At 47.7% G+C, this 1,003,237-nt stretch overlaps 306 protein-coding genes and 5 non-coding genes across 318 annotated transcripts; 158 read left to right on the top strand and 153 right to left on the bottom strand.

Annotated features, from left to right (window-relative positions):
- The first annotated feature begins 44,536 nt into the window (after positions 1 to 44,536).
- Positions 44,537 to 46,285, top strand: TrAFT101_001332 (uncharacterized protein). Its single transcript, XM_024907561.2, has 3 exons — positions 44,537 to 44,681; positions 44,750 to 45,269; positions 45,328 to 46,285. Exons 1-3 carry the CDS (start codon positions 44,655 to 44,657, stop codon positions 45,888 to 45,890), a joined length of 1,110 nt encoding a protein of 369 aa, XP_024765586.2. The 5' UTR covers positions 44,537 to 44,654; the 3' UTR covers positions 45,891 to 46,285.
- Positions 44,749 to 47,534, bottom strand: RRD1 (Serine/threonine-protein phosphatase 2A activator 1). Its single transcript, XM_024899225.2, has 2 exons — positions 46,917 to 47,534; positions 44,749 to 46,868 (listed from the first exon to the last, which is right to left on the bottom strand). The coding sequence occupies exons 1-2, from the start codon at positions 47,528 to 47,530 to the stop codon at positions 46,358 to 46,360; spliced, it is 1,125 nt and encodes a 374-aa protein (XP_024765585.2). The 5' UTR covers positions 47,531 to 47,534; the 3' UTR covers positions 44,749 to 46,357.
- A 424-nt stretch (positions 47,535 to 47,958) lies between these two features.
- Positions 47,959 to 51,902, top strand: TrAFT101_001330 (uncharacterized protein). Its single transcript, XM_024903384.2, has 3 exons — positions 47,959 to 48,423; positions 48,598 to 51,078; positions 51,126 to 51,902. Exons 1-3 carry the CDS (start codon positions 48,418 to 48,420, stop codon positions 51,330 to 51,332), a joined length of 2,694 nt encoding a protein of 897 aa, XP_024765584.2. The 5' UTR covers positions 47,959 to 48,417; the 3' UTR covers positions 51,333 to 51,902.
- NUO31 (NADH-ubiquinone oxidoreductase 30.4 kDa subunit, mitochondrial) lies at positions 51,797 to 53,022 on the bottom strand. The gene is made up of 2 exons (XM_024899279.2): positions 52,554 to 53,022; positions 51,797 to 52,502 (listed from the first exon to the last, which is right to left on the bottom strand). Exons 1-2 carry the CDS (start codon positions 52,915 to 52,917, stop codon positions 52,006 to 52,008), a joined length of 861 nt encoding a protein of 286 aa, XP_024765583.1. The 5' UTR covers positions 52,918 to 53,022; the 3' UTR covers positions 51,797 to 52,005.
- A 154-nt stretch (positions 53,023 to 53,176) lies between these two features.
- TrAFT101_001328 (uncharacterized protein) lies at positions 53,177 to 60,183 on the top strand. Its single transcript, XM_066126298.1, has 6 exons — positions 53,177 to 53,290; positions 53,367 to 53,433; positions 53,488 to 53,600; positions 53,665 to 55,061; positions 55,113 to 55,397; positions 56,349 to 60,183. The coding sequence occupies exons 1-6, from the start codon at positions 53,247 to 53,249 to the stop codon at positions 58,625 to 58,627; spliced, it is 4,185 nt and encodes a 1,394-aa protein (XP_065982399.1). The 5' UTR covers positions 53,177 to 53,246; the 3' UTR covers positions 58,628 to 60,183.
- TrAFT101_001327 (uncharacterized protein) lies at positions 58,643 to 63,215 on the bottom strand. The gene is made up of 4 exons (XM_024906017.2): positions 62,933 to 63,215; positions 60,855 to 62,872; positions 59,670 to 60,805; positions 58,643 to 59,621 (listed from the first exon to the last, which is right to left on the bottom strand). The coding sequence occupies exons 1-4, from the start codon at positions 63,048 to 63,050 to the stop codon at positions 58,706 to 58,708; spliced, it is 4,188 nt and encodes a 1,395-aa protein (XP_024765581.2). The 5' UTR covers positions 63,051 to 63,215; the 3' UTR covers positions 58,643 to 58,705.
- A 545-nt stretch (positions 63,216 to 63,760) lies between these two features.
- On the top strand, positions 63,761 to 65,538 carry NUO51 (NADH-ubiquinone oxidoreductase 51 kDa subunit, mitochondrial precursor). Its single transcript, XM_024899128.2, has 3 exons — positions 63,761 to 64,127; positions 64,190 to 65,177; positions 65,241 to 65,538. Exons 1-3 carry the CDS (start codon positions 63,825 to 63,827, stop codon positions 65,408 to 65,410), a joined length of 1,461 nt encoding a protein of 486 aa, XP_024765580.1. The 5' UTR covers positions 63,761 to 63,824; the 3' UTR covers positions 65,411 to 65,538.
- On the bottom strand, positions 65,514 to 67,528 carry TrAFT101_001325 (uncharacterized protein). The gene is made up of 5 exons (XM_024907560.2): positions 66,590 to 67,528; positions 66,470 to 66,539; positions 66,067 to 66,375; positions 65,844 to 65,960; positions 65,514 to 65,777 (listed from the first exon to the last, which is right to left on the bottom strand). Exons 1-5 carry the CDS (start codon positions 66,960 to 66,962, stop codon positions 65,597 to 65,599), a joined length of 1,050 nt encoding a protein of 349 aa, XP_024765579.1. The 5' UTR covers positions 66,963 to 67,528; the 3' UTR covers positions 65,514 to 65,596.
- Positions 67,529 to 68,023: 495 nt separating this feature from the next.
- TrAFT101_001324 (uncharacterized protein) lies at positions 68,024 to 76,723 on the top strand. Its single transcript, XM_024903383.2, has 4 exons — positions 68,024 to 68,486; positions 68,544 to 70,609; positions 70,667 to 75,922; positions 75,982 to 76,723. Exons 1-4 carry the CDS (start codon positions 68,348 to 68,350, stop codon positions 76,528 to 76,530), a joined length of 8,010 nt encoding a protein of 2,669 aa, XP_024765577.2. The 5' UTR covers positions 68,024 to 68,347; the 3' UTR covers positions 76,531 to 76,723.
- Positions 76,670 to 78,716, top strand: RPL19A (60S ribosomal protein L19A; the record flags this gene model as incomplete). The annotated part of the gene is made up of 4 exons (XM_066126297.1): positions 76,670 to 76,766; positions 76,935 to 77,145; positions 77,298 to 77,718; positions 77,796 to 78,716. 4 exons carry the CDS (start codon positions 76,670 to 76,672, stop codon positions 77,940 to 77,942), a joined length of 876 nt encoding a protein of 291 aa, XP_065982398.1. The 3' UTR covers positions 77,943 to 78,716.
- A 71-nt stretch (positions 78,717 to 78,787) lies between these two features.
- On the top strand, positions 78,788 to 81,351 carry CBS2 (Cytochrome B translational activator protein cbs2). Its single transcript, XM_024907558.2, has 5 exons — positions 78,788 to 79,472; positions 79,530 to 79,586; positions 79,647 to 79,740; positions 79,803 to 79,940; positions 80,002 to 81,351. Exons 1-5 carry the CDS (start codon positions 79,335 to 79,337, stop codon positions 81,147 to 81,149), a joined length of 1,575 nt encoding a protein of 524 aa, XP_024765576.1. The 5' UTR covers positions 78,788 to 79,334; the 3' UTR covers positions 81,150 to 81,351.
- TrAFT101_001321 (uncharacterized protein) lies at positions 81,185 to 84,419 on the bottom strand. The gene has a single exon (XM_024903382.2). It carries the CDS (start codon positions 83,958 to 83,960, stop codon positions 81,423 to 81,425), a length of 2,538 nt encoding a protein of 845 aa, XP_024765575.2. The 5' UTR covers positions 83,961 to 84,419; the 3' UTR covers positions 81,185 to 81,422.
- Positions 84,420 to 85,003: 584 nt separating this feature from the next.
- On the top strand, positions 85,004 to 90,267 carry TrAFT101_001320 (uncharacterized protein). The gene is made up of 7 exons (XM_024903380.2): positions 85,004 to 85,835; positions 85,902 to 86,616; positions 86,680 to 87,250; positions 87,311 to 87,408; positions 87,464 to 89,491; positions 89,557 to 89,632; positions 89,715 to 90,267. Exons 1-7 carry the CDS (start codon positions 85,088 to 85,090, stop codon positions 89,949 to 89,951), a joined length of 4,473 nt encoding a protein of 1,490 aa, XP_024765574.2. The 5' UTR covers positions 85,004 to 85,087; the 3' UTR covers positions 89,952 to 90,267.
- TrAFT101_001319 (uncharacterized protein) lies at positions 90,147 to 93,650 on the bottom strand. Its single transcript, XM_024907557.2, has one exon. The coding sequence runs from the start codon at positions 93,461 to 93,463 to the stop codon at positions 90,284 to 90,286; it is 3,180 nt and encodes a 1,059-aa protein (XP_024765573.2). The 5' UTR covers positions 93,464 to 93,650; the 3' UTR covers positions 90,147 to 90,283.
- A 1,692-nt stretch (positions 93,651 to 95,342) lies between these two features.
- Positions 95,343 to 96,638, top strand: TrAFT101_001318 (uncharacterized protein). Its single transcript, XM_066126296.1, has 2 exons — positions 95,343 to 95,712; positions 95,775 to 96,638. The coding sequence occupies exons 1-2, from the start codon at positions 95,389 to 95,391 to the stop codon at positions 96,153 to 96,155; spliced, it is 705 nt and encodes a 234-aa protein (XP_065982397.1). The 5' UTR covers positions 95,343 to 95,388; the 3' UTR covers positions 96,156 to 96,638.
- TrAFT101_001317 (mitochondrial 54S ribosomal protein uL22m) lies at positions 96,397 to 97,943 on the bottom strand. Its single transcript, XM_024903378.2, has 3 exons — positions 97,810 to 97,943; positions 96,893 to 97,720; positions 96,397 to 96,798 (listed from the first exon to the last, which is right to left on the bottom strand). The coding sequence occupies exons 1-3, from the start codon at positions 97,847 to 97,849 to the stop codon at positions 96,659 to 96,661; spliced, it is 1,008 nt and encodes a 335-aa protein (XP_024765571.1). The 5' UTR covers positions 97,850 to 97,943; the 3' UTR covers positions 96,397 to 96,658.
- TrAFT101_001316 (uncharacterized protein) lies at positions 97,537 to 98,794 on the top strand. The gene is made up of 4 exons (XM_024909452.2): positions 97,537 to 98,205; positions 98,303 to 98,345; positions 98,425 to 98,455; positions 98,520 to 98,794. Exons 1-4 carry the CDS (start codon positions 98,182 to 98,184, stop codon positions 98,611 to 98,613), a joined length of 192 nt encoding a protein of 63 aa, XP_024765570.1. The 5' UTR covers positions 97,537 to 98,181; the 3' UTR covers positions 98,614 to 98,794.
- Positions 98,795 to 98,811: 17 nt separating this feature from the next.
- Positions 98,812 to 101,309, bottom strand: TrAFT101_001315 (uncharacterized protein). The gene is made up of 2 exons (XM_024904779.2): positions 99,600 to 101,309; positions 98,812 to 99,429 (listed from the first exon to the last, which is right to left on the bottom strand). The coding sequence occupies exons 1-2, from the start codon at positions 99,824 to 99,826 to the stop codon at positions 99,270 to 99,272; spliced, it is 387 nt and encodes a 128-aa protein (XP_024765569.2). The 5' UTR covers positions 99,827 to 101,309; the 3' UTR covers positions 98,812 to 99,269.
- On the top strand, positions 99,780 to 101,101 carry TrAFT101_001314 (uncharacterized protein). The gene is made up of 2 exons (XM_066126295.1): positions 99,780 to 99,933; positions 100,322 to 101,101. The coding sequence occupies exons 1-2, from the start codon at positions 99,877 to 99,879 to the stop codon at positions 100,946 to 100,948; spliced, it is 684 nt and encodes a 227-aa protein (XP_065982396.1). The 5' UTR covers positions 99,780 to 99,876; the 3' UTR covers positions 100,949 to 101,101.
- Positions 101,309 to 103,515, bottom strand: TrAFT101_001313 (uncharacterized protein). The gene is made up of 3 exons (XM_024899132.2): positions 103,404 to 103,515; positions 102,485 to 103,353; positions 101,309 to 102,426 (listed from the first exon to the last, which is right to left on the bottom strand). The coding sequence occupies exons 2-3, from the start codon at positions 102,796 to 102,798 to the stop codon at positions 101,439 to 101,441; spliced, it is 1,302 nt and encodes a 433-aa protein (XP_024765567.2). The 5' UTR covers positions 102,799 to 103,353; positions 103,404 to 103,515; the 3' UTR covers positions 101,309 to 101,438.
- Positions 103,516 to 104,602: 1,087 nt separating this feature from the next.
- DHG2 (L-rhamnose-1-dehydrogenase) lies at positions 104,603 to 105,895 on the bottom strand. The gene has a single exon (XM_024907556.2). The coding sequence runs from the start codon at positions 105,613 to 105,615 to the stop codon at positions 104,797 to 104,799; it is 819 nt and encodes a 272-aa protein (XP_024765566.2). The 5' UTR covers positions 105,616 to 105,895; the 3' UTR covers positions 104,603 to 104,796.
- Positions 105,896 to 106,312: 417 nt separating this feature from the next.
- Positions 106,313 to 108,248, bottom strand: TrAFT101_001311 (uncharacterized protein). The gene is made up of 4 exons (XM_024903375.2): positions 108,089 to 108,248; positions 107,969 to 108,002; positions 107,717 to 107,865; positions 106,313 to 107,569 (listed from the first exon to the last, which is right to left on the bottom strand). The coding sequence occupies exons 1-4, from the start codon at positions 108,159 to 108,161 to the stop codon at positions 106,515 to 106,517; spliced, it is 1,311 nt and encodes a 436-aa protein (XP_024765565.2). The 5' UTR covers positions 108,162 to 108,248; the 3' UTR covers positions 106,313 to 106,514.
- A 624-nt stretch (positions 108,249 to 108,872) lies between these two features.
- Positions 108,873 to 112,027, top strand: TrAFT101_001310 (uncharacterized protein). The gene is made up of 3 exons (XM_024904777.2): positions 108,873 to 109,538; positions 109,604 to 109,628; positions 109,717 to 112,027. Exons 1-3 carry the CDS (start codon positions 109,372 to 109,374, stop codon positions 111,943 to 111,945), a joined length of 2,421 nt encoding a protein of 806 aa, XP_024765564.2. The 5' UTR covers positions 108,873 to 109,371; the 3' UTR covers positions 111,946 to 112,027.
- A 389-nt stretch (positions 112,028 to 112,416) lies between these two features.
- On the top strand, positions 112,417 to 114,687 carry TrAFT101_001309 (uncharacterized protein). Its single transcript, XM_024907555.2, has 2 exons — positions 112,417 to 112,632; positions 112,688 to 114,687. The coding sequence occupies exons 1-2, from the start codon at positions 112,500 to 112,502 to the stop codon at positions 114,487 to 114,489; spliced, it is 1,935 nt and encodes a 644-aa protein (XP_024765563.1). The 5' UTR covers positions 112,417 to 112,499; the 3' UTR covers positions 114,490 to 114,687.
- A 740-nt stretch (positions 114,688 to 115,427) lies between these two features.
- On the top strand, positions 115,428 to 117,888 carry TrAFT101_001308 (uncharacterized protein; the record flags this gene model as incomplete). The annotated part of the gene is made up of 4 exons (XM_066126294.1): positions 115,428 to 115,444; positions 116,155 to 116,939; positions 117,004 to 117,220; positions 117,861 to 117,888. The coding sequence occupies 4 exons, from the start codon at positions 115,428 to 115,430 to the stop codon at positions 117,886 to 117,888; spliced, it is 1,047 nt and encodes a 348-aa protein (XP_065982395.1).
- TrAFT101_001307 (uncharacterized protein) lies at positions 117,426 to 118,694 on the bottom strand. Its single transcript, XM_024899101.2, has 3 exons — positions 118,354 to 118,694; positions 118,114 to 118,241; positions 117,426 to 118,012 (listed from the first exon to the last, which is right to left on the bottom strand). The coding sequence occupies exons 1-3, from the start codon at positions 118,530 to 118,532 to the stop codon at positions 117,891 to 117,893; spliced, it is 429 nt and encodes a 142-aa protein (XP_024765561.1). The 5' UTR covers positions 118,533 to 118,694; the 3' UTR covers positions 117,426 to 117,890.
- TrAFT101_001306 (uncharacterized protein) lies at positions 118,595 to 120,003 on the top strand (the record flags this gene model as incomplete). The annotated part of the gene is made up of 4 exons (XM_024904776.2): positions 118,595 to 118,709; positions 119,399 to 119,408; positions 119,467 to 119,592; positions 119,661 to 120,003. 4 exons carry the CDS (start codon positions 118,595 to 118,597, stop codon positions 120,001 to 120,003), a joined length of 594 nt encoding a protein of 197 aa, XP_024765560.2.
- A 16-nt stretch (positions 120,004 to 120,019) lies between these two features.
- TrAFT101_001305 (uncharacterized protein) lies at positions 120,020 to 121,250 on the bottom strand. The gene is made up of 2 exons (XM_024901723.2): positions 120,807 to 121,250; positions 120,020 to 120,744 (listed from the first exon to the last, which is right to left on the bottom strand). The coding sequence occupies exons 1-2, from the start codon at positions 121,095 to 121,097 to the stop codon at positions 120,184 to 120,186; spliced, it is 852 nt and encodes a 283-aa protein (XP_024765559.1). The 5' UTR covers positions 121,098 to 121,250; the 3' UTR covers positions 120,020 to 120,183.
- A 160-nt stretch (positions 121,251 to 121,410) lies between these two features.
- TrAFT101_001304 (uncharacterized protein) lies at positions 121,411 to 123,087 on the top strand. The gene is made up of 3 exons (XM_024902314.2): positions 121,411 to 121,699; positions 121,765 to 122,041; positions 122,127 to 123,087. Exons 1-3 carry the CDS (start codon positions 121,519 to 121,521, stop codon positions 122,713 to 122,715), a joined length of 1,047 nt encoding a protein of 348 aa, XP_024765558.1. The 5' UTR covers positions 121,411 to 121,518; the 3' UTR covers positions 122,716 to 123,087.
- Positions 122,878 to 124,384, bottom strand: TMA22 (Translation machinery-associated protein 22). Its single transcript, XM_024904775.2, has 4 exons — positions 123,744 to 124,384; positions 123,633 to 123,652; positions 123,238 to 123,543; positions 122,878 to 123,173 (listed from the first exon to the last, which is right to left on the bottom strand). The coding sequence occupies exons 1-4, from the start codon at positions 123,808 to 123,810 to the stop codon at positions 122,991 to 122,993; spliced, it is 576 nt and encodes a 191-aa protein (XP_024765557.1). The 5' UTR covers positions 123,811 to 124,384; the 3' UTR covers positions 122,878 to 122,990.
- Positions 124,183 to 128,566, top strand: TrAFT101_001302 (uncharacterized protein). Its single transcript, XM_066126293.1, has one exon. It carries the CDS (start codon positions 125,226 to 125,228, stop codon positions 128,196 to 128,198), a length of 2,973 nt encoding a protein of 990 aa, XP_065982394.1. The 5' UTR covers positions 124,183 to 125,225; the 3' UTR covers positions 128,199 to 128,566.
- A 102-nt stretch (positions 128,567 to 128,668) lies between these two features.
- PHB2 (Prohibitin-2, subunit of the prohibitin complex (Phb1p-Phb2p)) lies at positions 128,669 to 130,223 on the top strand. Its single transcript, XM_024899201.2, has 3 exons — positions 128,669 to 129,126; positions 129,272 to 129,627; positions 129,695 to 130,223. The coding sequence occupies exons 1-3, from the start codon at positions 128,799 to 128,801 to the stop codon at positions 130,013 to 130,015; spliced, it is 1,005 nt and encodes a 334-aa protein (XP_024765556.2). The 5' UTR covers positions 128,669 to 128,798; the 3' UTR covers positions 130,016 to 130,223.
- A 196-nt stretch (positions 130,224 to 130,419) lies between these two features.
- Positions 130,420 to 131,316, top strand: NEDD8 (nedd8-conjugating enzyme UBE2F). The gene is made up of 4 exons (XM_024901722.2): positions 130,420 to 130,622; positions 130,701 to 130,755; positions 130,820 to 130,902; positions 131,009 to 131,316. The coding sequence occupies exons 1-4, from the start codon at positions 130,612 to 130,614 to the stop codon at positions 131,163 to 131,165; spliced, it is 306 nt and encodes a 101-aa protein (XP_024765555.2). The 5' UTR covers positions 130,420 to 130,611; the 3' UTR covers positions 131,166 to 131,316.
- Positions 131,317 to 131,498: 182 nt separating this feature from the next.
- On the bottom strand, positions 131,499 to 133,435 carry TrAFT101_001300 (uncharacterized protein). The gene has a single exon (XM_024907554.2). It carries the CDS (start codon positions 133,003 to 133,005, stop codon positions 131,833 to 131,835), a length of 1,173 nt encoding a protein of 390 aa, XP_024765554.1. The 5' UTR covers positions 133,006 to 133,435; the 3' UTR covers positions 131,499 to 131,832.
- A 306-nt stretch (positions 133,436 to 133,741) lies between these two features.
- Positions 133,742 to 135,476, top strand: TrAFT101_001299 (uncharacterized protein). Its single transcript, XM_024902313.2, has 3 exons — positions 133,742 to 134,506; positions 134,574 to 134,776; positions 134,848 to 135,476. The coding sequence occupies exons 1-3, from the start codon at positions 133,930 to 133,932 to the stop codon at positions 135,196 to 135,198; spliced, it is 1,131 nt and encodes a 376-aa protein (XP_024765553.1). The 5' UTR covers positions 133,742 to 133,929; the 3' UTR covers positions 135,199 to 135,476.
- Positions 135,477 to 136,284: 808 nt separating this feature from the next.
- Positions 136,285 to 139,566, top strand: TrAFT101_001298 (uncharacterized protein). Its single transcript, XM_024899217.2, has 8 exons — positions 136,285 to 136,525; positions 136,586 to 136,905; positions 136,986 to 137,429; positions 137,485 to 137,916; positions 137,975 to 137,998; positions 138,064 to 138,246; positions 138,299 to 138,511; positions 138,577 to 139,566. The coding sequence occupies exons 1-8, from the start codon at positions 136,392 to 136,394 to the stop codon at positions 138,855 to 138,857; spliced, it is 2,031 nt and encodes a 676-aa protein (XP_024765552.2). The 5' UTR covers positions 136,285 to 136,391; the 3' UTR covers positions 138,858 to 139,566.
- Positions 138,488 to 140,433, bottom strand: TrAFT101_001297 (uncharacterized protein). Its single transcript, XM_024904958.2, has one exon. The coding sequence runs from the start codon at positions 140,320 to 140,322 to the stop codon at positions 139,480 to 139,482; it is 843 nt and encodes a 280-aa protein (XP_024765551.1). The 5' UTR covers positions 140,323 to 140,433; the 3' UTR covers positions 138,488 to 139,479.
- Positions 140,434 to 141,097: 664 nt separating this feature from the next.
- TrAFT101_001296 (uncharacterized protein) lies at positions 141,098 to 142,689 on the top strand. The gene is made up of 4 exons (XM_024910506.2): positions 141,098 to 141,675; positions 141,739 to 141,824; positions 141,906 to 141,996; positions 142,114 to 142,689. The coding sequence occupies exons 1-4, from the start codon at positions 141,612 to 141,614 to the stop codon at positions 142,497 to 142,499; spliced, it is 627 nt and encodes a 208-aa protein (XP_024765550.1). The 5' UTR covers positions 141,098 to 141,611; the 3' UTR covers positions 142,500 to 142,689.
- On the bottom strand, positions 142,684 to 144,539 carry LEA1 (U2 snRNP complex subunit). The gene is made up of 5 exons (XM_024902312.2): positions 144,156 to 144,539; positions 143,921 to 143,961; positions 143,479 to 143,739; positions 143,230 to 143,364; positions 142,684 to 143,117 (listed from the first exon to the last, which is right to left on the bottom strand). Exons 1-5 carry the CDS (start codon positions 144,232 to 144,234, stop codon positions 142,899 to 142,901), a joined length of 735 nt encoding a protein of 244 aa, XP_024765549.1. The 5' UTR covers positions 144,235 to 144,539; the 3' UTR covers positions 142,684 to 142,898.
- Positions 144,540 to 145,065: 526 nt separating this feature from the next.
- TrAFT101_001294 (uncharacterized protein) lies at positions 145,066 to 150,312 on the bottom strand. The gene is made up of 2 exons (XM_024907553.2): positions 149,786 to 150,312; positions 145,066 to 149,687 (listed from the first exon to the last, which is right to left on the bottom strand). Exons 1-2 carry the CDS (start codon positions 149,997 to 149,999, stop codon positions 145,285 to 145,287), a joined length of 4,617 nt encoding a protein of 1,538 aa, XP_024765548.2. The 5' UTR covers positions 150,000 to 150,312; the 3' UTR covers positions 145,066 to 145,284.
- Positions 150,313 to 150,868: 556 nt separating this feature from the next.
- Positions 150,869 to 151,360, bottom strand: TrAFT101_001293 (uncharacterized protein; the record flags this gene model as incomplete). Its single annotated transcript, XM_024904773.2, has 1 exon — positions 150,869 to 151,360. One exon carries the CDS (start codon positions 151,358 to 151,360, stop codon positions 150,869 to 150,871), a length of 492 nt encoding a protein of 163 aa, XP_024765547.2.
- A 205-nt stretch (positions 151,361 to 151,565) lies between these two features.
- Positions 151,566 to 152,744, bottom strand: TrAFT101_001292 (uncharacterized protein; the record flags this gene model as incomplete). Its single annotated transcript, XM_024906011.1, has 1 exon — positions 151,566 to 152,744. The coding sequence occupies one exon, from the start codon at positions 152,742 to 152,744 to the stop codon at positions 151,566 to 151,568; it is 1,179 nt and encodes a 392-aa protein (XP_024765546.1).
- A 3,149-nt stretch (positions 152,745 to 155,893) lies between these two features.
- Positions 155,894 to 156,592, bottom strand: TrAFT101_001291 (uncharacterized protein; the record flags this gene model as incomplete). Its single annotated transcript, XM_066126292.1, has 2 exons — positions 155,894 to 156,050; positions 156,540 to 156,592. 2 exons carry the CDS (start codon positions 156,590 to 156,592, stop codon positions 155,894 to 155,896), a joined length of 210 nt encoding a protein of 69 aa, XP_065982393.1.
- Positions 156,593 to 164,163: 7,571 nt separating this feature from the next.
- TrAFT101_001290 (uncharacterized protein) lies at positions 164,164 to 169,423 on the bottom strand. Its single transcript, XM_066126291.1, has 7 exons — positions 169,135 to 169,423; positions 168,411 to 169,031; positions 167,918 to 167,948; positions 167,797 to 167,848; positions 167,003 to 167,718; positions 166,195 to 166,896; positions 164,164 to 166,060 (listed from the first exon to the last, which is right to left on the bottom strand). Exons 2-7 carry the CDS (start codon positions 168,732 to 168,734, stop codon positions 165,972 to 165,974), a joined length of 1,914 nt encoding a protein of 637 aa, XP_065982392.1. The 5' UTR covers positions 168,735 to 169,031; positions 169,135 to 169,423; the 3' UTR covers positions 164,164 to 165,971.
- Positions 169,424 to 169,840: 417 nt separating this feature from the next.
- TrAFT101_001289 (uncharacterized protein) lies at positions 169,841 to 171,549 on the top strand. Its single transcript, XM_066126290.1, has 2 exons — positions 169,841 to 170,005; positions 170,105 to 171,549. The coding sequence occupies exon 2, from the start codon at positions 170,142 to 170,144 to the stop codon at positions 171,015 to 171,017; it is 876 nt and encodes a 291-aa protein (XP_065982391.1). The 5' UTR covers positions 169,841 to 170,005; positions 170,105 to 170,141; the 3' UTR covers positions 171,018 to 171,549.
- Positions 171,550 to 173,142: 1,593 nt separating this feature from the next.
- TrAFT101_001288 (uncharacterized protein) lies at positions 173,143 to 175,695 on the top strand. The gene is made up of 4 exons (XM_024907551.2): positions 173,143 to 173,695; positions 173,917 to 174,002; positions 174,067 to 174,864; positions 174,961 to 175,695. Exons 1-4 carry the CDS (start codon positions 173,605 to 173,607, stop codon positions 175,444 to 175,446), a joined length of 1,461 nt encoding a protein of 486 aa, XP_024765538.1. The 5' UTR covers positions 173,143 to 173,604; the 3' UTR covers positions 175,447 to 175,695.
- A 34-nt stretch (positions 175,696 to 175,729) lies between these two features.
- On the bottom strand, positions 175,730 to 177,481 carry TrAFT101_001287 (uncharacterized protein). The gene has a single exon (XM_024907550.2). It carries the CDS (start codon positions 177,071 to 177,073, stop codon positions 175,754 to 175,756), a length of 1,320 nt encoding a protein of 439 aa, XP_024765537.2. The 5' UTR covers positions 177,074 to 177,481; the 3' UTR covers positions 175,730 to 175,753.
- A 1,065-nt stretch (positions 177,482 to 178,546) lies between these two features.
- On the top strand, positions 178,547 to 179,368 carry TrAFT101_001286 (uncharacterized protein; the record flags this gene model as incomplete). Its single annotated transcript, XM_024906009.2, has 1 exon — positions 178,547 to 179,368. The coding sequence occupies one exon, from the start codon at positions 178,547 to 178,549 to the stop codon at positions 179,366 to 179,368; it is 822 nt and encodes a 273-aa protein (XP_024765536.2).
- A 266-nt stretch (positions 179,369 to 179,634) lies between these two features.
- SPC24 (kinetochore-associated Ndc80 complex subunit spc24) lies at positions 179,635 to 180,775 on the bottom strand. The gene is made up of 2 exons (XM_024906008.2): positions 180,580 to 180,775; positions 179,635 to 180,508 (listed from the first exon to the last, which is right to left on the bottom strand). The coding sequence occupies exons 1-2, from the start codon at positions 180,604 to 180,606 to the stop codon at positions 179,936 to 179,938; spliced, it is 600 nt and encodes a 199-aa protein (XP_024765535.1). The 5' UTR covers positions 180,607 to 180,775; the 3' UTR covers positions 179,635 to 179,935.
- Positions 180,776 to 181,335: 560 nt separating this feature from the next.
- On the top strand, positions 181,336 to 182,116 carry FIS1 (mitochondrial membrane protein; the record flags this gene model as incomplete). The annotated part of the gene is made up of 4 exons (XM_024909451.1): positions 181,336 to 181,354; positions 181,505 to 181,523; positions 181,611 to 181,704; positions 181,787 to 182,116. The coding sequence occupies 4 exons, from the start codon at positions 181,336 to 181,338 to the stop codon at positions 182,114 to 182,116; spliced, it is 462 nt and encodes a 153-aa protein (XP_024765534.1).
- A 323-nt stretch (positions 182,117 to 182,439) lies between these two features.
- Positions 182,440 to 185,996, bottom strand: TrAFT101_001283 (uncharacterized protein). Its single transcript, XM_024906330.2, has 5 exons — positions 185,793 to 185,996; positions 185,486 to 185,551; positions 184,648 to 184,695; positions 183,971 to 184,581; positions 182,440 to 183,887 (listed from the first exon to the last, which is right to left on the bottom strand). The coding sequence occupies exons 2-5, from the start codon at positions 185,487 to 185,489 to the stop codon at positions 183,252 to 183,254; spliced, it is 1,299 nt and encodes a 432-aa protein (XP_024765533.2). The 5' UTR covers positions 185,490 to 185,551; positions 185,793 to 185,996; the 3' UTR covers positions 182,440 to 183,251.
- A 2,328-nt stretch (positions 185,997 to 188,324) lies between these two features.
- On the bottom strand, positions 188,325 to 188,504 carry TrAFT101_001282 (uncharacterized protein; the record flags this gene model as incomplete). The annotated part of the gene is made up of 1 exon (XM_066126289.1): positions 188,325 to 188,504. One exon carries the CDS (start codon positions 188,502 to 188,504, stop codon positions 188,325 to 188,327), a length of 180 nt encoding a protein of 59 aa, XP_065982390.1.
- Positions 188,505 to 188,774: 270 nt separating this feature from the next.
- Positions 188,775 to 190,172, bottom strand: TrAFT101_001281 (uncharacterized protein; the record flags this gene model as incomplete). Its single annotated transcript, XM_024903373.1, has 3 exons — positions 188,775 to 189,235; positions 189,300 to 189,876; positions 189,945 to 190,172. The coding sequence occupies 3 exons, from the start codon at positions 190,170 to 190,172 to the stop codon at positions 188,775 to 188,777; spliced, it is 1,266 nt and encodes a 421-aa protein (XP_024765532.1).
- Positions 190,173 to 190,678: 506 nt separating this feature from the next.
- TrAFT101_001280 (uncharacterized protein) lies at positions 190,679 to 192,742 on the top strand (the record flags this gene model as incomplete). Its single annotated transcript, XM_066126288.1, has 3 exons — positions 190,679 to 190,756; positions 190,810 to 191,418; positions 191,486 to 192,742. The coding sequence occupies 3 exons, from the start codon at positions 190,679 to 190,681 to the stop codon at positions 192,740 to 192,742; spliced, it is 1,944 nt and encodes a 647-aa protein (XP_065982389.1).
- A 379-nt stretch (positions 192,743 to 193,121) lies between these two features.
- TrAFT101_001279 (uncharacterized protein) lies at positions 193,122 to 196,794 on the top strand (the record flags this gene model as incomplete). The annotated part of the gene is made up of 3 exons (XM_024899234.2): positions 193,122 to 194,010; positions 194,137 to 195,092; positions 195,169 to 196,794. 3 exons carry the CDS (start codon positions 193,122 to 193,124, stop codon positions 196,792 to 196,794), a joined length of 3,471 nt encoding a protein of 1,156 aa, XP_024765530.2.
- Positions 196,795 to 197,623: 829 nt separating this feature from the next.
- On the bottom strand, positions 197,624 to 201,489 carry TrAFT101_001278 (uncharacterized protein). Its single transcript, XM_024906007.2, has 4 exons — positions 201,258 to 201,489; positions 199,044 to 201,131; positions 198,640 to 198,981; positions 197,624 to 198,568 (listed from the first exon to the last, which is right to left on the bottom strand). The coding sequence occupies exons 2-4, from the start codon at positions 199,999 to 200,001 to the stop codon at positions 197,952 to 197,954; spliced, it is 1,917 nt and encodes a 638-aa protein (XP_024765529.1). The 5' UTR covers positions 200,002 to 201,131; positions 201,258 to 201,489; the 3' UTR covers positions 197,624 to 197,951.
- A 1,517-nt stretch (positions 201,490 to 203,006) lies between these two features.
- TrAFT101_001277 (uncharacterized protein) lies at positions 203,007 to 204,554 on the bottom strand (the record flags this gene model as incomplete). The annotated part of the gene is made up of 1 exon (XM_024899093.1): positions 203,007 to 204,554. The coding sequence occupies one exon, from the start codon at positions 204,552 to 204,554 to the stop codon at positions 203,007 to 203,009; it is 1,548 nt and encodes a 515-aa protein (XP_024765528.1).
- Positions 204,555 to 205,250: 696 nt separating this feature from the next.
- LSM4 (RNA processing protein) lies at positions 205,251 to 205,863 on the top strand (the record flags this gene model as incomplete). Its single annotated transcript, XM_024909450.1, has 4 exons — positions 205,251 to 205,253; positions 205,335 to 205,475; positions 205,545 to 205,595; positions 205,666 to 205,863. 4 exons carry the CDS (start codon positions 205,251 to 205,253, stop codon positions 205,861 to 205,863), a joined length of 393 nt encoding a protein of 130 aa, XP_024765527.1.
- A 412-nt stretch (positions 205,864 to 206,275) lies between these two features.
- Positions 206,276 to 212,704, bottom strand: FAS2 (3-oxoacyl-[acyl-carrier-protein] synthase). Its single transcript, XM_024907549.2, has 3 exons — positions 211,757 to 212,704; positions 206,731 to 211,676; positions 206,276 to 206,653 (listed from the first exon to the last, which is right to left on the bottom strand). The coding sequence occupies exons 1-3, from the start codon at positions 212,283 to 212,285 to the stop codon at positions 206,543 to 206,545; spliced, it is 5,586 nt and encodes a 1,861-aa protein (XP_024765526.1). The 5' UTR covers positions 212,286 to 212,704; the 3' UTR covers positions 206,276 to 206,542.
- A 1,755-nt stretch (positions 212,705 to 214,459) lies between these two features.
- On the top strand, positions 214,460 to 221,671 carry TrAFT101_001274 (uncharacterized protein). Its single transcript, XM_024899227.2, has 3 exons — positions 214,460 to 214,950; positions 215,040 to 220,272; positions 220,334 to 221,671. The coding sequence occupies exons 2-3, from the start codon at positions 215,076 to 215,078 to the stop codon at positions 221,440 to 221,442; spliced, it is 6,306 nt and encodes a 2,101-aa protein (XP_024765524.1). The 5' UTR covers positions 214,460 to 214,950; positions 215,040 to 215,075; the 3' UTR covers positions 221,443 to 221,671.
- Positions 221,672 to 222,161: 490 nt separating this feature from the next.
- On the top strand, positions 222,162 to 224,212 carry TrAFT101_001273 (uncharacterized protein). The gene is made up of 2 exons (XM_066126287.1): positions 222,162 to 222,754; positions 222,846 to 224,212. The coding sequence occupies exons 1-2, from the start codon at positions 222,508 to 222,510 to the stop codon at positions 224,045 to 224,047; spliced, it is 1,449 nt and encodes a 482-aa protein (XP_065982388.1). The 5' UTR covers positions 222,162 to 222,507; the 3' UTR covers positions 224,048 to 224,212.
- TrAFT101_001272 (uncharacterized protein) lies at positions 224,201 to 227,085 on the bottom strand (the record flags this gene model as incomplete). Its single annotated transcript, XM_024898756.2, has 3 exons — positions 224,201 to 224,237; positions 224,636 to 225,654; positions 227,077 to 227,085. 3 exons carry the CDS (start codon positions 227,083 to 227,085, stop codon positions 224,201 to 224,203), a joined length of 1,065 nt encoding a protein of 354 aa, XP_024765521.2.
- Positions 227,086 to 227,161: 76 nt separating this feature from the next.
- On the bottom strand, positions 227,162 to 233,042 carry TrAFT101_001271 (uncharacterized protein). The gene is made up of 4 exons (XM_066126286.1): positions 230,397 to 233,042; positions 230,217 to 230,336; positions 227,817 to 230,146; positions 227,162 to 227,748 (listed from the first exon to the last, which is right to left on the bottom strand). The coding sequence occupies exons 1-4, from the start codon at positions 230,572 to 230,574 to the stop codon at positions 227,605 to 227,607; spliced, it is 2,772 nt and encodes a 923-aa protein (XP_065982387.1). The 5' UTR covers positions 230,575 to 233,042; the 3' UTR covers positions 227,162 to 227,604.
- TrAFT101_001270 (uncharacterized protein) lies at positions 232,281 to 232,960 on the top strand (the record flags this gene model as incomplete). Its single annotated transcript, XM_066126285.1, has 2 exons — positions 232,281 to 232,527; positions 232,821 to 232,960. The coding sequence occupies 2 exons, from the start codon at positions 232,281 to 232,283 to the stop codon at positions 232,958 to 232,960; spliced, it is 387 nt and encodes a 128-aa protein (XP_065982386.1).
- A 607-nt stretch (positions 233,043 to 233,649) lies between the features above and the next one.
- Positions 233,650 to 234,520, bottom strand: TrAFT101_001269 (uncharacterized protein; the record flags this gene model as incomplete). Its single annotated transcript, XM_024906005.2, has 2 exons — positions 233,650 to 234,242; positions 234,325 to 234,520. The coding sequence occupies 2 exons, from the start codon at positions 234,518 to 234,520 to the stop codon at positions 233,650 to 233,652; spliced, it is 789 nt and encodes a 262-aa protein (XP_024765518.2).
- A 5,861-nt stretch (positions 234,521 to 240,381) lies between these two features.
- Positions 240,382 to 243,830, bottom strand: NIT4 (Nitrogen assimilation transcription factor nit-4). Its single transcript, XM_024909448.2, has 2 exons — positions 241,585 to 243,830; positions 240,382 to 241,493 (listed from the first exon to the last, which is right to left on the bottom strand). The coding sequence occupies exons 1-2, from the start codon at positions 243,132 to 243,134 to the stop codon at positions 240,443 to 240,445; spliced, it is 2,601 nt and encodes an 866-aa protein (XP_024765516.1). The 5' UTR covers positions 243,135 to 243,830; the 3' UTR covers positions 240,382 to 240,442.
- Positions 243,831 to 245,543: 1,713 nt separating this feature from the next.
- TrAFT101_001267 (mitochondrial 37S ribosomal protein uS4m) lies at positions 245,544 to 247,602 on the bottom strand. The gene is made up of 3 exons (XM_024910900.2): positions 247,516 to 247,602; positions 246,868 to 247,398; positions 245,544 to 246,798 (listed from the first exon to the last, which is right to left on the bottom strand). Exons 1-3 carry the CDS (start codon positions 247,552 to 247,554, stop codon positions 245,779 to 245,781), a joined length of 1,590 nt encoding a protein of 529 aa, XP_024765514.1. The 5' UTR covers positions 247,555 to 247,602; the 3' UTR covers positions 245,544 to 245,778.
- Positions 247,603 to 247,804: 202 nt separating this feature from the next.
- Positions 247,805 to 251,096, top strand: TrAFT101_001266 (uncharacterized protein). Its single transcript, XM_024904955.2, has 2 exons — positions 247,805 to 250,417; positions 250,496 to 251,096. Exons 1-2 carry the CDS (start codon positions 247,893 to 247,895, stop codon positions 250,920 to 250,922), a joined length of 2,952 nt encoding a protein of 983 aa, XP_024765513.2. The 5' UTR covers positions 247,805 to 247,892; the 3' UTR covers positions 250,923 to 251,096.
- A 35-nt stretch (positions 251,097 to 251,131) lies between these two features.
- Positions 251,132 to 253,106, bottom strand: CYB2 (Cytochrome b2, mitochondrial precursor). The gene is made up of 5 exons (XM_024907548.2): positions 252,890 to 253,106; positions 252,796 to 252,829; positions 252,686 to 252,723; positions 252,327 to 252,602; positions 251,132 to 252,265 (listed from the first exon to the last, which is right to left on the bottom strand). Exons 1-5 carry the CDS (start codon positions 252,953 to 252,955, stop codon positions 251,195 to 251,197), a joined length of 1,485 nt encoding a protein of 494 aa, XP_024765512.1. The 5' UTR covers positions 252,956 to 253,106; the 3' UTR covers positions 251,132 to 251,194.
- A 1,235-nt stretch (positions 253,107 to 254,341) lies between these two features.
- Positions 254,342 to 257,609, bottom strand: BRO1 (bck1-like resistance to osmotic shock; the record flags this gene model as incomplete). The annotated part of the gene is made up of 4 exons (XM_024904766.2): positions 254,342 to 255,490; positions 255,564 to 256,715; positions 256,813 to 257,242; positions 257,332 to 257,609. The coding sequence occupies 4 exons, from the start codon at positions 257,607 to 257,609 to the stop codon at positions 254,342 to 254,344; spliced, it is 3,009 nt and encodes a 1,002-aa protein (XP_024765511.1).
- Positions 257,610 to 257,778: 169 nt separating this feature from the next.
- TrAFT101_001263 (uncharacterized protein) lies at positions 257,779 to 258,375 on the bottom strand (the record flags this gene model as incomplete). The annotated part of the gene is made up of 1 exon (XM_024906002.2): positions 257,779 to 258,375. The coding sequence occupies one exon, from the start codon at positions 258,373 to 258,375 to the stop codon at positions 257,779 to 257,781; it is 597 nt and encodes a 198-aa protein (XP_024765510.1).
- A 1,233-nt stretch (positions 258,376 to 259,608) lies between these two features.
- On the bottom strand, positions 259,609 to 263,091 carry TrAFT101_001262 (uncharacterized protein). Its single transcript, XM_024899173.2, has 2 exons — positions 260,022 to 263,091; positions 259,609 to 259,955 (listed from the first exon to the last, which is right to left on the bottom strand). Exons 1-2 carry the CDS (start codon positions 262,354 to 262,356, stop codon positions 259,741 to 259,743), a joined length of 2,550 nt encoding a protein of 849 aa, XP_024765509.1. The 5' UTR covers positions 262,357 to 263,091; the 3' UTR covers positions 259,609 to 259,740.
- A 773-nt stretch (positions 263,092 to 263,864) lies between these two features.
- TrAFT101_001261 (uncharacterized protein) lies at positions 263,865 to 265,280 on the top strand. The gene is made up of 4 exons (XM_024899091.2): positions 263,865 to 264,383; positions 264,447 to 264,505; positions 264,594 to 264,712; positions 264,801 to 265,280. Exons 1-4 carry the CDS (start codon positions 264,059 to 264,061, stop codon positions 265,093 to 265,095), a joined length of 798 nt encoding a protein of 265 aa, XP_024765508.2. The 5' UTR covers positions 263,865 to 264,058; the 3' UTR covers positions 265,096 to 265,280.
- A 2,190-nt stretch (positions 265,281 to 267,470) lies between these two features.
- TrAFT101_001260 (uncharacterized protein) lies at positions 267,471 to 268,613 on the bottom strand (the record flags this gene model as incomplete). Its single annotated transcript, XM_024909447.1, has 1 exon — positions 267,471 to 268,613. The coding sequence occupies one exon, from the start codon at positions 268,611 to 268,613 to the stop codon at positions 267,471 to 267,473; it is 1,143 nt and encodes a 380-aa protein (XP_024765507.1).
- A 2,147-nt stretch (positions 268,614 to 270,760) lies between these two features.
- On the top strand, positions 270,761 to 275,784 carry TrAFT101_001259 (uncharacterized protein). The gene has a single exon (XM_024899247.2). The coding sequence runs from the start codon at positions 272,455 to 272,457 to the stop codon at positions 275,170 to 275,172; it is 2,718 nt and encodes a 905-aa protein (XP_024765506.2). The 5' UTR covers positions 270,761 to 272,454; the 3' UTR covers positions 275,173 to 275,784.
- Positions 275,640 to 277,427, bottom strand: TrAFT101_001258 (uncharacterized protein). The gene is made up of 4 exons (XM_024903369.2): positions 277,190 to 277,427; positions 276,498 to 277,117; positions 276,107 to 276,410; positions 275,640 to 276,031 (listed from the first exon to the last, which is right to left on the bottom strand). Exons 1-4 carry the CDS (start codon positions 277,331 to 277,333, stop codon positions 275,846 to 275,848), a joined length of 1,254 nt encoding a protein of 417 aa, XP_024765505.2. The 5' UTR covers positions 277,334 to 277,427; the 3' UTR covers positions 275,640 to 275,845.
- A 443-nt stretch (positions 277,428 to 277,870) lies between these two features.
- Positions 277,871 to 281,167, bottom strand: TrAFT101_001256 (uncharacterized protein). The gene has a single exon (XM_024906000.2). It carries the CDS (start codon positions 280,810 to 280,812, stop codon positions 278,989 to 278,991), a length of 1,824 nt encoding a protein of 607 aa, XP_024765503.2. The 5' UTR covers positions 280,813 to 281,167; the 3' UTR covers positions 277,871 to 278,988.
- TrAFT101_001257 (uncharacterized protein) lies at positions 277,932 to 279,085 on the top strand. Its single transcript, XM_024907547.2, has one exon. It carries the CDS (start codon positions 278,091 to 278,093, stop codon positions 278,883 to 278,885), a length of 795 nt encoding a protein of 264 aa, XP_024765504.2. The 5' UTR covers positions 277,932 to 278,090; the 3' UTR covers positions 278,886 to 279,085.
- A 170-nt stretch (positions 281,168 to 281,337) lies between the features above and the next one.
- TrAFT101_001255 (uncharacterized protein) lies at positions 281,338 to 284,237 on the bottom strand. The gene has a single exon (XM_066126284.1). It carries the CDS (start codon positions 283,215 to 283,217, stop codon positions 281,706 to 281,708), a length of 1,512 nt encoding a protein of 503 aa, XP_065982385.1. The 5' UTR covers positions 283,218 to 284,237; the 3' UTR covers positions 281,338 to 281,705.
- A 1,121-nt stretch (positions 284,238 to 285,358) lies between these two features.
- Positions 285,359 to 289,076, bottom strand: TrAFT101_001254 (uncharacterized protein). Its single transcript, XM_024904953.2, has 4 exons — positions 288,863 to 289,076; positions 288,229 to 288,766; positions 285,808 to 288,097; positions 285,359 to 285,745 (listed from the first exon to the last, which is right to left on the bottom strand). The coding sequence occupies exons 1-4, from the start codon at positions 288,874 to 288,876 to the stop codon at positions 285,624 to 285,626; spliced, it is 2,964 nt and encodes a 987-aa protein (XP_024765501.1). The 5' UTR covers positions 288,877 to 289,076; the 3' UTR covers positions 285,359 to 285,623.
- A 482-nt stretch (positions 289,077 to 289,558) lies between these two features.
- Positions 289,559 to 291,080, top strand: TrAFT101_001253 (uncharacterized protein). The gene is made up of 3 exons (XM_024910899.2): positions 289,559 to 290,051; positions 290,137 to 290,629; positions 290,704 to 291,080. The coding sequence occupies exons 1-3, from the start codon at positions 289,910 to 289,912 to the stop codon at positions 290,936 to 290,938; spliced, it is 870 nt and encodes a 289-aa protein (XP_024765500.1). The 5' UTR covers positions 289,559 to 289,909; the 3' UTR covers positions 290,939 to 291,080.
- An 858-nt stretch (positions 291,081 to 291,938) lies between these two features.
- Positions 291,939 to 295,053, top strand: TrAFT101_001252 (uncharacterized protein). The gene has a single exon (XM_066126283.1). The coding sequence runs from the start codon at positions 292,534 to 292,536 to the stop codon at positions 294,535 to 294,537; it is 2,004 nt and encodes a 667-aa protein (XP_065982384.1). The 5' UTR covers positions 291,939 to 292,533; the 3' UTR covers positions 294,538 to 295,053.
- Positions 295,054 to 295,204: 151 nt separating this feature from the next.
- CPA1 (Multifunctional pyrimidine synthesis protein CAD) lies at positions 295,205 to 297,060 on the bottom strand. The gene is made up of 3 exons (XM_024904765.2): positions 296,977 to 297,060; positions 296,621 to 296,920; positions 295,205 to 296,539 (listed from the first exon to the last, which is right to left on the bottom strand). The coding sequence occupies exons 2-3, from the start codon at positions 296,807 to 296,809 to the stop codon at positions 295,358 to 295,360; spliced, it is 1,371 nt and encodes a 456-aa protein (XP_024765497.1). The 5' UTR covers positions 296,810 to 296,920; positions 296,977 to 297,060; the 3' UTR covers positions 295,205 to 295,357.
- A 1,131-nt stretch (positions 297,061 to 298,191) lies between these two features.
- TrAFT101_011993 (uncharacterized protein) lies at positions 298,192 to 299,257 on the bottom strand. Its single transcript, XM_024902309.2, has 3 exons — positions 299,159 to 299,257; positions 298,433 to 299,075; positions 298,192 to 298,346 (listed from the first exon to the last, which is right to left on the bottom strand). The coding sequence occupies exons 1-3, from the start codon at positions 299,207 to 299,209 to the stop codon at positions 298,264 to 298,266; spliced, it is 777 nt and encodes a 258-aa protein (XP_024765496.1). The 5' UTR covers positions 299,210 to 299,257; the 3' UTR covers positions 298,192 to 298,263.
- A 585-nt stretch (positions 299,258 to 299,842) lies between these two features.
- Positions 299,843 to 301,218, bottom strand: TrAFT101_001250 (uncharacterized protein; the record flags this gene model as incomplete). Its single annotated transcript, XM_024907546.2, has 3 exons — positions 299,843 to 300,148; positions 300,225 to 300,986; positions 301,171 to 301,218. The coding sequence occupies 3 exons, from the start codon at positions 301,216 to 301,218 to the stop codon at positions 299,843 to 299,845; spliced, it is 1,116 nt and encodes a 371-aa protein (XP_024765495.1).
- Positions 301,219 to 302,642: 1,424 nt separating this feature from the next.
- Positions 302,643 to 304,220, bottom strand: TrAFT101_001249 (uncharacterized protein; the record flags this gene model as incomplete). The annotated part of the gene is made up of 4 exons (XM_066126282.1): positions 302,643 to 302,984; positions 303,036 to 303,263; positions 303,322 to 303,622; positions 304,000 to 304,220. 4 exons carry the CDS (start codon positions 304,218 to 304,220, stop codon positions 302,643 to 302,645), a joined length of 1,092 nt encoding a protein of 363 aa, XP_065982383.1.
- A 2,998-nt stretch (positions 304,221 to 307,218) lies between these two features.
- Positions 307,219 to 310,935, bottom strand: ILV2_1 (Acetolactate synthase, mitochondrial). Its single transcript, XM_024899097.2, has 8 exons — positions 310,488 to 310,935; positions 310,192 to 310,293; positions 310,074 to 310,141; positions 309,887 to 309,997; positions 308,740 to 309,821; positions 308,618 to 308,684; positions 308,051 to 308,491; positions 307,219 to 307,984 (listed from the first exon to the last, which is right to left on the bottom strand). The coding sequence occupies exons 1-8, from the start codon at positions 310,631 to 310,633 to the stop codon at positions 307,923 to 307,925; spliced, it is 2,079 nt and encodes a 692-aa protein (XP_024765493.1). The 5' UTR covers positions 310,634 to 310,935; the 3' UTR covers positions 307,219 to 307,922.
- A 513-nt stretch (positions 310,936 to 311,448) lies between these two features.
- On the top strand, positions 311,449 to 314,037 carry TAH18 (NAPDH-dependent diflavin reductase). Its single transcript, XM_024910898.2, has 4 exons — positions 311,449 to 311,804; positions 311,881 to 312,056; positions 312,120 to 312,218; positions 312,287 to 314,037. The coding sequence occupies exons 1-4, from the start codon at positions 311,664 to 311,666 to the stop codon at positions 313,731 to 313,733; spliced, it is 1,863 nt and encodes a 620-aa protein (XP_024765492.1). The 5' UTR covers positions 311,449 to 311,663; the 3' UTR covers positions 313,734 to 314,037.
- Positions 314,038 to 314,348: 311 nt separating this feature from the next.
- TrAFT101_001246 (uncharacterized protein) lies at positions 314,349 to 318,568 on the bottom strand (the record flags this gene model as incomplete). Its single annotated transcript, XM_024903365.2, has 8 exons — positions 314,349 to 316,333; positions 316,386 to 316,984; positions 317,069 to 317,196; positions 317,572 to 317,658; positions 318,049 to 318,104; positions 318,191 to 318,220; positions 318,359 to 318,420; positions 318,519 to 318,568. 8 exons carry the CDS (start codon positions 318,566 to 318,568, stop codon positions 314,349 to 314,351), a joined length of 2,997 nt encoding a protein of 998 aa, XP_024765491.2.
- A 272-nt stretch (positions 318,569 to 318,840) lies between these two features.
- On the bottom strand, positions 318,841 to 319,191 carry TrAFT101_001245 (uncharacterized protein; the record flags this gene model as incomplete). Its single annotated transcript, XM_066126281.1, has 1 exon — positions 318,841 to 319,191. One exon carries the CDS (start codon positions 319,189 to 319,191, stop codon positions 318,841 to 318,843), a length of 351 nt encoding a protein of 116 aa, XP_065982382.1.
- A 1,012-nt stretch (positions 319,192 to 320,203) lies between these two features.
- TrAFT101_001244 (uncharacterized protein) lies at positions 320,204 to 324,194 on the top strand. The gene is made up of 2 exons (XM_024909446.2): positions 320,204 to 321,711; positions 321,772 to 324,194. Exons 1-2 carry the CDS (start codon positions 321,636 to 321,638, stop codon positions 323,814 to 323,816), a joined length of 2,121 nt encoding a protein of 706 aa, XP_024765487.1. The 5' UTR covers positions 320,204 to 321,635; the 3' UTR covers positions 323,817 to 324,194.
- Positions 324,195 to 324,211: 17 nt separating this feature from the next.
- Positions 324,212 to 328,074, bottom strand: TrAFT101_001243 (uncharacterized protein). Its single transcript, XM_024904951.2, has 2 exons — positions 327,515 to 328,074; positions 324,212 to 327,455 (listed from the first exon to the last, which is right to left on the bottom strand). The coding sequence occupies exons 1-2, from the start codon at positions 327,912 to 327,914 to the stop codon at positions 324,400 to 324,402; spliced, it is 3,456 nt and encodes a 1,151-aa protein (XP_024765486.2). The 5' UTR covers positions 327,915 to 328,074; the 3' UTR covers positions 324,212 to 324,399.
- Positions 328,075 to 330,686: 2,612 nt separating this feature from the next.
- On the top strand, positions 330,687 to 331,216 carry TrAFT101_001242 (uncharacterized protein; the record flags this gene model as incomplete). The annotated part of the gene is made up of 3 exons (XM_024905996.1): positions 330,687 to 330,799; positions 330,863 to 330,963; positions 331,035 to 331,216. The coding sequence occupies 3 exons, from the start codon at positions 330,687 to 330,689 to the stop codon at positions 331,214 to 331,216; spliced, it is 396 nt and encodes a 131-aa protein (XP_024765485.1).
- A 2,812-nt stretch (positions 331,217 to 334,028) lies between these two features.
- On the top strand, positions 334,029 to 334,349 carry TrAFT101_001241 (uncharacterized protein; the record flags this gene model as incomplete). Its single annotated transcript, XM_066126280.1, has 1 exon — positions 334,029 to 334,349. The coding sequence occupies one exon, from the start codon at positions 334,029 to 334,031 to the stop codon at positions 334,347 to 334,349; it is 321 nt and encodes a 106-aa protein (XP_065982381.1).
- A 1,244-nt stretch (positions 334,350 to 335,593) lies between these two features.
- On the top strand, positions 335,594 to 336,094 carry TrAFT101_001240 (uncharacterized protein; the record flags this gene model as incomplete). The annotated part of the gene is made up of 1 exon (XM_066126279.1): positions 335,594 to 336,094. One exon carries the CDS (start codon positions 335,594 to 335,596, stop codon positions 336,092 to 336,094), a length of 501 nt encoding a protein of 166 aa, XP_065982380.1.
- A 709-nt stretch (positions 336,095 to 336,803) lies between these two features.
- Positions 336,804 to 339,422, top strand: TrAFT101_001239 (uncharacterized protein). Its single transcript, XM_066126278.1, has 3 exons — positions 336,804 to 337,564; positions 337,739 to 338,326; positions 338,385 to 339,422. Exons 1-3 carry the CDS (start codon positions 337,356 to 337,358, stop codon positions 338,635 to 338,637), a joined length of 1,050 nt encoding a protein of 349 aa, XP_065982379.1. The 5' UTR covers positions 336,804 to 337,355; the 3' UTR covers positions 338,638 to 339,422.
- A 21-nt stretch (positions 339,423 to 339,443) lies between these two features.
- TrAFT101_001238 (uncharacterized protein) lies at positions 339,444 to 342,151 on the bottom strand. Its single transcript, XM_024904950.2, has 2 exons — positions 341,481 to 342,151; positions 339,444 to 341,409 (listed from the first exon to the last, which is right to left on the bottom strand). Exons 1-2 carry the CDS (start codon positions 341,737 to 341,739, stop codon positions 339,677 to 339,679), a joined length of 1,992 nt encoding a protein of 663 aa, XP_024765480.1. The 5' UTR covers positions 341,740 to 342,151; the 3' UTR covers positions 339,444 to 339,676.
- Positions 342,152 to 342,733: 582 nt separating this feature from the next.
- On the top strand, positions 342,734 to 344,012 carry TrAFT101_001237 (uncharacterized protein). Its single transcript, XM_024907545.2, has one exon. It carries the CDS (start codon positions 342,824 to 342,826, stop codon positions 343,829 to 343,831), a length of 1,008 nt encoding a protein of 335 aa, XP_024765479.1. The 5' UTR covers positions 342,734 to 342,823; the 3' UTR covers positions 343,832 to 344,012.
- A 249-nt stretch (positions 344,013 to 344,261) lies between these two features.
- On the top strand, positions 344,262 to 346,009 carry TrAFT101_001236 (uncharacterized protein). Its single transcript, XM_024909445.2, has 2 exons — positions 344,262 to 345,438; positions 345,502 to 346,009. The coding sequence occupies exons 1-2, from the start codon at positions 344,391 to 344,393 to the stop codon at positions 345,831 to 345,833; spliced, it is 1,380 nt and encodes a 459-aa protein (XP_024765478.1). The 5' UTR covers positions 344,262 to 344,390; the 3' UTR covers positions 345,834 to 346,009.
- On the bottom strand, positions 345,854 to 348,005 carry TrAFT101_001235 (uncharacterized protein). Its single transcript, XM_024909444.2, has 2 exons — positions 347,362 to 348,005; positions 345,854 to 347,298 (listed from the first exon to the last, which is right to left on the bottom strand). The coding sequence occupies exons 1-2, from the start codon at positions 347,790 to 347,792 to the stop codon at positions 346,074 to 346,076; spliced, it is 1,656 nt and encodes a 551-aa protein (XP_024765477.1). The 5' UTR covers positions 347,793 to 348,005; the 3' UTR covers positions 345,854 to 346,073.
- Positions 348,006 to 348,358: 353 nt separating this feature from the next.
- Positions 348,359 to 351,668, top strand: TrAFT101_001234 (uncharacterized protein). Its single transcript, XM_024909443.2, has 3 exons — positions 348,359 to 349,694; positions 349,760 to 350,301; positions 350,363 to 351,668. The coding sequence occupies exons 1-3, from the start codon at positions 349,357 to 349,359 to the stop codon at positions 351,190 to 351,192; spliced, it is 1,710 nt and encodes a 569-aa protein (XP_024765475.1). The 5' UTR covers positions 348,359 to 349,356; the 3' UTR covers positions 351,193 to 351,668.
- A 4,367-nt stretch (positions 351,669 to 356,035) lies between these two features.
- Positions 356,036 to 356,431, top strand: TrAFT101_001233 (uncharacterized protein; the record flags this gene model as incomplete). The annotated part of the gene is made up of 1 exon (XM_066126277.1): positions 356,036 to 356,431. One exon carries the CDS (start codon positions 356,036 to 356,038, stop codon positions 356,429 to 356,431), a length of 396 nt encoding a protein of 131 aa, XP_065982378.1.
- A 122-nt stretch (positions 356,432 to 356,553) lies between these two features.
- Positions 356,554 to 359,766, top strand: TrAFT101_001232 (uncharacterized protein; the record flags this gene model as incomplete). The annotated part of the gene is made up of 3 exons (XM_024909442.2): positions 356,554 to 357,757; positions 357,818 to 358,973; positions 359,028 to 359,766. 3 exons carry the CDS (start codon positions 356,554 to 356,556, stop codon positions 359,764 to 359,766), a joined length of 3,099 nt encoding a protein of 1,032 aa, XP_024765474.2.
- A 1,481-nt stretch (positions 359,767 to 361,247) lies between these two features.
- On the top strand, positions 361,248 to 362,886 carry TrAFT101_001231 (uncharacterized protein). The gene has a single exon (XM_024899174.2). It carries the CDS (start codon positions 361,713 to 361,715, stop codon positions 362,535 to 362,537), a length of 825 nt encoding a protein of 274 aa, XP_024765473.1. The 5' UTR covers positions 361,248 to 361,712; the 3' UTR covers positions 362,538 to 362,886.
- Positions 362,887 to 363,058: 172 nt separating this feature from the next.
- TrAFT101_001230 (uncharacterized protein) lies at positions 363,059 to 365,703 on the top strand. Of its 2 annotated transcripts, XM_024910897.2 has the most exons (3): positions 363,059 to 363,741; positions 363,827 to 364,174; positions 364,233 to 365,387. In XM_024910897.2, the coding sequence occupies exons 1-3, from the start codon at positions 363,330 to 363,332 to the stop codon at positions 365,219 to 365,221; spliced, it is 1,749 nt and encodes a 582-aa protein (XP_024765472.1). In that variant the 5' UTR covers positions 363,059 to 363,329; the 3' UTR covers positions 365,222 to 365,387. The 2 variants fall into 2 exon arrangements, with proteins under 2 accessions (XP_024765472.1, XP_065982377.1); XM_066126276.1 differs by having other exon boundaries at positions 363,059 to 364,174; positions 364,233 to 365,703.
- On the bottom strand, positions 365,461 to 366,438 carry TrAFT101_001229 (uncharacterized protein; the record flags this gene model as incomplete). The annotated part of the gene is made up of 1 exon (XM_066126275.1): positions 365,461 to 366,438. The coding sequence occupies one exon, from the start codon at positions 366,436 to 366,438 to the stop codon at positions 365,461 to 365,463; it is 978 nt and encodes a 325-aa protein (XP_065982376.1).
- Positions 366,439 to 366,576: 138 nt separating this feature from the next.
- Positions 366,577 to 366,948, bottom strand: TrAFT101_001228 (uncharacterized protein; the record flags this gene model as incomplete). The annotated part of the gene is made up of 1 exon (XM_024910505.2): positions 366,577 to 366,948. The coding sequence occupies one exon, from the start codon at positions 366,946 to 366,948 to the stop codon at positions 366,577 to 366,579; it is 372 nt and encodes a 123-aa protein (XP_024765471.2).
- Positions 366,949 to 367,297: 349 nt separating this feature from the next.
- TrAFT101_001227 lies at positions 367,298 to 367,407 on the top strand. Its single transcript has one exon. It is a non-coding gene; the product is annotated as a tRNA-Pro (tRNA).
- A 106-nt stretch (positions 367,408 to 367,513) lies between these two features.
- Positions 367,514 to 368,044, top strand: TrAFT101_001226 (uncharacterized protein; the record flags this gene model as incomplete). The annotated part of the gene is made up of 2 exons (XM_066126274.1): positions 367,514 to 367,595; positions 367,728 to 368,044. The coding sequence occupies 2 exons, from the start codon at positions 367,514 to 367,516 to the stop codon at positions 368,042 to 368,044; spliced, it is 399 nt and encodes a 132-aa protein (XP_065982375.1).
- On the top strand, positions 367,892 to 369,679 carry NCS1 (Neuronal calcium sensor 1). Its single transcript, XM_066126273.1, has 4 exons — positions 367,892 to 368,619; positions 368,904 to 368,989; positions 369,059 to 369,354; positions 369,424 to 369,679. Exons 1-4 carry the CDS (start codon positions 368,609 to 368,611, stop codon positions 369,601 to 369,603), a joined length of 573 nt encoding a protein of 190 aa, XP_065982374.1. The 5' UTR covers positions 367,892 to 368,608; the 3' UTR covers positions 369,604 to 369,679.
- A 673-nt stretch (positions 369,680 to 370,352) lies between these two features.
- On the top strand, positions 370,353 to 371,744 carry TrAFT101_001224 (uncharacterized protein). Its single transcript, XM_024899270.2, has 3 exons — positions 370,353 to 370,612; positions 370,711 to 370,872; positions 371,020 to 371,744. The coding sequence occupies exons 1-3, from the start codon at positions 370,546 to 370,548 to the stop codon at positions 371,703 to 371,705; spliced, it is 915 nt and encodes a 304-aa protein (XP_024765469.1). The 5' UTR covers positions 370,353 to 370,545; the 3' UTR covers positions 371,706 to 371,744.
- Positions 371,745 to 371,795: 51 nt separating this feature from the next.
- On the bottom strand, positions 371,796 to 374,920 carry TrAFT101_001223 (uncharacterized protein). The gene is made up of 4 exons (XM_024907544.2): positions 374,571 to 374,920; positions 374,473 to 374,504; positions 374,326 to 374,400; positions 371,796 to 374,256 (listed from the first exon to the last, which is right to left on the bottom strand). Exons 1-4 carry the CDS (start codon positions 374,668 to 374,670, stop codon positions 372,130 to 372,132), a joined length of 2,334 nt encoding a protein of 777 aa, XP_024765468.1. The 5' UTR covers positions 374,671 to 374,920; the 3' UTR covers positions 371,796 to 372,129.
- Positions 374,921 to 379,606: 4,686 nt separating this feature from the next.
- On the top strand, positions 379,607 to 381,292 carry TrAFT101_001222 (uncharacterized protein; the record flags this gene model as incomplete). Its single annotated transcript, XM_024902307.2, has 3 exons — positions 379,607 to 380,362; positions 380,451 to 380,853; positions 380,931 to 381,292. 3 exons carry the CDS (start codon positions 379,607 to 379,609, stop codon positions 381,290 to 381,292), a joined length of 1,521 nt encoding a protein of 506 aa, XP_024765467.2.
- Positions 381,293 to 381,653: 361 nt separating this feature from the next.
- Positions 381,654 to 383,240, bottom strand: TrAFT101_001221 (uncharacterized protein; the record flags this gene model as incomplete). Its single annotated transcript, XM_066126272.1, has 1 exon — positions 381,654 to 383,240. The coding sequence occupies one exon, from the start codon at positions 383,238 to 383,240 to the stop codon at positions 381,654 to 381,656; it is 1,587 nt and encodes a 528-aa protein (XP_065982373.1).
- Positions 383,241 to 383,300: 60 nt separating this feature from the next.
- TrAFT101_001220 (uncharacterized protein) lies at positions 383,301 to 384,644 on the bottom strand (the record flags this gene model as incomplete). Its single annotated transcript, XM_024910896.2, has 2 exons — positions 383,301 to 383,551; positions 383,633 to 384,644. The coding sequence occupies 2 exons, from the start codon at positions 384,642 to 384,644 to the stop codon at positions 383,301 to 383,303; spliced, it is 1,263 nt and encodes a 420-aa protein (XP_024765466.2).
- Positions 384,645 to 384,990: 346 nt separating this feature from the next.
- Positions 384,991 to 386,914, bottom strand: TrAFT101_001219 (uncharacterized protein). The gene is made up of 2 exons (XM_024907543.2): positions 386,534 to 386,914; positions 384,991 to 386,469 (listed from the first exon to the last, which is right to left on the bottom strand). The coding sequence occupies exons 1-2, from the start codon at positions 386,780 to 386,782 to the stop codon at positions 385,372 to 385,374; spliced, it is 1,347 nt and encodes a 448-aa protein (XP_024765465.1). The 5' UTR covers positions 386,783 to 386,914; the 3' UTR covers positions 384,991 to 385,371.
- Positions 386,915 to 387,428: 514 nt separating this feature from the next.
- Positions 387,429 to 388,312, top strand: VMA7 (H(+)-transporting V1 sector ATPase subunit F). The gene is made up of 4 exons (XM_024909441.2): positions 387,429 to 387,510; positions 387,594 to 387,629; positions 387,731 to 387,865; positions 387,933 to 388,312. The coding sequence occupies exons 1-4, from the start codon at positions 387,454 to 387,456 to the stop codon at positions 388,071 to 388,073; spliced, it is 369 nt and encodes a 122-aa protein (XP_024765464.1). The 5' UTR covers positions 387,429 to 387,453; the 3' UTR covers positions 388,074 to 388,312.
- On the bottom strand, positions 388,138 to 389,279 carry TrAFT101_001217 (uncharacterized protein). Its single transcript, XM_024904949.2, has 3 exons — positions 388,912 to 389,279; positions 388,637 to 388,853; positions 388,138 to 388,575 (listed from the first exon to the last, which is right to left on the bottom strand). The coding sequence occupies exons 1-3, from the start codon at positions 389,115 to 389,117 to the stop codon at positions 388,453 to 388,455; spliced, it is 546 nt and encodes a 181-aa protein (XP_024765463.1). The 5' UTR covers positions 389,118 to 389,279; the 3' UTR covers positions 388,138 to 388,452.
- A 2,995-nt stretch (positions 389,280 to 392,274) lies between these two features.
- Positions 392,275 to 393,099, top strand: TrAFT101_001216 (uncharacterized protein; the record flags this gene model as incomplete). The annotated part of the gene is made up of 1 exon (XM_024904749.2): positions 392,275 to 393,099. One exon carries the CDS (start codon positions 392,275 to 392,277, stop codon positions 393,097 to 393,099), a length of 825 nt encoding a protein of 274 aa, XP_024765462.1.
- A 915-nt stretch (positions 393,100 to 394,014) lies between these two features.
- TrAFT101_001215 (uncharacterized protein) lies at positions 394,015 to 397,074 on the top strand (the record flags this gene model as incomplete). The annotated part of the gene is made up of 1 exon (XM_066126271.1): positions 394,015 to 397,074. The coding sequence occupies one exon, from the start codon at positions 394,015 to 394,017 to the stop codon at positions 397,072 to 397,074; it is 3,060 nt and encodes a 1,019-aa protein (XP_065982372.1).
- Positions 397,075 to 398,042: 968 nt separating this feature from the next.
- On the bottom strand, positions 398,043 to 400,212 carry TrAFT101_001214 (uncharacterized protein). Its single transcript, XM_024905993.2, has 2 exons — positions 399,453 to 400,212; positions 398,043 to 399,377 (listed from the first exon to the last, which is right to left on the bottom strand). Exons 1-2 carry the CDS (start codon positions 399,891 to 399,893, stop codon positions 398,397 to 398,399), a joined length of 1,422 nt encoding a protein of 473 aa, XP_024765460.1. The 5' UTR covers positions 399,894 to 400,212; the 3' UTR covers positions 398,043 to 398,396.
- Positions 400,213 to 400,411: 199 nt separating this feature from the next.
- Positions 400,412 to 403,248, bottom strand: TrAFT101_001213 (uncharacterized protein). The gene has a single exon (XM_024907542.2). It carries the CDS (start codon positions 402,821 to 402,823, stop codon positions 400,838 to 400,840), a length of 1,986 nt encoding a protein of 661 aa, XP_024765459.1. The 5' UTR covers positions 402,824 to 403,248; the 3' UTR covers positions 400,412 to 400,837.
- Positions 403,249 to 404,120: 872 nt separating this feature from the next.
- TrAFT101_001212 (uncharacterized protein) lies at positions 404,121 to 408,623 on the top strand (the record flags this gene model as incomplete). The annotated part of the gene is made up of 5 exons (XM_024909440.2): positions 404,121 to 404,450; positions 404,516 to 405,357; positions 405,458 to 405,798; positions 405,902 to 408,107; positions 408,156 to 408,623. Exons 2-5 carry the CDS (start codon positions 405,250 to 405,252, stop codon positions 408,621 to 408,623), a joined length of 3,123 nt encoding a protein of 1,040 aa, XP_024765457.2. The 5' UTR covers positions 404,121 to 404,450; positions 404,516 to 405,249.
- A 1,295-nt stretch (positions 408,624 to 409,918) lies between these two features.
- Positions 409,919 to 410,368, top strand: TrAFT101_001211 (uncharacterized protein; the record flags this gene model as incomplete). Its single annotated transcript, XM_024899178.2, has 1 exon — positions 409,919 to 410,368. One exon carries the CDS (start codon positions 409,919 to 409,921, stop codon positions 410,366 to 410,368), a length of 450 nt encoding a protein of 149 aa, XP_024765456.2.
- A 2,093-nt stretch (positions 410,369 to 412,461) lies between these two features.
- Positions 412,462 to 414,591, top strand: TrAFT101_001210 (uncharacterized protein). Its single transcript, XM_066126270.1, has one exon. The coding sequence runs from the start codon at positions 412,689 to 412,691 to the stop codon at positions 413,826 to 413,828; it is 1,140 nt and encodes a 379-aa protein (XP_065982371.1). The 5' UTR covers positions 412,462 to 412,688; the 3' UTR covers positions 413,829 to 414,591.
- On the bottom strand, positions 414,237 to 417,203 carry IDH2 (NAD-dependent isocitrate dehydrogenase). The gene is made up of 5 exons (XM_066126269.1): positions 416,963 to 417,203; positions 416,843 to 416,902; positions 416,579 to 416,665; positions 416,363 to 416,485; positions 414,237 to 416,271 (listed from the first exon to the last, which is right to left on the bottom strand). Exons 1-5 carry the CDS (start codon positions 417,044 to 417,046, stop codon positions 415,480 to 415,482), a joined length of 1,146 nt encoding a protein of 381 aa, XP_065982370.1. The 5' UTR covers positions 417,047 to 417,203; the 3' UTR covers positions 414,237 to 415,479.
- Positions 417,204 to 417,720: 517 nt separating this feature from the next.
- Positions 417,721 to 421,317, top strand: TrAFT101_001208 (uncharacterized protein). Its single transcript, XM_024904948.2, has 3 exons — positions 417,721 to 418,244; positions 418,306 to 420,383; positions 420,461 to 421,317. Exons 1-3 carry the CDS (start codon positions 417,938 to 417,940, stop codon positions 421,169 to 421,171), a joined length of 3,096 nt encoding a protein of 1,031 aa, XP_024765453.2. The 5' UTR covers positions 417,721 to 417,937; the 3' UTR covers positions 421,172 to 421,317.
- TrAFT101_001207 (uncharacterized protein) lies at positions 421,277 to 424,528 on the bottom strand. The gene is made up of 3 exons (XM_024902306.2): positions 423,828 to 424,528; positions 422,236 to 423,756; positions 421,277 to 422,163 (listed from the first exon to the last, which is right to left on the bottom strand). Exons 1-3 carry the CDS (start codon positions 424,339 to 424,341, stop codon positions 422,054 to 422,056), a joined length of 2,145 nt encoding a protein of 714 aa, XP_024765452.1. The 5' UTR covers positions 424,342 to 424,528; the 3' UTR covers positions 421,277 to 422,053.
- A 1,908-nt stretch (positions 424,529 to 426,436) lies between these two features.
- On the top strand, positions 426,437 to 429,270 carry TrAFT101_001206 (uncharacterized protein). The gene is made up of 5 exons (XM_024901721.2): positions 426,437 to 426,604; positions 426,692 to 427,213; positions 427,281 to 427,760; positions 427,824 to 428,203; positions 428,268 to 429,270. Exons 1-5 carry the CDS (start codon positions 426,470 to 426,472, stop codon positions 429,163 to 429,165), a joined length of 2,415 nt encoding a protein of 804 aa, XP_024765450.2. The 5' UTR covers positions 426,437 to 426,469; the 3' UTR covers positions 429,166 to 429,270.
- Positions 429,231 to 431,617, bottom strand: TrAFT101_011992 (uncharacterized protein). The gene is made up of 3 exons (XM_024901720.2): positions 431,289 to 431,617; positions 430,062 to 431,232; positions 429,231 to 429,995 (listed from the first exon to the last, which is right to left on the bottom strand). The coding sequence occupies exons 1-3, from the start codon at positions 431,378 to 431,380 to the stop codon at positions 429,561 to 429,563; spliced, it is 1,698 nt and encodes a 565-aa protein (XP_024765449.1). The 5' UTR covers positions 431,381 to 431,617; the 3' UTR covers positions 429,231 to 429,560.
- Positions 431,618 to 431,907: 290 nt separating this feature from the next.
- Positions 431,908 to 441,910, top strand: TrAFT101_001205 (uncharacterized protein). Its single transcript, XM_024901719.2, has 2 exons — positions 431,908 to 432,131; positions 432,188 to 441,910. The coding sequence occupies exons 1-2, from the start codon at positions 432,067 to 432,069 to the stop codon at positions 441,726 to 441,728; spliced, it is 9,606 nt and encodes a 3,201-aa protein (XP_024765448.1). The 5' UTR covers positions 431,908 to 432,066; the 3' UTR covers positions 441,729 to 441,910.
- A 965-nt stretch (positions 441,911 to 442,875) lies between these two features.
- Positions 442,876 to 446,858, top strand: COT3 (Elongation factor 2). The gene is made up of 3 exons (XM_024909439.2): positions 442,876 to 443,493; positions 443,765 to 446,273; positions 446,333 to 446,858. Exons 1-3 carry the CDS (start codon positions 443,486 to 443,488, stop codon positions 446,348 to 446,350), a joined length of 2,535 nt encoding a protein of 844 aa, XP_024765446.2. The 5' UTR covers positions 442,876 to 443,485; the 3' UTR covers positions 446,351 to 446,858.
- A 282-nt stretch (positions 446,859 to 447,140) lies between these two features.
- On the top strand, positions 447,141 to 449,948 carry TrAFT101_001203 (uncharacterized protein). The gene is made up of 5 exons (XM_066126268.1): positions 447,141 to 447,413; positions 447,510 to 447,628; positions 447,727 to 448,302; positions 448,387 to 449,387; positions 449,474 to 449,948. Exons 1-5 carry the CDS (start codon positions 447,349 to 447,351, stop codon positions 449,807 to 449,809), a joined length of 2,097 nt encoding a protein of 698 aa, XP_065982369.1. The 5' UTR covers positions 447,141 to 447,348; the 3' UTR covers positions 449,810 to 449,948.
- A 111-nt stretch (positions 449,949 to 450,059) lies between these two features.
- TrAFT101_001202 (uncharacterized protein) lies at positions 450,060 to 453,276 on the bottom strand. The gene is made up of 3 exons (XM_024899186.2): positions 452,883 to 453,276; positions 451,019 to 452,828; positions 450,060 to 450,947 (listed from the first exon to the last, which is right to left on the bottom strand). The coding sequence occupies exons 2-3, from the start codon at positions 452,715 to 452,717 to the stop codon at positions 450,853 to 450,855; spliced, it is 1,794 nt and encodes a 597-aa protein (XP_024765444.1). The 5' UTR covers positions 452,718 to 452,828; positions 452,883 to 453,276; the 3' UTR covers positions 450,060 to 450,852.
- A 2,612-nt stretch (positions 453,277 to 455,888) lies between these two features.
- Positions 455,889 to 459,622, top strand: TrAFT101_001201 (uncharacterized protein). Its single transcript, XM_024903360.2, has 6 exons — positions 455,889 to 457,026; positions 457,084 to 457,327; positions 457,390 to 457,462; positions 457,535 to 457,843; positions 457,905 to 458,246; positions 458,312 to 459,622. The coding sequence occupies exons 1-6, from the start codon at positions 456,687 to 456,689 to the stop codon at positions 459,317 to 459,319; spliced, it is 2,316 nt and encodes a 771-aa protein (XP_024765443.1). The 5' UTR covers positions 455,889 to 456,686; the 3' UTR covers positions 459,320 to 459,622.
- Positions 459,623 to 459,941: 319 nt separating this feature from the next.
- On the bottom strand, positions 459,942 to 460,457 carry TrAFT101_001200 (uncharacterized protein; the record flags this gene model as incomplete). The annotated part of the gene is made up of 1 exon (XM_024907541.2): positions 459,942 to 460,457. The coding sequence occupies one exon, from the start codon at positions 460,455 to 460,457 to the stop codon at positions 459,942 to 459,944; it is 516 nt and encodes a 171-aa protein (XP_024765442.2).
- Positions 460,458 to 460,613: 156 nt separating this feature from the next.
- On the bottom strand, positions 460,614 to 465,470 carry TrAFT101_001199 (uncharacterized protein; the record flags this gene model as incomplete). Its single annotated transcript, XM_066126267.1, has 1 exon — positions 460,614 to 465,470. The coding sequence occupies one exon, from the start codon at positions 465,468 to 465,470 to the stop codon at positions 460,614 to 460,616; it is 4,857 nt and encodes a 1,618-aa protein (XP_065982368.1).
- A 965-nt stretch (positions 465,471 to 466,435) lies between these two features.
- TrAFT101_001198 (uncharacterized protein) lies at positions 466,436 to 467,653 on the top strand. Of its 2 annotated transcripts, XM_066126266.1 has the most exons (4): positions 466,436 to 466,578; positions 466,665 to 466,829; positions 466,885 to 466,981; positions 467,035 to 467,653. In XM_066126266.1, the coding sequence occupies exons 1-4, from the start codon at positions 466,537 to 466,539 to the stop codon at positions 467,439 to 467,441; spliced, it is 711 nt and encodes a 236-aa protein (XP_065982366.1). In that variant the 5' UTR covers positions 466,436 to 466,536; the 3' UTR covers positions 467,442 to 467,653. The 2 variants fall into 2 exon arrangements, with proteins under 2 accessions (XP_065982366.1, XP_065982367.1); XM_066126265.1 differs by lacking the exons at positions 466,436 to 466,578; positions 466,665 to 466,829 and having other exon boundaries at positions 466,923 to 467,653.
- Positions 467,654 to 467,812: 159 nt separating this feature from the next.
- Positions 467,813 to 468,735, bottom strand: TrAFT101_001197 (uncharacterized protein). Of its 2 annotated transcripts, XM_066126264.1 has the most exons (3): positions 468,595 to 468,735; positions 468,083 to 468,395; positions 467,813 to 468,022 (listed from the first exon to the last, which is right to left on the bottom strand). In XM_066126264.1, exon 2 carries the CDS (start codon positions 468,349 to 468,351, stop codon positions 468,091 to 468,093), a length of 261 nt encoding a protein of 86 aa, XP_065982365.1. In that variant the 5' UTR covers positions 468,352 to 468,395; positions 468,595 to 468,735; the 3' UTR covers positions 467,813 to 468,022; positions 468,083 to 468,090. The 2 variants fall into 2 exon arrangements, with proteins under 2 accessions (XP_065982365.1, XP_024765439.2); XM_024907540.2 differs by having other exon boundaries at positions 468,083 to 468,735.
- A 2,733-nt stretch (positions 468,736 to 471,468) lies between these two features.
- TrAFT101_001196 (uncharacterized protein) lies at positions 471,469 to 476,716 on the top strand. 2 transcript variants are annotated; one of them, XM_066126262.1, is made up of 5 exons: positions 471,469 to 471,720; positions 471,780 to 472,761; positions 472,810 to 473,501; positions 473,549 to 474,196; positions 474,252 to 476,716. In XM_066126262.1, the coding sequence occupies exons 1-5, from the start codon at positions 471,567 to 471,569 to the stop codon at positions 476,525 to 476,527; spliced, it is 4,752 nt and encodes a 1,583-aa protein (XP_065982363.1). In that variant the 5' UTR covers positions 471,469 to 471,566; the 3' UTR covers positions 476,528 to 476,716. The 2 variants fall into 2 exon arrangements, with proteins under 2 accessions (XP_065982363.1, XP_065982364.1); XM_066126263.1 differs by having other exon boundaries at positions 471,469 to 472,761.
- Positions 476,717 to 477,153: 437 nt separating this feature from the next.
- Positions 477,154 to 477,253, top strand: TrAFT101_001195. Its single transcript has one exon. It is a non-coding gene; the product is annotated as a tRNA-Ile (tRNA).
- Positions 477,254 to 477,469: 216 nt separating this feature from the next.
- On the bottom strand, positions 477,470 to 483,445 carry TrAFT101_001194 (uncharacterized protein). Its single transcript, XM_024901718.2, has 3 exons — positions 482,370 to 483,445; positions 477,867 to 482,228; positions 477,470 to 477,800 (listed from the first exon to the last, which is right to left on the bottom strand). Exons 1-3 carry the CDS (start codon positions 482,462 to 482,464, stop codon positions 477,695 to 477,697), a joined length of 4,563 nt encoding a protein of 1,520 aa, XP_024765436.2. The 5' UTR covers positions 482,465 to 483,445; the 3' UTR covers positions 477,470 to 477,694.
- Positions 483,446 to 484,372: 927 nt separating this feature from the next.
- Positions 484,373 to 484,444, top strand: TrAFT101_001193. Its single transcript has one exon. It is a non-coding gene; the product is annotated as a tRNA-Arg (tRNA).
- A 198-nt stretch (positions 484,445 to 484,642) lies between these two features.
- TrAFT101_001192 (uncharacterized protein) lies at positions 484,643 to 485,329 on the bottom strand (the record flags this gene model as incomplete). Its single annotated transcript, XM_024899135.2, has 2 exons — positions 484,643 to 484,934; positions 485,025 to 485,329. 2 exons carry the CDS (start codon positions 485,327 to 485,329, stop codon positions 484,643 to 484,645), a joined length of 597 nt encoding a protein of 198 aa, XP_024765435.2.
- A 421-nt stretch (positions 485,330 to 485,750) lies between these two features.
- On the bottom strand, positions 485,751 to 487,974 carry TrAFT101_001191 (uncharacterized protein). The gene is made up of 5 exons (XM_024905990.2): positions 487,827 to 487,974; positions 487,220 to 487,724; positions 486,920 to 487,136; positions 486,455 to 486,857; positions 485,751 to 486,372 (listed from the first exon to the last, which is right to left on the bottom strand). The coding sequence occupies exons 2-5, from the start codon at positions 487,236 to 487,238 to the stop codon at positions 486,139 to 486,141; spliced, it is 873 nt and encodes a 290-aa protein (XP_024765434.1). The 5' UTR covers positions 487,239 to 487,724; positions 487,827 to 487,974; the 3' UTR covers positions 485,751 to 486,138.
- Positions 487,975 to 488,621: 647 nt separating this feature from the next.
- DHC1 (Dynein heavy chain cytoplasmic) lies at positions 488,622 to 502,888 on the bottom strand. Its single transcript, XM_066126261.1, has 3 exons — positions 501,831 to 502,888; positions 489,431 to 501,738; positions 488,622 to 489,361 (listed from the first exon to the last, which is right to left on the bottom strand). The coding sequence occupies exons 1-3, from the start codon at positions 502,213 to 502,215 to the stop codon at positions 488,924 to 488,926; spliced, it is 13,131 nt and encodes a 4,376-aa protein (XP_065982362.1). The 5' UTR covers positions 502,216 to 502,888; the 3' UTR covers positions 488,622 to 488,923.
- Positions 502,889 to 503,418: 530 nt separating this feature from the next.
- TrAFT101_001189 (uncharacterized protein) lies at positions 503,419 to 505,014 on the top strand (the record flags this gene model as incomplete). The annotated part of the gene is made up of 2 exons (XM_066126260.1): positions 503,419 to 503,567; positions 504,987 to 505,014. The coding sequence occupies 2 exons, from the start codon at positions 503,419 to 503,421 to the stop codon at positions 505,012 to 505,014; spliced, it is 177 nt and encodes a 58-aa protein (XP_065982361.1).
- Positions 505,015 to 509,437: 4,423 nt separating this feature from the next.
- TrAFT101_001188 (uncharacterized protein) lies at positions 509,438 to 515,145 on the bottom strand. Its single transcript, XM_024899197.2, has 4 exons — positions 513,627 to 515,145; positions 511,578 to 513,448; positions 511,236 to 511,501; positions 509,438 to 511,146 (listed from the first exon to the last, which is right to left on the bottom strand). Exons 1-4 carry the CDS (start codon positions 513,806 to 513,808, stop codon positions 510,322 to 510,324), a joined length of 3,144 nt encoding a protein of 1,047 aa, XP_024765430.1. The 5' UTR covers positions 513,809 to 515,145; the 3' UTR covers positions 509,438 to 510,321.
- A 998-nt stretch (positions 515,146 to 516,143) lies between these two features.
- TrAFT101_001187 (uncharacterized protein) lies at positions 516,144 to 520,038 on the bottom strand. Its single transcript, XM_066126259.1, has 2 exons — positions 517,362 to 520,038; positions 516,144 to 517,254 (listed from the first exon to the last, which is right to left on the bottom strand). Exons 1-2 carry the CDS (start codon positions 519,085 to 519,087, stop codon positions 516,596 to 516,598), a joined length of 2,385 nt encoding a protein of 794 aa, XP_065982360.1. The 5' UTR covers positions 519,088 to 520,038; the 3' UTR covers positions 516,144 to 516,595.
- Positions 520,039 to 521,463: 1,425 nt separating this feature from the next.
- Positions 521,464 to 523,425, top strand: TrAFT101_001186 (uncharacterized protein). Its single transcript, XM_024907539.2, has one exon. The coding sequence runs from the start codon at positions 521,683 to 521,685 to the stop codon at positions 523,234 to 523,236; it is 1,554 nt and encodes a 517-aa protein (XP_024765428.1). The 5' UTR covers positions 521,464 to 521,682; the 3' UTR covers positions 523,237 to 523,425.
- A 492-nt stretch (positions 523,426 to 523,917) lies between these two features.
- Positions 523,918 to 525,742, bottom strand: TrAFT101_001185 (uncharacterized protein). The gene has a single exon (XM_066126258.1). It carries the CDS (start codon positions 525,630 to 525,632, stop codon positions 524,103 to 524,105), a length of 1,530 nt encoding a protein of 509 aa, XP_065982359.1. The 5' UTR covers positions 525,633 to 525,742; the 3' UTR covers positions 523,918 to 524,102.
- Positions 525,743 to 525,956: 214 nt separating this feature from the next.
- On the bottom strand, positions 525,957 to 528,662 carry MDV1 (Mitochondrial fission protein). The gene is made up of 4 exons (XM_024902304.2): positions 528,416 to 528,662; positions 527,689 to 528,289; positions 526,572 to 527,593; positions 525,957 to 526,492 (listed from the first exon to the last, which is right to left on the bottom strand). The coding sequence occupies exons 1-4, from the start codon at positions 528,479 to 528,481 to the stop codon at positions 526,205 to 526,207; spliced, it is 1,977 nt and encodes a 658-aa protein (XP_024765427.2). The 5' UTR covers positions 528,482 to 528,662; the 3' UTR covers positions 525,957 to 526,204.
- Positions 528,663 to 529,546: 884 nt separating this feature from the next.
- On the top strand, positions 529,547 to 530,820 carry TrAFT101_001183 (uncharacterized protein). Its single transcript, XM_024899153.2, has 3 exons — positions 529,547 to 529,825; positions 529,894 to 529,954; positions 530,034 to 530,820. The coding sequence occupies exons 1-3, from the start codon at positions 529,755 to 529,757 to the stop codon at positions 530,700 to 530,702; spliced, it is 801 nt and encodes a 266-aa protein (XP_024765426.1). The 5' UTR covers positions 529,547 to 529,754; the 3' UTR covers positions 530,703 to 530,820.
- BCP1 (Mss4p nuclear export) lies at positions 530,610 to 531,757 on the bottom strand. Its single transcript, XM_024904729.2, has 2 exons — positions 531,570 to 531,757; positions 530,610 to 531,510 (listed from the first exon to the last, which is right to left on the bottom strand). Exons 1-2 carry the CDS (start codon positions 531,660 to 531,662, stop codon positions 530,740 to 530,742), a joined length of 864 nt encoding a protein of 287 aa, XP_024765425.1. The 5' UTR covers positions 531,663 to 531,757; the 3' UTR covers positions 530,610 to 530,739.
- A 191-nt stretch (positions 531,758 to 531,948) lies between these two features.
- Positions 531,949 to 534,611, top strand: TrAFT101_001181 (uncharacterized protein). The gene is made up of 3 exons (XM_024899136.2): positions 531,949 to 532,587; positions 532,658 to 533,111; positions 533,179 to 534,611. Exons 1-3 carry the CDS (start codon positions 532,153 to 532,155, stop codon positions 534,039 to 534,041), a joined length of 1,752 nt encoding a protein of 583 aa, XP_024765424.1. The 5' UTR covers positions 531,949 to 532,152; the 3' UTR covers positions 534,042 to 534,611.
- TrAFT101_001180 (uncharacterized protein) lies at positions 534,002 to 535,929 on the bottom strand. Its single transcript, XM_024909438.2, has 2 exons — positions 535,494 to 535,929; positions 534,002 to 535,422 (listed from the first exon to the last, which is right to left on the bottom strand). Exons 1-2 carry the CDS (start codon positions 535,822 to 535,824, stop codon positions 534,449 to 534,451), a joined length of 1,305 nt encoding a protein of 434 aa, XP_024765423.1. The 5' UTR covers positions 535,825 to 535,929; the 3' UTR covers positions 534,002 to 534,448.
- Positions 535,930 to 536,378: 449 nt separating this feature from the next.
- TrAFT101_001179 (uncharacterized protein) lies at positions 536,379 to 538,284 on the bottom strand. The gene is made up of 4 exons (XM_024910895.2): positions 538,067 to 538,284; positions 537,885 to 538,008; positions 537,722 to 537,812; positions 536,379 to 537,652 (listed from the first exon to the last, which is right to left on the bottom strand). Exons 1-4 carry the CDS (start codon positions 538,081 to 538,083, stop codon positions 536,652 to 536,654), a joined length of 1,233 nt encoding a protein of 410 aa, XP_024765422.1. The 5' UTR covers positions 538,084 to 538,284; the 3' UTR covers positions 536,379 to 536,651.
- An 819-nt stretch (positions 538,285 to 539,103) lies between these two features.
- Positions 539,104 to 539,460, top strand: TrAFT101_001178 (uncharacterized protein; the record flags this gene model as incomplete). The annotated part of the gene is made up of 1 exon (XM_024910894.2): positions 539,104 to 539,460. One exon carries the CDS (start codon positions 539,104 to 539,106, stop codon positions 539,458 to 539,460), a length of 357 nt encoding a protein of 118 aa, XP_024765421.1.
- Positions 539,461 to 541,036: 1,576 nt separating this feature from the next.
- Positions 541,037 to 542,026, top strand: TrAFT101_001177 (uncharacterized protein; the record flags this gene model as incomplete). The annotated part of the gene is made up of 1 exon (XM_024907538.2): positions 541,037 to 542,026. The coding sequence occupies one exon, from the start codon at positions 541,037 to 541,039 to the stop codon at positions 541,793 to 541,795; it is 759 nt and encodes a 252-aa protein (XP_024765419.1). The 3' UTR covers positions 541,796 to 542,026.
- A 35-nt stretch (positions 542,027 to 542,061) lies between these two features.
- Positions 542,062 to 545,758, bottom strand: TrAFT101_001176 (uncharacterized protein). Its single transcript, XM_024910893.2, has 3 exons — positions 544,515 to 545,758; positions 543,375 to 544,447; positions 542,062 to 543,313 (listed from the first exon to the last, which is right to left on the bottom strand). Exons 1-3 carry the CDS (start codon positions 545,286 to 545,288, stop codon positions 542,566 to 542,568), a joined length of 2,595 nt encoding a protein of 864 aa, XP_024765418.1. The 5' UTR covers positions 545,289 to 545,758; the 3' UTR covers positions 542,062 to 542,565.
- Positions 545,759 to 551,638: 5,880 nt separating this feature from the next.
- Positions 551,639 to 552,865, top strand: TrAFT101_001175 (uncharacterized protein; the record flags this gene model as incomplete). Its single annotated transcript, XM_024899095.1, has 4 exons — positions 551,639 to 551,775; positions 551,882 to 552,072; positions 552,125 to 552,338; positions 552,415 to 552,865. The coding sequence occupies 4 exons, from the start codon at positions 551,639 to 551,641 to the stop codon at positions 552,863 to 552,865; spliced, it is 993 nt and encodes a 330-aa protein (XP_024765417.1).
- A 1,099-nt stretch (positions 552,866 to 553,964) lies between these two features.
- TrAFT101_001174 (uncharacterized protein) lies at positions 553,965 to 554,264 on the top strand (the record flags this gene model as incomplete). Its single annotated transcript, XM_066126257.1, has 1 exon — positions 553,965 to 554,264. One exon carries the CDS (start codon positions 553,965 to 553,967, stop codon positions 554,262 to 554,264), a length of 300 nt encoding a protein of 99 aa, XP_065982358.1.
- Positions 554,265 to 555,945: 1,681 nt separating this feature from the next.
- TrAFT101_001173 (uncharacterized protein) lies at positions 555,946 to 559,461 on the bottom strand. Its single transcript, XM_024902303.2, has 4 exons — positions 558,532 to 559,461; positions 558,380 to 558,419; positions 557,802 to 558,308; positions 555,946 to 557,690 (listed from the first exon to the last, which is right to left on the bottom strand). The coding sequence occupies exons 1-4, from the start codon at positions 559,011 to 559,013 to the stop codon at positions 556,284 to 556,286; spliced, it is 2,436 nt and encodes an 811-aa protein (XP_024765416.2). The 5' UTR covers positions 559,014 to 559,461; the 3' UTR covers positions 555,946 to 556,283.
- A 762-nt stretch (positions 559,462 to 560,223) lies between these two features.
- On the top strand, positions 560,224 to 562,838 carry TrAFT101_011991 (uncharacterized protein). The gene is made up of 4 exons (XM_024907537.2): positions 560,224 to 561,132; positions 561,239 to 561,337; positions 561,409 to 561,894; positions 561,981 to 562,838. Exons 1-4 carry the CDS (start codon positions 560,595 to 560,597, stop codon positions 562,622 to 562,624), a joined length of 1,767 nt encoding a protein of 588 aa, XP_024765415.2. The 5' UTR covers positions 560,224 to 560,594; the 3' UTR covers positions 562,625 to 562,838.
- Positions 562,839 to 563,221: 383 nt separating this feature from the next.
- Positions 563,222 to 563,623, top strand: TrAFT101_001172 (uncharacterized protein; the record flags this gene model as incomplete). Its single annotated transcript, XM_024903359.2, has 1 exon — positions 563,222 to 563,623. One exon carries the CDS (start codon positions 563,222 to 563,224, stop codon positions 563,621 to 563,623), a length of 402 nt encoding a protein of 133 aa, XP_024765414.2.
- A 2,392-nt stretch (positions 563,624 to 566,015) lies between these two features.
- Positions 566,016 to 567,399, top strand: TrAFT101_001171 (uncharacterized protein; the record flags this gene model as incomplete). Its single annotated transcript, XM_024903358.1, has 2 exons — positions 566,016 to 566,867; positions 566,920 to 567,399. The coding sequence occupies 2 exons, from the start codon at positions 566,016 to 566,018 to the stop codon at positions 567,397 to 567,399; spliced, it is 1,332 nt and encodes a 443-aa protein (XP_024765413.1).
- A 289-nt stretch (positions 567,400 to 567,688) lies between these two features.
- TrAFT101_001170 (uncharacterized protein) lies at positions 567,689 to 568,966 on the bottom strand. The gene is made up of 2 exons (XM_024898732.2): positions 568,460 to 568,966; positions 567,689 to 568,402 (listed from the first exon to the last, which is right to left on the bottom strand). The coding sequence occupies exons 1-2, from the start codon at positions 568,718 to 568,720 to the stop codon at positions 568,028 to 568,030; spliced, it is 636 nt and encodes a 211-aa protein (XP_024765412.2). The 5' UTR covers positions 568,721 to 568,966; the 3' UTR covers positions 567,689 to 568,027.
- Positions 568,967 to 574,341: 5,375 nt separating this feature from the next.
- Positions 574,342 to 575,214, top strand: TrAFT101_001169 (uncharacterized protein; the record flags this gene model as incomplete). Its single annotated transcript, XM_024905987.1, has 2 exons — positions 574,342 to 574,356; positions 574,465 to 575,214. 2 exons carry the CDS (start codon positions 574,342 to 574,344, stop codon positions 575,212 to 575,214), a joined length of 765 nt encoding a protein of 254 aa, XP_024765410.1.
- A 1,874-nt stretch (positions 575,215 to 577,088) lies between these two features.
- Positions 577,089 to 579,355, top strand: TrAFT101_001168 (uncharacterized protein). The gene is made up of 3 exons (XM_024899272.2): positions 577,089 to 577,551; positions 577,634 to 578,087; positions 578,176 to 579,355. Exons 1-3 carry the CDS (start codon positions 577,257 to 577,259, stop codon positions 579,038 to 579,040), a joined length of 1,614 nt encoding a protein of 537 aa, XP_024765409.2. The 5' UTR covers positions 577,089 to 577,256; the 3' UTR covers positions 579,041 to 579,355.
- A 2,044-nt stretch (positions 579,356 to 581,399) lies between these two features.
- TrAFT101_001167 (uncharacterized protein) lies at positions 581,400 to 581,639 on the bottom strand (the record flags this gene model as incomplete). The annotated part of the gene is made up of 1 exon (XM_066126256.1): positions 581,400 to 581,639. The coding sequence occupies one exon, from the start codon at positions 581,637 to 581,639 to the stop codon at positions 581,400 to 581,402; it is 240 nt and encodes a 79-aa protein (XP_065982357.1).
- A 572-nt stretch (positions 581,640 to 582,211) lies between these two features.
- Positions 582,212 to 585,860, top strand: TrAFT101_001166 (uncharacterized protein). Its single transcript, XM_024905986.2, has 3 exons — positions 582,212 to 583,016; positions 583,090 to 584,489; positions 584,570 to 585,860. Exons 1-3 carry the CDS (start codon positions 582,857 to 582,859, stop codon positions 585,083 to 585,085), a joined length of 2,076 nt encoding a protein of 691 aa, XP_024765408.2. The 5' UTR covers positions 582,212 to 582,856; the 3' UTR covers positions 585,086 to 585,860.
- A 912-nt stretch (positions 585,861 to 586,772) lies between these two features.
- TrAFT101_001165 (uncharacterized protein) lies at positions 586,773 to 587,519 on the top strand (the record flags this gene model as incomplete). The annotated part of the gene is made up of 2 exons (XM_024899180.2): positions 586,773 to 587,281; positions 587,360 to 587,519. The coding sequence occupies exons 1-2, from the start codon at positions 586,875 to 586,877 to the stop codon at positions 587,517 to 587,519; spliced, it is 567 nt and encodes a 188-aa protein (XP_024765407.2). The 5' UTR covers positions 586,773 to 586,874.
- Positions 587,520 to 587,816: 297 nt separating this feature from the next.
- On the bottom strand, positions 587,817 to 590,853 carry TrAFT101_001164 (uncharacterized protein). Its single transcript, XM_024901717.2, has 6 exons — positions 590,714 to 590,853; positions 589,633 to 590,418; positions 589,307 to 589,564; positions 589,066 to 589,243; positions 588,319 to 589,008; positions 587,817 to 588,230 (listed from the first exon to the last, which is right to left on the bottom strand). The coding sequence occupies exons 1-6, from the start codon at positions 590,726 to 590,728 to the stop codon at positions 588,040 to 588,042; spliced, it is 2,118 nt and encodes a 705-aa protein (XP_024765406.1). The 5' UTR covers positions 590,729 to 590,853; the 3' UTR covers positions 587,817 to 588,039.
- A 97-nt stretch (positions 590,854 to 590,950) lies between these two features.
- Positions 590,951 to 593,305, bottom strand: GPI8 (glycosylphosphatidylinositol anchor biosynthesis). Its single transcript, XM_024899084.2, has 3 exons — positions 593,158 to 593,305; positions 591,982 to 593,096; positions 590,951 to 591,922 (listed from the first exon to the last, which is right to left on the bottom strand). Exons 2-3 carry the CDS (start codon positions 592,512 to 592,514, stop codon positions 591,289 to 591,291), a joined length of 1,167 nt encoding a protein of 388 aa, XP_024765405.2. The 5' UTR covers positions 592,515 to 593,096; positions 593,158 to 593,305; the 3' UTR covers positions 590,951 to 591,288.
- Positions 593,306 to 594,120: 815 nt separating this feature from the next.
- TrAFT101_001162 (uncharacterized protein) lies at positions 594,121 to 594,456 on the top strand (the record flags this gene model as incomplete). The annotated part of the gene is made up of 1 exon (XM_066126255.1): positions 594,121 to 594,456. One exon carries the CDS (start codon positions 594,121 to 594,123, stop codon positions 594,454 to 594,456), a length of 336 nt encoding a protein of 111 aa, XP_065982356.1.
- A 185-nt stretch (positions 594,457 to 594,641) lies between these two features.
- TrAFT101_001161 (uncharacterized protein) lies at positions 594,642 to 596,709 on the top strand (the record flags this gene model as incomplete). Its single annotated transcript, XM_024899105.1, has 2 exons — positions 594,642 to 594,676; positions 594,750 to 596,709. 2 exons carry the CDS (start codon positions 594,642 to 594,644, stop codon positions 596,707 to 596,709), a joined length of 1,995 nt encoding a protein of 664 aa, XP_024765404.1.
- Positions 596,710 to 596,985: 276 nt separating this feature from the next.
- On the bottom strand, positions 596,986 to 598,991 carry TrAFT101_001160 (uncharacterized protein). The gene is made up of 2 exons (XM_024903356.2): positions 598,447 to 598,991; positions 596,986 to 598,248 (listed from the first exon to the last, which is right to left on the bottom strand). The coding sequence occupies exons 1-2, from the start codon at positions 598,796 to 598,798 to the stop codon at positions 597,572 to 597,574; spliced, it is 1,029 nt and encodes a 342-aa protein (XP_024765403.1). The 5' UTR covers positions 598,799 to 598,991; the 3' UTR covers positions 596,986 to 597,571.
- Positions 598,992 to 601,452: 2,461 nt separating this feature from the next.
- Positions 601,453 to 603,857, bottom strand: TrAFT101_001159 (uncharacterized protein). The gene is made up of 3 exons (XM_066126254.1): positions 603,583 to 603,857; positions 602,614 to 603,526; positions 601,453 to 602,545 (listed from the first exon to the last, which is right to left on the bottom strand). The coding sequence occupies exons 2-3, from the start codon at positions 603,112 to 603,114 to the stop codon at positions 601,562 to 601,564; spliced, it is 1,485 nt and encodes a 494-aa protein (XP_065982355.1). The 5' UTR covers positions 603,115 to 603,526; positions 603,583 to 603,857; the 3' UTR covers positions 601,453 to 601,561.
- A 323-nt stretch (positions 603,858 to 604,180) lies between these two features.
- TrAFT101_001158 (uncharacterized protein) lies at positions 604,181 to 606,760 on the bottom strand. The gene is made up of 3 exons (XM_024905983.2): positions 605,698 to 606,760; positions 605,413 to 605,631; positions 604,181 to 605,345 (listed from the first exon to the last, which is right to left on the bottom strand). The coding sequence occupies exons 1-3, from the start codon at positions 606,426 to 606,428 to the stop codon at positions 604,568 to 604,570; spliced, it is 1,728 nt and encodes a 575-aa protein (XP_024765401.2). The 5' UTR covers positions 606,429 to 606,760; the 3' UTR covers positions 604,181 to 604,567.
- A 1,144-nt stretch (positions 606,761 to 607,904) lies between these two features.
- On the top strand, positions 607,905 to 609,857 carry TrAFT101_001157 (uncharacterized protein). Its single transcript, XM_024903355.2, has 3 exons — positions 607,905 to 608,459; positions 608,520 to 608,713; positions 608,775 to 609,857. The coding sequence occupies exons 1-3, from the start codon at positions 608,195 to 608,197 to the stop codon at positions 609,738 to 609,740; spliced, it is 1,425 nt and encodes a 474-aa protein (XP_024765400.2). The 5' UTR covers positions 607,905 to 608,194; the 3' UTR covers positions 609,741 to 609,857.
- On the bottom strand, positions 609,801 to 610,834 carry TrAFT101_001156 (uncharacterized protein). The gene is made up of 2 exons (XM_024903354.2): positions 610,509 to 610,834; positions 609,801 to 610,408 (listed from the first exon to the last, which is right to left on the bottom strand). The coding sequence occupies exons 1-2, from the start codon at positions 610,672 to 610,674 to the stop codon at positions 610,044 to 610,046; spliced, it is 531 nt and encodes a 176-aa protein (XP_024765399.2). The 5' UTR covers positions 610,675 to 610,834; the 3' UTR covers positions 609,801 to 610,043.
- Positions 610,835 to 611,040: 206 nt separating this feature from the next.
- TrAFT101_001155 (uncharacterized protein) lies at positions 611,041 to 611,986 on the bottom strand (the record flags this gene model as incomplete). The annotated part of the gene is made up of 2 exons (XM_024899104.2): positions 611,041 to 611,566; positions 611,633 to 611,986. 2 exons carry the CDS (start codon positions 611,984 to 611,986, stop codon positions 611,207 to 611,209), a joined length of 714 nt encoding a protein of 237 aa, XP_024765398.1. The 3' UTR covers positions 611,041 to 611,206.
- Positions 611,987 to 612,206: 220 nt separating this feature from the next.
- DPH5 (diphthine synthase) lies at positions 612,207 to 613,255 on the top strand. Its single transcript, XM_024907535.2, has 3 exons — positions 612,207 to 612,373; positions 612,450 to 612,574; positions 612,634 to 613,255. Exons 1-3 carry the CDS (start codon positions 612,239 to 612,241, stop codon positions 613,232 to 613,234), a joined length of 861 nt encoding a protein of 286 aa, XP_024765397.1. The 5' UTR covers positions 612,207 to 612,238; the 3' UTR covers positions 613,235 to 613,255.
- Positions 613,256 to 613,280: 25 nt separating this feature from the next.
- Positions 613,281 to 614,127, bottom strand: BLI3 (BLI-3 blue-light-inducible Bli-3 protein). The gene is made up of 2 exons (XM_024899141.2): positions 613,836 to 614,127; positions 613,281 to 613,776 (listed from the first exon to the last, which is right to left on the bottom strand). The coding sequence occupies exons 1-2, from the start codon at positions 614,037 to 614,039 to the stop codon at positions 613,354 to 613,356; spliced, it is 627 nt and encodes a 208-aa protein (XP_024765396.1). The 5' UTR covers positions 614,040 to 614,127; the 3' UTR covers positions 613,281 to 613,353.
- A 935-nt stretch (positions 614,128 to 615,062) lies between these two features.
- On the top strand, positions 615,063 to 617,798 carry TrAFT101_001152 (uncharacterized protein). Its single transcript, XM_024903352.2, has 2 exons — positions 615,063 to 616,070; positions 616,130 to 617,798. The coding sequence occupies exons 1-2, from the start codon at positions 616,059 to 616,061 to the stop codon at positions 617,549 to 617,551; spliced, it is 1,434 nt and encodes a 477-aa protein (XP_024765395.2). The 5' UTR covers positions 615,063 to 616,058; the 3' UTR covers positions 617,552 to 617,798.
- A 531-nt stretch (positions 617,799 to 618,329) lies between these two features.
- Positions 618,330 to 621,731, top strand: TrAFT101_001151 (uncharacterized protein). The gene has a single exon (XM_066126253.1). The coding sequence runs from the start codon at positions 618,501 to 618,503 to the stop codon at positions 620,508 to 620,510; it is 2,010 nt and encodes a 669-aa protein (XP_065982354.1). The 5' UTR covers positions 618,330 to 618,500; the 3' UTR covers positions 620,511 to 621,731.
- FOX2 (bifunctional hydroxyacyl-CoA dehydrogenase/enoyl-CoA hydratase fox2) lies at positions 621,297 to 625,448 on the bottom strand. Its single transcript, XM_024904715.2, has 6 exons — positions 624,647 to 625,448; positions 624,122 to 624,548; positions 623,236 to 624,029; positions 622,757 to 623,167; positions 622,308 to 622,465; positions 621,297 to 622,142 (listed from the first exon to the last, which is right to left on the bottom strand). Exons 1-6 carry the CDS (start codon positions 624,803 to 624,805, stop codon positions 621,416 to 621,418), a joined length of 2,676 nt encoding a protein of 891 aa, XP_024765393.1. The 5' UTR covers positions 624,806 to 625,448; the 3' UTR covers positions 621,297 to 621,415.
- Positions 624,806 to 625,307, top strand: TrAFT101_011990 (uncharacterized protein). Its single transcript, XM_066129436.1, has one exon. The coding sequence runs from the start codon at positions 624,946 to 624,948 to the stop codon at positions 625,270 to 625,272; it is 327 nt and encodes a 108-aa protein (XP_065982353.1). The 5' UTR covers positions 624,806 to 624,945; the 3' UTR covers positions 625,273 to 625,307.
- Positions 625,449 to 625,848: 400 nt separating the features above from the next.
- TrAFT101_001149 (uncharacterized protein) lies at positions 625,849 to 627,620 on the top strand. Its single transcript, XM_024899109.2, has 2 exons — positions 625,849 to 626,221; positions 626,373 to 627,620. The coding sequence occupies exons 1-2, from the start codon at positions 625,915 to 625,917 to the stop codon at positions 626,969 to 626,971; spliced, it is 906 nt and encodes a 301-aa protein (XP_024765392.1). The 5' UTR covers positions 625,849 to 625,914; the 3' UTR covers positions 626,972 to 627,620.
- On the bottom strand, positions 626,306 to 629,473 carry TrAFT101_001148 (uncharacterized protein). Its single transcript, XM_024904716.2, has one exon. It carries the CDS (start codon positions 628,987 to 628,989, stop codon positions 627,433 to 627,435), a length of 1,557 nt encoding a protein of 518 aa, XP_024765391.2. The 5' UTR covers positions 628,990 to 629,473; the 3' UTR covers positions 626,306 to 627,432.
- A 517-nt stretch (positions 629,474 to 629,990) lies between these two features.
- On the top strand, positions 629,991 to 632,077 carry TrAFT101_001147 (uncharacterized protein). Its single transcript, XM_024904714.2, has 2 exons — positions 629,991 to 630,716; positions 630,794 to 632,077. Exons 1-2 carry the CDS (start codon positions 630,587 to 630,589, stop codon positions 631,768 to 631,770), a joined length of 1,107 nt encoding a protein of 368 aa, XP_024765390.2. The 5' UTR covers positions 629,991 to 630,586; the 3' UTR covers positions 631,771 to 632,077.
- A 627-nt stretch (positions 632,078 to 632,704) lies between these two features.
- On the top strand, positions 632,705 to 636,212 carry TrAFT101_001146 (uncharacterized protein). Its single transcript, XM_024902302.2, has 5 exons — positions 632,705 to 633,250; positions 633,313 to 633,399; positions 633,483 to 633,559; positions 633,633 to 635,518; positions 635,607 to 636,212. Exons 1-5 carry the CDS (start codon positions 633,195 to 633,197, stop codon positions 635,793 to 635,795), a joined length of 2,295 nt encoding a protein of 764 aa, XP_024765389.1. The 5' UTR covers positions 632,705 to 633,194; the 3' UTR covers positions 635,796 to 636,212.
- A 112-nt stretch (positions 636,213 to 636,324) lies between these two features.
- On the bottom strand, positions 636,325 to 640,039 carry TrAFT101_001145 (uncharacterized protein). The gene is made up of 4 exons (XM_024905980.2): positions 638,764 to 640,039; positions 638,269 to 638,695; positions 637,973 to 638,185; positions 636,325 to 637,908 (listed from the first exon to the last, which is right to left on the bottom strand). Exons 1-4 carry the CDS (start codon positions 639,012 to 639,014, stop codon positions 636,655 to 636,657), a joined length of 2,145 nt encoding a protein of 714 aa, XP_024765388.2. The 5' UTR covers positions 639,015 to 640,039; the 3' UTR covers positions 636,325 to 636,654.
- A 7,266-nt stretch (positions 640,040 to 647,305) lies between these two features.
- Positions 647,306 to 648,875, top strand: GNA3 (G protein alpha subunit; the record flags this gene model as incomplete). The annotated part of the gene is made up of 6 exons (XM_024899193.2): positions 647,306 to 647,537; positions 647,620 to 647,965; positions 648,055 to 648,183; positions 648,245 to 648,374; positions 648,468 to 648,706; positions 648,776 to 648,875. The coding sequence occupies 6 exons, from the start codon at positions 647,306 to 647,308 to the stop codon at positions 648,873 to 648,875; spliced, it is 1,176 nt and encodes a 391-aa protein (XP_024765387.2).
- A 2,398-nt stretch (positions 648,876 to 651,273) lies between these two features.
- GPH1 (Non-essential glycogen phosphorylase) lies at positions 651,274 to 654,940 on the top strand. Its single transcript, XM_024904704.2, has 7 exons — positions 651,274 to 651,629; positions 651,961 to 652,281; positions 652,362 to 652,627; positions 652,694 to 653,203; positions 653,272 to 654,188; positions 654,252 to 654,324; positions 654,386 to 654,940. Exons 1-7 carry the CDS (start codon positions 651,470 to 651,472, stop codon positions 654,791 to 654,793), a joined length of 2,655 nt encoding a protein of 884 aa, XP_024765385.2. The 5' UTR covers positions 651,274 to 651,469; the 3' UTR covers positions 654,794 to 654,940.
- A 1,104-nt stretch (positions 654,941 to 656,044) lies between these two features.
- On the top strand, positions 656,045 to 656,826 carry TrAFT101_001142 (uncharacterized protein; the record flags this gene model as incomplete). The annotated part of the gene is made up of 1 exon (XM_066126252.1): positions 656,045 to 656,826. The coding sequence occupies one exon, from the start codon at positions 656,045 to 656,047 to the stop codon at positions 656,372 to 656,374; it is 330 nt and encodes a 109-aa protein (XP_065982352.1). The 3' UTR covers positions 656,375 to 656,826.
- An 811-nt stretch (positions 656,827 to 657,637) lies between these two features.
- HOG1 (MAPK protein hog1) lies at positions 657,638 to 659,368 on the top strand (the record flags this gene model as incomplete). Its single annotated transcript, XM_024906327.2, has 9 exons — positions 657,638 to 657,693; positions 657,767 to 657,814; positions 657,913 to 658,042; positions 658,175 to 658,218; positions 658,288 to 658,387; positions 658,476 to 658,832; positions 658,891 to 658,969; positions 659,047 to 659,230; positions 659,293 to 659,368. The coding sequence occupies 9 exons, from the start codon at positions 657,638 to 657,640 to the stop codon at positions 659,366 to 659,368; spliced, it is 1,074 nt and encodes a 357-aa protein (XP_024765384.1).
- Positions 659,369 to 661,279: 1,911 nt separating this feature from the next.
- TrAFT101_001140 (uncharacterized protein) lies at positions 661,280 to 663,532 on the top strand. The gene is made up of 4 exons (XM_066126251.1): positions 661,280 to 661,838; positions 661,971 to 662,118; positions 662,194 to 662,360; positions 662,450 to 663,532. The coding sequence occupies exons 1-4, from the start codon at positions 661,769 to 661,771 to the stop codon at positions 663,391 to 663,393; spliced, it is 1,329 nt and encodes a 442-aa protein (XP_065982351.1). The 5' UTR covers positions 661,280 to 661,768; the 3' UTR covers positions 663,394 to 663,532.
- A 4,094-nt stretch (positions 663,533 to 667,626) lies between these two features.
- TrAFT101_001139 (uncharacterized protein) lies at positions 667,627 to 669,998 on the top strand. Its single transcript, XM_024899274.2, has 2 exons — positions 667,627 to 668,495; positions 668,678 to 669,998. Exons 1-2 carry the CDS (start codon positions 668,309 to 668,311, stop codon positions 669,364 to 669,366), a joined length of 876 nt encoding a protein of 291 aa, XP_024765382.1. The 5' UTR covers positions 667,627 to 668,308; the 3' UTR covers positions 669,367 to 669,998.
- A 64-nt stretch (positions 669,999 to 670,062) lies between these two features.
- Positions 670,063 to 671,710, bottom strand: TrAFT101_001138 (uncharacterized protein). The gene is made up of 2 exons (XM_024907533.2): positions 671,236 to 671,710; positions 670,063 to 671,010 (listed from the first exon to the last, which is right to left on the bottom strand). Exons 1-2 carry the CDS (start codon positions 671,354 to 671,356, stop codon positions 670,208 to 670,210), a joined length of 924 nt encoding a protein of 307 aa, XP_024765381.2. The 5' UTR covers positions 671,357 to 671,710; the 3' UTR covers positions 670,063 to 670,207.
- Positions 671,711 to 672,218: 508 nt separating this feature from the next.
- On the bottom strand, positions 672,219 to 679,776 carry TrAFT101_001137 (uncharacterized protein). Its single transcript, XM_024901716.2, has 3 exons — positions 678,841 to 679,776; positions 672,718 to 678,761; positions 672,219 to 672,657 (listed from the first exon to the last, which is right to left on the bottom strand). Exons 1-3 carry the CDS (start codon positions 679,421 to 679,423, stop codon positions 672,598 to 672,600), a joined length of 6,687 nt encoding a protein of 2,228 aa, XP_024765380.2. The 5' UTR covers positions 679,424 to 679,776; the 3' UTR covers positions 672,219 to 672,597.
- Positions 679,777 to 681,403: 1,627 nt separating this feature from the next.
- On the bottom strand, positions 681,404 to 684,515 carry TrAFT101_001136 (uncharacterized protein). Its single transcript, XM_024909437.2, has 4 exons — positions 684,221 to 684,515; positions 683,410 to 684,100; positions 682,480 to 683,320; positions 681,404 to 682,402 (listed from the first exon to the last, which is right to left on the bottom strand). The coding sequence occupies exons 2-4, from the start codon at positions 683,657 to 683,659 to the stop codon at positions 681,988 to 681,990; spliced, it is 1,506 nt and encodes a 501-aa protein (XP_024765379.2). The 5' UTR covers positions 683,660 to 684,100; positions 684,221 to 684,515; the 3' UTR covers positions 681,404 to 681,987.
- Positions 684,516 to 685,048: 533 nt separating this feature from the next.
- Positions 685,049 to 686,505, bottom strand: TrAFT101_001135 (uncharacterized protein). The gene is made up of 3 exons (XM_024901715.2): positions 686,379 to 686,505; positions 685,396 to 686,316; positions 685,049 to 685,312 (listed from the first exon to the last, which is right to left on the bottom strand). Exons 2-3 carry the CDS (start codon positions 686,310 to 686,312, stop codon positions 685,210 to 685,212), a joined length of 1,020 nt encoding a protein of 339 aa, XP_024765377.2. The 5' UTR covers positions 686,313 to 686,316; positions 686,379 to 686,505; the 3' UTR covers positions 685,049 to 685,209.
- A 645-nt stretch (positions 686,506 to 687,150) lies between these two features.
- On the bottom strand, positions 687,151 to 688,582 carry TrAFT101_001134 (uncharacterized protein). Its single transcript, XM_024901714.2, has 3 exons — positions 688,026 to 688,582; positions 687,887 to 687,959; positions 687,151 to 687,807 (listed from the first exon to the last, which is right to left on the bottom strand). Exons 1-3 carry the CDS (start codon positions 688,261 to 688,263, stop codon positions 687,288 to 687,290), a joined length of 831 nt encoding a protein of 276 aa, XP_024765376.2. The 5' UTR covers positions 688,264 to 688,582; the 3' UTR covers positions 687,151 to 687,287.
- Positions 688,583 to 689,254: 672 nt separating this feature from the next.
- TrAFT101_001133 (uncharacterized protein) lies at positions 689,255 to 689,753 on the bottom strand (the record flags this gene model as incomplete). The annotated part of the gene is made up of 2 exons (XM_024906326.2): positions 689,255 to 689,329; positions 689,424 to 689,753. The coding sequence occupies 2 exons, from the start codon at positions 689,751 to 689,753 to the stop codon at positions 689,255 to 689,257; spliced, it is 405 nt and encodes a 134-aa protein (XP_024765375.2).
- Positions 689,754 to 690,486: 733 nt separating this feature from the next.
- Positions 690,487 to 691,239, bottom strand: TrAFT101_001132 (uncharacterized protein; the record flags this gene model as incomplete). The annotated part of the gene is made up of 2 exons (XM_066126250.1): positions 690,487 to 690,626; positions 690,711 to 691,239. The coding sequence occupies 2 exons, from the start codon at positions 691,237 to 691,239 to the stop codon at positions 690,487 to 690,489; spliced, it is 669 nt and encodes a 222-aa protein (XP_065982350.1).
- A 1,339-nt stretch (positions 691,240 to 692,578) lies between these two features.
- On the top strand, positions 692,579 to 693,595 carry TrAFT101_001131 (uncharacterized protein; the record flags this gene model as incomplete). The annotated part of the gene is made up of 5 exons (XM_066126249.1): positions 692,579 to 692,614; positions 692,693 to 692,787; positions 692,849 to 693,103; positions 693,159 to 693,332; positions 693,394 to 693,595. 5 exons carry the CDS (start codon positions 692,579 to 692,581, stop codon positions 693,593 to 693,595), a joined length of 762 nt encoding a protein of 253 aa, XP_065982349.1.
- A 3,904-nt stretch (positions 693,596 to 697,499) lies between these two features.
- On the top strand, positions 697,500 to 698,619 carry TrAFT101_001130 (uncharacterized protein). Its single transcript, XM_024907532.2, has one exon. It carries the CDS (start codon positions 697,716 to 697,718, stop codon positions 698,421 to 698,423), a length of 708 nt encoding a protein of 235 aa, XP_024765373.2. The 5' UTR covers positions 697,500 to 697,715; the 3' UTR covers positions 698,424 to 698,619.
- A 363-nt stretch (positions 698,620 to 698,982) lies between these two features.
- TrAFT101_001129 (uncharacterized protein) lies at positions 698,983 to 700,140 on the bottom strand (the record flags this gene model as incomplete). Its single annotated transcript, XM_024899264.1, has 3 exons — positions 698,983 to 699,101; positions 699,200 to 699,520; positions 699,591 to 700,140. 3 exons carry the CDS (start codon positions 700,138 to 700,140, stop codon positions 698,983 to 698,985), a joined length of 990 nt encoding a protein of 329 aa, XP_024765372.1.
- A 1,126-nt stretch (positions 700,141 to 701,266) lies between these two features.
- TrAFT101_001128 (uncharacterized protein) lies at positions 701,267 to 702,383 on the top strand. Its single transcript, XM_024907531.2, has one exon. The coding sequence runs from the start codon at positions 701,325 to 701,327 to the stop codon at positions 702,132 to 702,134; it is 810 nt and encodes a 269-aa protein (XP_024765371.2). The 5' UTR covers positions 701,267 to 701,324; the 3' UTR covers positions 702,135 to 702,383.
- Positions 702,384 to 702,587: 204 nt separating this feature from the next.
- Positions 702,588 to 704,149, top strand: TrAFT101_001127 (uncharacterized protein). Its single transcript, XM_024904944.2, has 2 exons — positions 702,588 to 702,769; positions 702,848 to 704,149. The coding sequence occupies exons 1-2, from the start codon at positions 702,696 to 702,698 to the stop codon at positions 703,983 to 703,985; spliced, it is 1,212 nt and encodes a 403-aa protein (XP_024765370.2). The 5' UTR covers positions 702,588 to 702,695; the 3' UTR covers positions 703,986 to 704,149.
- A 39-nt stretch (positions 704,150 to 704,188) lies between these two features.
- On the bottom strand, positions 704,189 to 706,270 carry TrAFT101_001126 (uncharacterized protein). 2 transcript variants are annotated; one of them, XM_024899210.2, is made up of 2 exons: positions 705,757 to 706,270; positions 704,189 to 705,692 (listed from the first exon to the last, which is right to left on the bottom strand). In XM_024899210.2, exons 1-2 carry the CDS (start codon positions 705,839 to 705,841, stop codon positions 704,350 to 704,352), a joined length of 1,428 nt encoding a protein of 475 aa, XP_024765369.2. In that variant the 5' UTR covers positions 705,842 to 706,270; the 3' UTR covers positions 704,189 to 704,349. The 2 variants fall into 2 exon arrangements, with proteins under 2 accessions (XP_024765369.2, XP_065982348.1); XM_066126248.1 differs by having other exon boundaries at positions 704,189 to 705,779.
- Positions 706,271 to 707,080: 810 nt separating this feature from the next.
- On the bottom strand, positions 707,081 to 708,846 carry TrAFT101_001125 (uncharacterized protein). Its single transcript, XM_024907530.2, has 3 exons — positions 708,304 to 708,846; positions 708,050 to 708,192; positions 707,081 to 707,967 (listed from the first exon to the last, which is right to left on the bottom strand). The coding sequence occupies exons 1-3, from the start codon at positions 708,505 to 708,507 to the stop codon at positions 707,616 to 707,618; spliced, it is 699 nt and encodes a 232-aa protein (XP_024765366.2). The 5' UTR covers positions 708,508 to 708,846; the 3' UTR covers positions 707,081 to 707,615.
- A 2,271-nt stretch (positions 708,847 to 711,117) lies between these two features.
- On the top strand, positions 711,118 to 712,008 carry TrAFT101_001124 (uncharacterized protein; the record flags this gene model as incomplete). The annotated part of the gene is made up of 2 exons (XM_024909436.2): positions 711,118 to 711,389; positions 711,552 to 712,008. 2 exons carry the CDS (start codon positions 711,118 to 711,120, stop codon positions 712,006 to 712,008), a joined length of 729 nt encoding a protein of 242 aa, XP_024765365.2.
- A 249-nt stretch (positions 712,009 to 712,257) lies between these two features.
- On the bottom strand, positions 712,258 to 713,869 carry TrAFT101_001123 (uncharacterized protein). Its single transcript, XM_024899102.2, has 3 exons — positions 713,572 to 713,869; positions 713,081 to 713,435; positions 712,258 to 712,983 (listed from the first exon to the last, which is right to left on the bottom strand). The coding sequence occupies exons 1-3, from the start codon at positions 713,745 to 713,747 to the stop codon at positions 712,891 to 712,893; spliced, it is 624 nt and encodes a 207-aa protein (XP_024765364.1). The 5' UTR covers positions 713,748 to 713,869; the 3' UTR covers positions 712,258 to 712,890.
- A 423-nt stretch (positions 713,870 to 714,292) lies between these two features.
- On the bottom strand, positions 714,293 to 715,815 carry TrAFT101_001122 (uncharacterized protein). Its single transcript, XM_024907529.2, has 3 exons — positions 715,565 to 715,815; positions 715,174 to 715,489; positions 714,293 to 715,091 (listed from the first exon to the last, which is right to left on the bottom strand). Exons 1-3 carry the CDS (start codon positions 715,691 to 715,693, stop codon positions 714,592 to 714,594), a joined length of 945 nt encoding a protein of 314 aa, XP_024765363.1. The 5' UTR covers positions 715,694 to 715,815; the 3' UTR covers positions 714,293 to 714,591.
- Positions 715,816 to 717,463: 1,648 nt separating this feature from the next.
- TrAFT101_001121 (uncharacterized protein) lies at positions 717,464 to 718,761 on the top strand (the record flags this gene model as incomplete). Its single annotated transcript, XM_024909435.2, has 3 exons — positions 717,464 to 717,584; positions 717,646 to 717,708; positions 718,439 to 718,761. 3 exons carry the CDS (start codon positions 717,464 to 717,466, stop codon positions 718,759 to 718,761), a joined length of 507 nt encoding a protein of 168 aa, XP_024765362.2.
- A 624-nt stretch (positions 718,762 to 719,385) lies between these two features.
- On the top strand, positions 719,386 to 720,471 carry TrAFT101_001120 (uncharacterized protein; the record flags this gene model as incomplete). Its single annotated transcript, XM_024903347.1, has 2 exons — positions 719,386 to 719,581; positions 719,741 to 720,471. 2 exons carry the CDS (start codon positions 719,386 to 719,388, stop codon positions 720,469 to 720,471), a joined length of 927 nt encoding a protein of 308 aa, XP_024765361.1.
- A 413-nt stretch (positions 720,472 to 720,884) lies between these two features.
- Positions 720,885 to 727,442, bottom strand: TrAFT101_001119 (uncharacterized protein). The gene is made up of 3 exons (XM_024902300.2): positions 726,393 to 727,442; positions 723,402 to 726,333; positions 720,885 to 723,340 (listed from the first exon to the last, which is right to left on the bottom strand). Exons 1-3 carry the CDS (start codon positions 727,293 to 727,295, stop codon positions 721,230 to 721,232), a joined length of 5,946 nt encoding a protein of 1,981 aa, XP_024765360.1. The 5' UTR covers positions 727,296 to 727,442; the 3' UTR covers positions 720,885 to 721,229.
- A 501-nt stretch (positions 727,443 to 727,943) lies between these two features.
- Positions 727,944 to 728,939, top strand: YKT6 (palmitoyltransferase; the record flags this gene model as incomplete). The annotated part of the gene is made up of 5 exons (XM_024902299.2): positions 727,944 to 727,964; positions 728,066 to 728,148; positions 728,239 to 728,321; positions 728,423 to 728,788; positions 728,899 to 728,939. 5 exons carry the CDS (start codon positions 727,944 to 727,946, stop codon positions 728,937 to 728,939), a joined length of 594 nt encoding a protein of 197 aa, XP_024765359.1.
- Positions 728,940 to 729,175: 236 nt separating this feature from the next.
- TrAFT101_001117 (uncharacterized protein) lies at positions 729,176 to 732,563 on the bottom strand. The gene is made up of 2 exons (XM_024904697.2): positions 732,030 to 732,563; positions 729,176 to 731,926 (listed from the first exon to the last, which is right to left on the bottom strand). Exon 2 carries the CDS (start codon positions 731,780 to 731,782, stop codon positions 729,509 to 729,511), a length of 2,274 nt encoding a protein of 757 aa, XP_024765358.1. The 5' UTR covers positions 731,783 to 731,926; positions 732,030 to 732,563; the 3' UTR covers positions 729,176 to 729,508.
- TrAFT101_001116 (uncharacterized protein) lies at positions 731,836 to 733,491 on the bottom strand (the record flags this gene model as incomplete). Its single annotated transcript, XM_066126247.1, has 5 exons — positions 731,836 to 731,926; positions 732,030 to 732,050; positions 732,275 to 732,558; positions 733,090 to 733,427; positions 733,479 to 733,491. The coding sequence occupies 5 exons, from the start codon at positions 733,489 to 733,491 to the stop codon at positions 731,836 to 731,838; spliced, it is 747 nt and encodes a 248-aa protein (XP_065982347.1).
- A 2,658-nt stretch (positions 733,492 to 736,149) lies between these two features.
- Positions 736,150 to 736,892, top strand: TrAFT101_001115 (uncharacterized protein; the record flags this gene model as incomplete). Its single annotated transcript, XM_024907528.2, has 5 exons — positions 736,150 to 736,162; positions 736,283 to 736,298; positions 736,373 to 736,457; positions 736,543 to 736,686; positions 736,758 to 736,892. 5 exons carry the CDS (start codon positions 736,150 to 736,152, stop codon positions 736,890 to 736,892), a joined length of 393 nt encoding a protein of 130 aa, XP_024765357.1.
- A 612-nt stretch (positions 736,893 to 737,504) lies between these two features.
- On the bottom strand, positions 737,505 to 738,363 carry GOT1 (Golgi Transport; the record flags this gene model as incomplete). The annotated part of the gene is made up of 5 exons (XM_066126246.1): positions 738,177 to 738,363; positions 738,085 to 738,111; positions 737,965 to 738,013; positions 737,879 to 737,894; positions 737,505 to 737,801 (listed from the first exon to the last, which is right to left on the bottom strand). The coding sequence occupies exons 1-5, from the start codon at positions 738,202 to 738,204 to the stop codon at positions 737,505 to 737,507; spliced, it is 417 nt and encodes a 138-aa protein (XP_065982346.1). The 5' UTR covers positions 738,205 to 738,363.
- A 1,208-nt stretch (positions 738,364 to 739,571) lies between these two features.
- On the top strand, positions 739,572 to 740,119 carry TrAFT101_001113 (uncharacterized protein; the record flags this gene model as incomplete). Its single annotated transcript, XM_066126245.1, has 3 exons — positions 739,572 to 739,610; positions 739,661 to 739,670; positions 739,752 to 740,119. 3 exons carry the CDS (start codon positions 739,572 to 739,574, stop codon positions 740,117 to 740,119), a joined length of 417 nt encoding a protein of 138 aa, XP_065982345.1.
- Positions 740,120 to 740,597: 478 nt separating this feature from the next.
- On the top strand, positions 740,598 to 740,798 carry TrAFT101_001112 (uncharacterized protein; the record flags this gene model as incomplete). The annotated part of the gene is made up of 1 exon (XM_066126244.1): positions 740,598 to 740,798. The coding sequence occupies one exon, from the start codon at positions 740,598 to 740,600 to the stop codon at positions 740,796 to 740,798; it is 201 nt and encodes a 66-aa protein (XP_065982344.1).
- A 423-nt stretch (positions 740,799 to 741,221) lies between these two features.
- On the bottom strand, positions 741,222 to 741,842 carry TrAFT101_001111 (uncharacterized protein; the record flags this gene model as incomplete). Its single annotated transcript, XM_024899108.2, has 3 exons — positions 741,222 to 741,416; positions 741,494 to 741,556; positions 741,633 to 741,842. The coding sequence occupies 3 exons, from the start codon at positions 741,840 to 741,842 to the stop codon at positions 741,222 to 741,224; spliced, it is 468 nt and encodes a 155-aa protein (XP_024765354.2).
- A 511-nt stretch (positions 741,843 to 742,353) lies between these two features.
- TrAFT101_001110 (uncharacterized protein) lies at positions 742,354 to 744,630 on the top strand. Its single transcript, XM_066126243.1, has one exon. It carries the CDS (start codon positions 742,565 to 742,567, stop codon positions 743,927 to 743,929), a length of 1,365 nt encoding a protein of 454 aa, XP_065982343.1. The 5' UTR covers positions 742,354 to 742,564; the 3' UTR covers positions 743,930 to 744,630.
- A 2,434-nt stretch (positions 744,631 to 747,064) lies between these two features.
- TrAFT101_001109 (uncharacterized protein) lies at positions 747,065 to 749,938 on the top strand. The gene is made up of 3 exons (XM_066126242.1): positions 747,065 to 747,251; positions 747,915 to 748,339; positions 748,637 to 749,938. Exons 1-3 carry the CDS (start codon positions 747,188 to 747,190, stop codon positions 749,159 to 749,161), a joined length of 1,014 nt encoding a protein of 337 aa, XP_065982342.1. The 5' UTR covers positions 747,065 to 747,187; the 3' UTR covers positions 749,162 to 749,938.
- On the bottom strand, positions 749,898 to 752,764 carry TrAFT101_001108 (uncharacterized protein). The gene is made up of 4 exons (XM_024904695.2): positions 752,364 to 752,764; positions 751,982 to 752,302; positions 750,186 to 751,906; positions 749,898 to 750,115 (listed from the first exon to the last, which is right to left on the bottom strand). Exons 1-4 carry the CDS (start codon positions 752,539 to 752,541, stop codon positions 750,086 to 750,088), a joined length of 2,250 nt encoding a protein of 749 aa, XP_024765352.1. The 5' UTR covers positions 752,542 to 752,764; the 3' UTR covers positions 749,898 to 750,085.
- Positions 752,765 to 752,976: 212 nt separating this feature from the next.
- On the bottom strand, positions 752,977 to 753,585 carry DAD4 (DASH complex subunit dad4). The gene is made up of 5 exons (XM_024902298.2): positions 753,559 to 753,585; positions 753,436 to 753,492; positions 753,337 to 753,381; positions 753,204 to 753,288; positions 752,977 to 753,134 (listed from the first exon to the last, which is right to left on the bottom strand). The coding sequence occupies exons 1-5, from the start codon at positions 753,559 to 753,561 to the stop codon at positions 753,106 to 753,108; spliced, it is 219 nt and encodes a 72-aa protein (XP_024765351.1). The 5' UTR covers positions 753,562 to 753,585; the 3' UTR covers positions 752,977 to 753,105.
- Positions 753,586 to 753,684: 99 nt separating this feature from the next.
- TrAFT101_001106 (uncharacterized protein) lies at positions 753,685 to 754,858 on the top strand. Its single transcript, XM_024903344.2, has one exon. The coding sequence runs from the start codon at positions 753,846 to 753,848 to the stop codon at positions 754,434 to 754,436; it is 591 nt and encodes a 196-aa protein (XP_024765350.1). The 5' UTR covers positions 753,685 to 753,845; the 3' UTR covers positions 754,437 to 754,858.
- TrAFT101_011989 (uncharacterized protein) lies at positions 754,509 to 755,100 on the bottom strand. Its single transcript, XM_066129435.1, has one exon. The coding sequence runs from the start codon at positions 754,976 to 754,978 to the stop codon at positions 754,649 to 754,651; it is 330 nt and encodes a 109-aa protein (XP_065982341.1). The 5' UTR covers positions 754,979 to 755,100; the 3' UTR covers positions 754,509 to 754,648.
- Positions 755,101 to 755,143: 43 nt separating this feature from the next.
- TrAFT101_001105 (uncharacterized protein) lies at positions 755,144 to 756,893 on the bottom strand. The gene is made up of 3 exons (XM_024904940.2): positions 756,652 to 756,893; positions 756,475 to 756,580; positions 755,144 to 756,408 (listed from the first exon to the last, which is right to left on the bottom strand). Exons 1-3 carry the CDS (start codon positions 756,660 to 756,662, stop codon positions 755,611 to 755,613), a joined length of 915 nt encoding a protein of 304 aa, XP_024765349.1. The 5' UTR covers positions 756,663 to 756,893; the 3' UTR covers positions 755,144 to 755,610.
- Positions 756,894 to 757,686: 793 nt separating this feature from the next.
- On the top strand, positions 757,687 to 760,662 carry TrAFT101_001104 (uncharacterized protein). Its single transcript, XM_024905975.2, has 2 exons — positions 757,687 to 758,313; positions 758,465 to 760,662. Exons 1-2 carry the CDS (start codon positions 758,297 to 758,299, stop codon positions 760,452 to 760,454), a joined length of 2,007 nt encoding a protein of 668 aa, XP_024765348.1. The 5' UTR covers positions 757,687 to 758,296; the 3' UTR covers positions 760,455 to 760,662.
- Positions 760,663 to 761,023: 361 nt separating this feature from the next.
- TrAFT101_001103 (uncharacterized protein) lies at positions 761,024 to 763,043 on the top strand. Its single transcript, XM_024901712.2, has 7 exons — positions 761,024 to 762,273; positions 762,352 to 762,396; positions 762,453 to 762,497; positions 762,560 to 762,604; positions 762,666 to 762,710; positions 762,765 to 762,809; positions 762,863 to 763,043. The coding sequence occupies exons 1-7, from the start codon at positions 761,199 to 761,201 to the stop codon at positions 762,904 to 762,906; spliced, it is 1,344 nt and encodes a 447-aa protein (XP_024765347.1). The 5' UTR covers positions 761,024 to 761,198; the 3' UTR covers positions 762,907 to 763,043.
- Positions 763,044 to 763,241: 198 nt separating this feature from the next.
- On the bottom strand, positions 763,242 to 765,428 carry TrAFT101_001102 (uncharacterized protein). Its single transcript, XM_024904939.2, has 4 exons — positions 764,891 to 765,428; positions 764,537 to 764,775; positions 763,740 to 764,464; positions 763,242 to 763,673 (listed from the first exon to the last, which is right to left on the bottom strand). The coding sequence occupies exons 1-4, from the start codon at positions 765,025 to 765,027 to the stop codon at positions 763,530 to 763,532; spliced, it is 1,245 nt and encodes a 414-aa protein (XP_024765346.1). The 5' UTR covers positions 765,028 to 765,428; the 3' UTR covers positions 763,242 to 763,529.
- A 2,420-nt stretch (positions 765,429 to 767,848) lies between these two features.
- Positions 767,849 to 768,646, top strand: TrAFT101_001101 (uncharacterized protein; the record flags this gene model as incomplete). Its single annotated transcript, XM_024907527.2, has 3 exons — positions 767,849 to 768,130; positions 768,213 to 768,465; positions 768,525 to 768,646. The coding sequence occupies 3 exons, from the start codon at positions 767,849 to 767,851 to the stop codon at positions 768,644 to 768,646; spliced, it is 657 nt and encodes a 218-aa protein (XP_024765345.1).
- A 712-nt stretch (positions 768,647 to 769,358) lies between these two features.
- Positions 769,359 to 773,498, top strand: TrAFT101_001100 (uncharacterized protein). The gene is made up of 9 exons (XM_024903342.2): positions 769,359 to 769,773; positions 769,840 to 769,925; positions 769,982 to 770,074; positions 770,135 to 770,560; positions 770,631 to 771,199; positions 771,260 to 771,532; positions 771,603 to 771,707; positions 771,756 to 772,387; positions 772,463 to 773,498. Exons 1-9 carry the CDS (start codon positions 769,524 to 769,526, stop codon positions 772,687 to 772,689), a joined length of 2,661 nt encoding a protein of 886 aa, XP_024765344.1. The 5' UTR covers positions 769,359 to 769,523; the 3' UTR covers positions 772,690 to 773,498.
- A 442-nt stretch (positions 773,499 to 773,940) lies between these two features.
- Positions 773,941 to 774,249, top strand: TrAFT101_001099 (uncharacterized protein; the record flags this gene model as incomplete). Its single annotated transcript, XM_066126241.1, has 1 exon — positions 773,941 to 774,249. The coding sequence occupies one exon, from the start codon at positions 773,941 to 773,943 to the stop codon at positions 774,247 to 774,249; it is 309 nt and encodes a 102-aa protein (XP_065982340.1).
- Positions 774,250 to 774,287: 38 nt separating this feature from the next.
- On the top strand, positions 774,288 to 774,850 carry TrAFT101_001098 (uncharacterized protein; the record flags this gene model as incomplete). Its single annotated transcript, XM_024906325.2, has 2 exons — positions 774,288 to 774,359; positions 774,494 to 774,850. The coding sequence occupies 2 exons, from the start codon at positions 774,288 to 774,290 to the stop codon at positions 774,848 to 774,850; spliced, it is 429 nt and encodes a 142-aa protein (XP_024765343.2).
- Positions 774,851 to 775,187: 337 nt separating this feature from the next.
- Positions 775,188 to 780,561, bottom strand: TrAFT101_001097 (uncharacterized protein). The gene is made up of 3 exons (XM_024905974.2): positions 779,641 to 780,561; positions 777,678 to 779,570; positions 775,188 to 777,590 (listed from the first exon to the last, which is right to left on the bottom strand). Exons 1-3 carry the CDS (start codon positions 780,400 to 780,402, stop codon positions 775,506 to 775,508), a joined length of 4,740 nt encoding a protein of 1,579 aa, XP_024765342.2. The 5' UTR covers positions 780,403 to 780,561; the 3' UTR covers positions 775,188 to 775,505.
- A 693-nt stretch (positions 780,562 to 781,254) lies between these two features.
- TrAFT101_001096 (uncharacterized protein) lies at positions 781,255 to 783,064 on the top strand. The gene has a single exon (XM_024907526.2). It carries the CDS (start codon positions 781,452 to 781,454, stop codon positions 782,646 to 782,648), a length of 1,197 nt encoding a protein of 398 aa, XP_024765341.2. The 5' UTR covers positions 781,255 to 781,451; the 3' UTR covers positions 782,649 to 783,064.
- An 8,024-nt stretch (positions 783,065 to 791,088) lies between these two features.
- Positions 791,089 to 794,871, top strand: TrAFT101_001095 (uncharacterized protein; the record flags this gene model as incomplete). The annotated part of the gene is made up of 7 exons (XM_066126240.1): positions 791,089 to 792,559; positions 792,634 to 792,639; positions 792,700 to 793,208; positions 793,283 to 793,312; positions 793,367 to 793,599; positions 793,668 to 794,208; positions 794,287 to 794,871. 7 exons carry the CDS (start codon positions 791,089 to 791,091, stop codon positions 794,869 to 794,871), a joined length of 3,375 nt encoding a protein of 1,124 aa, XP_065982339.1.
- Positions 794,872 to 795,541: 670 nt separating this feature from the next.
- Positions 795,542 to 796,014, top strand: TrAFT101_001094 (uncharacterized protein; the record flags this gene model as incomplete). Its single annotated transcript, XM_066126239.1, has 2 exons — positions 795,542 to 795,588; positions 795,786 to 796,014. The coding sequence occupies 2 exons, from the start codon at positions 795,542 to 795,544 to the stop codon at positions 796,012 to 796,014; spliced, it is 276 nt and encodes a 91-aa protein (XP_065982338.1).
- Positions 796,015 to 796,830: 816 nt separating this feature from the next.
- Positions 796,831 to 798,341, top strand: TrAFT101_001093 (uncharacterized protein). The gene is made up of 2 exons (XM_024909434.2): positions 796,831 to 796,947; positions 797,035 to 798,341. The coding sequence occupies exons 1-2, from the start codon at positions 796,906 to 796,908 to the stop codon at positions 798,013 to 798,015; spliced, it is 1,023 nt and encodes a 340-aa protein (XP_024765339.1). The 5' UTR covers positions 796,831 to 796,905; the 3' UTR covers positions 798,016 to 798,341.
- A 157-nt stretch (positions 798,342 to 798,498) lies between these two features.
- PPH1 (Serine/threonine-protein phosphatase PP2A catalytic subunit) lies at positions 798,499 to 800,580 on the bottom strand. The gene is made up of 7 exons (XM_024907524.2): positions 800,185 to 800,580; positions 800,000 to 800,041; positions 799,814 to 799,919; positions 799,208 to 799,741; positions 798,969 to 799,041; positions 798,833 to 798,882; positions 798,499 to 798,772 (listed from the first exon to the last, which is right to left on the bottom strand). The coding sequence occupies exons 1-7, from the start codon at positions 800,338 to 800,340 to the stop codon at positions 798,750 to 798,752; spliced, it is 984 nt and encodes a 327-aa protein (XP_024765338.1). The 5' UTR covers positions 800,341 to 800,580; the 3' UTR covers positions 798,499 to 798,749.
- A 1,905-nt stretch (positions 800,581 to 802,485) lies between these two features.
- TrAFT101_001091 (uncharacterized protein) lies at positions 802,486 to 807,029 on the bottom strand. The gene is made up of 2 exons (XM_024903341.2): positions 805,182 to 807,029; positions 802,486 to 805,101 (listed from the first exon to the last, which is right to left on the bottom strand). The coding sequence occupies exons 1-2, from the start codon at positions 806,154 to 806,156 to the stop codon at positions 802,921 to 802,923; spliced, it is 3,156 nt and encodes a 1,051-aa protein (XP_024765337.1). The 5' UTR covers positions 806,157 to 807,029; the 3' UTR covers positions 802,486 to 802,920.
- Positions 807,030 to 811,378: 4,349 nt separating this feature from the next.
- PIM1 (ATP-dependent Lon protease pim1) lies at positions 811,379 to 814,817 on the bottom strand (the record flags this gene model as incomplete). Its single annotated transcript, XM_024909433.2, has 2 exons — positions 811,379 to 811,546; positions 811,638 to 814,817. The coding sequence occupies 2 exons, from the start codon at positions 814,815 to 814,817 to the stop codon at positions 811,379 to 811,381; spliced, it is 3,348 nt and encodes a 1,115-aa protein (XP_024765334.2).
- A 907-nt stretch (positions 814,818 to 815,724) lies between these two features.
- On the bottom strand, positions 815,725 to 819,851 carry TrAFT101_001089 (uncharacterized protein). Its single transcript, XM_024907523.2, has one exon. It carries the CDS (start codon positions 819,534 to 819,536, stop codon positions 816,060 to 816,062), a length of 3,477 nt encoding a protein of 1,158 aa, XP_024765333.2. The 5' UTR covers positions 819,537 to 819,851; the 3' UTR covers positions 815,725 to 816,059.
- An 811-nt stretch (positions 819,852 to 820,662) lies between these two features.
- TrAFT101_001088 (uncharacterized protein) lies at positions 820,663 to 821,121 on the bottom strand (the record flags this gene model as incomplete). The annotated part of the gene is made up of 1 exon (XM_024907522.2): positions 820,663 to 821,121. One exon carries the CDS (start codon positions 821,119 to 821,121, stop codon positions 820,663 to 820,665), a length of 459 nt encoding a protein of 152 aa, XP_024765332.1.
- A 3,255-nt stretch (positions 821,122 to 824,376) lies between these two features.
- Positions 824,377 to 824,450, top strand: TrAFT101_001087. Its single transcript has one exon. It is a non-coding gene; the product is annotated as a tRNA-Asn (tRNA).
- Positions 824,451 to 824,494: 44 nt separating this feature from the next.
- Positions 824,495 to 828,968, top strand: TrAFT101_001086 (uncharacterized protein). The gene is made up of 2 exons (XM_066126238.1): positions 824,495 to 825,710; positions 825,927 to 828,968. The coding sequence occupies exon 2, from the start codon at positions 825,933 to 825,935 to the stop codon at positions 828,612 to 828,614; it is 2,682 nt and encodes an 893-aa protein (XP_065982337.1). The 5' UTR covers positions 824,495 to 825,710; positions 825,927 to 825,932; the 3' UTR covers positions 828,615 to 828,968.
- Positions 828,969 to 829,157: 189 nt separating this feature from the next.
- TrAFT101_001085 (uncharacterized protein) lies at positions 829,158 to 830,429 on the bottom strand. The gene has a single exon (XM_024907520.2). It carries the CDS (start codon positions 830,249 to 830,251, stop codon positions 829,190 to 829,192), a length of 1,062 nt encoding a protein of 353 aa, XP_024765329.2. The 5' UTR covers positions 830,252 to 830,429; the 3' UTR covers positions 829,158 to 829,189.
- A 74-nt stretch (positions 830,430 to 830,503) lies between these two features.
- TOP2 (DNA topoisomerase 2) lies at positions 830,504 to 836,564 on the bottom strand. The gene is made up of 4 exons (XM_066126237.1): positions 836,183 to 836,564; positions 832,567 to 835,887; positions 832,255 to 832,509; positions 830,504 to 832,177 (listed from the first exon to the last, which is right to left on the bottom strand). Exons 1-4 carry the CDS (start codon positions 836,246 to 836,248, stop codon positions 830,789 to 830,791), a joined length of 5,031 nt encoding a protein of 1,676 aa, XP_065982336.1. The 5' UTR covers positions 836,249 to 836,564; the 3' UTR covers positions 830,504 to 830,788.
- Positions 836,565 to 840,743: 4,179 nt separating this feature from the next.
- On the top strand, positions 840,744 to 841,706 carry TrAFT101_001083 (uncharacterized protein; the record flags this gene model as incomplete). The annotated part of the gene is made up of 2 exons (XM_024909431.2): positions 840,744 to 840,825; positions 840,895 to 841,706. The coding sequence occupies 2 exons, from the start codon at positions 840,744 to 840,746 to the stop codon at positions 841,704 to 841,706; spliced, it is 894 nt and encodes a 297-aa protein (XP_024765327.2).
- Positions 841,707 to 842,292: 586 nt separating this feature from the next.
- On the bottom strand, positions 842,293 to 843,654 carry TrAFT101_001082 (uncharacterized protein; the record flags this gene model as incomplete). Its single annotated transcript, XM_024907519.2, has 1 exon — positions 842,293 to 843,654. The coding sequence occupies exon 1, from the start codon at positions 843,499 to 843,501 to the stop codon at positions 842,293 to 842,295; it is 1,209 nt and encodes a 402-aa protein (XP_024765326.2). The 5' UTR covers positions 843,502 to 843,654.
- Positions 843,655 to 844,051: 397 nt separating this feature from the next.
- Positions 844,052 to 846,524, bottom strand: TrAFT101_001081 (uncharacterized protein). The gene is made up of 3 exons (XM_024910892.2): positions 846,150 to 846,524; positions 845,722 to 846,087; positions 844,052 to 845,650 (listed from the first exon to the last, which is right to left on the bottom strand). The coding sequence occupies exons 1-3, from the start codon at positions 846,217 to 846,219 to the stop codon at positions 844,488 to 844,490; spliced, it is 1,599 nt and encodes a 532-aa protein (XP_024765325.2). The 5' UTR covers positions 846,220 to 846,524; the 3' UTR covers positions 844,052 to 844,487.
- Positions 846,525 to 849,669: 3,145 nt separating this feature from the next.
- Positions 849,670 to 850,820, bottom strand: TrAFT101_001080 (uncharacterized protein). Its single transcript, XM_024907518.2, has 3 exons — positions 850,700 to 850,820; positions 850,417 to 850,604; positions 849,670 to 850,308 (listed from the first exon to the last, which is right to left on the bottom strand). Exons 1-3 carry the CDS (start codon positions 850,734 to 850,736, stop codon positions 849,775 to 849,777), a joined length of 759 nt encoding a protein of 252 aa, XP_024765324.2. The 5' UTR covers positions 850,737 to 850,820; the 3' UTR covers positions 849,670 to 849,774.
- Positions 850,821 to 851,039: 219 nt separating this feature from the next.
- TrAFT101_001079 (uncharacterized protein) lies at positions 851,040 to 854,413 on the bottom strand. The gene is made up of 4 exons (XM_024899156.2): positions 853,099 to 854,413; positions 852,964 to 853,037; positions 851,523 to 852,895; positions 851,040 to 851,465 (listed from the first exon to the last, which is right to left on the bottom strand). Exons 1-4 carry the CDS (start codon positions 853,282 to 853,284, stop codon positions 851,350 to 851,352), a joined length of 1,749 nt encoding a protein of 582 aa, XP_024765323.1. The 5' UTR covers positions 853,285 to 854,413; the 3' UTR covers positions 851,040 to 851,349.
- A 714-nt stretch (positions 854,414 to 855,127) lies between these two features.
- Positions 855,128 to 859,710, top strand: CEF1 (Pre-mRNA-splicing factor cef1). The gene is made up of 4 exons (XM_024909430.2): positions 855,128 to 857,165; positions 857,223 to 858,440; positions 858,531 to 858,795; positions 858,873 to 859,710. Exons 1-2 carry the CDS (start codon positions 855,165 to 855,167, stop codon positions 857,553 to 857,555), a joined length of 2,334 nt encoding a protein of 777 aa, XP_024765320.1. The 5' UTR covers positions 855,128 to 855,164; the 3' UTR covers positions 857,556 to 858,440; positions 858,531 to 858,795; positions 858,873 to 859,710.
- Positions 857,652 to 860,013, bottom strand: TrAFT101_001077 (uncharacterized protein). The gene is made up of 5 exons (XM_024899230.2): positions 859,231 to 860,013; positions 858,864 to 859,146; positions 858,760 to 858,784; positions 858,500 to 858,686; positions 857,652 to 858,427 (listed from the first exon to the last, which is right to left on the bottom strand). Exons 1-5 carry the CDS (start codon positions 859,851 to 859,853, stop codon positions 857,785 to 857,787), a joined length of 1,761 nt encoding a protein of 586 aa, XP_024765319.2. The 5' UTR covers positions 859,854 to 860,013; the 3' UTR covers positions 857,652 to 857,784.
- Positions 860,014 to 861,011: 998 nt separating this feature from the next.
- TrAFT101_001076 (uncharacterized protein) lies at positions 861,012 to 863,235 on the bottom strand. Its single transcript, XM_066126236.1, has 3 exons — positions 862,818 to 863,235; positions 862,685 to 862,702; positions 861,012 to 862,601 (listed from the first exon to the last, which is right to left on the bottom strand). Exons 1-3 carry the CDS (start codon positions 863,003 to 863,005, stop codon positions 861,290 to 861,292), a joined length of 1,518 nt encoding a protein of 505 aa, XP_065982335.1. The 5' UTR covers positions 863,006 to 863,235; the 3' UTR covers positions 861,012 to 861,289.
- Positions 863,236 to 864,294: 1,059 nt separating this feature from the next.
- On the bottom strand, positions 864,295 to 866,927 carry TrAFT101_001073 (uncharacterized protein). The gene is made up of 2 exons (XM_024907517.2): positions 866,705 to 866,927; positions 864,295 to 866,557 (listed from the first exon to the last, which is right to left on the bottom strand). The coding sequence occupies exons 1-2, from the start codon at positions 866,772 to 866,774 to the stop codon at positions 865,617 to 865,619; spliced, it is 1,011 nt and encodes a 336-aa protein (XP_024765317.2). The 5' UTR covers positions 866,775 to 866,927; the 3' UTR covers positions 864,295 to 865,616.
- TrAFT101_001075 (uncharacterized protein) lies at positions 864,409 to 866,172 on the top strand. Its single transcript, XM_024903340.2, has 4 exons — positions 864,409 to 864,942; positions 865,004 to 865,083; positions 865,145 to 865,427; positions 865,502 to 866,172. Exons 1-4 carry the CDS (start codon positions 864,709 to 864,711, stop codon positions 865,646 to 865,648), a joined length of 744 nt encoding a protein of 247 aa, XP_024765318.1. The 5' UTR covers positions 864,409 to 864,708; the 3' UTR covers positions 865,649 to 866,172.
- Positions 866,928 to 867,770: 843 nt separating the features above from the next.
- On the bottom strand, positions 867,771 to 870,642 carry TrAFT101_001072 (uncharacterized protein). The gene is made up of 2 exons (XM_024907516.2): positions 869,546 to 870,642; positions 867,771 to 869,374 (listed from the first exon to the last, which is right to left on the bottom strand). The coding sequence occupies exons 1-2, from the start codon at positions 870,532 to 870,534 to the stop codon at positions 867,877 to 867,879; spliced, it is 2,487 nt and encodes an 828-aa protein (XP_024765316.2). The 5' UTR covers positions 870,535 to 870,642; the 3' UTR covers positions 867,771 to 867,876.
- A 195-nt stretch (positions 870,643 to 870,837) lies between these two features.
- On the top strand, positions 870,838 to 874,040 carry TrAFT101_001071 (uncharacterized protein). Its single transcript, XM_024907515.2, has 2 exons — positions 870,838 to 871,603; positions 871,662 to 874,040. The coding sequence occupies exons 1-2, from the start codon at positions 870,873 to 870,875 to the stop codon at positions 873,637 to 873,639; spliced, it is 2,709 nt and encodes a 902-aa protein (XP_024765315.2). The 5' UTR covers positions 870,838 to 870,872; the 3' UTR covers positions 873,640 to 874,040.
- Positions 874,041 to 875,877: 1,837 nt separating this feature from the next.
- On the top strand, positions 875,878 to 879,202 carry TrAFT101_001070 (uncharacterized protein). Its single transcript, XM_024903338.2, has 3 exons — positions 875,878 to 877,022; positions 877,083 to 877,166; positions 877,228 to 879,202. The coding sequence occupies exons 1-3, from the start codon at positions 876,796 to 876,798 to the stop codon at positions 878,675 to 878,677; spliced, it is 1,761 nt and encodes a 586-aa protein (XP_024765313.2). The 5' UTR covers positions 875,878 to 876,795; the 3' UTR covers positions 878,678 to 879,202.
- On the bottom strand, positions 879,100 to 880,048 carry TrAFT101_001069 (uncharacterized protein). Its single transcript, XM_024907514.2, has one exon. The coding sequence runs from the start codon at positions 880,015 to 880,017 to the stop codon at positions 879,325 to 879,327; it is 693 nt and encodes a 230-aa protein (XP_024765312.1). The 5' UTR covers positions 880,018 to 880,048; the 3' UTR covers positions 879,100 to 879,324.
- Positions 880,049 to 881,434: 1,386 nt separating this feature from the next.
- Positions 881,435 to 883,305, top strand: TrAFT101_001068 (uncharacterized protein). Its single transcript, XM_024910503.2, has 6 exons — positions 881,435 to 881,584; positions 881,645 to 881,893; positions 881,957 to 882,234; positions 882,302 to 882,420; positions 882,499 to 882,883; positions 882,955 to 883,305. The coding sequence occupies exons 1-6, from the start codon at positions 881,563 to 881,565 to the stop codon at positions 883,258 to 883,260; spliced, it is 1,359 nt and encodes a 452-aa protein (XP_024765311.2). The 5' UTR covers positions 881,435 to 881,562; the 3' UTR covers positions 883,261 to 883,305.
- Positions 883,306 to 884,023: 718 nt separating this feature from the next.
- On the top strand, positions 884,024 to 885,369 carry TrAFT101_001067 (uncharacterized protein). Its single transcript, XM_066126235.1, has one exon. It carries the CDS (start codon positions 884,180 to 884,182, stop codon positions 885,284 to 885,286), a length of 1,107 nt encoding a protein of 368 aa, XP_065982334.1. The 5' UTR covers positions 884,024 to 884,179; the 3' UTR covers positions 885,287 to 885,369.
- A 283-nt stretch (positions 885,370 to 885,652) lies between these two features.
- TrAFT101_001066 (uncharacterized protein) lies at positions 885,653 to 886,153 on the bottom strand (the record flags this gene model as incomplete). Its single annotated transcript, XM_024906324.2, has 1 exon — positions 885,653 to 886,153. The coding sequence occupies one exon, from the start codon at positions 886,151 to 886,153 to the stop codon at positions 885,653 to 885,655; it is 501 nt and encodes a 166-aa protein (XP_024765310.2).
- Positions 886,154 to 886,987: 834 nt separating this feature from the next.
- TrAFT101_001065 (uncharacterized protein) lies at positions 886,988 to 887,272 on the top strand (the record flags this gene model as incomplete). The annotated part of the gene is made up of 2 exons (XM_024899190.2): positions 886,988 to 886,994; positions 887,100 to 887,272. The coding sequence occupies 2 exons, from the start codon at positions 886,988 to 886,990 to the stop codon at positions 887,270 to 887,272; spliced, it is 180 nt and encodes a 59-aa protein (XP_024765309.2).
- Positions 887,273 to 888,991: 1,719 nt separating this feature from the next.
- Positions 888,992 to 889,960, bottom strand: TrAFT101_001064 (uncharacterized protein; the record flags this gene model as incomplete). Its single annotated transcript, XM_024906323.2, has 1 exon — positions 888,992 to 889,960. The coding sequence occupies one exon, from the start codon at positions 889,958 to 889,960 to the stop codon at positions 888,992 to 888,994; it is 969 nt and encodes a 322-aa protein (XP_024765307.2).
- A 913-nt stretch (positions 889,961 to 890,873) lies between these two features.
- TrAFT101_001063 (uncharacterized protein) lies at positions 890,874 to 893,512 on the top strand. Its single transcript, XM_024905970.2, has 2 exons — positions 890,874 to 891,056; positions 891,110 to 893,512. The coding sequence occupies exons 1-2, from the start codon at positions 891,014 to 891,016 to the stop codon at positions 893,404 to 893,406; spliced, it is 2,340 nt and encodes a 779-aa protein (XP_024765306.1). The 5' UTR covers positions 890,874 to 891,013; the 3' UTR covers positions 893,407 to 893,512.
- Positions 893,434 to 895,036, bottom strand: TrAFT101_001062 (uncharacterized protein). The gene is made up of 4 exons (XM_024899150.2): positions 894,713 to 895,036; positions 894,378 to 894,623; positions 894,181 to 894,281; positions 893,434 to 894,098 (listed from the first exon to the last, which is right to left on the bottom strand). Exons 1-4 carry the CDS (start codon positions 894,771 to 894,773, stop codon positions 893,982 to 893,984), a joined length of 525 nt encoding a protein of 174 aa, XP_024765305.1. The 5' UTR covers positions 894,774 to 895,036; the 3' UTR covers positions 893,434 to 893,981.
- Positions 895,037 to 895,159: 123 nt separating this feature from the next.
- EXO84 (exocyst complex component exo84) lies at positions 895,160 to 897,935 on the top strand. The gene is made up of 3 exons (XM_024902297.2): positions 895,160 to 895,582; positions 895,651 to 897,119; positions 897,185 to 897,935. Exons 1-3 carry the CDS (start codon positions 895,382 to 895,384, stop codon positions 897,546 to 897,548), a joined length of 2,034 nt encoding a protein of 677 aa, XP_024765304.2. The 5' UTR covers positions 895,160 to 895,381; the 3' UTR covers positions 897,549 to 897,935.
- A 112-nt stretch (positions 897,936 to 898,047) lies between these two features.
- TrAFT101_001061 (uncharacterized protein) lies at positions 898,048 to 898,743 on the bottom strand. Its single transcript, XM_024904676.2, has 2 exons — positions 898,631 to 898,743; positions 898,048 to 898,521 (listed from the first exon to the last, which is right to left on the bottom strand). The coding sequence occupies exon 2, from the start codon at positions 898,479 to 898,481 to the stop codon at positions 898,329 to 898,331; it is 153 nt and encodes a 50-aa protein (XP_024765303.1). The 5' UTR covers positions 898,482 to 898,521; positions 898,631 to 898,743; the 3' UTR covers positions 898,048 to 898,328.
- Positions 898,744 to 901,356: 2,613 nt separating this feature from the next.
- OLE1 (stearoyl-CoA 9-desaturase) lies at positions 901,357 to 903,999 on the top strand. The gene is made up of 2 exons (XM_024903337.2): positions 901,357 to 902,420; positions 902,488 to 903,999. The coding sequence occupies exons 1-2, from the start codon at positions 902,126 to 902,128 to the stop codon at positions 903,621 to 903,623; spliced, it is 1,431 nt and encodes a 476-aa protein (XP_024765302.1). The 5' UTR covers positions 901,357 to 902,125; the 3' UTR covers positions 903,624 to 903,999.
- Positions 904,000 to 904,081: 82 nt separating this feature from the next.
- On the bottom strand, positions 904,082 to 906,060 carry TrAFT101_001059 (uncharacterized protein). The gene is made up of 2 exons (XM_024899074.2): positions 905,666 to 906,060; positions 904,082 to 905,566 (listed from the first exon to the last, which is right to left on the bottom strand). Exons 1-2 carry the CDS (start codon positions 905,891 to 905,893, stop codon positions 904,439 to 904,441), a joined length of 1,356 nt encoding a protein of 451 aa, XP_024765301.1. The 5' UTR covers positions 905,894 to 906,060; the 3' UTR covers positions 904,082 to 904,438.
- Positions 906,061 to 906,305: 245 nt separating this feature from the next.
- On the top strand, positions 906,306 to 906,377 carry TrAFT101_001058. The gene has a single exon. It is a non-coding gene; the product is annotated as a tRNA-Gln (tRNA).
- Positions 906,378 to 906,386: 9 nt separating this feature from the next.
- On the bottom strand, positions 906,387 to 910,173 carry TrAFT101_001057 (uncharacterized protein). Its single transcript, XM_024904672.2, has 3 exons — positions 908,793 to 910,173; positions 908,685 to 908,687; positions 906,387 to 908,577 (listed from the first exon to the last, which is right to left on the bottom strand). Exons 1-3 carry the CDS (start codon positions 908,930 to 908,932, stop codon positions 907,026 to 907,028), a joined length of 1,695 nt encoding a protein of 564 aa, XP_024765300.1. The 5' UTR covers positions 908,933 to 910,173; the 3' UTR covers positions 906,387 to 907,025.
- Positions 910,174 to 912,693: 2,520 nt separating this feature from the next.
- TrAFT101_001056 (uncharacterized protein) lies at positions 912,694 to 914,714 on the top strand. The gene is made up of 2 exons (XM_024909429.2): positions 912,694 to 913,006; positions 913,075 to 914,714. Exons 1-2 carry the CDS (start codon positions 912,782 to 912,784, stop codon positions 913,768 to 913,770), a joined length of 921 nt encoding a protein of 306 aa, XP_024765299.2. The 5' UTR covers positions 912,694 to 912,781; the 3' UTR covers positions 913,771 to 914,714.
- A 1,281-nt stretch (positions 914,715 to 915,995) lies between these two features.
- Positions 915,996 to 917,006, top strand: TrAFT101_001055 (uncharacterized protein). Its single transcript, XM_024903336.2, has 2 exons — positions 915,996 to 916,428; positions 916,488 to 917,006. The coding sequence occupies exons 1-2, from the start codon at positions 916,283 to 916,285 to the stop codon at positions 916,573 to 916,575; spliced, it is 234 nt and encodes a 77-aa protein (XP_024765298.1). The 5' UTR covers positions 915,996 to 916,282; the 3' UTR covers positions 916,576 to 917,006.
- Positions 917,007 to 917,847: 841 nt separating this feature from the next.
- Positions 917,848 to 918,228, top strand: TrAFT101_001054 (uncharacterized protein; the record flags this gene model as incomplete). The annotated part of the gene is made up of 1 exon (XM_066126234.1): positions 917,848 to 918,228. One exon carries the CDS (start codon positions 917,848 to 917,850, stop codon positions 918,226 to 918,228), a length of 381 nt encoding a protein of 126 aa, XP_065982333.1.
- A 96-nt stretch (positions 918,229 to 918,324) lies between these two features.
- On the top strand, positions 918,325 to 919,467 carry TrAFT101_001053 (uncharacterized protein; the record flags this gene model as incomplete). The annotated part of the gene is made up of 1 exon (XM_024904671.2): positions 918,325 to 919,467. One exon carries the CDS (start codon positions 918,325 to 918,327, stop codon positions 919,465 to 919,467), a length of 1,143 nt encoding a protein of 380 aa, XP_024765296.1.
- Positions 919,468 to 919,783: 316 nt separating this feature from the next.
- Positions 919,784 to 920,983, bottom strand: TrAFT101_001052 (uncharacterized protein). The gene has a single exon (XM_024903335.2). It carries the CDS (start codon positions 920,689 to 920,691, stop codon positions 919,945 to 919,947), a length of 747 nt encoding a protein of 248 aa, XP_024765295.1. The 5' UTR covers positions 920,692 to 920,983; the 3' UTR covers positions 919,784 to 919,944.
- Positions 920,984 to 921,355: 372 nt separating this feature from the next.
- TrAFT101_001051 (uncharacterized protein) lies at positions 921,356 to 925,969 on the top strand. The gene is made up of 5 exons (XM_066126233.1): positions 921,356 to 921,706; positions 921,890 to 922,385; positions 922,445 to 922,563; positions 922,632 to 923,522; positions 923,580 to 925,969. The coding sequence occupies exons 2-5, from the start codon at positions 921,918 to 921,920 to the stop codon at positions 925,345 to 925,347; spliced, it is 3,246 nt and encodes a 1,081-aa protein (XP_065982332.1). The 5' UTR covers positions 921,356 to 921,706; positions 921,890 to 921,917; the 3' UTR covers positions 925,348 to 925,969.
- Positions 925,970 to 926,490: 521 nt separating this feature from the next.
- Positions 926,491 to 931,311, bottom strand: TrAFT101_001050 (uncharacterized protein). Its single transcript, XM_066126232.1, has 7 exons — positions 930,610 to 931,311; positions 930,508 to 930,538; positions 929,349 to 930,353; positions 929,154 to 929,297; positions 927,274 to 929,082; positions 927,080 to 927,213; positions 926,491 to 927,018 (listed from the first exon to the last, which is right to left on the bottom strand). The coding sequence occupies exons 1-7, from the start codon at positions 930,688 to 930,690 to the stop codon at positions 926,872 to 926,874; spliced, it is 3,351 nt and encodes a 1,116-aa protein (XP_065982331.1). The 5' UTR covers positions 930,691 to 931,311; the 3' UTR covers positions 926,491 to 926,871.
- Positions 930,889 to 931,332, top strand: TrAFT101_001049 (uncharacterized protein; the record flags this gene model as incomplete). Its single annotated transcript, XM_024904669.2, has 1 exon — positions 930,889 to 931,332. The coding sequence occupies one exon, from the start codon at positions 930,889 to 930,891 to the stop codon at positions 931,330 to 931,332; it is 444 nt and encodes a 147-aa protein (XP_024765291.2).
- A 3,374-nt stretch (positions 931,333 to 934,706) lies between these two features.
- Positions 934,707 to 936,029, bottom strand: TrAFT101_001048 (uncharacterized protein). The gene is made up of 3 exons (XM_024903333.2): positions 935,783 to 936,029; positions 935,506 to 935,722; positions 934,707 to 935,399 (listed from the first exon to the last, which is right to left on the bottom strand). Exons 2-3 carry the CDS (start codon positions 935,618 to 935,620, stop codon positions 934,861 to 934,863), a joined length of 654 nt encoding a protein of 217 aa, XP_024765290.1. The 5' UTR covers positions 935,621 to 935,722; positions 935,783 to 936,029; the 3' UTR covers positions 934,707 to 934,860.
- Positions 936,030 to 936,455: 426 nt separating this feature from the next.
- Positions 936,456 to 940,436, top strand: TrAFT101_001047 (uncharacterized protein). The gene is made up of 2 exons (XM_024899157.2): positions 936,456 to 937,041; positions 937,116 to 940,436. Exons 1-2 carry the CDS (start codon positions 936,775 to 936,777, stop codon positions 939,234 to 939,236), a joined length of 2,388 nt encoding a protein of 795 aa, XP_024765289.1. The 5' UTR covers positions 936,456 to 936,774; the 3' UTR covers positions 939,237 to 940,436.
- Positions 939,950 to 940,524, bottom strand: TrAFT101_001046 (uncharacterized protein; the record flags this gene model as incomplete). Its single annotated transcript, XM_066126231.1, has 2 exons — positions 939,950 to 940,219; positions 940,291 to 940,524. The coding sequence occupies 2 exons, from the start codon at positions 940,522 to 940,524 to the stop codon at positions 939,950 to 939,952; spliced, it is 504 nt and encodes a 167-aa protein (XP_065982330.1).
- A 458-nt stretch (positions 940,525 to 940,982) lies between these two features.
- Positions 940,983 to 942,215, bottom strand: TrAFT101_001045 (uncharacterized protein). The gene has a single exon (XM_024907511.2). It carries the CDS (start codon positions 942,162 to 942,164, stop codon positions 941,454 to 941,456), a length of 711 nt encoding a protein of 236 aa, XP_024765287.1. The 5' UTR covers positions 942,165 to 942,215; the 3' UTR covers positions 940,983 to 941,453.
- A 204-nt stretch (positions 942,216 to 942,419) lies between these two features.
- TrAFT101_001044 (uncharacterized protein) lies at positions 942,420 to 951,234 on the bottom strand. The gene is made up of 3 exons (XM_024899245.2): positions 950,850 to 951,234; positions 950,002 to 950,699; positions 942,420 to 949,927 (listed from the first exon to the last, which is right to left on the bottom strand). Exons 1-3 carry the CDS (start codon positions 950,851 to 950,853, stop codon positions 942,956 to 942,958), a joined length of 7,674 nt encoding a protein of 2,557 aa, XP_024765286.2. The 5' UTR covers positions 950,854 to 951,234; the 3' UTR covers positions 942,420 to 942,955.
- On the top strand, positions 950,885 to 951,426 carry TrAFT101_001043 (uncharacterized protein; the record flags this gene model as incomplete). The annotated part of the gene is made up of 2 exons (XM_066126230.1): positions 950,885 to 951,063; positions 951,113 to 951,426. The coding sequence occupies 2 exons, from the start codon at positions 950,885 to 950,887 to the stop codon at positions 951,222 to 951,224; spliced, it is 291 nt and encodes a 96-aa protein (XP_065982329.1). The 3' UTR covers positions 951,225 to 951,426.
- A 1,776-nt stretch (positions 951,427 to 953,202) lies between these two features.
- On the top strand, positions 953,203 to 956,633 carry TrAFT101_001042 (uncharacterized protein). Its single transcript, XM_024909428.2, has 3 exons — positions 953,203 to 955,707; positions 955,779 to 956,057; positions 956,146 to 956,633. The coding sequence occupies exons 1-3, from the start codon at positions 953,920 to 953,922 to the stop codon at positions 956,161 to 956,163; spliced, it is 2,085 nt and encodes a 694-aa protein (XP_024765285.1). The 5' UTR covers positions 953,203 to 953,919; the 3' UTR covers positions 956,164 to 956,633.
- A 1,329-nt stretch (positions 956,634 to 957,962) lies between these two features.
- Positions 957,963 to 962,251, top strand: TrAFT101_001041 (uncharacterized protein). 2 transcript variants are annotated; one of them, XM_024899206.2, is made up of 8 exons: positions 957,963 to 958,957; positions 959,579 to 959,651; positions 959,904 to 960,786; positions 960,850 to 960,940; positions 961,009 to 961,098; positions 961,155 to 961,246; positions 961,298 to 961,555; positions 961,603 to 962,251. In XM_024899206.2, exons 3-8 carry the CDS (start codon positions 959,912 to 959,914, stop codon positions 961,709 to 961,711), a joined length of 1,515 nt encoding a protein of 504 aa, XP_024765284.2. In that variant the 5' UTR covers positions 957,963 to 958,957; positions 959,579 to 959,651; positions 959,904 to 959,911; the 3' UTR covers positions 961,712 to 962,251. The 2 variants fall into 2 exon arrangements, with proteins under 2 accessions (XP_024765284.2, XP_065982328.1); XM_066126229.1 differs by having other exon boundaries at positions 961,298 to 962,251.
- Positions 962,086 to 963,821, bottom strand: TrAFT101_001040 (uncharacterized protein). Its single transcript, XM_024907510.2, has 2 exons — positions 963,613 to 963,821; positions 962,086 to 963,502 (listed from the first exon to the last, which is right to left on the bottom strand). The coding sequence occupies exons 1-2, from the start codon at positions 963,673 to 963,675 to the stop codon at positions 962,327 to 962,329; spliced, it is 1,239 nt and encodes a 412-aa protein (XP_024765282.1). The 5' UTR covers positions 963,676 to 963,821; the 3' UTR covers positions 962,086 to 962,326.
- A 204-nt stretch (positions 963,822 to 964,025) lies between these two features.
- RPN1 (proteasome regulatory particle base subunit) lies at positions 964,026 to 967,388 on the top strand. Its single transcript, XM_024903332.2, has 4 exons — positions 964,026 to 964,381; positions 964,458 to 964,531; positions 964,653 to 967,133; positions 967,206 to 967,388. Exons 1-4 carry the CDS (start codon positions 964,255 to 964,257, stop codon positions 967,230 to 967,232), a joined length of 2,709 nt encoding a protein of 902 aa, XP_024765281.1. The 5' UTR covers positions 964,026 to 964,254; the 3' UTR covers positions 967,233 to 967,388.
- Positions 967,389 to 967,498: 110 nt separating this feature from the next.
- Positions 967,499 to 971,284, bottom strand: TrAFT101_001038 (uncharacterized protein). Its single transcript, XM_024899243.2, has 2 exons — positions 968,723 to 971,284; positions 967,499 to 968,655 (listed from the first exon to the last, which is right to left on the bottom strand). Exons 1-2 carry the CDS (start codon positions 971,005 to 971,007, stop codon positions 967,752 to 967,754), a joined length of 3,189 nt encoding a protein of 1,062 aa, XP_024765280.2. The 5' UTR covers positions 971,008 to 971,284; the 3' UTR covers positions 967,499 to 967,751.
- Positions 971,285 to 972,155: 871 nt separating this feature from the next.
- Positions 972,156 to 973,169, top strand: TrAFT101_001037 (uncharacterized protein). The gene is made up of 2 exons (XM_024903330.2): positions 972,156 to 972,346; positions 972,437 to 973,169. The coding sequence occupies exons 1-2, from the start codon at positions 972,253 to 972,255 to the stop codon at positions 973,093 to 973,095; spliced, it is 753 nt and encodes a 250-aa protein (XP_024765279.2). The 5' UTR covers positions 972,156 to 972,252; the 3' UTR covers positions 973,096 to 973,169.
- TrAFT101_001036 (uncharacterized protein) lies at positions 973,027 to 978,708 on the bottom strand. Of its 2 annotated transcripts, XM_024907509.2 has the most exons (3): positions 977,711 to 978,708; positions 975,824 to 977,617; positions 973,027 to 975,762 (listed from the first exon to the last, which is right to left on the bottom strand). In XM_024907509.2, exons 1-3 carry the CDS (start codon positions 978,593 to 978,595, stop codon positions 973,177 to 973,179), a joined length of 5,265 nt encoding a protein of 1,754 aa, XP_024765278.2. In that variant the 5' UTR covers positions 978,596 to 978,708; the 3' UTR covers positions 973,027 to 973,176. The 2 variants fall into 2 exon arrangements, with proteins under 2 accessions (XP_024765278.2, XP_065982327.1); XM_066126228.1 differs by having other exon boundaries at positions 975,824 to 978,708.
- A 190-nt stretch (positions 978,709 to 978,898) lies between these two features.
- On the top strand, positions 978,899 to 979,901 carry TrAFT101_001035 (uncharacterized protein). The gene has a single exon (XM_024907508.2). It carries the CDS (start codon positions 978,921 to 978,923, stop codon positions 979,632 to 979,634), a length of 714 nt encoding a protein of 237 aa, XP_024765277.2. The 5' UTR covers positions 978,899 to 978,920; the 3' UTR covers positions 979,635 to 979,901.
- Positions 979,902 to 980,650: 749 nt separating this feature from the next.
- On the top strand, positions 980,651 to 985,060 carry TrAFT101_001034 (uncharacterized protein). The gene is made up of 6 exons (XM_066126227.1): positions 980,651 to 981,123; positions 981,203 to 981,292; positions 981,364 to 981,645; positions 981,755 to 981,845; positions 981,943 to 983,226; positions 983,309 to 985,060. The coding sequence occupies exons 1-6, from the start codon at positions 980,995 to 980,997 to the stop codon at positions 984,346 to 984,348; spliced, it is 2,916 nt and encodes a 971-aa protein (XP_065982326.1). The 5' UTR covers positions 980,651 to 980,994; the 3' UTR covers positions 984,349 to 985,060.
- Positions 985,061 to 986,716: 1,656 nt separating this feature from the next.
- Positions 986,717 to 988,717, top strand: TrAFT101_001033 (uncharacterized protein; the record flags this gene model as incomplete). The annotated part of the gene is made up of 1 exon (XM_024899192.2): positions 986,717 to 988,717. The coding sequence occupies one exon, from the start codon at positions 986,717 to 986,719 to the stop codon at positions 988,715 to 988,717; it is 2,001 nt and encodes a 666-aa protein (XP_024765275.2).
- Positions 988,718 to 989,242: 525 nt separating this feature from the next.
- TrAFT101_001032 (uncharacterized protein) lies at positions 989,243 to 990,222 on the top strand (the record flags this gene model as incomplete). The annotated part of the gene is made up of 4 exons (XM_066126226.1): positions 989,243 to 989,428; positions 989,518 to 989,583; positions 989,654 to 989,826; positions 989,901 to 990,222. The coding sequence occupies 4 exons, from the start codon at positions 989,243 to 989,245 to the stop codon at positions 990,220 to 990,222; spliced, it is 747 nt and encodes a 248-aa protein (XP_065982325.1).
- Positions 990,223 to 990,899: 677 nt separating this feature from the next.
- TrAFT101_001031 (uncharacterized protein) lies at positions 990,900 to 993,806 on the top strand (the record flags this gene model as incomplete). Its single annotated transcript, XM_024903329.2, has 1 exon — positions 990,900 to 993,806. The coding sequence occupies one exon, from the start codon at positions 990,900 to 990,902 to the stop codon at positions 993,804 to 993,806; it is 2,907 nt and encodes a 968-aa protein (XP_024765273.2).
- Positions 993,807 to 994,080: 274 nt separating this feature from the next.
- TrAFT101_001030 (uncharacterized protein) lies at positions 994,081 to 994,320 on the bottom strand (the record flags this gene model as incomplete). The annotated part of the gene is made up of 1 exon (XM_066126225.1): positions 994,081 to 994,320. The coding sequence occupies one exon, from the start codon at positions 994,318 to 994,320 to the stop codon at positions 994,081 to 994,083; it is 240 nt and encodes a 79-aa protein (XP_065982324.1).
- Positions 994,321 to 994,585: 265 nt separating this feature from the next.
- TrAFT101_001029 (uncharacterized protein) lies at positions 994,586 to 995,605 on the bottom strand (the record flags this gene model as incomplete). The annotated part of the gene is made up of 1 exon (XM_024906321.2): positions 994,586 to 995,605. The coding sequence occupies one exon, from the start codon at positions 995,603 to 995,605 to the stop codon at positions 994,586 to 994,588; it is 1,020 nt and encodes a 339-aa protein (XP_024765272.2).
- A 2,620-nt stretch (positions 995,606 to 998,225) lies between these two features.
- On the bottom strand, positions 998,226 to 999,237 carry TrAFT101_001028 (uncharacterized protein; the record flags this gene model as incomplete). Its single annotated transcript, XM_024909426.1, has 4 exons — positions 998,226 to 998,461; positions 998,540 to 998,815; positions 998,986 to 999,100; positions 999,220 to 999,237. The coding sequence occupies 4 exons, from the start codon at positions 999,235 to 999,237 to the stop codon at positions 998,226 to 998,228; spliced, it is 645 nt and encodes a 214-aa protein (XP_024765271.1).
- Positions 999,238 to 1,003,237: the final 4,000 nt, after the last annotated feature.

The following is a 1,003,237-nucleotide window of genomic DNA, read 5'->3' as shown; positions in this document are numbered from 1 at the left end:
ACTATAAAAATAATTATTTAATATTTTATTTTATAAATATAAAAAAAAAAGGTTAATAATAAAAAAATATATATTTTTTTAAATTTTATTAAAAATATAAAATATTAACTTTTAATATTTAAAAAGAGGGTAATTACTTTTTTAAATATATATTTTAAATTAAAAGTAACCCTGCTGCTAATAACTACTATTATATATAATATTAATATATAAACTAAAAACTAAAAGTTAAAAAAAAAGCACTACTAAAGATTAAGCTTTATATAATTTATAATTATTATATTGCTTTTAAAATAACTTATAGTTAATTTAAAGTAAACAAAGGTTATTAATAAAGTTCCTGGCTATTTTAAGCTATAATATTTACTATATAATAAATTTTAAGTATTGCTATTTAGGCAGTGTATTTTTATTATTTAGGCAGTATTCTAGCCTAACTAGGCCCTTTTTAATTAAGTTTAGCAAGGCCCAGGCTAGCCTATTAAAATATAATATAGTATACTAGAATATATAAAATTAATTATAAATAAATATTATAACTTTATATTATAATATTATAACTTTAAATTTTTATTAAAATTATAATAAAAGGTATATTAACCTTTAAAGACTTTTTTAATAGCTTTAATAATAATTTTATTTAATTATATAATATTAAAAATAGCCTTTAGCCTGCTAATAGTAAGTTTAACTTCTTTAATGCCTTTAAAAATAAAGTTTATAAAGAAAATATTATAAATAAAGCTATTTTAAGTATTAAAAATAAAGTTAAAAATAAAGTTAAAGCTGCTATAAGTTTTATAAAAACTTTAGCTTAAAAAATTCTTTTACTACTGCTAGTATAATAATATAATTTCTTTAATAAGCTCTTTAATTTACTATAATATTATTATTATAATAATAATATTATAATTATTAAAAAGTTATTTAATAATAAAATTAATATTAATAATATGCTTTTTTTAATTTATTATTTAATAATTTATAATTATAGTATTTTTTAAATATTTTAAAGCTTAAGTATTAAAAAAGCAGTAATAAATAAAGTTAATTATTTATTTAAAATTATAGTTTTTATTTTAAAAAAAGCTAATTAAAAGTAAATTTTTTATATTTTAAAAAACTATTATAATTATAAAACTTTTTTTAATTTATTAATATATAATATTTATTATTATTATATAAAAAAATAATAAAAATTAAAAAGTTATTATTAAAGTATAAGGCTTTTTTTATTTATAAAATAAAAAAAATTATAAAGTTATAAATTAAAAATATTTTTTATTTTTAATTTAAAAATATTTATAATAATTATTAAATAATTTAAAAAGTAAAGTTTAATAACTTTACTTTAATATAATAATAAATTAATTTTTTATAATAATATAATTTTTATTATTTTATTAACTATAATAAAAATTATAAAATTAAAGTAATTTTTTAAATTTATTTTTAATATAAAGTAATATAAAAGTATTTTTTAAAAGTTTTTAGCTTAAATAATATATATAAAATAAATAAATTTAAAATTTTTTTTTTTTAAATTATTAATATTATAAATTAAAACTTTATTATAAACTTTACTTTTAAATTAATTAAAATAAAATATTAAAAAAGCTATAATTAATTATATAATTATTTAAATAACTTTTAATAATAATTTTAAATTTTTTTACTTTTTATTATTATAATTAATAAAAAAAAAGTATTAAAAAATATATTAAAATATATATTTTTAAATATATAATAATAAATTTACTTTTATTATATTAATATAAATATTTATATTAAAATAACCTTATATTAAAAAAATAATAACTTTAATAAAGTATTTAATTTTAATATTAATAAATTTATTACTTTAAAGGCTATAAAAACTATTTTAAAGGCTACTGTAGATTTTAATAATAAAAAAAAAATTATAATATAAAATACTTTAAAAAGGCTTAAAATAAAATTATATATATTAAAAAAAAATAACTTTAAAGCAGCTTAAGTATAGCTTTTTTTTACTTATAGTAATTATTAAAAGGCTATTATTAATTATTTTATTAATAAATATTTTTTATTATTAATTAATTTTTATAATATTATATTAAATATTATTAAAATTTTAATTAAAAAATAAATAATTTTATAAAAATAATTTATAAAAATATTAAAATATATTTTTTAATTAATATAAATAATTTTTTTTACTTTTATAAAGCCTTTATATAAATAATTATAAAAAAAAATAAAATTATTTTTAAATAATTATAAAGCAAAAGATTAAGCTATAGTAATATTATATTAATTAAGTCTAGCTAAAATTACTTTTAATATAAATTAATTATATTATTATTAATTTTTTTATTTAATAATATTATTATATTAAAGCTATTATAAAAAAAACTAAATATTATTACTATATATAACTTTATATTACTTTATATAATAATATATATTATTTTATATTTATTATATTATTAAAAAAGTAATTTTAAAAAAAATATTATTAATAAAAAAAGTTATTTATTTATATTAATAATTAAATAAACTTTTAATATTTTTTTTTTTAATTTTTTATATAAAGTTTATTAATTTAATATTTTAAAACTTAAATAAATTATTATTTTAAATTTAAAACTTAAATATTATTAAAAATTTATAAAGCTAGCTAAAATTACTTTAAAATAATAAAGTTTTTATTAATTATAACTTATAGTTAATTATAATATTTTTTTTATTAACCTTTAGTTAATTAAGTAATTAAAAATTATCCTTAAGTATATAATATATTTAAATAGCAGTAAAGGTTAAAGCTATTAATTAAAAAGCCTTATAAATAAAGCTAAAGTAATTATAAATTATAAAAAATAATAAAAGCTAAAGAAATTAAAAAAAAAATAAAAAAGCTATAGCTATAGCCAGGCTTTAAATACTTAAGGCACTTAAGGTCTTATAGTTATAAAAAAAAGCAGTGTTATAAATACTACTGCAGAAGTTAAAGAAGTTATTTTAATAATATAAATAAAGCCCTAGAAAATATAATTATAATAGCTTTATTTTATATTTTTAATTATAATATTTAATAACTATTATTTAGCTTTTATATATAGTTTTAGCTGCTAAAACTTTATATTATAATTTAATATAAAAAAATAGGTTATATAAACCTAGGCCTAATTAGGCTTAGTAAAGTAAGTATACTGCCTGAATAATAAAAATATACTGCCTAAATAGTAATACTTTAAATTTTTATTTATTATCTTTATTTTTATTATTTTAGCTAAATCCTTTATTAATAATATTAAACTATAAATATTTTAAAAAGCTTAATATAATTTTTTTTAAAATAAATAATAATAATAAAAAAAATACAAGTACTATAAAATAATAATACCTAAAAGCTAATTAAGCCTAACCCTTAAATAAATATTTTATAAGGTAAATAAATATATAAATTAAAAAAAAAACTAAATAATTAAATTATTAAATATAAGGCTTATTAAGTTATATATAGCTTTAAGTAAATAAAAAAAATTAAGTATATAAAGATATTTATATTTATTATTAAACTTATAATATATAAAGCTTTATTTATAATAATAATAGCCTTAGACTTAAAAATAAAATAAATAAATATTAAAATAGCTTTTTTTTATAATAAAGTTAAAAAAGATATTTATATAAAATAATTAATAGATTTTAATAATAAAATTAAAAAAGTCTATAAGCTTATTAAAGTACTTTATAGTCTTAAGTAAGTATTATAAGTCTAGTATAAAATATTTATAGATTTCCTTATTATACTTAATTTTTATATTATAACTATAAATAATAGCTTATATATTAAAAATACTATTTTTATTATAATCTATATAAATAATTTACTTTTTATTAAAAAAAAAAAAAATAAAATTATTAAATTATAAAATTTATTATATAGTTAGTTTTTAATAATAAACTTAAGACTTTATTATTATTACTTAAGAATTAAAATCTATTAAAATAAATTAAGGTATATAATAATTCTTAATTAATAAAGCTATATTAAAAAAATCCTTTATTAATTTAATATAATAGACTATATACTTATATTTACTTTAATAATAAAAAAAAGAATATAAAAAACTAAAGGTAAGTATTTTTATTATTATAATAAAAAAAGAGTATTATTATTCAGGCAGTAGATTTTTACTATTCAGGCAGTATTCCTGCCTGATTAAGCTATTTTTAGCTAGGTTTAGCAAGGCCTAGGCCAGTCTATTAAAATATAATATAATATATTAAAATATATAAAATTAATTATAAATAAATATTATAATTCTATATTATAATATTATAACTTTAAATTTTTATTAAAATTATAATAAAATAAATATTTTTTTTAAAAACTTTTTTAATAGCTTTAATAATAATTTTATTTAATTATATAATATTAAAAATAGCCTTTAGCTTATTAATATTTTTAAAGATAAAGTTTATAAAAAAAATATTATAAATAAAGCTATTTTAAATATTAAAAATAAAATTAAAAATAAAATTAAAGCTGCTATAAGTTTTATAAAAGCCCTAGTTTAAAAAATCTTTTTACTGCTGCTAATATAATAATATAATTCTTTTAATAAGCTTTTTAATTTATTATAAAGCTATTATTATAATTATAATATTATAATTATTAAAAAGTTATTTAATAATAAAGTTAATATTAATAATATAATTATTTTAATTTTTTATTTAATATTATATAATTATAATATTTATTAAGTTTTTTAAAGTTTAAATATTAAAAAAATAATAATAAATAAAATTAATTATTTATTTAAAATTATAGCTTTTACTTTAAAAAAAACTAATTAAAAATATATTTTTTATATTTTAAAAAACTATTATAATTATAAAGTTTTTTTTAATTTATTAATATATAATATTTATTATTATTATATAAAAAAATAATAAAAAATTAAAATTATTATTAAAATATAAAGCCTTTTTTATATATAAAATAAAAAAAATTATAAAATTATAAATTAAAAATATTTTTTATTTTTAATTTAAAAATATTTATAATAATTATTAAATAATTTAAAAATTAAAGTTTAATAGCTTTATTTTAATATAGTAATAAATTAATTTTTTATAATAATATAACTTTTATTATTATATTAACTATAATAAAAATTATAAAATTAAAGTAGTTTTTTAAATTTATTTTTAATATAAAATAATATAAAAGTTTTTTTTAAAACTTTTTAGTTTAAATAATATATATAAAATAAATAAATTTAAAATATATTTTTTTTAAATTATTAATATTATAAATTAAAATTTTATTATAAACTTTATTTTTAAATTAATTAAAATAAAATATTAAAAAAGCTATAATTAATTATATAATTATTTAAATAATTTTTAATAATAATTTTAAATTTTTTTATTTTTTATTATTATAATTAATATAAAAAAAATATTAAAAAATATATTAAAATATATATTTTTAAATATATAATAATAAATTTACTTTTATTATATTAATATAAATATTTATATTAAAATAACTTTATATTAAAAAAATAATAACTTTAATAAAATATTTAACTTTAATATTAATAAATTTATTATTTTAAAAATTATAAAAATTACTTTAAAGGCTATTATAAATTTTAATAATAATAAAAAAAAATTATAGTAAAAAATATTTTAAAAAAGTTTAAAATAAAGTTATATATATTAAAAAAAAATAACTTTAAAATAACTTAAGTATAGCTTTTTTTTATTTATAGTAATTATTAAAAAATTATTAATAATTATTTTATTAATAAATATTTTTTTATTATTAATTAATTTTTATAATATTATATTAAATATTATTAAAATTTTAATTAAAAAATAAATAATTTTATAAAAATAATTTATAAAAATATTAAAATATATTTTTTAATTAATATAAGTAATTTCTTTTATTTTTATAAAGCCTTTATATAAATAATTATAAAAAAAAAATTAAAATTATTTTTAAATAATTATAAAATAAAAAATTAAATTATAGTAAAACTATATTAGCTAAATTTAATTAAAATTATTTTTAATATAAATTAATTATATTATTATTAATTTTTTTATTTAATAATATTATTATATTAATACTATTATAAAAAAAAAAATATTATTACTATATATAACTTTATATTACTTTATATAATAATATATAATACTTTATATTTATTATATTATTAAAAAAATAATTTTAAAAAAAATATTATTAATAAAAAAAATTATTTATTTATATTAATAATTAAATAAACTTTTAATATTTTTTTTTATAATTTTTTATATAAAGTTTATTAATTTAATATTTTAAAATTTAAATAAATTATTATTTTAAATTTAAAACTTAAATATTATTAAATATTTATAAAATTAATTATAATTATTTTAAAATAATAAAGTTTTTATTAATTATAATTTATAGTTAATTATAATATTTTTTTTATTAACTTTTAATTAATTAAATAATTAAAAATTATTTTTAAATATATAATATATTTAAATAATAATAAAGGTTAAAGTTATTAATTAAAAAGCTTTATAAATAAAGCTAAAGTAATTATAAATTATAAAAAGTAATAAAAGCTAAAGAAATTAAAAAAAAAAAAAATAAAAAAATTATAATTAAACTTTAAATACTTAAAGTATTTAAAGTATTTAATATTTTATAAATATAAAAAAAAAAATATTATAAATATTATTATAAAAGTTAAGAAAATTATTTTAATAATATAAATAAAACTTTAAAAAATATAATTATAATAACTTTATTTTATATTTTTAATTATAATATTTAATAATTATTATTTAATTTTTATATATAGTTTTAATTATTAAAATTTTATATTATAATTAAATATAAAAAAATAAATTATATAAACTTAAGCTTAATTAAGCTTAATAAAGTAAATATATTACTCAAATAATAAAAATTTATTACTTAAATAATAATATTTTAAAAAAAAATATTAATTAATAATTAAATTATTAATATATTTAATATTTAAAATAAAATAAAATTTAGCTTATATAATATTAATTATTAATTAATACTTTAATAATTTTAATAATATATATAAGTAAATTATAAAGTAAATTTTAAAATATTTATAAAAAATATAAAACCTATATTTAATATTTTAAAGTAATTTATAATTATTATATAACTATAGTAATTTTAATTAAGTTATTAATTTAAATATTTATAAATTAACTTTTAAATATATATTTAATATTAAAAATAATAAAATTAATTAATTATTAAAAAAGTAAACTATAGTAGCTTTATTAAATTATAAAGCTAAATATATAATTTAAATTAATATAATATAAAAAATAATTTAATTATAAAAGTTTTTTATAAAATTATATATTAATTTTTTTTAAAAAAAAATAATAAAATTATTTTTAAATATAATAATTATTTATTATAATAATTAAAAAATAATTATATTAATAAAAAATTTAATAAATTATAAAAAATTAAAATATATAAAAATTTAATATTATTTTATTTATAAAAAAATTAAAAATAAAAAAATTAAATTAAAATATATTTTTATAAATTAAATAATAAATAAATTAATTAAGTTATTTAAAAAAAATTATTTTTATAAATTTTAAAAAATTTTAAAATTAAAAAAGTAAATAAATATAAAAAATATTAAAAAAAAAGTTTAAAAATATTAAAATTAAATTATAAAATAATTTAAATTATTTTTAACTTTATTAATAATATTAAAATTAATAAAAGTTTATTATAGGCTTTATATAATTATTTTTAAAAAAATATAAAAATAATAAAAGTAGTTTTTTAAATTATTAAATAAAAGTATTAAAAATAAAAGTATTAATTTAAAAAATATTAATATTTAAATACTTAAAGGTTTATTTAATTATTAAATATAAATAAAAGGCTTATATTTTATTAATAATAATATAAAAATTATAGTTAATTAAATATATATTTTATTAATATTTAAATATTATTAATTTAAAATATAATAATAAAAAAAAATATTTTAATAAAAAATTATTTTATTATTAAATAAAAATTTATTTAATATTTTAATAAATAATAAATTAAAAAATAACTATATATTTACTATAATTATAATATATTTATAAATATTAATATAAAAAAAAAAAAAAAAAACTATATTAACTTTTTTATATTAAAAAATAAATTTTTAAATATAATAAAAAATAAATAAAGTAATAAATTAATCTTCTGCTGTTATAAATTAATAATTATATTATAAATATAATATATAGTATAGTTAATATTTTAAAATATAACTTTATTTTAAAAATACTTTAATTATATAAATATAAACTTAATATAAAATAAAAAATAAATTAAATTTATTAATATAATAATAAAAATACTTTAAATAAAATTAATATAAAAATATTAAAAAAAAAACTAAATTATTAAAAACTTAAGGTTTTTTTTAATTTTTTAAATATTTTTATTTAATATTATTAAAAAAAAAAAATTTATATATAAAAATATATTATTATTTTATATAAAAAATTAATAAAGCTTAATAAAAAATTATATAAATTAAAAATAAAAAAACTTATTTTTAAAAAATAATTAATATTAATTTTAAAATAATATTAAAAATATTAAAAACTTTTTAATAATTAATTAAAAAAAATTATTATTATATTTAAAATAAAACTATAAAATAATATTAAAAAAATTATTAAAGTTTTATAAAATATATAACTTAAGTAAAAGAAAATTAAAAATATTTAAAAAATAAATTAAAATATAATTATAAAAAAAATATATTTATATATTAAAATTATTAATTAAATACTTTATTATTTTTATTTTAAAAAAAAAATAATAAACTTTAATTAATTATTAATTATTATAAATTAAATTAAATTATTATTAAAAATAAAACTTTTTTATTATTAATTTTATAAATTAAAAATAAATTATATTAAAAAAAATAATTTATAACTTTTAATTTTATAAAAGTTTATAAGCTTATATAAATAAAAAAAAATAAAAAATATTTATTATAAAATATAAGTTATATAAATATATAATTATATTTTAAAAGTATATTAATATATTTACTTTTTTTTAAAAAAAAATAAATTATATATTAAAACTATATTTAAATAACTTTATAATAGTTTATATTAATAATATTTTTATTTTTTTAAAAACCTTTAAAAAATATAAAAAATATATTTATTTTATATTATAAAAATTTAAAAAAATAAAACTTTTTATTAATTTTAAAAAATATATTTTATATTTTTAATAAATAAAATTTTTTAAATATATTATTATTTTAAAAAAAAATTATATAAATTATAAAAAAGTTATAATAATTAAAAAATAATTAATATTTATAATATTTAAAAAAATATAAATATTTTTTAAATTTATTAATTATTATTAAAAATTTATTAAAAACTTTATATAAAAAGTTATTTTATTAATAAATATAATAAAAAAAAGTATTTTTTTTAAATAAAAAAAAATAATAAAAAGCTTTTAAAAAATTTAAAATAATAATAATATTAAAATTTATTTTTATTATATTTAATTTAAAAAAACTTATTATAATTAAAATTAATATATTAATATTTATAATAAAAAAATATTAAATTAATTAAAAGAAAATAATAAACTATAATTTATTATATGTTTTTTATATAAACTTTATAAATTAATAATATAATATATTATATATAATAAAAAAATATTAATTATTATTAAAATATTTAAAAAATAAAAATATTATTATTATAAAAATAAATATAAAATTATTATTTTTATAAATTATAAAAACTTTATTTACTTTATTACTATATAAAAACTATTAAATTAATAAATTAAATATTTTAAATTTTTTTATAATTTAATTTTAAATTTATTTATTATAAAAAATTAAAAAATAAATAAATTAATATATTAAATAAAAAAGTTAATTATAAATAAAAAATATTTAAATATATAATATAAATATTATATTTTAATAATAATAATAATATTAAATAAATATAAATTTATATAATATTTAAAGTTTTAAAAAATAACTTTATATTTAAAAAAATTAAAAAATTTATTAAAAATTAAAAAAAAATATTATTTAAAAAATATTATTATAAAATTAAAATATTTTAAATAATATAAAAAAATTTTAAATATTTAAAAAATTATAAAAAAAAATAATTAAATATATATATAAATATTTACTATATAAATATAAAAGTATAATAAAAATATATAATTAAATTTTAATATATTATAATATTAAAAAATTTAAAGAATATATAAAATATATTATATTATATTATAATATATATTAATAAATAAAAAATATAAAATATAAGCTTTATAAAAAATTATAATTATTATTTATTATAAAATAACTTTAAAAATTAATTATTTTTAATTATATTATTAATTTATTTTTATTAAAGAAATTATTTATAAATATATAATATAATAATATATTTATAATAATTTATTAATTTATAACATAAATTTATTTTTTATTATATAAAAAGTTATATTTATTAAAAATCTTTACTTATATTTATATAAAAATAATTATTATTAATTATAAATTACTTAAAGAAATTATTTTAAATTAAAAATAAATATTTATTTTTAAATTTTAATAAAAACTTATAGCTAAATTAAAAATAAACTATAAATTTAATATTATATATTATTTTTAAAAAAATAAATAAGTTAAATAAATAAATTAAATTATTAAAGTTTATTTATTTATAGGCTTATATAAATTTTATATAAAATAATTAAATTAAAAAATTATTAATAATTTAATTATATTATAATAATATATTATTAAAATTTATAAAAATAATATTTTTTTATATAAACTATAGATTTATATTTAAAGTATTTAAATTATTATAAAATAAATTTAATTTAAAAAAAATATAATTATAAATTAAATTAATAATTAATTTATATAAAAAAATATATATATAATTTAAATTTATTTATAAATATATAAAAAAATATATAAATAAAAATAAAATTATAAAATTAATTTTTTAAAAAAAAATATAATTTATTTATTATAATATTTATAAAGCTATAAATTATTAAATATTAAAATAAATAAATTAAGTAATAAATTTAATATTAAAAAAATAAAACTTTATAAAATTTTGAAATAAATTAAAAAAATTAATTATAAATTAATTTTATTAAATATAATAAAAATATAAAATTTAATTTTTTATATATTATAATTTAAAAAAATATAAATTAATAAAAAAACTAAAAAATTTATTTTAAGTAAAATTATTATAAAAATTTAAAAAAAAAAAATTTAAAATTAAAAATATTATTATTATATATTAAAACTTTAAAATTTAAAATATTAAATATTTTATTAAATAAAAAAAATATTTAAAATTTAAAAATTTATAAAAATTTATTAAATACTTTAGCTTTTAAAAGTTAATAAAAAAGTTTTTTTAAATTATAAAATTAAAAAACTTAAGTTAATAAACTTAAATTTAATATTTAAAAAAAAATTAATTAATATTATTAAAAACCTTTAATTATTAAAAATTATTTATTATTTTATTTTTTTTATTTAATTTTTATATTTTATAATATATTAATTTTTTATTATATTTTTTTATTTAACTTTTAATATAATAAATATAAAATAATTAATTTATAGCTTTAAATAGCTTTAATTATAATTTAAAAAGCTAAGCTTAAAAAAACTTTAAAGCTTTACCTGCTGTTTGTTTTTTAATTTTTAATTTTGTATATAAATTTAATACTTTTATTATTAAAAAAAAAAGTAAATAAAAAAAAAATTTATTTATAAAAAAATATAATTAATATATTATTATAAAAATAATTATATTTTATATATTTATATTAATAAAAAAAAATCTTTAATTATATAATAAAAAACCTTTTTTTAAAAATAATATATATATAATATATTTAAATTAAATTTATTAAATAAAATATATAATATAAAAATATTATATTTATAGATTTTATAAAAAATAAATTTAAATACTTTATTTATTATAATAATATTTTTAAAAAAGTAAATTTATAAAAACTATAAATATAAAAAAAATAATATATTTATAAATTATATATTATTATATATATAGCTTTAAAAATAAAATTAATAAAAAAAATATTATATTATAATTTAAAATTATAAAATATATACTTTAAATATATTATAAATTAATAAATTAATTAAAAAAAATTATTATTATAAAAGTAAATTATTATAAAAAATTATAATTAAAATTATAAACTTTATAAAATAATTTATTATATAAAACTATTTATTATATTTATTAAATATAATTTAAATAATTAATTATTAATATAATATTTATATAATAATTAAATTAAACTATTATTTAAAGTTATTAGCTATATAATTAAAAATATTTATAAAACTTTTTATATTTTTTTATTAATATAAATTTAATATTAAAGGTTTATTTTTTAAAAACTAGTTATTTTATATTAAATATAAAAATAAATATTTATTTTTAATTTAAAATACTTTTTTTAAATAATTTATAATTAATAATAATAATTTTTATATAAATATAAATAAAATTTTTTAATAAATATAATTTTTTATATAATAAAAAATAAATTTATTTTATAAATTAATAAATTATTATAAAAATATTATTATATTATATATTTATAAATAGTTTTTTTAATAAAAGTAAATTAATAATATATTTAAAAGTAATTAATTTTTAAAAATATTTTATAATAAATAATAATTATAGTTTTTTATAAAGCTTATAGTTTTTATTTTTTATTAAATATTTAAATTTTTTATATTATTTAAAATATTTTAAATTTATAATAATATTTTTTAAATATTATTTATTTTTAAAATTTTAAATATTATATAAATTTATATTTATTTAATATTATTATTATTATTAAATTAAAATATTTATATTATATATTTAAATATTTTTTATTTATAATTAATTTTTTTATTTAATATATTAATATATTTATATTTTAATTTTTTATAATAAATAAATTTAAAATTAAATTGTAAAAAAAATTTAAAATATTTAATTTATTAACTTAATAGTTTTTATATAATAATAAAATAAATAAAGTTTTTATAATTTATAAAAATAATAATTTTATATTTATTTTTATAATAATAATATTTTTATTTTTTAAATACTTTAATAATAATTAATATTTTTTTATTATATATAATATATTATATTATTAATTTATAAAGTTTATATAAAAAAATATAATAAATTATAATTTATTATTTTTTTTAATTAATTTAATATTTTTTTATTATAAATATTAATATATTAATTTTAATTATAATAGGTTTTTTTAAATTAAATATAATAAAAATAAATTTTAATAATATTATTATTTTAATTTTTTTAAAAGTTTTTAATTTTTTTTTATTTAAAATTTTTTTTTATTATATTTATTAATAAAATAGCTTTTTATATAAAGTTTTTAATAAATATTTAATAATAATTAATAAATTTAAAAAATATTTATATTTTTTTAAATATTATAAATATTAATTATTTTTTAATTATAATAATATTTTTAAAGTTTATATAAATTTTTTTTAAAATAATAATATATTTAAAAAATTTTATTTATTAAAAATAAAAAATATATTTTTTAAAATTAATAAAAAGTTTTACTTTTTTAAGTTTTTATAATATAAAATAAATATATTTTTTATATTTTTTAAAAGTATTTAAAAAAATAAAAATATTATTAATATAAATTATTATAAAATTATTTAAATATAGTTTTAATATATAATTTATATTTTTTTAAAAAAATATAAATATATTAATAAAGTTTTATAATATAATTATATATTTATATAATTTATATTTTATAATAAATATTATTTTTTATTTATTATTTTTTATTTATATAAATTTATAAATGTTTATAAAATTAAAAATTATAAAAAAAAAAATTTATATAATTTATTTTTAATTTATAAAATTAATAATAAAAAAGTTTTATTTTTAATAATAATTTAATTAAATTTATAATAGTTAATAATTAATTAAAATTTAATATTTTTTTTAAAATAAAAATATTAAAATATTTAATTAATAATTTAAATATATAAATATATTTTTTTATAATTATATTTTATTTTATTTTTTAAATATTTTTAATTTTTTTTTATTTAAGTTATATATTTTATAAAACTTTAATAGTTTTTTTTAATATTATTTTATAGTTTTATTTTAAATATAATAATAATTTTTTTTAATTAACTATTAAAAAGTTTTTAATATTTTTAATATTATTTTAAAATTAATATTAATTATTTTTTTAAAAATAAATTTTTTAATTTTTAATTTATATAATTTTTTATTAAATTTTATTAATTTTTAATATAAAATAATAATATATTTTTATATATAAATTTATTTTATTTTTTTATTTTTTAATAATATTAAAAAAAAATATTTAAATAACTAAAAAAAACCTTAAGCTTTTAATAATTTAGTTTTTTTTTTTAATATTTTTATAGTAATTTTATTTAAAAAAATTTTATTATTATATTAATAAATTTAATTTATTTTTTATTATATTAATAAATTTACTTTATTTTTTATTATATATTAAATTTATATTTATATAATTAAAGTATTTTTAAAATAAAATTATATTTTAAAATATTTATTATATTATATATTATATTTTTAATATAATTATTAATTTATAATAGCAAGGGATTAATTTATTATTTTATTTATTTTTTATTATATTTAAAATTTTAATTTTTAATATAAAAAAGTTAATATAGTTTTTTTTATATATTAATAACTATATATATATTATAGTTATAGTAAATATATAATTACTTTTTAATTTACTATTTATTAAAATATTAAATAAAATTTTATTTAATAATATTATTAAAATAATTCTTTTACTAAAGTACTTTCTTTATTAAAGTTTTTTTATTTAAATAAATAAAAATTGTTATTTAAATAAATATAGTTTATATATTATATTAAATAGTTTATATATTTAAAATTTCTAAAACTACTTTTAACTTTAAATATAAAAATAATTATAATAAAAATTTAAAATAAATATTTTAAAAATATTAATATTTTAATAATTATATAATTTTATATATATTATTTTAAACTATATTTTAAATAAATATTAAAGCTAGAAATTTAAAATAATTTTAATATAAGATTTTTTATTAAATATAAAATATAAAATAATATATTTAAGATTATTATATTATTTATATATATAAAATATTATATTTTTAATTTTATATTATAATTTTAATTAATTATTAAAAAATATTTATTTTAAACTTTAGGATTTTTATATTAAAAATATATAGTTAAAAAATTAAAAATAAATATTTTAAAAATATTTATAAATAAATTTAGTATTATTTTAATAAAATAAAATTTTTATATATTTTTTTTATTTTAATAGAAGTATTTTAGAGCTGTTGTAAATATTTATAAATTTTAAAGTTATTAAATATACAAGCTATATTTATTTAAATATACAAGCTATATTTATTTAAATATATAAGCTATATTTATTTAAATAAGAATTTTTATTTATTTAAATAAAAAAACTTTTTTATTATTATATTTTAAATTAATAATATTTAAATATTATAAATTTTTTAATTATTTTTTTATAAAAAATATTAATAGTTTTTTAAATAATATTAATTTTTTATTTTTTTTATTTATATATTATAAATATTTTATTTTCTTATAATTTTTAAACTTTTTTTATTAATAATTTAATTTTACTTTTTTTATTTTTTTTTATTTATATTAATTTTATAGTTTTTTAATTTATATATTTTATATATTTAATTAATATATTTAAAAAAACTTATTTTATTTAAATATTTAAAAAGTTTTAAAATAATTATTTTAAAAAATTAATACTATTAAATAGCTTTTTATATAAAATAATATAAATTATTATATAATTTTAATATTATATATTAAAAAATATATATTAAAAAAATATTTTTTTTTTAATTTTTTATTTAAAATATTTTATATATTTATAAATAATATAATTATATTTTTTAATTATTTTTTTATAATTAAAGTTTTTATTAAATATATAATTAATAATAATAGCTTTAATAATATATTAAATTTTTAAAGTTTACTTTTATAAATTACTTAAGTAAATATATAATATTATTAAAATATATTTTATATTTATATTTACTTTATTTATAATATTATATAATATTTTAGGTTTTTTTAAAATAATATTTATAATTATATTATTTATTATTTTTATTATTGTTTAAAATAATATTTTTAATTAAATTTATTAAATTTATAAAATTAATTTAAAAAATAAATTATTAATTAAAAACTTTATTATTAGCTTTTTTATTTAATATTTAAAATATATTTAAAAAATTAAATATAAATTTATAAAAGGTATAATTATTAATATTTTTAAAAAAGTTTAATTATTTTAATAAATAAATAATTTTATTATTTTTATTTATAATATATATTATTTTTAATTAAAAATTATAAATTATATTTTTTAAAAATTTATAATTTTTTATTATATAATTAAATATTTTATAATTATAATATTTAAAAAAACTTTTATATTATATTAAAGTTTATAAATTTAGCTATATTATTATTATTTTTAATAATTAATTTTTATTATTTTTTATTTTAATTTAATTATTTTTTATTAAAGCTTTAATTTTTTATATAAAAATTATAAAATAAATTATTAGCTTTAGTATATTTTTTTATATAAAAAATAAAATTATATTTAATTTAATTTTTATTATAAATTTTTTTTAATACTTTTTTTAAGTTTATTATAAAAGTATTTAATAAAAGTAAGCTATTTTTATTTAATTTTAAAAATTAAATTTTTAAATTTTATAATATAATTAAAATATTTCCTTTTTTAATAAATATTTATAAATTTATTTTTAGCTATTTAAATTTTTTTAATATTTTTAAATATTTTAATAAATTTTTTTTTAATTACTTAAAATTATTAAAAACTTTTTAAACTTAAGTTAATAAAAGTTTTTTTAAATTATTAAAGTAAATATTTTATATAAAATAAAATTATTTAAAAATAATTTTTTTAAAATAAAAAGCTATAAAAAAAGTTTTTTTATATTTTATATTAAAAATAATTTTAAAATTTTTAAAATAAAGCTTAAGTTAAATTTAAAAAAAATAAAGTTTATTAATTTTATTATTAAATATAAATAAAAATTATTATTTAATAAATAATTTTATATTTTTAAGTATTTTATTATTAAATTTATTTATAAAAATTTTATTTAATTTAAATATATTTTATATTATTTTAATAGCTTTAATATTATTTATATTTTTTTTAATTAAAAGTTTTTTTTATATTAATATTTTTATTATTTTAAATAAATAAAATTATTTTTTTAAAATAAATTAATTTTTAATATTAAAAATATTATTTTAAAATATAATAATTTAAATTATTTAAAAAATTTAAAGTATTTTTTTAAATACAATTTATTAATATATAATATTTTAATTTTATATTTAATATATAATAATTAGTTTTTAAAAAATATATTTTTAATATTAAATATATATTAATAAAAAAATTTAAAATATTTTATAAATAGTTTTAATTATATAGTTAATAATTTTAAATAAAAATTTAATTTAATTATTATATAAATATTATATTAATAATTAATTATTTAAACTATATTTAATAAATATAATATATAATTTTATATAATAAATTATTTTATAATTATTATTTATATAAGTTTTATTATATTTAATAAAAATAGTTTTTTAAAGTTATAGTTTTATTTTATAAATAAATATATACTTTATTAAAAATATATTTTTTTTAATTAAGTATTTTATTTATAGTTTATCTAAAAGTATATATTAAAAAAAACTTATATAGTTAGTTTATAATATTAGGCTTTTAATAAGTTAATTAATTAAATTATTAATTAAATAAAACTATAATAAAAGTTATAAAAGTATAGCTAGTTGATAAATAATTAAAATAAATTTATATTTATTAAACAAGTTTAAAAAAGTATATAAAATAATAATATAATATTAATTAATTTTTTAATTTAATTATAAATATATTAAATAAATAAAGTTTTTAAATTTAAAAAAAATATTAAAATTTTATTTATTTAAAAAATATAACTTAATATTTAATATTTAAAAAATTAATAAAAGTTTATTAAAAAAAATAATTTATAAATAAAAATAAACTAGTATTTTTAATTTATAAATTAAAGTAATAGTAAAAGTTTATTTAATTTATAAATTAAAAAAAATATAAAAAAGTATTTAATTAATAAATTTAAAAGTAAATAAAAGCTTAAGTATATTTTTAAAAATAATTATTAGCTTTTATAAAATTAATAAATAATTATTTTTAAAAAGCTTTAAAATATAAAAGTAATTATTAAAGCAGCTAGCTTTATTACTTAAGCTAAAAAATACTTATAAAAATAAATTATTTTTAATTAATAAAAAAATATAAAAAATTATATTTCCTTAAGGTTATATATTTATAATAAAAATAATATACTTTTTTATTAATTACTTTTTTTAAATATATATTTTAAATTTAAAGTTATTTTTTAAGTTTAAATTATAATTATATATAATATTAAAATATATATAAAAATTAATTATTAAAAAATAAATAATATAAAAAATTAAATATAATTTAATTTATAATTAAAATATTATTTTTAAAACTTTTAATAATTAATTTTAAATAACTATAATATTTTAATTTTATATTTAATATAAAGTAGCTAGTTTTTAAAAAATAAACCTTTAATATTAAGTTTATATTAATAAAAAAATATAAAAGATTTTATAAATAGTTTTAATTATATAACTAATAACTTTAAATAAAAGTTTAATTTAAGTATTATATAAATATTATATTAATAATTAATTATTTAAGCTATATTTAATAAATATAATAAATAATTTTATATAGTAAATTATTTTATAAAGCTTATAATTTTAATTATAATTTTTTTATAATAATTTACTTTTATAATAATAATTTATTTAAAGTAATTTACTTTTAAAGCTATATTTTTTTTTTACTTAGTTTATTAATTTATAGTATATTTAAAATATATATTTTATAATTTTAAATTATAATATAATACTTTTTTTTTATTAATTTTATTTTTAAAGCTATATATATAATAATATATAATTTATAAATATATTATTTTTTTTATATTTATAATTTTTATAAACTTACTTTTTTAAAAATATTATTATAATTAATAAAGTATTTAAATTAATTTTTTATAAAACTTTTAAATATAATATTTTTATATTATATATTTTATTTAATAAATTTAATTTAAATATATTATATATATATTATTTTTAAAAAATAGTTTTTTATTATATAATTAAAAAATTTTTTATTATTATAAATATATAAAATATAGTTATTTTTATAATAATATATTAATTATATTTTTTTATAAATAAATTTTTTTTTTATTATATAATAATTAACTTTTTTTTTAATAATAAAAGTATTAAATTAATATAAAAAATTAAAAGCTAAAAAAAAAGCAATAAATAAAGCCTTAAAGTTTTTTTAAACTTAATTTTTTAAATTATAGTTAAAGCTATTTTAAATTATAAATTAATTATTTTATATTTATTATATTAAAAATTAAATAAAAAAATATAATAAAAAGTTAATTTATTATAAAATATAAAAATTAAATAAAAAAAATAAAATACTAAATAATTTTTAATAATTAAAGGTTTTTAATAATATTAATTAGTTTTTTTTAAATATTAAACTTAAATTTATTAACTTAAGTTTTTTAATTTTATAATTTAAAAAAACTTTTTTATTAATTTTTAAAAGCTAAAATATTTAATAAATTTTTATAAATTTTAAATATTTTTTTTATTTAATAAAATATTTAATATTTTAGATTTTAAAGTTTTAATATATAATAATAATATTTTTAATTTTATATTTTTTTTTAAATTTTTTATAATAATTTTATTTAAAATAAACTTTTTAATTTTTTTATTAATTTATATTTTTTTAAATTATAATATATAAAAAATTAAATTTTATATTTTTATTATATTTTATAAAGCTAATTTATAATTAACTTTTTTAATTTATTTTAAAATTTTATAAAATTTTATTTTTTTAATATTAAATTTATTATTTAATTTATTTATTTTAATATTTAATAATTTATAGCTTTATAAATATTATAATAGATATATTATATTTTTTTTAAAAAAATTAATTTTATAATTTTATTTTTATTTATATATTTTTTTATATATTTATTAATAAATTTAAGTTATATATATATTTTTTTATATAAATTAATTATTAATTTAACTTATAATTATATTTTTTTTAAATTAAATTTATTTTATATTACTTTAAATATTTTTAATATAAATTTATAATTTATAAAAAAAAGTATTAGTTTTATAAATTTTAATAATATATTATTATAATATAATTAAGTTATTAATAATTATTTACTTTAATTATTTTATATAAAGTTAATATAAATTTATAAATAAGCTTTAATAATTTAATTTATATAATAATAAAATAAATAAAGTTTTTATAATTTATAAAAATAATAACTTTATTTTTACTTTTATAATAATAATATTTTTATTTTTTAAATATTTTAATAATAGCTAATATTTTTTTATTATATATAATATATTATATTATTAATTTATAAAGCTTATATAAAAAAAATATAATAAAATATAATTTATTATTTTTTTTAAGTTAGTTTAATACTTTTTTTATAATAAATATTAATATATTTATTTTAATTATAATAAGTTTTTTTAAATTAAATATAATAAAAATAAGTTTTAATATTATTATTATTTTGAATTTTTTAAAAGCTTTTTATTATTTTTTTTAATTTAAAAAAAATACTTTTTTTTATTATATTTATTAATAAAATAATTTTTTATATAAAGTCTTTAATAAATTTTTAATAATAGTTAATAAATTTAAAAAATATTTATATTTTTTTAAATATTATAAATATTAATTATTTTTTAATTATAATAACTTTTTTAAAGTTTATATAAATTTTTTTTAAAATAATAATATATTTAAAAAATTTTATTTTATATAATTTATTTTTAATTTATAAAATTAATAATAAAAAAGTTTTATTTTTAATAATAATTTAATTTAATTTATAACAGTTAATAATTAATTAAAGTTTATTATTGTTTTTAAAATAAAAATAAAAAAATATTTAATTAAAAATTTTAATATATAAATATATTTTTTTTATAATTATATTTTAATTTATTTTTTAAATATTTTTAATATTCTTTTACTTAAGTTATATATTTTATAAAACTTTAGTATTTTTTTTTTAATATTATTTTATAGTTTTATTTTAAATATAATAATAACTTTTTTTTTAATTAATTATTAAAAAGTTTTTAATATTTTTAATATTATTTTAAAATTAATATTAATTATTTTTTAAAAATAAATTTTTTTATTTTTAATTTATATAATTTTTTTTTAAATTTTATTAATTTTTAATATAAAATAATAATATATTTTTATATATAAATTTATTTTATTTTTATTTTTTTAATAATATTAAAAAAAAATATTTAAAAAGCTAAAAAAAACCTTAAGCTTTTAATAATTTAATTCCTTTTTTAATATTTTAATATTAATTTTATTTAAAGTATTTTTATTATTATATTAATAAATTTAATTTATTTTTTATTTTATATTAAGTTTATATTTATATAATTAAAGCATTTTTAAAATAAAATTATATTTTAAAATATTAACTATATTATATATTATATTTATAATATAATTATTAATTTATAGTAGTAAAAGATTAATTTATTACTTTATTTATTTTTTATTATATTTAAAAATTTATTTTTTAATATAAAAAAATTAATATAGTTTTTTTTTTTATATATTAATAACTGCAAGTATATTATAATTATAATAAATATATAATTACTTTTTAATTTATTATTTATTAAAATATTAAATAAATTTTTATTTAATAATATTATTAAAATAATTCTTTTATTAAAGTATTTTTTTTATTATTATATTTTAAATTAATAATATTTAAATATTATAAATTTTTTTATTACTTTTTTATAAAAAACTTTAATAATTTTTTAAATAATATTAATTTTTATTTTTTTATTTATATATTATAAATATTTTATTTTATTATAATTTTTAAATTTTTTTTATTAATAATTTAACTTTACTTTTTTAATTTTTTTTACTTATATTAATTTTATAATTTTTTTAATTTATATACTTTATAAAATTAATTAATATATTTAAAAAAGCTTATTTTATTTAAATATTTAAAAAGTTTTAAAATAATTATTTTAAAAAATTAATATTATTAAATAGCCTTTTATATAAAGTAATATATATTATTATAAAGTTTTAATATTATATATTAAAAAATATATATTAAAAAAATATTTTTTTTAGCTTTTTATTTAAAATATTTTATATATTTATAAATAATATAATTAATTTAATTAATTTAATAATATAGTAAATATATTAAATTAATATAATTATATTTTTTAATTATTTTTTTATAATTAAAGCCTTAAATAAATATTTAATTAATAATAATAGCTTTAATAATATATTAAATTTTTAAAGTTTACTTTTATAAATTATTTAAATAAATATATAATATTATTAAAAAGTATTTTATATTTATATTTACTTTATTTATAATATTATATTAAAATAAATTAAGTATTATAATTTTAAAAATAAAATTTTTATAATATTATATAATATTTTTAGTTTTTTTAAAATAATATTTATAATTATATTATTTATTATTTTTATTATTTTTTAAAATAATACTTTTAATTAAGTTAATTAAGTTTATAAAATTAATTTAAAAAATAAATTATTAATTAAAGATTTTATTATTAATTTTTTTATTTAATATTTTAAATATATTTAAAAATTTAAATAAAAATTTATATAAATTATAGTTATTATTATTTTTAAAAGATTTTAATTATTTTAATAAATAAATAATTTTATTATTTTTATTTATAATATATATTACTTTTAACTTAAAAATTATAAATTATTTTTTTTTTTAAAAATTTATAATTTTTAATTATATAATTTAGCTTTTTATAATTATAATATTTAATTTTTTTTTTTATATTATATTAAAGTTTATAAATTTAATTATATTATTATTATTTTTAATAATTAATTTTTATTATTTTTTACTTTAATTTAATTATTTTTTATTAAAGCTTTAGTTTTTTATATTAAATTTATAAAATAAATTATTAACTTTAATATATTTTTTTATAAAAAAAATAAAATTATATTTAATTTAATTTTTATTATAAACTTTTTTTTTAATACTTTTTTTAAATTTATTATAAAATTATTTAATAAAAGCAAGCTATTTTTATTTAACTTTAAAAACTAAATTTTTAAATTTTATAATATAATTAAAATATTTTTTTTTTAATAAATATTTATAAATTTATTTTTAATTATATAAATTTCTTTAATATTTTTAAATACTTTAATAAGTTTTTTTTTAAATTATTTAAAGTTATTAAAAACTTTTTAAATTTAAGTTAATAAAAGTTTTTTTAAATTATTAAAGTAAATATTTTATATTAAATAAAATTATTTAAAAGTAGTTTTTTTAAAATAAAAAGCTATAAAAAAAGTTTTTTTATATTTTATATTAAAAATAATTTTAAAATTATTAAAATAAGCCTTAAATTAAATTTAAAAAAAATAAAGTTTATTAATTTTATTATTAAATATAAATAAAAGTTATTATTTAATAAATACTTTTATATTTTTTTTAATAAACTTTTTATTATTAAGTTTATTTATAAAAATTTTATTTAATTTATATATATTTTTTATTAATTTAATAGCTTTATTATTATTTATATTTTTTTAATTAAAAGTTTTTTTTATAATAATATTTTTATTATTATTTTAAATAAAAAAAAAGTTTTTTTTAAAGTAAATTAGCTTTTAGTATTATTTTAAAATATAATAATTTAATTATTTAAAAAATTTAAAGTATTTTTTTAAATAAAAGTTATTAATATATAATATTTTAATTTTATATTTAATATAAAGTAATTAATTTTTAAAAAATAAACCTTTAATATTAAGTTTATATTAATAAAAAAATATAAAAAATTTTATAAATAATTTTAATTATATAGCTAATAACTTTAAATAAAAGTTTAATTTAATTATTATATAAATATTATATTAATAATTAATTATTTAAGCTATATTTAATAAATATAATAAATAGTTTTATATAGTAAGTTATTTTATAAAGCTTATAATTTTAATTATAAGTTTTTTATAATAGCTTACTTTTATAATAGCTTACTTTTATAATAGTAATTTATTTAAGATAGTTTATTTTTAAAGCTATAATTTTTTTTTAATTAGCCTATTAGTTTATAGTATATTTAAAATATATATTTTATAGTTTTAGGTTATAATAATAACTAAAGCTTTAAAATATAATTTTAAAATATTTTAAATTTAAATATTTATTTTATAATTAATATTTATTATTTAATATTTTTATTTTTATAGCTTTTTTAAAATATTAATTAAGAATATAAAATTATAAATATTTAAAAAAATTAAATATAGTTTTTTTTTAAAAATAAATAATATAAAAAAATAATAAAAAAAATATAAATATTATAAAAAAAATAATATTTAAAATTTAATTAAATTTAATTTAAAAATAAATATTTTTTAAAAAAAATAAATATATAAATTTAAAACAAAATTAAATAATTTAAAAGTTTAAATAAATTATAAAAATTAATTATATAAAAACTTTTATATTAATTATAAAATTAATAATATATAAATATTATTTATAATAATAATAATTTTAAATTTAAAAATAAAATAAATAAATATTAAAATAGCTTTTTTATATAATAAAATTAAAAAAGAATTTATATTAAATAATTAATAAAATTTAATTTTAATATTAAAAAACTTTATAAATTAAAAAAAGCTTTTTATATTTTTAAATAAATATTAAAATTTTAATATAAAATATTTATAAATTTTTTTAATTATATTAAAGTTTTATATAATATTTTTAAATAATAAACTTTATATAAAAAATAATATTTTTATTATAATTTATGTTAATAATTTATTATTTATTAATATAAATAAAATAAAATTATAAAATTAAAAAAATTATTATATTATTATTATTTAAAATTAAAATTTATTATAATAAATTAATATATATAATAATTTTTAATTAATAAAAATATATTTAAAAAATCTTTTATTAATTTAATATAATAAATTATATTTTTATATTAATTTTAATAATTAAAAAAATTATAAAAAATTAAAATAAATTTTTAAATTAATTTAATAAATAAATTTTTTTTAATAAATAATAAAATTATTAATATATTTAATATTTAAAATATATTTAAATTTAATTTATATTATATTAATTACTAATTAATATTTAAATAATTTAAATAATATATATAAATAAAATATAAAATAAATTATAAAATATATATAAAAAATAAAAAACTTATATTTAATATTTTAAAATAAATTATAATTATTTTATAAATATATTAATTTTTATTAAATTAATAATTTAAATATTTATAAAATATTTTTTAATTATATATTTAATATTAAAAATAAAAAAATTAATTAATTATTAAAAACATAAATAATAATTACTTTATTAAATTATAAAGTTAAATATATAATTTAAATAAATATTATAAAAAATAATTTAATTATAAAAGTTTTTTATAAAATTATAAATTAATTAATTTTATATATAAAAAATAAATTTAATAATAAAATAAAATTTATTGTATTTTTAATTTACTTATATATAAAAAACTAATTTAGTTTTTTAGTTTTAAAAAGGAAATTAAGTTTTAATATATAAAAAAAACTAAATTAAGTTTTTATATTAATAATAAAATTAATTTATTTTTGTTTTTAATAATTAAAAATAAAATTATTTATTAATAATAAAACTAAATATTAAAAACTATTAATTAATTTTATAACTTTAATTTATATAAAAAAATTTATTATAAATATATTAATTTAAAAAAACTTATTATATAATTTATTTTTTTTAATACAATACTTTTTTATTTTTTTATAATATTAAAATAAAAATATTATTATAATTATTAAATTTTTATTAAATATTATAATAAAAAGTTTATTTATTAAATTTTTTTAAATATATTATATTATATTTTTATTTTTTAAAACTTTTAATAAATTTTAAAAAAGTTTTAATTAATTAAATAAATTATATTTTTTTTATTTAAAACTTTAATATAATAAAAAACTTTAAGTAGTTTTTTATTAATAAAACTATTAAAGTTATAATTTAAATTATAAAGCTTTTAAATAATATTATTAAAAAAATATTTTTAATAAATATAATTTTTAAAATTATTTTATATTTTTAAAAATAAATTTATATTATATTTAAAATAATTAATAAAAAAGTATAATATTTTTATTATAAAAGTATAATTTTAAAAAAATATAACTTTTTTAATTTTTTTATTAATTAAAAAAAAATATTAACTTAAGTAAAATATTATTATTTATATTTAAAATATTATTATTTTATAGCCTATAGCTTTTTTAATTTATAAATTCAAATAATATATAAATATATTAAGCTTTTTTATTTATAAATTAAAAATATATTTTTATTTTTTAATTTATAAATTAAAATAACTTATAATTATTTTTTTTTATAATATTAATACTTATATTTAATTTATAATATTTATTTTTTAAAATATAAGCTTTAAAAAAGCTAAGTAATAATAAAACTTAAGTTTTAATAATTAATTATTAAAAAAAATAAAACTATAAAATTTATTTTTAAAATATTAATATTAATATTAATAATATTAAAAAATATTATAATAAATTATAAAGCTAAATTATTAAAATAAACTTTAAAAGCAGTTATATTAAAGCTATTAAATTATATTATTATAATTTTTTTTAAAAATAATTAATTGTAATTAATAATTTAACTTTAAGTATTAATTAATATTATAAATATAATAATTATAATATATTTAATAATTTTTTTATTATATATTTATAAAAATCTTTAATTTTATTATTTTTTATAGCTTTTAAAGTATTTATAAATTATTTTAAAAATTTTACTTTAATTATAATATATATTTTTATAATAGCTTTTTTTATAAATAATTATAAAAATAATAAATAAAAATACTTATACTAGACCTAAAATATAATATATTTACTTTTTTTTTTAAATTAAAATTATAGTTTTTTTTTTAATTAATTATTAATATAAATAAAAATTAAATTTAAAATAATTATAAATATTATATAAAAAATTATTAATAAAAGTTAAAAGTTAATTATAAACTTTATTTAATTATTTAAATATATATAAATATAATAAAAAAAATAAAATTAATTACTTTTAAACTTAAATATATATAATTTTCTTTTATTATATTTATTACTTTATTTATTATTTATATAATTACCTTAAGTATTATTAATATTAATAAATATTAATTTATTTTTTATTTAATAATTTATATTATTAAACTTTAAAATAATTTTAAATTTATTTATTTTTAATAATTAATATTTTTATAAAAATAAAATTTAAAATTATTTAATAAAATATATATTTTTATAAAAAATAATAAAAAAAAATAATTTTTAAAATATTATAAAAATTTAAACTATAATTAATATAATTATAAATATAATATAATTATATTTATATATTTTTTATATTACTGCTTTATTATATTTATATAAATAATTATTATATTAATTAATTATTAAATTAATATTTAAATATATAATATTTATATTATAAAAAAATAAAAATACTTTAATATTATATTTATATAAAAAAATATTTATAATATTTAAATATAAATTAATTATAAAAAGTTTAATAATTATATATTTATTATAATATTAATTAAGTTTTTTAATAAAATTTTTTTTTATATTTTATTAAATAAATTAATAATAAATTAAATTAATTATTTAATTTTATTAAAATATTTTTATATTATTTATATTTATAAAAATACTTTTTAAAAATTTTAAACTTTAATAATATTTATAATATAAATTATTTTAAACTTTTATTATTTTAAATTATTAAGTAAATTTATTTTAATTTAATATATAATATTATATAAAGTTTAATTAATAATAATAAAAATTTTATTTTAATTTTTTATTAAAAATATATATTAACTTTTTAAATTATACTTTATTAAAAAACTTAAAATTATTATTATTAATTTTAATAATATTATAAAAATTACTTTTAATAATTAATTTTTTAATATATAATAGTATTATATATAATATATTTTTTTTAAATATTATATTTAAATTTAAATAAAAATAAATAAAAATATAAAAAAATAATAATAATTTAAATAATAATAATAATAAAAGTATTTTTTTTATAATTATAAATAAAGTTTAATATTATAAATAAATAATTTATTAATATTTTAATTAATAAAATTTTTTTTTATATTTATTAAAAAAAAGTTTTATATAAAAATATATATTTTATATTAAAATAAAAAAAATTTATAAATATATATAAAAAAACCTTTATATAAAATTTAATAATTAATAAATAATTTTAAATTATTTATATAATATTTATTTATTAATTAAAGTTTAATAAATATATTATTTTATTTATTATTATTATAATTTTAATATTTATATAATTTTTAATATTAAAGTAAATAATAATAATATAAAAAACTATTTTTTAAATAATATCGTTTATTTTTATTAATTTATTAAAGTAATATAAAATATAATATATAATTAAAAATATAACTTTAAAAATATATATAAATAAAATTAAATTTTAATTAATTATAAATATATAAAGTTTATTAATAAATATTTTAATAAATTATTAATTATAATATTATTAAAAAAACTTAAATTTATTAATAAATAATATTATATAATATATAAATTTATATTTATAATAAATTATTTTTAATTTAATTAAGTAATTATAATAATAATTATATTATTTTTAAAGTATTACTATTTAAGTAATAGATTTTTACTATTTAAGTAGTATTTTTATTTAATTTAATTTAATATAGCCTAGGCTTATATAGCCTAGTTTTTTATATTAAATTATAATATTAAATTATAAAAGTTAAAATAATATATAATTAACTAAAAAATATAATTTAAAGTTATTATAACTTTAATTAATTAACTAATTATAATTAATTTAAATAACTTTTATTAATATAATAGCTTTAAATAATTTTATTAACTTTAATTAAGCTAGTTAATTATAATAAATATAAATATTTTTAATTAACTTAAGTAATTTTAATTAATATAAGTAACTTTAAATAATTTTATTAACTTTATTAATTTTAATTATATTAATTAACTATAATTAAATTAAATAATTTTAATTAAATAAAGTAATTTTAAATAATTTTATTAACTTTTATTAAATTAAATAACTTTTATTAAATTAAATAACTTTTATTAAATTAAATAATTTTTATTAAATTAAATAACTTTTATTAAATTAAATAACTTTTATTAAATTAAATAACTTTTATTAATTTAAGTAGTTTTAATTAATTTAAGCAGCTATAATTAAATTAAATAAAGTAATAGTATTTTTTTATAGTAAATTTTATATATTTTAATATATTATATTATTTTTTAATATACTAGCTTAAGTATTACTAAATTTAACTAAAATAAACTAAACTAGGTAAAAATATTACTTAAATAATAAAAATCTATTACTTAAATAATAATACTTTATTTTTATTAAATTTAAAAATTTTTATTATTATAAAATTTATAAAAAATTAATTTATATTAACTATTATAAAACTTAATATTTATAAATTTATATTATTAAATTTTTAATTTTAAAATTATTATTATATTATAAAAAAAGCTAAAAAATATTAAATAATTTATTTTAATATAATTAACTATTATAAGTAATAATTAAGCTTTTAACAAATTAATTAATTAAATTATTAATTATATAATTTTATAATAAAATTTATAAAAATATAATTAATTAATAAATAATTAAAATAAATTTATATTTATTAAAAATACTTAAAAAAATATATAAAATAATAATATAATATTAATTAACTTTTTAATTTAATTATAAATATATTAAATAAATAAAATTTTTAAATTTAAAAAAATAATAAAAGTTTATTTAAATATTTAAAAAATATATTTTAATATTTAAAAAATAAAAAATTAATAAAAATTTATTAAAAAAAAATAATTTATAAATAAAAATATATTAATATATTTAATTTATAAATTAAAGTAATAGCAAAAGTTTATTTAATTTATAAATTAAAACAAATATAAAAATATATTTAATTTATAAATTAAAAATAAATAAAAGTTTAAATATATTTTTAAAAATAATTATTAACTTTTATAAAATTAATAAATAATTATTTTTTAAAAAGTTTTAAAATATAAAAGTAATTATTAAAGCAGTTAGTTTTATTACTTAAGTTAAAAATTATTTATAAAAATATATTTTTTTAATTAATAAAAATATATATAAAGTTATACTTTTTTAAAATTATACTCTTATAGTAAAAGTATTATATTTTTTTATTAATTATTATAGTTAATATATAATAAATATTATATTTTTAATATTAAATTATTTTTAATATTTTTTAAAATATAATTTTTTTTAAATATATAATTTTTTTTATAATTATTAAAAAAAGTTTTTTTATTTAAACTATAAAGGATTTTTATTTAAACTATAAAGGATTTTTATTTAAATTATAGTAGCTTATATATTATATTAAATAGCTTATATACTATAATTTTCTAAAACTACTAAAGTTTTTATATAAATATATTATAGTTAAATAAACTATAAAAAAATCTTTAAAAATTATATATAAATAAAGCTTTTTTTAATTTATATAATTTTTTTTATATTTATTTTAATTAATTAATAAACTAGTAAATTTATAAAAACTTTAACTATAGATTTTAATAGCTATATATAAATTAAAATAAATATATTAAGACTTTTTATATAATTTATATAAATAAAAACCTTATATAAAAAATTTAATTTATAAAATTAAAAAGTTAATAAAAAAATTTTATTATAAAATTTAGTTTTTTAAACTTAAATATTATAGCTATTTTTAATTATATAAATATAAAAAAAATATATTATATAGTTTATTTAATAAAGAATATTATATTATTTTTTAAAATAATTTTTAAAATTTTTATTATTATTAAATTAATTTTTAAAATTAATTAATACTATAGAAAATTCTAATACACAAGCTACTATAGTTTAAATAAAAATCTTTTATAGTTTAAATAGTAAAACTTATTAAAAATAAAAGTATTAATTTAGCAAGTAGCTGTATTTAATAAAGCAAGGGTTAATCTAGCTACTAGATATAAGTAAAAGTAATATACTTTATTAATAATAGTATATAATATATAATTAATTAATATATATTTTATTAAATTATAAGCCTGGCTTTTATTAAATTATAAAATATTTTTATTATTAAATTAATTAATAATTAATTTTATTAATACTAATATATTTAATTATATTTAATTCTATTTAAATTAAAATATAGCTAAATAAAAAAATTATTATAAATTAATTAACTTAATTTATTTTAAATAATAATAGCTAAAATTACTGTTTTTAAATAATTTAATTATAAAGCTAGGCCTAGTATAATAAGCTTAAAAGAATTAAAAAAATAAAAATAAATTTAAAAATAATAAAAGCTTAAATATAAAATAATAAAAAACCCTAAAGGCTATAAATAAAATTTTTAAAAAAAACTAGCTATTAATAATTTTATTATTATTAAATAATTATTGAAAATAAAGGCACTAACCTAGAAAGTATTAGTACCTAGGTACTCAAGGGTCTAGCTTGCTACTAGGTATAAGTAAAAGGCTTATGCCCTGCTAGTAATAATATAAGAATTATAGTTAATTAAGTATATATTTTATTAAATTATAAGCCTGGCTTTAATTAAAATTACTAAATATTAATACTATTAAATTAATTAATAGCTAATTATATTAATTTTAGTATATTTAAATTAAAATATAATATATTTAATATATTAAATAAATATAAGTTAATTAACTTAAGAAAGTTTAATTATTATAAAATAAAATTAATATTATTAAATAACTTAATTATAAAACTAAAACCCTAGCTATTTTCTTAAAGAAATAAATAAATACTTAAGAAAAATTAAAAAAAAAATTTATTTAAAAATAATAAAAGTTTTAATATAAAATAATAATAAACTTTAGTATTTATAAATAAAGATTTTAAAAATAATAAAATAATAAATATTTTTTATTTTTAAGTAATATTAATATTTATAGCTATAAAATATAAATATTATTAAAATATTTTTAAAAACCTATTTATAATATATTATAATAAAAAAATAATATTAAAATAATATTATAATTTATAGTTAAAGTATAGTAAAATTAATTATATAATTTATTAATATTAATACTTTAAGTTTTTATTTACTTTTAAAGTTAAAAAAAAAATATTTAATTTAAAAATAATAAATAAAACTTATAATAAATTTTATTAATATATAAAAAAATAAACTAAAATAATATTAATAAAATATTAAAAAAAACTTATAAAAATATTTTATTAAATTTAAATTTATTTTTAAAAATTAATTTAAAGTTTTTTAAATTATTTTTTATAATTTTTAATATTTAAACTTTAAATAATTAAAATTTATATTTAAAAATTATTTTAATATATATTAATTTAAATTTTAAATTAAAATATAAATTAATAAATAATTTATTTATTTATTTATATTATTATTTTATTTTATTTATAATTAATATTATTTTAGGTTTTATTAAACTTTTTATAAACTATACTAGAATATATATATTTTAATAATTTAATAAAGCCTTAGAAGTTTATTTTTATTTATTAAATTATAATAATATTATAAAATATATTTTTAATTTAATTTAATTTAATTTAATTATTATTATTATTATTATTATTATTATTATTATTATTATTATTATTATTATTATTATTATTATTATTATTATTATTATTATTATTATTATTATTATTATTATTATTATTATTATTATTATTATTATTATTAATATATAATAATATATATAATATAATACTAGTAGGTATATAAAAGATAATATTAGCTTATTAAAAAGTTATTAAATATATTAAAATATAAAAACTTAACTAGCTAGGTTATTATTTAGTTTTTTATTAATAACTTTTTTATTTTTATTAAATTTTTAAGCCTAGAAAGACTTTTAGCTTTTTTTTCCTTAGGTTATAAAAATATTTAATAATTTTTTTAATAATTTAATTATTTAAAATATTATTTAATAAAGTATTATAAATACTTTAATAATTAAAATAAAATTTATTATATTTTTTAAAATAATTAAAAAAACTATAAATTTATAAAAGCTATTTAGTAAAATAAAGTTTAAACTAAAAGTTATTTAAAATATTAATTATAATAATTAATAAATTATATATTTTATATTTAATTAAAGTAAATATTTTAATATTTATATATATTATATTAATATATAAAATATATAGCTTTAATAAAAATATTAATAAAATATATATAAAAAAACCTAGTAATTAATATTTTATTTTTTAATATTAATTAATAAAAACTTTTTTAAGTTTACTTAAATTTTATATATTTATATATAAAATATTATTATATTTATTTTAATTTTAATTAAAAAAAGTTAATTATTTTTATTAATTAACTATAATAAATTATATACTAGATAGTTAATATAAAATAGATTTTTAAAAAATAAATCTAAAATAAATTCTTTAGGTTTATATTAGTAAATAAATTAAAAAACCTATAGGCAATAATATTATAATAAAAGTTATTAGTAAAAATTAAAAATATTTTTTAATTTATAAATATAAAACTATATTAATAATTAATTATTTAAGTTATTTAAAAAATATAAAAAGTAAATTTATATATTTAATTAATATTTTTAAATTATAATAAATTAATATTAATTTTTATTAATTTTAAATATATATTAAAATAAATTAAATATAATTTATATTAATTTATTATTAATTAATGTATTAGACTTAAGTTAATTTAGTAATATTTATTTAGTAGGCCTATAGTTATAACTATAAAAGTTAAATTATAATATAATATTTTTTTTTATTAGTTTTATTTTTAAAACTTAATTATTTAATATATAAATACTTATATTCTTTTTTAATAAATTATTTTTCTTTTTTATATTTTTTTTTTAATATTTATTATATTTTATTATATTTAAAAATCTAAAGTTTTTAATATTTAAAAATAAAAAAAAGTTAATAAAAATATAGTATTTATTATATTTATTTTTTTATTTTATTAAAATAAAGCTTTATTATTTATATAAAAAAAATATTTAATACTTTACTTTAGCAAGGGATTTAAATTATTATTTTAAATATATAAAAGATTATAGATTTTATTATAAGGCTTTTTTTATTATTTAATAATTATTATAAATTTTGTATTATTAAAATTAATTAAATAATAAAATTAAAGCTGCTAAAAAAAAGTAATATATTTAATAGCTAAAATTATTTATTTTTATAAGCAGTATAAAAATTAAAAAAAAAAGTAACTTAAGTTATTTTCTATAGTATTAATAATTTAAAAAAATTAAAGTATATTAAATATAAAAAAAAAAAGGCTGTAAAAACTATTTATTAGGCTTTTTTAATAATGCTTAATTCTACTAGTTTATTTTAGTTTATTAATATTATTAATTAATTTATATTTAGTTTAAATTTATTATTATTTTTATTTTTAAAAATTAATAATATTTTTATAAAATTACTTAAGTATTTCTTTTAAGTTTTTTTTTAAAAATTTATATATTTTTAAATAAATTATATTTTTTTTTATTTTATAAAATATTTTTATTTTTTTATTTTTTTATTTATTTATATATAAATTAGTTTTTTAATTTTATATTTTTTTTTTATTTTTAATAATAATTTTACTTATAATTAATTTATTTATTTTTTTATTTATTAATACTTTTTCTAGTAGTAAAATATAAAAAATAATTATTTTTAATTATATATTATTAAATAAGTTTAATTTATAGTTAATTTTTAAATTTTTTTTTAAAAATTTTAAATAATTTAAGTTTTTTAAAATTTAATTTATTACTTAATTAATTTATTTTAATATTTAATAACTTTTTATTATATAAATATTATAGTAAGTAAATTATATTTTTTTTTAAAAAGTTAGTTTTTTAATTTTTGTATAATTAACTTATTATTTTATATAATTTTAAATAAACTTAAGTTATTTTTTAAGTTTTTTTATAATTAAATTATATTTTTAGCTAAAATTTAAGTATTTTTTATATTTAAGCTATTATAAAGTAGTTTATAGGCTTCTAGTATAAATTTATAATTAATATAAAATAATATAACTTTTATAAATTTTAAAATAAAATTATTATATTAATTTTATACTATAAAGAGTTTTTTTATTTAATTATTTTATATAAAATTAATATAATACTATAAGTATACTTTAATAACTTAATTTATTTTTTTTTATTTAATTATTTATTTATAAATAGTATATAATATTTAGCTTATAGTAGGTTTTAAGCTTAATTATAAATTTTTATTAAAACTTAAATATAAAAGTATTTTTTTTATTTAATATAATTTCTATTAATAGTTTATATTTTATAAAAATATATTTTATATAAAAGTATATTAATTCTTTTATAAAATAAAATTTTTTTATATAATAAAAAGTAAGCTTATTTAAAAAACTTATTTATTATTATAAAAATATTATTATAAATTATATTAATAAATAGTTTTTTTAACTTTAATAAATTAATAATATAATTAAATATAATAATATATTAATTTTATTTAAAAATTAAAATAAATTATAATTTTTTATATAGCTAATATTATTTATTTTTTATTTTTTTATATATATTATATTTTTTAATAATTTTTTTAATTTTTTATTTAAGTTTTTTAAAATAGTAATAATATAATATATAATTATAAATAGTTTATATTTTTTAATATATTACTATAATTATACTATAATAAATATTTTAAATTACTTTTATTTATAATTTTTTTAATATTTAAATTTATTTACTTTATTTTAATAGTTTATTAATTATAATTATTTTTTTAAAAAATTATTTTAATTATTAATTTTTAATTTAATTTTTAATTTTATTAAAAATAATATTATATTTTTTTATAATAAATAAAGTATTAATTTTAATTTATTTATAATTTTTTTAATTATTTTTATATAAAATTTATACTTTAAATTTAAAAAAAATTTTAAAGTATTTTTTTTTTAATTTAAAGTATTAGCTTTTTTATTTTTTATTTTTTTATAATAAATAATTTTATAATTAAAATTTATTAAAAACTTAAAATAATAAATTTATTATATAAAAAGTTATTATATAATTATAAAATAAAATATATTTTAATAATTAATATAAACTTTAATTTTATATTTATTTTTTAAATAATAATATTATTATTTTTTAAATACTTTAATAATTATTAAAAAAAATTTATTATAAATAAAATATTTTAATTTTAAATTATATAGTTTTTTTAAAAAAAAAGCTATTAACTTAAGTTTTTTATTTTTATTTTATTATTTTAAAGTTTTTTTTAAAGTAAAATTAAAAATATTTATTTTAATTTTAATAAATTTATTTAAGTTATATATAGTAAATATTAATTTATTAATAATAATATTTTTAAGCTTTTAAAATATTAATTTTATTTTATTAATTTAAAATAGTTTTTTATTTTTTTATTTTTTTTTATTTTTTTTATTTTCCTTAAGTTAAATAATATTAATTAATAGTTTTATAATTTTATTATATTTTTAAATAAATTTTTAATAATAGTTAATAAGTTTTAAAAAATTTTATAATTTTTTATAAATTTTTAAAAGTTTTTAATTTTAAATAATAATAACTTTATTTAAATTTATTTAAACTTTTTTTAATATAATAATATATTTAAAAAATTTAATTTATTATATATAAAATTAATATTTATTTAAATTAATAAAAAGCTTAATATTTTATAATTTTTATAATATTTTATAAATATATTTTTTATATTTTTTTAATATTTTTAAAAAAATTAAAATATTATTAATATATATTATTATAAAGTTATTTAAATATTTTTTAAAAAGAAAATTAATTTTTTTTTAAAATAATATTAATATATTTATATATTTTTATAATATAATTAAATATTTAAATAATTTATATTTTATTTTAAAAATAATTATTTATTTATATTTTTTTTTTATTTTTATAAGTTTATAAGCTTTTATAAAATCTAAGGCTATAAATTAATTTATATTTTATAATTTTTTTTTAATTTTAATAATTAATAATAAAAATATTTTATTTTTAATAATTATTTTATTAAGCTATTAATACTTAATAATTAAATAAAGGTTTTTATTTTTTTTTAATATAAAAATAATAAAATACTTTATTAAAAAGTTTAATATTTTAATATATTTTTTATTTAATTATATTTATAGCTATTTTTTTAAATATTTTAAGTTTTATTTTATTAAAATTATAAATTTTATAAAGCTTTAATAAAGTTTTATTTTTAAAAATAATTTTATAATTTTATTTTAAATAAAGTAATAGTTTTTTTTTAAATATTTATTAATATAGTTTTTTATATTTTTAATATTATTATAATATTTTAACTAAAGGTTTATTTTTATTATTTTTAATTTATTTTTTTACTTTAGCTAATATTATATTAAATTTAGCTAGTTTAATATAATATTTAATAATAATTTTATTAATATATATTATTTTTACTTTTTATTATTAATTATTATATTATAATAATATTAATAATTTTTTAAAGTTAAATTTAACTTTTTTTTATATTTTTATTTTCTTAACTTTATTTTTTTTATTTTATTTATTTTTTTTTAATTATATAAAAGGTTTTAGTTATAGGTTTATAAATATATTTTTACTTTCTTTGCTTTTTTTCTAGCTTAATTATAACTTTAAAAAAATATTTTCTTTTTAAATTATTTTTTTATATTTTAATTAATTATAGGGTTATATTTTCTTAATTATAGGTATTTTAATAAAATATTATAGTTTTATATTTTTAATATATTAAATTTAATATTTTTAGTTTAATTAATAACTATTATAAAAAAATAATTAATTTTATAAATAATAGTTATTTTTATATTTATATTTATAATATTAAAAATAATTAATAGTATTTTTTTAATAATATATAATATTTTAAATTAGTTTATTAAGCTATTAATAATTAAATTATAATTTAAACTATTATTTATATAAATTTTAATTAATTATTAATTTAAATATTTATTAATTATTAATTTTTTTTTTAATATTTTAATTAAGTTAATAGTAATTATATTTAAAAGGCTTTTTTATTATATTTTAAGTTAATACTTTTTATATTATTAGTATTTAATTTAATTATTTTATTTTTTAATTAGGGTTTTATTTTTTTATTTTTTATTTAAGTAATTACTAAAGTTATAGCCTTTTTATAAAAATTTTTAAGTAATTTAATAAAATTAATATTTTTTTTTACTATATTTTTTATAATATAATATAATATAGTTTAAAAAGTATATTATTAAATATTTTTTTAATTTAACTTACTTTAGTTATTTATTATATTAATTTTTTAATTTATTAAAAATATATATTTAATAGTATATATTATTATATTTTTTTTAATAATACTTTTTATAGTTTTTATTAAAAGTATTAAAAATATTATAAATTAAAATATAGTTATAGATATTTTTTAGGTTTTATTTAATAGGTTTTATTTATTTTTATATTTACTTTAGGCTGATTTTTTAAAGTAAATGTTTTTTAAAATATTATTATTATTTTTTTATTTTTTATTTATTTATATTTTTAAAATATATATATAATTATATTTTTTAATTATTAATTTATAAATATTATATTTTTTATAATTATAATTAAATTTTTAAAAATAGTAAAAGTTATATTAATATATATAAAATAAAATTAATTTATTTAATTTTTATAGTTTTTTATAATAATACTCTATATTTTATAAATAATATTATAAATATTTATATATTTTTTTATTAAACTTTAAGTAAGCTTTATTATATTATAGTTCCTAGGAACTATATTAGTTATATTATTAAGGTTTATAGTTAAATAGTTTATAAATATAATTTATTTTTTTATATATAATAATATTTTCTTTTAAACTTAATAGCTTTAACAGTATTAAAGTTTATTTTACTTAATTAAGTTTTATTATTTTTTATAATATATTTATTTATTTTTTTTAATTAATTTATAAATAAAGTTTAATTATAGTACTATTTCTTTTAGCTTTTTATTTTTATTTTTTTTATTATTAATTATTAATTTTAATACTTTTTTAAATAAAGTTAATAAAATTAATTTTATATTAATTTATTTTATAAATTTTATTTTTAACTTTAGGTTTTAAATTATAATAATAAATTTTTTTTTTAAATTTTTAGTTTAATTTACTTTAATAAATAACTAAAAAAATATTAAAGTATATTAATAATATAGTTTTTTTTATTTAAAGTTTTTAAGTTTTTTTTTAGTTTTTAAGTTTTATTAATAATTTTAAAAAAAAATTTAATTTTTTTTTTAAAATTACTATAATTAATAAAAATAACTATAGTTTAAGTTTTTTATTTATTAAAAGTATTTTTATAATAATCTTTTAAAATTACTTTAATTTAATCTCTTGCTGCTTTATTTATTTAAGTTTTTATATATTAAATATATTTAAATAATTTAATAAATATAAAAAAGTTTAAAAAATAATATTTAAAATAAATTTAAAAGTTATTAAAGAATTTATATAGCTTAGCTAGGTTTTTATTAAATTTATTAAAGTAAAAAAGCTTAAGGATTTCTTTAGGTTATTTTTTAATTACTTTAATAGGTTATACTATAGGTATAACTATAGCAAATGCTATAGCTAGTAATACTGCTAGTAAGTTATAAAATATAATAAGCTATTATTATAAAATATTAATATTTTATATATTATTAATTTTTTATATTTTTAATTATTAAATTAATTATTTAAAAATAGTTAAATAATTTATAAAATTTTATAAATTTAATAAAAGTATTTAATATTATATTTACTTTTTTATATTAAATTAATTTATAAATTTAATAAAGTTTTAGAAGTTATTTATTTAAATATTGCCTATAGTTTTAATAATTATTTAAATAAAAGTTATTAATATATAATAAACTATATATTAAATAGTTAATATAAAATAAATTTTTAAAAAATATACCTAAAATAAATTCTTTAGGTTTATATTAGTAAATAAAATAAAAAACTTATAAATAATAATATTATAATAAAAATTATTAATAAAAATTAAAAATATTTTTTAATTTATAAATATAAAATTATATTAATAATTAATTATTTAAGTTATTTAAAAAAATATAAAAAGTAAATTTATATATTTAATTAATATTTTTAAATTATAATAAATTAATATTAAGTTTTATTAATTTTAAGTATATATTAAAATAAATTAAATATAATTTATATTAATTTATTATTAATTAATATACTAGGCTTAAGTTAACCTAGTAATACTTATCTAGTAGGCCTATAGTTATAACTATAAAAGTTAGGTTATAATATTAGCTTTAATTAAAGCTATAGTACTTGCTAATATTATTTTTAAAGCTATATATATATTAAAATAAATATATAATTATAGTAAATAAATACTATATATTTTTTATTATTAAAGTAAGCTAATATAAATATTTAAATAAAAAAATATATATAAAAATAATTATAAATAATATATTAATTATTAAATATTTAAATAAATATAATAAAGTTTAATAAAAATTTAAGTAAATAAAAAAATAAAATTATATAAAATAATAAATATATTTTTAAAAAATATATTAAATATATTAATAAAAATAACTTAAGGTTAATATATATTATAAAAATTTACTTTTATTAATAATAATAAAATATATATAATTAAAGTAAAAAAATTTATTTAAAGCTTAAAGTAATAATAATAAAATTAAAAGTAATAAAGCTAAAACTATAAAACTTAAAAAATTAAATATATTTATAAAAGCTTAGTTAATTTATATATTTTATTTAATATTTAATAATTTATTAAAAACTTAATTTAAAGCTATTATAAATATAATTTATATAAATAATAGTAGTAATATTAAAAAAAAAATTTTAAAAATAAAAAAACTAAAAAAAAATAAAAGCTATATTAAAAATAATAATAAAACTATATATATAAAAAAAAGCTAGCTTTAATAAAAAAAATTAAAAACTTAAGTTTAATATAATTAATATATTAAATAATAATAATAATAATAATATATTTTAAAAAAGCTTAAAAAGCTTAAATTAATATTATTTTAATATTTAAAAGCTTAAAAAAATATAAAATTATTTATATTTATAATTTAAATAATAAAGTATTTTTTTTAAAAAAGCTATTATAATAAAATTTATAAAAAATATATATATATATAATTATAAATACCTTGGTATTATTTATTTTTTTAAGTTTTTAAATTTTTTTATAAAATTTAAAAAAGTAAACTTTTATTATTATTAATAATTAAATTAATAATAAAAATATATTTTATTTTATAATTAATATTATAATAATTTATTATAATAATAAAATATTTTATTAAATATTTTAAAAAAGCTTTAAATATTATAATATTAAAAAATAAAACTATAATATTTAATAAAATATTTATAATAGCTTTATTAAATAAAAAGTATATTAAAATATAATATTTTTTTTAATTTATTATAATATAAGTTATAAAGCTATAAGATTTATTTAAACCTAGCTGTAAAACTTAATAAAATAATATTTTTATTTATTAGCTAAATATAATTATTTATATAAACTAATATAATATTTTTTTTATATTAATATAAAGCTTTTTATAACTTTTATTATATATTTTAATTAATTAATTTAAGTATTTTAATATAATTTATTTATATATATAAATAATATATTAAATATATTTATTTAAAATATAATAATAATAATTTTTTTAAATTTATTAAAAAAAGATTTAGTTATTAAAAATTATAAAAAATATATATATATATTTAAAAAAGTTTATATTTTAAAAAATATTAAAAATAATTTAATATTAAAAATATATTATTTATTATATATTAAATATAATATAAATTTATTTTTAAAAATATATAATAACTTTAAAAATTATATTTATTAAAAATATTTTTTAATAATATTATTTAAAAGCTTTATAATTTAAATTATAACTTTAATAATATTTTTAATAAAAAACTACCTAAGGCTTTTTATTATATTAAATAAAATTTTAAATAAAAGAAAATAATTTATTTAATTAATTAAAAGTTTTTTAAAATTTATTAAAAGTTTTAAAAAATAAAATTATAATATAATATATTTAAAATTTTTTAATAAATAATAAACTTTTTATTATAATATTTAATAAAAATTTAAAAATTACAATAATATTTTTATTTTAATATTATAAAAAAATAAAAAAAAATTTTATTAAAAAAATAAATTTTATAATAAAATTTTTTGAATTAATATATTTATTATAAATTCTTTTATATAAATTAATATAAAAGTATTTTTTAAAATAAAATTAAATAATTTATAAAATTTTTATAATTTTATAAAATATAAAATAATATTTTTATAATTATTTAAATAATATAAAAAAACTTTTTTAATATTTATAAAATTATTAAAAATCTATAAAAAATCTTTTATATTTAAATTAAATATATTAAAAAATATTAAAAAATATTAAAAAAATTATAAACTTTTTTTTAATTTAATATATAAATAAAAATATAATTTAAAAAAAAACTATTTTTTTAAATATTAAAATTTTAATATTTAATAAAAACTTTAAATTTAAACTTTATTATAAACTATTTAATTATTTTAAATAAATTTTTTAATTATTAATTTATTTTTTTTAAATAAAAAAAATATTTATTAATAAACTTAAATAAATTATTAGTTTATTATTATTAATAAAAATATTTTTAATAATATTAAAAAATTTAAAAAAAATTATATATAATATAAAATTATTTATATAAGTTAATATAAAATTAAATTTAAAATTATATATTTTAAAAATAAAAAAAATAAAATAAAAAAATAAATAAATTAATTTTTTTATTTTTAATTTTAAAAACTTAAATATTATATAAAATTAAATAAATATAAAAAAATATTTAAAAATATATAAAACTATTAAATAATAAAAAAAAACTTTATATTATTAAATAAACTTAAAAATAATAAAAATATATTTTTTTTAAAAAAAATAAAAAATTTTAAAAAATATATTTTAAGTTTTTAATATTATATTAATAAAATATTAATAGTTTTTTAATTTATATATAAATATTTTTAAATATTAATATTAAAATATTATTAATAATATTAAAACTTTAAAAATATATTATAAATATATAAAAACTTTATAAAATTTTTAAACTAATATTTTTTATAAATAATAATAATATTTTTAAAAAAAATTTATAATAAAATAAACTTTTACTTGTATTTTATTATATAATTAAAATAAAACCTTGTATTAATTATTTAACTAAAGGCTTTTGTTTTTATATTATTTTTTTTTATAAAAAAGCTTATTAAAAATTTTTTATAACTTAAAGCTATTATAATATTTTAAAATAAAAAAACTAAATAAATAATATAAATTCTATAACTACTATAATAATAATATAAAGCTTTATTTTATTATTATTATACTATTATATATACTTATACTTTTAATAAATAAATATATATTAAAATATAATATTAATATTAAATATATAGTAATAATATATAAAATATATTACTAGTAAGTATATAAAAGATAGTATTAGCCTATTAAAAAGTTATTAAATATAATAAAATATAAAAACCTAGTTAATTAGATAATTATTTAGTTTCCTATTAATAACTCTTTTATTTTTACTAAACTTTTAAGCCCGGAAGGACCTTCGGCCCTTCCTCCTTAGGTTAGTACCAGTTATACTATATTAAATATCTAGCAAGCCATCCCTACCCTTTACCAGCAATAGTACTATATTATAATGTGTGGCAGGTATTCGTTAGCTCTAGTAAGTAATTTATATTCTGTACATATCCTTTATTTCTCGTTCATTTACTATCGCTAATGATTTAATAGCCACTTTCCTTAATCCAGCAGATGTTAGAAGACGATGGCGTTCAGATTGAAGATGTAGCAATGAACGAGGGCAGCGAAGCCCACCATCAATCATATAACTTCGCTCCGGGAAGTAATGGCGTTGTGTGTAGAGCTGGCACTTCTAACAGCAGTGTCGAATTCAGAGATAAAGGGCACAATGGTTCTGACGATAAAAGCCCCAGAGGAGAGGCCTCCAGTCTCGGGAACCGTGAAGTTATCAAATACATTCTCCAGTCAATGAAGTGGGGAATTTTGCCTTCGTGGTCGAAGCAGAACGTCGCTCCCACCCGTGGAGTTATAAACTGCAGAGATGACTCTCTTAGGACCACGGGTGGTATGTGGCAATCAATCAAAGGCCGCAAACGATGCATTGTTGTCGCACAAGGATTCTTTGAATGGCTCAATGTGAGTGGTAAAGAAAAACGTCCATATTTTATAAAACGAAGGGATGGCCACCTGATGTGCTTTGCTGGGCTATGGGACTCCATTCAGCATCAAGGTATGAGATTGGACTTGCGATATAAATTACTAGCTCGCCATTGACATTGCTGTGGAAGACGCCGGGAATAGAAGTTATACTTATGCAATAGTCACGACCGACTCAAACCAACAGCTACGATTCTTGCATCATCGTATGCCGGTCATCTTTGATGCTGGCTCTAAGGAATTTCACCAATGGCTTTATCCATTACAGCAAAGATGGACCAACGACCTCCAGTCCTCACTAAAACCATTCCAAGGAGAGCTAGATATTTATCCGGTTAACAAAAAAGTTGGAAAAGTTGGCTGCAGCTCTCCATCCTTTATAATGCCGTTGTCTCACAATAGTGACAAGCATGCCATCTCTCACTTCTTTCCTCAAGCTTCCGAAAAACCAGCCGCAGAAAATTCAGAAACGCCGGGTGAGATAAGGAAACGCGAGAGTGACAATAATCAGCATCTTATTTTCCCCAGTAGCAAGCGAGATGTACCGGAAAGAGCGGACTCTCCAAGGAAACACAAGGCTGATAGTAGCTATAATCCTCCGCCGAAGAAAAGACGCGTCAAGCCAGCCCCCCAAGGCGTTCAAAGAATAACTGATTTTTTTGGTCAAATGCAGCACGAGAAACACAACAAATAGCAGTTGGTTTTCTAGTTTTTGCAAGCTGGCTATCTGGTGTTACTAATATATTTGGCCCTCACTGCTGCTTCCCCTAGTTCTAGCCGTTTTGCTACCCTTTCAGTTTCAACTGCTCTTTTATATCGGGGAGGAAGTAATTTTTGTGATACCTGAGGAGTTTTATTTGAGATATGGGCGCGGAGCCACAGCCCCCTGTAAACGTGTCGAATATACGGTCAAACATGGGCAGAAAGAACCTCATTGTTGTGTTATACACAGACGCCTTATTCATCCGTATCGATTTAGCCAAAGTTGGCTAGTTAGCATATAGTTACAGATGGAGTACATTCTTTGCCATCCCAGTTTGACCATTAGTTGTTTCATGATCTTGGACAATCATTCTTCGCAACAGGTGCAATTCTGCGGAGCGATATCTCTTGTATCTACCCTACCTCGTTCTCCATAACTTAGAACTGGTAGCCATGAGCTCAAGCCACGTAATTTTGCGATCTGGTAGCCTCTCTGTGCTGATTTGGATCTAGTGTCTGTCTATTCTCATCCCAGGAGAACAGCGTACCGAAAGGGAAATGCTGGATGACAGGAAATTTCGATAAGACCTCTGCGTTGAACATTTTGATCATGCCTTTATTAATTTTGCCCCATCCATCTTTTATGCCGGAAATGTCGAATAGCATTGGGCTATGCTCCCAAAATGGACCTTTTTTTACATCGTTGATAAATGCAACGGCTGCAAAGTACATGTTAACCTGTCTCATATCCTGGACAATGCTGGGGTTGGTGATATCGCTTGGTTTCGGTGCGCCTCTTACGGAGCCATCGAGGGGCATAGGATCATTTTCATTACTGATTGGGCGAGTAAGTTGTGCAGACCCAAAGATATACGGAATAAATGAATGGTCATCTAAGCCCCATACGCCATGTGAGCCTGCTGGCTCAAGAGTATATGTCGTAATGAGTTGTCTCACGATATCGAGATACCTGAAGAAGTGAGCTTATTGTCATTCTTTTCGTATGCTCCTTACTTACGGTTCAATAACCAGGAGCACAATTTCCCTTTCAATATGCCCGCCTTGTGTTCCATCCTTGAAATGCCCTAATTTCCATAGACACCCAAGAAAAGCAACGAAATTGAGCTCATGGCCTGTACCGTAGTCAAGGCGCTGCGGGCTGCCAAACGATCCGAGCAAATAGCTTGCTACCTCATCCTTGGCATGCCCGTTGCCTACCCGGAGAGTTTCCGCAAGTAACGCATCATCCAGCAAGTTATCCAGCTCGGCATTGAGGAGTCGAAACCATGTACGAAAGCTTACATTTCCAAACCTGTGGGATCCTGGATCTGGGGGCGCCTTGCCAATGAGAGTGCGGATGCATGATAGAAGCGTCTGTAATGACTGAATAGAACCCGTTGATGTTGCCTTCGATCCAAGAGGATATACTGAGAGAGAAGAACCAGCTAGCTGTCGCGGGCAAATGGCGTGGTTGAGTTGAAGGATGAAAAGGCCAATGTCTCGGTAAGCTTCGCTGGCGAGAAATCTATGGACATCCTCTGTTTGGTGTATACGCTTGATAGGTGCCTGAAAAACAGGTGGACAGGATGAGTCGATAATCTTAAGAGAGACCCTGTCTTGAATATAAGCCATTTTAAATACAGGTGTCTGTATTTAATAGTACTAGAAAGCTAGACAAGGTGTATTCAAAAGTCAACTAAGCTACTGCCAAATATTTAATATATAAATTCTAAATATTAAATTAGTTAATATATAAATTTTTTAAAGTTTATAAATAATAAATTAATTAATTATATATATATATTTTAAAAAAATATTTTTTTAATTATAAATAATTAAATATATATTTATATAATATATTTATTTTAAAGTATTATTAAAAATAATATAATATAAATATTAATTCAAGTATTTTATAATTTTAATATAAATATAAATTATTCTACTTATATATAGATGTACTAGCTATGTTATATATTTACTAGGTTGAAATCTGGTTTTAGGAATTACAATTATCATAGGTATAATACCTATTATATTCATGCTGGCAGCGCACGCCGGCTTTGCCTACCTTGTAGGTACTTAGGTAGCTATAGCGTATAGACTACCCAGGAGGTACCAGGGATGATATGCTGTCATGTGCTTCGCATTGACTGTCTATGTTTTATGTCCTAGCTGTCCCAAGAAGCGTTGTCTCAGGATATTCGCGCTCATGCCTAATGGTTAACGCCCTCTTTCATTGCCATCAAGCTATACCCGTCGCATTACCACCTTGGAAACCCTCTATTTACGGCGTCCCCATGTGGCGATAGACGTCGTGACGACAACCCGCTCAGGAGGTGTTTATTTGGCCCACCATCTGTTGCTGGATGGTCCCTCAACTTACCACTCACGCATCTCACTGAATGCTTAACACAAAAACAAGTAGTGAAGGGTTGCGTGTCTGAAGTTAGAGACCATAGTTAGTACCGGCCTTTGTCCGGGGCTCCCGCCTCTCTACGGCCTTCGCGCCTTTCTTGATGATGGTATGTTCTCTCCGGTGGAAGTGATTGCTCGGCGCCGTGAACGCTACCGAAGCGGAGTTCATATGTAGAATGGAACACGTCGGTATGCCATGGCCATGGCCAAATTAATCCAAGCATAATTAGAACAAGAACGATTTCGACTTTGCGAACGTCGCTAATGAAATCGGGGGATAGACATCATCTCGACTTCATGGCGAAATTGCCGGCACCCTTTCCACACGGCGTGGCCATTCTAGCCAACTCTCAATTTCAGACCCTAGCCACCATGTAACGGAGACGATCGGAAATTTATATGACGAAGATGACGACGTCGGTTCCGACACAAGTCGTCCGCTCAGCTTTATGGCTGATTTGGTGCACCAAGAACAAATAGCCCAGTCGCAACATCAACACAATGACAAACTGTTGCACCCAAATAAGTTAACGAATCTTTCTCTCCAGCCAATATCAGACCTGCAACCACAGTCAAAATCTTACAACGACAATGGAAACGCGAGATCTCCCCAGAAGAGCCCCGTTAGAGGGAAAAGTCAATGGAGCGACCAACAGGACCAAGATACAATGCCTCTAACGTCCCCTACCTTGTCACTCCGAGAATTTCCTCTGACTAATATAGATAACCCAAATGATATTGCTCAGGAGTTGAGTAATTTACAAGCACTGAGGCGTTTATCTATGGATGTGGGCAACGGTATTGATCCGGACATTCCTCCAATGTCTTTAGCAACCATGCCGGCTGCAGCACCACGGGGAGACGACGACGAGAACGACCCCTCAAGATTACTTTGGGTGCCGGCTAGAGTACATCCAGAGCTAGCGCCTACCGAGTTCAAGACGTTCTTGGCAAGTCGACTTCAATCAATACGAAGGAGATCGGGAGATTCCTTTCTTTCCGTCTCGGATGATATATATGGCGGTGGTTCGGATTCAATGGGCTCATCATCATTAAGAAGGAAGAAGTCAATGCTTTCACGCCAAATTGACAACCCGGAAGATCGAACCCTTGAGGGATTCACAGATGGCACGGAGAGGTCAGAGAAACATGATTTCAAGGATAATCAGCAAGATCGGGAACTGAGTCTAGACGAGCTAGTAAAAGACCCTTCAAAGGCAGTTCAAAGACTTGCTCAAGAATCCCATAGCTATTCAGGTAGCTTAGAAACTGGGATGGATGATATGCCTATCCTCCCTGTTGCACCCAGTAGCGGATTACGGAGATCAACTCGCACGACATATCGAAAAGGGGGCAGTTTACGATTTGGTGACAAGGGGTCATTTTCCAAGCGGATGGTACAACGTCAGCAGAGCGGCGAAATTTCAGAAGTTCCGGCTGCATCAGCTGAAGATATTCCTCGGGAGCATCCGTTAGTTAGAGTGCAGTCAGAGTCTTCGCATGAGAACTTCTCACGGCCTACTCGGCCAGATCGAAGACAGGATAGATTTTCGGAAGATCAGGGTGTGGTACCAGCAGATATCGACAATTCATCAGCATCTACACGCCAATCCCAGTTGTCCGCCCGAGGATCTTCAGCCCAGCCCAACTCATCTGCCAATGGAATTTCAGCTAGAGATAGACCAGGCGCCTCTCAAGATAACCGATATCCAGAAAAGTTCCCGCAACGATCTTCTTCCCAGTCTGTTGCAGTGACCTCAGAATCCGGGCTAGAATCTACCTCAGAGACCGTGGGAGAAAATTCACCAGGCAGTTCGGGTTACCACACTCCGCTCGGCAATACTGGATCCGTGGGCAATAACAATTCACCCAGTTCTGTGAAGTCTTCTATTCCTACTATAGTACAGACGAGCAGTACTGGTGCGAACTTGGTCCCGTCAAATGGCAACACTAGCCGTGCTGATACTTCAAATGTTACTCCCGCGCACGCAAAAGATGACAAAAAGTCGGATAAAAAGTCCAGAAAAGATAAAGACGAAGACTCTCATAATTCTACTAGATCTGGTGGCGCTTGGAAGTGGTTCAAGGGTGTAGCGGATGATAGGGACAAAAAGAAGGAGGAAAGCAGGAAATCCAGGCATAAATCCTTATCTGAAAAGGCGCAGGATAATGTGCGATTGGATGTGATTCAAACTTCACTTGAGAAGAACGCGACCAAGGGCCGTGAAAGCCTAGTTCTTGACCGAGAAAATATCGACAATAAAGTTTCAGACGAGAAAAGGAAAGAAAGCAATCGAAAGAGCGATTCAAAGAAGGAAAAAGACGGAAGCTTATTCTCATCCATTTTTGGCGGAGGCAAGAAGCGAGAAGAGAAGGAAAAGAACAAAAAGTACCAGCAATTGCTGCATGTCCCCGAGGACATAGTACCTTACAAGCCTTTGCAACCAGATGTTGACTACAACTGGAGTCGCTTCCCCCTTTTGGAGGAGCGCGCTATCTATCGAATGGCACACATCAAATTAGCTAACCCTCGCCGATCCCTCCACAGCCAGGTGTTGCTGAGTAACTTCATGTACAGTTATTTGGCAATTGTTCAAGCTATGCATCCCCAAATGAATGTCCCGATCTCACCTCAACAAAAGCGACTAGAAGAGGAGGCACGCCGTAAACGTGAGGAGCAAGAATACTTAGCTCAGCGTGACGCACAAGATGAGCAAAATGAGCACCAGAGTCTTGATCAATATAATTTTGATTATCATCGCGTAGGTCACCCCTTGGTCATAATGAAGAAGCATACTAAAATAGTCAGATGGCCGTACAATACGCAGATTCCAATTCCGACAGACCGGTGGAGTATGTGGATGATGCACAGATATATGAGGATGATCACACGAGTAACCACCATGAAAGTTACAGTGATGATGATGCAGGCGTTTACAGCCAAGAAGTGAAAGACTACTATCATAATCATAATGATGCATCCGATCGCCATAGCGGCCAAGATGGCATATGGTGATGCCTCGAGTAAGATTGGCTATGCGTTCAATCTCACGAAATATTATCTCTATATTAGCGCAACGAGCATGTTCAGTGGCTGGGATGGCGTGTAAACCTTATGTTTTCTTGATTTTTGGCGGAATTCTAGTATACAGTGGCGTTTTTGGAGCCTGATATGCGCCTGTTCTTCCTCTTTAGGGAGCTCATGGGAAGGGTACGTGAAGCTGAGATGCAATATCGTGGCCGTATTTGGTGGGTATAGATGTTATATGACCTAAAGTTGTTATTGTGTTATTATTAAATGCATTGGAGCTAATCTTCATATTCACTTGTGGGTATGACATCTTTGGATTGAGCGGCTAACAATTGTATAGCCTTATTACATCATCGAATGTTTACCTTACCTTTGTTGAAATCTCTATAGGTGGTTAGGTGTGGAAGGAGAATTACTTCATAACCTTATATCTCTTTTATGGGAGTATGGGGACAGATTTCCGAAGCATTTTGTCATCGCAGTAGCATTCTCAATAATCTGAGCAGCCTTAGAGTAGAATATTCTACACCGAATAAATTGAGACTTGAACAATCGTATAACAGGGGATCAGCTCAAAATTAACAATGAATAAGAAATTGTGTTTTTAACGTCTAATAATGATAGATTGCCTGCTTTAATTGCACTCAGGGCAAGGTATCTATTGCTTCTTCTCCTCTGGTTTGGGCACGGGCAGTTTGAAGGACTCAGGCTTGACGTCTTCGCCTTGGCCAACTTGTTCCCAAGCGCTGGATCCGCCTTCGAAATTTCGGAATGCCTGAGTAAGCTCCAGCGGTTCGGTGACAATTCGCTTCTTTTCCTCATCATAGCGAATTTCTGTGTAGCCCGTGAGTGGGAAGTCTTTCCGTAAAGGATGGCCTTCAAATCCATAGTCGGTCATTATGCGTCGCAGATCAGGATGGCCTGTAAAGAAGACGCCATATAGATCGTATACCTCACGCTCGTACCAATTGGCGCCTCCAAACAAGCTTGTAATGCTCGGCACAGGCGATGATTCGTCGGCGTAAGTTTTCACTCGGATGCGAGAATTATATCGAACGGAGAGCAAGTTGTAAATGACCTCGAAACGCTTGCTTCGCGTCGGGTAGTCGCATCCAGTGACGCTGCTAACCTGGGTGAATTCTGCAGCAGTATTGTCTGGACACAAGGTTAGGCTATGTCAATGTATGTAGGTAATGGCATACGAACACTTGAGGAAGGAAAACACGGGGATAACGCCAGCTGGAGAAATGTAGATGGTGAGCTCGTCCTTCCACACGGAAAACTGCTGGACATATTTTGGGAGACATCCCATTAACCAGGTGCCGTATCGATGGAGATTGTCTGCCTTGCTTTGATATTTGGCTGTTGGGTTGACAACTGGCGCCTTAAGAGTTCCAATTGGATCCCTGGGAGCTTTTCTCATATTGTGAGCCTCTTGTGGCATTGCGACCATTCGGAGAGAAGAGGTCGATAGTGCACGGGCGACTTGTCCAGCATGAGCTCGTGCCATGGCTTTTGTCGGCTCCAGAATTGATCCCGGAGCCGCTCTCCATGAAAGTTTGGTTGCCATAGTGAATCAATGACCTGATGAGCGTACTGGCCATGAGTCTTCTCACGAACTGGTGGAGGAAGTTAACAAGGCAATTAGCTCATGTCTCCGCGGATTCGGATTGAATCTCCGATGATTTGCCGCGAGTTTGCATGGCGGGGCGCGAAAGAAGAACTGAAGAATTGTAGGCACTAAGCATCACGTGAAATATGGACCCCTTTGAACTTGGCACCAAGCGGTTGGCCTGTCCCACACCATCTTCTGTACAAACATCCTCAGCTATCTTCCGTTTGGCAGCATAACCACTATTATTTTATTTTATTGGCTGAACGCCAACTCTCACTGCAAACATGGCACCCCAAGATTCTTTCATAGAAGAAGAAGAAGATGTCTGGTATGTTGGCTCTGGTGCTCCGCTTGATAAGAGCCTCGACTTTCCTCAGTTGGAGCCCTCTAACAAGTTGCCATAGTCCTCTTTGCATCGAAGAATTTGATTTGTCAGATCGAAACTTTCGACCTTGTCCATGTGGCTACCAGGTAATAATGCAATTCATCCAATGATCGTAAGAACTGTACTCATTTCGCGTATAGGTCTGCCAATTTTGTTTCAACAACATCAAGAATAATATGAATGGCCTATGTCCTGCGTGTCGACGACCTTACGATGAAAAAACTATACAGTGGAAAGTCGTGACGACGGAAGAGTACGCTGCACACCCATAATATTGTTTTCCCTTATCCACTATAGCTAATGCTAACGAAATGTAGAGTTGCCGAGTTCCGTGCCAATATACAAAAGAATCAAAGAAAGCGAGTTCAAGAGCAACGCCAAAAGGAGGCCCAAAAGCGCGAGGCCGAGAAGGAGAATCGCAAGAACCTTATTGGAGTACGTGTCGTGCAGAAGAATCTTGTTTATATTACAGGTCTAGCACCCACCGTTCGCGAAGATGAACTCCTTAAAACCCTCAGAAAGCCTGAATTTTTCGGTCAATACGGAGCTATTCAAAAGATCTCAATTAGTAATCGAAAGAGCTCAGATGGTCAACATCACTCGTTGGGCATCTATGTCACTTTTGAAAAGCCCGAAGAAGCAACTCGATGTATCCAAGCAGTCCATGGGTCACAAAATGGTGATAGGATATTGAAAGCCCAGTATGGAACGACGAAATACTGTTCAGCATGGCTCAAGAACGAAAAATGCAACAACCCAGGCTGTATGTTCCTACACGAGCAAGGAGATGAAGAGGATAGCTACACGCGCCAAGATTTGTCGTCCATGAATGGCATCCACACACAACGGCCGCTACCCAGCGGAAACAATGGCTCTTTCCGTACAACCCCTCGGCAACAGGTCTCGCAGCCAACCTTAACGCCCGTGTCACAATCCATGGCACGGTCTTCGAGCAAAGATGGCTCAGACTATGGACTGGATGGGTCTGCCTTGCCTTCGTCGGCCAACTGGGCGCGAAATCCACAACGGAGCCGGAGGGGCAGCCATGCAACCAGCGGCGCTCCATCCAGTCCTGCTGTTTCAGCCTCCTTGCCTACCACAACTGAGGCTGCCCAGGAAGTTGTGGAAGACACTGAAACCTCATCCCCTTCATCTCGGCCGCTGGAAGATGATAAAGCGTCCAACAAAGACCTTACTGAAGAACCACAGGAACAGCCACCAAAGAGCTCGCTGGCGACCATTCTGCGTGCGCTACAGAGTTGCACATTTTCAAGCTTTGTTACCCCACAGGCAAACGAACTAGAGCCTCCGTTGTTCGATATTCGAGGCGGCGAGAAGCGAAAAGCAATGCGTGAGGATGACGACGCCCGAATTAGCGGCGACCAGAAGAATGCTGCAGAGGGCCAAGGCCATTCGGAGAGCGAGGCAGAGACTGGTGGCAGCCTTGCTCTTGGTGGCGAACCAGAAGAGCGAGATATGGCTGGCGATGGGCAAGCGTTTGAGCACCGACACATCAACACATTCCCTCCAATTCAAAGAAGCAATGCCGATACTCTATTCGGCCCTGCTCTTAGTGGTTCGAATTTCAACCCAGGTGCAAACCAGATGGGGCGAGGGATCACCCCTCAGCAACTGATGTCACTTCGGCCCCAGTCAGGATTCGGCGAACAAGTTCCTTCCGGTCTGTCTGGTCAGACTACTTTCCAAAACCAAGGTCATAATCGTCAATCATCTCGATTTAGCTTTATGGCTGATAGCCCGCCAGCAGCAACCAATCTTAAATTCACCGCGAATCCAAGAGTAATGGGCCAGCAGTCATCAATGATACCTGCCTCGTTACAATCTTCGAACAACAGTCACTTTTTCGGGAGCTCTATGCCTGCCCCTCCACCTGGACTGAAATCCACTAATACACCACCGAATATTTTCGGCCAAGGATTTGGCGGTTCAGCATTCGGCACTGCGACGAAAGATTCGTCTGGCGATTTACTACAGAGTTTGATTGGTAGGAGCCGAGGCGGCGGTAACCAGCCTCATGATGGTGGAAAGCGTGAGTACATGATTTCTTCTTTTTCTAATCAGTATCCACCACCCTCAACCTCTACCCCTGCTCCTACTTCTGGCCTTTTGGCATCGCTCTACGGTAACCACCCCGGAGCATTCCAAGACTTTGGCTCGAAGCAGAAGAAGAAGGGGAAGAAGCATAGACATGCTAACACTTCCTCCTCTGGGGGGAGTGGTCTAGTGGATCTTGCGGACCCGAGTATACTGCAGGCGAGGATGCAGCACCAATCGCAAAGCAACACCGGAGTCAATCAAGGAGTTTTTAGCGGTCAGAGCCAAGGTGGGTATGTCCCGAATATGATGTATAACTCCAGTTATGCGCGGTGGTAGCATAACCAATGGCGTTACATGATATTTTGATTTTCACTGCACAATTTTATGCTGTACTAGGAGAGGCGTTCAAGAACACTTGCATTTGAAGCTGGAGATAATTTTTAAGGATTTGCACTGCATACATTGGTTCCAGCGGGTATAATTTACGATAACAGCTAGAGGAGCATGCGTCTCTCTGGTCAGGCGCATTTAAAGTTGGCGATGGTTAACTCCCGTTTTCATTCTCATTTTTTACTCTTCTATTTGATTTTTTTCGACGGGCCGAAACTTTTTTTTGTTCCTGTGGACTGGCGCAAGCTTGTCCAAGACAAACCATCATCGTCTTCCCACACAAATCCTCCATGTATGTTAACGAATTGCACGAGGTCAGCACCATCGGCGTCTCCCTTGGCCGCAATATAGCATCATACTGTCAAATTTTCAAACTTTATCTACCTTCCCCTCGTTATTCCCCGTGGAAGACGATGATGGAGGTCGTAGGATGACACTATTTTTGTCTTTGTATTATGAAGAGCCCCAATCCGTAGCCTGTTATCCCGCTCTCCCTCCACTACATTGTATTCAGACTTCGTTGTATTCCACATTGCTAATGTGTGTTCTTTAGACCATGAATTTCAATTATCAGACGAAGCAAAGCTGTCAGTAGACGCACTCGTCGCGGATGATTCATTACCGGCGGTAGCCAACGCTGAGCCCCGTCTTCACCAGACTTCCTATTCAAGTATATCCGATGTGCCTATCCCCAATAATATACAGATTCAGGGCCAGCCTCCGAGCTCGCAAGTGCCGTTGGCTACGTCTTACGTTCCATCTCTTGTTTCTGTTAATGATCCAGTTCTATCCAAGAAGACAGCTTTAAAATCGAATGTACTCAACCAAGGTATAGATCTCCGCACCAAAGCCAACGCCGCAAAAGATTCCCTTCCTGCTGCAATGCTGGGGTCTTGGCCTGCACTAACCAAAGGACCTATACTTGAAGATAAAGACTTCCCTGCTTTGGGTGCGCCAAAAGCAAACGAAGCTTTAGGTGCTAATGCTAGCTCAATTTCCACTAAAGCTGCCACGTTGAAGGCCATACCAGGAGCAAAGAAACACGATGAAAACTTTCCAGAGAGCCCGCAACAAAATCAGAGGGATGGTGTTAACACAGAAGAATTTCAACCTATGAAAGGCAGCCAGACCAAATTCTTAGCACAGACTACCCAGAGTTCTGGACTTACTTCTGTTCAACCAAGAGAAGAGGCCGAAAGGTCAGATGATTCAGCAGAAGTTTCCAGGTTTCCGCCTTTACCTACTCCCTCTGCAGCTGGTAGCGCCACGGTCACGGCATCGCGAGGCATGCCAAAAACGTTGAGAGTAGTTCCTTCATCAATAAAGACTGAAATTCGCTCGGCTTCACCGTCACCAGCGCCTATTCCTAGCGTGGTATCTGCGACGGGGAAGCCAGGAAACTCGCACCGACCTGGCACTCCAGCTAGCGAAATGATTAGTGACACCGCCTCTATCACTTCAGTTTCAGTTTCCATCTCCCGGGCTGGATCCCCTCCCCTTGGCAAAATTGGCACTGCTCCAGTACGAGGCACTACCAAAAGTCAACAGCGCAAGCAGCGCAAAGATGTGTTGAAGCAAGAAACAAAGATCTTGGCTGAAACCCCCAAGGCAGAAACGGCGGAACATGCCCCTGTGATTGGGAGGAAGAAAAAACAGAAGAAGGAAAAGCCTCCCAGAGAAACCAATGCTTCGTCTTCGGCAGCGACCCCTATCGAACCGCCCAGAGAGGAAATAATACCACAGTCTAAGGGCAATGGAAAGCAAATAACGGATGATAATCATCGGGGAGACACGAAAATGGAAGGCACGAGATATAGTCACGGTGGTGTTTCAAACAATGGGAGCTCGGAGAAAGAGGTACAAGAAACACCTACTGCGCTCCCGACATCATCAATTCCTGAGACATCTGAATCAGCCGATAAAGCTCTGGAAAGACCACAATCCAGCCCCGCATCTGTCTTTGCTGATATCAAAGAATCACTCTGGACTGCTGCCATAGATAAATTGCAACTATTGAAGCCTGTTTCTAGCAATTCGTCTAGGCCAGAAAACAATGCCTCAAATCCCTCAGGCAAGAAGGACGATTGTAAAGAGTGTTCCTGCAGATGCGGCGAGATGCAAGACGCTGATCTTGCTGCACTGCGTGCCGGGAGGCCAGTGCGGAAACAGTTTCATACAGACGGCAGCCGCATGCTGATCACTCCCCATGGAGACTGCATTCGTGGGCTAACTCCAGAAGAAGAGGATACCTTCCTAGCCCTCCAAACAGCCATTGCTGCAACGGCTGAGAATCCTGCAGCGTTTGTGGCACCAAGACACCAGCCGAGCAGCGGAGCATTTTCACTCATCAAGGGTCGAGCAGTCCCGAATGGACGGCCAAATATTTTCCCCTCTACTGTTCAGCCGCAATCGCAAGATCCTATTGGCAAGCTTCAGCGAGAGGATGCCCTGAGTTACATCAATCAGTATGTGCTGCCTAGACTAAGCCTCGGTGCTACTAGCATGGGATTTCCAAAAGGGGCTTCTTCGACTCGAGACTCGGCAAGCCTCAATTCTCTGGCACCGTATTTTTATGGCCCAGATGCTGCCGCCGGAGTAGGGATTTACAGCACACCGGAAAGTGCTCGGGCTATACAAGATTTTGCAGCACCAGGAATGTCTCTGGATGAAATCAGTAAAGGCGCTGCTGCAAGTTCAATTGGAAACATGCCACTAATGAGCGTTGAGGATGCGGAGGCAGCTTTGATAGCAGCAAAGAGAGAGACCGAGAAGCTTGAAAAGGGCCTGAATTTGGTTATAAAGCGAAACCGCAGGCTGCTACTTGGTGCTTGATGCCTAAACCAGCGGCTCTTATACATCTATATCAATGTAGCTAGGAAGGCGATATGCATAATTACGTAGTATATTTAATTACCGGAAGGCAGCCTTGACGTCGGCCCTTGGCCATTCGAAGATTACTTCGCCGCTATAGACATCGGTTATAATCCTACCTATCCTGTTTTCAACGCCAACATAGAATTCTTCGCATTCTTTCAAGACCCTGATAACCAGCCCCCGGCTGAGAGTTGGGTCGTCTGCATCGCCGAAATGTTTTTCTACACGTTTCCGTAGCGTTTCAATTCCCTTCCGCACCTCCTTTGAATCATAGGAGCCCAGAACCTTGTTAAACGCTGCCTTATTGTTTGAAGGTTGTCGAGCAATCGCCATCGCCGACTTGCCGGTCTGTAGCTGCGCTTCAATATTTTCAATTTGCTCCAAGAGTCTCCCCAGAGGCCGCCGCATTACTGTGTTCAGATATAGTGCCATGTGCTCATGATATTCCGTGTTTGCTTGCGTTTTCCAGCCCTCTAGGACATCCAGGCCGCGAGTGTCGGTCTCTTCGAGAAAGTGATTCATGTTTTCGATCAATAATATGTGGAAGTTTAGAGCTTCCTTATCCTCAGGATCAGCTGTTCCGCCTGCAATTCCGACTGCGGGATGCTCGCGTGCAATAACCATTAATGACTCGAACATTGTCTTCAAGATGCGATCATACTCCCGATCAATTGTCCGCCGTAATATTTGATTATGATCCACTCCAGCGATCATGTTCTCTACGGCGGTCATGAATGCGGGAAAGATCCGAATAAAAGAAATAACGCCCTTGCGCTTCTTGATTTTGACCTTTGTGTCCTCGATAGCGCGGATCTGTTCGTCAACAAACTTTTTGAATTGGCCCTCCAATGAGACATGTAACTTCTGGAGAAGGGCATTGAGGAAATCTTGATTAGATTGCCCCATTTCGGACAACTTTCTCTCGAGTGTAGCAAGAACCCCAACTCCTTGCCTGTATCCAGTTAGCCATGTACGATATGCAAGTGATACTCATACTTACAGCGGATCTTGAGCAATGGCCCACTCCATAAGCCTTCGCAACTCTGCCTCGAGAAACGCAAAAATGGTTTCCATGGATCGCGTAACGCGACGGGCAAGTTCTCGGTCGGGCTCCATGAGCCTGTGACGCCTTAAATCACCCCCGCGGCGATCCTGGGGAGGACATGCCGCGACTGCTTCAGGGAAATCTGTTTGCTCCAGCGTCGTCGCATGGAAGAAATCAACAATAAAATTTTGTTCCATCTCAACCAGAGGTAAAAGATCATCCAGAACGCCAGAGAAGATTTCATAAGGTAGGCTTCGAGTATCGGCGCCGTTCCTGTCAGCATGCACTTTGGTACTGCCACCATCCGCCAAAGGGGAGCGCAACGCTTTAGCCAATGTTTGGCTACGCTTAACTGTCAATTTTCGGGCTGCTGTAGCCACGCCTTCTTGTTGTTTCTCAACCTGGGACGAGAAGATAAGCTCTGCTTCTTCTCCCGTCAGTTTCCTTGCATTTTTTCGCCATAACGCAACGACGTGCTGGAATTCATGCTTATATAGGGGAGAGCTCTTGTCTTGGTAGATCTGCATAAGATGGCTCCAATTTTCTAGATCTGCATCTCTCGCGTAGAGCATCAAGGGGCTATACTTCCACAAAAGATCTCGTCCAACGCTATGATGCGCAGGATCAATCTTTTTAGATAGTGCACCGTCCAAAGCTCGCTTCGTTTCAACATAAGCTTCCCCAAATTGTATAGCCATGAAATCGAGTAGTCGTTTCATAAAATACCTGCTCTCATGCAAATACATTTCTCTCTTTTCTTGCACTATCCTCATCTCGCCGTAATTACTGTTTAGTCCCAAGGCGTTGTCTGCATCAAGGACAGTGTCCATAGCCTTCGCAGTGTCATCAACTCCAAGGGACGGATCGATTTTGGTCATAGCTCTAAAGAGCGTCACAAGCGAGAGCTCGACTTCTTCCAAGCCACGAGGACTGTCCAAGGGCGCTTGTTGGAGTGCCTGCAAATCATTGGAGGTAATAGCACATGTTTCTAAGAGAGATTCTAGCTCTTTCCTTAACAATTTTTGATTGGCCGTTTGTACTTGTAAGCCTTGGCCCTGGGCTTCGATATAGGCAATATCATCTGATAAGGTCTAGAAGGTATTAGCTATAGTTCAAGTACCTGGCAGCGATTGAACTTACCGATAGTTCCACTGAATATAGCGTGAGCAAGTTATCTAACTCTTCACATTCGCTCATAGCGAGGTCAATTCCTCGCTTAATAGTATTCACCCTCTCATCTTCTTCTCGAAAGCGTGCTAGCCATCCTCCTGCCTGAACTGTGTTTAATTCTCGCTCAAGGTCGTTGCTTATATCGTCCATGCTCAAAGAGTGCATTTGACTCCCGGGAACCCAGCCGAAGAAGTCTAACCATTTACCGAATTCCTCGCCCCGATCATCAAGTAGGTTCGGGTCAACACCCAACTTCTGGAAATACCTGGCATCTTGTCCGACAATTGTAGGGTGACGAGAGGCTTCTTTCGGAATAGTTGCGTCTTTCTCAACCTCATTGGCTTCCTTAGTTAGTTCTTGTGAACTTGCTTGGTTACCGGGCTCAACCGCCAATATCTTAACCTCTGGTATTGGCAAGTCCCCAGTGGGTGGCTTTGGAAGCTCAAGAGTCGGCAGATTTGCATCGCGAGATACGGGTCTAGGTGGCGCAGGGACGACACTGGTGATACCGTCAGGGCCTTCATTTGCCTTGGCTGCTATTTGTCGGAGACGTTCTCCGGCCCCTCCTGGTCGAGGACGAAAGGCATTTGCAGCAGATGCAGCTTTCCAGAAGGCACCGGCAACATCGCCTTTGGATTTTTTGGCTTTTATCATAGGACCTAAACCAGGTCGCGTTTCCTCTTCTGCAGCCTCTCCTACATTTTTTTTTGCTTTTATCATCGGACCTAAACCAGGCCGAGTTTCCTCTTCTGGTTCGATTACCGTTTTCTCAGGAGCTCCAGCATTGTTTGTGCTTGGTTGATCAGAGCCATTTGTGTCTACTAGTGAGGCAGCGGGTGAGCTCTTTATGTCGCTGTTAAAACCAACATTTCCTGGCTTTTGTTCCACATCGTCCGAAGCGTCTGTTTTGTGAGGCGGGCCTTCGTCATGAGCTCTACCAAAAGCCAACCCTGGCTGTAACACCGTTGGGACTGCTTGGGGGGGAACGCGATCGGAACTGCGAGGTGGAGGCACCACCGGCTCTCTTTTAGCTGCTGAGCTCATTAACGGAGCAGGAACCAAATCTTTATCTTGCGGCCTTGAAGGATCCATAGGAGGACGTCTTCTTTCAGGAGGTGGCTTGCTCTCCTGCGATGGGCGAGTTGCCGTAGACACAGAATCGTGAGTTGGCTCTGGAACACTTCGAAGTTCACCCAGCCCGCTAAGGCCGCTTGGCCCGGCCATGCCACTACGGGAGCGTGGAGGAAGGCTTGATACATCGTCGCTTTTGGTTGCAATGGAGTTGGAAATAGACTCTTGGCTTTTGTTGTTCTGGGCTGTCCAGCGGGGGACTGATCGCTCTCTAGATGCAGTAGAGTCGAAACTTCCAGTAGGAGACATGGTGTCATTCGGCGGAGGTCGGGAAAGAGGAGAAGGCCTAGGATGTCGAGGGACTTCTCCAGGGCCAGTTTTAGGTGCGTTTGAGGCTGCAGCGATGCTTTGCTGGCTGGCTGCTGAGTCAATCGTCTGTTGCCGGGGCGAGGCCCCCGTTGGTCGTTTGCCAGCCCCTAGAATTTGGTCCAATTCCTTCTGGTCAAATCCTGATAATTCGGGCAATCTGCCCCCTGTATATTTGCCATATATCTTAATCAGGCTTGCGATGAAGAATTTCTTCTCTTTTTCGGTTTGGGCTTGCCAGAAATAAGGCTTTCCTAGCGTGACGAGGAAGCCAGTTTCCCCAGCCCGATCCCGCAGACTTGGGGGGACCTTGGGTCCTGTGTAGGACTCTATGTGTGAGAGGTCGTCTAGATTCCATGTTTTGCCAATTGAGAAAGATCCACTGCTATTTTCTTTGGATTTGTGTACCCGAACCCGCCCAGACTTTCGTACCGCTACGACGATAACTCTAGGTTTCTCTGCATTATGGCCGCGAGCCTCAGGAGGAGGTGGCATCGACGAGTGTGAGGAGAATTCGGTAACGCGGATATGGGTGATATAAGTTTCTTGCACTACAGCTAAAGTCAGTAAAAATATGGTCTTTAAACAAATCCATGAAAATCAAGTCTTACGCAAGCCATCTGTATCCTTTTTGTTGAAGCAGCTCTCAATAATTCGGCGCTTTTCGTCCTCAAACCTTTCCGCCCTGTTGGCAGCTGCGCTGGAGCTGCTTACGTTCGTTTGATCCATGTTGACATCCAGAAAGACGATCGCTATTGAACCTCATATATTAGGTTAACAACACAAACAAAATGGCCTCCGCAAGCATTGTGTGCAAGCTATGACGCGTGCCAGATCGTGAGCAATGCTAGTACACCGAAGCTGCAATATCAATGTCACTCGTATTAGGGATGGATGAAAGGACCCCACAATTGGGTTAATTAAGGTACCTAGTACCCAGCTCAAGTGGTCAAGTACCTAAAACACTTACTACTTAGGTAGTACTCTGTAGTGCTGTATGTTCTACTAACCTAGGTAACAGTGCTAATAGTACTAATATCGTATATAAAATCATATACCCATAATTAATACTAACTTGGAAAAAGTAGTTGGTTTTTTTTTTTTTTTTTTTTTTTTTTTTTAAATATATATTATAGTATTTATATTAAAATTCTTTAATATATTAAATATAGTACCAGGATATATTAAATACAATATTTATATAATAATTTTAACATTATAAGTGTAATTTAAGCAGCTTAATATATTTATTTTATATACTATATGCATATATATATCTATTAATTATGAAATACTTGTTATGCTTTCAATATTTCAGCAACTAGTACTTTATATTTGACTAAGCTCTGTCCCTCTCTTAATCTCTCAACCAGGAACACTAAGCAGCAAGCTAGCCAATCAGGTAGCTCCATTATCAAATCCAATTCAAAGTCTTGCCACCAATCTTCTACCAGCTTTCACTCTGCCATCTTGCCCCCCCTGCCAACGCATCGCAACATCACCATGCTGTCTGCCAGAGCAACGTTTCAAAAGAGCAGGAGTCTCTCTCGAAACGCTACGAGAGGCTTAGCAACTGTTCAAGATGGCGGTCCCGCACGAACATATGGAGGACTGAGAGATCAGGACCGGATTTTCCAGAATCTTTACGGACGACTCCCTGTCAACCTCCAGAGCGCTAAGAAGATGGGCGATTGGCATAAGACTAAAGAAATCCTTCTGAAAGGCGACGAATGGATTATTAGCGAAATTAAGGCGTCTGGTTTACGTGGGCGAGGTGGTGCCGGTTTCCCCTCTGGTCTCAAGTGGGTATGTCACGACCTTCGACCTCCCTCCAATGCGACTTTGACGAGATTTTGACACCAAAACAGTCTTTCATGAACTTCAAAGGCTGGGAAAAGGATACGAAGCCGCGGTACCTTGTGGTCAATGCCGATGAAGGCGAACCTGGCACTTGCAAAGACAGGGAAATTATGAGAAAGGATCCTCATAAACTTGTTGAAGGCTGTCTTGTTGCCGGTCGAGCAATGAATGCTACCGCCGCCTATATTTATATCCGTGGCGAATTTTACCATGAAGCTGCCATTCTCCAGAATGCCATCAACGAGGCTTACGCCGATGGCTTGATTGGCAAAAACGCATGTGGTTCTGGTTATGATTTCGATGTCTATATCCACCGTGGAGCTGGCGCCTATGTCTGTGGAGAGGAAACGTCTTTGATTGAGTCTATAGAAGGCAAGCCTGGAAAGCCACGACTTAAGCCTCCTTTCCCTGCCGCCGTTGGAGTTTTCGGATGCCCCTCAACTGTTGCTAATGTGGAAACTGTTGCCGTTGCGCCGACTATCTGTCGCCGCGGAGGAAACTGGTTTGCTGGATTTGGCCGCGAGCGTAACCAAGGAACTAAGCTGTTCTGCATATCTGGCCACGTGAACAACCCTTGTACTGTTGAAGAAGAAATGTCAATCCCTCTTCGTGAGCTCATTGACAAACACTGCGGCGGAGTCCGCGGCGGCTGGGATAATTTGCTGGCTGTTATCCCTGGTGGTTCCTCTACCCCCATTCTGCCCAAGAACATTTGCGACGATCAATTGATGGACTTTGATGCATTGAAAGATAGCCAATCTGGCCTGGGCACGGCGGCAGTCATTGTCATGGATAAGAGCACCGACGTTGTACGCGCTATTAGCCGCTTGAGCCATTTCTACCGACATGAGAGCTGCGGCCAGTGTACACCATGCCGTGAAGGTAGCAAGTGGACAGAGCAGATAATGAGCAGGTTTGAGAAGGGCCAGGGACGAGAGAGAGAAATTGATATGCTTCAGGAGCTAACAAAACAAGTTGAGGGTCACACCATCTGTGGTAAGTGCTGCTCTGCTCTTTACTGTGACCTTTCATCCCTTCTAACATTTTTTTTTTCTTTAGCTCTCGGCGAGGCTTTTGCTTGGCCAATACAGGGTCTTATTCGCCATTTCAGACCTGAATTAGAAGCAAGGATGGAGAGTTATGCCAAGGCCAGCGGTGGACCAGCTTTGGCCGGTGGTTGGGAGCACAATTCAAGGGCTCAAGGAAGACTAGTTTCCCCGGGCCAGTAACGATGATAATTTGTATTTATAGATCATCTATTGGCATTCCATCGCTAACAGTTAGCCTGGGCGATATTGCACCATGTGTGATACGTGTCTTAATATGTAAAAGCTTTTTATTTCAAAGTTTGATACCATTTGATATTGCTTTCTATGGGAAACGATAAGATTGGACCCGAATCCTTTGAGGGAGGCTCATGTGACAGTGTAGCCGCCATCCACACGAATATCAGCACCTGTTACGTATTGGCTAGCATCAGAGAGCAGGAATGTCACAGGGCCCATTAGATCTTGGGGCTGGCCCATTTTGCCTTGTGGAATGAGCGACACCCATTTTTGCTTCAGCTCTGGATTCTCGTCCATAATTTTCTCGGTTCTAAGCACAAATATGAGTTAATGGACTAACCCTGCGGCGAGAAAAGACCCAGAAATGATCACTCACAATGCGGTTAGCATGTATCCTGGCGAGATACAGTTAACTCGAATGCCAGCATGGGCCCACTCAACGGCAAGCGACGCTGCCAGATGACGGACTCCAGCCTTTGAAGCATTATAAGGTCTGAGATATTTCATGCTCTTCGTTAGTCGACTGGAGTTTCTTGTGCGACACATTTTTGGGGCACTGGTGGGGTGAAGGAGTGCGAAAATATATCGACATCACTTACGCTTGAGGCTGGGGAACATTGACAATGGATCCTGACATGCTACCAATCATAACCATGCTACCAGGGCTCTTCCTCTCCATTAGGTGGCGAGCAACTGAGGTAGCAAACAAGTATGTGCCATCCACATTAACAGCCCAGAGTTTTCGAAGTCGATCAATTGGATAATTGACGGCCTCAAAGTTTTCAGTAAAGCCAGCCGAAGTGACCAAGTTGTCTATTTTGCCATGTTGCTGGATAATCTCAGCTATGCAGGCCTCGACAGAGTCGGGATCCGCTACGTCGGCGTAATGTGCCGTCACCTTGGGAATGCTAAAAAGGAGCAGCCAGACCAGACGTGTTAGATAGTTGGATACAGGTACTGTGCATCAAGAGGGGAGCAGTTTTTTCACCCAGAGCAACTAACCGTTCTGCATTGGGGTTTTCTTTGATAAACGCATCTACAAGCAGCTTTGTCTGCTTTTCAGCCTCCTCCTCTGCCGCCGTGTTAGATATCTCCAACGTAGGAAAGTGCTTGAAATCTCACTGTTCATGTCGACCAAGGCTAAATCAGAGCCAGAGTAGACCATTCCCTGGCCAATCACAAGCCCAAGACCTCTCGCTCCTCCAGTGACAACGCCGACGTTTCCATCAAGAGAGAAGCTAGCAAGCGTGGGCTTGACATACTGGCCGCCGGTGCCAATGACAGGTTTACTACTTGGGAGCTCGTGCTCGGCGGGGTATTCAATCTCAACGTCGCTATCTGTTCGAGAGTGGCTGCCGGGCTTGTCCTGTCGTGGTGGCACAGTATGAAGCTTTCTGGCTGCGACCAATGGAAGGCGATTGGCCGACGTGGGCATAAAGGTTCGGCGAGCTGCGAGCCGCAGCATGAACGCGGGAGCTCTCACCGTCGAAGCCATGTTTAATCTGCTTGAGCGGAGGTTGTGTACGGTCAGAGTCGACGTGGGAGAAAGGGACGATATATATATATATATATATATATGCCGACGGCATATATGGTGTCCCTGTGTATCTCCCGATGTCGCTCTTACGGCAATATCTATTGGGGTGGAGGCGACTAAGGATGCTCCATGGAAAAACCTGGATAGCCATGGCCGTCATACTGCTACAGAGGCTGGTGTGGATGCCAGCCGTTCGACATTGCCACTTATCTGCCATGTCGATCCGGCCGGCATATTATTCATGTTGCAGCTCATCATCTGTGGTGAAATCGAAAAAGACGCCAGGATTGAGCCCTATGCCGCCCACTTATGTAACAAGCAGTAGGTACTTGCTACTATTTCCAATTGCCGTTCCTCTTCTCGCCCGCTTTCCGATAGCCCTGCCCCCTTTATTTCACGATGCCGCCTTTGGCGGAGCTTGCCGCAGACATTTGATTCAACCACAAAGTTCTGGGTTTCCGCATTTCTAGTCTTGGGTGGATAGCAGGATTAGCGCGTGCGGGCACGCAAGTGACGGTGCATAGATTTGGGGGCGTTAGGCAGCAGGATAGGAAAGGTCATCTAAAGGTGAAAGCTGAACTCTATGCTAAGCTATGTGCTAGTAGGCACTGGTGCATGTCTCGTGACGATTCTGTAAAGGTCGGTTTGGGTCTCCAAGTATGTGTGCATACGGGCAGCAGAGTGGTACGCCGAACCGTCGAATAATGGCTTCTTGTTTTGTTTTCCCTTCATTCGCAATTTTTCTAGCCGGGCGCCGTATAAGTACGGCCGATATACAGGATATGTATCAGGTCATGTAACAGAATCAGTTACCATCCATGTTTTCTATAACCCCCACGCCGATTTCCTACATAGTAGCACAGAGCAAGACTTTCGAAAATTTGAGTGCTTGTTCCCTAACATTGAAGCTACCTCCTACCTAGGTACCTATGCAGCGGCATACGAAGTACCTAGTAGAATATTAATGAGGCATTAAACTACAATCCCAATGCAGTGTGTGTGCCTTATCCAAAGCCTTTTATATCTTGTTGAAGCTTTGTACATCTATTTTTTCCAATTCTATTTCCAAGTATACAGATAGGTGGGCTATAGTCATCATAGGATTATACTAAGGAGAGAGAAGCAGGCAGTACGAGCACCTTGGAGGCACTAGCTGGTACCTCGCTTTTCCCACCAAGGAGTAGCGCGGGGTGTCTTTGTGGCAGCTGCGGGGCTTGCTACTAGACCCTGCTAATGAAGTATTGCACAGAATTATCCTCCCGAGCTCTATCGCCAACGACTTATCGAAAATTCTAAGAGCCCCAATGATTGTCCGCCATCATTCGCCAGGGTTGTGAGTCGATATGTCTGAACATGCTTTCAGCAGCGACGCTGCCGAAGACTATACCGACTTGTCTCTATCTGCCCAAGCTCTAGCGTCGGCGTCCCCCGCTGTGCGCATCGCCGAGCTGCAGCATTTGGCTGAGGCAGTGGCCAAGAAATGTAATGTCCAAGTTGTGTCACTTTGATAGCATTTAAATGAACTGACCGTCCCAATAGCGTCTGACGACGAATTCGCTTCCAAAGCTCTGCAACTGGTCTTCAACACTCATCCATCCTACCAGGATCGTGAATCTAGATTGGCAGCCCAAAGATGTCTAGTATCAATCGTCACGAGAGATGATAGCTTCTCAACACTGGAACAATTGGCAAGATGTTTGAGACAGGAATCTTCGAAGCAAGGAATTGCTACGTCCAGCGCCTTTGTTTTGGCCGAGTGGTGCAGCATTCTTATGCAACATTTGTCTGAAGCTTCGTGGGAAAAAGCTGGCAACGAGATTTTGCTTTCATATGCAGACGTCCTGGAAAAGTGTGTAGGGCCATCTTCAAGGCCCACGCTGGCACATTCAGCCATTATAGTAACCCGAAGAGGATTTCGGAAACTTTTTAGTTCGCCAACTTTGGGACCCAAGAATTTGAATGATTCTGTGACGATTCTGACCTCCAAACGCAGCACACCAACTGCGAAATATTCCATTATTCTGGGGGTCATTGCCGGGGTTGCTGTTCGCCGACCTGCGCTACTACCTACTCTGCAGACTCTCAGGTCCATGTACTACGAATTTTACAATCGGGAGATCTTGGGCTCTCGTTCTACGATACCAAGACATGTTGCCGCAGGGCTCAGCGATTTTTTCTCCAGCTGCACGGTACTGGACGAATTCCAGAACAGTGTTATCCCGCCTTTGGAGAAGAGTTTACTTCGTACCCCTGAAGTAGCCCTGGACCGCGTTCTTCCCAGCCTAGTGAAGGCTCTGCCCGCCGAAATCGATCTCTCAAAAGTGTTGACCGGCAAACTTCTGAAGCTGCTGCTCTCGAACGTTAAATCGACTAATAGTTTGATCCGCGCCGGGGTTCTCGCCTCCTTCCAGGCTATCATTGCCAAATGCCACGACTCAGATGCCATCGACCAAACTATCGAAGAGATAGGAGGCCCCCTGAAGAGTGGTAAATTGGCATCCGCTGATCAACGCATTCTTCACGCAGAAATGCTAGAAGCAATTCCTCTGTCTTGCCCAAATGCCCAGAAGATGACCACTCTTTTGGCTGTTGTCGCTGGCAAGGAAGGAAACGAGGTAGCGTTGGCCGCCGAAACGTTGACACTCTGTCGAGCCGTCAATGTCCTGATTGATGGCAATAGCGAAATCTCGCAGCCCGTCCTAGGCGCATTGCTCAAAGGATTAGCGGATAAAAAAGCGGCAATTCGAAAAATTTGGCTTCTTCGTGTAGGATCTATCCTTCGTGCTATGGATGGCTCGGATCCAAATGCCACACTATTCACGTTCACAGAGGCAGTCATTCCAAAATTCATTGATAACTTTCATGAAGTTGTTGCCAATCCCACGTTGGCTGCCCAGAGCGGCACTATCGTTGGAGCCTATATCCTCACTGCTATATACCCCGTCATTCGACGATGGTCTTCCGATTCAAAAACTGCACAAGATCTGCTGAAATTGTCAACGACAAGCCATGCACTAGCGTCTATACAATCTTTCCTCTTGAACTCAAAGATTTATAACAAGATTGGCGGCGAAGAAGACTATCACTGGTTTCGCCTTGCGCTGGCTTCTGTTGCAACGGGATTGGATAGCAACACTCAGAGAGACATCGTTCTTGCGTGGGCAGAAGCCATGATATATATCGTTGCAGTCACTTCTGTGCCGTCGAATGTACGACAAGAAAGCGCCAGATCCCTTTCTAGCCTCTATGCTCAAAATCCCAGCATGATGGCAAATATTATCGCTGATGGCCTGTGGTCACTCTTGACTCATTCTATTAAAGCTGGGGATAAAGACTCCGCTGCGGAATCGCGAGATTTGGTTAGAGTTTTGAAGTCGATATGTATTAGCTCCAAGGAGTTGGAAACACTTGGAGGCAGCGTATCGCTAGAAAGATTGGAGCAGCAAGCTTGCTCTTTACTAATTCTATGCCGAACAGAGCTAATACCCCGAGCTAATTGGATAGACATGTGTCTTCGAATGGGCATCGACCCTGGAAATCTTGCCCAAAAATATGCGGATCCATTGCTTAAGGAGATAAGCGAACGCACTTCAGCGGACCAGAAGGTATTGTCCGCGCTCTATTTTCAAGGTATATATAGGCCGCTAATAGGAATCCCTCAGATTGAAATTATTCGAACTGCAGCTTATAATGCAGCCGCCGAATTGGCCTTTGTTGCCCCAGACACTATCATTCCCCGTCTAATAGATCTTATAACCCATGACTTAGATCCAGAGCCTGTGAAGGCCATTGGGCCTGTTGATGCCGCGATTTTTAGAACCCAAGAAGGGGTCTGCTTCGTGGATGTCCTCAGTAAAAAGGGCAAAGAAGACATTCCAAATAAGAACACTAAAGATTACGATATCATGAAATGGGAGAAGGAGCTGAGAGCCCAACTTGAGGAAAAGAAAGGCCCGCAACGGAAGCTGACCGCCGAGGAGACGTCTAAAGTAAATGCACAATTGAAGAAAGAGGCTCAAATACGAGCATCTGTTCAATCAATTGAAGCTAGACTCCTACGAGGCGTCGGTATTGTACACTCCCTTGCAGTTGGACCACCTACCGATGCGACACTCTGGCTTGGATCTGCTATCAAGTCACTTCTTGTAGTTATGGAAGCTGGTGCGAGCCTTATTATAGGCGATGCTGCCTCCAAGGTTTACATCGATTGCTCTGAAAAAGTGAGCTCTAGGCTTGGCCCAATTCGCCCTGCTATTGGAATCGCTACGCTTAGACTTCGAAATCTGTCGTTGCCAGCAATCTATGGAGACGAACCACTCGCCGATCTTGCAACAAGACTCTTGTATCGTCTTCGATTTGCTGGTGAGCAGCGACCTTTTGATGCGGTATCTTTAATATACATCTTTCCACTTCTCTTTTATGTTTTGCGAGAAGGGGGCGTTAGCGACGCTCTGGATGAGCGAGATACTCAAATCGTACTAGCTGTGGAGTTCATCTCCTTTCACAGCATTACCTTTGCTGATGAATCAATACCACGCGCAGAGCTTTTGGGCGTTCTCATTCATTCCATGAAAAGCCATGCTCAACACTACAAAATCATCAAGGATTGTTTTGCTGACGTCTGCCGATGCATTGCGCCAAATATCACTACCAATGAGATGTTGGTCCTTGCTCAGGGGGCGGTGATATCACAAGCTAGTGTCCGCACTGCTGTTTTGCAGTCAATCAGCGCGGACATTGATATGACTGAACTCGGTTACAATAATGAGATTTGGCTAGCGTGCCATGACGATATAGAAGAAAACCAAGAGCTTGGGAAGGAGATATGGGAAGAAAGCGGGTACCAGCTCAATGCCGAAGTCCCTAAGTTGATGGTTCCATTTTTAAGCAGCAAAGATGGACAACTCCGTCGGGCTGCGGCGCGCTCACTTGCGAAAGCGACGCAAATCTACAAAGAAACTCTAATGGCAGTCATTCCCGAATTAGAGTCCATCTATTTGGAAATGGCAAAGCCAAAAGTCCAGTTGCTTGATGAGTTTGGAATGCCAAAGAAGATGGATCTATCTGACCCGTGGGAAGCGAGACAAGGCATAGCCACTGGTTTTAGAGAACTTGCTAGTGTCCTGGATCCAACCCAAGCGGGACAGTTACTCGACTTTTTGATCCAGTCTGGGCCTCTGGCAGACAAGAACGCCTCAGTTCGAACTGAGACTCTTGATGCTGCGATAAGGATCATCGAATTCCAGGGAAATAGCATAATTGACGAGCTGATGAAGAAGTTCGAGGCGACCCTGGAACAGCCTGACAAAAATAGCGACGAAGTGGATCGCGTCAACGAGGCTGTTGTTATTATGTATGGCGCTTTGGCTCGCCATCTAGATGCAGGTGACAAGAAAATCCCTGTTGTGATTGAGCGTCTTTTGGTAACACTGAGCACCCCATCTGAGATGGTCCAATATGCTATTGCTGAATGCCTACCTCCGCTTATTAAAGCCTATCCATCAAAACTGCCGGACTATGTGCAGCAATTGATGAATGAACTTCTGAATTCTAAGAAATACGCCACCCAACGAGGGGCTGCTTACGGCCTAGCAGGCTTAATCCTTGGAAGTGGTATATCTACTATCAAGGAATTTCGAATCATGTCAGACCTTAGAGGTGCTCTGGAAAACAAGAAGGACTCACATCAGAGAGAGGCAGCTCTGCTGGCGTTTGAGCTGCTATCCAGTATACTTGGCCGTCTTTTCGAGCCTTATGTTATTCAAATTGTGCCTCTGCTCCTTAGTGGATTTGGAGACGCAAACGCAGATGTCAGAGATGCTTGCTTGGCAGCCGCAAAGGCTTGTTTTGGGAAACTAAGCTCATACGGCGTTAAAAAGATCATGCCGACTCTCCTAGAGGGACTTGACGATCAGCAGTGGCGTAGCAAACGAGGGGCCTGTGACCTTCTCGGTGCAATGGCATACCTTGATCCTAATCAGCTCGCTACCAGTTTACCTGATATCATCCCCCCTCTAACGAGCGTGCTCAATGATAGTCACAAGGAAGTTAGAGCCGCCGCTAACAGAAGTTTGAAGAGATTCGGTGATGTCATCAACAACCCTGAAGTAAAGAGCTTGGTTGATGTTATCCTAAAAGCTCTTAGCGATCCAACTAAATATACCGACGAAGCGTTGGAATCATTGATCAAGGTTCAGTTTGTGCACTACCTTGACGCGCCTTCTCTAGCTTTGATCACTCGTATCTTGCAACGTGGTCTAGGAGATCGCTCAAATACAAAGCGCAAGGCAGCACAAGTAATTGGAAGTTTGGCTCACTTAACGGAAAAGAAAGACATTGTTATGCACCTCCCAGTCCTTGTCTCCGGGCTTAAGATTGCCGCCGTTGATCCAGTACCGACGACCCGTGCGACGGCATCCAGAGCCCTGGGCTCTTTGGTTGAGAAGTTAGGAGAGGATACGCTGCCCAATCTCATTCCCGAGCTAATGCAAACTTTGAAATCGGACACCGGTGCTGGCGACCGTCTTGGATCTGCGCAGGCATTGAGTGAAGTCCTAGCTGGCTTGGGTACAAGCAGACTCGAAGAAACGCTGCCGACAATCCTCCAAAACGTGGAGTCTTCCAAACCTGCTGTCCGTGAAGGTTTCATGTCTCTCTTTATATTCCTCCCTGTTTGTTTTGGCAATAGCTTTTCTGCATATTTGGGCCGAATTGTTCCCCCAATCCTTGCTGGCCTGGCTGACGATGTGGAGTCTATTCGCGAAACAGCTCTTCGCGCTGGGCGGCTGCTTGTCAAAAATTTTGCAATTCGGGCTGTAGACCTCCTTTTACCGGAATTGGAGCGAGGATTGGCGGATGACAGTTATAGAATTCGTCTCAGCTCTGTTGAGCTTGTTGGCGATCTTCTCTTCAACCTTACGGGAGTGAAGGCTGGTGCAGAGCCAGGAGAGGAAGATGATGACAATGCCAAGGAGGCAAGTGCATCTTTGAAAGAAGTTCTCGGAGAAGAGAAACGGGACAAGATCTTGTCTACTCTCTACATCTGTCGATGCGACACGGCTGGGGCAGTTCGTTCTGCTGCTATTTCAGTTTGGAAAGCCCTTGTTCACAGCCCTAGAACACTCAAAGAATTGGTACCAACTCTAACAAGGCTATTGATCCAACGCCTTGGCAGCTCTAACATGGAACATAAAGTCATTGCCAGTAACGCGCTTGGAGAACTAATTCGAAAAGCAGGCGATGGTGTTCTTGCTAGTCTCTTGCCCACCTTGGAAACAGGACTGCAGACTTCTACAGACACCGATGCCAAACAGGGCATATGTCTTGCCCTTCGCGAGCTTATTTCGTCTGCATCACCAGAGTCTCTGGAAGACCACGAAAAGACGCTCATTTCTGTTGTCCGTACTGCTCTCATAGACTCGGATGCAGATGTTAGAGAGGCAGCCGCAGAGGCGTTTGACTCCCTTCAGCAAATTTTCGGCAAACGGGCAGTTGACCAGGTTCTTCCGTTCCTACTCAACCTCCTTCGATCTGAGAATGAAGCAGAAAATGCCTTGTCAGCACTTCTAACGCTTTTGACTGACTCCACTCGGTCGAATATCATTTTACCTAACCTCATACCGACTCTAACGACCCCACCAATTTCAGCATTTGATGCAAAGGCTTTGGCTTCTTTGTCTAAGGTTGCTGGCGCATCCATGAATCGCCGTCTACCTAACATTATCCAGTCGCTGATGGAGAATGAAATCAACTGTAGAGAAGACGGGTTGCGAGAGGAATTAGCAGCGTCATTCGACACGGTGATTCAGTCTATTGACGAATATGATGGCCTTAATACTGTCATGAATGTTCTTCTTGGCCTACTTAAGCATGAAGATCACCGACGGAGGGCTGCTACGGCTCAGCACATGGGAAATTTCTTCTCTGAGTCAAGCGTGGATTACTCTCGGTATAACCAGGACATTATTCGGTCGTTGCTGAATTCGTTTGATGACGGAGACCTGGACGTGGTCAAGACTGCTTGGAGTGCTCTCAGCGTGTTTACGAAGAAGCTCAAAAAGGAAGAAATGGAATCACTCGTTTTATCGACTCGACAGACGCTCCAGCGTACCGGAGTTGCAGGTGCTAACTTGCGAGGATTCGAACTTCCTAAGGGAATCAGTGCCGTTCTTCCAATCTTTCTTCAGGGTCTCATCAACGGCACTGTAGAGCAAAGAGTGCAAGCGGCTCTCGGTATTTCTGATATTGTTGACCGCACAAGCGAAGCATCGCTGAAACCATTTGTCACCCAAATCACAGGACCGCTGATCCGTGTGGTTTCTGAGCGTGCTACTGAAGTAAAATCGGCCATTTTACTCACGCTGAATGGCTTACTTGAGAAAATGCCAACAGCACTGAAGCCTTTCCTGCCTCAGCTTCAACGAACCTTTGCTAAGTCTTTAGCAGATACGTCTAGCGAAGTTTTGAGGACTAGAGCTGCAAAAGCCCTAGGAACTCTGATCAATTATACGCCCAGAATCGACCCTTTGATTACTGAGCTTGTGACGGGAGCAAAAACTACCGATCCGGGTGTCAGGACGGCAATGTTCAAAGCCTTGTATGAAGTGGTCAGCAGGGCTGGCGCAAACATGGGCGAAACCTCCAGATCAGCTGTACTGTCATTAATCGATGCGGATACTGATGAAAGAGATGAGGCCATGATAGTCACCAATGCAAAGCTTCTAGGCGCTTTGATTAAGAATGTATCTGAAGATGTCGCCATCAGCTTGCTCAGAAATAGGGTCATAACACCTCAGCTTACTAACTCCTCCGTCTTGGCTCTGAATTCAGTATTGGTTGAGTCGCCAGACATTTTATTGTCGAGCGGTTTAATTGATGAATTACCAGGGCTGCTCTGTGGTGGAATGGGTGATAAACGAGTAAGTCCATGCCTCAGAAACAGTTTTGCAGTTTTACTGAGCTAATAAATTTTACGCAGACTTATATCGCAGATAACTTCATCCTGGCAACTGGAAAATTTTTGCTTTCATCCCCTCCAAAATCATTTGATGACACCAAGCAGATATTCGATGCTTTGGCGCTCATCATCCAACCGGGCAATGCTACTGATTCACGGCGACTTGCTCTAGTGACCATTCGTACACTAAGCAGAAAGAATGCTGATTTAGTACGACCTCATGTGTCACTGTTGGCGCCGCCGATTTTCGCGAGTGTCAGGGACCCAGTAATACCTGTAAAGCTATCTGCTGAAGCAGCATTTGTTGAGTTGTTCAGTGTCGCAGACGAAGAGAGCCGAATATTTGATAAGTATTTGGGAGGGCCGGGTAATGATCTGCCTCCAAACACCAAGAGAAGCATGAGTGACTACTTCAAGCGAGTTGCCATGAGGCTAGGTGTCCAGGCTAGAGAGAGGAGAGAAGCTGAGGGAGGACAAGGGAGCTTGGGGCTGTCGAATGATGAGCTCGAGGATGAGCGAGAAATATGGAGCGTGGGAAAAGTTGATTTTGATGGAGAGGCAGCTGTATAAGCCAAACCACAGAAGGATAATTACTATAGCACGCCGCCAGCATTACGCTTTACACTGCAGCAGGCAAACACAATTTTATAAGATCATTTAGAAAACAAAACAGAAATACATCAAGTTTCATCTTGGCATTACTAGCAATATGCCTGACCGCTACCATGATATTGCGACGAAAATGCTAGATGAAGTCTTCCAGAACCAAATCAGACTTGCTTTTATGATTGCTATAGACTTGCGACGTTGGTGTATGAAAAAAAGAAGAAGAAAAAAAAAAAAAGAGTAGCATCATCAGTGGCCCCACCGATTTGGTTCGCTAGGTTCCCTCATTCCCTTGAATTTTGCGAAATGGAATACTGGCACTAGCAGCTCTGGCAGGCACCAAGCCAAAGGCTAAGCACGTGACCAAGACTATGCAATGCTAGACCATTACTCATTCCAGCCCTCGCTTAGCCACTCTCAAAGTGCTAAAATTTGGCCTAGTGCACGTGAACCCACAAACTTTGAGCAGAACTGCTACGAGCCTCTCCAGAAATTCTGGCCTCGTAAACCCTCCCCCAAAACTTCATCCAACCTCATCGCCATCGAGGGCCGGCCATCAACACCGAAGTTATTCAAGATGTGAGTTGCTATTATATTTATCCGACCTGGACAACACGCAAGCCTACGAATGAATGGATTGAGACGACGACCTCTCATTTGATTCGAATCTTTTCAATTAGCGATGGAGGGGACATTGTTGCTGACGAAAGTTTCTATTTCTCATGGCTTAGGGTCAACCTGCGAACTCAGAAGCGCCTTGCCGCGTCAGTCATTGGCTGCGGCAAGCGCAAGATTTGGCTTGATCCTAGCGAGCAGAGCGAGATCTCAAACGCCAACTCTCGCCAGACTATCCGAAAGCTCGTCGCCGATGGCCTCATTATCCGAAAGCCGGTGACCATGCACTCGCGATCCCGAGCTCGCGAGCTCAACCTCTCCCGAAGAGAAGGCCGACACCGTGGTTTCGGTAAGAGAAAGGGTACCGCCGACGCTCGTATGCCCACCCAGGTTCTCTGGATGCGCCGCCTTCGCGTCCTCCGCCGCCTTCTCGTCAAGTACCGTGCCAGCGGCAAGATCGACAAGCACCTCTACCACGAGCTCTACCACCTGAGCAAGGGTAACACATTCAAGCACAAGCGTGCTCTGGTGGAGCACGTATGTTTTACCTCTCCTTGTCCTACCTATACCTTATAAGGGGAAAATATATGTTCTAACGTCGCTTTTCAATTTAGATCCACCGTGCCAAGGCCGAGAAGCAGCGTGAGAAGGCGCTCAAGGATGAGATGGATGCTAAGCGTGCCAAGACCAAGGCCGCTCGTGAGCGCAAGTTGGAGAGAGTGGCGGCGAAGCGAAACGCCCTGCTGGCGGATGACGAGTAAAACCACTTTTGAAGGACATTCTCGGTCTGAGGGGCTGCATTTGGAGTCTACGGGTTGGGTTCTTTTTTCTATGCCCTTCTGGTTTCTACAGTCGTACCGATGGGTTTGTGGCATGTAGCATTGAAAAAAAAAATGAAATGGTAAATGCTGAGAACTTTATTCGATCTCTTGTTGAAGCATGACAAATTTTACGTCTATGATACCTTGGGGAAGATTTTAATGGCCTTGCGGTGATGGATGGATATGAAAATGACTGGGCATGTAGTGGTGTGAACTGTTTAAAGGGTAGGGTTCTTAAAAGACATTTATTTTTGCAGCCAAGCTGTGAGACGGGATCTATACTTGTTGAGAAACAGACGTGAAAACTTGAGGTGAAAACAACAAGGCCATGTACGCAAGGAGAGCGGGGGAGGTAGAAGGCAGGAAGAGCTTCGTGCAGAGGACAATGAGGCCAAGCCCGGGGGCACATCAACTATTGGTTGGATCAGGATCCTTCAAATTGCCCCTTTAAGGTGGTGAAGGGCGCCAGGGCATATCAGCATGCTCCCGCAAGAAGCGGAATTCCAATAAGCAAAACCAGGCAGTCTCGTCACGCCCAACTTTAGTTGATAATATAGAAAGAAGGGGAAAGGAAATCAGCGCAAGAGAGTCGACAGCATCGCGTATTAAACATCCGAATAGAGCCGGGGGCGGGGAGCTGTGGGGAAGCGGGAAAAGAATAAGCCGAAGAATCGAAAGTTGCGCCGTAATCGCTTCAACGGGAGGATCCTTCTCTGCTACTTTAGAATACTACCTGTCTTCTCTTGTCTTGATATTGGATAATACATAGAGGTCGATCGCGGGCATCTGCCGGGGAACCACAGCACTGTCCTATCTTGTGGAGGCATGGGTAGCTTGCAATGACTCAAAAGGCGCTAATTGAAGACATCGGAATCTTCAATCTTGAACGTACAAGTCTTAGCAGCTCCATGCTATGAATTACATTATGTAACGCATTTCGCCGACGCAGTGAAACTATTTGTAAAATGCGCGTCCTAGGCTAGTTGCTATTCCTCTCAGGACAGCTAGAGCGCGGCTGCGAAGCTTTGCGAAATTCGGTACCTGGAAGACATGTAACTGCACACTACTATCGGCGGCAAACTATACTGCCTTGGGTTGTATGCGGGGATGGCGAGACTTGCAGCCGGATAATCACGGTCAGGCCAGGCTACGGAGCGCCGCCTTTCAACCCACGCGATCGGGATTGCGAGCGGCAAGCATCGCCGGCACAATTTCTCGCCCGGCCATCCTGTCCTCTGTTGCCGCATCCTCGCACACTCATTCCTTACCCACCTCGCCCTTTAAATTTCCTGTTTGCGTCGCAATTGAAGTTGAGTTCAGCTTCCCGACGCCATGGCAGCTTATTTGCGAAGCAGGGCCATGCCTCTAGGCGGCTTGAAAAGGCTGGCAACAAGGCCGCCGTCTGTAACCACAGCATCTCTGATCACTCGACGAGCAAAAGCTTCACTGGCCCAAGATGGCCAGCAGCAGGTCGGTAAAATTCCAATTGGCCATGACAGGCATCGTGTACTGACTGGAACCTAACAGCTTCTTTCGGCGCACCTCGAGAAGGCCGACCCGGCTGTTTTTGATATCATTGAGCGAGTCCGTCTCAGAAGAATCAGCCCATCTAGCAAGTGTTGCGCATGCTGAGCCTTGGAGCAGGAAAAAAACCGACAGAAGCACTTCATCAACTTGATTCCATCAGAGAACTTCACCTCCCAGGCTGTACTGGATGCGCTGGGCAGTGTCATGCAAAGTACGTAAAGGCTGAAGTCGCCGAGTGGCTGCTCAGAGTAACTGACGGCTATTTCCTTACAGACAAGTACTCGGAGGGCTACCCTGGCGCCCGGTACTATGGCGGCAATGAGATTATCGACCAGTCCGAGAGGCTATGCCAGCAGCGAGCACTGGAAGCATTCAGCTTAGATCCCAAGTCTTGGGGAGTCAATGTACAGGGCAAGTCAAGCATTATTCAAAGCTTCCGTCTGACAATCGAACTAACAATTATTACTTCCAGCTCTTTCTGGTGCCCCGGCAAACCTCTATGTGTATTCGGCACTTATGGATACTCATGACCGACTGATGGGCCTTGACTTGCCTCATGGTGGCCATCTTTCCCATGGCTACCAGACGCCGACCAAGAAGATATCTGCAGTGTCGAAGTATTTCGAAACTTTGCCTTACCAACTGGATGAGCGTACTGGCTATATCGATTACGATAACCTTGAAAAGCTGGCCACCATCTACCGACCCAAGATCATCATTGCCGGAACCAGTGCTTACAGCCGCTTGATTGATTACCAGCGCATACGCGAAATTTGTGACAAGGTCAACGCTTATATGGTAGCAGATATGGCGCATATCTCTGGTCTTGTTGCCGCCAAGGTGCTGCCAGGTCCATTCCCCTTCGCTGATATTGTCACCACCACTAGCCACAAGAGTCTCCGTGGTCCCCGAGGAGCCTTAATCTTCTTCCGTAAAGGTGTTCGAAGGCAGAACCCGAAGACCAAGGAGGACGAAATGTACGACCTTGAAGGTCCTATCAACAACTCCGTTTTCCCTGGCCATCAAGGTGGTCCCCACAACCATACCATAACCGCTCTTGCTGTTGCGTTGAAGCAGACACAGACACCGGAATTCCATGCCTACCAGTCCCAAGTTCTAGCAAATGCAAAGGCCTTCGCTAAGCGTCTTGGAGAAGAGAAGGGAAAAGGTGGCCTAGGATATAACCTTGTCAGTGGCGGTACCGACAACCACCTCGTTCTCGTTGACCTGAAGCCCCATGGCATTGACGGTAGCAGAGTAGAGCGCGTTCTGGAACTGGTTGGCGTTGCCGCGAACAAGAATACCGTGCCAGGTGACCGATCAGCCTTAGTACCCGGCGGTCTTCGTATGGGGACACCCGCTATGACAACTCGTGGCTTCCGTGAGGACGATTTTGTCCGTGTGGCAGATGTTGTTGACCGAGCCGTCACTATAGCGACTCGCATCAACAAGACTGTCCGAGCGGCGGCTCAAGAGCGAGGCGAAAAGTCGCCTGGTAAGCTCAAGCTCTTTGTAGAGCATCTAGGTAATGGAGATAGGGATCCGGAGATTGTGCAACTGAGAAGCGAAGTCGCGGATTGGGTAGGCACATACCCTCTCCCTTGGGACGCGGCTCAGTAGATGAATCCCATATGGCAATGCCCTGTTCAAAGAGCTGCATCTTGGAATAGTTAAATTGAAGGTTTCTTCTACCACCATTGTAGACACCAACGCCGCGATTTTAGACGTTCGTCTACTGCTATTTATTTGCCAGTTTGTTCAATCAAGTAAAAGCACCTTTGTGAAGCTCCATATATGTACAATAAATAGACTACAAGGTAATCGGATGACAATATTTAAATTAGTGGAAAGTATAGAAGCATTCTCCCCTCTCTCGGTGGTAGGGTATCGAACTTAGCGATTCCCTACAGCTATAACAACATTCTCCAATTGTCGAACAGCCTCATAATACTTCCGCAACCCGTCTAGGCCTTTAAATGCGACTTCCGAGCCGCATTCTTCTACAATGGAGTACAATACTGGCCAGACAACAAAGTCAGGAAGGGTCAAGGCGTCTCCACATAGGAATGGAACACGCTCGGTTTTCAGCCCGTCGACAATATAGCTATCCCAAACAGCAAGCTCTTGCTTCAACGTCACAGGTGGTGCTCCGGCACGAGTACCTGTGCTTCCATCGCTTCTCAACTGCCGCCAGGTATTGAACAGATTCATCCCCTGTTGAAGCTGGCTAAATAGCCTGGCAAGGTCTGATGGATTCCGAGCGGTGGCTTCTGATCCAGTGACACGACCTGGGCCATAGCGCGAGTAAAGGTAAAGCATAATAGCCATGTCGCCATGAATTACGGATTTAGCAGCATCGTTATCGATGAATTTTATGGGGAGAGACCATAGCGCGGTCGGGTCGGTTGGGTTGTTCTCCTTATCGGATTCGGAGCCGGAAGCCATACTGCCCTTGGCAAACTTAATGCCATACTCGGCCAGCATAAGTGTGATGCGCATGTTCACTATTGGGTCCGCGGAGGCAAAAAACCTGGGGGAGTTGCTGATATGCAGCACGTCAAAACCACGGCCATAGTGGGCAGGCCAGTCAAACTCTGATGCATGATTCTCCGTGCCGAATGCCTGGATCATTTTAACAGCCTCAGGGCTCTGGCCGTTGCTTATGGGATGCGCGGTGTCGCGGGTCTTGCCTGTTGCCCCCTGACCCCAGATGATAGTCTCATCACGATCCAGAAATGTTCCAATGTGTCTGAATGTAAGCGATATACGGCGGCCTGAATAGGCCAGTTCCGCAGCTGACTTGTCGCGATCTGCGCGCTTGTCTCGTCGGATGGCGTGCAGCCATTTCATATTTGTCTGCAGGCCCATGCGACAGAGTGAGTTGTGAGGAAGCTTGGCACGCTGAATCTTTCGCTTCTCATCCCTTGCGGCTGCTGTCCCAGAAAGATCCTTCTCCAGCCTCTTAGTTCTTAGTATCATGGTTCTTTCCGCTCCAAGGCTGACGTTGGCGATATAAGACCCCTTGACAATGTCCAGCGTTTTGTCGCTATGCTCAGAAATATAGTCATTTCCGTCGCGGTAAAACTGAATGAGGACATGGTTTAGAGGATGGCCAAGATGCTTCTCTATTTCGGCTTTGATGGCTCGGACTGTTGGAGAAAAAGGCAACAGGGGTGGAGACTCATCGGCAGGGTGACGATACACTGGCATCGTGCCATCTTCGTCCACTTCGCCCTGGACAGCGACAAGTCGGGGAACCTCTCCGCCCTGGTGGGACATTCGCTGCCAAAGCACCTCTTTTTCAAGCTTATCAAAAGCTTCATCCGCTAAGGGCTTTGGCAGGGCATCACGTATGACGTCGGTATCACCTTCGCAGAGCTTGTACTGAGGTGACGAGTCACTTTCATTCTCGGAATCGGCAAGTGTGGGAACCGGCGCAACATGTCCCGCTGAGCCATCCTCAACCAAAGACTGATCTTTCTTATTCTCTTTTTCAACTTCGGTGCTAGCCTTTTCAGACTCTTGAGATTTGGCCTTGACTTCAGGGGCCTGGTTGGCCTTGTCTACAGCAGAGATAGGGCCAGCTGGGCTGGAATCTAATTTGAGGCCTGACAGGGACTGTACGATATCTTCATCGCCGCTAGCGACAGCCTTTGCCCGTGGAGCAGATGTTGTGTCTGGTGGTTCACTAGGAGTCTTAGTCCCTGATTTGCCTGGGACTAAGGTCTTAAGGACTTCTTGCGAGGATAAAATCTCACAGCCAGTTAGCTCAATGAGATTTTTTATCGCTGCAGCCTGTCTGGACTCATGGCGATACCCGCAGCAGTCTTCTATGACTGTAATGGCCATACCGTGGCCAGCAGCGTCCATGGCGGTAGCATAGACACCGATATTCGCGAGAGAGCCGCAGATGAAGACTTCAATAACCATTTTACCACGCAGAGCGCGAAGTAACTGTGTGCCATGAAACGCCGAGTAATAAGACTTGGTTAATTTGAGATCCTTGCTGTGAATGGCCTCCTCAACAGCCAATGGGACGTTGCTCCCTGGATCAGAAGCATTGGCATGTAAAGGCTCTTCGTGGCTTAGAAACGCTTCGGGGTCCAGAGATTCGTCGGAAGAAGCCTCAGTCACAATGGTCTTTCCTTTCTTTTGAGGAGATACAGCTTGCAAAACGGGTGCGCTCTCTGATAATACGATCTGATCGCCATCAATCGGACGAGCTTTGTCAAACCGAGACTGAATCCAGATGACATCTCCCACAGGGCGAAAGGCGGCCGCTATCTCAGTCGTACGTTTGACAAACCCTACGGGACGATTGACAGGCAGCCCGCCATCAGCATCACCGATGAATTCATTTTGAAAGTCAACCACAATGAGAGCTTTGCGTGTTGTGATCTGGGGTAGCGCGGCTTGGTCGAAGGCAAACATTTTATCCAGCTGATTGGCAAGTAATGAATTATAACATGTAAAGGTGCTGTAAATATCAAGGTGGAGAGAGATGGGCTCTTCCACTTGGCTCAGAAAGGCGTGATGTTCAGCTGAACGGCCAGTAGTCTATGTGAACGATAGTCTGAGCTCGTCTCAGCACCATTCATGGACGACAGCCAGCGAAGCACAGTTGAAGTTTGAGAGAGCAGGCTCACTCCACGGCCAAAGAAATTTCCAGAAGAAAGGAGACGTCAGGCCAGGCCTAGCAAACCAAAGAGGCGCAGGCGCAGGTATGTGTTAGCTACGCTAGTCTACACAATTTGGTGTAGTGCGCCATGCAGGCAGAACGCGCCCTAGGATGAATTATGACAGAGCTGAAGGGGCTTATGGAAGCGCGTCGACATGAAGACTTATAGTACGGCTTACGGGGGCTTGCTGCAGAGTTGGCTAGGCACAATACAAGGAGACGGCGCAGAACAGACTAGAGATGTCTCTAGAACTGATGCATGGCATTTGGTGGACTGAGTTGGACCTCGCTGTGTTCCGACTGCTGGCCGCTCAGCTGTCACATGCGTGCTTCATAGAACGCCAGGCCTAGCTAAAAATAGACAAATAGATTCTCAGGCATCTGCTTAGGCACGGTAATTGAAATAGACTTTTTGGGTGGTGGTAGCATTCGGCACCTATTACATAGTAGGTAGCTATGGCCTGTTACGGCTCCCTAGGCAGTACTTAGTAGATAGTTTGTGTCTCCTGTAGTACTTACGTGTGTGTTGCTATAAAGAAAAGATTCAACAATAAAAGGGTGAAAGACTGAGGCCCAAAAAAAAAAAAAAAAAAAAATGAAACTGATTGAAAAGAAAAACCAAGGATGACTTTGAATTGACTTTCCACTTTTCAAAATACCTAAATCTTTTATAACTACCTATGAGTTGGTGGTCATAATACCACTTCCGTATGGCGCATACGCTTAGGCGCAGAATGGTGCTTAGATAATGAAATTGATAGTGCTGATACCACCATGCAGCCCTCACTTGTCTGCCAATATCTTATCTCTACAATATTGAGCATTTATTGACTTCCCTTTCTTCCACATAAACCACAGACTCCTCTTTTCGCTCTATCTCATGGCCGGTGGTAACAAGAAAAAGAAGAAGACGGTAGCAAATCCGGCGCGAGGCTTTGCAACGACCTCTGTTGCGTCCAAACCTCGCTTGGAAGTAGTAGAACCTGTAGGATCACAGTCGTCTTCAGGCATCAATACTCCAAAGAATGCCCCTCCGGCCGCCTCAGAGGCTACCCCACAAGCATCGACGTCAGCCGAGCAGAGAAGCGAACGGGAGGCGCAAGCCAAGGAAGCTGTGCTAAGCCCCGAAGAATTCGAACGACAGCTTGAAGAATCCGAACTGCAACTATTTGTAGAAAAGTATTCTCAGAAAGTTAAGCGAGATGCGCAGCGCCAATGCTCACGGCTGGAGACCGATCGACGCCTTCTTCGGAGCCAGGCAGAGAACATAAATACACCAAAATGGCTACCCCGGGAGTTGATGGATCACGTTCTTGATCTTATCAAAGCTGAAAGTCGTTTTTATGCATCCAGCTTGTCATCTGAGAATGCTGGGCCTGGAAAGATGCCATCTGAAGAAGATCTGGTATCACGCATATGGACCCTGCGGCAAGCTCTTTCTGGGGCAGCATTTTCTGAGAGCATTGTTGAGAGCACCATACAGCACATTTTGGACATCGCGCCAAATATATCATCTGCCCCTCGGGATTATATATGGGGATTAGAAGAAGCCCTGGAATGGCTTGCTCGTGAAACGCCTCTCGAAGAGCTACCTGCGTATGGGAATAGGACCAAACCAGTTCTCAAAGGTTAGCTTCTCCATGGCCATTCAAACCGTTAATCACCGTTGTACCATTATCTAATGTTTTATTTAGACTCTGCGGACAGCACATCGGCAACTCCTTCTCGTACAGGCACTCCTAAATTAAATGCAGCTGAAGCTGGCCGGAATGAAAAAAGTAACCCATCGACTAATCGCCAGGGTAAACCCCGATCACCCCCGAAAACACCTATCGCAACATTTGATGGCGAAATTGAGCCTGAAGATTTGATACCGGAATATATCACCACGAAGAAAAAGTTGCTTGAGCTGAGTCGTATGGAAAAGAAAGGACCGCAGTCCAAACCCACCACGCAACAGGACAATGAGATGGATTCAACAGTGGCCTATTTGGAATCCAAAGTGAAGAAAATAGAATCTGATGTTCTTTTTGACAAATTTTTGGCAGAGCAGGAGTGGAAGAAGGAGAAGGTTGTCTTAGAAAAACAATTGGCTTTGGCCAAGAAGAACCCTGTTGTTGATTCAGACAGCCAACTTCAATCGGAAGATCCTGCATCTGAGGCCGCTGACGATGATGATATCGCTGCTATAGCTGAGAAGATGGCTAAAGATATCCTGGCTGAGAACGCTGAGGATGATGATATAGTAGGCTTGTTTGAGTCTCTTCCACAGAGCGAGGTAGACCCGACCACAGGGAAGCTTCAGACTGTGGTTAACTCTTCAGACGGCACCAAGCTTGTTATTCGAGAATTCTCTAAATGGACAAGCGTCAGTCCAAAACGAGTATTGGAAGAAGCCTGCCGTTCGAGGTATGTGTGACACGTGGCCCCTTGTTTCCAACTCTATAATACTACATTGTTAACAGCGATTAGGGATCCTTCTGTTACTATCAGATACACGGTTGTTTCCGAGGCTTCATTTGCCAACCGTCATTCCGTGGATATCTTGTGGTCAAAGACACAGGAACTTCCTCAAGTCATCGCAAGCTCAGATGTCGAAGCAGCGATTGATCCCACGCATTTTACATTTACTATGACTAATGTCGCCACACCAGATACGAAGCAATCAGAGGCTTATATCGCTACAGTGGCCCTGTTTCATATATTCAATGGTAATCCCAAAGATGAGAAGGTTAATCTCAAACTTCCACCTGTCTGGCGCGACTTCTGGTCTGAGATGGCCGAAGCCAAAAAATCCCATCTGGATGCGCAGGATCGACTGGTTGTGAAACAAATCAGAGCTCTTGTCCGCCAAAGACACGATCAAGAGCTTGAAGATGGCGTCGTTCTACAAGGAGCGTTTCGTGGTCGCAACAATGCCAAAACCTACTCAGATGGAACCGAATCAGGGCATGCTGAGCGGGCGAAGCACTTGGAAAGCGATGAAGGCTTGAAGAAAATGTGGGCTTTAAAGTCGAGTAGGAAGAAGTATGAGGCTATGTTGGTATGTTATTGATTCACGCTATTCCTATCGCGGTACCGCGGTGTATTAACAGTATTTCAGCAATCTCGAGTCCAGCTTCCAATGTGGAAATTCAAGGGCGAGGTTCTCAATGCTGTAGATAATAATCAGGTGATAATAATCTGCGGCGAGACTGGTTGGTAAGTTGAGTTGCCATACCCTTTGCTATATTGTCTATTGCTTACTGTCTTGCAGTGGTAAAAGCACCCAGGTCCCAGCTTTTTTGCTAGAGCATGAACTATCGCAGGGTAAACCGTGTAAGATTTATTGCACAGAGCCGCGTCGTATATCCGCCATATCTCTTGCCCGTCGAGTAAGCGAAGAGCTGGGGGATGAGAAGGGCGACTTGGGAACTTCTAGATCCCTTGTTGGCTATTCCATCCGCCTTGAATCCAACACATCCAAAGAAACACGACTTGTATATGCCACTACGGGAATTGTCATGAGAATGCTTGAAGGTTCCAATGACCTCCATGAAGTTACACATCTAGTACTTGATGAGGTACATGAACGTTCTATTGATAGCGACTTCCTTCTCATTGTTCTTAAACGCCTCCTCAAGCGCCGGAAAGATTTGAAGGTTATCTTGATGTCTGCGACTGTAGATGCTGAGCGATTTTCAGCGTATCTTGGCGGCGCGCCAGTTTTAAATGTTCCCGGAAGAACCTTCCCGGTGCAGGTCCGCTACCTAGAAGATGCTGTTGAACTTACTGGCTATGTTCCCAGCACTTCAGAATCTGATCGACTTGTTGATCTCGATGACGATGCTCCTGAGGCGACTGAAGTAGAGGGCTTAAAATCTGAGATAGCACAGAGCCTCACTGGCTACTCGAATAGAACCAAGGCTGTTCTTGCGCAAATGAATGAGTACCAGATCGATCTTGATCTCATTGTGGAACTCATCGCTCGAATTGCTACCGACGAATCACTGCAGGAGTATAGCAACGCAATCTTGGTCTTTTTACCTGGTATAGCAGATATTAGGTCGCTCAATGATATGCTACTGGGAGATCCTCGATTCGCGCAGACATGGCTTGTCTACCCTCTCCACTCCACGATTGCCATGGAGGACCAAGAAGCAGCTTTTCTTGTACCACCTCAAGGGATGCGGAAGATCGTGCTGGCGACGAATATCGCTGAAACTGGTATTACCATTCCGGATATTACTTGCGTTATCGATACAGGCAAACACCGTGAAATGCGCTTCGATGAGAAGAAGCAGCTTTCTAGGTTGATTGATACTTTCATATCAAGAGCAAATGCGAAGCAGCGTAGAGGACGAGCTGGCCGAGTACAAAATGGACTATGCTTCCACATGTTCACTCGGTACAGGCACGATACTCTTATGAGCGATCAACAAACTCCAGAGATGCTTCGACTTTCCTTACAAGATTTAGCCATACGAGTCAAGATATGCAAGCTAGGGAGCATCGAGGAGACGTTAGGCAACGCTTTAGATCCTCCCTCGGCAAAGAACATACGTCGGGCAATCGATGCGCTTGTTGATGTTCGTGCTTTGACAGGCGCTGAAGACCTAACACCACTCGGATATCAGCTCGCAAGATTACCTCTGGATGTTTTCTTGGGAAAACTCATCTTATTGGGCTCGATTTTCAAATGCCTGGATATGGCTATTACTGTCGCCGCGATTTTATCCTCTAAATCGCCGTTTTCTGCAACCTTCGGACAGCAGCAGCAGGCAAATAATGCCAGAGCCGCTTTCCGTCGCGCAGATTCAGATGTCCTCACAACCTATAACGCATATCTGGCGTGGAAAAGAGTATGCCAGTCAAGTGGAAATATAGGCAAAGAGTTCCAATTCTGCAGGAAGAATTATCTAAACCAGCAGACACTTTCGAATATAGAGGATCTAAAGGGCCAGCTTCTAACCTCTCTAGCTGACTCTGGCTTCTTGTCATTGACAGAGGAAGAGCGACGGGGCCTCTTGAAGCTACGATATTCTTCAGGCGGACGCGGTCGCCGTCAACAGCAATTCGTCGATGTACCCCAGAGAGTAAATCTCAACAGCGATAATGATCTGGTTTCAACTTCTGTTATAGCATGGAGCTTTTACCCTAAGCTTCTCGTGAGAGATGCTCCGGGCTCTAAAGGACTTCGTAACATAGGAAACAACCAGTCCATAAGTCTTCATCCAACTTCGGTCAACCGTGGACTTTTCGATGCAAGATGGCTATCCTACTACACCATAATGCAAACGAAATCGTGAGTCGCCGATCTATTTCAGGTTTCTATATTCGTGTTCAAGACATGGCTAATCAAGGGTATAGGGTTTATCGTGCACAGGAAACCAGCGCGACAGAGCCTTTCGCGATAGCACTACTGTGTGGTGACGTACGTTGCGATGTAAGTCAAATATATCCATTCCATCTGCAGATGCTTGCCTACATTACCAGGGTTGCTGATAATTTATCTCCTACAAACTCAGCTCTATTCCGGCGTTATAGTATTGGACGGAAACCGGAGTCGCTTTGCTATCCCTGACTGGAAGACGATGCTAGTCATCAAAGTGTTGCGTACGCGACTGCGCGAGTTGCTCAATAGAACTTTCAAGCAGCCAGGGAAACTGCTTACCGCACAGCAGGAAAAATGGTTCGATGTGTGGCAACGTTTGTTTTCCCAGGACTTCAACCAGGACAAGACTGTTGGCACTATGAGCCTATAATCTTTAGCCTGAGCTTTTTTTTTTTTTCCTCTTTTTTTTTTCTGGTCAGGCAATGGACCGGGCTTACAGCATTCAGACGCAAAATTAGAACCAGTGGAACATGCACTGGAGGTTATCAGGATAGGCATATCCATCTAGGCGAAACGGTTAAGTCAAGATTTACATCGAAGCAAGAACAAAAGTAGTGCCTGGTTTGGCATATAGTAGATATAATATTGGCATTCAAGTAGTAGTAGAATTACTATGACTTCTTCTAACGCATATACATGTAAATAATGTGTGCTGCGTCAGAGCCAAGCTAAGAATCAAGTCAGGGTATATATTACTATGACTTAGTTGTCGCCCCCCTTATTGTCCTTATTATCCTTAGTATCCTTCGCAGCCGAGCTCTTCAAAAACAGCTCTTTAAAGTCTGCATTACTCTTCGCTTCTGGTTTTGTATCTTCCGCCGTAGGTTTTACATTAGAAATTGGTAACATTCTCGGAGCAGGGAAGCCACCTCCACGCTTCGGACCTGGCCTCCCTAAAGCAGGTCGCCTAATCATTGACGACGGTATGAAGCTCTTCTCCGTGCTACCAGCTGGTTTGTCCTTTTTAGATGAAGTCTGGCTACGGGGAACAATACGATCTTGCACTCTCTCGGCCTTAGCATGGCGAAGATCATCAAGAGAGCCGACTCGTAACTTGCGGTCTTCAAACTCCATGTTGCTGAGCTGCAAGCTTGCCTTGCCCGCAGCGGAAGAGTCTGCAAATTCGATCTTTGCGCCGCCATTGCTAGGCTGGAGGACGAGCTTGACAATGGGTCCAAATGGCTCAACAAGTGCTCTCACTCGGGCGTCATTGACAGTGTCAGACAAACCCATAAGTGCAATAGTACGTGCAGCAATATCGGCAGCAGTAGTGGAGCCTCCCATTGTTGTGTCGCCCTCGGCATGGTCAGTCGCCTGAGAGGCTGGAGTTGCGCGGTCGTTTACTACGCTATGAGCCGTGGGCTTTACATTAGAAGGTTTTGAGATCTCAACTTGAAGGATTCGGTTGAAGAACTTGGCCTTGTTCAGCTCTGACGCGGCCTTGTTGGCTTCATCTTTTGTTTCGAAGTCGATGAATGCAAATCCACGACCCTTTCCGTTGATGTTTTGGGGAACGTTTATTCTTGCAATATTTCCGTATTTCGAAAAGACCTCGCGGATTTCCTCTTCTGTAGTTGAAGGGCTCAACCCTGAAACGTGAACTTCTCGGCCCTCGGCAACAGCACCCTCTCGGTTCTTCTTGCGGTTGGGATCTGAGTATTTAGCCAAGAGCTTGTACTTACCATTAAGTAGGGTGCCTTCTTTCGCCACGGCTCTGGCGGACGCATCGCTGTCACGGAAAGAGACGTAGCAGAACCGACGATGCGAGTTCACCTTTAAACTAGGCCACCGAATGCTTAAAATATCTCCACAGTCTTGAAATAGCTGGCGAATATATTTTTCATCGGCGGTAGGCGGGTAGTTGGCAACATATATAGTTAGGTCATGGCCAGATTGGACGGTAAGCTGAGATTGCCCGAAGAACTTTCCATGCCTAAGCAATGCGGATCGAGCCTCATCTGGCGCACTGAATTCAATCAATGCGGTTGAAGACTGACCATCCTTTTCTCGAACAAGCGCTGTGATATTGTTTATGTGGCCATACTCTTTGAAATATTGACGAAGTTTTGTCTGAGTGACCTCGGCGGGGAGATTTTTGACAATCACAGACGTATTTTCTCTGTCTCTCCGCAGGCCAGACTGGGCTTCGCGCAATTCGTGGTCGCCTTTTTGGCGCTTGTTGGTGCCAGCATCTTCCTGAGGCTCGGCAGCATCTTCTCGTTTCCTCTTCGTCTGGCTTGAGGAAGCCTCCTCTCCAATGGCTTCGTCATGGTCTACCGCTGTCTGTGCGCTATAATAGACAGCATAGGCAGCAGCTTTCTCTTCTTCTTCCAGCCTACGTCGCTTTGCAATACTGTTTTCGGCTTTTTGCACTATATCTGCCGCCCTGCGTACAGAATGTGATAATTCATAGTCGTTGCAATGCTGCATGTAGACCTCCAGCACTTTTTCCGGCCAGTCAATGGTCGGTCGGTCCACAGCGCGCTGAAGAACAGCGGTTGCAAGCACCGGTATTCGGAAATTACCACCTGCGGAAGAAGGCGTAGGACTGTTGGATGAGTTGGTAGAAGAAAAGATGAGCATCTCCCACATATAGTAGCGAAACCAGAAATCATGGCTATCGGCGTGGATTTGAGCCTTGGCCAGCTTATTCCACTGCAATCTTGCCTCATCTATTGCTTTTTTCTTCTCTGTCAAGTACTGGATATAGATGCGCTCAAGTCGAAATTTGGGATCGCCCTGAAAGTCTTTGCCGTAGAGTCTCTTGCCTACAATTTCAACATCCTCGAGAGCGGCACTCAGGCCTACATCAGCCACGTCGACAGCCTCGTCGGTAGCGCTTGCGTCCATGGCGGTACGCTTGAGGAAGCCGCACCAGGCTACATACATCTCGATCATACTCTCCATACCATGCTTGTATAGCTGATTTTCGCTCGTTGCGGCATGCTTGATTGACTCCACTTCAGAAAACTCTAATCTCGCCTCCTCTGCGCATAGTATTAACCTATTCCATAAGCGACCAGACCAGGGGCAATGCTGAACGGCTCGACGAAGGGCGTTGAGGAGAAATTCAGGGTCTTTGGCGTCGGCATATGAGGATGAGAGAAAAACGATGTGCTCGTGCCAAATCGATTCATCGGACGCGAATATTCCGGTCAAAGCTCTGGCATAGAGTCCACAGCAGAGGTTGAAATTGATATCGGTGCCATCTTGGCCGCCATCAACCTGTGATGTCTCCCACTCGAGATATTCAATCATGGTCTTCTTTTGGGCTTCCATGTCGTCGGCTCGTGACGCCTGCTGCAACTTGAGTTCGAAGGAATCTCGTTCGCCCATAAGCCGCTTTGCGTCTTGAGACAGCACCGTAATATCTTTCATCGATTCCTCCCATGCAGCTCGATTGTATTCCGATAAAAAGGTCGAGTACATTTGCGCCGTGTTGTCCCATGTGAGATGAGGCGTCATCAGTCGGTCACGGTACAGGTGCGTGATGCGCTTGACGCCCTCTGGTGTTTTTGTCTTTTCCAGCAGCTCCATTTCGAGAGATACCCAGCGGTCCCAGAGAAGATGGCTATCATTAATACGATATTTGATAGCCTCATAGCCCTGCTGCCACAAGCCAAGGGCAGATTCAAACGAGAAAAGCTCCCGGCCCATCATTTGCTCTTCCTCTGGCCATCCAGCGGCGTCAGACTGGCTATCCGCCCAAAGGGACCAGAAATAGTTGCAGTATGCAAGCCATATATTCAAGCTGCCAGGCTCCACGCCAACAGCACGTTTGAAGAATTCGACGACATTTACGCGTTTCTCGAGGTCGGAGGCGTTGCGGATGGTTTCGTCGAGATAGGCCAGCCAGCTGTCCTCGCCTACGGGATTAGCCATGATCGCCTTCTTCGTCTTTTCTAGTCAGGCATCACAGGCCTGCAGTGCACGCCAGGAGTTGCCGCAGAAATGTCAAGGCGATCCGGAAGCGATTCGGTTGCTGGACTGGGTGGGAAAAAGCTGGCTTGGGTGGTTGGCGGCAAGCTAATGTCGCTAGAAGAGCTGTGTAGATGGGATCTGCAAATGTAATTGCTGATGGTGCCGCTAGTGAGTTTGCCTTGGCACGGACATGGCTCCGGTGCCTGGGCGGTACTTGCGTTAGTGGGCAGGTCAGGTATTGGTTGCAGTGCGCATACTATGTGCAGTACAGCTGCCACTAATATTAGAGATGATGCGCTAGTTCAGGAGCAGCATCCTCTTCAACTGCAAGTGCCGATTCAAGTAGCGAGGCTCTCTCTAAGTCTGCGAGAGCTTCCCTTCCTTTACCTACCTAGAAGCCCAAACAACCTATCCTATGTACCTAGGTAGGTAGGTGCATACCTATAGGATATAGGCATACTACTCAGTAAAGTCGCTTACCTCGGACAGCGGCTACCTAGTACCGAGTACCAAGTATAGGTTAGTTACTAAATTGCTTCACAGGGTAGCCATTCCATCGTTGAATACGTAGGTAGGCTGGCAAGGCGTAAGCACGGAAGATTATTGCTGCTGCGAGTGCTCCGCACCTAGGTAGGTGGTAACACTAATAATAACTTAATGTTGATTGCTAAAATAATGCACCCGTGCTAGGCCGCGCATATTCGTTCGAGAAACTGACACGCGACCTGCCCGTCTGTGCCAGACCCCAAGCCATCGGTCGACGTTTCAGATCCCCCCTACTTTGCAGAATGAAGCAGGTACCCGGCCTGGCTAGGAGTCGGGCACCGCGGCCAGCAGCATAAACAGCTGTTTGCTGCGCGTTATTAGCGCTGGCCGGTGCTGCGGGTGGGACCCTGGACCAGGATTGCATCCCTATCATCATTACCTGTAATGATCTACGGAGCCTAGCACGGAGCGCCAAATCAACTCCAGGCTCGGGGAAGCCTTCGTCTTCCATCCTGTCTTTTTTTAGGACTGCCAGCCGACTCTTCATTCTTCTTTTCCTTGACAAAGGTCTCTGCCGACCTCCCACGCTCCCTACGACGTTATTGCGAATTGTCCTTCTTACGCTCTTTATTCTCTTGTTTCTGTCTTCTCCCTTGTCGAGCCCCTTCCATGGCCATTCCTTCCGCAGATCTTCGATATTCTCACTAGACCGTTTCTCCCTTAACTTGAGAGATTTGCATTCCACTCATTCAGCGTCTTTCATTTCCTCGTGTATATTGCGCATTTCGGTGCAAATCTGTTTTCGCTGCTGTTCGAACCGTGTGTGCTGGTAACTCTCGGTCGACGCCTTTTCAAATTTTCTGCTGCTTTATAGCACTCCCTCCCTAGCTCTGCGACGTTATATGAGCAAGAGAGAAAGAGAGAGAGCCGTCTGGCGACTTCGGCCTGTCTTTCTCTCCGATTAGTCCATTCTCGACGACTACTCTCAACTTCCATCTCATCCTTCTCCACTCTGACCGTGAGAGCGGCGACCAAAATCCACGTCTTCGAAATGCGATCCCTCTTTCCGGTGGTGCTCGGTGCACTTGGCCTGATCTTTGTCGATGGTGTTGTTGCCCAAGATACACCCGCTTGTGTGGTATGTCGATTCAGCACAATATCAAATCTCTCGCACTTTCTGAGTTAACTGTAATAGCCGGCTTGTGCGAATCAAGTGAGAAGTCAATTCACGCAATACTCCTGTACCAGTGCAGATGACGCCGCCTGTTTGTGCGCAAATGCCAACTTTGGATTTGGCGTGCGAGACTGCGGCCAGAACGGCTGTGGTGCTACCGATGTCCAAGTTCAAGCTTTCCTATCTGGGTCATTTTGTCAGGGTAAGGGCTGGAAACATATAGATAATGCATCTCGTATGGCGCGAGTCTGACAATGGCTTCCTACTCACTCGCAAAATAGGCCAACAACTAGCATTCTCAGCTACCGGCGCTCAAGCTCCTCCTACTTCAAGCGTACCAACAGGAAACCCAGCTGCCACAACACCAGCAGGTGCCACAACGCCAGTACCAACAGCTCCAGCCACCAGCGCCTCAATCCCCGAAACATCGATCCCCTCGACTTCACCGCAGGCCACAGGTCCACCAACGACAACACCGCCAGCCTCGACAGGAGCTCCAACCTCATCTCCGCCAACGTCAACTGCTCCACCCCCAACTACCACCGGCGTAGTACGTCTCTCCGTATCACGTGAAATCGATTTTGTGAGATTGCTGACTTGAGATAACTATAGAACTCGGGAACATTTCCGTTTTCCAACTCTACTTCGTCTGCTGTCCCATCCACCACCGTTCCTGCTACTTCTGCCACCTCTACTCCCACTTCTAGCGAGACGGCCGCGGCCGGTGCCGGTAGTGGCTCGGGACTATCTCAAGGTGCAGCCATTGGTATTGGAGTCGGAGTTGCGGGTGGCGTAGTTGCAATTGCCTTTGCTGCTGTTTTCTTGTTCCTCCGAAATCGCAATAGGCCTCACGCCTCTTTTGACATATCTCACCCCCCTTCCAATACGGGGTCTGGACAAGGCGCTTTCGAAAAGTACTCGAATGATATCGAAATGGTTTCCAACAGGTACGAAGATATGGTGCCTCGGCAGCAGCCAAGGGTTATGGTATAACTGTGTGTCATTGTCTGCTGCAGTCTTCAAAGCAGCTAGCTATCTGCACTCTGGTAGTCGGACTAGCTCATAATTGAAGACCAATTTTCGTCCACGTTCCATTTGTTTCAACTGCATGGGTTATGTCGCAGGCTATAATTGAAGACTTAATTAAGGCGGTTGTCGGAGACTAGGCGATTTCTCCAAGAGAAGGTATCTGTGTAATGTGTTATCCGACATCTATTACCCAAGAAGAAGCAGAAAAAAAAGGGAAAAAAAAAAAAAAAAAAAAAAAAAAATTAACCGATGGCGAGTAACGTCAAGCTAAAGCTGGGTTTATACATTCATAAAGTTAAGCGGTGCGGGAACCATAACTGATAAAACGTTCTATCCAGTCACCCGACTGTGTAATTTCTTTTCGTTGTACATATATTGATACAGATACATGCTCATCGTCATGCTGACTCTATTGCTGGGTGAATTTTAAACAGATTTGCTTCCGACTCCAACCAACTCAGGCGGCTCTACCATGAATAATATGGTCTCTGGCCGTGCACTTTGCGGTTCGGCAGATGAACCCAAGGGCCTTTTTGTGCCTCCTTGGCTTTCTGCTCTTCGTATTCTCTGATTCTGGTTTTTTCTTCCTTCAGGATGACTGTAAAGCCTACACGCGCGCATAGAGGTTAGCATGTTCAACAAGCCCGTTTCAAAAATTTGGTTGGATGGTAGTGGAACAGGAGAGACTGGGGATTTCTTACTGGTGCTTGGGTGTTGGATGATACCCATTCTCCCACGGCCTTTATAGTCCAGCTCCTTTCCACGCCAGGGGCCTCGCCCAACCCATGACTGTGCAACGTACAAACGGGTCGGGTCTACAATCTCTATCCACTTGCCATCCTTTGTTTGCACTTTTCGAGGCTTGTCCAAAAGGTCGCCGTTGACCTTGCCGAGACCCATACCACGCTGGACAACAGCCATGTCTCGAGCCTCCTCCAGGTGATATTTAACCTCGGCCGCAAACTTCTTTTTTGACCACTTCATTTGTTGAATGGCTTCGTCAACCGGCTTGCCGGCAATCTGTCGTGCCAACATGACCAGCTTCTTGACGCTTGTTGGCATAAACTCGCTCTTGTGAAGCAGCTCCCTCTCCGTCATCCGTATCCTCTCTTCCCTGGTCAGCTCTCCGTTTCGTCGAACCATTTGAATGACCTTTTTCCGCTGCCATCGAATGCGGCTCCGGGCATCTGGGTCGACCACCATCGCCAAACTCTCTTTCGTCCTCTCTTCCGATGCTGGGGCGGCAGGTGTTTCAGATGCCGGCTTTGAGGCTTCGATTTCGTCCTGGAAAATGTTGTCCTCCACTCCACCTCGCATGTTCCTCTGCAGGAATTGTTGTCGCTTTTTAGGATCGTCCAATTCAGAGGCTACCGGATCTTGACCTTTGTCTCCAGAGTCCTTGGCACCAGATTTACCCCAGCCCTTGAACATGTTGATCGACCATTTGTTGCGGCGTTGAACTACCACGCCAGTACTTCCCTGCGAAACATTTTTTCCCGGTGTCAGCAAGGAAGCTGAAAGAGATTGGCCTATGTCCAGTTTGCCATGTTAGCCAGCGTATTTTGATTGACAGGCGAGCGTTTCCTTTTTCCTTCTTTTTTTTCGGGCAATGTCTTACTTGGCAGGGCCAGCCGCCGAGTGGCTAGCCGTAGACTCATTGTTATGGCGATGCAGGAGCAGGCAGACAGAAGCTCAGCTTGCCAATCCAAAGCCCATTGAAGAGAATCTGCATCTAGCAGTTCTTTAATTCCTCCAAGACGTTAGCCACTAACTGCTAGCATCTAGCCTACGGGACTCTTTTTCCTGCGCCCGATGATCCGCCGAACGAGCGGCATTGTGCCATCACGTGATCCTTCTTAGCGGGATTAACATCAGACCATACCATCGCTTGATCCATACCAGATTCTACCTTTCTGCTATACTGAATCCACCAAATAGCCAAACAACGCATCTCGAGGCTCCGGAAAAGCTTGGAAAGCTCCAATTCAAAATGGCTATCGCTCCGATCACTGGCGTACGTCTATTCCCAGGTCAATGGCGCAAACGTCGCAGCGAAATTGCTGCCGGCGCTGCTGCAAAGTTGCTTTGGTTAGCTAACACACAGGATGCAGATACTGCGACGACAGCTCATCCTTGACCTCGGCATCGGTCTCGGTAAATAACACCCCTCGGATATCCGCAAAGCTGTAATGCAGCTAGGAGGAGTTGGAATTCTTTACTTACGGCTCATTAGGATCTGGATTTATCATGGGAAACTGGTTCTGGTACGATCTCGAATAGGAAGAATTTGTCAGAGTTGCAAGACGAAATGGTCTAACGATGGAATAGGTACGGCTTCCACATGCCCCGAACCAACGGCCGAGACGAGTACTATGCCAAGAAGGAGGCCAGCCGAGCCGCCGAGCGAGCCCAGGCGCAATAGAGAGATGCTCTATCTAGAGGGGTAGACGGAGAGGGATGCTACATAGACCACTGCTGGTCAATTAGAAGCTAAAACACGATTGTCAACAGTGTGTCCTTGGCTGTCACTACATGGCTGCCGAGTGTATATCATAGTGGGCAGCTGCAGCTAGGTGAATTTCTATTTAGACCAAGTCTCGGGGCGATCCGATTTCTCTTTTGCTCTGTGACATGACGTATTCATTGGGATGCTATACCTTTTTGTAGAAAAACTACCACATGCCCCCTCCCTTTTTTAATATTTGCAAAGTCCCATACACATGAAACCATATTCCTTTTACTCCTGAGATATCCAGACCACCTCTTCGTAGACGTCCCAACGTTCGCCGCCCCTGCGACGAAGAGGATGCAGATGTATTCTGCTGATCCCAGAGCCTTATAGCCAACCCTAACGACCATATCTTACAGTGTAGCTGCCATTTCAGTGATTCTCATCATTCGCTTGCTAAATCAAATGCTATCTTGCGTAACATTGAGGTGAGAGCTGGGGTGAAGCTCCTCAGCTGTATGCTCGCCCCTGCCCAGCGCCGCTCATACTGATAGCGTTGAGAGCTCTCCTACCGGAGGGATTGCAGCCCCGTTTGTCATTTGCAAATTGCAGCAAGAAAAGCTGCAGCATCACGGAGATGCCTCGTCTGGATCATGCCAGTTCGACGACCACTGATGCGGCTTTGGCGGCTCTCTAGGCTTGGTTCCTTGTAAGCTTCCATCTCCTTTGGCCCTCTCCTTTTCCCACGCCGTTGTCTCTACGGTGAAGATGCCTTTTTTATCTTTGCACCTGAGACAGCTGTTAGTCATTATAGAACTACATACGGATTTTTTCCAACGAATAAGAGTCTCAATAGTTCAATTGAAGCGTCATAAAAAACAGCAGCACAAAACAGTGGCGGGGTGATATTAGTGATTTATGGTGGGGGTAGCAAACTCGGGGATTTTTTTTTTAATTACCTGCGAAATAACCGGTCTACAGCATAGCATCGAACTGGACTGTCACGCGATAGCGGTCGCTCGACCTCGCACTTGTACTGCAGCATCTGGAAGAGCTCACAGGCCGATAAGTCAATCTTGCGAGACACGCTGCCCGCGCCCTCGACCTTTCGGCGCCGACCCGAAGCATCCTGCTGGATCCTCTCTGGCAGCTCCGAGGCGAGAAATGAGCGGCACGGCGGCGTCATCTGCAGCCACGCGTCTGCGATTTTCTTGATTGCTGGGAGGGGGGGCGGCGATGGAGTCTATGGGCGGACAGCTGTTGAAGGCCGTTGAGGAGGCTACTTTGGAGGAGGTGAGTTGCGGATTTGAGATTCGGAGCCCTTGCGCTGTAAGAAGTTGAGTTTATGTAAATGAAGAAATGCCGGGGCCGGGAGACCATGTTATGGAAGCTGCGCAAACACCACCAAGACAGTTGCTGAACGTCACCACATTTTTTTCGCAAATATGTCCTTTAAACGAGATGCTGAACTAAATGACGGCTGTTTTACATCATGAGAAAAAAGAAGTAAAAAAAAAATTAAAAGAAAAGCCGTCTCTATCCCGCATGCTTGCAGTAACGAGTCTTGAAGATGAAAACGCCAGGTCTCGGCTGGTTGGCAAATGTCCTTTCGGTTTCTCTCCGCAGATAGGATCAGAACTAAATCGCAATTCTGAAAACTAATACCGAGGCATGGTTCTAGATACTCGATAGTCTTCGCGCAGCTGTCCCTTCTCAAACAACACAGACAGGCACCAGACGCATCAAAACCACACACCTGGATGACCTCGACCAACTTACTGCTCGGCAGTTTCGAGCCACTCAGGCTCCCACAATATCCGTCTCCGGGCGAAGTCTTCCATTAGTGTACAAGATAATATCAACGCTCGTCTCGCCACCTCACTCCAAGGCGCTCTTTGTCCTTGACTTTGACGGCCGCTTTGATGCCACTCGCCTCACATGCACCAACGATGACCTGCAACACGTTTACGTTCAACAGCCGCCATGTGACGAAGGATCCAATACCAATGTCGAGCACATCAGATCCCTCATCGCAGATGCCGAGCGCTTCATGATCTACGAAGACGACTCGGCGGCGTCTCACGCGCGTGAGTGGTGGGGTACCGTTGTTCTGGGAGGGTTGGGAGCAGGTGATCTGGTCGCTGGGTGGAAAGGCTGGCTTCATGTTGAACGTGATAATGTCCCAGAGTATTCGCTGAGAGTGACCTTGGAAGAGGCTTTTGAGAGACGCTCTAATAGGCAAGAGGTGGTTGATGCCACCGGATGGGCTGCAGCGTCACAGTGGGGGAGATTTACTTTTGAGGAGTGATGCGATTCATCACACTATTCAATCAAGATTTGTGCATAGTAGTAGTGATCACGAAGGATTTCTCACAACTGTATTACTGAGCAAAAGGCATAATAGCAAGATGATATATATATATATATATATATATCAATATGAAAGACTATCTAGACCGTGTCTAATATCTTGTTTATGATAAAGTCTAAAATCATTCTGTAAAACGCCTGGGGTATATAAACGGGTTCCAGGTGTACCTGGCTATAAAGGAATGCGTAGCAAAAAGAAAAACAAGAAAGAGTAAAAAGGGAAAAGAAGGAGAAAAGAAGAAAGGGTGACCCAGCGGGTTTGCTAGACTTCGCTTTGAGAGCAATAGTGAAAGATAAGAAAGAAAAAAAAGAAGAAAAGCAGTCGTCTCAACCATTTCGCATCATCGAAATCAATTTAGTCAAGGTTTTTGTTCCAACTCCAAATACTCCATCCCATTATGCGTTTCGTATTTCAAGTCTGCCACAACTTATACAGTGATAAGCATGTCCTCGTTCACGACAGCCGCTTCAATATCAGCATATTCCTGTTGGCTGAGGACATTTTGCTTGAGCGATGCGGTGACTTTCTTACGCATCTCGCGCTGGAGGCCGTGATTTACAGCATCAAGCACGTTGGTCACCGTAGCGCGAGGCTTGTACGCCGGCTCTGTTCCCTCCTGGTATACACCTGTCTTCACCAGGATGCTGTACCAATCGTTTTCAGCAACTTCATTGATAGCATTGGTGCCACGGATGTCGCTTTCAGGTGTATCGCCAACGAAGTAAACCGTCTGTGGAGGACCAGAAATGCCATGCTCGGTGCTTCGCCACGTTTGCATCAATCGCTCAGCAAACTCAAAGGTAGAGACTTGAGGCTTGCCAAAGGCGTGTGTGTGTAGCTTGCCTTTGCCTCCTGTGAGGTCTTTGAACGTGATCTCGAACATGCGTCTGAGAGCACCCATGCCGAGACGGACGTGCTCGTGGGCAGCAGACCAAACAACATCGTTGTGGGAGAAGTAGAATGGAGGACCTTCGTCGAAGGTCTCGCTGCGAATTCCGAGCCGGCCGCCTTGAGACATGGCTACATCCAGCATGATCTGAATGTCGCCGGCCCAGTCCCGAGAATCAGCAAATACAAAGACGGCATCGATGACAACGTCATCAAAGTCTCGCTCACGGGAGTTTTTGAGCTCTTCAGGCGTCAGCTTTCGGAATGGTGTTGTGGCAGCATTGTGCTTAATGATATCTCCTGGAGTAACGACATCTTTGAAGCCGTATCCTTCGGCGACGAGACGGCATTTTTCGCCCTCGCCTCCAATGACGAGGACTGTCTTATACTTTTCGGCCATTTCCCTCATGGGAGTATGCCCGCAAATGAACTGTCCAGGCTTAATTTCACGCTGAAGCTGGCGTGATAGATCGTGGCAACGCTCTTCTTCAGTCTTGCCGCCGCCATTGGTAAGGAAAATGTGAGGTCTGCAGAAATCGAGTGTTAATGAGTTATAAAGTACTAAATTGCAATAGTTCAACTTACATTTTCATTCCATATTCGTTTTCTCCATCTAGAACCTTCATGGCCTCAATGGCTTCTGGGATGGGGTTGCCACCCCGGACGAGCACTCCATCGATATCAAATGCAAATACAAAAGAATCGGCAACGGCGCCGGAGTCATCGGGTGATATGGGAGTGGGGATGCTGGAGATGCTATCCCTGGAGCTGACTGATGATGCTAGCTCTGGAGAGCTAGGGAGGGATTCTGAATCTGCTACTCTGACATCGAGGTCCTTCTTAACCGTAGCAACGTGATTGTAGAATTCGGTCTGCTGCTCTTTACTCAGAGACGCCATGATGAAAGATGTATTGGTGATTAGGTATTTGTTCAGAAAATAAGAAGTCCTTCAAATGGGTTTTAAGAATTGCGTGCATTAATCGTCCAAAGAGGCTCGAGAGGGTAGTTTGAGTAGCTGATGGTCTTGTGGGCTTGATGATTCTACCGTCATGAACGGTGAGAGTATCCGGGGTCTTTATAGATCTCTCTTGTCTCCCTCTTCCACCTCATCTCATGCCGCCACCCCTCGGTGCCTCCAGCATTTCCACATAGACATCATCTACACGGCGGTTCCACTCGGAACCCGCCGTCGCACCTTCGAGTCATTTTCTCTCCAGGTTTTCTGCTTGCGTTTCGTCAAAAACAGTGGAAAGCTGCGATATGTCCCCAATTGTTTATCCACACCAGGTTCCACACGTTTGAAATTTGCGGGCTGCGATATCGAGAGGTGACGGCGCTGTGGAGATGGCTCGCGTAGCAACTACGTAGCCAGGTTTAAGAGGCTGACGAGGCTTGGAGGGAGCTAGCCCAGGAACAAAGAGCCTCAGGGCTGCGGTAACGAAATGGCGGGCGCCTTGACATGTGATTAGTGAGTACTTGGAAGCCTGACAAGATTCTGCGTACCTGGCCGGGGCGTACGTCATACTAGCTGCACCGTTACTCCTTTATCGCGGTACATAATTCTCGTCCTTCTCTTGTGCAACATTCAGGTTCTTTCTTATCTGCGCTACACGTGGAATCCATGGCCCTGTATGAGCCGCGGATCCTTGCCACTTACGTCGAAACCACCAAATGCGAACGGCGCCCTAAGTGGCAAACGCCATAAACATGGCACACAGATTTGCAATCGTGTTTCCATTAACTGGAAAGCGGGCGCCCCTCGCAGTCACTCATGTCATTCAGCGGCATTTTATGGGCGAATGATAACGAGGAGCTGATAAGGGGCAGCTTGGCTAATGGTGCTGAGGTGAGGTAAAACGGCGATCTCCTGTGAAGAGGCGCCGAGAACCCCTGGATTGTATGACTATGTGGTGGGAGGGGAAGGCGTTTTACTGGCCTGAAGGGAAGAAAAATTTTCACAGATGAAAAAAGAACAAAAGGGATAAGCAAAGTCGGTGTATGAGATTGAACAGATCACCTACATCGTAGATCTAAATGATATCTCGGAACTGGATGCTTGCTTACAGGGTAGGGAACAAACGGCGATGAGGTATACCCATATACGAGTCAGATAGGTATTCGATTACCTCACCTGAGCTGTGATAGTACATATGTTGTATCTGGGGAAAGCTCGAAAGCCCCATGGAGTCGCTGATAGGCGTACCTGTATTAAAAATTGACCGTCTCGAGACGGTAGAAAAAAAAGTATAGTACGTACTGGGCATTCTGATATACCTGGCACATGTAAAGTGAGCCTTGATATGGACGGCGGTTCCACCGTGACGTCAAGGCCGTTCCACCTTTCCGGAACGGAAGCCTGTGAGTGCTCAGCGCCGGGTCCGAAACGGGGCTGCGGATCTGGCCCGGCAATCGTCGGACAGGGGGGACCAATACGCAGCAAGAGTGATTGTGCGGCTGTAAGTGCCAAGGCAGTACAAAAGTGTCCAACCTAGTAGTTACCTACATATGTAAAGTGCTCAGTGAGTAGCGCTGCATAGGTAGGTATCTATGCGGTGACGATTCACCGTTTGTTGTCACCGTTCCGGGTTACTGCAGCAATTTCGCTGCGGGCTCAAAGCACCAAGCTCCATAATGACATAGCTGTGCCTGGTACTGCTTTTGTGAATTCCACGCCTTTCCTTGAACAAGACCTCGTTATTTGTTATGTATTATGTTTTAATTTCTTGATTTTAATTTTAATTTTTTTTGTAGACAGATGTCTTTATCATGTCTGTATAGTAAATGTAATGACACGCTCTCGAACAGCCCACGACGGTTAGGGATTGCCTGACAACATCTTCACAACCCTCAACCATTCCCAAATGCTCACAAAATGCACGTACATAACACCCTTGGCTTATTGTAGGTTGACAAATAGCCCACCATCCACCAGCAACTGTGCTCCCGTTACGTAGCCACTCAACTCCTCACAAGCCAAGAAGATAGCTGGACCCGCCATATCCGCCGGCTCGCCTGTTCGACCAAGAGGAATCCTACCCTCCATGTAGCTCCGCTTGGCGTCATCAGCTAGATCCTCCTCGTTCAGCTGCGTTCGAATCGTTCCAGGCAATAAGGCATTGCATCGGATACCGTACTTTCCTAGAGCCACCGCCGTGCTCTGCATCAGACTCGTCACGCCGGCCTTTGTTGGCGTGTAATGCGTCTGCAAGCCTCCGCCCACCAATGCTGAGATGGAGGACATGCCAATAATGCTGCCGCCCGATGGGCTTTGATTCAGTGCCATTTGCCGGGCTGCTGCTTGTGTAATGTAAAAGGCACCGTCAACATTTGTCCTGAATGTTGTTTCGAGAAGATCCGGTGATAACGTAAGGAAATCAGCAAAGGTGCAGACTCCGGCGTTGGAGACGCAGATGTCGAGACGGCGAGCCTCGCCAGAATGTTCAACAGCAGCAGCCACCAATTTGGCCGCAGTCTCAATTTCACGAACATCCCCTGCCTGATGAGCAAGACGACCGGCTTCAGGGTCCTGTGCTAGGATGGAACTGGCTTCGGCTATCAGTGAGTCTAGGTGCACCTGGTCTTTCTCTAGGCCGAGGTGATTGACGACAACATTGCACCCTTGGCGAAGATACCCGAGGCAGATAGCTCGCCCGATACCAGTGGTGCCGCCTGTTATAATGGCAGTCTTGCCCGCCAAAAGGCCCTTGAGCGGCATTGCGGCGATGACTGTATCGATTAGGGCTATGATATAGACGGATTACGAGGAACGGAATTTGACGTTGTTGTCCAAGCCCACCACTGGTCGCGTATATAAATTTATGTATAAACTTCCAAAAAAGTGGCGTTAGATTGTGCCGTATGGAAGAAGCCACAGGGTCCAGTAGGAGGCGTCGATTATCTCAAGGCACCTGGATTAACCAATGCGGGGCAGAGCGAGAGGAGTTCTGGTCCACGCGCGTGTAAAGCTCGTGCAACGTCTGCTTGATTTTTTTTTTTTTTTTTTTCCCTTGATGGCGAACCAGCTTTCTCGTTTATTGTGTCGCGATGCTATTTCGATGGCTCTATAAATGCGGCTACAAGCTCACAAAGTCCGTTTTCTGCGGTGGAAATCAATCCGAGCTCTCGGGAGCTTTTAGGGCGAGTGAACCCCTCTGCGGTGCGCCAACTAAGCTGCCACCGTTTTGCTTGGCCCACAATACGGTGGGCTGGAGACTATCGTGAGTTCTGGGTCTGTTGTAGCGGGTCGACACGCTCTGGGGGCTACCGTAAAATCGTTCACGATGCTTTTAGATCGAGGGGAGTGAGCGCAGAAAATCCAACCCTCAAATCGGTGGGTCACGATGTTCTCTTGAACTCATTCCCCAGAACTTCTCCAGGTTTTAGCACAACGCAATTTTATGGAGCATCTATGTCTTACTTGTGGATTGCGTATATATATCTAATATATGTGCTACAAGGTTCTTTCATTATCTTCGAATGGACTATCGTGATGATTACTACAATGGTTATGCTGCTCGTTGCTTTATAAGCTTGACTGAGTCCCCATAATATAGGATACTCATGTCGTAGCTGAAATCAGACTAACTTGATCAATTGTTCTCCCCTGACATCCATTCATGCTGTTGCTGCATGGTTGCCATTGCCATTGGCTAGTTTGTCCTTGTCCTCACCGTTTGTAGCCGCCAAGGTGGGCTGCTGCACAGGCGGAGGGCTAAGAAGATAATTTGAGGGAATCAGTTTAGAGCGTGCGGAAGGGTTGATTGTCAAACCAAACCCAGGCTTATCCAGATCGCTCGTCAGAAGATAGCCTTTAGTGGGAATGGGCTCATCTATGAATAGGTCACCAAAGACCGGTAGCACGCTCTTGCCATCAGGAGAGTTGGCGAGGTATTCTTGGAATGGAGTGTTTGGTTGCGAAATGACAAAGTGGTAGCTGTATGGGCCACTGGCATGCGGAACCACGGGAATATCGTATGCTGCAGCCATGGCTGAAACTCTCAGCAGCTCCGTCATGCCGCCCAGCCACATGACATCGGGTTGAATGATGTCAAGGTTGCGACCTTCTATGAGTTTGCGGAATCCGTAGCGAGAGTATTCGTGTTCACCCGTCGTGAATTTGACGGTCGGATGTGCGCGCTTGATTTGCTCAAAGCCATCAGTGTCATCGGGAGACAAACACTCTTCCCACCAGTTAATGTTGAATTCAGAACACGCCTTGACTAGCTCAATGGTGTATGACACGTTGAGGCTCATATAACAGTCAACCATGATGGGGAAATCTGGCCCAACCGACTCACGATGTTTGCGCAAAAACTCCACATTCTTACGCAGCCCCTCGTGGCCTTCCTCTGGACAAAAGGGGAGAGGTACTTTGGCACCCCAAAACCCCATATCTCTAGCCGCTGTTGGCTCAGGTCCTGTGCAGTAGAAATTGAGGCGTTCCTTGGTAGCTCCACCAATTAATCGATAGACAGGCTCGTTCCTGACCTTGCCTAACAGATCCCAGAGTGCAAGATCAATGACAGAAATAACAGCAATAGGGAGTCCCTTGCGGCCATAGAACATGGAAGCACGATACATTTGCTCAAAGAGCAGGTTCGTATTTCGTGGATCAGCCCCAACTAAGAATCGCTCAAAATGCTGGTGAACCAGCCAGCAAGCAGGAGGGCCTATGAAATGAGTTAGAGTCATGACAAAAAAAAAAAAAAAAAAAAAAAAAAAAGAGGAAAAGAGCAGAGCGGCTCTCATGATTTTGAGTTGTGGAAGGGTGGAAGGGCTTCATTAGAAGTCCAACTAGGATCTAGGATACAACTTACCGCCGAATCCAGTTGCAAAACCAACAGTTCCATCAGACGCTTCAATCTCGACCAAGAATGACCCGAGGACGTTGATGCCCCAGCTGGTTCGCGATTTGCGATACTGAGACCATTGTGAGCATGGCGTAGAAATGTCGCTATCGATCAGCCTGTCCAAGGGAGAAGAAAAAGTCAGTTATGACAATGTAAAAGCACAACCGTATACAGCAGCTTAGTTGCTAGGAGTATCTGTGCGAAGAGGCCATTACTCACCAGTGGCCGCCTTTGACGTTGTGGTAATCACCACCTATTTCGCATGGTCAGCACATGTCAGCCAGTTTTGATTAAACAGGCCATAATTGGACGGAACAATGAGCCTGCAACTACACATACCGGAACCAACGCCGCCAATGACGTAGGATCGAATGGCTTTGATCGTAGGAAACTGCCGCGCTGAATTATGCATGATAATTATTGGCTAAATGGACAGAATAGTTTGGAATAGCGGGAGAAGAAGAGAAGAGAACGATGGTAAATCGAATTTGTAGAAATCCATGCTTGGCGACTATTCGAGCCGCGGGTAACTGTGCACATTTCAACCGTGTGGGGTGCTGGTGGTGTTGTTGAGGGATCGGGTCCAAATGACCCGAAGGCCGCTTTGCTGAGCTGTGAACATTCAACTTTGGCGTAGGATCTGAATCAGGGTCTTGAGATAGGGTTAGTAGTGAGATTGGGGGTTTGGGTCATTGGCTAGGACTGTTTACTATCTGCAGGAATCAAAGCAGGAACAGAAATGTAACGCACCGTTCGCTGAATGCTGCTATAGGCGAAGAGTGTTCTATTGTTCGATCGTCCATCTATGCATCTATGCTGAGGCTGCTTTGTATCCATTAGTACATGTTTGGCAAAGCCCGGAATTTCGCATACCTTGGGTAATAGTTTGTCCAGAACTGCCAAGCCTCAAGAAAAGACGCTCCATTGGATTCCCATGTCAGCTAGCAGCAATTAGATGCATACTAGATCTAGGCTCTAGATAGTAGCTGCATATATTTGTTAGAGACGTAGGAACATAGGGACAGGCTTTGATCCACCAGCGTTCATCAACTACCTAATACCTGTAGGTGCCTACAGTAGCTGAACGGAGCTGCACTCCGACCTCGCCCAGGCACACTCCTCCCTCCTCTCTTTCCTCTCCTCTCTCCAGCTGCTCGTCTCCCATTCTCCTCACTTCTCCAGCGGCCCCAGCAGTTCGCCGGCTGCCGCTCCACAATGTGGATGTTGCTGGGCTATGCAGCCGCTGCAGTGGCCAGACAGGCCCGGCTCTCGTCAGCCCGGCGCCACCAATAAGCTCCCCCCAGCTCTGCCGCAGCGTGGCTGCTGCGTCCAAGGCAGGCCAACTCTCAGCTCCGCATCGTCGCTATCTTTCAGGTTATCATTGACCCGGACTGCCAACAACCTCCCGCTGGCCTTTATCCCGAGATAACACGTGCGCCAGCTCCTGACTCTCTCGCGCTCGCCGCTCACCGGTCGCCCGCCCACCGCAGCCCGTTTGCTTGTCGTCGCCCCGCTGGCTGTCGCGTCCAATCACTGGAGCTGCGTCGGAGCGTCAATCCACCGAGAAAGGCTTCGTTCGTTGTGCGAGGTGAAACGAGCTTGTGCTGCCAGGCTAAGGCGCCATGCGCAGCGGTAGCGAAGATAACAAACGACCATCGCCGCCGTCTTCTGCCTCTGTGCCTGATCGCCAAGCTGCTGAGCCCGATAGTGACGACCAGAGCATTGACAATGACCCTGATCCTGATCCAGCCGCGCAGACGGCCAAGCGCAAGAGGCCCATCTCTGTCTCGTACGTTGCAACAACCTAAGTCCCCATCCACCTATCCACCGCTTATACTAATGACTGCTGAGCAGATGCGAATTATGCAAGCAACGCAAGGTGATATTTTCTTCACATCTTGTCATTTTTGCGCTATTCTTTATTTTCGTAACTTCTAACATATTGCCTTTTCTTCTACTATTTTCAGGTGAAATGTGATCGTGGCCAACCGTCTTGTGGTTGGTGTAAGCGCCACGGACAAAAATGCGAATACAAGGAGCGAAAACCTCCCGGCCTGAGGGCAGGTTTTGGGAGGTTCCTCGAGAATCGGAGCCGAGAAATGGAGCTGAGGCTTGACAAGATGGAGGAGATACTGAGGAAGCACTCTGAACTGCTCCAGACTTCACCGCTGCCGTCTCTCCGCCTAGAGAACTCCGAGACTGGTGCGCAACTTGGGCGACAAAATCTCATGAGCGATCATGATACTCAGAGTGAGAATAGCCACACCTTAGGCTCATCGAAGCTGTATCAAGCTTCGCATATGAACAACAATCTGCTCTACAATCCTCAACCGAGCAATGGCCCTTCTGCGCCCACCTCTGCTGAGCAGGGCCCCAATGAATTTCATGGTCGAGCGCCTTCGGCCGGCGACATTTCAGCGCAGCCAAATATCGGCTTGCCGACAGTCACACCCACTTCAGGCGCTGCCCTCCCCTCGCCCGATGCCGATGACCTACCGCCGTACAATCTCGTATACAATCTCGTGGATTTGTACTTCAAGCACATTAATACTTGGTGTCCAATTCTACACCGAAGAACCACTCTAGATAGCTTATTTGGAATCTCCGATCTCCAAGAGTCAGACAGGGTTCTGCTTCATGCGATAGTCGCCACTACGATGCGATTTTCTAGCGATCCGAGGCTTACTGAAGAGCGGCGACAACATTACCACCGCATATCAAAACAGAAAGTCCTTCTCTACGGCATGGAAAACTCGTCCGTCAAGTCACTTCTAGCGTTGCTCATCTTGGCTCTTGATATATGTGGCAGTAGCAATGGTCCTCCCGGATGGAACATAATGGCTCTCATCACTAGGTCGGTAGTGCAGCTGGGATTGGCCGTCGAGACCAATTCCTTCAGCGTGGCTCCTCACTACTCGTCGATATACACTCTAAGAGCTATGATTCTCCCCGAGCCGAAAGATTTTATAGAAGAGGAGTCGCGCAGAAGGCTGTTTTGGATGATTTATCTACTCGATAGATATGCAACTATTGCCACGGCCTTTGAATTTGCATTAGCCGATACGGAGATTGACCGAATGCTCCCCTGCCGGGACGACTTATGGATGGAGAATCAAAAAGTGGAAACGCGGTGGTTCGTCCCGGGTGCTCAAAATTACGAAGAGACTCATCAACATCCGGTTGGAAGGCCTGAGAATCTGGGAGCTTTCGCATACTACATCGAGATCCTTGGAATCTTGTCAAAAATCCACAAGTTCCTAAAACAGCCGGTTGATATTGGCCGGCTCACCGACGTGGAAAAATGGCAGCTCCGTTACAAAGAGCTTGACAAGGAGCTGACGTCTTGGAATTTTGCCCTGCCTGGCGAGTTTGGAAATATGAATAAAGTTTTCCAGCCTGGTAGCAGAAATCTGAACTGCAACTGGGTTATGCTTCATGCAACATATCATACGGCGGTTATTCGATTGCATTCCTCAGCTGCCTACCCAACAACTCGGTCAGCTATTTTCACCCCGTCATTTAGTGCAGCGCAGAGATGTCACGGCGCTGTGGAGAATATATCTGCTTTAGGAGATTTTGTCGTCAACAATGGCTTCCTCCCTAAGCTGGGGCCGCCATTTGCCTTTACAATATGGGTTGCTGCGCGAGTGCTTTTGGTTCATGGCTCTACTGTTGAACATAAACTCTCGCCCCAAATTTCATTTTTTGTTGATATACTCCGCGAAATGGGGCGGTATTGGCCGGTAGCTGCTGGATACTCTAGGTTACTACAGCGAGTATTGGACGAGCATCGAGATAGTGAAAGACAAGGTGGCGGAGTCACACCGAGCTCAGTCAAAATTTTGGCCGACATGCGTAGGACAGCCTTTGACTTGGATTTTTTGATATCACGACAACCCCGGCATGGTGCACAGGGTCTCGGCCACTTGGGAAGCGCAACACCCTCAAAGACGCCGGCACCGAATGACTTAGAATATTTGGATGTCTTCAACTTCTTCAACGTCCCACGAATTCCATTTAGCGGGGATAACATGTCTGGTGCTGCCACTGAAGGCCTAATACCAAACCCTGATATGTCTACAGCAAATACAAACCTAGACCACCCGCAGTACCAGCCAAATGAGTTCAACATCACAAATTTTATGATTGACGCTAGTAGCGACTGGCTTTTCAAGACGGATGGATCGAATTTTTAGTGAATATTGACGAGATGTCAAATTAGATTTGTTCATGGAAACAAATGGATGGAGTTCCAAGATGATTCCTGATTTAGTATTTATTCTTGTAATTATTCTTGTCCCTTTTAGCACATTGGAACACGAGCTGAATTGATACCAAGAATCATTGGATTGAATCTGAGGTTTCTGTCATATGTTTGATTTCACGACATAATATTAATCGTATATATTTTGATGCCTTTCACACTGCTAAAGAATGCAGAATTTATTAATTGAGCCCTGTAACAATGTTAAAAGCGCCAGTGTAAAAGGCATCACGCTTGGAATAGGTACGCTACATTAGTACCTACTATGTACCTAGGTACATATGTACATCTGCATGATTACATAATACGTAGAGATAAGATAAGGTACAATTCCACTCCAATTAAGGTGTCACCGCCCGGCAATATTCTTAAAAAAAAAAAAAAAAGATCCTAGTGAGCGACGACAAAGTATCTAGCTAGATTTTGAGTCTGGCGATTAGTCGGTATCAATTTCTGCATATTCAAGCAGCAAATATTTCGATCAAAATGGCTACCAAGGCCCCCACGTTCGCAAATAAGAGGAAGGATGTTTCAGGCGGCAAAGAAAAATTCGACGGCAAGAGTAAGAAGCCTCGATTGGAGGATAAAGATAAATCGAATGGCAAGCCGTCTGGATCAGGTATGCTTTCTTTCGCCTCATGATGATGGACTGATTGATGCTTACTGAACAATAGAGCAAACCTCCCGCGAGTCTCATGCAAAGCAAAAACAACTTGCTCTAGAGCGAAAAGCTGCCAAACCCCTCGCTGATGAAGTTCAGCGTACCAAGAAGATCTGGGAACGACTGCGCCTGAAGTCCCATGTCCCAAAAGACGAGCGACAGAAGCTTGTGGCGGAATTATACGGCATCATCACAGGTCGCGTTCGAGACTTTGTCTTGAAGCATGACGCAGTTAGAGCAGTCCAAACTGCTATCAAATATTCCACCCCAGAGCAGCGGAAACAGATTGCTACAGAGCTCCAGGGCACCTATACGCAACTTGCTGAGGGACGCTATGCTAAATTCCTCATCGGAAAGCTTCTGGTCCACAACGACGATGAAATTCGCGACATAATTATCCCCAATTTCTACGGCAAGGTCCGAAAGCTCATCAACCACTCCGAAGCCTCGTGGATTTTGGATGATATCTACCGAACAGTCGCAACAAAGGAACAAAAGGCTCTCCTACTACGCGAATGGTACGGACCCGAGTTCACCATCAAGGAACTGACAAAAGACATCAAAGCGACCTCGGACCTGAAACAGATTCTTGAAGATGAGCCAACCAAACGAGGGCCAGTTATGAAGAGCCTGTTGGAGCTCATCAACACACTTATTCAGAAGGGAATGACCGGCTTCACTATGCTACACGATGCCATGCTGCAATATTTTACAAATACGCAGCCGGGAACTGAAGAGTTCAATGAGTTTATGGAGCTGGTGAAGGGCGATGAGACTAGCGATTTGCTCAAGAACCTTGCATTTACGCGCTCCGGTGCAAGGCTCGCCTCTCTTCTGTTGGCATATGGTACAGCCAAAGATCGCAAGACGCTGCTGAAAGCATACAAGGACACTATCCAGTTGATGTCTGGAGATCAATACGGCCACATTGTCATCCTCACAGCCTTCGACGTCATTGATGACACCAAGTTGACCTCGAAAACTATTTTCCCAGAGCTCTTGGGAGAGAAGGAGGAGGAGATGGCCCAGAATGTTGTAGCGGCTGCCAACAATGCTAATGCCAGGATTACCCTCCTCTACCTACTTGAAGGGTTCTCCAGGTCGCTGTTCCCGGCCAGCCACGCTTACGATCTGGAGGTATTGAAGGAGGTTCATGAGATCCGCAAGACTACAAGCAAGAAGGAAGATGAGAACAGACGCAAAGAGCTTGCAGCTCTGATATCGCCATCCTTGATAGACGCAATTGCGGCCTCACCTTCTGACCTCACAGCTTCCCCGTTTGGCAGCCAATTTGTTGCAGATGTCCTTCTTTCTGGAATCGGAGAGAAACAGAAAGCGCTCGAAGCGCTCGCTCAATCTGTCAGCGGTAGCCCAAAGCAAGAGCCGGCAGAAGATGAGATCGCTGCCCGACCACATATTGCCAACACGCCCTTTGGTGGACGAATGCTCAAGTCTCTTATTCAAGGTGGCCGATTCGACAAGGCTGCTGGCAAAGTGAAGCTGATTGAACCCCCGTTGGGCTTTTCCAACATCCTGTACCCTGTTATCAAGAACTCTATCATGGACTGGGCTACTGGACCGAGTTCATTTGTTGTGGTGGCATTGCTCGAGAGTGAAGAGTTTGCCGGTGCGGACGAGCTGAAGAAGACGCTGAAGAAGAACAAGAAGTTGTTACAAAAGGCGGCTGAAGAACCTACTGCGGAGCAAAAGGCTGCCAAAGAGGCTGCGGAAAGCAATGAGACTGCGAAGAAGGGTAAGAAGACGGAGGCTCCCGTGGGCAACAAGGGCAGCAAGCTGCTATTAGAGAAACTGTGAGATGAGAAAATGGACTAGTTGCATTGCTACATACACATGGCTATTGACCCTCATATCCTTGTCAGGATCCATGGATAATGCCATCTCTCTCGTCTTGGTTATTGGTTTATTTCTCCTCAATTGCAGCAGCCTAATTTAGTGTTTTTTTCCCACCCGAGTGTTTATAGTACTGCTGGATAGAAAAATTTTCGATTGTACAAATTTTCTCTTTTCAAAATGCTCTGCATCCCACATGAATACCTATGCCTCTCTTAAATTTATGAGGTTAAGTGACAGCTGATAGTAACAATTTGTCGCGGGATAGACAAATATAGCCAACAATAGGGAAGTACAAGGACCGGGAGAAGCGAATTCATAAAACTGGGCGTTGCACAGCAGTTATGGAGGGAATAGACAGTGGCATTTCGGTTGGCTGGCGTTCAGAAATCTGCGAGCAGCCGAGTTGTTTGGCCCCCAGTCGCCACGGCAGGTTTTAGGTAGGTGTGTCAAGGAGAAACTAACAAAATATCAGTGCCATAGGTATCTACTGCGACCTCCCACTGAAAGTTACACGAAGAAGGTCATGGAGGCTGATCAGTGAAGCAGAGGCCAGAGATGGGATCGCGAACTGGCCCGAGTTGACGCGGTATGCCCCAAGATGCATGCACTCGGCCAATTTTGGGCTGGGGGCAATGCCCATGATGCCAGGAATAGATGGATGGGCGGTGGCATTTCGGTGAGCGCGATAAGAGAAGGGTTGGACGATGCCCAATGTGTGCACATATAGAACTGATTTTCATTGAGGCGCATAGCAAAGATAGCAGTCGTTACTTGTCAGTGCGTCGTGGTACTACAGCGTAGGAACATCCTTCAAGAAACGAGGCGACTTGGTGAAGGCTTACCCCTGACATGGAGGCGCGCGAGGCCCCTGAATCAAGTCGACCTCGTAGCTTGCAAGCATGGACAACTCGGCGGAGTGATTTGGAGTTTCTAAAAGATGGGATCGATGACAGCGCCCCAGGAACTGCTCCAACGCGGCCAATCCTTGCTTAGGCTTGATTTGGTTTGCTCGGCGGGTGATTGTTGCACACTCAGGGCCAACACTTCTGGCTTTTAGGCTCTCGATCTCGTTTGGCATCAGTTTTTCTTCTTTCTCTTCTTCTTCTCCTCCTCTTCTTCTCTCTTCCTTTTCCCCGGCTTTTCTGACACTCATCCAGTGTCTACACCTGTTCGACCGTTTCAGAGACCCTGCTGGGCAGTGCGGATCTCACGCATCAATACCATGATAGTATTTGACGACTACACTGCATCTGAATTTGCCTAGCCTTGCATCACAGCATCACAAAGTCCTTTTATTCTCCCCCCTCCCTTTCCTTTCCAGGCTTGTCTTCCCACCCATCCCCTTCCTTTAAACAGCTTCTGCCCGCTGTGCCAAACACACAGCTTGGGGGCAGAAAGCCGACTCTAGCTTCAGACAAAAAGTTGGGGCTCTGAATGCGTATGAGAGAGTGCTGAAAGCCTCTGGACATCGGCAGCCCAACCTCTGCAGGCCGCCACCAGCTGGTGTGCAGACCAACTTGGCCTCTGCATCTGCCCTAACTATTACTCGTAAAAAGGGAGGAGGAAGAAGAAGAGTAAGAAGAGGCAAGATCGACGTTCTTCCTCCTGTAAAACATTTCCCAACAGCAGCTTCACCGCCGTGTTTCTGCTCACCATGTTCTCCAACCTATCGGCTGCTGATGAAGATGGCGCCTGTTCAAAGGACACAACGTTTTACTCCTGCGATGCCAATCATTTTAGGGGATGTTGCTCCGTGGACCCTTGTGACCTGAATTCCTGTCCCGACTCTTTTGGCTCCTTCAAAGATCCCAAAGATGGCGGCAAGGGCGACGGCGATTCAAAATCTGCCGTCTCCGTGCTTGATGAAGCCACACCAACACCAACACCGACGACTTCGTCACGGCCAGCGGCAACCTCCAAGGAATCTGCAGCCATGACAGACTCTGGCATCACTCACACGATCCCAAACAACTCAATCGTCACGATAACAAGACACACAACTATCATTACGGGTCGGCCATCAGTAACTACATCATCCAACATAGATCCCGTGTCAACAACCAGTGACACGCCAATAACAGAATCAGTACCCTCAACGTCCGAGGGAGCATCATTGCCTTCATCCACAGATGCCAGCAGCGCTGCAACGCCTTCCACGAGCTCAACGGCAAGCCCACTATCACCAGGGGCCATTGTTGGAATCGCCGTTGGCGCCGTTGCCCTCATTGCCATTATCGTGGTCATCGTGCTCACGCTGGTGCGCCGCAAGAAGCAACGCAGATCTGAAGCCGATTTTGACCTTCAAGATAACGGTCGGGACGATGTAGTCGAAGAAAAGCATTTCCCCCATCTTGTGTCAGCCCATACCACAGGCACCCAGGGGAGCAGCGATCCCTTTGCCCCCTTTGGAGGTGAGTTTCAACTCGCAGAGCTCAGAAGCATCATCCGACTTTCCCATTAACCAACGAGCTTTAGGTCGAGCAGATCAGCCTGAAGATCCATACCGTCCGGCTAGCGGTGCCTTTGAGATGGATGGAAGCAGCGCTGCCCCGGTAGAGTTGCCTGCCGTGAGCGTCTCAGGCCCAAGCACGAACACTCACAAACTATCTCGGCTGGAGGCCGTTCAGGAGATTAATACTACGGACCCTCGTGCTAATCTTACGTCTGTGCCGGGAGATGACGGTAAGCCGGCGTATGTCAATCATTGGGATCAGTATAAGAATCTAGGATAATACGTAGGGGAGGATCGGACAGGTATGGAATAGAAGATTGAGGAAACGGCATGACATCATATTGCTTTCTCGAGAAGACGTGGTGGACACTACACTCCATTGGATGTTGACTTCCTGCAGCTGTGCTTCATAATACCACGAGAGCAGGAACAGCACGGAAAGGGGGGGAACTATAAATGATTTTTTTAATGATATCCTTTTCATAATCAGCTCTGCATGATAGGAGGGTCGCGCATATAAATTGTCTAGTCGACACAATATAATCAAAGTCGTTCCCACAGATTATCAAGGGGTATTTGGTAGCTGCTCTACCGTATTTTATAAATGTCCGCGTGCAAACCAAATTTTATGACCTTTGCCCCATAGCGCCCAAGAAGCATTAAAGACTAAAACAAAAAAAAAAAAAAAAAAAGGCAGAATAAATGTTGTAAAAAAAAAAAAAAAAAAAAAAAAAAAAAAGAAACAAGTATGATGCAAACAGCTTGCAGCCCTGATTCCCCCCGAATCCATCCGTCTTTGCGTAGCCGAATATCAACAGTCTAGTATTCTCGATTCTCCATGGAGCAAATATATCAACACTCGTCGCAGCTAAATATCCAGAGAAGGAGACAGCGCAATGGCTCTTTAACCTCATCGGTTCTGGAGCTTCGAAATCTCATCAAGTAGGTCTTGCAGATCCTCATCCTTGATCTTATCCGCCAGAGATGGAATCAGAGTTTTTGCCTCGTCGGCGTTTTCACAGCAGAGCGATCCTAAGTCGGGGGAAAAAAAGAGAGAGAGAAAAAAATGTCAGCACTTCTGTTCCCCTTCTATGTTTTCTTCATGAACCGCGCGGGTATGGGGAGCGAGCTACCAAGTTGTGCGCGCTCAAACTTGGCCAGGTCCTTGTGTGCGCTGAGCAGACGCTCCACGGCCTCGACGTTCTCCTTCTGAGTGAATCGCGCAAAGTGATCCAAGTAGTTGAGAGTTTGATTCAGCATCCTACAGAGAAAGACGATCTTGCGGTTAGCCATCCGTCGTAGAGAGCGTCCCCTTTTCCGTTTGCCCCCCTCCTGCGTTTCAAGCCATATCCCAGGAAACATCGTTGACATACTCCGTCTCGTTGACATTCTTGCGATCGTTTCGGCGCTTCGCAACCAGCGCATTGAGGACAAGCGCGGCTTCTGAGAGCGTGAGGGTATCGACATGCTGGAATTCGCCCAGGTTCAGCGTCGCAGACGCCTCTTCGTTGCCTGGCGGAGGCGGCTTCGGGCGTGATGTGCGATGGGACATGGTGCTTGTGATACCGGCTGTGTTTTATCCGCTCCTTCCCTTCTCTCCGGATCTTTTACAAAATGAATGGAACGACAGGCGGCAGCAAGGGTCGCGGAAACGGCAACGCTGGCGTCCTGCTAATTCAAATGACTGAGCAATTGTTGGGGAGGACGGCGACGGCGAAGCTGAAAGTCAGTAAAATGCGGCTTGGGCCATAAAGTTCGACGGGAGACGCTCGCAAGGGCTCCCGCAAAGCGCCAAAGCGGCTTAGCGGCGCTGCCCCCAGGCGCGTTCTAGTGATGCCACAATAGGACTAGTGTGGCTGCTGCTTGTATCTCTCACTTCGTACTCCGTGCTATTTGCAGCCGCAGCCTGGCTCTATCATCGCCATGAAGGGGCCTTGTCAGATCATAAAGGGTCCAGCTGTTTGAGACTTTTATATCTGATTACATGTACGGCAGTGTATGAACTTACAGATTGCGCTACTTTTCTTCGGGATTCTACCAAGAGGGTTAAACAAACGTATCTTGAGAGACGAGTCGTTGGACATCGGCGTAAAAGCAGCGACGCTTAATTACGCTGGCCACTGCCTTTCCATCCCCCGTCGCATGAAGGTGGCTTCAAGATAGCATACACTCTGCGCATACCACAATATACAGAAGCGCCTCGTGAGAAGATATTAAGGAAATTATATTCAAATTCAAGGTATGCTTACACAGTCTGCTTGTCCGCGCAGATGCGATTATATTCCTGCATTTCCAGACCTGAGAGCCTTGAACTCATTCGTCATCTTAGATTCATGGTCTCACCTCGATGGACCGATGAGCCTGCAAGGGCCGCATAGAATACAATATTTTTGATTCGTCTCCATCTTCAAAACTTAGTATACGACATGTATGCACGCCTCTTGTGTTTCTATGGATCGAATCTGGCTAAATAAACTCAAACGCAGGACTGTCTTCTCTCTCGTAATTATCAACAAGGCCGGCGGTCTGATATATAACAAGACCTTCCACGAGGGCGGCCTTAACAAAATCAGCACCAATGACTATCTTGTATTAGCAGGCACTTTCCATGGGTGAGACTACCTCGTCCTTCTCCAACGTTTAGGGTTCGACTCACATGCTTAATTACTCCCGTCTCTAGAGTTCATGCCATTACTGCGCGCTTGAACCCCATCAAGCCAGTAGCACAGCCTCCTGCTCCTGGGTCAAATGAATTGCCGGGCCGTCCAGAGCCTTCGTCTGGATTGGAAGTCATGGAAACAGAAAACTTCCGTATGCAGTGCTTCAATACTTTAACGGGCACCAAATTCTTGCTCTTCACTGAAACTACACAAACCAACGTGGACGTCACAATCAAGAGGATATACGACTTGTACGCCGATTATGTCATGAAAAACCCCTTTTACTCTTTGGAAATGCCTATACGGTGCGACATTTTCGACCGAAAACTATTGTCATACATCAGAGAAATTAATAACCGATAAGAAGAAGAGCGGGGTCGCAGTCAATAGGTATAGATAGAATGAAAGGTATCGGGATCAAATTTAGATTCCATATTAAGCCCTCGAATGAATCGTGATTATCATATCTAGCGTTCTCCTCTAAGGCCCCATTGATTATTTAGTTATACACCGTCTATCATGGCACCGTAACTATAATGCGTATTAAGAAGTATCCATCGTATCGTCTTTGTCCTTGCTCGCGCCGCCGCCACTGCCGCTGCCACTGCCTTCGTTCTCTTCCTTGACACTCTCTAGAGATGCCTTCTTTGCTGCCTCCTCCTCTTCCTTTGCGAGCTTCTCTTGCCGGGCCTTCTCTTCTTCCATACTCATGCGTAGAGCAAGGGCCAGCTCAGGTTCTAACGCCGGGTCGAATCCAAACTCAAACTCGTCATTGCCACCCATACCGCCGGCGCCAGATCCAGCCCCTTCGCCAAGCATGATAGGTGTTGAGATAAGCTGGTCACTTAGCAGCTTACTGCTAGGTGGGATAACCACCAAGTGTGAGCCCTCGTTGCCCTTGACAGCATCGTTGAATGCCTGGAGTTTCTTTTGCGTGGCATCATCCTCTAGATCGCCAAACAGAACAAAGTCGACAGAGATATTGCCCTTCTTCATCTTCTTAGCTAGTTGTACAAGCTCCTTCTCCTGGTCTTCGACGGGTGAGCAAACAAATGCTATTATTCGTTGGCGCTGGGATCGGTTCTGTCGGTGCTTGAGGGCGAGCTATGGGTCCAATCAGCTTAACAGGCCATCAGGAGGCACGAACAAAAATAGGAATACCATACCGTTGCAATTTGGATGCCTGTCTTTAGGTGAGACGAGCCGCCAATCTTCTTCTTTGTCCTGTGCAGGCCCTCCAAGATCTTGCCCTGCTCTGTGGTAAGGGTGACAAGCACCTCTGGTCCTTTTCCACCCATGCTCATCAGGCCGACGGATGATTCCGGATTTCCCTGGGTGATGGTCTGGAACAGCACATTCACGGCGTCGACCTGTGCGTCGAATCGGGTTGGCTGGTAGTCTCCATTTCTGCTGCTCTCGCTGTTGTCCACAACCACCATAACAGCCTCGAGAACCATTGTAGCTGCTGATGCGGGCTCTGCGCCACTAGATCGTTTGTAGAGGGATGTTGAATATGATAGTATCAAGGCCTAGAGATTGCTGCTGCCGCTGGGGAGAAGGAGACTAAAATTGAAAGTTAAGTAAAGGTGGGAGTGGACTGTGCAGCTCAATTCGACAATTCGGCTTGTTGGAGCTTCCAGATGTCGTCACGCGTGTTCAGCCTGGGTGTTGAAATGGCTTACATAAGTCGCTGTTGCTGTTTCCCTCAAGTGGCCACAAAAAGTGGGGCCAACGGGTAGCTTTGTTTACCTTCATGTTGCGCTGTTGCGCACCAGTGATGCACGCATTCAGCTTCCTTCCATGCACGTTGCGATTTCTGCTCCCCTTCCTCCACCCAAGCACTGTCGAGAAGGCGCAAATCATTCATAATCACACATCATGGCTCCCACGCGCACAAAAAAGAAGGGCTCCACTGAGTCAAGCTCCTCGCAACAGAAAAGCGCGACATACAGCGGCTCTGGCAGTCCTTCAACACCACAGCGAAGTCCAATTCACAAGAAGAGGGCGGGAATCACCATGCAACAGAAACAAGCCTTGATCGAGAACCTGCGACTCGAAAGTACGCGGTTTCGTTGTCTCATAAATATATGGCGCGCTAACATTTCTCTCCTCTTTTCTTTTTAGTTACTGAGCGAGCCCGCAGGCTTCGCGCTCAATACCATCTCCAGGCGCAAGGCCTCAGATCACGAGTCGAAATACGCCTCAACCGAATTCCTACAGCACTCAGAAAGGCAACTATGGGCGAACTGCTCCTAAAATACGCAGAACAAGCACACCGAGCGCCTGCTCCTCGTCCGTTGCCGGTTCCTGTTAAGGATCTGCCGTTGCCACCAAGTCCTCAAAAGCCTACACACCAGACCACTCGCGCGCCACAGGTTGGACGCGCCCAGAAGCGGTTGAGGTGAATTGCGCCTAAATACGCTCTGTGCTTTTTTTCTACTTCTTTTCTTATTTCTTCATTCTCTATAAACTAACCGACCTACTAGCGATGAAATTACTAGGGATAAGGAGAATGAACTTCATGTTGGCGAGAATCCTAAGAAGAGAGCTCGCGGCGGCGATGCTGGAGTAGTTCGCCCAGCACAGGTCTTATCGCCTACCTCGTCCAACTCGCGGTTGGCGAACCGCAGCCGTGCAACTTCCCCTACCAAGTCATACCTGTATAAATCCAGCTCTCCTTTGAAAGGGGGTAGCGCAGCTCGACCTACAGCTGTAGCTGCTGGTGCGCGTGCTGGAGGTCTGAGAAAGGTCACTACAACATCAAACTCAAGCGCGAGCTCTGCTACTCCAACAGCGCGAACAAAGCGCACGGCTACAGCCGCCCCCAAAGGTCCTCCATCCAGGCCTGGGACACGAACGACGCGCAGAGCTAGTGACGTTGACGAATCGAGTGACGGAAGCGCGAATACCGTGCTCCGAAAGGCTGCAGGGATGGCAAATACCGCTGCCGCGCGGAAAGCCGCCCCTGGTAGCGCTAAAAAAGTTGTTTCGCGAGGAGCAGTGAAGTCAACGGCGAAAGCTGGATCCGCTGTATCAACTGCCGCCACTGGGAGGACATTAAGAAAGAGAGCTTGAGGGGGCATGCTCGGCTTCTGAGGAGTTTGTGCGTTCAAAGAATTGGAAGCTCATGTTTTGAGCTCATGTTTTGCAAGCAATAAATCGGCGATAGGGATCTGATGGGAATGGTTTGAGGCCGCAAATAGGCCATAGTGCTTCTTTTTTTTTTTGTTTTGTTTTACTGGCAACAGGCAATACTATGAGGAGTTTGGGCATGTAACAACACAATACATTGTTGGACTAAACCACTGGGGATTAGGCGTTTTGGATAGCTTCATTTCAGCGGGAATATATCATTTCTTCTTCTTGTCATCCACTAGCTCGATATTGTCTTCTGGTACATCCTTGTACTTTTCCAGAATGAACTCTTCTAGCTCGTCGCTGACGTCTCCCTGAACCACGATTTCTTCGCCGCCGCTGGGAAGCTTTGTAACGGAGGAACCTGTTGCGAACTTCTTTCCGAAATCCTTGGCAACCTTGAGAACGAAACATGGTCAGCACTCTTCACTTCATAGAGTAAGAATATCGTAGTAGGCATACCTTCTTCAAATCTAGACCAAAAGCTTCCAGACCAATAACGGCTGTGACAAACTTTTTCTTGTTTCTCTCGATTCGCTTGATGGTTACGACGCTCGAGGCCAGCTTATTAGCCTGCTTCTGCTCCGCAGCCTCGGCCTTGGCAGCCTTCTTCTGCGCATCCTTGGCAGCTCTCTTCTGCGCATCGATGGAGAGAGCAGCAGTGGCTGCTTCTAAAGCCTCAGGGGACCATATCCTCGCGTACATGTCCGGGTGGTGCTTCTCGAGCCATTCCTGGCATTTCTTCACGGTGCCGCCATACTCGCAGTACTACTTGGTTATAGTTGAGCCCTCAGGTCACATCGGATAACGAGACAATGTTCGAGATGGTGTTTTCTCTTGCTTTTTTTTTTCCATACCTCTGGCGGCAGAGTACACACTAAAAACCAAGCAAGAATTAGCAACTGCAGCTGGCCATTGCTTGAGAAAGCTAGAGCAAATTTTCACAGTCAAGGGGGGCTTTGCCGTACCTCCGCAGTAAATCACATTTCTGCTCTGCAGCTCCACGGGCGCCTCGGATTGTTCTGTGTCTGCCATGGTTGCTGGCAGAGGCTGAGCTGTTCAGGAGAGCAAGACGCGCGCTCTCTGTACTGATCTTTCACGTAAAGTCACAACCAAGACGCATGGCGGGGTAGATTCAGTGATACATGGCGGGGCTGCTCTTCCCACTGGCGACGTCAATTGCTCGAGGTACCCAAGTACCTCCCTCTGTTTTAGTGGAAGGCCATCGGAGCAGGATCCTCCTCCCAGCCGTGGCGGTGGCTCGACGCCTGAGGCAAGCATCAAGCTTGTAGCTGCGGGATGCCAGAGACAAGGCCATGCGTAGCCGCCATGCGTTTAAATGGAGGAATCGTGATCCCCTTTTTTTTCTCCTTTTCTCCTTCTCTTCACTATTTATCCGTTGAATGTCTTTATCTCGTTGCGCTGGCATTCTCTTCATTTCGTGATGCAATTTCTTGGTGCATATCCGTCAGCTGCAGCGCCAGTAGCGCTGGACGCATGACGGTGAGCACACTCTTAAGCCGGTGATATCGCAAAGAATCGCCAGCGAATCTCTCTTCACCTCAATAGTCACAACATTATTGCGAACCAGGTTGCCGAGCATCGACAGGCTATTGCAAGACCATCTCATTTATTGGACTTAGTGCCACCACGATGCTTCCCGGGTGCAGCTGCCCCTTAGTGATAGCAAGCATGTTAGCCGCCCAGCTCTGGCGGAGGCCGTCGCCATTGGCCGTGGCTCGAGCTCGACTCCCCACGTCGGTTGGAGTGTGTGTAGACGCCAGCCAGTCATCGCCGCGCCAAGGTGGTGGGCTAGGCGATGGCCTAAATATAGAAGCAAAACTCGACGGCTGATTGGAAGTTGCTTTTGCAGCGGCTTGACTACGATCTGAGTTCAGATGGACATCGTCTATTATACGTCTGCCCATATTGCGCCATGACGCGCTTCAAGCCGCCGATGATCAAGCATGCCAGGATCAGATGCGCCAGCGCGGCGATATTATCTGGCACCTAGAGCTGCCTTGTGTGCACCGCATTGCTCTATTCCCAAAATGCACCGCCTCGTCCGGGTGGGAGCTTGACGACTTATACGCGCCGAGCATCTGTAGCCGCCCATGCCCCCATCAGCATTTTCTTGCTCTCTAATAAGACCCAACCGTCCCTAACCAACAACATTCCGTCTCTTTTGCATATACTTCTCTCTTTTTGTTTTCTTCTTTGCGACCTCGCGCCTGTGTGCACTAATAGAGGCTTTGTTGACCAAAGCAGCCCATCGTTCGAGCTTTTCACATCGTCGCCGGCCGTCGAGCGTTTTGACCATTATTACTTTATTAATTATTTCACCCATTACGATAGTTTAATTGTTGTTTCTCTTTTCTTTTTTAGCCCGCTTTCTTCGGGTAATATTGTGGTCGCTATCTGGAATAGTGCCTGTAACCTATTTTTTCACAATGGCTGAGCCAACTCATTATATACCCAGCCACCAACAGCCCCAAGAGTCTTCGCTGGATCGAAGACCAAAGAGGTTTCTTAATCCTATAATTGAAGAGAAAACTGGAGATAGCTATGCCGAAAGCGGTGCTAAGGGAAAGCGAGCTGATACTTCGCACCTCAACATCACAGCATGGCTATCACCAATGAGCGACCACTTCCCTACTCCGAGGGGAGTGCACTATCTCGCTGCCCCGATCCTTCCATCGTCGCCGTCGTCGATGTCGGCCGATGAGAACTCGCCAACGTCCATCTCGAATTCAAACTCATGGAATCGAGCAAGCTCGATTACCGACAGCACCGAGTTCGACGAGCTATATGATCTCTATGGCGTATCAGACGATGAAGCGCAACAGGGGCTGCGTCGTTCGTCATCGGTACGAAGATCTCGAGCGACGTCTATGATGTTTGAACCCGTGATCCGACAGCCCACTCCTCTTGTCATCCCACCGACTAGGGATGAGAACGATGAGATCTGGTCTGCCGTTGATGAGCTCAAGAAAATCACGTCTCCGCTTCCGCTGACTCCATCTGCAAATCTCCCAATGTCGCCGGCACAGAAAGACTTTTTTGGCAAGCAGCAGGCTTTGGTAATTCCCACAATCTCTGCACCACCTTCTCTCGATGGAAGCTTGTCTTCAGAGCAACTCGCTACTATGAGTTCTCCTCCAACTCCTGTGATTGGCCACGATGAACCTACTTCGGAATCGACCTGGACCGGTGTACATTTACAGCCCGGAGCATTGGCAACTTTGCATGCTCTGTCTGGTGGTGATGAAGATAGCAATCTCGAAGAAGAGGATAATGAAGCTGCCCAGGCCGATCAGGTACAGCCTCCTCAGCTTCCAGAGATGCAGCAAAACTCCCTCCGGCTCGTTACCAATTTCCTGTCTCAAGCAGCATCGCGCGCAAACACCCGCTCGCCTAACCTTGCTCGGCAATCTCTTGCAGGACTTACTAGGCTCAGTATCCCGTCTCCAGGTGGTTTCTTTTCTGGCCTATCGCCTCGAAGTAGGAATACCTGGCATCCTAGAACCCTTTCGCCAATCGAGATAATCCCGACGACCACAACAGCGGAGCAGTTTTACCGCTGCCCTTGGAATGCCGCTAGCTCTCCTGTTCCTCCGGTACCTCAGCGAGACGAAGCAGAGGAATTCTATCGAAGCGTGAGCTTGACGTCGTCTGCACCGGTTGAGCATATTGTGGAAGTTCGAGCCGACCAGAGCATCGAGGATGATATGCCCACTGCTAGACCCATCATCCACATGCCAACAAATGATGAGCCCAGCGAAGCCATTAAATCCCCCTCTTCTCCTGATGTAGAAGCTATTCCAACTGAAATCGTCGAAGATTATGATCCTAGCTATGCTCGAAAACAACAGCTAGAGGCACTGTCAAACCTTGATCGTACCGAGCTGTGGCTCATGGCGCAGCGAGTATATCTCAAAGGTGTAGACACTGTCGAAGATAACGGCGCGTTGGAGACAATTGAAGAGGATTTGGACGAAGAGGACGAGGACATGACCAAGTTGGAAAACAAACCCGAATCTGAACCAGTGCCGAAGCCGGGCCAAAAGGACGCGGCGGCAAAGAAAGTAGTACGATTTTCTAATATCATTACGACCACGGTGATAGCGAAGAGCCTTCCGTCAAAGCTGCTTCGCCAGGAATCTGCGTACTATAGAGCGTTCCAAGACTACGTGGTCCGAACCCAGCTTAGCGATATTTTTGTTTTCCAACTCTCCCGCTTTGAAGCCCTTCAGGCACAGAGAGTGGCACTTCGCTCTGCTCACCACAGCCAACTGCTAGGAAAGTATCAGCTTAGCGTTCTCCCCCAGTCGGCGAAGAAGCGCCTGAGTGCAAACGTCGTGCGTGGCGATGACGTCCTGACTGATGATCCGGAAACACTACGAAAGGAGAAGGAGGCTGAAGCTATGAAGCAGATGGCCATGGCCACTTGGCATGTGGCAGCTATGAAATTCCTTAATGGTGGAAAACTCATTTCTGCCCCTGTCGCCAAGCGACTGGCCAGGCTCTCACGATTGGGATCGGGTAAAGATGGTGTTGGCCGTGATAGAGCTAGGATTTTGGACCTTGGCGGTCAATCTACTTGCGATTGGGCATGGCACTGTGCTCTCACCTACCCAAACGCAAAGATTTACACAGTGACTACCAAGGCAGTTCGTCAACTCTCCAACTCCAATATCCGAGGCCCACCAAACCATCGCCAAGTTGCCGTGGAGCGGCTCACAAAGCTTCCTTTTGCGGACAACCAGTTTGATCTCATCTCTGCTCGTGAGCTCCACGGCCTGCTCAAGTTTATTGGTGAAAACGGCGAGGATGAGTGGGAAAGCTGTCTTCAGGAATGCATGCGAGTTCTAAAACCTGGCGGCTACCTTGAATTTTCTCTTCTCGACTCTGATATCATGAACGCAGGCCCATTGGGCCTTGCTAAGAGTGTTGAATTTGGGTTCACCCTAAAGACCCTTGGCTACGACCCCAACCCAACAAAGCTGTGGTTAGGCCGACTTGCTCGTGCTGGTTTTCGCGATGCTCGCCGTGCCTGGCTCTGTCTTCCCGTCGGAGCTAAGCCAGTCGTCAAGCCTCCTACTCCTCCCAAAGACAACCTTCCAGGACCAGACGTCAAAGTCTGCCAAATGGACGCGATGGTTATGGGAAGCACAGATAATATTGCCAATGTTTGCGGCATTGCTGGTGGTTGGAGCTGGGAGAGGTGGCTTCTCCGATGCGAGATGGAGAAAGTCGCGGGCGAATTGAGACTTGTAGACACTGTCACCGCTAGCCCAGCCATCAAAGAGGCGAGCAAGTGTCTGGAAGGTTTCCATGCTGTGATAGAGGAGGGCCGTAACTGCAGAGCGGGCTTCCGGATGCTTAACGGGTATACCAGGAAGCCTCAGGTGACGACGGCGTGATGTCTACTGCGTTTGCGAAATTGAGCCAGGACGCTCGTTCTTCCCCTTTTGTTTTCTTTTCTTTTGTCAGGGTTTAGTTGAATATGTCTCATTATCATATACGGCTTTGAGAGAAAGTTTATCAGAATTTGACATTGGACTACTGGTAGTAGCCTTTCGTCCCTGGATGGACAATGTGCTCCCTGTGGGAGCAAAGGAGAGCAGGAAGGGAAGTGGAAGTGGGAAGGATAGGATTTTTGGACAACGTTTAGCTACATCATATACCCGCAAATTTGGAATACGAAAGGAAATGAATACCAAATAAAAGATATTATTTATACAAAAAGGCCTACTTAGAAAAATTGGGCTGTATAATCGAGGCACTGATTCTGGGAGTAATAAATACCTAGTAGGTACCTTGTAAGTTGTATCTACTATGTGGCTCAGGTCCTCGAAGATGCCTTAGGTAAGCTGCTGAGCCGACGCGGGGAAGAGCGGGCGCATTCCATTCGCCGAAAAATTAGAGCTTGTGCCGCCGAGCTAGTTCATGCAGACGACGGCAGGCACCGTTCGACTTAGTAAACCGCAAAACATCAGCACATCGACAGCTGGAGCTAGTTGATGCCTCGAGACACTGGGAGACATCGACATCCCAGACATCCAGACTCGAGCGCTAATCCCGGCACAGGAACGAGAGGCCAAATGTCGAACCCCAACAATTGGCAGGAGGAGGCGATGCGCCGTCTGCGCCAGATGCAGACGCGGGGCGGGTATCCCGGAGGACGAGGACCGCAGATGCCTAGAGGAGCGAATCCCGCCCTGTTTGGAGGAATCTTGCTGGCAGGCGGTGCTTGGCTGCTGTCGAACTCGCTGTTCAACGTGGATGGTGGACACCGAGCGATCAAATACCAGAGATTAACAGGCGTGAGCAAGGAGATCTACAGCGAAGGTACGAATGTGATGATGAGCTTTTTTTTCTCATTGGGCGGGAAGAAAAGAGGGGGATAAACGAGAATGCAGGGGCTATGACTTACAACTCTCTTGATTTTGCCACTGCTTGAGACAACCGAAGGCTGACGTGTGCGACTTTGCAGGAACACACATCAATATCCCATGGTTCGAGACGCCCATCATCTATGACGTACGAGCAAAGCCGCGGAATGTTGCCTCGTTGACAGGCACCAAAGACTTGCAGATGGTCAACATCACCTGCCGTGTTCTCTCAAGACCGAATGTCGAATCTCTGCCTCAGATCTACAGAACGCTCGGAACCGACTACGACGAGCGAGTGTTGCCCTCGATTGTGAACGAGGTGCTGAAGAGCGTGGTCGCCCAGTTTAATGCCAGTCAGCTCATCACGCAGCGAGAGATGGTTGCCAGACTGGTAAGGGAGAACTTGTCTCGCCGAGCTGCGCGATTCAATATTCTGCTTGATGATGTATCTTTGACGGTAAGCCTATCCGCTCTCTCATCCATGAAGTATCTAGCATATTCTAATATCTTTCTGCGCGCTATAGCATCTTGCATTTTCTCCAGAATTCACAGCCGCTGTTGAAGCCAAGCAGGTTGCGCAACAAGAGGCGCAGCGAGCAGCCTTCGTCGTCGACAAGGCCCGACAGGAGAAGCAAGCCATGGTAGTCAAGGCACAGGGTGAGGCCCGATCTGCTGAACTGATTGGCGACGCTATCAAGAAGAGCAAGGCCTATGTGGAATTAAAGAAGATTGAGAACGCTAGACTCATTGCCCAACAGTTGCAAGAATCTGGAGCGAAGAACAGGCTGCTTTTGGATGCTGAAGGTCTGGGCCTCAACGTCTTTGAGGATTCGGAGAAGAAATGAGACAACAGAAGAAACGAAGTTGTGGTGGATGAGGATGAAAAGATATAAATCTCCGCTGCATGCTTGACTGTACAAAATTGAGAAAAAATTGTATTACTATAATGAGAATCTTAACTGGGAGGTATACTAGACCGAAACGCTGGTCATTGCAATATGCACTTGCAAATCCTCTCCCAGACTACACAAAAGTGAATATGTAATCCCTCAAATGTAATTATTCCCAAGTATGAAAACATTTTTAAATCAGTAAATAGTCCAATCTGTAAGCAGGCAGCAACGCACCTATTCTTCGTTGACAGCGTCTGCTATTTATCGAAGGGAGCCCGCGAACTAACAGCTACCTAATAGCCGCGCCTTTCAGGTGGCGCAAGGCGCGCATCCGGCACCCCACCAGGCTCCAGCATCCCACTTCCAGCTTCCGTGCCGTCACTCTCAGCCTTGCTTCTTAAACTTGTCATCCTGTGCAAACAGTGGTCGGGACAGAGCTTTTTTTGTGCAAGCAAGTCCCCAACACGCCTGGACCTCCAACAATATCCGAGCCACAGGAAGGCCAGCCTTGATATTTAATCAGTGCTCTTCACGACACCACCGCCAATATGTTGATCAAGTGAGAGAGCTGCCTCATTCTTTGCTGGGTCTGTTCCTTGAATGTTTCATGGAGCTAACAGAAGTTGCAAAACGGCAGAGTGCGCACCTTGACCGGCAAGGAAATCGAGCTCGATATTGAGTCGGACTACAAGGTATACACTCTTTCTCCGACTAGACCTCCGATCGAAGACGGCAACTGAATACCTTTGTATGCAGGTCTCTCAGATCAAGGAGAAGGTGGAGGAGAAGGAAGGCATTCCGCCTGTGCAGCAGCGCCTCATCCACGGCGGCAAGCAAATGTACGATCACCATGCCGAATGACTTCCCTTCCCCCAAGGCCGGGAAAAGGCGGCAAAGTGAAGAGTGACACCATAGCTTACTAATGCGGGCTTTGCTTCTTGACAGGACCGATGACAAGACTGCGGCCGAATACAACCTTGTCGCTGGCGACACTCTGCATCTCGTCCTCGCCCTTAGGGGGGACGGCACTTTGAATAATGCTAAACGACGGAAGCGAAGCGATATGTCGACATGTCATAGGAAGCCGAGAGGATATTGGTAGATAGGGAAAGCAACAAGCAAGGGGAAGGAGCAGTATATTTGGGAGCAGATATACAGGGCCCTTTCTTCTGCCGATAACGTACGTACATTTGGTCATTTGATAGATTGAGCTATACAAAACATATGGGCTCTCGATGCCGAATATCTCCACACATGAGCATCCTTCGGGAGAACTTACCGACCTCTTTCGAGAAAGTTGATGCTGAACGAATAATTTCGTTCAAACGAACTAACAAGCAACTAACCAGCAAACAAGCACAGACTGTATGCATGGTGTGACAAGCAGCATACAAGTCAAACGTCAACAACAAGTCACTTATTAACGAATGAAAGGACAATCTCGTAAGTTTATTGAACCGTATTTGTCAAACCCGCTTGAAGCCATCTGCATTTGTGTCTACTAATATACAAGTAGCTGCATCATATCCACCAGCAGCTATCCATTTAGCATGTGACACAAAGAGAAACAGTATAGTAAAAAGAAAAATTCAATATTGCCTTGCCTGAATCTGGGCTTGAAGCTCGCCCTGCCAGCCTTGTACCGAAACTCCATTCCTTGTATAATCATTGTGGGTATTTATCACCCTTGGTATCAAGTGAGAGAAAATAGGCGGCGCCAAAAACAAAGAAGACAATGTTTGCTTAGCAGGTGTCCATCTCCCTGCACTTTAGGCCCTCCGCTTGGGTCGCATGAATATGTCCACAGCCTTCCGCTTGCGTGGCGGAGCTGAGACTGCCGGGGCTTGCTGCTGAGATTCGACAGCAGACAAAAGTTCATCGAGTGACTGGGGTGAACTTTTCTCATCCAGAGGCTCAGAGTTCCGCGTCTGGGGTAGGACGGGTTGAGAACGCTTCTGAGAGTTCTCTGCCTGCTTTGCCACTGGTGCCTTCTTGGTGACAACCGCAGCTGGAGGAACTGAAGGTTTGAACCCACCAAACTTTCGCTGGAGCGTGCTGATAGGTGCCTTTGTTGTAGTCTTTACAGCTGGCGTGGGCGCGGCATTGGCGGGCTGCTTGGATATGGCGGCTGCCCTTCGATCTAGGGCATTATCGTGGTCATCCTCATCACCGTCGTCATTCTCTTCAGAGTCAGAGAGGTAGGTAGCGCGTCGTTCAAATTCCTCCAGCGCAGCTTCCAAGGGTGAGATCTTTACGGGCTCCTTCGGGGCTGGTCGGAAAGCTGGTTGTGCGGCTCTCTTGCGATCATTCACCATGGCTTCCGGTGCTCTCGTGACGCCTTGGCCTCTATATGGCGCTCTGATGCTTCGAGAAAGGGAGCCGTGGATGTTGGCAATCTCCTTTACCTCACGGCGGACCTTTCGCATGACACTTGCCCCGTTGACTGTCTTGGTGCGGCTGCCACCACCAAAGGTCAAGGCGTTGGAAGAGCCTTCACGAGGACCGGTATATCGCCTGATTGCCATCTTTGCAGATCTGGGGAGTGCCTTGTTGCTGATGATCTTGCTCGTGTTCTTCTCCTTGTCTTGACGGAGGCCGGCCAGGGCAAATTTGAGCTTGTCCTCGCTCTCTTGAAGCGCTCTGTCGTGCTCAATCTTATACTTCTCCCAGATCTTGTACCATTTTTTCGGGTCTCTGGGTTGATACGCCTTGGATTTGGACTCCAGGGGAAAGTCGCGTTCAATGAACTTGAGCCATATCTCAGCTGTTTGGCCTTCAATGTGAGGCGAATTGAGTTCGATCTGTCGAAGCTGAGCGGGATTGTCGATCTTGATCAAGAGCTCACGGGCGACCTCGTAGCTGAGGAAGCCGATGTTGTCGATATCACGGATGTTCTTGATGCAAGCCATCATGGCGAGTTCCTTGAGTGATTTGAGAGACATGGTGACGGAGCTGGGGGGTCCGGGAGAGGACCGACAATATATAGAACTAAACAAAGGGGTGGCTTCTCCAGTGAAAGTGAGTTTGAATTGAACAAACTTTACTCAATTAATGTAAACAATAGGAACTTGAGTATATTGTTTATGAGTCAGTAATGGCTTGAGTTTGAGTGGTGAAAACTAGAAGTGAGCATAAACTGAGGCCGTCGATGACGATGATTCCCCATATGAGAAACGGCGCCAACGTGTGTCTTTTACGATCTGAAGCCTAATTTCCCGCTCCCCCCAAAGCCTAGAGAAGGTTCCCGTTCCAAGCCATATGGAGAATTTCGATGCTAAATAGGAACAAGTAAGGTAAAATTCGAACCACGGGCTCTCTTGGGGCTTGATGGTGATGGCGTATAAGTGCGAGGCAGCCGGCTTAAGTTTGTAGTTGCTACGGGTACGAGCCTTATCCAACGTCGAAAGGGTGAGCCAGCCTCGTGCACGGCCCCGTTCTGCTAAACTATGCTACTAGGCCTAGGACTAGAACAGAGCCCGCCATAAGATACTTGGTACAGTATGAAGTATGGCAAACGCACTCAAGGCTTTGGAACTTTGCTTCAGGACGGGCTACACAGTGCAGCGCTGCCTTTCAAGGCACTCCACAGCGACATTAGTGCAAAGAGCCCCTCAAGCAGCACTGACTTCATGCCCCGGAGTTGGTACCTCAGGTTAGTTCGCATGTAGGTACTCTCGTCACGTACCTATAGCTCCATCTGCAGTGACGCCTTGTGCCCTCTTTTGCAAACTTTCACATCATTACAACGGATTGCTAGATTGCCAGCAGCCCACCGTTCCGCCGCAGCCCTGATCCCCGATTTCACCCATCACTCCAATTGATTCAGCGCGAGACAGGATTTTGCCATTTAGAACAACCGAATCGAGATGGCGGACTCAGGGCTCGTCAAGTCGGAGTTCGTCAAGGACGAGCCGGCTGCCTCGCCAATGGCGCTTGACGAGGACGACCTCTTTGAAGATGCTGGCGATCTCGACTTCTATGACAAATCGGCTCCCGGAAATACGTTTGAGACGCTGTACCTTGCGCGCATCCCCAAGTACATGTGGGATGCGTGGATCAAGGTGACCGAGAAGCTGGGCGACGACGACGAGATCCAGATCGGCACGCTACGGACGTGGAACGAGCCTCAGATGGACACATTGGCAGATGGGACGCCTCGTGAGCTTACGAAGCTGCGCATGCTCCTCACGGCGAATACCCCGGAGCACCAGCTTCTCCCTCGAGAGTACGATCTGGAGATTCTCGACCAGGACGTGAACAATTCCTTCATCTTCAGCGAAGAGGATCTGCCGGGTTACAAGAACAAAACGCGCTCAGATGCGGCTAGCGCTGGAATACCACTCGCCCTGCTACGATCGAGAGGAAATGGCAATGGCGGTTCCGAGAGGCCAACCTATGATCGAAGGAGTCGGTACCAGCCGTATTACCGCAAAGCTATCCCGAGTATGTGGCCATGTTTTGAACACTAAGAAGAGTTTTTACCTTTCATAACGCTAATACAGTACTACAGAGAAAACCAAAATCTTTGGTAAAATCCGATACGATCTACGTGTTGAGCCACGAAACCTACGGGAAGAAGAGGAGCTCTTGGCGAAGCGCATCTTTGAAGCCGAGAATTCCAAAACGAAGCTTCAAATCATCAGCAGGAACAAAGCGTCTTCCATTATCAATCCTGGAGCTACGGGCTCCGTTAGCTGGGGAGGAAATTTCATCGTGCGTATACACCCGTCCACCACCTACCTATACGTCCGTCTTGGCACCGCTGCTAACTTTCTCCATCACAGAAAAATGCTGCCCCTACTGCTAAACCCAAGAAGGGCGAAATCCTCAAGGCTACTCGTATTCCAAAGAACCAGCTTCTCGATCTTATTTTCGATTGCTTCCGTCAATATCAGTACTGGTCGATGAAGGCCCTGCGGCAAAGAACTCAGCAGCCAGACTCTTATCTACGCCAGGTCTTGGAGGAAGTTGCAGTTCTCAACAAGAGCGGCCCATTTGCCAACCACTACTGCTTGAGTGAAGCTTACCGAGATAAGGGTGGCAATGATGCCAAAGAGGCTGCCGCGGAGGCGATGGATGATGATGGCGATGACGACGAGGGTGAAGAAATGGAAGATGTGCTGGTGATGCAGTGAGATTATGTCTCATTAAACGTCTTTTTTCACAGCTATGTCCGCTATGAATGGGCGGTACCACAGGGAGAGCTTTTTCTTTCTTCCATGTTCTTCCGTTATTTTTTTCATTTATCTCAAAGGACGGAATACCAGCCGTTTAAATATGAAAACAAGAGTCAATGGGTATCAACTGGCGTCGGGGCGTTGGGTTCATGCCGCTCAAGGCATTTAATACCCTTTTTATAATGGGAAATCCTAGCTAAGAGTATAGAGTATATCAATTGATTATACAATACTACATGTCTTTTTTTCTTGCCTTTGGAACTTACAGTAAGAACCTAATCTTTTATTCTGCCTCTCTAGTAATCATCATTACTAGGACTAAGATTAATAGTATTAAATGGCCCAATAACATGTAGCTACTGTCTCACTGGCCTCGGAAGTAGTGGGCTATTTTGCTAGCACGACTAGCGTCTTCTCGAGCTGACCCTACGTCATGACAAGATGAAGCAGATTGGTATTATCTATGACAGCTGTCAGCCGTTTAATCGCAGAATAACATCATGAAGAGATTTTTGTTCTTTTTCGAGTTGTATTTTGATGGCCTGATATAGGGACCCATAGGAAATTGCTAACTATGTCTATTCTTATCTCACTCGGCTTGTAAACTACTGGCTTTGTATGGAGTCTATACGTCACCATCTGTGAGCATCAGGCGCGACTGCCAGCAATGGCAATCTACCCACTTCAGCTCCTTCCCATTTATTTAGCTGCCGCCCGAAAACTGCCCTTCCGAGGTAGTCGCAAGCCATGGGTGCTGACCCCTCAGTACACATTCTCGGCGTACTCCATACATGGGAATATGGTGGCGATGTGTTAGCGTTGTCAACGATGATCTCATACAATTCATTAACAACTTCGGGGTTCATCTGACATTGATAGACGGGCCTCATCGTGTAGCTTTATAGTTCCTAGGTACATCAGTACCTGTATTCGAATAGCGTAGAAGGCAGGAAGCTCTGCTAGAGCACTTAGAGCGCTACTACTATAATAACATAAGGGGACCGCCGTTTCCGCACAAACATCCCTCTCACCCCAAGAGCTTCTCTCCATACGAATGGAGCTCTCATCAACATAGAACAGACTTGATACCAACCGTGACCTGGATAAATAATCTTCTGGCTCATACTAGATACTTCTCTCTGTCCTACACAATGGCAACGCACTCGGGGACCAACCGCCGTGCCCAGTCGGGGGGCTATCTTCCTATTGAAGACTATGGCATTGTAGGCAACATGCATACATGCGCCCTTGCTGGATTGGACGGAAGCATAGACTTTATGTGCTGGTGAGCTCTCCAATCACCTGTTGTCTGGCTGTACTTCACTTCGAATCTGACCTGGCGCAGGCCTGACTTTGACTCGCCGTCTGTCTTCTGCCGTCTCCTGGATAAGAACAAGGGGGGCTATTTCAGTATTTCTCCGCCTGATGAGTTCAGCTGCACGACCAAACAGCAATATCTCCCCTCTTCGTGCATTCTACAAACTAGGTACATTCACGAAGACGGTGTTGTCGACGTCGTGGACTTCTTTCCCCGGCCCAAGAGCGCCAAGGTAATGACCAAAGGTTACAAGCAAAACGCCTATCGCGAGGCCATCAATGTCCAAGAAGAGCTGAAGAAATGGGTTGTACGACGTGTAGAATGTATTCGTGGATCATTGCCTATAAGTACGTTAAGCTATCAAAATTTATGACGGAATTATACGTTTTGGAGAATTGGAATGGGACTGATAGAAGGACTATGGCAGACGTCGAAATCTTCCCTGCATTCGGCTATGGGCGAGACCCTCACCAGACAACACTTTTACGGGAGACTCATACACCGGAGCACCGAGAAAGCAAAATAGGAACCTTTCACAGCAAGGATGTTAAGCTTCAGCTGGACGTTGCCGTCGATAAGGAAGTTGGGCACAACTGCGGCGATATGACTTTTGAAAAAGTCAAAAAGGATGAGATGCTCGGCGAAGGCATAGTATCTCGCTTTACCTTGCGTGCCGGCCAATCGGTCTCATTTATCCTGAGAAATGACCTCCCCAATCACATCACGGAGGTCATTACAGATGCAGTCTTGGATAGTCAACAGCATGACACGCAGACATTTTGGTACAACTTTATCTCTCAATCCAAGTACAAGGGTCGATGGAGAGAGGTTGTATCGCGAAGTCTTATGATTTTGAAGCTGCTTACCTATGGTAATGCGCAACATATGAACCCTTAACTTTCAGAGCATGGATTAACAATCGATAGAACCGACTGGTGCCATTATCGCTGCCCCCACATTCTCCTTGCCTGAAGACGTGGGAGGCGTAAGAAATTGGGATTATCGTTATTCTTGGGTCCGAGACTCGAGCTTTACTATATACATCCTTCTCCGGCTTGGCTTCAAAGCTGAGGCAGATGCATATATGGACTTCATCATGGAGCGCTTCACATCAGATCGGGGACCTGATGGGGGGCTTCCCATCATGTTTACTATTCATGGGGGCACTGACATTCCTGAAATGACCCTAGATCATTTTGAAGGTTATCGAGGCAGTGCGCCTGTTCGCATCGGCAATGGCGCAGCTTTTCATCTTCAATTCGACGTGTACGGCGAATTAATGGACTCGATTTATCTGTACAACAAGTATGGAAAGCCAGTGTCCTGGGACATCTGGTGTGCCGTACGACGGATGTTAGGTTTGTATAACAATCAACAGCTCAGATAAGACATTATACTAATTCGTTCCAATGCTAGATTATGTCTTGACCATTATTGGTAGTAAGTAAACTCGCTATATTCTAATTTTCAAAACCAGAGAAAGTAGAGAAACTTACCAGATATAGAAACCGACATGTCTATTTGGGAAGTGCGCGGAAACAAGCAACGGTTTACCATTTCTCAAATCTTTCTCTGGGTAGCATTTGACCGCGGTCTCCGACTGGCAGAGAAAAGATGCCTCCCTTGTCCCAATAGAGCAAAATGGCTCGAGGCTCGCGATAGCCTTTACGAAGAAATTATGGAAAAAGGTTTGCATCCCTGTTAGTCTTTTATGGTCTCATACTCACCAAGGCATACCAGGTTACAACACGGAAATGAAGTCCTTCGTCCAAAGCTACGAGGCCAATACGGTCTTGGATTCATCTATTTTACTTGCTCCTCTGGTGTTTTTCATAGCTCCAAGTGATCCCCGCTTTGTAAACACAATCAACCGCATAATGCTGCCGCCAGAGGAAGGAGGATTGACGAGCACTGGGTTGGTATATCGCTACGACACTGATGAATCAGATGATGGTAGGCCATACTATGAATCTGAGAGAGTATATGACAAAGCTAGTTACTAACCCACCACTGCCTAGGCGTTGGAGGAAGAGATGGAGCCTTCTCAATCTGCACGTTTTGGCTCGTTGAGGCTATGACTCGTGCAAGCATTCATGAGCCCCATTATCTTCCCCGGGCTCTGAACCTTTTTCAGAATATGTTGCAGTTCTCGAACCACTTGTCCATGTTCTCCGAGGAGATTGCACGAAGTGGCGAGCAGCTAGGCAACACACCGCAGGCTTTTAGCCACCTGTCACTTATCAGCGCAGCCTTCAATCTCGATCGAGTTTTTGAAGGATGGCAAGACTCTCGCACCTGAATATCCTCTATGAATGGCGGCCAAGTATGTGTTTTATACTCTCTATCGTATCGTTCTTGGTAGGTTTTGTTGATGATTCTAGTGTTTGATGTGATGCATCTATAAGTTTGTATTTGCAGCTACGCTTTAGCAGTGATACTAGAATAAATAAATTAAAAAAAAAAAAAAGAGAAGAAAAAAAAAATGTCAGTAATTTTCTCTTTCCTATTACTATCACAAATTTCGCATCTCCATATATAAAGGTGTACCCAAGGCTCTTCTAGGATTGCAGGAAAGCACCGTCACGGTTGGAGGCACCGTCATGTTTAGCTATTCTATAGCACTTCTTAGCCCTATAATGTATCTGAGAGCCGCGTTTGTAGAGTCTCTTGTTGCATGCGTTGCAGCTGGCTCCGAGTGAATTTACGGTCGAGTATAACACGCGGCTAGGATTTCCGGGACATATTTCGAGTGTAACCTGTAGTGGGAAACCTTCATCTTGGTATAGCTGCTGGCACTTCACACACGGAGGGGTCGCCGACCCCAGGCCTTGCCTTGACATCCAGACAGCGTGAAAGTGTAGACATACATGATACTGTATCTTGTCGTATAAAGTCAGTGAGATTGAAGACCGATACTAAACTCATTGGCCCGTTGAGATGCGCTCCAGCGTTTGGTTTTGCAGAATTTCTCGAAAATCCCGTGCCCAAACGATGTTCCCATCCTGCGGACGGCTGTCGACGTGTGGGACGCGGACACCGACACGATCAAGCGTTTGCATGAGCGATGACTTGGCATCCGCGGATATGACGATGCCGTAGTGAGCCAGGAGGCACTCCATGTCTGTGGTTGAATCGCCAAAGTAGACGGTTGGACTGGACGAGTGCTCTGCCTCGGCGATGAGCTGGCTCAGAGAAGTGGCCTTGTCGCGGGCCGTAGTCAGCCTGACGCCGCGGTTGAATCCATCGGGGCCTTGGATTGTGCCGTCTGCGGCTATCTGGTTGGTGATGACGCGAACGTCAACCGGATGGAGCACGCCCTCGATAAAGGCCCTGGACCAGTTCACCGAGAGCACGCCGACGTGCCAGCCCCTTTGCCGCGCCAGCTCCACCACCTCGACGAAGCCCTCCCTGATGGCGACGGCGCCGCTGGAAACCTGGTCCCTGCCCATCTGGAACAGGTGCTGCGCGGTCAGGCCGGAGAAGAGGCCCGACTGGTCGACCCTGTCGAGCGACGCATTCTCGGTGTCCTTGAGGCTGGACAGGTAGACGAGCTCTTGCTGCGGCTGGAGGCGCTCGCTCTCGGGGGGCGTGTAGCTGCTGGCAAAGGATTTGTGGTCGTCGCCGTAGGCCTTGACGATGGCGTCCCAGGCGGGTTGGAGGTCTTGCTGGTTGGTGCTGCGCTTGAAGTCGATTGCGGCCTGGGCGAGTTGGAAGATTGTGTCTTTGATGGTGATGGTGCCGTCGAAGTCGAAGATGAGATTCATTTTTTTTTGTTCGTTGTAATTGTGTAAAGTACTTTGTGCTGTGCTTTTTTTCTTTTTTTTTTCTTTTTAAATATATATATATATATATATATATATATATATTGTAGGCTGATTTTAAAGTATGTCTTCAGAATATAGAAGTATTGTGTAGCATGAATGGGTTGTAAGAGGAGCAAGTGAGGTGGACTGATGGATATGTAAGTGCCTGTTACGCTATATTAGAGGGGTGCACAGCGTGTTGCTCCATTGAAGTCCTCCCTGTGGCGAAGCTGAGAGGCGCTATACAAGCATTTCATTACTAGTAGTGCCTACAATTATGTACTGTATTTTATTCGCCTTACACATACTATATAGCGGGTATTCAAATGGCATGCAATGTGTTACTCAATTGCTCAATGGATTATAGCTAGCTATCTGGCTAGATGTGTTTGTGTAATAATACATCATCGCTCAGAACAGATAGTGCATACATTTCCCATCACACCCTCGCCCATCAAGCTGTATTTGCCAGCATCGCCCGTATTATTAGAGCAACAGTAATACATAATAAGAGAAACCTTGAAAGTTTTTGAATTGGATTTTGCAAGTGTAGATTGTGAAAAGCAACTTTGTTATAAAAGCAGCAGATGAGATGGGTTGTTAGTGGCCCGACTCGCAGGCAGTGGCGGGCCTGAGCTTCCATCGGACTGGCCATTCCAAGACTTCAATCGTTGAAAGAGCGATTGCAGACAGAGCACGTGCCAAAAGATAGAAAGATAGAGAGAGAGAACGACATTGATCCATCAGCGTCACTTCATTCAACCATTCGCAAATTTTCTCATGCCACCTGCTCCATTGCCGGAAACACAAAGCAAACGCCCCTCCATAGCAGGTCCCGGCCTGCTGCTGCTGCTTTTACTAGATACTAGCAGCTTACTAACTCAAATATCCGCCCCTAGCCCTCAACCTCGACTTACTTCACGACCGCCGGCGTATAAGAAAACTTGGGGCTCCTACGCACAAACACACGCACACTCTCTCTCTCTCTCTCTCTGTCCACGTCCCATCTTCAACATTGACTTCAGCTCTGGAAATTCGAATCCATTCATCCTTCTGCCAAGATCTGAGTAAAGGGGCCTCGAGCTTTGATATCCTGCTTCTGCAGATTTTCTTCCGCTCAACCTCCCTTCCTCCACTCACTCTCATAAGCCAACAACCCGCGACAACACGCGTCAAACACCACGCTCATCAACCTTGGCCAGGAGCTTCTACTCTCCATCCCAATCTCTTCTCGGGCCTCATCTTCAACAATGCCTTACAACACCAACGCCATCCCTCCTCGAAAGGAGCCCACGGGGCAGACTCAATTGCCATGTAAGCTCAATGCTCTCTTAGCCTATTTCTTCTCATTTGGAAAAACTAACACGCCCTTGCCAGTATCAAGAGTCAAGAAGATCATCAGCCAAGACCCAGATGTCCAGATGTGCTCCAACAATGCCGCCTTTGTCATCACGTTAGCCGCTGTAGGTCGTCTCTTCCTCGAAACTCTTCCCAGTCTTCCCATATGCCTCGTCTCTCCAGCTAACACGGGCATTTTCACGCAGGAAATGTTCATCCAGCATCTCACTGAGGAGGCCCATGCTCAGGCAAAACTAGAACGCAAGCCCAGGCGCAACATTCAGTACAAGGACGTCGGTACGTTGACTCGACGGCTTATTCCAGTCGCCTCCTCTTCTCCCTTCTCTTTGCCTTTCTCTCTCCCACTAGAATAATGCCATAACCATGTTGGTATCTCTAACGCAAACTGACCAGCCAATGCCATCTCACGCCGAGACAACCTCGAATTCCTAGAGGACGTCGCCCCCAAAACCACCACCTTCAAAAAGGCAAAGGCCGCTGCCCAGGCCCAATCTCGCGGCGAGACAGTCGCTGATGCAGACTCAGCTGCTGTTCACCGCGCTACGGCAAATGGCAGTAAGAGCAAAGCCAACGGAGGCAAGGCCGCTGTCAACGGTCAGGGTAAAGCCGGCACCAACCCCTTCACACTGTCCCTTCGTGGCGAGGAAAGCGGCAAGAAAGAGAGCATCACAACGGCGACTGCTGCAGCGGCGTCAAATAATCCGAATGATCAGCTTGAGCTGGAGATGAGGCAGGCCACGCGCCCTCAGGATGATGCCGACGTGGACATGACGGGCTAGAAGCGAGTTGTCTTGTGTCACGAAGCTTTACCGCGTAAAAGGGTTGTCTCTTGGACTGCGATGCCGTCAACCCGTGGGAAGCGATGCCGGCTTAGGAGCATGTAAAATTAAGGGTTCATCATCATTGCTGTTGCATCTTCATTGTGGGTAGTTTTAGTTGGTCTTTGGAGTTTATATATTTAATGGCAAATGTTGTTTATTTTCTGTCAACACCGTGTACCAACCAATGCTGCTTTCTCAGCCTTCTTGTCTTGTCAAGAGAAGCCCTTATTTAAAAAGTATAAATGGAAAAATAGTAAGTAAAAAAATACCCTCAAAAAATAACACAACCATGGAGCCAAACATATCCTTGTGTCAAAATAAAACGTCATGGCCCAGATTACCTCATAGTAACTCCCGTCACTCCTCCATAGCATCGCCGTAAATACCAGATGGCAACCGTCCCTCGTTCAATTCCTTCTCCAGCGCGATAATCTCCTGCAGGCTCGTCGCCTTCTTGATCTTCTCTTGCAGCCTCTGCTTCTCTTCGTCCGTCAACTTTATCCGCGAGAGCTTCGACGGCGCGGCTGCTACGCCGTTGGATGTGACTTCGAATGTCTTTGACTTTTTGCCCATAATCTAACAAAGAGAAAAGGGGGAAAAAAAAATGTTGCATTAGAATTGATATCCAGCAGCATAAAACATGATATTTTATGAAGGAGGGGGAAGGGGGGGGGGGGCTATAGCGTACCGATGTTGCCAGAGCTGTAGGCTCCTCCGCTGTGCCGAATAGTTCTTGGCTCTTCTCTCGTTCCGACTGCTTCACCTTTTCGTAGTCTAGAAATCGAACGGACGGACATCTCCAGATAACCCAATAACGATAATGCTGCCCCCCTCAAAAGTCAATTTACCCATCCTACAACACAAGACAAAGGGAGAAAGCTAAGGAAAAGAAGGGAGGATAGAGAGAGAGAGAGAGAGAAAGAAAAAAAAAACGCACCTCCTTCTTCGTAACAGGGTTATCCGCCAACACCAGCTGCGTCAGCCGCGTAAACGTCCCCAGCGCATCCACGTCCGCCAGCTCCGTCAGGTTATTCGACGCCAGCACCAGGTTCCTCAGGTTCGGCACCGCGGCCGCCGCCGTGGGCTGGATGCTCGCGACGCGGTTGCGCGCCAGGAGCAGCGTCGTTATGCGCGGCGAGAGGGGGAAGTTGCCCAGCACTTGGATGTCGTTGTCGGTGAAGTCGATGGCATCGTGGGGCTATATGTAACAGGAGTTAGCCATCGCCTTCTTGCTTTTTTTTTTTTTGCCTTGGATCTTCGGGGGGCTTGTTCATTGAGAGCTCCGTAGCATAAGGGTAGGGTAGAAAGGGGAAAAAAAAAAAAAAAAAAAAAGGACAAAGTAGAAGCTTTGGGGGAGAGGGAGAGGGAAAGAAACTCACGCCCGCAACACCTAGGTTTTCAATCGCAGGAATTCGGTGTCCTATTCACGCCACGGCGCCAAGAAAAAGGCCTTTCAATGTATCAAACGATTCCTTTTTTTTTTATCACAATCAAAGAAGGTGAAAGAAGAAGGTTTAGAAGAAAATAAAGAGATGAAGAAGTGTGTAGTATCTGCTCCTTTCATTTCCTTTTTTTCCAAATACCCTCCTCCTCTCCTTCAGGTAGCAAACGCACCTCGGAGATCAAGCTCTCTTTCCTTTAGGGGATTCAGATAGGACAGCGAGTCCCTAATCAGTTCGGCCGTGAGCCGCATGATGTGGAAACCGGGGGTCGGTTACGGGTCGAGAAGGATAAAGAAAAAAAAAAAAAAAGACCCCTCGAGAGAGAGGCTTTGCGGGAAACGTAGAACCGCCCGATTTTGCGATTTTCTCGATTCGCGCTTCGAAGGGGGGGAGCAATTGCTCAGGTAATCGTCGTCGTTGGATTATCCAGCAATTCAAAGCGAATATTCTCGATATAGATATTGTCGTCGCGGGCTTCGAATAGGGAAAAGGGACTTGAAGTGTGGAAATAAGGAAAACAATCACACAGTAAGGCGGTGGTGTCGCATGCCGCACTCTAAAGCTACATGGGCAAGGCTGAAATGCTTAGACAAGGCGTCGGGAAATTTCAGTGACACCAAAAAAAAAACGCCACACTTTGCGCAGCGCCACCAATAGCTAGAGCCACACTTCAACTTCATGCCTCAACTACACCGAATACTGGTCGTCCAACTAACACATCGCAGATCTCCGTGTCTGACTACATCAAACTTGCTTCAATGCTCTCTTGTACGGATATATCTCCAGACTCATAACTTCACAGCCTAATAATACTGCATGCACAAAGTACTTCCTCTCTACGGAGGCGGTCTTTAACAATTACTACTCGATTCCGGAATAATGCTACTTTGAATGTTATCTAGTAGCACTTTCGTCATCTAAGAATAAAAAGTCTTCAACAGTTGACATAGAATCTTCCAGTACTGGGGCCTAGTACACCCTATCCCTTATGCACAGCAACTGCTTCATTTAAAATCGGAAACAAGCTAATACCATCTTAACTGTATGCTAATCAGAAGCAAGATACTGAATATCAAGTTCATCATGTTCAAATTTTTCATCATATTCATTCATCATTAGGCATTCAGCTACATTAAAAACCCACGGTAGCTAAATTTTGGTATTGGGCATATCCCTCTCGCTTCCAGCTGAGGAAACAGAAACCGGAATCCAAATAAAAATAACAATCAACTCAGAACCCCCCCTTCTTCTCTATTCTCGACAAGAAAAAAAGGCAAAAGAGCTCCAGAAATAATTCTATTCTATTGAAACACATAAACCACGCCGGACCGATCCACAGACACGCTCATCGAATACGGATACTCCAAAATCGCCACGTCCATAACCAGATCCAAATGCGACTTCAACAGCTGCTGCTGCTGCATCGAGATCACTGTCGATCTCGGCGCCTTCTGCCTGGCCGTTCCCGCATTGGGAGAAGACGCCACGTGCCTCGCAAACCGCTCCGTGTTTAGAGTCATCGACGTCGTCGGGTTCGTGCTCGTATACGTAGGTGGCTGTTCATCCGGCTGGAGGCCGCTGTAGATACAAGAGTTCTCGATCCGCGAAATGTCCCAGAATCGTAGCATCTTGTCTGACCCAGCCGTAAGCATGTATGCGTGCCGAACGTCGCGAGAGTCCTCCGACGTTCCCGTGCCTACAACCATCGCCCGTACTCCACGATCTCCGTTGCCCATGTCGCTAATCTCGAGGTTGGTCGCGAACCGACCAAGCATCCCTTCAGGCTTATCTTCATCGACTTCCCACGCGGTGTATCCCTTCTGGCTATCCTTATTATGGCCGGTTCGGTATATCTCTCTGCAAGTTGTCTTTTCCAAGTCCCATACCGTGACTTCTCCTTGCCCAGTTCCTCCAGCGACACAGATCCATTTACCTCTCCCCTTATTGGGGTGCACGCAGATCCGATAGATGGATCCCTTTCCGGGTACGCCCCAGCCTTTCAGCCTCATCTTGAACCGAAGATCCCAAAGATCGACAACACCATGTGAAGTCCCCACGCATAGCCAGTTTCTCTTCTTATCAATGCAGAAACATGTCGGCGTTCCATGATGAACGGGATTTTCCAATATGTAGAGCACTGTCATAGTGCGCAGGTCCATGGCGAGAATTCTCGACAGGTTTGTGGCAATAACGAGGATAGAACTCTGTTCTTGCTTGAAATGCTCGCACCACACTGCATATTCGCCTTCTGGTAGCTGATATTCCCGCAAGACCCGCAGCTTTGTATACCTAATTACACCACTAGTAGGAACCGTATCAACCTTGACTACGTGAACGCTGCCATCAGACGCACAGCTGACGAAGCAGTGCGAGTTCTCAACAAAGCAGAGAGCAAGAACGCGGGCTCCTTCAGCATGTCTGTAAGTTTGCCGCGATCGGTTCGTAATGTTGCGCTCAAGCCGCTGTGTATCCCATACCTTGACCGTCCCGTCATTGCCGCCTGTAATGAAGAAAATGTGATCCGGAGAAGGGATGACCCGATTAATGGGCCCGTGGTGTTCTGCAAACGTCGCCACGAGATGCCCATCCGGCTTCCAGGGAGGGTCTGCGCCAGGCACATTGACCGACCTGCTCTTATCTCCCGAGATAGGCTGGACCATGGGCCCAAACTCCAGCACGTCGCGAGGGAAGTTTTCGACATACATGTTGTCAAGCATGCGTCGAATATGAGGATCTGTCCCTTCATAGCTATGCCGCACGTGCCTCTGGCGAGCATTTCCTTCGGCTTCTGTGTTTGGCCCAGAAACAATTTGCATTGGCAATGCCTGGGCAAACGGTCCTTCTACCTCTCCAAAAGCATTGGCATCGCTGGTTCCAGTCTCCGGAATAGACTTATGGCCGTCTTTGCGATCCAAAAGACTAAGAGCACTTGATTGATGCCGGATGCCTCTGCGAGAAGAATAAGACGCATCTTTAACGGAAACAGAGTCGTCTCCAGGGCCCAGGGGAGATGTCATGGCCCTCCTAGAGTCCGTCGAACTGGCCCTGCCACTCCCAGTGGGAGATAATAACCTTCCTGTGCTCCTGGAAGGCAAAGGTCCGGTGCTGTGAACTCTTTTATGAGAATGAAGGGCGGTGCGCTTTTTCTTACCGAGGGTATCATCGATTGTCATAGAGGCATCTAATAACGCATCTGCAATCGTATACGGGCCTGTTACGGGAGGCGTAGGCTCCAAATCCGGTAAAACAGCAGTAGGGTCCTTCAGGGCCGTGTCGTCAAAGAACACCGTCTGTGGCGTCACACCCAGCTCCTTTAGCTGAACAAATCCTGTCGGCATATTCTCATCCTCTGTGGAAGAGACGACGAAGGCGTCGCGGGCCTTATTCTTGCTGAGTCGCCAGATATACTCGCCCAATGCCAGTAACTTTATCTCATCTTCGGGCTTTAGACCAAAATTCCTCAGCTTCTCAAGCCACTGTTCATCCTCGTCATTGCGGCTGATCTTACTCAGAGAAGAAGAGATCAGTTCCTTGGACGATCGAGCCGCCGAGGCCATCGGTACTTGGCTCGGTGACTGCCGCTTCCCCACAAGAGATTTCCAAAAGACTCCCTTGTCAGTTTTGGAAGCCCAAGTCAGCGCTTGGTCAAAAACCGCCCTAGGGAGGGGCTTCTTCAAAGAGTCGAGCAGGTTTAGCTCAGAAAAGTCTGAAAGAGAGTATATTTTGAGGTATGGCCTAACCAGTGGCAGTAATATGCACTGGATATCGGCTTTGGATAAGAACTTGGCAGCCATGGATAGGAATTCAGCTGCAGATTCTCTGATCCATGTGTTCGGGTGCATGGTAAGCCGTGCTACCAAATCAGCCAGCTCCCAGATCTTTGGTCTAGACAGCAGTCCCAGGCCTGCAATTTGAGCCAGCGAATGCAAAGCAGAACGCACCACATTCTCTTCTGAGTCTGCCAAAGTCTGGACCATGAGAGGCAGCATAAATTCTTCTAAGCTTGTGCTGCCTATGAAGGTTGCAATGCCCACGACTGTATCCAGGAAGGCGCTCTTCAACATCCAGTCTCCATCATTAAGATAGGTGATCAAGTGCGAAAGCAGAATATCATTTGAATTGTCCTGGAAATGCATGCAGAGATCTGGTACTGACGTCAAGAACGCTCGCCGAACATTGGCATCCGGATCCTCAACGAGCTGTTTTGCATGGCTCTCCAAGATTTCAGACAGCTGTCGGCTCGCGTTGTCGTACATACTTTCGAAATTCGCAGTGGCACCATTGGTCCCGGGTTCAACCTCTGGATCGGTAATTGGTATCGATCCATCAGTTTTAAGGCTAGATGCCATCTCCAGAAAACGCTGCGCAGTAGAGGCAAGACTGCCTATGCAGGACGCATACGTCAATCGCACCAAGGAATTAGGGGTCCACGATTTTGTCCCAAGGGCAATCTCCATCCTGGGCAAGACGTATTCCACCAAAACATGAGAGTTGATTGGTGTGGTCGTCCGTACCAGCTGCAACAGCTGAGTGACACTTCGTATGACTGTCACCAGCACCATATCCGTCTCTTCCTTACGCAGCAGCGTCATTAGATATGGTAGCACCCTGTCTAGCTTAGCCTCGTCGGTAAGTCTTTCAGCAAACGCTAATAGCAAATCGCAGGCCCTAATTCTAGATGCAGCCCGGGCCGTTGTCCTCATAGCGGAGGCAACCAGTGTTAAAAAAAGCAGCGTCCCATCGTCCTCTGGAGGTTCGAGATCCGCAGAAACGGAGTGCTCGTGAGTCGGGATACTCAGTCTGACTGGAAAATGGTCAAGCCCCAGCCTTGACTTGGGAATTATCGGCTCCGCAGTCTGCTTTTCGTTGTGGTATCCTAAAAAGTACGAAATTTTGTCAAAGTCGTTGAAAATCCTATCAATGCGGTTGTCCGACTCGCCCAGATTTCTCTGAGCTCCAGATATAGGGCTGTTCCCAGAAGAAGGATCCGTAATAAGCCCCATATATTGGTGTAAGAAGTTATAGAAATAGCTAGGAAAGATCTTATCTTTCCAAAAGTCAAGATACTGCTCCGCTGAATAACGCCTTTCCGGGTCAAGTTGAATCATATGAGCAATCATGTCACGCACATCTTTGTCCGATATGACGCTCAAATGAGTAATGACCGGGTCATACTCACCCCGACGATACTTGTACAGCTGTGCGAGACTGAATATTTCAGATTCAAGGAATAGCTGCGCAATGACACATCCCGCGCTGAAGATGTCCATGGCCCAAGTCATCTTGGGGTTCTGCGGCGGAGCTTCATTGGACGAATAAAACCGCTCGGGAGCAATATAACACGTCCGCCGCCCAGAGGAGTCGAAAAAGTAGGAAAAATCACCAGGGTTGTCGTCGGGGAGCATGATGGGCTTGTAGGCAGATGAGAAGTCCGTCAGATACAGCCAGTTCCAAGATGTGACCAGCACGTTCTGGGCCTTGATGTCGCCGTGATAGACATCCCGTGCATGGCAGTCCCGCAGTGCGCAGAGAAGCTGAAAGGCCAACCACTTCTTTTCGATGTCTTCCAGAAAAGGTCGTGTACTCATACGATCATAGAGAGAGTTGTACATGAACTGCCGCACCAGATATCCGTTCGTCTCGGTCTCGATGATGCGCTGGAAGCCCAAGGCATTGGGAACATCCGCCAACGCCTTTCGTTGCTCTAATCAGAGGTGCACATGGTCAGCATACATGTCTACCGTTTTCCCGCCACGCATGGTCCCCTCCCAAAGCGCATTACAGATGCAATAAAGCTCTCACCTATAATCTTCTTCTTGTATTTCTCCAGCTTCACTTCCGTATACGGCTTCACGAGGACCTTGACCAGCACAACGCCATGGTCATGCCTGCCCCGGATGCTCTTCATGAACCGGGCATTTCCAATGCTCTTCTCGTACTGGATGTCCTGAAGCTGAGCAATGTCTATGCCCGCCGAGCCGGCCGACGGCGTTGCGAGGGAGAAGCCCTGACCCATGGCGAATCGAGCAAATCGGGGCGTACAAATCTCGTCCTCCGGGTAGCTAGAGAGCGTTTGCGGGCTGAGATGCAAGACCAGACGAGACGAAACAGGACGACCGAGAGAGGGGGTGGGATGCGACGTCTTATCGTTCGGCCAGGGAGGAGGCAGCCGTCATCTTGGATAGACGGTAGAGCCAAGTCAACAGAGCAACGGTTTGACACGGAACGCAAGATATCGTTGTCGGGGTCGTGTAACGAAGAACGAGAGAGTTGGTAGCTGTGCTGAGAGTCGAAGTGCGGGAGGGACGTCACCTGCTAGGCCTAGCATGCGCCGCGTCTGGATCGGAGCTTGCCAGGTACCTACGCCGCCAATAGTGGGCTTGGCCGCATAAGCATTCGCTAGCAACCACTAAAATCAGCTGCCCACCAAGGCTAAAAGCAGCTCGGCTGCCTGCTAAGACACTCGACCTTCAGCCTTGCCCATACAAAGAATGTTGTGATGCAGGCCATCCTGCTACAGCCATAAGCCAGGAGTCTGAAAACGCAGAGAAACTACTATAGGTTAAAAAAAAAAAAAAAAAAAAGGTTGACTATTTTTTTTTTAATTTGTTGGTTTAATTCAATGCTTGTAAATCATTCTCTGGATTTATTTGCTGGGTTTGTTGAGAAACACATGAGTTTCGGCGAGCACCAGCCGAGCGGTTACAGATACGTAGTATTACCTTAGTACTTGCTACTCTAATATTGAACTTCACCGGAGATGGCCATGCCACGAGATGACAAGAAAAACAAGGGATAATGAGAAAGAAAAAAAGGATTTCTTTGGTTTCACAATTTTCCATTAAATATACTATGTATTTCGATTGACCACAATGGGAATTAATGTCATGTACCCAGAAAAAGAGCCCATATCGTATTTGTGTAAAGTTGGTAAAAGTATAATAAAGTAGTTATAGATGGTACCAAACGTTGACCATGCCCCGATATCCATATCCAGAGACTCATATACACGAGGAAAAAGAAAAAACTTAGGAAAGAAAGCCCATGTTGCTCTCTGCCTCTCTCTCTCTCTCTCTCTCTCTCTCTCTGCGTCGCCTTCCTCAGCCTCGAAAATATCGGCAAAGATGCAACTCCGTCAATAAGGAATCCCAGCATAATCTGGTCCAGATATTTTGCCCTAAAATGAAACCCAAGTGATATAGTGTGCAGAAAGAAAGATATAAAAAAGGGTGGGATATTCCAAATGAAAGTATGATGGACAAGTAAATGAAGAAAAAGAGTAAATGTAGTAAAGTAAAAAGTAGAGTAAACAAAAACGCCCCTTTTCGCGGCTAATGCGGTATTTCCTTTGTAAACTTTGGCTTCAATAGCCCCCATTTGTGCAAAATGCTAAGATGTATACCTCCCCACCCATTATTCCTGAACTCCTATGCATACCAGGATCGTTAAAAAACAAAAAAAGTTGGTTTTTCATTCCGTCATTGACAAGGAAATGTTTCAGCATTTCCTGATCCCCACGCCCGAGCCACGTCGGGTATGCAAAACAAACAAAAAATTAAGGCTTTCTGACTTTTTTTTTCTTTCAGTTTACTATGGCACGCATGCGCATCTGCCGTGTTGAGCGATACCGCATCTTAGCGAGCATGGCTTCCGTATCAAAGTCGCTCTGGCTGGCATTTGGGTCTGCCTCGATCCGGTCGACCATGTGCATCATAGGGGCCCTTGGTGCGGCAGGATCTGCCACTTCGAGCTTCTGCGAATGGGCTTCGCTGACTTCTTTGTGATGCGGTACCAATGTCCTGCTAACAGTAATGGACTTGATTGTACGGGGCTTAGACTCAGCGCTCTCCTTCATTAGATCTGGTTCTTCGCGCTCAATACGCTCCATTTCCTTCTTGGCCATCTCGAGCACCTCGCCGATACGTGTCTGGATCTTTTGAACTTCTTCGTTGCACTTGGCGTCTCTTAAAAACTGATGGGCACCGTGCTCACACGTGCTCTGCACAAACTCGAGGGCTTTGTCCAGCTCGTCATATACGTCCGGGGCCTGGTTTGGCAGACCCAGGTGGCCACTGCGCATGGCAGCAGGTCCATACCGCCGACTGCTGATGTATCGTAGTGATGGGAGCGCCTCCGCACCCCTGTCATCACCGCCAGTGTTCTCATCATCAGGAACTTCCATCTCGGCTAATTTCTTAATCTGCGCCACTTTGGCTGCCATCTTGGCCTTGCGCATCAGATTCCTACTTGACGATATAAATCGAACCAGGTCATCGAAGAAACCCTGAACGTAGCTGTCGTAGTAAACGATGATCATATTCCTAGTGCGATATGTCTGCCGAGGGCCGTCTGCTGAGGCAATAGACGCCGTTTTGCTCTTCTTAGGCAATCTAGCGCCGGGGATGGCATTGGTGTCTGTCGTAGACTTGGGGAATAGGGGGCGCTTCTCGGCAGCAGGGCTCGGCGGTGACGACCGACGTTCTCTGGGGCCGTGAAAGGGTGCTTTGACAATGTCGGGCTGTTGCTGGGTGGGAGCATCATCAGAAAAGAAGATGTGCATCGCGCCATCATCCTTGGGTTTGAGGGATTCCGTTGAGCCTTTATTCCTGAGTGACCTGGTCTCGGGCTCTTTGTGGTTGTTTGCCTCGGCCAAGGCGGCCAGCTCCAGCTGGCGCTTGTCGACCTGGCTACTCAGCTCATCGAGCTTCGTCTGCCAGTCGGGTATGTTGTTTATCAGGTTCTTTAGAGCGTCGATAGCCATATCGCGGAAGTTGTTTTCCCGCGACGAGACTCTTGACGGAGCAATTGTGGCGGTGTTAGGTGTCGTCACCTAACAATCGAATCAAAGATGTGTTTTTCGATAATTTCGTCGAGGTCGTATCAGTTGTCTCCTGAAGCGTCGTTGGACGCTGCCCTCGTGGACTGGAAGAAGGGACTCCAGACAAAGAGTGGAGAGAGAGTGCGAAGAGCGAGAGTAAAGAAAAAGGGTGGACAAAGAGGGTAGCTTTGGCCTTACGTTAGCTCGGTGGAGCTCGCCGTCGCAGCAGCCAGTCCGCCGATGAACCTTTTTTTTTTCTGTCCAGTAACCAGCTTTTGTTCTCGGTAAAGAGGCTTGGGGGAAAAAAACAGCGCGAGCCAGGCGTCCGATTTCCAACTAGCGTCGAGGGAAAGGACGGGGAAGAACGTTCGTTTGAGGCTGTGGAGAACTGAGGGCGAAGTAAGTGGCGTGGTGTATCTGCGCGAGTGAGGTATAGCGGTTCTGATCTCTTGTCTGTCGTCCGTATGTCAATATGGCGGTGCCAGCGATATGCTTTTGGTGGCTTGGAAGGTTTGCCGAGAGGGGAGATGCTAAACTGCGGTTGGGCGATGATTGAAGTTCGGTCGAACGACTAGCACTGAGGCGGCGACGGGAGATGTTCTTCTAATGGAGCTGCGGATTCAACGACAGGAAGAGAATCGGGAGAGTTCAAAAAGCGAGCACGCAAACAGAGAAGTAGGAGGACCGAGGCGCGCAGGAAGGGTGACCTGTAATATTAATAACGACCATCCGTCAATTGATGAGACGGGGACCCTGTAGAGAGGGAATAGAGCTGTACTGGATGCTACAGGCACCTACACCTCCCGCAGGAGCAAGGTTGTTGGCCTGAGGAGGGTGCTGCGCGGTTGGGCGGGCGTGGGCACAGTACTGGGGGGGCTCCACCTCGGAAGCAAGGACATGGGGTACATGTACGACCTCCACCTGGACGTCGCGCGCTGCCTGTATACCCTGTATGTACCTACCACAGGTACTGTGCCAGTATTCGCAGCACCAGGGGGGGCAGGTACGGGGTACTTGCAAAGCGAGGTACCAGGTCACTCGCAAGGCCCAGAAGGAGCGCAGGGCGGCTGGTTCCCACAGTATGGAGCACACAGTGCCTGCACCCTGAGTCGTCCCCCGTCGCTCACGAATTGCCGTAACGGTCACACGCTGAATCGGGGACAGCCCCCGTACTTTGAGGGACCGAGGTGAGCTGGAACACACTGTGGGCAGGACTGCATTTCACAGCAAGCTGCATACGAGCGCGCTTGTACGGAGTAAATCCTGCAGACGGGCTAAATACCTGCAGCGTGTACTCTGTACCTGCCGGGTGCGCAAATACGCGGGACGCGGTGCGAGCTGTCGCAGAGAATTGGGGATAATAGCAAGCATCTGCAGATTACACGTCCATACAAGATACAAGTGAACATGCCCATGCAGCGCTGGGGCCTTAACAGCACAAGCCGCATCTACCGCCGTTGGCCAATAGCGAACCTCGCAAACGCGCTGCCCAATTGGGCATTTCCACACGAATATCATACAGTACCGCAGTACTTCTGCCATCCCATCCCATGCCTTGCCATGCCTCGTCTGCTTTACAACACATGGCTCGGCTCTCGTCAAGCAAGGCTGCCTGCTTATTAGATAAGGTAGTACTGTATGCAGAGCTTCAGACCTGCACTCATAGTGCTCTTTGCAGCGCAATACAGGCAGTGCATACTTGACATTCGTACACACTTCGAGTTACAGCGAATCCCGCAGGATGCATCAGGCAGTAGATTCGAGCTGGTTTCTTATAGTAGGTATTACGTCTTTGTTGTATGTGCTTTTGTGTTGTTGGTTTGGCAGTCTTTTATGTACCTCGTGCTTCTCAGAGGTCGACTAAGAGGATGTGTGAGCGTCAAGGTCGTAGTTCTAAGTGGAGGGGAAATATAGGTAGCCCCTCTCGAATCCCCAGCCATTCCCGTTCCAAAACAGAGGTACATGTGTATTTATGAAAAAAAAAAAAATTATATAACGAAAAAAGAAAGGAAGAAAGAAAGAGCGGGAAAGAGCAGTGAAAAGGACATGGGATTAATGCTCCAGCACTGTACTGCATAACATGCATGGCTCTGCACGCTATCGCCGCCGCAACGCGGAGAGAAGAGAAGCAAGCCCAGGGCCGGCTCACCCTTGTTTCCATTCATTGCATTATATAATGTAGCTGGTAGAAGAGCAGAAGGCTACTAATACTGCTGGCAGGCACGATCATCTCAGTCCAAGTTGGACAAAAAGCAAAAAGTCCTACGGCAAAATGGATCTACACGCTTCTGCGCGCCGCGCCGAGTCGGCTTTTGCCACGCCGTTGGTTTCTTAGCATCAAAAATGGCAAATCTAGGCGGGGGGTTAAAATGAAATGCCGTTTGCTAGACCGATACCGTGTCAAAACGACAGACAAGCAAGAGGTTCCCCGCGTATGCAGTCGGTATTCTTGACACAGCCTGTAGAAAATAGGCTGAACTATGTATGTATGAGGCGAGGAGGCTGCAGGTAGGAATGCAAAGCTTGCTGTGCTCCGATCGAACCCATTCGCATTTGTGAATACGCACTCTCAGCAGCTCATTGCTCCATTATTCACGGTCCGGTCGTTCGCAGATGCGTATAGATACCGGAGCTAAAGCCATTAGGGCGAGCTAGGCGCGAGGCACGGCAAACTCAAGCTTTCGGCATCTTAGATCTTTGCGCAACGCGGCTTCGCGCCGTCACCTAGCACGTAGGCCTAGTACAGAGTAGCATCAAGACTATGCTGTGACGCCTGTCCCACTCGCAACGGCTGCTACCTGCTGTGACGTGAAATGTGGCTCGCCGAGCGGGCCTGTCCGCGCCATCCAGAAGCTCAAGTGGAAGCAAAATGCAGTGCCCAGCAGCGCAAGGAGTTATACTTGGTACAGGATTGTGTCATGGGAGCGGCCGACAGATTGCAGTCAGTGATGGGTTCATCCGTTCATCCTCCGGTTGGGCGCCAGGTTGAGCTCGCCGTCGCTACGGGCCTTGGCAGCATAGCTCCCTGCCAAAACGACCTAACAAGATTGATACCTTACCTACTGTACAAGTACTGTATGTATCCTATCGTCTCACGTCTCCTGGACCCATGATCCACAGAGCGGATCGCGCAAGCACCACACGTATGTACCTGTGCCTTTGCCACACCAGGAGATCTCAGCACAGGCGAGAAAAAATATGAAAGACGAGCAATAGCCGCGAACAAGGAGGTATCGCCTGTAAGCCCAGCTATCACCGTAAGCGAAGCTCCCGAACCGCTCTACCGCACGGCAGCGCCGCACGCGAGGCTGGGCATATTCATGCTGCCTTTCATTTTCTTTCTTTCTCTCTTTTTCTTCTTTCACAGCCGCCGTTTGGTAAGACAAGGCAACAAATAATAGGACTAGCTTTTTTTTTTTTTTTTTTTTTTTTTTCAATGAGTGAAATACCGACTTCAGGATCGGAATGGAACGAGTCCGTCCGATGCAACTGTTGGCTCGATCTCAACGGGTCTCGCAGTCCACTCTGCTGTTATTGAACCGAGAGCACCACGCCGAAGCTACCGCAGCCGCCATAGCGTCACACACAGCTCAGCGGCGATCCAATGTCTACCCCGGGTTTTCCTGGTATGCGCGTTTTCTGTGGCTATTTCAGTGGTATGTAGTGGTAGTATCCTCTTTTCATGCAAGATGCGTGCCGCCATCCTCCGTGCAAGCTTGTGCAGTATGCGCTTCGTACGCCAAAACAGCCTTTGGATCAAGCACTGGAAAAGTTGTCGTGGCATCATCCATCGCCTATCCCACTCGGCAGCCTGTGCCTATCCCGCTGGGATACAGTAGCAACCGCGCGGGACTCCGAGTCCCACTTACATTTGCACTTTGGGCACTGTGCAATTTGGCCCTTTTGCGCTAATACCTGCTGCGTACAGCAGGATGCCCGTTCTTGAGTGGGAATGACCTGTTGATCCTGCGGCAGCATGTTGTTTCTAATGCTAATAAAAAAAATCTTCAGAGTCAAATCATCTGGCTGCATTCTCAAAGTAACACAGCATCCCATTTCACGAGTGGTGAAAGTCTCGGCGATCCGGTCGCAACGTATCGACCAATCGCTGTCCCCAACTGATCGGCGACCACTCGCCGGCAGTGAGACCCTCCAACAGTCCCGCGGGATCCTGTCTGTCTTGCATCGTACTTTGTACATGTATCTTGTCTTTTGAATGTATAATGTCTTGAATCGATTTTCATCCAGCCAATCAGGGTTCGCATCTCCATGCATGGCCGTTGACATTCGCTATTTGCTAGCTCGCTGCAATACAAGTATGTAGGATCCTGCGGCTTGGTTTCGTCGTGATCCGATGGGCTAATTTGGTGGCCCTTTTTCTCCTTTTACATACCACTGGGTGATCCGTTTTAAGATCGGGGCTAATAAACTGGGGTGGAGGCTCTTAAGCTTCATCTCCATGATGAGAGCACTGTGGCGTCAATGCCATGCCGTGCCAGGCTCGCTAGACACACACACACACACACACACACACACACACACAAGCGAATCGCGCCAGATTAGATGCCTACATATGTAGCAGCCTTTTTGATTTCTCACTCCGTAGATTTTCTGGTGCTCACGCACATGGTAGTGCTGGCACATGCATGGAAGGCTTAGTACAGGGTGCAAGGACCAAACAGGTATTCGCCGGAATCCAGGTTGGTTCTTGAGATCGAGCTGTGATTCGCAGCGATATCCGGATGAAACCCTGCTGGACGTGGCATTCATGAAGCATCGGCCAAGCATCGGCGTAGCGACAGACATATGTACTGTAGTATATGCACGGTCATCAAGAGAAGGGGACCTTTTCAACCCTTTGTCCCGGGGAGTTAGCGGAGTTTGCTCAAACGCTGTGGTGAGTTCTCGGGATGTCACTCTGGTGCCGTGGGAAAATAAAATAGGCAAGTCCGCGGCATACAAGAAGGGCCAAACAGCACAACACCAAGAAGAGGCAAAAAAGACGCCCTCGGCGTCGTGATGGATAGCCAGTATGCAGGCTGCTGACGGGTTGACTGCTTTCTTTGTCGCTAGTCCGGGCGTGTTGCAGAGCCGAAGAGCCAGGAACAGGAACAACAGCATGCCACAGCGTGGGCAGCATACGACACTTTTGACCGATTCGAGCAAAATGGTGTGAGCTGCCTTTTGTTGAGTCAGTATCATGCCCTCACTCCCTCTGTCTTTCTCTCTCTCTCTCTCTCTCTCTCTCTCTCTTTCTCTCTCTCTCTTTCTCTCTCTCTCTCATATTCTCTCTCCATGCCCGTTGGTTCGAGACCCGCCCGGCAGCAGCACTCTAAGCAGTGCTGCATCCAACGACAGCGCAGAAAGACGGTCTGCGTCGATGCAGTTGGTGGATATGGAAATCATGCGCTGCATTCTTCGGGGCAATCATATCGGCCGCTGGGCCACCCTGCTGTCGCCAATCAGCTGAGCGCGGTGCAAATCGGCCGAGTCAGGCATGTCGTCGACGTCGTGCTGCATCGGCGACTCCAGCTGGCTGAGCGAGAGCAAAAGGGAAAACAAACCCCTGTCGCTGTCTCGGCCTCGTGAGTGCTCTGTCTTGTGTCAGCGGAACTTTACGTAATACAGGGTTATGCCAGACGGAAGGCGAAGCGAAGAGGTAGGTAGGTGCATGAACAATAAACTCCGTGTATGGGTATGCAGTACCTGTAGCCTGTTAGGTAGCTTCGTACCTACCGCCGCTTGCCTTGTCATTGCAGCATGGAGAACCGCAATTGTGGCATTCGTACGGAGTACACGGTACCCTATGACCCGTACATGGTACGTGCGCCCGTGCTAAACTTCTCCTAGCACCGCATCTAAAAGGGATCTGCAAGTTCGGGCGTAAAGTTGTACGTTTTCGACCGGAATCTCGTCCACCCACAGGCGAATAGAAAAATCTCCCATGGCTAAGTTTCGGGCCGCAGAGTAGCGCTCAGACGCCTGGCTAGGGGCACGGAAACTAGCTCGGTCAACGGAAAACACACAAGAGAGTCATAACATGATTACAGCACGAGTAGAACATGGAGTACGAATTAGCAAGTAGTGTACCATGTTGCAAAATACTACCGTTATGAGCCAGTCACAGATATACTACAACTACTGTAAGTAAGCATCTATGTGCGATATACCTACATGGGAAGTCTAAAAGGCAGTACCGTATAAAATATGCGTATACCTGCTTCTTCTATAGATGCTTGCGTATATGTGCAGAGTAGGACTAGCAGTTGCCTGCATGCCTGCAGTAGAACAAACCTTCCTATCCGCTATTCTGTCCTCCAAAACTTGCCATTCGTCGAAATAACAATAACCCAAGCTTTGCTGCGTAACCTCGACATCGAAAATGGAGACGAGATCTCAGTTGGCCTTTTCAAAACGGGTAAGTTACTGCGAGGGTGTGTGTAGTTGATGGCAGGGCTCGAGGAGGAAAAAAAAAAAGGCCAAGGATGGGAAGGGGGCTCTTGATTTGAGATGGCGTACTTTTTGCCTTGGAGATGGGCTTGGATAATGCCAACCCATACCTGCACACCCAATACTGTACCTGCCAATGCTACATCAATCCAACACCCATGCCTTGCCTTGTCGTGCCGTTTGTGTGCATTTTATTTCCGCTTCAGAGATGAAACGTGCGGGGTCCAATTCTAGAATCTTTGGCCAATTATGCATTAATATCGCGGGTTGCTGAAATTGAAATGACGTCCAAGATGGCGTTTGCTTTCTTGTGGGGGAGAGAGTGGCCTAACTGTACTCCGTAGGTAGCAGGGTAGATATCGTTATGGTACTAAAAGACTGGCCAAGGAGAGAACGAGGATGGCTTCAAGTGCCATTGCCAAGCGACTACGACGAATGGGGCCGATGGCCAATAGGAAAAGGGGGATCTTCTGCAAGGCCCGAGTTGATCAAAGCCTGCCGATGCCCCATATACGAACAACGGCGAGCCGAGAAGCATCTCCTTTTTTTTTTCCTTTTTTTTTTTGAGAGAGAGAGAGAAAGAGAGTTTCTGCTTCCCCATTCTTTATGATTTCTTCCTTTCGTCCACTGATGCAATAGCCGAAACGGCGATCGCATTGGATGATGGCATTCTGGACATGTTGTGGAAACAGACAAGGCTAAACGAAATGCCGAGGCGGCAGCATGTACAAACGACCCATCGAGTTCTCCATATGCCTTCATCCCACATACCCACCGATCTCTCTCCATCAGCATCAGCCACCGCGTTTGAGGCGAGTCTAATGCAGCAGGGCGACGGACGGGAGATGCTGCCGAGCCGGCCTCGCTCAACTCTCTGTCGCTAAACCACTGCTCACGCACCACTGTCATCTTTTTTTGGTGATATCAAATGCTATGCTATACTGCTTGCATCCTGTAATATCACCATGTAACATCGAAACGAGATTTTGGAGGGAGGGGGCCAAAACAGGCAGCTTACCTTTTTTTTTCTTTTTGTCCTTTTTTTTTTTCTTACAAGAAAAAGTTAAGTCTAGACAAGGCAGCTGTATTACTTGCCATCTAGAGAGCATGGCCCGGCATCGCACACTCTCTGTGCGCCCAACCACCAACTACACGTGGCCGTGATTACTTGCCAAGGGCGCAAACTCGGACTCGGCGACCCAGACGGTGCAACTCCCAGCCAACATCTTGTATACGCAGCAATGCACGCATGAAGTGTAATTCTTCTCTGCTCTTGTACCCATTTCTTTTTTTAACGCCGACTCTCAATCAGATCCGCACTCGCAATCGCCGGTGTCCCGCTGTCCCTAGTTGAAGGGGCCGCCTAGGAAGTACATGAAAAAAGAAAAAAGAAAAAAGAAAGAAAGAAAGAAAGAAAGTAACAAGAGAGAAAGAGGGCTAATTACTACTGTGCCATACAACGGAGGGTTGTGGGACTCTCAGCTGCATCTGAAGTTTAAAGGACAACAACAACAAAAATAAAAAAATAAAAAATAAAACACATGTAACTCCGTGCTGTTACTGCTACGTTGTTGGGCCACCCCCCGGTAGTTGTAATAATGGAAAATCAACCACAAGAAAAGAAATTGTAAACTACAAGACAGGGTGACATAGCGCCGGATATCGCTTCAAGGAAAATAAGAAGGAAATAAATAAAAAATAAAAAAAGGTCCCCCAGGCGACGATCACGCCTGTGAAATGAACATGGAGATGCCCTGCACTCTCCCAGCCCTGCCCTGCCCTGCCCTGCAAAGTAAAGCACATATCAAAGGCATAGTAGGGCGAGTGGCAGAAGAGAAGAGACAAGATCCCGGTGGATTGTCGTGCATGCAGCCCGGCACACGTCAAAAGTAGTAAGAGATACGCTCCCAGGGCTGTGCCGGGGAGGGGGAGAGAAGTTGAAGCTTCCATTTGTTTTGCCACCCTGTTCAGAGAAATCGAGTGCTACGTCGTACCGCGCCATGTATGTACAGTGAGCAAAAAGCTGCCAAGCGTAGGTGGGCAGCGCCGCGACGGCAGAAGGACAGATGCTTTGGGCGCCAAACACCTGAATGAAAACGAAATGCCACACCACACCTTTTGATCTTCTTCTGCCTCATGGGCCTTGTTTCGTCCTCTCTCGTCCCCTTTCAGGCGAACGAGCTGTGCCTGCCTGTGTAACATGTCATCTGCGTTGGACACACGCGCATGTGCTTTGCTGTGATGCGATGCGATGCGCCGCCAAGTTTCAGATCACACAGGCGAGCACACACACACACACATGCCGCGGCTATAAGGCGTTTAGCCATTCCTGCTTTCGATGCGATACGATGTGATTTGCTTTGCTTTGCTTTTCCTGCTCTGTATTCTTCCCTCGCCAAAGCCTGCGGCTACGGAGGATTTGATCACGGAGGTGGGCATCGCGGGCGATCATGGCGGATGCTAGTGCGGGTGGCTTGGTGGGCTAGGGGGTCTCGGGCGCCTTCAGAAACGAAGCCATTCCACTCTTATTGGAGCAGCGAGCACCACGATGCTTCTCAAAAATCTTCGTTCTTTGCTGCTACGCACAAAAACTAACAATTGCCCGTTGAACAGAAGTCAAGCACGGCACTAACAAAATGGCCCGTCCCATATTCTCCGACGCCATTTCCGCAACAAACTAAACTCTATTGCTGGCATCAACTGTGCTTTTTTCGCTTCCAATCACATCCGGCATCACCAACAAGGCAGCAATCAGTGATTCTTGCGCCTTACATGCATCCAGCGCACATGCCCCGGAACAGCGCATACCTGCGTGCGTTTGGGCTGGATTATGCCCTACACACCACCCCCATCGTCTCATCATCATCACCACCACCACCATCATCGTCATCATCATAAATCATCGCCATCAACCTCATTCTTGTATGGACGGGCACACAAAAAATCACATAAAAAAAAAAAGGAACATGACATGTCCACTGTTTCTTACGCAGGATTCCTGCCACGTGCCCAAGCACAAGATATTGTGCCCGAAACAGGCAACGATCCTTTGGAAAATCCGGCTACTTTGAAGGCAGGTATAGGTATATATACAAGTACTTGTATAAGGTACGACTCACCCACTGCATGCATGAATACAAGTAGGTACCTACTAAGTAGTACTCCTACTCCTACGCTAGAATGACTGCGGCTGAGTTCAAACATGAACATTTTGTCGTAGCAGCACTACTGCCTGGATAGGACTGTATACTATTGTAGAAGCATCAGCAGAAAAGAAAAAGGAAGCGGTGCGTACTGAGAAAGGGTTTGACTGCAACACGCTCTCTCTCTCTCTCTCTCTCTCTCTCTCCAAAGAGTCAAGGTACTACTACTGTATACCTATGGAGCAGGGTGGGTAGCAGCAATACCACCTTAGATTGATCGAGCCAGGATTCGTCCCGCAGGCCATTTCCGACGGCAGCGTCTGTTGGCGGCCTTTATTGCAACACGCCTTATATTAATTAGCTTGATTGGTACTGTAGGTACTGCTGCACAGTATTACGCCTTTGTACCTCGTACTCGCTACCTCTTCTTCCTCTGTGTGTTTTTCCTCTCCTTGGAGGCTTTTTTTCATCTTCTCCTTCTCACCATGCGAGGGTTTATTCTTCATGTCTTTTCTTTTCCTCTCCTGCTACTCACACACACGCACATCCCGCCACTGCCGTTTCCCCGTTCTAATCTCAGTACTGTAGCAGCGGATTGATTCCGCGTTTATGCATGCACACGCGGGAATGGGATCCCGAATGATTAATTTGTCGCTCCTTTATTGGATCTTCATGCGCCCACCTATCGGACTGCAGTAGCTTCTATGGCCACTCTCGTAACTACACTATTCAGAAGCTGCGCCAATGCAGCCTCTTCACGACTCGTGCGCGCATTCGCTTCTGCAAGTCAAGTAGTTGTAGTATATCTCACTTGTGTACATACTCTATGGCCAGGCAAGCCATTTTTTTTTCCCTCCGAATCTTATTACTATGTAGAACTTCTGGGCTGCGACCCACCAATTATAACGCAAGGTCCGAAAAAGGAAATATTCTAACACAGGTATAAATTACTTTTCTTCCACATTTGATCGGTAATACATTACACACCAACACTATCGCTCGCTACAGGCCGTGTTTCACTTCAGCCTCGTCCTTTTTATACGCCTTCGTCTTCTTCTCCTTTATTTGTATTGTGTTTCTTCTCTGCTGATGTTTTTGTTTTCGTAGCAAGTGTTGTCCGAAACGTTTGTCCTGCAGCAAGCGAAGCTACCAATATAGCTATCTCTCTACGGACTGAATACCTAGTATCTCCTCTTGGCTGACTCAAAGGTATTATTGCTATATATAGAGCCCAAATGTATAGGTATTTATATGATTATATTAATTTCCCAGCGTGGAAATCGCATCGCCTGACAAATTTCAATAAGCCCATATCCGCAACACTAATCTCTCTTATATCTGGTGATCGAATCTCGTCCATTCGATAGACGCAACATCGAAATGGCAAATAGTCTTGCCATCTCTGTCATCTTTGTATACTCCTGCATATCTATGTGCCTACGTAATACCTATATCAGACCATCACTGTGACAACACCTCTCGATGTCTGTAACGTGTACTTCACTTGATACTACTACTACGTATAACATCCAATGGAAATGATGCTCTGCGAATAATTACATCTGCAGGGCGCACCTATAATCTATCCATTCAGGCTGCTCGTAGTTCTATACACTCAGTGTACGACCAAACCCATGTAATTACATTCTCCACTCGCGCTTCTGTGATAGAAGCAAAAAGAGGCTCCTCACTTGACTTCCCGTCGATACTTCGCATCCATGTATGGAAACACCCTGTCCTCGCATTTTCCCCCTTTCAGTTCCCCCCCCCCCAGGGATGCTATTTCGGAACATTTGCCTGACGTCCTTTCGTCCAAAAGACAAGAATCGGAATCCCAAGTAGGTATCATACACCACCATCTGCCACGTTTTTTCTTTTCTTTTCACGGTGTCTCATTCCAGAACACACCACACCACATACATGCATCTAAAACTTGTAAGGCATGTATCACTCGGGCTCCTCCATCCCTGGACATGAATACATATGTACATGAGCCCTCCCTTGCTTCAGTAGCACTGTCTTGCGCGCATACCTCACACAACAGGTACGGGAGCACGAATACACCACACCGTTACATCACACTTGATCCAAAATCCACATCGCCGGCCTGCTATTCGTCCGCTCGTAAAGCTCGTGAATCATCCAGAGGCAACATCTAAAACAATACCAAAAAAGGAAAAAGGGACACAAAAAAGGTATCATCCAGTCGACTTCAACCAACAACCAGATATTTCATTTTGACGTCAAATTAAATTCGATTGGATTAAAACATCCCGAAAAAAAGCACTTCGTCAGTATCAAAGCGCCATTCTCTATAGAAACGTCATTCTTCCGCGGTCCTTTTTCTCCCTCCTCCTCCTCTCCTCGGGTAGCAGGGCATACGCATACTACCAAGACCTGCAATCCCCATAGGCTTGATGTACGAGGCATCTCATCTGCAAAGCAACGCAATGATTTCACTGCCCGCCTTTTGTCCACCTATCATCATCACATTCACATATGCTTGCTTATTTTCTCGTTGGACCAAATACTCCGTCCCCTCTTCTTTCTCGCACGCTCTCACACTCACGCGCATGCCCATGCATGTATCAGGCTTTAGACATAAGACCAGCAGCAGTAACAGTCATGATGCCCGTAATAAATTGCATCGCTGAAAATACCACCCAACAGCTGTAAAGTAAACACCGCAAAAGACCCGAGTAAAGGTATGTGTATCCCTGTCCAGCCCGCCAAGTCCTATATCGCAGATGAAGTACATAGTAGAAGGTACTTGCCTTCGTACCCGCCCACCACAGCCCCGTTAGGCAAAAACAAAAAGATACAAGTGGAAAGAGAAAAAGAAGAAAAAAAACCAGCTGTTCGATCTGATGTGGAGTCCTCCCGGATCCTAGCCCAGAGAGGCCTGGCGTAACAGGCCTGCCATGTGGTCTGGAGCCTTGCCCTGCCTAATAGTCGCCGACCTCAGATATGGCTGGAATGGGATGTTTGCCCGAGCTGGGAACTGCGGCACGGCTATCTTGCCCATGTACCTATACGCAGTGACTTCGGGCTGCGATCATGCGACCAGTACCCATCAGAAACCCCCTCTCCCTGTATCAGCGGGTATGCCGTAATACCAATCAATAAAGGATTGCGTCTCATCCAGTAGAGCACAATCCCTCCTTGGATGCTGACTCATTTGATGTTCCGGATCAATAACTATCCATTGCCGTCCGTACTGGGTAGACGCAAGATCCAAAAAGCGCCTCAAAACTCCGCTCCATAGCAGTTAATGTTCCACATGCGTTGGTAGTTGTAGCCCCCCCCCCCCCCCCCCCCAAAAAAAAAAAAAAAGAAAGAAAGAAAGCAAGAAAGAAAAAGGGCTAAAGCTCCTAAAACGAGCAGCGTGCTTACTGTTCCGTAACCAAAATAGCGTACCCGAAAAAAAATGCATCTTCTCCAACACCGTGCTCTGTAAGAAGGAGGTAAAAATAGCAAGGCAAAGAGAAGAGGAGAGAAGCAGAAAAGACAGGGGGGGCAAGGGACTTGAGAGACGTCTCAATAAAGTTTCCGTACTTAAAACTATGCTCCCAACGCATTAGCTCAGAAACTGGCTTAGCACTTGTACCCTAGTCCGGGCAACTTCGGAGTCCTCGGCCATCTGCTGCATGATCTGTATCATCCGAGCTATCAACGTCATATATAATTAGCATACTAGACATTACCAGTCAAAAAGCTTTGAAGTATTCGTAAACAATGGAAGAGGGGGGCCGTAGCGTTCTAAATTTGAGATGAGAAGAGAGATGGGGGTTGCCACTTACTGATGTCGGCCTTGGCTCGAACAAACAACGGATCTTTTGCCAGTAGTTCCTTACCCACAGTCTCTTTGGCCGCTTCTTTTAGGACGTTGCCAATGCACAGCGCCTCGAGAAAAGCTCTGTGATTAAAGACCCACCACACGCGAGCCTCGCTTTCAAGCAGGTTGAATAGCAAGAAAAAGGCTCCGATAGCATCGTGGGCGGCCTCCAGTGTGCCCCTTGCGTTGACAGGAACGTCTGGGCTTTCTGATGCGTGGACCAACATGAGATTGTGGAAATAGTTGCTTGTAAGAAAAAGTGTCTGTCGTACAACTCGTTTGTTCGTGCCGGCCAACGTCGTCAGGCTTTCCGCGTCCCACGAGCGGAATACGTCCGGGAAAGAGCGGTAAACAGCTCGGAAATCGGAAATTAGTTTCGACTTGTGCCGCGCCGTCGCGCAAATGGGCACATCGAGAGACCGAGGCGAGCATATGGTCTCCTGCACTAGGTTTGCCAGCGTCCAGGAGCCTCGGATGTAGGCATTGTCAGTTGGGTCACTGCTAGCTATAGACGATCCGTGATCAAGCAGATCATCCACTGACACATCGGTGTGTGTGGCAGACGGCGGTAGAGACAAGAGCACAGTGAGGAAGGTGTCCTGTAATAAGACTGCCTGCCAGACCTTGCGTCTTTGCTGTTTCTCAAACGGACTAGCATCCGGAGTAACTAAAGTATATGGCGAATTAGTTCCAATAAGACAATCAGAAGGCCGAATATAGAGAAGTAAGAGTAGGGTCAGAAAGTAATTTCAAGTAACAGAGATCAGACATACCTATATTGGGATCACGATGCAAGCCCATGGCATAAGCTTGCCGTATTAGTATCCCGGCAAATGCCCAACCGTCCGAAGCATGGTTGTCGTTGATTAGGAAATAAGTCATCAGCACCATGGCTTGGATTGATCGGATTGACGCTGTGCTCAGATATGAAAACATCCGAAGAGCTTGGTTGCTCGCGGACGCGTAAAATTCGGCCGTCTGTTTCCGCTCCTGTGGCGTCGTTGACGTGACAAACTGAGCGCCCAAAGCCAGCATGACGAATATCTGGGCAATAAAGGCAGCATCAACTTGATGCTTCTCCGGTATGGACATCTGCCAAAAATGCTCATAGTCGGCATAGAATGTCTGGCGATGAATCATGGGATACACCGGGTCAACACATTCAAAATATCGGCCAAGTAAGATGTCAGCCTGGAGCTTCTCCGGAAGCACGGATATTACTTCCGGAAGGCCACCTTCACATGTCCAGTAGTTTGCAAATGGATGTTCCGAACCTACTCCAAACACATTGCTAGCAGTGGCGATAGAGTACGGAACGTTTGAGAGTAGGCCAGTGGAGAGGGCTACAGCGCCCCTGGACGGAGTATCATCGCTGCTGTTGACAGTTCTGTCCGCGATATTGGGGACTGGGAGTTTTCCAGAAGATCCCGATTTCTTTTTGGGAGGCTTGGTCATGCGGAGTCCATTGGCAGCCGACCTTGATGTCTCCCTATCCAAAAATTCATGTTAGATGCTATATCTGGATAACTTGGGAGGGTAAGCGAGCGAGATGATAGTAGAAACTCACTCGAGTAAGTTGGCAACATGTGCATATCTACACTCAGTCTGTCGTTTGATGCCTACACGAGTTGAGGTCAGCAACCACCTAACTATAGTAGCAATGTATGAAGAGGCTAGACTTGACTTACATGCAAGACAATGGGGTCGACCTCTGTCGCACTACCGGAAATACGATGTTAGCATATCTCTGTGTAACACACCCAAGCATTATTCTCTCAGGTGATTCCAAGTCGGTTGGTATGAAACAAGTGTAGAAGGAGATGGGACAAGTGATACGCGTGGGAGTAGATAGAGAGATGGCGATGTGTAAAGTGGCGTATATCCAGTAGTTGTGAAATATTCCATGGATAGGGTGAAGTGAGATAGATCATGTCATGAAACAGACAGAGAATATACCTGCTCGCGATTCGCAACGCTCCAGGCACACAAACACGCAACAACCCAGATTCCAGAAGACGGGCCGGATAGCTGACGTGGGTGCAGTATAAAAGAAAACGAGGGAAGGAGGTGGATGAAAGTGAGAGGTAAATACTCCATACAGACAGTCTCAAGGGAAGTGAATGAAACTGATTGGCTGTCTGTCTCAAGGCCAGAGTCGCACAAGTTCGCTCACTCACTCACCTTGGTCTTCCGCTCGACGCACTCGTGGCACGACAGCGTGGGCTTGTTCCGCTTCTGCTTCTTCTTAGGCGGCCCACTCTCATGACTCTCGGGCATCGTCGCGTCGGCATCGTGGGACACAATCGCCCGGTAGTCGAGCCCACCCAGGGCTCCGGTGCCTCCACCACCGCTCCCGATGCCCGGCAGGTGATGACTATGACTCCCGGCCACGGAGGCCGGCGACGCGATGGAGGCGTTGGACACGGAGCTGGGGGTCAAGGCATGGCCGCGTCCCACGGCTATGGAACGGGCCTGTTGGCCTTGTTGGAAGAGCGCCAGATCCATCCAGGCTGCGCGCGCACACACACACTTTATGCCAACTAACGCCGAAGCGTAATCGTACGAGAGAACCGCTTCCCAAATAACTAGTTTCCCTCGGTCAACCAGGTCTTTGTCCCCTTTGGGGATGACGCCTGTGACAGACCCGCGGTGCTTTTCTTTTTTTTTTTTTTAAATATTTCTTTTTTTTCCCTTTTTTCTTTTCTTTTTTTCTCTTGAGCCTCGCCCTGTCTTGGTCCTGTTCCGCCCCCCCAACACTTCAAGCTGTTGAAGCCCCTGTGGGTTGTCTCTCTTTCTGCTGGTCTTTTGCTGTGTCAGCGGGTGTGTGTTTAGCTCTCGCTCGCGCCGGTTCCCCGGGAATAAGACATGGGAAAATCGGAGCTTTGTTTTGGGATGGATTTTCTACCTATGGTTGATCCTTCTTGGGTTGTCGGATTTGAGCGCTGGAAATAACACGCTTTTCGAAGGGGGGGTTTGCCGGATAGTCAAATAATAGCGGGAAAAGTGGGAGCGGCCGTTGGATTGGATGACGAGATGCAGAAAATGGGGGGAAATCCAGCTCTCAGCCGCAGGGCACTAGCTGATATTTCGTTAACCTGGAACTCTTGGAGAAAAGAAAGGCGACGCTGCTGGGGCACGGTCAGCTGAAGCCAAAGCTCGAGACTCGTTTCGCGGCAACAGTTAATCCGAGCACAAATGCAACCTTAAAGCTGATGTTGGCCTGTTGGGATTGAGAGGCGGTAATGGACTGAATCTATGGTCTTGACCTGGCGCATTCGGCTAAACTAATGCGCCGCATCTGTGGCTTTACTCCTCCGTAATTCGGCGGCTTTACCTGGTAACTTGGGTACTATCTGGCGTCTACTATACCTCCTAGCAGACTATAGTAGGTACTAGGTAGTTACATATACTGGCCGATTTATTGGTATTCCATCAACACCAATATCAGAGTCAATTGCAATCTACCACGGCCTCTCACCGTCACATTCTTTAACTACGCGGTGCCGAATAATTGATCGCTAAACGCGTATAAATTAGCCTCTATCCAGGGTAGGTAACTCTATTAGATTAACCAGTCAGGCTAGCTTCAACTGATTCCCGCAACGCGCGCAGAGCATGACGCCAGAATTGATCATCCCAGGATTAGCAGGCTAATGAATTAGAATCAGATGGATTCCCTGATTGGTAGAAGGAAATGGCCTGGGCGCATCACAATTCACATTTATCAAAGCCCGCGGGATTAGTTTGCAAGTCCCGTTGCTCTGTGCAGTACGACAGTAGGTAATACGCCGTACTCTAGTAATAGTGGGGCAAAGCAGAGCTCCTAAAATCGCCTCATCGCCTTATGATAGTGGTTCACTAATTCTCTCCTCCAGCTGCTCCCGCTCAAAGACAACCCCACGTGGTTTCTCCATGAGTTCGTCTACAACGCCTGCCAGACGCACAAGACAGCTTCTGAGCCATCTCGACCACCACACAATGGCCAACCGCGAGGCACCATGGCGCTCTACTTTCCTCTCGCACATCCAGCAGATGGACTCAGCCACTTTCACGCTCAGCACGCTCCATGCGCTGGGCGGTAATCATTTTGCGCCTAGGGCCAGGACCGTCATCTTTCGAGGCATGTGGGCTTCTCTGCCAGACAATCCTAGGAACCCGGCTCCGCGGAACCCGGCCGTCTACACCAGTGACCTGCCGGCCATTACAACAGACGTGCGCATGGAAAAGGTACCCGAGCTCATTTGCAGCAGACATGAGCCATCGGCACTATCAGAGCCACACTCTACCGCAGGAGGTCCCGTAGAAGCTGTCTTCTGGGCGAAAAGCTCTAGCACTCAGTGGCGGTTTCGAGGCCGGGCGTACGTTATTGGGCCGGACATTGATTCAGAAGCAGCCATGCCGATAAGGGCAGCCCTGCAGCCCTGGATGCGGGCTGTTGGTGGGGCAGACGAACAGAACGATGCGTGGAGCTGGAGCAGAGAACTTACCGCATGGTTTGGCAACCTGAGCCCCTTGATGAGAGGTTCGTTCCGAAACCCGCCACCGGGAACTCCTCTGACACAAGAACCTTGGTCGGGGTTGGAACCTTGGTCGGGGTTGGGGCTGGGACAGGAGGTGGAAGATGTCAACGATGCGCTGGCACGATTGTATTTTCGAGTGTTGGTCATTGTTCCAGAGACTATAGACCAAGTGGATCTGTCAGACCCCAAGAGAGCGAGGAGATGGAACCACAGAGCCGAGGTCTCAGACTCTGAAATCTCGTGGAAGACAACGGAGCTGTGGCCGTAGAGGTCCAATACCTGCAGCAAAAGGAGCATGCGCGCTAATTCACGAACCGACGTTCATATCTGTTGAAAAAATGGTCGCAAGATAGTCTACGTGCCGTGTGTCTGTACTTGATCTAGTTTAAAGGTAGATCAAAATGGACAACTGAAGCGTGATAAAATCAAAGCACTCTGCGGAGCATGGTGCGACGGATACACGGCTACTTGTACCCAAACCGGCGCAGTTGTCAGTTCCCTCAGTTACCAATAGACTATCCAGCCAGCAACAGTTTCTCCGGGACTAGAAGCAATATACCAAGCTGAGGCAGTGCGGGCCAGGAACGGAGTCTTCTGTAACCGCCGAGTTGTTTCCTCCTCACGAGCTAGCAATGCGACGTGACAGAAGAAGAATATGTCTCGATCCCGTCTTGTGCAGCTAGTTGGCTGTGGAGCCGCCGGAGAGATGACACCTCGTATAAGCTCCTGAGTAAGGATGCTGGGCGCCACGCCAGATCGGTCTTGGGAAGAAGCTTGTTTGTCGCCCGTGGCTTGGCATTCAGCTAGTAGCGGTGCGTCTAAGCTAGGCGATGCAGCTTGAGCCTGGCGGCGGCATCTTTGACGTCTTTTCAGCGCGGATCACGAAGGCGGCAAGGGGAGGCACAGCGAAAGGCAGCGGGACGAACGGTGCTAGCAGCCTATAGTGTTTGCTCGAACACGCATGTCCCAAAGCAGACCGCCATTGTATCGATCTGCTAGCCCTTTTTCTGTTCTTTTTTTTTTTCGTGCTTCCGTAGCACAAACACGTTTGCACTTGTAGCTCTGCCCTTGATGCAATCGTCGTGCGTTAGCTGCTGAATCGGGCTCGCCTATCACTGGCTGTTTTGCAGAGATTGATGTAAGGAGATCCCGCGCACAGACGCCCCTCTACGGCACGCCTTTTCCGTGGCGACCAACGGTTCTCTTGATCGCTACCCAAAGGAGAGACTGACAGAGAGAAAAAAGAGAGAGACGGTGGGTTTTGGTGTGACTCGGCTAACGGCTGGACGGCTCGTCGGTCGTCGGCGGAGATGGAGCTGGAACTTGTTTCGTTGAGGCGGCGCAGCAAGTGGGATGGCCTATTTGGCAATGCCCGAAGCACAGACAGAAACTTGAGGCCCGCGTTGTTTTTCTTCTTCTTCTTCTTTTCTTCTATTCCACCTTCTCTGAAACAAAGTGCAAGCATGTGCTGAGCAGTTCTGTGAAGGCCGGGTCAAACTCCGCAGACTGATTTCTCGTAGATGGAGCCATTGGCCTAAAAAAAGGGTGCGCAGCCAACTTCTTTAATAACGTCGCCCATTCATACGAGGTCAGGCTTTTCTAGAGCTGGCAAGGTCCTGCGATCGGCCCCTCTTATTTCCCGTCCTTCCTGTTGTTTCTCAAGTCCCCTCCTCTTTCTTGCGCAGATAGTCTAGTCCCGTTCGAAAGAGAGTCAGAGAGAAAGCATAGTGTGGCCGAGGGAGGCTCGGGTGGCCGAGTCGATGCCTGCAGAAGGGCGTCCCGGAGGTTGACCGAAAAGGGAGAGGGCATGAGCAATTGGCCGCTGGCATGATGAATGATACTTAGCCTGCTGCGGGCCTGTACTCCGTACACGATTCACATATAGGCGTAGGTGAGATGGGTGATGTTGCTATTGCTGCTAAAAGTAATCAAGTTGGTAGTGCTGCGGTGGCATCTGAGACCTGCTTCTCTTGGTGTTCGGCCGATTCCAGTAGCTCTCGGCCACAGCGGTGACTTGCATGGGAAGAAACAGAACGAGATTAGAGGAAACAGGCTTTCTTCGCATTGGACCGCAATTGTCCAGATTGGGCATTTGTTGTTGATGCTTTTGGCGCAGGTCGCGCGGAGATGTCGCATCGTGTCAAACGCCCGTCCAAATCCAAAATCAGAGTGCTGACAAGCACGGACAAGGGCCTGTGCCATATGTAGGTACCGCAGGCCCAGGCCCAGGCCCATCGCCAGGTGCTGTAACGCTGCAGCTCCAGCGCACGAGGTGGTGCTGCCAGCGCTGCCAACCGCCCTACAGGACCCCGTAATATCTGTCTCAAGCCGCCTGTAGCGTGCCCGTATTCCAGTCCCTTCGGCCGCTGCGCCTCCCCCCAAGTCCCGCGCGCTTTAGTAATGGCATGGACTGGTCAATCCCAAGGGAGGCTTTGATGCCAGCCAGAATGGAGCATCATCTGCTTTTTCCAGTAAGGCGCCGTATTTTCTCGTGTCTGTACAAGTATCATCCAATGCGGCCTCAGTAGGCGGAAATCCAGCCGGTTTGTTTCTCTCCCTCCTTCTCTCCCTTCTCACACTCCTCCATTCGCTCCCATCCCCAAAAAGGCTTTTGCTTTCGTACTCCGACGCGCGTCTCTCACGTCGTATCTGTTGTGTTAAGCATTATTGCGGAGCAGGATTCTAGGCTTCTTTATTAAGCTTATTCTGTTTGCAAACTTTTTCCCACTTATCTGTTCTTTTCTTTTTGTTTCTGGTTTTGTTCCGGGTCTTGGCTGTTGTTGCTGTTTTGGACTATACGGCGAGGAGTATACTATACGGCGGCGTCCGATAATCGTTGCCTGGAAACCCACACTATGCGTGGCCTCGGCAAGGCGGCGACGCTCATATTGGCGCCAACGGCGGTGTTGGCGAGGCCTTTACCGGTGGACCCGACATCATCAACAGGTGTGTATAAGCCATGATGAATTACGTCTTCGTGGAAGAAGAGAGGGGGGGAAAGAAAAAAAAGAGAGAGAGAGAGAGAGAGAGTTTGGAAAGAGGACGAAGCAAGACGCTTAGACGGGGTACCCTATCCGAAGCGGACGGAGGGACCATTGGGGCATCAAGCATCGACCAGCATTCATCGATACCTGTACTAATATTGCTTTTCTTATCCTCTTGAATAGGTGCTCCTACCAGCTCTGCCTTTTCCGTCGCTGTTGCTATTGATTCGAGCGGTTCCAAGAATGCCAAGACAACCGATCAGACACTGGTAAGGAAATAAAATCAAAGCTTTCCATGATCTGGTGCAACAGTAATGCTCACGATGGGAAAAGGTCTTTAATCTTGACATCCAAGAATCTTCAGAAGCTTGTAACGAAGCCAATGTAAGAATCGACGGATTCCTGCTGTCTCAAGATGACAACGGCACCGGCCAGGGGACATTTGCCTCGCTGGACGGCCACACCGTCACTGCGAGCTGGAACTTCACTTGCAAGGAGCACGTACGACGGGTGCCCTGGGATCAAGACTTGGCGTTGACAATCATGTCTTTGGACGGAGAGGCCGTTCCCGAGACGACCTTCTTCACCAGCTTTAGACAGCGAACACCTGTCAAAGTCTACGACATTGGAGGAGATTCCGTTGTGTACACCACCGATGGCCATGCGCCTACTCGAGTCGACCAAGAAAAGCTTCTGGAGAAGGTAAAGGAAATCACGGGCCTAACGGAAGTCGACGACGAGGTCAAGGCAGAAATCAAAGGCATCCTATCCATGGAGCAGCAGATCCACGAGCTCAGAGAACTCGTCGTAGTCAAGCAGCGAAAAGTATTGGACGGGCTTGGAATCAGCCCTTCAACACCGGCCTTCAACTTGCAGACCTTTTATCAAACAGCCAGGCTCGCCTCTTCTACTCTCCGGGGCACCATGGAGCACTGGGTGGACTCCGTGCTCGGATACTCGCCTGATAAAAACCATCCCCATCGTCACCACCGCCATCCCCACCGCTATCCCCAGCACCGAGAAGATGATCTCGTTGTGAGCATGCAAGTGGATGGTGAGGGAGGCCAGCACTTTTTCTATTACCGCGATCGTAACAACTCTACCCGACTAACACCAGCTCATTCCCGAAGAGTAAGTAGATCCCATTCCCCCTTCTCCCTCCCTCTTTCGTTTCACATGTAAGAGCATTTTGATTGGAATACTTGTTTCTAACCATTTTTCAAACAGCACGTCACCTACCTACCCCTATTCGCAATCATCTTCACCTTCCACCTGGGCCTTTTCTTTGTCCTCCGATCCATCCGCCAGCGAAGCCACACGCGCCGGGCGAGAAATCTCAGCAATCGCCAACACCGCCACGAAGCTCGAGCCCAACGCCGCTGCCAAAGGCAAGCCCGCCGAACCGGATTCAAGCAAAGCATCCATTATTTCCTTTGTTCTTTCCGAGATTTATTCCGCACCAAACACATCGAACTTAACGAAAAGACAAGCATGTTGATCAATTCAAGGGATGAGGAGGATACCTCTATGGAGGACGAGCTTGCGTCTTTCCAGGAGGCAGCTTCCGTTGTCAGTGACATGGTGGCTGCCGAAGAGAGAAGGACGGCAAGGAGGGACCAGTCACTACCGCCGAGGATCACTGAGGACGTGAGCCCTCCTGCTTATGACGAAGTGAGGGACATGTGTGATGAGAAGAGACCCGATGGGAATTGAGTAAACCGTCATGAAGATGAAAGAGACTATGGGTTATCAGGATTGGGAAGGAAATGAAGCCGAAAATGGCCATTAATACATAATAATAATTATAGCAAAAGAGGAAAAAAAAAACCATAAATTCATCAGGCCGTGGTGTCATATACAACTAACGGACAAAGAAACAGGCAAGCGTACCACCGACAAGATCACGTTCATAGAAATTTAGCATTTTTGTTTTTTTAATAAGGAATAGAAATTTTGAATGATAATTATTGGAATTTTTTTTAAATTTTTTTTTTTTCATTGTCGAATCTGCTACATCTAATTAACCATACACGAACTCTTGAAAATTCTTCCCTATAGTCCCAACCCCTTGCTCGAGATCCCACCCCTTAATCTCACACACCAGCCGATACATATCCTCCAGCACCGCCTCGGCCTCGTCACCCGCCATGTGCAAGTCACTCTCTACGAGGATCCTGTCGTCAGGCACGGCACGCACGACGCCCTCGAGTTTTGCCCTGCCACCGTCGGTGCCTAGATTGACGGCCGTGGAGAAGGATGCGAAGATTTTGGAGGGGACTGCGGGATGGAACCACTGTTTAAGGGTATCGGCACTGCCACTGTAGGAGTGGAGGCATATTCGCGGTGGGAAGGGTTTGCCGAGTGCCGGTTTCTTTTTCTTGCTCTTTGCAGCAGCTCCTGTCTCCAGTTCATTAGTTCCACCGCCGTCATCATCATCAGAGCTGCTGCTCTCTTCGGCCCCGGGGGCGATCCTTTTCTTCTCCCTTCGGGACAGGATCTTCCTCTCGTGGCCCTTCCAACAAGCCGCCATGGTGTCATACAACACGCCGTGGGCTTGCACCCCATGCACGCTGACTGCTCTCCCCGTCTCACCCGCGAGCCGCAGCTGCGCCTGCAAGACTGCCTGCTGGTGCTGCATCTGCACGCGGTACCGGCTGAGGAGGCGGCCCTCCCGCCCGCCGGGGGTGAGGCCCTCGTCACGGCAAGATGCGTCGTCGGGGAGCCATTGTTGGGGGAGACGGAAGCCCTTGTCGAGGCCGATTTCGCCAACTAGAGCGTGAGGGAAAGCAAGGAGGTATTCGCGAGTGGATGCGATGAATGACGATAGGGGGGTTGGAGGGGGAAGAGAAGAGAGGAAAGACGGCTCTTTGGGAGTAGGCGAGAGAACGACTTTGTAATGGGCAATCTTGGCATCTTCTGCAGCTGAAGTGTCTGAATTCTCGGGATTGGGAGCCTTGTATGTGGGATTGGAGGCGGTATCATCGTAGAGCTGGTATGAGAACCATGGATGCCAGCCAAAAGCCGGAACAACTTTGCATGCCTTTTTGCCAACTGGAGCAGCGGAAGCTGGGTCTACGCTCGCGCTGCCGCCTTGATAATTCAAAGGCGAGTCCGAATCGGAAATGCCATGCTCGGTTGCGACTTTGGCAATGAGATGCTGGTCCTGAGAGCGGGTGGCCATGATAGCGAGAACTCGGGCGTTGAGCGTGGCGAGAGAGGCAATCGAGGCCATGGTATCGGTGGGATGGCAGTGCGCGTCAAAGGCGCCGAGATGCCAGGGAAAGGGGTCTCGGTAGTGCGACCGGCCATCTTGGGCTTGGTCTTGGTGTTGTTGGCACATTGTGAACGAGGCTCTCTCTCTCTCTCTCTCTCTCTCTCTTCAATTTCAGGCACCCATGTTGATTGTTCTCTAGAAATTGAGTTTGCAATAGAGTGGATGCTCTGACAAGGCTGGTTTTTTGCGCCTCCTCTTTTTTTTTTTTTCTTAAGATGTCGGTTGTCCACGAGTCGGCGTCGTCCAAGTGAGACAGCAGAATGAGCTGAACTGCACGTTCGTGTATCAAACGGTGAACCATCCACCCTCTGTAGAGTCTAACAGTGCTATAGGCGAGAAACTCGGGTGGAGAAAGCGGGGAGGGCGAAACGGTCTCCCGGCGATCCACTCTGGACCGATCTCGAGCTGGACTCCATCGGATGCAGTATCGTTTTCTACATGGTATATAATAAGCTACGCGATGCTCTTCGGTGTTCGCCAGCAGATGCCGTCTGGGGAATTGACGTGTATTACTGATACGCTACGGAGTTACAGCAATTGCAGATGCCAAATCAGCATCCAATGACTCGGGGCCTGTCCCACGTCTCTGTCGCCGCGAAAGCTTCATACCCGCCCTGAGTGCCAAGCACTGACAAGCCACAAGCCACGCCGCGGCTGGCTGGCGCTTCCCCGCACCTTGTGAATCATCAATATGCCTAGATCAAGTGCAATGCAATGCAATGCACGAAGCCATCCATCCATCCGTCGCCTCTCTACACCCTCCATCTTGTGCCAGTAGCAGTCCTGATACATGCACAGTGCTGTATATCAACGTATCAACGCATCAACATATCACCTACCCCGGCTGCCCCCCATCCCAGCACAGCGGGGATCTGATCCGGCCAGCCGGCTGCTCTCAAACATGTGATATCAATTCGCAAACCCACTCAACCCATCGCTCTCCCTACAGCGTTGCTCTCTCTCGAAACAGGCTTCCAGCTTGGCAGTGGCAGCCATCCTTGGATTCTAGACGCACACACACACCTTGACGCCTCCCACGAACCGAATCCTCAGATCCAAAGCAAGCCACAAGTCTGCAAAACCGCATGCTAGGCTGCTAACCGAGCTTTCTTTTCGTCTCTTCGCCACCCCTCTTTTTTACCTTTTTCTCTTCTAGGTACCATCCTTACTTGGGGAGTTTCCCTTATCGCTTTTTTGCTGACATCTCTTTTTGACCCACTGCCTTTTTTATACTGCATGCCCTGCTCAGATTCGTCTCGGTTTCTTGGCTTTCCATCAATGCTCTTATCACATCTCCTTTTTTGCGCTTCGTCCGTAACATACATAAATCCAAACGGCTTGATTGGAATTTTCCTCTTTCCTTTTTTGGCCTCTTGATTTTATTTGCTGTCCATTTTTCAATACATGTCTTGGCCTGTCGCGTGCCCTGCTCTCTTTTTATAAGACATTTCGGCATTTCACCTCACCAACGACAATCAACATCAAAACTTGATAAAAAAAAAAAAAACATCCGACCACAACAACAATCTCCGCCATGTCATGACCCATCACCTTGCGCCCATCCAATTCAGAATTCGTATTCAATCTCTCTCTCAAATGGCGCTCCTCAATCCCCTCTACGCCTGCGTCGTGCCCTTCCTCCTCATCGCCACCATCCCTCTCGCCATCTTCGCCGGCATCACCACCACCTTCGCCTTCTCCATCCTCATCTTCCGCGTCTTTGTCGTCTACCTCGACATCGCCCTCTCCCTGGTGTCGCAGTCTCTCGCCCACCTCACCGAGAGCAGCGGCTTCATCACCAGCAACAGCAGCAAGAACCATGCCCGGCCCCCACGGGCCTCGTCGTCGTCGTCGTCCATCAACAGCCGCGCCAACAGCGTCAGCCCGTCAGCCTCGTCCACGCTCCTCAAGCGGCATCGCCGCCGCAGGCCCAGCACGTCCGTCTACTCGGCCGGCACCACCACGCCGGGCAGCGACATTGGCCTCGGCCTCATCCCCAGCGTTGGCGTCGAGAGAGACTTTGAGGGCGTTGGCGGGTGGCGCCTCGGCGATGACGATGACGACGACGCCGCCTGGACCACCATCAATTCTCGCTCCGAGCTGCACGACCGGTCGCACGACAGGAATCACCGGCGCACCTTGTCCGGCGGCCCGACCAGCACTTCGGCCGAGAGCGGCTTTCTCATGATGAAGGACCGCACTCGGAGCCCCGAGAAGATGCTCCTGACGACGCCATCTCCAAACAGCTCCAGGGTCCGAGCGCCGTCGGCAGCTCCGCGTCTTGGGTCGGGCGCGAACCAGAGCGATGGATATTTTTCTCTAATGACATACTCCAAAGCTGTTAAAAGGAATCTCGCTTAATGTTTCTGGTATTGTGTGAGAAAACAAGCGTTACGAGTAGTATCTTGATGATCACAATGAATATGGGAAGTCGAATGGCTTTGGGCCAAAAAGCTTACCAGACTGTGGGTGGCTTTCATGCCATTCCATCTTTTTTTTTTTATGCTTATCTCTGATGAAAACAATTTGGTTTGACAATGGTTTTGTACTCAAATCGAGTATCATGGCGCAACCGGCACGGATGGGGGGACTGAATTTGGCGTTTTTAAGCAAAAGGATCATGAGCCTGCAATTTGCAAATTTGTAAAATTATATTGACATTTTCTCTCCTTTCACCTCCTCTGCGACAGTACGCATAACCAAGATGGACATTAATATACTCCATTTTCTCATATATTCTCACCCTTTCTTCAAATTCTTCAGCAAGGTAATAGTTTCCAACATGTGCATTCAAACAGTCCTCAACGCCGCATGTCCAAATAGTCCAAAAAACAATTTCCAACTCCTCGTAGTGGTATCTTCCCAAATCAAAAACCAAAAGAAACAAGCAGCCAGCCAATCAAAACCCAATAGCTCATAATCCATCCATCAGATAGCCTGCCAAAAGTAATTCGCGTAAAAGTACCGCGAAAACTTCTTATCCATATTCACCACATGCACATCTCCCTTCCTATCATTCCTAATCACCGCCCGCGCCCACTCTCCATCCTTGTCGTCCCTCTCAATCTCGATCCCCAGGCTGCGATACACCTTCAGCCGCAGCAGCACCTCGTCATCCACGGGATCTCGTCTCCGGCTCTCCTCCGACCCCTCTACGCCCTGCAGCTCCAGCTCCTGCAGCCGCGCCGCCAGATCGGCAGCCTGCTGCGCCAGGCGCTCGGCCTCCATCTCGGCGTCGGAGGCGGCCTTGGCGACGCGGAACTTGTGCGTGTCGAGGCGCGAGATGGTCGAGGCGTGGTCCGCCGACGAGTGCGACGACAAGAGCTCGTCGTGCTGCGCGTTGATGGTGTTGAGCTGGCGGGCGAGCTTCTTGAGCGTCGAGTCGGAGTCGCGGACGTGCAGCTCGCGGGCCTGCTGCAGCGTCGAGAGCGACTCGGCGATTCGGCCGACGGCGAGCTTGTCGGGCTGGATGTTGAAGTTGTTGATGGTGTGGTGGATGAGCTGTGAGGCGCGGGTTAGCATTGAGCATTCTGCATCTTTTTTTTCTTGGTGCTTCATTGGGCAAAACACACGGTAGCTGGATCCTCGGCGAGAAGCATCGTGGCGGTTGTTTATCGCTTGGCTGCTGCGTGAAATATCTCCGAGAAGGCGTCTTCTTCTTCTTATTGTTCGTTGTTAAAGAGTAATGAACAGTTGTTAAACACAAAATGCAGGGCGTCCCCCCCCAAAAAAAATCGACAATGATGAAAAACGAAACATTTCTCCAGCTAAGAAACATGCACTCTCCATGTTACAGGCACATCCTTAGCCCGTTTCCCGGGACGACCATCTGCCCCGTTCAAACAAGCCACAGCTTCTTCACGTCATCTCCCCTCGGGCTCCGCCACACCGCATCTCCCCTCCAGCCACACACAGTCTTTAGCAGCCAAGCTTGGCTTCCCAGACAAAGGCCAAGCCTCATTGGCAAACTCACGAGACCAACAGGCCAAAAACCAAAGTCATACCTACGCCAACGACTACGCCATCAGCTCTTCTTCATTTCATCTACCGCCTTTCCTTCTTCTCCCTTGCATCCCAGTTTCTATAGCTTCTCCCCCTCCCCTCACCTGCTCCCGTCCAGCTCCTCGAACAATACTCGTTCAGTTCTTCCCACCTCTTTTCGATCGAACCTAAAAGCGACCTCGGCATCGTTCGCCACTTTGCGCCTCCCTTGCTGCTCTACTTTCTTTGTCTCTTCAGCTCCAAAGAAAAAAAAAAAAGGCGAGCTTTTCGTTTTGCGCCGCATCGTATAGTACAAAAGTCCCCTTCCCCAACGGGATCCTAGCAAAATGGTTACAGAACTCCCCTGTAAGACGGACCCTCCTTAGCCTTTTCCCTCGCCAGTCTACAAGCTCTCGGCGCAACGGTGGCTCTCTTGCGCCTCCATTTCACCAGCAACATTGCGACATACGCATCATCGAAGAACCATCTCAGCTAACTGGCCTTCCAACATGACAGACGCCCTCGATGCAGAGACGTTCGTACTCCCCATCTCTTATGAGCGCCGTACAAAGTACAAATCCATTGCATCATAATCTAACCGCCTTCTTCCAAATGTGTCCAGGCCTCTGAACCCTTCAGAACTCAGCGTCCTGCGCGCCCAGTTCGAAAAAGAGGGTGAAATGGTCGGCGTCCAAACCAAATTCAACTACGCCTGGGTTTGTCTCCCTTCCATAGCATAAAACTTTCCCCCCAAAAAAGCACGCGTCCGCTCTATTCTTACTCTTCTCTCTTATCAAGGGCCTCGTCAAGTCAAACAACCGCAACGACCAGCAGCTCGGCGTCCGTCTCCTCTCCGACATCTTCCGCGTCTCCCCCGAGCGCCGCCGCGAATGCCTCTACTACCTCGCCCTCGGCAACTACAAGCTCGGCAACTACGGCGAGGCGCGCCGCTACAACGACCTCCTCCTCGACAAGGAGCCCGCCAACCTCCAGGCCACCGACCTGCGCCAGCTCATCGACGACAAGGTCGCCAAGGAAGGCCTTCTAGGCGTCGCCATCATTAGCGGTATTGGCATCGCCGCCGGCGTCGTCGGTGCTTTCTTGCTGCGGAATGCGAAACGGAGGTGAAACATAAAGACTATCATATATTTTATACGCAATAATTAGGGACTAAAAGGATATAAACAGTTAAAAAAAATATATAAACGAAGCAAAAAAAAGAAAGAGATTCAAACAAGAATGCCGAGACGATTGTAAGCTAGCTAGCGGAATCACTTCAAACAAACAACCAGACGCTCTTCTTTCTCCTCTTACAACGCAGCCTTTAAATATTGGCCAGACACTTTTGACACAAAGATCAAGACTTTGTGTGGGCTGGGAACGTGTTACATCTTCACTCGCACGAGCTTACGGGCAGAAAGTTTCAGAAAAAAAAGAAAAATAGAGACAGTAAATCAAACTAGCTAGGAAATTACGACAAACAAGCCTAGACATACCGTCGTGTGTTGAGACGTCAATCACACGACTAAAATACAACAGTTGCTGATTTCAACCCTCCTCCAGCCGTCCATTTGCTCCAGCCAAATTCAAATCCGCAATCGCTGTTCCATCCAGACAGATAACAAAAGCCATCTGAAGGCATGCCGAGGGGAATAGACGGGAGACGCAGGGTATTTTCGGCGATATCTCTGCCTGACATAGATTTCAAGGAAAGCATAAAGTGACAATCGTGTAGGGAATGAATAATGAGTGACTTTCCGCACGGCGGCCCCAACCCTCCCACAACAACTGTACCAAAAGGCGGGAGGACATTAATTAGTTTGCCTGTGACTCTTCTCTAGGAGCACCGCCCTGCTTCGCCCTTTGGGACAATGGCCTGGTAGATAGCAAAGACGCCCCTCCCATAAAAGAACCCCGACTCCCTGTTTTGGATGCGACCACCATACCAAGTCAAGATTTGCAATGTTTTCATAGTCTGCACTTCTTCCCACCCTGCATGACCAGTTTTTCATAACAAAGGCTTTTTTCCTTGCCCACCCTCTGGAAGACAAACTTTTCTTGGCTGCGATTATATGAGTGAGTTTATGATTAAAATAAAGTGACGAGAAGGAGGCGACATAAAAAAAAAACAAAAGAATCGAAAAAATGAAAAAGGAAAGGCGTCGAGCAGATATTGTATGGACATCATGGATATTCTGATATTGATCATGCAGGAAAGCAAGTCGCAACTCGAGAGTGGTGAGCGGAGGCCATTGGGATTGGTTTATCGCAGAGAGAATCCCTTTCGCTTGCCCTCCTTCTCTATCGGTCGCCCGCTCTCGACGCGCTGCTTCTTGTCTTCGAGTTCTAGGCGCTGGCGGTCGAGCTGCTCCTTCATTTCTCGGTGGCGTGCGTAGAGCTCTTCTTCTGATTGCTTGAGCTTGCTCTCCTTCTCCGCCACCTTCTGCTGGAAGACCATCTTCATCTCGGCCTCCATCTTGGCGAGCTTCTGCTCGTGCAGGGCACGCTCCTCCTCCTGCTTGACAGCAGGGTTGACCTCCTTGAAGACACTAGGATCTTGGGAAACACCCATAGCGAGCAGTTTGTCGGTTCTGTAGTTCTCGTAGAGGGTGTTGTTGGTGTGCTCCTTGAGCTCCTCCATGTGTGTTCGGATAAGCATCTGTCGAAGCTTGACAAAGTCGCAGTGCTCCTCGTTGTCAACCTCGATGATACCCCATGGGTATTCACGACCACGGACCTTGCGGCCATCAGCAGTCTTGATCTCGTTCGTGGCGCCAACAACAGCGAAGGGGACCTTGGACATGATTTCGTTGTTCTCGGCAATGGTCTCTTCGTCGTCGAGCTCATATCGGGGGCCCTCGAAAATCTGGATACCGTGGTACTTGATATCGGCCAAGATCTAAAAGAGCGTAGAAAAAATTAGCCAAATCATCCATGCTAAAACACTACACATGAAAAGATGAGAAAAAGGGCTCAACTTACTCGTGCCTTGAAGCTAGCAATCTCCTCGTCCGTCAGGGTGTCGGACTTGGCGATGACAGGAATCAGGTTGACCTTGGTGTGAAGGCGTCGCATAACCTCGATATCCAATGGCTTCAGTGAGTGGCCAGTAGGCTGGATGAAGAAGACACAGGCGTGAATTCGGTTGTCAACAATGTTCATTCGGTTGACCTTGTTTTCAGCGTCCAGGTAGGCGTCAAAGCGCTGCTCAATGTTGTCGACAATAGGTCGCCAAGACTCATCGTTGTTAACGAAATCGCCAAAGCCGGGGGTGTCGACGACTGTTAGGCGCAGACGGACACCGGCCTCCTCAATATCGGCACTGATGGATTGGATGGTGACAGTCTTGGGAATGATGTCCAGGCTAGGCGCCTTGCGCTCCTTGGGAGGGTACAGAGAGGTGTTGAAAAGAGTGTTGACAAGAGTCGACTTGCCCAGGCCAGATTCACCAACAACCATCACATTGAAGTTGAAACCCTTTCGCACACTCTTACGGTGCCACTGGTTGGGGAGGTTGGCGAATCCAACATAGCCAGTCAGCTTTCGTCGAACAATGTTCTTGTTGTCAGCAGCGGCAGCGATCGCAGGGGAGACTGTTTGTGTTCAAGTTAGAAACAAAAAATATAGTGCAACTTGCCCACGGACGCAGGGAACCTTACCGGGAGGAGGCGAGGCCACGCCCTGTGGTGATTCGGCACCGTTGGAAGCTAAACAAATTAAAATGTTAGTCTTTGGTTTTGTGACCATCGTAAATAGCTATGCATGGCGAGGCAAGAGGCGAGAATATGTAGGCTTCTGACTGGACGACTCAGCTCCTCGGCACTCAACCGTAGCCGGCGGGCTCGTGTTCCCAGAACATGATCTCGTCGGTTGGCAAGAGCTCGGGTCGTAATCATCATATCCCATGGAAGATTGCAAGGGGGTTGAATATAGTTCTTCGAAAGACATTGGGTTCCATGGTCCAAGTCTGGGCGGCTCTTCAACTTCCAGCATACTGCGGTAGCGACGAATAGTTGCGGGAACAAACGCAGGCACCGGAAAGCTTGCTGTAGCAGCTTGTCCGTTCGACACGCTGCTGAGTCGCTTGCTTGACTGAGCCTGTGACGCAACCTGTTCCAGAGCAACCATTGCCGGCGACAGGGTGCTTTTGTCGAGCTGGAGGCTGCGGGCCCGCGATTTGACTTGGTGAACCAGGTCGAACGTCATGTTGAATTACAAAAAATCGGATACAAGGAACTTGTACTTGGAGGAACGGAAATGTTGCTTTGCCCAAAAAAGCGACCCAAGAAACAGTATATGGTGAGGAACGAGATGTGGCTACGGAAAGAAAAACGTGAAGAGTTGTTGTGTGTGGGAAAAGGAGGCGCCAATGCTTCGTGTTGCTCAAGACCGCTGCCGTGGTGAAGCGCCTCGTGGCACGTCCAGATCGCCTCTTGCCTGGCCGCCCTGTACGGGGCACGCAGAGCCATGCACAGCTCAAAGAAAGAGATATCTTACCCATATTGATGTATAAAGAGCGTCCGAAGAAAGGTTAAATAAAGAATGGTAAGAAGGCACGAGTGTCTGCGCGATTGGTTAGCTGTGAGGCCATCTCAGGGAGGCGGAGTGCCGCAGAACAGCCAGGAGCCACGTCGACAGCAGCTTCGCGGCTTCAAGCTACAGGAGGGGGGCAGCAGCTCGCGCGCGCGGGAAGCAGCCGACAAAGACGTCCTCGGCGTGGCTGTGGCTCTGGCGAAGACTGTGAAGCTGTGCTGCTGGCGCCGTGCACGGGAGTCGAGTGCAGACGAGCGGGCGAGGGACCTACCAAAGGAGAAAATGCGCTGAGACCCTAAGCAGATAACGACGCGTGTCAATGGGCTCGAAGAAATAGTTTGAAGAGGCAGAAACGACCGCGGTGAATTGAAAGAACAAATGTCAAGGCGCTCAACCGGCCAGAGGGGAAGTAGCAATGACGGGAGGAGTGAAGAAGTGAAGTGAAGTGCAACGAGGCCAAAGTTGAGGAGGAAGATAATTTCGGGGGTGATGACGGGGAGGAATTTGTGCAGTTCCTTGGCTGGGCAGCCTGTGCAGCAGTTGCGGCAGCGGCCCCCTGGGGAGAGCACATGTAGCGACTCCACTGGCCTCAGTTGCAGTGGTATCTGTACCCGCTGGCCGCTGCTGCTGCCACGGGGCCCGGGGTATGGGTACTCGTGCTACGGCTGCTGCTGTGCCTGCAATACACTGCTGCCGCTGCTAGCATACGAGCATCCAGCAGTTTTAGCAGCTGCTCGCTTCAATCAGGCGTGGTAAATATGGCAAAAGGGGGTGCATTAGCGGGCTAGGCCGCGATAGGCCTAGGCCTCCAGGGGACCGATGGCCTGGTGCGCAGGACAATTAGCAGAGTTCCAGGGCATGGCCTGCGGTAGGGCGCCGCTGATTGGCCGCAGCCACACAACCCGCTCTTCTGTGGCGCCTCGCGGATCGGGCTTGGCCTAAGGTACCTGTATGGAGCAGGACGCCGATGCTGTCTTAGAGCTGGCTGTACTAGTACTTTTTGCTCTGGACCCTGAGGATATAGAAACGCCATGCAGGTGGCTGAAGAACTCAAAAGAAATCTCAGCTGTTTGCCTGCCGTAGACTCGATCAGGCCAAAGGCGCGGCATTGACTAGATTGGCAAAATTATGGCTTCGTCTCGGAACGCGCGAGTCAAATCTCAGTGTCACCCGGCTGGTACGACGAGACATGGTTCGAGTACAGGTACCGGCCAGGTACGGCAATGCTAGCTCCAGTGCCTAATGTACTCCGTATATCACTTAATTTAAGGAGCTCCAGGTGCTTCTTCGTCCACCAGATTGCTCCGCACACGCGCTTCTCCTTTGCTCGTATTGCGGCTCCCGAGTATGACACCTGCTTATTGCCTGTGATGCCTACCTGCTATTTATAGGCTGGGACGCTCACTCTTCATTTGCCACGCCAGGCGTGCTGGCCGTCTGCGCTGCTAAGACGAGGTGTCAGTCATCAACGGAAGAAAGGCGACCGGATCGTGTTCCGAGGAACACACTCCCGGAAAACTTCTGTGGGCTGAGACAGTCTCCATGCCGCCAATGTCGAAGCGGTCAAGCAAAATTGCAGTTCTGCATATTCACTGGAACTGCTAGGATAATGTAGCGACTGCTGTGAAACAATGAGAACGGCTCACTGGCAAGGCTTCGCGAAACCTGCCAGGTAGTGGTGCTGCCCAGCACCCTTGCGCGTGCTAATATCCGAATAATTAATATCCAAGACAAGTATCCTACAGCATTGTACTTGCAAAATTGTAGGGTAATAGGACACGCCCATCAACTCTGGGGATGCTGCGCTGTATGAAGAGTAAACGCTGGCTTTGAAGCTTTGAATACCTACCTATCCTAATTGCGCGCTCTGATATGCAGTTTTTTCCCTTCTTTTTGGTGCGGCCTGCGAATACCAAGTGATGGAAGCTACCAAGATAATCTCGCAGCTCACATACATGCGTGCAGATTCAAGCAATATTGAGCTGGTGGCCTACAAAATGAGGCAATGGGCACATCGATCGACGTATTGGACGGTGTAAAGACATCGATATCTGCCTTCTCCTACACCAACATGTCCACACAAAGCAAAGAGAATACGGCCGCGCGCAGGATACCTGCAGAAACACAACATCCACACGATAATCGCCAGCCACTGATAGCTCAGCAGCCTTTGCCTCCCTCACATACATACTATGAAGGTACTTGTATGATCTACACAGGAAATAAAATTAGAGCCGTCTGGGAGCGCCCCACACGAACAAACAGTCCCATCCCCACATGGTGAAGAGAAAGTGGCTCTATCAGTAGTGCTATTTGCGGGTTAGGTGGGCGTCTTTCTCCCAAGAATCCCGTCTCTCTTCTCTTTTGCATCGTGCCATTTGCATGCCTATATATACAATAAAATACATTATTCTTCCTTTGCCAGGCTCTCTATCACTTATTACTTATTCTGCCTGCCACAATCCCGTGGTAGTGTCTTACCGGCTTATCAGACGGGTACAAGTAGGCAGGTGGTGTCACCGGGGCGTTTTCGCTGAGATATGCCCACACTCTGCCGCGACTGGCCAGTGAGCTGCAGTGAGCTGCAGTGGGCTGTATCGTATTCCAGCCTCCATCTGCGCCGAACGTCAGCGTCCCGTCGTTCTAAGCTGCGCCGCATCTGCTTACACAGATACTTACCCATTAAACTATACGCAATATGCTTCGACAGAAGCATGATTCTCTTCGTATAAATACGACTCGGCCAGATGAATGCATACCTATGGAGCTCCTCTGGTGGGGCATCACCAGCACTGGGCCAGGCTTAGATCAGGGTGCCCGCAATCAGTAGCCACACAGGTGTTGGAACTTGGGCTTGCAAGCCATGGAATTCGTCCACAAACTCGACGATAGCCGAGCTTGTCTGCATCTGAAAGAGCGTGAAGCCTTGTCCTTCCGCACGCCCCGTCCCGCGTTCTCCGAGCCATCTTCGCCGTGATGACATGGCGACGCCTCGATAAGATGGCTTTTATGGGTCTACTTCACGCGTATTTGTGCCAATTAAGTCTATCGAGTCTAAGCATATACCGAGTTTATACATACAACGCCTTTTTCTGCCACCCAGCCCCTACCTAGCTTCTGAAAAGATGTACAAGAAATGTACGAGATTGGCCATCATACCATAAGGAGCTGGACTGGTGATATATATTACAGATACTATTCTTCTCAGACCCCCACCAAGACTTATTTTCCTGTCGAGCTGCTACAAGTAAGCCTAGGCAGACGAAATCGCAGCTTGTTGGCTAGCAAAAAACTTTTTGGATTCTGCACATCTCTCGCTCTTGCATGCAGGGCATCGGAGGCCCATTTGCAGCGAGCAGGCCTCCCCGGAATCAAGGTGTGCCTTTGCGAGGTCGGCAAGCCCTTGAATAAACACTGGGCTGCCGTTCAAGCTCTCCACTCGCTTGACGGTATCAGTGTGGCCGCTCTCGCCAATGACTTCAATGTCAAGTTCATAGAGCGTTTCAATGTGATCAGAGGTGAATGCAATTGGAATGAGAAGCAGGTCTTTTTGGCCCTTCTCAATGTAGTTTTCCACAGTGTGAGACGTCTGGGGCCCCAGCCAAGGCTGCGGGCCGACCTGCGATTGCCAGCATAGTCTGTAAGGGTTAGAGAATTTCAGTCGCTCCATCACTGCTTGAACAGTGGCGGCAACTTCGCCGGGATATGGGTCACCTACTCGACCGGTCAGTTGGAGGAAAGGAAACAGGGAAAAGGGGGATATAAGAGAATGCCGCACCTCTGTTGACTACGGTCATAGGCAAGCTGTGCGCTGAAAAGAGGAGAATGGCCTTGCTCCTCCGCTCCTCAGGGTACTCAAGCAGCTTTGCTTCAATGTTTTGAGCGACCGCCTCCACAAGGCCAGGATGGGTAGGCCATCGGTCAATGACACTCCAGTTGATGGTACCATTGCCAGTTTCCGAAGCCGTCTTGCCTTCCAGTCTCTGGCGCCATTTCCACAGCTCGTTGAGACTACTACCGGTCGTGGAACAAGAGTATTGAGGGTATTGGGTGAATGCGACAGCTCTACCACCCTTTCCGTTTCCAAAGCCATCCGCCAACAGTTTGTTATACATCTCCTCGGTCAATGGGTCTGCGTAGCGGAAGGCGACATATGGCTTATGCGGCGCAGTCTCTGGGGAGATCTTGTCCAGGATTTTGCACATTTCTTCGTTTTGATACTCGGACCACTTTCGAATGGGAGAGCCGCCCCCGATAGCGTCATACTGCTTCACGATCTTTGGTGTCCTTCGCGCCGAGATCAGTGGCCCGATATATGACTGGAGTCTGCCCAATGGAATGAGGTCGCCATCGGCCTTTTCAACTCATGATTAGCACGACGTCACCGAAGAGGGCACCAAGTAAATGATCAAAAGATGCGTACAAAAAGTCTACTTAAAAAGCTTCCGACCTCGGGGAGCGTAGAAGGCCCACCCATGTTGAGAAAGACCATGGCCGTTGGTCCCTTGGAGCCCGTCGCATCTTGCGTCACAGGATGCGCTGGGGTAGCCAAATATCTGGCATGGTTCGATAGCTGTGACGAGACAAGACGAGACGGCGAGCCTCGGGACAGTCCCCGGGCGAGGTGTTTCGTGGAAATCCTTGATGCCATGGTGAGATTGTGGTTCTGGGATGGTTGACGAGGGAAAAATCCTCGACTGTGGAAGGAATTGAGCCCAATTGAATACCCGTGACAGCCAGGACCCAGGACACCGATGCGCCGAGATCACAGATGCAAGCTCCGAGAGTGGCAATCGAGCATCACTCTGACGCTCTGCTAGGGCGCTACTTGCGCCGCATGCAGATGATCTACTCGGGCTACGCTCGGGAACAGGTACTTTTCTAGCAAGTCCCACCCAAGCGCCGGCCAATTAGGCTGTGGGTATTTCGGATGATCCATCACGTGATCTCGCGGATCCAAGGGCCATTCTGCCGCGGCCTGTCGCGTTTGTCTAGGAGCTGTTGGTCGCGTAGGTGAATCCACATTTGAGACTGAGTCGAGTGGCTGCCTGGCTCTCGCTCGCTAAGTTGGGCCTCTGAGCGATGTAAAAAGGCACTTTGTGAATTTGGACAAGTGATCTGGAATCTTTCATTGTTCAATCACAACTACAATTCACAATGGCAGACAAACAAAGAGACTGGAGAAGGGAAGAGAACGATGAGGACGATGAAGGCGAGCAGGAGCTTGATGAATCTGTAAGTCGCATCTACCTGACTAGGAGCCCGTCTTACTGACATTGCCTGCCCAGAGCTTCAAGGCACAGAAAGATGCCGTATTGCTAGCCATTGAAGTCAGCCCATCAATGCTTGAGCCTCCTCCGGCTTCCAGCTCTAAGAAAGTTGATCGAGACAGCCCACTTCAAGCTGCCTTGAAATGTGCACATCATCTGATGGAACAGCGCATCATTTCCAATCCAAAGGACATGATGGGAATTCTTCTATTTGGAACGGAAAAGACCAAATTTCGAGATGACAAAGACGGCCGCGGCGGCCTTGGGTACCCGAATTGTTACCTCTTTACAGATCTTGATGTTCCTGCTGCCGATGATGTCAAGGCCCTGAGAGCGCTGGTAGAAGACGAAGAAGACGAAGAAGAAGTGCTGAAGCCAGCTACTGATGTGGTTTCAATGTCAAATGTGCTCTTTTGCGCCAATCAGATATTCACGACAAAGGCAGCCAACTTTGGTAGCCGGCGACTGTTCATCGTAACTGATAACGACGACCCTCACGCATCAGACAAGGCGGCGAGATCTGCTGCCGCCGTCCGAGCAAAAGATTTATACGATTTGGGTATTACCATTGATCTATTCCCAATTGCTAGAGGAGAGTCAAACTTTGACCTTGGCAAGTTTTATGACGTAAGTTTTTTTTTTTTTTTTTGTATCCTTTCCCACAATCTTAACACCAAGCTAACAAAATATCAAGGATATCGTTTATCGCGATGTAAATGCCGAAGCCAACGGGACCGAAGTTCGAACTTCCAAGTCTGGCGATGGATTGTCTCTCTTAAATTCCTTGATTTCTAATATCAACTCCAAGCAGTCGCCGAAGAGGGCGCTATTCCATATCCCCTTTGAGATTGCTCCTGGCCTGCGGATAACTGTCAAAGGATACAATGTTGTAAGTCGCCAGGTGCCGGCGAGAACGTGTTATATATGGCTCGACGGAGAAAAAGCCCAGATTGCAACAGGCGAGACAACACGGGTCGCAGAAGACAGTGCGCGAACCGTCGAGAAACAAGAGATTAAGAAAGCCTATAAATTTGGTGGCGAATATGTATACTTTACGCCCGAGGAACAAAAACAGATCAGAGATTATGGCCCCCCAGTCATTCGAATTATCGGATTCAAGAATCGCAACATGATTCCCGCCTGGGCAAGCGTTAAGAAATCCACCTTCATCTTCCCAAGTGAAGAAGACTATATCGGATCATCACGCGTATTTTCGGCCCTCTGGCAGAAGTTGCTGGACAGTGACAAGATAGGCATCGCCTGGTGCGTGCTGCGGTCAAACTCACAACCAGTACTTGCCGCCGTTATTCCATCGAGAGAACAATCTGACGAGGCCTCTGGCACTCCATATCTGTCAGCCGGACTTTGGATTTCTCCGCTCCCTGCTGCTGATGATTTACGAGACATTAGTGCTGAGCGGGGGCTTGACTGCTCTGAGGATCTAAAGACAAAAATGAGGGTAATTGTACAGCAGCTCAATCTTCCCAAGGGCGTGTATAACCCGCTGAAATACCCGAATCCAGCTTTACAGTGGCATTATAAAATTCTTCAGACGCTCGCTCTAGATGAAGAGGTGCCGGACAAGCCTGAAGACTTGACCGAGCCCAAAAACAAAGCCATAAACAAGCGTGCGGGTGGCTATTTGGAGGACTGGGCTGAGACACTCAAGGATGAAGCCGACAGAGCCGCAAGGTCCCGGTCATTGAAACGAGAAGTGGAAGATGACGAGATCTCAGAGCGCCCAGCAAAGCAGAGAAAGGCGGCTGCAGATCGGCCCAGCGGATCAACGTTTAGTATGGCGCAATTGAAAGCTGCGGTTGAGAGCGAAGGCCTATCAAAAATGACAGTGGCGCAACTAAAGGACGTCGCAGGTGCCAAGGGACTCAGCACGAGCGGTAGAAAGGCCGATCTTGTGGAGAGGATCGAGCAGTGGGTAGAGGAAAACAGCTAGTAAGTGGTGAGATGCCGCACGGCAGTGGTGTTAGTGCTTGTGCAGGGGCGTCAAGTGGATTTTACAGTAGGCACAATCATGAAATGTATTCATGGAATGCACAATGGCTAGCCACTTTTGATTATGGCAAGGGAAATGTTACATTGTCCATCACACATATCGCTTGGTTCATGCTTGATCCAGCTGGGTGAAGGAGCTGAAGGATTTTTGCTTCTGACGTGTGCCACGAGGGTGAATCTTGTACGGTATCGCATTTAAATTGAAAGATGCGCCCAGTTTGCGAAGGTGCAGACTGGCTCCTTTCCAAGACTGCATGCAATGTTTGCGGATAGTGCCAACACTAATGCTATATCAGCAGCTATTGCTACTGCCAATAGAAATGGATGATTTCTTCATGATGGACGAGGCTGCACTAAGCGCAGATACGCGGGCCGAGTCCGTGGGGCTGTACTTGACGCGTGCTGGCTTGCTCACACCCCCCGGGGGTTGGAACGCCGCTATCAGCGCCTCTTGCCTGCAACATTGCAGTTCGACATCACCATCACCGATTCCGCCATGGTTACAGGCGAATCCGCCGCCACTGCCTACGAAACACTGCCAGCCCAGTTCCGCGCAACAGCAGAAGGCGGACTCAGCCCGACGCCCTGATAATCTCAGCTGCTGCGCGCAATCGCCACTCCAGCCTTGGACCGAACAGTCAATGGCGGATTTTCTCGCCAGCTTCAATTTCCGAGAAGAGGAATCCGGGCTCGACGGCCGGCCCTGCACCGGTGTCGAAGAGCTGCAACTGCAGTTTCGCGATGTTTTCGACGGCAAAGTCACAGACACCCGAGCCGAACGGGTTGCGATCAGGCTGGACCTCGCAGCCTCGGCCGAGTTGACGCTTGGAGTGTCGGCGGGCGAGAACAATGTGCTGGAGGGCTTGAGCGCGCTGGACCCGTCGCTGGGAGGCGCTCTGTCGACGGGCATATCTACGGACACTGAGGAAGGCAGTGTCGCCCGCGTGGTGCTCGTGGACGATGCCGTGATGAACCAGTCGTCCGACGAACCAGTGCTGCAGACGTCCGTCGCAAATCACATTGCCGATGCAATTAGCCAGGTCGATGGAAGCGAGTGGACGTTGCGAGACTCGTCGCGAGGCGCAAACGGCTGGGTCTTTACCTTTATCTGCAAAGGTTCCATGCAGCACTGGCAGCGACAAAACAAGAGCCAGCTGAAGACTTTGGTTGCAGACTATTCACACAGGGAACTCGATCCCCTGCTAGGAAGTAAGCGCTGAGCCCACCACATGGCATCATATAGTGCTGGAGGGAATTTCACGCCTTTTTGCCGTTTTGCTATCTCAACTTGCTTTTGCGAATACGACGTGCCTCTGCTAACGCCGCAAAATTTAGGCCGACCTGCCTTTGACTGTCGAGGTTCCATTACAATTTCCTTTTCTCGAAAATCTAGAACTGTATCGATCGAATATGACCATACACCACTCCACCGGACAGTAGCGGAGCTTTCAACTTTATATAAACCTTTAATACCACGACACCCTCTTCCTACAGCAGAAAAGAAATCTAAAGCGCCCAGACAGCCAGGCGCCCAGAAGAAGAAACGAGCTGCCGACAAAGCAACCAATGGCGAGGGCAACAAGTCGAGAAAACGGAAGAGGAAAGGAGATGACGCGGTTGTTTCCGAGGAACAAGGCGTAACGGAGATTGATGCTTCTCTACCCACAGAGATTCAAACCTTCACCGGCCAGGTTGGAGGAGAAGAGGATAGCAGCTTGGCTGGCCAACAACAACAGCAGCAGCAGCAACAGCCGCCTCAGGCTGACCAGTCGGCTCAAATCTCCGCAGCAGGACAGGTTGTCATCAATGTGACGCCGGAAGAGGCAGAGAGGCGTCGAAATGTTGCCGTGGCTATGCTCCAACAGGCAGCCGTTGACCCAGAGTCGCTTTCCCCAGAGCAATTCAACATCTTCGCAAATCAATCTCCAGATTTGCAAAAGGAGTCACTCAACATGCTGGTTAGGTATGGTGCAGAGCGTCTCCGTATTGTGCACCCCGGCAGCAAGGAAGGCTCTGCCCAGCCACAATCTCCAGCCTCGTCATCTACGCCTGCGGTTCAGAGTAACGTGCAACAAGATCCATCTGGTCCAGTTACTACCAGTGGGCTGGTTTTGCACACAGCAACTTCCACAAATACGAAGAAGGGGCGAAAGAAAAATCAGACTGCGAGTACCGGCGATAATGGAGTGGCCGAAGAAGCAACGACTACTGGAGAGACGAAGAAAACGAGGCGTCGGGGGCCGGCCAAGTCAAGGAATTCCTGCGTTCCGTGTAAACAGCGTAAGGTTAAGGTGAGTTGATGAACCGTTGATCCAGCTGCCCACCGCTAGGTTCTCGTTTCTTGCTAACGACGGACTGTATCTATAGTGTCCAAAAGAAACACCAATATGTAATGAATGCCGTGAGGCGGGCCTGATATGCGAATTCCCGGCTCCTAAGCGAAGAAAACCAAGATCGAGTGCTCTGATCACTGCAGAAGATGAAGCAGAGCGAAATAAAGTAGACGAGCCACTCGGCGAAGTACAGGATGATGAGCCTCAGTTAGAAGACCACCAACAGCTAGATGATGATGATGATGATGCAGAGGGCTTTCCCGACATAGAAGATGAGCATGTGCACACTCAATTGCCTATTGAGGGTGTGTTACCAAACAATCTTAATGTTGCCGACTGGGAAGCCAACCACCATCCGGCAACTTATTTTCCGTCGACAACTATGGGGGCCTCCGAGACAGGCACTTCACAACCGTCACACACGGCAGGCGTGCCTATTTCTGATCTTGTCAATCTCATCATGCCTTCGGGGCGTCCGTATTATTCGAACATGCCAGCAACGGATATGCCAGAACAGACGTTGGCACGCCAAAGGAAAAGTCCAACCCAGTCATCGGCACAGCGTGGACCTGGCCGCAACATGACGGCGAGGCCAGCCCAAGACGAAGACCACCACAGCTCAGTGAACCCTACATCAGTTTCAGAATGGTCCGGCGACGACAGCCCGGTTACGCAGGCAGCAGCAGTTGTAGCAGCAGTGGTGACCTCTATGCAAGACCAGAACTCTCATGAGTCCGTCTATGGGCTGTCAGAATCATCTGGTAATAGGGGCAGTGCTTGGCGTTCCGCAAACGCCCAGCAGCCGTCTATGGGAGTGTCCCAGAAACAAGGCGTATCAGCAGCCGCACTACAGCGTTCAGGGGCCGCATCACCAATAAATGATGCTCCACGAACCAACTCGCTGAAGGGTAAGCAGCACTCGAAGCGAGGAGCTGTTCACAATTCACCTACCGCCGATCAACAACCCAACGCCCACGGGTCAGGACTACAGACACAGGTTGGTATTGCTGGCTCGTCGGCATATAACAGTTACGACCGTTATTCTAGCACCCGTGCAACAGAAACAGCCCCAACCGATAGAATTTCATACGAACCGTATTCGTATCAGAGAGACGCAGTGGGCACTGCTCCGTACTCGGGCTATGGCCACGGTCCACTTGCAACGACATCTGCCGCTTCTATGCCTTCGCAGCCAGCTAATACTGAAATACCGGCTGCAGATCGCCCAGGAGCACAAACATATGGCCCCTATACGAATTCTGCGCCACGAAATCCTTCGCATCATCACTCGGCATCGTATCTGGGCATAAGGGCAAATGCACAAGCTCAAGATTTTAACAGCAACCTAGACTCGTCACAAGATTCCCGGCAGGTCTTTCATATGCGCTCACAATCTGCGACATCGCGACTTGGCCAGAGTGGGATGAAGCAAGACCAAAATTATATGACATATCCGTCACATATTCAGCAACAGCAGCAAACGTCACACCAGCGTGCCCCCCAGCAGCACGAGCAGCACGCGCAACACGCACAACACGCGCAGCAATCGAATCAGCACCAGACATGGTACAACTTCAACAACCATCCGAGTACCTCTTATGCATCTGCCGCTGGAGGGCATGGATCAGGTTACAGCTGGAACCTACCAGGTGATTCGTAAATTGAGTAGCAATAGCTGCAGATTACTACGAAGAGGAAAAAAAAGTAAAAAGAAAAAAGAAAAGAAAAGAAAAGAAAAGAAATCCTTTTTATAAATAAGGATATTTCTTGATATCATGGGCCACACTTGCTCGGTAGAAATTATGAGCATGATGAAGGTGGTGAATAGAAAGAAGCAGGAGAGCATATGCGTAAATGGCATACATATCTCAAAGACTACGCGTCAATCTGGGCAGATACACATCACACGGCGCCAAAGTAGACGTTTTTCTTTTCAAGCTACACCTTTGCTTCAACGTCTTTATATAGCTCGGCGTATTCGGTATATGTGACCTTCTAATGAACAAGCGATGTCTGGGAGAGAGAAAACACTCGTCCAATTGCAAGCTTGCGCTTTGTTACGGATGACTTGATCTTTCTAGACTTTTTATACACATTTATTGACGGCCATTTTGGCTGATCAGCAAAGAAAGAATTGGAGCTGTCTTGTGTAGCGGACGGATGCATTTTAAGTGAACTCAATTATTTGAGAAAACAATATATACACACGCAATACGTGTACAATATGTTTTTGCTGAATTTTGGAACCTGTAGCCAATGTTATATATAATATTTCATTGGATTTATTCATGACGCCTTTACTAATGCAAATTGCTTGTAATGTCTAAACATGTCCAAATTATTTAGCTAGATCAACGCCCGTGGGCCATAGAAATCTAGATAAAACACATCTATTCAGCCAGATAAAAGAGAAGAACTTCCAACAAGTAGTTTTTAAGAGAGATGTGATTTCTATTATAATGCAACAGGGTATACTGTTTGCTTGCTCTCCCGTACCCCCCCCCCCCCTCCCCCAGGTCTAATTAATTGTACATTCCTTTCCCCCCAGAATATATATATATATGTAATTAACCCCTCTCTTTTGATCCGATGCTTGCAAGTCATTTCCATCCGACTCATAAAAAAAATGAAATGGGGAATCGTGCCGTTTCCCAATGCACTTTGGGTGCGCTACCAAACAAAGGAAATGTAACTCTGCATTAATTGAAATTAATCGTGTTGAAACTCGTGAATTCCTCTAGCCCCCCCTTGCTTTGTGTAAATTCTTGCTTTTTTTTTTTTTTTTGTATAGAATTTGTTCTCGATACTCGAGATTTTTTAATTCTTCTCTTCCTCAAGAGTAGTGCTCTCAGCTTTCGGCTCATCCGACTCAGCAAACTTGCTAAGCGTTCGGAGCTTGCCACCATAAAAGTACAACAGCCAAATACCAATGATGCCAATGACACTCAGACCTCCCAAGAGACTGGTGCCCTTAGCGACGCCAAGGTTGTGGAACAGCGGGTGCGCGAACAAGACACTACCGCAGGCAAGAGCACTGCGGAAGAAGTCGTTCGCGGCGAAGAGACTGGCGGCGTACCGCGGGTAACTAAGAGGCACGTAGATGAAGACGGCCTGCATGACGACGAAGACAGTGGCACCGTAGATGGTGATGCCGATGGTGGGCACGATCCAGTGGATGGAAGCGCGGGCGGTCCAGGCGAAGAGGAAGAGGCCAATGGTTGGGCCGACGGAGGCGGGCAGGGCGGGAATGAGACGCTCTTCCTGGACAGGCCAGCCGTACTTTTCGATACGAGGGTTCATCCAAAAGTAGAGGTAGGCGGAGTAGACCGCGATACCAATGATACAGGAAACGAGGATACAGAGGAAGACAAGGCCGACTTGGCCGAGGTTCATGCCGTAGAAGACGGGGTAGACGAGGGGGAAGACCTCGAAGACTATTTTGATGAGACTTAGTCATTCTGCGATTGTAAAAGACTGTGTTTGAGGAGAAGAAATTGTAACTTACATGAATAGTAGATGCCGTAAATGATGGCAGTGTAAACCTGGACGAACAAAACGGCAGGATCCTTCAGAGTAATCTCAAGAGGCTTGATCAAAGCGTCCCAGAAGATGTCTCGGTAACGGAGGTTGTGCTGGTCAATCTCGCTCTGGGACATGAAGCGCTTGTTGCCGGTGAGCTTGCGGAGACGGCGGGCGCGGCGGAGAAGGATGTTGGCACTGCTGGTTTCGGGGAGGAGCAGGAACATGGCAATGAAGACGGGAGCAGAGGCCCAGATGGAGATGAAGAGGGACCATCGCCAGCCTTTGACGGGGACGGCGAAACCGCTGAGAAGAGGGCCCAGGGCGGCTGAGATTGGAAAGTTAGCTACGTGAAATTGATTGTCAAATGGGGGGAATCAGTTGACTTACGTCCACAGTATGCGGCAGCGACCCAGGACATCATGGCAAAAGGCAAAGCCATCAGGCTGTACATGTCACCAAGAGAAGCACCTCCAGACGCCAAACACGGGGATCCAAAGAAGCCCTGCAGGAAACGCAGAACCATCAGGCCGGGGTAGTTGGGCGCAAAGGCTGTCGGGATCGAGATGATGACGAATAGGAACATGGTGGCAATGTACACGGGGTTTCGTCCGATCAAGGGGATCTCAGACAGGGGAGAAAAGATCAGCGGGCCAATGCCATAGCCCAGCACGTAGATGGACAGGCCGAGAGTGGCCTTGATCTCACTGACACCAAAGCGCTCAATGATGCCGCCTTCGGAGGTGGTGTAGATGGCTGAGGTTGTGTACACAACAAAAGTGTAGAGACAGATGATAACGTTGACGAGGAGACGCTTGTTTCTAGACCAGTTGTATGGGTTTTCAGGATCGTCTGTGTAGTACCAATCGACGAGGATCGCACCGTCCTTTGTTGTCTGAGGCACGATGGGCAGACTCTTGACCTTCTCTAGATCGTGCTCCACATCATCATCGTGTCTCTGGCGTGTCATGTCTCCCCATTCTGAGTGTTGAGCGTGCTCATGTGAAACTGACTGCTGCGATGAAGAGTGCCGTCTTCCTGACTCGGCACCCTGTTCCTCGTCCAGCTTCGGTGCCCGTGACGGTTGTGGGGATCGATCTCGGGCAGTGCTCCCGTTGGACCCATTGGATGGAGTCCGCAGGATGCCGCCCGTCTCTTTTTCTTCGGCGGCGGTAGAAGCATCTGATGTAGAAGTGTTTGCTGATGTGATGGGGACACCGTTCATCAGCTGAATCCAAGGCTCGGGTAATGTGAAGTCTTCCTTTTCTTCGGGGTATTGAAGGTAGCGGTTGCCAGTAACCCAGCGGATGACTTGCCCGATGGCGGCGTCACGGATGATGTCCGCCATGGTCTGTGGTGGCTTGAGTGTCTTGAGTGTCTTGGGTATGACTAGAGTCGAGAGGGCTTATATGTATCTCTTCGGTGCTAAATGTATAAGTCGACTTGGTGAAGTAATGTATTTCTTCAAGTTGTCGATATATCCCAAAGAAAAGACCCAACGGTGTTTAGGGCGTCTTGTTGCTGATTCTGATGTGGGTATATATGAGCCTTGCACTGAGAACTTTCACCTCCTGTGTAATATGAGGCAAGACAGTGAACAATGGGGTTATGATCGAATATCAACTTTATTACTCCGCGGAATGGAAAACAAAGTTTGTGATATAGTCGTATAATTTCCAGATCCTCGGGAGTAAAGGGCCACAAGGTTCAACTTATAGCCCCCCTCGCTGTCAACTCTTAACTCCATGCTCAGTATGTATCCCACCTCGGAGTCAAAGTAAAGGTGAACGGCTCCACTCTAGCTGTTGTTGATCGGTAATCCAATCAACCACACACCTTGGCGAACGCTACTGGCGAGATCTAGATGGATTCGTATAGCTTCCATCAAGTCACATCTGCTCCATCCTGCTCCGTCAGCCATAGAGCCCAGGTGAAAACGGGACCTTTTGCACTTTCCTATATGACATACATATCCGCTTTTTATTTTTAATCCTTATGTCCCACCCCTGTTTCCCTTGTTTTTTTTTGGGGGTGAAACCAGAATAAAAAAAGACACCCTGGTCTGGCATGTGGGAGTTACAAAGCAACTCATACTAGCATCGCTGAAGGCGAACTAGCGTCTCGGCCGGATTGATGGGGCCTATGTTGTTACAAACACACTCCCCTTCGCTGCTGTTGGAACGCGGATTTTAGCGATTAAGCTTAGTAAAAGCCGGTACTCATTCAGACTGCGGGTATCCATCGAGAGCTGAGGCTGCACCCAATGCGTGCAGAATTTGCTTAGGACACGGCTTGAGGGTGCACGGAGGCTAGTAGCAGCTACTAGGCTATGAATTATGTCCATGCGAGCCTTCGGACTTATTAGGTGCTGCTTCTAGCGTCAGAGGTGTTTGGGAAAAGGAAAATAAAATAATAAAAAAAAAAAAAAAAAAAATCCTAAGGAGCCCACAGAGATTGGTGATTGGCCGAGTGCAGAGACTAACAACTACCGGCTTCAGCTAAAGTGAAGATAGCAGAGTACTAGCACGTGAATAGGAATTTGATCCCTAGCAAAGAAGGAAGTTCCTTTTTTTTTTTTTTTTTTGATGAGCAAGAAGGGCTTACCAACCAAAGATCTTTTTTCCCCAGAGATATCAGCTAGTAGACCGTCTGCCGAAACATGAGGCGGGCTAAGTGATGTGCTGCCCGCATTATCCAGTTTAGCCTGCTCTTTAGTCTTTCGCAGACTGAGGAATCAACACTCTGTAGCTTTCTTCTGTTTAGCCTCTGATTACTCCTCGGCCATGCTAAAAAGGCTTGGCTCGAAGGATTCACTTAGCCTTACTGCTCCTCCAAGTGTGGCCCCGCAAGTGCCGTCAAAGATTTTTGGGAACCAGATTGTGCTGGGCACGACGAGATGCACGATGACGTGGTATGTGGTCTGGAACGGAGCACAGCTAGGGTTACGTCGAGATTAGGCCTGAGATTCGCGAGATTGATTGTTGCTTGTCTCACTTACAAATGGGCCTCCCGGCGGCGTTTGCTCCCTAATTCCAGGTCAGCAGAAATTCAGCTGTCTTATTTCCGTTCACAAGCGCCAGGCTTCGAAAACGGCTCTCCACAGCACCGTTGAAACTCTGTTGGTCGTATTGTCGTATTTCGCCGTCCAAGCTCAGGCTGTTAATTTGCCCGAATAGGAGTATGCTGGACGTGACGCAGGCGTCATGTCTTATCCAAGAAGCCTTCTTTTCTTCTTTTCCGCCGCTCTCCTCTCCTCGCAGGCTGCGCGTCGCCGAGGCGCGAGCAAACGCCGCGCGCAGCGAAAGTCAAATCCCCAGCATGTGGAATAAGAACATTAAAGCGTTTCTCTCCATCCTGCCGCGTGCAGCCAATGGCGGCTCGATCAGATCCAGCTAGCACGGTCAATCCCTTATTTCTGTCCAATCGGGATGGCTGCTGTCAAGCCCAGTCAGCAGCCACCGACTCATTAATAATTGCTCCCAGCCATTGCCCACAATTTGTCAACGCCACTGCCATATCTTTGCGCTTCAGTCCTGTTCGTGCGCAATCCTGTAGCTAGCTGGCGCAAGGAGTAGTAGCTAGCATGGAAGCAATTGATTATTATTCTCTAGACTCAAGGAAGCCAAGCCACGTTCTTGACGTTGCAGCGCTAGGTCATTCGTGACTCAACTCGGACTGACTATAGGCCGTCCTTTTGTCATCCGCTGCCTAGTGAGGTCGTCTTTCGCACTTCATGCATCGTAGCTTTGTTGAGTCTAATCCTGGGTCCTGGGTCCAGGGTACTGGTACCGCTTCCGCCCGATATACCTCCGTACCCGGCAAACAAACGTGCCAGCGGCTCTGGATTGGCGGGCTCGTTTCTTGTTACCCGACGTCCGGTCTATCAGCCTTCTCGGCGGGGCACAAGTACCCCAACGACGACGTCGCCTATTTGGAAGGCTGCGACTGTCGTAATTGCGCCGTGTGGATTTAGAGCTAGAGTATAGCTCAGGAGTGGTGCGAATATAAAGCTGCTTAGCCTAGTATGCCGTGAACTAGAGCACGTTTTTGACTCAGCGGGAGGCTTTCGGAGATGCTAGTGAGTTCCCGGCATATCTAGTCTCTCACTGCCGTAAATGTTTCTTATAAATGCTTCTCCTTTCTCCGGTCGGAATTATATGAGCTGTGCTTGCTAATGAATCCCCGTGAAAAATCAAAGACTCAAGTTATGTCGGTAAATTTTTGCTGTCACGTTATAAATGCCCGTAGGTGGTACTAGGGTTTGCCCGAGTTTTTCTGTTAATGTCATTAACTTGGGCCGTCTGTGTAGACCCCTATCTTCATCCAACTAATCTTTGATTATTAAAACCTATATCAGTTCAGGGCAGGGCGCTGCGGTTGTAGGCTTTTTGCCTTCCACTGTGAGGCTAGCTTCGAAATTCGCTTCTGTTGTAGAATCCTGCGCACCATCTTCCTCGTATCCTCTTCGCCTGAGCTAAGGAGTGAATCAACTACAGGCCAAATCCGACTGTCTTCTCTCGTAATTGCCTGCTCGACTAAGGCACTGATCCATCTAGAGGATCGGCTCTTTGTGATGCCGGCGGCCATGGCTTGTTTCGTAAACCGAAACGCTAGGTCCATCTCACCTGCTTCTGCACACTTCGTAATCAAGAGGTTGTATGTCGAAACGTTCCGAATTGGGTCTTGGTTTTCTGCAACGTGATCCTTGTACTCCTTTGTGAGGAGTTCAGCGGTGGCCTCCTCGGCGCTGTAGATGATGAGATCCTGTGCCATGGTTGCATTGAGCGATTCCGCGCCACAGAGCGTTGGCAGATCTCGGTATAAGGGTAAAGCTTTTTCGCTGCCGTGAATCTGCGCTATTGAATCAATCACAACAGCTACAATCGCTCTGTGAACTGGGCGAGCACGGGCTGCCTCTCGGACCACCTCCTCGGCTCCCTCCAAGAGCTCTGGACGGCTCATCAGCGTTTTGTAAATAGGTCTGGTATTGGCGCGTGATATTCGTATACCGCTATCTCTCATAATGCAGAGAGTTCGAATCGCCGCTGCGAGGTCTCCACTACCAATAAAAGCCTCCACGACGGCCTCGTAGTGGTGAGATTGAGCCCTTGTTCGCTGAGATATCAGATCCAGCGCCTCGGTCGCCAACTGCGCGTCTGCATTTCTAGCCGCAGTTCCCAGCACATTTTCTATAATGCCGTCTGAGGGTTGTACGAGGTGATTTTGCACCACCGAGAGCCAGCCAAACAACGTCCCCGCATGGTGATATGCCTGGCTGCACATGTCCAATGCGTAGTACGTCAAGGTGATGACCGTTGGATCAGTGCTGCCGCCAATGTTCTTGCGCCTATACAAAAGCTGCAACATTTCATCCAGAAATCTAAGCTTCCCAAACACTAGAATGAATATGTCGTAGACCCAGGGGTCGATTCTGGCCCCTTGCTCAATCAGCTCCGTTAACCTTGCATACGCCAGCTCGTATTGCTCATCTCTGAGCATTCCCACTATAACCGTCTGCTTCAATGGCGTATCAATTGTAAACCAGTACTCCTGCATGATATTTAAAATATCTTGGCGCAACATGTAATCCGGATGATTCATCAGCGCTCTCAGGGCGCTGTTGCATAATTCCGCCGTTGGCTTTATCCCCTGCTCAGCCATGTCGACAAGCAATCGGCGGACACCATCGACGGAGCCTCGTCGATGAGCCATGGCGTCCATTAGACACTCGTAAATAAAAGGCGTAATGGGTTGGTTCTCGACCTGTAAAAGATGCTGTACTAGCTGCACTATTCTTAGATGCTGGTCGATTTCTGGATCGTTGGCGGATGTCCGATCCCTTGTCTCTCGAAGGGAATTCAAGGCCGCAAAAATTTCTTCAACGGTGCTGGCTTTCAGCATCTCCTCTGATGGTGCTGTGGGGGCAAGAAGCCTTTCCTTCCAAGATCGCGGCTTAGGACGACCATCTTCTCCTGGTTGCACTTCGCCTGCCCGAGGACTTATCCGGGAAGAATCATGCCCTGTCGTTTGATCTGTCGACACAAAGCCAGCAGTTGTTTCATAAAATCTAATGTGAATTGGCCCCGATCTGGCGGCACATGGCTGCGACACTGCTGGTCGTGTGCGAGGCAAGCTCTGTCGAATGGCTGTGCGCAGGACCAACTGGTCGAAAGACGGACATAGACAGCGCCATAGCCCGTCACTAAGCAATTTGCGCTGCATATTTGACTCGCTTCTTATAATCCAGTCTTTAAAACCTCCCCTCTCCTGGCCGTCCCAGCAACGCTGTGTGAGGTCAATGTTGAGACATCAAAAGAGATATCGAAAGAGATATTTTGGCGCGGAAAGCTTTCCGGGTGTGCAAGTACCTAGTCGGCGTGGATAGCCTGCCGCAGTACTTTGCTAGCCGGGGTCATGCACATGGCGGGGTTTCTTCTAGCAGCTTTCTGACTACACCTCAACCTCCAATTCGCAACGCCAGCCAAAAAACCCAGGCCAAGCTGCTTTCCCCCTTCGTCGACGCGACTGCAACTCTTACAACCAAGAAAGCAATAAAAGTCCGTTCAGCTGCGCCTATTAGAGGCGCAATCCACCACCATGGTATGCTCTGTTTCCTCCCCTCAGGCCACTTCTCTTGCTGCGACCGGCCGAAACTGACCACCCTTGCGCGCGTCATGACAGCTTCCCCTCGGATTGCTCAATGCTGCTCAGGGCCACCCCATGCTGGTCGAGCTGAAGAATGGAGAGACCTTAAACGGACACTTGGTCATGTGCGATACATGGATGAACCTCACCCTCAAAGAAGTCGTGCAGACAAGCCCTGTACGCTCACAAACACCCTCCCCCGTCAAACGATGAAATGAGGCGCCTTCTCCTAACGAACAGTAACAGGAAGGGGATAAATTCATGCGCCTCCCAGAAGTCTACGTCAAGGGAAATAACGTACGCCGATAACCTCCAGTCTCACTTGCCTAAAAACACCAGCCAGCTTAACTAACGCCGTTTGCACCAGATTAAATACCTCCGTGTTCCCGACGAGATCATCGACCAAGTCACCGAGCAGCAAAAGAACCAGCAAGGCAGCGGCTTCCGTGGCGGTCGCGGCGGCCACCAGTCAAGAGGTGATCATGGTGGTCACGGTGGCCGCGGAGGCGGCGACCGAGGGCGAGGCCGTGGAGGCAGAGGTCGCGGAAGGGGACGTGGGCAGTAAGAAGGGGGTGTAGTGCGGCGATGATGAATGAACAAACGACCACGACGATATGCATAGAATATTGAAGAAGGAGGGGTTTCAAGGGAAGAGAAGGCTACAATCGTGACGATGGTACTATGAACGGATGTCACTTGGACAAGATAGGAGAGAATAAGGATGAGCTCTCTCCAACTAATGGGGTTGGTGGCGACTAGGACGAGGAGAGCTCCTCCCAAGACAAAGACACCTATCCTGTGCGGCTACCGTCCATCTACGAAATCATTCGATACCCACTGGAAGTTTTTGCTTTAGCTTTGGATATTAAAGCTTTGGTGGCAAGCTATCAACTTTGGAGGGAATTAGAGAGACTTGGCGTCATATACTTGCCTCTGGCATGATTAATCACAATATGCATTGGCATATACAGGATTAACGCGACATCAAAATCAATAAAAAAAAAGATAAAAATCTTGATTGGCCTTCTATTAGGGCCATCTAACTCAAACATCTTAATAAAAATCGTTCTTTAAAAGATCTAGTGAATTTGTCCTTCACGTCATATGTCATCAGTCCCATGATACACATTGAAATCCCAAGCCATTAAGCCCCCTGCTTTGCAACAACGCCATTCTCATTTTAAGCTGATTCATCGCCCATTCTAAACATGATACACAACCAAGCCATCCTCCATGGGTGCCCCTTAGAAGTGAGCAACTGCCACGGCAACAGCTTGCTTATCAGCATGAGAGATGGAGACGGAAACCTCCTTCACACCAGCCTGTTTAGCAGCAGCAGCCGCATCGCCATGAAGCTATTTCAAAATATGTTAGCAATCTGTCTCCATATGATGATTCCGCTTAATATATTTAATGGGTGATATCAACTTACAGTAACAGTAGGCGCGCCAGAATCATCCCTGAGGATCTCAATATCCTTCAGAGCAGCGCCGGCACCCTTGCTGGCGACGCCAAGAGACTTAAAAACTGCCTCCTTGGCGCTCCATCGGCCAGCGAATGAGCTCTGGGGGCTAGCAGAGCTCTTGCAGTAAGCAATCTCCTGGCTAGTAAAGTTACGCTCGATGAAAGTATCATTCTCAATGTTGATGGCAGAGATATCCTCGACATCTACACCCACATTGCTGTTCTTGCTTGTAACCTTGTGAGCGAGCGCCTCAATGACCTGCTGTGTCTCCTTGACAGTGACTGCAGGGACAACCTTTTCAGACGCCTTCATGAAATTTTCCGCATACTTGAGCTCCTTTGTCTTCTTGTCTTCGGTGACACGAGCATCAGGGTTCATCAGAACCTCGCTGAGCTGCTCATCAGTGTAAGGAGCGTGAGCCTTGGGGACGAACAGAGTGTTGCTAATCATGCCGTTGTGGAAGAAACGGTAAGCCTTCTTCTGTCGGGCCTCGACCTTGGCGCAGTACTCCTGGTAAGTCTTTTCGTCGAGAGTTGCAAACAGGTATCTGGGGTGGACACCGACTGCCTGGGCTCCCTTCTGTCCGAAACCGAACGAAGTGAGGGAGAAAGCCTTGACGCCATCAGTCTGAATGCTACGGCTAGGGTAAACAATCAGGTCGTAGTCTTCCATGATGGGGTCGATGTTGTCGGCATTTCTGTTACCAGGGACCAGACCAGTGTTCAGAATCTGTAGACCACCGTTCAACATCCAAGCACCGGCAGCACCCTTGGGGTGACCAGTAAGGAACTTCTGGAAGACACCCAGGACGGCGTTACCCTTGCTTCTGCCAAGGTGACGCAGCTGCTGGCAAACGGCAGAGGACTCGTTCTTGTCGTTGGCACCGGTAGATGTACCGTGGAAAGAGGCAACCTTTAGGTCGTCAATGGTAAGGCCCCATGTTGCAAGAGCACCACGGAGGGGAGCGATGGATGGATCGCTCTTCCAGAAGTTGTTGCCCATGCTTCGGAGGAGCTCCTTTTCTTGTCTCTCAGCCTCCCTCTGGATGTGTGCGACACGATCCTGGGCGTACTCCTTCTCGTCAAAGGCACCGCCCTGAGCCTTCATAGCATCGATTTCATCGTGCAAGAACTCCAGCTCAGACTCTTCCCACTGCTTAATCTGTTTCTTGCGGCGCTCAATCTGTCGGCGACGGTAGTTGATGTCAAGCAGTGGCGAGGGGAACTTGCCAGCGTGCTCACGCGCAGACGTAAGAACACCCTTGCCAGGAGCAGGGACGGAACGTCCGATCTTGTCAGAGGCAGTGGTGGTGTAAGCAAGGATACCGTGGATAGGGACTCCCATATCCAGAGCAAGCTTGGCTGTCATGATGACCTGGACACCACATCCCTGAGACTCCATGAAGCCGTTTCGGGTAGTAGTCGTAGGACGTGACATTTCACCGGGAGTACGGCCATGGGCAAACTCATCCAATGAGTTGCTGGTGGCCTTCATGTTGGCGAACTCGTAAGAGCCTTCCTCACCAAAGTCGTCGAGACCACCGACAAGACAGATGCGAGCCTTGCCTTCCAAAATGGTCTCCACACCAATGTCAACAGACTCAATAGCAGTGGCACAAGCACCAACAGGGGTCTTGATAGGTCCAGACGAAGAGAGCAGCAACATATTAACCCAAGCAGGCATAGTGTTGATGAAGGATTCCTGCAAGATATCGTTCTGAAGGGGCTTGTCGAGGAATCTGGCCTTGTGCATGCCACGCAGGGCTGAAGCACCACCCATACCAGAGCCAACAATGTTACCAACTTCAGAGACGTGGACATACTTGTAAAACTCGTAGGGGTCGGTAATACCAGAGGACAGGAGGGCCTCAGCAACCGACACGAGAAGGAACAGGGTGACAGGATCTACTTGACTGACAATATCGTCAGGGATACCATATCGCTTGGGGTCCCAGCCAGTTGGAATCTGGCCAGCGACGAGTCTGTCGAAGCGCAGAGCCTTGGGGATCCAGAGCGAGGCGCCCTTCTTCACTCGGACAGTGTACTCTCCAGACTCGGGGATCTCGAAAATCTCCACCTTATCACCATGTTCTCGTCGGAACTCTTCGGCAGTCTCCTTGGAAGCCTCGAATGGCTCAAGGTCCTCTTCAATGACAACCTCGTGAAGCAGCTGCTTCTTGTTGGGGTCGTATCCATCGAACAGCTCAGGCTCAATCAAACGAATACCGGCGTGTTCCAGAATGAACTTCTCGTACTTCTGCTTGACGTCCTTGTCATCAACAGGTTCGCCGGTCTTAGCATCAACCCAGCCAGCGTAAGGCTTGCCCTTGAGAGGACCATTGTGGTTCTTGATGAGACCCATGATCCAGGCCATTTCAATGCAGCCTTCGAGCGAGAATTCGCCATGGGCCTCCATCTCCCATCGAGTTCGAGAGTTACCCCAAGGGCCGACTTCCGCGAAACCAGTGACGACAACTACCTTCTCCAGGTCGACCATGCCCTTGAGCTGGTCGTTAAGAGGAGCGACCTCGGTCTTCCAGTCGGGCAGATGAGGGAAGTCAAACTTGATGTTGGCACGGGGCTCGATGGTCTTCTTCTTGTAAAGGACCTCGGAGTCGGCTCCGTTGACAATAGTGTTCTCGATAGCGCTCTCCTTAGAAACGATTCTGCGGATTTCACTAGTCTCCATAATATCCTTGCGAAGCTTGGTCATGGCCTCGTTCAGGTTGGGGATGAATTGCAAGCCACCGTTCAAGTCGGCAAAGACGGGCTCTGACTGGCAGAGGTCGACAATGGTAGCGGACATCAGACCCAAGAGGTTGAAAGCCATCTCTTGCTGAGAGAATGTTCGGACGCCAAAAGCCTCAACACCCTCGGCAACAATGTTGTTGCCAGACATGAGACCAGTACCGCGAGTCCATCCAATAACAGCACCGCAAATTGTGAGGTAGTGGCCCCAGTCCTCAGAGTGCCATCGGTTGAAGAGAGTCTCGAGAGCGAGCTTAGACTCGGAGTAGAGACCGTCGTTACCAAAGGTACCGTGGTTAGGAGACAGGGGAAGGACGACTTGAGCGGGACGAGTTTCGAAGCCTCGCTCAGCCTTTTGAGACTTGACGTAACCGAGCATGCGGATCAAGTTGGTCAGCATAATACGGTGGGCCAGCTCCGACTTGGAGTCGATGTTATCAATCTGTCGGCCATTCTCAGGAATGGCAGCGAAAGGAACAATGTAGTCGAGATCCCAGCCAAGACCCGCCTTAGTGTCGTAGATGTAGTCAACGAGGGCCTCGACGTCTTGCTTGCTTCCCTGGTTGAAGGGGACGACAACGATCTGAGATCCGCGAGAGCCAAAACGGGTGTACATGGCCTGGTAGTACTCAGTGACCTCTCGGGAGAATCGACTGGTAGTGACCACAACCTTGGCACCTCCACTGACGAGGCCCTGCAGAACCTCAGCACCAATGGATCCGGCACCAGCACCAGTCATCAAGACATACTTGTCCTGGAAAGTGACACCATCCTTGGCAGCCTGCTCAAGAGAGTTGAGGTAGACAGCAGTGAGCTTCTTGCTGTAGTCCCAGCCGTGCAGGGTCTTTCTCTTGAGATGAAGGAATGGGATGGTCTCAACCCTGCCCTTGTTCAGGCTGGTGCCCTTCAGGCCGGACTTTCGGCCCTTGCCGTTCTCCTTGGGAATGATCTGGCTCTCGTTCATGGCCAGAGAGCGCAAAACATCACCGTACAAGCTCTTGATTTCGAGCTGAGAAGTCTTGGACATCTTGTGCTGCTGCTTAATCAACTTGTAGATACGCTGCAGGTCGTTTTGCACCTTGGTGCGGTTGCCATACTCGGAAATCTTTCCACCCTCGGCCATCTGTTGGACGTAGTGCTCGAGTTTTCTGCAGCTGGCGCGAGGAACTTCCTCGTAGTTGAGGTTGCCACGCGCATCCACGGTGGTGCGAGGACCAGTGGGGACAGCAACGTCCTTATAGACAGGAGACAGCTCCAAAACTTCTTTGCAGTTCTCAATGAGCTGCTGGCCAAGTTCTTTGGCGAGCTGGTAGGTCTCACCGCGCTCAGTAGGGCAGTTATCGATGTGATACTGCATGAACTCGAGAAGCTTGGGGTTAGATTTGTTCATGATACGGATGCACTGGCTGACAATTTCACGGTCGACAGTCTTGAGTCTACCAAAAATAATGTCATAGTACATAGTGAGTGCATCTTGACGAGCCCAGTTCCAGGATGAGTCGTAAGATCTCGCCTTCAATGGGCTGAAGACGGGCTCAATACCAGAGGCATAGAAGTCGCCGTGCTCTGCGGTCCACAGGTCGAGCTGGGCCTGCAGGATCTTTTCTGATTTTTGAGACTCAATATGCGCCTTGTCGCCAGACCTGAGATCAATCTTGAGGTATCGGGCAAAGAGCTCCAGTTGTTGCTTGAACAGAGCTCGCTGGTCCTTGGTGAGGGCGTCAATGGCAGCGGGATCCATCATCATGCCTCCAGAGCCACCTTCGGAGCCACCAGAGGCAGCCGCAGACGTCAGGCTGATACCGGCGTTTGCGGCATACTTCTGGACAACCCCATCAAGGAATCCCTTGGCATCGCCTTCATTTCCTAGACGAGCAGCAGGCTCCATGGTCAAAGCCAGCAGCAGTGCTCCGTCTTGTCTACCAGAACCAAGGCCCCATCTTGTTTCCAGGTATTTTCTTGCTACTGTGATATTGAAGCCGCCAGGCATCTTCGAGGAGATCAATCTGGCGATGAGTGACTGTGTGTGCTTGCCCAGGTTGCCGTCGAAGGTGGCCTGCATGGAAGCGCTGAGCTCGTCGAGAGGCGTATCTTCAGGCTTCTCAGGCGTTGAGCCGAATTCCTTTCCAAGATCACCAAGAATCTCATTTTGAAGAGTAGATTTGCCTATACGTTGTTAGAATTGGTTACTGAGAAAGACTGCCATTGTGTTACAAAAATGGGGAGTAAAAGAGGGGTTGACTAACCTCCAACCAGATCCTTGATGGCCTTGCTCAACGGCACATCACTAAGAGACTTCTTGAGTTTTTGCGCAACGATGGTATGTACGATGTCGACAGCCTGCACTGGCTGATCAGGAACCTGAGCTGCAGGCCCTGAGGAGGGAGCCGGAGCAGCAGCAACCGGCGCAGCTGCAGCCGCGGGAGCGCCCGCAGCAGGCTGGCTGGGGGCATCTGATGAGCTGGCCGCAGCAGGCTCGGGCTCTTCTTCAACGGGGTCAACATCGTAGTAAATCTCCTTGGCATCCTTGTTGTAGCAGAGGATCTGTCGCTGAACAGACTTGGCCGCGTCGTACGCTTCGTATTTGGACGCCAATGTGCGCTTGGCCATCACTCCGAGGGTATCTGCGGGGCCGACTTCGACGATGCGCTCGGCCGTCTTCTCTGCCAGGAACACATCCTGAGTCTCAATCCACCTGACGGGAGAGGCGAACTGGTATGCTAGAAGCTCAACGAGGAGCGTGTGAGCGAGCTCTTGCTCAACTTCAGGACGCATGGTGGCGGTGGTGCGTCGTGAGGGCGTATTAATTAGAAGGAGGGAGGAGGTTTAGTCGGAGTCGAGAATCAGGCCGCAGGTAATGTGGATTGCGGTTCTCAAACGTCTTCCCGGGTGACGTTTATGATATTTTTTGTTGCTTGGGCTTGTCGACCAAGGCTTGGTGTTCTAAACCGACTCTCCGTACCTTGGAGGGGCAACAGGGAGGAGAGAAGGGCTTTGCAAAGAGCAAGGAGGATAGTGAGACGGGAAGAAAGCGGGATGGGTATGATTATGATTAGAAGCGGACTCAGAGACTTCCCCGCCGACTGAAGTGCGAGAAAAGCTGGATTTGACCAAGGGCAATGCGAAGCACAACCTATTCCAATTCCCCCTTCGATGGTTGGACGGATAGAAGGAAGCGAGCCTCGATTGTTGAATCCACGACCCACCGCCAGTGGACGACGAAGAAAAAAAGATTGGGGGGAAATACGGCTGCGGTACTTGGGTACAAGGCAGTTACATCGGGTCTCTCACGCCACGCGTTCGCTGCAGGTGGCTCTGGCGTCCTCTGGCTTCCTCAACCACATTGAAGCGCTAGGCCTTGTAGGGCTTAACCCGCTGGAGCCGGCTTTGGGTGCCGTGGCGCGGGTCCAGCATGAAGCCACTTCTACGGCGAGAGAAGAATATTTTTCAGCTAAGCCCTCCGCGGGGTTTTTTCGCGGTGGCGGGCGCATGGTGTATGTACTCTATCTGTATCTCATACATGCCAGTGAGCATGGAAGCGCTCAATTGTTGCGAGGCAAGCAATGGCGTGCAGCAATTATGTGAAATTGGAAGCAAGCTGGGGATGTTGAATTCCGGCCGCTGAGTCGGGTTTCAGGGTCCTGATAACAATTTTCCCTATCGATATGACCCGGCTGTCCCTTGAATGGCTTGGCTGCTAAGATAAGGCCCAAAAAAGTTTGTTGCACCCCGCCACTCGCAGTTGGTGGTGTTTGGATGGGAAGGGGGGCAATCCGCCGATGTACTGGTACCGCTACAAGGGAGGTACCCGGTAGGCTATAGTGAACACACCGGCAGCCTCCAGAGCAACCAGCGCCTATCGCTGGCCTGTCTTCGGCGCATCATGACAGACGTGGAATCTTTTACTCTACATGTCAAAATGTGTATCTTTGGTAAAGTTTAAGGGGCAGGGCTGACCAATTGAGTGTCGGCCTGTGCCTGGTTGCCTGTTTTAGACTCGCAAGGCGTCCCCAACTGGAGGGGCACCGCGAAGCATATCTCGTGGACTCGGGATGGTACTTACCAGCTTTCTGACCGTTGCATTTTGCGTTCTATGCTTGTTTCGTCTGCCATCCATGATATGACGATTGCTAATGGCCGCCTGCGGGCCGACGGACTCTATCCACCTCCGATAATTGCCTTGGGTAGGCGTTGCTGCCAATAATTCCATGAAAGCTCGTAGATACGTGTAAGACGCAGTATTTCCGAACGGAGACGGATGAAGGCTGGGATTACTAACGGAAGCTGTAAAATGTTGAAGCCCCAAAAGTGTGATGAAATGTCCCCGAGCTTAGAATACTTGGATCGATGCCGCGATAAATTGGTTTGTTTACTTGGTTTGTTTACTTTCCGTTTACTGATCTTTTTGGTTTACTGATCTCCCACCGGCCTTGGCTGTCGACAACGGCAGTTGAAGCCACCGTCATTGCCTGTATGGTAGGACTGGAGACTTGCATCGCAGGTCACTGCAGCCCGATATATCTTATTCTCGGTTGAAGCTGAATAGCCATGAATAGAAATTCCACCTCAGCTCCAGTGGTAAAAGCATCGCCTGGAATGGCGTCTAGCAACCGTGTCATTCAGTCTCTCCACTACGAAGATAGTTTATCATGTCGCTCGCATGTATTTCTCTCACTGTAGCCCGGGCTCTTACTCTCTTCTTCTTCTGCCTCCCGTTATTTGCGCGTCATCAGCCAGCCACTCATGCATGAAACAAGAGGTTGCGTTGCATCGAGATAGATCCTCTCTGCATGATAGCATGCTCAACGCTCCAGGCGCCGATATCCCTTCTAAAAATTGGGGTCGCTTGTACTGGTACATGTCGCTGCCCATGGTGGGGTCTAGTCCAGCTCTGGGGCAAGGGGAAATTCTGGACTTATCCCCAACAGAACTAAAAATTTTGGCGAGTGTGTTGCAAAAAGTAAAGCTCCCTCCATGAGATCGCAGTGTAGGGCCCGATGTACATGCGCTGTACATCGCTATCCTAGCTATGGCAGCCGATTGTGATTTTTCATTAGCGCCACCGCGACTTGGACGTTGAGCGGCATCTGGACCCTAAATCTCGGCTTCACCTCCCCCTCCCCTCGTCCGGCTCCCTCTTTTCCTCATAGTAGCCGCCCTGCTCTTCTTCTTTTCTTCTTCCTTGATCTTCATCCTGCTTTGTTGGTGTGATTGTGCCTTGCTGCTCTCACGTCTCCAAGCTTGCCCGCCCTGTTCTTTTTTGCCAACCATCTGTAAGACTTCGCTTCTTCAGGCATCCATTTTCTGCTTTCGTTTGGGCTGGGCTTTGCGCGCCTTTCAAGATAAAAAACGCTTCGAATTGGTCTCCAATTTCAGCAGAACAGACAAAGGCATAGGAGTGACATCCTGTCTTTGACTTAGTACTTCTTAATTGCATTAGGTATGCCGTTCACCGAACCCACCATAGAGGGGAAGCCGAGTGTGAGAAAAAAAGAAAAAAAGAATCCCACTGACCAAAGTACCCCGCAGACTCAATCTTCATTATACCCTCCTCACACCGCCATCATGTACGGTACTGCGACTGGCCCTCAAACGGGCATCTCTACCCCTCGATCTAGCGCTTCACTGCGACCTCTGACCCTGTCTCACGGCTCTCTCGAAACCTCCTTTCTCGTCCCGACCAACCTCCACTTCCACGCTTCTGAATTGAAAGATCGGTTTGTTGCCAACCTACCTCCAGCAACCGACGAGCTCGCTCAAGATGACGAGCCCTCATCCATACCCGAGCTGGTTGCCAGATATCTGGGCTTTATTGCCACCGACGTAGAAGAAGGAGAGGATGATTCGCAGGGTTCCTATGAGGAGGTCCTCAAGCTCATTCTTAACGAGTTCGAGCGGGCTTTCCTGCAAGGCAATGAGGTCCACGCCCTGGCAGCAACCTTGCCCGGAATCGAGTCGAAGAAACTCGAGGTGATTCGATGCTACTACAATGCTCGAGCCGTCTCAAACCGCACCATCAAGCCTCACGAGTCCGCTCTCCTGAGAGCTGCTGATGACAACTCAGCCAAGATTTACACCATCTTTGGCGGTCAGGGTAACATCGAGGAATACTTTGATGAGCTTCGCCAGATCTCCAAGACCTACTCAAGCTTTGTCGGAGAGCTCATTGCAAATGCTGCCGAGCTTCTGCAGACCCTCTCCAGCCACCCCAGCGCTGAGAAGATGTTCCCCAAGGGGCTGGACATCTTGTCGTGGCTTCACAGGCCAGAGGCCACTCCAGATGTCGACTATCTGATTACCGCACCCGTCAGTTTCCCTTTGATTGGACTGGTTCAGATGGCACACTATGAGGTTACTTGCAAGGTCTTGGGTATTCACCCTGGTCTGCTCAGAGAGCGAATCAGTGGAACCACTGGTCACTCCCAAGGTATTGTCATGGCAGCTGCCACTGCCGCGGCTGACTCTTGGGAGTCGTGGCGCGAAATCACCGGCTCTATCCTGACCGTCCTGTTCTGGATTGGTACGCGAAGCCAGCAGGCCTTCCCCACTACATCCATGACTCCGACCATGCTTCGAGAGTCTCAGGAGCACGGCGAAGGTCTTCCCACGCCAATGTTGAGCATCCGTGATCTGTCCCAGGAGGAAGTTCAGAAACACATTGACGTCACAAACCAATACCTCCCTCCTCACCGTCACATCGGCGTTTCTCTCATCAACAGCCCTCGCAACCTCGTTGTCACTGGTCCTCCCACCTCGCTGTACGGTTTGAACTCTCAGCTCCGCAAGGTGAAGGCTCCGACCGGTCTGGATCAGACCCGAGTCCCTCACACTGAGCGAAAGGTCCGATTTTCTAACAGATTCCTTCCCATTACTGCTCCTTTCCACAGCAAGTACCTGGAAGACGCCACAGTCCTCATTGATGAGGATCTCAAGGACATTAGCATTGACTCCAGTGCCCTGGGAATTCCAGTTTACGACACCAACACTGGCAAGGATCTTCGTGATGAAGCCAATGGCAACATCGTGCCGGCTTTGGTCCGACTCATCACCCGGGATCCTGTTAACTGGGAGAAGGCGACTGTCTTCCCCCAGGCTACCCACATTCTTGACTTTGGCCCAGGCGGTATTTCCGGCCTTGGAGCCCTGACGAGCCGAAACAAGGAGGGAACCGGTATCCGCGTCATTCTTGCTGGTGCCGTTGAGGGTACCATGGGCGAACTCGGATACAAGCCTGAGCTCTTTGATAGAGATGAGGAAAACGCCGTCAAGTTTGCCGTTGATTGGGTCAAGGAACATGGCCCGCGCTTGATCAAGACAGCGAGCGGCAGAAAGTATGTGGACACCAAGATGAGCCGTCTTCTTGGCTTGCCTCCGATCATGGTCGCTGGTATGACCCCTGCGACGGTCCCATGGGATTTTGTTGCGGCTACCATGAACGCTGGTTACCACATCGAGCTTGCTGGTGGTGGCTACTTCAATGCCAAGAACATGACTGCGGCACTCGAGAAGATCGAAAAGGCCATTCCTGCTGGCCGCGGTATCACTGTCAACCTCATCTACGTCAATCCTCGCGCCATGGGCTGGCAAATCCCCCTGCTTGGCCGACTCCGTGCTGATGGTGTGCCGATCGAAGGTTTGACCATTGGTGCTGGTGTGCCCTCGATTGAGGTCGCCCAAGAGTATATTGAGACTCTGGGATTGAAGCACATTGCCTTCAAGCCCGGCTCTGTTGAGGCCATTCAAGCAGTCATCAACATTGCCAAGGCCAACCCCACATTCCCTGTCATTCTGCAGTGGACTGGTGGCCGTGGTGGTGGTCACCACTCTTTCGAAGATTTCCACCAACCTGTTCTTCAGATGTACGGTCGCATCCGCAGACAGGAGAACATCATCCTGGTTGCAGGCAGTGGCTTCGGTGGTGCTGATGACACTTACCCATACATCACTGGTGACTGGGCTAAGAAGTACGGATACCCCCCCATGCCCTTTGACGGCTGCTTGTTTGGTAGCCGTATGATGGTCGCCAAGGAGGCCCACACCAGCAAAAACGCCAAGCAGGCCATTATCGACGCCCCTGGTCTGGATGATGGACAGTGGGAAATGACCTACAAGGGCCCTGCCGGTGGTGTCATCACTGTGCGCTCCGAAATGGGCGAGCCAATCCACAAGCTGGCTACTCGTGGTGTCAAATTCTGGGCTGAGATGGACCAGAAGATTTTCAACATCCCCAAGGAGAAGAGAGTTGCCGAGCTCAAGAAGAACCGAGACTACATCATCAAGAAGCTGAATGATGACTTCCAGAAGGTCTGGTTCGGTTGCAACAAGGATGGCAAGGCCGTAGACCTTGAGGACATGACCTACGCAGAGGTTGTCCGACGTCTGGTTGAACTGCTCTATGTGAAGCACCAGTCTCGATGGATCGACGCGTCCTTTGCTAGACTCACTGGTGATTTCATCCATCGAGTCGAGGAGCGATTCACCACCAAGGCTGGCCAGCCTTCTCTCCTCCAGAGCTATGCCGACCTCGACGAGCCTTTCAGCACTGTGGACCGAATCCTCGCCAGCTATCCCGAAGCTGAGCACCAGATCATCAACGCACAAGATGTTCAATACTTCTTGATCCTGTGCTTGCGCCCCGGCCAGAAGCCTGTCACTTTCATTCCTGCTCTTGACGAGAACTTTGAGTTCTACTTCAAGAAGGACTCTCTGTGGCAGTCGGAAGACCTTGACGCTGTCATTGGCCAAGATGTCGGCCGAACCTGTATTCTTCAGGGCCCTACCGCCGCCAAGTTCTCTACCGTTATTGATGAACCCATCCAGGACATTCTGGACAACATCCACAATGCTCACATTGCATCCTTGACCAAAGATCTCTACAACGACGATGAAGCTTCAATCCCCGGTACCGAATACTTCGGTGGTAAGCTTGTCGATGCAGAGATCCCTCTCGACGTCGAAGGCCTCACCGTCAGCTATGACACTCACAAGAACACTTACCGTCTCTCTTCATCTCCCGCCAGCGTCATGCCTTCTCTCGACTCCTGGCTGTCGCTGCTTGCGGGACCTAACCGCAACTGGAGACACGCTCTTCTCATGTCAGATGTGATTGTACAGGGCCAGAAGTTCCAGACAAACCCCATCCGCCGCATCTTTGCTCCTGTCCATGGTCTATACGTCGAGATCCAGTACCCTAACGACCCTTCCAAGACTACGATTGTCGTCAAGGAGCAGCCGAGACACAACCAGTATGTGGATGTGATTGAGGTCAAGCTGAATGGCGAGAAGGAGATCCTCGTCAACATGATTAAGGAAACAACTGCCCTGGGAACTCCAGTTGCCATGCCTTTGAAATTCCTCTACCGCCCCGATGCTGGATATGCTCCCATCCACGAAGTCATGGAGGGTCGCAATGACCGCATCAAGGAGTTTTACTGGAAGGCATGGTTCGGCGAGGATCCCTTGGACCTCGATGCCATGGTCACGAGCAAGTTCGACGGAGGTAGCACCACTATCACTGCTGAAGCCATCAACGACTTCGTCCATGCCGTCGGCAACACTGGCGAAGCTTTCGTTGACCGACCCGGCAAGATCATGTATGCGCCGATGGACTTTGCGATTGTGCTTGGATGGAAAGCCATCACCAAGCCCATCTTCCCTCGCACCATTGATGGTGACTTGCTGAAGCTGGTGCACCTTTCCAACGGCTTCCGCATGATTCCTGGCGCTGAGCCCCTCAAGAAGGGCGATGAGGTCTCGACCACGGCACAGATCAATGCCGTCATCAACCAGGACTCCGGCAAGATGGTTGAGGTTTGCGGTACTATTAGCCGAGATGGCAAGCCCGTGATGGAAGTTACCTCTCAATTCCTGTACCGCGGTACCTACACGGATTTCGAGAACACCTTCCAGCGCAAGGATGAGACACCAGTTCAGGTGCACCTGGCTACCACCAAGGACGTGGCTGTGCTGCGATCCAAGGAGTGGTTCACTCTCGACGAGATGCCTAACGAGATTGATCTGCTTGGCCAGACGCTGACATTCCGCCTGCAAAGCCTTGTGCGATTCAAGAACAACAGCGTCTTCAGCAGCGTAGAGACCCGTGGTCAGGTCCTGCTGGAACTGCCAACCAAGGAGGTCATCCAGGTCGCCAGTGTCGACTACGAGGCTGGCGAGTCACACGGTAACCCCGTCATTGACTACCTTGAGCGTAACGGCACCCCGCTAGACCAGCCGGTCAACTTTGAGAACGCTATCCCCCTGAGCGGCAGGACTCCTCTGCAGCTTCGAGCACCTGCTTCCAACGAGACCTATGCCCGCGTGTCTGGCGATTACAATCCTATCCACGTGTCACGCGTCTTCTCGGAGTATGCCAACCTTCCCGGCACCATCACTCACGGCATGTACAGCAGCGCTGCGGTCCGAAGCTTGATCGAGACATGGGCTGCTGAGAACAACATCGGCCGAGTCCGTAGCTTCCACGCTTCGCTGGTTGGCATGGTTCTTCCCAACGACTCCATCCAAGTCAAGCTGCAGCATGTGGGTATGGTGACTGGTCGCAAGATCATCAAGCTTGAGGCCAGCAATGCCGAGACGGAGGAGAAGGTTCTTCTGGGTGAGGCTGAAGTTGAGCAGCCTGTGACCGCCTACGTCTTTACTGGACAAGGTTCACAGGAGCAAGGCATGGGTATGGATCTCTATGGCAGCAGCCCTGTGGCCAAGGAGGTTTGGGACCGTGCTGACAAGTACCTGCTCGACAACTATGGTAAGTTTAGATGTAGAAATCTACTTGAGAAAGAACATGTTTGCTAATGGATTAATCACAGGCTTCTCTATCACCAACATTGTCAAGAACAACCCAAAGGAGCTCACTGTACACTTTGGTGGCCCCAGGGGTAAGGCCATCCGCCAAAACTACATGGCCATGACTTTCGAGACGGTGGCTGCCGATGGCACGGTCAAGTCGGAGAGAATCTTCAAGGACATTGACGAGAAGACGACTTCCTACACCTACAGATCACCCACTGGTCTGCTGTCAGCGACGCAATTTACTCAGCCCGCCTTGACCCTGATGGAAAAGGCCAGCTTCGAGGATATGAAGTCGAAGGGACTCGTCCCCCGAGACAGCACCTTTGCTGGTCACTCTCTGGGAGAATACTCTGCCCTGGCAGCCCTGGCAGAGGTCATGCCTATTGAGAGTCTGGTGTCTGTCGTCTTCTACCGTGGTCTGACGATGCAGGTAGCCGTCGAGCGTGACGCCAGCGGTCGATCCAACTACTCCATGTGCGCCGTTAACCCCAGCCGCATCTCAAAGACATTCAACGAAGAGGCCCTTCAGTTTGTCGTTGACAAGATTGCGGAAGAGACTGGCTGGCTGCTGGAGATTGTCAACTACAACATTGCCAACATGCAGTACGTCTGCGCTGGTGACTTGCGCGCTCTGGACACCCTCGGAGGAGTAACCAACTTCCTCAAGATGCAGAAGATTGACATTGAGGAGATGCGCAACAACATTGAGGAGGCCAAGGGCGCTCTGCAGAAGATTATCCGCGGATGCGCCGAGGCAACGCTCAAGAAGCCTCTGCCACTGGAGCTGGAGCGTGGCTTTGCCACTATCCCCCTCCGAGGCATTGATGTGCCCTTCCACTCCACCTTCTTGCGATCTGGTGTCAAGCCTTTCCGATCCTTCTTGCTCAAGAAGATCCACAAGACCACTATTGACCCGTCGAAGCTGGTGGGCAAGTACATCCCGAACGTGACTGCCAAGCCCTTTGCGCTCACCAAGGAGTACTTTGAGGATGTGTACAAGCTGACAAACTCTCCCAAGATTGGAGCCATCTTGGCCAACTGGGAGAAGTATGTTCAGGATGAGGAGACAACTAGCAGCGAGAGTGGTGCCAGCGCCGATCACGAGGGTGCTGGCCTGGCTGCGTAAAGGAGGAAATGAAGACGTAAACGGGTGTGACTGAATGAAGGTGATACACAAACATTTTGATAGGCGAGATGAGAGCCAATGAACGAGGCGCATTATGGGAACAATGTTAACTTGGTGGACGACACGGGACAGGATGAAGGCTAATAGAAGCCTGTGAACCATTTAATTGCTGATGAATTTATCATGAAAATAGATGTGTAATGCAATAATATCGATTTTATACAGCTTGCCTTTATGTGTAATCTCTGTAACCATTGTGATTATCTACGGGTGCAAATACTTGCAGGATTTTTGCTCCCCTTTAATGTCTGTGCCTTCTTCCCCCCCTCCCCCTTTTTTTCCATGTCTACTTCTTCGCATAAAATCGAATAGCAAGATGCTCAGTACCACGAAATGTATCGTTAGTTCTACCAATACCAGTATCGACAACTATGTATTAACTAACGGGCCGAAGACATGTACTCTGTGCTATGTATGAATGTGTGTATGTGTGTATCACAACTTACCGTAAAGCCCGCCGCCACGCGCTGACTAAAAGCCGCGAAACGAAAAAGCGGTGCAAACCGTTGCCTCATCGGTCAGCGGCGACCGCCGAGCTTAGCCGCTTTTTGACAACCCGTCCCTTGCATTACTTTGTTATCTGTTGCTGTTACCCCAAAGTCGGGAGCATGGGGGTTACCCAAGAAATACTGGGGCCTCGGGGCGGGCTTGTCAGCTCTATTTAATATTTAATGGCCCGGCAGGGAGCAGCTTCTCGCGAGAAACTTTGCTTGTTTTGCTGCTGGGTTTTGAGCGATTGATTGAAAAGCAACGGTGAGACTGGATTTCTTTGTTTACTTGAATAAATGTCAGTATTGTGCGCGTTTCAAGGCATGCGAGTCTGTTGCGTGGGGTTTTTGGGGCTTGCTGACGTTGTGGAATAGGTTGCTAATCTGATATATGCTATATATATATATATACCCATATATATACGAGCATATATCAAAAAAAGTGAAAAAGCAGAGAATCAGACGCTTGAAAAGGGGGAACAGGGCCGGATAGGGGCTGCCGCACCGGAAGAGCATCATGTCGCCGCAGAGAAAACTGCTGCTGCTGGGCACGTTTGTGCACTCCAAGACGCAGCAGCATCTCGAATTCCTGCACAATGCAGCAGTGGCGGTGGATGAGCAGGGCAAGATTGCCGCCATTGAACGGGACGTGGCAGAGGCGAGCGAGGCCCAGGCACGGCTTCTCACGCAACTTGGCTGGGACGAAGCAGAGGTGGATGTGACGGTGGCTGCCGAGGGGCAGTTTTTCTTTCCCGGCTTTGTGGGTGAGTCTAGTTTTATTTTCCAGCCGATGGCATTGAGATTGAGGTGGGAAAGCAAGGCATCCTTAGGACTAACTAACACAACATGCCACAGACACGCACATCCACGCGCCGCAGTATGCAAACGCAGGCATCTTTGGCAAATCAAGTCTCCTGGACTGGCTCGAGACGTACACGTTCCCCCTCGAGTCCAGCCTCGCGGACCTCTCAAAGGCCCGCCGCGTCTACACCAGATGCGTCCGCCGCACGCTCTCCCACGGCACCACCACGGCGACCTACTACGCCACCATTGACGTCGCGGCAACCAACCTCCTCGCCGACCTCTGCCTGTCCATGGGCCAGCGGGCGTTTGTGGGCAGGGCGTGCATGGACAACCCGGACGTGAACCCGGACTACTACCGGGACGCCTCTGCCGCCGAGACATTGAGGGCGACGCAGCAGACCATTGACCACATGCGCAGCATCGACCCGGGATTCGACATCGTCTCGCCCATCCTGACGCCCCGCTTCGCCCCTTCGTGTTCCCGCGAGGCCATGGCCGGACTGGCACAGCTTCATCGCGAGACAAACCTCCCCATCCAGACTCACATCTCAGAGAACCTCGGCGAAATCCAGCTCGTGAAGAGCATGTTCCCAGAGGCCGATTCATACGCAGGCGTCTACGACAAATACGGCCTTCTCACCCCAAAGACAGTCCTGGCACACGCGGTGCACATCTCCGAGGAAGAGGCGGAGCTCATCGCCCATAGGGGATCAAAAGTGTCCCACTGCCCATGCAGCAACACGTCCTTGACCAGCGGGCCGGCACGAGTGCGCTGGATGTGGGACAGGGGCATCGACGTCGGCTTGGGCACAGACATGAGCGGCGGGTACAGCCCTTCGATCCTAGATGCCGCGAGACAGGCCGCGCTGGTGAGCAGACATGTGGCCATGGGCATTCACGTCCCCGAAGGTGGCGGCGCTGCTGCCGTTGAGCAGGAGAAGGAAAGGGAGAGGGTCAAGCTGACGGTTGAAGAGGCGCTGTACCTGGCTACGCGGGGAGGAGCACGGTGTGTAGGGCTGGAAAACAAGATTGGGGGGTTCGAAGTAGGCATGGAATGGGACGCGCAGTTGGTATCTTTAAGTCAAGTGAGTGACGATGGCGGCATGGAAGAGCATGACCATGGCCATGGACTTGTGGATGTGTTTGGGTGGGAGAGCTGGGGGGATAGACTGGCCAAATGGCTGTACAACGGAGACGACCGAAACACGAAGAGGGTTTGGGTCAAGGGCAGGTTAGTCCATAAACGAAAGTGAGGAACCGGAGCGGGCCTGGAGATATAGAGTAGAACAACTGTCTACCACGATGGAAACGGTAATGACTAGGATGAGCAAAACGGATAGATATATAGAATGTAGAAGGGGGAGAGGCATTTCACTAGAAACAAAGCTATATTCCATTTCATAACACTATCTCTCTGAGCTGAGCTGAGTTGAGTTGAGTGAGCTGTGTCAAAGGTGAGAAACAAGAAAGAAAGAAAGAAAGAAAGAAAGAAAGGAAGAGTTACTATCAACTTGTCCAATGGTCAAAACACCTTGCCCCCTTTTCTCCCCAATACATGTTTTTTATGCTTGCTTATGAAAAAGAAGAAAATAAAAGAAAAGTCAGCCCACAGTATAGATCTTTTGCTCTCCTCTCTTTCGGAATCATGGAGCCAAACGTCTAGTAACGATCAAATCAACAAATTTTACCGTTTTCTCCTTAATAATCCCCCCAAAAAAAGAAAATAAAAAAAAAAAAAAAAAAAAGCCCGCCTCAAAACATATAAGTGTCGATGTCGATTCGATTTTTCAAACGCCTCCTTCCGGTATCTTCTCATTCCCCATAGAAATCCCCTTCTTCACTCCCTGTATTCATATTCGTCATTATCATCGTCTCTCGTCTTCTTCAACTCCTGCCGCTGAGAAGATTGCGGCGGCTGAGATTGAGATTCCTCATCATTCTTCACTTCAGCCCGCCTCTTGTTTCGATCGGCCCTCTTCTTCGCCTCCTCTCTCTTCTTCGCATCCGCAACCTCCACCTCGATGGTCTTGACCCGGCCATCAATCTCCTTGACGAGCCGTGTTTTTACTCCTGCCGGCACGTTGTTCCAGTCTACCGTGTTCCCGCCCAGCGCAAGCACCTTCATCCTAAACCAGGCACATTCGGCCGTCTTCTCATTGAGCAGTATCCGCGTGTTATTCAGCGCTTCGAGGCGTGCCTGGCGCGATTTCTTGGCTGCCTGGTTGTTCCGCTGGCGGTCGACCTTCTGATGCTCTGCCGCAATCTTGTTGTTGCGTGACTCGATTTCAAGACGCTCATGGTCGCTGATTCCTTCGGGGAACTTGAGAAAGTCCGGGATAAACGGTTTCGGAGGCAGATCCTTGACTTTAGACGGCGGCAAGACCGGCGGATTGCGCTCTTGGAAGTCTATTTCGTATCGTAGCCCGTCTTTGCGGCGGATGTGCTCGCCAGAGGCAAGGCCGTGAGGGAGTGTCAGCAACATCTCGTCAAGAGAGCAGCTTCCCATGCGGAGTGCCGGGCTGGATGTCCGAGATCGGCTTGGATGTGGTCGACCCAATCCCTGAGAATGCTGCGATACGGCCACCGGCTGCTGAGCAGGCATTTGCGGCAGATGGGGATATGGCATCTTGGGGGCAAACCCGGTTGATGTCGGCACAGATGGTCCTGCCTGAGAAAAGGGAGAAGGAGTCTCAACGTTAGCAGAAGTCAAATCGGCAGTGTTGGAGCCACCAGAAGCGGCCGTTCGACGTCGTTTAGCCTGCCCTTCTGCCGGCGAAGTAGGCAGACGCAGCGAGCGTTTACCAATCGACGACATCTGAAGCTTGTCCCCTCCCCTACTCTTCTGCAATGGAGGTGCGTGCTGAAGATTCAGAGCGAGACAAGAAGCAATTGAAAGGACTATCGAATAAAAAGAAGAGAAAGCGCGCGCCCGCAGACGTGTCTATTACGAGTCTCGTGGCAAAGAGCTCCTATAAAGAGGACGTCAAACGACAAGCACGTTAGCAAAGTCCATAAACGCCAAAGTCGAATAAACAAAATGAACGAATGATAAATAAAGGTTAAGTCACAAAAATGGTGTTGGAAGGGATGGGGGAAAGGAAAGGGAAAGGGGAGATTTAAGCTTGACAGTAAAGATTCTTGTCCAAATTGGCTCTTGTGTGTTCTTTGCTCTGCTTATGTTTTCTCTGCCTACCAAGGCGAAGAGGGAGAACAAATAGTACACCAAGAGGAGGGAAAAGAAGAAAGAAAAAAAAAAAGATCAGGCTTTGTTTGAATTCTGTAGGAAGAGAGGAGGATTATTGCGTTTCTGAATGTATACAAATGGCCTAAGCACAAAGTGCGCAAAAAAGTAAAGCAAATGACCAAGCATATAAAGGGGTCACAACGACACAAAGTGTGCCCCCATAATATAAAGTGCAGGCAAAAAAAAAAAAGAAGGATGAAGATTGCTCAAGCAGCACCAATATTTTTGCGTTTTCAGGAGGAAAGGAGAAAAGGGGGGGGGCGAGCAAGAGAGAAAGAGATGGCAAGCAACAAACCTCTTGTTCACTTTTTTTTTTGTTGGCTTCCGCTTCACGCTTCACTTTCTCTTCACATGTGTCCGATTTCCTTCTGGTGTAAGTCTCGGCTCTTTTACCTTTTCTCACTCCTTCCCGTATGAATTGTTGTTTAACAAAATGGAGTCGTCTATCGACACAAAAAATGTATTAAAAACCAGCAAACCGCAAACAAAACATGAAAATGAAAATGAAAATAAAAATAAAAAAAAAAAAATAAATAAATAAATAAAAAAAATCCCAACTCAGGGAAAAGGGAGGCCAATCTGGTAGTCTTCCAAAATTTGTGAATCAATGCAGCTTTTCTCTCTCTCTCCAGCGACTTCCACCAAAAAACCTTCTCTCACCCCCTTTTTTTTTCTCCCTCCCCTCAGCTCATAGATAGCCCGTCCTACCGAAATCACAGATGCTCTGCTCTCTTTTCCGTTTCCTACACGCCTTTTTCATTATTCTCCTTATTCGATAGAAGAGACAGCCAGCAGACATATTCTCTACTTCCTTTATGCTGTGAATCAACGCCCCTCTTCTTGACCGCCCCGTCCGCGTGGCGGCAAGCATTAAAAGATCGGATAGGTCATTGTATTTGACTACAAGAATCTAGGCCGTGTATGCTTGCGTAAGATGCTGCTCTCTATTGCTCAAACGAAGTGAGCAAACATGCAAGCAGAGATGGGATGAAGAGCAGGACGGTGAGCCACCGACAAACGGTGACCGCTGATTGCTACCATTGCCATTTTCCACCAGAGTCAACAAACTTTCTCTCACGCCTAGTACTATAGTCACTTCTTTTTAAAGTTGTGCTGCTCTTCGTTTGCCTAGATATACAACAATTTGCATTCGTATACTCAGATAAAATAGCTCAATGCTACAACGAAGAAACCTTTCAAATCCATTCCATTATACAAATCACGCGTCATCCTAGACAAATTGCCAGCCTTATACATAATCACAGGGATATCTTTTCCATCATAACCATAATGCCGCTCGTAAATCTTTCCAACCAAATCCGACGCCTTAGTTCACTTAGAATGTCCACCCTACCCATGCCGTGAAAATATCCAAGGAGTTCAAGCCTCGTCCAATACCATAGAAAACCAATAGACCTAAACAGGAAACTAAAATAGACTAGAAACGATCTCAGTCGTTGTTGTGATGCTGCAATATTGCAACGGGTGGCCATCTTTGGCCACCTCCCTCTTTCTTTTGCTTTGTTCCCCCTTTTCGGTACTCTCGGAATACGGTTTAGCCACCCCTTAAAGGGCCAGCCCAGTTCCATTACCTGTCCATCGGTATAACCCAAGGAGCTCGCGCCGTCGTTGCTGCTGCTCGGCTAGGTCTTCTGGTACTCGACCTCGAATCAGAGCAAGTGCGCTTCGCATAACTTTGCTAAAGTTTCGCTAATTCATCTGTTAGTCTTCGATTCACAGAAAAACCAAATGGATGTGTCAAAACGTTGTCAACTTACCTGATACTCCGTGCTGAGGGTTACAACACAAGCTTCGTGTGCTCGTACAATCGTCTCACATGCCTTGATGACGCTTGGAGAGGCTTCAGCCTGCAACTTGTCGGCGATCAAGAGGAGAAGGAATGATCCTTGCAATAGATAGACTCCATAGAAGAATGGCATAAATTCCAAGCCGGGGTCGAACTCGAGAATTTGGTTGATGGCTTCTGCCGCTGACACTGCGTGGCTTGTTGCTGTCACGAATCCTTCTGATGAAATCCATAGATCATCGTCATCAAGAAGGTTGATTGGGTCCCATTTATCCGCGAGGAGGATGTGCAGGACATGCATGACGTGGGTGCTGTAGGCCACCACGATGCTTGCCTGAATCTCGCTCTCCGTCATGCGGCTGGATGCATTTGTTCGCACCGAGAGCGGAGACTGCATGTCTGTTGCAGCCCCGCTGTCATGAATCTCGTGCTGCTCTTTATCCTTTGATGACATTGGCAGATGCTTACCCTCGAACCTCTTTAGACTTTCTTCGTACATGTCTAGGTGGCGAGAAATCTCAGCGACTTGCTCGTCCCAATCACGCGCAGAGCGAAACCCCACTCCAAAGCGTGGGTGGCTCTTGGCATGATGAACATCGACAATCTCGCCCAGGATCGTCATCAAGGACAAGAAGTAGCCATAGATGCTACGGCCACGGCACTCGTAGTGGGCTCCGCGAGCAGCACGAGGGCTATCGCCAAACTCGTCTGTCATAGAGCTATCAATGTTGCCGCCATCATGGCTTCGGAACTGACCCGCTTGCCACTTGATGTCGTCCATTGGGTGGAAGAGCTCGCTGCACTCGCTGTCAAGGAGAAACAGGGGGCGATTGTAGCAGAGCGCCAAGTGCCTGTCAACAATATAAACCAGCCACCACGCTCGTCGCCGCTCCTCACGCTCCTCTTCTGTGACGAAGCGAGTGTTATTTCTGTTCAAGTCGTGCTCATCCATATCCTCGTTGGTGGCTTCGCTGTCCTCTTGGCTAGCAGGTGGGTTGCCGACTGGCAGTTCACGACCAAGCTTAAGCTCTCTGGCAAGAGACCATGCTGCACCCCACCACCGGAGACTGGCTCCCTTGTACTCGCTGGCCGAAATAACTGTTGCGAGATGCACATAAGTGATGACATCGTCGAGGCTTCCAATGGCTCCAAAGGCGCCCGTTTCGCCGGCTAAAGAATCCAGGTTCATCGAACCCGGCATGGCAACACCAAGGCCACCTAGGGCTGCCGGGCCAACCACAGGGCTGGTCTTGGGAGACGGGCTGTTTGTGCCGGTGTGGATCAAAGGCTGGAGAAGTCCAACAGTCAGCTCCAGCAGTTTCTTGCAGACCTTGCTTCTCGCAGAGGGCAGGCTTGTCAAGAAAGACGCTTCGCTGGTCTGCGCTGCTACCCACAGCATGCTCGCAAGCAGCGCGGGTTGGCACCTCCTTGGGTTTGTAGGATGTAGGAAAGCGCGCTTTCGGAACACGAATCCCAGAACGTAGGGAGACATTGGGTGCATTTGCGCTGATGATGAAGAGGAGAAGTACATGTCAATCAAATCGCACGCCAATGAAAGAGGGAGGATATTCCCTAGGTGAGGTAGTAAAGGCTCAAGGACAGGGTATCGCAGATCACTTTGCTTGAACATAGGCTGCGAAAGCTGAAGCTGAAACTGGCCAGAAGGAGAAGCCAGAGAAACGCCCCATGAAGGCGAGCCCCCATTGGCAAGGGGATATTCAGAAATGTGGCCGGCGCCGAGACGGAAGTTTCCATCGCTGCTATAGGTTGCTGGACTCTGGGCTTGTGTAGCATAATTGATGCCAGAGTAGCCGGGCATGGTAGTCGGCGGAGCGCCATACGGTTGGGCGACCATTACATGGCCATTGATGCCAGGGCTATCATAGTTGGGGTGTACTTCGCCATACGCACCTAGCCCCATTGCTGATGGCGTTTCTAGTTGAGTCCTACCCAAGGCAGGGTCAACTCCAACGTGGCCGTGATGCTCTTCAAGGCCTTCCATTGCTCCCATTGCAGGGTGCTGCGACAGTCCGTTGTCGCTGAAGGAGCTGACAGAGCCTTCGATGTGGCCATGAGGCGGGTCGTGGGCAGCTTGTGGTAGTTCAGTGCTGCCACGCGAAGACTCACTCTGCTGACGGGACAGCTTGCGATGATGCTGCTCCTCTTGGTTATCCTGAGCCTGGCCGGGGTGCTGTGATCCTGACGCAGCCGCAGCCGCAGCCTGCTGAGCAGCAATGTCCTTGCGTGACGCCTTGCCTCGCTTCTTCCGCTCTCGGATATACTCGCAGCTAAGGCCAAATTCTGGCAGACGGTCAGCACGTATCTCCAAATAGAGAGGCCTTGCCTTGGGGTATGGAAGAGAAGCCCGTACCGATGCAGTGAGCACAGGGGTGCAAGCCGTCGCATTTGGTACGCAACTGGTTGCATTGATCACAAGCTCGACTGATTCTCCTTCTAATTGGACCCGCAGTCCCCGTCGAATTCTTTCTCCCTGCAACGAGTGAGCCCTGCCGTTGCTGCTTTGGCTGAGGGGGATTGGACCTCAGCATACGCGAATTTGAAAGCTCAGCATGTTGCGAGAGATGTTGGATAGGATAGGGGTGGCTGTTGTTAAACGTGTTTACGTTTATCGTATGGAGGTGAGCTTGAGACGCATGATAGTTTGCGTCAAAGGATGCCGAGGAGATGTCGGGATAGGCAGAATAACGACGGAGCGGATTCGACAACATGATGGCGTCTTCTTATTTGATGTGGTGAACGTAATTTAAGGCTTATCAAGCTATTGTTGGAGCGAGTCAGGGAGACGAAGCGCCCAGAAACAGGCAGCAAGCAGGAAGAGGGGGTTGGCCAAGTTGTACGCAGCAAGGCACCGTCAAAAGCAGGACCAAGATGTTTCTGAGATGATAGCTGCTTGGAACGTGAGCGGTGGTTGCTGTTGCAGCTTTATTCTTGAGAAAAGTACGCGTGGAAGGAGTTTGCAGCGGTCAAATAGAGCAGATGACTGCAAAGCAAGATTTGCACCAGGCTCTGCAAAAGGAGAGAGTTAGAATGAGGTGAATGCTGCTTCCTAGGTCGTCATCCTTCACAAGTGAGATATTCCGGCAGCAATCAGCCTCTTGACGAAACTATGACTCGCCAAAAGAAAAAGAAAGAAAAAAGGAGCAGCCAGCTCTCGCTTGGTGATTGTGAGGTATAAAGAGGGGAAGGGGGGGGAAGGCAGTAGGAAAAAATGCCTATCGTGAGCACATTCACAAGCTGCACGCCTGCCGCCTGGTAATGGCAAGAAAAATCACCACCAGCAATCACACAAACAAAAACGATGCAGCGTAAGAAGTGATAGTTGTGACAGAGACTGGGGGGGTGTTAGTTGAAAAATACGACAAGAGAGCTCCATCATCAAACTAATATATGGGGACACTTCTCAATTTTTAATGCTGCTCGCTCCATGCACCGGAGGGCCTCCATAAGACAAGCCTTGTGAGGGCCCCCGAGGAGACCTCGCCAGGGTGGGCAGGCATGGCAAGCCGTCGATGGTGTGGAGGCGGAGAGAGGGTGGCCAAGTGATGGTCAATGGATGGATGGAGAATGGGATGGCGATGGAGCAGCTTGTGGAGGTGGACTTGTAAGTGGAGACGCTGGGGTGCGTGATGCATTTCCAATTGGCGCGCGTCCTTAGGGCGATTTGCTATTGTATAGCTAAGGGAATTTCGGAGATACTAGTAGCATCATCACATTGCTGCCAGAAGGTGTTTCCGCCTCAGCAGTTCGAGCTCCTCTCCTCCATGGTTCCCGGACACGCCACATCAACGATCGAGTAGGGGGGGTTGAGGCAGCGGTGACAGCGGTGATAGCGGCGGCAGCAGCAGCAGCAGCAGAGAGCGTTATCACGACGAGGTGGCCGTTTTTGCAAAGACGCGGCTGTGGCGACAGCAGAACCGATTGGGGAGAGGGCGACAGGGAAAGGCCATGGAGCGGCAATCGATCCATGCAGAGAAAGCTACCAATCCACGTTTGTTTCGCAGCGCGACCAACATCGAGATGAAGAACGGAACATTTTGTCCCCAGTTTCTGCAGTCGGCGAATCGACACATACCGTTTCGTGGAGAGAGAGCCGCGTCCCTCCGTCGTATTTTCCGATGCTAATTCGTCGGGCAACTCGCAGGGTGCCTGTCAGAGTCCTCCCAGGTACATGCATTAGCTGGCTCTTCCACACGCCGCCACGCGTATCGACAACTTATTGCCGGTGGTAAGGGCCGGTTTCAGCAGCGAACGATTATGCGGGGTTGGCTAGTCGCCGGCCGTGTACAAGTTCGAGCGTCCGGCAGACCTTTGGCGGCATCCTGGCGGCCATTTACTGCTAGGCGGCCTGGACCTGACGCTGGTGCCAGACCAAGGCCAGCCTCTTTGTGGGCAGTGGCTGCTGCTCCAACCATCCATGAGCCGCGCCCTCGGACCTGAGCTCAGCAAGATGGGCAAGTCGGAGGCCTTTCCCAATGAGTCAAGCCACTCTAGACACTTCTGGAAATGGTGCAGGGGGGCCATGCGGCGAGTATGGGGTCAATCCAAGTGGCGCCACGGTTTGGGCTGCCCCAACCAGATGAACGAAGAACAGGGCGTGCCAGGAAATGACAATCGGACCAGGGGAGAAAGAGAGCGGGAGTCGGTGCTCGGAAATGGTCTCCGTTGGGCTAAGCGAGCAAAAAAAAAAAAAAATTCGGCATCCCCTCATCTGACTGCATGTCTGATCGCACTGCTGCAGTGTAGTGGCGATGCGCCAGAGGACTGGGGAGGCATCTACTGTATATAAAAGGAAAGCAGAGAGAGGGAGAGAGAGATGCGAGGGAGCTGGATTGGTAAAAGAGATGGAGAAAAAAAAACCAAATTGGCACATGCTTGGGCCAGTCAACAGGACGAATACGAGGTACGAAGCAAGCAAGTCGGCACGCAGGTCAGACTCAACCCTGAAGCCGTGCAGGCGCGTGCGATGCGCGGAGAAAGAGCAAGCATCTTGGAACAGGAACGCACACGGGAAGTGCCAGCGTGGTCGCACCTGCCGCTGTTCTCTGCTCTGCGGTTAGACCAGATGGCATATCTCACGGCAGACAGCTGCTCTAATTCGCCTTGCTAGCCCGTGATTGGGCTCGCTTTAGTGCCTGACCGCCGCCGCTTTGGACAGGAAAAATTCTTTTGGCTTGGCAAGTGAGGAAGCACCAAGGCATCGCGCTTTCATGTTTATTGCTGGCCCACTTGCCCTTCTGTGGCGCCTTTTGATTGTTGCTGTTGCTCGATGTACCGGAGTGTACCGGAGTGCGCCAACATAGCGTAACAACAGGATATACTACTACCTGTACTAGTAGGTAGCACTCGATTCAGCGTGTTTGCAGCCTGCTAGCTCCAGCTGCTAGAGCAATACATAGCTTGTGCGCCGATTCGGCACCGGCACCCAAGTCGCAATTTAACAAGCAGAAAAGCTGGGGATGCCAGAACGGATTATTTCTAGACTTCAAATCGCCGAAAGATGCCATCGCCACTACCGGCAAGTCACAAGATGGTGATGTAGTATACATGACGAATCGCAAATATACCTACATGCATGGACAAAACAAACCCCCCCCCCCCTTCTCCCTTCCCCTAACCCTCCGAGCCGCCCGCCAATCCCCACACTCTACCTCCTTTATAGTGCTTCGCATGCTACTCCAGGTATATTTTACTGCTCTGTGTTTCCCCGTCCGCCTTGGCCTAATGCTTGTATTCCCTGTATTAGTCCAGGCCTCATATAGTCCGTGTAACCATCTCAGCGGGGATTAATTAATACGGTTGTTGCTGTCGCCTCCGTCCTTGGGGTCGTAGTAGACAGAATCAGGACAAGTGCTTTTGGCACCGTCAGGTGCTGCTGCAATAAACTGACCGTCTTGCAGAGAACCCTTGACGTTGAAGTGATACCAGACTTGGTTGAGACTCTTGCCCTCGCAGCCCAGGGTCACATCGGCGCCGTGTTGTTGAGAGAGGGTGGACTGGATGTCGTCCAGTGAATAGGACTTGGAACCATCAGGAGTAATGCCGGCATCAGCAAGCCATTGGTAGGTCGGCAGCGTCTTAAACAGCGAAACCGTCCTGGAGAAGAAATCAACGGCTTCCTGGGTGGGGACATAATCTTCATAGCAGCTGGGATCCAGGGTAGTAATACAAGTGCCATGCTTGCCCCATTCGTGCTCCCAGAAAGATTCATCATTGCCTTTATAGTCTTTCCAGTAGGTCTGCATAAAGTCAAGAGTGCTACTGGCATTCATGGAAGTCAAAATATCGGTAATATTGGTGTATGCTCGACTATCATCGCATGTCTGAGGAAACGACCCATCACAGTTGTCTGGCCACAGTCCGTGGACGGTCCAAGAATCTAGAGGCATCGTTAAGTCATCATCCCCCATTTGGAAAGTCATAATGAGTCGCATCCTGCTAGGCTACAGGAATTCGCTTACCGGATGGGCCCGTTGGGGGATTGGTATCCCAGAATTGAGTCTGGAGCAGCTGACCAGATGGAATAAAGCAGCATGTATCTTCAACGGCGGTAGTGTTGTGGCAAGAGAGTGGAGAATCGCTAGGACACGTCTTGGAAGCTGCGGCGGCAACAGAGACGAATGCAGCCAAGGCAGAAACGGTGTTGTATGAGTACATCTTGAAGCGTGAGACTTGAGGAATAGCTGCAGTTTGCGCGGTGCTTGGTTCTCCCCTTGTTTCCCGATTGCTCTCTCCCTTTCCGTCTATTTAAAACCTCTTCTGTTTAATGAGCAGACTGTCCCAGACAAACAGTAATGATGGTCAGCCCTATATAGGTATTTAACTTCAAAAACTCAAAAGATCAACGGATAGATAACAAAAGCCCCTGGGCTATCTTTGGATGGCGCTTGTGACGAAAGTGGTAGGTGTATCGACTATTGGCTGAAGATCGGAATTTCTTCCGGGGCAGGTGCTGTTGATTCACATGATAAAGACTCCTGGGAAGTTGATGAAATGATTCACCTCAACTTGATGATGACGAATAACTGCCTTCTGTTGTTCCTATGCCTTCAGCCAAGATGACTTTGGCCGTGTTATGCTACGCACAGACTTTTTGGTGGACAAAGTTCCTTCACCTAGCGCCCGGAAGAAGCTCCCATTTCAGAAGGTTAAAGGGCGGCATCTAAGGAGATCTGCGGATCGACGGCGCTTTGGTCGACAAAGTGTCCCCAAGGTTTCGAGCAGATGTCAAAAGTCTTGCTGCTTTGCTGGTTCATTCGCTGGCTGCGACCGAGGCTTTTAGTGCATAGCGATAAGGGGGTTTCAGCTCTCTGACTGCTTTAAGCTCAACGCATTAGCATTGGTAGATGGTGAAATTGAGTATGTTTCACTGTGGGTATAATGAGCAGCGAGAGCTAAGGCTCCATATAGCCTGGACTCATGTGGGCAAGGCCTCTCGGAGTGAACCGCAGTGTGTGCGTTTGATGGACTGGAGATTTTTTGGGAGTCGAACCACCTTCACTTGCAACCCGGTAGCAATGACGTGATGTGAACTTGATCACTGATTGAGGTGTTTCTGAGCATTGGAATTAATGTGGCGATGAACCACACGCGAGCAAAGTGGTGATGCAAGCAGAGAGGAGACATTCTCCTCGTGCTCGATATAAGGCTGTAGATCTGCTAATGTGTGTGCGGGCAGGTGGCTGCCCAGTTGGGCGATTCCTGGGTAGATGGTTACGAGGCTCGGTGCTTGGAGTATCACAGTGTGGTCACGTGCACTGCAATGATATTTCGACAGACTTCAGTCCCTCAAGAACGAAAAGCATCTCTTGTTCACTTCGTACTGTATTGCGCCGGGTTGACACGCAGCAGTGCTGCACATTATGTAATCCAGATGCCTACCTATGTATGACGGAGTTCGAGAATCAAGGAAATGATTCCGTTTATAACGGACCCTCTCTTGTCGCTGCTCGCATCCAATTCACACCAAAAAAAAAAACCATATTAGCATCATCCACCCGCCCACTCACTAATAGATGGCTTTTTGCCACAAAGAGCTAGATCGAAACGGCATAATGACAAAAGGCACATGAAAGCGGCAGATGGGCTAAGCTCGAACCGGAGCTCGCAATAACTCCTACAAACACTCCACTCTCCAACTCCACGGCGGCTGTACACCACCATACCTCGGGATCTGGCTCAAGCATCCCACAGACATGGGCAGATGAGACACGGCAATACACCTGCATTGCAACTCCGGCGAGAAAAAGCTTGGGTGATGCTAGTAGACGGAGACTTGTACGCATGAAGTAGGTAGGCCTGAGTAGGTATTTGCGCTTGAACACGCGAACTCCCAAACGCAGTAGGAGGTGCAACATTCAAAAGCGCTAACCAGGCTATTCAACTAGTTTAGCATTGATGGCTTCAATCTCCTATGCCTAATAGTCCGATGAGGCATACCGATCACTCCGGCTTGAGAGAATTCGGAATTGGCTGCAGGACAAAGGCAAACACTTGGACACAGGCCTGGCACGATTGATATACTATATCTGCCCGGGTACGAAGTACCTTGTACCATCCGGCAGGTATAAAGAACTAAAGTTAAGGCGTTGACATTTACGTCTATCAATGATGATTATTCTAGACTATAAAGAAGCCTCTCGGCACCTCGTCGTACTAACATAAGCGCGATCAGGTTTCCCCCTTGAACCCGCGCGAATACCGGTCGATTACCGCTACCACATCAATGACAGGCACTACGCAAATGAGCACGGGGAGTTAAGATTGGCGGAGGGTGATGTCGACGCGGGCCCTATTGGTGGACCAAGCCCGATATGCGCATGCTAGTACGCTTACCGCCCTCGCTCCGAGCCGTACTCCATGTGTGATTACACTTAGACTTTGAGGCCGGGCTTCTTGTACATTGTACCGAAAGGCATGGCAATTCTTCTGCTTGGCACGAAATGGGCCGGCCATCGGCTGCACCTCCTCCTACAACAATAGCGCCGAAGCCCAAGTGCATAGAAAGGCAGCGGCCCTGGCAAGGGTCCTGTTTTCAAGCTCCAAGAGCGTCGCACCCTGCATGTGGCCCCAACGGTACTCGGGCCGAACCCCGGAGTTTTGCAGCCACTGACAGAGGCGCCAACGCTCACGAGAGGCGTCACTGCAACCCATAGACCAGCTATTGATCCGTTGCCTAATGAATTGAGCCTGGAGTCGAGCGGCTCCAATTGTGAACCTTGCTACAACGGCTGAGCACCCTATACTACTACATATTAGCATCCCATTACTTGCGCACAATGTAACGCTGCTCAGCAACCTTGTCAAGGGCAAGATCTGGGGGATTCCACCATCTGTCAAGCTGTCACTCCGGAGTATATCGCTTCTCCAGGTTTTCCCCCATTTCCCCATTTCCCCGTTTCCCCGCCAAATACTCAAAACCCGGTTCATGTCCTCCCAAGCCTCGTCGTTGCAGCTGAATGTGAGCGGGAGAACATCGTCCGATGTTGGAAAAGCTGATGACGCGTGAAATAAAAACGCCGATGTACGACTGTGACGACCACGATCTATCATGACAATTTGCCGTTCAGCCCATTGACAGGAGCCGCTTCTTGGTCTGCGACGCCACCGCGGGGGAAAAAGCTGGATCGACCGTCCGGGTTCCCCAAGACAGCTCGAGCGGGCATGGTCTGACTGTTGACATGGACATGAATTGCAACTCAAAGGAATGCCCGTTCGCTCGTAAGAGAGGAGATCGGTCGACGGCGGACCGATTCTTCAAGGTTGACGTGTTCTAGACTTGCTCGGCAATGGCAAAAGGTTAAATTCACAGGAATCAGAAAACTCCGGTTTACAAACGAGGGGGAAAGGCAACCCTCATTCTCCTCGACTTGAAAAATCAGGAGATGACATTATTAAACTTGTTTTCCGACATAGTACTCCGTAGAGCTTGTGCACCTTCTGCCAGAGACAAACCTCCAATTCCCTTCGGAGCTGAATCTACAGAGTACTTGGAACTTGGCTACGCAATATCGTGAGCAGGTCCATTGGTTCTTTCACCTCCTTCTCCGGCTGCTGGGCTGTTCAATTGGATATCGAGGGTACGTGTATGATGGTCTGTCTGTTCATCAAAAGGAAAAAGGGAAATCTCCTTCTCGCACTGCCCCCATCCCCTCGTCCGTCGCCGCCAATGCCGGTACTATCCGCATGACACAGGAAATCTTGCCACGAAATAGATGAAAGAATGCTGATCATGTACTCTCTCCAATAGTTTGTTCAACCTTTCCTGCCTGCCGTCCTGCCTCCAGCAAAGGGGTGGACGGCCCGCGTGGCGCGAACGCAGACGGACATCCTACAAGTTTTACACTAGCAATTGAGGGATTGACTTGAGGGATTGGCGAGAAAAAAGAGAGTGAGGCGATAGACCTGAATCTCAATCTCCCGTTCCCGTCTACCCAGTACTTTTCGCTTGTGCGTGCATGCTGGGGCAGGCAAAGGCAGGTCAAGTGCTCATGACTTGCGCTTCTGAGGGGCCGATGCCATTCATCGACAAGATGTCCTGCGGCCGACTGGGGCGCGTGGTGGTTCCCCTGTCTAGCGAGCAGCGTCTTATCGTTACCATATCCAGCAAGGGGGACCCATAATCTCACGCTGGCGAGTCTCATCAAAGACCAATGTCTGCTGCAGCTCAAGCGTGCGGTATACTATTTCACTCTTTAGCTCCAAGATTGCTTTCTGCTTCTTCTGGTGGACCCTCATCCCGCACTTCGGCTGCCCAGAATATGAGATGTCATGGGAGCATCCGTTTCTCCTTCTTACCTTCATCATCCGCACGGGACTTTGCTTGGCCCCAAGACTAGTGCCGCGCCCAGGGCCTCGAAGCTCCGCTTTCTCGCAAGGCATGGCAATACTAATACTAGCTCTGCCTATGCCTGGATCTTTTGCTTCGTTTGTTTCGAGGCCTCAGCGACCGCCCTTGTTGGAGTGTGTGATTCTCATTTCCTCTAATTTATATGATGGAAGACACGGCCGGCAGCTTTTAGTACTAGCCTGCCGCTTTTTTTTCCCTTGCTGTTGTTTATGTGGTACGTCACTCTCAGTCCTCTTCATTTTAACCCCTTTATCCCGGCACGTATCCCGCGTGTCTTTTTTTTTTTTTTGTTACCAAGGGCTTTCCCCAGCATCCTGATATTATTAGTGCCTCTCCTAATGCTCTGTCGCGATGACTTCTCCTACATGCTCTGTAGGAAACAAGGCTTCCTTCGGTTTGGGGGGGAATGATGACGATCTACCAGCCTGTTGCTCCCATGCCATGTACATACATACATACTTGTATCTACTGCACATGCGGTATGGAGCCCAGCCATTCTTTCTACCCTGCCTGTTCACGTGTGCAAGATGGCTTTCGGAATGGCCCGCTCTCGTCCAGTCTCCCCCAGCACCTCCTCCTTTCCACTAGCAGTACGACGGGGTGAAGCGCCGAAAAAAATCTACCCCAATCGACCCTCCCATCGGCGTCTAGATCGAAAAAAAATTAGAGCATAAAAGAGGGGATGGGGAGAGTAAGGCCGTCGACGGTGGGAGAAGATCCGGACACCCGTCGAGAAACACATGTCCTCATCCCTCTCTCTTTTCGCTTGGCGCCCTTTGGGAAGTCATAGGGCCTTGTGAAAACGAAGATGGGAAAAGAGGAGGGCGCCTAGTCCACAGAGGAAAAGGAGTGGGCACCCCAAGATCGATTTTCCTCTCTTCTTCCCTCTTTCTCTCGCGAGGTATGTATGACCCCTGTTTCTTCTGGGGACGTGTAATCGACGTGTAATCGACAGAAGGGGGAAGACAAATCGGGTCATCAAAGGTAAATCATCAGATTGCGTAGATAGCGTGTAGCCACTCCTCGTAGGAACCCCATATATCGGGCATTCGGTCTGCCATTCCATGCTAGTAGTATATCCGACTTTGACTGACGCTGGTCGCTACTTGCCAGGGACATAACGTGCTCAAGGGGACTGATTGTTACCAGCCCACTTCTGCAATAAACATCTCTGCGCCCCATTTTTAGAGACCGCATCAAATAACTATATGTACTCATGAACTACATTCCTAAAATAGTAGGAAGAAGAGGCAAACATACAGGAAAGGAGTGAGAGACTATTAAATTATAGTATTACTTTCTCAGCGGCTACACACATAAAACGTTACATACATAAGTTTGGCTCGCCAATGGTTGGCCGCTACAACAAAAACGAAAATAGGGTATCCTGTGACTTATGATGACGAGTAATAATTATTTTTTTTTTTTTTTTTAACATCGCTACCCTGTTCCTCGAAACAAATCGAAACAAATCGAAACAAGGCAAAAACCCTCCCTCATTCATGATAATATCCGATCCATGCCGTGCTGCCCATAAATCGTACACACATTTGACTCCTTACTTCCTTGCTTTTTCCTCACTCCTTCGCTCAAAGAGAGGAAAAAAAAATAAAAATAAAAAAAATAAAAGGCAATTAACATACAGATAGATATATATACGTAGCCATGGTTTTTTTCACAGGTAGAAAAAATAGCAAATGAACAAAAAAAAAAAAAAAGATATCCTCTCATTACTCCAGTCCCGGCGGCAGCCAGGTATTAATCGTCGTCAAAGACTCAGTAAGTGAATCAAAAGCGCTTAAATCGGGTGTGTCAACCGCAGCGCCATCTCCCTGACCGGTGCCAAACATAAACATGGCGTTCGTCGTTGGAGGCCCTCGGGACTGCCGCTGCCGCTGCTGCGGTCTAATGTTCCAGCTCCCAAAGCTTTGGTGCAGCCGTGCCGAATCGTTCAGTAGCCACTCGCGACTATCAATATTTAGGTTTTGGCTTGGGTTGTGGCTCATATTCGATGATAGGTGGCTCTGGGAGGTGGATGATAGGTCCGGGGACTGTGAGTTCATGGGCATATTTAGTTGTTGCGGCCATGAGCTTAATATGTCTTGGAAGTCTATTTGCGCAGGATCCATGGCCATGACTTGCTGGCCGGAGAGAGGGTTGCCATTAGTCATAGCTAGTGGTGAGTCCATCGACATGCGCTCCTCAATAGACGTCTGTAGTGCAGGTTGCGCCATAGGCTCTGAGTTTTGGTGCCTAACCTGTCCATACTCGATCCTGGCGGCAGCAGCTGTCCCTTCTTCAGAGGCACTTGGCGATGATATAGGTGCTACGTTGCTCGACCCAGGAGATGGAACTTCGGATGTGCTGTAATATTCAAATCGTTCATCCGTCCGTTTGAGGATCATCTCTGCGTCCTCTGGCAACTCGCACTTCCATTTCCTAGCCAGGACACTGAGAATGCTCAGCGTCCGCCTGGCACAGAGCCAGTCTTCCGCAATTTCTTCCAGGTGTCGAAGACCATGAGTGAGATCTCTCTTGGCAGTCTTTTCCGGGAGGTTGAGCAGGTGGATCGTACACGCGCTGTGAATCATGTAGACTGCAATATTGCAAATTTGTCGGAGATTCCATGATTTCTTGTATAATCTCATTAATTTGGAAATAGCACCCGCATTTGCAGTGCAGATCCGCCTTGGAGATATGTGGGATGGTAGAGGAGATGCAGATGGCGAATATTTCAGGAATGGCCTAAATAGATGGATATATTGGAGGTGGAAGAATGCGCTATTTAAAAAAAAGAGATAACAGTGTTAGTATATCTATGTTTTTTTTTTTTTTTCCCAGTATGGTGTTGGGATCAACATGGCACACTTACAGCATCAATATTACGTTTGGCAGCAAGCCTTCCTTTGGCTCGAATTCTTTGGGCAGATTCTTCCGCCATTCTTCGAGTCGCTGATGGAGCTCGCCAAGCTTCTTGAGTTCGAGAGACTTGCTGCTAGCCCTCTTGATATGGCTTGGATGGTAGAAGAAGACGAGTATGTCGTTGCTGATTTCACACAGCTTTGATAAATGGAGCGCGACGGCTCGCGTTCTGGATGGCTGAGCGAGAGATTCGTCGAATCCCTTGTCGGAGAATGGGGACCATAGAGCAGCGTCTTCGTCGGGGAAGACGTCGATTTTGGAAACAGTGAAGGAGTTTCTCGGGAGTTGCGGCAGGCGGCCCAGATAGTTGGACCAAGTTTTGTCGAACACGAAACAGCCCCAAAAGGTGATGCGCCGGGCGTCTATCTCCTCCTCCGTCATGTGCTCTCTATCCAAACCCTCCACCTCAAGGTTGAGACCAATGTCGAGAGCCATCCTAAAGCTCATGCCGCTATATACCCAGCCCTTTGCCTCTCTTGCGCATCCCGCCTCTCTCACGGACATGAGAGCCAGAGCTTGTACGGTCACGAGCCGGGGCTTCTCGTACTCGTCATTCTCAATGATTAGTCGCTTAGCCTCGGCGAAGAAATGGTCACCTTTTGTTCTGCTATCCCCGGGTATGCCAAAAGCGCCTGTGATATCGGTGAAGTGGCAGCCAAGGGCCAGCATTGCGTTGACTAGCAGCGAGGAACAATATGCCGTGACTGGCTGAAGCCCTGCTTTTCCTCTCATGAAATCGCGCCAAAAGAGCTTCCGCGAGAGCGTGGTGAAGTAGGGATAATGATAGCTGAAGTACATGTTCATAAGGTGCATGATGAGGCGTGGGTCGGTGGTGACGCGGGTCCAGGATGTGATGGGGTTCTCGTTGAATATGCCCGGATCTGAGGGCGAGTCGTATGTGAGGTCGTCGTGGTGAGGGTCGCCCAGATAGATGAGATGAGATGTGCCGCCAATGAAGCGCACTGAGCCATTTTCCAGGCGCAGCTCGCCCATTTTCTCTGCGAGTTCCCTTTCCCCTTGCACGGGCAAGAATGACATGGCGCCTTGGTCAGGCTGACCGTCGAACCCTTCTTCTTTGACTTCAGCACTCATCGCCAAGAGCTCCTGGGCCACGGTGTCGAGGTTGTCGCAGGTCCGGATCTTGTTCACAACTTCGGGCACCTCGTCGTCGCTGGCGTTCAAGATTGCCTCGACAATGATTTGCAGCGTCGAGTTCTGGGCCTTCATGCTGTCAATCTTTTCTCGATACACTCCCTTGCGGCGATGGTCGGAATTCGGGTTGTAGATGCACTCAGTGCCGTAGACGCTGGCACAGGCCGCACAGCTTGGCAGCGCGCCGTCGCACTTGGACTTGCGCCGGCGACAAGCAACGCAGGCCGTGCTGATGCATCTTCGCTTCTGGCTGGCCGAATCGGTGCCTCGACGGGCCTTTTTCTTTGGCTGGGACGCAGGCGTTGAGCGGGCTGAAGATGAGGCGACAGGCGGATCGCTCCCGTCCATGGTGGCCTGATGGATGCAGCAGATAGACGGGTAGATAGCTAGGTAGATAGATATAGACGGGTAGACAGATAGATAGATAGAGTGCTTAGAGCAGGAGAGCTGCAGCGCAGCGAGATACGGGGTGAGATGTGCGAATTATGCAGGACAGAATGGCCAAATCGAGCACTAGCATCTGATGTGTCGGCACGCGATGTCACATCGAGCTCTGAGGTCGGTTTGCAGGGTTACGGCAGGCCGTTTCGGAGGCGAGTTCCTGGACGGAGCTCTCTGCTGAAGGTATCGCGGCGCCTGACGTCTCAGCTCCTGGCAAGGGGACCAGCCAATGGCCTCTAGTGATTTGTCATTCTGCGCCCGGCAGGCTGTGATCGATGCTGGAGCAAGTCTGCTGAGCTCGGCGCACTCGGAGACCAGAGGTGGAAGAAAGCTGCAAGCAGCAAAATGCGAATGCGGGGATGGCTCCAGCCACCCGGCCAAGAGCCTGCAGTATACGGTATAAAGTCTGGCAACGGCGAGGCTGCCGAGCAGAGAATTGGCGTCGTCCTCGAGGACTAAAGGGGTCCAATGGCAAAAATCGCGCGGCCAGGCAAGGATCTCGGCATGTGCATGTAAAAATAACATAAAAGAAACAAAACGGCGGCGGCAGGCGAGAGGTGCGAAGTGAGGGAGGATAAATAAGAGTTGCAGGGATTGCCGCCTTAAAGCATGTAGGTACCGGCAACGAATCGAATCAAGCACGGCGGCCCCAGCCCAGAGGGGTCTTTGGTGGCCACATGCCCTGGAGAGCCCTACGCCTTGCGCTGTTTGAGCCTTCGCAGGGCAAATCCGACCGCTGCGATTGGGTGCTTGGCCGGGTCAATCACCCGTCTAGACTGCATGTTTTTTTCTCAGCCCCCGGACGACGGCGCACGAACGGCGAGTGCCGTTGGACCCGGAACTGCGGCCGCTGGGAGTTGCCGCAATGAGAAAAGAATCCCTGGCCTTGGGGTTTTCGTGCAACGGCGTCTGACCCAGAACGGCGGCGCCACTCATATGCGGCTGATCACCAACCAGACGGCGGCTGAATGCACGGCTCAAAGACCGAACCAGCGGCAGAGGCGACGACGGCCATTGAAGGGGCTGGAATTGCATGCACTGCGAGCATTTTGTCTGCCTACAACCTTTATTTCTGGTACGTACGAATTCAACTACTACTACTACTACTACTACTACTACTACTACTACTAGGTAGGAAGTAGCTACCATCTGTCTGTGTGTCTGTTGGTTGTGGGTTTGTCGTTGCTGCTGTAGCTATAGTACTTGCTTGTACGACGACGAGACAAAGTGGCTGCATGAGTAATATCGCTTGTTAGTGTCGACAATCCATCCATCTGTCCGTGTATTCTAGTCTGCACGTTGCCCCCGCCAAACAACAAAAATAGAACGCCGACACAAGACGCATCGAAAACACAAACAGGCCACGATCACGACCAAGCATCCCATCCTGCACGTTGCCTTCCCCCATATTTGCCGCGGAGAATTAACAGCCGTCGACCGCTCCAGGCTAAGGACGAGTAGCCGAAGCGAGCGACCCAGGCGAGCATGTCTGAGCGCCTGACTGCATTGAGCTCTGGTTTGGTGCCCTATTGGGATTAGCCAAGACGGCCTGATCTTTCGTCTCTCGCTCACAAAAGCACGGTTAAAGCTAGTCAATTGCTGGGTCGAGGTCGAGACGCCTTGCAACGCCAAGAGACCAGTGCATGTGATGAGCCATATTCTAGAAGACTACGTAACTAGGCTTGTGCATTCGCGAATTACAGCGGCCAAATGGATGAGGCGCCTTATGGATCCCATCAGCTGTCTATGCTAATCCTATACCTAGGCAGTACTTACAGGCTCTGAAAGACTATTGCTGCTCCATTCCACTAGATACTGCTAGTTCTACGCTGGAGGGCTTACTAACCAAAGACATTACAAATCCATCTCTCAAAGACCGAAACATGTTGGAGGAAAAAAACAAAGTTAGAGTAAAGTGAGTGTCTTGAATTTGTAAGGAAGCTTATTTCCACTACGTTGCCCAATTTGTTCATACACTCCGCATCATACGTGCCTCTAGATCGGATAGTAGGTAGCCCTATATATCCGGTATATCCAGTTCTGCGTTATCCGGTATATCCAGTTCTGCGTTATCCAGTACATCCAGCTCTGCGTGGAGGGTTATAACCAAGCCAAGAGTCTTTGCTTGGCAAGCTGTCTCCGCTGTTTGTCTAAACCGACATAGCCCATTAGTGCGCTGCCATTGGCAACTCTTCCAATCTGTTGAGAGCCATTTGGCAACTTGCGTGATGCTGCGGTAAAAGATGTCATCCTGTAGCCCTCTTTCCCCCCAAGAAATAGCACAACTACCAGAAATATCACAGTTATACTCTACATCGATTCAAGCATATAGTAGTTATTTTATATATACTATTACATACCGAGGCCTGGAGCAAGTTCCAGCCCCGGCTTCATCATCATACATAGCCTACATAGACTTTCTCCTTTTCTCTTGTTTTCTTCTAATTTTTTTTTGACGCCGTTTCCCTTTTCCTTCTTCGTAGAAGTTGTACATCATGATATATACACCAACCTCACCAGCTGCTTCTCTCTAAATGCTCCCCCCTCTGTCTTAGCCACGCTCAAGGTACCAGTTGTGAGTCAGTTGACTTGTCAAGTAGCTGAAAGGCGTTGGCACTTCAGCCATACCCTTTCGTGCAACTGGGTGTCGCAGGTAGACGGCAGCACAGATGTTGGGGTTGACTTCGAGGTATCGAGGGATGAAAGCAAACGCTGACATGAAAGGGCGGGGCCGCCATGGGGTAGCATAGGGCTTGGAATCATCAATGGGGTTTTCTTCATCGTATTGAAGCAGACGGGCCAGCTTCCTCATTTCCTCTCGAGATAGCTGAGCGTCGCCCATTATTCGCTTGGCCTTGGCCTTCTGCTCATCTGATAGGCCCTCCAGGCCCTTCTCAACCTGTCGTTCTCTGCTGAGCTCTGATTGCTCTTCGCCCTCTTTTGCGACGGCGTTGGCGCTCTCAGATCCAGCCTCGGCCTCGGCCTCGGGCTGTCCTTGGCTCTGATTCTCTTTCAGAGAGAGCTTCTCGAAGCTCTCGCGCATCAGCTCATGGCTCTTCATCTGCTGCTGCAGTTCCTCAATGAGCTCGGTAATATTGCCCTCGCTCTTCTCAGGCTGTGAGAGGAAGCGCTTGGCATCAGCTCGGAATAGGCGAAGCTGCTTCTTCTCCTTGGCAGTAAGGTCTTTGGGGTTATTTTTCAAGATCTTCTTGACATCCTTTAGCAGAAATTTCAATGCTCTGTTGTTCAGCTGCCATTGGGCTTCCGGAGTCAGCGATCCAACTTCTTCGCTCGCAGCGGCTTCGCCCTCAGCAGCTTCGCCCTCGGCGGCGGCAGCCTCAGATTCACCCTTCTCGCCTTCCGCCTCTCCTTCGGCGGCAGCAGTGGCGCCGCTTGTCTTCTTCACAGCGTTCTGGTATGCTTGCTCCGCCTTCTTTTGTCTAGCCTCGAGATTCTCGCGAAGACGCGAGTTTCCTTGCTGTGCTTTTTGAACGCCTGTTCCGTACATAACTTTCTCTGGATCTACTTGAAACAAGTCGCCGGGATTCAATTGGTAAGAAGGATGGACCATCTGCGGAATTGTTAGTAAGGCGTACACGCTGGTCAAGTATATAGGCTGTAAAATAAAGCTGGAACAAACCTTTTTCCCATTGACCGTCACGGCTCCGTGAATGACGAATTGGCGTGCCTGTCGGACACTGCTAGCGAACAGAGCTCGGAATACTGCGGTATCCAATCTCCTCTCCAAAGGCGCAAACGTCATCTGCATATAGGGAGTCATGTTGTTGAATTGATCCGACAAAAGCTTGTTCACATCTCCAAAGACGGCCCTCTTCCTTGAACGCTCTTGAGTGCTGAGCTTTGGGACTTTGGAAAAGGTTTCGGCCGAGACCGTGGTCGTAGTCAAACCGGAACCACGGCCGGCAGCCTGTTCAGAGCCATCGTGTGCTGCCAGATACTCCGGCGGCATGTCCACGGCAGAGAGAAGTCGGCGGGAGAAGAGCCGAACCCATTTCTTTTCGGGGATATGCTCTCCGTGATATGATCGAGTTTTCGCCTTCGCCGCCCATTTTTGCTGGAAGAAGGTGGGCGTGCCTTTGATTTGGGGTTCTCGTCCAGTCTGGCGATACAGGTTATACAAGTTATACTTGTTCCATGATTGTCGCAATTTCTATAGAGTTGCCAAAGATCAGTAACCAGGATCCCCGCCATCATGACCAGTGCAATTCTTGCGCCGCGGGTTGCTGCGGAAATGCCATCGCAAGTGCCAAAATAGGGTTGAACTTACAGGGCGACTTAAACTGTAGAAACGGTACGGCTTTCTCATCTTGGCGAGCCGACCGGCGACAATTGCAGCTTGACGAGATCACTGAGGGCCGTTGTTTAGAGCTCAATATGTGAGTGTCATTTTTTCTGGTGGTGCCATCCAGCCGACATTCTGCCGCGCGGTGTGGCGCTTCCCGACCGACTCACCGAGCGCCCACCGATAGTGGGGCCACTCAACGCGTCTCAGCCCACTTCCCTTATTGAGACGCGTCGTGAGTTTTCTGAGCTGGCCAAAGCCATCAGCCTTGAGCTCGGCCAGTGACATTTTTTATATTTGTCTCGTCTCTTTTTGTGTAAATCAAGTGCTGTTTGTGCCATCGGACACGCAGATCAACCAAAATGCTCTCTGCATCCTCCCCAATTACCTTTCCAAGCGACCCTCCTACTCCTCCACCTAAGCGCGCCAAACCCCATGATATTCAATATCCGACACAAAAGCCCCGAGTTGCTGGACCGTTTGTTGACTCTGATTCCGAATCAGATGTAGAAATTGCGCCTCGAGCTGGCTCAAGATCTCCTTCCAAGAGACGCAAAATTCAAGAACAACCCGACAATAGACCACAGAGTCCTATATTTACTGTTCGAGATACGAATCAAGATGCCAGTGACAGCATTTCCCGCGATGGAAACTCAGTGACCGACCGCCCGGTAGCTGAGTTAACACCAACAGACGATTCTCAAGCTACTCTACTACCAACGGCGCCCTTCTGGACCCAGTCAGATTCACTACTCACAACACCTATCTTTGGAGCCCGCTCAAAGACCACTTACAAGTTAAAGACGTGCGGGGGGCGCGAAATTACGATTAAACAGCGAAAAGAAGTGGCCGCGCAATCCTACGAGTCTATGGTAGCGGCCAGATCGAAGACCAAAGAAGGACGGGCGAAACGAGACTACTATGGCGTAGATATACACAACCTCATCAACGCTGCCACAAATGAAATGGCTGAGAGGCGGAACAACCCACCATCTCCAGATACCAACCAAGCTGTTCGACGTATGGAGGCTGCATCAATATCAGAAAGAAAGCCCAAGAAGACTATGCTATGGACTGAAAAATACCGAGCGAGAAACTTTATGGATCTGTGCGGAGACGATTCCACAAACAGACTTGTCTTGCGTTGGCTCAAGAAGTGGGATCCATTGGTCTTTCCAGGCGCGACCAAAGCGAAACCGAAAATTCAAAGACGCAATGGACCCAATTCGCAGCTAGAAGAAGAGAAACCTCATCGAAAGATTTTGATGTTGACAGGACCGCCTGGGTTGGGCAAAACGACGCTGGCCCACGTCTGCGCCAAGCAAGCGGGCTATGAGGTGATTGAGGTCAACGCCAGTGATGACCGTAGTCGTGATGTTGTGAAGAATCGAATCAGAACCAGTCTCGGGACGGAGAGCGTCAAAAACGTTGGCAACCAGAAATCTCTAAACGGACCGCAGAAGGTTGCCAAGCCTGCGTGTGTGGTGGTGGATGAGGTCGATGGTGTGGTGACAGGATCTGGAGCTTCAGGAGAAGGCGGCTTTATTAAGGCGCTGATTGACCTGGTGCTGATCGACCAAAAGAATGCTTCAGGAGTTTCAAAGTCTTACGAAGGCAAAAAGAAAAAAGGCGATGATTTCCGCCTAATGCGACCCTTGATTCTTATATGCAATGATGTATATCACCCCTCTCTGAGGCCGTTGAGACAGTCAAACCTAGCTGAGATTATCCACGTCGGCCGGCCGACACTGGACACGGTGGTGGGTCGTTTGAAGACGGTATTTGAGAAAGAAGGCATTCCCTGCGACAAAGACGCAGCTCGCAAGCTGTGTGAGACAGCATGGGGCATGGCTAACGGTATCGATGCTAAGCGAGGACAAGAAAGCACCGTGCAGGGTGATCTTCGAGGGATCATGGTTATTGGCGAATGGGTAGCTTCTCAGTTCAAGGTATCCAGTTCAAATGCCACCCAGCGCCTCACCAGAGAGTGGATCGAGCGAAATATCCTCCAAGAGCTCGCCAACGGTGCGGCTGGGGCTCGAGGCCTTGGACGAGGCAGTGTGAAAGACATCATCACTCGCCTTTTCCAGGAGGGAGGCGGGTTTCCCAAGCAGGCTCTCAACTTATCCAGATCCAAGACGGAGCACGAACAGCCAAAGACAGAACTTGGTTTTGGAGAGCACCAAAAGAAATACGCAATGGAGTGTCTCCGACAAATGATTGATGCCAGTGGCGAAATCAGCCATGTGGTGACAGAAGTATTCTCAGAGTATCCAAACCGCGAATTCAACGACGATTCCTATCTCACGAAACCCAACCAAGCGTACGACTGGCTGTACTTTCACGACGCCTGTCAGTCTAGGCTGTTCGCCAGCCAGGAGTGGGAGCTTTCTCCTTACTTGGCTCAACCCATCCTAGCTTGCCACCACTTATTTGCATCCCCCAAGAGGCATTACGCCAATAACATGGGGTCGGCCAACGGCCAACGATCCGGGGTTCTAGGAGAAGAAGAAGCTGGCCCTTCAATACCCTTCTCTGGTCCGCGCGCCGACTACCAGGCCTTTGAAGCCGAGAAGCAAACTCGTGCCCAGCTGCAGTCTCTTCAAAGCCAGCTCAGCCCAACCTTGATGCGTCTGTTCCGCAGCGCAGAGGACGTGGCTACGGAGTTCTTGCCTTACCTTGCCCGCATGCTGGCACCCGACGTGAAGCCTGTCGTCGTGGGCGGCAGCCAGGGCACCACGGCTAGTGTACGCAAGGAAAGCGAGCGAGCCATGGTGAAGCGCGCATCAGAGGTGCTCGCGGAAGTTGGCATTGCCCTGCAAAAGGGTAAGATTGAGGCTGATGCGGTATCTAACCGGGGGCCACAGTTTGTGTACCGTATGGACCCGTAAGTTGTCATTATTTTCCCTATATGAAAGTCACAGAAAACAGAAACGGCTAACTAAAACGATTCAACACCGTATAGTGATATCGATGCCCTCTCGACATTTGAAACAGCATCTCTTCTTACGTCGCAGCCCCCAACGCGCTTCGCTGTTCGCCAGGTCCTCGATCAAGAGCTCCATCGCACACTGGCCATCCGCGAGACAGTCGCTCGCCAGGCACGCTTCCGAGCCGGACGTGCCGTCGGCGAGAGTGACCAGCATCAGCCGCTTACTCAGCTGTCGCAGAGCCACAAGGACGACGACATGGCGGTTGTAGAAGACGGTTTGGTGGTGAAGAAGGACTTCTTCGGGCGCATCATTCAGGCGCAGCCGCTGGCGGAGGTGACGGGCAGTGCGAGAGAGAAGAAGGCAGCGACCCAAGAGAAGGTATGGGTGACGTTCCATGAAGGGTTGAATAATGCAGTGAGGAAACCGATGATGCTGCGGGAGTTTTTGAATGGGCTGTGAGTGAAGCTTTCCTGGGTGGAAAGGCGTATTTTAGGGGGCTCTGGGAGTGAGATGTGATGGGGAATGGATTTGTAGAAATACTGGATGTTTTAATAATGAAGCACACATGAAAAGCACCATTGTAGATATTTGGTGGAGTCAATGAAGTAAAAATTCACATTATGAAATACATACATACATACATGTATATACATACATACATATATATTGCTCATTATATATCATACATACATCTATCCATCCATCTCTCTTTCTTCTTACATTAACATTTATCATAGCTTCGCTTTAAGTCTCTGTGCCGGGACAATCAATGGATCATACGTCGTCAACGACAGCGAATCCACCGGCGTCGAATTCGAATGCACAAACAAACTCCGCGTATCCAGCAGCCCAGGGTGCAGATCCTCAATCTTCGCTGCGCCAATCAGCCGCATGTTCATCTCCATCTCGTCTTTGAGCAGCTGCATGACGCGCTCCACGCCCGCCTGGCCGTACGTGCTCATGGCGTAGAGGAACGGCCGGCCGATGCCCACGCCCTTTGCGCCGAGGCACAGCGCCTTCAGGATGTCCGTGCCGCGGCGCACGCCGCCGTCGACGAAGACGTCAATCTTCTTGTCCAGGCCATGCTGGCGCAGGACGGGCATCGTCTCGGCAAGGATCTCGATGCCGGAGCGCGCAAAGTCGAGCTGGCGGCCGCCGTGGTTGGACAGCACCACGCCCTGGACGCCGGCTTCGGCGGCGCGTAGGACGTCCTCTACGCGCTGTACGCCCTTGAGGATGATGGGCATCTTGGTGATGCTCTGGAACCAGGGGATGTCGGCCCAGCTGAGCGACGGGTCGATGAAAGTGGAAATGGCGCGGGCTGCTCCTTGGCTGGTGTCCGTCTTTTGGCCCTTTTGCACGTTGCTTCCGGTGTCGGTGAATTTTAAACGCATATCCTTCTCACGACGGCCGAGTTGCGGTGCGTCGACTGTGATGAAGAGGCCCTTGCAGCCGCGCCTCTCGGCCTCCTGGACGATCTTCTTGGTGATTGAGCGGTCCTTGTTGACGTACAGCTGCAGCCACTGAACCTGGTTGCCCTGCCTCGCATCAACCAGCTCATCGAAAGAACATGAAGCCAGTGTAGGGATCATTTGGACGACGTTGTGTTTGTGTGCTGCGCGGGTGAGAACAACTTCGCCTTCCGGATGGCCGAGCTTGCCGAGAGCAGTGGCGGTGATGTAGAAGGGGGCGTCGACTTTGGTGCCGAGCATGGTGGTGGAGAGGTCGATGGTTGAGACATCGACGAGGATTTGCGGACGGAACCAGATTCTATGGTAGGCACTATGGTTCTCACGCATGGTCTGATTAAGAGAAGAATCCGTCAGAGAAATATCCCACGTTAGGATTGTACAGCAAACTCACAATCTCATCGTCAGCCGCGCTGGAATAATATCCCCACGCAGCCTTCTTCATGGTTCTCCGCGCAATGGCCTCAAAGTCGTGTAAGTTGAAGCATTGTGCCAGTGACGGCATCTCCGCTATCCTCTGCTGCCGCTCAGCCTCTTCGGGATCCTCCTTCTTGACCTCCTGGGCAACGGTGGACATGTCCACGGGGCCGAGATGCTTGGACTTTTCGAGATACTTGTCCAGCGTGTCCCGAGGATGAATCGGGTCGAATTCTTCTGTAGCATCCTTGCCCTGGAGTTAGGGTGATTAACATGTTAGCAAGGTTATCTATTATTGAATGAGGCGAGATGGGATGAGAGGGGGCTCGCGCATACGGCATATTTGAGAATGATTTCTTCACCACCAGGGTGCTCTATTTCACCAAGTCACAATCAGCATTGTCCGTTGAATGGCTAAACCGCGCCTATTCCCATCACGATCATACCTGGCAAGAATTCCGTCACATCATATGCTTTGCCCTAGTGAGAGTCAGTCAGTCAAGCCCAGTTCAATGAGAAGAGATGACACGCGATGCTCACATGAATAATCACCCAGCATGACTTTTCGTCCGCGTGCTTTGCGACATCGCTGCCTGTGAGCACCATCTTCTCCCTTGTATCCGCTTTCCCAAGACTCTCCGTCTGACGAGTGTTGATGACGTTTCAATAGCCGGCGGTCTTATCGGCGGATGCCCAAGCAATAAGCACAGGCGGATGCGTCGATTGCAACAATTGCCAAGCTGCGCTATGTTTAACCAAAAAAAAAAAAAAAAAAAAAGGGTACCTGTCACAGAAAATGAATAATCTGCTGTCTGTATCAACGACCAAAGATGGGAGCGGAAGAAGAGAAGTCGTCGCGCGTCGCCTGTCGCTTGTCGTCACTGGACTATATACCGCCGTGCCTGCCAGTGCAAATCGGTCGCCATTACGCCGGATTTGGGGGCAACATCATTGGCCGTCGGCTAATATTTAACCCAGGCGGCTCGACTAGCGAATAGCGGCTTCTGTGCTGGAAAATCCACTGTTTCGTTCCCAGCAGGTACCGCCATATCCTGCTCTCGGTGTCCATCCACCCGACGGATATATACGAATCAATGCCCTGCCCGTAAGAATTTAAATACATGTAGATAATTCAAATATCCAGAGGCTCACCAGATTGGTATATCAGCATCTTTATCAAAGATCCAAAGCAGCAGCGCTACTCAAGGCCACCGTCCACCTAACTTGCCTTCTCCAAAAAACCCCCAAAAAGAAGGACTACGCCCCTGCCTCCAGGCGCCCCGATGATCGCTAAAATACGACTCAGCACCCTCTTCTAGCGGCCGAATTAGGGACCTCCAATTTCTCCATCTTGCCGGCCCGCCCAGAAGCCTCTGCGGGGTACGCACAAGACCCGAACTCGGGTGCTCCGCAGATTCCATGTTGTTGGTGCTATTCGGTGCTTTTTTACGATTCAAGCACGACGGCTGTGCTGTTTATTTCCCCTTTTGCTCGGCATATGGCGGCTAACCGTGTCTTAATTATTCAGCCCATGAAAAACATCATTCTGTATTGTACACCACTCATACCACCAGGAATCGATAGGTAACAGAGGCGATAGTAGAACACTTCGCCGCTCAGAACTTCTCGCAACATTCTCTACATTTGGAAAAGGAAAACACAAGTAAGGGGGAGAGAAATAGATATTGCTAACGCCTTCAATGTAAGCATTGTCTATCTCCATGTCCACCTCTTCTTGTCATGTCCCCACGATTCTCAGCTCATTTTCACGACCATTACCTGCAGCTTGACAGTTCCCTCTAGGAACTTTAAACTTCCATCCTGAATATTCTTGAAGCATATCAACTACATTATCACCTACACAGTCATTTCCTCTTCTCTGATTGTTCGAAACTGGTATTATTTTCACCCAACTGGCTGCTTTGTCTCCGTACCCTCTCATACTTGCCAACTTCTCCTGCCACTAATCACAGCAGCATCACAGTCGCCCTATTATTTCCATGCATTCAATCCAGCCCATGGATCATGTACCTGTTGCTGTTGAGCTGACCGGGGCTGTGCGCTCTGAGGATGTCCAGATACATGATCATAGTCTTGCTGTCCGAAGTGAATGGTTTGTTGAGGGCCCAATGGAGGTGGGCCTGGAGGTGGCGGTGGCGGAACAAAACCAGGAGGGACATATCCCACCTGGGGGAGCTGTTGCTGCTGTTGCGGTTGCGATTGCTGCTGTTGAGGCTGTGTAGGTAACGCGCCATACGTCCCATAGGTCTGGTGCTGTCCAAAGGATGTCTGTGTTGGGGGAGGTGATTGAGGGCCTCTCATGACATTCAAATTGAAAGATGTTTGGTTGGGAGGAGGTGAAGTCGGCCCAGGGTTTCTGCCGTATGTGCTTGGATTGTATACGGGCTGCGAAAACGTACTTTGAGGAGGAGGGGGGCTGGTGTAGCCCGGAAAGCTTTGCTGATTAGGTGGTGGAGATGTTGGTAGCTGGAACTGCCCCTGATAACTGTTGCTATTGCTTCGCTGGGCGTATTGAGTAGCCTGGCCTTGCTGCTGCATCAGGGGCGCAGGCGTTGGTCTTTGTGAAGGCGGCCTCGCTGGTACTGCCGGCACCGCCTGTGACGTCTGCGCAGGTTCAACTGACATACGCTCCATGAGTCCGCGTAGGCGCTCGCGTTCTAGCTCTGCTTGCTGACTTTTGCTGGATGATCGCTCCTGTTCGATTTGGTTGAGTAACTGTGCGCCCTCTGACCTCCTGTTGTTCACAAATGTATCCACATTCTTCTCAAGGCTTTCCACCGTCTGCCTCATCTCTGAGTACCAGTTTTTGGCGCTCTGCAAGCCCGCTTCCAGATCCAAGAACTCCTGATAGGCGCGCTTATATTTGCCAATGGCTGATAACCGTTGACGCTGGATAGACTCGTACTTGCTCTGTTCGGCTCGCACGCGCTTGTCTTGCAACAAAGTGTTAAAGGTAGCAGTGAGTTCCTTCATCAGGGCAGACTGTTTGTGATTTGCCTGTAGTAAGCGATTCTGGTGAGGCCGGAACTTTTCCAGTTCCTGCTGGAAAAGTTGCTGCTCATAGTTCGCTATTGTCTTTTTGTTAAGGATGAGGACTTGTGAGATGTCGTCGTTGTGGATCTAGTATTTCCTTTTGTTAGTGCGTTTCTTCATAGCTATACCATTCCCATAAAACTATAGATGAAGCTCTCACCTTGTCCTTCAAGTCCTTGAGAACTTGGTTCCTCTCTCTCTTAATCAAATTGAGCTTCTTAAGAATTTCCTCAACCCTTGCTATTTGCTCCACGACCGTCGGCCCAGTTTCATCAAAGTCCGCATCGAGTAGGTTTGGTTCGTTTCCAGATGGGCTGACAGCGTTGCTCCCTCTAGCCTTAGCTTGTGAGACCGCTTTGGAGAAGAGCTGGTCGACCTGCCCGTTGGCGACAGCGTTTCGCATCTCATCAAACCACGCTTCGTTCTGGCGCAGCTTCGTCGCCAGCTGGCCGTCACTCCTGCTAGCTTCCTCTAGAGCCTCTCGGTAGTTGCGAATATCGCCCCGTAGGGTCGTTGTAAGGCGAGCGCTAGGTTGTTGGCTCCACTCGTTCTCGTATTTGGATCGCATCTTTTCGCACACACTTTCCTCCATGTCCAGCTGTTTGGAGCTCTTATCCAAAGTAGACACAATGGATTCCTTCTCACTCCGCAGAAAGTCAAAGATGCTTACTGGATTCTCGTGATTGGCAACATCTTCACACCACTGCCGGAAGTCTTCGTCGGGGAGAATATCCTGATCAAACCCGCCCTTTAACACTTGCAATGCCCCAGGAAGTCGCAGATAATCCAAGCTCGCTGCCATTTCTCCGTTTGCAGTGTCTACCTTTTCCGTCTCGGCTCTCACTAGCTTAGCCTTCTCTTCGTCGTACAAGCTGGCAGACTCTGTAACTGCCATGGGCACAATCTTGGAGAACAGATCGGGTCCGGTGATGCGCTGGATATCCTGGCCGGCGTAGAGCTCGCTTACGGGGATGGGCTTTGCAGCTGGTAGCTTGGCGATCTGGGGTAGACTAGCTTCTGCGGGGATTGTCTGGTGGTAGATGTAGTCGTTGTCCTTGATGGCTTCTCGTAGTCGCTCCTGAACGGTGGAGCACTGTCGCTTCGTTAGTTCTTGGAGATGCGTGCTGCAGTCAGCGCCAAGATTGGCATTGGATGGCACGGTGCTGGGGAAATTTCTCGCTAATCTGTCGGCTTCCTTGGCAAGGTTGTCTGCGACCTGAAGTCGTGACAGCGCCACACCATGTTGTCCAGCCTCATCATCATTCATTGCCTGATAGTACTGGGCCATGGAGTTGAGGAGATTGGCTTTGATCTACATTGTTTTCAGTCTCACGTTAGCCCCATTGTGTATAGAAAATCAATGCTTTCGCATCATCCATAGCTAGACGAGCAAAAAGTTTCCGGCATACCTGAACCATTGTCAACCAGACTTTCTCAAATATGGCCTTTGTGACATTCTCCTGCACGCCCTCAATAGCCTGGCCATAGAGATACCCAGACTGGGATGCCAGCTTAGCCAGCAAGCCCGATTTCTTCTGGTCCTTGATCTGTTTCTCCAAGAAGATCTCCTGTGCCTGAGCAAGCATAATATGAATCAACGTTTTGACAGTCTCTCGGCTTAGGTCGAAAGAAGGGGCGTGCAGGAAATTCTCATTAATGTAGGTGAACATGCCGGCTGATGCTTGGAACGAGTGATAGGCTACTTTCAGCGCCGAATCGTCTTCTCGATTCTGTATGGCAGCGTGACCAGAAAGAACAGCCGAAATGTTGAAGATGACGGAGGCTTTTTCGAATGCGAGCGAGTACTGTGTTGTAGGCTTGTGGGTGAATGCATCGAACCTAGATTAAGAAGATTCATGTTAGCACGCATCTGCTCGGGCAGTTGGATATGGCAGGCCGCTTCAGGCTTTAAATATATATGCTCGTACCAGGTAAATGAAATCTTAATATGCTGCTCGTCCACCGGGAACCGCAGGTCTAGCAGTTCCAGCTGTCCATAGTAACGATAGAGCATATCCCTCCCAGTAGTACTCTCCTTTCCCGCGCCTCGCATATCCTGCCTCAGGCGGTTGAGCGTGACACACTCCTCGGCATATCGTTCGGGGTCATCGCCGTAAGTATCGCGAATGTAGGACTTTAACGGCGAAACCCAGTCAATTTCATTGGTTGCCTTGGGCGGCGCGGCTATCATGGGGGACTGCGTCATCTTGTGCGACTGGCGGTAGACTCAATGGGCCACGGGCTGAGACGTCCAGCAAGTCGCATGCGCGTCGGCCAGCGCGGAGGACAAGACGTCCAGCGGGGATACAGCAGCGCGGTGCGATGACAAGCTGCACGAGAGAAGTCGTTATGGTATGTCGGTAGACCGTTTGTTGCTAACGAGAGGAGGCGTGGCGGAGAGCAATGAAGCGGGCGGGATGCGAGCTATAAGCGGTTGTACGTCTCGTAAGCAAGATTCGGGCGATGGAGAGATTGTCGACAGCAACGGACGGGCTGCTCAGCTCGAAGGAAGACGACGAGGCGAGCTTGCGTAGGGGTCTTGCGTATGCTCGAGCTGTTTTGTGCGGAGGTAACGTAAGATAGCTAGCTTGCTTGGTGACACCGTTTCGTCTGCACAAGTATCTCGTCGCCGAGAGCCTAAGGTTATGGATTCTGAGGCGGGGTCCCTCAGCAATGCCGGACAAGGGACAGTCGAGGTTGATGCTGAAAGGATGAGCGGTAACAAAATGATGAAGAGACAGTCTGAAAGAAAGAAACTGCTGTCGTTTCCCGTCAGACAAAGCCGCGACGTAGGAAGCGCCAGGTAAGCTGGGCTGGTGGCTGGTGATTTGCCAATGATGTAGGCGGGCCTGCGGCAGAATCCAGACCCATAAAGGTATTAAGGTGGTGATGCCATCTCTCCAGAATAGCCGCTGATGGGGGGTTGGGCGACAAGTGCTGGCGGCAGCGGGGGTCCGGCGCCTGTTAGGCATGATGGCTGCTGTAATGTGCGCCACTGCCCACTCCAGGGGGGGCTAACAGTCGATAACGCCGCTGCAAAAAAGTGGTGGGCTGGTCTAGTTAGCGGGGACGTCAACTTGCAAGACCCCTGAACCGGCATGAATGAGAAACGACGAGACTGGATTTCTTGCATGATCCGTTGTTTGTTGGACGCATCACCGGGGCTGGCGTGTGCGTGAGTGCCGGACATGGGCACAGGCAGCAATGGGCTGAAACAAAGAAGCTTATATTAGAACAGACGTTTTACAGTACTGTTGAGTTTTACATATATATATGTAGATAACCTTGAGGCAAGAGTTTCTGCCTTTGCCGCGCGTTGCCGCCGATCTGTTTTGAGTGCTGAGCCTGTCGCGGTGCTTGGGCACCAATGAACACGAGCGAAAACGAAGCCGAGCCAGGGTCTGTAGAATAGAGTGAGTGACTCGGGAGATCAGAATGTTCAGCGGTGACTATTCAGTAGCAGCATGAAATAGTTTCGTTTAGCAGTCTTTCCTTTGTTCTTTCTGTACTCCTTTGTCTTAGGCGGTATCTAACAAGCGTTACACTTGTGTTTGGACCCGTTCACCAACCAACATCAGCGACATCTCAACCTCATACACTACGCTTCAACTCCACTCTTTCCCGGATCACGCCGTTTTCTTCTTCTTCCCTTTTTCCCTCGTTAGATAAAAATCAATAGTAGCAGCAGGAAAAGAGAAAAGGAGGGGCAAACCACCTACCTTTATGAGAACCACCCACTAGCAGCTCTTTTCAACACTCATCACAGGCTTTAACAATCTTCCACCTCCCAGGCTTATGCAAGTGATGTCCCCAAATGTGACCACTTCGCCGCTTCTATTGGCCACAAAAACCACCCAGCACGGCGCTTCCAGACCACCAGCGCAATCCGCTACTGTGCGTGCCGGGTTTTTACTTTTTTTCAACCTTGTGCCGCGCCTTTCCTAGTTGTTTAACACTATTGTAGATGAGAAGACTCGAGAGATAACTGTACCAAAGTCTAGTTCTGCTCGCTAAAGGAGTGGTTCACAATTAGCCATCCCTGTCACCCCTGGTAGCGGCGCGCTTGATGCGACCGAATATGCGACCTCGCTTCTGCAACGGAGTTTCTGATGGATGTACGAAATAGCAGGCATTAAGCGATGTTGTTGTAACTTGGAATAAGCCGCGTATATAAAGTATAGGCACGAGAGCTAGAGAAAGGATTCGTTGATAATCATTGCATGATAGACTCACTGATACTCATTGCAACATAGACTAAGTACTACCAATGTATCTTTGTTTTACTTTTCCCAACCCACAGCTGCGGCAAATCAGAGAAATCCACACAATCAGCCTCTTCAAGTATACACACTCTCCGTCCAAGCATTGACCTGAAGACCCCGCTCAGCCATCTCCGCATCCTTCAGAAAGTCCATCGGCATCCACACCAGGTGGCCCTTGATCTCTGCCAGTTTCTTCTTCGCCTCCTCAGGCGGCATGAACTGGTCGAAAATGTGGCCAGCTTTAACACCCATAGGCGGAAGGAAACGATTGTAATCATCAAAGGTTTTGACTATTTTTTTTGTATCAGCTTGTGAAACTGCACATGACCTCAATCTAATGTTTACGAAGCACTTACTGTTATTATCCGGATCGGCGTGAAATAGTTGGCGGAAGAGTTCGGTGTTTCGGTCTGCCCGACTTGTCCACATATCCCACAGTTCGTCACCCAGGGGATCTTCTACAAAATTCCAACTGTCGTCATCATCGTAAACGTTGTTCTTGGGCTCGACACTCGGTGGCATTGCATTGATATCGTTATTGGCATCAAATTCTTGCGGAGGGAGAAGACCGAGGTGCTCTCGCCAGAGCATCCGCCGCAAGGTCGCTGCGTGGTACCCTGCTTCAAACGGTCTTCCATTCATGGTGGTTCGAATGATATTTGTGTCTTCCATGACGATACTCAATTCACTGTCATGGTTTCCTTGCTGACTACGATCGTTCAGGTTGCTTGAGCCGCAAATCACTACTCGGTCGTCGGCAATGAGTATCTTGGCATGTACGTAGAGCTCCTCCTGAACCCAGTTCTTTATCTCAGATGATGGATCTGACTCAGGCCAAACCTCGTGTTCCAAGGGGGGTTGGCCAGCCATGGCATGATGCGCAACAGTAGTTGCGGTCTGGACTTGTTCCTTTGGCTTGGCTTTCTCAAATGTCTCCTTTGCTTGTAGGGCTTCATTATGAGCCTTTTCTTTCTCGTGCTCTTGGCCCATGTGGTTATCCCTTTCGTTTTCTATTGGATCCGTTGTCCCGTGAATTCCTTCACTCATAATGTCTTCGGCGAGGACGCGCTGGACCTGCTGGTATTTGATGCCCGTCTTCTCCTCCGCTTCAGCGATTGCAGGAGTCTTATTCAAGCGATCATACGATCTCAAGTTGAAGAAGAATATGTGCTTGGTGGGGTCCACTCCTTGGGCTTTGATTTGTTCAAAGATGGAGTGCTCCCCTCGACATATTGACTTGTACTGGTAATCCATGATGGCTCTTGTGCCAGACGCAGCATTATCACGAAGATCACCCGCAAATCCTGGGATGGCAGGGATGACGATGATGATTCTGAATTTTCGACCCTCCTTTCCGGCACGGACTACGGCATCAACAATGGCCCTTCCAATCGTGTTGTGGATTGGAGATTGGTGCTCGCCAGTAGCAGTAATGAAGAATTGGTTCTCAATGTAGACGTAGTGTTCCGCGGTAGCAATGATCTCTGAATATGCGTTTTGAATGGAATGATCCGTCAAAATTCCACTTGACCAATCGGCACTAGATCTCACTACCTGTGCATGGACAGTGCCCCGATTGAGCAGGTTCTTGGTGCTTACAGGGGTTAAAGGATGCTTGACGTAGTCTCCCATCGGATACTTTGGCCGCTGCACTCCAACCAAGTCTTCATCTTCGCCTTCACGGCCCTCGAGAACAATCCAGTCGAATCTCTCATCACGTTTATACTTGTCTCGTTTGACAAAGTTCCATCGTAGAACGAAATGCTCGGCTATGTCAAGGACGCAAGGGCCGATGACAGCCATGGAAACGTCGTGCCACGGCATGCGACCATAATCTGCCTTGCTGACCTCATTGTTCTGCCAGTCCTGTACCTTTTTGAAGTCCATGATTCGGTTGTTGTTAAAGTCCTGGCCTGGCCAAATCTCTGCAGTCACTTCATCTGGGTGAACATCTGAAAGTGGGTGAGTGCGAGTGTCCCACCGGCCAAAGCAGAGATCTAGACCGCCAATGAAAGCAATAGAATAGTCAATAACGACAAATTTCTCGTGGTGGGCCCAGTACATTGTCATGTCTGCCGCGTTTTCTAGAACATTGTGGTCCGGATGCCGCATGATTTTGATGTTGTTGTATCCTGGAGTGCCCTCCGGACAGAGAGCTTGCAGGGCATGCTTGGTGTGTTCCGAATTGCAAGTCAGAGCGGCTTCGACCTCCTTGTAAACGACGACGAAGATTTTGACCCCTTCTTCCGCTTTTCGCTTCAGAATCTGGTCTAGTCTGTACTCTTGTTTTTGGTGAGGTGGTCGTCTCATGAACAGCTCTGGCGAAAGCCACCAGTCTTCAATGTAGATGGACTCTTTGGCCTGCTCCAATGCAACGGATACGGCCCAGAAGTAGTCTCGTCCATCTATGTACCACTTGACAAGATTGCCATCCCTCTCGGGAAAATAGGAACGGAAGCGATGAGAGTCGCAGATTTGGGTTCTCTTTTCGTCGCAGCGGACCTCGTGCTCTTCATCGTGGCGATGATCTTTGTTGAACAGGTTTCCAAATTTACCAATCTGATGCTTCTTATGTGATACGGCGACCTTGACATCGTACAGCTTCGTATCATGGAGTTTGTCTTTTAAGTGGTCCACGAAGCCCTGTAAGCCGTGATGGCCTCCACTCTGCGCAGGCCCGGAGGCGGCCATTGTTATAACACTACTGATGGGATGAATCGAGTTCCGTCATGGGGCAGCGGATGGGAAGCTGCTATCGCGAGTCACACAAGTAGCTCGCGGAGAAGAGACTTGAGTTTGGGTATCTAAAACGTGGGAGAATTGACGAGAGCTGAGATAGAGGGGGACAGCAGACAGCACTAGAGCGCAGAGGAGGTGCCGGATAAAACAATCATATATGCGTTGCCAAGATCGATGCCAAGATCGAGGCTATCAGGGAAGCGGGGGCTCAAGCTCAGCAGACTTCACAGCATGAGACCATGACGAAGGATCGACCCGAAGAGAGCTAGCTAGCTGAACTGTCTGCCCATTGACCACGGGAGGGAGGCATTGTATGTAGGAGGCAGATGCTGGCGGCGCCACAGGGCTGACGCCGAATCGCAGCAGGGATTTGGGCTGGGGACGCGGATCCGCAGTCTTAATTGAGGTAAAACGGTGTTATGCAAAGCTAATCTGTCTAGCAGCGGCTCTGCCTTTGTCTCAGGCCAATTGATCCAGGTTTTCTTTTTTGTCTCGTGTCTTGGCGTGGCAGCGCATCGAGCTCTGCAGGTCTGGCTCGAAAGTGGAGGGGCAGCCTTGTTTGTTGGAGAGGGTGGGATGATGACGTCACTGCAATCAAGGGTCAGGGTGGTTTGGTTTGTTACCTAAAGAAAAGGGAGACATGGAGAGCAGCAATTTTCATAAGGGCGCAGTGACGTATGGTGTGCAGTACTTGTAGCATTATACGAGCATCAATTAGCGGAAAACATTCGATGCCTATTGCGTGCGGTACCTTGTGCTTGGTAACTGTACGGTAGAGCGCGTGCTTGTCTTGGCGCTAGTTGTTGCGGTTGGCGCCGCTCATCTCATCCGAAGAGATCTGAGCCTGAAGCTGGTACCTACCAAGGTATTGAGCAATTAGTATGTACTAGGTACCTACACGTGGTAGTATATAGCAATGATGAGCCGCCCAGTTGGGCAATGATGAGGCTGTCAATCAATCACCAATTCTAGTAGTACATATACATATATGTATTAAACGGTTGATGGTCAGGAGCTGAAAGCAGCAGTCCCTTGTCGGCGGCGGCAGAATTAGAAAAACGTCTTGGAATTGACACCTGACTGACAGAGCGCTTAAGGAATACTGCCGCGTAATGCTGAAGCTTGGTTATACGCTGCCCGACATTATGTAAGCGGGATGCACAGCGGGCTCTGCAGTGCGTTTTCCCAAGAGCTCAATTGCGATCTGTCAAAGTCTTGGCTGTAAAAAGCATGTCACGCTTCGCTGCACGGAGTAAATGCGGAGTAGTTGCATGCAGCTGAGTGGGTTTTATCCAGAAAATACGGATCGCGGCCACAGTCTCAACACGGATCCATCTCCAGCTGCACCTACTAGGTATTACCAGACAGTATAGGTCTTGGTCTGGGTACCTTAGTAGTACTTGTGTTGTGCTCTACAAGCATTATCCAAAATTCAACACAAACCTAGAGCATTGTTGCTGTTGTTCTCACTCTACGTATACATCAGACAAAACACCAAACAAATACGACACAGTGCTCGTATCATCCCTCCAGCCCCATTGAGGTCGCTGCAGATTCGTAACCCCCTCTCTGTTGACCCCTTTTCGTCGAAGCCTCCTAGCTGGCTCTCCAACAACCCCACCTGTGCCTCTCTGCCCCACCAGCTCCAGGCCAGATGTCGAGCATTCACCGCCGACCCAAAGACCTGATAGCGTGTTCATCTGCCTCTTTTTCTTCTTCTCCTTTCCAGCTCCCAATCCAATCCAATCCAATCCAATCCAATTCTCCATTTCTGTCTTTGTCTTCGTCTTCTTCTTCTACCTTTATACATATAACAGAAAATCTATCCAAAATGTCTGCCCCTGAAATCCCTGTCGGCGCCACCATTGTCCACACCTTCAAGCAGTCCTTTGTGGACGTGCCCATTGATGCCGAGAATGGCAATGCCATTGCTACCACCCAGTTCCTCGATGCTGCCGAGTCCCTGACCACCATGTTTGGTAAGCTACAGCCGTATGGATCAATGTCTTGAAGAGAGCGAGGTGTCTAATCAGGCTATGCAGACGTCCTGGGCTCTGTTGCCTTCTCTCCCGTCAAGTCTGATCTGTTGGGCAACATCAAGGTACGATAGCTTGTTGAAGCGTGCATCCTATCAATTAGACAGATCCTCCAAGACAACTAGTAGCTAACACATTCCGCCCCATGTATAGAAGCTCCGTGACCGCCAGGCCGCCGCCCCTGCCGAGTCTACCAACGTCCAAGACCTCTGCCGCAACGAGCTCAAGACCAAGAAGCACACTGCCACCGAGGGTCTTCTGTGGCTGGTCCGGTACGCATCACCAGGCCCTCTGCAGCCCAATTATACCCTAAAAGCATGAGAAAAACATTGTCACTAATCGTTGAACCTTTTAAAATAGTGGTCTCGAGTTTACCTGCCTCGCCCTCAGCGCCAACGTGGCCAAGGAATCCGAGGAGCTTGCTGACTCCTTCCGAAACGCATACGGCTCCACCCTGAAGCCTCACCACAGCTTCTTGATCAAGCCCATTTTCAGTGCTGCCATGGGCGCCTGCCCATACCGTAAAGATTTCTACTCCAAGCTCGGAGCCGACGAGGCTCAGGTCACCAGCGAGCTGAGGGTCTACCTGGCCGCTCTCGACAAGATTGTCGGCATCCTCAAGGGTTTCGTGGAGAGCAAGGAGGCCAAGTGGTAAATTGATTGATGGTTGGTTAAGTTATTAGCACGATCTAGTACATATTGGTAATTAACGAAGAAACGAAATAATCCTATCATCAGCTGGGTTAAAGATATTAGCGTCTTAGAGATGTATAAAATGCTATATATCCATTTTTTGATGATATAGTCGCTGGGAAGAGGGCAATCGCAGCTAATAAGCAAGTGAAAACATTTGAACTTCCAGTGGAATGTGCGTGCCTCCTATTATCCAAAATTTTAGTTCCTATATGACATATCTCATCCGCACTTTGATATTTTTTTGAAGCGTTTACTTTGCTCACCTAGTATCCAAAAGTGCCCAGTAGACAGCAGTTTACATAGAGTCGCTATTATGAATATATTATGCCATAGAGAGAGACAAAGGGTATGCACTCCACTCGCAAGCAAGAAGAGCTCACTATTTGGTCCGTTCTACCAGGAAGCAAAAAATTAAATTTCTATTTTTCCCCAATCTATAAAGATACTTTATGTACAGGTTTACGTTGAACACTAATAACTACTAAGGTATTGCAGCTCGAATGCATTGAATTACGCCGCCTCATAGGGCAATAAGTGTAACTCAGAATCGCCAACAATACAAGTATGCATTCAGTTATAGAAAATCTCAAAAATGAGCCGTAAAACCTCTCAATACCTGAAATTATTTTTTGTTACTCTTTGCAATCATTTCATATTCTTCGCGAGAACCACTATAATCGTGATAGAATTATCCTATGTACCTTTAGCTACTGGTATCAAAGCCTATTTCGTATGTGTTACCCTAGAGCATTGTATACATGTTACCTAGATCACTTGCCAGAGCACTTTAAAAGCACTGCAAGTTTCACATTAAACGAACAGGACTTGTATCATGACCGGTGAAGCAAATCTCCTCTTTGAAAGGATCAAGATGAGGTGGAGAGAACGCCTCAAAACCAGCCATAAGTTCCGGGGATCTAGGGTAGCAAATACCCGTCTCACGACACTGCGGCTCCTCGTTCTAACAACTCACCTTTTACCACAACAGGTCATCAACTCTCAAGCTCCCATTGTTCACATGGAAAAAGGAAAAAAAAAAAAAATAATCATATAAGCCAAAATTCCCTCGCGTGGCATCCAGGGGGTACAAGGCATAAAACGTCAAACTCTCGGATACCCCCCCTCCATCCTCCCGGCACTGATGAGCCCGTCACCTCGGCAGCTCAACCACGCCACGGATTCGGTCAGCACTCTAATTAACCCGCATTCTATAGCATCCTCATCATCTCAGCCTGGCCTGACTCTTATGCTAACAATCATTTAAGATCATTTAATTCGCCATTACAATTTATTTTTATCCTGATTCATTCGCACCGTCTCGTTTCATTTCCCCAGCAAGCCACCTCGTGGTCTCATCCACCCCCCCATGATTGCTCTCCCCCATGGCCTACCCGAACCTTCCGAACGGCATATCATCTTATCCACAGTATAGCTTAGTAGCCTTGTTTTCGACACACCCTGCTTTGACCCTGACAGAATCACAAGCAAACAAACGATTCATAAGTATCCGTTTGCCCATTTTTAGGCCCGGCACATGCTCTTATCGAGAGTTAATCTTGCCTTGTAAGGCTCCCCCGCGTGCTCGACTCGCATGAAATTCCCACTTTCCTTCCGGTTATCCGATTTCTACGAGCTGTCAAGTGTTAAAGGTTCAACATGAGATCGAAATGTAAGGTACTTTTGGCTGCATGTTGAAAACGCCACGACATGTGAACAAGTGCCATGAATGGTAGAACTTGCATGAATCCCCTTGCTAGAGGAGGGGTGTGATTGAAAAGAGAGGAGTCGATGATGGTGTGGTTTAATTTGGAACATGTAAGCCAGACATGGCTGACAATCCTTCAGAGCCCAACTTCTTGATTTCAAGTAAAGGCGGGAAGTTAGTTTAGCGCTACGGGAAGTAAAAGGTGCCAAGAGATAGTCTTGATATATATAACTGTTTCAACTGTAAATCTTCAATCGTGTGCTATCAAATCAAGTAAAAAGTCCAATTCATCTTTTCAGACAGGTCTTGTTTATGCCAGATAAACACCCGATTCGCCTATTCGCCGCTTCTATGCATGTTCCCTCCTCCAACGCCAGCAATAATCAATTCGCTAAGTAGTTTCATCGTCTGGCTGTAGTCATCTTTCCGTACACACTTGTCTGTCTGTCTGTCTGTCTTTGTCTACTCTTGTCTACTCAGTGCAACGCAGTTCTGAGGTATCATCGAGACGATGTCAAAAAGGAAAAGAACAAAGCAAAAAACAGAGGAGGAAAACAAAAAAAGGACAAGAGAAACGCTATGAGCCGCCAGTCAAGGAAGAAAAATAAATCTAGGAAAAAAAGGCATGGTCAAAACGGACCAGCTGATTTTGACCTTAGCAAAAAACTAGGCCGGGGTATCCGCAAACGCTTTGTCTTCATGGACCGCATCGACTCCCTGTCAGTGTCGTGCGCCTGACCAAGCCAGTTGGCTATGGCCTGAGTCGCCTCTGCATATTCGACCTCCACGCTCTCTTTTTGAATCATTGGCGGGGGGCAGTCCCATGCATGCTTCTCGCCGGCAACAATACGCAGAGTAACGGTCTTTTTCAGGCTCTGCAGTCTCTTTGCGAAGCGGGTACCCTCAGCGAGAAGCATGTCATACTCGCACAAGCAGAGATGGACGGGCGGTAGCTTTTTCATAATGTCATCCGTCATCAAGCCCGGGGAGAGCCGAAGATCTGCGCGTTCGTGGCGAGGGATTGGGGGATAGACGTAAGAGGCATCAATGAGATCTGTCAAACCCTTGGATAGGGTAAGGTCGGGACGAGTGCAACTCAGCCTCTTGTCTGCCCTGTTGATGGTCCAATCTAGGCCGGGATAGAAGAGCACGAGGCCAGTGATGCGAGGGACTGCAAAGGGCAGCGTGTAATTCCAGCGCGACGGGTCATTCATGATGAGCCAGCTTGAGAGGGCTGTGGTGGCACCTGCGGAAAAGCCAGAGAGGATCATGCGATTCGGGTCGATGCCAAACTGGGCAGCGCGCTTGGCTATCTGCAGGATGGCATCGACACAGTCCTCGATGGGGGTCGGGAACGGATAGTTGGGAGCCAGGCGATAGTTGACGGTGAAGACGACGGCATCCAGCGAGGTCATGACAGCGCATGCCCAGCGTGCATTATCGGTTCCCTGGCCGAGAATCCATCCTCCTCCATGCAGAGCGATGACAGCGGCTCGAGGTCCGATGGACAGACGAGGCGGCGTCCACACCTCGACCCTGATCTTCTTGGGACCCTTGCATTCGGCGAGCGTAGAATCAGCCCAAAACTCGGCGGACGGTGTAGGAGCCGCGGGCTCAGTGCGGTTGGCGATGCTGAAACCGAGGCTGGACGCATAGCGGATGGCCTGAGCACGCGCATTCAAGGTCCAGCGGGAACTGGCCTCCAAGGGGTTGACATAGTCGTCTGGCTCCGGCACTGTCGGTTTCCTGAGGTGATCCGGGACGACGTCCATGGGAACGGCGCGCTGTGGTCATCCGCCTCGAGTCTGTTGAGCGATGATTTGGTTCTGCTACAGTGCAGCCTGGCTTCTACGGAAAGGCAGGGCAAGCGGGGATTGGCTGCAGTCTGGCTCTGGGGGACGAAACAGCGGGGTGGACGGATGGAAGAGGGGCGTGGATGGTGGAAGAAGGAGAGGAAGAGGAGAAAAAAGTTTGATTGTATGAGGAGGCCAGGAGGGTGGGTGGCGCGAGGCACGGATAAGGTACGGCACAAATATGAGATGGTGGACGAAAAGAGGCAAGATACGAGACGATACCTGCGATGATGGCGTTGAGACGGCCGATAGTACTGTATTGTACCGTGTCGTGTGCCCTGCTGCTGGTGACGATCTACAGTCTGGATAACGTGACGATGCTCAGGGGGAGCTGTAGATGGACCTGAGGCCGCTTACGGAGTATCTTTTTTGCCCGACTCGTGTGGCTCCGGCCTAGGGCTTATTTAGCCATGGTGTTAGTTGCCAGCACGTTTTCTAGCGATCTATTTTACAAAAAGCTCGCTGATAGGACGTTGACAGTGGTTTACGTGTATCTCACACAAGATAAGCGCAACACTACGCTAAAGGGAGTGAACCTGGACAAAGAACAAATCATAGACGCAACCGAATAACTGGGGTAGCATAATGTCGTGGAGACGCAGCTGTAAGGACAAACGGGAGCGGGTTCGATACGGCGCTAGCTGGGCCCCAGCAACCAGCAGGCTGGATCGGCGCAAAGCTTCTTTTGAGAGAGACTATTTGCTGGGGCTAAGAGAATCGGGATGAGGGAATGGCTGGAGGGTTTTGCGTAGATCGTATCAAGGCACAGGAGGCACAGGATGAGCTACGCGGTGTCTGTTTGGAATTTTGAAGTTTGACGAATTTCTAGAAACCCACGCCGGGCAACCGTCGTCGATTCCTTTTGCCAAATGCAGCAGTGGTAGGGATTGCCTAAAGCAGCACCTTACTGGACTAATAATAAACCCAGTGCCACGGTGGTACTGCAGCGACAGAAGAGCCCACGCCGTTTCGATTTGCAGGGCCCTGGCCGCATGGAAAATCGTGGAACGCGAAATCAGAGCACAGACCTGGTATGACGTACTGCCGAGTTCAACGGCTATCTGGTGCTCCATACCTAGGCGGGGCCTGGCGATTCTTGTACATATCGAGAGTATCGCCCTGGTTCCTTTCCGAGGAGCTGATCGGACGATGCCGGGCCAGGCATCACTTGCTTGCCGCGCGCGGTTCCTGTTTTTTTATAACCGCTTTTTCTATTTCAATGCACATACTTTTTCCTGCTCCATCTTTATGGAGTGCCTAGGCATGGCGGCTCCAATTACCGAGCATGCTTGACTGGTCAAAGCTCAAGTTCACAAACGATTTCAGCTTCTGACGTCATTGCAAAACCTCGACTCTGCATACATACCTTACATGCTTGTATGACTGGTTACCTGCACAGCCAAAGGGAAACAAAAAGTACCACTGTGAGTATCATTGATTGGTAGGTACATCCCCGATAGCCGGTCTCGGCCTGCGCCAGAGCAAAAGTACACAGAAGCAGCGGCACTAGCGGCCCACGATGGGATAAAATATTGGATAAGCTTCAATAAAGGATCTAAGTAAAATATGCTGCTGCTTCACTCCAATAAGGCAGCGCGCGATATGCTGGCAGATGCTTTTGCCCTCCTCCACAGGCGCATTGGTTGGCTCGTAATTTAATGCCACAGTCTAGGTAGGTACTAACTTACAAGGTGCTGGGCGCATGCGCTTCATTGCTCTACTGCAAGTCTGCCCGGAGAAAAAAAAAGCAAATTGTTACTCTTAGTTGCTGGGTACTGCTAACAACATGGGCAACCAGATCCCTGCATTTGTCTTGTTGACGGTTTCAGAGAGCTTATGATTTGTTGCAGGGGGAGAGCTCCGTAAATGGCACAATTACATCATGGATATTCCCCCTAAGAAAGAATCACTTCATGCAGGGCTACACTTATAAATCGATTGTGTAGCCGCATATGCATATTATTCATCATTTGGAAGCGGGAAACGGGCCATACAAGCAACCCGCCGCTTAGGTAAAAGAGCACATAAGCATAGGTGGCTAGAGGGGAAAAAGAGAGGACGAAGGAAGAAAAAAAAAAAAAAAAAAAAAAAAAAAAAGGCGCTGGAAGCGGCTGTCCGAGTAACTGGGCGTCCAGACTGCACGCTAGCGCCAATCCGCCTGCCCGCTAATCATAAATCCGTGTATCTCGCGTGACACTAGACATGCAATGCCGGCGGAAGAAGCGCGGAGGCTAGAGGGAGAAGAGGAACTTCGGAGAAAGGAAGAGGCAGAAAGAGGGAAAACGCTGCATGTGCTTCGGGCTCAGTCAGCACGGCGCTTAGTGCAGGCCTTGCTTGCTAACGTCGGCTGAGATTTGATATCGACTCTCCCCACCACTTAACTAAACACTTACTAAACCTCTTGCAGGCGCCCCCTCGGCTGCGTTCGACCCAATGGCACGAGAAGAATCTTCGCACTGATTCCGTGCCGCACCCAAACGTGCTAGGCGGATAGGCTGTTCGGGCTCGGGCGGAGTCTAAAGTCGACGGCGGGTGGGGATCCTGCGCTGATGGCAGCCAGAACGATGGATGACAGTAAAGTGGCATTTTTGCACGGCAGCCGATGCCTGGCCAGGGGCCCACGAGCGTGCCGAGGAGAGGTCAGAGGACGAGCCCCTCCCGCTCGGTTCGGCCATCCGACGAGGAATTCGCGCCTGTTCTGGCTGAGTCTATGCTGGCAAAAGAACTGGCTTTGATATCGTCTCAATTCGGTCTCTTGCTGCTGATACACCCCCCCGTTCGGCTGCCCCCATCATCCTCGGCGGCATCCACCACAGCAACGGGTTTTTTTCGCCCATCCGCATGGGCTTGGTACCCGATTATTACGCCTACTTACCTCGTACCCAGTCAACCAGTGGTAAACTACGTAGGAGACTAAGCATTGGCTGTTGCTTAGGAACGCCCTGAGTGATATAAGACCAGAGCAAGCCTCGCCAAGAACTACTGTTGTGGCTTCTCTCTCTCTTCCTTTTCTCTCCATCATCCTGTCATTGACTCGCCGCCTGTGGCTCAAAGATTTGCTCATCAAAGAGGAAAGTTCCGAGCCTTGCTTTGCCACACCCTCCTCTCGATATACGTATAAAGCATCCATCTCCTACATACCCAGTCCCCCATCTTGCCAACTGCCAAAAATAGCCAACCCCCCTTCCGACGGGTTCAACCGCTAGCGAATAAATCCCATTTGAGAAACCGCAGTTTGCTCGCCAAGACAGTTGTGGTGATTCAGTTCCACGTCATTGACGCTGAAGCACAAGCAACAAGCACGCGGAGGCGAAAATACGACGCAAAAGCTGTCAGGGCAGAGGTTTCGATAACATCATCGTGCCTACCGGGGTGACACAGCGCAGGACCAATTACAGCGCCGCTGCAAGGCAGGGCTTCAGGCACTCTGCCACCAAAAAAGCGCCGGGCCAGTTCTTGACCCCGCCAACCACCCCCGCGAGCTCCGGCAGAGTGGGATAAACCCGTTGCCACACATCGCTCGCTCGTCTCACACTCTGGTTCATTGTGCGACTCTTATCGCTGTCGGCCAATCAGCCCGAAATTCCGCGGACATAACGCCAAGAGTACTTGTACCGCCGTGCCTGCGGTCTCTCTGAGCAGCTACCCAGTCTCTTGCTCTCTTGCCAATCCTCTGCTCAGATCCCTGCTCGAGGCAAGCCGGATTCGAGCCCCATTCCCATCTTCTCATATCGATATCGCGCATATCTATATCGTCACCATGCCGTCTACAGACAGCGGGAGAAACTCCCCCATCCTCTCGGCCTTTGGCCTCCCTCTTCGATCCAACAGCACGAGAAGCAGCAGGCGAGCCAGTCCTGACCGTTCCGTGCCTCGCGATCACCTTCCCAAGAACTACAACGCTGCCGGCACCAACAGCAACCGCAGCAGCTACCACCAGTACATGGTGAACGAGACTCCCACGCCTGCGACGCCCACGATGTCGGCGCTGTCCATTCCCACCTCGCCCACTTCCCCGGCAGTCCACAGCGAGGCCACCCGCAAGATTCTGGCGACGATGAACGAGGGCGGCGGCCGCAGGTCGGCGCCAAGCTCTCCGCGATCCAGCATGGACAACTCAACCACGTCCTTTGACAGCGTCCGCAGCAGCGGCTCTGACTGGCCAACGCACCCCTACGAACTCAACACCATTGCCGAGCTGGACACGCTGCCCATTGGCACCGAGGTCAACTTCCGTGGCCGCATCCATACCCAGCGTCAGCTCTCCAAGGCCCTCGACTTCCTTCTCCTGCGTGACCAGACCTTCTCCATCCAGGGCGTCCTTTCCAGAGAGAACATGGACATGGTCCAATGGGTACAGAAGCTGCCTGCTGAGTCTCTGCTTCAAATCAATGGCGTTCTCAAGGCGCCCCCGGAGCCTGTGCGATCTGCCACCGTGTCCCACGCCGAGGTTGACATCCACGGCCTGTGGCTCGTGAACCCGGCTCAGAATGCCCCGTTCAGTGTCTATAGACCCCCCGAGGCCTTGCGCAACCGCATGTCGTCGCGTATCCTTGATCTGCGGCACCCGGCCAACCAGGCTCTGTTCCGCATTCGATCTCAGGTCTCTCACCAATTCCGTGAAACCCTCGAGGGCTTTGGTTTTGTAGAGATCAACACTCCCAAGCTCCAGCCTGCTGCCACTGAAAGCGGTGCCTCCGTTTTCAAGGTCAACTACTTCGGCCGCAAGGCTTTCCTAGCCCAAAGCCCACAACTCGCCAAGCAAATGTCCGTCGCCGCCGACTTTGGTCGCGTCTACGAGATTGGTCCTGTCTTCCGTGCAGAGAACTCAAACACTCATCGCCATCTTACCGAGTACACCGGTTTGGATCTCGAGATGGCCATTGAGCATGATTACCATGAGGTCATCGAGGTGCTTGACTTGTTCCTCAAGAATGTCTTCAAGGCCGTCTACGCCATGCCCGAGGTTGAGATTCTCAAGCAACGATGGCCCAGCACTGAATTCAAGTATCTGGACGAGACACTCGTTCTCGATTTCAGAGATGGCCTTCAGATGCTGAGGGACGATGGTCGTGAAGCTCCCGAGGAAGACTTGTCCACTTCGGATGAGATTCGACTGGGTGAGCTTGTCAGGGAGAAGTATAACACTGATTATTACGTCCTCGACCGCTTCCCCACAAATGCCCGTCCGTTCTATACCCACAAGGACCCCGAGGACCCCAAATGGACCCGGTCTTTCGACATCTTCATCCGCGGCCAGGAGATTTGCTCCGGTGGCCAGCGTATCCACGATGCTGCCGAGCTGCGCGCCAATATGTCTGCTGCCGGCATTGCGGAAGACGGCATGGAAGAGTACCTGGCCGGTTTCGACCTTGGTGCGCCGCCCCATGCTGGAGCTGGTCTGGGTCTCGAGCGGATTGTGACCTGGATGCTCGAGCTCGGAGACGTCCGAAACGCCTCGCTCTTCTACCGTGACCCCAAGTCGCTCCCCGACCGCAAGCCCACTCTGCCCCATCCCGAGGCCGATACCACCAAGCAGTATGCCGCACTCCACACCCCTCCGGTCGAGAAGCTCATTGCCAACTACGGCGATGCCTCCAACACTTCTTGGCTCGACGACAGGTTCGAGATTTGGAGGCACAAGTCTGGTGCTGCCGTCGGATTTGTCAGACAAGACAAGTTTGCCATGGTCACTGGTGATCCTCTCTGCGATAAGTCGCAATACACGGATGTCATCATGTCATTTATCAAATACGTGCTGACGGAGCTCCACATGGTCCCTATGTGGATGCTTGTCTCGTACGATGTGCAGAGGATCCTGGCCCACGATTTGGGCTGGCGAACCCTCTCCTGCACGGAGGAGCAGCGTGTCGACACAGCCAGACACCAGAGCCCTGCTGGCGGACCCAAGGCCCGCAGAGTCGAGCGTGAAGGCGTCAAGATTCACGAAGTCAAGGCTGACGACGACTTCATCAGCCGCGTAAACCCGCAAATTGAGGCTTGGAAGGCCAACCGCAAGGGCAAGCAGGTTCATATGACGGAGGTGCGCCCCTGGGTCGACATGGAGCACCGCCGCTACTTTGCGGCCGAGAAGGAGGGCAAGGTCCACGCCATGGTGGTGTTGGCCAAGCTGGCTCCCCGACACGGCTGGCAGGTCAAGTGGGCGCTTGACTTCCCCGGCGCCCTCAACGGCGCTATTGAAATTCTAATTGAGCACGCTCTTTCGTGTGTCACCGGCCAGGTGACGTTTGGTGTCGGCGTGTCAGAGAAGCTGACGCCCGGCGAGCATCTCCACGGCATTCGGGCTAAGTTCCTTGCCACCACCTATCGTTCCATCGTCGAGAGCCTGGGTCTCCGACGGAAGGCGGGCTTCCGATCCAAGTTTGGCGCTTTGGGTGAAGAGGTCTACATTTGTTATCCTAAGCATGGCGTCGGCTTGAGAGACTTGCAGCAAATTATCAAGTTTTTCCAGGATTGAGAAATTTCTTCTAATAAAAAGTGTTATAAGGATTAAAGGGGGAAAAGTGACCACGTGATACCAAATGATACCACCAAAGAAAGAATAGAAAAAAAAAAAGCAGCTGGGTGCACTTTAAGATGTGGGGAAGTTTGATAGCATACACGACTCACGGGGTGGAAAAGGATTTGGGATGGATGTTTTCTTTTTTCTCTTTCAAGATACCGACTTTCTCTATTTCCTTTTCCTCTATTTCCTTTCCTCTTCTTCTCTTTCGATCATGGAAATATGCATCGTGAATCGACATTGTATAGACGGTGTGGTGGCGGAGTGACCCTTTTTTTGTTCTTGTCTTGGGATGGTATAACGAAATAGCGGATGGAAAGAAGGTCTAAACATTGATTATGAGTAGTTTTTTTATTTGTTATACATTTTTGATGAATGGATATGATGCACATTTTTTTTTTTTTTTTTGAGTTGATATTAACTGTGATTTCTGCTGCCCCCTAGATCAAATAGGTAGACAATGGAGTCTAAAATGGATATACTTTGATGCTCACGACGGTTTTTAATCCATCATATATGTAGATATTTAAATTTGCATGTGTAATCTCATCGAGGTCCCATATCCAGCTGCTATCTATATAAACCAATTCTCTAATAGATCTCGCCTCTTTTTCTTTTCTTATCCCATTTACTCATGCCATGAAATATACAACATGATGCCCGCGCCAGCTGCAACAGCCGCGAACTGCGTAAGCGTCTTTCGCAGCTCCTCGCCCTTGTTGGGACCAGTCTCCAGCAGCTCTGGGATGACGGCAACGGTGCCGACGTATAAAAATGTGCCCGCCGTGAATGGCAGCAACATATCACCCCACGTCTAGTACAAGCAAGCCTGCTGTTAGCCAAGAAAGAAAAAAAAAACACAAGGGAAAAGAGAGAAGTAGGACTTTACCAGGCTTGTTCCCCAGAGCCCTCCATTTCGCGGCATGGCCTCGCCGTCAGCACCTCCGGAGCCGAATTCCTGGACGGCAATACCGATGAGCGTGCCCATCAGGGCGCCGATGGCGGTGACGAACTGGGAGGCCATGGCGGCGCGCTTGGAGAAGCCGGACTGGATCAGCAGCGCAAAGTCGCCGACCTCGTGGGGGATCTCGTGGAAGAAGACGGCAACGGTGGTGGTGGCGCCGATGGTGGGAGAGGCGTAGAAGCTGGCGGACATGGCTAGGCCGTCGGTGATGTTGTGCGTGAAGTCAGCGCTGAAAGGGGGGGTGGTGTGTTTGTTAGTTGTCAGATAGGTATATACCTAGGTATTTGGAAGAATGGAGTGTGCAAGTGAGACTTACATCAAGTTAAGATAGCCGCCTAGTTTTACGCTGGGGTTGATCTCCTTTAGCTTTGACTGCTCGTCCACTTGAGTCTCCTTATTGCCGCTCTTCTTCCTCGACTTGGCCTCGCCCTCGACGGTGCTCGCGCCGGTAGAGAGGCCGACATCTGCGGTCCTGGCGCGTTTCTCGTCGCCATGCGAATGTCCGTGCGAGTGATCGTGGCCCTCGCCCCCCGTTGCAATTCGCAAGCCCTTATCCATGGCCACAAAGGTCATGAAGCCCACGAGGATGCCCAGGCCGAGGATCAAGTTGCGGTTCGGCTCGACAAGCACAAACTTGGCCCGGTCCGGCTCGTCTTCTCCAACAAAGATCTCGGGCAGCAGGTGGAAGAGCGTGTCGCCGAGCAGGCCTCCAACGGCAAAAGCCACCATGACGGATAGCGAGGAGGGATCGATGTTGGTCGGGACGAGGGCGAGCAGGAAGTTGGGCGGACCGGAGATGTAGAGCGTGGCCAGCAGCGCATTCACGGCGGGCGAGCCGGGGAACAGCACCGAGAAGAGCTTCGTGGTGAGGGACGAGGGCGCGGCCTCGAAGTGAGCCAGCTTGGCGGTGTTGAGCTCCTGGACAACGGGACATGTCTAATGCATTCGGATTTGCTGGTCAGTAAGACGTATACTGCTTTGAAAATAAGGATTGTCTCGCTGCGGTACCTGGAGTCGGCCATCCAGCTCCTCCAAGCTAAGACTCTCGACGGCAGCCGGGGCTCCCTTGATCTGCGACGCCGCCGCCGCACAGGCCGCCAGCACGAAGACGCATGACGCAATGGCGGTTCTAAAAGCGCCCCTGCGAGCCATTGTGCGAGAAACTCGAGGAAATATCGACAATCCTCGTTCAACCGAAATGAGACAGAAAGGCGGCCAGGGAGTGACAGAGCTGCGATGGCTGTCGTGTGATGGGATGGAAGAAAGACACGAGTGCGCCAATTGGAGTGGGAGCTAAGACTCGGAGGCCCTGGCGCTGCAGGAGCTTAAATCAGCGGGCTAGGCTGCATGGGGAAGTAGTGCGTGTGTATGCTAATTATAGCTTTATAGAGGCACTATGTAGACTACTATGTAGCAGCAGACGGCTATATTGACATATACCTACCTTATATAGGAAGAATTAATGAAGAAAGATTGCAAGTAGTGTTCGGTTAGGTCATTTTATAAGACGTGGAATTCTCTCAATCAGTACAAGCGAGAATGGCGCGAGGGCAGATGGCAGATGGTAGCTGGTAGAGGATGTGCAATATGAAAGCCAAGCACGCTGCAGCAGCTTATACGACTCAACCAAATCCAATCCTGGGCTACAAGAGCCAAACTCTCAGTAATAGGTACTAAGTATCATATTATCCCATTAGCTCATTAGCGCCATCACGGCACTGCTTGATTGGCCGCTCAAAGAGTGTCGCACAGAAACCTCACATCCAATGCCATGCAACCCAATGCACGCCTTATCTATAAGCGACGACTCTATCTCTAAGCGGCGTTCTCACAGTCCACATGCCTCTTATATTCGTTACTTATACAAGGTCACGTATTACAACAACCCCTCAAAGAGACTCTAAAATCAATGTCAACCATTCACTCGAGTATCCTCCTCCGCCTCTGCTCGTCAAAAAACAACACTCAACAGCAAATGGCCTCCAAAACATCCCTCACCAAAGAGCGCCCGCTCTACCCCGTTGGCGTCCCTTCCAAATTCTCCCCCGAAGGAGCTCTCCAGCGCTTCCCCGGCATCACCCTCATCTGCCATTTACCCATAGACTCTCCTCTCCAGCCCGGCCTCAACGCCGTCCACGCATCGCTAAGCGCCCACCCCGTCATCTCCAAGCTCATCCACCTCCTACCCAAAGACTCCTGGCACATGACCGTCCTGGACGGCATCCACGGCGACAAAGCCACCCCCGCAAAGAGACCTCCCGGATTCGAGAGGCAATCACTGGAAGAGGTTACCCAGGACTTCTCCCAGAAACTGAGGCTGCTGGGCCTGGGGCTGGAACAGGAGGGCCTAGCACCGCCGTATAAGATGAAGATTCGGGGGTTTCATCCAGGCGCAGTCGGCATCGGGCTGGAAGTTGAGGGGGCCACCGCAGACGAGGAAAAACGCATACGACTGCTGCGAGATAGACTTGCGGATGTTCTGGGGCTTAGGCGGCCGAACCATGACACGTACGGCCTCCACATCACCATGGCATATCTGATGAGATACATTGAGGGAAAGGACAGAGTAATGCTCAATGCATTGTTTGAGGAGCATCTACCAAAAGTGCAGCTGGAGTTTGAGCTCGGAGCAGTGGAATTCTGCACGTATGAAAACATGTACGCCTTTGCAAGACTGTTCTATCTCGGAGACAACAAGTCGTAACAGAGGCGTTGAGCTGCTGTAAAGTATACTCCCTTTATATAAAACAAGTATGTGTATGCTATAGCAACATGATGTACACTCACACCATGAGTGACGTGACTCTCTACAAAAAAGGAGGCGGCACCCCAAAATGCCACATGCAAAAGAACCTCGTCGTAACTCTTCTCTCTTTCCGTAGCTGCGCTTCCGACAGCTCCCTCGCAAATACCGCAAAGAAGTCGCTCCGACATATCGGGTTCCTGATGCTCTCTAGCCTTTCCACGGCCCATTGGCTCTCCTCCCGGTCCATACACTCGATGGCGTAGAGAAACAGCGGGCGAAGATAGCCCGTCTTTAGCCCAGATGTGCCTCTTCCTTGTTGATAAACATTCCAATCCCCATCGACAATCTCGCGCATTTGACGCATTGCCTGTCTTGACTCTGCGAATTCAGACACGGGGTCTCCCAGAACGCGACCAATCTCAATGAATTCAGCATGATATGCCGCGTGGCACATTCCAACCAGAGCGATGATGGGATCGGCGACCTTGCTCTCCAGATGGGCGCGCAGGTCCCCCGGTGTTTGGCGCTGGGCAGCAGAGCGAGTGTCCCAGAGACGATGCAGCCGCAAAGTGATGTGGGCAATCTGCTGCGTCACATCCTCTTGATCTGCTCCGGCGGTGCGCGAGCGATGATAGTGCGTCAGTTTCGCAATCTCGCCGGATATCATCTGGAGCCGAAAGTAAAAGTCAAATACAGAGCTGGCGATGGTCTCATATAGATGAGTGGACTTGTCTTCCGGGAGCTGGTCCGATGGCACAGCCAAGCTAGGTATTGCTGCATCACTGCAGCTGGAAAAGAGATTGTAGATGCGATCAGATATGAGGCCCATGCCTCCTCCTCGGATCGCTATTGTGTGAAGCAGTCTCAACCAAACAATGATTCGTATGGCGAGCGAAGAGCGTGGCAGCTGGCTCTGCGTCCAAGCCTCGAGTCTGTGAATGAACTTTTCGCCCGGCTCTCTGAGGAGAGCATCTGTTTCGTAGTATTGCATGCTTTCAAATAGACTCAAAAGAAACGTCGTCACCAAGACAATTTCAAAGTCTTCAACGCCCTCACCTAGCAGCTTTTCGTATGCCAATCTGGCAGATTTATAAAGACACATGGCCTTGGACAGCGGCAAACCGTACATCTGCCCCTTGTAAAGAGCAGAAAGAGCCACAATCGCTTCGGCCACCGCCTCATTACTCGTCCCAACCCCGACAACTTCAGCCTTCATTCGACGCCAGTTGACGCCATCAAAGGGCGTTACCGCAGGGCAATCCACCTGATCAACAAAGAATGCAAATGAGAGCGGCAGAGGTGCTTGGCGGGTAGCCAACACGTCGATTGTTGTTGTGAGTTCTATATCACGCGATATCAAGGTCGAGGGCGTGGCTGCCTCGAACTCGGCGTCGTCTATGGTGCGAGACGTACCATCTTGACGTCGCAGCGCCTTATGTAAGCGGACGATGATGTCCACGATGGAGCTATCTGGAGACTGAAATGGATTCTTCGCCGTGTCTCCAACAATGTTGGAATTGATACCGCCCTCAGCAGCGACCCCAGCCGCAAGGCTCTCATCTTGCTCTTCAGACGATGGACTGGGATACTGCTGAGAGGCTGATTCCACCTGTGTCAGTCTCCCCAATCCAGCAGCGCTTCCAGATCCATCCGATGTAGCCTGTCCCGTGTTTCGAGGTGGCGAGCGTTGGTACTGATACTGTCGACTTTTCCTCGGTTTATACACACAGCTTCGTTTCAGCCTTTTACAGTTCTGGCAGACAGGCCGCAGCTCATCGCATTTGACTTTTCTTGACCGGCAGGTCAGGCAGCCGCTCCTGACACGGCCCCGATAGCCCAACTGCGTTGCTCTCGAGCTGGGCATTTGAAGCACTAATTGCTGCATGGCATAGCTGCGGGGTTGAATCTGGCTCTTTGTGTCAAGTAACTCATCTCCACCGGAGAGATTCTCGTTGAGTTAGCTGGGGAAGAGAAGGGATAGAAAGATAGTCACGGGGTATTTTAAAGAAGAAATGGAACAAAATGTCGAGTCATATTTTCAACATCACTCTAAACGTGGCTTACAACCATCTAGAGACTCTAAATGGGTTCAAGGAGTGAGGCTGTGAGGGGCAAGAGCAGGGCTTTCTATGGAATGTGAGATGGAACGTGCCACACTCACACACTGCAGCTTGCCGGAGATGGGACGATTGCCTCATTGGGCAATTGGGGACGCTGTGTGGCTTATCTCTAACTGATGGCGGGCTTATCTATTGCCGACGCACCTTGATGGTCTCACTTCGAGCTGACTTGGACGCAGCGTCTCATGTCAAAACTGTAATTCATTCATTCAAAGGGGCAGCTTGTCTACAGAAATTAGAGTCTTCATAGCAGCAAGGCAGTTGCTCATATATCAAATATTCACGATGTAATCCGTATAAATGTAATATTCTTTATGTATATTTTATCATCTTGATAGTATATTCTAGAGCGAAATGAGCGTGTTCATTCATCAATGTAATCCATAATACCTGCCCCCCTTTAACCCAAAATGTGTGTGTCATTACCCTTCATTAACCGGTCTGCAGGAAATATTTCACAAACCGGACGTCAGGGAATAAGCGAACCAAACTACCAATTTTTACCTTTGGTACATCAGTTAGGTACGCATAGAAGCCATACAATTCGTTAAAATGCCATTCTCAACCACAATACATGTACCTCCTCCTATCCATTCTCAATGGTAGGCTTGCTCCCTGTTTCATTAAGAGAGCCTGTAGAGAGGCCATTGTTGGGATTTTACAGAGCAATAGCAGCCACAGCAACAGCGGCGGCGGCGGCCCCAAAAGAGCTCAGCTTGTTACCACTGCTTCCAGGAGCGGTAGTTGAGGCAGAAGGGCTGCTGCTGGATCCAGAGCCGGTAGGAGAGCCACCAGAGGAAGAAGTGCTGTTAGCCGTGGGGAAGGGCACAGAGGCAAAGGTGGAGGAGGCGGGAGCACCGCCGGCACCACCAGCGCCGCCAGTAGTCTGCGACTCAGAACCAGTAGTCTGAGAGCCTGAAGAACCGGTAGTTTGAGGCTCCGAGCCAGTAGTCTGAGAGCCCGAGGAACCAGTAGTCTGAGGCTCTGAGACGGTCGTCTGAGACTCTGAGCCAGTGGACTGAGGTTCTGAGGTACTAGTAGAGTCAGAGCCGGAGCCGGAGCTAGAGGCAGAGCTAGAACCTGAGCTGGAACCGGAGCCGGAGGAGGAGGAGGAGGAGGAGGAGGAGGAGGAACCCGCAGAAGAGGAGGCAGCAGCAGCAGAGGAACTAGCAGGCTTGCTGGGGGCAGAGGAAGAGGTCGGGTCCGAGGGGTTGGTGTCGACATTGGCGCAAGAGAGGTCGAACAGGGGCTTCTCGGTCAAGGAGCTGCCAATGAGACCAAAGCTGGGGTTGGGCGCGCTAGGCTCGGCATCCTGAAGAGTGTACCACCAGACATTGGTCTTGCCAAAGTTGGGGCAGCCAACCTCCTGCCAGTACTTCTGAGCGTTACTCACGGAAGCAACGGCGTCACCAGAGCTCTTGCCGTTGACGGGCCAGCCGGTCTCGGTGACCCAGACCTCCTTGCCGGGGCCGGCGTTCTGGATCTTCTGCAGAGCAGCTTCGTATAGAGCCTTGGCGTTGGCGATGCCGTTGGAGTTGGTGTTCTCGTAGTAGGGGTAGGTGTCCATGCCGAGCCAGTCGACGGCGTCAATCACAGGCTTGTTGGATCCCACAACCCAGGCGTTCCAGGTGTCAACGTGACCAATGGGGACCTTGGCCAAGCAAGTGCCCTTGATGGTATCACGGACCTGGTTGATGTAGTTGACCAGAGTTCCGGGCTGAGCTCCGGGGCCAGCATGGGAAGCAACACCAGTAGGAGTGATTCGGTACAGATCCTCGCTGCCAACTGAGATACCGGCAACCAGGCCGTCCATCTGACCGCAGTATTGGCTAATGGCGCTCTTCAGAGCAGCAATCTCGTTGGCAAAAGCAGCGTCACCAGCAGAAGCCCAGAGGCCAAACAGCAGGCTTGTCTTGGTGCTGATGGCAGCGGGAATGGCACTGATGGGTGCATTGGTGGTGCCGCCCTGGATCATGGTATAGAGACGGGCACTGGTGAAGGCGCCATTGGTGCCGTCGAGGCCAGCAGCCGTCTTGAACTCGGCCTCAAAGTCAGTCTGGGCCTTGGGCTGGCCGCTGGTAAAGGTCGAGCCGTAGTTGAAGCCCTGGTAGGCGGCATTGACCGCCGAAACGACCGTGGCCAGAGTGAGGAGAGAGGACGAAGAGGGCATTTTGCTTGTCTTTGGCCTTGCTCGTTGATATTATTTGTCTCTCTTTATATATATAACACGGGAGGTCCGGACGATATTAGGGTGTAAGTCCGGGGCTGCGGTGGCGATATCAGGATAGTGTCGTCGGTCCCAAAACAAGAAAAAGCGAACGAGGTCAAGCCGAGCAAAGAAACGAGTGTGTCCCTTGCCAAAGCACGACTTGGTGATAGGTAATACTATTGCTATCACAGGTCAAGCGAGAGGAAGAGGTCCGAATCCACAACGGGTCAGACCAAAAATAGAGATATAAGCGACTGATGGGGAGAATGTGTGGTTTAGAGGAGATGAAGAAGGAAGAAGAGACAAAGAGGAGAGACGAAGAAAAAGAAGCCGGAGACTGTGCTTGAAAAGGAAAGCCAGAGACACCAAAACGTCAGCAAAGCGTCGGGGCCGAGTGAATTGGGATACGAGGACGCAGCAGCAGGTCCCAAAAAAGCAAGGCACAACACACAAAATGTCCACGCAACCTGCGCAACCCACAATTCCACACCACTTTTCGTGTCTTTATTCGTTCTTTTTTCTCGCTCTCTACTCTCTAGCTTCTGCTTTGGGTCCTTTTTTTTTTTTTTTTTTTCCCTGGCGGCCAAGCCACAGGGGTTCCGGAGTGGGTGTGCATTTCGTCACAGGCACCAGATGGATGGCCGTGGAAAGCCCTTCTTCTGTCGCTTTCGCCCAGAGAGCTCGGGTTTGGAAGCCGGTGCCCCCCAAGAGCCCACAATGGATCGAGTGGCGCACGTTTTGTTTGTTCCAGCGGTGGGTCTGCCGTCCAGACCTGGCCCATGTCGTATCGCCGTCGTGTCATGCCATGCGCTGTGCAAGAGGGAAAATGCCTCTCGATTGGCGAGCCTTGCTGCTGCTGCTCGTGTCCAGGCGCTGTGAGCAGAGACGACGCAGATGGACACCCCTGCATGGAGCATGGATTATAGAGCATGGAGCATGAAGCGTGTGCGACGTCATGGCACCATCTCAGATCGTTCCATCAGATGCTACGACATGCTGCTATTCTTGTGCACACAGAGCGAAGATGGAGCAGCACATACATCATCATCATCATCATCGTCGTCGTCGTCGCCGTCGCTAACTCACTCTCGGCACCGCATGTGCTGCATGCAAACGCTGGCTAAAAAATCGCCGAATCTGAAAGGAGAGAGAAGCAGAGACGATGGAAAAAAGAAAACGCCACAAGCGGCTGGCCGGCATCCCCCCCGTTCAACTCGTGGGCGCTAAAGCCGCTGACAGGTTCCTCCATTGTGCTGTGCGGGATACTTTGCGCAAAGTACCTTTTCCCATTTGCTGCCACCTCTAGAGCCGAGATCCGACTCCAAGGTACATGACGGCATCGTACCTCTGCCAAGATATGCTGCCTTGTCATGCTGGAACCGCCTACAGGGAACGTACCAGTAGACATTAAACATGCTGTATAGCATAGATCCGATCAAATATCCAGCTATTCTCAACTGTCAAACAAGAGAGAGCAGCACAGGTACTAGTGAAAAATGCCACTTACACCCGTAAACGGCAGCCAGGGTGTCACACCGCACTCCACGAAGCGAGCTCGTGACCTCGTGTTCACCCAAAAGAAGGGCACCCGTCTATCCAGCTTCGTATTCCAATTAGCCGCGAGGAGGCAAGACTAAGAGAATCTATACTAGACTTTTCTCTCCTGCTTCTCTCCAAAAGAGCAGGCCAAATACATCCGAAGAGAAGACACACATACAGAAAATGCTTCTTTCAGCTGCCCTTTTTCTCATTCCCAAAAAAGGGCCTCTCGGCTCTTCGGAACATCCGCCTGTGGCTCCCACTAACGCAGCAGGAAAAGTTACTACTACTAGGTAGTTAAAAGAACCACAAGGGGCGCCACAGGCTTCGTAAGCTGGTACCTGCATGGAGATATCCAGTATTACACGTGATTGTTATCTTGCAGTAGAATGGATAGAATGGGTCTGATGCGTGACTGCTACACACCAGCACAGTGTTACTGCAAAACACAATCGAATGGAGCAAATGAAGACCTATCCCTTTATTGACCATCTTCTTTAAATGTCCGGTACTGCCATCCATTAGTTCGAAAGACAACTGCATATGCTTGAATCATGATCCAGAGGCCTTCCGCCATATTCAATTCATACGCTTCATATTATTTAATATACTACTTGTAGAGTCATGTGCTGATAATACTCGAGCATCCGCTGCTTTTCGTAGCCCGTCTTCTAGGCAATCATCCATAAAATCAAAACCCCATACTCCGTATCGCTTCTACCAAAAAGCTACTAATCTACCAATAATCATATACTTCCCCTCCATTCACCTCCCAAAATGGGGGAGGAGAAACCATACATGTCAGAACTCAGGACAGTCCTGGCCCGATTAGCTATTAACAAACCCCCGTATTCCTCTCAAGCCAATGGACTTCTTTTCCTTCTTAGGCTTGCCAGACTCATCCTTGGCCTTATCCTTACTATCCCTGCGGATCATGCCCTGGATTCCACCTGCATATGTGTGTTAGTGCTACTATCTCCTAGGGTATGACGCACACTTCTCGAGCACTTACTGCCAAAGTAACTTCTTTCTGGGCTCGCCGATAGATTGAGCGATGAGTCCTTGCCATCCGTCTCTCCTGTCCCCGCAGAGCTCGTGGGCTGCAGCGGCTGCAGCACAGAGGATGTTGGCGTCCCCGGGTGTGAGCCGAGCGACGACGCTGCTCCCTCAGCGTTCTCCGCCGTTGACAGAAGCCGGACTGGTCTTGATCGTATCGACATTGGACCCGTAGACGACATCATCCCATCATCTTCACCTTCTGCTATGCTCGACTTCTCCGTCGTAACCGATGCCTCCAACTGCATGTCCAGCAAGGACGACTGCAGTGCCGTGTATTTGCGCGACAGTAAGTTATATTGCTTCTGCATCTCAGCCTGTTTGGCACGGCTTGCTTCAAGTGTGGCCTCAATTGCAACATTCACCGCCGCAGCAGGCCGCTTGTTCCGATCCGCCAAAGCTGCCGAGAGCTGCGCCTGAAGCTCCGTCACCTGGCTTTGAAAGAGCCTCTTCATTCGCTCAAAGTCCACTTCTGAAGCGCTCAACTTCAGCTTCAATATTTCCATCTGATTTTGGGCCTCCTCGGCCGCGTTGATGGAGGCTTGTCGTTCAACCTCTTTTGCCTGATAGTCCCGTTCAGATAGTGAAAGTCGCTCAACTTCTGCCTTGAGTCTGTCAATCTCGGCGCCATGTATCTCAATCGACTGCATGTTTTGTCTCGCATTCAGCTCCTTCACCTCGGCGTCGCACACAAGCTTGCGCAGCTTTTCGCACTCTCGCCTTTTTTCTTCAAGCTCTTTTCGGATGTACTCAGACTCCGTCTGCATCTTCTTTGATTCTTCCCTAAGATTTTTCAGCTTGTTTGCGAGGTCTGCTTCCCACTTCTTTGCCATGGCACGGCGATTCTCTGATTCCCTGCGGACTTGCATCTCAGCCTGCTTAGCTTCTTCGTAGCTCCTTTTGAGATTCCGGTTCATCATGATCAAATTTTGCATCTCTGCCTCCGTAGCAGCTTCCGCCATCTGTCGTCGTCTGAGCTCGCCAATGTGAGCCATATGTTGCAGCTTGAGATATCTTTCGAAGCTAAGGTCATTTTGCAGCAAGAGAAGCTTTCCTTGGAGATGGGCAATTTGAGCGCTGCTCGCATCTCCTGCCGATACGGGGGTATGGGTCTGTGCAGGCAGCGTCATTGTCGTCAGCGGTCTGTCTGCCGCAGACTCTTGGTGACTCAAGGCGAGAGACGGCACGCTATCGTTTGCCAACGATTGGTGAAGACTACTTTTGATAACCTTATTTGATCTAATGAGGTCTTGAAGCTGGGTATGAGAAGCCGATTGGAGAAGCTGGGCTCCTGAAGGACCATCGATGCCAGCTAAATCTTTAAAACGCATGGCTTCGCCAGAGTCCCTCCCCGAGTGTTGGCTCGATTGGGATCCACGCCTCATCAACGTTGACGGCGCGCCATCACTTGTGGCAGACTCTGTGCTGGATATGTGGGAATTTCTCCATGAATTCACTTTGGTTACTGAACTGCTCAGCAATCCCGGATCCGACCTCTCTTGGCTCAGTTCGTCGTTGGGGACCTGAGCTGAGGACTCTGGGAGATGTAATGGCTCGTGGTCGGAAAATATCTGGCTTGTTGGTGTAACGCACAACGCCATGCATTCGGTCACGACCTCAGCAGCCTCACTCTTTATCCATCGCCCCAAATCCGTTTTTTCAGTTTCAATCGTGTAGGTGAAGAAATTTGGGTGAAGCAAGTGGCTTCTCCTGAACTGCTCCGACCGATGCCGAATCTCTGTAGGCTGTACTTCAATCTCGTCGGCATTAAGCAGGTTGGCGTGCCGTATATATCTCTGTGGTTTGCGAATATAATCCATAAAGTTTATAGGATACAGACCATATAATATCGTGTAATAGTTGGATAGATGTGATATTTGACCGTCTTCCGTCTCCGGATCGTGTGCAAACACTTCCCACCGATTTGTCTGTTCGGACTCATGTGAGGGGGACTCTGAAGCTTCCCAGAAGAGCATTCTGGTATAAATATTAAAAAGAGTAGGCAAATGCGGCACGAGCGAGCTAGGCATGTGTGGCAACAGCATGACAAGAGCGGTCAGCGCAGCCGAAAGGACCGCGGTCGAAGTGTCTTGCTGCAGACATGTCAAGAGATCCGTAAACAAGGGGGTATGGGCCACTTGATACAAGTGAGGTGGCTGTGACTGAAGAAAGTTGCAAAAGAAATTCAAGCTAATTTTTCTGTACTTCTTTTTGACAAAATAGCTATCCAAAGAGCAAAAGAATTCCTACATTCAAGTTAGCCAAGGTAAAATAATAAAAGGTAGAGGGAGAAAAGGGTTGTATCATTATCAAGCAATTTTTCAACAGGAAACAAAAAAAAAAAGAAAAGGAAGATGCTACAATAGAATATACGTGCCTTCGGTCGTTTCTTCCCAAACTGCCCTAGCGCATCGCATATCATCTTTTGGGTATGCTCCGCCGGCAGGAAGCCTTCAAAGTGCGCTGGCTGAAAGTCTTCCATCCACACCTCGAACAGTCTGTCGATCAGAGGATTTGACGCAAAATCGTTGCCGGCGCCATCGTGGTACTCGTCGGCAATGGCGACAATCTCGTTCAGAGTCTCCATAGCCTCAGTGACGATATTTCTATCAAAGTTTGTCTTGTCGAGCATTCCCTCGCAAGCTTCCAGCCACACAAGTATTCGCTCGGGAGTGTGCAGCATTCTCAGGAGCCGGCGCAAGATGCCCATCCAGGCACAGGATGCAGCAGGGTTTCCCCGAACATTCTTATCGAAGATGAGGAGCAACTCCTCTTGCAGGCGATCGGACGCAGCGTCGTCGTATTTCTCATGCCTCCGCAGGTAGGCAGCAATCGTCCCAACAATCTCATCGGGCAGAGGCGCGGTTGGCTCGACAATGAACTCCTTGATGGCTTTGGACAGCTCCTTAAGGGATCTGCCATGGGTGGGTCAGTCAATCAATCCGATGTGCAGTCACCCCGCGCGGAGTGCAGAGGAGAGGCTCCAGTGATGTGCGAGGCCGTCGACTCACAGTGTAGTAGCCATCGCGGCAGACTTTAGCAGGAGGCAGGAGGTGAGGCCGTCGTGGCCACCGCCGCCTCCACGTTCGCAGGTGGTATATCTCAGCCGCGGGCTCCTCTCACAGGAACTTGGAGGCGCGCGCACATATGCAGCCCTAAACGATATCACGGATCTCGGCTGTTGGGGTTTAAGGTGTTGCACGCGGTTTGCTGAGGTTTAGCCGGATGGAGAACAAGCTCTGGAAAAGATGGTTGAGCTTGATTTGCAAAGGCCAGGCAAGAAAAGGTCGCACTAGTGCCAGAAGGGGCTAGCGACAGCCTGTGCGGAAAATGTTCCAGGAACCTTCCGATGCACCCCGCGATTGGTGGCATCACAGGTTCTCGGTACTGCGCGAGGCGATGCTAAGGAAAGGGCCCGCCGACCTCCCTATGACCCTATTACCCCGCAACGAATCCCTCCCGCAGGACCCCACTGCTGCTACAGTCCCTGTTAGGCCCTACGACGGCCCCCTACGAAGGCCTGCCGGGGGTCTGCTGGAGCCCGCTGGAGCCCGCTGGAGCCTGCTAGCTCCTAGCGCTGCTAGCCCCGGGCACCCGAGCATCAGTGGCTCGATCGACTGCTGATTTGGCTCCGCAAAGGTGGTACGTAAATGGCCGGGAGCGTCGATGCGTGTCGAGCCACTCACGACCAGCCATAACGGTCTGTCAATGCCCTGATGATGCCCTGAGGCATGAGCCACCAGCTCCTCGACCAATTGAACCGTCATCGCGTGATCCCCTCTTTGTGCCCCTCCTTCGTTTCCCCTCCCTCTTATAGCTACTGGCTATTTCTTCTCGTCCTCGAGCTCTTCTCTTCTTCTTCTTCTCCTTCATCCTCATTATACCCCAAAGACAACATCTCAATTGACTGAACAAAGGACGCTCGTCTTTTGCTCTATATCTAATTCTCATCAAACACGCTTACACTGCACTCTGAAGCTATCAATTGCTTCTGATTGACTGACTCTCGTCTCTCTCTGCTCATTCCATTCAAACCACAACTCCCCCGCATCTTCAAGATGGCTGCGAATAAGACTTCAGCTATTGCTGACCAGGAACCTGTCGATGTCCTCTTTGCTTTGCAGCCTGGCTTCGACATGCTTGACTTTGCAGGCCCATTGTCTGCTTTCTACAAGGCGCAGCACGATCCCGCTGATTCCTGTATGTATTTTGCACCAAGCTTGGGCTGCCAGCCCCCATTGATGCCCGGCTCAATGCTAACCTGCTTCCCCGCAATCCCAAACAGCCACCAGAGCATTTGAGGTGACGCTTGCGGGCCTTGAGCCACAGGTCCTTTCCAAGCAGGGCACCATCGTCCAGTCCCAGATTACCTTTAGGGAAGCTCATGACCGCCTTGAGGAGTTTGATGTTCTCGTCGTTCTCGGCGGAAACGTCGATGAGGTCGTCAAGAAGGAAACTGAACCTCTTGGTCTCATCACTGCCTTTTCCGACCTTCAGAAGAAGGATCCGGCCAGAGAACGAACGGTCCTGTCCGTCTCCACCGGCTCACACCTGCTTGCCCGAGAGGGCATCCTCTGTGGCCTTTCCGCCACCACCCTCACCGACCACCTTACCACATTTGAGAACCTTTGCAGCGACGCTGCCACACGATACTTGACTGAGCGAACCGATGTCATCGAGGACGCCAGATACGTAGTCAACAACCTTCGCTTTGAGCTCACTGAAGATGAGAGCCCATACACACGCCGCGCGTCCGATGCTGGACGACCTCACGGCCGGTAAGCAAAGCCTATATAACGGAATAAACGTCATGTTTGAATGAATTCGTTGTACTAATTGAATCCTATCACAGAAAGGGAAGCATCTCCTTCAAGGAGTCCAACACACGTCGTGAGTCGATTGCCAGGCGTGCAGCGATGCGCCTCGGTGGCCTTCGAGTTATAACCGCTGGGGCTCATGGCGCTGGCGTGGATGCAGCTTTGTATCTCGTCAGCGCCTTGGTGGATGAGCAGTGCGCTGAAGAGGTGGCTCGGTCCATGCAGTGGACTTGGACCAAGGGTGTCGTCGTCGACGGCCTCGACGTCTAAATGGCACGGCATGTCATGTAATCGCCAGCGGAAGTTTGGCTGTGTAGTAAATCTTGCGGATCTTATGCGCATACGCATCCGCCATGTTCATCAAAGAACTAGCTGTAGTATTATGATATGAATGGAATGAAACTTAAGACTCTATTTTTTTTTTTAACTCTTATTCGTCTTTTCTTGTCCTACTCTAGAATCGCTGCCCAGGTGCTGACTGAACTGCTCTTTCACTAATAAGCTGTGAGCTGCCTGAAAGTTACCTGAAATGCCAGAACACGACCAACGTTGAAATAGCGGGGGCATGCCTTTGCTCGCATCTCCAGGTGTGTTGCTGTATAGCAGCCCCCACTCTCCTCACCGTGTGCCGGTCTCCATGAATAGCCAAGCGATGCAGCGATGAGTGATTGAGTTGAAGCGGGGAACCTTGCTAGTCCTGCATCTGGTGAGCCAGTCCTCTTCATCAGATCGGACCCTGGTGGATTCCCGTCCAGTTCTCTTTCATACGAGTCCTCTTACTTGAGTCTTGCTCTTACTCAACCTTCATTCTTGTGTACATAGAGGGACAGCTGCTTGCCTCACGTCACCGGTATCCACTGCGCCGAAGCTGGGCTTGCTTCAAAGCTTCACTTCACCGCGACTGGGCATGCTTGATATCTGACAACCATACATGCTAGATGAGATTTGGAAACAACAAGACCGAGTCTCCCAGAGTGTTGCTACCAATGAGCAGTCAATAACTGTTAGGTAACTGCAGCGACCTTAGTGGTAGGTGCCTTTTGTTGTGAACCCCAGCCAGCAGAGGTACTACCAAGGTAGCCTGCTCTGCAAAAGGCTAAATACCTTAGTAGGCAGTAGCGGAGATGAGACGACCAGTGCTGTAGCATTAGTACAACCACAAGCAACCGCTGGCAGGTGGTCACGAGGAGGGGCAACTCAAACCCCACCAAAGGCCTTAAAACGGCATCCATTCCATGAATGCTTCGATATCCTATGCCGCGCTCCGTAACGCAAGCCTTTAATATCGCCCATGCAGCACTGTAGAGAAGCACAGGGCAAAAAAGTACACAGTGACCGTGACGGCAAAAACACCTAATCCGAAACCGGAACCACGCGTCTTACATAATCCCAATCCAAAGCCTCTCATCCCACCATGGCCCAAACGGTGCAGCTGAACAAGCTAGAACTGGAGCCTCTGCAGGGGGAACTTTCCAGGTTCAGCCTCAGAGACATTTCGCCAGTCGTTAACGCTTCGCGACGCGCCAAAGCCGACGCTTTTTCTTTTTGGCTCCTCCAACGCAAAACAGCCGCCACCACGAAACGAGAAAAACGTCGCCTTTCCATCAGGCATTTTGCACCGGTAACTGCATAATTGCCGTCGCATAAGTCTGAAGTTTTCATTTATTTGATTTATTTTACTCTAGTTGGCGTCATCATTGCGGCTTTCCACATATAAAAAGCTGTGGCCGTCTTGTTTGCTGCCCCCCTTGTCGAACGGCCAACCGACCAGCACAAAACACAAAACTCAAAACAAGGCCAGACAGATTTCCCCTTTGTTTCGGCAACAGTAGTAGGTGCTGCAGCGCATCTACACGTATTTTACAATGACCGACTGGTCGAAGCTCAAAGTCGTCGACCTCAAAGCAGAGCTGAAGAGCCGTGGCCTGCCTTATGCAGGGCTAAAGGGGGAGCTGATCGCTCGATTGGTCGCTGCCGACGAGGAGGCAGCACAGCAAGGGGGAGAAAACCCGGAGCAAGAGGAGAAGCCACAAGAACCAGAGCCAGAGGTTCAAGCAGAGCCAGAAGTTCAGCCCGAGATTCAGCCAGAGGCGCACCCAGAAGCACCCGCAGAGCCGGCGACGGTCGATACACAGAATGTCAAAGCAACTTCAGAACCAGTCGCGGTGAGGCCTCCCTCGCCCGTGAAGGAGCGCGATCCGACGCCCGAGGAGAAGGCCGAAGTTGCCCAGCCTACGCAGCAACAGGAGGAGCACATTGAGCCTCCAGCAACAGCTGCGCCGGAGCCAGCTGCGCCAGTCGCTGAGATTCCTTCCGAAGCTACAAAGAGTGATGGCAGTGGTCAGGGCGGTGAGGCGGCAGCCAGCAGCCTCCCGCCAGTTGGCGAAACTCCAGCTTCCCTCGAACAAGTTACTTCTTCGGCTTCCCCCAAACCCGAAGAACAGTCAACTGCGCAGGCTTCCATCGAACCGACACCAGAAGCTCAGAAGCGCAAGCGACGCTCGCATAGCCCTCTGCCCACCGAAGAAGACATAGCTCGAAAGCGCGCGCGCTCTGAGAACACTGCAAACGGCGGCGAGATTCATGCCACGGCCGAAACGAACGAAGCCGATGTTGATATGACCGGTGCTGGCGCGCTTGATACCACGCCACCGACGGTCGACAAGGGCGAAACTGATACCAAGGTTATCGCAGATTCGCGTAAAGAGTCGCCCTCACCAGTCGCTGACGCTCCACCCACTGAGATGGATTTTGAAAGGGACGTGGAACCAGCGGTGCACACTCCCACTGTCGCCCTCTATATCAGCAATCTCATGCGCCCCCTGCGTGATGTCGATATTCTTGAACATCTTGGTAGCCTGGCATCTGCATCCAGCGCAGATTCAGGGCAAGACCGCATCGTCAAGTTTTACCTCAACTCAATCCGCACCCATGCATTCGCCGTCTTCGACACCGAGTCATCTGCTACTCGAGTTCGCGCCGCGTTACATAAATGCGTTTGGCCAAATGAAAGCAACCGCAAGGCACTATCAGTCGACTACATCCCTCCCGAAAAAGTGGATGAATGGATCGACATAGAAAAGGCTGGTGGCTCACGGTCTTCTTCCCGCTGGCAGGTGGTATACAGACCTGGACCAGATGGGTTTGAAGCTGTATTGGAATCGGGATCCGTATCGAAAGCGAGACCAACTGAGCCGCCACCACCATCCAATATTGGTGCCGACAGTACCAATGCCATCCCCATTGGCCCTCGAAGCCACCGTGAACGTGAACGTGAGCGAGAGCGGGATCGTGATCGTGATCGTGATCGTGATCGTGATCGTGATCGTGATCGTGGCATGATGCCTCCACCACCCACGGGGCCAAGAGGTGGACGGTCAGCAGCAGGGGCAGGGGGTCGACTCACTGCCAGTCCTTTGGATCATGTCGTAGAGAAAACCCACTCTCGGCCTCCCATCTCATACCAGATGGTCTCTGAGGATCTCGCCCGCAGCCGTTTGGACAATATGCGATCCCACTACACTCGCGACAGAAACCGCGACTTTGGCCGCGAAATCAACCGCTATTCTTTTGAAAATGGAGACGTTTTTGTAGACCGTGGCAAAGAGATTTTCGAGGGCATCCGACCTCCTCACCGCGAGGCTGATCGCCGCGGCGCAGGCGGCGGTGGACGAGGAGTTCGTTCGCAAGGGCGAAGAGGACCGCCGCCTTTCCGACAGAGGAGTGATAGATACCTTCCTGGGGCTGGTAGCGGCACAGGCTCTAGCTACCGCTCCGGAGGTGGACGACGCAGGGATAGCGATGATGACCGATTGCCGAGACGCGATGATTCTAGGGATAGGGAGCATAGAGATCGCCGCCACCGCTAAGGGACGCGGCGAAGTTACGAATGTTTAATGGATGCCATCTATCGATTTTTTTTTTTTTCGCCAACACTCTTCGACTCCCTTCGTTTTAGTAGGAGGGGCAACGTTGAAAATGACGAACGAATTTCTCATCTTCTTTCTCTTCTCTTTAAAAGATTTTACCTAATCTTTTTTTTTTTTTTTTCATGCCCTCTTATTTTATAGAGGGGCTATTTAATTTTCGTTTCTTCATCTACTTTTATTTTGTGTTTCGGAACTTTTGAGATGTGAGCGAGAGATATTTGAGGCTATATCGGAAATCATACTGGACTGCCAAACAGCTTTACTTATTCATAAGATGAGATAGGACAGGGATAGGACAGGGTTCAGGGATTGGCTGGGTGGGATTGGCACTGGAAGGGACATGAGATTTCTGAACTTGGGCTTTTGTGTTATCAGAAGGGGGAGAGAGAGGGGAGAGGGGAGGGGCATTATGACTACTGGACGGCATTTGTATCATTGTAGGATACTGTATTATTGTGTACTATGTATGACAAGATACCATTATCATATCAGTCTTGGCTTTTGTCTGTCTGTGAAAGCATGTCACTGGAGAGAGAGAGCTTCAGCTAGTGGGAATGATAGGCTGCGCAATGGAACATGTAGTTTGAAAATTATTCGTAATTTGTATTTGTTTTTTTCAAATTATACTAATGTTTATTGAAACCCATAAATAAGCCACAAAAATACGATCTGATTTCCCTGATACTGAAAAACGCCCAAAATCCCTAGCTCATTCATCTTTTTCTCCCAAGTCAGCCAATGCTTGTCATGCCAATTTTGTTTAAGCAAAGCCGACAAGAGGAGTAGGCTCAACACCAACACGCTCCTTGCTCAGAATGTCGAGAATGTACTGGCTGGGCCGGTTGTCCTTGAAGACCTGCTGAGCGCTCTTGGCAGCGCGGACGTTCTCAAGGTACTTCTCGAAGAGGTAAGAGCTGTCCATTGGGCCACCCTTGGCCTCGGGGTGGAACTGGGTAGAGAAGATGGGGCGGGTCCTGTGCATCATTCCCTCGTTGCTACCGTCGTTGAGGTTGACAAAGTACTCCTTGAAGTCGTTGGGCAGGGTGCTGGAGTCGACGGCGTATCCGTGGTTCTGGGAGGTGATGTGGCACTGGCCGGTGGTCAAGTCCAGAGCAGGGATGTTGTGGGCTCGGTTGCCGTACTTCATCTTGATGGTCTTGGCGCCAACGGCCATGGCCAGAAGCTGGTGGCCGAGACAGATTCCCATGATGGGGATGGGAGAGCTCTCCATCAGGCGGGCAAGGTTGTAGATGGTCTCTTGGCAGTGAATTGGGTCACCGGGGCCGTTGGAGATGAAGACACCGTCGAAGTGGTGGGCAACCTTGTGGATCGGGTAGTTGTAAGGGAAGACAGTGAGCGAAGCACCACGGCTGACCAAGCTACGGAGGATGTTCTCCTTGACACCGCAGTCGATCAGGGCAATGTGGAGATCAGCGTTGGGAGACTCAACCACGAAGGGAGCTTTGGTGCTGACACGCTTGACCAGGTTGATCTGGCCAGGGTCGACAAAGCCTTCATCCTCATCGGCATCGTACTCGTCACCAACGGAGATCCTAGCGAGGGAAGAACCCTGCTCTCGGAGGAAGGTGACAATGGCTCGAGTGTCGACACCGGAGATGGCGGGAACACCCTCGCGGGAACACCACTCACCCAGACTCTCGACGGCGGTCCAGTGGCTGTATTGAAGGGCGACATCGGAGACAACAACACCAGCGCACTGGATGTGAGGAGACTCAAAGTACTTGAGGAGGTTGTACTCGTCACGCTCACTGGAGGGAACGCCGTAGTTGCCAATCAGAGGCTGGGTGAAGACGAGAATCTGGCCACGGTAAGACGGGTCGGTCATAGACTCGGGATAGCCGACGAGAGAAGTGGTGAAGACAGCCTCGCCAGAGATGTTGGTGTTGGCACCAAAGGCCTTGCCTCGAAAGATGGGACCATCCTGTCCAATATTCATGTCAGCATACGTCTCTATGCTACACCACCATTATGTCTACATCGCAGTGTATATGGCGCAGCTTACTCGGATGGTAAAGGTAGCTGGCAGAGAAGCCCCGTTTTGAGCAGTCTGGAAAGGCACAGTCTTTCCCTTTGTGCTGCTGGCAAGAGTCTGACCAGACACAAATCGGGTCTGGAAAGCAACTCGGCGAGTGGAGCCCGCAGCAGCAGTGGCCGCTTTTTGGGCAAAATTGGCCGCCAGCTTGGAGAACATGGCAGCGGTTATTCGGAAATTGGCTTTGGTTTGTTTTGGTCACAGGTGGTAGTAGCAGTAATCGGTTGTTGGGGGAGCTGTTTTAAGCTGACAAGGCCCTCCACAGGTGGTCTATGTGAAGCTTGTTAGACGGCATCATGAGGGGGCTGAGTCACGGTGACACGAACCAGAGAGATAGTCCTGTAGAAGCAGCAAATGTTAGCATTCTTGCCAGAGACGAGTTGAAACGAAGGATTGTCCATTGAAGGAAATGAACGGCAGTAGATGCTACCCAACCCGAGATGGGAACATAGGCATTGAGTGCAGAGGGCACGTGGGGTAGTTGTATCAGCAGCAGCAACAGGAGTCTCATCACATACCTGAGAAGTGAATTCCGACGGGCGCCCGTTCATAAGGGCGGATTAAGAAACTGTAGGTCGAAGATGGAAGAACGAGGCGCAAGGCACTCTGGAGTAGATGAAGCTGGTTGAATTGAATGCGTGGTGCACAAGGTGCGATTGGACGGATGACTCTTCTGACTGATGGGGAGAGAAGAAAAGAAGAAAGGAAAAAGAGAGGAGGAAGGAAAAAGGGTGCACCGGAGGGGTCAGATTATAATAGTTTAGTGCCATCTTTTTTTTTTCTCGCTCTTTTTTTTTTCGCGCGCAGAGATAATGACCAACGCCGAATTCCCGGCAGTTGGTTGGCTGAAAACGAGATTTTTCGTCGCTAGCGCCTTTTTGACGTGCTGAAAGGAGGGGCAGCTTGTCCTGTTTGGGCGAGCTTTGGGGCGCCGATATCGTTGCGGCCCCTGTGCCCTATTCTATGACAGTGAATCATTACGGCGGAGTTTGTTCCAATGTATTATCGCTTGCTGGCTAGAGAGAGCGCACTGCTGTTTTCTATTGATAGGGCGTGGACTCCATGGCGAGTCAACAGAGTACGCTTGTCAATTGGCCGTATACATTGTGGTACGTACATTGTGCTGTGTACTACTAGTAGTTGTATGACGGAACTCAATCTGCTTGCAGAGGCAAGTGAGTGATTCATTGTCTGGTGGGGTCAACCGGAGCAACAAATTAACGCTCCAAGATCATCGCCCGATTAGGTTCAACGTTGGTGAAACGATTCATAGCATAGTGTACTGTAGACCACAACTTCCCTGATACGTGAGAAAACTACATTGCTACTAAGTAGTAATAATTTATGGCTCTCTTAGGACCCTTGGGACCTGGCTTGAAAGATGCGTCTAATTGGTCCGCCGTTTCCCTCTCTTATATCTCAACACAGACGCAGTTCTCCCCCCCCCCCTCGTACCTCGGTAATAAGAACGAGTATCAAGGAAACTGTAATTGCAATTCATAGAATCATGACAATTTCTAAGAGTTTCGAGATTGAAACAAGTCTAATTGATCCGCCCAATCCTTCTTTTGTATACTATAAATTTGGACAATTCAAGATCCCTATCCTCCCATTTACAAAGCACCAAGCTCCTTCAGCTTTCCAATCAAACCATCCACGTCCTCAACCTTGCCACCACCCTGTCTCACAGGAGGCTCTATAATTAAAAACACATAGTAGTTAGCCATCATAATCGCCTCCTGGTCAATAAAAGAAAATTCAATGGGACAATAATGAACTCACCAGTAACCTTCAACACCTTCAATCGCTTCTCATTAGTCAATCCAAAGTCCTCCAACGTCTTCTTATCCAGCTTCTTCTTCTTGGCCTTCATAATATTCGGCAGCGTCGCATACCGCGGCGTGTTCAATCGCAAATCCGTCGTGATAATCATCGGCAGCTTCGCCTTCACAGTCTCCACACCTCCATCAATCTCCTTGGTGACCGTCACAGCGTCGTCCGGCCCAAACTCAATCTTGCTCGCCTGCGTCGCCTGCGGCCAGTTCAACAATCCCGCCAACATCTGGCCCGTCTGCCCGGCGTCGTCGTCGATGCTCTGCTTGCCCAGAATCACCAGGTTGCTCTTCTGCTCCTCAACAGACTTCTTCAGCAGCTTGGCCACCGTTAGGGGCTCCAGCTCCTCGCCGTCCTTGATCTCGACGTGGACAGCACGGTCGGCGCCCATGGCCAGGGCCGTTCGGAGAATCTCCTGCGCCTTGGACGGGCCGGCTGAGAAGGCGCAGATGTCTTCGACACCGCCGGGCGCGCGCTTCTTCTCACGGATTCGGACGGACTCTTCGACGGAGAGGTCGTCAAAGGGGTTCATCGAGTGCTTGACACCGGCCGTCTCGACGCCCGTTTGGGCCTTGTTGACTCGCGGCTTGACCTATGTATGGCGGGCAAGGTAAGCATTGAACCAATTCAACTGCCCTCTACGGATATGCAAATGAGGGAAAACGCTCTACTTACAGCATAGTCAATCACTCGCTTCACAGGTACTAGAATCCGTAGGGCAGACATTGTAGCGGCTGGATGTTGGATGATGTGAATGCAGCCAGAGTGAGGGACGTTACCGATATTAACATGCTGCCACTACCCAAAAGTAGCCGGCCGACAAACGACCCGAGCCTCCATACCGGCTAGGGCCGGCTTCCGTAACTACCTCGGATACTCGCTCACGTGACACTTTATACCCGCGTTGATGCACATGTAGATAAGTTGTAATACATAGGTAGTAGAACAGGTCGTTTCATAGGTAAGTAGGTAGGTATGATAATCAAAGAATTAGAAATTGATATTTAGATGCATTCTGTATATACATGAATATTCATCCTCTAATATTATTGCCTCCCCAGCAATACTCTAACGTTGCAGTCTCAATAGTTGAATAAAGACCTTCCCAGCGGCGTGCTCCGTACATGCATAACTGCATACTTCATCCCAGCCCATTCGTTAGTCAATGCCGTAGATTTTCGCCCGCCAAGGGTCAAGTCATCAGAAGTGGTGGTATATGGGGCCATGTCGTGTCTCTGTTTAAAGGCTACCGTCTTGTCAATTTATTCCAAGCGCTCATCTTTCGTCAAGTGTATCTCTTCAGGCCATAAGTACTCCAACGCCAGCAAAGCAAACATTTGAACCTTCATTCCCAGTTGTTTACCAATCATCCCACTCATCGCCAGTCTTGGGCTTCGGGGCCGAGGCTCCAGGGCCCGACTTCTTCCCCATACCAATGGCACTTGTGCCGATAGCATTGTTCTGCCTGTTTTGGTCCGCTAGGCTGGAGAAGTCGTCCCAAAAGTCTTTGCGGCTGGCATCCAGAGGTGCGTTTCTTTTAGTAGAGTCGGGACCCTCGACAAATCTGTTGAAGCCATCTTGAGCGTTTTTACCCGCAAGCTGCGCCTGCTTGGCGAGCTGTGCAGCTGTTTGCTGGGCCTGCTTGGCAAATTCACCATCGGCGATCTAGAAGGAAACAGTATTAGTATCAAAATTGTATTGTCCAGCCTCAAGGTAGCAGAGGCAAGGGGAAAAGACATACGCTTTTCGCAGTGGGCTGAATGTATCCGTCATTCACCGTCTTTGCCGTCTTCGTCACAGTAGACGCAAACCAGCCGAATCCCTTGGTAATGGCACCCATGGGGTCCTTCTGCATATCATCAAAGATGGGCAGCACCCCTCCCTGGCTCGACTTGTCCGTGGTCGGCATGTTTCCAAAGCCAGCGTACTTTCCACCTTGGCTCGGCGGCAGGTCATCAGGCCGTGAGGCATTGTCGGCTCCCAGCTTGGCGAAGTATTTGTCGTCTACTTTGACCTTTCCTCCCTGCGAGGGGCTCTGGCTTCGGTTCGCGGTTCCGCCCAGGGGTGTGCTCGTGCGCGCACCCGACTTTGCAGCGGCCGGGGATGCCTGCGTGGCAGCGGGCTTCTTCTCTCCGGGGATGTATTCTCTCTCTTCCACCTTGCACGTTAATCTCTCCTTCCACTCTTCGCCAACCTCGCCGCTGTATCGCTCTGCAATCGTGGCGTCGTCCCAGGTGAGGCCCCTCATCTGCGTATCCTCGTGCTCCTCGAAGAACTTTCTCCACCCCTCGTTGCCACCTAGCCGCATGCGCTCAATCTCGTTGGCCTTGAAGGCGTCCATGGATATGCTTCGGACAAAGGAAATGTGGACGCCGAGCCCGCGGTGGACACCGGCGCAGCTAAGGCAGATGAAGATGCCGAATTTTGGCGATGCCCACTGTGGCGACGGGGCATTGCAGTCGCAGCAGACATTGTTCTTGGACTCCTTTTGCAGAGCAGCCAACTAATATGAAACGGTTAGTTGTTTGGCCCTAAATCGTTGCCAAATGCCAGGTGCTGGATGCTAGATGCTAGATGCTAGATGCCACCTGCCGGGACTTGGATATCATGCTATCGCCGTCCGCAGTAAAGGGGGGAGGAGAAGCAAGGCAAGATTTGGGGGAACACAGTGAAAGGCTGCGCCGTACCTTGGACCGAGTCTCGGGGTCAACCTCCCACATGGCCTTGGAAGCCATTGCGTCCCAATGAATCGGAATAAAACAGCGACTGTAGAATCTATGTCAAAAAGCGCTGGCGGTGCGTAAGGACTCGAGAAACGATGCGCTATGTTTCGACTGGCGCGTGATGTTTTGCGTGGCCAGCGCCGTTCCAACAGGGAGGTTGTCGCGGCAAAGGAGAGCGGGGCGCGGGTGCTCCAAACCTGAAACCCCATAATTTCAGCGTGCAGGTGCTTGGGGTTAGAATGTGCCCGCCTTTCTGCGCTGTCCTCTTCGGCGCGTTGGGGTGCTGCGAGATGCGCTATCAGGGCCAGCCAAGCGCTGTGTGTCCCCCCAGCCAGGCTCTGTTGCTCTCATCTCAGTGCAAGTAGGTACCCGCGTTGTTAGCATGCAACCACTAATAATCTCGAATAGCCAAGCAACCGAGATGCCCCATTCCGCTGTATGTAGCTAGTCCATCCACCGTCTCCATTCTCATCGAGCTGTGTTCCCAGGTCTGAGGGTTCCTTATCAAGACAATGTACAGCATGGATACGAGGTACCTCATCCTAGAACTGGAGGCCATTGGTACACGGCGCATGCCCAAACGCTCTGTACCCGTATCAGCTTTATCACAGAGACACGGAAGACACTATCTACCTTCATAACTGCAAACAAAGATGAAGAAATCCCACGTAACCAGATGTACCTGCCAGCAGCCGGGACCGTAACATGCACTATCCATGACGTCTCCTTGCTTACATGGGACGATCCAGCCAACCAGGGCATCCATCCAATGCCAGCATCAGTATCACTTTTTTCTCTAGCACGAAGTAGGTAGTGCTCTGTACCGTTACTTCGTATCTCGTACCACCCATTACAGCTCCCCTGTCACATGCATTCAAGGGCACCCGGCCCGGATCGTCTTTATATCCACGACACACAAGTAGGTACTATGAAATCAAGAGCACACAAAACATCGGCCACCATGTGGAAGAGAATCACTTGTAAGACGAAGATGCACGGTCAAAAATCACAGCCAAAATATACTCTTTTTCATTCTCGTGTTCGCTTTCCTTTTTTTTCTGCTTGCTGCCTTTGACCTGAGTTCCCGCATAGCTAGAAGAAAATGTAGTAACTAGGAAAGGCATTTATGAAAAATAAAACATTTGAAGAGGGCTTTTTTTTTGTTGTTGTTTTTGTTTCAAGTCCCATGCTCCAACGGAGAGGGATTATTAAGTTGTCAAGTAGTAACTGGCAGGTCCATACCATACCTGGGATATTAAAGAGTTTCAAGCGATATCTGCGTGTAGCTCCATTCCAGCCCCAAAGTAAGATATAAAGCCAGCCGTGGCGTCATAATTGAAATCGTCCAAAATCGCGTGCCATATCATAAAAGAGTACTCATCAAACGTAGGCGGCAATGTTCAGCCTGTGAAAAAAAAACTGCCGCAGCTCAAGATTTAAGCAGTGGCGGCAGGAGCCTCAGCAGCGGGCTCAGCAGCAGCCTCGGTAGCGCCCTCATCAGCGCCGTTGGCAGCCGGGGCGTTGGCCTCCTCGTCGGTCTTGTCGGGGCTATCGATGGCGACCTTGACAGCGATCTCACGTCCTTCAATCTCCTTTCCGTTCATCTCAGCGACGGCCTTCTGCTGGAGCTCCTCGGAAGCCAGGGTCACGAAACCGAAGCCACGTCCCTTGCGGGCTTCGCCACGAGCCTGGAGCTTCTTGATCATGAAACGGGGGATGGGTCGGAGAGCAATCTTGGCTGACGAAGGTTCGTAGGCCTTGAAGAGCTCAAGGAGCTTCTCATATCACTTAGTACGCAGCTTCATAATTGTGGGCTATAGACTACTCACCTTCTCCTCAGTTAGATCATATGGCAGGTTGGCCACCATGACCTTGGTCTTGGAAGGGATGCCATCAGCGGGTGGGCCACGCTCGCGGCGCTCACGCTGAGGGCGGTTCTGGTTCTTCTTCTTGTCGTCCTTGTTCTCCTCCGAGGCTGTGTTGGTGATGTCCTTCAGAGGCTCAGCCTGGGTAGCTTCACCTTCGGCGGCTTCATCTCCCTTCTTCTCATCATTCTCCTGTGATATAACGTCAGCATTGTGGCAAGACAACCGTTTAATGGGAGAGAAAACTCACGCCAGTGGCGCGACCGCCACGGCCACCACGGCCACCACGTCCGCGGCCACGTCCGCGACCACGACCAGAGGCTCGGCGACGAGAGCCCTCCGCGCCGGAGCCCTCTCCGTTAGCACCCTCAGTCTTCTCACCAGCAGGCTCGGGCTTGCGAGCCAGCTGAACGGAAACCTTTCGCTCGAGGATCTCCTTGCCGGAAAGCTCAGCAATGGCACGATCAGCCTCGTTGGGGGTAGAAAGGTCGACAAAAGCGTATCCGACAGGGCGGTCGGTACGAGGGTTCTTGGGGATCGAGACAGACTCGCTGCAATGGTTGGTCGTCAGCAGATGCTTTAGGCACAATGGACAGAACAGTGAGGGAACGATGGAGGGGTAGAGACTGGGCAGCAGGGATAACAGGGAAGCAATAAAGCTCTTGCTGCAGCTTTGTGGAGGGTAGCGGGGCAGATGAAGCTCATCGTGTGATGTAAAGCTAGGCAACACCGAGGCGGAGTGACATTCACCGCCAATCAGGACACCGTCGCAAAGTTAGGCTGCGAAAGCATTTACGGCGGGCCATGTTTGTCATCGGCCACGCAGCCTCGGTAGATACAGGGGAAGAGCGTCCAAAAAATGATTTCGAGTAGACGGCAAGCAAAAGCAAAGGTGCGCGGAAGCGTGTATAGACCATGGGCCACTTACACAAGATAGCTTTTGAAGAAGTCCTTCAACTGTCCCTCAGTTGTCGCATATGCCAGGTTGCCGATGTACAGGCGGCGACCCTCAGCAGCGCTGGCCGAGGCGGCCTCGTTGGCGGCGGCCTTGTCATCGGCAGGCTTGTTGATTGAGAGGTTGCCCAGAGCGTTTGCAGCGTCATTAACGGGGTTGGCGTCGGAGCCTTTCTCCACGTTGGTAGCAGACATGGTGACGAGTCGGTGGATGGAGAGGGGATGCTTGGTCGGCGTATGACGTGTGGTGGATGGAAAGAGTCGAACTTGAACTCTGGTGCAATGAGGGAGGAAGTTGGGTCAGGGTAGCTTGGTGCCCTAGAAACAAGTTGAGAGGAGACAGACGTCGGTGCGTTGCGCGGAAACACAGGTTGACTGAAGGTGTGTGATGGAGAGAAGAGAATGGAAAAGGGGAGACGGCGAGGCGATACGTAGAAATATTTTTTCGTAAGGCGGTGCTGGCAGAGGGCCGTGCAGGGGGGCAGGTACGAGCATCGCAGGTGCATCTGGGCTCCGGGCGCAGGTACCGCGCACTCGGGCAGGTACATGCAGCAGAGAGGGGAGGGGGCGAGATGCAGGCGACACGCGGCAACTTCGGACGGCGCAGGCGCGAGTGGCGGCATGTATCCCCCAGCTTTGGGGTACCCGGTTGCGCTATCAGCGAGTACCGGCGGTGCAAGTACCCCGCGGCCCCTGGAGCAGATGCGGTCAAGGTGTATTGCGTACAGACATGCGCCTTGGATATTCTGGAACACATCGAAGCTGTCTGCTGCGCGGAGGCAGCAAATGGCCGGCTGGATGCCCCCTATTCTGCGAGTAAGATTTGATGATTTTCTTTGTTGCCATGGCGCATGGAGCCCGTCGGTTGATCATCCGATACCGTGCCAAAAGCACCAATACCTACCCAGCGTTATGCCTCTTAGGTAGCTGCGCTGTAACACCTTCTGGATACCCAACGGCCTTGTACTCCGCCCGTACTGATACACGACATGCGAGCCCAAATCTGATGTAATGCGTCTACCCAGCATCGACTAAAGTTCGTGCCTGGCGACAGAAGCGCCGAGTCTCTCCGTGCCTGCCGCTCGTTACTGTGAGGGAACCTGCAGTTGAGGGGCCAGATAAAGCCGTTCCTGCTGCGTCCCTAAAATCGTGAGGGAGCTTGTTTCAAGGGCAGCCGCATTGCATCAGAAGCCCCCTATTTCCCACCTCCATCTGTTCATCCCTACTCATACATATGTACGACTTCAGGAGGCAGCCTTGTTGCAGCTAGTGCATAGGACTACCTAATAAATAATATTGCATGCTATGGAGAAGGGGATGAAGCCTGCTGCCCGTTCTGTCACGAACTTGCCGCCGCACGCCCAGCTCAGGAGTCCATATTACTAAGTTGCACCAAATTCTTACCGTATTTGTCTCATCTGCTCCGGCTAGGCCTCTCCGCACAGTACCTATTGCAAGCACGACATGCACCTCCAACAAGGTTCCATGGATGGACCGAATCTCGATCCAAAGCTGCTGTTGCTTTCTTGCGGCCCCTTTCACCTTTCGCCCTTCACCTTGCCCGCACCTGGATATACTTAGCACAGGTATCCATCCATCTTCCAAGGGTCGCAGCAATCCCAGCAACTCTTGTTGCGGCCCTGGTCGATGGCCGATCCACACCAAGCTAAGGTGGGAAACGTGGCTCGGGCCACAACCAAACATCGCAATCCCTGGACAGCATGAACGCCTTTGATTGTCTCGCTTAAATCCTTATTTTGCCGTTGGGTGTGATCCGGCGATTAATTAATTCTTTTCCCATCTTGCTCGCTATGACCTGTCGGCCGCTACTTGCGCACACCGTTGTATTTGTACGTAATTCTAGGTACCGCCTCATCAGCTCCTAGCCATTAGCAGTGCCCCGAGCTGTTTGCTAGCCCAGCCACAAGAACCGAGCATGTCTTCCCCGGATTCTATCGTGTGACTAGCTGAAGCACTTGTAAAAAGCGTTGCTGGTCACAAAGAGTCTCGTGAGACACGTACCTATATCGCAATCATGGAGTGTACGGCGGGCTTTTTGCTGCCTTGGTCGGGGCGTGGCACACAAAGGGCCAACAAAGAACAAAGGAAAAAGTTGCAGAGAAGGGGCTATATATTATTAAAGTTTACAGTGAATGCTAAGGTATAGAGTTACAGTATACATACCTAGTACTACCTAGGTACTACTACCTACGAGGCGGGGGGGCTTTTCTAGTAAGAGGTCCTGTGATAGTTATAGGCGGCTGTGAGAGTCAGATGGGGGTTAAAATAGTAATGCTATTATAAAATTATATTTATTTCTATTATATATGCAAAAGCTATTTTCTATAGAAAACTCTTATAAAATTAGCTTTCTTTTCTATCTGCCTAATAATTAAAGATTTACAATCACTATCACCTACTAAAATCAACTACTAACTTTATCAGCTACAGGGCACTAATTACAATTACAGGGCACTAATGACAACCACTGATTGTAATCGAGTAAGCGCTGCTTGCCCCTCCGGGTTTGGCGGTCCTCCCAATCGAGTAAGGCGCCCCGTCGTCCCAGACCCCTGCACTGCGCCTCCAGTACATAAATATTCCAACCTCCGCCGATGCCTTCGACATGCACTCTTGACTTCGACCTTCTCTCTCTTTCTTCTCCTCCTCCGCCTATCCCCCTACATTATCCGCTCATCATGTTGCAACCTGTCGCAAGCCGTGATTTCGTTCCATGCTCGTCATACACGCATGATGCGGCCGTTTGTTTCAACTCTCGATTAACCGTCGCCGTCTCCTTCGCCTCGTCTCTGCCACACCTCCGTTTATGGAGTTCATTTGACTCCTTCGACCACCGTTTTCTCTACGAAAACTAGAGCTACTACTCCGATACACACAACTCCGCCGGACCTATCACACCTCGAGCGATTCACGAATCTTCCAAGTTGTTCGTCTCCCATCCACGTCACGTCACAATAAACCAAGCGTTATTTTGGTCACCTTCGTTGACCGCGCAAAGCAGCGGCCGCAGTAACAAGCCTTCTGCCCCGACTGGTGCAGCTGCCGCCGCCCAGAATCTCAGGATCCGCTCAAACTGTCACAGAAAATGCCGCAGTCGGTTGATTGCGTCTGTGCTCGACGCGACGCTGATGCAGTTGAACCAACATGGCTCCATGAGGAGAGCCTAAACTACGGCGAGCCAAGCTGAACTGGATTATCTATCTCTTGTCATACGACCATCCGGATGAGGCGTAATTCGCATCAGCAAAAGTCCCTCCGAATCGACTGCTTTCCGCCGCTTGGGCGCGGTTGTGCTCTTCCTTATGCTGCCCGATCGTTGAGGGTCGCATGGATGCGAGGGAGGGACATCAATTCGGCCAACCCGAGCGCATATATTCGTCAACGCCGTACAGGGCCAGGCCTGCAGATGGGGGAGGCGAAACTGGGCGCAACGAGGCAGCATCTGTCTTGTTGGCCCGGTATGACCGTCAGGTGCCCACGATTGCCTGGCTTCTCCGCGACGCTCGCCCAATGTAAGGTCCGCAGCCGAATCAGGCTAATGCCACGACAGCGCCCGCCGAAACTTGTCTGCCGTTGCACCCAATCCGACCGTGCATTGACTGGTGACACTAAGTTTCTTTATATCGAGCCACTTTCACCACATTTAGTAAGATTATCACTAACATACACACCCAGATAGTTACCCTCAATAAGGGATAGTTAAATTAGCATTATCCACCATACTTTTAGTTATTTAGACCAGGTAAGAAGACGTATATAAGGTGGCGCAATGCACCTATCCATAGTTATAGAATCAATGCAATATCACGATACCTATGCGCCTTATAGACCTCTGACAATTTCACCTAACAGCTTTGCTTCCTCCAGAACTCCTGGCTAAGAACCGTGAAGACCGCCGGTTCGCTCGCGCATTAGCTGTCGCCGGGCTTTGTCCTTTTCTGCAATCAACCGCCGTTAGCAAATGGCCATATCATCGTGTTACAGTCCCAGGAACTATAGCTTACCTCTGTCATAAACCAAGAACTCGTGGAGGCCAGCACCTGCTGGTACCATAGGCAGGACAGGCACCTTCTTATCGGTAACAACCTCGAGAAGAGCTGGACCGTCTGTGTTGATGAGCCACTCGAGGCTAGCCCGAACGTCCTCTGGCTTGGAGACCTTCCTCGCCTGCACACCCATTGCGTCGGCTAACTTGATAAAGTCCGGATTCTTCTGGTGGGTGTGTGCATAGCGGTCCTCGTAGAACAGGTTCTGCCATTGGGTAACCATGCCTTGCTCCTCGTTATTCAGAATAATAACCTTAACGCCAATGTTAAATTGAGCAGCGGTGGAGAGCTCTGTTAGGGTCATGTTAAAGGACGCGTCGCCGTCAATGTCAATCACGAGGGCGTCTGGTCTCGCTACTGCAATTCCAATCGCACTTGGCAGCCCAAAGCCCATCGTGCCTGTATCCCAGAGTCAGAATTAGGGTCGTTACAAACTTCAACGACCAAGAAACATGACAAAATTTGGGTTTGGGGTTAGGAAAGGCCGGAGAGAAACGGCCAAGGTGCTGCAAAAATATCACGTACCTAGTCCACCGCTCGTGACAAACGATCGAGGCTCTCTCCACGTGTAGTGCTGTGCTACCCACATTTGCTACTTAAGGTCAGTTGGTGGTCGTAATAGTGCTGACTGCTCATGAGGAACTCACATGCTGGCCCACTCCAGTCGAGATGATTGTTTTCTTGTCAATTTTAGAGGTGAGATCGCTCAGCTCCTCAATTAGGGACTGGGGTTTAATGAGACCGTTGCCTCCAGGAGAGTCAGCGCGCTCATAGTTGGATAGAGGCCACTTGGCCTTCCATTCGGATATCTTGTTAAACCATTCGCTTCGTTGCTCCATGCTTGTAGGTGTGAGCATAGGCATAAGCATCTTGAGGTTAGTGGCAACATCGCCCTCAATAGCCTCAGTTGCTTGAACGACCTTGTTAATATTCTTAGGCAATATATCAAAATGAATAATGCCGCCCCGCTTCTCAGCTGCTGCAGCTTTAGCATTAGGAGCAAATTTTGAAGTATTCAGGACAACACGGTCATCAAAGCGAGCACCAAGAGCAATAATAAGGTCTGCCTCCTGCATAGACATATTGGCATATGCCATGCCATGCATACCCAACATGTGTAATGACTTCTCGTCACGCTCATCAAATGCACCAAGGCCCTGGAGAGTTGTTGTAACAGGAATAGAACACTTATCAGCTAGCTCGCGAAGAAGCTCAGTTCCACCCTCAGACTGGATAATGCCTTGGCCAGCGTAAATGATAGGCTGCTTAGCTACTTTAATAAGCTCAGCAGCACGATGAAGGGAGGCATTAAGCTGCTTCTCCATTAGTCGTTTGGCAGCCTGAGAAGCGATGCTTGGAAAAGAGGGTAGGCGAGTTTGTGTTGGTATAGCCTTTCGAAGAATCCCAGCTGTAATATCCTTAGGAAGGTCAATGAGAACAGGGCCAGGACGACCACTGGTAGCAATCTCGAAAGCCTCGTTAATTCGACGCGGGAGCTCAGCAATGCTTGTAACCATGCAATTCCACTTGCACGCACTCCTGCTAATGCCCACAGTATCGCACTCTTGAAACGCGTCAAGTCCGATCGCACTTGTTACGACCTGTCCAGTGAAGACCACTATGGGAGTGCCATCTGAGAGAGCATCTTGCATGGGTGTGATGACATTGGTCGCTCCCGGACCCGACGTAACGAGTACAACGCCAGGTTTTCCAGAGGCACGTGCGTACCCTATGATATATTAATATAAACCTTGTTCATTTAATATAAACCTTGTTCAACCAAGCAAGTCATACCTTGTGCCATGTGGCCGGCGCCTTGTTCGTGTCGAGGCAAGATGAAATCGAAGTGTTCCGAGTTGTAGATGGCGTCAAAGACAGGAAGAATGGCGCCTCCGGGGTAGCCGACTAGGACTAGTTAGCACATGCGTTCTCATTTGGCCCTGCCGGCGAAGACAAGTTCGGTTGGAGAAGGGAGACAAACAAATATGCTTCACACCGTGTCTGAGCATCATCTCATGAAAGATTTCGCCGCCGGTCTTTCCGATGAACCTGAAAGCACATGAGCAATGGCTCATCGTGGTTTGAGAGAGAATTCTTACGACTCATCCATCTCGGGTTTCGATGGGTTGACAAGAGGCTGAACATGTCGACGAGATTCGGGTTTCAAGTTGAAGGCGGGGCTGGGCACAGGGCGAGTCTGACTGTAAAGCAGGTCAGCAACATGATTGAGATGAGATCAACAATGAAACATCGATTGACTTGGTGGAGCGAGCGTTGGGGTACTCCTCGGCGTCTTTCGAGTCAGGAACACGGATAGTTGTTGGGTGGTGAAGCGTGACACCACGAACGAGGTTATGAGGGTGCAAAGAACCAAGAAAAGCAGCCAGAAACTTACGGCGCGGCAGAAGCGGTAGCAGTGACCTTTGTTCTTTGCGTCGCGGGCAGCTTTGACTGCGCAAGAGTGGCTGTGGGCGGCGTCGTCCAGGCCCTCGCCTGGCCAAGGGCGCGGGTAGCCTTTCTCGTAGGGCGATTTCGGATCATCGCGGAGGAGCAGATGGATTCGGAGGGAAGGAACGTCGGGGTGGGATGGGGAAGGAAAGATCCCAATTGCTTGAGTGAGCACAAGCGCTCAGTGAAGAGAAAGAGAATCCGAAGATGCCAGTCTTTGCTTCGGGATCGAGGATGATGAAAAAGAAAAGAAGTTGTTACGAGGAAGGGAGGCCCTGGCGCTGACGCTACTAGGTAGTGCAGCGCAGCGCAGTGCGAGGAGGCGAGGGAGGTAGCAGAGGCTAGCCAAGGAAGGTTTGGCTCTGGATCAGAGCGAAGCCGGACAAAAACCTGGGGCAAGACTCACTCAATTAAAAAAAAAAAAAAAAAAAAAAAAAAAAAAAAAAAAAAAAAGAATGGCACCACACAGTCACTGCAGAGTCAAGACATTCACAGCCACGCTCCGACGCCGTCCGGCAAAAAATGCGGGGGCTCTGCTCGTGCCAGGTAGCCAATCGCGCGTACGTTTCGACGCCATCAGAAGAGCGCATGCCGCTGTAGTTGTCCACAAGCTCAGCAGGGTTGGCGTGCGGGGCGACATCGGAGTAGACGATCCATGACGAGCTGCAGCCACCTCCAGCTCTTCTCCCTCACCCCATCCCGCCTCCGGTACACGGAGCTAGCCAAGTTCTGCGAATCTGTCTTGACCCGGCTGCTGCCCCACTTTTCCGTCTACGCGTGAATATTACTAGGTATTGGACGGCAGAGCTAGTCCGTAGTTTGGGCTAGTACACAATGGGCTAGCATGTCAGCATACTGTACTCCGTAGAAACTTACCTTACCCGGCGCTGCAAAAGCATTGACAAGCATTCATCCATGCAACTAAGCCCCAAGATATCCCCATGCAAGTTTAGAGCCGCGATACAAGAGACCCATCTTTGCGACTCTGCAAGACACAAGACGGAGCAAAAGCAAGAGCCCTTGAATATTATGCGAGCCTCAAGCCATACGCACCGATAGCGGGCAACGACGTCTGTGAAACTGTCTGGCGGTTTTGCCGCAGTTGACTCCAACCACCGTCACAATGACTGGCCACGAGAGAAGCGTCTTGGTCCTGTACGGATCCGAGACGGGCAATGCTCAAGACATAGCCGAAGAGCTTGGCCGGCTGTGTCAGCGGCTGCATTTCAAGAGCCATGTCGAGGAGCTCGATGCCGTGGAACTCGTACGCCATCTCTGCTCTCACCTCTCATATACCCTCCACCTGACTCATTGAAGACTAACAAAATCCCACATCACAGAGTGTCTTGCTGCAGCACCAGCTCGTGATATTTATCATCTCAACAACTGGCCAAGGCGACATGCCTCACAACTCACTTCTCTTCTGGAAGAAACTCTTGCGGAAGAAGTTGCCCCCAAATTGCTTGAGTCGGCTAAAGTATTCCTGTTTTGGTCTTGGCGACAGCACATATCTCAAGTATGAGAACTTTCCTCTTAAACTTAGTTAGCACGATGGATTGATTTCTGACCTTTCTCTCAGGTTCAATTGGGCCGCGAGAAAGCTTGTTCGCAGACTAGACCAGCTTGGTGCTACCACATTCGTCGATATATGTGAAGCAGACGAACAGTTTCCAGATGGGTAAGATTTATTTGTAACTTCCTATGTGATATACACACAGGCGCGAAACTAATACTCTACTTTCATAGCATTGATGGTAGTTTCGTAAGATGGGCCGACGACCTAAGAAAGCACCTCCTAGAGCATTATCCGCCACCCTCAGGCTTAGAGCCAATACCCGACGACACCATGCTCCCAGCTCGTTGGTCTTTAGGTCCAGCATTAGCAGACCTTTCAGAAAAAGTCCAAGTTGTCGATTTATCTCCTCTCAGATTAAGCGACACAAATGGCACGCTCACGGCGCCAAACTTGCCTCCCCCCGGGCTTCTACCCATCCCCGCCGGATGGACAGCGACACTGACCAAGAATGAGAGACTTACTCCAACGGAACACTGGCAGGATGTTCGCCTTGCATCATTTGACGTCCCCGCCCATCAATCAGGTGGGAAAATTCAATGTGTTCCCGGAGACTGCCTTACGCTGTACCCAAAGAACTTTCCCCACGACGTCCAGAAGCTGATTGACCTTATGGACTGGAACAACATCGCCGACCAACCACTTAATCTATCTGCTTGCGAGTCTCTCCCGCGTAACCTCTATGCCCCAGCATGCTGTACGCTCCGCGACCTGCTCCTCAACAATATCGACATCACTGCCATCCCACGTCGTTCTTTCTTAAAGAACATGTCCTACTTCTCTACCGACGAATATCATCGTGAGCGGCTACTCGAGTTCACCATGACAGAGTACATAGACGAGTACTTTGACTATGCCACACGATCCCGCCGTAGCATTATCGAAGTCCTCGATGAATTCACCTCTGTCAAGATCCCGGCCGAGCGACTCCTCGATGTCTTCCCCTTAATCCGCGGCCGTGACTTTAGCATCGCCAACGGAGGCATATCAGCAAACCACCCTTCAAACAACGACACAACCAACGTCGAGCTTCTGGTCGCCATGGTGAAATACCGTACCATCCTGCGCAAACCCCGAGAAGGCCTCTGCTCTCGCTACCTCGCCAGCCTCCTCCCCGGCTCAACCCTGCGCGTCTCCTACAAACCAGTCCTGTCACCCATCCATGGCACCGCAAATTCCCAGCGGCCGCTTATAGCCATGGCCACGGGCACCGGCGTCGCGCCCGTCCGATGTCTCATCCACGAACGCCTCACACATCCCAGCCCAGCACCCATGATTATCTTCTTCGGCAACCGTAACCGTGCGGCCGATTACTTTTTCGAAGACGAATGGCGCACGCTGTCAGAGGTGGCGGCAAAGAAGAACACCCAACTCTTGGTATTCACGGCGTTCTCGAGAGACCAGCGCGAGAAGATTTATGTGCAGGACTTGGTTCGCCGGGAAGCACCGCGGCTGGAGAAGCTGATTCCCAAAAGGGCTATTTTTGCCGTCTGTGGAGGCTCTTCCAAGATGGCCGATTCATGCAAGCGTGCGGTCTTTGATCCTTTTGTCGAAAGCGGAGATGAGGCGGCGAGGAAGGAGATGTTGGAAGCGATAACATGGTGGCAGGAAATTTGGTAGATAATTTGTGTGAGAATTGTCATAAATTAAAGGATAGACTTGTATATTTCGGCGTGTATTAAAAAAGAATATTGGCTATTCTTGCTTCACTCTCCAATAATTGGATACGCACTCTGCCTGGATATCATGATGTATAATGCGAAATCTTAAACAGAGTGGAAATACTCTTCTTGTTATAAGAGATATGCCTAGTATTAGCAAAAGCCATTATTCATGTATAATATATATCATTATCTTTATTCTTTTCTTTGGATCTTAATGTATATTATATAAGCACTCTATAGCACTGAATAGAAGGCAAAGAAAAATTGTAAATAGGAAAAAAAAAGGAGAGAAGTAGTATAAGTGGTCATATCAGATCCTCCTTTAAAGTTCCTATCGCAATAGTTTTTGTAAATACATCCAATGGTGTGAACCCATAGAAACACCATAACCCTAAAATACATTTGCCCACGCTACCGAAAACTCCAATCATGGCGATACAACACATAGGAAAATGGGGGGTGAGAAGTCTGAATAAAGAGTACCAAAAAGGAAAAGAGAGGAAAGTGAAGGTATATGAGCTTGTCGCTCATTTTGCCAAATCAGTGTAAAAGATTGGCCTAATATTAACTTTTAGTCTTCCCAGCTGTATCGTTTTTCTGCCATCTGGGGAACATGAACGATATCATTTCCATCTATACGTTCCTCTGCTGGCGAAAATTGAGGACTCGTTATTTCATGGCTCAAACATTGCTCTTCACTTCTCTCCAGAGTATGTTCGGTTGAGCAGGGGTCTCTCTGCGATCGGGCCATGGAGAAGGTGGCTTGACGTGTCATTTCCTGCATCATCCGATCTTCCTCCTCTGTATAGTTACTTCCCAGGCTATGATTAGAAAGGTGGCAGTCAGCGTTAAATCGAGGTGTAAAGTCGCTGTCACTGTCTCGATTTTCCTGGCTGACAATATGCGCCAACATGATACTGTGTCTAAGCGACTGGAGGTTTTCTGGAAGATTGCCTAGGCACATGATGTTTGTTGGGTCAATTGGAGTTTTCTGACAGGCCATAGATGATAAAGCGTCGTTAGAGTGCAATGCGACTAGATTATTTGAAAATCGCGTGTTTGGTTGACTGGTCTCTGATTGCATAATATCGTCGTTATATTTTTCTTCAGAAGATTGGCCTGCGGCAGATACGGTAGTTGGATAGGGTATGCTACCCATGTGGCTATTGTATCCTGATCCAGAGGAGATGGGCGAAGGGAGCGATCCTGGGAGCGATGCGGTCCCTATTCCCGATCTAATTGGAGAGACTGGGGTTATCTCTTTGCTCGAGGTTGTTTGAGTTGGACTAGCAATATATGAAAATGATTTCTCTTGAGGCAGTACGATTTTCAGCGATGGTGGGAAATATTCTGGGAGAGGTCCTTGAAGCTGTCTATCAAGCTTCCTCCGTGCTACTTCATATGCGCTGAGGCTCTGTGTAGTTTCGGCGCCTAGAGTCGTAATGCCGATTATTGAGATATCGTCGTCATCTCCATCGCTGGCATCGAGTTCCACGGGAGCCACTGGAGCAGGGAGTTCGTAAATTTCTGAATCTGGCGCCTCCATGAAGTTCGATGTGGCAACGGTAGGGCTTATGTCGGCCTTTTCACTTCTTGACCTTTTTCGTCTTGAAAACCTGCAAAATATGGCGGGTTTAGGTATCCTAGGTGTATCCGGAACCATAGTAGACGCGCTGTCTTTCGCTTCCTTGGTGCTTGTTTCGTCGCCTTTCGTCTCCGACTTCCTTCGGCGGCACATGTAGCACACGCTCACAAGACAGAGTAGGCACAGCAAGATGGCTCCAACAGCGATACCTACCAATTGCGCTGTGTTTAGCTTGGCACTGGTTTGAGTCGGTGGCCCTGGGTAAGGACTGTTATTTGGCTGCTTAATCGGTATCAAATTCGCATCTGTTACGGGCCGCTGAGGAAATTTGGCCTGGTATACTGAAAATACGGCCTCGTCGTATTTGGTGATCAGGTATGCCTCCTGCAGGAATGAGCGGCCAATGATGATTGAAGAATCATTTTGAGACCTCCGCAATGCAAAGTATGGGACAGCCGGGTCTCCATATTTGATAGCCCGGTGCTTAAATGGATATTGTAGTAAGCCAACGAACGCTTGCATTGGCACGGTGATATTGACCAATCCGGGCACATTCAACGGAGACCCAAAGTTATCATGGTTGTCAAAGCTCGAGAGGCTAAACGTAAATGTAAATGAGTCGGATGAGCCGTAGGCATTGTATTGCTCATTCGTCAGAGTATACAAATCAAAGGTGCTGTTGTAGGTCAAGTTGAAAGCATCTGCAAACTGATCACACACAGCATTCGGTAGCCACAGATACGGAGTAGTACTATCAATCAAGGCAGTGAAAGAATTGTCCCAGCCTGAGAGGCTGGAAGTTTGGGAATACCATTTTTTTGGTTTTTCGGTACCGCTATTCGTAGAGGCTTCTATACCTCGAACTAAGGCGCGAGGCATATTATCTTGCGGAGTTAATGTGAAGTCAATGTCGTGCGGGACGTATCTAGCTGTGTCAGAGCCACCCAAAGTAATGGAAACTGGAATATTTCCTGATTTCTAAAATTAGCACTATTCATTGAACACAATCAACTCCTCACTTACGATAAGAAGCACCGGCAGTATAGCCGTAGCTGTAGCTGGGGATCCATCCAAAGGTGCGGACGGCTTGCGTCAAAGGTGACTGAGCTATCTCATGGCCAAAGCTGCCCTGAGTAATTCCTAGCCCGAAAAGACCTATGTAATAGTCTGTTGTGTTGATGGCAGACATAAGGACATTGGACATTCCAAAACCGATATCGGTAATGGTGCTGTATGCGTTGACTGTGTCGAGCCCATATTGCCCGTTGCCACCGTATCCCAGATAATCCAATCCGAGTTGCCAAATTCCCATGTAGGACCAATGTTTAGATTCAAAGGGCGTATAAATGCCACCGCGAGAAGTAGCACAATGTGGTTCCTCTATGATATCCAATTCAGCTCCTTGGCTAGATGAAGGAGAGAGATGTTGGCGGTCGGGCCCCCCGAGACCTCTTGCAAGCGGCGGACCTCGATCATGCTGAGACGGCGATGTAGTTTTTAAACACCCTCCAGGTCCAATCGCCCAAAATTCGGAAAGCGATGTGCTCAAGAGAACATTGACAAGATCTGAATTTGACCCCAGCAAAACTTTGATAGTCGACCAGTTCCCGTCAATTCCAAGCCTACCAAGCCAAGGTCAGATACATGAACGCAACTCATTGCAATATCCATAAGCTACCAGAAAGAAATCGGGAGTGAAAGCATACCATTCTCCGGCATCGAATGACACCGGGGCCGGATCATTTGCATAGACAATACCAGCTGCTGCCGCAATTATCAGAGCACCAAGACGCATTTCGTCGACGCCAGTGCTGCAATACCGAAACTTCGCGCGCTAAGAGGAGGACTCCCAGATTGTGGTGCTGCTGGGGACCCAAGGCTTGGTATCATGAGAACCGCTCAGCTTCCGTTATATCACTACCGTATAACCGCATCCATGGGGTATAATCGCGTGGTGTTACGGAATTCGCAGCGTTCAAAGAGCGCTATAGCCCGTGATCCGGCAGGTTCACGCAGCGAGAACGCTTTGTTCTTAGTTACCATGAGATTCCCAAAGAGTACGGCCGCGCTGTATGTATGAAGAAGAACGACAGCAAGGGATAGAAATGCAAGGATTTGACCACCTTCTAGCGGGCCCTCGGATGGCTGGCCGGGGAGGGTGCTTTGTGCCAGGCACTGGACGCTGCTGCTAACGGCACCGAGCACGCACAGATGCCAGGTCGATCTCCCAGAAAATGGGGCCTGGAGGTTCCTTGTCGCCGCCGCCCTTGACAACTTTACCGAGAGGGATGAACGTCTACTCACCTGCACACTCGCCACAGATCCGACAAGAGGGGCCACTCCAAGCATTCCATATCACTTTGGGACAGACAGGGCTCCATCTCAGATGTCTAACAGTGAAGCCCGCTACGATCAGCCTAGCAACGCCAGTTTACGCCAGCCGTCAAGCCGCCGCTACTCACGGAAACGCTAATGTTAGTAGTACTGCTAATACCTGGGCGCCAGAATGGGACCAGATGGGGAATGGTTTCAGTTGCCAATGCCTTGCTGGGGTTACACTTGGAACGCTTCACGCGTTTGGAATACAGGGACGGCCATATGTTCCTCGGTCAAGTCGTCCCCAATTGTCTGGCTCTATGTATTGGCTAGCCGTACAAGGCGTAGCAATGGGATTTCTTCGACAAACCAGTAGTAGAAGATTTTGCGATAGCATCGGTCGAGACAGTCTATGCTTGACCGCTTCTATTTCGTCACTCATGGTTTTGGGTCAGCAAAGCTCACACCTCATGTCTGAGAGGCTAAAGCAGGGAGGAAACGGTCTAGCTCACCAAGGAGAGTACTACTACATGGCGTACGCCCTTTGACATGTACATACCGCAGTGAAGTCATTTCGGCCAATTCGATGATGATACCATAATACAATACACATTTCTGTCAGCGACAGGAAACGACAGTATGAAAGATATTTGGCGATATATCTGGTGACCAGAGCGTACTGGGTTTCCTCGGCCCAATTACCGTGTAAGTCAGACATTTCGGGCGAGGCAGGGGAAATAGTCTAATTGCCAAATTGTCAGTGTTTTTTCTGGCTACTTAATGTTTCGGACATTTACAAGACAGCATCAACGCTAAGCTTGATACGCATGGTCCACATACCTGACCTGATGGCGACCCTGGACTCGGTGTGGCGGCGCGGCGCGCACCATTTGTTGTTGTAGTACGACATACGGAGCACAGTTTATTGCCAGCCGCGTTATGTCGTCGGAATGTTGATGTTCCTCGCTGGCTACGACTCCCATACGTAAGGTAGCTGGCTGAGTATGGAGCTTTCGACTCTTCACAAAGGCTGTAAAACGGCGCCAATTATGGAGTACTCCGCATGTCTCTATGAAATAACGAGAGTTTGATCAGCATCATTTGTTACTCCATAGCAACATCTGGAGATGGAGGCCCACTGATCAGATGGCTGAAGCCGGGGTTAGCGACTGGGCGCCGTGAGCGGTTCCCACCATCCCACACTCTTCTCAAGGAGCATTTGTCTGTATGAGCTGCGTAACACACGGCGCATTGGCCTGGCCATTCGAACATGGACAGGAATACCGCCTAGATTCATGCCAGTATTCTGCATCTCGTAGGTAGCCAAGAATATCGGGGGCTGAAAATCTGGCACGCGCCAACACTTCGCCGCACACTCCGTAGAACTTCCCGGTTCGTCGAAGACCTTTGCGTTGCCCCAACAGCACAGAGTGTGCAAGTAAAGTGCTGACCAGGGATCGTCTGCCGGAGCTAAGCTCCCTGCCACACGCCATTGCCAGCCGGTGGGCTCCATATTGGATTCGCAACAGTGCTGGATACCACCACTAGTAGTAGTAGTACATACATAGTACAAAGTATATTAGCACGGCCACTTCCAAGTCTTTAGTAGCACTGCTGCTAATATGAAGTGACTCCATACCCCGGAACTTACCAGGGAGGATCTCGACGAGCTGAGATGGTCAATTGTCCAGACCTCTGCCACCACCGGTTTGGCCAGAGCGGTAGTGTGAGTAATGGTGAGATTGCCATGTTGGGGGCGGGACTGAGATAGTCAATCACGGAATTACTTTTTAGCATCCCGTTGTACAGCCAGCCAAAGTGATTGAAGTACAAATTACGTAGGAATTCTTCAAGTTTGCCGCCTCGGTTTGGCGAGAGCCGCTGTACCCGCTACAAACCAAGAGGGTTACCACGCAGGTTCCTTCCTCATTGCCTATAAACGAAGAGCTATGACGGGAGTGTCGCCAACCCAAAACACAAAAATTCCCATCCCTTCTAGAATCAACCACACAAACAAATCCTGCTTGGATATACAGTTTACACCATTATACGAATAAGCGCCCGAGACATCCAAGCCAAGCTGCCTCAAAAGCTACCCTGGACTGCTGCATAGAACTGGCGAGGGCCTTCGATGCCTGTATACTTCCAATGATAATTCGTATGTGCTCCGGAGGATATTCGTAGATCATGTCAGATCTTTTTACGATCACATCCAACTGCTCCTAGTGACGAGAAGACTCCAATTCACCGTAAAGCGATGAGAGACGTTGATTATTACTCATTTTCCGAGGACAAATAGTTGTCATTTTCGCCGCGCTGGCAGCTGGGAAATCGACCTACCCGCCTCAAAGGAATGATGAACTGCCAACAGCGGGAAAGGCACGATAGGCGGCCCATGATACAACCCTTGTAGCAACGCCAGGAACATAGCCTATCCATGGTATGCCTCTAGCTGCAAAGCTCTCCACAGTACTCCGCATAGTTGCTAGCGATAGTCGCTAGACATGCAAGGGAATATGCGGATTACAGGCCGTCTGATCATAATTCGGCATTACCGCTGCAAGCTGAGCCAAGGGAGTGAGTGGTGTCTCAGAATACGGACAAAAAGAAACGTCGGCTTTTCTCATCTAGTGAATAGCTCGCAATCATCTCTCTTACGCATCTGCTATTTGAACGGATCATCCACGCGATGCGTTATTGGACGCTAAGAGAGACTTCCAGCAAGGGAGAATAAGATCATTCGAATTTAGAGTTGGCGATACTTGCAGCTGAAATTAGGAAAGCCGCCAAGATCCGCACATTAATTTCGCCCAGAAAAAAAAACGATTTATGGTTTTTAGCTCCACTGGAGCTCAGCACATGTTGTACATGGGCTCTTCACGGAAAGCGAGCCGCAAAGCTTCAAATGAGAGGGCATTATTTGCCCCCCTACATCCGCCCTGCATCGGAGGCTAGCAATCTCTTGAAGCACCTGCAAAGTATACGCAGCCGTGACCTTGTCATGCGTCACACACAATCCTTCTTTGGCTTGGCCTAGCCATATGTATCGTGCGGGAAATTCTGATGATGGTACAGAGCACTGGGGTTTCAAATGAGACAATAAGACCTTGCTCTCCCTTTTAATTACCATTGGCCCCAAGCCCCCTATTCCAACACCCAAGACACACCACGGTCTGGTTGGCTGCATCGCTGTGTCTCCGTCAATGTCGGAAGGCTGAGTGTATAGTAGACCGTTGACTTGGTCTGATCTATTGGTGAAATTTGGCCTGCCTGGGTTTGACGGAACACCACGTCTCTGCATCTAGCCGCTCGTGCAGCTTATACTTGTCAAACCTACGGCACCTCATAACTCTCTATATACGAAGCATTACCAGAATGCACAGTCAAATTGCAATATCTGGAGGCCTGTGTAGCCACTCTAGAGTCAGGAATATTGGCCAGATATTCCATGTCTCACGACAACGGCCGGAGTTACTCGACGCTTCTTTGTCTCCCTTTTTCAAGCTCGAAATGGTGTGTTGGTCCAAGGTAGGCTAGCCATTGCTAGAGGATGCATGGAGTCCTGTTAGTGTGAGGACCAGCTGCTGTTCGTATTCATCTCCTACTTGTATTCGCCTGCAGTCGACTACGGCAGTGCCAGGTGCAATATTGGTGCACTTCGCATATATCCTGGACCGAGCTTTCTTCTAGCAAGCTGAGCCTATTCGCGAATATTCTGCTTCGCCACCGTAGTAGGCAGCCCAGTCCCGCAGCTGATTATTGTTTGCGCAGAGCATTTCAACTTGCTATTCGCTTTCGGTGAAATCTTCAAATCTAGCCACACACTATGATGCCCTTATAAATCTTTGTGTCACTATAGTTCGATGGCGTAGCCACTGACTTATCCTGTTCTGTATCCATAAGCTTTAGTTAAAGCATATATTGACCTGAACTATTCTCGCGATCTTCGGGAATACGATGAAAGCAATAAATGTTGCGCTGCTGTTTTATACAGCATTTGCCATAGAGGCTGCTACAGCGGCTACGAGACTAGGTGTGTGCAGCTTTTTGCTCTACTGACAAAAGGGATATTATTATTCACATATCGATACAGAACTTCCGCAGCATCGCCACCAGCGACGCCTGTTTCAGTCCAATAGTACCTTGGAAAATGTCCAAGGTAGCCTCTTGTCGACAGGTAATACCGCGGTCGAGGATACACTCTGGAAACCGACAGAATTTGCTACCAAATACAACAAACTTTCTATATCCAAGACAGATTCTGCACCAACGGCGGAATTCAATGCCACAGAAGGTTCATTTTTATATCAAGCGTCCCCATCAACATCCTCTTCACCATCTACCACGCCCGTACCAAGTGCTGAAGTCGATGATCTCAAGAGACCTACTTCACTATCAGCGACCGATAGCATACACGAGACGGGAGAACACAGTCAAATATCGACGCCAATTCCGAATTATATTATAGAGTCGTCTAGTAGTACTCTCTCCACCACATCTTGGAGAAATGTTGATGCTTCGGTATTTTCGTCCGTTGTTCCAACGACGGGCGGCAAATTTAATATTTTCCCCACCAATTCTTCTTTAATAAACACGACTTCAATAGTACCGTGTACTCCATTACCTGGTGATAGAGCTGTTACCGAATATTCCGTTGTCTATACTACAACCATCACCTTCTATGGGAATAGTACTGACTATACTCCTCCCTATTCGCCCATCACAACGCCAAATTACTGCTCTCCTACAGGCGAGGCTCTAATTACGTTTTACAGCACAACCCACATATCCAACTCGACTGCACCGGAGACGGCCGCAACTTTCTCTACGGCTTCTGCAACAATTGACTTCAGTATACCGGCCTTGGCTGCTCCTCTTCCAACCATTACGTTTTCATTTGACCTTCCGGAGATCATTACGCCGGCCCCTGATGCTACTGGGGGAAATGGAGGTGGAATAACTGTCACGATGAGACCGTTTCTATCGTTTACTCGGCGAATAATTACTTTCATCACAACCGACAAGAACCCCTCCGTAGTTTTTGCACCGGAACCAACTCCTGATTTCAGTCCAACGTGGATCACTGGTGATATTGGAGATGGTATTCATAGAACTAGGGATGTAATAGATAATCCGCCAACTGGTACGCCCATCTCCAATCTTCTGCAAAGCGTCAAGCAACCTCCAGCTCCTACTTTTCGAGTCACTGCCGGAGGAGACCAAGTTATCATCAACGGAAAGACAGTATCTGGCCTGAGACCGAGCCAGACTACTACAATCACAGTCGGAACTGATGTATTCACAATTTTTCCAACTGCAGTTGTTGGTTTGGGTTCAACAGTCACAAAACCTGCACCTCAAGAAGTATCCACACCTACCCCAGCAGTCACATCTGGAGTCTTGGGTGGAGTTCCAGTTATAATCTCAGGAACAAAGGCTGTTGTTGACGGCATTACGCTGAGCATCTCACCAGAAAAGGCAACGACAACTATCAGTGGCCAAAGGGTCGTTTTTGGGACGGGAATTATAGCTGTTGGTCATGAGACTCTCATCTTCCAGGACCTATCACCTCGACCAACTCATGACATTGTCACGGGAGGAGAGATGGTCACAGCTATAGGTAGTTCCATCGTTGTTCTACATTCTACAACTATCACCTATGGTGCCAACATCGCCCCAAAGCAAACAATTATTAACGGCGAAACCATCACAATCGGCCCAAGGGGTGTATCTCTTCACAGTACAATTCTAGGAGGGCCTTCAGCAAACTCTACCAACACCGAGTATGAGATTGTCGGAGGAATCACAGTAGGAAAGCTACTGCCATCCCTTGTTGTAGTCAACGGGGTAACCTACTCAATCAATATAGACGGTGATCTGAGTAACGTGGAAACGACAGTCATCGACAACCAAACTATCACCATAGGCCCCAATGGCTTGATTCTGTCATCTCAAACGTTGACTTACCCGGAGAGTTCCGTCACTGCCACTTTGTTGCCTTCCATGCCTAATTTCCCTGCCAAAACGGGGAATCAAGATGATCTTGGAGGGGACGACGAAAGCAGCGCGGTTTCAATACGCCTAGAGCTCAGTGCCTTGTTTATTTGCTTAGCAATAAGCGTTTGGGTAACTATCTGAAGCGCATAGAACATGTCATCAACACTAGGCGAATTGGGATTGCTGGGATATTACGAAAAGTTTTGGGTCAAAAGTTACTGGGTTATAGAAGGAATGGTTCTATGCTGCAGAAAGGGATAGCTTTGCTTAGTGAAAGAACACAAAATCTTGGCAAAGTTCAAGATCTATCTTCGCTCAGGGATAGTGCTAGCGGTCACTGATATCTCCCTCATAGTCACACCGGTTTAACGACTACGAAGGATGTATATTAAATTTACCTGTACAATAATTCAATAAAATGTCACTCTTTATGACTTGGCAATTGCCATAAAGCCGGATTGCCGAGAAAGACAATGACAGCTAATGAAGCAAAAGTATGAATTTGAAGTTTTCACATCTCACCAAAAACATCATCATTCTGGTAAACAAAACTGTATTTGTCGAAACTCGCGCGCAAGAAATAATGTAGAGTTTCAAATGTCTAACTTGAATATTGTTCAAAAGATGAAGCATGGCAGGCACATCCGCACTTGTCCATGTCCTAGAATGCAAAAAATGTCTTCAACCAATTTCCACCTCGAGACTGCTCTCTCCCCTCCTTTCATCACCACCTCTGGACAGTTTTGCCCTTCCCTTTCCCAAATCCATCGCCAGGCAAGGATGGGAACTCCTCATGCTGGGCACCGAGCCCCACGTCTGGATCTGACGATGGCGGCGGCGAGTAACCTCCTTGATCTTGCATGCTTAAACTTAAAGCTATAGCTAAATCTTCATCTTCAGATGTTGTTTGCCACAAAGGTCCGCCAACGGGCGTGTGGCTCGACGATGGCGAGCCAGATTCTGATTGCTTCCCCTTCTTACTGCTCTCAGGCTTGTATTTGACGTTGACGGGGAGATCGAAGTCGCCAGAGCTGTTCCCTCGCGACGTCTCTATAGGGGACTGTCCGCCTTCATTGCCGACGCTTTCCATGAGAGATAATCGGATGGCTTGCTGGATTTGCTGCTCATACTCGCTCTCAGCCACGCCGTTGGCTTCTGAAGCTGACGGCTCGACAATGCTGGGGTCTGGCGTTACAGTCTCTACGGTATTCTCGCTGAAGGAGGAAGCAGTGTCGAGACTGGCATCAGCTGCTGAATCACTGGCTCGCCGCTGCTCTTCAGCGTGATAAGCTTCTTCAGAAACCATTTGCGCATAAAGGATTGCTTCTTCTTCGGTCAAGTCGCCTAGGGCGCCAAATCTCTTGAGACGACGGCTATATTCGCGAGCCTGCTGCTCATCTTCTCGATGCATTTCAGCCTCCTCAGATGCGATATAGTCCGTCACCGCAGCACCTTGGCGGCGGCTAGCTAAACGATTATCCATATCAGCATGTCGAACGCGACGCTTGCGTCCTGCAGCGTGGCCTTGTGATCCATATGACCAATATCTCAAGAAAGCTCCAAAAGAGACCACACCCTGAAGAGTTGTAGGATCAGGATCGAGGAATATCGCTCCCACAGCAGAGTATGTATTCTCCCGCAGCGCTGGGTTCATGACTAGCATTTGGCGAGGAACTCGGCTATTTGACCTAGCGTTGATTGTTCTTATAGGTTCCACTATAGATGCTAAGGGATCCCAGGCTTGGACAAGGCCATCGCTGCCGCCATGGACCAAGTACAGTCCAGAAGCCGCAACGGCGGACACCTCTGGCGACTCGGTTTGGAGGATTCTTAGTGGCTGGATTCCGCGTGTCTTGTCATCATCTCGGGCATTCCAGACAAGAACAGCGCCGCTGTTGGTCCCAATAACGATGAAACGAGTTCTGCGTCCCGGAATCTCTCTTGAACCGTGATCAGCCCAAGGACTCGTCGTAGATGAAGCTTCATTTGCAGTATGCAAGGGATCTTCCCCGAGAGTGAAAAGCGATGGAAGAGAGTTGTCTAAAGCGACTGACGTTATAATATCGTGGCTGTAGCCCTTGAGTTCCAAAGCCTGCTCTGACCAGTCGTGGATAACAGTCGAGGGCACTGGCGGTGACTTTGGAGTTGGGGGCGGAGACAACGGTGTTTGAGACTCGGAAACTGGAGAGATCCGATGGTCAAACCCACCAATGCTACCGAAAAGCGACGTAGAAATTGGTGCCACAGGCGTCGTAGATTCGCTAGGAGGTTTTTGTGCGGGTATCAAGGACCGCGAATAGCGTTGGATACTAGCATGGCGGTTTTCAGCCGTACCACAGTCAATCACAAAGATATTCTCTCCGGCACCCTTGCCATCGTCGCTTGCAAAATCCACTTCAAGCTTTCGCTGCATGTCCCAGCCGTCACAAACTTTGCGGAAGTGGGAGGGCCTGTATCTCATGAATTTTTCGATTTCCCGGGCCTCTGCCACTAGCTGCTCTTTGCTGAGGTGCATACCATTTGAGGGTGACCGAGGCGAATATGCTCCACGGGTTGCATTCTTGTCCAACTCATCTTCCCGAGCAACTCTGCGGGTTGCATCCAGAAGGTGCCAGTATACTGTACGACCAGTATACCAGGCATTCCTCGTCATATCTTCTCCACTGGCACGAACGGGTTTTCCAACAGGGACATCGCAGAGATAATACACTTCACCCAGTGCATTCAGGGCTACCGCCCAGACTCTAGAAGTAGACTTGCGCTTTTGGTTGAAGCTGTCGTCAACCTTCAGGGAGATGATGGGAACCCCTGGACTAATGATCCACCGTGCTGTGACATCACCATTGGCATATCTTGGACCTGTAGTATCCCAGCCAAGCGAGTAAGCAGTGACCACGCCAAGCGCGGAGCCCGTGAGGATACCACACATTGACTGCGTTGTCGATGTCACAGCGGACGATTTGGCAATCCATACGCTACAGATTGCATCGGACATTTCGGGGATCTTGGGTATGTCCGGATGTGCGTCTACGGCACTAATCTCTGCACCAATGTAGCGCCCGCGCGGTACATTGATTCCTCGGAAGAACGGCCGGCCACCTGGGAATCCCTCTCCAGCTACCACGCCATAAGTATAGCTCACATCCATGGTGTTGGGGACACCTGCTGGTCCGTCTCCCAGACCATAAGGCAACAAATTTGGAGCGACTTCGTCCAACTGTGGCATCGAGAATAGATCTTCAAGGCCCCATTTTTCAATCTTGCCCGTCGTAGGGTCGCTAACAGACGCTGCGCCGAGATCCCCGGCTCCTTGAACGACACGCGGTGGCTTCTTCCCGTTTAAGAAGACGGCGTGGATGTTGGTCACTTGCCAAGGCAGCTTCGAATTGTATGTTAAAACCGCGCTGTTCTTTTTCCCAGCGCGACCAACTCGGCCAGACAAGGTCCCTCCTGCGGGAGTCCCTGGCTTTCCACGAGCCAAGCTTCTTAGATGACGAGTTCTCAAAAGATACTCGCTTCTCCAGGTAGCCAGCGATGTAAGCCGAGGGAAGTATCGGGTCTCGAAACGCAAAATATCAGAGGATGGTGCAGTTGCAGTCCCAGAATTTGTCGCATCGGCTTTGGCATGGTTGTCCAGGATGGTATGCCCTGGAAAGTAGCGCATAAACGCCATGCGCCAAGCATGATGTGTGGTAACCAGTGCCCAGAATCGTTTCGATACGAGCGCCACCGAGGAGTGACAATCGGGCGGCAAATGCGAAAATATGTGCGTTAGAATCTCTGTCCGTCCATATTAGTACAAAGCAGCATTACTATTTGATATGCGCTGCTCAACATACCGTTAGGGAAGTTGTCGAGGCGTATCCCATCAGAGCGGGGCTCTGAGCGCTTTACCACCTGGAATCCAACGTCTTGTTTCGCAGTCTGGGAGGCCAGAGCTTTCTCATATTCGGAGATTCGCTGTCCGGGTACAGAAGGGCGGTCATGTAGAGCCTCGTCAAGAGTCAATCGTTGCAGCTTCTTGTCCAGCTGGTCGGCATTCACGCCGGCGCCACTCTCGTCTGGGAGGGGTTGACGCTGGTCATCCGGGCCGAGGCGAGAGTGGCTGAGGCCGCCTGAGAGGTCTCGACGGAGGCCACTCGCATCGCGGGGAAGAGAGCCATGCTGGGAGAGGTGGAGAGAATCGAGATTGCTGTTGCTCAGGAGCTGCTTTGGAGTCTTGATAGGCTCTTGGGTCATATAGCTGAGAGAAGAGATGGAGAAGGTAGGAAGGTTGTGACCGTGCAGTGAATCTTTGCACAGTCTAGCGCTCGCCGGATTTGCTGCAGGCGGGAGTAGTCGTGGATGCGGCTGGTTGTTGCGAGAGTGTGGCGTGGTGACTCGGAAGACGATGCAGTTGGTGAGAGGTGATGAAACTGGAAGGAATATTTTCCGCAGCGCCGCCAGTGCTCGGTACTTGCACGCTTTCCCGGCGATAAGCCGAAGTGACGATACTGCTTCTACCGTGCATGTGCTGGACTTGGCGCGTCAGTGGCTTGTTTTTAGCTCATGCACATTCTATGGGTATGCTACAGCCTGGCAATAGCACCTAAAGCCCCCGTCTCTTCATCCTGCTTCTTCTAATCCAGCATTGAGCCTTGGTAAGATTGTCTATGCTGCCAAAAGGAAAGAAAAAACAGCCCAGATCAGGAGTCTTAATGCTACATACGTCTCAGCCAATTTCGTGGTCTAGATACCTGGACTACATGTACCTAGCAAACTCAGGTTGACGGCTGGCATCCACATGAAGCATACTTACCACCGCCACAACCTTGATAAGTCCCCATCCGGCTATCAAATATTGAGAGTAAAATAGATAGAATGCCGAGCAATGTAGCCGTTTTCTTTTTTTTATCGTGATTACGGGTTTGTTCAATTACTAAAGAAGAGCAATATTGACCATTGCCTTGACTGTTCTTCTCGGCTTCGACTGTTGTTGCCTTTCTCTCTCCAAAGTCATCGTTGTGATACATTTGGGATAGCTTCCTTCTTCTGATATGCCTTGGTAATGCCGAAGAGACTGTAGTTGACAACATCTGATCTATTTGCAGGTCATCGCATAAAAATAGAGTAAAAAACTTGCCAATAAAACGAAACGGCGAACATGCGAGTTTTGTAAGACAACGACGCACTACAGGGAACGATAGAGACTGAGGAGGAGAGATGACTAGAAACTCCTGATTATATGCATGCCAAGCAATAGTGTCCAAGGATCTGCATCACCTCGAATGCTCATCTGCTGGACGTCATTGTCAAGGGCACCAAGTGAACAACTTGTGCCGCTCTTGTCAAGTTCCTATCCCCGGGAAGATAGATAGCAACCATCACTTGACAGTATCTCCCAGAAATTTGAGGGGATGCTAATCATGTAGCACAAAACTGATGAAGCTAATAAATAGGCTCCTAAAGTACATCGTGCAGAACCTCTCTTCTAAACACCAAACAGATCCAGCGAGCCATGGCTTTAGGATTGATTCATTGCAACCCGATTTCTATGGCTCGTTGAAGCTAACGGAACCACCTTCGCAGGGAGCCCCGTTCTTCTCGGTAAGATTAATAACAAACTAAGTCGGGTCATCGCGTTCTTTGACGAGGATTAATAAACATAGCGATGCATCAACACTATGCTTACTTGGAATCCGCCATCATCACTACTTGCGCATCTCTATATGGTATACGGAGTATATTGCGCCTAATAGTTAGCGCTTGTTTATTTCCATGCAGTTTGACCATTGAACAATTATTGTTTTCAGCCCCTGCTTCAACCCGGTCATGAGGCTGGGTATTGGTCTATTATTTGTCCATTCGTCTGTTGGTGATTCTTTAATTTGTCCACCCCTTAGAGAAAAAAGCTCTGTAGTTTCTTTACCAGATTATCAGATAACTTGAAACTTGGCCATCACACCACCAAGCTATCATCGATTCGTAAACCGAATGTAGAAATTCCCATGTCCACTGAGCGGAAACGTCGCCATATACCGCAGTGAAGAGGGCTCGCATCTAGACCTTTTGGCAAAAGAGAAGAAGAAAGAGAGAAGAAAAGATTCAGCTCGTGCAGCTATTCAAACCTTAAGACTCTATTATAAGCTGTTACCATTACTAGTGGGGTCGGATCTTCTGGGTAACAGCCAAAGTGGGTATCTGCAGCTGGGACAACAAAAAAAAAAGAAAGAAAACAACCCAAGCTCACGCGGCATTCGGAGTACCAAAGTTGAGGCTTCGGCAATATGAGGACCAAGAGACCTGGCTAGAATCACCGTTCCGAAAATATATACGACTTAATTGTTCATATACAACACAATAAAACACATACAGACTAACTCTGTTTCCATGTAGAGTTTACAGCTGCCTCGGCTTTCTCGCATAGTATCGAAGATCTCCATAGCTGTCTTAGAGAAAACATAGGCCGAAACCGCTTCTAATTCTAGTTTAGTTTGATCATTTATAATATCTTCATCATCTGTGAAAAAATCTTTCTACCTTACGTGTTCATCTGCAAGTTTCCAGAAATAGAGATAGTTCCGCTGTCCACCGCATGAAATTATACCCATCGCCATTTTTATCGCTTCATTCCTCAGCGCAGTCTATTGACCACTATCTCCGAATCATGTTGACTTTTCACCAAAGTAGTAGGTATTCTGTAAGCTTACTCGGAATATCGGCACAATGTTGGATGGTTGTTGTCGTCCTCGACCGTGAATGCTGCACTAGTCATGAGATGCTAGCCCAAGGGCGTTACAAGCAAGGTCTAAGCGCTGGTGTTTCTAAACTACGATCAACTATAAGACTTATAAGCATATGGAGAAGTTTTTTTTAGCAACCTTACTCAGTTCTACCTAACAGGTTACCAAGCATAATAGCAAGGGCGGTGTGTTTCGTTATAAAAGGAGAGAGATCTGTCCCGAATATCACTCGAATAGGCACTTCTCTCAAGTATCTCTTCTAAAGTAGGCCAAGAACTTTTAGATCAAAATGAAGGCGTTTGTCATCACAATCATCGCGAGCTCTTTGCTAAGTCTAGGACTTGCCAACCCCGTCAACGTGACTGAGCGTGCATCTGGCGGTGTTTATGTCTGCCCCGGCCCGTAAGCTCTCTCTGACTCGGCATGGCTTCTTACAATGATCTAAATATTCTGGGGCAATTATAGCAACTGGTCACCAACAAACCTATGTCAGGACGTTCAGATGACTGATGGCGGTTGCTGGACAATTCCGTGGCAGACTCTGGGATCAATTGGTCCCGATCCTGGTGAGTATCCAAATTATCCTCTCAAATGTATATGCGTTGACTCCTGAATTCTAAACAACCGCAACTCATAGGCTGGGTTTGCTCCATGTTTGTTGAGCCTGGAAACTGCTTCGCCAGCTCTGGCAACCTCAACTCGGGCGGTATCTGGACCCCCGGCGTTGCCGACTTGACAACTTGGAACGACGGCGTCTCTGGGAAATGGAACGGATACTGGTTTACCCAGGCAAGGACCATTCAGTGCGTGTTGGGTTAGAGTGATGTATTGATGCAAGCTACAATTGCGAGTTACAGCCTGAATTATAAGCCATACATGCATCATAAAGATGCTCAGATCGTCATCAATAAATCAGCACATACATAAGATAAACAACATGAAGACTCCCTCCAAACCGACAAGTATTAGTATGTTAGCTTAACTTTGCCAAGCCATTCATGTCCCTCTTTTAACCCCCTAGCTCATTGGCCAGCCAGAGACAACTCACATCTCCTACTCTCATATTGCATCCATCTATCCTCTATTTCTTTCATGGCAAAGCCAATAGTCCGACAAGAATAGCAGGATACGAAGCTTATTTCTAGCCAAACCATAGCATCATATATATTTCGTTGATCATTTCACGAGGGATTGTGAAAGTCCATTTTTGCCAAGATTACAACACGAACTGATGTGCAAGAGCAGAACCAAGAGGCTACTTCATTTCATCATCGATTCATTCCTATTTCTTCTCATTCATTAGTTTCAACTTAGGGGGGTGCATTAGATGCTTTCTCTACTCTCGCCTCGTTTTCCATTCTACATTACTACCCTGTCTGAACCTTGGCTATATATAGGCAGTCAAGTGAAGATACAAATGTATTCTAGTAGTAGTGCTATTCTCAACCACTTCTAGATTAAGATCAAACATTCCTATAAGCATTTCTCCGCGACACGGCAATACATCTACTGATTCATTAAAGGCCGATTAAAAAGAGAGACCCGACATAAGCTCACCTTCAGTCTATGCAGGCTATATTGCTAGAATCAGGGCACCGAGTGCAGGGTAAGAAAAGCACAAGCGACAGGGAGGTCACCATCAGATCAATGAGCATACAGGCAAGCATTCACTCAAAATGCACAGAGATCCATAAAATAAAATGATGCTTCTTCCGTCTTGCCAACTTTGTCGCATCTCATTCACATTATCTAGAGGGCGGCTTGACTAACAGCGCCTCGAATAGGAACAGAACCTCCTACCGAGTGGCCCTATGCCAGGGAGGGGATACTGCGTTCCATCGTCGCTTCTGTTGTCAAGTCGTCTGTTCCAGATTCGGCGCAGTGTAAGCTGCCACAACTGCATGGGCCAGGTTGGCAGCTGAAGCTCATTAGCCCAAGCATGGCCTAGTGACGAAGACGTTTTCTTGCTGCGCGGAGCAAGGGAGAGACAGGTTTGAGTTAGCGCATTGAGCCATTTACGACTGGGCGGTGTTCCGAAGGGCCTGTCAACAAGGTGGCAGCAGAAAGAACATATCGTAGTGATGTGCGCGCCTGGAACGTCATTTCCTTTGCTAGCCCAAGCCCGTCCCAGCGCTGTGCATCATACGATCTTGTGCCCAAAAGCAGAACGGCTCGCATAGCATCTCGTCGCAACTTAGGCTAATATAGCTCTGTCCGGGAGTGGTGGCGATGGTGTGGTGCCATCATCACCAGCCGCCCAGTCCATTGGCCGCACCCACGCACTTGGAGCCAGGCCCAGGGTATGATGCAGGACGCGCTGCTGCCAACCCAAGTTGTTCAGTCCGGCGGCCCACAGCGAGCTGCGACGAAAAGTCGGGTTGATTGCCGGCCCAGTGCGAGAGCGATCGGATACTAGCAGTAGTCGCGGGTCTGGCTGGTGAGATTCCCATCTGCCATTGTATGGAGGCTTACAGCCGATCTGGCTGATGGCCTGCAGGTGAGATTTTGAACGCCTGGCGATTTTGCGGTGCTGGCGTTAATTCGGCCCAGCTATCCGGTGTTCAGTCGGGGAGCAAACATCAGCAGCCAGCGTCACACAAAGCTCGCCTGCGATGCCCATGTTATCACATGTAAATAGCCTTATCAAGTATTGATCTCTGCGTCATCGGGTCGCACGGCTTCATTCTCCGAGTTGTTACACCGAAGAATGGGCCACCATCCATCTAATAGTACAGTGCTTGTATCCCATCCCACAAGCTGTAAGGAATAGTAATCCGTAGCTGGAACCGAAACGGGGAGATGCCTGCATGTCGGATATGCATATTTATAGACTCACGAAGCCAGAGACTCTTCTAGAAGATGACGACAGTGATGTCCTTCTTTTCGTTCCAACACCAAGGACCGGGTGCATCCCGTCTGGCTGGGACACGAGGTCTGCGCGACGTTCGCCGTGGATGGAGTATGTGCTGTACAGTATAATATATAGTACTTGCTTTCCAGTCCAGTGGTGGAAGTCGCTTAGCTTAGCAGAAGAACGAGACACAATGCGCATGCAACGTCGTCTCGTTGGCACACCATTCTTCAGGACTGCAGGACGTTGCGTCACGTCCTGTTGAGTGTACTGTATGCCCGTTATGTTATTTGCGACCTGCAGAATCCACCCTAATCATGTACTGTACACCAGAAAAATCCCCTCGCCTGGCTAGAGTCGGAAATGCAAAGGGAGCCGTTCCGGATACCCTGCTGGCATATGGAGTTCCAGTTACGGAGTACATTTCGTGCTATTTCCGCAAAATACTCGACTGATATCGGCACTGCTACCCCAGGATGGAAAGCAAGTGTCCACAACAACAACTGGAAATTATATGGAGTACGGAGTACAGAGTACGAGACTCTCTGTTCAAGGTCTTGTTTTGTCGGTGAGCCAAGCGCAGGCCGACGGCTCACACTCACACCAGTGTCCATATTCAGTTTGGCAGCATGTCCTTGCTAGGCATTCTTGTTCTTCTTCCTCTTCTTCCCTACCATCGGCAAACAGAAGACCGCGGAAACGGAAATAGAGTTGTGACCGCCAGCGGATAAGTAAGCGATCGCACTGTGGATTCTGCTGCATATTGGCTCGTGGCAATGGATGCTTAGAGGGCATCAGGCCTTGTCCCCTTTGAGCGTGGAAGAGGTCTGGGGTGGGCCTGTTTCTTCTGCTCCTGCTTGCAAGTATTACAGGCATCTTCTTCTCTTCAGTCCATCCAGGAGAGTAGAGCTGGCCGGCATGCTCCTCCGGTTGATACTGCCCAAGTCGCAACTGGGTGCAGAGGCCACACCGCGGAAACGATGCCTGAGCCAGGGTGGTGTCTGTATGTACATGGTGCATGATGCTGCGTTCAAGCTGCCGGGGTCTCAAATTAGCGGGCAAGCCAAAGCTCGCCGTGCCCAGAGTTGTCACATCAGATAGCTCGCCGCCACAGTGCTAGAAACATTGAACTGTCGTGTCGTGCGGGGACTGGACGCCGTGCTGTCGGGCCAGCTTCCCGTTTCGATACTGGACGCTCTCTGCGATGTGCAGCAGCAGCAGCCGTAGTCTATTCGCCATTCTAGAAGCGTGCTGGGCTGAGAATTCCAAGACATGGTGCCGCAAATGGCGCTGGCACGTACGATGTATGAACCCTTGGTACTGCAGTCTCGCCTAATCCTTCGTGGCTGTCTAGTGACAGCGCGAAAGCCGAGCTGCTGCTACCTGGTAGTCGGGATGGAGCACTCGCAGCACCCAATTTGCCATCCATATTGTTGTTGCAGTCCACGCCGCCAGCACAGACCAGCGGCAGAAAATGGCCGCAGCAAGGGAAGGCAATTTCCCATTCCCGCAGCTCACATAGACGTGTCTGTAATAGACCCTTTTGGGGGTATGGCGATGAGCAACTGCGTACGCGCTGTGAAAGTCATTACGGACTTTTTACTTGCCAAGAACTTCATACAAAGTGCGAGTATGCATATATTGAACTAGCTTGCTCCTTGCATAATGCCGAATATTGGTTGAGTTGGCGAAATGCTTTGGCTTGTCAACTTGTGCCACCTTGCCTACCGCTCAATGCTGGCTTGGTGCATACAAGGTAGTGATAGTTTGCGCCATAGTGCATGTAATCTTGAACCTTCCGTCATCTTTGCAAAGTCGTGGGAAATTCGAGAACAAGCACCTATTCAATGAGAACAGCTATGCACAAGCGCAAATGCAGAAAGAGCATTTGCTGGGATAACCAAAGTAACCGACGCGCTGGGATGACTTCAAAAGCTTCCGAAGTCGTCAACGACAGGGCCCCTGGATCACCTCTGCCGAAGCTAGGGCCGGCAACAACGAAGAAGAGAATGGGCCTCTCGGTGAACTTACAGAGCCTTCCTGGAAAAAATACCAGTAGTGGTTACTGCTGATACCTGCTCCTAGCACTGCTGGTGCGGGCTGCTGTCGCCGCTTTGTGATAGGACGAGAATACGGTGCTAGCCCGCCAAGGATGAAGTCGGGGAGTTCCATCTCCACCGCCATGTGCTGAGCCTAAAAGGCTGCCTGGAAAGCCCAAACTCGTTTCACCTCTCGCGACTCCGTCCAGAGGTTCTGCGATGAATGCCTGTCTTCTGATGTAAATCCCCATATTAGGCCTCCTACTAGCAGCACGGCAGCACAGTCCCACGTGTATGAGAAGCCAGATGGGCCGGGATTCGTCGGGAGTGTCCCGCCACCTTCCCGTGACCTGGCCACGCCTACAGCACATGTATAGCCCATGTATCCAAGCTGGCTGGCGACGCTCACCCACGGCAAAAGATTCGCACGTCCTGGCGCTGCGCGGACGCAGGACAGCTGCAGCGCGCTACTGCATCCTGTACGCTCTGCGACGGCGTGCAATCAGTCGCGCCCCAAAGCCCGACCGGCCGCTGCTGGGACCCGACGGGCTGGGTGCGGATTGCGGGAGTCTATGGCTGGTGCTCCCGCTGGCAGCTCCCGTTGCACGCTTGCCGCACACCATCCTCCCAGAGAGCTGGGCCCGAAACGCTCGCCCGCCCAACCACAGACCACGGCCCCGTGGACCCTCGTGCATTGACGCCGCTGTGTCTCCCTGGCTGGCGGCAGCGACTGGAAGACCCCGCGCGAGCTCCGGTGCGTTGGACAGGCCCATCGAAGCCCCATCGTCGCCCGTTGCTAATTCCTAGGGGGTGGGGGGGAGGGCTTGGGAATAGGAGCTTCTCCCCATGAGTCGCGCGCTTGCGAGACGACATGAGCACAACGAGACCGCTGGACACGCCGATTCTGCTCGCCCGACAGATGCAGCACGGCATGGAGCACGAAGCGCAGCGCACTTGCTCGTTGTCCTCGTGCCAATTTGTGCGCTGCCAGAGAGGGAGAGAGAGAGGCGCAGGCAGTGGCGGTATTCTGCACTGACAGGCGGCGCGCACGCCTGCACCATGTGCATAGTACAGCATGAGCCGCCCTTGCTGGCCCAGGGATCCATGGGCTGGTAATTAGTCGTGATGATTTTTTTCCCAGCAAAGGATGACGATTCGGGCCCTCTGCCTTTTGCCCTTGCAGAAATACGGAGCAACGTTGTCTGACTAACCAGGAGCTGGCGGTGCCCTGTAGTGCCTTGTACAAGTACTGCTGCTAGGTAAGGTTAGTAGTGCCTCCGTACCTGCCTGCGCTCCTGGCTCAGGCAGGGAGCCTGTGAAGGAGAGAACGATCCCAGGTTGCTGGTGCCGGTCCGGTGCGGGTGCGCGTAGCCCAACACTGTGCACCTGCGCTGGCCAGGGCCTCTCTCGCTGGCGCACCACCCATCGCCGCCGGGCCCACACAGTAGCCACACTGGGCGAGCAGCTATTGCGCGCTAAGCATGCTGAAGCTGCAGGCTGGCTGGACCTGGCCTGACCTGGCATTAGTGCTAGCCATACCTGTAATAACTAACCACCCGCTCGGTCTCGCACGACGCTGTGCAACCTGTCGCTCTCCTCCGACTCTAATCTTCGCACACCACCGCTCCTCGCTGCGGCCTCATCGTGTCCGGCTTCACTTCAATCGCAGCAACTCGCCGGATGATGCGCTGTGACTGCTAGATCGTCGCTACATTCCTAGGCACGGGCCCTTTGCGACGCTTGCCGATTCCAATTCCACTGTCCAACACTCAGCCGCACCAACGCAAAACCCACGACCCTGAAGGATCGCCGTTAACCGTAGTAGCCGCTACTATTACCGGAACAAAAGCAAAGAGGAAAAAAAAAAAAAAAAAAAAAAAATTCAGAGCCTGCAAGAAAAAAGGAAAGAAATCTCCGGCAGCGATTCCGATTGTTTCGACAGGTCACATCGGATTACTTTTGCGATACACATTTGCAAGCCTGTCGGATTCCTTACCAAGCTTTTTTCCCAAGGTGTTCACCTACTGAGACAACCACTGCCGTCGCCGGTACTCCAACCAACAGCATCATGAGCTCCTCCGCCCAACCAGCGGGGCCATTGCCAAAGGCCGATAGAGAGAGGAAGGGAATTGTCAAAGTATTCGCCAAGGTCAAGGGCGTTTTGCGAAGAACTGGCACCGAGCGTCAAGCGTCTGCTGCCGCTGGAACGTCGGCAGGCGGTGTTGTCGCTACGACTACCACGACCCCAGGAGCTAAGACTGAGGATGCTCCCAAGCTGTATGTGTGGCGCTGAGTTGTTTATTGGGGGGCTTTTTTTTTCGGGCTGTCCTGTTCTGCTTATGTGTTGTGAGCGATGCTCATGGGCATCCTCCACGCTGGGCTTTACTGGGCTCGCCTGTGGCTGCTGTCCTGCCCTACTCAGAATATCGTGCTAACAAAACCTTGATATAGTATCAGCCATGTCGACGCCAAAGCTGCAGAAGCGAGAGCTCTTTACGAGGCCATGCCCGGTGTCAGCCGGCTCTCCAAGTTGGAGCTATTTGAAGAGCGGGCAAAGAAGCTGAATGAGCGATTTGGTCTGGAGATTCATCCTATGGAATGGCAGAGCGCTATCCCTAGCGATACTGTCCTTCGTATGGACAAGCCCATTCGAATGCGCATTCGACGGACCTGCCATCGCTGTAACGCTACCTTTGGCGCTACTAAAGAATGCCCCAACTGCAGCCATAGCCGCTGCACCAAATGCACGCGATATCCACCAAAGCGCTCCGAGGCTGAGATCATCGCTAGCCGTGAAAGGAGAGCTGCTAAGATCAAGGCCAACCGCGAGAATGCCCCGATACTGCCCGATTATGAACCAATAGAGAAGAACATTGTTCTGAAGCGCCCAAGCAAGACGGGAGGCCAGGATCTTATCCATAAGAAGCCTCGTCAACGTGTCCGACGAACTTGCCACGAATGCGATACCCTCTTCACAGCCGGAAATAAAACATGCGAAAAGTGCAAGCATGTTCGCTGCACGGACTGCCCCAGAGACCCGTAAGTTGACACTGCCCCTGAGTGGCGTTGCTTATATGCTAACAATAGTACGCGATAGGCCCAAGAAAGACAAGTATCCATTCGGCTATCCTGGCGATGAATTTGGACCAAAGAGTGTGCCTCACTATGAATGCTTGAATTGCAAAACTGTTTACCCTACCGGGGTCGAAGATGGGACGGAATGCAGGAAGTGCAAATTTCCCAAATCGCATGCCTCTCCCCGCGCTCGGCCTCGCAAGGTAGAACCAATACCCGATCCAGAAGTCATACGAAGACTGCAAGCCAAGCTGGACGACCTAAACCTCACATAGGGCTGTTCATCTTGGCTCTATCAACGCCGATAGGCCTATGCCTGCACCAATCTTTTAGCGAATTATTCTTCTTATTATGGTTTTGCATTCACCTTAACGTCTGCTCTGGTTTTTATAGAAACGGCTTGACGACGTCAATCGGCTTTATTGGAGCATCGATTCCGTGCTGAGGCATTTTCCACTCCGTCTTCACGCCCCCCCTTTTTTTTCCCCTTACAACCTCGTTTTACCTGGCGACGATTGTTTTTTTCCCCCCTGTCGCCCAACGTCGATCCAGCGAACATGCGAAAACAGCAACACTCTTTTTTCTTTGTCATCAATAAAATGAGAGAGCTGGAAACCGAAGAAAAAGTGAGCAGCGATCTGTCCATCATCGCTCTAACTACCTGACTAGAAGAGGCAACTGCGCGGTGGATATGACAGATAGACAAGGAGGGAAGTTGGCTTCAGTCGGGAACGACCATTGATGTAAACGAGTCGCTTTTGTATTTGTTCTTGCTCTCGACTCTTTTCATTATTTGTTTTTGATATACCTTGGTTTTTTCGTCTTGTTAAGCTTCAGCGTTACCAAAAAAAAAAAAGGCGAGAGAGCACGACTGGTTCCTTATTTTCTCCGTCTCTTTTCCTTTTCAACTTATTTATTATCGTTGACTTATTCCTATCAATCTTTCATTTTGTCATTCCAAGTTATCGTGTGTGGATTAAGTAATGATGCAAAAGCTCCAGTTTGAAACAGGATTTTACTTCTTTTTTTCCGATATGGTAGCTATAAGTATATATATGCATTTACTCATTTGCTTGAGCGCCAAGCCTGTGATGTCTAGAAGCGTGTATTATGTGACTTTGTTGCTGTTGTCTAGAGAAGTAATGTCATGTTGTGTGCATTATACCAATTATCACTACTGCTATTATATGAATCCTGCTATGTATTCCATCCAATACTGCTTCACATGATGTAATCCTTCTCGCCATCTTCCTTGTCGCCGCTTTCAAACCTCAACAATATACAAGGTTTACCAAACAAATAAATCAAGTGCACCTACTCCTCTATGATATGTGGCTCAAGCACCAACCTCGCTGTAGGCGGCACGCAAGGCCCCAGCGTGTCAAGCCGATTCGCCTTCCGTCCAATATGCCTTCCTCCAGCACCATCCATACGGTTGTTCAAGTATATATGCTGATCTCTCAACGGCTGCTGCCCCGCCACCAGGCCCCTAAACTCATTCAGGTTGTAAATGGGCATCAGCCGATGCGTCGGGTAAAAGCGACCTCTGATAGACTGTTCCTTAAAAACCACGTTATCCTTGACGAGAACCCAGCACCATTGCCGGCTGCGCGTGACCTGGGTCCGCCATCGAATCTCGTCTTGCATGGCGAGCGGGAGCTTATCCTTCTCATCGTCAATGACGGTGCCAGCGACGCCGGGCCCCTTGGCCAGCTGGTAGATTGGTCCGCGGAAGAAGATTGAGCCAGGATAGTCGGCGCTGGTGAAGATGTGCAGCAAACCCATCACAGTTGTCGGGCTGGAGTTGGCCTCTGCCCCTGCCATTTTCACCCGCACGGTGTCGCCGATTTCGAGGCGCTCGGCACCGAAGAAACATCCGAAATATGATACGGCCTTGCCGGTGGGATCGTCACCACGACGAGTCCAGAGGGAATGAGAGAAGTCGACTTTCGACGCGGCCATTTTGGAGGCATCTAGATTCAGAAGATCTCGACGGACAGAATTATTCCCGGCAGATTGAAACATGTTTTCCCAAGGCACCTCATCAAATATCTTGTCTTTGAGCTCTGCAATGTCAACAGAGGGGACGCTATAGCAGTAGAAGGGTCGCAAGTCGGCCTCAGCCTTTGAGACATTAGCTTGAGGCACCGTGGCGTGGCCTAAGGGAAGTAAATCGAATACCATCCCATTAGGGGTGACGTTAGGGGGGGTGGCAATAATCCCAAGGCGCCATGTATTGCCCGTCTGATACCATACCAGCTCTCCAGCTCGGAAAAGCAATGAGCCCTTTAATGACCATTGGATAGCCTGTGGTTTTGGTTGCAGAGCTGCCTGTTGCTGAATCGTCTGCTGCTGAACCATCTGCTGCTGGGCCGTCTGCTGGGCCGTCTGCTGCTGAAGCGGTGTGGGCGCTGCAGCTGCAGGAACAGGCACTGGAGTCGAAGGATTGGTGGCAGCTATGGGAGGTGGCTGGGATGGCGTCTGTTGTAAGATCTGGGGTGTTTGAGTGGGCTGGATCGGCTCGCGCGGCTGAATAGGCGTGGGTAGGGGTACGGGAGTCTGCTGGATGGGCTTTGGCTGTGCCGGCTGTAGAGGCTGCTGTGCTCCTTGTGGATGAGGCGTAATATTTGGCGGTCTGTAAGATGATTGACCAGGCATTGGGGGTAGCGGAACGGGTGTCACTTTGATCGGCCTCTCAGATTTCTCGGCCTTTGCTGAGGACTGTTCGGCTGGGGCTTGAATAGGAGGTGGAATCGGAGAATGAGCCGGGACGGGGATAGAGGCGTGAGTTAAACTTTGGCCGATAGCTTGGGCCACTGGTTCTTCGGGCGCATATGAAGCCTTCACAGGAGCAGGTACGTTACAATGAACACAGCAGCAATCGCCATAGTCCTTGGATGCCGAGAGCAGCCATATCAAGTGAACGCCGAATTCTTGTGGGCTTTTGAATAGCTTTGACTTGGTAGGGTATCCAGAAACCCAAAGATGCTTGGATTTCTCGTATAACCAGTACCCTCGTGGGAAATTCACATACCACGGGTTTCCCTCTGCACGAAATTTCATTAGGCTGTGTCCTTGTGGCATCATCATGCTCCCCTCGCTTGGGCAAATCACTCACCGTCTGGGTTGGGAGACAGCTCCTGTTTCAATAGAATACCCAGCTTTATCCGCCACTCTACAAATCTTGGGTCATCTTCGGCCAATCTCGTCATCTGTGGTTTTGTTCGTGGCGTCTTGTCTGCGACAGCTGCTTCCTTGCCCGACTTCTTCGCAGCGTTGGCGGCCGGCGCTGGTGTTGTCACCGGCCAATACCCTGGCCCGGTGTCTGCTCCATCGCTTCTCGCAATGCGAATCACATCAAAATCTTTGGTGTCCATGACTTCTAAATTGTGGTGCCGCTCGTCTTACTCGCCCCAGACGAGCGCGGACAATGTTCTGCCTCTCACGGCCACACAGAGCCTGAGCCGACACGTGGGTCACGAGACTCCTTGGTTTGAGGTGGATTTTAAAGAAGTGGTATATCTCATACAAGTAGCCGAAGGAAATAGATGTAGATGGTCGTGCAGGTATTGTCTGACAAGATGCTTGCTAATCCGAATAGCTCAAGGGGCGCGCTGTTGGGTCGGATTCTAGAGTGAAGAAGAATACTGGAAGATACTTAAAAGAGCCGCTCTGAGAGATTCATAGAGAGCAGCGTGCCTCAATGAAATAACCGAAGATGTTTAATTGTAAGGCATATTTTGTAACCCGATACCACGATGGAATTAGTAAATTGACTATTTGCTCTGTTTTGACGCAATGATGGATTGATTGCTTCAAACGACAAAACCGACGTGTAGCGGTTGGTCAGTGAGATCTGATGAGTCATCAATGCTGTGGCGCAGTCGTCAACGGGCAAACTACTAACCTATGTACATAGGTACTAAATTCTATACAAAGTATGAAGTACAAATCTCCTAATGAAATTCATGATTTAGGAATTTGAAGATGTTTGAAAAGTATTGAGAAGAAAAGTACTATAAAGTGATGAAGGGCGGTGGACTTGTGTCTATGTGGAACTACTGTATGCTAACTTGCAAAACTGAGGATATACGCTTCGTATTCTACGTAGGCGCTGATAGAGAGAGCGTCCTTCGTTTATCATTTTTCCATCTCAAAATATCACTGTCTGAAGCGTACATTTCATAATAACCAAAAATATGCATGTGAGAGATTAAAAAGTTGTATGTGACGTCTGGCATTAATGCACAATTTCGACAACTTCTGTCTTCTGCTGGGCAGATCAAGCCACGCACCGCCACAGGCAATCAATGAGGCACGCGTGATTCACGCGTTTTTGTGCCACTGCCCTAATGGCCGATAAGGAATTCGAAGCTCTCCCAACATCAGAAGCCCCTTCTGAAGCTGATTTGATGAGATAATTCCATCTCATAAATAATACGAGTCAGAGACCAAACATAGATGGAGCCTCCAACCAACTATGGCCATGGAAATAGGGCCTTTCTTCAGGCCCTTCTTGCCAGAGGGACGTTGACCTATCCGGAAGCACGGCCTATAATTGCAGCCATCATCAATGCCGATAATGCAAAGAATCCCGATAGCGAGGAATGCAGGCCTGATCAGGTGTCAGAACAGATCTTCATGAAATACATCGACAAAGCTTCTAGCGCCGTATCCTTGTTTGATTATGAGATCCGGAGCACACAGCATCAGGCGACCAAAGAGAGAATCTTCGCGCTCGTTAACACCGCCTCTGACCCCCAAACTCAGCTGGCCACAATTTACAGTCCAGAAGAGCTATCATTTATCAAAAGAGTCCTCGATGCCATGTTTGAGAAATTCAATCGGCCCCGCATGGAATCCCTTTGTATCACCGAAATGCAAGCCATCAAGCTGGCGAGACCACCACGCAGAGAAAGCCAAGGAGGAGATGAACCGCAATCACAAGCTCCAGTAGATAGAGGGCTAAAGCACAGCGAAGTGGAAAATGTCCTCGAAAGTCTGGTAGAAGGCGGTTGGTTTGAGATTAGTAGGGAAGGATTCTACTCGCTCTCACCTCGCGCACTGATGGAGCTTCGCCCGTGGCTGGTCGACATGTATAATGACGCAGACGCTGAGCCTAACGACTGGCAACGAATCAAATTTTGTGAAGCCTGCAAAGAGATCGTGACCTGGGGGCTCAGATGCTCAGACCCTGATTGCACGCTCCGACTGCACGACATCTGCCAACAAGCATTCTGGAGGTCACGACGAGGGACAACTTGCCCCAAATGCTCTCGGGAATGGACTGGGGATCACTATGTAGGAGAGAGAGCCATCACAATGACTGAGGCGTATCAAAGAGGCCGAAGACGAAGTGGTGGCCATAGAAACACGTTGGCAGATGATGTTATACGTGAGCAAGGGGCCGAGGAAGAGAGCGAAGGCGAAGAAGTGGGAGGGGGAGAGGAGGAAGAGGAAGAGGAATAGCTCTATGGCGGATCTAAATAGCATTGGTGACGAGATCTTTTGCGCTGCAACCTGGAATAGGTACTGGCATTTGGGCATATTAAGGATGGACGGGAATTATTAGCATGACTATTTACGAAGGATACCCCAGCATAATGCTGTTATTCAGCTAAGAAATATACATATATATATTAAGTTTGCAGTGCCACATCAGGACAAAATATTTGACTATCAAATGTCGCCTTTGGTGTGCTTATAAGATTTACACGGTACCCATTTTTGCCATGTGCTCCGCGTTATGGCACCCTTGAAGCTCGAGATGCATCGTGGCTTTGATTGGCTGAAGCTCCCAGGGCGGCATCCAATGACATCACTGTAACGATGGTCATTTGTCGCCATCATAGATGCATGCACGTGTCAGCTAATTAAGACATACTAGTATTATTGATTCCAGATTGACGAAGACTACCTAACATCTCATTCTTGCCTCAAACACCTACGGCGCAGTCATTCCCTCAACGATCACTGCCTAACCGCTGTTATTCAACTTACCTTTATTACGCGACCGAGGCAAACCAAGATGTTGGAATATTTTTCCTATAAAAAATTCAAAAAGTCCAAGGAAGAAAAGGATGCAAAGGAAGTCAAGAAGGACGACACAAAGACTGAAGCAGACGGAAATAAACCCGTCGCAGAGAAAGAGGATGGCAAGAAGGGCGAGAATTCCGGCTCATCTATCCCCGAGTCTCAAGCTCAGAAGGCCGTCCTGAAACCTGAAGACGAGCGATTCCTCGAAGAACTCCTCGCGCAGGATACCGATGGCCCTCCGCCACCGCTTCCCCCGCGCATCTACACGTACGACGTAGATTGGCATTCAAGCGACGAGGCATCCATCGCCGAATCAAAGAAAACCACTGATGATGAGAAAGAGGAGGCTGGGAAGACACCAGCTGCCGCAAAAAAGGAAGACGCTTCTGCAAAAGCCACCAACAAAGCAGACAAGGAAAAGGCAGAAAAGAAGCCCAACCGACTGTCGCTTCTATTCACACGGAGCAAGAAGCCAGCGGACCACCCCAAGTCCAGCGACTCACTCAAACCAGATGCCGAAGACGTCACGCCAAAGGAAGCCGAGCGCGAGAAGAAGGACCTCACCCGCGTTCTCGACCGGCTCAGTCTCTCCGCCAAGAACAACACAGTCGTCTCCGAGTCCAACGGCTCGTCTGACCTCCTCCAAAGATTCACACAAGTCTTCAAAGACCTCGTCAACGGCGTGCCCACCGCCTATGACGACCTCACCAAGTTGATTGAGGACCGCGACGGCTCCATCAATAAGCTTTTCGACAAGCTGCCAGATTCGCTGAAGAAGCTTGTCACGCAGCTCCCCGATAAGCTGACTACGACGCTGGCTCCGGAACTTCTAGCCGCTGCTGCGGAGAGCCAGGGCATCAAGGTGGTTGAAGGCGGCATGAAGGGGACGGCCAAGAGGATGCTGATGGGGCAAAACCTGGCCGACTTGGTGAAGAGGCCTGGAGCGATTGTCGGTATGCTGAAGGCGATTGTGGAGGTCTTGAAAACGAGGTGGCCGGCGTTCATTGGCATGAATGTCATTTGGAGCGTTGCTCTAAGCTGTGAGTAGTAGTACTTTCTTGTTCATCTCCAGATACAAAGGAATCTAACTAATAATGACGCAGTGCTCCTTGTTGTACTCTGGTACTGTTACAAACGCGGTCGCGAAGAACGAATTCTCCGTGAGGCTGAGGCCGAAGCCGGAGCCAGTGCTGAAGTTGGCGCCAGTAGCGAAGCCGATAGTCGACGGTTTGAGGAGCTCTCTGACGACTCTACCGGTGAAGAATCTGGACAGAAGAATGCAGACGCCGCGGAGGAGGCCGCAGAGGCCGCAGAAGCCATACCGGTGATCATAACGTCACCAGATGGGGAAGAACGAGCATCGCCTGCACCGAAAGGAGCTTCGACACCAGAGATGCCGCGGCTTGATGCTTCAGAAGAGCAGAACAACCCCTAAGGGACACAGCCTACTTTGTGGTTGATGAGATTGAACGATACCCCCTTTTAATGAGATGGATATGACGACATGAGATTTTGGTATTAGTATTAGTACTGAATTTTTTTTTTAATTTTAGTTTTTAGTTTTTAGTTTTTTTTCTTGCAATGTTACGTTACGCATGATATGCAAATGGGTATCTTATGTTATGATACATCTAAGTTATGTATCTGTTGTTGGTTGATGCAACCTCCGTCTAAATCAATCATCTTGCACCAATTCCTTGATCTCTTCCCTGCCAGGCGCCATGACTACATCCTTGCTCTTCTCGTCAACATCCGCCTGGTTGGTGGCACCGCCGCCGTCCTCCATCCAAAAGTCCACTTCGTCGATGATGTCGTAGACCACATCCTCTGCAATCTGCTCCTGGTAGCGCTCGAAGACGGCATGCAGGGAGTTTGTGTTGAGCCCATCAGGCTGGATCATGTCCACTTCGCCATTTGTAGAGTCATAATCCGCTGGCGGATACCAGAAGTCTGGTCCAAAGTTGACTTCCACAGCGCCACCCCTGAAAACGCTGACGGCGGGATAGTACCCTAGCATGCCGTCATCGAGGCCTTCTCGGGCGCCGACTTGGGGCATTGGTTTCGACGCTGGCGGGAGGAATCCCAAAAGATTCTCAAACGGTGTCCCCATTAGTACACCGTTTTTGTAGACTCTGATATAGGAGTCGGGAAGGGTGCGTAAGGCAGCCGATGGGTGTGTTGGGCTCGGAGCATCTGTGGAAGAGCTTGCCGATACCGCTGGTGAAGGATTCATAAGATCTTCTAGTTCCTTGGTGGTATGGTATTCGATCTTCTCAAAGTACGTATGCGCCTTGAATCGGATCGGCACTCGGTCTCGCACAATATTGGCGGCTTCTGCGGTTAGTGGCGGTGGTTCGTCGGTAGCATCTACAGCAGGGTTATAATGCCCAGCCATGATTTTCCTATGCAGATGCTCTGAGGGTAGCTGAATCTCGAGGCCAATGACATCGCCTTCCCTTATACCCTCGCCGGGAGGAAAGAATTCTTTCGGCCGGGACATGAAGACCTTCTCGCCAGCTACATCTCGGATACCATAGCTGTAAGCATCGAAACCGACGGGCGCATCGAGCGATGCCTCTCGTCTGGCCCATCCCATGCGTACGTGTCTGCCTCCCACTGGCTTCGCGTCACCGTCCCTTGGCTGTTGTATGCCCTGTGTAACTCTGCACTCCCAATACCACCTCCCTTCGCGTACCGCTACATTGGCCCTCGCCATTCGGAAACCTTTATTGGTAGTCACTTGTCGACCGGATTTGTCGAAAAAGACGTGCGTAGCGGCATCCTCGAAGCTCATCCTCGGCCCGAATGGTTCTGGCTCAGTCTGTCGATAGTATAGTGTGGAAGGAAATAGAGGGTCGGCAATACATGGGGTATAGCGAAAGTTTTTCTTGTTGAAGACACTTTTGTTTTGGAGTCGTTAGTAGATTGGAAGATATAGAAAGCTTTGAGTAGTGCCGCCTTACTGATCAGACGTTTCCATGAACTCAATTGCTTGTCCGTCGGGCCCATCAGCCCGATGATGCAGCGTCATCACAGGCCCGCGAGGGGGGTCAAAGTCCGATAGCTTTGGCGGTGCCAGCTTATACCGAAGAGGTCGGTTCTCGCTCGGCTCGGGCTCGTGTCTAGCCTTGGGATCTGGAGTGGCGGGGTTGCTATCGCCGCCTTTGGCCTCGCGTTTCTTGAGGGTGTCTTTCTTCGCCCTGACAGGCTTGGAGCGCCCCGACTGTGACGCATCGTCGGCATGCTGAGCTTCGGAGGAGGGTTTGACATCTGGATTCAGCGGTGAGGGCACGGCAGGGCTGTGGCCTTCGTCAAAGGCGCGCTTCTGAGGGATGGACGAGAGGGACGCGGTGGGGGTGAGCTCCCGCTTCGGGCTCCCGACGTCTGAAGCCATCCTAGACGATGGGCCGTGGCGGAATAGGGAAGAGGCCCAGGCCTTTAGAGGAGATGAGAGTGATGGCTGATTGAGCTGTGATGGCAATTGGCAGCTGTGCCACGAGATATCGGCAGCAATGGCGGGGGAATGTGTATCTGTTTGTCTGCTTGCTAGCGGAGCTGGGGACGCACGACGCCGCAAAATCGCAGCTCCCCAGGTTAGTAGACTAGCATCTCCGTATCGATTGCAGCAGGCATGCGTGCCGCGTTATCTTATCGGTCTGATCGCGTCAAGCCAGCTCATGACAAAAACGTTCTAGCCTTGCCGATGACCGACGAGTGTGGCTGCCCCTTGTTTGCACAGCCGCAGCCAATGGGAGGTCGACAATTGTAAGCAGAGGCATCCAGGCAACAGTATAGCGGCCGCGTCATTGGCCATCTGCTGGGACAGTGGGCTGGCGGCGGGCTCGCGGTGGGTTGCAGTGGATTTGGCCGCTGTTGGGGGACCCTTCGGGAGCTTTTTGCATGCTGAAGTGACGCTTCTAGGCCTTGATGCAGCGCGCCAGTCACGCCAGTGCAGCGGCTCTTCTTGGATGCCACCTACGACTTCTTGCGTGGTGTTCAGATGCTTTATTTCCGATCAAAAAGTCCGTCTGCGCGCCTGGCATTGCCGACATCTGGACGGCCTCACTGCTGCTCGCGGATCCATTGACCTCGCGGCATTAAGCCCCGAGACACGAGGCTTCAGCATCCTCCTCGTCGTTGCTCGGCCTGGCCAGGGTCCCACCAGCGTTGGGCTTTGGCTGATCTGGAGAGATTCAAACAGAGATCGGGGGCCACTTTACGGAGTACATGCAGCACAAACTAGCTCTCGGCATGCAGCTCGACTCTGGCCCTGAAAAGTCATCAAACAGAAAATAAGAGAGCAACGACCAGCCCGAGCCACTTCCCACCGTCTCGCATCGAATCGCGGCGCTTCGCATCGTCCTGCCTCATCTCGTCTCGCTTCCAGAAGCGCCCCGCCCCCCCAAAAACCATACAAACCCTGGACGCCTGCCTGGTTGTCTGATTTTCCAGACTTCTGGAGTCATTCTATTCCGTTGTATTACCATTGCCCAGCGTCTAAATCGCCGCTGCAGTCGCCTACACTGCCTCTCCCGAGCACTCGGCCGAGCCTGTGGTCTCTTGATTCCTCTTTCTGGCCCCCGTTGAGACCCTCCCTGATACTTGATTTCTTTCGCCTCTCGTCTCCTGACTGCTCGGATTCGGCACAACGTGGCGGCCGGCCCACCAGCAAGCATCAACACCATCAGCCCTCTTCGGCTGCCGAAACTATTCATCGGTTTTCGGTGTTTTGCACGGCTCTGCAGGCGCCTAAGCGCACCTCGTCGTGAGATATTCGCCACCTGGAAGCCGACCATCTCCCGCTGGCAAATGTCTTACTCGGCCGCCGGTTGACGAACCCGTGCTTGCGCCACTAGTATTTGTCAGCCCTCGTACCACGCCCGACATCTCTCTATTATTGAATATCATCTACTGAGACGGCTTCGATATCGCCTGGAACTTCTTTTGGCGTTGTGGAAATGAGTGAAGCATCACAGCCGGGGACGCCGCCTGTTGGCGTCCAACGGGAAGCAGGCTCCGCAAGAACAGCTTTACCTTCTCGGCCTATGTCGGTTAAAAATCGCGAGACTACACCGTCAGGGGCCGTCAGCTCAGCTCGATCTTCAGTTGAAAGCGATGGCTACGGATCCAAAAAGGTCGAGGAAAACGACGCTTCGAATTCAAAAGATAGCCCTGGCAAAGACGAAGAGGTTTCGTCGAATGGTGGGAGCCCAAGAAGCACGTCAAGCGTGCCTAAAAATAAAAAATTGCTATCTTCTGGGGTAAATGCCCAAGGACAAGGTGGACAAGTCTGCAGGTTGGTCTCGTTTGTTATATACGCCCTTGTGTCGTAAATCCTTGGCTTACACTTTTTTTTTATAGTAACTGCAACACCACTCGCACTCCCCTCTGGAGGAGATCACCGCAAGGAGCTACCATCTGTAACGCCTGTGGCTTATATCTAAAGGCTCGAAATGCTTCTAGACCAACAAGTCTGAAAAAGCCCCCGAATCTTGTATCTACTGGCGGTTCGGCTCAACCTCCTGCAAAGTCAAGCTCTTTTTCTCCACAAAAGTTGCTGCCAAATGTCGCTGGTGCCACCTATGTGGCCGCCGATGCAACTCAATCAGGCACCTGTCCAGGCGGTGGCCGCTGCAACGGCACTGGCGGCGCCGAGGGCTGTAACGGTTGTCCTGCATACAACAACCGCATGTCCAAGAGTGCTCAGCTCAACGTTGGGCAGCGGCAGGGCGGATGCCACGGCCGGGTTGAAACCAAGAATGAGCCTGTTCCAATTGACGTCAACGCCCTTCAAGCGCAAGATCGAGATACGACTGTAATTATCGCCTGTCAAAATTGCGGGACGACGATAACCCCCCTTTGGAGGAGAGATGAGAGTGGGCATACGATATGCAATGCTTGTGGTAAGTTTTTCTAATGATACTGATGGCTGCATATGTACAGTTTCTAAACGAACAAACCCAGGTCTATATTACAAGCTTCATGGTGTGCACAGACCAGTTACCATGAAAAAGGCTACTATCAAACGACGGAAGCGCGTGATACCTGCGGCTCATGATGAGGACATGGATGAAGGCATGGACGACATTGAAACTCCACTTCAGGAGCAAACTCCAGAGAGAGGAACTATGAACGAGGATGGATCTGTAAATCTAGGTCTTCGGCGCCGCCCCGGCCATCCCCTGACGATCGAACCGGAGCCGGCCATGCGATCGAGTCGAAATACTTCGCCATTACCGTCTGCATCTGCGTCTGATCTTGCAGTCTATCACCAGCATAGCACCGCTTCACGTGGTGTGCCGCCTTCTCTCAACGACGAGAATAAACTAGCACCGCTTGCCTCAATGAACTCGACTATAGCCGACGATAGGCAATCGTCCCTATCTCCCGCCTCATTTATTTCCTCCGCACGAAAACGATCCTTCTCCACGACGGAGGCAGACTCTGTAAACGGCACAGATAGTGGCCACGAAAGCTCCAAAAGAATCTCGTCTATTAAATCTATCCTTAATCCATCAACAACTGCCGAAGAGTCACCGATTGCCGGTCCCACAAGTGCGGATCGTGGAGAATACGCGCTACCGCCGCTGAGATCTCCTGCGGCAAGCATATCCCCGAGACTACCAGGCGCCGGCGGATTTACGCCACTTAATGCCATGTCTAGACCTCGAGATGCCGACGCGGAGAACGAACGAATAAAGGCAGAGCGCAGGGTATTACTAAGGCAAGAGGCTGAGAGAATGCGAGAAATGCTTGCAGCAAAAGAACGAGAGCTCATGGAATTAGGAGAGTGAAGATGAAGTTTACTGGATTTTTTTTCTTTGTCTGTTTAAGGGGGGCTGTTGGCGCCTTGCCGGTGCCAAATGAGTTTCTGCTACGACTCTGTTTACGACCCATTATTACGTGTCTATTTTTCAAAGACTCCCTGAGAGCTGTTTACCATGGCGTACCGGAAAGGATATTATTGTTACAGCGCCTGGGACAAATGGACGGCGTTATCGAACGAAAGATTTGAATAAGGCCTGCAAAGGGATTTTTCACTTCGTGTGAGGCATGGGCTGGTGGTGTTTATGGCATCATGATTGATCCTTGGGCCAGCTATGCTTGGCCTGCCAATGCTTGTGTATTGTGAGCTGCTGCTCCTACGTGTACCGCTCAATTTTTTAAGGAGCAGTTCGATAGTTAGTACAGCATTACTGGTGTCAAGTTAATCAAGACACACAGTGGATTAGTATTCATGGTTTCTTTGGTGTGAGCATCTGTAGTCAAGCCATGTCGTGTTACTAATAGTATCCCACTGCCGTAAACTAACAACGCCACACCTCGGCCAATCGTAGATAACCGATAAACCCCATTCAACCGTTTCCACGGCCATTTACTCCGTTGAAGATTTTAGTGCTCTGATCGGCAATTTCGCATTTAAATCTGATATAAAAAAAAGTACGCCGAGGGGGAATATGCCGTCCGCTAATATCCGCGCTAAGTCCAACGGCCAAAAAGCCGTGGCGTTTGCCGCAACGGGCTATTTTTGTGCTAGACGCCTCTCGTTCTTTGAGCCTCTTGCTTCTTGTAAGGTAGTACAGTATCACGAATAGAAATGACGAGTATTTTCTTTTTTTCCATGGGAAAACATTTTGTCTCAGTATGATCTGGTCTGCCTTGAAGCTCAACATCGAGCTTTAGTTTTAGTTCTTTTTGTGCTATAAACGACCCAAAAACGGTCGATGCACCGCCGTATCTCCAGATTGTAGCCCCACTATAGCGGTGTCGATTCTAAGCGCGAGCTCTAAGCGCCCAAAGGGAAAAAGCTGCCTGTTGAATTTGTCCACGATGCGCCCTTCTATACTCTGTCCAGTGGTGGGGGTTTTGAGTTTACCTTGGCTTTTCACAGCATGCAGTGCTGGCAGCTGATGGGAATTGCCACTTAAACGGACTGTGCAAGGTATATGGGCGATGAGCCCGGCTAAAGAGATGCGCACGCAGGAGGACCGCTGAATTCAACATGTTCGAGCAGCAGCAAAAGGAGCGCGTTTGTCAAGGCGAGGACGCTATAGCAAAGAGAATACAGGCGGCTCTCAAGACTATGTAGTAAGCTGAGAGTAGAGGAGACGCCTCACCTCCCTTCAGCTCCATTACTAATAAGGTGTTCAATCTGTATTGCGCTGACCAGTTGGAATGCCATTACAATTTGGCATATCGTAGGAAATATACCGTATTCAACTACGACGTACCTGACAAAGATGTCGGCTCTATACGCACGTAACTACCCTACAACAATACGAAGATCCATGGTATACTTTATTTGAGTTTCAACGGCAACACCAGCTTTGGGGAATTCTGCCCTCCTAAGGAGACTGGCCCCCAAGAAATACAGCATACATGATGATGAGGGGAAATTTAAGTTCGCCTTTCAGTTCATCAGCAACAACTACCCAATAGCAGCGCCCGGGTTCCTCGGGATACTAACTACCTAATGACCTGAATTTGGCTGCTTTGTGTGATGTCTACCCATAGAATTTGCAACACCTCTGAAAGGAATACAGCTCTCACAGAGGTTTGTGTTGCCACCTAATGAAACTGCGTAGATATAAGGAGAATTAGAAAGCTTCCATCTTTACAGGAGAGAGCGAGGCCAGATATAAACAGAATCGCCATCTGTTACTAACCAATAGCTAGGTGTATATAAAATTTTGTTCAAGGTGCCATCATATATCCATTATTCCTCGAGACCATACATCCTCTCCTAAATCTATTTGACGGGAGTATGGTCCTCTTTGAATAGTGAAAATAACCAAACTTGATTGATTACCATGCCTCTTTGTCTATTTCCGGGTTTTACTCTTGATTCAGCAGAAAGAGGCTTGCGCACTCTTCCACAGGCATATCGACAAATTGCCCATGCTCATAGGAACTCCAGGATGTATCTTTCTCGTATAATTCTTGCTGTCTAGGCTGCAGATTACCCGTAAATCCCTATTAAAGCAATGTTAAGACGGCGTTCTCAGATACCATGGTATTTCAACTTTGGCTGCTTCAAATTCAAATCAAAGTCTCGAAGGCTGTTTTCGTAGCATTGTCCATTGCAGCCTCCTCAAATATGGGCGTCATGAGTAAGGCGTCTTCAAAGGTATCATTTCGAATATCATTTTTAGGAAGTAAGCTGTTCAAGAGCCAAAATTTTCACTTTTTTGAAAAGCTTGCTCTTAGTTAGTCACCCCTTTGTTTGTTCTTATGAAAAAAAAAAAAAAAAAAAAAAATCACACATTACCATAGCTATCGCCTTTACCTCTGAATATCCTCTTCTGGCAATGACTTGATATCATATGGCCAAATGAGGATTTGAATTGCATCTTCCCCAAGGGTAGTCTCTTACAATCAAGCCACAGTTTGTATCGTTCGCTTTTGTCCCTTTTTCTTTAGCCAAGACATTGATAATTGTAAAGGCAAACCACGCTACCTCCAGCAGTTTTCGTCTAATGGTTCGGGCGTCTAGTTGATGTTCACTTGTCAAACACGATACTGCTTTCCCACGTGATTCTCAAAATGCGGTAACGAGCTGCCGTCGGTGCATTTGTCATAGGGGCATCTGAGCGTATCTGCCGCGTATGAGACGCAGCTGAGCGCCCAAACTAATTAATGAGGAGTTCAATCAGTTCCTGATTCGGAGCTGCCTGCGGTTGGACTCCGCGGGCTACCACACGAGTCCAAGGTAGACTTAGATCAGGATTGGCCCCACCATCCGCGGTTAATGCTACTCGATTCATTCGGTGTAAGTGATACGTTGATGATTAGTCCAGCAGTCTAGAAACCAGTTCACACCACCCTCAACTAGAGTGTGGCTTTCAAGCTTTCTGGGGAAGTTTCTAGAGCCTTCGCTGCTGCGTTCGTGCAATCAAACTTCAATATCGGACATTTGCCAATTGAATTCGGTGTCGGCGCGGGGCGGTGTGCTAAACTAGCTGTTCTTCGGCTCGGGCATACGAGTAACGTTATCGGGTTGCACTACTAGTGTAATTGTGGTAATCCATCGACGTGGTCATAGTTTCTTATCCATTCTGATCGGTCCAGCCTGGACGTTAGGCGAACTAGCAGGGTGTGCGTGAGATGCTACTAGTACCCGCCGCATACCACACCACATAGGAGCTAGTGTTTACTAGCCGCTATATACTGTACAGGATCTAGTCTCCAGAGACGCTGGTCATCGAAAGCAATGGAAACAGGAAAAGTGTGTGCTATCGAATATATTTCTTGAGCAAAGCCGGCTCAAGGACGATTGTTGTCGGAATACCACATGTAATAGTCGTGTGCTTTTTTCTTTCTTTTGGATCTGCAGTATTATTAGCGATAGTAGCATTAGCAGAAGAACAATGGCATGGTTCCCTCTGTAATCACTACAACACTCATTTTCGTCGTGCTTGTGAGGGATGCTTTGCTTTCGGTATCTCTTATATGATTTCGACATACGACACAATACCTTAACTGGAGGTGCCCGTCACAACCCACACCCGTCACAACTTTTATACCGTTTAAGAGTTGACGGAGTTAAGAAAATGGTACTCGGGAGTATAAGATTACCGTTTGCCGAGCTGATATAGATGTATGCCACAAGCAAGGACCAGTCCCGTTTCGCGGAGAAATCTCAAAGTCTCGATTATTCTGTTGTCGGAGATCAGTGATATCTGCGTAGTACTCCGCACTCGGCATAATTGCAGCAATATCGTATTTATTCACACCACATGCCCCAAAGAATTTAAGCATGGCACTTCTGCGGTAGGGATGAGTCCCAGTAAGGCCGCGATCGGGCTATATCATATGTATGGGCGTGGGGAAAGATTAGCGCCTCGACAGTCCGGGTACTGTGCACGAAGCGCAAAGAAAGAAAAGACGTCTTTCATTATGCTGATGCTCATTGAGCTGCAACAGCAACAGCAGATTACTGCTTGAGGATGGTCCCCACACAGTACCCCAGCACATGGCTGGATGGGGTTGCCTGTCTGTCAAGCGAAGGGCGCAAAATTGACAAGTTCATGTCGAGAGCCCGCTGGCGCTATGCCGCCAATCCTTGCCTCTGCTTGCCCCGGCTCCGGCTGAGGCTTGCTCCACTGGCTCAGACTCATGACTCTGTTCTCACTGGCTCCAGCGCCATGCTGCACCGCTTATGGGAGCCACAAAGCCCGTGGAGATGGGGCTCTTTCGTCTACTGTACGGAGGGCCCTTGCTGGGGGGGATCGCGTGGATAGGCAGAACCGCCTTAGGATGGGCTCGGTAGGCCACCGATGAACAAAACTGGCAACGGATCCGCCTTGTTTCGAGCCATACTTCTCTTATTATTGCAAACTCGAGAGCAGTTCTTTGAAAACGCCAACACCGAGAATTCAATTGAATCATTGTTTCCTCCCTCGCAAGACAAACTTGTCTTTGATCATTAGTGCTTGAACACAAATTTTTAGCTGAGAACTGGAGCAAAAGGTGGGACGGTCATCTGGGGCAACGTCTTGTCGCCGTCGACTCGTCTTGACCAAGACCCTGCCGCGCGCCCTTTGGAAGTCACCCGGTGGCCTCTGGTTGGATGCAAGTCGCGCGCCTTTCTTCTTGCTTGGAAGTAAGACGGCGCGCCCTTTCACATAAACTACCAACATGACCTCCATTGACGAGCTGGACGAGTATGTCAACTGGGACAACGCTGGGGCAGCTGCCTACCCCCCTGTGCCTAACATGTCGTCCACCGGAAACCCTGCCGACGATGACATCGGTCTCGTCCTTGAAAACGTCAATGAGGATGACTTCAGTTTCTGCGCTCTACAGCACTTTGAACACAACAATTTTTCACAGGTGCCAGGAGTTGCCGAGTCTGCCTCCTTAGACGCAACCGAAGCCTTGCTTTGGGAGACACCAGAGAACCCTTGTGCCCACTGTGTCTTGGGCGGATACGCGTGCAAAAAATTCGAGAAGGTATTCACAAGGGCTACTGCACCAGTTGCGTCGCTCTTGGACTCGAATGCAGCTTTGGGGGCGTCATCCCTGATAATCTAAACCCCGAGTCCACAAGGCTTTCCTGGTCTTCCGCTGAGATGTCTAACAACGCCATCACTCAGGAAGACCTGATCAACATCCAGCCAGTGAGACCACTTGGCACCCCCTCTTTCCTGGACTTGATGAATCTTCAGACAACAGGTCCAATTGAAGATGGCATTGCCAGTGCCAAGGCGGGAACGCCGCCTAAGATTGGAGCAAGATTCTCACGGGAGTCAGTCCGGATTCTCAAAAACTGGCTGTCAACCCATAACAGACATCCTTATCCCAGTGATGAGGAAAAAGAAATGCTTCAACGCCAAACCGGCCTCAACAAAACCCAGATCACCAATTGGTTAGCAAATGCACGGCGACGTGGTAAGGCTCAGCCCCCTCGGTCTACCTCGCCCCACGTTGGTAATCTGTCTGCGTCAATCGATATTCCGCGAAGACGAGGAACGCCAGCTCTCGAATCCATGAATCCCCTTCAACGTTGGGAGCACTCACCCCCTGAACATGAACCGGCTTCCGTGACAGCCATTGCTAGGGCTGTCACAGCGTCGTCGTCATCCGGAGTATCCTCTGGACTCAACAGCCCGTATAGTTTCAATTACACAGATGATGGCTCCAGCAGGTCGCTCTGTAATCAGTCCTCTGCCAGCAGTGTAGGAACATCTCACTCAAGCGGTGGTTCTCTTCATTCTGCGTTCTCTCATGGCTCGCGGAACTCGTGGGGCTCGTTCGGCTCTGCGCCTTTCGCTACCAAAGCAAGACGGCGAAGGAGGCGAAGGGCAGCGCCCGGTAACGAGGGAGGGTCAACCAGCCTTTCTATCCCTCTGAAAACTTTCCAGTGTACATTCTGTACGGAAACTTTTAGAACCAAGCATGACTGGCAGCGCCACGAGAAATCGCTTCACTTGTCACTGGAGAGATGGGTGTGCGCACCAGACGGTCCTCGAGCCGTCAATCCGGAAAACGGGCTACTATGCTGCGTGTTTTGTGGCGAAGTAAACCCAGACGATGCCCATGTAGAAACCCACAACCACTCGGCGTGTCAAGAGAGATCTTTGGAAGAGAGAACTTTTTATCGAAAGGATCACTTGAACCAGCATCTTCGATTGGTCCACAATGTCAAATTCATGGAATGGGCAATGAAGCCTTGGAGAGTGGCAACTCCCGAGATTCGGTCGAGGTGTGGTTTCTGCGGCATTGTGATGGATACTTGGACAATTCGAGTTGACCATCTTGCGGAGCATTTCAAGACTGGTTATTCCATGGCGGACTGGAAGGGTGACTGGGGTTTTGAAGTACCTGTGCTAGACATGGTCGAGAACTCGATTCCTCCTTGTATGAGACCATTACAGTATCCCATAGATCAGATCAAGGCGTCTAACTTTTGAAATATAGATTTGATTCATCATGAGCGAAAATCCCCTCTGCCGTATAATGCCAGCCAATCGCCACCAGAATCGCCTAGGAATGCCTACGAGTTGATTAAACTGGAACTGGCCTACTTTGGCAGCAACTTTTGGGATCTGCACGGCCGGGCACCGACCGAAGACGACTTGACGCTCGAAGGATGTCGTATCATTTTCGCTTCCGAGTTGCTGTCTTTACAAGGCATTGCGACACAAGCCTCGTGGCTTCGTGATATTATCATGAGCCAGGAAGCAATTGTTAAACAGGCTAGGTTTGGTCCCCTCCGTGGTGCAGCAGAAAACAGGCTTCAAACCCTTAAAATTAACGGCAAGGATAACTTGTTCGAGGAGTGCCCTATGGAAAGGCAGCTGCAAGAATATGTCAAGGCCAAACAACTACTGGGACTAACGGCCATGGATGATGAGCTTCAAGAAGAAGCACGTAAGATTGTGGGGAGAGTCGAAGAAGTGTGCACTCACCCTTCTGAAGCAGTGGCCAACTGGCTTTTGCGAATGATCACGGCATCGACAAAGTGGCTTGAGGGATTCCGTCGGCGCGCCCATCTGCCTCGAAGCGAAGACGTCCAACATAAATCTATACGGTCAACGGATCCGAACTCGATCGACTCCACAATTCACAACTATTCAAGAGTAGAATCAGAATTGGCTGCATTCCTAAGAGAGGAGCGCACTATGGGCAGAGAGCCCACAGACCATGAGTTGCAGCGACAGGCTCGTATCATCGTCTATGAATTCGATGACGGATGGAATCAGACTGTGGCGGATAACCACGAGTGGCTTGCAGCTTTTAAAGCACGGAACCACCCTAATAAGACCTCCACTTCAGATTCACCAAGTTCACCAAAGAACTTCAGAGTGAATACCAGCAAGCCAGCCGAAAAATCACAAATCTCTCTTTCTACTATTGCTCCAAACCCCTTTTCTGAATTCCAGGCTCGGCTTGACGAGAATGGCAATCATCTCAGATCATTCCAGTATTTCCTCAACGATGCCAACTGCTACCGAAGGCTAGAGAAGGAGCTCAGGAGGTGGGTCGTATCTACCATGTCGCCAAACAATCCGAACCGGCACGTGCCTACGGATGAAGAGTTGCAATACCAAGCTCGGTGGATCTTATATGATGAGTAAGTTGCCGTGCGTTTTCTTTTAGACGAGTTAATATTAACGAGTGTATGCAGTGATGATCCATGGAACTATACCGCAGCCGACAATGCTGAATGGCTTCATCGGTTCAAAAGAGACACTCGCATAATCAACGACTCCGGCCCCGGCCTGCCACCAGGCTACGCATGGGCGCTGGAGCAAGGCGGAACAGGCTTTGCACCCCCATATGCCTTTCTTGGGGATCACGATCCGGTTAATAACAACGTCGAGGTGGCGATGCGAACCGGAGCCAAAGCTATCACGGCGGGACACTCAGCCGTCAATAGCTACCTAGAAGAGTTGACGTCATCTCCGAGTCGTAAACCAGCTGTTATTTTCTGTTCTCGTGAACTGGAATGGGGTTTACAGCAATATTCCAAGGCTTACTTCATCGATACAGGCCTTTTGCCTTCGGATATGGCGCTAAAAGCTAAGGCGCGAGAGATCCTCAAGACTGAAACAACCGCCGCAGATGATCCTGTCCTTTTAGATAAATTCAAGACGTGGCTAATCACCAAGCTGCCACAATTGGCATCTGGAGAGCCCATCCAGCAAGAAGCCGATGCCATGGGCAGCTTCCCCTCTGCTGTGCCCACGAATATGGACATCAATATTTCTGATGCTGAGATTGGTGACATTCTCAAAGATATGGATTTCGACTTTGGATTGGGGACCATGGAAGGAATCGAGCATGACGGAGGTGTCAGTTTGAAGGCGACATTTCCAGGAGAGTCGGAGCCTTCAGTGCATGAGATTGTAAATGACGATGAATGATGATGGATGAAGAATGTCGCCCATATTTTTCTTTTCTTTTCTGTTCTCCTCTCTTTGATCTTTCTGTTTTGCCATATACCACCGTTGCATAAAATGTATAAACAAAAGATGAGCATTTATAGCCGCAGTATTGGATAACATACGAGGTGTTTGGATTTTTCTGGCGCACGAAGTTAAGTTTGATGAAAATGGCATGAGAAGCAAAAGGGGGTGCATATACGCAGTAGTAAATTGAAGCTTGAATGAAACTGAAGAGACTCGTCAAAGTGGTGGTGATGAAAAGTGAAGATGAACAACTTGAAATATTGAGAGAAAATGTTTTACATACGAGCTGTGAAGCGGTCTGGCATTAAGGCAGGTGCAATAGAACAGATGGGAAAGTTCGAGCAGGAAGGCTCATATGTGCACCTAGTAGTAGTTACATGACCAAGCTTGGTCGTAGGCCCAGGTTAAGGAAGACGACAAATATTAGCCGGACTGCTTGCTGGAAACATTTATATGTTACGTTTTACGCCTTACCCAGCTCTGTCAGCTGCAAGCATTCCAAAGGCCACTTGTTTCTCACCAAATCCATTATGAAAAATAGACTTATGAACCAAGCCTGTATGTTTAATTACAAGGTTCCCCCCAGAAAATTTCGTTTCTGCAACTGGTACGATGAGAGTTGCTATAGATGTCCAACGGCTAACTCTAGTTCCGCCATCAGCCGAAATAATATAGAGTAGAGTACCGATAACCCAAGGTGCATCACATCATCTCCCTGATCAGCCCACGCACGACTGAAAAATGACATTTATAAAACGCCAAGTCAGACCACCCAAGCTCCATCTGCGTAGTGGTACTCCGTCAAGTACTGTAGAATTAAGCTGGGTACTATATGTAGCTATCAGGTGAATAAGTGGGAACGCAAGCAAAGGCAATAAGCTGGGGCGTGGGACGGGGGCTATATTTGACAGCGGCATCCGTACCTTATTCTCGGCAACGTCTGATAGTCCATGTTTTCATCCGGCTGCCAAGAAACAGTTTAAAAAAATGAAAAATGAAAAATGAAAAATGAAAGGAAATGGAAAGGAAGAAGCACATTTCGACTACAAAGCATGGAGAAGACTGTGTAGAGCGTTTGATGAAGGACTATGAACATAACCCAAGCCCAAATTGGTACGTCAGTTTCTTAGGCGCCCGTAGCCGCTATGAGCTCAGTGCAAGGGCTCGCATTTCGGGCGCTAGCCCTGTGTCTAAGACACGAAATTGATCCATCAACTGGCAAATGTAGCGGATTGGTAGGGACACAATAACCGTTAGCACCGACAAATATAGCAGCTGGAGGCCGATCCAACTGATGCCGCGCGTTAGTGGCAGCGTGCACAGCTCTGCCAACAACATCTCAAGAACGGCTGTTTGGCTGGCTCAATCTCCCTTTGCCGTGTCTTTGACCGCAGAATCATTGGCTGAGCTGGTGAAACCCGCCTCGAATCGCCATATTTCTGCCTCGGCCTCCGTGCTAATAAGCCATGTTCCACCAACTCGCCTAGGAGGCCATTTGTATATGTAAACACGTGCCGCAAGCCCGAGTCCGAGCCGTGGGCGTGCCGCTCCTGTAGCTTTTGTAGCCTTGTTTCCTACTCCTGTCAGAACTGATTGCGAGGCCTCGCCCTCCTCGAATCCTAAGCCGGGCCCTTTGCTCATAAGAGGAGAGAGGGAATCGCCGCGAGTTGCCGGATATATATTTGGAGGGAAAAAATACAGGCAGCTCGAGAGGACAAAGAGCAACGTCCCGCCTTCGCGTTGCTCACTTCACTTGTCCCGGAGGCATGCATAGTCCTACATACCGTGTACTTCAACCAATGCGCGCGCTTCGGATGGTCAAGACTGTGATGAGCCTTAACATCTGACGACTCTTCCTCTCTCTTTCCACAGCACCAATAGAAGAGGCATCTTCCGCCATCATGCCAACCTACCTATGTCACGGGTTTCGGTGGACACGCAAGCTGATTCGCATCTTCGTTATCCTTGAAGATCTAGAGGACGCCGCGCCAGATTGGATAGTCGGTCGCGACAGCTCTGCAGTCATCCTTGAACGCATCAAAACCAAATTTGATTACCTGCCTCAACGTCTTCCCCACCAGCCAGCTGAAGAGCAGTCTGAAGCGCAATCCAAGCATCAACAGGAGCAGCCGCCGCCAGAGCAAACAGAGAAAAAGATCCTGCATCAGGACGATGACTTGACTGTACCACCATCTCGTGTCCCCGACTGCGAAGATAGTGTCTTGGTCAACCGGACATCTGCGGTGAAGCTGTTGGAGGAGTACGATCCTGAAGAAACAGCCATATCAGCGCGGCCATTTGCCTATGTCGCAGACCATGTTATCCGTATAGATTTGAGCGCCAACCTCTTAGAGGAAACGGCTAAGTATGACGCTCTAGTCAAGGAAAGGAATGAAGGCAATTGGTTCGAAAAGCTCCGCGACGAACTGCAAGCAGATGCCTCCATTGGATGGTACGTGGTTGTCAATGGAGATGAGGAGCGTGGCGTACCTGAATATGATGATGAAGACGATATTGAGAGCGATGTGACGGAGCAAGGAAAAGGAGCCGACGAAGGAGAAAGCGAACCACAACCTGAACAGCAAACAACTAGCTCTTCTCAGCAGCCAAACAAGGATCAATTACCAGTGCCCAGTAGAGTCACTAACCAGCCGCACTCTCTGCGGCATAAGATATCTCGTGCAGGCTTACGGCGTCTTTTTAGTAAAAAGGAGGCCTCTGGATGACGGATGCACTGTATCTTCCTGCACTTGCTGAATGGCTTGAGAAGGCGGCGATGGGAGGGATTTTCGGACCGTTTGGGAGAATGACCGTTTAAGCGTTTTTGATGGGCATTTCGGATAACATTTAACAATGGTTTTTTTGTAAAACATCACAATAATGAGTGCAGGGAGATTGATTTTAACACATCAAAGTCGCGACTAAGCCGCCAATTGGTTGTAAAAGCCGTGGAACGTAGGATGCATTTTAGTTAGTCGATGCTGCAAACTATCTTAACGTAGCCTAACCGGCACGTAAAACAAGCCAGTACAACATGTAAACGCATCATATGAATAAAGAAGCACTATAGCAGCGTATAAATGTGCAAAAAAAGCATCGCATCCTCTGGAATCGTGTAAGTGACTTGGCGGTTCAGTATAAGCAGATGACGTCGTCCCTACGCTGTCACGTGTAAAAGATAGGAGCTGGCAGCTACCTATCGCGAAATTATGGCAGGGGGGGCATTTTCATAGAGGAGCCGCTTCTTCTCCCTCAACCACATTCGGGATCGCCAATTCATTCCCGTATTGGGAGCGAATACGGAGTACTCAGAGGAGGGAACGGAAAAAGAAAAGGGAGAAGGGGGCAAAAAAAAAAAAAGAAAAGAAGGAAAGAAAAGAAGAGAAGCGTCATCTTATACAGTCTGTGCTCGCTAGATACTACCGGCATTAACTATCGCATGGCGACCGCCCTCGACAGCCAACGACGCCCTTGCGCATATCGTACAAGCCGCCTCCATTTATAACGACTTCGTTCCAATGGCCTACCACGTACACCGCGATGAATCCCCGTTCTTTGCCCAGACGGGGCAGGAGCTCAACCTCGACGATAGCGATCTCTACGAAGAAGAAGACGAAGAGGAGGATCTGCGATCCCAGGTTGGTGGCAGTTCGGAGACATTCGAGATGGTCAGCACTGCCAAAGGACGAGAGGACCAATATGCTATAGGAGGAGGTCACAGCAGCGAGCGCCTTGTGGAAGGAGATTATGTGGATGCCGGGCCGTCAACATCAGCGGCAGCTGGGGGAAGCAGTCGTCTCAGCGCCAGCTCCGTGGAGAGCTTCCAGCTATACACGCCAGACGAGGAATTGACCGTAAGGCGCAAGTTTGACCGCAAACTGGTGCTCTTTGTGGCGCTGCTGTACATGCTGAGCTTCCTCGATCGATCCAGTACGTCAAGCCACATCTCTACGGATTCACATCATACTATATCCCGCTATGTGTGCAGTTCAGTTGGAAGACTAACAAAGCTCAGACATTGGCAACGCGCGCATCGCCGGCATGGATGAAGACCTGCAGTCCGATCCTCCTCGCGACAACTGGTACCAGTGGGCTCTCACGTCCTTCTACATTGCGTATATCGCATTCGAGTGGATGTCCCTCTTGTGGAAACTTATCCCTGCGCACATCTACGTCTCTGTGCTGGTCATGACGTGGGGAATAACGGCTTCGCTACAAGCCGTTACTGTCTCGTATCCGATGCTCATCACATTGCGCGTTCTGCTGGGCATAGGTGAGGCTGGGTTTACGGGTGTTCCATTCTACTTGAGCTTCTTTTATAAGAGACAAGAGTTAGCTTTCCGCACGGCCATGTTCATATCCGGTATATATCTTCCCCTCTCTCCATCTATATAGGTATTGTTCTAACATGATGTCTTCAGCCGCACCCCTCGCGACAAGCTTTGCATCGACGCTGGCATGGGTTATTGTCAAGATCGGCCAGCTCAGCCCTATCGCTCCCTGGCGTCTCCTATTTCTCATCGAGGGCTTCCCTTCGGTGATTGTTTCAGTCATCGCCTGGGGCGTCATCCCAGACTCTCCCCAAACGGCCCACTACCTCACCCGGCGTGAGAAGAAGGTCGCCCGCCTTCGCCTCCGCCATGAGATCCCCTCAGCTTCTTCGTCAAAAGTAAACAAAAAACAGGCTGGTCTCAAGGCCCGAGAGATCCTATCCGTGCTCAGAGACCCCATCGCCTGGATCACGCCGGCCATGTTTTTCCTCACCAACATGGCCTACTCCTCCCTTCCCGTCTTTCTCCCCAAAATCCTCACCGAGATGGGCCACGATAATCTTACCGCCCAGGCCCTCAGTGCGCCTCCTTACCTCCTCGCCTTCATCATCGTCCTCTTTACGGCCCACATGTCCGATCGCCTCGCCACACGAACCACGCCCATTGTCTTCCACGCCCTCTCCTCATCTCTAGGCTATACCATCCTCGCCTTATCCAATACCCTCCACCTCCCCCCTTTCGTCCGCTACCTCGCAGTCTACCCCGCCGCCATCGGCTTCTTCAACGTCGTCACCCTCGTCATTGCCTGGAACATCAACAACCAGGCCAGCCAGAGCCGTCAGGGCGGCGGCTTCGCCCTCATGCAAGTCATCGGCCAGTGTGGGCCCCTCATCGGCACGCGTCTCTACCCCGACCGCGATGCGCCGTATTATACTAACGGTATGCGAACCTGCGCAGTAGCTATGCTTGGTGTGGCCGTGTTGGCCGTGTTGCTCCGCTTCTATCTGAAGCGTCAGAATCGCAAAATGGACGAAGCTGAAAAGGAGAGACAGGCAGACGGCTCTACCGTCGAGGAAGAGGGCTTGGTTGTGCCTGGGAAGAAGCGAAGATATGCAGACAAATTTCGATACATGCTATAAAGATAGCAGAGTAATTACTGGTTAGGTGGATAGCATATGATGTTGGTCATTAGAATTTGGAGTTGGTGGGATTTTGAATAATTTTTCTCTTGGATATTACAAGCGTTATGTAGACAGACAGCCTCTACACTCTTAGAATGAGTATAATACCTATTTTCCTCTATGCTATGAACAGCCTCTTCTTCTTTGATGTCTATGCTGTTTACATCCCCACCGCGCCTCTATGATCGTCAACTGCGTCATCCGTGAGAATGAGCACCGCCCCTAAAGTTCATCCATTTTGGCGCTTCATATCGGCTTACGCCATCCCTCCACCAATCCTCATTTGAACACACCTTGCGCTCCGCCGAACACGTTCCATCGTCCTTTTTCTGTTCCTCTTGACCAGGGAACATATTCTGAGCCACTCTACGGTAACGAGTTTTCCACCCTTCAAAGACTCCTCGGCCCTGTCGAGGCTGATATCTCCACTTCTGCCGGGCCATGTTAAGCCTCTGGCTTCCCTGTCGGTAAAAAGTGCTAGCCCATTTCCGTAAACCAAATCTCGGACGCTTAGAAAGGGAATTTGTCAAGCTGCGCAGAGAAAAGACGGATGCCTTGCGCTTGGACTGCCTGTGAGGATGCCCATGATTTGAAGGTGCGCCTGGCAATCTGAGGGCAAGATCGGGGCTCTCAAATCGACTACTGGTTTCGTGGGTGCCGTCAAGCTGGCCTTTGAAGTGTTCAACACTTCCCCAAGTCAGCCCTCCCTTGCTGGTTGCTGAAGCCGGAGTAGGAGGCAGGAAGTGCACTCCGGAAGGACTCTGCTGCTGCGAGGCAGAGTCACTGGGAAGGACCTCGCCGCTCTCTGACAGTTGGTACTTATTGTATGATGCTACCCTTGGCCGAACCTGGCTTTGCCACTGAGTAATTGCCGTGATTGCTTCTTCCGTAGCTTCAGGAGGAGCGGTGCTCATGGTCTTATCGTAACCTCCGTCTGACGACAGGGTAGAGCGAAGATTTGACAGTCGATCATTGGCCTTGCTGAAGCGAGACAAATCCGTAAGGCTCAACTTATTCGGACGGAACATTGATTCCGGAGACTGAACTCTAGTAGATACATGACCTTGGGAAGGATAAGAAGACGACGTTCTCCGAAGGTAACGGCTGATATTCTTGATATCATCCGTCATCGATGGAGAGGGATCCGAAGCATCAAGCCTGAGCTCATCAATCATCTTGAGAAAGCGGCCACTGCTTTGCGATATAACTCGAGGCGACAAAGTTTCAGGGCTGCTGAGCAGAGAAGAATCATGTATTTCACCGTTTCCATCTTCATTATTGAGAGGGGCCGGTAGCGACTTGATGTCTCTCCACTATCGAGCATAAAGTTCACCTTTACTCGAGCCCGCGAGCATGGCGGATGTATGCCAGTATGGAAGAGAGCTGACGGCCCAGGTGTCAGAATCTGCAGGATCAAATTCGATAGCGTCGTTTCCCTCTGTATCTACGGCCGTCGGCTTTGGCTTGGATCTCTTGCAAGACTCTGCATCATTGTCATCGTGGTCTAGCTCCGTTTCGGCCGGTTTAATTGCTTCAGGAGAGCATGACTGTGGCTGAGATGGGACTCCGGGAGAGTTGAAAACAAATTGGCTTGAATGTTGGTATCTGAAGCTCTGGCTGCCAGGAAAGGCTGCTCCAGGAGGAAGAGGATTGCGGCGTGAAGGAAGAGTTGAGTAATGAAGCATGGTGATGGTGTTGAGCCAAAGTGTAATGATAGTAGTGGTGAGCGAGAAATAAATGTGCTGCGAAGCGAGAGATCCTATGGGATCATAAATTTTATTAAGTATAGGGAAATTATCTAACGCTTGGGTTGTTTTGCGAAGGTACTAATGAATCTGAACTAGGCGGATGCATGTTAAATGCAAGGTAGGAGCTTCTTTCTCTGTTTGATAGATACAGGTTAGCAGCTCGTGAAGCGCTGAAGGAGCAACCTGAACAGCCAATCCAATGCTGCGGCTTTCATTGAGCTATGTCCTATATAAAGCGAATTAACGTCCCCGCTTTTCAACCAGTGATGGGTTCAAGTCTACAACTGGCTTCATGGTCTAGTGGTATGATTCCTGCTTCGGGAAATTAACCTGAAGTCCCCGATTCTTCAGAATCGCCTTTGCAGGAGGCCCCGGGTTCGAATCCCGGTGAAGCCCCATCTTTTTTATAGTTTTTTTTACTATGTTTCACATATAACGAGATATCACGCATAACATTCTTTTTTCCAATAACGATATTTCTGGGTGCTCTTTATTGACTGCAATGGTGCAAGCCACCGACCGCCGACTCTGTATTGATAACCATTGTTCGCCAGCCGCAGCTATTTTTGGCTCGCACTTCCTCGGTGCGTGCGACAAAACACGCCAAGCAGCGCCAGCGCCTCGGATGCGAGGGGTCGGTCCTCTGCTGGACCCCGCTGGAAAGGCCCGCTACAGACCGACGACGCAATGCGCTGACAAACGTTGAAACAATCAAGCGTACCTGTACCGGCGCTGCGTTATAGGCGCTGCAGGTTCCCTGGCGCTGGGCTGGTGCGGCTCAACCACAGGCGCTGCTCCTCGTCACAAGGCGCCTCCATCAAGGGCCCCTCCCTCGTCGGCCTTTTGGCTCGTCTTTTCCCCCAAACCATCCCATCGTCCGCCATCCATCCGATCCGCCTCGAGGCCCAGCCCAGCCCAGAAACCACCGACCGCAGGCCCTTTTTGCCTTATTGCTTGCCTCGCCGTCCGTCTCCGCCTGCGCGGCCGACCGACTCGCCTGGCCGATCCCTGCCGAAACGGACGCCGCTTCTAGAACTCGGTGCACTGTCCACTTCTTCGCTGCTTGTGTTGTGTGCGTGTGTGTTTCCTGATCTACCCACCACCTGAATTGCCCACCTGCTGTATACCGATCTGCCTGCCTGCCTGCGTATTGTGTGTGTTACCTTGTCTTTTTTGCTTGCGGTCCCGCCCCTCATTCCCCTTGTGACCCTGAACTGTCGGTATAGTCCGAGTCTACCCTGTTGCCTGGGGCACTTGTTTGTCCTCTTTGGTCCAGAGAACTTGCACTCATGCGTGGTTGCAGCACCAGGATCTTGATATCGCTACGACAACAGACGTTCCGAGACGAGGCACAACCGCCGACCCGACGAATACAAGCACGAGACCCGGGCGCAATCGCTCTAGACGCCGGATCTGCGAAGACACAAACGACTCATCGGCCGATTGCGCAATATTATACCCAGGCGTCTGGATCTGATATCCTCACCGCGGCGCCCCTCCTCCCACCTTCTGGCTCCGGAATTGCTTTCTTTCAGCGAGTTAGCGCCGTCTCCTTTTTCGATTCCTTCAGGACCTGTTCGTTTGCCTGAAGCGAATCATGGGTAAATCGTGAGTGACGCTGCGCAAACCCCTTCTTTACCGTCTTTCGTTCGCACACCACATGGGGAAATGCGACATGAGTGTTCAAAAAGAGAAAAAAAAAAAAAAAAAAAAAAAAAAAAGAAAAAGACAAAGAAAAGGAGAAGGGCGGGAAAGAAGAAAGGCTGGCTATATGAGTCTCTGCAATTACCGGTGCTGACCGGCGTATACACATCATCATCGTCGTCGTCGTCGTCATCATCGAGAACCATTTCGTGATTTAAGCTGACATGGGTACCCTTTTCTCTTCCTAGACAGTCAAAACTCTCGCAGGAGCAGCTCGCCGAGCTCCAAAAGTCAACTCACTTTGATAAGAAGGAGCTTCAGCAATGGTACAAGGGTGAGCGTCATTGGCATAGGGAGAGTTCGACGAGTATATGATTCTGACATTGTCATGTCTCAAATATAGGTTTCCTGAAGGACTGCCCGTCGGGCATGCTCTCCAAAGAGGAGTTTCAAAAGATCTACCGGCAGTTCTTCCCGTTCGGGGACCCGAGTTCGTTTGCAGATTACGTATTCAATGTATTCGATAGCGACAAGTCGGGTAGTATCGACTTTAAGGAATTCATCTGTGCCTTGAGTGTTACCAGCAGGGGTAAGATGGAGGACAAACTGGATTGGGCGTTCCAGCTGTACGACATTGACGGCGACGGCAAAATAAGTTATGACGAGATGCTTCAGATTGTAGAGGCAATTTACAAGATGGTAACGATTCCGGGCTTTCCTTTCATTCTTTGGGTCCTGTATCATTGTTAACACAAAGGTGAACTCTAGGTCGGCTCCATGGTCAAACTCCCCGAAGACGAAGATACGCCCGAGAAGCGAGTACGGAAAATCTTCCGCATGATGGACAAGGATGAGAACGGCAGTCTGGATATGGAAGAGTTCAAAGAGGGAAGCAAACGGGATGAGACGATTGTTTCGGCGTTGTCTTTATACGACGGGCTTGTGTAAATTGTTCAATGTTGCTCTATTTCTTTTTTTTCGATTGTTCTATTTTCTTATGCTGTTATTTTTTTTTTTTTTTTTTGGTATTCCGGGCGACTGGTATTCTACGAAGGAAGCTCTGCCGTTTGTATGTTTTGCCCAGCTTCTGATCTTTCCTCCCTTCTTACATAGTTTCCTCCTTTGTTTGCGTCCCTACGCTTGCCTGGAGTGGTGGACAGGATACGGTGTATTGGGCTCTGTTGTGAGCTAGAGAGGGAATATTAAGGCGAAAATATGGCTGCCGGGTGTGATTGTGATTCGGGTGTTTTTTTCTTCTTTTTTTTCTTTTTTGTTTATATCCGTACTTTTGTATGCCTTGTTTATTAGTCGGTTTTTGCTTGACTGGTTTACATAGCCTTGTGAAGTTGCATGTCCAAAACCAAGAGTAAATCCAGCTTTTCTGTTTGAGCGTCCTGATGCCACCATAGTGAGTTGATGTACGAACGTACATGTACATCCTGATGATACGAATAGATCTCAAATCACCCGACAGATCCGTCTTAGACAAGCTTTTAGTGCACATCAGGGATTGATAAAGATCTGACTTGCAGCGCAACTCTCGACTTACACTCTTTCTTACTCGGATTAGTGCCAGCAATGGCATTTGTGAGCAGATGTATCAAGTGGGGCACAGCACTATCCCGAATGACACTGGCAAGTGCTGGCGCTTCCCTTTTTTCTTCTTCTCCTTATGTGAGGTATATTAATCACGACGATGTGCTTCTTTTCTTCTTCTTCTTCTTCTTCTCTTCGGTAGCACTCGGCATGGCATATTTCTGAACTTCTAATACGGGCGTTGGCGATCTTTTGTTTTTGTTTTAGAGTCTGGAGTTTTTTCTTTCTTTCTTTTTTTTTTCTTCTCTCGATTGTTTTGTAATATAGCGAAAATCAGACAACAAAAGTCCAAAAATGGCTGATCCTCCTCTGCTGGGACTCATCTCCCGCCTTGAAGATGAAATCCAAGACCCTGATGAAGGTACGTTGTTCTTTTCCCCATCTTTCATATTACGAACACAAATAATAAATCTCTCCATTTTTATTTACCCCCCTTGCTAAGCATTCTCTATGATGTAGAGACATTTCTCCTCTACGCCAACGACATTCCGTCTCAAGGCCTAGGCTTCATCGACTCTCACGCCTCAGTCCTCGACCTCCAACTCAACGGCAGAGATATCACCATCCATCAGTCTCCCGGTGTTTTGGCATCGTCTCGTAAAGGAGGCACGACAGGATCAGGTCAGTTTCAGTTTCCAAGCCATTTGGCCCTGCGTAAATGTATTCTACCTACTCATATATATATACATACATACCTATACATACTCCATCATCCTATGTGTAACAACTCATTTCGTGACACTAACTAACTCACAAACAAACAAAAAGTCCTATGGAAAATCACTCCCGCCTTCGCAGAATGGCTCGCCTCCCCCACAAACATCCTCTTCAACACAATCCTCACGCCCTCATGCTCCGTCATTGAACTCGGCTGCGGAATCTCGCCTCTCAATGCCCTGAGCCTCTCCCAAAAAGTCTCGCGCTACATCCTCACCGACCAGCCTTACGTCCAGAAACTCGTCCTGCAGAATCTCACTGAGAACAAAGTCTCGTCTCCTGCGACAAAAGGCGGAAAGTCCAAGAAGGCGGGCAGCTCTCATAAGTCTCCCAGTCCGCCCTCTCATACAGCCGCGGATATTCATTTCCAAGTCCTCGACTGGGAGACCTCTCAAGTCTCGCCTTCACTCACCAACTCGCCCTCGGCATCCTCCTTCGACGCCCTCATTGCTTGCGACTGTGTCTTCAACTACGCCCTGATCCAGCCTTTCGTTCAGACCTGCGCTGATATCTGCAAACTACGCCAGTCGGACAATCTCCGAGAGGGTGATAAACTCCCGCCGTGTCTATGCATTGTGGCACAACAGCTACGAAACGACGATGTCTTCAACAGCTGGCTGGTTGCCTTCAAAGAGCATTTCCGGGTATGGCGGATACCTGGCGAAATGATGCCAGCAACGCTTCGTCCAGAGGCGGGATTTGTGGTTCACATTGGGATTTTCAAAGATTCGCTCTAAAATACTGGCTATACCTATTACTTCACTTCATCAAGAAGCATCATGATACATGATTCACAGCTAATATCGGAAAAAGCAAAATAGTACCTTTGAAAATCGAAATGGATCGTGTTTTCAAGCAACTAAGCAAAAACTAAGTAAAGTTCCCTGTCTCATGTATGTGCACACATAGCAAAACAACGCAATTCCTTTTTGATGCATGGCCCTCGGCCGACATGGCTCGCTAAATAGGAGCCCATATCCACTATCCCCTCCTTTTGTCATATCAACCCGCACTGGGCTTTTTAATGATAGACTCGACGTAATTATTCGTCTTTTTAGATATCATAAAACGAGAAAAAGAAGCCAAGAGAGAAATTAAAAGGAGATTTTAGCAAAGGGTAAACAAGAGGGAAAGAGGAAGAAACTAAAAGAGGCACCCAAATCACCACTCCAGCGGCTCCTTCTTCTCTTCTCCACGGTTTGTCTTTGGCACGGGCACCGCCTTGGCAGCCAGGCGACCATCCTTGCCTCTCTTCAGGTAGGCGGTGCCATCCAGCCAAGGGGTGTGAATTGTTCGTCTCTTCTCAAACTCGACAATCTTGTCATTGAGCTGCATTGTCAGACCAATGTCGTCAAAGCCATTAACCAGGCAGTATTTTCGGAACTCCTCAACGTCGAACGCGCAGATGGTTTCGCCGGCTGCGTTCTTGATGAGCTGGTTGGGCAGGTCAATTTCCACTTCCCTTCCGGCGCGACCCTCAGCGGCGATGGCGTCGATGTCGGCCTTGCTGGAGATTTGGATGGGCAGCATGCCGTTCTTGAACATGTTGTTGTTGAAGATGTCGGCAAATGACGGCGCAATGACGGCCTTGATGCCAAAGTCAAGCAGGGCCCAAGGGGCGTGCTCTCGAGATGATCCGCAGCCGAAGTTGGGGCCAGTGCAGACCAAAATCTTGGAGCCCCTGTATGGCTCCTGGTTCAGGACGAAGCTAGGGTTCTCAGCACCGTCAGGAAGGTAGCGCAGGTTGTGGAAGAGAGCTGAGCCCAGCCCGGTACGCTTAATCGTCTTCAGGAACTGCTTAGGAATGATGGCATCAGTGTCGACGTTGGCCAGATCCATAGGAGCTGTAATTCCCTTGAGAGTGAGGAATTTGGGCATGCCAGCAGAATCAGTCTTGGGCACCAGGGTGTTGGTGTGTGGCTGGAGATCCTGTGGCTGGTCTCCGATGACCTCTCGCTCATCAGAATCCTCGACACGCTCATCGATGTGAGGGGCCTCAACGGGGGTGGTGGAAGAAACACGAGCCTGAACGTGAGGGCTGGCAGTGTACTCGGTCAGCTTGCGAATATCAGTAAGCCTGCCCGTAATGGCAGCGGCAGCAGCCATGACAGGAGACATGAGGTGAGTCCGACCACCGGCTCCTTGACGGCCCTCGAAGTTTCGGTTAGAGGTACTGGCGCAGCGTTCTTTAGGCGACAGAATGTCAGGGTTCATGCCGAGACACATACTGCAGCCAGCCTCCCTCCACTCGAATCCGGCGTCAATGAAGACCTGGTCGATGCCCTCGGCCTCGGCCTGCGTCTTGACAAGACCAGAGCCGGGGACCACCATGGCTCGCTTGATGTTGGAGGCAATCTTCTTGCCCTTGACGACGTGGGCCGCAGCTCGCATATCTTCGATTCTCGAGTTGGTACAGGAACCGATAAAGACCTTGTCAACGGCAATCTCCTCCATGGGAGTTCCGGCTGTCAGTCCCATATACTCCAGCATCCTGCGACCAGCTGCCTTCTTGGTCTCGGTGGCGAAGGTCTCTGGGTCAGGGACCTTGCCGGTAATTGGGACAACATCCTCAGGGCTGGTACCCCAAGTGACGGTTGGGATGATGTCTTTGGCATCGATGAAAACGTCGATATCGTACTTGGCGTCCTCATCGGAAGCCAGAGACTTCCAGTAGGCAACAGCTCTGTCCCATTCGTCGGATCCATACTTGGGAGCCAAGGGACGGCCCTTGAGGTATTCAAAGGTGTGCTCGTCAGGGGCTACCATACCGGCACGGGCGCCACCCTCGATGGACATGTTGCAGATGGACATACGGGCCTCCATGCTGAGGGCTCGAATAACGGAGCCGCAGAACTCAATGACAGCGCCGGTACCTCCAGCAGTGCCAATCTTGCCAATGACGTGCAGCACGACGTCCTTGGAGCTGACACCAGGGGCGAGCTCTCCGTCAACCTGAACGCGCATGTTCTTGCTGCGCTTGGTGATTAAGCATTGGGTAGCCAGAACGTGCTCAACCTCACTGGTACCAATGCCAAAAGCGAGGGAGCCAAAGGCACCGTGTGTGGAGGTATGGCTGTCACCGCAGACGACGGTGGTGCCGGGGAGGGTGAAGCCCTGCTCAGGCCCAATGACATGGACAATTCCCTGGCGCTTGTCGCCCAGGCCGAAATATGTCAGACCGAACTCCTTGACGTTCTCTTCGAGGGTAACGCATTGTGTGCGGGAATCATCCTCCTTGATGAAGGTCGCGATGTCCTTGATGCCTTTTCGGGATGTGGTGGGGACATTCTACACGAGGCACTGGTTAGCAACTATGATCGCATCTCCACGATGGATGGCTTGGCAGTTGAGACGTACGTGATCGGTGGTGGCCAGGGTGCAGTCCGGTCTGCGGACTTGGCGGCCGGCAGATTTGAGACCCTCAAATGCTTGCTGTGAAAGACAAGATGTTAGCACGGCACATTGTCAATCGAATAGATTGATCGATGCAGGGCTTAAACATACCGGTGATGTCACTTCATGAACCAAGTGTCTGTCTAATAACCCCCACCATGGTTAGTTCGAAGCCTCACAAAACGCAGTGGCAGCACGGCGCAACGAACCGATGTAGAGGAGGATTGTGCCGTCGAGCTTCTCGTCGACAATGTGGCTCGAGAGCACCTTATCGTAAAGGGTCTGCGGCGTTCCTACTGATACGGGCATTGTGTCGTTGTGTAGAAGGAAGTGAAAAGAAGGGGAGGATCAAGGATGATGGAGAGAAAGAAGAGCGGCCGAAAGACGCTGCAAGTGACGTTTTTTGCTGCACCAAAAGGAGGGGCACGGAAGCTATGGAAGCTGAAGTTGTAAGCAGCGATGGAGCTTAAAGTTGAAGCTGGAATTTTGCAGGCCCTTGCTTCACTCTACCGGTGAATCAATCAACCACCACAGCTCAATTGTCTGCGTGTCTTTTTAATAAAAAGATGAAAAAGTCTGGAGAAATTAAGAAACGAGCGGGGTGCAGAACAGCTGCAAATCTCGTCGCTTTATCTCTATCCATGAGGCCTCGAGAACAGCTCCCAAGTCCGATGTTGACCGGTGGCACGACTCCGATGATCGGAGAGCGCGCCGCATCGCCCCAGCAAAAAGTGCCCTTCTGCCTGTGCAAGCCGAAAAAATACCCAGATGGAGCAGGCGATTGCTAAATGGCCGCTGCTGGTTGGCTGCCGCGAGGGTTGCATGGATTTTCTCCAGAGAGGGGCTGCCTCGATCAGCTGCTGATTGATGCAAGGGATGCCACGATTTTGGAGCAAAAGCCGATCGAAGCGAGCCGGGCGTGTAAGAATTGGTGCTTCATCATGGCGATTCGCAACATTCTGATACTAGCAGCAGCCCATGAGTAGCCCAAACAAGTTAGTGATTACTAGGAACTTATGACGGAGGGCAAGTAGATACGTGTTGGCTCGTGGACGGCCAAAATGTGACTATATTCACATCCTGATACGCAATTATAAGCAGCCCGAGTCAAGTGGGGGAGAAAAAAAAAATACGGACTTGAAAATGAAAATCGGCACATGAATAAGAGCAAGCATACTAGAACTGTGGAGGAAGCGTGTTACGTGATGACATTGGTAGGTATATATTAAAAGAAGTAGAAGCAATAGATGCAGTAGATGCAGTAGAAAACAAGAGAAATGGCATCTACCATGCGCAACTACTCGTGTCTATCGCGGGTATCAACGATATCGCCTCACTTGCCCAACTCCTCCAGCTGAGTCATCAAGATTGTCTGCACAAATCCAGCCGGCTGGCCGTCCTGCGCTTTTTGAACCATTCTCTGATAGTCTGAATGACTTTTCCTGTATTCAGGCACATCTTTATCCAGTTTGGCGAATGGTGCATAAACCCATTGCAAAAGGTTCAAGTCGCTCAATCTTCCATGAGCTAAAGCAAGGTCATGATTCACTGCTGTTTTACAATTTAGTAATTCCCCATCACTGATTCTTCTGCTATTTTTGCTATTGCTGCTACTTCTACTACTGCTGCTACTATCGCTAATTCTCCTACAAAAACATGAGTTCAATGCCCCGTTGTGGAATACGAGTCCCATGGGCGAGTAAGTTCTCTTTATGCATTATTCTATGACTCAAAGAAGAATTTCTGCCTGTAGTCCAATTTGTTAACGAGTATCTTAACCGCATATAAAAAAAATACGCAAAATAATAAGCATAGAGTCGTTTTATTAAAAGCCATGTGACTGTGATTTCTCAAAAGACATTCATTGTTGACCTGCCGATGGAAACAATCAGATGCCAAGTTCAAATATAATCAGAGAAAATAAGAAAAAGAGACATTAAAGTGTTCTCCAGAGAAGAAAAGAGGAGCTATATACTCGAAAGGGGGGGTTTGGTTGTGCTTCGCAAGGCCTCAACTTGCAGCCTCCTGGCCCTTCTAGCCGTGGGAAGTATTTCTGGCCTCAGACCTGTGGTCGGGTTTTTTATTCCAAGCCTCTATGAGGTGGAATATTTATTATTTCTGGGGAGAGAAAGCACATTAAGCCATTGCCGTTGGCTATAGGGGGAAAGAAAATGTAGTATAAAAGAAAAAAAAAAAAGAAAAAAAAAGAAAAAAAAAAGAAAAAAAAGAAGAAAAAAAAAAAAAGAAAAAAAAAACCTTCGGTCTCAGGCCTATTCAAGTACATCATTGGCAGCAGGATAATATAATCTCTGTAGTGATAATGGGCCCACGGGCGGTTACGGCTTTCCGAGCTTCGGTAATGAGGAGAAAGATTTTTATGTGAGGGGGGAATGGCCCATTATATACCGTACTGGCTCATGGTGGATATATCGTATTAAGCCTTTGTGGGATTTCCATGGGGCTCTTCTTTGTGCCAACTCTATTGCATAGAATTGGTGAGTGGATTTTCCAAAAATAGCTGGTCATTGGTACATTTAAGCTAAGTGCTTCTTTGTGGTATCATCTACTACTGGTACCCAGGCGGCTAGAACTCGGTACTATCATTTGAGTGTATAGATTCGGGGCTGTAAACGACTCAGAGCCTTAGATAGGTAGTAGGTAAGGCACTCAAGGAGTGGCACGGAAATTGTACCTTGGGCGTTATCGGGCCATAGCTCGCGGTCAGTATTTGCTCTTAGTGCTCCAGACACCATATCTGACTGTTATTGACTACAGACTTTTAAACAATTTTATGAAAGACTATGCGCTCTGGACTACTCATCTCGCTTGTTCTGGCGAGAGTCAAAGCAAGGAGCTTTGGAGGCGACTGAGCGAGTCTCGGGAAGCGTCACCAGGCCATCTTGATGATTTAAACGATGTGGAAAGAGTAATTGACTACGTATTCATCTGACATTGGAAGAATGCAAAACCTAGCGTCCCGAATATTATGTAGGGTATTCGTATGCTCGAAGAGCTTGCTGCCGGCACTTGCTGGCTGTGAGTTCAAACTGGAGGCTAGGGCACCTTAACCTTGATGATGGGAAATGGATATCGAGCGTTTCACCTAGATAGGCCATCGCACTTCATAAATGATTTTTTTATCAGCCAAGTAGCTCCGATGCTGCTATTCATTATTCATTTACATAAACTACTTGACCTGCGGCAACCAAAAGAATCTGAAATCCTTTTGTACCAAATACAGCAAATTAGGGTGTTTAGTTTCTATGCTGGGTAGAAGCTGTATGAATATGCGGTATAAGTAGGGACTTCTGCGAGACTAGCACCTTCGTATAGCCTTATATTCGTGTTGTTGCCAGATGTGATCTATCATGATCGTTTTAATACTCCCCAGTTCCTAACTCCATGATCTGTAACTTCTTCTCAATAAGTATGGTTATGCTTGCATCTTTTATCCGACAGACTGACAGAATATGCACTCCTCTTGCCGTCAGATGAATAATCGAAACTTTATCGCTTGTTGTAGTTTTCCGTGTTGACAAGTTCTTGTTATGATATTGTCAGGAACGTTACAGAGGAGCAAGCCGGTTCTACATATATCTTCTTTAGTCCCTCCTCTCTCTTCCATCATCATCACTCATCATGGATCTGGCCACGCCAGCCTCATACATCTTTTCTGCGTTGTGTCAGTACTGCCTCGTCCGTCCCAGAGTATTTGTCTTCCCACCCTCAATGTTCTTCCACCATCAGCCCCCCTCCACTGATGCTGATCCGTTGGGTTCCTTCTAGTCCTCGGAGATGTCCCCGGTCTCAGACCTGTTCAGGTGTTTTCATCATTGATGGGGACCATCCGATTCAAGATGAGGACCCCTGATGATGATTTGTGTGTGTATAATTCCGAGCTTCGGCAATGAGGACGTATCTTTGTTCTGAAGGGAGGTTTGAGCTCTGCTCTCTGGTGTTTTGGAATTGTGAGCTTTTTTTGGGGAGATGATGGGTATTTGGGCGCTTTTCTTAGGGAAGATGATGTAGAATAGATGAGGTAAACGGTATGAATGTAACACAATCTTGGAGTAATCTTGCCTTCCTGATCTCGGACGTCGGATGACTGGCCACAAACTCGCTGAGATGGACAACATGTGGGATGCTGCTAATCTCTTCGAAATGCTAGGTATCTTTCATAGTTTATGGGACAGCATCTTCCTCGCTTGAGCAAGATGCAACGGGGAATTAGGAAGTAGGAACAAAAGGATGAATGAGAAGATGTTTTGAGTGAAAGCGTAATACCTTGTACACTTTATGCGCAAGAGGCAGAAATCAAGTTCATAGTGGGGATGCCGTGTTAGGCTCCAAAGACTTGGATACAAGATTCTTCCTCGTGTAAACTCTATGGTGTAGAATTGGTGAGTGGGTTTTCCTAACGGCTGGTCGTGTGTCCAACCCCAACGCTGCTTCGTGAAAGCTAGTAGCCGAAACTTTGTATTAATAGCTGAAAATTCAATCAAGATCTGCCTCCAAGACATTCGGATAAATCTGTTCTCCACCTTCTACTGCGTCAAAGTATCGAGTGGCCAAGAGACTAGGACGCCTCTTCAACAATCTTGCGCGAGCAGTCGCTTTTCCTAGCCTCTCCTACTGGGAGAAGAATCTTGCATAAGAAATACGGGTAGATGTCGGAAATTGTGCATGGATTCTTAGGCATTCCAAAGAGACAGCCTCTCTAGTTAGTGATTAGCAACATGCGTAAAATGCGGATGAATGTATCGGCAAGGATGGTCGAGCTGATGCGAGATATTTCATCCAACCTGACCTGAGTTGGATGGATATCGCTATACAATTGCTCAACGCAGGTCTCGGAATTCTGCGCTCCACTTTGAACTACCGTTTTTGCCTTTTTGTATGGCGAGGGGATAGTTTTGGTGTTGTATGCAAGTCGCCATAAGGCTCTCTGCTTCGTATACACCGCGCCATCCATGGACCAGCCATTTTTAGAAAAAATTGTGTGTCAATTATTGGATATCGAGCAGCACCTTTTCCTACGCACAGCCTTGCCATTGTGTTTTACAGCAAGCTGACACAATCCTTCACCGTCAAGCGCGCCTGGGTCCTGCTGCATGGCCGAAAAAGCCTTTGTCACACAATCAGGCTGTAGACAATGGCTCGTCGGAATCTGCCTTGCTATCCGCACCAAAGCCAAGTTCTATCTCAGTGAAACCCCTTCTGAAACCTCTCTCCAGAAAACCTCATTATGCAACTGGGATGTTTTGGGCTCCGATTTCAACGGCCTTCCCAGGTTACTCCCGACTGTGATGTGATGAGCGTGATATACGACCGTGATCCCTGCGGACTGGAAGTACGACCACCTGAAGATGGGCTGGAGGTATGGGCACCAGACGTTGGAGGGCTGCAAGTCTCAACCAGAGTGCAGGTCGAACAGGCGTTGGAAGCATTTCGCGGCTGCGACGATCTGGAGGCCGTAAACCCCAGCTCAAGCGGCATTGCCAGGGTCAATACCGAGAGCTTCATCGAAGAAATTGAGCAAAAACAAAGCCCACCAAACAAGAAACCATGGCTCATCCTCGTCCTAGCGGGCGTTGCTCTACTCTTTGTAATCGTGGCCGCTGTCCTCGGCGTCGTTGTTGGATTGCGCCTCAACAACAACAACAGCAACAACAACAACAACAACAAAACGACTCCCGCAGAATCACCACAAGCCTCCTCCACCACCACGCCGCCAATTTCTCCTTCAAAACCGGCCAATGCCGTCCACGCAGGCTCAGGCATTGGCATCACCGGCTGGTGGACAGGCCCGTCAAGCTTCACCATCCGCCTCGTCTACCAGGGGCAAGACGGCTACCTGCGTCTGATGCGGTACCACTCCGGCGACGGCAAATGGTCCACGCTGGCCATCTTTTCAGACGCAAGAGCTAAGCTGGGCACCCCAATTGCAGCATCGTGCTACAACATTCCATACTATTGCTTCAGCCCGATAACGAGCAGTGATGTGAGCCCTTGTTTTTTATTCCCACAATTCTGCACAAAGCTGCCACTAACACGGGGGGGAGCGCCGCGCTTCAATCTCACGCTTTTAGAACTTCACACAGGTCGAAATCTTCTATCTCAACGACCAAAACATGATCCAGGAGTGGTACTTCCGCGAACAAGACTCAGCCTCGCCGTCAGCACAAACCTTTTCCGGCAGCGGACCCATGTCCCCCAATGGGTGGAAGGTAGCGGCGAACACGCGCATCGCGGCATACTGGCCCAGCGTGATATTCCAAGACGAACGCAACCAGATGCAGGAAGCGTACGACGCCAACCTGACCTGGGTGCAGAGCTCCGTGGGTCTCCAATGCCAAAACGGATCGTCCTTTGCAGAAGTGCCTTATTCGGTGAACGCGGGGAGGTTCGGAGGCGACAAGATTCTCTATCAGCGGGATGACCAGAAGCTCATTCTCCAGGAGAGAACTAACTTGACCAATAAGTTGAATGTTGGTGAGTCTTCTTAATTCTCAATTATAATCCCTAAATCCATGAGAGGCATTCATATTCATGGCCAAAAACATTGTTAGGCGCACCACCCATCATTCTTCCAGCCAACGGGGCCATGGGAGCGTTTACCATTCCCCGATACTCGAATTCAACCGACGGCGCCATGAACACCTACATCCTGTGGCAAGACAGCTCAGATGCCCTGCAAATGACCTGGGAGGATGACGACACTGGATGGCGAACCTCATCGACGCCTGCCTCGCTAGGCAAACCCGACAATGGCACGGGCATATCTTGCCTCACGGCGACGCTCTGGACCGTCGCCTCATTGCCGTCAGACTACAGTACGGCTCGCTGTTATTACTTGGTAAATGGGCAGATACGAGAAGTGCAGTATGATGGCTCAAATTGGCTGGTGATTGGAAATGTGCAGTTGGATTGAATCCTTTAGGGGGATTTTTTATATAGACGCATGGTAATTGGTAACTTGTAGTATTGATAGAGCTGGGGTCTAAAGAACGTTGAGTTAGTTAATAACTAAATAGATAATGAGAATGCGGCGTGAATAGTTTTGCATGAGTTGACCAGATGACCTAGGCAAAGAGAAAATAGAAGATTATCGGGCCATCAAGCCTAGTTTATGGAAATATCAATACTAGTACTACCTATAGCCTAAGACATAACACACAACGCTCGCGACTCCTGTTGATACTCTCCTAATAACTCAGCAACAATTTATCTAATCCAACCAGTTTATTCCACAACCCTCATACCTCCACGCATCAATCAACCCACAACCGTCTCTAGATCCAAATCGCCGCTCCATCATCTGCATAGTCCAAGAGCCAGGCTACCAACCTCACAATCCTCATACCCTGCACAATGGCCACAAATCCAACTGTCACTACCGGTGCTGCAAGCACAATCAACAGGCAGGCCTTCCAGAAGGGCATTGGTCCGTCATGCTCGACTTGCAATGTTCGAGGATCAAGCATGGGCCAGACGGTTGACCAGTAGAGCTTGGCTAGACCTTTTATGCAGTACAGAAAAAACTGCAGCCCAGTAGACTCCTTTTGATTTTGGCGCCGATACTCCTCCCATTCGGTAAATAACTTCCACTCGCCGCAGCCCTCTTCCGTCAGTAGCTTTACCTCGGGGCAGCTATCTTGGAAATGTTCCCACTCATCTAAAAGACTTGCGATGTCGTCGCTGCCTTCTTCCTCTGGGAAAGTCCAAGGATTCTCCTCCACCATCTGTGTTTGGCGCTCTGCCGGGCTCGGCGCTCTGTTCAGGTCTAATTGTTGCGTCATCTGCTTTGTATTCGATAGTTTCCATTGGTTCGTAGCTATTATTGTTTGGTCCTGTGTAAATGTTGACCTGGGCGACGAGCTGTCCTCCCGTGCTGGCATAAATGCTTCTGATATGAGGAAGCGTGTGCCTCGCAAGTGCGCCCTCTCCTCTTGCGCCATGTGAGCCTCCTGCTTCATAGATGTGGTGTCTGCTAGTAGTTCTACTAGCAGCTCGTCCCCTTCCACTGAACTTTGACTCTGCGCGGAACTCGTGGATATCTCTGTGTGGGACTTGTCCGAGTTGCTCCTCGATAAGCCTACGGTTGGCGAGCTGGAGCTGAATTCGCCCGGTCGGACTACCATATGTGAGAGAAGATGTTCCAACGGCTCTTTCTGGTTCCACTCCTTCTGGCGAGAGGCTGAGGGAGACGTTTGATGGTCGCAGCCAGTAGTGGTGGTGATGGGTATGTAAACAAGGTCCCTGATCTCGTCGATTTTGCCCGCGATTTCGCCCAACATGCGATTGACTGGCTTCTGTTCTGTCTTGGTTTGGTGCAGACGGTGAGAGAGCTCTTTCCGCTGTTGATTGTTTAAAATTGTTACTTGATCTCGTAATTTCTGCATGTCCTGTTTTACCTCCTCTGGGGCGAGTAGTGACTGAGGGCTGGGTGAACCCGCGGAATGTCTTGTGGTAACTGGTTTCGCCTGCAGCAAGCCGGTCGCTTCGTCTATGCTCTTTACTGCGTTGATTCCTATTGTCTGTACCTTGTTCAGGTTCGAGGGACCCTTTGGACGCCTTTTCTTGGCTCTTGTCGGACTGTCTCTATACCGTAGACGAGAGATGGCCCCCAACGGGCTTTCTTCGAACAGGCTCAAAGGGATTGGTTCTCGAAGAGGTGTCAGAGAAAGATCCAAATTGGATAATTTGATGCCTTTGATCCCTCTGAGGCCAATATTTCCCTCTATTTTCTGGTGGAAAGCTGGGATCGATTGGGTAAATTGGCATACCGAAAGAGTCATCATGCTCGCCCCCGCGCAAGGCTTGCCGATTTCCCTCTCGGCCACCATGTCTAAAAAAGGCGTCTTCATGGACTGACTCATAGCTTTGGAGCTGGTCTGGGAATTAGAATCGTCAAAGTTCACGCCACCCTTGTGCAGATCCTATGATGCGAGAGCCGGGTTTGCAATGCTTTGTCGACGAGGGGTTCGAATAACCGTAGAGTTGGACGAGGTACGAGTTAAAGGGTCTGGGTCTGCGTTTGAGGCTGTATCTGGCAAGGTAGCTTCAGTATGACTGATAGGCTCATTCACGAAAGTAAGAGTATCGTTTGGAAGGCTGAAATTAGGCTGCGTTTCTTCGAGGGAGAGATTTTGGACTGATTGTTGGAGGCCTTGGGCGTGTGAGGGTCTTCCTATCAACCAAGCAGTGTCAGAAACTTTTTTGGTGTAACAAGAGATGCAATAAACCAAACTATATAGTGAGAAGAGCTTACGAGAATTAGGAGATGCACTGATGGGGCTCAAATTTGGCTCCTGCAGCGATGACCACTCGCCCGCAAGTCTTTTCCATCTAACGGCTTTGCCCACGTCTCTCGCCCTCTTCCTCTCCTTCCGCAGCCCAGAAAGCTTGGAGTCGTTACCTTCGATATGCTTGCCTTTACTTGGGGAATCTCTCGTCATATGATACCTGCTGCTTTTCCACCTGTCTCGCAGTGTACTCATAACGCTGTGTACGGTCTCCTGGTGGCTTATCGTGCTTATAGGGCTGCTGTCGGTAGGGGACATAGCATCCAGCTCTCCAGTATGAGGGTTGACTCCTTGCACCCCTAAGAAGTCGCCGCTTTCCTTCAAGCTCTGACGCTGACGCCGCCGAGCCTTTCTTGCTCTGAGTGCGTCGCGTCTCTGGAGCTGTTTCTTGTGTTTCGCAGTCTCAGAATCCAAGCTTAAACTTCGAGTCTCGGTGGTTTTGATATCCCTTGTTAGCAGGTTACTGTTTCCATTCCAGCCATCGCTCGGCAACACACCCCCCAGTTTCGCCACAGAGATTTGATCCCCAGAGCCCCTTTGCGGACTCCAGCTCCAGCTTCGGTTCTTTTGTGTGGTAATTGGAGGCAAAGAAGATCCTGGTTTGGCTGGTACAGCACCCTGCCGCGGCGGCAATAAACGTGGCTGCTCTTTCGGGATATCCTTTGGCACATTCCAGCGAGCTATATGGCTCGAGTCTGCCGATACATCGCCCATGCTGTACTGGCTATCCGTCATGCGACGTCGTGGCCGGACTTTCCCCTCAACCTCCATCTGCTCCCAATAGCCTTGCTCCCTGCTCGTCCCGCCGCGTTCTGGGCGCCGGCTAGGAATCATCATTTTCTTCATCCATCCTCGAGAGGCGGATTGTGGGCTCTCGGTCTGCGTCCTTCTGATGGGCTGATTCTTCTTGGGCAGTGCTAGAGATGTTGTCTGCCGAGGGGCAACGTCTGAAACTTTGGGAGGCAGGAAATAAGACATTTCAACGAGATAGAAAGTGAGTGTTACAAGTACAGTTAAAGAAACGAAAGGAACCACCGGTCTCTGAATCCAATAGTTGAGGATCCGTGGGCGTGAGAATGTTGCGAGAGTCTCATCGTTCTTCGACGAGGGCCGAAGAAGGACAAGAGTGGTAAATATATAACGCGAGAGCGCCATAATGTTCGGTCCAAGCCTAAAAGTTTGGGGGGGATCAAAACATCTCTAAAGCAGCTCCTCGACGAATGGCGAGGGGCTGATGGCCAGCTGCCTGGGCAAGAAGCCGGCATAATGACATTAGCATTCGTGCTTGCATTCTGTACTGCATTCACACATCAAGGGGAAGTAGCGACAACTGATTAAAATCATGACCCGAACTCAATCTTTTGCGGTACTTTTGTCATTGATAAATCGTAATTGACGCTGAGTAATTTCCACTTTGGTTTCCAACCAAGAACATTCATATCACATAGAGGCTACTCACTCAGCCAACTTCCAAACCGTACTGTTCATATACACATATTTCCATTAGCCGCCACAGAAAAAGACATTGATAAAAAAAAAACATAATCCTAACGCCGACAATATGCTATGCTATACTGAATCCAAGCACAGAGGATATTACCACTTAGTTTCAAATAATACATTGTGCTGCATAAATATGACCATCCGTTGTGGCAATAGCGCCAGGGCTTTGATGGAGTTTTGGGAGAACGAAAGATAAAACAAATCACCATCTAATGGATCTGTCTTGCTGTGTTCTGCTTCTGGATGTTCCTGAATATGGGTTGGATGCGCTTTTGCTGGTAGTGCTCGCCGAACGGAGTGCATCGGCTTGTCTCTGCTGCTCCAGTGCTGCCATCTCGCGTGAGTTTCGAGGCGATGCTGGCTCGTTAAAGCTGCCAAGGTCCATAGTTTTCTTTAGAGGCGACTTGTTGTGGCTGTAGATTCCCATATTGCCTCCATAATTGGCAGTGTTTGCAGATGTAGCTGAGAGTGGCATAGGTGAGGGTGCTGTGCCAGTAGCCTGGTCAGCCGCCATAAATTGTTTAAACGTCGAGCGAGGTTGGTCCACGTTGGTAGGAGTGCCTTCTGGTTGCCTTGTAGCAATAGGATTGATCATCTGCGGCCTCATGAAATGGCTGTGACCAGAGGACAGGGTGTTATCATGCCCGGCCTGAGATGTGCCTCGTGTGACGTAAGACTTCCTGATGAGCGTTGTCGGTGTGCCGACCTGCACAAACCCACGGCCTTTGGGGGAGTGCTCTGCTGCGATCTGAGTTCCGACGTCTCTGACGACGGGATTTAGCCGAGGATGGACAAACTTGGTGTTGTACTCGTTCATAACCTCCTTCTGGATGAGGGCGTTATCCTTGGCTTGCTGTGCAAATCGCGACGAGAGGAACAGCATCTGACCGGAGAGAACCATTTGCATCACAATGGCATTGAATACAGTCACACTCGGCTGAGGATCCAGTGGCGCCAACGGAAGGGCGAGGAGATAGGCCAATACGTGTCCCGGGCTGAACAAACAAACTAGCCTTAGAGATATAGGCAAAGGATCCCAAACGGCGAGTTCCCACACATCTCGTTTCTTATCCGGATGTGATCGTGATTCAGCCGAGCCCGGTGCAATCTTGTCGGCGAGGTATCGAAGCGGTGAGGCGGACGTCACGGGGGAAGACTGAACCTGAACTCGCCGCGCGGAGGGCGTGGATAGAGGCTCTTCGATGTTGGCCTGGAACAGTCGGTATTTTCGCGTTCGCGTGTAGGTGTAAGCCGCGTTGATGCAAGAGAAGAGCGCGAGGCCCCAGACAATGAGATAGGCCTTGGTCGAAGCAGTTAGCTCAGAAAGCGCGACAAGTTGCGATGCCTTGAAGAGCAATACTCACCACATACGAAAACCATCCTATCTTGGTCTCGTCACCGAAGATGTCGTCGTCCGTCGAAGACGTCAACCCAACGTTTGCCCGCGCCAGCAAAAAAAGAATATTCATAGCCACGCCCAGCTGCGTGCCCACCAGCTTCGAGTCCCAATCTCTCGTCTCCAGCTCTTCCGACAGCCAGAGAAGGAAGTCCATGGGATTCAGATTCGACGTGATGCGCTCCCAGAGCGGTCTCCGCCGCACGAGTCTGGGCATCTTGAACAGCGAGGCAATTGTAAAAAGTCTCGCGCACTCGGTTAATAGGAGGCGACGAAGATTTTGCAATCTGCTCGTGCCGCAGGAAAAAGGGAAAAAGCCACTGATTGGTGGTTGAAGGCAAAAAGTAAGAAAAGAGAAGTGTCGGCCTGGCAGCGAATTGTTTACTTTGGAGGAGCTCCCGCTGCTGGCACATTTCCGGTCGCAGTCTAGCGCGCAAGTCCACAGCAAGGGGTGGCCCCAGTGACATCTGTAGAGGTACATGGCCATCAAGTCATTGATCTTACCAAAGGTGTCCTTCAATGAAGGCCGAGCGTCTGGGATGAAGGTCTCGTTTAAGTCATCTATACTGGATCGGGATTATAAAATTTGCTCAAGTACTATATTAACTTGAGTCTTTAAATGGGTTCTCGATTTTAATGCCATTTTTTTTAGACATTCAAGGGATCGGCTGCGGTTTATACGGTGCGTCCCAATATCGCAGCAGCGCATCCGTCGGCACTACTTGTACCTCCGGCGATACCTCCCGCAAAAGTACAGCCGTCTCCCTCAGCCGCCTTTGCGCGGGGCCACCCCAGTGATGGCCTGAAGGCAGCTAAACTGGAAGCTTCGCATAATCCACGACTCTCCGTCTGCATCAAACCCAGAACTGCCCATTGCCCGCCGTCACGATGACATCGCAGGCCGACTTCAAGGACCGGCAATTCCTTGCCGTAATCGGCGATGAGGCAAGTCGCTCTCTCGGGGCAAAACGCGCACCCAGTCTCCGAGATGGAAGATCGCATTGGTTCTAACAGATGTATACGCATAGGACTCTGTAACGGGCCTCTTGCTCGCAGGCATCGGAGTAAGTAGGAAGGAAAACCGCGCGTCCTTTGTTCCCTCGAAATCGTGATGAGAGTGTCGTCGCCGAAATAATCATTCAACCTATCTCACGCTTGTGTATAGCATATCACCACCGGCGCCGAAGCACAAAAGAACTTTCTCGTGGTCGACAGTAAGACAGAAACTGCGGCCATCGAAGCTGCATTTGAGAGCTTTACAGAGAGGAAAGACATTGGAATCGTCTTGATCAACCAGCATGTCAGTTTATCTTGGCATAGCCCTTTAGCCCTTCCTACGATGTACATGCTAACGACCAAATGTCCAGGTCGCCGACAGGATACGACACCGAGTCGACACCTACACCGCTGCCTTTCCTACGGTCCTCGAAATTCCGAGCAAAGATCATCCATACGACCCGGAGAAGGACAGTGTGTTGAGGCGAGTGCGCCGCCTATTTGGAGAGTAAATATTTCGGGGTACATGCAGAGTTATTCCATCTGAAAGGAGAAGAGAAATGTATGAAACGCTGAGGTCTTTTATGATCTTTGACACTACGAAGCGAGTACATAATAGCATAATTGTCAAAGAGTACAGGTGTATACTGGTTTATTAGAGATATTACGAATGCATTCTCTAGTAGCAGCAAAAGCGCTACAGCCATCACCGTGTGCCTATGAACCTGATCGAATATAATCCCGAGAGTACAGCAAAACTCGCCCAGAGCAGGGGAAAGACAACCTTAAACAATGCCATTAAAAATTCACACAACAATCAAACAAAGACCCGGATTATGCCCATGATCGCCAATTCTTCCGCAATTAAGCCTCTTAATAGCGAGCAAAAAATTACAATTCCTCAGCATCTTCGAACGAAGAGAGGCCTGGTCGGGGGAAGTTGACGGTAGCCTTGAGGCAGGTGATCGGCTCGTCATCATTAGAGTAGACATCAGCGAGGACGCTGTAGGTTCCCTGTTTACATCTGTAAGCATACATCCATCTGTTTTAACGTTAGATGGGCGTCATATCATACCGGAGGGATGGCAGAAGGCAGGTCGACGCTCTTGGTGATTGTCATGTTGCCAGGCTCGAGAGGGCAAGAAAGGTCGACATTGTCGAGCTGTTCACACAGGTCTGCAGTGGTGGAAAGCAGTTGAATAAGGCCGTACTTGACAACCAATTTGACGTAGGCGCCTGATTCGACAGTCTTCTTGACCTCGCCGCTGGCTGTGATGAGGAGGGGTTTGCCACTATCAAGAGCCATTAGCAAGCCAAGTTAGCCCGGATGATTGTTGGGGGGACTCTTACGCCTTGGGAGGATTGGGAGCCAGGTCGACTTTGTCGATGACGATGAGGTTGTCATCACGGTTGGCGTTGCAGAACTCGATGGGGTTTTCTCCAGGGACCTTGAGATTGCTGTCGAATGCGTAGGCGGAATCGCCCCAGATTGCGAGGGCCGTCGCCGGAGCGGCGAGGCAGGTAGACAAGCAGGCGACGGCAGTGGAGAAACGCATCGTTAACTATGGTCAATACAATACGGCTGGAGTAGGATGGAATAGAGGAGCGCGCAGGAAGAAGACAGAACAGAAGGGAGAGATGCGGCTGTTCTATGATGAAGAGACAGGCGACCGCAAACCACAGGCTGAGACAATATTAGTTAGATGGACAGTAATAAAGGGCAGAGGTGAGGCTTGCGCTGCTGCCGCCGGATGGAGCACCATGTACAGTGACGACTGCAACGGCGAATCACAAATGTCACGGGACGCCTTAGCCGTGCTACGCCTCTGCGGTGGTTGGTGCGTCATGAGACACATCTGGGGCTACCATTGGCCAGATTCAGAGCGAGTCTCCACTTGCCATGGCCAAGATAACGCTGGGGTAGCGCTGATTCTCCTTGCATGCGCTCTGCCCGGTACAGGTACAAGTACGAACAAGGTGAAAGACGGAGGAGTCCGTTGCTTGCACAAAGGGCGAGTAGTGTGGCGCCACTCTATCTAGAGTCGCTACTGCTCGTACTCGTACAAGCAAGGCGACACTAACACAATCGCAGCGTCTTTCCAGGCATTTGGCGTCTGTCTTCCCTTTTGTACAAATCTAAAGAGAATCAAACAATCATTTGGGGGTTTTTTTTTTCTTTTTTTTCTTGTATCTCTTTCCAAGTTGAAGAAGTGCAACTGCATTCCTTGTTTTATTCCTTTCACCGTTTCTTTACCGCTATTTTATTGCTTTTCCGCCCCCTTCGCTTCTTTGCATGAGGGCGTTCTGCAAGCGAGGGCGCGCGCCTGCACTGGCTTTGGCTCCAACAACTTTTTTTTAGGCGTGTGCTCCTCAGGCATCGACTTTCTAGGCAGCGAAGCTGGTGGGGCGGGTGGCGCACGGGCCAGATGCATTTCTATAAATGTAGCGCCAGCAGGCCGCGTTTTTAGATCTTTTTTTTCTCTTTTCTTTTCTTCATACTTACCTTGTTTCAGTACTCCGAGATCAAGAATTCGGAGTACTAGTGTAGGAGGCCTGCATTGCACATCGCGGAGTCATCCTGTGCTCAATTGTCCTTCGGGGCCATTGGAGGCGGAATTTTTGATCTATTTACCACGTGCTTTCATTGTGAGCGCAGGCTTGGACTGTGGCACGAAGAAGGCTTTAATGAGGGCGAGTAGGCCGGGAGTTAGGACCGGTAGCACTAAACAGGCTGGGCTGGGGCGAGTGGCACAGGCGTAATCGAGTAGAGCGCACTAAGTGTCATTTTGGTGCAAGAAGCAATGGAATTCTTGTCGTGGTAGTGTATATTGTACGACTCATTGGAAGATACACGCAAAAAATGGAAGGAGATTGATGGTACCGGTAGTCATTGATGAAATTCACGGCTGTAATGGTGCTCTGGGCGGCCATCGTAAGCCCCTGTGGCCTGGCGCGTCGTCAAAACATTGTTGAACTCGTAAGCCCAAATTAAGCAACAATAACAAATGATAAACAGCAAAAGTCGGTTTCTGGGACAAAAACACCCCGACGACGGCCATGCTAAGGTTTAGCTGGCAGCTAAGGTTTTAACCCACTTATCAAACGGCTCGCGCTGACAGCCTCATTGGCCACAGGCAGCTTCCAACCCCCCCAGTTCATAATGAAGCGACGCGATTCGCGCGCCGGTGCAGTGCACAGGTCCGCCGCTACGCTCGGCTTTGTGCGACTGGCCAATCAGGCGCCGGCGACAGGAGGGCTAAAAGTGCCTGGGACGATGTCGCGACGCAAGGCTTGACTGTGTCGAGAGACGAGAGCGCGCGGGTGGCATTTTGCAAAGGGGAATCCCTGCTGTGGCAGCTGCAGGTATGGCCCCCGCTTGGGTTGGGGAGAGCTTTGGATTGCGTCTTCTTCAATCGCCCTTTTGGGAACAACTTCTTACTCTACTGATGTTGGATGTTGTGATGAGAGACCCTAACATTGCTGCTACATGGCAGCGCCAGTACGAACACGAGTGCTTCAGAGGGTAGTACTAGCAGCCTGGCGCTACTTGTACATTTTGCTCCGTGAAGGAGGGAGACCGTCTCCTCGATCCGTCGTTCTAATCTCGAACGTGCTAGGGAGAGCTGCAGCGAATAGGGGCCCGCTGAAACATCGTCCAGGGCCTTGATGTTCGTACGGGATCCGGAGCAAGCAGCCCTACAAAACTCGAGGTTTATCCGTAGTCCATGCACCTGCTGTAGGAGCCGGAGCAGCTGCTCGTAACGGCCACTGTAGAAAATGCATCCAAATGGAGTAATATACATCGTCCTGAGCAGCGAATGCTGCTGGCGTGCCATTTTCACGCCACGCTCCTCGTTCCGCCCATGTTAAATTAATCAATTTGGGCCAAATTTGTCCCCGTCATAATGTGCCAACTACTAGGTTAGGTAGGTAATGTGTGTTGGCTAAATTCGCACCGCTCTGCTCCATGCCATCTGCTGTAACCACTCCATCCGCACCACTCAAATCTCGGCCCCCGCGTGCGAAGCGGCACGCCAAAAGTTTCAGGAAGTGAGGCGGGCAGCGCAGCGCAGGCCGTGGCTGGTTCAGCGCTCTAGCATCGTCTGTGACGCCAGCGGCCATCTTTTGTTGCCTGGGGATAGGGACTGGGCGCTAAACTCAGCAATAAGGCATCATCCTAAAAACAACTCTTGCTGGCAAGCTGGAGCTCACTTACGATTCAGTTCACACTGTCAAAGAAGATGCAAACCAGATGAACGACTTGCGGGTTATCAAGCGAAAATAGTCTTCTATCCTCCATGCCCTTTTCTCCTTCTCATTCTTTCTACGGTCCTGCTTTTACATCTTTTCCCCCCCAAACTGCGGCTGACCGCTGCATTGCCAGCCGCATAATGGCCTCTGCCAGCAGTATCAGCATCAGGCTGCCTCTGTCGTATGGCTGCGGCTGAATCCTGCTTCTGCGGCCGCCATTCGCATCTACAGTCCATCGAAAAGCGACCATCACCATCTCCATCCCGTGCAACGCTGCATGAGAGGCGGTCCATGGACCTCGCTCAAAATGCCCGCAACCAGCCAGCCGTGAGTTGCTCTTCTCTCACTTCTGGTGTTCGCGGGATCATTCACCCGCCCTGTCTCGCCCCTCGCCTCACTCAGCAGAGCATGGAGTGATGTGTGGTATTGGCCAAGGCCCCCAAACCCCCTTTGGGATCTCACATGCCGATTAACCCCATACAGCGCACGCATACGCAGATACATACACGCATCGTTGAGATTACACGTACTGCTGGTGCTGGTGCTGGTGCTGATGCCGCCGCCGCTCTATTTCCCTATGCATCGATGCCAATGCCGTACCCAGACCATCATGGCATTGCATCAGTTACCCACCAGGTTTACCCACACACAAACCGGCTGCATCTGCATGCGCATACAAACTACCCAACATGCCTGCACGCTCTTCTCTTTCTCTCGCATTCTCGTCCTCGCTCTCTTTGCATGTGCTGCCCCTTCCCCTCTCTCTCGCACCCGCCGTCAGCTGCCGTCCGTCGCCGTTCATCTGCCCCCCTCGGCCCTCTCCTGCTCGCCTGCATCGCATCCCTCCGCACATCAAGCTGGAGAGCCTCGCCCGCTGGACACCGAAGATGCGCGCACTGCAAGACGGCCGTCGCCTCGGGCAGCGACAGCGCTGCGAACGGCGCAGGTGCTGCTAGGTGCCCGATACATGTACCTTGCCTGCCACTCGCTGGTACTTGGGTACATGCCACCACTGCCTCCATCCGCACCCCCCCGTCTCGCTCTTATTGTTTTGCTTTTTCGCCCTTCCGGCGCCCACCAGAAAGCAGCCCATACGAGCAACCAGCACAGGTACCGGCTGGGTACTCGTACACCCACGGCCCCAGTGCATGGATGGGCCTGGGACGCACACTAAAGTCGCTATCCCACCGCCCATTCGCCGTTGGGCCTAGCGCCCCGGGCCCTCTGTCGCCTGCTGAGATGCGTGCCGCCCTCAGCAAAGTTGCAGCACAGCACGCACAGCACTAACGCCAGACACTAACAGCGTGCTCGACGGCTCTAGTGCCGGACTGGAACCCCCTCAGACGTCCAGAGCACTTGGCCGCTGGCCCCGGAATCTCGACGCCGGATTGGCCTGCGCCGCTGCGGCTGGGCTGGGCTTGGACGCTGGCGACGCTGCATGATTGGACACCCTGGCCGGTACGTACTGCGACCAAAGGGTGCCGCCGCACTCGTCGCTCGCGCTGCAAGCAAAGACACCCTCTCAGGTTCTGTCGCTCCTCCCCATCCTCCTCTCCTCCTCCATCCCCGTTGCCGGTGCCAGCTCTCGACGATTTGCCCTCGCCGTCCGATTAATCCTGAGGCCTGCTGAGATCCGCCGTCGCCGTCCTCTGCCGCCTCTGCTCTCCTTTTCTTTCCCACAGCCGCTTTTTTCCCCCGTTCATCCCACTCTTCGCTCGTCCGCCGGCTTGCTCACGACGCCTTCCGCCAGCAATCCAGTCGCCTCCCGTCCGCTCGTGTTCGAATTTTTTCACGGCCGAGACGAGAAACATTTCACGCCCTTCAGTCTCCGGCCATCACCCTCGACGCGTATGAAAAACGCCCACAGCCGTTCTCGTGATTCTCGCCTTGTCTTCAATCCCGTCCTCGCCTTTTTTCCCACTAACGCCTGAACGCCCAGCCCTCTGTCTCCTCGAGCCAATCTCCAAGCAACCAGCCTCGGATTGCACAGACATCGCCTGCCGCCTGTCTAGGTCTCGACTGCGATATCCCTTCCGCACCGGCGTATGACGCGGCCGGTCGCGATCTCCAGCCGCTCTACGCCCCAACCGTCCCATTTGGCGCGCGTCCTGACCGGCGCCGTCATGCTCCCAAGACCGCGACAATAATCAATCCACGCATTTCCTGCGACATCCGTTACCCTGCGTGGTCCTCCTTTGGACTATGACAGACAAGCCATCTCCGCTGTCGACGCAAGCCGCTGTCTCCAGTCAGGCCAACCACCTCGCGCCCGTGGGCCCAACCGCTCCCGATCATGTCGCTCACAAGATCGAGGCGCCAGAGGAAGAGCCGTACACCATAAAGTGTATATGCAACTTCTCCGACGACGACGGAAACACAATATACTGCGAGACGTGCGACACGTGGCAGCACATCGACTGCTTCTACCCCGAGAACAGGGAGGAGGCCATTCGGGAGGACTTTTCTCATTCCTGTGCCGACTGCCAGCCCCGACCGCTGAATCGCCAAAAGGCCATTGAACGCACCCTGCGGCTGAGGAGTTCAATCTTGGAGCCGGAGAGCATCGACAAAAAATCGAAGCGACCTCCTTCTAAGAGCCACAAGAAGAAGAAGCTCAGCGATGCTCATTTCAATGGAAATCACGGGCCTTTGGAAGGCGGCAAGCACGGCCACAATGCCGACCACCACCCTGCTCCCGCCAAAAAATCAAAAACCTCTCATCGACCCTCCTTGTCTGTGAGCTCCCAGCCTTCCAAGCGAAGCCCTTCTTACGGAAACAACCGGACGAACCCCACACATCCACCGAGCCCTGCCACCACTCCTCCCGACCTCCCTGACGATTTTCAAATTCACCACTACTCTGAGGGCTTCTGCTCTCTCTACAACGACGTACCCGACATACAAAACAATGGCTTTGCCAGTCTCGCCATTCCTACCGCCTTGATGCGATGGCTGGATTCGTCTTCTGCGCTGGAAAAGGAAGTTGGCCGAAGACGCTCCGAAATCTTCCAAGATGCGCTGCCTGCACTTGAGAGAAAACGTCCAAAGCTCGAAGTAAAGGATGCCACTCAGTCGCTTGACAACGGCACTATGCTCCGATGGCGCTCTCTCAAGTCTACATCCTCGATCGAAAAGGATGTGCCTCTCATCGAATTGAATGGTGAGATTGGCTTTCAAAAGGATTACTGCGCCGAAGGCGATAATCTATGGGCCGATCTCTCATCACCCCTCCCTTTTGTCTTCTTTCACCCCATTCTACCGCTTTACATTGACACGAGGAAAGAGGGCTCCATAGCCCGCTTTGCTCGACGGAGCTGCAAGCCAAACGCTCAACTAGACACTTTCCTCACCGATGGATCAGAGTACCATTTCTGGCTGGTCAGCGACCGGTACATACCCCCCAACGAGCAGATCACCCTGCCGTGGGACTTTCGTCTAGAGAAAAGCGTCTGCCAGCGCTGGCTACATCTGCTGGGCCTCAGCGATGATGATAGCGCGGTGCAGGACGAGTTTGAGCTAGACGAATCCGAGTACACGGCCATCTCTAACTGGATTGACCGGATACTGTCTGAATATGGAGGCTGTGCGTGCGATCAGGATAATAACTGTGCCTTCGCCCGATTCCATCGACACTATCTCTACGGCAAGAGCCAATCTCGCAATAAGAAAAGGTCGCGCAAAACAAAGGCTCATACCATCTCGCCCACCAGCACAGGCCATGCCACAAATAGCCGTGCCGCTAGTGAAGGTCACCTCGACGACCAGGCCGACCGCGAAGGCCGAGACGGATCGGTTGCAGCGCGGAGTAAGCCCTCCAGCAGGGATAGGACTCCGCTGCGTCAAGGCTCCTTTGATCAACTAGGAATATTGACGGAGCCTACAGATCGCGATAAGCGCAAGGTAGCGATGGTAGAAGACTCCTTCCGGCGTATGGAGCAGGAACAGCAGCAACCGCCAAGGAAGAAGAAGAGGCTATCAGACGGAACTACTGCGTCGACTTCTTCCAAAGCGAAATCAAGGACTGGCTCTACCCCCCATGTTGGAAGCTATGCCGACGCAAGCACTACTTCTAGGAGCAAGTCCGGCTCTCCCGCCAGCTCGAGGTCGCCCAATCTTGGGACTCAATCCAAGTCGACAGCCTCACGCCGGGAGTCCTCAGAAACAGCCCACAGGCAATCTTCGGTATCACCTCGACCCGTCTACTGCGATATTGGTATTCAGACCGACCCGGTAGAAGACGAATGGTTCAGCGAGCTACGAGATCTTCCATGCCGCAAGAAGAAGATCATTCCGCTTTCCAAACGACTTCTCAACAGTCGGTACAAAGCACGCACTGAAGAGGAACGCAAGCGGTCGATATCATCGCACCCTTCGAGCGTTGATGCAATGGACGTTGATCCCACCGAAGCTGAACAGAAGCCAAACATTTCAACTTCGGAGGGCGAAATGCAAACTGAAACACAACACGTTCCGCTTTCTCCTGCTCCTACTAAAGATATTGATACCGAACTGCCTGACGCGCCATCTCCTTCTTCGCCTCGTTCTCAAGAAGCGCCAGCCGTTGAACAAGAGCCTGCGAAAGAGTCTATAGAGGAGCCTATAAAGGAGCCTGCAAAGGAGCCTGCGAAGGAGCCTGGAAAGGAACCTGCAAAGGAAGCTACAGAGGAGCCTGTGAAAGAGTGCGAGCCAATAAAGGTACCTGTGGCGGAGTCAGAAAAGGAGCATATAAAAGAGGAGTCATCTACTAAGGAAGAACCACCTGCGAAGGAGCAGCCTGCTAAAGAGGAACCCGCCAAAGAGGAGCCTACCAAGGACCAGCCTACGAAAGAGCATGTCAAAGAGGCTCAGGCTACCCCTATGAAGACCAAGGCTCCGGAGTTAAGAGTCCAAATGCCTACCACTCCCGCACTGGATTCTTCAGCGACAGCTGTTCCAACGACCACTACACCTTTATCTGCAACCAGCTCTGCCGTCCAATCAGCAATTATCTCTAGCAGTCTGCCGAGTCCATTTGGCTCAGCCGTCAACGGAGCAGTCGCCACTCCGAGTCCAATCAAGAAAAAATTAAGCCTTAGTGATTACAAGAGCAGGATGAACAAGGCTGCTGCAAAGCCTTCGCTCAGTCTCATCTCTACCAAGTCCAGTCTTTCCGAGGCAGATGAGATCAAGTTGGAGAATCCTATTGAGCCAGCAACTATCGAGAAGATTGAGAGCGCAGTGGCCCCCTCCGCTCCGGCGGCAACCACTAACGGCCACTCATAAACGACGGAGGACAAAATATTATATGTTTTATTCCATGTTTCACACTGTCAGATTACGCGACTGAACGTATACTGCGTTCAAACGAGATGAAAAATACTACTGCGGCAAGTCTCAAAAGGGGCTGGAGTTTGTGCAATTTTTTATACAGGGCAAATGGGCTTCTCGGATGTTGCTCACTGCTACTTCTCTCTTGTTCTATTTTTCTTTTCTCGATTCTATTTATAGGCGTTCAGGGCAACAGGGAAGAATGGAATTGAGGTTTGGCGCCAAGGAAGATTCCAAGCCGCAAGGCCGACGCAAGGAGTTCACCCGTTATCTTGAACCCTTGATCCGGCCTGGCTTTGGAGGTTATACTGGTCAAGGGAGCGAGTCAAAGGCATCTTTCGCAATGCAACGCTCCGGATATATACAAAATGGAGTCTGCTGGACATTAGGGCCCGGGGAATATTTTCCTGCTTTCTTTTTTTCTTCTCTTCTTTTCTTTTTTTTTTTTTTCATTTTCCTTTTTCAAGAGGAGGGGCGTACTACTTCAGGACATAACTGATTTTCTCCCACCGCGTTTTTAAAAAACTAGGACTTATCTTGGGGTCCTGTGTACTTTTACTATTATTATGATTTTTAACTGGATGAGTGGATGGATGGATGGAAGGGAAAGGGTTTGAGGGTAGTACGGGAGCATCATTTTCTTGTTTTCCCTGCTCGGCCTGATAGGATTGACGGCCGAATGGCCCTTTGGGTTCTTGGGTGGTTCTGGGCTGAGACGACGACATGTGAAATAATTGATGCAGATGTTCGCTTTTTTTTTTCCACGTTTGGGTTTGTGAACAAGGCTTGTTCCTGTGGCAGAAGGTTACATTTTTTTTTTCTCTCTCTTTGAAACCGGGTTCAAAGTATGAGGTAGTCAGATAGAACTATTGAACAAAAAATTTACAAGGGTTCTTTTGGACGAGGTCCTTTTTTTTTTCTATGCACTCTCTAGTTATAGAATGGATGCGTTTGCACAAAGCTCTAGAAGTTGCGCTTTTCTCTCTTTATGAAGATTGATAACTCATAGACGTCTTTGCTTTCAGACGCTGGCAATACGGCCATGCCATTTATTTAATTTTTTTTTTTTTCTGGTTATAAATTCTATCTCTTAGCTTGTACGGAGTACCACGATTTTAAATCCCTACAGCCACTTCTTTAGTATCTAGTATCTGGTTTTTTATCCGCTGAGTAGGTATCTAATAGCACATTGTGGCCTAAAAAAAAAGCAGAAACCAACTATATATATAATATCACAAGGCTTCATCAATAAAATGAGTTTTGCTCCCCCCCCTTTCTTAATGCTGTCCTGTGCTGCCCCAGTTATCTTCCTTAAAGATTAATAGTGCAAGCTTGTGCCTGACAAACAGGCCAAACAGACCAACGCCGAGCTGCAGCATCGTCACCTCCAAGGCAAGACGGTTTTCCTTCAGGGGGCCCCGCCAGACGAGCCATAGGTTGAGGAGAGTCAGGTTGCTGGTTTCGACAAAGAGGCCCTTTTCATCTGTCGTAACCTTGACGAGGCGCACGCGATGGAGAAAGAGCAATGCCTGGGCAACAAGAGGATGGGGTTGTCGGTCAGGGCTCCAGGGCGTGATGGAGGGCTCCATAAGGCCGGTGCGGGCGTTGAATTTCGGGAGGCGGTGGCGCGGGCAGGGAATGAGGCCGAAGATCTGAGGGCAGGAGTAGAGGAAGTTGAAGAGCTGCGGGACGAGGAGCAGGCCGAGCGTCTTGGAGAAGTGGCCGAGGATGCCGACGACGGCGAAGACCATGCCGGAGAAGTAGCAGTAGGTGTCGCCGACGAAGACCTTTGCCGGGTACCAGTTGTGGTAGAGCAGCGCGCAGGAGACGCCGATCCAGGGGAGGAGGAAGTAAAGCGAGAAGAGATGGGAGTCGGTGGCCGGGTGGGGGTACGGCGTAAAGAGGTAGAGGCAATCGTTGAAGGCGATGAGGAGGGACACGACGATGCACTGGGAGACTTCGATGCCGTTGATGCCGGCGAACATGTTGATGCTCTGGGGGCAGAACATGGCGACGCAGGCCATGTAGACGTAGTAGAGGAAGCCGAGGTCGAAGAGCTCGCCGAGGTAGGGCTGGAGCTGGACGGGGATGACGATGGAGGTGACGTCGAAGTCGACAAAGTAGACGACGAGAAGAGGGATGGAGGCCAGGCCGGGAATCCACCATTTGTGTCGCCATCGAATGTCGAAGAGGTCGTCGCCGATGCCGAGCAATGCAATGGTCTGGAGCGAAATGATGGCGCCAAGGTAGGATGCGAGCTAGATTCGTGACAATTAGTATAATGAGCTGGAGGATGACTCTCTACTCTCTCTCTCTCCTTCTATCTCTCTCACCTTATTATGGGGGAAGCGATGCAGAAAGCGTCCTTCGTCGGCATACTGGATCTCAACCACAACGTCTCGGTTTCCGCCTCCGCTGGTCGCCGCAACTATATCTTTGTAAAAAGGGAACGGTATGAAGATGATGACGGTGATGAGATACACCGCGGCGCAAACCGCGCCCATGCACTCTGGAATCTCGACGCCGTTGACCTTGCTCAAGTCGCGGCCTCGAAAGCCAGCTTTGATAAACGTCGGGCCGAGCCACCGGATCATGGCGTAGCAGAGCGAAAAGGCAATGAGCGACAGCGCCAGCGACGCAATGAGGGGTTCGCCATCGCCGTGGAAGGTGTTTGCGAGGATGGCGAGCGAGGCGCCGGAGAGGGTGACGAGGCTGAGCGTTTCGGTGCGGGAGAGGTCCGTAGCGGAGGAGCTGGGCGAGCCGGCGACGGTCATGGTGGGAACGGGCTGGGAGGTTATATGGAGGCGGATTGGATCAATGGCATGGTTTTTTGGGCGGAGGTGGAAGTCGGCGCGACAAGGACTCGTTGCGTGCGTAGAGGTTCGGTATATGTATCCCTATTCAACCCAGCCGTCGCAAAGAATTTGGCGGAAGAGGAGGAGGAATCTAATCGTCAAGTTGTCGCATCGAGATGAATCTCTTTAGGTGAGATGTATGGGCCCGTGAGAAACAATGAGCGGATACAGAAAATAGGAAAAAAAAAAAGGAAAGGAGGAAGAGAAAACAAGCAAATACAAACTGCTGATGCTCTTGATTTTCTGGCTAAACAAACGAGTTGAAGCCAGCATGTCGCAAAGCCGAAAGTGGCGTTTCGTCATTGCCAGGGGAGGGGTGTGCACGTGCGTGGCCTGGCAATTGCTTGGGGGTGTGCAGAGTAAGAATGAACACACGGGCATGCAGGGGTATGGAAAGATGGGATGAAACATTGAGACTGCTACAATCAATAGAGTCAGCTGTTTGGAAGTATATTCGTATGCCAAAGGGAATGAGAAGTCTTCAATTTGGTCAATTCCTTGATCTTGAATTATAGTCGTAAAAATTCATAATATTAACCCTGGCAATGAGCGGCTCAAGCCTTCCCAGGTGCCATTCCCTTCTGTGTATATAATACCATTACCAAGACGTCGTTCGTCTTTGCCTAGATCAATTGCAAATTCAAAAAGACTCAAGCTCAAATAATAAGCTCAAATACCAGTGCTATATGTTACGGCGCAGTTCTTTGCGTGTTAAAAACCAGGGTATCAACGGCTGTCGCCGTGAGCATATATGTCCCTCATCTAAAGCATATCATGGCCAATTTTTTTAATAATTGTTTTGTTTGTTTGGCTGTTCAAACACTTTGCAACAGCAGTTTCGTAAAAAGAAAATCCCAACTCTTTTAAACCAATTCCCACTTGGCAACATAAGCCCAAGCCATTCCAACTTTGCCCTTCTTGGAGAGAAACTGTTGAGCGGTCACGCCCCGTGCGTCTTGGCCATCCATAGATGTCAGCTGCAGCACCATCACCGACTGGCCTGGAGCACCAAGGTCGCGAGCATTAACATCAGCCCAGTGCCAGAAGCCATCTGTCTCAATCGGGATGATGTCGTCTTTGCGGCCATCGACGCCGTGGAACTGTAGCAGGAACAAAGGAGGCTTTCCACGGCCATTCTTTTCTGATTTCCAGTGCTCGCATATTTTTGAGAACTGGAAGCGAACAATCTCGCCACTGTATACAGATATTTCCTTCGACGCAGGCTCGATTGAATCTTCGGCAATGCCCTCTTGGCCACAGTTGCCAAATACTTCCACTGGCGGACCCTGAGAACGGCCAATGATATATTCGTCCCAAGTGATAGTACGGCCATCCTCTCGGAATTGGTGCCTACCATCAGAAGGGAAATGAGTATTACCAAAGCGGTGACCGCTGTTTGTAAACTGAACTGGGCTGAATTCTTTCTTGAACAAGTTGTTATTTCCGCAGATGTGGCCAGCTCCCCAGCAGGCGTCGAGCAGCCGCCAAACACCGCCATCAACCCTGACGGCATTCCATGCGTGCCCGCTCGGGTCAGCAGGCGGCGGTCTTTCTCCCTTTTTCAGAGGAGTATATCCATAGCCTTTGCCATGACCGCCAACAACGATGCACTCCAGGCCGGCCTTGTTGGCGATCGCCTTGTACGTCTCCGCATATCCTTGACAAACGGCTGCGCCGTATAGTATGGTGTTTTCAGGCGTTTGCCCCCTGATATTGCCGCTGAAGAAGGCTTGGGTATCATACGCAATGTTGTGGTGGAACCATGTGAAGATGGCTCTTGCCTTGTCGTTATATGAGGGGAACGGATCACATAGTGCGCGGGCAAGATATCCAACGGGGTCATTCCGGGGCAGTCCCTCTCTGGGGTACTGGGCGGCGACAGCATCAGGTCCACTCCAATCTCTGCATACCCAGCAATCGTTGGCCACAGCGGGAGGGGCTGGTGACGCTCGAGATGAGATGGCTTGAATCTGGGCGACAGAGGGCCGAGAGGCCATTGGGATAGGAGGCGGAGCGTCATCGGCAGCGGCATCAATCTTGGGCCTCGGTGGCATTCGTGGGGCCTGCTCTGTTCGAGACCCAGTCCCAAAGCCACGGATTTGAACAGTCACAGGGGCAGGCTTCGGTGTCGGTCTCGGCACGGACTCAGTGCTTGCAGAAGCCTGGGGCCTGACTGGTCTCGATGGTTGTCTAGGGGGGAGACCGGGTCTGGCCTCTCTGGCCTCTCTGGCGGCGGCTTGCCTCGCTGCAGCCTCCTCCTTCGCCTTTGCTTCCAATTCTCGCCTCGTGGGTGGCAAAGGGGGCAGGTCAGCCATGTCCGTTACGGGTGGCAGCTTATGCACGACCGTGCCGTTGGATCCATTGCTCGTGGTAGAAGAAATCGTCTTAGTCAATGACAGAGATGACATGGTAGACTGCATCGATGCTTCAGATGACGCAGAGTTGCGTCGTCCTGAGGGCTTGGGGACCGTAATCGTCGACGTTCGCCGTGGCGGTAGTGCAGGCGACGCCTGGTAAGATCCAGTCCTCGCCGGCAAAGGTGGAGGGCCAGAAGCATCTGCAGCATTCTGGGTATTCCGACGAGGGAGGGGGGGCGGTGCATCGGCATTTGGCTTGGGTCTTGGGGGTGCGCGGGGTGCAGTCTCATGTGCCGAGCCGTTGATAGTCACGACGGGAGCAGTTTGGCTCCGGCCTTGGGCTTCAGCAGAAGGGCGTCCAGGAGGAGGAGGCGGCGGCGGTTTCTTGCGAGCAGCTTCAGGGGTGCCAACGCTGCTGAAGTTCTTCTGCTTGTTCAACGCAGCTATCCGCTCTGCCAGCGTGTTGAACTGGGGTTCTTCAGCGTCTGCCATGCTGTCGGTTGTTTCCCTTTAACACCAACAGATTTTTCTTTTATTTTCTCTCTCTCAATCTCCCTTCTTCTCTGATCCTATCTATTATCCCGATTGTTCAGACCGGCAACCGTTAGACAAGGTGGCGAATCGAGCTAAGGTCAAGCAACTGCGGTAGCTCAATGGCTTGGCAGGGCAAAACGAACGGCTGCGGTCTCGAGTTGCATGCAGAAATGAGCGAGAGAAATGGGATGCTCTGTTCCCCTTCAGCAGCTAATTCAATGAGCGACGAGAAAAAGACAGCAAGCAAGAAGAGGATGATCGCTAGAAGGATTGGAGCGGCAGCGTCAGTCGGGCCATGGATGGTTTTATACCAAGTGGTGGCCAAGGAAAAGTGCGTGCATTAGCTGGTTTGAAGTGCTGGACGGAACCAGGTGTTTGCTTGCTCTGCACAGCCCACTTGGTTGCTCCCGTGTAATCAGTACCAGCTGGGCAGTGGTATTTATAGCCACTGTGCGAAGTACTGGCTACAACGCCCGGCTTTTGGCTGCCGTGCCCGGAGCTGCGTCCAGTTCCAGCTGCTGCAGAGGCGCCGTTTTGGTTTTTAGGCAGATGCGGCTCCACAGCATGCAGAATGTGGTAAACATTGAGGGGAATTGGCAGAGAAAGGCCACTACGTAGACTAGGTATTAATGCGATACACTGCGAGTAGGCCATATAAAGAGAGGACACAGGCAAGGCTACGGCCAGGCCAGGCCTTATTCAACGCGTTGTTTTGGTTGGCAAGCAATGGGGGCGGCTAAAGCAGGAGATGTGGCGCGATTTTTGCCAGGCCCGCTCGGCAATTGCCTAACCTGGCCGTGAGGCTGCGGCATGTAATCGATACGGACGCTGGTGAAGGATTCTGGGGGTTGTCTTGAGCGGTACCTCAGGCTGGGTTTGTAAGTGGAAATGGCCAGTTAAGTGGTGGTGGTAGCACTGGATGGAGCTTGCAGCTGGAGCTGTCTGTTGTTGATTGGACCGACATTGTTTGTTGGACGTGCATTAGTTGATGATATACAGATTTTGGGAGGAGTAGTTGACGGGCCCCAGGCAGCCAAGCAGGTTCTGAATGACTCATTGGCTTTAATGCCCATGACAATTCACCACATGCGAAGCCAGCCAGGATAGTAATAGTTGTACCGTAGTAGATTAATAGCACTGGTTGTATGTATGTATTAAAACCGATTCGATGCGGATAGAGTGCTTAGCCTATAAAGATGGCGGGCTTCGGCCAATACTGGTTTGACTGATAAACACTTATCAATCCTTTTGCTTTCCAGCAGCATTGGTGCCCAGGCACGCAGGCAACAGACTGCCTGAGCATGCATCTCCTCTCGTTACTAATACCATCTGGCCTTCTCACTGGCTCTCATCATGTTGGAATATTTAGGGTTGTGCGAGCCTCTTGCGGTGGCAAATTGGAGACAAAAAACCCGCTCTGCTATCGCACAGTCTTTCCCCCCCCCAGCGGTCCGCAGCTCCCAACACGGCTCGGTATCATGCAAGAAAATAAACAGCACCTTTGTCTACGACCTCACAGCTGCACTTTGCATGTATATCTCAGTGCTGACAATGGGTGACGATCTTGGCATGGCAGTATCAACAAGTAAGTAGGCGCCACCATCATCCAATATCGACAACATAAGCTGATTCAAATGGTGCTGCTGCTAGTAGCATCGCGCCCATATTATTAGCTTTGGCCGGTGTAAGTGCTCGTGCCCGTGCGCGTTTCCCCTCAAGCAACGCCCAGGCTAGCGAACGGCCAAGCGGTCCCAGCACACCCACACCCCATAATTACAGGGCCTTTAGCGCCAACCAGCAGCCAACGTCGCCTAAATTGGCTCCTCCACCCCGCTGAGCCAGCCTCTCTACCCACGTGTGTGGCCCATCAAAGCCGCCATTCCCCATGTTTCCATACACCTGCCGCTCCTGGCTCAAGTTCAATCAGTCAAGCCCCAGAAGCAGAAGTTTCGGGGCCGGTGCGACGTAGGAAACACAGCAAGACCAGACCACAAGGCCGAAATTCGCTCAGGCCGCTGCTCGCAACGTGGCGCTGGCCTTAGTCTGGCTGAAGCTTGACTTTTACCTCCTACCACAACCTCTGCATCACATCATATCCAAACACCAGATTATCAGCTAGTATCGCCATCGGTATCATCATCAGCGTCCTGCCAATACCGGCGTCGGTCCTCTCGGCGAGTCTCGTTATACAACCTGCCTAGTCAGCAACTGAGCAAACGGCGTTGCCTGCTCTTCGCTGACTGATCCCATCGACCATCTGTCTACAACCGGCTTTCGTGGCCCCTCCTCCTCATCGTCGTCTGTGGCGCTGAGGAGTGCGCTTCGCTTCGTCTCGTCTTCGTCGCCTTCTCGGCCGCCTGCTACTGCTCTACCAACAATCCATCATGGCCACGAGCGCTGCCGGCGACGAGGTGGTGGCGGCCGAGTCCAAGGAGCAGCGACTCTCGTTTATCGATTTACCTGCGGAAGCCCAGCAAGAAATCATCTCACACGTATGGTCCCCCTTGTCAGATTTTCTTTCTATTTCCCTTCGACGAAAAAAAAAAACACCATCCATGTACCTCATACTTACTTGTTTGTCTTGCTATCTAGTGCTCACAAAGCGATCTGATATGCCTCGCTGTCGTCTCTCGTCACTTCCATGAACTCGCCTCGGCTCAGCTCTATAAAAACTTCCACATCATCTTTCCCGATGATGACGACCTCAGCTTCGACTCTTCTATCGACGGTCTTGCCAGCGGCCTTAATACGTTCACCACGAGCAATTATGACTACGCCAAACACCTAAGAGATTTCTCCATGGACACTCTTAGTGCTGGCCTCAAGGGAGAGGCCTCTTATCAGTCGTATTTGTATTCTGCTAGTTGTGGAAAATTTCTAAACACGCTTTTACATCTTACACTGAAACGGGCCAGGTCTCTTGAAGTTTTTCGGTGAGTATGCGTATCTCCGCCCTACATTTGGGTATCCCAGAATGTTTGTTCCAGTCTGGACGTGGGAGTGAGACATACTAAATCTTATGGGTTTTTCTTGCAGATGGAACATCCGTGTAGAATTAAGCAGGCCCGTTTACCGCGAGCTGCATCGAATAGCATCGCTCAAGAAGCTACATGTTCGGATGCAGGCAGGAGAATCTTACTACACGCGACCACCACCACTGCCAGTCTCTTCCGGCAACTACCCTCAGCCAAGTGCGGCAAATCCTTGGGGAAGCATTCCGCCACTTGCTCCCCTCTCTCTGCTGCCTCCACCGCCGCATCCGGGAGCTACCCTGCCTGTCGTTAGTGGACCCCCGCCTGCTCTGATGCCACCGTCATACAAATCAGCGCTTAAGAACAACGTCGGAAAGCATGCAGACGGTGCAAAAGAGCCCTCCACATTTTCAGGGTTCAAAAATCTCAGGAGACTAAGTGTCTTGGATATCGACACCCTCGATATAGTGAGCGAGCTCAATATTTGTATCAAGAATTCGAGCTGTACGCTCACTGAGCTTCAACTATCTTTATCCGATACTTTAGCGAACCAGGCACGTAAGCCTTCACCCGGTTCCGACGCAGACGATTCAGACATTGAGGGCGAATTTCAAGTTCATCCCACCACCCAGAACAACAATAATATGGATGATATCGACTATGACACTATTGGTCCCGTCAGAGCTTTTCGAGCCCAAGAAGAGCGAAAGCTTCAGGAGTCGATGCTTGGTAGAATACTCGAGCTGTACCCCCACTCAATTAACGCGCGGCCCAAAGCAGAGGATGATCAAGCCAGCCAGGATACCGACAAAAAGAATACGGAAACTCCAGCAATGGACCCTAGCGAGGCCTTCTTTACATCCATAAAGGAAGCTTATACTAAAATTACTGACGGGTCATCTCGATTCTCAGATCGGCAAGAGATACTTGACACTATGGCGAAAGCTGCAAGGAAATATGTATATTCTATCGACACTTCTGGACCGGCTACTGGACCGCCAAATGCCTCCAACGGAGAAGCCTCAACCAGCACGGCCCAGGCGGTTACTGAGGGCGAATCTCCAAGCACAGGCGATAAAGCAGATGCTGAGGCCCCCTCTGCCAAGGAAGCTGAAGAGAATACCACTTCCACAGCAGAGGCAAAGTCCGATGAAAGCTCATGTAGCAATGTATCCAAGAAGAAAAGCGGTGACGTTTCTCCAGAGGATATTGATATTGAGCACCTAGAGGTCATCGACGATGGATTTGAAGAAACAGAGGACTCGAGTCCTTCAAATAGCATCGAATATAAACCTGTGGACGGGTCCACTTCCGAAGCAGAGCCTCTGCAATTCGATTTTTCTGCTGATTCGGCAGCTCCTACCCCTGTGGTTGATGCAGTTGCAGTTGCAGTTGATACTGCTGGAACATCAAGCAAGGCGGCTGAGGCTGAGGTTGAGGCTGGGGCTGAGGCTGAAATGCCATCTAAAATGACGGAAAAGGCTAGAAAGCTTGCTGCGGCCAAGGCAGCAAAAATCAATCTCGAGAACCTAATGACCAAACTTGGTTCATTCCGAGACCGATCAAAAGCCATAGGAAAGCGAATTAATGATATGCGTGCCCAGGGTTCATCGATGGACCAGGTTCTTATCAAAGACGCCGACGCACAGTTCACAGGATTCAGCTCCATGGTTACTGACCTCCAGAATGAAATCCAGGTAGTTGAGGAGGAGATGGATGAGGTAGAGCGTCAAGTAGCAGCCATCAACCGCAACGGCATGAGAGATTATATCCGTCGAACAAGAGGGTTGACGCTTACGTCTCTGAGCATCCATCTCATCCCCGTCAAGGCATCTGTTTTATCACGGTCGATCAACATTTCCTGTCTCAAGCAGCTTACCCTTCTCAACGTTGGCAACCAAGTGCCTATCTGGAATCTTCTCGCCAAAGAGAACAGACAGCGGCCTCTTGGGCTGAGAAGCATCTTCACTGACAATGTGACTGACACGTTTCTCGGTTTTGCATCTGAGCTCGAAGAGATACACGAGCTCTTTCTACTGGAACGGGATGTTAAAAGTAAACCTGAAAGTTTTGCGCCGCGAGGCTCAACGGTAATAGACCAGATTCGCCGGCTTGTCCTCAAGAAACACATTCGCAAACTAAAGCGATTGATGATCAGGGATGAGTCTTCTGGACCTAATTGGGACTGTAATGAGAAAACGATGGTCCTTATATGCACTCAAGGGCGGAATCTTAAGGAGTTGGCGCTGAGCATGAATATCCACGCTCTGGTGAGTAGAGAAAGAAAAAAGACACAAAACAAAAGCTAATTTTAACAGCATGTTTTTATGCAACACGTTTCCGGGCTTGTCAATCTGTGTGCCATTAATATCGTACACTTTCGCAGCCATGATGCCTGCATGTCGGTTATGCGAGAAATCCTAAGGTTCATTGTTGACAATCTATCACACCACCCCGAGCTCAAGCTAGAATGGATCGCAATGGAAGGTGATCGTGTATACCAAGTTGTCAGGCCAAATCAGGGGATTGATGACACCTCAAATGAACAAAGCAATAACAAGCGAGCGAAGGGCAAGAGCAAGGACACGGCAGCCCCGGTCAGTACTGGTCTTCACAATCCTTTCCCAGCTCTTCCTATGGACAGTCTTGATTCAGAAAGCGATAGCGATGATGTAGATATTAACGTCGGAACCCATCTACGATTTAAGACAATTGGGCCTCTGCGGTTTTACGACGTCTGGGGAGTAAAAATATTCGAAAAAGAAATACAGAGCGGGAGATTGTAATATTTTTATTTTAAATTATATTTTATATTATAATATTAATAACTAGTATTAGTTAAATAAATAAGTTATTTTAAAATATTACAAAATAAAGTAGTTTTATTAATTATATAATAAAAGTTAAATATTTTTTAAAAAATATTTATAAATTTAATAAAAATTTAAATAAAAATTATATACAATATATTATATATTAAAGAATTAATATAAAGTAAAATTAATTAATTATAATAATAATATTTTTATTTTTATAATTTATTAATTAATAATAATTATAAATAATAATTATTAATCAAATTTTTTTAATTTATATTATTAAACAATGTACCGGGATTTCTGTTATAGTAGTTATATAAGTTGTTGTAAAGGGCAGTGCTAGCCTAAGCTGCTAGCATTGACGGATCTTTTTTTGGCTCGATTGGCTCGATTGGCACCCTTTCTAATCCTGTTACAAATAATTATAATTATTTTAACATATATGTATATTTAATGCAGACGGGTACTCTATTATAAAGACTCAAGCCGAAGCATTACAATGATATGTATTCTAGCATTCTACTGCCTCTACTACCTCTACTGCCTAAATCATTTCAAGGATTATATTCTTCTGAGATATATATAGTGTGGACTGACCTTTTTACCATGTCCCGGTTGGGGTTCTGGATAATAAAACTGGGCCGTTAAATGATATTTCAATAAATATTCCTACGAAATCAGTCACGGCCTGTGCCATTTACTACTTTAGGTATGTACTAAGGCTTACACCTGTAGGTATAAGTTGTCCTAAAGATCACCCTTTCATACGCCGGGGCCGGAATACGGTTTGCAGCGCTGGATACCTTCCGGTTAGTACTGCTTCTATATTTTGTTTGAGAGGATTGCAGGTTATGGCTGACTTCACCTAGTAGTATAGTACGGCCAACATTTGAACAAATAACAGACAAAAAGATATTATTAGAAAGAACAGTTTGCATTATCGTAGTATGTCAAGCCTCTTTGTGTGTATCAGTGTTCGTACACCATCCTTTGTTGCCAGCGAACAAAGTCGAATCAAAGAATAGCTTGTTCATTAAAAGATGAAAATGTCGCAGGACAAGTCAGACATCTCGGAAATAACGTCAAATACCGGATATATAAGCTACCGCAAGATCAGCACGATGCCTTCTTAGAGTCTGAATGTCAACGGCAGTGCTTAGTTTCCCATAGAAAACAGATCCTAAGAACGATTCAGCTATAGCAAGTCTCCATCTTCGCAAATCCACTACCCACAGCAAGAGATTATATCACAAATACAGAAAATGGAGACAGACCGTGGCGAGCAAAGACTAGACAGTATGAAAAATGTTCCTCTTCAGGCAGAAGCTCGCACAGAAGAGCGGGGCATCATACGCAAGGAATTTCGCGATCGATTCAACAGAGAGCTTGCAGAGCGGAAAACATGGGAAGAGATTTATCTCGGCCAGCTGGAAGAGCGGAAGACAGAGCTTAAGACCGCGGAAACGAAACCTCCTACTCCATCAGAAGGACAGAGTGTAGAGCAAGTGGATATAGGACAAGAGGTTCGGGAAGACGATCCTTCTGCTCAATTATATGGAGAGTTGATAGATCGGGAAATTAGGCAACATAAATTTCTTGCTGAAGTAGCAGAGATCAGAATTCGACAAGATAAACTTTTCGAACGCTTTGAAGAGCAGCGCAAAAAGGCCGAAGAAGAGGCTTTTTACAGATCCAGGGGGCGGACAGAATAGAAATCCAGCACCAGATAGCCCCTTCTATTTGTTTTCTTTTCCTGTTTCTTCCCCCCTTCGAGGTTTTTGTACTTCTCACTGTCGACATGGAGCTTGAAGGATGAATATTAGAGTTATCTAGTAATACAAAATAACTTTTTTGTCAACTTGAGGACCTGCTATATAATTACGCGATTGAATACATTTATAGGGTAGTTGAATTAAGGCTATCAAGCCATGCTGTATTTGGGGTCCAGCCTATCCAACCATAGATTAACGCCCCTCTAAATCACTTGGCATAAGCACTATAGATGCCATAATAAGAGACATGGCACAGTCTGCTGCGCATGTGTTATGCACATCCGTTTTATCGACTTTACCACTCTCTATGTCGTGGACCCGTTATACATCTATCAGAACGAGCAACAAGAGCGACAATTGTGTTGACTTATTTCTCTAACCAAAAGATAATCAGCAGTAGGCGCTTGGGTCAAGTTGCCGAGTCATGAGGTAATAGCCCAAGGATGGTACATTAGTTCTGTTTAATAGTGGCAGATAGGTATCTATTAATAAATCGAGGCTGAGTTGGTCGTCTCTCTGATCTTCATCCCTTGAGTCCCACATCTTTACCAGCCAACCAGCATACGTCCTATTTCACATGCCATGAAGGAAGCTGAGGGCCTGAATTACCCAAGAGCTGGAGGGTTGAAGAACTAGCCGCTGTGGCGTCGAGTATCAGAGTCGAGACCCCAACGTCGAGGCCCAGAGCCAAGATCAGGTTGGCCAGGCTGTGACGTATAATATTGGTCTCCGGGAAGAAGGGTGAGACACTGCGGCACGCGAGCCTATGTGATCAGAGACATGTTTTTTTTCTTGCCTGCGTGGCAACCCGCCCAGCTGGATGCGGAGGAAGAGTTGCAGGAGTCTTGGTGGCGCAGCTAGCCGAGATCCTTGTTTCATGGCTTTTCAACCATCTCGTAAAGATGAAAGTGCTAATTGGCCCGGTGAGCTTGTAGGTGAGGGAGATTTTTCTAACCACTAGAACATGCGTATGACTTGATGCTGGCAGTAGTTCGAACTAGCATATTATTTGTAGCTATAGTAGGTACCTAGTATTCAATAATATGTAAGTATAGTACTAGGTAGTTCTGGGCATGGGTTTACTCCGCACTTATATGACCCTGTCTTTGTAGCATACATTAGGCGCAAAATATAGGCGAAGGAAGCCCTCAGCTTTGATAACAGCTTGGCGATGGGTTTCTACTTTTTGAGCCCCGCATGGCGTTTTATTCCATTCGAATTGCTGAATACTCGCGGTAACAATAGGGAGCATAGGGCTCGATGTTTGGTAGGTGAGGCAGAACTTATATGTTTGTGTTTGTATGATGGGTACTTGGCACCGCCGAGACACCGCGCGGCTAAGTACATGTAACCGCCCTCTCTCAGACGATCTTCCGAGGGTGCTGCGTGTCTTGCGTGGCCGTGATCCCTTTGAAGCGCAGTGGAAGGGAAGACCCCAATGTGTATACGTCATGTGCCGTGAGCCGCACATTCGGAACATGATGCTGCGCCCAGCCGGGAACTCTGGCTGTGTGTTGGCGTACGGGTCAACAGAACATGTCGCTGATGTCGATGTGTATTCGCTGGGATGGTTTCGCTGCATGTACTCCGTACACAGTCCAGGAATGCATGTACATGTACATTCACACACATGTGCAGCGATTTAGATGAAAATGCAGGGCTTCCATGTGGCCTGAAATGCACCCGCAATGCCATCAGCGACACCCCGCCAGACTGTGCCAAGTCCGGTGCCACAGATACCGCCGCTACGGCACCCGCGCAATCGCTGGGCTGCGTCTACATTCAAGAGTACATTCACGTATACACGATGTTGCTGCCCAGCCAAATGCGCCAAACAAACAGCAGAGCCCCCCGTCGTGCAGGGGCTTCGGCAGCGTTAGCCCAGCTCAACGCACCCCCAATTAGGCAATACGCAACGCTCAGGCCGTCCACTGCGGAGGAGCCGTCCAAGGTTCTTGCCCGTTTGCCTTTTACTTCTTTTTTTAGGCTACGCAGATGCCCGCTCTGTTCATTACCTTAGTTTGCCCTTTCTCTCTCTTCTCTCTCTCTCTTCTTTCTCTCACTTCTTTCTCTCACAGGCCATCTCGATCCTTACCCTTTCTCCTTCAGTGTCCTTTGACCTTGAATCTCACCACCACACTCTCAGTACCTGCACTTACAAACGCAACTGACACGTCAAGCGTCACGGATCGACGAGCCCCACAGCCCTTCTCGTGGCCGTTGCCCGTTTCGACATCACTATTCTCGCCCAACCGTCAATATGGATCAGCTTCTCACCAATCTCTGGACAAGAGGTGGTTGGTTCCGTGCCTTTACACCACCTTCTTCCGCCGCCAACGATAATATTACCGCTGTCCAAGATGAGCTGTCCAAGGGAGCTCCCATCCTCAACGTCTCATCGGATATCCTGCTCCTAGTTGGAGACTACTTGGATGCTTCGGAACTCCTTTGCCTCAAGCTTGCTTGTCGAAGCACTTATGCACTCTTCTCGCAGAGCTACAAGACAATGCGCCCCAGCCAAAAGAAGCAGTTCCTCCCCCTCATCGAAAAGGATCCCCTGGGCAGAGGGACCTTCTACTGTGCCCCTTGCAACAAGCTACATCCTTTTCAGCAAACCACTGGACCTCATTCAAAATTAGAAGACGCTGGAGAGAAACGCAAGCACAACAAATGTTCAGGGCGAGATCGATTCTCTCCCCTCAACAATCCATTTGGCCTTAGCTACGCCCATGCTAGGCTGGCTGTGAATCGTCACTTATACGGCGCCGAACACGGCATCCCGCTAGCTAATTTGTGCATCGAGCACAGCGAACAGCGAGGCATGACCACCATCAAATGTTCAACTTCGGCCAAGATGATGGATGGCGAGCTGTTCCTGCAGCGCACTTACGCCTTCGCTGTGGCTGAGACCGATGTGGCCGATTTCCGCAAATGTACTGGCGCGCGCGACTTCAAGCTGTGCGAGCACACCTCGTTCTTTTCCGGCTCTTCGGCCTTTCGCCAATACATTCCAGAGCTGCAGAGGAAGCCACTTACTGGCGGCGATGACCTGGTCCCCTGCCGCGAGGCGACGGGATCCTGTGGCTTATGCCTGATGGACTATGACATCACAATCGAGCCTTGCATACTTGCAAACAGCGGCATCAAGTCGTGGAGAGTCGTCATCAGAGCTATTCACCAGCTCGGCGCTTGCCGCTCTCCTGAAGACTGGAAATGGGCACGGTTCACCGAAGCTTGCCGACAGCATCTCTTCTTCCCGAATCGACCTAATCGTCGCGGGTCAGCTTACAATCCTGGCATGGTCAAGAAGCGATGGGCTGACGATGAGATGGAGGCTTGCGCAGTGCTGGACGGACGAGAGTCCAATAGGGGCTTTTTTGGCTTGTCTTTTCTCAACTAGGCGGCCTTGTACGGCAACCATGGTTGGCTTCGCTTTGTCGGAATGCTGCACACGTTGCCAGGCATGAAACACACGCGGATGCAACTATTACACAAAAGACATCCGGTGCTACCGCAGCTCTGGCCTTAGCGAGCACATTTATGTACAAACTCCGAATCATGCGACCACGACACACGCAAGCCTCCAGCTGGATATGCTGATATTAGTCTTTTCTATTTCTTTTTATTTATTTGCATTTTTAAAAGGGAGTGCACGGAGCATTATGCAGCCTATCCCTTTGCGGCCAAAAAACGACATCCTCATCCGGACATGGGGATATCTTCCTCTATTTGTTTTGTTCTACTACAGCCTTAGCGCGTTGTTGATCCTTTTATTCGCTGGCACGACATGGAAATAGGCATCTATTAAACGGGATTTGAATTTGAGATATCATGATATACGACCTTGCTATCACTAGTATGTATCTGCTTTGACTTACAGGCGTGGCTCATCATCACTGCTTTGTGTGTATTCTTTTTTCTTCCCCCCCAAGGCTGGGTACGGGCGTTGTTTGTTTTTATCGCTGGATTGGGCCATTTGCTGTCTCATGTACTACTATTTGTATGAACAATCTTTCATCTCTTTTCCTTCGAACTTGAACTTGGCATTGAACAGCTAGCGATTGGCTATTGCAGGGAAAACAGAATCTCTTCTCATTTAGAATGAAGATTAATAATTCATCCCCCCCCCTTTCTCGTTATTTCAAATGTTCTAGTGCAGTCGTGGCCTGCTCATGTATGCAGTTATGCATGGATAACAAATAATTACTGCAGAGCAACCCGAAAACTACGTCATTTCCCGCGTTCGGATACGCGTAACGACACCAAAACCGATGAAATCATGGGATCTGTTGCTGCTGCAGTATATTTCTCCCTCGTGCTAGAATTACGACGTGGCACAAAAGTACGATATATCGAACTGTGCTCCGTATGGCCACTTCTTTTGTCCGTGTCACGGAAGCTATGCCGACGAAGGGATTTCCTTGCCGTTGCATGAAGATATACTCGTTGCCAGTACGGACACAGTAGATTGTGACGATGTTTGTTTTTTTGAACTTGTTTTTTTTTTGGATTATTTTGCTGCGCCGTGGCCGGATTTCTAGTAGTGAAACTGGAAAAACTGCACACCAACACACCGTCTAGTATTTTGTCCATGCATACATGTTCTAAACCGCTCGTTCCTTTTTTGTCCCCCCTTCTTTGCATTTCCTTCCCGCTCACTCCCTTTCTCCCACCTCTCTCTCTTTTTTTTGTGTTGGAAATCCGCAAATGTACTGATGCTTGCTGCTAATGTGTCAATACACCTTTGGAATAACCGCAATGAAAACAATGAAATTCTCCTTCTGGTGGTTTTTTTATTTAAGTATAAAAAGAAAAAAAAAGGTGATGTATGGCGCGAGCAAACTGAGGATGCTGAATTATTACATTCAGCAGGAAGTAGCTCGAGTTACATTGGTGGTATGAGTTTGCGGCAATGGCGGGTCGTTTGTGGTGATATGATTGATGCTTTCTTTAAATGGTTGATGTAAAGCCGCGGTAGAGAGATGCTGAGGTATCGAAATTGATGAAAAGAAAAAGAAAAAGACGCCTTCTTTTTTTTTATGTCATCAAATTTACAGCTTCTCAATGATGGCACCGGCGTACTCGTGGGTCTTGGCCTTGCCGCCGAGATCACCGGTCAGGGCCTTGCCCTCGGCCAGGGTGTCGAAGATGGCCTTCTCAATCTTGTTGGCGTGGTCGTTGAGACGCATGTGGCGCAGCATCATGATAGAGCTGAGCAGCAGGGCGGTGGGGTTGGCAAGGCCCTTGCCGGCGATATCCGGGGCGGAGCCGTGGACGGCCTCGAAGATGGAGCACTCGTCACCGATGTTGCCGGAGGGGGTCAGGCCGAGACCACCGATGAGGCCGGCGCACATGTCGGACAGAATGTCACCGTACAGGTTGGGCATGACCAGGACCTTGTCGTTGTAGGGGTTGGGGTCGGTGACCATCTTCAGGCAGGTGTTGTCGAGCAGCTCGGCGTCGAACTCGATGTTGGGGAAGTCCTTGGCAACCTGCTCGGCGGTCTTGAGGAAGAGACCGTCGGACATCTTCATGATGGTGGCCTTGTGGACGACGCGGACCTTCTTGCGGCCAATGGACTCGGCGTGCTGGAAGGCGAATCGCAGGACACGCTCGCTGGCCTCCTTGGTGATGAGCTTGATGCTCTGGACAACTCCGTCAACAACGACGTGCTCGATGCCAGAGTACTCGCCCTCGGTGTTCTCTCGGATCAGGACGGTGTCAACACCATCGTAGGGGGTCTTGAAACCGGCGACGGATCGGCAGGGTCGCAGGTTGGCGAACAGGTTGAAGGTTCGTCGCAGGGTCAGGTTGAGGGAGACGTGGCCCTTGCCAACGGGGGTCTGTAAAGCAAACGCATCAGCACAATCTGTTCTTTTCATATCCGTTCATTACGACCGCGGGTGATTTGGAAAGGAGCTCATATTTACGCACAGCCAGAGGACCCTTGAGGGCAATCTTGTTCTTGTTGATGTTCTCAATCGCAGCGTCGGGAATGGCGGTCCTGCCGTCCTTGATGATGGGGTTGACGTCGATGGGCTCCCAAGCAATTGGGGTCTAGTCTCCATTGTTAGCCATCATCCTCTTCTGCTTTTTCTCCTCCTTCTTCTTCTGCTTCTTCCCTCGAGGGACCAGAGAGGTAAGTCGTACCTTGGCGGCGGCGAAGATGTCCTTGACAGACTGAGCAATCTCGGGGCCGATACCGTCACCCTCGATCAAGCTGACGAGGTAGTTGCCCTATTCAAATTGTAAGTATTTTGTCTTGCTGGGTAAAGCTGTGCAAGCGCCAAGCTCTGCGACTTGAGTGAATTTTTTATGCCTCCTCTGTTCCGGTGACATAAAGCCAACAAGCAAGTCGCAGGAAGAGCCGCGGATAGCAAAAGGGCCTGCGCAAATTAGGCATCGACGACGTACATTGGCATCCTTGGTTCCCTCGTACTTGGCAACGCGCTCCTGGGAGTAGAATCGCTGGTTCTAAGCCGCGCATGTCAGACAATTATCCTTCCCCGTCAAGCCCATGTTTGTGCTTCGTACCGAAATCGACCAGGTGGCGGCAGCGCGGGGAGCTGCTCGCACGCAGTGCCTGGCAGGGCTGGAGAGAGAGCGGATGGCCAGCATGGTGAAGAGTGTGAAAGGATGTATAAAAGATCAAATATCGAAGGGAGGAGGGGAGAGGGAGGCTGGCTTGGATCTGCGGAATAATAAGAAGAGAGAGAAAAAGGAGAGTCGCTAATAAACAAAACCCATCTGGAAAGTTTTTTGGCCGAGACTGAGAGCCGGCGATATGCACGCTTCAGCCTTGGTTGCTGCGCTGCGAGTGGCTCAAACGCAAGCTGAGTGGGTAGAAACCAGCCACATGCGCTGTGGCTCGCCCGTGAAATTTCCCTCATTCGAACATTTTTTTCCTCTCTTCCGCTCTGCCGCGTCGGCCAGGCGCCTCGGATCCGTTCGGTTTGCGGCATGGACGCTCCGAGCTACGCCCAATCGAGGCGGGACCATTAATTACGTCGATGCTGCCAGCTATTTTTTTTTTTTTTTTTTTTCTGGGCTCGCTCTTGTAACCTCGGCGTGCTCCGTGGTTCAGATTAACGGACGCTAGACTGGGGCCAGCGCCACCAGGTGCGGCATGACTAAGGAACTGTGGCTGGGAGGGAGGTTCCGAGGCGTGGCTGGTGATGGCAGCACAGCTGGATGGGGCAGGCTGTAACGGAGCACGGAGGAGCAGCACGGGGTACCGTCGAAGGTACCTGATCGTGCATCAGCCAGCTCCAATACCGTAGACCGTAGTCTAGTACATGCATAGATCGCGGAGCTGGTTGCTGGTTGCTGGTTGCTGCGAATTGGCCTGGACAAAGCAATGGTCGCTGCACCGCTCTGCCAGATCCCCGAACACGAACCACGACACCGTCAGGCGCTGCTCTTGCGGCCTACATGAGCTTCCGCTGCCGGCCTCCGCACCGTCCTCGAGCTTCGTAGCTTAGCAGCTGTGGCTGCAACGATCCCGACATCATGTCCGACTACGAGCGAACAATCCTCGAGTTCTACCAGCTGCCCACCGCGTATCCGTCAGAATGGCCTGCGGAGAAGGACGATGATTCCTCCGGCGACGAGGGCGACCCAAAGAAGCACGGCCGCCAAAAGTCGCGATACCAGGCCCTCGAGTCCTCTGGCGATGGGAAAGGCGCTGCCGTCGGGAGGAAAGGAGGGGTCAACAACATGGTGTTGAAGGACGAGCCAGACCCCCTGGGCACCACAGACAGCGTTGTCCGCTCGCTGCGAGAGAACGGACTCCAGGTACAGGACGACGTGCGACTTCGTGAGTCTCCAATGACTAGAGTTGAACCCGACATGGCAATTTACTAATCGCATTTTGATAGGCAACCGATTCATGCTGTCCTCGACTACCTTTTCGCCCGCCTTGTTCCTGTCACAGATACACGCCAGAGCTGATACGCGCACGTTGCTCGAGGGCCTCGATATCCTCTCACAGTCGATTGATCAAAAGTCAGCGTCTCTAAAGGTCCTCGTTGAGAGCAACTTTGAACGATTCGTCAAGGCAAAAGCGACTATAGACAATGTGTACAGAGAAATGAAATATCGTGGAGCCGAATCAGGCCCAGGGGCCAGGGGGTCGGTTCATGGCCGCCACGCCAGCCGGACAAGTTTACGTGGTGGCAAGGGTGGCCTGAACAGCCCAATGGCCATGTCATCGGATTCTCGAAAGAAGAACGCTCTCATTAAAGAAAGCGAATATGGCGTTCTGGGAATCAAAGCCCCCCTACTGGACGTATCCGCCAAGGCAGAAGATGTTTGGGGCCCAGCTCTAGGAGGCCGAGAAAAGGAAGAACATCTGAAGGATTTCCAAAAATACGTAAACAAATTCAAGGATCCGCTGGAGCTGAGCACCATAATATCTGATTGCATCAAGAGGAAAGACTACGAGACTTTGGTGGAAGCATATAACCGCGCCAGGCAGTTTGCGGATGACGCGCGCGCATTATCAAACAGGCTGGGACGCCAGTCACCTGAAGACGATGAGCTCTACCAACTCATGGTGGCGGCCCGCGTTTGGTATGATGTTGATCGTCAAATCCAAGCCTTTAAACGCGAGGTATGGAAGAGGCTGGTTTCCTTGCACACCTTATCAAAATCTGAAAGTCACGGTGGCCGGGGCCTGGACCAGTATATGGATGTCATTACTCTGTTACTGGAGCTTGGCGTCGGAGATAACCCGATATGGGTTTGGCTCCTCAGTCGATATGATTTCCTTAAAAGCAAGATTCAGTCAACAGCAGATCACACCAAAGCAGAGATTGAGGTGCTTCGCCGAAGATTGGCGGCCAACGAGAAGCCTTCTAGTCGGGTTATAGCATCTCATCTTCGTACCTTGGGTCGGCAGAGCATGGACAGCAAGCCGACTTCGAGCGATTCTGCAGATGTCATCGAGCTGTGGGAGAAGATGCTTGCTTTCCTGACTAGCCTGATATCCCCCCAAGGGATTCTTGGAGACCTTCTCGAGTTTTGGCAGACCGCGCAGGGCTTCATAGAAGGCAGGATTCAAAAGACATTGCCTACGGGCTACAATGACGAGTCCCAAAAGCATCATCAGTTGACACAGAATAACATTACGGATCTCGAAAAGGGCATCGTGGAGCTAGTAGATCTGCTGCGAGGACACGTCTACGAGTTCTTTGCCGGCCTCCCCCCTGAAGATATTAGCATGGTCTTCTCGCCGCTCCCCCTCTCGCCCAACTCGCCGGCATCAGCCAACGGATTTGGCCATTCTCTCAGTCCAACTTCGCGGGATCCTCGATTCAACTTTGACCCGAATAACCCGCCGCCATCATCGCCAAAAAAGGGCGAACCCTGGGAAAAGCTTGCCTTTTGGCCACCTTGGTCGAATTCCATTAGCGGAGTATACTATCTCTGCAAGATGTTGGCGTTGGTTGGTTCGGGTGCCTCTGATCTTGCCACCATTGACCCCATCCGGTCAGGAAATGGCCAAGTTCTTGAACAGCTAAAGACTTTGATTGGTGTTTCTAGAGAGCGCTGCGTAACGGCTCTCTGTGCCGCCTGGAACAAAGACGCTGAGAACATGAAGTTCATTGAAGATTGGCAGCCATCCGCAGAGTCGGGCGACGTGACACGGATGCCTGCAAGCTTTGCGGTATTTGAGGGCGCCCTTCTGACTGGCATGCAGAAGATTCTCTACATATCCGAAGCCATGTCGAAGCCTAATGCGGGTGACATTGTCCTGCCGCCGCCGGCCAAGTTGCTCCAGATGGTTCGGAGCCAGTACGTAACCACTTTATACAAAGCTCTAAGCGGTATGGTGGAGAATGCAGAGCGATCTGTGAAGAAGGCCGAAGACGAATGGTCTATTGGCCAAGAAGGAGGTGTCTCTGCCGTAGCTGTATCCTCAGTAGGCAAGAGCACGCTCGACGCTGGAGATCGAGTAAGTCTTCGGCGTACCCCTGTTTTCCAAATCTTGCCTTTTCTCTGTCTCTCTTCAAAACTAACATTAATATTTAGAATGTCCGAATGCTTCTTACGCTGAGCAACCTACAAGCGCTGCGATCTCAAATCGTTCCCAACTTAAACTCGCAGTTTGAGAATGCCTTTTCGGTTAAGCTCACAGACGAGTCCAAGACCATTAAAGACGTGCTTGGTCAGATTGACGCTCGTCTCTTCCAGTCGTACACCAAGCAGGCTACCGAAAAGCTGCGCGAAATCATCCTCGCTGGCCTCGAGGATCCGGACTGGGCTCCCGCATCTGGCCAGCGACCTCAGACGGCAAAGCCATACGTATACGAAACCCTTTTGACTCTTGTGCTGGTCCACTCTCAGGTTTCTACCACGGCTGCTTCTCTGACGCCCCAGGTGCTTTCCTTCTTGCTGGAACAAACCTCTCTGCAGCTGTTGGATGCGTTCCGTAAACGCTCGCGCTACTCCCTCAGCGCACTTATCCAAGCCACACTTGATGTCGAGTTCATTGCGCAGACGCTCAGCCAGTACACGACAGACAAGGCCTCCGAGCTACAGGGCCAAATCTACCAGGAGCTGGATAGCCGCACCGACAATGACGCCCGCGCGAGACTACAGAACGAGCTGCCTGAGATGCGCAATGTGCTGAAGAAGCTCAGGGACGCGAGCAAGAATGAATTCGCCTGCTTCAAGAAGCCGAGACGGGCGGCGGGACAGGGATCCTCACGCGTAGATAGTGGAAGCATGTCGCCGACTTAGAGGGTTGGCAACCGGTACATTTAAAGGAAAAGAACACAGGGGGGGTGGTTTAATTAATTAATTAATTCACAAGAAGATAGAGAGAGCATAATAAATGAGAAGCATTGGAAATCTGGTGATAAAAAAATAAAAAGACTCTTTTGTGTGCGTGTGTGAATAATCATCTATATTATATCTCGTTCCGTATATGTGAATTCGCCATTTTTCTTAAATTTGGGCTAGCCATTGATCAACCCCGCGAACTAACTCCCGAGGGCCACGCAGCGCTGTGACGCCGAAAAGATTGCGCCATCGCTCTATGAATATAAAAATAAGGATAAAAGAGAAGAAGGAAAGATCGTGAAAGGAAAATTCCCCTCTGACTTGAGAAAAAAGAAAAGAAAAGAAAAGAAAAGAAAACCCCCCGATCAGAATCTGTCTATCACGCTTTTGTGCCTTGCTTTTTTGTGATTTGGTAAAAATAAGAGAGCCCAATAAACCATGCATAAGAACCAACGCCGGAGTTATGCGAAGATCAGTTTAGGAAGTAAACTGGGGAGAGGGGGCCAAGGAGTTTTTTTTTTGCCCTGAAATAGTTCCTCCTGAATATGTCAAATATGTTGTTTTGTGATCGTATATGTATGTACTTTTTCGTTTTGTACTTTTCCGCCGTCTAAAACCTGCATCGCCTCGCTTCATTTCAGTTGAAAATGGAAAAAAGAGAAGAAAAGAAAAAAGGAGAGCGTATCTCCACGCCAGTGAGGCAAAGTCGTCTTAATCATCTATATCGCAAAGCAAAACAACAGTGATAATAAGACTGATAGAGTATTAAGAGAGAGAGAAAGAGAGAGAGAGAGAGAGAAAATAATGCGTCAGGTCGTAGTCTCATATCTCGTGGGCGTTTTAGGCCGAGGGGTAAGGGAGGAGAAGGTGTGAGCAGAAGGCCAGTTCGAGAGAACGGGAGTCGGCAGGAGAGAATTGTGAGCCTTTCTGGCGGGTTTCAATATTATCGACTATGATCTAGTTAGAAAAAAAAAAAGAAGAAGAATAGATCAGAAAGTTGAATGATATAAGAAAAGACTTACAATCAAGATCAAGGTTCTTAAAGTACTCGGTGATGTCTGGGTCTCTATCCTGGACCGTCAACTTTCCTTCTTCGCTCCGCATGGTTTGTGGTAGTGCTTTGCGAATGGATAAGAGCATCTTCAGCAACCCGGCCAAGTTTCCGCCCTGCTGAGTGAAAACGCTTGGGTCGCGCTCAAGGGGCCAGCCTGGACGAAGATGGTCCTGCTCCCAAGCCTTGAAGGCCCAGGTTGACTTTTCTACACAGTTGAGGAAAATGATGGCGGTCAGGTAAATCTTGAAGCCGACTTTTGTTTTGCTATCCGTCAGAAGCCTATCCATATGATTCAGCAGGCTCTTGGAAGTGCTGTTAGCCTTTCGTTCAGCCGCGGCATTGAGTTGCATGCAAATCATGGTGTAAATATCGGCATCGTTCTCGTTTTGCGCTTCCTTGATCCACCTCGGTTCTTCCCCTTCAGCACTGGGCTTCTCCAGGATAGTCCATTGCCTTTCGCGATCAATACTCTCAACTAGACCCCAAAGCTCCAAAGCTTTCTTGAGAAGATCGTCTTCTCCCTTTGAGAGCTGGTGGTATGCGGCCTCGAGCGTCACTTTCATAAATTTTGACGGCTCGCGCTCAACAAAAGTAGACAACACATCGCGCATATAGGCCTCGGCTTTGGCTGGAATATCTTCTGAGTCCTGGTCAATCATAATGACCTGGTGAAATGGGTCCTTGTTTCCACGAGCCTCTGCCTGGGTTTCATTTGGTTCTAACGGATACACCAATGCTCCAAAAACAATCTTCTTGCCCGCTTCAGGAAAGTGTGATACTTCAATCACACTTCCATCATTGGTAAGCTTGAGCTGGTCCTTGATGAGGTTGATGCGATTTTGGGAGAGAACGACCTGGACACCAGCAGCATATAGGTCGAGCTGTTCGTGCAGTCGAGTGCGGACACAGCCAGTCCTCCAGACACGAGGTGCTAGTACTTTGCGGCAGGTATCGCAAGGAGTTCCCTTGCCGCAATTCTTTCTTAAAATCCGGCACCTAATACAAGCACCTATCTTGCGTACTTCTTGGACTTCTTTCCGCCTAGCAGGAGTAAATCTCGACCGTGCATGGCGGGCTCTGCCGTTGATCAACGCATCACTCGTATCCATTCGGACACCGCCACGACTCATAAGCGGTAGCGCTGGAGAATTTTCTGTGAGCAACGGGATGGGGGCAGTGGTAGTCAAGTATGTCATCTCCCCCCACGGCTGAGAAACACTCGTGTCGGGTAGAGAGACGGGTAAGGGGGCAGTTGGCATTGGATCGATGGTCGTTTGGGGCTCGGCGGTTGGAGGTGAAGAGGTCGACGGAATGTCAGTATGGACAAGCTGAGGGTCGAGAAATGACGGGTTCAAGCGAGCCGTGGCGGCAACGGCAACGGAGATGTTGGAGGCATCTGGCAACACATCGCCAGGGGGGAGGAGAGCCTGGAGACGTTCCTCCGGCGAGAGCTCAGAAGTCGGTGACGCCACTTGCACAGCAACGTTGCCTGCAGAACACACAGGTTAGCCAAGCTCCTGCAATGGAAAAGCAGCACGCTGGAAAGCAATTGATGCTTACCTTTCTCTTTCTTGATGCTGGTGCTTGTCTGAGGGCGGTTCTCATAAGCTGAGGGAGGGTTATCCAGCGTAAATTGCTCTTGCAGCTCCAGTCGATCGGTCACGTATCCGCCCCCATTGGCAGGATTGGCTGCGTCTGGTGCTTTCTGGCCTCGGCTATTTTCATTCAAATCGACCTGGCGCGATGCCTCGGCGAGCGTCTCGAGAGCACTCCATCCCTGCGGCAGCGCAAGCTGAGCGGTCGGCTGTCCATTGACCGGGGCCCCGCCGAGAGGCTGGCGCTCGACAGCTGCCCTGGCGGTGATGCCGTGGAGCTCGAGGCAGGCTCGCATGCGGTCGGAATCGGAGATGGCCGGACATTTCTTGGTGATGTGCGTCGTCAGGCTGTCGATGCGGCCCTTGGGGAAGTTCTCGCCGCACTGCTTGCAGGTGTGCGGATAGCGGTTGCTGTTGTCGTTGAGCTTTGGCCCGCGGACGAAGTACTCGAGGATGAGGGGGTTCGGCTTGCGACCCATTGCGCACTGCTGTCGATTGGAGACGCTCGGCTCAGCGCAGAAGGGCCTGGGCGTCTCGAGTTCGGCCTGTTGGCGGTCGGTGGTGATGCTCTTGCCTGCGGGTGGCAGAAAAGGCGGAACACAAGCAGTATTGCGGTTCTGACGTGGGCCCAATGGATTCTGCCCGCGTTATCGACAAAATATTTCTAGACCGCCTGTCGGTGGCAAAGCGGTATGCAGAAAAAAAAAGAGGGCCTCCAGGGGGAATATGCGCACACAGGCTGGCAATAGGAGCAGACAGCAGTCGCGGTCATTTGGTGCCGGAAGTGTGTGTATCTTTTCGCGCGGCTCCCAGTTTTTGTGCACCATGCTTAGGTAAGATTTCGGCGCCGTATTAATCCGGCCGAGATGGAATTGCCCGATTCGATCCAAGATTGTGTGTGACAGTGAGCAAGTTGCATCTGTCGATTACTCCATCACATAGATAAGCTTGGATGAATGAAAGTGTAGGTTCCTACTCTACCAAATAAGGAACGGTCTTCAAGTTGTTACAAATTTGCATTATTCAAGCATCGGAACTCGGAGAGCCTTTTGTCGGTACATGTACCGTGTAAGTGCAGCCACATGTAGCTCCAGTCACGCTGTGGAAGATAGGGCGAGACCGTGACTTTGCATGTAACATTAACACACCCTATATGTGCTCCTTTGTTCTCGCCTGCACGTGGCATGAAAAGACGGCACGGCAACATACAATGAAATAGACGTTGTTGGTGCCGCTAGTGGTGATGAGTTACTGTCCTCTCTGCCCCGCATTGTGATCTCGTTCATTCGATGTTGCTCGGAACTCGCCTAGTCTCATCTCATACGTCTCATATTAGCCTCGGAGATTCCTTTGCGTGGACATGCTCGGCTTGATACAATACCCCGTACCAAAAGTACTAGTATGTGTATATGTACATCTAAGGTAGGTACAATATGCAGACGATAAGTGTCCACCACGAACAATCCACTCGCGATAACTCGAGATGCTGCGTTCCTGGGTCTAACTTGTTTGGGTCTGCGCCACGAGATCCAAGTGCCTCGAGCCTAGAACGCCTCTCCCGGTTTGCGACCCCGCAAGGAAGACCATCTGCCTAAATAACCCTACAAGAAGAGTGAAAATTCATTGCGTGCTGGGTCTGGTTCATGTAAGCTAATTCGCCCATGACTCAAGCTCGCTACTGGGGTTTTGTGTTTTGCGTTAGCTTTCCGGTAGGCCTGTATGAAAAGAAGCTTAATGGAGAAGGCTCTCTTTATACTACTTATAGGCTAATACGGCATCTCCACAAGCGGTAGGTACTTGAGCACTATTCAGTAGAAAGTTGCTAGTGGAGGTTACATCTCTTCTGTCTAATACTATAATCAAACACCACTAGCATTGGGTGCCGTACGCCTCCAAGACGAGGTCTAGCCACGTTCGTGATACTGCCGATTATGGCTGCAAGTCATGCGACCTGTCTTCATTTATTCGTCTCTTTATCCAAAGCGTCGCGTGCCCTTTCTACAGTCGTCGTCGGCTTAACCGGCGCGGTAGACGGCCGAAGCGGGCATGTTTAATTGTGATTTTCATCGACTTCCAAGACATGTCATTGCGGAGAGACAGCGCCGGCCCAAGGCTCGGCACTTTTTGCTCCGGCTTGTCGCCGCCCTCGCGTCTGCAAAAAAGCGCCATTTGTGCCCGGCCGGACGATATCGCAAGGTCGCTTTGATATTGATACCACCACTACTACTGATAACGCTGATATTGTGCCACTTCGGCACTTGAACGGCCGTCCCTCGCAGATCTCGCAGGCCCTCCAGCCTGGCGTCTTGCCTATTCGGGCACAATGCAGGGCCTCTTGGCCACTCAGGTGGCATGCGCATCCCACGTTGTCTCTCAGGCGCCGCCCACTCATGATCAACCTCCAGGAACGTGATTATATGTGTATTGAGTGCTGGCTGCGACCGTGCATGGAACCGCTGCTATTTTTTTGTGCGGAGCATGCATAACGGCGTATGCTTTCCGCCTTGGCATTTTGAATAGCGAGAGGAGGGGGTGAGAGATCTTTGGCTCGAGAGTTGTATATAAGTCTGGTGTAAAGTACGGCGTCGACGGCTTTTCTCCTCCAGTATGCTCCTTGTATCTATTGGGCTGTGCATACTTATAATCATAATGTATTCTACATTAGTATTGTTACCGTTGATCGCGTTAGCCAACTCGGCCGCGCTTCCTCCGGTTGACCTAGCCAGCTATGTCTTGACCAGTGTAAGTGAACTGTCCAAGTCATGTGTAGCATCACTTTGCTCATACATGCTGCGCCTCGGAAGAATCAAGCTGACTTTATACCACTAGACGGGAGAAACAAATGGCGGAAACACTTTCCCCGGTGTTTCTCGACCACTGGGCATGGTCAAGCTTGGCCCTGATCTCTACTCTGGCACAGATGCTTACTCGGGGTATCTTGCAAAGGGTAACTTCACTGGCTTCACTATGCTTCATGAGAGCGGCACTGGAGGCGCTCCAAAATATGGCGTCGTTTCTCAGATGCCTGTTGTTGGGACGGTAAACAACCCCCTCAGTGACGCCATCAACGACACTCGCGCCGCGCCCGATTATACCGAGATTGGCTACTACAAAGCAAGTCTTGGCTCTGGAACTGTCTTAGAATTGGCCGCTACCAACAAAGCGGGCATGTTTCAGTACACGTTCCCTAGCGTCGACGAAGATCTCAATGTCCTTGTGGACGTATCCCACGTCTTGTCATCCTACCGCGGCCAAGGGCTAGAACAGCACTTCTTGGGAGGAAGTATTAACGTCGAAGAAGATACCGATGTCGGGTACTATTATTATACTGGATCGGGCACTTACAACAATGTGAGTCAAGATGCCGCCTTCTGCCCCTGTCTTTGAAATCTGGAATGTCTTGCTAAGATGAAATCAGGGATGGAACAGAGCTGATCCTTGGACAGTCTATTTCTGTGGATACTTTGACGCCCCGGCTTCGTTCAAAACATTCATTGGAACGAGCCTAAACACGTCAACTCTGGCTGAGTTTTCAAACGAGGAGACCAGCTATAGTTCCAAGACGGCGAGGCTGGGTGCGCTTTTCACGTTCCAGCAAACCTCAGTGACCTCTAGGGTTGGCGTTTCATTCATCTCAGAGTCTCAAGCATGTGCCAACGTCAACGCAGAGATTCCCAAGGACACCAGTTTTGCGACGGTGCGCCAGGGAACTCGAGATGCTTGGAACTCGCAGGTTTTGTCAAAAGTGACAACCACTGAAACTAATGTTACGAAACTGAACCAGCTCTATTCAGCACTTTATTTCATGCATTTGCTCCCCACAAATAAGACAGGAGAAAACCCTCTCTGGAGCTCTGGTGAGCCCTACTATGATGACATCTTCACTTTTTGGGACACAGTAAGCCTCCATGCCTCATCACCCCCCAATTGATTTGCGGTTACTAATGACTTATCTTAACAGCACCGCTGCACAACCTCTCTTCTTCATATCCTTCAACCAGTGTTTTATGAAGAGCTCCTGAGATCCATGATTGACATCTACCGCAATGAAGGTTATACCTCTGATGCGCGCTCCTCGTTTTGGAATGGTGCTGTCCAGGGAGGCTCAAACAGCGACAACGTCTTCGCTGATGCATATGTCAAGGGTGTGCGCGGCAAGGTTGACTGGGAAGGCGCCTATGCTTCCATGGTGAAGAATGCTGAAGTCGTGCCGGCCAACAACAATGATCCGCGCGATCCTACGGGCTCAACCAAGGAAGGACGAAGCGCACTTCCAGATTGGCTACAATACGGCTACATCACTCCTCGATTTGGAAGATCCGTAAGCAGAGCTGTTGAATAGTAAGCAAACCACTCTCGTACCCCCCCTGCAGTGTACATCTTCATTTGTCTAACATTGCTACAGCGCAGTCAATGATTTTTCGCTGGCAACAGTTGCCAACGGCCTTGGTCTTCAGAATGACTTCAAGAAGTATCTCAACAGATCACACAACTGGCGCAACCACTGGAACACCAACATGACTGCGCTTGGATTCTCTGGTTTCCTTGGACCAAGAAACACCAGCGGCTTCATCAGCCAAAATCCCATTTCTTGCGGCGGCTGCTACTGGGGAGACTTGTACTACCAAGCCCTCCCATGGGAGTATTCCTTCAACGCTCATCACGACCTGGAGACTCTCGTTGAGTACTGCGGCGGAGCTGACACATTCGTCAAGCGCCTTGAGATGACTTTCCAACCAGGCATTTACTCCGGCAACAGCGCCTTTGGCAGCACAATCTTCAACCCTGGAAATGAACCTAGTTTCGTGACTCCTTATCTGTACAACTATGTCAACAGACAAGATCTTTCCGTCTTGAGAAGCCGCTTCATCGCCAAATCATACTACAGCCCAACGCCAGGCGGCCTGCCCGGCAACAGTGACGCTGGTGCCATGGAGTCATGGCTCTTGTGGAGCATGATTGGTCTATTTCCCGTCACCGGCCAAACCACTTTCCTCATCGGATCTCCATGGTTCACAGACCTGACCATCTCCCTTGGTGGCGGCAAGAAGCTTAAGATCACCACCACTGGCGGCAGTGAAAACGTCTACTACGTCCAGTCACTCAAGGTCAACGGCCGCCCGTGGAACAAGAGCTGGGTGAGCTGGTATGACATTTTTGCTTACGGAGGAAGCCTCGACTTTGTACTTGGCAGCACACCAAGTAACTGGACAACTGGCCCAACGCCACCCAGTCCGGGAAGTGTAAGCGCTGTTAATGCTAAGCAGCTGTTGACTGATATGTCCAAGGGAGTCAGCTCTTGATCCGGAAATGTTAAATGAAATTTAAAAAAGAAGGAAAAAAGCAAAAACAAAGCAAGATGTAAATAGTAGTATATAGTATATTTGTGAAAAGTAATAGTTGTCTGCTTCAACAAGTGCATCTCCTGTCCACGTGCTCGAGTAGCAACACCACCATGTGAACATCTGACGAAAAAAAAAAAGTGCAAAACATGATTGCTAATTGAAACGAAAAAGCGGCCGCATATAAGTGGTATATATCCGTATACATCAACAAAAAAAAATCTGGTATTTTCCCTCGTCCTGATTTCCGATCACCCAAGAACGCCTCGCTATGCCTGTCTGGCCAGGTGGAGTAGGCATATAGATCTGAATTTCTTCTAACAGCTTTCCATAACAATGAAGTAAACAAACGTCGCTTATTTATTATCTGCGTCCCAAACGTTCCGGAACTCGTCAGAGTCTGATATTTGGTAGCTGGACACACTCTCTCGTGCGTCGTTACGTTCTGTAGAGGCCCACGGCCCATGCTCTTCGGGGGCAGGGCTGTGGCTGCCGTCGCAGCTCTGTGTAGCTCTAGTGCTGCCTTGATCTTCCCGGTCGGATATTACATCAGATGGTTTAGGGTCTGGGTGCTGTATAGCCTTCTTTGGCTTCTTCTTCTTCTTTATAACAACCACCGGCGGCTGTTGCTCTGACTCAGTTTGTTTGCCTTTTTGCTGTGATGATTCGGCTGTGTCGTTACTTGTCGGGATGCTGGTGTATGTATGAGAGTTGAGAATTCTCGTCTCTGAGCTGCTTGCCCAGGAAGCATAACGTTCCCTGAGCGGTTCGCTTGCAGTAATGACTGGGTACTATTTCCATAGAGTCAGCGGATATAGAACAGTTTGAAGAAAAAAAAAAAAAAGCCGCCAACTTACGTTCCAATCCCCGTATTCTAGTTGTCGGGCTTTATCATATAGACGATCCTCATCAGGATCAATTTCCGGCTCGTCAAATGTTCCATGGGTATTCTCGTTAAGTTGATCGGGGCGAGTGGAGCTGGATGATCCATTGCCATTACCCAACAATGGTGCCGTCGCATTCACCTCTCCCGGTTTTGGAATCCAATATTTCCCTTTACCTCCACGTTCATATCGCATGCCTTCCCTCAGTCTAGCATATCTTGAACTGGAATCCTCGTGCGCTATGACCTTGTCGCCAGAATCGAATGTCCGGTAGCCGTAATTGTCTCCTCTAAAAGTCTCCTTGGAATCTTCAATGAGATCTTTGATGCCAAATGCATCACGGAAAGCATAGTTGAGTGGCATGCGAGCCGACTGGATCCTATTATCGGCAAAATCGTGCCAAGAAAAGGCGTACCAGTGAGCTACTGCGAAAATTGGCATCTCCACGCAGATGAGAGCGTCTTGGATGGCCGCTGCTAGGTTGTCACGCGTGTAGCCCTGAACATCATCGGGGATAGCACCAAGCCACACAAGAATCGATAGGAAAAACCCCTGCCAATACGAAGCAAAGATGATGAGTTTGATGCACAAGAATTTGGGGACGGGCCGGAATGGCACCAGGTCTTTGTGCATGCAAACCCAAAACAGCCCAAGCGAGTACAGACTGACTGTGACACTAATGTTGTAGATTATGCCGCTCCAAAAATAGCCAGATTTAGCTCCGATATATCCTTCCTGGTAGGTACCTGTAGCCTTCATAATTATAGCCGCGAGAGCGAGGATGGGTTTGAGCCATGCATACTGGAGAATGCCCCGCTTGATGGCTAGGAACGTATACGGGTCTGAAATGTCGACTTTGGGTAGGACATGGTTCATAGGCCATAGATGGTGGACGGGAGCCCGACCGTGGGGCATAACGATGGCCGATCGCTCTCCGCCCAAGTAGTTGATCAGAAGTTGGAAAAAGGTATATATCGTAAATGCTTCATAGATGTCTCGAACAGGGTCTAAGAATGCAGCAGCTCGTAATGAAACCATGCTTGTCCATGATGAGATCGAGTATATCGGCACCATCAGCAGGATGCGGACGACGTAGCGCTGGAGCAGCGGCTTGCGATAGTTTTTTGCTTGCAGCCATATAGAGCTGCCAAGGCACTGGTTAGGACGCTTCGCAGCCGGCGGAGAGGAAATATAGCTTACATCACTGATACCACCGTTGCTGCCAGAGATGCGACGCCCGCGACCACTGTGGTGGCGGTGGTGAACTTCTGGCCGGTGCCCAGATCAGGCATGATGGCGACGACGCGACTCTCGGTGGGAGATTGGAGGAGAGTCTGGCGAGAGCAGAGAATGGTTCGTTTAGGTCATCGCTCCGCCCTGCATGCGGTGTTCTTCGAAGCAAGGAGACTTGCAGCTTAGTCAAAGCACTCGGGGCGACGAGGCTGGTCCCGTGGCTAAAACAACGACAGAAAAAAAAGAGGTTAAAGTATGACGAAGCTCACAAGATCAGGTCGATCTAAGAGTAGTAGGAGGTTGCTGCTCCTTGGCTCCCAAAGGCTTCGCGGCCGGAGCTTGGACCCCGGGGGAGGTACCCGCTGACCCGCGCTCGGCGCGGAAATACTTTCGATGATGTACAAAGCATGCCTTGCTGCTGCATAAAGCTCCACTGATGCTAGTGGATCGTGGCGAATGGAGGCTTCTGAAAATGGCAATTTAGCGGGTAGCTCTAGCGCTCGTAGGGGGTGGACGTCAATCCCCAAACCCCAGCCGCGGAATTGATTCTATTCGTCTCTTTCATTCAACATCGGCATCTGCTCGCACACCTAGACGCTGCAGCTTCAAAGACATAAGACATGCAGAGGAGGATCGACCGATCCCTTCCACAATAATCCCCGACAATCGGAGAGCCGCGGCTACGGACAATGATATTGGGTCTCTGGTGGGCGTGGGGAAGCTCGATCGCGAAGCTCTCGTCGACATGGATCGGCTCCTGAACGCAGATGGCGCAGATACACTCACTCAAGTGAAGCCGGGCTTCAACTAGTACGTGATGATGGGGTTTAAAGACAGCTGTGCAGCTACTAAAATCCTTTGTCTAGCGAATTTCTAATCTTTCTGATCGTTTCCGCAATCCTCGCCATATTCTTCTTGCTGTACTTTAACCGACTGTTCGGCTCTGTCGTGTCTTATGTGATTCGGACTTGGACATGGCATCGATACCACATATATCTCGACATAAAGGCGCTTCAAGTATCTCTTTTGGCTGGTCGAATATTCTTTATGGGTTTGCGATACCACGGCGCGAACGAAACGTTTTGTATTCAACATGGAGATATTACCTGGAGATATTGGCTGCGTCGTGTTAGAGAGGCTGACATTTTCGCGTCGGATGGAGAAGGGGAGATACGGGAATCAGAAAGACAGAAGAATGCAGCGTTGCCATGTCGGATAAACGTAAACCTTGTTGGTGTGGAGTGGTTTGTCTATAACCGCAGTCCAGCATATGATTCGGTCCTTGCCGGTATCATCGATCCAACTTCCTCTAGCTCAAGCTCGAGCGTTGGGGGGACGGATGAGAAAGGAGATACAGGATTACGACCGCGGAAGACGAATCAAGAAGGTTTATCCGAACGAGACCGAGATTATACACCCCCCGAAAAGAGCAATAGGGCATTGAATGGAAACGGGAACCCTGAAATAGGAAGTCGGCCCAGCACTGGATATAAAAGCAAGAGTAGCGATGAGGGCCCAGACCACGAAAGTTCAGAGCTACCTTTTATTCTCAAACTATTTCCCATCCAGATCGAATGCCAGAAAGCTGCGGCAGTGTTTGGAAATGAAAACACCAAAGCAGTCCTAATCGTGAAAGCCGACTCTCTTTTCGGAGATGTTGATGCTTTAGAGACAAAAACTGTGGATCAATACAGGCAGGTAATCAAGGTTGAACTGGAGCATCCCGTGGTGGAAATGCTGGATAACCCGGACTATAAAGAAGACCAGGCCGCACGAGCTAAACGGGAGCGAGAGAACGTTCCCCAAGAACCACAGCAAGTTCCAAGGAAGTCATATTTCCGCCAACATAGACGCAAAGCGCTGAGCTCCTTGCGAAACTTGGTGCCCTATTGGCGAAGATCTGTCGAGTCGTTTTCAAGTGACGCTCGGGCTGGAGGGGGTGCTGTGCCAGCCCAAGTTCCTGGGGCCGTCCAATGGCAAGGCTTGTCACGGTATCTCGATGATCAGGACATAGATGATAAAACTCGCTGGTCCTCTGTTGAGTATGCCGCAGTATCAACCGTCCTCGATAGCCCAGCCTGTCAACTGACTGTATACTGGGATGCTGTCAGCAAGGTAACCAATGATGCTCATCGCCAGAGACAAATGAACCCATCTTTAAATATCAATGGGGCAGAGCCACCGGCCTGGGGAGTACATTTATCGGTGAAAGGAGGGACCATGAACTACGGGCCATGGGCCGATCGGCAAAGGGCTGATTTGCAACGTGTTTTTGTGCCTTCGCTCTCCAAGGATGGCACCGCCACCGGACCGCTTCCAGCTGGAGCATGGAGAGTGGCTACACAGTTTGACTTGCTGGTAGAACTGGACGATACAGTTACGCTTCGCATTCCCATAAGGGAAGAGTCTAAAAACTGGCGTTGGCGTGGTAAAGAGCCGCCACTAGTCAAGCAAGAAACGACTCGCAACGCACGCAAGCATTGGAATAGGGGCAAGAAAAATTCAAAAAGCGAAGCGGTCCAGCTTCGCCCTTCCGGTTGGCTTGAATTCAAGCTTCCTCAAAACTCGACTATAAGATATTTCATGGACATGGTGGCCAGTTCATCTGGCTATAAAAACAAGCTAGCGGTTCACTTGCCCAGCACTGAGCTGCGGAGCAGCATCAATCATGATGTACTCTGGCGGTCTGGTCCCCAGCAGATTTCCTGCGATCTTTCAAACCCCCTCTCATGGAATACGCTGCGCAACTGGAATTTTAACATAGCATGTGATGGAATGGATATGTATCTCCTGAGGGATCATATCTTTTTGATCGTTGACTTGGTTGACGACTGGTCAGCAGGCCCCCCTGCCGAGTATCTTGTGTTCACGCCCTTTTTATACCATCTTCATCTCAGTTTGCGAAATGTGAAAATCTATCTCAACGTTAACGATGAGAACATTATCGATAAGCCAACTGACATGGACGAAAACACGTTTCTTATTCTCTCTAGTCCCGAATTGAAAGCCGAAACCTGTATACCTCTTGATAATTTCCGACCAAGCAGGAACAGTATTCCTTTCGACATACGGACTGAAACCCTTGACTTGGCACTGCACGCTTCTGAGTCAAATACGCAGGCGACGTTCCTGAAATCCAAAGAATTAGGACACATTGAAGGCCTAGCAGTCGTTGGAAGTTATCAGTATAATGCAACAACCTCCCCCGCTAATACAGATACTCTCGAGTTGAATATCCATGCTCAGTCACCCTCCGTTTACCTCTACGGCTTCGTGGTTCGATACTTTATGCTACTTAAAGACAACTATTTTGGCGAGTATGTACATTTCAGAACCCAGGAGGAATATCAGGAGCAATTACAAGCGAAGGCGCAAAATCCAGATGCTGAGCCGGCTATTCGCCCCCCAAACAAGAAATCCAATGATCTTGACGTGATATTGGCCATCAAATTGGACGACCCTCGCCTCTTGATTCCTACAAATATTTACTCCTCGAAGTGCTATATCCAGGGTGAATTGGCCTCTTTATCACTGGACTTGCGTTTTACAAATTACTATATGGATATGGAACTTGATTTAAGTCCATTATCACTGTCTTTGGGCAGCTCAGAGAGCAATTTGGATTCTCCCAGTGTGTCAACTGCTGATACTCAACTATTTGTCGATGGCGTCCGAGTATTTGGCCACCGCACATTTGGCTTACCTCCCTCAGAGCCAACATACCTTTGTAACTGGGATGTTTCAGTTGGTGCAGTCGCTGGAGAGTGCACAACTGATTTCGTAGCCGCTTTGACCAAAGCAGGACCGGCATTTGGGTTTACATTTGATGATGTGGAAAACGCCGTGGTGCCATATTCTTCGTTAATTTTTTACGACGTGACGTTCGTTCGGGTTGCTGTTCAGTCAGTTCGTCTTTGGATACATGTGGAAGAAAGCGTTTTCTGCTTTTCTACCGACGCCATCGACATCAACAGCAATGACTGGGCTCGCTCGCACTATTCAAAGCGAGCCAACATACTGATACCAAACCTCCAGCTATCATGCATAAATGCAGACTCAGCCGCGAGACACAAGTCACGCCCACAGCATCCGGTTGAAACTCAGGCATATCTAAAAACAGATATTCGACTTGCATCCATTGGAAGGAAATTTCATTTCTCCGAAGAACGCAAAATTCAGCAAGACCTAATCTATCGCGAGGATCAACGAACAGACAGGACGCCGTTCCTTCTCCTCCCTGGTACAGGCGGCGATTTAGTTCCCGAACAAGTTGACCCTCCCGCGCAGTGCATGCCCCCTCCTCCCCCTCCTCTTGCCGATATTGAGTACGATAAGGCCTCAGTGAGCACCCGCTCTCGGAGAGTGACCCGCCAAAGGTCGTTTCTTTCCTTCGTTAGCTCTTCGAGCGATAGCAGTATCGGTTTCCGTAACGGTCGCCGCGACATACAAAGGACATCACACTTTGGAGGCAGCTTGTCAATAAGGTCTGCTGCCATGATGGGCTCTCGCTCTGACATGGACAGGTTGGAGGCTGCTTCCCCTGGTAGACGGCCTTCTTTCTACAGCACTGTTGGCGACTTTTCAACAAAAGAGAACGCCGAACAATCTCAAATTGCCTTCTCGAGCCAATATTTCAACCCAAATTTTCCTTTGGAAGGAGTCAGGCCCGATACCAGAGATGCAACCTTTCCGCCTATCGACGAAGAAGATTTCGAGTTTTTTAACCGACTGAAGCTGGATTTGACCGATATCGACCCCATTGATCTCAGTCAAGACCACGCCCAGTCAAGTACGATTATTGAGTTCCCGTCTGGAATAAGCGCATTTGTCACTCCTGAAGCTATCCGCCATGTAACTATCTTAGTGGCGGCGTTACAACCGACTGAACCTGAAGATGTGCTAGACTCTCTCCAGTCTAGTACTATTACGGACATCTTCAAATCTCGAAAAGAAGCACGGATTGAAGGAGAAATGCTTGACTTTATGGTCAAATTACCTAGAATCAACCTCCGGTTTCTCAATTCGTCGACACTAGATTCGCCAGATCCATCTGAAGAAGAGCTGGATCAATATGACCTAACAATATCCAAGGTCTCCGTTGTGACGCGAACTACAAAAGAACAAGGCGTTACTAACTCTAGAACTTCTCTAGACTTACGTCTAGGCTCTATTGAGGTATCAGCCTCGGAGCGCCTTTCGTCTGTGCAGAAGCCACAAGCAGCTGTAGTAGTCCACATCGATGGGGTGAGGGTCTCCCTAGGAGCTAAAGAAATCACATACTTCGATGCCGACATTGGCTCAGTCGAGGGAAGAACTGCGTCAGGCAAGATCGAGTATTTGGCCTCTTTGATTCATCGTACAGGCAATGTTGCTACTGAGCTGGAGCGGCTCTTGACAGAGGTCAATCAGCGCCATTCTACGCGCGTTAGATACTTTGTACTACGCCTGTTGCAGCTAGGAGAGGCAACCAATGATCCTCCATTCCTTATACGACCTTCGGCTGTTCTTAGATCTGCAAATCAACATTTGAGAACAGTAGATTCTTGGAAAATGATCATACGACTTCGTCAAATCTGGGATACGAAAAATGAGTTAGAGAAATCTCGTTTAATCCAAGAATGTTGGGGTGAATCGCCCACTCTTCCACCTGATGCAGTTCAACGCGTGGTGAATTCCTTTGAGAAGTGGAGAAACTGGGATTTGGAAAACGTTTCACACGCTCTCCTCCTGAAGAAAATATTTGGTGATATAGGAGCTGATGACCAAGAGGACGAAGAAGTATACCCTCTCTTAGGTGCTTGTAAGCTTGGCAGCATTTGCCTCATACTCGATCCGGGCCCAAAGCAAAACAGAATTGGTCTTGTCGAACTCAGTGCAAGGGTCGAAAGAAAACTGGGGGATCCTACTACCGCTGTCTTGGGGACAATACCTGTGGTTGTTTTGAATATATGCTGTGGCGATGCTCTAATCAATTTGAACTGGGAACTTTGTGTTCTTGCCGATGATGTTTTGCGGTTATACAACAGAAGCCAGAGTCGGGCCCCCCCACCCTTTCAGAAACCAGTTCTGGAGGCCATGAGGCCGCAAAAGAAGCCATTAGCAGCTTATCATCTTGCTCTTGAGCTCATCAAGGGTTCTATTGAACTCGAAACGGTCAACTTAAGCGCGAAGACTCTGGGTGACGGGCTTAAAGCTTCCTTGCTCACTTTTAATACGAGTGATGGCGCAACCCTTACGAGCTTGATGATAAATGGTGAAGCTGTCACTTCCATGTTACATAGCCATTCACATCCCCTCGGCGTTTCCCAGTTTCGAAGACCAAGTTTATGCGTTTCTCATGAACTAAAGACAGTCGATGAGGTGCCGGCGCACAAAGTCAAAGCGACGGCCAGCAGCCAAGGCCTAACATTTACCGTGAAGCAAGACCCTATTGGTCTCATGGAAGTTCTTGATCTACTCTTTAGAGACGAGATTGCTCAGCTCTATCGTTTGAAAACACAGCTTCCTGATTTGTCAAAGGCTGAATCTCAGACTGAAACGGCTAATCGCCCGTCAAACTTCAGGATTAATATTGCCACTTTCATAGATGCTTACGAAATTAGGCTTCCCTTGATACCAGCTCTCACATATCAAATCTCTGGTGTTGTCGCGCGGGCGGCATGTGCGGCAGACTCTTCCAAAGAAATCATTTTTGACTTTGACATTAAAGAAAACTCCCATGAGATGCAAATAAACGTCAAAAATGAATCTCGTACCATCTCTCTTTTACAAATACCACCTACAAATGGACGCATCACAATGAGCCAAGGACAGAAGGCAGAGAGTATACTGAACGTGCTCTGCTCAGTTGAAGTCATGCGTTTGGATGCATCGGCTATATATAATCTCCTCACGGCACTCAATCGACCACAGATCTCTACTGCCATCGAAGAGATACAACTACAATCCAAAGCCATCCAAGAACATATTGAAGATATCTTTGGGACTAGCGAGACGAAAGAAAGTCAAAATCCCAGCTCGAATATGGTATACGCCGTTCATCTTACTTTGGAAGGACTACAAATTGCATCGAAGACGGCGTTGAAGTCCGAAGCTGGATCAATGGCGCACGTACTCTTTTTTATGGATAAAGCTTATTTGCGAGCGTCTAACCGCCATGAAATACACGGCCCTATTCTCAAATATCCTGAGATGCATTTGAATCTCAGACATGTTGGGTTTGATATCCAAAGAGGAACGGAAGATAATATGAGGTCATGTGGTAATTTCGGCGCAAGCTTTACAATATCTGCCAACTCAAGTCCTGGAGATGATGGAAAAGACGAGTGGTCATTCAACTTCAGGAGTGATGAGTTTGACGTAAATTTATCGCCAAGGTCGACATCCACAGCTGTTGATGTGCTGGGTTATCTAGGGACCAAGATAAAGGATTTGGACACATCGCGAGAATTAGAATACCTAAGAAGGCTCAGACAATCCAAGCCACGAATTTCTATCAACGATGACGAGGTCTTACCCGAGTATACGGACATTCTCGAATCTATTTTGGGATCAGTCGTGTATCGGTTCGAACTGCGAAGCATTCGTGCTTCCTGGAACGTTGCGGATGATAGTGGACATCAAGCGAGCGACGAGGAGGATCTAGTGCTATCTATCAGACTAATTGAGTTCGGCACGAGGACCAAGAGATCTGCACGATTGGCCATAGAAGACTTTCAACTTCAAACGGTGCCACCCGGTCATGACAGGAATTTGAGATCTGTACACTCGGCGCTTCTTCCTCAGGTCATTTTCAACATTGCCTACTTCTCTACGGTAGACGCTCGCCGGTTGGCATTCCAGGCTGCGGGTGAATCCTTGGATCTCAGATTGACATCAGCTTTCATTGTCCCCGCAGCCAACTTGGTGGAATCAATATCGTTGTCAGCAAAGAATGTGCAAAAGGCATCCGTACAATGGAATAACGAGGCAGCACAGAGCAATAAGAAGCTTGAAAGCGCATCCAAACCCAAGCCTTCACGAAGCGCCTTTGGTAACAAACGGCTTGAGAGCTTACTCATGGATGCCGATTTTGCAGGCGCGGTTGTTTACGTGTCAAGCGCGAAGTCTGCTCGTGACGCTGCACGGCTTTCACGAAACGGCCGCCGACCGTCCCTGGCAGGCAAATATGGCCAGTTCACAACAGATGACTCAGGAAGCGGCGCAGTTTTGCGAAGCCCTGGGCTTGCCTGGAAAGCTGAATACCGGGACAATGGCCGAGATGATCCTGCACTATCGGGTGAAGTCAAGATTGATGCTTCGAGCAATATTCTATACCCATCAGTCGTTCCGCTCATTATGGATATTGTGACTAGTGTGAAGGAGGTAGTGAGTGACGATACCGATAGTGAATCAGCCTCAAAGCCCGAACCGCCAAAGCTGAAACCAGAGAAGTCTGGAGATGAGGATAATATCCTTACTGCAGACCCCAGCGCGGTATTGGGTCGTGTCAAGTTAAACTTGGGCCTACGTATCTGCAGACAAGAATTCTCATTGAGTTGCCAGCCTATAGCCCGCGTTGCCGCTACGACGAGCTTCGAAAGTGTTTACTTTACGCTCAACACAGTCTCTTCACAAGAGTACGGAAACTTTTTTGCCATATCTGGCGTTCTTAACAAACCACAAGCTTCGGTACAGCATGTGTACTCAAGAGAGTCAACTGCAAGCTTCGAGGTTGAGACTGTAACACTTTCATTTATGAATAGCAAGCACGTCAGCGGCACAAGCGGCGTTTCCGCTATCCTAAGTGTAAGCCCCATGAAAATTTCTGTCAACGCCAAGCAGGTACAAGACTTTTTACTGTTCGAAGAAATCTGGTATCCTAAAGATTTGAGAAATGCAAGCACAACGCCAGTGCCAAAGCTAGCTACAGAAACATCACAAGGCCATTTGGTTCAAAGGTATCAGCAAGTGGCGGCCACAGCAGCTTTTCCGTGGACGGCGACGATATCCATCGCCGCCCTGGATGTCAGTGTTGATATGGGGCAAGCGATAGGCAAATCCGTCTTTCAGATTAGCAAATTTTGGGTATCGTCTAAGAAGACATCTGATTGGGAGCAGAATCTATGTCTCGGCTTTGATAAGATTGGCATCGACTGTACCGGCCGCTTGAGTGGATTCATTGCTCTACGGCATTTCAGATTACGGACCTCAATCCATTGGCCGAAGCGAGAAAAAGCACTGAATGAGACTCCTCTGATCCAAGCGTCTATTGCCTTTAACGAGCTACGTATCAAGGCGGCATTTGATTATCAAGCCTTCTTAATTGCAGACATCACCTCGTTGGAATTCTTGATGTACAATGTGAGAGAGGGTAAAGATAGCAGCGGAGACCGTCTTGTAGCAATATTCGATGGTGATGCCGTGCAAGTATTTGGCACTGCGACATCAGCCGCTCAGGCTGTCTCTCTTTACCAGGCTTTTACGAAGCTAATGCAAGAGAGGCGAGAGAATTTTGAGTCATCGCTCAAGGAGATTGAGAAGTTTATGAGGCGGAAGTCTTCAGCGGCGCGCCAATCGATTTCAGCCGCGACGAGAACTCCCAAGCTACCGACGGATGACACCATGTCCAAATCTCCAATTTCTCTGGACACAGATGTGGTTGTAACGCTACGTGCACTCAATCTCGGAGTGTTCCCAAACACATTTTCCGATCATCAGGTATTCAAGATGGAGGCCCTGAATGCATACGCGCGATTTGCCGCGAGCATCGAGCAACGACGAATCCATAGCATGCTGAGGATGACCCTGGGACAGCTTCGAATTGGATTGGCAGGTGTCAGGAACATTGAAGCGCCCAAGGCACTTGGTGAGATGTCAGTGGAAGATGTGGTCCAGCGGTCAACGGGGTCCCGAGGTGGTACAATTCTCAAAGTACCGAGGGTTGAAGCGGCAATGCAGACGTGGCAGACGCCAAATAGCAATCATATTGATTACCTGTTCAAGAGCGCCTTTGAAGGCAAGGTCGAGGTCGGATGGAACTATTCTCGCATCAGCTACATACGCGGCATGTGGGCGAAGCACAACAAGTCGCTAGAAGAGACATGGGGCCGACAGCTGCCCCTTACAGCAGTCAAGATTACCGGAGTACCGGAAGCTGAAGAAGAACAGCGAGAAGGTGGCGAGCAGCAGAAGATTACGGCCGAGGTCAATGTGCCACAGTCCAAGTATGAGTATCTCGCTCTGGAGCCTCCCATCATTGAGACGCCACAGCTGCGAGACATGGGCGAGGCCACGCCGCCGTTGGAATGGATTGGCCTGCACAGAGAAAGACTGCCGAACTTGACTCATCAGATTGTTATTGTGTCGCTATTAGAATTGGCAGGAGAGGTGGAAGATGCATATTCGCGGATTTTGGGATCGTCCTAGAGGCGCCGGCGTGAGTCACCCGAGGGCTGAGGAGCTTAATATAAGCAAAGGAGTATGGCGTAACAATCCTGTTTCTTTTCTTCTTTCCGTTCTTGTTTTTTCCGATTCAAAATTTGGCCGGCGAGTGACTAGTTGATATGATAGAATGAGGAGACTCTATATATAACAATACCGAACCATGATTGAAGTGAGTCAATGGCCAACATGTGGCCAACATGTGGCTGAGACAGTTGACCTATGAAGAAGCTCTAGAGAGCTCAAGCTACAGGGACTTGGCATTGCCCAAAATCGCCTGTGGTTAAAGTACTTGCGGTACGTACCGCGACATGGACTGCAAGGCAGTTTAGGCGGCGTGAGCAAGCGGCCAATCAGCGAGGCACGGCTGACAGCATGAGCGTGAAGATGCAGAAGCCCACTTTGCCCCTCCTTCAGAGCTCCATTTTTGCTGCGGATCAATCGCAGCAAGTTTTTCTTCTTCTGGCCGTATTGAGCAACTTGACGAAATATGCGATGACAAAGCTGAAGATTGCGGGTGGCGCTGGTTGCAAATGCTGCTGCTGGCGGTACGGTGAGGAGTTCAAGTTGTCTTGCGCTGTTCTGTCTGATGGCAGCGAGAAGCTTCAAAAGGTAGCTGCTACAAGCTGTGTTGAATACCATAGGTACTACAAGTACATCTCGAGCTGTGCTCGGCTCGGCTACGGATTTGGTGCTTCGTATGAGGCCAGCAATTGCCACAGTAACAGCATCAAATAAAGACCACAATGCATCTCCTCGTACAGCGTACATGTACTCGGACATGCATCCAGCCTCTTGATAAGCATTGGGCCCGTGCCGCCGCCCAGCTTCCACTTCCAGCCATGGCAAATCGAACGACGGGCTTTAGGTTGTATCGCCGTGAGGGCTTCTTGCCCTCCACTCTGAGTGGCAGCTCCAGAAAAAAAGAAAAAAAAGCCAGTCTCTGCCAGAAGAATTTTATTGCCCAGCAGCTACTAGCGGCCCCAGCTCGTCTCAGAAGCTGCTAGGCCTAGCCCTCTTCGAGCAGTTCTGGCCAGTCACAGCTGCTGAACAATGACGCCGGCGCCATCGTCTCGGCGTTAGCAGGGCTGGCTCCCAGTGAATGTGCCCACTAATACACTCCAATCGTTCCATCGCCTGGTGGTGCATGGCCCTCTCTGCAGACCGTCCCCCACTGCAATGGCACTGATGGCAGCGAAAAAACTCGGCATGCCATGCAATTTCTTGCGCGTGCCACCTGCATTGCGCACTGGATTCTGTATTTTTTGCATTTTCCGGGCCCTGTTTTCACTGCCCAGTGGATTCGCAGCTGTCCAGTCAAAGGGCCGCTAGAGCTGGCCCAACTCAAAGCTGCCCGTGCTAGTCATGGCTCAACCTAAACCTTGTGCGTCGCCCAAGCCTGCCTCTCCGCCCACCACCCGATTTTCGTGGGTTTTTTTCGTCCCCTCCGTGCCATAAAAATCGCCCAGCCCACCCTCTCTCCCTCTCTTTCCCCATCAAAAAATTCTGATAGAGCAGACAGTGAACCCGTATTCGCTGTTTTCTCTTCATAATTTTTTTTGTGTCCCTTGAGCACAGAGCCTTGTGCTTACGCAGCAGTTAGCAGCACTTTAGCCACCTGAGCATAAAGCGCGGGGTCAAATTCTTCAACCCCGCTTTGCTCTTTTTTCGTTTTTCTCTTCCTACACCAACAAAACCACACAGAAGTTTTCAGGCAGGCTCCGAGCCGCAATACCGTCAAGATGGTGAAGTAAGTTGTTTCCCGTGCTTCACACTATCGGCTCTGAGCTTCACCATCCTCGTCTTGTATCCCTTCTTGCTTTATTCTAGTATAGCTCCGGCGGGGGCTGTGATGCTTCTCTTGTTGCTTCGTCTTCAGGTGCTCGCCTCTATGCCGCTGCTGCCGAAAATTTTTCTTCATTTTTTTTTACCCTTCACCTGCTCTCTCTCATTGCCGTGTCTAGCTGGGATGGGAGCTTCTATTAGAGTGACGTTGCTAACCGACGCCTTCATCATGATAGCTTCACAGTTGACGAGATCCGGGCGTTGATGGACAAGCCCACCAATGTCCGAAACATGTCCGTCATTGCCCACGTCGATCACGGCAAGTCTACCCTGACCGACTCCCTGTTGGCCAAGGCTGGTATCATTTCCACTGCCAAGGCTGGTGACGCCCGAGCAACAGATACTCGTGCCGACGAGCAGGAGCGTGGTATTACCATCAAGTCCACTGCCATCTCTCTGTACGGTCAGCTCGAGGATGAGGAGGATATCAAGGACATTGTCGGCCAGAAGACCGACGGCCGTGATTTCTTGATCAACCTGATTGACTCCCCCGGTCACGTTGATTTCTCATCCGAAGTCACTGCTGCCCTCCGTGTCACTGACGGTGCCCTTGTCGTCGTCGACACCGTCGAGGGTGTCTGCGTCCAGACCGAGACTGTGCTGCGACAGGCCCTTGGTGAGCGCATCAAGCCCGTTGTCATCATCAACAAGGTCGACCGTGCTCTTCTCGAGCTTCAGGTCTCCAAGGAGGATCTGTACCAGTCCTTCTCTCGTACCATCGAGTCCGTCAACGTCATCATCTCCACCTACCTCGACAAGTCCCTCGGTGACCTCCAGGTCTACCCCGAGAAGGGTACCATTGCCTTCGGTTCCGGTCTGCACGGCTGGGCTTTCACAGTCCGCCAGTTCGCCATCCGATACGCCAAGAAGTTTGGTGTTGACAAGAACAAGATGATGGAGCGTCTCTGGGGTGACAACTACTTCAACCCCGCCACCAAGAAGTGGACCAAGAACGGTACCTATGAGGGCAAGCAGCTTGAGCGTGCTTTCAACCAGTTCATCCTGGACCCCATCTTCAAGATCTTCTCTGCCGTCATGAACTTCAAGAACGACGAGATCGCCACCCTGCTTGACAAGCTCCAGCTCAAGCTTACCCCTGAGGACCGCTCCAAGGAGGGCAAGCAGCTGCTCAAGGCCGTCATGCGCACTTTCCTGCCCGCTGCCGACTCCCTGCTGGAGATGATGATCCTCCACCTTCCTTCTCCCGTCACTGCCCAGCGCTACCGTGTTGAGACCCTGTACGAGGGTCCCATGGACGACGAGGCTGCCATTGGTATCCGTGACTGTGACCCCAAGGGTCCCCTCATGCTCTACGTCTCCAAGATGGTTCCCACCTCCGACAAGGGCCGATTCTACGCCTTCGGTCGTGTTTTCTCCGGTGTTGTCCGCTCCGGTCTCAAGGTCCGCATCCAGGGCCCCAACTACACCCCTGGCAAGAAGGATGATCTCTTCGTCAAGGCTATCCAGCGTACCGTCCTGATGATGGGTGGCAAGGTCGAGCCCATTGACGACATGCCTGCCGGTAACATTGTCGGTCTGGTCGGTATCGATCAGTTCTTGCTCAAGTCTGGTACCCTGACCACCAGCGAGACTGCCCACAACCTCAAGGTCATGAAGTTCTCCGTCTCCCCCGTCGTCCGACGTTCCGTCCAGGTCAAGAACGCCCAGGATCTCCCCAAGCTGGTTGAGGGTCTCAAGCGTCTGTCCAAGTCCGACCCTTGCGTTCTTACCTACACTTCCGAGACTGGTGAGCATGTCGTTGCCGGTGCCGGTGAGCTCCACCTCGAGATTTGCTTGAACGATCTCGAAAATGACCACGCTGGTGTTCCCCTCATCATCTCCGACCCCGTCGTCCAGTACCGTGAGACTGTCCAGGGCAAGTCTAGCATCACTGCTCTGTCCAAGTCCCCCAACAAGCACAACCGTCTGTACATGGTTGCTGAGCCCATCGACGAGGAGCTTTCCCTGGCCATTGAGGCCGGCAAGGTCAGCCCCCGTGACGATTTCAAGGCTCGTGCCCGTGTCCTGGCTGACGACTTCGGTTGGGATGTCACCGACGCTCGTAAGATCTGGACCTTCGGTCCCGATGGCAACGGTGCCAACTTGCTGGTTGACCAGACCAAGGCCGTCCAGTACCTCAACGAAATCAAGGACTCCGTCGTCTCTGGTTTCCAGTGGGCTTCCCGTGAGGGTCCCGTTGCTGAGGAGCCCATGCGTTCCATCCGCTTCAACATCCTTGATGTTACTCTGCACGCTGATGCTATCCACCGTGGTGGTGGCCAGATCATCCCCACTGCTCGTCGTGTCCTGTACGCCTCTGCTCTGCTGGCTGAGCCTGCTCTGCTTGAGCCCGTCTTCCTGGTCGAGATTCAGGTCCCTGAGCAGGCCATGGGTGGTGTCTACGGTGTCCTGACCCGCCGTCGTGGTCACGTCTTCAACGAGGAGCAGCGTCCTGGTACTCCTCTCTTCAACATCAAGGCCTACCTGCCCGTCCTTGAGTCCTTCGGCTTCAACGGTGACCTGCGTCAGGCCACCTCCGGCCAGGCCTTCCCCCAGTCTGTCTTCTCTCACTGGCAGGTCCTGCCCGGTGGCTCTCCTCTTGATGCCACCTCCAAGGTCGGTGCCATTGTCACCGAGATGCGTAAGCGCAAGGGTATCAAGGTCGAGGTTCCCGGTGTCGAGAACGTAAGTTGCAAATCACTCTATTCACCACTCTCAATGCATGATGCTAATGTTTCTTCTAGTACTATGACAAGCTGTAAACGGCTCCCTTATCTGCTGATAGAACTACCATTCGTGTCAAAATGGGCACAATGTGTCAACCGGCTTCTAGCGAAAGTTGAAGGCCACTACTTCTATACTAAGAGGCATGCCGCCTCACTGATTTAGGAAGTAGATGAGAAATTTACGGTTGAATGACAAAGAAAAAAAATACCATCCCGTTAAAGAAAAAAAGGGAATACGTGTGGATACTAGGTTGAGGCCATAATCAAGGGAAGCTTCACTAGGCAGCTTTTCATGCATGTAGTTGTGCGCCGGTGGAGTTGAATGAATGAAATTTATGAATGTTAAAAAAAAAAAAAAAAGAAGACTCGATGATTGAAGTGCGTGTTTGTGATATCTGTAACATTGTTTTTAGTCTTATATGGACTTCAGTATTTCTTACTCTTTGGGATATGAATCCTCTGGTTAAATAGGGTAGATCGAGGCTACTGTCGAGGGATGACTTTTCGACCAGAGAGCTTCTCAAGAAAGGTGTACAACAGTATTGCATACAATATTGATAATGATATTATTAATGATGATGATGATGGCGATGGTGGTAATGGTGATAACTGTAAATGCAACAAGCCTATGCATCAGTTACTTGCTCACTAAACAAAAGCTATAGATAGATCGATCTCTGCATCAAGATCATCAATCAATCTATCAAAAAGCTCCAGCGCTGCCGAGCCGACGAGTCCCCACTTAACAAGCCACTGAACGGGACCTTCCTTCCGCCATCGTCAGGCCCAGCCTTGCCTTGCAAGTCCCCCGTAGCTCCAGCCAACTCGAAAATCTGACATTCAACAACGTCCTTTTCCTTTCGCTCGGACCAACATAAAAAAAAAAAGAGGCCCTTTAGCTGCCTTTTCTTATCTTTTCTTTTTCTACTACTTATGACCGAGCTTATACGTTCCAATTACTCATCTACGATATCGTCCATGCAGCACTAATCACGACTTTTCTCCTCGTTCCTTTTTTCCCCAGATCCCGAGCCATGCTGTTCCCGGAGGAGGATGCGCCGCAGCTCAAGACATGGATTGTCAAGCGCATTGAGAACACGTTCGTCTACCCACAGACAGGAGCTCGCGCGCCGCTACTCCCGCAGTGTGTCGTTTTCTTCTGTCCCCCATTGCTGACCTCCTTTTCCTTGTGCAGATCAGATGCTGATTCCGACGTTCTCGCCGACTATGTCATTGCTCTGCTAAAACACGACGGCGACGCCGCATCGGTGCGGGCGCTTTGCGAAGCTGAGATTCCCGATTTTCTGACTGAAGGTCCGTTGGAGTTGCTATGAGAGACGCGCTGGAGCTATGCCAGGCGCAGGAAATAAAAGGAAATGGCGTGCTGACTGCTTGATTCTCGCGAGCTACAGATCCAAAGACTTTCCTGGATGATGTCTTCCAAGCGATTGCATACAAGTCATATCGACCAGGCGCTCCGTCGCCCCCAAAGCCTACCACCAGTGGTGCCATTGGCGTCGCAGCTCGACCTCTCCCAAGTGCACAGGGCGTCCAAAGCAGCGGGCCACACCATACCGGCTCAAGAAAACGAGGATTTCATGATGACGGCGAACACGATGGGCCAGCTTCGCATGGCAGGAGCCACAAGCAGCCTCGACGGGGCTCGAATCACGGAAGAATGGACGACTCGCTGATGGGTGGCCAGCAAGGGAGCTACGTTTCCGTAGACTCGATGCCAGGCATGTCACATTTCGATCCCAGGGGTGCTCTTGAAGCAATTATGCAGATGCAAGCTATGGGTATTCCTTACCCTGGCATGGCCGAGTTCATGGCTCAGATGCCTCATGGCGGTGGAAGGACCTCACAACGGCGGAGAGGGCGCTGTCGAGATTTTGATACCAAAGGATATTGTTCTCGTGGGAATCAGTGCATGTATGACCATGGGAACTCTTCCATCTATGTCCCCAATATGTTATCTCAAATCGAAGGTACTTATCCCGTTATCCCAAGATTTTCCGCCGGCAAGAATTCAAGGAGTATCCGGCTAACTCGCGCTCTTTCCAACTTTCTAGAGTATGATCCTAATAATGCTGTACTGAGCTTATCGGCACTCGCAGCAAATCCTTACCAGTTCCCTATGGAGACAAAGGGCCGTGGTCGAGGCCGTGGCGGACGTGGCGGCAAGAAAGGCGGCGCCAGAGCCTCCTTTTCAGCAGAGGGCCCAGTTCATGACCGTTCCAAGAGCACCATTGTTGTGGAAAATATCCCCGAGGAGAATTTTAATGAAGATGAGGTCCGCGCTTTCTTTTCGCAGTTTGGCGAGATTGTTGAAGTCTCCATGCAGCCATACAAGCACTTGGCAATTGTGAAATATGACAAGTGGGCGTCAGCAAACGCGGCGTATCGATCACCAAAAGTTATTTTTGACAACAGATTTGTTAAGGTATTCTGGTACAAAGATGATGACGCCAAGTCATCGTCAAAGCATGGCGATAGTGGGCCATCCAAAATCAACGGCGATGGACCATCTGCTCCAGCCGAAGCTGAGCCTGAAATTGATATGGAAGAGTTTCAACGGAGGCAGGAAGAGGCTCAAAAGCAGCATCAAGACAAGGAAACTAAGCGAACAGAGTTGGAACGGCAGCGTCAAGAGTTGGAGAAACAGCAGCAAGAGCTTCTGGCAAAACACAGAGAAGAGAGCGAGAGACTGAAGGCGAGATTAGGCGAGAAAAGCGGCGATGCTAAAGCTCCAGGGTCCTCATCATCAACCGATACTCTCCGTGCTCAATTAGCAGCATTAGAACAGGAAGCCAAGATTCTAGGTATCGACCCCAATATGGCTGATGATGGTGGAAGCAGCTACAGCTCAAGAGGCCGAGGATACATGGGACGTGGTGGACGCGGTAGTGACCGAGGTTTTGCGCCACGAGGCCGCGGCTCCTTCAGGGGCCAAGCCGGCAGACATGCTGCATATGCCCAGTACTCACTGGATAACCGGCCGCGAAAGTTGGCTGTCACTGGCGTAGACTTTACTCCTGCTGACAAGGATGAGTTGCTTCGACATTTCCTCTTGGTAAGTAAACATGAATGCTTTCTGAAAAGTACATGTCTGTTTTTAAAGGAGCTCATTTGTTAACCTCTATTCTTTTTGTTTTACAGAACTTGGGTGAATTTGAATCTGTAGAGACTACTCCCACAGTCACAAACGTATCTTTCCAAGATCGTAAAACGGCCGAAAAATTCTATTACAGCCTACACGGCAAAGAATTACCCGGAGTCGAAGGAACGCTCGATCTCTCCTGGGTAAATACACCTTTGCCACCTGTAGGAGCCTCTAAGAAGATTGAAGACGTTGGTGATGGCGATGCCATGGCTGGAATGAATGACGATGAGGAAGAAGGTGAGGTGGTTGAAGACTTGCCTGAGAAGCATATGCAGGGGCGACAAGTTGACATGGACTATGATGTTGGGGATGATGAGGGCTGGGCTGAATGAAGGTTGAAGAAGGAATGGAAGTAGATCTAGGGAAGAGGTGTATAGATACCTATGGATGCGAGAGAGACCTGGTACAGAATGTATACAATACATACAAATATATATACACGGATGTGTATATCCAACATCTTCATGAAGCCTTGTTTAAATATTCAGAAGTGAAACAGAATGAATACATTACGTGAATGGGCAACGAAGAAAAATCCAGCTAATTTTTTGAACTAAAGATTTACATCACGTTTATGGTGGTTAAAAGACGAGTCTTTTCACTTTTGGGGAATGCAAAGGGGAAAAATAATTTGCGGCTCTTAATATGCAATGCCGGCCGTAGTTTCTTCATTCATTGACACACTTCCAGCAACGGAAAGATACGGTATATAAACACACATATACATATATAGATGCGAAGTATGTATACACCACAATCTGCCTGTTCGCTCTGTGATGTCTTTTTTTCTCCATAGCGCTCCTGTAATGCTTCTCTCCTCCACGCTCTCCTCCTCTGAATATCTCTATCAATTTTCTTTTCTTTCTTTTTTTTTTTTTTTTCCTTTCTTTGACTCATAACAAAAACAAACGCAAAAGAAAAACAAAGACCAAAAAGAAAAAAAAAGAAAAAAACTTGTCCGCAGGCGGGGGTATCGTTGAGATATAATATATGCAATTCCAATGTTAGAACCGGGCTCTTCCATGCCTTTTTGTCTTTTTTGTTTTACCAATATAAATGTTTTTCGCGTTCCGTTCCCGTTGCGCCCACCGCCCCGGGAAATAATAAAAAGTTATCCCCATTCTCATAAAAGATTTGGCCTTCGGTGTATGCTTTTTGTTGAAAAAGACACCGACTCCGCCTTCTGTGCAAAGTAAACGCCGCTTTTCTTCGGTCATCTGCGCCGAGATATGAAGATAGAAAAAGAAAAGAAAGTAGTTGCAAAGGTAAAGGGGTAATTAAAGTCATAATGAAAATAATACCCAAATCTGCAAAATGGCCCAATTTGTCAGGGCCATTTTGTTTTCGCTTCCTGAGCGAAGTGTACGAAACGGAATTAGGCCGTGCCATTGACAGGGACGGCAGCGTCCTTGACTTGAAGGCCTTCAAGGAAACCAAAGATGGTGTTGTTTTCGCGGAAATCATTGTTAACTATACAGATCTTGGTTAGTCTATTGGAAATATAAAGAGGGGGAGAAAACCAGCTATGAATGGCAACTCACCAATGTTTACAAGATACCACTCGTTCATGATTCCCTCGATAAGCGCTCGGCTGGGGGTGTTGGCATCGAAGCAGTGAGCCCAGTCGACACCCAGTCGGAAAGCCTCATCTCTCCAGGCTAAGAAGCTGATCGATTCCACAATGGTAGGCTGCACAATCTCTTTGCCTGGGAAAACACCCCAGGTGACAGCGTTGGGACCGTCTGAGGGTGCATTGGACTTCAGTTCACCGTTTTTGGTCACGGCGTAGTAAGTCAAGTTGGGGAAGTCATCAAGACGGCTAATCATCTCATCCAGGAGATAGGGTGGAATAAGCAATTCCAGGTAGGCCTTTTGGTACACATAGCCGTTTGAAGGTCCCCAGCCGTGAACCGGGTGGTTGGACTTGGCACCGTCAACGGCGGGCTGTGAGTTGATGGTCAAAATGCCTCGCTTATTGAGGGCCACCAGGTCATCTTTGATGGGATCTGCTTCGGCAGCAAGGGCAGATTCACTCCATGGCAGGGTTTCAATCTTCTTCTCCAGATACTGGACAAAGGTGTCGGCTATGTCCTGGACACAAGTGGGCTCGCCCCATTTCTTACGGTTTGCCTCGTTTGTGCCGGTCAAACCAATACCATAGGCATCAAGCTCACCAAAAGCGGGAGAGCGGGAGTCACCCCATCGACCGTTGGGGAACTCGTCCCAGTCCTGGGTGCGAATGACATAGGACTTGTTGCGGTTACGCCAGAAAATGGGGCGCACATCCTCTTCGCGCCGGCCAAAGCCCTTGGACTGCTTCCAGGGGAGAGCTTGCTTCAGAGGACGCTCCGCTGAAGGGGTCCAGTCAAGCTCATCTAGAACCATACGGGTCGCTTGGGCAAGGTTCATGGTGTAGAAGTGGAGATGGTGAATTCCACCGGCAAGAAGCTTTCTGCACAAATCGGCAACCAGCGTCTTACCAATTTCACGCACGGCCACATCGTCATTCTTAACCGGCTCAAGCAAGGTCATCCACTCTGGAGGCACTCTGCATTGCATGTGTTTAGCACGACGAAGGAAGCTAGCATAGGTGGCAATGGGCATGATTCCAGGCAAGATGGGAACGGTGATGCCTCGCTCGCGGACTTTGCCGACCCATCGGAGGAAGTTGTCGGCGTCGTAGAACATCTGAGTAACGATGAAGCCAGCACCCATGTCCACTTTCTCCTTGAGATGATCTAGAAGCTGATCCTCATCTTTATTGTCATCACATCCCTCAGGATAACCGGCAACTCCGATATCGAAATGGTCGCCATATGTATCGCGGATATGCTTGACGAGATCGCGAGCATACCGAAAGTTTCCGTCGGCAGCAGTCCATGTGGTCTGATCACGGGGAGGGTCGCCACGGAGGGCGAGAATATTGGTACATCCGGCCTTGTACGCCTTTTGCAGGGCATCGTTAACCTTGTCAAGTCCCATGTCAGTACAGGTGAGGTGCATGCACGTCTCCAGGCCGTAGACAGCCTGGGCCTGAACAACCATCTCGCAGGTCAGCTCCGCAATACCACCGCCAGCGCCCCATGTGATGTCGATAAACTTGGGTCCAAAGTTGTTCATGCGGTCCATACGGTCATAGAGATTCTGGACACCCTGGGCGGTTTTGGGCGGGAAATACTCGAAGGAGAAGGACGGGGCCTTCGTCTTCTCCGTATCGGCGACCAAGCTTTTGATATGCATGTTGGGCGATGCAAACGTGAACAATAGGAGGGAAGAAGAGGGTATTAGAAAGTGTTAAAGATCGAATACAGGAGAATCAATGTATTTGCTCATGCATAAAAGTCTCTGCTGCTATCGAGAGTGAAGGGTGAGCGGGTGAGCGGCCAGACGAGTATGATGCATTACCAAGAAACCAGCATTACTCACCACAAAATGGAAGACGGCTGAAGGGCGACAAACAGAGGGACGGAGGGATTTGAAAAGCGCCCCAAGTAAAGATAGAACCAACAAACACTGCTGCCAGATGCAAATTCAAAGAGACAACTGGCCTTCGGCGTCGCAGCGGTTTTCGCAAGCCAGGCCAAAATCGACCAACGTCGCCGACAGCCCGCCGAGTGCGGATCGCAATTCTGTGGAGAAGCTCGAGCGACTCGGCCGCCGAGGATCTGTGGAGGCAGCAAATGGAAGAGGCCTGGGAGGTGGAAGGGAAGAAGAATAGCGAGCGCAATTGGGGTGTGCCGTATGGGAATCTGCGAATATCGCAGGGGAGAGCAAAGAGGGGGGAGTCACGATTAAAAGTAGAAAAGGCGTCCCAAACAATACATGACGGAAATTTGTCTGCGGGACACTTGAATGACAGATGCGTAGCGGTTCTCCGAATTATGGAGGGGTTGTGATTGGGCCAGTGGCGGTGGGGGTACCAGAGACAAGGCAGGTACCTGCTCCATACCGGGATTCCCGCCTTTTTTTGCAGTTGATTAGAAGGTACCTTGGGTTCTATGAGAGAAAAGCCACGCTGGGTTGTATCTGCATATCACCAGGTGAGGATTCATATGCTACCTAGTAGGTGCTCAGCTATTCTCGACTCAGGTAACCAACGGCAACAAGCAAGACACGGGCCGCAAAAGCGCAGAGCGAGACAGGGCGGTTGCGCATGAATGTAAGACGTGCTCATGCAAGAATACCTGCTTGCTGGGGATCCAGTCTCTACGCAGCCTTCACGTGTGAAATGGTGCATATACGGGGCCTGGAGTGGGTTACAATTGATTGTTTGGCACGGAAGGCCGCAGATGTTTGTAACCCGTAAGTATGCTGTAGCAATGAAACGAGACACAAGCAGGATGCGTGCATAAAAAGTAAGCATTGAATATATCCCTGCCGACAGCCTAACAATAGTCTGTTTTTTTGTATCTCTCTGTTTCTGAGAAGCTGTTCCAAGGAACTGATATTGCCAGTATTTATTACCAGATGCCATTACATACTTGCACTAGTACTACTATCTGACTATAACAAGATATACCTATGTCCAATGCGACAGGACATCATACAATCCACCGCGTCTCATGAGGAAATGGCATCTCAAGCTATCATATGCCCCGACCGGACAGTTAATCGTTACAGTATCAGATGCCACGATCAATGTGTTGTATGCATGTGCCACCTGTACCGTATATTCTTAGCCTGTGCTTCACCAATTACATGTGCCTGTGAGCCTTCATTGTGCTCCATTATACCCCTCCCCCACCGTCTTAAAAAGTCGCAACGCGCGGAGAGTACCGGGTACATTAGATGTACTCCGTCTGACCGCATCTATTTGACGCTATAGCGCCCCGGCGCCGTGTTGAAAGCACAAGCTCATGTACTCCATACTGTGCCTGGCAGTCTCCCGCCATGATACCTACTGTAGGTGAGATGCGCTCAACGTCAACCTACAGTGAGAGCCGGGATGATGTCAGTGCTCAACTTGTCAGATTTTAAGGTAAATTAAAAGCATAGCATCTTGGACGCTATTAAGCCTTCATATCCTACGAGGAAAATGAACAAAGATGATGCAGGTATTATCATACATGTAGACGGCGTGCAATAGGCATTTGATCTCTACATTTCACAAACAGTCAGCCATCTCCCTAGGCCCTCCATGCTGGTAGGTGTTAGAAGGGGCAGCTCCTCCTGTGTACCGCCAAATCAATCCTTTTGGCGGCGGCCCATGCACAACATCCAGCGGTGAGATAGTAATACGGAGTACAGGCACCAGGCACCAGGCAACACACGGCGCACCGAAATCCGCCGACCAAATTCACCGAATAGCCCTCTGCGCTAACTTCGGTGGCCATTCGGGACTCTATACGGGTAACATTGTCTATAGCACGGTAGGACGATGGAATCATGAATTTGATATAGCATGGTTCAATATGCAAGGTCGTGTCACATCAGTTGAGAGTTATGCCTATGTTATGGATGGAAGAAGGCACTACGGCATGCTGAGTGTGCAAGAGGTTCAAGCCAGTTGGGATACCCTCCTCAGTCTCAACTGCCATGCCCCAGAATAGACACATACATGTGTCATTATTTGGTGGAGAAGCTAGCTAGCAGAGAAAGGGCACAGTTAGTGTAGAGCAGTCTCTCAATCCAATGCTTTTTTTCAGTGCTAACGGTCTTGCCTTTCTCATTCGGTGCCATTAGTTGTTATTTTCTAGTAATATCCCGATCAAAGATGGGCTACCGCCGCTCATGCAGCACTTAAACCCCACCTCTCATCCATCAGGATCATACATATCGCCGCATAACATGAGATAGTCTGGAGATATGCGTAGTAAACTTCAAAATGTTGAGAAGAGCTTACCGTGGTGCTATTTTACGTATCGCTTCCAATAGCCTGTTGTTGATGGTGATTTGGGACACTATTTTGATTGATTTGCGCATTGTCCCAAATGTTAAAACGGCGATGATACTACTTACACCCCAGCCATCTGGAGTTCCCTGGCTCTACTGCTCACGAATCTGCAAACATGATATATTTATAGGTTTTCTTCTTCTTCTTCTTTTTTTTCATATCAATCTAGCGAACTATTTCTAAAAATACACAATCATTCTCATCCTGTAATGTGAAATTGTTGCATCTAGCTTCCAACTATAGGGTATCATCCAGTCATTTTGATGCCAAACAGCCGTCTGGAATATGAACTTTTGTCTTCCATCTTTCCGTATTCCTTTAGCCTCAGATAAGTTCAAGTGAATTAATGTAAAGGATAAATCCAATGAGACTAATTGAATAGGCTAGAACGACTAGAATGGTGGAAAGAGATTGATGCATGGTTGTAGGCTTGACGCCTTTACCCATCGGCTCTTTACATAAACGCGGCAAGTCCTCTTTTCTTACGTGCCGCCCTAAAGCCTTTTCAATCCTAGGATGTACATGGATGGTGAGGATTTAAACAACATCTTTTAAACCAAAGCGTACTTGCGCAGGCAAAGGTCAGATTGCCAGACAAATCCCGCTACGAAAAAGCTCCTTTTCGAACATAGCGCAGCAATATTCGAGGCTGCGAATAATGCGGGAAGCTATAACGAATTCATGAATATGATTCGCTGGTTTGCTCTTATCCCCAACGATAATCGGTATGAGTTGCAAGGTTCCGCCAGAATGCAGACCATATTTCTTCTAAGCGCGCGAATGAAGGACGGGCAACAACCTGAGAGAAGCCGGCAAAAGTCGAAGCTCGAGCCAGCACTAAACACCACATCTATCGCCAGCGATTTTAGTTAATTTTCTATGAACCTATACCGGCACTATTTTCCCACTTGTTAAGTCTTGTTAACATCTTATCGTTCAAAAGCACTTCATCACAGATATGGCGTCTTTCACAATGACATTGGAATAGCTTTGATCGAGGGTCCACGGCATCATCGACGACACAACAATAAATGATCTTTGGATGAAACCTGCACCTATCCCTGGAAGCCAAGCGTTTAAAGCATAAAAATAGCAGAGGGGCTCCATCACGGGAAATCTGACAATGGGTCAACCCCTCCGGATAAATGACAATGCGCATATGCTGGACTGCAAGGCGAGCGGTTTGATTGCAGCGATTGTTGTTAGGTCGCTATTAATTAACCGTGGAGAAACGATGATAAATAGCTGACAGCTCTGTAAATGGATGCTGGCTATACCTCTCGGTGATAGGCTTCTTTGGCCTCCTAATAGGACAAATGAAGCTCTCAGCATGTCTCTGTCCGGTGGTGCTGGCGGCGGCCAGCCAAGCCACCTCATCAAGCCAGCCGTTATACAAGAATCCTCACGCTTCTATCGATGATAGAGTGTCTGATCTGCTCAAGCGCATGTCCGTGCAGGAAAAGATGGCCCAGTTGATTCAAGGCGACATGTCCAACTATCTCGATCTCACTTATGGCACTTATAACAAATCGGGACTTGTGTGGAATATGGAGTACCGAGCCAACTCGGTCTGGACTGGCTACTATACCAACATGACGACGGTGAAGAAGGCTGCTCAATTGGCACAAGAATACCTGCTCAAGGAAACTAAACTGGGTCAGAATTCACAATGATGGCACTTGTTTGATCTACTCGCCAACTAATACCATCTAGGCATTCCGACGTTTGTTCAGAGCGAAGGCCTTCATGGGTTCTTGGGCCTGAATGCCACGATTTTCAACTCTCCCATTGGCATAGGATGCTCGTTCAATCCCAGCCTCGTAGAGACAATGGCCAACGCCATTGCGACGGAAAGTCTATCTCTCGGAGTCAACCAGCTGTTCGCACCGCTGGCTGACCTTGCTCGAGAGTTGAGATATGGCCGAGTAGAGGAATGTTTTAGCGAAGATTCCTACCTGTACGCTTTTAATTCTGATTCTTCATATTCCACGGTAGTCATACGCTGACGCTTCCCAAAAGGGCGGGAGAAATGGCATACAGTTATGCTAAGGGGCTCCAAGAAAAAGGTGTCTCAGCGACGGTTAAGCATTTTGTACGTCACCGTCTACTTCTGTTGGTCTGAAGCACATTCAGCTGACAAGTTTCCACGTTTTACTTTTAACAGGCTGCTTTTGCGTCACCCGAACAAGGCATCAATACTTCTCCAGTGCACGGAGGCGAACGCGAGCTACGATCCCTGTATCTTCCACCGTTCAAAAGAGCCATCATTGACAGCGGCGCTACTTCAATCATGTCCTCCTACAATTCTTACGACGGCGTCCCCATGGTTGCAAACTCAGCGGTGCTCACCGACATTCTTCGCGGCGAATGGGGCTATGAGTATTTCGTAACCTCCGATGCTGGTGGCACTGCTCGGCTTTCCAATGCGTTTTACGTCTGCGGAGCTAAGGACAACGATTGTATCACGCTTGAGGTACGCAACAGGGAATGATATATCTATAAAATCCATGAAGAAAAAGCTAATTCTTTTTTAGGCTCTGCCTGCCGGTAACGATGTTGAGATGGGCGGTGGATATTACAGCTACCAATCTATCCCTGCCCTGGTTGAATCTGGTAAACTGAGCGAAAGTGTCTTGGATACTGCCGTTTCTCGCGTACTTCGCGCAAAGTTTAAGCTGGGTCTTTTCGAGAAGCCTTATACTGGCGTTGCTGATGACGACATTTTCAAGTATATTAATACTCCGGCGCATAAGAAGATTGCCCGTCAACTTGATTCTGAGAGCATTGTGCTCCTTGAGAACCACAATAATGTTCTGCCTCTGAAGAAGAACGCCAATGTTGCCGTCATTGGCCCCATGGCTCACGGTTACGTCAATGTAAGCAATATGCATAATATTTATCCTTTTTGTCAGGGTATTGTTCTAATCTAATTGACGTGCAGTACGGAGATTATGTGATTCACACTGCCATGACCCGAGGCGTCACTCCCCTTGACGGCATCAGTTCTGTCAGCACTGGCAAGGTCACTTATGCTCAGGGCTGCGAGCGCTGGTCCAACGACGAGTCCGGTTTTGACGAAGCCATTGCCGCTGCCAAAGACTCGGATGTTGCTGTCGTCGTCGTCGGTACGTGGTCGCGAGATCAGAATGAGCTCTGGTCAGGCTATAACGCGACAACTGGCGAGCACATCGACATCAGCGACTTCCACCTCGTCGGTGCCATGCCTCGCTTGGTTAAGGCTATTATCGAGACCGGAAAACCCACCGTCGTTGTCTATAGTTCCGGAAAGCCCATCACCGAGCCGTGGATATCAGAGGAGGCGTCTGCTCTTGTGCAGCAGTTCTACCAGTCCGAGCAGGGCGGATATGCCCTCGCAGATGTCTTGTACGGCAACGTTAACCCTTCGGGGAAGCTCTCCGTGAGCTTTCCCTATGATGTTGGCACTCTACCCATCTACTACGACTACCAAAACTCCGCGAGAAGTAACCCCAACCCCGGCCATATATATGAAAACGGTACCCTTGTCTTCGGCAGCACCTACGTATTCGAGAATCCCACTGCACTCTACGAATTCGGATACGGCCTCTCGTACAGCCAGTTCGAGTTCTCTGACATCTCAGTCTCCAAGTCTCACGTTTCCGCTTCCGATACTGTGACTGTTTCTGTGACGGTAACAAATAAGTCACAACGTGACGGAGCAGAGGTGGTTCAGCTCTACGTCAAAGATATGATTGCGTCTGTAGACGTGCCACGATACCGGCTCAAGGGCTTCCAAAAGGTCACTGTGAAGGCCGGGAAGTCTACGACGGTTAAGATTGGCCTCCCGGTTGAGGATTGGGGCCTATGGAACCGCCAGATGAAATACGTTGTTGAGCCTGGAGATTTCACTGTGCTTGTAGGTAACTCTAGTGAAAATTTCTTTGGAAACGTCACCGTGACTGTTTCATAAGATAAAATACTCAAAATAAATACATAGGAGTCAAGATAGAATGATATGTTTTAGAGAAACTTACATTTCACTCACTTAGATGGGTTTTTGAACAATCATCATCGTCAGATGGTCTGGTTATGGACCGTGTATTCGATAGGTTTTGCTGCAGACTGGTCGCCCTATAAGCAGGGGTATTTCAGTCGACGACGGGCTCCACGCATGAACACGATCAACATGCCGAAATAGTATAGCAATAAATGCAAAATCACACATCCAGAACTTTTTCTTCTCAATCACTGCTATCTAGTCTAAGGCTCAGCAACCGCTTGCAAAGAAACTGTGAATAGTGTTGGAGGCGTCTCGACGTAAGGGGGGCAGCAAATATTTCGAAAATATTGAGAAAGTAAATCCTGATATATTCCTGCGTTTTTGATTATGCTCTAAACAAATTCTATGATCTATCAGATCAGATAAGAAGGCTTCCATATTATTTGACTGGGTGCATTATCTTTGAATGCATAAACCTTGACAATATGGGATAAGATTTTACAGCCCCCTATTCGGCGTTGTAACCTGTGAATGAAGAGTATCCCATGGTAAATTGCAAAGAAAGCAAGAAGACAAAGATTTTGACAATAGTTTAGGGGGCCCATCTCCAGTCTTTCATTTTCATCTTCTCTATGAGAAAAGTCCAAACATTCCTCACATTATTTTCGCCGCCCTCGACATCTGCGCCATGCTGGACATCCTCGCTATGGTGGACACCTTTATCATTTTGGTCGACATCGCCATGTTGTCCATATTGGTCAAGTTGTCCATCTTGGTCGTCTTTTCTAACTTGGTCATCCTCAGTGTCCCGGATGTCTTCGTCATTCTGGCCATTTCCTCCATTCTGGCCGGCCACGCCCTCCTGTTTGCTGGTCTTGGACACCTTTCGGAATTTTCGCTCAGAAGCCCTTCTTTCAACCCGCACTTGGTGGCCCTTTTTGCGCTTCTTGCCTGACTTCTTTTTGCTTTTGGATGATTCCGATGGGGCCACATTCAAAGTGAGTAGAGTAAACGGGACATGCGCAACTGCATCAAAGAAGCGGAACACTGCTTTGTTCGCGGCAGTCATAGTTTCAGGCTTCATTCGGCCATCGCGAACAGCAATCATCAGTAGAGCTCTAAGAGCGAAGTGGGCGTTGTTTCCCGTAAATACCTATTCTGAAAACTAGAATCTTTTTTACAGTTTCCCATTATTCTGATTTATCAAAGTATCTTGACTTACTAAACAAATAAGGCACAGGAGCAAACAAACGCGGACATCTATCTACCGATGCCCTCCGATCTCATTAATTGTAACCATACGGTTCTTTTGATCCAGAAGAAAATAAAGCCGATGTCCCTGTGATAGCCTGATCGTGTGTGTTGGCTTTGGGGTAATCGGCTCATAATCCGACCCGCCAAGGTGCTCAGCGGCGGTCTTTGGATGAAGCCTGTCCTCTGTAATCAATCTTCGGAAATTGTGATATTTGTTCCAGGCTGTGTTGTCGGTCCTAACTAAATGTATATTGCTTTTCTTAAGTCCTGAATCCACCCATTTCCATTCCGGTTGCTTTGCGAGGTCGTTCAGCCGTTTGTCGATGGCTTCTTTTCGAGCGTTTCGTATAGCCTTGCCTTTCTCACTTAAATTTTCTCCCCTTGTTTCAAATGACAGCCATTTCTGTTCACTTTTTAGCTGAGCCAAATTCATCTCGTCTACAGGAAGAGTCCTCGCTCCTCCGGCGTGTTGGATCTTGGCAGCGCCCTCTAGGAGCTGATCTATCGTCTCCCCAATTGACTTGAAGAGCTTCCCTGCCCCCTTGGTTACACCGAGCCCAACAATGTTGCTGATGGCGCTGGAGAGAGCATCGTCCCCTACGCTCCCCCAAGTCGGTGCAGTTCCCGAAGCGGCGTCGTATATGAGGCCGGTTGCCACGTCGGAGGCGATGCCGGTGCCCACGAGAACTCCAACCTCCACCGCCAAGGATGCACCCTCTGTGAAGATGGCTGCCAAGATACTAACAACTAGGCCGACAATCAACTGAGCTATACTTCTCTTCTTGGCATTTCCGGAAGAATCACTCGAGTGGCCAGTCGGGTCCACCCGGTTGATGGGATCGCAGAGGCAGTAGGCGTAGGGGTTAATCTCTCCGGAAGTAAAGGGGCTCCAGGTATCAGGAGCATGGAAACGCATCAACACCGGGTTATAAACGCGGTATCCGTTGCCAAGATGATACCAGCCTGTGACAGGATCTCTCCACTGGCCGTTCCAAGCGATGGCTGATCCGGCCGCGCTGAAGCCGTAAGGCGTATACCACTGAGTGTGAACCTGGTTGGACTGTTTGGTGTCGAGCCATGCGATGGTCGACTGATGTGCGTCGGAAGCCCACAATGAAGTTGCTGTTTGTCCATTCTCCTGGAGGATTTGACCCCAGTAAGAGACTCCATCAGATACATAGTTGAGCTGAGCATCACCGCTGGTAGCAGCAATGAGGCTACTATCTCGATAATAGAGATGGTAGTCCGGCTTGCCAGGCACCTCCTGGCAGACCAATCTGGCCCGGGCATCGTAGTGGTACCGACTGAGAACTGTGGATCCGTCCGAACTCTTGACTGCTGTGAGGCTACCTATAGAATTGTATTCTAGTATTCGGCCTTGCTCATCTCGAGTTAAGCAGCCATTCTCGTCGTACTCGAGAGTGATCTCTCTAGGCTCAGCGGCGTGGGTGTTGGTAATATGAACGAGTTGGTCAGGGTCTCTATCGCTGTATGTGTAGACAGCAATGTTTTGGCTACCATCTTGGTACTTCGTAGTAACCGTTGCTATACCGCCTGTGGCAGTAAAGGAGTAGGTCTGACCCTGCAGCTGACGCCCGCGCTCATCGACAGGAAGTTGACTGCCCTTGCACTGGTAATCGAATAGTCGACCCATGTTATCATAATCAAAGGTCTCTTGCCGTAACGAGCTGCCACCGCCGTCTTTCAGTTCACGGGTCTTCAGCTTGTCTAATACATCGTAATCCTGAACTAGCTTGTACAGGGTTTTTGAATCTTGAATCAGAGTGCGCTCGCGCTCGCGACTAAAGTCATCGAAAACAATTTCTGTTCCAAGAGTCGAGCCCTTTTGACTGTCATGAACGCTGCTTTTCCATAGGCGACTTGCGTTGTCGTAGTCGAGTGTAACTGTGACCGGACCTTGCAATAACTGTTTGAGTCGGCCATGCTCATCATATTTAAGTTCTTGCGTTTGACTATGCGCGTTGGAATAATTCTGAAGTCTACCGTTCATAGAATATGTATGTAGTGTTGACAGAACTTTCCCCTGGCCGAAACGAATGTCTTCAGACTTTAGCAGGCCTGATGGCAGATACTTCAGGCTCTCGGTGCAATATGAATTTTTGCTTTGTATCAATTCACCCGTTTTTTTGTTATAATCAAAGGTTTGCTGATCATCGGGCATGGTTCTGTCCTTGAGCGCGTAGCCTAAAGCATCATCGTAGGCCATGGTGGCCTCAGTTTTCTTCGGCATCGTCATGCTAAAAGGTTTCGGCGAGCTTCCTTTATACGAAAAACCGGTGATGCGTCCTCCAGAGTGTTTTGTCTTCACGCGACTGAGCCCGTCATAGGACTGCTTGGCCGTGATGGTATCTTGGACCTGGATCGACACAGGCAGAGGGTCTGTGCTATGATCCGCATATTGCGTCGTTGCGATACTTCCATCTGGCCAAATTGTTTTGCTTACGCGGTCAAACCAATCATACGAAAATTGTGTCACGTAGTCTTTGCCATTCTTCTCTTGGACTCTCCGACCCAGACCGTCGTTGGTGTAGTCGACGCTGGTATAGAGGGTATTGTCCTTCTTGAGTAATGACGCCTGGACTATAACATCCCCAGGCTCCGCGCGGGTTCTCTTCTTTCCCAGACCTTCAATACTCTCTGTTTGTGTCTGAGAGATGGGATCTGTGTTAGCCAAAGTGACAACACCGTCGCTCTCAGATATTTTGCATATTTGCCCCCAACCGTCATATTCATAACGATAAGTGGTTGACTGCTTCTTGGGACCATTTGGAGCTCTCATCCAGTCGATCTCTACCATCTGGCTACACTGGCCGAGCGCATCGTAACTCTTCTGTTGCAATGTGCGAAAAGTGCCTTTGTAGGCGCCACTTGTATCCCAGTCGCCGTCGTCATCCTGCCTCTCTATTCGGCAGAGCCTCTGTAAGCCGTCGAAGATGTATCGAGTCTTTACTTGCTTCACGTCCGCCACCGTTTTAATGTATCCGGCCGTCTCGGATGGTATAGTATATTCGACTGTCTGTGTCGCCTCGTGAGAGGTCTCTGGAGAGACGGTCGTACGTTTAATGCGGCCGAGTTCATCATATTTAAAGCTGGTTTGGGTCCCCGCCGAGTCAACCTGGGTAATCACCAACCCATGATCCAAAGAGTAGCTTCTTTCCTCTTCCATCTGGCAGCCGTCAAAGCCCTGTTCTTTCACGGTTATAGCCAGAGTCTTTTCGGCTGTGTATCGGTGGGTCCAGCTCTGCACCGTGGCCTGGTTTCCGGATACCATCATTGTCGTCATCTTCTGCTGGAGACGACCATGGTCCCTCTCTGCGGGTTTGGAAACATAATCCCGTTCGATGCTGCTGATGGCTTTGTTGTCTTGGAAAATGGTTGATTTTTTAATGACGACAAACGAGGCTGCCGGTGCCCCGGATGCAGTAGGCATCTCGTGATATGTGTGACGAGTGCTTCTCACTGGAGCCGGATCAGGCTTCTTAGCTGGCGTAACAGTCTGCTCTTTCAGATACCGCTGGAAGAGATGTGGATCGGCTGGGCAGCTACCAGGCTCGCCTTTGGGTGGGTAGTAGACACGATCCGTCCGGACGCCATTTGTCTGGATATCCATGGTCGGGTTTCCCCATTCGTCAAAGGCGTGTTGAGTCTGCTCATCTCGAGATAGCTTCTGGTCCGAGAGATTACGATAATTGGTCACAACAATCTTCGGTAGCTGGAACTGAGGGGGCTGGTGCTCAAAAGCCACATTCTCTTTTGCGTGGTAGGTAATAGATTGTGTGATTTGCTTATTGTCCTTTACTTGTTGTGACTTGACGAGTAGATGGAATTTATTGTAGGTATATGTGGTCTCTTTGCCGCCGTCGGCGGACACAGTGGCATTGTATGTATAATCGTCTCTTACACGGTATAAGTTGTCTTGGCCACTCTTCCAACTGTCTATGCCACCGTAACCTAGGAAGTTGGTGGTCGAGTAGCTGTAGAGTGTTCGGATCGCGGGTTGCTGGTTACCCGGCTCTGCTATGTGTTGGATGACGTACGGAACGGCCGCTGAGGGACCCCCCTTTGGCACTTTATGGCCATCCGACTTGTATCTAACCGTCTCAACGAGGCCAGTAGGGCTTGTGATGGTGGAGAGACAGGTGTTTTTGCCATAGGTCTCATAGTCAAACACCCACTTGGGCCTAGGCTTATCCTTCAACGGCAGCCAAAATTCCGCCAGCTTGCCGCCCTTTACCAAGGCTGTAAAAGTGGCAGGTTCGGCGGATGTCGGGGCACGCACTATTTCAACGTTTGGATCTTCGTAATTAATCACCAAAAGTTGTTCTGAGCCTTCCAATATCTTTCGCAGTCTCGGTTGCCCTTTAACGGCAGTCCAATCCAGCTCCAGCTGACGACCATTTGGGGCATATAGCCTGGTAGGTACGCTGAAATCCCAGGTGTTGTCATGATTAGACAGGATCTCTACCCGGCCGTCTTTGTGGGCGATTTGAAAGTCAGAGTCCTTCTTCTTGAAGGTGAACTTTTGAAGCTTCAGATCTACGACGCTGAGATCGCCACCATCCGCAACGACTTGGTAGTGCTCGCCTGTAGAGAGGACGAGATTGCGAGGACTGGAATGATGATATTGGGAAAGGTTGAGCGACCACCCCTTGCCGAAGCCAATATCCTCAGCGTTTGAAGGGCTGAACTTTAGAACCAGCTTAAACGAGGTGCAGTTACGGACCTCGGCCGGAGTCTCATACAACGTAATGGAGGATGTAAACTGTCCGGTACGAGGGTCAACACCATCTTGGACGAAGCTACCGAAATTGAAACCCTGAGAATACAGGGTGTCTTTACCCGCCATGGCTGAAGAGGCAAAGCAATAATAATAATACTATGTAGATTGCAACGAAAGATAGCAAGCAATTTTCAGGAGTGAGAATTCGACTTATACCGAGAGGGCCCTTGTGATAATCGCAATCACAATGCCGTGGTCCTCCTTGATATAGGCCTCTCAAACGAAACCTGTCCCTGTACATCACCAACGATGGCTTTCAAAGATCCTCGGACCAGTCCTACCACACCTCCCATCAGCGCCTTTAACGTTTGCCCATGCAGCTGCAGATGGACAGCAAGTTAATTGCAACCGTCTCACAATGCGGGATTATGAAACTGGATTTACGACACAATGATGTGATGCTACGGCCTCGCATCGCAAAAAAACTGGCAGAGAATAGGCGAAACCCGATGCCAACAGGGTTCCTATGTGATAGGCACTACTGTCTATGGCCTATCACCACCAAGCTTTGCCAGAGTGCCATCAATGCAGCAGGGTATCGTGCAGGCGCCACAACGGGATGAGCGAAATTCGTCTGGGCTGAACATATCAGACTGGCATATGACAGGCCTCATACTTCATCACATTCGGCCGGTGGCAAAGCATCTGTAAGTTTGGTCGGCTGTTACCGCTGCGCCGCTCTCATCGCCGAGGCATTGGGAGCCAGCGGTGAGGGGTCACCACGCTCGTATTCAGGCATGGCTTACCGAGGACTCAAGACTTACCATCAACCTGCAGCTTTTGTGGCTTTCAAGAGGCGGGCTGAGGGATGCGGAGTGTTTGTGTTGGGAAGCAGGATGCGGATGTAACAGAAGAGAGACAAACAATAGTATATGCAGACAGGGGTAAGCGCCCACCGTTGAGAGATGCATGTAAGTCAAAGAGAGAGAGAGGTAGCTAAGCAAACCATGTCATAAAATCATGGTATTTTTTTGTCCATCCCAGCTAATATTTATTGTTTTTATAATGCTGTTCTGCCATATTTAAATGCCAATTATACCTTGTTTCTTTTTAAATGTAGTTGCCACTTGCTTACATATTCTGACATAGTGGTTTAACGGTTGAAGTTGAAGTCCTACCGCTAGTGCCCACTATGCGTGATACTGCATATACTTATGCACTCATTATGCCAAAGGTAATAGCCAGTATCTCCGATGGATCTAGAAGATAGATGCAGTTAGCAACGCAATTTGCTAATGCATATAGCATCCCTGTATTCAGCTCACATGTAAACAGCCTAGATCAAACAAACTAAGTTATGATCTCCGTGAGTGTATCGGGAGCTCCCGTCCGAGCCCATTCCAGCTCAAGTGCCACCCGGCAGTCCTCTCGCTGCCTGAGTTTGCGTGGGTCACTGTGATCCATGGATTGATCTACCGCATACCGGTATGTATTAGCTCACGTAATAAAGCATCATATACCCCAACAGCATCTACTTTAGATTCCAAATATAAAAGTTACTACCACGCTCCTATGCCTTACACCATCGTCCAAAATCCGATTCAAACAGCAATCTCTTCGCACACTTGAGTCAATAGGTACTGATGCTACTATCTAGAGCCTCGTAGAGGCGTACTAATCTGTTCCATAGTTTTTCTTATACCAGCCATGCAGTTTCTTCTGAAAGTCTCTGTTGTCCTTGCGCTTGCTTCAAGCGCCATTGCCGGTCAGTGCTCCAACCACAATAAGGGAGCACACAAGTTGGATTGTGTCAGTAAGAGTGAGCTATCTCAGCATGGTAGTGACTATTGCGACACTCATTGGGACACAAAATCCGGCACCTGGTCGAATTTTGCCGACAGCAGCGGACACACCGCCAATATCGGAATGGTTGGATTGTTCTCCTCTAAGGCGGCTTGCAAGTCGGCCTTCGCGGAAATAGTTGATAGCTGCTACAATGGCTGGGATGGAGGTGCCTGGGTGGCGTATGGGACCTTACTGCACATCAATTTCTGCAAGTGGGGATCGGATGATAAAGCACCAAAGGAGGAATTGTAAGGATTGTATGCAAATGTCCATCTATCCCGCATTTGGTAGCTTCGAATGCATTTGCAGGTTAATTTATGCAAGTACCGCAGAAGGAGAGCTTAGACCACTCAATATTGCTTATGAAGTCATAATGATTGACGTTATTTGCTCCCACTTAGGATCCGTCACGTAGTTGCGAAATAGCTACAGTCATCGATGTTGAATAGCCCAAGAATACCAAAGTAATGGTGATATATACATAGTAGCTAAGAGAGCAAAGCTCTAGTGTGTGTGCATGTAAATGGTCTAAGGGTACAACTATTTCAGGCATAATAAACGAGAAGGCAGAATACTGAGCAGCATTGAACACAAATCATTCACATCTTAGTAGGGACAAATTTGCGCGAGAGATTAGCAGAACTGATTGTATACTGATTGGATCAAAGGACAGGAATCATCAATCTATATACGACTCTGCTAAGATGCCATTCATCCACCTATCCAAATAAGACCAAGAATGCATAGTAGCCCTGCAAAATGAAGTGTCGATGTGATGTGCTCATCTTTTGATCGCAGCGCTGCCAAACACATATGATTCCGTTCTTAAGGGTCTAAGAGATATGTTAACATTTAATATATGTTTCGTTCTCCAATGTTAGTATTGGCTGTACCTTTTGCTTTAACACTCCAGCCAGTACCAGTTCTCGCCCTCATTAGTGCATCTGCGCTTGAATTCGGCGATGTTATCACCCCAAGGATCACAATAGTATTCAGCCCAGTGGGAGCAATAGCAGTCATCTTCTTTCAATTCATCACAGATTCTGTGCGTCACTTGCCACATCTCATTGACTGTCTTGTCAGGGTTTTTGCATCTGTATGCGTTGCTTCCACAGCCATACGCAGCAGTCGCAGTGAGCAGGAGGGCAAACAAGAACTTCATGATGGCGTAAAGATGTAGAAAGTATATAATGTAGTGCGAGCAGACTTGCAAGGTGTTAGCTTGGAATGGAAATAAGTTGTCACAATAGCTAAAACGAGATACAGCATGTAGGGGTTTATATACTCCTCCACCGGTTTGACATGCCTGCTTGAACACATGCGGGAGAAGCAACATGGCTCTAAGACAAGGATGTGGCCGTAAAGACTTTGCCTACTCATGCAGCCGTTTTATGTGGTACCATACATTACGTCGCGGTTGCGCCGAAGCTTGTACGTCAAATATTCCTTGTGAAACCCTGACGGTTAACTGAACAAATTACATCAGAGACTTAGTATATGTCATTAAGAAGTTTAAATAGATCAAACATATGAACAAGAGTGTGAAATTTAAGATATTACGTATACATTATACTATTATATCAATTAATCGCATATATATCTCTACTTGAAGCCTTAATATAGAAATAATATTCATAAATTATGCGTATGCATAATTGCTAAATAGCATAATTTCAATTGTCCCGCATCGTACTCTATTTACCTGTCAGTTCTCACCTGAGTTCTTGCTCTTACACCTATAATCACACATTTTGGTACAAGTATTTGCTTAGTATACATGAACCTTCCCCGTGTCTCACATGCTGGAGAGCTGTCAAGATGTGACTAACAGGGATCGGGCTCTCGCTCGTGGCTAGCTAAGAGTCGTGGCTGGCTGAGAGCGGCACCAACGCCACTGACCAGCTTGCTTTTTGGTCAAGCTGCATCATTTAGTGGTAAATGCAGATCTCTCCTAGTAAGAAAGATGATGGTGGATGTCGGTCTGCAGGAGGTGAGATAGCGTATGTGACGGATCACTATTACTACATACTACGACGTGGTATTACTAGCGTGTATGTATGTAGGTATTACTATGTAGTAATAGTGCAGTAGCACCGTTGGGATTGATTCACATGTCCCAGCAATCTACTCCATATCCATGCCGTGTCTTGCCGACTGGTTGGTCAATACCCTCACTGGCATCTCAGCATTTGGCTGTTAAAAAGTGACGCTGCGGGGTGACGTTGCATCCGGGGGGAACGAGACAAAATCTAGACAATCGCCGTTAGTATGTCTCAAAGTATGAAGTCAGAAAAACAGCTAATAATACAATCATATATACATGAATGCATTCGCACTTGTAGTTGGATGTGACGCTAATATGGGATGCCGGGCGGCTATCCGGGTGGGGACGATCAGGGACGATCAGGAAGGAATAACGCGTGTGGAGACAATGATCCTTGCTATCGGGGAAAACAACGGCATAGCTGCTCGGATTACATCCGTGCTTTCAGCTTTCATTGAATACGAATTTCGGGATACTGCTGCGACTCAGGTAAGACACTGGGTGAGGCACTTAATGGTTATGTCCTAAGCTGCATTGAAGCAATGGTTTACATGGTATGAGGAGAACCTTGTGTGTAGCTACCATTGCGAGGCGCCGACTTGCAGAAACTGGGCAGAACTTGAGGATACATCTTGTATGAGACAGACTCCACCATCTGTGACGCTTTTTCTTGGATGTGACACCTGATACATTCATCATCGAAACTGGAAAGAAGTCGTCTGTTCTCATACTAAGGAGGCGAGTAATACGTATGTATGACTCTCAAAATACAGTCTTGAATGCTGGCTATGCGGGTTACCCCGCTTCCTAAGAGCTCAATGCCGCAGCATGCATGGTAATCGATGGGACAGACGGTATCTCCTCTTTTCTATGACGATATGAAACTGTAACAGCTGTGAAGTAGGAGAAGAAAAGGCATATTGAATCGATTAGGTGCTTGGAGGACGGCCCCAGTCCAAAGAGCTATCCGTTCCGTCCTCCATCTAGCATCCATTAAGGTCTTGTTGCTTTACGGCTATATTCATTATGGTGAGACTAGCTATAGGTTATGATTGCTGATGGCTACTCCAGTTCCAACACATACTCTAGGATAGACTAGCATAGACTTTGACCATTATGTGGCTGCGCCTCGCTTGTCTCTTTGAGAAACTCCTACGAAGACATGGGATGACCAACCTCATGTAATCCGTAATACAGTCGTATCAGGCATATGCTTAAAGCAATACAAAACGTTATTTCAACTATATACAAAGCGAATGAACTGCCAAATATTTTATATTTCATTCCGTAGCTTTATATGACTTGTACGAGGCAGCTAAGGCACATCTCTCTACCAGACAGCATCTTAATTTCAAGCATCCACTTACCTAGATAGACTGTCATAACAAAAAAACCAAACTTCTCTGGTTTCACGATCTATTGAAATCTTTTTTCTCGTCTCACAGAACGTAGGCACGTTAGGAATTTAGCATTATCGATCGGTGTTGTTTAATTGTAGTTCGTTCTTTTGAAACACCAATGGCTTGTCTCCAAGATCTCTCGGGTATCACGCCGAATGTCCATTAGATGTCCAAAGTGTAAATTATCAGATTTTGTAAGAGAAAATACTAACTAGTGAAAATAGCGTGCCAAGGATATTTCAATTTCCCAAAATTGACAGCTTTCTTTGCCTTTCTTTTCTTCTTCTGTTGATGGAAGTAGAAATATTGTATAATATTGCACACACACACTCTCTCTCTCTCTTTTTGTAAAAAAGCATCAGACATGATATACAGTGCTCTAATTATGAGATTCGCCAATGGCCTATTTTGAAAACTTCTCTAACCTAGAGGAACTAATATTAGGTCATGTTTCGCTCACCAATCGATATGGCCGGCGGCAAAGTGTGGACCACGGGACGGGCCGTTTAAAATAAGAGGGTGGAGCGTATCTAAACAGCAAGAGCATTCGCAGGCTTTCTCAACTCTTACTTTTCTATACAATTAGATGATAGAAAATTAACGAAGCGAATCGTTTTACTTAAAGTTACCTCTGCAGGCGCTGAGGTTTTCTTCTACCAGGCTTTAGACCCTAGCTTATGAATCATCACACAGCTCTGGTCAATCAATTTTCGCGTTGTATGTAGCTGCTGCTTATCTATACCGGGTAAATAAAAATCCGTAGCCATGACAGTAGCTGCCTACCTACTACGAAAGCAGTAACAATTCTAACAAGCACAGCTGTATATCATTTTATATGCCTCTTATCATAATCAATGGCCTTTTTGAAAGTATTGTTGAAATCAAAGTTCTAATTTCATTATCTTATACTATCAAAGATCCAGTGCCCTACAAATGGATTCATCTCGACATGAAGCGGAGAGGGGCCAGAGCACTAGTCCCGAGCCCATAACACCTAGTCTTTCTCAGAATATTCCTCGCCATTCCACGTCTTCTAACTCCCGGGGAAGATTGAGCCGCAGCCCTCCTTCGCCACCGCCACCTCGTTGTAAGATTTTAGAAATCTCGCTATACACACCTGTAGCTGATTGTTAGCACTGCCGACAGCGCCGATGAGGATACGCAGGCCACGCCAACACACTTCTGGAGAGAATATCAGCAGTGATATACTACGCCTGGCTCGGACCTCTACAACCTTGAATAGCAAGAACACTGTTGATTCCCAGGCACCCAATATGGATGAAGTGGCTTTCAAAGTCAACGGTGACCTTGGTACAATGACTGAAGATTGGTCCCTTGAAGAGCTGTATGACTCTCGGCGAATAGTTATATTTCGGAGGTTTCTATCCAGATCAGCTCTGGAAATCAAATTTGGTGCTGGTCCTCCGAACACGGGGCCATATGAAGATTTCTGTATCTCATGCATTAAAAGGGGAAATGCACCCAGCTATTATTTCACCCAATATGATATAATTCGCCTGGCTGAGTCGTTTCTGATGGGACCTTCGCTAGGCGGATTCAGCGCTGAGGCAAAGCGTCAGATACTCCGCATTTTGGACACTTTTGACCCTCTCATTGTCTCTAAGGTCAAGGCTGAGACCGAAGACCTTTTCAAGCTGATTATGGGCTTGTCTAATCCCCAATCAAGTAACTTCGAGGTAGAGATCGAGGTGCACCGTTGGGAAACCCTCCTGCCCGCGCTTGAAACGATTATGAGCAGATATAACTCTCTACTTAAGGCAAATGGTAAGAATAGACAACCGATAAATATTGGACATGTTTCGGGGGAATGGGCATGGGACTGGGGTTCCGCAAGACCTCACAAGTTACAGCTCCCAGCAATGACCACCTACAAACCAGAAGATTTTAACCTTCCCAAAATTAATCTTGACCAATATCAACTATGCATATCGGGACTAGCAGATTCATTTCTCGGCATTGTAAACGGCTTACATCCGGATGAAGATGCTCTCAAAAGAATCTTAGATATCTTTCCTAACTTACTCGAGGGTTTCGCACTCAGAATTGGCCATAAAGCGCCAAGCCTTATGCACAGCAATATTTTGAATTTTGTTTTCAACAATCGCCAGTAAGTTGTTGAAGACATAACGTGCATTGAAAAGTGTCTAATGATTAGTCAAATTTCTACATCTTTCAAAGTAAGATATTTTGAGCTTGGGAACTTTCAAGAGAAATTTGTTCCCAGATCCGATGATGTGTCAATTAATGATACTGTTGGAGCCTGGTTGGGTAATTTAGATCTCAGCCAAGCTCAATCAGAGGCAAATACGAGTAATTTATCGAAACACGGTCAGCAAAATAATAGCGATTCGGCAAACGCTAGTATAGGCTCAGCAAAACACGATTACAGCGCAACAAAGCCATCGAAGTCCCAAGAAGCCATAGATTCGTGGTTCGCCGCCTACCATGAGCTTATCCCCAAAACAGAGGGTTATAAGTGGCTTCTCAGTCGCCTAGAGAAAGAACTTCACATGGCTCCAGCGAAGCCGAGTTTTATGGATACAATTAAGAATTTAATTACACAGTCTCTACAGTCACTGCTCCAAATTGGCAATCACAGACTTACTACCACTTATGAGGCCATGTTCGAAGTTGACTGGGATATCATGGCGTTTCTAGTGCAACAACAGTATACTATCGAGCCAGAAGAACCAATAGAAAGAATAATTACAGTGACCGGATCCTACCAGGATTCGTACGTAACAACATGTGGCCAATACATTAATCAGACATGGCCATCGTCTGGAAATATCATGATGAAGCTGGTAAATGATATGATAAGCAGCAGGATTAAGTATAAATCCACGAGTAAGTCCATAAGTTAGATATTGATTTTAGATAATGATATTTTCTAGGCGATCCATCCACAGGAACAATACTTAATGCAAGAATTGATGGAGGGAAATTCATAGTTACAGCTCGCGGGCCTAAGACTTCTGTTGTTGAAGTTGGGGAACAACTTGCTTGGCTCGGCGCGGCGCTTCGCACACCTCCAAACGGTCAGGGTCTTGCTCACTGCAGCCCATCCATCAGCTGTCTTGGTGTTAGTGAGAAGCCGTCACTATCTCCTGTTTCCAGGAATTATATTGTCAAGTTCAAAATAATTTTTGTGGACGAGATCGAGCAAGATCCTAGCAGATTGAACGGCATGTGCTGGTACAACCTATTCAAAAGTCCAATGGTAGTTAAAGGATATCCAATTCCAGCAAGAGTTGAAGCAGGCACCGGGGCTGAGATGCCATTGAACATAATGGCGGGTCTAGCTCGAACTCAGCGAGTGGATTGCTTTAAAGGAATGACCTTTATCAAAAGCTTTTCTATTCTCTTAGTTCCAACAAAGAGAAGTGGAGACATGATATTTTGGCACTTGGTTTACAATAAAGATGGGCGCCGTATATCATATCTCGATAGCATCATAACCATCCTGGGATATGCCAAAAATCTCGACTTAGAACAATGTCGGCATGTCCTCGGTTGGTGCGAAGATGCCGACTTTTACGCTGGTATAGTTTTCTCTAAAACATCAAATGGGGTTTTGCTAATGCCAGCTCTCTGCAGGTTCAGCACAAGCAAACTATTTTATCCTCAATTCCGCGCTTCCTGCGCCCCATGAAGGCTGCAGTCTTGCCAGTACTTACGTATCTCCTGGGCGATGCATAGTTGGTGGTCCTGCATTCAGTCTTGGGGTTAAAGACACTCCTGCCCATGTGTCTCGTACCGGCTATATTCCGAGACTTCAATGGATTGCTACAAAATTTGTGCTGCTATGGGACGAGAGCGAGAAACGTGGTTGGCTTGTCAATGGAACAAGTGCCTTGCTGCATATAGTAAGAGCATCGTTGGCGTACAACAACACAGATAAGTTTAACTTTGCTTTCATCTTCAGGGAAAGTAGTTTTCAAGAATCGGCAACGCCATTCACGGCTGACTCGGCTATTGATATGCTCATTAACCCGAAAAACTTGGCGCTTAAACTGTACCGCGAGAAAGACGGTTATCTGTTGTTAGAGAGCAGAATTGAATCTGTTTATAATATTCTAGAGAAGCTCATCGATCATCAAGCAGATATTGCTGGCGAGCGTGGCGTTAATATGACTGATAAACCACGTCGATATCTTGAAGGTTGGGAATTCAACGACCTGGCAATGAGCCGCGATCCACTTTACCCACGAGTGGCTTCTCTAGAGGCACGCGGGAAGAGTTGGGTTGATTTCACCAGAGCTATACATGCCGTTACTCTGTTTGGGCGCGGATTTGGCGACATGATCAAATCACACGGTGTCAATATATGCGAATACTGGGCTGACATGCCAAAACAAAAATATTACGTCGCAGCTTGCCTTTCCGATTTGAGCCAACTGGTAAAAGATAATCACGTTCATACAGATAGTCAGGTAAGAGTTAGCCAGGATATTATATGGCACACGCCGACGAGTCTGTTTGGAACCTGTCGGTGCAAAGGAATACTTGGACAAGATCACAGCGACCCAGTACAATCCTTACTCCCGTCGGCTATGTCCAAGATTTTGCTCCCCAGGAAGCTTGCCGTTCCTACGAAAAGCCGTGGAGCCATCATATTTGGACACAATCCTAACTTTCCTTGGATTTATGAAGACAGTGGTCATCCGAATGAGGGGAAACTGCCGCCGCCTAACGTGTCTGATGTAGATTCTCTCAAAGACAGTGGCATCGAAGTTGATATGGACTCGCCAAAAACAGGAATTACTCAGCCAAGCGCCCAAATATTAATTGAATCTTCAGCCAATAGACAAGTTGAGGTGTCTTTGCCGGAGTCTGCCTCTTTACCGAGCAGCGACGCACACTCCCAGGAAGAATACACAGTTGGAATACTTTGCGCATTGCCCAAGGAGCTTTTGGCCGTGCGAGCCCTTTTCGATAAAAAACATGACAACCTTGAAAGTTTATTCGGAGATACCAACCACTACGCCTTGGGGCAGATGGGAAAACACATGATTGTTGCTTCTTGTCTCCCAGAATACGGAACAACCTCGGCAGCTGATTCTGCCTCAAACATGAGGAGAAGCTTCCCAAACATAAGATTCTGTTTAATGGTCGGCATAGGAGGCGGTGCACCCTCTCTCGAGAACGATATTCGGCTCGGAGATGTAGTTGTGAGCCTACCGACGGCTGGCTACCCGGGCGTAGTTCAATACGACCGCGGCAAAGAAAAAGATGACAACGTATTCGAGCTGACTGGATCCCTTCCACCGCCTCCTCGGTCCTTGATGACTGCTATAAGTTCTTTACGATCCGATCCGGATCTTCCCTCTTATCCTTTGCAACCATATCTCGATGAGATAACAAGCCGAGTCCCCGAATCCATAAGATCGAGATATCAGCACCCGGGGAAAGAACACGACCAGCTCTTCAAAGTCGCATGCTCAAAGTGCCAATTGCAACAAGAATGCGCCGACAGCGATAGCCACGTCACACAGAGAAGTTTGCGGCTGACAGATCACCCAGAAATCCACTACGGGCTCATCGCCTCTGGAAACCACGTAATTAAAAACTCCCAGACCCGTGATAAGTGGGCACAAGAACACGGCGTTTTGTGCTTCGAGATGGAAGCTGCAGGCATAATGAGCATATTCCCATCCCTTGTTATTCGGGGAATCTGTGACTATGCGGATGCATTCAAGAATAAATTGTGGCAAGAATATGCCGCGGCCACAGCGGCTGCGTATGCGAAGCTGCTCTTGAGCGTCGTCGCTGCTCCTGATCAAATCTATGATGCGCGAGGCTTGGCTCGAAGGAGAAACTCGGGACATGAGAGACCAGATGAGCTGCATAATAAGCGGCGGAGACTTGAGTGAGGTTTGGGGTGAGTTTGTACTGTCAATTGATGACGAAAGCTTTGATCTATGAAATGAGGATACGAACGACGTAGCTATATAAACCATTAATATAGCTTTTTGAACTTCTGCATAATCCAAGGTGCCACTATACAGTCCATTATCAAGACGATCTTTACCATCACTAAATCATAGTTAATCCAACGAAGAAACACTGCTACAAATTAGACAAGAAAAAAAAAAACACCAGGAACAGAAAAACTCACACGGTGGGCGTAGAATCAATGCCCTGGAAGAAGACTCACAGATAGCTGCCAATAGCTTCAAGACAGCAAGTATAGGGTAAAAGAAATAGAGAGGAAAAAAAAAAAAAAAACAGTCAGGAAGCATACCACAACAATACAGAGTATGCCACTTACTACCCCTGATAATATACGTAGTTTTGTGGATGTACGATAACTTCCAGATCAAATGATAATTTCGTCATGTCAGAGAAGAAATAAAGACAAAGACTTCATTACAACTACCCCAAACAATAAAAACAGTTCAACAATCTCCAAGAGAGTCACAAAACCGCATGTGTAGGGAGGAATCATTACAACAGACATCTATAAGCATATTAACATCTAGCTTTACCAATCAAACCGGCTCGCGTAGCTCAGTTGGTTAGAGCTTCGTACTAATACTTCAGCTTCAGTTGAAATCTTAGTGATGCGGAGGCCGCAGGTTCAAGCCCTGCCGTGAGCAGCTTTCAATGCTAGAACACCCAGTGATGGGTCGTTCCAAACTTTTTTTTTTCTTTTCTGCACTTTGTGGGCCAGTTCTATGTGAATAGTGGAGAGTGGCGTGCGTGTTCCTAGTGGGTTTGGTGGGGTCTCGGATTCCGACAGCGCGGTTATATAAACCGGGCCTCTTTTACGCCCCACAGAGCAAAAGCGAAGTTGTGAGATAATGAGAGTCGTGCTTAATGCGGTCGAGTATTATTAGTATTAGTATTTTTACTTTTTTGTATTGAGAAGAAGAAAAAAGTATGCAAAATGCTTCCATTCTCACGTCTCTCCTTTTAACCTTATAGAGTAAAACATCTCCATGCTCGCCACTATGCTGAGCAGTTTTCGTTTATCCAATGCCATCCGCATGAACCGCATGTTTAGAAAAAGCTTCTATATACACAAAAAAGTCATCATATTATTTATCCTCTAATATCTCTTGCAGCTCTGCCATCTCACCACTATGGTATATCATATCGTAAAATAAACCTTTAGAGTTGTATAACTCTCGAGGGGAGCCATATCTGTGACGACTCAGTCAGCAAACTATTAATAAAAGATTCTTAGCATTAAAAAATATGACAACTTACTCAACTACTTTTCCAGCACCCATAACGACAACACTGTCATAATCGATGATAGTCCGCAGGCGATGAGCAATCGTCACGAGTGTGCGATCTTTACCCGCAGATTCAAGTTCAGTTCGGAGTACTTGCTGGATACCCTTGTCCGTTTCGTAGTCCATGCTTGCCGTTGCCTCATCCAGCAGCATCAACTTGCTTTGACGAATAAGCGCGCGGCAGAGCGACAATACTTGGCGTTGGCCATGTGAAAAATTCTCTCCGCGTGAATCTACTTGTGTCGATAGAGAAATGCCCTGAGACTGTCTATGGACGGAGCGGTCATCAACACCATCGGCAACAGTCTCATCAGAAGAGTCGTCACTAGAAAAGGATGCGATGCCTCTGCAATTCTCTAATGCCTTCTCTAGAATTTCTTCTGGAACACGACCAGTAGGATCAAGGTTAGATTCCACAGTTCCATTGAACAATGTCGCCTCTTGGGGGATGATGGTAAGGCCTTCACGTAATTTTCGTCGAGGAACTTTGGTGATGTCGATTCCGTCGTAAAGAATTTGGCCAGAAACAATGTGTGTGAACCTCAAGAGAGATAAAACTAGAGTGCTCTTACCAGAGCCCGTTCGGCCTACAACCGCAACTCGCTCTCCAGCCTTGAACTTGAGATTGACGTCTGTAAGAATATTGGGGCCATCGGGATCATATCTAATCGTGACATTGCGGAACTCGATCTCGCCTGATCTTGGCCAGTTCTTGGGAATCACATGACTGTCGTCATCTGCATACTCTCCTTCTTCGGGATATGTTACGTCGTCTTTTCCTTCAGGCTCTAGCTTGACATACTCTTTGACGCGATGGAAACTCTGCATCTCTACCTCGAGATCATTCATAGCTCGCACCAGCATAAGAATAGTCTGGCTCAGACCATTGGCATTGTTCAGGGAGAAACCGACCAAACCGGCGCCGACGACTCCCACTTGTGTGAGAGCAATAATGCCAGCAAAGAGAGCCACCAAGGCAGTGACAAAATCCACTCGCATGGCTACCCAACGGTTGCAGTTATAGTTGGCCTCGGCCGCGGCTGACCAAACGCGCAGCTTAGCTGCTAAATCACGACCAAAAGTCTCGCTCATTCCTGCTCTAGCTCTGATAACGGGTAGTCCAGCCAGAGTGTCGGCAAATTGAGAAAAGACGGGAGACTGAGCGGATGAAGTAAGCCGTTTGATGATGACTGCCGTACGTGTGTACATCTCTCCAATCACGACGCCAAAAAAGCAAGTAACGAGGGCCGGCAACATGAAGATTGGCATAATTGAGCTGACAGCGGCGATGCGAGCAAACAACATCATGACTGAGTCGAAAGTCACTCGGAGCATTGAGCTAAGTCCAGAGTCGATGGAAGCCATATCGCCAGAGAACCGATTGGTAATGCGACCGATGGGTATCGTCTTGAACCATGATAGGGGGACACTCATGATTGCGCGAATGAAGTCATTATGAAGTTTGCGACCAGCACGCCATGCTCCCCATTCGAAAGCAACAATGACAAATCCGAAAGAGATGATTTCAGAAAAGGTAAAGAGAGCGTAAATACCCATGTAGTAAGCAATATCTACATGGGCATTGTTGTTGTATGCATCCACCCAGATACCCATCCAGTAGCTAGAGGCAAAGAAGAAGACATTGGAGCCGGCGAGACCAACCAAAATGGAGATGGCAAAGATTGGATGGCCAAAGTACTTCATATACTGCAAGGCCTCAAGCCGACCAATCCTGCCTGATGCCTTCATTTCTTGATTCACAATATCGTTTGCCGAGGTTTCGTTGGCAACCTTTGCAGGATCATTGAGGGCATCACCGTTGGATTGTAATTCTGGCTCAGAGGGGGTTTCTGTGCCGACCTGAGTTTCGTCTTCGGTATCGTCATCATCTCCTCCCAACACCTCGGCAATTGTAATTGGTTGGCGAACAACACCAATGTTTGGTTCTGCGCTCTTGATCTGGCCTCTGTCCAATAAGATAGAAAGATCTGCCTGGGACGAAATCCAAGGGACTTGGGTCACTAGAACAGTAGTTCTGCCTTTGAGTAAGTCGCTGCAGAAACAGTATTTCCAAACGCCAGCCGAAGTCTTCGCATCGAGGGCAGAAAAGATGTCGTCTAGGAGCAGGAGAGATGCTTTGGAATACAAAGCTCTTGCCAGCGCAACTCTAGCCTTTTGACCCCCAGACAGTGAAGTACCATTCTCACCCACGACAGTCAAATCGCCGTCAGATAGCTCCTTAAAGTCTACGTTGAGACAGCAAGCTTCAATTATTCTGTCGTACCGAGCACGGTCCATGGGGCTTTGGAAGAGGATATTGGCTTGGATAGTTTCGTTCTGAAGCCAAGCGGACTGTGAAGCGAATGCAATATCGCTAGGTGCTGTGACTTTTCCACCTTCTAGATGAGTCTCACCAAGGATGGCGAGCAAGAGTGTGCTCTTGCCACTCCCGCTCTGACCAGTGACGACGTTGAGACCACCTTCGACAAAATCCAGCGAGATATCTTCTAAACGGAAGGTTGCCTTCTTACTCCGGCGGAATGAAGCGCCTTCAATCCTCAATGGCCCTACCGGGTATCGAATGAGAGGGATAGTGTTCTCAAAATAGGTATCCAGACGGTTAAAGGCGACGCTCGCGGCGGCAAAGTTTCTTGAGAACGCGCTGGCCATCATGATGTTTCTACGGATATTCTTAACAAGGAAGGCAGCAGTAAATGCAGTGGAAGCATCGAGACGATGCTTTTCTACTCCAACGTGCAGACCAAGCATCACTAACAGCCCGATGTATGGGAAAACCTGCGTAACTTGGTTCACCAAGGTCTGCAAAACAGCCACGCGCCACAGCTCTTTTTGTTCCGCCGCCCTGGACGCAATAATTCGGTCCGTAGAGGGATCCTCCCAGGCAAAGTATTTGATGGCACGGATAGAAGCTAGATACTCAGCAACAAGAGAGATACGTGTATCCTGGGCTTTTCTCACTCGTCTTTGCGCGCCATACATCATCCTACCCATATACACGGACAGGGGGGTTGCGAGCAGCAGCACGGCCGTTCCAACCAGAGATACCCAACCCATCATTCTATAAAGACCAAAGAGAGAGATGATTGTTCCAGCCGGAACACCTGTAGAAACCAAAATTACATCTCGTGCTCGAAAGACAGCATCCACGTCGGCGGCCATCAAATTTGCCAGGCGACCAGAGGAAGTCGATTTTTGGGCGTTTTGGCCATCTTTTCCCTTGTTAGCACTCCCCCCTTTGAGATCAAACGGATCTTCCTCCAGCTCCATTGACCCTAGAGCCCTGTGGTATAATTCTTGGGTCATAGCAGATTTGACTCGGACAATCAGCCTAGTCGAGTTGAAGACGTACTGCTGGAACAAGACAGATCGTGACAAGGGGCCAGCAAATGTAAGGATAAGCCATACCCAGGGGTGGTAGCTTGCGTCGCCAGGGTTGGAGATATAATCCAAGAGCCGAAACATGCCGTAGGGAGAGACGTTCTCCATGGTAAAAGCAGCGCTTGCCCAGAAGGCCATCAGCAGTAACTCTTTGCGTTGAAATCGCAGTGCCGTCCACAAAGTCTTTCTGGAAATTGATCGGGCGTTCTGGATCTTTTGAAGTAAATACATGGGTTCGTCGTACCAAGCTAGCGTTGGGATACCAGACATGTCAAGTTTCTGCCTAGTGCCCTTCCACACGAGAGGTGTCAGCCATTCATAGGTGAAGTAATAATTGAGCCAGCTGCAGGTCTCCTCGGGTGCAGGCTCGTTATCTTCTGAGTAACCTGGAAAGTCATGCTTGATAACAGGCGGAACCCACTCTCTTGGAGTGGCTAAGGCAATAATCATTGCGGCACCAAGCGAGGATAGGGAACCAATAACGCTGATGGTTGTAATACACTGATCCGTATCAACTTGAATACAAGGAAGCAGCTGCGCGGCCACTAGGATGAAGAGCGTGGCGGTCAGGACGTAGTTGATTTGATGGAGAGCTACATGGCGCCAATTGAGGTCATTGATGGGACGTAACAAGCCAAGAACAAAGGCGTAGGCGACGACAACTACGTTAAGCAAATGCACATGCCCCTGGATGAAAGCCAAGGTCAAAAAGACTAGCGAGGCAATACGCGAGGCCTGCGACGCAATTTCGTAGGGCCATTTGATGGACGAAGCCTTGGCTCTATTGGCAGGTACGGTATTCTTGCGGTGCCGAATAAGACGAAATGTCAGCCAAACCGCTGATGTAGCGAGAAGCGCACCCTGAAGAATACCAGAACGAGCAAACTCGGAAACTCGAGCTATCCATTCATTCCCAGAGTCGTCAACGCGGAGACTAAAATGGGTAGATTCTAGTCAGCAAAAAAGAGACAATTTCCAATGCCGGCGTGGAGAAGAGGTATGCAATAAACAAGATACGAGCAGGACACGCCATTGTGTCATAGATAACAGAGCGCATGAGACGCAGGTAACGTACCTGCTGAGAAACGCTGGAGGCTGTCGAAAGAGCAGCTCATCTGTGCTCAGTGGCGAGAGCAATTGTGTGCTGAGGCGGGATAGAACGACATCCATGATGCCGTCATACGAAATCTGCCCTCGCTGGAGGGTTAGAAAGAGGAGGAATTAAATAAGGATTGAATGGGGAGAGGATGAAAAAAGATAGATTAACGACGAAGGTTTGGGTTTTTGAATCGCGATGTAGTAGGTAATACAAAGCGCGCGCGAGTGGGCCCCCAGAGAGAAGGCTGCCAACACCACTGCCAAACCCGCCGAGTCGCTGCCGAATCCCAGGCGTTGTACGTCCCGCTCGGCGTTGAAAGGGCGTTGAAATCCCTGGCGAACACACCGCGGCTGCAAAAATCCCTGCGCTAGACTCCCCACAAATGACTGATACGGGGATGTGTTGGTGTGCTAGTGGCGTATCTCACAGGGCAGGAAGTGCTGTCAAAGGGGCGGCCTATGAGAAGCCAGCCTTTTGCAACTCTCACCGATTCTTTGGGACAAAAGAGGCAAATGTCTGGTATTTCAGGAAGAAGGGAGCATTTGACGCATGCGTCCATGAGCGGTCAATGATTCTCACGAAGAGGCCGTACTTGAATATGCAGCAGCGAGTCGTTTTAAATACCTGTACGGCCATTGAAGCACGGGTGTTGACGGATCATATAAACGAAGAAGGATTCCAAGTTGGCGAATAAGTACGGAGTACGAAGCAGACATGCTCGCCTGCTCTACCCAACCTTATGGCGCTGAAATAATTGGGATGGCCGCGATAACGACAAGAAGCCGGAGCCGGTCGTCCTAGGCACGGCTCAGGCGGCACACCGGCAGAGCTGCAGCTACCGGAGCCTTGGACGGGCGGCGTTGAAAAAGGCGCGCTTGGTGTGGCCCAATTGCTTGTCTTATGGTCATGTCTTATGGTCATCCTCTTAGGCCGCAGCCTCAATGGAAATATGAATTGTGAACTCGCAGACAGAATTGAATAGACCAGAAAGCCAACACTCATAATTACCAGTAGCCTGCAGTCTGGCATCAAGCAGCATTCGGCTGCTATGTATTCCGCATTGGCAGCTTCAGCTGTTGGTTTGCTGCATTCTGGTCGACAAGATCCTGGCTCTGTTCCTGAATTGAGCGGTTAGCTTGCCCAGCACCAGCCATGTCGTCCTACTGGGTCCCTATCGCGTGCTCGGCAGCCAACGTACCGAAAAGTTGCTTCTGGATGGCCCTCCTATATAGAGGCCGAAACTCACAATCCAATGAACTAGCAGCTTAATCACCAGGTGAGTCATCAATCTGATCACGAGCGCGAGCCAGTTGCCCAACTAAGTAACTGATCTCGCAAACCACTGCGCGCAATATATGCTTTAATGCGTCGGGAATGACACCCGCTGATCAAGTAGCCTGTATGCTTTATTAGCCTAGCTGCTTCGTAGGAGAGACAGCGCTGCCATGCCAGGATCTAAGCCTCGTTCTGCTCCCCGCAGTGGATCAATGGGTATGGATTCCGGCTTGGCCATACTTGTATAAGCAGTGTGTTGGAAATTTGTATACTTTGAACCTGCTGAGCAAGCAGCAAGCCATTGAAAGATATGAAGGTATCAACGCAGGGCATGGCACACCCACATACACATATGGATTAACGCGAATAGAAGATTGACATGCCTAAATAATTTTGAGAGACAAAAGAAAACGGGTTGGTGTCTCACTGCCACTGCATCCTTGAGGCAGGAGCCAAGGATAAACTGCCACAGCATGCCGCCTTCCATTGGCCAACTATTCTTCAGCTTGTCTTTTTACAGGCACTAATTCATACAAGAAACATCACCTTAAGAGCTGTTCTCTATTATCATTTTCCTTCCAAAAGTAGAGCCCTTCTAAACAATGAGAAGTAATGACGATGACAGGTACAAAATATATAAGTCAATATAAATTCGCGCACTCCATTAGACGCGATTGGTCCAAGCAACCGACCGACAGCAAGCAGGCGTGCTGGCGCAATGGTAGCGCGCAGACCTCCTAAGTCTGAGGCTCAGGGTTCGAGTCCCTGGTACGTCGAGCGAATGAATTGCTCTAATTACTTTTTTTTTTTTTTTTACATCTTGAATTCAGAAAACATCGCTTAATCTTCATTTTTGCTTTGCGCAGTTTTCAAACATCATTATAAATGGAAAATGAGAGAACTCAAGATTTTTTCTTTTTTGCTTGCTTCTAGTGACGATACACCGTTTGGCTACAGCTAAACAAACCCTCACCTCAGCAAATCTCGCCCGTGTTCCACCGCCGCACTATATCGTCCTCATCACCCTCCTCCACCTTCACGCTCGGATCATACGCCATACAAACCGCCGTCGCATAATCCCCATCATGGCTAATCGATATCATGGCACTCACATCCGCGTCCGCCTCGCTCTCGCCCTTGATCCGCGCTACGGGCGGTCCACTCCCTAGACGCTCCTCCTTTCTGCCGCGGCGCTCAATCACAACGTCATGGAAAGTGAGCCGACGATGCGAATGGGCTTTGATGGCCGCTTCTTTAGCAGCAAATCTAATCCATGCGGCCCTCCGTGTTAGAAATTTCCTCTTTGGTGCGTTGTGTATGCTTGATTGTCCAATCACAAAGCTTTTGCTTGCTTACCTGCCTGCAACAAATGCAGCAGCTGTCCATACATCTGGATCCTGACGAGCCATCTCCTCGCTAATCGAGGCCCCGTCCTTGGTCTTTTCAAAAGGGTAAAGCTCATTGGTCTGAAAAGGCTTAACAATAAGACGGTCTTCAAGACATCGCAGCCTCGGGTCTTTCCTCTCCTGCTCCTCTGGCGATAGGATTCGGTTCACAAAGCGCGTGGCCCGAGGGCTCTTTAGGATGCCATAGATGCGAGATATCTGGCAGATATCCGTCCCAATGTTTAGCGGGAAAGGAAACGGCCGGAGAGGCTTCATCTGCTGCAACGCCGCATGGACAAGATGATACGAAAACGAAGTTGGAACCAGTGCTGCATTACGAGCAACGAGCGCAAAGCTATCAGATAATGCTGTGCATGCAATATTAACCAAGCATCCCGGCGTTCTATTACAACCACGCCGTGGGGTAGACCGATCTGGTTGCTTAGTCTTATCGATACGGGTGGCCAAAGCGGTGCACTGTTGACGTCACGTCATCGAGCCGTCAAGCCAAGCTCATGCTCATCCGCAGGGAGCTTTCCGAGCGGCGAATCACCTGTTTCACGGAAGAAATGGTCCTTGATGCGCGCAATCGGAGACTTGGAAATCTAGAAGCTCTGCATGCGTCGAAAACACGAGATTCGTACGAATTGTGCATGAAAGAAAAGAAAAGAAAAAAGAGAGAGAGAGAGAGAGAAAACCCAAGATTGTTGAATCTACTGTTATCGGGACCAAGATATGCTCAAGTGCCTGTATGCAAAACTTGAAAGCGAGCCAATGAATTACTACCAATCTCTCAATTCCAACATCAACATCCATATCAACTTGACCCAAAAAACTCCCATACAAAGAATTCGATACACAGAATCCGCAGTGTTACTCTCCCCTACGTCATACATTCATGATAAGCATCAGGGATGTTTTTACCAACCAACCCGCAAACAGGCTTTTCGGGTGATTGTCTGTTGTGAAATGTGAAACATGTGCGGCCTAGAGCCCGTTCTCCCCTCACCGCTTCGAACCAATGCCAACGCGCCACTGGCCGTGATGGTAGCGATAGAACCTTAACGGTTCCTTTTGTCTCTCCTTTAGGCGGCAGACTCGTTGAGGAGCGGTGCACGTTCCTGGTCTGCGGATGTGACACGCCTCCATCTGGCGTCTCTGCCTGCCGCGCGCGGGGCGGCAATGGCGATTGTCAGGACAAAGAGAACAGCCATGATGACAAAGGCGAAGATCCACTGGAATGCAATGACCTGCCGCTTGAACTGGGCGACGCCAATTGCCGCAGAGAGGACACTGAGAGCAAAGCCCATGGTGTAGTCCTTGATTGTGGAAAAAGACAATGATTAGTTGCCCGTTTAGGAAATCGACAGAATAAGAAGAAGAAAAGCACATTTGACTTACATTATAGGTGACAATGAAAAACAATCCATAGACCAAGATGGACCAGATGAAGATGTTGCCAAAGATTCTCGCCACCAGCGTGTGCGGGTGCGGCACCATGATGGCTCCATTCCAATAAATGGCCACAAAGGTCCATGCCAACGGGCCCGAAGCAACGGGCACATGGATGAAGCGCGGCGTGGTGTTGTGGCGGAAGTACAGCGAGCTGAGGTTGGCAAAGTTGAGAATGAGAATGACCTCGGCAACGGCAAAGTGCGAGTTGACAAACAGCAGCACGAAGATGACGTGCAGGATGTTGTTGAAGATGAAGTGGCTGCCGACGCTGGCTGCGGCGTGGACGACGTCGGCGCTGCTGGAGAAGAGCGAGGTGGCGTATCCGAACTGGAGAATGAAGAGCACAACCCTGTTTCTTTTGCGTCAGGGGTCTTTGTTATCTCATATTTATATTGAGGCGAGCACACTTACCAGTAGATCTCAGCCAGGACGTGGTTCATGGTAAAGGCAGTGCGGTGCAGGTCGTTCAGGTCCCAGATGACCCGGTGGAAGCCGACCTTGTTGTTATGCCATCCGCTGGAGTAGTATACGCTGACAATGACCGACGCCAACCAGGTCAGCAAGGCGAAGATTTTGTATGCGAGCACGGAGCCATGGCTGTGCGTCTCCCTCCTCGAGAAGGGGTTCCCTGACGACGAAGTAAAAAGGCAATGGTGAGCAATCTGTGTTAAGTTCAAGACGATGATGGGGGATGAATGGCAGCAATCTTACAAGCATCCCACCCAGACATGATGTTTGCTTCTTCTTATTTCTTCTCTTCTCCGTTTCCTATATCGAGAACACGATGACGCGGCGAGTGGGAAGGGCACTGTAGCCTCGATCACAATTACTGTCGACAACTGCTCTGGAATACAATCCACGCCGTGGGAGATGAATTCCTAAATCGTCCAGACGAAAGATATGTATAAGAAAGATAAAAGATAAAGATAAAAGCAAAAAGGGCCTAAATAAAAAAAAAAGAAAGTTCAGAAACAAGGGCAAATTCGCCAGCAAGCCAGTATATATAGCAAACCACCCGTATTCTCAGCGCTCACAACCAACCCGTTCTACTTCAATCACCAAGCCATCGTCTTCGTCACCACCCATTGCGGGGAAACAGGCAACCTACACCTCAGCAATCCTCCCAACCCGCCACCGCCCAGCCAAAAAAAAGCCCAGCAGCAGCAACAAACGTGCGATTCTGGTCCATGACGCGCAGCCCCCGTCACCGTTTCTGCTGCGTAGCCAAGGTTAGCCCGGTTGGACAAGGGGGATAGGAATGTCTTTGATTGGGTGGAGGGGCGTGTAAGCCATAGATTCATGAACTAAACTTGCGCACCCTCAGCACACAGCACAGCAAGCACTGTAGCACAAACACTGCCTTTACCCCCTTGCTTGTGTAGCAACTCTACTCTCTCTCTCTCTTAGTACGCGGGAACGATGCCCGTTGCAGAGCTGCATTGCGCGTCGGACCATGTTCCGCCAGAGCTGGCCTGACGCAGCTTTCGCCCAACAGGTGCAAGTTCCACCAGTTGGTGTGCAGCGCTTGTTTTCCAGGTGGGGGTGGGGAATGGGAGCAGCTGACCTCATCGAACCACGGGCGAGGTAAGCTGAAACAATTTGAAGAAAAAAAAGCCCATTATGAAGAGAAGCATCCATTCTTTTAGATTGGTGTAGCAGTATCAATTCTGGCCATGGCAACTGTGGCTGGTCTATATCCAATGTGTCGCGGTGGTGTGATGCTGAAAATCATTCAAGTATCATGACTCTCTAGATGATTTATACAACCAGCAGCAGCACCAGCACTCCTATTCCTTGCCCAGTAGATCAAAGTAAATCCCAGCAAATAATAATGCAAATCCAATAGCTTAGGTAGTTTAGCTACATCAATCGCCGACTTTCCCCGCATCAACACTCCCAAGCATCCAATAAAGGCATCACCGAATACGCGCCAATCTCATGCATGTCTCTCCTCGGCCTTTACTAAAGCAAAGACTTGCATCTATATACCTTCACCTGATCTCTCTCGCTTCGGCCGAGTAATCTTAGTCTTCTAATAACCACGTCCAAGCGTAAATCACTAATAAGCCAAGCGCCATTCGCGCTTGTGAAATGAATACGTAAAAGCAGAAAATGTAAATCAAGCCAACTTGAATTCAATCATCAAAAAACACATACATATGCATACCTCTAAAAATACCAAAGTTTCATCTCAGTTCAGGGTATCCGCATAATCAATCGCATCTAACTAAGCAATATATCCCTTTCTTTTTTCTTTTTGCAACAAAAACAATACCGCCGTCTAGCCATCCATCGACTAAAGCAAAAAACTATCAAGAAAGCTAGGAAACAAGGTGGTCATAACGTAAAAAAACAGTCATGGCCCGTAAAACCTTAAAAGCCCCCAAATTCATTCATCATCATCATCTATCCATTTCATGAATCCGTCACAAGTCTCTCATTCTCATCCAACAGCCCCGTCACCTTGCGCAGATTCTCAACCAAGCTTCTACCCAGTCCAACCAGGAGCAGCTTCTCTGCATTCGCCGGCAAGCCAAGGTAAGTAGGTGGTTCACGCTCGGGAAGTTTATGTATCCATGCATTAAAGTCTTGCAGACCAGTGCCAGACGGGACGAGGAGTTCATCAGGTCCCTCAACCAGTTTGTGGTCAGTATCGTAGGCAGCCGGTGTGAGGACCGACGTAACCAGTTGTCCGAGCAATTTGAAATCGCCCTCGTCATCAATCTTGCCACCATATGTCTCCGTCACTAGATAGCGTAGCATTTCCCATGGAATGTTCTGCGGCGCAATGTTGGTTCGATTGCCAGCAACGCTCTCAATCCAAACATCAACAATGAACGCACAGCATTCATACTATCATCACCAGTCAGCAAAAAACGATTAAAAAAGAGGGGAATAAAAAAAAGAAAGAGGAATGCTTACATCACTATCATTAAACTCCCAGAATCCCTTCCAACCAAGACTTGGTGCATATCGCAATCTCTCCTGCACAACTGCATGGAGGAAAGAAACCAACAAGTACAGCCTCGTCCTCTCCACGGGGCTCTTAACCGCGCGCGTCGACAGCGAGGACATCGAATCCTTCATATTCGCTCGTACACCCGCCGGCTGTTCATACATGAGCACGCGCGAGGCACGGAGCAAGTTGACAGGAATCTTGGGACTCGACTCCATCGAAAGGAATAGGCGGAAGTCGCTGTGCGGATTGAGTGACTCCATGCGCTTCTCGAGGCTCTGTAGCCAAGTTGGCGCCAGGTGCACGTTCTTGATGAGAACCCACGACCCCGTCTCTGCTGCGCTGCTGACGGCCTTGTCGGCGCTGGCCAGACCTTCATTGGAACCCATCGCAATGTTCGTGCAACGAACTCCTGATCTCTGCACAAGATTGTCTACCTTGTAACTGGCATCGAAACCAGGGCTGGATACCAGGGCAATAGGGAGGCTGGCAGAAACTTGACTGACAGTCTCCTTCAAATCTTCCACAATATCAAAGGTATCAGAGCCAAATACGAGCGTAGCGAAGCGCTCGGCTGCGGGAACAAAGCGATCCATACGGAAAAGCTTAACAAGCAAGAGAGAGTACAGAGCCCGGTCCATTCCCGTAGTACCTTCCTCCCAAACCATGGGCACCACACTCTCGGCCACCTCTTCAGTAAGGAACCCTTCCCAATCGCTGCTTGGGACAGCATCGAGCTTCTCCTTCAGCACGCTAAGCTTCCTGGCAGCCTGGAAAGCAACCTCCTTCTCCTCTGGGTGAGAAGAAAGATCAGTACCAGCGATTCGGTCATCGAGAATCACATCAATCATAGACTTGTCCATCTTGTAGGGTGATGCTTGCGCAAGAAGCATAGCCAGGGTGATGCGGTCCTTTTGAAGCAAGCCAAGTGCCGTTCTCTTGAATGTATTAACAAACAGATCCTTGACAATGATATCCCGGCGAACGTTGTGATTGGTCTCCTTGGCCAGATTCTTGTTCCCTCGCAGCACCGATTGGAAAATGTCCAAAAAGTACTGCAGTGAAAACTGGTAAAAGTGGTTGATGTAGTGCAACTGCTCCAAGACGGAAAACACAGCACTGCAAGACTTGGCAATGACGCTGTACTGCTGCGTAATCTCTTCCACTTCGGCCATGACTCCCTCCGTGTTGCGCATCTTGTCCGAGATTTCTGCCGCCTCCGTCTTCAGCGTCTCCAGAGTCTCAATTACCTTGTCGTCGTCTAGAATATTACCACGAGATTCATTGAGAGCCTGCAGCAGCTGCTTCTCCAGTTGTCGAAGATGGACCTTGAACTCGCCTTGTAGCTTAATGAGATTAGAACGCCGCTCGTCGACATCAGGACGCTCCGACTTGAGCACATCGTTAAGTGACTGAGTCTGGAGACTGCTCTGCGTAACAGTAAAGTTGACAAACGTAGTACGACTGCAAATATCTGGCGCGAAAGTAGCCGATGGATCTCTGGTAGAGAGATATAGCTTGAACGATGGCGAAAAGTCAATGTCTTGCTTGCCAAGCTGAATGAGAACACGGCCACCAGTTCGCTGGTATTCCTTGTTCAAGACGTGGTTGAGAATAGGATCCAGATGCTCAGCGTCCTGGATAAGAATCGGGTTACCGAATCGCAGCGAACTCTCAAGCTGTTTGGTAAAAGTATCGTCCAAAAAGCTAGTGACTGTCAAGCGACGGTCCTTGCACTCCTTCTGCAAGAACTCGGTGACTCTTCCAGACGGATCAATGATAAGTGGGTATCGGTTGAAGCGCTTAAGAATGATGGCATTCTCCGTGCACAAGTCATCAACTGGCAGCGTGTTCTCTTGCCATCCGAGTCGCTCATCAGCGCTAGACAGGTACTCTGTCACCGGATTGGGTGACTTGAACTGGATACCAGACAAGTCCAGTTGATGATACCAATCATCAATCATGTTCTTTCGGAACGTCTGATCATACAGACCGCTGTAAGCCAAGAATGCCGAAGCGACGAGAACATCTCCCACAAGCGTGCTGATCTGTGTCTCAAACGACTTGCTTCCTTCCTCCCAACGACCTCTCTCAGAAGACAAGCTGTCAAGAAGCCTGACACTTCGATCGACCTTGAACTGCACCTTTGACATCTCCGCCTTAATGGCCTGGGTTTCGCTGATGAGAGTAGCATACTCAGTCTTGTAAGTATTGATGCTAGCCTCAAGCTCCGCAATGTTCTTCTCCACGGCCATGGCGTTGGCCTTGGTCTCGAGTGCCTGCTCTTCCAACTGCGCAACTTCCTCTCTGAGCGGTCCAACGCGGTCCAAAATTTCCGAATAGCTGACCTGGGCAATAACCCACTGGACAAGGGGACCACAAGCTCTGGAAGCGTGGTTCACCTTTTCGAAAGTAAACTCCGGGTTCGACAGGAAATCGTTGCGCATCCTGTTTCTCAGTCCCTTGGTCATCATCTTTCCATTGTCAAACATGATGATGCTGGCAATAAAGTCTTCCTTTCGAACCACCGCTTGCACTGCCTTCCAGTCATTGATCTTGTGTCCAAGCAAGGCGCAAACAGCATCCAGTGCAAGCCTGACGCTCTGAGGAGGGTTGGACATGCCTCGCACTTCGACCAGATGCTGTCGCTTGATGCTGCTGACACTTGCCTTGGCTTCTTCAACTGCTGGTTCTGCCTTTGCCAAATCCTCCAACACAACCTTTTTCCGCATTGCCACCTCTGCCTCTTGTTTCTCCAATGCCGTCTGGATCTCCAAAGAAGTAGTCTTCCTCTGCTCTGCCTCTCGCTGGTCTGCAACCATTCGCTGCAGCTTCTCGTTTGCCTCGGCATCCTTCTGTTCAAGCTGCGCCTTCTTCTCTGCAAGACTGGTACGCAAATCGCGAACCTTGTCTACAGTATCTCTCAATTTCTCAAGACCGACATTCAAATGCCTCTGCTGCTCCTCTAGATCTTCTCGTTTTTCGTTATACAATTTGACGTACTGTGTAACGAAGTCCAAGTAGTGGCGCGGAGTCAAAAATGTGAGCTTGCCTTGCTGTTTCAGCAGCTTCTGGTTGTACCGGTGCAGAGAATGGTGGATATACACCATCGAGTTCACAACCGTCTCACGATGCGATGGCGGGAGCTGCAAGCCGCGGTAAGCCACCGGGATTGTATCAGGGGCGTTGAAATTGCTCTTATCCAGATCGATAGAGTGCGTGAGTTCATGGCCAACCTGGAACAACGCCTGGTCCGACCAATCTCCAAACCAGTTCAGCACACATCTGTTGAACAAGGCCGGACTGGTGGCGGCCTTTCCTCCAAGACCCCCTTCGGGCGGGTTCATGGTAAAGACGACGTGCAGGTTATTGACAATCTGCTGAGTAAACCACTTGTACAGCTCTTCTGGTGAGTCCAGGTGCAAGTTCTGTCGCTGAGCACCCTCCTTGCAAGCCGTCATCAGGGCAACATAGTCATCTCCCTCAAAGAGACCGGGCACCTCAGCGTTGGCAAGCAAGGTATTCATACGTTCCAAGAATCCAGAGTCCAGGACATTGGCCTCGTCCATGATGAAACAAATCTTCTCGCCCTTGCAGCCACATCGCCGTAGCACATCACGCAAGTCCTCGTCAAAGTCTTCTCCAGAGTATTTGCCGTGCACCTTGATTTGGAACACCTTGAGACCGTTCATCCAGGCCACAAATCGCGACAGTGTAGTCTTTCCAGAGCCGCTGACACCAATGAGAATCAAGTGACCCTGTGGCTGTCGGAAGACACGATCAATACGCAAAACATGCTCCAACACATCGTTGAAGAGAATAAGCGGAACATCAACTTCTTCTTCGCAGAAGGTCTTGAGTCGAGCAGACACAAAGTCTCTCAGCTGCTCTCGATCAACAGGAACATAGTTCTTGGACAGCCAGTTAGAGTACAGGATAGGGCCTCCAAGAGCCTTTTCTTCGTCCATAGTGGGGAAATATTCAAGAGCAATGCGACGAACAGCCTCCTCAGTCCAGTTGCGTTCCTCCTCATTGACAAGACGATCCTGGAAGAGTCGTAGAGCTTCGTGAGCCCAGATTCGAATGAGACCTTCCAGTGATAGCGCTTCGAGGGGTTTAATCGCCTCATACACACCGCGAACCCAACGAGTAAGTTCACGAGGACTATATACGTAATGAGGCTGAATCTTGGGCGTGAACCTCTGCTGAGATTCCAAGTAGAAGCGAACCATAGCATGAGTGACCGACTCGGCGTATCCACGCAATGAGGGAATAATCTTGAGCACAGCTGCATTGAAAGTGCCGTAAATCTGGTTAAGAGAGAGCTCGCCTGGGTAATCCACCATGACAAGGGGTGCATGGCGAAGGAATCTAGCACCCATGGGCGTACGTCCAGCATCGGTAGGCGGGTTACAAGCTCCAACGAACTGGATGCGGTCAAGAGTGACCCATGACTTGTCAGAAGTTCGCCAGAAGCCGTTGTGCTCAACAAGTTGACGCAAGAATGAGATGGCTCGTTGAGTTCCATACTTGTCGGGAGCTGGAAGGTTGATTTCATCGCAGAAGATTACCAACCAGCGACCAATCTGAGTAGGAGACAGCATAACACCGTTGAGTGTCTTCTTGTACTCGCAGTATTGTTCAAACGTCTTGATCAACAGATCGGGTGTCGTAGCACTGGAAAAGTTGAGACCAACAACCTCCATGTTTGGCAGCTTGCGAAGAGCACTGAAAAGCGTCATTGTTTTACCTGAACCGGGAGGACCGCAAAGCAGCAACGGCTTATGCTCAGCTAGCCAAGAGTAGAGAACGTCTTCATGACGCACGGTATCCAAAGTTGGGATGACCACATCGGTTTGAATGATGGAGTGTGTGTTGACCTCAATGGTAGGCACCTGGTTTTGCCATGGCGTCCACTCAGCCTGTGGCAATGTGACATCAAAGTCAATAAGCGAGCTGGTTCCGTCCAGAGGCGGCGAGCCAAAGTTGGCAAAGGCACAGATATCATCACCAAATAACTTTCGATCACCGAGCGGGCAGTCTCCCGTAAGCGCCCAAACCAGCGCAAGAAGCAGCTTCTTCGCCATGAAACCCTCGATTTGGTCATACTCGAGAGCAAAGTCGGCGTGCTGTCCGTTGTATTCGAGAATGTCTCGGCAAGCCTTGTTCAATAGCGAGAACAAAGTGTTGAGAACACGCGCGACTGTAAATTCCATGATGTGGTTGTATCGCTGAGCACGCTCAAGAGCCTGATTGACAAAGTCTTCTTCAGTCAGGTAGCCATTGAGCATGTCAGCAACTTGGGCTTGAACAGCCAGTGTCTTGGCCGGGCTTTGGCCTATGGCAACGCTGTCCTCGTCCAGGTCCTCAAAGGGAACGCTGCGGAGAGTTTCGATGTAGTTGGTAACCATCATATTCGGCGAAACGGTATCCTCGCTAAACCATACCATACCACATCGACTAACAGTGGCGAGAGTTGCATACTTCAACGTCTCGACTTCAAACATGATTCGGACATTGGGCGGCAGGTTGAGACGCTCTCCGTTGGGCAAGGTCAGCAGCTTGTTATCGTCAAGCACACTGTTCAAGTTTTCAACCCACTCAGGGTCAACATCACCGTCAAAGACAATCCAGTGCCTCTTGGAGTCTTCACCACGAAGATTGTCCACAATTTTACGGAGAATGCTAGTGAAGAGACCGTCCGTCCACTCTCGTGTAGTGGAATCCAAGTTACCATAAAGGGCCTCCTTGGACATGACCTTGGAGTCAATAACGTGTGAAACACCCTCGACATTCTCAACCTTCTGCAGAGCATCAAGCAGGAGTCTCCAGGCAGCAGACTTTCCGGTACCGGAATTACCAACCATCATCACACCATGGTGAATCTTTTGAATCTGGTACAGCTGAAGAACCTTGGTCATCCACAGATCGGTGACGACCAGATGGCGCTCAGCGGCAAGTGTACGAATAGCCTCTTCAAGAGCAACGAGGCTAGCAGGTACATATTGAACACCAGGGAAGCAATCTTCCTCAATGTTAATCATGATGTCAACATCTGACTTAATCAGCTTCGGCGCAATCGTCTCCCGAATACTCTGTACAAGGATTTCAGGCTCGACAATCTCTTCAACACCAAGATCGCCATTGCTCAAACGAGCACGCTTGAGACCACCAGAGCTAACCAAAACACTCTTCAACGCACGAAGACCGAAATCGTAGTGGGCTTGCTTCGACAGCTCTTTTGAACACTTATCGAAGAAAGGAACCGTTTGCTTCGACAGGCGCTTAGCCTGACCAAAACCTTGCGAGTACAGCATGACTTCAGCAATAAGCTCCTTGTCAGGCTTGGACATGGCAACACTTCGGAAAAGCTTCTTCAAATTGTCTGGCAGGTTGGAACGACCAGCATAGCCGGGGTTCATGGTAATGAAGATACCCGTGTTCTCGTTGACGCGAAGCTGTCGACCAACCAGCTCAATCTGCGACTTGTCGTTCTCAGCTCCTTGCTTCAGACCGAGCTGAATGTTCTGAATCTGCTGCGAAACAGCAGACAAGATCCTCTCTTCGAGACGGTTAAACTCGTCGAAACAGCCCCACGCGCCAACCTGGCAAATACCCAGGAAAATACGGCCCATGGCCTGGAAATCAAAAGTGTCGTCACAGCAGAAAACAAGCGTAAATCTTCCGAGCTGGACACCCAAGGCCTTGACAGACTCTGTCTTTCCTGTACCGGCAGGACCATATGGCGAACCTCCGAGACGCTGGCAGAGGGCTTGAGTGAGCGTAAGGAAACATCGGTCAGTAAGGGGAGTTCGAACGAGACGATCGGGAACACCGAGGTACTCGAAGCCGTAGTTGAGCTTCGCGTTGGCCATCTTAATGTATAAGCGGTTGAGGAAGGGCCCATCAGGGGTATAGACATAACGCATCTGAAGTTGCCAGAGGTAGTGGCTGGGCGAATCAGCCTTCGCATTGACCAGCTTCTCAATCACGTCTCGCTGGTGAACGCATTCTGTAATCAGTTGTTCGCACTTCTTGCGTTGGAGAATCTCGAGATCTCCCAAAACAGTCTCCGCGAGGACACGGAGAACCTGCACCTCCCGTTCGAAGAGGGTTCGCAGTGTTTGACCGCCAGCAGTAAGTGATGCATCAACTGCTGTCGTCCAAACAGCCTGGGTAGCGAGTACAACAATCTGACTGGGGAATGAATCCATAAAAGTAACAAGAGCCTCCCGATCAATGTTGTCAGATTCGAAAATGGGAGTATATTCCTCCACAGCCTTGGCCAGCAGCTCTGCAAGCGTCTGCTTCATTCCACTTTCCAACAAAGCAAGCCAATCGTTGATCCGGGGCGTCTTTTGCAAAGAAATTTCCTTGTTCAGCATAACAGTCTCGTCCTCCTTGGAGGTAAAACCAGAGATGACTCCTTCGTCGTCCATAATGAGGCCTGCCAGCCCAGCAAACATTTTCTTGAAGTGTTTGGCAATACGCAGCGTATCGTTGCTATTACCAATCATCTCCAACAAATCTTCGTCACCAACAAAGTAGAATCTAGGGAAAGAGACACGTTCCTTCTCCAGATATTCACCAAGGGCCTTTTGGATCTTGTTCAACATTTCCGCCAAGCGCTCCAGGGATTTTTGAGCATTGGGGATGTTTAGCACATCGAGGACGTAGGGCGTCTTGTTAGCCTTCTTCATGACGGCCAAAAATTCACTGTTGATGTTCTGGAAACGACCAGATTCGATAGGGAGGAGGTGCTTGATATCAGCATTTCCGGTGAAGACGCCCTCCAAGTAGACCCACTGGCGCTGCACATCAATCCAGACATCAAATAGCACATGAACACGGTTTAGCTTATCTTCCCAAGCCACCGCATCCTCTTCGAATTCCTTGTAGTAAGGTGAGTGCTTCATGGCCTGAAGAGAGTTCAAATTCTCGCTACACTTGGCGAACAGATCGTCCCAACCGCGGATAAGCCTACACTTATTCTGATAGTTGACCATCTCGAGAGCATAGTTTTGCCAAGTTTCACGAACTTGCTTGAGGAACTCTTCAAGAGCCATCTCACCTTGAGCCTGGGCAATGATGTCCTTGACGATGACTTCGGTGGCAGTGAGATTAAGGTCCCAAACATCACCAAGAGTCATGGAGCTGGGTGAGAAACGCTTCTGGGGTTTAATCTGCTTGTAAATCTTATGCCAGTGACGCTCGCGAATGGCATCAGACTTTAAATCAGACAAGATGTTGTTGACTTTGAGGAACCCACGCAAAACTCCCTGGACGTGTTCAAAGGCGGCATACTGCCTCATTCTACTCGGCATATCCTTGGTGCTCTTGATCAAATCGTCCACCTTTTGGCGAATCTTTCTTGGCTGAACAGCAGTCCACAGCATATCTCGAGTCTCGTTGAGACTAGTCCAAATGGTAGAAAGGTTGGACCAGACGGATCGGAAATCGCGAACTTCCTCCAAGGTGACCTCCAAAATGCTGTCATTGTTGCCGGGAATGTCGAGAGCCTCTCTTGCCTTCATGACCTGCTGGAACTCCTCTTGCAAAGCCGTAATGCGAGTTTCGAAAGTTGTCAAAGTTGCAGAGGCCACATCGGGCTGGATTGTTCCCGAAACAGGCTTCTCCTCATTCCACTGAGCCACAATCTCTCCAATGCGCTCGTTGATTAGCTTATCTTGAGCAATGATGTTTGCTCGCATGGCATCAGACTGCTCCTCCATAATCTTGGACTTCTTCTCCAAGATCTCCTTGAGGGCTTCCCATTGGCTCTCAATTTGCTCAATGTGAAGCCAGTCATTGGGGAACGGGTAGCGCTGTCTCACCAAAGTAGACTGTCCCTGGCGGAACATGTCAATCTCTGGCGCCCAGAGCTTGGCATTGCGTCGACAGCTTTGCACTGCGGTAATGAACTGGACGGCTGCCGCAGTAGATGAGGTGTCTGAGCTCTGGCCTTCGAGATTCTTTCGCGCCTTCTCAATATCGGCATTAATGTCACGCATTCGGTTGCCCAGTCGGTTGGCAAACTTCATAAGAATCTCTTGCTGCCACTGGTCGTACTTGGCATTGACCTTGGTCTGAACTTGATCGTAGTCGATAGTGATGTGGCCAAACGAGCGGCTAACTTCCTGCGTATCAAAAGTCGTTCGCACCTTTCGAATATCTTGGAGACACTCAAGCCACCTAGGAAGATGGTCACCAAGCATGTCGTAGACCTGGTCAGACTGAAGATCCCAGAGAGACTGGAACTGGAGCCACTTGTCCACATAGATGCTCACTTCTCTAAGCTTCTTCTCAACAGAGACATAAACGCTGTGAAGCATATCTGCGCAGTGAGAAGGCAGATCGGTAAAGCGGGCTTCTTCTTGGGTCTCAGTACTGAGACTCATCTGGTATCGCGTAGCCTTAATCTTGCGCAGGTTACAAACAATGCCCAGCCAGTCATGGAGGTGAAGGAACCAGCTTGCTCTGGCGTATTCCAACGGGGGATCAAGATAAATGACTTGGTTGCGCATGGTAATCTCCAGGATAAGTCGCTTCATGGTTGGTCCATCTTTTTCATCTTCCTTGGACAGTTTGCGTCTGTCATCTGCCGGGACATCTTCCTCAAAGGCAGCAATCCATGCTTGAACCGCCGTGGAGAGACGCTCAAGCAGGATAGTCTGAACCTTGTGATTTACGCCACGTACCCAAAAGTCAAGGTTAGCATATTGTTCCAAGTTAAGTTGGTCAACAGCAGCTTGGATGGTGTCGAGATGGGCTTGGAAAGCCGCAGCATCGTAAGGGCAAGTGCCGAGGTCTTTCAGGGCTTGCTCAATGGTGGCATATATGGAGCTAAGAGTAGCGGTCTTTGACTGAAGCACCGAAACGGCCGCCGCGAAGCCCCATATGAACATGCCATGCTTGCTCTCGGTGTTTTTGGCCGGGCCAAAGCCAGTACTTCCAGGAAGCAAGGGCCGTATCTGTCTCTGGTCGGCATAAAACAGCTCGTGTGAATTGACAAAGGACTCCCATCTTAGCGGGACACCGTCAGCAATAAGCTTGTAAACCTCGTTCTTGTATCCGTTGAGGAGAATGGCTTCTTCACCCATTTCAGAGACTTGCCGCAGCGTTTGAGATAGGGTTCGGACACCCTCCATCAAGCTAACAGCGTACGGATATACTCTCTTGGCGTCCTTGGATACTGTAGTAACCGCATGGGGAACAAGGTAAGATTGCCAGGTAAGGTTTCGGGTTTCCTTGAACAAAGTAATAATCTGAGGGTCGAAGTTGACGTTCAGTTCGAGAATGCCGCCCGCAGATCTCACTCGGTTGATGGTGAAAAGTTGTCCAGCAATGGAGATTTTACGTCGATTGGCATCAGCCAGCCATGCGTCATATATCCTTCCGGTGTCTAATTTGTTCTTGAACAGCTCGCTCTCTTCCCGAAGCTTGTGGCCTTCAGCATGCAGAGTCCAATCGGGTCCAAGCACAGCCTCAACCTTCTTCATATATCCGTCCAACTGAAGCTCAATCTGGCGAGCCCAGATAATGGCACCAGAGACGGGAGGAAGATCGCGAAGCTGCGCCATAGCATGAGCCTCGGAATGGCCATACTGTTGCTTGAATCTCTCGTGCAAGCCATTGATAGCCTGCTTCACATGGTCCATCAACTGGTTTTGATACTCCTGAATGGCACCACGGATCTTGGGGCGCACAAACAGGGCGTTGAACTTGGAGAAGACTCGGAACATTTCGTTAGCAGTCTTGGCCGTGGCTAGACGGTCTCGTAATCTGGCAATGATGGAGTTTTCAACTCGCGTCGTGCGTTCGTTGTACAGATTCTCGGCTTGAGCCCATCGCTCCTTTCCTTGGTCTGTCACATCCAGGAGATCGACATTCTGCAGAGCCTCCCAAGCTCGCTTGACTTCCTCTACAGCATCCACGTCGCCCATCTCCTCAATAACAGCGCCGGTAGTAGTAGGGGAGGAAGAGGAGACATCCGTAACAACACCTGGGATGATAGCCTTGGGTCCCAGAACATTGACAATGGTCCTCTGCAGCTGTTCGTGGTTGTCTCGGAATGCGCTGACATACTTGATTCGCGACTCAAGCTCGGAGTGGTTTTTTTCCACGTTGATGGGAATTCGCTTCTCGTTTCTGCGAATAATGAGCATACGGGCCAGATGCGTAAACTCCTTGATGTTGTCCTCCCAAGCGGCGAAAATGCTGTCGCACGTCCGCATGACATTCTGAAACTCTGGGTAGCCCAGGTTGACAAGCTCAACGCCGGGAAGCAGCCGAAGGAGCACGTCATTCAAATCCGCCGAAATAGCTTGAGCCAAGCTCAGAGCTCTTCTGATTGGATACGGGCACACTCTTAGCTTCTTCATCAGATGGGCAAAGATCTGAGTGATGGCCTCCTCAACCTTGAGCAGGGACGGGGCAGACAGCAGCTCGTCGAGCGGGAAGTCGCGCATCAGCTGATTGTATTTTTGCGCCTTTTCCTTTGCTTCTTTCAGACCCGTATCGGCTACGAAACTGACGGTGGCCTGGAAACGCTTCGCATGCTTCAAAACGTCGAGAGTCAAGAGGACGCCTTCGCTCCTAAGCTGGTCCTCGATGCCCTCCAACGCAGACTCCATGGACAGCCAAAAGTTGACCTCTTGGCTGGCCGTGCTGAACTCTTGGACGGCATTCGACGAGGTTTCCTTTGTCAGCTTGGTGATACCTTGTATAGACTTGATCCAGGTGTTGACGTTTGCCTGAAGCTTGTTGAGGAAGCTGCTGTCCTGGAGCAGGTTCTTCGGAATAGCCTCCATAGAAGGCTTCGTCTCCGTGACTTCGGCGTCATCGAGGACATTCTGGATAAGCGAGTGGAACGTCAAGGAAATTTCAGGAATGTCGACGTTCTGCTGCAGATGAAGCAGACTGAGCTCCAGGTCGTTCAATCGCTTCTTCGTAACGGGGATACCCGTCTTGGCATCTACATCTCGGCCCCTTGACCCGTTGGCCAGCTGCTGGCTCTTGCTGTTTGCATCGAAGTACGGCACCAAGGCGTGGTGCACTTGAGAATGGAGCACCTCCCACGGGGAGAGAGCAACGCCCTGCTCTCCCGAGGCGGCATTAAGGGAAGCAGGACCAGGTAAATTAGTAATGAATATCTGCGAAGTAAGAGGACGAGAAGAATCGATAGCTTGCGATGCCTTGAGCAAAATCAAAGTAGCGACGGTGGTGGGGGTAGAGGTGATTTCGGTCGAGAGGGTGTAGTCGTAGGTAGTGGGAGCTATCGTTGCCGGTCAGTTTGGCTCAAAACAAGGAGGAGGAGATAAGGAAAAGGGGAGGAGTGTAGGCATGCGGGGGGGAGAGAGAAAATACAGAAATCCTCACCAGCAGCATCAATGCTAGGATGCTCAATCGACTCTCCATTCTCATTGCCATTCTCTAGCGACCCTGACTGCACCACATCTTTCTGGATATACAAAACATTGAGGGTATCGTTGGCGAAGCGCGTGCACCGCGAAATGGTCTCGCCGTACGACGCCTTGTGCAGCAGGTTGCCGGGAAGCTCGAGATCTGCCCGCGATGCGCCGAGGGCAATCTCGCAGATGGCGGCAAGGTGGTCGACCACGCGTTCGGGCTCGATGGTCGGGAAGGGCGTCGGCGTCGGTGTGGGCGACGAGGGGGCCGGCATGGAGGCGCCGTTGCCGTTGGTGGCGCCGCCGAGGCTCGAGCTCGGGACGCTGGCCGAAGACACTTCCATGGCAGGAAACGTCTACGGAAGAGGAAGAAGAAGAAGGGGGGAAAAAAAAGAAGGGAACAAGCAAGCTTCTAGGTCGAGAAGCCGGTCATCTCCAGAGTCGTCAGGTTCGTGATAGGTTTCGAGGTATAGTGGGGCCTCGATTCGTCGGTGGCTAATGGATGTTCGCCAGGGGTCGGAGAGAGGGGCGAGGCACACAGGAAAAAAAAATGAGGGATGATGCTCGACAGTCAGGACAAGGTGAGAGTAGAAGATGCTGTTCTCGTTGTGGTCGGAGCTCTCGCAAAGGTCGTGCAAAACAGGGGATTTTGCAGGAGAGAGATGCACGTTAGTGAGTCCAGTAGCAGCGGTCTGCGGTATGTGTTTGGTGGTGACTTGGAGTTAGCAAGTAGTATAGTACCTAGATTAGGTACACACAAGTACTGTGCGCCACCAAAGACGAATTCTAGGGGCTGTTTCCAGGGTCCCTCGATCTATCTCGGGCAAGCAGGGTGGAAGTTTTGCGCTTTGCGGAGAAGAAGTGTATCAAACAGCCAAACTATTCAACGGAGACATGGCCCAGAAACGAAAATAGGAGGCACACCGCATCAGAGCAGACATCCAAAGTGCTACAGCAGACTATGCGGTACTACGATAATGGAGCATATCCACATGAGGTACATTCTCCCAGATAGCAGCGCGAGCCACGGCCCAAGTACAGAACCTGACAGGAACGAGCTAAAATGGCCCGGGCAGGTTAGTTACGCGACCCCAAGCGGACTGGACCCTGGTCGCGCTCCCAGCTTCTGGTTCAATTGTCATGTGTCCCATCCCAGCCAGCCAGCGCCGCACTCTTTTTCCTTCCCAGGTGGGGGTGGGTGCTGGAAAAGAGAAGGAAAAGACACCGAGCAGCTGGACGAGGAGGGGGAAGCGCCAGCGATCCGTGCCTGATTGGCCTAAAACGTGGCGTTGATGTTTGTTTTTTTGTTATTGTGCCCACTGCAAGGAGGGGAAGCACCATTGACTTTTTGATTTGGAGAGGCTGTGGCTAGAGAGGTACACGCAGCTTGCCATAGGCCCGTCGCTTGTACAGCAGCAGCTGTGTGCCCCGACCTAGTGCCTGTTTGAGCTGCAGCTGTTTCAGCAGAGGGCATCACTGATGCAGTATCATCCAATGTATGATGTATGGCAGCTACTAGTACTAGGTAGTAGTTGTAGTACATAGTAATGTCTCACCTCATTCATAATGCCGAATGGGAGGGGTTTGCCCGCAGCACCCATGACATCTCTCACACTTTTGCTACGCTACTCAAGTTCTTTACTTGCATCATCCTCATCGTCAACATTTCAATCCTTATCCTTCTGTATTCTATAGAGTTTGCAATTAATCATTTTCCAATTGACTTAATTCCAAGCTACGTATATAATCAAAGTTCCCTCCAGTGACCTATAGTATCCATCCAACCCACAACCACCGAGCTACCAACCACCATCAATCAAGGTAAAGTAAAATATCTACTACCTAATATATATACATATATCAACACACATAAAACAAAGAGCAAAACAAAACGTACACAGACAAACAAATCGAATAGTCTACTACCTACTACAAACACTCCTATCTTCACACAAACCCTTAATACCCTCGCACCCAATATCCATCCATCCCGCACACGCCTCTCCCGCCGCCGTGCCCCATCCCCCTCCCAAAAAATGGAGAACACAAAAAAAACCACAGATAGCAAGATAAAGAGAAAAAAAAGGTACAGGAACGAGGGGTGGCCATCCAATACCGGGTAAGGTAAAGTCGACACCACAACATACCCCTATGCAGAATTAGTCGTAGAGAGAAAATAAAAAATGCTACGGCCACGCCACGCCACCTTTCTCCTTCAAGAAAAAAAACCGACTTGCATCTACGTGTGTGTATCTGCCGATATTAACACTCCACCCCTTTTTTTTGTTGTTTCCATCCTTTTTGTCCATATCTTCGTTTATACACGCCTCTTGGACAGGTTTAATTCTCCGTATCACGTTTTCCAGGGTCCTACACCTTTTGGGTACTACCTCTCTAGTACCCGTTGCCGCATATCAGGGTGTACGTATATAAACAAAAGAGGCATTCAGCTTGACTTGTATTAATTGTTTTATTCACTCCGGAAAAGAAAAAACAACCACTCTTCTAAAAATCACTCAACTGGGCACAAAAAAAAAAAAAAAAAAAAAAAAAAAAAATAGCGAGTCAAACCAAAAAGAAAAGAACATGTAAAAGCGAAAGATTGCGTAAAAAAAACCTTCAAATTTTCGTCATTCAAGCATTGAGACCATTCCAAGAAGGAAAAAAAAAAAAAAAAAGAATAATTCTACCAGCATAAAACTACCAGCGTCCTACAAAACCCATGCTTTCAATCGCCCTTTCCTTCCTCTTCCAACAACCCTGAGAGACAAGTTTTACATAATTTGACGCCCTTTGTGAATCGACCTAACATAGTATAAAAGAAAAAAAAAATATGATGAAAAAAGAGAGAAAGTTCAAGTAGAAAAAAAAGGAGAAAAAAGAGAAAATGAAAAAAAAAAAAAAAAAAAAAAAAAAAGAGCGAGCTCATGGCTTAGAAAGCGTACAGGCCTATGCTTCAGTAGCTATTCAGACAGACTGGGGTTGGAAATAAATCACCCTCATCTTAAGCAAACGGGAAAAAAAAGAAAAGAAAAAGAAAAAGGAGAAATGAAGAAACGAGACCAAGAAAACACATACATCATATACTTGCATGATAACAATGTCATAACTAAAGGGAACGAACCGACATCACCGTTTCTTAAACGCCTCTCCGTATGTAGTAGTACTCCGTAGACCGGAACGACCGACCGACTGCTCTCCAGGTTCCCAATGTATATTTCAAAGACCGGTACGCCAGTTTTGGAAGGTTGGAAGGAGGGAGGTTGGGGATGGACAGACAGACGCAGCGAGAGATATAGAGGTAGAATGTAGAGATAAAGATGAGAAGATGAAGATGAATGTTGTGGATGCCGATGTGGATGCCGATGTAGATGTAGATCGAGTTAGGAAGCTCTCGCATCTGTCTTGTCTTGCCTTAGACAGTCGTATTGCCTCCGCCTGCCGCGCCGCCTTCATGACCAGCCAGCCTTTCCCTTTGAACCATGACCCTCTGGTTGCAAATGTCAATAAACATTTCAAACTTTTCAATAATCTTGTCCTTCTCCACCAGCTTGGCCTTGAGCTCTTCAATCTCCTTTTGCTTTTCCTCTTCCACCTTCTTGAGGTCCTCGCGCGCCTTAGCCAGCTCCCGTCGCAGGTCCGACCGGATTCGATCTTCGGGCGATGGCAGCGGCTTGGTGTATATGGCCGGCCTGTTCTCCGCCAGGCCCGTAGCCACCTTCTGCGGATTGCGGTTGATGGCCGCCCGAGCATTGTAAATGTCCCTCGGCAGCAAGTGACAGTCAGGGTTGTCCGTTTGGAGAATCTGGAGTGTTTCAGATACGCCTGCACCTATATATAGGATCGGTTAGCGAGAATTTCCATCCAACAAGATGCTTTCTCCCTCTCTCCATCTTCTCTCCATCTTCTCTTTCTTTCTTCTTCAAAACAAGCAAGGTGCAATGTAATACTAACCATTCTCCTTAAGCTGCTTCACGGCAGCAACCATCTTGCTGTCAAGCTTCCTAGCCGCCGGGTGATTTGACGGGCTCTCGCTCGGTCCATGGTTGTGTTGCAAATGCGAGGGGTCGGGTCGGTAACGGATGGTCCATTGGGTCCGCTGCTCAATGGCAAAGAAGCCAAAGGGACAATCGCATTTCCTGGAAGATGTCTTTCGTTTCCTGAATTCGGGGCTGACTCGGCTCGGCGGCTTGCCAGCTCGATCACAGACAAACAACACCTTCTTGAGACCAGGGACAGTTTTCTTGGATCGGCCAATGACAATAGCATAGCCCACCGAGGTGCAGTAACGCAAAACAGCTTTCTGTACAGCTTCTAGCGTTGGATAGCTGCCACCCTCGGGGGGTGGTGACATCATCTCTCCCATGGGGGCGATTGCCAATGAGTCGTTCATGAGTTTGGATGGAGCCAGTGTGCTGTCCCCCTCCTCACCCTCTTGCTGACCGTCCATATCTATATCATCTCCTGCATGACCATCCTGTTGCTGCTGGGGGATAGGCTCAGGTTGCTGGGCAGCAGCAGCTCGCATTTGTTGTTGCTGCTGCTGCTGCTGTTGATGTTGTTGTTGCTGCTGCTGCTGGTGATGCTGCTGCTGCTGTTGGTGTTGTGCCTGGGCCTGGGCCTGCGCTTGAGCTTGGGCTTGATGCTGCTGGTGTTGCACCTGGTGTTGCACCTGTTGCTGAACCGGCTGGGGTACCTGCTGCTGCACCGGCTGCTGAGTCTGAGCCTGAGGCAGTTGTAGCTGTTGCCGCGAAGGTTGCTGCTGTTGCTGCTGTTGTGCCGCCTGCTGTTGCTGTTGCTGCTGCTGCTGCTGCTGCTGCTGCTGTTGCGCCGCCTGCTGCTGGGAGCGAGAGTGTACATGATGCAGCTGTTCTTGTTGGTGCTGCTGAGCTTGATGTGCTTGCTGCTGAACTTGCTGAACCTGATGTGACTGATGTGCTTGATGTCCCGGGTGGGAGGGATGAGTCTGATGCGCCTGCTGGTGCTGGGCATAAGCAGGATGATGCGGCTGTTGTTGCTGAGGGTGATGTTGCTGAGCCGCCTGCTGGGCCTGTTGGTGCTGCTGCTGTACAGCCTGCTGCTGTTGTTGCTGTTGTTGCTGATGCTGCTGAACGGCCTGTTGGGCCTGCTGCTGCTGCTGCTGCTGGTGATGCTGTTGCTGCTGCGCGTGGCCCGGATGCCCGCCCAATGCCTGCTGCGACGGATGCTGCGGATGCTGTTGCGGATGATGCTGCGGATGATGTTGCTGATGAGAGAGGATGGAATCGTGGGTGACGGACTGGTTCATGGGGCCCGGGAAGAGCATCGGCGGCGGGTTCGACTGCGGCTGGATCTGCTGCCGCGGCGGAGCAGTCCGCTGGCGCGGCATGTTGATGGCGTTTGGCGCATGGACATTGGGCGCCCGCGACGAGGCGCTCGCGACGGTTGCGTTGACCGAGGCGGGCGTGTTGAAGAGGTGCTGGTGCTGGGCATACGCGCTCTGCGGCGGTTGCTGCGGATAGGCCTGCGACTGGTACGGCGAGGCGGCCTGGGGGGCCGGCGACTGCTTGTTCGGCTGGTTTGCGTGCGACGGGGGGAAGGCGCTGCGTCTGAAGCCGGCCTGCGGGAAACTCAGGCCATGCGCGTTGGACCCGGACGGGCCCAGGCCGGACATGATGGGCTGGCGATGGCGAGCAGCAGAGACGCGGCGAAGCTATGGCGAGGAGAGTCGCGAACACGCAATCGCACCAACCGGCGGCGGCAGGGCGTGAGTCGTCGTCAGCCGCCCGTCGCGGCTTTCGGATCGGTCGATCGCGACGGTCGGCGTCGAACGCTGGCTGCGAGCGCGGCCGATTCTGTCTATCGTCGACTCGTCTTGCTCTCCCGGCAAAATCCAGAAATCTGGTTCTTCGTCTTTTGCAGCGACGAGCAAACCCGGAATCCTGGTTCGGGGGTGTCGTTAATGGGGCTGGCAGAGGCGTGCAAAGCGTGGAGGTGCGCGCTGGGTAGGAGGTGTGGGCAGAATGACGAAGGAGAAAAAAAATAAAAAGGCAAACTGGTGTGCGTTGGGGAACCTTGGGGGGTTGAGAGAGGGGGTTTGATATGGAGAGGGAAGGGGGGGGGGGGGGGGGGGTCCTTTGACAAGCACAAGCAAGATCTAAGATGGAGGGGGGGCGAGGCTCTAGTTTTTCTTCTCGTTTCTTCGCCGTCCTCGCTGCGCAGGCAGTGTCAATCCCGGGCGGCGTCACAGTGGGCTCCACGGCTGGGACTTTCGGCCCCTTCTCTCTTTCCTTTGCGCCTGCTGGCGTCGTTGCTTTTTTTTTCTGCGCTCTGGCATGGATTTGCGATGGGATGGGATTTATTATGGGCTGGGCTCAGAATGGGGGCCGTGGCCGGCAATTTTTGATCAATTTTTTTCCTCACGCCCAATTCGCTGGAGACGGCAGGGGGTCGCTCCCTTTGCGCACTGTGCGCTGCGTCGGCACTGCCCCCCCAGCTCTGCTGCCTGCGTCTGCCGTACCGCCAGGTAGCGCGGTACTCTGGGGCACTAGCAGTGGTACATGGGCGCCGCAGCAGCTGTCTGTACAAGTACTAGCATCTGTCGACCCTGGGTTAGAGTCGGGCCCTGGGAGGCAAACGATCGTGACACATCGCGGCAGCACAAACAGAGTTTAACCGCCATCGACGATACCCTGTCGCTGCTCGAGGCCGCTGGGTCGCACGGGGGGTTGAGCCCAGAAGCAGCACAAATGCGCTCCTGTTCCTGTTCAGCCCTATCCGCCGCCGCATCGAAAAGGCCGCATCCCCCAGAATCCTTCAGCGGCGCGCATTCGGCGGCCGTGGACGTAGCACGAGCTGCTTCGCGCACGCCGTGCTCTGCTGCCGCCGCCTGGGAGCAGAGCTTCTGTAGCGGGTACCTTGGGCGCGAGGTACTGGCCGCCGTACTGCGGTACCTTGGTTGACCTCGAGCTTGCCTGGCGCCTGTCCCAGCGCTGCTCCGTCATCATACCGCGAGCGTGCCAAGTATAGTACATGCCAGACTTCTTGTGCTCCCTTGCTCCCTGCCTCTCCCATGGGCTCCGAAGCTCTGCATTTCAAATCGCCCAGCGCCGTCAAATCACCGCCTCAGAACGCTTGCCCCGGCGCCCCTAAAAAACCCGCTACGCCGGCCACTTTGCGCCTGCGCCATGTGATGTCAGCCCGCCGAGAAAAAACTTACGTGAGCGTCCGCCCAATCCCACGCCGCCATCCATGCATTGGCTGCTCCCAGCACGCGCCCACAGGTGCCGAGCGAGCCCGGGACAGTGCCAGAAGCCCGTCTCTCGCACGCGGTCTTGGCTTGAGGCGGGACGCGGGAAGCTGGTCACCTGCTAAGATGCAATTTGCACAGCAAAATGGGCATTCTGCAGCTTCGATTGACGATCCGAGGGAGCAACCCCGGCAGTAGCAGCATGCCACTGCAGTGGATCGCACAGCTGAGATGAGATGCCTGGCATGTTTCATCTCCCTCTGTACAGTACGAGCGCTCTGTGTTCGCTCTGTGCGAGCTGACAGGTTCGCTGCGACGCGCTACCCATAGGCTGGAGCCCCGTTTCTGCGTCTATAAAAAGGCTTGCTTTGTAAATTGTACTATTCGAGCGTGTTGCTTTGCGCCACTCTGCGCATGCTGTACAGTACAGCAAAAATTATAGTAGTGACAGCTCCATGCCGCCAAAACGCCAGTTCCTCCCTTGACGTGGGACTTTTCGGCTCGGCCACACGGCCCGTCAGCATCCAGACCCTGTATGGGCACAGCCTCTGCCGTCACTTTCTTTGCTTGCTTTATGCATTGTCTGCTGCAGCATCTCTCACCATGACAACGTTTCATCGGAAACGAATCCGCAGTAAAATGGTATACAAACAGATGGAAGGGGAATAAGAAGTTGAAGAAAGAAGAATAGAAAAGGGAAAGAAGAGAAAGAGAAAGAGAAAGAGAAAGAGAAAGAGAAAGAGAGAAGAGAAAGAAACACTGAAAGCCGGTGCATTGCACGTATCATGGAGGGAGGTATGAATGCATTTCTCGCCGTGGCAGCTCTCATACGTCACCTCTATCCCTTGCCGCTAGGTCATGCCCAATGTCAACCCAACGCTGTGCATATCATTTTCGCTATGTGAATGCAGCCCAAGGCCGCCCATAAATACTCGGTGTATATCAAATCATTATATCTCATCGTGGTCAAAATTTCCAAGTTGCGCCTCGCCTGTTTCTCGCTCGCTTATGGCATGTCTATACATTATCCAATGACCCATGACAAAAGAAAAGAAAAAAAAAAGAGGGAAAAAAAAAATTGTCCGCCGGCTAAGAGGGTATGAAAAAACATCTAGAGAGACCAATAAAAAAAAGGTAAAAGAAAAAAAAGAGAAGGATAGTAGAGTGAAGGCAACGACCTAGAGATCATACACATATACAACGTATACACAAGTATAGATCATCAATCGCCGCCGCCGCCACCCTCCGACGGACGTTTCCTCTTGCGCGGTCGCCGGCCCTGGTTCCCCTCGCCATCGACAAAATGTCCCTTCTCAATCTGGTGCTGTCGTAGGTTATCCGCGCGTTTACTGTATTGGCTTGTGCAGCCGGGATATGGACATCGGAATATCTGTGGGTTCTCGCTGTGTATCGTCTTCATGTGCTTGGCCATGCTGCCCACAAACCACCTAGGATCGCCCTTGGGCCGATAGCCGCATATCTCGCAGCAGCTGTCAGATTCGACCTTTGCTGTTGATGCTGTTGCTGGTGGTGGTGCTGTCGCTGTAGGCTCTGGTTTGCTGGGTGCTGAGGCATTCGGCGGCATCAGCGGATCCTCCTCCATCAGCTGCATAGTAGTGTCAGTACCCAGACCCAGAGGCGCTGCAGGTGTGGCTGCAAACGCTACTGACTCGACCGTTGTTGGCCCTGACGTCCACTCCGCTGCGCCCATGAGTGGGGCCCCGACAGCAGACGCCGACTCGGGCATATCACCATCGGCGTCTGGATTGAGGTTCACCATTGACTCAAAATCAAAGCCGTCAAAGTTAACTCCCATGATGGCATCGAGTGTTTCAGTGGAAAGGCCCGATGATTCTACCCCGGTCCTAACAGGCACGACCGCCGAGCTTCTACCAGGCTCACTAATTAGCGATTTCATGACTTGGACGCCGCATCGATGATATGTTGACCGGGAGTTGGAAAAAGGCCTTTGTGCGTATAGCTGATCTGTATTCTCTCGAACAACCGCGATAAACTCGTCGAAGAACACATCGGAGGGGAGATAAGTCTGCATGTTTGCAACTCTTGTTAGCCCATGCATACAAGTGCTTTTTTTTTTTTTTTGGAAATAAAAAAGTGGCTCTCTCTCTTTCTTACCTTCCCAGCTTGCATCAGCTCCAGCTCCAGCCGCCGCACGGTTCCCACTCCACCAGAGTTGACCTGGCCAATAAGTTGTTTCATGCCCAGCTCGGATCCTGGAAAGTGAGAGTACTGGTGAGAAAATATGTTTTCAATTATGAATCTAGTGGTAATGGCAAACGGCGAATTGGCACCCGCTGCAAGGCTGTCCTTGTAGTGTTGGTCGGCAAGTGCAGAGGGTTGTCCTCTATAGCTGTGTTCATGTAGCGTTTCGTACTCGAGTTCTACAGATTCAATGGTTAGCCTAGGCGAAAGGGAAAGGAATAGGAAAGAGAGTAAAAAAAGGACAAGTGAGCATACCATCCAAAAAGTATGCCGCAAGTAGTACTAGTGGATCAGATCTCAATCCATGTAGAGAACGTTCTGGCTGTTTGCCCTTTGAGTCTGAGATCGGTGGGCTTGATTGCAATAGTTGGATAATCTCGTCGTTGTCCACTTCACAGTGCTCCCAAAGGGTGATGACGACTTCAATGAACGATGTCCTGTCAGGTTCAGAGAACCAGCTGCTATACAATAGTGCCTGCTTGAAGAGAGTAGCAGCACGTTTCGAGGCATCGTGTTCATGGATCACCAGAGACAGAGAGAAGACGACGTGGATGAAGCATAAGAGGTCTAGAGGTGATGCATTTTGGCGGCCTTCTAAGATGTCCGCCATGGTTTCCAAACCAGCCACTGCGACAGAGGAGAGAGACATCTGGCACAGCCTCTTCATGAGAGCATTCTGGTTGATGGACTCGAGTTTGTTCCTAGAGTCGGCAATGTGCATCCGTAGTGCGTCTTGAACGGATCTGGCTAGAGACTGTGTAACAGTGTTGAGGCTAGAAGAGGCGACATCATGTAGTAGAGCTGGTTCCGAGGTCTGCCGCGGCGGTGGTGGTGGTAGTTGTGGTGTTAGGGCAAGGTTGATGTTGGTAGTTGAGGGTAACGGAGGGCCAATGGGCATTTGGAATGGTATATCGGCATTGAATGAAAAGGCAGACTGGTCCAGGCTCATGTGAGCTTGAGTCTTTTGAGGATCCATGGCGGTGGGAATGTCATCAAACATGGGGATGTCAGCAGGAAGCTCAGATGGACAAGAGTTGGCAACCATGTTTTCAAACTCTGAGTTGCTGAAAGGAATAGGTCTTGTCGAGATGGTATTAGTAGTTGCAAAAGGGCCCGAGGGCAGGAGGCTCTGAGGGCTAATGAGGTCGTCAGGTGACGTCAAGGTTGACTCGAGGCCTGACGTCTTTGTCCATCCACCGGACCAGCCCGACATGGGCGAGATATTATAGCTGGCGGTGCTATCAGTGCTATCGGTGCTGTCTGTGCTGGCGGTCGACCGGACAGAGGAGCTCGGCGCCAGCACCTTGCTTCGACGGCTTGCTTGGCCTCGAAACTGGTCTAGGTGCGTGTTGACCTGCAGTGTTGGACGATCAACCAACCTTCCGTGAATGGGCTTCATCAGGCTTTGTGGTGCCACAGTTGGGGGAGATGGTGGTGACGGCCTCCAATTTATGAAATCTGATTCCATAGTCGATGGCAGCGGTACGGCTACCGGGTGGGAGCCTGGTGGTGAGATGGGGAATGTGGATGGGGGGAGACAGGGGACCATCCCAGGGGCGGGTATAGCCTCTGTCTCGGTCTCACACTCCGGGATAGTGGGGAGCAGCACCTCGCTCGAACCGATCTCATGTATCTCGGTCGAGAACAGCTCGGCCTGCGGAGGGAGAGGCGTAGGCGCTGTGGGCGTGAAGACGGACTCGTAGCTCGGAGGCTCTTGCTCGTCCTCGCCCCCACTGCCGCCGCTGGCAACTGGGCCTATTCCCATGGAGGCGGCCAGAGCAAGGCCCTGAGACTTTGGTTTGTGGCCCAACGAACTGAAGAAGCTCTTTGCCATGGTCACGATCTTCCTCCTCTTGGACGGGTGCCCCAGACAGCGCCTGCACTTGACGTCGCTGAGCTGCTCGGGCTTTTCGCAGTCGTAGCACCAGTACTCCCCCCCGGCGAGGTGATCGCACAAATACAGGTGTTGGAGCATGAGCTCATGGTTGGGGAATCTCTTCCGGCAACGAAGCAACGGGCACTCCCGCCGCTCCTCTGGGGTCATCTTTTGACAGGCATTGCGCTTGACGGCCGCCCATACAATGAATCTGTGCAAGGCACACTCGTCGCTCGAAGTACTGCGTGAGCTTCAGGACGGCGAGAAACAAACCGACTGTCAGCATATCACACCGTAGTGAAGTAAAGGAGAGGGAGCAAATAGGGAGGCAGAGAAAAAGATTGAGAGATAGACAAGGGGTGGAAGACATCAACCGAGTGTATCGTCTCTTGCTTTCTCCCTACGAGTCGGGATGGCTTTTCACTTACACACACGAAGTCGGCATCTCGTCGTCGACAGACGAAGTCACTGAGGATGCCGAAGAGCTGCTGCTGGAAGCAATTGTCGACGTCCGCCGTGGACCCAAACGACCGGCGGTTGGGCTACGGACTAGAGGCCGTAGGGCTAAGGCGGCGGCGACACCAGGGTCGTCAAGCTTCTTGTTTTCCATGGCGGTCTGAACCTATCCTTGCCCAGGTTCTCGTCGTCAGGTACCGCAGTATAGTTTATGGGGCAAAAAAAGGTCACCAAACAAGGCCCCCTCGTGTGGAGATGATCTCTGGTAAGGGGAGCAGGTCAAGACAGGAAGAAGGAGGACCAAAACAGAATGTGGCAAAATGTAAGAAGGCAGAGTGAGGAACGGCCACTGCTCAGGCACCGTCCATGGTGTTTTTGTTTCTTTCTCTACTCGCATAGGCTGCGGCTGGAGCCTTGGAGGCAGCTTTGCCAGACGGGAGGTCCTACGCAGCGAATGAGACGAAGAGGTCTAGGACTTTGCCGGGGCGACTAAGTAGGACTCGGGGCAGGGGTATCCCGTTTGGGTGTGACCTGTTGGCATGGCCTGCCTGCGGCTGATTTTTCGTCGATTCCGCAGTGGCCCTTGGGCAAGGCGACAGAGGAGGAGGGGAGGGGGCACGAGGGATCCTCCCCAATGGGCCTATTCGCTGCGTCTGCCAGGCTGATCCCTGCGCCAGTGCGCCCCCAAATCGGCCGCCCCCCCAGACTGTGGCTTGAGCACGCCGAACAGCATGTCGTGGTTGGCATCGAGCGTGCAACGGGCACGCTGTAGTCAGCCGGCATCACGGGCGTCTGCTGGCCTCGGGGTTCTGCGATGCTGAGATGAGGGAGCCCAGCCCAAGCGCCAGCCCCGAGCCTGCTAGTGCCGGTCTATTGCGTAACGGCTCGTATGGGGGCAGCAGAGGCCGTCAGAGGCGCCGTGAGCTGCGCTGTGCTGTGCTGTGCTGTGCTCAATGCTAGCAGCGGTAGTGCCATCAGATCGCGACGCCAAAAGGAAAATCCCGTGAGCACCGTCCGGGCCTAGGCGAACCGAAGGGCCTCTGCGCCACATCCAGGCACAAAAGAGAGATAAAGCTGAGGCGCAGAGCGGCGCTAGTATCTGACCATGAATGAACCAAGCGGGCATCATCGCGTCTCTCTGCAGGGAAGCGGCAGCAGGAAATCGTCAATGATGACGTTTTGATTGGCCTTCTTTCTCTTCGCTTCTCTTCTTCCAGTGCCCGTTTTTGTGGTGCTTGTCTCAGATGCGATCACGATCACTCTGCCCTGCTTTTCCTCTTCTTTTTCCCTTTCCCCATGCCGCCGGGAGAGGCATTTTCCCCTCTTACACGAAGCAGCAAAGCAGCGACTCTCCATAGACCCATTTTAAGAGCCTCTTCCGGCTCCCCACTTCTCTCCTCCTTTGGCTTCTGGCTGCCACCGCCAAACTCGCTGAGCCGTGACCGCTCTTCGGCAGCTGATGATGACGCCCGGCGCCCCTTATTAGGTCTTGACCTGCCCAAGCCATGCATACAAATCATACATACATACATAATAACTGCATCGTGCTCCGTACTCATACATACATACTACATGCTTTGGCGTCGTTTTTGCTGGCATTCATGTGGTGAAGCCACGTCAACTCTCTCGAGTGGGGGAGCATTGGATGACTTTTACTTCATTTTTTGCTGGCATTGCTGCAGGGACTGCTGCTACCTAGTAGTAGTGTGTACTATTGCCTATTACAGACACCTCGGCAGTATAGTACCTAAGCAATATAGTAGGCTAGGTAAGGTACCTAAGGTACGTTAGCAGTATAATCCTAGAAACCCAAGGATGCCGAATTCTTGGACTTTTTTTTCTTTTTAACAAGATTTTACTGCCGTCCAACATGAAAGAGAAAATAAAATCCTCTTCAGCCACACACACACACACTTTGTCGCTCTTGTTCCTGGCCCCGGTACCACCGAGACACAAGAGAAATCCTTCTCGCGTCCCCTCGCACCACTCAAGGCGTCCTCAACCCCCCCCCAACTGATCCTAATCGTAGCAGTAGTACTACTCCGTAAGTGGCCAGCGTGATAACCTATATGCAAGTATGCCCACAGGCCAACAAGCCACATGCCGCGAACAAGCAAAAACCACCGTTGTGTGGCTGTTGGCGCCAGGGATAATCGTCTCCACGTCCTCAGCAGAGTGGCCGCTCAAGGCACTTACAAGGCCCTACAAGGCTGACTCGCGCTCCTAGTCTTAGCTCGGTTCCGTAAGACGCCGAGCCATGCTTGTCTCAGCTACATGCATACCATACAGAGCATTCCTTGACTTGTCTGGTTGAGCTATCCACTCGATTTTGGGCAAGTAAACCACCACCACTATCCCGGATTGGATGCCTCTTGCAGTGAGATGCTTCTGCAGGCGTCGATTTCGAGCATCCGGCTATTTTACTCGATTCATACCGCGTGTCAGCAGCAGTGGCGACATGTCACCTTGACAACGTTTCTTGTGGTAACATCGTTTTAGAAACTAGTAGTAGTTATCAATTCTTTTGGGAATTGTTGTTCAATAGTTGACAATTGGGAGCTTTTTTTAGGCATACAAGGAAGGCATGTGGTGAATTCAACAACTCGCTGCAACACAATGATGACAATGATAATAATAGAAGATACCCAAAACCCCTCATGGCAAACAAGTTGTGATATCCCAACACAGTGGGGAGTTTCTCTCTCACTCCCGCCATACTCCGTAATCTATATGTACATAAGGAAAAATACTTTGGCTAAAAAGAGGGCTTTAACATGTAATATGATGCCGTAATGCGGGTGGTGTGTAGTGGTGTGTAGTGGCGTGTAAGTGTATGTGTGACTTGACAAAGAAAAAGAAAAAGAAAAAAAAAATAGATAATGAGACTGATAAGTGCGTCCCTTTTTTACAAGGTGGGTTCGCTTGCTTGCTGTTGGTTGAGCTATAGCAACTTGCTTTTCGCCATAACTTCTCTCAATACTCTGAGCTTGTCTTCCGTAACTCGGATGGCCTCTTGGATTTCTCGCTCGTCCATCCTTTCTTCTCTCACCCTCTCCTCCAATGTTCTAGGATCTGCTTCTCGCTTGCGAGCGTTTGACCTTTCCACGGAAAGGCGCTCCAGGCTTACGCGCTCTTCTAGCCACCCCCAAAGTTCGCTGTCCTCTCTGCGCCACATCTCGTCGTAAGCCGCAAGACGATACGCGCTGTTCATGGAAGGATCTGGGCCCTGCGGTGCGGGGCTTCTGTTGTTCGGCGTGAGGCCAAATCCGAACCATGTCGCAACCAGCAAGCCCACCAAGAGCCCATAAACAATGTTTCCCGTGAGAATCGGCTTGAGAATATCGACAATGGGCTCCAGGATTCCTCGTGCCGGCTCGAACAAGCCCCAGTTTGCCTCTTCCTTCTTGGCACGCGCACCTGGGTTGATAGATTCCGTGGATGACTGAAGTGCCTTGCTCTTCTTGCCCTTCTTTTTCGACTTTGCAGCCCCGTTTCCATTAGTAGAAGCTCGCGATCGTGTAGAAACTGCTGCCTTCAAGGCAGCAAACAAGTCCTTGCAATACTGGGCCTGACCCTCGTTGACGTTCTTTTCAATGGTGCCTACAAAGTAGTATGTTAGTAGGCAGTAATTAATTATAGCCAACCGATTGAAGGCAGAAACAAGAATACGAGAGTTAAGTTGGGGTTTGAAAAAAAAAATTACGTACCTTTCAGCCAACTCTTGCCACTCCATTCTGTAGTGCAGTTGACTTGTACCCGAGTGGCGTTATTCTCACCCCAGGACAGACAGTACTTGGTCTTGACGCGGAAGATGTTGCCGTTGGGAACGTCCGGGTTTTGCGTCACTACACTCACATTGACTGCCTTTTCGTAGTCGATGTTGTCCACGGTTTCGGTGACAATGCATTTTGTTTGCTTCGGTCCAATCGGAGCATACAAAGGCTTAATGTAAGTGAACCCTCGAGTGCGGCTATCTGGGCTCATGCCCTTCTTATCCTCCATTTGTAGGTCGAAGCATTTTTGGTTCTCTGTAATCCACTTGCCCATCCACTCAGCAGAAGCCTCGCCGAAGAGCATAGAGAATACCTTGCCCAACGGAGCTGGGATAGTTTCATCGGCCAAAAACTTGTCGTAGTGTGTCTCGCCGTCACCGCAGTCAGTCGGAGCGTGGGCTGCCGGACCGGGGAACGATCCGGCGCCGGCTGCTGGAGATTGCCCATCGGCAGTCGCGTCAAGCACGGCGGCACTGGGAGCGGGAGCGCCAGATATCTTCCGATTTGCTTTGGCAGTGTCTCCGCCGGCGCCACCGGCGTCTGCGACCTGGATTTCGGGAGCATGGTCGCTCTCTTCTTCATCATAGAAGTCATCGTCATCGTCGCTGCCTTCTTCAGAATCAGATCCAGCTGGGGTCTCCGGCTCCACGTTTCCAGACTCGACGTCAAGTTTTTCGGTCTTGTCACCACCAGTGCCCTCAAGCCGAACTCCATTTAGCGTGCTAGTCAAGGTCGGATGGCCAAGCTTCCAGATGTTGACAATCAGATCGTAAGTGGCGTCTCTGCTAGTGAAACTGGCAAAGATGTGCTTTGCATGCAAAGTCGATATCATCAGTCCGTTTTTGAAGACCAAGGCTGTGCTTCTCTTCTCCACGGATACTATCTCGTCAAAGCTCATAACCAGAGTCGTTGTCCATCCGAGGATGTTACTGCTGAAGCAGAGGTGGCCCTCTGATACATATAATCGGCCGTGCGCGAGAATCTCTCTCTGTAGCGCACAGCTGTAGTCCTCAATAAGGTAATCGTCATCTGGCACGCTCTTGAATAGGCTGTGAAAGTCACGGTTCCTCTTTTTACTAGCAATGGCAAATCCCGTGAGCTTCGGAGCAGTGGCCCCAGGAGCTGCTGGTGCGACTGTGTTCGTAGTAGCCGTAGAACTTCCTCGTTTCCTCTGGGTGTCGCTTGTTATGCTACCGGCCCGCTGTACTCCATCCCCTTGGCTAGATTGCGAAACTCCTTGCTCTCCCTCCGCTGCTTCGTACAGCGACCTGGGCCTGCTCAGCGTTCCGTCGAGTGCATCATCCCCCGGCCTGGTTTGACTGTCAGCTGGTGCCGATTCTGATCGCGTGCGTGTATCGTTGAGGTCTGGAAATCGAGATGTTTCGGTGGCCGCCATGGCTGCTGGTGGCTCTACAATGCCAAGTTGACTCAAACTAAGTTCGCCGGTTCCAATTGTCTTGATGGCCGACTCCTTTTTATCCATTACGTCGCTCGACTGAGGCTCAGATGGTGGGGGTTCGACTCGGTCGGTTTCTGGGACAGGGGATGATTGTGGCTTAGACGCCAGATTCGTCCGACTCTTGTTTCCTCCAATTCCAATGGCGCCGCCCTGAATATTGCTACTAATACTACTTGCAGCGTTTTGGGCAACCGAGAACATGGAAGAGAAGAATCCTGCTGAGCTCGGGGTCTGGACTTCGTTGCCTTCAGGGGTCGGTGAAAGTGGTGCAAGGGTGATGTTGGACAGTTTGCTGGGCCCTATACTCGCAGATCCCGATTTCGTTCTTCGATGCGCGCTTATGGCGTGGGAAGAAGACGTGCTATCCCCATTCGAGGCGGGCTCTGAAATGACAGGCGGCAGCTGCCTCTCTTGGTGCAAGACGAACGGACTTGTTCGCTCGACCGGCGTCGGTGGGGTGTTTACAATGACGGGGCCAAACTGATCGTCGCTTGTCGAAGGCCGAGCAGGCGATGTCGAGATCCTCGCCGGCGGGACGATTGAATGCTTTTCAGGGGATGAAGTCGTCTTGGCCGCGGCAGGCGGTTCGGGGAGTTGGGCTATCTCGCTTAGGCGCTCCTTGGACGCATTGGGAGACGAGCTCCTGGAAGATCCACGGCGGAGGCGCCTAGACAAGAGAGACGGCCGTCGTTCGCTCGTCGGAGGGTCGAAGTCGGTCACTTGTACGACGGGAGACGACGCTGCCAGGTGTCCGGCATGCGACGTGAGGGATGTCGTGGCCGAGCGAGATAGTGGGGGGCGAGAGCTGCTTCTGATTCGGTGTCAGAGCTCGATGCGACGCCTTGAAATGAAGACAAGTGCATGCAGAGAGGGGGCTGAATCGCATACGTGGGCTGAGGCTAAGAAGTGCAGCAAATGCGAATACGAGCCAAACAAGAAGGGGAAAAAAAAAATAGAAAAAAATGCGGTGCGTGCGAGAAGAGAGAGAAAAATGGCAAATGGATCAATGGAGCGAAAGACAACGGCGAAAGACAAAGACCCAAAACTGCGCTGTGTGGCACGTTGAAGGAGCGTGCGCTTGGGCGGTGACGCTCTGGAGGGAAAGACGCAAGGAGGGAGTCCGTATTAAGTGCAGATTGGCAGCATGCAAGGCTACCTTGCGCTGCCGCTGCCTGTCATTCCGCCACTGGCGAGACGACGAGACAGACGTAAAACCGGCATTTTCAATAGCAGGCAATGCAAGAAAGTGCAGACAGACCAAGAGCAAAGCTGGTTACGCAGAATGAATGTCGACTTACCGGTCAGACTCTCCATCGGCGTCGGCACCTCCCGACTCGTAGGACCCAAAGCTGCGATCGTCCACATCGTCGTCGTCGGCGGCGTTGATGGATGCCGCATCGTCAACATCTTCGCGGCCTGATGCGTCCGATTCCAGGCCACCAGTCTTTACTCTTCGCCTGCGCTTGGCCAGAAGCTTGCCCAGTCCTCCGCCACCACCGCCGCCGTTGCTGCTGCTCTCCATTCTCTCTGCAGGCCGCTAATGCTAGCCGAGTGAAACAGTGACACGCGCGGATCGATCAATCAGAGGCCGTGGATCGAAAGGGAAGGGAAAAGAGGATCGCTTTCCTAGAAAGGACGAGGAAAAAGAAAAGAAAAGGTGAGCGGTTCGTTACCAAAGATGAAAGATGAAAGATGAAAGATGAAAGATGAAAAGATGAAAAGATGAAAAGATGAAAAGATGAAAAGATGAAAATGTAAAATGATGAAAGTCTGGAAAGCTATGAGCTGAAGTCCCCGCTTCGCCGTCGACGCTCTTCTCTCTTAACGAGCGTTGTCAATAAGTAGATATCACCGGAAAACTAGGAGAGATGGTTTTTGATTTGCTGGACGTTCGTCGTTGGTTGCGCGACCGCTTCTAGCATGATATTCTTATATAAATAGCATCACCCGCCTCCCGACTCCTGAAATCAACTCCGTGCTGTGCACTAACAGCCCCGTTTGATTCGGCCAAGCGAGGCTGCGCAATTAGCAAGGGCTGTTTGATCGGGGCCGATGGCACGGAGCTCCTCCAGAGATGCGAGAAATGGCCCCTGGCGAAACAGACAAGGGAAGCTTTGTCGAGATTGTGTGACGAGGCACCCCCGGAGGAGGAGAATTGAAGGTGGGGGGGCTCTTTTTTAGTGCGCGGACAGAAGCCAGTTCGTTGACGATGGCGGCTGTGAGTGACGACGATGCGGGAGATGGAATAGGCCGACGCCCCGTATTGAATGCGAGCTGCCGGTGCGTGCTGTGCTTGGGGTAATGATGCTTGGATGTCTACTTCACATGCGTTGTACATGCTGTGTATGTATGTAGATGTCCGCGCAAACTGTTGCAAACAGTTGTAAAGCTGTTTCAATATTCAGCAGAGCTTAAATACCACTGCTACAGTAGCCGATGCAACTCCAGAAGCTCAACCCAGACACTTGCGCCGCTTTGTCCCAAGCGCCAAACCTAGCCAAGCCGCGCAGTACATCCCAAATACCCCCTTCCACCGCCCAATCCCTGCCGCAGCCTGCGGTTCATCCAATGTCCATCGCGTCCGCATGCCGTCATGGAGCGGGACGCTAAAAAGTGCCCGCACAGATTATACACACTTATGCGCACACTTGCGCAACTCATCTCCATCCTCCAAAGACGGCCAAAACTGGCAGTTTCCTACATCGCCAAGCCGACATACTGCACGGCCGCCCTCACTTCTCCCGCAGGGGAGAGAACAGATTTTTGTCAGTATACTCAAACGCGATATTTGCAACCATGGAATCTTCGCCGCTCACAAAGGCGCACGACCACGCGCGTGCCGCCGCTGTCGCTACTCGCCAATCCTCGTCGTCTGATACCACCGTGGCCATCAGCGAGCACACCCTGGCCGCAGGCGAGTTTGCCAATGCCGCAAAGTCGACGTCCAGCGTCGAGGCGCTCAGGACTTTGAAGCTGCTCGAGGAGCATCACCGGAAGCTGGCCGAGATCCTCAAGCTGCCGCCGGAGCAGGTGCCGCACGCCAGAGATGGGGAGCTTTCGGAGAAGGCACAGTCCGAGAAGGACGATGGCGATGCCCTCGGCGTGGACGCTGCGCGAGACTCTCCCCAGGCCGCGGTCGCCAAGGCTGCTCAGCCGCCCGGCCTGGCCCAGCGCCGCTACATGGGCCGAGAAATGTCGTCGTCCATCGCCAGCAACCTCGCTTCCGCCAGAGGCATCCGCTCCAAGGACCGCACCCAGCCGCTCAGCCCCAGCGTGTCCAACGACCAGGCACCTGGTAACGTCGACCCCCAAGCGAAACGCGATGCTTCCAAGGCCAAGATGCAGAACATCATGGACCGCCAGACCGGCCGACCTACTTGGGTTCCGCCTGTAACCACCACGCCCAGGCAGCAAGACGGCGTTGCGGCCAAGGGCAGCGCGTCTCCCAAGGTCGAGCCAAGCTCTCCCGCCAGGGACGACGGTGGCTACACCCGCTTCTACAATACTTTTGGAAGTCTGATCAACAAAATCTCTGCCCCGCTTGCTTTCGCCGGTCTGCCACTCATCCAAGAGGAGCCTGCCACTCCCACTGAATCTGCTGTGCCTCCCCCTACCGTCAACCTGTCCCCTACCAAGCAATCCCGTGCTCGTGCCTCTCCGTCTACCAGTGTCGAACCGGATCTTTCCAAGATTTACTCCAAGGCTACCATGCGAGCTCTCGTTCGAGATGGTCACACTGCTGCTGATTCGTTCTACGTTGTTCCCTCTACCGGTCATACCATGTCTTATGCCAATATTCTGAGCTACGCTGAAAAAGAAAAGCGCCGATTAGAAGCCTCGACCCATGGCGATCTCTTGCCTCACGATGATGATGACGATGACTTTGTGGATGCCCGTGAAGCCCCTGGTTCTATAAATCCAAGACGACGTATTGCCCGTAGCCACTCAGAAAAGGAACTGTACAACACCATTGAGGAACTCAGTCTGGAAAACAAATCGCTAAAGGACATGCTTGACAAACTCTCGAAACGCCTCCACACTTTTGAAGCCAGCGCCCAGAGCTCCGCTCTTGCTCTTGCTGAAAGTTATCGAATTATGCCTGCTGGGTCGCAGCATTCCGCTGGGAGAGTAAATGACGATGAGTTGATACGGAAGAATCACGAACTGGAGGAAGAGATTTCGGCGATGACAAAGCACATGGAACGCCTCGAGAAGGACAACCGCAAGATGCAAAAGACGCTTGAAAAGTACCGTGAGAAGTGGGAGACGTTGAAGGCTGGTGCCAAGGCACGGCGGGGAGCACAAGTGTCGGCTGAAAGTGTGGAAGATGCTCGCTCGTCTCAAGGGTGAAACTGCCCTCTGCTTGTTGATGGTGTATCCCGCCTCTTATTCTTTTTTTTTTTTATTTCTCGCCGTTTGATCGTGCTAGCACTTACGTTGCACCTTTGCGCGTCATCTTATCTATCTGTGCCTCATAGGTAGGGCAAAGCGTATTGCCAGCGTAGTTTTGCTTTCAAATATACGATGTTGTCTCCCCCCTTACATACTCTTGACATAATGGTGAAGGTATGAATAAAGAAGTGATTGACAGTCGTCATCACCTGCTCGGCACGAAGTGTCCGTAAACGCGACTGAGTAAACTCCAAAATGGCATACGAGAATATATGACTTGCTCTAATACAGCATAACTAAAACAAGGCTCTTACATAACCCCACAACAGACAGCTCAGCTCTTCTACGGCCATTTCGATGCGATCGTATCGACGTTCAACGTAAAACACTACAATAAGTAAAGAAATCACGAATGTTCATGTAGTGCAGAACTTTTTGAAAAAGTAGCTTCTATACCATGCCCAATGTGCAGGGCTTGGTTGATCCTGTAGTCTCCAGCTACCTTCGGCTACTTCTGCTACCCACTATCTACCTATAGTACTTATTGTATGTCGAGTACCAATCTCCCTATTAAAGATGCATAGACTCGGATTAGATACTTGTATAAGAAACCTCCTTTATACTTTTAGTGTTATCATTCCCGAGTATCTACTAGTTGTGTATGCATTTATTCAACTTTACTGCCCCCCTTGGCTGGTTCGAATCTGTATCGAATTTTAAACGAGAGATCTACAATCTTTCATTCGTCATCATATACATAAATAGCACCTCGCTTATCTAGATTCAACAAAAATACACTCCACGATCTCGTCAAAGGCTAAACTCTAATTCCACCAAAAACTCACACTGAAGCTGATGCTCAAACTGCGCACGTAATGCCACCACCCGATGGGAATCAGCAACGTGTCCCCCGGCTGCAATATATACTCCCAATAGGGCACATCCGCCAGCTCTTTTCTCGTTCTCTCCCAGTCTTCTCCATCATCATCATTAACGTCAACTTCATCCCACCCTTCCAAGACGCCAACATCTAGCTCACTCGTGTTGCTCATATCAACACCAAGCTCCAACCCCCTAGGCCGCAACCGCTCCGTCTCCTCAGGCGAATACAGCCTCACATATTTTGTGCCTACAACCTGACAGAGCAAATTATGATACCCATCGGTGTGAAGCGGAGTTATGGTCTTGGCAGGACCAAACCACGCATTCAGCTGGGGAACGTCCACGACCGCCTGGTTTTTCGACGATGTCGTAGGATGCGGCGGGACGTCCGCCCAGCAAAAGTCCGGCACCCGAATGTCGTTTCGGAGAGTGGGGATTTGACTGAAGAGCGTGTGCTGGGCGAGGTATCCTACCGTTTGTGGTCTCCGTTTGTCATCGCTTTGGGGTGGTTGAGCTATGTCTTCTTCACCAACATGTGGTAGGATGCTAGGGTCAATATATCTCGTCAGAAAGTCTTTAAAATGTATGAGTTCCTGTCTCCATCCTTCGTCGACATAACTTCGTCCTATCTCAACAGGGACAAGCCTCCTTCCACCGAATGTCTTGGATAGGAGATAGTCGGGGCTGTTCCACGGGGCATCCGAAAAGGCAGGCCAATCCTTTGTCAAGTCTGTGAAAACAATGGGCAGAGGTCTTCCTTGGCTCTCCTCGTTCATGTATTTTTCGAATCTCTCCAACGACCAATTCTCATACCGCGGGCAGGTTTTATCTGCTGAGAGATTGGGGCGGCCAAATGGCTCGCAATCAGAAAACGTTTTCTCTCTTTTAATGCGCTTACGAGGTCTTTGCTCGTCGGTAATTGCTGTCTTCACTTCCTCCCAAAAACGACTGAGCAGGTCCAACGTCCCCTCAATCCACTGTTTACCGAGAAATTTGCCTGCGCCGCCGGCTACGATGAGAGCTCTGTCCAAATCTTCGACCACGCGATCCATGACACGCTCGTCGAACGAGCCACCTCGAGCAGCCCGCAAAATAGCATAATACGACATGAGAATCAACGTGTCTGTGTAAATCCACCTCCAGTACTGAGGCAGCAGATCGAACCGATACGCATAAAATGTGGACATCGAAACCGAAGCAAGGTCGTCCAACCTCGTCTGCAGCAAGTCCTCATCCACTCCAGCATCAATCTCTTGTTCCAGGGCCTCGTGGAGCTTGGTGAGACCACGTGCTTGGCGCTGTAGCAATTGCTTCATCGCATGTCCTTTTAAATCTGCGCTATCTGAGAGTGAAGATTCCTGGTCTGCATCGCTGTGGGGTTTTCCTGGGTTGAGGGACGTATGCTGAGATGTAGCGATGGTATTTGCAGCATCGCGATATCGTGACAAAACTTGATCGCGCAGCGAAGACATGTTGGAGGAGGGCAATTCGTCTGCTAAATGTATGTTCTCATAGATAAAGGGAAAAATAAAGAGATTGCCGTTTCAAACAAGTAATTGGATGCATTCGCAGGCCGTACTGGTAACCTCAGCAAGAGGTGTAAAGGTGTAAGTGGGGAGAAGTGTAAGAAAGCTCTGGTGCCAAATCTGTAAGCCATCTTGCTGTCTACCCGGAGCAAGCATCGGCCATCTCAACATTGCCATAAATCCCCGCCGATTGATTTATTTGGTCTCTGGAGAAAACCGTAAGAATAGGATTTTTTTTAATCTTTTTTTTTTTTTTTTTTTTTTTTTTTAGCTATTTTCAACAAAATTTCCTTGGTCTAATACCGCTGGGTCTCTCTGCTTGTGCATTCGCTCATTCACTCTCTATCACCAAGTAATTAAACGACGAGTAATTAGACACATCAGAAAGATGTATATATTTTCCACGCACAAGAACCCCACAACCCATTCCCATCATTTCGTAAACGTACAAGAAATCGAACACTCTCTTCTTTCGTTACATTCGCTTGAGCTGCGCCGACTTTAAAATAAACGCAATTCTAACAAGTCCAGACACCCACAATGCCGTTTCGTCTACCCTCTACCAGGTAGCCATCCTTCACACGAACACGTTCGACGATGGCGGCATTCTTGGAGGCAGCCTTGACGCCCTCGGAGGCGGCGACGCCCGCTCCGCAGTCCCATTGTCGACCCTCAACCTTATCGTACACCTTGACCACGTCTTCGGTGGCTGCACTCACAATCCGTCGGGCATCAAACATCATACTGGTAACGGGGTTGTCATAGGCGTAAGCGTCGTAGATGGATCCAGTTCGGAGATCCCATATCTGAAAAGCGGTTTGTTAGTTGGTGCTGTCTACAAACTCCAAAGCAATGATATCTGAGGAGAGGAAAGAATAAACTTACTCTGATACTGCGGTCCAAACTGCCGGTAACCAAGTGAACGTCGTCAAACTGCAGGCAAGTCACAGCGCCGGTGTGGCCGACCAAGCTGCGATGAACCTGGCCACTTCGGAGATCCCACAAGCGGACCATGCCATCTGCAGTACCGCAAGCCAGTGCGGACTCAAACACCTGCAGGGCACCGACAAAATCGGCAGAGGTTCCCTGAGCACGACCTGTCGGCCTCCAGGTGCTATCGCTAGTGGTCGCAATGGCCGATGCCTGGGCAGCCGCCCACATGACGTCGAGCGTCTGCACGCAACGGCCCTTTTCCAAGTCCCAGTGTCGGATCGTCTTGTCCGCTGAGCCAGAGACTAGGACATCTCCCCTGAAGTGGAGCGCGGTGATTTCGTCAACGTGAGATGATAGCGTGTAGAGAGCGCAGTCATCCATGCTTCCCTCCGGCGGTTCGATAGGCTGAGCATCGGGGTGTTCAAAGGCAATAGCATCTTCGTCGTCATCACCAACCTCCTTACCGCCCTGAGGGTTGTAGTGTGTTTTGCTAAGATCCCATAATCTGATAGTAGCGTCCATAGAGCCGGTAGCCAGAATGTTATCCTCGACCTGCAGGGCTCGCACGGAGGCCGTGTGGCCTTCCAGGTAGCCCATGCATCGTCCGGCATTCAGATCCCAGACTCTAACGGTGTCATCCAGTGCAGCAGTAACCAAAGTTCCAAAGGGGGCATCAAAGTCCATGGCAGTAATCGTATCGCGATGCGCCCGGATTTCACGGATGCTAGATCCTGGCGCAAAGTGCTCGTGAAGAATTGGCATGGATTTCCGGCGATGAACCTTTTTCGATTTCCGCGGCTTGCCATCGGGTCCGGGCAGCTTCTCATAGACAGATTTGGACATGAATTCAGGGTCGTGGTCGTCGGCGTCGCCCACAAGATCTCGCTCGTCCTTTGTGGCAGTATTCCGGGCAATCTCTTCGGCCTCATCGACAATGGCTTGGACTTCGTCTATCTTTGTTTCAAGATCCATGACTATATCAAGGTAACCCAAAAATGGAAAGTAATTAGAGGCGCACATTTATCATTGAGAGACAGAATACGTCTATCGCATGGGTTCAGAGACCTACCATCGTGTTCAAGGGAGGCCTCGTCCTGCTCGAAGCCCGCCAGTCTCTCCAAGACAATCCTACGCATGCCATAGAGATTGGCAATCTTGTTGTCTATCTCGCGGATCTCACAGCTAACCATGCTCTTGCGCACCCCCAACAGCTCCAGCTCATGCACCATGGTGGTCTTCTCCTTCTTCAACTGGGACAGCTTCGCCGGCGTGGCGGGAGTATTCTCTCCCTCCTCCAGCAGTTTCCTGCCCCTCGATGGGCGCCGACGGTGCTTCTTCCCGTCATCCGTCAATTCTGGGAAGCTAGCCTGAAAGCCTTGGAAGAGCGAGTAAGCGTTTTGGTGCTCGGGGATGTTGGAGAGCAGCTCGTCGGGGAGATGTGTTAGGGCGCGGTGCTGGATCTCTGCGGTCGACAGCTTGGACCGCACAATCTCGGTAGGGCTCGACCGGGCCATGGAGAAGACGCCGCGCTGCACGCTTGGGCGCTTCATCTGCTTGTGAACTTCGGCCATGGCGGCGCGATAATGGGCTCCCGAAGCCTCGGCGGCCGGCCCCATCAATTGGCTCGCCGTGACAGTAACCTTGCGACTGAATGCCTCAAGCCCTCGAGTCTGCAGTGGGAGGGAAGAATCTTGTTAGCTCAATGCGCCCAATGGACAATTGCAAGCGACAGCTCAATGGCCGCGGGATTGCGGCTCAGTAGAAATTTTTCTCTTCTCTCTCCGCTGGCGACATACCGAGATGATGGACTGCTCGTCATCGGGGCCATCGTCGAAGGCGTAATGGCTCTCCGAGTCGGCCATTACTCAACGGCTCGGCCGACGCTGGACGAGGCTCAGGGTGAGGCGCGAGGTTGAAGTGAGTCTTCCGTCAGGTGTCGCTCAAGGAGAGAAAGAATCACGATTGTGCATCGCAAAAAATGGACATGGCCTTGCGGGTGTGAAATTTGGGACTGGGTACGGCAAATGGATGACGCGCGAAGAAAATGCAGGATAGCCCGGGCCCCGGCTATTACAAGTATGTACCTGCTGCCTTGCCGCATAAATACAGGCGGTGCTAGCCGCTCTCTACGGTGCTCCAGCGGTCTTTGGTCCAATGCCAGCAGGTTCAATGTTTCGTACCGCCATCCATGCACCCCTCTAGCTCTGCCCAGCTTCCCGCTGCCCTTGTTCCTTTAGCATCCATTACTTGCATTATCTCTACTTGTTTCGTTGGCAGTAGTACATATATGAACCTGATCTCGAGGTACAGTTACGCTACAAGCCAGCTGCATCACTACTTGTCTTGACTACCCAAGCTTGCCAAGGTAGGCACTGGGTAGCACAGCGCGCGCATGATACTTGGTAGAATTGCAGGCCGTTGGCGGTGTTTCGGCATTGTCTCTGCTAGTGCGCTGCTGCATTTCTCGCTCGCCTGTGCGGTTCGTTGGACGCCCCACTGGGGGCTTTTCCGGGGGCGCAAGGGCTCGACGGCGGTTGATACAGGACCCTGGCAAGGCCTAACAAACCCGATCTCCAGGGGACCCTAGGCCTAGATGCCCCAGCAGACAAGCAGAATTGATCGCATGTTATGTACACTTTAGCGATGTGATGCCGGCTAATATCTGCCAATAACACGCCGTGCCTCGTCAAACAACGTTTGAAAATGCGATGGCCTTCGTCTTACACATTCGCAGAAGCAAGTCATCTTGCAATTTCCACCTGCGCTGTCACAGCTTAGGCGGCTCAAACTTAATTTAGTACTTGTTACGGCTGCTGCTGCTGCTATGTACTACCGCCGCTACTAAATCACAAGCTGCTGCTGAAGATGGAGGGGCTCTTGGCTTTGAGCTCTGGGAGTCCCGTCAGACGCCGGTCTCGGGAGCGGCTTGACCTCAGTCTCAGCGTCCCCCACTACAGTCATATTGCAGATCCGACGCTGCGCTGCACGTCAGCTTACCACTGGATCCTTTACGAATGCCTGTATAAGGAGTATTTAAGCCTTCATTGAGCCTTTGGCTGCGCTCAATTCAACGAGATCAATCTTGTCGCCTTCTTTATTTCCTAGAATACCTCTCTCCAAGCCCTGCCGCCAAAGATGGATTCTGCCGTGGACATGGCTGACAGCTCGCGGGCGCTGGATCTTTCGCGCATCCGCTTCCAGCTCATGTCAGTATTTCTGCTGGCTGTTGCGAGCTCTCCCCTGACCGTCTTTTCATCTCTGACACGTTGAATAGCCGTCTCGAAGACACAATCACTTTCCATCTCATCGAAAGAGTCCAGTTTCCTCTAAATAAGGTGATACGCGGAAGCCAACCTTGGGCAAACAGACTTGCACTATAAGAAGCATGCGCATTGCTAACCAAGCTCTCTCTAGACCATCTACACACCAGGAGCCCTGCCCATCCCCGATAGCAGTCTGAGCTTCTTTGACTATTACTTCTCGCAGCAAGAGAAGCTTCAGTCTCTGATCCGCCGTTTTGAATCTCCCGACGAATATGCCTTCTTCCCAGAGGCAATCCAGAAGCCTCTGTTAAAGCCTCTCAACTACCCCAAGATCTTACATAAGAACGACGTTTGCGTCAACGACAAGATCAAGAAGTTCTACATTGAAAAGTTTTTGCCCGTCGTGTGCCCCAACTTTGGCCGCGAGGATCGAGGAGAGTCACAGGAAAACTACGGCTCGACATCGACTTGCGACATTGCTTGTCTGCAGGCACTATCTCGGAGAATCCACTTTGGCAAATTTGTCGCCGAGTCTAAATTCCAGTCGGATCCTGAGCTCTACACGCAGCTAATCAAAGCTGAGGATCGAGAGGCCATTGGCGAGTCCATTACAAACAGAGCCGTCGAGCAGCAGGTTCTCGATCGCTTGCGCCTCAAGGCGGAGACGTACGGCAAAGACCCGTCAACGCTGGGAGGCATAGAGCAGCCTGTCAAGATCAATGTGGATGCGGTAGTGTCCATGTACAAGGACTTTGTCATTCCATTGACCAAGGAGGTGGAAGTTGAGTACTTAATGCAGAGGCTTCTACCAGAAGAGTAGATAGAAGCAAATCATTATTATTCTGGTTGTTGTTGTTTTACTGCGGCGCAGCTATATAGTCACTAACGGCCTTGACGGCCTCCTTGAATTTACCCGCCTCAATGAGGATCATGTGCCCAAATGTCTTGATACCCAGCTCTTGAAACGCTCGCTTGCTATCTGCCACCGCGTCGTCTTCTTTTGTATATCGGAAACTGCCGTGCGCTACTGCGTATTTCTGTAGAATCTCATCTTCGGGATGGAAGTGGTAGGTTGAAGCCTCCTCCTTGGCCTTTTTGCGCTTTCGGTCTTCCACATCAAGGGTTGATTCAACCTCCTGATACGTCCTGGAGAATACCAGGTAGTAAGAGAAGTCGTACGGCTCCTTATCTTCCAATGCGTCTTCCACCTCTTCAACCAGCATCGTGTACAGTGGAGGCGCAATTTCGGACGGCATGTTGATGAGTCGTTCTGAGAAGACGAGACCAACGGGCTTTTGTGCGTTGATGAGCTCTGCGACGGCAGATATTGATGGGTTGGTCTGTGCCTTTTCCGCGAGATACTTGAGAATATCCTTCATGGGCTCCTTGTTGCGATGCTCATATGTGTTGAGGACCGTCAGCATGGCGTAGGCATCGTTGGCCTTGCCGTCGACCTTGACTGTTGAACCGATCGTCGGTTGTGATAGGATAAGGTCTGAAAGCGCAGACATGTTGAAGAGGTTGGCATCGACATCGAAAAGCTGCCGAAGAAGCGACTTTGTGCCATGGAAATCTATCTCGGGATCGAAATTGAACCACTCAAAATCAACATTGACCATGTCAAAGTCCTAACGAGCGTCAGTGATGCTACTGTAGAGCTGAAGCTTGCTCTCATCTCATCTCTCACCTCGTCATCGCTGCTGTCCTCATCCATGCGATCAGCGCCACCCTCCGCTGGGGGCACGTCCTTGGCCTCTTCTCTTGATCGCTTTTTGCCCATTGTGAATTTCCTTTTTGTTTTGCGACTACAAATTGGTATGCGCTCCGCAGTGACGATGCAATCTTTTTGGCTCGACGCAAAGCGCAGTGGATTAGAGCTGCGATAACCAATTTTTTGCTTCCAAAGAACCCCGCGCTATGCCGCATGTAGCCATGATAAGAGCTCTCGTGCGTCTAATTAGACGCGATAAGCTGCGCTTAGTTGGCCAATGATGGCCCACTCCCCAGACTCACCTTTCGTGCCCACTTTCGGTGTCGTCGCCAGCCTGCCCAGTTACGTAGCCGAACCGAATCAGCTGCCTTGGAGACGCAATCAGCTTTGCGCGTCCATCTTCAGCGGTCTTGCAACCGGGCTTTACGGCATGAGCGACGCCCAATCGTGAGAGAATCGCCTATATCTAATACCCACCCCTCCAAGTCTCGCCGTTCTCCGCCGATATCTACTCCAATACCACCTCTATCCAGAGTGTGCCCGCTAGGAACGCCTCATCATGGACTATAGCGCCTCTATACACGAGACCGAAGACCCGGCAGCTTCTCCATGGGGCAATACGCCAGGCTCTTCTCCTCAGCATGACCGCACGACCTTTGGAAGCATCACGGGAGATGCCCCTGTGCCCGCATTCCCGTACGCCCCGCAATCGTCCAACGGCTTGGGCCATGGTGGAGAGGACTCTTTCCCAGTGTCTGGTGTAGCCACGCCTGCACCAGGAGAGCAAGACGAGGCGACATTGGCTGCGCACCCGGGGTCTGGAGAGATTCCTCAGTCTACTGGTTTTGAAGGACCCCTCCAGCCAGCTGCTGCGACAGATGCCCAGCCGGAAGAGCCTCGAAAGCCCCCGCAGCCCCAATTCCGACTGCAGGCGAAGATCACAGGATTGGAGCGAACAGGAAAGAAGGATCCCATTCTGCGATTCGACGTACATGTAAGTTGTCCTTGCTCTCCACTGCACTGGTAGAACATCTATGAGAATCTAACCGGCCTGCTTCTTCCAGACAAACTTGCCCCGATTCCGCACCACCCAATACCGAGATGTCCGACGATTGCATTCCGAATTTGTCAAGCTTGGCGAGCACCTAATATCTGCCAATCCCGAGGCTTTTGTGCCCGCGGTTCCTCCTCCCATCACATCAGCCGGCGCTGGCACAGAGGAGGATGAATCCCGAGTCAAGGCTCTGATGCAAAGATGGTTCAACTACGTGTGCGGGAACGAGGTATTAATGAGGGACGACGAGATGGTGCTTTTCGTTGAAAGCGATTTCGGCTACAGCCCGTTGGTGAAGAGAAAGCAGCCCGCAACTGGCGTTCGCAGGAAAATCCTCAAGCAGTTTGCCCCACCTCCCGATGATACCCCTGAGCTCGCAGAGGCTCGTCCAGTCGTTAAACTGTTCTATCTCGGTACGATGGATGCAGGCCACAAGGTCGACAAGCTTGTCAAGGCTAGAAGAGGTAAAGAATCATGATGCCCGCCAAGCAATTAGCCCTCCTCGTCTTACTAACGGTACATGACTTACAGGTCTTGGCCTTGCCGAGTCTGACTATGGTGTGAAGCTCGGCGCCATGCACGTCCAGGAACCGCACCCAGGTCTGGCAAACGCCTACAAGAAGCTTGGCAGAGTGATTCAGACTGTCGGCGACTATCACGCCGCTCAAGCCACAGCCGAGGCAGCTACTATTGGAGACCCATTCCAATATCATTCTCAGGATGCCTTCATCGTCAAGGAGACTCTCACGAACCGACAGATCCTCATCCGTGAATTCTTGCAAGCCCAGGAAGTCACACGAAGCAAGCTAAACGCCGCCGATCGTCTCAAAGCCAGCTCCAGCGTCAGACGCGAAAAGGTCGACGAGGCAATCGCAGCCCTCGACGAGGCCCGAACAAACGAAACCCATCTCTTCAACAAGACAAGCCGAGTCACCCAGACCCTCGTCCAGGAGCGCCGCAGATGGTTCGACAGGACGGCTAGCGATCTGCGCATGGAAATCCGGGAACTCGTCCTCCGAGAGATCGAAGCCGAGCGTCGTACCCTGGCCCTCCTCGAGAGCGTCCGAGCAGACGTCCGGTCGATCGACTCCTCCGGCGGCCTCAGCCGTCTGGGCCGTGAATCCCACCCCACCACGCGACGAACCAGCCTCGCTGCCAGCCAGGGTCCTAAGGGCGATGCTTGGAGCGGCGTTCCTCGTCGATCCGACGCCACCAGCCGCACCACTTCGGGTGTCGGCAAGGTGGCCGAGGAGGCTGAAGGAGAAGACAGCCAGGAGTCTGGATCAGGCAAGCTTGGTCCCGGTCTCGGCAATTTGGTTGGTTTGGAAGAGGATGACGAGGACCGAATTGACGCGCGGAATGCGGCGAGCCGGCTGGCAACGAGCACTTTTTAAGGAGTGGGAGATGAGAGGGATAATTACGATGGATGATTGCGCTTTTCTAAACTCTACTTGCTATTTGGTGCCAAAAGTGCGGCCGCTGTCTTTAAAAATACTATTTTTTTTTTTTTCCCCCTTTCAGATGAGCACATTTTTATATCAATTTATTGAAGGGCCAAAGTCAACGAATAAGATGGAATATGGACATAGAAATGATTACCCATATGTGTGATTTTTTGCAGGATGTTTGTACCTATAGTACCGATTGTCCAGCACCTAACGCCAATCCTCATCATATCATTATCTATCAATCGTTCCCTTGTGTTGGAACAAAAAACGCCTCGTAGTGATGCCTTTAAAACAGAATAAGGAAAAATAAAAACAATGAAAGTTATACGGCGCCATGGGGGGTATCTCCATCATCAAACGAGCAGATCGCCTGTGCCTGGAACGTTAAATGGGGTCGTAGAGGGATAGTCTGTTGCCCCGCGCCTACCCGCCGCATTCTTGCCTGCCTCGATAGCATGGAATTTCTTGCCAACGTCTCGTGCTTGGTTAACACCCTGCATGATGGAATTTAGTAGACCGACAAGGTGGACATTGTTTGTCTCGCTCTGAACTTCCTTTTCGAAAGCTTCCTTGTCTGATGGGATGACGAGATCGAGCCTACTAATGAGAGCTTGAATTTGCCGGAGGACGTTTAACGATGGAGTAGTATTGGCAGAGTCCGTATCCATGCTCTCTTCTTGGGAAACTCCGCTGGTGAAGGAAGGTGGCAGACGCTCCAGATACGTAGTGATGAGCCGAATTCTAGAGTGAAGCATCTTGATGGCGTTTGCCTTGGCCGTCAACGAGGCAAGCATCTCATCCTCCTCTCGCGTGAGAACTGCTGCGTCATCCAGAAGCTCGTCTTTCTTATCGTCAACCTCGCTCTCTACCAACCTTCGCTTTCCCTTGCCGTTTGATTCTATCGAGCGAGCAGGTCGTTCGTCCTTGGCAGTTGGTGCAGGGGCACTAACAGCGGCATTTGCGCCTCCACTGGCAACATAGTTCATGCTAATCATCTCTGTCTCATCGGTCTCGACGGAATATGGCACCTCTCGGAACTTCAGCTTGAGCATAGAATCTCCGTCCTCCATTTTTTTGTCCTCTCCATCGTTCTCAGCCTTGGTATCGTCGACTTCGTAGTTGCTCTCGTAGATCGTCAGCGGCAGTTTACCGCCGACTGAATGCTCCATAACCTCTTGGGGATGGAAGCCCAGCAAAATGGCAGATTCGTTCCAGCCCTCAAGGATCTGGCTATGGATGGGCAAGATGGTGGATGAGGGACCTGAGGGCGGCAGCAATGTGTACCAGCCGACAAAGTCTAGCTTTCTATCTTTATGGACAAGGCACACTGGAAGCAAATGCAGTGGTTAGCAAGGCATTGAGAAAATCTGAAGTTGTAGCTTGTTGGAGTCGACGTACTCTGCTCTAATCTTGAACTGAATCGTACAGGATCAATCAAGTAGCCTCCCGCCATCAGCGGTGCTTCCACGATGTGGCATTCAAAAGCGTGTTCGATGGTAATTTCTCGGCCATTTTGCTGGCCTAGTAGAGCTCCGATAATGGGGCCCTTTTGCTCTCGAAGGGTGTGTCGTGTGATGTAGTCGGAAATTGTGAGAAGCACTAGCGGATGCAATACGGCCTGGAGCTGCGAGCTCTTCTGCGTAGACAGCAGCGAGCCTTCACTAGACCGCAGAGGGTTCTTGAGCGACGTCAGAGGGCTCGCAGGGTTCTCAGTGCCGGAAGTATCCATGATGGCGAAGAGAAGCTGCCAGTAGCAGGTACCGCTATAGATTCGTCTTCGTGGGGTAGTCCTACAGATGAAGAGTGCTGTATGGGAGACGACGAAACAGCGTGTGGAGCTGGAGCTGGTTTAAGTTGGAGGTTGAATGAACGACTTGCCCCGCGTGCCGTGGGGTTGATGTTGCGGCAAATGCGCTGACTAAGCCCGCATACGTAGTGCGCATTGGGACCTACCCTCGACTCTGTTGTCTATCCTATCAGTTTAAGCCACAGACTAAAGATGGATGCTTTTAGGCATGTATTTGTTTAAGAAGAGGAAAATAAGCGAATGATTTCTTTTCATACAACGTATTAATAGCATTGGTTTACTTGTTGTTTTGTATTTTATTAAAATCTTTGTCAAAGGAAGTTGCTTTGTATCAAGTTCCTTCGCGGTCATCGTGATAACGCTTCAATCTTTCGTTATACGACTTCCATTTCACAATAACTCTCCTCTCACCAATTACACGGCAGGAGACATTCACATAAGACATTTGACTTCTTCAAGTGGTATAATTCTTCTTCGTCAAATGAAGCAGACATCTTTGAAAGTGAGGCAAAAAAAGCGGTATCATCTTTGTGATGTCTAGTACTATATAAATTCGTGAAAACCTCCTGTACGCCATAGCAATATTCGTAACCCGAGTACATGTATATTCGCCCTCCAGAAAAAAAAAATCATACCGTCTGCTGCATTTGGATAGGGCTGATTACCAAATATACAAGAATGGTATCTTAACCAAGGGGCGCAAAGAAGCATCCTCTAGATGGTTGGTAGAAACAAACAATAGATCTCTCTCACAAGAAATAATCCGCGACTGGCTTCTTGGCAGGCATCCCCCTGGAATCTTGGGGCGCAGCTTGGAACACCCGATATCGTCGAGCTGGGCCATTCTTAGGGCCACCCCTCGATTCAATAACGGCGCCAGAGCTGCGGCCAACATCTCCGTTTGTCCTCTGGAAAATGCCGGTGCCTGACTCATCTTCTGTAAGCTCCAGCACAGCTGCAACATTGCCGCATCGGTAGCAGTAGTTTGGAGCTGACCAGACGGTGACGATAGAGGCATCGAACATCTCCTTGAATCCCTCCATGACCAGCTGGTGCGCGCGAGCAATGAGACTCAGATCGTTTCGATGGTTGAAAACCTTGACAATATCGGCTCCGAATAGAAATCCAGCACCTCGGGGCGAGAGGCCCCAACCGTCGATTTCGTCTGGGTCGGACCATAAAAGGTCACACATTGCGCCTTCGTGGGGGACTTCTTGCTTCCGGTCAATAAGTCGTATTTTATCTACCGTATCGACCAACGGGCTCAATCCACCATGCACACAGAGAATGGCTCCTGTAGGATTGCCCACGCTGCCACTGCTGGATCCTGACGCTCCCGAACCAGGTGGACCAGTCTTGTCCGCTGTGCTTTTATTGGGAGCCTCGAGCTTCTCTTGAGAGGCCGATTGGTTGGCGCGCTGGCGAGGGAAGCGACTGATTATAGAGCCAGCTTGGTCGCACACTTCAATTTCGGTATCGTCGTCATCCGGCATACCAGGTGAGAGAGTGCTCGACGCACCCAGAACTATGGCACCAAGGGCGAGATAATCAAACACGTCGCAACAGTAACGCCATACATTTGCACTACCGTATTTGCGAAGGCATTCGTCGTAAAAGCCGTACACTGTCGTTATTTGGCGAGATTCGTGATTGCCGCGGATCAGTGTCATGCGGTCTGGGTATCGGACTTTGAGACAAAGCAAAAGAAGGAATGATTCGAGAGAGTAGAAGCCACGGTCGACAAAGTCACCTAACGGATATAACAAGTGTCAATTATTATGACAAGCGTTCAGCAAGGGATGAATGGAGGTGTTTATACCCATGAATAGATAATTCGTGTCGGGGACATCGCCGCCGACGCGGAACAGCTCCATTAGGTCATGAAACTGGCCGTGAATATCGCCACATATCTAAGCATTGCAGACAAGCTTTGGTTATCGTCCATCCTTGTTATATCGAAAGGTGTCGATGGAGAGGCTTACTGTTACCGGCGCCGTCACGGTGACGACGTTGCCCTCCTCGATAAGAAGCTCTCTGGCGCGGTGGCAGAGCTCCCGCACTTGGTCTTCCGGAATGGGGCGGCATGAGCGCAGTTGCGCGATCGCTCTACACACGGTCTTAGCGGACAAACAGCACTCCAAGGCAGGGTTGATACGAGACTGACTTGTCGAGATCGCTCATGATGGGAGCGGTAGAGAGTGAAAGACGGAGGGTCGACAGAGGTCGCACGAGAGGTGCGCCGGTCGGGCTGATGCGATAATAGAATCGGATAGAAAGACGGCTATAACATATCTCGAGGGTAAACCGCTGGAAACCAAGCAGTAGCCAATGCCGCTTGATATTGGAAATGTCAGAGTCGCGTGGGCAGATAAGAGAGGTTGAAGTTTAAAAATGGATCAGCGCTATCGCGTTCTGCGCCTCGGGATTAAAGTGGCATGCCCGCCCGCTATTACGCTAATACTGCGGAACTGCGCACGGCCACCCACCCACCTCGGTGAACGTCGCCGTCAAAGCACATATTCTTGGAAAATTAGCCACCGAGGTGTTCTACTTGCAAAATATATCAATAAAGATATTGATACGTCGTATCAATTTAAAATGAGCACCTATGTTGTTGCTAGAGAGTAATGCAGAAGGTTTATACAAGGGAGAAGCAAAAGTATACATTCATGCTTCCTTTTACTCTTATTTAAGCTATGCTTCCAAGCAGTTGATGGATTTATGCTTGTACCCAGTAATTTGGTAGGCAGGGTTACAGCTCCCAGCGGGCAATTTAGCGCTTCAGCACTTTACTAGAGCAGCCTGCAGGCGACCTCCCGAGTGCTTGGAACGCCCAGCAGGAATTACGTTGTGCCGTCCCCGAATGCGGCAACCTTCTAGCTACAAGCTAGCGCCCCAGCCAATCAGCGAGCTTGTTATCGAATCATCGGGAAATCGGTTCTGCACCACCGGGCGTCTTTTTTCTGCCCGCTCGAATTCCAGCAGCTATGGGTCCTGGGCTCCTCTGCTCCTAAGAAGACGCTCATCGCCAACCTCCAATTGGGCGTGAATCGTGGCCAGAAGGAACATGCCACGACCCCCTTGTGAGCCCCCAATGGCTGGCTGTCGCTGGCATCGAAGCAGCTCGACTAACACGTCAAAATTTGCAGCTCCAAACACCACAGTCACTCAATCCCGCTAACTCCCGGGGATTGCCCAGTCATGACACCACATCTTCACCCCAGGTCTCGCATGACCTCGTCCCTCTTCGCTACGACGCTTATTGCCAGCTTCTTCGTTGTTGCACTGCCGCATGTTCTGCCATGCCCGGTGCCGCGGACCAAGTACGCCGATGGGGAGATTATCGTCGATGAGAACGGCAGACGGAAGAGATGGAGGAGCAGGGACGCTATCGTTGCCAAGGACGGACTTGTGCAATTCAACCAGACGACGGACGACGACCTTGACCATGCGGAGGAGCGAGCAAAGAGAGAGTGCCCCGTGCCAAAGCCCGGAGGCATGCTGGGAGAATGGCTTGGATTCCACGCCAGCAATGACAAGGCGAGGGCAAGCAGATGACGATTGATACCACCAAAAAAAAAAAAAAAAAAAAAAAAAAAAAGAATAATAAAAGGAAACAAACAGACAAACAAACCCAAAATCCCAAACTTCAGCGCGAGACCGTTTTGTGAATGGATAATGGATGCAAAGATCGGCAAATGTGTCTAATTCGCCAAGACTGACTCAACAAGGTCGCCCTCAGCCAGAGATGGCAGGCCAAGAGATGTGGTGTTTGTTTCATGCGTGACTTGAACGCAACTGTGATATACAACTAAACAGAGACATGCGATCCATCGACTTTTGCGTTTTAGAAATTGACCTTGTTACTATGTATAGCTCACAGGCTCACATAGGTTCCGTCCTCCGGGCGCATCCGCAAACAACCGAAACCCCCAAGAGGTAGTGATCACGCCAGAATCGGAGTCATCACATTAATATTGTTTGAGATAACTCTAACTAATCCTTAAAACCTTACCAATAAGTCTGTAAGTTAGGCGGGTGCGTCGTTTATGTTTCTGCATGGGTTTCTAAACTAGGTGCGAGAAACGCTCCGAGAAACTCCTAAACGGGCGACGCACTGGCGCGACTCCAACCGAGCGGTTCCTTGGCAGCAGCTGCACAGCCATCACAGCAATCACCTCCCTTACCGCCATCTAGACCTTGGGCCTTTGTGCGGCTTTGTTTGTTGCCGGGCGATCTGGTGTCTGAGAGTGGCCGGGGCTTGAAACCTGCCCCGCGGCCGTCTCAAACGTGGGAGACGGCAGAAGCGTTGATGGCTTGTTGCCCCATGCAGCGACACTTGCCGCATTTGGCAGCCTTCCTAGCAAAGCCCCTAGCCGTTTCTGCGACGCCTCAACTTCACCACCGCTCAGTCTTCCCAACCCGTACTATGCCCAATCCTGCGATGGCTCAGTTTGAGCTTTGCTGGCTTATACCGAGAGGGCATTGGATTTCGTGTCGCATCAGTTGCACTCGTCTTCTTAATCGCCTTTGTTAGGAGACGGTCCGTGTTTCGCATTGATTCCTCCAGACTTTCCGATTCACGAGGCTTGGCGTACTGCATCCAGCCCAGGAGTCTCTCTCCAGTCCTCTTTGGGGCATCATGGAGTATGCCATGACAGTACGGTGATCAGCCGAGATCAGAGGCGGCATTAGAGCCAGGAACCGCCCCACGGACCAGGGGTTCCATCCCCCAGGATGTAGCTTCTGGATATCACCACATCCGGTCTCAGGGAGGGCGCGCAAGCGATGGTATCTTCCTGCCTAGTTGCCAGGCTTCGGATGAAGTCGAGGCAGAACGAAGCTTGTCCAAAGCTTGGCCACGGAATCATCCGAGGTATCCTCTTCCACCTCGTGGGAAGAGGAGTATATTATGCCTCTCTGCCGCCTCTCTCAATTCTCGTTTCTTCTCCTTTTTTCCTCAGGGTCGCTGCGCTTCACTCATTAACATTCAATTCTTTTCTTTTTCCTCAACAAGAGCTGTGCTCTGTTGCTTCGATTCATTGAAACCTCTGCTTGATTAACCATTCCTTAACTTTCTTATCTACTTCTTCGCTTTTCTTCTTCTTCTTTCACTTATACACAGTCATTCAAAATGAAGCCTTCTTCAGTCCTTCTTCTCACTGCCGCTGGCCTGGCAACAGCTCTTCCGGCTCAGCCTGTCGTTGCTCGTTCGGAGATCCAGGCTGCTCCCGCTGCTCGATCTTTCCTTGAGCGCGCCGTTGATGTCATCTTCGCAAGAGACTTGGTTGCCCTGAATGCCAACACTGCATCTCCACCTGCTGATGATGCCGCTGCTGACAAGAAGAAGGGGGCGGCTGCTACTACTGCCGCTGCCGCTGCTACCACGAGTGCTGCCGCTGCCGCTCCTCCTGCTGCTACCACCGCTGCTGCGGCTGCTCCTCCTCCTCCTGCTGCTACCGATGCTGCTGCCGCTCCTCCTCCTCCTGCTGCTACCGATGCTGCTGCCGCTCCTCCTCCCCCTCCTGCTGGTAACGGCACTGCCTCAGCAGGTAACGATGGCAAGGGCAAAGGCAAGGACAAAGGCAAGGACAAGGGCAAGGGCAAGGACAAGGGCAAGGGCAAGGACAAGGGCGGCAACAACAATAACAACAACAACAAGAACGGCCTTGGTGATGCCATCAGCGGCGCTCTCTCCCAGCTCGGCTTGGATGGCGTCCTGAACGTTGGCTCGATCAACAAGCTCAATGGCGGTCAACAAATCCAGCTGCTCTCTCAAATCGTCGCCCTCCAGACACTGGCTGATTTGCAAATGGTCACCTCCAAGCAAGTCATCGTGGCGCTGAACCAGGGCTTCAAGAGCAACGGCCTCAACATTGTCATCAACGGGTAAACAAGAATGAAAGAGAATATATATATATGTGTGTTGGAGTGAAGGAAAAACGAAACGAAACGAATTGGGATATGAATAAGGGCGTTGAGATGGTTGATCTGGCGCTCCTCATATAAACGCGGAGGGAGTATGTAGATCGTGATAAATACCTCGGGAAAAAAAATCGAAAGAATTGCCTAATCAACAAGTGTCTTATACAATGTGAATGTACATGACTTTCTCTCTGTCTCGGTGATTGCTTAAAGGCAAAGCCTTATTTGTATATGAAAGATCTGGCTTAAAAGCACAAACAATCCATTCTAGAACACACAATCTTCGAAGTTGAGGTATGAACCAACAAAAGAAAAGGATCAGGGCCAACAAATGAATTAATACAAGGAGATAAATCAATATATGCAAATCACAGGGGCAAGGTCATTCGTGTCAAAAGAAGAAATGTCTTCAATCTCCATATTTCTCACTCCGACAGCCGCCATTTCATAAACTCCCACTATGCCATCCCAGCCAGCCATTCATCCATTCAAGCTCATGTCCGTTCAATATCCTTTCCCGCTCTCCGATAACACCAAAAGGGAAAGAGAAAAAAAAAATGCAATAAAATATAGTAAGATAAAGAAATTTTCACAGTATAAACAAAATTCACCTACATGTTCCTCCCTCCTGGCTAATTTTCGGCTGTTTGATCAGGTAGAGAGGAGGGAAAAAGGACCATAGTCGTTATTCATGTCGTGTTTTATAGACCGGACCGGTGGTAATTGAAACTCCCAAAATCAACCCACTACAGCCTTCATACTCAGACTCTCAAGAAAGCCCCCCAAGTCTTCCTTCTTGACTTCCACAACAGAGTGCTCAAAGCTGTCGATTCGCACACGCGCACTCGTCTCAGAGACGACCTCCTGGAAAGCGTTTCCAAACTTGTTCAGGCCGTAGCCCCGGTCATTCTCCGCATCCTCATCATCCGAGTCGTCTTCCGATTCCGAGGATTCTGACCCCTCGGACTCCGTCTCCAGCTCGTCGTCATCGTCACCGTTATCATCGTTGCCCTGATCGGCAGCCCTTCGGGCCGCGCGCTTTTCTTCTTTGATCTTTTCTTTCGCTTTTCGTGCCTCCTCTTTCTTTTTTGCCTTGGCGTCCTTGTTTGCCTGCCTCTCCTGCTTGGTTGCTCTATTCATAAACACGGTATCCGGACCACCACCGCCGCCTGTGCCAACGACAATGTAGACACCTCGCTTCTCGTTTAAGCTTGCCACCACCAAGGGTGTTCCACGACCTCCGTGAGATAGTTTTCCTTGTGATTCTTTTTCTTGTTCGGCCAACGCCTCTCCAATCCAGAGGGCGAGTTTTGTCAACGCCGCTGGGTGGGTAAAGAGAGCCACGTCCGGGCCATCCTTGACAACGCACATACGGAACGCCCGAAGATGCTTGATTTGCTTCTTGTTGATTAGAGATGTTCCTGTTCGGTAGATTGCACGGTGTAGGAATTGTGCGGTTGGTAATCCAGCTTTCAGCGCGTCAATACTACAAAATTTGTCAGTAAATATGTCTCCCCTTTCCACATTCGTTCATGAATTCAGCTCACTCTTCCAACGCGTCATAAGCTTCCCAGAAGCGGCTAATCCATTCCTCGCCCTGGGCAGCTAGTTCTGACTCGTCCTCCATCTCCCGAGTTACCTGGCTTGGCCCTGGATTTGTCGCTTCTAGAGCCTGGACATGTTTGCCTACTTCCAATAGCGCACCAATCACGACACCAACGTCCTGGGCACTGAGAGTTGCACGCCAGCCCCAACTTCGGACAAAACCCCACCCATCCTTGGCTCCCGCTCGATCTTTGCCGTCAGTGTCGACAGAAGGAACCATCTCGTCGAGGTTGTAAAGGGATCCGTATTTTAAAAGCTTCGCTCTGAGCTCGCGCTTCAGCACCATGTCCATGTGCGTGTAACTCTGCTTGCATTGCGCCAGGCTGACTCCCATTTTGGCGAGAAGCTTGTGGAGTCGTTTGATACCCGATTCGCTCCAAGTTTTCAGCCTAGAGAATAGATATGGCGAGTGTAGCATGCTATCGTAGAGGCTCCAATGTCGAATTAGGAGAAACTTTGGCTCGGGCGAGAGACGAATCCCCGTATCTTCAGGATTTCTCGCCGTAGTCGGTATAATGCCGTTGTTTTCAGGGACAACTTTCCCGTTTGCTACTTCTGGTGGGTTCAATCTCCTGACTTCATCTCGCAAGAGTTGCCGTAGACGAGCACCTCGGACACCAAACCACCCTGATGGCTTCCCAGAACCTCCAGACCGGATAGGTGCAGCAACGCCTGCTGACGACCTTCCATACAACTCCATAGATGTAACGCCCACTATTGCCAACCAAAGGAGGTCATTGTCATCGCGACCTAATTCGGAGGCTAAAGAGTACATCATCGATGAGATGGGCTCGGCAAAAGACGAACCCATCTTGTAGTATTGGTGTAGAACGGTCTCATTTTCACGTCGCATTCGTAGAAGGCGTTTTCTCAGTGTTCGAGCGGAAGCGGCCGGCAATGGCTGGGCACCTGACGGAGGTTCGATGGGATCGCTTGACAGTATGGAACCAGGATTTCGGATGGATAGCAAGCCCCTTGGCTCCGGTCGGGTAGGAGAACCGACTATCGAACTCGACTATGTGTATGTCTGGTTAGAAATGCGTCATGACGGATCAGCAGCGGCGCTTTGATGTTATACGTACGGAATTGCTTCTTCGCCGCTGGCGAGGCCGCGAATCCTCGTCGTCGCTGGAGTCATCTTCATTTAGGCTCTTCCTCTTTTGCCCCGTTTGAGCAGACTCGTGGCCAGAATCACCGTCATCCTCCTCATCGTCATCCTCGCTGGAGTTATCGTCGTCATCGTTGTCCTGTCCCTCAATGTCTGGCATATCTAGGAGCGCAAGATATGCATCGCGTTCCGTCATGAGGTCGCCTTCGATGTCGCCATCATCAAACACCACGATTCCGCCCCGGCCCGAGTTGTATGCCCGATCGATCGCTCCTCCTGAGACTCCAATTGGACTCCTCGACTTGTATGAGCTTGATACTTGGTTGACAGGCTCGAGTGGGAAGCCGCCAAAAACGTTGGCCAGATTCCAAGGTCGATGAGCATCGAGAACCCAGACCTCGACGCCGCTGTAGGGAGATTCTTCGCCTTCAGGTTCCAGGCCTAGCAGCGGTCCAAGGTCAACCATGCCTCCAACGCCCAAGCAAACGACAACCCCCCCACTACCACCTTGTGACTCCATCATCGGGACAACAAGTTCCCTGCCAGCCTTTTCCAGGTCATTGTATCCCGCGACAGGCTGGATCTTGTGTGGAATATAGTCATGTTTGAGAAGACGGGTGAGTATTCGGCATGCGCAAAGAGCGTCCGGCTCAAGGGCGACGAGAATCAATACTGGTGGAGAGAGAGGATGGCGAGTGTTTTGCAGATGCGAGTAGAGCTTCGATATCAGGGAGCGCGGGAGATACATGGCTTGGACAGGCGAATCTGTATTTCTGTATCAAAAACCAATGGAAGCTCCAATCCGTCAAAGATGATGGACCAGAGGCTGGGAAAACAAATCCTGGTTTTCTTTGTTTGTTGAATAGGAGACAATTGCCCTGTTAACGCGACCAGATCCTGGCCTGGCCGTGACAGAAAAGGGAACTGGCGTCAGACACGGGCCGTCAAAGCGTATGCATAGCACATGTAATCTGGGAGGGCTGATTCAAGTGGAGCGTCCGTAAAAGTAGAAACGAAGAATGAAGGAAGGTTCTAAAAAAGTAGATGCAGCATATCAATGCGAAAATACACACACAAAAAAAAGGGAATATAAAGAAACAAAGGACTAAAAGCAGATAAAATGCTGAAGCTGATGCTAATGCCGTGCTGCTGTAAGGCTAAGGCGACACACTCTATTTTTTTTTCCCTTCTTTTGTTTGCTTGCAGGATCTTGAAGCCCACGATGGCATGTTTTTGCGCTAGAAAACGCGTTTGGCCATTAAAGAAGCGCCGCTGAATGACGCGCACCGCGACGAGCTTTAGCGGGAAGGATCAATGGAGGGGTCCTCGAAGAAAGTGGGGCACGAATGCGGAACGGCGCCGCGAAACTGACAAAAGAAAATCCGATCCATAAAAGAAGTTTGTGGCGATGGTGGAGGTTCTGAACTGGCCGCGAATAGAAAGTATGTAATATGTTGTGCATATAGACCCTCTCCGACTTTCCGTATCCACGTTGATACAGCTACCTTTTTTTTTTTTTTTTTTTTTTTTTTTTGGCTCTATCCATTTTTTTGGTCACTGATTCCAGGCCTATTAAGAGGGGAAAAGAAAAAATCCGCTGCCATTTCTCATTACTAAACCCCCCTGTTACAACTGCTGATGTGACGCATAAAAAAGCGCTCTCCGATCTGCACAAGAAAAAAAAAAAAAGAAAAACTTGACATTAATTAGCAGCTGCGAAGCAATGCAAATTGCCAAGAAAAGAAAAAAAGGTAATAAATAATATATACGTTGCCCGCCTCGGGCCCGGCCAAAAAGGGACGGCCATATCCGTCCCGTAGCTCGTTAAATTTCAAACGCCTTTTTGCCCAGAATCTCACCTCACGACGTAAATCATATCATCCCCTTCTCATCTCCTCCAAGACTGGGTACCGACAGATGCAAGCAATATTCCTGGTAATTGGGAAGCAATAGTAGATGTATCTCGGCCCGCTCGGCTGTCAAATAGATTAATACAGTCAGCATAACATAGTCAACAGTCTAATGATGGGTTCATCTATTGGTCCGTGATATGGCACATGTTGAAAGGGGAAAAATATACGACAACCCAGGCTGCAACTAAGGCCATTTTACCCACACCCTCTTCGGCGGGCTTGACTGCGTCGCACAAGTGGATACGAGAGTATTCGGCGGGTAATCCGAATGCAAGGTGGTAGTACTGGTAGCATGAAAGAATACATGTAGACAGTACATACTGGAGGCAGGAAGCTTGATTTAAGATTACAGCAAAACAAGAGTCCAAAGATGGAGAACAGGGCTAGCTCCTTTATGACTACCTACTACGGGAAGATGGAGAAGGGAGATATTTCGCAGGCACCTCGGAGTAGTCAGAGGCAGCACTGGTGTCTCGTAGTCAGACACCGAACAAGCTCATAGGACCACGTTGATTTGTTATCACGACTCGTGACCATCTCTCGGTGGAATTCATATATCATCCGGCTTCTCGAGAGAGGGGGAGGCGAGGGCCGGCCTCCTCTTCATCTAGACGGTTCTGCCTTGTACCATATCCTCTGAAGAGAGCATCTGCTAGTAGCACTATATTGCGGCCCTCGGCCTCTCAGTATCTTTTGTCATACACAACAATGATTTGCGGAGTACGGCTACAATACTAGTCGGAAATGTTAGTCCGCTAAAACAAGCGGCTGAACTAATTACTATAAAGATAATAGACAATACAAACCTCTACCAGCCGTGTGGTAACCAGCAGCACCAGAGACCCCCGCCCTTTTTTCAGGAAGGGTGTGGATGGCTCCATTCAATGGTGCGATGTTGGTGTTGATGTTCGTATGCACCTCATGCACGCCTATCCGTTTGGGACTTCTGTGCGAAAGACGGCAAAGAACGTCTGCAGCATAGCGTGGGCCGGACAGGTTGCTGACACCGAGGACAGGCAGCCGGGTCCACGAGTGGTTGATTTCTACATGTGAAAGGCAACTCCTGTCCGCTACTGCATGTAGGAGCGCAAATTAGGACGACGAAAGAGGCGTCCGGCGCCAGCCACGCTGCACATCTGCCGGGATAGACTGGTCCGGCTGGCTGGCTGATCCTGTTTTGCTCAATGGCTCAATGCCTACATAGCTAGTGGTACACACGTATGTAGCAGGTTGGTTTCTACCCCGCCGCCAGCTTCGAGGTGTTGGGACTGGGATTGGGCCGGCTGCCGGCTGTAGCAGATCGGCCTGAGATGGAAGCAGAAGGGTGGAGCCCGCGAGCTGCTCTTGTTAGCCGCTTGCTGGAGGGGTTTGGCAGCGCCAAGTACAGGTACGAATGCGCCGCCGCACTGGTCCTCTCCTTACAGCGACATGTGTGCTCTCCACCGACGCCCGGTGTGCGGCTTCTAGAGCGCTGTTGCGGGCCCGCAGCACTCCCTTGCCCGCTGTCCCGCCTGCCTGGTCGCCTGCCACAGCGCCGGTACCAGTACGCCGTGCCTGCTGCAGTCGCATCGGGATGCCCTGTAGAGGTACACCCGACATTGCCCAAGGCTCGCGTAGCTTTGCGGAACTGCCGAGTGCATCCAGGATGCCTCGCTTGGGCGATGGATGTTGGCTCGCCTTTGTCTCTTTTTCCCATCCGACCCCTCGCGCACTCGCAGATGAGATGAGATGAGATGACACAAGACGAAAACATCGTTTTTTCTCCGAGCCGAGAAACCCCGCAAGGCTCTACCGGCAGGCCGGTACGCGTTGGCTTCTGTGCCCTTCAGCTGGGTCGCATCGCCCAGAGCATCCTTCGCTGAAACAGACCGTGCATTTTGCTGCAGCCGCATTCCTGGCGTAATCTGCGGGCATGAATTGCGCCGCAAATCGAGGAGTGTCCAGTTCCGGCATCTACTTGTACAATCGTGTCTGGGTGTCCAGAGTGGCGCCGCCACGTCCTTCCACTGCTCACCGCCCTTATTTCCCAGTTTCGCGCCGCCTCGACGCTCTCTGTGCGGCCGAGAAAGGGAACTGGTCGGAACATGCCAGGGCCTTGCGTAGCGCCTAGACGCCTGCTCGTGTCAAGCAGTGGACTGCTGCCACGCTGGTTTCCCGCCCCGGGGCCCTTTCTCCCACTCCCGAGACCGCAGGAGTGCCAGAGGATGACACACCGCACCAGACTGTCGGGTCCGGCTGTTGATTTTTTTTTTTTTTCTTATTTTTCTTTTTCAGAGAGGGGAGGAGGGGTGCGCACAGTTAAGCCAAGCGGCGTTGGGCCTGCGCTGCTGTTAATCTCTAAATGGAAGACAACCTCGCCGGCCCATGCAAGACAGCATAGTAGGTATTATCTGCACCGGAGCAGTTTTTCGCGAAATTGGGCTCTTTGCTTGTGGCCCTGGTGGCTGCACGGAAGTGAAGGTCCAAGTACTTGTAGGCATCGCACCGCCGCTAAGGCGTAGACCTGCTCAACAGGCCCCAGGGGAGCGTGACGATGGCTTTGGCTTGGCGACAAACTAGACGGCGCTACATGGTGTTGGCTTTGGCGCGCTCTCTCGCGGTTGTTCGTCGCCCGCGCCCTGCCTTTTCGGAATTGTATAATATCCGACGTGTATGTCTTGTTGTAGTAGTGGAATCTCTGGGCGCATGCGCACTAGGTTGGAAAAGCCATGCTCCATTCAAGCACTTGTGCGAGCATCATACCAAACAGCCACCAACTAATGCACTGTATTGGCGGACCTGAGACGTCGTTGAACGACCCACGCTGAGCTGCTAGGCGGAACGGTCCACTGCCTTAGCTGTGCGATGAGCTGTTGCGTCGCGCATGATGGAGTGCACACCATGGCACCGTTAGTGGCCCTGTAGCTGCTCTCTTGCACCTTGTCAACGCTCATCATGATGCCAACTGGCCGGTACAGCGTCGTTGCCTTTGGTATGTGGCGTTTGGTGTTTTGACGCATCCTTCATATGCCAGGCCCTTTCAGAAGAACAAGCCAACGTCGCAAAGGAGCTCGGTTAGGTGAATAGCAGCCACTCGCATCATTTACACCGCCGTAGCAGCCACGGCCCACGCAAAGGCGGTCGGCCGCTATGCCCTCCAACTTAGCTACAAGGCATGACCCAGCAAGTACCTACATCACAGCAGTACCACCAGGCCGGGGCTATACCACACCTCCAAAGGTGAGCCATAGTACACCAATACCCTTGGGATATTGGGCTAGAGCGCTCCTGCGCGGTCTAAATCAGGTGTTAGTTCTTGCCCTGACTGGTCTTGCCTGCCTGGGGTTCTATCAATCGAGACACGGCAAGAGCTCATCAGGAGACACTGGTTGGATGAGGTGCCGGTATTGGGGCTCGAGCGGCAGCGTACCTAGGCGTTAGAGTACCTCAAAGGTACAGCGCTGGCATATGCCTTCTCGGCGCACCGCATCGGGGAGTTTTTCGTTGGCCGTGAAACGACACAAGTCCACATCAGGTCCCGTCTGGACTTGACCACCCAATATACTACCTGGTAGTTTGGTCGGGCCAGGATGCCCGCCCCTCTTGCGGCGGCCATTCCCAGTACCTACCGGGTACAAGATGCCTTCATTACGTCTTCCAAAGTCTTCCAAAGTCATTTCCATGAATCGACTGGCAACTGGAACTCATCGCGCTGCCAATTAACTCCGTCGTTGCATACCACAGCCGCACAGCGATTGCCGGTTCTGGCATCTGTTCCTCCTTTGGCGGCTTGCTTTAGCCACGGATGCGCCACTAAGCTTGCACCTCCACGGACTGGATCAAACATGCGCTCCATGCCTGCTAGCAGCTATGCTCGGAACCCTGCGAGAGAGGCCCTCGACTCGCTGCTAGAGCCCTCGCCTTTTCCTCTTCGTCTCTGGCTGGCCTTTTTTTTTTTTTTTTTTGTGCTCGCTCTGATTCCAGCTGCGCTCCCTCGCTTTCCCCATCCGCCAATTTGGGCTTTGGTCTCAAGTCCCGACATTACGGCGGCCCAGGAATACGGAACCTGCTAAGGAAAAACCAGCCACTGCTCTCCACCCCGCTATCAAGTCCCGGATCTCTGGCTACAGACGGCCAACGCACATATCAAAGCCGAAGCCTATTTGGCCCTGGAGCCACGCCCTCTTTTTCTCTTTTGGCGTGCGCCTCTGCTCCACGCCCCCAGGAGGGTCCTCTGTGCGCACATGCCTCAAGGTAGCAGTACCTACAGATTGCAGCAGGGGACCGTGCCTCTGCATGTACAGCTAAAACTGAGCAGACTCCCACCGACCAGCTCTCCAGAGCTCCATCTCCCGACTCAAACCTCCAGACTCTGCTCAATTGCCGCATCTCCTTTTCCCCGTCAGTCGTCCAGCACGTCTTCTGCTCGACTCCGGATCCCTGCCGCGGGCCCGGCCCTTGACTCCCAGTTCTGGACCTTGTCTGACGCCGCACCGCACCGCCTATAAGAGCTGTCAGGGCAGTGCTTATGTGCTTGTCTGACCCTCCATCCCAAGCCGCTGGGAGAGCGACCCAACACGCACAGAGACTCTGGATTGCCACGAGCGCCTCGCATTGGCCAGCAGAAAGCCCTTGCCTCGCCGGGTCCCATCCTAGAGTGCCCACCGACCCGACCGGTGACGCTGGATCCAGCCTACTGGGCCTCTAGGACATTGCGTTTGGTGTGTTTCCGTCTGTCAGTGTGTGTATAGTGCGCGTCTTGCTCTGGTTTCTGCGTCCTTCTCCGTCCGTGTCAAATTCCTGGTTCTGGTTCGCGGTCTGGTCTCCGGGGGCGTGGCTCGTTTGCTTTCTCATGGTCCCGTAGCCCATTTGATCCAGGCACCCTTTCAGCCCTCTTCTCTCTCTTCAGGCTGGGCCACTTCTGCAAATCATTCTTGGGGCTTTCCACTTCTCTCTCAAAATAGACCGACCTTGGCTCCCTAAAACAGAGGCGCTCTACCCATTTCTCCCTCTCACTCTTCCCCAATAGCACCTTCTTCGGTCTTCTGCTTGACGGGGCCGTCTGCATCTGCGCAAAATTTCAACTAGCTTTGGACCACCGCCTTCGCAACTCACACGCTTCTCTGAAATTATATCTCTGCTTTCTAGCCTCACTCCTCTCTACCTTTTGCTCCAAAGAGACCTTTATTATATACACTAGGCGATCATGAGTAACCAGGGGTCGGGTGGCGATCACTACGGCTCGAGCGAGGACTCGACGTCAGACTATGCCGAAAGCATTGACTTTTCTGAATTCACATCTATCGACACCGCTCAGATGGTTCACAGATATAGAAATGGGAGGTATGTCGAGCATGGGCTCCTGGTCCACTGCCGCCAACTGTGGATGACAAATGAAGAATGAAAGAAAAGAGCTGAGTCAAGTTGATCAAAGCTAACCAGTAGCTAGACGGTATCAGGGATGGTTTGAGGGACGATATGGGCTACCAAACGACGACACAGAACAGGCCCGTGAGCACCTCAAGCACAGGCTCTACTCGGATTATCTCCTCGGCGGCGAATACTTTATTTCACCCATCGGCAGCAACCCCCAGAAGATTGTCGATTTAGGCACCGGCGCTGGATTCTGGCCTGTTGACGGTTCGTGAAGAACTATTTGAATGTCACAGTCATCAGCTAACATTATTCCAAGTGGCCGAGAAATACCCCAGTGCTCGTGTCATTGGGAGCGACATTTCCGCTATTCAACCTCCTTGGTCTCCGCCAAATGTTGAGTTTCGGGTAGAGGACCTCGACGACGAAAACCATCCCTGGACGAGGATTTACGCCGGTGCCGACCTCATCCATACTAGATCAGTCATACAAACAGTTCGCAACCCCGAACTATTTCTCCAAAGAGCTCTAGAGTAAGATAATGATAACATGCCTACCTTTACCTCACTGTGCGAGCGAGCAAGAGAGTATTCTGACTAAGCGCTATAGGAACTTGAAACCGGGCGGGTGGCTTGAGTGCCACGATCTGTTTATACCCCTGACTTACGAAGACGGCACTGTGGCAACAGATCACCCTGTTCAGCGCCTGTATGATCTCGTAAACGACGGGCCGTTTGCAAGACGATATGGCTGGCAACTTTATCTTCCCCCTAGATTACCACAACTGCTCCGGGATATGGGCTTCATCAACATTCAAGAACAGCATACCCCGATTCCCCTTGGCAGATGGTCGCGGCGCTCAAGAGACAGGGAAATGGGCATGTTCAACCAGGATAACCTCATCGACTGGACCGCGGCCTTGCTCATCAGGCACGAGGACCTGGGAATTTCAGAAGAAGAAGCACGACAGCTGTGTCAAGAGACTCTTATGGCCATGGATAACACCAAAATCCATGCTCTCCTCGACTGGGGGATTGTCTGGGCGCAGAAGCCTCTATGATCGCATTGACACTTGTATAGATGTGATGCGAACTGGAGTTGATTGTCATTTTACGTATGGTGACAGAACAAAAGAAACAAGAGAAAGAAAGAAAGAACTAGAAGGATGGCTTTGATGAGAGACAACGTGCCTTGTGGTATAAAACATTCGAATACCTTTCTCCACCATCCGCCTCATGATATAACGGCTTCTTCTTGGAAAGAACCCTTTGAAGATTCACTACGCTATATGACGACGCCACCCACTTCTGGGTTTTCTTCTCTTACTCTTTCTCTATCTCTCTCTTTTTGGGACATTGGTGTTGGCATTTTGTGTTAAACCAACGCGCCTTGTCTAGGAGTTGAATGCTGGAAAACTATAGGACAGCAGAAGATGGTGTGAAAGGGACCACAGCTCTTGGAAATGCTCCTTTATCCTTGCTCGTTCGCTGCACATTATCTCTCCTTTCCTTTGGGCAACATAATCTCTCGCTTCTCCTCTGCTACTATTACGTACCATTTCATCTGCCGCGTACAACGCAGCCAGGAAAATATTCACATCATGGAAACGGAAAAAACAAAACAAAAATAAATCAAAAACATACTGGGGGTTAACGGGAGGAACCACGGCGCTGGCTCGGTACTTGGAAAGCGGACAAAGGTCGGCAAGGCTTGCATCATCATCCTGTTTTGGCAATTTCCTTGCGTAGTATCTAAAGAAGGGCAGATATCCACTTTTTCTTTTTCTTTTTCTTTTACTTTTTTTTTTTGCATGAAGCGCCTTTTTTTCCCATCTTCTTTCATATCTGGATCTTGAACAACGAAAACGGGCATTTGTTGGAGGTTAATGGGTCGGGTTCTTTCTCTATCTCTTTTTTTTTTTCCCCTCTGATTTATTAGCACAAGGAAACATGTCATGGTCTCCGAGTGCGGGTTTATGGGCGGATTTGCTTGGGATCAGGTTATATGAAGAGAGGTGGGATGGTTGGGTTGAGATGTGGCTGCTTGGGAACGAATCGTTATTGCTTCCCAAGCTTGGGCCGCCACAGAGGCAGATTCCGATAGCCGTTGGTTGCCAGGAAGAGAGCGGGTGACCAGGAATGTCGACAGTTACGGTGTAGATGCAGCCAAATGGCTCGTCACGACAGAGTGATCTGGCGGACAAGCCAACCCTGGCTTCGACACCCCGGTCTGGCGACTTGTCCTATCCTGTCTCTTTTATCCACTTTTCATACTCTGTTCTGAACACCGCTGCCTTTGATCCGCTTCTTTTTGCAGCAACGAGGCGGCGGTCTTGTCTAATGACAATGTCATCAACTTGCGTTTGTAAGCCTCCCATCCCCACGCAGCCGAACCTCGTGATTCTTTCTCTGTTTTCTTTACTTGCGCTTCTCTGTCATATGCACGCGGATCGGATATAGCGCACGTCCCTTGCTCCATCTGCACTTTTGGACATTCATTATGCATTAGCCGCCCATCAAAGGGGCGCCTCCAGATCAAGGTCAGGCGAGGATCTCGTATGCCCACCACACGATTCGGTACTGCATGTACACATGAGATGGCCGTGGCTAATAGGAAGGTGGCGGCGATGACATGACCCGATCGGTTCTGCGGCGGCGATGCGGTACCAGCACCCTTGTCAAATGTATTGTACAGTATTTTGTTGCTTTTGTTCTTGTCCTGTATTACTACTAAGAGTAACGCTTCGTACTACTAGTATTAGCATTCACTCTACGGCAACTAATTTTTGTACTCTCTTCTTCTCTCCTTCATCTCTACCTTGTCTATATGCTCCTACTACTTGACAAGGAGTTTTGGGGTGTGTTGAATTTGAGTCTTTTGAGTGAGTGACGTGACAGCAGGTATGTGTGACATATGCGGAGTGAAGCTGATATCACTCTGATATTTTACCTGGCAAGGTGTGGTTAAAAACATCACATATACATGCTACATAACCTGTAGATCCTCACTTATTCATCTGCTGGTCTAAAAAGGGCAAAAAGTTGCAATCGGCCAAAATCACCGCATACTGAGCTTAACGTAGGGCTATAAAAGCTTTGCTTCTAGTGTATCTTTATGCCTATGCCGATAACTCTCGGTGTTTTCCGCAAGGAGGCAAAGAGCGTTGCAATGGGATAAATGCCTACCCACCTAGGTCGATTACCATAACCGTATAGGTAGCCCCCGCCCTTTACAAAGCAGAACCAACAGCATGTTTCTTTTCTCCCTCTAACCAACGGTTATTCAAGTAAGTGTATAAAATGATAATCTACTACTACCACTACGAGTCCTTAGCTCTTACATTCCCTGCATCTCTCCCTTTTTTATTTAATTTTTTTTTCTTGGTGCGGTTATCGCGACGGGCATACCGCGCAACCCGGACCCAACCCTTTCCCGCGCCCACCAACCCCTTGTTTTTTTTTTTTTTTTTTTTCTATCCGTACTACGGATGAGTTCCTATTTGTTTGGGCATTGTTTAGAGGGAACGTGCGTTGGAATACGTGAGAACTAGGGAGATTTTAGCGCGTGGAAGACCATTACGTAGCGGGTATCACGGAGGAGTCAAAGGGATGAGTGCCAAGGTGTATTATAAATGACTGGAGTAGATTATAAATGATGGGCAGAAGAGCTGTATTTGAAATTTGGTTATTTATTTATTTATTAAAGTTAAAATGAAGGGGTAAGAAAGAATAAAAAAGATGAATGCAATAAAGCGTTTCTTTTGGTAAATGTATGTAAATGTATAGTCCTCTTGTGTAAAACATTGGAGAATGATTCTTTTTTAACCCCGTCGCGGAGTTACGTGAACAAAAAAAAAGAAAAAAAAAAAAAAATAGCGGAGTTGCCCAAAACTGACTGAAAAGAAACCAACCTGATCTGGTAGAGTAAGTGGTAGGTAATAGGTAAGGTAGTGCTCAGACACCGGAGCCTTGTAAGGGTATTCCTAGTAGCAGTGCTAACTCTAGTAGCACGGAGCAGGTATTATCAATTACGCAAAGATCAGTCCATGCTACCCTGGGTACCCAGCATGAGCAGTGATGATGACCTCGGTTGGTATCGGGGAGATCGGCGCTGAGTGTCTATCAACCGAGAAGAGAGGGTGTGTAAATGAGTGGTATATAGTTTCTACTCTACTTGTGCTAGTCTGGTACATGGTAATGTTATGTACAGAGTAGACTCTTACTATCTAGGGTCATAACGTAGCCCTTGCTGAGTGACGATGTCCTCCGTGTCTCTTCCTTGCCTGTTTGTATTCGCTTACCGTTAATCCAAAAAAACAAGAAAAAAAAAAATCCTTCCAACACTTTGTATATATATGTGCGCAAAACACAAATGAGGTGGGTATATCTTTCAGTCTCTTCCCTGCTTGCCTCCATCTCTTCTCCCAAATAACACTGATCCGTCGAAGCCATCGTTTGCGCGCGCTGCTCTCTTATCATCTAGTTCCCAAACATGTTCCCCGACGGTCCTCCGGGGCCGCCGTATCCCCCCATGTGCGGAGGCGGTCCGCCACCGCTACTGTTGCGCAAGCCCTCCATACCATTGCCGAAACCAGCGTGGTAGGGGGTGCTAAATCCTTGAAACGTATCAGCATCCTGATAGCCCGACATGAGAAATGACCAATCCATGTCGTCTTCCCCAGACGCTGAGCTGGAGGGCGCCATGGCTGGATGGGCGCCACCAAACCCGGCAGTCTGGTCTACCGGTGGAGTCATCATGGCAGCGTTGTCTGGCGAGTTTGACGACACCTCGCGAGTACGCGGCCGAGGAAAGGTCACCACCGGGGCTTGCTGTTCACCGGGGTCTGGGCGGTTCTCCAAGCGTGCTTTTCGTCGAGTCTCGACACGCTCCTGAAGCTTGGATATGAAGTGTGGCATGGGAATTTCTTTTCCTGCCGCTCGCTGGGCCTCGCAATGCGCTGTCCAGGCTTTGACAAAATGACCACTAAAAGCTGTGTGCATGGGGCTGTGGAGGTTGCTTAGAAGGCCTCTGAGCTCGTAATTCAGCTCAATGGCCGCCCATGCCCTCTCCACCAACGGCCCCGAACTGCGTTTGCGGAGCTCCTGGACCAGGAACATGTATGCCGGGAAGGGAAAGTAATGCATCGCGTACCACCTGTACGGCTGAAGGCTCGGAGAAGACTGGACAACATTATCGTATTCTAGCATCTCAATTGCTCCCAAGATGAGTGCGTCACGCTCCATTTCCTTCAACGGCATCGATTCATTATTGAGGTTGCGAACCAAGAAATTGATGATTCGCATCTTGCAGAGCGCCGCTCGTGTCATGGTCAGAGTAAAGAAATGGAGAGGGATCTTGGGGTCGCAGTGAACCAGGTACGTGCCCTCGATATGAGCACAGAACCCCTCGAGAGTGTATGCGGGAGTATCTTGGCCAGCAAGACGAATCATGACAGGGCTTGGCTTCGCGGGCTGGGAAGAGTCGGCCTTCTTTTCGGGGTACATCTTAAAGCTGTCTCGGTTACTGTTACTTGCGACGGCCATGGAGAGCTCAACGCGCGTCAGAGCAAAAAGCATCTCTGTAGGTCCCGTGTGTGGTGTTGGAGGCTCTTTGCCATCAACATGCAGATCAGAATCATTGACGTTTAAAGGTTTCTTGCAGTCGCAGCCGCTAGTGAGCGCAGTCACCGTCGAACCCGTCATCTCCCCCACACGCCGATCGTAAGAGACAAGCGTCCACCATAAGCGCCGCCTCTGCTCAATTTCAAAGGGGGATAGGCCGTAGCCGTCGGGGTCTCGGTGAAGACCCATCCGCTGGGCGAGGCGAACGGCAATGCCCATCATACAGAATACCTGCCTCGGGTCTATATACCACCGAACAGCCATCTTGATCGCGCATTAGCGAAGAACATACAGGATTGGAAGACAAAACAGTGAAAAAAAAAAAAAAAAAAAAAAAAAAAAAAGAGAGAGAGAGAATAGGAATGAAAATCTTACTAGATATAAAAGATATGCCTGCAGAGTCAAGGGGTCGGGCATGCGCATAAAACCGGCATTGACCAGAGCCTGCTGTAGTGCTGGAAAAAACCTGGCCAACAGCTCTTGCTTCGTCTCACCAAAGGTTCTCTGGACTTCGGCATCCTCGAGAGAGTTGATGCAAATTACGTAGATGGCAAACATGAGGGCCTCGAGATTCTTTGGGGCCTCGTGAAGCCGGGACGTTGCCTCAATGATCTTGCTCTGAATGCTAGGCACATGGGTCATTTTTAATAGCGGATTGATGTTGTCAATGTAGATTTGCCAAAGCTGCAGTATGTGGATGGAGGGAGGGTGGAGGTGGGTGACGGGGGCTGTGGAACCTCCAATGATGAATGGGAAGCCGTCCTGGTTGGCAAACATCTTGTCAAAGGCAGCGTGGATGAAGGACTGGTTGGTGACATAGTTGGGAGAATATTCCTCGTCGTCTTCGGACGAGTCTTTTAGCATCTGCTCACTCGCTCTAAACTACATGTTTCATCCGCAGTCAGCATCTTGGTCGAGGTTAGAGTAGAGAGGACGTATGAGTGAGTTCTTACCTCTTTGTGGAGCGAAAACCATGCTCCAGGCTGGCGAAATCTGTCGCAGTACGTAGCTTGAGTTAGCATCTCTACTTGGCTATAGTCTTGTCTCACAGTTTCATAAAGATAAAATTCCTTCCAATAGCAACGCGTGAGCGATGGGAACTTACGAGCCTGCACCGGTCGAATTGGGAGCATTGCCAGATGCTTCGGCAGAAGTCTTTAGACTCTCAAAGTCGTTCTCCAGCTCGTCCACGTCGTCGCCGGCATTGCCATCAGCCCTGTAGTCAGGGTCGATGGCATCGAACTTGACGCCATTCTGTGCCAAGAGGGCCTCGTACTTGCGCAGCCGCTCAAGCAGGTCCTTCTCCTGCAGCCGCTTCTTGCGGCGCCGGGGCGGCTGGGGAGGCACCACGCGACACTCTGCGCCGGCCTTGACGCAGTTGGAGCAGGGCTTGTTCTTGTCGCAACGCACCTTGCGCTGCTGGCAGAGCACGCAGCTGGTGCCCCTGGTGAGCTTCACGGCCGAAGGGTCAAATGCCTGCGGCGGCTGCTGAGGCCGGCTTGCTGAGGCGGCGGCGTTCGGGCGCGGCTGCGGTGGCGGCGGGGCCGAGCCGGGGCCTGCGAAGCTGGCAGACGCTTCGCCAGACATTGTGCACAATATGCCAGCGAGGCTCCGTCTTTTCACTGCCTGTGTTGGGAGCAGCGCTCACCGGATCATGCGAGGGCGAGTGCCGGCGTCTGCGACGTTGGCAGAGACTGATTGGCGGAGGCTGACGGCGCTGGGCCAAAACCCTGCACGCGGCTGGCCAGAGTCTCTCCTCAGGCGACGCACACCGGCTCTCAGCGCATCGGCCCGGGGGCTGCAGATGGCTGTAGGGCTGAGTCTCGGTTGCGAGCGACGACTCTCGGACCCGGGTCCAGGCTCTTTTTGTCCTTGGCTGCGAGGCGGTTTGGTTTGCAGTCTGTGGGAGATTTGCATTGGCGACGGAGGAGAAAGCGGGGGGCGCTGTTGGAATTCTCAGGTGCCGTTCTGGCAGCGCCGGGCCAATCACGGAGGGGGGGCTGGATTAGTTCAGCAGGGGATTCATGCCAGAGCGGCAGCGCATGTCATTCCCTGGTAAATGGGACGCTGGATCGGTAGCATCTGGATGCCGCGTTTGCTCTTTTATTAACAGCGGCTACACGGCCAGTACTTGGATGACTCATCCGGCACATGTACGTTTGCAGCAGTCCACGTATTGCTCGACCAACACGGAGTCCATTAACAGCAAACACTCGGGTACATGGCGCCAATGCAGGCTCCCGAGACATGATTAACACATAGAGGTATGCTCTCATCTGAATACCAGTGAAGTGGAATGATCTTGTCACTTGATTATACCATTCCTTCTCAAGGCTACACGCATTCATATGACGTTGACGCCGGGGGTTGAAACGAAACGAAATTCACGACTAATACCCAGAACTCTACCTGTTCGTAAAAAGATGGCATATTAACCATCGTCTACCTAACTCTTTCTCATGGCACGTCGTAAGCTTAACACGTAAACTAATAAAAAGACAATACTCCGTACTAGGGTAGCTTTAAGCATGATCCTTTCAATTTTCAAACCAAAGCCCAATACCCACACTTGACTCATCGTCAACTTACATGCCCTACGCAACAGCCCCTGTTTCCACATCTTCTCTGTGGCTGCCTAGCATTGTGTAATGAATGAACAGTGCTCTGCATCAGGAGGACAAACAGCAAACACCGAAACCAGTGCCACGCCAGACAATCAAGCCAGACAATAGGAGCTCGGGCATCGCCTCGGGACCGAGACCAGAGGCGCCACAGCCCAACGGGTACTAGCGCTGCTGCATGTCCGAGATCTCTCTCGGCCGGTTGGGCTACGGAGCTCGTCTGGCTTGTAAGTCATGGCCGGCCACCTAGTTACGGTACCGAAACACGATGGCAGAATCAGAAGCTTTCGTTCTTGTCCGTCATATTTACCAAATTCTAGAAACATGACCGGAATGGGACGCCATGGCGCCGGGCCGCGTACCCAGCAGCCGTTGACAATTTAAACCCCCTTTCTCTTGCTCATAAACGTCTTCTTCTAAGTCTGCCTTCTGGAATTGTTGGCCGTCAAACCGAGACAATCGTCGAATATTCAAAAACAAACAAACAGTCGTCTGCTCAAATCTCAACTGTTGTGAAGCATTCGATACAAGGCCAAACCTCTTCACAATGCCTTTCTTCGATGAGAAGGCTGCGTCACCAGAGGCAACATCTCCTATCGATCACCCTGGATTTTCCACATCTTCATCCGAGAATTTCAAGAACTTCGACGCCCATGTCGACGAGAAATCCGAACCAGCGCATGAACCAGCCTCCGCAGCTTCACAGCCAGCAAACGAGGATGGCGCCGAGATAGCGGCAGCACCTCAGGGCCCAGCCCCCGACAGCCCAGAAGCAAACTACAACCCGAAATCTCTAAAGTTCTGGCTCATCTTGCTATCTGCTTTTGTGTCCATGTTCCTCGTCGCCTTGGATCGGACCATCATCTCCACCGCAATTCCCACAATCACCGATGACTTCAAGAGCTTGGGCGACATTGGATGGTATGGATCGGCCTATATGCTTTCTACAGCTGCCTTTCAGCTGGTCTGGGGACGTATTTACCGCTTCTACGATTTACGATATACCTTTTTATCCTGCATCATCATCTTTGAGGTAGGTTCTGCGGTATGTGGCGCCGCGCCAAGTTCACCCGTCTTCATTATTGGTAAGTGCGCACACTCATTTTCCAGGTGTTGCTCCATGTGGAGTTACATAAAGGCAAAAACCACAGTAAAACAATGACATGATAAATATCTAACATCGTATGATAGGTCGAGCAATCGCAGGTGTAGGTTCTGCGGGAATCACCACAGGATCGATGCTGGTTACAATTCCACTGATCCCCCTGGCAAAGCGTCCTATGTTTCAAGGTATGATCCCAAGCCTCTCTAAGCACTTCTTCGCCCTCGGAACAAAATCTCTAATTTCTGCCAACCTGTAGCCATGTTCGGTCTGGTATTTGGCATTGCCAGTGTTTCTGGTCCCCTCATAGGCGGAGCTCTCACCGAACGCGCAACATGGCGATGGTGCTTCTACCTGAACCTCCCCGTCGGAGCCGTCGCCTTCGTTTTCATGTTCCTCTTCTTGAGAATGCCCAAGAAGCCTCAGCCGCCTGCTTCTGTCAGCGAACAGATTCTCCGTCTTGACCCCTTTGGCACATTCTTCTTCATACCTTCAATCGTGTCTCTCCTGCTTGCGCTGCAGTGGGGAGGATCGACATATTCATGGAATAGCTGGCGTATCATTCTCCTCTTCATCATGTTTGGGCTGTGTGCCATAGCGTTTGCTGCAGTTCAAATTTTGATGCCCAAGACGGCGTCGCTGCCTCCAAAGGTTATTACGCAGAGGACCATGCTCTCCGGGACGTTCTTTATGATATTCACTGCTGGTGCGATGATGCTTTGTGTTTACTACATACCGCTATGGTGTAAGTTGATTCACTTCATTCAATTTTTTTCTTCTTTTGTCTTCTTCTCCTTCCTTTCAAGATTTGATACTAAACAATTTTTTCAGTTCAAACCACGCATGGCATTAATCCGGTCAAGTCGGGTATATACACTCTTCCGCTTGTTCTCAGTCTTGTGGTGGCATCCATCGTTTCAGGCTTCGTCACCCAAAAGTCCGGATACTATTCCCCATCCCTGATCATTGGCCCATGCATCATGGCCGTCGGCGAAGGCCTCTTATCCACATTCACACCAGATACCCCATCTTCTCACTGGATCGGCTATCAATTCCTCACTGGATTTGGCCTAGGATTTGGCTTCCAGACCATCAATCTGGCTATCCAAACAGTACTGCCCAAGGAGGAGATTCCGACAGGCGTTGCAATCATCTTCTTTGCGCAGCAGCTTGGAGGTGCCATCTTCGTTTCTGTTGGCCAGACAATCCTCAGCACCTTGCTCGTCTCTCACCTCTCGGACATCCCAGGCCTAGACCCCATGATGATTGTGAAGACCGGCGCAACCGAGCTCGCAAGAGTTGTCCCTTCGGAATTTCTGTCAGCTGTAATTAATGCGTACAATTATGCCTGCACGAGAATCTTCCTTGCTGCAGTAGCACTGACTTGCGCTTCGCTGCTCTGCGCGCTTGGTGTTGAGTTTAGAAGTATCAAGAAACCCAAGAATCAGAATCAGAATCAGGAGACAAAGGCATAATCAATAAAAGGCGTTTGTAGTCAATTAAAGAATAGGTTCAATTCAAGGCGCGTTCGGGGGCACAAAAACAAAAGTTGAATTAATTGCTAGATTTGAACTAGCTAATGTATAATTTAGATGCTTTCACTCTCTGCTCTACATAGTTATCGTTCTCTTTTCCTAGATATTCATCCAATGTTCTCTTAAATAATGTCTGTACCATCTCATAACACGCTCTCACTTGAATGATAATCTGTTTGAATGCTTTCAACTGTAGGAGTCTTGTTTATTTGTTTCATTTTTGTCTTTTTTTTTTGTTTCACTTGTTGAAAATATACCAAGCCCTGAACATGCATTATCGCCATTCACTTGTGTCGTGTTCCGTCCCTTCAATGCGTCTTTCTACACCCTCTTTGAACTCGATTCTATTCAGTTATTCTCGAAAAAAAAAAAAAGATCAACTCAAGACGAATATTTAACGGCCTCAGTACCCTATACCATGGAGTCTAATATCATCATCACCACTTCAAACAACATTCCACCAAGACCCATCCACCAAGACTCATCCATCCAATTCTTCTCGTCTTCCTCTTCTTCTTCAAATTCTAACACCTTACCATGTGTTTCGTCGACCGAATCACGTACTCATGCACACACATCGAGAATGTGTATACCGACGAGTGCGAGGCCCCAGGAAAGAGATGCCCAAAGCATATTACTCCTCGCACATCCGACTCTGTATGTCCAAACTGTCTAGAAAAAACCGCGCCAGTAGAGCGCCAAACCGCAATTGTCGACTTCTACGACAACTTGAAGGGATATTTGAGACACAGCTTCGAACTAACTAATACATTTGATCACGATATCTTGGCACCACAGGTCCAGCGAATTATCGAGATCATCGAGGAACAGAAGTCCAATGCTTTAGTCGAGCTAGAGCTGAAGATTGCGATCGAAGTCGCGAAGAAGAAGTCAGATGGAGAAGAATTTGCTGAGGGTTCTGGAGGTGGATGGATCTAGGTAACGTTTGATTTGTCGTTCGCATTTTCGTCTTTATTCGTCGTCCGCATTCGTTGTCATTATCTATCCTCTACATTTGTCATCTTCATCTATTGCCTACATTTGTCGTCTACATATATTGGTTGCATTTATCGTTTTTATTCACCATCTACATTTGTCATCTTCATTATTGTCTACATTTATTGGTTGCGTTGCATCAATAGGAGTTTTGTTTCATCTCATTTGTCTTTGTGATACGATTATAACATTCATCAGTATGACAATGTGCTAGTCCGTATTAGCCATGTAGCCACGTTGACTAAAATATCAGTTACGTTTACAGCCTCCTAAACAACGCGTTCCGAGCTAGGATACAAATGCCATAAAGCTCCTAAACGGCCTTTTCTTCCTCTCTCAGATGAGCAAATAAATCGCACCATTTTACAGAGAATTCCAATTTACCCTTCCATCACTGTACTGTGCTAATTGATTCGCAAGGTAGTAACCCGGCCTAATACGGCGCGCTTCACATCGTCCGTCATCGCTATATAGACCTATCAAAAATTGGCCAAGCACTATTTCTCAAGCAAACACAAACGAATAGAAAGAATGCGCTATAGGGTATTTCGAAGCTTCAGCCACAGCATTTTCGCAAGAGAAGCAGAAAAAAAATCTAAGCGCCGTATCTTTTAATGTCTCGTGTCTGTAAGCTTTGCGATTACTGGTGTAAGATTACGAGTGGCTTACTATCGCAGATGATGTGAGAGTGAGACGAGATTACCTTTTCCAGCTCTCAGGTGGGGTGTAAATCTAGCCATTCGGCAGATAGCCGAATTAAATGCAAAATTTAAGTGAGCTGTTCACCTAGCAGTGGCGTAGTTAAGGCGTCGTTTGACAGTCCATTTTCATAACCACAAGAGTTCCAGAGGTCATCGCCAAGATCTCACGACAGTTATGAATTTTCAATTTCCGGGCCTAAATTCCTTGGCTTCGCTACAGCGTCTTGCTCGAGTATGAGGTGGCAATTCCCTCTTTCAGCGCCGCAGGATGTAGCGAAAGGTAGCAGAGACTTGCAAGCAACGGCAGACACTAAACATAGAGCAATAAAAAATCCCGGAAATAACTAACAAAACAGAAAAGTTGCATCATAGGAAAATCAAATAGTTGTTAGCTTCTTGCTATTGATTCTTTCGATGAACACTCAATTGGGGGCTGGATTGACCTGTCATTCGGTCCTACTATTGCACCGAGTCTATTACGCGGGTATATCTTGTCAACCATGATGAGGCAATTTTATTTTCTGTTTTGCTGCCATCAAATCAACTTCTCATCCTTCCGTATATAATAGCCTGGGTTTGGTAGTTTCTAGTTGGAACATAACCAACAAGTCCGCCTCATGAGCAAACGGGGAGGGAACTACACTCGCCAGTGCTCGATGCTTTTGATTTTCATCTGAGCCATTTAATGTCTGATGAGTTATGTTGTCATCTGGAACATAAAAAGGCCAGTACAATGCTATCATACCTACGAGTCGAATGTCCCGTCATCATATCAAACAGGGCCGTCACGTACAAACATCATAAGAGCCGTTGATCAGTCCAGTACAGCCTGTTGCATGTCTCCGGATTGGAACATCTTTCTGAATTTGGAAGCCTTCCCGCTATTAATCAATAAGACTTCCAGACTTAGCTCGCTATATAAGATACTCGGTGCCGTAGCTGTGCAGAATCGCTCAAAATCGTTGCCCAAATTCCAAAGCTGTTTCAAGAGTAGCAGGGTTGTATGGTCACATATTGCCTATGCTCACTCATTGACTCGACACAGATTCTGAGAGATAATGGCCAGTGTCTGGCCACCAGTCGTTTGAAAGCAAAACGTCCCTATTCCAGATGGATAAATAAAATCAACCGCAGGAAAAGTATTGGATTAGGTAACGAGCTGTATGTACACTGAAAGATGCTCTATCTATGGTTTATTTGATATAGTATGTGTATACTGTTTTTCAAAACGATAGACCGCAACCTCTCTCGGAATAGAAAATTGCGACATTATAGCAGCCCTCTATCTACGAAGAAAGGGGTTGAAATAACTTCAAACGAGATTACTCGTCGTAGATTTCTTGTTAAAGTTAATTATGGCTCAAAAGAATAGCTAGTTGCTAAGTGCAGTTGCCTGCCAGGTGATGGCGATGGGTGGCACTCCAGGCCGTTTGCTCTGACGTGACGGCCAACTGGCATATATGTTCAACTTATTCCGATCTTTTGGACGAGAAAAAACTTTCTTTCTTATTACCCTTATTTTCCTTCTTTTTATTTTATCAACAATAAAACCTCCCCAAGGAAGAAAAGGTCATCTACACATCGCAACTCTGAACTCCCTTGACCAACATACCAAGAAAACGAAGCCATTCAACATGGATGCAACATCCAACTCAAAACCCAGCACCAACATTTCCAGTCAGCCTTTGAAACGAGTTGCACCTCGAGAAGATCTGAATATTCCTTGGTACCTGCTAGTTGCGCGTGGCGAGCTTGCGTACAGTAACGAAACCCAAGCATGCTGGAGAGACTCGACGGAGGACGAACAACGTGTTCGCTGCGAGAATATCATGAGGATAGCTTTCTACATCGTCGGCGTGGACCCAGATGATTATTCCATCTGCCTTGAAGCCTGTGTAGAGAAGGCCATGAGTACCAAGCTTCTGTCTACTACTGCATGGACCAGCTGGAGTGGACACAAAAGCCTCAAAGCCAAAATGAAGCTTGTCCAGCAATATACTGACTCCACGAAACAGGTCCACTGCCCTCCAGCACCAATAATAATGGCAGCGGTGGCACTGAAGCTAATCCGAAAAGTTGAGGGCACTGGGACAGATGAGTCAACCATCTTGATTGAACAATACAAAACTTTCGGCATGGCACCAACTGCAATTCACAACTACGCGGGCAACGAAGAACGTCTTATTCGTATCATGTACAAACTCGTTCGACCGACGACTGAGCAAGATGAGCCTATCACTGAGTCTCTGCGTGAAGTGAGTCTCGATGTGGACTCCTTTCGGTCTAGCAGACACTTTGAGCCTGGTAGGCGAAGCAATGCAGCGCATCGTTCTTCATCCGGCAAACCAGACGATACTACCGCAGATAACAAGATCGAAGAGAGGGAAACGCTCGCGGTGGAGGTCACATGCGAGTTGACCAGAGGCCAGGCAGAAGACGAGCTTAGAGACATACTCGACCTCTTCAAAAGCAAGCAAGACACCTCCGTGACGGAAGAGATGGGCAGACGCATCACACTGGCTCACATGAAGGTGCTAGCTCCAGTCAATAAGCTATCCGTCTTCAAATGGGCAAAAGCAACCAAAGACGATCGAATCCTCGGCCTATTTGGAGTGTCGCTGGATACTGGACAAATACACCTGGACAGAGGTAGTCGAGAGGCCCATGTCAACAACGTGGTCCAATCACCCAGCATTTGCCATTTGGAACGAGACAAAAGAGCTCGTCAGCAAGAAAGACAACCCCAAGCGCATACAAAAGAGACTCGATATGCTGCGTGAGATCCTCGTGCGCGAAGCCTTTGAGAAGCAAGACAGCAAGCCGCTGCCAGATACCCGGACGCAGAACCAAACTGCAGAGCTGCGCGACGAGATTACGGCCATCAAGCAAAACCTGGAGAGCGTTCAACGACACACCGACAGCCTCAAGAGGCAGAATGACGAGGTCATTCAGCTGTTGAAGGATGAAAAGAGGCGCAAGTCGGTGTGCGTTTTTCAAGATCAACTGGACGACATTTGATGATTTGATGCAATACACACGGCGATTTCACCTTTTTCTTTCTATGTAATTTTACTTGCTTTTGTTTTTTTGGCGGGGAGAATGAGCCGTTGTGCGACGCACTTGGTATCGCGCAGCCGCATAATGGGTGTTACTTCACAGCTTTCAAGCTGATAATGTCTAGTTGTTTTTGGTCTAATTCATAATGGCAATTAAATATGCTTTTTTGTCTGGTTCTTTAGGGATATGCGCTATTTTTATCTTTGTGATACATACTACAAAGATTCATGTAATCAATTATATGCAAGGGCTTCCATCTAAATATAGGTCTACTTGCAACAACGTTATGAGTAGCTTTGCACGGTGATGTCCAGCACGCGAAATGTAGCCATCTCGGCATGATATATTCCATATTACAAATTATTTCAAGTCCTTATTTATACCAGCGATAAAAAGTAATCAAGTCCGTCATCCTCATGTCCTCGTGTCTTCAAAAACAGTATCCACTACTATTGCCGACAATGTCCAGCCGTAAGCACTACGTTTCTAAGACAGTCTAATTAATGTTCTATGATAGGGGTATCTTTTGCAATGATCTGGTGGGCTTCCTAGACAACTCCAAGCCCCAGGTAGCCAGAAAGCTGCAGCCTCAAATGGCCATGAGCATAGCGAGTGCCAGTGCTCCGATTGACACAGACAACGAGACGCTGCCGTTATCTTTGCCATCTTTGTCTGAAGAGCCGCCGCTGCTGCCGCCTTTGCCACCACTGCTGCTGCCGCCTTTTCCATCATCGCCACTGGTAGAGTTGGATGAGTCATCGTTGTCGACAATCTCACCACCAAAGCTCGTCCTGCCGGGGGAGACGCTCCTTGCCAAAGCAGCGGCTCGCTTCTTGTAGTCTGCAAGTGTCTGGTTCTTGCTGGGGTTGATGATTCCAACCATTCCGCCCGAGCACTCATTGCCCTGTGAGGAGTAGAAGGGAATCGGGTCGGTTCCGTTTACCGTAACGCGGAAGATTTTGTCCTAATATCAAGTTAGTATACAGGTAGGCTGAAAGCAAAGGGCCAAGACTCCACATACTGCTTCGCCGTCGGTGGTGTTGAAGGAGAATCCTGAGAAGAACCCGGTGCCCAGTTGCATGGGAGTGCAAGGGAAGGCGTAGAGACCCGAAACCACACTGTGATTTTTCGGCTCGAAATGGAATTCAAGAATATCGCCATGGGATGCCGTAATGTTCGATGGTTCGAAAGTGTTCGACGAAGTAGCCGTGATCTTGATTGTCTCTGCGCTGGCTAGGCATGCCAGAGCGGCAGCCGACAAAAGACTCTTCACAGAAGGCATTGTATGGATACTAATATAATCGATTGCAATTGATGGGAGAAAATTCGGAATATATTCAATCGCGGAAAGAAGGAAGACAAAAAGAACAAAAAAAAAAAACAAAGAATGCCGAATAAGTAGCAAATGCAGTGCCGCTGGCTGACTTCACAAAGGGGGACAAAAATTTAGTTGATGGGTCAGAGCTGGGATAGGGCTAGTATTTAAATACGAGCTGAAAATCACGAAGGATTCTCGTATTGCTACTTGTTTTTTTTTTTTTTTCCGGGTATGTACGCGGTACAGAGGGTCTCATGGTGCAGATCCAAGAAGCTGCCCAAGCAACCGCGTGAAAGCAGCTAGCAAGCGAATAAGCAAACGACAACAGCTCAAATCAGTCTGCGCCACGATGGAAAAGCCCCAGTGCATCCATGCATAATGCGGTCATGCATAATGCCGCCATACTGGGAATAGGCCTGGCTACATCCTGTTTTAGAACAGTTGGCCAGGGGGCTCACCGAAAAATATGCCGGTCATTCAAGGCTACTCTGTATAAGTATAGTGGCATGAGGTGATGATTAGTTAAAATCGTTCCAATGATGCGTGTCGCTTCTGATGATACTTTGTCCACCAGCGCTTAGATCATAGGCCTGTATGCATCGCCTAATGAGAAAAAAAAAAAACAACCAAAACAAGGAGCTCGGACATCCTGGCGCGTCTGCTGGCTTCATGTACAAAGTATAAAGCACCTGAGCTGTGTCTGGGCGCTCTGCAAGGGGGTTCATCTCACCGTATCCAGACACGGCGTAGAGTAATGGCACCTTGGCACTTTGCTTGGCACTTTAACCTGTTTCTCGTCTTCAGCAGAGCCAGCACAAAAACGTGAGCCGCAGCATAGCGCTGGTGAGTAGTTCGTCTGCTGCTGACAGAATGGGCCTTGTGATCAAGCAATATGTTGCCAAATATAGCAATTTTCTGTGTAAGTCGCTGCACTGATCTAAAGGATCAGATACTAGACTAGTACATAGTAGCTGGCCGCTAGGGCCGCTTCGATCGCTGATGTGGCTGTGCGACTCCTTACCTTCACTCAATCCTTACCTTCACTCAATGCTTACCTTAGCACGCTTGGGCCGATTTTGGGCATTGAGAGAACATATTCGCCGCTCTGCTTGGCCACATCATAATCGTACGATGGGCTGTTCGATGGCTGGCCTAAGAGAAAGGGAAAGGGGGGGAAGGGAAAAGGAATAATGGTCTAGACAAGATCTTTATAGACTCCGGCGATGTTGAGGCGGCAGCCTTTGATAGCCCTACCAGGTAGTACACGGGGAAATAAAAAAGTCTGGCCGCGTATCGGCCGCCATTATGCGGTACCTAGTAGCGGACAGCCGAGTATTCGGGTCCGCTTCGCCTTGCCACCGGCACCGGCGCTCGCCGGCAGGCTCTTGGTCGCCGAACTGGTCGCATCCAGATATTGTCCTGGCTTGAGCGATGCAGGTCTCCCGTGGTAGCACTCGGTAGCGTGTGGTTTGGAGCATCGGTAGATGCATCGTGCGCAAGTGCGGCAAAAGCCCTCTCCTGTCATTCGATCTGGAGCCCGTTAGTGTGGCTCACATAGGGCCATTCACGTGGATAGCGAGCTCAAGTTGGAAAAGATGCCCTTTTAAGCTTCCGGATCCAGATCGGCTGCCGCCTAGAGTCGATTTGCCTCTCTGGGCCCTCCAGATCACATATATTTTTTTTTGGCTTTGCGATTTCTTCAGCTCATACGTAATCAGCCTTTTCAGCCGCTAAACAAGAGGCGAATGGTGTCGCTTTGATTTCCGTTTTGGGCCAATTGCTCACTCCCAGCCCAGTTTGCGGCTCGCATACTCGTACTGTTTTCTGTATTGGCTGTCAGCCATTTCGCAGCTCAAGCTTGAGGCAGCAAACCACACAAAGCGTACTTGGTAAAAGCAGCGAAGAAGAAGAAAAGGAACTCTATTCCGGCAGGGTTGGAGAGTGCACGTAGTGAGGCGGAGGCTTAGACAACTATAAGATTGATGGGTGTGCAAACAGAATATTTTGTTCTCGGTAGCTAGCTTGAGCGAACAGCAGTAATTGTCGTAGTTTCACAACCGGCAGTCTTCCGAGCAAAGAGCCAAAGCCAGCCGGGCTGAAAATTAGAGCTGGCCTGTGCGGCATCCCCAGAAAGGCACTTGTACAGTCGCCAGTTGCAATGTCGTATGTTGGATGTTACGGCCGTGCAGTATGACGCTCCTCTGGGACCCATAGATAGGTACCGTGGCTCGCCAAAGAAATTGCGCCGCGCAAGGCTCACCAGACAACATCTGCATCATCAATTGAGAGGGAGGAGCAAAATCCGCTGCCGCGTTTCACGACGATACCCTTGTGAAGCTAGCGTGCAGGTCAAGAGGCGCTCGGAACCACACCCATGGCTGCAATGTGATGGGAGATTGAGCCCAAGGTTGGGTCAGCGTTCCATCGTGGGGAGACGGCCGGGGTGAGCCGAGATGGAGAGTCAATTTACTTGGCACTTGTGAGTATATTATCTCGGCCTGAGAGGGCAAAACAAAAGAAATGAAGGGACAAGAGGGGAGAGGGGAAGTGGGAGAGGAGCTGAGATGAGCTGAGATGAGCAAACAGTAAACGCAGAATGGGTGAGGTTGAGGGAGAAGCAGAGAGGAAGACGAGCAAGCAAAAAAAAAAAAAAAAAACCCTTTTCCCCCATCTGCCTTTCTCCCACGAGAGTCGTAGCGGTTGGTTGCTGTGATGAGCGACAGCCGGAGGAATGTGAGATGCAGGGCGGAAAACAGTTTCAACTAACTGGGCCAACACACACTTTTCTCAGCACAATCTTGCGCTATCACCGATGTAAACCGGAGGGTGGTGAAAGGGCTGAAAGGCGCATCCCGTATCGACTATCGCAAGCCTCGTGACCCGGCCTGGGCTGCTTGCAACGAGTTCCAGGCACGTCGAGGCGCTTGGGCAGCGGTTGTGGGAGACGGGGAAGGTTCAATAGGTGAAAACCTAGTCCGTCGGGAGAGATACACGGCCGGCGGTAGGCGTGCAGGTACCGGGTACACAGACCATGGAGCAGTCCGTGCTTGCTTCGACTGAGGCAACGTGGAGTTGAGGGGCCTCCAGGCAGAGCTAACCGCGCCTTATCCCCACCGGCGCTGCGACGCTGGGAGCTGCGGACAGTGGCAGCGGATTGGCAGATTGGGTACTAGACGGCAGGCGGTACAGTACCGGGTACCTGCCAACACGCTCTGGGCTGGGTCTCGTTGCGCTGCAGCATCGAGCCTGCCCTACCTGCGTGTGTTTTAATATTCGCAGCCGGGGGGTGCTCCTCCCTCGGAAACAGGCAAATCTAACTACTGATGAGTGGCGCTCTTTGGCTGCCCCTCTAATCTGCGAGGTTTCTCGCTGCTCTCTTTTCTCTCATACAACAAACGCCAGTTCATTTTACTATACCCTGGACCATGCCGCCAAAACCACATGGCAAAACCGCCAAAATGACCGGGGGGGCAAAGTGAATTTTGAGAATCTGCACTGTCTGTCGGAACGCGCCCCGGCTTGCGCGTGGACGTGATAGGTGCAAGGCCAGGTGCGGGTGCAGGGCACGGATGCTGATACAGCGCAAACTTCTCGTTGTCGGACCGTGGGACTTGCAAATCGAACATGCTGCGCAAGCCTCGGAGGGCTCCGTGGAGGTGGCTCAGACGTGCATGCAAGCGCGCGGGCACCAGCGAACGACAAAAGCCAAAATCCTCCCTCTGACGGCGCGGCCTCTTCCTCACGAAAGAGAGAAAAAAGATGGCGTCGCTAGGGCTAAGCAGCCTCTTGCCCCGCCATAACGGCGCTGGCGCACCACTTGTCAGTCCCAGCGTCCCGGTAGTGTGGCTCCAGCGGAAAAAGCAAGGGATTTTGTCTCATGATCGACCTTCGCTGCGCTGCGGCGCACGCTCCGTCATGCTGTCACACTCGAGCAAAGCGTCCAAGATGTCCGCGTATGTACGGAGCTGGCGCTGCCTGTCCTGTACTGTGCGCGTTAGAGGCGGCCCTGTCAATCTGTCCGAACGAACCGCAGGAAGAGCTTCCGTCCGCCCCCCAGCGCGCGCGTTCTTCTCCGCAGAGCAAGTGCACTCGTGGATGCTGATATTACGCCGTATTTCGCAAGCCCACGCACGCCCATTGCGAGCAGGGGATGCTGGTAATGGCCATAGCAGCTTTGCCGGGCACATGGGACTTGGCAGGAATGCCAATCTACTTTAGAGCTTCTTACTGGCGGCTTTGCACGCACACACATGCGCATGTATAAAGACGCATTTTCACATATTAAATCCCGGGCCTTAGAGACCCGCCCAAAGCGCCCACTATCGGGCACTGGGCTCGACGAGCCCCGGGTGATGTGCAAGCGCCCAGGCGACGTTTTCTCTCTCTTTTCTGGTGCTCGTTTCTTCTTGTGCCTGTAGCCCTATCGTGGCTGAATACTAACCTCCTTGTGCCATCCACGCGTGGCACCAAAGGCGTGGCTGCATAACACTTCATCGAGCTGGCGGCGATATAACTACTCGCCGAGGTGGCTTGCACGTCCCAAGGCTTGGGCGGCATCGTTGACCCGTGAGTGGCGCATCTCGCCCCAGCTCCCAAACCCATCCATGGATAACGAATAAACGTGGGCGGGCTAACTTAGTACGAAATCTTTGTGGAGGCTGGACCTCTTTGCTTGCTTGCTATCTGGGGCCGTCTGGCGCCCACACATGCTGCTCTCTTCCTTAGCCTTAGCGCGCTTCCCTTGGTGTCCAACATGGCATCCATACGTTATTAGACCTAAGCCTAGGGTAGGGAACAGAGAGCAGTTCTTGTATTGCAGACTTGCCAAGTACATCTACCGATCTCCCGCCTAATATAAGCTGCCTGGGTCCCTAAATTACTTTCTCATCCCTATATTGAGCCAGGGACTCTCTTGTGCGTGTGCGCTTGGGTCATGTCGTGTTTCCTTCTCTCATCCCCGCTTATTGCTGGATAGCTCTTCCTTTCACCTTCAAAAGAGGACTAGGAGAGAGGCACAGAGAGAGTTAGTGAGAGAGAGAAAAAAAAGAGAGAGAAAAGCGAATGCCCTCTACTCGCCTTTCTTCCCCGGCCGCCAACTCTTCTCAGCTCCCGCGCGTCGTTGGAGGGATACGAATATCCTCGACTCATTTCCTCTAGACGACTTAGAAGAAGGGAACCCGTTTCTTGCGTCTCTTTCTTTTGTCGCCGTCTAGGGCCGCGACTCTCTAGTGGATCTTGCTGACCTCTTCTTAATACCTTTTCTCTTATCACCTTTTGCTCCTCTTTTTGGCCCGTCCTCTATTAACATTGTATAATACGCAAAACCCCCCATACGGTCATGACGGTTGTGGCTGCTTTTGGTATATGGAAATCACCGTCTTGCTTGGCGAGACAGCTTCTTCAGACCATCCAACATCTATTCCTTTGCTATATGCCACTGAAAAAAAAGCCCGCTGTCAGCACTGCATATCACTTGCGCCAACTGCCGCGCTCCTTCTCCCCTTGCGCCCTGCACCTTCAACAACTTTCTTCCGGAGTCGAGCGATAGGTCGCTATCTATGCGGCCAAATCACATCGGGCCCTAAATGTCAACTCCTGCAGTAAGTGGTTCAGCCCGTGTATCATCTTGACCCCCTCCCCCTCCCCCAGTCAACATGAGTTAGAAAACAGTGACCGACTTACGCCTTCTCCTCTTTCTTCTCCGGCAGCAAAAAGCCAACCTCGCTCGCATCCGAGACAACCAGAGAAGGTCTCGTGCTCGGAGGAGGGAGTACATCGCCGAACTTGAGCAACGACTTAGAAACTTTGAGCTTGAAGGGGTTTCTGCGAGTTCCGAGGTCCAACTTGCAGCCAGGCGTGTGGCCGAAGAGAATAGACAGCTCCGAGAGCTTCTTCACAAGCACGGCTTCCAAGACGAATACATCGCTCAGTTTCTTTTACAGCAGAGTGGATCGACAGACCCCAGCTCAGGACACCGGTTCAGCGCCGGTGATCATGTTCAGGCGCTTCAGCAGGTCATTAGTCCTCGAAGGCCCGTATCGTTGGACTCTGGAGTTCCCTTTCCACTACCTAGCCAGGTAACCAGAGAAATGCCAACGGCGAGTCTATCGACGGCCAGCGCAGCGCCCTGGGATCCTCAGCAGGTAGCAATGTCGTCGTTTGGACATCCCCAGGTAGTGCCGCCTGCACCGCATCCTTACGCCTCGCCAGCATTTACAGAAGGGCCAGCGACCTCTCTGAGGCAGCCTTCCTTCCAGCCTCTAAATCCTTCAAGCTCGCTGCTTGACGACGTCTCTCAGCACGGCGGAACGACTCCAGCAGGCGGGGAAAATACCGCAGCAATGAGCTACCTTTCCATAAATCCGTATCATAATCCTACAGGCCGCGACTTTCCTCCTCAGCCTCCTCAGCCTCCTCAGCCTCCGCAGCCTCCTCCTCCGGGACCCGGCTATTATTAACGTGGTAAATCAAAATATGAGCTACGCACGAACGATCCAACAATGATTTGACGGTCAAGTTTACGAGACGATTCAATAGTTCTCCGACGATCGCAGAGAACTTTGCATATTCGACCGGCGGAGAGATTTCTATTGGAATGGATACTCACACGAGACACCCTGTAAAGAGGCTGCGCCGTTTGCCGGATGTGTCGGGCGTGCACCTCACGACTCCCCGGTCACGATACGCGCCATACCTCGTAATCGCAGGAGACAATCCCAGGCCAACGACCAACAACCTAGAATTTTAAGCAACTAATGCGAGATACATAATCTCCACGACTAGTGAAGCAACATTACAGTGTCGATGATTTAGCATCAGCAGCACATATAACTGCTTACGAGGCGAAAAACTACAATCTCTAAATCAAAATCTCAACGCAGAACGACGACCGATTCGTGGATCCCAGCAAAATGCTGCACGCCCTGTACGATCTTCTCTGGCATCAAGGCTTATAGATAAATACTTGGCTCACGATACCACAGCCGGCTTGATAATTCAATGGAACCATCTCGTTTTTGGTACTTTGTCCCCATTATTTTTCTTTTTCTTTTTTTCCCGGGCATTCTTAGGGCGAAAGTCGGATCGTAATGTTCAGTCGGGAGCAAAGTCGTATTATTATTATTTTTTTCTTGCATCGGTAGCGGCTGAACAGAGCGGATGATGGATGGAGAGAGAGATACTTGTTTGAAATTTTACTCGTTAATATTGTAGGCTAGACGGATAAGTTCTGTATCTGCGCGATGTGTATCTCCGGATAGGACACGAGAGTTGATATACCCAGGGCGACTGAGTTGGTATGAGAGAAGATAGATGGAATTTGCTCCATTATATTGAGCTTGGGTGCCCGACCGACTATTCACAAAACCACGAGTTGTAGAATAGTCTCTTTGCTTGATTCTCCAACAAAGAACCATCACCCATTTGCCCATGTTGGCGGCTTGTCCTCGTCGCGTTCGGCTGCTGTTTGGCAGCTTAGCGTGCCCGTATTGATGACAATGGAAAGAAATAGATTGGCTGACTAAAAGGGTTAATGAAAGATTAGTAACTTTGATGATTACATGGTGGAGAAGATGGGAAAGGAGCTATCTTGACTTGGGTAGGTAAGAGTATGATGACATAGACCCTGTTGGCTGGTGTTTCTGCTCTATTTAGAGTTTACATGAAGTAGCGTGTACTCCATACCATTGGACGATGTACGCTGGGGAAGACGGGGGCCAGAAGCAATGTTCCCCTAGTTTGGCTTATTGCGATGGTGGTGGTGACAATTTGCAGTAGTTCGCGTCGCGTACTTGAACTTGCAATCATTACCTGTTTGTTTCGGAAGAGAAACAAACATGTCAAATACAGTTTCTTAGACGAGGCTTGGGTTTTACCAAGTTCCTGAGCATCCTTGAATAGCCCATCGCGTTGAAAGCTCTAGGGTACCTATTGCTGTCGAATTGTATCCCACTTACACAAGCATGCATGCCCTGCAATGGTTCCACCGCCCTGACACTAGGCCGTGGCACGCGAGAAAAATAAAATGGAACAAAATTAATATAAAAACCTATTTTCAACTCAAAAGAGGGGCGCAAGCTTAAAGTCGAACTTAACAAGAGCACTTCGTTTTCTTAGCAGTAATATCAATGCAAAGCGATCCCTTTCTCAAGATGCTTCAAGTACAACAGCAACGTCACAGCGCACCGGAGCCAGCGCCTAAACTGCGGCTAATTACCCAATCCGTCTGTTGTCGAAAGTCAGCCCATTATAACCTGCCGGCCGCTCTCCGAAGCTGCTCGGTAGTTCGGAATTGACCCGCTTGGCCGTCATGCGCCGTCTGAGCCGCACCGCCACTAAAACTTACTACATCATCAACATTCTTTGGACCCTGAGCTTATATTTTAATATTAGTCTCGAAGCGCCGACGGCCCTTTTTCTCTCACTCTCCTCCCCTTCCTCTTTCCAAGCATCAGCCTGTGATAATACAAACGCTGACGAGCAGCGCCGCGAATCTAATACCATGCGAGGCGGCGCCATGACCAGCAGGCCGTTGAGCCGATTAAGATCCTCGGCTTCTTGTGCCAGGAGTCGGCAATTTTCCAGGTCGTTTTGGGTGCAGTCGGCTCAACGGGTGATCGTGCGAGCAGCATGGAATGGCGGATTGAGAACGAACCAGACGGTATATCGACCGTTCCCATCGGCGGCGAGGGCTCTGGCGACCGTTTCGGACCGTCCGATAGGCGGCTTGGGTCCGTTGGAGGAATATGACAGACGGGTGGATGCTGGCATTTTGCGGAACGACGAGCATCAAAGAGGTGAGTGGGCTTGCCTGAGCGATTCTATGATCGCGAAGACAATATCCGGTGACTGCAGTTGAACTGACTGACGTATGTATAGGCATCATCGAGAGCTTGCAGCATCTTCACAATGAGCTCCGCAACTATCACGCACCGCCCGTCGTCCACCCGAGCCTTGATCTCCTCAAGCCGGCGAAGAAGTCTGTCTTCTCATCACTCTTTGGTAACGGAGGCGCCGCAAAGGCTACGATAAAAGACATCCCGGAGAATCTACCCCGAGGGCTGTACCTGTTTGGCGACGTGGGCAGCGGCAAGACAATGCTCATGGACCTATTCTACGACACTCTGCCCCCCTCGGTGAAGACTAAGACGAGGATACACTTTCACAACTTCATGCAGGATGTTCACAAACGGCTACACAAATTAAAGATACAGCATGGCAGCGATGTTGATGCTGTGCCGTTTGTCGCGGCGGATATTGCAGAGCAGGGCAATGTGCTTTGTTTTGACGAGTTCCAATGTACCGACGTGGCGGACGCTATGATTCTACGGAGGTAAGTCTTTCTTTTCTGAGTAAAATACCATTTACCTTCCGCCACAGTCGCATAGAGTTGTAGCATAAAAGGCTAACTGAGTAATAAGGCTGCTAGAATGTCTCATGTCTCACGGCGTGGTCCTGGTAACGACATCGAACCGTCACCCAGACGACTTATACAAAAACGGAATCCAGCGAGAGTCATTTATCCCAGCAATCAAGCTGCTCAAGAACCGTCTACATGTCATCAACCTCGACTCACCAACAGACTATCGCAAGATCCCTCGACCGCCGTCGGGTGTCTATCACACCGCGCTAGATCAGCACGCCGAGTCTCACGCCGAGAAATGGTTCCGCTTCCTGGGCGACTCGGAGAACTTTGCGCCGCGATCCGAGACACAGAAAGTCTGGGGACGAGAAATCTTTGTCCCGCGCGTCAGCGGGCGGTGCGCGTGGTTCACATTCGACGAGCTCATCAAGAAGCCCAAGTCGGCGGCCGACTACCTCGAGCTGGTGCGCAAGTACGACGCCTTCATCGTGACGGAAGTGCCTGGCATGACGATTCGCGAACGAGATCTCGCCCGCCGCTTCATTACCTTTATTGATGCCGTCTACGAGGGCAACGCCAAGCTCGTCCTTACGACAGAGAAGCCGCTTGGCGAACTGTTTGTCTCGCGCGACGAGGTTGCCGAGACGCTGCTCCAGGCAAACCCGTCCCACGCGGCACCCACTAAGGACACCACGCAGAGCGTGATGGAGAATCTAGGGGAGAGCGTCGAGAAGCTCAAGAATTCCAATCTCTTTGCCGGCGAGGAAGAGGCTTTTGCGTTTGCCAGAGCGCTGAGTCGGCTGAGTCACATGGAGAGCAAGGAGTGGGTCGAGAAAGGCCTTGGGCTGGAGAACAAGGGCGGTAAGGAAGATAAAGATAGCTGGACGAAGACGAGAAGTCGACAGATGGAGGACTCGATGTGAATTTTTTTTAAGGGAGCCAGGAAGAGGGGGGAACAAAAAAAAGAGAGATGGTTTACGGATATGAGAGATGGTACTTGTATTATTTGGTTCGCTCACTGCTGCTCTGTTTTTCCAATACCCAGAGCGTTTTCTTTTTGTCTAGATGTCGTTTTTTTTTTTTTGACTAGATGCAAGGGATGGGAGGACATGACTGTCCAGGGGCGCGTTTGTTCTTATACATGTATGTACATTATACGCGCCGAGATATCTATAGATAGAGTAGAAAGAGAGAGAGAGAGAAAGGGATATGAGAATTTATGACGATTTACAGCCTGCCTATATCATAATTACTGTGATGATGATGATGGATTTAGCCGTCTGCGAGTATAGTAATGAAGCCCCTTTTTAGGCTTTATCTTCCAGGAGAAAGAAAAAAAAAGTTTCTTTTTTCGGTAAATCTTAGAAAACAAAAAAAAAAAAAAATACTATTCCGCTTGGAAGCAATAGTTTGCGGTGCTCCTTTCTGTTGAGCTAACTGAGCCCGGGGATAAATAGTCTGCGGTTGGGTTATATGGCAGGCTCTTCCCCCCTTTATCAAGGCTTTTTTTGACGGCTTCACACCATCTTTTCTCTCTGTGGCGATATTACTGGGCTTTACTAGAATGGATCATTATTACCTTACGTGGATGTACTGCCCGTGAGCGAGAGAAGGCCGCCACACCATGACTGAGTAGCGAATAGAGGTCCTATTACAAGTACTCTTGAGCAAAGGTACAGGTGGTCGTGGGTAGAGAAGCAACTGCTTCCCCTTGCTCTGAGACACAGCTAAGAATCACACAAATTTCCCTTTTCCTATGGGAGGCCGTTGGATCCTTAATTGGAGGGAGGGAGGGAGTCTGGTGCGAGTCGTCAAACGAGAGCAGTCCTGGAGGCATTCACAGCTGATCGGAACCCTGCTAGCATCCTGCAGTCGCACAGACAAGCCGGCGCGAGCTTTTCGGGCCCATGCTCTCCGCGATTTAAGCACGGTCAAGACTTGTAAGCAAGCTTCTTTGGGATTGCACGGTCCATCTCTGCTCGTCCGATCTGGCCCCGCTGGACGAGAGGCCGCAGAAACAAAACCCTTGAGAAACGAGATTGGTGGGAGGGCCGACGGACACTGCACGCCTGTAGATGCTATGCTACAGTATGCAGAATTGGTGAATACCCCGGCGGGCCTTTTCTTTCTTTATCGGCAGTAGCACTGCTTGTAGATTTCTAGCCGCTGCAGTGCAGAGAGGAAATGCCCACTTCGGGAATCGCGTGGAGTTCAGCCCAAACGTTCTATGAGCTTCTCTTCTCGTCGCGGAGATTTCCTCTTTTTGAAATGGCGGCCCGGAAGGAGCCTTTTTTAAAAATACTATTTTAATTTTTAAAAATTGGCCCTCATTGCTACTCTGCGAGCTCGCCGGGATTGGCAGGGCCCTGTACAATGACGCTGAGAAAAGGTGAAAATATCACCAGTTTGCATTGCCAAGACCCAAGGGGGCTGTTTCATGACCCCTGGCTAGTCGACGGACTGCTGTGGGTAGCGTGTCTACTTTGTATATACGAAGCGGTTATGGTACATAACGATTGAAGCTACCGACGCGAAGACGAGACTACTATTGGCGGGCGTTTTTGGCGCAAATGAGGTCCCTGTAGGGATAAGTTGGAAATAAAACAAAATGGTTTTAAGAGGTCTCGGGGAGCTGAGCTGCACGCATGTTTGGGGGCCGTATTTCATTTGTCTTGAGGGAGATGCCGGATAAACGCGACGACGGGGATTTCCAAAATTCGTATAGGCGTGGCATCATCGGGTTAGTGCTTGTGCTCGTGCGTGCGGCTAATGTGTGTGGCACGTAACCTCAGAGTCACTAGCTGTCAGGCGGATCCGAGGAGGAGGTGAGAGGAGAGGAGCTCTGTGATACCGCGCGACACGAATATAGAGGGACGTTCGCGCCTCAAAGGATATCGATGTGCCCATTGTTCGGCGCTGAGTGTACCGCAGCCCAGCCAGCTGGTATACGCCATTGGTCGTATGCACATAGTTAAAATCATAAGCGCTGACGACGCTGTCGATGCCACGATGCTGATCCGATGGTTCCGTCGAGGATGAGGGCGGGATATTGGAAGGGGAAATTAGCCAGGGACGAAAGGGCCATCGTATCGATAGTAGCAGCTAGCAGCAGCGCAGTAACACGATTTTTGGATGCTAGCGCGCCTTGTCCTAAAAAAAAAAAAGAGAGAGCCGCCTTACCCTTAACAGCAATGGCCTGCTAGCTTGCTGCTGTTGTTTTGATTTCCCTCGCAGTGGCAGCCAGACCAGGCCAAGCCAGACAAGGATCCAAAGGTGACGAAGCTAAAAAAGAGCTCGCAGCAGCGCCTCGCACGGGCCAATGACCGCATCCTCTTTGGGCGTCGCTGGAGACGGTTCCTGGATTAGCGCCTCCCTCCCGCGAGGCCCAGCAGCCAATGGCAGCGCCCGTGTCCCTGGCGCCGTGGCCGCTGGAGCCCCTCTTCCTGGCTGCGGATCCTTGGAGCTGCTGTTCTGCGCTGGAGACTGGTGGCTTGTTTGGTCGACCGCGGCGCTGATCCTCATATTGCGTGCAGCACTTTTGGGTGCGACTTGGTGCTGTCTCGTCGCTGGAGGGAGGGGATTGGACTGGACAGGCGCCAATTGCGCGCTGCTTGGGGCCATTGGTGCCCAGCCAGTGGTAGCTGTAGCTCTAGCAGCCAGTAGCGGTCCTGGCTAGCAGTAGGGCTGGGCGTGGCGATGCACCGGCCGTTGGGAATAGCATCTTCGTCACGCTGCTAACGTGCACCGAACAGGTGTTCGACTCAACCTGCTAGGCACTCACTGTACATGGACTGCATGTAGCTGATGACGGGCACTCCACCGCCTAATGTTGCTGTGCCTCAAGCTAGCACCGGTGGCTGCAGCTCGCTCTGCTGCGCAGCCAGAGCGCGAGCTGTTGGGCGCTTGGCCAGGCAAGACAGACTCAGAGCCCATCCCTGTCTCGCAGCGAGTGCCAGGCTCCTGCAGGTACCGCTAGCTCGCAGCCCCAGCTCCTCACCTCATCCGCCAGGCACCTGGACTAGGGCCGCGTTCCCCGGTATCCTCTCTCGCTCGCTTCTTTTCGCCTCTTCCCTCCTCTCTTCCTCACCACCGCCGTCCATCGTGCGCTGCCTCACTGAAAAACGACAACATCGTCGCCTGCCAGAGCGATCGTTGGAGTCGGGACATCTGCGCCAGGCCAACCGCTGCGCTTCGGTCCGTCCATTCATTCATTCGTTGATTTGCTCACTCATTTTGCGCACTCCTTCATTCTTTTGAAAAAAGAGTCACCGCCGACACCCGACCATCGCTTCTGATATTGCGCGCATTCTTCGAGTGCCTTATTCGCTCCCTCACGTGTTTTTTACGCACTTTGCTATTTGCATCACCATTTATCTGGAACATTTTAAAGTGCCACGGCCTGGTATTTCTCGAATCTAGCTGCGCCGTCTTCTTTTTTGTGTCCCAGCACCAAGAAAAGAAAGAAGTTTGAGACATTTGACGCTCCCCGCCGTCAACGGAAACGCTCCTAGACTCAATAGTCATCTCATTCTTTCTCCCTCCATTACTACAATCTTCATTCCAGCCGGAGACTTCCCCAGCCTCTTTGACTGTGGAACTCAACTGCCAATATATTCCGAGGCCCAAGCGACGCATCGCAGCTTTCGTTGCTCTGTAACGTCAAGTTTTTTTTTTCGTTTCTCTCACCTCGATACTTTGGAATCCACTTCGGCTGTGTGTCACTTCACACTTTCGACAAGATGCCCATCTCACATCGGCACCTCCACCGCCACCATCGTCGAGATATTCTCGACGACATTGACGACATTGTCCATGGAAAGAACCCCTTTGACGATGGTGACGATGGTGATAATGACAGTAAGGGAAATGGAGGTAGCGACAAGAGCTCAGATAGCAAAGGTATTTGCTGCATCGGCCTGGATGGCAAAAGGGTCGTCTATAGCTATAGGTCCACATACTAACTCTCTTCTAGATCAAGCCACTGTAGTTCAAGTTGTCTACAAGACCATGTCAGCAACCTTTTCCGGCCCCATTGGCGGCTATGTGACTGTGCATCAAGGCCAAAGCCCTCCGACAGTGGCTCCCAAGCCCTCCCCGAAGCCTGATGCGCAATCCAAGGAATCACCAAAGGAGACGCCAACACCAGCAAAGGAGACGCCAAAGGAGACGCCAAAGAACACTCCCAGTCAGCAGGAACAGACACCCCACGCACAAAAGACAAGCTCCGCTGAGCCGACTGCCATTCGCCCTCCTCAGCAAACACAATCCGAGTCCGAAACAGCCCTTGCCAAGGCTACGGGAACACCATCACCAACGCAGTTGGCCCTTGACGGTAACCGAGCTCACTCGGGCGCTGCCACCCCCACCATTGATGCGGCATCAACATCTTCGACCCCCAGCAGTGTCAGTGCGGCCAGCTCTGGCACGAGTGCTGGAGCCAAGGCTGGAATTGCCATAGGAGTGCTCGGTGGCGTGTTCGTCATAGGACTGCTCGTCTTCTTCCTCGTCAGCCGCCGCAGAAAGCAAGCTCAGGCCGAGCAGCTTATGGATGACAACGAAAAGGTTCAACCAGCACCTCCACCACCGGTCCAGCCGCGGGCTATTACCCCAGTCATTGCAGTGTCGCCACCAGTGTCACCACCAATGTCTCCAGCCATGTCCCCGGAACCCATTGACGACATGCCTGTCCGAACAAACCCGAATGCGCCACGCATTAGCCTCAGGCCCGTGACCCAATTCCTGCCCAACTGGAATCTCGAGAAGCAAGCTGCGGCGGCTGCTGCTGCTGGCGGTGTTGTTGGTGTCGCCGTTACTGGCGATGGCTCAGACCGTCCCAACACCAGCCAGAGTGATCACCCTGCTAACCCATTCGGTCAACAAGCCGAGCGTGTTCCCTCCCCTATTCACGAAGATGCAACCGTTTTCACCCCTTATACGCCATCTGAGATGTCTGTGAGCGACAGTGCGTCAATCTCTGAGATTCCGCATGCTGAAGAGGCTGTTGCTGCCACTGCCGTTGCTGCTTCTGCCGTTGCTGCCGGTGCGGCTGGTGCTGTTGCCGGAGCCGCAACGCTGGCTCGCAAGCAATCGATGCGAAACCGCAACCCTAACAATGTTGATCTAACTGTCAATACGCTTGCCACTGTCCCTCCAAGCCCTGCCGTCACCGACTTTAGCGTGTCGTCACCCGCTGCTGGTTCTGTGCCTACGCCTCAGCCATCTCAGAGCGCTGCTGCTATCGCTGCTGCAGGCGGCCCTGCCAACTCTACCGTTCACCGGGTGCAGCTTGACTTCAAGCCTACACTCGATGATGAGCTGGAACTGAAAGCTGGTGATTTAATACGACTTCTTCACGAGTATGACGACGGATGGGTGAGTACTTGAATCCTAATGATAACCAAAATTTCAACATAGTTTACTGGTGACATCTGCTAACCGTATGGAAACAATAGGCGCTTGTCATCCGCATGGATAGATCTCAACAAGGTGTTGTTCCTCGCACATGCTTGTCTACGCGAGCAGTTAAGCCTCGACCTCCCCAGGGACCCTCTCCCGGCAACCCAGCTGGCCCTCCAAGGGGTGTCAACTCTCCTACCGGCCAGCGACCAATGACTCCTCAAAGCCAGCGCCCCATGACACCGCAAGGCAAGTTCCCTCCTAACGGTGCTCCGAGAATGGGACCTGGCCCTGGATCTCGTCCTGCCTCACCCGCCGGTTCAATGATGAACCGCAATGGCGCAGGTCGACCTCAGTCCCCAATGGGTCGTCCAATGAGCCCCGGACCCAAGTACCAGGGACCTCCCACCAGCCGACCTCAAAGCCCCAGTGTGATGAGCCAACAACAAAACAGCCCTACTGGGTCTAGCCCATTGAACCCAAATTCAAACCCAACATCGCCAACGGGCCCACCGGCGGGACCAGCAGCTAGTCCCATCGAGAGGAAACCGGTTCCCGGCCAGGCCTACTAATGTAGCTCCTGATGCTGAGTCGCGATTCCTTTTTCGATTAAGCATACTGGCCTTGTGCGCGCAAAAAAAAAAAAAACTAAGCCACATCTGGGTACTAGAAAGGGGACTGGGCGTTTTTGAGAGGTATCCATGAACAAGATAAGGCTCTTTGGCGTAAGCCCGAGACCGTATCTGACAATTGAGGATGTGAGCCATTGATTTACCATTGATTCACTCCTCTCTTGCCTTGTTTATTTTTGTCTTTGTCTTGATGTTTACTCCTCCTTCACTTCTTCTTGCCGCCATGTCGAGCATTTTCCTTTCCTTTTTTTTTTTTTCATATATAAAGCTGATGCCAGCATCTTACATTTAACTTGTGTATATATCATTCACATACGAAAAGGCATTGGCCTCGCTGTACCTGACTGTACTTTGACTTGGTGCTGCGACAGTTGATAAGAGACTATCCAATCTAGGCTTGAATAGGCATTCATGAATTCTGTTCCGAGCAAGATGTGGTGGGACTGGGCCAATGCTTGATTTGTACTTTATTTCATTTCTTTTTAACCCCCCTTTTTTACCTTATTATCCCACGGTATGTGATGGAACTGCGACTGAAGGAATGCGAAGCTGGTTGGCAACGAAGAAAACGTTGGACGGCAGCCGCATCTTTCAAGGTTACGACGATAGGAAGAGTTTGCATGTCCCGTTAGGAGAATGAGACGTTTATGGAACGAATATGTGTTAGCCAGGTATATAAATCTATATAGTCACGGATATGAAGATCAGATTTAAGATTCACGACGAGGCTCCCCTGCAGTTTTGTGCATGATGTGTAGGTGTAATATGTGTTGGTTCCTACAGGATATTGACTGTGCATGAACTGCTGATTTTGATACTAGCTGGATCAAGTATAAACTAAATGATGCTACTGCCTGCTGTTTGCTAAAGGAGGCAGTGTTATATACGTGAAGGAATGACTGATCGATTTCCATACGCATTGTGGCCGGTAACAAGGAATATTACGGCCATCACCAACAGTGATGCCAGCAGCCATGTTGTTGTTGATAGCTTTTTCAGTACCCCCCTCCGGAATAAAGGAGGTCCGTGGAGCGTTGGTGCATGGGAAAGTGCGGTCCAGCCAACTCTGTCACACCTCTATATTCTTTCCACTGATATCCAGGCTCGCTTCTTCTGATACAATGAATAGCCTGTATTCGCCTATGCTGAGGCTTTGTTGATGACATGTCCGGAAGCAAAAAAAAAAAAAAAAGACAAAATTAGTCGAGGGCTCTTTGGATGCACGTGTTCTCTCTTCATTTCTCTCCTTTACTATTTATCCATCAGATTGATGTTGGTCCGATATCAAACTTTGATTTGATGGAGCTATTCAGCCGTACGTACGTCCAACGATTTTGTGTATAACTGAAAACCTTCATTTCATGAGAAGGAAAAGGAAGCGAAAAGAAGCCGGCTACTATTACCAACACCAACCTATTGTTGTGCCTCGTTCGAATAGGAGCCAACAAACGCATCAATTCTAGATCAAGGGGGTTCGAATAGGCTGGTCTGATTGTCATCTGCCTTTTATCCTGTCTGTCGGACAGCTGCCAGTCAGATCGGTTTACTTTTGTCTCGGATCGTTTCTCCCCACTTTGAACTTGCATTTTTCTTCATCCTTTTCTCTTTCTTTCTCTTTTTATGCTGCCGCTGCCTACCCCTACTGGTGAATATATATCAGATATTCACCTTATGGCAAACGAGCACATTTATTCTGTGAGGATAACGTCAGATCGACCAACAGCTCACCATGTGGCCTCAGCTCACCAACCTTCTCCTCCTAATTCTCGCCGCACCGAGTCTGGCAGCTCCTTACCGCGGTCTGCCCACCATTCCCTTCATCATCCCAGGGGGGCATCCACCAGATCGAGTTATTCCAACGAGCACGGCTCCAGAAGCGATCCCAACTTCTGTCGTGCCTCTCCCGGGCTTCAACCATCTCGCGCAGAACAACACGCAGGCCGTTACCAAGAGTCCTGATAGCAGTGCCGCATTCTCGGGCACGTGCGTGCAGGTCACGCTCGGCGGCCACGGGAAAATCGGCATGACGACGCTGGAGGGACGATGTGTTGACGATGCGGGCATGTGGTGGGATACGAGCCTGAATCTGAACTCGTGTGTTGGCAATGTTGGAGGTCGTTTGGTGTATGAGGAAAAGTAAGTGAAAACTTGGCCCGAGTTGCTATATGGGGAAAAAAAAGTCTTTTACTGATGGCGTGGAAATCTCGATTATAGCGGTGGCTTTGATGCTACTTGCAGACCATGCACGCTGGACTACATTCACGACTCGGGCAGCGTGCTTCTCAAATGCAACTGTCTGGATCAAGTGAGGTTTCCCAGGTACACTGCTTTAGAGATGGGACCTGGTGGTAAGATTGCACTTTCATGGATTTAATAAAAAGATGGAGTATTAGCTGACAATGGCGTGGCAGTTTCGAATCTATTCGCAGTCAGGCCAGTTAACGGGCGACTCATTTGCGGCAACCATGTGGGAATGCAAAGCCCGACTTTTTTTGCTTAGTTACCGTCTCGATTGTACTCTGATGAGATGCGAAATGAGAGTGAGAATTGGGGGAGTAAGTTGTGGGAGGGTTTGACGACAACTTTCAACGTACATATGAAAAGTATGGAAACGACTGAGAAAGAAAAACAAGATCTGGGAGTGAGCTTATATAAAGTGAAGGCGCATATTTGGAGCATACAGATTAAATCAAATTTCTTTTCTTTCACACCAGATTATGAAAAGTTCTGTCTAAACAAGGTATTGACTTTGAGCCCGATCCCAAGCTCCAAAGTATGGACACCACGCTCATTATTTCCAAGCCAATTTAGCAATCATATGCTCCCCCGAGCCATTCACCCCCCGTCTGCTGCTCGAATAGAAACAAGAGTAATCAATCCCCAGCCTATCCAGCTCAGATGACAAACTTGCCGCCACAACCACCACACACTTCCCCCTGTGAATCCCCCACTGCGTCTACGCTTCCGAGGTACTCCTCCGCCAGTTTCTCCAGCTCAGATACCTTGAGGCAGCGCATCTTGCAGACGCCGCACACGCGGGAGATGCCTGGTGCTAGGATAGGGATGCCGGATGTAGCGCATATGGCTATTTCGAAGCGTTAGTCAAGAATCATGGAAAGGGGTTAAAAAAAAGGAAAGAGGAAAGAGGAGAGATGTAAGGATTGCTTTCGTACCAAATGCGTGTCGATTCTCACAGGTAGCTACGTCGTCCTTAACTGACAGCTGAGTGCTACAGAATACACATGGCAGTCTCACCACCACGTCTTTGAACAGCTGTCTTAATGGGCTACTTTGTAGTCTGGCAGTGGATGTTTTCTGTCCGGGAGTCACGCCGGGCACGTCTTCTCCCATGCCATACATCCACTCCCACACTCGACCTTCAGTCGTGAGTGGCTTGGAGATTTTTCTGATACGCTGAGGCTTGTCATCTGTATCGGCGGGCACTTGCCAGTCAAAGTGTACGTTTGAGATGCCCCGGCGATCAGGATGCTGGGTGTCGTGCTTTGACGCGAGCACGGCAGTGCATCCGTCGCCCGGGGACTTGGCTAGGCCCCAGAGGCGAAACCGGTAAGGGTGGACCTGCAATACGGGCTCGGCTGGCGCTGGAGGTGCCTCTTGCATCGTCCTATCGTCTCCGTTTTCAGAGTCTGACTCGAAATCCGAGTCTACGCCGTATAGCGCGGCAGATCGAGAGACGAGACGGGCGTGTTGATCCCCTATATCTTCCACCCACTGTGGCAGATTTCCTTCCGGCAGGTTTGTCTGATACCAATCAAGGTTCGTAGAGGTGGCGGATAACCTGATCAATGAATAGTATGGGACTGGAGGCTTGTTTTCAGGATCCGGATCGTGAACAACGAGTCCTAGCATTGAAAATAAGAACAAGGTCACCGTATATGTAGCAGCCATATGGAACTCACCTGTGATGGGATTTGTCGATGGTTCATCTGATTCAGGATATGCTGAGGCACACTCCCAGACAGAGTGTGGAGGTGCCGGCTCAGCCAAAGGACCATTGAGCACGACTTGAAAAGGCTTAACAGCAAACGGAGTCGATACAATACCCCGAGAAATATGAGAGTCTCCTTCAGTCCATATCTGCTATTCCATTAGCGCTAAATTTCCTTGAGCTGCACACCTATAACCGCAATCGCCACTTACTGCATCCTCCCACTCAACCAAGGCGTCACTGGAGAGGGACAGGCATATGCCGGTGGTGTCGCTTTTCTCAGATACCACATCGGGAAGATGACCCCTTTCCCAGTCGCCATATAGTATGATTCTCCGGAAGCCAACATGATTCTTGGCAATATATGCAATAGTTGCCGTCCTGTACCCATCTTCGATGAGCCAGGGACTCCATTTTATAGAAAATGCGCTGCCTTGAGGGGTGAAATCTGGGTCGTGTGGATCTGACGCCTAAGAGAGAGTGAGTGGACAGTGCAGAAAGTGAAGCTGGAAAGTAGACGAGGGGAACATCAGCTCACCTCCTTATGAGGACCGCTACCGTCGATTCTAACGTGCTGCGTCAACGTCCAAATCCATTCTTTCTCGGAACCACGCTTTGAAGTGTCTCGTCGCAGGTGATACTGAACACTCATGACGATAATCTGCCCCGAGTCATTCATGTAGGCCAACAAGGCCCTTCCTGGCGCAATCTCCCCGGCCCATGAGAAAGACACGATGCGCTCGTCCATGGTCCGATAGCCGTCTTTGGACTCGGAATCGGGTATGGGCAGCTTGGCACCCAAACCCCATAGCATCCGCCAGTTCTTAAACGTCCGCGTTCTCATGCTCGATGTGGCAGTTGACTGGCTATCAGCCTGCTCTCCAAACGTGATCAAGTTTCCGGTAGTTGTCAAGGCCATCAGCACCGGCCGCGAGTTGCAGCCCAATCCGCTTGGCGACCATTCTACCCTGATGACCTGTCCCAGAGCCGCTCCAGACCCAGTGACTGCGCCGTTGCCAACGCCTCTAAAGTTGCCCTCCTCGCCGGTTTTGGGAGCTGGTAGTTTGACACCAGCCTGGGCACATAGCTGGCCATTGATCCTGGTGTTGGGGTTTATGACGGAGGATGGCTGGAGAGACAATGCAAATTGATACTGAGAGGCATCTCGCTCATCAGCATCGGCATCGTGGCCGCCCAGAAAGTCGGGCAAGAATATGTAAATGGATTCTTGCGTTGCAATAGCGAGCTCGGCATCGCATGACCAGGCAAGGGCATGCGGTGAGGGCGGACGAGAAGTGAGAGATAGCGTCTGAAGGGGACGTGCCTAAGCCGATTGAATGTCGAGATTAGTAGTCGAGAAGCTGAGTTTATGAGCAACAAGGCATGGCAAAATAGTAAGGAGGATGGATCACTTGTGAAATTGCAAAATTTAGAAAGGCAGCTGAACAGAAGCACTAGAGCCTGGTTTTTATACGCACTATACAAGCAAATAGACAAATTTCTGGTAAAAAAAAAATAACTGAAGAGAAAAAGATAGAAATGCCAAAAGCCACGTCTTGAGGTGGTGTCTGGCATGGGTATGATGCAAAAACTTGGTGTAAAAGCTGCAGTCAACTCACCCTAAATCGGTCCATGTTATGGAGGGCTGGGTGAGGCCAACTTCGTCGAAACGCGCGCAGATTCAATCAGATTCATTGGCGTATTTCGCATCCGCCTGCGAAAATGCCTCTTTTTCTTTGGACACGCCGGGGAGATGAAAAATTTCATCAACAAGGTTTGCTTCGAAGAGCGGAAGAAAGCTACACGGTCGAATACGTAGTTTACTGCTGACTAAGGCAAGATTTTCAGCTACATAGCTCGCCGTGCTGTGAAAATTCTATGGACTTGATGGTGTTTTATGTCTACATGTAGGCATTGCGTATAAATCTATGGCAGTATTTCTAATGAATTTTGCTTTAATATATTCTTCCAGGATCAAGCAGTCCATTCCGCGCATATCACAGCAAGAAACGCGCCTTACAAAAGCTAACTCAACAGTGGTCATTCCGCAAACAGCATTACAAACAGCATGAACTGTGTTGAAATCATAGTAAACAAGGTCTCGTTCGTCTTTGGAACAAAAAAAAAAAATCATAATATGGGCTTAAATCAAATGCATGATAACGAAAACGGTGAATCAAAGTGCTGCTGCAACTCATGCTTCCAAAAAGCTACCAACCCCCCATAATAGTGCACATCCAGCAAGTGCCGTAGCTCCAATGATCTTCTTCGTCCACCAGTCGTCTTCAGTAAGAGCCTTAGCCCCCTGGATCTTCCTCGGCGGCGCGGTAGGAACGCTCGCAGGAATGGACGATACATTGTGGTAGGCGGCATCTTCTTCGGCCTCCTTTCTCCGCAGCATGGCAATAGTCTTGCTGAGCTCGACCAATTCTTCTTCCAGAGCCAGGTCCTTGGCCCTGTCAACCTCGACGTTTTGGATATTGCCAAAGAAGTCGGTGATCAAGCGACTGCGCGCAGCTTCTTCTCCGCCAGGGAAGAGGTCGTAGTGGACTCCGGCGGTTGAGTGGATCTTGTCAAATTCATAGCTGTCAAACAGTTCGCCAATGGTCTTCTTGCTGCTCAAGTCTTGGACATGAGCTTCGAGGAATTCCAAGTTGTAGTAAGTGTATCGGTCAATGACAGCAACACCGACGTCATTATCGGCGTGATGAGAGTAGGAAGATTCGTCGAGCTCAGATGATCCCGTAGCAATGATGTTGGGAGAGTATAGTCTGCTGTACATGGTGTTTGCTTGGCAAGTATCGATCATAAAGAGGATTTCATGGTATCTATATGTGACGAACTGGTTAGACTCACCCCACCGGCTTCAAAAAGGACAAATACGCACCTCTTCTTCTCCCACATCTGTTCAAAGGCATCAGCAAGATCGAACGCGCCAATCTCTTCCGCGTCTTGGAACTTGAGAAATTCGTTTCCACCATGTCCGGTCATGTATACAAAGATGTTGCTTCGGTCGTCGGTCAAGAGTCGCTTGCTTCGGGGGGTCTCGTCGCCGACACGATCGGTTAGGAGTCGGATGAAGTTTTCAACGGTGACCTCGTATCCACGATAGTCAACCTCAATGTTGTCGCCATACAGGTCCACGGCCCGGTCTGAGTTGCTGTAGACGGTGCCTGGGAACGCATTTCGTGGATTGCAGGCCATATCGTCGGGCAGCATGAGGATGATTTGGGAATCGGGGATGCCCAGGCGCTTGACGGTTCGGTACATGGACAGTACATTGGCGAGATGGCGGTAGTTGAACCAGAATCGCGATGTGCAGACCAGGACGGCCCAGTTGCTCGTGTGCTCAGCGACAGCGGTTGTCGCGAGAAGCACCGAGGCCACGATGGCCCGGAGAGGGAGGCCGGAGAGCTTCATCGCCGCCCAGTGACAATGAAGACAGAATAGAAGGCCGAAGTTGAAGACGACTTGATAGATATTAGCTTGGTATTAGTGTTAGCGACAGCTGTGGCTTCGATGCCATAGCAATGCCGCTGCAAGTCGCGATGGTGGGTAGTTTGAGGTTGTTTGGCTAATGAGCTCCAGTATGTGGTCAGTCCTGCTGGCTTACAAATTTGGACCCCCTTTTGCGTTTCAGGCACTGGCAGCAGGTAGTGAGTACGTGCTGGAACATGCCAAATCTCGCGTTGGCTCTAGTACCTCTCTAGCAGCTCTTAGTACGCTATAGAGGGCAGACCAGTCTCCAAATGGCCGTCGCGGGGCGTGTGGGGAGCAGAAAGAGGGGTGCATCTTGAAGAAAGGAAGTACCCGTAGCTAGCGGCCGCTAAACGCATGTGACAGGCGGTTGAAGGCACGAATCTGGAGAAAATTGGGGGATGGAGAGAGTGATTACTGGGATCTGAGATACTCGGGGCCCCTAACAGTTTGTCAATGAAGAGAATCCAGATTGTATGTGCTTCTCAATGGTGCTGCGGATCAAGATGCTTGAAATAATCGCCTCTATAGCACAACAGTCAGTACATATTCAAGCGTCTTACACCTTGCAGAGCGGGCAACATACAGTATGGTAGCATCAGCTCACTGTGGCTGTTTGGGGCGACTTGTGCGGAGAATGGAGTAAGACTTGGGGTAACAGAGAAATCCGAAGCATCTACATGGCGATACTAGTATATTACGTTTGTAGCAGCGGTGAGCGAATGGTGTAGAGAAAAGACCATCTTGTCTGTGAATCATAACTCCGAGTCTTTCCCTTCTTCATGCAAGGTTGCAAATTCATATTACAAGGTAGTACCAAATAGAAAAAAGAGGTTGGAGACGAGGCAGCCGAAACGATTACGTATCCATTGTGTTTCTCCCCGCGCTTCGATTTGACAGCCTTGATCGACGTTTAGGTTATGGTGTAGTAAAAATGCATGCAATCACAAGCTACAGTTGAGAGAGGGGAGATTGACAGAGGTTGGGTGACAGAAACGGAGGGAGTGTTAAATAAATACATGCATATAAAACTATAAGATTAGCACTTTTTACAGCAGATTTCCCCTAATAATGTATGTGTATATTATTGCCTTATAGGTTCAAATTCTCGCATTCCTTGTTTTTCTGTCCCTCGGCTCGACGCTACTATGCATGCCACCAACCAGGGTCTCATGCGCCCCACGTGCCCAATGACGAAACAGCTTACAAAAAGACCAAGGGAAAAAAAAAAAAAAAAAAAAAAAAAAAAAAGAGCAGAGTGAAGCAAGAACAAAAAAAAATCCTCCCCTCGTCACATAGATGCTGGAGATGCTCAAAGCGGCAGTTTGTTTAATTAGCCATGACAGGCGTTAAGATTAACGATTAATTTTAGCATGGCATAAGCGACTACGTAATCGCCTCACCGTTTTCTCGTGCAGCTTCTCTGTAAACCTGTTTCAATTGCCCACCCAAGCATTATAGTTCTCAACACGTCTCAACACGTGAAAGCAGAGCGCTGTATCCGCCGGGACCGCCAGAGCCTTAGTGGACACATGAGCCACTACCGTCCATGTGCCCAGCACCCGCCGCCGCCATAACCCGCCGACTCAGCTCTCCTTCAGCTCTCAGCCATCAGTCGCACCTCCATTCCTATCGAACCACCGTCTGTCGATTTGGATTCCAGGGGCAAACAGCGTTTGTTCGCATTCGCATACGGCCTCGCGCCTCTCAGCCCTGCAGCGCCTCATCCCTCCTCCGTCCAGCTGATCAAACCCCGCTGCATTCCCTGTTCTCCAAGCTGGGGTGCTACAGTATTCGCCCCCCTCATGCGGAGAACGCTCTCTCTGGTCCCTGCGACTCTGTGAACGGCCCGGAAGACACGTCAGATCGACCGCCTGCTCTATAAAATCTGCAGAAAACCACCATAGATTGCTATTTTGTTATTCCCAGGCTGCTCTCCCTTCTCATTCTAGCGTCTCGTAGCTGTATCAGGACATCTTGGCTCGCCAGCAGCCGTCTTGATTATACAAGCAACTCAACACACGACCAAGTATATTACCAGCCACACATACCAGATCTCGCAGCCCAACCATGGGCCGGCTACCGTCACACATTTTCATTGTAAGGTACGAAGCAGCAGAAGGGCACATGTTTTGCCATCTGGCTGGCCAATCATCACTGACTGTGTGGACGTCTTAGACATGGCAACCGACTCGATGCCGCCGACAAGCAATGGCACCTCACGTCGCCAACCCCTTACGATACCCCCCTGACCTACGGCGGCTTTCTGCAGGCCAGGCAGGTGGGCAACCAGATTGGGAGCATTCTAGAGCAAGCCAAAGTCGACGCTGAGGTGACCAAAAACGGCGCTGGGCTGAGCGGGAAGCGCAGACGGTTCAGAGTGGTCATCCACAGTTCGCCGTTCTTGCGATGCATCCAGACGTCGATAGGAATCACCTCAGGCCTTGCGCAGTTGGCGCCCGAATCCATATACCAGCCATCCGATGTCATCATTCCGCGAAAGGCGCCAATCGGCCAGCAGAGCCCGCACAAGTCCGCCTTGCTCCGGCTGGATACGTTCCTGGGAGAGTGGCTCACGCCAGAGTACTTTGAGATGATCACACCACCTCCCGGAGCAGCTCTGATGATGGCCAGTGCAAAGTCAGAGCTTCTACGGCGCGAAGATTACAGCATGTACACAAGCGCTCCGGTCTCTGCTAACAGTCGTCCGGCGTCGAAAGGCGCTCTCTGGAGCTCGCCTGTCTCTACTCTGCAGCCGCCTGCTTCACCTACATTGGAAAGAGGCGGCGTTTTTGCCCCGTCGGCCATGGCCGCCGCGCTGTCCTCCGCGTCGCAGGAGCAGAAGAAAGGCTATGCCCCCCCTCGACCGCTGCATGCCATTTCGAGTAACGGAAAGATTCCGGATGGATTCGTCGCTCATGCCAGAGACTCGTGCGCTGTGATTGACTACCAGTGGGACTCAATGAGAGCCCCGCTTGATTTTGGCGATGGCGGAAAGCTAGGCGAAGAGTGGGCGTCGATGCACCACCGCTTTCGCTCAGGGTTGAAGAGGATGGTAAACTGGTATGCGACGATGGACTGTCCCGACGAGATGCTCTGCACATCTACGACCAATGATAACGACCATAACTGCAATGATAGCGGCTATGGTGAAGAGGAGGATGAGGAAGTCGAGACGGTCGTCATCATCGTGTCTCACGGTGCTGGCTGCAATGCTCTGATTGGTGCCGTCACGCACCAGCCTGTTCTTATGGATGTTGGAATCGCCTCCATCACAGTAGCTGCTAGAAAAGCGGATGCTGATTACCCCAAAGCTCTTGCCGTTGCAGCAGAGCGCCAGGGCGGTGCTGTGCCTCCGCTAGCTGCTGTCGATGATTTGTACGATATACGCCTCTCGGCAAGCACAGAGCACCTGCGTTCTAATTCTGGAGCATCCATTACCGGGCCATCAGCGTCGCCCAGGAACACCTGGAGTGCTTCAGGTCGCCGTGATCGCGCATCAGTATTAGCCAGCCCAACCACTACGGAGGGACCTGTCCTGAGTCCCTTTACCGGTCTCGTCTATGGCAGCCGAAGTAGTTCTGCAAACGCTTCAGCCGGCCCCTTTTCGCGACGAGACTCGGGCTCCAGCCGAAGGTCCCCTAAAGTCGCACCGCCTGCAGGTATGACCGTGAACGTCTCCGGCGGCAACGAAAGTAGCGGGCAGACCGCAGGACGGGGGAGTATGTCATCTTCTTCTGGCCTATGGACACCCGCACGCTCTGCGCTGCGTTTTATAGACGATGTCGATGAGGAAGCGGTAGTGGATTATGATAGCATGTTCCCCGACTTTGATAACAAGCGATTCAGCCCCAACCCCATATCGGACGAAAACGTCAAGCCATCGAAAGAAACAAAGTCAAAACCATTCCCATTCCTGGACCGGGCAGCTGAGCGCTCAACTTCTCCAAAGGGGGGCATCTTCTCCGCCCCTATCAAAATCAACACGGAACTGGCCTCCAAGGCATTTGGAGGCCCGGTGGAAGAGATGCCACTGTCACAACTTGGCGGCCTGTGGAATTTAGCTGTGCCTGAACCGGACGTATCTAGGGATTGGAGTCAGACGAAGAGGAGATGGACTGTTAACGAGAGAGCTTGATGATGAGAAAACTGCTCTTATTTAAAAATGATTTTGGGCGTAAGCAAATTTTGATATAAGCGTATCGGTTCTTGATTTGGGATATATATGGCGCAAACGAAGAGAGAGGGAAGCTCACAGGGAAACTGAAAATCAAGAGAGAAATACCTATGTACAGCAGCTCAACAGCGAGCAATCAAAGGAAAGGCAGGGTGGCGGATCCTGAAAGCTGGACCCCTCGGATTGCACTTTATATCTAACATTTTAGCGAGTGTTTTAATCTGTTTCTTTTTATATATAGTTGACGGAAAGCGTGTGTATTGGAGGATATGGAGTTTCAGAAGAATGCTTGAAGCGGTATCCCTTTTTTTTGTTTATATATGAGCTAAACAGCCTTTTTTCCAAACAAAATGATGGTAAAATCTCACAGGGTCTATTTTCATGTTTACACTTTCAAATATGCTTGAATATGTGAAAGGCTGCTGTAATGCCTATTAGTAGTACCTATATATATATGTATGAATATATATGCACCTCTGAAAATAGACCCCAAGGCATCTTCTCTACGGAGGATTATCAAAACACCAACCGTCTAAAGTTGCTTTCCACAATTCCCCACCATGCCAAGAAAGAGGGAAACCAAACCCAGTGAACAGCCATGAGCGTATATATATATGTCTCTCTCGCGTTGCCACTGCTCCATGAACATCTCCCGTTGCTTTTATCTTTGCCCAAGTTCCAATTGCCATTTATGCGCGAAAACACTGATTTGCCATGATATCCATAAACAAACAGGAAAAAAAAGAAAGAAAAAAAAAATTATAACTCCCAGAAATAGAAAGCTAGCTCGCACAGAAGTAGAAGAAGAAAAAACCCAAATCATTTAGTTTGAACCAAACATCTTGTTCATAGCCTGGTGCGCCAGCTCAACGCCCAAGAAGGTAGCAGCGTTCGCAGGAACGGCACGAGCGAGCGCCGGTCCAAAGCCAGGGAAGAAGGCCTTGTAGCCGCCCTTGCCGTACAGCTCGCGGATGACGCCTCCGATGGTGACGTTGCCCTCGGCGGTCTGCAGGCGGGACTTGACGGTATCAACGGGGAAGACGGGAATCCACATGGCCACGCCGGCACCGGCACCAGCGCACGTAATGGCCGTCAAGCTCAGCTGGCCGGTGGGCTTGCCGGTCTCGGGATCGGTAGGGCTCAGCTTGCGCTTGATGACCTCGTAGGCGGCGAAGTAGGCGGCGCTTCCGGGACCGTCGCGGGCGAGGGTGGCTGCGCTGCCGCGGAAGACGGAGCGCAGGCCGCCCTCGCGGTAGAGCTGGCGCACGACGTCGAGGCCGCCGTTGTATTTGGGCTTTTCGCCGGGGGCGAGCTGCGTCTGGCCCTGGACCTGGAGGATGACCTTGACGCGCTCAAAGGGGGCGGTGATGGCGGTCATGGGGATGGCGGAGAGGAAGCCGGCGGCGGCGAGCTGGCCGGTCGAGAGGCCGTCGGGACCGATGGTCGAGGTGGCGCCGACGATTTGCTTGCCGAGATCGTAACCCCAGAAGGACACGGCGACTGGAATGGTTGTGTCTTGTTAGCCTCCTCCAGCACACAATTGTCTTGTATCGTTGCTGCTGCTGCTGCTGCTGCTCTGAGGGGGGTTGTTTTGTGCCGAGGCTCGGCAAAAAAAGAACCACCAGAGACAACACAGCACACCACAACAACAGCATGAAAGAAGGAAGAAGAAGAAGAAGGGGGAAAAGTTGCACATACACATGGGAGTCACTCCAACCAGCGGTGCGCTCACACCGGCGTACAGGCCTCTCCTCAGGCCATCGCGCGCGACCGACTTGCGCACCACGTCAATGGCGCTGGAGTAGACGCCGCGCTCGGCCGTCTGCAGGCGCACCTTGACCAGGTCGAAGGGGTGGCCGACGACGACGGCGCAGACACCGCCGAAGCCGCCGGCCGTGAGGGCGCGCAGCTGGGAGAGCAGCGCGGATTGCGCCGCGGGGGCAGCGGCCTGGGCGGTCTCTTTGGCTTCTTGCGCGGAGGGGATCTTGTCGGCGATCTGGGAGACGGCCTCGGCGGGGGAGGCGGCGGGACTGGAGGAGGAGGAAGACATGGCGGGCTGGTCTGATTGTGGGATTGTCTATAGAGATGGAGATGAGGGAAGGAAAAAAGCAGAAGACTGGAAAAGAAAAGAAAAAAAAGAGAGAAAACAACGAGCAGACTAGGTATTAATGAGGACACGGGGTGTGGAGGAGAGAGTTGGGAAGGATGATATATCAATGATTGGCGGGCTGAACATTTTTGATATGCACCTATGCGGGACATGCGCTGCAAACATTACATTACATGTGTGGCGCTGCCAAACGCAGTCTAGGCCGGGACGTGCCAGCGACTGGATGAGCGGAAGGATCTGCCATTCGGACGACGGGATGCTACAATAACGTGTGGTAAAATATATAAGCTAGCACGTTGCTTTTTGTTTTTTTCTGATTCTCTGAGGCATATAAAGACCCTCGTGACGGGCGAGCATCTGACTGAGATTCTTTTTTTTTTGTCCCTCCATGTGCTCTTTTCTTGCTGGACGGGCAAAGCTTCCATGTGATTTGCACATGTCAGCAAAGCACAGCACAGCACTGCGTCTATTACTATCAATTTGGTGCAGACAAAGTCTCCATGCCGTATACTTGATAGATACAATTGCCCTACCAACCGAAACACCCTCTTAACGCATATTTACTGTACATCGGTCAGGACAGTTAGTAGTACATAGCTATATTACCAAGGCTCTTTTTTTTTTTTTTTTCTATCACTTCCTTTGACAGAGGGGTCCCCCGCCTTGAACCTCGGTTTGCGGCTCCGGCTTGCCCCAAGACTCCGTAAAGTCGGCAGGGTCAAAGCGCAAAAAGAGCTATAAAAAGGCGGGACGAAATGCTGTTAGGCCCGAAATCTGGCTTGGTAATTTTGAAAGATGGGCCATGATGCAAGATTTAAGAAAACAAGGAAGAAAAAAAATACATTCATTATAGTAGTTATTATCTAAATTAAATATTCTCTTTCCAACGGCCTCTCTTGATGACATGCATTCCCCATAGTATGTATTAATACTGTATGCTCCCCCGGCAGTCTTCGGCCCAGCCGTAGCTTGCCGAAACGCCACTCCCAAGATTCAACGCCACTTGCCCGTGGGGTAGAGAGCCAGAAAAGGACCAAAAAAGCCGGGGTCCCCCTTTCACCCCACGTTCGTCATAGCAATCACATGCCAGGCCTTGGTCAGCAGAAAACCCGCCTCCCAGTGTCTTCTAATTCAGACATGGAGGCTATCTAGGACATCGAGATTGTTTCGCAAATTTTTTAAGAGCCATGGCGTACAGGCGTGCACGAATGCCTACTTAATGGATTCAGCGCATATTTAGACTCTATAACGTAGGCCACACCGTATTGTTACAAAAGCTAACGTTGTGGAAGTTAAAAATATTTGACTATAATGAAGATGAAGGACAAGGATTTCTCAAGATGTGTTTACAGAATTTCATGCGAAAGTGCATCATGAAATATTTCTTGACTTATATCTTCCAAGTTTGAATCCTAAGCGCACCTGCGTTGGCCATTTCGTTCTTTAGCACCTATAAGTAGTGTGGGCTATATCTGCGTTGAATGGAATAAAGGAGGACGTAAAGAACAGAAAGTAAGTCACCAAAAAGCTCCGCACTGTTCAGAAACGTTATATATAGTAAAAATAAAGTCATATATACTGGGTAGAACAAATCTATACAAGACTCATAAACCTGGCATCACCTATAAATGATTTCGCAAACGGGGGCGTTTGGACCATAAGGCGGGCGCCAATCACTCACTGCCGTGGCGACGCATTTACACATCTATCACGAGAGAATGATGCTATCCTGGTGTGAATATTAAAGTAAAAGAGAGAGCTCTTTGTTACTTTGGCTCATACGGTGGGTCGCGCAAGTTGTAGGCCGCCCAGGCTAGGCGTGAGATCGAGATCTATATACTCTTTGTTAAGGAGATAAAAATAACGGTGCTTGTCCTAATGCCAGCTCAAACTTTCAATCTTATCAAACAACCCCAGCATTTTACACAACAAAAGATCCTTGACAAACAACAGTTATTCATCCATCGATACTTGAAAATGAAGCTCGTCAGTGCCGCTTTCGCTGCCATTGTTCTACCAGGTGCCGCCGTGGCCAGTGTAGGGGCTTATGCCGCATGCCAAGCAGCTTGTGCGACGGTCCTCACTTCAACTGGAGTGCTTCCTGCCGTTGCCCTCTATGCAAAATGCCAGTCAGCTTGTGCAGCGCTTCTGGCCGTGCCGTGCCCCTAGGCAGTAACTATTGAGTGGTGTCTGGTTAGTAAATCCTCTTGGTCTTGGTCTGCCAATGCTTATGCCAAGTTGAATCTCAGAAAGCAGTGTATAACCAACAATGTATTGCGTATCACCTTGGCAGAGGTGGTCAAATTGACATCAGAAATAGCTGCAAGTCGCTCATTGGATTCGCCCAAAGACTCGAAACCGCATACGCAAAGCCGAGGCTCTGTCCTTTTCACGTTTCTCACATCTACATCACAACCGGAAAACTGAAACCATCTTTCTAAGTGCCTGGACAAAGATATGTGAGACTGCAAGGTAATTCATGATGGCAAAAAATTATATAGTCCCATCATGATGCTTCACTCATTCATGGACAATATACGCTCCAATGATATCGAGAAGACAATATTTATGGTTTGTACAAAAGAAAATTGATTCCCAATTCTATGATGTACATTTCTCAATCCAACTACATGCAAACGATACGTGAAATTAAAAGGTAGCAGCAACTCACCCCGCTACCCCTATCAAACAGAGTATCCAACATCAAAGATTCAAAGACTCAAGTGTCTCTCCCATCAAAGTCGTAAAAGCCACATGCTTCTCACGCAACTCCTTCTCCCACTCCTTCTCAACTTCGCCAACAATATGTTCTACATTCATCCATATCCTCTTCCTGTTACGCAACCCCTTCACCGTCATCTCATTCGCCTTGATATCCGTATAAAGGCGATACCAGTTCGTCCTCTCCCGGGGAAGCTTGATAGGCGCCATGGCTCTCTTCGCATCCGCAGATTGCCGCAACTGCGCCTGAAATCGGGGCGAATCGAACCAAGGAGGACTCTTCGGTTCATTCGCTTCCCAGGCGGCATAAAGCTCGACGTCTTGATCCTGAAGAATCTCCGCCCTGCGCCGTCGTTCAATAGCGTATGCTTCTCTCTGCTCTCGCATTTGTTTCAAGTCTGATGCGTTTGCCATTGCCCAGTGATACGGCGTAGGGTCGTCGCACCAAGCTTCGTATATCCACGGCATTTCTCGTACCATCAGCCTGTGCCATAAAGATATGGGGAGATGGTAAAACGCTGGGGATGCCAATCGCAAATTAGCTACGTCTCTGGAGTCGAGGTTCCAGACAACTGCCTGCCTTAGTTCAGCTGGTAGAGCCAAGAACGGATCTTGCGCCTCATAGCCAATATCTGGCGTCTTAGACACATCCTTGAGTGGACTATACTGCACATTAAAACTCTCCTCTTTGGATATGGCCGCCTCGAAAAGAGCTTTCAAGCTGGGCACAAAGACGGGATTCGCAACGAGATACTCTGAGCCAGGGATGCAATTCCAATGCCAGCCGTCGCTCTTTGCATCTTGAACATCGGGGTGCCGCTCGCCAAATACGTCGTTGCGAGAGTTGCTTTCAAGACGAACCAGCGGGTCAAGGCGGACTTGACCCATGCGCAGCTTACTTATCCGAATGAATAGCTCAAAACATGTGGGATGAAAAGGAAGTATGCGACTTGTCCACTGAGACGACTATTCCATTACCACGTATGTTAGTTCGACCGACCAGCTCTCACCATGGAATCCCATCACACACTTACCATGCACCAAACATCGCTATCATTCGTCGCATCGCACTGATCCGCCTCACCTCGATGCGGCGCACATCTCAGCCCAGCCCCCGACGCAGGCATAAAGTCCGACAGGCCCGTAAGGGCATAATACATTGACGTCCTCTCAAAGTCCATATCGTCGTCCCGTGGCGTCCAGTGCTCGGGTTTCCGAAAGATGCCCTGGACGGTTTGGCAGTCCATCATCTCCTCCGCACTAATCATATCGCCGTGGAAGCCTCGGGTATTGAGACAGCCTGGGCCGGCAATGTGTTCATACTTGCGAGCTGCGGGAAGAGCCATGATGTGTCGGTCGCTCTCCATATCCTCGTCCTTTACCGCTCCATGTTCGTCGTAGGGTGCTGATAAGGACAGGAACTCGGTGTCATATTCTTGGACGTCGAGCCCCTTGATATCGAAAATCAATTCGCCGTCTTCTACGTCTGACTCCTGATTCTGGGGAGAGCTTGTCTCCCTTCCCTCATCGATCATCTCGTCGTCATCGTCGTCGTCGTCATCACCGTCTTCTACATTCGAGTCATACTCCAAGGGTTCGTCATCATCATCACCCTCATATACATATGTAGCATCGTCCACATCATCTTCATATAACCGTGGATGAATCCTCCGCTCCCAACTCGGCCTTCCGCGGTAAACAGAAGTACATCCGCCGTCAGGACAGTCCTCTTGATCAAAGGCTGATAATGCAACCCAGTCCCAGCCTTTTTGCCTGCTGGTGAAAGTATTGCCCCAGGCAGAGCTTCGAGGCTCATCACGGGTCCTGATCCGATTGATGTTGAAGATGACGCCACATAGTTGGCAATATGTCTATAAAGAATGGCTCTGCTTTAGCGTCTGGTGACACTTTCATGAAGACTAGACAGCCGCCGTACCTTATCATGATCTGACTAATGTTAGCTGAAGGCTGCTTACAAAGGGGCTAGTCATGTATGTCATTACTCATTTGTACAGAATACTCGTGCAAAATGACGAGCAAAGAGATCTATCTGCAACTTTGCGATACTGCTATGGTAGGTAAAGGAAATGGGAACTTGTGTGAGATCCGAGCACCGGATGGCTCTTTAATAGGAGGTGTAGATAGATGCCCAACGTCAATGCTGATTACAGCATCAAATAAGCAGCCCGCATTTTAAAAGGGCCGCTCCGAGTTCGTCGGCACGCAACAAGGATGAATGGCGCATGTATCTAGATCGCTCATATCTACACGAAGGTGGATATGCCATGTGGAAAGTCGATATGCATTATAAGACTAAAAGAATCTCCGACTAATACTAGCTCTGTTGTTTAGAGATCCAATCATACAATTCGACCAGCACTATAGCAAATAGCGCCCTACGTCATACTCAGCCACTGAATATTAACCAAATGATGGACAGATGCACCTCGGAGCATATAATCGCCAATCTGTAGCATTGGAGGAAAAGTTACATGTAATAATGCAATGCGTCCGGTCTCGGCGCCGATCGGCGTGAATTCCACACGTACCTGACATTGCGACGAAATAAGCCTAGGCACAGATCAGATCATGTAGACAGAAGCGCAACTTTTGAGGTGATCCCACACATTGAGATTTAACATGTCAAGCTCCGCCAGGGATCTAGATAATTCTAGCGTATGCTACCGCCACCTAATTATAGACAGAAACATATCCTAAAACGCCAGGCAAAATCCAGGACTTGCACCATTACGCCAATCATCCAGCCCCATCCTTATAAATAAAGTCTCCCTGCTTCCAATTACACTGCCGCCATCGCTACTAAGCAATTGGTTCGCGTGCCAATAAATGCTGTGACGCAATAGAAATATCCGCGCCGTATGTCTTGGATGGCTAGTAATACTTCTTATTAGCCACCGGTAGAATCGTCGACGTGTCGGGCCCCAGAAGCCAGTATTCAAGCCATGTACAGGGCAGCAAATTGTTCCCCTAGAATTGCTTCGACATCTGCGGCGGGTTGACCAAAGCTCGCCCTCGAGTGCACCAGCACCCATTGTCTCCATCTCTTTCCACCTGTATAACGGCATCAATGCCCTCTTTAAGCAGATACTCTCGAACACGATCTTTAGTGTCCTCTAGAGCGGCGCCACGAGCGACCGTGACATGAACAATACCCAACAGCTTCTCACCTCCATGATCGTCCATCCAAAATTTCGGCGTGGCGTAGCTTACAACGCCTCGTTGTTGTCCAATACCGGCAAGGATGTTCCGCAGGTTATACTCAACTCCCTCGGGCACAGTCAAGAGCAGCCGCTTTGCCGATGAGAATACAAGTGGCTGCGCAGACAGAAAGATGAGCGTCGCAATAAAGCAAGAAGCCAGCGGGTCCCATCCAGACCAGCCCCAGAAGCTTGTCAAAACTGTAGATACAATGACTGAGACGCTACCCAACGTATCTGCCAGAACATGCAGGTAAATGCCTCGCATGTTTTCATTTTCATGGTCATGGCCATGGTCATGTCCATGACTGTGACCCGAGTGCGAACCACAGCCGTGGTCATGCTTCTCACCATGGGAGTGGCCATGAGAATGACCGTGGGAGTGACCGTGATCATGGCCGTGGTGGTGATGTCCAAACGCCATCATGCCGACCAAATTCACAGCCAAGCCCAGACTACTAACGACGAAGAGCTCACCGAGCCGCTTTGTTTGCGTCCCCTCCCATAGCCGCTCAAATGCCTCAAATGCAATTTCAACGCTAAGTAGCCTAAAAGCAAGCAAACAGATTTGTCAGAGATTGTAGGTCAATAGCAATTGGTCCGATAGACACTTACATTAAGAGGATGCCATTGGCGAAACCACTCAGTGTTTCGACTTTTCCAAAGCCATAGGGAAATCGCTGGCTCTTTGGCCATTTGCTCATGACAGCTGCCAGTAATCCCACCAGTAAAGCAACGCAGTCGAAAAACATATGAATGCTGTCACTAAGGAGGCCTAGCGAATCGGTAACGTAGCCATAGAAAGCTTGGATAATCATGAAGCCAAAGTTCAGACTGACGGTTTTCTAATTAGTATCTACTGTCCGCAACATGGATAGGTAATGGCGGGTATACACATACGTCATAAAGTAGAAAATACGCCTCGAGTCCTTCTCGGCAAGGATAGAATAAAGAATGGGCCATCCGACAGTGTATGGAAGGATAGCCCTCGTGAAGAGAGACCGCTCAGAACCGTGGCTATGGCCAGTGCTGGTACCGACGCCATGGCTATGGTCGTGATCATGGTGATGATCGTGATCGTGATCATGATCGTGGCTGTGGTCGTGAGAGTGAGAGTGAAGATGAGAGGGGAAATGCTTGTCGTGGTTATGATTATGTTCGTGGTCGTGGTCGTGGTCGTGGTCGTGGCTATGGGTGTGGTTGTGGGCATGATTGTGGGTGGTTTCGTCTATGCCTTCTGGTGTATAACGGTTTCTCCTCCCTTGAGACCGACTTTCGATGCCTCCTACCAACGGCTTCTCTTGTAGCATAGTAGCGCTTGCGTTGGAGGTTTGAGAGCCACTGCGGCCATGGTGTGGATAGCTGTAGGAATGCGCATGCAAGAATGAGGGAGACAGCGGCGGCGGCGAGTGTGAATACCCCTTTGAGCGTAGGTGGGAGTGAGAGTGGCCATGATCGTGGTCGTGGTCATGATCCCCGCATCCATCTTCGTCGTCTTCAAGCTGCGAGGGCAGACTGTCGCTCGATACAGTCATCCGCCAAGTGTTGTTTAGGGACGGCGGCTGGGAGCGAGTGTGAGCCCGATGTGCGTGCGGCAGAGCCGACGACGGTAGCGAATACGACGTGTCCATGGCTATGGCGAGATCGACCGACCGCTATGTCGTCGCAAAGTGCCCGTCGCGCTGTGTGTCGTCGTTGTTGCTGGGGTGCGATTCGGGGCTGGTTCCCAAATCTTGAGCTCGCGGTTCGAGCCACCCAAGCGATAGACGCGTTGCTTCGCTGCGAGAGATACGCCGTCTCTCAGAATAGCACCGGCAGCCACATCAAGGCTTTAACGTGCCAGATCGATGCAATTGAGACCAAAGAGGCGGTCTCGCGAATATCGAGTGGAGGTCGAGAGATGGTCCCTCCCCCAGCTTGAGCCGTCGTCAAAGGCGACAGACCAGCAGTCCGTCCAAATAGGGGAACAGGCACACGGACAAGAAAAAAAAGCATCGGCTGCCAAGGCGCCACCCACTGCGCTGCTAGTGCGCTGTTGCCAGCACTAACACAGGCCTGAGTGACCACCTTTTGGGGGGGGTTGCGGGGCACGTGGAGGCGCTTGCGGCGGTCGTAATGCAGCCATCCAGCGCCTTTGGGGCTAGCAGCTGCGGGCGATGGCTATCAGCGCGGGATTAGCGGCAGGTACCGGAGCATCAAATGCCTGCTGGAGGGCGCGCGACACCCGCTGGACTCGTTTGGCCGATGCGCTGCTGGCAGGGTTGCGATAGCACGCTGGGTGCTCGCTAAAAGAGAGATGAGACGCCAAATGCTGCCCTGCATCCAAGCACGGTGACGCAACAGGGCCCTCTTTTTGTTTATGAGAGAGAGAGAAGATGGAAACATCAAGATGGCCTTGTTTGTACAGTGCTGGTCTTGACGTGATAACGTTGTCGTCGATGAAACAAATTCGGAATTCTCTACAGTGCTTTATAGACGGCCAATTTAGGCGACGTGGATGCATACACCAAAAAGGAAGGTCTGGATAGCTCACGAATCTCAGCCTAATGCTACTTGGAAAAGACCTAAAGACCACACAAGAGCGTACTGTGACGAGCGCATAACATGGCGCAACATGAATGATCAAAATCCTTCAACCGGCCGTGCTAGTGGTAGTATTATCCGGGGTGCCTATATTGCCATTGTTATGCCATAAGTGGTTATGGTAGTGCGCAATGCTTGGTCTACACAGATGGTCCAACTCAGCGTATGGACAGCATTAGCATGAAGCCATCTCTCGATAAGCTTTTATCCTGGTCAGGCTCGGCTCATCCGTCCAGGTACCAACTGAGCAAAATCTACTAAGATCTCACTGCGAATTGCCCTCCGAGTACAACCTGTAATGTCTTGCATCATGGCCGCACTGATTGGCCTTTGGCTGTCCCCGCGATCTCCATTGCATGTGGCGCCCATCACAGAATGCGACTAAAGCCTACTGTATTATCGGGTGTGCGCTGCCAGCAGCCTCTCCAGCCACATCGCGCTCTGCGCCACAGCCAAAAAGTTCCAATGATGCTGAGCTTGGCACTGCTATACCGGCCACGCTTAGAGGCTCATCTTACGGCCAACGAGCAGAAACAAGGATAGGTGGTTTCATTCTGCGCTTCATTTTCATATGGCGGTGCATGAAATCTCACGCAACCCCTCTCTTTGCATCGGGCTGTCTTGATAGCGGGAGCATCAGTAGCTTGCTGGGATCGTCCACCAAGTATCTGTATCTGGGTCTAATCTGGCCAGCTGTCATTCATTCATTGCCCTTCACAATCGCTGCGCCGAATCTAGAGGAGAGCCCAGCTATACATCGTTTTCTTCTTCTTCTATTTAGTCTTGCAGCTAGGCATGATTCAGTCTGTCCAAGATGCCCTACTACGCTAATTTCATAATATCCGCCATCCTCGGCGGGCTGTCCGTCATTGCTCTTGGCTACGTATTTTCTTTCGCCGTTTGGCTCGGGAAGAAGTCTCTCGACGCCATCCCCACCCGCTATCATCCCGCTGAGAAGCCAGAGGATGAGCATATTCAGATCCTCGTTGTGGGTGATATTGGAAGAAGCCCGCGGATGCAGTACCATGCCCTGAGCGTTGCCAAGCATGGAAGGAAAGTTGACATTGTCGGCTATAAAGGTACGTGACTGAGAGACTCTTATTCTCACTTAGATGCATCTACTTATCCCATGCTCGTAGAGACGGCTAGACATCCTGACCTCATTGGCAAAACCAACGTCACAGTCTATCCTCTCGCACCTCAGCCAGAATGGATCGCCTGGGGGACGTTGCCCTTTTTTCTCAACATCCCTGCCAAGGTCATTCAGCAGTTCTGGACCTTGTTTAGGACGCTCATGTACACCACTCCTCCTGCTCAGTGGATTATTATTCAGGTAACGACAGATTCTCCTTAACCTCAGGTGCTGCCATCTATAGTTCTAACAAAATTCATAGAATCCGCCTTCCATCCCCACGTTTCACGTAGCTCTTTTCGTCTCATGGATTCGCGGCAGCAAGGTCATTGTCGACTGGCACAACTATGGACATACCATTCTGGCGCAAAAGTCTCTGCTCCGACCTCTTGTGCCCATCTACAAGTATTACGAGATTAAGCTAGGCCGATACCTAGGAAATGCAAACCTCGCGGTCACTGATGCCATGGCGAAGCAGCTTCAAACCGGAGGCCGCTTTAATCTCAAGAACCCTGTCTATACGCTACATGATAGGCCAGCTGAGATATTTCAGCCCATGAATTCCTCAAAGGATCGACTCGAGTTTCTCTCTCGCTTGGCTGAAACCAAGAATTACGCCAAGAATATCGTCGATGGGGCCCTTCGCTTAGTAGTGAGCAGTACCTCCTGGACAGCCGATGAAGATTTTGGCATGCTACTCGATGCTTTGGTCGCCTACGCTGCGCCAGCATCGGGCCAGGAAGGTGTTCCCCCCATCTTGGCCATCATCACGGGCAAAGGTCCCCAGAGGGAGGCCTACCTTGAGAAGATCAAGGAACTGCAAGATGCCGGTAAACTACCTGGTATTCGTATTCTCAGCGCCTGGCTTTCTAATCGGGACTACGCCTCGCTGCTCGCTGCAGCCGATCTTGGCATCTCCCTCCACAAATCTAGCTCTGGGGTGGATCTGCCCATGAAAGTGGTTGACATGTTTGGGGCGGGTCTACCCGTGGCTGCGTACGCTGGCTTCGAAAGCATTGGAGAGCTCGTGAAAGAGGGTCAGAATGGCTGTGGCTTCGAAACAGTACCGCAACTAACTGAGATCCTAAGGAGATTGCTCAGCTTTGAAGGAGCAGGAGAGTTGGCTACACTGAAGCAAGGTGCTGTTGAAGAAGGCTCACGGCGTTGGGATGAGGAATGGGATTCTGTCGTTGGCCCTGTGATAGGGGTAGCAGACAGACTGACATAGATAGATTGGGGCATCCACGCATCATTCCATTGAGATAGCGACTCGATGTATACATTAACAATTTTGCATTTTTTTGTTGCTTTACGAGCGCTTATTTGATTACGCTACTGTTCGTCCGCAATGAACGAGTCAAGGCTCTTTAACAATACAGCATCTCCAAGACGCCAAACTAATGCAAACATCAGGACACCTCCGTCATCCACCAAAACGCCATCCATTTTGTAAATGTAAAAATTCAAAGTTCCAGCTCAGCAATGCATCCAAGTTACCACTTTTTGGTGTGTGTGAACGTCTCAACCATTCTCAATCCTCTCCCAGACTCTCCCTCACACACTTCCGACAACGTCTCCTGTAATCCTTGTGTTTGCCCTCCTTCTCCTCACGCAGCATCCTCGCCGCCTCAACGTTGGCGGGGCTCTCTTCGTTGGGGCTATAGAACAGGCTGATGATACTAAGGAGGATCGTCTCGGGGGTCTGGACGGGACTCCACCGCTCGGCGGCAGACTCATAACCGTACTGGTCTTCCTCAGGAGGGTGCAGGATGGAGATGCACAGCTTGCCGTTCTCGTAAATGTTGGGGTGGAAAGGGATGGGATCTTGGAAGGTGAGCTGAGGCGGCATATGGGGGTAGTTTTCGGGGAAAACTAGACGAGCTCGAAAGTTGCCTCCTATAATCACCAATCGGTCAGCTTTCGAAATCATTACGGCGCCTAAATGCAAGGAAGGGAGAGGAGGTGAAAGGACAAGATGGCGGGGCAAGCCACGTACCGCCGTAGTATTTGCAGTCGTCATTGATCATGAGCATCACCTCCCACTCGAAGATGTTGTTATCGTTGACGAGGCCGCACGAAATTCCGGGGAGGTCCTTGCCCGACTGCATCTCCTTGAGCTGGCGCTTCAGCAGAGACGCTGCGGCGGCACCGGCTGAAGCCATGGTAACGGTGATGCTATGGATAGCTATATATGATGCTTGGATAGAGATGATACCGGTGGTGCTTCTCGTACCAAGGGAGAGGTGGCAGGAGAAGTTGTCGTCGACAAGGTAGCCAAGGCGTTGGGGACAGAAGGGGAAAGAGTTCAAGGTTCGGATATGGCGAAAAGAATAGCTTAGTAGTACTAGGTAGGCATCATCGATGCAGTAACGGATTTTGGGTGTGCGGGGCAGCCTAAGGTCCGCTATCCGGCTCCGGCTGGGTGGCACACGACCCTGCGCTGCACCTGGATGGCCTCAGCTATAATGTACAGGTATTTGTGACATGGCAGCAAGTTGGTGGCTGCAGAGGCGTGATTGAGATATGTCATCGTGATCGTATTATTTCTTCAAAACAAATATTTAATGAAAAATGCCAAAGGCTGTATAGATTGAGCAATATTCGCCAATTCATCCAAAGAAAACCTCGTCTCCAGTCCTGGGTATCATAAAAGTCGTCCTCTCGCCATCCTACAGCACACATCGCAGCAACCAATCACTTCTTTGACGATCCAAACCCGGTAAACCCCATCTGCGCCATCATATCGTCTTCGTCATGCTCTCCTTCGATCCGCACATCCTCGCCATATTCCGTCTTCACCTTGGCGGCCTGTTCCTTTTCCTGCCGCTTCTTCTCTGCCTCTTCCTTTCGCTTCGCCCGCTTCTCTTCTGCTTCCTTCTTCATTTCCTCCTCTCTTATCTGTAGCCTGTCTTGTAGACTCGTAGTTTTCTCTTTCTCGAGGTCTTCTTTCCGGCGAATGTAAAACTCGATTCGCTCGTGAACTTCCTCGACCGTTGCCCGCTTGACTTCTGTGGTCTGCCCGGTGTTGAGCAGATGCTGGATCGTATTCAAATGCTATATGGGCCTAATTAGCACTCGATCTGGACTTCACCTCACCCTCTGCAACCAATATGTGCATACCTCGACCCATTGCAAGTTATCCTTGAACGTAAGATCGCAAGCCTCGCAGTAGAAACCAGCTCCCCTGCCTCGTTTGCCAACTCCCGATCCAGCCGGCACTATCTGCGTCTTTCCGACCTGTGCGCTGACGTCGATGATATTTCGCCGCGCTGATGTGTACGTCTCATTGCCCGTCATGGGCTTGTGGTATTTCTTGCCGGCGAGCTTGGCCTCGTAGCGCGCCTTTGCCTCCTCCTTCTCCTTGGCCTCGCGTTCTTTTGCTTTGGCGGCATATTCGTCTAGATCCCAATTCTTGCGAAAATCGGTATCTGAGGCCGCCACGCCGTAGGCGCTCTTGTTCTTTGAATCAGACATGGCGGGTTGAAAAAAAAAAAAAAAAAAAAAGGTGAGAGAGAATGATGTAAAGAAAGAAAAAAAAAAAAGGACCCGGCTTGCAAACTGTCAGATTTAGACGCGACACCAAGATCGCCAAAGCTTTGATAGTAGCCGGCAAGACAAGGGTCAACCGGCGCTAAGATAAGAATTCTCAACCCCACCGCGGGGCAGCTTTTTTGAAGATGAGTTTTCCAACTCTATACGCAATTTGCACGTGGCAATCGAATCGAAATGTTGTACCTTGTTGGTCTTGGTCTCTCTGACGAGACGGATATCACCGTCAAGGGGCTCGAGGTGGTGAAGAAGGCCTCTCGAGTCTACCTCGAGGCCTACACAAGCATCCTGCTGGTGGATCAGTCTGTTCTGGTATGCATCCTCACCACTCCAGTGACAACTTACAACGTCTCTGGCAAAAAGGAGCTAACGCTGACTCTTCAAATAGGAAAACTATTATGGACGGTCCATAACCATCGCCGACCGGGAGATGGTCGAGTCAAACAGCGACGAGATTCTCAGGAATGCGCAGAACGAGGACGTCGCCTTTTGCGTTGTCGGAGATCCGTTCGGGTTAGCTATACCTCGATGTGTTGATCATCCATAGCCTTTGCTAACCATTTTCGCTGCAGTGCTACCACACACACAGATCTCGTCATCAGAGCTCGCGAACTATCCATTCCCGTGCGTACAGTACCGAATGCCTCCATCATGTCCGGCATCGGCGCTTGCGGCCTCCAGTTGTACAACTTTGGACAGACCGTATCCATGGTCTTCTTCACCGAGACATGGAAGCCAGCTTCCTTTTATGACAGGATAAAGGAGAATCGCAACATTGGCCTGCATACATTGGTCCTAGTCGACATCAAGGTCAAAGAGCAGAGCTTGGAGAACATGGCCCGAGGCAGACTGGTCTACGAACCTCCCCGATACATGACAGTCGGACAGTGCGCGCAGCAGATGCTGGAGATTGAAGAGGAGCGCAAGGAGGGTGTCTACACCAAGGATAGCTTGGCTATTGGCGCTGCTCGGGTCGGAGGCAAGACGGAAAAGTTTGTGGCTGGAACGCTTGAAGAGCTGTGCTCTGCGGATGAGGCACTTGGACCTCCCCTGCACAGTCTTGTCCTGCTGGGCAGGAGAGCTCACGAGCTGGAGCGTGACTTTGTTCGTGAATTTGCTGTTGATAAGGAGAAGTTCACCAGAATATGGGCAGAGGACTACGGAAAGCAGTAAGGTACTTGATGAGAAGTATACAAAAAAGGAAAAAAAAAAAAAAAAACTCCATATTTAATTCATGATTGACCTAGATGATAATAGTACATTGATATTGATCCACATTGTGATGCTTTGACCTATTTGTTTGAAGCACGCCAGTTACCCACGTCCTCAGCTGAAATTTCTCGAAGCTTGTTCACATGAGCAGGCTTTCCGGTGAGAACGCCTTGCGCAACCTCAGCAGCGCGGCTGATGAAGTTCCCAGACACCAACGAGTATGTCACAGTGGTGGTCTTGACACGAATAATTCCAATACGCGGGTCATTCTCTGAGCCATCGTGGACGCCATCGCCAAGATCACCCAGCCAGGCCTTTAGTTCGCTGCTATATGTCTTCTTGACCAGATCGCGATCCGTCACAACACTCGCCTGGCCTGCGATGGAAGCCCACTCGCCGGAACTGTTGATAAAGGACACATTCACGTGGGGATCGTTGGATAGGTCGTTGGTCTTGCCGGACTCTGTATTGGTGTGGAAGAGAAGATCAATGCCACCGGATTCCTACTAAGTGATCAGTTTCTGTAGCGAAACAATTTCGGCTAATGCAACTGCTATCTTACAGTGCCAGCCAAGCCCATGCAGCGCGAGACCAGATTGTTGTGAGATGAAGCCTCAATGGTCGTCAACATGCCAAATTTGCATTTGGTGATGAAATCAACAAGATCCGTAACTAACGTCTTGAGGTCAGTCTCGTCTTTGTTGACTTGAGTATAGGGATCGGCGGGCTTATCGCCGGTAGGTGCGCTGGTTCCAGTTGTTGCCATTGTAGCTGAATATACGATGATATTATGCTAGGAGGGTACAGGATTGTTCTTGTATTGTGCAATTTGTGCTATCGATCTTTTTGTTTCCATAGTCACACTTTATATAGCCCATTGAATTCTAATTCTATGATATCCCACATTCATCATACGTACGTAAGGCTGAATATTCTCAAGGTAAGAGGCGATTAAGGCTGCTATAGAAGCGAACAGTCATGACGTCAGGCATTGAGTATTTAGCCACAAGATTGCGCTGCACCGTCGCAGCCATTGGATAGGTAGAAGACTGAGATGATCTGTTAATGGAGTTAAAGCTTAAAACAGCACATCCTCATCATCAAGAATCTCATGACTACATGACCAAGCATCGCCGATTGCCGCTGTCATCGGCAATAGCTGAAGTTGCTACCCTGGAGCTCGATGCTCGCTGACAGGGGCAGCTCATTTCCTTAATTGGAAGTGTGCTCGGATCCCTGTTTGTTTGTGATTCAGGCATGTACATACAAAAAATGATTCAGGCCATGTCGATAAAATGAGAATTATGAGACATGGACAAACGAAATAGGAGTAGCGACTCGAAGCCTGCTGTGATGGGACGGGGTCAATCAATATGGTATACTATGTAGTATATGGGCCTGCTTACACGGCACGAAGCATCGCAGGACAAAGGCCCTACGCAGCTTGGCAGCACAGCCTTATGGCCGGTATTGAAACGCTCCACCCTTTGCATTGAGCTGAGCATAACTGCCGGCGACTGCGCCTAATGGTCCATCGCTTCACCCAATTCTCACGACATGGCATCGAACAACAGGGATCAGGATCGGACCGCCCCAGCGCCCTTAGCTTAGCAGCTGCTTTAATAGTATAGTATCTAGGTAGATACCTAGTGCTCCTTACACGCCCAATTACCATGTAGCGAGCCGGCCAGACTGGCACAGTGCCCGTAAAACGCTGCCCGTCGCCGGCGACCAAACCCATCACCTGATAGCAGCCCGTCGCTTCTCTCGCCCTTAGAGAATCTCCGGTCTGTTTCGTTCCACGGTGGATGCCGTACCGTAACAGACGCCGCCCGTTCACTCTTTCCTTAATTCCCCGCGCCACTTCCGCGTTTATTCCCACCCACGGCTTTGAGGCAGGCACGAGGTACCCATTGCCAGCTTTCGGATAAAGTCCTGCCTGCCAAGGGAAACCCGCTGGCAGAGGAAAGAGGGACGTGGCGGCTTATTACCAGCTCGACTCGTGGGCAGGCAGGAGCAGGTCGTCGTCCGGCTTTTTCTGGGCTCAGCTGCTCAACCTTTTGCCGGCACTGAATCGCCAAACGCCATCTTTTCCGCTCTCTCTTTCCCTCGGTTTTAATCCATCTTCGGGTTGTACGGCTCGGGTTTCTCCCAAGCTGCCAATCGAGTGGTTTTTTGTCCCTCTTCTTTTCTATCCTTTTCCCACTACCCATCGGCTCCTGTCCCTCGCCAACGTTTCTCGGTGCATCCTCAAATCTGACCACTTCTCGTCGGCCGGTCCTAGGCGTGGCTCCGTCCAGCTGCCAGCTCGCCTTACCAAGCCTTGGTCCCTGGTGAAATTCATTTCGTTGTCCGTGAATCACAGTCAATCGTTTCCCTGCCCACCACTTGTCCAGCAGCTGTGAGAGCCTGCATGCGTCCCTCTTCCTCACCAGCATCGGCAGGGCAAGAGTAAATTTGGCATTGGGTCGCTCAAGGCTGGCCTTTCTTTGAGTCTGGCTCGATTTGAACTCGACACCTTCAAACCCACTTATTCTGTTCTTCTCTATCGTTTCATTGTGTCTCATCGTGTCAGCCACTGGCGTATCCCATTCGGTGCATCAGCAGCAGCTAGACACGCTGCCGCCCTCTGTGTTAGGTGCTGTTCTGTTATCGAGGTCTAGTCTGGTATGAGAAATTGTTGTCGAAGCTTGTCGCAGCACTACGCATCGTTACGGGAAAGCACTTCCCTATCTGTTTGCATTCCGTCTTCTCCACTACCAGAACAAGATAGACCTGCGGCAAGATGAATGGTCAGGTAAGGAGATGTCGGCCAGTCCCTATTTTCTTGGCCGACCAAATGCTCATTCTTCATAGCTCGTGTTTCCATGGGAGTGCCGCGACAAGGAGGACCAGGCATGGGTTGCCTACAACTATCCCCTTCGTCGGACTAACCAGCTGCTTACTGAGGAGAACCTGAGGCTCAAGCGCATCCTTCGCGAGAATGGTATCTCTTGGTCACCATTGGCTCAATCACATCTTGCTCAGAATGACCCCACGAGACGCAAGACTCGATCATCTGCTGCCGGCTCCAGTGATTTGGCCACCCTATTTTTACCCACTGAAGTTCTCTTGCGAGTTCTCAAATTCGCCATGAAGAGCGATCACCCAATCATCGACCCGTTGAGTGCTATCACGGCTGAGCATCTGACTGAAGAAGAGAAGAATAGAGGTAATCAGATCGCCATTCACTTTCTAGCGACAAATAGAGCGATGAATGCCGAGGGCACTCGATTCCTTTGGGAATCTAACCACTTCGTCTTTACCACCCCTCAAGCTCTGCGAAACTTTAGCGAGCTTAGCTTTCACTATCGACACAAGCTCTTGCATGTCAACCTCCGTGTCGTTGCCCGCTACTATGACGACCAGCGCCGCAAGCATAAGCTTGAACGCTACTATCATACCGATCTGAAGAAAGATCATCCCCTCAAAGTGCATATGCGGCCAAAGGAATCGCCCCTCGTTCGTGGTGGCTTCCGCTGCTACACCTGGAATCAACTCATCGATTTCTTTCTGGCCTTGCGTGCCCCATTTGACCCCGCCTATAAAGACAAGAAAAGCCCCAGACCAAGACTGCTCCCATCACTGTCATCTCTGCGAATCGACTTGGTGAACTTCTCAGACTCGCTGCTGCCATTCTCAGGATCTGAACTTCATGAAGTAGCGTCTCACGAGCTAGGTTGCACTTTGAATGAACTCCAAGTAACTGGAATGCCGTTTGATGACGTCGGGATGAAAGCTTCTGCGGAACTTAGTGGTCTGGTGAAGGATGATGGCCTCTATCTTGATGCGGCAGCATCTTTTATCGCAAACTCCAAAGGTCTGCAGAGTCTTAGGGGAGATAACTGGTGTGCTCGAGTGATTAGAGCATACAAGGACCTCAAAGACGAAATGGAGGAAGAGGGCATTGGATTGGCTGGTGAAGAAGGAGAAGACGGCGAAATTGGCGAACACTTTCACCTGCATTCTTTTGAGGGCTACCACAAGGTAGGTACCCTGCCCGCCGCCCCCGCTGAGTATGGCCATCCGGCGTCAACCCGTGACGAGAAAAGAGTCATCTGGAAGAAAGTACCCATCGCCCGTGACGCGGACAAACGCACATGGGTCCAATTCTCCCGAATTAACGGATACGAGATTGAGGACTCGGCCTGGGATAGCGACGACGATAGAATTTGTCCTTGCTGCGGAGATTCGCACCTCAGCTCGCCAATGCTCGAATTTATGAGCGATTACGAGTGATAGTTCACATTATCCTGTTCTGTTTTGTTTTTTTACCCAGCACCGCGTTTGATTGAGATAATGAAGGAATTTATCGCAGCAAGAAAAAAGATGCTGCATAGTATTATGTGTTTAGATACCCCCGGAAAGCTGGCGGCAAAAAGAGGAGCTTTGTACCTGATGGAGATGCATATAAGTGGGCTTAAAAAGGGACAGGCATTAGTAGTATGAGAGTTGCAAAGCTGTGAAGCTAAATCAAACGTGTTCATTTGATATATTCCAATGCGGAAAAAGTGACTCGAGATTTGTTGGCTGATGATATGATGTGCTCGAATAGAGAAAGGCCGACGACGTTAGTGTGGAACGGCAAGGCGGTATTGTTTGCACGACGATGAGGTAGCAGCCTAAAGGATTTACCAAGAAAAAAACACCCCGTGAGTAGCCAAAGCTCATGCCATGACTGATTTAAGGCCGATGATGTGTTCTACTCTGATGAAATTTCCATTTCCAAGACAAAACGTGATGTACTAGATACTATTTACCGCTGCAATATCGCTACAAAGGCTAGACGGGCACGCCAGTTGAAAGGTGCTCTAGAATACGGTGTGCTGGTGCTGATCCTAACGGACTGGACTTCTGGTTACACGCACTAGCAGTACCCCGTACCTTACTCAAAATGCCCCCACCAACCAAGGTGCTACCACGGCTTGGGCATAGGCAACTAATCCACCGCCGCGCTCCTCGGATCCCGCTATCGCCATCCCCATCTTAAATATTATAATACAGGCACCGTTTCTATCATTCTCTCCCAAGAGAACAGCACTGTAACCGCACGTCATTACCATATCTGCGCGTATACAATAACCAACAGAAGACACCATCTCCCGTCCAAGACTCGGGCTCTGCAGAGGCCCCTACGTCTGAATCCTAGCCCATGCCATAGGGCACCGCTCCAGCATGAGCATCCGCCATGCCCCTGCCAGCGCTGCTCTCCTCCAACGATAGGTCGACATATTCCCTTGCATCGTCCTCGGGCAAGGCACGCTCTGTCCCGGCCGTCGACGGCGATATCCCGCCTGAGTACATCCACGACGAGGCCCAGCTGCCCTGCATCCCGCCCGAACGACCGGACCTGCGCGAGCTAAACTGCTGCCTCGAGGCCCTCGCGGCGGTGTTTCCCGATATCCAGATCGAGGTCTTTCGAGAGCTGCTAGGTAATTTCGATGGCGAGTCGAGGCTCGCTTTGGTGGCCGATGCGCTGCTGAAGAACCGCGCTACATGGGTCAAGGGCAGATGGAAAGTTGCCGGCCCTGAGAAGCCCAGTGGCAGCATCCACCGCGGAGAACGAGACAGGACACAAGCAGAAGCGGTTGGCGCCGTCAGTCGGCTCGTACCAAGAGCGGAGATCTTTCGGAGTGAGGGCTACAAGAATGCTGTGCGGACGCTTGCGTGGCAAGAGTTTAAAGGCTTGTCAAAGTCTACAATCAACGCGGTACTGGCCGAGTCCAACTACTCGTACCTGGACGCTCGGAGGACGCTTGTGACGCTGTCGTCCAAGTCATGGCGCTTCACACTCTCGTCGTTCATCATGAGGCGCAAGCCTGTGGCGACGGGCGAGGCAGACAACCACCCTCTTGTCCGCTGGCGCACGACCAGCCAAGGCTCGAGCATACCCACGATACGATCTACGGGAAACGCTGAGCTTGACCGGGAACTCTACGATGCTCTCGTCCGACCGCTGAAGGAAAAGGACAGGGAAGAGCGAATCGCCAAAGACCGGGCCACGGCGATGCGGCTGAACAATGACGAAGCCGAAGAAGCAGGCGCAGTTCACGAGTGCATGTGCTGCTTCACCACAGCCCCATTTGAGGAGTTTACGCACTGCAACAAGGACGCACACATGATTTGTTTCCGCTGCGTCCAGCTCTCCCTCAAGGAGGCCGTCTTCGGCCAGGGCTGGCAGAGCAGTATCATCCCCGAGACCGGGACGCTGAGGTGCATGGCTGTCGGCCATGATCAGTGCCCAGGCTACATCTCGTCTGAACACATGTGCAGAGCCATGTTGGAAGAGAAGAAGGGTGCCGAGATTCTGCATCAGCTAGACCAACGCCTTGCGGAACACGCCTTGATTGCCGCGAGACTATCGCTGGTACACTGTCCGTTTTGCAGTTACGCAGAGATTGATGACATTTATTTGCCATCCGAGAGGGCGAGAATGCGAGTTCGGATTTCTGGTGTTCTTCACCTACTGTTTCTCTTCCTTTGCTTCATTTGCGTTGTTCTCATCCTTCCTCTGGCTGTGCTCTGCTTCGGGGCCGTGTTGGCATTTACCTCCTGGGGACGGGTCTGTATGCGGATATCGACAGAGTGGAAGCACGCCATGGGGAGACACACTCGTCGCCGACGCGGTCTCCAGTTCGCCTGTCAGAACCCTGAATGTGGCCGAGTGTCCTGCCTCTCGTGTAGCAAGGTCTGGACGGATATCCACGTCTGCAACGAGTCGTCTCTGGTTGCGCTACGAACGCAGGTCGAGCAGGCCATGAGCATGGCCATCAAGCGGGTTTGCCCTCGTTGCAACACGTCATTTGTCAAGAACGCAGGCTGCAACAAGCTCACATGTCCCTGCGGCTACAAGATGTGCTACGTATGCCGTGCCGATCTCACCGAGGAAGGGTACCGACACTTTTGCGACCACTTCCGACCCGACGGCGACCCGCGGCCATGTCTGGAGTGCGACCGATGCAATCTGTGGGAGTCAGAGAACGTTGACCAGGTGCTGCAGGAGGCCCGCGAAGAGGCAGAACGAAAGTGGAAAGACACAGAGAAGAGAGACCTCTCGGCGCCGGAAAAGGCGTTTCTGGAGACGGGCATAGCAGCACGGCTGAGCAGCATGGGGAGTATTGAGCAAATCGTGTCGGCAGGGCAATTACCCTCGCTCGGAGAGTTTTTGGATGTTGTGGTTGAGACGCTTTTTGTGTGAGCGAGATGAGACATGGAACCAGCCAGTCAGTCATTGTTACTTTTTGGCGTCTTATCGGCGTTACTACACCTCTCTTGAGCGTGCCAAAATTTTTGGAGAGGGGAGCTTTCTTGATGTTCTCTTCCGATACCCATACCCGCTACATTACTATTCAAAGGTTGCTTCTGCGACGAACGGGTGTTTTAAAAAGCTTACGAAGACGGAGCGTTACGATTAAAGATATTGCTTCTTGCAGCGTCCTACATAAGCCAGGCGTCTGTGTAAAGGAGGATGAGATATCACTGTTCTCTGACGCTTTTCTTCGCTCGTCTTCTTTTTTCTTTTTCTTTGAAAGAGCATATTCATATGGATACCCGGTATTCATCACAAACACTTTTCTGGAAATACTTTCTACACCTCTTTTTCAGCTTGCCAGATTGGAAGAGCAAAAATTCCGCTTACTTCTTATTGCCCTGACTTGGGGGATATATCGCTTCTTACTATTATTTTCCTTTTATTACACGACTTTTCCTTTTCCTTTTTTTTTTCCTTTTTTTTTTCTTTTTCTCTTAATATTTTTTTTTTATCACTTTCTTTTCTTTTCTTGTCAGACAGCTGGATTGTTTTCATTTGAATGCATGGATATACATGTTCCTTGTAAGGGACTGAGCGCTTTTTGTTACTGAATCATTGACGTTATAATGGAAGGATGGATGATGGCTTGATTAATGAACGAATGAATGGAATGGATAGATTGTTTTTTCTTGGTTTGTTTTTTAACGTGTTTAAAGAGTGAAACGTTTTGAAATTTTTCTTTTTTCAAACTCGCGGCATTACATAAATATCGTATCTTACATATCCCATGATGATTTTTTTTTTTCCCTGACAAGCAACAACGACAAGGACAACAACATCTAGCCAGGCCATTATGCCAATTCAGCAGCCGCTCCCGCAATACACACCTTGCCAGTCTCCTTGACCTTGCACTGGAACACTATCTTCTTGCCCTCCCTCCACATCTCCGTTACGATTGTCTGTCCGGGAATCACCGGCCCCGCAAATCTCACCTTGACATTGCGGAACGCTCCAAAGCGATCATAGACAGCCTTGCCAGCCACGCCAAACGTGCACAGGCCGTGTAAGATGGGCGCCTTGAAGCCCCCCATCTTGGCAAACCCAGGGTCGATATGCAGCGGGTTGTAGTCTCCGCTGAGGCGGTAAACAGCAGCCTGATCCTCGCCCGTCGGCGACTCGACAACCTCGTCGGGAGCCCTCTTGGGAGGCTCATTCGCAGCAGTCGCCGCGCCGCGATCCTTGCCCTTCTTCTGGCCGTCAAAGCCGCCCGCGCCGCGGAGGAAGACGGTCATTTCGTTGTAGAAGACGTCCTCGCCCGTCTCGGCGTTGACGGTGGTGATGCCGGTCTTGACGATGGAGGCGCTGCCCTTGTCGACCACCTCGAGGAGCTTGCCGCGCGAGAGGAGGCGGCCGGAGGTGGGCAGCGGGAACTTTCGGATCTCGAGGTACTGCTCGCCGTGGAGCAGCATCATGGGCGAGAAGTTGGGCACGATGGCGTCGTAGTCAAAGGGCATCTCGGCGCTGAAGGGCGGGATGACGCCAAAGGTGGGGAGGACTTGGAAGTCTTCTGCACCCTCACTATTTTTTTGGAAGAAGAAAAAGAAACAATTGTTAGTAAAGAGGTACTCCATGTCGGCGCGTATATAGGGGGATTGGTGAATAGATGTTTTTTTGGGGTATGTGAACGTTGTGTGTATGTAGTTTTCACGTCAGATAGCGAGGCATGTATACAAGGTGGCTTACAAGACATATTTCAGCTCCTTTCGCTTGGCACCGACACCAAGGTTATACAGAATAACATCACGGTCTGTAAAGCTGTACTCGGTAGGGCTGCCCTCCTTTCCAAGAGCCTCAGCGATGGCAGTCAGATGTTCATTGCTGGCGGCTGGTTTCTCTTCGCGCTGGGAAGCAGAAAAATCACAAATTAGCACGGTTCTCTTGCGTGAATCATGAAAATTTCATTCTTTCATTCTGTGTGTGTGTTTTTTTTGTTCTCTTGGTAACATTTCTTCTTCATCTCTAGTGGCTATCCAATATGTACAAGTAGTTTTGGTAGATGATGGTAGTAGTTTGTGGTGGTGATACAGATCTGCTTCCATATCCTGAAGAGGTGGCAGATGGAGGAAACAGGAATTAAAAGGAAATGAAGAAAAATCTTGGAAAAAAATTTCGTACGTATCATGTTCTCATACCTTGTTCTCCATGTTGGCCATAATCTTCTCCAGGCCGTCCTGAGCCTTCTCAGGGTGGTCTGCGCGGCCATCATCAAAGTTGATAATCTTCTCCCAGTGCTTAACAACCTCCTCAGGAACCAGGGGAACGTTCACGGGGAAGCCGTGGCCACCGCTTCGCTGCCATCGGGTCTTGCCGACCCAACCGCTGCCGACCTCGTACAGGCCACCAGTGGGGTTAGGGCACTTGTCGCTGCTGAGGGCGAGGACAAGAGGAGCAATGTAGTCGGGCTTGAAGGCGTCAACCATCTCCTTGGGCATGATGGTGGCGGTCATGGCAGTACCGGCGTTGGGAGCAATGGTGTTGACGTAGATGCCGTACTTGAAGCCCTCAAGAGCAAGGGCACGAGAGAAGCCGAGAATACCGCATTTCTGTGATTCAAAACGTGTTAGCCAAACAGAATACTTTTCAAACATGTCATGTGGCGGGATCATCTTACAGCAGCGGCGTAGTTGGCCTGGCCAAAGTTGCCGTAGATACCAGAGGTGGAAGTGGTGTTGATGACACGGCCATACTTCTGCTTGAGGAAGTAGGGCCAGGCAGCCTTGGTAACCTTGTATGTACCGCGCAGGTGCACGTTCATGACTGGGTTCCACAGGTTGTCGTCCATGTTGGTGAAGGCCTTGTCACGGAGGATGCCAGCGTTGTTGACAACGATATCAACACGGCCAAAGGCGTCAATGGCGGCCTTGACGACGGCATCGCCGTCCTCAGCAGAAGCCTTGACACCGACAGCCTTGCCGCCGAGCTTCTTAATCTCCTCAACGACGGTATCGGGGTTGACGAGGTCGTTGACGACAATGGAGGCGCCGTGCTTGGCAAAGGCCAGAGCATAGGCACGGCCAATGCCGGCACCGGCACCGGTGATGAGGGCAACGCGGCCGGTGAAATCGAGCTTCTCGCCCTTGTCGCTGGGGCCCATCTTCATAGACTCCTCCAGGAGGCCCATGAAGTCGTTGGGGCCAGAGGGGTACTGAGGGTTGGAGAAGTCAATGACCTTGTTCCACTGCTTCAGGATGGCGCCGGGAGTGTAAGAGTCGTCGGCCTTGAGCAGGAGGCCGCTGGATCGCTCCCATCGCAGCTTGGCGACGTGGCCAGCACCGGCCTCGAAGATGCTGCCGTTCTCGGTGTTGTTGGAGTGCACCAGAACAGCAACGAGCGGCACAATCCACTCGGGGCGAAGAGCCTTGAGGACATCGGGGGGCATGACGGTCTCGGTCATTCGGCTCGCGGCTATTTTGTCGCTTCAAGTCAGTCTACTGCTTCTTTTTCTTCTTCTTCTTCTTCTTGCTTCTGCCAGTAATGCGTAGCTAGCTTATACATACCAATGGGGGCAATGACGTTGGACAGGATGTTGTACTTGGCGCCCTCCTTGGCCAGAGTCTCGGTGAAGCCAACCATGGCCAGCTTGGCGGCAGAGTAGTTGGTCTGGCCAAAGCTGCCAAACAGACCGGCGGCTGAGGCGGTGTTGATGACTCGGCCATACTTTTGCTTGCGGAAGTGAGGCCAGGCGGCGCGAGTGCACTTGTAGGCGCCGGTGACGTGCACCTTCATGATCAGGTCCCAGTCCTCGTCCTTGAGGTTCTTGAAGGCAATGTCGCGCAGGATACCGGCATTGTTGATGAGGATGTCGATGCGGCCAAAGTTCTGGATGGCGGTCTCGATGATGCGCTCGCCGTTCTCGACGCTGTCGTAGTTGGCAACGGCCTTGCCGCCGGCCTGCTTGATCTCGTTGACGACGACATCAGCGGCCTAAAGGAGGCTTCTTGTTAGCAAAAGCAAAGCGATTGTGGTTGCACGGCCACTGGATGGTAGCACTGGAGATGGAGCCGTTTCTTATTTTCACCGACCTTTGTAGAGTTTCCCTCGCCCTTGAAAGAGCCGCCCAGGTCGTTGACGACAACGCTGGCTCCTCGCGAGCCGAAGAAGGTGGCATAGGCCTTGCCCAGACCACCGCCAGCTCCGGTGATGACCACCACCTGGCCGTCGTATCTCAGCTGCTCAGACATGATGCTGTGAAATTCGTCTCGAAGCGACGCTGATGCAAAGAAGAAGAGACAAGGTATAATATGCTGTAAAGGACCTGGGGATGAAACAGCAAAGAGGATGGGATGGGGGGGTATCTAGAGGAGAGCGCGAGTAGGAGAAGATGGGAGGAGGAAATGGAAGAGGAGAAGAAGAAGGAAAGCGATGTGATGTCAAGCTCGGCACGGTTCGTCTTTTAAATCCAGACACGCAAGAGGCGGACGGACCGGGTCAACAGCACCGCAGCGCAAAAGGTGTGTCGATGCCTCGGCTGAGCTGCGGGAGCGGGTACCGTGGAACTTGGAGCACCGCGATTTTGTACCGAGACCGAGGGGGATTTCCGGGGGGAGCGCTAGGCTGGATGCGGGCCTGGGGGGGAGAGGATGGAGAGGATGGAGGCGTGTTCACATGCTTTTTGGGCGTTGAAATCTGGGGTATTGCCATGTATTGAGCTGATGCATGCTTTGTGCGTGGATTGGATGGAGGACGAGTGAGTGCGGATCAGGCCATTCACGTGTCGGTGTCGGTCTGCTCGCAGCCAGTAGATGGATGAGCTGCTCTTCTTTTTGGCTTGTGCCGTAGCAATACCTGCCGCTACCGTTGCTTGCCGACGCCAGTGATGCAATGATCCGTACCTCTCTTGTGTCTGGTTTAGGTAATTATGCTGGCTCTGAGCCTAGCATTCCCCAGTTGCCCTATATTTCATCGCCATCATCACCCAAGCTTCACATGCCCAGGCCATGCCTCTGTCAGCTACTAGTGCTGCTGCAAATTAGTATATATAGTAGCCTACCCTCTCCACAACCTACACACAAGTGTGTGCATTAATAGAAGCCAAATGCATGCATCCATCAATCAATCCGTCGGCTCCGGGGACCGGCAGCCCGCCTTGGCTGCTCCGAAGCGGATATTAGAGCTGCCGCGACGGCGCAGTACCTATTACCCGCTCCTCTCATAGTGGCAGCGGCAGCATGTAGAAACCATCTCCTCTTTTATATAGATGAAATACAACAAAATAAAAATAAAACACACATCATTCAATACTGTACAACTCACACACTTCAAAATAGAAAGCTAGAAAAAAAAAAAAATCATGGCCCCTTCCTTCACAGACGACAAATCCCCAATATGCATCCCCTTCATCCTCAACCATCTCAAGCTACACCAACAAGCAGCATCTCACAGCCAGCCGCCGCCGCCGCCCCTCATCATCGGCCTCAACGGCATCCAGGGCGTTGGCAAGTCCACTCTCGTCGTGCCCCTCGCCGAAGCTCTCGAGCGGAAGGGCATCCCCACGCTGGTCTGCAGCATCGACGATTTTTACCTGGCGCACGAGGACCAGGTAGCCCTGGCGCGGGCGAATCCCGATAATGCGCTGTGGCAGGTTCGCGGAGAGCCAGGTATGTACATGTACATGCCACTTACACGCACATCGTCTACCTTAGTACCTTATACATCATGATATATGATATCAATCCACATAACCACTCCCAATCCATTCTATTTGTTATGCTACCTACACAACTCTTGTCTCATAAAATCACATCTCAGGCACCCACGATATCCCTCTCCTGAAATCCGTCTTCTCCTCTCTCCTCCGCCACGAACCAACCTCTCTCCCCCAATACGACAAGGCCCTCTTCTCCGGCCAAGGCGACCGTCTACCGCCCTCATCATGGAAACCCATCAACCAAAGCAACAGCAACGTTCCTCTCCAAGTCATTATCCTCGAAGGTTGGTGCGTCGGTTTCCGCCCCATCTCCCCCTCCGCCATCTCGGCAAAACACGCAGCCCCCAGCAGAACCCTCCGCCAGCACCGTCTCGAGCATCTTCTGGCCATCAACGAGAAGCTCAAGGAGTACGACCAGGTGACCGACATGTTTGGCGCCTTTCTGCACATTGATTCTGAGAACATCGAGTACGTGTACGACTGGCGACAGGAACAGGAGGAGCACCTCCGCCTGGCGAGGGGCGATCCCAACGCCGGCATGACCAAGGAGCAGGTCGTTAAGTTTGTGGACGCTTATTATCCGGCTTATGAACTTTACTCGGAGGGTCTGCGGAATGGTCTTTTGCCTGACAGTCCCGGAGCACAACTGCGGATGATAGTTGGCCGCGATAGAAAGGTGAAGCAGGTTGTTGAGATATAAGCTCTGAAGGATAATAACGACACGATAATGATGGCCATGCGGGAACCTAGGAAGAGTGTAACAGAGGGGAAAAGGATGAAAGAAGTGTTTTTTTTTTCTTCCTCTTTTCTACGTAGTGTCCTTCTTTGGAGACCGGTAGAATTTTAGATAACGCAAGATGAAGAAACCTCAACTAGGACATTTCCATTATATCCCACAACAATCTCTACTCCCTCAAGTCGACCGTTTGTTAACTTTCAACGCCTAAGTTTTGCCTCGCTACCATTCCTCCAGGTTCAGAGATATACTCCTTGCCATGGCCAGTGTTTCCCCATTCCATCCGGTCAAGCCTAAACAGAATCATAATAGTAAAAAAAAAAGAAAAAAAAAAGAATTCATTCGAATACGCCAAACTCCTGCTCCAAAATGCCAGTGACAAATAATGCAAGCAAATTAAAAGTAATTCCAATCACAGCCAAAACTCACTTGGCGACCTGCTGGCTGCCCTCCTTAGTGTTAACCACACGCAAGCCATCCTGCTTCATTTTGGATAGCTTCTGGTCGATTGCCTCCGTCTGCAGCCGGACAGCTTCTTCTCGAGAAGCTGCCTCTTGTTCAAACTCCTGTATCATTCGACGCTTGTTCCGTCTGGCCACCCGCAACTTGTGCATAATCTCGCCGAACCGGTCAGCGAACCAATCCCCAGCTTCTTCCCAGTCATCGGCATTCATACTTTTGAACATGACGTGCTGCTCCTCCTCAGTCTGGTGTTGGTATTGCTCCAGCTTCGCATTGAGAGTGTCCGCACTGCCGCCTGCACCAACATGCGCCGTTAACTTGGAGGGGTCAAAGTCGAATGCTTCTTTTTGGAGTTCAGCGTAGTTCATGTTGCTTAAAGCCATATCATCATAGTCAAGGCTTTGCCTTCTCCGCTTCCTATCTTTTGGCGCCGACGGCCTAAAAGGTGGCATGGTTGTTGTAAAGGCGTTCTCGAAAGCAGCTCGTTGTGGCGATAAGAGGTGCCTCCTCATTCTCGGAGTTTCGCGTCCATCTTCACGCCCGCCTATGGTAGACGTGCCATCATCTTGGTCTCTATTCTCGTCTTCATCAATGAGCTCTATCCTTCTGCCTCCCATCTCCACCTCTGCTAGCCCCTGGAATCTGGACACAGGGCGGCCACCCTCCTCTCTGTCTCTCAAGTATCGCCCCCTGTTGTCATAGGCAGGAGATGCACTCCTCTTTTGTCTATCGTCATAGTCGATTTGCTTCGCTCTTGGCACATGTCGAAGCCTAACTTCGCGCAACGGCAGATTGGGTTGTTTCTCTGGCGATGACTCTGGTCGAGTGTAGCTTGTTCGATAATTTGGGGCGGGTCTGCTATATCCATTGGCGGCGCCTCTATTAAAACCGTCGTTCATGTAGGAAGGGTTGTGATGCTTGGTGCCCGAGACCGGTACAACCTTCATGCGAAGATCCTCTCCAATCTGAAAGGCGAGACCGCCACTGGAAGGAAATTTCTTGTCAAAATTGTAGCGAGGAGGAGCTCTCACAATGGGAGCAGCAGATGTAGTGGCAGGAACAGCGACAGTGGGCCTCTTTTGGGTTATTGGATCCGGCTCGGCCTCTGATGGCTCGTACAGCGGCGTCGTTAGGCCTGAATTCATAAAGCTGTCGCCCAATTGGGAGCCGGTAAAGATATCGATATGACGGCTGGACGGAGACTGCGAATGAGACTGCTGCACTGATTCGGGCGGCGGCTGGCTAAATCTCCGCTGGTGTACGGCAGGCTGGCGAGCATTTCCATTCGGCACAGGCACTCGAGCGCTGTCTGCCAGCTCTCTTCGCTCTGCGACGGACGTGAGAACCGGAGCAGAGCTCTGATAGCGCCCTGGCTCGCGGCTCTGCTGTGTTGCCGCAGTTGCGGGCACATCGATATTCGCATTGGAGTTGATGTCGTTGTCGGATCTGGGGCGTGCAAACATCTGCAGCCGACTTGATCGCTCCTTCAACGAAGCCGGCATGGCTGCTGCTTTTTTCATTTGTTTAGGCGAGAGCGCCAGCAGCAAAAGTGTGCGGGCGCAGCTTTTCTCGTCGACTCGGTGAAATGGTATAGCTCGATACGTTTAGATTGAGGGTTCGTTTCCCGTAAGAACTGTTGAGGCGAGAAAAGAAACAAATGTGTTGGCGAAAGAAGCGCGATGAAGAAGAATTGAATCGGTGGCCAGCCCGTGTTTGGGAGGGAAGGATCGAGCGGTGACAGCGCCAAATGCAAGCACTAAAAAAGAGTAGGTTGATAAAACAGAGAGAAGCGATATCCAGGTATGCTCCGATAAGGGAAAACAATGGCATTGGGTGAAGCATTAAATAAAGAAGGGGAGAAGACAAGAGATGATGATTGTGCGGCAGCTCGAATGATGCGCGCAAAGCGACGCCGGTGCTTGATCGATATCCTACAAGCCCGCTATCGAGACGAGGCTGTACTGCAGCTTGGCGCCCAACAGCAGAGCCCGCGTCCAGCTGTCACAGTCGCCATGCCAGCAAGCTTAGCGCCCGAGTGTTGCGCGCCGGGGCAGCAGGAGAGAAAAACAGGCGCGCTATCAGGTGACGTGTTAATTGGGCCGCGGCAGTACAGTAGTGCAACAGAGACACAGAGATACGTACTGCCGGTACTTGATAGCTTGTAACTGCGCCGTGCCGTCATAGAACGATTAGTTTTGCGCTTGGGATTATGGGGCGGCGCTGGAGCAGCCCAATCCCGCTACTGTTGCTCTATTATACGGTAGTACGTAGTGCTTCTACTTGTAGCTCCGCCAAGAGTGCTTCCGACGACCCGGCGTCGTAAACGCTTCGCATGCTCCATGCAAGTCTTGCAAGGTACATCGTATTGCTGCGTGGTGTGCCGTACAGTAGTACCTCCTACCACGCTCATGCATGTTTTACGTACTGCATCACAATCACAAAAGAACGTCTCCACCCGGATCCGGCACTGGCTGGACATCTTGTCGTTGCTTTCCAGAATCTTGGGTCGTCAGAGGCTCTCGGGACCCGGACCAGCTTGTGATCGCCCCGATTAGTGCCTGTGGGCGGTGACTCGAGGACTAACTCCGGTTGGCTCTAGCAGCAGCGCCTCTCCAACATTGTGTTCCATTCCCTTTTCTACGACCGGAGAATATGGAGCTCTGCCGGCTCAGCTGCGCCGAGCAATCTCGAGATCCCGGTTTTTCAAGGTTTTGCTGCTAGGCGTGCCGTAGGCCATGCTAGCACCGCTGCGCATGCACTCGCCCTTCGAGGCTCCCCTTGTTCGCAGCTCTCTCCACCGGGACGGCTTGGCAGGCGTGGCCTCGTGCGTGCCCTGCCAGATTCTGCCTTGAAGCGTGTGACCATCGGCCCAGCGTCTCTCCAGCCTGTCGACGCACTTCCACCCTCGTCAAGCCTCACGCCTATTCATACAACATGCTACTCTAGCCTTATATCTCCCTATACAAGGCGGCGCCTCCGTGACACGCCAATTGCTGTATTAATTAATCTTTTTCCTCCAGCCCGAGTCCGTTAGGAGTGTGCGCCGTCCTTCACTTACAAGCTTCAAACCGCATCTCTGTTGCTGCTAGGGAATAAAAAAAAAACAAAAAAAAAACAATGACGTCTTCGACGCCCCAGACGGAGGCTGGGCCGTCGACCTCGTCCAGATCCCCCCCTTCCACAAGGCCACTGAGCACCTCAACAGACTTCATAAATCCTCGCTTGCGTACTGCGCGAACATTGCCCCGTAAGGACCACTTTGCGACTGTACCGGTGACTCCGGGCTGCCAGAAGCAAATACTAACATCCTCCCTCTCTCCATAGCCTGGGTTGTCGCCAACGATGAGCGACGTGGACCGATTACCGAAGAGCAACAGCGATTGCTCAACCCCCCTCAACGCTCTACCGCGCCTCAGCGCAATTCCATCCCCCAGCCACCCCAACGACGAGTCTCGAAGGACGGGTTCGTCTCTTGGGATGACCCTAAGCTGGGACCTCCCCAGAACGAGCGCGGCCGTATACCACACCTGTTCAAGTATGGACGAGCATCGGCACGAGGAAGAAAATGGGATCACCTTCGATCCGCTGAGCCCGTTATAGTTTCGTCCCACCCTTCCATGTTCCAACAGCCGTCAGTTTCGTGGGCAGATTTCATACGGTCATCGGCTTGGGGACGCCCTCGGAACGAACAGAGCGAAATCATCGACATTGAGGCTCTCAACCAGCTGCAGCCCAACTTCAACAAGGAGACGGAGTTGCCTTTGCACGCAGCCGATAAGCACGACCGGCGGCGCAAATCTGCCTTTTCTAAGCGTGTATGGGGGCAAATGCTCAACAGTTCCCTCTCTCCCTTGCTCTTCCGATTGGTCGTCATCATCATGTCCACGGTAGCTTTGGCGATTGCTATAAGAATGTTTCAGCAGGAAACCAAGGTCTTTGGCGACGGTTCTGAGCGCACGCAGTCTATTTTCGCAATTGTGGTAGACTGTGTATCTATCCCTTTCAACGGATACATGATATGGGACGAGTATACGGGGAAGCCGCTTGGGTTGCGCTCTGCCACCTCCAAAATGTCTCTCATACTGCTGGACCTGTTTTTCATCATCTTTAAGTCAGCATGCACAGCTCTAGCGTTTGAGCACGTCGTCTACCACCAATTTGGCGACCAGGATATCCTTGGGTTATCTGAGGGTCTTGCATCCGTCATGCTTCTCGGCCTTGTAGCATGGACTGCGAATTTGACCGTCAATATTTTCCGAGTGGTTGAACGGCTTGGGGGCCGCGAGGAGGAAACTAGGTGAGGGTACTAGAGTGCCAGAAGTGCCAGACAACGTACATTCGAACAGAAGCGTCAGCAGCGTACATATTCGTACACCTATTATACATTGGGATTGGTTTGTCTGTTTTTCATGGGTGGGTCTCGTTCTCAGCGTTTTATCATTTTTTTCGGGGGCTGGACTCTGTATGGCGTTACAAAAGCGGTGCAACTAACATGCATATCATTACGAAATGAACGAAGTTTGATGAATAGATGGTTGGGCGCTCTGCTTGTGTATGCCATCAAGCTAATACTTGTACTCTACATGTACATGAGATAAAGGTTACACTATAATGCTTATTTCATCTTGTAATGTTTCTCTTCTCCTAGTCGCGGGTGTAGTGTTGTGGATGTTTTATGTCTAGTAGAGGTCATCATATCGAGTGGATGTGGTTATATCCAATTAACGCTACTACATCTAGGAGATGTCATCATCTCTAGTAGATTCTCTACTTATATCCAGAGTCAGAGTTTGTTATAAACTCTACAAATACCTATGCAGCTTGATAACCATTCTATGCCAACGCCATGTGGTCAACAGCACGGCCGTCACAGACACAGACGCAGCCGCAGGAAATGGACTCATAGCCTCTCCGAGTTATTTGCGTCACAAAAATTTAGTCATCAATGTCTCTTCCCCTTCTTGTGGCTGCATCTCCACCAACGGCTGCTGCGATACCATCGCTGGCCATTGTCCAAGGCAGCAGCAGCAGGCAGCCCCAGCATAGTGAATTAGCAGCAGTGGTGGTCCCTTGCTGAGTGCATTAGTCGCGCCAACAGGCACAAAGGCGGCCCCCAAAAAGGCCAAAAAGGCGGCTGGACAAGGCAGAAACCGGCGCTAAGCCGCTTCCAGCTGGCCCGGAGCCTTGCAACGTGCTCCAGCACAGCAGCCGCAGCAGCTTTGGCGGATGTTGGCTTTGGCTTTGGCTTTGGCTTTACTGCCTGATTGATCCCTCATCATTACGTCTTTGGCCAAGCTCCTCGCAGCCTCCCTGGACTGCCCGTTTCTTCCTCCTTCTTTCTTCCATCTCCGTCTTTGCGGCGAGTCCAGTCGAGGGAGCAGCAAACGCGCCTTTTTCTACTTCCTCGCGTCGAGCTCAGCCGCGCCGTGCTTTGCCCGCTTCGAACCAATACAGCGACCCACTGCCTCGCCGGCTGATGAGGCGTGAGCATCACCGCTGAGTTTCGTCGCCCAAACAGCCTTTCCGAGAACCCGCAGCCCGTCCCCAACGCACCACAGCGCTGCCGTCGACGCAAGGCCTGTTCTCTCCCCATCTCCACCGCCTCGCTCTTTTCGAAATCCCCAGCTGAAGAGGCGGCCCGTCTGCTGCTTGCGTCGCCAACCAGTCCACCCACGCGAGCCGCAGAGCGTCACTCTTCACCCCGCCTTCCGCCTTACGCTTCGCCATGGTGACCAGAATGGGGATGCCTCCGGTGCCCAACCGCGAGGACATCAATGCAACGTGAGTCGAGGCTGATGATCGGGCAATGCAAGCCGCCGGCAAGACATTAACCGCCGCTGTAGATGGAAGTACCTCGAGGATGGCATCACCCGAATCATGACCGATCTCGAGCAGGGCATGGACATGCAAATGTACATGGGAGTGTATACGTACGTGGCCTCGTGAATCTCATTCCTGCTTTTCGCTTTGCATCCTCGCTCGGATTCAGACTCGACTGCTCACACTGCCATAGCGCCGTCCATAACTTCTGCACTTCACAAAAGGCCGTTGGCCTCAGCGGCCCGAGCATGACCACCAGTCATCGTGGAGGTTCGTCAACGTTCCATCTCCCCCGAGCCAAACTCCCGCTAACATACTTGCTTCTTTCTTCCCCGTTGAATAGCACACTTGCTAGGTGAAGATCTCTACAACCATCTAATCCAATATCTCCAGAAACACTTGGCGGCCCTCGTTCAGTCGTCCAAGTCGCATACAGACGAAGCCCTATTGGCCTACTACATACGGGAGTGGAACCGATACACCGTCGCTGCGAAATACATTCACCACCTGTTCCAGTATCTTAATAGGCACTGGGTCAAACGGGAAATTGACGAAGGCAAGAAGAACATATACGATGTGTACACCCTGCATCTTGTTCAATGGCGAAAGGTGCTGTTTGAGCAGGTATCCGAGAAAGTCATGGACGCCGTTCTCAAATTGGTGGAGAAGCAGAGGAGTGGTGAGACTATTGAATACGGCCAGATCAAACAGGTCGTCGATTCGTTTGTCTCTCTCGGACTGGACGAGGCCGATCCATCCAAGTCGACTCTCGACGTCTACCGCTTCCATTTCGAACGCCCTTTTTTGGCTGCGACCAAGGAGTTCTACCAAGCCGAGTCCAAGCAGTTTGTGGCTGAGAACAGCGTCGTCGAGTATATGAAGAAGGCGGAGATGCGATTAGCTGAAGAAGAGGAGCGTGTCAATATGTACTTGCACGGGGACATTGCCATCCCGTTGAAAAAGTGCTGCAATCAAGCTCTCATCGCCGATCATTCGGCACTGCTTAGGGAAGAGTTCCAGGTGCTTCTGGATAACGACCGGGAAGAAGACATGGCGAGAATGTATAGTTTACTATCTCGCATTCCTGATGGGTTAGATCCACTGCGCACCAGATTCGAGACTCATGTGCGAAAGGCAGGCTTGGCCGCGGTTCAAAAGGTTCAGTCGTCTGAAGGGGACAAGTTAGAACCCAAAGTCTATGTCGATGCCCTGCTTGAGATTCACACTCAGTATCAGGGCTTAGTCAAGCGAGCCTTCAACGATGAACCCGAGTTCACGCGGTCTCTAGATAATGCCTGCCGCGAATTCGTCAACCGAAACGAGGTGTGCAAGTCTGGCTCTAATAAGTCTCCCGAGCTGTTGGCCAAGTACACAGATGTTCTCTTACGAAAGAGCACCACAAGCATTGAAGAGGCGGATCTGGAGCGGACGCTGTCTCAGATTATGACCGTCTTCAAGTACATTGAGGACAAGGATGTTTTCCAAAAGTTCTATTCCCGTATGCTGGCCAGGAGACTGGTACACAGCAACTCTTCGTCCGATGATGCCGAGACAAGCATGATTTCCAAGCTAAAAGAAGCTTGTGGATTTGAATACACTAACAAGCTTCAGCGTATGTTCCAAGACATGCAAATTTCAAAGGATCTAAACAAGGAATTCAGAGATCATCTAGAGAGCGTCGGCAACGCAAAGGCTGTAGACTCAACCTTCTCCATTTTGGGAACTGGTTTCTGGCCGTTGACGCCGCCGAGCACTCACTTTGACCCGCCTCCGGAGATTGCTGCAGAAATTGAGCGATTCGTTCGCTTTTACAAGCACAAGCATGACGGCCGCAAGCTTACCTGGCTGTGGCATCTTTGCAAGGGTGAGATCAAGGCCGGTTACTGTAAGAACAGCAAGACGCCCTACACTTTCCAGGTCTCAATCTATCAAATGTCTATCCTCCTCTTGTTTAACGAGAACGATACATATTCATACGACGACATTTCTAGCGCTACCCAGCTGAGCTCAGAGGTGCTCGATCAGGCACTAGCTGTTATTCTCAAGGCCAAGGTGCTGCTGATGGACGGCGGCGATAAGCCTGGGCCTGGCAAGACATTCCGTCTCAACTATGATTTCAAGAGCAAAAAGATAAGAGTAAATCTTAACCTTGGCGGTGTCAAGGAGGCGAAGCAGGAAGAGGTCGAGACAAACAAGACTATCGAAGAGGACCGCAAATTAGTCTTGCAGGTAAGCTAGCTTATCCCCCTCCCCCCTAACCTCATACTTGTTTGTCCCCTCCATGATGAAATGCCAAATGCTAATCTATGTTCAATAGTCCGCGATTGTCCGTATCATGAAGGCTCGAAAGAAGATGAAGCACACGCAACTAGTGAGCGAGACCATCAACCAGATCCGTTCTCGCTTCGTCCCCAAGGTTGGTGATATTAAGAAGTGTATAGAAATACTCCTGGACAAGGAGTATCTGGAGCGTCTGGACGATGATGAATTGGGCTACTTAGCATAAAATTATTCGTTTTTTATTACCTCCGGTAGAAAACTTTTACGGAGATTTTGTTAACAGGCATCATTTGCTTTATATCTTCTCTTTTTTTTTTTGCCACCCCCTTCGATATAGGCATGTTTAATCGCCGAAGAAAAAAAGGAAACAAATTTACACCCTTCTTTGCACGCCCAAAACGGTTATTATATCATCCGTAGATCCTTTCATATTGTTCTTGGGATTGGAACTAGCAAGAGTGGTACTGAGGCATGGGCCGTCTTCTATTTTTCTTTCCATGTCTGCGTTTCTCTCTCTTTACTTGCACGCTTCTTCTATTTCTTCATAGTGGTGATCATGGTGGTGATGCGCCTACAGTAGCTTAATAGAGAATATATGACCTTGGATTCTTGATGTGCCTCCGCTGATCGCATTGATAGTATCTGAAAAAAAAAAAAAAAAAAAAAAAAAAAAAAAAAAAAAAAAAAAAAAACTGTGTCTTGTATAGTAGATGCATCTTAGATAGTAAATGCATTTTTAACAGTAAATAGGCTTTGTTTGGTATAGGAATTTGATATATTGTATTCTTCTCGTCGATGAGGTACTTTTCGTTTCCAAATCCAATGTAGCAGCCCAAGCCCATCAATGCCATTTCTCATTCATCATGTCCTGTTATTTCCCTAGCTCTTTCTTTCTTTCTTTCTTCTTTCTGTTTCTGGTCCAATGTCCCTCGTCATCCGTTTCGTATATCAAATACACTGTCTATCTAAATATATATATATATCCAAATCATGCTTCCTTTTGCTCTCTTATAAAAACACACAAGCAATAAAACAAACGCAACAAAACAAAACAAACAGCCTCCCTCTTTAATGCACATCACTGTTTAGTCTCTAAGCTTCGCCCCACCATTGCCAACCACTGACTCCTCGTGAAAGCCATCGTCAAACTCCCTAGGGTATTGTGTCAAAGGGGCCGACACATCAGCGCCTGAGGAACCCGTGCCAGGTCGGTCGCTGTCTGCGGCGGAGAGGATGCTCTCGCTAAAGCTCCCCTGCGTCATCGGCCTGTAGGCCTCCGTTGAGTTGCCTCGTGAAGAGCCAATCATGTTGACAAACTGATAGTCTTTTTCGATGGGGCTCGTGGGCATCGAGGCCGTTTGATCAGCAGTCTTCTTTTTACCCCAGCTTGCACCCCATCCGCCATTTTTGCGCTTCTCGCCAGCCCACGAGGTCCAGCTTGCCATGTAAGCGCTGGCTCTGCTGCTCACAGTCGGTGTTTCTGGCGCCTTGGTGGCATCTGTGTTGCCGTTGCCGTTGCCGTTGCCGTTGCCGTTGCCGTTGCCGTTGCCATTACCATTGCTGTTTCCGTTGCTGTTAGCTGCATTGGCTTTGGCAGCTTCTTCTGCGCGACGGCGCTGTGCCTCCCGCATCTGCTCCACGTCGTTATACAGCCTGTTTAGCATTGTTGACGCCTTCTCCCGACCAGCAGCAAAGTTTCGTCCCAGAATATCACGACCTTGGGCGAGGCGTTCATCTATATGAAGCTCTTTCACTTGCTCCGCTATACGCCTTTGAACATCTTCGATGGTAAGGCCACCGGCACAGGGGTGCCTCGGCTCAGAAACAGAAAAAAGATTTGTATCAGTATGAGCGTCCCACATGCGATAGTTCTCCGTGCGTGACCACGCCTCCACCCAATCAAGGCCAAAGTCGACGGCGGGGTCACTTTCTGCTGTGTTGCGAAGGGCCGCAGCATTGGAAATGAGATAATTGTGGAACTTGACTGAGGATATAAGGCCAATGATGTAGGCTTCAAACTGGGCCCGAATGTATTCTTCGCTTCCCGCATATTGCATCGTCTTTGGGGTGCTAGGGTTGGACTCGTCCCAAGTGTCATTAACTGCGAGGGTTAAATTGTCGATCCACCTTCTGTCTGCTGCAGTTAATGACAGTGCCGTTCTCAAAGAAGGCGACGTAATATTAATCGTGTTGTCATCGAGGTTAATGATGATATCGCTATAGCGGTCTTTTTGTTGGAGAAGAAGTGAATTGGTGCTACCAACAAGGTATGATTTGGTGCCGACGTCGGCCAGTAGATCAAGCTGCTGCAATGGGGTATATGGGCCAAACATGCTTCCCTAAGTTCAATTATACGTAAGAACAGGACACTCTTAGGAGCGAGGAATGAGCGGTAGTGCATACTTTACCAAATATCTGCAATGGCAGTCCCATAAAAGTTAGGAGTGAATTGCGATTACTACTTTGTAGACTTGTCGGTTGTGCGAGCTTCTTTTCGTGGTTGTTTAATTCAGGATCCGCACAATCTTGAAGGTTTCGAATGAGTCCGGGTATCAATGAAATAAGAGAAAATTGGACCATGCATAACCGATCACATCGCGATCCGAAGAAAAGCATCTACGCCGGTTGTTAGCATGTCCGTTCCCCCCGCAAAAGACAACCATCCGCAAATAGCTTATATGAATGTGAAAACTACTGACTTTGGGCTGAAGAAGACAGCATTTGAGCAACACCAATGCTTGCGATTTGAACTCGTGGATAAGCTCGCGCAGACTCATACCCAGGTACTGGTCACGCTGAGCCTCCTCTTGCAAGATACCCCGGGATTTTTCATCCGCGAGGCTTTCCTGGAACCTGTGCAAAATTTCGACATCTGTAAACTCTCGCTGCGCAAACCATGCCTGCGTGACTACGCTCAGGCGCTGTCTCAGCATGCCAAAGAACTGGGGACTGTCGGCGATGACGACAACCGCCTTCTGGACGGTTGAACGAGTTACATCGGCAGGCCGGTTTATAAGTTGCGAGGAATCGAGTTGGCGAGTGCATGATATACCGAAAAGAGATGTCGCCGGCTCATCGTCCGTCTCGGGTCGTAGTAACGTAAAGTAGGAGAAGTCTTCTTCCGAGCTATGAATAGTAGTCAGCGCGCCGTCCTAGTATTCGCAGTGCAACGAAGAGGAAAGATGATGGCATACGCATGCGCTCCGTCACTCAGCGCCATGAACGGCAGCAGAGTCCAACCATACTTGACAGCCGGATCAACGCCTTCTTCGACTCCAAACCAGCTCTCAACCTCAGGGCCCCGCGCATGATGGAAGCCAACGACAGTGACCAACGGTGTAAAGCTGGTCAGGAAGGGTGTAGTGGGTATCGTAGGGGTAATTGGCGACAAGACAGTCTTGAATTCGACCCCATTGGGCGGGACCTTGATTCTGTCGGTGCTCATGATGCCGTCTGGTATCGCTGATGCGCGCGATGCAAGCCCAGCCGAGAACAATATCCTGCAGCTCAGCGCCGCTATGGAGATGCCATGCGCTCGCTTCCAGCAAGCTCAGTTACCGGCACGGCCTCGAACCTTTCGAATTCGGGGAATTCGGCCGTATCGCAGTCGTCACTGGGAGTGGCTCGATGGAGGAGCGGTGGCAGCAGCAAAGACTAGGTATTTGGCACAGCAAGTCGGTGTGGCGAAAAGGCGGGATATGAGATTGACACAGGCCTGGAGTTGTAAGCCGCTCGCAACTTCAGACTCAGTTCGGTTCGGCCGTCGCTCTGTCACGATGATGGAAACCTGGTGCAAAGGACAGGATCGGTTCGCCTTCGGACGCAGAGCCAAGGGGGGCAGAACGGTCGCGCGCGTCTGTCTTCCTGCAAGGTGAATTGGCAGTGGCGGGGGATCCCTGAAGGTTTCGGAGCCAGACAAGGGTATGGAGAATATTTCTAGACTGATGGTGAAACCAATTCAGTTCAACCTATTTTGTAGGATGGATGAGGCACGAGTCCTTAAAAAGAGGCTTTTATTACGAGAGGAACTGGCGAGACAATGTGAATGTTGACTGGCAGTATAAATGCAGCTCTGGTGATGCTGAGACCGCCTCTACCCAGCCAGTCGGTCTGGTTGGGGCTGCAGCTGGTGAGATTGAAGCGCTGACTGTACAGGCACAAGACCCGCCATACAGAGTACAGAGCAGAGACGATCTGCTGTAGCTTCTGCGCTTGTACTATGACTCGAAGTGGCCCACTGAAGAGGTCGAACAACCGAGGCGGCGCCAACTTAATAATTGCTGGGAAAGTTTGTTGGTGTGCAGTGCGCGGAGTAAGGAGAGCAGAAAGATTAATGCTGGAAAACGATTGAATCGTGATGCATGATTAATGCTATTTGGACTTTTTCTGTCTGAAGCAAAACTGGGAAGATGTTGCCTTCACTGCGGCTTTGAAGGACAGCGTCACGTGCAGAAGTGCCTGAGGCAGAGCAGATGGAAAGACTACAGCGCAGCGATATACTTACTACCTACTAGGTAGATTCTACGGTATGAGTATGGAGTGACAGCCGATAACTTACAGATCAATCCTCCACATAAACACTGAATGGTGTTGATGGTGATGGTCTTGTGAGCACCACCAGGCCTGTGCATCGCAGCGGTTGAAACATGCTCTCAGCACGGCACCCACCATCACCGATCCATCTCCGAACCCCATGAGCAGAAACAGCCAAAGACTGGATGTGGATGCAGAGCCAGAGTCAAAACAAGAGTAGAGCAAGAAAGAAAAAGCCCTTCCAACTGCAGGTCGACAGGATTCCACGTCAACAACCCTCGCTTCTCATTCCCAAAGTTTTCTTCTTTTCCTCTTCCTCATGCACCGATCTCTCTTGGCTGCAGGCTGTGCAGGGATGGGCAGCGAATAGCGAGCTTAGATGCTAGTCTGCCAGCGTGTCTTGCATTGCATTAAGAAGACCATCAGCTTTCTCTGACACCACTGCCGAGGAGATATTTTACTTCTTTACCGTTCTTTTCCTTTCCTTTCCTCTGACGGCATCGACATGCCCGTGTGATGATGGAGTGGGACGCGGGCATCGTGATAGAGACCCCGCCACCGTAGTACCAAGGTCTTTGAGGAATCACATCTACAGAGCACACGAGATGATATATCTCCGCTAACCTACCTTGTGCATCACACTACATGTAGCAGTCGTCAGTCCATCAGTCCCGACATCGCGGATACCCATGAACCTCTAGAGGCGGTAGCTTGTGAGCCACCGTGCTAAACATATAGGCATCTCTCTATCTGAACCAGTTTGAATAAACTACCCGGCACAAAGAGAAAACGGTATGGTTCGACCCATCGTCGAAAGGTGACGTGACACACCCCTTGTTGCCTGTAACCTATCTATGTAACATGTGTGTGCATTTGCCCTCCAAGACAATGATGTAACCAGGTGCGTAGCGGTCCAATCCCTCTGAAACAAAGAGGCAAGCTACGAACTTGTAGTGATTTAGCGTGCAACGTGCACGAAAACAGCCGTCTTATTTATATGGACGTCTCATCTCATACAAAGCACAGATACGGGTGTACTCTCCCGTCCCGGTTTACTACTCGGGAGGGTGCAGTTATGAGCTCCGTCGTCTCATCTGATGATGTGTAGGGTAAATAAGACGAAGATCAATCTCAGCATATCCCGCACGGGCGATTTGTATGGAGAGGGGTAGGACAAAGAATATACTATTCCGTGCTAATTAGCCATGTGCACCAGTACACTTTCATACACTATGACCAACAACCAACATATATAACTATATTTATATAAAGAGCAGAAGAAGATCTTCGCACAGAGTTGAAACGACGCGACGGCACGAGGGGCACTGTAGAAAATACATGGCATTTTTGGTTGGGCGAAACTCGCTACCTAACCATGGAGAGAAGATGAGCACAGATCTTCCAAAGAAGAAGAGAACAAAGCGGATATATTTCAACAGCGATCTTCTCTTAATGGGCAAACAGGGTTGTCTTGCTTTGGCCCAATGAGAGGCTTGATTAGAGACTTGCTTAGCACAGAGCATCTATCAGAGTATATAGCGTAGTCTACTGGACTCATCTCTTAACAGTGCATAGCAATTGTTAACTGCATCATTACCATCCATCTACCCATCTAGGAAGTCTAAAATATCAAGTCTAATGGTATCTTTACTAAGAAAAAAAAAAGTTTGTTCACTCTTTATACATTGCTTCAGCTTGCGAGTCAGACAATCAAATGCCTTGAGCTAGCTTAATCTCGTTCATGTAATACCTGAGTAGGTAACTGAGAGCATATCGCCATAGTTGTACACGGCTATCGGGCCCTCTAATCTTGTGGGTTGGGCAATCAATAGATACGCCCTCTCAAGACCACGCAAAGCATCTAGGGAATACGCAAAGCGACCCTTGGGACGCATGAACTTTGATAAGGCCACGAGAGGGTAATTGGGAGTGTTTGAAAGGGGGTTTAGCCACAAGTGGAGGATGATGGTAGGAGATAGTAGTAGTTGAGGATACTAACGCTACCCCGTAGGCCTAGATGCTGCCAATGTCCTGACTGAGCACCCTCCCTACCTTATTAACGGATGCCCACTCCATCGACTTTGAGCTCATGCAAGGTGAACCGTGCGCCGCAGGGCAAGCTGAGTGTCGATACTGGGACGTGAAAAATTGTCTCCGTATCAGCAACTGCTACTGCAGGACTGTACCCAGCTGGATCACGAGTTGCCACAACATTGGAATGACCGGTGCAATGCGCGCCACCGACTCTCCGAACTCCCGATCTCGCTGGCTTCTTGCGACGCATTTGAGAAAATCATCATATCCAGTATCTGTCATAGTACCTATGGCTTGCGTTAGCATTATGTTAGCAGGAATTAGTGATAGCTACTCTGTACTACTGGCACTAATAAGGAGTTCCGCCCTAACCGTGTGCTCCGTGTTTTAGTCTCATTACTTACCTATTGTCATTGCTATTAACAACAGCCGTTGGTGCTATTAATTTTCGAAGCCCTTGCTTAGCCAGTAAGATAAAGCCCCCAACCCGTCGTGATGCTGGCTCTAGTGCTCGGCCCAGCGGCGGCCAAGCAACAGCAAACCGCCGCCAGGCGAGAGACCCAGCCAGGATAGGCTTGGACCTTGCAGTTCGTGGCGATATGGCTACTGACTAGCCCTTCGGCTGCAAGTTTGCGACATGCTGCTAATATGCGAGTCGTCCTCTATGCAGGGATGATCTGAGACTTTTTTTTTTTTCACGAACTAACAAGCGCCTCTAATTTTGGAGCCCAGTAGCAATTCTGGAATGCTTCCACAGTGTCTTATAAGAGAGAGTACAGGAGCGTCAAAAAAAAAAAAAGACATTTGCTGCTCCATTTGCTTGTGGATGAAGTGTTGTGGCCCATGGCTTGTCTCCATAAATCTTGTGTAGTCTGTTTGAGCCGAGTCCATTAGAAGAAGATGAAGCCCTGGTAAATGCCTTGTCTCTTTGAAGGGGGGGCAAGTTTGTGCCAGGCGAAAGGCTGAGATTGCTCGACCACGGTCACCTGAATCCTTCAAACACCATTGGATGATCTTTGCACAAAGAAACGCACCACCCCCCTCGCTGGACGAAAATGAACTGTCAAAACGGCCCGTCACATCGTGCCTCACACTCTCCGTGCCGTCAATGGATGGTTGAATCTGGAAGCGACTGATTGGAGACGGCTGATGATTCTGGCAGAACCACGTGCATTCCCTGTCGGGCTGTGCTGGATCCAGGGGCTCCCCTACATAGAATGGCTGGCTCTAAAACAAGCCACCAGCTTCGATCCGGCAGCGTCGTACTGCACTGGTCTTAGCCGGTAACATCGGCCCCAGGGCGATCGGCGGCGGACTCCTACCATGACTGTCCTCGGGCTACCAAAGATGTCCTTGCAGGTGCTACTTGTACATGGACGTGGAGTACGAAAGCTGGGTAGTATCCTAATGAGTAAGCTGTAAAGTTTGCGAGCGGGCGCGGCTGACACCGACGAGGAATCATTTCCAGGAGGTGGCAGAAGATATGATCCGATTCACGCTCGCTATTTTCAGCCAATTCCATCCGCAACTGAAGGTAGCACTGCGGGCGAATTTCATGATCCGCCTCTAATCTCAGAGCTGACTGTGCGGGGAATTAAAGAGTCATCCGCCACGAAGGATGAAGCATGTGTATATGTACTACCATGTAATAGCAGCAGACAGTGCCCTGTGGAAAACACCAAAGACAACCCGATAATTTGCATTCCAGGGCCCTAGAGCTGGCAGTGAGGCTGACCTATAGCTGTGTCCGAATGGGCTAGGATCTTTCATAATCATGATTAGGTATTAATTACCTACCATTAAATATGGAGCCTCTCACGGTCCGAAATGAAGTCAGCTCAGCTGTTTCTGCACTGCGTTTGACGCTTGACGCCGAGCGGCGATTAAGTATGCATTGGCTCGCATTGGGTTGATCCCTTCGCCATGGATAAGTTTCCGCAAACTGGTACATAGTATCTATATTTGGAGGCTGAACACGGATCTTTCAGCGCTGTGCACTGTAATTTCGATTGCCGGAAGCGCCGTGCTTGTACGAATATCTTTGGAATCCCAAGCGAAACTGACATTGCAGCGCCCTCATTGCAGCGGCCTTATTTTAGAACGCGCAAGGATATCATTGCAGGCCATGCAGGAGGTCCGTCCTCACCCTGTTCTCCCGAGCACCACGCTGCTGGTACCACAAGTGATAGAGGCAGGCATCCGATTACGAGTGCACCGTAATCGACATGCTGTCAGATGTCGGCTGCATAGGCAATGAAAATGCTGGAAAACTGACATGTTTTTCGGTCTGCTGCCAATGCTGATTGCTAGCATGTGCTCGGTATAACTGAACGCATTAGCACCAACAACAAGCTTTGTGCTTTTGTGGCTGGGTGTTGGCCGTGACACGCACGTGGCCTCGGAGGTTTCTGCATCGATGCTGTTGGAACGCGAGCTTACCACCTCCTGGGTAATATTCCTCGGCGCCATGAAGCAGCTCTCTTTAAGAGGGATTCATTCGAACTTGATATACGTTCTCGTAGCTCTCCTGGCCTGGCGGGGAGCCAAGCTTGCCAAAGCTTGCCAAGCAATACCTGTCTATCCTACTTTCATAGGTGGGTAGCAGCACTGTACGAGACGCGTCCCTAGTGTATATTGGCACCTCCTGCGAATCGCTTCTCCTGCGTCTAGAGCGACTCTGGCGCACGCTGGTTGGTCGTTGCTGAAGGAATTCGCTGGGGTACTGGGTCGGCATGTGGGGTGGATATGCGATGGTCTCAAGTTTTCTCTTTCTCACGGGCCCCCTGGAAGGGAGAGTAGCTTAAAGCTGTGCCATTCAACTGCTTGGTGCGTGTCGTCTTGCCTGCTGTGGAGAGTAGCTGCGCGCTGATGCTGAAGCCGGACGGCGGCGAGTAGCCACCACGGGCATAGCGCTGTGGGGACGCAGAAATGGGGGAAGCAAAGCGCAGCGTGATAAGGCACAAGGCGAGGCAATCGGATCAGGTGTCGAAGCCTCTCAGTGATGCTGAAATTTGAATGGGCGCCAGAGCTCATCCTTCACCCCTGTGGGTGGGCTTGAGCGTGGGCGCTATTCGCCGCCCAGCGGGCTTGCGATGCTGCAGACGAGAGACATTTGAGGCGAAGAAAGGCTGCCACGAACACGTTATAGGCTGCTTGGAGGCACTCCGTGCATGCGAGTCGAGAATGATACACACAGGCCTTTCGCACCCCGTGCTTCGTACATGAGGCACCGGCGGATGTAGGTATACGCTGGCCATATGTAGGTACGAGCATGCAAATGCGACGTGCTTTGAGACCGCATGTGAGAGATGAGATTGGAGGCTCCCAGCCACACAGGCAGGGACAGCGATTCGGCCGACGGATGGGAGAGAATACTTTGTGCGCAGTGGCTAATAGCATGGCATTAGCATTGCATTCCCGCGAGAGTTTGCGCAGTGTGGCCGAAGAGATTTACCAATCGCGGAGCGCCATGCGAAAGTAGAGTTGAGGTTAAAAAATCGCAGTGCCAGGCAGAATGCGGCGTAGGAGCGGGTGCGAGCTTTGCCTGCGGGTGCGAGCCAAGGACGCGATAGCCGGGTACCTGCTCCATCGTGAACGGGAAATTGTGTAATTGAAGCATAGAGCTAAGACATTGTAGGAGCTCGCCAAAGACATGGCGCCTATTTAGCAGCAACAAGGCCGTAACGTGCCCGTACCTAGCATTAGCATGTGCTCCGTATTTCCAGATGAATGGTAGCGACAAAGGCAAAGTTTCGATGGGGTGTTCAATGGTGGCTCAATAGCCTGGGGAATTGCAAAACGGGTGGGCAGCCAACATCACCCTTTTTGCCTTTTGGCCAGCAGCTTCAGGCGTGTCTCAGACGCACTTACAAGTTGCTGTTTCCGATTGCCATTTTGAACGTTGGCCGCAAGTCTTGTTCTTCCTTTCGTCCTTTCTCCGATGCTCGTGCCTTGTGCTTCTCTGTTGGCGTTATGCTACTGATAACTGTATACCGTACTGCCCTGCACATTTGTTAAACAGTCCATTGGTAGCAGTACGGACGCGACCCTAGACGCGAGTGCCAATGTAGGCTGGTGCGGGCTCTTTCAGCCGCCCCTTGTAGGGCAGTTACCGCTGCCGAGCAGGCATCCAACTTGTATCGATACCTTCTCCAATACCTACTGCGCCGCTTATTCGAGAGCGGTCCGGCTCCTGCATCGCATCCTTATCAGGCAAACGCCAACGAAGCCCATCTTTCACAAACTCGCCCTGCCTCACCCACCTTGGAGTCTGCTGCTCTTCCTGCGCGGCCGCCTCGTCCCACCAGCCCTTTTCCATTCGGTTAATCATCAGTCCAAAGGCTGCTCGTACATTAGTCAGGCTACTACAGAACAGTATACTGCAAGTAGCATAGCACCGCCAATGTGCTGTGCTTGGCACCCTCGACGCTGACGTCTGCAGAGAACAGGCTGGGGAGGAATCCGGGCTTGCCTCCACCCCAGCACCAGCATCACCGCCAGCGCCAATTGGTGCCACTGTTCCGCCCGACCTGTCATCATTTGGTCTCCAGCCCACGCTACAGACACGCCCTGGACCGGATCCACAGAGCTTCGCAGCAGCAGATTGGATTGGATCCCGTGCTCTAGTGCTTGTACCTGGAAAGCGACGGGGTAGCACTGACTTTCACACGCCTCACGCCTGTGCGCACGCCAAAGCCTCAGCTCCTCCCGAGCAAAAGAATCCAAACCTCCTCGTTCACGAGGCTGCTTCCGCGCGCCGAATCTTGCACCGTCTTCTGTCGCCCCGGCCCGGACTTCTGACGCCTTTCATCATTGCCAGCCTGCCAAACAACTGCTTCGCCGGCCTCATCGCCGGCCTCGTCTTCTTCCATCTTCACTCTCAACTCCCCGCAACCTGCTGCAGCTGGTTCTGCTGACCTTTCAATCACCTCTGCCGCATCCGCCGCCGCCATTTTCTGCCGAACGCTCCGCTAAACTTCAACCCCCCAGCTCAACTACTCTATCAGAAGGATACCGACTTTTGTTGCCCCCCTTTCAACCAGCGGCAACTACCAAACTCGAGAGTAGAGAAAGATTAAGTATTTGAACAAGAGCAGACAACATCATCATTGCCGCCACCATTTTCTCAGCAGCTATTTATCGCTGCTTTATGCGTGTGTAATTGGCTGCATGGCAAACCCACCTTTTGGATCCAAATCGCTTCGCCTACCGATTCGCCAAGTCCTTAAAGAACGCCGACAGTCTCGCCAAACACAGAAGCGTGCACAATCGCCCACCATGGGCGGCTGCATGAGCTCGAACAATGACGAGGTAGAGCAGAAAAAGAGGAGCCAGGCCATCGACAAAGAGCTGGACGAGGACTCGAAAAGGTTACGGAAAGAATGCAAGATCCTGCTGCTAGGTATGTTTCGGACACGGCGGTCGACGTGTGGCCGCATCCCAATCCCTCGCCTTTCCATCTTTCTTATTTATTTTTAATCTAGGTTCTGGTGAGAGTGGAAAGTCGACCATTGTCAAGCAGATGAAAATTATCCACCTGAAGGGATACTCAGAAGAGGATCTGTACAACTACAGACCGACCGTTTTCAAAAATCTGGTCGAATGTGCCAAAGCTGTCATAACTGCCATGCAGCAGTTTAACATAGAGCTGGCACATGAAGAAAACAGAGCGCACGCCGACTTTTTAATAGACTACCAAGCAGAATCCGGGCCGCAGGCTCACATCGACCCGAAGGTGGGCCTCGCTGTGCAGGCCATATGGAACGACCCGGCGAAAGAGCAGCTGATGGAACATCAGACGGAGTTTTATTTGATGGATTCTGCAGAATAGTAAGTTACATCATCGCTATGCCGCGCGCAGGTCGCAGTGACGCGCGAAATTGACTGCTGCCCGGATTCTGACCCCAACGTCTCTGTAGTTTCTTCCAGGAAGCAATGCGCATTGCCGCTCCCGATTATTTACCTAACGAGATGGACGTATTGCGCGCCCGTACAAAAACCACCGGCATCTACGAAACGCGCTTCCAAATGGGACAACTTAGCATCCAGTATGTTGAAGCATTGGCTTTGAAACATTTTAACAACGGGCCGCTGATCGTTTTTCTTTAGCATGTTTGATGTTGGCGGGCAAAGGAGTGAACGAAAGAAGTGGATACACTGCTTCGAGAACGTTACATCGATCATTTTCTGTGTTGCGCTGAGCGAATACGATCAAGTTCTCCTCGAAGAGAGCAGTCAGGTAGGTCGCGCAACAGAAAGCTAGAGAGCTTCATGGCTCGAATGGGCAATGCAAGCGTGCGAGGGTAATGCTGACTTCGGGTGGTGAACGCAGAACCGCATGATGGAAAGCTTATTACTGTTCGACTCGGTTGTCAACTCACGCTGGTTCATGAGAACAAGCATCATTCTCTTCCTGAACAAGGTGGACATTTTCAAGCAGAAACTGGGCCGCTCGCCTCTATCCAACTTCTTCCCCGATTACACTGGTGGTACCGATGTCAACAAGGCAGCCAAGTATCTGCTATGGAGATTTAATCAAGTCAACAGAGCACACCTTAACCTATATCCACAGTAAGTGAAGCAGGCAGAGAGCGTATCTACTACTTTACGCAGCGGGCTAACAGAATTTGTCCAACACAGTCTAACCCAGGCCACCGATACATCAAATATCCGGCTGGTTTTCGCAGCAGTTAAGGAGACCATATTGAATAACGCGCTAAAGGATTCGGGAATTCTTTAAGCTTATTTGGTGCTCTGAATGTTCATCAATACACCATCAACAACAGCTCGCTTTCCGCTCTGAGAGAAGTGGCGTGGCGTTCGAATATCGCGCGGCTTTCTGGTGCGCTTATTCTCACCGACCAGAATTGATCTGGTTCACGCCATGCAATACTCTCCATCGATGGCACATGCGCGAATATGGAAGACCTCTTAATCACACGCTCTTTCCCCCCTCTAATTTCTTCATATTTTATTGCGGTTCAGCGGAAGTTCCTTTTCAGGGACTGGTTAGGACCCACGGAGATCTAAAGCGCGTTATGACCCGATTGGGCTGCTTTTCTATCATCTATTATAATCACTTAGCATGGCGCGGTCACTCATTCACTCAATCTTTTCCTCTCGCTCTTCTCTCTTTCCTTTCCCTTTTATGTGTGGATTTTTTTTTCTTTCTTTTTTTTGTGTCGGCAACTACGAGTTTATATCTCGCGCGGCGGACTTATAGCGAACGGTTGGCATGGGATAGCCGCCTCTGGTTGGTGTCTTGATATTAGGGTTAAATGATGAAACGGTGTTCACGATAATTCGCTTTGAGGGTGGAGGAGCAGCGGCGAAGTAGAAAAGGAAACTGAAACGACGGCAATTAGACACCACAGGTGACTGAGAAGAAGCGCAAAAAGCGAACTCAACCACAGCTTCAGTGCTAGAGGTTGGACGTGGACACGGCCTAACTCTGGAGACGCGGCTTTGTGGTGATTCTCGTGTCCGGAGTTGAGCAAATGAGAGGTGGCGGATAGGAATGCGTGTTTGGAACGAGCTCGGGAGGATGTTTTCTTTTGTGGAGGTACCGAGACAACAAAAAGAAGAGATGTTTTACTGTTTTACTATTATTACTACTACTATTATTGCAGCTTTGTTTTGAGCTGTTGCGTACCCGCTGGACGCTTGGGATTGGGCGGAGGTTGGTGTTATTGGATAGGTAACTTGATATGTGCCCGAATAAGTATTAATTTGCTGCGCTCTTTGTTTAATAATGTCTTGATACAGATTGATTGCATTTGGATTTCCGCTTTCATGTTTGATAATTGCCCCTCAAGCTTGGGGGAGTTTACGTGCCAAGCTGTTGGTGTCTCACAACTCATATTGTAGAAGGAGTTGGGTACCTACTGAAGAAAGGGGGCTGTTGGGCAACTGTCGCCTTTAGATGAATGCAGGGCAATAGGCTAATTCCTCAAAATACTACAGATCTAGAACGTGTGTCGCGCGTTGCTGTGTACGTGGATGGAGTCGAGATGTTTGAGCTTCGCTCCCGTTAGGCATCTTGGCCTCTGTTTCGACCTGACCCCATCCATCCGTGCATACGCATACTTACCCAAGAGCAATTCAACAGTCAAAGATTCTCGACGGCATGGCGGGCATTGAAGGCCCCACACAGCGGCGGCCAACCTGCGTGCTCAGGCTGGAGTGGTGTGATTGATGATGATGCAGTAGCCGTCATGTATACCTATTAATGAGCCTTGTGTGTGTGTTATTTCTATTTAGGCCGGAGTGCTTCTGTTATGTTGTTGCCCAACGTCATCGGGAGAGGGAAATATGGCTGGCTATTGTAGCACTCTGTTGCACGCGCTGGAGTGACGGACAGGTACAAGATCAGTTGAGGTTTTAGATACCATTACCAGGTAGGTACTAAGTAGTATCCAAGTGCAAGATGTATAAAAATTAGTACCTCTATATTAGTGATACATGATATTTTATTATTTTCATTATATCGCCTTATGGTGTGACGCGTATTGCAATTATATCTTGTTGAAATTACAGCGATCTCAGAAGGCTTTTGGCAACCAAATCTCGTATCTGCGGCGACTAATTGGCGCGTTTCTCTACCACAGCCGGTGCTACCGTCCTCGACGATCGGATACGAAGCGCGCCGAACAGGGTTTGTGCCGGATGATGGTTGCTGCTGATGATGACGCCGGACCCTCCTATCGACAAGAAACTTGATTGACCGAGCAGCACTGGCATGGCTACCTAATGCAACCGGCGCAGAGGGTCCCTTGATGGAGGGCAGCATCGCCTTACTTCTCTCTTGCTAACCCCTCCCCCTCTATCCGCCGTCAATTGGTACCTAAAGCTCGCTTGGTCCTCTCCTCTTCCCCTCCTTCTTTGGTCGCTCCTCTTCACCTTTTCTCTCTCGCCTTCTTTCTCTTCTGCTTCTTCTTCTTCTGATTCATTTTCCCTCTCTTCTCTCCCAGCCTTCCGAGGACTTTCCCCGTCTACAATTGACCCTTTCCGCTGGCTCCCCAACTGTTTGTCGGGCCTTTTATCGTAACGGACGGTAGCTTTGGGAGCTTCTGATAACCCCACTGTTGCTACCCCGCCATAGCTTTGGACGGGCTGAGCTGATGTAAGTTGCCTGATAACTCTCCTCCCCTCTAGACTCGCAATCTCACTTCCCTCTTGCCCATCTCCTTTTATCACCATCTTTTCTTCTTCTTCTGTTGCGTGTCCCATCTCTTCTGCCCCTTCTTTGGCATTCTTCTTTCCTCTGCAGTATTGTTACAAAGAGCCTAGATTTGCTAATTCGAGTCCCGTCTCTGATCGGCAGCCATTCTCCCAATGGCCACCAAGCAGCCTCTGCCCACGCGCGAGCGTCGCCCCTCCACCGGAGCTCCCCTGGTGGACATCCAGGGAGCTGTTGGTCCTGCGGGCATCTCTCGGCCCAAGCACAGGAGAACTTTTACGGGTTTCGGTGCCGGAGAAATCAAGCACGTCGAAGGTTTGTGATGGCATTTTCCTCTTGTTATTTGCTGCTTGTTTCTTCTGTCGCGATTCAATTGAGCTGCATACGTCCACTGGCTGGGCAGACCATCTCGGCCAATTGATCCCAGCATGTGGATGGCGGCCTTGATCGGGCGCGCATCTGACATCCACTGTAGGGCGGGGGAGGGGAAGCTCGCCCGGTCTGGCGGGGCTCATCGTGCAACTAACACCGGCGTTGGATGATCTGATCTGTTATCCACCAGCACGCCATGTTTAGTCAAAAGAGTGGACAAAAAACAAGGACAGAACGTTTCAATCCATCTGCTAACAATCACTTCTTTCTTCAGCCTCAATCCCCGAACCCCAGCGCGAAGCATGGAGGCGAAACCAAGTCAAGAGCATCACCGACAAGGATGGCTTTGAGAAGGAGGTTGTCCGCCACGTCGAGACCACCCTGGCGCGTAGCATGTTTAACTGCGATGAGACCGCTGCGTACTCGGCCACCAGTCTGGCTTTCCGTGATCGCCTCATCACCGATTGGAACAAGACTCAGCAGCGCCAGACGTTCCGCGACACCAAGCGTGTTTATTACTTGAGTCTGGAGTTCTTGATGGGAAGGACTTTGGACAATGCCATGCTCAACGTAGGATTGAAAAATGTGGCCAAGGGTAAGTATTGTTCACACACTTGCTCCATTGCTTTCCTGCTCTTCATTATGGCATGACTTTGCTAACCAACTGCAACGCAGACGGTCTCTCTGAGCTTGGGTTTAGAATTGAGGACATCATTAGCCAGGAGCATGACGCAGGTCTGGGCAACGGTGGCTTAGGTCGACTTGCTGCTTGCTTCCTCGACAGCTTGGCTACTCTCAACTACCCCGCATGGGGCTACGGTCTTCGCTACAGATACGGTATCTTCAAACAGGAAATCATCGACGGCTACCAGGTCGAAGTGCCCGACTATTGGCTGGACTTTAACCCCTGGGAGTTCCCACGTCACGACATCACGGTCAATGTAAGATAAAAACAGACATGAAAAAGAATGAACGTCTTGACATGAAGCTTACACTCTGGTTGTTAGATCCAATTCTATGGCAAGGTCCGTAAGCACACCAGGGAGGACGGTAAGACCGTCAGCGTCTGGGAGGGTGGTGACATCGTTGATGCTGTTGCCTACGATGTGCCTATTCCTGGCTACGCGACCCCAACAACAAACAACCTGAGGCTCTGGTCTAGCAAGGCGTCTGGAGGCGAGTTTGATTTCCCTAAATTCAACAATGGCGACTACGAAGGCGCAGTCGCAGACCAGCAGCGAGCCGAGTCCATTAGCGCCGTGCTGTATCCCAACGACAACTTGGACCAGGGTAAAGAACTGCGACTGAAGCAGCAATACTTCTGGGTGGCGGCCTCTCTGTATGATATTGTGCGCCGCTTCAAGAAGTCCAAGCGCCCCTGGAAGGAATTCCCCGACCAAGTCGCTATCCAACTCAACGACACTCACCCTACTCTTGCCATTGTCGAGCTGCAGCGTATTCTGGTTGATATTGAGGGCTTGCAATGGGATGAAGCATGGAATATTGTTACTGCCACGGTAAGTTTCTTCTGGCGAAAAAGGTGTGCTCTAGATAAGACATCCGCTAACCCGACTTGCTTGTGTAGTTTGGCTACACTAACCATACTGTGCTCCCGGAAGCCCTCGAGAAGTGGCCTGTGGGATTGTTTCAGCATCTCTTGCCCAGACATCTTCAGATTATCTATGATATTAATCTGTTCTTCCTGCAAAAGGTCGAAAAGGCCTTCCCTAATGACAGAGATTTGCTTAGCCGAGTCTCCATCATTGAGGAGAGCCAGCCAAAGATGGTGAGAATGGCCTTCTTGGCTATTGTTGGTTCCCACAAGGTCAACGGTGTGGCTGAGCTGCACTCGGACTTGATCAAGTCGACTATCTTCAAAGACTTTGTGGAGATCTACGGCCCGGACAAGTTCACCAACGTAACCAACGGTATCACCCCCAGACGTTGGCTGCACCAGGCCAACCCCCGCTTGTCTGAGCTGATTGCCTCCAAGTGCGGTGGTGATAACTTCCTCAAGGACCTGACTGTTCTCAACAAGCTTGAGGCTTTTGCCAAGGATAAAGCTTTCCGCAAAGAGTGGGCTGAGATCAAGTACGCCAACAAGGTCCGCTTGGCCAAGTACATCCAGAGCACACTTGGTTTATCAGTCAACCCCGCAGCCTTATTCGACGTGCAAGTCAAGCGAATTCACGAATACAAGCGTCAGCAGCTCAATATTTTCGGAGTCATCCACCGATACCTGACTCTCAAGGCGCTGAGTCCTGAAGAGAGGAAGAAGCAGCTCCCCCGTGTCACCATCTTTGGTGGCAAGGCTGCTCCCGGCTATTGGATGGCTAAGCAGATTATTCACTTGATCAACGCTGTCGGCGAAGTTGTCAACAAAGATGCAGACATTGGCGATCTCCTCAAAGTTATTTTCCTCGAAGATTACAACGTCAGCAAGGCCGAGATGATCATCCCTGCCTCCGATATCAGCGAGCACATTTCCACTGCAGGCACAGAGTGAGTTGATGCTAGGAGTGGCGTATCCTGTTGAACGATAAGAGTCTAACTGAGATAAAATAGGGCGTCTGGTACAAGCAACATGAAGTTTGTCCTCAACGGAGGTCTTATCATCGGAACATGCGACGGTGCCAATGTAAGAGCCAATCGATCCTGCTGCGCTGCCCCCGGCCCTATTAACTAACGCCTTATGATAGATTGAAATCACTCGTGAAATCAGCGACAGCAACATCTTCTTGTTTGGAAATCTTGCTGAGGACGTGGAAGACCTGCGCCATAACCACAACTTTGGCTCTCACACTATCGACCCCGACTTGGAGAAGGTCTTTGTTGAGATTGAGAAGGGTACCTTTGGCATGCCCAATGACTTTAGTGCCTTGATTGCTGCCGTCAGAGACCACGGTGACTACTACCTGGTATCAGATGACTTCCACAGCTACATTGAGACACACGCTCTCGTTGACGAGGCCTACAAGAACCAGGATGAGTGGGTGACCAAGTGCATCATGTCCGTAGCCCGAATGGGCTTCTTCACCAGCGACCGCTGCATTAACGAGTACGCTGAGGAAATTTGGAATATTGAGCCGCTGGACGTCTCTGAGTAGAATCTCTAATGGGCTGGCGAGGACCTGGAAGTGGCATTTCCTGTTGTAGAAGCCGCCGAGGAAGCTCCTCGAAATTCGAACATACAGAAATCACTTAATGGGGAGGGATGGGAAACGGCTCTCTCTTCCTACATGATGAACGTCCAATATTGAATTGAATTAAAATGATTTTTCACCTGTACATTCGGCGGCATGTGACGATGCTTGCAAACTGCCATTTCATGCATGTGTAAAGTTGAGTGCGGTGATGCAGCGTTCCATGCAGTCCACCGACACATGATAGTGATGCCGGTGTAATGCCAGATAACTTGGATATCTTGGAATTGCTGTTTAGCGGTGACACAATGAAGTGGGCTCTAGTTGGAAAAAAAAATAGGTAAAATTGAGGTGGGAAGAACCCGGAGCAAAATCTCCAGAGTGGCTTTGAAGCCGATTCACGGCCATTATTTCGATGAGCGGAGGTGGCCCGTTCCTGAGTTTAGACAGTCGAATCGGTTGTGAAGCAGAACTGCCGTACCTGGAACTTATTCACATCGCCTTTTTAGCGAGGACTATTGTGTCACATGATGTACATGGTACTTGTCATGATTTGGTCGATGAGGGCTGTTTTTGAAAGAGCTAAGTGGGTTGAGGATAGATTAGCGGTGACGTCATGGATGCATCACTGGGAGTAAAGGTGGTTCAGACTGCAACAGAAGTGCGGTTTTGTGTGATTTTGAGCCTTGCGTGCTATAAATCTGCAGGTTAATGTGCATGTGGGAACAAGGGAGGGGGGAGAAGAGGAGGCTGAGCTTGAGCGAATCGGATGGAGGATGGGAAAAGGCGTCCTTTAGGTTGGGCTGGACTGGGCCGGGCTGGTCTTGACCTCAGCGTGTGGGATGTTTTGGTGGGGAGAAGAGAAGAAGAAGGACGAGAAGAAGCTTGGGAGAATCATCGTCGAAGACCTAGTTCAACGGTGATTTTGGAAATGCCGATCCAGATTCGGGATGGGATTTTGCTTTTCTTCGATGTTCTTGGCTGTGGCGGTTTTCTTTTCTTACCCGGGCGATGATCAGAGCAGCGAAGCAAGATTCGCAACGCCTCCCATACATAGACGGATACTAGCACTAGGCAATACTACTAACCAGGACTATCAGAACTAAACGTGGTGGTAGTGAGATGGGGGATGGCATTCGCGTGAGAAATATGGGCTTCCCAGCTAAAAGGATCCCTTGTCAGGGTATCATTTAGGCATGGGGGCCAGTATGTAGCATGAAGAGTGCCCAGCGCACGATGTCGTCACCGGGAAAGGGTCTGGGTAACGAGATTGTGCGTGCGTTGCGTGCGTCTGTCCCCCTGAAGCGCTGGCTGCGGAGATGGAGAAAATGGGGGCTTCATGGTGTGTGCGCGATGACGATGGAAGTCCCTGGAAAACGAGGGGATGGTCTGGATAGCTGGATGGCGATGTCGTTTATAGATGGGCCGGTGCCTCTGGTTCTCTGCGCGGTTGTAGCTGTTGATGTTGGAAGCATTTACAGACAGACCAACCTTGCCAGCCTTGTCCTGCGCGTAAGAAGAGCTCTATTTGGGCAGAACCGGTGAATAGCACAGCATTGCATTTGCGCTTTGTGTTCCGAAGAAACGCTCAACCAAAGCATTGGCATTTGCAGATTCCCTGGATGCGAATCCGAAATCTCGATCGATCGCCTGAGACCAGCCGCGGATTATAAGTACTAGACCTTGGAAGGCCCTTTCCTCTTAGTTTTGGACAGTGCCCGCCTTACGAAAAACACTCCATTCTTTTTTTCCCCCCTCGGTTTCTGCAGAGACAGAAAAAAAAAATTCTTTCTTTTTTACTCATTTTATCGATTCCCACCTCTTTGGATTGCGACAGCTTAATTGCTCTGCCAGTGACATTCAGCGACCTTGGCATTTGCTAGCAGATTCCGGGCAATCCTGTTTTGCGGACATACTTTACTACAGCACACGTAAGTTGGGAAATCAGCCCAAGGACGCATACACAAAAGAGAGAGAGAGAGAGAGAGAGAGAGAGAAGGCGAATTGAGACACCCAAGCAGCCATTTCTTGACCTGATTCTCACTTGGGCTCCAATTCAAGGCAATTGGCTTCAATTCGCTGCCAGTACCTCGATTTACCCCGCGCACCGCGCTTTGCTACAAGTACCTTCCACGTGCGCCCAGCTAACGCGGTGTTATTTAGGCGCCCGCCGTCGCCGCCGTTTTCCCTGTCAAAGTGCCTCTCGTGGCCACAGAGCCCTTCACCCCGCCTTTGTTCACTGCTGGACGATCCGAGATCCGCACCGCGAAAAGAAACGAGTCTCGAAGACGAACAAGAGGGAGAAAACGTATTTATACTTCTTCTCTTCTTCTTTACACAAGGGAAAAACCCCTAAGAATTCGATCGTTGAATTTTGTAGGCGACCACAATTTGCAGCAGCCGGACAATTCACCGTCGCCTCTCGACCCGATTCCTACGACGCCCGAGATCGAGATTTAGCAGCTGATAAAAGTCGCCCAGCCGCTGTTGAAACCCCCCCGCCTTATTAGCAGCGAGTGGAACTCCTGAGCTTCCTGCGGATTACCACCTTTTTACCTCCAGGCTTCTTCCAACCGAGCCGACTGAAGCATCAGCACAACATCAACCTTGTTTTTTTCTTTTGGAGAGAGGGGTCTAGTTTCCAACACTTTCGAGATCCCGCTCTTTTCGCCTTCTCCCGACAACTTTTTACCGTTTGTCCCGCCCATCGCGCCCTAATATCGAATCTTCACAACCTGGCTTTTTGAGGCCTCTCTTTTTTTTCTCATCTCCCATTGTTTCCCCCCGCGATCCCAACGATCCGTCACAATGGCCGAGTTTGTGCGTGCGCAGATCTTTGGCACCACGTTTGAGATCACCTCAAGGTAGGCGGGAGGCTGGAACCACCGACGACGTTAAAAAAGCGGAGGACCTTTGAAGCTGATCCAATTCCATTAGATACTCAGACCTCCAGCCCGTGGGCATGGGAGCGTTTGGTCTTGTCTGGTGAGTTTTCCCTTATCTCTTTGTCTTTTTCGCCATTTGTGCCTTCTCGGAGATGCATCCATGCTAATTTGCGACTTCCCCTCCCCCGCCAAATATAGCTCTGCGCGAGACCAACTCACCAACCAAAATGTTGCCGTCAAGAAGATTATGAAGCCCTTTAGCACGCCTGTGCTCGCTAAGCGAACGTATCGCGAACTGAAGCTGCTTAAGCATCTCCGACACGAAAATGTATGCGCTTTCCTGGTGGCTTTTCTTCTTCACTCGCCCATTGCGTCAGCTCCGTCCAGAGTGATGCTTACGGCGCCCGGCTTCTTACATTTCTCATCACCTTGATGCTAACGGCTATCCCTACCTAAATAGGTTATCTCTCTCAGCGACATCTTCATTTCTCCCCTTGAGGATATGTATGTTCATATTATTCTTAAGCCCCCTTGCCTCTTTCGCCTACATACCGCTAATATCGCTCTCTGCAGCTACTTCGTCACAGAGCTTCTCGGAACCGATTTGCACCGATTATTAACATCACGGCCGCTCGAGAAACAATTCATTCAATACTTCCTCTATCAGATCATGGTATGCAGTGACATGTGTTGGCATTTCGCATGCCTGTATACGAAATTCCTGCAGCACAACGGCAGCTAACGCACATATGTCTATATAGCGAGGCCTGAAATACGTCCACTCCGCCGGTGTCGTTCACCGTGATCTCAAGCCCAGCAACATCCTCGTCAACGAAAACTGCGATCTCAAGATTTGCGACTTTGGTCTGGCCCGAATTCAAGACCCGCAGATGACGGGTTACGTATCAACACGATACTACCGTGCCCCGGAAATTATGCTCACATGGCAAAAGTACGACGTTGAGGTCGATATTTGGAGCGCCGGGTGCATCTTTGCTGAGATGCTGGAGGGCAAGCCTCTGTTCCCTGGCAAGGACCACGTGAACCAGTTCTCCATCATTACCGAGCTGCTTGGCACACCTCCGGACGATGTCATCAACACTATTGCTAGCGAGAATGTGAGTTTGTCTAATTGCTTTGTTGATATGGGCCGTCCAAAAACTGATAATTGGTTAGACGTTGCGGTTCGTCAAGTCGCTGCCAAAGCGTGAGCGACAGCCTCTCCGAAATAAGTTTAAGAATGCAGATGATTCAGGTATGAGATTGAGGAAGAGGGGAACAACCTTTGAATTTTAAGCCATTGCGGAACTTCGTTCTAACATGAAGATATAGCCATTGATCTCTTGGAGCGAATGCTCGTTTTCGACCCTAAGAAGCGAATAACCGCTACTGAAGCTCTGTCTCACGATTATCTTGCGCCGTACCACGACCCCACTGATGAGCCTGTTGCCGAAGAGAAGTTTGACTGGAGTTTCAACGACGCTGATCTCCCTGTTGATACTTGGAAAATTATGATGTATGTTACCACTACGCTATGCCATTCCGTCGTTCTATCCTTCAACCTAACCCATTTCGCAGGTACTCTGAGATCCTTGACTACCACAATGTTGAGGGTGTCCCCCAAATGGAGGACCAACAGTTTCCTCCGCAATAGATGGAGAGAAGTAGAGGCGCAGAATTCGGAATAAAGGGCGGTATAAATTATTTGAGCTGCTGCAAAGAAGACGGACATGCGAAACGCGCACGCACGCACGCACGAGTAGACAGACGCTTGCGTGATTCACACAAGGGGCCGGCGCACCCTGCTGTTCCGTGGCAGTTGCCTTTTTTTCCTGGAGTTTTCCGGCGTTGGGAGGGAAGAATTAGGATGGAAAGGGGGGAGGGGAACATAGGGAGGGTTTAAATATGTGTAAAGACTTGCGATTGTGTGCAGCGACGACAAAATATACGAAGAAACGGATTTTCCTTTCATTAATGACGTGTGCTTTTCAATTTGATTCTTGTTGAGAGATGTGAACGATGTATAGCAGGTAGACTATCTGATGTGAAGAGTGTAATAAAAAAGTGCTTTAATTGACATGAAATGATCTAACCATCACTCGGCCACACAGGCACGATTGAAAAGTTGTAGGATCGTCTCACGATAATACATACGCGAGATCTTGAGGCAGTAGTGTGCCACGGCTTAAACCTTCAGCGCTCATAGTCTCCACCTGATAAAGAAGAATATATACATGAATTTCTCTTTATGATGAGATATGACATCTAATAAGTTTTTACGCTGATGAGAAATGATATTTATGAAGTTCTTATTGAAGTTCTTATTCTGACGAAACTATTGAAACTTTCTTCCTTTCAATATCGAGTTGGACTTAACAACCAGACTTCTTAAAATGCATACAGTTGTGAGCCGATTCTTGCTTTTTTCTTTTAAAGTATTATATACGCGGATTTGGCAAGGCTTGACTGCAACTTAATCGTCCATGCTTCCACTCACATACCGACCCCAAACATGATAGGTCAGCTTAATTGTCATGGTTCCTTTCGGAAATACTCATCAGAGATGGATATCTGGGGTATGCTGGGCTGATAAGCAAGGGACCTGGGATATGATAGGATAGCCTGATGGCCACGATGATTTTCGGAAGGATTCATGTACGATACTGCCAGATGCTGCAGGATACGATACTAGCAGGGGGTGGTTTCAGGCATTAAGAAGAGGAACGGGGGACTTGTAATATGATAGGACGAATTTGGTGCCATTATTGTTTTTGGAAAGATTCATCTGAGATAGGCGCTGCCAGGGGGCATTTTGAGCCGCAAAGTGAATGGGGAGAGGCTGCTAAATGCATGTGGCTTCAACTGTCAAGCGGTAATGGAAATTAAGGAAAGCCAAGTAGAAAGAGAGTAAGGATGAGAGAGGCGAAAAAAAAAAAAAAGAAGAAAAGAAAAGGCCTTGTGATTCATTGCGTAAACTAAGTCGCCTTAAATGGGAAGACAGGAGGCTATGCTTTCTCACTATCATGGATAGAGTGGAAGCCGACGTGCAGGAAAGCCTCGAATATATTAATCCAGCTCAGCCCCCGGAAAGAGACCAGCTCCGAGCGAGTCAGGCAATGTACAGGCAGCATCCGCTTCGTTGATACCTATAACGTCACTCTATGCTTGAAAGGCCATTCAAGAATTCCATCTACACCCACTCTCGCTCGACTTTGATAAGCTACATCTGGAAACCAGGCTATTGCGTAGAAACATCTTGACAACCTATTTAGACAATACTCTGGAGATGTTCTGGGCTTGGAAATCGATTCATGATGATCAGTCCAAGCCTGTACCCGCACATCGCCCGCAGACTGTGTCTACTAAACGTATCGGCAGCCATGGCGAGGCTTTTCTTCAAGACATGCATGTCTGCATCATCTGAGCACTACGCTTCATAAGTCTGCCTCTTCTCATAGGCGGGATGGGATCCAGTCGGCACAGCCCCCCGGCCTGCCTAATTGGCCTGGAGGGGTCAAGCAGACAGGGGGGGTTTTTTGGACTTTGCCCATCACGGCGGCAAAAGGTAACGCGGTCTGAGTGGTCGAGTACTAGACGGTGTGACATTGCCATGTTGTGGAAGGCAAAAAAATATATAAACTCCCTCACTTCGCACGGCATCGTTGGTTCCTACGAGGCGAAGTGATTTTTTGGTTACACCGAGCGAGCCCCTCGAGGCAGTGCAGTAGCGGGTATGTCTCCCTCAAGAAGCCCCATAGGAGGAGGATGAGACCAATCCTGGATACACACATTGCATGTCGGCTTCTCCATTCATCATCATCTGCTCATCAGATGCTGAGTAGTACTTCTGGGCATATGCTAAATGTAAGACACTTGACAGGTTACTCAGTTATCACATTCATCAAAGGGGGCATTGTTGTTGCCTGATGCCACCGAGTTGGTGTCGCTGCTTCCGGAAGGGAAAAAAAAATATATGCGCCTTTTTGCTCCTTCGCAGGACTTTCTTCCTCTTCCCAAATATCTCGAGCACGGTTGATCGATTGTAAAGTCGATAATGGATTCGAAATCGCCTCGAACGTGCTGCTGCGAGCGTCTACGCTTCAACTCGTGGCAAAAATCTCCAGGTTCGTCTCGCTGCCTTGCACTTTACACCGCCACTTATTTCTTACACATTCTTCATATTTCCTACCAACAACCAGATCTCCCGAGAAGGACTGAGAAAGTGGAAAAAAACTCTTGACTAACCGGCGATGTAGCCAAAGAATATGAAGGAAACCTCTCTTCGACGGCCCTAAAGCACGGAACATCAAAACAGTTTACTGAGGCTGATGCTGCATTGAAACACTTTACCGAGGCTGATGTTGCTGCATTGAAATACTTTCCTGGGGCTGATGTTGTTGTCATGTTAGTTCTTGTCCTCCCACAGCTCCTATATTATTGGTGTTGCTATATTTCTGACGCCACCGTTTCCTTGAATAGTTATGCCAAAGGCGATGAAGTGCGCAAATGCCAGACTTGCAAGGAGGCCTTTGAAGACAGGTTTGATATACCATCGATATGGTGGACTACGCTGGCGAGGCGGTCTAACGGCTATTTTGGGTATGAAAATTTGCTTGATGAAAGTGGCACGACTCGGACAGGTACCAGTAAGTGAGAGATTACTATCACCCCGCCCCCTGCATATAACTTCTCACTACGTATGAATTATGAATTTCGTGTACTGACGGAAGACCAGTCTCCTGGGTTCGGTTCCTCATGAAACGCGTGAAGAGCACAAATTCGGATCATAATAAAGACGATATCGATTATGAGTGGGTTAAGCTGAATGCTTTCGTACGATGGTGTGCTGTTGAGCGCCGCACTGAGATTGTTCTCTTCGACCATCCCGAATTCGCACAAAAGGTTGGAGACGCTCTTATTTCACAAATCAAATTCAGTCAACTTGGCGATCCGTTTTGGGTATATCCTATTATGGCCCAAGAGGTTGCGGCTGTCCAGGATGAATGTGTATGGGAGCTCCGAACTCTTATTAGGAACTATGAGAAACACCGGCATCTTTATAGTGACCTGTTTGACTACCTCCACGAGGTCTCGCGCCATAGTATTCACATCAACGAGACTCTTCATGTCGCCGAATCTATCCTCGATAGCGTACAGAAATATCACGATCATTTCACCTCTACAGAGCTTAACAGTCAGACGAAGGACCATTCGGACCCTTTCTCTCAGAATGTCCGAAATCGTCTTGGTCACTTACAAACCACGTTCACCCATCTTCGGCATCGCTCTGAAGCCAATCACGAGCGTCTGAAAGCTGAGATATCTCTCTCATTCAATAAGTCCGCTCAAGCGGAATCCGCGGCTACGAGAACCATTTCTTTAGTCGGACTGCTTCTTCTACCAGCTGCCTTTATTGCTGCCCTTTTCAGCACCTCCTTCTTCAATTATGATGCCCCAACCGGCATTTGGGGGGTCTCGGGTAAATTTTGGATCTACTGGGCAGTTACATTGCCCGTGACGGCAATAACTGTTTTCTTATGGTTTTTTGGGCCTAGAATCTGGAACAAGGTGACGAATACTCTATTTCATTTTCGAGGAAAGAGACGGTTGAAGAAGGAAAACAGGGAAGAAGAGAAAAGAAGAAGAGTACTTGAAGAGAAAATGATAAAAATGGTATAGCAAATGTAAATATGATACACTACGGCTACACTTGCCAATTAATTTATCCCCCTTTTATAGTTTAAAGAATAACATTCGAGGTCAGGCGATATAGGAAAGGAATATTATAGAAGTGCGAAGTAAAGGGGTCCTCCGTCGAATATTTCACTTATTTTCTTCTTCTTCTTATTTTTTTTTTTTAAAAAAAAGATTGATGCACGAGTTGACTTAGGGAGCGATTATTGTGTGTCTGACTCTTTGGTCAATGTATATATTGCTATAGTATCTGTGCCCTAGGATGTATACGTGCCTATTTCACAAATGAGAAGCTTAAATGTAGTAGGTCGTTTCGAACACAAGACGTGCAAAAATATACATTTCGTAAAAAGGATAAGAGGATAAGATGATTCGCCAATGAGTGATATACATATATAGCCCCTTTTCTTAGACGAACACTTTCTATTATTATTTCACAAAGCTAAACATACTGTATTTGGATCATTTTCGGATTGTAGATATAAAGGGGGACGATTTGGATTGGCTGAGATGATTACCTGGAAAGGCTCTGTATCAAAGCCACTTTAAGCCAGAGTATTCGACAGATTTAAACAAAACTGCATAAGATGGTGGCACTTGGTACGTGTTCAAATCTGATGTGAGAGGGCTTTCTGCACTATGAAACGCTGTCGTCTATATGCGTAAAAGGCAGACATTTGTCTAGCTGGCAGCAGACCCTATGTAGTATAATCTCATTAAACACAACTTTACAGTTTTCGAATTACAGCCCTTTCGGAACATGCCTTCTCCGGCTGACATGAAATAGCCACTGCTAAGACCGAGTGAACACATGCTTCATGATTCGTAGCCTTTGTCTGTGCTTGCAAGCTAGTGCCAGAGCCATGCCATAGAAGGCGTTTAGTTGCGCCTTGGAACGCAACGAAGCATGCAAACATTGCGCCTTTGATGGAGTGACTACAGTGCTTTAAATAACTCACACCGCCAAGGTTGCACGACTCGTTGTAATTGCCAACCATCTAGTGTATTTTGGATAGATGACTCTGTGTGGAACAGCGGGATTCAGGTCAGACTGCTTTTAGACCCATGGCGAAGCCCAAGTCAAATCCTCGTGGCGTATTGAGGCTGACTGTCGCAGAAGACCCTTTAAAGTAAGGGCGGGCTCTTAAATAGCATCTGACATGTACGTGGCGTTGATGCTCATCTCATGGCCGCGGGAAGAGATTATTAGTGCGAAGAGCTGAGGGCAAAATGCCTACGCTAAGAAGCTCGCCGCCTCAGTTTCGTGAGCTAGCTGGCAGCCACGCACCGTGCTGATTTGAGAGGATGATTTGGAAACTCGTGGATCCAGCCATATGGACTTGAAATGAGACCAATAGAAGGTCCCGTACGGTAGATATTTAGGCGTGTAGATGGATCAGCTCACAATAAGAAGAGGTGGTTACCACATACTCACGCGGAGAGAGCGAGGCGGCATGTAAGCAGGCCCTTACATGCTATACTTGTCCGATGCGCCCAGAAATGGAGCACAGCGCCGTGGAGCAGTCTCTCTCTCCACTTTGGTTACTAGAAAAAGATTCACCGACATCCACGATTGAGTCCAAGCTATTGAGCGGTAAGGCCCGACATCAACAGCGCATTGACGGCGGTAGAAACAGGTACTAGGGATATCAGCGGACCGTAAGGTGTAGGTAGTCCACGTGTTGAGCGACCTGTGCCCTAAGTAAAGGCTGCTCATTAAACTTAAGAGTTGCACCAGTAGGAAGCGGATAGCTCTATTCGTAAGCATGGATGCAGGAATTATCCTCGCCATCATGTGCCCTGCATTTGGGTGAAAAAAAAAAAAGAAAAGAAAAGAAAAGAAAAGAAAAGTAATAGCAATGGTGACGTTTGGGTGTTGTAGGCGTGATGACATGAGAGACTAGATTAGATAGCATTAGATACGGAATTTCTGGTGCATAGAAGGAGAAAGGACGGCACCTTCCTCACCTGCTTGAACCGTTACGAGATCCAAAATGGCTCTTTCCTCTCGAGACTAAGTTCTTAATTTCAAATATGTCTCGTCCATTTCTCATCTTTCCTTCTCTTCGTCTCCTATTCTCAACTTCATACGCGATGCAACCCACCCAGCAGCTCGCATCCAGCGGTTTATAGGCAGCATTGGCGAGGCTGGGGAACTCATAATTTCCAGAACCTTGGCAAAGTCAAAAATTCGCCGAGCAATATCGCGTACCAAGCCACCAAGCCCAGATTGGCTTCGGTGCCGCTGCCGAAAATATCAACCAATCTGATACCCTGTGTGCCGTTCTCCGTGCTCGGTCGTCGTCATCTAGATATCATCTACGCAATATGCTGGCCGGTTTCTATTTCTTTTACCTCTCCTCCGAAATTTGCTAGCACTAATGGCAGTTTAGATGGCTCCAGTTTGTAAATGATCCGCGGCAGCATCGGCAACGGGGTCCAAATCGAGAACAATCCTGAGCTAGCTGAGCCCCCACCGTTCTTTGGGTCAATGGGTAGTATAGTGTTGTTCTTGACGAAGATTTCGGTGCTGCTCCATATCGTCTTGAAACAATGGATTGCCGATTAGGAATATTGTGAAGTTTCTGCTTCTGTCCGAAATCCCCGATTTGCCACATCCATCACAGGCTATAGCTTCTGTATAGGTCTTTGCACGATATGCGTCTGGCTCTCTGCGGATCCTCACGATGCGGGTTAGTGAATAAGGTTTGCTCTGTGAGACAGTGATCATCAGGTACTCCGTGTCCATCGCACGATGCCTGTGGGCCAAAGGGTTCGGATCTTCATTGATTACGATTGTATCATTGGCAGTAGACCATCTTGCTGCAAGGGGTAATGAAACGACTGCCAAGACAGGATATGCCAATCTAGCATTCAAGCTGCTTGACCAACAAGTCAGGCAATCTCGCTTTGATAGCTAGACCAAGGCGCAGCGAGCTGAAACAGAAAAAAAAAAAAAAACCATTTGACAAAATATGAGCTTTGACGCATTCTACCTACTAGCTGAGAGAAAAGGAACGAAAAATGATCCGAGGTCGATTTGACGGAATGCCGGCATCATCTCTTTTTCCGTGAGACGACTAGAAATTCGACAATTAAAGGGGTTAATGGTGTTTGTTCACCGCGTCTCCACCGTGGGAAGAAGTCGCACGCAGACGACGGTTAGACGCCACAGCCACGAGCCGCGCTGCAAGTGTAAGTAAATCACGCTTTAGCACGCACTGTTTTTAAGCTACAGCGGAGGACGGTGCTCGTACGAGCCGAAGTAGGAAAACTGGAGGGCTCGTATTCACTGTCGGCGCGTCAGGGATAATGACGTTTGGGTAAAAAAAGGGGCCACAATGATACGCTGGACCAGATTGGGCCTGAGCTGGATTGACAACGGCAGCAGCGGCAGCAAGCGATGCGAATCCTCGATGAGGATTGTATGAATGGAATCAATGAGCCAGCGCCGCGATCTCGAAGATGTACTGTTTAAGCGAAGAGGATCCACGAACCATGGGAAAGAAAGGAGGGGGTGGAAAAAGGGCCAAGCATTCACCGCTTGCTGTAGACTCGGGGACATGTCACTATTGACACAGAAGAGGCAAGGGCTGTCACGCTGCAGCGGTTCACCGACGTACTGTTCCTGCAGAGACAGCGCATGTTTGATTGCAATGTTGAACGACTTACGTACGCGAATGAGCATCGTCGTTGATAAGATGGTCCGACAAGATGATGATTCGCCGAGTGCGTAGAACGGAGATATTTTGTGAGCGGACTTCTTCAAGGATTTTCGGTACCTGGGCGAGCAGCTTTCACCAGAGCACTGCTTAGCTCTTTTTCGTGCGACGCTGTCCAAGCCCCAAGGATTGCGAATGATATTCATTACTTCTCATGCTTGCTGGCACTAACCCCGAGGCTAAGAATAGAGATGTGAAGACAAAGATTGGTGAGCAAATAAGCTTTACTTTTCCCGACCTCATTAAGCAAAATCTCACATGTTCAATCTCACTTGCAGCAGCAACATGGCCCTGGCTGGCAAGCGAAACCGCCTTGCGGTTCCATTTTGATTGATGCATACGCTAGCGGGAAATAGCAACAATCCAGGTATCTGCACATAGGGTGCACCGCCAGTTGGTACCTCCGAAGCTCTCGGAGTGCCGTGCCTTGGATTGTGATCTTGCCGAAGACCAGCGGCTCTCCATTCGCTGGCGCAAAGCCCCTGGAATGGCCCCTTAGCGGCGTTCTTTCTGGCGCTCTCTCCGCTGGTGCTTTAGCGGCCTTTAGCGGGTGCGCCACCGCACGGTCACTGGGCTCCCTGGCCTTGGCACCGCCTCCGCTGGGGTCAGCACTGTGTGCTAATAGCGTTCAGCCTTACTTGGTATTCAGATGGAATACAGAGAAACATCAGCGCGGGCTTCTCCTAGGGAGGGGACCCCCCTGTACCTGAACCTGCACGGAGTACTTCCTGGAGACGGTCGTTTGGATTTATATATTAGCACCGCGATCTCCCACCTGCGTCCATCTCGGCATTGATTCACTGCTGCGTCGCTCGTTTGTTCCTGGCTTTTGTTGCTTTCGCCGACGATTTCCTGCATCCTGCTCGCGTGATCAGATACCGCTACCGGCCACAATCGACGAGTTACTGCCACAGCTTAGTGCTACTTATTCGTTGCTGCCCCCGCCCTATACACACGACCACATAGTGTCTACACGAAACCGAAGTGAAAGAAGAGAAACTTTAATCGAGAAGGGGTGAAAAGAAAAGAGAAAAAAAGGAGGGAATCAAAGGAAGAGACAAAGTTGATATCTCATCGAACTCCAGAGGAGCTGTTTCTGGCAAGGCAAGCCATGGGAAGCAGCCCTACTGTACTTGGACCATATACCACAGATACCATACGACATCAACATCACCAAGATGCAGCGAGGAGGTAGCAGAGACGTGCGCTTTGCCGCAGATGACGACAGTGATTATGAGTATGAGCGCACCAGTTTCACATACCGGCCGCTCTCCAGATTGCCCACACCGCCTCCGACCTTGAATAAGCCGTCATTCGTGGACCAATCGCTCGAAGATGATGACACGCTGAACCCACGATATCGAGGTGAGTTTTTAGCTGCCTACCCAGCGCGTGCCTCTGTCAAGTGCCGTGTAGCGTAGACCGCTGGCATGTGCTTACACGGGACACGGATCGCGGAATACGGAGTAATACCGCTGCAGGCCTTGGGACTTGCATTTGCCGCTTTGGATATGGGCGAATCACATGGCTAACAGTTTGGGTTACAGGTCCCGCCATCCACCTCGTGAATCTGATTCCCGCATCGGCCTCGCTCGCGAGCGCCTCGGTGCCCTTTGTCCAGGCCATGTTATCGCGGGCCGAGCTCTCCATGGAGGTGCTGGCGCTGGCGGTTTGCATCCTCGACAGTCTCGACACTAAATTTGCGCGAACGTGGCGGCTCTCATGCCCGCTCTCGTGTCCTATGCGCAGTGACGATCTCGACCTGGACTCGCCAACCGCGGTTTCACCGGCCCTCATCAAGCGGCACTCACTCCCTTCGACACCGCGCGACGCTCCCCGCCAACAGCTGCACATCGACTCCGTGCGTCCCGAAATTATCATCCTGGCGGCCCTCATTATTGCGGCGAAGTTTACGCAAGATTCGCAGCAGCCACCGCACTTCTACCGCCTTGCGTGGGGCCGCGGCCTATGGTCAAACGAGCAGCTCAATGCTACGGAGCTACGCATTATGGAGAGCCTGGACTACCGCATTTTGCCGCTGTGCGACGATGACTGCCTTACCGACGCCATGGTGGACATGCAACTTGCTGCAGACCTAGAAGAGTCGGGATCACGATGGAACACGGCTCGCGAACCCACGCCTCCGGATAGTGCAGCTGGCAGTGATTGCGAGTTTGTGCCGAGCCACAACCGCTCCAAGACGCTTGGTGTGGCTATACTGGACGGGTTTCGATGATGTGGAGACGGCAAAAGAAAGTCGATGCTGCGGCTGATAATCCCTCAACTCAGAGGGGTGTTTTTTTTTCTCCTTTGGTATTCTTGACGAGTCATTGACAAAGCGATGGGCATTTTGTTCTTTTTTTTTTTCTTTTTCTTTTAATACCTGGCTTTCTATTTTTAATACGCTTAGCATGTTGAGCACACGAGCATATTCATTATGGCGTTTGGAGAATCGCAAAGCAAGGAGCAATAGCAATGGCCAGCCAGATACTGGCTACTTGGGCTCAGGAGTCTTTGTTTTTTTCGGATCATTTTAATTTTTTTTCTCACCTTTGGCCATTTGATTGGAACAAAGGAAGCATTTGATGAGCTGCATATGTGTCTTGTCTTCTTTTTTCTTTTTTTGGAGGGCACATTTACGGGCGGAGCACCCATGGGAGCCATTACTTGGAGGTGTTTTTGAGTTGGAAATTGCTGTTTGGCTGGGACAATTGTGTCTTTATACCACCTTGATCTTCTGTTAGTAGCCACATACCCATCTACATACCGAGCATAGTAGAGTTAGTCATTTACTGCTGCTTGCCTGTTGCGGCAAGCGGATATGATGTCTCGTATGATTGTTTACTTCCATCATATCTCTCGTCATAACCTCTGTGACTGTCTGACGACTTCTCTTTCGTCTTATAAAGTGGTCGGCATCAGTACATTCATTCTCTCTTTCAAAATATATTTGTATTTTCTAATGATACATGTATATATATATATCACTCATTACTGCATATACTAGCAGGCGTAGCCCCTTTTTATGAAGAACAAAAAAAAAACAAAAACGTCAATCCACATATCCCCCGATCAAATCAGGGACTCAGTCTCTCCAGTCGCCATCTTCCCTCTTCACCAGGCTTGCCTTCCTCCCACTCGTACACGAAGCGATCGTGCAACCTGCTCTCTCGACCCTGCCAGAACTCGACCCGCTGCGGCACAAGGCGAAGGCCGCCCCAGAAGTCGGGCACGGGGATCTTGTCCTGGTCTTTGAAGCGCTCCTCGACCTCCTTGACCCAGCCCTCCAGCTCGGCCCTTCCGTCGTCGTCGTCGTCGTCTTCCTCGCCGTCTGATGCCACCGCTGATTCGGCCACGTTTGACTTTTCGAGGTCGCCGTTTACCAGTCCCGCAGCATCTTTGCTCTTCTGCTTCGACTTTGGCGTCAGCACCACGGACTGCTTGCTCGCCCAGGCGCCGATGCGGCTGCCCCTGACGCGGGTGTCAAAGTAGGTCTGGCTCTCATCGCGCGAGTTGGTCTCGGTGATGCCCTCGACGCGGACCTGGCGCTGCAGCGGGGGCCAGTAGAAGACGAGGCTGGCGTGCGGGTTGGTCTGCAGGTCGTGGGCCTTACGCGAGGTGCCGAGGTTGGTGTACATGACGAAGCCGTGCGAGTCGAGCTCCTTGAGGTAGACGACGCGCGACGAGACGCGGCCCGAGGGCAGGCTGGCGGTGGAGAGGGTGCAAGCCTCGGGCTGGGAGATGGACGGCGTGCGCTGGGCGAGGGAGAACCAGGCGTGGAACTGGGGGATGGGCGACGATGGGTTGAGGTCGCGCAGGTGTAGCTGCGAGAGGGTGAATTGGGGGGCTTGGCCGTGGGGGTTGTGGCCTGCTGGGGCGACTGTTGATGGTGTTTTGGTCATGTTAGTTAGTTGTTGGGTGGACGTGTATGCATGTATGCATGTGTCTATATATGTATCCATGTATGGTATAAGAGGATGAGAGCAAAGGTGAGTTTTGTGGTGTGCAGTGAGTCATGTCATCATATATGAGCTTGAGATACATGTACAACAACAAGAATATGCAGTTGCGGAGTCGAGATGAGTTGCAATGGGGGAAAACATACAAATCAGCTTCTCCTCCTCTGTCGTCGCAACCAACGAAGGGCGTCGGTACAGCGCCATCTTTGCCGTCGTCGATGTCGTCGTCGTCGAAGAAGCAAAATATCGCAGGCGGCTCAATCGCATTACCCCCCCAAGTTTGTTTTTTTTTAGTCACACCACTTTTAGCGAATCTTATCTCTTTGTTTTCCACCCGGCCGCTCTCTCTTTCTTTATTAAAGCAGTCGTTTCTGTTTAAGAATGGAGAAAAGAAAGGGCCTGCTAATGAGATTGAGACTGGGAAGAGAAAACACAAAAGCAGAGAGAGAGAGAGAGAGAGAGAGAGAGAGACTATTGGATGAGGCTGAGAGAGGGAAAAAAAAAAAGGCTTTAGTGATTGCTTGGAAGGGAAAAAAGAAGTGGGGGTGCGATCCAAACGCAATGACGCCTCTCTCTCCGTGCTTTGGCCGCTGGAAGGGACAGTGGCGTGGTTTTTTGCGGCGGCTGCTGTTGTAAGGTAGGATGCAACAAAACAAAATATGGGTTTGTGCAGAAGGATGAAGACGCTTTATATCAATACAGTCCTATTTAATATATTCTGTAACTATTATAATACTTCTCTCTCTCGAATTCATGTTCTCCTGACGAATCAATGACATGTTGCTTTGGCAAAAAACACGCCGCTAGCACTGTGAAAGGCTCTCCGATTCTTGCAAGAGATGCATCTCAGCGGGATCTGCACAACAACCTAGGATCTAACTTGAAGCAAATCTCTTTGTACCTCGTACCCCCAATACTCATATGCGTTGATCGCTAAGAAAAAGTATAATATACAATGGCTGTTCTAACTGGGGCGCTGGTGCGGACCCATTTCCCACTTAGTCTCCTAAAACTCCACGAAAGCTTTGGACGCTCTGATACCTCAGCTCCGAACCAGATAGTATAAAAGACATAGAACACACACATAAAACACACATACACATACAGATAAAACGTACGCAACGTACGTACGCAACGTATAAACGTACGTATACATACGTATACGCATAAAACTATATTGGGTATCATAGTACGGGGTATCTTATACGCCTGCGGGCTAACAAACGCCACACACAGAACGCTCTCTGTAAAACACCAAATAACGCCAAACCCTTCCGAAAATAGGCAGACGATGCCTTAAATACGGGTTTAATACCTAGGACGTAGTCTAATATGTGTAACGCCCGCGAAAAAAAAAAAGAAATAACCTTCTACATCGTAACCCCTTTTGTTTCCTTTTCATCCGTCCCAAAAATAAACCGAAATAAACAACGAAATAAGAAAAGCTCTACTCTGTACAGTCCTCATCCGGAAATCGCGCCACCACATCTGACAAAGAAATAGCTTCTCTACGAGCTAGCCATAACAAGTGCCAGGAGCGCCATCCTGCAGTAAAGACCATACCGCATCTATAACACAAAGTTAGCAAATTCAATGCCCCCATCATTTGGGAAGGGGCTTTTCCTTACCTGTCTGAAGTACGCCGCCCTCTGGTCAAAGTCCACCTCCTCAGCCACCTCCTCGTTCCTTGGAAGAGGGTGCATCACAACCATGGAGCTCTTGGCGTTCTTCAGCGTAGCATTGTCCACGCGGTATGAGTCCTTCACCTTCTCATAAGCCTCCACGCTCTCAAAGCGTTCCTTCTGCACGCGTGTGCAGTACAGCACATCGCTGCGAGCAAGGATTTCGGGTGTCAGAGTCTCTGACTCAACCAACAGCTGTCCAGAGGCAATGAGCTGCTCCTTCACCTTGGCAGGAAGAGACAGCGCCTTAGGAGACACAAGCTGAACCTTGACCTGGTAGTGCTGGAGCAGGTACACCAGTGAGTGGACGGGTCGGCCATAAAGGAGATCACCCAAGAAGGTAATTGTCAGGCCCTGCACGGTACCCAACTCCTCACGGATGGTAAAGAGGTCGAGGAAGGCCTGGGTTGGGTGCTCCTTGCTGCCGTTTCCGCCGTTGACTACGGGGATAGGGCAGTACTTATTAGCAATGTCCACAGAAGTCTCCTGAGGGTGACGCAGGACAACGGCATCTCCGTAGCAGGCCAGGGTTCGCAGAGTATCCTGGAGCGTCTCGCCCTTCTGGACAGATGAGCTAGAAGTTGCAATCGCAATGGTACGTCCTCCAAGTCTCTGCATGGCAGCGTCGAATGAAGCCGAAGTTCGAGTGGAAGGCTCATAGAACAGCGTGCAGAGGACGCGGCCGCGGAGGACGTTCAAAACACCCTCGCGCTGAACGCCGAGTCGCATCTCTTGAGCTACAGTGAACAGCAAGTGCAGGTCAGATCGAGTGTACTGCCTCACGGACAGAACGTGGGCGTTCTTGAACGAGTTGGGCTGTGACAGCAGCTGCTGAAGAGAGCTGGCTGCCGGCTGGGGAGACAAAGCCAGGCCAAGCTCATCCACAGCGCCTCCAAGTCTAGCAGGAGAGCCGAGTCCCTCAACATTGCGGAATCTAGCGGCAATCTTAGGGCTGCTGAAGCCAGCTAGTTGTCTAGGTTTGGGGCTCTCGGTAACTTGAGTAATCAAACCCATCGCGGGCTTCAAAGAGGGAGAAGTCGGGGCTTCGCGAGAAATGCTGTGCGAAGACATATCCTTGCCCTTAGGAGACGCTGCCAAGAGTTCGCCATCCAAGCAGACTGTGGTATCCTGGAAGGTAACTCTGCGAACAGATCCGCGCATAAGTCGACCTTCAAACGGCGACCAAACGTTGCCAGGCTGGACTGGGTAGGCACGGTCGATCTCAACCTCAATGCTGGTGCCAACCTGGTCATGGAGCTCAAAGATTTCCATGGGGTTCTGGTAAAGCTTCTGCTTGAGATCGTCAATCGTCAGCTTGCCCTCAGTAACAGAGGTGAGCAGGAGCGGAAGAGCATCTGCAATGCCACTTGACGTGTCAGCCTTCTTTCCTAGAGACTCAGCCAGCTGATAAGGCAGGCTTCCAACAGAGAAGACGTCAATGGTTGACATGTTCTCCCAAAGAGCTGCCTGATCTTCAGGGGTCGGGAGGAGTCGATCCAGCTCAGGGTAGTCCTTGGTAGACAGGTACAGAGAGTAGATAGAGACGTCACAAGAAACGCGCAGTCCCTTGGCCTTGCTGAGTGCAATCAGACGGATATCGTCCTTGTTTGTGACCGAAGTAACGTGAATGCGGCGGTTGTGCAGAGATGCCAGCAGAAGGATCGAGGCGAGGTCAGTGAGCTTGGCGTCAGTGACAATGACCTTGTGCGTCGGCCAAGCATCAAAGTGGGCAGTGACAGCAGCCACCTTGCTAATGTTGCCAGACAGGTGGTTGAAGGGAATGAAGAGCGAGCCGACTTCACCGGCAAGGGCGCTGATCTGGCCGTCGTTATCCGAGGTGGCAGAAACAGACAGGTTGTAGTCGCAGTAGTCGCCAAGCTTGCTGTTCTGCTGGGCAGCTCTGAGAGTGATACCGTCGGTGATGGCGCCCTCTAGGCCAAGAGGCATGACACGGATCATGCTGAAGCCTGCAGAGATGGAGGCCTTGGTAACAGTCTCCATGTCGTGGCTCTCTGGCGTAACAAGTCCAGGGACAAAGGCTGCAACGTTGATCAATCCAGGCAGGACAACTGTCTTGTGGCTGGTCTGGTAATCACGTTTGCTAACGCTGAGATCGAAGCTTCGAGCAATAGCCTCAATGAGGATCTTGGCGTTCTTGACGTTGGTAACCAGAGGAATCTGGTAGTCGACAGCCATACGACGAGTCTGGTAGCCTCTGCTCATGTAGTTCGCGGGGCGGCGGTACTTGTTGTTGGAAGGCAAGTTGATGTACAGATCAATCGTGTTCTTGGAAAGATGCTGGGTGAGAGAGAACTCAGAATCCTTGTCTTCCTCCTTGCCGAGAACCTCGAGGTACTGAACGGGAACGCCGTGCTCCTGCAAAAAGTCGGCAGTACCAGCTGTGGCGAACAGCTTGTAGCCAATCTTCTGGAGCTTCTGGACCGATGGAAGCATCTCCTTCTTGTCCTTGTACGAACCAATGGACAGAAGAATGTTCTTCTTGGGAATCTTGAAGCCGGTAGACAAGAGAGCCTTGAGGTATGCCTCGTTCTTGTCAACACCGAAACAAGCAACCTCACCAGTGGAGGCCATCTCGACACCAAGAACAGGATCAGCGCCAGAAAGACGAGAGAAACTGAACTGAGGAACCTTGATACCGACGCAGTCGGGGGCAATGTCTGTAGGTGGATACTCCTGGAAAGGCTGGCCCATGATTGCCTTGGTGGCCATCTCGATCAGATCAACTCCCATGACCTTGGAAACGAAGGGGAACGAACGAGAAGCTCGGACGTTACACTCAATAACCTTGATGTCGTTATCCTTGGCAATGAACTGGATGTTGAAGGGACCAGTCACGTTCAGAGCGGCACCAATCTTGCGAGTAGCCTCTTCGATGCGTTGAATGGTGGTGCGCTCAAGATCTTGTGGGGGCAAGATGAGAGTAGCATCACCAGAGTGGACACCTGCGTTCTCAACGTGCTCAGAGATGAAGTGGCCAACGACAACACCGTCCTTGGCAACAGCGTCCATCTCAATTTCCTTGGCGTTCTCAATGTACTTGGTGATAACAACAGGGTGCTCGCGTGAGACCTCGGCAGCCTGAGCCAAGTAGCTTTCCAAGTCCTTCTCAGAGTAGACGGTGTTCATGGCAGCACCAGAGAGGACGTATGAAGGTCGGACCAGAACGGGATAAGACACCTTTTGGCAGAAAGCCTGGGCTTCTTCGAAGCTGGTAAGCTCCTTCCAAGTAGGCTGGTCAACTTCGATTCGGTCCAGCATACGAGAGAACTTGTAACGGTTTTCGGCGGTATCAATCATTTCAGGAGAGGTACCCAGCACCTTGACACCAGCACGGTGGAGAGGCAGAGCAATGTTGTTGGGGGTCTGACCACCCATAGCACCAAGGACGCCGCTAGCATTCTCCAGCTGGTAAATATCCAGAATCGTCTCAAGAGTGATGTTCTCAAAGTACAGCTTGTCAGCCTCATCGTAATCGGTGGAGACTGTCTCTGGGTTGTAGTTGACCATGATGGTCTTGTGGCCGGTGGCTCGCAGAGTGCGGATGGCGCGAACAGAGCACCAATCAAATTCGACGGATGAACCAATTCGGTACACACCAGAGCCCAGAACCATGACACCGTGGTCCTCAAAGTTAACGTCGTGCTCAGACGCGTTGTAGGTGAGGTACAGGTAATTTGTGAAAGCAGGGAACTCGGCAGCAACTGTATCGATCTGCTTGACGAAGGGCTGGATGCCAGCCTCGAGCCTGAGTCTGCGGACAGCAATCTCGTTTGAGCTCCAGAACTTGGCAAGCTGTCGGTCGGAGAAACCCAGACGCTTGGCCTGGAGGAGGATGCCGGGGTTGTGTGCAATATCGTTGGTGGTGTATTGAGGCATAGCCTTAGCGAAGTCGCTCAAGCCCATAAGCTTCCTGAGGAACCACTTGTCGATTCTGGTCATCTCCCAAATCTTGTCGACTGAGTAACCCTGGTGCATAGCGTTGGCAATAGCGAACAGACGCTGGTCAGAGGGTGTTTGCAGCTCATCATCAATGCTCATGAGAGCCTTGGTCTCGCCAAAGCCGAGATTGTGGAAATCAATGGCCCGGATAGCCTTTTGGATGGCTTCCTCAAAAGTGCGACCGATGCTCATGACTTCACCAACACTCTTCATGGAAGAGCCAAGCTGGGTGGAAACACGAGTGAACTTCTTCAAATCCCATCTGGGCATCTTGACAACGACATAGTCGAGGGACGGCTCAAAGCAGGCGCAGGTGACCTTGGTCACCGAGTTCTTAATCTCCTTGAGGGGAATTCCAAGACCCAGCTTAGCGGCAATAAACGCCAGAGGGTAACCGGTAGCCTTGGAAGCCAAAGCAGAGGATCGAGACAGACGAGCATTGACCTCAATAATGCAGTACTCCCTGGAGAAGGGGTTCAAGGCATACTGGATGTTGCACTCACCAACAACGCCGAGGTGTCGAATGACATTGACGGCCGTTGTTCGGAGCATGTTGTAGTCCTCATCAGAGAGAGTCTGCGAGGGGGCAACAACAATGGAGTCACCGGTGTGGATACCGAGGGGATCAAAGTTCTCCATGTTACAAACAGTAATGCAGTTGTCCTGAGCATCTCGGACGACTTCATACTCAATCTCTTTCCATCCCTTCATGCTTCGCTCAATGAGAACTTGAGGACTAGCGGCAAAGGCTTTGTTGCAAAGATCCATCAATTCTTGTTCGTTGTTGGCGAAACCACTTCCTAGACCACCCAGTGCATAGGCAGCACGGACGATGACGGGGAAGCCAATGTCCTTGACGACGTGGAGAGCCTCCTCCACGTTGTTGGCTGAAGCAGACTTGGCGCACTTCTCGCCAATGGAGTCCATGCTTCGAGCGAAGAGCTCACGGTCTTCAGTTGTGATGATGGTATCAATGGGAGTACCCAGAACTTTGACACCGAGGCTCTCGAATTCGTCCTTGAGCTGGATACCGACCTGAAGGGCGGTTTGACCACCAAAGGTAACGTAAATGGCATCCGGACGCTCGTACTGAATGACCTTGCGCACGAAGTCGGCGTTGACAGGGAGGAAGTAGACCTTGTCAGCCAAGCCCTTTGAAGTCTGAATGGTGGCAATATTGGGGTTGATGAGGACAGTGTAGATGCCTTCCTCCTTCAGCGCCTTGATAGCCTGGCTACCAGAGTAGTCGAACTCTCCGGCTTGACCAATGCTGAGACCACCACTGCCAAGAACAAGAACCTTCTTGACGGAAACGCGGGGGTGAAGTCTCTCGTTCTCCTCAATGGTTCCGCCGGGGAAGGCGACAGGAGCTTGCAGCAGAGCAGGGTTTTCAGCACAGCCAGCCATGGTATTAATGAATACATCGAATAGATATTCAGTGTCTCGAGGGCCCGGGGTGCTCTCGGGGTGGAACTGAACACTGAAGTATGGCTTTTCAACGTGCATGATACCCTCGTTGCTGCCGTCGTTGGCGTTGATGAAGAGCTCTTTCCAGCCAGCAGGCAGAGAGCCGGCATCCACGGCGAAACCGTGGTTCTGAGAAGTAATGTGGCACTTTCCAGTGACCATGCTTGTGCAAGGAATGTTGTGACCGCGGTTACCAAACTTCATCTTGGTGGTCTTTGCGCCCGAGGCGCGGGCCATGAGCTGGTGGCCCAAGCAGATACCGAAGATGGGAATCTTGTTGGTCTCCATGACGGCAGCAATGTTCTTAGCAGTGCTCTCGAGCACAGCTGGGTCACCAGGACCGTTGGAGATGAAGAGGCCATCGTACTCCTCGCTGACCGCCTTGGTCAGGTCATAGTCCCAAGGGCAGACTACGACTTCGACACCACGCTTGAGGAAGCATCGAAGCTGGTTGTACTTCATACCGACATCAACGCACAGAACACGGATTGTCCGGCCGGAAGGATGCTTGCGAGCAACGACAGACGCGGGCGGCTTATACAGCTTAGGCTCCTTGACGGATACTACGAAAGGCATGAGCATATTTCTTTTTATGTTTTGGGTTTACATCTAGTAGAAAGAGGGGCATATGGGGGAACTCACCCTGTGCCACCAAGTTTTGTGTGTTGGGGTTCACCCAGTCAATTGCCTCGAAAGCATCACCGGAGGCAAGGCTATCCGCCGTGGCGGTAGCGCTGGCAAGTCTCATCTTGCCCAGCATGCTACCCTTCTCTCGGATTCTCTTGGTCAGGGCCCTGGTGTCCACGCCATACATGGCCGGGACGCCCTGTTCCTTGAGCCATGTGCCAAGAGAAGAGGTGGCAAGGAAGTGGGAGAAATCCTCGCCGCAGTAGGAAGCGGTAACGAGACCAGCAATGTGAATCTGCGAAGACTCGAAGTGGGCAGGCAGATCACCGAGCAGCTCATCGAGCGTCTCGCGCGAAGGGACACCATAGTTTCCGACTAGGGGAAATGTGATAACAAGGATCTGGCCACGATATGAGGGGTCCGTGATGGACTCAGGATACCCCACCATACCAGTCTGGAAAACCAGCTCTCCGGCGATGCTCTTCTCAGCACCGAAGCTGAAGCCTTGGTAGATGGAGCCATCTTCAAGTTCCAGGCACACCGGTCGCTCATCGCCGCTGTGGCTAGCTGTAGCAGGTTTCCGTAGCTGGACAGCCATTGTGTTTACGGCGTGAAAATTTCTGACTTTGATAGAGGTTCAAAGTACTGAAGGGATGGAAAACAGCTGAAGCTTGGGACTTTTCCGTCGTCTTACAAGCTCTTCAGGTTCCTTTTTCCCTAATTCAGCTACCGACACTGGGCGCGGGGCAAGATTCTGCTGATGACAATGAGTGAGTGAACGGGAGGAGGGGCGAAGGTGGCTGGAGACAACTGACAAGAAAAACTCGTTCTCAGAGCTTTTCCCGGGCAGGTCAAGAGCTACCTCGCGCTCATCTGCTGCCTCAACAACAATTAGAAGGCGTCCTTCAGAGGTATTAGACCGAGAATAAAGAAAGAAGCTCGAAGGATGCCCTCGCCGTAGTTGAGGAGGAGGGAGAAAGAAGAAGAGAAAAAAAAAATCTCAGCGCCGGCCAGCGGACGTTCTTAACACCACCAGCAACTTTTTTTTTTTTTCTGCCAGTGCCATCATCGCCCGTGCTAGCCTGCCGCCCTGAGCCACGCCATTGGCCAATGGAGCTGAGATCACAGCGCCAGTTCCACCGCCACCGGCGAGATGGGCCAATGGCAGGGCGATCTTGGGGCTGCTATATTGCCTATGATGGATGCTTGCAGGGCATTTGCGTGGGATTGATTCAGAGGCCATGCGCTAAAATGGACCCCGCAGCCCTGTTAGTGACTTGACTTGACCCCTCCATGGCGGGCAGAAATTTATTTTTGTCCCTGGATGGAGGTGACGAGATCCGGGCGTCTTTGCATGTGCTTTCACCAACATGAGGATTGGGGGGTAGCAATGGCAGGCAATCGAACAATGAGACATCTTGTATGCAGTTTCTATGCTTTGTATTGATATTAAATGCCATCATCATTGAAAAACTTGCGTTGAAGAGGTGTCACGAGACTGCCGTGGGATGTACAAGTTGTAGCACCCCGAAAAATCTGCGGAGCGCCCAAACGCCTCCGCAGATCCCTCTTTTTTTTTTTTTTTTTCTTTTTTTTCCACTTGTGGATCAAGGCAAGCCGAAAACCAGTTGCGGGTTGGGGACGAGCGAATCTGGACTTGCTCTTATCACGGCCTAGTCGTCACCGTGGCTAAGCGGCTAATTGCTATGTGTAATTGTCTGTTGTACAAGATATTACGATTTTGAGCTTCCCAAGCAATTGGCTAGTCTACATTGGTGTTTTTGCAATTTCGGCTGAGTGAAGAGATTTTCTGTTCCGCCCAGATACGCGGTTAGATCAGAACAAGCTTTACCATCGATATAATGTCTGACTCGTACAATTCCTTCCGTCCTTTAGCCCGTACAGGTTATAATGGTTTGCCTTGAAGCCGTTCCCAGTTATACATCAAGCAGTAACAGATGAAAGTGATGGTGGCAAGTTTTTGGCATAGATGGAGAAGAGTTACTCAACAATTATCTAACAGCATTCCTAAGACCCATGAGAAGCTCCAAACTAGCTTTACCGGCAATCAAAGCTCCTTATACATCTTGTAATTCTGAATTGAACAGATACTGGATGAACAAACAACATGGATATATAGATACCAAAGCTCCAATACGAATCCGTGTTAACGATGAATGAGTTGCTAGCTCAAGATCCTGAATCTTTAACGCCCAATTGTTGCACCATGCAGTTAGACTTGGTACACCGTCAGTAAATATTGTGGCAACATAGACGACCTCTCGTTTAGTAGCTTTCTTCTTAAAACAGTTGCTTAGGTGGAGCACATCTATACTGAAATACTTGTATAGTAAAGAAAAGAAAAGAATAGAAAGAAAATAGCTAGGGGAATGAATGCAGTGAGGTGAAAAAGATTGTAGTCATTGGCCTATCAGATCTCTTAAATACAGACCTATCTTCTCTCGAATCTGATGGGCTTGCTAAAAACACTCATACATACCTACATGCATTAGTAGTGTATGATTTAGCGACTTGCATAGTTCTTCAACACATATTACACCAACTTGGGTTTAAAATTCTCTAGGCCGTGTGTTGCGGCACATATATGTACAAGTTGCGCTTAAATTGTCAGTTGGAGAAGACGCTGATGCCCGCCAAAATTACACCAATCGACAAGTTCAGGGTGCCAACATATATTTGTATAGTAGATAAGGTGCATTAATACTACACAGATAGGCAGTAGCTAAATCAGCCAGGCCTATCTAATGCAAGGAGACTTCCCCCTCGGAAAGATGTTCGTTCTTTTATGCTTCGAGAGTTTATATGCATTTTTGTAACATCCTTGCCATGCGAGTCCATAGAAAATATCATAGTACCACAGAAAAAGAAAAAAAAAAAAAAAGAAAAAAAAGAAAAAAGAAAGAAGAAAAGGAAAGAAAGAAAGAAATGCCAAATGATATCATATAGCCAAACCATCAAGTCGCGCCTCTAAATAAGCAGATCGAAAACGCCAGCAGGAAACTGAGAGAAATCGTAGGCCATGTTCCCTTCCGCTGCCATAAAACCTCTTTTTTGGGTTCCGGCTCTCAATTCTCTCATCATACTGCACACATACCCTTCCCCGCGGCTGTAAATCTTTAGTCATGACTCAGAACTGGTATACTATTGCATAGGCACGCCGGCTTGTGGATTCATTGGTGGCCCTGGCATATTTGGTAACTGGGGTGTTCTCTGGGCTGCCGGGCTAGCTTGTTGGCTTGCTACCATAGGATTGCCGGGCTTCTGGCCGGTGGCCGACGTGCGGTATGCAGGTTCATTCTTGGGGTCATGCTCAGGGAAGACGGCTTGCAGTCGTCGGTACAGATCTTGAATCGATTTATTCCGTTCTTCCCTGTCTGCCACGGGGTCTATCGGCACGCTCGAGTTCTCGGCACCGATCGGCAATGCTCTCAATTTCAGAGCCATATTGAGCGGAGGCGCGCTGAGATATGGCGGGCACGGAGGGAGTTTGACATCGGGTTTTCGATCGGCCAGGGCAGCCATGTATGATAGATTTCCTTGAAGTCGTCGCATACAACTAGATGACATATTAGTGATTTAGAACAAGAGTGCGCATTCTTGCTTTTCGCTTTTCAACCGTAATTTGAAACATACTGTAGATAATCATGCTGGAACTGGCTCTCCTCTTCTGTAGGCTTCCTGTCGGGAACATTTCCATTGGCGGCAACGAATTCTTTTTTCAGTTCTTGCTGTGTTGTCTGGATCTGAATGGACTCATATAGTAACTCGTGGTTGATATCTAACAACAGTGCAAATCTCTCCTTTTCAAAACTTTCGGTTGTAGGGCTCATTGGTACCGCGCTTGCTGGGGCAGCAACCATGCCGCTCGCTGGGTTGGATGAAAAGGTCGGCGTCTGAGGGGTGGCTACTCCCATCTGCGGCTGGTGCTGGTTTGTAGGCGTCTGGCCTTGAGATATCGGCTGTGGAGTCGAGAACTGAGGCTGCTGGGGAGGCATGATATTGGTCGGCGTTCCTTGTGTTGTGCTCGGAGGTCTTTGAGGCGTTGACACCTGTGCCATCATCTGGTTCTGCTGTTGCTGAGGTAGCTGCTGGTGGGGCTGCTGCTGCTGTTGTTGTTGTTGAGGCTGTTGTTGTTGTTGTTGAGGCTGTTGTTGTTGTTGTTGAGGCTGTTGCTGCTGTTGCTGGTGCTGATGCTGTTGCTGTTGCTGTTGCTGTTGCTGTTGCTGTTGCTGTTGCTGTTGCTGTTGCTGTTGCTGCTGCTGTTGCTGTTGCTGCTGCTGTTGCTGTTGCTGTTGCTGTTGCTGTTGCATGCGCTGCAACATCTGAGGCTGCTGAGGCATCCCGGGCTGGCCCATTGGGAAGCCCTGCATGCCAGGGCCCATCATGTAGTTATTGGGAACGAAGCCTTGAGGACCGACCGACCCAGGGAGCACCTGGCCGTATGACGCGCCGGGAAATTGCTGCTGGTAGGCCACTATCACGAGTTAGCAGTGTAAGCGTTACGCTGTTGCACAACGGCTGTGCCAGCGTCAATGTGCCGTCAAGACACGGGGGAAGACCTACTCTGGTTGTTCGGCGCCATGCCAGGCATGCCCTGGCCCTGCATCATGGCCGCGCTGGCGTCCTGCATCATATGGGGGTTCGCGCCTGGGAAGACTCCTTGAGGAGCCATGCCGGCGAATTGCTGCTGCCGATTGAACATGGCCTGCTGCCCGGGCTGCATTCCACCGGGCTGCATTCCTGGCTGCGGTGCGCCGGCGGGGGGGTTGAAGTTGGGCGCGGCATTGCCAAAGCCATAGTTGGCGGAATACATGGCTGGCAAGGAGATTACACGGACGAGCCGCAGAGGCTGGGATGCTGTTCCGTCGGCGGAATTCGAGGTCGCGAGGGAGAGCTGGCGGGCGACGAGAGACGGTTTTTGCGGTTGACGATCGCGGAGCGGCTGAGAAGTTGTTGTAGATGGAAAATGGCCTTAGCGGGTCGAGGAGCGCGAAACTAGCCTAGTTGGCAGCGCTGCAGTCGCGGAATGACGTGAGATGCAGATGAACTGGGCGCTGGATCCAGTTGCACTGTCAGGCACACGATCCAATAGTCCGCAACCCGGGAGGGCAATCTGTGCGGATTTGCAGCCGGGGGCCAGCTGGTGGGATATTAATAGAATCTACGCAGTAGTCGCTGCTGGCTCGCTATCTCGAGGCCACGGGGGAGATCAGGCACAAGCACCGTGTTCTGCCAGGCGCTGCTAACGGTGTCGCTGAGTCAGTCAATAATAAAGACGGGATCTCTGCATGTGAAGACTGCAGTTCCAGCCAGGCTGCTTTACGCCGAGCACTCTTTGCAGCTGGAGGAGGGAGAGCAGCAAACTGGTGCTTACTTGGACTTTCAACAGTGAATTCGAATTCCAGCGCCGTGTTCTTCAGGCTTGCCGATGCCAATGGGAAAAGAAAAAGGCGGCCGGGAGGGACGATCAAGGTTTGCTGGCGCGCGGATAGGTGGCGACGGACGATGAAAGATTGGCTGGTTATTGGATCAGAGCAGGTTCTACGGCGAGTCTGCAATCGAGTGTAGCCACGGGCCGTGCCTCGCTTAATAAGCCCGGTATTGATAGAGCCTTCGTGCCTACAGTATGTAGATAGCATCAGGAATAATCAAGTTGAGAGGTCATATAGGCTGCAGAGAAGACACTGTTATGTATAGGTAAAAGAAATTTAGAGTAACTATAAGGTATATATATAGGTGTAGCAGTAAGATGTCAGTCCAAAACTCGGCCGGTGAGGTTGGTGATATTAGATAAGTGTAGATGTTGAGCACACAGTTTACTCGACACAAAGCATATGATCCAGTCTCGCCGCTATTATAGTACATGTATGCAGCCCTAAATCAATATCACATACCTAGTTACTAAAGCATTCTGTCTGTCTGTGATGGGCTGAGCTGTCTTTGGTACAGTCAGCCACCTCCGGGTACAACCTCACACCTTGAATGTGAGCATCATTATAGGGTAAGTCAATCTTGCAAGTTGGGTACTCATCTCATGGACAGATGAACTGTCCTTAAAAAATAAAAATAAATGACTGTTAGAGTTCTCCGGTCCAATTTGGCTGAGCTGCTCTCCCTCTCTCATGTATCTACGGACTCAAGACACTCAGTAGCGCCAATCTCAAAAAGGCGACTTACACATCCAAGAAGGACATTTCTCGCTAGCAAACGTAATCACTGCCATCCTTTACCATTCCAACCTCTGCGCTGATTATATGCTGCAGATACTTAACATACATGTAGTCATAAAAGAAGTCTTCCAAACTCGATTCCAATCAACTTGATTTTCTTTTCTATCTTCATTGGTTCTGCCCACAACTCATGCTAGTGATATGAGACGCCATATTTCGACTTTCCTTCCAAAAGGCTGATGAACTCGTCGGCCACATATTCGCATGTCCTCTCAGATGGATGCACTTCGTCATACCTAAATAGGACCATATCCAGGTCAGAATCTAATTTCACAGGCTGTAATAATGTCTCGCGCTATGAGAGAACGTATATACGTACCACACGAAATTCGACTGCGGCTCAGTCGACTGATAGCAGCCTGAGTCTCCGCATCCCCTCCACGAGCTGGTAATGTTGACAGGCTCAGTGTAATACTTGGATGGGTTCGCACGTAAATCAAGCAACAGCGAGTGAACGTCCAATAGGCTGACTGTCGCACCTGGCCAACGCTTCTTGATAAGTAGATTATACGGCGCTCCCGTGGCAAACATGGTGTTGGCGCTGGTCAGATACTCCTCCATCTTATACTGAGTCTCTGTGGTGTTAAACGACTCTTTATTGCCCCAATATTCGTTGTTTCCAGCTCCACCATTGGGGATGGAGGCATACATGGGCGAAAGTTGCAGCGGAAGCACGTTGAGCAGGACGAATTGCCTGCCTCCCAGCTTATACACACCGTCGAAGGCTTTCCAGACACACTCTACAAAGTCTGTGATTGTAGCTCCCTGGACCTGCTCTTCGCCCAGAAATCCGTCAATTCCAAGGTCATTAGTTCCGATCCACAGCGCGTAAACTGTGTTATCTGCTCTTCGGTCTGGGTATAACCCTTTATACCCCAAATCTGTCTTGAATGCCGGGACCTCGTAGTCCAAGATGGACGGGAATGGCCCATTGATATTGCCCAGGTAGTGCTGAGTAACATTGTTAGAGCACATACCACCTGCGACAGCATAATCGTAGAGCTTGGCTCCCGTTTTTTGCGCCACGAGTCTTGGCCAGGCATATCCGCCCACCGACGTTTGATTGTTCACCGGCAATAGCTGGCCAGGAGGAGGGAGAGCGTTGTGATTGAAGATGTAGTTCAAACGTCCTTCATCTGTATAGCTGTCTCCAAATGTAACTAGATTGCTTAGTTTTCGCAGACCAGATACGCTGGCAGCTGCTGCGGCCGTGGCGCATAATAGTAATGAAAGCATCTCGCTTTAGATATCTGGTGTAAGCTTCATGCACCGAAGTCTTTCTTTTGCTAAAATAAAACAAACCTCCATTTCACACGGACAAAGGGCAAGAGGGAGGGTATTTATGTATCATTGTCTTGTCTTGAGCCCTCTTCAAAGAATATTCGGACTTATAAAATCGGTGCTCTCGCATTGGACATCAGCCGACGGTATTCATTCAATCATAGATCTCCCCCACCTTGGAAGTCTGGGGTATGAAGATGCGGCCAATAAGCCTGATCACCCTGTATCCGGCTTTTAAATGCCCGACATCCCCAGATTTGCTCTCCGCGAAATCCTTCCCCGCATCGTGGATCCTGGGCCGTTGAAAGACGGCGTGTCCAAATTTGAGCATAACAGAACTTTCATGTGTTTCAAGTCAATTTGCGTATAAGTGTCTGGCCATTCTATAACTTGAAATTTAAATTACAAAATGAAGCGATACATTTTTTTTTACTTTATACAGACGACATGTCCCGAATGTTCGGACCCTCACCGCCAAAAATGAATACATCAAAATGACACTATCATCCACCAAACTATCGCTGACGTAAATGCCGACGGTTATAATAATCCCTCATCTTAGATATACGGTTCTAGATTTCCGAACCTCTTGCCTATTTTGAAGATAGAGTCTCGTGATATCTATATCAGCTTATACGATCTCCGAATGATAGTCCGAAAATAGTTCATTGGATAAGACGGCAATGGAGCGCACCATCTCCATGTGCTAGCGACTTAAAGCATATAAACATATATAGCTTAGAAGTTTATCTAATACAGTCATCAAGAAAGAAAGCTAATCTTTGCGAGAAGTCGTCACAATATCAGCTGGATGGTGTCATCTATGAAATTAAATCTGTTGAAAAAAGCAGCAGTGAAGTAAGAATATATGGTATGTATACATATATGTGTATGTGTATTCGAATAAACGGCTCCTCGCCTCTGAGCCGGTTATGCAGAAGTTTTGAAGTGGGTATTAAACCACGCAATGCACTGATCAGTCGCATCGTCCGCCTGCTTTACAGCATCCGGAAATTTGTGATCCGCCCTAACACAGAATCCATGTCCACAGTCAGGGTAGACGGTTACTTCTCCTCGAGCTAGCTCGGGCTTTGCCTCAACGATGGCCTTGATACTCTCAGCTTGAGCTACTGAAAGGTAGCTATCGTGATCACCAATCGCAAATGATACCGGCAGTGTTAAGTTGTTGATGTCGGCGGGAAGACTCAAGAGACTTGGGTGTCCCGTAAATCCAACATCAATCAGCGGCCGCCCATCAATTTTATCGCCCCGGCCCAGTAGCAAGACCTGCTTGCCACCCCAGCAGAAGCCAGCGGCGCCGACTGATAGCGAAGCGCCTTCTTCTTTGCGGAGTTGTTCAAAGAATCCCTTTACTCTGGGCCATGCCTTAGAGGGCCAATTGATAAAGAGAAAAGGAAGTATAGCACATAGAACGCGGAACCCGTGTCGGCTGAAGTAAAAGTCAGCTCTGCGTATACGTGTAGTTATCTCTCAACAGCCTTTTTTTGTTATGAAAGGTTAGTACTTACATTTTGGTAAAGATTCCAACATCACTTGATACGATCTTCATGCTCTCCATCATATACAATGGTGCCGGGTGACCTACAGCCATTAGATTTTGACACATGAAAACGGGCGTAAGGCCATATACGTGGACTCTGAACTTACCTTTCATGAAGTCGGGAGCATACACCTTGAAGTCTCCTTTGTCGGCATAGCTATCCGCAAGCAGCCTCACGTTGACAAATTCCCACCCAAATGCATCTGGGAGGAGAACCACAATGCCTTTAGCAGGCCGTCCATCAGCTGGATTGACAACATATGTGTCTAGTCCGTAAGCTTTAGTGACTTGTCCACGCGGTTGACCCTCGTGGACGGAACCACGGTAACAGTCTGGGCATGACATTTTGCTTGAATTTTTGGTGCTATTATAGCGTCGAGAGAGATGCTGCTGCTTCTGTTGTTCGATTAACAATAGGCGTGATTGCGTCAAAGTAAATTTGAGGTGAGGGGCAGTCGAATCACATGCAAGAAGATTGTGATATAAGTTTTGTAATTGTTTCAATGCCAATGCCGGCTAAACACAAAGTAAACAAATACTCGGATGTTTAAACGAACTTTCCAACCGCTGGTTCAATTGAACGAAAGTGATTTCCAAGTAGGTGGGAAGAAGAGTTTTGAGCGTCCGCTGGAAGACTGCGTATTACAGGGTTACCAAGTGCTCAGCGCGAACTCCATACCCGATACATATCTAAATACCTACAGCAAACGTGCCTGCTTGTTATACTAAGCCATGCGGTGAATGAACAATTACGGCGTTAAGAGCTAAGCCCGATAGAGAGTATTTACGTAGGAATCTATCTCGTGCCAAGTGGATATAGAAAACAATATACATCACAAAGCGAATACGAGCTTACAACTCAAGTAATACGCGCATCAATTTAGGTAAGAAAATGGAACCATTATGTGCGCCTTATCTGGCGCTGCGTGCTGATAATTCGCCGTGCTCGGCACCTCCGACCACCGCTTGCCTGCTTGATTGCCACAAGCGAAATAGCTCAGAAAACGATGATACCTTCGTACGCAAAAAGCGGAGCTCAGCTGCTTCTTCGACGCGACTTCATCGGCTCCGAAGTGACGAATTAATGCTTTTCCATCCCCGAGGTGGTCTGATCAAATGCTATAGCAACCGAATACCGTGCTCCCTCAAAAAGTTGGCCAGTGGGCCTCTCTATATGCTAACTGTAGCAAGCTAGCTGGTTACATGTACCGTTCCTAGCAAATGACGGGGCCAATTGGGCGAAGGAATGCGGTACATATGCCAAGCTAGAGAAGCCACACGAGTTTGAGAGGGAACAGAATAAATGGAGTGGCATCTAAATGACACAGTTAGCTGGCTAAGGCGGCAGTATCTCTGAGAGATTAGCAGGCTCTGTTCCTGGACGATATGCTGGATATGGCGACGAAGGGCTCTGTTTACATCTCAGTGTCAGTATTCATGAGATAGCGCGGATGCGTGAACTGAGATATCTAGTCTAAGAGGCAAATGGAGAGACGAGTACTAACCATCATTTCTGCCGGGCCTCCTTTTACCACGTTATATCTGGCCTCCCAATCTTCGCTTTTGGCAAGGAAACAGTAGTACAGCCAGTCAAAAACTTTGGGGAGTGGAATTGTAATCTCTCCTTCGTAGCCAGCTAAATCTCCTTCAGATGTGTCATAGTCTGGATTAACAGCCCTTATAAAAACCGTGAACTGCCATGGATCTGGTTCGCCTGGGGCTTTCGGTTGATATTTTGTCCGTAATGTGATGGATGCTTCGTCAAGAGCCGCCAGATCTGCTATTAAAAAGCAATCTGTCGCTATGCCAGCGGGAATCTCGTTCTGCTCTCGCATGATCTTGAATCGTTGCCGTAAAACATCAACACCTGCTCCTTCCAATGATGAATCACTGACGAAAAGTGGTTGATGATGAGAGCAAAGACTGGATGCTCTTTTCCAGCCTTGATTGAGCTGTGCATTCTTATTACAAGTATAGGCATATTGAAACGTTCGCCATTTCTGTTCAGTTCCCTCGCTGTACGCCGTCCGGAAAATGACAAAGCCCCATCGAAACAACTTTGCATCGGACATATGATTTAACCATCGAGGCTGAGCCGCCCTCATCTTTGCCGCTCGCTCTGCGATTCGTTGTTGTCTCAGGTTTTCGCGCCGCTCTGCTTTCACTTCCTTGAAAGTGTGGCTAAGACGGTAGTTCGCATGGCGCTGTATCTTGATATCGTCTTGAGTGTATAAGATAACATCAACTCGACCGGCGAGCTTCTTGTCATCTTCAACAAGGTGAAACCTCCAAAAACTGTGTCTGCCACTAGACTTGTTCCGCTTGGCGACTCCGCACACAAGAATATCGCGCTCATCTTCCGTTAGTGCGTTTGGGTTGGACAGTGCCTTGTTTCTGAGCTCTTCCCGCTCTGAAACTGAGCACGAAGTCCGAACTGATCTGTCCTTGCCCCATCAAGCTCGCTTGGATATTCATCTTGGGAGCAAGTGAGACTATTCCGGGCTCGCTGAATGCGTAGTTGGAAATATCTGTTGCGAAGACAGGCACGAATTTTGTGCTGCCGTCAATTTAAACTGATGCTTTGCCATTTAGCATGAGAGTGCCTGAATAAGTCATATCGGCATCAAAAAACCCATATGTTTCTTCGAAATTGATTTCAGGAGAAATGGTCCCCACCATTGTAACTCCAAATCGGATTTCACTTTTCACTAATATATTAGTCCCGGATAAAACGTCTCTTTTAAGAATCATTTTTGGCTGACTACTACAAGTAGTGTTTGAAGTTTACTCACCTGAGCCCTCGAGTTCGATGAGCATAAAGCCATCTTTCCCACGACAACTGGCTGACCGATCTTGCGAAAACAAGAGCTGAGAAAAATCCGACTGTTCTAACACCAGAGAACGCGCGGGGCGAGAGTCGCTATACCGAGTAGCATTAAGTTCGTCCGCCCATGTTTTCGCATCTGGACTCCAGAAACGCTTGTCGAAGGATTCGTCCAGGCCTCTCTTCGTAATGGCGTCTGCACGCACAATATCATTCCAGTAACCCAGAGAATCACCATAGTCGATTCGTACGTATACAGTTCCAGAGTCGCGCTTGACAAGCGAATAATCGTAGGAAATGTCCATCTCATACACCAGAGGATTAAGCGATGGAGCCCTCTTTTGTAACTCTTGTTCGACTGTGAGATTAGTCGATAAGCGCATATCCTTAACAACTCCATAAGTCGCAAAGCCGCAACCTTCAGGGAGTTTCACGATGGTGCCGTTGGCACCATCCTCATGAACCGCATCACAATTGGACTGAGGTGAATCGTCCATGCAGATATAACGAGCTGTATAAACAGACTTTGCATCTCGTTTCTCACTTGTCTCACAGTCTAAAAACTGGATATGAGAATGATCTCGTGTAGTCAAACTAGTCACTACATCAGGAGGTCCATCAATTACCACCACTAAGTGCCAGAGGTTAATAAACATGCCCTTGAAGTGTTATTTCTATCAGTATAAGTTTACTTACTTCCAAAAGCCCCAGTGACTGTATCTGAGCCAGATGATATCGATGAGTTCTGAAGGGACTCAATATGGAAATCTGGCACATAGGTAGTGGGTGGTAATGTAGGAAACTTGGAGACTTGTTAGCCAGTTTCTTACTATGGCAAATTGTATAACTCTCGGTACTTACGAGATTTGTTAGAGGTACAGCCTGGAGCCTCAGGTCACTCAATAAACAAACAGTTTACCTAAATTACATGTAGGTCGCTTTTACACCGCTTTATAAGGCTGCTTCATAACGTTGTAGTTATTAGAGCACTATAACTGGATACCCGATATGTCTGCTATTATACAAGTATTTTTAGCTATACGGCGAGGTCAAGTTCTTTTTCAGAGTTGCTATTTTGTATCAAGTTTCATTGGAGTTCAGCAATTCAATCACTGTGATATGATGGGGCTTTGTGCTATATTATAGAGAACTCATCTTACCGAGTATTGGTGCTATGACGAAGTGTGTTTTGGATAAAAATATGTAGCATCCTAGCTGCGATGTATACATTTTTTACACTTGTGAATAAGGATATACGGGGAATTGCATTTAGACATCGTTTATACAAGGTATATCCTAGCACAAGGGAAATAGTGACATTCTATTATTATCAACTTTTTGTATATTTGAATGAATTTTACTTCGTCAACATCCCTAAAGCATGCAAGGTTTCTCGTATGCAGGTGGATCGGCCTCTCCCTTGACGGAAGGATGCAGCGAAGTGAAACTTGCCTTTAGGTATAATCGGGCTTGCCGGCACTCTTATCATGTACAAGTCTGCCCAGCTGTCATATGTAAGTGAGAACGGCAAGTATCATTTGCGGTCGCTTGGTTGCAGCAATACGAAACTCTTCGACAACAAACGCAAGCGCACGAACCAGCACGAATGCACGAACCAACATCGGTAGATGTGAGGAAAGGAGTCAAGTTTTGTCTGCTCTTCTCCCAGTGGTTTAGATTTTTCCTGACACTTCCTCTGTCTGTTGCTCTCTTACTCTTCTAAATTTTTCTAACTCTCACGCCATCTGACCTTCTCTTATTGTCCTAAATCTTCTCGACGTCTGCTCTCTTTTTGTGTAAACGTACCTCAATGAGGTGAGCTGGACTTATTCCAACATGCGTTGTTCAATGCCTCTCTCACTCTACGGCTTTGTACGTGAGCTCACATCCCTCGACAAACGATAAGAGTTTGAGGAACTACCTGCTGCCATTGGCTAACATTCAGATTAGCTGTGGAGTTTGCTCCTACAGTCGCTGGTGCATTCTCAAATTCTCTCCAATCTCATTCAGGTTGAGGCACCGGGAAACTTTTCGGCATCTTGCAGGTATGTTCCCTCCCTCCCAATAGAATCAAGTTTTAAAACACTAAACGCATTCGTCCTATAGTGCCACGTTTAACCAGAGCATTGCGTGTAGCCTCGCCCTCTCTCGAGTCGCATCAGGAACCTTTATCCCTACCTCGAACGATCTCCCTAGGATCTGCACTGACGCCTGTTTGAGCGAACTGAAGAGCTTACGGGTACAGCAGTTCTCGGTTTGCAATAGTTCAGACGTAGCAGTTATTAAAGGTTTGGCGTATCCTGCGACGTATAACACAGACCTTCTCTTGTTTACCTACAACTACGCGTGTATGAAAGATTTGTGAGTATAGCGACCATCGTAATGTGCCGATTTTAACTCATTCATGCGTGTTCAGGACTTCGAATGAATACTGCTTTCCCGACGTCTGGGAGTGGAATAGTGACACAACAGTTATGACCTCTACCGAGCTATGTTCGGACTGTAACCTGCTTATCCAGCAGGCTCAACTAGAATCGCCATTCGGATACGACGATGATGCGGCTAGCGATTATTCATCACTGACATCATCGTAAGTTCCTATAGACGAGCAACAGAGAGATTATTCAAGTAACCAGTCGATAGATGCAAAGTTACGAAATATCCAATCACTTCTCCATCTGCTTATACCTTGTCGAGGTCGAGGACAACGAAACTCGCTTCAACCAGAGTTACTACCACCACACCCGCCGCACCTTCGTGCAAGTCAACGGATACCATCAAGAAAAACGACACTTGCAGATCCATCAGCGAGTCTCAGAAGGTGGCGACATTTTATCTCATACAAGCCAATAACCTCCCTGGGTACTGCTCGCAATTCCCTCCAGCTGGATCAGATTTGTGCATACCCCAAAGCTGCGATCTTTACACCGTGGCAGAAAATGACAGTTGCTACGGAATTGCCCAAGCTCATAACGGGATATTCTCTGCCACGCAATTGATCTCCTGGAATCCAAACATTAACCGACAATGCTCAAACCTGAACCAGATTGCTGGATATCAAATTTATGTCAGGTATGTAACTGTTGGGGTTTTTAACGTTTCTGTCCTAAGCAACTATCTAATTGTCAAATCTCTATTTACTGTCTGTCACATACACTGATTAGAATGCGTTTCTAGCTTCCCAGGGCCACCAAGTCTTGTTGCAACAGGAAGCGAGTCCATCACAACCCCAGCAGCGTAAGTGTGGCATTAAAACTTTCCGTCGGCCGTTGGTATGCCCACGCGCTCTCTTACTAACCGGAGATATACACCATTTAGGGCAATTCCTACAAACCTGTCTCTAAATACAACCACACACTGTAAGTCTGTTCTCCGATTCGATTTGGGTTATATAGTTTAACCATCTGAACAATCTTTACTTTATAGGCGGTAAATATTACTTGGCTGTAGACGGCGACAGTTGTGCAAGCATATCCATGGCCACGGGTATTTCTATAAAAGACTTCTATTTCCTAAATCCAATGGTAAATAGCACCTGCGGTAATCTATGGCTCGATACATACTACTGCGTCGAAGCCGTAGGCAACATCGCCACGTATTCCGACTACAATCAGTAAGTTCCTATTCCAAGCTCTCGGTCCTTTTGCCTTCTATTCAACGTCTCCCTATATTTCACGCAAGCTAGCCGAATAATGTCTTATTTATACTCACACATCTTCGACCACAGCGCCAGCCTGAGCGTCAAGGGAGGCCCTTGCCATCAATTGGATGCCCCCGCTAGCTGTTTTGTCACTATGTATAGAACTGTCCATCCCTTTACTTGGCCTGCGGTTGGTCAAGCTAGAACGAAGACCAGCGCTCCCTCACCGCAAGTGACATTGATGGGAGACCTTCCCTTGGCACCAGGCACTCTAGATTGCGGAAGTTACACTCAGTATTATAACTCTTCTCGTCTTAACGGTAATCAGTGTGGTATGGTTGCATGGGTTTTTACACGTAAGTTTCCTTCATTCCCTGTTCGGTGGCTTTTCACGTTTTTGATGCCTCTACCATTGATTTCTTGCAATCTGCTACATGCAGCTTCTAAGGCTGACAATCTTCAATTGCTACGCACAGTCAACGTTACCGACTTTGTTGCATGGAATCCATCTCTCTCGTATAACGCCACCGATCCATCTGCCTGTGTTCTTTTGCCAGGTTACTGCTACTGCATTGGGGGGGCCATTATCCGCAAGTAAAGGAACACCTAGCACTCCCCACACTAAGATCAGTAGATTTACTACCCAAACGATCAGCGTGTCCTCAACTTCCCCAACTATCACGTACTCTCCTAATGGTTCGTGTGGTGGCAAACAGAGTGAGTAACTTTTGATCTGCTTCGAGATTTACTTGCTGTACTGGCCTTGCCAAAAGAGTCTGTTATAAGGACAATTGCTGACTTGAATTGTTGAAGAATACACTTGCGAGCCTCCAAATTGCTGTAGCGTTGACGGATTTTGCGGCAACACCACCGATTTCTGCGGCTCGGGCTGTCAGTCAGCTTTTGGCGTTTGCGGTACTGGTCCTGTAGCTCCAAGCAAGGCAGCCCGATGGCTATAGAGCTTCTAGATTACGCTAGACTAGCCTTCAAGTGTTGTTGGGAATCGATGAGTTTGTAGCACGGGCAGTTTGTGCTGCGTTTTTAGTAAGAAAACAGAATGACTTGTGGGGAATGTATTTTGTGCTTAGCAATGCTGAAAGCCCTATTGAAAAATTAGAATTGAAGTGAAAAGAGTGTATTTGTTCCTGTTAACGAGCCTGAAACGAGATCAATATGATTCGAGTTTCCATGCTACACTCTCTCGGTTCTCGTCGGTTCGGAGATGAGTGCATTATGTAGCGGTACAACCGGCACAATCCGTCTTCTTTCCGAGAATACGACACAAACGGATACCCCAGAATCCACACTCACCAGTGCCAAGGCAATTACGCAATGTATAAGAATCAAGCTTCTATTTAGCCTCCCAGAACGGGGAGCAGATATGAGCCTGGCCAATATTCAGCTGCTACTTGTAGGCTAGAGCTGGCCTCAAGGGGCGTTGTAAAGTTAACGTTACGGCAGTTTGGAAGACGTGGAACGGATGGATCTTTAATATCTTGAACCCGTTTAGCATTCTTAGCGTGCATGGAAAAGTAAAAAATGGCGCGGCTGGGCATCGATAGTCGTTTTTCTAAATTTCAAGCTTCTTTCTAGAACAGGCAGGCCGTGAGTCGCCGGGTATCGCCAGTTGCGGTGTGCCGCTCTACGCTTCTTCTTTGAGAATGGGCTTTTGTAATAGCAACCCCAACATGCATGGCGTTGATGGAACAAAGCTAAGTTGTCGCTGCCAATCCCTACTCCTTTTGTCATCGTTTTGAAGTACGTCTGCTTAGTGTTTCCTTCACCAGCCGTCAGCTCAGAGACCCCAGCGTCGTGTCGATATGGATTGAGCCCGTCACGAGTTGCTCTGCGCACGTCTGCCAAGGACGGCAACAGATATGCTGGCTTCATATATCCCACCCTCTTGCATTTTGCAACGTATGAGATGATGTTAGAACGCATAGCCAAGACGCGAGACGAGTTAAAACTATCCATATTTCCTTATCTCTACTTATATAACGTAAAGGCATCAAAGAGGCAGGTGCTTTTATAGGAGCTCTGGAGAATGCGCTGATCGACAGGCACTTGGGTCTGGCCCCTGTACTTGTCAAATACATGCTTATATATGAAGCGGAGATAGGTTTTCTGATTGGTGGGATCGTAGCTGTCGGTCCGAGGCACCAAATTCCAACACGTTCCTGTTCTATTTTGTTTCATGCGCGACAAAACCATGCAGAAACATTCCACAACCTTGGCAGTCGACCTTGGTACTTTGATCTCTCTGTAGAATTCAGTCAATATCAAGCCTACTGACTGATTGACACAAAATGGAGTTGGTATTATGTACTCAAAATGGAGTTGGTGTCATATACTCATTATCTTGATTGAAGATGGCGACGGATGTGAACTATAGATAGGGTTTATCCTCATTCGCCAACTACTTTACGCATTAGAAACACTGCCCAATTACCAAGCAGCCACTGTTTGTAGATCAATTTGACGACCTTGGCGTCTTGGCTTCTCACAACTCGCTCTCTTGCGTCCCACCTACATGCATGCATTTATAAAGCTTGCCAATTGCACTGCAGCTACTACAGAGTACGATACTACATACATAGACAATATGGAGAACTTGGCATGGAGTCTAGGTGAAAATGGAGCTTTTTGTTGGAACTTAACCACAGAGACGCAGATGCAGCGCGTTTAGACATGGCTGGACATGGACGGCAAACATTTAGCCCGCTGACGATCTGCATCAGACCAGGATGATTCTATCTTGCTTCCCCATAGATGGAGCTGTCATCCGCAAGTGAATCAAATCCCTTGTTTTATGACTCTTACTATATTTGGCCTTTTGCTAACCAACATCATTACTTGGGCGAGTCTATGTATCAAAGCTGTCCACATATATGGTTCAAGCCCCTGCGGCGTTGCATGGAATGCCAAGAAAGCAATGTGGTAGCACATGGATGTGGTAGTATCGAAAATTAGAAGTAATGAGAGGCTGGTACGCCTAATCTGGCAGGCTGTCGCTGCTTATCATGGACCACATTGGCAACATGCCTGTCGCCATCTCTAACACAGAGAAACCTCGCGATGTAACGGCACAACTGCACCTGCTTAACAAACCCTTTGAAATGGACCCAACTCGATAGTTTCACTGAATCAAACCAGCGGCCTCAAATACTTTTGTACCAAGCGTTGAATAATACTTAAAGGACCGCTCTTGTCTCTCTCTCAAAGGCTCTTGTCCTAATCTATCTCGCCAGAGTTTCTTATGGCACGAGAGCCAAAAAAGAAAGACAAAGTTCATACGCCTCCTCTCTAAATATATATAAGTTTCTTCTTATTACAATGAAGCTGCTCGCTTCTATACTTGGCCTTGCTGCCGTGGCTCAGGCCCATATGGAACTAACCTGGCCTTATGCCTTTCGCTCCAAGTTTAATCCCAACGTGCCAGAGTCTTTAAGAGACTACAGCATGACCAGCCCTCTCTTGGCTAGCGGAAGCAACTATCCTTGCAAGGGTTACCAAGTCGACTTCAACAGGCCCGAGGGTAGGTCGACTGTTACCTGGCAAGCTGGAGGCACCTACAACTTTAGTCTTTCCGGCTCTGCTACCCACGAAGGCGGGAGCTGTCAAGTTTCGCTGTCCTACGATCAGGCCAAGACCTGGAAGGTCGTCCACTCTTGGATTGGCTCATGCCCTCTCAAACCAACGTGGACTTTCACCCTGCCCAACGACACGCCTGCTGGAGATGCCCTCTTCGCCTGGACCTGGTTCAACAAGATTGGCAACCGAGAGATGTACATGAACTGCGCCCACGTCACCATTCTGGACCGCAGCGGCTCTGGCTTTGACGAACGCAGCCCTTCTGATCCTTACCTCAGTCGCCCTGCCCAGTTCGTTGCCAATGTCAACAATGGCTGCGGCACCCTTGAGGGCAAAGATGTGCTGTTTCCTAACCCAGGCCCGGATACAGACCTGAATTCTCAAGGCACTGCTCCCCCAACTGGCAGCTGCCCTGCTGGTCAAAAAAGAGCCTGGCCCTTTGCTGTCTGAGTCGTCATAGGTACTCAGATAAGACATGATCGGGTTGATGGAGATGTAGGGGAAACTTTGGTCAGCACCAGGGGCGTGCAGGTGGATATATCTGATTCAGTATATATTTCCGATAAGCTATAACGCTGTTGTATATATTCAAGAACAAGATTTCTTACGAATACGATTCAGTTTATTACTTGTTAGGTTTTGTGGTGAGATGAATTTACGTAGATGTGTTACACCTTTAACAATGAAGGCGGAAAACTTGATGGATACGGTACAAATGAGGCTCTTTTATGAATTCATGGTTCTTGTATATCTCATTGAAACAGTTGCTAGCTTTAGACAAAATAACTAAACTGACATAGGTGCATCTCATATAACTCAATATTCTATACTAAGCATAGGAACTATACGCTTGATCCAAATCCCATTCATAATTCAACCAAATCCAAATCCAATATTCGTTAAATTCATTGCAATAAAAAATCAAGAGGGGGTATAAGATAACCATATTATAAATATTTTTTTGTTGTTTTGTGTGTGCGTGTGTTGTTGGAACCTCGCCCCCATACCGTCATTGTTTTCCATTCGCAACGACCACAGCACTCGTATTAGTGACACCATTTGTACTACCTGCATCATTCACAGTAGGCAATCTATCCTTACCGTGAGGACATTCTAACTCTTCGTCATCTGCCATTGAAAATGTTAGTAAAGAAAATCCATTAATTCACCCCCCCCCCCTTATTTTTTGAAAAGAAAAAAAAAATGAATAAGCAGAATAGCCATACCTTCATCCCCCAAATCAGAAAAGCTCACATCGTCAGCAGTCAAATCCAGAGCCGTCGAGGCAAAGCTGTAGAAGACGCTCAAGAGCTGAGCCAAGGCAATGAAAAAGGGCATGAACTGTCCAGGGGCAGCCAAGCTGTGCACACCGGAGATGTTGTTCCACTTAAGCGCCATCTCGACGTAGACTATGGCGCCGATATTGACCAAGAAATCGAGAGGCCCGTAATTCATGGGGTTGTCGTCCTCTCTGGACTTTCCGTCTACTTCGCCGCGAAATCTGCGGACAAAACTGGCCGCTCTGACAAAGGTGAATAGAATGATGGCTACGTAACTTGCGTGTTAGTGAAGAGAGGAGAAAGGACAAGGAACTTGTAAAAGATGGCAGAACCGTACCTCCAAGGTAGAAGACGACCGAAAAAACACCGCCAATGATGGCAAACACGGATCCCACCTTATTAAGAGTGCGGAACCAATTCCAGATGCTCACTTTGGCGAAGAAGAAGGCCTTGTCGTCGTGGCATGTGCGCGGCAGCGTGTCCATGCCATGCCACCAGAACCAGGCAAACAGGGCAATCAAGCCTCCCACCTCAAACGTGTAGATGAGCGCCGTCGTCTGGCCCTTCCAGTACGGCACTCGGCAGACGCCCACCTGGGCGAGCAGAAGCGTGAGAATGGGGAAGACCTCGACCGGCTGGAGGATGGTGCTGCCGTCGCTTGCCACGGAGCTGCCCGCGGCCTGCTGCAGGAGGTGGACAAGCACGATGCCGGTGGCCAGCACGAAGATGATTGTGCCCTGGCCGAGGGCGTCTTCGGTCTTGAGAATGGCGCTGGCGAGGCCGGAGAGCTGCACGGTGATCATCTGGATGTAGATGCCGACGCGGATGCCCAGGCCGTAGAGATCCGAGTTGCCCTGGACGGGGCAGCTTGCGACGGTGGAGTTCATGGCTATGATACTGCAGTATCGGCCTGGATCATGGGGCCGCGACGAAGTTTCAAGCTGTTGTTGCTGCAATTACTCTATCTTTGGAGTTGCAGCAGGCTCCAGCGTGGCTTATATGAAAGAGAAAAGTAATGAAACCCAATATCGACGACGCAACAAAACCCAACAGCTCCCGATGCTGTGGACATAGCCCCGTGTTATCATACCTTGCTGCACATCGCCAACGCAACCTGCTGTACGGCACTAACACCAGGCCATAGCCACACGACCAGGCAGCCTCTCCACAGGAATCGGCGCCTGTATGCGAGAGTGAGTGTGTCTGGGCGCCTAATAGGACCTAGTGCTAGTAGTTGCAGTAAGTAGAAACCAGGGCTGTTCTGTCTCACTCCCAAGGCGGCCTCCATTTTCAGCCTCACTTTCTGCCCTCTCCTGATTTCTTCTTGCCCCCCCTTTCCTTGCAGGTTTTCCTTTCAGCTGCAGCGAACTACGACTCTTCGAGCTAGCAAAGCGTCACATGCTGCAAGCAAGAGAACAGAAACAGCAGCTTTGCAATACCAAAAGCCCAGCACTACCAGCCGTTTAGTGCCCTCTTCTTCCGCTACCCCTGTCCGCAGGTCTGCCTAGCACATCGCCGTCATTGGCCCATGGAGTGGGACTATCTTGGTGGCGGACGCGGTTCGGGCCTGTGCTGCCCACACCTTGTTTTGTGCGGCTGTCTCAAGCTTATAGGATCTGCTCGAGCGATGATGATATCGAGGTTAGCGTCTGCAGAGCTGAAAGGACGATGGGCGCGAAGCTAGCGACTGTGGGCGAGCATCGCCAAGACGAGGCAAAGCTGCAGGCAGGTCTGATGAGATGGCACTGCCACCACCCATGAGGATGGGGATTGGACTGAGCTTTTTTGATCAATGGTTGATGGGCTGGTTGCTCGCATATCTAGCGGCTGGATCCGCAACTTTATCGAGGCCAAGATTTTTTTTTTTTTGTGTCGCTTTTGGCGCAGGCTATTGCATGTAAGCGCGTGGCATTTTGGCGCTTTTCTTGAATGTGGTATAAGAGGAAATTGTGAGAGCGTTGGTTCCTCCAGGATTCTTCGACTCGCTTCTGGCCCTTCTTCTCTTTATCCTCTTCAACCCACGATATAACATACAACTACAACGCCATACATCATCCTCCCACACCCAACCATGTCGTCGACTCAGTGCCCCAGCGGCAACTCTGACCTCTACGGCGTCGGCGTCCGCGTCGGTCTCTACGCCCAATGGGTCGCAACCCTCCTCGTCACCGTCTTCGACCCCAAGACGGAGAGCACATACCGCATCGCCAACCTCATCATCCAGTGGTCCATCTTCCTGGGCCTCTGCACGCAGTCCAGCCAGGGGGACCCCGTCGTCGGCGCCATCATCACGCAGTACCTGCTCTTCGGCTCTCTCTCCAGCGTGACGGGCGACGGCATCAAGCACTTTAGCCACTTTTCGGGCATTTTCCGCATCGTCTTCTACACGGCCGTGTCTGCGTACGGCTGCTGGTTCTGGTACGAGGGGATAGACGATATGTTCATCCCGGGGTGCGCTGATGTTGCCTTCTTCGGGGGTGTGACTATCCACGGATGGTTCCGCACTCTCGGAAAGGTCGTTTCCGTCCTGGGAGTTGTGATCTGCGTCGGTCTAGTCTTTTACAGCGTCTATGCGACCAAGAAGAGACTTAGCAAGGGCTTTCGGGAAGGGTTTGGGCGCAGAGAAAAAGTTCGCCCGCGAGTCGAGTTGGTACTGCTGGTGCTCTCGATGGGCTTGATCGGCGTGTCCATCTCCTTGGTGGAGTATCTCATCCAGAAGAACGAGATTGATGGAGTGGGGAGGAAAGAAATCGGCACGGTTGGCCAACTGATTCCGCTGTTGGCTGGTGGGTTGGGATGCGCAATGAGTGTTTGGAAGATTCTGGTCCACCGTCTATTTTTGAAGAAGAGATGCTGGTTCCTGTTTGGGTACCATCTTTGAATGGTTTGCCTTCTCTTTACACCACCATGTCCTATTTTTCTTCTCTTCTCTTTTTTTTTTCTTTTCACAGCTTGCTTTTGTTACGGACAATCAATGATAAGATACCAATTTTGGGTTGGGCGTTTTTGAATACAGGTAGAGAAGAGCGACATGGACACTGTCACGATGGTTTACGCATACATAGCATTCGACTTAGTGTATTTCTCTTAAAGAATAGATCAGTCATTGCATTCCAAAGATACTTTCTTGAGTCATCCCATCTCCGATACACTCGTGCAAAAAAACATCCTCCCGCGCCTATCACGCCAAATCAAGCTTCCAACTACCGCTCTCCGGATCGCCCTCCCGGAGCCACTCCCGCAGCCCCACAAAAAAACCGCCCTGTCATCCATCTCCGGCGTCGGGGCCGCTTATCGCTATCTGATTCATAACTTTTGACTCGCGCAGTTGATTTAACTTCCGACTCATCGCCATCACTCTCTCGCTTCTTTTTTTTTTCTCTGTCGTCTTTTCTCACACCAAAAGCCTCAAATTATCTTCAAAGAGGCACAATCCCTCAAAATGTCTCCCTTCAACCTCGAGACCTGCGCTCGGCCCAACATCCTCGCCCTGCAACCCTACCGTTGCGCTCGAGAGTCAGTATTATCAACCATCCATCTCCCTCAAGCTCAGAAACTACTTCACAACATACCTAGCTAACGTATAGAAAACAGTGACTACAAAGACGACGGCACAAACATCCTCCTCGACGCCAACGAAAACGCCTTCGGCCCCTCCCTCGACGCAGCCTCCGTAGCCGCCTATTCCTCCCAATCCAACGACGCCCAGGGCATCGACCCCCTCGGCCTCCACCGCTACCCAGACCCTCACCAGATCGACCTCAAGCAGCTGCTCTCAAAACTGCGCAACACCCACGCCCACACTGAAAAGACCCTCGCCGCAGAGAACCTCTTCGTCGGCGTCGGCAGCGACGAGGCCATCGACGCGCTGCTGCGCTGCTTCTGCGTCCCCGGCAAGGACCGCATCTTGACATGCCCCCCCACGTACGGCATGTACGCCGTCTCAGCCCAGGTCAACGACGTCGCCATCGTCAAGGTGCCGCTTCTGCCCGCGCCGACCTTTGGCCTCGACGTGCCCGCCATTTCTGCCGCGCTCACGGCCGACCCGTCCATCAAGCTCGTCTATCTCTGCTCGCCGGGCAACCCCACCGGCTCTCTGCTGGCCAAGGCCGATGTCCTCGCGCTGCTCAACCACCCCACATGGAACGGCGTCATCGTCCTTGACGAGGCCTACATCGACTTCGCCCCCGAAAACGCCTCCCTCGCCGAGCTAGTGACCGAGTATCCCAACCTGGTCGTCATGCAAACCCTCTCCAAGGCCTTCGGCATGGCAGGTATCCGCCTCGGCGTCGCCTTCGCCCCTGCCCCCATCGCAACGCTGCTCAACAGCCTCAAGGCTCCTTACAACATCTCCAGCCCAACCAGCGCGCTCGCCTACTCCGCCGTCAGCCCACAGGGTCTCTCCGTCATGGAGTCTAACAGGGCCAAGATCATCGCCCAGCGCGACAGGATCATCAAGGAGATTGTCTCAATTCCCGGCGTCGGCCGTCTTCGCGGAGGCACGGAGAGCAACTTTTTGTTGTTCGAGATGCTCAATGCGCAGGGCCAGCCGGATAATGCCGTTGCGCTGGCGGCGTATGAGAAGCTCGCGGAGACCAAGGGCGTCGTCGTTCGGTTCAGAGGGAAGGAGCACGGTTGCTTGGGATGTTTGAGAATCACTGTTGGCACAGAAGAGGAAGTAACAAGATTTTTGGAAGCGCTAAAGAAGACATTGGAAGAGGTAAGAGCGTAGATAAAATCAAGCATGTAGACGTTGTAAGAGATGGAATGGGAAAAAAACTAGTGAGAAAAGACGAAATATGATAAAAGGGAAAAGGCGATCAAATGGATACCATTTTGGCATGTTACATATAAACCAGACTAGAAGAAATGGTTAAAAGTGATTTCAAATTATGTAAAATTCATATCCATATATATGAAAAAAAAAAAAAAAAAAAAAAAACGTCAGTTCGCCATGCAGCGCTCATGTGCTTCGACTGATTTCTCGAGTATACATTTATATATATACCCTATCCGCATATTCTATGAGCGCATTATTTACACAATTGGTTGTACATTATATACAAGAAGAGCAGCCTGTGAAGAGGAGGCCAGCCTCAAGCCAGTCCCCAAGTCGCCAGCAACATACCGAGACCAACAACCATAATCGGTCCCATCTCGAGGTTGAGTCGCATGCCAGCAGAGTTTGTCGGTTGCGCATCTCCTGCAATGCCTCGCCTGGTAGTCTCCAAGGGCTTCGATGTGGATGCATCGCTCACCTTGGCGCTCTGAGCACCCCAGGTGATATCCCGCACCGTCTTGATATCCTTGGCTTCCAGAGGTGGAGCAGCGCCGTCAATCAAAAGTCCCTGGATCGTCTCCAACGCGCACATCTCTTGGCCCAGGCCGGGGATGTTATCGTACTCGCCAATGTACCATTTCTGTCCACAGGCGCGGCCAGTTGGGCCTCCTGTGCACGTAGCAGCGGCAGCCTGAGCGCTGGGGATGAGGAGACTCTCGACTTTGCTGCGCAGTGAGGGAACCATTTGCGTTGACTGCCACATGAAGCGGGCGAGATAAGCCTTGAAGGTGGTCATATCAGCGTCGCAACGACCAACGGTTTCGCAGGCGCCTTCGTACATGACATTCTTGGCCGTGGCGTTGGGCGGAGTGAAGAACCATCCGGCGCCATCGAGAAGTTGTTGGGCTCTCTGAGTCCACTCAGGCTTCTTTGTGTAGTTTGCCATGATGGCAGCTCCGTACAGGTAAATACCGCTGGTGTAAGTGAAGGACGCGACGTTTGTCTTGGTGCAGTTGGTGTCGATACCAGCGCCGTCGTAGACGTGAAACGACTCATGATCGATGAAGCCAATGTCCATGGACCAATCCCAAATCTTGTCGGCCCAGTCGAGGTATGTGTCGTTGCCAGTGGCGCGGGCCAGCCGAGCAGCAATCTGAAAGAAGCCACCGTTGCTAACGCTGTTCTTGTAAGTCAGACCATTCGGGTTGGAGGCATAGATTTGCCACAAAAGACCACCGCCGCAGTGCTGATTGTTCCAGCGGCTCGCCAGCTGGTTGAAGACATTAGCTCCCAAGTCCAGCCACGAGGGCAGAGTAGTGTTTGGCTGAGGAAAGTTCCGCTCGGCAGCGGCGATGGCAGCCGAGCCCCAGAAGAAGAGATCATCGTTGCCCTCTTCGAAGGCGTGCTCCGGAGGCATGTACGCGTGCTCGGCTCCGAGATTCGTGGGCGCCAGGAGAGCTTGGATGACAACGTCGTTGTAGGTCGAGTCGTTGGTGAAGTGATAGTAGTCTAGCATGGATCCCCAAAGTGCGCCAGCCGTCCACCAGTAGTAAGGATCCTGGAGATCTCCCATCTGAACAGAGTCTGCGGCGGAGAGGTTGCCCTTGTAGTAGGACATGGCATCGAATGCAAGAGTAGCGGCGACATTTCGAACCGACGCTGTTCACATATTAGCTGACCATGACGAGCGGCTAGGATTGTATTGCTAGCATTGATTAATCACCTGGGTTCTTAACGTCCAACGACTTGGGAGCTGTCATGGCCGAGCTAGCAGCCGCAGCGGCATTGACACTTCTCATAAACTTCATGTCGATTTTTTTTATCCGTGTGGTGCGTGTTATAACCAATCAATTGATTGTGTATCCAGCTTGTGTCGTCCAATCCAAAGCTCTGCTTCGGTTTTATATTCGATGTAATTAGAATAAAACAGTTGTAGTACAACCTGTCTTCAGCCTGGAAGATAGAGAGTGGTCAAAAAGAAAGAAATCTGAACGACCCAATGCGTTCAGCAGCAAAATAGGCCGAGAAGGAGGAGGCGAGTAAAGATCGGTAGGTGGCCGTATTCACGCAATTCTTAAAAAGAAGGGGGGCAGTCAATATACAGCTCTCGCCACTTCAACGAAAAGAGTGAAGCAACAAAAAGTGAGAGGGAGGGAGGGAGAAGTGACAAGAAGGCGACTGGGCCCTGAGAAAGGAAGAAGGGAAGAAGAAAAGAAGGAAATGAGAGCTCAAGACCGTTTCAAGGTATATAAAACGCAAAAGCAAAAAAACGAAGAGCAGAAGGAGAGAAAAAAAGGCAGCTTGGGGTGATTTAAATAAATTTACTTGAACTTGCATTTGAACAGCAGGTCCCACGCATTGCACGGTGGCAGATCAGCCCTTCCCGTCCATGGCCAATGCCACAGGCCTAATGTTTCGTCCAAAGAGCAGCGTTTGTCCAAACAGGGAAGCCCGCATTGGCAATCTTGGAGAAAAGACCACTGAAGGGTCGCATCCAGGCCTGCCAACGCCCCATGATGATCCCGGCCAGCAAGCGCCTAATGGCTGGTAGGTCCGAATAGAGTATTGATTTTTTTGGCAAGCGAAACGCCCATCCCTCTGGGGGTTTTGTCCAGGATCGATCTAAGCGCAGCTGCAGGGGCTGTTTTGGGCTTGGAAAGGTGGCGATTGCTTTGGTAAAAGCCCAGTGAATATACGGGGTAGGTGTAGGCTACGTGCAGCAATCAAAAAAAGAAAATTCACGAGGCCCAGTGTTTCATCTTGTCCGCGCGGCAAAAGAGTGGGAAAAGCCATGGCTATAACGAAGAGAGGCAGCGAATGATAGGATGAGCAGCGACAACACCAGAAGAGGCAAGTAGGAGGCCTGTGCCTGGGCAATCGTCGCTGTGCATGCAGGCGCTGGATTGGATGGCAGCGCTTGGTAGTAAATACGGGGCCTTGAAACGTGAAACATGAAACGCTCAGATCTGCCCCAAACGGACATGGGTATAGCACTCGGGCTTACTGGGCTGGCTTAAGTATTTCTTAGCAATAGTGCTGCAGAGTAGGTACAGTATTCAGCTGACGTGACTGACACGAGTAAGCTGGGCTTTAACGGGATGAGTGATGCGTTATGGAAGCAGCTCATGTCCACAGTCTTCAAAGAGGTGAGCTCTAATACCTAATATATGGAGCACAAGAAGGCATAGAGAGGCACAGCGACTTCAGCAGATAAATTAGATCCATCGCCCGTTTATTGATGCTTAATCCATGAGCTATCTTGCTCTGTATATGGCCCCCAGTAAAACAGATTTATATTATATGGCCTCCAAACTCCGCGCTTTTAAACTGAAAGTGTGCAACTCCGTGATATGCTTCGCTGGAAAAAAAAACCAAGACGCAAAGAGGGTATAACGCAATCATAACGCTTCCCGAAACCAGCATTTTTACCCTCCCTCCAAAGAAGCAAAACGCACTCCGAGGGCATCGCCTTTCCTCACATTTGCTCCTCACATTTGCCCCCTGTTCCTTCTCATAGTCCTTCTTGCTGGACATTTTCTCATGAAAGCCCGACGACGAGCATTCACAACGCAACAACCATCTCTATAATGCTAGACAGACGGCAACAATGCTTGCCATTAGCCCACAGAGAGACCGCAGTTCGGGTACGCGCAAATTCGATGCCAGCGACGTCGGCGAGGGCTCATATATCATTCCCGACGGAGCTGTTGGCGTCGCTATGACCCCGGAAGTATCAGCAGCACCGTCGGTTGCCCCTGGGCAGTCGGTCAAGGTCAAGGTGCCCCACTGCAATTCAGAGCCAGTAAATGTAGACGTCCATGAAACCTGAGTTGGCCCAGTGTAATGCCCGTTTGTGTAACCGGATTTATAGCTGGAGTAACCCGAGCACGTTGCTGCCGTCGTGCCGTTCAAATCGCATTCCACATCGGCAATGCTTTAATGAGACGTCAGTCTACAATCCCTCTGATACTACACTGTATTGAATGAACAGATTGCCAGCCGCAAAGTAAACTCACTATGTCGACGTCACGGTTCCGTGGAATTCGAGCGTGTCTGGTCCTTCTACGATGACAAAGGGGAATTCAAGAGACAAGTCGCATGCTAGAGGTGTCTGGGTCGGGCAGAAGATGGTGTATGTGGTCCTACTAGCGGAAGGATCCTAGTGGGCACGTCACGTTAATACTGCTTGGGATAGCTTAGCTGTTCCAGGCAAGGCAAGGAACATGTGCATGAATTGCATCAAAATGTGTAAAGCAGCGGCTATGCATACTGTTGAAATGATGCTCCCCCGAACCAGAGACCACGAACGCTCATCATAATACGGCAGATAGATGGGCGCAGCCGTCACAGTCGGGGTCGCAGCCTTGGCTTGGGGAGATTCTCCATGTGCCATCACGCCGGCAGGATAAAGAGCGAACAGTACAAGCAAGGCCAGCCATCGCGCGGGTGATGATTTCAGACACAGCCCGACCATGATTGTATCACGTCTGCGAATTGGCGCAGCCTCGTCAAGGCACTTCTCGGAAGAGCAGATGGGTCCGTGAGGCTAGGCGATCAGCGGGTTTCCTGGTTCGAATGTCGTCGAGAAAGTTCGCGTGTCTCTTGGTTGATGCAGAGCTTTTTTGTATGGGTATCGATCGGATCTTGGATGTTGTCGGCGTCGTCACCTGCTGGTGCGAAGGCGATGCAGCGACGAAATCTGCGACATGGAGGAAGAAAAAAAGGCAAAATGCAACAGAGAAGCAACAAAATCCAGGCCGGAGGAAGCCCGAGAGCGGACCAGGCCAACACGAGGAGGGAGGCATGAAGGGAGAAATACTAAGCACTTTAGGTCCCACGATGCCAAGAGTCAAAACGCTCTCTCTCTCCTTTGGAGCCAGGCATGTTGCGGATTGGGTTTAGAGCGAGCGCCGCTACGTGCATCGAGGTCTTGGCATTGCTGGGCTGTGTGGAACGAATGACGACGACGGCATATTTTGGCTTCGATAAGGATGTTACTATGCGATGAGTTGTCAGCAGGACAGAGTGTCTGCTCCATGGCTGTCCATGTAATTGTCTGGCATGCGGATTGTTTAAGGATTCAAGGCGAGAAGAGGCACGCATTTTGCATCTTGGAGCATTTGAAAAGAAGCCTATCATCAATGGCCACTTATGACTGACCTAGGTACCACTACTTTCTATACATACTAGGTAGTGCTGTTACTAGGTACTATAAGTAGCTCCTAGATAGCCAATTACTATTATTCTCCGCTCTCAAAACCCACAGGCAGGCGCAGACAAAAAAAAAAACATGGCCAGCAGGGGCTATTGGCAGACAAGGGTGGAAAGAGCGGCCAAATGTCTTGGCGTCATTTGCAAAAGCGGCCACGCATTTCTTGTCTTTTGAGTCAACAATTGGGCTGCCAAGCCTTTTGCCAAGACGAGTTATGAGAAAGTTTGATGCCGGCTCGCGGCTGCCAAGAGGTGGAATAGTGCCATGCACGGTATTTGGCCAAGTACTAGTAGATGCTAAGGTGCGAGGTAAAATGAGGAAAGAAAATAATACGAAAATGCAAGAAAAAATCTCCGCATAGGCGGGCATTTTCATTTAGCGATTGGTAGGCCCATCTCCTAGCTGGGTAGCACCCGCCAAACGCCTGCATATAGCAGTAGTATTAGAGGCTAGAGAGCTTTGAATGTCACAGGGCACGGATTGCATGCATAGCACTACTGCTACTGGTCTAGTATGCTGTGCAACAGGCGAGATCAGCAGTGGTTCAAAGTTAGACGGCACGGGACTCTCCGTTGGCTCTCCAGCTGCCAGTGCAGTACCTACTAGGGATTTGCATGCAAATCCAATCATATGATTGCCCCAGAATTTGGTAGTTTGCAGGTCGGTTTAAGCCTCGGCACCGCTCTACACCTTATCGGTGCAGACATCTCAAACAGAGGCTAAACACAGTTCCGTTCAACCAATGTTACACAACGAGTGTCATGTTCTCGCTAAGCGAGGCAGAGGCTTGCAAGCGCCTGTTTGCTGGCGGTGAAGTTTAGTAAAAAAAAGAATCCAATTCTTGGATGGCCGCTTTCGCCCGGATGAAGGCAGCCATTGACATCTTTCTTCCCTTTTTAAGGATAGATGTATGCTTAACGCAATCTCTACCTGGTAATATACGAAGCCCTCGTCTGACAACGTGAGCATGGCAAGCCTCGAATGCGGAGCCGAGTCCGGCATTGATTCATTATATTAAGAATGAGAACCTTTGTAATACGGAGTTCCCGCAACTAGCGGGCATTTTGCATCAACCTCATTACAGCGGCTGGCCGCATTGCACTTCATGGGTAATAATTCGCCGAACAGCGAGACTTCAAACTGTCTCCCCACCAGTGAAACTGCGCCCCAGACATGAGAAGATAAGAAAAAGAAGAGGAAAACACGAGGAACAATCAGAAAAAAAGAAAGACTGGATCGATCCGCTTCTCTAATGCCGCCTCCCGCCAAACTCGACCGCTAGCCAGGGGCACAGCCAGAACGCCCCCCCAGCCTTCCGGCACATCCATGAAGAGACTTTATTCGGCTGTCCAAGATCGGCATCAGACGCCTACAACGAGATAAACTCCAAGACTCCATCGTAGTTGAGGCGAGAGACAGGAGTAACATGCGATGCTGTTTTCCCGCCTAATTTTCCATCTTCTGCCGGCATACATAGTAGAATCCATAACGGGCGTTGCCAAACCGCGAAACCCGATCGCTTGGGCGCTAAGGATTGTGAGAGGCGAACAATTGCAGGCAGCACTAATTTAAAAATGGCCTCGACTCGATCTGCTAACTGCATGTGTCAATCGCCGAGACTAGCATTTTACCCAGCACTGCCTTGACGCGGGAATAGGAGACGCCAAAGTCTGGGCCGTTTGGACATGAATCTGAGGTGGATGTCGATTTAAAACAGTCGATTTCTGCTGTCTCTTTCTTATTCCCTCTTTCCAGGTCCATACGCTCATTTTATCGGCAGCTCGTTGCGATACCATTCATTCGTTTACAACAACAGGCCAACTGCGATAATCAACTAGCCGAAGCAACCAACACCCTCGTTTATCACCAACAATGGCCCGTTCACTCGCTCTTCTTGCCCTGGCTAGCGGCGCTATGGCCGCTCAGTCCACCGTCGTCTCTCTCCTGCTGCCCTACGGCGATGTCCAAAAGATCGACGCCTCAATCATCGGTGCCGATAGCACGGCCACCACTTATCTTTTTGGCTGTCCCAAGGGAGAGGACTCCAACGACTGCGGATTCCCGACCAGCCAGACGGTCACTCAAGGCCCATCCACCTGGATCTACACAGAAACCGCCAGTGCAGACCCTGCAGATGAGACTGGGTAAGTAGCTGCGCAATGCTGGTGATGTGTTGCAGCAAGGTGCAGTTGGCGCTCTGCAACATAGACGCGGAATCGCCGTCTATGCCATAGTCAAAACTGTTTCCACATGCACATATATCAAGAAGAATAAGCCAAGAGAATCCATGCTGACGACTCTTACAGCTTTTCGGGCTCTGAAGTCCAAGGAGGCCAGTGCAAGCTCAACACCAAGGCCGATGTCGCCGACTGCACCATGTACATGACGGCGACTTTCACCGGCGCCGTCACTTCCACCACCTCGGCAACCACCATGAGTTTCCTGGACCTCCAGACCCCCGTCACCATCACCGCCGGTCTCGACAAACTCAATGCTGCTCCTGGCGCCACGGCCACGGATGCCTCGACCACTGCTCCCGCCAGCACCGACGCTTCCTCCACCGGATCCTCCACTGGATCCTCTGCCGGATCCTCCACCACCGGAACCGCACAGACTACTCTTGCTAAGCACACTTCAACCGGAACTCAGACTGCTTCCAGCTCTGCCAAGCCCACCAGCACCAACGCTGCGGGCTTTGTGAGCAGCCAGAACGGCCTGCTGGCTGGTGTTGCCGCCATTGTTGGCGGTGCCATGATGCTGTAAACGGATGGAGAGGCTGATTGGGGGAAGTGGGGAGAGAAATACTTTAGAAGGGATTGAACATGTATAATACATGTGGGTTATTATACTCTTCATGAGGCTTTGTACAAAGCAGTTTTTTTTTTTTTTTTTACTCTTTGACGTCTTGAAATATTTACGTGGCAATGCATGTGAGGATACAAGAAATACGGCAATGAGGAGCATATTTTTCTTCTTTATTTAGCGATCACTTATCATGTTATAATGAAAGGCTGCAAGGCGCATTGTTTTACTGTATCTTTTCTGAACGACTAACTCTTTGTCTATGTTGCTACTGAACAATCTGAACAGACGTGTAACTCTCCAATCTTTGAGTATATAGCGACTTCTTATAGCGACGTCTAGCTCTTCAGCCATTTACATTTCTCTTCCATCATTCGCCAGCCTCCAACATCTTGTAATCACTCGTATCATCTATCTTCTCTTCGGAAACTCTCTCTGCTCTTCGGAAACTCTCTCTAACCTTGTATTTTTCTAACTCCTTGACCCGAAATTAACTACCACCATGGACTCCACGCATCATAGCTTCCATGGCCGCCTATCCACAGATGGCGATGATTTCGCAGCCCTGTTGTATCTCGTCTGCAGCGCCGCAGTCTGCATCTCCGTAATGGCCATCTTAGCAGTAGCCACGGTGCATAATAGACCAACCGAGAAGATTCGCCAGAGGAATTATGATGCTCAGAGAATGAGCATTCAGAATGAAGATCGGAATGAGGCATCGTCGTCTAGCGTTAGCTGGCCGGTTTATTGCGTGTAATACCATTCTTGCCGTATATATTCGCTAGTTGTGCACAGATGTCTCGCTTGTCAACTGGAATATGGTGATTTTCAGTCATTATATTTTCAAGAATCACTTGATGAAGAATCTCGCCACTCAGGCTGAGGGAGGTCTTCCCTGCCATCAAGCCAACTACTGCAATTGATACACCGGCGAGACTGTTTTTGTCACATTATTTGTTGTTAGCCTGCAAGATACATTTTTGTCTTTACAAAAGAAAAATACAAATATTAAAAATAAAAAATAAAAACGCACCTTTTCGTTAATCCTCTTCAAACAATACTGGCACTTTTTCGAATACTTGATAATCGGATCATGCGACAGCAGCGTATACACGTGCGCCAGCCCATACAGCGAAAACCCAACCATGATGAAAGACACCATCTGGTAGATGAATGAACCGTACGCCATGACGACGGCGCCGTCCGATTGGGCCTGATTGAGCGTGTTGTAGCCGCCGCTGGGCGAAGAGGAGTTGTAGTTGGGACCTGCGCGCAGGACGGCGAATTTCTCCTCAATGTTCTTGTTAATGGGGAGGATGATGGCGATTGGGGGCATGAGGATGGCGCTGACGAAGGATTTGACAAGGTCTGTGAAGGCGGCGGCGACACTGTAATATTTTTCAATGATGAGAAAGATAGACTTGTGTATATAGTATTCTCATATTATTCTTGCGAAACCTAGTTCACCTTGTACTACAATTTTTGTGCACAAGCATCTCTTAAAGTGAAGAAATACCAACTCACATTAAGCCAAATGCAATCTGCAGAATATTCCCTTGAAACGCAAAATCGACAAAGCCATGGAAAAACCGCGTCATTTTCGTTCGGCCTCTGTCGAGGAGCGAATCTGTCTCACTGGGGCCGCCGATCTCGATATCGTGAGATGAAGAGGAGAGATCTGGGCGTTTGGCAGAACTCATGGCGATGGATGGGAATTACGAGTAACGCAAGCAAAGCTTATTCTGTGTCTTGGAATCTCAACCATGCGGATAAGGGAGAAAGAAAGACGGATGAATTGGGCATTCGAGATATTTCACGGTGCACGACATGCGGTGAGCTTATCAGCGAGGGTGTCACGAGCTCTTGATTGTTGGAAGAGCGGCGTGAAGTGTGAAGCGCTCATTTCCATATTAGGAAAGCCATGACGCAGATGGCGCTGGCTCTAATGCATAATTGCGTGGGGCAAAGAGACGAAGCATAACAAATAAGACGAGCCAAAATAGCATGCTTAAAACCAGTTATATTACGGAGGAGAGCCAAGCTTTTTGCATAAACGATATGGGTGGTTGGAGATGATGTATTTGGGATGCCGGCTTTCACAATGGAGAGCGTTTTGATTCCCATTCAGCAGTGTGGGTGAGAGACGATATAATGGACATTGGGCATATATATACAAAGAGTCGGAAGACAGCTACGAATACACAGCAGCTTGAAATTTTTAAGAATAAGAAATTCAAATTAAGGATAGAGTACTATTTTCTTCAAATTTTAGATATCGTCGCCTTATAAGCGTATTAGCGAGGTTTGCCCTCATATCCATCAATCTTAACCTAGACCTTGCCGCCTCCCCCCGTTTGTACCGAACCATCCTTGGCCCAAGCTCTTGATAAGCGGGCAAACCATAGGGAATGTAAGAAAAAAAAATTAATACGTAGCCAAGCATTTTGTTATTAAACACTTCCTGCCATCATTCATGAATTCATCCCATTGCCAGCACAAGACATTTTCGAAAATGAGAAGAGTAAAGAGTGTTGTTGAGAGAGCTTAGAATCTCTCCTTGGAATAGCGTTCGCGGTCCTTCTTCTCCTTTTTCCACAGCATCGCAAATTTGGATACCCAAAACAGGGTCGAAATGATCATGAAGACGGCTGCGATCCAAGAGATGGTGTAGAATTTCGTGCCCTTGGTAGCTACCAATGTGATCTTTTTGCCAGCCTTGTTGATGGCGTTGACGGCGATGGAAGACGCCGCCGTGACGACGATGCTACCGAGCGTGATGGTTGTGGCGGCAAGCGATGCGAGAGCTGTGTTTATAAACAAGATAATCTTCTTGTCTCCAAGGAGGAATGCCGGGATGCATGCTAGCATGGAGAGACCGCTGAAGCCGACGCCCAGAACGAAGAAGACGAAGAGGGCGAGCAGAGCGCTGTTGAGGTCGCTGATCTTGTCTTGGATAGAGTCTGGCCAGCTAATGTCTGCAAGGCTGAGGTCAAGGGGCCCGATAGAGAGCTCTTGATTCAGTATCTCAGTGAGGTTGAATCGGTCTAAGGGTTCAATGTGAGTCAGTAAAAAGCTATCGTGATAAAGGGACTGCCCTGGGTGATGTCTATCTGTTTGGGAGCTTACTTGAGGGAGATGAATGAGTGCAGTTGGTGGTGTTGAGAGAGAAATGAGCGGCCGTTGCGTTGGCTCCGAATTCGCCCTGACAAGCGTTCATGATGTGGACGGAATACCACTGGCTGATGCCCAGGTCTTCGGCAATGTTTGCGATGATGTCGTTGGCAATATCGCCAAGCTTGTCTTTGGCTTCATCTTTAATGTCGTGGACCTTGTCTTTGAGCTTGCCGAAGATACTCTCGTCACCATCGTCGTCCTTATCATCGTTGCTGCTGTGTGATTTGCCATTCTTGAACTGGTCTTGGCCGAGCTGGGATGTGTTGAGCTGTGTTGCGAGTCAGCTGTCTAATCTGGACAATGTCTTTTCAGAGGCATAGCATCATTGCTTGGATAAACTCACTCTAATGACAGCATAGTCTTCCATGAAACCCTGCTGGTGGCCAGCAAACAGCGCCAGGTTTGTCAAGACGAAGGCGACGAAGGAGAGTATTAGGGGAATAAGGACGAGGAATCTCATCAAGAGAGCCATGATTACGACAGGTGTGAAGGAGGAAAAGGAAAAAGAAAAGACAAAAAAAAAAAAAAAAAAAAAAAAAAGGAAAAACGACAGAGAGGTAGAGAGTGAGAGATGGAATGTATCACCAGGATGCAATTCAAAGAGGCAAAGAGAGGGAAAGATGTAAAGAGGCAGAAACAAAAGTATTTAGAACAGGAGGGCAGATGATGCCTCTATATACATGTATTTTGGCCAACATTGCGTGAATCAAGCCCCGGAGCCGTTTGATAGGGTGCACTCCACCACTTTGACAATAACCCATGTTCACAATCAAGTTACTTTTTTTTTTCCCCTTCTCTTTTTTCTATTCAAGGATTGGCCCAGAGCTCAGCATCCGCGTAACAAAGAGGCAGCCCAAGCGAAGCAAACCCCATTCTGCCGCATAATTGCCACAGCTGCAATCGGTCAGGATTGGCTAGCCGCGCGACAATCGCGGTCGTGAAAAACAAGGCCACGATGAAGATCTGTTCACGGATGCATCAAGTTTTTGCCTCTGGGGGCTGTTTGGCGGAGGAGGGGCGCCTTTGCATCATGATTGAGGCGCTGGGATCCAATGGTTGGCTGATGGCGGGTGAAGCGCAGACAGGGGTGCAGAGCGTGCGTTTTGCAAAAGGCGACGTTGTGTGCGATGAATGAATGAGTGGTGCTTAATGCGCGAAAATTAACAATAGAGTCAAAATTATATGGTATTTTCTTGTTGACTATTGTGCAATATTTATTGTCGAATTGTCATCTGGCAACCATTGCATCTCTGAAATGATCGCCACATTCAACTGTACCTACAATGTACTTCTCTGGAGAACAGCACCGCTCGGCTGCCGCTGTGGGGCCGGCAACGATAGCCGCGTTATAGTGGGGGATTTTGCAAGGCTACAGGGGGGGCCGCCTCCACTGAGAGCCACTCAATGGCCTGGCGGCTGCTGAAACGAGCGACTGGCCTTTGATCTTGGTCTCAGGTTCATCCAGCGTTCATTGAACAGAAGTGTTTAGCGATGGGGCTTATTTTATTTTATTTTTATTTTTATTTTATGTTCGAATCTAATCAAAGAAACGCTACAAATAGTGAGTTAAGGCCCTGAACAGGCACTCGCTGCCTACCTCTCCTTGTTGGGTCTTGTACTCCAAGTGTAGGCTACTCCGTGCCTGGTATGGCAAAAGACGAAATTGGTATCGCAGGTTGACTTGGATACATGTAAACAGTTCAATATAATAGAATAGACATTGGCTCTGCATACTTTGTCGACATGTGGCTTTACCCTTGCGCGGCTGTGCCTCGGGAATACCGGTATAGTCTACTGAACAAACAACTTGTTCACCTTCAGTACGCGCATGTTCATATTTTACACATTTGTGTCGAAGCTTTTCATGTTTTTACTATATTATAAAACTGCTTGTTGCCATCTTTATAAATAACCTCAATTTCTCTCAATTTTAAGCATTTAACGCTTTTTTCTTTTCTCTCCCTGCAAGACAAATATCTCGTCACCATCATCTCCTTACTCGCTTCCTTGAGATCTCCAGCGCCGAGTAAGATCAACAATGAGTCGAAATAACATCTCCAGAAAAGATAATCGCAGAGTCCCCGTGCCCTGGGACGAGTGTAGGGACAAGTGTAGGGGCGAGTGTAGAGAAGAGTGTATGGAAGGGTGTAAAGAGTGTATGGAAGAGTGTATGGAAGAGTGTATGGAAGGGTGTAGGGAAGAGTGTAGGGAAGAGCGTAAGGAAGAGTGTATGGAAGAGTGCATGGAAGAGTATTGGGAAGAGTATTGGGAACAGGAAGAATACTGGGAAGGGCGTCGCCAGGAGGTGGGTAGATTCTGGCCGTCGGAGGGGCTCATTCGGAAGGATCAGTCCGCCAGTCCAAGTAAGTCATCACTTAACACTGTTAATGCAAACAAAAGTCTATGTTACTGAGGCTGATATAGGACCTGATACCGTATCGGCTAAGCCAAAATCACCTCAGTCCCGCATAGATGACAGAGACCATGGTATGCGGCTCGTGCACTTCGATCGTCACCGATACAGTACAACAACACGGGCATCTAGGGACTGCAAAAAATGCTTGGAGATATGCCGGGATACCACGGAGATTACATCCTCGGTCTATGAACAGATGGAACCTCGTCAGAAAGGTATGACGAGCAAACCTAAAACACCATTCGACTATAAAAGATGGCCACGTACATGATGAGGGTGGTGGAATTGTTGCGTTCTGAAGTCGAAAATCCTTGACTTGAGGGGCACGTTTGATTCGATGCTGGTAAAGGAAGCTTTAATATGTTTACGCGTATCAATTAAAAGGGGGGAAAAAAGAAGAGAGAAAAAGAAAGAGAAAAAAAGAAAGAAATTGTTTTGTGTTGACATCATGTTTACGACTTGCAAGGGGCAGTTTTCGACTCATCTTTTTCTCTTTTTTTTACCGTCATCTAGTTAGTCTGACCAAATACACATCATTCTGCTTTAATGCCCTTTTTTCCTTCTATTCTCTTTCATCTCTGACCAGATGACAGACGGAAATGTGTGTCGGCACGTCTCCCATTAGGTGCCAGATACTGCACATGCACACATATATCAGCCTCTTGCCGTCATTATCCGGAAACATCAAGTGAATCTTCGCTTCCATCATCTTCATCGTCTGATCGCTGCTGCAGCATCACGCAAGCGTCACTTTCGTCCTTGTTGCTCGCACCAGCATTCACCTCCTCTTTCAACAATCAGATGACCGGATAGTGCACCATTTGCTGCAGCCTGCCTCCAGCAGCTCTTTTCTGGCTGGCCACATGCACCTCCCCCACGTGCAGCCGGCAGCCTTGGGCAAGCAAGCTTGCAGCCCGCCATTCGCTACCAGCAGCGTCTTCCAGCGCGCGTCAGCGCCAGTGCCGGCGCTATCCTCCCGCCATGGTCCCGCTACGGGCACCGCGCTGGGCACCGCTACAGGCATCGGCCGAATCACGGCCAGCACTCCACCTCCATCGAGCTCCTCCACGATGGTACCCGCTGCAGCAACCCAGTCGGCATTCATGTGCTTCCAGCCCCGGTGATGCGACTGCATCGATCAACGCCGCATCGCCCTCTTATCTGCTTCTCCTCGCACCACCGCCCTCGCTTGCCTGCACCTCCTCCTGCATCACCGCGAGAGAACCAAATCTCTAACCACCACGCAGAGAAAACTCTCTTCTTCCATCGTCCCTCGCCGAGGCTAATCGCAGAAGAGGGGTTGCCAACTCCATCTTCCTACGCCACCAACTCGTCGTTAGCCTGGCCTCTATGGAAGACTGAACGCGCCGGCCATCCTCTTCCTCCTCAACCATCCTCGCCCTCGCCGCCGTCCTCACCTACGATGCCCTCGCATCGTCCCTCAGAGCTTCGCCGACACCGTCTCCGAGTACGCTGACGCGACCGACAATGCAATAAGCAGCGCCTTCGACCCACCCGCGCGCCAGCAATTCTATCGCCGTTTGCTCCTCTAAACCGAGACCTAGCAATAAGCCTTTAACCTGCCTCCTCGCCTTGTCGATCGCTGTCTTCTCGGCCAAATCTCACCTCTGGCCACCCTCTTTCTTCTTCTTCTTCTTCTTTTTCTACTTCTTCTTTTTTTCTCCTCCTAATTTTATAATTTTCTTCTTCCTCTTTTCCTCTTGTCTGTAAAACTACTGCGGCCCACCATGTCGTCCTCTCTCGAAGCCAAGATTGTCGTCCTTGGCGCCCAAAACGTGGGCAAGACATCCCTTGTTATGCGGTACTGCAAAGGCTCTTTCAACCCGGCTCAGATCACGTCCACCGTGGGCGCCAGCTTTTTGACCAAGCGCGTGGTCGACAACGACTCCGACACTGTTGTGCGCCTCCAGATCTGGGACACGGGTATGTGCATTGCATTTGCTGCTTTTGATTGATTGATTGATTGCCTTGTGCCCTTGTTTTCCCTGTCTTTTTGTTGTTTAGTCCCAATCACGACTCCTCTCCATGCTAGAAATCACGTAATTTTGCATAACCGCTTCAATGCTGACTCCTCTTCTGCAGCCGGCCAGGAGCGTTTCCGCTCCATATCCCGTTTGTATTATCGCGGCGCCAACGCTTGCATCCTGTGCTACAGCATCACCGATGCCCAATCATTTACCGACATGGGCGAGTGGCTGATGGAGCTGCGCCGCAATCTGCCTTCAGATGTTGTCCTGCACGTCGTCGGCACGAAAGCCGACATTGTTGCCCGCGACCCGTCTCTTCGCCAGGTTCCCTTTGAGCGCTGCATCGCTTACGTAGCCGAAAACTTGGCCCCCGGCCTCGGCAGCACGCCACCCCCGACCGCCACGCCCAACAATGGACAATCGTATCTCTCTTCGGGCGCCATCGAACCCCGGAGCCCAAGCTCTAAGCGGAGCTCCGGCTTCTGGGGCCAAGAGGTCGGCTGGGACGCCTGCCACGAGATCAGTGCGGAAAGTGGCGAGGGTGTTGAGGAGGTCTTCCGCGTTGTTGCCCGGAAGCTCGTGGAGCAGAATCGCAAGATGCAGCAGGCACTTCTTCAAGCAACGGCTACTCCCAACACACCAGGGTTTGAATCTGGTATGGACGGAGGATACTTTGACGCTAGCAATGGCAGGGGGAGTTTCCGCATCGGACGAGATAGGAGGAGCTGGCTGTTCCCCCCTGGATTCTCGCCCGCCGTGACTATTGACAGAGCCGCATCAACCCAAGAGCAGCAAGACCAACTGGCTGAGAGCCGGCAAAAGCAGCGACAGAGCAGCTGTTGCTAGATCTTGTGTTTATTTTTTCTGTGCAAAGGCGTTTTCGTCAACCCTGGGTTCCCCTGTCACAATTACACTTTGATATATTAGCTCTACCTCCAAAGGCACCATCTCCGGCGGTTTGATGATCCTTTTTGCTAACCCCCTTTTTTTTTCTTCATCATCTCAGGCGAGGTGTTTTTTCTCTCTTGCTTGAATTTTTCAACTGGAACTTTTAGAGGCGGTTTGGCGTTTAGGATATTTGTGCGGACAGGCTGGGAAAAAAACGATAATAGCAGGCTTAGGGATTATGTCCTGCGCTTTTTGCCTGTACGATGTTTGTTTGTTTGTTTGTTATACAGAGGAATGGGAAGAGAGCTCTCACGAGACATGGTTTGTAACTTCTTTTTTTTTTGTGTGTGTTTCATGGTCGAACGGCGCAGGGGATATACAGGTAATGGATATTAGTTTTTTGTGTTGTTCTTTTATAGAAGTCTTTTTATTTGAGTTGTTTTCCTTTTCTACAACAGGTATAACCTGTGCGTGTATGAGTTTCTTGTTGACCTTTTACTTCTTTTCATGTATGGCTATATTTTATATAATCGGTCCATTGTTGATATATAACAAGTATCAGCCTTTCTTTGATCTAGACCCCAAGTGTACTATGCGACAAAACATGCTCTCTCTCTCTCTTCCCTCTCTCTCTATATATATCGTTCCAAGCAGAATTAATTGATTACAAAACTGCTTCAACCAGAAAATTTATACAGAAAGCTTCTACATGCGTTTTATGCAGATGATCCTCCTGCCGCTGCCGCCTTTACCTGATTCTTCTTGTCCAAATCATCATCTGCCGCCGGTGGAGCTGGAATATCCACCCCCATGACCCTATGCTCCATGCCAACATATCCATCGCTCACGACAATAATATCCAGCTTACGAGCCTCTCTGGCCTTGGGTTCCGGCAACTTGAGCACCGTTCGTGCTGTGGGCCGCGAGCCCTGACCCAGAGCCTTCTTTGCTCCTGAATTACCGCTCGTAGAGAGGCCCGCCCAGCCGACACGCTTTACGGCAATGACTTCGTCGTTGGCCGAATTGGCGATAATGACGAACCAGCCTTCTGTTTGGGGCTTGTGGAACTTGGGTGCCCAGATGCGCGCTTCACGGTCAACGAGGGGGTTGAGACGCTTGATGTTGACGGTCAAGGAGAGCGTCGTGATGTCGTCGACTGACACGGAGACGTTGGGAAGCATAGATACAGCGCGCTTGAAGCGAGGCTGAAGGCCCGATGGAACACGAAGCTTCTTAGCAAACGCGTTGACCTGGTCCTGAGAAAATGTGCTGATTTTCGCCAGGGTAGTGTCGTCCTTGGTCGAGTCGGGTTCCACGCCGGGCAAGATTGACGCCGGCGAGTCGGTGGGCCATCTGGCGCACTTGATGCTCTGGAGGAGCTTCATCATCTGGAGACAGCTGGACAGGTAGCCCATCTCGGTGATGACGTCGATGGAAGCCTGGATGATACGGATGGCCTGGTCGAGCACACTGGTCTGGTCACCGACGTAATCCGTTACGGGCAGCTCAATGCGCGACATGAAGGCCTGTAGCAGCAAGAAGGACTTGACGTGGGGATCCCACATGGGCAGGTTGAATGAATTGCCCGGGAAGGGGAGGTTCTGCGAGAGCACATCGTTGACCAGGTCTTCGTTGTGACGGACGGGCAGCTCGTCGTATTCCGTTGCGTGGCACATCCATGATAGGACATTAAGGAAGCTCGCGTTGGGCTTGACATTGTGCACAAGATGTCGGATGGTCTTGTGGGATAGATAGTAGTAACTCATGATCTTTCCGAGAGGGGTAGGATCGACATCGCCGTTGGGGAAACTCTCAACGCACTTGGACTCCTCGAGCTCTCCAAGGGATTTCTCGACCATTTCAATCATATATTCGTTGGCTACCATCTGAGCAGCAATAGTGCTGTGCTCTTCTGCAGAAATCTCCAATCCATAATAAGAGGGGTTCTTGTGAAGTCTTCTGAAGAAGAAAGTCCATGTCAGGTAGTCTAGTGCGTCTTGTTTGTTCATGATGGTCTCGGCGGAGATTTCGGCACAGATATGGTTGTCCAAAACCTTGTGCAGCGAAGATTCTACAGGGAAACCAGTGTGCAAAAAGTGCTTATAAAAGTCCTTCTTCGCATCTTGCGTGAAGATACGGGCAACACCGGAGTTGTCAAACTGAGGTCGTCCAGCTCGTCCCAGCATCTGCAAGACGTCTGTGAGATCCATGTCCTTGTAGCCGCTGGTTTTTGCGTCGTAAAATTGAGTGCCCTTGACGACGACTAAGTGCGCTGGCAAGTTGACACCCCAAGCAAGGGTACTGGTCGCAACCAATATTTGAATCTTGTTGTTTAGGAAAAGTTCCTCCGCAATCTGTCTGTCAGACTCAACAAGACCAGCGTGATGAAGTCCAATACCAAAGTTAATAGCTTCTTTAAGAGCGTCGTCTTTGACACGGGATAAGTTGAGCTGCAAGTCCTCCTCGTCCATCCGAAGGAAGCGTCGCGGGTTGTCTTCCATACCACAGTAGTTGATCAAGTCCTTAGCAGTAAGGCGAGTCTGTCGACGGGATGCGACGAAAACAATGACTGGCTTCTCAGGACTGTGATTCTTGATAGCCAAAAAGGTTGGCCGATTCATAGACTGCATCAATGGGCAGAAACCTCGAATTTCTGGGAACCCATCGATATACAGCTCTAGAGGGACGGGCCGGACGGAATGCCTAAAGTTGAAGAGACCTTCCTTGACACCGAGCCAGTTGGCCAAGTCAGTTGCGTTAGCACATGCTGTTGACATACCCAACAGTCGGACTTTATTCTTCAGCGAGGATGAAATGTAGTTCATTCCTGATATAAAGGTTAGCAATCTGCGATCAATGCTGGAGCCTCTGGGAGAGAAAATACTTACGAGAAACAATAATCTCCAAAATTGGACCACGATCTCCGGCCAGCAGATGGATCTCGTCGATAATAACCAAACTGACCTGTCTGACATAGCCTCTGGTCTGCCAAGAACGGGAGATACCGTCCCACTTCTCAGGAGTTGTAATGATTATATCCGCATCCTTGATAGTCCTTGTGTCTGGGGTATTGTCACCCGTCAATTCGACCAGTTTGAGTCCCAGAGGTTTAGCAAGCCGGTTACCCCAATCTACAACTCGCTCACGGACCAAAGCTTTCATAGGAGCGATATACACCACTTTCGACTTTGGTCGTTCCCGGAATGCCCACCACATGGCAAGTTCAGCAGCAACAGTCTTTCCACTTCCCGTTGGGGAACCAAGGAGGACGTTTGCTGAAGTATGGTACAGAGTATGGAAAATCTGGGTTTGCATAGGGTTGAAGAAGCTGAATCGCTTGGCATACAGCTCTTCCAGTCCAGGGTTCTTAAGCGCAGTGATTGGCAAAGGTTGCAGGTTGAGCAGATCCGTATACACACTTTCGGTATCTGGGCGGATAAGATGCTGGAAAGAAACAGGCGTGACCGTCTCTGATCCAAGCCATCTGTCCGAAATTGCTCGAACATAAATCTGAGTTGGCAGCGGGTCTGAGAGGGGGATCGTGAAATTCAGTTCGTGCTCGTCATGCAACTTTCTCCTATTAAAGATAAAATATTCATGATGGTAAATTTCTGAAGTCTCGGAATTCTCAACCCAAATATAGAAAGATTCAGAAGTTCCATGAATATGGTCTTTCCAAAGGAAATCAGGGATAACATAGAGTTTAATGCGCAGAACATCTCGGTTCAGAGGCGCAATCTCAGCTTCTACATGAACCAATGGGAAATTGTTGAGTATCTTGGCAATATTTTTTCCGGCGCCTTGGTTGTGTACCAAGCTTCCCAGCTCGGCCGGTTCCATCTCCTTCATTGTGTCAATCGTCAGATTTTCCTTAGAGTCGAGCTGATTGAGCACGGGCTTGGTAAGCTCGAACTGATGAAGGGGATGCTGGAACGGCCAGATCCTCTTCTCAATAGACTTGGAGAGAGTGAGAAGCACCAAGCACTGGTGGCCCCATCTGCGGTTAAGAGCAAGCATGAACAAGGCCCTGCAGATTCGGCCTGATTGCTGCGCAACGTAGTTCATGTCGTTTGACAAGGCAAAATCATCAGGCTGGATCTTGGAAATGTACGATTGCAAGAGAATGTTTGTCTTTGCTTGAGGTGTATCGATACCCTTGTCAACGTCACAAGGAACGATATCCTTGAACTGTGTCAACTCCTTCGCCTCATTATCTCTAGACTGAATGTTGTCAAACTCTCCACTCATGCTGATCATCTTCAAGACATCAGCTTCGGTGGCTTGAGGGTGCATCATCGTGTTGAATACTTGGATACTCGTGTGAAGGATATAGTACTGACTGGCAATACGGCCAATATCCTTGCTACGAAGTTCCTCGGTATTTTCGTTGAAGATAATCATCTGAGATTGCTGAAGAGTTCTCGCAGCTTGTATCGCCAGCTGGCGTCGTCGTTGAACCAGATTTGGATCATCGCGTATTTCCGCCCACTCAATACCATAAGTCATTGGGCTCCTCTGCATTCGCACAAACAGATATGAGTATCCGATCCACTGTACAGCTTCAGGGATGGATGTCACAGTGCCCAAAGCAATTTCAGCATTGAGATTGTCAACTAGTTTCGTCGAGAATTTGGATTCAATGGGCTGCTGTTCAGTGATGGCTGACAAGTAATGAGGAAGCTTGTCGTGCGTGGTGCAGATCATACCGATACCCGTGTCTTCAAACTGGGGACGACCAGCACGACCAAAGATCTGGAGTACATCAAGAATACTGAGATCGACAAATTTACCATCTTGGGCGCTGTAAACCTGAGTGCCCTTGATGACTACCGCAGCAGCAGGCAAGTTGACACCCCATGCTAGCGTGGCAGTACAGCAGAGAACTTTGAGAACACCATCGGCGAAGAGTCTCTCCATAAGATTCCTGTCCGCTCTGGCCATGCCAGCGTGATGAACACCGATCCCCTTAGAAAGCAGGTCGCGGATATCCTTGGATTTGGACTGGTTCATATCCCTAGACGCTTGTCCAAAGTGAGGATGTCCTGTTGGGTCGAAAAGATCCACGCAAAACTGCTCAATCGCTTTCTGGTGAAGCATTCTTGCCGTGACCATCGTGTCTCTACGAGAATGAACGAAGACCATGACTTGGTGATCGCGCTGTAACATCTCTTTCACTTTATCAAAGGCAACATTGTCCAAATTTTCTTTGGATTGCTTGGATCCAGCTTTTCCTTTGACACCAATAAAGTGTTGCTCCAGGGGAACAGGACGGAACGAGGCATCAAAGTAGAACAGGCCGGCGTACTTGTTGACTTTTAAAAAGTCAGCAACGTCGACATAGTTGGGCAACGTGGCACTCAAGCCAACAATCCGAATGAGCGACTGAGTACTCTCCACCTGTCTCTCGGTTCGAGCTACCAAAGATTCCAGCACGGCTCCACGTTCATCATGAAGCATGTGGACTTCGTCGATGATGAGAAGTCTCACCTTTTGTACCAGCTCTGTGTCTCCAGTTCCCTTTCTTGTAACAACATCCCACTTTTCAGGGGTTGTAACAATGATTTGGGTTTGAACAATCTCTGCTTTGGTGAGCTGCATATCACCAGTGTATTCTCGGCACTTGATGCCCAGCCAGGCAAGACGCTTGCCAAGCTTCTCGGTGACTTCGGCTGCCAAGGCTTTCATTGGTGCTACATAGACGATTTTGAAATCGTCTGTATTGACGGCAAATTCAGTTGCCTCAGGATTCTCAATGGGATTTGGCTCAACATGTTGGCCAATGGTGTGAAGGATGGTGAGCATAGCGGCGTCAGTTTTACCCTAAAGATACGATAATGAGCATTCATACCAACAGCTTGTTATGAGTCCAGTAGACTTACCGCACCAGTTGGAGCACAAATCAGCATATTCTCGCTTGTCTTGTATCCAACCGGGTATACCAAACTCTGCATTCGGTTAAGAGTCTTGTATCCCTTAAACGTGTTACGGCAAAGGCCATCCAAATCTGAAATCTTGACGAGCTTCTCTCCGGGGCCTGGCACTCCTTTCTTTCCAGCGGGCACAAAGTACTCCTCGTATTTCTCAAACTGGAGACGCTCACTGCCAACCGGCAAGCCGTATTTCTTGCCAGAAGAACTCAATGTGTTTCCGGCATTGTACGCCCTGTAGACATGAGGATACTGAGGCTCCTTGGCGAAACTAGGGGCCAGGGCTGCATTCTTGTGCTGGTAGTCCTGCGCACGAAGAGCGGCATCTCTTTGGGATTTTGTCAGGAGTCGTCTTCCTTTTGTTTCCGGCTCCTCATGAAAAGCGGCTGCAGATGCAACTACTTCATCTTTGTGGCCTAGCAGCTCAATAATGAAGTCCAAGTCGTCAAATCCGACCAGGTCAGTGAGATGTTGCTGCAGCTCATCGTCGGGCTGGCCAGAAGATAATACATTGACGAGCTGAGTCTGGAAAACATCAGGGGCCATGCCATTCTTGGCCGCGATCGAGGCACATCTTGTAGCCAGCCACTCGGCCCCAAAACCGCCCGTGGCTGCGCCAGATCCTTCATCCGCAAAATCGCTGCTGTAATAATCATACTCGTCTTCGTCAGAGATGAAGTCCCAGACATCGTGGCCGCTGGTCGTAGAAGAGTAGCCGCCAAAGTCGTCGTCGTCCAGATCGGCATCTGCCTTGGCATCGTTGTGAGGGAGCTTGAGCTTAGCAAGGGCCGCCTGCATGGCCTCAAACTGCTGCCTCCACTCAGACTCTGCGTTGATCAGGTCGGTAGACGCCATTGCCTCGGTCTAGTTGCTATTTTCTTGAATAATCCCAGGGAAGCAAAAAAGAAATCGCGTGAGCGCAATGAAGAAGGAAAATCAAAGAGCAATGCAGTCTTACGCTCTCAATTTTATTGTTGAGCTGCACCTCCAGCTTTTTATCAATTTTCACGGTCTGAAGTCCGGATGACGCATTATCGCCAGCGACTAAAGATCAACTCACATCAGTCACACACCGCCCGCCCCGCTAACGGGGGCCGCAAAAAGTCCCCACTAATCCGCCTGAAGGCACCCACTTTGCAGCGACTCTCAGCGCCTGAATCTTGCTTCTGGAGAGCTGGACTTAGCGGGGTTCTCCTGCGGTAGGGGAAGCGCCTAAAATCCGTGGGGCGGGCGACTCACTAGTAATGGGCCATATCCCTGTGGAATGCGACAGCACAGGCATTTTCAACTCCACGGGCCCAACTTGAAACTCCGACTTGTGAAACACCTTTTCTTTGAACATTCGATTTGCACCCTTTCCCGCCTCTTTGCTGTTGCACAAGGCCTCCTTTCGACGCTCTAATTACAACTTGCGCGATCGCAGTCGACGAATTTCCTATTCCCAACATTTTGAGGATCTAGACGAGGAACAAACCTAAACACCAACTTCAACTCTCGCCCAACATGAAGCTTCACTACATCGGCGTACGTCCATCGACTTGCTCGGGCCTGCTCGCCGCTATCCACCGAGTATCTGTGTTCCAGTCCTCAAGGACGCCTGGCTAATACGCCTCTCTTCGAGATAGATCATCCGCAACGACTCCCAGCCCGCTCACGAGATCGTCGCAGAGAAGGAGCTGAGCGCCTACTCCCGCTTCACACGCAGCAAGTTTGTCTCCCTTCGCCGCCACACGAGAATCCTTTGGTTGCGCTCTATCAAACAAGATCCGCTAACGAGATGACTTTTCCCGCCCTCTAGCTATGGCGAGTTCATGACCCTTTTCGCGAAGACCGTCGCCGAGCGCACTCGACCAGCCCAGCGACAAGACGTTGAAGAGCAAGGTGCGATCCCAGAGCCGCCCCTTTTCCCCCTTAGCCAAATCCGAAGGGAGATGGGAGCATCGCGATTTCTAGGCCAAGAGGCTCACTCACATTTCCACCAGACTACACCTTCCACGCCTACGGCCGCACCGAGGGCATCTGCGGCATCATCATCTCCGACCACCAATACCCCGCCCTGGTCGCCCACCAGCTCCTCAGCAAGGTCGTCGACGAGTTCCTCTCCAAGCACCCGCGCTCCTCATGGGCCAATGGCGACGTCACCCTGCCCTTCCCCGAACTGACGGACTACCTCGCCAAGTACCAGGACCCCCAGCAGGCCGACAGCATCATGAAGATCCAGAAGGAGCTGGACGAGACCAAGATTGTGCTGCACAAGACTATCGAGAGCGTGCTGCAGCGAGGAGAGAAGATTGATGATTTGGTGGCGAAGAGCGATGGTCTGAGCGCTCAGAGCAAAATGTTCTACCGTATGGCGACCCCTCCCTATTACCCTCCTTCCTTTCTTCCTTTTGCTTTGTATTTCACTTTCCCCACTGCTTTCTATTTATTAAGCTGATGGCTAACGTATTCCAAACAGAGCAAGCAAAGAAGCAAAACTCTTGCTGCGTGTTGATGTAATTAGGGGGGCGTTTCATTTGGCGTTGCAATGCGGTCCTAATTTTCAGTAACAAACGGGCTGTCTGTTTTCAAAGATTGGTTATTATGAAAGACACACACTCACACAACATATATACTAATACGTAACTCATGGGGGAAGATGATCGATCGAAATTCACCCATGAATTTATTATACACATATTCTCTCTCACAAGAAACACACATCTTTTAAAAGGAAAAGGATATCAATGATATATATTTTCATGAAATTCTCCATAGACTGTCCGATACAATCGTTACAAGCCCATGCTTCGCTTTATAAGTTTTATTTATCCGCCATCAAAGCTGGCCCCCGGGGCTATGCGCCAATGATAATAAATGAAGAAGGGAATAGAAAAGAAAAAAAAACTTTGGGGTTGCCTGGTATGAAAGAAGAGTAAAGATGACACATGAAAAAAATATGGGCGAGGGCGTGTGAGTAAAAAAAAAATACACGCCCGGTGGCTCGTAAAAAGGAAAAAGAAGACAGGAAAAAGAAAAGAATAATAGACAAGAATAGATCAGTCAGAAACGTAAAAAAGGTCGTTCCGTCATGCACCCTCGAGCACCACGCGCGAGCTCTTCCGATAACCACTCTGCCCAAGACGGCCCTCTTCTTCTGGGTGTACCAACTGCGGCGTCGCGGTCCTCGTCTCAACAATTCGCTTGTTCTTTTCTGGTTTGATCAAAGCGGCCACTTCCGCTGCAGCCTCTCCAGGCACCCTCCTTGAGGCGGAACGCATCAAAGGCACCACGATATTACGCTGCTGCCTTGAGACGCTAATTTGACGCGCAATGGATATTTCCACAGCCTCGTACAGGGCTCTTTCGACTTCTTCTTCGTCTGCGTTGGTACGAATAGAAGTTGTGGACTTCTGGTGTTGATGTTTCGGAGGCGCAGTTCTTTGTGATGGTGAAGCTTTTTGGGTTGGTGAGACTTTTTGAGACGGTGAAACTCTTTGGGATGGTGACACCCTTTGGGATGGTGGCGGTTTGGGCTCCGCTGTGCGATTCAGTGGTTGTGGTGGCGGTCCAGATGGTTTCTTCAGAATTGATCGAGGCTGCACTGGCGCAGCTACAGAAACTGGTGCAGTTATGGAAGCAGGGGATTCTGATAGCTGTCCGGCGACTTTTGGCACGGAGGCCTCTGATGATGTCGATTCTTTACGGTGGAACTTGGAAATAAGCTTCTCGCGCCGCTCCGGTGTCATTTGACTATCTGTGGGCAAAGGCTCATCCTGAGAAGGATTAGAAACAGAAGTGGTCCTTTTCCTTAATCCTTTTGGTGCTTTGTACATAGCAGGAGTCGGAAAGTTGACCATTGCAGGGGAGGTGTTGGATCGCATGCGTGACGAGGCTCTTGGAGGGGGGTTGTTTATGGGGGCTTGATCTTGGGGGAAGAGAGAAAATGAGGGTGAGCTTTTTGGCAAAGGTGAAGTCGATCGCCGGTGAGGTACCACAATCTCGACAGGAATAGAGCCATCTCGGAATTCCTTGGCTGCGGGTACCTTTAGCTTGTCCAGCTTGACCTGTCGTCGGACTGACAACTTTGGTTTGAGCGGTGACAATACTTGTTGTGATTCTTGAGATTCGACCGATTCCTTTGATGGTTTCCTCAATTGCTCTGGGGTTTGTTTAGGCTGATGCTGCTGTGTTTCCTCGGGCTTCCGCGACTCTTGTGGGTTCTCAGCCTGCTCTGGTGCGGCCGATGGCTGAGTCTGCCAGGACTGCTGAGCTTGTTGTAAGAAGTATTGATATTCAGACGGTTGCTTCTTAAGAATGGTTCCAAACATGACGCTGAATCTTTCCATCTGAGTTGTTGGGATTTCAACCTCCAGAAGCTTCGAGGGCTGAAATTGAGGCTGTGGCGGAACGGGGGGGTTACGCGTCGGTGCCGCAAAATCTCGTTGATACGGCAATCCAGGAACATCTTTGGGAGGAGATTTCGATACGCTGCTTGAGCTGTCCTTGCGCAATACGGGCCCTGTACCTCTGCTGTCACTCTCTTTCTCGCCCTTGTTCTTTTCACTCCCCAAGTCATCGCCGTTCTTTGCTACGTTCGTAAGATCCACCGTGCTTTTCCCAGTATCTGTACCCAGCGATCGCGAGGTAGAGGTCTCTACCGGCTTGGATCTTTTTGACTTCGTCCTGCTAAAAGGATTCCACCTTTTTGACATTGATCTTGACGGGCCACCGGCATTAGGAGCTGGTTCTTGTGCATGTCCCCCTGAAGTTACGGTCGTCAAGGTTCCAGTCTGCCATGGCAACTCAGAAGATCCAGGAGGATGACTTGGGCTTCCAAGCGCCATCCCTATCCCCGTGGGTGTCTCATCTCCGCCTATTAATGATGGTGCCATTAGATAGGAAGTTGGTGTGTTTCCAGGGTTCGATGCTGGTGACGGTACTTCGGCTCGAATCGGGATATGGTATTGCTTGTAGTTCCTCGGCTCCTTGGGTCTCGTACTCGCGGATTGATGGCTAGAGAAGGACGCTTTCGATTGTATACTGATCTGATCGGTAGACCTGCTAAATTCCAACTGATCAACCTGTCTAAGCCGTCCGGCGGCAGAATTGGCATCCAGGCCCGAAGAAAGATAAGGATTGTTGTTTTGGTTGGGGAGACTGGCAGTGCTCTCTGCCGCAAGGGAACTGAGAGATTGCGGCCCATGAGCGTACTTGTAATCTCTGTGATCTGCCCATTTTTGCGGGCCCCCTTCTGATGCTGCATAAGTCGGCGTGCTACTGTGGGCAACCTCATATTCGGAGCCATCTTGGCTGTGCATGGTTGCGCCAGCCCCTGTCTGTCCCTTGCTGAACCAGCCCATTGCTCAGCGTCGTGCCCCGGACCTGCCTCTGTGAAAACGAGAACAGGCTTGACCTAGAAAGAGGTCGGCCAGAAGAGATCATGCGACGATTTGCCTTGTTGGCTCAGGCCACGGGGAGGATGCCTCTGATAAAAGACGAAATGGCTAGTAGCAATACTGATATTAGCACCGTTCCAGTAGCGTGGAGGTAGCGGATCGGCATAAAAACTGTGGCGTTTCGAAAGTAGTCTCAACAATCCCATCTTACCTGTGTAGTACCTTTGTCCACCTTTAAGGGACTTGGGATTCTTAGCGGCGTCCTCCTTTGAGCCCTCTGGGGCACAGGAACGGCGCCATCATAACCTGAGCGCGCCTTATTGGAGCCCCGTGGTTGCTGCAATGGGGTCCGCGGAAAGGCCCTAGACGCCAGAGCTATGCATAATAATAGCAACGTATGAGTGTTCCGAAGCGGTGCTATCTTGATGCGTGTAAACGGCCGCCAAGGGACCTCACCGCTCCCCGAAGCGGAAATCCTGGGGCGGTCTTTGAGCCACGATCATGGCCAGTCGCATCATGCGCGGCACTTCTAGCTGCGCAGAGCTATGTTTGAGGTTGATGAGAGGGGTCGTCGTGGCCGGACGTTTAGGCGGCCTGATCCGCACCAGGATGACTAGCCAGGGCCCAAACGAGGGACTAGCAAGGTTTGCCGGATTGGGCAAGCCAGAGAGAGCTGAAGACACGAGGCCTGCCGTGCGGAATGTACCCAAGATGCAGTGTTGGACGATGAATACGGCAGCCTAGGGTTGTTGAGGAAATGAGCGTTCATGGGTAGCAGCCAATGGACGACAAGCTGAGCACTGATGTGTAATCGATTATAGATACATGTAGGTAGTCGGCATCACCGCCTTGTGCATTTTGCCAGTCGCAAAAGTACATGTACATGTACCGCCTAGCCCGTACCTACTACTAGGTAGGTACTAGGTATGCAGTTCGAAGTATTACAGCCTCATATAAATAAGTCCAAGTAACCCTGCTATTTAGAATGCAAGCACCTTCCAGACATGAAGCACGATCAACGGCATCATCAAACACAAGCTGCTGTTTGCCAAGCTGTGTCAAAGTGCCGGCGACATGCTCAAACAAGTGTTCCAGAAAACCACAGGGAATAACTCCGGCCAGCCATCCCGCGCTGAGGTCGATCTAAGATCACACCCTGTGGCCCCAGCGACCCCTTATAATTTCACATGGCGGGGTGCGCAACACTAAGCCTGACTCCTGAAGACATGCTGCAGCAGCCCTGTTGGCTGTTGGTTCTGTTTTAGACGTACAGTATCGTAGAGCCTTATTATCACCCGGCTGCTGGCACGGTACTTTTTCCTCCGTACGAAACATCGCATACGCGACGTTGCAGATTCTACGAGGCCCAAAGCGGATTGCAGAATCTCGGTTATCGTTAGCCACATCCCAAATGGCACTCTATCGAAGCAAGCGGCGTTTTCGCTTGCGCCCAAGCCGGAGAATTCTATTTCCTCAGGGCTCTCGTGCCACGCGCGCTGCGTACCAACAATGGGATGCTGCGTTGGTTCGGTGTCGCCTTGTCCTTGCAATTTGCTGCTGGCCTTGTCTGATTGTTTTGCCTTGAGGAAGGACACCCTGCGCGTTTCAGCTATTCAGTAGACGAGGCTGCATTGCATCGTTCATCCGTTCTCTGACATACAAGTATACTCCATTGGAAACCCCGTAATCATCGCAATCAGTACCTATGGAGAGCTGTACTCTGTGCTTTTTGTAAAACCTCCTAGTGCCGCTACCAAGCATACTGGTCCGGCGCCTAATGCAAGGCACCGCACGTTAAGGCCGCTGTCCAACGGTATTCGAAGCCTTTTACGGCAGGGAGACTAGGCCTAGTATGCGCCGAATGACGTAGTTGAAGCATGTGAAAGGGAGAATTGTAGGAGGAGAATGCTTTGACGGAGGTACAAGAAGGGATATGTTATTGTACTCCCGACTCAAAGGATATATAAACGTCAGCCAGCTGATTTCCACCTTGGGGTTGGCCTGTAAGGGAGCAACAAGAAGCAAAAAAGTAACTATATATCTTCGGCATTATACGGAGTGTTTCGTTCTTGTTATTAAAAGACTTGCATCGGCCAATCAACAGAATAATGGCTCAGTAGGTAGGTCATGCTTTGAGAAAGCCTCATATATAGAAGCATTTGCAGAGAGCGATGCCTCGGATGTTACTCTATACGTCTAGGTATAAAGTTGTAACCTCTCGGAAACGACTTAATAATTCGCATCTGGTATAGCTGGCGATCTCTTGCCTATCATTGCATCAGATAAAGAACAAGGCAATATTAGGCAAAAATCGTCACAAACTTTGGCCCCTGTCTGTTTGTAGCTAAGATGCAAAGAGAAGTACTGCAATTTCGGGATGACTTCCGACTACCATCGACATGTCAATTTAGCCTGTGATTCTACATCGAGCAATGGCCGCTGCTGGCATCGGCACGATATTCCTAGGGCGGTGTTGAGGCTATCTCATTGATGATCGGTGATAAGTGAGCGATTCGTGGTTCTTCACTTCCCTTGGCATGTGCATCTTAAAGAATACTCTAAATTTTGCCGAAAAATCAGCCACCAGATGCAGTCAGCATTAATTTGTGAGAACTTTTGGCTTGAAATTGAGCCTAAAACACACTCCTCAATGGCTCTTCACCTCTTCACCTGCTGAAGAGCAAGAGAGAGATGAAGAGGAAGAGAGGCGGCAGCAATGGGGCGAAAGTTAACTCTTTTGAATCACATGCTGCTGCAGAAAGTGGGATTCATTGGCAAGGCCTAAATCGTCGTTTGTTGGCATTCCCACCGGTATTTTAACAAGAAATTGCTCTTATTTCGCTATAGACATCAGTGTATATTGCCACCATCATCCATTTGGACTAGGAGATTGCACGCCAGATATCGTCATTTTACCGCTTCCATACTGTCCCACCGGCATCTCACAAAACATAATATACAGCGGGAAATGGGGCCCCGCTAACGGGAACAGCTTTTGTTTCACGTCATCCAGTATCAGACTAATTGGTCAGTTATTTATAGCATTGCAGATTTAGTAGCAGGTAAATACCATGCACAGGTGGATAGACGCAATATGAGTGCACGGGTAAGATATTGGTCGCTCGCTCTACAATGAGCGAGTCTGAGGCATGGCTTGACACGACTTTCTCTCTTACACCGACAACTTAGGGACATGGCCTGGAACCCTGGAAGAAGCTCGGCTAACTTTGCTGCCCATGCTCCTCAACTTGGCTGATGCGTCTGGAGCAATGCCACCCAGCACGTTGGTGAACAGATGACGTAGGCGGAGAGGAAAAATTTCGGCATCGCGTATGATCCTAAAGAAGAGTCGTCGCCGAATACATGTAGACATAGTCTATGTCAAGTGGACCGATTGGATTTTCGAGAACTGGCCGAGACTATTAGTACGAACATTAACGACCCATCTACCTTTACTTGTTGAGATAGGGACCCCCTTAAACTGTGGCCTGGGATGAGAGAAAATCTCAGCCTCGAAATGAAGAGAGGCACTACCGCTATATCGGAACGTAGTCGGTCAAGCTGCCGCTGTGGGCATCCCGGGACGGATCCCTGAGCGTCGGGATCCAAATTGGCAGAGCAATCTTGGTGCCTTGCTTAGAGACGCATACATGGAAGCCGTACCGCAGGCAGACAACTTTGGCATATAGGCAGTGCCGCAAGGCAGAGAAATGAGGCAATGACGGCTTCATTTCATCTTGACACCTGCTAGCGCCGCCTCTAGGCACTGCCAATATCGCAGGTCCCCACGACAGCACATACATGTCCCTTATAGCACCTAGCAGAGAATAAGCAGGCACCCGAAATCAGCATCAGGCACACCTGCGGCCCCTGGAACCTGGCCATTCTTCTCCTATCTGCAGATACCCCGAGCACCACTGACCGACCCAGCAGAATGGCGGTAGACGCCCTGTAGCGGCCCCGGCAGACCTTGATAGCACCGCCAGAAGCTCTTGTTTCTGGTGGGGTTTGGGCCAAGTCCTAGGTCGTCGTGGTCTCCTCCCGCCCGCGAAAGGCCCGCGGCGGGGAACTTTGGGCGCGGATTGGCCAGTGGCGCTATTACGAGTAGCATGGCCGGCCTGTGGCTGGCATTTACGTCGACGGAAACGAGGGGCACAAAAGCTCTATCCACAGCGCCCAAATAAACAACCCACTCCGCCATTTTCCTCTCGACTCTTCCCGTCGCGGAAACTTTTGCCTCTTCATCTCTCTTCTTCTTCTCTTCTTCATTTTTCTTTTCTTTCCAAGCCCAGATTTCCTCGTCCGTCTCTACACAGCACATACCGCCCACCATGTCCTGGCAAGGTCAGCGCTCCTCTCTTTCCCCTGATCCGTCCCGATAACCCCACCTTGATTTTGGGGAGGAAGCAAATAGAAAGCTTTGGGAGGGAAATAACAGCTACTGACATGGCCTCGCGAGTATAGCTTTCGTCGACACTAGGTACTTCGACCCCCTTTTTTCCGCGCCTCGACCGACAATGCGAGCCATCGAAATACTGACTGAGAGACTTGCAGCCTGGTCGCTACCGGCCACATCACCAAGGGCGCCATTATCAGCATCGCTGGCGACAGCGCCTGGGCCTCTTCCCCTGACCTGACCGTACGCTGTTCCTCGCCCGTTATGGCCGTTCCAGTAGCTTTGAAATAGTATGGTGGAACTAATGATGGAAATCAATCATTCGCAGATTTCCCCCGCCGAGATGAAGGTTATTGCCAGCATCGTCGCCAAGGACCAAGCTGCCACCGACAAGGCTTTTGCCGAGGGTCTTTACGTTGGCGGCCAGCGCTACGTCCTGGCCCGAGCTGACGACAACATCTACGCACGAGCTGTACGTTGAAGATAATAGCGAAATCACCTCTGGGTTTGTAGGTCGAGTAGCGTGCTAATATATATTGCTAGGGTCGTGACGGTGTTGCCATCACCCCCTCCAAGGCCGCCATCGTTATCGGCATCCACGGCGAGACCCAGGTTGCCGGAAACGCCACCTCAGTCGTTGTTGCCCTCGCCGAGCACCTCAAGGGTACCGGATACTAAGTTGGACCAGCGATGGGATGAGCGCGCGATTAGGGTTGCGTGGAAATGAAAATGTGTCAAGCACTCGTGCCGGAAGACAGCGTTGGATGATATAGGAGAAAGGGAGGAGTTTCCATGGGAATCTTTGCAAATTAACTAGCATGTGCTCTGAGAGGACAGAGACGTCTTCTCAGCAGAGAAAAAAATCAACCAATATTTTCAAGTCTCATCTTCAACGGTTGCGTTTCTATATGCAACTTTCACTCAAGCTGTTCCTAAGTGATGTTTAATGTAATTACATAGCTACCTACATGGTAGATATGACCCAGCTGCTCTTCATACAGGCGTGCCACTAAAGCCTAGGCCGATACATAGTACGAGTATTCTACACAATCCAGCAGTTTGCTTTTACACCATCCAGGTTCCATAAAGGCCGCAGTTCATTCTTAACGCCAAAACACCGATGCCGCAGCTCACGCGAGCCAGGCTATTACCAGCCCTTTCCGGTTTTCGCTATCGCCCTTTGCCTCTTTCTCGGATTCTTCAGTATTTTCAATGTTGATGTTTGATCAAGTAAATGACACAACGGCAGTTATCGTAGTTATCGTAGCGCAAACGAGCGCGCACGTGGGCTTAGACGGGCAGCTCAGCGTTGCGACGCCCTAAACCCATCCGATCCACAAGCATGCCGATATATGTTCCGATGACGGGCAGGCCTCGAGCGAATCCAGCAATCGTACCCAGGAAATCTCCGAACAATACGGCGATGCCGTACGCTTCTACTATGAAGCCGATGAATGTCCATTTTATCAGTATTAGCGTGAGACCCGCGAAGAAGGCGGCTGTGCCTTTTGCTTTCTGTTTTCGGGCGAAGAAGAGGAATGTCTTTTGAGGACCGATGATGATTGTCAAGCCGATGAGGAAGAGGATCTAGGTATCGTCAAAGAATATAGGTCAGCTCGATCGTTCGATTCGCAAGGTGGGTGGAGAGGAGAGGGGGCGTGTACATTTCCCATCGCAAGCCTAAGGGGAATTAAAGTTAGCCAAACGAAACACTTTAATAATAAGCGGGCTTGACAGATGGTAAACTTACATGGCCCGATCAAAGAAGAGCATCACTCCACCGACGAGGAAGAGACCACCTGAAACGAAGCAGTGCCGTTAGACCAAGCGCTCTTGAGCATCGAAGCTCGTCATCAGGCTGCATACCTACCGCCAGAGCAGAAAACCACCCCAATCTCTGTAAAATGGATCAGCACACTGCATCTTCAACTACCAGGCCGAGGACAAGCTCGCGGCACATACTCTGGTTATCCGACAGCCACATCGACATTTTTGCAGACCAGTAAATAGTATTCCCCTCCCTAGAAGATAAAGTTCGACAGATGTAGTCGGTTCTTCAAAGTATCGCGACGATGTTTTCCGTATTGCAAAGCGGCAGGACAAGTGGCGGCAAGGCGGGTTCTTGTAAGGGACAAAGCTGAAAATCCCGATACGAGCGTTTCTCTAAGAATTAGGAGTTTGAAGCTTCCCTTGCCTTAGGAGGACACCATGGCGGAACGCGATTGGGGGGGGTTTCCGCTCTCAGCTTATCGCGTATTGGGCTTAGCGCAAGGGTCTTTGAAAAGCGGTACCTGCGCTGGGCTGCGATCCGCGACGTCATCAGGCAAGTTGTATGAGAATTGAAGGAATATATACTGCTGGTGAAGAATGAAATAGCTATATTATGAGGTGAGCTTGTTTAGTCGTCTGTGTCTAGATGGGTCGCCGAGGGAGGGAGGATGTGCTACTAGATCAGCATCATCATAGTCGCCATTACGTTTTCTCTCTATCCACCCAAATAAGTAGCCATGCATTATTCGAGACAAGCATGCAATACCGGATATAAGAGTCTACGAGAGAATCTGCTAACAAGTTCATAGCAATTTGTGGAATTTTTCGTTCAAGTGCCGGTATCAGCTTTTGACAAACTTCGCTAACACATTCTCGCGTGTCGCTTTCAAGTGGCGGGCATACTCACTTACACCCTTATCAACGTGGTTCCTCAACAGCGGCCTGACAGACAATGCATGCTGCACCAACCCGTCACGCACCCTGATGGCTAAGCTTCCAATAGGTACGACGCGAAGATGGGTTATCGTGGACGAGGTGCCATATCCATCCAAGTGGACTCAGAGCCGAAGCTGCAAACAGATCTTGCTCAGCCGTCGGCTCGCGATGCCAGGAGAGTAGCTCCACCTGTAGGTAGCCGATAATTCGAGGCGCAGTCAAAAATTACCGTCTCTTCCCGTCGGTAGTCAAGAGTAGAGCCAGCTTAGAATGGGGCATGAAAATGAAATGATGGATGCCATTGGTTTAATGATCCGTGAACTCGCAGCAGCTGTAACGTATCAGCTGTGAGTCGCCAGAAACCGGAAGTCATGGCATCAAAGGAGCAACGTAATACTCACGTCTGACTAAACTGGAACCAAGAGTCTCGCTCTGTTCAACTGACATGTTTATCTGAGCTGGCGTCTATATAATCCCACAATACCCGCCGTTCAGATCTTAAAACTGTTTCAACTATACCCACTTCACAAAATATGACTTATAGTCTCCTCTTACCCTATCATCTCTTATGAATATAATTATTGATATATCCGCGCGCTACTGATGAGACTTTTTGTCCTAATCACTTATGAATCTCACAATGAGCTCACAATGAGCGACATAAAGCATATGAACTTCCAAACGGCAAATGTAGGTCGTTTCGTTTGCTTCCATCTATCTCTTCTGACTCTGATCTATAGATTCCCAGTTGTTCGCCGTAATAAAACAGCCACTCTATTAACAATAATATACGATACATCACAGAACTCGTCGCAAGACTGGCCGCTACAGCTCCGCTCTACTCGGCCAAGTCATACAAAGCCGAACCCTTCGACAAGGTGGGGCGTAAAGACAAAGGCAAAAAGACTGCGAAGGCCATCATCGATTCATACGCATGGGGACGTATCCTGATCATCACAGGATACAGTGACCAGAAGCGTATACTGGAAGAGAAGATCGCCGAACTCCCACCACAGGAAGTACCTCCAGGTCTCATTTCGATCAGAACAAGCGACGACTCCCCCAGCTACGAAGCCGAAGTGGTAGTCTGCGACCTGGTCAGAACCGAGAAGGCAGGTTTCCTCGTGGAAGACGAACGACTGGTAGTCATGACTACACGCGCCCAGCCACTCCTATATACAGCAGGCAGTAAGTCGTAGCGACGCCGAGAGAAGGCCCTTGCCACTCAGCCGTGTCTCGGACCTTATATTATTCCAGCCTTTGCAAGCGACTCTACGATATATACACTTGCTTGCTCCGTTCAACACCCTTCAACCTACGCAACATTTACAACAGATGAAGATCCCGCCTATCATCTCGCCCTACAACCCAGTCTTCCAAGGCGGGCGAAATGATCAAGCGAATGCTTGACAAAACACCGATCGACCACGTCCTATTAAGCGCAAAGATGAGGACTTGAATGTAGCATCCAGGCTCGGAGACCATCACTAAAATATATTCTTGATGGCGACTTCAACTATGAATGCTCCTTGAATTACCAAGAATCAAGGCCACTTAACAACGTGCACAATCCCCCCACCACAAGATGATGGAGGCGAAAGTAACGATGAAGGGGAATCAGAGGAGGAGGAATTCCGTGACTTAGGTGAATAATTCAAGTCCTATGAAATCATCAACATGGAATATGAATATCAAGATGGTGAAGAATTCTCGGAACAACCTTGCTTCAGACTCATCACATCTCTGGGCTATTCCATGGCTCTCACTACTCAGTCTATGATGACCGCAGCCATGGTTCCCACTGCTCAGTCTGTGAAGACCACAGCTCGGTCCATGATTCCCGACTTTTCAGCAGCTGAGCCAGCGGCTTGGATTTAGAAAGTGAGAATAACAAAGGAGCGCTCCACGGACATCTCGCCTAAGCCGTCCCATTTACGAAGAAGGCGAAAAGGAATCAGTTGGTTCTTTACATTATTCGTAGCTGGTCAACATTTCTATACGTACCGACTGGTATTTCGATCTCAACGAAATACTTCGAAAGGCCAAAGAAGGATACACTCGAAAAAGAAACGGGATACCACATCGAGGCTTCTACACGCATTGTTGCTACAGCACATTCCTCACATTCTACGCATCATCACATATAGATAACGCTCTTAAAGATAGAGAGAGAAAAGGGGGAGGAAATTATTCTTCTAGATTCATTCAAGGCGACTCATTTTAGCTACTAGGTTCAATTGTCCTATGGATTCTATTACACATATCAGACTCTTTTATAGAGAGGCCTACATCAAACAAATATTACTTTTTTACACAACAGTTCCCATCTTTGACTACCTCATCAGCCAAATTCTTGATCTCGCAGCTAGCAGGCTCGGGTTCCAGCTCGCCAAAGTCTTTAGCCAGAGCATCGCAAAGCGTGGCTAGACCAATGTCTTTGTCCGACAGGCCCTTGGGCACATGCGTTGTCCAGCGGATGAACGTAGTGTTGTAGACCTACAGATACGACATCAATCAACTCTTTTTCCTCATTTTTGTAGTTTGCCTTTTCAGGAAATATTATGCACACTTACGTTTGACCACTCAGGGTGGTGATTCCAGATCTTACACTGCAGCGAAACAGCCGTCATAAAATCCTGCACAATTTTCCTCATTAGCCATTGCCTTTGTGTCGTGCTATTGGTGCACCAATTCCATGTCATTAAAACATACCCACGTCTTTGTAAAGTTTTTAAACTTGAAACTCCGCTCCAAGGCTTCCCCATCAGACGTCAACGTCCACTTTCCGCCATTCGACACAAGCAGAGGCTCGAGTTTGGCGGGGCTTTGGGAAGACATGAATCTACGACCTCTAGCGCCAGAGCTGGACAATAGACTGTTTCTGTAGGAGAGAAGCAGGGATGGTGTTCTTGAGCGAGACATTGCTCTTTGCTTTGAGAGCTGATGATGAATGCTGGTTTGTTCGTTGAGCTATTCACATTGACGCTTTGATAACTCGGCCGATGGCTGGAACTTGGATTAACTAATGCGCCGCTCTAGGGTATCATCTATCATCTAATAGCTATCCGGCAAGAGACGCTTCAACTTCTTCTACCAACACTTATACTTGTGAAATAGCATTCTCACATCAGTTTTTCAATCAACCAACTTTTCATTTCTCATTTCACTTCTTCATCCTTCACAGAGAGTCGGTCACTGAACATCGACCAATGAACCCCCCGCATCAAAAGATCCCGTCTCGGGGGGCTTGTACCCGCCTCCACATCAGCTTCTACTAGGTAGCTAATCCTCGTTTCAAAGTTCTTTTGTTGGACTACATTTAGCCAAGATCCTTTTCCGGCAAGTGAGCGTCCGCGTAACTCGTATCTGCGCGAGTCGTATCAGCGCGAAGCCTATCGGCATGCCATCTGTGATCCTTTTTCTCCTAGGATTTCCCCAGCCACTCAATTGATGCTTGAGTAGAGGTATTCCTGCCTCTAAGTGAGTAGCTATAAAGAGATGGTTCCCAACTCCTGAAGCCAGGCCCATCCTTTACTACTGTATATCTATCAGCCCATTGACGCGTGATTCGCCGAGTCGGTTAGATCTGGCTGTTGGTCTCCCCTAACTCGGATTACTTGTAATCGCTCCGTCTGGTCGTCAATATGCGTATTCCTATCCAGCGCCTACCCCCGTCGCATATTGCCTCGGAGCCTCCAGTTGGAGATGGCGAGACCATAACTCTCATCCACGCGACGCTGCTGATCCCAGGCCGCGGAGAGCCTATTCACAATGGACTGCTGGCTATCAAGGGCAGTAAAATCGACTGGGTTGGCACATATCTCGACCTTCCAGCCAAGTATAAAGGCATCACGCCAAAGCATGTTCCAGTCCTGATGCCAGGCCTGTGGGACTGCCACGTTCACTTCATGGGACTGGAACTTACCGGCGCAGCTTTAGAAGGCGGAGGCAATGCCTATCTCCCTGGTTTCAATGCGCTAGCTGGCGCCATCTCGGTGGAAGACCTGAAGATGACGCTGATGGCGGGCTACACATCGGTGCGAGAGCTCGGCGGCTATGGATGCGATCTCTGGCCCGGCGTGCAGAACGGCCCCTTGGTCGGTCCCAATATTTACTCAGCAGTTGCTCCGCTATCCATCACCGGCGGCCATGGAGATGATCACTCCTCACCGATTCAGACCGTCCTGGATGCCATGAACTGCGGCGGCTCTCCCATTGGCGTATGTGACGGCGTCGACGACTGTGTCAAGACGGTTCGAAAAATGATAAGACGAGGAGCTCGCTGCATCAAAGTATGTTCCAGCGGAGGGGTCCTCAGCCTCAACGACAACCCGGAGGATCGCCAGTTCTCAGACGAAGAGCTCAAGGCCATAGTGGACGAGGCAGCGCGGAGCCGACGAGCCGTCGCAGCTCATGCTATAGGCAAGGCTGGCATCTTGGCCGCGCTCCGAGCCGGCGTCAAGTCGATCGAGCACGGCATGTACATGGACGAAGAGGTGGCCGACCTCATATTGGAAAAAGACGCCATCTTCGTCGCTACTCATCACATTGTTCGGACCCTGGCGCGAGATTACGTCGACGAACTACCGCTTCCGGTCAAGCGGAAGCTGCTTACCGTCAATGAGAAGGCCAGAGATTCGTACAAACTGGCCATCAAGAAAGGCGTCAAGATTGCTCTGGGAACCGACATGCTCAACAGTGCCAGGACGTCTGCCCTCTCGCACGGCAATAATGCAAAAGAGCTCACGTATGCGGTAGAGCTGGGCATGTCGCCTCTCCAGGCCATCGAATGCGCAACGGCAAACGGCCCAGAGACGCTCGGAGGCATGGCGCCCCTGAGCGGCCAGCTCAAAATCGGGTACGACGCCGATGTGATTGCCGTTGCCTTGAATCCGCTAGACGACATCCGCGTCTTGACGGATCCCGGCAACGTCACGCATGTGTGGAAGGGTGGTAAGTTATACAAGAGCCAGCCGAGAATACCGACCCAAGCGGCCGTTTCTTATTAGCCAGCAATCACTCTGTCACATGTACATGAGTCATCTGGCAGCATGAAGTAGCTGTACAAGTAGGTAGAGAGACACCTGTCGCCTTGCAATTGGATGTGGAGATGCAAATATCAGCTAGGTCTTGCATACACACTCGTACGAGAAAATGATTAGATGGACGACAGGTTAATACACCATTGCTAAATGCCAAAACACCGAAGCCGCTGTCTCCTCTAGCAATACGCCTCACCCTACCCAGCAGCCTGGGGTTAGAAGAGACGCCACGTGTGACTGGCACCGGGGGAGATCCACGTTTAATAAATGTCAGGGAGAGTCGCGCTGCTATGCATGGGTATGTAATACTGCCTGCAGTATATAGTAGGCACTACCAGCAATACGCTCGTAAAGTATTTGCACCATGCCCCTTGGTCAATATCACGGGAGATATTAGTCTCTATGGAGCCCATGTCTTTCTGAGGAGACAAGATCCGGCAAAACGGGATTTTTACCGAGGGCCAATGCCCGAACACGATGCCCATTCTCCGTCCTTTGGAATTAGATTCGGTCGAATCATGCTTGGATGGTCTAATGCTACTCTGTAATCAAAGACTTACTCGTGCTAGCTATGTAATCAAAAAGGGCAAATTTGATTTCCTACGGGCATTTGTCGAGCTGACTACAGGCATGGTGTCGAATCCTTCGCAGAGAATATTGAATATTGCAGCCCCAGTACTACAGTACATGCACGTAGGTATGCAGATGTAGCCTTCATGTTATTAAGACGTAGTAGTATACATAGGTTGTACGGACCCTTGCAGGCTGGCATAAACACTCTCTCTTCCTCTTCACTTTAGGGGATGGGGACGCAACGGTTCGGCCTCGGCTTTTCACAGGTTGCCTCGTCAAAGCCTGGTTATTCACTGGCATCGCTACCAAGCAGAAACACTCGTAGAACTCCAAGTGCAATAGGCTTGAGTAGTGACGGCTGGCTTACTACAGTTGCTAGCATAATGATGCCCAGTCACGAGAATTGATTGGCAGTCAATAAGTCTCCGGCGCTGTTTAATATACTTAGTCTGGCGTCTGGAGTAGTAATCATGTCACTAAGTGCGGTTAGCCGTCCATGGATAACCCAAATTACAAGAACGCCGCACTGGCCGCAGAGTCAAGTCATGAGGTTGTATTAGTGATCAAGGGCGTGTTCGATTTCGATCTCGTATGGTATTAGGGCCTGAATAGGTGAACACACAAGCCTCGAGGCACCGGGAGCTTGCATTCTGACATGCTGGACTGACCAGAATCTGCCTTCTTTTTTGTCTGCTTTATTTCTGACCGTGAGCAAAAGGGTGAGGAGCCTGGTGCCGAATATCTCTTGTTCGTATATGGCTAGTAGCATGTTTGTATGGGGTGGGCAAGCCAGCAGCTTCTCATTCGGAAATAAGCCCCTCATTCCAGCTTGTGGCCGCAAAAGAGCGCGAACCCGTGCCGCCAACCAGCAGAAGGCTGCGAGCCGTGCAGGAGTGGCCGTTGCGCACTGTGTACGTCGCGGAGCATTGACACTGTATTTTCGATCTTTGTACCTGCAACCTGGTGATATATCGCTGCACTTGCGCTGGAATAGGTCGCTAGTACGAATTGGTGGACCATTTGCTACATCTGGAATGCGAGGGCGAGGAGAAGCAACTTTTTTTCCCTCAATTATCCGAGCAACGGAAGGGATTCCACTCCTTATTCAGGATGACTAATCAGACCATGCCGCATAGAGCCAGTGCCAGCCAATGCTGACAAACCCGATATTTCGCTGCACTCCGCTGCACTCCGCTGAAGTGGCCCGAGGCTCCCGTCATGCATGTTGGGAGGGAAACAAGCAAATGACCAGACAGACACGCTTCGGGGACTGCTAGCTGTGGAGAGAGACGCGATTGTTTACGAATGGCCATATCTGTGGCACTAAAGGCGACTTGGCTTGCAGTGGACATGCAACAGAGAGGACCCTGGACCGGATACCACACATCGCTGTCTGTAAGATGGAAACTCTGCTGAAAAGCTAATTTGGGCCGTCCTGCAGATGCTAGGAATATCCTTGATTCCATGCCATGGCGTATTATGCCTGAAAAATGGTTTAATACATTATCAGGTGTATCGATCTTGTTAGAGTGGTGCAGCGCTATCACGGGCGTGTATGGCAGCTGTACCAGTGTGTATGGGATGCCGGTGATGAAGCTCGATAGCTCCGGTTTTGGATGCATTGATTGCCAAGACACACCACTGCTAGTAGGTAGTATTAGAATGTAGGAGTATGCTAATGGCAGAAATCCGTCGACATCCAATACTATTTATCAAGGCGCAAATAGTAGCACAGGTACACACGGCTTACGGAATCTGCTCGGCAAATCCTCACTGCTAGTCTCGTACCTATTGCTTGGAAACATGGAGAGATTCGGTAAGCATCCGATTGAGGCAGTAGTCACGCCTCTTCAAGGTTTCTGGTGCTAAAGCAGTACGCACCGGTACATCAACATGACCTAATCCTGACAAAGAGTAGACTTGACCTGACTTTCCATTTGGCGGTGGCAAGGGTGGATTTGTACTTGAAAAGTCGTAGCAGCTCTGCAGAGACACAGAGTATCCATGGTCATCCATGGCGTGAGGCTCAAAGTACTTGCAGGTACCAGCCTCTTCCCTCACGCGAGCGCGGCGGTACCTCGCCATCTGCTTTCGGCCGGCCGCAGCTCTCCAAATGGACGCTTCGGTTCTCCGGACATTCGATGCTCTGGATGGCTTTGCTTAGCTCCAGTTAATTACCCAAGCCTTTCCGCGTCCCGAAATCCGATCAGTCATCAGCGGGCCCCGTACCGCATCCCACACTATGAGGCAGCAGGAGGGCAGTCAGAAAAACGCCTAGGCACCAAAGCAACAGTGAGAGAAGAAGACAAAATAAAATCATAAACAGCCTAGTTAGATTTAGAAAAGAGGGTAAAAAAACCTGACCTGAAAGGGTAAAAAGTGCACCCCGCCTCTGCCATACTGTATGCCGCACCGTGTACATGCATCCAGCCACGCCATTTTCGCTCCCAATCCCGCCACGCCCGCTGCGTTACATAATCCCGTCGCATCCAGCCTTTGGGGAAAGCGTTCTTGCGCCTGCGATTTTCCCTGTTTCACGTCAGCAAATTGTGTGTAGTCATCAAAAAAAAATCCGACAGAACGAAGCTCAACCCATCTGCTAGCTAAAGAGCACCATCGCTGCCGCTGGTATTTAGAGCTGGAGAGTCCCGGATGCTGAGTCAGAATCTCCAAGCAATGCAGCAGAGCTCTCCTGCCAACGGCGCAAACACGCAAGGTACGTTTCTGTGCTGACTTTGAATCTCTGCCTCGTTCCGTATCTTTATTCCCGTCTCTTTTTTTCAATACATTGCATTACATATTCCCTATTTGCTCTGTTACCTCAGCCTTGCCTTACCTTATCCCTCCCTGCGCTGTTGAGCCCTGGCTGTGCCGTGCTTTGCGTTGCCGCAGCTCTGCCATCGCCAGCATCATCAGCATAATCCTTTGCCGTCATCCATCACCACCGGCACAGTCTCTCCTGCTCTGTCTCGGACATTCTTTGTCTGCTTCAGGCCTGTCCGTTCCAGCAACACGCCTTGCAGAAGCTCAAGCCAGCTTCCTCTTATACGTCCGAGCATTTTTACCCGAGATTGGTAATTACCATTGCATCTCATAGACGCCGGTTGGCGCGCGCCTCGGAACGCCGACGGTCCGTATAACTCCTGGACATTTGCTTCAAGATCGGCAGCAACATACACAATTTCCTGCACTATATCGCATTATACCTTTGCCTATTCTTAATTTTGTTGTTGCTGTTATTTTCCCTCTCGCTGAGGTCACGCGTGCATGCACACTGTTCTCTTTTTGCCGTCTTGCGCTTGTTGTTGATCTTCGTGATCTTCGCGATCTTCTCTGGGAACAGCAGCCCTGGCTGACACAAGCTCTGCTCCCTCGACAGAACAGCACTTGCGCGCACAGCTTGAACTCCTCCAAAACCACGACCCAGCTCCGTCGTCCGCCTCGCCCAATCCGAGCGCGCGCGACCCTCGAGGCCCTCCATCGCGGCCGCCGAATGGATACGACGTCCTGGCAGCAACATCGCAAGACGTCGCCCGCCCTGTACTCGCCAAGCTAGACGCTGAAGCGCACATCCACCCTGATCTTCGAGCCTCCGTCGGCCACGCGCCAGCTCCCAACATGATGCCCATGGGCCCTCCTCCGGGGCACAGCCCTGTCGCAACCGGTCCCGGTCCTTCAGCCGTGCCGCTGGCCCCCGCGCCGCCTCAGCAAATGGCCATGGACGATGCCAACTCCAACGATGGCCGCAAGGCGAAGCGCGAGCTGTCGCAGTCCAAGCGCGCCGCTCAGAACAGAGCCGCACAGGTGAGCCTTTTCCTCTTCTTGCTTTCAATTGCCTTTTCCCCCCTCCAGTTTTTGTTGCATCTGCCTCCTAGAATGGAGCCGTCGGGCTGTTGTCGGTTGCTGGGCAATACCGCGTTTGTCAGCAAACAGACCGCGCCGGCATCGCCCGGATTCTTTCGCAACACTTGCGTCAAGCCATTGCGCCTTGCCATCTTCTTCTAGTATAGACAAACTATTGGCACATGCATCAGTTGGCTTGGCATGTGTCTAATTCATGCCAATGGTGACACACAAAGCTAACCCAACATTTCCCCACAGAGAGCTTTCCGACAGCGCAAGGAGGGTTATATTAAGAAGCTCGAGCAACAAGTTCGTGAGCTTGCAGAACTAGAGCATTCATATAAGTCGATGCAATCCGAGAACTACGCTCTCCGAGAATATGTGATTCACCTGCAATCCCGACTTCTTGACACCCAGGGCGAATTCCCCCCGCCCCCTCCAAACGTCAATCTCTCGCAGCCTTCATCTGCTGCTCCTCCTCCGCCACCCACGATCCCTGAGCAGCACCATCAGCCGCATCAGCAACAGCATCAACACCAAGCACCGCCGCCGCCGCAACAGCCTCCCAACAGCAGCAATTCCGGTGTAGGCACCCCCCTCGAGGCCGTGGCGCAGGCCGTCGCGGGACTAACCGCCCAGGAGCAAATGGTTGAGCGATCGCAGACCTATCCCAGCCCACCATTCAAGTCCGATCAGCCAGGCGAACGAGATGGCAATCCCCACCCAGCTTCGGAGGACTTGAGCAGGCAACTGAATCCTGAAGAGCGACCAGCCCAAGCTTAGGGGGCATATAATGGATCGCCAGAATGGGCAATCCCCCATGGACTTGATTTCCAGAAGTGTTGTTTTTTTAAAGGGCGGCGTTGATGGCTCTCATTGCGTTAAACGTGTATGCGTGTGCATAATTAATCAATGCACACCCTTCACTTGTCTTTTTTTTTTTTTTTTTTTTTTTTTTACTTGCCTATTCCCTTTATTGTTTCCCTTTTATCCTCTTTTTTATTTAGTCATGGAAAGGGGGTTAAATCGATGGTGGGCGTTACGGAAAGGGGGGCAAATTATTTGTGTCTAGTATGACTTTGAATCTCTTTTTTGGTGTCCCATGTGTGTCTTTGAGTCTCTTTTATTCTTCTTGGACTGTTTGAGGCTATGTGACTTGGTGCGGCTTAGCAAGATGACTAAAACTCTTTTTTTCGTTATCTCCCTCTTTTTTCTCTTTCTTTCTTTCTTTCCTTCTTTCTTTCTGTTCTTTTGTACAGGCTTTCTTTCGTGATATCAAACAGAGTGAGGTAGTTAGGATGCGGAGTGGGCTGCTGTGTGTTGTAGAAGGAGATTCTTTGAACAAAAAAGGGGAAACTGGACACCGGAGTTCTTTTGATAAAGACTTTGGGAGTAGAAGGAAGAGGCAGATATATATACTACTACTAGGTATGTCGAGATACCTACTAATGTATGTGTGTGAGCGTATGGGTTATGGAATAGGTATTTTTCTCATAGGAGATGGATGTGATAGTTGCACTCAAGCTGGAGAAGATTTTTTAATGATACTATTGAACACAGTTCCATTCTAATGTTATACGTGACGAAGCGTTAAAAGTTGTAAAGAAATGGAAATTACCCGAGCATAAAAGAGCAAACTACCTGTAAAAAGAATTACAAATTAAGGTAAAAAAGGGGGAAAACGAATCCTTTTCAGCCCAAACAATTTCACGCGTATGAATTGCCCATGTCGTGCTCCTATACTTTGGTTAGCAAATGTAATCTTCATAGACAAGAAGAGAGAGAGGGAGAAAGTCCAAAATCTCACCTTAATATACTCCGGTCCCTTTTCCTGATACTCCTCCCGCGATATCGCCGCCGTCTTCCAAGCCGACGACCCAACCCACCCGGCAGCCCCCTTCCACGCATCCAGCAGCGCATCCTCCGCCCTCCTCACATGCAGCGGCGCATCCGCCGGCAGCAGGGACCTCAGACCATCGCGCACGCGCTCGTCAAAGTTGCGGAACAGGGTGTTTCCGCCCGTGAGGAAGATGTCCTTGAGGAAGTCGTCGCGGTTGGGCAGCGACCCGAGGCGCTGGTTCAGCACGTCTCCCGCAATCTCGATGATGCCGGCCTGGTCGACGCCTGCAATGGACGGGCGGAAGACCACCTCCGGCACGCGAATGCGCTCGACGTTGAGGTGGATCTGGTGCAGCTCTGCCTGGGAGGCCGGGTCGATGGGGCGCGGGCCGCGGGCGAAGGCGTGCAGGAGCGACTTTGACCAGACTGTCTGGGCCTCCTGGGTGTGTTCGTAGGTGAAGTTGGGGTCGTACTTTAGCAGGTCCTGCTCCAGCGTCTTGAGGGTCGACGCGAGATCTTCCTCCTCTTGCTCCTCGTCGCTGTTGTCGCCCACTGCGATTTGGCGATACACGCCCCAGTCGTCGTCGTTGGCGCCAAAGTTATCGTCGTCACCGCCGCGCCGCCTCTTCTTCGTGGGGTTGTCCGATGCGAGGTTGGCGATGCTCTTCATTCGGATTTGGGAGGCGAGGGATTTGCGGTTGCCGAGGTCCTGCTTCAGCCTGTCGCGCTCCTTGATCTTCTGGAGGGCTTCCTGGAGAGCCTGATGCTTCTCACCAAGCCATCCTTCAAGATCGTTCTCGCGGCGTTCCTGGTCTAATCGCTCCTCCTCAGCGATGCGAGCTTTCTCGGCTTCCTTTTCGGCTTTGGCACGAGCACGAGCCTCATGATTGGATTTCATGAGTCGCTGTTGACGTTTCTGCTTCAGTTGTGCCTCGTCGAGCTCCTCATCAGGTACTTCCAGGAGGCTAAAGTCTGGCTGCTCTTGTTCTTCCTCAGGGTCACCACCAACATCCTTGGTGCGGGCTTTCTTGATCGACTTTTCTAGTTCCTTGATGATCTTCTCGAGCTGGTTTTCATCCTTAATGTCGTGGCTGTCGAGAAGACGTCGTGTTTCCTTTTTTGTCTCGTCAACGATTTTACCCTGAAGGTTCTTGTAGTATTCCAAATCCTGCTCCTTCTTGATGAGCTTCTCGAGCCGCATCTTGGCAGCCTGCTCCTGTAACCTTCTTCCACTCTCCTTTTTGCGCTCTGCAATGCGATCCAACTCTTCCTGGCTCTTTTGAACTACCACCTCCTCTGTGTATGGGTACTGGATGACAATATCTCGGTCCTCTAAGCCCGTCCAGTCGAGGTAGTCGCGAATCTCGGTATCGTAATCCTTGGAGACATAGAAATGATCCCGCACCATATGCTCTGCTTGCGAAGAGTTGAGTTTGCCTGTAAAAGCAGGATACTTTAACCGAATCAGCTTCAGCAGATACTCGGCATTATGATAACCGCCCCAGTTTAGTCTTGTAGCCTGTGACAGGAGCGCTTTCGAGTTATAGACTGGTATTATGTGGGTGGATGTGTGGGAAGAAGACACCACGAGTCCCGTCTTTCCCTTATTGTATCTGTACGAGAAGAGCGAATCGATACCGTAGGCGAGAGACGGTGCGCCGTAGCATTCGAAGATGATCTCGGTCATGGCTAGACGTTGGATTTAATGTTAGCTATAACATCTTTGACATGAGGTTTGTCATGAAAGGCTAAACCGGAACTTGCATTTCCTTGAGTAAGGCAGATTGGCAACGGCCTCAGTCATCACAATCGGCACGTCAATGCCACCACTCGCATCGTTCATGCCCAGCTTCAGAAAGATGTAGTCCAAGACGTGCTCTGTCACGTCCCAGTTACTTATGATGCCGGTGCCGGCTTCGAATGCGTTTCGAATGTGGCCGCGCGCCGTGGTATCGGCATAGCAGTCTGAGCCAGCAAAGGAGAAGGTCTTGCCGAGCTTTCGATCGCGGTACTTGGCCATGACGGGCGGTATGTTTAATCGAGGCGCGGACTCGAAGGACCAGCCTGCTCGAACGGCGGAGGATCCTGCGACCTGATTAGCCTTCTCCCATGCTCATTTCAAGCTTGCGTCGTCTGCAGAGCTTACCATTATCTATCACGATGGCAGCGTTGCCGGGCTGCTCCAGAGCTTTCTTCCGGCCATCAGACTGAGGCTCGATGAACTTTTCAAACTTGGTCTCCTTGACGGGGAATATTTTTGCTGGCGGGTATGTCTTTTCGGGAGGCGCCTGGGGCATCCGCTCGTCGATTGCAGATGGAGCCATGATGTCGTATCCAAGGGAGTTTTATCGATCGCGAGGCAAAGTGTGGGATGGACTGTCTAGGCTGAAGAAGAGATCATGATGGGAATCCAGTCGGTGTGTGCGGGTGATGATGGGAGGGAGAGCCAATCGAGGGATGGCCAATTGATGTGGCGCTCGGAGATTTTCCTCGAGGCTTTCGGGCTTTGGAAAAGGTTCAATGGATAATCGCGAGGCTGCAAGGCTGATGACGGCGAACGGCATTGCGTGGGTCCTGGCCGCTAAACACAAGCGCGTCGACGCTTCTTTTCGCAGCTTCACGGTCCCTTGGGCAGGGAATACAGAATGCACGGTACATGGAGGGATTCCTGCATATTTCAACAGAATATGTTAATTCTATCACGTTGCAAACTAGCAACTTTGATGTTAAAATTGTTAATAATTTTTTATTATTTTTTTCTTCTTCTTTTTGTTTGTGTTATATGCATCGCGCATTACAGGTATCTTGAACGTATGTAGCCTGTCTCTCCATGCTTCCCGTCATACTAGCCACTCCCCTTATGTCAAACAACTTTGCGCCAGCATTTCTCATGACGGAGGCTTCAGGTTATCAGTTGCTACATCACATCACACAATTAATATCCATATAAAAGCAGTAAAGAGCCACGCAAAGATGCCAGACTCACCTTCTAGATGGAATAGGACATTGGACTGGTAGTTTTTAAACATCTGCGCGACGAGCTCAACGTTCATGTTTTGGACGTTTATCTCCTACGTGGTATTAGCCAGCTCCAGAATAGAATGACAGATTTTACCCACCTGCAGGCTCTTGTTCATCACAACAACCGCTTCATTCAGTTTTTCCTACTCTCATTAGCGGGAAACTTCGTATCAGTGGTCTTGATTGGGCTGTCATACCACATTGGTGATGATGCGCGATAGCAGCAGGTTCTGCTGATGCTCGTGCGGGCTTTCCTATTCGAATCTTAGCAAACAAGCGTTGGGAATTATATACACATATATGGTGATGACAATAGCTACCATTTTATCTTCATAAACAACCGCTGCTTTACAGAAATGGAAGACTGAAAAGGCGAATGAAACAAGAGCTTGGGACGGAGGGGCGCGCAGCTTACACTGTACCTCAAACCATGACTAAGCGCGTAATCCAAAGCTAAGATGCACTGGCTGGTGATCAGTTGATCCCTCCAAGGCACATGATAATTTCGCTTCATCTTCCATTATATCTCGTCGACCATCACGAACAAAACCTTAACCTCGTTATACTCTAGATTTCCCTTCAGCTATATACCAGTCTCCCTTTCACAATGGCCGCTCCCACAGAAGCGCAGCTCGCGCATATCGAGCTCCTCGAACAACTCGACATCCACTCCATCCACAAGAACTTCCGCAACCCCAATTGGAAGCCCAACCAGCGACGAAACAAGAACCTCAAGGCCATAGTAGGCGACGCGTCCAAACGAGAGGCCTCGGCGCTCGCCACACCGCAGGATGTCAGCGGCGACGCAACTCCCGCCGCCGATGATGGCCTATCCACCAGCGGCACTTCGACGCCAGCCACAAGCAACAACGGAAACCCGCCTCCTCCCAATCTCGCACAGGCTTCGCGTAGCTTGTCAAAGCTCGTGCTGGAGAAGTCTCTGAAGCCGCCTGGAGGAGGACTAGTAGCAGGAAGCGTGTCGGCTCCGAGCGCGACGTACACAAATATCGAATCCGCCCCTTCATTAGCACACTCGAAGCACTACTGCGACATCACGGGTCTTCCGGCGCCGTACTTGGATCCGAAGACGAGACTGCGGTATCACAACAAGGAGGTGTTTGGATTGATCAGGACACTGCCTCAGAGCTCTGCGGAACAATTCCTGGCTGCCCGTGGCGCGCATACGGTACTCAAATAAGCGCGACTTGAACGAAGATTCGAATTCGAATAGCATATTACATTACTACAAAGGCACTTGGGCGAAAGGGGGGAGGGATCAAAACTATAAGAAAGGGCATCTTGGAACCTATCGGCGTACTATGGCAATATTGTTACTTTTCATTTTTTTCAATCATTTTTTTATACTGCTCTAATCAGAAAGAAATAATGTTGGATCCACAAAGTCAAGCTTCAACTATGCACCTCCCGCCTTTCAGCAAGAGGATGGCAAATGACGCTCCGGCTTAATCGGAATCCGCGAAAGCTTTGTTTGCTCTTTGCCCTGAACGAGTACCGAAAAAACGTATGGGGGAACAACGTCTCAGTTGCCAGAGCTTGTATGGCAATGGCTGTCAGGGCAGATTGTAATGGTAGATGAATAATATCGAAACGTTCAATGACTTTGATTGCTGTTTCCGATGGTATAGAAAAGGGTGATGCCGCTGCTTTTGGTTGTGAAGCTCTTCTTTTTAGACGAGAAGCAACGTTGGCCGAACGAGAGATTGTTCCCAGATGGGACATATAGGGCCTTGAATTAAAGGCCAGCTAATAGTCGAATAGCTCAATCTCGATAGATAGTAGCTTTACCATTCAATTCCACTTACCGCAGGACGATACGCGGGCTGCTCGCGGCACTGTTGTACAGGCTCTGTCCAGAGGAAGAGAAATTACAGCTCGGTAAAATCTATGGATGCGAAATTTATTGCTGGGAAATATTCGAGATCCAGTTCGCTTATCTAATAAGTGGGGGTCGACAATCTCCAATGGCCTGTTGTTTGGCTGTGCCTCTATTACAGCAATTTGTTTTAAAAAAAGGTTATCTTCCAATCCAATTAACCATAGAACTGACGTAGAGCTGTATTAAGTATATGTCTAAGGTGCTCGCAAAGTACGTATATATACAAAACATTGAAAGAAGTCATGCTCTCGTCACCCCTTTCCCAACGCCGGTTGATGCCTTTTGCCATCTCGGAGGCTGCCGCAGCTAGGCTATTAAGCTGACTATTAATCTATTTTCCTTTTCTCGTTTTATTTTCAAAAATCATGCCCCTCTCGTTTTATCGATCGGCTTTGAAAACCTGGCGCATCTTTCTTCAAGGGCGCCTAGGCGTGTGTAATTGTTGTAACCAAGACAGGCTGAATCGAAGACTGCTTTACTGGCCCTTCTTGGCCTTCATAGCAGCCAACTTCTTCTCACGGCGTCTCCTGTGGGCATCGGCACCGGCCTCGGTGTCGAGCATGTAGTCCCACCAGCGGAAGCTGGAAGCGTAGTTGCCAATGAACTTTTCGTGGTGAACGTCGTGGTGCTCGGCGCCAGCCCAGACAGGCAGGAAGTGGCGCAAGCTCCAGGGGAAGTCGTAGCCGCTGTGGGCGTCGATGGCCTGGAAGAGACGGAGGGTGATCCAGATGTACATGGTCAGGAGGTGAAGCTTGCCGGTGATGGCGAGGACAAGGATGGGAGATCCGACGACACCGATACCGAGGAGACCAGTCTCAATGGGAGAAGCGTACTCAGCAGCCAAACCGAAAGGAGCAGAGTAAAGGTGGTGCATCTTGTGGATGCTTCTGTAGAGAGGGCCGTAGTGAAGAGTGCGGTGGAACCAGTAGTGCCAGGTGTCTTCCATGACGAAGAAGAGAGCAATCTGCCAAGCCATGGTGAAGACCGAGGGGAAAGGAATGCCGTAGTCCATGCCGAAGTAGGTGGCAATGGGGTGGAAGAACCAGATCTGAGGCAATTCGGCGGTGAAGTGGCTGATGAGGACGATGGCGGCGCAATCCCACTGCTCCTTCAAGGTGGGGATCTTCTGGTTCTGAATCTTGTACTTGTGGAAGTAAGGGATCTTGTCCATGATCATGAACGGAATGCAGCGGCCGAAGTAGATGATCTCGTGCATGAAGAAGCTGAGGAGACCGGTCGCCAGAGTATCGTTGTCCATCCACAGGTACCAAGCCTAAGTGAGAGACCCGAGTTAGGATTCATATTTTCGCAAAAATTCGAGGAAGAGAAAAAAACGTACCGCCCAGAGACGCTCAAACAAGTTCAAGTGAACATTGTATTTGCCAACTTCCTCGAGGACGTTGAAGTAGGTTTGCGTTTGGTTCAACGCGCCGAATGTCGCGTTCCTATAAAAAAAGTTGCGAGTTAGCCGTTGCCCAATCACCGTGTAGTTCGCTTTGCGGGAGCGTCTACTTACGCCACGTCCATGATTGCGGCCCAATTGTCGAGATGCTTGTACAAGAGGCTTCCAAGATATGCCGAGGGGGATGTAGAAGAAAAAAAGAAGAGAGAATTAAGGAGAGGACACAGGTGTAGATAAGGAGATGAGCTTGTCCAGCGCAAGTCTATTAGGGGACTCGCTGGTGGGGGCGGGAAGGGAGATTTTTATCGTTGGTTCGCAAAGTTGTGAACTTTTCATTGGCCCCTCCAGGCGACTAGTCAGGAGATGGGCTTTTTGGCCTACAAGCTAGAAGGTCGCAATGAGCCCACCTGGGAAAAGACATTCCGTGCTCTGCTCTGGGGATGCGAATCGGAATCACGACGGCCCGCATAGGCTTCGCCAGATTTGCAACGACGTGATAGGCTTCGTTGGGCTGAGCCGGGCGCTGATTGGCCGGATGGGTGGCGGCAGGCCCAGCTTGGTAGTGCTTTCCTGCATGGCCGCATTCGTATTCGGGTTAGCACGCCCAAAGAGGCGACTTTTTTGGCTGTAGCGGTTCGTTCTCGCAGCATAGGTACTTTCGTACCTGGACCTGCTGCAATTCCCACACACACCCATTTCCCAAGCTCGAGCTCTGAATCTGCCCATTTCATCTTATTTTGACCGCCACGCACAGGGGAGCGGCCGCCGCTCGGCATCTTTTGAGGAAGCGTTGCGGCATACAGGCATTGACTACTGTGCCAACTTGGGAATACAGTGCCTACCCCGGCTCTATATCTTACAAGTACCTAGAATTACGCTTCCAGAAGATGAGGCTGCCCAATGCTGCTGTCGCGCATGTACTTTGCACATGTATCTCGTCTGCTGAGCCAGGGTTGTGCTGCCAGCGTCCACTTTGGGCAGCCTTTGTTGTAGAGATTGATAGTGGCAGATCTAAGCTTGATGCCCGATAGTACAAGCACTACTAGTAGTACATTCTGTGTTTATTTTCAAGCTATGTCGTGGATATTGGGGTTGATAGTTGCTGTCGAGTTGCCGTACTTGCAAGTTGCTAGGCTGAACGACTTGCCCCTATTGGACAAACGCCTGCGTATAGCATTGGCAAAGGCGCAGAACCAGTGACATCACAGCCAATGGCAGCTTTCACAGCTGCGCTCAGCCATTGTCATTCATCATCAGCTCGCCTCCTTCATCGTCCTCAAATTATTCACACTTGTCGCCCCTATTTCTCTGCATGACGTGAGCTGTTCGATTTCGCTCCGAGTACGAGCCATCCAGCGATCTTCGCGCACGAATTCGAACTGCCCCGAAATATCTCTGTCTCAAGCTCCAGCAAAAAAAGAGGGAAAAAATCGGGCACAAATTTGCCCCACGCACATCGCATCAGAGACCAGAACCGCCCGCCTCCGCCTTTCATCGCAGAATCGAATGGATCGATAATAGCCAACTGTGCCCACCCGTTTGCGCTCTGCCCCTTCGGCCAGCTCTGCTCCCGGACGCTGCCTGTGGTGTGATGGTCTGACCATCGTCCGGACTCGACCCCACTCATAGCCCGGCCCAGCTCCAGCCGAGATCGATGCAGATTCAGCAAGGTTCTGATACCAGCACGGTGGTTAATCTGGCCCTGGTCTGATCATTTCACCGGCTCGTACGAAGGGCGAAGGGCCTACGATTTTAAACCATGTCGTTGGTGGCAGAGTGAGTTCCGCTTCTTGACCTTTTGCGGCTTGTTTGCCTGGCCCCTCCAATAGGATGGCTTGCTATTACCCAGATAGCATCACCAAGCAACTACCGCACATCTCCTCCGTATTACGCAGCTGTGTGCTGACTTGACACCCCTCTGCGCCAGCCAGGTGCGTCGCCTGGATGCGTACCTCGACCGCCTCCCTGTCCTGTCCGAGGAGACATCTGAAGATGGAGCTTCGGAAGCTGGGCACGTTTTCGCCACTGCAGAGGTGCTGGACGCTCCGCGACTCGACCAGTTGCTGCACATTATTCGCTCGCTGAGCACAACCTCTTCCTCAGAGCCGTTGCTCAACATCCAACGTGTGAAAATCCTCCTCAACGAATCTGGCATTGCTACGATTGCAGATGATGTCCATGGCGCTGCATCGGAAACCCCCGCACGAACCAAGACGCCATACGAGAACGAGATCGAGTGGCTCCTAGTCTCCAAAGCAACAGTCCAGGTCTATGGAGCTATCCTCAACACCTTGGTCGATCGCATCATCCCTCTTAGCGATGATATGTGGTATTGGGATGGGGTCTTGAGCTCCTACAGCTACAGCAGTATATACACCGTGCAGACATCTCCTCTACGGCTATGGGCCTGGTCGCTTGATATATATCAGGCCAGTCGGTCACGGCTACGCTCTTTGTCCGCAGCAGATGCTTCGGCTGAGCTTGTCGAGTCTACAAGATCCACTCTATCACAGCCATGGAGTAGATTCTATGGTGTTGTTCGAGAAAGTATCCGAGAGCACTCGTTTGCTAATCTCCAGCAAAAGGTGCTTTCTCCTGTTGCTTTATCTCGAGCCGAGGCCCGCCGGAAACAGGCACATCTGCGAAAGCTAAGAGAAATGACAGCCAGTGGCCTTGGAGTGCTCATGGACGAAGGGCTTCAGCTTGGGCATGACGACGAGAGAGCTGGAGTGCAGGATCATGAAGACCTCAAGGGCGTCGTCGAGCGAAGCGTAGCACTGATGGACATGGTCCTCAAAGAAGCAAGCAGTCTGGATATCAACATTCCCGACTTTGAAGAAAAAGTATTCGCAGGCGTCGAAGAAGATGCTGAGCTATCTGTCCACGTTGAAGAAGACATGACGCAATACCGTCCGAGCACGCTGGCTCGCCGTCTGCTTCAGATCATTGACAAGACTCTTCCTCAACATATTAACGCTATGCAGGTTCTCGCAGATGAAAACGGCCCACCCCCGGTTATTGTGCGATATTGGCTGCCTGCTCTGATTGGTCTCACCTCGTCTACAACTATCCTTAAGATCCTGGTCAATCGCAAGGCAGATATCATAGACTGGGTTGCGGATTTTGGTAGTACATTGCGAGATTTCTGGCTTAACTGGGTTGTTCAGCCGACCGAGAAGGTCATTAAGACTATACGGCACGACGAAACCAGCGAGATTGCGATTATGAGCAGGGATAGCCTCAAAGCTGACCGTGAGAGCTTGGAACGGATGGTTGTAGACTTTGCTACGGAGAAACCCCATTTTGCGGTTGGCAGCTCATCCATAACTGACGCCCAAATTGCTGAGATTCGCTCCAAGGTAGCTGAGGGTGATGTAACTCCAGTCTTGAAAGCATATGAGCAAGAACTGAGAAAGCCTTTTGTGGGTGCTGTTCGCGGTGACCTTGTCCGTTCTCTCCTGATCCAGGTTCAAAAGACAAAGGTTGATCTGGAGGTTGCTATGACGGGTATTGACTCGCTCCTGAAGAGCCAAGAACTTGTCTTTGGCTTTGTGGGATTAACTCCTGGCATCTTTGTCTCGGTTGGTGTCTTTCAGTATCTCCGCAACATCTTTGGTGGCCGATCCGGACGGCGCCACAGCAAAGCTTCTGGCAAGGCTATCCGCATCCTTCGAAACATTGACCGCATCCTGTCTGAGGCGAGGCCCACGGAGAACAACGTCTTGTCGTACAAGGATCACGGTCTTTTACTGTGCGAAGTTCACGTGCTTCGTAGTTTGGCTGGCAATTTGATGCCGGATAACCTGCAGAAGGAGTTTTTGGAGGATTTGGATGACCTGGCGAATGTCAAGGGGGTTCACATTCAAGCAAAGGCTTTGGAAAGAATTCGCTGGGCTTATGCCAGATGGATTAGGTAGAGCAGAGTAGCGAGCATGCAATTTTGAATGCTTAAAAGGGATTTTCAAGTCTAGAAAATACCTTTACTGTATTATTGCCGTGGATAGAAAGCAAGCAATAGAACATGTACCAACACGAGTTGATCATTTGTTTTTGTATACTTCTACTCATTTATAACGCTGTGCTCAATATGCGAACTATTCTATTGTTTTAGGTGCAGTGTGGTTGGACTGAGCGAAATTATAGAAGACATACTGCATACATTACAGTTTGAGTGTTGGCAAAATCTATAATAATATATTATGAGTAGGATTGATGTATATATGTGTGCGTATGTGTATATGAACTGAATTATAAACGCATCGTCAACTTGAGAGCATCGAGAAGCTTAGCTAGCAACGTCTTCGCCTTGCTACTTGTTAACCCTAGAGGCGATACGGGCTGAATCCCAGGCTTAATCCCAGGCTTAATCCCAGGCTGAATCTGAGGCATTGGATGTCCAGCAGAACCAATTAGATATGTAGTTACGTAGTATTGTAGCCGCAGTTCCGTGCGGGGTCCATCGCGCATTAATTTCACCATCTCCAGGCTGTAGTTCGAGGGACCAGAGCTTGAGCTTAAGTATTTCAGAAGGCCGCCATAATTCGTAAGAGGCTCTGGTTAATAATATTCACTGAGCGCAACGTAAGTCATACATTGAACGATCAAATCAAACCAGCCTATAAATTGGCACAACCGGAGCCACCTGTACCTGGAATCTCGTCATGGTGCCACGTCCACGGAGCAGTGATGACTTTCGGTTTGCCATCATTTGCGCACTGCCATCCGAGTACGATGCCGTCTACGATTCCCTCGATGACATTTGGGACAAGGATGAGGGTTTAGGCACGGCTACTGGCGACCCGCGTATTTATACTACGGGGCGAATAGGAAATTTACCTGTTGTTCTTGTCCTATTGCCAGGGATTGGCAAAAGGGAGGCGGCGAGCGGCGCTGTAGAGCTGCGTATGAGCTACCGCAATCTGGCTATCGCTTTTTTGGTTGGAATCTGCGGTGCTGTACCAAAACCTCACATTGGGACTGAGATCTTGCTCGGAGACATTATCATCAGCAGATCCCTGGTGCAATACGACTTTGGCCGGCAAAACCCCAATGGATTTGAGCGAAAGAATAATGTCGATGCTGCACTGGGCAGGCCTAATAAGAAGATTCGCGCTTTAACCGCGTTGCTCGGTACTCGCCCAGGCCGTGATGAGCTCGAAGGCAGCGCCCTGGAATACCTACAACAGCTTCAGACAAAGATGGCCAGCACTAAGCACCGAGGCATATACGACTACGTAGGAATTGCACATGACCAACTCTTTAATTCAAAGTATCGGCACAAACATCGAACCGAAGCCTGTGACATTTGTCAAGCTTGTCTCACTGACAATGATCCGGTCTGCAGCGAGGCGGCTGAACGAACATGCATAGAACTTGGATGTAGCGAGGGAGAATTAGTTAATCGAACTCAACTGCAGCAAAGACAGCAAGACGCCATTGATGCAGCTCCAGCTCTAAATGTGCATATAGGGACGTTTGGATCAGCCGACACCGTGATGCGATCAGCACAATCACGTGACATCATTGCGAAGAGAGAGAAGGTGATTGCATTCGAGATGGAAGGCGCCGGCGTGTGGGACGAGATACCCTGTATTATCGTCAAGGGAGCTAGCGATTATGCCGACTCACATAAACACAAAAAGTGGCAAGATTATGCGGCTGGGGTGGCGGCATCGACAGTAAAAGCCATACTTGGAAGTTATTTCCAGGAAGCACAAGAAAAGAAAACAACCCCCAGTGAGTATTTGCCCTCTATGAGAATTTTTCCCTTAGGGTTAGAAAAGCACGTATACATTAACTTCTATTGATCAATAGGCGGTAAACCTAGGCGGTTCGCTCGCAGCATTCGCTGTTACAAATGTCAGTGCCAGTGGCTCCCTTCATCTTATGCATAAGATTAACATCAAATAACATAGGCCTTGAATTTGGACATTACGCAAGCGCGCCTCACTGCTTTATATGTCAGTTTTAATTCTTCTTTTTATCTTACGGATAATACTAATACTTTTCTTCAATTGTATAGGTGGAGAATATGGGCATGGTGCATACGACCTTCACTGTCGTAAATGTCAGTGCTAGTTTCTCTTTTACCTTATGAACAACACTAATCATACTGATAAATGGTATAGGTGATGGATTTGGACATTATGATGATGAGCCTCACTGCTATAAGTGTCAGTCTTAGTGCTTCCCCTTATGAATGATACCAGGACTAATACAAGGTATAGGTGGTGAAGTTGGATTTTACAACAATAAGTCTCACTGTTATTATTGTCAGTGTTTAAGCCTCCCTCATCTTTACGAATATTAATATTAAATAATATAGGCCATGAATTTGGGCATTATGCCAAAAACTGCCCAATGCGATAACTAGTAACTTTTATTTCACCTCAATCGGTAGTTTACGCTTGAGAACATGACTGCATTTAGCAATTTGTCAGTGGATAAGTCATTTTAGACTATATACTAGAGCGACAGTTTAATAAAACTCGATAGATTACGGGAAATCTCTTCACAAACTTAAGATATCGCATAGATAACAAGAGAGACTGATGTAATGTTGTAGATTTATGATTTGGCGTATATGGGACTTGAGCTATAAGTAGTGAATCGTTGGTTATAATAGGGAAGCATCCATCAGTGTGTCTAATACATGTAATAAATAAAGCATGAAAGCATCCCCGAAACAATCTGCTACGTATAAATGCTCATACTATTGCTGATGCTGCTTGATGATCTACTATATTTTGTTTAATCAACCCCTATGTCTAAATGCTGTTGACTATGCTAAATGCTAATTATGCTGTTTTAGAATGCAATATCAAAGAAGACGCTTTGTTGAAAGCGCTTCGAGTATATCTGCCCATATTGCGCCATACCCTCCATACCCTTTTGCCTACTCTAGCCGTAATTATTATTGTGTATAAATGCAAGATTGAAAATCAAACGGATATAAATATAAAGAGAAAGAGAAAGCAAAACTATGACGTGATTTATGCTTCACTATCACTGATAGGTGCTTGCTTCTCTTTGAGGTCCTTGAGGCAAGGAGCAACAAACATTTCGCCAGTAACGACGCGGTGTATCGTCCTTAGGCTGACGACAATCCAGAGAAGGACGACTATGAGAGAGATGATCTGTGTCTTTTGTTAGAAAGAGAAAGAGAGAAAAAAAAAAAAGAGTCAGAGACAGATAGAACGTACAGTAGTTATATACTTGAAAAACTCGCTTCCCAGATTCTGCCACAGAGCGCTGGTGCAAGTTGCCCACACGCCCAGCGGGAAAGTAAATCCCCACCAGCCCATGTTGAAGGGGAACGACCGCGTGGTTCTCAAGATGATGAGAGCGAAGCACACCCAAGCCAGGGCGAAGCCCCACATAACGATACCGAAGAAGATGCCGAGGAAGTAGAGGAACTCGGCGCCGCGGGTGGGATCAACGCCAGCGACGTGGAACATCTCCGTGTGAGGGATGACCTTGAGGGCGACCCTGCCGAGCTGCTGGATGCCGAAGCCGCCCTGGCCAAGGGGTCCGACGGGAAGGAAGACGGAGACGATGACCTCTCGCGGCGGCAGCGAGTGGACGGTCAGACGGTGGAAATAGAGGGCCATGACGCAGGCGGAGAGGGCCTGGCCGATGCCCCAGAGGACGTAGGAGACGACGAGCGTGGCATAGGCGTGGCTGATGGAGGGGAGGGCTTCAGCGACGATGCCGCCAGTAGCTGCTGCGACGACGGCCGGGACGATGGGCAGGAGGAGCGCGGCCGTGGTCTCGCTGAGGCCGGGGCGGTGGCGGTGCATGACGATGAAGGGCATGGAGATTGCGGTTGCGAATGAGACGAGGACGTCGATCCACCAGAAGGCCCAGGCGAGGTAGACGAGCCAGGGGCCCCATTGGGCGCAGGAGAAGATCATCATGTTGATGATTGCTGGGGGTTGCGTGTGTTAGTCGTGATGATTTTGAAATTTAGACATGTCAAAGGATTGAGAAAAAAACATACTTGCAAAGCCCATCGGGAAGCAGCCCAGGAAGAGAGATTGTGCAGGGTGAGAAATCATGGCGCCCCAAATCTCCGGGTAGATGGTGTATCGTAGTAGGGAGATTGTGAAGAAGATTGTGAAGAGGAGGATGTTGAGGGCGAAGAAGATGTAGGAGATGATGTGTAGCCAGTAGCCGTTCCAGGGGAGGTTGTGGAGGAGGATGGAGACGATGCCTGTGCCCATGTTGACGGCGAACCATCTGTTTGATATTGTGTTAGTTGAGGTTGACATCAAATGTCATGTAAGTGTGTGTGGTGTAAATAGCAGCATATAAGTGTGTCATGCAGTACAAGTACACACAGGCGACAACTTACGATGGAGTAAAGTTGCGGACGATTCTCCGCCAGCCACGGTTATTCTTGCAAAGCCTTTGAGAACATGAGTCGTCGTGGTTAGCTGCGACTTGGTTGTCTGCGGCGGGCGTGGATGCCCCGGCGGTTGCTATCGCCATGATTGAGAAACAGAGGTGGTCGAAATAATGCAACCCGGTATCAAGTTGAAGAGTCCAAAGACGATTCAAATGCTGTTTTGAATGAGACCTGGGGAAAAAAAAAAAAGCTGGAAAGAGGCTTTGGCAGCTTCCGTTTATATATAGTAGATGTATAATTAGATTTGATGACGAAATGGTTCCTTTTTCCCGTTCCGTAAACTCATAAACGTCGGGCACCGGGGCTTGACCTGTATGGTTGCAAAAGCCCACTAAAAAAAAGAGATGCCGTTTGGTAGGCGGAGGTCTCTCGGAGAGCCGGTAGCGTAGTTTGCCGGAATAGCTGAGCCGAAAAGGGTGGCAGACAGATCTGATTTGTTACGCGTGCACGTTGGTTTAGACAACTCAGTCGCCGATTATTGCTAAGATGAGAACCTGAGTTTTGTCTCTTTTTCACAGTTGTAATGCCTTCTTTGTTATGGAAATTGGAACAGTGGCAACAATTCATGAGGATGAGCTGTTGCATTTAAGTCTAGACGGTTCTCTACAAGCCAGTCATATGATTCACACGTTTGCCGCACCGATTCCCATTTTTCAGCTACGGCCTTGCCTGTCCCGTTTTTTTTTTCACATGGAGAAAAAAAAAATTAACGGCTTGTATCCACCAATCTCGAAGTTCTAGAAGGGGGCACTCGGCAGCCGCATTTCTTCTTCTGTTTCCGGTGTGGTTGGCCGCTCTGCACGTCTGACATAAGGCTTGCTGGGTGGCTCTTATTCGCTGAAGGAGCTCGGCATCGGCCGTGAGGAGCGGCTCTCGGGGGATTCGGATTGCTCGGGCCACGGGCCGATACGCGACGAAACTGGCACGCTGGAGATGCTTTTACAAGGTGCATTGGACGGAGATGCATTTCTCCTTACTACTTATTCGCCCTTTTTTACTACTTTCTAGATTTCATATTGAGGCTGTGACGCCGACGGGCATCGGAGCGGATAGAGAGATATGTAGATGACGGTGCCGAGGCCTTGTTAGAAGATGGAATTGCACCAGACATCCAACGAGATGGCATATGCAAACACTCCTTGAGCGGCTAATGCGCTTTGACGTGCAAGCCATCAGATAACGGAATCTCTTGGCATCTACCACTACTAGCAATCCTCTCTCACAGGTGCCTTGGGACCTGGGGCTGTGGGTTTTACTTCCCCGCATATAGAACCCTCCATATAAGATGGCGGACCGTCGGCGCAAGAGTTCTTGCTAGTGTAGAAATCGATGAGCTTGTTGTAGCTGCGAGTCAGTATCCATGGCTTGGTGCTTGGGAAAGATAAACAATCGTCGCCTCTTGGGTACTTGTGCGGGCGAGGAAACCTTTGCAATAGGGAGTTTACTTGCCCATGCGCGAAGATGGGGATTCTCTCAAAGTTTCTTCACAGTCAGATTTGCTCAAGAGAAGCTGCCTCTTGGTCGTTTTTGATTGACCAAGCCAAACGAAGCTGGGCGCAAAGCTCTCATTGATGCAAGCACTTAAGAGCGCTGTGGGAGCTTGAAACGAGCAATTGAATTGGCTATTCCCCACAGCGTATGTGAACGCGACGAGCATTTCATACACAACATCATAGCTCAACTTCTTTGACTACACAATGCTCAGGTGCCATGCTCATACTCTGACTTGGTCACACGCAATAGTTTCTTATTCTGCTAAGAACTTACTATGTAAATGTATGTACTGAATGAAAGTCTACTGTTTTACTTTTGGGTTTTGCCCACTGCTGCTGAATTTCCGTAAAGGCCGTCGGCAAGCGGGCGTAGAGCGGCTATCGGCGGCGGCTACCGGAGATGTCTGGGTACCTTACCTTTGTACCTCCCTCCTTGCCGTATCTTACCTAAGACAGTGTCTCGAGCTAAGTGTCAATAACGGCTACGGTGTACTTTCCTCTTTGCTCTCTCTCTCTCTCTTTTCCTTTTCCCTTTTTTTTTTTCACTTTAAAATAGCGATAGACGGCTCAGGGGTGCTCCGTAGATAAGGACAAAAGATAAGCAAGGACAGGAGAAGGTTCAGATTGCTGACCCCTTTTCACTTACGAGCCGTAAGCTCAGCCATCGAAAATCCTCCTACGCTCCGTCTTGAGTTTTTACAGTAGTAGCGTCTTGGTAGCATAGCGCTACTGCGGCGCTGTGCTATCGGGTTTCATGGCCCCACGCTCAGCGGGAACTTTGCAAATCGCATCGCAAAACATTTCAAACACCGTCTCAAATCTTGAAATCTCGATAGCCTGTCGCAATGCGCCCATTAAGACCATTGCATACCAAAAGTGCATGACCAGAGTCCGGAGATAGAATGCCGATCTTTTTGAGAGATGGGAGAATCTGATGTCCCCTCCTGCTGTCACCATCCGATCAATTGATGGCTGCCTCTGTCCGTTCGCTTTGTGTCATCGCCCGCTGCTCCGCTTAAACCATGGCTGGCCATTACGCGCTCTTAGCGTCCTATTGTCCAACCAGATTGTGCAAAACGTGCGCAACGTAATCCACCGATGGTTGCCAGGTGTATCCGTCCCTCGTACCTGCGATCTTCGCCCTTCCCTTTTTTCGTGTGGCTTGGAGTGACGAGGATTTCGCTGGCCGACACCGGGTCCTTATCCACCGTCGGGGGTTACGCTCAGCTGACCTGACGCGAGAGACACTGTCCATCCCCGCTCCAGTCGGTGTGTCGTCTTGGCTGTGCATCTTCGATAACTGTGATAAATGTCCCCATTGCATCGTCCTCTCATATCGTCCCAATAGATCGCCAATAGCCCATACATATCCACCCACGCAATTCGTCTTTCATATAGCATCTCATCAATCATGGCCATGAATGTCGTGTCAAGCAGCCACGCGCTCGGTGTTGTGGGCGACGTCGTAGCGCAACGGGAGAAGGATCTTTTTGAAGAGCTCGTAATGGCGCTCAAGGAAGGCCTTGGTCCATCGTCTGGGTTGACGTCCGAGGATGTCGACGTTGGCTACCTGATGGAGCTGATGCGAGCATATGACGGTGGCGACATGCAATGGTCCAAGTATGCCTTCGGCGATGCTAGCAGAGGCTACACTCGTAACCTTGTTGATGAGGGAAATGGCAAGAGCAACCTGGTAGGTCATGTCTTGAGGTCCACCTCGGGGGGTGGTGCAATATCACTCGAAGCCATCGGTATATTGACAAAGAGCGAAACAGCTTGTACTTGTTTGGTCTCCAGGAAAGGGAAGCCCCATCCACGACCACGGAAACGCACACTGCCTCATGAAGATACTGCGCGGAGATCTCACTGAGACCCGCTATGCTTTCCCAGAAGACGACGAGCCCGAAGGACCGATGACTGTCATCTCCGAAAAGACATATAGAGAAAACCAAGTGACGTACATGGCCGACGAGCTTGGTCTCCATAGAGTATCCAACCGTGGTAGCGACTTCGCTGTGTCCTTACACCGTAAGTTCTTCATCTGGCACCGCAACACTTGTCATGGACCCAACTAAAGAACTCTCCAGTGTATACTCCTCCCAACGTCGCTAGACAGGGCTGTCACATCTTTGACGAAAAGACTGGCCGGAGAAGCCATGTGCCTGGCTGCATGTACTTTTCAGCCTATGGCCGCGTGTTGAAGGAGTAGCAAGCATCGCAACGTTTGCATCGGGCATGGCGATATGGCGTTCGGTATTTCTCGTTGTTTTGTTCCCTAGATTGAATCCTGTCGTTTAGTTTCTGCTTCTGGGTATTCTTGTATAGCATCTGCTGCGTTCATCCACAGCAGGTGGAGAGGCGGTCCTCATCGACGGCCTTGGTGGAGAAGCATAGCGTTTTTTGTACCAAATGAAAGGCCTCATCTCACAGAAGCTCGCCTGCCCCAGTGAAGCGTAGAGAAGAGTGTAGTTGGAAGAGGAGAGAGGACTGGTCGCATGTCGTTGATATTACTGCTTGAATCCGCAGAGCCATCGATTGCGTGATTGCAGCTAGACCTAAATGGGGACAGCTTGGAGTGCTCCTCTGAGCGGATCTCGGCGCTCTATTTTTGTATGGCAGTACGAGAGTACATGTCAAACTGCTTAGTCACTTCTCGCTACAAGTGTCAGACTACCACCTCAATTCTACTGCAGTAGGTAGTCCCTGAAACTAGTACTGCCAATAAAGGGTGTTGGGCGTTGTCAAAGGGAGCAGTATAGCCTATGCAGAATATTTTGAGAAGTTGTTTCGCTGATTTTTAGAAGCTTGTATACGATATCTCCAACTGCCTCAAGTAGAGCTATTTGGCTGTTGTATCGCTTTGCTTCTGCTGATGGCTCGCTTGTCACATGACCTCGCGTTATCGTTATTTGCACTTAGACGCGCCAAGTGACTTGAAGCTGCTCATCATAGAAGTGACAAAAAAAAGGATAGAGGTGCTCAGCTATAGACAAACACTTTGTTTCAATATCGTCAATCTTCAAGAGTTTACGTCGTATTTTATTATTTATTTCATATCGCCTATAATTTTAAAATCGATTTTCAATATGCCTCCTCGTCGCAAGCGCCCCGCCGCAGAGGCCACCGATATTATCGATCTCACTGGAGATGCCATCCAGCCCGCTCATAAACGCCCTGCTTTATCATCCTCGCAATCTGGTGTATCATCTGGTGCAACAAGTCGCCAGAGGACCGAGGCAATTCCTTCGTCTTTCCAGCCGTCAACCCAAGACCCAGACTATTTAGATCTGACGCAAGAAGACGACACATTTGACAGGGAGCTCTACGGTACTTTTGGTTCGTTTGCCTCGATAATAATTATTCTAGCATAGTGTTAATATTGACCCAATTAACCTCTTATAGATGGCAAAATTGTGGGCGTGAGGTACTACAATGGCTATGCCTCTCCTGGTGAAGCTGTCTTATGCCAGAGAGAGCCGAGAAATCAGGTAAATTGTTCTCATTCATGTAGACTCATCGTGTTACTGTGCTGATCGGACGATAGTACGACTCCAATGCAATTCGAATAGACAACGTTCTCCATCAGCAAATAGGTCATTTACCTCGCAAAATCGTCGAGAAGCTGGCACACTATATTGTGAGTTTTGCATCATTGGCTACCCTGATTATTGCTTACTCTGCGTCTAATCTTAAATAGGACTCTGGAGATATTACTGTTGAAGGCCAAATCATAGGGGAGAAGTCCTATTATGATTGTCCTATTAGACTGTCGTTTTACGGTCCCAGCAACCCTGTAGAGCGTACCAGAATCGAGAATGCTCTAAAGGCAGATAAATTTGTCAAGGCTACCCAACTGAAACAAACCAGGAAAGCTGCCGAAGCTCATAGAGTGGCGCTTGGGCTGCATCAAACGATTTCTACCGCCGGTTTTGGTTCAAGCCAGCAGCCAGGGGCACCTGAAGTATCTCTGGAAGAACTCCTCAAGTCCAGCGATGCGGTCGAATTCCGCAAAGGGGGCGATGCCATCAAGACGCTGGCCAAGGGTGAAGAGGAACTGTCAAAGATGCCGCAGGCTGAGCAACCTAAACAGCTGAAATCTACGCTGCTGCCGTACCAACTACAGGTATACTTGAACATTCATGCTTTTTTTTTTTTTTTTTTTTCAGCAAGTTCAAGGCTAATGTCATACACAGGGGTTGGCCTGGATGCAATCCAAAGAGGACCCGCAACTCCCACCAGTTGGATCAGATGCTGTCACTCAACTATGGAAACGCGATAGCAAGGGTCGATACTGGAATGTTGCGTCCGATTTCATCACCTCGAAAGCGCCAACGCTATTTTCCGGCGGTATTCTTGCTGATGATATGGGCTTGGGAAAGACTCTCCAAATCATCAGCTTAATTCTTGCGGGTGGCCCTGGCTCAACCCTGATTGTTGCTCCGGTTAGCGTGATGAGCAATTGGGAGCAACAAATTCGAAGACACGTTAAAGAGGAGCATCAGCCAAATATCCTTGTATATCATGGTGCTAGGAAAGTGGCTGGCAAAGACCTCTTGGGATACGACGTTGTCATCACTAGCTACGGCACGCTTGCCAAAGAGCTGGATGAAGGTGGAAGCAAGACTCTACTGAGCCAAAAGAAGAATTGGCGGCGAGTTGTGCTCGATGAAGGACACACAATAAGGAATGTAAAGACAAAGGTGGCTCTGGCCGCAAGCGAGTTAAACGCCCAATCTCGCTGGGTTCTGACTGGAACTCCCATGTGAGCATCAACTCATCCTATGCTTACAATCTTTGGCACTCTATACTGACTTGTTACTAGCGTCAATTCTGTCAAAGATCTCCAGTCCTTGGTAAAATTCTTGCACATCACCGGAGGCATTGAGCAGCCCGAGATATTCAACACAACAATCACTCGAAAGTTAATGTCGGGTGAGCGCAGTGCAGAAGCAATTCTGCAATCGTTGATGCAAGATATCTGCCTTAGGCGAAAGAAAGACATGAAATTTGTTGATCTCAAGCTCCCCAAGAAGACTGAATATCTACACCGAATCACATTTCTCCCAGAAGAGAAGTCTAAATACGATGCTCTACTGTATGCCGACCCAATTAATCTCACACTCAAGATGGTTGTTTCTAAGGACTTTGTATTAACTGGCGGATAGATCTGAAGCCAAAGGTGTTTTGGAAGAATACCAGGCTAAATCACAAAATGGTCAAAAGGGCCGTTTCCAAAACGTCTTGGAGCGTCTTTTGCGACTCCGGCAGTCGTAAGTAGCCCGCTGATTGCATATTTTTGCCAGACTAACTCGTTTAAGCTGTAATCACTGGACTCTCTGCAAAGCGCGGATTGATGATTTGATGCAATTGCTCAAAGATCAAGACGTCGTACCTTTGACTGAGAAAAATCGAGCATTGCTTCAACAAGCGCTTCGGTTGTATATTGATAGCCAAGAGGATTGTGCAATCTGTTACGATACACCTACTAACCCAGTGATTACAAATTGCCAGCACGTTTTCTGTCGGCACTGCATTACTAAAGCAGTCCAGCTGCAAGGAAAATGCCCAATGTGTCGCAACCCGCTGACCGAGGACAATTTCCTAGAGCCAGCTCCCGAAGGTACTTTCGATATAAATCTTGATACAGACACGCAGAGTTCAAAGACAGAGGCGATGCTACAAATCGTGCGGGCGACATTGAAGAATGAAGGATCCAAGATTGTCATCTTTTCCCAGTGGACATCATTCCTCGACATTGTGCAGAAGCAGCTCGAAAACGCAGGATTGACGTACTGTAGAATCGATGGAAACATGAGTGCAGAGAAGCGCGATAAGGCAATCGATGCCCTCGACAACGATTCTGAGACTCGAATTATGCTCGCCAGTCTGGCAGTCTGCAGTGTGGGACTCAACCTTGTTTCTGCGGACACAGTGATCTTGTCTGATAGCTGTAAGTCTCTCCTTTTACCCGGTATCTAACCCTTCAGCCGCTGTGGCGAATGGATACTTATATGTACTTTGACAGGGTGGGCTCCAGCGATTGAAGACCAAGCGGTTGATCGAGTGCATCGCCTTGGCCAAACACGCGAGACGAAGATATGGCGTCTCATTATGGAAGGGACCGTTGAAGAACGAGTGCTGGATGTTCAACAAGAGAAGCGTGATCTTGTCAACAAGGCATTCCAAGAGAAGGGTTCCACGAAGAAATCCAAAGACACTAGAATGGGAGACGTACTGAAGCTACTTTCTTGAGTGTTTGGCCGGCACATGTTGGTTCCCACTATGCACAGAAAGCCATCTCCATATGCAACATGTCCATTTCTAAGCACACCAGGCCCAGACAAGGCCTTTTCCAATACGCTATTGCGGCATCAGGGACCCCATCATGTCAACAAAGCGGGCTGACGCAACGGGGATGCGGCCAATGCGGCGAATACAGTACTCTGATACCGATTATCTGATCAATTGGACCTGATGGCAATCCACCAATTTTTTTTCGGAATCAGCTAATTTTACTATAACCCATTGGGATTATAGCAGTAATATTAGTTTCCGAGATAAAGTGCTTACACTTGAGTGAGTCAACACCAACTAAGTTGTACATTTATGAGATATGATCAAACGGGCATAAAACATTAGCTAGGTCAAGCAGGCTATATAGGTATGTGATAGGGACTACTGCGACTAGATAGCGAGGGAATTTTTCAAAACGTCGCATCATACCTGTACATACATATCTATAAGAGGATAACAAAATCTCCTGTGGCCGGAAGCTGTGAGCAAATTCCCGCGACTTGCTCGGTTTCTCGGTCACTCAGTCAGAGAGCTCGTCGCCCCTCTTTGTGAATTTTGTCTTTTTCAACAGAAACGTCAATTGGTTAGCTAGAGGCTGGAAATTACCGAAATAGGAAACTAACATGGGCTGTATCGAGTTGGCTAACCTGTTAGAGAGAAAACACTACGATCCTGGAATAGGATAACGGGCGCATTGATTACACGCCACCGAGTGAGTTATAGGCCTACTCAGCTCAGTACATATTGGGTTGCAGAACCATTACTCAGCGCATGGCAGACTATTGGTCTTGAGCAGCCAAGTAGGTATCTCGCTTATCTTGGTTCTTAGCGCGCATTTACGCGGAGAGGTTTTCCTTCTTTGAGCTTGACGCATGTACTATTTTGTCCTGTGGAAGATGCGTCGAAGTTTACTAAACATTGAGGACTTACAAATCGAGGCGTGTTTAGGATACACTAACGTTTTTCAGCCCCGAGAGGATGTGGAGAGGCTAGGATGAAGGTTGAAAGATTTGGGCGGTAGACAGTAGTCTATTGACAATATCTATATACTATATAAAGTTGGATATCCAACCTTTCATAGACCATAGACTTGGCGTTGAATGACAGCATTTATAAGACATTTCCCTACCTTGGCCTACGTATTCCATCCGCCAATAAAAGGATACACAGGACACAAGTCTCCAAGACTCTCCAGTAGCAGCAACCACCATGGCGGTAATCTCCACCTCACGACCACACATCCTCATCATTCCCGGCGCATGGTATCCGGCTTCTACCATGGCCTCCTTCGCCAAAGCCCTCGAAGCAGCAGGCTTTCCCACCACTGTGGTACCCACCCGCAGCGTAGGCACCAGGGACGTCAGCGTCCAAGACGACGAGGCGCAGTCCAAGGCTCTCCTCCTGCCTCTACTTGACAAAGGCAAAGATGTCATTGTCCTTGGCCATTCATATGGCGGGTTCGTAATTACGGGCCTCACCGCCATCTGGACAAGAAGACCAGAGAGGCGCAGGGCCTGAATGGAGGCATCATTGGCGTGATTTATCTTGCTGCGTTTATGCTGATTGAGGGCGAGACGACCTTTGAGATGGCGGGTGGTTCCGCATGTCCATTTGTCTCGGCAGATGATGTGAGTTTTAACCCCAGCTGAGCCCCCCCCCCTTTTTTTTTTTTTTTTTTTTTTTTTTTTTTTTTTTTTAACAAAGGCTTGCTCTATTTTATCTCTATCCAAATTCGTAGATTCTAACTCCATCGCAATTTTAGATTAAAGAGACCGTCCTTTTGTTATCAAAAGACCAAAAACACTACTTCTACAACGACCTCTCAGACGAGATAGCCGAACACATCATCGCAGCCGTCAAGGGACACTCCGGAGCGGCAACCATGTCAGCTCCTTTGGCAATAGGATGGAGGGGAAAGGCATACGATGGCCACCACGCATATATTCGCGCTATTCAGGACAATACCGTGCCCCTGAAACACCAGGATGAAAATATTGCTCGGTCGGGAGTCGAGTGGCTGGTGAAGTCGGTGGATGCTTCGCACAGTTTGTTTGTGTCGAAGACGGACGGGGTGGTTGGTTTGGTTGCGGAGTTGGTGGTGGAGTTTGCAAAGAGTTGAAAAGGGTTGAATGTTGGGGACAATAAAAAGTATACGGTGTTTTTATTACTCGGGATGTTTGTTTGCTAGTACAGTGAGCGAGTTAGTATTGTGCAAGATATGGGGAGATATGGGGCTACAATGAATATATACCAAACATTCTCATCTCCCCCCCCCCTATAGGTTCAACCAAATTTTGCAACAGGACAAACACATAAGTTGGTAGACATTATGTAGTTTGGTGTTGTTCACCACGCCCAAGTATAGAAAAGAGACAGGCGAAAGTCGAATTATTAAATGTTTCGACTTACTTACAGCGTATAAATACTAAGATCTCAGAGTGAAACTATTCTAGTGAGGCACTTATCGAAACACACTCTTATTTACTCTAAAGTATTCGAAGCGAAGTAATATATTTGCTCTAGTTACTACTGGTGTAATGTCTCCAGCCAAATTGCATCCTTTTTAAACCGGAAAATTAAAACCTCTCCCGTGATACAGCCGATGATAATTGTTTGTTCTCCAACTCTCATAGTATTCCTACCAGACTCTGGATGATACTGACCTGGCAAGAGGACAACCTTCTTACCGTTCCAGGTGATCCATGTCTCTGTGTCGGACATAACACTATAGGGGCACCATGGCTTAGATACTATCTCCACTTTTGCACCTTCTCTCAGGTCTTCGATAAGTATAGGGCCCCCTCTGATATGACATACTGAGGGTACTTGATATTGACGCTCAGTGAGTAGATACCTGACCTTGTTTCTGATTTAATCATACCCTCAGATCTTATATTCCCATCCTCCCCAGTAATATCCCATATGGATATACTTCCAGCATAAGATGCGATGAGCCTTTTGAAGTCGGCTGAGAAGGTCATAGCATTTATGCGTCCGTCCCCTCTATTTTTAATTCTTGTCAATTGAGTCGAAGAGTTGGCTTGATCGGTGTGAAGGCTCCAAAGTAGGATCTCACCATCATCAGCACCAGACACGACGTATTTTCCATCTTGTGAAAATAAAACGCACATGACGTAGTCTCTATGACCACTCAGTATTCTTAGCCCCTGGACACCATTCGACTCCCCTCTTTCTCCTTCCTCTTCTTCCTCCTCTTCCTGATTCGAAAGATCATGTCCAAACTCATACCTAAGGTCCCAAACGCGTACGGTCCTATCATCAGATCCCGAAGCTACAAATGTTCCATCGCGCGATAATACAGCGCAGCGTACCCAATCTCGGTGACCGAGGAGTGGGCGTGACTGGAAGTCATCTTCTAAGTTCCAAATACGAACAGTTCTGTCATCGGATCCTGATATCAATTTGCGAGAATCATGACTGAATACAAGCGATTCAATATCTTGTCTATGCTCCCATAAGCTTCGTTGGAGCACACCAGAAATTCCATCCCATAAACAAATTAAACCATCTGCGGAGGCTGATGCCACCCACTTCCCATCCTCAGACAGTGCAATACGTGAGATACGCCGCGCGTGTGGAGTATTTTGACTCTGCCTTAAGTCAATTTCCGACTGTACTTGTGTTTTATAGCTGCCGTAATCCCAGATTCGAATGGTTTCATCGCTGGAGCAGGTAGCAAGGCATGTCTCAGAAGGCGAGAATGATAAATCGTACACACTCCTTGAGTGTCCGCTTAGTATTAAGGGGGGTTGTGTGGCAGTCCATGGCTCTCGCCACATTCTAATTGTCCCATCCTGTGATCCAGATGCTAGAAATAAACCATCAGATGAGAATTCGACTGTGTTGATACTGCCCGTGTGTCCAGTGAGAATCATGGGAGGGTTTCCCGACTCCCAGTCCCATATGTATACTTTGTTTTCTTCATCCGTCCCGGTGGCAACATACTTTAGATTTGGTGAAAAGGCAATCCCACATGCCCAATCATTGTGTGAGGTAGATATAGTCAAGTCTGTTTCCTTCTTCAACCTTCGGTTATTCTGTATAGCAAACTCTACGTTTTGAACTGCTCCATCCATGACGCCGTCAGTCACCTCATCCTTCAGACTCCAGATAGTAACCGTTTGATTTGACACTGATCCAAAAAGAGTATCATGCTCAGAGAATTTGATGAAGCGAATATCATCTTTGTAGGAAGCATCTACCTTTTGTGGGATGAGTTTGGAGTCAAGAATATGCCAAAAAATAATATCTCTCTGAACCGCCGCTGCCAGCATGTTTCCGTCATTCGAAAACGTAATATCCCCGACAGAGACGAATTTGTTGCACACATACTCATCAACTGGTAGTTTCGGCAGTTGTCCAGTAGATAAATTCCATATTCCAATGGTTGTCTGGCTCGCCGCAGCAATAAATCCAGAGGAGGATAGAGCAATGTTATACACATAATCACTATCAAAAGCTCGAAATATATGTTGTACATTTCCTGACGCTGTATCCCAGAGACGTATAGAACCATCATCTGAGCCAGAAGCTAAGAATTTTCCATCATGAGAATAGGAACAGCAACGAATATAGTCTGAATGACCTGTTAAAATATGAGTAGCGGGGTCCCAATAATTTTTGAACATTGGGGGGCCTTCAAGTTGCGGCCATTCCTTGGGCAGGAATATTTTTTGCATCGTCGTATTGTGAGGACAGAACAGGAGAGTCACTCTGGCTGTAAGACCAACGGCACCCTGAATCATGTTGTGGAAACGTAATAACTGGTTCGTTTCATTGATAATGCTCACGAACGTCCGGTAGCGGCTATCATCAGCGCGTGCTCCTATTTCCCGCTTCTTTTGATAGCAAAGTCAGTATCAAATTTGAAATTCCGTCGTTATAAAAATTGAGACGTTCATGAAACAAGAGATGGAGAAACGTACCTTGACATGGCTTTGTAAAGCTGATACTAGAGCTCTTGCCTGAGATAACAACCCTGAAGATACTAAGAGATCCAACCATTTCAAGAGGTTCTGAGTGAAAAACTCAGTAACTATATGTATAACATTATTAGCATCGTCAATATTACAAAGATGTCGAGCCCAATATAGTGCCAAATAGCCGGTAGGGAGTTCTGAGTTTTTGCTTCGGCTTTGGGATGAATTTGTCGAAGGTAAACTCCAATATTCTGATAGAGATGTGAGACAGCGTTCAACCATTCGCGAATGCAAGCCTGCCCTTTTACTCTCTGACTCCTTGAGAACGAAATCTCTGGCGGTTTTGCGCGGGAAATGGACTGTGTCGTCACGTAGTTCTAGGAATGTGAAACATTTTTCCACGAGGACTTTGACATTGAAGTATGCCGGAAAATCCAAAAGTACTTCCAACTCCACAAGATTCAGAGGTCTAGCTGCTGTTGCCATTGTACTTAGCACATCGACGCAAATATTGGAATCATTGAAAGGTAGATTCTTAATATTTTCGCGCATAGGAGCGTAAAAGTTGTATAATGGATCAGAATATGCTGCTGGAGGCTGCGATAACCACAATTGGAGAATACTTGGGGCATGCCAAGGATTTTCTCGTTGTATCGCCTGGCACGCTAAGTCAACCCGTAGAAAGGTTCCTGAAGATATCTTCTTTAGGAGTTCAGTAATTTCATTTCGAAACTCTTCTTCGATACTCCAGTGTTTTGCTAGCTGATCAACCTTTGAAGGGATATAATGATCATTTAAAGTTCTCTGGATTGCATCATATGCGCCATCGATATTTATGCATTGATCTTTAGCTATATGCAGATCTTCTGATTTAGAAAAACTCTCAAATGACTCAGTTGAGCTGGATATGAGCCATTTAACATTTTGTGATAAATTCATAGTTGTTTTGATAAATGATGCAAAGGAGCTTGGCTCTTCGTCTTCGAAAATGATTTCATCAATTCCTCCGATTAGGAATATAGTTGGTTTAAATGTTTCATCTCTGATAATTTCGTATAGAAGCAATGTTAATGCGTATTTGTCATTGGAATCAGAAAAATCCTTTCTGTCTGTTGAGTTGCACTTTTCTATCAGATATTTGCTCAGCTGAGGTTGGTGATTCAAGACGAGGTAGATAAGGGTCTTAAGCACAGACACAGTGCTTTCCACTTCATTTTCACCAGTACCGCACATTGAAAATGACAGAAACTTCGGTTCTAAGCCGAGACTCGTCTGAGAGAGCCCACGGATAATCGACCAAAACACCATCGTTCTGCCAGCATCTGGGTCACCGCAAACCCAAAGCAAGCGTGATTCTCCCATAGTGAAATCCTTGAATTCAGGAGTTGAATTGACCCATTCATAGAGACTTTCAAGTGATGGGATATTCGCTTCTAAATTATTCTTTCGCGGATCGACTGCGTTTAAATTTTTTATTGTAATCTTCATATCGCTCTCCTCAGGCTCTGGTGTCTCATCTCCAATCACATCATTTTTCTCATCGTTGGGAAACGTGACAAGGCTGCGGATCTGAGCTTCAATGTGATTCCCTTTAAAACACATAAGTGCTTGCTCTGCCTTTACCACATCGGCCTCATTCAAGTCTCCATCTCTGGAAAATAGATCTTGATCGATTTGGAAAAAATCGCTCTCTTGAATGGTATCTGTTTGAGAACAGACTATGCGAATTTGGAAAAGGAAAATTTGTTGGTAAAGTTCTGTGATACGATCTCGGAGACTTGTTTGTTCGCTTTCATCGTCATCGAGAAGCTTAGGGAGCAGGGTATACCACGCCATTCTAGATGCGATATAGTTGATGCCTAGTAATTTTTCCGGTCGGTCGGTAGAATCCAAAAGGCCCTATTTCGTTTATTATCCTTAGCAATCGGGGATTATAGCAGTACTTCGCAAAGGAATGTATGTCGCTTACCTGTAGAGCAAGGCATGTTCCTGCCCATGCAAGGGCTGCATCTTCAACATTGTCGATTGATGATTTCAACACGTCTCGAGTTTCTTTGGAGAATCTGAGTGAAATCGTTTCAGAATTGGAGTTTTGACTACCCTCATCACCAGAATCAGCACCAGCATCTCTCTCTTGCTGAGCATCGAGACAGAAGGCAATAATATTCTGCGCGTATTGTCGCCTTTCTTGATGATTTGAACATTGAAATAGATTCCCTGGTTCTTCAATGCAGTCAAATTTCCGATTTTGCTGTAGTGAGTATGCACGTAGCCATAACGTCAATATTCTTTCGTATTCCTCCAATAAGTCGGCATGTTGAAGCCTCAGATTATCGTAAGCTACTTCCCACAAGTCTCGGGGCGCCTGGTGGTAAGATTCGGCTGAATCAAGCCTGTTCGACGCGGAGGTTATTGAAGAAGACACTTTGTTGATTTCGTTACTTTGCGAAATGGCTTCTTCTGGCTTCTTTGAGTCTTTGGTTGGCAGGTCGGTGGGTGTTTCACTCTCTGGGGCCACGACGCTCGACTCGGGAAGTACATCGGATTCATTTGGAACGAAAATCTCATCAGGCGGCTGATCAGCTGCTGTGGGCTTAGGGGGGGTTAGATTGTTGATGTCTTCAGGTGTTGATGATGTTTGTTCATCCCCGACACTACCAGTGTCTATCCTTTTATCCTTTTTGGACCTGAAAGCGCGCCGCCCTTTTGCCACCCACGTCGTGATATCCATGGTGCTAATCAGCCTCTATGACAGACTTAGGAATACAAGATGCAGAGTATCGCTGATGGAAGCTGGAAAATCAGAATTAATCAATTGTAAGTCAGAATAAATTTATCATTCCTAACAGGAATCGAGGTTATACAATGGTGCGTTGTCTAGGAATCGTTGTGGTTAGTGATGCCTGGAGCGTCCTGGGTTGGGCATTAACGATGGAATAGGCATGTATGGTATATACACTGTGCGTATGCACAGCCGTGTAACAGAGCGAGTACTTGTCAGTACCTTAACAATACACGCTCTCGTACTCTATGCTCCACACTCGTTTCACATCACCAGCCCTCGATAGAATAGGGGTTATGATCCATTCACAATTGACAAGTTCCGATCATTCATTGGCCCCGGAACCCCTGCTCTCTTGGGCCTTAAGTCAGCCGCGGGGTCATCTCTTGTCTGCACGGGTTGATACGATAATCTAGACTATGGTGTTTCTACCTAACACTAGGTAGATCACTAAATCGCTGCTTTCTACCTATCTATGTATATGTCCTTACTATAATGCGTAGCCATACGCGTACGGTTGAGCATTCTCTTGGTAGGTCTTCAACTCCCATGGGTTTAGGACAAACAACAAGCCTTCTGGTTCAAGTAACAGGCTTTCAGATGCTTCGTCCATGTTATACACACTGTAATTCCCAATCTACCTGCTGTATGACCTTGGAAGTTGGTAGGTATATGCAGGTGCTTAGTGCCCAATCCGCCGCCAAGGCTGGCTGCAGCCTCATACTGCGAGTGGTTAGTGCGTGTCGAGCGATTTTATGCCCAAATGCAGATATTGAGACCTCGAATAGGTGATAGCGGCGGCTGCGAGTACTAGGTATGGTTGTTCACAGGTAGTTCTCTAGCCCAACATAAATATAACACAGGATATATAAGCCGTTATTTAGGCCATCATTGCCATTGTTAAATTCCGCCTAGTATTTTTTTCTTCTTCTTTCTTGCGTTCCTGCTGTATTGCACAGCTGGTGATCCCATCTCTCACCATCGTTCAAACTACAACAATGGCTGGTTTTGTGAACTTAGATAACCAAGCCCCGTCAAGTCGCTTAGAGATTCCCCTTTATTGGAATCAGAATCATGAAGCAACTCTTATGTCTGGTTCTGTCAAGTCATATGAAGTGAAAGCCGACGGTAGTGCCGTCTATGATAATAAAAAATCCGGATATTCGGTAACAGCCGACCGACTACTCTGGGTGGACGGATGGGAAAAAACAACATTCGAAGGCGCCAATAAGATACACCACCAGGAGATGACTCTAGTGGTTCTAAGAATTGACCTTGCTTCACATGACCCTAGAAGAAAATTTGGTTCTGCAACTATCTCCTTGGTATTCGAAGGCGGTGACGAGAAACCATTTGATTCTAAGAACGAGCCGCAGGTGCAGGCATGGGCGCCTTTCCATTCAACTGAGAGATATAATTTCTCAAAGGCTTCTCACAATAAATCTAGTAAAATAGAGGCCGGCGGTCAGGCCGGGTACTCTGGCGTCAACATATCCGGCAGTCGGAGTAGCGAGCATGAGATATCATGGGATCGAGCTGCCTTCGACCAAGCAAGCTCAAACCCAGAAATTAGCCAGCACACTGGTCGGCGGAATGGAATCACATGGATTCTTGAACAGAACGAACTGCAGAATGCGGGCATCCCACAGACATTCTATGTCGCGGTGCTCATATCGCGACAAACGCGTGAGCCTTATGTGGTGAAATTCCAGGTTGAGGCTCGGATAGGCACCGTGGAAGATTTCAAGAACAAAACCAAGAAGTTTTTTGGGTCAAACCCGGGGAAAACCAAACCATATCTTGTGACACCTTGGGAACAGACCATTTGCAATTACGAGGGCATGGATATAATGAAGTGCATTGACCGCGATAACCTGGGGAGGTTGCAAAACCGCGAAAAATCATCCAGCCTGGAGCTGAAATGGGAGCTCAGCCATCAACTCGAGATACAAAGTTCGGCTACCGCCAAGCAGGCTGAGGGGTCGTTGGGCAATAACGAAGAAATACGAGACAGCTCTGCAGAGGAGGCGATGCCGGCTTCGCTGAAAACCCCTGGCAGTACATATGCCGAAGTACCGCTCCCTTCCTTGTCCGGATCCACTGCGGCTGATCTTGCCACCCAATTGAGCCTTCCCCCGCTGGTGATTGGCTGGCAAAGTGCGCCGTCCGCCCCCCTATCGATTTGGCTAGGTTAACAGCGCTCGAGACTCGCATGGCTCAGCTCGAGGCTCGTCTTGCTGCACAGGATAGCCTGATGTTTCGAATGCAACAAGCCCTTGCTAGTAGGGAGGTGATGCGCGAATAGACTATTCCTATTCAAATACTTATAAGTAAAGGAAATGTCTAACGCACAATCTACTAGCTTTTTTTTAATCTCTTGATAGGGATGTAGTTTCAAAGCAGATTTGCGCTAAATCAACTTACCTACCAATACATTATCGTTTGTTCTTGGGCGTCATACAAGTATACATACATATATATAATCTTGGCTTGAATCGAGGTGCCTAATTGTTTAAAAATGCTTTCGATTTAGATTTCCAGTCCATGGATATCATTTTCGCAGACTTTATAATCCCTGTATGCTTGTTCTTCTAATAAACTAACATTAGATTTGCCTTTAAAGAAAATGTATAGCAGGATATTGTCATAAACCAACTACATAAGATCCCTCTAGTATATACCTCTAGGTAAACTATAGATAAGATAACTAATTATAATAAAGGAAATGTATTTTTAGTAAAATATATATCTATTTATAAGATAAAACTATAACTTTAAAGAAGCATTTTTATTAAGTATAATATAACTTATATAAATAATAATTATAAAATAATTTACTATATAAAACTATTTAATATACTTATTAAATATAGTTTAAATAGTTAATTATTAATATAGTATTTATATAATAATTAAATTAAACCTTTATTTAAAGTTATTAGCTATATAATTAAAACTGCTTATAAAATTCTTTATATTTTTTTATTAATATAAACTTAATATTAAAGGTTTATTTTTTAAAAACTAGTTACCTTATACTAGATATAGGATTAAAATATTATATATTAATAACTTTTATTTAAAAAGATACTTTAGATCTTTTAAGTAATTTAAATTACTATAATAACCTTAGGTAACTTTAATACCCTTACCTTTAATTTTATTAAAGATATAAATAAAGACATTAACTTTATTAATAAATTTAATTAAAATAAGCTTATTATTAAGCAGCTTAAGAAATTTATTAAAAAACTATATAAAAAATAAAAAGCATTAGCCTTAAGAAAGAATATTAAAGTTACCTTTAAGCTTTAACTTCTACTAGTATATAATAATAAGCCTATTAAACTTTAATTATTTATTATATAACTTAAGGCTTATTTTTAAAACTTTTTTATTATTTTTAAAAAAAAAAAAAAATAAAGTATTTTTATAGTATTTTATTTTTTAAAACTTGCTTTTAAATAATTTAAATTAATTTAAAATAATTATATAAAATATAACTTTACTGTTAAAAATACTACTAAAGCTATTTTTAAAAGTTTTAATAAATTTAAAAAAAATTTAAAAAAGCTTTTAAAGATATTAAAGAAATTAAAATAGCTAAAAATAAACTTATTACTATTTATTAAAAAAAAAAGTATTTAAACTATACTATAATATTTTAAGATTTAGTAATATATATTAATTAAAGAGAATTAGCATTTATTAAATAATTTTATAATAAACTTAAACCTAAAATTAAAAAAAAAGTTTATTAAATTAATTAAAAATAATATAATTTTTTATTTTTTATAAAAAAATATATAAAAGTAAATAATTTACTATAAGAATTAAAGATAGATTTTTTTAAATAAAAAGGGAAATATTATTTAGGATTTTAAGTAAATTAAAATAAAAAATAATAGGAATTAATTACTAAAGATAATAGTAGTATAGCTAGATCTATAGACCTTAATATAATATAAAAGAAGAAAAAAAAATTTAAATATTATAATTACAGGAAGCTAAACTATATAGCCAAGAACTATAAATCTTTAAAAAAAAAATAATCTACTATTCTTAAGCTAAAAGCAATATATATTATAGATAAAGGCAATAAAATTATTTATTTATTAAAATAATTAAAATCTTTTAAAAACAATAATAACTATAACTTTTATAAATCTATATTTAAACTTTTAAATTACTCTTAAATAATAAATATAAAAGTAAATAATAAAATCCTTAACTAATAATCTATCCCTTAAGTTAATTTTATAAATTTAATAAATTTAATTAAAGGCATTATTTTAAAAATAAATAAAAATAATAAATAATATAATTATAAACATTATTTTAAAGAAACTAAAGATATTATATAATATTATAAAAATTTTATCTTTAAAATTATAGTACTTAATTTATTTTAATACAATATTATAAATAAAGCAAGTATAAATATAAAAAATACTTTAATAATATTATATATTTATTTAAATAACTTATAAAAATAAACTTTAAAAATATAGTATATTATTAAGGCTATTATTATTAATTAAGCACTTACTTAAGGCTTTAATTATAAAAAAATAGTTAAAAAATATAACTATATTAACTTAATATATCTATTATATTATTAAATTAGCTAAATTAATTATATTACTTATAGATATATAGAATATTTTAAATAAAAAGCTAAAAAAAATATTTTTTTAATATATATCCTTTAGTATATAATATTAAAACCCTATAATAATTTATACTGCTTTATATAAAAAGCTATTTAATAATATTAATTTCTTAAGATAGTTATTTTAAAACCTTTTAAATATTTAAATAAAACAAGCCTTTTTAAATATATTAATTAATTTTATAAAGTATATAAATTAAAAAAATTATAAAATTAATATAAATAAAAAAAAATTAAAAAAGTAAAGCTAAATTATTAATAAAAAAAATTTAAAAACTATAATAAAATAAAATATTTATAATATATAGAGGAAAAAATTAAAAACTAATATTATTTAAAAAACTACTAAAGTCTTTTATAAAAAGGCAGCAAAAGAATTTATAATACTTAAATATTATTAATTTAAAATATAATAATAAAAAAAAAAAATATTTTAATAAAAGAATTATTTTAATAGTATTATTAAATAGAAATTTACTTAATATTTTAATAAACAGTAAATTAAAAAGTAACTATATATTTACTATAACTGTAATATGCCTATAATTATTAATATATAAAAAAAAAAAACTATATTAACTTTTTTATACTAAAGAATAAACTTTTAAATATAATAAAAAATAAATAAAGCAATAAATTAATCCTCTGCTGCTATAAATTAATAACTATACTATAAATATAATATATAATATAGTTAATATTTTAAAATATAACCTTATTTTAAAAATACTTTAGTTATATAAATATAAACTTAATATAAAATAAAGAATAGGCTAAATCTATTAGTATAATAATAAAAGTACTTTAAATAAAACTAATGTAAAAATATTAAAAAAGGAACTAAATTACTAAAAGCCTAAGGTTTTCTTTAGCCCTTTAAATATCCTTCTTTAATATTATTAAAAAAGAAAGAAAATAAAATAAGTTTATATATAAAGGTATATTACTATTTTATATTAAAAATTAATAAAATTTAATAAAGAATTATATAAATTAAAAATAAAGGAATTTACTTTTAAAAAATAATTAATATTAATTTTAGAATAATATTAAAAATATTAAAAACTCTTTAATAATTAATTAAAAAAAAGGTTATTACTATATTTAAAATAAAACTATAAAATAATATTAAAAAAAAAAAAATTACTAAAGTTTTATAAAATATATAACTTAAGTAAAGAAAAATTAAAAATACTTAAAAAATAAATTAAAATATAACTATAAAAAAAATATATCTATATATTAAAATTATTTATTAAATATTTTATTATTTTTATTTTAAAAAAAATAATAAACTTTAATTAATTATTAACTATTATAAACTAAATTAAATTACTATTAAAAATAAAACCCCTTTACTATTAATTTTATAAATTAAAAATAAATTATATAAAAAGAAATAGTTTATAACCCTTAACCTTACTAAAGCTTATAAGCTTATATAAATAAAAAAAAAAATAAATAAAAAACAGTATTTATTATAAGATATAAGTTATATAAATATATAATTATACTATAAAGGCTTATTAATATACTTATATTTTTTTAAAAAAAAATAAACTATATACTAAGACTATATTTAAATAACTTTATAATAGCTTATATTAATAATATCTTTATTTTCTTAAAGACCCTTAAAGAATATAAAAAATATATTTATTTTATATTATAAAAACTTAAAGAAGTAAAACTCCTTATTAATTTTAAAAAATATATTTTTTATTTTTAATAAATAAAATTTTTTAAATATATTATTACTTTAAAAGAAATTTATATAAACTTTAAGAAAGTTACTATAATTAAAAAATAGCTAATGCCTATAATATTTAAAAAAGTATAAGCATTTTTTAAATTTATTAACTATTATTAAAAATTTATTAAAGACTTTATATAAAAAGCTACTTTATTAATAAATATAATAAAAAAAATATTTTTTTTAAATAAAGGAAAAAATAATAAAAAACCCTTAAAGAACTTAAAACAGCAATAATATTAAAACCTATTCTTACTATATTTAACCTAAAAAAACCTATTATAATTAAAATAAATATATTAATATTTATAATAAAAAAAGTATTAAATTAACTTAAAAAAAACAGCAAGCTATAATCTATTATATTTTTCTTATATAAACTCTATAAACTAGCAATATAATATACTATATATAATAAAGAAATATTAGCTATTATTAAAGCATTTAAAAAATAAAAATATTATTACTATAAAAGTAAATATAAGGTTATAATCTTTATAAATTATAAAAACTTTATTTACTTTACTACTATATAAAAATTATTAAGCTAATAAATTAAATACTTTAAATTTCTTTTATAATTTAACTTTAAATTTATTTATTATAAAAGATTAAAAAATAAATAAGTTAATATATTAAGTAAAAGAGTTAATTATAAGTAAAAAGTATTTAAGTATATAGCATAAGCACTGTAATTTAATAATAATAATAATATTAAATAAATATAAATTTATATAATATTTAAAGTTCTAGAAAGTAACCTTATGCTTAAAGAAATTAAAAAATTTATTAAAAACTAAAAAAATAAATAATATTTAAAAAATATTATTATAAACTTAAAATACTTTAAATAATATAAAAAAATTTAAGTATTTAAAAAATTATAAAGAAAAGTAATTAAATATATTTATAAATATTTATTATATAAATATAAAAGTATAATAAAAATATATAATTAAGTTTTAATATACTATAATATTAAAAAACTTAAAGAATATATAAAGTATATTATATTATATTATAATATATATTAATAAATAAAAGATAAAAGATATAAACTTTATAAGAAACTATAACCACTACCTATTGTAAAATAACCCTGGGAATCAATTACCTTTAACTATATTATTAATTTACCTTTATTAAAAGAACTATTTATAAATATATAATATAATAATATTTTTATAGTAGTCTGCTGACTTATAAAGCAAGCTTACTTTTTACTATATAAAAAGTTATATTTATTAAAAAAACTTACTTATACCTATATAAAAATAATTACTGCTAATTATAAATTACTTAAAGAAATTATCTTAAATTAAAAATAAATATTTACTTTTAAATTTTAATAAAAACTTATAGTTAAATTAAAAATAAACTATAAATTTAGCACTATATATTATCTTTAAATAAATAAATAAACTAAATATATAAATTAAATTATTAAAGCTTACTTATAAGCTTATATTAACTTTATATAAAATAATTAAATTAAAAAACTACTAGTAGTTTAACTATATTATAATAATATACTATTAAAATCTATAAAACTAATACTTTTTTTTATAAATTATAAATTTATACTAAAAGTATTTAAACTACTATAAAATAAATTTAATTTAAAAAAAGTATAATTATAAGCTAAATTAATAATTAATTTATATAAAGAAATATATATATAACTTAAATTTATTTATAAATATATAAAAAAATATATAAATAAAAATAAAATTATAGGATTAATTTTTTAAAAGGGAGATATAATCTACTTACTATAATATTTATAAGGCTATAAACTATTAAATATTAAAATAAATAAACTAAATAATAAACTTAATATTAAAAAAATAAAACCTTATAAAATTTTAAAATAAATTAAAGAAGTTAATTATAAGCTAGCCTTATTAAATATAATAAAAATATAAAATCTAGTCTTTTATATATTATAACTTAAAAAAATATAAATTAATAAAAAAACTAAAAGGCTTATTTTAAATAAAATTATTATAAAAAATTAAAAAAAAGAATATAAAATTAAAAACATTATTATTATATACTAAAACTTTAAAACCTAAAATATTAAGTACTTTATTAAATAAAAAGGATATTTAAAACTTAAGAATTTATAAAAGCCTGTTAAATACTTTAGCTCTTAAGCACTAATAAAGAAATTTCTTTAAACACTAGGCTTAAATTAATAAGCACTGTATTTTAATTAATTATATTAATACTACTGTTAAGCTATATATCTACTACTGCCTTTAACTTAACATGCTTTAAGTTATTTAATTTATTAAAAGACTAAGCCCTATAATAAAGCATCTGCTTACTCTATATATTAATTTATTAATGCTGCTTTTAAAAATATAATAATTATATAAAACTTTTATTTATTTATTAAAATAATAATATTAACTATTATTAATACTTTATTAATTTTTATTATTATTTAAAAAGCTTATGCTTGGCCTAGCGCTTAGCAGCATTTAAATATTTCTTTTTAGCTATTAAATACTATATTAAAAATATAAATTAATAAAATATATATTTATTAAAAGCTAAAGAAAAATACTTATCTATAGCTAAAGAAATACTATTTTTATTATATATTTAACCTTTATAGATATATTTTAAATATTTATTATACCCTATTGCTATTTTATAGGGCAAGCTATAAAAATTATAAAAAGAATAAAGTATAATAAAAACCTTAATAGTCTTAATAATTATTATTACTGCTTTATAATAATTAATTAAGCTTTTAAAAATTAAAAAATATTATTTAAAAATATTATAAGGTATTATAAAGAAATATAGTTATTTATTACTAAAGGAAAGAAAAATAAAACTTTATGTAGTTTTAGGCCTTAAGAATAAAACTAATAAAAGAGAGGCATTATATTATAAACCAACTATATAAAATCCCTTTAGTATATACCTCTAGGTAAACTATAGATAAGATAATTAATTATAATAAAGGAAATGTATTTTTAATAAAATATATACCTACTTATAAAATAAAACTATAACTTTAAGAAAGTATTTTTATTAAGTATAATATAACTTATATAAATAATAACTATAAAATAACTTACTATATAAGACTATTTAATATATTTATTAAATATAGCTTAAATAATTAGTTATTAATATAGTATTTATATAATAACTAAATTAAACCTTTATTTAAAGTTATTAGCTATATAACTAAGACTGCTTATAAGATCCTTTATATCTTTCTACTAACATAAACCCAACGTTAAAGGTTTATCCCTTGGGAACTAGTTACCCTATACTAGGTATAGGATTAGAATGTCATAGATATATTGCGATAGTAAGAGATATTGGAAGTCAACCTTAATGGCGTATTATAAACCAACAATTTTAAGCAATTCTAATATATTTAAAGGGATATACAATAGTCCAACATTTAGTTATGACAATTTAGCTACATCCAACTGGACATTTAACAAGCCGTTATTACAAATAGACAACATAAATAGAAATATAAGTTTTTTTCTTTTTTTTTAAAAAAAAAAAAAAAGAAAAGAAATGAAAAGAAAAAAAAAGAGAAATAAAATATCCATTAGGTGTAATGATAATTAATAAAATATATTAGTAAAAAATAAGAGTTAACTCTGAGATTAGAAATTGGCTGCCTTCATGTAATATTGCAGATATGAAATGGTGGTGGTATAATTACTACCTGTAGCTAAAATTATATACCCCAGAATACATATGGGTATTCGTGCAGAGTAAGGGAGGGTGGCAGATTCAAAAGTTCCTTGAAAGTTTCTCACCGAAATTACAAGCTGAAAACCAATGAGGTAGATGCAGCTGCAGTCGAGCCCAATCCTATTTACATGCATATCCAATTGGTGTGACTCGACGAGCCAGTGCTGTGTACCTGACAGGTACATATAGGTAGCCTAGGCAAATATGCCTATGTGCATGCTGTGTACTTTCTGCATCTAAATGCCTTATCATTTCTTCCGTTTCTATTCTTTTCACATCTTCTCCTCTTTTTGGCACCTAAAGTCGCTCGCATCGCCTAGCTTACCTACACTGTGATTTTTAGAGTCCTCATCATCAACTCACAGCTTCCTGATAACGACGAGTTGCTACTTTTGGAACTACATCGAAGAATTATTCAATTCAGAAAATTGGAGTTTGCTGACAAGTCATTCCTTTTTTTTCCCTACTTGCGAACATGTCTCTTAGCATCGATATTCGGAGCAGTCAGACGCGTACGGAGCTCGCATCAAATACCGATAGCGTCAAAACGACGGTAGATCAAAAAGAACCCTCAAATATCCAATCCGTCGACCACACAATAATCAAGGAATGGAAAAAGCGCCGAAAAGACGAGGGGCCTTCCAAAATCCGGTTGCATGATCAAGCTTACGATCTCTTCAAATACCTTAGAACGGCTTTGGAAGCTGCAGCTAGACATGAAGAGTTACCAAGGGTCATTTCAGAGATCAAAATTTTCTTAAAAGACGAAAAAAAAACACATGAAATAGATGATTGTATACGTTGGTTGGTCCTCGACAGGGCTGTGCAGCAATGTGAACTGGGCGCCGATGATTGTGGTTTCTCAGCAGTTCGGACAGAAGCTGCAAAAGAGGATATCGGTAATGAAAAAAATATCTGCATTATTATTATTCGAATCATCATTGAAGTTTCGCCGCATCTGTCGTTCATCAATCTTTACACTCCTCATACGACTTCTAAGCAGTTTCCAGTTTCGGAATGGAAACCTCTCACGAGAAATTGTCATTTTGACAAAGTTCATTCACGCAGTGAAAAGGGCAATTCTAAAAGCACTCCTCTACATATAGCTGCTGCAAATGGTAACGGCAAGGCAATAAAGCATATGATTCATGAAGGACGACATTTCCAGCCTGATATATTACTTCATATTTTGAAACTGAAAAACCCAGATTCAACATCTGAAAAGACTCCTCTGTCTCTTGCTGCTACTGCTCAAGCCGGAGATCTAGGAGGCCTGCATGCACTTTTGGGATTCAATACTGGTATAGCAGATAAGCCAGATACAACATTCACAGATGCCTTGAAAAAAGGCAGAGGAAATGTCGTAGAAGTATTCCTGCAACAACCTGAACGCAGAAAGAAATTCGCCAACACCAACAATATTCTCTCAGCAATTCAGCCTCTAGAGAATATTGACAAAATCACGAATCAAGACACGGATGAAGACGCAAATCAAGATACAAGGTCCACGGAAAGGCGTACAAAACAAGTGGATGTCATCAATACTCTGATCAAAGCCGCTGATCCGCAGAGTAGAACTAATGAGAAAGTTGTGGAGAAAATAATTCAGCTCGATCTAGAGGAAGTCTGGAGCAAGAATGAATCCATTTTCAAGTCTGACACATCTGGGCTCCTTCATCTTGCTGTCCAGCACCAAAAAATTGGATTTGTGAAGAAATTTTTGCAATACGATGATGAGTCGATCACTACTCGAAGCCATAATCACTATCCACTCTGGCATAATAACAATATTATGGAGAATTCTATGTCTATTCGTCGGGTTTTGAAAGATGAAGCAAGCAAAGTCACTCAAAGAGAAATTCGCGATCTCATAGTCGCAGCGACGATTAAGAGCAAAAGAGTAAATAAAATGCAAGACCTGCTTGAGATTTTCCAGCTGTCTGACGGTACGTAGAAACTTGGCGAGTTATTTCCCCTCATATTTATTACTTGTTAACTTGAATGTGATCTACTCTTTTAGAAACCGGTAAGAGCAACTTCCTACATCCTATAGAGGCGCTATTTCAAAATAATCTGATAGTCTAAGTCAATGAACTGTGTTTTGATCTCTCACGGTTTAATTCCAAGGCTTACAGCGTATCGGACTTTGTTCGTTCGCTCATCCGTCATCAAGACTATGCAAATCTACTGTCTTATGAAGAGACGCTTAAATATGCTGCGTTTCCGGCCCTGGATCTCCAAGTCGACAAGAGAGAGAGATTTGGCGATAACATTCAATTCGAACATAGTGAAATCTTCGACGTTCTCGATTGGCTAAAAAAGGAAAAGAAAGTTACCGATATTATCGAACTGACAGTTTTAGATAGGCTTGTGAATCCTCATGATGAGGTCAGTATAGGCATATATGTTAAAAAGTTTAATGTGGAAGTTCTCAACTGGAGAATACTGGACCTCTCTATATCGGTTTTCAAAAATTCGGAACCCAGTGAAAATAATGCACTGCAACAAATCAGAGAACTTCATCTTTATACCAGCGGCAAACGAGCAGTAATCAGTCATTGGTTAAGCGAAGATGGGATTTGCTCACTTACGAATGTAGGTTGTGTAACATGTCAACTTTCTTTACTGCAGTATTATATCCTTTTGATGTTGACAAAAAGCATGATTAGCTTACAACGCTTGAAATATATGTTATACAGGTTTGTGTCGTATGACCAGCCTACTACACGCAATGCGCTGATTGAAATGCGAAGGAATTGGCGACTCGAGATAGATGCCGCGCCATCGTCGCTTTTATCGAAAGCGAATTTAGCAGACTGAGCGAAGAAATAAACGAGAAACGAGAAAAACTGCGCTTGGAGAATACTCAGAACACTTCGAATTCCCAGGACACTCAAGATGCCGATGACATTTGGAAGCTCACAGTCGGTGTCAGTATCCGGCCGTGGAATCCAACAGAGGAAAGAGAAGCCGATTTGGGAGAGATGTAAGTGCTCCTCCCTGTTACCCAGATCGCGCAGCCAATCATTTATTTCATTCGCTGAATATTACTAGAGCTGAACGTGCTGTGCCGAAGCTATCTCGTTTTATCAAAGGTTACCGAACCTATGTGCGTGATATTACTAAAGAAGACCAAACCCATGCGCGCGACATTACTAAAGAAGACCAAACCCATGCGCCTGATATTAATAAAGAAGGCTCTGCAAAATTCCGCCCAATCCGAGTTGCTGTGATCGATAATGGGATTTTAAGCATTTCTCCATCAGTTGAAGCCCCTTCAGTTGCCTCAAAGGCTATTAATGTTTCTGAATACTCATCTGCTCTTAATGTTTCGGATTCTTCTTATAAAAAGAACACTACTTCAAATGGATACCGGATTGAGAAAGACGGCGAATACAAGACTTTGTGGTCACGCATCAAGAAAGGCCGATCTTTCGTGGATGACGAATCTCGCGTTAGTTCTTGGCTGTTTGCGTCTGACCCACATGGCACCCAGATGGCAAATCTAATATGTGCCATTGATCCTTGTTGTGATCTTTACGTGGCCAAGGTCGCTGAAGGGAGATCTGGAATCATCCCAGCGCGAGTTGAACGAGTGAGTTATGCCTTAGTAGATGGAATTTTTTTCCAGCTCAATCTTTGCTAATTTTTTAATTGCTTCATGTCCCTTAAGGCTGTTAGGTGGGCAATAAGCCAAGATGTCGATATCATTTCCATGAGTTTTGCCATTTTAGAGGGAACAATTGGTTTATCCAATGCTTGCGCCGACGCCATAAGCAAAGGTATTATTATACTCTGTAGCACCCCTGACGAAGGCTTAAACACCGAGAAGAGCTGTATATCAGGCTACAGTGATACGATAACCATCACAGCTTGTGATGAATTTGGGATAGTGAGTCCAAATGCGCCGTCATACTTTCAGTATGCAATTCGAGGTATCGACGTGGCTGCGGGCACGGTCCCTTTTCTTGAGTCAAAGGATTACATATCAGGAAGCTCAGTTTCCACAGCTATCGCCGCGGGATTGAGCTCACTAATTTTAGCCTGTGATCGACTGGCTAAGGAACGCAAAAATTATGAACGAGGTGACAGAGCTAGAATTGTTAAACATCATTTTGGGAAAATGGTTGCATCAAACAAGACATACATCATGTTGGAAAGGTTTGCAGAGATTGACAAGAAGATAAAGGATGGCAGATATATCAACGCCAAAGACATCATAGAAGGATTTTTTTTGGGAGAGAAGTATGCGGAATAAGTAAGAGCGCGATTTTTAAATAATTTTATGTGTTAGGTATCTCCAAACTCAAACTTCCATGTTAGTATAATTTTCCCTGTGAATACTCGCCATCTGTTTCCAAGAGAAATAGGGACTGCATCTCTTCATTCCTAAACTTACATGGCATATACCGCATTAGTATTCGGGAGAGTAGGGCCTTGTTTCGATGAACCGCGTCCACCCGCCCATCACTTCCATAAGGCTGCATCAAATGCTGCCAAATCCACCAATCGTACTCACTCCCAAGGCGTTACTGTTCGCCAAGTTTGATATTAAGCATATCAAATACGTTGGCATCCCATCTTGTAATTACAAATAGGTATATCCACAAGCACGAGCACAAGACGAACCATCAAGGTCGATCGCCCGCGTTCCATGCAAGACATATCAACGGCCACTTACACGCGCATGACTTGTGTGTGTAGCTCTCCACGTGGGCACGACTCAGAAGCGCAGTCCAGCCTTTTGAGACCGAAATCAAATACGCACGCAGCTCCATTATAAACCCATAAAAAATAGTAGTTTTTCTCTTTCTTCTAGGTATTTTCCCCTTCTTTGTCATCAGTGCCGGCGTTTATAGCCTTCGCCTTCGTTATCATTTATGTGAGTCGGGCGAATCCAGGCCGATTACTTAAGCAGTGTCGGCGCGATGGCGAGCGTCGCGCCGACAGTCAAGCGCCGACGCACCGACGCCCCGTGATTTTGGCTGCTGCAATCAGCCCTGTTGACTGTTGAAACGGTCGATTTAGACGCCGCGATAAGAGCGGCCGCGCTGGTCGCCGTGCTGGACAATTACGTTGACGATTTTTTTTTTTTTTTTTTTTTTTTTTTTTTTTTTGATTCATCCATGATGTTTGTTGTGCGTGTTGAAGTAGTGATAATCTAGAACACAGCACTGGGGTAATTAAAGAAGAGAAGATGGAGATGATGGCATTAGCTGAGTCTGAACCAGCTGCAGTAGAGACAGACAAGCAACCAACCAACAATACAATGCCCGTAACACACAATACAACCAGCAGCACAATAACCAACACTGAGACCCGGGTATCCACCTACATGGAATTAACCTACACGGCCAAGACTTCGGCTACCCCCTTTCGCCCCAATTTTCCCGCTCTTTAACGTTAAATCAAGCACCTCACCGTGGGTGTCCCGCTTCCCACCACCAAAAACGCACACTCGCAAGCCTTACACGTTACAATTCTGTCCTAGCCCCAACCCCGGACGGATCTTGCCACAAGTGCGAGCACCGACGCTGCGGCCTTGCAACGTGCCCAAGTCGCCGTATACAGGGGGGCCGCTGTTTACGGGCTTTTGCATCGAAGACGGCCCTTCCTGCTTACAGATCCTGCAAGGCCCTAGTACTATTAGCTTCTCAGTCTAGCAGATAGCAGATGCAAGCAAATGATCCATTGTCGGTGGTTCGATGCTGTTTAGGCGCGAGGCCAAACGGGGGGGGAGGGAGGAGAGCATAGTAGTAGTAGCACAAGGCAAAAGGGAGAAAGCTGAGCTGAGCTGAGCTGCGGCGATAGGACAAAAACGAAAAAATCCGTGGGCTCCAGGGCATGAATCCTTCTTAGGCTCATGTACAATGACGGAATGTTGCTTTGATTCTTCATTTTCTTTTATTATATAGTGGCCACGCTTCTTTCTTGTCCCACCACATTCGCCTCGTCACACTCGCTTTTCTCTACATGACGAACGACATCATACAGCATTCCGTTTCCATTCTCATAACCCTTACTATTATCGACTAACGAGCACTATAACTCTAAATATATATTTTTTTTTCAGTATATATATATATATTGAACTGTGCCGTACTCGCACGAACTCGATCATCTTGGTGGTGTGGCTTAAAAGGGCGACGACTTATACGCATCATCAGCCCACTTTACTTGCACAGAAGAGAGAGCCCTCCAACACCACAACAATCATCAACAAAAAGAATAAATAAAATCAGGGGGAACATCTCTCAAAATCCCAGTTGATTCAGAAAACTATCAAAAAACCATGGCATCCAGCGGTCAAGCCGGCGGCGCCATGCAGATGCATGTATGTCCAACACCAAAAAAACACCACAACACCAACATCATCATCTTCATCATGACAACTAACATCAATGCTAATCTTCACCACCAGGGCCCCCCCTACCCCCCAAAATACGCCGGCCTCGGCGGCTCCCCAACCCGCTCCGTCGACATCCCCATCTCCGCCGTCATCCTCGCCCTCTTCATCTGCTCCGCCGTCCTCAACATGACAATCTTCCAGCGCAACCGGCGCCGCGGCCACAAGTTCGTCCTCTCCGGCCTCTTCTTCGGCTTCTCCATGGCCCGCATCTCCGCAAACGTCATGCGCATCGTCTGGGCCTGCTACCCGATGAACGCCCGCATCGCCATCGCCGCCCAGATCCTCGCCAACGCCGGCGTCATCATCATCTTCATCGCCAACCTGATCCTCGTCCAGCGCGTGCTGCGCGCATATCACCCTCGTCTCGGCTGGAGCATGCCCGCCAGGATCGTCTTCCGCTCGCTCTTCGCCTCCGTCATCGGGTGTTTGTTCATGCTCATCATCTGCATCGTCTACAGCGTCTACACGACCAAGCAGTCCGTCATCGACCAGACGCACATTGCCCAAACCGTTGCCGTCACGTATTTCGCCTTTCTGGCCTTCTTGCCGGTGCTCGTCATCGGACTCTGCTTCGTCATCCCTCGCCGCCAGCGGATCGAGAAGTTCGGCACTGGAAGCATGCGATATAAGCTCTTCCTCATAATCTTCACGTCTTGCCTGCTCACTCTCGGTGCCGCCTTCCGAGCAGGTGTGATATACTATCGTGTTCCCGCCACCCAGTCACGGTGGTTCTACCACAAGGCCTGCTTCTACTGCTTCAACTATACCATCGAGCTCATCGTCGTCTTCACCTACGCCCTGTCTCGATTCGACAAGCGTTTCCACGTTCCCAACGGAAGCAGTGCTCCCGGTCACTATGCCAACGGTGTTCCAGGCTCAGACGGAGCCGTTTTCGACGAAGAGCTGCCTGGCAGCGCTTCTGAGCAGACAATGTCGGATGCCACCTGGGATATGCAGTTCCAAAACAAGACTGCGCCCAAAGCATCTGCTTAGAGGTGAATGGGAGGGGCAAAAAGAGTGACAAGGAGAGAGAAGAAACCCAACCGGGGAAAACTTAATAGTAATTACGGCATAAAAGCGCCTCAGGGTTTGCATTTATATGTGTTTGGTGTTCTTAGCACACTCAGGCAGGACATCAAAACGGCGTTGGCGGCATAGACTGGATAGACAGCGGTAGCCTGTTATACGGGACTTGAAATGCCTGAAAGGAACAATCTCCCAATATTTAGATTAGGACTGCCCGAGGAAATCTTTCCTCTAAATGTAAATGTATATATTTGCATAAATGCATGGAATCAGCACATAATAGCATCATGGATTTTGTGCCCTGTTTTGCTAGTTAGCATCAAAGTTGAGGCTAAATCACTGTATAGACATCAGAGTGGTTGTGCCACGAAGAATCTGTAGGTAGCACCACCCAACCTCAAGGTGAAGCAGTCAAGTATATCATTTTGTTCACCAAGGAGGGTAAACAGTCTGTCAGTCAATCATCAGTCTCTGTCAGTGAATTCTTGAATATCTATAGCGTAGCAACACTCGGGTAACTCCTTGTTCATACTGAGACTTAATATGGCTGGATGGCGCGGGCCTGAATACCAGCAATGGGATTAATCGTACATTATTTTTTTTTAAGATGCCCAGCTTCTAGGGCTCTAGCAGCTATAAACCCTTTCGCAATAAGCCCTTTACAGCAATAACTTGTTTGAATGCAGAACATCAGTGCTAGATTAGAGGAAGTAATCGGGTGTTCCTGTGAGAAAAGAGTCAGATGGCACGATCCAGATGCTTGGTGAGGAAGTGGACAACATACGTCTCGAGACCATTGGTTCTCCCGCTCTCGGGCACGGATCAAATTGCAAGCTGTTGCTGTTAGCATATCTGTGGCCTAGATAAAATGCCTCTTGACGTGGGGTAGGTGGTGGCCACGGCGGGGAATCAGGACTTACAAGGTATATTTCAGATGCTCATCAATTTCCATTATAGCAGCCTGGTTACCGCATCGGTAGCAGTAATTTGGCGCTGCGAGGTAGTAGCAAGGTTAGTCAAAATTCCAGCATCGGTGGCAAGAACAGGATAGTCAGACGATAGGCAGAGAGGATCGGTAGGCGAGCTGATAGCTCGAGAAAGCTGCAGCGTGCCATTGGAAAAGAAAGGCCGAGAAAAGGACATAAAAAATGAAACTAACCTGAAAAGATTGTCACCACGTTTCGATCCTGAGACCAGTTGTATCCCTCCATCACAAGCTGATGCGCTCGTGCCACCAGCGTCAAGCCGTTGTTGTGGTTGAATGCCTCTGAAATGTCCTGGCCAAAAGTGTACCCCGCACCGCGGGGAGAGATTCCCCAACCGCAGCGGTCGTCTGGGTCGGACCATAGGAGATCGCACATGGGACCTTCGTGGGGAACTTCTTGCACACGATCAAGGGCCCTGATGTTATCTAGTGTGTCGATGCTGGGGGAGAGGCCGCCGTGGAGGCAGAAAATCTGGTTCTCAATCAGGGCAGTCAGGGGGAGGTAGTCGAAGAAGTCGGTGAATATCTTCCACACGTTGGCGTTGCCGTATTTGCGAAGGCATTCGTCATAGAAGCCGTAGACTTGTGTGATCTGGCGCGACTCGTGGTTGCCTCGGAGGATGGTAATGCGCTGGGGGTATCGGATTTTGAGGGCAACGAGAAGGGAGACGGTCTCGACCGAGTAGTATCCTCTGTCGACGTAGTCGCCTGCGGAATTCAAACTTCATGGTCAGCGGCGAGATACCCCTCATTTTACGGATCGTATTGCGTATATCGCACCCATGAAAAGATAGTTGGTGTCGGGACTCGGGCCGCCAATCTTGAACAGCTCCATTAAATCGTGAAATTGACCGTGGATATCGCCACAGACAGTGACGGGGCATTTCTGCACGCAGCGATTGGATTAGCCCCAGAATTGTATTTTAACTCATCGCCGCGGATGGCCATCGCCTAGGGTCAACCTACTACTGGCTGCACGTTTGATTCGTCCTGAACAACTTCTCGACCCTAAATGACGGCCAAAAGTCAGTATCAAGTTCAACGACGCTCCAAACCGTGTGACGGGGCGAGTCGAAGGCGACAGGATGGATTTGCGGCCCAGCCAACACCTCGTCCGCTCGCGTCGTCCATCAGCAGCATCAAATGCTCACCATGTCGCACAGCCTCTGGACGTCGGCCTCGGACAGCTGCTTGCAGTTCATCAGGTTCTCAATCCACTGCTCCAGCGTGGATCTCGTTGCGGGTTCTGTCTGCACCGGCGACACATCCGCAGGCACTCGCCCGACATCCTCCATATTGGTGTCCATTCTGGCGATGCTGTGCAGTCTGTTCGTCCGCTAGAGCTGTGCGTGCGCCCGTGTACGGCCTGGGTCGAGCGGCGATGGTTGAAGCAAAGAACGGGTTGGAAAAGGACGGTTCGAATGCGATGGATGGGAGGGGAGAGAGAAGGCTGAGATGGGTTTGAATGACGTTGCGGTCACGCTTCGGGCAGCTTGCAGACTTTGGGTTCGCGAGCCACCAGCAGCTTGTGGCGGTAGCAAATAGCCGTGTGGCAGTGGCAGCGGGCAGGGAGAAAGGGCCAGGGATGGGGGGAGAGGGGAAAGGGGGGGGACCGCCCAGTAACATTCAGCAGCAAGCTCAGCTACGATACGCGCCTAATCCCTAATCCGTGGCGCAAGCCGCAATCTCTCAGCGCCACGCCAACCGCCACAGGCGGCTGCCAGCTGCGCACGAGCCACTTTGATTTCTTGCCTTGTTGCCTGAATAGGTAGCTAGTCATCGTGATCGTATCCTTGGCTGATAGGCGATTAGTCATCATGCATTTGCAATGATGGGATGGAATGGCAAACAAGGATAAAGGAGCAGAGGAGAAGTGAATAACTTAGATAATATTGGAGGGGTGGGAAAACTCATCAGCTTAAAGGAGAGAGAGAGACAGAGAGAGAGAGATAGAGCAGAGAAAAAGACAACTAAAGCGCTCCATATACCTATACTGGTTGACACAATGTGGCTTCCGGCTGCGCAAACAGAGATGGACAGAGCAGGGGAACTAAGTAATACTTCATGATTGTTCAGGAAATAGCTATGGTCAGGAATGCCCATCTAGTCAGCGACGGCTGTAAAAGAGCGTTTATGTGCTGCTCCTTGCAGATTCATGCTCGGCTGCAATCCCTTGGTTATGTATATTACACCAATCGCATCCTTCAATGTCTGCAAATTCTAGCCTAGTAATATAGCTCGTATTATATGGAGTAGCTATGACAGCACTCCAAGATCTGTTCTTAGTTTTCACGTGCTATCGGATAACTCAGTCGCCTCGGCGTTTTATAGCTGATGTGGTCGATCACTGTTACTGAGAAATATCCTCTTATATGGTAGATTACATGCACCTATTGGTATCAATGCTACAATTCGAGAGTGTACCCTACGCTCGGCCCCTATCATACGTCCACACGCCAGGGGGGTTTATAGCCGCTCGTATGATGACGATTTTCTCGTTTAGAGTTACTAGCACAATGTCGGTCACCATATTCCATATTCCAGGGCTTGTGGTACATTTCACACTGCTGGTAATCCTGTGATACTAGGTTTCCTAGTGGCAGGTACATGTATTAGATCGTATTGAATTTTGCCAGAATTTCTTAGTCGAGAAGGATTTTAGCTGGATACTGGAACACGACTTGTGCAAACAGGATTGCATCGCCAATTGTTTGATAGAACTGAAACGCACCCTTACAGACACATAACTGTGTAATAGCGTACCACAGCAAATCTGGTTACAACGAGAGTATGATGGCTGCATCGCAGCCCAAGTTCAGTATTGTCATAGCTTACTCTTTTATTCTTGCTTTCTCAAGCTTTACATACTAATGATTCAGATTTATAGTTACCATAATCGTAATGTATGCTCTTTAAGGGAATAGCAGTAAAGTTGTAGCCTAAACTTGTAAGATCATAGGCTTAAATATTTAATTCCACTCTCATTTTTTTCTTTTTTTTTTTCACCAGATTTCAGCGATGTTTATATAGCCGTCTATATAACCAGCATGGAAATAACACAGTAGCCTATCCTTTTTTTTCCCAAATGAGACCGTTGTGTTAAACTATTGTTCCTTTACTTGTAAGGCGGCCAGCTTGGTAAAACAGTTCCAGTCTAAAGTCACCTTACCCATTCCGTTTCCACCACCTCAGCTGCCCAAAAGAGACTACCTACTACATGCCGGTATATTCTCTTTCCTTTAGTGCCTCGCTGCACATGATCGCCTTTTATCTCCTTTAAAGAAAAAAGGGAAAAGAGAGAAGAAAAAAAAAACGTTATTTAGGTTATACAGCGCTAGCCACCTGCAAGACGCCGCTACGAACAGCCTCACCTTATCCGCTCGGTTTCTAGTGGTGTTCTAGAATATTTCCACAGTAGGTAACTTTTAGATATATGGGTTTCTCGTAGGATTGCCGCTACATATCAAGTATCTGAAGAAAAGACAAACAGCACGTCACTGTTCAAAGCATCCTTAATTTGAACAATATTTTCATATTCGATTCTTTACGTAAATGCCAACTAGTCATATCTCATACCCGTTAGTCCGGCGCTATGCTATCTCGCTGGCCCATGTCATTCCAAATATCGTAATCCCATAATATTCATAATCCAAAATCGTTAAAAAGGAAGCCAGGTCAGTTGCCTGCGCAGCTATATCTACTTTACACAAGGAGAATCGCAAGAAAGCAAAATATCAAGGACATTCGAATGAAAAAAAAAAAAGAGAGGCAATGATGGGAAGATGCAAAAATGAGAAAAGTAAAAAAGTAAAGCAATAAAGACAAAAAGAGCAGGCTTTCGCTGTATGCCAATGAAATCTGTGATATATATATATATGTCTGGGTGTTCATGTCTGCGCATCTGTCGTAATCATAAGCGGCGTTCCCGCTTCGGGTCGTGTCATTAACTGAAACTCATCATCGATGAGCCCTTTCTCCTGCAATAACTCTCCATCAAGCTCCAGGTGGGCTGCTCCAATCCCTGTTAGTGACACGGGAATTGTTCCGTGTCTTGGATACGTAAATCCGCTGGTTGGTTCAGTTTGGCCCAGTGTCTCCTCGCTTGGCGGGATCCAGCGTTCAGTCGTGCCGCCTCCGTTCAGAAGCTGTCCGGCCCTCTGCGCACCACTGGTGTTGTAGCTTTGCCTAGGATCAGGCGATTTGAAGCCTGGTGAACGCGAGGCAATATAGTCAGGCTCCGACTCGGTTTCTGGCGTCGTGACCCGAAGTGCTGCCCCATCACCCACCCTGGAGCTCGCGGTTGCGTCTGTAGAATTGGGTGTATCGGCTGTACCCGTCTGCCGGCGGGTTGCGTGAGACGAAGGTGACCTAGGTGAGCGTGAGGCTTTTCTGAGCCGCTTAACTTTGATATTGGCTGTGTTTTTCGAAAGCTTAAGTCTTGGACTTAGCCGAGGCGCTTCAATATCGATATCCGGGATAATGGTCGCTTCCTGAGCTTCAAATTCTATATCAACAGCAGAGTCTTGCCTGTCGGCATCTTCTTCTCCGATAATTTTTCTCTCAAGCATCTCCTCCTGAGATTCAATGCCCCTTGGCTGAGCTACTGCACCGATAGGTGACTCGGTTACAATAACAGCGGGGATTGTATGTGTAACAGCAATCTCTTCATCCGCGTCCCTTGGTTCCAGCGTAGTGTCTGCGTCTGCGTCTTCAAACACATCATTAGCGGCTGACCCTCCCCAGCTAGATTCGGGCGCCATAGGAACGGATAGTCCAAGCTCGGCCTTTTCAGCCGGATCATCAGCAGCTGTAAAGTACTCTGTGCTTGCATAGGCACTGAGCTGGGTCAGGGGCCGTGAACGTCGATCGCTAATGTTGAGGAATCTCTCTGCCGAAGGCGTCGGAGTTGGCTGCCGCCGTACGTCGTATTCACTGTCCGGCATCACATAACTATCTCCGCTGTCGCTGTAAGAGGGAGCTATGTTCCTGTTTGCAGCCCAGGCAGATTTGTATGCCACCTCACCGCCACCCATATCGCTGGGCAGTGGGCTTGGTGGTGATCTGCCCCGACTCGTGTAGTACTGGTCATAAGGAAGAGGCCCGCTATGCAGATATGTCGAGCTTGGGTACGCCAGTTCCTCATCAAGGTCCGCTGTCCTGATTGCAGAGTGAGATTCGACATCGTAGCCATCCGAAAGGTACTCGTTAGTCACGGCGCCAGTATCCACGCGCACAGGATCGTGATCCGAGCGCAGTGCATCACTATGTACATCGTCCGAGACAGCTCGCGGAAACATTCGCAGCAGCGACGATGCTTGCAACCTCATCCGTGGATCATTGCTGAGGCAAATTTCTGTCATTTGTCGATACCAATCTGGCACATTAATCTCTGGCCCAAGGATGAGCGGCCGGCCCTGAGTCTCAGGCTCATCCTCAAGCATTGCAAGCCCCCAGAGCACCATGCCGAGCTGATATAGATCCGACTTGACACCAATGTACATTGATAATCGCTGATTAGACTCGATCAGAGCCGTCGCCTCTGGAGGCTCCCATCCCACGGGGCAGCCTCGTCGATTGATGTCGATGATCTTGGCATCGCCAGCATCGTCGATGACGATATTAGAGAGAGTAAAATCTCCCTGGACAAATCCTGATTCGTGAACATCAGCCAGCCCCTGGACGATTTGTCTTGCCCACTTCTCCCTTGTATTCCAGGGGAGACCAATGTTGTTTTCCTTGCAGTTCTCAAAGATGATGTCGATCAAGGCGCCCTGGCCAGCAAAGCTGATGAGGAGACCCTTAACCTGCTCATCATCATCATCGACAACCACGCCGTAAAAGTCAATGACGTGTTTTGAAAAGCGCAGGCCGCTCAACGCATTAACCTCGTAGAGGAATTCCTCCACAGTGTCGGGGCTTGGAATCTCTTTCTTAATTAGCATTTTACCCATCACGCTGACTTTGTAAACAAAGCCAGACATGTGGGAATCGAAGAGGATGTCTCGCTCCTTGACTCTTCTACACCCTAGGTGCCGAATCTGGCTGACGGTTGGATAGTGAATGATTTCCTTGAGGGTTAAAGTGTTATTAGTCCGCTAACGAAAAGGGTGTCGTGTCCCCGTAAATGTGACATGGGGCAGTCACTTACATTACCATCCTCGACTACATGAACATGCAGCCTTCCGTCTGTAGTCTCGAGCTTCAAGTTGGTCACTGTGTCGTAAAACTGGATATCCTGTAGGCTGTCGCGGATAGCCTCATATATCTTTGTGCTCTTATCCCTTTGATATTTGGTGCGGCTAAGATCCCACTCTAGAGAATTTTCTGGCGCATCGCGATAATCAAGTGAGATGGTGACGCGCCGCCATATGTGTTCTTCCTCACGGTATGTCACAAAGAACTTTTCTCTTTTTGAACGGTCTCTAAAGTGCATACTCAAATTGAGAATCCACTCCCGCTCTAACTTATCAAGAATCATTGCTTCGTACTGTGACGTGGTCATGGAGCAAGTATCAGCGACAGACGCCGCGTCTTGCGTGGCGTACTCGTCATCGGCATCGTCAGCTTCATTGCCATCTATATCTGAATCATCCGAATCGGTGTGCGGAATGTCGGACGACGCATCCGCCGCCTCGAACTCAGCGAGATCGACGGGAAGTGACTGTGCATAGTTGGAAGTAGTTTCGTGGAGAGGCTCGCCAAAGAAGCTCGGCGCACTGGAGTGGGGGTCGATATGAGTTCTTGAGACTCGCCCGCTGGGTTTGCGTGGATAGTGAGACCGTCTGTCGACCGAAGCCGCCCTTCGCTCCTCTGCTGAAGGCTCTACAGGAGCCAAGTGCTTTCTATCTTCTGACAGCTGGCGCTTGAATGTCTGAGCTCGAGGCAAACCAGGCACTACTCTTTTCGACATGCGCTTGATCAGACCTGGGCTGGGGACGGGTTCGGGAGCAAGTCGCTGATCGGCGGAAACAGACGAAGCCGAGGACTTTGTGCTTCTTGTGCTTGCTGAGCGGGCCAAGAGCTTGCGCAAAAAGCCCTGCTTGACGGGAAGCGGCGACTGCGGTTGCGACTGAGGCTGCAGAAGCGACGGCGACGTACATGGACGGCCATCTGGTAGAGACATGCTGACCAACAGGCTGGATTTATAAATTCAAGGTACTTGTCGATATGCGGTGTGCGGCTGCGAACGTCAAGTACCCACCATATGAGCAGGCAGTATCCAGCAAATAATGCGCAATAGTATGTAGCAGATGGTCAGATTTTGTCGCTCTTTTAATGTATATATATTTTTAACCAGTGAGACGTCAGAAAAAATGGCTTTATTATCGAGCGATGACAGCCAGTCGTGAGGCTGAAGCAGGGACAAGGAGGGGTGCTTGAGCTTTTATGGAAGCTAAGCAGGCGGGCCGTTCTATATATGCCGATTCACCGAACGACCAGCTTCGCCCAGATCAGCAGGGCAGCGAGCTCCTAGAGAAAAAGCCCGTAAGTGCTTGAATGGATCACGGGGAGCTGCCAGGGTTTTTTGACTGCGTATGAGTCAAGAACAAGAGCGGATTGTCTGTGATCGACGCGGAGGACGCACGCAGGGAGGCGTGAAGGCGGCCGGTGAATGGATGGCGAAGCAGGCAGAACAAGAGATGAGACCCAGGCCTTGTTAGTGGCTGACCAGCCTGGTTGTCCAGTAATACTGACGGCTTGGCGGAAGACGCGAGGTGAGGGCAGGTGAGGCGAGGCCAGAACGAGGGGCAAGGCGGGACGGATGGATGGTTGGATGGAGTTTTTTTTGCTGTGTAAAAGAGCCGCTTCGAGCGGCGAGGCAAATTGTGGGCGACGAGGCACAAATAAAAGCTCAGCTCCCCCACGATGGAGAAGGGGGAAAATGGGTAGCAAGATGGGAAAAAAAGGAGGCAAAGCTCGCGGCAAGGGGAGGTAGAAGAAGGTGGAGCGGCCTGAGAGACACGGAGGAGGTTGGCGAGAGAGACGAAAAGAGTCGATGCCGGGTTGATCTAGAGATGAATAACGAGAGAGGCATGGACGAGATATCTGGAGTACGCAGTACCAGCAGGTACATCCAGCATGGCGCATCAATTAGCAGATTGAACCCTGGAAAATGGGACGCGGGCTATTTCTGGGGTCGTGACCAGCCTTGTGCTGCCACCACATCTTGGGTACCCGTCGTTCCCAGCAGGAGGAGCAGCGTACCCAGTCGTACCTGGTACCCAGGCTCTTGGCTCCAGTGGCTCCCGGTCTGATCCAAAAGGCCTACCTGGTGCTCGAATCCCAGCAGCACCTGGCAGACAGTCGCCTCTGCCTGTATCTGTATCTGTATCTGTATCTGTATCTGTATTTGTATCTGTATCTGTATCTATACCTGTACCACCTCTATGCTTTCTTGATCCCAAGCATGTCCAGTTAGTTCAGTTACGCAGCCTCGAGGGCCTAGGCCTGATCGATACATCACACTTTGTAAGCCCAAGGCAGCGGAATATAGTCTACCTACCTAGTAGATTGACTCGATGGAATGGCGCCGCAGCTCGTTAGCGGCTAGGCTTGTCGTGCCCGAAAGCCCGCCATAGTCGCCTGCCGCTAGCGGGTGCGGTTGCGGTTGCTGCTCCATGGCACGACAGGCTAGCCCTGCCTAGCGTCGTAGGGGGGCCTAGCTGCTGCTTAGCGCTGTCAACTCTGGAGCCGGGCTGCGGGTTGGGCGCCGCTGGACCCCTCCTTTTTCCCAGCATCGCCCGCTGGCAGAATCAGGGTGCGCTGGAGCTCTCAGTGGACCTCGGGCTGCCAATCGTCCCCAAAATGGGCGGCCACAGCACTGGATGGCACCCTCCCGGTGCTCCAAACGGGCAATCGGCGGTGGCATGACGCGCCAACAGCAGCCACTGTCACAGCGGGGCCTGCACCTGTGATGGGCTGTTTTCGCGTTCCTCGCATGTGGCGTCTGCCGCCTCAAGTCTTTTGGGGCATTCATGGCCATCCATTCATGCCGTGCTGCGATACTGGCTCTGCTCAACCGCAGTCGCTAAACTCAACTCACTGTCTCACTGTCTCTCTCTTCCCCTTCCAATCCCGCCAGCAATCTGCACCCAACCCGCGGATCTCACATCTTTTGGACCACACCAAGCCAGACCTGCGTCGGCCTGCTTTTGTCGGTCACAGCTCTCCATCCATTCGCCTGTCCAGGGCCAGGGCCGCAGTCAATCTGGACCATAAACAAAGCGTTGCCCCATCGACCGCGCAGCTCATCTGCTCGCCTTCGTGACCGCCAATTCGACGACGCCTGGCCAGCTCCGCCCGCTTACCCTTTTGGTTGGGACCCTACTGGCGGAGCGAAGAGCCGTGATGGGAAGCGACCGAAGCTGCTGTGATTGCCATGGCAACGGCGCCTCGCCGGTGGTAGGTCTCATACCGAGCACCTGTGCCATACCACCATACGAGTCGAGCACTCGCTAGCAGCCGGGCATGCGATCAATAATACCTGGTCGTTCCATCATGGGCTCCTTGTTTGCCTGCCAGGCTGCCTGTGGTGCTGGCGTCGTCGCACCGACAGCTTGGACGTTGGGTCAGCCACGAACCGGGTGGTGGTTATTGGGCAGCGAACTAGCACTCAGAGAACCCGACGAGAATACGAGTCTAGCAGCGTTATCGTACTAGGTTCGCAGTCGTTGTACAAGCAAGTAATGCTAGTGATGGTACTCCATACAGTAGGTAGTAGTTCTGACACGGGCTCCAGTCCAGACTTGTCCCAGGGTCTTTGCCAGCAAGCTAGATCGGACTATGCCGCATCGTACATGGACGCTTAATCAATCGCTTCGGTACTCGGACGGCCAATCTGCCAGGGCAGCTGGTACATACTGGTACCTGTGCTGCCATTCAGCAGTGCCATCATTATTACCTTCAGGCCGTGGCTATTTGGCATCTTACTGACCGAGTCACATATCACTGTTTTGGGAGCCATTGACCTAGCAACTATCTGCGCCACTTGTCGCCTGGCCTGGGCTCGGCATTTCCGGAAACCTCGATGAAGTAATTTCAAGGCAGCTCGACTTGGGCTTCGGGCAATCACAAGGTTGGGCCAGATTTCAATTCAGGTATCCATCATAATAGGTAGTAGTCGCTACCACAAAGCTGGCACGATGAGTCTGTTCGCGAATCTAGTGCGTTGATAGCCAGAGCCCAACTGGCCAAGCAGACAGCGACATCACCAACACGATACTCCTGAATGCCATACCTTATTGATAACAGGCAGATGTAATATGCTCCTACTACTCCGTGCTTGCTATTACGACTACAGATGGCTACTGTAGGACAAAGGACGAAAAGTCCACGATCGCCCCAACGGCAAAATTGCAAATTGCTGCCCCTATCTCTCATCCCTACTGGTCTTACACGGAATGCATCCGCAGACTCATATGTCAGCCCCCCAAGCCCGGGCCCCCGTTCCGAGATGATCTAGCCTGCGTACGCACGTCATGCTGGCAGCAGCTCTTTGTTGACGCCTGGGTCATATTACGGAGAACTCGTGGGAGACAGGTTCCTAGTACGATGAGCCATTTCAGCACCGTTCCTTGATTTTCTTGTTTTCCAGTGGCCGCAAATCGCATCGTCGCATTCCCTACTGGCCATGCTTGCTTGTGCGCGCAGATAAAGGCGCATGCTCTGGGCTTCCAATCGCACTAGTGTGGGGTCAGGCATGGCTGCATTGCTAGCCGGGCCAACTAGACAGCAGATGAGGCTGCAATCGCCAGGACGAGACGGGCCTCAGATGCGCTCATCGTGATGCCGCCAGTAATACAAGCAGCGCTCGCAACAATCTCCTCCCGAGTGTGTCCTCCCGCATGCAGCCTGCAATATGCACATGCCCCTTCCATTTGCTCGCCTTTCTCGCATCAACGTAGTCGCCCTGTGTGGTGTGTGGTGTTGTGAGCAAGTTCTGGCCACAGTATGGTCTGGTAGCTTGGGCACAACCGCGGGGTTGTTGGGCCGAGCATCAGATCAGCAACAGTCGAGGGCCTATCACGCCCGAGAGTGATGCATCACTTTACGCACGTTCCCCTTGCATGCTCAAACGTCCTTCTCCTGCGAAGACTCTAACCGTAAAGAAGACCGAGCAGTTCAAGCCGTGATACTACGGCTATCGCTATCAGACACCTACTGTTAGAGATGAACTGCTTGCCATCAATCAGTGGTCACGAGAGTGTCTGAAGCTGGACTTGATAGGCCCGTTTCCGTCCTACTGTAAAACGTTCGGAACGCCCAAGTTCTAGCTAGGCCCGTCCCGCAGCACCGTCCCGCACGCCAGATCGGAGCGTCAACCCCACGCGCCGTTTCAGATGGCACAGCATAAAGATGGCCGCCTACAACGGCCTAAGTCGGATCCTGTGTAGCGTTGCCCGCGAACCTTAAGGCATATGCAAAGACAAAGACAGGTTTTTGCCCAAGTTAGAGTTGTGCAACTAGGTTACAGCCTCTTTTCTTTTCTTACTTAGACAATATGCAGTGCAGGAGGCTCACTAAAAGAAGTAATCTTCTTTTCCGCCACGCTGTGAAGGACCAACAAACTGTTCTTTCTCTAGACTTTGTAATCTGAATTAGGCATTTTGTGCAATAGTCCACGGTGATGTCAGCTTACTGCCACGGCCCTGGCGGAGCAACAAAACAAAAAAGGATCCAACTCTCCTCCACTACGTCACGTCATATCACATGGGATTTACCTACAACCAGGACAAACTCGGGTTTTCGAACCAGATAAAGATCTGTTTGTTCATTGTGCTATGCGTAATAGGTATATACCTTTCCCTGCTCTATGAATTGGAGATTTGCTGCTTCTAAGCGCCCGAGTATTCTACATTTCCCCCGCCTGCCTACCTGCCGACTGAGTTTTGATCTAATATACATACATTTGACATCTCCCACTTTCTTTTCTTTCTTGTTTTCTCCCCGTCCTCCCTGAGTAAAAGAAACAAACAAGATTTAACAAAAAAGAATATAAAAAATCATGGCCAATTAATTTTTGTGTTTTTACAAAATGAGTAGGAGTCCCAATCTGTCCGCCAAATCATTTCTTCAGTCCAAGCTCTGCCCGAACATTGGAGAAAGAGAAGTTAGAGAAATAAACGCCGGGCATATGCTCCTCCTCCCGTGTCATCTTATGACGATGTGTGCTGTTTATAATTCGGAGAATAGGGGGTGATAAAAATACCCAGAGAGGAGAAACAGTTTTTTTTTTTCTTTCAATGCTGTTCTCCCTGCGAAGTGAGATTCTTTCCCCTTCCCCTATCTCGCATTTGCCGTATGCTTTCCAAGATGTGTTATCCCAACTTGTTGCATGTGAGGCGTTTAATCATCGTCTTCCTTGCTTTCGGAATCGTCCTTCTTCTTCTGCTCGGCCGTCCACTCGCAGATCTTGCAGGTGTTGGCCTTTTGGCGGTCCAGGTTGGGGAAAACCAGGTCAAAGACCTCGGAGTACCAGCTTACGGCGTGGCCTTCAAGGCCTTCCTTGATAGTCTGTATAATAAATATCAGCATAAGTTCATAGGGTATACAAAGCACTTAAAGAAGGGAAAGTTGGATAGAAAAAAGAAGAAGAAAAACATACCTGAGGAAGCTCCAGCCAGTCTGACATGTTGTCCTTGGGGAAGATGATAGTCTTGCATCCTGCTCTCCTGGCTGCCACAGTCTTCTCACGCAGTCCGCCAATGCGGAGGACCTTGCCGGTCAGTGTGATCTCACCGGTCATTGCCACGGTGGGGTTGACTGGCTCGTCCAGCGCCAGAGACAGCAGCGAAGTGGTCATGGTAATACCGGCAGAGGGGCCGTCCTTGGAAACGGCACCGTCGGGAACGTGGAGGTGCATCTTGGCCTTGTCGAAGAAGTGGTTTTCGGGGAACTGGTTGACCACGAATGACTTGGCGTATGAGTAGGCGATTGTAGTTGACTCCTTCATGACGTTCTTAAGGTTGCCCGTAATTTCCAGGCCGGGCCGTGAGCTCGGTCGGAGTGGCGCTTGAAGGATGGACTCGATGTACATGGCAGCACCGCCCATCTGTGTCCAGGCCAAACCCATGGAGACACCAGGCGGGCTCACATCGTAAAGGCGATCGGATGTGAAAATTGGGGGTCCAATGTAATCGGTCAGGTTGTCCTTTCCAATGCTAACATGGACACTATCTGGCACTTGTAACGCTTTCCGTGGCTTTTCTGTAGTCTCACTTTCGCTAGCCCCGGTAGCGGCCGTCTTTTCACTGCCTTCCTCAGCCTCCGCAGCAGCCTCCTTAGCCTTCTCCGCAGCAGCCTTGCCTTCGACTGTCAGAGCCTCCTCTTCGGGGAGGACTTCCTCTCCAAGCTCCTGGACGATTTTCAGCGCTGATTTGCGGTAGACCTTCTCAATCTGCTTCTTCAGGTTTCGGACACCTGACTCTCGGCAGTAGGACTTGATGAGCTCCTCAATAGCCTCGTCGGTGAGTTGGACATCTGCGTCTTTCAGGCCGGCTGCTTCCTTGGCAGCAGGTGCGAGATATCTGTTGGCAATGGCCTTCTTCTCATCCGCGACATATCCAGATAAGGTAATGAGCTCCATGCGGTCCAAAAGAGGCCTGGGGATAGTGTCGGTCATGTTGGCTGTGCAAACGAACAGGACCTTTGACAGGTCGACGGGGACATCCATGTAGTGATCCAAGAAAGAGCTGTTCTGCTCAGGATCCAAAAGCTCCAGCAGGGCCGATGAGGGATCGCCCTGGTAGCCCCGGCCAATCTTGTCAATCTCATCAATCAGGATGAGAGGGTTCTCAGTCTGGCACTTCTTCAAAGCCTGGATGATACGACCGGGGAGGGCACCGACATATGTTCTTCGGTGACCCTTGATTTCAGCAACATCGGTAAGACCACCAACGCTGAAGCGGTAGTATTCCCGGTTAAGAGCTCTAGCAATGGACTTTCCGATACTCGTCTTTCCGACACCAGGAGGGCCGACAAAGCAAAGGATTTTACCCTCAACAGAGCCACGCAGCTTACCCACAGCGATAAACTCCAAGATGCGGTCCTTGACATCTTGTAAGCCGTAGTGGTCCTCATCGAGGACTTTAACAGCGTTCGGGATACCAAAGTTTTCCGGGCTTCTCTGACCCCAGGGAATCTGAGTGAGCCAGTCCAGGTAGTTCCTCGTAACATTAAATTCTGAGGCAGCCGTCTCCAGGTGGGCCAGCTTGTTGATCTCCTCGTCAAAGACCTTGCGGACAGGATCAGGCATGGCAAGCTTGGCGGCCTTTTCCTTGAACTTCTCCACCAGCTTGTCCTTGCCGTCTGATTCCAAGCCGAGCTCGCGGCGGATGCCCTTCATCTGCTCCATGAGCCAGTATTCCCGCTGGCGCTTGCTGATCTTACTCTCAACGTCCTTGGTAATCTTCGACTGCAGCTGAGCATTCATGAGTTCCTTCTTGAGCACAATCAATGCCTTTTGCATTCTCTCTTCAATGTTCATGCAGCCCAAGACTTCTTGCAGCTCATTCTGCTCTCCAGATGAGACAGCAGCCGCAAAGTCAGCCAGTTTGGCTGGTTCTGATGTGACGTTTCCGGTAGACTGGCTCATCGAGAAGGTGGAGATTTGGTCTCGGAAGAGGTTGTTCATGGTAGCGACCTCCTTGAAGACATTGACGATTTCGTTGGTCACAGCGCGAATGACAGGGCTCTTGGGATCGTAGGGCTCATCTACCAGGTTCTCCACGTTGACGAGGCTGACGGGGTATCTCTTAAGGAATGAGGTAGGCTCGTACTTCTCGGTCACCTGCTCTGGTTTCTTCTCCACGGCACTCTCCTCGAAGCTTGTTACCACATCGCCCTTCTTCTCCTGGGCCTCCTCCTCAGCGGTCTTTTGCGGTATCGGCTCGGGCTCCGCCTCTGACTTGGAATCGGCCTTGTCCGCGTCTTGAGTTCCAGGTGGAACGAGACTGGACAGCTTGATTCTGCGGTGTGGATAAAGGATTGCTGTCAGAGCACCTTCCTGGCCGTGAATGGGGAAGGCGCTGGTGATTTGGGCAAAGACACCAACATCATGTACATCCTCCACGTTTCGAATGATGTCCTCATCCTCGTTCTCATCTTTGAAGAGGAAGGCTCCTACATAGGGCTGGCCACGCTTGATAGACTCGGTAATTGCAGTTGCGACATTAGGATCCTTGATCGTAATAGCTTTGTAGAAGCCTGGGAAGAGCGGCCGCCGGGCAATTGGAATTGCCAGGACTTGCGGGTACACCTCTGGGATGACTGGCTTTGACAGCGCTCTCTCAGCAGCTCTGCGACCTCGCTTTCCACCCTCACCACCTTCGCCACCAGATCCCTCGTTGCCTGCACCAGATCCGGAGCCAGCAGCGCTTCCTGCCGCATCGCTAGGCTTTCCATCTTGTGATGACCCGCCCTCGTTCTTCGCCGATGATGCAACCGATTCCGGGTCAGCGGTGGTGGCCTTGGAATCCTCCTTGGCGTTGTTCTCAAGCTTGGCTTTAGCATCTTCTGACTCTCTTGTAGGCTCAGCGGCAGAGTTGAAGAAGTTGTCCTTGTCCTTGTTGTCCTTCTCCTTGCCGAGTCTCGTGGTTGTGGAGAAGGATGCTCCCGTAAGCCGGGGTCGCAGTCCGGGATAGCGACGGCCGGCGATCTGAGTGGCCCGGAGAGCCGAGCTGAAGGACCATGCTCTGGGTATAGAATCGGACAGCGCCCGGGTTGATTGTGAAGCTGCCGAGCGTTCGAGAATCAGGCGCCCAGAGGCTCGGGATCGGGGCAGCATGGTGGAGGGGATTCGAGCTGTCGGCTAATCGGAGTTCGGGGTCTGCTATTAGAAATACAAGATGACAAGAGAGGTCGGCAAAGAGAAGAATTACTCGCTTCTTCTTCTTCTTCGTCCAGTTTTCAGTAGCAATTCGAGCGCATTGCCCGAGTGTCCTTTGGCAAAGGGTGCGTGACTGAGTAATACAAAATAGAAGGCCTAGAGCGAAAGGTGGTCGAGCTTGGACTACTGCATTTAATAATACAAGAGAGCTCTAGGCGGCATCCTGGCTACGACACGGCCGAAAATTCGAGGGGGCCTAGTACCTTCCATCGGCTGAACTGCGGGGACCTGAGAGTTGCTGCTTCGGTATAAGTACCGTGCAGTAGACAGACAGCGCCGGATTCCGGAGCAATCGGTCGGAATTGGCGGGGTAGCTGTAGCTGCGATAAGGCTTGGATGGGAGATGCCAAGTTTGGGAGCATCAACTGGACATGGAATCCTCAATTTTGTTTACAGGCATGTTCCTATTTGGCTGCTGTATACTAGAGAGTTTGAAGTTGGGTTGACACCTCACGCGATATTGTTGCCGGAGACTTTTCAACTGATAACGGCACCTTTTACTAGCTGCGGGGCAGCGCGAGTCCACTATTGCTGGCACCCAGCATTGACTTAATAATACATAGAAAGCCGTATATCGGCATTAATAATCTCAATTGTTGACTGAGAGTTGACTACCCGGCATAACTACCTCTCCCGTTGTGTCTCTAGGTATGGCAGCTACTCGACTAGGCCCAAGTATTTCGTTCCAGATTCTCCCTCGTGGGGAGTCTGAATAGCGATGTTCGAGAGTAAGGTACCTAGGTAGATAGGTGGTAATATGTACTGGGTGCCTATTCAGCAACACCGAGAAAAATTGATGGAATATCTTTCCCATTAGATATGACAAAAGCTTGAAAATGCTCACACGAGCACTTTTAATCTTTGTACATTCCAATTTCACAGCCCGATGATGCCACAGAAACCTCCCATTTCTATATACACTCGTCATTTCATGCGTGTAATGTTTTGCTACTATTCATACATATACATCTCATACGTCTCTATTTTACAGCCCAAAGAAAGAATGTTCTATGCCAAGTTCATCAATCCAACATGATGATATGATTTATCCCACGTATCTGTTTGCCCACGCTGCTCCCTTAATGCTCTTAACGGCGCATAGATAGGCACCTAAGCCGCTGCTAGCCTACGCCTTTTCCCTTACTCGTCTTTTTCACCACCATCATCCTTTGCAGACTGAAGAGACCTCCTCTCCGCTCTACCCGCTGGCTTCCGCACTCCCCTGACTCGTCTCTTCAACTCGCTCGACACCGTTCGCAGCGGGCTTCTCTGTCGTCGTCTCAGTCGTTTACTCTGCTGTAACCGAAGCTGTCTTTCCAACGCCTTCTTCATGCCCTTCAACTCTATATGCGAAAATGGCCTCAACATCTCCGTGGCGCTCTTCTTTAGACTTGCCTTCCGGTTACCGTCTAATGCTCCCGAGACATGTTCAAAGTCAGTATTCGTAAAGGCGTAGTGCAGGCGGGGATATTGTCTCTCAATCTCCCTCAGTTTGGCAGAGACGCTCGCCGACCAGGCGGCCAACTTGCGCAGCTTCAGCCACTGCTGCTGTAAGCTGAGGACAGCCGCATTAGACGCCTGGAGCACGCGCGTGTTTCTCATATGGCGGCGTTCCTGGAGACTTCTCTTCCTGGGACTCCATCCACGCCAGCGCGGCATCAGCATGGTCTCGCACCAGCGCATGGCAGGTTCCCATTGACCCATCTCGGCTAGATAGCGAATCAAAAGATTCCAATTGCTCCGAGTCAACTTGAATCCAGCTGACGTAACCTGTTGAACAATTTCAAGCAGTTCCTTTCCCTTGTTCTCTTCTCTAAGCGTCTTGGCTAAGATCGTCATGGGTCTGGAGACATCGTATTCGTGGACGGGATAAATGCCCGTGGCCTGGCGGTGCCGTGCTCGAGCGAGGACTCTCTTCCAGGTCTGGTTCCACATGTTATTTACCTGACTGAATTTCCTGTCTTTAAAGTAACCTAGCATGAGTGCGGACACCACTTCTGGGGGGAAGGGCTCGCCTCCTCTATACTTGGGGAACATGCCACTGTACAAGCTCATGACCTCTTCGGCTGTCGTAAAATCTCGTAGGTCGACCAAAAGCTTGATAGCGCGGCCAATACTCTTGGTTTGTTTCTTCAAGTGTCTAATATCACTCGGAAGCGTTGAGACTGTGTGAGCATCTCTAGCCCTGGCATTGTGGACAAGCAGAGAGCGCAAATGGCCGACAAATTCTTTACCAAGCTGCCGCGTTCGGCTAGAAGATGGCTTCTTCTTAAAAGAAGCTTCGGCAAGCGCTACTTTGGCGTTGAAATTCATTGATTGTCCTGCCTTGAGAAGATGCGAAGCCAGGATCTCGACCAGTCCAAGGTCACCGATACGAACAGCGCCAGCCATGACAACGGCAAAATGTTCCGGACCAACTGGAAACAGCTTCTCCTTGTAGGCAGTCCGCAAGAGGCGATAGGCAGGCTGCACTTGATCCACTCTTACAAGAGCATCAAGGAGATATTCGTGAGTCTGATGATCCCATGCAAGGTCGAACGACTTCATGGCCTGAAGCAGCTCGTAACACTTGCTAAGTCTTCCTTGCATGCCATTGAAATGAATAAGCTGGTTCCAGATGGCGGTGCTTGTTGCATTTCGCTCTGCCAGTTCTATGCATATCCTTTCCGCCTCCATCAGTCGATCGTTGCGGCAGTACGCCATGACTAGAGCCATTGCCATCTCCTTCGATACGGGAACTCGACCTTTTTGAGATTGGTTGAAAAAGCCGAGAGTGGCTTCCAGGTCACCCTTTTTGGCAGACATGGCCATGATATGAGCATACGTAAAAGAATCGGGCCGATACATCTTGCAGATCTCGCTGAAACAAGCCACCGCTCGGTTGTAATCTTGCGCCCTCATATAGCACTTTAGCAATGTATTCCAAATGTCGAGGTCAGGCTTGACCCCATGATTATCTGTCATGAGTCGAAGCTCTGCTTCTGCTTTGGTGATATCGCCAACCTGCGCATAAGCATTCATCGTACTCCTGAAAGCCCTAGGTTTCTTCAGCACGCGGGGGTATTTGCTAACATACCGCCCCCATAGTCGTTGGACGGCTTGGACATCGCCCACCCCAGCATAAAATTTGAGAAATTTTTCATACCCCCATTGGTCCAAGTCTCCCCAGGCACGATGCCAGTCTTTGTAAATGTCCTCCAGTATCGTAGCCCCAGCCGGATAATGCAATTCAAACATATGCTGGAGCAAAGGGATGGGCGGATGAGCGCCTGGAAGCTTGCGGTATGTTCTATATAGCTCGGATAACCAGGTAAGGTTGGATTTCAATTCGGATTTGCCATGCCAAGACTTCAACACGCGAACCAGATAATCCTCGTATAATTGGTGGTCATTAAAAATACTCAAAATAGCAGTCGCTTGCCTCGGTTGACAGGGCTGCGCCAGTGCTAGCTCTGCCATCTTTCGCCTCAGAGCATAAAGTCCCAGCCTTGTCGTCTCATAGATGTTGATGGGGCGAACAGCCTTTGCACCGTCAGACGAGAGATACTTCTCAAAGGAGAAGAAGAGCTTGTCGAGGCCAGGCACGTGTTCGAGCCGTTCTAAGCGAATGGCATCAGGCCGGTCGGCTGGTTCAAACTTGAGGCGAGATGCGTAGAATTCTAGCCATACACCTATAAGCATAGACCATTTTTCATTGGCAATGGTATCAGCCAGAATGTACTCAAGGCCTCCCACTAAACCCTTCAGCTCCAGGCCAACCTTCAGCCTACTGATAGCATGCTCTAGGTCGCCAGATCGCATGAAAGCCAGAACACCAGCGGCCAGGAGGTCGTCGTCCCAGTTGTCAATGTCAATTTGGCGAAACAGCGAAATAGCTCTCCCGATCTCGACTATTCCGCGCGATTTAGAGAGATATAACACCATGGTGCGGCGGAAGTCCCATTGATCGTGTTCATCTAGCCTGCAGTACAAGTCCCAAACGTCGTGATAGCGCTCCTCGCTTTGATGTGAGAGCATATCTTCCAGGTGCGCTACAGTTGACTGCACCCGAGATATATGGTGTGTGTCTATGGAAGCTGGAGGCTGCGAAGCTTCACTTAAAGAGGCAGGTTTTGAGTGGGTGCTATATTGATATGAGTCTCTCGCCAGAGATGATGCTCCATCATCTCGCTGATATACTCGCCCCCCCATAGAAGAAAGAGCCTCTATTCCTGGCGGGGCCGAGGTATCAGTCGAGCCATGCTCAGCAGTGGCCGTAGAGGAGGTGAAATGCCTCCTTCTAGCATTGCCACCCGCACGACTAGAATCTTGAGGTCGCGGCAGGCCCGGGTACAATCGCCGCAGGAGAGAGTATGTAGCGCTCGGATATAGGAAGTCTAGCAGAAAGACGGAAGCAACCAAGCCAGTTTGTAGCGGGCGGTTGGCATTTTCGGTCTGATCCTGCTCGGTAGTCCGGCCAATCGCAGGCCAGATGCTGGAGAGCTCAATGGCAGACGCTCCGTGCTGCCAGAAGCCTGTATGGAGCTGGCGACAGCGTTTCGTCGAGCGGGTCGGCTTCGGAATAATACGCTGGATGTTGCATGATTCCAGACTCGCCGCCGCCGTTCTTTCGAGCATTGGTCCTAGCAGGCAGCCTCGAGTCGCAGAACTCTTGCTAGTATGCAATATAGTGAAAGGAGAGGGTCAAATTGGCATGCCTCGGGCGGCAGCCAGGTCGTGGATGTTGCTTCTCGAGCAATGGAGGAGCTGGATGCGGGCCCGCTGGCGTTGAGGTGGCCAATCGTCTCTGGAATGATGGTGGGTTGGATTGTGTTTCTGTAGAAGACATAGCCCGCAATGGCATCAGACGTGTTGCCTTGAGCTTCTGCAGGCCGAGGCAGAGATGCGTGGGAATGAGGCTGGTGTTAACGCAGAGTCAGCTTCATCTTCGCACTTTTAACCATGGTCTGATCGAAAAAGATACCAAAGGTCCGGGTGGGTCTCCGGAACGGTAGTACGATATTTTTTTGCGCTGCAGTGCCCGCTATTCTGTAGACAGCTGTAATCAACTGTGCCCGGCTGCAGAGATAGCAGATAAGGAGACCCACCTAAATTTTTATGATCTGATCTTGTACTCCGTAGCTGCATTGGCGTCTCGAGTAGCACGAGTATTTGTTACCACTAGCTCTGGTGTTCGCTACCTACTAGATTCTCGTACTAGATACGAAGTTGGCCTAGCCAGTCTCAGAATATCCAAATAGCCGGTATGGCATGAATTTACTATGGGAAAAAGAGCAGGTGTGAGGATTATCACCGCACAAAGAAGTATTCAGGGGTAGTAAAAGGTAGAATGGTTGGCAGATTCATGGGCGGAGGAACAACGTGGAATAAAAGGTAAATTTTTGAATTGCAGACTATGTATTACAGAAATTTTGCACGAGGCGACTCTCCGCCTCTCGCTGCCAGCAATGGATCGCTCAGAAAAGACACACAGTAAGCTTCGCCAGCGCCAAAAATAAAAATAGATAATAATAATAAAACAGTATTCGGGACGCGCCAGTCTCCGATATCCAGAAAGGCCATTCTTGAATAGTATTCCCAATGCGTTGCCGTCATAAACACCAGTATTAAAGAAAAAAGCATCTTTTCGTATCCCCGTCGTGGTGGTCATCGTACAGATATCGTTGCTTTTCAGATTCCATGCAGCGGCATTACAATCGCTTGCCACATCCCAGTTTAGTGGCAGCAGCAGTTTCTTCCCATGTCAACAAGCTTTGTTGTGATCAGTCTCCTCGTCAGACAAGAACACCTCGTTTCGAAGACTGGACAGATGGTCGACAGGTCTATGGAGTTCTTGCTCCACGCGAGGCCCGCGGCTTCGGCTTCGGCTTCTCATGCGCTGTTGTGACTGGAAGACATCTTGACTGGCAGGCGAAGCGATCCTGGAAGGGCAGTGCTCGCGGCGCTTCTCTCGCAGGCGATTGTGAAGAATAAGTCGGTTTGCGGAGGACTTGACCGAGGGAGAGGAGGTTCGAGAGGTCAAGCTAAAGGGTGAAATAGAGCGCCGACGAGACCGCCCTCGCAGCGTGCTTGATTCATCTGGGCGCAAGCTCTTGGAGCTGGGGACATTGCGGTCACGCGTTCGCCCCCGGAATCCGTCATGGTCGGAAGGAGGAACGACGGTCATTTTGATATCGCGGAATGAGTCGTTTGGAGGTGCCATTAGGAAGCTTGATGGCAGCTTTAGGGCTCAGCAAGTAGCGATGGCGAAATTGAACCACGGAATGCTCGGGAGAAAATAGAACGTCTTTGGAAGAACTGATGGAACTCGAGTCAACCAGGGGGGGTGCGGAGTTTCAGCTAGGCCCCAAGCGTCTGTCGTTTGCTACTCGTATTGCGCTGGGAGTACTGAGTAGTAATAATATGGAGTACGGTATCGTACTGGTACGGAGCACCTTGTGGGGAGAATTGGTAATTGGGCCACGAAGTGCAGGTGCAGAGTTGAGCAGGAGGAAGAAGATGGAGAGCAGCCCTCGCGGGCAATATATAAGTGCGAGTATGGAGAATGGTGCGGTTCTTCTAGAAGAACCGGGGCAGTGGCATAAACAAAGGCGGAACCACCGACAAAGATGTTTCAGACAGGAAGAGAGCAGCTGATGGATTTGGTATAGTGAAAGAAAAGAAGCAGCGTCGAGAAGATGAAAAGAAGCCAGGGGTTGGAGGCAGTATTAGTACTAGGTCGTATAGCGCGGTACGAGTACGCAGAAACAATTTATAGACTTCAATTTAGCTGAGGCCGCTCCATGCTCGTCGGTCCAGGGTCTTGACAGGGGGCCCAACAGGTGCTGTGCAGCGTGCAGCATCCCGGCAAAGCGTCCCCGGGTCACCTGAGCAGCGCCGGCGAGCAGTAGCCTGGGGGTGGCACATTATAGCGGCCTTGAAGGGCCTTGGGCGCCAATCAGACCGGCCTGGCGCCCGCCATGACTTGACGCCTCCAGCTATTAGCAGCAGCAGCAGTTATTGCCGGTAGTAGCGTTGATTGCTTGGGAGCATAGCGGGTAATAGAGCAGCCATCAGTCCGGTAGCGCCTCTCGTAACTCTGAGCCAGCAAACGCCAAAGTTGCTCTTGTGTGACATTTGCTTCAATGCTTCCTCTGGATTGAAACCTTGTTTTTCCCCAATTGGCGTTGCCGCGCCCAGTGCGATCGGCGTGCATGTTTCTGCAGATTTTGGGGCCCTCGCTCAGCGGTTACAGTGCCAGGCTAACAGAATTTTGCCGGACGGTCCAACCGCCGATCGTGACACCATTCACAAACACAGCAGCGTCAGTCACGGCGCCAGCAACCAACAGCTGCCGTCCGTCGACCAACACCAGCGGCCTGTCTGCAGCCATTGACCAGTTGCCTGTACATCTCTGTCAGCGTGACGCCGGCGTGCATACGAGCGATGCAGGGAAGATGCAGACAGCCCTGCACACAAGGCGGCAATGGCTCGCATGCTGCCCAGCCAGAGGCCTCGCTGAATCGTGGGGCCAACAAACTCGCCAATGGCCCTGTCCAGGCTACGTGAGGCACAGTGGATGGCCTGAATTGGCTTTGCTGGAACACGGCGTAGCGACGGGTTGGCTGCTTGCTCGCTTGTGATATTGATCCCGTAATAGAGAGCTGGTCACCAACCGCCATGTACAAGCGCCTATCGCTGGATTCAATACTACCACAGTAACAACAACAACTAACTACTACTACTAGCGATACCACCCAGTCGACAAGTTTGTGGCCATTTTTGGTATCCAATACCGACCGAAAAAGGTGGCGAGGCACTATATGGCACTACTAGGAGCACATTTGCATGTCTTGGTCATCTTTTGCATCTTGACTTGGATGGCAAGCACACATCAGCTAATCGAAGAGGCGGCAGACATCCCGACCACACGCTTCTGACTGCAAATCTTGACGCCTCCCAGTCTATCTGATCCTTTTAAATAGCTACTCCTACTGTGACAAATCGCCAAGCAATACAGGTCGACGGGAATCAGCCGCGTCTTCTCCACTTGGATCAAACCTTGAAGCCTCTGATGCTGCTTCTCTGTGCCGAAACAGCTGAGCATAGCAGAGCTTGCTTGATAAGCTGATAAGAGGAGCAGTGACATACCTCTCTAAATGTTTACTTTCCGGTGGCAATACATGACCTTAAGGCGACTGCATGTGATGCCCTCCCGGCACTGAACACGGTTGGATAGCGGAGGGGACGGCTTCGACTCCAATTGTGTTGAATCAACGGGAACATGGAAGTTTAGAAAGCTCCGGGGTACACACCATTCACAGTCAATCCCTCCCTCCCAAAATATTTAGAGGAATCCTTTCACTATGGGATCGAGATGGCCAACGTTCCAAGACGTCAATGGACAGGGACGATCAACCCGCATCGCCGGGGGTAGCCAATGATAGCCTATTCAAACCAACGTTAGTGTAAACTGGGGTTGAAAGAGCTGTTGGTATCCATACTGGCCCCTTTGATGATTTGAACGCAGGCACCCTCCACACCCTTGGGGATTGGCAGCCTGCGGTTGGATGCTAAGAGCGCCACAGTCCCATGGCCAAAGTATGGCCATCTCCTTGTTCATGGCAGGGCGATTTCTCAGCACAGATAAGGGAAATGACTAGCTTTGGGCTTTTTTGCCTCCCCAATTGCCCTGTTTTCATCATGCCGGGAATGCATCCGGGCGTATCTCAAATGTTTGATTCATTGTTTGACCTTGTGATCGGCTCAAAGAAGGGGAAAAAACGAAGCTGCTCTTTGATGATGGCCGCGTAATACGGAACGGCTAGTTGGGCCTGGTGACTGGAATGACATGGCATCTGCCTAGCCATGACGAGAGTGCCGAGGAAACAATCATAGACAATCCATGCCGTCGCATGGAGGCTTTCATATGTCTTGAGCGGCTTCTATCCGCTTTGTGTGCCCCGTCAACGTGCTAGTACTACGTATGCTAATGACAAAGTCCCTGGAAGCAGGGGACGGGGCAGGGGCCTCTAGTCTAGAAGCATGGGGTTTACCATCCAGAGATTCTGTGCCGTCGCCCCCTTTTTGGGGGGGATTCCTTCTAAACTGCCTAGTAGGTATACGACGTCTGGCAAAGCTGCGAATTCCATGCCAGCCAAAAAGACAGGCCATTGATATCCTTGCGTAGTCGAATATCGGAGGTTTGTATCCATGTCGCTATAATTAATAATTCAATTGCTGGACAACCTTGTATGCTCCAATTCGCCGGTTCCTGAGCTGTGATCAGCCGCAAGTCGTTGAAAATAAGTAGCATTCCAAAGCATCAAGTTGGAATGCAACGCTGGCCGAAGCTATGGCCATGCTAAACAGATCCACCTGGACTTGAAATGAACTGGTGGGATTCGGGCTTCTGGAAAAGAATATTCCGCTTATAGTTTGACATAAAGAAGAACTCGCCAACCAATCAAGCAGCGTATCCTCTGTGGCGCAATTGGCTAGCGCGTCTGACTGTTAATCAGGAGGTTGGAAGTTCGAGCCTTCCCGGAGGAGACATGCTAAGTTGCTTATATTTTTGCAGAACTCGAGGCACAGCCAGTGCTATAATAAGTTGTGCTATTCTTTTTGTCGCCGTTCGTACCATAGTAGGTTGTTGACTCAACTCTTCTAAACTCTCGAATAGGTCACTCCGAGCCACGATGGCCCCATATCCCATATGGCACCTGTGGTTTTCTTCAATTTTTTTTTTCTGTTGTGAGAACAATCACGCCTCTTCTTCCTGCTTTTCCCAACATGCAAGCAACTCAACTCGGCGGCCAAAGCAAATTTATGATGCACCACTTTGCCTCTCCATCTCGCCCACAAGGCAGCAACGCCCACCTGCTCCGGGCAAATAAGCCGCAGCTCACCGAAGAAAAGAGTCACTCCAGCTTAGCCAGATAAGGCACTGCTAGGCAGCCGCTGCATCATGCGCCACGCCTCCAAGAAGCTCCCCGTTGGTACCTGAAAAGGCATCCGGCTCGCTGTCGGATTATTCGATATACTTGCGTGTACGTCGCGGTACCGGCCAGCCCCTCGTCCGCATCCAGCAGCTCTGGTCGTCGACTGGCCAGGACTTGTCCTCATCACCCCACCGTCTCGCATTGCCAGCAGTCACGCGGGGCTGTTTGTAGATTCTTTGTAGCCCGTCGTAGCAGTCTGTTTCTGCAGCAAGCCGTGACTGTTGCGTGTGCATGCATGGCTCTGTAGGCAGACGAGGCAACCAGCCACAGCAGTCAAATGGCAGCGAAGGAAAAGTAAGGCCATCTGTGATGATGTGTTGGCTTGGGGATCCTGCGTCTCTTTTTTTTTCCCTCCCCGTGGCGGTGATTTTATTGGTACGTGATGGCGGTCGTTTGTCGTTTGCGTGTACACCTACATGCGTCAAATGACTCCCAGCGGCTGTGCAGCTTAGGTATAGTAGCTTTAGCTATTTACCTACTACCTACCTACCTTGCTGCATTTTACCTTTCTACATCCTTCGCAACCTGACTTTTTCTCCAGGGCCTCGTTCTTCGCATCTTGCTTTCCTTGGATGATCCATTGACTGTGCGCTTGCGCCGCTCTTTTCATCAACTTCGCTGTTGTCAATCAGATCCTCTCTATCGACTTCAGATCTTTACGACAGACACCTACATGTGTTGGTCAAGCTGAGCTTTGCCAGCATCGAGGCCGAGCTATTTGAGCTATTCCTTTGCAGGCTACTGATCAGTCTATTCCAATTTCCATCAATATTTCGTGCAAATTCAACCTCGCCGTGATTATTTCTCACATGTGAGCGTCTTCTTTCTTTAAATGGGTTGTATGCGACAAGGCATATTTCACTGCAACAATTTCTTCGTACATGCCTTCTACGTATAAGCATTGGAGCCATTGCGTGCATTGCCTGGGCGCTTGCACTTCATTCACGGCCACAATCTGTCCTCCCGTCAAATACTAGAATTATTCTTTTCTTGGGCTATCAATCACTAATAAGAGAGAGTAAAAAAGAGTATAATGGACGCTTATATGTATGAGAACGAGCCATGGCCGGCCACTTCCAGAAGGGCGTCGATTATTGTTCCCCAAGTGGTGCAGGATCAGGGCAGTTCAAGTGTCTCACAAGACACCACAGTTTCAACTGGAGTTACTCAAGAGCCTGCTCGCAATCAAGAAACTGACGTTAAGAACGATCTATATTCTTTGATAAAAGAAAGCCAAAGATCTCGAAGCGATCCTGCGTATTCGACGAGCGTCGAGTATGACCTGCCCGGGCTCAATAATATGTCACAGTGGGCCAAAGTCATGCAAGGCCTCACGTCCGACGAAGCCATCCTGTCGTCTCGCTTTGTCGAACTCTGTAGACTGCGCTCTATTGAGTCAGAGCTCAATGAGGGAGACACGCTTGTCTTCATCGACTACCCGGATATTAAACGCCGCCACTCAGAACAAACAGACTGCTATGGCATAAGCTACTCATCTCAGAAATTTCGTGTGCACTCGAAAAAGCTGCTCGCAACTGGATCCGCCAAATTCGCCGAGATGCTGAATCCGACGTACCAGTTCCGCGTCCAAAGACGGAGGAAGCTGACAAAAAACCTCCCTGACGGTGTCAAGTATGTCCTCGATTTGACACCGCCGTCTGAAGGAGATGATCTTGTATTCCAAATGACTCAGCTGTCGCTCACGCCTGGCATCATTAAATGGTGGGCCGCCAACGACCTTCACAAAGTTACCAGCTGGCTGGTTACCGGACACGATGACATATGTACATGCGGCCAGCGACCGATTCCAGGATGGGGTGTCCCAAAGGAAGAGAAAAAAGGAAAAATGCAGGTTCAGCATGAATTCGAAGAGCCAACATCACACGACAGCAGTAACAACAATTCCTACAACGACAGCGGCAACGACAACACAAACGTTAAAATAATCCCGCCAAGCCCTCATGATCTGCTTTCCAAAATGATTCATGGGATCAACCGACCGTATGAGACGCCAAGCTACCGCAACATCCCGGACTATTGCCCCATACGCCACCGCAATAATATTATTCGTCTTCTCATGATGATTGAGGGACACGATGTCATGCTAGATTCGGCAAACCGCGTCTGGACACTTGTTGGTCTGGCAAAGATATTCGACTGCCCATCCGTTGTGAGAGACCCCGTCACCCAGTGGATTATATACAATGAAAACACAAGATTCATCGAAGTCCTGCCAGAAGAGGCGTTGCAGATAGGATTTACTCTAGAGCTCGCACAGGTCACCCAATGCGCTTTTCGAATCCTTGTCAATGAGTTGGCCATCAAGGAGGCCAGTACCAGTTCCATACGCGACCTGAGCCGGGTCACTATCTTTGGAAGAAGGCTCGGGGACTTGGATGACGAGCTGAAAAACATCGTTCAGCACGCTGCCCGAGCACTTGTCGAAAGGGTGTCATTGATTCCCAATGCGTTTACGAGCGAGTTTAGCCTTGACTGCTGGATGATTGAAGAATGGGTCAACCTCCGGAAAATGGAAGGCGTTCTCGCTCAAGAAACTTCTGCAAGCAGCGTGGTGGCGTTGGAATCTCTCCGTGTTTTGATGACGGGAATCCAGAATAGCGTCAAAAACTCGTTTGAGAGACTTACAGTAGGTGATGAGAACTCACAAACCTCATTCATCTCCATGGATGAAGATCGAGCGTCCTATGTGCTACCCGAGGATTTCGAGCTTCTCCAGGACATCGAACAAAGTATGAATTTGACTCAGAGGCTCCTTTGCCCCTTCATCTATAGGCAACTAGGCGACATTTGGAACACTAGTTTCAACGAATCCCAGTGGCTGGCTGAGACAGCTTCAGGCTTATCTGGACCACTCATGGCTCGAGCACGAAATGCTATTGAGCAGGTATTTTATACAAGTCCATCCAAGGCGAGTATACCAAGCTGGTGGGTATTTCTGAACCCTGTAGGAGAACCTCTCACCGTAAAGGATCCGCTGGTCAACCTGTCTGCGCTCAACAGGCAGATTCACGCTGCCACTTTGCCGTATAGCAGCTCATGGGTGCGATTTGACATTGAGCCGCCCCTCAACATCACCCGTCATATGCTCCTCACTCTCGATAACAACGAGATGAAATTCTTGCCCCTCTGGGCTGGCGGCTGTAATGATGGCACTGGAGGCGTCTTCGAGGCTGAACTTCCTCCTGCTAGCTGGGGCCCTAATGGCCCTGGACCTGCGTACCACACCGGAAATACAATCGCATCTGCATCGAGCGTCTCCGGCTCGTTGGCTAATGACTTCTCTACGATGAAGTTCAGGGGCAGCACCGTAGTTGGTTCATTAGACGCCCAAGACAGCATATCGACGGTGTACGGCCCTGGCCACGTCATTGCCGACGATGTCTCGATTGCATCTGAATCCTTCGACGCGGATGGACTCGAGAATTATTACCAAGAAGCCAGGTATTTGGTCCCGGCAGACCACCAGGATACCGGCCGAGCAGTAGATATGATGGTCGAATCTCTACACTCAGACGCAGACACGGCGTCGGTTGTGACGGATAGCGCGGCAACTGTCAGCAATAATGATAGCAGCGGCGATGAGGGTGTAATGAATATCGATGATCCGGTGACGCAGGTGATTGCCCAGAGCGATGAGAGTGATGATAATGAGAGCAATGCTAGCACGCTGGAAGCGTGGGAAGACATCATATAATGTTGAGAATGGAGGGTCAAGGCGAGATATTGTGACAGGTTTCTTTTTCCTTTTTCCTTCTTTTTCCTTCTTTTTCCTTTTTCTTCTTCTTTCTCCTTTATCTATTGTGTGGTTTTGTGAGATGCTCACAAATTATTCTCAGAACTTGGCTATGTAGTTGGGTCTCTTTTACTTACCTTTTATATACGACTTGATGATTACAGGAATGATACAAGGATATACGCTGGGAACATCAAGATAGTACGACAAACAATTTAGGATATATATACACATCAGGACAAATATCTATAAGAAGCCTCGTAGACATGATTCTTAGCAAGTGTTTTTCATCTTATTCTTTATTCTATATTCAACGCTAAATATTATATATATCCTTTTGTCTATTTTGTTTTTTCGCATTCCATTAGTAAAGCCTACCAATTAACCATCGGCAAATCCGCTCAACAGCCTCAGTAAAATAAAAGAAACATGCGCATAGAATCATCCATTTTGGCAGTATTTAAGAGTCGTCTCAAAACTGCATCTTCTTTCGTCTTCTCCCCCCCCCCCCCCCCCCTCTCTCTTTCCATTCTCCTTTAGCCCATATTCAGCGTATTTCCCGATCCTTTCCTGTTATCATCTTTGAAATCATCCCACTGCCTCGCCTTATACGTCTCCATATCCACCGCCTCCATATCATCCTCATCGACTTGTCGCTTCGGAGGCTCCGTCCCGCCACCCTCAATGATGCCGCCCCGCTTACGCTCCTCCTCGAGGTACTCGTCTATCGACATGGTAGGCAAGTTATGGCCTGGGCGGAAGACCCCTCGGGCGAGATCGGCGCGCGAGCCGACAATGGTAAAGGGCTGTAGAGGCTCGCCTTTTGGCCCAAGGATGGGACCGCCGCCGCCCGGGCGCATCCGGCTGAGAGGCTGGTCGAGGCGGAAGGACATGTCGGTGGGATCGCTGCCCGAGGAAGATTGCGGCGCGGCGGTTGGTGACGGGGCGGACCGGAGCAGCGGCAGTTCTCTGTTGAGCGAGTCGAGAGCCTGGAAGGTGTTGTGGATGGCGAACTCGATGCTGGTGAGGTGCACTTCGCGCACGAGCTCCTCGTCGCCGTGTTCCAGATACCGCGGGTTGCGCTTCAGTATCTGGAGCTTGTCCTTGAGCGCCTTCTCGGCCTTGAAGTTTGCAATCTTGCCTTCTCTCTTGGCGGCCATGTCTGTGCCGGCGACGACCGCAAAGGCATCCTCGTCGTCGCGATACCGTTCCAGGAGCTTGCTGTACGATCCCCTAACCAAGCCATACCCATCCACTAAGCTGAGGAACCTCTCGTATGCGGATCTCGATTGGCCGAGGACTTGGAGACGCTCCTTCGGTGCCAGATGCGGCGTCCGTTGTACCAGCTCGGCGATGTAAAAGTCCACTAGCAGATACGGCAGTGACGTCGTCGCGACATCCTCAATGCCCTCGTTGGTTGAGAAGAGCGACACCGCAGATATTTGGTTGATGGCTTGTGCGTATAGCTTCAGCGCCGCTGCGAGATCTTCTGCATATTTGGGAGAGGTGGCAATCGGGGCGTCGTTGACTTCTTCTCGTTTCGACTCGGCAGCTTCGAAGACGGCTCTGAGGGACTGTGGCTCGTCGGACGAGGCCATGGCGGATGGAGTGGAAGATTGACAGGCGGCGCGTATGTAGATGGAGGAATCGCACGATATTCTTTCCTTGTTTTGTTCTACTTAATCAGAAGCTGTGATGTCGTCGTGCTTGCTATGAGGCTCGGTTGGCAGTATGACGAAAAGAGGTGGGTTTGAGAAAAAGAGCTAGAGTGGAGGGGCTGTTGTGTTGCCCCTCCAAAGGGCAAAGTGCTTAGATATCGATAACAGGCGATGAAGCATTCATTATACCAACTCACGCAATAAAACATGTAATAATAGACTTCATTCTACCCAGAGCCTGCCCACCGAGGCTGATCACTGGTACGTTGACTAACACATTTTATATACAATAGACCAAACATGAAGCAATATTTATCGAGTTAAAGCCAATATAATAGCATACCTTCATGTACCACCACAGTCATCCAGGGCCAACCTGTCTGGGACTAACATGTCAAATAAACCTATGCACCAAAAAATCCAGCCTCCAAAAAGATATCATAAACTCTCCACGATATGTGGCAATCAGTAATTGCTTCAATCGTCATCATCGTCTATCTGGAATGGGTCGTCACTCTCTTCTTCTTCCTCTTCTTCTTCCTCCTCGTCCTGCTCGTCCACGCTCATGGATGAATCTTCATCGTCGATGATGACCTTTCTGTTGGCAGCCGCAGCGCGTCCAGGTCTTGCCCGTGCCACTGGCCTCGGAGCAATTGATTCATCTGCAAATGCTTCTTCCATGTCATCGTCTGAATCATTCAGAGCCTTCTTCTTGGCAGCATATCTTTTTGCGGCTGGAGAAAGTGTTGAGGTTGTAGTTGCAGCCTTGAGTGTCACCTTGTGCTTGCTCACTGCTTTGCCCTCTGCTTTACTATTTGCCCCTGCCGGCCGGCCTCGTTTCTTGGTCTCCGCTGATACTGACGCTTTAACTGCAGGCTTCGATTTGGCAGCGGTCAATTCGTCCTCGTCATCGTCCTCGCCCGATCCTTGGCTCGTAGCCTTCAGTGGCGACGGCTTGGCCAACAATTCGTAATTGGTCTCATCATCAGTATCGAATTCAAATGCCTTGGCTGACTTTATCTTTGGCTTTGACAGTGCCCCGGAGCTTGTATTGCCGTGGCTCGAGTCAGGCCGGCTCATTGCGTGCAGACTAACCCGCGCGCTGGATTCTCCAGGCGGCTTGCTACCAATGCCTTTGACCAGCGCTCCGACATCGCCAAGCATCTTATCGTCGTCCTCATCACTATCGGAGGACGCATCGAACAAAGTTCTGGCTTTAGAGGCTGCTGCTCGTTTGTTGCGGACGGGGACGGGGACCACCTCTGGCTCTTCAGATTGCGAAATCGATCGTGCCTGTGAAATTGATCGCGACTCCGAAACTGATCGCGACTGCAATGGTTTGGCCGCAGCTGGCTTGGACGCAGCTGGTTTAACTGCAGCTGGCTTGGCTGCAGCTGGCTTGGCCACAACCGGTTTACTCCTGCTTAGGGCAGCAAAATCATCATCAGAGAAGTTATCGGAGAGTTCAACTGCCTCCGGCTGTTCCTCTTTCTTGACCTTGGGTTTAGCACTGAACATCTCAGCAAATCTTTGTGCCGTCTTGGTCTCTACCTTGGGCGCTGCTTTCTTTCGACCCTTCTTTTCTGGCTCATACTCGTCATCATCTCCTTTGGCCTTCCTGCCGCGGCCACCACCACCACCAGCTCCTATCTTCTTGGATACTCGGCGGCCCATGCGGCGAATATTGGTCTGGATTTCTGCATTGAGAGCCAGATGCTTCTCCCACTCGGCCTCGAAAGCAGCCAGATCTTCACACCAAAGATCTTTATCGCTCTTGGCATCGAGTTCATCATATTCAGCCTTCTTCTTCCGGATTGCGTCTTTCAGCTTCTCAAGACGTTCTGCAGTCAAGGACCAAATTGGCATCTGATAAAAACAATACTCGGTTAGGGATTACTCTGGCTGCACGATAGCTGGTTGGATTGACGGAAGATCAAACTTACCGAAAGAAGATAGTCGTAGTCACGAGCGCTTTCCTCACCCTCTTCTTCCTCTTCTTCTTCCTCTTCTGTCGATTTCTTCGTATTGTTGTTCTTGACAGGAGGGAATGCTTCGTATTTACGGTCACGCAGCTCTTTCACAAGGACTGTCTTCTTCTTCTTGCCAACGATCAAGTCGCCGTCGATAATCTCTTGGATAAAGCGCGCCTGGTTCTTCAGTTTCCGGTGATCAGCATCATAGACGCCAAGCCAATGGTCCTACATGCAGGTATTAGTCAATGGTCAGTCAGCTACGAGAGTGAAATAATCTCATACCTTTCGCTTCTGATACATTTCCAGTCGATAAACATAATATTCTTCCAAAATATCTTCTACTTTCTCGTACTTGCGAATCTGGCCACGAGTATTGAAAGCGACCAAGTTTGAAGTTGCAACTTGTTTAGTGAGCTTAAATCGCTCAAGCAGACCTTCTTCCAGAACCTTGGCCATGTGCTTCTCATCTACTTGAATCTCAAAGTGGACTGTCTTGTGGTCGTTGAATTCTTTGTAGTCCTTGATCCACGTAGGGCCATCTACGCCGCTGATAATCTTTTCAAGTCGAGCCTTGAAATCATCAGTCCATACGCGGATTGGAAGCTCAGTGATGACCACTTCATTCGGGTTTTGTTCGTTCTGGTAAGCAATACCGTTGAACTTGTATCGATCAGGGCCAGCAGCCTCTGGCGTGCCTTTCCAGCCCCTGAACCAGGGAGTCATTGTCTCAAACGGCTTCTCTTCAGCATCGTCTTCCTCAAGACGGCCCATTCGTCGTTTCAAATTCTTCACAACTTCCAGCGGATGATAGTTGGGGATGGAGGTGCTCCAACCTGTGCCAATACCATCGGCACCATTGACAAGCACCATGGGGAGGATTGGAGCATACACTTCTGGCTCAATCTGTTTTCCATCCTCAAATTGGTGGTTTAGACTTGGCTCATCAAGAGAGGAGAAAATTGACCGAGCAAACGGAGACAGTCGTGTAAATGTATAACGAGGACTAGCAGAATCTGAACCACCAGCAAGTCGAGAACCAAAGTTACCACTGGGCTCGAGGACGTTGATATTGTTTGAGCCCACAAAATCTTGAGCCAATCCAATGATCGTCTGCTGCAGTGAAACTTCACCGTGGTGGTAGGCAGTCAGACCAGAGACGTAACCAGCCAGCTCCACAACCTTCTCATCTTTGACCACGTTCCTCTTGAAACAGGCGTATAGCACCTTTCGTTGACCAGGCTTCAATCCATCAATCATCGACGGGATGGATCTTATGTTATCCGCCATACTGAACAGAATGAGCTCCTTGTTCACAAAGTCACTGTAGGTGATAAGCTTCGAAGAATGGTCCAGGTATGTACCCGGGACAAAGCCGCCTAGCCACTCCTTTCTGGCGTCAGCCTTTTTCTTGGAAAAGGCCAGGTCAAATAAATCCGCTTCCTCTGGCTTCATGACACTGAATTCTTTCAAGTGCTCGTCCAGGTTTGTGAAATATACTTGGGCATCTTCATTGCTGCTACTGCCCAGACCCTTCAAGTACTTGTAATGCCATCGGCTAATTTCACTACCACGTTCTTGCTTCCATTCCTCATACTGTGGCTGTGTAAAAAACGACTTCAACCTTTGGGGCTTCTTGGGGTTGGGACCTTGCCAGACTTTGACGATAGGTGTGATGAATTCTCGGAAGAAGTCTGGGATTTGGAGCAGTGAGGGGAATTGCACCTGGAGGAAGTTGATGAGAAGACCCTTGATGTGACTACCGTCGTGATCCTGATCGGCCATGATCATGAGGTGACCATAACGTAAGCTCTTCGTATCAGTGTACGTCTGCTTGTGCTTGAGACCGAGGAATTGCTTGATGTTCTGAATCTCTTGATTTTTGGTGATTTGGTCAATAGAAGCGTCTCGTACATTTAGCAGTTTACCACGAAGTGGGAAAACACCGATACGATCAGGATCAAGAATGGCTCGTCCAGAAACGGCTAGACCTTTGGCAGAGTCACCTTCAGTCAAGATCAGCGTGCACTCATGACCGCGCTTAGTTCCTGCCAAGTTGGCCTCCACAAGCTTAGCATTGCTCACTCGAGAGCGCTTGTTACCATCGCTCTTGGCCATCATCTTGTCTGCCTTCTTTTCGGCAAAGGCCATGATGTTTTGAATTGCGTCGGACTTGGCAACCTTCTTCAAGAAGTCATCTCCCAGAACACACTTGCTGCCGAATTGAGAAGTCTTGGTGGTCATCTGCTCCTTGGTCTGTGAAGTAAATGCAGGGTTATCAACCAAACAGTTGACAAAGATGAAGATATGGTTTCGGAGATGCGCCTGCTTCAAGCCGTGTCCCTTTCTCAGCTTTGTCACGGCCTTGAGGAGGTATGCTGTGATCTGGTCGGCGATATAGTTGACATGGGTACCTCCTGATGTTGTTGCGATCGAGTTGACGAATGAAATTTGCTGGAATGTGCCATCTGATACAGTGAAGCCAACTTCCCATTGGGGATGGCCCTTGTCTTTGTCGATTTCAACGGTGCAAGTCGGATTGCCACCTTCTTCCTGACTCCTCTCGCCAGCAATGGACTTTGCGTAGAGGTCGCAGTATGTTTTGAAGTTATTGATCTTGATAAGTTCGCCATTGAGCTGAACTTTGACCCCTCGCATTGTGCCGGCCATATCGTAGACTCTTCGGTAGAGCAGAGCTTCAAGGTCGTCTGTAATGCCTTCCTCCATTCCAAACCGAGCGTAATCAGGTTTGAACGTGACCCTGACGAAGTCAGAGGATTTGCTGGAAGTAATTTTGGCCTTTTGCATGTTCTGCATATTGTCTGTCCATGTCTGCTTATATCGCTTCGCGTGCTCGCTGTCCTGGCATTCCAACGTGAATTCTGTGCTGAAAACGTTACACAGCTTTGCACCGTAACCGTTTCGTCCACCAACCGTCTTTTTCTCGTTATCATCAAAGTTGGAACCAGCCAACAGGTGACCAAAGATCAGTTCAGGAATATAAACTTTTTCTTTCTCATGCATGACAATGGGAATGCCCTTGCCGTTGTTTTCAACGCTAATCTCGCCGGTAGTTCGATCAATGTTGACTTTCATCATGCTCATGGAGCTATCACGCTGTTTGTTGTCGGCAGCGTTTACCAGAATTTCATCGAAGATCTTATAGAAACCGGGGACGTAGGTGATGTTGCGGTATTCCATCTGCTTTGATTCTTTGTTATAGACCCATATTTGCTGGTCTGTCTTTTCCACAGAGCCAATATATGTATCGGGACGTTTGATGATGTGTTCGAGCTGGGTCAGCTTCTGGTAGGTCTCCGTCGCCGTCTTTTTCTTGGCGGCAGGCTTAGGGTCGTCGTCAATGGCCATGCTGTCATTTTCAACTTCTACCAGAGGCTTGGTGCCCGACTTCTTGGGCGGTGGCGCCGTCTTCTGCTTCTTAGCAGTAGGTGGAGTATTTGAAAAGCCGGACGACGCTTCTACATCTTCGTCGTCTTCATCGCTCTCAAGGTCAATGATCGGCCGTTTCTTCGGCGGTGGTTTAGATTTTAGGGTTGTCTGCACCATCTTTTTGACGGCCGGCTTTGAGGCTGCAGCCTTGGCTTTCTACAATGGTTATGTTAGCCGCCACAGGGTGAACACGCAAAGTTGAGGTGATGGAAATGTGTGTAGGTCGATTCCCATAGAGTGTTTGATCAGCGCATAGGATACAGGCGTGGTCTGATTGTCGCAATCAAAATACAGAAGAAAGCCAAGTGAATTGCTGCCTAGAGCTAGATGCGCCGGGAATATAATCTCCTTGGACAAAGGAATACAAAGCCGCTTCACAGGAGGGCAGCGCATCGCAGGCGCACTACCGCTTTGGTGTGGGAACCATGTGATGCGGCCGAGAGTGACTTACGGGCTTGGGGACATATCCGTCGGATTCATCTTCGACTTGGAAGACGGAGTCGTCGTCGGAATCCATCGTATCGATCGGGCGACAGCGGTTTGCCCTGTGGTAAGTCGGAGATGATATTGGGCGCTCGAAAAAAACGGTTGATAAAGTGCCGGGCAGGGGTGCTCCAAATCGGCCTGAGACACACAGCAATGAGGGATGGATTGGCCAAATAGCCCGAAGCGCTCGAGGGCGATGCTGCAAATGGGAGATGAAAGGAGCGACGGCGGCCCGAGATGAAAGGGAAATCGGCCTTTGTCACATCGGCTGGCCAAAGGAAGCAAAAAGAGAGAGAAATCCCGGTTGAGGCGGTGATATTTTTTCCTGTTGTTGAAGCCCCCGCGTAAACAAATAGCGATCCTTTGTTTGACGCGACCTTGCTGTGTTGTCGCAAAATTCCCAATCCGTACTAGCGGTGCGCTGATAGTGGGACGCGTTATTCTTGCCTGAGGCAGAAGTGAGGCAGCTGGCCAATCACGGTACGGGGCAGTGAGCCCAGGGTGACATGCCGGAGAGGTACCGCTAGGCGGACCAGAGACGGGCGGGTACCTGACCGGTGGCCATCCGAAGTACCAGGTACAGGCTGATCGATCTATGGTTGTCCGAATGCTCTGTACTCGTTTCTGCCAATTTGTTCCATACGGCTCCTGAATTTTTAATCCACGGGAGAGAGCAAAGTGATTATCTCGGATAGTTCAAACAGCCTACCAGGCATTGGCTGAAACGTCCTTTAGCGATTGGTGCTTGTTCATTCTTTCGCCCACTACCAGGAGTAAGCCTGAGCATGCGTGACCTCTTACATGCAGCCAAAATATGGAATCTCTTTGAACAGAAGTTACAAGTGGCCATGTATTGGACTCTCAGCCTGATATCACATTGAATATCATGATTCAGTGATTATACTCCAAATCACAACATCATAAATGTACCAAAAGTTTCCGTCGATACCTTCTCAAAATCGGAATTTCGTGGAAGTTATGCTCTTACCCTAAACCTCGTTCGTGGATTTCAACAAACAAGAATATCCGTTTTCATTTAGCAATGCTGCTCCTCGAAGTGAACCTACTGCAGCCATTGTTCTACTTTAATAGTAGTGGTATGACCTTGAAATGGAGAAAATTACCCTTTCGTCTGTTGACCAGACCTTGCTAAATAGAAAGATAGGCTTAATTTCCGACAGTCTCTAGGAGTGGAATCACCCTTCGGTAGCCTGCATGACCTCAAGCCGCAGCTGCGAATGACTCTTTCCTCCGAATACGGAATCTATTTTGAAATGGCGTGCGAATTTGGAGTTGGGGCCTCACGGTCCAAATACAGAGGCGGTGCAATGCGGAGCACGGAGCGTTTACATTCTAAAGGATGCAAACATCCGCCGCTGCTTCATTTCTCTGCAGACAAATGTTGCCTTTGATATCCCGTGTGCGACCTGAATACTGTGCCATAATCTGAAACTTTCCACCGGAAGCCACTCTTAGAGGGTAGAAACGCTACTGGTGCCATGATGGTTACATTCTCCTGTGAGCATTCTCTATTTGCCCCTTTTCCACTGTTGTTTAACATGCTGTAGACGCTAAAAGTGAATATTTCTGCAAGAAAAATAAAAGGATGAAGTGATGAACGAAAGTATGCAGAAGAAGGGGAAATTCAGCCACAGAAGTGCTTCCTGCTGTTTTAGCAGGGGGATCTGGGATCATCACAGCTGTGCTATCCCCAACGTTCTCTCTCGTTTGTCATATTATCCTTACCTCGCTGATCCCTTGTCTTTACCGAAGCATGACACTCCCGCCAGCCTTTCCGTCTCCCACGTTGCATTTCGTGATGACACATGGGCAAATATTCAGTACGAGCAATTACCGGTAGCCTGCCAATGCCGAGCTATCGGGCCGTGACAATCAACCTGCTCAGTGACATAATAACTGGCGTTGACAGGTGCGATTGGTGTACCACACCTGACTCGATAATCATTGATTATGCTGCTTCCGACCAGGAATTGGGCTGAAGGTATACTTGAACTCTCTGTTTCATCTGCTTGATGCCTGGACATTGTGCAACAAACACAACCTACAGCTCGATGGTTTGACGCGAACCGCACTTGAAAGAAGAGTTTGATACAGTTTAAGAACGTGAATATTGGCTTTTATTGGTATCATTACTCCGCGGAAGAGCAGTTAAGTCGACAGTTTCCCCTTTCGTACTGCTCTAACCGTCTGTCGCCATAAACTTAGAGATGACTGAACCTGTACAGCATCGGAGAATTTCCCCAAGTCTGTACGCATATGCTTCTATCTCTATGCTAAGTTGGTCGCATGGAACATATTTTTTAATTTTGCGTTTGTTGAACTGAGCCCGTTATAAATAAGGAAAGAATACTGATTCGTTACCTACTAGGTACTAGATGAATGAACTAGACTACTGAATCTTTACGCTACAGACTCGCCAATTATGAAAGATTCATACTCTCATCATGAATAACTTACTAGATGAGAGAATAAGGTTATAGATAAGACTTCCTGACACAAATTGCACATCCGACATCATAAGCCAGAGCCATATGATGTCGTGTTCTCGGCACGTGGCTATATCGAAGGTATCCTGTCATACTTTGGAAAATACGTCAACGGATACATGGAACACAATCCCCGAACCTTTTGTTCTTTCCCGTCCTCCATGATGGCCGCAGCGGACTGGAAGGATATTTGACCAAAAAATGCCGTCAATGCGACCACCCGTAGCGATAGCCGCTTCTGTCAACGGATAAGAGATGGCGTTCAAACAGATGGCTGCCATGTTCTGCGTCTGGCACCCGGTATTTGCGTTTGTCGAACCCATTTGTTCTACTAAGCGACTTTCCGGAATGCTTCACCTAGAGTAACGTCGTCTTCCATTCAAAATCGACGGATGTCTGCAGTAGCAGTGGTATCATGCATGCAAATGAGATAGTAACTATTGGATAATGCCCTCGAGCGCATGTCTTGGTCAAGGCATATTCAAGTTTCACTACTGGATGGGTTTGGTGTACGAAGCCAATGAATTTTCTGCTATATCCATGATCGGAAGTGCGTAACGTATTTTCATTCATCTGCGGAGATTATAGATGAGACCCATATGATCTGAGCTAGGATCCATGAGACCAAATTTCTTTCCCGTCCATAATTCTAACATAGCTGCTCATCAGCAGCAAACAGGTGCATGATACTTGCTGCACGGGATCAGCATCTGAAGTAACTGGGCCTATTTGGACCTGCATACAACGCTGGAGAAAGATTAACCTCATTAACCTCTCTCTACATTGCAGCGTGATAGCTGGAGAAGAATTTATATCCGCAGGCTTGCCTACCAAATTAACACCCTAATCTTTATTGCGGAGTTCTTCGGATATTCTAACCGCTGTGGAGACTCACAAACGCAGCAGCAAGAGGCCCATGCATGCTTGAGGCTTGAATCTGAGAACTAGCATCCGGAAATCTCATTCCGGAAGCTTAGGAAGCAAACCCCATCGAAGACGCACATGATCGGCGGCTGTATTGCTGATAGTTCAACGTATCGATCCCTGCGGCCTTTCTGTGCTCTGGATCTGTGACCCCCTATTCAAGAAACAAGCACCCCGAGATCCCCTGTCTGGACAGACGATACTTTAGAAACATTTCTCTTCTCGTTTTGTTTGCCTGTTCTGGGAGCCTAGGATGCGAGAAATCTTAGTGCTGCGTTTGGTTGTCTTTCGTGCCGTTGGTGAATTCTCGTGAAAACTATATGAAAGACTTGCATCCTCTTTTTCAGTCACAAAGCCAAGACTACGCTTGCTTTTTTCGCCTTTATCTTATGTGCGTAGCTCACAGAACACATGGTAGGGTTCTTCCTGCATGCCGACTAGATTGCATGATGCCTACAGATACTGGGAAGAGAATGCTATCTCTGCAAGCTCTCTTGAACCCTGCCTCACCTGGCCATTTTGTTACAAGCTTTCGGCAATCTGATCTAGTATTGACAAAGTCTTCTGCGTTACTACAAAAAGAAGTTTTACAAACCACCGGTGTATCGCCTTCCCCGAAAAACAAGTCAATGGAAAGCGTCAGCATGACCAGGTCGAAACCCCGGGGATCGATCAACTTTGCACCTTTCGAAGAAATCGACCAATTATCATATCAAGAGATATGCCGGTTTTGCGTTAGTCCTTTTGGAAAGATATGGCAGAGCTGCCAACATATTCCCTACAACAGTGCAAAAAAGGACTTCTTCGAGAAGACTGGAAGAGAAAGCATTGAAGGTAAGAGGGCCGCTCCGAGGAGATGGAAGATTAGCTGTACTTGGAATGAGACTGAAGTTAAATTGGCACAGTTTTCAAATACGAATTCCGTTTACCAGGCAAGGAAAAGTACTATACTGTCATGTGGGATTACAACGTTGGTCTTGTTCACATGACTCCATTCTTCAAATGCTTGGAGTATACAAAGGCAAGGCCCTGAACTGCGGTGTTGATCGCCGTTTGAGCCAATATCCTAGATGCTTTTCTAATTATAAGCAGACCATGCCGGCACAAATGTTGAGTCAAAACCCAGGCTTGAGAGAAATATCGCCTAGCATTACTGGCGGCGCCGTATCAGCCCAAGGTGAGCCCTTGAGCATTCCATATCGCAATTTTTTTTTTTTTTTTTTTGGGCTTACTGACATCTCTGTAGGATATTGGATGCCTTACCGGTGTGCTAAAGCGATATGTGCGACTTTCTGCCATAGTATCGCAGGCGCACTGATTCCCCTCTTTGGCCCTTCGTTTCCCTCCGAATGTGCTCCAGCTCCCCCTAACGCTACTCACTGCAAAACCATGGTGATCAGCCAGCAAATCATACTCAAAGCAACTGAAGAGGTTGAGAAATATCGTCAGGGGAAAGATGGTGGGCTTATAAAGGCTGTCGGTGAAATAAGCAGCTCTCATCGGGCCGTCGAAAGCTATGCATTGCGTCGCAAACGGGAGAGCCAAACTACACTTGTGCCCATATTACCGTCGCAACCCCGTTCTGCCTGGACTCCAGTCAATGGATCAGCCACCAAAGGCCGCATGATGAAAGCTCCAGCCCCGAAGATAGTGTGTGACAACCGCGAATCCAACAAGGTCTTGCTAGGAACAAGCCGCAGCGCTCTTCCAAATCAATCTGCCCCGAGCCAGAATCTTTGCCAGAAGGAGAAGGCCAGCATATCCAGCCCATCACGAACAGAAGCGGACGTTTCCGAGGGTAATTGGAGATTCAAACGGCGTAAAAGAGCCTTTGACGAATCGAGCACGACGCACCCGCCCATTTTGCACATGGAAGGACGTCGAGGAGAGGAGTCACAGCAAGAGCTGGAGCACTTGGGGGTAGCTGCGGTGCTACTGAGCCTGGCCACAGATGTTCGAGACACGGCATCTCCTTCTTCACCGGCTGTAGAAATGCCAGACAACGACTGTCCCGAGCGACATCACCAAAGGAAGCGACCAAAGGCTCTTTCATTTTAACAGCTGGATGGTATCGGACTACTTATGACGGAGTTGAATATTGTTTTCTACCCCTATTTTCTCTCATTTTTTCCCCTTCTATCTTCGATCTGTTTGTCTGCATAATAATAGCTAATTGCTTTTTGAGATACCCCATTGGGCTGGCATCTGCAAATCAGACTGTGATATTTTTTGGGGGGTCATCTTTTGCAGAGATGCTGGTACTTCTGCTCATCTTTCCTTTTGGATATTTGGATTCTGGGAATTCACCAAAACTGCCGAATATGGTTCTCTTTGTTCGGAAACACCGTGTAATTGTTAAAACTCTCGTTCTTTCGAAGTGGCAAAGCTATGCTATTGTTGTATTTTGGGCTCGTTGATTTGGATTTTGCACCGATTAACGCAATTTTTGGCTTCTTTGTGATTGACCAATCGTGTACGATAGTTATTTAGGCCGCTTTGCTTTATTTCCTAATAGGTCATGTCGAGGTCTTCACCTCTTCTAGATGGCATCTAATTGATTGAATTTCCCTCTTCTTTTTCCTTGAATACAGAATTTTTCTTTTCCTTCCAAATCGCGTGTCTATGTCGTAACTTTTCGTTTTCTTCAGCTCCTCTCTCCCTTCTCCGCCGCTCTCTTCTCCTTAAACTCCTTTACCCATCCATCCGCCTTCGAAGTCGGCACAACAAATATCCTCACCACCTCATCCACAACCTCTACTTTCCCTCCGGCCAACACCTTCAACAAAGGCACTCTCTTGCCCATCTTGATCAAGCCACCCTCCTTTGTCTCCACGTAACACGTCACCCCAGCGAGCGTATACGCCCCCTCTTTATCCCACGGCAGGGGAAGAATATATCCGAGATGGTCCTCCAGCGTATGCGTCTCCTGAAAGGCCTTGATGAAATCAGATTCCAGATGTAGGGGATAGAGCAGAACCGTTGGAAAGGCCAACTCGGACGAAGGATCATCCTCATCCGGCAACAGAGTTATCTTTGCGTCTTCCATCTCAGGTGGCTGTTCCGTCTTCCGCGTCTTGATACCCCTCGCCACGAGGGCCGTCTTCAAGAGCAGTGCCCGTCGCTGCTTCTTCGCCTCCCTTTCTGCGGCCTTGCGCTTCAGCTCGTCCAGCGTCTTCGCGCGCTTAATGATGCCGTCGGCGACAGTCCTCAGGGCTTTGTTCTCCGGCTCTATTGCCAGACCTCTGGCACACACGTCGTCGGCCTCCTCTATGCGATCCACCGCCAGCAGCGCCTTTCCGCTGCGATAATACGCCTTGACGTTCCGCGGGTTGAGCCGCAGCGCCGCCGCACAGTCCGTCCAGCAGCTGCGGTAGTTTTGCATCTCCAGATGGCACGCCGCACGGTTCATGTACATGGCCTCGAGCGTCTCCTTCTGCTGCTTGATCTCCTCCTCAGAGTCCGGCTCTCCAGTCTCAGGATTCTTGGTGACCTCTCCCTTTGCCCTTTTTCTCTCCTCGACGAATAGAATGGAAATTCCCTTTCCGTAAAACTGCTCTGCGTCTCTATAGCCCCTCGCTTTGAAGCACTCGTTTCCACGCTCCTTGAAGTCCGTCGCATTCTCCAGCGGCGTGCCTTCATATGCCAGTGCTTGCAACGCAGCGATATCGTCATTATCCTCCATCTCCGTCATAAACAGCGGCGACTTGTTCAGATCTGCCAGGATCTCGTCCACAGATTTGTTCTTGGCGATGGCCAGCGCCGGCGGAAGGCTTGGTGCAGTCGCATCAGATGGATTTTGCTGGGCAAGGCTCATGGCCTGCTCAACCTGGTCTGCGAGCTGGTCTATACTCATCGCTTTTGGAGACGGTGGCGCACGGATATGCGCCGCTCTTGGATTACAGTTGGATATACTGCGTGTGTAATAAGAAAGTAGAGTACAGGTATATTTCTTGTCTCTGATTTTCTGCGCTGTTGCTGTAAGAGACACACAGCCCGAAGAGCTTTATTTAGAGTGGGGCAATCTTGAATATGACGAAGACAAAATTTTGTCCGTCTTGGACGCTTGATCTTCTTAGTACCCAATACTAGCGGCCTAGCACTTTAACTACCTACAGAAAGACTTGAGATGTGCGCGGGTAACAGACCAGAAAATCTTCCATATTGTTTGCAAGAGCAAACACATTTGGAACTATTTTCAAAGGTCATCATCCGACCTCCTTTTTTGAAAGTTCACATCTCATTTTATTTCCATTTTCTTTCCGCCATCATTTTTTGGCAGCAATCTCCGATCTCATAGGCCCAAGTGGCATCTGTGCTACCAAGAAGCCGAAATCACTTCAATGAGCAAACAGTTTTGATTTGCAACCAGCACTATTATTGCTATCTTTTTTCTAGTCTCTAAAACTATCTAGTCCCCTTCATTTTTTGAGGACAGAAGAGAGAAATAAGTATGGTATAAAAATACACTTTTCCGTGCCACCCCCAAAACGCCAACAAATGCAACCCTTTTCAGATGTAGATACAAATACGGACATGTGCGCTTTCTTGGATGATATCGTCTGTATGTTCGTTCTCCCAAAGCGTCGCACTCAAATCCACCACCAGCTAATATTAAACATGCGCCATTGGGTATATAGCCACCTTTGCCTCGTCCCCGTAAAAAAAGCGCCGTTTAATTCGTGCGTAAAACCTGTTTATCAAAATCAACTTATTCACCACTGCGACTTGCAGATGGCGTTTCATCAGAAATGCAACGGCTCCTACCACGAGGATGCCGTTTGTAGAGACTTTTTGTCTGTTCTTTTGTTCTTTACTTATAAATCATTTTATGATTGTTATTCACTCCACGTCCTCGACTGAAACTTCAGCGGGCGCGGCGGGGAGATTTTGTTGCTCAGCATCCTCCTTTGATCGCGGGTAATCGCGATCGCGGGGAACGGTGAAGCAGTGAATAGCGCCGACAATGGCGACCAGAGAACTGGCGTACCATGACAACGCAGTGCAGTCGATTTGGCTGCCCAACGTGTAGAGATAGCCTGCGATTGGTGGCGCAATCATACGGCAAGCAGCGCCAGCGCTGGCGGCTAAGCCGTTGACTTTGCCCAAGGCACTCGCAGAAGGGGTAGCTCCCTTGATTAGGATAAGGAGGAGTGGGTAGAGTGTGATGGAGAGGACGTTGCGTACAGCAAGGCATAGGTAGATGGCGGGGAAGAGTAAGGATTCGGGGACAAAGAGCAGCATTGGGACAATGGCATAAATGATGGGGTGTAGAACCGTGACGACAAGGAAAAGTCGGAATACACCGAACCTTTCGGCTGCCAAAGGGAAGATGACGGCCTGGACAAATAGAGCGATGACTCCATTGACGGCCATGATCATACCCACATCACGAAGGGAAAGGCCCAAGCCACCAGGAGAGTAGAAGGGTGAAGAAGCACCAAGTTTGGAGAGAGTATTTACCGAAACACGCTCATCTTCAAAGAAGATTGGCATGAGGTGATCGTAGGTCATTGAGTGGTAGGTGAAGATGCACAGAGACAGGATGAAGCCGACGATGCGCTTGTTCCAAATATTGGCGGGCTTCGTCTTTTCCGTAGATATCTCGTTCGAGCTACGCTCCGGACACTCATCGCTGCTGCTGCTGCTGCTGTCTCGAATAGTTCCATAGGTCTCCGCGCGAAGGTCCACCGCTGGCCGCTTTATCGCGTCCGAAGTCTCCAGCAGTGGGGTCTCTTCTGAGACGTAGGTATCTGCGGGAAGTAGAATTCGAGGTTGCATGTCAGGGTGAGTTTCTTCAAGGAGGAAGAATCCCATGACGATACTGATGAACAAGAGAGCAGCGCAGACGAGGTTGGGCAGGAGGTAGGGGTATCGCTCGAACAAAGAGCCTTTGGGGAAAGCATTGGGCCAGGACTCGTGGGGATCAGCAAAGGTTCCGCCAATACAAGGGCCCACGATGGTTCCAATACTCCACACAAAAGGCATAACGGAGAAAGCGCGCGCTGGTAACAAACGTTAGCATGCATTGTTCAGTAGCGTTAACACAAATAGGTATTTGGAACAGAATACTTACGTTCATGCTCAGGTTTTGTGACAAGCTCACCGACCATGGTCTGGATGACGCCAATGTTGCCGTTGAGGAGACCTCCTATTGCGCGGCCGGCCAAGGCGATCCAAATGTTGGAGGCGAATCCCACCATGATCATGCTGAACATGGTTCCCACACAGCCGAGGATTAGGACGGGCTTGCGGCCGATGCGATCAGACAAGCCGCCCCAATACATGCCCATCAGGGCCTCGGCGAGAGAGAAGGATGAGATGAGGAGGCCTGAGTAGAAGGAGGCATCTTGCTCGTTTCCAATCTTGAATCTCTTGACAAGAGCCCAGGCATAAGGAAAGATGGAAGTGAGAGCGATTGGCTCGGCAAGGCGAACAATAGCTGCGCAGGCATTAGCTTTAATGTTTCCTATCCTTCTTCTTTAGATGACGAAATAGACTTACCGAGGAGGAAGAGTTGAAGGGTCGGGAAATCGTCTGGGTTGCGAAGACGTGCCTGCTTTGTTAGGTTCATGTCTTCTCTGTTTGGTATGAGCTTACGACAACAGACACAGGCACAGATTTGGAAAAGTGCGTGTGTTGGTGTGCGTATAGAGAGGCTCGAGTTTCTCTCTCAAGAGGCGGTTGGTTGCGCGAGTCGTGAAGGGCAGAGGAGTTGCGAGTTGAGTTGAGCGCAGAGGCGAAAGGAGAGATACAGTATAAGTAGGCGCGGTGGGTGAGGCTTATGCTGATGCGTTCAAAGTATGGTGTTGCTAAGCCCCGCACACAAGGTGGCAAGAACGAAGCAACAAGTTTCTAAGAGACGGACAACCTGAGCTGATGGAAGATGTTGTTGAAAAAGATTTCGCAGAAGGCGAGAGAAATCTGGTGGGAGCAGGCCTATTTCAAGGAGTGGCGTCTGCGAAGGTGGGAGCGCACAGTAAGATACAGTGCCCAAGACGGTGGCAGCTGGTGGATCTGAATGCATCGGTAAGAGAGACATGCATGTAAAGCGTGTGGCTGCGTGTGGCATGTGGGGGTTGAGACAAGGACTGCATGCAGAGCCGCGGCAGTATGCAGCAAGCGAGGCCGCACGAGCCACACGCTAGGCACCTCGAGTATTTTAGCCTCTGGCAGCAGCCGCAAGCGTCGCACCCCGGGGGTCTTGCTATTGGCGGTTTTTTGTTCGCGATATGTCTCGCGCTGCTTCAACTGTCTTGCATTGTTGTGTTTGCAACGGCGGCTGCTTTCAGTGGCAAAATCTGGTTCTAGCAGCATCAAAGACGCCGCGCAGCCATGCACATCTGCTATGTCGCCATCCATTGTTCCCGGGAAGACGCCACATCCGGGGAAGACGAAAGACGCTCGTCCGCACGCTCCGTGATGTTGATGCAAATAGTCGGTTTCTGCTCTCTGTCCGTCTCCCAATCCCCGAACCGCGAATCAGTGCCGGCTGGTACTACCCACGCAAGAAGAAAAAAAAAAAAAACTATTCGACGGGGGGGGGCAGAGTTAGGGAAGAGCCGATCAACTCCCAGACTAGCAACTCTAGCAACTCTAGCTCACCTGGTGGGTGGTCTCTCCTCTTGCGATAGAGGCGGCTTGTTAGTCTCGTGTTGCGCTCGGATCCAGACATCACATGCCCTGCCATTGGCTTATCGCTGCCTGGCAGTTGTCAACCTCGTTTCCCGCTCCGAACCAGGAGTTTGATGTGGGGTGCAGGCTCGGTGGCCACTACACAGTATATGCATCTATCGCAAACACGCGGCCAATTGGGCTTGGCAATTGGCAGGTAGAATTTTCCCTGCTTCGCGGCGCTCCACCCAAGACGGCAAAGCCTAGACAACCTTTGCATGCGCTGCACGATTGTCTGCGACGCCGACGAGCCGACGCCTTCACCCGCGATTTCAAGCGCTGGGAATATCCATCATGGTTTCATATGCTGTGCGTGATTATGCTGACGGTGTTGCTGCTTCAGCCGTCGAGATGGAAGGATGATTGTGTTTTACCTCGACTGCGGCGACTCTTTCGCCGTCATGGCTTCGCGATGAGATACAAATGATCGCATGACAATGCAATGACGATAGGCACTATGACCAAGATTCTGGCGTGGTGACGGACACCATTGTCAGAAATAAGTCAAGCCATGCCATTCGCATGCTTGTACGAATGAGCCTCGCCCTCGAAATGCCACGCTGCCTTTTTGACATCTTCATGCGGCTCGCGCTCAAAGGGCCGAGGGAGCGATGAGTCGCCTCGGATGCATGCCGGACAAGCCTCCCATGCGACATAAGATTGACAGCAGCCGAGCGAAGATGGGGGATCAATTGCATGCTCGTACTAGCATGCATATGGATTCTACTAGAACCTAGGCAGCTCGGTTCCGTTCCCTAGGGTATCCTCATATAGGTGCGGACGGCGTGAGTTGTCATTACTAAATATCACAACCTGCGAGATAGGTAGGTCTTGAGCCGTGGTGCCAGTATTTGCACGGTCACGCTACACACTTTTACTCCCACCAGCCTCCAACTCCAATTTAATCAGCTTATGCGGCTTTCCCGCACTAACCTTGGATCTGCAGCTGTTCGACCGGTCCTAAAGGCAAATTTGAACCGACATGGAATGACGGCTGTGGCTGCCGGTGGTATAACCGTCACTGGGCGAAGTCGAGTGAGCTGTAGAGCATCGAATCTAGTAGAAATGACAAGAAGAGATGCAAGACCAGCAAGAAACAGGCACCGGCTTTGGCCCATGAGCATCCGGATCTGCGCCAACAAATCGCCGGAGCATGTCCCCCGCCTCGTGCCCCTCCTCAATCTCTCTTCTGTTCTCCCTTCCCTCTTCCCCGCTGCTCACCTTGGGGGGGGGGGCCTGGAATGTGTCTCGAATCGCAGCGTGAGGAGCAAACTGGCGGTCTGGTCGAGTTCTACCCCGGAAACAGCCAATGGATAGCCTGTGTCTAATTGTGCTGAGATTCATCTAGTCTGGCAGCCTCATGACCAGCTTCCCGTGAGGCACTTGCCAAGGTCGTTTCTAGCGGGTGTCGCATAGCCGACGAGCAGACAGACCGTCAAACGCCCGACCCGGGACGCTCCTCCGACGACCTTGATCTTGGCGTGTGAACACCCACGCGCTGGCGCAGTGCCGGACCCTCAGGGCCTCACACCCCCTCCACTCTATTTATCTTCTGGTGGCCTGAGCGCCAAACAAGGAAAAAGAATCTTTGAAGGTGGAGAACGACTGCATGTTGTATGCAGCTATCCAGGAAGCGCTAGACAAAGAATTCCTCTAGTTCCCGAGGACTGGGCCACACTGGGTGGAGCATCTTTAGCCAACACGATAGACTGAAAATCGAACCGAAACTGATAATGAGCAGCCAGTCCCTCATTGGCGAAGAGTGGCTGCATTTCTGACACAATAGATATTAATGACGCGCGGCCGCTAGGCTTCTGATACTTGCTTGAATCAATGGCGACCATGAGCAACTCGTCTTTTTATATAACTCACGATCTACAATTTTGATGTTTTCTCTCTTCGGTTGTGAGCGGACTCGGGTGCCGACTATTGCCTCGCCGGTCTCGGGGCGCGAATCAACTTCGGCTATTCCGACTGCAGTACGAATGGTGATCTTGCAACTCTGTGTTGCATTCAGCATAATTTGGCTACAACGGGAGTTTCAATTGTAACAGCACACAGCCGCCATTTAGCACTCTTGCTTGTCCAATCGCAGATAGCCTTTTTAAACCGTATTACATGATAGGAATCTATCCAGGGACTTGTATTGTCCTAAAAAGAATGCGCGGCCCCGAGCGAGCAAGGCATAACAGTTCTCAGCTAATACTGAAGAAGATAACGATTCATCTCCAATGAGATTGGCTAAGTCCTATGCTCTTCATTGATATACTGATACTGTCGTAGCACGACTCTCCGGACAATTATGCTCTTATTACACATCTGACACACAACTCGCTGTTTATTAACATGTCTCTTTATCAGCTTCACTGAATAGCCACCCATACTACTACTATAGCTTTGCCGCCCATGCAGATGGAACATGTAGTTTCACAAAACCTCCTTGTCAAACATCTCCTCACAGTCGCTCACCTGCCTTAGCGCTGCCGACACCCATTTCTCCCAGCACAGCCTTATACTTCTCCGCCTCTTCCACCATCTGCTCCATCGTCCGCATGTTGCGCTCCGCGTCCTCAATGCTAGGCATCCTCCCCGCCGGCTGTGGCCTCCCATGTTCACGATCCCACAAGGCCCCTCCTACATTCGCCTCCTCGCTGGACAACTTCACGTAGATCTCATCGGCAGTCTCGCCCATGTCGCCCTTCATGCGAGGGATGATGTGGACGTGCACGTGCGGGATCGTCTGTCCCGCGTCAATGCCGTCCTGAAGCGCGACAGTGAAGCTGCCGGATGTGAGGTCCGAGGGGTTGGGGAAGTAGAGCTTCGCGAGGAGCTTCTGCGCGAGCTGCACGGTGGTGAAAAGATCTGTTGTTTCGGCGGGGGAGAGATCCAGGAGGCGGCGGTGCGGCTTGAGGGGGCAGATGAGGATGTGGCCCGGGAGGAGGGGCTTGAGGTTGACCAGGCCGTAAGAATGGGGAGTTGTGAGAAAGACCTAGAGTATTAAAAAAAAAAATGAGCTGTGCTCACACTCAAATTGCGCTTTTCCTTTCTGCTATTGAAAATGACGTATATGTCGTTCAAGGCTGGATTGTTCTCATACCTGCTTGGTGACCTCAAATGGCCCAAACTTGATATCCATGCCGTCGGTGTTGGTTGAAGTCATGATGCCTCTCGCAAAAGACGGCCTTTCAAAACTACCTAGTTTAGGAGTTGTAACAGAATGATCTGACCAACGCTGCTTAACAAGTTGGCTCGTCCGGAACAATAACAATCTATTCGAAGCTGTAACTGTCCGAGTTGTGTAAATTTCTCACTAGTCAGCAAACGTTGAGTGAGAAAATGGGGGGCAACGTATGCATTATTTCCTCGGCATTTAAACTAACCCGATCGATGAGCTAGATTTTGGAAAACTAGACTCATGAGTAAGAAAAGAGAATCAAGCCAAGGTACATATAATTAATGGCTTCGGTTTTTTTTTCATGTAAGAGTGAGATGTGAGCGTGAGATTGTGAGATTTAAGATTGTTTTGTTTGGCAGAGCGGGGCCGTGTCGTCGATGCGCCTCTCAGATTGATTAGCCTCTTGTGGTGTGGAGCAGGTCTCGGCTCGCTGGGATCGAACGCTCAATGGCTGATGAGAGAGGCTTCGTTTCCCCAGCTTGTGAAAGCAGCTATAAACTAGTTTAGTGACTCCGTAAATGTCTTATAAATGAGCTTTGCCTGTAGTTTATAAGACTCAAATGAAATACAGCTACATCGTACAATTTATTTGGTATCTTCTATCGGATATTCTAACATTACATATCGTATCACAAATCTCTCCTCTCAAGACTGCAGCAACCGCTCGTTATTACTCTTACCGTTGAGAACAAAACTTCATCAATATGTCTAATCGCTTTTGGATTATTCTTCTCATCGTTCTTGCCACTTGTCGAAAGAAATCATCTCCACATATCACTACGCCGCAAACCGCTAAAGAACAAACGCTCAAAGACAAACCGCTCTCCAAAAGTGCACCGCCAGGCTCCTCTGCATCTAAATAAAATTCGAGTCTTCGTTTGCTGAAAGAAGGGCGGCGCCGGCGTCAAGACGCGCCGAGGAGCGGTTTGGTGGCTGCTCAAACTGTTCCTCTCCAACATCTTCCCAGTGGACTTTAACACTTTTGTTAGCATATAAAAGGCCGCAAACGTTAATTTGGAGATACATACTATGAGGTCTCAAGATAAAAGCACATGTCAGACCGATGCTGAAGAGTCCACCAAGGAGCACAAAGATGGCTTGTGGGAACACGCCTACTGTCATCGCATATAAGCCGTTGAATAAAACGGGCCCAATGACTCGTGAGAGCGCCTGCATGAAACCAACAGCGCCAAGGACCTGCCCAATACGCGACGCGGGGACATGCTTAGTGACGGCTGCTTGAACAGTGGCGCTTCCAAGGCCCCCAAGGGCGGTGACCATTCCGCTGGCGAAAAAGAGGTGTTGATTTCGAGCGAAGATGTATCCAATGCATCCCAGCAAATCCGAAGTCAAAGCGAATCTGAGCACCCAAACGTCTAGATTGTCCGCTCCAGAGTTTGCTTCTATGTGAGGTTGCCCAGACTCTCGTCGCCGCCGGGCTGCTGGTCGGATGCGGAAGACGTAGTTGATAATGGGGAAGATGACCATCAGCACAAAGACACGAATCATGGACAAGGAGGAAATGAAACGAGACGTCTCAAAATTGCCCCAGTTGAACATGTATTCGCTGTAGAGCATCAGTACGTTACCCACAGCCATCATGGATCCCATGATGATGGTGTCGGCGATGGCCAGTGCGACCAAGTTGATTCGGAGCCTTGAAGAAGTTCCAGGGCCAGTTGGCCACAGAATCTTGAAAGTCGCAAAGGGGTTGTGAAGGAGGCGAGATGAGGAGCCCTCGCTACCATCTTGCTCAGCTTCAGATCTGGCCAATTTCTCGCGAGCTAGCATCTGCCTTCGCTTTGAAAGAGACTCTGGCAAGATAAAGCGGACGAAGAGGATGAAGAATGTGTGGCAGCCAAGAGCAACATAGAAGATTGAAATGAGCGTTCCGGTCCACTTGACGAAATAGCCGGCCATAAGAGGACCCAGAGCAAGGCCGGTGAAGAGGCAAGCATGGATATAACCAATGGACACGGCCCTCTTGGACGGAGGAGTGCAGTCGCTCGTGTATGACTGACTGAGGATGCTGCCGGCGGTGAAAGAGCCTGTAATGCCATCGAAGACAGCACCGAGAATCATCCACCGGTAGTTGAACGTCTGAGGGTATTTGGCGCAGAGGATAGTGACAATCTCACTCAAAACACCACCGCAGGATGCAAGAGCCATCAATTTTCGTCGGCCATATCGATCAGAGAGATGGCCCAGTTTTGGAGCGACGATGGCACTCAGGCCGCCGATGACGAGGTTCAAGGTCAGCATGAATTCAGCGACGTTTCGTTGAACGGCTGGAATGTTGCATTGTGGGTTGTCGGACCCCAGTACAATGGGCTTGTAGGTGAAATGGGGGTCAGCAAGCTGTTCATCAGCAAAGTATTGCTTGCAGACGAGATCTAGAATTCTGCATCATCGGCCAAGAATTATTAGCGATCTGCAAGCAGTTGACAGCATGACTCGACTATTGCTTACAGATTGAGCTTGGGAACGATGATGCCTCCAAAAGCAAGGGTGAAGACGGCGTAAGGACCGAGAAGCCAGAATACCTGCAAATGCTTGTTAGAACTTGTGTTGCGAATCGCACATCGAAACCGAGGGAAAGCATACAGACGGCCTGCGCCACCAGGGCAAATGTTGAAAGTCGAGATCGTTGTCCCAGCTGTCTTTTCTTGCTCCAGATCCATTTGAGCCAAGTAATTGAGACGTCTCTGTAAAGTCCGAGTTGCGGTCGTCGATTTCGCGAACTGTCGGACTTGGACTCCGTCCGTCGCCTCTCCGCTTCGGCCCAGCCATTTTGTGTTTTCGATGCGTGTTCTGGGGCTAATAATTGCGATAAAATGTCGACTGAGTTGATGCGATTCAAGGCAGCTTGGTCCGAGGACAGAAAAACAACACGGGGGTTGCTGATGGCAGACGCGCTCGGCTCAAGTTGGGAAAGCTATAGAGTAGCTTTCGGGGTTGTGATAGCGGCGCAAAGCTCGACTCAGTCTCATTTCTCACCGGGACGAATCTACTCGGTACTTTCCGTGACAGAGGGAACGAGCATAAATATCACAGAGATATGTATACAAGACGACGAGAGGGAGGTAGACAAGGTTCGGGGAGAGAGGAAGCGAGATGAGCGAGCCCGACACAGTGATTCGTCTGGAGCAAGAGCTTACATACATGCCGAGTCCCAGCAAACTGGGGCATGGGCTTCGAGCAGTGATAAGGTATCGCTGGCAAGTGGAGAGCGCTCACAGAAGCCCAAAAAGCAAAAGCAAGCCGCCAAGTCTAATCTCAAGCTGCCGTCAAGGTGCGGGCTAATCGCGTGGACGCCCTCGAGTGGATTCGGAACCAAAATCCGGGGCCCAGGGGGGAAGGTCGACCAGGATTCTTTCAATAGATGGATGGCGCACTACCAAAAGTCCTGTCTGACGCTATTATTAAGTGTGCCGACCCCGTGTTGACGGAGTTAGGCGGCTGGCACAGATGACGCCGTCATATATCTGCTTCACCTCTGCTTGTGCGACGCAATGCGAGCTGCAAAGTGTGTCAGCGCGGCCTGGCCTGATTGCTTCGAAATGCGATTCATTCCCCAGATACCCGCAGGCCACCGCGTCGTCGACGGAGCTGTCGCTGCTGCTAGTTGCCCAGCGCAGCCAATCTGCAGGTGTCGGCCAACCAATCTATGACGCCTGGCCGCTGCGAATGCCGTGCCTGACGGAGCTCTTTTGATAACGAGCCAGCCACACCAACGCACGGAAGCGCAGAGATGGTGCCCGGCCTCCAGCCTATCTCAGCCTATCCAGCCTATCCGGGTACTGTATCCCACGGAAAATGGCGGGGGCCAGCGATACGCTTGTGGACGAACTGACAGACTTTGCGACCGCGTCCGTTTAGCCGCGTCTGGGCTGGAATCTGGCGGTGCCTGGGCCTGTTTTGATGATGCTTGACAGACGTAACTGCCCGGTTGTGTGCTTGGTAATTCGGACTTTTTGCTGGCCGGAGTCCGAACTCCGCCTCCGCAAGCTAACTGCTGTTTAGGTTTCAGTGGACTTTTGAACTATTGCTATTGGGCTCTTTAACGTAGAGTAGACTTTTCCAGCTGCAGATCGAAAGAGCTGGGCAGAGCTGTGGCCGTTGCGTAGATTGGGCCGGATAAATAGTGAGACTGGGACATGATTTTTTATTTGTTTCAACTTATCCCATGGTCCAATCATTTGACAACTGCAGGTGGTTTGCCGATGATAACTGCGGTTAGGCTCAGTGTAGGTGGAATGTACTCCATAATTTTCTCACTGATAGGAAACCAGAGGCTCTACGTGGCACTCTATGCAAGTTGTATTTGTAAATGTAGAGTAAGAAATCGCCAATTAGGCGAAACAACGACATCCATTGATGCCTCATGCGTATGGACCTGACAGAGTGCATGATCGGGGAACCCTTCCAATGCATCCTCTTTAAGCTCAGACATGCAGCCATACGCCTGTGTTGCCAAATCCGGCATAAGGTGAAGCTCCCGGTGGCCGCTGCCGCTGCCCCCGGTGAGCCGCCAATTAAAAGCTGCGCCATGATGACTCAGCAATCTCCAAACGCAACGCGATATGGCTGCAAGGCTCTGGCATATTTTCTGGAGCAAGCCAGCGAGCCGACACGCATCAACCATCACCAATTCCATCGCCGCCGCCACAATGCCGGTCGTCAAGGGAGGTGTCTGGACCAACATCGAGGACGAGATCCTCAAGGCGTCCGTCTCCAAGTATGGCCTCAATCAGTGGGCACGCGTGTCCTCGCTGCTGGCGCGCAAGACGCCCAAGCAGTGCAAGGCCAGATGGAACGAATGGCTGGACCCGAGCATCAAGAAGATTGAGTGGAGCAAGGAGGAGGATGAGAAGCTGCTGCATCTCGCCAAGATTATGCCCACCCAATGGCGTACCATTGCCCCCATAGTCGGTCGAACTGCGAACCAATGTCTCGAGCGATATCAGAAGCTGCTTGACGAGGCTGAGGCGCGTGAATCATCTGGCCTTGGCCTTACCGGACCAGAGGGGGGCGAGACACAGGCACCAAGCGCCGACGATGTCAGGAGACTGCGGCCGGGTGAGCTTGACCCGGATCCAGAGACGAAGCCCGCTCGACCGGATACCATCGATCTCGACGAGGACGAAAAGGAGATGCTTAGCGAAGCTCGTGCTCGTCTGGCCAACACGCAGGGTAAAAAGGCGAAGAGAAAGGCCCGAGAACGCCAGCAGGAAGAGTCTCGTCGCCTTGCGACTCTGCAAAAGCGGCGAGAGCTCAAAACGGCCGGCATCAATATCAAGGTTACCACGCGAAAACAGGGTGAAATGGACTACAATGCAGACATCCCATTCGAAAGGAAGGCTGCCCCTGGATTCTACGACACCTCGGAGGAGAAAGTGCGAAATGATTTGCAGCGTGCGGCATTCGACCCGAGAAAACAGCAGCTTGCCAGTAAGCGCAAAGGCGAGGGCGACGAGGATAACGATCGCAAGAGGAGGAAGAACGACAAGGAAGGCATTTCAGAATCACAAAAGGCTGCTATCAAGGCGGGCCAGATGCAGAGGATTCGAGAGGCCGAACAGAGCAGCAAGCGCCGTCCGCTGAACTTGCCTGCACCGCAAGTGGGAGATGGCGAGCTGGAGGAGATTGTAAAGATGGGCAAAATGGGTGAAGCCGCCAACTCACTAGCTAGAGAAAGCGATAACGATGCGACGCGAGGATTCGTGAACTCGTATTCGACCCTCAATACAAATGCGCCGATCCGAACACCCAGAGCACCTGCACAGGAGGACCATATCGCCAACGAAATCCGGAACATTCGGGCTCTCAATGATACCCAATCTGCTCTGCTGGGTGGCGAGAACACCCCTCTTCACCAGGGAGCCGGCTCAACTGGATTTGAGGGCATTGCTCCCCGGAAACACGTCATGGCGACCCCCAATCCTCTAGCCACGCCTTTGAGAAATGGCGTGCCGAACGGCACTGTGCCTGGCCAAACACCAATGCGGACTCCACGAGATACATTTGCTCTCAACCAAGAAGATGGAATGTCAATGACAGGCGCAACCCCTCGAGATATTAGAAACAGGGAGATGGCCATGCGGAATCAGCTGCGTGCCGGACTGGCTGCGCTGCCCAAGCCGAAAGACACTGAGTGGGAGTTTGAAATACCAGAAGACCAAAGGGAGACTGTGGCTACTGATGATGCCATGGAAGAGGATGCTGCTCTCCGGGATCGACGAGAGCGTGAAAAGCGAGAGGCTGAAGAGGCGCTTGAACGGCGACGGCGGACTCAGGTAATGCAGCGAGGGCTTCCACGACCCGTAGTTGTCGACTTGACAGAGCTGCTGAAGAGGGCGAAGGCGATCGATGATCCAGCTGCGGCACTCATTGCGGCAGAAGCGGCTGCTCTGATGGCCAATGATGCTATTAAATTCCCCCTGAGCGGCTCTCAAGTCAAGGGCAAACCCTCGCCTTTGGCACAGATAGACGACAGCTCCCTCGCTGACGCTCGACTTCGAATTCTCTCAGAGACTAAACCGCTACCGAGTTTTGAAGATATACAAGCAGCCTTTGAAAGCAGGGCCAACGGAGACTCTTTGCTTCTGGGCCTAGGATGCTATAACGATGATGATGATGAGCAAGATGCCGCTATGCGAGCTGCTTTTGACGTAAGTTTTTATCTTAGCCCTCAACTGAATCTACATCGGTACTAACCAACCAAACAGACTGTTCAAGATTCCATCATGACTTCAGCAGAGGAGGACGCAAAGCTCGAGAAGAAGCTCACACTACATCTGGGCGGATACCAGAAGCGGCAAAAGATGCTTAAAGACAAGGTATCGGATGCGGCAGATGCTTTGGATAAGGCAAAGGTAGCTCTCAGCGGGTTTAAGACACTGGCCATCAACGAAGATACAGCGATCAACCGTCGACTGGCGTCACTGAGAGACGAAGTTAATTTCATTAGTCGAAGAGAGAGAGAGGCACAGGAGGAATACCAAAAGGCCAAAGAAGAGCTAGAAGCTCTACGAGCGGGGAACGTCAACGGGTACCATTAATCAGGGGACAAAGCATTGAATTTACTACCATGGGGTAATCGAATGGCTGGGCATCAAATGAGGGGGTTGTTGTATAAAAGGAAATCATCAAGTTACTGCGTTTTTTATTCGACATATGCGTTCTGACGTTATCATGCAAGAGTACCTAGGATATCTATCTGTCTACTCTTCTATTTCCAGTCTTCCTATATATCTCTATCATATGTATCATTTCTCACTATCGAACTTTTCAAGACTTGCGCTTTACTGGTGCTAAACGCGGCGTCTTAATGGGCAGAATAATAAATACAGAAACAGCAGCCAGCAAGGTGCAGAGGATAAAGGTCAGTCTTAGCGACGCCTCATAGCTACGAATCACTTGTTCCCTGTACGGCTCTTCTAGCTCGGCGACGGCCTCGACGGACGCTCTGACACGCCTGATGATTTCCAGCTTGTCCTCGCCGCGTACGAATTCATTGAGGTAGTAAACCAACCCATTCTGGATGACGAGGCTGCTCAGGGCAATGCCGAGCACCAGACCCAAGCACCGCCAGAGAATAAGCGTGCTCGAGACGACGGCCTGCTCGGCCTGCTCGCCGCACGCAAGGATGGCTATGAAGGTGCCCGGAAACTGGAATCCCTGTCCGATAGCCTGAGGGATGAGGGCGAGGAGGTAGACGATTTCCGGCATGCCGCGGCGGAGGAAGCAGAGGGTGAGGTTGCCAATGACATACCAGACGGTGCCGGCAAGGACGGGCCACTTGAGGCGTCGGGTCCAGGTTATGGAGAAGCCGGTGAAGGCGCCGATGATGGACGCGACGACGGAGGGGATGACGAGGCGGAGGCCGGAGGAGGTGGCGCTAGAGAGGAGGACGGCTTGGAAGTATAAGGGGCTAGAGATGAAGAGTAAGCGTGTGTCTTCAATCTGAGAAGAAGAAGAATGGGGATAAGGGTGTTTCACTTACATGTTGAAGCTAATGGCGTTGGCGAGCACAGCTGCGATGAAGTTTGCAAAAATGAGGTTCGCCCGAGGAGATTTTTGGATGAGATGGACGGGCATGATGGGCTTGGGGACGCGAGTTTCAAACCAGAGGAAGGATGGGAAGGCAACGGCCGCGACGGATAAAGCAGTGATGACAACAGGATGAGTCCCTATGAGATGAGTTAGATGAGAGCATTCAAAAAGAGGCAAATGTTTGGAAAAAAAGGGGGGTGAGATGCATACATGGATAGATGTTGCCGCCGAAGCTCTGAACAGTGAGTGAGTGGATTTCAATTAGCCCGTCTGCATTCACAATGCTTTCAAGAGCAAGAAGAATCGAAACTTACCAATCCCAGGATTGCAGTCGTCGTCGACACCGTCAACAATGCAGAACCCTTGAAATCAAACTGGCGCATCGCATCAAAGATGCCTCGCCGCGGGCCCTGCAGCCCGATATCATCTGGGATCACGACCGCAGACATGGCCATGCACAGGAGCAGCGGCGGGACCTGGACGCCAAACTCCCATCGCCAGCCGAGCGCCTCGGCCATGGCGCCGCCGAGGGCAGCTCCGAGGGCAGAGCCGGCGCCGAAATTGATGGTGACATAGGATTGGTAGGTGCCTCGGCGTCTGATGGAGAGTCAGCTTTCACGGATTTTCTGCAAGTGTCGCAACATCAACAAAAGAGAAAATACAAAAGAAAGAGAGACATACTCTATCGGCACCAGGTCGCTCGTAATGATACTCCCCAGCGCGGCCACCCCTCCAGCGCCAAGTCCGCAAAGCGCTCTCGCTGCTATGAAACTCTCGATACTTCCCGCCAAGGCGCACCCAATCGTCGCAACAGTAAAGACGCCCAGGCTGGCTATAAATAAGGGTTTCCTGCCCATGGCGTCAGACAACCTGCCCAGCAGTGGCTGGAACGCCGTCGACGTGAGCAAGAAGGCGGTGGATAGCCAGGACGCCGAGTTGGCGGCCCCGAAGTGCGACGTGATGACCGGGTGGGATGAGGCCATGAGGGTGCCGTCAAAGCTGGCCATGAACTGGGAGACGAGGATCTGGGCGAAGATGAGCCAGAAGCGAGTTGGGGAGGATTCGCCCAGGAAGATGAAGGACTTTGCGGCGGTGGAAGAAGTGGCTGAAGCTGTGCTGTTGCGCCGAGGGAGGAGGGGGGAGCGCTCGGTGAAGGGTTGGGTTGTGTCGTTGTCATTGTATTTGATGTGGTTTTGGTTGTTCCGAGTTGGGAGGATGCATTCTTCTTCATCTTCTATATGGCTTATACTTGAGTGTGTCTCCGAGTCCGGACCCGGTCCGGCTTGGGGCCCCTCTCGAGCCATTTGGAGACGGGCTGTTGTGCTAATGAAGATTGTATAAAAGTTTCGTTTCTTTCTAAACTTGTTTTAAACAAGAAAGCAAGCGAAGAATATGCAAAAGGTCTTTTTCTCTTGGGTACTTTAAGTCACTTAAGAAAAAAGGTGAGGAGAACATGCGCTGAGAAGGGGGGAGAATGAACGTTCAGTCAGTGGGAAACTTGCTAGCCGCCGTCCTGAAAGAACAAACCCCATATACCGGAGGGGGAAAAGGTAATACAAGACAAACAGCTGCAAGGGCGTAGAGTCGCATCCGACTAGTATTTGTCTCCTCTAATGTAGCTGCGTGTAAGTGTGGGCGGGAATCTCGTAGCCGACAAGGATGGCAGTACCCGCCTGTAGGCAGTAACATGCAAGTAGAAAAAGAACAAACAAACTTCTCAGCAGGACGAAATCTATATTGGATATATACAAAAAGGGAATTTATAAAGCCGCGTTTCCCCCCACGGCTGTAATGCTCAACGCCGCACTCGCAGCTGAGAAAACAACAAGGCCCTTTGTCGGTGTGTAAGCCCGCCGCCGCCATCGCAAGACATCAGCGGGCTTGTAGCTGAATAAGTCGAGGTCAGATGCACCCGTCCCGCCGCTAATGCTTCTTCAACCCCCCTGTCCATGAAGACACACCCGGGGAACTGGGGAAGCGCCAAAAAAAAAAAAAATATGGAGTTCCAGATGTCTGAACGCAAGAGTGACTACGCCTGCATTTGGCTGGGGATAGCAAGCGGTCAAGTGCCCTATGACGAACTGATATAAGCCAAAGGGACTTATGCTCATAGGCTGCGGTGCCCGCTAATCCTGGTAGAGGATCCTTACTCAGACTGCAGCGATCTCGCAGAGTTTTTATTGGGGCGATTCACTGAGGGGGCGGATTTTTGGAGATCTAGCTAGGCCTATATTCTTACTCATTGGGGGCAATGGCCGCTTGCTGGGAGGCGAAGAGGCGAAAAAGGGGAGAGTTGCAGAGATTCAAGAAACAGTGATTGTGTGTGCCGTGTATGACAGATTGCGTGAGAGGCGTCCAATTGCGCCAAAAGGTATTCGGCTGTGTCATCTCTTTGGCTGTGCTTCGTTACCTACTAGCACTACGCCGCATTCCAGCGCAGTGTACATCAAGAACAGTTTGTTCAGCCATCTGGATATATAAGATACATGTATATATATACAGGGTATATGAGTATGTAGATAGATAGGTAACACTTGTATGTAGACTACCTTCTTCCTAGTATCCCCGCATCGTCCTCTCTCATATCCCTGGATTCGCTCCACATGCTATTCTATCTCATCATGACAAGATTCGTATCTCTAGCGCTCAGTAATCCACGCTGTGCTTTGCAAGAAAGAGAAGGGGCAAAGTAAATAAATAAATAAACCGCAACCAGAGAAAAAAAAAGCCATTCTTTCGCTCACAGCTCTGACTTCTTACTAGATGACGCCTCTGCAACCACCAGGATACCCGCTCCTGTAACACCGCCATCGTGGCAAGGCCTCAGCACTACCCGCAGCCGAGCTTCGCCCCCAAATCTGCGGGACAGTAGCTGATTGAGAAATTGCTGGCAGTCTGCAAGATAGTCTTGAAAGTGCACGATGCAACCGCCGGTGTAACCCACGCCAAGCTCGCGAATTGGAGAGCTCGAATCTGCCATCGCTACCCCATCTTCGGGTAGATCATCCGCCAGTGTAAGCAGGGCGATAATGGCGGCGGCGATTATGCCCGAAGCTCGGACCTCGATGGCTTTTGCAATGTGATACAAGGCCGTAGCCAGGTCTTCCGTCCACGTAAAAGAGGAGTCTGCGTCTTCGGGGATCTGCCGTCTAAGCTTCTCTAGCAGGGCAGATGGTGGCTCTAACGGCTTGAAATGGCTTAGAAACGTCGTCGTCAAGCTCTCCTTCTCTAAGAGCTTCCGCGGCAACGCCTCAGTAGCCACGTTCAACTTATTAACCAAGTAATCGACCAAGATGATTCGAGCCAGCTCGCCCAGGTACCGCCCCGCGGTCATGTACTCTAACGGCTGAAATCCTGGCCTCTCATTCTGGGAAGACAAGGCGTCGTCCCATTTGGTGACTAGATTCATTTCCTTCATCGGTGGCAGCGAGCCGTTGATGCTCCACTCTGTGTTGACTGCAATCTTGGCATCCGCTACACTCTCGCCTGGAAGGACACTCACTGTCTGAGGGCGTTTACTGGGATGCAAAAGGTCTAGCTTCATGGGTATCGTGGCGTTGGTTCCCGTTCCCAAAATTATAGCCATGGCGGCTCGTCGATGCTCTGTGCCGCCGTAGCTGAAGAGGCACGATACAAGCGTGGAGACTGTGTCATTGGCGATGGCGGTGACTCTGACAGGTGGCAGCTCAGACGTTCGACAACTTTCGTAGCCTTGTTCGATGTGAGCGCCTAGATCAATACCAGGTGGTAGAGCAAATCCTTTGCCCATGTCCTTTAACAGGGCGTGAGAGACAGACCGCTGCTCCATGGGGAAGCTGAATGTGACACCTAGAGCCAGGGGTTCATCCTTGGATATGTTAAAGACTCTGCATCCCTCCTCTACAACTTCGGCGATGCATCTTCCAACCCATGAGAAGAGGCTATCTGCGTTATCGTTCTTGAGATGATGGTCTATGGGCCATGATTTCTCCAGTGGCCGCTGGATACGTGATGAAGGATCTTGGGCATCACCATGCAGCTCGACGAAGCCGACTCTGAGATTAGTCCCTCCACTGAATGGGTTCATGTTAGTATAGGTACCGACCAAACAAGTAAATGTTTCATTTTGTTGATAATTTGATAATGGCTGTCTTACATGTCTATTGCCAGATGCCTATTAGAGATTCACTTGTCAGCCTCATGTTCTTGCCAAGGTCACCACCAACGCTGCAGGCCTCAGCTTGCAGTTCTGTTAATAAAGTCTCATTCTAGGCCGTAGCACCACTTACTGTCCGGCCCCTTGGTCAGTGAGGTGCCTCAAAATAGACTCAGATATCGGCGTGGGCAGCCATTGGTCTCTCGAATTCGCAGCCAGATGCCTGAAATTGGCCAGAAACTTGCGCGATAGCTCGTACGACCTGTCGACATCGATGCTCAGCGGCTCCAAGAACCGGTGAATGTCCGCTGTAGTGGCCATGGCTCCAACTTTGCGAGAGCCAAGTGAAAACGTAGAAAAGACGCTATGACAGAGGTATCATGATAACTGTGGCAGAAGAGCGAGGAAAAAGAAAAGGCACCGGTTGCTTTATAAGTTCGCAAAAAAACAGTTACAGCCGGAGACGCAGCCGAGGGCACTCAATCCGAGGCGGGATGACAGCTGCTCACCTCCCGTTATAGGATGGCAGATAACGAAGTAGCAACGAAGTGGTGTTTGAAGTAAATGTGGCAGTGGTGAAGGGTTTCCCCCCTTTGGGAAGAAGCTGGCCGGGTTTTTAGTGGACGCTCTGCCTTATTGGTGCCATTTGGCGGGATGGGGCAGCTTGGCGGACCGAATAGCCTTCGGGACAGGCTTTTTCTAGAAGGGCGTTCAGGCCACCGGTTTGCAGCTAAACACCCAGGGAGGGGCTCGGTATACATGTACCTACCTGCATATATATGGCAGGGTCTTTTCAAGATGAAGCACTTTAACCTCAAGTCACTTACAAGAGAATGTCTCAATTCAAATGACGATACAGCTCGGAACTCGCAGTATTAATTGATAAACATATATCCGATGTTACGTCGCATACTTACCAACGAGCCCTAGCAGCTGCCCACTTGGTAGGCTCTAGTGCCCCATTCTATATATAGTGCTGATATAATAGCATCCATGGATCGATGCATGTAGACAGCCTTACCTGTAGTAGGCAAAAGACAAGCTAAGAGAATGAATGACTTTTCCTCTGGTGGCATCAGGTCTGAGGAGGCAGTAGTTGTCTTGTTTGAGCACCTTGTATTATTTCCGCATATCACACTCATCTTATATACAACGAAAACGGCGTCTCGTTTGATAGCTTTGAGCAGGTATATGATTAGAGTGCCAACCACCATATCCGTATACGTATTAGATAATGATGTGTAATATATTTCCTTGTTGCTGCGACTTCAAGTCACGAATTGCTGCAACATCTCTAGCCCCAGATCTCAAGTAATGATCAGGTGTGCTGCTGTTGGGCTGAAGGCGCTTTGTACCTCAAGGGACTAAAGTAGGGACACAAAATAGAAGTACATATGCGGTTGAAAAGAGCAATGAAAATATAACAATCTGATTCATTTGGGGTACTTATACCTTTTCCTGTTTGCGTATATGTACCATGGGGAATAAGCAGCAGCAGTGATACTGTATATTACAGTGAAACAGCGCCTAAGAGCCTTCTTGTGTACAGCTCTTCAATGTTTCCATCTTAGAAATAATCTGATAAATATGTGGAACAAGATAGTCCTCAGCTGTATTATTCACTCTACAACAAATATGAAGACTCTTGTATTACTGTGTATATGATGGTGCCTCGGTAGATCCCCTGGTACCTTATCAGACACGCGACCCCAAAAAGCCCCTGCTGAGCCGCTCTACTAGGACTAGCGCAATCACCAACCACGCAACCGCTCTTCACCATGACGCTATGCCGTCTGACCAATCTCGTCGCTGCAGCTTCGCGCGTGAAGCTGTACTGCTGCTAAGCTTTCAGTTCTCCAAACCACAAGCATTGCCATCATCAGCGTGCATCGTTTTGGATTTTTATTGCTCTTGGGAACGAACATCACGACTTTAGGATACCCGCATCTTTAATCAGCTACGCTTTTGACGACTTGCTCCTCCGCCGTTTATCTCCCTTCACCACCGCCATCCCTGGCTTCGTTATGGACGAAAAGCATCAGTATCAACCGCAGCCCATGAATCCTCCTCGGCGTGTGTCGTGGATTTTTTCCAAGGGCCGCCAGCTGCTCCTTATTGCGGTCGTCCTAATCGCAAGCTTCCACTTGATCGCTGTGCCTTTTATGCCGAAGCATTTCTTCCAGTGCAACCACGTTAGCACGACCAAGGCCCTCGTCCCGTTCGAAGCGCATATCATTAGCAAATGCCCCGATACCAGGGTACGCAGCAACTGTTTGCAAAGATATATTTTGTTTTTTTGGTGGCTGACTCCTCTCTTAGCATGCCCTTCGTAACCTGATCCTGCCCGTGATGCAAAAGGTCCACGACAAAGTCGACTTTCAGCTCTCATACATTGGCAAGTATGTTAAACCAAACTCTCTATCCACTCATAATCCGCCATCACTAACATCCATCATTCAGGCCCACTGCTAACGGCGGCGTCGAATGCAAACACGGTCCCTCCGAGTGCATCGGCAACATCATCGAACTCTGCGCTCACGAGCTCTACCCCGACCCCAAGATCCATCTCGGTTTCGTCATGTGCCTGACCAAGGACTACGACCTTATCCCCGATCGCGCGCTCATCGAAGACTGCGCTCTCGAGCATGCCATCGACTTCAACAAGCTCAACGACTGTGCCGCCCGAGATGAAACCGCCCACGGCATTGAGCTGCTGCGAAACAGCGTCCAGCGATCTGCTGATGTATGTCTTTTCCGAACTTCTATACGAAAGAAAAACTCCCGTCCGAGTAATAATCTAACAAAACAACTTTATAGGCCAACATAACCATCAGCTGCACCATTCGTCTCAACCACGAAGTCTACTGCATCCGCGATGACGACGAGTGGAAGGACTGCCCCAACGGCCCTGGCGTCAACGACCTCGTTCTCGCTATTGAGAAGCTGTACCGCGGTTCGTCGTAAGCGGTTCGAAGATTCCTGTCCATAGCTCGCTCGCCTCGCCCAACGTGTAGCTCATCGATAGTGCATCCATACCCGCCTCGTCGTCTCCCCCCATGACCTTCAATGTCTCTATAATGCTGTCAAGGCCGACAGCCTTGCCCGTGGCTTGCGTGGCTCCGGCCTCTAGGGCAACATGAACAATATGTATATGGAAGTGGTAGTAGGTCGGTTGATAGTGAACATAGAGCTTCAGCTGGTTCTCCTCGATGCTCGGGTACGTTTTCGTCGTGGCATCGATGACCTTGGCTTTCATGTGCTGTAACCACGGAATGTGCTTCTTCTTCAAGTCCCGAAGCGACCAGATGTCCCGCCGCTCCACCAGCGCCAGCAGGTGCAGACCTTCGAGCGTCTTGCGGTCCCAGTTGAGGTCCGGTGTTAGGAGGAAGCCCTCGTCGCCAGCCTCGCCGAGCTTAGTTCTGTATATAACGTCTTCCACCTCGCTCCTACCCTCGATAATGTTGAATACCCAATTGAGTCTTCCTTGCTCTCTTTTAAGCTGCATGAATGGTCGAATGTGATTCTTGTAAATCTCTGGCGTCTCCGTGACGAATCGAACAGCTTGCTTGCTGTACTTTTTAATATGTGCTTCGGTGCACGGATATATCAAGTTGATTTTCAGGTCCGCAAAGAAATCGACGCCGTTGTCATGGCCGTTGTCTGCCTCGGGCTTGATCTCCTCGTCCACGGAGCCCGTCCTCGCCATGCTCCACGAGTAAATGTCGTTGGCGCCCAGATTTCGCAGCCGCGCGAGGGACGACGGCAAACCGGCAAGATACACCTCTGACGTGGGGAACGTCGCCCGCTCGACGACCATGACGGCGGGCTCATTGCCGATTGTGCCGTAGAGAGAGACGCGACGGCCAGCTTGGTCTGCGTGGGAGATTCTATTGTTAGCGGTTGGGATAGGAATTTGGCAAATTTATGGTTTAACCATGAGATCGCTTCGGTAGGTTGCTAATTTGGTAGTATCAAAGAGCCGCGTAGTCCACTGGAAATAAAATAAAGGTAAAAACTTGCCTTGGTTGAGCACCTTTTCAAGCTTGAATTTGGGCAGCGCTGCCTCAGCCCGAGCCTTGAGATCAGCCATTGTGCGACAATGAATTGGAAATGTTTTGGAGATTCAACAAAAGAATTGGATGTAAATCACAAGGCTTTTGAATGCCTCAGCTTTAATCCCAAAGACTAGATTAAAGGCTGCAAACAGCCCCGGGAAGAAAGTCAAGTGTTGGTGAATGAATGAATGATGGCTGCTATACAAAGCTTTGGAGAAGCTTGCGAACCCCTCCTCAGCCTTCCGCCACTAACAAAGCCCCACGACAAACGCACTAAACACACTTGACAGTCACTAGCCAAGCACTATTCAACTAACACACGCATGTTGCAAACATCATAGCGAGCATCACCACTAATAAATACGATTAGCCTTCAATTGTTATTGCTGTCACTATTTACTTGGCTCAATCTGGACTAAAATGTCGATGGTAATGGAGACTAATCTCTCACAATAGCTGCTTATAGGAGCTGCCTTATCATCCTTATGGCTCACTGCGTTGGAAAAGTGTCCAGGCCGCTACTGATAAAAAGAGAAATGAGCTGACAACGGAGATAAGCATGACTTCACCACTAGAAATACTCTTCAACGAGCTCCCAAGCGAATTCACTACGTACATCCGCTACACTCGGTCTAAGATTCGAGAACTGGCCTAATCACTCGTGGCTTTTCCGTCAGCTGTGTTGATATATTTCCAAGGCTTCAAATAACGATGGCGTATTCGATTGAACTAAAACGCTATTCCACGAGGTGCATGGCCACACCAATGAATCGAGATCTGCCACGCCGATGGTTAAAAGCTATGCTGTAGAGGAAGGTGTCTGACACGTATTACAAGACTTTGGCCTCTCAGAAGAGACTGCGTCTGCTCCATGAGACATATTTGATCCGTTATGTGTTTCTCGGCATCTGTCTGCTGCAAGCCAGTAAAGGGACTTCGTCATTCATATTCACCAACCTAGTGTAGATCACGCCTTACTAAATACTGAAAAGACGGGAGAAAAAGAACAGAATGGAATTGAAAGTACGTGTGGCAAATATAGGCCCTCTGTTCATCATATTTAATCGTTTACATACACTTTCAAAGGGGAAAAGAGGATAAACGAATATAATACGACTATTAATTAATATGCTGGACTTATTTTGTCTTTGCAATCTTGTGGCGTATATGTATAGAAGACTCAGAGTCAGAGTCAAATTGTGTCCGTCTCGATGGTGCATCATAAAACTTCCGGGGGTCCTTTTGTCCCGGCTGTAGTATTTGAACAATGTCGTATCTGTTACTGGCCACCGCCCAGCCCAAGATATCTTGTGCATCAACGTCTCGCGCCTCTATATTCGCGCCGTTGTCAAGAAGCAATCTGATAATTGTGTGATGCCCAATGATCACTGCATGCCAAAGAGGTGTACGGCCAAGTTCATCTGTTGTCTCCAGATCAGCGCCGTCTCCTATCAGCTTTCTAATACTGGGTATATCCCTGGTCTCAATCGCTCGGAAGTAGGTACCATTTCTCCAACGCGTGAGACCCTTCCCTTCCGCTATAGTTTTCGGGTATTGAGAGCTATTGCGGAGTCGTTGATCTGCTGGCGTTGAAGCACCAATATTTCCAATAGCGTGATCATCGCCTTCGTTCGTGTTCGCATATTCCCAGCGACCAGTATGAGGTGCATTTAGCCACTTAGATGTATTATCTGAGTCATCGATACTCTGATTTTCAATCTTATCGAGCTCTTTTAGTGCCATCCCGAAATTGAGACCGGGATTGGAGCCCAGGGTGTTATCTTTTGCAACATCACCGTCTAGATTCGTAGAGCTTTCCCTGTTGCCCTGTCCACCTAGGTCTTCCATAGAGACATTTGCCCAGGAGCTAATACTAGATAATCTTCCTAGATCGGTGTCTTTTGAGGCGTCGCTATTTCCCTCGTCGATGTCAACAGAATTACTTTTGATGTCATCATCCAAATCCTCGCCACCAGACTCCAGAGTTGCGAAGCGCAGTGTCAAAAGCATTAACTCTCGTAAATGTCCTGCTATATGTCGTGCTATTGTGTTCGAAGAATCTCTTCTTTGCCTTTTTTGCCAATGAGAATCCTCGTTGTCAGAATTAGAAGAGGTATTCAATGAATCAACATCTAGGCTAGGATGAGGGCTAGCCATTGTGAGATTCATCCTGAGACTTTTGATAGCCTCTTGATTCTCTTGATTGATCGCATTTTGATTCTGTTTATTGATAGGCTCTTGATTCTGTTGATCGTTTTGTTGTTTGGAGATAACCGACCGATCTTTGCCTTTTTCCTCTTCAATTGTGAAACAGCACAAAAGACAGTCATTCCAAGCTCTCGGTTGCTCCATTTTGCTCTGTCGTGAAATGGCTTCGAGTTGTGTATCCTTGAAATTTTTTCTATGATATTTAGTTAGGTGCGAGTATAGAGCTTGTGGGCTCATGTAAGCGTCATCGACGAGTCCACAGAGGGGACACACCCAGCTAGATGTTAAATAAACTTTTTGATGCCATTGCCAATCGTGAAGTTCCATATGTGTATACCATTCATCAAACGTTGGAAAAGCCGAGTGCCCATCTAAACACTCTTCAGCTAGGCAAATGTAGGGTTTGAGATCTCGATCTATATGTTGACTAAGAAAAATTCAGCAAATTCATATCTATTGTTGATGTATATTCCAGCGCCCTAAAAGTATACGAGCATTGCCCTAGTGAAATACATATAGATGCTACATGGGGACTTCTGTCAAAGCGTAAGGAAAATCTCACAGACTGGATGTGAAGTTAATCAGAAATGGCACGTACCGCCAGCTTGTTTTCGAAAGCTTTTTCTTATCCAATGGCTCTCCACACCACTCGCAAGGGATGATATTGTTGCCTCCTTCTATATGAGGCAACAGCGGATAGTTGCCCCGCTTTACTAGAATCGACGACGTCTTATAATGTTTTGTCGATGCTTCCTTGTGCTGTTTACTGCCATTCGTGATCTGTTGAGTGTCGAGACTAGACAAGCCAGACACAGAGTGGGTATGAGGCACTGCCAGAAGATGAAATACAACTGGATTTGTAAGTGTTTTCGCTAGCAGATATATAAGATAATTAGTCTGTGTCTCTTTGCTAGGTTCTTCCTCAATTGTTGGAAGATCTCCTCGGCGTGTCTCGAGATGAGCGCGGGGAGAACTGAGGAATAGAATTTGTGCATATCTGGTAGTCATCGACTTGCCGAGATACTCTTTGAGCGACTGGTGGGCACCTGGATACAGAGCTTGGACAGCGTTCGCACATAAACGTGCGAATGACTCGAAATTTTGACCTGCAGCGAACTTCTTAACTCTCGTATTGATTTTGCTATTGCTTGATTGTAGAATGGTGGTTCCTAGGCGAGTTAATCGAGTGATAGTATCGTCTATCGTCTGCAAAGCTGCCAGCTGTGTTTGAGAAGTACCAGAGAGACACTCAGTGTCGCATATCAAAACCAGCTCTTGCTCTCTTTGGCTGGCTATTTCGGCCAAACAGTGGTGCAAGCTACGGCGTAAGATATCCAATAATCGTGCAACAAGATCTTGAAGGTCTGGGAGATTTCGGAGCTTTGTATCTAAGCACTGGCTCTTTCGAGCAAAGACTTCGAGATGCGCCGTCCATATAGCAAAGCGTTGTTGGTATTCGGAACATAATTCGACCATCTTATCCTTCGGTTCTGTCTTCTGTAAAGCTTTTAATAGGTTATTGAATTGACCTTCGCACTCATAGGCTAAATTATAGAGGAGATCTTCTTTGTTAAAACCAAGTGCCATGATAAGTATTGTATAACAGTAGTCTTGGTGCTAGACATTTAAAATAATACATGGATTTTGATCGGAACGAACTTGGATATTAAGGATACATGTAATCCTGAAGCGGGGAAGTTACATAAATTGTCGCGTTGCGGCCTAAATCAGCCCAATGAAGCCATGGTACAATCACAAGTACAGATAATTTACAATTGTAATTGGTAGAATCTCTGATACATTTGATATCTCTAGTGGTACAGACTAACAATTTATATCCCCGCACGGTATCTTATCGCTCAGTCCCAACTCTGCCGCATACTATTCAATTAATATCTGTCGTTACCAGTAGAGAACCTTGTGAGATGCCTAACCTCACTGATTCACACGAATGGTTCTTGCTTCGAGAGTTAGCAGAATGGCTGAGCCAAAGGAAAGCACAATACCATGCGCTACCTATCAATGAACACAGAGAAATTCATTTTGACGCTGAACTCCTCGAGTTCGAGCTTCGTCATACATTCTTCACGATTCAGAAGTTTCCCCAGAGCTTGAGTCTGGAGAAGTTCATATCCTGCCAAGGACTTTTAAAACAACTTTGTTCGTTGTTAAACCGCCTTGCAGCGCGTCGAAGAGCCCACGATGGCTCCCAAGGCCAAGACTATCCCCATTTAGAAGCATTGATAGGGCTCCTAAATCCGACATGTGAAACAATAGACCTGGTGAATGGTCTTAAACAAAGACTTTTTGAGGTTCCCGGTGATACTATTGATCTTCGTGATTACCTGACCGCCGTCACAAAATGCAATGATGATCTCAACCGGTTACTTCCACCTCCCCCCCTGGAATCAGTCATACAGCCATCACGAAAGGAACGGAAGAAAACGCCATGGAAGAAGGGTAAAACACGGGACCAGGCCTTATGCGTCCTTGAAACTTTGTTCAAGCACTTCAAGTGTGGAATACCACATGAAGTATTACTTAAGCTCATTGAGAATACAAATGAAGATTTGGTGGTATCGAATTTACAGTTGATGCTTCCATCATGTCCGGAGTTAAAGTCGTGGCAAGAGGTGCAATACGCCAATGCTAATCTGTAAGTCTGAGCTTCCCAAACTCCTACCTCCTTTCTTATCTACTTACATGGTTTGCAGAGACGACGCTTCAATTTCACTTATCCATAATATTTGTACAGACGTTCAACAATATAAAGGAATGGCATTAATGCTACATATTAAGGGGCATAAACTATACAGTGCTAGGGCGAATCCTGGTTCCTCCAGAGCAGGCCCATCTTCGAAAGAGTCTCTTGACCAACTTATCAAGAATGGTGCATTTAAGAGTATTAATGCCGGGGACTTCAACACCACACGATCATCATCAAGATTCAGCATTAGAGACAAGCGAAAACTTGCCGTCAAATTCGGATACTACCTAATGGATTTCTTCGATGCCGACTTCGCTTCGAATAGGATTCATTTCTTTGACTCTTCAAAACCAAGCCGCATGGAAATTCCATACCTAGCATTCAGTTCAAAATTTCCGATCACAGGTCACTCATACAGCTTCAAACTAGGACATCCTACATTTTTATCTTTTGCAAAATTGTTGATAGAACTAGAACTAGGCGGAATTATCGAGCTAGAGGTCAGTCCGGATAGCGAAAAGAATTTTTGGGCCTGGGCTGAGCTTATGAGATTTGTGGATGATCTCGAAAAAGAGAGAAAGGACTCGTATCGAGAAGCTATTACGAATTGCCTGCTGTTTCATAAAATGATAGACGCAAGCGATTTCGACGACAAAGATGCAGACTCGAACATACGACGACTCATTTATGAACAGATTGTTTACAAGCTCGAACTTGGACTCGATGAATCTAGTCCTAGATCACCTCATAAGCGGCAACGGTCGGAGTCTCCTCCTGCGTCTGATCTCCAGGGTACGGCCCAAACCGCGCACTCTTGGAATATGACAATATTGTCAATGGCGCCTCAGCCCGCGTCACATAGAAACAAGAGACATCGTGGCTCCGAGCTCCTACAGCAGCAATCTCAAACCAGTTTTGAATCACCTCCTGACGGCTTCGAGATCGCCTTGCTCTGTGCATTACAGATAGAATCCGATGCCGTTGAAGCTCTCTTTGATGAATATTATGAAGACAACTTCTCGTATGAAAAAGCAGCGGGAGATCCAAATGCCTATACCATTGGAAAAATGGCCGGACACAATGTGGTGTTGGCGTTTATGTCGGGTATGGGCAAAGTGAATTCGGCGAACGCAGCGGCTGGTGTTTGCGCGAGCTTTCCCAACATAAAACTTGGCATAGTTGTGGGTGTCTGTGGAGGTGTGCCAGATGGAGCAGGTTGCGAAAAGGAAGTGCTGCTTGGTGATGTTATCATCAGCAACGCAGTTATACAATATGACTTTGGTCGACAAAATGATAACCGATCTGTAAGAAGAGATACGCTACAGCACAACCTTGGACGACCAAATCCAGAAATCCGCGCGTTTCTAAAAAAGCTTGACGGATTAAGAGGTAGACGAATGTTGAAAGAAAAGACATCTTCTTACCTGGAGGATCTCTGTGCGAGAGATGATTTTAAAGAATCTTCATATCCAGGTGCAGAAAACGATATACTTCATCACCCCACCTACCGCCATAAACACCGCAACCCAGATGTTTGCAGTGTCTGTGCCAGCTGTGAGGGACTATATGACGATGTTTGTGACGAAGCGCTAGAGTCTTCATGTGCAGATCTGGGTTGTCAAGACAGTATGGCAATATCTCGTGCCCGTGTTGAGAAGGCAAAGGGTGCGACTACTAGTAGAGGTACACCTACAGATGAGGAGCTTCGAGAGGCACAGAAGCCCTTCATCCACTTCGGCACGGTTGTATCTGGAGATTTAGTCATGAAATCTGGACACCATCGTGATGAAATCGCAAAGCGCGAGGGAGCAATCGCATTCGAAATGGAAGGTGCTGGCGTATGGGATAGTTTCCCCACCGTTGTCATAAAGAGTGTGTGTGACTATGCGGATAGCCATAAGAATAAGATGTGGCAGAAATATGCTGCTGCGTCTGCGGCTGCTTGTACGAAAGCGTTTCTCGGGGAGTGGAGAAAGACTTGTTGATGAAGCTTATGTGGAAGGGATGTTTGGTTATGTACTATGATGGCAACATCTAGCGGAATTTGCATGCAATTTTATTTCATCTACCTACAGAGTGAAAAGTTGCTATTAGGGTAAGTGACTCCAGAAACGCATTAAACTGCCACTTCTGTCAAGACAGCACTTGCATCTTATAATAGAGTGTAGGCTCGGTATCTAAGTAGTCCGAGACAGACTTCCGATAGATATATCTTTCTTTTCTGAAGGGAGTAATTGCTCAGCAACCCGGCAGCCCTACTCTTGATATCTCTATTTGTCTATTACATGTATACTTGCTTTGAGTGTTCACATATGATATTATTTACCATCTTATAGTTATCAAGCTTGTCTTATTTTTAGAAGTTTGTTTGTGATTAGAGGTTTCGCAGCCGCTTACTGTTTCATTTTACGGCGTTTAGAGGACATGGTGCATATACTTGTATGCGAATAGCACTGGAACCTACAACCTTTTTATATGACATCTCCCGCATCGTCGTAGAGAGCTTTGAGGATCTCTATCAAGTTAAGAATAAGATTTCCGGCATTGGACTCTTAATACGTGATGGCCATGAAACCCACAAATAGCAAACACCTTAAGTGGCTGGGGTCGCGATTCAAGGGAGGGTGGATCTTTAGATTGTGGCTACTCCGCCGACCCACGTGGAGATGGATGTAGCTCAGTGTTGGGACGATGAGGCCGATAAATTACGCAGGGCATGCTTGTCTAACTATCCGCACAGCACCTGGTTATGATGCATGGAGTTGGAGTTGTAGAGAGAGAGCTGTGAGGGCTGTGAGCTGGGGCAAGTCCAGCGTCAAGCTGGCTATAGAGAAGTCATGCACTCTCGGTGTGTCATATAGCAGCAGTTGCTAAAAAGGGGCAAAATACCTACCACATCAGTAACATCACATTTACTTCGCACAACCAAAAGCACAGGCATACCACACAAGTACCTACATGTACATGTATTCACGACAAATTGTTGTCCTTCCCTGCCCTGCCCTGCCAGCAACAAACTTGAAAGCTGAACTGAGCTGTCTCTTCTATAAGCAATTGGCCCTTGCAGAACTCAAGTGCCGTACTGTACAAGCACAGCTCTGCATGTACTCCATAGTTCTCGGAGCAGAGACCAAAACATGCGGGCCTCGCACCCCCTGGCGGCGCCATCCGCAGCATCCCTGCCGGCCAATTTTGCAATGGAGATTTTTCTGCGTGCTAGCAAGAGCGAAATTGGGCTCTGCTGATCGTCTGCTGAAAAGAAAAGAAGAAAAAAAAAATTAAATAAAAATAATAATCGAGGGATTCTATCGCATTTTTTTCATGGTACATATGAACGAGCACTCTCTCTACATGTATGCCGGCATCGAACTAAGCGCCGCATAAGGCATCAATTCCGTAACTGGCCTCATACGAGCAACAGCAATGCATCGATGCCGGGGATCTCGGTGGAGCTCTAATCTAACACGAGAGGGTACCTGGACGAAGCGCCATGCAGACCACGCCGTGCCACGCACCCTCAATGCATCATCGCCCTTTGTCCGCAGGGTGTCTCAGCCAGCTTTAGTGACTGGGCCGCTGAAGATGCACTGCAGATGCCAGCGGCCCCATCTGTGGCACCTCGCTTGGTGCATGCGCTGGCTTTACGTGTCTGTGCTGCTGCGCTTTATTAGTGATTGTATTCCATGCTATTATACCGGATTGAACACGAAGGTTGCCCAGAGCTACGCTGCAGTAGAGGCACAAGCTCTGGCGTTGCAACGCCAAAGAGATGGACCCCTTTCGTTTCTTCCGAATAGAGCGGCCAATGGCGACGCGGTTCCTGCGCCTAACAATATGTAGCACAGTACAATACGGCACAGCTAACTGCGACCTGCCCGGCTTAGCTTGCGGTTAGCACGCTATCGAGCTGCTGGCGCTAGGGGCACAGGGCAGCAGGTGCCTAGACTTGGCGGCATTGGGCCTAGACAGGCACCCAAAGGGCACTAGCAGCCAGTTGCTGCCAACGAACATCTGGAGTCTCGGTCTCGTCCCCATGACAGCAGTGAAAAGAAAAAAACAATTGAGGGCCGTCGGAACAAAACACCATCACCGCAACTCTCCAGCCATTCTTTTCTGCAAGCCTTGGCCGTGCATGCAGGATCCACCCTCCTTGATCTCCCCTTTGCCCTTGCAGCTTTGTCTTTCTTTTCTTTTCTTCCCTTGCTTTGCTTTGTTTTGCCTTTTTGTCTTCCCTTCTGTGTATCAGCCTTTGATAATACTGCGCCAACCAGCCATTCACTGCTGCTTCAACACCCTCACTGCTGCATTCTGCGCTAGGCCGGGGCGTCTTGTCTCGCATCCTCGCCTGCAGCTCCACCTGCTGGCCAACCACCCCTACTAATATCCCACGCTCTAGTGCTTTCGACGTCGCTTCGCTTCGCAGTTTCGTGTTTCCCCAAAAAGCCGTTAGCTCGCCGTGTTCCCTCTGCATCCGCAAGCCTCGCCTACGAGGCCCTCGATCCTGCCATCTCTGCTCTCTGCTCCCTCTCTCCTCGTCCACCGACCAGGCCGCCTGTCCGTGCATCTCTCGCCAAAGTCGGCCACGGGGTCGCGTTTCCCAGCATCGAATCTGCCTTGGCACGATTCCAAAGGACAGACAAGGCAACGCGGTCGCAGCTGGAGAAGCACCACAGAGCGACCAGCCGCAGATCCTGTCAAAATCGCTGCTCCTGGTCGGCCGTCTGGCATCCCTTCCTGGGCGCCAAAAGTTTATCCATTTGGGCCATTCTTTCTTTCTCTGTTGCTTCATTGTTCACCACTTACCATTCATTCATTTTCGGACCTTGAGCCGGCTGCTGCTTCCATTCCCGGATCGGTGTTCGGTTCATGAGTCTTATTTCCATTCGTTTCTTGCATCCTGGCGCTTGCTCTTCTCCACGACTTCAGCTGAAATCGCGTTAATCCAATTTTGCTCAACAATACACACTCGCCTCTGCCGACATTCATTCAATTGCGCCGCTTAGAAATTTAGGAGCGTTACTTGTTTTGGGGTTTTTTTTGGTTACCGCTCGTTTTTTCTTTCTTTTCATATGCGTCTATAGCATCAAAGTCCAGTAACAGCACTTCACAAGACTCGTCACCGCTAGTTCTCTTCCGTTAAAATGGCCTCCGAAACATCAGGCCCGGCAAGGGCTCGTGGCCGAAATCGAGACACACCGAGACACAGACAATGGACGCTCAGGAATGCATCAATAGCCGCGTTAGCAGCGCTCGTGGGTTCCGCTTCAGCTCAAAATTCGGAAAGCTGCATTTCTCTCAAGGGCTCGACAACATGCCCAGCCTTCCAAGCTGCTTCTATATCCACAGACCAGTCACTAATCGATACATTGTGAGCTGCCTGCTATTCTTCATGCCCGGTGTGGACAGATTGCTAATTCTGATGTTACAGCTCATTCTTGAAGTATGTCTCCGATTTGGAGACGTTCGACACCCAGTTGTCCAGCTTCGTCAAGACTACATATCTCCAAGACAAGTAGGCAGCTTTCCGCCTGGTGTAACCCTGGTCCAATTTTCTCACGTCATGTGCTTTTTAGATTCCAGTTAACATTTGGCTGCCACAACATTAATTATACGAACCCTAGCGACATGTACGCGCGCTACACGACTACAGTCCTTTGCAGCTCCATTGTTCAAGCATCCGCGGCGGGCTGCGGCGTCTCTGAGAAAAACTCGCAGCCTATTTGCGCCGAAACCTGTGCCGAGTATGCGCAAAGCGAAGCTTACATCACCGCCGACACAGCTCTCTGTGGCAGCCCTAATAGCGACCTCAACAAACTGATTCGTGCCGACTTTACTGTCTGTTCCAACCCGGAACAGGCGCTCTCTAGCAGCTGCGTTGTTGGCTCAGACAATGAGCCGGATAACTGTGGGTTTGGTAACAGCACCGTCGGTCTCTGCTCATACTGCGGTGCCGGAGGCATCAATTCCACAGATACCTGCTGCTACAGCTCCAATGCCGAAAAGCTATGCAAAGGGGTTAAGCTTCCTGATATTACCGTGACCTTTACAGCACCCGTGCCTACTGCTACAGCGACGAGTTCTTCAGTCCCGGTTTCTGGTGGTGGTAGCCATCTCAGTGGCGGTGCTATTGCAGGCGTTGTTATCGGCTCTCTTGCAGGAGTTATAATTCTTGCCGCCCTTCTATTCTTCTGTATTAGAATGATGAGGCGCAGACGCGGCAGCAACAGCCAGACCGGCAGCATTTTCAACCAGCCCCAGCCTGCCCGTAAAGGACCACCCATGAGCCAGGGCAGCGCAGCGCCTCCACGAGGATACGAAATTCTTCCCGGTGGCCGCATTGCGCGCATGTCTGCCTTGGAAGGACATTCCGGCGATTCGCCCTCCCGCCACGGTAGCTCTCCTTCTGCTCGTGCTGTTCCTTACGCCGCCAAGTCTTCGGATCGGATGTCTTCATCTGATTTTGGTGATACTCCCGAGCCCGAAACCCCATATAGAGGACTTCGTGGGCCCCCCGCTACTTCGAGACGACAAGGCTCTTTATCCAGCAACTCAATGCTTGGGAGCGACGTGCCCGGCAGCCCCATTGGTTTCTCATCTCCGAATGCCTTGGCAAGTCAGCAGTCCGAGCAGCTGCCTTTCTTCAAAGATTATTACTCGCAAGACGACATTCACCCCCACGACAAAGTTGCGGTTCTGTGGGCTTACCAGCCAAGGGCCCCTGATGAATTTGCCCTGGAGCGCGGAGACATGCTCAAAGTTGTGGGTATTTGGGATGACGGTTGGGCGACGGGCCTCATGGTCGATGAACGAGCGGAGGAATGGGAAGCGCGAAGGCAGGCGCAGAGAGATAGCGGCGTATCGAGCACATCCGGCCCTAGAGACAGCTCGCCACAGGGCCACGGCGAGCTAAAGGCATTCCCTCTAGTATGCGTCTGCCTCCCAGAACACTGGAGGAAGACTATTGAAGGAGACGGCTCAACAGACACAGGAGCAAGTGGTCATCTCAGCGCCTCACGTGTTTGATATCCTCAGCTATCCTCTGATGACATGATATATCCTTACACATCCGCCTTACTCTGTTTCCTCTTAACTTTTGGACAACAGCACAAACATCCCATTCGACAGATGCTGAGTCGCGACATAGATAGTTCAACCTTTTAGCTGAACTCCTGGCGCCAGCATTCCTCTTGATGAAGTACATGAGATGCAATTTCATAATACCCTAACCGATGGGCGGAAACTTGCGCTGCGTTTTGATACAATTTCAGACGTTTTTATTTTTTATTTTTTTAAATACCCCACATGAAGAGCGACGATGTTGATACGAGATGGATGTTGAAGGAGAAGAAAAAAGAGCAAGCAACTGGTTTTAATATATGCCTACCTAGCTTAGGTAACAAAAATGCTCATTCACTTTTTTTTAAATCTTTATCTAAAAATGTGTGTGAAGATTGATGAAGAATGTGAAAGTTTTCCGTAAGGCACAATATACTTTGGAGTGCTCATGAGACCAAAAAGGTGACACAAATGAGAATTGTTGGATTGCTGCATAGTAGAATTCACGAGTATAAATACACGGATTCCATAACTCATTGCCTTCTTATGATATATCTCCAAGGAATATCCATCAATACTACTTATTAACAGACCACGCGTTACACATACCCTACCTATTTCTTCAAATTGTGATGCTTGAGTTCATGCTTCTTCTCAGGAGGATTTTTTACTGCAATGAAATAATTCTGGCCCGTCTCAGAAACAGCATGGACAGCGATATCTTCGCCAAAAGGCCATTCTCCAATAAATTGCGAGTCGCCTCGGCGATCATATTCTGCATACTGTGTCGGGTCGAGGCACTTGTATGCAGCCGTCCAAGCATCTGCTCGATGGACGTAAACTCCTAGGATTTCTGTAGTCTGGAGGCTGCCGCTGCGATCGGCGTTATAGTCCACAGAAATCTGCAGAACATAATGCAAGAACTTGGCGCCCTCTGGCAGTACAAGGTCTCCATCCGGGTTCGCGGCTACACCTTCATTGTTTGGTGTGGTATCGATCCCAACGAGGAACTCTTGTCCATCGAAAGCGCGGGCAAAGAGCAAGACGCCGTCGCCGTGGGACCAGCTTTCGGATGGGGCTCTGTCGCCACGAATTTGATATTGTTGGAAGTCGCTGGACGTGAAGTTGATGGACTCTAGTGAATGAACGGCAAATTTCTTTGCGGCTTCTAAGGTGCCGTGTGTTTTGAGAACAAATGTTGTACGATTGGCGCCGGATGCATCGTGAGAATAATCGATTACTTGAAGGACAGTGTGGAATAATTGCTCTGGGACGAAATTAGATGATGCGCCGTTGACGGAAGCCATTGTGTGAATGTTGCTGCTTTGTTGGGTGTACTGTTACCGCGAGTATGAAATATACAGTTAGCAAAGCGAGAGTTGAGAGCTACACTCTCGTCCTTTATAGAGTGATCAATTGCCACCGCACAAGAAATGATGTTGCAATTATCATGCCACTGTCCTTTTGTGGCTGCAGACATCACCACCACCTGACGGAAGTACTCGTAACTAGTTCATCATGGCGAGAGTTACTTGTTTAAAAGAGACTCAGCAGACATTTCATCACCTCTGCTGTCGCTTTAAGATTTAGTAGGCGGCCATGCAGTGGGCTGTGGTAACCAAACCCAGACTCAGTTCGCATATCTGAACGAACGCGACACCTCATGAAACGGCACAGATCGACGTTTAGCTTTTACTTTGCTCCGCCTATCGGCTAAAAAAGCATACTTGATTGGGTCGGAAAGCTGCATCGCCGGTCCCCAGACCGGTTGGTAGTATAAACCACGCCACTCGAAACTCTAACGCAGATGCTTCGCAATGTGCCGGTGAAACTCGAATGATCATCGTACGACTCGAACTATTACCTAAATCCACCATGGAGCTGAACAGTGGCACTTCTCTAGAGAGCACCCGATATTGCTATTGATTGTTAGGGGGTGTTGTTTTAGGATGCAAGACGGGCACTGAAACAGTCCTCACTTTATTCGAACTCTGGCACTTCCGTTGCATCTGCACAACTGCTTTATTTTCTCAACATATTGAGGATACGAAATAGAAACAACAAATTTAGTAGCCAGTACAGCGCATTGCTTCAGCGTACAGCTGATGTTGCATCTACAAAGCCTTTACTGGTCCAAAGTCGCTTCGGTCATACTTTTTCTCCTAGGAATTCAAATGACACTCTGCAACTCGTCTGTAACTAGGCTTTTCTAAATACTTACTAATCATCACCTTCAAGAAAAAAGTTGTATGGTGACTATAATTAGGCTGCTTCCGTTTCTTCAGCTTAGGTACTGACTGATAGTTTAAATTACATCAGCTCCTACTCCATAATAGCTCTTAGATAGCTTGAGTAAGGCGAATTCCTGCTTAGGCACTGGTAGTTTACATTACATCAGCTCCTACGTAGATTAGCTCCTGGATAGCTTGAGTAAGACAAATTCCTCTTGCCATTAGTCATCTGCTTGCTTTCCAGAAAAGACCATTTTCAGGCATATAAACGGCCAGGCATATAACCGGGGCGTCCGTTCGGGTCCTCCTCTGGAGACTGGACTCGTCCGAGGTGGGGCGCCGTCGCCTCGGCAAGCCACAGCCAAAGCGTACGAATCAAATGGCGACTTATACCGCCTCTGCATGAGCACAACACTAGGTCTAGAAAAAGATGACTGGCATAACAAAGCAAACAGCATTTTCAGTTAATCCCACTTCGTCCTAGTCACTAGCTGTAGCTCTCCAGTAGATGCGGAGTATATCTAAGCCACTTGTTTGCAAATTGTTTCTTTTACCGTACTTGTATATATCTCAAACGCCAAAACAAGTAACTGCACCATCACTGGGAATCGTTCTTGCACCATGGACGAGAGTCATAAAACAGGTAAAAGAACATATAAATTAGTCATATTAATCTTCAATAAAAGAAGCTAAATTTCAATAGGAAATAATTTCCGGTTTATATCGATATCGAGTCCTGATGAGGCGAAAGACCGCGATAAACGACGCCAGGCACGCTCACATGCTGCCAAACAAGGGAGACAGCGGTCTCAGTATGTGTCTCCGAGAGACGACGCGGGTGCGTCAGGCCAAACATTGATTCCTTGGTCCATATTTGCCCCGGTCTCGGCCTACGGCCCCTTTGAGACTCTAATTGGAGATTCTCCCAAATTGAGAGCTTTACTTAGCCATGGTAAGCTGCGTGGCGATACAATATGAATAGCTTCAACAGCTGAAACTCGCCTCAATGTCATAGATGCTGCTAGGCAAGCTGCAGAACCTATATTCAGCGTTGCAGATCCTGTCGTCTTCCAGGACTTTGCTTCCGTCTTCCGCACCGATCTTGACGACCCGGCTCTTTTAAATGCTGTTAAGCTCACTTTTGCATTTGCTGTGACTGGGGGAAATATCGATCAGGAATGTCTTGATTATCAAAATCAAGCCATGAGCACGATCCGTGAAAGGATGGATTCGCTAGAGTCGGCTTTGTCATTACCGACTCTGGGGGCTATCTTGCTCCTTGCTGGCGTGGAGGTAACACACCACCAAAACCCTGGCTATTGTGAAATTTTCAAACGCTAACCTAATATTACTGTCTCAGGCACGTCTTGGTATGCGATGGCAAGTTCAGCTACATATGGGTGCCATCCAACAGCTTCTAGAACTGGGCCAGACAAAAACCATCTACCTAACAGACGGGATCAAACGTGCCATCTTCTGGTAAGTCATGATTATTGCGGGCGAGATATTACTAATATAGTTGCGACTAACGGAAACTTTTAATATTCGTTGGAATAGGCAAGACCTGAATTCATCTGTCATGACGGGGTCTAATCGTATAGTGGACCACACTACTTTTGCCGAGCTTCAGTGGAAGCGCGATCCTTTTGCCTCTACTTATTTTTCCCTAGCGCCCGGGTTTCAAAGAAAATCTCACTTGTTCGACGAAAATTTCCTTGAAGTTCTGAGAGATATTCACGCGCTGCAGTGCGTTCAAGATTTGCCCCGCTACTCGTGCCAGAATCCAGTGGAAATGCTCCGCATTGATAATCAGCAGGCATCCATCGGATCGAGGCTGGTGGATCTACCGAAACTCTCCAATACGATGGAAGCTTGCTATTTTGCAGCATATCTCAGTGCTTGTATGCTTTGCTGCAAAGTGTGGCGCCATTCCGTGATGCCTGTAAGTGAGAAGACAAAGACGATTGTGAAGAAGGGTTTGCAAGTTCGAAAACACTAATTTAGGATGAACAGTCTCATGTATCTTTACGACTACTACGCAAGCTTCAAGAATCTAACGAGGACCCATTTTGGAATGACAATCTGGATCTGTTAATCTGGATGCTGTATATGGGCGGCTCGTTTTCTCCCAAGGGAGCTGTACATTCAGAATACAAAGCCCTTTTAAAAACATATCATGATTCCAAGTTTAGAGGAATGTATGTCTCGCTGGAGGATTTGATGGAAATTTTACATGATTTTATTTGGTCAGAGAAAGCGTATCGTATGCAGGTTGAAGAATTTTGGAAGGAGATTCAACCAGAGCTTGCATATAATTAATAAAGATGTGTCGATTGCACTTATAGACATCGCCGCACGTTCAACCCTTTTCTTAATAGAAGCATTATTATTGTATATACCTCGAGTGAGATAATCACCAAGCGGCTACTTCTTGGCGTTCCTGACTTACCGTTGCGTTGTTTATTTGGTATTTGCCATGTCCGTCTTATTGGCTGCATATGTAAAGGTTGTCCAGCATCGAATACACGCTGTATTTGGTAATCATCTTTCCAGATTGCTTGACTTGTTCCATAACTCTATCTGAAATGAACAAAGACAGATATTTCTAGACCATTCTGTCCTCACAAGCGGTGATTAGAGAAAACGAGCCTAGGCAGTTCTAACACAAAACAAGAATTATATGCAACACATCACTGTTAATCAGCCCTTTCGAAAATAGTGCTCACACTATCCACAGCTTGCCAAGCTCTAAATCTCTTCGACTTACACTAGTCATTAATCAGCGAATGATAAAGTAAGCGTTTCGGCCGAGATCGTCCGCTCAAAAGCCCAATTATTCAGGGCTAGTAGTGAGCGCGCTAAATGATTGCTAGCTGCTTTGGGAAGTGTCTTGTCGTCCCAAAAGGGTAGTTGGTCATTTGTCATCTGCACATAGCAACCTGTTGACAGGAAGAGTGTAGTTGAACTAAGCGTTTGGAACAAACTCAAATGAATAGAGTGAAAATGGCCTGCCATTGTAATAGTACTATTAAAATAAAATAAAAATAAAAAGGAAAAAAGACATAAAGTATAAATAAATCTCGGCCGTGGTGCTCGTTTTGTCGAAAGAAATCTGATATTCTTCAGCAAAGCATTCAATCATCTGACCTACAAAACGTTGTCTGTAAAAGCAATTTTACTCACTCTTTCACTTTTACCAACTAATTCTACTTGAAATTCAACAAAACAACCGTCTATAATGGCCGAGTCACGCCTCTGGAAACCCCTGAAAATAGCGGGAGTGGAAGTCAAACACCGCATCGGCATGCCTGGACTATCTCGCTTCCGAGGCACAGACGACCATGTCGCAACTCCTATGATGAAAGAGTACTACAGCCAACGATCCCGAGTTCCTGGCACCTTAATCATCACCGAGGCTGGCATTATCTCTCCAGGGGCCGGCGGTTACCCCAATGCACCAGGCATCTGGCGCGAAGATCAAGTTGCTGCTTGGAAAACCATTACTGATGAAGTCCACCGGAACGGCTCCTTCATCATTTGCCAAATGTTTCATGTAGGCCGGGCAGCAGTTCCCGAAATTGCTGAAAAGGAAGGAATTGAGATTGTGTCCCCCAGCGCTATTCCTATGGGACAGGATGCGACCGTACCAAGAGAACTGTCCGTTGGCGAGATTAAGCAAATCGTGAAGGATTTCCAATTTGCTGCAAAGAATGCCATTCGCGCAGGCTTTGACGGCGTCGAGCTCCACGCCGCAAATGGTTACCTCCTTGACAGCTTCATTCAAGACGTCAGCAACACTCGTACAGACGAGTACGGAGGCAGTATCGAGAACCGATCCCGCTTTGCATATGAAGTCATGAAAGCTGTCGGCGATGCCATCGGACCTCAGCGCGTGGGGATGCGCTTCAGCCCCTGGAGTACGTTTCAGGGCATGCGAATGGACGATCCCATTCCTCAATTTTCAGACGTCATTAGCAAGGCGAAGGAGTTGGGCCTTGCCTATATCCATCTAATTGAGCCCCGAGTTGCCAACTCTGACGATCTGGAGCATCCAATTGCTGAAAGCTTGGACTTTGCAATCAACTTGTGGGATGGACCAATCCTTCTAGCAGGTGGATACCGGCCGGATAACGTCCATAAGACGATTGATGAGATGTATCCTGGTAAAGACATTATGGTTATGTTTGGTCGATACTTTGTGGCAAACCCGGATCTGGTCTTCAGGATTAAGCATAGACTGGAGCTGAACCAGTATGACCGCAGCACCTTTTATGCGGTTAAGAATCCCAAGGGATATCTTGATTACCCCTTCAGCCCTGAATTTGAAGCAAACGTTCAAGCATAGTATAAGATTTGGCATTAATAGCAGCTAAAATAGATGGTTATCCAACTCTGTTCCGTTTCTTATAAAGCTTTTCGACTAGCATGAAATAGACTATTTATTACATGAAAACTTCTTCTCCCACCCGTCCACACACCGCCGAGTTCAGCGTCCACCGTAAGTCTCCCATTTATTTGTTGAATATTACCGCGTAACGAAATAGTCGTGATGATATTCGAGAAAAGTTAGTATAAAAAAGGGCTCCCGCCCACGTACCCCCGGCTTTCTTTAACGCCGCTCCGGCCGCACGGCACCCTAAACGCAGTTATCGCTGAAGCTGGGATGAAATAATGATAGTAATCGCTGTACCCAGCAGGGAGCCCTATCTACCTATCTATCGCTGTACTCACTATGGCTGGGAGAGGGGGGAAGAGAGAAGAAGATGTCTGGGGTGGAGGAACGAGAAACGGTAACGACAGTGGGGGGCTCGGTAATGACTGTGGGATCTTCGGTAGTAACTGTGGGTGTTTCGGTAAAGACTGTGTGAGGAGGCGAAGGCGGAGCGGGAGCGAGGATGAAGACAGGGAGCATAATAATAATAAGGGGGGGGGGGTCGGGAACAGCCGCAGGAGCAGGAGGGGAGGCGGTAGAGACAGTGGGGGGTGTGTTGATATTATCTAGGCGTACTGTTAATTGGGAAATGGACCTACGCACCTCTTCTAACTCGCCCCCCTGACCCATCTCAGTATCTCCTCTTCCTGTCGTTGGCGTGGCGGAGCGTTGACGGAACCATCGTCGGACTGGTTCCTCTCCGAGGAGACGAAGAACGTTGACGGCGAGGTTGCAGAGGTCGATGAGGACGGAGGTCCAATCCGCTGCTGTGGAAGACATATTCGATAGTAACTAGTATGGAAAAATATGTGATTAATCCGGCTGCTTCAGAAAGGAGGAAGAAACTAAACAAATCAGCGCACATAGAAGAAAAAGTACCAATAGTTCAACGTAAATAACACCTTCCCATGCTTGTGTGTAACCCTTTCCATATGCTTTCCAAATATATACAGAGAGGGCAATCAGAATTTCTCAGAATGATAACAAATTTAACCAAGGCAGGCGCCCTTCTGTAAGTGGCAGCTGATCCGTGTCGTGATTATATTCATCAAGAGCACTTGTGGTACAGCTATCGATGTAGTTGGCTGTAAATAGCGGGTGATTATGGTCGACATAACGACAAGATATAAAATACAACTGGTGTCAAGGCTGTTAATCACGATTCATACAAGATCAAATACTGAGGCGGACAATTTTGAGAAACTCAAGTCGGCTCAATATAGTACTCGAGCTACATGTACTCAAAAACAAGAAGTATCTTCTTCCATCGTAAAGTACATACAATAAGACTCCCCAATTTCCTTGCTGCGGCATATAGATCACTTAATCCCTTAGCTAATGACTAAGTTTCCATTCTAGAGCATAAAACTTTGTATCAAGCTAGCGGGGTTTCGCTTTTTCTTTTCTTTTCTGGCTTGGTTTTCTTTTTCACCTTTTTTGTTAAACTTTCTGATTGTTGTTTGTGTATAAGCCACATCCAACCCAGCAACAGCCATAGGCACGGTAATCAGCTTTATTGCAATCGTCCGTCGCGGGTCTCCTTGTTGTTCGCTAGGCAGCCAGTCTAGTCAGGCAGTCTTAAACTTGGCAAGTACAGAAGATACAGTTAGAAAGATGCGTCGTAGGTCTAAATATTTGCCAAAAAAAAAAAAAAAAGTTGCTCTGGAAATTAGGGGAAATTTTTCGTTTCTTCTTTCTTAAGGCTTATGCGCTGACGCTCTGTAAGGTTCTATGATCAATACGGTATCGAAGTCAGTTGAGTGTTGCGATCGGATTGCTGTCGCGCACAACATAATTGATTTCGAAATGGAGGCTGCCGTGGCATGCGGTAAATTCACTTGCATCGGTACCAAGAAGATATGTGATTATGCAGATGGTCATAAGCATGAAAGCTGGTAGGACTTTTCGGAAGCCACAACAGCCTCTGTGATGGAGGCACTACGAGAGCTAGAAGGATGTATATTCAGTAATAGGCGCAGTTTCATAATTTGTAAATATCGCAGATTATACTATATATTATCTAATAGATCTCACCATCATGCTCATGTGGACCATATAGTTTTCGAATGCTTCCAGGTTCGTGATAGACAAGCGTATCATTACACGCCATTGCTCTCCATTCAGGATCATATGTCGTTCCTTCTGGTCCAAAGTCTTGCCATACGCATATAGTAAAGCGCTCTGGCGAAGCTTGTATAGAGTAATCCGTTCCACATAAACCACAAGAGAAAAAATTCTGAGTAGACTCTGCTGATAAAGCTATATCAAAAGCTTCATCGATATTTCTCCTCATTCCGTACGTTATATTGCACGTTTCTAATTGAGATACATGCGAACATATTTCTATATGTAGTATAGACTGTCGAGATACCTTGGTCTGAGCTTCAAGGTAAGTCATAATGGATAAAGTTAAATATCTTCCGTTAACAACCTTGGGGTAAACTGAGATTCGCGCTGAGATGCCTTTAGCTACTTCAAAAAATCCTCTAACTTGGCCATGATGCGGTGTGAGGAGCCTTTGAAGATATTTTTGGTGCCTCCTTTTTTTGTCTTCCATGCGTGTGTACTTGAGCGTAAGTTCGACGTGTCTATGCATTGGATAATATTGAGGCGAGCCAAGCTTGGATACCCTATATCGTTCTGTGGTATCTAATCCATCTTGACACCTAAGATAATCGGATATGTAATGTAACGGTGTATCCCATTCATCAATTTGATGAAGCTTGCAACATTTGGCACAAACCCATCGATCAAGCAGAGACCGGGCTAGATGAGTGAGGTACAGCAATTTCTCTTCTACTGTGGTTATGGCCGTAATATCTCCCCTCCCAGCTAGGAAATATTCATGAGTGATCGCTCGTAGGGGACGGCAGGTCTGGCTGACGAGGAGCTGAGAATAGAGTGGAAGAAAATTCAGTATTTTCACAAGTATCTCGACCGGTAACTGGAGGATATAACTAGGAGTCTGAGGCTCGCTCAATGAGAGGCGGGTAAAGAATTGAATAATGTTCATGACGGAGACTGCTTTTATTGTAGGATGTTCCGAAGTATGTCTGTCTGGTAAAAGGGGATAGGATTTCTTCGGGGTTTATGAGCTACTTATAAGATTTGCGATTGGCTTAGTATTTTGCCCAAGATCTGGCACTTATATACAGTTTACTATATAGTTTGTCTATGCCAAGGTAAACAAGCGCCAATTCAATATAAGATTCATTCGATGTTCTTAGCTGGAACCTTTCTTAATACAGTACTTCCCGTCATTTGTACAGGATTGATGGCATCAACATGGAAATATAGAATTTGAGGCTTCTTAGGTATATTTATAGAAGTGGAGAGAGAGAGAATATAAGCTTCTGAGAGCATCAATAAGGTTCCACAGGTCATTGTTGGGGGAGCAAGTAAATGTTCAATATTCCACAGCCAATAGATCTGAGAAGATGGATGTAAGGACAAAATTCGACGTATCTCAAGTCTAAGAGAATGACTGCTGTGTTTTTACATGGTTGAGCTAAATAGGATGTTCAGGGGGAATACACCTGCATCGACTAATCAGTCAACAAAGAAAAACAAAAATTCTAGATATGGATGGTCGGTATACTGCATGCTATTCAATCTAATCTAATAGCCTAGAAACTTTCTCATATTTTCATCTCTAAAGATTTTCTCAAAGATAGAATGAACTGATTCCGGGTGGATATTCGGGAAAAGATTATTGTTGAATGGCTCTGGCAAAAGAGTTCCACCCCTGCCTTGAATCAACTGATGGCTAGCCTCTAGTTCCAGGTCGACATCGCCGACGGCCTTTGCGCGAGCCTCCTTCTCCACAGCTGATTCAACATCATGGTAGGTGACCGAATATCGATGGCCAGTAATTGCCTCTAGCTCGTCAAAGATTTCTTTCCAGGTAGGCGAGGCACCGTGGAAACGGTAAGGGCGTCGATGGCCATTGTCAGCAACTGAGAATGGATGTCGGAGAGTTTCAATTGTGTATGCGATGGCGTCCGCGGTCGAAAGCAATGACTGTCTTCCCTCTGGCGTTCCATAGATGTCAGCAGTATGGTTTGCATTATCGATTCCAAAATGTTTGATGATGCTCCATTCTGCTAGACGTCCGAGTTGTATGTATGTCCAGCCGAGATCTGGTGTATCTTCATCACGACCACGCTTCTCCAGATGCTCTCTAGTAAGAACCTTGTCTCGGTAGTATCGTTGAGTCCGGTTTGATCCTGCCGTCAGATCGGCTCCCCATTCGCTAGGATAAAAGTGCCGTACCCCGGCCTTGATTCCAGTATCAATGATGGTGGGTTGGAATTTGATTGCGTGGTTTCCCAACGGCATCAAGACACAGTCAAACCCAGTAAATGCTTCAGTGTCTGTGTATAAGCCAGAGACTTGTTCCATCCCACCATTACGAAAGGTGGCGAAAAGTTGTCGCTTTTCTTCTGTCTCTGGCCTGGATGTGTCATTGAAGAAAGCAATGCGTTTGAAGTCGGACTTTCTGGAGATGAGTGCTTGGCAGAGGACCTTGCCAACCATGCCGGAAGGGCCAACTACCAATATAGCGTCAAGAGTCTTTTGAAGAGCCATGATAAGAAAGACGTATGTGTGAGAAATTTGGGCAATCGATAAAGAAGAGCAAGAAGTAGACGACGGCTGAAACGTCGCCTGCAGAAGTTGTAAGAGTCCTGATTTAAGGGGGGGGTTACTGGGTATTTATATACTTGTGAAGATTGAGATAAAGATAGCAATATATCCCAGACTTACAAATACATCTGCCTTTGGACAGTCTATAGAGCCTACGTTAACATGGGCCATATTCTTCTACTTCCCAGTAGGGAAATGAGATTGGTAAGCGGTGCTCAGGAGTGTCTGACAGCCCAATTGGGGCGTTTCGAATGCAGTTGTCAGCTTGCCTATCTGAGCACTGATTACTTGTCTGCCGAGTGGTTATTGGCAACTAAAACCAATTATGATCCCATCTTCTTGAGCGAAACACATACTAACGTTTGCTAGCAGGGGAAAGTTGCCTTGCGTGATACGCTAAAACACATGTCTTATATCACCGAAGCGGCAATACCACGTATGCCTCGGTAAATGGTACGAAGATAATTAATCATTTATTATCGCCTGATATCGTCTAACATCATCTAGTATATACATATTTATATACGCATGCTGGCATAGACATATAGCAAGATAGAGCCTGGGAACATCTGCATTACATAATTAGCCATTGTTTAGATCTGCTAGATCGTTGCAGTCATTTAGAAGCCGTATCCCCATAGCCATGTAATACATGCAATTTGCACAGTACTACATTCTAACGTGGTGATAGCAAATAATCATACGTGTGTTTATGTGATGCGTGTATTGCACCTATCGGAAGAATACATGTAATTCATGTAATTCAACATTTGCTGACATCGGCCGGAATCGAGAGAGAAGCAGCCGGTACAGTGTTATTCCACCTTATCGTGCACTCCAGATTGAGTCAGCACGTTATCGTGATGCCCCGCCAAAATTTTGCATCGCGGGGCACCGGCGTCCAGCAGCAAACCTTCCATTTCTAAGGCGCCGCGTGCTGGATGAAATTCTCGTGCGCAGTCACTCTGACAACGCGCAAGTGACGCTGCCATCAAGATGGACGCGGGTTCTCGTCTCCAATTGGGGACAGCGGCTGCTGGTGAGTTCGTTGTGCTGATTTCTCCGTGTCGCGTGCTGACAAGACTGCACCAGACCTGGTGGAAGTTTGGCACGCTTATCGCACGTCCATAATTCTGTGCGCTCTTGTTCTCCTTGTCGGTCTGCGCACACTTCTTCATTCGACTGAAGAAAGGGAGCCCTTGGCTGTGCTTCCCCAGATTTATAACCAGGAAAAGCCCGAGGCGAAGGAAAAGATCGCCCTGGAAGCGCAACCTGTCGCTGCGGCCGAGAAAAAGTCTACCGGACCTAGGCGGATAAAGGGTGGTGTGGCCAGAAAGCCCTCGCAAGAGAAAAAGACAACGGCAATCGATTACACGGACAGGCCTGCCAAAATACTTGTCTTCTTCTCCTCTGTCACCACCAAGACAGAGAAGATTGCCCATGAGTATATCAAGACACTCGAGGCCTTCCTGGATCAGAAAGCGGGCGAGACAGAGAGCAAGTTCTTGAAGCCCGAGCTGCTCGACTTGACCGAAATCGATTTTGAGGATTATTTTGTCAGCCCTCCCAAGTCTGTTGAAAACGCCGCCTACGTCTACCTTTTCCTCCTTCCGAGCTACAACATCGATTCCATCAACGATACTTTTCTGCAGCATCTCCAGGAAACCCATCATGACTTTAGGATCGATACTGCCCCTCTGTCTCCGTTGATTGGATACTCGGTATTTGGCTTTGGAGACAAGGAGGGATGGCCAAACGAGGATGAGGGATTCTGCTTCCAGGCCAAGGAGCTAGACAAATGGATGTCCAAGCTGACCGGCCGGAAGCGAGCCTACCCCGTCGGAATGGGCGACATGAAGAGCGATCACGTGGAACGATTCACAGAGTGGGCTACCGGGGTACAAGACGTGATCTCTCAGGCTGTCCAGGCTGGATTCCTTGGCGAAGGAGTGCCCGGCAGTGGTGATGCGGTGGAGAGCGACGAAGAGGACGCTGAAGCCGATGACGGTGAAGTCGTATTCGACGACGACGAGGAGTCGGGCGACGGCAAATCGTCTGATGGCTCCAGGCCATTAGACGACGTCGAGGACCTGGGGAAAATGATTCGTCCTAACAAGAATGGAAACGAAACCACTCGGAAAGCGCCCCTGGCTGTTGACTTTACGACATATCCCTCCTCCGGCAAGAAGAAAGCTCAAGCGCCTATTGTCAAGGAAATGGTGGCCAAGAATTCTCCAACATATACCGCTCTCACCAAGCAAGGATACTCCATTGTCGGCTCCCACTCTGGTGTCAAGATCTGCCGCTGGACCAAATCTGCTCTACGCGGACGCGGCAGCTGCTACAAGTATTCTTTGTATGGTATCAACTCTCATCAGTGCATGGAAACCACTCCTTCGCTCTCATGCTCCAACAAGTGTGTTTTCTGCTGGCGTCACGGAACGAACCCTGTCGGTACAACATGGCGATGGGTGGTTGATCCTCCTGACATGATCTTCGATGGTGTCAAGGAGAACCACTACAAGAAAATCAAGATGATGCGCGGTGTGCCTGGCGTTAGAGCGGAGCGATATGCTGAAGCCCTTAGGATCCGACACTGTGCCCTATCCTTGGTGGGAGAGCCCATCTTCTATCCCTATATCAATGAATTTCTCGCTCTCTTGCACAATGAGCGAATCTCTTCTTTCTTAGTCTGCAACGCACAACATCCCGATCAGCTCGCGGCTCTCAAGGCTGTGACTCAGCTGTACGTGTCCATCGACGCCTCCAACAGAGACTCGCTGCGAAAGATTGACAGACCTCTCCACCGAGATTTCTGGGAACGATTCCTGAGATGCCTGGACATTCTTCGAGAAAAGCGTTTCCGCCACCGCACGGTCTATCGCTTGACCCTTGTCAAGGGCTTCAACGTGGAAGACGAAGTTGAAGGCTACGCTCAACTCATTGAGCGCGGACTGCCATGCTTCGTCGAAGTCAAGGGTGTAACTTACTGCGGCACGGCAACATCCTCCAACGCCGGCCTGAGCATGTCCAACGTGCCGTTCTACTGGGAGGTCTGCGAGTTTGTCAAGGCGCTGGACAAGCGCCTCCAGGAAAAGGGCCTCGACTATGGAATTGCCGCCGAGCATGCCCACAGCTGCTGCGTCTTGCTGGCTAGCAAACGCTTCAATGTCAATGGGAAGTGGCATACGCATATTGACTACCAAAGGTTTTTTGAACTGCTTGAAGAGAGAGGACCGGATGGCGATTGGACGCCCGAAGACTATATGGGACCACCGACCCCCGAGTGGGCTCTGTGGGGGAATGGAGGATTTGATCCCCGGGATGAAAGGGTGGATAGGAAGGGCCGCAAAATGGAGGCCATTGTGACGCGCGAAGCACCCGAGTAAGATTGCTCAATGGTATTACATATTAGTATCATGTATAACAGGATAAAAGTATAATATTACTAGTGTTCACCAAAAGGCCGATTAGGGAGACATTACTAGTACCACGTAGACCCAATGCAAGCCATTGGAATTTCATATTGGATTATGGAAACGCTACCCGCACCGGCCCTTCCCAAAAACCTCCCATGGCTATATCATTTCACTGCACAACTGTTTACACACGACTCCCAGAGGATCGATCTCGGAGCGAGAAAATGAAAAGAAACTATTAGAAAAAAAAGAGTTTCAGGAATTTATCGTACACCAAAGCGGTTTTTGCGTTTCCCCCCTCAACGGTTCTAGGAGAGATATATGTAACAAAGAGAGGAGGGGATCCGGCGCTTCGAATCAGGGTTTTTTTTTTCTTTTTGTCAGTTTTTTTGTGCCCCCCTTTCCGTCAAAGGTTGTTGTTTACTTTTGGCTAGAGGGGGAAAAAATGATGGATTTTTTTTTCCCCTCTCATCATGATATTTTTGTATAAGCTGAGTGAAGCGGGGGAGGAACACTCGGCTGGATTTGTTGTATGTTGAGTTGGCTTAGTCGAGGCCAACATTAGGGATATCGCCCAGGTTGATGCCGGCGGAAGAGGGACGAGTGCGAATGCTAATGTCACCGTCGTATGCGATCATGTCGGCCAAGATATCTAATATGGGCTGTTGGGGATCGATTGTCAGCATAAAGTCTAATCGGTGCATTGGTATAGCATAATGGTGGAGGAGGGGCATCTGCATCTACCTTGGGAACGGTGCTGTCGTAGATCTTGATGAGGTCGCCGGGAGCAGGGTAAACCTTCAATCCCTTGTAGAAAGCGAGCGCAGAGTCAAGCATCTTGGAAGCTAAATTGAGCGAAGAGTGCAATGTCAGCGTGTTATTCCTTATCGCGCTTCAAAAGAAAAAAAAAATAGTGTCATGGAGGGGAGGGTCTTTCATACGATCTTGGCTCAACATCTCGCCCGTCATGACCTGCTCATTGAAGAAGGCCTCTCGCTCCTCCACGCCGGTAGGGAAACCCTCCTCCTTAGCCTCGTCGACCTTGGCCTTGATGGTGCCGCGCAGTCGCTGTGTGGAGGCCTCGGCTTCTTCCTTCTCGGCGCGGACCTGCTTGCGCTCGTTTCTTCTCAGGTTACGACGAAATTCGGCGTTTCTGCGTCGCTGGAAATCAAAGTATGCGGCATATGCTGCGGACAAAAAGGAAATCACAGTCGTTAGCAAAAACCAAGCACCTTTCGAGCAAATCTCGCGCAGGCCATTGGGGGCAGAGACGAACCCAAGAGGCCTGTCGCAACGGTTGCGACTGATGCCGTCACTACGGTGCTTGTCTGAACCATTTTTGACGAATGGAGGGGAGCTCTCGGGTCAAGGGTTTCCAAGCTGTAGCTGCAAGTGAGAAAATAAAAGGATGGCGGGCTCCGGGGAAATCGGCCTTTGCGGCGGCTGCTCAGAAATAGCCCTGTTATGCGACAGCAGAGAAATTGAGCGTCAGCTGGAGAAGATGCCGCCGCCGGGATTTTTTTTTTTCTCTTTGGAAAAAAGATATCACAAGGAATATGGAGTCACTGCGATACCTGCTAGCTCGGAATATCGATTGAGCGACGCTGAAGGCAATCGGCACATTGTCGGGTAAACGAGAGTTGCCTTGGGACTTGCGCAGCCACCGATTAATGCTGGCGACAGCTGAGTTCCACTAGCACACTGTACATGCCATACCTCCATCCGAGCATCGACTTCCTAACTGCCAACGCAGCAGCCAATCCTGTCACAGCTCAGCTATAGAGCTCTGTGCACCAACTTCCAGAAAGTAGACGCGACCTGGAAGTTCAAAGCTGCCTGTGCATACATACCTGTAACCGTTATTTCTACCATAGAAGCTGCTCTTCTCCGCCTTCCCCTGTGTCATCCATCCAATCAGCCCTCACCTCAATGAGCAGCAGCCGGCATGTCTGAGGAACGCAGCAAGATAACTCTGTCTCTTCGAAGCGGCAAGCGACGAAAGGCCCGCCCCGTCATTAGTGCACCGCGACAAATCTCTGCACCAATTCCGCAAGATGGCTCGACTGGAGGCACAACTGCTGGCCCCGGTGGACTGGTTCCGCTGCCCGAGGCGCCTCGGCCGCGACCTGTAGCTGCTGGTGGAAAGGTGAGATCTCACGATACTGCTGCCAGGGGAGATTTGTTTGGCTCTGGCGACTAATCTTGGCTTTGTAGACCTCTGATCTAGTGAAGAAACGATTCTCTTCACGATTCAACAACTTACCCCCCGAATTCGACGCGGCCGCCCCTCCAGTGCCGAGTCTCCCCCCTCTTGAACGGTACAACACCGACTATCAACCCCCTCCGTCACGAGCAGGGCCGGGAGCTGCTCCCACCGTCGATCTAAAGGCATTGCGAGACCCGAACCTTACTCCCGACCAATATGTATCCTCAGTACTGAGTGAGGCGAGCGAGGATCAGATCCAAGAGTATGCCGAATCGCTGCAGGGCATCAAGACACGCGCTGCTGCGGACCTTCAGCAGAACCTATTGCAGAATCGGACGCAGTTCATTAAAATCAGCAAGGAAGCAGAGAAGCTAAAGGGAGAGATGCGAGCACTTCGCAATCTAATGTCTGAGCTCAAAGCGAACACGACTGCCCTTAGACAAGCTTCCGGTAGGGGAGAAATGGATACATCTATAGGGGGGGGCGCCACAATGAGCAAACGAGACAAACGCAGCTCCATTGTAGATCGAAGTGCTCTCTGGACCACGCAGATGCAAACTCTCTACAAGACAGTAGAAGGCTCTCAAAAGTTCCTGCCAAACGCGATAGGACGGCATGTGGTTCTTAATGCTGGTCCTTGGATCGAATTGGACAATGCAACCTACAAGAGCAGAAGAGCCATGCAAATCTTTTTACTCAACGACCATCTTCTCATCGCCTCCCGGAAGAAACGCAAGGTCGACGCGCCCAACTCGGATAGCCGTGGACCGATGGTGAAGCTGGTAGCTGACCGCTGCTGGCCCTTGCTCGATATTGAAGTCATTGAAATGCCTGGAACAGGAGATTCTATGGGCGGCCGTAATAAGTTGGCTGATGCCATTATGGTGCGAGGCGGTGGTCAGGAGACATTCATCTATCGGACAGAAAAGCCAGAAGCAACTGAGAAGAAAGCGCTGATGATGAATGTTCGCAAAGCAGTGGAAGAGCTACGCAAAGGGTTGCAGTCTGAGATGGAGGCCAATAACAAGGCAAGAGAGACGATTAACTACTTTGCTTCCAGAGACCCAGGTCTGCTCCAAAAGACGGAGCTGCTAGAGACGCTATCTGATATCAAGGACATGCTGATTGAGGTGGATGGCAAACAGCAGAATCTGCGCTGGGTCGAAGGCCAAATGGATGAGCTTGATATTGATATTGCTCTTCAGGGATTCGAACCGGCAGTGGCGCGCGTAGAAAAGATGAAGGGGTTGGCAAGGGGCCTCAAGGGCAACACTGTGGCACAAGACTTTATCAACTTTGAAGTTGAGGAGAGGTGCGGTAAGCTTGCGGGCATCATTATTCAGCAGCTGGAGACGACACACAACCAGCAGAGCAAGACGAAGCGAAACTTGAGCTGGTTGGCCAGACTGGGATATGAAGACAGAGCCAGAGAGGCGTATCTTGCGGCCCGTGGCGACACGATTCACAGAAGAGCAAGGTTCGTCTTTTTTTATCTCTCTTTCATATACCACTACATTACATGAACTAACAGGACGCGAATAGACAATGCATCTTCCAGGGCGATTTGCATTTATACATTTGGCAGCTATCATTTGTATACTTTACCCTTATCCACAACACGGTCCTGTGCTTCCAGAGCTGCTTCCCTCCCCCTATGATGAGCACGTGTGTCAAGTGGGCAAAGGAGCAAGTCGAAGCTTTCAATGTGATTCTTGCCAGGCAGTTGAGCAGCACAGAACGCGGCGGACAAGTCTGGACGCAGTGCATGGATCAGGCCAGAGAACATGCCAAGAAGCTGTCCGATGTGGGCCTTGATTTTTCAAGCTTGGTTGGTAAAGGTGTGGATGGGCCTCCAGCTAGTTCGTCGGTTGAAAGCCAGGGTCTTGTTGGGCTGGGCCTGGCTTGAAGAATGCGTTGATAGTAGAGAGCTGTCGAGAGCTGTCGAGACAGGAGATGGAAACTTGGTTTTAGATTATCTTGAAGATGTTTGTTCTTAGACAAGACAAAATGGAACGCGGCAAGAGGAGGTGACATGGTTATACTTTTTTATTCTCTATTATGCATCATATGCTATAATAATTACGGCTATCATTTATAGTTACTTTTTTAACTGTCGTTTGCATATTGAGTCGTGGATACTATGTTATCCGCCTACCATAGTGTCGTCGAGAGATCGTGATGCGGTATCTTTCGATTGCCCTTAATAGTAGACAGAGCCTGCAATGAGATATACGCTGAGGCAGTGGATTGAGAATCTTATAACTGTTATATAGGATCACAGCTAACAAGGGTGGTTTTAAGTTTCTCATTGACATTTTCCTATCAATTGCTTGCTATCCATCAACCTTTCTCTTTACCGAGATGGTACTTGAAAGTCGACTACTTTAAGTGCGCTACCCTGAACTGCAAGATTATAATTTTTCTAAGAAATTATAATTAATATATATATAATAGATATTTCCTCAGTTATTACTAAAATGGGTAGCCATTTCCGATCGACTGAGCACTTCTTCTCAAACTTTGTGCTCAATTCGAATCTGCCGCAACGAAACTGACCGAATTGCTAGTTTTGAAACCTTCAAATGATAGATTGCATCTCCATGACATTGACAGCATTGGCATCTAGCAATTCTTTGGCAATGACGGATCCATTACCATGATACTTGTGCGCGACGGCTTCCCAAACCTAGATTACAGGAGGCTGCAGGACGAAATACCATGTTCCTCTCAAGCTTACCATAGCAGATTGTTCATCTCCCTCTGGCTGATATTTGAAGAGTGCAGCTAGCCCTTGCCGCCCATTCCATATCTCCATGGCCTTAAGATTTGGCATTTTCATAGCTGGCTAGAGGCGAGAGTTTTAAAAAGCAATTGGAAATCTGTGTAACAAAACGGATATTGGTTAGTTGTCAACGGCCACCAAGGTAGTATAGTGGTGGGCTTCTATATGGCAAGGGAAAAAAAAAAAAGAGACGAAGCAACACTCACAGTGATCTGTATCCGCCTGCAAACAACTTCCCCACACCCTCCAAGGCTTACAATGAACTTCCTAGAGTCTAGTAAAACGGGAAAACACCAGCGACAGCGCCTTGGGATTCTATCGCCGTCGAGTCTGTTGGCGTAGAAGCACTGCTGTCACTGCGGGGACCAGAGGCCCAGTTGTAGCCACCAATGGGTTTCATGCTCCCGGGTTTAGAGCGGCCCTTCGCTCATGATTTCATCGAAAAAGTTTAAAGATTACCTGACCGGCCGAACTGAACTCGTCGAATTCTTTGGCAGCGCAAATGTGCTGGTGACGGTCGATTTTAGCCAGCATAGATTGCCTCTGCGGGTTGACCGTAACTGCACTTGCCAGAAGAAATATTAGGCTCGAAAGTAAGATGTTTGAACCAGTGTTCCGAGTCGCTAGGGGAGTGAACGCTGATGTCGAACTTCAAGTTTCCGTTCGGCTCCCATGTGCTAAGAGTTGTGAACAGATGCTGAAAATGCCGAAAACGCTGTGATGATAATGTTATTAACCGTATCGCTAATCCCCGAGACACGGTGACAAAGCCCGCCAAGTTACAGCCATCCTGTAGTAACGTCTGCAGAATTAGAACCGGAATCTCAGCGGGTAGGTAATGCCATGATGCCGTACCGGCCGTCATTTGCGATGTTGACGCCATCTTTAAGAACAGCGGCAGGAGAAGGGTATTTTTTAGTTTCAGTAGCAGCAGGTCTTTGGCAGCGGCGAAATGAGGTTACTGCCGAAGCAGCTGGTCTCTAGAGATAATATTTTGAAGCTCGTTTTCTTTTCTTTTTTTTTTTTTTTTTGCTTTCTTCTCTCTCCTTCTAACCCTCTTTCCTTCCCAGGCAGCTAATATGCAATGAAAACTATTTTCTTTGCTTTTATCTTTGCCCGTCCTTGTCTACGATTCTACCTTCAATCAATAACAAGTATTAATTCGTACAGTTTTGCAAATGGCACCGGCCTCGAAAAAAAAAAACCTTCTTCGGGTGAAGCCGCAACAAGATCCGTGGAGAAAAGGCAGCTCAGAGTAGACGCAGGTGTCCCACCTTGGCAGCCATTGATGACGGCTTTGATGCGTGTGTTTGTCGTTTTTATGTTTTACTCTTATCTAGGCGAGGCACCTTTATGGTCTGCTCCAAAAACAAGATGGAACTGATTTTGATCCACTTTGGCAATGTTGTGGCGTTGTATATAAACCTACTCTTATCATCTTATCATCGGGCTGTTGGGGATGTTGCTATCTACTAGTAGAAAGGAATGTCGCAAATGTAAGACCACCTCTCGGGGTTCAATTTGATCAATTTGAAGTTTAATGTTAGCTACATGTACTTCCTTACTTAAGATACTTACTTGTAGGTATCTAATGTCATGGCATCAAGGTACTACTAGGTAGGTAGGCACCTTCGTATGATGACCTGATAGTGTCTCATGGTACTTGACCCTCCTACTTAGCAGGTAGTTTATATTGCCGACGTCCATCAATGTTTCACATCAATATTTCACACTGTCCCTGTGTTGCGACAATATCAGGTACGAGCGAAGCTAGTAGTGAGAATGTACATGTTCGTGTGTAGCTGGCTCAATGCCAATGGGTGCCTGCTCTTTGGGAGCAAAGATGCGGAACTATAGAGCATGTATGCTTGTAGTTGTCTTGCTGGTTGCTGCATATAAACTTGCCACTATATGAGTAGTATACCGAATTCTGTCGAATGATGGGAAGAGATATTGCTTAGAGAATTATACAAGTAGCTTTGTAGATATAGTAGTGCTAAATAGTGCTGTTGTATAGCTACTAATATTTTTCACCGCATCATTTATTCAGTTTCCAGAGGGATGGAACATCTGAAAATTTTCATGCTGTTCCTACACATAGATTTTTCACATGTGTTCACATTTCTCTTTCTCAACATTCGAGTACCTGTATAGATCACAGCTACGACCAACATGTGAAATTCCGAATTTGTTGTCTTGTTGATTTCCCATTCATCAGTTGATAGGCTATTCGCACTTCCCCACATCTATCATCATCATCGACTTTTACCCATTTGATGATACGTACTGTAGATGACTTTAACTGTTGAACGCAGAGAGCAACCGAGGCACCTACTCGATGCAACGATCTTTTTTCCCTTTTAAGAAACACTACACGTAAGCTCTGCTCCTTTACATCCTACCTAGGTGCCTCCGTGGTAGAAACGGCATGTGAATGAATTCAAGGGTACGTACGGTACAGCAATCAACATGAAGTTGTAGCATGACGTTTCATTGCCGGGCCTCTCATTCGCCCATTTCGACAACCTTGCAGCCCTCCAAACACACACACGAAACCCAGAGCCACTAACACAGCTTGGCCACTGCGGGGGGTGCCTCGGCTGCGGGGACTGCGAAAAGAAAAAAAAAAAAAAAGTTGTTGGGGAAAGGACGGAGAAAAAAAAAAGGTTGAGCGTCTCTGCCGCTGGACCGTGATTGGCTCAACCTGCACGAAGCGAACTGCGCTAGAGCAGCGAAAGAAAAAGGGTACTGCGTTAGCCACTTACGGCAGACCAGCTTCAAGGTACTGCGCCGGGAGGGGGTGTGGGAAGCTGCGAGGGATGGGAACAATAGAGATGCGATGGAGAGCGTTTGGATGGGCGCTGTCAGGCGATATGAGGCTGCATCTGCTGATACCGACAGCTGGGCAAGATGCGAATGCTGCAATGTTGGGGAAGCAGCAGAAAAAGAGAACAATCTCGGTGTTTATCAGCTGATTCGCAGCTCCCAACTGTTATTGCCTCGAATCGTCGTCGCTCACTTACACGCCCTCGTGTCTCGCCGCCTGCCCCAGCGATCCAACAAAACCAGCCAGCAGGTACCGCGTAAGGTACTCTCGCCGGCCCAGGTACCCTGATCTTGCGCCATGAGCCCCCGTCCGCCGCGTACCACCCACCGCATAGCTACCGCTATGCTACATCTCTAGCGGATCCACGGAAGCATTTCCAGCCCATCTCGTTTTGCTGTTTTCAACCATCTCCACAAAGGCAAAGTTCCAGTGGCAGTGACAGTGACAACGGCCATGACCGACGCCGCCAGCCTGACAGGTGTATCTTTTTGTTGCAATTTCTTACACATTTTTCGCCTTCTTATCCGCTGGTCCGCCTATTCGGGAGAATCCAGCGTCCTATCCCGGGCCTGGCCTGATCTCAGGCCCTGTTGATCAAACGCCCCCCTCCTCGGGATCTTGACATAAAGAAGACGTGCCTTTTATCACACACACCCTCCACAACACACACAAAAAAACAAAAAAATAGAAGAGTTCCTCACTCTTTCACTTCTCTCACCCCTCCATCTCTCATCCCTCCCGGTCCCTCCCTCCCCCCCGGGACTTGGTTCTCTTATAACGCCTTTTTCGCTCTTCCTCTGGACATCTCTCTTCTTCCTTTTCCTCTGTGTCCAGCCTTGATAGAGTCTTCTTCGTTATCAAAGCAACAACCAACATGTCAGAATCATCTGCCGCGGCCTCAAAGGCCCAGGCGTCAGCCTTCCCTGATGGCACAACCGACTATGTGCCTCTGCGCTCCGGCGGCAAATACGACCTCAAGAAGGTTCACATCTCAGAGACGCCCATTACCTGGGGCAACTGGTACAAGCACGTCAACTGGCTCAACACCACCTTCATCATCTTCATCCCCATCCTGGGCTTCATCTCCGCCTACTGGGTGCCTCTCAAGCTGGCCACTGCCATCTTCTCCGTCATCTACTACTTCAACACCGGTCTAGGAATCACAGCTGGTGAGTCAACGCCCCTCAAAGGAATATCAATCAGCCATTGCATTTCATTTACTTACTGAATCTCAAGGTTACCACCGTCTCTGGGCTCACTCCTCATACAAGGCCACTCTCCCCCTCAGAATCTACCTTGCCGCTGTCGGTGCTGGCGCCGTCGAAGGCTCCATCCGCTGGTGGTCAAGAGGCCACCGCTCTCACCACCGATACACCGACACCGAGAAGGACCCTTACTCCGTCCGCAAGGGTCTCCTGTACTCCCACATCGGCTGGATGGTCATGAAGCAGAACCCCAAGCGAATTGGCCGCACTGACATCACCGATCTCAACGAGGACAGCATCGTCGTCTGGCAGCACCGCAACTACCTCAAGTGCGTCATCTTCATGGGTCTCATCTTCCCCACCCTCTTCTGCGGTCTCATGTTCAACGACTTCCTCGGCGGCTTCGTCTACGCCGGTATCCTCCGCATCTGCTTCGTCCAGCAGGCCACCTTCTGCGTCAACTCCCTCGCCCACTGGCTCGGTGACCAGCCCTTCGATGACCGCAACTCACCCCGTGACCACGTCATCACTGCCCTCGTCACTCTCGGTGAGGGTTACCACAACTTCCACCACGAGTTCCCCTCGGACTACCGAAACGCCATTGAGTGGTGGCAGTACGACCCCACCAAGTGGATGATTGCTCTGTGGAAGTTCACCGGCCTCGCCTACGACCTGAAGCAGTTCCGCTCCAACGAAATCGAAAAGGGCCGTGTCCAGCAGCTCCAGAAGAAGCTCGACCAGAAGCGCGCCACCCTCGACTGGGGTACTCCCCTCGAGCAGCTCCCCGTCATCGACTGGGACGACTTCGTCTCTCAATCCAAGAACGGCAAGGCCCTCGTTGCCATCGCCGGTGTTATCCACGACGTTACCGACTTCATCAAGGACCACCCCGGTGGCAAGGCCCTCATCTCCTCCGCCATCGGCAAGGACGCCACTGCCATCTTCAACGGCGGTGTCTACCTCCACTCCAACGCCGCCCACAACCTGCTCTCCACTATGCGCGTCGGCGTCCTCCGCGGCGGCTGCGAGGTCGAGATCTGGAAGCGCGCCCAGTTCGAGAACAAGGACGTTACCTACGTCAACGACTCTGCTGGCCAGCGCATCGTGCGTGCTGGTTCCCAGGTCACCAAGGTTGTCCAGCCCGTGGCCAGCGCCGACGCTGCTTAAATCAGTCGTAACATGTCAATTGTATGAAAACTACCGTTAGGGTGTGTATGGGGTGAAGAGAAAATATGCAAACAGAGTTGGAAAAAAGGATTGGGCTTAAAAAGTCCAATCTAAAGTTGCGAAGTAGTGTGGGGTAAGAAAAAAAAATCACTTGCGAGCTTCATACTGCGGTTGAGTTTTTTTACTTCCCAACAACATTCACTTCACTGCCAACTCTAAAAAAAAATTTATCATGAAATGGCGTTTGAAAGGGAATAAATATTTCAAGGGGTCCGGGAGACAATGAGGCCGGACAATTGGGGCGTTTTTATTTTAAACAGACAGAGAGACCAGAGTAAACACTGCAGAAGTGAAAAAGAGAAAACTCTCAAATCATAAAATATACTATATATTTTGATACAAACACTAGACCATTTTGAACTTTGTGAAGACTCGTAGTTGGTGGTATTAACTTGGGCAATCAATCTATTTCCATTTGCCATGCCCCGCTATCCTCAAAAGGAAAAAGGACATCATTATCAAAACAGGATGTGCGGCTCCCAAATCATAATTATACTAGGCCTAGTAGGTATGTGTACCTTATAGTATTTCGATAAAAAACATTAGCCTCTCCAATCCATCTTCATCTTGTAAGAACTCGTCAGTGGTATTAAAATAACTCTATTTCCATTTGCCAAAACTCCAACCCCCCTTCAAACGTGGAAAAAAAAAAAAAAAAAGAGGAAAAACATGAAAAAGGAACAGCCATTACCAAAAACGCCCCCCCCCCCCCCCCAAAAAAAAAAAAAAAGCCGATTCATTCCCTCCACACCACCTCAAGGCGTCGCCATCCTCGTCTTCATCATCACCAACTCACTGCTCTTCGCCCACAGCCCATCCGGCGTCTGCCGATAACACAGCAACCGCCCATCATCCCCCGTGCTGCCCAAAATCTGCCCATCATCATCAAAGCCCACGCGCCACACCGGCGTCCGGTGGCTGTCCAGCCGCGAGACTTCCTGTGCCACGTGCGGGATCTGCCCCGGCTGGCCCGTCCACAGGCGCTCGCCGACGTTGCTCGACTTGGCGAGGCTCGCGCTGAGAGTCGATGACGGCTGGTGATGGTGATGAGGCACGCTGTTGCCGTTGTTATTGTTATTGTTGTTGTTGTTAAGATTCGAGCTGGATCCCGGCGTATTACTCTCCTTCTCCTCCTTCGTAGCAGTAGGCGACGACTCCTTGTGCGCACGCCCATCCGGCTTGAGCAGATGCGACGCAGACCACGACTGGCCATCGTTATCCGAGTACGGCGTGTCGATGCGGAAAACCCTAGCATACCCGTCCTGGCACGCCGTGGCAATCATGTCGTAGCCCCTGATGTTGCCCGGCGCCCACGCCACGTCCCTGACCAGCCCCCTATGGCCCATAATCTCGACGGCTAGATAGAATTCCTTTTGCAGCGTGTTGGCGCCGAAGCTTGCCGATGCAATCTCCCTCGTGCGGTACACCTTGACCGAGTTCATACCCGCCACCACCAGTCCCAGCGCGTCGGACGGCACGCCTGCTCTCAGCGCCGTGTAGCACGGCTCTGGGTTTGGGTCGAAGCGCACCTTGAAAGACACCTCTTCACCGCGGCTCGGCTTGGGGCAGATTGTGAATTCGTCAATGGACGTGTACTCGGCCAGGTTCTCGGGCTGGTCGTTCTCGTACACCGTCAGCCGCCCATCGGTTGCTAGTAGAGCTAGGTACGTCTGCCTCGTCTCCTCATTGTGCTTCATCGAAAAGGACCGGTACGGGGATCGCGCCGACCGTGTGTCAAACGCTGGCCGGCCATTTACCGACCGTGCAGCGCAGAAGCGCCGTCCGGGCGCAGCAGAAGGGTTTTCAGCCCAGAGGCGGAACCAGCCCTCGATGCCGAGTGAAGCTATGAGGTTGGGATATATCGTGGACGGCAACCATTGTAGCTATATATATATATAGTAATAACACGCTCGCAGTCAGCACTTCAATTTCTCCTTTTCGTCATCACAGAGATCCCGAGTCCAGCAAACAAGCAGACATACCTCAATGACTTCTCCTCCATGCGCGCTCCACGTATCGCACAGCCTCCACGTCGCATCCTTGTGCCGGTTGAAGACCCGAATCTTGCCATCCACCGACCCCGTCGCGCATCGGTCGCCGTACGCGTTGAACGCAATCGCCTGCACCAGGTCCTTGTGCCCGTGCTGGAGGTTCAGGTCGAAGGACTTGTTGTCGTCGTCGGTGGGGGATTGCGGGATGGAGGTGGTCATGTTCTTTTGGAGAGTGAGGCCCAATTAACAAAACAAAGGAAAAGATGTTCGTTGCGCTGTATATACTACTTTGAGAGATTGAGCAAGATGTGTCGCCAAGAAATACCACATGCACTTGATCTGTTTGTGGAATTGGTGGGTTATAAAACTTGCTGAAGCATGGCATGTGAATCTGGATGCAATTGGAAAGTCTGATTGAGCCTCAGCTCACCTCACCAGAGACCCAACTGAAGCTCGAGGTCACTTGGCGGGGCTTTAGTGTGGCTTTAGTGTGGCTTTAGTGTGCCGTAAGGTACGTACCCTCGAGTGCCCGCCACGAGGAGGCCCAGCCCACTTTAACCACCAAAAGTTCAAAGTCTTCAATTCGTGCTCCAGACCCCCAACAATCACAAGTTATCCACAACTTCTACATGGTTTCGTGGTCTAACGGTCATGACTGCGGATTCTGATTCCGCCAGCGAGGGTTCGACTCCCTCCGAGACCTTTTTTTGTTGCTTTTTTCTAATTTTTCTAATTCTTTTTCTGATTCTATCACTTTTTTCTCACCAATCCAGCAAAGGCATGTCTTCGCCCAGAGTAAGTAATAAGTATGTGTATATTCGTCAAAATGTATGTACAGAATTTGAATCCCAGGGCGATTTACCCTGCTGCTGTTTAGATATCTCCCCAAGATGCAGAAAATGAAGAGGAGAAAGGCCGCAAGTTACGTGCCCAAACTAAGGCACTGTTATCCGTCATTGTGATACGCATCAACCGGTATCAATCTCTCCCATGTATTCCAAGTGAATATACAAAACGTCTCCCCTCATCAACGTCTGCAGTGGCCAATTTCAAATGAAATTCCAATTTTCAGTAATTAGAAGAAGAGGAAGAGAAGTGAGGGGAAAATATGGGAATAGGAGGCAAAGCGCTGCTCATGTCTAAAAATTCATAGCACCTAACTCGTTCGCAGCGATAAGAGTTCTTGCTTTCCAGCCGTTTGCCGATTGCGCCATAATGCTAACTTTCGATTCCAAAGTGTCCGTTTCAGTAAAAAAAAAGTCAATCAAGAATAGAGAGAGAATGAGGAGGAGCAAGTGAGGGAAGAGCGTGAGAGTGTGAGAAAGAATAAAGGGTATATGAGGTGCATCGATTAATCATCGGACGGCGGCGTCGTTGACACTGCTGCTCGGGATGGAGGCCGATGCGCTAGTTTGATGAGATGTGGCGTCGTCGGAACTGGTGTTTCTGAGTCGGGCGTCGTTGCCGTTGGGACTTCGACAATTGGTTTCCTAAGGTCATAGAGCTGCCGTCTTAACTCTGGACCGTCCCACAAGTCCTCTCGCCAGGGCCAGTTTATCATCATTTGAAACAACTTTTCGCTCATGGAGACGGTATAGCAATTTGACGCCGCAATGTAAAGCGTTGTAACAACGCCAAAGTCCACGTTGAACCACGGCGAGGATCCAGACGCTTCAGACGCCAGAGATACCCGTAACGCTTGATTGATTGTCTCTGCGATACTGGCAACTTCCAGAAATTTGTCTTCCTCTTCATCGGGGGGCGTAAACGCCATTTGGGGCAATGGCGTAAAATCAAGGGCAATCGACGCGCCGCGGTGCCGAAGCAGACAGCCCATGAATTTCAAAAAGTCTCGTGGATTCGAGGCATCCTCCATGTTTCCGTAAAGTTTCTTTGCCTTTTTGAGGAGCTCTCGGATATGGTAGCATCTCTGGTGTAGGATATCGAACTGGAATCGGGCAGCCGCGTGATCCCAAGTACCGTCGTCCCCGTTGTACTGTCTGCACATCCAACTGAAAGCATTGATATCCTGGAATAAATCGTCAACGTGCTCTTGTAGCTTCTCCAACGATGTAAACTCTTTGACCCCCCCGACGTTGCTTTTCCTAGTCTCGTATGCCTGGAGAGATAGCGATGGTGGTGAATTTATCCTCATAAAGGCTGCAGAGCCTTCCCACCGGCGAAGAAGCTTGGTCATGTAGGTTGCCCTAGCGTGAGAATTGTCACGATCGTGGCTGAATATCTCGGGATGTCGAAAGATGTCCTGAACTGCGTCTGGTAGATTTGTCATCAAGCGAATGCCGTTGGCGAGATGCATCATGGCGGTTGGCCAGTTCCTTCGCAAAATCTCTATATAGAAAAAGGAGACGCAGCATATCATGATGATTCCATAACGTTTCCTCATCGGCAACCCATTCAATTCCTCGGCCATTCGGTTTAGTGAGAGGTTATACTGTCTGATAATGTAACGCTCGGTGTTAGATGGTGGGCCAAAAATGGTGAGGTTGGATCCCGCAAGCTTAAAATCGTGATATGCAGAAGAGAGAGCGACCATAGCATGCCTTACTGCTTTTGATGTAAAGCAGTATTCCGGTACGACATGCCCCCAGAAGAAGGTATTGTGAATATGTGTGATTCCCACCAAATCCTCCGCCAGAGGCAAAAACTGCTGGATATACTGGCTCTCTACCATGTCGCCGCTGAAATTGGTCACCAGAGGTCGTAACAGTGTTAGTGATGATGAAGATGAGTTGACTGATGAGGACGATGAAAGCTGTTGAGAAAAGCCCGGTTTCCTGGTCGCTTTTGGTTTGGTAAGAGGCTTGTAGCCGTCACATGTTCGGCCTGTTGAGATGCATCTTTGGCACGCCGGTTTCTGCTCGTCGCATTTGATTCTTCTAATTCTGTAGTAACAATCTTTAGTTAGTAGTCGCAAAGGTGGGATGAAAAGATAGTTGATGGTAGAAGATTTCTTCTCATTTTCTGCTTCGGTGGAGGGCGGGTAGCTTACTTGCTATTTACCTGCTGTCAGTCCAGAGAATTTCGAGTCACCATGAAGAAACATAAGGGACATGGGGCATCTGAGTGAGATCAAGCGAGCTAAGGTTACAAAACATACCAAGTTACACAGCCCGTCCGAACCTTGGGCTTTCCGGCCCGCCTTCGCTTTTCCTTGACGGGAGGGCCTTCGGACTCGTACGGCGGCGTTATAGGGGGGACGACGCCAGAAGGAATGGGAGAAGATTTTGGGGGCGTCATGATCGACACATTGGCGAGGAATACGCGATATTGGGGCGGCTTAGATTGGAAGGTCACGCAACAGCAAATCTGAGGAAAAAGAATATGAAAAAGAATATGAAAAAAGCCGCCGGCATCAGCGCGAACACCGACACAGGGTAAAGGGGATGCGTCGGAATTGATTGACAAAGAGTACGAAAGAACAGCAATAGGTTCTGTTGCGACAGCAAGATTGAATGAACCCTTCGCAAGGCGGAGAAACTCTCGATGTCGATGTCGAGCCGAACCAGCCAGAGTCCTACGGTGTCCTGTGACTGGTTCCCCTTTCGCAAGAGCCGCCCTGCGCAGACAGCGGATAATTGTCGCCAGATCAGATTGGCGGGGGATTGCAAGAAAATGGTCAGGACCAGCAAAGTATTAAATGCTGACAGCAGATATAATTGAAGTGGGCTGTTGACGGCTATCAAGGCTTCCCAGCCCACTCGTGCCGCCCGCTCGCCAAGTCGCTATGGTCTCGCGTTCAAGTCCCAAGTTACCAAGGGAGAGATGATGGCCCCCGGACCGGAATGCGGAGCCGCCTGGCCACATTAAGCAAGCAAGCAGAGGCTGGATGAGATGGGCCAAGAGATGAGGAGCGAGTGTCCGAGATGCTGGCTTTTCACGATTAGGAAACTTGGTTTCTCTTGTCTCCAGCTGCTCAACTCCGGTTCGTTACGGAGGCAGATTGCCACTCTAGCAGGCCCGGAGCGAATAAGAGGATTCGTGCCGTGCGATCTCTTGAGGCTTTGGCCATTCTGGCTAATAGCCAGTAGCGTTGCTGGGGGCTGATCTAGCAAAGAACTAGGTTATCGAGCGCATGGAGAGGAGGGTGCTTAGGTTGCTAAGCCTGGGCATTAGCCTAGGTACCTCCTGGGGAGTTTGTGGATTGTGGCCCATCCCATCGGCTGTCGCTGGGCTGAGCTTCTGCGCGAACAGACATTAGCTTGGACTTGGACCGTCTTGTAGCCCTTTGTAGCAGCACACGTGTATGCACGAGTTTGGACTCGCAGGCACAAACGGGCCAGCAGATCAGCTATGGCACGATGCCAGCGACTTGTTCTGCTGTGATTCCCTGCAGGCCGCGGTGTGATCTGACGCCGTAGCGCTCTAGCACGAAGGCATTGGCACTACTGGCGCTGGCTCCATGTGATTAGCCAGCGTGATTACTACTACTACTGGTAGGTATTACCACGCTATATCGTATCCTCGCTTCGGTAAGGGGGTTCGTAGCCAGGGATGGCTGTGACGGCTGGAGGCGACTGATGGCGTTTTGGGCGATATGGAAGCCGGAGAGTGGAGAAGGGGGAAGAAGCTGGCACATGAAAGAAAAAAGCAAAAGCAAAATGCGTAGCAGCAGACAGAGCAGGGAGTGGTCTTGGAGGGACTTGCTTTGTTGCTGCAGCGCCTTCTTTACAGCGGCTTGTAGCGGTACGGAGTAATACTGGATTCGTACTCCATACTCGCCTCTACTGGGCTGCTGCACTTGCGGGTTGCCGCGGGTACCCCCGCTATAGGTATTGTCTGTCTACTCGCAGGAACAAATGGTACCTGTAAAAATTGGCCTGTGGATGTACATAAATTGCAAGTGGACGTATCTCTACCAAACCGAGTTTCCGGGACGCCTCAATAACCAGAAAGTGGGCTGGTTCCTTTGACATTGACGCGAGGATAGAAAAAGGAAAAACGACGCTGATCAGACCTGGCCTGATTTTAAGAGCCATTATCCAAGTCCGGATTTCCGTAGATGGATTTAACTCGCTTCTATTGCATTAGTCTGGCCTCTACATTTAAAATTGTGGTTTTGCAATGCCTCTTTCAAAGAAGTAGGTACTGCTGTTATAAGTGGGTACTAGATCGGGCACGGAGTATTATACTCCGATCTCAGCCTGGAATAGAGAGATTTTAAATTTTGAATCATTGATTTGTAAAAGCCGGGAATAAAAAGAGGACACTGAAAGAAAAAGGAAAGCTTAGATTGCCGAAGCACGCACAAGAAGGCAGAGTATGGAGCCCACAAGTTGGCCGGATCCGCGTATCCGGACTGCCGTTGGTGCGAGCCCCAGACCTGGTCCCCAGAAGCAGCTCAGCCATGACTCAAGTCGCCCGATGATGGGACAGCAAGACCACAACTATTTGCTTGTATTGTGATTTATTTCTGTTTCCGTAGCTCCTCATTGTGGGGGTCGTCAAGAGAGGGTCGTACATCCGGCCTAAGGGATGCATGTCCTGCACCGAAGCAGATGTAAGCCAATCCGTAAATCCATGTCCATATCCATGTCTAGGTATATCCATATCCAAGGAGCTCCCCCCTTCCTTTATCTATTTGCGTCGTATAGGCGAATACGCCAACAGTAGGGTTTCTGGTGATGCATTGGCCATGTAGTCAGCAAATACACCAGTAGTCTATTCAAGGAACTATCTTTCTGTCATGGATCTGCCCAGTGGCGAGGTGCCCGGAGTAATGCGCTTTAGTAAGGATTAGAGTAGCATCGGGTAGAATCCTACGGCAATGCGCTGTGTCTCCTTGCATATGTACAGCTCGATTCAGAATTCCCCGCAGCTCGCATCCCTCCTGACTTATTAGTTGAGCGTAGTGGTAGTATTTTGTAGTAATTGTATGTACCTAGTAGAGACCAGCTATGAGATCACTCCTCCCCAGCATATCACGAAGCTAACCAATTACAGCGTGTTGTGAGTGTCCTGCTACCACTACCACCCCAAAAGAGCCATGCCGTCACCACATGACATCCGGCCTTGTAAGGCTGAACGGCCGCGCCTTGCCCTTAAACTAGCAGCAAGTAAAAGATTCGGAGTAGCCACACGCCTCTAAGACGGCGATGTCAAGCTTCGGGCTAATAGTCTAGTGCTTAGGCGCCGCTATTTGTTAGGTTCTTTTGCTTTGAAGGCCAGAGCCCAATGAGAAACGTCCCGCGGCATTTAGTCCTCTCAAAGAACTCGAGGCTTTCTTTATCAATTGCGGACTTTGTTAGCCAAGGTTTTCCGTCTTAGAAATGGCCTATGGCTGACTTTCGGGGTGGTGTAAACCCGACGGCTAGGCCATAGGAGAAAAATGAAGAGAGATAGGCAAGATATCGCTACTTACCTCTGAGCTATAATTCAATAGTAGGATTTGGATGCACATTGTATCACCACTGGGCAAAAGTAATATTTTAGAAATGCGATTGGTAAGGCTTCTTGCACGCCTGTCAGCTACTTTGCCCAGACTGCTCAGATTACTCATCAGCCGCCTCAAGCTAGCTTGAGCCGCCTTGAAACGTGATGAAGAGCTTCTTCTGAAGTGAATATACTCTTCATGGAATGATAGATTACTAACCCTCATGTCATCTCAGTCTACATAGGCCTATCCTCTAATCTCCAATTGGTAGAATGATTTGCGCTGGTAAGGGACTAGGAATGACAAGACCTATACTGTAGACCTACAGGCCTTGTCAAGCGTGTAAGCTCATACACGAGCTTCCAACAGCACAGAGCTATTCTTTTTCAGAATTTATGGGAAATCTGTAATCCAGATGCCTTATAATAGCACCAATGCCAACTTCTATCTCCTTCAAGTCGTCAAAGTGAAGATCGAAGACCGCAGGCATTTGCGATGTATCCCGCATCCATGTACCTATGTAGAGCGTCGGTGTGATCGCACTAAATCCGGAGCAGCTCTGGTGGGTCGCCGGACTTCAACTCAAAAGTTTCGTGCCTCGCCGAATTCATTAATCTAATCTTTCCATCAGCTCGCGTCTCGTCGCGTCAGACGGCCTCCCACTTCGGTCGTATAACGGGGTTAACGGCGAGAAGATCGCCACAGCCTTAGCAGCAATGAGCCATTTCGCGAATCCGCTGGCGACGCCTTCACAGCTCTACCAGCGCGCATCCGCCTCATCGCTGCCGCAAGATCTCCATGAGGCCATCTTCGTTGCGACACAATGCCTGACCCAAGCGGCCGGCCGGCTCTTGCAGCTGCCCCAGTCGGTAACGGCGCAGGCCAATGTCCTGTTGGCGCGGTATTGGGTGGTAGACTCGCCTATGGCTCATGAATTCAGCGTGGGTGACAGTTCCATTAGTTAGACGACGGCTACAGCCCATTCTTGCTAACTGCGGTCTCGTATTAGGACGTATCCGCTGCTACGATATACCTCGTCTCAAAGCTGGGGCCCATTCCTCGTTCCCCACGGGATGTCTCCAATGTCTACGCGTATCTAGCATCTTCCAATTCAGCACTTTTTTCTACAGACGAGCCACCAAAGAACGATCCACGGGCATATTACCAATCAGAAGCTGATTATTATGCCTTCCAGCAGCGCATGCTGAGCTTGGAAGCTCGTATTCTTCAATCGCTATCGTTTGATACTCACGTCGCTCTTCCACACCCGCTGGCTATCACCTACCTTCAGACTCTGGACTTCCTGTCACAGCCACGAACAACCGTCTCTCTGCGCGTGATTCAATACCTCAATACATCTCTGCTATCGCCACAGATGCTCTACGTCACTCACCAGCCGCACGCTTTGGCCACGGCGGCGATATACAACGCGGCCCGCGATTTGGGCGCCAAGATGCCGGAGCATGAGTGGTGGGAGGTATTTGATGTTGACCGAGAAGAGCTGGGCTTTTTGGTAGTTGCTATGCGAAGCGTGGAAGGGTGGATGCAGAAGCTCAAAGATGAAATTCCAACCTTTGGAAGCGAGATGCTAAAGAGGGGCATGATTGAAGACGAGTTGAAGAAGAGAGGTCTACCTGTCGACGGCGGAGACAAGGCAGCCGTGGATGAGGAAGATGAAGTCATGCGAATGATGGACAGTCGATGAGGCGACAGGCAACCCTATCACAGAACTTCAGGGCAACACTCATACGAGTTATGAAATGGATGCCTCTGCTTAACTAGAGGTGCGGCCTGACTTTCCGGGTTCACCCGCCTCGATGAAACTCGAAAAATCTACACCAACTGGGCTAAAGGCAAGCACGATGCAGAATAGGAAGATTCTTGCAGCTAAAAGGCCTCTAGAGTTCACACTCTGCTGTTTTATCGGCCGGTTACACGACACGAACACTGTCATAACAGGGCTGCGAGGGATTCTTTTTCCGGACCCCACGAGGCGTCTGTCGATTGCCCAAAGGCGGGTTTGAGTGATATCACGAGTGAACTAAACCAGGTCTCGACCCAGAATGTTTAGGCTGTGCGCTGCTGCATCTTTCACTAGCCTCTTGAGATGCCTGTTTGCACAAAACGGCACTGACAAGCAAACCATCGCACAAAATCCGCGTCCGAGACCGCTAGTTTCTCCTAGCTTGAGGCATGCAGAACATGACTGGACACTATCTGCTCTTGAGGGCAAAGCAGCAGTACGGTCCGTAGACAAACTCTAAGATTGCCTCGGGACTGAGCAGAATTTGCAGCGGTGAAGAGTAAAAGGCACGCCAATTAGCTACTCTGGCCAATCAGGCGATTTTAGTCAAAACAGTTGAGCACCTTTTTTTTTTCTCTCTCCGCTCAAAATCCTGCTCGTCATCGCGGGGTCCTAAGTGTGGGGGTAGGAAAGTGAAGACGATGGAACGAGACTTGAAAAAAGGTCTTACAGAAGCTGAGAGGTTGTTGAATTCGACTAGTGATATTTTTTCTATAGCGCCATCCGTGTTACCTAAATTAGAATATTTGAGGCTGCTTATAAGGAGGCGTCTCTCCAATCAATGTATTGACTTTGACAGATGACTTGTTAGACGACTGATTATTTGAATGAATTGAAGCTCATGCAGTAGCCAAGGCGGTGTATCTAGTCCTCGTCCTCTAAATATTGGTGGCGGTGATTTGATTCAGATGCCTATTCGCCTATTCCGTTGGCACTTTTGGGGGCCAAATGTGCAAGAAGAAAGAGGAAGACAAAAATTAGAACAAACTACATGCAGAAAAGACACACTAATGCATAGAATCGAAAGAAGGACTTTTCCCCAATCGCAAAACGTAACCGCCAAGACCAGTGGACTCGCGAATGTGGCGAAGGAAGAGGGACTTTTTTAACTGAAATGCTGCCTACGTGCAGGCTTGGCAGCTTCTAGAAGTCTTCGCTGCACATATGCCAAGAAGAGCGTACGTAGAGCATCAACAATTTGGGGCCCTGCTGCTGATTGACTACGGCCTCTCTTTTTTTTTCTTCCTTCTCCCCAACAATAGGTCGAATCTTTTGAATACATACCGGCAACAGGTGGGTCAATGGCATTGCATTGCTGTTCTCAATCCACACCATCTAGACTAACTTTTCATATATCAATTGATGCTTCGTCTGTCAGTTTTCCGGCGGCGGTAAAGGATTCCCGGGCCAACTCCACTGCCCGCTTTTGCCGACCGAGAAATGTTTTTGGCCCTGCCTCTTCCAGAACTCGGTGAAGCTTCTGCATATGCTCGCTCCATGCAACGCTAGTAAATGGATGCTGTGAAATGATACATGTACACTAAATAAGAGAAACCACCTGATTATTCTACTAGTTTTGTGTTTGTGATGCCGTGGGGTTGTTCTGCAACAAGGGCAATGTCTAGAGTAACAATAACACATGCCTTTGGCTTTCATTTGATTAGGCCAAGTGAGAATTAGGCGCAAGAGCTTGTTCCTCGTAAATTTTTCATCTTGACGATTGAAGATTAAAAAGGAAGCATGAGACAATGTGTAATTCTTTTTACGGAGCCGCCCCCATTATCAGCGCGGCTCACACAGACACTTACATGGCTCCAGCCATTCCCCAGAACGGATGCTATGAAATTAAATAGCTCACCTACCTTATCCAGAGCCCTGGGGAACCCCCAAAATTTCTGGATCTTAGATTGCGGGCCGTAGCTTTAATTGGAAACCAATCTTATGGTTAATCCGTAGACTCCTCCTATTCTCTCTTGACTAGGTATTGTTTCCTTTGCTTTTTGCCTTCAATGTTGGAGGGCCTTATATTGACCGCCGTAGCAGACAAATATGTGTATAGCAAGGAATAACGTGGAATATTTTCTCACAGAGGGTTATCTGAAAAAAACAAACAGTAAAAGAGACTTCCCATTTGTCTTTGTGAAGAGCTGCAGGATTCTGAGGTAGCGCCGTTGCTACCGTTGATGCCTTTCACCGGACCGAGCTGATCGCTGGATCTCGGTTCCCGCATTTTCTCATATATAAACTGGGGATCTATAAAGCTCCCCCTGTCCGCCCATGCATAGTCCTTTGCTTCCCTTCTTTCTTTACGTTTTCTCAATACCTCATTCTCCTTGCCACAGCCTCTTCTAATTCTTCAATCGCAAAGCAACACAAAACTCCCCGGAACAACAACCAATTCCCCCACCTAAAAATGCCTTCCACTTCCTCTGCCCCTCCTGCTGCCGCTGCGGCCTCCTCAGCTGCTCCCGCCAGCCTTGGTAACAACAAGGGCATCAAGTTCCAGATCAAGACTGGTGGTGCTCGCTGGGAATGTACGCTTCAGGATCGCTCTCAATAGTATGTCCAAAGCCAATGTGCTGCTCTTCATGAATGCGAATTGCTAACACGCGACACAGCGAGCGCATGAAGGCTCTACGCAGCGACTCCACCGATTCTACGGATTCTAATGATTCCAGCAACTCTTCTACCGCCGAGTCAAAGTAAAAATAAAACAAAAGAAAAGAATAAAAATATGCGACGAGAGATGGAAAGGGCTTTTGTTGCACGGGAGACACTCTTTTCTGTGTTGAAAAAGAGGCTGGCTCATCAAGGCGTATAGAAAACGCTCCCACATCCCTGAGTCGCTCAACGTACTCAACTTTGGCCTCTTGAAAGGAGCGGATATAATATCGTAGGGCTTTTGTTTTATTTTTGGACACCTTGTTTGAGGTGGTAGGGAGTTAAATAAGCGTGGGTGCTTTAGCGATTGGAAATAGTTTGTCTTGGGATTGGCGTCCCAAGCTGTTGTTACAAATTCATTTATCTCAGCCCGTATTCGGAAGATCGTGTGATGGATTGCCGAGTTGCGCGTGACTTGATGAGTATCGGTAGCTTCTTCTCGGTGTAGTGCTTGAGCTTTGCGCGATACTCTTATCTCTTAATGTTTGGTATACATACTGCCGCTTGAATTGTTCGTTATCCAAGGTGGAATACAGTACTCCGTAATACGCGTGGCATGCTATAAAGTGTTGGTATTGGCCCACAATGCCCAGCGTTGGTGCTCTCCAGCGGCAGTGCCGCGTACTGGCATTCTCCAATGTCTTTCATTGTTCCTCAATGACTGAGCCCAGAGTGACCAATAACAGCCCTTGTCAGTTTGCCGAATACAGGAGCGTTAATGTGACGATATAAATGCTGTTACATTGCATTTAGACAGCCCTAGCCGATAATCGGTTAGCTGCCACCGTCTGTATTTGTACGGGCTGTCTCTAAGAAACCTGTGCTATGAGCTTGGTATAGCTTCATTACCTAAGGTACCAAGGTAAGCATTAATCAATCAGGCACATGTAGCACCTGCATAAGAAAGGCTCACAGAATGAGCTCTCTCTCGCTTTCTTCCAAGGCTCGCTGCAGCATACTGTGACGCCTACGCTTAGCAGTAAAGCTAAGCTGTTTCTCGTTCGTGCATTACTGTCGCTGCCACGGTGAGAGGGCATCTCCTCTCTTAGACAAGCCGCCCCATCATCGTACATGACGCCTACGGCTATTAGTGCGGCCCTGCTGGCACTAGCCATGTCGACCTTGCATATTGCTGCCAGATGGCATCTCTTTGCGCTTGACACATCACGGATGACATCTGGCGCTCAACACGTCGCGTATGCCTTGCGCATTGTTGGGTTTGGTGTGGAATCAGCCAAGGTGCTTGCATCCAGCGATGAACGGGTGCGTTGTCACGACAGGTCAGCGGTCATGTGACGCCGCGCAGGTATCGAGTACATGCACGTAGGCGCCGAGCAGGCCGCGCATGGCGTTACGAATACGCCTCACCAATATCGAGGAATGGTGGCAAAGCTTGCGGCCAGGACTACGCAATCGTGGTGTGGCGTCGTCAACCCGAGGCTGGGCTTGTTGAGGACCTCCCTGTGGCTCTGCCATCCTTTCGTCACTCTTTTCTCTTTTCTCTCCTCTCCTCTCAACCTTTGTTTTCTCTCTGCCAGAGAATTCAAAGGGATAGAGAAAAAGAATCCCGTCGTTTCGTTCATTTGCCTCCCTTGCGACCACCTGCAGCGAATCTATAGAGTTGCAGCGGCTGGCTGGTTGACCGGCATTTCAGTCCCAAGTCAGCAGCTCCCTTCAGGCTCTGTTTCTGTTGCCTGAGCCTGAGCCGCCCGTTTGCTGGGCTGCCCCTCTCGCCTTACTGGCATTCCAAACCTGCCTCTTACACCCATAAAAACCCGCCCTGCAACCGCCATCATGCCCGTGGCGCACCACATGGTCCTCGCCTCAGGCGCCGTCGTCGCAGTGTCAGTGGCCGTGGCTACCTTTATCGCGATTTACGAGTCGCCAGAGCTGCGCCAGTACGCAGACGACGTTCGACGCCGCATCGCCATGGCCTTCTACTCGATGGGCGACGGCATCACTCCGCCGGCCAGGCAGCCCCGCTTCAACAGACCCGAGGACGCCGAGGGATTCTTCGAGTCCCGGCGTGGCCAAGGAGCTGAGCCCGGCGTCGATGCTGACGACGAAACCCGCCGCAGGCAGAGAGAAGAGCTCCTCTATTGGAACTCGATGCGGCTACAGCAGCAGGAGACCGAGAAAGAGAATCAGCAGCAAAACTCGTCTGACCCGCCGCCTCGGCCAGGTAAACTTCATCGTGGTTCTACCTTTGACGACTTCCTCAAGCCTGACACGACTGCCGAGCATGGTGCATACGTTTTCAATTCCGGTGCTGATCTTAGAGACTTTGGTGGTCTTCGCCGTCGTGGAGAAGGCGCCCGAGGATTCATGTCGCCAGCCTACTCCAATCCCTTCGCTGATGAGCACCACATTGATACCGATGAGATTCAAGAGGCCCAATTAGCCCGCCAACTTGCTCCGGAACAAAGCGAGATTATGTCAGACATTTACAGCGCAACTACTCGTGATGACCATGAAGAGCCTCGTTCCGTCACATTGGAAGCCGTCTCACCCGCGCCGTTGATTGATGTTGCTCAGCTGCCTGCCCCATCACAATCACCGCTGCCCCCCACCCTCGAGCGAGAGCTTGCAGAGAATGAGTTCATGTCCGCCGGCCAGGAAGATCGTCACGATGTTCATGCAACCATCCAGGCCTGGGCCCAGGAATCGAGCCGTGACTTTTACTCTCCCCTTCCCGTGACCCCTGTAGCACCAATGTCCGAGCCGGATATCATCTCCGAGGGAGAGCTTACTCCTACCGACTCCGTCTCCCTTGCTGGATCTGGTGAAGATATTGCCAATGATGCGCACTTTTCTGACCACGATGGAAGCGGGCGGTACATGGATGTGATGAGTGAGAGCGAGGGCATGGCCACTCCAGCTAGCTGGTCCGAGGTGGGTAGCGTCATCAGCGAGAACGACGGCCCAATGCACGCATAAGCGTAAAGTATAGCCTGGCCAATGCATTGTTGGGACTTGCCTACATATATAGAGGAGCCCAACCTTGGAGCTTTTACTTCCCTTGATGTTTATTATGATTTTTTGGGTATACATGGAATGGCGTTGAGAATTATGGGCGCTCAGGCAACATGATTAACAAAGACGTGACACTACTGCAGGTAGCCCCTCTATCGTTTTACGGGTGTGTACTCCATACATTCATCCCTTTACTGCTTTTGTATTTCAAGAAATATTTACCTGCCATGGCACCTAATGGCCGATATTTATACACATATATATATACAAATATTTTGGTGTATTATTGCGCTCTTTATTTACAAATGAAATACCATTTCATTCTCAGACAGTTCAAAGTAAAACCAAATCTATGAGTCTTTATACGCTCGTCGTATCTCTGTCATCTATATGATGCACATATTATTCTGTAATGAGCCCACCACCATATGGCTATAGTCGCTATTGTAATGATTGCGTGTACTCTGCAAACAGTTCTTCCACCTCTTGACCAAGAAGCTCCATCCAGAAATCGTGCGCGTGATACTTGTTTCCTCTCAACTTTTCGTTTATCCGGCAAACAGTACCGTGTCCAAAGCGCTGTTCCAGATACTCCAAGAAGTAAGCCGTGTGCTGATATCCAGCATCCCAGGTCTCTGTAATCTCTTGCTTCCAATGCGGAGGAGAAAGATTGCAGTGGAGGCGCACCCAGTCTGCGATGCCCTCAATGAGACCCCCTGGCGCAGCGCCGTGGCCGTTGTACTGGAAACAGTGGACGAGCTCGTGGGTTATCACACCGTCGATTTCTTCAGCAATGCGAGAGGGATTAATCTGGGCAATGTATGGTAGTGAGAAGTGAATCTCCTTGATGTTGTTGTCTGCACCAGAGCCGACGGTGTAGGCCACGCCAGGCATGTTCTCGAGTATGAGCGTCACTGAGCTGGTCGGTGGGACTGTCGTCTCTGGGTCAGAGGGCTTGTGATATAGGAGCTTGAGGAGATTCAGGGTGCCAGTAGTCAGGCTGTCGGTCGCGTTGACAGCGTTGAGGAAGCGCGTTGCTCCGGGGTGTTTGAGATCCTGGATTTGGAGCTGGAGAGCTGGTACCAAGAATCTCTCTTTGCTGACATCTTGGTCTTCCTCTAGATGGTTGCTTGTGCCGTTTATATGGACGTTGGGAGGGACTGGCGTAGGCTCTGGAAGTCGAACCATGGTGAATTATCTGTCGTCCAGGTCTGATCTGATATGACTGCTAATAGTCTATGAATTATTGAGGGGATGGATCAATGCCGGTGAATGAACGGCGACAGAAGAGATGGGCTAAGGACTGGCTAAATGCGGGTAAAGTTACAAATAACAGCGAAAAAAAAAAGCAGCAGTTCAGTGCTTCCAGCACCCAATCGAATGTCTTCTATAACATGAAATAAACAGCAATATCGTGTACCAGCCCAGCTGATCCTCTCTTTATCACGGCCAAGTTAATCCTGGGAGCTGAGCTCGCGGGGCAGGCAGCACAGCACCCAGTGGCCGCTTCGACGATGATGGCGGGGTAGGGGACCCTAGTCCTAGTCCTAAGGGTCTAAGGGTGCTAAGCCACGGCGCGACAGCCTTCTCCGTATCGACCACTTTGCTGTTCTCAGGGGCATAGCGCTACTGCATCCACTGTAACTTCCTAGTAAGTCCACTAAAAATCCCATGTGCAATGCCCAATTCCGACGCACAGACCTCTTGAGAATCCAAGCTCCCAGACCATCCAAGCCACACGTGGCGCACTTGCGACCGGGGCAACAGGCATTGGTCACGTCACGCCGCAATAAATCATCCACTCCTGATTATTTTCCTTTCTTTTGTTTTGGGCTGGGCTGGAAATGAAAACACAACACAAACTCCACACACACTATCTTGCCCCCCCCTCGCACCGGCGACAACATCAACACACGCGCCGCGCCTGCAAAATCGAGGACGATAAGAGCAGAAGCCGATAGAAAAAATAAGAAAGAGGAAGGGGAAGAAGAAAAGGGGAGGAAAGAAAAAAAAACTGAATTATTAATTCATTTGCTGCCCCTCCAAATGCAATATCGATTCTAAGCAAACCCGCGCATGCACTGTCTGAGACCTTGATATTTACGGAACGAGAGAAAAGAAAATAAACGCAGCGACGAAAAAAGGAAAAAGGAGGGAGACGATATAAGATTGGACGAAAGCCTAAAAATTAACCATCATTGCTGTGAGTAATAGAGCTCCCTACTCCGTTGTGCGCATGCCTGGTGCGCTGCTTTGCGACGAGTCTATTTGGCTGCATCGCACGGCGTTGGGTTGCTGTGAGCGCTTCTTTAGCCCACAGCTCTCACGACAGGCTTCCACACTTTGCGCAGCAGGAAGAGTTCTAACACAAGTGCGCCTCGTACAGCAGGAGATTCGCTCTCCCACCGAGCACCATGGCCGAAAAGCTTACCGACGACCAGGTCGCAAACCTGATGACCATCTTGCGAAGCGACAACATCCACTTCGACACCAAAGTCCAGTATGTCAATACAATCAAATCCGGCATCAAGCAGCACAACGTCCCCGAGACCTGTATCCCCCAGCTTTTCGAAGGCCTCCGGAGCGCCTCCGCCTCGCAGCATGTCGCGCTGGCTACCGCTGGCTTCACAGCACTCAATCACCTCTTTACGCGCATGTCGCGCCAGGAGCCCAAACATCTGGCTAAAGAGGCGGCGCGAACGCTCCCTCTTGTCGTGGAGAAGCTGGGGGATTCAAAGGATAAGCCTCGCGCATTGGCGATGCTGAGTCTCAACACGCTGTATACCGTTGCCCCCGCCGACGTAGAGCGCTCGATTCGAAATACAGCCATGGTGGGCAAAAATCCGAGAGCCAAGGAGGCGTCTATGCAGTGGCTTTTGGAGGTAGGCTTAGGTGCTGGGACTTGTTTTATGACTCAAATGGTGGACTAACTGCTCTCTAGACTCACCAGCAACACGGACTGCCGTTTCGAGGATATGTTCCAATACTGATGGATCTTCTGGAAGATGCGGACGGAATGGTCCGAGATACTGCTAAAAGCACCGTTATCGAACTCTTCAAGTAATATCTTGACCTCTCTTCCATCTTCTACCCCTCAATCCATGAATCGGGCTAACCCAGATGTCTAGGAATGCTCCTGGAGCTGCGAAAACCGATTTGAAAAAACAACTGAAGAACTTCAAGGTTCGACCTGCCATCGAGCAAGCCATCGTGAAAGCTCTTGTACCCACCGGTGCCCGCTCAGACGCCGTGCCAGATGTTGCGGCTCGACCTACACTATCAGCTCCTTCATCCTTTGCCGCGAGTGAGCGACCCACTACGCCCATGGTTGATCCTCTGGCCGAATCCGTTGAACCGCAATACGTTAATACCCATCGCGAATTGGACGACCTCTTTAGGGATATGGCTCCTTATTTTGAAGGAAAAGAATCTGAGCAGAATTGGATGAAGAGAGAGCAGAGCACTGTGACATTACGGAGGCTGGTGGCTGGCAATGCCCCGGCTGACTTTTTGGACACATTTGCCGCTGGTTTGAAGGTATTGCTAGACGGCATCATAAAGGCTGCTACCTCACTGCGTACAAGCTTGTCCAAAGAAGCCTGCAGTTTAGTCCAGGAAATTGCCAACACGTTCGGGCCCGCTATGGACCCTCTGGTCGAGCTTCTCATGCAAACGTTTATGAAATTGTCTGCCAATACCAAGAAGATTACCTCTCAGATGGCCAATTCTGTTATAGACGCCATCTTAAGCAAGGCCACATACACTCCTCGTCTCATGCAGCACATTTGGGGTGCAGTTCAAGACAAGAATGTTCAGCCTCGAACATACGCCGCTGGATGGTTAATAACAATAATAAGGAAGGAAGCTCATCACAAAAATCACATTGAACATTCTGGCGGTGTCGATTTGATAGAAAAGTGTATCAAGAAGTCTCTAAGTGATGCTAATCCTAGCGTCAGGGAAAAGATGAGAGCGACCTATTGGACATACTGGGGCGTATGGCCAGGAAGAGCAGACGCGTAAGTATTCCTTTCTCTTATTCCGGGTCCAAGAAGTTCATACTAACACGCAAATAGATTCATGGCAGACTTGGAACCGACTGCCCAAAAGCTGCTTCTCAGGGATCCAAATAATCCAAACGCTGGAAAGAAAGTAGAAGCACCGGCTGCTACATCCAGGTTGGGATCAGGATTCTCGAGGAGCGCCAATGCGGCCAGCAGCAAACCAAGTCTACGGGAGACTATGATGGCTCAAAAGAAGGCCGCGCTGAGCGCAAGGAGCATACCAAGCCGACCTGGCTCTGCTATGTCCACATTCTCTGCTGCCTCTTCTAATAACTCGAGTAGCCAACTTAGCACGGCGACCGCGTCGAAACGGCACCGAGCCGAGCCTGGTACAATTTCAGTCAACGCAGGTGGCATGTCCGTGGCGCCTATGCGGCCAGCCAAGAGGCGGCCAGAGGTAGCTCGCCCTGCAACGGCTGGTCCTTACTCTGTTCGAGACCAGCCGTCGTCCGTAGAGGCCCATAGCCCAGAGGGGCCCAAGTCCAAATTTGCATCCTCATCGTCATCAACATCATCGACCAGGCCCGAGAGGATCAGAGAGACTACGCCCCAAAGGCCATCATCACGGGCCCATCATGGGTCTCATGCAAGCGAGTCGAGTATTACATCCCCAACAACCATGCGGCCGACTGGAATACCATCGCCACGCGCTAGCCCAGCCAGACTTCGGCATTCTCAAACGATAATTCATACACTGAGCCCAACCAGAGCAACTGATGATCTCACATTGGTAGTGCCCACACTTTCTAGCATGCAGTCGGCTTCAGCAAGGTTAGAGTCGCCACCACAGCCATTGTTTGCCCGTGCCTCACCAACCCCTGTCCTCCCCGCTGAAATCCCTTTATCTCCTCGCACTGAGCTACCTACTCGGACATTGAGGGTATACGAAGACCCTTTTACCGACGACGAGCCAACTCCAAGACAGTCTCTTCCTTCTGCTCCTGTTTTGGAGGAGAGGACAATCAACGAAGATGCTGCCAACATTCAGAGGTCGACATTGCCACCTCTATCAGATGAGGTAGAGTTTCAGGAGAAGAACGGACAGAACGCCCGTCTCTTGGACAGCGGCATAAACAAAATTAGAGCCAAGACTCTGGAAGTCCACGGGTTCCGAAAGCTGCAATCTCTGATCCGAGATAGTAAAACTGTCTTCACTGATCAAAGATTCGAAGCCCTTCTGGTTGGCTTGTTCCAGTACTTGGAGGACCCTCTGGCTGATCTCCCCGCAGGCAAATCCCAGGATGTGAAGGCTCAAATTCTCACGACTATCAAGCTCTTGTTGAAAAAGGAGCGAAGGAACTTCCAGCCCCATGTTTCGCGAGGTCTCGAGTCCCTCCTCCAGACTCGCGGCTGCTACGATACCCGAGCCCATGTGGTGAGCGGCCTAGAGCTGTTGGCAGATGAGCTTGTTACCCTCAGTGACGGCTCCGAGACTGTCGTCGTGCTCACAAAGCGCCTGCAGTCCTGCAGTGACGCCACGACTGAAGGTTGCCGCACTCTTAGCATGGGCCTTCACGTCCTGAAAGAGATGCTAGCAAAGCGACCCGAGTACATCCCTACTCATAAGGAGCTCTTGCAGCTCACCAACCTGGCAGGCCGGTGTCTTGAGTCAGCCGATTCAGGCGTTCGCATGGACGCTGTCAAATTCTGCGTTGCTCTACATACTCGTGTTAGGGAGGCGGCTTTCTGGGAGGCCATGGCTGGAATCAAGGACGATCCTAAGAGCCTGATAACGTATTACATTGTCAAGAAGCAGCGTGAAGACGGGATGCATTCATGATTTTCTGATATTCGCCATTTTTCAGCCCTCCCTCCTCTTTTTTCTTCGCATTGCTTCTAAGAAAAAGAAAAGTTTTTGCAGTCGGATATTTTTTTTTTTTCCTTTTTGGAGACATGAAAGCGAATAGCGGAATACAAGACGACTTTTTCTCTGTTTTCCTGGTGAAGTTCTTTTCTTTTTCCCTGGAAGAAAAGCGACGTCTACGATATATTGATTGACTGGGCCTGACTTTTTTTTGGCGTGAATGAAATTCTCGGCGGCATGTTCTTCGTGCGTGTAGGCAGGAAACAAAAAAGGGGGGGGAGTAGTGAAAGGATGGACCTTTTTTTTTTTTTTTTCTTTTTCTTCTTCTTTTTCATTTCGTCTTATTCTATTTTATTGTGAACCAAAAATTCTTTTTCTCTTCTTTTTTTGATTATTCGAGACAAAACGTGTAACTTTTTTTTTTCGCTAATTCTGTTTTTCTCTTCTCTTCACTTTTTTTTTTAATGTTCTTTCCTGTGAAAAAGGCCCTTTTTGAACGGCCCTGGCGGTTTCGTATACATGTAGTTAGTCGATATTGTTACACATTTAGTAGGCAGGCACTTTTTTGATTTAGAAATTTCTTTGTAATGGAAGTATATACGTATTGCATACCTATCTTGTATCTCACCATCCATGATGTCTGTCTTAAGACAGCGAAGTTTATCTACTTCAAAATTATGAGCAAGTCACTAAAGTCAAGCAGGCATCTTGATCGCACAAAAGTCATCATAAATTTCATATTTTACTTCTTCTAATTGTTCTTCATCATGCTCGCCGACTCAAGCCAACCATCGCCCTCAACCATTTCAACTATATCATGCCCGCCCGCCTGCTGCTCAGTTCCAAATATATATATAAAAAAAAACGTAGCTATATAATATGATGGATGGAGAAAACGAAATAGAAGAGAGAGAACAAAAGCCATTCATAGCCATCTTCTTTATCTTCCAACGTTCAACTCCTCTCAATGATGTGGACAACAACAACAACACGGCCCAAAAAGGGCAAGGGACTTCAAAAAATCGTGAGCTCAAGCAGAAAAACCAAAGATCAACCTGTGATCAAGCCATACCAAGCCAGCTCAAATAAACAGTGAGATACATCGACTTCATGCCGCCCAAAAAAAAAAAAAAAAAAAGGGAGGGTAAATGTAAAACAAAAAGCCCCTATGAGCATCTTAAAAAAGAAGCTCCGAGTTCTAAGAAAAGAGAGACAAGACTGTTCAAACACTGTCATCCAGCTTTGCCTCCAGGAAAGAAAAAAGTAAAAAGTAAAAAACCTCGTCCTTGATCAAGCCAGTAGAAAAGGAATTGACATTACTTTTTGGCCAAGCACAAAACGCCGTGGATTTTGTCTCGCTAAAACAGACAAAATTGAAAGCAAGGGGGACCGAATCATGACGACGAACCGCCAGTGTAACCGTGAGCGCATAATAACATAAACATCTAGCCAATGAGGGCTTGACAGCCCATGTCGTAGCCAAATAAATGCAAAGGATGCTTATTCCTCTTGGAAGATCTGGTTAGTATTTTCAATGACAAATTGCACCGCGAGGTTCTTTGCATGCATATCAGTCATTTCACGCTCAATGCTCAGATCTCGCATAATGGTTGGCGCAAACACGACAGCCAAGTTTTTAGGCGACATCTGTCACAATTGTTAGAATTAGCGGTTATTAAGAGAAAGATGAAAAGGCAAATAGACTAACCAAGTTTTCAGGCTCTCTAATTGCCACACGGTGAAGGTGGAACATGAGGAACTCTAGACAGTCTCGGTGGGCTGGAGGCATCGAAGTAAAGACTTTGTGTAAGTGGGAGCAGCGTTCAGCTTCGTCGGTAATGGCTAAATAAGAGTTAGAAAACATCCAAAACCACTATATCACGAAGATGAAGGGGAGCTTACCATTAGACTCTAGCACTCGCTCATAGACATCGAATGTGAGTAGCGGGTTCGGCAGCTTTCGGAAATACTGCTTCAAGACGCTCGTGACAGCGGTAATATCCAGGTCAGGGTCAGAAATGTCGTAGTTCTCGCTCTTGTCAAAACCCTCTTTGATCATATTGATTTGAGAATTGCCACCCGTCTTTCGGTAGATACCCTCCTGGTCCATGCCTCTCAGCTCAACCTCCTCGATGCATCGAGTCACCACGCTAGGAATTTGACGATGCTCAAACTCGCATCGATCTGTAAGCTCAGATCCGAATAGGGTTGATGCTGGTTCTGGGGCTGCTTGTGCGACTACAATATTGGACGGGGTTGCCAATCCAGTCTTCGCATTTGCATTCTTCTTACCAAAGAAGCCAAATTGTTGCTGGTGCTGCTTTCCGGCCTGAGCGTTGGGCGTCGACGAGTTGGAAGAGTCTCCTTGAGCGACAGTCATGTTGTACGGAAGTCCAATGCCATCAGCTGCCAGGCCTTGCTGCTGCATCCTCTCGCGATCGTTCTGGAAAGCAACAACGGCACGTCCCACGCCCTTGGTGATGTTTTGTGCCATGGTCTTGGATCCCTTCTTCCAGTTGAATTTCTTGACTTGGCCCTTCCTGACTTGGACTACGGTAGGTCCGTGCTCAACAATGAGAGCCGGGTCCTCATCGCCAATAAGAGTCGTACCGGTTGCGACGCTTGCTGAGTCAAGATTGATGGATGAAGTGCCCTTGTGTTGGCCATAGATGCCCAAGCCGTTGGACTTGCCATCCGAACTAATCTGAGATTTGAAGCGTTCTTGGATCTGGTGTGTGAGATCGTTGTTCATGTCCGCAAGCTGAGCGTTCTTCGACGACAGTTGCTCAAATTCCATAAGAGCGCGGTCTCTGTCGGCCACGGCTTGGCTCTTCTCTTCAACGAGCTGATCGCGTTCTTCATGCAGGCGCTCAATCTCTTCAGTAAAGGTTCTCTTAACCTGCTCAAGTTTCTGGACAAATTCCTTAATGGCAGATTCCTCTAGCTCCCGGGGATCAATAGGGGTCTGTGTGTCTTTTGCGCGCTCCACATAACCTGCCAGGACCTCAAGCTGTCGAATCATAATCTCAGTCTGAGTATCCAATACGGAAACAGTCTTTCTCTTCTCAATAAGCTTCTGATTGAGATTAAGAAGATCTTTCTCGGCACCGACGTGCTTCTCCAATTCAGCGACTCGCTGTTCAGAGGATCGAAGTTGCTGCTTGAGGACCAAGGCAGCGGTATCTGCAGCCGAAACCGAAATTGAAACAGGGCTTCCTGACTCTTGTGCCTGGCCATTCAGATCGTCTTGCGTCTTGGGCCAGCGAGGCGAAATAGCCCCACGAGCTGTCTCGCTGATGCTCCTCGTGTGAGTGCCTCGGGTTGGTGGGGTTTGAGTAGATTCAGCGCTGCTTGTGCGTCCGTGTCGAACGGCGTTAGAGACACGCCTGAGGATAGAAGACGCTCCCTCGTCGGCACCGAGTATCCTAGCCATGTCCTCATCCATGGTGAAATCTGCGCCGCCGCTCCACCTAGGAAGTTTCGGCGAAACGGGCTCACCTTGAGAGCTCTTAGATGCTGCTTCTTTGGGTGGAGTTGGGGCCGCGGTGGTTGGAGGAAGAGGGGCTGCTCGGGGCTGCATGTAAGTATCAGTCAATCCTTTGTCGGTTGCACCAGATCTAGAGGGTGGGCTCTGGCGGGGAGTTGCCGTAGCAGGAGTGACATCTTCAGAGGCGAAAGATTTGCCCTGGGTCGTAATTGGACTTCCATTGGCTAAAACATGATTTTGTTAGCAAAAGGGAACGTGAATTCATCGCGTTGGGTGCATAAAAGGAGGGGAATACCAGGACGGGTAGATGCCGCTGGGACCTCTTTTCGCGGAATGCTCTTGACACTGTCAGAGCGGGGTCCAATCTTGACATTCGAATCACCATCATCTTGTGCCTTGGAATCGTAAGATGATCGCGACCCGGGAGTGTTGTCCACTGCTTTGCGTGGTTCAGCCTGCGATGTGCTGTCTTTGCGCGGGGTGCTAGTACCTGTCCGATTAGCAGTACCGTCCTGCTGCTGGGGGACGGACTGCGAACTGTCGCTCCGCGACTCAGTAGGCCTTCTTTTCTTCGTGGCCTCGTCAGATGCTTTGGTCTGGCTCTGTTCTGATTTCGGGGAAGAACGGGAAGACTTTGCCTGTGAGGTTTCGTGGTCTGACTGCTGACGAGATGAGGCAGCAGAGGAAGAAGCGGCAGCAGCAGCAGCAGCAGCACCCATGAAAGCGATGTGAGTAGCAGAAGAATGTGAATCGACCCGCTTGTCGGACATGGTCGGCCGGCGGTCCTTCTTCGCAGCCTCACCAGTACTCTCGGAGGATGGCTTTTGTGCTCCATTTGGTGATGAACCCGTATCGAGAGCCACGGATATCATGAAGCCGTCACCGCCATCGCCGTTGCTAGACGTAATAGTCGAGTTACGATTTCGTCGATATGTGGTTGAAGGGAGGCCAAGCCCGTCTTTGGCAGCATCAGCCTCGCGCTCCGCTTTGCCTCGGGCTGACGACTCATTGTGCCTGTGGCCAGTACGCGGCCGTGGTGATAGCTCCGTGGGCCCATCGGGATCGACGCGGTCGTTTGAGAAGGCACCGTTAGGAATGACGCCGGGTGGGAGGGCTGGAAGAGACTTTTCTGGCACCACGGGCGGCTGTTCTTTCTCCCTAGCTTTAGCTGCCGCCGCGGCTTTGGATTTCTTTCTTCTCCTAGCCATCAATGTCTCATAGCAGTCCATGCAAAAAATGCCCTGGGACGTTCTGGCATAGCGCAGGTTTTCGATCTTGCGCTTGCAGTTTCGGCAGCGAAAGCAGGTTGAGCAAAATGCCTGGTCTCCTGTTAAGATAGCTAGGTCCTCGATTTTGTTGCCACAGGCGGTACAGCTGTATGTGCAGTTGTTGCAGATGAGGGAGCCGTCACCGAGCAAGAGAAGGTTGGCGTCGGAGTCGAGGAGGGATCCGCAAGAGGTGCATCGAAAACAATCGAGATGCCACCGGTTGCCAGCTGGCAAGACATGATGTTAGCCCATATGCATGTTAAGCGAAATAAATAGTTTAGTGTTGCGTGCTGAGCTCTGTGTGGCGGTCAGGAGTAATGATGAAGGTCTCGTCGGGATTCAACAGAGCGGTATTGCGCTCAGGCAAATCAATGCACTTACCCAGTTCGAAAGCTTTCCCTTCTTCGAGGATCTAAAGGGCAAACACCGTTAGTCGAAGCCACAGGCCAGGAGATGTTCCGCAGTGCGGGTGGTATTACAAACCTCACCACAGCCCTTACAGGGGAAGGCATCGTCGGCCTCCATAGGGGTCTCCAGATACTCGTCCACTATTGTTGAAGACATGGTGGGCTAGAGATGAAGAGAGGAATTCGAAAAGGGTGAGATATGGTGCAGGATAAGATATGTCGAGGCGTCGATATATATGTATTTATATCTATACGCATATGCATGTATATAGCTTTGCAGCCGGTGCGGTGTCCGATATCTCGTCAGCAAGCCCTGGGGAGCTGGTTCGTTGGATGAGGCGGGCAGGGTTGAGCTATGGCCTGTGTAGGGCAGTCATGGACGGCGATGCAGAGCAAGCAAGCCGTTCGAGTCGTTATGCTCAGTCTCGAGGCAGCCGCAGAGCAGCGAGAGTCTGGCGCAGGTGCTCGCGCAGCAAAGGAGGCTTCTGGCGAAGTCGGGCCAAGTTGCGGACGGCTGGGGCCGGTGCTACACAAAGCAATGCAGCGGTCGTTGCTCCAAGACAAGGGGGCCACGAGTCGAGTCGAGTCGGGTCGAGCGCAAGGCACCACGGCGGGAGCAGCGAAGCGTCTGATGTCGAGTCGACGGCGCAACAAGAGGATCGATCGAGAGGAGAAAATGGCGGAGGAGAAAATGGCAACGAGCTGGAGATGGGGAGTGGGAGAGAAGGCGGCCAAAATGCCTGTAGAAGCAGGTACCAGGGACTGGCCACGCCAAAGGAGCCCCCCCATGGTCCCCTAAAACAGGCACGGCGAGCACGCTGACAGGGAGCTGCCGGTACAAGTTTGCGCCGCTGCGTGTTAGGCTGCGAGGTACCTAAATTTAGCTGGTGCAGATTCAAGACCAAAGGGCTCTTTAGCACGCTGTTAGCGTCAAGCCGGATGATGCACTTTGCTAGGCGGCTTGAAGAAGACTGTAGATTTGTGGTGATGCTGCGAGGCGAAAAAAAGAGCGGTATTACGCGAGAAGTTTGTTTTCGTGTTCTTTGTTTTTGAGGTTTGCTTATTCATGGTGGGATTGGGCAAGGTCGTTCTGTTCGCTGTGTCTTATATTTTTTTTTTCTTTCCTTTTTTTTCGCTATAAAAATTGACGGGCTGCTTGGAATGGAATAATATACAAGTAAAGCTTGATGTAGATGCCAGAGACGCATCTCCAGCCGTGGCAGGTACCTCTGCAAGCCACCCCCTCAAGTACCGATTTGAGCTGAGATGGCAAAAGGTACATGGCTTGATATCCAGATTCTGCAACGTCCAGTACCCATCCAAACTCGACCGCCTGATGCCAGCGTACATGCAGCCGCCAAAGCTGCCTACAGCGAGGCAGGTAGCTCTACTCCATACTTGGCATCAACTAGCTAAAAGCAATCCTGGACGCAGTATTAGGGAGCTGGTCGCACTACGGGGTGCTTGGTGCACGTTAGTAGGTACCTTATATGTGCTGGCGCCTGCACACGAACCACTGTGGGACTCTTTCATCCAGGGGACGTGGCGCAGTTGTCCAACTACAGAAGTCGAAGAAGGTCAGGGGCTGTTCTCCAGAACCACTGCGAAAAAAATATCCGCAAGGAGAGGCGGGCTGCTCCCTTTTTTTCCCTTTTCCTTGTTTCTCCAAAGCACGCAGAACAAACCGGGATCCGGCTGAAACACGAAACTTTAGATGTACAGGTACATGGACTGCTAGTGTTTGTGGCACGTTTTCCAGCCCTTCAACCTGGGCTTCCGCCTACTTGTAATTCAAGGCGCCTGCTCTTCCGTATATCAACTCCTCACAGCTCGAGCACCACTTAGTACCATCCATTGTCTTGATTGCTCGTAAATACAGATGATATGAGCTTCGCCCTTTAGTCATCGTCTACGGGTTTGAAATGAAGGGGAGCCACTGGTCCCTCTTCTAAGCCCTCTCGTCTTTGGCTTTGGGAGCCGCTTAGCCGCGTCTAAACATCTACTGGCGGCGCCAAGAAGGCCAGCGCTGGCTTCTACTGTAAGCTCCAGCGGGTGTACGTCTGAGGGGATCGACCGCGTGTCGAATGTTGCCCTCACATGATTGTCAGAACGCAGCCAAACTGGAGGTGCTTCCGCGGGCTCCGTAACGGAGAGATCTGTAGATGCTGAAACCAAGTTGATGCAGTTCAATACCCTGCACAGTGCTTGCACAGTATCCGTGCCACGCCGCAGAAATCTAGAATCAGGATTCAGCACTCCGCCATGTGTTACAGCATGATTTCCATGTTGTTCACCTTATTCAGCTGACTACCTCGCATATGTATAACACAGAGTGTGAAGTAGCAGGTACATATATATAGCATGGAGGCAGATGGTTATACTATCAGACTATAAGTACTCTCTACCGATCACAAATTCCCACAATCTGCAGCGGAGCAAGCCATCAATAGACGGTCTGCAAGTCGTATGCAGGCAACGTAGGACGAAGACTTTTTGGAGAGAAATCGCCACCGATGGAGCACAATGTATGGTGAGATTCGATGTACATACACTATCAAGGACCGCAAATAACGCCCGTGGTCTTATAAATTGCCCTGGAGCCGCGAACTGGCCTCTTTGCTAGCTTATAACCAGCACGTAGTCCATGGTAATAGAGAGCAAGAGTGTGCGAACTAGACAGTGCGGCGTGCTATCAGCTGATACTATGGACGGCAACAAACAGGGGTAATCCCACCGCCAAAACACCTCGTGGGGATATGGATTCGACTGATTCCACACACGCCTTGACTCGGGTGCCGTCTTCTACGTAGCCGCCTGTATATCGGCGTTTTCCCGTTTCATCTATTGCGTCTCAACACTTTATTCCCATAATTATCTTCGATCAAGTCTTTGCGCGTCGCCACACGCTATAATACTCATGTATGTATTAGATGACATTCCAGAATAAAATTGCCCAAAACTCGCAGGCGTTAGTCAGCTCTGTTTCACAGCATGACTTTGACCCCCTCTCCACTTGGGCCGCTGTTTCACCTTGATTGAGCCCTTTACAGCTCTAGTACGAAACAGGATGTGACAGCCTGTGAGTTTCGAGACGGGATTGGCTCTTTGGACTTTAATGAGGGTGAGTTGTTGGTTCCGAGTGCAAAGTACGCCGAAATGAACACCAGGCCTTACTCCTCCGCATCGTCCATCAACAAATGACATTGAGTTATCTCTATTGCACTAAAATCTGCTTATGACTCCGTGGATGGCTGCTTTCCTTCATCTTGCTAGTCCGGATTGCTTCGCATGAGAGAGACTCAAGCATCAATCAATTTTCTGTAATTATCCCTCCCTCCCTTTAATTCGCCTGGTCCATCATTCAACACTACATGTACCTATATCAGTATGCCTCACGCTCACCAAACATGGCAGTCTGCTCCGTTGGATGAACCGAGCTGCACATCGCCCAACACGCACTTGATGCATCATGTAAATGGCTGAGCCCCATCAGCTTCCCGATTCGTATCACGTCGCAACCCAGTTTATCATAACCTAGTTCAGTCTACGGCCAACAATTTGCGAGCCGCTATTGCGAGCTCAATCCTGCTTTCATATTACCATTTATCCATGATGCGTGCTACTTCATACTCGTGCGTACAAGAATATTCAAATTCTTTCACTTCTTCTTTTTCAATATAATTTCACAGACTACTGCTACCACAATCTCAACCCGCACAGCAGCTGCGACTTTACCCATGGCATCTGATCACCCAACCCCGGTCCAGCCGTCGATCTGCCGCAAAAGCCCTGTTGCTAGTCGAGCTGCTGTTATGAAGTACTACCCCCAATAGGCAGCTGGCGCCTTTATTGCTCTACTCAATGTTTCAATTGTGCGGATAAGAATTGGTCTTCATTATGCCGTACTCGTAGCACAAGATTCATTGTTTCTTCACATCAGCCTTTGGCTGAATTCAGCTGAGATTTCCCCGTGTCACTGAATTCGCTCCTTGTGTAATTTCCTCAGCCCTTTGTATCTCGCGATTATCTGCCATGCGTTCTATATGAGTTTGGCCGAACCTACATTCTCCTCAGGTTAGGTTCAACCTAAGCTCCTAGAGCCTGTCTGGCCAAAAACAAATCGGACAAGTCTGTTTCAACTTAACCTAAATATCACATGGTATTCAATCTTTATGGTTATCAAATTCTTCATTGCAATATGCTCCATTATTAGGCACTATACCATGAGGCCGGTCCATGTAGATACGCCTCGAAACCGCAAAGCCCAACATGCCAAGGTATCGTAACAAAAGTATAAATATGCAAAAAAAAACCAAGGCTCTGCAGCCTATTTTTCACCAACAAGCTTCTTAACCTTTTCCAATAACAATGAACTCTCTCTTCCCAGCTTCTTCTTGCCATCCTTATCCCTGGTCTTCGCCATGGCCTTCTTAAACCTCTCTCGCTCAGCCCGCTTCTGCGCGCGCTCCTCCATTCGTTCTTCAAACTCTCTCCTCTTCATCTCTGCCTCTTCGCGGCGCTCTGCAGCTTTCTTCAGCTGCTTGTCGTAGTATCCAGGGCGCCGAGTTCTCCGCCGCTGACCATCACTAAAGCCAGCCTTCTTCTCGGGATCGGCTCCGACCTGTGCCATTTCTTCATCCTTCAGCATGAGCTGTCTGGTGGGATGAATCTGTTCTCCCTCTTCTCCCTCCTCGCCCTTGGCATCTCCTTGAGACGGCTTCACCTCATCTTCACCATCATGACCCTCACTGTCGCCATGGCTCGGACGGGCCTTGGCTTCGGCAGCCTTCTGGTCAGCAGCCTTAATCTTTGCATACTCCTTTTTGACTTTGGCTCTGTGAATTAAATCACGCTTTAATTTATCGACTGCAGGTAAGATATTGTAAGTTTCGTTGCTTAAGTTTTAGGCACATGATTCATGTGAGGCGCAGGGAAAATTTTCTGACAAGGGGTGAAAAAATAAAAATGTTACCTTTGCGACGCCATGGCCCGTCTGGCAAATTCTCAGGCCCAACTCTGAAGCCGTGCTTCTTCTTTGTGACCTCAGATGAGGTATCTGCGCCTTCCGGCGTCTTTTTGGAGCCCATTTAGACCGGCCAAGATGAGTCGAGGATATCTTGATATTTTTTCAGCACTCTCAGAGAGCAAAAGTGAGATGGCCGGTGAGGCGTGAGGTGAGCGAAAGCAGCCTAGCCCCTTTAGTGTTGGTCAGTGGGGTGAGTGCAAGGTCAGCGGTTATGGCCCCTCACAGGTGAGCACTGAAAGACACGCCGGCACAGCGCCTTGCCCAGCACTTTCAGCGGCATTGCCGCGTGAGTGGGGTTCTGAAGCCCGCTGGCAGGCGGTTCCACGGATGCACAATCCGGGCTACTGCTGGCCGATATTAATGGATTACTGCAGTGGCGGGCGCCAGCTGAAGGCGAGCTGTCAAGGTGAGAGGTAATCAATGATAGGTAAACGAGTATTGGTAGTGCTATGAGCACATTTGATATCGGGTAAAAGGGAAAGGCCTGTAATATGAGCTCTTTTTTTTAAAAGAAAGAGTAATGCCATATTTAGTTTCTAAAGCACGCGGTGGACATCATTCAATGATACGTGACTGCATGCATCTACATGCTGCCTTTATCAGTGCCCCTTTGGGTGCTAATGCGGCACACCTACAGCGCTCACATGCATCCCCGACCCGCCTATGGCGCTGGCGCACACTCCACTGCGCGCGCTATCCGACTCCCCGTGAATAGCGTGATGTGCGCTATCGGCATGGCACGGGTGGTTATCGCACTGATCTTTGGGCACCGACGTAATGTTTGCGTGATTCACCGCCCAGCGCCACCCCGGCAGTAACAGCCCATACGCCTGTGCATTCAGCTGGGCTGGCTTCTACTCCATACTTGTATTGTTCTAATGTTATTATTGTTCCAACGCCATTCCCGTAAAGCAACGTTGTTTCTACCCTTGTCCCTCAGTGCTCTTCTCCTTGTACTCCTGCAGCCGCGCTTGCAACCGACGTGCAGAAGCGAAACAGACGCCTCCCCGTAAGGTGGCTCTACAAACCAGGACAGCGTCCCGCTTGGATGAACCGCCTGGCCCATTTATCTGCAAACAGATCGGCTCCGATGGTGACGATTTCGGCGGCGGCTGTTCATCACCTTGGTGGCTGAACATTTTTACGAGCCTTCTTTTTCCATGATCCGGTTCTTTTGCGCTGCGTCAGAACATCTCGCCTTAAAATCGTTCTCAAATGCCCATCTTTCAGGACGATATCGACAATGTGCCGCCAGCCTCCAGCCCATCCGGGTCCATAAGTATCGGGCCAGCAGGGTCGAGGAGTCGTCGCTTTTCCGAGGAAAGTCTGCGGCTCGAGCTATGTGAAGGGCCAGTTCCCGATAGCCCTGAGGCTCGTCCGTCGATACCTAAGAGCGATGAGGAGACCAGGATATCGGATAGAGCCGAGCTGATACAGAGGTTGAAACGGGGAGAGAGCCCGACTTGGGTTCCTAACAGACATGTAGGCCCAAGCTACTTCCTCTCTGGACATTTTCTTCTATTTTTTTCATCGTCTTTACTAACCTAGGCACCTAGCTCGAAACAATCCTCCAACAAAGTAAATCAAACGGTCAAGAAGATCAGGCCCAGCCGTCTCCCGAATCTCCGAGTCTCCTACCACCAGCACCAATTACACCAGAGAAGAATAAGTCGTCAGAGTCATTCGACGAGAGATTACGAGATGGACTTAGTATTGAACGGCCGAGATCAGCCTTACATAGCGGCGATTTCACAAGCGACGGTTCAGCATCCGAGAGCGGACAGCTCAGTGACTCGGGAAGGGAGAACGGCGAGGAACGGGTACCACCTGAGCGTGCCTGGTTTCCAACATCGCCGCCGAGAGGCTTTACACCGTTTTCATATGGTGGCAGAGCCCAGCTGATAGAAAATAATACCATCGATGGCTTCAAATCTGATTCATCTTTACTGTCGACATCGCTGTCTAGCTTCGTATATCAGCCGCCGACTAGTCCTCTCGCACAGTCTGAGACGAATGAAGACATTGATTTATCCGTGCCGTCTGAATTTCCATCCACCACCTTTAACTCTGCAAGGCGACATACTCTCACCTCTAGCCATTCTACACCATTCTTTTCGCCTTCTCCTTCAAGGTCCCGGCTGCAGTCTCGCCTTTCGTCACGACAAGGCGCCTTACCATATCAAGCTCACCAGCCTCGCCGCTCCTTAACATCTGCTCCCACTTTTTCCCACGGTCATCACCACTTCCTCACTCCTCAGACACCAGCATTTCTACGGTCGCGACGACAGTCTTTTGGCTCAGATGCCGCTTCGCCAATCCAACATGCTTCCATGGTCGGGTCCTACGAAGAAAGCATTCTTCGTGGCCGTATGTCGACAACACCATCGCAGCCATTCGAATTCCTGGCCCAGATTGGCGTATTGGGAAAAGGTAACTGCAAGCCGAGTCTTCGATGCCCACGACATGTGACACTCCCTTTCCCGGCTGTGTACTATAGATACAGTAGCACTCCGCAGGGAGGGTCGCCTCTTGAAGACGGCCCAAGCCCGTATGTTGGCCTGATTGATTTGGAGAATGGCCTTTCTAACCCTGAGGAGGAGTCAAGGTCGCGGAAGAAGGCCCAAAGTCGGTATAGTGACCGAAAGCAGCAGGCCAGCAACGAAACCACCAGGTTGGATGGAGAAGGCGTTGAAGTAGATCGGGAACGATCCAAGGCGACCGGGCCCAGGCGCCCGTCTGGGTCTGCGAGAGCACCTCCGGGAGGAAGCTATAGAATCCCTGAAACTGGCCAGATCCAGATCATTATCAAGAATCAAAACAAAACAGCTGTCAAACTCTTTCTTGTGCCTTATGACTTGACTGGCATGACGCCAGGGACGAAAACATTCATCCGCCAGCGCAGTTATTCTGCTGGCCCTATAATCGATAATGTGCCCAACATGCCCAAAGCGGACATGGACCGCCCCATTCTCAGATATCTCATTCATCTGCATATTTGCTCTCCTAGCAAGGGACGCTTCTACTTGTACAAAAGCATTCGCATCGTTTTTGCAAACCGGGTGCCTGATGGGAAAGAAAAGCTACGCAACGAAACTACGCTGCCTGAACCGCGGTTCTCTCCGTATAAGCCCATCAGGGCGATGAACCATGCGTTTTCGAGTCACGGCGGCGGCGCCGGAGCCAGGCTGATCAACGAGAAGGCTCTGCGGCGGCGCAGCATGGGCATATTCATGACCAGCAAGACACCAACATTTGACAGCATGGACGGCATTGCGTCGTCGCCTGACCACATGACCATGATAGCTCCGTCGCACAGCTTTAGTCGCGGCAGTGTCACTCCCGTAGATTGGGTGCCACAGCTCCATCCACAGTCAGACACCACAGATAGCGGCGACAATAATGATGGATCCATTGGTACCCCAATGGGACTCGGCCCACTAGGCGCTCTGTCTTCACAGGCCAAGAGCTGCCTGACTTCTCAAGATTCAGATGGTTCCGGCATTTGGGGCCCAGCACAATACGAGAAGCTAGACAAAGACGATGCTCGTTATGGCGGGAAAACTTTTTATCGTACAGCGGTCGGTAGCTCCTCCGGGAACGCTCCTGAAAGCTTGCTCTCTCAGCGCTTGCGTAGCCTGGGTGTCAAGCCTCAACAGAAGACTGAGCCAGCTGAGTGATGAGAATACATATATTATTCTATTACACATATGTTTATGAGCGCTATTTTCACATGCACGTTTCTCTTTTTCATTCTCTTTTCGTCTTTGACTTCATTATTACCACTACATACCCACGTCTCGTTCTGGCGTTTTTGGATATTGGAAACATAGAACACAGTGTTTAAATACTATTCAAAACTCTTTTCAATTACATTTCTCTATCTATCTCTTTTTAACATATATCACAAAATCCGGATCACCATCATTCGTCTTTTCGATTTCCTCTTCCAATAATTGACGAAATCACTTCTAGGTAAACACTTTTAAAAGTATTACGCACGCCCAGAATGCAGTGCATCTAACTTATAAGACACAATGATGTGCCTCGCCATTCGATGCGCAAAGATTACAAGCTTGTCAAGATCACAGCTGGGGAAAAAAAGTGAGAAACTGGAGAAATGAACGGGAAAAAAAAAAAAGAATAAAAATTGTGACATGTATTTAGCCTCGTGAATAGCTAAGTGAAGATGGGTTATATCAAATATCCATCTTTTATAAACCGCCTCACTCTCATCTCTAACTCTCAGCACACCACCAACCTCAAGTAAACCATCAGCCTTCGTTCAAGTAATCACATATGTCTCCTTTCCAAACCTTCACAATGTAGTGAAATTGAAACCATATAAAAAAAAATCAAAAACTCCTGATGGCCCAAAACAAAGAGGGAGGCCTCAATCCTCCCACACAGCCATCTTCGCCTTGTCTGCCTCCGTCTTTCTCCTCTCCTCCTCCGCCTTGGCTTCCTCCCTCCTCTTCTTCTCCTGCTCCCTCACAGACCGCTGATACGCCCTCTGCTCTTCCGTCTGCCTGGGCGCCTTCATGCCCAGGCCCGCCGCGATCAGGCGCCTCGCCACCGCGTCCGTCTTCTCGGGCCTCCTTGCGGGAGGCGTGCCGCTGCCGCTGCCTGTGCCGGATGCCGACGTCGCCAATGGGCTCTGGCTCTGGCTGGTTAGGGATGCCCACTCGTGGGGGATTCATAGCCCAGCGGCGAGGCGGGTGTTGGGGGAGGGACCGCTGGCGTTGCCAGCGATGATGGCGTTGACGTTCCTGCGTCCACTTCTTCTTCTTCTTCTATCTCTTCCCCCTTTGCTGCTGCTTCTTCATCGGATACATCTTCGTCCTCCCATGAGTCTGCGACGGGCTCTTTGGCCTTTTTGGATGCTGTTGGTTTTTTGCCGGAGCTGATGCTGAGTTTTGAAATGGTGGAGGCGATGTCGTCTTTTCCTTTTTGTGATGATGATGCCATGGTGAGTGAATGAGTGGGCTGAGCTGAGCTGAGCTGAGCTGAGCTGAACAGTGTGTAGTAACGTTGGGGACAATATTGAGATACGGGATCTGAGGTGATTACTATGACAGGTAAAATCGAGCCGGGCTATATCCCATAAGCTGTCCTTTTATAGATCGTTCAGGTCGTTGATTGAAGTTTTTGTTATTTTGTTTATTTACATATGACAATGTGAGTGGCGTTTACTGGATGAATTTGGAAGTGACGAGGTTTGAAAGCCATGAAGCTACACAAGCTTCACTTAGCTTATTGGAGAGCTGGGTGGGATGTTCCACCAGCTGATGGTGTCACGTGCCCCACTCTATAATAGTCTCTATACAGGTTCACGCCTTAACCTAAAGTAACGTCAATTGCTACAAGAGGGGCTTGCATTGCTCGAAGCTGATGCAAAGTTGTTTGAATCGAGTTGGATTTAAATAGCCAAGTATAAGTGATAGGGTTTAAGTGTTCAATGTATCTTATAAGTGCTGGCTTATTTGATATACACAATTTTCAGCTATCAGGCAGACCAGCCATTGATACTAACGTATATACTCCCCCTCTTCCAACATCGCCATGCTATAAATGTGAAATTATGTTCCAAACCTCTTAAACCACGCTCCATACAGCAGCAGGTAGTAGCGTATGGCCACTCAGCTCAGCTGATGCTGGCAAAGGGATATCCCCCCCCCCCAAACGAATCCCATCCCTTTCAAAGAGCATCACTCATCTAGCCATCGGATATCAGCATAAAGCAGTACAGTCTATCTCATATCGCCATTGACCCTGAACTCGCTGCTTCTCAAATCCCACAAGATTGTAAGCTGAAGCCATCATATCAGGCGACATCATAGAATGATGGCTCTCTCTCAGGTGAGCCATCATCTCATATCCATCCATCCATCCACATCTCACCCAATAATCGGCAGCGGCCGTCCATTCTTCATCAGAACAACCTCATCTTCCTCCCCCCCACCAGCGCTCCTCTTCAACGCAACATCAATCCCCTCCAGCCCTTCCTCCTCCGCCCTCTGATTCCACTGCATCTGCTTCATCCGTCCATCCCCAGTACAGCAAAAGTACGCCATCGGAGAACGGCTCCGGGTAAGGGCATCTCTCACGCCCCCTGTCGTCTGCCTCTCCGCCACCAACAGCCCCAGCACCCCCGATCCTCGCCATCCGGGCGGCGCGCCGACAAACGTCCCTTCCAGCTCTCTGACGAAATTCGGGCCTATCCTAGATCCCGCCTTGCATTGCACCAGAACCCTGAGCGTCTTTGATGTCGACGGGATGGTCCACTCTCCTAAAAGGTCGATGCCAAAGTCTGATGCGCCGCCGACTCTCTTCAGGGAGAAGCCATAGCGGGCGAGACGCTCGGCCACGAGATATTCGTAGCGGGTGCCGGTGAATGTGGTGGATGTTTCGTCCAGGCCAGTGCGTTTCGCGTAGGCTAGGAATGAAGCGAGATCTGAGTGCTGTGCTGCGTCGAGGGCTTTTGCTGATGTCGACTTGCGGCGTGGACTTGCACTTGCAAACTCGCGGGCAGTGATGCGGAGTGTATCGGCTATAGGACGGTTCCAGTTACTGTGTGTGGTGCCGAGCTTGATGCTCCAGCGTAGCATTGTCTAGCTGAATAATAAAGAGATATTGACAGTTATACAATGATTGCGTCAAAATACCGGCTCTATCGTATGGGAGTCTGTGATATGGGCCATGTGTGAAAGACTGTATTCATATTCACTAAGCGGGGCACATCCCACTAATACCGTGTACCGAAATATTGTTGGAATCCCCTCAGCCATCGACTTCAATATGTAGAGCAGTGCAATGCAAATCCAAGAGAAGCATTGAGCCTGTCAATTACGATGATGTACTGTGTCAATATCAAAATACACATCCCCATAGCATTATTAATAATCGAGGGTTTATGAGGATATATACAGTGCAGCCAAACATCACCAGACGAAATCCTCGGCGTCCACCAACACCAATCACAAAATTCAACGAAAAAAAGCAGTAGTATTATCAACATCCACGTAATTACATACACCTTCAACGTTCGTACGTTTTCAAATCTCTCACTAATATTTTCTCATTCATCTCCCTCCTCTCTCCTTTATGCGCATGCATCAATCGCCATTTTCTTCCTCTCTCCTCCCCCCAACAACTGCCAAAAAAGGGTATTAATTGCTTGTCAGTGACTCATACAGTTTCATGTCCATCTATTTCCCATTTTCAGTAAAAACACCTCGTCTTTTATACTTTCAGAAAGAAAAAAAAAAAAATTCCCAGCATGCCTCATAAACTTCATAAAGTAGATCAAACGAAAGAACAAAATATAACATCTCTATATAGCTTTTCTTTTTTTGCACCTCATCCAGAAGAAAAAAAGACAGAAAATTGAAGGGGCTCATCAAATAGGGTCGCCTTCTCCAGGCACGTTGGTCAAATATAATTTGCTGGTAATCTTAGGGGTTGGCTGGGGTGGCGCTTTGTCTCGCTGCTGACGCTCCCGAGATCTGCTCGTAAGACGCAGGTAGTTTGGCTGTGGAACGTCTTGTCTTTGATCTCGCAAGGTGCTATCCAGCGAAAACGACGACGACCCGTCGTCCATACTCCCCAAGTCGATTCTATCGTCGTCTGCGTCCGAGAAGCCGCCCACCACCAGTTCGTCATCTGACGCAAAATCTTGCGGATAATATGAAACAGGCGCAGAAGGCGAAGTGATTGATCGAGCGTGATGGCCAGCGCGAGGGGCCAAGCTGCTACCCATGGTAAACGCCCCAGGGTTCATAGTGTTGGAAGCATGTTCCCTTGAAAAGACTGTAGGTCGTTCGACGAATCCATTTTGAAACGACGTGTTGTTGGATGCTTCGTGCAAGATGGGCAAGATCTGTTCGTCGTATAGCTCTGTCCCTGTTTCATATGACTCAGGCGTGAATTCAGTGATTGTAAGAGAAGATCGCCCGTCATCGTCCGTATGAGGACTTGGAGGCTCATCGAAGAAGTCATCGAGACTATCCAGTTTCGTAACAAGATCGCCCGGGTGAACCTCGACACGAGCCTCATCCGACAGCATAGTCTCCGACCGCTCCAGAGAGTCAAAATAGCCATAAGGAAAGTCTTCAGAGTGAAATTCCACATCTGCTGTAGGTGTAGCCTCTGTCGAAGAGCCCTCAGTGCTTTGGCACATGTAAAAGGCGGCATGGATATTGGCCCTCGTAGCCTCTGTCTTCCGAGCAGGGATCGGGATAGCCCAACCAGACAACTCTGGAATGCCAAAGAGGCTTTGAGCACGCTCATACTCTTTTCGCACGGCTTTTGATGTTAAGCGAGCCATACTCATCCTCAGATGCTGCTTGTCCATGTGGCTTCCCGACATGGTCATTATATTGTCAAGCACCTCGAGTGCTCCCATGCAAAACTCAGACTGCAAAAGGCGCAGCAGAGGAGATATAAGATCAGAGCCATGAATTGCAATCTCGGGGTTGCGCATATCAATATCCGGAATAACAATGCAGAGAATGCGCATAGTCTGGACCTTGACCCAGGAGAGTGAGTTGGTCAGTAAGCCCATCAAAAACGTAATCATCCTAAACTCCATGTGTGGCAGGTAAAATTCGCGAAGTGCCACAAAAAGCTGATTCATAAAATCCTCGGAGCTTAGGAAACGGTCTGATATCAAACCATCCAGGACGAGCCCAATGCCTTCAAGACCTTGCCGATCAGACTCGGAGAGGAGTATCTTGGCCGTGTTTATTGCCTCTGGAGATAGACCGCCCCGTTCCAATTCATCCAGAAAACGTGGGAAATTCGCTAGCAGAGCAAAGAACAGTCGGTTATCGTCTCCAATGAGGCCATCTCCAGGAAGCTTGACAAGCTTATCTATGATGTCAAGGGTTGGCTGCCAGCAAAGGGATGACCTCAGGCCCTTATGAAGCAAAGGTTGAAGCCCCTCAAAAGGGCCTTCCCATTTACTCGGTTGGCCATCCGCGATCAGTCTTCTCACATTTGCGGCTCTAAAGTCAACCTTGCCAATCAATTCGTTTAGCATTTCCAACGCTTCGAGAAACTCGCGCTCATTGATCGATTCCAAGCAGGCACAAGTTGTCCAGAACAACTGTGGAAAAGTGATGAGCTTCTCAGAATCTAGTTTGACAATGAGCGTCTTGAGAGTTGTCAAGATCTCCATGGAGAATGCTTGGATTTCCGGGTCTTCATCTGCAATCGTGTTTGAAAGACGAGCAAGCATATCTCCAAGCATGTACTGGTCCAAGGATGTAAGAACGCAGCGGAATATCTGAAATGAGCGGCATGCCAAGTGTCTAACTGGGCACGAGGTAGCCCACGTCAAAGATAGTCTACCCCATTGCTCTTTGATTCCGGGGAACGCCACTTCAAAGGTTTTCACAACCTCGTTAGTAAGATATTCCATGCTTTGAGGCACTTTATTTTCATGATCGTAGACCTTTCCATTGCTGTCTTCGTAGCTCCACACGACAGAACGATCATGCTGACGAACCAAATCTATCAGTTCCTCAATGGATTCCTTCCGGTCCAGGTCCGTCTGTTCATCAATGCGTGACATAACCAGCTCATGAATGAGATGCACCAACATCTCGCGAGCTTGTTCTTGGACTAACGGAGTATAGTGGTCCCAAAGCACGGTAACAGTATGCAGCAACAGGGGGGCGCACTCTGGGGTCAGCTGCACTGGAGACACCATGAGATCTACGAGCAAGATCAGAGAGAGTTGGCCGAGAGAGAATCCGGCTTGCTTGGTGCCCACAGGCAAGGCTTCCGCCAGATCGGCGCAGTACGGTAGACTGCTGGTATCTGGCGGCGGTTGAGGCAGCTCTCTCTTCTCAATAGGAACCATTGCTTTAGGGTTGATCTGTGTAAGCAAAAACTCAACAACTTTAACACCAGGTGCACTATTTGATGTGGAGAGAAAAACGACGATTTGTTTTGCGTACTCGACAAAGTTTTGTTCGCGTCGCTCCAGGCAAAGCTGCATGATAAAATCAAGCACCAGACGTACGTTTCCAAGATGCGGCCCTGTGGCCAGGGCCTGCCAAAGGGCCTGAACCTCGTTATGCAGCGCCCCGCCGGATTTGATTGTGATTTCCAGCAGATTCGCCAGAAGAACGTAGGACTGCGCCGTGGGGCCTCCATTGGGATCCAAGGTCAATTCAATCGCCTGTATCCAGGGTAACACAATGGCAACAACATTTCGCTGTGCTGCTGGTTGAAGGTCCTTGAAATACAGAGTGAATTCGGAGATGACATGGAAGGCAAGCTCAGTATACTGGTTGGCAAGTCTTTTGGAGATCTCAAATTGAGCCAGCTTGTACACGGCCTGAGTTTTGTCCGAGACACTAATGTCAAAATCTTGAATCTTGGAGTTTCTTTGCTGGCGGGCCTCCAACACTCGCAATACAGTTGAAGATTTCGACCTGACTTCACTCTGATCATCCCCCAACATGAAGAGGCACAGGGCAAGGAGTTTCCAAAAGGGGCAAGGGTAGTCCCCGTGCTCCTGTAGCACGTCAACAGTGACCAAGAAATAACTTTCAAGGACCTTGGAGTTATCAGCCAGATAACAACGCGCGATGCAATGCTCCAGCAGATAGGGGTACTCTTTGTTGTGAACCACCAGGTTTTTCAGGGCTCTCCTGCCGATGACGTTCATCTTGTCGCTGCCCGAGTTGAAAATGGCCTCGATCCACGAAAGCATTCGGCGTATGTCAAACTGCAGTGTGACTCCACTCTCTGTCGTAATATTGATTGGTCCGCCACACAGCGATGCCATGGCGCTCAAGGCGGCGGTTCTAAGGTTACGTTTTTCAATTTCCATTGCTGCGGTGGCAGTGCCTCGTTCACCTAAAGATTGCTGATTCATCAAATTCTGCCGCATATTGTCTTCTCTAGCCCGAACCTCTGTCTGATTTGGCGAGAATCCACACCAATCTTCCATCAAAGAAAAGGCTGACTTCCGAGATTCAAATGTCATCCATCGAGAGGGATCTTTCGTACGATTGATTCCTTCAAACAGCGATTCCATGAGCCCACAGTAGTATCTTCGTAGCTTTTGGAACTCCCAGTCCATCTGCACTTCTCCATCCATCAAAAATAATTTCAGATCTTTGGCGTACATAGTCAAAGTACTAAGAAAATATTCGGACTCGTAAACGATCGGATCCTTGAGGAAGTGCGACGTCAGTTTGAAGACATGAGTGATTTCTGTTCTGAGCAAATCCATTTTGCGATTTCTACGCGGGCTGCTGTTTGCTCGCTGATGGATTCTCGCACGAGCTTCATCATTACACCGGGATACTTGGCCCTGGAGTTCTTCTAGCAAGGTCTGGTATATGTGAATATTGATTGATCCCATAGCAACGACTACAGCATCTCGAACAGATGCTGATGTAGCAGATAAGAGCGGGATCAGGTATTTGAAAAGGGTCCTTGCCGTAACAGCTTTCTCCGCCGGTGCAGGCCTGGAGGACTTGCGAGTGTGCTGAATAGAATCCAAAGGAACGCTCTGTGGCGCGCTTCCTGGGTCTGCCAGGGTAGTGCATGCAAAAATGAGATACAGCTTCCACTGCTCTACTATCGATTCCGGCTGAGCCGTCGGCGATCGGGGAATGGGGCGATTATTGTGAATTCCTTCTCCTGTGTGGAAAGGGCCTCTTGTAGGTTCGGACAAAAAGACAATGGGCTTGTACATCTGAAGGACGCGGTTGCAGATCAGATCTCGACATATGGTAACCGCAAATGGGCATTTCTCAAAGGCAATCCGCATCAAGTTGGGGAATATTTTGAACCAAAGCGTCGTATCATAGGTGACTTCGCTAGTGCATAGCTCAATGAGGGCGCCTTTGCCGTTGCCATTTTGTAAGCCTCGCTGCAGCCTACTGCGCTCAGCGACAGACAGGTGTTCGTCGTCAAAATTCATGACTTGGGATGAGTCGTTCTCGAGAACGTTGATTAGTCTCAAAGAGTCCTTTTCCTCGGACAAATCTTTTCCTAGTGCCTTGTCGAACTCGGTAATGAGGCGAAGGACAGTAATGGCAAAATACCGAACACGTCTTGACTGTGAGCATAGGAAGAATAGGCCATGCGCCTCAGCTTGATCAACCTCAGCCCAGACGCTAGATAAATCCAGCTTCAGAGCTCGGTTATCAGAATTATTTCCTTCAGACTCGCCTGCTGCAGCATCTCGCGACTTCTGTCTAATCTCCTCAATCCATATTTTCAATAGTTCGACATAGAGCCGCAGCGTATTTTCGATATGGTTAGCCCCGAGCATTCCACCATCAGACATGGTCGAGTATCTGTCATCAAAATTAAAGATGAAACGTGCAAATCCCATGGTGACTTGCTGCGCATGAGACTGACGAGCAATAGCCTTGAGTGAGTTGGAAGATGATTCTGCAATATTATACTGCACATGAGCAGTGCCCGTGCATAAAAGATTAATTAGAGAATTAAAGGGTATATCAACAGAAAGGCAGCGGGGAAGCGCCTGGACCGCAACGTGTAACAGCTCGTAGAATGCCTGCTTCTGATCCGCCGCAGTTTGATGTTCATCGCGTCGAGAGAAGGTAAATGATTCGGAGATTGGTGTCTTTGGCCCAGGGCTACCAAATTTTTCATCCAAGGCAGCTTGACCACCAAAAGTATTGTCGCAAACAATTGTGATCTTTCCGAGAATTTCACAGAATTTGAGATAGTATTCTCGAACACCATCCGTCAGGACGTTAGTGAGAACAGGTCGTGAAACGTGGCTTTCCCTCATCGATGACGAGCTTGATAGGGATGCAGGGCTACTCCGAGGAGGCGCCAGCATTGGTGACGCAGGAAACCTCTCCGCACTTGTTGGCCCCGAGTCGTAAATCTGAGGAAATGGCGGTCGGCCTTGCTCTCCCTTTTCTAAATCCGACATGATACTCAAGAAAGCCCTAATGCCGACAACAATCCTGTCAGGATCCAGCTGCTCAACTCTGAGCTCTTTATTAGCAGTGAAGAGCTCGGCATTGATGAGAGGGAAGATGACGGTGCGGAAGCAAAATTCGGGATATTTGAAACCGATGATACGGATTATCTGAATCAGAGGTTCTGTGATGGTGGCATCAGATGCAACTATACTCCGTCTCGACGGCGGAAGGACCAATTTTATAACGTCGTCTAATTTTCGCGCCACGCTTTGGAAGGTGTCGTTGGTACGATACAAGTATGTCCAGACCAGGCGGGATATCACTTGTAGGCATAAAGGTTTGGTCAGTCGATCTTTTACCTTTGTCTGCAGAGGCAGAACCAGTTGCAGCCACTGCGCTCCAAAGTTGTCCGGCGAAGAGACACAAAGCATTGTGGCCGTGAGTGGGAATGCGACGGTCCAGTGTCGTGGCTTTGTAAACATTTGGGCCAGCCGTGGTCCAATAGCCGCCACGACTTCCATCCACTTGGGATGCATTAGGTGGCTATTGCTCGCCTTGGATGCGATTCCGAGCAGAAGCAGGTCGATGATCTGGCAAAAGGCAGTCTTAACTCTTGGCCCGTGAGATCTGTTGAAAAGACGGCCCAGCGAAACCAGGAAGTCGCACGACTGTTCCCAAGCATCCTCGGGCGAAATCTTGATGCGAAGATGCTTCATACCCCCAAGAACAAGATCCATCTTTCCATCGTTAATATCGCGGCTTGTCAAAGAAGTTGGACTCTTGGTCACACGCTCAGTCAGGGAGCTATCCAGATCTTCGATAAATCGCTTCGTGACGCCAGCAAAGTTGATATCGCTCATATGGCCGAGGAGAAGTGTAAAAAGATTCCAATTAGCCATCTTCAAGGGCGAGGCGAGCAGCTGCTCACTGTCTGCAATCTTGAGCTGGCCAAATATTATGCTCTCCAGTTTGTCCTCGACCTCCGGGGTGATGGATGCCAAACTGCTCTGGCATATGACCTCGAGCAAAACGCGACAGAGTATGTAGATTGAAACGGTGGAGCGGCGCTCCTGCTGGGCTACATACTCTTGCTTCGAAGCCAGCATTCCACCTCCGGAGAGACCACTATCAGAGCCATTGGATACAATCGGTCCAATTGGCACGGGTTCAGTATTTCTGCGCAATAGCGGTGTCATCGGTTGAGCCACTCGTAACTGTTGCAGCTGGGTCCTCGCTTCGTTGGCAGCATCGCTTTTGCTCTTCCTCCAAAGCATCATTGAATCTATCAAATTCTTGGGCTTGGGACTCGCGATATGGCCCAGAGCAACGATGAGCTGGTCAAAAGCCGGGTCCACGCCAGGGCCGCATATCTTGTCAATCTGGGGCTCGGGGTCGAAGGGGGTGGTTATACATTCATTCAGCTTTTCTTCAGCTTGCGCAATAAACTGTGTGAAATGCATTAGCAAGATCGGAATATAAAATACGCTCCGCTCTAGAGGAGAGGGAGAGTTCAGCTCACAGAAGTAAATAGCACGTGCAAGGCATATTCGCCCACTGTTTTCTGTTCATCCCGATGCTGGCGGGACGACCGTGATGGATGATCACGCCTTGACTTGCTGTGCATCCTTTCAGCTCTACGCGACGGAGCTGAACCTGGGGGGGTAACGCCGTTGCCAGAGGGCGATCGCTTCATCGTATAGGTTCCATCGCCCGGGCTTGTCGCTTGCCCAGCCAGCATAGCGGCAGCAGTGGCCCTAGGTTGCCCAGCATCTCCCTCTAAGCGTGCTATGGCCGCCTGTATGTCCATCCGATCAAGCCCCAGGCCAGCAGCTGCAATCATCTGAGGACTGAGCGGGTTGGATGAAGAGCTCGCGCCGCTGCCATTTCTCGAGTGTTGGATCCCGTGGACGATGGACGTCTGGCGGTGGTGTCCATAGGTGGACTTTGCAGAGTTGAGAGGCGGTTCGACTACCCCGCCGGTGTTGGATCGCGACAGAGGGCCAAGAGTTCGTGGCGATGCCAGAGGTAGCGGTAGCGGGATCGTCTTTTCAGAGGAGGGTTCGGCAAGATTTTGCGTGGGGTGGCGCAACGAAGCCGAGTCGAAGGCGGGAGGGCGAACTGTCTGATCCCATTCGGGGTCCTCATCGAGCCTCGCTGAAGATCTCGACGGGAACTTGGCGGATTCCTGGGGATTGTCCGGCGCCGATTGCGATGGCACTGCGCGCGTTCACATCGTCAGCAGCTATCCGTTGGAAACGAGGCTTTTGGTGCGCCCGCATGTCATGTAACCTCATGTATACATGCGGGTTCGACTGCATCGATTACATGAGAAAGCCAATAATGCAAGACGCAGCTACTCGTACTCACCCATCTCGAAGCGGACCACAGCCCAATCCCATCATATGCCTATGGAGCATGCGCTGCCGAGCAAGCGTCTCCGGCTCCAAAATCCACGGCTACCTGAAATCCTGGAGCTTCTCGATTTGGTGGGCAGCTATCAGCCAGTTACGATGACACGGCTGCAGCCGGGAAGCACAAAGCTGGGAAGCACAGCAGGATGCTATGCTAGTCGTTACTTTAGGTGGCTTGGCTCCCCGTTACGCTGCTCGAGCGAGACTAATTCCTTATAGGGCCCAGCTTGGGCGCTTTTTGCTTTTCTTCCCCAGCCGCCTGGGCTTAGAAACTGTCTTGCGAGAGCGCTGCAAGGGCCGTTGGCTGGTCCTATCAGATGTGACGACGTGACGAAGGGAGGGGCAGTTGGAGGCTGGGGGTTGGTCGCGGATTAAGGGTCCTCCGGGCTGCGGAGCTAAGTCGAATCCTGGATAGCATCAACCTGGCAAGTTGGTGTTGGCTCTCGCTGTGCTGTTATCTGAGTCCCCTAAGCTCATAACTTTTTTGTGGGGAGGACGCTTTGGCCGTTGCTTGTCTTGCTTGGACATGTAAGGGGGAGAGATACAAGCACAAGAGAGTAGAAAGTTGCTTCAGTATTTCTAGGGTAGACGCTTTGGCCAGTCGTCGCCGCCTCCAAGCAGCGCATCTCAAGCGTCTCTATTACCATGATGATTTGCACACATTCAGCTCTATCTAATCAATGAGAAGGCATGGGGTGGGAAGGATCAAGTGATTTTTTTTTTTTTTTTTCAGGCTGTAACGAGTTGATGCAGCCCAGTCATAACTGTGCTCGCAGATGCTAGTCTTGATGTCGCCGTCGAGCCCTCTTAGACGACATTGACGTGCGACATGCCATCGCAGGTGATGATGAGTGGTGCATCCTCAAGCAAGGAGTAAGTGACAGAGGCGGCAACAAGTTTATTTCTGGTGGGAATCGGAATCGGTTATTCTTGGTGTACGCAAACTTCGGAAGAGGGCGGGTAGATCTCCATTCATCTGTAAATGTCTCTCCATCTGGGGTAGTTGAATCACAGGCGTCTCTTTTGCTCGGTGGCTCGCCTAGCCTTTTCCCCCGCGGACTTCCCGAATCCGGACGTAGCACCGCCCACGACAGTCGCCCGGGAAGAGATCGCGGCAAACTAGTAGTACCTACTACCATCTACTATCTATGAGGAAATCTTCACTCGTAGCGAGTCTATTACGCCTAGGATGCTTGTAGCAACAGTGGCCGGCAGCAGTGGCGGCATGTGCGTTGCAGAGAGTCAACCCCGAGAGCCTTGTCCTATTATTTTCCCAGCCTTTCTCTCGGTATCCATCGTGAAGACGGCAAATGAGCTACCTGCCTGCACGAACAAGCTTACTACATGCTTTCGTACTTGTACGAGTAATAACACTAAGTACTAGGTAGTAAGCCAGATAGACAGGCAAGCAGCAGAAGTAATAGTAAGCTTAGGATCTTACCTTCAAGTTATTTATTACCTGGCGGAACCCATCTTGGCATGGCATTCCCTCTGCGCTTTCATTGCATCTGAGGCAGTCTCCCCCTTTCCTCCTATGCCGCGGCATATTACTTCATATGTCGCACTCTGATTGAGAGCGTGCCTACGCAAAATATCCACAGCGCACATGCCGATTCCATGAGGTAAACGGGGTGCTGGATCAATCCTGCACTCCGACAGTCATCCCAAGTGCCGTGTGTTGACCCGACGGCGCCGACACCGCGGCCACGGCCACTACTCCATACCCCATTCCCGCCATCCGTGCCGGGGATTTGCACGCCTAGGAGCCACTAATGATGCTTCATCTACATCGTCGCTTTGGCAGCCTCATGCTACTCACCCCGCAAAGAGTGCACCGGGTGTGAATTACAAGGCCATCAATGCGGTCGTGTGCCGGTAACCGGGGCGGAAAAAATGTCTCATGGGCAGCTGATATCTGGATCTCTCTCTGGCTCTGCATGGCCAACAACAGGGACTGGCATATACAGACAGGTATAGGTAAGGTAGGAAGTACAGTACTAGGTAATATCTGCGTAGATACAAAGTCCAACGTGGCTTCAACCATTCACCTCTATTGTGTATGCGCTAGAATCTCGATGATGGCGTCAGTGAGCACATGCACAGACCGGGGCAGCCTTGCCACGCGCGTACCTACAGCGCACACTGGCGATGCGCCCAATTGCTCACCGCGCCCCGGAATTGTAGTAACAGCCGGATTCGAGCCGCGTCGCCACAAAGGCTGTTTGGCACCGCCTAGCACCTCGTACCATTGCACCGTAAGCTGCGGTTGGAATGATATCCAAGTGCATGTGCTTATTAGTAGACCAGACTAGAGGATCAGATGAAAAGGCACCACCGCCCCTCCCTCTCGGACGGGCAATGGCCATTCAACTATTTCTCTCTTCCTTTCCCTTCTTCTTCATCATCCGCCTTTTTCCATTTCTTCTCCTCTCTCTTCCATCTCTACACCTCCCTCGTCTCTCTCGCCTCAACCCCCGCGACAGGTAGCTTTCCGGACAGTGCGGCCTCATATTCAAGCGCGCGTATAAATGCGCCATAAGCCCGTGGCTTTGAACCCGTGGCTTTGAACCCGTGGCTGCGTATTCGGACTACGCCTGCGACTAGGTACTTAATCGTACATTAGCGGCCAGCAACCAGGAGCCCGCGCTCTTATCGATCAGTCGATTCCTTTTTTTTCTATTCCACGCCACGACCCACCGTCAAATCTCTCTGGCCTCAAGCCCCTCCCCCGTTCTGTTGCTCGGGCCTGGACTAGACCGCAACTCGCCGATAGGCAACTCGCCGACGCTGCCCGCAAAAACCGCTGCGCTGATCTCAGCCTTAAACCGACCAAGGCCAGGCGAGGACACGCTTTTTTTTTTCTTGTTCTCTCCGCTGCAAGGGGGTTTGGTAGCGAGTCACTATTCGAGCATCTGGCTTCTTTACATTGACTGCGCTGAATACTGCCTGAACTTTAGTGATTCGGGACTGTCTGGCCGAACGAGAACCCAAGCGCCGTCTGTTGCTGCTGCAACCCCGCTGCCGCCATGGCGGAATTGGACACGTTGGACATCGTCGTCCTCGGAGTCATCCTTTTGGGGAGCATCGTCTACTTCACAAAGGGCTCGCTCTGGGGCAAACAGAAGGATCCCTATGCTACCTCAACTAACCTCAATGGCATGGCCGCCAGGCCTGTCAGGACCAGAAACTTCGTCGAGAAGATGGAGGAGTCTGGCAAGAACTGCATCATCTTCTTTGGCTCGCAGACCGGTACCGCTGAGGACTATGCTTCTCGTCTCGCAAAGGAGGGCAAGAGTCGCTTCGGTCTTGAGACCATGATCGCCGACCTGGAAGAATACGATTTCGACGCTATGGATACGCTGCCCTCGGACAAAATTGCCATCTTCGTTCTGGCCACCTATGGCGAGGGCGAGCCGACTGACAATGCGGTTGAGTTCTTCGAGTACATCAAGGAAGACGGAGTCAGCTTTTCGCAGGGTAACGATGATGCCCCGCTGGACAACCTCAACTACGTCGCTTTCGGTCTTGGTAACAACACCTACGAACACTACAACACCATGGTCAGAGAGGTCGACAGGCTCTTGACCAAGCTGGGCGCCCACCGTATTGGCGCTGCGGGCGAAGGTGACGATGGCGCTGGTACAATGGAAGAAGACTTTTTGGCTTGGAAAGACCCCATGTGGACTGCTTTGGCGGCGCACATGGGCTTGGAAGAGCGCGAGGCTGTCTACGAACCCATCTTTGCTATTACCGACCGTGAAGGCCTGACTGCCGAATCCGCAGAGGTGTACGTCGGCGAGCCTAACAAGATGCACCTTCAGAACAGCGCCAAGGGTCCCTTCAACGCTCACAACCCGTATATTGCCCCCATTGCCGAGTCCTACGAGCTCTTCAAGGTCAAGGACAGGAACTGCATCCACCTGGAATTCGATATCAGCGGCTCTACTCTTTCGTACACCACCGGTGACCACATTGCCATCTGGCCTACTAATGCTGGCGACGAGGTTGATCGATTCTTGCGCGTTACTGGCCTCACTGAAAAACGTGGGCAAGTCATCTCTGTCAAGGCTCTCGAGCCTACTGCCAAGGTTCCTTTCCCTACTCCGACCACTTTCGACGCCATCATCCGCTATCACCTGGAAATCTGTGCCCCCGTCTCTCGTCAATTCGTCTCTACTCTTGCTGCTTTTGCCCCCAACGAGGCCATCCAGGCCGAGATGAACAGGTTGGGTAACGACAAGGACTACTTCCACGAAAAGACCGGCTCTCAGCTCTTCAACATCGCTCGCCTCCTGGAACATGTCGGCAACGGAGAGACCTGGGATAAGATCCCTTTCTCTGCTTTCATCGAAGGTCTGAACAAGCTGCAGCCCCGTTACTACTCCATCTCGTCTTCCTCCCATGTCCAGCCCAAGAAGATTTCCGTTACCGCTGTTGTAGAGTCATCCGTGGTGATGGGACGCAAAGACCCTTTCCGCGGTGTCGCCACCAACTATCTGCTCGCCTTGAAACAAAAGCAAAACGGAGACCCCAACCCATCGCCCTTTGGTCTGACCTATGAGCTCAACGGCCCCCGCAACAAGTACGATGGCATTCACGTCCCCGTTCATGTCCGCCACTCCAACTTCAAGCTGCCCTCCGACCCTGCCAAGCCCATTATCATGATTGGTCCCGGAACTGGTGTTGCTCCCTTCCGAGGTTTCATCCAAGAGAGGGCTCAGCAGGCACGCGAAGGCGCAAATGTTGGACGCACGATGCTGTTTTTCGGCTGCCGTAAGAGCACTGAGGATTTCATGTACGAGGATGAATTCGCGGTATGTATTTTACTCTTCTCTTACCTTGCCTGGTTTGTGTTGACTAATCAATTTTTTTTTACTGCTTGTAGGAATACAAGAAGGCTCTTGGTGACAAATTCGAATTGGTTACTGCTTTCTCTCGAGAGACTTCCAAAAAGGTTTACGTCCAGCACCGTCTTAAGGAGCGAGCCGCCGAAGTCAATGAGCTTCTCTCTCAAAAGGCCTTCTTCTACGTCTGCGGTGATGCCGCTAACATGGCTCGCGAAGTCAACACTGTCCTTGCGCAAATCATTGCTGAGGGCCGTGGTGTGTCCGAGGCTAAGGCAGAGGAGATTGTCAAGAACATGAGAGCAGCAAACCAGTACCAGGTATGTCTCATCCCCTATACCCCATCATCCGAACTTCCTCTCCACCCCACCATGAAACAAACAGCAAGCTAATCCACTTTTCTTATAGGAGGATGTCTGGTCATAAAGAAATGAGTGCATTTAGCATAAGTTGATCAAAATAAGCCTTCCCCCTTCAAAAAAAAAAAGGGAAAAGGGAAAGAGAAAAAGGCAAGTTACATGAAGAAAAACATGCCAAGAAGGGAGGGCGTGGCCTTTCGATTGCGATCACATTGGCGGGCGTTTGATTGTGAAAGCCATGCACATACATCTGGGAATGATTTTGTTTTTGTTTTTTTATTAGAACAGACCCGTACTATCTGGGCATCGGATCTAGAGGTTACATAGCAGGAATGGCCTGAATAGCGCACTTGCATGGGGATTTTTTATTTTCGATGTCATTATTCATGCTGCGTAGGATGGTAGGATGGATACGGAGTAGAGTTACAGGATATGAATGAGATGGGCTTGGATATGATCGGGTGGGGAAAAAAGAAACAAAAACAGCGAATGTGCAGGCTCGGATGGTTATGAAAATACTACACTTACAGATTTAATCTACATATTATTCTCAAATTCTTATGCGTGATATCATGTGCCAAACTTGTATATGCCATATACCTATGCATCTTAGCAGTGTGCGTCGTCAACCTGGAACGTCACATTATAGGTCAATCGGGACGCCATTACTTTGGGTTCTTACTGTAATTACAACATCTCCCTTTATAAGTAGGCTACAACTGGTACTGGCCATGCATAGCATCCTGTTGGCCGCGTATGTAACTTGTGTGCACCGAGACGGGCGATTTAAGACATGGCATAAATGCCAGGTCTCATGTCCACAGCCACCACTGCTGCCTCCAAAACTAGCATGTTTGAGGCGCTCGTGACCCCTGAAAGCCAATTTGCTTTTTTCTTTCCTTTTCCTTTCAAACAACAAAGTGTATAAGTGGCAAAGTTGAGCATCTACTGTAGTTGGCGCTTTGCCTAGGGTAGTGGCTTTGGATTGGCCATTTGTTGGCCAGGGAGATAAGCGGGATTGCGCTGCTCTCCTTGCGTAAACTTCCCTGCCGCGTCCCTGGGGATATGGGCATCTGGTAAGATAGCTGGTATCTCGAAGGGCTCAACGCTAGAATTAAATTAACAATCGGCGTGAAAATGCGAGCATATCGGGATTTGCAGAATGGAATATCCTATCATATGCAAAGAGATGCCTCATTGGGTTCAGTAGCCTCTGTGATGCTGTATTTGGTATCCTACGACCGGCTTCCGATTTTTGCGCTGGGTTGATTGTAGTAAGGAAAAATAATCCTAGTGTAGGTATATATAGATGGTATTTGCGAGAGACAATAGCCCGAAAAGTCTTGCTATAGCACCATAAAAAGCAACATTTCCCCCATAGCACTGGATCGGCCGGTGGACAAAGCAGCGTGTCTCAGTAAAATGGGACGGCAAAGCTGGCTTTACCCATGGCTTGCAAGTTGACTCACCTTGGCTTGCCGTACACCCCGTGCATTTTGGCTGGGGCTGTCAAGTGGATAAAGGACCCTTTTGTAGGCATTTGCGCAACATGGGGAAGTCTCCCGAACAAGATGGATCTTGTCTCATCAGAGTCCAGTAATCCGGTTGGCCAATATACCTTGTCTTCTTTCAAATGGTAAACCACGGTTATGCATGTCTGATAAAGAGAGAAAAAGCAACCCTCTGGCTCGGTAGCATTAATGCATGCACTCACCTACCTTGGTAGTACCCATATCAGTGCAAGGCCAGATCTACTTGTATTCCACCATCATGTGCGTCCTTATAAAGAGAGGATCCCTGGGCAAGATGCCAAAGCGAAAATCCTCTCAAAGAATATGCCTATTGTCCCTCGTTATTTTTTCCTTTCAATATTGAGTGCCCTATTTTGATCGACTACATCTTTATTTGGACCAGTCTTCCTGGATTATATCGCGCTTTTATACCTTAGTTATTCGAGCCTCGTTGACCAGCGTGTTGCATTTTGTGATATATGCTTGAAGTAGTCGCATTGTATTATCTCTTCTGCATAATACTACTATAATTCGCCAATCCTGCGTTCGAAGGTCGCTTGAGACATCATCTTGGCTTTGGAGTAAAAGGACAGTCTCAAGGAAGACGAGGTAATCGCTCCAAGGAAGAATCATTCTTTGGATTCGAATTCGAAGCAGCGTCGGTCGTTTTTGCAGCCCTGTGAGACAGTGGCCAGGGACTATCCAGAGCTATCAGTACCAGGCATAGAGAAGACTTATAAGCATTAATCCATCTGCTTGGGACTTACACTGAGAAGATTAAGTTCCACGACGTCCAAGTGCCGTCCTCGTCCTCGCAGACCTGAAGAAACGAAAATACCTGGTAGTTAGGGGATATCCTACCGACTTCCTGCTGCTCTCAGCACTCTTCTGGGCCAAAGCCAAAGGGACACGCAAGTTCCGATTTTCGTTTCAGAAGCGTCATCCAGAAACTTCCCACTGCATCGATATTCCCGAGTCGAGGCGTCTGTTGCCCCTAGAAACAGCAGGTCGTTGGCAGGCACTTGGCATCAACAAGCTGGCAAAAGGCCCGAACCGACAAACAGCTGGCAGTTGTCAAGCACCGGCCTGCCAAATCAGCTCTGCTCTGGCTCGGGGAGTATTTCGTCATCTCTCGCTTCCTCTCGCCCTCGCGATTTCTTCCTCCCCCACACACGTCCTTTTTTGTTTGATGGTAATTCTGGCCTCGGATCTCGCCGCCATCACGCCTGCACCATCATCGGTTCCGACTCTTTGGCATAGCTTATCATAACGACTCCTTCCTCTTTCTTGGGCTTTTAATTTTTGGCGGCTTCCGTTTCTACGAGGCCACCGCGTTGCTACATCGCTTAGGTAAGTTGGTTCTGCCATTCTCGCCTACACTTCAACCGTCATGTCTTTCTCTTCTGGCTCTCTCTTCTTCTTCTTCTCTTCCTCCTCACAGCATCACATCGCCACATTCCTCGTCACTCACTTCCAGCCTTCTGCCACGGTCGAATCTCTTCATCACCTTCATCTTGCTTGATAGCTTGTTCTATCTTAATTACTCTCGCTTCATCTCAATTGTCTTGGTAGCACCATTTGCCTTCGTTGGCCCTCGAGCTTCATTGTCTGCAACACCACGTAAACCCAAAGTCTGGGTAGGGTGAGCATATCTTTGAATGCCTCGTCCCCGCTCCCAGTCTTCTGATTCCCTCAGCCTCTCTCGTCCTTTGCCTTGACACAGCATCCTTTGCCATCAATTCCCCGCATCTATCAACGGGTAGATGGACCATTCAGAATGCCCTTCTTTTTGTTGCTCTACTCGCCCTATCGTGATCTTGCTCCTTACATCTCCTCTGTTTACTTTCTATGACATCTTCGTCTCTCGCTCGTTATCTTCATGTCCGCTCGACATATGATTGTCTCTTCGTATTGCTATGCTTTACTTTGGGTACGCTCATCATTCGATGCTAACTCTTTGGTTGGTTCAAGATTTTCGTCGTACAGTCGAACCATTTGTCATTTTTCTTTCGATCACTACAGTGACCGATCTGTTGTTCTTTGGGTAAGACATCTCCGATTCCATTTGATTGCTCATTATATCTCCAGTCCGGCAAATCAGTGCCTTTCTTTGCTCTTCCCTGCTCGCCCAAACAGCTTGCCTTGAGCTATATGGCTTTTTGGCAACGTAGTGATCTATGCTGGGAATATCTACAGACATCTTATGCTCTTGTCCATCAATCCTCAACAGGAAGGATCAATCTCTGGCGATATACACATTTACCTTGTAACGTATCACTAATCTCGTCTACAACAGGCAATCACATGTCTTACCATCTCCAAACTGTTGCCGAATCCAAAATGGAAGCCAACAGCGGCGTTGCTAATCCTTACTACACCGGCCGAGCCTCCCACGGAGCTGCGGATCCCGGCACAATTCTTAATCACTTCAACGGAATGACGCTTGGCGGCATGAGTATGCCCAGTAGTGCGGCTCCCATCCCCATGGGACCAGGCCATGCTTTCATGGTAAACTCGGATAGCCAATTCGTCCTCACTCCCGTCCCAGCCGCCCAGCCAATGGGACTTGGTCATTCCAACGAGAACCCATATCTTAATTTCTCAGTTGCTCCAGGCGGTTACGGTGCTTCGTACGTCGGACTTTCAGCGCCTTTGCTGCCCTTTACCCCTGGTCGCCCGGGTACTGCTCAGCCTCGTGTGGATCGTGGCCACTCTGATGTTCCAGGCCTTGAGAATCGTCGTGGCTCATACTCTACCACAGAGTCTGCCCCTGCCACCCCGTACTACGGCGGTGCATTTTCCATTGTTCGCGACTATCCTCCTCGAGTGGCTAGTCTCGATCGGTCTTCCTATACGACTCCATCTCCCAACGCTACTAGCCTTGCTCCCATTGAAACTGGCAAGCCTATGCCTATTGTCATCTCGGACCGCACTATTGATGAGCTTCTCAAGAAAGAGCCCGCTATTCCCAAGGCCGTACCAGCTGTGTTCACTCCACCCGGCCAGATGAAGACTCTTGAGCAGAGTCTGGAGAACCGGATCCCAGGAAACCGCAATGTATACATTCGTGGCCTCCACCCCACCACCGACGATGAGCTTCTGTATCACTTTACTTCTCGCTTTGGCGCTGTTGAGACGTCCAAGGCCATCATCGACACTAACACTGGAGCTTGCAAGGGGTAAGTACTATTCACTTCAGCCTTTTGTCTCACCTCCTATCTTCCTATACTAACATGATGTAGATTCGGGTTTGCCAAGTTTTACGATGTTCGCGACTCTGAACTGTGCATTCGAGCTTTCCACCGCCTTGGTTACGAGATTGGCTTTGCCCGGGTAAGATTCAACCATGCTCTTCTTCTTCCTCGACGCTCTCTACGGGAGATTTAGCTAATAGCCGGTAGGAATCGTTTAATTCTCGACTCAAGGCGGAGGGCGATGATGGCTCTACTAACCTCTACATCTCCAACCTGCCCAAGAGCTTGAACGAAATGGTGAGTCAGGTTTTGGATGAAGCCATTTTGTAGAGCTGCTGCTAACATTTGTGTAGGAACTTGCGACTATCTTCCTTGGATACCACATCCAATCCAGCAAAATCCTTCGTGATAGCATGGGAAACAGTCGCGGTGTCGGCTTTGCTCGGTAAGATGCCCAGACTTCACCTTTTGCAATTCTCTCTCTGACGCTGCCTAGATTTGATTCTCGGGAGATTTGCGACGAAATCGTTCGAAAGTTCAACGGCATTGGCATCGGTGAAGAAGGCCTTCCGATGAACATTCGTTACGCTGATACCCCAGCTCAGAAAGAGCTCAAGAGAGTCACCGCCGAGCGTCGTCAGTTCCGCACCAATGAGTACAATATTGGCGCCTACGGTACTCCTCTTGTTGGCCTGAACCCTGCTTTGTACAACCAGCAATCCCAATGGCGACGCAATCTGCCCCCGTCTCGAAGGTTTGCTTCTGACACCTAATGTCATGTCCGGCTGCTAACCCTCGCAGCGGCCTGTCGTCGTCGTCGTCGCTCGAAGACAGCGTGATGCGAAGCTCAGTGATCCCTCGTGGACAATCTGCGTACGCCTATAAACGAAGCACTTTTGCTAAATTCTAACTCTTTCGCTAGGGCGACTACGAGCGCCGACGCTACGATTTCGACTCCCACCACGTCTGAGTGCGATGAGAGTGTCACGATTCGAGCGGAGCCAGCTACTGTCGTCGCCTCCGGCAAAGAGAACATCCAGCCGTCTCCCTCTGCCAAGAAGGAAGCCGCGAAGAAGGAATCCCAGTAAATGCTATGCCGCCCTCATTCAATTCCTTTTTTGTCTTTTTTTGTCAGCACTTTTGTGCCATAATATGATGCCGGCTGCTTTAACATCTCTACTACTACTTGTTTTGGACTTTTTTGGGACCACTTACCCCAACAGTCAAAGTAGTTTTATGCCATGGCGGAAAACATTGTTTTTAGTCCGGAGGATAGCTGATACGCGGGATCACATTGTGTGGAGGGATCATTTTATGTGCCTTGTGTACTTTAGAGTCTAGGTAATGGTAGCTGTGGCAAAAGTTTGGCGGCGTTAGTATCGTTTTGACACACACAATGATGAAGCTATAATATCCCATCACCCCAGTGTCCATATCCTGTATTTTACCGTGCCTCTAAAAGAGTATGACTTCTAATTTTCGCTTGCCATTTTCTTGATTCATTAGATTTTGAATAAAACACAGATTATACGGCTAACCCCGCCATTTCCTGGTTGACTTTGCTTATGGCCGGCTCATCCTGCAAGAGGCCCTGAGACAGACCATCGCTTAGCAAACCCTCTTGTCCACTGCCGCTCCCCTCTCCTTCATCATCATCTTCTACCTCTTCTTCATCGTCGCTGTCTTCATCGTCGTCCTCATCCTCCTCGTCTTCTACTCCCTCTTGCCCATCTTTATCTTCCTCTTTCTTTTTGATGGCCGCCTCGAGGTCCTTCAGCATCTTCTTGGTGAAGCCTGATGCCTCTACGGTAGCATCAAGCCGCGTGAGTCCGTTCTTTCCGACAGTCTTCTTTGCGTCTTTGAAGAAAGGCCCGGGCTGAGTGGGAGTGAAGTGGAATCGACGTAAAAAGAAGCGCTTGATACAATTGACATCTCGGTCAAAGTACATTTCAGCGTTCACATGCTCCATAGACACCATTTGTGGAAAGTCGATAATAACTGGTTCGAGCTTGATAGACTCTGTGCCATCCTCAGCTGTCGATTTAATCTCCTTAATCAAGATGTTGAATTCGTTGTAGTCGCCGTGGATTAGGCCGTGGCTCGCCAGGCGGAGGATAAGTGAGATGAGTTCTGCGTAGAGAGAGGCTGGGTCGGGGACTTCGCTTATTTGTCGAAGGGGGAATGCGTCTATCAGGGACATGACGATGGTATGCCTGGATTGCGCTATGGGTGACGGCACTGGAAAGCCTTCCTCGTAGAGCGCGTTCATAAAGGCGTACTCTTTCATGGCGGCGAGCCTTGAGAGATACATCCATGACTGCGCATTGCGGTTTTTTAGGTAGTCTCGGTTGGATTTTACCGTTCGGAAAGAAATTCGTCCCAAGCGATGGATCTTCAATACGCACTGCTTGCCGGAGTGATCTGCGACAACCATGATGTCGCTTTCCTTTCCGACACCGATTCGGTTACCGACGCTGTAGACATCTTTGCGGCTGGCGTGAGTGTGTAGTGCTAAGTAGTCAAGACCTCCATATGTCAGGCGGTATCCATCGTATTTGGCCTCTTTGACACGGGCGATGAGGCCGACTTTGGCGAGGGTAGAGATGCTCCTGTGGACGCCGCTTGCGCCGCCTCGGAGGCGGGATAGTTTTTCTATTAAAGGCGTGGGCACGATTTCGTGATTCTTGCTGCCTGCTTCGACCTATTGCGATGAGAAGGGATGTGATTAGTGGTGTGTTCCCGATATATACAGGCTGTATACATGTATATGTATGTATTGATATTTTGCATGTGAGTTGACGTTTAACGTACAGCTGTGAGGACTCGCCAGTCCTCGGACGCCAGATGGCGCATTGCTCTGGTATCCAACTTCATGGCTGGCAATATGGACTGTATATGACGAAACTCTCCCGATATGCGTTAAAAAAAATAGTTACTGGGCCTGGAAATTGTTTGTAGGCGGGTATCTTTTGTCTATTTCATTCATATAGCGGAGGGGTCCTTTGAAAAAGTTGGTGGGGTCTACCCAAGTAAGGTGATGAAAGAAATTTGGCCAAGATCTTATCGATAGGTCAGATTGAGCCAGGATGGCGTCGCTAGCCCTAGTTCATACTAGCGAGCTCTGTTCTTATTGCCAGGGCACGTGATCATAAGGCTGGGGTTCCGAGTACGTAGCTTGTCCTGTAGGCGGCAGCGCCTCGCGTAATAGCCCATGGCAGCTGTGGGTAGAGTAGCGCCTCAGCCCAGCCAGAGCTTTACCAAGCAGCCTCCTTCACAAGCTTCCACCCGATTCCGCTCACGACATAGACCGCCTGCGTCCCCGGAGCTCCGATACTGCACAATTATAGATCATCAGCTATATTCTCCAGTTTCACCACCATACATCCGACCTTGCCCCCGATATTCTGCCTGGGGGGGTTCATCATAGACGCCTAATCATCTCTCTACGTCACCATGGCCCAGGACAGCGATTTGCCAAAGCCGGCGGCGGCCACGGACAAAGGAAAGGGCAAGGCCGTGGATGATCCCAAGGCCGAGAAGACTGCCGCCGATGGCAAGAAGGAAGATGACAAGAAAGATGGTAATTCCTTGGATCCAGACGCTCCCCCGCTCTTCGGAACTGCGAGTGTTTAGATGGCTGACTTGAGGGGTTCTAGCGACCGAAGAGGAGCTCAGCGAAGAAGACCAGCAGCTCAAGAGCGAGCTGGACATGATGGTGGAGCGTTTAACAGTGAGTATTTCCGTATATACAGGCAGATGAGCGGAGGGAGATGAGAGAAGGACGAAGAGGGGCAGCTGTTACATTTGGATGGGGAATAGTTGCAGACGCTCACCCTTTTTGTTTGACTTAGGAATCCGACAGCAACCTGTACAAATCCGCCCTTGAGATGATGAAGAGCGCGATCAAGACTTCCACATCGTCAATGACAGCAGTACCGAAGCCGCTGAAGTTCCTACGACCACACTACGAGACCCTAACTAAGCTTTACGAGGAGTGGCCCAACGATGAAAACAAGGTTTCACTGGCGGACGTTTTGTCCGTTATTGGCATGACCTTCTCCGATGAGGACAGGCAAGACACACTCAAGTACCGACTCTTGGCTCCCACAACCGACATTGGTTCATGGGGTCACGAATATGTCCGGCACTTGGCCCTCGAAATCGGAGAGGTGTACAGTAAACGTATCACGGCCGATGAGCCCACTGCGGATCTTATCGATCTGGCGCTGGTTTTGGTGCCCCTCTTCATCAAGAGCAACCAGGAGGCTGACGCAGTGGACCTGATGAGCGAGTTGGAAATCATCGAGAAGATTAACGAGTTTGTTGACGAGAACACCTACCCCAGAGTTTGCTTGTACATGGTCAGCATGGTAAACCTGTTGACTTACCCCGATAACGAGACGTTCCTCCGTGTCGCCCACGATATTTACATCAACCATAAGCAATTCGCCCAAGCAGTTATTCTTGCCATCCGATTACACGATATCGACTTGGTGCAGGAAGATTTCGACAAGGCAGAGGATCCCGTGCTCAAGAAACAGCTGGCGTTTTTGATTTCACGCCAGAGAATTATCCTGCCAATGATCAGCGAGGGCGAGGGCGACGACCCGGAGTTATTTGAGTGCCTCCATAACATTAAGCTGTCGGATCACTTTAAAGCTCTGGGCAAGGAACTAAACATCCTCGACCCCAAGACCACGGAAGATATCTACAAGAGCCACCTGGAGAGCAGCCGCGTAGCCGGAATGACCAATTTGGACTCCGCCAGACACAATCTTGCCGCTGCCTTTGTCAACGCATTTGTCAACGCTGGATTCGGCAACGACAAGATGATGCTTGTCGAGAGCCAGAAGGAGGCTTGGGTGTGGAAGACGAAGGGAGAGGGTATGATGTCAACTGTTGCCTCTCTTGGCACTTTGTTGATGTGGGACATTGAGAATGGTCTGGATAGCATTGATCGGTACACATATGCTTCGGAGCCGGAGATCACCGCTGGTGCCATGCTTGCCATCGGTATCATGAATTCTGGTGTTCGGATAGAATCCGAGCCTACTATTGCGCTCCTGGGCGATGCCGACAAGCTTCACAACGACAACCCTCTTATTCGCACTGCTTGTTTGATGGGACTTGGATTGGCTTACGCTGGCTCAAGTAAAGATGAGGTTATTGAATTACTCATGCCCATGATTGCAGATTCTACTCAGGACATGCAGATCTCCGCCATGGCCGCATTGGCGTGTGGTCTGATTGCCATCGGTACATCTCACCCCGAAGTGAGCGAAGCAATCATTACAACTTTGATGGATGACGAGCGGAAGAATCAGCTGACTAACAAATGGACGAGATTTTTGGGTCTGGGTCTGGGTCTACTTTTCTTTGGCCGGCAAGAAGAGGTGGATGTTATTCTTGAGACACTCAAAGCCGTGGATCATCCTATGGCCAAGCCGACCGCAGTCTTGGCTGAGATCTGCGCTTGGGCTGGTACTGGTGCCGTCCTGAAGATCCAGGAGCTGTTGCACATCTGCAACGAGCACCAGGAAGAATCGGATGATAAGAAAGGCGACGAACTGCTGCAAGCATATGCAGTCTTAGGTATTGCCCTCGTCGCCATGGGTGAGGAGGTCGGCCAGGAGATGGTTCTCAGACAATTTGGCCATCTTATGCACTACGGTGAACCCAACATTCGCAAGGCCGTGCCTTTGGCAATGGGCCTGATCAGCCCAAGCAACCCACAGATGAAGGTTTATGATACGCTTTCAAGGTATAGTCACGACAACGATCCCGAAGTAGCTATCAACGCCATATTCGCAATGGGTCTGCTGGGCGCTGGCACCAACAACGCTCGACTGGCTCAGCTGCTCCGACAGCTTGCAAGCTACTACCACAGAGATCAGGATGCCCTGTTCATGGTGCGCATCGCACAGGGTCTTCTGCACCTGGGTAAGGGAACGCTTTCCCTGAACCCCTTCCACTCTGACAGACAGGTGCTCTCCCCTGTCTCAACGGCTGGTCTGTTGGCCACCATGGTGGCTATGCTTGACCCCAAGGATTTCATCACCTCAAATTCGCACTATCTGCTCTACTTCCTCGTCCCCGCCATGCATCCTAGATTCCTTGTCACCGTCGATGAGAAGTTGAACCCCCTGAAGGTCAATGTCCGAGTCGGTCAGGCAGTAGATGTTGTTGGCCAGGCTGGTCGGCCGAAGACAATCACGGGATGGCAGACACAGAGCACACCCGTGTTGTTGAGTTACGGCGATCGAGCAGAGTTGGAAGACGAGGAGTACATTAGCCTTACCAATACCTTGGAGGGCCTGGTGATTCTGCGAAAGGTTAGTTCTGAACCCCTCTTCCTGATTTGATACGTACAAGTAGAGCATATTGACTAACGCATTCATTTATAGAATCCCGAGTGGCAAGCAGAGCAGTAAACAAAATAAAGGGCATTGAATGAGGTTGGTTGGAGAGGATAAATAGTATAGAAAGTTCTCTGGATTGGACGAGCATTGAAAGGATTTGAGGAGAGAGCTGAATAGTAATTTCCTTGTACGCCATGAGAAATAATTTAAACTACAAAAAGAGTTGACTATACAATGATAGAAGTCCTCGTGATGCCGTGTCCCCTCTTTGTGGCTCTCATCTGCTTGATTGCTGCAATTGAATACGCCAGTATGTAAAAGCTGAAGAAGTTTATGAACGAGATTTTTGTGTGAATTTATTGGCTATGTCGCTATCATCGTAATATTTGTAGTAATGGTAATTTGTGACTCTCTGATGGCGAGTAGCTAGCTAGCTTGTAATACATAATCATAGCATATCCAAAACTCCTCGATATGAATTCTATACATAGTTGTCCCCCCAAAAAATTGTCATATCTATTCAATCGTTAATTATGTGCCACTCTCTTTTCTTTCTTTATTCCCCCCCCTTTCCTTTTCTTCTCTGTTTGTTTACCATGATTCAGGCCCAAAATGCTCGCCTTCCTTGACCGTTCTGTACGAGCAAGCCTGCCAGTCGCATCCTTGCTTATACACCTCGGTGCCCCACCAGCTAAAGTCCTTCATCCACCCGGGATATATAAAGACGAAGAAGACAATGACGATGCCAAAGGCCAGGCCGGAATCGAGCGCGGCGCTGAGTGTCATGGTGTACTTGCCCCACCAGGCGTTGGCGCGGCGCTTGATGAGGTAGTTGAAGAGGAAGCAGACGAGGGCCCAGACGGAGAAGTTGAGCCCCGTGGCGGGGGGGATCCAGCCCATGGCGCCGAAGATGACGGGCAGGTTGACTTTTCGGATGAGGCTGTGCTTCTTGTGGCGGCTGTAGAGCCATAGCGGGATAGGCAGGAAGGCGCCGAGGGGGAAGCACCAGACGAGGGAGCGGTAGATGGCGGACGAGCCGAAGAACTCGCCGGGGCCGACGACGCCCCAGAGGATGGAGCCGTTGAAGTGCACGCGGGCGATGGGGCAGGTGAAGCCGTTGACGGCCTCGGGCGTGCAGATGCCTTTGACGTTTGCAAACATCCAGTTGAGGACGCCGATTTGGGTGACGGAGGAGACGAGGGTGGCGACGATCTGGACGAGGAACATGATGCGGGGCGGGATCTTCATGTAGTGCCCGAGTTTGAGGTCGGAGGCGAACTTGATGCCCTGGGCGGAGGAGATGTAGCCGTAGGTGACGAAGACCATGTTGGCGATGGGGCGGCCGGGGAAGGCGACGCCGCAGATAAGCTGGCAGATGAGGTAGATGCTGCTGTGCTGGTTGGTGATGGCCATGATGATGCCGTTGGGGATGAAGAAGATGGCGCCGATGGCGAGGGCGAGGAGGAGGCCGTACCAGGGGAGATGGACGGGATAGCTGAAAAGAAAGGGGGGTTAGTTTTTGATCAATTGAGTGCTAACGAAGAGGAAAATGGTATGCTCACTATTCAACGACAAAGATGCCAATGGCGGCCATGGAGACAAACGTCAGAAGGTACCAGCTGATGGGAGCATCTTTATACCGCTTCATAAGACGGCTATGGATGTCTTCGTGGCTCATTAGGCCTTCTATGTGGGATGATCCGATGTAAGACCCCGACGAGGATACTCGAGGAGTGCCCTGAGGCTGCGTGACGCCTGCTGGAAGATGGTCGGCAGAGCCGGATACGTGCTGATAACCTCCTTCTTTGCCCTGCTCTCGCGCCTCGACTAGGGATTTTTTCCAGGTGCGCCAGATATCTTGGCCATGCCAGCATAGGGTGTGTGTCAGGAGAGCAGCGAGACCGGCGAACTGAACGCCGTAGCTGAGCATATAAGTGACGGGGAGAAAGACCCGACTGTAGTTGGAGTAGGCCTCTCTGTCAAAGAGGAAATTGGGAGTCAGAATCTTGCTGACCTCGTAGACTTTGCCTGTGTTGTCGAAAACCGCGGCAGAGAGGATGGGCATGTAAGAGGCGTAGAGCACGTTGCTGTAGTAGAATAAAGGAGCTATAATCCACATGACAATGGCGAGACCACCAATGACATTCATGGCAGCCCAAAAGGGCACCAGAAGAGGGGAGCCGACGTAAGTGATTTGGGCCCAATCGAAAGTCATGGGGAAGAGGCCAAGGCCAGAGGAAACGCCAAACAGGTTTGCGAGGACGACGCTCTTTGGCGCAAACCACGTAATGACGTTGAAATAGCTGAGAGCGGGCATCAGGAGGCCCGGCAAGAAGTAGAAGAGGGAGGCGCACGTCCAGACGATGTAGAAGAATTTCCAGCGGCTTATGGTCCAGCCGTTGGCCGGCTTGTTCTCCTGCTTGTGGAGAGTGGAAAACATTGCGGCGGACATGAGTGTCCCTGGCCATATCATACCGCTGGGGCGAACTAAGAATCGACGGGCCATGCCTGCGAAGCCGTAGCCGAGAATCTGCGTGGATATCGTTAGGAGCAGCTGGTAGACAATGGGCGCGTCTTGGTTGTAGAACTGCGTCTGCTCGACAATGACATCCGTGGCAAAGGCGAAGCCAAAAGCAACATTGCTGCTCACGTAGACGCAGGTATGTTCCTTCTCATTCCATCTCCCCTGAGCAAGCCATAGGCGCAACGAGGTGAGAAATTTCTTTTGGTCATGGCCACCATCGTGGCTGTGAGACGACACGGCAGTTCGAACGCCGTCGGTGAATTCCTCCTCGGGGTCGTACGGCCGCTTTAATAAGTAGTCCCATAGGTGGCCCAGAGGATGGACGAGTAACAAGGCAATAACCGGGGTGATGGCAACGCTGGGGTATCTCAAAGAAAAAAACAAATTGGTGGAGGAGCCTAGGATGGAGAAGAGGATGGACAGGCACCACATGCGAGGGGTGTTTATTGAGAGTGTCGTATCGTCAATTGGTGATACGGAAGCTCGAACGACTTCGTTTGGGGAGTTCTCTTCGGCCTCTCGATACGGGATCTCGGTCGAGGACGAGGCTGAGGAGGCATCGCCCAGCAGTGGTCCGTCTTCCTCGGTCAAATCTTCGTCGTCGAGCACAACGGTCGACAAAAGAGCCTCGGGCATGCCAAAGCGACCTTCGAGGCCAGAGACCAGCGCCGCGCCATCAAAGTCCTCCGATCTGCGGGACGAGCGCCGAGAAGCCAGAGATCGCTTGGAGAGGCCGCTCCGGCTGGTTGAGCGGGTTTGACGGAGCCGGCGCCGGCGGTCACTGGCGGAGTCGGATCCGGAGGGCGACTGGCTGCGGTTCGGCGTCAAGTCCATGGAGCCGTAGGGCGAGGATTCGGATCGACGGCCATCGTGCGGCAGCAGCGGCGGCGTGGCGGTTGCGCTCTTGGCCTTGGCGAGGGCTTTGTTCGAGGCTTTGCTGGAGGAGGCCATGGCAGCAGCAGAAGCAGCAGCGGGCTCGGCTACAGCCTCGTCAAGCCCAAGATTGAAGGGCCAGCTATCATGCTGGATGATGGAAGAGGAGGAGGAGGCAGAGGAGGAGACCGAGGAGTAAGAAGAAGTTCTGGCACGAGGAGGAGATTGGGAATGGGGGCGGGATTGGACGGGGATCCCTGGAACTGCGACTGAGTCTGAGTCTGGGCCCGAGACAGAGGCAGAGACGGCGGCTGATGCCGAAGCTGAAGCTGAAGCTGCTATTGCTGGTGCTGGAGCCAGGGTCTGCAGCGCCACGCCATGTTGGTGCGCAAAAGAATCGCTCGCATGCGATGTCGTCAAGTCGCTGGATTCGCTGGCTCGGCGGCCCATGGCGGGGCGATGGCGAGGAAGCGAAAGCTGTGATAGCGCATGTGGGTACAGAGAGGGAGGATCTAGTCGTGAATTGGCGATTGTGGGATGGAGATTTTTTCTGCTTGATGCGTGCGGTGGTGGGGGAGAGGGGGCTGAAAAAATATGACCTCAGTGGGGTGATGGTGCGCTAGAGCTGCTGTAGCTGCCATGAACGGCGAAGAGGGTGCGCTGCGAGATCTGGTCTGGTGACGATGCTGAGACAGCAGTTGATCCTGCGAGGCGCTGGTGGTGGTGTTGTTGCCTGGTCCCTTCTCTCTCTCATTACATGTGCACTGATATCGCAGAGCTAATTCATTACCACCAATAGCATCTGCAGTGTCGCCTGGAAATCTGGCCTGCAGACGCGGCTAGGCGATGGATCAAAAGTCCCATCGAGTTAGTCATACCGTGTGCCTGGCAATTTATATCATTTTAGCAGCCCTTGACAGCAGCCTCCAATGGACGCCTGGGGATTTCCAACCCTGATGCATCCGCGGGCAATGTTTGGCTTCTAATTCGCAGCCGATGCGCCGATGTTGAAAGCATTGATTCAAACCTGCATGCACTTGGCTACCGTCTTGCGTGATTCGATACTTGAGCGATTATGGTTCCGAAGAGTCGGTGACACACGAGAGACATGCAGCAGGCTAGCCATTTACATAGCCTTGACTCAGAAGCAGGATCTAGTCTGGTGTGGTGGTTGGACAGATGGACTTGGCAGAGGGAACAAGCATGGTTCTGTGCCTCGGATATACTGCAGATGGTCTCACAGAAATGACAATGGCTGTTTGATATCATCCATACAAGCATACTAAGCCCGAGGGGACACAAGCACCATCTCTAACTCTACACGACAATTCACATTCACAAGTAAAACCGTTCCCCTTCCTCTCATGTGCCATTGCGCCATCGTCATCATGCATATTACGTGCATTACGCACATACAGCTCCAGCTCCAGCTCCAGCTCCAGCTCCATCATTCCTGCGTCTGCCATGGCCCGAGCCGGATCTTCTTAGTGCCGTCGCACTGACACTTTCTGTCCGGGCTCAAATCCCGGCCGCCGGCTCACGGGCCCTCCGATCCGAATCCTCCCCGCAAAATCAAATCAAATCTCACAGCGACATATTCAATCCTACATGTGCTCAGTTGATTCATAGTCCCATCTCAGCCATTCAATTTTTTTTTTTTGCAGTTATACATCTATTGAAACAGCCATTATCGCCATGGCCTCTCCCGTGGCTGCCGCAAAACAGCAGCTGAGGCGCCTTATCAAGCAGAGACTCTCCAAAGTCTCCCAAGAGTCCGTACTCGGCCAAAGTATGACCCATCTATCTCCATTCCTCAGTATAGCTGGCCAGTATAAGTTAATACTTCCTTTTTTTCTTTTTCTTTTTCTTTTTAAACCAGGTCACACAATATTTGAGACGCTTAAAAACTTCAAGCCCTACCAAGACGCCAACCGCATCAGCGTCTATCTCTCCATGCCTGTCGGAGAGATCCAGACCGACGCCATCGTCCGCCATGCCCTGAGCTCAGGAAAGCAGGTCTTTGTCCCATACCTGCACAAGTCGCCCCTCGATGAGCCCGGGACTCCAGCCCGTGTCATGGACATGGTGCAGCTGCAGGACCTCCAAGATTACGACGGCCTCCAGCGAGATTCTTGGGGTATTCCTAGTATCGACCCTGCGACGGTGCATCAGCGGCAGCGCATTCTCGGCGGTCCAGACATGCACAAGTCAGACCAGTCTACTTTGGACCTCATACTCATGCCGGGCGTCGCGTTTGATACCGACGACAAGGGCTGTGTACGGAGACTCGGCCACGGCAAAGGCTTCTACGATTTCTTTCTGAACAGGTACTTGGCTGCAAAGCCTCACGATGAGGGCGAAGCTAGCAGTGGCCCTTTGCTGCGCTTCTACGGCTTGGCTCTCACGGAGCAGCTTCTCGATCCGGCGACGGATGCGCCAGTGCCTATGGGTCAGTTTGACCGGAAGCTGCACGGTTTGATTCTAGGCGATGGTCAGATTAAGCTTTCACCGGATATTCAATCAGTAAGCGCTTCATGAGAACTATTTGCCATTTTTTTGCCGGCCTGCTCTTATACAATCTTGATAAATCCTCCCTGATAATACTACTACGATACATCTTCAAAGAGCAACGATAGAAAGCTGTCCCATGAGCCTCCTCCAAACCCCCGTGCTTTCTTCCTCTTCGTTTCCACCCGTCAGAGTCGCCTTGTTCCCTACAATAATCAGCCCCAGCTTCGCTCTAGTAAGTGCCACATTCATGCGACGCAAGTCCTTGAGAAACCCAATCTCCCGGCTCTCGTTACAGCGGACGGTGACGAAAATGACAATGTCAGCTTCGCGCCCTTGGAAGCCGTCGATGCTGGAGATTTCAACGTTTGGAATTCCCGAAAGCAACTTTTTGAGAATCTCCGATTGTCGTGAATAAGGTGTCAGTACGGCTATGGAAGTAGTATTCTCATTATTTTCGCCAGTGGGCTGTGCGCCATTGACACTGGTTTCAGCGGAAGATGCTGCTGGAGCTGGAGCCGAGCGTAAGAGCTTGCAAATTGAAAGACACAGGTCTGCTTGCTCTTTATTGGATTTGGACTTGTGCCCTAGATCTTCCCTCCCAGAACACTCGACAAAGATCATCCGAGAGACAGACGATGATGATGATGAGGTATTAGTAGCGAGGGAATCTGGCCAGGCGAATGATGACGGCGGCATTGGTCTATCGCTGTCCTTTAGCCCAGACAATAGCTTGCCCTCATAAAATTCCTTCGAGATGAAGTCGCATATAGATGGATGCATCCGATACTGTGTATCCAGCATGATCTTCGCCATGCCAGGCGTTGTTCCCTGTCGGGTATACAACCGCTCAAACAGCGAGATATCAAAATTCAGTGCAGGCGAGAACTCTTGTACCGTCGGCCTCAGCTGGACGTGATCGCCCACAAGGATTGCCTTCTGACAACCTTTCACCAGCGGCACAAGCGACGCAGGCTCTGTCTGCTGTGAAGCTTCGTCGACAACCACCGTGTCAAACACTTGGCCTCGAAGCAAACCCAATCCAGCCCCAATGCACGTCGTGAAGATTATTTGAGCAGCTTTCACACGCTGCTTAGCCTGGCGCTGGGCGGCATGGCTGGAGTATATTTCCTGGCCGGCCAATGCATCGCATGTGTACTTTCGTAAATCTTCGCCTACTTTTCGGACTTCGGTCGAGACACGCAGAGGGGTTATTTTAGGGCTTTGTAGGAGACCTTCTTTGCTGATTCGCCCAAGGTATCTTCTCATAACGTTGTCCACGGCATTGTGAGTTGGAGCAGTGACTAAGATTCTTTCGGTGTTCGGGTCTTGCTGGAGCTTTCTAATGATGGCGACAATGGTTTGTGTTTTGCCGGTTCCTGGAGGACCCCAAAGACAAATGAGCTTGTTCTTTTGTGCCGCCTCTACCGCTGATCTCTGGCTTGTGTTCAATGAAGCATCTGCTTCAGACAATGTCAAGCCTGATATTAAAGTGTCCTTTGCGTCCCTAGGAGCTGTATTGGCGATACTTTGAGGCTGAATTCCAATGATTTGGTCAATCACTCCACAGCAGTCATCATCTGTCCCAAGGTCCAGCACAGCGTCCAGCATCGTCTTTGCAGTTACATATAAGCCGCATTCTTCTAGAATCCAGGAACAACTTTCGGCATACGATGGTGGAGGATGAAAGCAGCGTATCTTTGCCATCCCCGACTTGCTCTCTATAACCAGGCCGTCCATCGAATAAGTCTTATCCAGTATCGAGCTTGAAGGCGGGCTAGCTGCGATGAGGCGTACATGAGTTTTTGCCAACGGAGTGCCACCAGGGGCATCTATTCTGAAAGATACTTCAACTGGAGTGCCAGACCGATCTTGTCCTGCTCCTTTCTCATCACTGATGACTCGGATGCTCAGAAGCTCATCTCTAGCTTTGGCTTCCTCTTTTACAGCCCCGATATGCTCCACAGCGATGCCGATAAGATTATGGACAAAGTGCTGAATGATGGCTGGTCGACCAGTTAGCAACCTGGAGCTTTGTTGGTCGAGACCTTCAAGGAGGAGATCCAAAGCTGTACTCGGCGAATGAACTGTAAGGGCAATGAGCTCAACAAGGTCGGAAAACGAGGAGAGCGTTAACCATTCCACATTGTCCAAGATGGTGTGAAAAGGTACCAAAATCAATTCTCCAAATTCAGCTTCAGATAGGATAACGCTGCGAAGCAATCTATGGCTCTCGTTTTGAAGAATGGTATTCAGCTCTTCTGGTAACTCTCTCCACGAACCCAGATTAGCAAACGTCGCGGAGACGTACGGCATTCTTTCTGTAAATTCGACCATGGTGCGAAGGGTGTCTGCTGGTGCCATCACTTTATCATCCTTGATGCTCGTAATTAAGTGATTGAAGCAGCGTGTAAGCAGCCCTCGCAGCTCCTTCTCTACCAGCCAAAGGAAACACTGTCGCAGAGTCGCAGAGTCTAACACATCTTGGAGGGCCGATATGTTACCCCTCCTTACAACTTCAACTACAAGCGGAGGCTGCGCACCGAGAGACCAATCGACATCTTGAAGCTTTGGAACATCGTATTCTTTGGGCTCGCGGGGGAATAAGGGGAGAGTTTGCTCTGTCTCAATGTAGTCTTCCCACAGATCCAAGTTGCGCATAGAGCTGACATCTCTATTACTAATGATGTAAATCTCCTTTATACCGGCCGAGAGTCAGTGTCTCAAGCAGGAAGCGTTATTCAAGGGATAAACTTACGGCGTCAGATATACCCTGCCTATGTAGCCGTCCTACATGGCTCTGGAGATTTTTACTGAACTTGTTCAGCGCAATGCTTGCTCTAAAGTCAAAATTCGTACCATTGTCAAGGGACTCTTGTCTCGCTTTCCGGCGGTCTGTCTCTCCAGGCGCATTCCGGTAGCTGCTATCATTCGACCCTCCACGGCCAATGTAGATCCATGTATTGCCTCTTTTGCCCTCAAATAGCTGCAATGTACTTTGATCGCAGAAAAGCCGGTATTCTTTCTTCGTCGGTAAAGAGAGGCGGCTCTGTGTCTCTCTTCCCTGAGAATGCGGGAACGCAAACAGCCTAACCTTGCTGCCAACAACAAAATCGTCAGCTGGAGTGATCTTTTGCGGAACATACATGGCTACTGTCAGTCGCTCATTTGGTCTAAAGATTATCATCTTTTTGTGAAATAGCTCGAGATTTCTACACGTTGCTTCCATGAACGTAGCGGGTCGATCTTGCTGGGTCGTGTAAACACGCTTCCAGTGCATGCCTGGATAGTTTAGATGGAAGTGTTTTAGCTCCGCCTCTGTGAGGAGGCTTGATGAGCAGAGAGCGTTGAGAACAAGACTTGGGGCATCGACATATGTAGGCACTTGAGCCAAGATCCACGATTTGTCTTCTGAGTTGAGTGAATTTAGGTCAAACATGTGCAGCAAATGATAAAAGGAAGTATTCGTTCTTCTGCACCACCTCACTGCCATCCTGATCAATTCGGCTTCAGAAATGGCAATATCATCCCTACAGAGCAACAATTGAATCGCGTCAAGAGTGTAGCCTTCCAGACTATCCGTACGGCTTCGTGACTGAAGTTTCTGCTTTGCGATAATATCCTTGGCTGCGTCGTGAAGCTCGTCGAGAACAAAAGGGGGCGCCTTTGCATCTGGCTCTGGTGGGTTCGCAAATTTATCAAGCTGGCTATCTTTGATACGATTGCCGTCCACGCACTGAGAGAATAGTCGGTTCAGTTCTTGACACTGAGGGCTCATGGCGTTAGTTGCTCTCGCCCACCGGAGATACAGATTCTTGACACGGCCCAGCGATGCGTTTGTGTATTTGGCAAAGTAGAGTAGGCGATCATCATCTGTAATTGGCGTGAATCTTAGGGGCTCACGAACTCCCGGATAATGTGCTGCTTGCGAGGTTGTAGAGGGAATAATGTCCGGATCCCACGTTACGAAAAAGGTATCACCGTCTAGGTCTCCTCCCGACATCATATCTGCGGCTGGTCGCCGCCCCGTCGTTGGAAAAACAATACAGTCAACAAGATGTGCGAGCTCTGGCCTTTCTACAACATCAAGCTTCTGAAGATCGCCCGGGTGCAAACAAGGGTTCCGCGTCACCAACACTTTCGTGCCTCTTAAGGCATAAGGCTGTCCGTCGCCGTCCATGGTGACTTTGACAGCACATTGGCCGGGCCTCAACACGCCCCAAGCATCACAAACTCCAAATAAAAGTCTTGATTTTGGGATTAAAATGCGACATTTTTGCTCATCACGTTTATTTAGCATTTTGTCATACTCCGCATTGATGAGCCTGTTGATGGATGGCCGCACGGCATCCAACGAATCAATAATAACACGCTCGGCAAGGTCTGGCCTGTCGAGGTGGCAAAGAACTCGGAATGCAGCTCGCGGATCTTGGTATGCTTCAGCTAGAAAGTTGAAATGCTCTTGTTGCTTTTGAAGGAGGACCTTCCGGCTAACTCCCAAGGCATCCAGAAGCACAATTACCTCGTCGTTCAGATGCCCGAATACATATGGCTGGCGTAAAAGAACATGATGCTATTAGCAGGCAGCTTCCATACATACTGTATATGAAAAGGAAATAGATGGCCAGGAGATGGCAAAACGTACCTTTGAGTATTCTACGACAGAGAAGGATAGATCGTCGCCTCCGCTAAACTTCTTCATCGACTTTCTCATTTTGAGCCAAGTTCCGCCTTGTGCCATGGCGGGATCCAAAGTGACCACTCCTTTGTATCCGCGATATCTTAGCTGAAATACAGAAGGCGTATATCTCATATTGCGAAAAACAATCCTTGTGCGTCTCGAAAGCTCCTTGGCCAGTGCTGGGGCTATCAAGCCACAGCCATCTGTGAAAACGTAGTCTCCTACTTCGATATCTGGAATGTCTTCAACCTTTTTCGGGTCTACTTTCATAGCCGCGCGTGCGACTGAGAAGAGCAGTCCAATTCGTTTTGCCTTTTTTGCAACGGTCTTCATCTTGGTAAAATCTCCCAGCCCTTCGATCTTTTGAGTGATTTGTTCTTTGGGAGCTGCCAAAAAGTAGCAAGTTCGAGACTTTAGCTGGCTGTTGCTATGGCCATAGAAGTTGTAGTGCACTCCCTGTATACTGATTCCGGCGCGAAGAAACTTGACGGCATATTCTGAACATTCCTTGTAAGTCGTTGGCTGTATCACCTTGCTGGCGTTTCCTTCGACCGTGGATGGAGAATTGGCGCTTTTGATAGAGTGAAACTCAGCGAGCGACACCACAAGGTATTTGTCCAAGGAAGCATCTTGAATAGCACGGTTCATATCTACTGGCCCGTACCGGAGCTCAAGACGATGGCGCGAATCTTTTGTCGAGAGGCTGACCATTTTGATGAGGTTTAGCCTGTTTGCCGATTCGGCAGTTGGAAGCCTTGATATATTGAATTCCCATCTTTCGTCATCAAGGGAAATTTTGTCGAGGAGAACATGTTCAAAAGACCTAGGACTGGCCGAAGCTGAAGGCATCTTGACGAGTGTACATGCATGTATGATTGGCCTCTTCGTTGTCTTCGTGCTTCAAATATTGCAAGCGTTCGCGGTGGTGTATTTCCGGCAGCAAGGACATAAAATTCAATCCGATGTGTTTTTTAGTGGATGGCTCTCTTGTCAATTAAATACCAGCAGAGGGATTTCGTCCCGTTTGTGACCATTGGATGGAAAGTGTGGTTACATGGGCAGCATCTTCTCCGCACTTACCTGATGCGTGAATACGTACATTCTGGAAGGCCTCCCGCATGAAGATGCCAATAATGAGCTCATAAAATACGGATGTATCGCTGCGCCTGTCAACATGCGCCCCCCCGCCATTTTCCCTCTGTCGTGTAGGCATATACATATACCTAGTAATAAAAGGAACTCTTTCAGCACCATGGGAGGCTCTAGCACGCTGCAAAACTTCACCCCAAAGAACATCTACATCATCGGCGCTCAATGCACAGGCAAAACTTCACTCGTCAACGCCTTGGAAAATGCTTTTCGGGAGCCATTCAGCTCCACAACCCCCGCCATCGTTAAAGAGGTGGCGCGTTCAGTGTTAAAAATTCATGGATTTACAGCCAGTGATATCACCTCGGATCCGGGCCGGTGCCTGCAGTTGCAGACACTCATATTGGAAGCCCAGTTCAATAAGGAGCGAGAGGCCCTAACCAAGAACGATTGGATCATATCGGATCGTTCTGGACTGGATCCCATCATATACGCGTCTCGTCATATTGGAAGCGAAGCCGTGGAACTTATGATTTCATCTGAGTACTGGAAAGAGCTGAGAGATCGAATGTCAGAGTCTCTCGTATTTGTATGCGAAACGGTGGAAGCTTGGCTTGTAAGTGATGGAGTCAGGCTGATGCCAAGAGACCTCCAAGATTGGACCGAGTACGACGACGAGTTCTGCCGTATGCTGGATAGCGCAGGAGTACGGTATCGAATCATTCCGCGCTCGATGCAGAATCTCGAGGATAGAGTCGCATATGTATGGTCAGAGTGGAAGAAGGCGTATACTCCGTAGAGCAGTGCTAAGCGAGTTGATTGCTCGGTATTAATGGCGGCAAGCTCTGAAACCCCAGGGTTGAGCGAGAGCATCAATGTCCAATCTCAGCCATTGCTCTTTCAGATGCCTGGATCTACTTCTAATACACTATTGATATTCTGATAGTAGTGATAGTAGCGATAGTCAAGTAAAAAAGAGATACTAGCGACACTGGCTCTTTAAACATGCAGAGCATTCATTTCACTGGTACTTTAGGCACATGTAAGCAGTTGGCTTAGTTTGTTGCCGCATCTATTTGTTCTCTTGTCTCAAGTTTCAACCTCATCCGTTATTCCATGCCTACATGCTTCCTCTGTAAATTTATGATTTTCGTCTCAATTCCTTTGAAAAGAATTGCCTTCCCCTCAACCACATCATCGCCATCAGTCATCCTTGGAGGGCATCATCAATTTCACACAGCGACCAATGCTTAGCCTGGAACAACATGCCCACGCTAAACGCAAGTTTCAATTACAGCATTGTAAATCACTTCATTAACATAAATCACCATAGCGAAAAGTACAATCGCCCCTTACTTAAGTTGCCTAACGGAGAAGCTATCATCAGTATCATGCATTGTTGTTCGCGGACTAGACTATAGTATACTCCTAGTGCCTTTACGCAGCTAGTCTGCCGCAAAGGTACAATTGCTGCAGCTTGTTGGGTAGCTTTCTTTCTGTCTTTATTTTTTTTAAAAAAAAAAAAGAAAAAGAGAAAGAGAAATTATGAAAATTCCTTCAGTCTTTCAGTGATAATCACAAAGCAGTATCGCGTCCATTGTTCATTCAGATGCTTTGGAGCTCGCCCACTCGCATGAGGCTTTATCAGGTACAAAGCTCCCCATACTAAAATGGCAGACACGCCGAGTACATGGTGCAGCAAAGCTTGGGACCCGGAAACGGAAAAACCCGCAGGCAGCCCGCAAAAGAATTGCCCCGCCAAGTCAAGCCTCTTGGAAAGCCCCCCATGCCACTTCGCCAGAGAGCAAGGCCGACTCCATGATTTTGCCTGGAGCAGTCATCCAGACCCAAAAGCACCGAGACTGACGCCTGCGACTCTTGTCCGCCAGCCCGCCAGCTTGCACTCGGGGTCTCTCTCGTTTTGTTGGTCCATTTGCTTTTCCCCTCGTCGCTGCCCCTTGTGCGTGGAGAGCGATCGCCCACGACAGATCTGGCTGTTTCTGCTTCTCCTCAGCGGCTGGTCTCTCACGACGTCCAAGGCTAGCTCATGAGCGCTGGTTTCTCGACCGTCCAAGCTCGCGCGAAAATAGCTCCACCAGCACCAGTTTCTCTCTGAGCTCCCACGTTTCTCTCTTTGCGCCCAGTCGCAACAGCCCGAGATGGCTGCAAATGGCACGCAGGCGGGCTTTGCGCCGTCAGATGTTTTGGGAGCCGTCATGACGATGCGAAGCGGGGAACAGGAAGCAAAGAAGAATGCGCACGAATACTTGGAGCAGTTCCAGAAGTCGGTACGTCGCAATCCGCTGCCCACGCTTCGCCTTCCTTATTCACCGGACCTCGGCTTGCTAACCGTGATCGCGTTTATAGAAGGACTCTTGGGGGACTGTAATTGGAATCCTCCAATCCAAGGCTGAGCCCGAAGCGACTCTTTTTGCTGCCATCACGCTTCGCGGAAAGGTTGTTAAACAATCCTCTTCCTTTTCTGCCGCCCTCGCTATTCTCGGTCCTCGGACTGCTAACAATACCAGATTACCTACGATCTCATAACTCAGGTTCCCCCTAGCGAGCTGCCCGCGCTTCGAAACCAAATTTTGCTCCTCTTGAAGCACTACGCCGCTGGCCCCAAGCCCATCCGAGTTCAACTATGCGTGTGCTTGGCGATTTTGGCGATCCAGATGAAGGATTGGAACGATGTGCTCTCCTCAGTCGTCCAGTCACTGAGCGACAGCCCCGAGAGCCATGCTTGTATTCTCGACTTTTTGCGAGTCCTTCCCGAGGAGGTGACTGAAGGTCGAAAAATTACCTTGTCTGTACGTGGATTGCGCTACTCTCATACGACGCGGCACCTGCCCCCCGTTGGTTTCGTCTCGGCCGGTCGGTAGTCACCCTCGAAGAACAAGTCTAATTGCTTGGAAATAGGAAGAAGATCTTGCGGCGCGGACACAAGCGCTGCTGGGAGATAACGCAGATCAAGTTGTACAGCTTCTTATCAACTATTCACAGTCTTCGCGTAAGTCTTGTGCCCATTCCTCGTCTGAACATCACTAGTTTCAGCCATCTACCTATCTGCTAGAGAACTAGAAAAACTAATAGATAATTCTCTCTAGCTGCTGCATCTCGAAACCCGCTCCTTATGGAATGTATCACCTCGTGGCTTCGGGAGGTTCCCGTCGGCATCATCGCCAGCTCGCCTCTCCTGGAAGCTATTTTCCACGGCGTTACATCTGATGAATGTAGCCAGGAGGCTGCAGAGTGCCTGTGCACGATGCTCAGAGAGACCGCCGATGTTGATGAGTCCCAAGATATCATCCAAACTCTGTTCCCGCGAATCATCAGCCTTACACCGCGCATCGCCACCCTGGTCGCTGAAGAGGATACCGAATCGTTGAAGTCTCTAACCAAAGTGCTAGCAACTGCAGCGGAAAGCTGGGTAGTTGCCATCGCACGACAGCCGACTCAATTCCGCCCCATTGTCGATGCTGTCCTCGAATGTGCCGCTCGGGATAAGGATCGCGACGTTATCGAGCATACTTTCAACTTTTGGTACGAGCTCAAGCAATACCTGGTGCTGGAACGATATATACAGGGCAGGTTGGAGCTTGTGGACGTCTTCTCTAAACTTGTAGATATTCTACTCACGCATCTGCGATTCCCGACGCCGGAGTCGGGAAGCGAAACTGACTTGTTTGACGGGGACCGCGAGCAAGAGGAGAAGTTTCGTGAATTTCGACACCAGATGGGCGACACACTCAAGGACTGCTGCGAGGTAATGGGCGTTACCGAGTGCCTTACCAAAGTACTTCATGCGATTCAGCTATGGACGCAAAAGTATGCCAGCCAGGCAACAGAGGCGTCAGTCCCACACTGGCAGGAGCTCGAGGCCCCCCTGTTCGCGATGCGCGCCCTCGGCCGCATGGTGGACAAGGAGGAAGACATTGTGCTTCCTCAGCTGATGCCGCTCCTTGTACAGATGCCCAGCCACGAGAAACTTCGATTTGCGACGATCATGGTGCTCGGGCGCTACACTGAATGGACTGCGGCACATCCCGAGTACTTGGAGCCTCAGTTCAATTATATTGTGAACTCTTTCCAATCCGACTCTCGAGAAATCACCCGGGCCGCGGCGCTGTCACTTAAGTTCTTCTGCACTGACTGCAAGCATCTTCTCAGCGGCCAAGTGCTACAGCTTCAGACGTTTTATGACCAAGTCTTGGATAAACTTCCTGATCTCAGTAAAGAAGAAGTCACTGAAGGTGTTTCAAATGTTCTCGCTGTTCAACCTATTTCAGAGACGTATCATCTGCTCAAGACGTACTGTGATCCGCTGGTCCAAAGGCTGATGACGAAGGCAAACCATGCGACCACAGACGAGGGGAAACTAGCAGTAGCGGGTATGACTTTTCTTTTCTTTCCCTCTCTCTCTTTTCTTTTCCACCTATGCGATTGTAGCTCTTTTTGCTGACTTGACAACAGATCACCTGCAGCTCATTACCATCTTTGTGCAAAATGTGATGCCCCTAGTCAACCCTAGAGAAGAGAACCCTGCGGTCAAATACTGGCAAGAAGTCTTCCCCATCTTGTCTACTGTTCTCGACAACTTCCTCACATTTTCGCCAATTTGTGAAAGAGTGTGTCGGTGCTGGAGAAACATGGTCATTTCCTACAGGACGGCCATTACACCCATGCTTGCGGACATGGCAAATAAACTGGCTAGTGGTTTCAATGTCTCCAGAGAAGGCTGCTTCCTTTGGGTTACGTCAGCCATTCTGCGGGAGTTCTCTGAGGCGCGAGAGCACGTGGATCCGAGTATAGCCGAAAACATCTATACATTCTTTGAAGCGCAAACGACGACATTCCTGAGAGTCATGACCGAACTCCAGCCCAAGGAGCTGCCAGACGTGATTGACGATTTCTTCAGGTTACTCATCGATGCGCTGCTATACTACCCCCAGAAGCTCATTCCATCTCCGCTCTTGGTCCCCATCTTCGAAGCCTCCATCTACGCCTTGACTTTGGAACAGCGAGATCCTCTATCTTCTACTCTCCACTTCTTGAGAGATTTGCTGTCATATGGTGGCGACAATCCGGCTAGCAGTGAGGGGCTGCCGGAATCAGCTGCGGCGAGCATCAGGACGATTGTTAAGAACCTCCTCAGCAGCCACGGAGAAAACCTGGTGAAACAAGTCATGGCAGGCATGATGATTACTTTCCCACGAGACTGCTTTGCGGATGGTAGCGGCGTTTTGCTCAGCCTCTTTGAACTTTTGCCTGTGCAGACGACTGAATGGGTTTCACACACTATTCAGCTTCTGCCTCAAGGCACCGTGTCTCCGGAGGAAGCCAACAGACTGATGGTCAAGATCAAGGAGCGACTGGCGTCTAATGAAGCAGGAGGGATCCGACATGTGAGAGTGCTGCTGCAAGACTTTACGAATACATATCGGCGCCGTAACGTTGCGCCTCGGGATGGCCTCGGGCAGCTCGAAGCAACCAGATTTCAATTTGCCGGATGAAGTGCGTAAAGGGCTACACGAGGATGAGAGAAGGAGAAAAACAAAGAAGAGGCACAAAAGTCAAATTCCGCAGCAACTACGGCGAGACTAAGATGAGGCAAAGCAGTAGAGTAACAAGCATAGGCACAAGCATGATCCTTGTGTACCCGGCGCGGATGACAAGGGTCAGGCGGGTGGTGGATGTTGTATGTCTCTAAAGGAGACACGAAGTTAATAGAAGGCTGGAATTGTAAGAGAAGCTGAAGATGGCATTTGGGCGCAGAATCAAGGGAAGATTCAAAGAGGAGAGAGCATCATTGAGTCATGGGAGCGAAAATTTAACGCCATGTTGATGAACGGGCATCTGGAGCTGAGGGATCATTGGGAGGAAAGGAATTCGGGACTGTTCTACGGGGAGGCTGACTATGCAAATATCCAAATGTTTACAGTAGATAGAGACAACACATATTCAACAAGGAGGATGTAGACGGGAATACGAAGAAATAATATTGAATGATATCTGAAAGGATGTCGATATGGGATGGAGCTGCCGCTTGTCGGCAATATGTCTAGCGGGATTGATTATATGAAGTCGGCGGCGGCGGGTAGTTTGCTGCTGAAAAGGGGCTGGTTCTTCACCATACGCTACTTATGCTCCAGGATGTCAAAAGAGAGTTAAAAGAGAAGAATACAGACGTAGGGGCAATCCATGAAGATGTGCAGACCTGTCTACTACCTAAATATATATATTATATATATTGTTCTGTTCATATTTTGCTTCCGATGCGTTTCTCTCTTTCTACATTTTGGGTATTGAGATACTTTACGATACACACAGTACTCCTCTCTTTGTTAACATCCAAAATCGGACTCGATTCGTAACGGCCAACAAGGCGTTGCCTTTCCAAACCAGCTGCTCCATAAGTACATTTCGGTATAGAACGTGCCACACTTGGCGGCTCCCATTTAGGGAACTTGATGCTTTACCATCTATAACATCAACAACATCCATAGCTTAAAATTCGATAAAAGTTTTCACAACATGTAAAAGAGCTGTATTTATATTTCTAACTACTAATAGCAAAGCACATTGCAAATTTAAAGAGTTGTAGCTTTAAAAAAGAAAAAGAAAATAGAAAAAGAAAACCTATTGGCCTATATTTTGTGGACATATATCCTAGAATACACCTTAACTTTTCACATGTGTTTTTTATCTGGTAATGATTGAAATTGTGATTTTTTAGGGTAGGTGTTTTGAACCTCAAACTTGTGAATACCTTCATGGCCCTTGCAGCCTCCAAAGATTACAGGGGGTGAAATCCTCCATGCTGGACTCTGGGATATCACCATTAGAAATATAGGTAGTGAGGTAGATAGTCATGGGATGACGATATAGCTAATATGTCACTTGCATGTCATGATCCAATAACGCAGCGCTCTCGAACATACTTCAACACTACACCACACGATTGATGCCATTTCATTTCTTATGTGCTGGATGCTGAGTGCCCGCATTAAATGGGAAGATTCCAACCAAAGAATTGCCGGTATGAGACAACGGTTAAAAACGAGACATTTGGGTTCTGCCATTGGTACGGCTCTGAGACGCTCTGCCAGTCACAAAGCCTTCCCTTACGCTACTGAAACCTTTTTTTAACCCAAGGTAGGAATTACAATGCCACAAGGCTATAAATATATTAAGCCGTGGCTCACCTCCAGATTCGAGAGATATAGTTCCTCCCGCTGTAGAAGGTGCTGGAGCGATTAAGATGGCCTACCGAAATGATGACATATGGGTTTTTGTCACAGTCACAGTTCAGATGGAGAATTCAGAGTCAGAATAGTTCTTGATTCCTAGCTGCCGAGATAGGACCGAATCACTGTGTATATAGACGGATTGATCCTTTCGTCTGAGACCAAATGGATGTTTTTGACCGATTGTTTATGTCTTTCCCTAATTCCTGTGATGCTGTAACGGGGTTCGACATGGTGAATACATACTCACTACCACCAACTGATAAGGCTACTGGTGCCATTGCAACAATCCATATCAGCAACTACAATAATCCAAAACGTGATCAGTTATGTAATGTTGCTACGAATCACTGTGAAGGGATATACATAGTAGCAGCGTCCCACAAGATCCACCTCTTGTCGTGGAGCAATTTCCAGTCAGAGGTGACGGACAAATAGGTTAGCCGTCGTGTCTTAGGCATGCTGATACCAGAAATTATGCATGATGTCTCAGTCGAGTCCAGTGATGTCTCAGTCGAGTCCCAGTTGTGGTATCCTCGAGCAAAATTCAATATATAAACTGCGAGCGAGCTCGACACATCTTTGCGTGCACACACCTGCCTGACAAGAAGGTAGACGAAACAGAGCTGCCAGCATGCTCTTCATACCGAAACTCATAATTGCCTTTCTGGCGGCGGTACAGAGTGTTGCCGGCTTTGAGAGCAGCTCAGAGTCTGACGATAAGATAGCTCTTATTCGTGAGCCGCAAGCAGCAGCCCCCTCTCGGTTCCGGATCTATGATGCTCCAGTGGATGTCTCACACTTTGCGGGCGTACAGCAGCGTGCCAATGTCGGCGCTGAGCAGAAGATCCCGCTTGCTTTGGCTTACTTGGAGCACAACCACGGGATCCAGGCAGAAAATGTCCGAATCACGGCTTCCGTCACCAATGAAGACACGGGAGTCAGTCATGTCTATGCCCGCCAGACAGTCGATCGGGTCGACATGCTCGATGGCGTCGCCAACATCAACATTGACAAGCACGGGAGGGTCATATCCTCGTCCCAGACCTTTGCACCAGTCCACCAAGTGCGCGAGGCAATGCGCTCGGGATATGGTCGTCTGACAGCTCGCAGTTCCCAGTATGACTCGCTCAAAGGAGCATTACAGACATTGAGTAGGCGCGTCGAATCAGAAATTAATGACCAGGAACTCAACAGCGTCCATATCTCGGCGGTGGAATCCGACAAGTCTCAGACCCCCAGGTTCGTCATCAGAGGGATTCCTACCAGCACTGCCGTCGACGGCATGGCCACGGCGCAGCAGTCAACAATGCGAAGACCAGATGGTTCTTTGGCCCATGTATGGGATTTTCTGCTCGAGCAGGCAGACCACTCGTGGAACGCGAGAATCAGCATAGCGACGGGAGGCGTCGAGTCGCTTGTTGATCGGAGATGGCGCTCTGGTGATTACGCCCCACGCCATCGAGTGGCTGCGGATGAGGTCGACGGTCCCAAATCCGCAGAGTCTAGAAGTAGCAGCAAGCTGCAGAGGCGGCTGTCGTACGTAGCGATTCCCATTACCTGGCAAGACCCTCGGGAGGGGTTCGAGTTTATCGTGAACCCGGAAAGCGCATCAAGCCCCTACGGCTGGGTCACTGCGAACTCAACTGCGGGCAACAACGCGATCGCCTTCAAGGGGTCTCAAGCTGGCGTTGCTTCGGAGACCAGCCCCTACGTCTTTGCCTACAGCTTCAACGGGACAGCCGACCCGCGCGTCCCCCAGAATGTTGGCGCAGCTATTGTAAATGCCTTTTACGTTGTCAACAGCATCCATGACATATCGTATATATATGGGTTTACGGAAGCCACTTTTAACTTTCAGGACGAGAATTTCGGCAGAGGAGGGCAGGGCAACGATCGCATCACCATCTCCATACAGGATTCCGCCTACATCAACTATGCAGATTTTGCTACGCCACCAGATGGACAGAGTGGCCGGCTTCGCCTCTTTATCTACGATCTCACCCATCCAGACCGTGATGGCGGTTTAGAGAACGATATCATTGCCCATGAGTGCGCCATTGGCATTGCAACTCGCCTTACGGGTGGCGGTACTGCAGCCTGCCTCCAGAGCCGTATTTCAAGAGGAATGGCTCTGGGCTGGGGCGATGCATTTGCGGAATGGCTCGAGCAGACGGGCGCTATTGCAGACTTTACGCTGGGCAGCTATGTGACGGGTGACCAACGAGGCATTCGATCCTACCCTTACTCCAGAAGTCCGGCTGTCAACCCGCTCACATATCAGGATGGACCACCTTCGGCGGACGTGCATCTTATTGGAGAAGTATGGGCGAATATGCTGCACAACGTCCTGGCTGCTTTGACGGATAACTACGGCTGGAGTGATAATTTCTTGGTTGATTCTAGTGGACCCTCGGGCAACGTTGTTTATATGCATCTGTACATGGACGGCCTGAGCATCCAGCCTTGCGAGCCGACCTTCATCACCGCACGCGATGCCTTCATACAAGCCGAGCTGAACAGGTACGGCGGCCGTCACTACTGCGTCATCTGGCGTGTGTTTGCGAGCAAGGGGCTTGGATATGGTGCCTACCAGGATTATGTGAATGAATATTCAGTCCCGCCAGGCTGCTAGTTAATTAATACAATACCAATATACCATCCTCTCAAATTCTACTAGCTATAAAGGTATACTATACATATACTATACCTATATATATCACAACTCTAAAAGTTGCCTTATCGAGATGCTGGCCTGATGTGCATTATTTCTCCGCTGTCCCCCCACATGAGTCACAGCGCAGGGTGTCAAAAGCAACATGCATTGGAGAGGAGAGGGCGCGCCCTAGGCTCTTTTCAAATACAAGTGACTGATGAGGGGGCGTGATTGGTGCCTTTTCCTGCGAGTTCTAAAACTGACTTGGAGACTTTTTTTCACTAGACAGATGGGCTATAGCCTAGATTAGTTCAAACATCCATCCTTAAATCGCAAACAAGTTGTTTTACAATCTTTGCTGTTTCTCAGCTACTATTTGTATGTATTATATTGGACATTCACCAAACTTGATTGCTTTTACGCACACACAGAGAGAAAGGATCAAATAAACGACTTAGACAATATTAAATCAATCCACACCGAGTGTAAAAAAAAAAAAAAAAAATGTCTCCTCCGGAACAGTTACCGTCCTCAAAATACAACAACGTCGAGCTCGTTCCCTGGGATCCCGACAGCGACGCCCATGGCCAGCGGTTATACGAGCAGCGCGTGGCTTGCACGTGGGATGAGGATCTAATTGACGAGTGGAGGGCAAAAGTGCGAGAGGGCAAGAAGTTTCTGTATTGGATTGTGAGATTGAATCCTGAGAGTTTTTTTTTTTTTTTTTTTTTTTTTTTTTTTGTCTGCTTTCACTGACTAATGACGGTGAGGTATTGTAGAAACTCAGCGATGATCTTGCCGGAAAGGATGACTTGATGGCGAAGCACATTGCAAAATATCCGGCAGTAAGATCAAAAGCCTCTCTGTGAAACAATAAAGTGTGTCAAAATATATTCATTCATTTGCCAAAAATAGGAAAAAGAAGCCCTCATCGATTCAGCCACTACTCTCGCCAACTCACCAAGAACACCAACTCCAATATCCTTCCTCCCAATCGGCCACATCGCCCTCGATCTCTATCCAGACCGAAACACGCGATTCTCACTCCCCCAATCCACAGTATGGGTCAAATCACTCTACATTTCACGGTAGGCTCCCCCCTTGCAACCCCCAAGTCTCTCACCATCCAGTCAATCATCTCTCATCCGCCTCTTTTATCCAGGACGATGCAATCCGGCGGCTTCGGCCGCTCAGCAATGCACCAAATCGAGCATCTGGCCACGCTCCCGCCTCTCAGCGCCACGACCATGGCTCTCGACACTGCGACAAAGGAGTATCAGACACGGCCGGACTGCCTGGCCTTTTACGCCAAGATGACTGGGCGAAAGGTCGAGGCCAAGGATTTCAGATCCAACGAGGAGTGGTATGTGCGGCAGGGGTACGAGGCTATTGCGCGGGATGATCGGGCGTATACGTGGGTGGATCCGAAGACGGCGGTGCAGGAGGTGATTCCGTGCGTGTTTTTGAAAAAGGACATTGTTTGATGGGTGTGGTGTTGATGCTGTGTGTGTGAGTTGGGGATAAGTGTCAAAGGAGTTGTTTATAGAATGTATGAATGGGCGCCATTGGGAGTTTTGCGTGTGAAAGAAGATATTTTGAAAGAATGTATTGTTTAGCTTTCTTTGTACATGGACTAGATGTATTTCCTTTTTTTTTTCTTTTCTTAATTGTTCAACTCACTGCATGTATATCCGAATTAGACTACTGAATGGATCATGAGCACTTTGAGTCCTGAAGTGAATAAACACGGTGCTTTCAGCTAACCTTGGTGCTATGCAAATCCTCTTCGACTTTATACAAAGTCCTTGTGTAGTGTCTTTACTGTCTCTCTCGTTTCGAACATGTTCATGTCGATGAAACTCTTCAACTGCATATCAGTTTCTTTGAGATTACACTTTCAAGACAACTTCATAATAGTTCAAGAATGTATTGTTATATTTTAGAAAAGGCTCCAGTGCACTCTTGTTATAGACATCATAATAATGCCCCTTTATGCCGACCTCATATGTATTTGTAAGTAACTGATAAAGTAAACTTGCTCCACGAAGACGAGAAGACGTTTCAAGCAATCTACGTCCATATGCCCTTACACTACAGATTGAGGACCTCATCGGCATCAACACACTTTTCAGGGTAGAGTAGAGTGAAAGAGTTGGCAATCATGGCCAGTATTGCAGACAGAATCAAGGATAGGACCTTGCGAAGAGCGTATACTGGCCGGATAACTCGCAGTCGAGCCGCCCAGAAGCAACAAAATATACAAGCCTCACGTAATCGGCAAAATTCAAAGAAAAGGAGCACAGTCGGTGACGATGAAGACGAAGACGAAGACGAAGACGGAGATGACAGTGGAGATGACAGTCACAAAGACGACAGCCAGTCCTCTCCAAAGAAACCTGTAGCATTAAGAAGATGTGATTTCTGCCTCCGTGATCCCATAGGCAAACAAATGTGCAAACAGAGATACTGCGACTATTCCAAGGGGTGGAAAGGAAACTTCATCGAATGCTCCAACTGCGCTGACTACCGCTCGCAGAATCCGGGCTCCGACCACAAGTGCAAGCCTCCTCAGATCAACAATGTCTGGCGCAAGTACGGCGTTGACGATCCCATGGGCTACCAGCCACCTGCCTGCGATCAATGCCTCAACACCAAACTGGCCGACCAATGCAATGTTGATTCCACCCTTGGCTACAACTGCACGGCGACAAAAGCCTGCAGAGAGGGGAAATGCACGGTCAACGGAAAGGAGATGGAAGCTCGACCCAAAACGCGAGTTGACGTTGCTCGATGGATACGTGCCGAGTGCCATGTTTGTCATAACAAGACGAAGAAAGGTACCACGACTTCCGGATGCAGCTGGCTCAAGGACCGCGCAACCTGGGACCGGGCTTGTTCATATTGCGAGGCTCATAATCTGACATGTCTCCGCGGTGGACGTGTTGTTGCCAATCCGCAAAGTCTGACTCTGCCGAGGGCTTGGGCCGCCAATCTTCAGGTGTTTGATCGGGGCTTTGTCGAGTGCAAAAGGAGCAACCCAGACCGCCGCTATTGCAAGAGATGTCGACAAGATGAACACGACCACTGCCGCGCCGATGCCAGTTCCTTCTTCTATAGCTGCAATCGCTGTGCCCAGCTGGGCGTGGACTGTATCGACGCCGAGGACGATACGTCGTATCCCATCTTCGACTTGTCCAGAGTCGGTGTTGGGGGTTTCCTGCCCTTTATGGAATGCGAATGCTGCAGAAAATCAGGGAGGAACTGCGATCTTCAGCGGCCGTGTGATTCATGCGTCAAGCACGGGGACAAGTGTGATGATTGGAGAGGAGACACGGCGAAATATTGTATCAAAGGGCGGTTGGACCCTCCCCCTGGACCTCTTTACTATCTCGCGCTGGGATATGGTGCTGGGGGAGTTGATGACCCCAAGGACGGATCTGCCGTTGAACACTGGGTAGGTCCGGCCACAAACATGTACGGCCTCCCCGAGATTCAGAACAGAAACTTCATCGCCACGATGGGCGTTCAGCTACGATCTATGCTGCGGCCGCCGGGAGCGCCGCCGCACGGTGATGCAGCTCAGGGGGGTTGTGTAAATGGCCGAGCAAGCGAGATAACTCGAGAGCAGATTGTGGCGTGGATCAAGGATCGCTGGCCTCAGGCTGTGCCAATGAATGAGATTGGGCATTATCGAGAGCGTGTAGAGGCCGTGCAGCAGAAGATGCGGGAACTTCGGCAGGGGAAGATTGTTTCGGCTCTTTTTTCAGATTTTCCTGGCTACGGCAGTGGTGACGAGGAAGACGATGATGGAGGCAACGATGGAGCGAGCAACACCAATGCCGACAGTCTCTGTATCCGAACAAAATCTACTGATGGTGATGATGATAATGAGCGTAATCGTTCTGTGAGTGCTCATGGCGATAATGGCGACGCCGGTACCCCTGACTGGCTGTCAGAGTTTATAAACTCGGCCATGATTGACGATGGAGTCGTTTCACCTCCATTCGAGTGTTCCACGTTGCCTGGACAGGGCCAGTTTGGCTTTGACGCTGCAGCTCCTTTCAGCCAGATGGCTGCAAACTTGCAATTCAGCCCGTTTGAAGTTTCCGGTATAGATCCCAGCCTCTATCTGATGGATATAGATCGAGATTTGGATACATATGAGTCTATGCAGCTTGATTCTCGAGATTTATCAGCAATAGAAGATATAGAATTTATCGATCATAACCCGCTTACCATTACGCAAGAAGCCATGATTTTGCCGCGCTTGAAGCCAGCAATACCCACCTTGTACAGTCTCTTCCCGGGCTGTCCAACACAGATCGAGTCTCCCTTTTACAATGTCCTGGGCCTCATCCCAGAGGACGTCAGGCCCTTTGAACAAGACGGCGACTGGACCTGTTCCGAAACGAATTGCAGCAATCCCACCTCTCTGGACTCTGTCTGCCAATGTCTCCTGCACGGAGCCGACTTTGCAACCGTCTGCAACGACTGCAGCGAGCAGAGTGCTCGTGATCTAACCAGCAGTCTCCTCACCAAGGCGCAGATACTGGCAATGCGCGCATATCTCTGCCCCGGCTGCACAGCCCAGGTCAGCCAGAGCGTGGGCGAGGTCGCCAGGCGCAGAACCGTCGGCGCAGTCAACATCTGGGGCGACTGCAGCGACAGCTACTACACAAAGACGGAGCTCGAGCTCGAGACGCGCTTTGGCAGGATCAACTTCAGGGGCGCGGCCAGACCCATGACGGGATGCTCCTGCGCAACAAAGCTGCTCGCCCAGCGGCTCTGCGGCCGGCATCGCAGCTTGCATGGCCGTTTGCTCGTGGAGCAGGTTGCGAGGATGCGCGAGTGGTGTGTGCAGCACCTCGGCGGCAATGTCTGTCCGGGCTGCCTCGTTGACAAGTCGGCGTATGAGGCGAACCGGTCGATGGATCTGGCAGATTTGCTGTCCGAGACGACTCCCAAGGCGTGGGCGTGCCTTGCCTGTGGCGATTGGGTCGTGAACCAGAAGAGTGCAGGGCTTGTGCCGGGTTGGGAGCAGTGGTGTCCGCCGAGGATGGAGGATTAGGATATGGCGAGTTAGAGGCGGTGTCGGACTAAGGTATTTACGTGCCGTATTAGAGGCATACAGTTTTACAGTGTTTGTATTCAATCATTCGATCATAAGGGTAGCATTAGGAGGCGAGTATTTGATTTGATAGTAAATTAACCTGGTATTAATGAGATTTCCAAAAGAAAATAAAAGCCCATTCTTACAATAACAGCTCCAGAATACATGCAAATGATGTACCAAAAATCCATCAACGTAACACAAAGACCAAGGCTAGGAATATCCCGTTGAATCAGTTGTAAAATGTCCGGCTAGAAACATAAGCCCCGGGGGGCAGAAAGAGCAGAGTCCAAAACATCTCAAACAGGATAACCAGTCGCGCAACAACGTAGAGCAACAGGCCAACGACGTGCAAAAATCTGCCGCAACATTTCGGCAGCGTTCCAAGCAAGAACCCGCCGCTGGGCTTCTCTTCAATCTTGCGCAAGAAGACGGCCACCAAGGCGATGAACACACAGCCAACAGAGTACATGGTTGCGACTCGCCACAGCATCTGATGCGTCTCTGAAGGAAACTCGACGCGCCAGCCTCCGACATGTATCCCTCCAAATAGCACTACTCCCACTAACAGTGCCCAGAATGTCTTGTTATCGAATTCTTTGCCTTCCCGAATAGTGTCGATTCTCAGTGGTGCGCCATCAACCGCTTCAGATCTTGAGGAGAAAGCGCGAGTTCTTTTTAGGGAAAAGATGTGTCTAGTGCTGTATGCTTTGACAATCTCTTTTTCGGTTGCAATTTCATCGACCGTTATTTCCCCCCTTACAAGCTTCATTGATAACCCCTCCTGTGCTGATGCTCATATTGCTTTCTGTCTTGATGCTGCCATCATTCTCAACAATCTCCATGTTATTGATATCGACACCACGAGTTCTCGCTTCCACAAGAATGTCCTTTATCCTTTCATAGCTTATTAATCGGTCAATGGTTGTAGATACGCCAATGCTCTTAGGCTTGTCCCAGTACAGCCAATAGATGGCAATCGCGCAGAGTGCAAAAGCCAATACCGTCAGCTCAAGGGCACATATGGCCAGCCCGTAAACAGTTCGATCTAATATCCGTGTTGTAGACCAGATAATCTGCGAGATAGAGATTGCCTTTATAAATGAATCGCTTTTGACCCTGTCTTTGTGCTCTCTTTGGTTAATATTTGGCAGCTTTCCGATGCATCTCTTCTTTCGCAGAATATAAACGTCTCTCCCAGACAGGTGGTGTAAGTTGTATCCGTTTCCAGTCTCAGCTTCGGCGTTTGTTTTCTTGATGACGAAGCCTCCCATGTTCGCGTAATAAGTGTGGTCCAACGACCATTCCACCTTGCCGCCTTCTTCGCCTTCTGCCAGCTTGTCCAATAGCTCATGATCCTCACGGGTTGCAAGACGGTCGTTATAAGCCACGGCAATAATGACTTCAGGAGCAAATATCGTGAGGATCATTCTCCCTGTACTTTTCAAGAATCCTTTTAGACGCCAGCTCAAAGGACCCAAGTTAAGATAACCGCATAGCTTAGACTTGGGGTTTTGATCAACGTAGCCGTGATATTGCCTTGGGACATTGGGATAATGAATGGTCCAAGTACATGCAAATATTGTAAATATAGATTTTAACAGTATATCGAGTGTGCCGCGGGAATCGGGAGCTGCCACATAATTCGCCTCAGCGGTAGGGGCTGAGCATTTGGGCTTAAATACCGTATATGCTTGAACAGTGGCAACGAAGAAGAAGAAGCAAGAGAGTTGAATCGGAATCTTAGGAAGACCCATCTTGAAAGATGTCTCTAGGAGTAGAGGGTTGCGATGATTCTGAGGTTGTGAGCGAGATGTGGAGTGGATTTAGTAAATCACTCTCAAGTCTGTGTGTATCTGGCCTTTTATAATTTTCATCCTCTCAATGCCCATGTTTATCCTCTGTGGCAGTTGAACATAATTCAGCTAGGACTCATCATTATGCTTTCTTTTTCCTCTTTCTATCACTTTTCAGCAATCATAAATACACTTTGGCACGTCAGACCTGGGTATAACAGCAACTGATTGGCAGGAGTAGCGAGAAACCCGTGTGCCGCGCTTTCAGCTTTCTCAGCCACTCAGCAAAAAAAGGCTGTCTTATCCTAGATGAACAAGGATACGCATAGAAGAGTATGAATAGTTGACCGTATGCGTGGCCACCTAGCTCTTGAATTCGGCCAATGATCTGGTGTGATTTGCACAGCGAGGCTGAGGCTGAGTTACAGTCACCATTGTCTAAGCATAGCTGGATGCAGGGGAAACTCAAGTGCATCCAATACCATCTTTTTGAAAGATTAAAAGTGTTTATTGGACATATTGCCAAGTCTTCTTGGGATCTTGATTGAGTACCACTGGGCAGTATAGCTGAAGGTTGATATCGACAGAGGTACGCTAGAGCATCCCAGCCCGACGGAACGGAATTCTCGTGATATGGCGTGACATTTCCTAGGTATTTTAGAAATAGATGGAGTAAATAAGAGACTTTTCTTTGAGCAGTCTAAAGCATGTAATGAAGGCTTTTACTGAGCGCGAAGACTTATTGAGAGGCCACAAGAGCGCGACACAATGAATACTGCTATTCACATGTGGAGATTCGACTTTCAGTCAAGAATCAATAACATTTCCGTAACAAGCCAGCTATGTATCTCAACACAAATTACTCTCATTATCTCTTTTCTTGTTTTATACCTTCAATCTCGGAGCCGATGCTCACGCACAATGGCCTTCAATAACTCGCAAGCCGGCCAGATGGAAACAAGTAAAATCAGAATTACAGACCAAACGTATACTGGCTGAAGACCATATGAGGGCGGCTTACAAATATATTTCATTTCTTTTTTTTTTCCCCTTCAAAAAGTTCAACACCATGTATTATTTGTCAAGTGCCTAAAGTCCGCCCACAGCACTACATAGAAAATGCATGTACAGCAGCGAAATGGAAGATAAGAAAGAGATAGCGCGAAGCAATTAAAGCCACAAGAGGTATCCATGAAGAAGAAAAACGAAAAGTCCAAGATATCATAATTAGTAGCCTTATACAAACAAGATTCTTTTTTGTCTTTTTCAGTCCAACTTTTACAACCACAAACAGTATCCAACACATGTATCCTGTGTATACTCCTTTTGCCATGCCTAGATCTTTCTTCACCCAGCTTGCTGTATAAATCAGATTAATAGTCCGGGGTAAATCTCCAGATCCTTACAAAGCCGCTGACCAGATGCGACATATCAGTATACGCTTGGCGCCCCATATTCCTTCTCTCTTCCAACATATTTGCACCGTCTCCCTAATATCAAGGACCAGCTAACGGAACACTTGTTTGTACTTTGTAGCGCCACCACATGTTTGAAGTCAAGCGAGTCACTTTCTCGGATTAGTGCACATTTAACTTGCGACAAGTACAAGTTTGCTTTTTATTATTATGTCTTATCAAGGGAGAGAAAAGAGGGGTAGTTGCGAGAAGGGAAAGAAAAAAAGAAAGGGTAAACGAAGCTAACAAGAAGCTAAGATAACAAGGAAAAAGGAAAGAAAAAAAGAAAAAAAGAAAAGAAGGATTAAACAGAAGAATAGAGCAACATCAAAGTGAGCCAGTGGAATAGCTCAAAAAGGGGCATCCCAGTAGAATTGATAAGCTGTCCTAGATACAAAAGGACGGTAGAATCTTGAAGCGAATCCTCATTACCATGCAAGTTAACAATCAATAAGTAGAAAAAAAATGAAATTACACGTGTGAAATAATGGGATATAAGAGAAGAACGTATGACCCATACTTTCAGAGTCAAGAAAAACCATCCTCGCAAACCCGCCCAGGAGAGGATTAATTTAATAGTCAAGGCCCCCTGTTCGACCTTTGGCTGCTCGCACGTATGCTGCAGCGCCTCACCCTCTTCCTTTCGCTTCTCCCGCGATTCAAAATTTACCCTCCCGAGACTCTTTTCTTTTTCCTTCCGGTAGTGTGCAGCGAGCAGCCCTTTTCGCCAGCACGCTGCAGAATCACACGCACGCACGCGCTCCGGGCATGGGCACCAGGCTGTGTTTGGGGTTTGACACAGCTATCCCGTCGGTATATCTCTCAATGGCGCACGGAGAGAATTTTCGTCGAAATAGAACAAGACATGAAATATAAAAGGGAAAGAAATAAAAAAAAAGAAATCCGAATGCGCGACCCAAGTCAGAACCCGACTCCCCGCCCGATGCATTGAGAGGTATTGTGCTCGTTGATCGTTCAAGGCCGTTCGTCGCGCGTTGTGCTACGTGCTGCATCTCGTGCCATGGAGCGTCCAAAATCCTCTCCTTTTCACCATGAAATGTCGCCTCTAGCATCATGAACAAGGCAGCGCAGCCTTCCTTCCCCCGCTTTGCAAAGCAGAGTGTTTCTTACATGATGACGCACTTGCAGCAGCCACCCTCCTGCTCCTCGCCCTCAATGTCCATGGGCTTGGGAGGGTTTGCGCTAGAGCTGTTGCCGCCGCCGGTTGAGTAGCCCTGCATCTCACGGTTGTATCTTCGGATCTCGCGAACAATATCGTAGAAGGCCTTGTCAACGTTGATTCTGGACTTGGCAGATGTCTCGATGAACTTGCAGTTGAATGATTTCGCCAACGCCTCTCCCTCTGTTTGAAAAAAAAAATGTTAGATAAGCCAGAAAGGAAGCATTGCTTAGCCATGACGGAGTATGACGATTTGCTTACCTTGTCTGGTGACCTCTCGCTCGCCCTCCAAATCGCACTTGTTTCCAACGACGACCATGGGGAAGTAGTCCTTGTCCTTGACTCTCAGGATTTGCTGCTGGAAAGTGGTGATTTCCTCGAAGCTCTGTCGTGATGTGATTGAGTAGACCAGCAAGAAACCCTCTCCTGTGCGCATGTACTGCTCTCGCATGGCACTGTACTCCTCTTGACCAGCGGTATCTAGAACATCGAGCAGGGCGACCTCATCATCAATAACGCATTGCTTTCGGTATGAATCTGTTGAAATCAAAGACAGATTAGCCAAAGCTCGTAGGGAGTAAAGCCGGAGAGAAGAAGCCGAAGGAACAATCAGGCAAAGGAGCCAATAGAAGTCACCGTTGGCAAATTGGGAGGCCTTGTAAAGGGGGAGAGAGGTGGGATCCGGATGCTGTAGGGAAGCGACGAACCTTCAATTGTAGGATCATACTCGTCGACAAAGTGGCTCTGGATCAATTGGATGGTCAAGCAAGATTTACCGACACCACCACCGCCGACAACTACCAGCTTATACTCTCGCAGGAACTGGTTTGCAGCGCAGCCAATGTCAGCTATACAGAACAGGCTAAAGCAAAGATTGGCAAAAAAGGGAGAGAGCAGGAAAAATTGCGCGCTCAAAGCTGTTCTCGATTGGGCATACATACCTTGGTTGCTGAAGCCATTGTAAACAGCTCTGAATGATGATGCTAGGGGGTAAGAAAAGGCTGATTCCGCAGCTTTATACTTTTTTTTTTCTCTTGGCTTCAGGAGTTGTGCCTCGGCCAATAAAAGGGAAAAGAATATCCGACTCTGGTAGAGAAAGTAGAGAAGGCGACGGTTAGGAGCTTCACAGTCGGTGGTGGAAGAAGAAAAAATTAAACAGAAGCTGGCCAGAAGACAATGCACAGAGCAGGAAATGCAAAGGAAGAGCCGCAGAGGGCGATTGAGAGGAATGAATGAGGACGATGGAGGATGGAAGACGGAAGAGGGGTGGAAATACGGGAAAAGGCAAAGGGTGAAGGAGAGGTCCAGGATTGGAGGAGGAACGCGGATGCAGCCAAAGGTGAGCGAGAGATTGGCTGGGGCCTTTGGACGGACAGCACAGCACAGCAGACTGGAGCGCCGGGCCAGGGCCCCCAGCACCCCTAGCCGGCCCCAGCCTACAAGGCCTAGCAGGCCTAGCCAGCCTAGCTCCGGTCCCTAGCAGTGCCTAAAGGAAGCCGACCAGGACGCAGTTGAAGGGGGTGGGTGGAGGCTTGGCCAGCGGTGTGGAGAAGCAGCGGCAGGGCCAATGATGGACGCCAGTTTTCGGGGCAATTTGGGGGACGGTGGTGGCCAGTGATTCAATAGGAAGGGCCCTTTTTTGGGCGTCCTGAGCCTTTTGGGGCTAGACAGGGCCCTGAGTGCACCAACCGCCGCTGTGCAATATTGATGTGGCATGGCTGGCGCTTGTACTAGTACCACGACTCCGAGAGAGGTGAATCGATTGCGGTTTGCATCAATCAATGCTTGCCGGATTTCCTGATGGATTGGCTGGATGGTCCCTAGCTTTGCCAGCGGCAAACCGCAGCCAGTCAGTCTATGTAGGAGAGGCAGCTGATCAATTGTGCGGTGAGTCTCTTTCCCTCGCCCAGAGGCGGAAGACAGCAGCTTTGGCGCCAAAGATGGAGAACAGGACGGATGCCCGTGCTCTGTGCGTGCTATTCAGCAGCTGTGGATGGACAGGAGGTCGGAGAGTGGCGTCTAGCCGCAGGGAGATCAACTGCAGCGGCTGGGGTTCAATGCGACCTTGCGAGCATGAGCTACTAATGGCACAGGTACAGGTACTTTGCGCGAGCCGACGACGCTGGAGACGGAAGCGAACAGCGGACGGGCCCCAGGCAGAGAGGATGAATGAGTCGAAGCTAGCAGCAGCCAAGTGTGCAGTGCTGTAAGGAATAAGGAGAAACCGGGTCCGATGGCGATTGGAGCTCAGTCCCATCGGGCCCATCACCCGTCCGATGCTACTTATCTGGTCGGTCTGGGACTTTTTGTTTGTTGGAAAAGTCTGGACGCGCATGGGCACTTCTACACCAAAGTTGGACCTGCATGTACCGGTACGCGCACGTGTTGAGAACTGATGTCTGATGTTTGTCCAACGCAGCAACTGTTTGCAGACGGCATGAACATTTAATCTAGATGTCTATTCATTCACGTGAAAGAATAGGCGTCTCTTACTATCAGTGTGAAAAGTGAAAAGGACGCAGTTGGCTTGCTACCTTGTTTTCCCCATTTTAAGTCACCCTTTTTAAGACGCAATCCCTTCTTATCCCCCTTGTCAGACAGAAAAAAAACCGACGCCTGGAACACTTTTCCGAGCGGGCTTGTCTCATTCTGTCCAACCGCGGTTCATGGAGCGGAACGTTACCTAGTACCAATTCTCGATACGATATGATAGCAGCATCTGCTTGTACTTCAGCAACATTGATTGATCTTTTCTGCCTCTTGTTACTTGCTGCATTGCCATCACATCACATCACCGTGACGAAAATAGATCAGCTTTATTTAGTGCTTGTACCCGTACTCCATACCTGCGCGTCTGCCGCTGCACCTAGAGCCCTAGAGCGTGCATATCGTAGGCACGGAGTGCAGGTTCTCCATACCTGGGCCAGTGGCATCGTAGGATGGGATGCAAGGGCACGCGCCATACATATGTACAAGTCAAGAGTGAGGAACCACCGAAAAAGAAAGAAGAAAAAAAGAAAAAAAGAAAAAAGAAAAAAGACGGGAGATGGAAGACGCCATATCACAGGTTCAGGTTCAGGTTCAGGTACAGGTACAGATGCGCGCCCAAGGTGGAGGGAAGGTGCTATCTGTGAGGTATTAGCGTAACCCCCTTGTTCTCTACTGTACTTTCCATCTGTCTGTCAAACTTTGGCTCACGTTCTCGAATTTGTATATTCTTGCTCTATTCGTCTTTTTTTACTCTTCTTCTCCTCCATCACGGGCCCTTCTTCCTCGCACGTTTCTTCAATGATGATAAGCACTGGCCGTTCAGCCTTCTCATGGCCCGCCCAACTTACACAGTATCCATCAAAGACCCGTCGCTAAGAAGGCGGCCCTCGCGCCTCGGTCTGCGAATCGGTCCAAGTGCGCGCATCCGCAATCGACGTTCGTGGGGGAGCGGCCGCGACTCCATTCTGCGGTGCCATTGGAGCAATCGATATTAGCTCCTCGCTTCCCATTTCCAATTATCACGGCGTGGTATTCGTAATAGCTCATACTTCTTTTCCTGTTTGAATTTTTATTTTACTTCTTGATTATACCGAAAGTGCCACATCGGGATCCTAAAATGATTCAATCTCACCTATCCTGGTTGAAGTCTTATAGCAATTTACCAGGCTAGCAGAGATGCTACTCGGGTCCACGCAAATAAAGGCATCAACGAGCTTCAGCTATAAATCTTCTGGATAACAGCTTATCTAGGGGACTTAATATCTATCAAACACGACGCTAGGCCTATCTATCGATCATCTTTCCACCACGATATATCGGCGGAGAAGAACCTTAAAGACACAGCAAAGAAGCACTCCGTATCTCAGATTTGAGCGCCGTCTTGGAACGCACAGGAGTTCTTAATGTCACTTCATCCATCTTATTTCCGTCAATGGCAGCCCAATCAGGTAGGTCAGACCGTGACGTTAAAGCCGAAGTGCATGACAGGTAGTATTAGCATTGCGACTAACCTTGAAGCTACAGCACATCGCCTAATTGGCATCATTCAGCATTGAATTGAAGATTGCCCAAGCTCTCGCTCGCTAGAGAGACAGAAGCGATAGGAGAGGCGAACAAAGATAGGCAAAGGAGTAGGTAATATCCGGTTTCACGTGGCTTCTCGTCACCGTAGCATCGCTACAGCTGTCACTTGCACGAATACTGCTAGTACGCCAGCAAAACGTCGTCTTGTCGCTTCGTCTACCATCGCGTCGCTTCTCGCTACCCGGCCCCTGGATTTGGCTCAGTCGGTTGAGTCTGGCAATTCAGAAATCCCTTGTGCTCTGTGTCGCTACAGGCAATACCAGAGGACAGCTATACGAGTACTACTACTACCCTCATGGTGTAGCACTGCTGCTGTAACTACTCAGCTGAGTGGGCAGGCGTGACGATATTACTACCACTTCTACAGCATGCTTATAGTCCTGCGTACATATAACGATCGACCATATTCAGAGACAAGATCTCAAAAAGCAGACGGCCCATCTCTTGTCACGGCAACTCCAACCGGGCCTCTCTGTCTCACGACATATACTCGTATACCTTCCTGTGTACATGCATTGGCCGGGGGGGAGAAGCGACTACTGCCTAAAGCTATTAGTTTTTTCATTATGCTTGCAAAAAAAGAAAGAGAGGGGAAAGGGAAAAAAAAAAAAAAAAAAAAAGCGGCCACCCTTGTCGTAGAACTTGTACATGATATGATAAGTCAGTGTGGTCTTTGCTTCTTGGATGGCGCCATAACATAATACTACTGCTGCTATTATGGAGCACTAATACCGCTGATAGATTGAAATTTCTCCAAAGGTCAATGCGCTCTTTCGTTGCCCCTGACACACATCGCAGTTCGCTACCATTACAGAATAGCACAAGTCTGTCTTCATTAGCACAACAACTGCAGCGGGGGCTATTACCTTAACCACCCCTGTGCCA

The sequence above is a fragment of the Trichoderma asperellum genome, chromosome 1 (assembly GCF_020647865.1).
Source record: "Trichoderma asperellum chromosome 1, complete sequence".
Lineage (NCBI taxonomy): Eukaryota > Fungi > Ascomycota > Sordariomycetes > Hypocreales > Hypocreaceae > Trichoderma > Trichoderma asperellum.
The sequence above is the reverse complement of the archived record's forward strand: the minus strand, read 5'-3'. Positions and strand labels throughout refer to the sequence as shown.

Bases quoted from the DNA above. Each gene is read 5' to 3' on its own strand.
- TrAFT101_001332 (XM_024907561.2), top strand. From the start codon at position 44,655: ATGTGTGGCAGGTATTCGTTAGCTCTA. The intron at 44,682-44,749 runs GTAAGTAATTTA...ATGATTTAATAG, and splicing joins GCAGGTATTCGTTAGCTCTA to CCACTTTCCTTAATCCAGCA. The intron at 45,270-45,327 runs GTATGAGATTGG...TTGCTGTGGAAG, and splicing joins GGACTCCATTCAGCATCAAG to ACGCCGGGAATAGAAGTTAT.
- RRD1 (XM_024899225.2), bottom strand. From the start codon at position 47,530: ATGGCTTATATTCAAGACAGGGTCTCTCTTAAGATTATCGACTCATCC. The intron at 46,869-46,916 runs GTAAGTAAGGAG...TCACTTCTTCAG, and splicing joins GTGCTCCTGGTTATTGAACC to GTATCTCGATATCGTGAGAC.
- TrAFT101_001330 (XM_024903384.2), top strand. The intron at 51,079-51,125 runs GTAGGTCACCCC...TAAAATAGTCAG, and splicing joins ATAATTTTGATTATCATCGC to ATGGCCGTACAATACGCAGA.
- NUO31 (XM_024899279.2), bottom strand. From the start codon at position 52,917: ATGGCAACCAAACTTTCATGGAGAGCGGCTCCGGGATCAATTCTGGAG. The intron at 52,503-52,553 runs GTTCGTATGCCA...CCTTGTGTCCAG, and splicing joins CGTGTTTTCCTTCCTCAAGT to ACAATACTGCTGCAGAATTC.
- TrAFT101_001328 (XM_066126298.1), top strand. From the start codon at position 53,247: ATGGCACCCCAAGATTCTTTCATAGAAGAAGAAGAAGATGTCTG. The intron at 53,601-53,664 runs GTACGCTGCACA...AACGAAATGTAG, and splicing joins AAAGTCGTGACGACGGAAGA to AGTTGCCGAGTTCCGTGCCA. The intron at 55,062-55,112 runs GTCATAATCGTC...ATAGCCCGCCAG, and splicing joins GACTACTTTCCAAAACCAAG to CAGCAACCAATCTTAAATTC.
- TrAFT101_001327 (XM_024906017.2), bottom strand. From the start codon at position 63,050: ATGGATCAAACGAACGTAAGCAGCTCCAGCGCAGCTGCCAACAGGGCG. The intron at 62,873-62,932 runs GTAAGACTTGAT...CTTTAGCTGTAG, and splicing joins AAAGGATACAGATGGCTTGC to TGCAAGAAACTTATATCACC. The intron at 60,806-60,854 runs GTAAGTTCAATC...AATACCTTCTAG, and splicing joins TATATTCAGTGGAACTATCG to ACCTTATCAGATGATATTGC.
- NUO51 (XM_024899128.2), top strand. From the start codon at position 63,825: ATGCTGTCTGCCAGAGCAACGTTTCAAAAGAGCAGGAGTCTCTCTCGA. The intron at 64,128-64,189 runs GTATGTCACGAC...ACACCAAAACAG, and splicing joins TCCCCTCTGGTCTCAAGTGG to TCTTTCATGAACTTCAAAGG. The intron at 65,178-65,240 runs GTAAGTGCTGCT...TTTTTTCTTTAG, and splicing joins TGAGGGTCACACCATCTGTG to CTCTCGGCGAGGCTTTTGCT.
- TrAFT101_001325 (XM_024907560.2), bottom strand. From the start codon at position 66,962: ATGGCTTCGACGGTGAGAGCTCCCGCGTTCATGCTGCGGCTCGCAGCT. The intron at 65,961-66,066 runs GTAAGTGATGTC...GAAATATCTCAG, and splicing joins AATGTTCCCCAGCCTCAAGC to ACCTTATAATGCTTCAAAGG. The intron at 65,778-65,843 runs GTGAGTGATCAT...ATTTGTGCTTAG, and splicing joins GGATACATGCTAACCGCATT to AACCGAGAAAATTATGGACG.
- TrAFT101_001324 (XM_024903383.2), top strand. From the start codon at position 68,348: ATGTCTGAACATGCTTTCAGCAGCGACGCTGCCGAAGACTATACCGAC. The intron at 68,487-68,543 runs GTAATGTCCAAG...CCGTCCCAATAG, and splicing joins TGAGGCAGTGGCCAAGAAAT to CGTCTGACGACGAATTCGCT. The intron at 70,610-70,666 runs GTATTGTCCGCG...GGAATCCCTCAG, and splicing joins GCACTTCAGCGGACCAGAAG to ATTGAAATTATTCGAACTGC.
- CBS2 (XM_024907558.2), top strand. From the start codon at position 79,335: ATGGCAGCTTATTTGCGAAGCAGGGCCATGCCTCTAGGCGGCTTGAAA. The intron at 79,473-79,529 runs GTCGGTAAAATT...GGAACCTAACAG, and splicing joins CCCAAGATGGCCAGCAGCAG to CTTCTTTCGGCGCACCTCGA. The intron at 79,587-79,646 runs GTCCGTCTCAGA...GCCTTGGAGCAG, and splicing joins TTTTTGATATCATTGAGCGA to GAAAAAAACCGACAGAAGCA.
- TrAFT101_001321 (XM_024903382.2), bottom strand. From the start codon at position 83,960: ATGTTTGCCTTCGACCAAGCCGCGCTACCCCAGATCACAACACGCAAA.
- TrAFT101_001320 (XM_024903380.2), top strand. From the start codon at position 85,088: ATGGCCGGTGGTAACAAGAAAAAGAAGAAGACGGTAGCAAATCCGGCG. The intron at 87,251-87,310 runs GTATGTTATTGA...ACAGTATTTCAG, and splicing joins AGAAGTATGAGGCTATGTTG to CAATCTCGAGTCCAGCTTCC. The intron at 87,409-87,463 runs GTAAGTTGAGTT...ACTGTCTTGCAG, and splicing joins ATCTGCGGCGAGACTGGTTG to TGGTAAAAGCACCCAGGTCC.
- TrAFT101_001319 (XM_024907557.2), bottom strand. From the start codon at position 93,463: ATGGCTAATCCCGTAGGCGAGGACAGCTGGCTGGCCTATCTCGACGAA.
- TrAFT101_001318 (XM_066126296.1), top strand. From the start codon at position 95,389: ATGCATCTCGTATGGCGCGAGTCTGACAATGGCTTCCTACTCACTCGC. The intron at 95,713-95,774 runs GTACGTCTCTCC...AGATAACTATAG, and splicing joins CCCCAACTACCACCGGCGTA to AACTCGGGAACATTTCCGTT.
- TrAFT101_001317 (XM_024903378.2), bottom strand. From the start codon at position 97,849: ATGAGTCTACGGCTAGCCACTCGGCGGCTGGCCCTGCCAA. The intron at 97,721-97,809 runs GTAAGACATTGC...AACTGGACATAG, and splicing joins TCGGCGGCTGGCCCTGCCAA to GCCAATCTCTTTCAGCTTCC. The intron at 96,799-96,892 runs GTAAGAAATCCC...GCGCGCGTGTAG, and splicing joins CATCCAACACCCAAGCACCA to GCTTTACAGTCATCCTGAAG.
- TrAFT101_001316 (XM_024909452.2), top strand. From the start codon at position 98,182: ATGGCTATCGCTCCGATCACTGGC. The intron at 98,206-98,302 runs GTACGTCTATTC...CACAGGATGCAG, and splicing joins CTATCGCTCCGATCACTGGC to ATACTGCGACGACAGCTCAT. The intron at 98,346-98,424 runs GTAAATAACACC...ACGGCTCATTAG, and splicing joins TGACCTCGGCATCGGTCTCG to GATCTGGATTTATCATGGGA.
- TrAFT101_001315 (XM_024904779.2), bottom strand. From the start codon at position 99,826: ATGACGCCGCCGTGCCGCTCATTTCTCGCCTCGGAGCTGCCAGAGAGG. The intron at 99,430-99,599 runs GTAATTAAAAAA...CAGCTGTCTCAG, and splicing joins GTAGACCGGTTATTTCGCAG to GTGCAAAGATAAAAAAGGCA.
- TrAFT101_001314 (XM_066126295.1), top strand. From the start codon at position 99,877: ATGGAGTCTATGGGCGGACAGCTGTTGAAGGCCGTTGAGGAGGCTACT. The intron at 99,934-100,321 runs GTGAGTTGCGGA...GCATGGTTCTAG, and splicing joins AGGAGGCTACTTTGGAGGAG to ATACTCGATAGTCTTCGCGC.
- TrAFT101_001313 (XM_024899132.2), bottom strand. From the start codon at position 102,798: ATGGCGTCTCTGAGTAAAGAGCAGCAGACCGAATTCTACAATCACGTT. The intron at 102,427-102,484 runs GTAAGTTGAACT...CGATTTCTGCAG, and splicing joins AACGAATATGGAATGAAAAT to ACCTCACATTTTCCTTACCA.
- DHG2 (XM_024907556.2), bottom strand. From the start codon at position 105,615: ATGCCGCTCAAGGGCCTTTTGGCGGGCAAGACTGCCATTATAACAGGC.
- TrAFT101_001311 (XM_024903375.2), bottom strand. From the start codon at position 108,161: ATGCATAATTCAGCGCGGCAGTTTCCTACGATCAAAGCCATTCGATCC. The intron at 108,003-108,088 runs GTATGTGTAGTT...CATGCGAAATAG, and splicing joins CATTGGCGGCGTTGGTTCCG to GTGGTGATTACCACAACGTC. The intron at 107,570-107,716 runs GTAAGTTGTATC...CTCATTTCATAG, and splicing joins TTTTGCAACTGGATTCGGCG to GCCCTCCTGCTTGCTGGCTG.
- TrAFT101_001310 (XM_024904777.2), top strand. From the start codon at position 109,372: ATGCGCAGCGGTAGCGAAGATAACAAACGACCATCGCCGCCGTCTTCT. The intron at 109,539-109,603 runs GTACGTTGCAAC...ACTGCTGAGCAG, and splicing joins AAGAGGCCCATCTCTGTCTC to ATGCGAATTATGCAAGCAAC. The intron at 109,629-109,716 runs GTGATATTTTCT...TACTATTTTCAG, and splicing joins AATTATGCAAGCAACGCAAG to GTGAAATGTGATCGTGGCCA.
- TrAFT101_001309 (XM_024907555.2), top strand. From the start codon at position 112,500: ATGGCTACCAAGGCCCCCACGTTCGCAAATAAGAGGAAGGATGTTTCA. The intron at 112,633-112,687 runs GTATGCTTTCTT...ACTGAACAATAG, and splicing joins TGGCAAGCCGTCTGGATCAG to AGCAAACCTCCCGCGAGTCT.
- TrAFT101_001307 (XM_024899101.2), bottom strand. From the start codon at position 118,532: ATGTCCCATCGCACATCACGCCCGAAGCCGCCTCCGCCAGGCAACGAA. The intron at 118,242-118,353 runs GTATGTCAACGA...CTTTCTCTGTAG, and splicing joins AAGAATGTCAACGAGACGGA to GATGCTGAATCAAACTCTCA. The intron at 118,013-118,113 runs GTAGCTCGCTCC...CCCCCGACTTAG, and splicing joins GTTTGAGCGCGCACAACTTG to GATCGCTCTGCTGTGAAAAC.
- TrAFT101_001305 (XM_024901723.2), bottom strand. From the start codon at position 121,097: ATGGTTCTCGAGGCTGTTATGGTGGTTGTGGACAACAGCGAGAGCAGC. The intron at 120,745-120,806 runs GTATGGTATTCC...TTGGACCCATAG, and splicing joins CAGGCATCCAAATTGCAACG to CTCGCCCTCAAGCACCGACA.
- TrAFT101_001304 (XM_024902314.2), top strand. From the start codon at position 121,519: ATGGCTCCCACGCGCACAAAAAAGAAGGGCTCCACTGAGTCAAGCTCC. The intron at 121,700-121,764 runs GTACGCGGTTTC...TTTTCTTTTTAG, and splicing joins CGAGAACCTGCGACTCGAAA to TTACTGAGCGAGCCCGCAGG. The intron at 122,042-122,126 runs GTGAATTGCGCC...CCGACCTACTAG, and splicing joins CGCGCCCAGAAGCGGTTGAG to CGATGAAATTACTAGGGATA.
- TMA22 (XM_024904775.2), bottom strand. From the start codon at position 123,810: ATGGCAGACACAGAACAATCCGAGGCGCCCGTGGAGCTGCAGAGCAGA. The intron at 123,544-123,632 runs GTATGGAAAAAA...ATAACCAAGTAG, and splicing joins TGTGTACTCTGCCGCCAGAG to TACTGCGAGTATGGCGGCAC. The intron at 123,174-123,237 runs GTATGCCTACTA...TTCGTTCTCAAG, and splicing joins TTGGTCTAGATTTGAAGAAG to GTTGCCAAGGATTTCGGAAA.
- TrAFT101_001302 (XM_066126293.1), top strand. From the start codon at position 125,226: ATGGCTGAGCCAACTCATTATATACCCAGCCACCAACAGCCCCAAGAG.
- PHB2 (XM_024899201.2), top strand. From the start codon at position 128,799: ATGCCTCGAGACACTGGGAGACATCGACATCCCAGACATCCAGACTCG. The intron at 129,127-129,271 runs GTACGAATGTGA...GCGACTTTGCAG, and splicing joins CAAGGAGATCTACAGCGAAG to GAACACACATCAATATCCCA. The intron at 129,628-129,694 runs GTAAGCCTATCC...TGCGCGCTATAG, and splicing joins TTGATGATGTATCTTTGACG to CATCTTGCATTTTCTCCAGA.
- NEDD8 (XM_024901722.2), top strand. The intron at 130,756-130,819 runs GTATACACTCTT...CTTTGTATGCAG, and splicing joins ATATTGAGTCGGACTACAAG to GTCTCTCAGATCAAGGAGAA. The intron at 130,903-131,008 runs GTACGATCACCA...GCTTCTTGACAG, and splicing joins ATCCACGGCGGCAAGCAAAT to GACCGATGACAAGACTGCGG.
- TrAFT101_001300 (XM_024907554.2), bottom strand. From the start codon at position 133,005: ATGTCTCTCAAATCACTCAAGGAACTCGCCATGATGGCTTGCATCAAG.
- TrAFT101_001299 (XM_024902313.2), top strand. From the start codon at position 133,930: ATGGCGGACTCAGGGCTCGTCAAGTCGGAGTTCGTCAAGGACGAGCCG. The intron at 134,507-134,573 runs GTATGTGGCCAT...ACAGTACTACAG, and splicing joins TTACCGCAAAGCTATCCCGA to AGAAAACCAAAATCTTTGGT. The intron at 134,777-134,847 runs GTGCGTATACAC...TCTCCATCACAG, and splicing joins GCTGGGGAGGAAATTTCATC to AAAAATGCTGCCCCTACTGC.
- TrAFT101_001298 (XM_024899217.2), top strand. From the start codon at position 136,392: ATGGCAACGCACTCGGGGACCAACCGCCGTGCCCAGTCGGGGGGCTAT. The intron at 136,526-136,585 runs GTGAGCTCTCCA...GACCTGGCGCAG, and splicing joins AGCATAGACTTTATGTGCTG to GCCTGACTTTGACTCGCCGT. The intron at 136,906-136,985 runs GTACGTTAAGCT...GGACTATGGCAG, and splicing joins TCGTGGATCATTGCCTATAA to ACGTCGAAATCTTCCCTGCA.
- TrAFT101_001297 (XM_024904958.2), bottom strand. From the start codon at position 140,322: ATGAATCTCATCTTCGACTTCGACGGCACCATCACCATCAAAGACACA.
- TrAFT101_001296 (XM_024910506.2), top strand. From the start codon at position 141,612: ATGCCTTACAACACCAACGCCATCCCTCCTCGAAAGGAGCCCACGGGG. The intron at 141,676-141,738 runs GTAAGCTCAATG...CGCCCTTGCCAG, and splicing joins GGGGCAGACTCAATTGCCAT to TATCAAGAGTCAAGAAGATC. The intron at 141,825-141,905 runs GTAGGTCGTCTC...ATTTTCACGCAG, and splicing joins TTGTCATCACGTTAGCCGCT to GAAATGTTCATCCAGCATCT.
- LEA1 (XM_024902312.2), bottom strand. From the start codon at position 144,234: ATGCGGCTCACGGCCGAACTGATTAGGGACTCGCTGTCCTATCTGAAT. The intron at 143,962-144,155 runs GTGCGTTTGCTA...TGGCGTGAATAG, and splicing joins AAGAGAGCTTGATCTCCGAG to GACACCGAATTCCTGCGATT. The intron at 143,365-143,478 runs GTGCGTTTTTTT...TGAGGGGGGCAG, and splicing joins ACCCTGTTACGAAGAAGGAG to CATTATCGTTATTGGGTTAT.
- TrAFT101_001294 (XM_024907553.2), bottom strand. From the start codon at position 149,999: ATGGGTCAGGGCTTCTCCCTCGCAACGCCGTCGGCCGGCTCGGCGGGC. The intron at 149,688-149,785 runs GTGAGAGCTTTA...ACCTCTGATTAG, and splicing joins ATACAAGAAGAAGATTATAG to AGCAACGAAAGGCGTTGGCG.
- TrAFT101_001290 (XM_066126291.1), bottom strand. From the start codon at position 168,734: ATGGATCTGGCGCTCTTCCAACAAGGCCAACAGGCCCGTTCCATAGCC. The intron at 167,849-167,917 runs GTAAGTCAAGTC...CAACTCGTGTAG, and splicing joins TCGACCCCATTGTCTTGCAT to GCATCAAACGACAGACTGAG. The intron at 166,897-167,002 runs GTATGTCTGATC...CATATACTTTAG, and splicing joins GCATCGTGATCCCAATATAG to TTACTCCGGATGCTAGTCCG.
- TrAFT101_001289 (XM_066126290.1), top strand. From the start codon at position 170,142: ATGAGTTCGTCTACAACGCCTGCCAGACGCACAAGACAGCTTCTGAGC.
- TrAFT101_001288 (XM_024907551.2), top strand. From the start codon at position 173,605: ATGCGTGGCCTCGGCAAGGCGGCGACGCTCATATTGGCGCCAACGGCG. The intron at 173,696-173,916 runs GTGTGTATAAGC...CCTCTTGAATAG, and splicing joins GGACCCGACATCATCAACAG to GTGCTCCTACCAGCTCTGCC. The intron at 174,003-174,066 runs GTAAGGAAATAA...CGATGGGAAAAG, and splicing joins AGACAACCGATCAGACACTG to GTCTTTAATCTTGACATCCA.
- TrAFT101_001287 (XM_024907550.2), bottom strand. From the start codon at position 177,073: ATGTGCCAACAACACCAAGACCAAGCCCAAGATGGCCGGTCGCACTAC.
- SPC24 (XM_024906008.2), bottom strand. From the start codon at position 180,606: ATGCTTCTCGCCGAGGATCCAGCTACC. The intron at 180,509-180,579 runs GTGTGTTTTGCC...CGCGCCTCACAG, and splicing joins TCGCCGAGGATCCAGCTACC to CTCATCCACCACACCATCAA.
- TrAFT101_001283 (XM_024906330.2), bottom strand. The intron at 184,582-184,647 runs GTAAGGTTCCCT...GAACACAAACAG, and splicing joins CGTGGCCTCGCCTCCTCCCG to TCTCCCCTGCGATCGCTGCC. The intron at 183,888-183,970 runs GTAAGTTGAGCC...ACGCTCTTTTAG, and splicing joins TTGCTAGCTTCAAGGCACGA to ATCTTGGCCGATATCAAGTA.
- TrAFT101_001278 (XM_024906007.2), bottom strand. From the start codon at position 200,001: ATGGCGGACATCATCCGTGACGCCGCCATCGGGCAAGTCATCCGCTGG. The intron at 198,982-199,043 runs GTAAGTCAACTG...TTCCAATCTCAG, and splicing joins CGCTGCCGCATACTGTGGAC to CCGCCCTGGGCCCTCTTCTC. The intron at 198,569-198,639 runs GTAAGTTACAAT...TCATCAAAATAG, and splicing joins TTACGGCATCTACTATTCAT to TCTTCGAGGTCTTCCCCCTC.
- FAS2 (XM_024907549.2), bottom strand. From the start codon at position 212,285: ATGCGTCCTGAAGTTGAGCAAGAGCTCGCTCACACGCTCCTCGTTGAG. The intron at 211,677-211,756 runs GTTAGTCAACCC...AACAACGTATAG, and splicing joins CATCAAGGATCTGGTTGGAG to GCAAATCTACTCTTCAAAAT. The intron at 206,654-206,730 runs GTAAGTTGATAT...ATTTTGAAATAG, and splicing joins CTGGCGCGCCTACTGTTACT to CTTCATGGCGATGCGGCTGC.
- TrAFT101_001274 (XM_024899227.2), top strand. From the start codon at position 215,076: ATGTACGGTACTGCGACTGGCCCTCAAACGGGCATCTCTACCCCTCGA. The intron at 220,273-220,333 runs GTAAGTTTAGAT...GATTAATCACAG, and splicing joins GTACCTGCTCGACAACTATG to GCTTCTCTATCACCAACATT.
- TrAFT101_001273 (XM_066126287.1), top strand. From the start codon at position 222,508: ATGTCGCCGCAGAGAAAACTGCTGCTGCTGGGCACGTTTGTGCACTCC. The intron at 222,755-222,845 runs GTGAGTCTAGTT...AACATGCCACAG, and splicing joins TTTCTTTCCCGGCTTTGTGG to ACACGCACATCCACGCGCCG.
- TrAFT101_001271 (XM_066126286.1), bottom strand. From the start codon at position 230,574: ATGTTGTCGAATCCGCTCCGTCGTTATTCTGCCTATCCCGACATCTCC. The intron at 230,337-230,396 runs GTATGCTGAGGT...CACTCGTTGCAG, and splicing joins TGCTGAGCTTTCAAATTCGC to GGAGAAAGAATTCGACGGGG. The intron at 227,749-227,816 runs GTAAGTTGACAA...CAGATGAATTAG, and splicing joins CCCTCAGCACGGAGTATCAG to CGAAACTTTAGCAAAGTTAT.
- NIT4 (XM_024909448.2), bottom strand. From the start codon at position 243,134: ATGGACGGGAGCGATCCGCCTGTCGCCTCATCTTCAGCCCGCTCAACG. The intron at 241,494-241,584 runs GTAAGTGTGCCA...TTTTTTAAATAG, and splicing joins CCAAACGTAATATTGATGCT to CGCATTCTTCCACCTCCAAT.
- TrAFT101_001267 (XM_024910900.2), bottom strand. From the start codon at position 247,554: ATGAGAAAGCCGTACCGTTTCTACAGTTTAAGTCGCCCT. The intron at 247,399-247,515 runs GTAAGTTCAACC...GCAACTCTATAG, and splicing joins TCTACAGTTTAAGTCGCCCT to AAATTGCGACAATCATGGAA. The intron at 246,799-246,867 runs GTTTGTTCCAGC...ACAATTCCGCAG, and splicing joins TGACGGTCAATGGGAAAAAG to ATGGTCCATCCTTCTTACCA.
- TrAFT101_001266 (XM_024904955.2), top strand. From the start codon at position 247,893: ATGCTCTCTGCATCCTCCCCAATTACCTTTCCAAGCGACCCTCCTACT. The intron at 250,418-250,495 runs GTAAGTTGTCAT...AACACCGTATAG, and splicing joins TTTGTGTACCGTATGGACCC to TGATATCGATGCCCTCTCGA.
- CYB2 (XM_024907548.2), bottom strand. From the start codon at position 252,955: ATGGTGCTCACAGGCAGCGATGTCGCAAAGCACGCGGACGAAAAGTCA. The intron at 252,830-252,889 runs GTGAGCATCGCG...GACTCTCACTAG, and splicing joins CATGCTGGGTGATTATTCAT to GGCAAAGCATATGATGTGAC. The intron at 252,724-252,795 runs GTATGATCGTGA...TTGGTGAAATAG, and splicing joins TGTGACGGAATTCTTGCCAG to AGCACCCTGGTGGTGAAGAA.
- TrAFT101_001262 (XM_024899173.2), bottom strand. From the start codon at position 262,356: ATGGCCGCCTCCGGGCCTGCGCAGAGTGGAGGCCATCACGGCTTACAG. The intron at 259,956-260,021 runs GTAAGTGCTTCG...CAAAAAAAATAG, and splicing joins CGCCGATCCGGATAATAACA to TCAAAACCTTTGATGATTAC.
- TrAFT101_001261 (XM_024899091.2), top strand. From the start codon at position 264,059: ATGTCGAGCATTCACCGCCGACCCAAAGACCTGATAGCGTGTTCATCT. The intron at 264,384-264,446 runs GTAAGCTACAGC...CAGGCTATGCAG, and splicing joins GTCCCTGACCACCATGTTTG to ACGTCCTGGGCTCTGTTGCC. The intron at 264,506-264,593 runs GTACGATAGCTT...CCCCATGTATAG, and splicing joins ATCTGTTGGGCAACATCAAG to AAGCTCCGTGACCGCCAGGC.
- TrAFT101_001259 (XM_024899247.2), top strand. From the start codon at position 272,455: ATGCCGTCTACAGACAGCGGGAGAAACTCCCCCATCCTCTCGGCCTTT.
- TrAFT101_001258 (XM_024903369.2), bottom strand. From the start codon at position 277,333: ATGGCTCGCAGGGGCGCTTTTAGAACCGCCATTGCGTCATGCGTCTTC. The intron at 277,118-277,189 runs GTACCGCAGCGA...CGAATGCATTAG, and splicing joins AGCTGGATGGCCGACTCCAG to ACATGTCCCGTTGTCCAGGA. The intron at 276,411-276,497 runs GTAAGTCTCACT...CCCCCCTTTCAG, and splicing joins GGCGGCTATCTTAACTTGAT to CGCTGACTTCACGCACAACA.
- TrAFT101_001257 (XM_024907547.2), top strand. From the start codon at position 278,091: ATGTCAACCATTCACTCGAGTATCCTCCTCCGCCTCTGCTCGTCAAAA.
- TrAFT101_001256 (XM_024906000.2), bottom strand. From the start codon at position 280,812: ATGCAGCAATTAGTGCTTCAAATGCCCAGCTCGAGAGCAACGCAGTTG.
- TrAFT101_001255 (XM_066126284.1), bottom strand. From the start codon at position 283,217: ATGCCCTCTTCGTCCTCTCTCCTCACTCTGGCCACGGTCGTTTCGGCG.
- TrAFT101_001254 (XM_024904953.2), bottom strand. The intron at 288,098-288,228 runs GCACGTATATTC...ACTTGAATGTAG, and splicing joins TTGGGAAGAAACGACCGAAG to GAATTCTTTTGCTCTTTGGA. The intron at 285,746-285,807 runs GTAAGTGCTCGA...ACACATATGCAG, and splicing joins AGAAAGAAGTTACTTTGGCA to GTGGAATCCAGGGCATGATC.
- TrAFT101_001253 (XM_024910899.2), top strand. From the start codon at position 289,910: ATGGCTGCGAATAAGACTTCAGCTATTGCTGACCAGGAACCTGTCGAT. The intron at 290,052-290,136 runs GTATGTATTTTG...AATCCCAAACAG, and splicing joins GCACGATCCCGCTGATTCCT to CCACCAGAGCATTTGAGGTG. The intron at 290,630-290,703 runs GTAAGCAAAGCC...ATCCTATCACAG, and splicing joins GCTGGACGACCTCACGGCCG to AAAGGGAAGCATCTCCTTCA.
- TrAFT101_001252 (XM_066126283.1), top strand. From the start codon at position 292,534: ATGACCGACTGGTCGAAGCTCAAAGTCGTCGACCTCAAAGCAGAGCTG.
- CPA1 (XM_024904765.2), bottom strand. From the start codon at position 296,809: ATGTTCTCCAAGCTGGCGGCCAATTTTGCCCAAAAAGCGGCCACTGCT. The intron at 296,540-296,620 runs GTAAGCTGCGCC...AATATTGGACAG, and splicing joins CAGCTACCTTTACCATCCGA to GATGGTCCCATCTTTCGAGG.
- TrAFT101_011993 (XM_024902309.2), bottom strand. From the start codon at position 299,209: ATGTCTGCCCTACGGATTCTAGTACCTGTGAAGCGAGTGATTGACTAT. The intron at 299,076-299,158 runs GTAAGTAGAGCG...CGCCATACATAG, and splicing joins AGCGAGTGATTGACTATGCT to GTCAAGCCGCGAGTCAACAA. The intron at 298,347-298,432 runs GTGAGTTCATTA...TTTTAATTATAG, and splicing joins GAAGGTGTTGAAGGTTACTG to AGCCTCCTGTGAGACAGGGT.
- ILV2_1 (XM_024899097.2), bottom strand. From the start codon at position 310,633: ATGATCCGAAATCGCCCTACGAGAAAGGCTACCCGCGCCCTTGGCCAG. The intron at 310,142-310,191 runs GTAAGAATTCTC...ATGTGCTTTCAG, and splicing joins AAACCCGAGATGGATGAGTC to GTTCATCGGAAAGACCGGCG. The intron at 309,822-309,886 runs GTATGACTTGCT...AATATATCATAG, and splicing joins CGCCGGCCACATGGCACAAG to GGTACGCACGTGCCTCTGGA.
- TAH18 (XM_024910898.2), top strand. From the start codon at position 311,664: ATGACTGGCCACGAGAGAAGCGTCTTGGTCCTGTACGGATCCGAGACG. The intron at 311,805-311,880 runs GTACGCCATCTC...CCCACATCACAG, and splicing joins AGCTCGATGCCGTGGAACTC to AGTGTCTTGCTGCAGCACCA. The intron at 312,057-312,119 runs GTATGAGAACTT...CCTTTCTCTCAG, and splicing joins GGCGACAGCACATATCTCAA to GTTCAATTGGGCCGCGAGAA.
- TrAFT101_001244 (XM_024909446.2), top strand. From the start codon at position 321,636: ATGAAAGCAATAAATGTTGCGCTGCTGTTTTATACAGCATTTGCCATA. The intron at 321,712-321,771 runs GTGTGTGCAGCT...ATATCGATACAG, and splicing joins TACAGCGGCTACGAGACTAG to AACTTCCGCAGCATCGCCAC.
- TrAFT101_001243 (XM_024904951.2), bottom strand. From the start codon at position 327,914: ATGACCCAAGAGCCTATCAAGACTCCAAAGCAGCTCCTGAGCAACAGC. The intron at 327,456-327,514 runs GTATGTTGAGCA...ATGGACGGACAG, and splicing joins CCTCGACAACTTCCCTAACG to AGATTCTAACGCACATATTT.
- TrAFT101_001239 (XM_066126278.1), top strand. From the start codon at position 337,356: ATGAGCTCCTCCGCCCAACCAGCGGGGCCATTGCCAAAGGCCGATAGA. The intron at 337,565-337,738 runs GTATGTGTGGCG...ACCTTGATATAG, and splicing joins ACTGAGGATGCTCCCAAGCT to TATCAGCCATGTCGACGCCA. The intron at 338,327-338,384 runs GTAAGTTGACAC...AGTACGCGATAG, and splicing joins ACGGACTGCCCCAGAGACCC to GCCCAAGAAAGACAAGTATC.
- TrAFT101_001238 (XM_024904950.2), bottom strand. From the start codon at position 341,739: ATGGACACCAAAGATTTTGATGTGATTCGCATTGCGAGAAGCGATGGA. The intron at 341,410-341,480 runs GTGAGTGATTTG...AATTTCGTGCAG, and splicing joins GCTGTCTCCCAACCCAGACG to AGGGAAACCCGTGGTATGTG.
- TrAFT101_001237 (XM_024907545.2), top strand. From the start codon at position 342,824: ATGGAGCCTCCAACCAACTATGGCCATGGAAATAGGGCCTTTCTTCAG.
- TrAFT101_001236 (XM_024909445.2), top strand. From the start codon at position 344,391: ATGTTGGAATATTTTTCCTATAAAAAATTCAAAAAGTCCAAGGAAGAA. The intron at 345,439-345,501 runs GTGAGTAGTAGT...ATAATGACGCAG, and splicing joins TTGGAGCGTTGCTCTAAGCT to TGCTCCTTGTTGTACTCTGG.
- TrAFT101_001235 (XM_024909444.2), bottom strand. From the start codon at position 347,792: ATGGCTTCAGACGTCGGGAGCCCGAAGCGGGAGCTCACCCCCACCGCG. The intron at 347,299-347,361 runs GTAAGGCGGCAC...CCAAAACAAAAG, and splicing joins TTCATGGAAACGTCTGATCA to TGTCTTCAACAAGAAAAACT.
- TrAFT101_001234 (XM_024909443.2), top strand. From the start codon at position 349,357: ATGAGTGAAGCATCACAGCCGGGGACGCCGCCTGTTGGCGTCCAACGG. The intron at 349,695-349,759 runs GTTGGTCTCGTT...TTTTTTTTATAG, and splicing joins CAAGGTGGACAAGTCTGCAG to TAACTGCAACACCACTCGCA. The intron at 350,302-350,362 runs GTAAGTTTTTCT...GAACAAACCCAG, and splicing joins TACGATATGCAATGCTTGTG to GTCTATATTACAAGCTTCAT.
- TrAFT101_001231 (XM_024899174.2), top strand. From the start codon at position 361,713: ATGCCAACCTACCTATGTCACGGGTTTCGGTGGACACGCAAGCTGATT.
- TrAFT101_001230 (XM_024910897.2), top strand. From the start codon at position 363,330: ATGGCCTACCACGTACACCGCGATGAATCCCCGTTCTTTGCCCAGACG. The intron at 363,742-363,826 runs GTACGTCAAGCC...AACAAAGCTCAG, and splicing joins GAGCTTCCTCGATCGATCCA to ACATTGGCAACGCGCGCATC. The intron at 364,175-364,232 runs GTATATATCTTC...TGATGTCTTCAG, and splicing joins CACGGCCATGTTCATATCCG to CCGCACCCCTCGCGACAAGC.
- NCS1 (XM_066126273.1), top strand. The intron at 368,990-369,058 runs GTGAGCGTCATT...TCTCAAATATAG, and splicing joins GCTTCAGCAATGGTACAAGG to GTTTCCTGAAGGACTGCCCG. The intron at 369,355-369,423 runs GTAACGATTCCG...GGTGAACTCTAG, and splicing joins TAGAGGCAATTTACAAGATG to GTCGGCTCCATGGTCAAACT.
- TrAFT101_001224 (XM_024899270.2), top strand. From the start codon at position 370,546: ATGGCTGATCCTCCTCTGCTGGGACTCATCTCCCGCCTTGAAGATGAA. The intron at 370,613-370,710 runs GTACGTTGTTCT...TCTATGATGTAG, and splicing joins AATCCAAGACCCTGATGAAG to AGACATTTCTCCTCTACGCC. The intron at 370,873-371,019 runs GTCAGTTTCAGT...ACAAACAAAAAG, and splicing joins AGGAGGCACGACAGGATCAG to TCCTATGGAAAATCACTCCC.
- TrAFT101_001223 (XM_024907544.2), bottom strand. From the start codon at position 374,670: ATGCCCGTATCAGTAGGAACGCCGCAGACCCTTTACGATAAGGTGCTC. The intron at 374,505-374,570 runs GTTCGTTGCGCC...GGGGGTTATTAG, and splicing joins CACAATCCTCCTCTACATCG to ACAGACACTTGGTTCATGAA. The intron at 374,257-374,325 runs GTACGTCTCAAC...TGCCTCGTGTAG, and splicing joins CCCTGGCCACCACCGATCAC to AATGTCCCCACCACATCCCG.
- TrAFT101_001219 (XM_024907543.2), bottom strand. From the start codon at position 386,782: ATGCCCAGACTCGTGCGGCGGAGACCGCTCTGGGAGCGCATCACGTCG. The intron at 386,470-386,533 runs GTGAGTATTGCT...GCTTCGACCAAG, and splicing joins TAGGATGGTTTTCGTATGTG to GCCTATCTCATTGTCTGGGG.
- VMA7 (XM_024909441.2), top strand. From the start codon at position 387,454: ATGACATCGCAGGCCGACTTCAAGGACCGGCAATTCCTTGCCGTAATC. The intron at 387,511-387,593 runs GCAAGTCGCTCT...GTATACGCATAG, and splicing joins TTGCCGTAATCGGCGATGAG to GACTCTGTAACGGGCCTCTT. The intron at 387,630-387,730 runs GTAAGTAGGAAG...GCTTGTGTATAG, and splicing joins TCTTGCTCGCAGGCATCGGA to CATATCACCACCGGCGCCGA.
- TrAFT101_001217 (XM_024904949.2), bottom strand. From the start codon at position 389,117: ATGCGTTTCTCCACTGCCGTCGCCTGCTTGTCTACCTGCCTCGCCGCT. The intron at 388,854-388,911 runs GTAAGAGTCCCC...GGCTCTTGATAG, and splicing joins GCTCCCAATCCTCCCAAGGC to TGGCAAACCCCTCCTCATCA. The intron at 388,576-388,636 runs GTATGATATGAC...AGATGTAAACAG, and splicing joins TGCCTTCTGCCATCCCTCCG to GGAACCTACAGCGTCCTCGC.
- TrAFT101_001214 (XM_024905993.2), bottom strand. From the start codon at position 399,893: ATGACCGTCGCCGGCTCGCCCAGCTCCTCCGCTACGGACCTCTCCCGC. The intron at 399,378-399,452 runs GTGAGAGAGATA...TCACGAATCTAG, and splicing joins ATCGCTTCCCCCATAATAAG to CTCGCATCCTACCTTGGCGC.
- TrAFT101_001213 (XM_024907542.2), bottom strand. From the start codon at position 402,823: ATGGCAGACGCTGAAGAACCCCAGTTCAACACGCTGGCAGAGCGGATA.
- TrAFT101_001210 (XM_066126270.1), top strand. From the start codon at position 412,689: ATGGATCAGCTTCTCACCAATCTCTGGACAAGAGGTGGTTGGTTCCGT.
- IDH2 (XM_066126269.1), bottom strand. From the start codon at position 417,046: ATGCTGGCCATCCGCTCTCTCTCCAGCCCTGCCAGGCACTGCGTGCGA. The intron at 416,486-416,578 runs GTACGACTTACC...AATGGAGACTAG, and splicing joins ACATCTTCGCCGCCGCCAAG to ACCCCAATTGCTTGGGAGCC. The intron at 416,272-416,362 runs GTGCGTAAATAT...TTTGCTTTACAG, and splicing joins CCCTCAAGGGTCCTCTGGCT to ACCCCCGTTGGCAAGGGCCA.
- TrAFT101_001208 (XM_024904948.2), top strand. From the start codon at position 417,938: ATGTCCGACTACGAGCGAACAATCCTCGAGTTCTACCAGCTGCCCACC. The intron at 418,245-418,305 runs GTGAGTCTCCAA...GCATTTTGATAG, and splicing joins ACAGGACGACGTGCGACTTC to GCAACCGATTCATGCTGTCC. The intron at 420,384-420,460 runs GTAAGTCTTCGG...ATTAATATTTAG, and splicing joins CGCTCGACGCTGGAGATCGA to AATGTCCGAATGCTTCTTAC.
- TrAFT101_001207 (XM_024902306.2), bottom strand. From the start codon at position 424,341: ATGGGTCGCAAGCCGAACCCCCTCATCCTCGAGTACTTCGTCCGCGGG. The intron at 423,757-423,827 runs GTAAGCATCAAT...TGTGTTCTGCAG, and splicing joins CAGCATCAAGAAAGAGAAAG to GCAACGTTGCTGTGCAAGTG. The intron at 422,164-422,235 runs GTAAGTCTTTTC...ACTAGATCATAG, and splicing joins TAAGAACCTTGATCTTGATT to TCGATAATATTGAAACCCGC.
- TrAFT101_001206 (XM_024901721.2), top strand. From the start codon at position 426,470: ATGCTCCTTGTATCTATTGGGCTGTGCATACTTATAATCATAATGTAT. The intron at 427,214-427,280 runs GTGAGTCAAGAT...AGATGAAATCAG, and splicing joins GATCGGGCACTTACAACAAT to GGATGGAACAGAGCTGATCC. The intron at 428,204-428,267 runs GTAAGCAAACCA...ACATTGCTACAG, and splicing joins GTAAGCAGAGCTGTTGAATA to CGCAGTCAATGATTTTTCGC.
- TrAFT101_011992 (XM_024901720.2), bottom strand. From the start codon at position 431,380: ATGCCTGATCTGGGCACCGGCCAGAAGTTCACCACCGCCACCACAGTG. The intron at 431,233-431,288 runs GTAAGCTATATT...GTGCCTTGGCAG, and splicing joins GCAACGGTGGTATCAGTGAT to CTCTATATGGCTGCAAGCAA. The intron at 429,996-430,061 runs GTAAGTTGGCGG...CTATGGAAATAG, and splicing joins TAGAATACGGGGATTGGAAC to TACCCAGTCATTACTGCAAG.
- TrAFT101_001205 (XM_024901719.2), top strand. From the start codon at position 432,067: ATGGATCGGCTCCTGAACGCAGATGGCGCAGATACACTCACTCAAGTG. The intron at 432,132-432,187 runs GTACGTGATGAT...TCCTTTGTCTAG, and splicing joins GTGAAGCCGGGCTTCAACTA to CGAATTTCTAATCTTTCTGA.
- TrAFT101_001203 (XM_066126268.1), top strand. From the start codon at position 447,349: ATGCTGTTCCCGGAGGAGGATGCGCCGCAGCTCAAGACATGGATTGTC. The intron at 447,414-447,509 runs GTTCGTCTACCC...TTCCTTGTGCAG, and splicing joins GTCAAGCGCATTGAGAACAC to ATCAGATGCTGATTCCGACG. The intron at 449,388-449,473 runs GTAAGTAAACAT...TTTGTTTTACAG, and splicing joins TGCTTCGACATTTCCTCTTG to AACTTGGGTGAATTTGAATC.
- TrAFT101_001202 (XM_024899186.2), bottom strand. From the start codon at position 452,717: ATGCATATCAAAAGCTTGGTCGCCGATACGGAGAAGACGAAGGCCCCG. The intron at 450,948-451,018 runs GTGAGTTGCCAT...AGATCTGTATAG, and splicing joins GTGGTATCTTGTAAACATTG to TTAACAATGATTTCCGCGAA.
- TrAFT101_001201 (XM_024903360.2), top strand. From the start codon at position 456,687: ATGAAGCTCTCAGCATGTCTCTGTCCGGTGGTGCTGGCGGCGGCCAGC. The intron at 457,027-457,083 runs GTCAGAATTCAC...AATACCATCTAG, and splicing joins GCTCAAGGAAACTAAACTGG to GCATTCCGACGTTTGTTCAG. The intron at 458,247-458,311 runs GTAAGCAATATG...ATTGACGTGCAG, and splicing joins TGGCTCACGGTTACGTCAAT to TACGGAGATTATGTGATTCA.
- TrAFT101_001198 (XM_066126266.1), top strand. From the start codon at position 466,537: ATGCGTGATACTGCATATACTTATGCACTCATTATGCCAAAG. The intron at 466,579-466,664 runs GTAATAGCCAGT...CCCTGTATTCAG, and splicing joins ATGCACTCATTATGCCAAAG to CTCACATGTAAACAGCCTAG. The intron at 466,830-466,884 runs GTATGTATTAGC...CATCTACTTTAG, and splicing joins GATTGATCTACCGCATACCG to ATTCCAAATATAAAAGTTAC.
- TrAFT101_001197 (XM_024907540.2), bottom strand. From the start codon at position 468,525: ATGTTGCTTCTCCCGCATGTGTTCAAGCAGGCATGTCAAACCGGTGGA.
- TrAFT101_001196 (XM_066126262.1), top strand. From the start codon at position 471,567: ATGGATTCATCTCGACATGAAGCGGAGAGGGGCCAGAGCACTAGTCCC. The intron at 471,721-471,779 runs GTAAGATTTTAG...CACTGCCGACAG, and splicing joins TTCGCCACCGCCACCTCGTT to CGCCGATGAGGATACGCAGG. The intron at 472,762-472,809 runs GTAAGTTGTTGA...TCTAATGATTAG, and splicing joins TTTGTTTTCAACAATCGCCA to TCAAATTTCTACATCTTTCA.
- TrAFT101_001194 (XM_024901718.2), bottom strand. From the start codon at position 482,464: ATGGATGTCGTTCTATCCCGCCTCAGCACACAATTGCTCTCGCCACTG. The intron at 482,229-482,369 runs GTACGTTACCTG...TACCCATTTTAG, and splicing joins CCTCCAGCGTTTCTCAGCAG to TCTCCGCGTTGACGACTCTG. The intron at 477,801-477,866 runs GTAAGTTGTCAT...GAGTCGTCACAG, and splicing joins GGTGCTGGAAAAGTAGTTGA to ATATGGCTCCCCTCGAGAGT.
- TrAFT101_001191 (XM_024905990.2), bottom strand. The intron at 486,858-486,919 runs GTAAGTGTGCTC...CAAAAGAAACAG, and splicing joins GTCCTGGCTGAGATCTACTG to GGTTGTGCTCTTCATTCTCC. The intron at 486,373-486,454 runs GTAAGTCAAATG...TCCACAATCAAG, and splicing joins TTTTCATTGTCACCTATAAT to GACTACACCATGGGCTTTGC.
- DHC1 (XM_066126261.1), bottom strand. From the start codon at position 502,215: ATGGAAGTGTCTTCGGCCAGCGTCCCGAGCTCGAGCCTCGGCGGCGCC. The intron at 501,739-501,830 runs GTATTTTCTCTC...CGGCAACGATAG, and splicing joins TGCTGCTGGTGAGGATTTCT to CTCCCACTACCTACGACTAC. The intron at 489,362-489,430 runs GTAAGCATTCCT...TGGTGATGATAG, and splicing joins GGGAGTTTAATGATAGTGAT to TATGAATGCTGTGCGTTCAT.
- TrAFT101_001188 (XM_024899197.2), bottom strand. From the start codon at position 513,808: ATGGAAAACAAGAAGCTTGACGACCCTGGTGTCGCCGCCGCCTTAGCC. The intron at 511,502-511,577 runs GTATGCTCACTT...TTGAATCTGTAG, and splicing joins TGCGGCATACTTTTTGGATG to AACTCGAGTACGAAACGCTA. The intron at 511,147-511,235 runs GTAAGAAAGAGA...GCAAACATGCAG, and splicing joins AGCTGATGCAAGCTGGGAAG to ACTTATCTCCCCTCCGATGT.
- TrAFT101_001187 (XM_066126259.1), bottom strand. From the start codon at position 519,087: ATGTTCTCGGTTGCCCAAAACGCTGCAAGTAGTATTAGTAGCAATATT. The intron at 517,255-517,361 runs GTACGTAATTTT...ACTACTTTGTAG, and splicing joins TGGCAAGAGTTGGCTGAAAG to GCACCATTGAAAAGAACGTC.
- TrAFT101_001186 (XM_024907539.2), top strand. From the start codon at position 521,683: ATGGAATCTTCGCCGCTCACAAAGGCGCACGACCACGCGCGTGCCGCC.
- TrAFT101_001185 (XM_066126258.1), bottom strand. From the start codon at position 525,632: ATGTCTTCGCTGCGCGATCAAGTTTTGTCACGATATCGCGATGCTGCA.
- MDV1 (XM_024902304.2), bottom strand. From the start codon at position 528,481: ATGGCCGACTCGGAGAGCCATTACGCCTTCGACGATGGCCCCGATGAC. The intron at 528,290-528,415 runs GTATGTCGCCAG...CTCCCACTGCAG, and splicing joins ACGAGCAGTCCATCATCTCG to ACTCGAGGGCTTGAGGCATT. The intron at 527,594-527,688 runs GTAGGTCTCTGA...ACCTTGATATAG, and splicing joins GGCCTCCCTTGAACACGATG to TCATGGATCTTGAAACAAAG.
- TrAFT101_001183 (XM_024899153.2), top strand. From the start codon at position 529,755: ATGGATTCTGCCGTGGACATGGCTGACAGCTCGCGGGCGCTGGATCTT. The intron at 529,826-529,893 runs GTCAGTATTTCT...CACGTTGAATAG, and splicing joins CGCATCCGCTTCCAGCTCAT to CCGTCTCGAAGACACAATCA. The intron at 529,955-530,033 runs GTGATACGCGGA...AGCTCTCTCTAG, and splicing joins TCCAGTTTCCTCTAAATAAG to ACCATCTACACACCAGGAGC.
- BCP1 (XM_024904729.2), bottom strand. From the start codon at position 531,662: ATGGGCAAAAAGCGATCAAGAGAAGAGGCCAAGGACGTGCCCCCAGCG. The intron at 531,511-531,569 runs GTGAGAGATGAG...GACGCTCGTTAG, and splicing joins AGGACAGCAGCGATGACGAG to GACTTTGACATGGTCAATGT.
- TrAFT101_001181 (XM_024899136.2), top strand. From the start codon at position 532,153: ATGGACTATAGCGCCTCTATACACGAGACCGAAGACCCGGCAGCTTCT. The intron at 532,588-532,657 runs GTAAGTTGTCCT...TGCTTCTTCCAG, and splicing joins TTCTGCGATTCGACGTACAT to ACAAACTTGCCCCGATTCCG. The intron at 533,112-533,178 runs GTAAAGAATCAT...CATGACTTACAG, and splicing joins GCTTGTCAAGGCTAGAAGAG to GTCTTGGCCTTGCCGAGTCT.
- TrAFT101_001180 (XM_024909438.2), bottom strand. From the start codon at position 535,824: ATGGATACTTCCGGCACTGAGAACCCTGCGAGCCCTCTGACGTCGCTC. The intron at 535,423-535,493 runs GTACGTCGACTC...ATTTGCTTCCAG, and splicing joins CAGTTCAAGATTAGAGCAGA to TGTGCCTTGTCCATAAAGAT.
- TrAFT101_001179 (XM_024910895.2), bottom strand. The intron at 537,813-537,884 runs GTAAGCCTCTCC...TGCAATGCTTAG, and splicing joins CCGTGACGGCGCCGGTAACA to ATATGTGGCGATATTCACGG. The intron at 537,653-537,721 runs GTATAAACACCT...TATATCCGTTAG, and splicing joins CACGAATTATCTATTCATGG to GTGACTTTGTCGACCGTGGC.
- TrAFT101_001176 (XM_024910893.2), bottom strand. From the start codon at position 545,288: ATGTATCTCCCGCGCTCCCTGATATCGAAGCTCTACTCGCATCTGCAA. The intron at 544,448-544,514 runs GTACGTATAACA...ACATACACATAG, and splicing joins AGCGGCGAAGAAGCAATTCC to TCGAGTTCGATAGTCGGTTC. The intron at 543,314-543,374 runs GTGAGCTGAATT...CAAATTTTGTAG, and splicing joins GCTTATGACGCGTTGGAAGA to TATTGACGCGCTGAAAGCTG.
- TrAFT101_001173 (XM_024902303.2), bottom strand. From the start codon at position 559,013: ATGTCTGGCGAAGCGTCTGCCAGCTTCGCAGGCCCCGGCTCGGCCCCG. The intron at 558,420-558,531 runs GTAAGTTCCCAT...GTACTGCGACAG, and splicing joins AATTCGACCGGTGCAGGCTC to ATTTCGCCAGCCTGGAGCAT. The intron at 558,309-558,379 runs GTAAGAACTCAC...TGAAACATGTAG, and splicing joins GGTTTTCGCTCCACAAAGAG to TTTAGAGCGAGTGAGCAGAT.
- TrAFT101_011991 (XM_024907537.2), top strand. From the start codon at position 560,595: ATGCCTTTCTTCGATGAGAAGGCTGCGTCACCAGAGGCAACATCTCCT. The intron at 561,338-561,408 runs GTATGATCCCAA...GCCAACCTGTAG, and splicing joins AAAGCGTCCTATGTTTCAAG to CCATGTTCGGTCTGGTATTT. The intron at 561,895-561,980 runs GTAAGTTGATTC...CAATTTTTTCAG, and splicing joins TTACTACATACCGCTATGGT to TTCAAACCACGCATGGCATT.
- TrAFT101_001170 (XM_024898732.2), bottom strand. From the start codon at position 568,720: ATGCCTTCTGTGAAGAGTCTTTTGTCGGCTGCCGCTCTGGCATGCCTA. The intron at 568,403-568,459 runs GTATGTGGAGTC...ACTTGATATTAG, and splicing joins ACACCACCGACGGCGAAGCA to GACAAAATCTTCCGCGTTAC.
- TrAFT101_001168 (XM_024899272.2), top strand. From the start codon at position 577,257: ATGCGAGGCGGCGCCATGACCAGCAGGCCGTTGAGCCGATTAAGATCC. The intron at 577,552-577,633 runs GTGAGTGGGCTT...ACGTATGTATAG, and splicing joins GAACGACGAGCATCAAAGAG to GCATCATCGAGAGCTTGCAG. The intron at 578,088-578,175 runs GTAAGTCTTTCT...CTGAGTAATAAG, and splicing joins GACGCTATGATTCTACGGAG to GCTGCTAGAATGTCTCATGT.
- TrAFT101_001166 (XM_024905986.2), top strand. From the start codon at position 582,857: ATGCCCATCTCACATCGGCACCTCCACCGCCACCATCGTCGAGATATT. The intron at 583,017-583,089 runs GTATTTGCTGCA...ACTCTCTTCTAG, and splicing joins CAAGAGCTCAGATAGCAAAG to ATCAAGCCACTGTAGTTCAA. The intron at 584,490-584,569 runs GTGAGTACTTGA...TGGAAACAATAG, and splicing joins ACGAGTATGACGACGGATGG to GCGCTTGTCATCCGCATGGA.
- TrAFT101_001164 (XM_024901717.2), bottom strand. The intron at 589,565-589,632 runs GTGAGCTGATGT...ACTCTCTCTTAG, and splicing joins GTAGCGGTCCTCATAAGGAG to GCGTCAGATCCACACGACCC. The intron at 589,244-589,306 runs GTAAGTGGCGAT...ATGGAATAGCAG, and splicing joins TGGTTGAGTGGGAGGATGCA to ATATGGACTGAAGGAGACTC.
- GPI8 (XM_024899084.2), bottom strand. From the start codon at position 592,514: ATGAAGCTCTCCGGCCTCCCTCTCCGGGCCATCGTGGCCTCGGTGCTT. The intron at 591,923-591,981 runs GTGCGTATTTGT...CGTCACATATAG, and splicing joins CAGATGTGGGAGAAGAAGAG to ATACCATGAAATCCTCTTTA.
- TrAFT101_001160 (XM_024903356.2), bottom strand. From the start codon at position 598,798: ATGTCTTCCTCCTCCTCCAGTCCCGCCGCCTCCCCCGCCGAGGCCGTC. The intron at 598,249-598,446 runs GTATGTGCAACT...CAACCATTCCAG, and splicing joins GGTTGGAGTGACTCCCATGT to TCGCCGTGTCCTTCTGGGGT.
- TrAFT101_001159 (XM_066126254.1), bottom strand. From the start codon at position 603,114: ATGATCGATGAGGGAAGGGAGACAAGCTCTCCCCAGAATCAGGAGTCA. The intron at 602,546-602,613 runs GTAAGTGTGTGA...GTAATGGAATAG, and splicing joins ATAGCGATGTTTGGTGCATG to TCGTCTCAGTGGACAAGTCG.
- TrAFT101_001158 (XM_024905983.2), bottom strand. From the start codon at position 606,428: ATGGACACGTCGTATTCGCTACCGTCGTCGGCTCTGCCGCACGCACAT. The intron at 605,632-605,697 runs GTATGTGTATAC...GAAAACCGTCAG, and splicing joins CGTATTTTCTACTTTATGAC to TCTGAACTTTGGCTTCATGA. The intron at 605,346-605,412 runs GTAAGTGTCTAT...GCTTGCTTTTAG, and splicing joins GCCAATGGCATCCTCTTAAT to GCTACTTAGCGTTGAAATTG.
- TrAFT101_001157 (XM_024903355.2), top strand. From the start codon at position 608,195: ATGCCCTACTACGCTAATTTCATAATATCCGCCATCCTCGGCGGGCTG. The intron at 608,460-608,519 runs GTACGTGACTGA...CCATGCTCGTAG, and splicing joins TGACATTGTCGGCTATAAAG to AGACGGCTAGACATCCTGAC. The intron at 608,714-608,774 runs GTAACGACAGAT...CAAAATTCATAG, and splicing joins CTCAGTGGATTATTATTCAG to AATCCGCCTTCCATCCCCAC.
- TrAFT101_001156 (XM_024903354.2), bottom strand. From the start codon at position 610,674: ATGGCTTCAGCCGGTGCCGCCGCAGCGTCTCTGCTGAAGCGCCAGCTC. The intron at 610,409-610,508 runs GTACGTGGCTTG...TGGTGATTATAG, and splicing joins CGACTGCAAATACTACGGCG to GAGGCAACTTTCGAGCTCGT.
- DPH5 (XM_024907535.2), top strand. From the start codon at position 612,239: ATGTTGTACCTTGTTGGTCTTGGTCTCTCTGACGAGACGGATATCACC. The intron at 612,374-612,449 runs GTATGCATCCTC...CTCTTCAAATAG, and splicing joins TGGTGGATCAGTCTGTTCTG to GAAAACTATTATGGACGGTC. The intron at 612,575-612,633 runs GTTAGCTATACC...TTTTCGCTGCAG, and splicing joins GTTGTCGGAGATCCGTTCGG to TGCTACCACACACACAGATC.
- BLI3 (XM_024899141.2), bottom strand. From the start codon at position 614,039: ATGGCAACAACTGGAACCAGCGCACCTACCGGCGATAAGCCCGCCGAT. The intron at 613,777-613,835 runs GTAAGATAGCAG...ATCACTTAGTAG, and splicing joins GCATGGGCTTGGCTGGCACT to GAATCCGGTGGCATTGATCT.
- TrAFT101_001151 (XM_066126253.1), top strand. From the start codon at position 618,501: ATGCCCCTGCCAGCGCTGCTCTCCTCCAACGATAGGTCGACATATTCC.
- FOX2 (XM_024904715.2), bottom strand. From the start codon at position 624,805: ATGTCTGAGCAGCTGAGATACGACGGCCAGGTGGTGGTCATCACCGGA. The intron at 623,168-623,235 runs GTAAGATGATCC...TTTGAATCACAG, and splicing joins AGGCCAACTACGCCGCTGCT to AAATGCGGTATTCTCGGCTT. The intron at 622,143-622,307 runs GTAAGCCACCTT...CCAAAAAAATAG, and splicing joins AAGGAGCTGAAATATGTCTT to TGAGGGTGCAGAAGACTTCC.
- TrAFT101_011990 (XM_066129436.1), top strand. From the start codon at position 624,946: ATGGGAGGAGGAAATGGAAGAGGAGAAGAAGAAGGAAAGCGATGTGAT.
- TrAFT101_001149 (XM_024899109.2), top strand. From the start codon at position 625,915: ATGGCCCCTTCCTTCACAGACGACAAATCCCCAATATGCATCCCCTTC. The intron at 626,222-626,372 runs GTATGTACATGT...ATCACATCTCAG, and splicing joins GCAGGTTCGCGGAGAGCCAG to GCACCCACGATATCCCTCTC.
- TrAFT101_001148 (XM_024904716.2), bottom strand. From the start codon at position 628,989: ATGAAAAAAGCAGCAGCCATGCCGGCTTCGTTGAAGGAGCGATCAAGT.
- TrAFT101_001147 (XM_024904714.2), top strand. From the start codon at position 630,587: ATGACGTCTTCGACGCCCCAGACGGAGGCTGGGCCGTCGACCTCGTCC. The intron at 630,717-630,793 runs GTAAGGACCACT...CTCTCTCCATAG, and splicing joins TACTGCGCGAACATTGCCCC to CCTGGGTTGTCGCCAACGAT.
- TrAFT101_001146 (XM_024902302.2), top strand. From the start codon at position 633,195: ATGGTGACCAGAATGGGGATGCCTCCGGTGCCCAACCGCGAGGACATC. The intron at 633,251-633,312 runs GTGAGTCGAGGC...CCGCCGCTGTAG, and splicing joins CGCGAGGACATCAATGCAAC to ATGGAAGTACCTCGAGGATG. The intron at 635,519-635,606 runs GTAAGCTAGCTT...TATGTTCAATAG, and splicing joins ACCGCAAATTAGTCTTGCAG to TCCGCGATTGTCCGTATCAT.
- TrAFT101_001145 (XM_024905980.2), bottom strand. From the start codon at position 639,014: ATGAGCACCGACAGAATCAAGGTCCCGCCCAATGGGGTCGAATTCAAG. The intron at 638,186-638,268 runs GTCAGTAGTTTT...CAACCGGCGTAG, and splicing joins GCTGTCTTCTTCAGCCCAAA to ATGCTTTTCTTCGGATCGCG. The intron at 637,909-637,972 runs GTATGCACTACC...AATTGAACTTAG, and splicing joins CATTGCAGATATTTGGTAAA to GGAAGCATGTTTGGCCCATA.
- GPH1 (XM_024904704.2), top strand. From the start codon at position 651,470: ATGGCCACCAAGCAGCCTCTGCCCACGCGCGAGCGTCGCCCCTCCACC. The intron at 653,204-653,271 runs GTAAGTTTCTTC...TTGCTTGTGTAG, and splicing joins GGAATATTGTTACTGCCACG to TTTGGCTACACTAACCATAC. The intron at 654,325-654,385 runs GTAAGAGCCAAT...GCCTTATGATAG, and splicing joins GAACATGCGACGGTGCCAAT to ATTGAAATCACTCGTGAAAT.
- TrAFT101_001140 (XM_066126251.1), top strand. From the start codon at position 661,769: ATGGATTCGAAATCGCCTCGAACGTGCTGCTGCGAGCGTCTACGCTTC. The intron at 662,119-662,193 runs GTTAGTTCTTGT...TTCCTTGAATAG, and splicing joins GGGGCTGATGTTGTTGTCAT to TTATGCCAAAGGCGATGAAG. The intron at 662,361-662,449 runs GTAAGTGAGAGA...ACGGAAGACCAG, and splicing joins CACGACTCGGACAGGTACCA to TCTCCTGGGTTCGGTTCCTC.
- TrAFT101_001139 (XM_024899274.2), top strand. From the start codon at position 668,309: ATGCAGCGAGGAGGTAGCAGAGACGTGCGCTTTGCCGCAGATGACGAC. The intron at 668,496-668,677 runs GTGAGTTTTTAG...TTTGGGTTACAG, and splicing joins GCTGAACCCACGATATCGAG to GTCCCGCCATCCACCTCGTG.
- TrAFT101_001138 (XM_024907533.2), bottom strand. From the start codon at position 671,356: ATGCGATTGAGCCGCCTGCGATATTTTGCTTCTTCGACGACGACGACA. The intron at 671,011-671,235 runs GTATGTTTTCCC...CACCATCAACAG, and splicing joins AGAGGAGGAGAAGCTGATTT to TCGCCCCAGCAGGCCACAAC.
- TrAFT101_001137 (XM_024901716.2), bottom strand. From the start codon at position 679,423: ATGGCTGTCCAGCTACGGAAACCTGCTACAGCTAGCCACAGCGGCGAT. The intron at 678,762-678,840 runs GTGAGTTCCCCC...TGCCTTTCGTAG, and splicing joins ACAAAACTTGGTGGCACAGG to TATCCGTCAAGGAGCCTAAG. The intron at 672,658-672,717 runs GTAAGGAAAAGC...TTTGTGTTATAG, and splicing joins GGGCGGCGTACTTCAGACAG to ATGCGGTATGGTCTTTACTG.
- TrAFT101_001136 (XM_024909437.2), bottom strand. From the start codon at position 683,659: ATGTATTCCGCCAACTATGGCTTTGGCAATGCCGCGCCCAACTTCAAC. The intron at 683,321-683,409 runs GTAGGTCTTCCC...AACTCGTGATAG, and splicing joins CATGGCGCCGAACAACCAGA to TGGCCTACCAGCAGCAATTT. The intron at 682,403-682,479 runs GTATGTTTCAAA...TATGTCATCTAG, and splicing joins TTCCAGCATGATTATCTACA to TTGTATGCGACGACTTCAAG.
- TrAFT101_001135 (XM_024901715.2), bottom strand. From the start codon at position 686,312: ATGCTTTCATTACTATTATGCGCCACGGCCGCAGCAGCTGCCAGCGTA. The intron at 685,313-685,395 runs GTACGTATATAC...GGTCCTATTTAG, and splicing joins CCGCAGTCGAATTTCGTGTG to GTATGACGAAGTGCATCCAT.
- TrAFT101_001134 (XM_024901714.2), bottom strand. From the start codon at position 688,263: ATGTCATGCCCAGACTGTTACCGTGGTTCCGTCCACGAGGGTCAACCG. The intron at 687,960-688,025 runs GTAAGTTCAGAG...TAATGGCTGTAG, and splicing joins TGCTCCCGACTTCATGAAAG to GTCACCCGGCACCATTGTAT. The intron at 687,808-687,886 runs GTAAGTACTAAC...CTTTTACTTCAG, and splicing joins GTTGGAATCTTTACCAAAAT to CCGACACGGGTTCCGCGTTC.
- TrAFT101_001130 (XM_024907532.2), top strand. From the start codon at position 697,716: ATGAAGCTGCTCGCTTCTATACTTGGCCTTGCTGCCGTGGCTCAGGCC.
- TrAFT101_001128 (XM_024907531.2), top strand. From the start codon at position 701,325: ATGTCGTCGACTCAGTGCCCCAGCGGCAACTCTGACCTCTACGGCGTC.
- TrAFT101_001127 (XM_024904944.2), top strand. From the start codon at position 702,696: ATGTCTCCCTTCAACCTCGAGACCTGCGCTCGGCCCAACATCCTCGCC. The intron at 702,770-702,847 runs GTCAGTATTATC...TATAGAAAACAG, and splicing joins CCCTACCGTTGCGCTCGAGA to TGACTACAAAGACGACGGCA.
- TrAFT101_001126 (XM_024899210.2), bottom strand. From the start codon at position 705,841: ATGAAGTTTATGAGAAGTGTCAATGCCGCTGCGGCTGCTAGCTCGGCC. The intron at 705,693-705,756 runs GTGATTAATCAA...ATATGTGAACAG, and splicing joins GTTGGACGTTAAGAACCCAG to CGTCGGTTCGAAATGTCGCC.
- TrAFT101_001125 (XM_024907530.2), bottom strand. From the start codon at position 708,507: ATGGTCGGGCTGTGTCTGAAATCATCACCCGCGCGATGGCTGGCCTTG. The intron at 708,193-708,303 runs GTATGCATAGCC...CGTGCCCACTAG, and splicing joins GGGGGAGCATCATTTCAACA to GATCCTTCCGCTAGTAGGAC. The intron at 707,968-708,049 runs GTGAGTTTACTT...GTCTCATTAAAG, and splicing joins GGAACCGTGACGTCGACATA to CATTGCCGATGTGGAATGCG.
- TrAFT101_001123 (XM_024899102.2), bottom strand. From the start codon at position 713,747: ATGAGTTCTGCCAAACGCCCAGATCTCTCCTCTTCATCTCACGATATC. The intron at 713,436-713,571 runs GTGAGTTGGTAT...AAAATATTACAG, and splicing joins CAGATTGCATTTGGCTTAAT to TGTCGCCGCCGCCTTCACAG. The intron at 712,984-713,080 runs GTGCGTTTTTAT...TGACAAAAACAG, and splicing joins TGAAGAGGATTAACGAAAAG to TCTCGCCGGTGTATCAATTG.
- TrAFT101_001122 (XM_024907529.2), bottom strand. From the start codon at position 715,693: ATGGCTCTCTTGATGAGATTCCTCGTCCTTATTCCCCTAATACTCTCC. The intron at 715,490-715,564 runs GTGAGTTTATCC...CTCGCAACACAG, and splicing joins AAGACTATGCTGTCATTAGA to CTCAACACATCCCAGCTCGG. The intron at 715,092-715,173 runs GTAAGCTCCCAA...TTGAACCCTTAG, and splicing joins CACTCATTCATCTCCCTCAA to ACCGATTCAACCTCACTGAG.
- TrAFT101_001119 (XM_024902300.2), bottom strand. From the start codon at position 727,295: ATGGCGTCTACCGACCTGATCAACGCAGAGTCTGAGTGGAGGCAGCAG. The intron at 726,334-726,392 runs GTAAGTCTACTG...TCGTATCTTTAG, and splicing joins TTTGTGCTCCAACTGGTGCG to GGTAAAACTGACGCCGCTAT. The intron at 723,341-723,401 runs GTAAGTATTTTC...CCTTTATATCAG, and splicing joins TTTGGAGATTATTGTTTCTC to GAATGAACTACATTTCATCC.
- TrAFT101_001117 (XM_024904697.2), bottom strand. From the start codon at position 731,782: ATGGGCTGGTTCAGCAAGGGACAGACAGGGGCTGGCGCAACCATGCAC.
- TrAFT101_001110 (XM_066126243.1), top strand. From the start codon at position 742,565: ATGCGTATTCCTATCCAGCGCCTACCCCCGTCGCATATTGCCTCGGAG.
- TrAFT101_001109 (XM_066126242.1), top strand. From the start codon at position 747,188: ATGCTGAGTCAGAATCTCCAAGCAATGCAGCAGAGCTCTCCTGCCAAC. The intron at 747,252-747,914 runs GTACGTTTCTGT...CTCCCTCGACAG, and splicing joins CAACGGCGCAAACACGCAAG to AACAGCACTTGCGCGCACAG. The intron at 748,340-748,636 runs GTGAGCCTTTTC...ATTTCCCCACAG, and splicing joins CTCAGAACAGAGCCGCACAG to AGAGCTTTCCGACAGCGCAA.
- TrAFT101_001108 (XM_024904695.2), bottom strand. From the start codon at position 752,541: ATGGCTCCATCTGCAATCGACGAGCGGATGCCCCAGGCGCCTCCCGAA. The intron at 752,303-752,363 runs GTAAGCTCTGCA...ATCAGGTCGCAG, and splicing joins TGCCATCGTGATAGATAATG to GATCCTCCGCCGTTCGAGCA. The intron at 750,116-750,185 runs GTGAGATTTTGG...ACCAAAGTATAG, and splicing joins AGGGACCGGAGTATATTAAG to GAGCACGACATGGGCAATTC.
- DAD4 (XM_024902298.2), bottom strand. The intron at 753,382-753,435 runs GTATGACAGCCC...TAATGAGAGTAG, and splicing joins CGCGCATCATCACCAATGTG to GAAAAACTGAATGAAGCGGT. The intron at 753,135-753,203 runs GTGAGTCTGGCA...GATGTGATGTAG, and splicing joins TGTCCTATTCCATCTAGAAG to CAACTGATAACCTGAAGCCT.
- TrAFT101_001106 (XM_024903344.2), top strand. From the start codon at position 753,846: ATGGCCGCTCCCACAGAAGCGCAGCTCGCGCATATCGAGCTCCTCGAA.
- TrAFT101_011989 (XM_066129435.1), bottom strand. From the start codon at position 754,978: ATGTCCCATCTGGGAACAATCTCTCGTTCGGCCAACGTTGCTTCTCGT.
- TrAFT101_001105 (XM_024904940.2), bottom strand. The intron at 756,409-756,474 runs GTACGTTTTTTT...TCTCTCACTTAG, and splicing joins TGTTTGAGCGTCTCTGGGCG to GCTTGGTACCTGTGGATGGA.
- TrAFT101_001103 (XM_024901712.2), top strand. From the start codon at position 761,199: ATGGTGCCACGTCCACGGAGCAGTGATGACTTTCGGTTTGCCATCATT. The intron at 762,274-762,351 runs GTGAGTATTTGC...ATTGATCAATAG, and splicing joins AGAAAAGAAAACAACCCCCA to GCGGTAAACCTAGGCGGTTC. The intron at 762,711-762,764 runs GTCAGTCTTAGT...TACAAGGTATAG, and splicing joins TGAGCCTCACTGCTATAAGT to GTGGTGAAGTTGGATTTTAC.
- TrAFT101_001102 (XM_024904939.2), bottom strand. From the start codon at position 765,027: ATGGCGATAGCAACCGCCGGGGCATCCACGCCCGCCGCAGACAACCAA. The intron at 764,776-764,890 runs GTAAGTTGTCGC...AATATCAAACAG, and splicing joins GTCCGCAACTTTACTCCATC to ATGGTTCGCCGTCAACATGG. The intron at 763,674-763,739 runs GTACGTTCTATC...CAAAAGACACAG, and splicing joins TTTTCAAGTATATAACTACT to ATCATCTCTCTCATAGTCGT.
- TrAFT101_001100 (XM_024903342.2), top strand. From the start codon at position 769,524: ATGCCTCCTCGTCGCAAGCGCCCCGCCGCAGAGGCCACCGATATTATC. The intron at 770,561-770,630 runs GTATACTTGAAC...TGTCATACACAG, and splicing joins TGCTGCCGTACCAACTACAG to GGGTTGGCCTGGATGCAATC. The intron at 771,708-771,755 runs GTAAGTAGCCCG...AACTCGTTTAAG, and splicing joins CTTTTGCGACTCCGGCAGTC to CTGTAATCACTGGACTCTCT.
- TrAFT101_001097 (XM_024905974.2), bottom strand. From the start codon at position 780,402: ATGGATATCACGACGTGGGTGGCAAAAGGGCGGCGCGCTTTCAGGTCC. The intron at 779,571-779,640 runs GTAAGCGACATA...TAAACGAAATAG, and splicing joins GAACATGCCTTGCTCTACAG to GGCCTTTTGGATTCTACCGA. The intron at 777,591-777,677 runs GTACGTTTCTCC...TGCTATCAAAAG, and splicing joins CTTTACAAAGCCATGTCAAG to AAGCGGGAAATAGGAGCACG.
- TrAFT101_001096 (XM_024907526.2), top strand. From the start codon at position 781,452: ATGGCTGGTTTTGTGAACTTAGATAACCAAGCCCCGTCAAGTCGCTTA.
- TrAFT101_001093 (XM_024909434.2), top strand. From the start codon at position 796,906: ATGGCATCCAGCGGTCAAGCCGGCGGCGCCATGCAGATGCAT. The intron at 796,948-797,034 runs GTATGTCCAACA...CTTCACCACCAG, and splicing joins GCGGCGCCATGCAGATGCAT to GGCCCCCCCTACCCCCCAAA.
- PPH1 (XM_024907524.2), bottom strand. From the start codon at position 800,340: ATGGACACCAATATGGAGGATGTCGGGCGAGTGCCTGCGGATGTGTCG. The intron at 799,920-799,999 runs GTAGGTTGACCC...CGCTGCGTGCAG, and splicing joins AATCAAACGTGCAGCCAGTA to AAATGCCCCGTCACTGTCTG. The intron at 798,773-798,832 runs GTATGTTGTCCA...CTTTTCTCACAG, and splicing joins AGAACCAATGGTCTCGAGAC to GAACACCCGATTACTTCCTC.
- TrAFT101_001091 (XM_024903341.2), bottom strand. From the start codon at position 806,156: ATGTCTCTACCAGATGGCCGTCCATGTACGTCGCCGTCGCTTCTGCAG. The intron at 805,102-805,181 runs GTAAGTGACTGC...TTAACCCTCAAG, and splicing joins ATGTAGTCGAGGATGGTAAT to GAAATCATTCACTATCCAAC.
- TrAFT101_001089 (XM_024907523.2), bottom strand. From the start codon at position 819,536: ATGCTCGAAAGAACGGCGGCGGCGAGTCTGGAATCATGCAACATCCAG.
- TrAFT101_001086 (XM_066126238.1), top strand. From the start codon at position 825,933: ATGGACGCTTATATGTATGAGAACGAGCCATGGCCGGCCACTTCCAGA.
- TrAFT101_001085 (XM_024907520.2), bottom strand. From the start codon at position 830,251: ATGGCCTCGTCCGACGAGCCACAGTCCCTCAGAGCCGTCTTCGAAGCT.
- TOP2 (XM_066126237.1), bottom strand. From the start codon at position 836,248: ATGGATTCCGACGACGACTCCGTCTTCCAAGTCGAAGATGAATCCGAC. The intron at 835,888-836,182 runs GTAAGTCACTCT...TAACCATTGTAG, and splicing joins ACGGATATGTCCCCAAGCCC to AAAGCCAAGGCTGCAGCCTC. The intron at 832,178-832,254 runs GTAAGTTTGATC...TGTTTTTATCAG, and splicing joins ACTACGACTATCTTCTTTCG to ATGCCAATTTGGTCCTTGAC.
- TrAFT101_001081 (XM_024910892.2), bottom strand. From the start codon at position 846,219: ATGAACCTAACAAAGCAGGCACGTCTTCGCAACCCAGACGATTTCCCG. The intron at 846,088-846,149 runs GTAAGTCTATTT...ATGCCTGCGCAG, and splicing joins CCTTCAACTCTTCCTCCTCG to CTATTGTTCGCCTTGCCGAG. The intron at 845,651-845,721 runs GTAAGTATTCTG...GTTTGTTACCAG, and splicing joins CACAAAACCTGAGCATGAAC to CGCGCGCTTTCTCCGTTATG.
- TrAFT101_001080 (XM_024907518.2), bottom strand. From the start codon at position 850,736: ATGAGTCTAGTTTTCCAAAATCTAGCTCATCGATCGG. The intron at 850,605-850,699 runs GTTAGTTTAAAT...CAACTCGGACAG, and splicing joins AAATCTAGCTCATCGATCGG to TTACAGCTTCGAATAGATTG. The intron at 850,309-850,416 runs GTATGAGAACAA...TTAATACTCTAG, and splicing joins CATTTGAGGTCACCAAGCAG to GTCTTTCTCACAACTCCCCA.
- TrAFT101_001079 (XM_024899156.2), bottom strand. From the start codon at position 853,284: ATGGCTGGGCCGAAGCGGAGAGGCGACGGACGGAGTCCAAGTCCGACA. The intron at 853,038-853,098 runs GTATGCTTTCCC...AAGCATTTGCAG, and splicing joins CCTGGTGGCGCAGGCCGTCT to GTATTCTGGCTTCTCGGTCC. The intron at 851,466-851,522 runs GTATGTATCTCC...AAAGTGTTAAAG, and splicing joins TTTTATCTTGAGACCTCATA to TCCACTGGGAAGATGTTGGA.
- CEF1 (XM_024909430.2), top strand. From the start codon at position 855,165: ATGCCGGTCGTCAAGGGAGGTGTCTGGACCAACATCGAGGACGAGATC. The intron at 857,166-857,222 runs GTAAGTTTTTAT...CCAACCAAACAG, and splicing joins CTATGCGAGCTGCTTTTGAC to ACTGTTCAAGATTCCATCAT.
- TrAFT101_001077 (XM_024899230.2), bottom strand. From the start codon at position 859,853: ATGGCTCGAGAGGGGCCCCAAGCCGGACCGGGTCCGGACTCGGAGACA. The intron at 859,147-859,230 runs GTATGTCTCTCT...ACTCTCCATCAG, and splicing joins AGCGACCTGGTGCCGATAGA to ACGCCGAGGCACCTACCAAT. The intron at 858,785-858,863 runs GTAAGTTTCGAT...CTCACTGTTCAG, and splicing joins CGACTGCAATCCTGGGATTG to AGCTTCGGCGGCAACATCTA.
- TrAFT101_001076 (XM_066126236.1), bottom strand. From the start codon at position 863,005: ATGGCCACTACAGCGGACATTCACCGGTTCTTGGAGCCGCTGAGCATC.
- TrAFT101_001075 (XM_024903340.2), top strand. From the start codon at position 864,709: ATGGACGAAAAGCATCAGTATCAACCGCAGCCCATGAATCCTCCTCGG. The intron at 865,084-865,144 runs GTATGTTAAACC...TCCATCATTCAG, and splicing joins CAGCTCTCATACATTGGCAA to GCCCACTGCTAACGGCGGCG. The intron at 865,428-865,501 runs GTATGTCTTTTC...ACAACTTTATAG, and splicing joins GCGTCCAGCGATCTGCTGAT to GCCAACATAACCATCAGCTG.
- TrAFT101_001073 (XM_024907517.2), bottom strand. From the start codon at position 866,774: ATGGCTGATCTCAAGGCTCGGGCTGAGGCAGCGCTGCCCAAATTCAAG. The intron at 866,558-866,704 runs GCAAGTTTTTAC...TCTCCCACGCAG, and splicing joins TGAAAAGGTGCTCAACCAAG to ACCAAGCTGGCCGTCGCGTC.
- TrAFT101_001072 (XM_024907516.2), bottom strand. From the start codon at position 870,534: ATGGCACTTGGTTTTAACAAAGAAGATCTCCTCTATAATTTAGCCTAT. The intron at 869,375-869,545 runs GTACGTGCCATT...AATTTTTCTTAG, and splicing joins CTTTCGAAAACAAGCTGGCG to TCAACATATAGATCGAGATC.
- TrAFT101_001071 (XM_024907515.2), top strand. From the start codon at position 870,873: ATGCCTAACCTCACTGATTCACACGAATGGTTCTTGCTTCGAGAGTTA. The intron at 871,604-871,661 runs GTAAGTCTGAGC...CATGGTTTGCAG, and splicing joins CAATACGCCAATGCTAATCT to AGACGACGCTTCAATTTCAC.
- TrAFT101_001070 (XM_024903338.2), top strand. From the start codon at position 876,796: ATGGCCTCCGAAACATCAGGCCCGGCAAGGGCTCGTGGCCGAAATCGA. The intron at 877,023-877,082 runs GTGAGCTGCCTG...CTGATGTTACAG, and splicing joins CAGTCACTAATCGATACATT to CTCATTCTTGAAGTATGTCT. The intron at 877,167-877,227 runs GTAGGCAGCTTT...TGTGCTTTTTAG, and splicing joins ACTACATATCTCCAAGACAA to ATTCCAGTTAACATTTGGCT.
- TrAFT101_001069 (XM_024907514.2), bottom strand. From the start codon at position 880,017: ATGGCTTCCGTCAACGGCGCATCATCTAATTTCGTCCCAGAGCAATTA.
- TrAFT101_001068 (XM_024910503.2), top strand. From the start codon at position 881,563: ATGGACGAGAGTCATAAAACAG. The intron at 882,235-882,301 runs GTAACACACCAC...TTACTGTCTCAG, and splicing joins TGCTCCTTGCTGGCGTGGAG to GCACGTCTTGGTATGCGATG. The intron at 882,421-882,498 runs GTAAGTCATGAT...TCGTTGGAATAG, and splicing joins ATCAAACGTGCCATCTTCTG to GCAAGACCTGAATTCATCTG.
- TrAFT101_001067 (XM_066126235.1), top strand. From the start codon at position 884,180: ATGGCCGAGTCACGCCTCTGGAAACCCCTGAAAATAGCGGGAGTGGAA.
- TrAFT101_001063 (XM_024905970.2), top strand. From the start codon at position 891,014: ATGGACGCGGGTTCTCGTCTCCAATTGGGGACAGCGGCTGCTG. The intron at 891,057-891,109 runs GTGAGTTCGTTG...AGACTGCACCAG, and splicing joins ATTGGGGACAGCGGCTGCTG to ACCTGGTGGAAGTTTGGCAC.
- TrAFT101_001062 (XM_024899150.2), bottom strand. From the start codon at position 894,773: ATGGTTCAGACAAGCACCGTAGTGACGGCATCAGTCGCAACCGTTGCG. The intron at 894,282-894,377 runs GTATGAAAGACC...CGCTCAATTTAG, and splicing joins CGAGATGTTGAGCCAAGATC to CTTCCAAGATGCTTGACTCT. The intron at 894,099-894,180 runs GTAGATGCAGAT...GATCCCCAACAG, and splicing joins ACGACAGCACCGTTCCCAAG to CCCATATTAGATATCTTGGC.
- EXO84 (XM_024902297.2), top strand. From the start codon at position 895,382: ATGTCTGAGGAACGCAGCAAGATAACTCTGTCTCTTCGAAGCGGCAAG. The intron at 895,583-895,650 runs GTGAGATCTCAC...TTGGCTTTGTAG, and splicing joins CTGTAGCTGCTGGTGGAAAG to ACCTCTGATCTAGTGAAGAA. The intron at 897,120-897,184 runs GTTCGTCTTTTT...GGACGCGAATAG, and splicing joins ACGATTCACAGAAGAGCAAG to ACAATGCATCTTCCAGGGCG.
- TrAFT101_001061 (XM_024904676.2), bottom strand. From the start codon at position 898,481: ATGAAAATGCCAAATCTTAAGGCCATGGAGATATGGAATGGGCGGCAA.
- OLE1 (XM_024903337.2), top strand. From the start codon at position 902,126: ATGTCAGAATCATCTGCCGCGGCCTCAAAGGCCCAGGCGTCAGCCTTC. The intron at 902,421-902,487 runs GTGAGTCAACGC...CTGAATCTCAAG, and splicing joins CGGTCTAGGAATCACAGCTG to GTTACCACCGTCTCTGGGCT.
- TrAFT101_001059 (XM_024899074.2), bottom strand. From the start codon at position 905,893: ATGACCACCTCCATCCCGCAATCCCCCACCGACGACGACAACAAGTCC. The intron at 905,567-905,665 runs GTATGTCTGCTT...ATATATATATAG, and splicing joins ATGGAGGAGAAGTCATTGAG to CTACAATGGTTGCCGTCCAC.
- TrAFT101_001057 (XM_024904672.2), bottom strand. From the start codon at position 908,932: ATGACGCCCCCAAAATCTTCTCCCATTCCTTCTGGCGTCGTCCCCCCT.
- TrAFT101_001056 (XM_024909429.2), top strand. From the start codon at position 912,782: ATGAGCCATTTCGCGAATCCGCTGGCGACGCCTTCACAGCTCTACCAG. The intron at 913,007-913,074 runs GTGGGTGACAGT...GTCTCGTATTAG, and splicing joins CTATGGCTCATGAATTCAGC to GACGTATCCGCTGCTACGAT.
- TrAFT101_001055 (XM_024903336.2), top strand. From the start codon at position 916,283: ATGCCTTCCACTTCCTCTGCCCCTCCTGCTGCCGCTGCGGCCTCCTCA. The intron at 916,429-916,487 runs GTATGTCCAAAG...CACGCGACACAG, and splicing joins CTTCAGGATCGCTCTCAATA to CGAGCGCATGAAGGCTCTAC.
- TrAFT101_001052 (XM_024903335.2), bottom strand. From the start codon at position 920,691: ATGGTTCGACTTCCAGAGCCTACGCCAGTCCCTCCCAACGTCCATATA.
- TrAFT101_001051 (XM_066126233.1), top strand. From the start codon at position 921,918: ATGGCCGAAAAGCTTACCGACGACCAGGTCGCAAACCTGATGACCATC. The intron at 922,386-922,444 runs GTAGGCTTAGGT...ACTGCTCTCTAG, and splicing joins CTATGCAGTGGCTTTTGGAG to ACTCACCAGCAACACGGACT. The intron at 922,564-922,631 runs GTAATATCTTGA...CCAGATGTCTAG, and splicing joins ACCGTTATCGAACTCTTCAA to GAATGCTCCTGGAGCTGCGA.
- TrAFT101_001050 (XM_066126232.1), bottom strand. From the start codon at position 930,690: ATGTCTTCAACAATAGTGGACGAGTATCTGGAGACCCCTATGGAGGCC. The intron at 930,354-930,507 runs GTAAGTGCATTG...ATGTCTTGCCAG, and splicing joins AGGGAAAGCTTTCGAACTGG to CTGGCAACCGGTGGCATCTC. The intron at 927,214-927,273 runs GTAAGCTCCCCT...ACTCTTATTTAG, and splicing joins GCGAGTGCTAGAGTCTAATG to CCATTACCGACGAAGCTGAA.
- TrAFT101_001048 (XM_024903333.2), bottom strand. From the start codon at position 935,620: ATGGGCTCCAAAAAGACGCCGGAAGGCGCAGATACCTCATCTGAGGTC. The intron at 935,400-935,505 runs GTAACATTTTTA...TCTTACCTGCAG, and splicing joins CGGGCCATGGCGTCGCAAAG to TCGATAAATTAAAGCGTGAT.
- TrAFT101_001047 (XM_024899157.2), top strand. From the start codon at position 936,775: ATGCCCATCTTTCAGGACGATATCGACAATGTGCCGCCAGCCTCCAGC. The intron at 937,042-937,115 runs GTAGGCCCAAGC...CTAGGCACCTAG, and splicing joins CTTGGGTTCCTAACAGACAT to CTCGAAACAATCCTCCAACA.
- TrAFT101_001045 (XM_024907511.2), bottom strand. From the start codon at position 942,164: ATGCTACGCTGGAGCATCAAGCTCGGCACCACACACAGTAACTGGAAC.
- TrAFT101_001044 (XM_024899245.2), bottom strand. The intron at 949,928-950,001 runs GTGAGCTGAACT...CATTTCACACAG, and splicing joins TGCACGTGCTATTTACTTCT to TTTATTGCGCAAGCTGAAGA.
- TrAFT101_001042 (XM_024909428.2), top strand. From the start codon at position 953,920: ATGGCGGAATTGGACACGTTGGACATCGTCGTCCTCGGAGTCATCCTT. The intron at 955,708-955,778 runs GTATGTATTTTA...TACTGCTTGTAG, and splicing joins TGTACGAGGATGAATTCGCG to GAATACAAGAAGGCTCTTGG.
- TrAFT101_001041 (XM_024899206.2), top strand. From the start codon at position 959,912: ATGTCTTACCATCTCCAAACTGTTGCCGAATCCAAAATGGAAGCCAAC. The intron at 960,787-960,849 runs GTAAGTACTATT...AACATGATGTAG, and splicing joins AACACTGGAGCTTGCAAGGG to ATTCGGGTTTGCCAAGTTTT. The intron at 961,247-961,297 runs GTAAGATGCCCA...GACGCTGCCTAG, and splicing joins CGCGGTGTCGGCTTTGCTCG to ATTTGATTCTCGGGAGATTT.
- TrAFT101_001040 (XM_024907510.2), bottom strand. From the start codon at position 963,675: ATGAAGTTGGATACCAGAGCAATGCGCCATCTGGCGTCCGAGGACTGG. The intron at 963,503-963,612 runs GTACGTTAAACG...TCATCGCAATAG, and splicing joins ACTGGCGAGTCCTCACAGCT to GTCGAAGCAGGCAGCAAGAA.
- RPN1 (XM_024903332.2), top strand. From the start codon at position 964,255: ATGGCCCAGGACAGCGATTTGCCAAAGCCGGCGGCGGCCACGGACAAA. The intron at 964,382-964,457 runs GTAATTCCTTGG...GAGGGGTTCTAG, and splicing joins GGAAGATGACAAGAAAGATG to CGACCGAAGAGGAGCTCAGC. The intron at 964,532-964,652 runs GTGAGTATTTCC...TGTTTGACTTAG, and splicing joins TGATGGTGGAGCGTTTAACA to GAATCCGACAGCAACCTGTA.
- TrAFT101_001038 (XM_024899243.2), bottom strand. From the start codon at position 971,007: ATGGGCCGCCGAGCCAGCGAATCCAGCGACTTGACGACATCGCATGCG. The intron at 968,656-968,722 runs GTGAGCATACCA...CTTTCTTTTCAG, and splicing joins GGCATCTTTGTCGTTGAATA to CTATCCCGTCCATCTCCCCT.
- TrAFT101_001037 (XM_024903330.2), top strand. From the start codon at position 972,253: ATGGCCTCTCCCGTGGCTGCCGCAAAACAGCAGCTGAGGCGCCTTATC. The intron at 972,347-972,436 runs GTATGACCCATC...TTTTTAAACCAG, and splicing joins AGAGTCCGTACTCGGCCAAA to GTCACACAATATTTGAGACG.
- TrAFT101_001036 (XM_024907509.2), bottom strand. From the start codon at position 978,595: ATGCCTTCAGCTTCGGCCAGTCCTAGGTCTTTTGAACATGTTCTCCTC. The intron at 977,618-977,710 runs GTACGTTTTGCC...CTTTTACGCCAG, and splicing joins CTGTCGTAGAATACTCAAAG to CCATATGTATTCGGGCATCT. The intron at 975,763-975,823 runs GTAAGTTTATCC...GCCGGTATAAAG, and splicing joins GGCAGGGTATATCTGACGCC to GAGATTTACATCATTAGTAA.
- TrAFT101_001035 (XM_024907508.2), top strand. From the start codon at position 978,921: ATGCGCCCCCCCGCCATTTTCCCTCTGTCGTGTAGGCATATACATATA.
- TrAFT101_001034 (XM_066126227.1), top strand. From the start codon at position 980,995: ATGGCTGCAAATGGCACGCAGGCGGGCTTTGCGCCGTCAGATGTTTTG. The intron at 981,124-981,202 runs GTACGTCGCAAT...TCGCGTTTATAG, and splicing joins TGGAGCAGTTCCAGAAGTCG to AAGGACTCTTGGGGGACTGT. The intron at 983,227-983,308 runs GTATGACTTTTC...ACTTGACAACAG, and splicing joins GGGGAAACTAGCAGTAGCGG to ATCACCTGCAGCTCATTACC.